The 1153433-nt window shown below is 40.2% G+C and overlaps 8 protein-coding genes, 6 long non-coding RNA genes, 1 other non-coding gene and 2 pseudogenes across 26 annotated transcripts; 8 read left to right on the top strand and 9 right to left on the bottom strand.

Moving 5' to 3' along the window:
* The first annotated feature begins 196242 nt into the window (after positions 1-196242).
* On the top strand, positions 196243-206158 carry HNRNPA3 (heterogeneous nuclear ribonucleoprotein A3). Of its 5 annotated transcripts, none has more exons than XM_025274384.3 (11): positions 196243-196376; positions 198418-198540; positions 198629-198775; positions 198856-199066; positions 199390-199479; positions 199563-199658; positions 199747-199827; positions 200534-200677; positions 201501-201623; positions 201720-201789; positions 201884-206158. In XM_025274384.3, exons 1-10 carry the CDS (start codon positions 196371-196373, stop codon positions 201770-201772), a joined length of 1074 nt encoding a protein of 357 aa, XP_025130169.1. In that variant the 5' UTR covers positions 196243-196370; the 3' UTR covers positions 201773-201789; positions 201884-206158. The 5 variants fall into 5 exon arrangements, with proteins under 5 accessions (XP_025130169.1, XP_025130162.1, XP_025130154.1 ...); XM_025274377.3 differs by having other exon boundaries at positions 196284-196442; positions 204583-206158; XM_025274369.3 differs by having other exon boundaries at positions 196284-196442.
* Positions 206159-210532: 4374 nt separating this feature from the next.
* Positions 210533-243677, bottom strand: NFE2L2 (NFE2 like bZIP transcription factor 2). 4 transcript variants are annotated; one of them, XM_006051425.4, is made up of 5 exons: positions 243474-243677; positions 214387-214653; positions 213712-213801; positions 212684-212872; positions 210533-212264 (listed from the first exon to the last, which is right to left on the bottom strand). In XM_006051425.4, exons 1-5 carry the CDS (start codon positions 243516-243518, stop codon positions 211032-211034), a joined length of 1824 nt encoding a protein of 607 aa, XP_006051487.3. In that variant the 5' UTR covers positions 243519-243677; the 3' UTR covers positions 210533-211031. The 4 variants fall into 4 exon arrangements, with proteins under 4 accessions (XP_006051487.3, XP_044789197.2, XP_006051488.3 ...); XM_044933262.2 differs by lacking the exon at positions 243474-243677 and adding an exon at positions 242698-243227; XM_006051426.4 differs by lacking the exon at positions 243474-243677 and adding an exon at positions 242298-242587.
* A 6189-nt stretch (positions 243678-249866) lies between these two features.
* LOC102406555 lies at positions 249867-252684 on the top strand (annotated as a pseudogene).
* Positions 252685-284038: 31354 nt separating this feature from the next.
* Positions 284039-286027, bottom strand: LOC123330871. The gene is made up of 2 exons (XR_006547119.1): positions 285964-286027; positions 284039-285392 (listed from the first exon to the last, which is right to left on the bottom strand). It is a non-coding gene; the product is annotated as an uncharacterized LOC123330871 (long non-coding RNA).
* Positions 286028-292056: 6029 nt separating this feature from the next.
* LOC123330870 lies at positions 292057-303296 on the top strand. Of its 3 annotated transcripts, none has more exons than XR_006547118.1 (4): positions 292057-292185; positions 301001-301084; positions 302111-302221; positions 303185-303296. It is a non-coding gene; the product is annotated as an uncharacterized LOC123330870 (long non-coding RNA). The 3 variants fall into 3 exon arrangements; XR_006547117.1 differs by having other exon boundaries at positions 302099-302221; XR_006547116.1 differs by lacking the exon at positions 292057-292185 and adding an exon at positions 299756-299872 and having other exon boundaries at positions 302099-302221.
* A 76250-nt stretch (positions 303297-379546) lies between these two features.
* On the bottom strand, positions 379547-385970 carry LOC112577767. Its single transcript, XR_006547115.2, has 3 exons — positions 385833-385970; positions 384882-385261; positions 379547-381147 (listed from the first exon to the last, which is right to left on the bottom strand). It is a non-coding gene; the product is annotated as an uncharacterized LOC112577767 (long non-coding RNA).
* On the top strand, positions 385936-513042 carry AGPS (alkylglycerone phosphate synthase). 2 transcript variants are annotated; one of them, XM_006054504.4, is made up of 20 exons: positions 385943-386317; positions 418550-418639; positions 426985-427075; positions 429846-429966; positions 430063-430137; positions 433095-433166; positions 434690-434769; positions 436060-436140; positions 446321-446446; positions 448911-449019; positions 456445-456572; positions 466722-466773; positions 473282-473358; positions 475193-475305; positions 481641-481710; positions 482551-482612; positions 487621-487710; positions 491152-491251; positions 494747-494804; positions 511037-513042. In XM_006054504.4, the coding sequence occupies exons 1-20, from the start codon at positions 385974-385976 to the stop codon at positions 511156-511158; spliced, it is 2061 nt and encodes a 686-aa protein (XP_006054566.4). In that variant the 5' UTR covers positions 385943-385973; the 3' UTR covers positions 511159-513042. The 2 variants fall into 2 exon arrangements, with proteins under 2 accessions (XP_044789184.2, XP_006054566.4); XM_044933249.2 differs by lacking the exon at positions 491152-491251 and having other exon boundaries at positions 385936-386317.
* On the bottom strand, positions 432525-432596 carry TRNAR-ACG. The gene has a single exon. It is a non-coding gene; the product is annotated as a tRNA-Arg (tRNA).
* Positions 513043-525983: 12941 nt separating the features above from the next.
* On the bottom strand, positions 525984-528845 carry LOC102389856 (tetratricopeptide repeat protein 30B). Its single transcript, XM_006054505.4, has one exon. It carries the CDS (start codon positions 528592-528594, stop codon positions 526600-526602), a length of 1995 nt encoding a protein of 664 aa, XP_006054567.1. The 5' UTR covers positions 528595-528845; the 3' UTR covers positions 525984-526599.
* An 89-nt stretch (positions 528846-528934) lies between these two features.
* LOC123465229 lies at positions 528935-602693 on the top strand. Its single transcript, XR_006640372.1, has 4 exons — positions 528935-529151; positions 530198-530411; positions 543397-543493; positions 600743-602693. It is a non-coding gene; the product is annotated as an uncharacterized LOC123465229 (long non-coding RNA).
* On the bottom strand, positions 592085-594998 carry LOC102390176 (tetratricopeptide repeat protein 30A). Its single transcript, XM_006054506.4, has one exon. It carries the CDS (start codon positions 594798-594800, stop codon positions 592806-592808), a length of 1995 nt encoding a protein of 664 aa, XP_006054568.4. The 5' UTR covers positions 594801-594998; the 3' UTR covers positions 592085-592805.
* Positions 602685-1022931, bottom strand: PDE11A (phosphodiesterase 11A). Its single transcript, XM_025274296.3, has 20 exons — positions 1021725-1022931; positions 967726-967884; positions 872923-873012; positions 862238-862378; positions 831157-831221; positions 806519-806651; positions 792007-792082; positions 787226-787293; positions 786183-786275; positions 745719-745769; positions 698251-698397; positions 697882-697989; positions 682137-682246; positions 673096-673186; positions 669506-669606; positions 656800-656877; positions 650265-650328; positions 643330-643404; positions 637631-637714; positions 602685-604594 (listed from the first exon to the last, which is right to left on the bottom strand). The coding sequence occupies exons 1-20, from the start codon at positions 1022610-1022612 to the stop codon at positions 604436-604438; spliced, it is 2781 nt and encodes a 926-aa protein (XP_025130081.3). The 5' UTR covers positions 1022613-1022931; the 3' UTR covers positions 602685-604435.
* LOC123330863 lies at positions 609506-633764 on the top strand. Its single transcript, XR_006547107.2, has 2 exons — positions 609506-610571; positions 632657-633764. It is a non-coding gene; the product is annotated as an uncharacterized LOC123330863 (long non-coding RNA).
* Positions 1022932-1046376: 23445 nt separating the features above from the next.
* Positions 1046377-1065778, bottom strand: LOC112581627 (cytochrome c 2). Its single transcript, XM_025274284.3, has 3 exons — positions 1065226-1065778; positions 1059696-1059870; positions 1046377-1046667 (listed from the first exon to the last, which is right to left on the bottom strand). Exons 2-3 carry the CDS (start codon positions 1059862-1059864, stop codon positions 1046519-1046521), a joined length of 318 nt encoding a protein of 105 aa, XP_025130069.1. The 5' UTR covers positions 1059865-1059870; positions 1065226-1065778; the 3' UTR covers positions 1046377-1046518.
* Positions 1065779-1070161: 4383 nt separating this feature from the next.
* Positions 1070162-1084259, top strand: RBM45 (RNA binding motif protein 45). 2 transcript variants are annotated; one of them, XM_025274257.3, is made up of 9 exons: positions 1070162-1070613; positions 1074336-1074458; positions 1076296-1076422; positions 1078710-1078832; positions 1079594-1079779; positions 1080653-1080782; positions 1080959-1081043; positions 1081254-1081417; positions 1084059-1084259. In XM_025274257.3, exons 1-9 carry the CDS (start codon positions 1070314-1070316, stop codon positions 1084249-1084251), a joined length of 1431 nt encoding a protein of 476 aa, XP_025130042.1. In that variant the 5' UTR covers positions 1070162-1070313; the 3' UTR covers positions 1084252-1084259. The 2 variants fall into 2 exon arrangements, with proteins under 2 accessions (XP_025130042.1, XP_006059632.1); XM_006059570.4 differs by having other exon boundaries at positions 1070164-1070613; positions 1079600-1079779.
* A 4899-nt stretch (positions 1084260-1089158) lies between these two features.
* On the top strand, positions 1089159-1095975 carry LOC102394044. Its single transcript, XR_003106238.3, has 2 exons — positions 1089159-1091158; positions 1091524-1095975. It is a non-coding gene; the product is annotated as an uncharacterized LOC102394044 (long non-coding RNA).
* A 3851-nt stretch (positions 1095976-1099826) lies between these two features.
* Positions 1099827-1100253, bottom strand: LOC112578792 (annotated as a pseudogene).
* Between the last annotated feature and the right edge of the window lie 53180 nt (positions 1100254-1153433).

Here is a 1153433-nt window from a genome sequence, read left to right as displayed (position 1 = left end):
TCTCCCTACTCCCTTGCATGATCCTTCCATGACCATTAGCCTTAATGATTACAAATTAACCTTTTAGAGGTTTGATAATTAATTTTTAGAACATAATGAATTGTTAGCACTTTAACAAAAATTACATTTGAAATATAGAGAGGAATCAGCTTTGTAAACTCTTCATTTGTGAACACAAATACCTACATAGTCTTAAAAGATAAATACAAATCATTGCCCAGAAGGAACGTCTGCCTTTGAACATGTCTCATGCTTGTCTCTATCTATGCTTCTCCCTTTACCTAGGCCTGAACAATGGAGGAGCGATCCACTACCCAGCATGCAAGTCAGCACATCTTGCAGGAGAAAAGGGACAAAGGAATCCCCAGTAACTATACAACAAAACAGTTTCTACCCTTCTCCTTCAAACTTAGGATTTCCTAGGCAGATTTTGCTGAGAAACAAAGTAGTCTCTGCCCAGTCCAAGGTGGAAGAGGGAATACAGCATATATAGAAAGTGTGATTCTTTTCATTCTATCAGTTCAGTTCAGTTCAGTTCAGTTCAGTCTCTCAGTCATGTCCGACTCTTTGCGACCCCATGAATCGCAGCACGCCAGGCCTCCCTGTCCATCACCATCTCCCGGAGTTCACTCAGATTCACATCCATCGAGTCAGTGATGCCACCAGCCATCTCATCCTCTGTCGTCCCCTTCTCCTCCTGCCCCCAATCCCTCCCACCATCAGAGTCTTTTCCAATGAGTCAACTCTTCGCATGAGGTGGCCAAAGTATTGGAGTTTCAGCTTCAACATCATTCCTTCCAATGAACACCCAGGGCTGATCTCCTTCAGAATGGACTGATTGGATCTCCTTGCAGTCCAAGGGACTCTCAAGAGTCTTCTCCAACACCACAGTTCAAAAGCATCAATTCTTCAGTGCTCACCTTTCTTCACAGTCCAACTCTCACATCCGTACATGACCACTGGAAAAACCATAGCCTTGACTAGACGGACCTTTGTTGGCAAAGTAATGTCTCTGCTTTTGAATATGCTATCTAGGTTGGTCATAACTTTTCTTCCAAGGAGTAAGCATCTTTAATTTCATGGCTGTGGTCACCATCTGCAGTGATTTTGGAGCCCAAAAAAATAAAGTCTGACACTGTTTCCACTGTTTCCCCATCTATTTCCCATGAAGCGATGGGACCAGATGCCATGATCTTCGTTTTCTGAATGTTGAGTTTTAAGCCAACTTTTTCACTCTCCTCTTTCACCTTCATCAAGAGGCTTTTGAGTTCCTCTTCACTTTCTGCCATAAGGGTGGTATCATCTGCATATCTGAGGTTATTGATATTTCTCCCGGCAATCTTGATTCCAGCTTGTGCTTCTTCCAGTCCAGCATTTCTCATGAGGTACTCTGCATATCAGTTAAATAAGCAGGGTGACAATATACAGCCGTGATGTACTCCTTTTCCTATTTGGAACCAGTCTGTTGTTACATGTCCAGTTCTAACAGTTGCTTCCTGACCTGCATACAAATTTCTCAAGGGGCAGGTCAGGTGGTCTGGTATTCCCATCTCTTTCAGAATTTTCCACAGTTTCTTGTGATCCACACAGTCAAAGGCTTTGGCATAGTCAATAAAGCAGAAATAGATGTTTTTCTGGAACTCTCTTGCTTTTTCGATGATCCAGCGGATGTTGGCAATTTGGTCTCTGGTTCCTCTGCCTTTTCTAAAACCAGCTTGAACATCTATCAGGAGAGGTAAATAAGCTTACAAATCATTTATTGTTTGATTTCTCATTGAAATGGACGGAATCAGCACATAGAAGCCTCTTAAGGTGCTCTGCCACAGTATCTAACATATCCCTCACCTGTCCAGCTCTGGTTGGTCTGCACTGGATGCTACTCAAGCCCACTGAGGCAGTGGGAAGGCTTCTCAGAAGATCCTGGATTTGAAGAATATGACATGGTGAATCTGTTGGAGAATTCAAGTAGTTCCCTATGACTGGAAGGCAGAGTAGTGGGAAGAATAGATGGTGAGGGTGAAGTAGGGTGGTCATAAAGATGAACCTAAAGACATAAACAGAGGCTGGATCACTAAATGTGCATTGACTTGACAGAGAAGGCTATGGATACCTGCTGGAGATTATGAACCAAGGGAGATCACTCCAGCAGTGACAGTAGAGAAGACAGATGAGAAGTTCTTCCTCTAGAACTTGTGCGGTCATCTAGCATCGAAGTAATAGCCCTGCCTACTTGAGATTCTCCATGGCACCTAATAACGAAAGATCAAAATAAAAGGTAAAAAGCATCTCTTTGGTTTTCCCTTTTCCTTAGCTGTGGTCATAGAATATACATGAACCCCAGTCAGGTTCAACGGTTGACAGCAAAACTCCATGGAATTTACCCCTTCCCAAGACAGACAAGACAAGTTGAGGAAAGACAGACAAGACGTTGAGATCTAGCCATGAGAAATGAAGAGTCTTTCTAAACTTTTTTTTAATTAATTAATTTATTTTAATTGGAGGCTAATTACTTTACAACATTGTAGTGATTTTTGCCATACATTGACATGAATCAGCCACAGGTGTACATGTGTCCCCCATCCCTTCCCTCTGGGTTGTCCCAGTGCACTGGCTTTGAGTGCCCTGTTTCATGCATCGAACTTGGACTGGTGATCTGTTTCACATATGGTAATATACATGTTTCAATGCTATTCTCTCAAATCATCCCACCCTCAACTTCTCCCACAGAGTCCTAAAGTCTGTTCTTTATATCTGTGTCTCTTTTGCTATCTCGCATATAGGGTCATCATTACCATCTTTCTAAACTCCATATATATGCATTAGTATACTGTATTGGTGTTTTTCTTTCTGATTTACTTCACTCTGTATAATAGGCTCCAGGTTCATCCACCTCATTAGAACTGATTCAAATGTGTTCTTTTTAATAGCTTAGTAATATTCCATTGTGTATATGTACCACAGCTTTCTTATCCATTCATCTGCCGATGGACATCTAGGTTGCTTCCATGTCCTGGCTATTATAAACAGTGCTGTGATGAACATTGGGGTACACGTGTCTCTTTCAATTCTGGTTTCCTCAGTGTGTATGCCCAGCAGTGGGATTGCTGGGTTGTATGGCAGTTCTACTTCCAGTTTTTTAAGGAATCTCCACACTGTTCTCCATAGTGGCTGTACTAGTTTGCAACACTACCAACAATGTAAGAGGGTTCCCTTTTTCCGCACCTTTTCCAGCATTCATTGTTTGTAGACTTTTTGATAGCAGCCCTTCTGACTGGTGTGAGATGGTACCTCATTGTGGTTTTGATTTGCATTTCTCTGATATGAGTGATGTTGAGCATCGTTTCATGTGTTTGTTAGCCATCTGTATGTCTTCTTTGGAGAAATGTCTGTTTAGTTCTTTGGCCCATTTTTTGATTGGGTCATTTATTTTTCTGGAATTGAGGTGCACAAGCTGCTTGTATATTTTTGAGATTAATTCTTTTTCAGTTGCTTCATTTGCTATTATTTTCTCCCATTCTGAAGGCTGTCTTTTCACCTTGCTTATAGTTTCCTTCATTGTGCAAACTTTTTTACAAAGGGATAGATCATAGTCTTGAAATAGAGTCCAACAGATGACAAGAAAGCATCAGATGTGACTAAACGACCTCTATTGGGAACTGACTGTAAAATAAGAGTTGGAGGACATAGAAATTCACCCTTGAGACCATAGTCAGTCCTCTCTTCATGGTGGCACGCCCACAGATAGCACAGGCAGAGAGTGCATGGATCAGGAGCAGCTTATGATCTTTTGTTTCATAACATCTGATCAGAGGAGAAGCTTTTATGATACTTTATAGTACCTAGTAGTTAAATTGAACAAATATTATGACCACAATAAAACACATTCTTATCACTGGGACATAAATCAGTAATTGCTACATTGTGAGGGAGTTTCCCCCTCAAGTCCAGGGATGCTGCTAGCATCAGTTGGAGAAGTTTAAAGGCAAAGACATGCCATCAAATACCATTTAAAATCAAAACACCACAAAATTAAAACCCGTTCCCTCCAGGGCTTGCATACTGCCTTTCAAACATTTTACAAAAAAACCTTTTTGCTCTGCAGTCGATCACTAAAAAGCCACCTACATAAAACCTATTAATAAGGACTCCAATGGAGAGACTTGCCATAAAATCAGGAATGCTTTGGAGCTCAGTGGAGATTCACTCCTGCCACACACAGCTTGGCAGCCGCTACTCCACTCAACCCCGGCACATATGTTTTCTATTACAAATGAAAGATTTCTATCAGAGTTAAAATTGTTTTATACTGCTGACGTGGGAGAAAACTCTTTGAGGAGGCAAATGTCTACAGCTCATGTAGTTGGATTTCTCAGGAAGAGGGCCGCACCACCCCCCACATGTCCAGCTCAAGGAGGGGGAAGTGTTGAGATCCTGAAAAAGTGAAATTCGTTTTGCAGGTTTCTTTGAATTCCTTCAGTTCTCACACCTTTTCAAAATTGTGAAATCAAAGCTGCATCTCAGAACAACCTAAGGAGTATTTCTAATTTATGGACTCTTTGGAGCATGGTGAGCTCCGGACAGTTGAGGCAACATCGAACGTCCACATTTTGCTCTTTCCAGGCTTTAAGGTAGTCAAAACAAGGTGGATCTAAAGGCAGTCTGAGGAACTTCTAAGGAAAATGAGCTCAAGGAATGCTGCTCTTTCTTGATTAAATGTTTTGATTCATACAAGCTCACGAATTTACAAGGTGACGATCTCCCTATGAAAAAAAAAATCTCATTTTTATGGAATGACCCAAGAGTAATCCTGGAGAAGAACTTTTTTTTAATTCAAAGCAACAGATTCCCCAAAAACTGAAAAATCTTAGTTCCCATTATAATTTTTTTAAACTAGCAAATAACACTTAGTATGTGCCAGCCATTGTGTGAAGGATCACCCAGTCTTTAGCATCCATAAGGTATATGGTCTTATCCTCCAATATTGTATAAGTGAGGAAATTGAGGCTCAGGCAGTTTAAGTCGCTTGGTGTGACACAGCTAATAGAGAAAGGTAGTAGGATTTGAACTCAGCCCTGTGTGAGGGCTTATTGCTATAACATGGTGCCGCCGTATCAGAAATAACAACTGGTGTGAGGCCTCCTTTCAGCCTCTACTGGTGCACCAGGGGACAAACGTCATCTCACGGAACAGATCAACGTTCATAACCGTCATGCCTCTACTTTTTTACCCATCACTTCAATTACACAAGGCATGTATTTCTCGGGAAGAAGTGACTTTATTGCTTTGGCAATAAATATGTATGCAAATGAGATCACTTTGCCTTTCATTGTAACTCCTAAAACCTGACACAGATCACATCTGTGTGCTCCAGAAAACCAATGTATTTTCCAGTCACAGTAGATAACCACTGTATTTATTACATACCGCAACAAAAGCACTGACTTAGCCTTCCTTAAACTTTTATAAATCTTTTTTCATAAGAGGAAACAAGGTATGGTTTTAATACACATAGCCGAAGCATGAATCAATTTTCAAGTTCAAAATGTGCAGCAACAAATTCAGCTTCATCTGATTGAAGGGAGTAAGCACTAGGAACCAAAGCTGAGATGTTCTCCTGAGATTGCCAACAGTTCACCTTCAACACAACTGCAAAGAGGACTCTTCGGTGCTCATTTTTTGGTGTTACCCAACTGCAATAGTTTCCCACCCAACACAGAGTTAACAATATATAACACATTTTCATTGCCCCAATTAATGCAGGGGAAAAAAAAAAGCCAAAAGACTCTTAGGGCAACCTGCAAGAGGAACTCAAATCAACCTTGTAAAGAGTGCCATGTAAATTAACAAAAAGCACAGCCCCACCAGCAAGGAAAATGAAGGTTTCTTCACAGACCATCAGCAATGTCTCCCCAGAAGCCTAAGTAGCATCATGCCTATTTCTTTAGACAATAAAATGCCGAAGTTTTTCTTTTGCTGTCAGCAAATGATGAATACATGTGGTACCGATTATTTAATACCACTAGACCACCAGGGAAGAAGATTTAGGTGAACTGCGGCAGAACTATGCCATTTATTTTTATTACCATGCATTAAAAATTACGTTTACAGATAATTGTTTTTCTCCTTCCAATAAAACAAGATAAGAAAAAAAAAATCCAGAAGAATATTTAATAATACCAGACCACCAGGGAGGAATTTTTAAAGTTGATTTTTATTGAAAAATTAGATTTGCTTTTTTAAAATTTCCAATTATTTTTAAGTGCAATTTGTGAAGAAATTATTTTAAACCAGGGCAGTATGAATTTTCTACTGCGGGAGTGTCTCACAGATTAAGTTACTCCTTTACAAGGGTAATTACCTAATCAAATCACCCTTCAGAACCATCAGATTCAAAATACCTGTGTAACTGACTGCACATTTTACAATTGTGTTCCACAGCACATTCTCATGGTTTCTATCAGAGTCAGTGTTTCTAAAATCCCCAGAGAAGATTACCTCAATTTTTTTCCAATAGCATAACTAAACTGTACTAAAATTTTTCTGTTTACGAGCTTCTTTTAAAAAGGAGAAAGAAAAGTAAAAGGAGGAGGAGTGGTAACAGCAAACTGAGAAAAGGACAAAAGAGAACAAATGAAAAGGAAATTAAATTAGGGTTCACTGAAGAGTTGAAATAATAATCTCTCTAAGCTTCTAAGTTGGCATATTTACAGTTAGGAAAGGAAGTCATTGTTCCCCCCCAGCCCCCACCCCTTGTTCTTCTCCCTCCCCCTGCTCTTTCCCCTGCTTCTCTTCCTCTCTCTCCAGAGTGCCAAGCCTTTCATTAAAGGGAACTTGAGAGCTTGTCGAAGCTTATCCTCCAGGGCTTCCCTGACGGCTCAACAAGAGTCAGACACGACTTAGCGACTAAACCACAACCAAACCACAAGTTTATCCTCGATCAGTATGATCTGTATCAGAATGCCCTTCTCTGCATCTCTCATGGATGCCTGCCTACCATGCCGAAGCATTAGCTGACCTGCCCAAAAGACAGGTCACTCTCTTGTCAGCGGACACACGCTGTGAGACAAATTCCTTCTCTCCCTGTGACTCACGCTCACTTTGAGTCCTACTGCTACTCTTCCAAGGCAATGACAGGGAAGAAGAGTGTTTCTCGAGATAGCATTGCAAATCTGTCAGCCAACCCAAACTGCCCCTGCAGAATGTGTACTCCGGGTGTTTTTTTTAACTAATTGCATATAACAAATCCATCCCTGTGTTCTGGGATAAAATCAATCAGCGGGGTAGAAGGTCCCACACACCTCAATTAACTTTCCCAAAAGGAAATCTTCCCAACTGGTTCTCGGGATAAAAGAAATTAGGGCCAGACGCAGGCAAAATTCTGAAGTCATTCCAAGTTCTCCGGCTCTTCCCACTTCCTCTCCAATTTGTTGATCAAGGCCTTCATTCGATCACAATATTGTTTAATAAAATATCCTAATTATATTAAATAAGTTCATCACAGATAAGTTTGAATTACTCCATGTTTATGGAGTTTGCACCTCTAATCTCACAGAGCTTGTTCATACGATGATTTTCAAGATGGATCTCTTTGACTCAGGTTTGTTACAGAATCACCAACATGCCCACATGTAAGCCAGAAAGCCATTTTCAATGCCAAAAAGCTGTGTTTGTTTGGAGAGGCCAAGAATGGTTACCTATGATACAGAGCAAGCCTGGATCACACACTGACTCCCTGTGGTAGCCACACAGTCTTGGTATGGGTTCCTTTGATTTTAGAACCAGCTTTGCTCTGATGTAAAGCTGGATTGCTGTGCTCATTATCTTCCAGGCTAAGAAAAGCACAGACAGGCTGGAGATGGATCTGGTCATGGCTGATCGGAATTGAACCTCTTCTCACAGAGTATAGGCGTGTGTGACTATGGACAGGCTCTGGGAAGACTTCTGGGCACGGCCCCTCACACTGGACCCTGACAACGGAGGTCTCTGACTGACTTCTGACTTCAAAGTATTTAATCTTGCCTCTGCCATAAAGCCTCCAATACCTCTTTACTACTTCTTCCTTTCAAGGAAATCTCTTGGCCTTCTACCCACTAAGCTATTCTTCTGGAACATATGCCTTTAGACAGCATTTCTCTGGTTCCCATGTGCAGAGACCCAGGAGCTCTACGGGTCTCCAATCAAAGGTTCAGAGAAGAAGAAGAGAGATCAAATGCCAGCCTGATCCCCAGCTTAACACACTTCTGTGGCTCCTACTGCCCACAAGCTCCTTTCATTGGTCTGCAAGGCCAGCCTATTTGGCCCTTGCCCTCTCCTGCCTCAGCACCTCATGCAATGAATCCCTCAACTGTGTGAACTTCCAGGGACCTAATGACCTCTGAACTTTTACATGTGCATCTTTCTTGCTAAAGCTCTACTAAGAATTTCTCCCCATCTTAATCAGCAAGAGTAATGTAAGAACCTTGACAAAGGTACAGCTCTAAGGTAACTATTGGAAGGAAGAGCTTATGTCTGGAACAAATGCTCCCACATTTTTGCATTTGTGATTTTATTATCAAAAAGAGAGAAAGAAGACAAAGACAACCAAGAAAGACGAGGGTTCCTTTCAGACTGCCAATGTCATGCATGCTCAGAGGACAGAGAAGTCCCTGTGACTGCTCAAGGACAGTGTTTGGCCTCTTGCCACCTTTCTACAGCCATGCGGACTTCAGAAGGGGAGGGGGTTTGCAGAGAACAGATATTCTAGAGAACAAAGAAGGAACATGCTGGAGGTCATATATGACTCATCACTGCCTAGTTCCTGGGGGTGGAGAGTGGATTCTGAACCTACTGAGTGGCCTCCCCAGCAGGTTGGTGGGTGGGAGAGTGGAGGTCTTACCCAAAGAAGGGGTCCCATCAATTGGCAAAGATATCCTGGATCTGATGATGCATTGTTGGGTTCTCAGATCACTGTATGAGTGTATTCAAACACACTTTCCTATAGTCAAGCTTGGTACATTTTCTAGTCTACCTTGAAACAATCTAACTTACTAGAACATGGGCCACTGAGCTGGAAATCAAGTACAACTGAAATAATATAAAAATAAAACTACCACAACAGTAACAAAAACCAACATGCCTCCCATTTCAAAAGACTTTCACAAACATCATCTTTCTTGAAAATGTAGCTCTGCTACACAACCCTTTGGTGAAGCAAGTGTTCTTACCCCCATATCGCAGGTGAAAAAACTGAGGCTCTGGAAGCGTAAATGACTGGCTGAAGGTTCAGTTCAGTTCAGCTCAGTCACTCAGTCATGTCCTAACTCATAAGTGGAGTCAGCATTCAGCATTCTGTGTCTTCATACCAGGGCCTGTGCTCTTTCCATTGTACATTTCTGATTTTCACCAAGACTGAAAGCAACAGCAAAGCAATTACATAGAGATTGGATTCCCTGATCAGGACTCAAACACAATTCAACAAATATTTATTCAGCCTCAACTGTATACCTACATGTGACATTACCCAAACATCTCTCAAAGACCATGAGGCCCTCTTGATTTTCAGTTGTCTAGGCTCCTGTTTTATTAAAACAAAATGTATTGTGCCAAAACAGTTATAAGAATTGAGGTCACTTAAATGTTTAGAGTTAAATTAATTTGCCAGACTTAAATTGAAGAACCTGGGGAAAACCACTAGGCAATTCAGGTATGACCTAAATCAAATCTCTTATGACTATACAGTAGAAATGAGAAATAGATTTAAGGGACTAGATCTGATAGACACAGTGCCTGATGAACTATGGATGGAAGTTTGTGACATTGTATAGGAAACAGGAATCAAGACCATCCCCAAGAAAAAGAAATGCAAAAGAGCAAAATGGCTGTCTGAGAAGGCCTTACAATAGCTGTGAAAAGATGGGAAATGAAAAGCAAAGGAGAAAAGGAAAGATATACCCATTTGAATGCAGAGTTCCAAAGAATAGCAAGGAGAGATAAGAGAGCCTTCCTCAGCAATCAGTGCAAAGAAATAGAGGAAAACAACAGAATAGGAAAGACTCGAGATCTCTTCAAGAAAATTAGAGATATCAAGGGAATATTTCATGCAAAGATGGGCTCAATAAAGGACAGAAATGGTAGGGACCTAACAGAAGCAGAAGATGTTAAGAAGAGGTGGCAAGAAGAACTGTACAAAGAAGATCTTCATGACCCAGATAATCACAATGGTGTGATCACTGACCTAGAGCCAGACATCCTGGAATGTGAAGTCAAGTGGGCCTTAGGAAGCATCACTACGAACAAAGCTAGTGAAGGTGATGGAATTCCAGTTGAGCTATTTCAAATCCTAAAAGATGATGCTGTGAAAGTGCTACACTCAATATGTCAGGAAATTTGGAAAACTCAGCAGTGGCCACAGGACTGGAAAAGGTCAGTTTTCATTCCAATCCCAAAGAAAGGCAATGCCAAGGAATGCTCAAACTACCGCACAATTGCACTCATCATACACGCTAGTAAAGTAATGCTCAAAATTCTCCAAGCCAGGCTTCAGCAATACATGAACCGTGAACTTCCAGATGTTTAAGCTGGTTTTAGAAAAGGCAGAGGAACCAGAGATCAAATTGCCAACATCCGCTGGATCATCGTAAAAGCAAGAGAGTTCCAGAAAAACATCTATTTCTGCTTTATTGACTATGCCAAAGCCTTTGACTGTGTGGATCACAATAAACTGTGGAAAATTCTGAAAGAGATGGGAATACCAGACCACCTGACCTGCCTCTTGAGAAACCTGTATGCAGGTCAGGAAGCAACAGTTAGAACTGGACATGTAACAACAGACTGGTTCCAAATAGGAAAAGGAGTACGTCAGGGCTATATATTGTCACCCTGCTTATTTAACTTATATGCAGAGTACATCATGAGAAATGTTGGCCTGGATGAAGCACAAGCTGGCATCAAGATTGCTGGGAGAAATATCAATAACCTCAGATATGCAGGTGACACCACCCTTATGGCAGACAGCAAAGAAGAATTAAAGATCCTCTTGATGAAAGTGAAAGAGGAGAGTGAAAAAGTTGGCTTCAAGCTCAACATTCAGAAAACTAAGATCATGGCATCTGGCCCCATAACTTCATGGGAAATAGATGGGGAAACAGTAGAAACAGTGTCAGACTTTATTTTTTTGGGCTCCAAGATCACTGCATATGGTGATTGCAGCCATGAAATTAAAAGACGCTTACTCCTTGGAAGGAAAGTGATGACCAACCTAGACAGCATATTAAGAAGCAGAGACATTACTTTTTCAACAAAGTTTCATCTAGTCAAGGCTATGGTTTTTCCAGTAGTCATGTATGGATATGAGAGTTGGGCTATAAAGAAAGCTGAGCACCAAAGAATTGATGCTTTTGAACTGTGGTGTTGGAGAAGACTCTTGAGAGTCCCTTGGAGTGCAAGGAGATCCAACCAGTCCATTCTGAAGGAGATCAGTCCTGAGTGTTCATTGGAAGGACTGATGTTGAAGCTGAAACTCCAATACTTTGGCCACCTGATGCGAAGAGCTGACTCATTTGAAAATACCCTGATGCTGGGAAAGATTGAGGGCAGGAAGAGAAGGGGATGACAGAGGAGGAGATGGCTGGATGGCATCACCAACTCAATGAACATGTGTTTGGGTAGACTCTGGCAGTTGGTGATGGACAGGGAGGCCTGGCATGCTGCAGTTCATGGGATCACAAAGAGTCGGACACAACTGAGCAACTGAACTGAACTGACTGAATTTGCTAAACACACATCCACACAATTACAATGGCTGGATATAGGTAATTCACTTGCAAATAATGTCCAAGTCAAAAAGAAAAAAAATAGGTGCCCTTGGTCAATGTCCCTTGGTCAATGTGAGCACTTCTGGCCCCTTGGGACAGACTTATGCCAGGGAATTCCTAATTCAGTAGAGAATTCAAGCATTTTTAGACTCTAAATGAGTTTTAAACAAAAAGATAGGACTTTGGAGAACTTTGATTAAATTCTCAAACTGCAATTAATAAATGCAAGCGAGGCTGGGAAAGAGCCCTGGATTAGGAGTCTAGAGACATAGGTTCTAGACCCAACTGTCTCGTACTAGGCAGGAAGCTGTGATTCAGCACCTCAGTTCCCTCATTGTCCATGGGTTGCTGGACTGTGCTGTGTGAGATACTTACAGCTTCATGTTCCATGATTTTAGTGCCCATCCCTGGAGAAGCTCTTTCCTGGTCCATGAACTAAAACTAATGATCGCTTTAAGCAAGCAGGACTGCAGAAATTATGTGGGAAAAAGAGAATGTGCTATCACCAAAAAACACAAGCCCTGCCTTCAGAGACCAAGCCAAACCAAATAATGGCAAATGGCAGGAACTCGGAGGCTCACTGTACCCAAAAAGGTGTTTTGTTTTAAATATGCTATTTGGGAGCGTTGTGAATTTTCATCAACATTCATGCACAGAAATTTCCAAACCAAACCCTCTTTGAAAATAAAAATTGCAGGCCTAGACGTCATCATTTTCCTGAGGCTGTGAGCGCTCAGGTGACTCCCCACCCCTGGGGGTTTAAGAAATCATAATTTGCCTATGGATGCTAATCAAGTCCAGAGGCTTAGAGTCATGAGTATGCTGATGTGCTGTGTTTGTTTTAAAGCAGACTGCCTACTTGGTGTGAGGCTGAACAGTTATTAAATCCCCTTTTGTTCTGCATGTACACTCATCAATCTTATCTTACAAATCAAATAGAGAAGAAATGGCATGTTCATAATTAATTCCTATAAGCTAATTCCAAATATCTAGTCAGATGCCCTATACAATGTGTACCTATAAATGTTCCTTAAAGTGAAGCTTATCTTAATGGTATTCATAATCTCTTTTGCTGTAAAACAATGACACATAATCTCTTTAATCTAATTTAGACTATGTGCATAGACTAGGTGCATGCTGCCTATCAGCCGTGTGACTCTTTGCAACCCCATGGACTGTAGCCCACCAGGCTCCTCTCTCCATGGGATTTCCCAGGCAAGAATACTGGAGTGGGTTGCCATTTCCTCCTTCAAGGGATGTTCCCAGCCCAGAGATCAAATCTGCGTCTCCTGCAGCTCCTGCATTGAAGGCAGGTTCCTTAACATTGAGCCACCTGGGAAGCCCAATTTAGACTATAGAATCTGCCTTGAGTTAAAGTATTATTCTGATTATCTTAATTATGTACAAGACAGGATAATGTCATTATAAATGAAAAGAATCACTTATAACCAATGCCAAATGACTTTAAAAATTCCAAACTCATAAATATATGACTGCTCGTATTACTAATTTGGAAATTGAACAGACTGTTAACTGTTCCCCAGTATTCATTGGTTCCTTCTCTTTTTTTAGAAATAGAATCCCCTTGAAAGCTTTAGCAAAACACAGAGCCGTCTAAATAAAGACTACATGTCTTTGCCTCCATTGCAGCTACCTGTGGTCATGTGACTAAGTTCCTGCAACTCCCAACTCATGGCATTTTAAGATATCTGAGTTTGCACTCTTTCTCTCATTCCCACTTCCTGTGGGCTGGAATGTGGACATAACGCCAGACTCAGCCAGGCCGACATGGGCAACAACTTTGGGAGTAGCAGAACAAGAGGAGAAAGCGAAACTCAGTTCTTGGATGATGCTGGACCCCTGCTTTCCTCTAGGTTATTATATGAAAGAGAGATAGACATCAATCTTGACTGAGTCACTGCACTTTATTACAGCAGTTTAGTAAATACCCAAATAAGGAAATGCTGACAGTCCCTTTTCCTACAGAAAACAATTTTTTCCCACGTATTTTTCTTACCGTGTGGGCAGTCATAAAATAAACTTTTTAACATGTAGTGTATGTATCTAGAGAGGCAGTATAGTGTAGCATTTCAAAGTGCAGGATCCGAGATCAGACTCCAAATACTGGCATTGCCACTTACTAAGCTCTCTGTAACTTTGGGGAAATTACCCTGCCTAACTGCAGTTCCATCACCTATAAATCGACGGTGACAATGCCTACCTCATAGGGTTGTATTAAGAATTCAATGACAATGCATGTGGAAAACTAACTTCTCAGTAGGTGTCAGCTCTTATGATAATGATCACGTTCTTGCTATGTTTCAGTGGAAGTTTAGATAGCCATTTAAAACAAACAGTATTGTCAGGTATAGCCTCAATTTATCCAGACTCTGAAAAGATGAGCAGAATCAAAATTGATCACATAAGATTAAAAAGCCTTTTTTCTTTATTCATTTCTTTGTTCATTTTTTTCCCATTGAAGCACCTCTTCCTCATTTGTATTCCTAGTTTCTAAACTGCTAGCCATGTAAGAATGAGTGTGTTGTCATCAACGTGTAAGTTCACCTAGGTATTTTCATTTCAAGCATTTGTTCAGGGAATCACAGACAATATATTTCAAGTAAGAGAAATATGCAATGGTGCCTCATAGAAATTCATACTGAAGTTCAGTTTGCCCTCTGTCCTTCATCATACCATGCTACTCAGACATCGTGCTTTGTCCTCAAAGTCTCCAGCCCCCTGGATCCTTGACTTGAGGCACAGGAACAGATATTAACTGTTCAGGAGCTCCACATATGGGGAGTGGAAAGAGCTGAAGAGGGCAGAGACAGTTGGTATAATGTCCAAACACTGGCCTTTCCTGCCCTTGAGGAAATTTAGGGGTGGGTGGAGCAGGTGGAAAGAGACAGTGTTGAGAACAATGGAAAACTGGCCATTATAAGATCTAGGACATTAATATTTTAGAAGTATAGGCTATGGATGAGGTGATTAAACACAACAGGGTATTAGACTAAATGTTAACATAAACACCAATCACAGACCCCAAAAGATTGAAACAAGAGGAGAACACTCATTGCAGAGTTGTATAAATCATAAAGTGTCAAAGCAAGGCGTTAATAAAAGTCATGATAATCATGAAGATATATGAAGCAGAAACCTTTGACAATGCCTGCCACATCCAACTTGTCCTGAGTTTAGCCTGCCCTGCCTGCAGCAGAGTATATCTTCAAGAACTACAGTATCCTGTCCCCTTTGGCCGGGGCTATGAAATGAGCAGAACCACCTAATCCAAGATAGGCCCTTCAGATTCTTTCTCTAGAATATATTATTCATTTACTCAACAGCTGGATCCCACTTTTGGCTGTAATAGACTCAACTCAAATCAACCTTGTTGCCAAGAGCAACCAGGTGAGTTAAAATACAAAACCAAAAACATTAAAATAATCTAGACAGCATATTAAAAACCAGAGACATCACTTTGTTGACAAAGGTCCATCTAGTCAAAGTGATGGTTTTTCCAGTAGTCAAGTCCGGATATGAGAGTTGGACCATAAAGAAGGCTGAGCACCAAAGAATTGATGCTTTTGAACTGTGGAGCTAGAAAAGACTCTTGAGCATCCTTGGACTGGAAGGAGATCAAACCAGTCAATGCTAAAGGAAATCAGTCCTGAATATTCATTAGAAGGACCAATGCTGAAGCTGAAGTTCCAATAAATTTGGTGACTTGATGCAAGGAGCCAACTCACTGGAAAAGACCCTGGTGCTGGGAAAGATTGAAGGCAGGGGGAGAAGGGGGAGACAGAGGATGAGATGGTTGGATGGCATCACCAAATCAATGGACATGAACTTGAGCAAGCTCCAGGAAATAGTGAAGGACGGGGAAGTCTGGCATGCTGCTCTCCATGCAGTCACAGAGAGTTGGATACAACTCAGAGACCGAACAACAACAAAATAACTACTGACGTCACAAGATATGGGGGCCCAGATCTTGGAGAGAAGAAAAGGAAAGCACAGGGAGAGGTGAGTGACATTTGGCAACGCTTTTCTTCTTGAGGCATTTTAAGTAGTGGCAAAGGGGCTAAAATGCTGAGAAGAGCTTTCTGCTTTCAGTTTTCAGCTATTTGAGACAAAAAAAAATTAGAGTTCAGGGTTCACTAAGAATAAATGTCCTGGAAAGGCCCCAAACTTTCCTTAGGCCCTTAGGTGTGAAGGGCCACACCCTAAGAAACAAGGCCTTACCAGAAATAAACAATCTCTGTAAAGACTGAAACACAAATTTAAATTAGCTCAATTTCAGATTGAACTAAGGTAACGAGCCTCTATCCTAATAGCCCTGTCCAAGCATCAGAAGCAAAAATATATCCTCGCTGGGGACGACAACATCATCTAGAACTTTAAACGCTCTCTTCAATCTTTCATATATAATGTTCAGCACTAAATATGAGACCATGTAACCAAAACCAAGAGATAAGACAGCCATTTTGCTTATTTAACTTATATGCAGAGTACATCATGAGAAACGCTGGACTGGAAGAAACACAAGCTGGAATCAAGATGGCCCGGAGAAATATCAATAACCTCAGATATGCAGATAACACCACCCTTATGGCAGAAAGTGAAGAGGAACTCAAAAGCCCCTTGATGAAAGTGAAAGTGGAGAGTGAAAAAGTTGGCTTAAAGCTCAACATTCAGAAAACAAAGATCATGGCATCCGGTCCCACCACTTCATGGGAAATAGATGGGGAAACGGTGGAAACAGTGTCAGACTTTATTTTTTGGGGGGGCTCCAAAATCACCTCAGATGGTGACTGCAGCCATGAAATTAAAAGACGCTTACTCCTTGGAAGGAAAGTTATGACCAACCTAGATAGCATAGTCAAAAGCAGAGACATTACTTTGCCAACAAAGGTCTGTCTAGTCAAGGCTATGGTTTTTCCTGTGGTCATGTGTGGATGTGAGAGTTGGACTGTGAAGAAGGCTGAGTGCCGAAGAATTGATGCTTTTGAACTGTGGTGTTGGAAAAGATTCTTGAGAGTCCCTTGGACTGCAAGGAGATCCAACCAGTCCATTCTGAAGGAGATCAGTCCTGGGATTTCTTTGGAGGGAATGATGCTGAAGCTGAAACTCCAGTACTTTGGCCACCTCATGTGAAGAGTTGACTCCTTGGAAAAGACTCTGATGCTGGGAGGGATTGGGGGCAAGAGGAGAAGGGGACGACAGAGGATGAGATGGCTGGTGGCATCACTGACTCGATGGATGTAAGTATGAGTGAACTCCGGGAGTTGGTGATGGACAGGGAGGCCTGGCATGCTACAATTCATGGGGTCGCAAAGAGTCGGACACGACTGAGCAACTGAACTGAACTGAACTGAAGAGATGAGAACATATCAGACAACAGAAAAAAATCTCAGGAAATCCAGATATTGGAGTTAACATTTACTCACCAATCCATTGCATACATGCTACATATCATGAGCCTTTCTAGCAATGAGAATATACTGATCAGCAAAACATTTATGACTCCTGCCTTCATAGAGTTTATAGTCCAGTTAGGGGAGGTCAACGATAATCCGTTTGAATTAAGAGATCTAAAAAGTCAGTGAGAGTTCATCAGATGGTGTTAGATAAAAAATTGAGATCATGTAGAACAGTGGCAAGAGGGCACAACTTAAAGAGCTTGCAAAGAAAGCTTACCTGCCACAGAGGAGAATAGAGTATATTTCTAGAAAAAAAATATAAATGTACGAATATACAAGCCCAAAGAGAAAACCAGAGAGATTGAGAGTAGCTCCACAATGGTGCTCTAGTCTCCAGGAAGCCCGGCTACATTTCCCATAACTGGGTTCCATGTGACTGGCCCTGTGCCCTTTTAATCAGCACTTTTTAAATTGAGCTTCCTTAAGTGAATTTCTTTTCCTTGCAGTAAAGAGAATATCTGACAAAGACAGGAGTCATTTATGTGACCTGGGAACTGTTAGCTGACTGCCATGCTGCCAAAAAAAGAGAAGAAATATTAGGGGCTTCCCTGGTGGTCTAGTGGTTAAGAATCTGCCTGGCAATGCAGGGGACATGGGTTCAATTCCAGGTTCTGGGAAGATCCCACATGCCTCAGAGCAACTAAGCCTGTGTGCTGCAACTACCGAAGCCTCTCACCTGGAGCCCAGTGCTCTGCAACAAGAGAACCCACCGCAGTGAGCCTGTGCATCACAACTGCTGAGTAGCCCCGGCTCCCAGCAACCAGAGAAAGCCCACGAGCAGCAACGAAGACCCAGTGTGGCCACAAATAAATAAATCTTTTTTAAAAAGAGAGAGAAGAAATATTAGTTAAATGTGTTATATTAGCCTGTTTTAAGTTTTATCTGATTATCCCAGAAAACTCTACAGACTTATGATCAGACCTACAGAGCATAGTCATACGCCGAGTATGGAAGACAGTAAGAAAGAAGAGCAGGTACCGAGCAGTTACGATCTATTCCCCACCACAAGCAAAGCTGTCTCCAAATAAGTTGAGGTTACCTCTCAGACAAGTAAAAATCTAAATGCAATTTTATCATTGTTGTACTTCTTGACAAAATCTCAAAATATGTTCCCAGTGTTTTGGCCCATGCAGTTGTTCTTTTTCTGGAAGTATTTTATTGTGTCTCATCTGTCTTTTGCTTCTCTTCGTATCACCTATGGCTCCAATTAAAAGGCCCCTCTGTCCAAATTGCATATATTCCTAGTGGCTCAGGAAGACAGTGCTCTGCAGAGGCAGAGAGGGCAAAGATACATACAGGCACGTGAAAGCCGTGCGGAGATGTGAAGAAAGACGGAATGGTCTTGGGGGGTTAGCAAAACAAAACCAGGGACAATGTAAAAGTAACATAACTAAAAAAAAAAAAAAAAAAAAATACTAGGCATATTTTAATTCCTAGAGCCAGAACTTCAGGAGTCTTTTGAGACCTTGACCAAACCTCTGACAAGGGTAATTATGCTTTTTCCTCACTCATGTTGGCTTATTTGCAAGTAGGTTAGATTATGTTCATTGACAGGTTCATATAATTTATGTTCATTTACTGGTTCATCTGTACACATATACCCCAAAACATGGCAGTCTTATTTTTTTTTAAGAGGAGGATAAATGTCTTCTGTTGGTGAATTCAACAGAGCACAGCATATAATTTCACCCATAGAAATGTCAGGTCCTTCTTTCCTCATCCAAATCCACAGAAATGAAACAAAAGAAACAAGCCTCACTGAGTAAAATGAGCTAAAATTAGCAAGCAACAAAGATGATGCCAGTTGCCCAGGGCAACAAATGGTTGATGGATGGAATAATTAAGATAGACAGTAAACTAATAGCTGTTCCTTTATTGAAAACAAAGTCCCCTGAATCAATTAGCCTTGTCATGGATACCTTTTGTAAAAATAGCTATGACATCCCAACCACTTCTCTTTGTTTATGGATTTGCCCACACTTCAGTAAGTGCAGGGACTGATTTCACAAGCATCAAGAGATAATAATGGAAGATTCCAGTACATTAGGTACTGCACAAACAAATATACCCACAGTTCTTGAAAAGCATCACAGAATTGACCCAGAAGACTTCATAGACATTTTCAAAGAATGTCTCCAAAGTTTTGTTGCTAAGCAGAGTCTAAAAACTGTCCTTTAAATAGACCAGGCGTGTACCTGTTATAATGGACATCCACTGACCTACCCTCGTAAGTGATAAGCAAACAGTGTTAAGAGGAGATCCTCTATGCTCATGTGGTCACTTTGAGACCTAAGATAAAACAAAAAAAGACAATAAGCTGCAAGAAACAGAATGCTTCCAGAGCAGAGTGTTTGTGCTAACATTCTTCAGCAAATATTACAGATGAGCTCTGCAGCTCCTGCAAGCATTACCCTTAAGTTAGGGAATAAATTGAAATTATCAGAGATGACCCTATACTCTGGCTTCTAGAGCTTCTGTGACCTGAATTAAAGCAATGGTTGCTACAGTCACTTAAGAATCAGAGGAATTCTACAGTTAATCAAACGGCTTGGGGCAGAGGGTTATGACTTAAGCATAAAGCCTTTTGAGCTATTTTTATATATATTTTATCTGTCTACTCTCTTCCTTTTTTTTCAGTACAGCAAAAGAAAATCATTTGCTGTCTCTTTGATGGTCCGGATTCCTGCACTGCTTTGGAAAATAGTACTTCTGAATATCCTGGTTGGCTAAGTTTAGGAAAAACAGGTTTAAACAGAGTTTAAAGGATTTCTTCACTGTAGAATATTTCAGAGCATTTAAAGTAAGTATATAAATTGAGAATGGAGTTGGGAGGTGGTATAGTAGCATAGTGTTTTTAAAATTTTTTGAGCTCAGAACCCTTTTGTCACCAACATGTCATGGAACTATCTGTTGCCAAAATGCTCTTCCAGAATTCCTATTTTAGAACTTAAATGGAGGTGTGAAAGGTACTTGAAGTTAGGATGAATAGGTATGGCCTAAGGATATACCTTATTAACTGTCCATTAAACCCTTATATATTAGTGTAAGAGAAAGAGGAAGGAGATTGGAGTTATTCGATAAAGAAACTTGCCTTTTTTCCTCTAAAATAATCAAATGTCAAAAATAAAAGGTCAGTAACTTAGGATATTTAATTACTCGATTACATTTTTAAATAAGATTTTATTATAACAGTAATAACACTAGCAAATTTTTATATGTAAATATATGTGCTGCACACATACACCTTGTAATTTTTGCCTATAGAATTTTATCACACTGCTCTAAGATAAAAAGAGAAAAGCTTCAGCATCAAAGCTAAAACCAAATGGTTCTGATTTGCCCCCAGAACTTTGGCATCTGTCACAAATGTTCTAATCTAGGTCATATGTGAAACATCATTATTTCTTAAGTGAAAATATACACAGCAAATCACAAGAGTTGGCTAACGTATGAGGCCATTTTACCTCCCAACAGAGAATGATAAACGGGAATAATAAAAGGTTTTGCCTCATTGCAAAAATTTAAACCCTTTTTAAATTGGCACTGATAGAAGTAGATTATTCCACTGTATTTTTTAAATAAACATTTTTTATGCAGATTTTTAAAGTAATATTTACTCACTGTAGGAAACCTAGAAATCACTGGACATTATTAATAGACACAAGACTAAAACAACCTCCTAAACTTGCCACCCACTGAGGGCATTTTTGGTTTACCGGATGGCATCACCAATTCAATGGATGTGAATTTGGGCAAACTCCAGGAAATGGTAAGGGACAGGGAGGCCTGGTGTACTGCAGTCCATGGGGTCTCGAAGAGTCAGACACAACTCAGCGACTGAACAACAACCCTTTACGGTATATGAAACCTATCGTTTCAGAGTTTAGCTCATACTGTGTCTATTTTAGGCTTCCCTGGTGACTCAGATGGTAAAGCATCTGCCTGCAATGCAGGACATCTGGGTTCGATCCCTGGGTCAGGAAGATCCCCTGGAGAAGGAAATGGCAACCCACTTTACTACTCTTGCCTGGAAAATTCCATGGATGGAAGAGCCTGGTAGGCTACAGTCCATGGGGTCGCAAAGAGTCGGACACGACTGAGCAACTTCACTGGTGACTATTTTGCATCCTGCTCCTTTCCTTTACTTACTAATGATCTGAGGCATTTTCCCATGTCTTAAAAACTCTTTGAAAACATCATTTGAAATGGCTGTCTGTGATTTCCAAGTCATTAACACCCCCATTACAGACAGTGCTCAGCACCGTGGGGGTCTGAGTTCTGTCTCTCCTGAAGCCTCATGCTGGTGAAACCTCCCTGATCACACAACCAGGACCTTTTGCGGGTGAATGAGCTTTGGGAGCCAGGCCACTGAATATCTACTACACAGAAATAAACGTTTTCTTTTACACAATTTCAAGAGCCAAAGCTGCATTTTTCCCCCAAATTAAAATGTAAAAAGTACCCTACAATCTAAAACACTGTTGCTTTTGCCACACTCGCCAAACGGAGGATTCATCTGTCCACTGGCACAAGACAGAAATGGCTGTCTGAGCGCTGTGATATTACAAAGCCCCAGTGCTGCAGGAGGTACACAGCCCGAGAAATCAGTGAATCACAGGGTGGAGTTTTACTACCAGTAAGCGTATGTGCTTCTGGCCATTTAAAGTCCCTCTTTGTAAATAAATACATCCAGTGGTGAAAAGAAAACAAGTCTTCTTACATTTCTTTTCACGTGATTATGGGTCCCCTGAGAAGTAATACAAAAATTCTGTTATCAGTACAGGCAGTGGTGGGGAAGCTTCCACTAACCATTCAAAATGCCATCCATTGCCTAGGATGAGGCCCCTTTTGGAGAGAGAGGGCAGGTCAAGCTGAGCAGGTACGCCTCCTCCCTGGTGGGCTGTGGCTAGAGACCTCCAAACACCTTTCCCAGGGGTCAGGAAGAGCCACCAGTAGGAAATAACTTTGAATCACTGCTCGTGTGGGCTGGATATGAACCAGCCCCCTAGAAATGCTGATGTGGACTTAGCGGCACTAAACTCCAGGCCCTGCCAGCCTCTCATGGCCCAGGCTGCTGACACTTTTATTTGCTGGTGTATACAATGTTGCAGCAGCTCAGTTCTGCTAATGTGGCTGCTTCCAACACTGCACTTAGGCAAGGACTTCTCTAGGAGGAAAGCAAAAGGCTACTTTTCTGGAGTAAGAGGCCTCCACCAGAGCTGTTCATGCAAAAGCGACCTGTGCTGTCTGAAGAGCAAAAGCTCAGGGGACTTCTCTGGCAGCCCAGCGGTTGGGACTCCTCGTTTCCAAGGCAGAGGGTGCAGGTTTGATCCCTGATAAGGAAACTAAGATCCCATATGCCCCATGGCCAAAAAGTAAATAAAAATAAACAATAAGAAAAAACAAAGGATTCACTAGCCCCTAGTGTTTTCTGCTTCCCAAAGAATGTGATTATTCATCACACACACACATATCTATTAAGGTACTTACCATTATTTTTTCTTTCTACTTGTAATGAAGAAAAGAGACCTCCAATTTAAAACTGCAGCTGCCTCCCTCCTATGTATAGCTGAATCCCTTCACTGTCCACCTGAAACTATTGTAGCGTTGTTAATCAGTTATCCCCCAACACAAAATAAAAAAGTTTTCAAACATAAAATAAAACTGCAGCTGCCTCCTAGGAAAATGGCCCTATTAAATTGAAGATGAGTATCTACTAAAACTGGATATAGCTAATTCATTGGCACAAGATATATATATATATATGTATGTATGTATATGTATATATACATATATATAAAGATGGATGTGGAGTCCAATTTGGAAGTCAGCCTGGAGCAGTAGAGCTTAAGTGTGTTCCAAAAGAGACAGAGGGAAGATTTGGGTATTTCCATCCATCATTGTGGAGAGGGGCACAGAGGTGCAGGTTACGCAAAGGTCAAGGCAAAAGACAGGAAGGGAGAGGGACCAGGAGAGAGCTGAAGGCCAGAGCCTTCTGCTGGGAAGTGTACTGGAGAGAAATCCTGATGGTGGATAGTCAAGAAGACTTTTCCCAACAGAGATATCTTCATGTATTGGCTGTAAGTCTTCAATGAAAATTCTGATATATGGAACAGCTGTGTTTATTTAGTTGATTGGGACAGTTAAAATTTTGAAACCCACTATATCTTAAATTCTTTGTAATTTACATGTACAAAAGAATTAAATTGTTATAAGGGACCATGAGGTAGGTGCTTTTGCAAAATCATCCCCATTTTACAAATAAGGAAACTGAGGCAGAGAGCAGTTAGAAAGTAAATGGCAGGGGTGGTATTTGAGCTTAGATAGTGGAACCCCAAGGCCACCTGCCCTATACTACACTATACTAAGTTAAGAGACAATAAGAATTTGATGTAAAAAGGAAAACAGGGCAGAAAGTAATACACCTAGAGATCGTCCCAACACTGTAGGCAGGGGCATTGGCCAGCCTTCCCCAGACTGCACTGGGTAGGATGATCCTAGCTGATGTCTGTGTTTTACACCCTTCCTTTCATAATTCACTGATTTGATGCATATTTAATGAACATCCTACAAGGCACCAGCCCATGTATTTGATACAAAGAAAACTATAAACAAGGCAGTCCTGGCTCTTGCTAACATAGAGCTTATAGCCTAAAGGAGAAAGAGACAAAAAGGCAGTTCTTACCAATATAACATGTGCTATGATGCACTTTAGGACACATAGGAGGGGCTCCTAACCCAGACTTGGAAGGCCAGGCAAAGCTTACTGGAAAAAAAAAAAGAGAATCTAAACTGGGTTCTAGAAACCTAATCAGAATTAGTGAAGAAGAAAGGGCAAAGAGAATCCCAGACAAAAGAATCAACAAGTCCAAAAACCCAAACAAAAGAGGCTGAAAGGTTTGATAGAGCTGGAACTATTCAGGAGAAAAATGAAAAGAAATATAGTTGGATAGGTTATCTGAATCTGGATCATGTCAGCCACACAAAGAAGTTACACTTATCACAAGGCCAGTGAAACCTATCATCACGTTTTAAGCAAAAAAAAAGGATATGACGTATTCATTCAGCTAATATTTATTAAGCACCTACTATGTGCTAGGCACGGCTCTGGATGCTTGACATACATTGGTGAACAAATCAAAGATCCCAGCCCTGCATGGGAGATGGTGAAGGCAGAAAATTAAAATTAAACATAAAAAGTAAATTATGTAGAATGTTAGTTAGGAGGTGATAGAGCTATAAAAAAGAAAAAGCCATGTGGGATAAAACGGATTGGGAAGGGAGTGGTGAAGGAAGCATGGCCAGATGCAATAGTAAATAGAGTTGTCAGGGGTAGCCCTTACGCAGGCCATAACTAGCAAGTACTCAAAGGATCGTATTGTTGGTCACTCTGCAACTCACAACATACACAAACAGATGATCTGATATTCAAAGCACAGCTTAGGACTTTTTCATGTTTGCTCCATGCATTCAAAGTCTTGCTTATCTTATCTGAAGTCATAGTCTCATTTTAATTCAGAAACATAAAATCACTTTAGACTGTAGATTCCAGAGTGTAGGAAATTACCAAAAGCCAGAAATAAACTGAAATTTAGCCTAAACCTCAAGTATTTCCATAAGCTACTAATACCGTATGTACTCTTTAGATGTCTTTAACTACAAGAAACCTTCTGTATTCCCTTAGCTTCATGTCCATCTCTTCTAAAATACAGCAGATTAAAAATATTTGATTTATCTTTATCTTTCCTAAGGCCACCCCAAGGCCTTACTTCCTACTGGAAGACAAAAACAACCATATTTGGTCAATCTGGTTTCTTTCCCCCTTTTCTTTCCTGAGTTTATAATTGTCAGAAACAGCTGTGTGCATTGCCAATGCCTTCCCCAAAACTAACAGGGCTCTAACATACAAAACATCTATTCTGCTTCTAAATTTGTTTTTAATTATATTACAAGATGGAAAAAGAAATGTCTTAGCTGTTAACACTGGCTCGGTGGGGCCAACAGTAGACATAGAGCAGACACGAGGAAATACTTCAAAAAAAATTTTTTTTAGCTCGCCATGATTTAATAGCAGATATTCCTGGCTTTGAGTGAACTCTGCAATATCCCTGTGCGACAGAATAAATGATCATCTACCACTATTAATTTTAGGTCATAATGTCTGAAATGCCGCTTCAAAAATAAATGCAGTATTTTCACTTTATTTGGTCAGGTAAATACTAAACTATTTTGTCATAATAACTTTACAACACTGTGTTTCACCTTGTCTTGCCTTGACTGCTGAAGGTAATAGGGACCGTTTTATTATGTCCATAAATTGAGTCAATTGACTTATCCTTATATCCTGTTTCCTGAACTTAACGAGAGATTCTGCATCATTAGGAAAACACACCATCCTGCAGCAGGATCAAAAGCAAAGGAAGCCTGATAATAAGTCATTTTGATTTCAGGGAATGTTCACCAGGCAAACGTTCAATATTCTGGCAGAAGTAAAACAAAGAACAGAGTTTGCAAAGAAAGGTTTGCTCAGAGCTGTGCTTATGCTAGAGATATCCCAGAAGGGACTATACACACCAAGGGAAAAAAACAAAACAAAACAAAAACAAAGAAAGACAATCAGCCTCTTTGAATATGAGGCACGTGTATTGAATCTGTAGATTTAGGTGGTTCAAGACACCCATCAAACAACACAAATCAAAACATTAAATATTTTTGCAAGGAAACTTTTCTTTGAAAGCTTTTTACAGTTACAGTTTTTAAAATTCAGACTAACAATCACAATGATATTCTTGGATTAGACCATATTGTGAGATGAACACTCATGGTAAGGCCAAGTTATTTCTTCCGGAACTTAGAAAATTGTGGGGTTGTTTTATTTGTTTTTGCTTTCTTCAGTCCCCAGGTCCTAGCAAAGTGACTGGTAGCTAGCTCAATAAATAGTTGTTTTGTATTAACCATGACAATGGTAAAGCTGTCAGGGTCCTCCATACCTCATTCCAAGGATCAGGACCCAACCCGCAAATACCAATGGCAGTGATGACAAGCAATAATGATTGCAAATACTGGCCGTCACAGGTTGACCATCATCCATACCATGCTGAGCACTTGCCATAGGTCACTTCATTTGATCTTCATGACACTTCTGTGAGTTGGGTACTAAGCATTTTACAAATGAGTTAATGATATCTTAGAGAAGTTACGTAATGTGTTCAAGTTCACACAGCTGCTAAAGAGTTTCTGCTTCCAAAGCCTGAGCTCATGGACACAATACTGCATTGGGAATCCAGAGCCCAGACCTTGGAGTCTATCATCCAGAGAAAACTGACCTTCTAGAAGATACAGAAAGCCAGCAGAGTCTGGTGAGAAATGACCAAAGACCCCACATATGCAGAAGAGCCAAGGACAAAGGGCAAGGTTGAGCTGAGCACACACGTCCCATGTCAAAGTTACTCTAGCTTGTTGGAAATCACACCACCAGGAGCTATGTTTTGGACCTATAACTCCTCTGGGTCTCTCCCACCTGCTAGAACCACACAGGAATTCCTCTTCAAGGGCCACTGCACTTCCACCCTCTTTACTTTATGGAGCTTCCACATTCTCCCTGAGATCTCTAGACCAAAGAACTCAAAGATCTCTAGCTTCATAATAGCAAACTCAACCAACATAACTACCCTCTAACACATTGCCCAAAATACTTAAGTGCTGGACTCCCCTGGCATCTTGGTGGGTAAGAATCCCCCTCCCAATGCAGGAGACACGGGTTCCATCCCTGGTCCAGGAAGATTTCACAAGCTGCAGAGCAACTAAAGCTGGGGGCCATAACTGCTGAGCCTGTGCTCTAGAACCAGTGAGCTGCGACTGCTGAGCCCTTGTGCTACAACTGCTGAAGAGCACGCACCCAGAGCCTGTGCTCCACAAGAGAAGCCACCACAGTGAGAAGCCCTGCAACGAAGAGTAGCCCCCACTCACCACAACTAGAGAAAGCCCGTGCAAGGCAATGAAGACCCAGAGTGGCCAAAAAAAATTAAAATTAAAAAAAAAAAACTTAAGTGCTGAGGACCACTAAGACTGAATAACCCTCAGGCATTCCCAGTAGATACCAAGCCCAGAAGCAACAATGTAGGAACCATTTCAGGCTATTGTTACGTAAGCCAAGTAAGTTAGAGAAGTGAGTTATCACTGGTGACTTTTATTCATACTGGAGACCATCAAGGTACACAATTATTTCCATTCTCCACTATACAGAAATAAAAGTAAAAATCATCTAGTGTTCGGTTGGAATCATCCAAAACAAACGAAGAATTATAAGCTTGGTAAGTTTGTAAGGAGCCCAAATATAAATTATTATCAAATGTCCAAGGATAATAGTGGCATGATCTAACCCCACCAGCTCTCCAGCTTTATCTGCCTCCTCACTCACTGCTCTCTGGCCACATGGAACCACTTTCTGTTTCCCCCTCAGGGCTATGCATGGGTTGTTCCTCTGTCTGAGAGGCCTTCCCCACTCATACTCATTACCTGGATAACTCCTGCTATCTTTTCGGGTGCAAAGAAACAGAAGCTCAGACTCAGTGGGCTCACCTAAGCCAGAGGTGCTCCATGTTGACCCATACAGCTGAGGAACAGGAACCCAGATGCTTTCTGTCTTCCTGCTCTACTTTTGGGGAGTGGGACTTGTTCTCAAGCGAGCTCCACTCAATGTCCGACATGACAGCATTCGGAGGCGAAACGGGTCACCTCTTCCTTGTAAAGAGTGAGGAAACCATTCCCAAAAGCCTTCTAACAGACTTCTTTTTTGTCTCAATAGCCGGAATCAAAATATATGCCCTAACACATGCCTAAACCAATCAATGGCAAGGCGCTGGGACCACCATTATGGACTCAGATAAATTAAGACCAATATCCTGGGGTTACCTCCCCTGAAGCACATAGGTAGACATAGGCAGGTGGATACATAAAAATATTAATAGAGGAGGGCGAGCCTCTAATGAAGGACAGGGAAGGGAAGTGTGTGTTCAGTGAGTGTTCTATAGCATCTGTTACAAACAACCCATAGGGTTTATTCTAGATGCTACTTTCTCAGGGGAAACTTTCCTGAAACCCACTCCACACTCAGACTCAGATCTTTCCACTACATGCAAGCAAATAACTCTATTTTTTCCTCATGGAGTTGATCATAAGTATAATTAAATAAACATGCCCATTAAAACCAAGTTGGAGTCAAGATTGCCAGGAGAAATATCAATAACCTCAGATATGCAGATGACACCACCCTTATGGCAGAAAGTGAAGAGGAACTCAAAAGCCTCTTGATGAAAGTGGAAAGAGGAGAATGAAAAAGTTGGCTTAAAGCTCAACATTCAGAAAACTAAGATCATGGCATCCAGTCCCATCACTTCATGGCAAATAGATGGGGAAACAGTGGAAACAGTGTCAGACTTTATTTTTCTGTGCTCCAAAATCACTGCAGATGGTGATTGCAGCCATGAAATTAAAAGATGCTTACTCCTTGGAAGGAAAGTTATGACCAACCTAGATAGCATAGTCAAAAGCAGAGACATTACTTTGCCAACAAAGGTCTGTCTAGTCAAGGCTATGGTTTTTCCTGTGGTCATGTATGGATGTGAGAGTTGGACTATGAAGAAGGCTGAGCGCCAAAGAATTGATGCTTTTGAACTGTGGTGTTGGAGAAGACTCTTGAGAGTCCCTTGGACTGCAAGGAGATCCAACCAGTCCATTCTGAAGGAGATCAGTCCTGGGTGTTCATTGGAAGGAATGATGCTAAAGCTGAAACTCCAGTACTTTGGCCACCTCATGCAAAGAGTTGACTCATTGGAAAAGACTCTGATGCTGGGAGGGATTGGGGGCAAGAGGAGAAGGGGACGACAGAGGATGAGATGGCTGGATGGCATCACCGACTTGATGGATGTGGGTTTGGGTGAACTCCGGGAGTTGGTAATGGACAGGGAGGCCTGGCGAGCTGCGATTCATGGGGTTGCAAAGAGTCAGACATGACTGAGCAACTGAACTGAACTGAATTGAACTGATTAAAACCTAACATCTTTCTGATAGTCTCTTCAATAAATGGTGCTGGGAAAACTGTACAGCTACATGTAAAAAAGTGAAATTAGATCATTCTTTAACACTATACACAAAAAATAAGTTCAAAATGGATTAAAGACATACATGTGAGACCAGACACTATAAAACTCCTAGAGGAAACATAGGCAGAATACTCTGACATAAATTGCAGAAATATATTTTTCAATCAATCTCCTAGAATAATGGAAATAAAAACAAAAATAAACAAATGGGACCTACTTAAATGCTTTTGCACAGCAAAGAGAACAATAACCAAAATGAAAAGACAACACACAGATTAGGAGAAAATATTTGCAAATGATGTGACTGACAAAAGATTAGTCTGCAAAATTTATAAACAGCTCATGACACTTAACAGCATCAAAACAAACAACCATGCTGAAAAATGGGTGGAAGACCTAAATAGATGTTTCTCCAAAGAAGACATACAGATAACCAAGAGGCACATGAAGATGTTCAACATCTCTAATTATTAGAGAAATGCAAGTCAAAACTACAATAAGATGTCACCTCACACCAGTAAATTGGTTATCATCAAAAACTCCACAAACAGTAAATGCTGGAGAGGGTATAGAGAGAAGGGAACCCTCCTACACTGTTCAGTTCAATTCAGTCCTTCAGTATTGTCCAACTCTTTGCCACCCCATAGACTGTAGCACACCAGGCTTCCCTGTCCATCACCAACTCCCGGAGTAACTCCAATTCACATCCATTGAATCGGTGATGCCATCCAACCATCTCATCCTCTGTCGTACCCTTCTCCTCCTGCTTTCAATCTCTTCTAGCATCAGGGTCTTTTCAAGGGAGTCAGTTCTTCACATCAGGTGGCCAAAGTATTGGAATTTCAGCTTCAGCATCAGTCCCTCCAATGAATGTTCAGGACTGATTTCCTTTAGAATGGACTGGCTGGATCTCCTTGCAGTCCAAGAGACTCTCAAGAGTCTTCTCCAACATCACAGTTCAAAAGCATCAATTCTTCGGCACTCAGCCTTCTTTATGATCCAACTCTCACATCCATACATGACTACTGGAAAAACCATAGCTTTGACTAGATGGACCTTTGTTGGCAAAGTAATGTCTCTGCTTTTTAATATGCTGCCTCAGTTCAGTTCAGTTCAGTCACTCAGTCGTGTCCGACTCTTTGCGACCCCATGAATCGCAGCATGCCAGGCCTCCCTGTCCATCACCATCTCCCAGAGTTCACTCAAACTCGCTGCTGTCTAGGTTGGTCATAACTTTTCTTCCAAGGAGTAAACGTCTTTTGATTTCATGGCTGCAGTGATTTTGGAGCCCCCCAAAATAAAGTCTGCCACTGTTTCCACCGTTTCCCCATCTATTTGCCATGAAGTGATGGAACTAGATGCCATGATCTTAGTTTTCTGAATGTTGAGCTTTAAGCCAACTTTTTCACTCTCCACTTTCACTTTCATCAAAGGCTCTTTAGTTCTTCTTCACTTTCTGCTACAAGGGTGGTGTCATCTGCATATCTGAGGTTATTGATATTTCTCCCAGCAATCTTGATTCCAGCTTGTGCTTCTTCCAGCCCCACATTTCTCATGATGTACTCTGCATATAAGTTAAATAAGCAGGGTGACAATATACAGCCTTGACGTACTCCTTTTCCTATTTGGAACCAGTCTGTCGTTCCATGGCCAGTTCTAACTGTTGCTTCCTGACCTGCATACAGGTTTCTCAAGAGGCAGGTCAAGTGGTCTGGTATTCCCATGTCTTTCAGAATTTTCCAGTTTGTGGTGACCCACACAGTGAAAGGCTTTGGCATGGTCAATAAAGCAGAAATAGATGTTTTTCTGGAATTTTCTTACTTTTTCAATAATCCAACAGATGTTGGCAATTTAATCTCTGGTTCCTCTGCTTTTTCTAAAACCAGCTTGAACATCTGGAATTTCATGGTGGTTCACATACTGTTGAAGCCTGGCTTGGAGAATTTTGAGCATTACTTTACTAGCGTGTGAGATGAGTTCAATTGTGTGGTAGTTTGAGCATTCTTTGGCATTGCCTTTCTTTGGGATTGGAATGAAAACTGATCTTTTCCATTCTTGTGGCCTTTTCCAGTCCTACACTGTTGGGGGAATGCCAACTGGTACAACCACTATGGACAACAGTATGAAGGTTCCTGAAAAAACTATTAGAGCTACCATATGACCCTGAAATCCCACTCCTGGGCATATATCTGGAGAAAAACATGATCCAATAGAATACATGCAGCCCAATGTTCATTGCAACACTGTTTACAGCAGCCAAGACCTGAAAGCAATCTAAATGTCCTTTGACAGAGAAAGAGATAAAGAAGATGTGGTACACAGATACAATGGACTACTACTCAGCCTCTAAAAAGAATAAAAGAATGCCATTTGCAACAACATGGATGGACCTAGAGATTGTTATACTGGGTGAAGTAAGTCAGAGAAGGAAAAATATCCTATGATATCTCTTATATGTGGAATCTAAAAACAAATGATATAAATGAACTTACTTAAAAAACAGAAACAGACTCAGAAATTTAGAGCACAAATTTATGGTTGCCAGCGGGAAGGATGGGGGAAGGAATAGTTTGGGAGTTTGGGATGGATATGTGCTGCTGCTGCTGCTAAGTCACTTCAGTCGTGTCCAACTCTGTGTGACCCCATAGATGGCAGCCGACCAGGCTCCCCTGTCCCTGGGATTCTCCAGGCAAGAACACTGGAGTGGGTTGCCATTTCCTTCTCCAATGCATGAAAGTGAAAAGTGAAAGGGAAGTCGCTCAGTTGTGTCCGACTCTTCGCGACCCCATGGACTGCAGCCTAACAGGCTCCTCCATCCATGGGGTTTTCCAGGCAAGAGTGCTGGAGTGGGGTGCCATTGCCTTCTCTGGGGATGGATATGTACACACTGCTATATATAAAATGGATAACCTACAAGGACCTACTGTATAGCACATGGAACTCTGCTCAGTGTAATGTGGCAACCTGGTGGGAGGGGTGTTTGGGGAAGAATGGATACATGTATATGTGTGGCTGAGACTTCACTGTTCACTTGAAACTACCATAACATTGTGCTTTACCCCACTACAAAAGAAAAAGTTGAAAAAAAAAACAACGTAATGTCTTTCTACCCATCATGTTCTTGTGTGTGCTCAGTCGTAGCCAGCTCTTCGTGACCCCATGGACTGTAGCCCATCAGCCTCCTCTATCCGTGGGATTCTCCAGGCAAGAATACTAGAGTGGGTTGCCATTCCTCCTCCAGTGGCTCTTCCAGACCCAGGGATCGAACTCACGTCTCCTGCATTGGCAGGTAGATTCTTTACCACTGAACCATCTGAGAAGCCCCTATCCCATCATACTCCCTTGTTAATTGCTCTAATCACAGCACCTAGGATAATACCTCGCAAGTGATACTGGCCCACACAGGGTCTCTTTCTATACCACTGGGGCGTCAATGTTAAGACTCCACCTCATCCCTTTCCTTCAAGATGTACAATTTTCATCAAGTCTACTCTACGGACTCTAAGACGCTGACAGCAGTCAGTCAGCCTAGGAGTCCGTCTGCCTCCCCACCTCACTGCCAGCAGCACTGTTGGCTGGTGACGTGCCCTGCTCCGTCCCCCTTATCCATAAAGGCAGCCGATGTCAGCCCCTGCCAAGACAGCAGATGGCCAGGCTGTGTCCAGCTTCATCTCCTAAGGAGCTGTATTTCCTTTTGCAGCTCACAACCTCCAATAACAAGAAGCCTATGAAACAAAAATTTGGCACTAGCTAGTCAAAATTTCTTATTCAAACCTGTTTCTCTGGTGGCATCAGGGTGAGATGCCTGAACTGTGTTCCATTCCTTCACTTTGAGAGAACAGTTGAGATAAGCACTGAGTTATCTGGAGTCAGACAGACTTTGGAAAGTTATTTAATCTTTCTGCACCTCATTTTGCTTATCTTTAAAATGAAGAAAGCAACCATTCTCCCATGATGTTGATTTGAGGCACCACAGGATAATGACTGCAAAATGTAAGAGATGACAGATTTCATTAGCCTTGTCGCACTGACATCTACTCAGCGTTCAAAAAACTAAGATCATGGCATCCAGTCCCATTCAGTTCAGTTCAGTTCAGTCATTCAGTCGTGTCTGACTCTTTGCGACCCCATGAATCACAGCACGCCAGGCCTCCCTGTCCATCACCAACTCCTGGAGTTCACCCAGACTCACATCCATCGAGTCAGTGATGCCATCCAGCCATCTCATCCTCTGTCGTCCCCTTCTCCTCCTGCCCCCAATCCCTCCCAGCATCAGAGTCTTTTCCAATGAGTCAACTCTTTGCATGAGGTGGCCAAAGTACTGGAGTTTCAGCTTTAGCATCATTCCTTCCAAAAGAAATCCCAGGGCTGATCTCCTTCAGAATGGACTGGTTGGATCTCCTTGCAGTCCAAGGGACTCTCAAGAGTCTTCTCCAACACCACAGTTCAAAAGCCTCAATTCTTCGGCACTCAGCCTTCTTCACAGTCCAACTCTCACATCCATACATGACCACAGGAAAAACCATAGCCTTGACTAGACAAACCCTTTGTTGGCAAAGTAATGTCTCTGCTTTTGAATATGCTATCTAGGTTGGTCATAACTTTCCTTCCAAGGAGTAAGCGTCTTTTAATTTCACGGCTGCAGTCACCATCTGTAGTGATTTTGGAGCCCAAAAAAATAAAGTCTGACACTGTTTCCACTGTTTCCCCATCTATTTCCCATGAAGTGATGAGACCAGATGCCATGATCTTAGTTTTCTGAATGTTGAGCTTTAAGCCAACTTTTTCACTCTCCACTTTCACCTTCATCAAGAGGCTTTTTAGTTCCTCCTCACTTTCTGCCATAAGGGTGGTGTCATCTGCCTATCTAAGGTTATTGATATTTCTCCCGGCAATCTTGATTCCAGCTTGTGTTTCTTCTAATCCAGCATTTCTCATGTTGTACTCTGCATATAAGTTAAATAAACAGGGTGACAGTATACAGTCTTGATGTACTCCTTTTCCTATTTGGAACCAGTCTGTTGCTCCATGTCCAGTTCTAACTGTTGCTTCCTGACCTGCATACAAATTTCTCAAGAGGTAGGTCACGTGGTCTGGTATTCCCATCTCTTTCAGAATTTTCCACAGTTTATTGTGATCCACACAGTCAAAGGCTTTGGCATAGTCAATAAAGCAGAAATAGATGTTTTTCTGGAATTCTCTTGCTTTTTCCATGATCCAGCAGATGTTGGCAATTTGATCTCTGGTTCCTCTACCTTTTCTAAAAGCAGCTTGAACATCAGGAAGTTCACCGTTCACATATTGCTGAAGCCTGGCTTGGAGAATTTTGAGCATTACTTTACTAGCATGTGAGATGAGTGCAATTGTGTGGTAGTTTGAGCATTCTTTGGCATTGCCTTTCTTTGGGATTGGAATGAAAACTGACCTTTTCCAGTCCTATGGCCACTGCTGAGTTTTCCAGATTTGCTGGCATATTGAGTGCAGCACTTTCACAGCCCCATTACTTCATGGCAAATAGATGGGAAGACAATGCAAACAGTGACAGACTTTATTTTCTTGGGCTCCAAAAATCCCTGCAGATGGTGACTGAATCCATGAAATTAAAAGATGCTTGCTCCTTGGAAGAAAAGCTATGACTAACCTAGACAACATATTAAAAAGCAGAGACATTACTATGCCAGCAAAGGTCTGTATAGTCAAAGCTATGGTTTTTCCAGTAATCATGTACAGACATGAGAGTTGGAACATTAAGAAGGCTGAGCGCTGAAGGACTGATGCTTTCAAACTGTCGTGCTAGAGAAGACTCTTAAGAGTCCCTTGGGACTGCAAGGAGATCAAACCAGTCAATCCTAAAGGAAATCAATCGTGAATATTCATTGGAAGGACTGATGCTGAAGCTGAAGTTCTAATACTTTGGCCACCTGATAGGAAGAGCCAACTCATTAGAAAAGACTCTGATGCTGGGAAAGATTGAAGGCAGGAGGAGAAGGGGATGGCAGAAGATGAGATGGTTGTATGGCATTACCGACTCAATGGACATGAATTTGAGCAAGCTCTGGGAGATGGTGAAGGACAGGGAAGCCTGGCGTGCTGCAGTCCATGGGGTCACAAAGAGTCAGACATGACTGAGTGACAGAAAAACAACAAGTGACATCTACAGACTCTTTTATACTCAAAGCTGTGATGGTGAGGCCAGCATCCAATAGAAAGTGATGAGACTTGGTACTGCAGGCCTCAGGCTGCACGTTGTTCAACAGAAATAAAATGACGACTGTGATTCTGCCAAGGCTGGTTGGCCAGGCCCAGAAGGGACTTCCTGAAGAAGCTGAAGAGGTCTTCTGTGTTTAGAATGACTTAAGAAACTCCACATTTAGAAATTAAATCTAAGAGTCCAAAGGGACTTCCAGTTAACACACTCTAAAAGAACAGTATCTAGCCCTGGAATTCTGACCATGAGAAGTTAGTCCATTTTTTTCTGAACGCTTATAGCTTCCCCTCATTATCCCATACTTTTACCATTAAAGGGGCCTGGTGCTTATCTTTAAAGCTGGGATTCAGGAGATTTGAGGACACTGCATCTCTCTATAGCTATCCACTGGAAAAAAAGAATAGCAGGGTAAAAGATGGATGGTGGTTACTTTTACAAGTAAATGAAAAACCTGCATGATTGGGCTGAACCAAAGAGGAAAAGAAAGACCTGTCAAACCCACTGGCAGGAATGACTATCCTCTTTGAAGCTTTTCAAGACCACTGCTTCCTGAGAGCAACAGACCTTTCCAATCAATGCCTTCTCTTGCCCTAGTGGATGTGGCAATTCCATGCTCTCTCAGGTCAGTCTTAAGCTGTGCTGGAGGAAAGATGAAGGACGGACACTCTTTGTGCAAACGAACTGCTCCTCTGACCACAGAACCCTCAGCCCTGCCCCCTGCAGAGCTGCAGTCAACATTGTAAGAGATCACATTCTATGAAGACAGAGATTTCAATCTGAAGAGTTCAGGATAAGACATGGTTGGAAGAGGTGTGGTTCCACATGTATGCCACAAATTTGGGATTAGGAAATTTAGAACGACAAGAAAATAATCGTTTGCCCTTTCCTTCAGACTCTGAATAAGACTTGCATTTGTAGTCATCAAGGAAGCACAGTGTAATCAGAGAGTCATTGGAAGCCAGTATCCCAGGGTACAAGGTAGATGACACCATACCATGAGTAATAACATAACCATCATTGAAATAAATGCTGTTAGGGTCCTATAATTAGGTACACTGTTTCAATGCAAAAAGTTCTGAAGAGTCATGTCATTTTGAGTAACAACAACATTGCTACTTTTTGATTGCATGGGAGACACAAAATTAGCCAGGAACAATGCAATTAATAATAAAGAACATGAAGAGATGCCTGGGCACTGATTAGACACTACACAAATACATAAGCACCTCTTCTATAACCATTATTCTAAATCTTCATCAATAAATCACTTTACTTTACATACACCCATGGATTTTGTAATCCACTTGTAATCAAACTGCATAGAGAGATAGGAGTCTTACAAAAATGTACTTTCTCAAGTCTCCACACACCCCCCAAAAAGCCAGAAGCTTGCTCTTCAACATCAGTTCTTCATTTCTATCATAGAAATAAAGCTTTAGTTGACCACATGATCACATAAAGACAGTATTTCCCAACCCCTCTCGTTATGAAGAATGGCCATTTGACACTTTTTCTCTAAAGAAGAAAAGTGTAGGCCCTCCTTGGACCCTTTCCCTGCCCCTGCTGGCTGGGATATGATGGCAACTGAAGCATTCCGGGAACCCAGAAATGGAATCCTGGCGTTAGGATGCAGAGTCACGCTGCCAGCACTGGCCCACCTATCTTGAGACAAGAATGGGAAACAGAAATAAATTCCTGTTTTATTTAAGCCAGTATATTTTGAGGTCTCCTTGAGATAGCAATTTACTGAGTGACTAAGCACAGCACTTGTTAAAAGACATTGAATGCAAGGACTGTCGGCACACAGATTTTAACCAGTCTTATTAAGGTATGTGAGTGGGTGCGAGTCGCTCAGATGTGCCCGCCTCTTTGTGACCCCATGGGCTATAGCCTCCCATGCTCCTCTATCCATGGAATCCTCCAGGCAAGAGTACTGAACTAAGTTGCTGTGCCCTCCTCTAGGGGATCTCCCTGACCCAGGGATCAAATATAGGTTTCCTGTATTGCAGGCAGATTCTTTATCATCTGAACCACCAGGGAAGCCTTTAACTTACAAAAAATTGCGCCTATTTAACATGCTCAATTTCATGGGTTTTGACTGATGTATACAGCTATGAAACTACCATGCAATAAAGATATAGGACTTTTCATCACCCCAAAAGCTTTCCTCAGGCTCTTTTGCAGACCATCCTTCCTCTGCCCCCAGTATCAAGCAATGGTGATTGACTTTTTGTCACTATAGATTAGCTTGCATTTTCTAAATTTTTAAGTAAGAATCAAAATATGTATTTTTTATTGTCCGTCTTCCTTCACCTAGCATAACGCATTTGCGATTTATCCATGTAGCATTATTTCATTCTTTTTTATTGATGACTAGTATTCCATGTGTAGATAGCACATTTTGTTTCTCCATTTACCTACTGAGGACTTTGGGGTTGGCTCTAGTTTGATGCTATTGTAAATGAAGGCCCAAACTGTGAAACACTCTATGTAGAGTTTGAATGTGCTGTGCTCAGTCACTCAGTCATGTCCAAGTCTTTGCGACTGCATGGACTCTAGCCTGATAGGCTCCTCTGTTCATGGGATTCTCCAGGCAAGAATACTGGAGTGGGTTGCCATTTCCTTCTCCAAGAGTTTGAATGAAAGAGAATTCCTTAAGACAGAGTTGTATAGAAAGGCCAATATAGTAGAAGAAAACTGGTTAAATATGGTGTCTGATCACAAGAAAAAAAAGTATTTCCGAATGGTAGGACTTGACAGCTCTGACAAATGCTGCTGTGAAGCAAAGTAGTATGTGGGCTTCAAAGTGTCGTTAGATTTGCTCGCGTGGATGTGACTGACAAGGGGGGCTGACGGACTAGGTCTTCATGAGTACTGCTGAGTGAAGCAGGGAGGAAAGGAGGTGGGGGCTGAAGACTGGCACATTTGAATAAGTGTCTTCAGAGCAATGCAGTCTCCGGAAATGAGCCTAGAACGCGATCACGGAAGTGAGCAGCTAGGTCAGAGTGGAAGCGAAAGCCACCACCAACGTGGAGGTCAAGGAGCTGAGGGATGGGGTCTCTGCTGTAAAGTTTGCCCGCAGTGAATTTGGAAAGGCAAAAGCAAGACTTAGGCTAAAAAGGAATACTGGAGACAAGCATTCTTCTTGGAAAAAGTCAGACTCCCTGGCAAGATAAACTGGGTATGGGAGGGGAAAATTCTAGAAGGAGGTGGTCCATGAACACATGAAGGCAGCCTGTCTGATCACTGCAGCAGGTCTTTGGGTTCCACCTCAAATCCAAAATCTGTGCAAATCCATGAAGGAGGGGAGGGGCAGGGTGGGAATCTGGTTTTTACAGAAGCTCCTAATTGGTCAGAAAGCTAGTCTCATGGCATTAATGTCTTAACAAAAGAATATTAGAGAAAATCAATGTTTCTGCTATTTCTAACACAACTTGTTCACATAGCCTAAGTACCAATCCTATGAGATACAACCACCATTATTTTATATTTATTGCTATACTTAATCTTTTAAGAGAATAGGATTAACTTTCAGATTAAACACCATGTAAATGTTGCACTGTACTTTAATTAAAATGAATAAGCTAATTAAACCAGAAAAAAAGTTCAAGTAAACCCTTGGGAGTATAGCATTAAAGGATATACCCTTTGTTAATGCTTTGTGATGTGAGTAAAGATTATAGCACATTAGAGATAAATATTAGTTGGCTTTTTGTTATCTTGAAGGTTCCTGGATCATATATCACACTATTAATGACAAGCTTATATTAATTATGTGTGCAGACCAAAGCAATATTTGACAATTATATGATATAACATGACTAAATTCTGGACAGCGTTGTTAGTATAGATTTGAACTCTCCTTTTCAATTCAGATTTCTGAGAATTCTTGTGTTTAGTTAATGCCAATGGAAATGAGCTTTTTTAAAAGGAAAAACCAACAACTTTGTCAAAGTAAAGGCGGAAATGCATTCACTCCGTCCTGCTTGTTACATTAGGATCCTAACTGTGTGAGGGTTCCACTGGAGCTATTACTACCAAGTAAAGGGAGGTGCCTGGTAGCTCTCAATGAGCATTCAGTCCACAGCTCATTGCCACTGAAGTCAGGCCATGGTCTGCTGTGTAAATGTGCACTGCGGGGCTCTTTAACGCACAGATTATGATACAGCAGGCCACTGCTGCTCTTCTCTGCAGAAACATGTTCCTGAGAGATTTAAATACGTATATATTGCTCAAACTCAGTATAATTTCTGGGATTGTTCTTATCAGTAAAATCACATAACTTTAATGGGGACTTCCTCAACTTGCAAATGAGTGATTTTTCTACTAAACTATGAATAAAACAGTCCAGTGAGATAACTGTATCCAAACACATGTCACAATTTGTCCTTAATGTGACTTAAGACACTTTGTGTTCCCTTACTTAGTGTGTATTCTTAATAATTCCTACAATAGTCTCTGAATCTCAGCTGATTCTGAGATCATGGATGGACAAATGAATGGATACATAGACAGATAAATAGGAGTGGAGGTGACAGTGAGGCCAATCACTGTCTGGTGGTCTTGGAGTCCTTTTCTCTATGTAGGACCATCCTTCATCTACAGAGCGCTGGCAGAGTACCCTGCAGAGTCCTCCTTCAAAGAACCAGTTGTATAAGTTAGACAGAAGCCACATACCAGGAAGTGGCAGGAAATCTATCCAAATGCCTCCCAGTCACTTCTCAGTAGTGTCAGTTACCCATCCTTACCATTGTCAGCCTCTACAACACCCACTCTTACAACGGCTGTCCAAACAGTCTGCGTACCTAGTATTAATCTCAGCCAATATACCATTCACTGTTGAACATACTTTTAACCTGTTTACTTAATAAACCTTCTGTGTCATTTCAAACTTGCAAACACAGGAGAGAAACATTTAAAAAAGCCCTTCCCACCCACTCCCAACAATTTTACTAAACCACAGGGATGCCTTACAACTCAAATTGCATTCTGCATCCTGCAAATCATTGAAAACCTGTGGGCCTTTCATCAGCCACACCAAAAACAGAACTGGGCTAATTTTGCTTTCACTGCTTGCAGATTTGACTACATATTATTTTATTGTTAACATTAATATATTGCCGTTTTATAGCCTCTATTTTCTGAGGAGTTGAAAGAATTTAATCTTCCCCCTTCAAGATCACTTTTCATTTTCCAGAGAATTGAAGAAAAATAGAAGATAAGGAGAAGAAGAAAAATTACAATTTAAAAAATGTAGGGGGAAAGGAAGTGAAGGGGAAGTAATATTTGGAACAAGCCATTTCTACCAAGTGTCAATGGATTCCCATATTATGAGAAAAGTGTCTAAACCTATTTTTTACATGTACAATTTAGGTACTAAGAAATAATTCTTCACCTTAATATAGTTATTTCTTTCAAAGCAATATTATATAGTAATAATAATAATAACTAACCTATATTGAATGCTTACTATGTCGTAGGCATTGCTCTAAGTATTTGACATGTAATTCATTCTTCACAACAACTCTATGAGGTTGGTACTGTTTTATTGTCCTCATTTATAGATGATGAAAGTGAGGCACCAAGAGGTTGAGTAACTTCCCCTCGGTCGCAGACCACTAGGAAACAGGGGAGGTGGGCTTGCCCTTCCATTACCACTGTACCACTGAGGTGGACAGGAGTGTTCTTTTCTTACAGGTAAGGCCCAGAGGCCATGTGATTAGCCCAAGGCTACATATAAAAGCAGATCTAGTTACAGAAGACTCACAACTGCGACCAGATCTCTTCACCAAAATTGTCAGTTCCCCAGAATGTCCTATTTGCAATCATCTTCTTTTACAGAATATAAGCTAGAAGTGGCTTCTGTTTCTCTGAGATGGCTAAGGTGTTGAGAAGGACTACCAAGGAAACTGGTAGTGAACAGCACTTGAACAACACATGGCCGAATCTCCCCACTGTCACTGACTCTAGAAAAGACTGCCTGGAAGACGGAACCACGGCAGGCTGATGAAACCTGCTGAGCCAGTAACTTCATGGCCCCTACCTGGACCTCCTACCTTCGCCAAGAAACCCCTGTTCTTGTGAAAGCTCAGACCAAGCTGGTGCAGAGAAAGACCCACTGAGCCCCTATGTTCCAATGAACTATGAGACTATGGACAAGTCATTTCATATGAGTGTTAGGTACATTATTATTAAAAATAAAAATAAAGGCATTGGTTGGGTAAGCTCATCTCTTAACACTTCTCATTATCTTAAATTTGCAATTCTAAAAATGATACCTCATATTGCAAGTAAAAGCTAAAAGACCTGCTTGCTGCTGCTGCTGCTGCTGCTAAGTCACTTCAGTCGTGTCCGACTCTGTGCAACCCCACAGACGGCAGCCCAACAGGCTCCGCCGTCCCTGGGATTCTCCAGGCAAGAACACTGGAGTGGGTTGCCATTTCCTTCTCCAATGCATGAAAGTGAAAAGTGAAAGTGAAGTTGCTCAGTCATGTCCGACTCTTTGCGACCCCATGGACTGCAGCCCACCAGGCTCCTCCATCCATGGGATTCTCCAGGTAAGAGTACTGGAGTGGGGTGCCATCGCCTTGTCAAAAGACCTGCTTAGGACCACAGAAAACTCCAGGAACAAATTTGCTAAATTTCCAGATACTTTCTAGACAAAATCATGAATGACTGTAATAATTAGCTATTTGGTACTTATACATTTTTTAAAAGAAATTTGTGTAAATGAAAATTCTTCCTAGTTAGCTGTAAATTGCTTTAAAAAAATGTTGTGTACTAAAATGTGATACTGTCCTGGATTTTTTGACCATGCTAATGGTTCTGTAGGTAAGGTTAATGAGACAATTAGTTTTCTATCATAATTCCACCCAGCATAAAGATTGTTGCCTTTTATTATTCTAATTCAAAAATAATTAATGTTCTAATATTCATATAAAGTAGCTCAAATTTGGAATGGCTAGAATTAATGCAGTTATCACAGTCAATAAAAGGGTTAGGATCCCATAATAATAAAATATAAAATAAAAAAGCACCAGTAATTATTCAAAACTTTAAATGTGTGTGTGTAAGAGAGAGGCAGAGATAGAGACAGAGGCAGAATGAGAATAAATATGGCAGCGTTTCCAGAAAGACAGTAGTTTGTAGCACATGAAATGTTTACAAAATCCTTGCTGATTTATGAGTCAGTCATTTTTGCTTCTGCCAGAAATGTGTTCAGCATCCTGCATTTGGTCAAACTGGATTGCCCAGTGTTAACATACTGACTTTATCTGGTTCATCATTGCTGGCTCCTTTCTAAGAAAGGAGGCTGTGTTAAGAAGGAACATACAAGAAAACTCTGCTCACTCACCCAAACTGTCCCACAATAAAATTTCTTGAAAATGTACATTGAATGCCATTTTGAAGCTAATAAATTTGCAGTGGACTAAAGAAAAAGTCATTCCACAAGGTGAGTGAGAGCTGGTTTCCCGTTGCTCACCTCTACTCAGTTTGCCAATCCCTAGAAAATACAAATACTCCTAGAGATGCAGGCTATCAGGTGACCAGAACATGGCTCTTTGTAGCTGTTGGACTTAGATGAGACACTGTTCTCAACTCACTGGGCTAAAAAGGCCACTTCTCATGTGACCCAGGGGAATTCACAAAGCCCTGCCACTAACTAAACAAGCATAATGACTGGATGAAAGAAAATAAGTAGATCAATGTAAGGTCATCATCACTTCCAGGAAATAAACACAACGTACCACTTGCTCGTCTTTATGTGTAAAAAGAAGCCTATTTTTTAATTTCACCTCCACCTAAATTTCAGTAATAATAAGTGAGATGAGAGACTCCAATATGTCACCCATGTTTAAAGAGTCAAATTGCTAGTTGGAGAAACAACACGATAATTTATTCTAATAAAGTTAGACCAGATACTGTTCCTTTCACTAAAGTCACCAAAAGACTAAGCAAAGGGCTGCACTGGCCTACACATTAAAGATTTTGAGGGAATGACCATGGCTCTTTACAACCCACCAGAATCATGGAAGTGTTCTGAGTTTGATCTTAAGTTCTTAGAAAATAGAACATTCATAAAATAGCGTAGCTCAACAAAGTAAGCCCAGGAGCAGCAAAATTGGAAGCTACTCAGTAAATACTGCTGGGCTCTGAAAGAACGGCGCCAAGCTGTGGGCCTCACAGCTTGTCTCCTACTCCAAACAGCAGGCCCTTTTAAAGCTATATGTCTACTTCCATCCATTTATCCATCAGCAATAAAACTGCTTTGATGGGATTGATTTAATACTAGGGAGAGTCCTGAATTTGATGAATGCATGACAGCTGCTTATTTTGGCCTCCTTTGCAAAGCTATAGCTAGCGTTATTTGGCTCTTTTGCATAGCCGTAGCTAGCTCTAGGTGGAAATTCTATTTTTTCCCTTTGTTTCGTTTATCAGAACATTCTCAGAGTAACTGTTACAGAGAGCAGAAAAGAAATAACTCCTGGAACCCTTTAGCTACAGGTCAGTACAGTGCTGGCAATGGGCATGCTGGCTGAAATCAGTGCTTTGAGCAGTCTCTGCAGAATGATAACTAACATCCCCACCTTAGTACCAAAGTCATCATCCACAGACAGACCCTCCACGGCTCTCTTCAGCTCTTTCAAGTCATCATAGACCTCCTGCCCTGTTTCTTCCAGAAACCATGCCTACCATTTCCCGATGATCCTCTCAGGGAAGTTTTTAGGTTCCTCAAGATGGCAAAGGTCTCCCAACCATCCCTACTTGACTTTTTTCCCCAACCGCTTCCTTGGAATGTTCTCCAATCATAAACATCCAGACTGTTATTTTTCTTGTGTGTCTTTGCAGCAAGTCCAGAACTCTCTTAGTGGCTTTATGTAACTTTATGGAATTAGACATATTCTTTAGATCAAATGGCAGAAAATAAACATGTGTATTGCAGAATACACTCCACTTACAGTAGAGAGGTGGAGAGCTGTTTGCTGACTGCATGGACAGGGTGGTGGACCAGCTGAGGGTACAGTACCTGCTGCCCTGCTGGTTTTCAGTGACTGAAGTACACAATAACACAGAGAAAATATGTATTTTACACAGAGAGTCTACTATAATAGACTCCCATGTATACATATTGACACATTTATATTTACTACACATTTTCATGCAGTTCTACCAATTTTAGGAAAATTTTTCAGAAACATATAGTATAATACCAAATCAGGGTGGGTAAAACATGATATGTTTGTGTTCCCTGGCAAATGCTTCAGATTTTCGAGAAAAACAGTTTAACTCTTCAGCTCCACTTCATAAATCTTCACTTCAAATATAAGGGCAATATCAGAGGTTAGTCTTTGCAGCATCAAAGCTTCTACTCCACCTGAGTTATTTAACTGAAAGCCTCTGACAGACAGCTCTCCACTACAGCTGTGGCTGACACAGGGAGAGGATGTGCCACGGACAACACAGGCTTGGCGAGACAAGGCAGGATGGAAGAGCCATACTAGAAGAAGCTGGCTGGGAGAACTCTAGAGCAGGGGAAGGAGGGCAGCGGCTTCAGCCCTCATGGTGAGGGCACTGAAGCTGCGAGGGTATCTGAGAAGACCTGAGGGGCAAACAGCAACCTGAGAAGCAGGAGGCAATTAAGTATTTAGGCTCCAAGGCTGTGGTCTTGGCTCTAGGAGAGTTGTCTGTCTAGTTCAGCAGAGGAAGCCAGTATTCAGAGGGGAAGGGACCAGACAGGTGTCAGTCAAGCATGCTTTGGTTTAGGGAGGAGCATTCAGGAAGCTCCTGATACTGAGAGTAGAAACCCTGTCCTTGGAGATACTGAGAAGAGCAAAGGAGATAAGCTTGGGCCCAGGGGAGCCACACAGGCATCGAGGGCTTCAGTGACGGATCACTCGTGATCCTGGAAGAGAACAATTAACTGCCCACACGAAAGAGAAAGAAAGAGTTTCACGAAGAAACTCTTCGTGAAAGAGAAAGAAAGAGTTTCATGGTTTTCAATGGCTGCTGCTGCTAAGTCGCTTCAGTCGTGTCCGACTCTGTGAGACCCCATAGACGGCAGCCCACCAGGCTCCCCCGTCCCTGGGATTCTCCAGGCAAGAACACTGGAGTGGGTTGCCATTTCCTTCTCCAATGCATGAAAGTGAAAAGTGAAAGTGAAGTCGCTTGGTTGTGTCTGACTCTTAGTGAGCCCATGGACTGCAGCCCACCAGGCTCCTCCATCCATGGGATTTTCCAGGCAAGAGTACTGGAGTGGGGTGCCATTGTCTTCTCCAGTTTTCAATGGAGGGGAAGGGTTAAAGAAAACCAACAAAGGACCTGAAGTGCTCTGAAACCGGAATAATGGAGCTGGAAGAGTTACCACTCCTGCACCTGAAGGAGCAAGGGGAAGGAGCCTGTGGGCATTCTGTCTCAGGGGCTTTGACCTAGAGAGTGGTCAGCTGGGGCCAGGGGAGAGAACCAGCAAACAGGCACTGCCAACACAGGTCCTGGCAGGGAGGGACCCAGGAATAAACACTGCACACTGTCTCGCTCTTCTCTTCACTGGCGGGAGGCAGTGGAGAGGCAGCGGGGAGCCCAGCTGACGCAGAACATACAAACAGTCCCTCAGAGCAAGAGTGGGATGGACAAGTGTGCAGAGTGAATGAGCCAGGGCAAACTAAGGATGTGGAGCACAGCGAGGACCCCGAGACAGAGGTCACACTTTGAACCCCCAGGTCAGAATCCACAGAGTTCAACTTTCTTCTAAGCACACACAGAGGTGAGGAGGTAGAAGTGAAGTGAAGTGAAGTCGCTCAGTCGTGTCCAACTCTTTGCGACCTCATGGACTGTAGCCTACCGGACTCCTCCATCCATGGGATTTTCCAGGCAAGAATACTGGAGTGGGTTGCCATTTCCTTCTCCAGAGGAACTTCCCGACCCAGGGATGAAACCTGGGTCTCCCACATTGTAGGCAGACGCTTTACCGTCTGAGCCACAAGAGGAGGTAGAAGGGAGAGTCCTAACAATATACCTAATATTCTTTCTCTGTCTCTCTCTCTTTTTTTCAGTTTGACTCAGGTATTGGTGCTGATCTGAACACCCAGGTGGAGGTTATCTGCATTTACCTATTGGAGCAGGGAGGTGGAGGCACAGAAATAAGACAGGGATGACAGGCTGACACAGCTCTAGGCACCCCACAAATCTCAAAACCATGTCAACTCTAACACCTATACTTGGTTCTCAGGATGCCTTCCAGCAGGTCAGATCAGCATTAACACAGTCTAAGCCCCACTTAGAAACCTGAGGAAATTTAGACAGCCCAATAAGTCTGCACCCACTCCCTCACCCCCAAGCACATTGACCACATGAATCACACACACAAAAGCTTTATTAGAAGAAAATCAGCTACCGTTAGAAGGAAGTTCTGTTCAAAGTGAAGGAGCCCAGGAAGCCTCCTTCACCCTCAGATACCACAAACCTAGACCCGCAGATGCCACAAACCCCTTGGTCTGGGCTAGAGCTGCCCTCGTGTGGCGGGGTCGCTGACCCCAGCGGGTGTCTCCTGCCTGGACTGTGTTTCCCCCCATACCCTTCCTTGTCACTGTTCATTCTGGAGAACACTCAAACAGCCACTGCTGACCAAGACCAAGGCCACTGCTACTTCCCAGGCCACTGGGCAGCTCTCTCAGAACCTCCTTTCCCCAGTCTTAGAGTTTCTTTTAAAGCTCCCAATCCAGAGGGTTCCCTTACAGCTTCCCATGTTGCAGCGTTTGCTTGCTGACTTAATTATATTTATTGAGCTTCTGAGCTATAGCGCAAGGTCAAACCACAGTAAGGTATTCAAGCCAACCGCTCTCCTAGCACAATCAGCAGCGACCAGCATGAAGTCCAGGCACCTCCACTCCCTCCTGCCTTCCTTCTCCACCAAGCACGCGCTCAGAGGCTGTAAAGAGTCTTTCTCTTCTTTTTTGTCTGATATTTCAGACCTGGTGCTAACTATCCATTTCATCCTTTCCCGCACTAATTCTACCCACTGGGATTCTTCAGTAAACACAGGTTTTATGGATGCTTTACAAAGATGTTGAGAGAGAATAAAATGGCATAGCCTTCAACATCTCTGTGTATTTTACCCAGAGTCTCATCTCATCCAGATGCTACACAGCTTGATAAGCTCATAATTAGTTTGACCCAGAGAATCTAAGACTTTCAAAAGGCCTTTCAGGAAGAGCAATACAAATAATCACCTTATAATAAAAAGCCACCATTTATTGAAACTAACTAGGTCTCATACATTAAACTGTGTGATTTTCATATTTATACTTTAATCCCTATATATGTATGTAAAGGATATATTTATCCCTTAATACAGCCACCCAATATATTATGTATTGTTACCTTCATTTTAGAAATTAGTTTAGTATGTTTGGGTAATATCCACAGGATTAACACCTAGGAGGCTGCAAACACAGGATTTGAATTCAGGTATTCTGGACAGGCTAATCTGAGTGCTCACAATGCCTGCTAAGCCATTATGAGCCCCTGCTGGAAGTGGGGGCTAAATCACCTCATTATGTAGACATTTAGGGATATGTTCATTTAAAATAACAAGGCCAAAACATGGAATTCATAGTACCATGAATATGAGAATAAACAAGATATGTGGGCCTTAGTTTTCACCTCCCTCACATCTGTGTATCCTTTGAAGCATTTCTTAGATGGATTATTTTCCTGGCATACTATATAATTTAGATGTTTATATTCATACTATTTCTGGAAATGCTTAAGGTATAGGTCAATTACTCTTTCTCACAGCTTTATTAATACACTCAATTATTGTAGAAATTATTAATCCAGTATTTGTGTTTAAGGCTGGCAAACTCCTTTCCCTAAAGCGCTGTTTCCAATTTCTGATCTTAAGCACATTCAGTCAGAGCTTATGATCACCATCCATACAGGCCCACCCCAGACGTGAGGACACATTTCCCTGGCTTTCCTGACATTCTGCTCTGATGTGTATTCTTTACCTTCTAAGATCCACAGACATTAGCAGCTGGCCTTGACCAACTCAATTATAGGAGGACCTCTGTCCTGAAAGACTTTTCCTAAATGTCTACGACTCAATCCCTTTACTGCCCAATAGAACACCGTTCCTGCCCCATGGGGGCCTTTCCTCTCCAAACAATCCGGACCACACCATTCACATTATCAATCATCATTCCATTACTATTATTTACTGTTATGTAACACACCATTCGGAGAAGGCAATGGCACCCCACTCCAGTACTCTTGCCTGGAAAATCCCATGGATGGAGGAGCCTGGTGGGCTGCAGTCCATGGGGTTCCTAAGAGTCGGACACGACTGAGCGACTTCACTTTCACTTTTCACTTTTATGCATTGGAGAAGGAAATGGCAACCCACTCCAGTGTTCTTGCCTGGAGAATCCCAGGGAGGGGGGAGCCTGGTGGGCTGCCGTCTATGGGATCGCACAGAGTCAGACATGACTGAAGCGACTTAGCAGCAGCAGCAGCAGCAACACACCATTATTAAAAAGCAGAAATAATACTTTGCCAAAAAGGTCCATCTAGTCAAGGCTATGATTTTTCCAGTGGTCATGTATGGATGTGAGAGTTGGACTGTGAAGAAAGCTGAGCACCAAAGAATTGATACTTTTGAACTGTGGTATTAGAGAAGACTCTTGAGAGTCCCTTGGACTGCAAGGAGGTCCAACCAGTCCATCCTAAAGGAGACCAGTCCTGGGTGTTCATTGGAAAGACTGATGCTGAGGCTGAAACTCCAATACTTTGGCCACGTCATGCGAAGAGTTGACTCATTGGAAAAGACCCTGATGCTGGGAAGGATTGGGGGCAGGAGGAGAAGGGGACGACAGAGGATGAGATGGCTGGCTGGCATCACCAACTCGATGGACATGAGTTTGGGTGAACTCCAGGAGTTGGTGATGGACAGAGAGGCCTGGCGCGATGTGATTCATGGGGTTGCAAAGAGTCGGACACGACTGGGCGACTGAACTGAACTGACCTGAACACACCATTTGCTTATTTCTTTGTACCCATTACCATTTTATTAGCTTTCCCTGAATTACACTAATGGGTAAAAAATAAAAAGGAGATCAACCATACATGAGTATGGAGAAGACGTAAAGAAGGTGGCAGGGGGTGTTGAAAAGAAGGTACTTGAGGAGTTAAAATAATGACTGTCAATTCAGGCAACCAAGTACCTTAGCTGCTGTCTCCAGAGTTTCTCTACTGTATGGCCGCAAAACCCATATCTCTGCCCTGCCTCACTTAAGCTTCCACCTCTGGAGACTCTGTAGAGCAGAACTGTGCGTGGAAGAGAGCAGGTGGTGATGAGTGCAAGAAGAAGCAACCAAGGGCAATGTCCTTTACCATGAGGGCTGTGAACAGAGAAGTCAACAATTCCCTCGGGAAGACAGGCAAGGGGCAGTCTCCCTTCCCCACGCCAAGGCATGCTGAGTCTGGAGCTCACAAATTAAGTGCCACAGAGGCAGAGCAGATGATGTAAATAAATGAGGTGACCAAGAGAGTGACAATCAAGACAGCACCGTAGACCTCCTTCCTGAGCAGAAGGAACCAGCCACCTCTCAGCCTGCCCTGGTCAGTGCCATGCACGATTGTGGTCAGTGACGCAGGCTCCTCTGATTTCCCAAGAGAATTCTTAAACCTACACTTTAATGTGAAGTATCTTAATTTTTAAATGGTATTGACAATTTCAATGTATTTTTAAACCACCTGTGCCCTTGCCAATGGACACACAAGTGTGACCTATGGACTGCTAGTGTGCAAGCCCTGCCTGAGGCCAGATGGCTAAGATTAGCTGCTTCTTTCCTTTCACTAGATTGTTCCTTTAAACTGATTGTTCCTTTAAACCCTCCCCACACACAGAGCCTCTACCCCTCCCCCTTGGCTTTTCCTCTATCTTCTCCTCTTCTGCTTTTGCTCACAGCATCCTAATTCCTTCATTCCAAACTCTCACTCCCTTCTCTGATGCTGTACACTTTTCAGAATTCCATTATTATGATTATATAAAATGACCCAAACCCATCATCAAATAAAACAATTTATGAAAAATAAAAATGAGCAAAATTTTTAAACCTTGCGTTAAAAGCCACCTAGTAGACTCCTCTGTCCCCTGAGGGAATGTAAGATGTATTAATATTTCAGAGGTTTATACTTGAATTTATCTTTTATTTCTATTTGATATCACCTCATGCATCGGCTGTCTTTTCTGTTTAAGTTCCTGGAGTGAAGACCGCTGTCAGCTTCACCTGTTCAAACCACTCGAGTTCCCAAATGCCCCTCCTCCTCTCCACAGACATAAAACTGCTAACACTTCAGACCTCTCTCTTTGGAGCTCGTTGACAGTGGTGCCTGGAGCCCGCCTTGTCCTGGGGCTCTAACAGCCTGTGAGGAGCCATGCCCACCACAGCTGGACTTTCTCTAAAGGAATTTTCTAGATATTCATCCATCACCTCAGCAACTCTGTTAACACAGGCATTTTCACCCCTTATTTCCTAGATTAGACCCAATTTCTGGTCATTTCACAAGACAGGTATCCAAAACGGGGCCAAATTGAGTCTAGAGAGAGTGGGCAATAACGTCTATACAGAGATCCACCAACAAATACAATAAAAACTGAAAGCATCCCCACCTGTTCACGGTGGCTGAAATCTCAGGCCAAGCTTTTCATTCCACCTCCAAGGTGCAAGAGACTGTGCCCCAGGAAAAGCTGAGCAAACTTCAATCCATATTAGGGAAACACCGAATGTTGGGCACCTTCCTAACAGCAAGGTTAGGTGGGAGGAGAGGGAGAGACCTGGAGCCATGAAGTGGGTCGGAGCCCCAGAGAGGCGGGGCCGGGCACCTGAGGTGGAGGCCTGCGGTTGCTGCGCTGCTTTGCCTGACTCTCTTTCCTACCCAGCTCCCACTTTGCTCCTCCTCCAACCTGCAGCAAAGTCAGAATTTTTGCCGGCCAAAATCAGAGAATTGGGGGAAATACTTTAACACTTCCCCCATCAAGACAAGCTTGGACTTTCTCCAATTAAGACAAGATTAAAATCCTTAACCCACCTCCTATCCTACAATTCCCTACCACCCCAGTATTTACAACGTTTGCACAAATAACTCAGGAGATAGATAAAATCTGCTGGAGTGTTATGCTGTTAATTCCTGAATCTGAAGGCTTGAGGCAAGTCCTTTCTCATTGAGGAATTTCACTTTCCTGGTCCAACAGAGATACAGCCCAGAGGGCAAACTCCCATGTTGGGTATAATTCTTTGGGTGAAATGTTTAGAAGAGTCCTGCCAACACAGAGCAGCAATTTCCATGCAAATTCGCGCCTGTGGGGGAAAAATGCAATTGGTCCAAGCACAGTACTGATGGGACACCCCTTCCCACTCCAGTGGGGTGTGGAAACACAACTTGAAGGAAGAGATCTATCTGTTTGTTCAGCTTTTCTCCCTCTGAGCATGCCAAACATAAACGACTCCTGTGTTGCAAAGGAGGCGTTCGCTCCACACTGCTGCTCCGTAGCAAGGACTGCATAGAAATGAGAAGTTGTGTTCCTCTCCTTCTCAGCGGGCAGCAAGAACAAAGGCAGTGTTTCTCACAAAGAAAACCGAAGAACAGAGCCACGACATTTATGTTTTGTGAAACAAAAAGAGGCTGGTTAGCCATGTGGCATTTACAAAGAAAAATAATAATTTCAACTTGGTTAATTCCTGGGATGCTTGGTTAATTCCTGACAGTGCTTCAACCCACCTACCTCGATTCCAATGGTCTGTGGCCATTCTGGAGCAGTGGTGGAATCAGTGGTACAGAGTTCAAGGCCAATAGATTGATTGTTCTGGTCTCCACCACTAACTATCAAGATGAAGTGGAGCAAACTGCAATAAATGAGTTGAAGTAGCTCAGCGGTCTTCAAACTGGGGTTTGAGGACATTTGCCCTGATACATGAAGACTTTCTAAGGGCTTTCCAGGGAAGGGAGAGCTTTGGAAAATCAACTTCCAAGCCTTCAACTTCCGCATGTTCTCTTTCCTGATGTTAATCTGCTAAAATCATGTCTCAAGAACTCTTTTTTTCTCCCAATAGTCCTTTTCCTATTTTGCAAAAGAAAAGCACACTCTTCACCCACCAAAATCACTGTGGGTAGTGACTGTAGCCATGAAATTAAAAGATACTTGCTCCTTAGAAGAAAAGCTATGATAAAGCTAGACAGCATATTAAAAAGCAGAGACATCACTTTGCCGACAAAGGTTTATCTACTCAAAGCTGTGGTTTTTCTCCAGTAGTTATGTACAGATGTGAGAGTTGGACCATAAAGAAGGCTGAGCACTGAAGAACTGATGCTTTCAAACTGTGGTGTTGGATAAAATTCTTGAGAATCCCTTGGAGAGCAAGGAGACCAAACTAGCCAATCCTAAAGGAAAGCAACTCTGAATATTCATTGGAAGAACTGATGCTGAAGGTGAGTTCCAATACTTCAGCCACCTGATGCAAAGAGCCAGTTCATTGGAAAAGATCATGATGCTGTGTAAGATTGAAGGCAGAAGGAGAAGAAGGCAACAGAGGATGAGATGGTTGCGTGGTATCACCAATTCAATGGACATGAGTTTGTGCAAACTCCAGGAGATAGTGAAGGACAGGGAAACCTGGTGTGCTGCAGTCTATGGGGTCACAGAGTTGGACACAACTTAGCAAATGAACACCACCCCCACAGTCCTACTCAGGTGCATTGTCCGGAGGTGAGAAAACCTCCAGGACTTCTTCCTGAGGGAGAGTCCTTTGAGAGAAAAGTAGGAGATTTGCAGAAAGAAACATACTGAAAGAAACACTCATGAAGCCTCTTCCTTCTTCCCTCACTCTTTTCTTTCCTTCCTTTATTTCTTATAGTCAGAATTCAAAGCAAGAAGGCTCCAAAGGGTTTCCTTCAACATTTATTTGAAGAAAAAATGAAATAAGATTTTTTTTCTGACAGAAAGGAAATCTAATTTGGCAGAATGGTTTGACAATAAGGACTAGCTTTGCCAGTTAATTTATGTGATGGACAGTCTCCATAAATTTAATAAAGCTAAATCTGCAGCTCTAAAGTTTTGATGAAAATACCATTTTAATCACAGATATAGTATTCAGTACATCAGCTAAAATATTCTTTGCAACTATTTCAATTTATGATAAAAAATTTTTAGATGTCAACTCACAAAGGAGCTTTCAAAATTATTGTACAGAGTTGTTGTTCAGCTGCCCAGTCATATCCGACTCTGCGACACCGTGGACTGCAGTACACCAGGCCTCCCTGTCCCTTACCATCTCCCAGAGTTTGCCCAAGTTCATGTTCATTTTGCAGAATACATGAGCAAAAAAGACTGCAGCCACCAGTCTAGGGTGGAATTCCACTAGTGTGAGTTCTTTCCAGGTCAAACTGCATGTGACATTTCTTGCTTTTCTCTCTCCCTCTCTCTGCACCCAGCCCTATACCTCAGTCTCCTAGCCTTGCTCCACTGCTTTATCAATCACAGGATTTGAGAGGAGCCTTTGTTACTGGTGTTCAGTATCCCTTTCAGCTACCCCCAAATAAAATTCACCTGAAAAATCCAGGAAGGTCAAGGGAGAAGCTATGGGAACCTGGTAGAAAGTCCCCAAGGCACTCCCCATATGTCTTGACCATCTTACAGATGAGGGGCCTGGAATGAACAGACTGAATGTCTCAACTGTTTCAGAAAAAATAATAAACTTGTCTGTCCCAGTCCCCTTACTGGACTAACTTAATATTTCCTCCCCACTCATAAGAAAGAGATATGATATTCAAGGTCAAACAGAGTAGCAACCTTTCTTTTTAACTTTCTCTTTGTAATGCATTTAACTGATACAATTCTCATATTTGTCCACAATGATCATTCCTGGATGTAAAAATGAGAAGAAAAAAAAAAAAAAAAAAAAATATATATATATATATATATATATATATATATATATAAAGAGAGAGAGAGACAAAAGTGGAGATAGAGATGTATAGAATAGCTGCCATTCCCTTTCCTGGGGTTATAGAAGGCCAGAGTGGTGAGAATCCCTTATTGTTACCAAAAATCATCAGCAAAAGAAATAAACTCCTCAGTGACTCTGATCAGCTATACTAGTCAGCTGGTTTTGCTTTACAAAAAATTTGTAAAGCAAAGTCCGCACCACGAACTTGGCAGAGAAGAGCAGTGTCGTGATCCCCCCACCGGACTGCCTGGAGTGTCTGTCCTTGGTGCTGTGGCCCAAGGACATGCGTGGCCCCCTTTAACCATCCAGTAATACCTATGGAACCCCTTTTTCACCCCGGAATGGCTCTACCAATTTTTCTTTAATTGCAACAGCACGTAACAGATGCCTTTGTGTCTGGCTTGTTTCACTCCGCATAATGCCCTCCAGATATATCCATGTGACTGTAAATGACAGGATTTCTGTCTTTTTTAAAACTGAATAATATTCCATTGTGTGTATAAACCTCATTTTCTTTATCCATTCATCCATCAGTGGATCTACCCTTTTAACAAACTTTTAAGTATATAATACAAAAAGTCCCATGGACAGAGGAGCCTGGTGGGCTACAGTCCACAGGGCCACAAAGAGTTGGACATGACTTAGCAACCAAGCACACACACACGACTATAGATGCTAGAACTGATAAACTTGCATAACTGAAAAATTATGCCTGTGGGAAAATAGCTTCCTATTTCCCCTCCACCAGCCCTGGTAACCACCATCCTACTCTCTGCTTTTATGAATCTGACTATTTCAGGTTTCTCAGATAAATCAGATCCCTTTGTGTCTGGCTTATTTAACTCAGCATAATGCCCTCCAGGTATAGCCATATGATTGTAAATGGCAGGATTTCTATCATTTTTAAGGCTGAATAATATTCCATTGTGTATATAAACCTCATTTTTTTATCCATTCATCCATCAGTGGACACTTAGGTTGCTTCTCTATCTTGGCTATTGTGAATAGTGCTGCAATGAACTTGGGAATGCAAATCTCTCTTCAGATCCTGATTTCAGTTCTTTTGGAAGTGGAATTCTATGGACCCCTTTGCAGAATACACAAAGGAAATGAGTAAGATTGCAAAAGGAGACAATCATCTTGAAATAATGTTGTAAAAACATTTTTTAAAACAGTTTTGTGGAATAATAGTATTTGTGCTTTTGTATTGATATATTAGCAAGTGTCAGCAACAAAAATATTTATCTTATGTTTAAAGTAGTTTGAAATATCCACAACCACTATGTTATTTAAAAATCTATGATTTGGTGACAAATTCAGTATCAGAGATACTGCTGATATCATTGAAGTTTGTTGCTTATATATACATAATAAAAGGAAGTGTTAAATTTCAGTTAGAATTTAGCAAAAATACTTAAGTTTTTCCCATTCAAGTTCACGGACTCCCTGCTCTAGACAAATTATGACTCAAGCAATATTTTGAAGGTCTGAAGTAAAGTAGAAGTTGCTCAGTCATGTCTGACTCTGCAACCCCATGGACTATACAGTCCATGGAATTTTCTAGGCCAGAATACTGGAGTGGGTAGCCTTTCCCTTCTCCAGGGGATCTTCCCAACCCAGGGATTGAACCCAGGTCACTCGCATTGCAGGCAGATTCTTTACCACCTGAGCCACAGCAAAGCCCTTTGAAGGTCTGTCCACCTTCGTTTTTGGCCTTCTTTACTCTTGTAGTTTGCTCTTCCTTCCCTAAATACCTACCCAATGGTAGTTTAAGCTGATGTGAGTTCATGCATATTTACCACCATTCATTGACTTCATTGACCATCTACCATTTTGCATACATTATTTGTATGTCTTATGACAACTGCCCAAGGAAGGAAAAAAAAAAAACAAAAAACTGAAGCTCAGGAAGTTAAATAACTCGCCCAAGGCAACAAAGTAGAAGACTCAGTATTTAAATTTAGGTCTGTATGGCTTAACACTTATTCCCATTTCCACTACACTCCACTGCCTCCTTCTGGCTTAAAGAATGTTTGCATTTTAATAGGCAGTCTAAAAACCAAACACCTCTAGGAAATAAATTTCTGACGAAATTTCAGGGATCATCGGAAGGGAGCTATTTAGAGTTAATCTTTAGACACTCTTTAAGTTTTTCAATACTAATTAATTCTTTTCATCCACCACCCACTTCTGCAGAGAGGTAAGAAACTGAGGCAAACCACAGAAATATTATACATCCCTAATCCTTGTGAGGGCTGCACAAATTTCAGAACCCTGTGGACAAATAGAACTCTTCAGTACTTTTGAAAAGAAAAGGCAGACTGTGGGGAGGATATTTTTACCTGGCTGCCATCGCAAGCATTGTTCTATTATAAGCATTCTGGATTTTTTAAAATGACTCCAAACACTGTAAAAGCAACTATTGATCCTTACTTGACAGAGGAGGAACTGACAAAAAGGAAGAAGAAAATGGAAGGAGGGGCTCTACCCTTCTCATCAACTTTCCAATAGCATTCTGATTTTATAAGCAGATTTCTCAAACTCTATAGAAGGAAGAAAGTACTACCAAGCAGGGAAAGGACAGCAACTGAAACATCCTTTCACAGATGAATTTCACAGCTTGAAGGAAGCACCCTCCCTCTAGACTGTAAACTCCCCGCAGGAGGGATGAGCCCAAGTGGTGGGCACGCTCCTGAGCAGCCAGAGTAGGGTCTGGCACCAGAGAGGCTCACGGTGACTCCTTAGCTGGACAAGGCAGCACTGGCCTGTGAACCCCCTCGGCAGCTCTTCTGAGGGTCCGAGGCATTCTGTCAGTAGAGGACACTCAGTGCTTCTAGCCGCCTGATTTTCCAGGCCATAAACTTTGGACAATGCTGTATTCATTAATCAGTGAAATGACGCGTGTCTCTATCTCCTCTCCTTATCTTTCTCTCTTCTTCTGACTGTATTTAAGGCAGAACTGGTAAGTACTGTACCCACTGCAACCACCGGATGACAGGCTTCATCTGGTTTTTTAGTAATATCTCTCAGGTTCAAATATATGCTCTTCTAGGACTTCCAGGTTTGATCCCTGGGTCAGGAAGATCCCTTGGAGAAGGAAATAGCAACCCTCTCCAGTATTCTTGCCTGGAAAATCCCATGGATAGAGGAGCCTTGTGGGCTACAAGTACACCAGGTTGCAAAGAACTGGACACGACTTAGTGATTAAACAACAACTGAATGCATTAGAAAATTAAGATAGATGAGAATGGATTATGTCTAACATCTTTTATACTACAAACATTCTAAAAACCTCCACTAGTCTCTAACTGATCTTCTCCCTTATATAGTGTAACCTAAGCCATTTCAACAAATATTTATTAAGTACCTACTATAAGCTTTGTCCTATTCTACGTGCAAGGAGTAGGGAATACAATGTGAAGTCAAAGCAGCTAAATGAAGCTCTCTGGATCAACAAAGTAACGCTTTTTGCAGTGCTTCCTACTTTCTGCTTTCACACATACCAGCTCATATTTTTATTAAGGCCACATATCCTCCCCTAGGTGGTAGATAGAGACACTATTATTACCAAGTATTAACAAGTTTGCAAGACTTGCCCAAGTGTATCAGTAGGAGAACTAAAGCTAGAGTCCAAACCGCAGAGATCTAGCCCAGGGCTTGAGTTTCCACTTTCATGATCCATTCCTTTTCCAAGCAGACTGCTGTCCTATATAACCAATGTCATTCAATAAAACTGCCATGCATAGTCTGAGACCTCTCAAGCCATCTCATGATGGAGTCCCCTGTTGTTTGACATCTCACCCCAAAGTTCCACATGCAATTATTCCACCAGGTTGATGAGCAGAAATGGGTAATGAACTATGAATCCCATACTTAGAGGTTCCACTTATCCATTGCTACATGAGTTATTCTGAAACCCAACAGTTTAAAGCAACAGTTTTACTATGTCATGATTCTATCTATCAAGAATTCAGGCTGAGCTCTTCTGGGCCATTCATCTATGCCACATAATATCGATGGTGATAATTCAGTTGGCACATGGCCTCAATCACATGTCTGACACCTTATACAGAAAGGCAAGTTGCTATAACACTGGTCTTATCTGGGACTATCAGCTGGAGCACCTATAAGCCTCCTTTCCATATGGCGGGCTTCAGGGTAACCAGACTTTTTACTTTGAGACTCAGGGCTCAAGAGTAACACGGTAGGAGCTGCAGGGTCTGTTGTGACCTTGCCTCAGAAATGACACAGCATCACTCTTTTGGCTGAAGCAGTCACCAGACTGCCCAGATTCAAGGAGAGGAGACACAGACCCCGACTCTCCATGAGAAGAGCCTCAGAGGATTCGTGGCCATGATTTAATAAAATTACATTTGGGTTTCTTCTATTATAATTCCTCTTCTTAACTAATGGTGACCCAGAGAGCTGTCTCTGTTCCCACACCACCCGTTTCCTCGTCTCGTGTCACCCAAGCTTGCTGTGCACACTCTGCACGTTCCTATCTCTGGCAGTGTTGTGTCAGATGGTCATTTCCTGGATCAGGGCCCTCGGCACATAACATTCTCCATGTTCATCTGTGGCTCATGAGAGATACACTAAGGGACTGTACCCTCATCACTTCTACTAAAAGGCGCTGATACTGGTTGTCTACTGCCAGGAGTGGCTTCTCTCTCCACTGCTGCTACTTTTGCTCTGTTCTGTCCCTCAGCACTTCCTTGTACGTATGTCAGGTATGCACTGATCTCTTCCAACTTAAAACTGAGCTCTCAGAGTAGGGTCTTTACCTGTCCTAATAGGATGCTCTGTGCTTCTAACAGGACTCGTGAGACCAAATTGCAAAGTAGATAAGAATGCAAGCTTTGGGGTCAAAAAGCTCTGGATTCCTAATCCCTGCTCCACCACTAACTGTGTGATCTTGTCCAAGCTCCTTCATATCACTGAGCGTTAGTTTCCTAGTCTGTATAATGGAAACAAAGATATATATGTCCTGTCAAAAGGGACTGCTGCTGCTGCTGCTAAGTCGCTTCAGTCGTGTCCGACTCTGTGCAACCCCATAGATGGCAGCCCACCAGGCTCCCCTGTCCCTGGGATTCTCCAGGCAAGAACACTGGAGTGGGTTGCCATTTCCTTCTCCAATGCATGAAAGTGAAAAGTGAAGTCTCTCAGTCGTGTCCGACTCTTCGCGACCCCATGGACTGCAGCCCACCAGGCTCCTCCATCCATAGGATTTTCCAGACAAGAGTGCTGGAGTGGGGTGCCATTGCCTTCTCTGGTCAAAAGGGATTAAAAGGTTCTATATAGACAAAGCAAATATCACTTTACTGCACTGAGTAACTACCCACTAAAAGGTACTGTGCTGTGCTGTGCTCAGTCGCTCAGTCATGTCTTTGCGACCCATGGACTATAGAGGCCACCAGGCTCCTCTGTCCATTCGGTTCTTCAGGCAAGGATACTGGAGTTGATTGCCATTTCCTTCTCTAGGGGATCCTCCTGACCAAGGAATAAAAGCCTCATCTCCTGTGTCAACTATAGTACCAGTAGTAACAATGGGGGTTAACAGTATCCAACCGACAAAGGCCTATGACAACAGAAAGTGCTTGTGAGCATGCAAATGAATTCCTTTTTCTACAGATACATAAACTGGACTTAGAATATGGGTAAAGGTGTGAGTATGAACATACATACACATGCTTTCAGTCGAAATATTTATATTTTCTCTTTTTACGGGTATATTTTATTTATATTTTTTAAATGTCCACATGTCATTCATCCACAACAACGTTTCAAGTAATTTTTACTGAGACAATCTACCTATTTTAGAAAAGCATTCAAATGCTGTGGTTGGGCTCAGCATATCATGAAGAATACAGCATGATGAAAATGTCTCTAGAGCATCATAAAGAAACACTTCAATATTGAAGATGGCTGGATTTATTCCAAGGACTAAGATACAGTCTGCCTATCACCAGCTCAGCTTCAAAATATGGTTCTTGGCTCCGTGCCACAGTTCAATGAGTGTGATCAGTGCAAATAGAAGGTGAATCAATCTTAAAGGTACTGAAGTAAGTTATTTCCCAACACAAGAACACAAGGGGCAAGACGATCTTGATTAGTCAATGCCTGAGCTAGTATTTCATCTTGCACTAGATGGTGTGAAGCTTCACGTTATTGACTCCCTGTTTGAATCTTCTTTGGAGAAAAGCAATATTCTACTCTGAATTGGTTATTATCACAACACCATCACCATAGTTAAGATGTATCAATATTCCTTCATCTGGGAGATGCTTAAGGTCTAAGGTTTTACTGGTCCTGATGTCTTGACGTGAAGTAATCTGCATCATAATTCATATGCAATTCACATGCAATTCGCATCATTTATACAGGTCAACCTTCCTGAACGAGGGAAAATCCTTCCAACAGGGACTATATTTACCTGACATTCATCCACAGTTGTGCAGAAAAAACTGGGTGGAGGATGGAGTTAAGGGTATTTTAGAGGCTCTGAGGTTTTACTTCCCAATAGGCAGCAAAGGATGGGATGAAACATTGCGAGTTCCCAGGTTTGGTATAAGTTCTGTGTATTAATTTCCTAGGGCTGCCATAACAAAGTACCATAAACTGAGTGGCTTAAAGGAGATTTATTGCCTCATGGTTCTGGAGGCTAGAAATCCAAAATCCAAGTGTCAGCAAAACTGGTTCCTTCTAAGAGTTGTGAGGGCAAATCTCGTGGCTCTCTCCTTGCTTCTGGTAGCCCCAGGCTTGGCCAGTGCTTGGCCTGTGACAGCATAAATCCAATCTCTGTCTCCATCTTCACATGGCTGCCTTTTCCCCTGTGTGTCTAGATTATCCTCCCTCTACGTGTATGTGTATATAGATAGATTTAGATATAGATACAGATATCTGTGTCCAAATTTTTTTATACAAAGATATTTGTCCCATTAGATTAGGGCCGACCCTAATAACCTCGTTTTAATTCAGTCAACCCTGAAAAGGCCCTATTTCCAAAGATGATGTGCTGAGGAGGGTAGAGCTTCAGCAGACATTTTTTGGGGGGAGATGATACAATTCAACCCCTAATATTCACTATGCAAAATTGAGAGCAAAACAGAGCAAGGAAATGGCTGTCATATCATAGCAATGTAGGACCAGGAAAAATGCCAAAGTCGCACAAAAGATTATCATTCCAGTCTTCCAAAATTATTTTTCCATTGTTTAGTCTCCTTTTATGCAAGCTACCATTAACATTGTTTCACTTTCAATCTCTGTAATTCAAAGCACAGAGAACAATTTGATAACCTTTTCACCCAGAGAACAATTTGATAACCTTTTCACCCAGATCTGTTTTGGGATGTCTCCTTCCCAAATAGATTCTTCTGCTATGTACAGGATTTCCCAAAGCTTTCTATATTTGTTATTTCTTTAGCAAAAGGGTTTGGAATAACTTGCAGCCAACTATTCTGTATCTTATTTTGCTGAGAATAATAGATGTGTGTGGTGATTATCATTAGTCATGAGTTAGTTATAAATTGACAAATCCATCCAAACATTGGAAAATTGATATCATCTTTCTCAAAAGGGTTTTTCTTCTCTTCAACTCTGGCCTCCAGTTTCCTAGAAGCAACATCATTCAGGAAGGATTTAAATAAAGAATCTCCAGTATGTATGGCATTGTTAGGCCCTAAAAAATGCCTCTGCCCAGGACTGGGCTCTTAGAAATGGACTTTTGCTTTCTCTCAAGTACACTCTTAGATATGGACTTTTGGTTTCTCTCAAGAAAGAACACTATGAACCTGGGAATATCTCCTTCCTTTGCCAAAAATATATGATTCAAGCTTTGGAACCTCTTAGAGGACTAGCTGGTAAATGTTGTATGAGACGGGCTTCCCCAGTGGCTCAGTGGTAGAGAATCCGCCTGCCATGCAAGAGACACAGGGTCAATCCCTGGGTTGGGAAGATCCCCTGGAGGAGAGCATGGCAACCCACTCCAGTATACTTGCCTAGGGAATCTCATGGACAGAGGAGCCTGGCACGCTAGTCCCTGGGGTCATGGAGTCAGACATAACTAAAGCGACTTCGCTCCATGCACACACTGTATGGAAAACCATGGCCAAGAGACCAAGTAATAGAAGCCATATCTGAATATCACTTTGGAAGGACATGAGATTTTGAGATTGTCCCATGATGGACACAACACCATATAAAGTAGAGCCAGTGTAAGAAACGCTTAGACTAATCTCTGTAATTGCATTTCCCCCCTAAACTGGGTGGAGTTGTGAATATCAAAAGTCAGAATTCAATTCCAGAGAGATGTAAAGAAACCTTGCAGGAAAATTTCTAGTTTCTCAACTCAGAGTTACAGAATTAAACCTAATTGTAAAAAAGCAATTCCAGAATCAAAGGACCATTTAGTGGTACCATTTTTACCTGAGTAATTATTATTACAGAAAATCAAGTTGTGGAAGGTACCTTTGCAGCAACCACAGCTCTAGATTCATATCCAACACGTGGACTTCTGGGTCTTCCAAAGGATGCCAAAATGTGCTAAAGAAAAAGAAATAGTAGAATCATCTTCCTCAAACTTGACCTGTTAATTCAGAGATAAAAAGTCACAGGTTACTGGTTATTTGCCTGCTTGTGCTGGAGTAGTGGCTTTAGGTGCTTTTCTTTCAAATGAAGCTGTACTTTTACTGTAATGTATTTTATGACATCTCATAACATTGATATGGTATAATAATGGGGCTTCCCTGGTAGCTCAGATGGTAAAGAATCTGTAAAGGAGATCCAGGTTTGATCCCTGGGTTGGGAAGATCCCCTGGAGAAAGGAATGGCTATCCACTCCAGTATTGTTGCCAGAAGAATTCCATGGGCAGAGAAGCCTGAAGGGCTACAGTCCAGAGGGTCCCATAGAGTCGAACACAACTGAGTGACTAATACTTTCCTTTCAGTTTTGTCCCATGATCTCAAAACTAGGACCACCCCTAGAGATTATCTATCTTTTCAAAGTGGCTTTTACATATTTGATTATTGGTCTCATGTTACTAACTCAAAAGAATAGAGAGGTCCAGAATGGATGTGAGACTTGCCCAAACTCCTCCACAAGGCAGAGCCATGCTTTCTGCATCCTCTTTTCTGTCTCTATTTCACATCTATATCACCTCCAAATACTTTGCTCAAATACCTTGGCATCTGAGTCACAGTTGCTCTCTTTCTCTCCAATATTCAGCCATTATTCTCAGTAACAGAATCATCCATGATGATGACCAGAAAATTTCTCAGCAACTTTCATTCTCAACTCTATCACACTTTAGCCACAGCTTGTATTCTCTTATAACTGAGAATAGCTCGCCTCTGAGACTGCTAGTCAGTTTTCCTTTTCTGACACAATCTCCTCACTTTCCTCTTCCATCCTCATGTATCCACTCCACTTGCCTTTTGAAATAATCAGTCAGTCAACAGAATACCAACTGAGGACCTCCTGCCCCCAGGCACGGCAAAGTCAGTGTGAGACCGGGCAACCACGGGCCTAGCACCCTCTCAGACCTCTTGGTCAGGTGGCAGCTCTCTTTCCATCAGTCCACACCTGCCCTGAAGGACTCAATCAATACCCAGCAATGGACAGTTCCCTCTCTAGCATCCTAAAATCCTTTAGTTCACTGACTGTCCATCATTCCAGTCCTCAAATCAAGGTCACTTCATCATTCACATTCTGTGCTCCCAGACTACCTTGCTTCTGGATAAGGTCATAAAACTACAATGACTAGTTCCACCACAAAGCCAAATTCTTCAACTTGATCTGAGAGCTTTAAATTACTTCGAAAGGCCCAGAGAGAATCAAAATATGGATGCAAGTTTTAAAGAGGCAGATTTTTGTTGACACAAAATAGCAATTTATAACCCGGTCAACTAACCAGGAACCCAACCCTGCATATTCATTGGAAGGACAGATGCTGAAACTGAAGGTCCAATACCTTGACCACCTGATGTAAAGAGCGGACTCCCTGGGAAAGACCCTGATGCTGGGAAAGGTTGAAGGCAGAGGAGAAGGGGATGAAAGAAGATGAGATGATTGGACAGCATTACCAACTCAATGGACATGAATCTGCGCAAACTCAGGGAGATGGTGAAGGACAGGGAAGTCTCGTGTGCTGCAATCTATGGAGTCTCAAAGAGTCAAACATGACTGAGCGACTGAACAACAAGAGTTCAAGTCAAAAGCTCCCAAACACCTGATTTTAACACCTGAAGAAGATTATTAAAATACAGAGTCCCAAGTCCTACTTCATACCTAAACTTCTGGGAGGTGTATTTCTAAATGCCCCTGGGAGATTCTGATCACAGCCAATCCACAGGCCGACAGTAGGGTCCCACTGGGCTATACTCTTGATCACACTTTTTTCCAGGACACAATGAGAGGGATTTCTTCACTCAAGAGGAGTCTAGACTGAACCGTCTGCCTTTATATTTTATTTCCTCTTCTTTCTCCCAGGGATCGAACCTGTATCTCTTGTGTCTCCTGCATTGCAGGCGGATTCTTTACCACTGAGCCACCAAGGAAGCCCCCTTTCTCTTCTACCTGAACCTGAAGCCTGTTAATATTGTCTGTTCTGTGTCCCACATACGGCTCTTGGAGCTCAACACACTGATGTAACTCCAGAGCACAGTCTCAGCTCAGATCAGTTGTGCGAGTCCAGGGTTCCTGCCAGTCTAGAAAACACAGTGGTGGATGCACATGCAAACCCTCCTTATTCTGCCTCCACAGACATGGAGCACAACTCCTTTTAATTTTCCCTGCTGATAAAAACTGCCTGCCTACTTTTTATGCTCTGTTGCTCTCTTGCCTCATTTGCAATGACTTTATGCAGCCAAAATGAATGTTTCTTCATCTCTGCCCTTGTAGCAGAAGTAAAAGCAAGATGAACATCACCTCTTTGCAGGACTAAACACTTAAATACATTTGTTGCTGCAGTGGCCTCCGTGGACTCTGCCAAGTGCAGCTTATGTCACTGTTTTGAAACATCTTTATGGTCAGTGAAAAGATCAAGCATTACTTCCAGTGATGGTAACATCCAAATAGCCAGTTCCAGTAACATCCCTGAAGATGAGTCATAGTCTGATCAGTTGATTCATAATAAATCTCCCCTACATGAATCTTGATAAAAGCAGACGTTTCAGGATTTTCTTAAGTTCCCTGCCAAAGCTTTCCTTTTCATACTTTTCAGTCACCAAATTAGTCAAATTATAATTTTTCTCATTTACTGTGGATATGATTGACCACACAGTCCTTAGAAAACAGTTACCTACAAATAAAATTACTTGGCCTCAATTTCATATACACCCAAAAAATAGGTAATACTCTAAAATGCTATCTTTTCTTGTCTTTTTTCATTAAATTACAAAAGATTTCACACAGGTCAGCATTGCTAGCGCCTCCTTACTTTCATTTCTGTAGCAATCTTCTTTATTATTAATAACAGTGATGGCAATAAAAGTAATAATAACGGCTGCATTTTTTCCCAAGAGCACAAAGGTCTTGGCCCCGAGAAACAACATACACTAAAATACGTGACACATACTGTGTATATTTTTTTTTAGCATCTTGAATGTCTTTTTTTTTTTTTTTTTGGTGAGCAAGGCCCGCACTTTATTTTCCAAAGTAGTTTTTTTTTTTTTTTTTTTTTAATCTTGTCTGGATTTTATTTGTCTTTATACAGACCAAGTCATAAAATAATAATTTTTTCCCACTGTTTTTGGAGAAAAGTCCTGAAAGCAAAAGTGCCCAGGGCCATGAAAGCCCTAACACAGTTCTGGGGAAGGCCGTAACCATCTTCATGCCAGTTGATGCATTCATGTTTCTACCTTCTACCTGGACTCTCCACTGCACTCTTTTTTTTTTTTTTTTAATTTTATTTTATTTTTAAACTTAACATAACTGTATTAGATTTGCCAAATCTTGAATGTCTTAAAACAATTTTATTTTAGTTTCTTTGAAAGTCTTTAACAATCCCAGTTAGTAAAGGCAAGACAGTGGTAAAAAGAAAAAAAAAATTTAAAATTTCCTTCTTTCCTTTTGTTCTTTTAACAGAGTAACCTCACATTTCCAGTCTTTCAAGTCTAATATACACATCACAAATTCTTTGGAATTGGATTTCTATTAGAAAAATAATTCACTTTTCTTCTTAAGGAAGAATAAAAATGAGAATTTATGTAGGAGCTTTTCTAACAGAGAAGGTACCTGGAGAAAATGACCATGACTTATGGAGAAGTCAGCTGTCTCTGAAAAAAAAAAAACAACAACAACAAAAAAAACTGGGCTTCAGGCCTACAGTCTGGACTATTCTCTTCTTACTCAGACTCATTTACCCAGACTCTTTCCTTGTTCAATCAGCCTTTTGTAAATGTTACTTCTCTTTGAGGCATCTGGTAAACCACTTACCACCTGAAATGGACTTTGATTTGTTGGTTATTTCTTTCTAGGCACCACACTTACCAATCCAGAGGCAGCCACAAAACGAATGAGTCAGGAGGTACAGACAAAGTTCTGAAGTACAGAAAGATAAGAATGATTAAACAAAAGCCCCCATTTAGTTTGCTGCTACTAAGTCACTTCAGTCGTGTCTGACTCTGTGCGACCCCAGAGACAGCAGCCCATCAGGCTCCCCCGTCCCTGGGATTCTCCAGGCAAGAACACTGGAGTGGGTTGCCATTTCCTTCTCCAATGCATGAAAGTGAAAAGTGAAAGTGAAGTCTCTCAGTCATGTCCGACTCTTAGCAACCCCATGGACTGCAGCCCACCAGGCTCCTCTGTCCATGGGATTTTCCAGGCAAGAGTACTGGAGTGGGGTGCCATTGCCTTCTCTGCCATTTAGTTTAGATTTTATTTTTTATTCATTTCAACTCATTAAGCATTTATAGAACTTCTATTATCCTGGAATAAGTTCCCTTGAAAATTGAGCCTGGGGCAAGTCTTATAAACTCTGTGCTTCACTGGGAGATATAATTCCAGGACAATATGAATGATAGAAAAGAGAACTGAGGCAGGTAAGATTGGGAAGCACACACAATATCTTGTCTTACAAAATGAGTCATTTCACAAAGAAACACAGTGTCTTAGGATAAGTAATACAGAAAGCTTTCTTTTTGTACAGCCCACCAAGGAATGGAAAAGCAAGATAAATTAACTATCAGCTTCCTCCCATCTACTATATCCTGTGACTATATAAAGTCAGCTGCTGTCCAGCAACTGAAATAGAAAAAGAAATTCAGAGCTCTAGAGAGATGTAAGGGCTTCGCAGGTGGCTCAGTAATAAAGACTCTGCCTGACAATCCAGGAGTCACAGGAGACTCAGGTTCAATCCCTGGGTCAGGAAGATTCCCTGGAATAGGAAATGGCCATCAGCTCCAGTATTCTTGCTGGGAAAATCCCATGGACAGAGGAGCCTGGCAGGCTACTGTTGATGGACTCGCAACAAGTTGGACACAGTTGAACAACTGAGCATACGTGCACACAGCCAAGACAGATGTAAATGCCAGAGAATCTGAGGTGGCACAAAAAAGGTGTCTTGATACATTTATCATATACAATGAAATTCCTTTTATATATTATATATATAGATTATAGTATATTTAAATTTCCTAGTCAAATATAATCATCAGAAATATAATTAAATACCTCTTATCTATATATTTAAATCATAACTAAGAAAAAATAACTTTTGATCACTGGTTTCCTTTGAAGAAGACATATATAATGATATTTTTTAGGAATTGTTTTTACCTATGAATTTCATTCCTAGTATTGCTAAACAATAAACATCAATCAAAGAAAAAGACAGTTGATCTTCTAGAGAAAATTGTTCAAGCCCCTCAAGACTAGCAGAATTAAATAAATATTAAACAGAAGCTTCTAAGGAAATATTCAGAAATCAAGTGAGTTCTCTAGGTGGCCACCTAGCGGAAAGTGGTTAGGAGAGTCTCTAAATTCCTTAACAAAATGGTGTATCATGTCCACTGCTGTGGGAAAAGGAGAGAGAAATTTAGGAATAATAGATTACTCCCTTCATTAGTATGCAAATAAATTATTTATATGCAAATAATATGAGCAGCACTGCTACTGTGGTTATATTACTTTGTCTTACAAAGAAATCATTTAAATTCATCTGCCTGGGGAAAAAAAAAAAGCTTTTTTTATTAGCCTACCAAACTTTCCACTGAATTATTTAAGCCAAAATAACTCAGCGTCTGATGTAATCTGAACCAGTTATTACTGGACATATCTTTAATTGTGATTAAAACACTTCAGCTAAGTCTAATTTCTTTCTGCTTCAAGGGTGTCCAAATGTCCTTAAGGACAGATAAGTACCATCACCACATATCTAGATTGAGTTGGAAATTCATTTTGGCTAATAATATCTGATGTGAAAGAAGTCATTTATTTGAAAGACATAGAAACAACTTAATTCTGCTTTGTACCAAGTCTGACTTGCCATGAATTAGCAGGTCACAGTGCCTAGACTGTTGACCCCAAATCTTTGGGTTACCTTTATTTTCAGTTCATCCAAAAATTCTTGAAAAATAAAATCTATTACTTACGTGGTAATTCTCTACTGACAAGGAGAATAAAGTCTGTTCAGGCCATCCAAAGTAGTAATGGGAGACCTTATCTTGTTAGAACCCACACAGAAGATGTCCTACTTTGCTGCTGCTGCTGCTGCTAAGTCGCTTCAGTCGTGTCTGACTCTGTGCGACCCCAGAGACGGCAGCCCACCAGGCTCCCCTGTCCCTGGGATTCTCCAGGCAAGAACACTGGAGTGGGGTGCCATTGCCTTCTCCAATGCATGAAAGTGAAAAATGAAAGTGAAGTCGCTCAGTCGTGTCTGACCCTCAGCGACCCCGTGGACTGCAGCCTACCAGGCTCCTCCATCCATAGGATTTGCCAGGCAAGAGTACTGGAGTGGGGTGCCATTGCTTTCTCCATCCTACTTTGGTAGGGTTGCCATAACAAAGTACCACTCACAGACTGAGTGGCTCAAACAACAGAAATCTGTTGGATCATTTTCTAAAAATTAGGAGTACAAAATCAAGATGTTGGCAGGGTTGTCCCTTCTGAGGCCTATCAGAGAAGGCTCTGTTTCAGGCCTCTCCCTGGCTTGCGGACAGCCATCTTCTCCCTGTGTCTCTGCACGAAGTCTGGCCTCTCTGCATGGCTCTCTGTCCAGTTTTTTTCCTGGTGGTAAGTATAACAGTCATGCTGAATTAGAGTCCATCCTTATGATCTCATTTCAATTTGATTACCTCTGTAAAGACCCTCTCTCCAAATAAAGCCACATTCTTAGGTACCAGAGTAAGGACTTTAACATTCAGATTTGGAAGGGGACACAATTCAACCCATAACACTTCCTAACACTCTCACGTTTTGATTCTATGATCTGTAAAGATGGGTTCCACTATGGGGATAGCAAAGATTAGAATGCAAGCTCCGGGGTCCAGTAACAGCCCTTGGCTAGCTGTGAGACCTCACCCTACCTCCTTAAGCTCTGTTTCTTTGTCTGTAAAATGGGACTGATAATTGTTCCTACCCCACAGGGTGGCTGTGAGGAGTAAACTGTCAACCATGCAAAGTGCTTAGCCAGTGTCTAGCATAGTAAGGGCTCCAGACACATCAGTTGTTGTTAGCATGAATTGTTAACCTAAAATGATCAGTCTAAACTGAAAAGTAAAGCTCACAAACCCAAGACTTCCCTGGTGATCCAGTGGTTAAGACTCTTCACTGCCCAATGCAGAGGGCATCGGTTCAATCCTTGGTCAAGGAACTAAGATCCCCACATACCACACAGCATGGCTAAAAAAAAAAACAAAAAAAAAAAAAAAAAAAAACCTCACAACCCAAGGGCAGGAGAAAAGCATGTCTACCTTTCCTCTCCAACCATTTATAGCCACCTCCACCTAAGGCTGCCTTTTAGACGCTCAGAGCCAAGCTCTCAGAACAGCTGACTTAGAATTACAGCAGCTAGTCTCCACATTACTCCAACTTTAATGTCACAAGATCTTCTAAGAGGCAGAGTTGAGGTCACTGACATTTACTTACCAAATATCCTACTTTACAGGAGACCCCCTATGCTGAGTTATTATGCCACACAGCTTTATTCTCACGGGATCTGCTTTTCTGTACCCCAGAAAAGTCAGCTCTACTCTGCATATCCTATTTCAAGCAGTTCATATTTTCTCTTTTTTCAGCCAAATTAGATTACCAATTTGTGCGTGTGTGTGTGTGTGTGATTGTTGTTGAAGTTTTTTCCCCAAACCTTCCTTTACAAATTCATCAATATTCATATAGTTTATATATTAAATTTACATAAGTCGGGGATAAGAGGGAAGTCTCTGCTCCCAAGATTCTAATCTTATGACTGGAGGCTCTGAGGCTTGTAATAAATATGTTTTTATTTCATTTTCATGTTTGCTTCATTTCATACTTTCTCATGGAGCCAGGAATAAAAACAGAAAGGTCTATGCAGGGGATAGGTCTCTGACCACCACAATGAGCCTCCTTTCTTGGTGCATCTCAGGACACAGTGAAATAAGCACAGATGAACACAACTTGGTCTGACATGCTCAGAAGATGTGTTTCCTGGGAGAAAGTCTACAACATCATTAAAGCATCCAGGGCTACATTATGACTTTTGTGGTCCCCTCCATTAAAAATAATAATAACAAAGGTCCGTCTATTCAAAGCTATGGTTTTTCCAGTAGTCATGTATGGATGTGAGAGTTGGACTATAAAGAAAGCTGAGTGCTGAAGAATTGATGCGTTTGAACTGTGGTGTTGAAGACTCTTGAGAGTCCCTTGGACTTCAAGCAGATCCAACCAGTCAATCCTAAAGGAAATCAGTCCTGAATATTCATTGGAAGGACTGATGATGAAGCTGAAACTCCAATACTTTGGCCACAGGATGCAAAGAACTGACTCACTGGAAAAGACCCTGATGCTGAAAAAGATTGAAGGTAGTAGGAGAAGGGGACGACAGAGGATGAGATGGTTGGATGGCATCGCCGACTCAATGGACATGAGTTTGAGCAAGTTCTGGGAGTTGGTGATGGACAGGGAAGCCTGGTGTGCTGCAGTCTATGGGGGCACAAAGAGTCAGACACGACTGAGCGCTTGAACTGAATTGAACTGAATAATAAACTATACTTTTCAATTGCTTTGGTACAGAATGTATATATAAAAGCTTATTTTATTCATCCAATTTTAAAAGAAGTTTGTGGGTCCTACGTTCTGCGTCTCCTGTGTCTAATAGATGTCTGCCCTGAAAGATCAGAAGCACTACAGTGTTTGATTTAAGGCTCCTCACTGCTGACTACGTTAACCAAATCATTATACGGGACCAAAGATGCACTTGAATTTTATAACCCTTCAGTTACTGGTGACTACCTAAAGTCCTATAAGAAAGGAAATAAGATACAGGCCTATGGGGCTCTGTATTCCAACATGCAGTTATAGCAAGGATTATACAAACTCTCTGAGCATATTCATACTTATCACATCTCAGTTTTACAGCAGTCACTTGATTCTTTCTGAATTTCCTTTATTGTTGTATAAATATATAAAATAGCATCATCAGCCTCTTAAAGTGTACCTTTCACAAATCAAAGTTGCCCATAAAGAAAGAAAGGAAATTAATATTGCCTGAGAACATACAATGTATCAGGCATTGTCTTGGGTACATCCACATAGATAGTCCAGGGAGACAAAAACTACAACCCTTGCTTTTTTATACAAGGACTAGACTAATTATGTCAAGTAACTCGTCTAATATAACAGAATTTAGTAATGGTGGTACTAGGATTCAAATTCAGATACTTTTGATTTCAAAGTCTATGCCCTTTCTACTACATCAAATTATTTATATTCAGTTCTTCCATTTAGTATCTCTAGATAAAAAGATTCAGACTGATCCCTTTTTAAGAAAAAGTAATCATTCCAAATTAAGCCAGTAATCAGGTAAAATCATATCATCTAACAGAATCAAAAAATTTTGAACCAGAACTACCTAGAAGATATGCCAAGAGCTTCCCTGGTGGCTCAGTAGCATGTATATGTAGTAATAGTAGTATACGCCTGCTGATGCAGGAGACACGGGTTCAGTCCCTAGTCCAGGAAGATCCCACATGCTGTGGGGCACCACAACTCTTGAGCCTGTGCTCTAGAGCCCGGGAACTGCAACTGCTACTGAAACCCAGGCCCTAGAGCCCGTGCTCTGCAATAAGAGAAGCCACCGCAACGAGAAGCCTGCGCATGGCAACTAGAGAATAACCAGCCCAGCAATGAAGACTCAGCACAACCAAAAGTAATTAAATAAGTAAACAAATAAAATCTCTGGGGGGGGGGGGGGGGGGAAGATATGCCTAGTTCAATCCCTACATATTCTAGATGAAAAACATTCCAAAAGGATTTGTGAAATTCCCAAGACCACAGAGCAGTGTGCCTGTAATCACTGCCCCTCACTAAACACAAAAAGAGAAAAGAAAAAATACCCCCTACATATGTAGTACAAAAAAATGGTAGAGGAGAGTTACATACATAGAGAATTATTCTGAACAATTTCAGGTGATCATATGTCCCCAGGACCAAGGAAGTCAACTTCATATGACTGAGTTGCTAGAAACAACTGTGAGTTTCAGTAATCGAGGCAGGCTCTACTATAGATATTGAGCTGGGCTTAGAAAGATGGATAGGAGTGGAACTAGCCAAGTGGATGCAGAATGCTTCCTAGATGATCAGAACAAAGCCACGATGGAACCACAATTAGCATCTCCACTGAGCTTTAAAAATGAAGAAAGCAATGTATAGGTATGACTGAGTCCCTTCGCTGTTCACCTGAAACTATCACAACTTTGTTAATCAGCTTTACCCCAATACAAAATTAAAAGTTATTTTTAAACACTTTTAAATGAAAAAAATTAAGAAAGCAATTTCATTAACCCTACCTCCATCATATTTTACAACCCTGTAAAAGTTTTTAAACAAATATATATAATTTTATTCATTTTAGTTTCAAAATAAATGAATACTTGCAAAAAGTTTAAAACATAAGTATATATAATAAAAAGTGAGAGTTTCCCTTAATCCTTTCTATTAGTTCTATCCCATGGCCCTTTTTCATACATAAAGTTTGGTCTGTATCATTTCAGACCTTTACAATGCATTTCCACACACATACACATACACACACACACACACACACGCACAAATACACAGAATCCAGGTGCATCCAGAAAAGCTAGGGGTGGGAAAGGAGCAGCACCCTTAGGGAAAGAGTAGAGATGTTTGAGAACGAATTAAAATGTTTTATCTGTGACAAGAATATAATATTAATACATACATAATTGGAGTTTTGGGTTTATAGTTTATGTTTGGTTTTGGAAAAGGAGGAAGAAAGAGACAGTTAAAAATAACTGGTGAAAATCCTCAAGGAGGGTGTTGGGTGGGAGCAAAGCCACCTCAAAGAGTCTAGTTACTTAAGGGATGCAGATTATAGAACCTGGAATGAAAAAGACTGCCAAATACTTTAATCCCCAAGCTAAAGAATCCAGAGGTTTCTCTCGAGGCAATAAGAAGTCATTGGGGGCTGTTGAGCATAAGATAAATGTGTAATTGATGGTTTAAGAAAATTCATCTGGCAGCAATAGGCAAGAGATAGACTCTGAAGTTACAGAGACTAATTAAGAGCTTACTGAATCCTGAAAGTACATATTCTCAAGAAAGTAGTCTTAAATAAGGTCAAAGGCTTATATACAAATATTTTTGCCACCGTGTTAAAAAAACAAAAATGTTTCTAAACCATGGAAATAACTAAGATAACTATAGTAATGTTAGTTAAGTAAATGATAGTATTGCCAATTATATAAATTTCATGAAGCCATTAAAAATAACATTTTGAAAAATACTTAGTGACATGGAAAATGCTGGTAATGCAGTGTTGAGTGAGAACACTGGCACAAAACTGTATATGAGGTTGACCCCAATTATATAGAGAATTTTCTGTAGAATAGTGTTGTGATTATCTTGCCTTAGGAAAAGAACATTAGTCATAATGAACATGTTTTAGTTGATAATGCTCTGCTTTCAGAAAATAAGTTAGAGAAAACTTTCACATATCAGCATTACTTGGCTAAAAGAATATTTCCGTTCTTACTAATTCAGGTTTATCTCCCTAAGCATAGGAAAGGAAGTAAGTCAATAATAATTGGACTCCATGTCTTTGAGTATATGGAATTCTCCAGGCCAGAATACTGAAGTGGGTAGCCTTTCCCTTCTCCATGTCTCTGAATATATGGAATTCTCCAGCCCAGAATACTGGAGTGGGTAGCCTTTCCCTTCTCCAGGAGATCTTCCCAACCCAGGGATTGAACCCAGGTCTCCCACATTACAGGTGGATTCTTTACCAACTGAACCACAAGGGAAGCCCAAGAATGCTGGAGTAGGTAGCCTATCCCTTCTCCAGTGGGTCTTCCTGACCCGGGAATCAAACTGGGCCTGCATTGCAGGCAGATTCTTTACCAACTGAGTTATGAGGGAAGCCCCTGAAAGAATCTTTCAGTTCCTACTAGTTCAGGTTTATCTCCCTAAGCGTAGGAAAGGAAGTGAGTCAATAATAACTGGACTCCACATCTCTGAGTAGGTCTTAGGAGCAAATAAGCAATGAAAAGTAAGATCCATTTCTGATGTAGTAACACTGAACTTGTGGAAAGCCAGTGGCTGCTTATAGACCCTTTGCAAAGCCAATGTTCTAAAGGAAAAATTGTACAATTACCCTCATCTAGAAATCACAGTCATCAGATCAGATCAGATCAGATCAGTCGCTCAGTCGTGTCTGACTCTTTGCGACCCCATGAATCGCAGCACGCCAGGCCTCCCTGTCCATCACCAATTCCTGGAGTTCACTGAGACTCACGTCCATCAAGTCAGTGATGCCATCCAGCCAACTCATCCTCTGCCGTCCCCTTCTCCTCTTGCCCCCAATCCCTCCCAGCATCAGAGTCTTTTCCAATGAGTCAACTCTTCGCATGAGGTGGCCAAAGTACTGGAGTTTCAGCTTTAGCATCATTCCTTCCAAAGAAATCCCAGGGCCATAGCAGTAGTTATTCTGGGAAATGGCATTATGGGTAATTTATTTCATTTTTATGTTAATAAGTATGTGTCACTTTGATAATAAGAGGAAAAGTGTTTTTAATTGGGTTTGTTTGTTTGTTTGTTTAAATACAAGAGTGGATGCTTAAGACTTTGAAGTGCAGGAGCAGAAAAACCGAAGAAGACTCAGAAGTGCCTTCTGATTCATGATATAGAAACTTGGATAAAACGTAGTTGATCAGGTAGACGTATTTCATAAACTTTCCGAATAAAGAGGATCATAGACATTTTGGACATTAAAGAAACAAAGCAGGTAATGTTCTTGGGCTCTTCCCAAAGCCTCTGTGTAAGGTAGAAAAGTGAAACAGTACATTCTCTCTTACACATCTCCCCCAAATTTCTAAGATGGCTTTCAGTTGCACTATCAGTAATGAATACAAGAACATTTCAAAATTTTTAGTTCAAAACAAGCAAAGCACAACTTACAAAAAAGGGAAATATACAGTACTGCTGTCACAGTTTTGAGGGACACGAAGTCCAGGTCAATCCTTTCCTTACACAAGTTCTCAAATCATCATTCTAGAGATCTCAGCACTATAGCTACTTCACAAATGCTAATCGGACTATAAAGTTACTATGTGCTGTGCTCAGTTGGGTCTGACTCTTTGTGACCCCATGGACTGTGGCCCTCCAGGATTCTCTGTCCATTTTCAGGCAAGAATACTGGAGCAGGTTGCCATTTCCTACTCCAGGGGATCTTCCCGACCCAGGGATTGATCCCACCTATCCTGCATCTCTTGCATTAACAGGCAGATTCTCTACCACTGAGCCACCTGGGAAACCCATAAGGTTACTATAATGATTTATAAAAATGAAGCTGGAGTCTCCTAAATTAGCAGTTTCCATTTTCTGTCAGAATAGTCAGCAGGTAAATTTCATTTTGCAATACAATTTCTTCCTATTATTTCCGTTGTTAAGCCAAAGAGTAATGACATGAAAATTTACAATGCCTGATGCAGCCAGAGTTAGCCCAGTCCTGCCCACAGCTTCATGTGGAATTGACTGTGGCCTTCCTCCCTGCTCCCAACTTTCCCAGGAGAAATGGACATTTCTGGACCTCCAAATCTTGTTATCTCTCTATATATACACATTTGGCAGCCTCTAATTGTACTGAAAGTCTTCTTGTACAAATATGAATGCACCCTGAGTTTCCCCAACCTCCATCCAGCAGGACCTCAACACCCTCTAAAATATTCCCAAGTGCTCCGTTTAGTCCAAGTTCTCTCTGAAGTCAGGTGCTTCTGGAATTCAAGTGTTCTCATGAATAATCTCACGTATGTACGGCTTCTCCATCACCTACTGAGCACTTCCGTGTTACTAAGCACTGCTGCCGTGTCACCAAGCCTACAGTCTGCCAGATCACACTGCTACTCTTCAGCCACCAGAGGCTCCAGACGTGCAGTGAGCTGGGGGCAATGCCTGCTGTGTAACGTCTACTAACACTGGCCTTACAGACTATTCAGTTTCCAAAATCTTGACTGTCACAGAATTTTAGATTTTATTTCTGATTTGACTTTTACAAATCTTCTTCAACATTGTCCTATGCATCTACCAAATGTCTCCATACATATTTCAACTCCAGCCTAGGCTCAAGCTGAGATCCCCATATATATTCATCACACCCACTGAAAAGCTAAATGAAAGTGCTAACTTTGGAACAAAAAGAATATCTTTTTAGTTTCCTTCAGAGAAGGGCTCTTTGGTTAAAGTTTGGGGTTTATTATTTTAAGAGAAATAATTTTTTAATTAGAACAAATCATTATATTTCTTTGGTATCAATTTTCACCAAAATAAATTATGACCCTAAAATTCCCATTTGCCCTCTCTCCCAGAGTAAATGGGTAATTAAACCAGGCAAACAGAACCACTTAAATTTAATGGTGTCACAAATGGTTTGCAAAATAATTTAACCATTGGTAATCTTCTGGGTCTTATAAACAAGGAACGAGAGAGTAGTTTAGGAATGCTCTTTCTAAGATTAGTAACATACACAAGAGTTCTAGTAACTCTCCTCTGTGTCACCTTATAATTTTCACCTGTCTAAAAGCAAGCACAAGGAATTGACAGCGGGTCTCAGGAGAGCTGTTTCTCTCTGCTGATCTCTTCATTCTGTACATGTGTTCCCCCACACAACAGTTTTCTCAGGGATTATCAGTCTTGGTAATGACAGACAGCCTTTTCATTCCACAATTCATCTTAAGATCAATAATTTTGAAACATGGCACTAATTCTTTCCTTGTCCCCTCAGGTGTGTAACCACTCCCTCATTCTGATGAATATGTTTGAGCTACTTGTTAGCAAGAAACCCTGATTTCAGTACAAAGCAGAATCCCCTTTACATTCTCAAAAGTTTGGGTTCACATTTTGAGAAGCAGTATAGCATGGTAGTCAAGAAAATGGAAATAGATCACGCAGACTTCAAATCCCAGATTTTCCACATATTAGTTGTATAACCTTGGGCAAGTTACTTAAACTCTCTAAACTCCAGTTTCCTCATTTTTATAATGGGGATGATGATAATAATAGGACCTATCTTATAGGGTTGTTTTTAGGATTGTGTAATAGATATAAAGCAATTAGAAGAGTGTCTGATACATAATAAGCATTAGTTGTTGTTATTAATACTTTAGAACTATTCTACTGAATACAGGAGGAGGCAAAGCAGGTGTGACAGGACCCCAAATACCACTATCTTACCCTAAATCTAAAAGCACTCTCTGGATGTTTGATTGGTGGCTATTGAATGACATCAAGCAAGTAACTCTGTAAAAAAAAATACATGTAAATTACTTGGCAGTGACCTGATATGCAGTAAACATTAATATCCTACTTTATGAAAAATTAAACTCGAGGTCCAGATCAGCCCAATAAAGCAAGAAAGATAAAATATATAGAATTTTAAGAGAGAGAACAAACCTTTCATCACTCAAAAATGATGTGATTGTTTATAAATATAAATTATTAAAATAAGATTTTGTTAAGTATGTTAACTGTAAGATAATTACACAAAATCTATTATATTTCTACATACCAGTAATAAAAAGAAAACATTTAAGATGTCATTTCTTATAGCATGAAAATATGATGCACTTAGAAATAAATCTAACAAAAGATGTCACTTAGTCAGTCACTAAGTTGTGTCTGACTCTTTGCAATCCCATGAACTGCTGCATGCCAGACTTCCCTGTCTTTCACTATCTTCCTGAGTTTGCTCAAATTCAAGTTCATTGAGTCAATGATGCCCTCCAACCATCTCATCCTAAAACCTTTAAGGAGAAAAGTATATAACTTTGCATACATGCTAAGTCGAGTCCAAATCTGTGACTTATATATAGACTGTAGCCTACCAGGCTCCCCTGTCCATGGGATTCTTCAGGCAAGAATACTAGAGTGGGTTGCCATGCCCTCCTCCAGGGGATCTTCCCCACAAAGTTATGGAACCCACCTCTCTTATGTCTCTTGCACTGGCAGGCAGGATTGGCAGGCAGGTTCTTTACCACTGGCACCACCTGGGAAGCCCCTACATAAAACTTTGTGTGTGTTAGTGACTCAGTTGTGTCTGACTCTTTATGACCCCAGGCTCCAACGTCCTTGGAATTTTCCAGGCAAGAATACTGGAGTGGGTAGCTATTCCCTTCTGCAGGGGATCTTCCTGACCCAGGGATCAAACCCAGATCTCCTGCATTGCAGACAGACTCTTGACCATCTGAGCCACCAGGGAAGCCCTGTATAACTTTACTGACAGATATTAAAAAAGACTTTAATTAATGAAGAGCTATACAATGTGATAATTCTTAAGAAGGGACGGGGTGTAGAACCCTAGACCAGTAGAATAATATAGAGTTCAGAAACAAACCCACACATATGATGCATATTAACATATGACGGAGGGGCAACTGCAGATCAGTAGTAAATGACAGATATTTTTTCGATAAGTAGCGATAGAACAATTTGTTTTCAATATGAAAAAATTAGACTCCTACCTCACACAGTAAACAAATTATAAATTATTGACTTAAATATGAAAGGCAAGACAATAAAACTTTCAGAAAACAATATAAAAGAGCATCTTTATGGTCTCAAAGTAGGAAAAGAGTTGTTAAACTAGATATTAAAAGTTCAAATTACAATGGAAAATGTTGACTATATCAAAACTAATGTCCTCTGTTGATCAAAAAGTGTTATAATAGGTGAGAAGAGAAGATAGTTTTAACATATTACATAGCAGAATGCAAAATGTACTTTTAAACTTCTATCGATCAGCAAGAATGACAAACAACCAAATAGAAAAATGAAGCACAAATAGCCCACAAACACAGAACAAGATGTTCAACCTCATGGCAAAGCAGGGAAATTAAATATAGGAATTGCTACCGCTAAGTCGCTTCAGTCGTGTCCGACTCTGTGCGACCCCATAGACGGTAGCCCACCAGGCTCCCCCGTCCCTGGGATTCTCCAGGCAAGAACACTGGAGTGGATTGCCATTTCCTTCTCCAATGCATGAAAGTGAAAAGTGAAAGTGAAGTAGCTCAGTCATGTCCGACTCTCAGCGATCCCATGGACTGCAGCCTACCAGGCTCCACTGTCCACGGGATTTTCCAGGCAAGAGTATGGAAGTGGGGTGCCATTGCCTTCTCCAAAACATAGGAAAGACCATTCCAAAGATGCCAGAAGACAAGAAGTGCAATACAATCAACTGTTTACAAGATTGAAGACCAAGGAGAATGCTCATACTCTGCTAGTGAGAATGTAAATTAGTACAACACTTTTGAAAAATAGCTTGGCATTACCTAATAAAATTAAGCTTGCATATACTCTGTGATCTAATGTTCTCACTCCAAAGTATTACTAAATACCCTAGAGAAATTTTGTATATGGACACCAGGAGATATGTGTATGACAGCATTGTTTATTGCAGTGAAAACTGGAAAACAATCTCACTGCATTCAACAGACTAGATCAATAGGTTGTGGTATATTTTCATAATCAAATACCATATAGCAATAAAAATTAATTTAGTATAGCTACAAGCAAACATGAATGGATCTCAAAAATAAAATGTTAAAAGAAATCACTGAAGAACATGTATGGCATACTTTTATTTATATATATATAGTTTTTAAATGGGTCCAAATTAAATAATACGATGTTTAGGGAACATGTTAATAGGCAATGATGACCATAAAGAAAAGTAAGGAAAGGATTAACAAAATTCAGAACTTTGGCTACTTTCAGAGAAAGAGAAGAGCACATCAGGGATTTCTGTGATATGATAGTGTTCTTTTTCTCAGCCTGGGTGCTAAAAATAGAGAAATCCATTTTATTCTCCTTTAACTTGTACACATATATTGTCAAACTTTTTTTGCATGCCTGCTATATTTTATAATAAAAATAAGATTGAAAACATTTGACATAAACCTTGATTATATGAATTTTGAGACAAAAACAATTTTTCCCAAATTACAAAAATAAGTATTCTGGTTTCATCTTTTTCAGTTGTAAAAGGGAGTCACAGAACTTCAGGCTTAACTCTATGATAGAACTGAAAGATGTATTTTTATGCACAATCCTTGTTTATTTAGCAATAGGGTTCAGTTAAGTAGTGAAGATTTTTATAGTCACTGAAAGCATGGTAAAAATTACATCGCATCCCTTTTATTCTTAACAGCATTCATAGTATTCAAGAATATTACTCTACAGCTGAGTTGTCTAATAGAAATATAGCAGAAGCCAAATGTGTAATTTTAAACCTGGGAAATCCCATGGACAGAAGCACCTGCGGGACTGGTCCATGAGGTCACGAAAGAGTCGGACACGACTTAGCAACTAAACAACAACAACAAACTTTCTAGTAGCCTCATTTCAACATCTGATCAGTACTTTTTAAAATAAGATGTTTTATATTCTTTTTTCATATTATGCATGTTAAGTTGCTTCAGTTGTGCCCAACTCTTTGCAACCCTATGGACTGCAGCCCCCCAAGGCTCCTCTGTCCATGGGACTCTCCAGGCAAGAATACCAAAGTGGGTTGCCATTCCCTTCTCCAGGGGATCTTCCCAATCCAGGGATCAAACACACGTCTCTTACATCTCCTTTATTGGCAGGTGGGTTCCTTACCACTAGCATCACCTGGGAAGCATTTACCACTTACAGCACATGTCCATCTGGACTAGGCGCATTTCAAGCACTCAGGAGCCACATGGGCTCCATGCCATGCTGGACAGCACCATTTCATAATCTCCACATAAATAATGATCCACTTGGCATCAGCTTTAGATATTAAGACGAAAGACTCACCCACCAAATCCAGAGGCTTATAAGACCTTCAAACTGCAAAGGAGAAGATTTCTAATTTTAGCTTTTAGTAGAGGTAAGTACCCTATTCACACAGAACAATAGAGCTAGTAATTTTTCTCTTTATATCCCTGAATTTCCTCTGGATTAGGCCTAACAGGAACTTCTTCTAAAGGGGAAATAATAATGCTTTGGAATTCTTTAGCCCATTTCCCTCAGAAACCTAAAACATTTTAAGATCATTGGTTCACTAATCGACAGTCTTGACATATTCTGCCATTGCAATTCATATACACTTAGAAAAAGATTGAGTCATAGAGAGAAAAACGACAAATAACATACAAGGGAACTCCCATAAGGTTATCAGCTGATTTCTCAACAGAAACTCTACAGGCTAGAGGGGGATGGCATGATATATTTAAAGTGATGAAAGGGAAGAACCTACAACGAGGAATAGTCTACCCAGCAAGACTCCCACTCAGATTTGATGGAGAAATCAAAAGCTTTACAGACAAGCAAGAGAATTCAGCACCACCAAACCAGCTTCACAACAAATGCTAAAGGAACTTCTCTATGCAGGAAACACAGGAGAAGGAAGAGATCTACAAATAATAAACCCAAAACACTTAAGAAAATGGTAACAGAATCATTGTTGTTGCTGCTGTTGTTCAGTCACTAAGTCGTGTCCAACTCTTTGCAACCCTGTGGACTTCAGCACACCATGCTTCCCTGTTCCTCACTAACTAACTCCTGGAGTTTGCTCAAAACTTATGCCATCTAACCACCTCATCCTCAGTTTCCCCTTTTCCTCATGCCCTCATTCTTTCCCAACATCACAGTCTTTTCCAACGAGTTGGCTCTTTGTATCAGTTTGTCAAAATATTGGAACTTCAGCATCAGTCCTTCCAATGAATATTCAGGGCTGATTTCCTTTAGGATTGATTGGTTTGATCTCCTTGCTGTTGAAGGGACTCAAGAGTCTTCTCCAGAACCACAAGCACCACAATTTGAAAGTATCAATTCTTTGGTGCTCAGCCTTCTCGACTACTGGAAAAACCATAGCTTGAATATACAGACCTTTGTTGACAAGATAATGTCTCTACTTTTTAATATGCTATCAAGGTTTGTCATAGCTTTTCTTCCAAAGAGCAAGCATCTTTTAATTTCATGGCTGCAGTCACCATCCACAGTGATTTTGGATCCCAAGAAAATAAAATCTGTCACTGTTTCTACTTTTTCTCCATCTATTTGCCATGAAGTGATGGGACCAGATGCCATGATCTTAAAGGTTTTTGAATGTTGAGTTTTAAGCCAGCATTTTCAGTCATCTATTTCACCCACATCAAGAGGCTCTTTAGTTCCTCTTTACTTTCTATCAGAGTGGTATCATCTGCATATCTGAGGTTGTTGATATTTGTCTTGGCAATCTTGACTCCAACTTATGATTCATTCAGCCCTGCATTTCACATGATGTACACTGCATAGAAGTTAAATAAGCAGGGGGACAATATACAGTCTTGACGTACTCCTTTCCCAATTTTGAACTGGTCTATTGTTTCATGTCCAGTTCTAACTGTTGCTTCTTGACCTGCATATGGTTTCTCAGGAGGCAGGTAATGTATCTGATACTCCCATCTCTTTAAGAATTTTCCAAAGTTGTTGTGATCCACATAGTCAAAGGCTTTAGTGCAGTCAATGAAGCAGATGTTTTTCTGGAATATCCTTGCTTTTTCTATGATCCAATGGATGTTGGCAATTTGATCTCTGGTTCCTCTGCCTTTTCCTAAGGCAACTAACTATACAAAAAGGTTCTTAAATCCAACAAACTGTACAAAAAAGGTCTTAATGACCCAAATAACTACAATGGTGTGGTCACTCACCTAGAACCAGACATCCTGCAGTATCAAGTCAAGTGGGCCTTAGGAAACATTCTTTGTTTGTAAACAAAGAAACTGGAGGTGATGGAATTCCAGCTGAGCTATTTCAAATCCTAAAAGATGATGCTGTTAAAGTTCTATACTCATTATGTCAATAAATTTAGGAAACTCAGCAGTGGCCACAGGACTTGAGAAGGTCAGTTTTCATTCTAATCCCAAAGGCAATTGGAAAGGCAATGCCAAAGCATGTTCAAACTACCATACAATTGTGCTTATTTCACATGCTAGCAAGGCAATGCTCAGAATCCTTCAATAGGATCATACATATCGATAATTACCTTAAATATGGGCTTCCCTCGTAGCTCAGTTGGTAGAGAATCTACCTACAATGCAGGAGACCCGGGTTCAATCCCTGGCTTGGGAAGATCCCCTGGAGAAGGAAATGGCAACCCACTCCAGTTCTTGCCTGGAGAATCCCATGGACAGAGGAGCCTGGCAGGCTACAGTCCATGGAGTCACAAGAGTCAGACCAAACCACGACCACCTTAAATATAAATGGATTAAATGCCCCAACCAAAAGACATAGACTGACTGGGTAGATGAAAACATGTGCATGTATGCACTTCAACTTACCACATCACTCTATTTAACCCCCCAAATTGCATGTAATTACTTTACATTGTTAGGTTAATCAGTGTTTCCATTATGGCTTGCAATTGTAATTATCTTTTATGTTTTTGTCTGGCTATTAATTGTGAAGACTGATAAGTATCTTTTGCTATTGTGATTATGTAACTATTTTTCATTTTAAAAATCATTGTATCATGATTGGTCAATAGAAAAGAATTCTGTATCACTAAAACTACCATCTAATAGTAAAACCTCTAATCACTTTTTAAAATTCACATGCACATTAGAATTATCTTGGAATGTTTTGAAAAACACAAATGCCCAGGTATTTTTTTTTTTTCTCCAAAGCTCTTGATGTGATTCTAATGAGCAGACATGTTTAAAAATAACTGGACCATATGATGATCTTTTACTTTTTGTTTGACTTTTTCTATTTCATAGTCAGTGCTCCAATTGCATTTAGTTTATGTTTTCCAATGTCTCCATCTCTTTTTTGTTGTTGTTCTTTTTCGAGCCTTTATCATGTATAGTAGAAAAGCTTTTGTATACATATTGATATATATATGGGCTTCCCTCACAGCTCAGTTGGTAAAGAATCCACCTGCAATGCAGGAGACCCCAGTTTGATTCCTGGGTCGGGAAGATCTGCTGGAGAAGGGATAGGCTACCCACTCCAGTATTCTTGGGCTTCCCTTGTGGCTCAGCTGGTAAAAAATCTGCCTGCAATGTGGGAAACCTGGGTTCTGGGAGACCTGGGCTCAATCCCTGGGTTGGGAAGATCCCCCAGAGAAGGGAAAGGCTATCCACTCCAGCGTTCTGCTCTGGTCCATGGGGTCGCAAACGGTTGGACACGATTGAGCGACTTTCACATATATATAGTAAGTACAATAAAATATATGTATTTTTAGAAAATTTAGGAATTTTTGCTTAGCTAAAAATGTTATGACATTTCGGTTCTACTTATTTGACTAAATATGAATAGAATGCTAGATTTCTAATTTATATTCTCTCAAAACTTTGATGTAGTTCCATTTATTCTGGCATCTAGTATTACTGCTTAAAGTCTAGAAAGCTTATTATTTTCGTGATTTTTTTTAAAAAAATTTGAATGAGGCTTGAAACTTCTAATCCAATTCTAAGAATATAAAGAAATGTTATGTTAAAAAAAAAGGGAAATTAACATGTGATATGTATTATTAACTAACTACAGATTTTGTTCAAATTTTAAAAGGTTTTATGCTAGTGTCCATTATTTGTTTTCATAACTTACTCAAGATTCCACATTGTATTTAGTTGCATTGAGCAACTTCAGCTGCATGCAACAAATTCTGATAAATTCACTTTTTATTTTTATTCTCTTACAAATATTTTCTACTTTTCCTTGTTATGGCTTCTTAGATACACACATCATTTAAAAGTGGATATTTAATTTCCAAATGCATGGGCTTGTTAAGTATCCTTGCTATTAATTTTTCATTTTGATATTAATTTCTCATTTAAATGCTTTCTTCTCTGCAATCACCCTCTGTGTTTTTTCAGTCTTTTAACTTTGTTAAGGCTTTAAATGGCTAAGTCAAAGATCTCTCTTGGTAAATGTCACTTTGTTCTTGAAAATATATGAGTACATATATTTTCAAATATCTTTTGATATTGATCTCTAACATAATTCCACAGTGATAAGAGAACAGATTCTGTATAATTTCAGTACCTTTAGATGATAAAATTTTTGAACCTTGTTCTATGTTCCAGTGTCTTCTGGTTTATCGTCTATGGGAACTTGAATAGAATTTATATCCTGCTGTTGTGCGAAATTGTATAAATCTTAATTATGTTGAACTGGTTGTGCTTTTTGGGTCTACTATGTCCTTCTACCGGAGAAGGCAATGGCGACCCACTCCAGTACTCTTGCCTGGAAAATCCCATGGGCGGAGGAGCCTGGTGGGCTGCAGTCCATGGGGTTGCTAAGAGTCGGACACCACTGAGCGACTTCACTTTCACTCTTCACTTTCATGCATTGAAGGACACGGCAACTCCCTCCAGCGTTCTTGCCTGGAGAATGCCAGGGACAGAGGAGCCTGGTGGGCTACCGTCTATGGGGTCGCACAGAGTTGGACACGACTGAAGCGACTTAGCAGCAGCAGCAGCAGCAGCCAGTTCCAGCCAGAGAAGGCAATGGTACCCCACTCCAATACTCTTGCCTGGAAAATCCCATGGACGGAGGAGCCTGGTAGGCTGCGGTCCATGGGGTCGCGAAGAGTTGGACACGACTGAGCGACTTCACTTTCACTCTTCACTTTCATGCATTGGATAAGGACACGGCAACCCACTCCAGTGTTCTTGCCTGGAGAATCCCAGGGACGGGGGAGCCTGGTGGGCTACCGTCTATGGGGTCGCACAGAGTTGGACACGACTGAAGAGACTTAGCAGCAGCAGCATGTCCTTCTACTTTTCTGCCTATTCATTCTATTAATTTTTGAGAGTTTGACATTGAAACTCCAACAAAAAATCTTAGTTTATATGCATAAAAAAATTGTAATATGCAGTGGAACTATATGTAACTTTTTCTATATTTTCCAAGTCTCCTGTAAATGTGTTACCACACTTTCATATTTTAGAAAATTTTAAAAATGAAAAAAATAAAGACAAAAAAAATGAGGCTTAGAAAAGAATGGCTAAATCACATATGGAGACAGTAACTGAACCCAAGTCTGTGGTCCTGGGTCCCTGAGCTAATAATGCCCCTGAGCACACAGACATGTTTCCTTGGGTTGTTAGATTTTCTTTTGCTTTCACCTGTCTGATCACTTACACTTAATTCTTTGTTTTATTTCATATTTCACCTATTCTACTTCATTTCAACATTCACCCACCCCTCAGGTGGTGGCAGGAACCAAATTTAATATGCTAACTTCATGCTATATTTAGTAATGTTTCTAAAAGGAAATGTACAATTGGTAAAGATGTTATTTCCTTATTTTTTAAGGATCAGATATCATAATTTTTGTAGAACAACTTTGGTAGCAATAAAAGCCAAATACTGACTAACCACCAGAGAGTTGGAGATTGAGATCATCAATGTTTATGAGATTTATGGAATTTTTCTGACTCATTTTCACTATTTTGCATAGGAAATGTGAATTTTCTCAGTAAATGTTGTTTAGCAAGTGTATCCACTTTCCAGCAGTAATTGCATAAAGGTGTTACTAATAAGGACCAAGCACTGACTTTCTGGGACTCATTTGTATGACACATTTGTATGACACACTCATTTTCCTGGTCTTTTCCTATTTTTTAAACTGTATTTTATCCATAGCAGCAGAAAATATTATTTAACTAACGTCAGTACATTGGGTTTCTGACTTTCAGATTTCATAAACCAACAAAAAATACATGTTTTTAATTGAGGGACTGACATAAAGCTGACCATTTCTTATTTTGCCAATTATGGTTATAAAAAGATATTTAAAATCTACTGCTCATTTTATCTCCATTCACCATCATTTCATTAAAGCAATGGTTCTCAAAATTTAGCATGCATCAGAATCACCTAGAGCACTTGTTAAGCCACAGATTGCTGGGCCCCTGCAGTGTCTGATTCAGTAGGTCTGAATTAGGGCTCAAGAATTTGCATCTAACAAGTTCCCATATTAGGCTGATGTGGCAGGTCTGAGGGACCACACTTTGAAAATCACAGCATTTAAGAGACCATTTCAGCAGCAAAAATGAAGAAAGGTCACCTCGGAACAAATTTAAATTGAGTAAACTTAGCTTGGGCTTCCCTTGTGACTCAGCTGGTAAAGAATCCATCCACAGTGCGGGAGACCTGGGTTCAATCCCTGGGTTGGGAAGATCCCCTACAGAAGGGAAAGGCTACCCACTCCAGTACTCTGGCCTGGAGAATTCCGTGGACTGCAGTCCATGGGATCACAAAGAGTCAGTCAGACACGACTGAGTGACTTTCAAAGACCTAATATGAAAGATAGCTTATGATTCTCATTTCTTCAGAGATCAGTAAAAGTTTCAGAAATTATGTCTTTGACGTACCTTTTGAGAACCAGTACCCTAAAACACTGTCTGATAAGGTAATCCTAGCCTGCACGTGCGGCAACTGAATATCTAAAATATGGCTAATCTGAACTGAGATGTGCTGTATCTGCAAGATGCACGCTGGATTTTAAAGATGTACTACCAAAAAGAAAGCAAAGTATTTCAGAAATAATTATGTTAATCTGATGTTGAAATAATATCTTGGCTATATTAGGGAAATAAAAGTTATAAAAAATAATCTCACTTCACTTTTAAAATGTGGCTACTATTTTAAATCACACATGTGACTCACAGCATAATTCTGTCAGCCAGCACTGCCTTGAGCAGGGGTTCTCAGGGTGGTCTCTAGACCAGTAGCATCAGCATCACCTGGGAAGACGTGAGAAACGTACATTCTCAGGCCACACCCCAAAATTACTGAGTCAGAATCTCTTGGGATGAAACACAGCAACCTCCATTTTAATAAGTCCTCCAGAAGATTCTGATTCAAGTTAAAGTTTGAGAACCATTGCTAGAACAACTTTAATCAAACTTTAGTTCCATACAGCCGCTCAGTCATATCTGACCCTTTGCGACTCCATGGATTGTAGCATGCCAGGCTTCCCTGTCATCACCAACTCCCAGAGCCTGCTCAAACTTATGTCCATGGAGTCGGTGATGCCATCCAACCATCTCATCCTCTGTGGTCCCTTTCTCCTCCTGCCTTCAATCTTTCCCAGCATCAGGGTCTTTTTCAATGAGTCAGGTCTTCGCATCAGATGGCCAAAGTATCGGAGTTTCAGCTTCAGCATCAGTCTTTATTCAGGACTGATTTCCTTTAGGATTGACTGGTTTGATCTCCCTGCAGTCCAAGGGTCTCTCTAGAGTCTTCTCTAACACTACAGTTCAAAAGCATCAATTCTTCAGTGCTCAACTTTCTTTCTAATCCAACTCTCACATCCATACATGACTACTGGAAAAACCATAACTTTGACTAAATGGAGTTTTGTTGGCAAAGTAATGTCTCTGCTTTTTAATATGCTGTCTATGTTGGTCATGGGCTTCCCTTGTAGTTCAGCCAGTAAAGAATCTGCCTGCAGTGCAGGAGACCCAGGCTCAATCCCAGGGTTGGAAAGAGTCCCTAGATAAGCAAATGACCTTACTTTTCTTTCAAGGAGAAAATATCTTTTAATTTCATGGCTGCAGTCCCCATCTGCAGTGATTTGGGAGCCCCCAAAAATAAAGTCTGTCACAGTTTCCATTGTTTCCTCATCTATTTGCCATGAAGTGATGGGACCGGACGCCATGATCTTAGCTTTTTGAATATTGAATTTTAAGCCAACTTTTTCACTCTCCTCTTTCACTTTCATCAAGAGGCTTTTTAGTTCTTCTTTGCTTTCTGCTGTAAGGGTGGTGTCATCTGCCTATCTGAGGCTATTGATATTTCTTCCAGCAGTCTTGATTTCAGCTTATGCTTCATCCAGCCTGACATTTTGCATGATGTATTCTGCATATAAGTTAAATAAACAGGGTTACAGTATACAGCCTTGATGTACTCCTTTTCCGATTTGGAACCAGTCCATTGTTCCATGTCTGGTTCTTGACCTGCATATGGATTTCTCAGGAGGCAGGTCAGGTGGTCTGGAATTCCCATCTCTTTAAAAATTGTCCATAGTGTATTGTCCACACAGTCAAAGGCTTTGGCGTAGTCAATAAACCAGCAGTAGATGTTTTTCTGGAACTCTCTTGCTTTTTTGATGATCCAGTGAATGTTAGCAATTTGATCTCTGGTTCCTCTACCTTTTATAAAACCAGCTTGAACATCTGGAAGTTCACAGTTCACATACTGTTAAAGCCTGGCTTGGAGAATTTTCAGCATTACTTTGCTAGCATGTGAGATGAGTGCAATTGTGCGGTAGTTTGAGCATTCTTTGGCATTAGCTTTCTTTGGGATTGGAATGAAAACTGACCTTTTCCAGTCCTGTGGCCACTACTGAGTTTTCCATATTTGCTGGCATATTGAGTGCAGCACTTTCACAACATCATCTTTTAGGATTTGAAATAGTTCAACTGGAATATCATCACCTCCACTAGCTTTGTTCATAGTGATGCTTCCTAAGGCCCACTTGACTTTGAATTCCAGGATGTCTGGATGTAGGTGGGTGATCATACAATCGTGGTTTATCTGGGTCATGAAGATCTTTTTTGTACAGTTCTTCTGTGTATTCTTGCCACCTCTTCTGAATATCTTCTGCTTCTGTTAGGTCCATACCATTTCTGTCTTTTATTGTGCCCATCTTTGCATGAAATGTTCCCTTAGTATCTCTAATTTTCTTGACAAGATCTCTAGTCTTTCCCATTCTATTGTTTTCCTCTATTTCTTTGCAATGATCACCAAGGAAGTGTTTCTTATCTCTTCTTGCTATTCTTTGGAATTGTGCATTCAAATGGGTATATCTATCCTTTGCCTTAAGGCATATCTTAAGGATATCTATCCTTTGCCTTCTCTTCTTTTCTCAGCTATTCGTAATGCCTTCTCAGACAACCATTTTGCCTTTCTGCATTTCTTTTTCTTGGAGATGGTCTTGATCACTGCCTCCTATACAATGTCACAAACCTCTTGTCCATAGTTCTTCAAGCACTCTGTCTATTAGATCTAATCTCTTGAATCTGTTTGTCACTTCTACTGTATAATCATAAGGGATTTGATTTAGGTCATACCTGAATGGTCTAGTGGTTTTCCCTACTTTCTTCAATTTAAGTCTGAACTTTGCAATAAGGAGTTCATGATCTGAGCCACAGTCTGCTCCCGGTCTTGTTTTTGCTAAGACCATATAGAGCTTCTCCATCTTTCGCTGCAAAGGATATAATTAACCTGACTTCCTCTGGTGATGTCCATGTGTAGAGTCTTCTTTTGTGTTGTTGGAGGAGAGTGTTTGCTATGACCAGTGCATTCTCTGAACAAAAATCTGTTAGCCTTTGCCCTGCTTCATTTTGCAGTCCAAAGTCAAACTTGCCTGTTACTCCAGGTATCTCTTGACTTCCTACTTTTGAATTCCAATTCCCTATAATGAAAAGGATATCTTTTTGGGGTGTTAGTTCTACAAGGTTTTGGAGGTCTTCATAGAACTATTCAACTTCAGCTTCTTCAGCATTACTGGTTGGGGCATAGACTTGGATTTTTTTTGTGTGTGTGTGTGTTCCCCATCCTGAACCCTCCTCCCTCCTCCCTCCCCATACCATCCCTCTGGGTCATCCCAGTGCACCAGCCCCAAGCATCCAGTATCGTGCATCGAACCTGGGCTGGCAACTCGTTTCATACATGATATTTTACATGTTTCAATGCCATTCTCCCAAATCTTCCCACCCTCTCCCTCTCCCACAGAGTCCATAAGACTGTTCTATACATCAGTGTCTCTTTTGCTGTCTCGTACACAGGGTTATTGTTACCATCTTTCTAAATTCCATATATATGCGTTAGTATACTGTATTGGTGTTTTTCTTTCTGGCTTACTTCACTCTGTATAATAGGCTCCAGTTTCATCCACCTCATTAGAACTGACTTGGATTACTGTGATAGTAAATGGTTTGCCTTGGAAATGAACAGAGATCATTCTGTCATTTTTGAGATTGTACTCAAGTACTGCATTTTGTACTCTTTCATTGACTACGAGGGCTACTCCATTTCTTCTAAGGGGTTCTTGCCCACAGTAGTAGATATAATGGTCATCTGAATTAAAGTTGCCCATTCCAGTCCATTTCAGTTTACTGATTCCTAAAATGTCAATGTTCACTCTTTCCATCTCCTGTTTGACCATTTCCAATTTACCTTGATTCATGGACCTAACATTCCATGTTCCCATGCAATATTGTTCTTTACAGCAACACACTTTACTTCCATCACCAGTCACATCCACAACTGGGTGTTGTTTTTGCTTTGGCTCCATCTCTTCTTTCTTTCTGGAGTTTTTTCTCCACTCTTCTCCAGTACAATAATGGGCACCTATCGATCTGGGGATTTCATCTTTCAATGTCATATCTCTTTGCCTTTCCATACTGTTCATGGGGTTCTCAAGGCAAGAATACTGAAGTGGCTTGCCATTCCCTTCTCCAGCAGACCACGTTTTGTCAGAACTCTTCACCATGACCCATCTGTCTTGGGTGGCCCTACACGGCATGACTCATAGTTTCATTGAGTAAGACAAGAATGTGGTCTATGTGATCAGTTTGATTAATTTTCTGTGGTTGTGGTTTTCAGTCTGTCTGCCCTCTGATGGATAAGGATAAGAGGCTTATCAAAGCTTCCTGATCAAACTTTAATGTGCATACAAATCATCTCGGAGCTTTTAAAATTCAGATCCTAGGTCAGTAGGTGGAGTGAGTGAATGAAAGTCACTCAGTTGTTTCTGACTCTTTGCAACCCCAAGGACTATACAGTCCCTGGAATTCTCCACGCAAGAATACTGGAGTGGGTAGCTTTTGCCTGGTTGGATCTTCCCAACCCAGGGATCAAACCCAGGCCTCCCACATTGCAGGGGGATTCTTTACCAGCTGAGCCACCAGTGGAGAACTCAAGATTCTGCAATTTTAACAAGCTCCCATGTGATGTTAGGTGCTGCTGGTCCTGGGTCATTCTTTGGGTTGCAAGGACTTAGAACATTTACTTTTCATGGATCACCCTAACCAATATCCATTATAAACAAATCAACACACATCTCCAAACTCCCAAGGATTCAAATCTCTAGATTCCAGTTGGGCTGCTCTAAGGGAAAGGATTTGTGCTCCTCTGACAGAAGAAATTTTGTCAAGACCCTTTGAGAGCTACAAATAAATTCTTCCATTTAATTGTTTGCATTATCAGACAACCTGCCATGTTCATCTAATAAGAAAGTGTGTGTTTGTGTTCCTGTTTTTCCAGTAGGTTAATGGTGATTCAATATATTTAGAGCTGGAAGCTACTTCTACTTGGCTGGGACATTTGAATGAAAAATGGGCACTCCAGCTACATCTCCCTTGGCAAAGTAATCCATTTAATCAGTACTGTTGTTTATATCTAGATAGTGGGTTTTAATCTGAATTACTAGTGCTGATTTTAAGAGAAGGCAAGGAGGATAAGGAAAGGAGAAGAAACTCTTCTCCTGAGCTGTGCTGAGTCAATCTGTGGCTTATCCATCATGACAAGAGCCACTAGAAACGGGGCAGACCTCAAATTTTCCTTGGTCCTCAGGAGACTCCATCACGCATACAAGAAACAACTCCCCTCTATTTGAAAGAGGTGGTCTTTTTGTTGATTTCCTCCTCTTCTGAGTCTCTTATATTTTCTCCACAATTTGCTATGGTAGATTTGTAGATTGCAGAAAAAATAAATATATTTACAATTGTCTGGAGGAAAAAAACTTACAATCCAATTAAAAAGATAAAAAATGATTATTGTTTAGCTTGTATCATGCCATGTTTTAAAAATAAACCAGTGTCTCACTGATTGCTGAACCCAGGGTAGGCAAGGCACGAGCTGGGAAGCGGAAAGAAAATACGAGGAGCTGTAGGAACTGCAGACATGTTTTATTCCCTCTGGCTGATGCAGCAGCAAGGCAGACATGCTTTGTTCTCTAACGGCTGACACCGCTGCTAGGGCTATTTCAGGTGCTGCTTATACAGGTATACATGAACAAAGGGGGCATGTGCCAAGAGATACACCATGACGTGCGTGCACGTTGCTACAAATGGTCTCGGCTGTTAGGTGACCATGCAACGTCACTGTTTACAGAACATGGGACACGAGCAAGAGGCTGTGTGGCAAGAGACATCACCATCACCACCTTGGCTAATTGCTATTCCCCTACAACCAGGAACACAGAAATAAAATGTTGCCAATGGTCTTTGAAGTAAAACTATAGAAAGTCTTATTTTTTAACCAAAATCTATCTCTTTCATCACTTATTACAAGTATAAGAAGAAAAACTAGAATTAAATGGGTGAGGCTTTCTTAATATGTGATTTATTACCCTTCTCTTTCAGTTTTGACAAAAACCTATAATACATAGTACCTAATTCGTGTTAGGTACAAGAATATGCTGTAAAATGGAATTTTGGCTATATACAAAAAGTATATATATATACTTTTTGTTTTTTCAACAGTTATGCAGCGATTGAAACCCAATAATTAAATTCAATTTATAAAATTTTTAGTCATGAGAAGTCAGCCCACTTTGAACTTAGTCCACACACCATTTGAAGAGATTGAAAAGTCAAATAATACTAGGGGCAATTAAATGAGACATTTGGCTAGTGAGATCTGTGAAGATGGCTCCTTATGTTGCTATAAATATAAAACAATCATTTACTGTTTGGACAGAGAAAGTAAAAGCAAGTTCAATAAATCATTGGGTTAAATACAATGCAGGAAAAAATTAAATTAAAATGTTTATTATACTTGAGAACAAACAATTTGTGTCTTTTACAGGACTTTAGATAATATGTATAGTAGAATGAGGCAGGCTTTTGTGAAAATTGAATTTTCCCAGAAAGGAAAGTGCCTTGTGGTGTCAGTGAAGAGTGAACAAAACATCTCAGAGTCCCAGACATTTAACAGCCATCTTCTGGGGCAGGACAGTCAGTCTCCCTCGGTTGCAGAGAGCACTGTGACAAATTCCCTTTCCACAGACCCGGTTTTGGATCCCAGCTGTTTCAGTCACCAGCATGCTGACTTTGAAGAAGTCAGTTACTATCCCTACACCCTAGTTTGACCCTGCTGCTGCTGCTAAGTCACTTCAGTCGTGTCCGACTCTGTGCAACGCCATAGACGGCAGCCCACCAGGCTCCGCCATCCCTGGGATTCTCCAGGCAAGAACACTGGGTGAACAGCAATGTTTATGCCAGTGATCTCTGGACATCCTTTTCTTCCTCAGACTCTAGCATCCTGTGATTCTTTGTTCCTTTTGAAACAGAGTGAAAACATCTCCTTTTTAGCATTGGCGAGTATACTGAAAATGTTACAAGTCTAGTACCTGGAACACATTTGTGCTCAGTAACTGTACTGTGCAAACACAGGGGCAAAGTCAGGAAACTAGGGCAGCAACAGGTGGAGCAGCAGACACTCCTCACTACCCTCTCCACTGCCCTCCCACCTGGTGATTCTAAGTCTTTCAACTCTGGCTTTTCTGAAGAATGGGAGTGATACTTATTTTCTTTGATGACGCCACTAAAGGCTTCAGTTCAGTTCAGCCGCTCAGTCATGTCTGACTCTTTGCCACCTCATGAATCGCAGCACGCCAGGCCTCCCTGTCCATCACAAACTCCCGGAGTTCACTCAGACTCACGTCCATCGAGTCAGTGATGCCATCCAGCCATCTCCTCCTCTGTCATCCCCTTCTCCTCCTGCCCCCAATCCCTCCCAGCATCAGAGTCTTTTCCAACTAAAGGCTTACATGATCTTTTTGCTATCATGGGATTTTCTCTTAGTTCAGAAATCTGCTATGCTGCCGTCATATATTTTCCTGACCTTCACCAGTCCCAGCTCTCTCCATGCTTTCATTTGTTTATTCACCAAACATGGACTGCCTACCACGTGAGATTTTTTTTTAATGCAAGAGGAATTTTATGCCCATATGTTTCTAACTTTCTAATTCTGAGGGAATACATGAAGCCTGGAGCTCAAACTCAGCACCACTCAGCTGAAAGTTTGGCCAGAAGATGATACCAAGTGCAGATGATGTAAGTAAAGGGTCAAAACGGTCCCACGTTGCATTCAGAGGAAAATACCAATGCCTTGGTGTGGTCACTGCTGAGCTCTTCAGGGGCACCCCTCCCACTCTCTGCGCCAACTATCCTGAGAGAGTGCAAACGTCACCCTTTCCTAGAGGCGTCCCTTGTGCCTCCACCTCTGCCTCCACCCCTCCCCATCTTGGCTGCCCCTGTCATAGTGGCCTCAGTTGTCTGCTAAACTGATCTCCTCCCAGAGACCAGTGGGTATCAAACTTTATCTGAATCACCTAGAGGGCTTTTGCAACCAGCATGCTGGTCCCCACTCCCAGTTTCTGATTTAGTAGGTCTAGGGTGGGGCACAAAATTTGCATTTCCAATAAGTTCCCAGGAATGCTGGTGCTGTTGGTTCAACTGCACACCTTGAGAAGCCCTGTTCTAGTCTACCATGTCCTCGAGGAGAAGAACATCGATTTCTTTTATTTGATATCCTGAGCACCCAGCACAGAGATTGGCATATTGTAGACATTCAGACCATATCTCTTGAATGGAAGAAATGGGTGAAATCATGACTCCCTTGCCACTGCATTTGCAGATGGAAGGACTAATTGGGCCCACAGTAAAGAACCCAAGGCAATCCTCCATTACTCCTCATTAAGCTCCTCTTAAAACAAGCAGAGGGTGAGGGCCACTCCACTGGGCTCTGAGCTGTAGCACAATATCTAGTGCTGCTGAAAGCTATTATATGAAAATACAAAATTTATTTTTAATACATAAAAATCACCCCCCAGGATCATAGATTTGGTTTGACTGGAGATAAAAATGTTACTCAAGAAACAAGAAAAAAGTCAAATAAATAACCTAACTCTACACCTAAAGCAACTAGAAAAGGAAGAAATGAAGAACCACAGAGTTAGTAGAAGGAAAGAAATGTAAAAAATTAGGGCAGAAATAAATGCAAAAGAAACAAAAGAGACCATAGCAAAAATCAACAAAGCTAAAAGCTGGTTCTTTGAGAAGATAAATGAAACTGACAACCCATTAGCTAGACTCATCAAGAAACAAAGGGAGAAGAATGAAATCAACAAGATTAGAACACAGAAATACAAAGGATCATAAGAGACTACTATCAGCAACCGTATGCCAATAAAATGGACAACTTGGAAGAAATGGAGAAATTCTTAGAAAAGTACAACTTTCCAAAACTGAACCAGGAAGAAAGAGAAAATCTTAACAGACCCATCACAAGCACGGAAATTGAAACTGTAATCAGAAATCTTCCAGCAAACAAAAGCCCAGGACCAGATGGCTTCTCAGCTAAATTCTACCAAAAATTTAGAGAAGAGCTAACACCTATCCTACTCAAATTCTTCCAGAAAATTGCAGAGGAAGGTAAACTTCCAAACTCATTCTATGAGGCCACCATCACCCTAATACCAAAACCAGACAAAGATGCCACAAAAAAAGAAAACTACAGGCCAATATCACTGATGAACATAGATGCAAAAATCCTTAACAAAATTCTAGCAATCAGAATCCAACAGCATATTAAAAAGATCATACATCAGGACCAAGTGGGCTTTATCCCAGGGATGCAAGGATTCTTTAATATCCACAAATCAATCAATGTAATACACCACATTAACAAATTGAAAGATAAAAACCATATGATTATCTCAATAGATGCCAAGCCTTGACAAAATTCAACATCCATTTATGATTAAAAAAAAAAAAAAACGCTCCAGAAAGCAAGAATAGAAGGAACATACCTCAACATAATAAAAGCTATATACGACAAACCCACAGCAAACATTATCCTCAATGGTGAAAAATTGAAAGCATTTCCCCTAAAGTCAGGAGCAAGACAAGGGTGCCCAGTCTCACCACTACTATTCAACATAGTTTTGGAATCCACAATCAGAGAAGAAAAAGAAATAAAAGGAATCCAGATTGGTAAAGAAGAAGTAAAAGTTTCACTGTTTGCAGATGACATGATCCTCTACATAGAAAACCCTAAAGACTCCACCAGAAAATTACTAGAACCAATCAGTGAATATAGTAAAGTTGCAGGATATAAAAATCAACACACAGAAATCCCTTGCATTCCTATACACTAACAATGAGAAAACAGAAAGAGAAATTAAGGAAACAATTCCATTCACCATTGCAAAGATAAGAATAAAATACTTAGGAATATATCTACCTAAAGAAACAAAATACCTATATATAGAAAACTATAAATCACTGATGAAAGAAACCAAAGAGGACACAAAAAGATGGAGAAGTATACCACGTTCATGGATTGCAAGAATCAATATAGTGAAAATGTGTATACTACCCAAAGCAATCTATAGATTCAATGCAATCCCTATCAAGCTACCAATGGTATTTTTCACAGAACTAGAACAAATAATTTCACAATTTGTATGGAAATACAAAAAACCTCAAATAGCCAAAGCAATCTTGAGAAAGAAAAATGGAACTGGAGGAATCAACCTGCCTGACTTCAGGCTATACTACAAAGCCACAGTCATCAAGACAGTATGGTACTGGCACAAAGACAGAATAGATCAATGGAACAAAATAGAAAGCCCAGAGATAAATCCACGCACATATGGACACCTTATCTTTGACAAAGGAGGCGAGAATATACAATGGAGAAAAGACAATCTCTTTAACAAGTGGTGCTGGGAAAAACTGGTCAACCACTTGTAAAAGAATGAAACTAGAACACTTTCTAATACCATACACAAAAATAAACTCAAAATGGATTAAATTTCTAAACATAAGACCAGAAACTATAAAACTCCTAGAGGAAAACATAGGCAAAACACTCTCCGACATAAATCACAGCAGGATCCTCTATGACCCACCTCCCAGAGTAATGGAAATAAAAGCAAAAATAAACAAATGGGACCTGCTGCTGCTGCTGCTAAGTCACTCCGGTCGTGTCTGACTCTGTGTGACCACATAGATGGCAGCCCACCAAGCTCCCCCATCCCTGGGATTCTCCAGACAAGAACACTGGAGTGGGTCAAATGGGACCTAATTAAACTTAAAACCTTTTGCACAACAAAGGAAACTATAAGCAAGGTGAAAAGACAGCCTTCAGAATGGGAGAAAATAATAGCAAATGAAGCAACTGAAAAAGAATTAATCTCAAATATATGCAAACAACTCCTGCAGCTCAATTCCAGAAAAATAAACGACCCAAACAAAAAGTGGGCCAAAGAACTAAACAGACATTTCTCCAAAGAAGACATACAGATGGCTAACAAACACATGAAAAGATGCCCAACATCACTCATTATCAGAGAAATGAAAATCAAAACCACAATAAGGTACCATCTCACACCGGTGAGAATGGCTGTGATCCAAAAATCTACAAACAATAAATGCTAGAGAGGGTGTGGAGAAAAGGGAACACTCTTACACTGTTGGTGGGAATGCAAACTAGTACAGCCGCTATGGAGAACAGTGTGGAGATTCCTTAAAAAACTGAAAATAGAACTGCCATGCTGCTGCTGCTGCTGCTAAGTCGCTTCAGTTGTGTCTGACTCTGTGCAACCCCATAGACAGCAGCCCACTAGGCTCTTCTGTCCCTGGGATTCTCCAGGCAAGAACACTGGAGTGGGTTGCCATTTCCTTCTCCAATGCATGAAAGTGAAAACTGAAAGTGAAGTCACTCAGTCGTGCTGGACTCCTCGCGACCCCATGGACTGCAGCCTATCAGGCTCCTCTGTCCATGGGATTTTCCAGGCAAGAGTACTGGAGTGGGTTGCCATTGCCTTCTCCAGGAACTGCCATATGACCCAGCAATCCCACTGCTGGGCATACACACCAAGGAAGCCAGAATTGAAAGAGACACATGTACCCCAATGTTGATCACAGCACTGTTTATAATAGCTAGAACATGGAAGCAACCTAGATGTCCATCAGCAAACAAATGGATAAGAAAGCTGTGGTACTATACACAATGGAATATTACTCAGCCATTAAGAAGAATACATTTGAATCAGTTCTAGTGAGGTGGATGAAACTGGAGCCTATTATACAGAGTGAAGTAAGTCAGAAATAAAAACACCAATACAGTATCAGTTCAGTTCAGTTCAGTTGCTCAGTCATGTCCGACTCTTTGCAACCCCATGAATTGCAGCACGCCAGGCCTCCCTGTCCATCACCAACTCCCGGAGTTTACCCAAACTCATGTCCATCAAATCGGTGATGCCATCCAGCCATCTCATCCTCTGTCATCCCCTTCTCCTCCTGCCTTCAATCTTTCCCAGCATCAGGGTCTTTTCCAATGAGTCAACTCTTCGCATGAGGTGGCCAAAGTACTGGAGTTTCAGCTTCAGCATCAGTCCTTCCAATGAACACCCAGGACTGAGCTCCTTTAGGATGGACTGGTTGGATCTCCTAGTAGTCCAGGGGACTTGCTAGAGTCTTCTCCAACACCACAGTTCAAAAGCATTAATTCTTCGGTGCTCAGCTTTCTTCACAGTCCAACTCTCATATCCATACATGACCACTGGAAAAACAATAGCCTTGACTAGGCTGACCTTTGTTGGCAAAGTAATGTCTCTGCTTTTCAATATGCTATCTAGGTTGGTCATAACTTTCCTTCCAAGGAGTAAGCGTCTTTTAATTTCATGGCTGCAATCACCATCTGCAGTGATTTTGGAGCCCCAAAAAATAAAGTCTGACACTGTTTCCACTGTTTCCCCATCTATTTGCCATGAAGTGATGGGACCAGATGCCATGATCTTAGTTTTCTGAATGTTGAGCTTTAAGCCAACTTTTTCACTCTCCTCTTTCACTTTCATCAAGAGGCTTTTTAGTTCCTCTTCACTTTCTGCCATAAGGGTGGTGTCATCTGCATATCTGAGGTTATTGATATTTCTCCTGGCAATCTTGATTCCAGCTTGTGCTTCTTCCAGCCCAGCATTTCTCATGATGTACTCTGCATATAAGTTAAATAAGCAGGGTGACAATATACAGCCTTGACATACTCCTTTTCCTATTTGGAACCAGTCTGTTGTTCCATGTCCACTTCTAACTGTTGCTTCCTGACCTGCATACAGGTTTCTCAAGAGGCAGGTCAGGTGGTCTCGTATGCCCATCTCTTTCAGAATTTTCCACAGTTTATTGTGATCCACACAGTCAAAGGCTTTGGCATAGTCAATAAAGCAGAAATAGATGTTTTTCTGGAGATCTCTTGCTTTTTCGATGATCCAGTGGATGTTGGCAATTTGATCTGTGGTTCCTCTGCCTTTTCTAAAACCAGCTTGAACATCTGGAAGTTCAGTATATTAATGTATATATATGGAATTTACAACAAAGGTAACGATAACTCTATATGTGAGACAGCAAAAGAGACACAGGTGTATAGGACAGTCTTTTGGACTCTGTGGGAGAAGGCAAGGGTGGGATGATTTGAGAGAATAGCATTGAAACATGTATATTATCATATGTGAAACAGATCGCCAGTCCACGTTCAATGCATGAGACAGGGTGCTCAGGGCTGGTGCACTGGGATGACCCAGAGGGATGGTATGGGGTGGGAGATGGGAGGGGGATTCAGGATGGGGAACACATGTACACCCATGGCTGATTCATGTCAATGTATGGCAAAAACCACTACAATATTGTAAAGTAATTAGCCTCCAATTTAAATAAATAAATTAAAAAAAAAAAAAAAAAGCAGGATCTGACCCAGTACTTCACCCAAATCTGTCCCTGCGGGATCCTGTGGTTTATTTAAAGTGTTGATATTTTTCTTCACCATGGATTTATCTTTGTATTAATTTTGGCTTTTAAAAATGTTGTTTAAAGATGTTAAAGAATAATAATAATAATTTTCATTTCTCTGATGAAATATGATATGGGGCTTATTTTCATATGCTTTTTTGCCATCTGTATGTCTTTGAGGAAGTGTTTGTTAAGATCTTTGGCCTATTTTTTAATTAGTTTTTGTTGTGTTGTTACATTTTAAGAGATCTTTGTGTAATTTAGATAATAATTCTTTATTCAATGTGTATTTTGCAAATATAGTCTTCCACCTTGGAAAAAAAAAAGTTAAACCCTCTATTCTGTTAAATATCTCCTCTTTGATAGCATTCATACATGAATAAGTAGAAGCCAAAAAAATAGACACCAGCATTAGAAATGTCCTTAGAATCACTAAATTCATCTCAAAATGCTCTTTCCCAAAATCAATGCCCTAAAAACAAGCTGGCCAGATTTCCCTCATCATCTGGGAGTCTTGTTTAAAATACAGGTACCCAAAGCCCTCCCGTGGAGAGTCTAAAATCAGTATGTATGTTATGGACCCGCAGAATTAGTCTTTGTAACAAGCTTCAAGTGGGGCTTAGATGGTGGGCTTTTTAAGTCCTCCAGGTGATTTTAATGTGCAGCTAGGACGAAGAATCACAGCAAGAATCTAAGTAGAAATTTTATTATGAAATTATTTTTCACCTGGAACAGGTTAGGTCATGGTGCAAAAGGCCAGGTTGTCAATCTGGAATGTGGCTTTATTGCCCTTTGGTTTCCTGGAGGGAATAAATGTGTAAGGCATTTCTACCAAAGATCAAGTTCTGCGTCATAACGCTATGGGGCTTGAGCCACTCCAACAATAACAAAAAGGACATCAGTCAAAAGGCCTCAGGAAAAAGGGAAACTTGTCACAGGATCATGCCAATTACCCAGTTATTCTAAACTCAAAAACTAAATCTTTAATACTTTCCTCATGGCATCGGAACCACAAGTATGATCTGGAGAAGTAATTAGCATATCTGAATCTTATGCTGGGCCAATGTCCAGATAGGCTCTGGGATGTTTCGAGGGGTGGAACTAGAAATGGTCTTGCACTTGAGTGTAAATATGGTGTGTCAACAATTAACTTCCACTAAAAAGATTTTTTTCCTGTTTATACGTATGCTCTGGTGGAAAAAAAATCAATGTCGTTGGGTATTATGATTTGAAAAGAACTTCCTTTGTGTTGTTTATTTAAGGCAGAAAGTAAGAATTTCTATCTTTTTTTAATCAAATTATCTTGGAATCACACTTGCTTTCCTACCTCTCTTCTCTCGCCTTCATGTTAAGTCCCAAGAATAAAATCCAAGCATCTCATCAAGGCACTCTGATTAGTCTCCACTCAAGGTCTGCTGCTGCTGCTACTGCTAAGTCACTTCAGTCGTGTCTGACTCTGTGCGACCCCATAGATGGCAGCCCACCAGGCTCCCCTATCTCTAGGATTCTCCAGGCAAGAACACTGGAGTGGGTTGCCATTTCCTTCTCCAATGCATGAAAGTGAAAAGTGAAAGTGAAGTTGCTCAGTCGTGTCCAACTCTTAGCAACCCCATGGACTGCAGCCCACCAGGCTCCTCCATCCATGGAATTCTCCAAGCGAGAGTACTGGAGTGGGGTGCCATTGCCTTCCCTGACTCAAGGTCTAGGGGAGGCTAATCAGGCTATGTGAAGTCTGAAGCACTTTGGTTCATTAAATTGTTTTTTATGAGCACCAAAACTATGGTGCAATAAAAGTAAATACTTTCTGAAATGAACAGAAGACAAAAGTAGAAGAGTATATTGGCTTCCAGGACATGCAGTCATGGGGATTTTAGAGCTAAGAAGTCAGTCATTTTTTTGAAAAATAAAGAGTGTTGTGAAGTGCCATTCATTATTAGCACATTGCCAGAACACAGGAGTCACTGATGACATTAGCAATATTGATGATATTTTAGCTTCCTTCCAATAACTGCTCATGTCTTTCATTAAACAAATACCATCAAAAAAATCATGTCTTACAAAAGAATGATTTGAGGAAAGAGAGGCTACAAATGTGCAAACTAAAGTTTGTTGCATTTTTAATCAAGAATTTCGAGCACAATAAAGAGTTTATAACCAAATATATTTACAAGGAAATAGATGTAGTGCTACATTAAAAGGTTACCGCACCATTGATTTGCCTCTTTCCTTTTTTCCCATAAACAAAGTCCTAGCCTTCCCTTAAAAGGGATCAGGTCTAAGATCCATGTAACAGTCCTCACTTTTATGTCTGCAAAGTCTCTGGGCACCATTTGATCCTCTAGACCCCACTGTTCATGATGAGAACCTAGGCTGCACAGGCTAAGGAAGGAGGCCATTGCCGCAGACTCACATCTCTGCTTAGGTCCACACACTGCTGACCCCTCCCTCAAACATGCCCAGTGCATCCTCAACAACTCCCTGTGTGAAAGAGAAAATAGTCATGATGTGCAGATAAACTTACACCAGGAAAGCAGAAGTAAAAATAACCTCCCTCTCCCCTATCACCTAGATTCACATGGCAATTTATTATATGCAGTAAAGTTATAAATTTCATTCCTCAGTTGCACTACCTACATTCCAAGTGCTCAAGAGTCATCTGTGCCTAGTGGCCACCATAATCAACAGCAGACACAGAAAGGTCTGTTGCACAGTATTAGTCTCCAGAGGACACAGCTAAGAAGGAAATAATGGTCCCTGTACCACTTGAAGTGTCAACCCAGGGGAGGAAGAAGAAATAGGGCAGTCTCCTGTTTCTCTAAGCATATTTTCAGTCCTACAGACCCACCTTTTTCTTCCCCCATAGGTTCTATCCTTTCTGCTCCTCAAATTTTTCCCATGTTTCCTGAGCGCAGAGGAGAAACGGGGTAGTAGTATGTGAGAGATTTTGAAGGCAATCAAAAAAAAAAAAAAAGGCAAATACATCTTGTTTTCAAACTGTGGAGCTGTGCCTGCATTTGTATTGCTGTGCCACACGGTAAACCAGCTCACTGGGGCAGCTTCCAGGCAGAAGATGCTCTTATAATCCCTAATGCTCAGCAGCAGCACAGTTATTCAGTTTTCTTTGTTTCTGTCATACAGTCATCATACTGGTTGGTGTTTGGTACTCATATTGATGCTGCCTCAAGTAATAGGCTTGATAGTTTAATTTTAAAGTGAAACTATTGAAAGCAATAGTTTTAATATTAATGAAGATCTTTTTACTAGTTTTCTCCCAGCAATCTTGATTCCAGCTTGTGCTTCATACAGTGTGGCATTTTGCATGATGCACTCTGTATAGAAGTTAAATAAGCAGGGTGACAATATACAGCCTTGACGTACTTCTTTCCCAATTTGGAACCAGTCAATTGCCAGGAGAAATATCAATAACCTCAGATATGCAGATGACACCACCCTTATGGCAGAAAGCGAACAGGAACTAAAGAGCCTCTTGATGAAAGTGAAAGAGGAGAGATAAAAAGCTGGCTTAAAACCCAACATTCAAAACACTAAGATCATGGCATCCCATCCCAACAATCACAGCAAATAGATGGGGAAACAATGGAAACCATGACAGACTTTATTTTCTTAGGCTCCAAAATCACTGCAGATGGTGACTATAGCCATGAAATTAAAAGACACTTGCTCCTTGGAAGAAAAGCTATGACCAAACTAGACAGCATATTAAAAAGCAGAGACATCACTTTGCCAACAAAGGTCCATTTAGTCAGTTATGGTTTTCCAGTAGTCATGTATGGATGGGAGAGTTGGACTATAAAGAAAGCTGAGCACCAAAGAACTGATTTCAAAGAACTTCTGTCAAAAGAAGTGCTTTTGAACTGTGGTGTTGGAGAAGACTCTTGAGAGTTCCTCAGACTGCAAGGAGATCAAACCAGTCAATCCTAAAGGAAATCAGTCCTGAATATTCATTTGAAGGACTGATGCTGAACCTGAAACTTCAATACTTTGGCCACCTGATGCGAAGAACTGACTTATTGGAAAAGACCCTGATGCGGGGAAAGATTTAAGTCAGGAGGAGAAGGGGATGACAGAGGATGAGATGGTTGGATGGTTATCACTGACTCAGTGGAAATGAATTTGAGTAAGCTCCAGAAGTTGGTGATGGACAGGGAAGCCTGGCATGCTGCAATCCATGGGGTCACAGGAGTCAGACCCGACTAAGTGACTGAACTGAACTTTTATTACTTAAAATAAAAAGCTGATTGATAACAATCTTACATATATTAAAAGTTTTTAAAAGTAATGACTAAGAGTAATGAAGTTATGTTTTCTTTATGCATGAAAAGCACAACCCTTTTACTTCCAAGTCACATGGGTAGAGCTGAAGAGACTGGCTTTAGCAAACATTAGTAACATTCCCCAAGATTCAGCTGTCCTCTACTTCAAGAAGATGGTTACTCTCTCAACCCCTTGAACTTAACATGGTTCTGAAATTATTTCTGACCAATGAAACAAGGGCAGAAGTAAGTACATAACTTCCTGGCAAAAGCAGTATTTGGCAGTCCTTGACTCCATGCTTCTCCTCCCTTGCTTTAATAAGCCCTAAAGTATTGTACTGGCAAGTCACATCTCAAGACAGTGAAATCGCCGTCTCAATAGGAGATGACTACATGGAGCAGAATTCCCCACCCACTGACATCAATCTACACGCAACATGAAGAGTGAGCAATAAATAAGTCTTTCTTGTTTTAGCCACTGGAATTTGGGGTTCTTCTTATTGCAAGCACAACTAACACCAAACCATAACCAACAGTCTTTTTCTCTGCTGGCATAGCCAACTGTTAGTATTACTTAAAGATACAAAACCAGATTTTTCCATGTGTTTGTCAGTTAGACACCATTAGAAATTCCTTTTAGAGCTTTTTCTGAAAGTGGGTCTCCAGTAAAACTCCATGATGATGTATCGTGGATCTCCTCCTACACAAACACATTACACACCCATTGCCCAGAGCTGTCCTTTCAGTACCGTTTGAAATGTTATCTCTGCCCTCTGACACCATTGTTCTGTATCAGTGCATGTAGCTTGCGTCCATGTGAATCTTTCCCTGACATGTCTTCCATCCTGTGCTTACTGGAACAAACGTCTATTGAATGAACCTCTATACACTGTCCTGTTAGTACTCAGATATAACAAAGTGAAATCCTGGGAGGAATGGCTCATTTGACTCGTTCTTTTTCTCCACTGTGTATCATGTTACCTAAGAGTAGACAATTACTAACTGTTTGAGTGGAGAATGAAGAGACAGATGTATTTACAGGTTTGTTCGTACCTTCTCTAGCCTGTCTATAATCTCCATTTTTATCCCCCTCTTCCAGCACCATCTCAAATAAATACACAACCTTGTAAAAACAATGTACTTGTTATACAAACATAGCTTCGAGACAAGTCCCTGATGCCCTATCCTCTCATTGAAGTTGTATTATGTTGTGGTTAAGCTTACTCGGGAATCAGTCAGCCTAGATTCAAATTCTGGCTCTGCTACTTACCAGCATTACAGATCCTGGGCAACTGACTTAGGCCCTGGTTTTCTCATCTGTGAAATGGAAATACAGACAGCACTTCTCTCACAGGCCTGTGAAGCACTAAGCCCGGGGCCTGGCACAGAGTGAGCTCTCCCTTCATTCCACAGCTGTCAGATCTAAAGCTCTGCTGTGCACCTCGGACCAGGAGCCCCCACATCACATGGGTGCCTGTGGGAAACGCCGCAGCTTAGGCTCCACTTTCAGCCACCTCAGCTAAGATCTGCTTTGTAACAAGACCCCCAGGTGATTCACACACACTACCCCAGAGCATTGTCTAGTTGCAAAATTCTCTAATTGCAAATAATCTCAAAAGATGTGAATGATCCTATTTTCTTGGAGTAAAAGTGCTTTATAGAACTAGTTCTAACCTGGCATTATGCATCAGAATCACAGGTGAACTTTTACAGAAATCACATATGCCCGGGCCCACCCCCACCTACCCCAAACAAGCTCAACCCCCTAGAGACTCATTCTATTGGTCTTAAGTCTTAGAACCCAGGCATTCTACCTTTTCTTAAAGCTTCCCAGATAATTCTAATAAGATTGAGTCCCACCAGCTTAAAGAGATCATTAAATTCTGACAAGGGCTTCATGGTGACTGGGCTCATTAGGAAAAGAAGCTGGGTCGGTAAGAAGCCCATCTGTGACTTGAAGAAGGGGTTGCAGAAAGCCCCATCAGGCTTTCCCGCCTTCACCGTTCTCCCCGCCTGCTCCAGCCCATCACACCCCTCTCTGCAAATGGTGACCAAGCTGCTTAGACTCTAGCCTGGAACTTCCCCTGCTTACCCCCTCTCTCTGTTTCATTTCACCCCCAGCCGCAGCTACCCTTGGTTCAGGCACTGTCTAGTGGCCCAGCCCCAGCACCTCAGTTCCTCTCTGCTTGTTCACCCACATCTGATGTTTTGGACCCAGGGCTAGTCCTTGATCCTGATCCTGATCAGACCTGAGAGATGACTTTCTCAGGGTCAAGGTTCTGAAAAAAGAAAGAATACAAACCCTTCTTCCCTAAACAGAAGATTCAGGGGATGCCCTTCAATAGCAGGATGGGGAATCAAGTTGAGTCTGAACGCACTCATAGACTGTGCTGCTGCCCTCTGAATTCTCATGTAAGATTTGGGTATCTTAGGATATAGAAAGGCAACACTGCAGTGCCTACTTCCTATCAGGAAGACACATACTTCTCTTTTTAACTGCAGTACAATTAGTTGAGTTCATGGGTAGATGATTATCTATTTTCCCTCCTACTTTTTCCCCACTTATGCATTCCAATGGGTTTGATACATTAACTTGATTTGTCTTGTCTTGAGTCCCTTTAAATGATGTTATGTTATTCTCTTTGTGGCTATTTTTAATTTATATAAATAGTACAATGCTAAAGATGTTACTGGAGAAAGCAATGGCAACCCACTCCAGTACTCTTGCCTGGGAAATCCCATGGACGGAGGAGCCTGGTGGGCTGCAGTCCATGGGGTTGCGAAGAGTCAGACACGACTGAGCGACTTCACTTTCACTTTTCACTTTCATGCATTGGAGAAGGAAATGGCAACCCACTCCAGCGTTCTTGGCTGGAGAATCCCAAGGATGGAGGAGCCTGGTAGGCTGGCGTCTATGGAGTCGCACAGAGTCGGACACAACTGAAGTGATTTAGCAGCAGCAGCAGCAGCAGCAAAGATGTTACACTCTTACACAGTTTTCACTGAATACTATTTTTTAAATCATAGGATATTACTGTAAATCTATATTTATTATCTTCTGTGCTGTGTTAAGTCATATCAATCGGGTCCCACTCGGTGCGACCCTATGGACTGTAGACCACCAGGCTCCTCTGTCCATGGGATTCTCCAGGCAAGAATACCAGAGTGGGTTGCCAAGCCCTCCTCCAGGGGATCTTCCCAACTCAGGGATCGAACCCAGCATTATGTCTCCAGCATTGGCAGGGAGGTTCTTTATCACTAGCACCATCTGGGAAGCCCTTTACATCGTCTATTACAAAATATGTAACCACCACATTTTATTCATTCTATTCCTCTGTGATGGACACATAGGAGACCTCAAACATCCTGCTACCACAAATAAGACTGTGATGAACTTTTTTTTGTGTGCATGCCCTACTGGACATATGAATAATTTATCTGGAATATATACCTAGGAGGCATCATAAGACATTTACAGACTTTAACTAAACACTGACAGCTTGCTCTCCAGAACGGTTACACTGTCCAGACTACCATCAATAGTACATGTGGGTTCCCACTGCTGATACTTGTTATTGTCCAACTTTTAATTTTTGCCAGGTGATAACCTACTCAAATTGGCTGTTCTCTGATTCCTGTTAAGTTTCAGCATCTGTTCATATTATACTTCTTATATTTTCCAGCTTACCCTTGCAAAAATAACCTATTCATATCTTTTCACCATTTCTCTGTTGTGTTTCTTGACTTTCTCATGTTAATTCGCAGTAAGTCTATAAATTATAATTCTTTATATTAATTATTTATTGCTTTTAAACACTGCACATATCCTTTCCCAGTCTATCATCTGTCAGTCAAATTATCTATCATCTTTCTACATTTTCTATGGCAAATAATAATAACTCAATAAAATAAAGTTCCGTTTCCTTTAAGGTAGAATGGAGAAATGCGAAGGCCTTCAGCTTTTGTAATTGCAAAACCATCCCTTCACCAAACCATGAGAAACAATGGCTAAGAAGGGAGCCTGAAAAATAAATTTGTAGTTCTAATTCCAGACCACTAAATTGGTGATTAAGGAACATTTTGGTGTATTCTATTATTAAGCTGAAGCCATTTTTTTATTTATACCACCTTGTTCCACAAAGGATCTGAGGAAGCTTATAAGAAAACAAGCAATAAAATCGAAAAATATAAATAACCAAAAAATCAGGAACAAGGAAAACACAGAGCAGAATAGAAGGTCAAGACCAGGAGGAAACTCAAAATGCAGATGTGTAGGCCACAGGGTCCCATAAAGCTATTAATGTTGAGCCAAAAATTTGGCTCCGAGCTTCTTGGCAACCAGAGGAAAAAGGGAAAAGGGAATACAATCAGGCACATTCAATGATATTCTCTTTGTTGATCAGAAAACATACAAGTTCCTCAGGGAAAGATAAGCTTTTCCTGGCCCTGGGTTCCAAAGGAATTTCTCAGGTGGACTCCATATTGGGGATGTTCCCTCACCAACATCTCTGTGGTAAAAGGCACGCGTCTGGTTTCTTGTCACAGCTCTCAGTGAAAGCTAATGGCTGCCAAACTAGCATCAGTTAGAACATGAAAAGTAACCCAATCTATCGTCATCCGGCTAAATGTGAGGAGAAAATGAAGAGGAGAGAAGCACCCAAAAGAAGTCAATCTAAGCACATAGTCTCTGGGAGTCCAAATTAGTAAAAAAATCAAAAAACATCTGGAAGAATTAACAACATATTAGTTAAGAAAACACTAAATGTTGATACAGAAACCTTGACAACCTCAATGGCTTTACACTGTATTTGGAAACTTTGAGAATAGAAGTTTATTCCTAAATCATGTCAATCCAAATTGAGAACCATCTTGAGGCCCTGCCATCTTCAACACACAGTACAGAGCATAGAGAATCATGTATGAGAGTTTTTTATGACCAAGCCCAGAAGTAACAATACATCATTTCTGTTCACATTTCACTGCCTAGAACTTAGAACACTTTCAACCACAAACGATCAGTCATGCCTTTCAAACATTTCTTCACAATTTCAATTTTCTAAATCAAATTTCAACAAGTTACAGCCTGCAGGTGAAGCCTACTTCACCACCTGTTTTCACATGGCCCATGAGCTAAGAATGACTACTTCATATTTTAATGGCTTAAAAAAATCAAAAGAGGAATAATATTTTACAACACATGAAAATTCTGTGAAATTCAAATTTTAGTCTCTATAAATAAGGTTTTATTGGAACATACCTGCTTACATGTTTCATCACTCAATGTGTTCAACTCTGCCACTCCATGGATTGTAACCCACCAAGCTCCTCTGGCCATGGGATTTTCCAGGCAAGAATACTGGAATGGGTTGCCATTTTCCTCCTCCAGGGGATCTTCCCGACCCAGGGATCGAACACAGATCTCCTGCATTGCAGGTGGATTCTTTACTGTCTGAACCATTGGGGAAACCCTTATTGGAACATTGGCACAACCATTTGCTTATATATTATTGATGATTGCTTCTGTACTACACAACAGCAGAATCAAATAGTTGCAAGAGAGACCATATAACCGGCATAGTGAAAATATTTTCTATCTGGCCCTTTATAGAAAATGTTTGCCAACCCCCACTTTAAACTGATAAGAGTAGACAAGAGTTAAACAATAGGTACTCCTAAGTAGTGACCTGCAACACAAATATTCCTGTTTGATGGTTGAAGTGAATTTGTAGGCATCAATAACCAAATGAGCTGATGGTGAAAACTGATATCTTTGGAGAACATTGAGGAGTGTGAACCAGATTCTGTCCAGTTCTCTAATGCAAAGTTGAATCAAGGAGAATCTACAGGCTGAGCCAGAATTTTCCATAAAAGAATTTTTGGATCCACACCAGTGCAAAATACAAATGATTAGCCATTTGTACACAGGTACTAAAGAAATATTTGCTTTCCACACACTTGCTTATTTGAGAAATGTTTTCCAAATTTCTCAAATAAGAAAGCATTTCAATAGAATTGTTAGATATTACACTACTGCGGTTTGGATTTTAATAGTTTAAACAAATTTAAATAAAATTTAAATGTTTTAAATAATTTATCATTTTGTTATAGAAAGAATACTATTTTCTGAGGCTTATAAATAAATATTTTAATTCCAATGGTGAATAAGAAGAATAAGGTAAATAGGTAAGATTCACACTTTTTGAAACCAAATATTAAGAATTTTACTTGTGGATAGTTTCTGGATGACTATATTAGCATAACTTTGTTTCTTGATAACTCTAGAATCATATCAGGGAACAAAAGTGACTCCTTTTTATCAGAATGCCTTATCAACCCAAATATTAACTGATAAAATTTCTTTCTACTAAAATTCCAAAATATAAATAGGTTCACAGGAATATGTGCTGTTGTACAAACACAAGACCAGTTTAAGAATTTAAGAAAGAATAAAATGTACCAACATATCAAAATGAATTAAAAAAAAAAAACAACTCAGCATTAATGTCAACAGCTACCCCCCCATCTCCTACCCCCACCATTGAGCATCACATTGATATAAAGCAAAAGCCTCAGGACAAAGTTTTTCCCTTAACCTCTATGGCTATAATCACCCAGAGGAAGGAAAACTCCCAGTCCTGGGGACCCAGGCTACCTGGAGTGAGACCAAGACACTCCAGATTTGGGAAGGACCACAGAAATCATTGTTCCAGGATCCAATAATATCAAATTCCTTGTTTTATTTAAGAGGAAACTGAGCACAGAGTAGGTAAGAGACTTGCTCAGACAACACAGCCAGTGAGCCACAGCATTGGCATCAGAGCCCAGCCAACCACTGCCCGTCCTGTGCTTCTTCTTGGGCAGCACAATTCATCTTCCTACACACGGGCTCTCCGGGACCAGCCGTTCACAGTCACAGACAGGGTTCATGTAGCCTCCTTCCAAGGCAGATGAATTCGAATCCCATACCCTTACTGCATCTTCCCAATGAGATCTATAAAGCAGAGGCTTTGTCTGCGCTGTGGAGCCCCAAAGAGCCCACAACGCCTTTTGGTACGAGACAAGTTTACCTCCCCTCTTCCGTGTAAGGCTCAGGTGTCTCTCACCTTTTTGTTCAGACTGAATTGGTCAACCATGCTTCTTTTCTTCCCATCTTACCTCCTACCTCTTTCCTCTCTGACATCTGCTTTGCAGATCATTCTTTTGTGGTGTTCTGGGACAGACAACCCCAATAACTACACGATAGCTCAACTGCTAAAGAATATAAATCCTGGGTAACCGGACCCCACTTTAACGTTCCAAATCGCTGTGTGAAAACTCAGGATGTGTTTGTAGATTTATTTCTGCTAACACAGTGATTTTACTAAGTAACTAAAACCATGATGAAATTCTGTCGATTTCCAACTTTTAACTTAAGACATCACAACCTGGGCCACTTTCTCTTGGCAGGTAATTTGGGGAAAAATTTACTAATAAAAATTAATATTATTTGGTGTTACTTGACAACACTAAATAATAATCACCTGTTTCCCTCAGCTTTTGAATAGGACCAGATCTCAGTTAATAGCATTGATTTATTTAAAATAAAAATAATAATTCTCTAGTTCCCAACTGTAAAACCCCACACATCTCCAATTAACAGTGATTTATTTTAAACAAAAACAGCAGCAACTTTTTCTTTTCTTGCTGCTGCTGCTGCTAAGTCGCTTCAGTTGTGTCCGACTCTGTGCGACCCCAGAGACGGCAGCCCACCAGGCTCCCCTGTCCCTGGGATTCTCCAGGCTAGAACACTGGAGTAGGTTGCCATTTCCTTCTCCAATGCATGAAAGTGAAAAGTCAAAGTGAAGTCACTCAGTCATGTCCAACCCTCAGCGACCCCATGGACTGCAGCCTACCAGGCTCCTCCGTCCATGGGATTTTCCAGGCAAGAGTACTGGAGTGGGGTGCCATTGCCTTCTCAGTTTCTTTTCTTACCCATTCCCAAAATGTATAATGTTGCTTCAGTGTTTCCTCTATGCCAAATCAAATGGCTAAAGTTCTTTTAAAATCTAGCATGGTAGATGCCCTCAAAATGGGTAAATGCCGCAATGCTGATTTTCAAAGCTTTTACCTAGTAATAAGTGTAACTTTTTTCAAGATATTTAACTATAACAATTTAAAGTGGACATCTCCTGTAGTTTCTGATTTCTTCACCTCGACCTGACTACTGTCAAAACACAGAGGCTGGGAACACAGAAGGTAAAGCATTTGGATTAAAAAATTTGAAAAGGCAGATTACGGTGATACTTGAGGATGTATATAAACCATCTGAAATCCAGTGCATTTTACTTTAAGTTAGAGCTTCATTTGAGCTACAGAGAGAAGGGACTAAGAAGGTTCTACCTTTATATTTTAAAAAACACTCAGGCAACCCAGTGTTGTCATGAAGAGTTCATACTCTGGAATTTGATGGTCAGGGTTCAAATCCTGACTCCATCACCTTCTTTTCTACTAAGTTAAGTCAACCACCTCTTGAAGTTTGGTATTCTCATCTGTAAAATAGGGTTATAATGGTATTTACCTCATTTGTTTCCTGAGGATTAAATAAAATAAGTATTCATTTGGGATTTTGGAGGAACACTAAGAACCTACAATTTAGTAAACACTTGGTAAATATTAGTTTTTTGTAATATTGATTAAGTTGTAAAGGCCAAGATTATGTGACTTAGTCAGTGTGACAACACAAAAAAGGCTAGAATTCCTCATCTTCCAACTCCACACCCAGTAACCTTACTATGCCATTCTTCTTCGTGCAAATGTTTTGATCTAGTATAAACGAGAGCTTACCTATAAACACTGCTTAGTGTTAAAGCAACAACAGAAGCAAATGTAAGTGCTTTTATCACGAATAACAAAAGACTTTATGTGGCAGCTTGGACAGAGGTGGGGGGTTGAAGGAGAATGGATCATGTATATGTGTGGCTGAGTCCCTTCACCGTTCACCTGAAACCGTCACAATGTTGTTTGTTAATGGGCTCTACCCCAGTACAAAAGAATACTAACAAAAGACTCACAGTATGGATGCAACTTGCATCATGTTTTCTAACTGAAAGCAGTGCTGTATACTGGCCTCATTTTCAAAGCCAGCTATGTCGACTTTGCTGTTCCCATGAGTTGTTATTCTCACCAACGAATGAGCAGAGGGATTTCTGCTGTCCCTGCTCACTTGGAAGCTGGGGAACATAGTTGATCACAGAAACCAATCTCCCACAAACATATAGTTTTATGAAATTACAGAAAGATTTAGCTAGGTATCAACTTCTTCCAGGAAATATGAACATTTAGATTCTCATATGATTGAGAAAGAAGGCTACTTTGCATGCCACAAAAGAGCTCAAGAATCAACTTGAGACAGGAAGTAATTCTATTACCACAGATTGAGGGTAATTTGCCCTGATTCAATAAGAAATTTTTTAAATCTCAGTCTATCTCATACACTGATAAAAGTTAAATAAGCTATATTTTATTTTTATTTTGAGATGATAGGAAAGAGGACTATATATAAGCTTACTTAAACTTTGGTAGTTTAAAAGAGAATTTTTAAAATCTTTCCTTGACAAGTACCCAAAGCGTAGGAACCAGGTTATTTGTTACAATGTTGTTTCTAATGTATAATGTATAAAGTATGTAACAACTTAAATATCCAATTAGGGGGTGATAGAGTGAATATATTCTGGTATTTCACCATAGTAGAATACTATACAACCACCAATATTGGTTATTAGGCATACATTTGTCATGTAAAGATGTTTATATTAGTGAGAAAAAGAAGTTATAAGTAGTAAACAATTAAGATCCCATTTTAATAAAAATTAAGTGAAAATCAAATTTTATATACATAGAAAACAAAGACTGGAAGGGCATACATTGAAATAATAATAGGTTTATTTCTCAGTAGTAGTAGTACAGCTTGATTGGTTTTTTTTTTCTTTTGTATTTTCTAAACATTTACACTCATGATTCACTTGCTAGGAAAAAAAAAAAAGTAATAAAGCATTGTAGTATATAGAAAGAGCTTCATCCAAACAGGTAATATTAAGAAATTGTTTTCAGCCATGTGGTACCTTGCCTTCTATAGCATACTTCATACTAGCTAAGTGAGAAATTGCTTTATTTTCTTTCTCTCCCTGAGTAAACTGAATCGCCAACTAAAATTAGAGGAAGAACTCTCTAGATCAAAACATAAAGTTTCAGAATTTCAATTCCCATTGCTAAAATTCACTTATTCATGTATTCAATAAATATTTAATATGCAGCAAAAAGTTAATGAACATAAGAATAAATCATGATCAGATCCTTTTCTCAGAGGCCACAGTTGCTATAAAGATTCTGCTGCTGCTGCTGCTGCTGCTGCTAAGTGGCTTCAGTCGTGTCCGACTCTGTGTGACTCCATAGACGGCAGCCCACCAGGCTCCTCTGTCCCTTGGATTCTCTAGGCAAGAATACTAGACTGGGTTGCCATTTCCTGCTCCAATGCATGCATGTGTCCTAAGTCACTTCAGTCGTGTCCGACTCTGCGCGACTCCACGGACAGCAGCACATGCAGCTCCTCCATCCATGGGATTCTCTAGGCAAGAATACTGGAGTGGGTTGCCATTTCCCTCTCCTATAAGGATTCTACTTAAATTTAAAAAGAGATAATGCCACAAGAAAGGTATGATGAAGGCGAGGTTTCTCTTTACTCAGGGAATTAGGGAAGTATTATTTAAATGTTTTAAAAGCCAACAATTGAGGTGTGATATTGAAAAGCTGAATTTCTATGGTTATATGATGTGCATTACCTTATAATAGTGAACTCTATATAGTTCTAAGTGAAAAAAGGAGGCTCCAAAATAGTATGTTTGTTTAATGTACACATTTTATACACACAGGCCTACACATACACAACAGAAAAGTATATATCAAAATGTTAACAACCCTAATCTTTAGATAGGAGAATTATAGGTGGTCTGTTTATTAGTTATCTAGTGTCCTTTTTTACCACAATAAACCTAAATGATGTATTACAAACCAATAAATGCAGAAAATTTTCCCATCAGTTCAGTTCAGTCGCTCAGTTGTGTCTGACTCTTTGCAACTCCATGAATCGCAGCACATCAGGCCTCCCTGTCCATCACCAACTCCCGAAGTCCACCCAAACCCATGTCCATCGAGTTGATGATGCCATCCAACCATCTCATCCTCTGTCGTCCCCTTCTCCTCCTGCCCTCAATCTTTCCCAGCATCAGGGTCCTTTCCAATGAGTCAGCTCTTCACATGTGGTGGCCAAAGTACTGGAGTTTCAGCTTCAGTATCAGTCCTTCCAATGAATACCCAGGAGTGATCTCCTTTAGGATGAACTGGTTGGATCTCCTTGCACTCCAAGGGACTCTCAAGAGTCTTCTCCAACACCACAGTTCAAAAGCATCAATTCTTCTGCACTCAGCTTTCTTTATAGGCCAGCTCTCACATCCACACATGACCACTGGTAAAAACCATAGCCTTAACTAGATGGACGTTTGTTGGCAAAGTAACATCTCTGCTTTTCAATATGCTGTCTAGGTTGGTCATAACTTTCCTTCCAAGGAGTAAGCGTCTTTTAATTTCATGGCTGCAGTCACCATCTGCAGTGATTTTGTAGCCCCCCAAAATAAAGTCAGCCACTGTTTCCACCATTTCCCATCTATCTGCTATGAAGTGATGGGACCGGATGCCATGATCTTCGTTTTCTGAACGTTGAGCTTTAACCCAACTTTTTCACTCTCCTCTTTCATTTTCATCAAGAGGCTCTTTAATTCTTCTTCACTTTCTGCCATAAGGGTGGTGTCATCTGCATATATGAGGTTGTTGATATTTCTCCCAGCAATTTTGATGCCAGCCTGTGCTTCTTCCAGCCCAGTGTTTCTCATGATGTACTCTGCATATAAGTTAAATAAGCAGGGTGACAATATACAGCCCTGATGTATTCCTTTTCCTATTTGGAACCAGTCTGTTGTTCCATGTCCAGTTCTAACTGTTGCTTCCTGATTTGCATACAGGTTTCTCAAGAGGCAGGTCAGGTGGTCTGATATTCCCATCTCTTTCAGAATTTTATACAGTTTATTGTGATCCACACAGTCAAAGGCTTTGGCGTAGTCAATAAACCAGCAGTAGATGTTTTTCTGGAACTCTCTTGCTTTTTCCATGATCCAGCGCATGTTGGCAATTTGATCTCTGGTTCCTCTGCCTTTTCTAAAACCAGCTTGAACATCTGGAAGTTCACAGTTCACATATTGCTGAAGCCTGGCTTGGAGAATTTTGAGCATTACTTTACTAACGAGATGAGTGCAATTGTGAGGTAGTTTGAGCATTCTTTGGCATTGCCTTTCTTTGGGATTGGAATGAAAACTGACCTATTCCAGTCCTGTGGCCACTGCTGAGTTTTCCAAATTTGCTGGCATATTGAGTGCAGCACTTTCACAGCATCATCTTTCAGGATTTGAAAGAGCTCAAATGGAATTCCATCACCTCCACTAGCTTTGTTCGTAGTGATGCTTCCTAAGGCCCACTTGACTTCACATTCCAGGATGTCTGGGTCTAGGTGAGTGATTGCACCATCGTGATTATCTGGGTCGTGAAGATCTTTTTTGTACAGTTCTTCTGTGTATTCTTGCCACCTCTTCTGAATATCTTCTGATTCTGTTAGGTCCATACCATTTCTGTCCTTTATTGAGCCCATCTTTGCATGAAATGTTCCCTTGGTATCTCTAATTTTCTTGAAGAGATCTCGAGTCTTTCCCATTCTATTGTTTTCCTCTATTTCTTTGCATTGATTGCTGAGGAAGGCTTTCTTATCTCTCCTTGCTATTCTTTGGAACTCTGCATTCAAATGGGTATATCTTTCCTTTTCTCCTTTGCTTTTCATTTCCCATCTTTTCACAGCTATTTTTAAGGCCTCCTCAGACAGCCATTTGCTTTTTTGCATTTCTTTTTCTTGGGGATGGTCTTGATTTATTTCTCCTGTACAATGTCACGAACCTTCATCCATAGTTCATCAGGCACTCTGTCTATCAGATCTAGTCCCTTAAATCTATCTCACTTCCACTGTATAGTCATAAGGGATTTGATTTAGGTCATACCTGAATGGTCTAGTGGTTTTCCCTACTTTCTTCAATTTAAGTCTGAATTTGGCAATAAGGAGCTCATGATCTGAGCCACAGTCAGCCCCCGGTCTTGTTTTTGCTGACTGTATAGAGCGTCTCCATCTTTGGCTGCAAAGAATATAATCAGTCTGATTTCGGTACAAATGCAGAAAACTTCCCCATAGTGACCAAATAAAAGCTGGCACCGTGTCACGATTATTACAGGACTATGAAGGCACCAATACAGACACGTCATAAATTGTGACCAGGATGAAGACGCCTTGTCCACTTTTCAGATACCCTTGCTCTGATTTTTCCCATCTGTCAACACAGAAAATGTCAAAATAATTGTCTCTAGTTTGGTTGTAATGATCAGAGAACCGAGTAGACGCCTACAGACTGAAAAAAGGACCCAAATAACCAGAATTCTTGAGGGTGTTTGCAATTATCCAACCCTGAATAACCAAAATGACTTGGCAGAGAACTTTTCTTTACCTGGTAATATACAGTCGTCTTACTGTAGGTCACAGGAAATAAATTGGTGAAATCTAGCTTGACTTTAGGAAGGCTTTTGATCTGTCCTATAAGATCATACTAGGGAAAATATGATAACTGTCCATTAGCTAACTACAGCATGGCTAGGGAGCAATAACGAAAACATTCACATGTAGGAGATCACAAATGATGCTTTGTAACATCAGACTGAACAACAGACGCGTGGAAAGGGTGTTCAGAAGGTAAAATAACAAGTGAAGATGAAACTGCCCAAATATCCAGAAGCAAACTTCAGCATATAACTCCGTATGAAAACTGTGCTCCACGTATACCTAGGTTGTGGGAAATAAAGTATTTAGATTGAAATCAGACTACCAATGGACACTGTTATGGCAACTTAAAATCCTGTTCTGACAACGGATATGGAATTAGGACTATGACATACAAATGCACGTCGCACACACTCACATTAGCAGTAGCACATACAGTAGCAAATAAATTGCCATTATTTGTTGGCACATCTTTCTCTCCCTCAGGTTCATTTTTTCTTGCTGTATTCCCTGTACCAACCAGATTCTGGCAAGAGGAGCCGATCAATGTATCCTTAAGAATGAATGAGATCATCATCCCATCTTCCTTAGGGTACCCCTCTAAAACACTAAGCTCCTCCCTGGAGCTCTGTATTTTAAGATGGATATGAATAATTTTCTGACCATTCAGAAGAGAATTTGGAATGCTGGGTGGGGGGAGGATGTTGAGAATGGGATTATTCAGTTTATAGAACCAAATCATTCCTTTTCTGGAAGAGAGAGCTAGAGGTATATTAGTTACAATGCTGAAACTCTAAAGATATCTTACATAAAGGAAATGTCTTTTTCTACTAGAAATAAGCCAAAATGTCTGGCTCTAAAGCCCAGATTAGAGAAGTTCAGTTCAGTTCATTCGCTCAGTCGTATCTGATTCTTTGCGACCCCATGGACTGCAGCACGCCAGGCCTCCCTGACGATCACCAACTCCCGGAGTTTACTCAAACTCATGTCCATCGAGTTGGTGATGCCATCCAACCACCTGATCCTCTGTCGTCCCTTTCTCCTCCTGCCTTCAATCTTTCCCAGCATCAGGGTCTTTTCAAATGAGTCAGATTCGAGAAATGAACCATTAAACCTTGTAATGGATAATGGATAACAGGGGCTTCCCTACTGGCTCAGACAGTAAAAATTCTGCCTGGATTGTGGGAGACCCAGGTTCAATCCCTGGATTGGGAAGATGCCCTGGAGAAGGGAATGGCAACCCACTCCAGTATTCTAGCCTGGATAACAGCAACAATAACAAAACTAAAGTACATTTTGCTGAATGCTTTCACAAAAGAGCTGACTCCTCAGCTGCAGTGATGGAGATTACACATGAGCCCCTGTGAATTAAGGACCTGGGCTTTCAAAAGTAAGCCCATTCCAGAGCCTGGGCCCCACAACTTCACGATAAATATGAGTAATCAGCCACCATCAGAAGTTTTGCACAATTAAGCTAAAAATGCAAAACTCAATTTTATTTTCATGATATTTGTGGTTAAAGTGCCATAGAGGTCTACATCAATAGAATATAAAATACACTGGATGTATAAAATGTAGATTCCTGGAAAATACCATGATTATTCCTTTATGTATATTTACATAAATTTCAATTCTTTTTTAATTAGCTGGCTATTTCTTAATTCAGAATGTTCTAAATAAAATGATATTAAATACAATTATTTCAGTTTCAAAATGAAAATAATGTGTTCAGAATGAAAGTGAAAGTGTTAGTCGCCCAGTTGTGTCTGACTCTTTGCCACCCTATGGACTATAGCCCGCCAGACTCTTCTGTCCATGGACTCTCCAGGCAAGAATACTGGTGGGGTGGGTTGCTAGTATACACAGTAATATATGGTTGTAGTGGGAAACAGTAAGAAAACAATCCAACTCTTGTTGATTCTTCCAACCTATTTATTGAAGGTTATATTTTTCTATTCTTTTGCCAGTTTTTATTTGCAATATATAAACATTTTAATAACCCATTTGTCACCATAAAAAGCCTTTGGGTTGCTTTTTCTTTCCAAAAAGCAATGATAGGGACCCCAAACCTACTGATTTAGCACCAAATTTAAATAAACCCAGAGACCCACTCACTTTTCACATTGAGTAGAACAAGGTCAGACTGGACATCTTCCAAATGTAAGGGCTTAATTGGACTAATTCTTTCATGATAATAATGTATATTTAAGATAGCCACTAAAAATTGTCAATGCTAATTTAGTAGATCAATTCCATTAAATGCTTTGAACTTTTCACCACTTGGTAATCTCATCTATTAAAGCTGCTGTTTTGTTGAAAACCTGAAGCTATAAGTTAATATCAAACTACAAGTCTAGCCAGACCTAAGAAATACTTCCTTTTGTGTGAAATATAGCCTTAAAGGATCTTAACTTGTGTTAAACTGTAAGAGTCTAGCCATAAAATTTCCTGCAACCAAAATGCAGAGTGATATTATCAGTCTACTAGCAATTGATGTTATGGTAAGAAGCTCACAGCATTTTTTTAAATTTCAGAAACACATATTTTTTGTGTCTGAGGCAAAGCTTTAACATCTGTGATTACCGGTGATAGACTAACCTCTACATAACTACATGGTTCAGATTTTAATATCAAATGTCATTTAGGTTATACTTCAGATCAATAAAAATTCCAAGGTTTTGCTCAACATTTTGATGAACAACTTAAGCAATATAACTCATTAATGTAAAATAAAAATATATTTGCTTATTAACTAACGAGGAATTTGGGGAGAAGAGACTCTACCCCACTATCAAACATCCACCGTGTCTCATTTGTTTGGAACTAGACTTCTAAGGCTATTTTTATTCCCTGTGATTTACACCAGTATCCTCTGGGTGATAGTTGAGGAAACAGATGCTGGGAATCTCTCTCCCTCAGTTCCTGAGAGGAGAATTCTGAGTCAGGGCCGTGCCAGCTCCCTTCTTTGTACTCGCTCTTGGTGGAGTAAACGTAAATGACTGCCTGATTTCCAGTCTCTCACTGCCAGTTTCCTCAGAGTTTCCACTTACGCATTTGACTCCTTTACCAACTTCGTTTGAAGTTCCCATTCCAAAATCCTGAACGGCATGTTCCCAGGATACATTTAATTTTTTTAAACTCATTCAATGGGGATTTTCCAACTGAAATAAAAAATAAATTGAAAAGTGGGGAGGGGAGTGTTCTTTTTTTTTTTTTTAACTCTTCCCTTCACTGTAGATTGGGATTATTGATGTCGGCAGAAGGAAGATGCAGGGGGGTGGAAAAACTGTAAAATGTTCCCTTCCAAGCTCTAAGCACACTTTCTTTTGGAGAATCATAAACCTTTCCTAAGTTTCCTGGATCCTCTTACTTACTGAGAAAGGGTTTAAATGCAAACAGATCTGCATCTATTTGGAGATTATTTTTAAATTGCTAATTACAAAATTAATGTTTATTAAATGTCTACAAAGTATAGAGCTTTATTCTTTCTTAGAGAATGTAGGCTAATAAGAACATGGCAGTGGTAATCTAAGCAGTTTAAATACCTCTTATAATGGATTTAGAACAAAATCACATTATAGATGGAGAATTTAGTTTCACAAGGCAACCACCTTTATTGAATCTATTATATTATGGAGAAATTAAATTCACTGGCCAAGCTATGTTTTTACAAAGCTTTTCTTAAAAGTTTACTTTATTTTTTTATTATTATTTTAATTGAAGGATAATTGCTTATTTTATTTTAAACAATAGGACTTCTATAGGTAATTTTTACAATTTAATTTTATGTAAATCAATAGGATTTCCTTATTAAGCACCACTGAATTACCTTAAGGTTTATTATTAATCCTGTTATTTAGTGTGGTTTAAAGACAGCCTAGAATAATTAATTTAGGCTATTTTTACACTAAGAAAACTTAGCAATTGTTACTGCATTTCAGATAAAATGAGTTTAAATTGATGAATTAGGTCTCGCAATGTAACTGGATTGCCTGCTCTTGGTATACATCTATGTGAGACTGAGGCAACAAGTCAATTTACTAATTTAATGAAAATCTGTCAGTTCTTGGGGGTGGGGAAGAGGTGTTATTAGCATATAGATCAAGCAACCAACTATAGACTAAATTATTGCTTTTCCATCATAAAGACACCTACCCACACTCAAATTTGTATCATATGATTCTCTGTGAAAGACCTCACTGGGAGATTGGGCTCAGTGCCTCCTCCCTACCACCAAATAAGTACTTTTACCAGCCACAAAAAAATATATATTGTGCTATACTAGTAACATTCTAATAGAAAATGAAGCCCCCTTTGAATAAGAAAACCTAATGAAAAATGTGTTGAGATGCCCATAATGAGCAAAGAACCTTAAAATGCAGGAGATTCTCCAGTGAAAAATCCTCATGAGCTACTACACAACAGGCAAAAAGTCAACATAAAAACTGGCATTTAAAATATCCATTCCCCAATAATATTTTGCACAGATATTGAAAGAAAACTATATGCACACATTGGAGAAGGAAATGGCAACCCACTCCAGTACTCTTGCCTGGAAAATTTCATGGACGGAGGAGCCTGGTAGGCTACAGTCCATGGGACTGCAGGGTGGGACACGACTGAGCAACTTCACTCACTCACTCACATGCACACATACACAAAAGGAAAGTGTATATGATGCTGAACTACTTTTGTAGCTGCAGCAAAAACTGACGTTTTACAGTAATATTCTTGGGCTCTATGTATGTACAAAACACTAAAACAACCAACTGTTTCAGTTAGACATTTGAGCAAAGAAAGTTGGTCAAACATGCTGGGTGATCTAAACAACTATATGACCACCGGGGCAAAGAGGTAAATTTGGCACTTATGTATAAATGAAAAAAGTCAGGGTCAACAATATGTGTATGGTGAAACAGAGTGGACAGGGGGAAAAAGTTTTTTACAATGAATATTTCAGCTCTGGTACATGAATCACAAAACTAAAATCCCTCCAATATACACAAATACAGTTGCCAGATTTAAAAGTCTCAGACAGTGCCAACAGGGTAAGACATATTCTCATGTTGATGTACCTCTGATACCATCAAGGGGCCTAATAAGTGTAATACTGAAGTCAGTTCTACAGGAGCTCAAGGGTTAAGTTCTGTGTTGTGAACAATTTTGAAAAAGTATCCCAGAAAGAATCAGGCTAGTTCAGCAAGGGAAACTGTTCCATAATGAGGCTTGGCCTGGACCAGTCCCAGTAGAATTAATTTTGTGCAATAGAACACCTAGATAAATTAGTTTTGCTTTAAATATTGAGTCTTAAAAGAGTTAAAAGAGGGAGAATATCAATCAATAATTTTTAGATTAACTACTTTGTATGTGACAAAACAAAATTAACTTTGGCATTATAACCCCTTCTTCTGGCATTTCAGATGAACCCAAAGTTTAAAATAAATAATCAGAGATTTAAAAAACAACCAAACATGCATTTGTTTCATGGTACAGAATACTAACTCACTGCGTACTTTGCAAAAAGAAAAGATTACTCACACATTTAGTAAAATTACAAATATGGCCATTATTTTTAGCTATTAAAATAATCAAATTTAAGAATTAAGATTCCTGAAAAAAAATACAGAAAGATTTCTATAGGATTTTTAATGTAACTACTGAAGCTGTTAAGTTTTAAAAATTAAGTGAAAAGTATCTCCATTCATTAATGATGTTAGATTCTTAAAATTGTATTTTAATAGGTTAATCCCCCACGAAGACTATTATTTCCCTCTATAAAATTGATTTCTGTTGAAACATATGTGCAGAATTCAAATCACATCTACAAATGGCCAGAAATTTAAACCAAAACTCCCTTATGTTTAATGGCTTTTTCTACTTAAATGACTACCAAAAAGGTAAGTACAAGATTCATTTCCACAGGAGATGAAATCAGGCTTTTAACCTGGCCAATTGCCCGTATAAACAATCTTCAGTGTTATTTGGTCATCATTTGGTAATTAAAACAGCAAATCACAACCATACTGAATTTACATCCATGTGCCAAAAAGTTACTTAGCAGATAACTAGAGATAGAGGAAATGTCTCTTTAACAGATTCTTTTAAGAATACATCTACAGGAAGCATCAGGTTTTCAAACAATCATAAAAAACAAGAAGCAGTTGAACAGTGGCACCCAGAGGTGAAAAGTATATTACTTCTAAAGATTTATATGGTTAACCACAATCTGCTTTTCAGCCATTCTTTTTGTCACTTACAGGTTTTTAATAAGTAACGTACCAGAAATCATTTTTTTCCTAGTTGCATATTGAAATACTATATTTTAATGAATAAAAATAAACATTTTATTTTAGAAAAAATAAACATTTTATTTTAGAAAAAATAAACATTTTATTTTAGAAAAAATACTTCTGGGTTAAATTGCATATCAATTCCCCCCTTTAAAACAATATATAAACAGAACACTAGGCAAAATATTTTCCAGAATTGAATATTAATGCCCACTTGTCTACTTCTAGCCTATAAAAATTATTAACTAAAACATTTTTAAGAAAAGGTTATGTGACTACTACACCATTTCCACACATCCAAAATTATTTTTTTCTAAAAATGATGGTATTCAACTGCTGTATACCCCTGAACCAAAATGATAACCCTCGGGAGATTATCGGGATTTTGTACTGAACCCTCTTATTATTGTGACAGCAGAGGAAGAGATCAGGAATAAGAGTACAAGAAAGGGCAAGTACAAGAAAGGGAAATAATTCTGTTTTATTCCACAGGAAGTTTAAAAATAACAAAATCTATTTTGACCAAAATTTAAATGAGCCTGCAGATTTTTAATTAAAGAAGCTCCGTACCTTTGAACCTGCCCGCTAGCAGCTGCATTAAGCATTTGGCTGGCACTGAATTCCTAAACTAAACTGCAGAAAAACACCTCCTCCTGGGTCTAATCAACTTCGGGGAGCTTCAAATAAACCTTAGTTTGGTGGGGCCAGATTAGGTCAAGTTTTTTAAGAGCCTCAGAAGAACAGAGTCTTATTTTTGATCTTGAGCTAAAAGGCACACCTGTACTTAGCAGAGAGGGTTTTCCTGGCCTGTTATACCTAATCTATCACGAGTTTTCATCCATTACTGGGTTTCCATTACCTTTTGTCAGACGTTTTCTCCAAGATCCCGCTGCTTCTTTTTAATCACCTAAGAAGCAACACTGATGTGACAAGTTCCAGGATAAGGCTCATCCTTTCTTATCTGCATCTTCAGCCTAATGATGAGAAATGGGTTTCCATAAACTTGAAAAAGGCAGGAAAGTGCTGCCAAAGTCATTATCCACTACCTTGAATTGGAAGGAAGAAATTTGTCCCTTTTTAGAATATTAATAAAGTATAAGATAATTTTACAAAACCTTTAGCATTTCATTCGTGAAATAAATGAAACTGCCCAGTGCTATTTCCAAAGGAAAACAAAATAACCTCATTTCCCACTCTCTGAAATCTACATGAGAATATATCCTCGATTTTGAATAGCAAGCAGAATGTTCAATTGCCTGACAGAAATGAGAGGATTATGCCTTCATGAAAGCTAATATTAAAATAATCTCTCCCATTGTGATACCTTCTTCCTGTTGTCTCCTTTTCCCTTTCCTATAAACAAAATTATCGTTGCCTAATCCAATACTTTGGCTTCAAGGAGAGGCTTCTATGTAGCTTCGAAGCCGCCAGCATGCTATTTGCCTGTGAACAGGCTGTGGACTGCAGCTAATGCCTGCCTGCCTGCTTGTGGCTAAGTCTCATAGAGCAAAATTGCAGGCTTTCTCATACCCAAAACCACACCATCATTGCCCATATTTGGTGATTCCATTGCAGTAACAGTTTGAAGGAGCACCAGGCTTAGAGCATTTTGGAGCAGACCTGAAGGAAGAGGCTGCACATGGACGGTATTGATCTCTCCAGCCATTTTTAGGCAACCCACAGCTGTTCCCAGATCGGCAGCCAGAGGAGGCAAGACGCAGCGGTAGATCTGGGCGCCATCTAGTGGATTCTATTGATCTGGGGGAGTCAGCAAGTGAGTGGCGGTTATATAAGATTTGGTGAACAATTCCTACAGGCAAACTATAAAATAAATTTTTCTTCAAACTTAAAATCGAAGCAGTAGAAAAAGAGGCATTTCTAAAAGATAAAGGAAAAGAAGAAGAAATGTTCAATCACTCTTGGGAACTTTACAACTCAAGTTTTTCAACATGAATCTTAAGTCTTTGGAATGGGCAAAGTACTTCATTATTTATACACTTATGAAAAGGAAAATATGAAGTTTATTTTCCGAAAATATTACCATTTTCCTATAATCTGCCAAATTTTACCTTAAGGGTTTATAGTTTGAAAGTGGGGGTTTCTTTGGTGGCTCAGTTGGTAAAGAATCTGCCTGCAATGCAGGAGACCTGGGTTTGATCCCTAGGTGAGGAAGATCCCCTGGAGAAGGAAATGGCTACCCACTCCAGTATTCTTGCCTGGAGAATTCTATTGACGAAGGAGCCTAGCAGGCTACAGTTTATGAAGTCGCAAAGAGTTGGACACTCTGTTTATAGTTTAAGCTGATCCAAAATGGAATTGAATCCTTACTTTTCCTACTACCTAGGGCTTCCCTGCTGAGTCAGTGATAAAGAATCCGCCTGCCAATACAGGAGCCCTGGGTCGGGAAGATCCCCTGGAGAAGGGAATGGCAACCCACTCCAGTATTCTTGCCTGGGAAATCCCATGGACAGAGGAGCCTGGTGGGCTACAGTCCATGGGGTTACAAAGAGTGGGACATGACTTAGCGACTAAACAACAACAAATATATACCTGAATCTTAAAGCTGCTGCTTATAAAATATTTCACCAAGTATTTTTCCCTTCTTCACCCAACATTACATATTACTAATACCTCAGAAAAGTAGTCTTACTCTTTCTCTGTTCTTTGCACTCACATATTTTCTGGATGAAGGAACTTCAGCTTTCTCTTTGGCAAAGTTACGTCTACTACTCAGTGTAATATCAGCTTCAAAATACAAGGCCTGGAAAGTTGTACTCCTGACTGATCCATAATCACTTCCTACTTCATGTTTTCAAGTGTATTTTATTTAGGGTTGCCACTTGTCTCTGATTTCCTAATGCTTATCTCCACAAACCGTTCTTTTGTGTAACCCACAGCCTCTAGCACAGTAGAAGAGCCTATTCAGTGTTGAATAATTGCTATGACATAAGTAGATGACTATCTGGCAAGATCTGCTCATAAATCTTCTGGTTATTCTGCCCTTTTTGATGGGTTAAATGTATCAACAGAATCTAACATTTATTGAACATTGCTTAAGTAGACACTGTGCTAAGTACTTACACATTTTCTTATTGGATGCTCACAACAGCCCTGTGAAATAAATACCGCTCCTGTCCTTATTTATCAGCTTCTTTATCCTGTTCTTATCAGCTTATTTATCCTGTCCTTATCAGCTCAGGATAGCTGAGTCTGAAAAGTTGAGAAATTCACCCAGCTGACATAGGGAATAAACCTAGAATCTGATCTCAGTCTGTCTCAGAGCCTGTACTCTGAATCACTATCATACTTTGTCTATATTGTTATTTTGTTATTTGTCTATGTTATTAAGTATACAATACACTGTGATCTTATTACCAGTTGTATTATATTTCGATGATTCATTTTACAAAAATTAAATAATTATGCAAAATCAGTTATTCCAGATAGTCAACTAAAATCAGTTATTTTAGATGGTCACTAAAAATTATTCAAGTTGTTCATTTTTTTTTTTTTTACCATGTTTGTTCTTCAAAGAACGAGCTTGCTATAATTAAAAGATCTGTACAGAGGAAGGAAAAGAAATTACTTTGCTGATCAAAGGACTGATGTAGGAAAATATGTAAGCTGACTGCCTTTAGCTAAGATCGCAACAATGAAGTGGAAGAGCTAGGGGAAATGGGAGATCTGGTAACAACTGTTTCTTTGTTTTTTCAGTTCACCTGACCTCTTCAAACATTTTAATTTAGAAACGCCCCCTCATAGTCCTCAAGCTTGGCCTCATGAGTAAGCAGATCAGGAACCTCACAGGAACCACCTGTGGGGTTTCAGTTCCAGAAGATTGGAAAGGGCTCCCAACCTCCTAAAATATTTTTAAATGTTTAAAAGCATTCTTAGAGTTTCTCGCCTTCAATTTAATTTTAAAAAGGACAACATTGGTCTTAATCGCTCAAAACTAGAAAGAACTCACATATCCCTAAACAATAAAATGGACAAATAACATGGTAAATTAATACAATGAAATATTATTCAGCATTGAAAATAAATGCAATAATGCCACACACAACATGGATGAATCTTATGATTTTGAGCAACTGAAGCAAGATACAGAAGAACACACATAATTTCATTTACCTAAAGTGCCAAAACAGTTCAAACTAAACTATGTTGTTTAGGGATACATAACTTAGATGAGAAAACTATGGAGAAACACCAGGAAATAATGTCACAAAAGTCTCTGGGATGTGGGTAATGAGATAGGGAGGGAGACTGAGAAATTTCTGGAGGTTTGGCAATACTTAATCAAATTATACAGTCATGTTTTGTTCCCTCTCCTGTTTGTACATTTCCTACAACATAACATATTAAATGTAACATTAAAATTATACAATAAAAATATAAAATCAGCATATCCAATGATCATTCCAAAAATGCATTAAAAAAAAAGAACATATTAGGCTTTATCCATCATTTGTGCTTTTGTGAGAATGAGTTTATTAACTCTATGAGTGCAAGCAGACTTGGGACGAGGCCAAGTACAAAGACGCTAAATTCTAGACGAATGCAGTGGCTAGAGTGTCAGCTCTGGAATGAGACCCGAACTTGGCCTGGAGCCTTCCTACTTGCCAACTGTGGGCCTTGGGCTGATGAACAAACCTCTCACATCCTCCACTCTCTGCCTACAAAATGAAGACCATACTTCCACCATAGGGCAAGTCATTGGAAGGCTTACACAATATACTGGTTTTCAATAATTGCCCAGGAAGGTTTTTTTTTTTTTTTCTTTCCCTGGATTGGAAGCAAAGGAAGAAATCAGCACAGGGAGTAGAAAAGGATAAAGTTCAGAAAGTTCATTGAACTTCCCACTCATCCGTGGTCACTTAGCCCCACTAGCTTCTTCCTGAACCACTCACCAAGACTGCTCTAGCAAATCACCAGGGACCTACCTTCCAGTTACTTAACCCAATGAACAGTTTTCTCTACATTGTTTGACACTGTTGACTTTTCCTTGCTCCTTGAAATTCTTCTCTTGGTTTCTTCAATACCTGAGATATCACCTTCTTCCCAACGCCCAGCATCAGGAGGTCATTTCTCTCCCATCCTCCAACCACCTACTAACTTGTCCTCTCTAGTGTGACGCCTCCCCAAATCTTTCCCCAAGCTTTAGCCAGACTGGTGTCCTAACGTATAAATCCTACTATGCTTCTTCTCCAGGGCCTTCATATGGACCTCCAGGATCCCAAGCCCTGGAGGACCTGGTCTGTATGTCTGTCTTCAGGCTCATCCATTGCCCTGCTAACCTACCCAAAGTCATTCGGACTATCTTGCCTTTTACATTAGGCTTCCCTGGTGGCTCAGACAGTAAAGAATCTGCCTGCAAAGCGGCAGACCTGGGTTCAATCCCTGAGTTGGGTTAAGAACCTTTTGGAGAAAGAAATAGCAACCCACTCCAGTATTCTTGCCTGAAGAATTCCATGGACAGAGGCGGTTTACAGTCCATGGGGTCGCAAAGAGTCAGACACGACTGAGCACACAGGCAGTCTTTATATTACCTGCTCTCTCTGCCTGGAAGGACCTACCCTCCTGCCTCACACTTCACCATTTTGCCTGCCCCACAAACATCTTCAAAATTCAGGACAAGTTTCCTTCCCACAAACCACCCACCCCTTTCTAGATTACTTACCTTCCTTTGTAATCTGTATAATCCCTGACAGTTCTTAAACCGCCGCACCATTTGTGTGATGGTCTATGTCCTCAGAAGACTGTAAACTCCTTAAAGGTAGGCATTATTGCTTACTCACCTTTGCACACCACCACCCAACACAGGGAACAACAAACAGCTATGTAAGTGAACTAATGAATTGGGCAAATAAGTGAAGGTTCCTTCACAGTTCTACAGGACTACCATTGCAATCTCTTCTACTCTGTCTCACTCCTTCCGAAGGGGAAAAGTGTTATGTGTCATACACTTGTCCCTCAAACTCTGCCTTCTAACATTTCTTGGCTTATCATAATTATTATATTTTTAACATCATATTAACTAATCAAAAAATTTGCAGGTAAGTTAAACCTCTCTCTCTGTTCAATATACTCTGTGTATCTAACTGGACAACCGTGGGTTTCAAGCCCAGCTCTACCACTAACAGCTGTGGGAGCTTGAATAAGTCACTCAACCCCAAGTTTGTTTCCTCACCTATTAAATGAAGGTAAAAGTAACTAACCGGTGGCTTTCTTGTGAGGCTAAATGAACTAATATACCTAAAGCACTTAGCATACTGCCTAGCACAAATTAGTACACAATAAATATCAGCTATTATTATTATGCACAATTAAGACACTCTATAATTTATCATTAATTATAATGTTCTGTACTTTTCAAAACTAAGGGTTACCTTGTTTTTAAGATTATGGCCTCAATAATGAGAGAAATAGATTTTTAAAATATATAATATATATAGATAAAAGCTAAAACATACAATTGTATTATATACTTTAACTGTTGAACTACCTTGCTTATTTTATAACTGAAAAATAACTGAACTAGAATACATTAACTGAAAATATAAGTAGATCCCAGTCAGTAAATGTTTGACAGTAGCATTTGACAGTGGAATCCACATCTTTTACTAAATACACATTAATCATTCATGACATTCACTGGTAAACCATGCTTTCAGTATATAACTTGAAAAATCTGACACTGCAGAAATTAACCTTTGATATTCCTATTTTCTGTGCTTACTAATGCAATTCAAATTTTATTAAATTTAATATTATGGTTTTGAAGAGTGCAAGAAGAGCAGAAAAAAAGTAGTGAAAGGAAATAGAACTAATTAGAACTATATGAGGACACCCGTACGGTCTTTGTAAATGTGAGGAAAGGTCTTTAGAAGACATTGCTCATCTTTAATTTATAATATAAATATTTTTGTGTTTTTAAATATCATTGCTCTAAAAGTAAAGGGTCTGTTTCTTTTAGCTACAAAACTTACTTTCCCTCTCTTAATTGCCCTCAAAAAAAGAAAACACCAAACATAAGCCACATTATTCAAGAAGGAGAATCTCTTGACAATAAGATTATTATGACAAGCATTTTCCACACTTTATTCTTCATGCCCAGAATGACATTGGTAAGATAAGACATTTTAAAAGTCAATAGCATTTATTCTGAAGTTTAAACTATCATGTTAAAAAAAAAGTCATTTCCTTAAACAGGAAATGTATTAATAATGGCACAAAAGACAGTACAAGTCTTACTATAGAGTACAATGTTCCCCTTCAAAAAGAAAATATCCTAATCCTCAAAGGGTAGTAACTCTTTAAGTAGTTGTTTAAACAATAAATGCTGGAGAGGAAATATCTTGGTACCCTTTACCTCATATTTGCATATATTTTGCTTAGTTCTGATCAAGATTTAAACAGACTAAATCTTCAGAAATTTAAAAGTTTCCTCAATATTCTCTGGTTCTCACCAAACAAGTTCTATTTGCTTTATATTGAAAATATCTATTTTTTATACCAATATCTCCCAAACTATCATCTTTTTGCAGGTGATCCATTCTGGAAAGCATCATACCCCAGAAAACTCTGCAAAGAATGACTTATTAAAGAAATGTTTGTTGTTGTTTAGTTGCTTTAGACATATCTGACTCTTTGTGACCCTAGCCTGGTAAGCCTGTAGCCCGTCAGGCTCCTCTGCCCATGGGATTTCCCAGGCAAGAATACTGGAGAGTGGGTTACCATTTCCTTCTCCAGGGGATCTTTCAGACCAGGAATTGAACCTGTGTCTCCGGCACCCCACTCCAGTACTCTTGCCTGGAAAATCCCATGGACGGAGGAGCCTCGTAGGCTGCAGTCCATGGGGTTGTGAAGAGTCGGGCACGACTGAGCGACTTCACTTTCACTTTTCACTTTCATGCATTGGAGAAGGAAATGGCAACCCACTCCAGCGTTCTTGCCTGGAGAATCCCAGGGACGGGGGAGCCTGGTGGGCTGCCATCTATGGGGTCACACAGTCAGACATGACTGAAGCGACTTAGCAGCAGCAGTTCCTGCACTGGCAGGTGGATTCTTTACCACTGAGCCATCAGGGAAGCCCCTAAGACACATTTTTACAGACTTGTTAAAGTTTTTAGACTTACTTATAGATCAAGATTTTAAGTTGGAAGCAGTTTAGGCATTATTTAATTTGTATTTTATTTGCAATGACTTTGGATTAGATAGTTGGGAGGATTCCAAGTAATGTATTGTACCTGGATTCAAAGTCCTGAGGTGTCATAAACAATACATTTTAATTACCTATTAGTTAAAAATACATAACCTTATATTCTGATTCAATTCACTGCGTAACTCACTCATTCTACCATCAGGCCTGATTTTCCCTTTGTTATCTAGAAAAAATCTCCCTATTTGATTAAAACTTTAGTTTTAGTGTAGCCTATTGACTGAGAGTGTGTGTGTGTGTGTGTGTGTGTGTGTGTGTGTGTGCGCGCGCACGCGCGCTCATGTGTATGGGGGTATGTGTGTGCTTAGTCCGTTGTGTGTTGAGCAGCTACCGGTCAATCAAAGGCATTGTCAAACCCATCCTGAAATACAATAAACAAGATTGTGTCTGTCCACTTCAAGAAATCCAGCTAGATACATCAAAATTAAGGAACTTCGATCAAACATTCCCAACTCTCATTTCCAAAGTAGCTGACAAACGGATTTCCTGGAGCTAACAGAGGCTAGCTAGTGTGGCTACTGTCTCCATGGAATGAGTCAGTTCAAAGTGTCAGCATGATTGTGAGTAAATGGTTACTTGAAGACGTGAACCCAGTGGAAGTTCCTGATTTTCCAGGCTTAGGTTATAAATTGGTCTCTGGAAACAAATGGTTCTCTACTTCCTTCAACTAACTTTCTAAGATGGGACATTCCCAGGTCTCCAGACTTGTTATTTCACTTTTGAATCAGCACCCTCAGGATCCAGGATGTAGATTATTCCCTTGAAAATAACTTTTTACTAACAACTGATTTAAGCAGTGATTCAGAAATGCTTCTTTTTAAAGTCTCATTTTTATGAGCAAAGAGGATCTGTGTTGACTAGGTAACAGAAAGAGCAAAGATGTACTTTTTATTTTTCCATAAAGCAGAAGGTTGCATAAATATATCAACATGAAAGGCACATCTTTTTTAATGTGAATTACCTAAAAATGTGATTTTAACCAAAAGATGAGTAAGAGAAAGCATGGTAACATCAAACCCACCTATCTACTAGACCTGGATTCATTTGAGTTGAGTAGGAGGAAAAAAATCACTCCATTAAGTTGATTTAGTAAAAATCAAGAAATAAGCCCTGAGCAGAATGTGGGTGTAAGGATGATTCAGTCTTCCACTGCTTTTTGAACTGTTTCATGGGCAAAGATGCTTGTTGTGATTGACAGGGATTTAAGGAATCTAGGCATTCCTCATTCATTTAAAAAACAAATACAGCCCCCCAAAAGAATTTTTCCTGTCCCCAAACATCTTCCTTACTAATGTGTGAAATTTCACCACTATATTAACACAAATGAAAGAGTAAGCCTACACTGTAAGGAGACAAAAGGCCCATCTTCCAGTTCCATCCCAGGACGAGATCAGTACCTGGCACAGAGGCTGATTCATAAATATCTGTTGAATGAACATAGTTCCTGATATTTTTATGCAAAGAAGAGTTTTTTAAAGTTGTTTTTTACTTAAAAAAAAATTCTCTTTCAAATACACAAATTAGATTTATGCTTAGAATAAAAAGATATTATTGAAAAGCTAAAAAAGAGGGAACTTCAGGGTAAACAAAGTATACTTATTATTTCTACATAAGAGAGATAAGGGCAAATTTCCCATTTGTAATAATTTTTTGGCCAGTTTGGCTGCAATCTAATAAATAACAGGTAGAGAATAAGTGTTCTCTTGCAATACATGAATTTGATTACTTAATAATGGAGTACATTCTTTGTCATCAAAATTTTGTGATCCAAAAATCAGTGGGTGGCAGTGTGTCCTTGTCTTTATAAGTTCCTATAAATCCTAATTCTAACCTTATTTAATTGAGCTGTTAGGGTGGGAGTGGTGGGTAAACTGACAAAAAATTAATCTAGCACACAGATTTTCACTATCCCTCCATATTATCAGATTTCATAGTAATAATGTTCATTATTGGCATTGAGCACTAATACACTAAAGAAGGACAAATAAGTAACGCTGGAGACAGAGTTTAATCTTTATGAAAATTATTACAAGAATAAAGGTTTTTTTCACCCCAGGGTCCTGTGGGCCTGTGTTAATTTGCACCATTTGTAACCTAAAAGTCTGAATGAGGCGTTAGAATAAGTCAAATGGAGAGCTGTGTACTGTAGTATTATGCCAATGATTAGATTACCTTTTACAGAGGGAAAAAATATATGGCAGGTTTCCTTTCAACACTTGAAGGGAAAGGCAGCAGGATAATGTTAAACTCAGGAAGGAAAATTGTTTAGTTGCATCTTTGTTAACAATTTAAAGTATCCATTGTATTACTTCTGTAATGATATTGAGCTAGTTTTATTAAGGCAAATTTATAGCAATGTTAGAAATTAATACCACTCTTATTTCCTCCACAGCCTGACTTTATTGAATGCCATGGGGCATATTAATCAGTAAAGCCAAGTAGTGCATGAAATAAAAGTATAAATTAACCTGTAACACGAATGTAAAAAGGGCTTAATAAAATAGAAATAAATAACACTTTAATGATAATCAACCTGCCTTGTCTGAGCCAAGGGAAAATTGTGATAATGCCAAATACAGGGTCCAAAGAGCCCTATATGATTTTATAAAGTTAGATGGAAGTACACATGGACATAGACGTCAAAGATGACAATTACAGCTGTATAAACCAGAAATAATGTGTCACCTGAATTGTGGTACTATTGGTTCAATGGATAAACATATGTATCGCATTAAAAGAGTTTGAATAGTAAGCACAGCTAGTTATTCTAAATTCCCATTTTGTCAAATGGTTTCGAAGAAAATGATTGTCTTATTGGGCTTTCCTCCTCACCCTCAAACATACTCAGATACTTTTAAAAGTATAGTATGTGCATGCTAAGTCACTTCAGTGGTGTCCGACTCTTTGCAACCCTATGGACTGTACACTCCCAGGCCCCTCTGTCCACAGGATTCTCTAGGCAAGAATACTGGAGTGGGTTGTCAAGCCCTCCTTCAGGGGATCTTCCTGACCCAGGGATCAAACCAGCTTCTCGTATATCTCCTGCATTAGTAGGCGGGTTCTTGACCACTAGGTGCCACCTGGGAAGCCCTTAAAAGTATAGTATGCAGCCCTTTAATTTATTGATATAAACTATGTTTTATATCAGTTCTTTTAAGTCTTAAAATCTGTTGCTGCTGCTGCTGCTAAGTCGTTTCAGTCGTGTCCGACTCTGTGCGACCCCATAGACGGCAGCCCACCAGGCTCCCCCGTCCCTGGGATTCTCCAGGCAAGAACACTGGACTGGGTTGCCATTTCCTTCTCCAGTGCATGAAAGTGAAAAGTGAAAGTGAAGTCGCTCAGTCGTGCCCGACTCTTAGCGACCCCATGGACTGCAGCCCACCAGGCCCCTCCGTCCATCTCTTCTCTGTCTGTAATTAGGATTCCCTTTAGCTTCTTTCTTCTTATTGTACCTTACCTTTCTGGACAAAGTAAAATATACTGTTAATATTGATATTAATGTAGTATGTCTATAAATTACCATTTTTTTAGAAAAAGGAAAGACAGTACTGAAAACACTTACATGTAACTGGATGACACATCTATTTTCCTCCAAAAAGTGTGTTTCCTTTGAGGATATATAATTGAATCAACCGTAATACTGTAAGACGCCTACAAAAAGTGTAAGATGCCTACAAAATGAAACTCCAAGCTTACTTAAAATAAATATCCATAGAACAATACTCTGAACTCCTGACAGAAAAACTGAAATAGCTATAAGATTCAGTCTAATCTATAAATCTATAGTTACATATGCAATCAAAAGGAAATCATGGAGGTATAGGGAGGGGCTTATAAGCCTGTTATTTTTATAAGTATCTGTTAACCTTACCAGGTTGATGGAAGAACAAAACAAAATAATATGTTAGCATTTGGGACAATAAAATAGGCTCCCCAAATGCACAATGTTTATTATTAATATTGAAGGAACAAAAAATCTCTTCCACAGCTCTACTCAAATTTGTTCTCCTAGACTTTAGCATTGACTATATTAGTCAAGGGAGATGACATAAAAACACTTTAAATCATATTCTAAAATTATGTGAACAGTGGCTTTTACGTTCTTTATTTTGCTTTCTAATGCTGATGCTAAATCAATTTGATTAAATCTTCAAGGATCCTGTACCCTGTCATCAAATTAATCTTCCTGGAATATTATTCCTATTATGTCTCTCTCTAAAACCCTCCTTGGCTCCCTCTGCCTCCAGAATAAAACCCTAACTACTTAGCTAGACATTACAACTTGATAGAGAGCCTCCCACTCCCCTTAGTTACCCAAAGTTCCTATGTCCTGGTCTAACCAGGGCCCCTTTGTTTATGCTCTTCTTTCTGCCTGAAGTACTTTTCTCTCTCATCACTACTATAGCCCTACCACTAACCCCATAAAGTTCTTCCAACTTCAAAGCTTTGCTCAAATACTACTCCTTCCTAAAGTCTTCTTATCACTCTGAGGTTGTATATTTTAATTTCAATGCAGGGGGAACCAGAAATGCGATCCACAGAATTGTCAATCTGTCATAGATTTTTGTTGTTGTTGTTGGTCACACACTGGGCATCTTGCAGGATCTTAGTTCCCAACCAGGGATTGAACTCTGGCCCCGGCAAGCCAAAGAAGCAAGTCCTAACCACTGGACTGCTAGGGAACTCCCATCACAAAATGTTAAGCCTTCTACTGTGTTACCAAAAAAAAAAAAAATTAATTCTTTCTTCATTTACAAGGGATTGTATGTGTTGTACCAATATTCCATACCCTTGAAAATGTCAAGTTGATGCTTAAGCTATTTCTTATGAAATTCAAAAATTATTCAATAGACATTGTTTAAATTTAGAAAACACTTCTTAGCATAATTATAGCCTCACATTAAGAGGTGATTTTTCTGACAGTATGGGCAAAATCACCAATTCAAATATGAGAGTGTTAGTCTTGAGTTCCTTCCCCTCCAATAGAGCAGAATAATCTAGAATGGGCTACAATATATAAAATGTATGCCCAGAGACATTACAATGGCTGTTTACAGAGTAAAAAGTCATTCAGATATTGTGAATTATTTTATATAGTGAAAACCCACTTACCCAAGGACCTCATCAAGCATAAGAAAACAATATTAAAGGCCACTGGGCTTTGCATTTTATTAACTTCCTGAACTGAACTGAACTGAAGTGAAAATTAAATCTGAGTCATATTAGAACACAATTGATTGTGTGTTCTCACCATCACAATCTCAAATATATGTCGGATGGTATATTTTAACTTCTATGCTTTATTTTGGGTGGTGGGGGGAGGCTGTAAAGGCCAGAGAAGAGCCACGGAGACTACATAAAGATTTTAGCTGATTTCATTTTTCAAGAAATAAAAGAATTCTAAAAAATTTTTCCCTGGATTACAGAGAGAAAATAAAACTCTCACTGTCAAATTCTTGCCTATCAATTATTCCTGCTGCTGCTGCTAAGTCGCTTCAGTCGTGTCCGACTCTGTGCAACCCCATAGAAGGCATCCCAGCAGGCTCCCCTATCCCTGGGATTCTCCAGGCAAGAACACTGGAGTGGGTTGCCATTTCCTTCTCCAATGCATGAAAGTGAAAAGTGAAAGTGAAGTCGCTCAGTCGTGTCCGACTCCTAGCGACCCCATGGACTGCAGCCCACCAGGCTCCTCTGTCCATGGGATTTTCCAGGCAAGAGTACTGGAGTGAGGTGCAATTGCCTACTCCAATCAATTATTCCTAGCAGTATCCTAATAATTCCATATAATTAAAGAATAAAATTGGACCCTCTGGGACTTAAAATTGTAATAGTCCAGCACATGGAGATTGTCTGTATTCTAACTATGTTATAAATGCATATGGACTGTAAACATCTCTGTTATAAATGTAAGACAACAACTATAAGAATTATTATAATAATAATCCAGCCAGAGAAACTGCAGAGCATAAAACACTGTGGGCTCCCCCTGCTGTTTCTACTGCTAAACTTAACTAACATTTCCGGATGCCAGAGCTTGGTGCCCTGATTTTAAGGTTGATTCATAAACAAAGAGTAAACAAAACAAAATTAAAATGCCATTATGTCAATAAGTCAGTGGGTCGAGGGGAAGAGAAGAAAAGAGACTGTTGATGCATTGAGTGTAATAAGTAAGCAGGTACATGAAGGTGAGCATTGCCTGGAATTCCAAAAGCTACTCTGATGAGCTTCTGGGGAGCAGCAAGACTGTCTTGCCACTGCATTTAGATGAAGGAGTATTCCAGATCTGACTTGCTGTGTGGAGCTTTGTCAAATCTGAAAATTGTATAATGCCCTTTGGAGAATTGGCCACAGTGCCACAATCTCAAATCTCTGCAAGTGAGACGCGTAGACCAGCTCAAGCCCAACAGGGCATACGAAGGAGAGTATTTTGGGGAAACCATAATGACATTGAACAGGAGGCTAGCTTATCATCTTTTCCAAGAGAGATCCCAAGCCTCCTCCGTGATGGCTGCTTGGAGTTCTGTAGGCTAATGAGGAGAACCATCTGTATAGCACTTTGCTGGCAGATGTGTCCCCCTTACTGTGCCAGAATCTCCTAACAGGGAGGTCTGTAGAGCGCTCCAGTGTTGCTCTGTGAGGGGAGTTTGTGCTGTTCAGCAACCATGTAATCTGGAGGCCAAACCAACATTTAACTATTCATAAATATGCATTTTAGTACACCTAGTCTTTTCAAATATGAATATCCAAATGAGGTGTGAGTGCACTTACTTGTAAATGTGTTTTCATTTTGTCACATTCAGGGACACCAATGACTAAAAATGATATCCAGCATGTATTACTTTGGTAAAAATTTTGTAGACTATTTCAAAATGAAAGGAGGAACCAAATTGAGTGAACTGGCTATTTGTTGATATGATTACAGAGTCATCAGAGAAATCTCTAAAGAGGAAAAAAAAAAAAAAATATATATATATATATATATGTACACCCAGGTATGTTTTCCTTCCTTTCTTCAAATGCATTCATTTTGCAATATAGAGTTAATTTCTACTTTTATAATATCAAAAAGTAGTAAGAAATTAAATTCAAATGCTAAATCTTAAAATCTGTATGAATAAATTTCAAATTATGATGGAATGACATTTCAAAGCTTTTACTTGGCACCATATGGGAGGTTACATAAGGATTATAGTAAGCATCAAAATATTTTAAGGCAACCATTAACAGTTTTTAAGATAGACCTAATCACAAACTCAGCATTTAAAATAAGTACATACATACTCACATACTATGAAGACGTTTTAAGAGCACATAAACTATTTTATCTTGTTGTAACTCTCAACATTTTATGACAATTAAATTCTATCATTCTTTTCAGTTTCAATTAATCTACTGTCATTGAAAGCTGCTCTGCTGCTCAGTCGTGTCCAACTCTTTGCAACTCTATGGAACGCAGCCCTCCAGACTCCTCTGTACACGAGTGCATGAGATTCTCCAGGCAAGAATACTGGAGTGGGTTGCCATGCCCTCCTGCAGAGGACCTTTACAACCTAGGGACCGAACCTGGGTCTCCTGTGTCTCCTGAATTGCAGGTAGATTTTTTACCACTGAGCCACCGGGGTAATGATAGCCACTATCATTAAAAGAGCCTTGTTTATGTTAATTTTCTTTTACAAATCCTTTTCAGGTACTGATGTGAAGTGAAAGGCACTCAGTCGTGTCCAATTCTTTACAACCCCATGGGCTATGCAGTGCATGGAATTCTCCAGGCCAGAATACTGGAGTGGGTAGCTATTCCCTTCTCCAGGCAATCTTCCCAACTCAGGGATCAAACCCAGGTCTCCCGCATTGCAGGCGGATTCTTTACCAGCTGAGCCACCAGGGAAGCCCACTGATTTGAAACTCTTATTCAATTATATAAACCCAACTTCCATCTCAAGAAAAAGATAAAAGAGACACAAAGGAGACCAGATAAACTCAAGATTTTAAGATTTTTAACCAGGGTCTTATTATTCACTAAAAGTTACAAGATGCTTAAAATCAAAGAGAATACATCTACACTTTAACTTGACTAACAAGGTTAGGTGAATTTTTAATATGAAATATGCAGCTTTTAGCAAAAGTGTAAAATAAGCTTAATATAGTAGCTTATGTAAATTTCACAGAGCAAAACCATGACCAGCTATTTTACCATCTATCTCACATAGAGAAGATTTTAAGTATATCTCCCCAAAAGCAGGGTAACACAAATTAAACTCCCAGGTAAGACTGACAATTCTTCCTGCCTGAAACTTCCTCTAAATTGTATCTGCCTTCCAAAAATATTATCACAAAAAATTGCATGTCAGATTATTATCTATAACTGATACAGATACAGACATACAAATGACATCTAAACAGGAAAGTTCTTCCAAAGCTTCAACTTGTTTTCATAGTAAATTTCACATCGAATATTAGTACTAGTAATTGATTTTAGCAATCATAGAGTTATAAACAGCTTCTACTATTTAATGAAAGAAATGTCTCAGCTTTAGACTTTATTTATTAGCATTTAAAGACCCTCCATAACCCTAGTAAGATCAGTTACGGCTTAATTAAATGAGAAAAATGGCCTGCCAAAGATTCTTTGTTCTTAAAATAAATACTGCATGTTTTCAGTTTTCTTGCAAATCATCAGAACCTATTTCAATTGAAGAGGAGACTGGGCATCAAGACTAAATTTACTTCATGCAACCCAAATAAAGTGTCTTTTGCCTGGAATTTTTATATTTTCTTCACAGTGTACCAGCTACAAATATCACCTTAAGAGGTTTCTGCTTTATTAACCATTTGAGAGTTTTTCATCTTTGAGTTGTACCAGTATGAAGGTAGCAGAGCCTATTCACAGTAGAGACATTTGCTACTTAAAAATGAACACAAATTTAGACTTACAACGTGTCTGTCCTCAGTTCTGTGTTTGTGGTGATACTCCATAGTTATTACGAGTTCTAATTATATACTCATATATACATACAAACGAAAAACAAAAGGCTAAACATCCAGTGTCAAAAGACTGAGCTGCTGCATCAACCTGGCAAGAGCACTTCAAATAAATGATCGCTTCTCAAATCCTTTGGAAAAACGATTGCATTAATCTAGCTTTTCCTCTCTGGGCCCCTGCTCACCACTTTCCTCTCCTTTCATCTATAGTCTGGTCTGCCCCTCTCTGGCCACATTGCAATGATCCCCTGTTATACTGACGGGCGGCGGGGGCGGGGGGCGGGGCGGGCGGCTAAGGAATGCGGAAGAACGATGGTTAAGGTGAGACAACAAGATGACAGCCGCCTTCTCCAATTTGGGAGCCAACCACGCGTCTCCCCTCTTCTACCACTAGCTGGCGCCAGAGCTCTAAAGATATATAGATGCAGTGCGTCATAGCTTGCTAATTAACAAAGACGTTTTCAAACTGACCAGAGCTTTCCCAGGAAAATAGGAAATGATTTTAACTGTGAAAAGCAGTAGCATAGGAGCTGCGATTCCGATTAAAATAACCCAATTTTATGCCTCCAAGCTATTGTCTTCAAAAAAGAAAGATGCCTCATTAAACAATTGGTGGGTTGCTTTTTTTTCCCCCCATATACAAACAATAAACAGAGGGGAAGTCTTCTTTTCCTTCACAAACTATTCACTATATACATAAAACTGTAAAATTTTCCGGTTATATAATGCTCTGTTAATCTAAATAAAGTGGCTTTTTTTTTCTTTTACTATGCCTTTATTCTAAAAGAGAAATGTCTAATACATCAGGGTCACACACAGAAAGGGACTTTACAGCTTTAGCTCCTAATTAACTCCTGCATCTTCCTTTCTTGTAACTAGCTTCAAATTTCCACTTCCTGGCTCCAAGAGACCAGCTTTCAGTTACCTCATCCTGTGCTTCCAGACACTTCCATGGCTGCAGATCTGTGGGGAGGAACTGATCAGCCATCTAAACACACACAATTGCTCATTTTAGGAAAACCAGCCCCTGGACAAAAGTACGGGAAACAGTATATTTGTTTGGTTCAGGACAGAAACTATAGATATGCAAATAACACACGCTGAGATGTAGCTCTGGGTGGGATAAGTACTTGGAAAATTCAAAATATACGCTGCCTTGGAAAATATTTTTTTCATTTGGAATGTTTCATATTCATATATATATTCATTTTTGCAATTAGAAAAATGACAGACACCACTGATTTTGGCAAGAGAAGTTGAATTCAGACAAAACTACAGTGAAATGATGCAATTTCAAAAAGATATATAGTTTGACTTGTAAACATTTCACGTAGATAATATTCATTCAGGGCTTCCCTGATAGCTCAGATGGTAAAGAATCTGCCTACAGTGCAGGAGACCTGGGTTCAGATTCCTGGGTCAGGAAGATTCCCTAAAGAAGGGAATGGCAACCCACCCCAGTATTCTTGCCTGGAGAATTATCTGGACAGAGAAGCCTGGTAGGCTACAGTCCATGGGGTGGCAAAGAGTTGGACATGAATGAGCAACTATCAATCACTCACTCTGTACTTTTAAGCGAGTCCTTCCCCAAATCAAACATATACACATGGCACCTCACAGGGCCACAGACATAAATCCTTTCCTGAGCTGAGTTTTCCCTTAAGATACCAGTGAATCATTGACCTTTAGTCTCCCACTAAGGTCCCAGAAATGAAACAGGACAGAATGTGGTCTCCAACACCAACAGATATTTGTGCTAATGACGTCTCTGTTTTCCAGTTGAAATCTTCATGAATGTTTTTCAGAGGACACCTGGCTGACTTTGATGCAGAAGGGAACATTCAGAAGGTGAAAATAAACTTTGAGGGACATGTCAGAAATTCTGTATGGCATGGGACTTCTGTTCTGGTTCAGTGGCGAAGACTCCACCTTCCCAATGCCGGGAGCTGGGATTTGATCCCTGGTCAGGGAACTAGATCCCACATGCCACAGCTAAAACCTGGCACAGCCAAATAAATAAATAAATATTTTCTTTTAATTCTGTATAACAAACACAGTGGAAGAACTCAGTGTGTCTACAGTGTAATGGAGGGTCAGATTTAATCCTTTGTCACTAGTATCACGTTGCTGGGCCCATCCAAGAGGCATAATGACAAGGGAACTTTATTAACCATAATTTGAAATGCCCTGGCCTTCATGCTAACTACAGTTATCTTTTGTTACTTACTGGCCTTGACCTATAGATGGACTGCATCGGTTGCTACTGAAACCAGAAGGTTCCTCTCAAAAGCCCAGTGCAGGCCTGAGTTCGATGCACAGTTTAATTCATATTCCACTCAACATACCAATTTTATTTCCAGTGGAAACTGCTCATTTAATTGCACTGTAAGTTTTATGGGGTATGCCCCAGGCTGTGTTCTTTATGCTAGGCATTTCAGTATTTATGGGTAGAGCTATACCCAAAACTTCAAACATAAAGTAAAACCAGCAAAATATGCTCTCCTCCGGTTCCATAAATACTTTTCACCGGTTTCATTATTTTTTCCAATGAAATTAAATGAGTGTGTTAAACCCATAACTATACCTAGACTATTGCTTGGTATCTCTAGAGCTGGTTTTTGTCCTTCATATTCAAAACTGGTACAGCTCTGCTTTCCTGCTAAAGAATGAGACTGCAAAAGAGCATGTGTAGTCCATTCTGTGTACAGGCTAGCTCTCCAGTAACCAAAAAAAAAAAAGACTTCCTCTGTCAATAGTCTATAGAATTTTTATCCCTACAACTAACTTGATTTTTTTTTTAATGAAGTAGGCCTGTTTCTAGGTGACAGCTACATATAGTAAATAAACACTCTGAATTACAGAACTAATGTATATGTTGCAGAATAGGACTGATCTAAAGAAAAAAGTATTTCATGTCAGCCTTCAGCTACAAATGGTTTCTGTGTTTTGGGACAGGGAAAGATAAGATAGACATATGATTTTACTTACAGCAGAACAGAACACATTACTAAACCTCTCAAATGCTAATGTGGTTCTATTGTGTTTTACTAAACCAATGATTGTTTTTCTCTATGACTATTATCTCACTGTATAAAATATATGAAAGCATGTTTCCAGGGAATTCCAGAGTTTTAGACAAACACTTCTTTTTTTTAGACAAAAAAGCCATCAGTGACTTTTTAGAACAGTTTCAGTGGAATGAAGCAAACAGAAGCCTTATTATGGGGGGGGTCAGAAAAGGTGAGCAGGGAGAGAATAAAGACAATAGCTATAAACAGCCCATTTGTCTATGTATTTGGAAGGTGTAGGAGGGTCAAGTGAAAATGATTACCAAGTTGAGGGAGGGAAGAACATACATAGAGCAACTGGGAAAGATGTAGAACTCCAGGAGTTAGGTTTGAATATAGGAAAAAGGCAGAATTGAGCAAGAATAGAGCTGTATTTTCAAAAAAAATTGGAAATGTTTTCTAACCAAGAAGGATCTAGGGATGACAACGTAAACTGTGGGAGTGGGGTTCTTAGAGATTTGTCATCAGTGTGCTGCTGTTGCTGAGTCACTTCAGTCGTGTCCGACTCTGTGCGTCCCCATGACGGCAGCCCACCAGGCTCCCCCGTCCCTGGGATTCTCCAGGCAACAACACTGCAGTGGGTTGCCATTTCCTTCTCCAATGCAGGAAAGTGAAAAGTGATAGTGAAGTCGCTCAGTCGTGTCAGACTCTTTGTGACCCCATGGACTGCAGCCCACCAGGCTCCTCCATCCATGGGATTTTCCAGGCAAGAGTACTGGAGTGGGGTGCCATTTCTTAACAATTCAAGGATGACTATAAATGAGATGGGAGGAGGAGGTGTTTCTCCCAGAAAACCACAGGGAGAAAATGACCCTGCAAATCCTGCAGAGTCCAAGAGGGATCTTCAGCAACAATCTCTTATTGATGTGATCATTCCCATATCAGTTGGGATTCAGAAAAGTTGAATGTAACTAAAAACCCCAAATAATAACGGCTTGAACAAAATAGAAATTGCAGTAGGCATTAGGACAGTTCACATACTCTGGTTCTTCTCCCTTTGGGGCACACAATAGGCTGGTACTTCGTACCCTCTGAGATTAGGTATGGTAACATGACTTGCATTAGACAAAAAAATGATGTGTGTGTTGTTTTCCGATGAAAGCTTTCAGTTCAGTTCAGTTCAGTCGCTCAGTCGTGTCCGACTCTTTGCGACCCCATGAATTGCAGCACGCCAGGCCTCCCTGTCCATCACCAACTCCCAGAGTTCAATCAGACTCACGTCCATCGAGTAGGTGATGCCATCCAGCCATCTCATCCTCTGTTGTCCCCTTCTCCTCCTGCCCCCAATCCCTCCCAGCATCAGAGTCTTTTCCAATGAGTCAACTCTTCGCATGAGGTGGCCAAAATACTGGAGTTTCAGCTTTAGCATCATTCCTTCCAAAGAACACCCAGGGCTAATCTCCTTCAGAATGGACTGGTTGGATCTCCTTGCAGTCCAAGGGACTCTCAAGAGTCTTCTCCAACACCACAGTTCAAAAGCATCAATTCTTCAGTGCTAAGCTTTCTTCACAGTCCAACTCTCACATCCATACATGACCAGTGGAAAAACCATAGCCTTGACTAGATGGACCTTTGTTGGCAAAGTAATGTCTCTGCTTTTGAATATGCTATCTAGGTTGGTCATAACTTTTCTTCCAAGGTGTAAGCATCTTTTAATTTCATGGCTGCATGAAAAAGTGTACAATTTACTATATACACTCCCTTTGCCTGTCTCAGCCACGGTGGAAGCACTGATTGAGATGGAATGCTTCAGCCTGGGTCTCTGGTTACCACAATGAGTAGGTTCCTCCTGCTGACCAGCACTGGACAAGGTGATGCGATCAAGAAATAAGCCTGTGTGGTATTAAGCCACAAACCAAATTTCTTTCTCTCAGAAACATCTGGGTGTGAGGGCCAGAACTGATGCAGTAATCCACAGTTTAGGGACCCGAGCTCCTCTGTCTTGCTGCTCATATGGGTGTGGCCCTGAACTCAGTTTCTAGGATTCCAAGAGGCAGGAAGCAGAAGCTCCTGGAAGCAGACTTCCTTCCACTGAGGTTGCTCTGGACAGAACCTGGCCTCACAGCTGACCCAAGAGCTGCAAGGGAAGGGGAAAGGCTGGATGAGGTTCAGCCCAAAATGGACTGTTTCACTACACAAGAGGACACAGGGTGTTGCCGCTCTGCTTACACCCCTCGAAACTCCTTTTGTAAGTGAAGGCCGATGATAGGATTGCTCTGCACACCTCTATCACCATTTTTTATAAAAGTGAAGACATAACTAGAATATAGATCAATATGGATGATGAGAGATTGTGTGTGTGCTCAGTCGCTCAGTCGTGTCCCACTTGGCAATCCCATGCATGCTAGCCTACCAGCTCCTCTGTCCATGGGATTTCCCAGGCAAGAATACTTGAGTGGGTTGCCATTTTCTACTCCAGGGGATCTTCCCAAACCAGGAATCGAACCTGTGTCTCATGTCTCCTGCATTGGCAGATTCTTTACCACTGTGCTACCTGGGAAGCCCAATGAGAGACTGAGGCCACCTGAATTTAGTTTTTTGTTGGAGAGGGGTTTTTTCCCTCCCCCTCTGTTTCTAAGAGACTCTAAAATAACAGTCCTCATTATAACCTTCAACAAGATTTGAAATGACACTATTTTAATTACTTCCATGCACTTGCTTATTTGGCTACTTTAAAAAAGACACACACACACACACAAATCAAATTTATATTATCTGTTGAGATATCTCACTAACAGTCCCAGAAGTACAACATATAGGGATAGTGAGTTTGGCTACACATTCATTGTTTCTTACAAAGAGCAGAACTAAAGAAAAATCAATAAAGGTGATCAGTTTTAGCTTGGGGGCGTTGTTTTCCCACTGTCTGAGCTGGAGCTGGCAGCAGGAGTTGGTGCTGCCATCTTTAATGGTGCACTGATCCAGCTCCCAAGATGGCACTGAAGAGACACTGTGAAAGTGGTCCCAGCAGAACTATATATATCGCACTGCACAAAGAGCCTTGTTCTTTTCACAATGCACTCAGTTCAAAGCAAAGTGACAAGTTTTCTGTTGTTGTCATTTTAGTCTCATATCTACGTTCACTTTTGGTCACCACTCCTTGCATTATTGGTGCTCCTGCCAATGCAGGAGACATAAGAGACGAGGGTTTGCTCCTTGGGTGGGGAAGATCCCCTGGAGGAGGGCCTGGCAACCCACTCCGGTATTGTTGCCTGGAGAATTCCATGGACGGAGATTGGCGGGCTGCAGTCTATAGGGTCGCAAAGAATCAGACAGGGCTGAGGGACCAAGCACACACACAGGCACGCACACCTAGGCCAGGAGGGAGCCTGACCCACAAAGTATTTATGGCTCAAAAGGTAGAGAGAAGAAAGGCAGACCAGTGGGTGTACCACCATTTCTGTTCCAAATGAAACATCAAAATACAAATCAAAAGGGAACCTGAGGCAGACAGTGGCACAGGGTCATGCTCTGCTTTCCTTCGCCTTTCTTTGACCTCTGCTTCTTTTCCTACTTCCTTTTATTTACATAGTGAATATTGCATTTGCTGAGTTTCAGGCATGCCTGGGCATGTTTGTCAAGCTGACCTTGCTGCAGACTGATTTGCCTCTGGCCATGGACTCAGACTGGGTCTGCTACTTAAATTCAAACACATCCAGACAAGTCTGGCAAATTAGTAGGGGGAGGAGAAGGGATTTGTGTGACATTCAGAAAAATCTCCCAAAGAAAGAATTCATTCTCAGGGAAGAAAGGGAGCCTTATTTGTATGATACAAGGACTGATTTATTTTCCCCTTTCAAAAAATTTTTCTTGAGGTATAATTAACGTACAACATTATATTAGTTTCAGGTATAAAATACAATGATTTGATTTATGTGTATGTTGGAAAATGATCAGTGCAATATCTAGTTAACATTCATCACTGTACATAGTTTCAGACTTGTTTTCCCGTGATAGGAACTTTTCAGATCTACACTCTCAGCAATTTTCAAATATGCAGTTCAGTATTATTAACTATAGTCACTATTACATTTCATCTCCATGACTTACTTATTTTATAACTAGAAGTTTGTACCTTTTGACCACCTTCACTCAAAATAATTCTTATGATTGTGTTAGGTAGGTAGAATAGGGAAAAGGAGTCCAAAATGGCGGTGGCTAAAAGACGAGGAAGGTCCGAGGACCAGAGTGAAGACCTCAGGCAGAACAAACAGAACAAACAGCACTCCTGGCTAAGCCCAGTTTGCATAGGGCAGGCCCAGGTGGATGAAAAAACATATAAAAGGAGGAGCCAAAGCGCTTTCTCCAGGACTCTCTCTCCCGCGTGCATGCGTTCACGCGCGCTCTCTCTCTCTTTCTCCCTCCCCACTCACTCCTCCACTCTCTTCTCTTCGAGTCTTGGATTCTCCTGCTACCTTCTAAATAAAATGGAGCTGTAACACTGATTTGCCTAAGAGCTGTAACACGGTTTGTCTAAGACCCAAGAGCTGTGATGCGCCGAGGGCTTTTATGTCCGTTGCTCCAAATCTTTGTTGTGACGAGACAAAGAACCGAGGAACATACACTCGCGTGACAATTGCTTTTCAGTCCTGGGATATTAAGACACATGGTCAGAATCTATGTCTCTAATGGAATCATCACTGTTAGAGGCTCTAGTAGGTTTTGGTACCAGAACAAAAAAGCAGAACTGAAGGGTGTCTTTGTAAACATTGGATTTGTTGTTGTTGTTGTTTAGTAGTTAAGTCGTGTCTGACTCTGCAACCGCATGGACTGCAGCATGTCAGGATTTCCTATCTTTACTATCTTCTGGAGCTTCCTCAAACTCATGTCCATTGAATCAGTAATACCATCCAACCATCTCATCCTCTATTGCCCCCTTCTCCTCCTGCCCTCAATCTTTCCCAGCATCAGGATCTTTTTCAATAAGTCAGCTCTTTACGTCAGGTGGCTAAAGTATTGGAGCTTCAGCATTAGATGCCCTGCATCAAACCTGGCTGAGGGACAGGCAGGGGCAGGTAACTGCAGTTGAAAACCAGACAGCCACTCATGGAGGCTCCCATTAAAATGATGTCTGTGTGTGTGTGCTCAGTCGCTCTGTTGCTCTTTACAACTCCATAGACTGTAGCCCACCAGGCTCTTCTGACCATGGATATTCATGCCATTAACCAGGAGACCCAAATTACCCGAGACCATGGATATTCATACCATTAACCAGGAGACCCAAATTACCCAGCTCCTGCATCAGCCCAGCCACTCTCCCCACAGGTCCTGGGAAAGATATTTAGAAGCAATGAGAAATGAAAAATCAAAGGTCCATGTGCTCAAAGTCCCTGTGCAGAGCTCTCTGGTTAACAGGCCAAAACATGGTTTAGACCGAAAGGAAGTTCTGTCCCTCCTCTTCTGCCCAACTTGTGTTTTGGCCTCTTTCATCCCTTGAGCCAGCTAGCCTCATGGGACCAGAGACCAAAGTAAAAATAGCCCCAAAAATGACCTGACATTTGACCTAAGAAAGCCTGAGAAAGGAGCCACAAGAGGAGAGAGGGTGGAGACCTGGGGAGAGTGATTTAACACTTAAATCACCAACACTTGTGATAACATGATGGGCCATATTAGTTCTCAAAGTACCATTTTAGGGAGCTACTTTAGCAAGCAGGAAAATGGAAAAAAAGTTAGGGAGTCAAAAGTAACATGGGATAAATAAGCATGGTATTCCAATATGGACAGGGAGGCCTGGCGTGCTGCGATTCATGGGGTCGCAAAAAGTCGGACACGACTGAGCGACTGATCTGATCTGATCTGAAGGATCAGAAATGTAACAAGAATTTAAATATTAACACTGTTCCATGGCATATAACGTGTAGAGGAATGGCATTTTTCTGGAACACATCCAGTTCTGTAATTACTTAACTGACTAATCCAATAAAGCCTAAATTTACTAAACTCCAAGCCCACAACCAAGGGTTTTTCTTTTCTTTGATGTATCTTAAAACATTGTAAAGTACTTTAAACTGTCATTGTACGTGGATTTATTAGAAAGCTAATGGTATGTAATTCAACTGCTATAGTTTTAGAGACTAAGAAAATCAATGCCATCTCTTAAAACAAATACCCAAGTAAATAGTAAAATGATTCATAGGTCTTCCAATTATAGTATTCACTAGGTATGTTACTCAGAAAACTGAGGCCTGGTTTTCAAGCTTCTTTGTGGCCATGAGACCTTTTTCAAAAGCTCTGTTTTACACAAACATTTCCTATAATTCACTCTTTTTATAACATAAACAGATCTGTGACAGGGGTGTGCTAGTAAATATTTAACAAGAAACACTTCAAGAAAAACTGATTCGGAAATTTGCTGCTTTTTATAGGGCAAATGCTCACCACAGCCATCACTGAAGGAAGACTTGGGAAGAAATGCACTTTATCTGTTCCTGTGAGCACCTCTACACCTTGGGAACCTCTGCACCACTCCCAGCTCTCATTCTCCTTCGCATCAATACCCCAAGGGTACCAGTCTGAAAACTAAAAGTAAGATAACTTTGTAACAGGGAAATTTTTTGATGAAACTATTTTGATGGTTATCTAAGATTACTAAATTGCTGCTTATCAATACTTTGAAATCCTATTTTCCTAGTCTTATCATGTGATTCAATGACGGAGCTTTGAAAATGCACAACAGGAATTTAGTAACCACCAGCTGCCAACTCCCCATCTCTACTTAAATGACCTTTTGACCTTCATCCTACGACATTCCCAGTGTATATTTTACATACATTTTGTCTCAGATTTGGTGTTATATGGAATTCTAAAGAGAGCACACAAGTTAATTCTTAAAAATCTGCTCTGAAAATTATAAAAATCAAAGCACACAGACATCTAAGATCCACTTACCCTCCTTCTCCTTTTCCTTATCTCTTTCTCTGAAATTCTCTTTCATCTCTCCCGCCCATCCCTCCCTCTCCTTCACTATCTCACTTGGAAAGTTACAATAAATTTGGAGCCAGTCAGCCTGGTTGAAGGAGGAATTTGTACAGAATCCAGAGCATGTTCAATCCTTTACCACCACCACCCCCAGCCTTAGACTGAAGAGGCCTTCTGATCTGGGGGAGTCTAGAGAGAAGGCCAGAAGCAAATTACTCTCCTTTTAGTGTTTCAGTCTCACACAGCCCAGCAAGTCAGAGCAGTCAGGCCTAGTCACTTGACTGACAAACGCCCTGATAGAGAATGCTGCCAGGGAGCGTGACAGTCACCTGTGGATAAAGGCTCAAGGGGGAACTGATCAGGAATCCTTCTTTGGGGACTTCCCGGCCAGTCCAGTGATTACTCTGACCTTCCAGTGCAAGGATTTCAGATTTGATCCCTGGTTGGGAACTTAAGATCCCACATGCCCCGTGCCCCCCCCAAAAAAAGAAATCTCACAGTTGCCATTTCTTAGCAATACCCATGTTTTCTCCTTTCATGAGTTTCCTTTCTTATTAGCAGATAACCATTCTTTTCTTCTTCTTCTTTTCACGGCTCTCTCTAGCCACCTTCTTTTTTTTTTTTTTTTTTTCATTTTTATCAGAGGACAAGAAATATTTCCTCATGTATGTTGGGAATCTGCAGTGAAATACTTAGAGCTTTTTCCTCGGGCAGATCAAGATAACAACAGAAGAAGAGGTGGACCATAAAGAAGAATGGGCACTTAAGAATTGATGCTTTCAAACTGTGGTGCTTGTGGTGTAGAGAAGACTCTTGAGAGTCCCTTGGACTGCAAGCAGATCAAACCAGTCAATCCTAAAGGAGATCAACCTTAAATATTCACTGGGGGGACTGGTGCTAAAGCTGAAGCTCCAAGACTTTGGCCACCTGATGCAAAGAACCCACTCACTGGAAAAGACTGATGCTGGGAAAGACTGAAGGCAGGAGGAGAAGGGGACAACAGAGGATGAGATGGCTGGATGGCATCGCTGACTCAACGGACATGAGTTTGAGCAAACTCCAGGAGATAGTGAAGGGCAGGGAAGCCTGCTGTGCCACAGTTCATGGGGTCACAAAGAATCGGACACAACGTAGTGACCGAACAACAACAGAAAAAAAGGGTGGACAGAGTCCAGAGTGAAGTACAGACAGGAGCCCAGAAGGTTGTCCTTCCCAGACTGCAGCCTGGCTGACAGGCTGAGCCTGCTCAGGATTCCACACAGGTTTAAGGAGCCCCTACTATGCACTAGACACTTACTAGGTACAGAAGCTCTGGAAGTCAGTTCTACCTTCCAAGAGCCCCAGTTTGCCCTAATTTTAGTGTTTTAGTTGGTTGGTTTTTTGTGGAGGCAGGCAGCTAGGTAGTCGGTTCTCATTCCTGGCAATATTTAAATACCTTGCATAAAACCCACAGGGACTTATTTAAGACTCTGAGCAAAAGTCCACTGGGAATGACGGTGCCCTCTGCCCCAGGGAGAGTGAGGGAAGGACTGTGGGGAAGGAGGCAGATGTGTCCTCTGGATCAAGATAGGTATATTGAGCTTGGGGAGAGGGGCTTGTGAAGAGCTGAAGACTTTCAAGAGAAACCATAAGAGAGGCCCCTGCTGCTGCTGTTTAGTGGCTAAATCATGTCTGACTCTTGCGACCCCAAGGACTGTAGCCCGCCAGGTTTCTCTGTCCATGGGACTCTCCAGGCGAGAACACTGGAGTGGGTTGCCACTTCATGCTCCGGGGATCTTCCTGACTCAGGGATAGAACCCACATCTCTTGCTTGGCAGGCGGATTCTTTACCATTGCACCACCTGGGAAGTCTAACAAACACCAAGCGCAGCAAAAATAATAATAATAATAAATAAATTCTTTTAAAAAACCAATGGAGTAAAGCAAGTCTTAAATTAGTATATATTATTTAAGCCAAAAATAATAAATGTTTTAGAAACTACCCCAGATAAAATCATAGATAACACTTGTTTTGGGGGCCCCATTTTCTCTGTTTCAGCACCCCTTTCTACCAGAGATTCAGTTCTTTGGGCTTCTCCTCTGTGCAGAGTCTCTTTACATTGTCCTATTCAGGCTTATCATTCCAACTTTATTTCTGACAGTCTCACCTATAAGCTTCCATTCTCACCAAAACCTTATTGTAATCTGTTTCTTTACAGGTAAAGGAAAGCTGAGGTCTTTGCTCCTTTCTCCTAATTTCCTTTCTGGTTTTTGCCCCAACTAACTCTGAAGGGGAAGCATTATTAATGATTGATCTGAGCCCAAGACATCAAATTAGGCCAAGATTATTTTGGGGCACATGAGTTTAAGAGTCATGTTCCCCTCTCTCTTTCCCATGAAACTACGTCAATTGGGAGCCTGATTCAGATTCCCAGCCACCTGTCTCTGATTATATTCTTTCATTTGGCCAATTAGAAGATAAGATCTCACAGCAAGTTTGAGAACAGAATTGTCACAATCTAAGAGTCTAATACTCCTTAAGTTTTATTAGACCCTTAACCAGCAGTCTCAGGGGAAGTACCTAAAGCAAAATTAATGCAAAAGACAGAAAAAAGAGCTATATTTTAGGTGTGATCCTATTTGGTCAGGAGTGAGGTAGCCTATGGAAAACTGGATAAAGACAAAAAAGGAGGGGAGGAGTTAATCTGAAAGGTCCACCTTTTATGTTTTACCTAATAATAACAAGTCCAATATAGTCTAAGCTATGGTTTTTCCAGTAGTCATGTACAGATGTGAGAGTTGGACCATAAAGAAGGTTGACTGCCAAAGAATTGTTGCTTTCAAATTGTGATGCTAGAGAAGACTCTGGAGAGCTCCTTGGATTGCAAGGAGATCAAACCAGTCAATCCTAAAAAAAATCAACCCGGAATATTCATTGGAAAGACTGATATTGAAGCTGAAGTTCTAATACTTTGGCTACTTGATGCAAAGAGCTGACTCATTGGAAAAGACACCAATACTGGGAAAGATTGAGGGCAGGAGGAGAAAGGGGAAACAAAGGATGAGATGTTTAGATAGCATTACTGACTCAATGAACATGAATTTGACCAAACTCTGGGACATAGTGAAGGACAGGGAAACCTGGTATGCTGCAGTCCATAGGATTGCAAAGAGTTGGACATGACTTAGTGACTGAACAATGAATAACAGCAACAACAAGTCCAATATTCACACACACACAAATCTTTTTCTGTAAGAAAGGCTGAAAAGGTGTCTGGTTAATACTAGAATTTTGTCCTGGGATGGACTGAATACCATATATGAAAGTAAAAGTTGCTCAGTTCAGTTCAGTTCAGTTCAGTCGCTCAGTAGTGTCTGACTCTTTGCGACCCCATGAATCGCAGCATGCCAGGCCTCCCTGTCCATCACCAACTCCCGGAGTTCACCCAGACTCATGCCCATCGAGTCAGTGATGCCATCCAGCCATCTCATCCTCTGTCGTCTCCTTCTCCTCCTGCCCCCAATCCCTCCCAGCATCAGAGTCTTTTCCAATGAGTCGACTCTTCACATGAGGTGGCCAAAGGACTGGAGTTTCAGTTTAGCATCATTACTTCCAAAGAAATCCCAGGGCTGATCTTCTTCAGAATGGACTGGCTGGATCTCCTTGCAGTCCAAGGGACTCTCAAGAGTCTTCTCCAACACCACAGTTCAAAAGCATCAATTCTTCGGCGCCCAGCCTTCTTCACAGTCCAACTCTCACATCCATACATGACCACAGGAAAAGCTATAGCCTTGACTAGACAGACCTTTGTTGGCAAAGTAATGTCTCTGCTTTTGAATATGCTATCTAGGTTGGTCATAACTTTCCTTCCAAGGAGTAAGCATCTTTTAATTTCATGGCTGCAATCACCATCTGCAGTGATTTTGGAGCCCAAAAAAATAAAGTCTGACACTGTTTCCACTGTTTCCCCTTCTATTTCCCATGAAGTGATGGGACCAGATGCCATGATCTTAGTTTTCTGAATGTTGAGCTTTAAGCCAACTTTTTCACTCTCCACTTTCACTTTCATCAAGAGGCTTTTTAGTTCCTCTTCACTTTCTGCCATAAGGGTGGTGTCATCTGCATATCTGAGGTTATTGATATTTCTCCCGGAAATCTTGATTCCAGCTTGTGTTTCTTCCAGTCCAGTGTTTCTCATGATGTGCTCTGCATAGAAGTTAAATAAACAGGGTGACAATACACATCCTTGATGTACTCCTTTTCCTATTTGGAACCAGTCTGTTGTTTCATGTCCAGTTCTAACTGTTGCTTCCTGACCTGCATACAAATTTTTCAAGAGGCAGGTCAGGTGGTCTGGTATTCCCATCTCTTTCAGAATTTTCCACAGTTTATTGTGATCCACACAATCAAAGGCTTTGGCATAGTCAATAAAGCAGAAATAGATGTTTTTCTGGAACTCTCTTGCTTTTTCCATGATCCAGCGGATGTTGGCAATTTGATCTCTTAAAAGTCGCTCAGTCGTGTCCTACACTTTGAGAACCCATAGACTATCTAGTCCATGGAATTCTCCAGGCCAGAATACTGGAGTGGATAGCCATTCCATTCTCCAGGGGATCTTCCCAACCCAGGGATCAAATCCAGGGATCAAACCCAGGGTCTCTCACATTGCAGGCAGATTCTTTATCCGCTGAGCCACCAGGGAAACCCAAGAATACTGGAGTGGGTAGACTATCCCTTAAATACTCTAATGAAATATGTTTAGCCTAGAAGATATGAATGAATAAACTGAAGGGAAATAAGCAGAGAGGATACTCTTACTGGAAGAACTTGGTGAAGGTGCAATAGGAAAATGCGGGAGCATGGTTCTGGTCTCAGTTACATGGAGCTCAGCTGAAAAACACTATTTGCAGGAATATACTACTGGTTCTTTCATGAATATGTTTTTATTATTTTATAACTGCTGTGGAGATTTTTTTTTAAGATCAAGCAAAAGGGATAAGGAGTAAAAAGATGCAGGTTTAACTTGGACTTTGCCCAAGGTTAGTACCTAGACTTTGGTCAAATTACTCAACCTAAAATAAGGAGACAGCAATTTGACTGAGTTGGGAGGAAATGATAATAAATGGTTGTAAATCAGTCTTTTTACTTAATACCAAGAGGATCAAGATTTGGTAGTTTTTGTTTTTATGATTAAATGTAAATTAAATGCCTAACTTCTTAATCTTGAAAACATAACATTTTCTCAGTAAAGGTTCCTGAGTCTTCCTAAGGCTGCTATGCAGACAAACCCACTAAAAGGAAGAATACCTCTGAAAATATTAAGGTGTGGTTCCTATCAAAAAGGATTGTGGTATTTTATTTTGAGATAAATATTTGAAACATGTTCCTTGGGTGGAATATCCTTTAGAGGCCTCAAAATCAACCCAACCAAACCATGCTGTTTACATCTTTCTTGATCTCTCCTAACCCCAATCTTATCTCTACATTCTCAGGAATTAGTGGTGCTATCATAAAGTATCTGCTTGCTAATGCGGGAGACCCAGGTTAGATTCCTGGGTCAGGAAGATCCCCTTTAGAAGAGAATGGCAAGCCACTCTGGTAACCTTGCCTGGAGAATTCTGTGGACAGAGAAGCCTGGTGGGCTACAATCTACGGGGTTGCAAAGAGTCAGACATTCTGCTGCTGCTAAGTCGCTTCAGTCGTGTCTGACTCTGTGCAACCCCAGAGACGGCAGCCCACCAGGCTCCCCTGTCCCTGGGATTCTCCAGGCAAGAACACTGCAGTGGGTTGCCATTTCCTTCTCCAATGCATGAAAGTGAAAAGTGAAAAGTGAAAGTGAAGTTGCTCAGTCGTGTCTGACTCTTTGCGACCCCATGGACTGCAGCCTACCAGGCTCCTCCGTCCATGGGATTTTCCAGGCAAGAGTACTGGAGTGGGGTACCATCGCCTTCTCCGAGTCAGACATGACTGAATGACAAATACAACACTTTTCAGTCATCTACTCAATTGCAGAAACTTCAACTTCTACCTCTTTAAGTCAGTTATTGACTCCTGTAAACTGTCTTCAAAGTTGCTTATTTTCATTACACCAAACAACTCTGTCCCATCACTCCTCCTGCCAAACCTATCCTTCCTCAGGTGTTACTCACCCCTAATAATAGGATATACTCAGATGAAACAAAATAATGAATGTATATTTATAAACCCCTTGGAAAAGACAAAGAAAATTTAGATCTGATTCATCACTTGTCATCTACTAAAAATATACTGGGTTTTATAAGAACTTTACACTATAAGAATTTCAAATACGTACAAAAGAGAAGGAATAATGGAGCTTCATGACCTACCAGCTATCCCATGATCCTCCTGTCTACTCCTCACCCAGTTTCTTTTCCCTACAATATTTGGAGCAAATTCCTTCATCATTTCAGTTTATCAGCGTATACTTCATACACTGAACTTTTGAAATTTTAGTTACACTCAGGAAAAGAGAGAAAGGAGATAGCTGATAGTCGAGGAACACAATCTGTCTCCTTAACAAGGAGAAGTTTTCATAAAATCTTTAGGAATTTTTCTTAATTTTCTGTTTTCCCTCCCTTCATAAAATGTCTTTAAGTATCATAATTATACTGAATTCAATTATTTAAATTCAAGTAGGGCTTTTTATGCTGAATTGTGAGTTCTCAACTAATAAGCTGTCCTCAATTCAATTGAATTGAATTTTGAATTTTACTCCCAGATCAACAAAAATTTATAGGACACATACTTGAATGTCTAGTTCAAGTAGACTGGACTGTCTTGTCAAAGAGTTCAATTCACTTATTCCCAGAATATGATTCAATAGTACTCTAAAGTGAATTGCTACCTGTTTTCACTTTTATGTAAACTATCCTATGAGTCTGACTATGCTGTTTAATATGTATTCATTTATTTACTCTTTGGCATCAAGGTTATCAAGCAAGTATCTTTCCATCAAAAATGTTTATTTTTATTAGTAAAATTTAATTGGCCCTTTTCAGAATTTATACCTGTTTGAAGACCCAGATTTGGAGTTTAAATTCAACGTCATTTTGTATCTTCTTGTTGTTATTAAGAAAATTGTCAAATCATGAATCTTTGTATATCACAGATTAGCCTGGGTTCCAGAGATGAGTTTAAGGGAGCCCATAACCCCCCAGGGATTCTGCTACCAAGAACACAGGAATAGTGAGTGCATAGCAGGTTCTATATGCAGTCTGCATGCTTGAAATGCTCACCTCCTGGTCTCTGTCTCCCCTTTACCAAGTCAGATATTATCCATTCTTCAAAATGTTATTCGAGTTTCATCTCTATCATGAAACCTTCCTAGATACTTGAAACCTTTAATTATTTCCCTGTTTCTCTAAGGCACAGCACTTTAATCTACACCACACAAGTCAGTACTTGTGTATTATCTCCCTGACCTAACTATATATGAAGATAGAGGACAGATAAGAGTTCTTCCCAGGTGGCTCAGTAGTAAAGAATCTGCCTGTCAATGCAGGAGAGGTGGGAGGAGACACAGCTTCTATCTCTGGGTTGGGAAGATCCCCTGGAGGAGGAAATGGCAACCCATTCCAGCATTCTTGCCTGGAAAATTCCATAAACAGGGGAACCTGGTGGGCTACAGTCCATGGAGTCACAAAGTGTTGGACACGACCAAGCGACTGAGCACATACACACACAAACCCAGGGCAGTGAAAGTGAGAAAAAAGAGAGGCAAGACAAGAAAAATGGGAAGTTATGCATAGGAAGGCTGTGTGGATAAATTTTGCCATGGGATAGTCAGTTATGAAAAGGAGGGAGGGTAACAATTGATCTGCCACAGTCTCCTATTTCTACTGATCAAAATTCATCCTGAGTGAGTTAACCTCCAGCCTGTTGCATTGCACCATCCAGATTTTTTGGCAGCCATTTGGGAAGCCAGACACCATACTCTTTAGTGTTTCATCCAAGTAGGAAAGTGGTAGAGGAGCCAAAACCCCCAGATGATTACCCTAGCAGCAGCCAGGAAGAGCCAGCATAATAGACAAGTGACTGGTCAGCCGTGGGCAGCAGATTGCTGCAGTAGTCAGTGAGTAGTCAGTCACTGTGGTCGTGGCTAAGACAAAGCAATGAGCTCTGCAGGGGCAGATGGAATCTGAGGAGGTGCCTAAGATGTCCCTGACATAATCTATCATAAGGTTCAGAGGACAAGAAGACCATCTTCCATTTTCTCTAAGAAGTCTTTCCCTGCATTCTCAGAAGCACATATGTTAATTACAGTAATCAAATGAAATGCCCCACCTATCATTTTGCTTGTGTAGCAAAAGGATCTTTGCTCAGTTTAACAGAATAACATTCAGTTCAGTTCAGTTCAGTCACTCAGTTGTGTCCGACTCTTTGCGACCCCATGAATTGAAGCACGCCAGGCCTCCCTGTCCATCACCAGCTCCTGGAGTTCACTCAGACTCATGTCCATCGAGTTGGTGACGCCATCCAGCCATCTTATCCTCTGTCGTCCCCTTCTCCTCCTGCCTCCAATCCCTCCCAGCATCAGAGTCTTTTCCAATGAGTCAACTCTTTGCATGAGGTGGCCAAAGTACTGGAGTTTCAGCTTTAGCATCAGTCCTTCCAATGAACACCCAGGACTGATCTCCTTTAGAATGGACTGGCTGGATCTCCTTGCAGTCCAAGGGACTCTCAAGAGTCTTCTCCAACACCACAGTTCAAAAGCATCAATTCTTCGGCACTCAGCCTTCTTCACAGTCCAACTCTCACATCCATACATGACCACAGGAAAAACCATAGCCTTGACTAGACAGACCTTTGTTGGCAAAGTAATGTCTCTGTTTTTGAATATGCTATCTAGGTTGGTCATAACTTTTCTTCCAAGGAGTAAGCATCTTTTAATTTCACGGCTGCAATCACCATCTGCAGTGATTTGGGAGCCCCCGAAAATAAAGTCTGACACTGTTTCCACTGTTTCCCCATCTATTTCCCATGAAGTGATGGGACCCGATGCCATGATCTTTGTTTTCTGAATGTTGAGCTTTAAGCCAATTTTCAAGAGGCTTTTTAGTTCCTCTTCACTTTCTGCCATAAGGGTGGTGTCATCTGCATATCTGAGGTTATTGAGATTTCTCCCGGCCAATCTTGATTCCAGCTTGTGCTTCTTCCAGCCCAGCGTTTCTCATGATGTACTCTGTATATAAGTTAAATAAGCAGGGTGACAATATACAGCCTTGATGTACTCCTTTTCCTATTTGGAACCAGTCTGTTGTTCCATGTCCACTTCTAACTGTTGCTTCCTGACCTGCATACAGATTTCTCAAGAGGCAGGTCAGGTGCTCTGGTATTCCCATCTCTTTCAGAATTTTCCACAGTTTCTTGTGATCCACACAGTCAAAGGCTTTGGCATAGTCAATAAAGCAGAAATAACATTATAGTCTGAGATAAACAGGCATACCTTCTGGCCAGCTACACCATATAAGGGTGAGCAGTGCGAATTGGCTTCTCTGTTTTCCATGTAATATATGATATATATAAATACATCTATCCAGAGCATGGCCCAGAAAGAGGGTTGCTCCCAGAAAAATCACAGAATTGCAAATCTTACTGTAAATAGTTGAAGGCAGTTAATAGGCCCTGATCTGTTTAGGCCTGAAGGCCTTCCCATAAGTTTCTAGGGGCAGTGTCAGTGCTGCTGGTTGACTGCAGATGACATACTGGCATTTGGGGGTGAATGACTGCACATACTCCCGAGGAGAGATCAAAGTCTGTATTGTGCAGCAATTTTTGTTTTGTTATCCTATCATTTAATCTAGCCACGGAATTGATTATTGACCTTCACTGTCTTATACTGCAGATTCTTTTGAGCAAAGAAGTATTAAAGCAGAATGGTGTGAAGAATTATGTGGTAAGGAATGGTTAGAAATTACATGGTGAGGACTTCCCTGGTGGTACAGTGGATAAGAATCTGCCTGCCAACTCAGGGGACATAGGTTCAATCCCTGGTCCAGGAAGATTCCACATGCTACAGAGCAACGAAGCCCATGTACTACAAATACTGAGCCTGCGCTCTCTGCCCTGTGAGCCACAATTACTGAGCCCAAGTGCTGAAGTACTGAAGCCCTACTACTGCCTCAAACCTGTGCTCTGCAGCAAGAGAAGCCACCACAATGCAAAGCCTGTGCACAGAAATGAGGAGTAGCCCCCACTTACTACAACTAGAGAAAGCCCACATGCAGCAACGATGATCCAGTGCAACTATAAATAAATAAATGAAAAGAAATTACATGCTGAGAAGTTGCTTGGTGATAATTATAGCTTCACTTTAAAGTGTATATTGCACAATACCTGTTTAGTTTCTCTTGCACATGAGGAAGTAGAGATAATTTGAGGATTTAGCCAATTTCCCAGCCTAATTTCTCAGGGGGAACCCTTGGAAGTAATTCATTCTTCTGGCATGATATAATATTGTACTCTATTTTGACTACAGTTTTTGAGATTTTGCTTTTCAATTTGAGAGATTTATTGTATCTTGCGAGAAAGTAGCTAGTGGCTTATTTTATACCCCTTAACTCACACATCCAATTAGATGAGTAAAACAGAATTAGCATCTAAATTTCACACTACTTTGGAGGAAAAATATCTTTACCAAAAGCTGATTCTGAGTCTTAAGAAATGAATTGCCTGTTAATTGAGAGAACCAAATGGAGAAAGTTTTGAAAGCACACACAACACACACAAAGCCAGTAAGGCTTCTATGAGGAGGCGAAAGCGGCTCCTAGTGACCCAGGTGGCCCACATGACCCTGCAGCAGGAGCTAAACCAACTCCACATGGAGAATTTTCACTCTAAATCTGCTAATAGAAGAAGGAATTCAATATTATTATACCTTTAATGTTTTATGACATTTTGCTTGAAGTATACTGGGCTGGTCAGGGCCTTTATTTCAAAAACGTAAAGCTTCCATGGGATGGCAGTTGCCTTCTTCCTGCACAGAGGTCCAGGGCTGCCTAAGCTAATACTACGGTACAGTTCATGTGGCAGGGCCAAGGAGAAAGACTGGGGTGAGCTGCCTACGGAGCGAGACGCTTCACGGCCTACACTGTTTCCAGTCAGATCTACTGTTCTCTTCCTGTCTTCCTCTTGTTGGCCATATGATCTTAGGCAGATTACTCAGCTTCTCCAACCTAACTACTCTCTAGTAGGTCTACCTAGAGAGATCTACTCTCTAAAATGGAGATAATAAACCTACTTATGGCCAATAAAAGGATTAATTGAAATAAGGCATGCAAGGACTTTTGGCAACTAGTAGGCTCTTCTTTGGAGAAGGCAATGGCACCCCACTCCAGTACTCTTGCCTGGAAAATACCATGGATGGGGGAGCCTGGTAGGCTGCAGTACATGGGGTCGCTAAGAGTCGGACACGACTGAGCGACTTCACTTTCACTTTTCACTTTCATGCATTGGAGGAGGAAATGGCAACCCACTCCAGTGTTCTTGCCTGGAGAATCCCAGGGATGGCAGGGCTTGGTGGGCTGCCGTCTATGGGGTTGCAGAGTCGGACACGACTGAAGTGACTTAGCAGCAGCAGCAGCAGCAGGCTCTTCTTTTTTTAATTTATTTTTAACTGGAGGATAATCGCTTTATAATGTTCTGTTGATTTATGCCATTTATCAACATGAATCAGCCCTAGGTATACACATATCCCCTTACTCTTGAACCTCCCTCTCACCTCCCACCCCATCCCACCCATCTAGGTTGTCGGCTTTTAAGCTATATAAGTTTCCAGTCACCTCTGAGCTTTTAAATATAGGTAGAAATGAGAAACCAACCTGTTCCTACCTTGTTATCTTTATTGCCTAGAAATTTAAGCTCATGGTACAGGAAATGGCATGGAGTCTAAGGCTGAAATTGACTGAGAGCCAGGAATTGGGGAGATGGTTTTCTTATCTGAGAATTACTTAACTCTAATTATTTAACAGGTTCTCAAAGAAATGAGCAGAGTTTTTTTTTAATTTTAGGTATCTATTGTTAATTTTTTTTTTACTATTTAGGAATTTGACTTCATGAACACTTTTTAAAAACAATCTTTCTCCACACATTAAGGGATACTTCAATAACACCCTCAGACTTGGCTCATACTATCATGTAAAAAAAATGTGTTGGCTAGAATATGATGTTCTTGGCAACTAAAAATAGCCTGGTGTCTGTCCTTTCCATCACTGTGCTAAAAGACTCTCTTCAGTTCTCAAAGGTGTACCATCACTAAAACAGGAAGAAAACTGAAGTATTTAACATGGAACCCTAGCTTGAGGACTTCAGAACACACATTCCTTTTAGCTGAGATGGTGTCTTGTTCATCAGAGCACTGCAGGATTAAGGATTATATTATAGAAATATGCTTCTTGTTATCAAAGACCATGAAGAATGTTCAAAAATTACAGTAAGACTTAAGCAAGTTTTTCATATTTATCTACATAAAGATACTCAAAATCAATGAAATGTTTAATATCTATGTATATTCAAGGCTCAACTAATTATGGAGGTAAGAGAATCACCTAAAAGTAACTTTTATTTGCTGCAATAGAAACTATAAGCATAACCATCTTCTTATTTCAGATCTGTGAATAGTATGATTTGAGTAATACAAATTAAAACTCTTTCATGTATAAATATTTGGTTAATAATTATGGTGTAAATGAATAACGTTTAATCAATAAAATGAGGCCTCACTTGAGTTTCATTCCTTCTCCAAAAAGTGCCTCATTTTACGTAGTCCCTGATTTTTCCTGTTCTTTTTTTGTCACCACTGTAGGATGTTCTATCAATAACCAGAAGAACAAAATATGGTATAAGTTAACATAGGAGTTGGAAATTTATCTAATATTTTTCCAGACCTAATATTCTAATTTCTGCTATAATAAAATTTCATAAATAATAGAGGAGAAAAATATCATAGCAACAATGAACTAACTGAAATACCTAAGGTATAGAATCTTTTCTGTAATCCAATCAGGCAGTTCTTTTTGGGTGAGTTTGAATATACATGGAACTTCATTATTACAAAGTGAATTATAGTAACTCCAAAGAACTGAGGTCCCTAGAGAGTAAGTAATACACTCCTGGCTACATGTGAATCCAATGCAAATTTGTTTAAATCATCAAATATCGAGAGAGAAATTTTCTGGTAAAGAATCTGCCTGTAATGTAGGAGACCTGGATTTGATCCCTGGGTTGGGAAGGTCCCCTGGAGAAGGGAAAATCTATCTACTCTAGTATTCTGGCCTAGAGAATTCCATGGACTATATAGTCCATGGCTCACAAAGAGTCAGACACGACTGAGTGACTTTCGATAACATTATTAACATTCAGGTTGCTATGTCAAACACCAGAGACTGGTGATTGAGGCTCAGAGCAGGTTGCCCCAAAATATGCCAATGTAGCATACTGGGTTTTTATATTTTTGGAGTTACTAATTTTTGGCATTTTATATATTTTGGTTTTTACTTTCGGCATGCAGGATCCTCATTGTGGCATGTGGGATCTTTAACTGTGGCGTGTGGGATCTAGTTCCCTGACCAGGGATCAAACCTAGGCCCTCTGCATTGAGAGCACAGAGTCTTAACCACTGGACAACTCCATACTGGTTATTTGAATTAAAGTTACTTAAGCGACAGCCAATACCAGAAGGACATCTTGACCCTCTGAAACAGATAATAAATCTCCCATGTGAAAGGTTCACTCCCTGTATCTGGAGGTAGAGAGACATCCTTATCACCAGAGACAGGGAATTCAGGCCAAGAAGCCTGTATAAACAAACCTTGTACCTTCTTTACTAATTTACTACCCCAAGCGCAAACTTGGATTCTTCACTAATTAAACACTCAGCCCACATCTCTTTGCCTTGTCAATTCTTTACAAATTTATTGCTTCTTTATTGAATAAGTCTAAAAGCTGCCTGTTTTTATACTTTTTGGGGATCCTATTTCTATGAGACCTCCATACATACACATTAATATTTTTTCCTCCTGTCAGTCAGTCTTGTGTCAATTTAATTATTAGACAAGCCAAAAAAACTCAAGAAGGGTAAGGCTGAGGCTAAAATCACTGGGAATACACCCCAGTGACTTTCTGTAGGGCTGGCTTGATCTATGACAGGAGGTCAGTAGGACTGACCAGCAGGACCAGTCCAGCAGGACTGGAAAGGACTTCATAGGCCACCCAAGGTCTTGGTTTACAAGGCTCTATGGTGCAAGTTTACTGGGAACAATGAATAAGTACCTAGCCTGGTGTTAATTAACCCAAAGTGCTTCCTGAAAGCAGACTGGAGACCCAGGGAGACTGGGGGTCTGATTCAGTGGAGCAGTGAGCACCCACCAGAGAGATGTGATTACCAACCCCCATCAGCTATACCATGGAACACTGTTTTATCTGCCAGTAAATGGCAAAACTCATTGTCGGAGAGTCAGTTTTTTACATTTTAGAAACTTGAGTTAGATTAATTACCTGATACAATTCTAACTTTAGTTCTTATACCAGTATGTGCCCAGTTTGTCTCTGTTACTTATTATAAGGTCTAGACTAAAGAATGTGTAATTTCAAGATTGAGAAACCAAGGTCATTTTTTAATCAAAAGGAGAAAACTTCACAATTATTCAAATTGGAGGACCAAAATTTGTGATAATTCTTCCTCAGATACATGGAATGAAGTGTTCTGAACATGTTAGCACATTTTGAGGTATTTAATGCTAAATGATTTTTTTTAATTAGGCTGCTTAGGTGTATTTGAACCTTCCCTCCTCCCTTACTCCCAAATATTTTTATTGCTCTATTATTTTAAAACAATACTTTATGCTTTTTAAATTGTCTTATAACTAATAGTATTGGTTAATACTTAATATAAATCCAAACTTAAAATAATATTACTGAAGTAATAAATTTTATTTCCAGAACTCATTAAAAACTGCTTTAAATTTTAATCACAATATGTTAGAATATTTATAATTATTCTTTTCATATGATTCATATGATATTATCTGATTTAAGGGACATCCTACCAAAACATAATTAACCTGTTCGGAAAAAGTACAATAGGAACATAATTATAATATGTAGATAATTAAAGTAATAAAAATTGAAGAAATCTGAGATAAACATTGAACAGATTTGGCTTTATTAGTATATCTAATAGATAGTGTTTAAAATACTCTAAATACAACTTTAAAAGATCATGGTAATATTTAGACTGAACAGAATTCACAGTTGGTTTTATAAGCCTGAGGTAAACACACAGCATATACTTAGCACACTCTGTGAATAAGTTACAGGATGTAAACAAGATCAAAGATGTAGTATCATTGTAGGTTCAAGATGGCTGCTGCTACTGCTGCTGCTGCTAAGTCGCTTCAGTCGTGTCCGAATCTGTGCAACCTCATAGACGGCAGCCCAGCAGGCTCCCCCGTCCCTGGGACTCTCCAGGCAAGAACACTGGAGTGAGTTGCCATTTCCTTCTCCAATGCATGAAAGTGAAAAATGAAAGTGAAGTCACTCAGTCGTGTCCGACTCTCAGTAATCCCATGGACTGCAGCCTACCAGGCTCCTCCTAGCCCTACCCAATGGAGACTGCCTGCATCTTGCAAAAAGCAAACGAGAGAGACAGAGACAATTGAAGGTTCCTTCTACTTGGTCCCAGTAGTTCTTTACATTGTCTCTTTTACTGTGTCAGATTTCTTCTTAGTGGTCTTGCTTTTTTCTCTTACATCTACTCCCAAGAAGAATCTGAAATGCACTTTGTTATCTACTTGTAGTTTTATGGTTGTCACAATTGCTGCAATGGACTAACCAAAAGCATAGATTTGTTATATAAACAGCAGAATAACATTACTTAGATTTAATATTGCTCAACTGTAAAAATACTTCCTGATGTTCAAGCTGGTTTTAGAAAAGGCAGAGGAACCAGAGATCAAATTGCCAACATCGGCTGGATCATGGAAAAAGCAAGAGATTTCCAGAAAAACATCTATTTCTGCTTTATTGACTATGCCAAAGCCTTTGACTGTGTGGATCACAGGAAACTGTGGAAAATTCTGAAAGAGATGGGAATACCAGAGCACCTGACCTGCCTCTTGAGAAATCTGTATGCAGGTCAGGAAGCAACAGTTAGAAGTGGACATGGAACAACAGACTGGTTCCAAATAGGAAAAGGAGTACGTCAAGGCTGTATATTGTCACCCTGTTTATTTAACTTCTATGCAGAGTACATCATGAGAAACGCTGGACTGGAAGAAACACAAGCTGGAATCAAGATGGCCTGGAGAAATATCAATAACCTCAGATATGCAGATGACACCACCCTTATGGCAGAAAGTGAAGAGGAACTCAAAAGCCTCTTGATGAAAGTGAAAGTGGAGAGTGAAAAAGTTGGCTTAAAGCTCAACATTCAGAAAATGAAGATCATGGCATCTGGTCGCATCACTTCATGGGAAATAGATGGGGAAACAGTGGAAACAGTGTCAGACTTTACTTTTTGGGCTCCAAAATCACTGCAGATGGTGACTGCAGCCGTGAAATTAAAAGATGCTTACTCCTTGGAAGGAAAGTTATGACCAACCTAGATAGCATATTCAAAAGCAGAGACATTACTTTGCCAACAAAGGTCCGTCTAGTCAAGGCTATGGTTTTTCCTGTGGTCATGTATGGATGTGAGAGTTGGACTGTGAAGAAAGCTGAGCGCCGAAGAATTGATGCTTCTGAACTGTGGTGTTGGAGAAGACTCTTGAGAGTCCCTTGGACTGCAAGGAGATCCAACCAGTCCATTCTGAAGGAGATCAGCCCTGGGATTTCTTTGGAAGGAATGATGCTAAAGCTGAAATTCCAGTCCTTTGGCCACCTCATGTGAAGAGTTGACTCACTGGAAAAGACTCTGATGCTGGGAGGGATTGGGGGCAGGAGGAGAAGGGGACGACAGAGGATGAGATGGCTGGATGGCATCACTGACTCACTGGACGTGGATCTGAGTGAACTCCGGGAGCTGGTGATGGACAGGGAGGCCTGGCGTGCTGTGATTCATGGGGTCGCAAAGAGTCGGACACGACTGAGTGACTGAAGTGAACTGAATTGAAAAATACTTCATTGACTCAGCTTTCATCCCATTTGTCTATCATTTTCTATAGCTTTAAGATTGTTTCCTTTGTATGAACTGATAACACAACTGAAAGTGTATTTATTCATCAATTAACTTTTGAAAGGATTGTATATGTTATCACCATCTACATCATGCTACATCAACATCTATGAATAATCAATAAACACCTATTTTCTATTCCCAATCAGACTCCTTAGAGTTTCATTTTTTTCAGCCATTTTCCATTTTGTCCTATGAGTCATAAATATATACTAACTTTTTTAGTTTTTTCTATATCATGTTTTAATTAATTTAATCCTTATTTTAAAACCTTGAAAAAAAACACAAAACAAGACTATTAGTAAGAAATCTGACATAATAAGAGACATGTTACTCAAAGCTGTAGGGACAAAGTAGATAGAATCCCAAAAGTTTTTTTTTTTTTTTTTTTTTGTAAGATACAGGCAAACAACTCCATTTGGTAGGACCAACCATATTGAACTTTATAACACAAAATTTATTTCTGGTCTTGTTTACATCCTGTCATCATGGAGTATGAGGCAGGTGCATATTATTATTTTCTCTTTTCATGTTAAGAGTGATGAAGTAACCTATCCCAGGTTACAGAGATAGTAAGGGGTTGTGTTAAGGTTCAAATCTGGACAGTCTGACTCACATGTGTCATAAATTGAAGGCCTGAGCAAAGCAGTCTCCTCTGAAACTGAAGTCATCAGAAGTAACACATCTCAAAGGACACACCTTCACCTGCTGCTGCTCCCAAGAGACAGATCGCTCAGCAGGCCACAGGTTCACGTCCTGAATCAGAGGTTCTGCTGAAGGCCTTCCTGCTCCCCTTATCCCTGTCTCCAGGCTCTTCAGGCAGCATGATGAAGAGATATCCATCATGCTCCCTCCTGGGACTCATTTTCTGAAGGAAGAAGCCATTTTACATATCGTGGTAAAGACAGGATAGGACCAGTCTTGGCCAAGATTATAAGATCAAGGATACCTCTGTTACATTTTCAGCTAGCAAGACCCATTTACAGCCTCTTGACACACTCAGAACTAACCTTCCTTCTCCTGACATTCAGTAACCCACCATGGAATGCCCTTGGGCTGTCCAGAGCCCTCAGCCATGACCTTCTACTCAGTACTCCCCTCCATCTTAAAGTCTAATTCTTCAAAACACCTCTCTTTCTGTGGTAGAAAGTGCTAATTATCCCAATACCTGAGTGTCCCTCTTTCCATAATGACAGAGCTCCCATCTTCTGGCCCTCTCACAGTTAGTTATGGCCATGTGACTAAGGTTTGCCCATGGAATATGAACATACATTGTGTGTGAAACTTATGGGAAGCATCCTGAAAGGAAAATGATGTATCCTTCTTTCCCCCCTTTCTTCCTGTCTGCTGGCTGCAATGTAGATTTATTTTCTGACGTGAAGCATAGAAATAGCTAAACAGAGCAGACTAAGTCTCAAGTCTCAGGGAATGTTGTGCCAGACTCGAACTGACAATCCTGTGAACTAAAAAGACACCGGGAATATGATAAAGGAACAGAATTCTCCCTTGTCTACTATTATCTGAAGTATTTTTGTTAACTTGTGGCAACCCTTAACCTAACTATTCCCCCTCTTTCTGGTACTGAGCAGCAGGTCTTGTGGATTTGTTAATACAAACAGAAGAGTATCCTCTTTATACTCCAGAACTTTGAGCTGGTCCCTCCTGGTTTGGTGAACATTAAAGAAATATGGAAAAATCCTCTCTTAAGATAAAAATTTCAGCTTGCAAATCTACAGACAAGCATAATACTATTTTTGCTTTCAGAGGCTTTAAGAAGTATCATGTTGCTTTTTCTTTATGGGTCCTTTCCATCTCAAACCCTCTCAGTTCTGCCAGCTAGATCAACACCTCTGCCAAGTAGAGCAAAGAATGCTGCTGCTGCTGCTAAGTCACTTCAGTCGTGTCCGACTCTCCGCAACCCCATGGACTGTAGCCTACCAGGCTCCTCCGTCCATGGGATTTCCCAGGCAAGAGTACTGGAGTGGGTTGCCATTGCCTTCTCCAGAGCAAAGCATATGTCCTGAGAAAAGCAAAAGAGAAAGTAACAATAAGGGTTTTTAAAATATCCCATTAAATTACCTGAAGAAAAAGAGCTAATTCTTCTTGTGCTTCCTTAAGCCATTTCCCAATCTACATAGTCACCAAAGTTCATCTTTTTAAAATACCAGATAAATTCACAGACAAAAAATAGATTAGGGGTTACCAGGGCTGAGGGGAGAAGGAAGGGGGAGTCATTGTTTGGTAGGTACAGAGTTCTGCCTGCAGTAATAGAAACTTTTTGGAAATGGAGCAGTGATGTACACAACATTGTGAACATAAGTAATGTCACTGACTTGTGTTTTGAAAACAGTTAAAATGCCCTATTTTGTGTTATATATACTTTACCACAATAAAAATAAACTAATAAATAAATAAAATGCCATAAAAGTGTCCATTAAGGGAGTACAGCATCATCAGTTCAGTCGCTCAATCATGTCTGACTCTTTGTGACCCCATGGACTGCAGCACGCCAGGCCTCCCTGTCCATCACCAATGCACAGAGCCTACTCAAACTCATGTCCATTGAGTTGGTGATGCCATCCAACCATCTCATCCTCTGTCGTCCCCTTCTCCTCCCACCTTCAATCTTTCCCAGCATCAGGGTCTTTACAAATGAGTCAGTTTTTCCCATCAGGTGGCCAAAATATTGGCATTTTGACTTCAGCATCAGTCCTTCCAATGAATATTTAGGATTGATTTCCTTTAGAATTAACTAGTTGGATTTCCTTGCTGTCCAAGGGACTCTCAAAAGTCTTCTCCAATACCACAGTCCAAAAGCATCAATTCTTCAGTGCTCAGCTTTCTTTATAGTCCAACTCTCACATCCATACATGACCACTGGAAAAAACCTAGCTTTGACTAGACAGACCTTTGTTGGCAAAGTAATGTCTCTGTTTGTATTATGTTGTCTAGGTTGGTCATAGCTTTTCTTCTAAGGAGCAAGCGTCTTTTAATTTCATGGCTGCAATCACCATCTGCAGTGATTTGGGAGCCCCCAAAATTAGTCTTTCACTGTTTCCCCATCTATTTGCCATGAAGTGATGGGACTAGATGCCATGATCTAAGTTTTCTGAAAGTTGAGTTTTAAGCTAACTTTTTCACTCTCCTCTCTTTCATCAAGAGGCTCTTTATAGTTTTTCTTCACTTTCTGCCATAAGGGTGGTGTCATCTGCTTATCTGAGGTTACTGCTATTTCTCCCAGCAATCTTGATTCCAGCTTGTGCTTCATCCAGCCCGGCATTTCACATGACATACTGTGCACATAAGTTAAATAAGCAGGGTGGCAATATACAGCCTTGACATACTCCTTTTCCTATTTGGAACCAGTCTGTTGTTCCATGTTGAGTTCTAACTGTTGCCTCTTGACCTGCATACAGATTTCTCAGGAGGCAGGTAAGGTGGTCTGGTATTCCCATCTCTTTAATAATTTCCTGTCATGCCCATGCCTAAAGCCTCATTTGTCTCTTCCTACACCACTTCTTTTGTTTTCTGATTTTTATATATGCTTTTGGAGGTTAAAGAATGTGTCTCAGACATGCTGCAGTGGAAACCAGCATGTTTTGTTTGCTTAGCTGAATAATTGCAAATAAAAGCACTTTTCTTAATACATGGTTTCTTCCATTTATATTTAATAACATGGAGGCAGGAGAAGTGACTTAGTCACTCACACCAAGATTCCTTTTACAGAGAGGGACTTTATTTGAGCAGAGCCCTGAGATGAAAGAGAACCTGAGCTGAGAAAGGCACCGTTTCAGCTACTCCATACAGCAAAGGAGAGAGAGGGAAACTCTGAATTACATTTAAGCCTGTCAAACCCACCCCCTTGGTAAATTTATGAAGTATTTTCCTCTAAGATTTATATAATTCTATATAGTTGTAGGATTAGAAGAATCTAATCTCCTTCATATTTTTGTCTCCTGGAAAGACTTATCTCAATCAGGAGACCCAAAGCTCTTTATTTAGGAGAACTAAAGTTTGTTTCATGATGGTGTCCACTATAAAATACAGTCACAACCTGAAAGTAAGAGTTATTTTATTTGGTGTGAATGTGTAGGACTCTGAGTCCGGGAGACAGCATCTGAAAAATCTGCTCCAAGGAGGCAGGAGAGGAAGTCAGGCTATATACAAGTTTGCAACAAGGGGAGCAGGCAGTCTGAACAGCAAAGAACAGGTGTCAAGTTAAGGAATTTAGCATTGTGTGTTTGGGAAGATGCGAGGCTCTGGGCTCGCTGGATTCATGCCTTTCACATGCACCGCAGCTCTCTGGAGTCAATGCTGTTTCCCTGTTCACCTGGCTTCGTGCATTCCCCAGCTTCTCAGCAATCACAGACGGGGCGGGGAGGGGGGGGGTGTGGAAGCATCCACTGGATCACAGTTTGGGGGGCCCTCATTCACATTTGGAGGCCAGAAATCACTCATGGCTGTGATATATTTTGTCTGTTGATATGGCTGGAGATCTTTTCATTTTACAATGGTAAGCAAATGACAACTATATCCCAAGATATTAACCAAGGCAATGATGGTAGAAGGACCAGATAAACCAGAAGAAAGGGAAATATTAGGAAATTAAAAGCAACAAATAAAGTAAACACATTCTAAAATCTAAGTGTGGGCCTAAGCAAATAGAATGTAAAGAGGTTGGGAACTATTGAAAAGCAACTGCTAATCCTGAATGCCTTTTCTATTCTTTAAGTATTCAGAGAGAGTCATTTAAATATCCTATCAGCAGTGTCTTGAGCATTACAATATTCACAGCAACATGAAATTATTTGTCCTTGCATCTACAAGGAAGGATATTTCATAACTGCCACTCAGAGTAATTGAATCACCTCTACCTTTTACATGTTTAGCACATGTAGGTGACAAGTGATAAGACATAAGTGATAAGTGATAGGACTGTAGCCAGGGCCAGAGATAGGTAGCAGGATGCTCAGTAGCTCAGTCATGTCTGACTCTTTGTGACCCTATAGACTGAAGCCCACCAGGCTCCTCAGTCCATGGGCTTTTCCCAGCAAGAATACTGGAATGGGTTGCCATGCCCTCCTCCAGCGGATCTTCCTGACCCAGGGATTGAACCTGCTTCTCCCAAGTCTCCTGAATTGCAGGCAGATTCTTTTACTGCTGAGCCAATGGGGAATCCTTTTGATACTTAAATGGAGTATAACCTTTAAAAATTGTGAATCACTATATTGCACATCTGTAACTTATATAATATTGTCATCAACCATACTTCAATAAAAAATAAAATAAAATAATAAATAAATTGCCCCCAATTTGGCATTATGTCTTTTTTTGTCATGCTCCTATTAAAGAGCTTACTCTCTCTCAAGTACATTTGAATTTTATTAATCAAAGCAAACTCTATAATGGAATTTTAGCCAATAAGTGGAAAAGATTTGGGGAAGAGGAGAGGAAGTGGCCTCTGTGTAGGTAGACCAGTGTGATTGTCCTTTAAGTCAGTTAGCCTAGGCTAATCTTGACCCACGCGGTCTTTTCTTCCTTACACCAGAGCCCAAGATTCACCAAAAGCTCCACAGCTTTTCAGAATGTATTGGCAGTGAGAGGCTGAAATTACTATATGAATGTTTTGCCTGTTTGTAAATTAAGGGAGAAGTGTCATGATATTTGCAATATATTTCCATACAGATACATAAATAATAAATGACAAATGTTTACCAATTGTGGAACCTAGTTGCTGGGTATAAAGGTGAATCCTGTAAAATTCTTTTAACTTCTCTGTATTTTAGGTTTTTTTTTTTCCTATAATAAAAAGATTGAGGGAAAGTAGCCCTGAGAAAAATTAAAGGTCTGTTGTAGTGAAAAGGAAAGAAAGTGAAAGTGATAGTCGCTCAGCCCTGTGTGACCCTGCGCCTCTGCTGCTGCTGCTGCTGCTAAGTCGCTTCAGTCGTGTCTGACTCTGTGCGATCCCATAGATGGCAGCCCACTAGGCTCCCCCATCCCTGGGATTCTCCAGGTAAGAACACTGGAGTGGGTTGCCATTTCCTTCTCCAATGCATGAAAGTGAAAAGTGAAAGTGCTTGACTGTAAACTTAAGTCCTTTGTTCAGCTCATGCCCACCTGTGAATAGAAGACAGTAACACACCCGTTTCCAAAAGCTGGCCATTCCCTTGCAGATGTTTTGCAAGACAGAAGAACTTTTCACTTTACTTTCCCACTGCCTCTCCTGCTCTGTTCTTCCTTTTGACTTCAGTTCCTTGTTGCTTCTTTCTCTCTGATCTATAAAAGGACATGGCATCCAGGCCCCAATAAGATGGTTATTTTGAGGTGTTAGCCTGCCATCTTTTCAGTCAGCTGGCTTTCTGAATAAGGCCATTTTCCTTACCTCACCACCTCCTCTCTCGGATTCATTGGCCTGTCGTGCAGTGAGCAGAGCAAGAAGCTTGGACTCGGTAACACTGTCAGTCAATTTGGGAGTTAATTTCATTTCTTTCATGACTTTCTTACGATAGCTAAGACCTACTATACTGATGACAACTCCCACCAAATTCTTTTTTTTTAGTCTTATACTTTGTGTTATTTTCATTCTGTGTGTGCACTGACCTTTCTCAGCCACATAGAAGCCACATTGCTGCATGATGTTAAAATTAAAATAAATCAGAATTAGGGTGGTGGGGGTAGTGATGGTATTGGCAAGGTGGAAAAATAAAGATAAAACTGAGGGCTGGCCAGTGATAGCTACCAAGATATCACAGTGAGAAAAGCCAGATCCCAACTGTTACCTGGGGCACCCCCAGTCGCATGAAAGTAATACTGTGCTGTGGAACCTGTCCATCAAAATTAAGTCCATTTCCTTTCTGGGGTTCCCATCTCCTTCCTCTCACTCCATCTGCCTAGTTCCTCCATTTGCCTAGAAGATGTTTTCTCACTTCCTTAGGTTAATTGAAGATGTGGCAGTTTTCTTATCTACTCTAAACCCAGCTGTCATCAGGGATAAATTCAACGTCCTTATCCAACTAACTAACCTAACACTATAGTTTCACATTTCCCCAACCCCCTCACTCTAGAAGGCAGCATCTCCCCTCCAATTCAGCTGCCCACTTCCATGGACTTTGTCATCACAGAGGACTCCTTCACCTCTGATATATATCCCACCTGATCACAACCTTTGATCCTTCTAGCTGTCTTGACCAGTTAGTTCCACACTTCTTTTTAATTTGATCGCTTAATTTTCTCCCAATCTGTCACAGTCTTCACCTCTTTTATCTTGTCTCCATTACCTCTGACCTCAACCACTCTTCAGTCAATATTCTCAACTCCCTTGTTCCCCAAGGCCTCCTATTCCACTCCTCAGTCTTGAACCAAATTGACTGGCTGATTGCTTTGTTCCTAGTCACAGTCTACTGAGACCTACTGGAAAAAATTATCCAGCTAAGGAGATTGAAGCCACCCCAGTTCAAACTGGGTTTCTGAAGGTCCTAAGTTCTTTCACAACATCTGTACAGATTTCACTACCCTCTGTTGCAGGGAGACCCCTCCCAGGGCCCCAAAGCGGGCTCTTATCTAACACTTAGAAATGAATTGTCCAAGGAGACACATGTGCTGACAAACTGGGAATGGGCATCCAGACGGCGAGCAGAGGGTAAGGGAACCCAGGAGAACTGCTCTGCCTCGTGGCTCGCAGTCTCAGGTTTTATGGTGATAGGATTAGTTTCTGGGTTGTCTTTGGCCAATCATCCTGATTCAGAGTCCTTCCTGGTGGCGCATGCATTGCTCAGCCAAGATGGATGCCAGTGAGAAGGATTCTGGGAGATGGTTGGACATGTGGTGTCAACTTTTGACCTTTCCTGAACTCTTTCCTGAACTCTTCAGTTGGTGCTGGCTTATTAGTTCTGTGTTCCTTACCAGAACCTCCTGTCGTAAAAAACTTGTGCGAATGGTAGCTACGGTGCCTGGCCAGGGTGGGCAGTTTCTGTCAGCATGCTTCCCCTAACAACTCCACCACCCTAACTATCTCAGCAGATAACCTTGCTTCTTACTCGTGAGGGAGAGAACTGAGGCCACACTTCAACGTCCTGAAGTTCTACCTACAGTCTTACTTCGTACTGTATCCATCCTTGAGTGGGACAACTGACTCCGTAGTCTAGGCTAAGCCCTCCCTCTGTGTCCCAGAGCCCATCTGCTCCCACCTCTAAGATCTCATTCTACCCATCAATTTTCTTTTCTCTTACATTTTCAAATTATCTGCTCTGCTGCCTCCTCCTATAAACATGCTCAAGTCCCCGACTGCGACATAATCCATGTTCCATGTTCTGGATGAAAAGGCTTCTTATTGCAAAGAGGTTAATTTTCTTGAAACTTACAATTTTATAGCACATTTTTGGGAATTTGTTTTGGGAAGCAGACAAAGTGATTCTAATGTTTATCTAGAAGACTAAATGGGAGGAAATAACTAAGAAAATATTTAAAAGTTAAAGATTTTGTTAAACAGAGTCTGTCTTTATATTATTTTTCCTGCTAAATTGCTTGTACTTTGCTTTATATATTGAGGTTTTTAGCTGTGGTCATGAAAGTCTTTGTGAAACTTGGTGCAGGTATAATGGAGTTGGGGTGAGGGCCATTCTCCTAGCCTGTCACCACCAAACCACAGCCCAGAGTGCACCCTCAGGGCTGGCGGTGGCCCCTCAGAGGACTGCAGTGCTATGTGGATGACGTTCTCATGGAGGTGGCTGGCAGCAGAGGCTAGGCAAGGTGCCATGGTAAGGAAGATATAAGGCAGATTTATTTGAGACACTTCTTGGGGAATCTCTAAGATAACCAGACGGACTTGGGAAGGGAATTGTCCCGCTACTCTTTTCTCCCTTCAGCTCCGAAAACTACATGACCCTATGTCCTTCTACCCACAAGGTTTCAGGTTCTTTGTCTTGGCTAAAATAAAGAACTCTTCAAAAGAAAAGGTAGACTTAAGAAAGGCTTCTGTAGGCCCTGGTGGTCTCTCACCCTTTCTTTCTCAAGGCACTTTAGCACCTGGGGCAGAGGGTGAGGTTCATTATCCTCTGAGGAGGAGTAAAGCCTCATTGTCTTCATGCTTCACTTTTCACTGGAAAGATATGTATCCTCGCTCTATTCCTGGGGTATATTAGTTGGGGCTGTCAACTAAAAAGATGAACAATGTGAGAGTTGCGAGTTAAGTTTTATTTGGTGCAAAATGAGGACTGCAGCCCAGGAGACAGCACCTCAGAGAGCTTTGAGAGAATGCTCCATAGAGGTAGAGGGGGGAGGTCAATATATAAGATTTTGGTGAAGGGGGCATTCAATGCAATCAAGTGCTTACTTTACAAGAGGTTTTCTGCTAGTCACAAGGAGCTGAGGTCATCGTGAAGAGATTTAGTGCTTTTCTAGATATGAAGCAATGCAAAGATTGGGATCATGGAACCAGTTCCTAAAAATATCTACCCATCTAAAGACCTGTTCCATCAGTTTCTCTGGGGCACTGAGTGCCCCATTCTCCACCCTGAACTTCCTCAGGGCATGTTGAAGGTCAACAGCTGCAATAGCACAGGGTTCAATCTCTGCAGAGGAGGAAGACAAATGCCCTGGGCAAGTGCCAGTTTGTAGTTGACAGGGCTCTTCTGCCCCAAGTAACAGAAACCCAAGCCAACTGTTTAAGTACAAAAAGAACGTGGGCTCTCATAACTGAAATGTTCTGGGCAAGCTCCTGGCTTGAGCCTACCTGGATCAAGGAGTGTAAATAATGTCATCAGGACTTGGTCTTGTGGGTGTGATCTGTTGGCTCTGCTTCCCCCACACTTGGCTGCATTCATGGGCTAGCAATTTCCTCATGGTGACATGAGGCAAAAAGAAACTACGGACTTTCAGACTTCCTCCCTTAATTTCGGCAGCCACATTGAAAAAGAGTCTCCAACTGTTTAAATATTCAGATTTTAGACTCATTATTTCTATCTTTCAGTGTATTAACTCATTAACTCACCCTTGACTACTTTCTCTTACGTGCATGTTCAATCTGACAGGAAATCCTGTTGGCTCTACCATCAAAACATATCAGGAATTTAACCATTTCTCATCAGTTCAGTTCAGTTGCTCAGTTGTGTCCAACTCTTTGTGACACCTTGAACCGCAGCACTCCAGGCCTCCCTGTCCATCACCAACTCCCATAGTTTACCCAAACTCATGAACATTGAATTGGTGAAGCCATCCAACCATCTCATCCTCTGTTGTCCCCTTTTCCTCCTGCCCTCAATCTTTCCCAGCATCAGGGTCTTTTCAAACTAGTCACCTCTTTGCATCAGGTGGCCAAAGTATTGGAGTTTCAGCTTCATCATCAGTCCTTCCAATGAACACCCAGGACTGATCTCCTTTAGGATGGACTGGTTGGATCTCCTTGCAGTCTAAGGAACTCTCAAGAGTCTTCTCCAACACCACAGTTCAAAAGCATCAATTCTTCTGTGCTCAGCTTTCGTTATAGTCCAATTCTCACATCCATACATGACCACTGGAAAAACCATGGCCTTGACTAGATGGACTTTGTTGACAAAGTAATGTCTCTGCTTTTGAATATGCTATCTAGGTTGGTCATAACTTTCCTTCCAAGGAGTAAGCATCTTTTAATTTCATGGCTGCAATCACCATCTGCAGTGATTTGGGAGCCCAAAAAAAATAAAGTCAGTCACTGTTTCCACATCTATTTGCCATGAAGTGATGGGACCAGATGCCATGATATTCGTTTTCTGAATGTTGAGCTTTAAGCCAACTTTTTCACTCTCCTCTTTCACTTTCATCCAGAGCCTCTTAGTTCTTCACTTTCTGCCATAAGGGTGGTGTCATCTGCATATCTGAGGTTATTGATATTTCTCCCGGCAATCTTTTTGATTCCAGCTTGTGCTTCTTCCAGTCCAGCGTTTCTCATGATGTACTCTGCATAGAAGTTAAATAAGCAGGGTGACAATATACAGCCTTGACGTACTCCTTTTCCTATTTGGAACCAGTCTGTTATTCCATGTCCAGTTCTAACTGTTGCTTCCTGACCTGCATACAGATTTCTCAAGAGGCAGGTCAGGTGGTCTGGTATTCCCATCTCTTTCAGAATTTCCCACAGTTTCTTGTGATCCACACAGTCAAAGGCTTTGGCATAGTCAAGAAAGCAGAAAGAGATGTTTTTCTGGAACTCTCTTGCTTTTTCCATGATCCAGCGGATGTTGGCAATTTGATCTCTGGTTCCTCTTCCTTTTCTAAAACCAGCTTGAACATCAGGAAGTTCACGGTTCACATATTGCTGAAGCCTGGCTTGGAGAATTTTGAGCATTACTTTACTAGTGTGTGAGATGAATGCAATTGTGTGGTAGTTTGAGCATTCTTTGGCATTGCCCTTCTTTGGGATTGGAATGAAAACTGACCTATTCCAGTCCTGTGGCCACTGCTGAGTTTTCCAAATTTGCTGGCATATTGAGTGTAGCACTTTCACAGCGTCATCTTTTAGGATTTGAAAGAGCTCAACTGGAAATCCATCACTTCCACTAGCTTTGTTCGTAGCGATGCTTCCTAAGGCCCACTTAACTTCACAGTGCAGGATGTCTGGTGAGTGATCACACCATCATGATTATCTGGGCCATGAAGATCTTTTTTGTACAGTTCTTCTGTGTATTCTTGCCACCTCTTCTTAATATCGTCTGCTTCTGTTAGGTCCATATCATTTCTGTCCTTTATTGAGCCCATCTTGGCATGAAATGTTCCCTTAGTATCTCTAATTTTCTTGAATTTCTCTTCAACTTTTCACCTATCCCCCAGTATAAGATACCATCATATCTAAACCAAATTACTCAGGACTTCCCTTGTAGTCCACTGGCTAAGACATCATGCTCCCAAAGCAGGGGCCCTGGTCAAAACTAGATCCCACATACTCCAACTAAGAGTTCGAAAGCCTCAACGAAGAGTTCAAATGTAGCAACTGAAAATTCTGACTGTCGCAACTAAGATTCCGTGTGCTGCAACTAAAAGATTCCATGTGCCACAACTAATATCCAGTGCAGCCCAATAAATAAATATTTTAAAAATAAATATACAAAAATAAACTGAATTACTCTAATAATCTTCTAAGACTATCCCTACTTCTACTCTTACCCCTTAAAATCCATTCTCAGCAAGCAACTAGAGTGATCCTGGAAAGTGCAACAAACAGTTCTTAACCAACTATCCTCCCAGGGCTCAGGGCAGGAATAAATAGAAATGCCCATTCCCCCACACTTTCCCTGAAAGAGGCTCATGTACATAAGCTTTAAGAGCTGCTGCCCTTTGGTCCACCGTCCAATCAGTCTGCATCTAGGTGATGACTGAGACCCTCCCCTTTGGGACACTGACAAGTCTTGGCACACCCAACCACTAAGGACTTCCCTCACAGCTCAGTCAGTAAAGAATCTGCCTGCAATGCAGGAGACCCAAGTTCTATTCCTGGGTTGGGAAGATCCTCTGGAGAAGGAAATGGCAACCCACTCCAGTATTTTCACCTGGAGAATCCCGTGGATAGAGGAGTCTGGCAGGCTACAGTCCATGGAATTTCAAAAGTTGGACATGACTAACATGACTAAACCACCACCAACCACTAAGAACAAAGTAGCCTACCTGGACTATCACCAAGGATAATCACCTAGGCAGGCTGAACAATAAGATTCATTTCCTAAACAAGATGACTCCTTCAAGAGTGGGAGAGGTGACTGTTCTATCTAGTACACAGAAACCAACACAGAGAGTCACAGAAAATGAAGCAACAGAGAAATATGTTCCAAATGAACTGCTACTGCTATTGCTATGTCACTTCAGTTGTGTCCGACTCTGTGCAACCCCATAGATGGCAGCCCACCAGGTTCCCCCGTCCCTGGGATTCTCCAGGCAAGAACACAGGAGTGGGTTGCCATTTCCTTCTCCAATGCATGAAAGTGAAAAGTGAAAGTGAAGTCACTCAGTCGTGTCCGACTCTCAGCGACCCCATGGACTGCAGCCCACCAGGCTCCTCCGTCCATGGGATTTTTCCAGGCAAGAGTACTGGAGTGGGGTGCCATTGCCTTCTCTGGTTCCAAATGTAAGAACAAACTAAATCCCAGAAACAGACCTTAGTGAAACAGAGATAAGTGATTTATCTGACAAAGAGTTCAGGATGATCCTCTAATAATTTAAGGCTCAAAACTATCCAGGGGTTTTTCCTGTCACAGTGAAATCCAAAATTCTTGCAAAGAATTGTAAGATCACATCTCCTATTACTTCTGACCTTATTACAATTCTCTTAACCTTTCACTCACTCTGCCTCTAGCAAACTGGCTTCCTTGCTCATATATTCCAGATGCGAATCTGCCTCAGGGTTACTGCACTCTCTTCCTTATTCCTTATTCCCTGTTCCCCCAAATATCCAGTGTTTAATCCCTCATCTCCTTCTAGTCTTTGCTCAAACATCAACATTCTCAGTTAGCCATCTTGGACCATCTAAATACATTTTCTCCTTCCTCTCCTATCACTCCCTACCAACTTCCCTATTTTGTTTTGCTCGATGACATCATCTAACACTTTGTAATATCCTATATTTCCTATTGATTTATCTCCCTCAAGTTGAAGGTAAGTTCCATGAAGGAAAGAACTTTTGTCATTTCCCCCCCATAGTGATGTAGCCCTAGCTATCTAAAACATTACCAGGCATGTGGCTGGTGCTTAATAAATATTTGTTGAGTAAATAAATGAATCAATGAATAATAAGACACTTGTCAATTTTAAACCAATTACTGAACTAGAGGACACAATGTTGATTGGTTAGTTATAAGTCAAATGCTGCCCCTGTGATCAAGAGTGGAATCAGCTCCCCCTGAACCATATAGTCTAAGAATGAGAAGCAGGTGGTTCCATAAGAAAGTCAGAATGCTACTACTAGAAGGAAATTAGAGGCTACACAGACAAAATTACAGATATCCATCCCAAAAGATGTGACAAGAGAAATACAGGGAAGTCTTTTATAAAAGACTTTTAAAAATCATTTTAGCCTTTCAAATTTCCAAGTTGGGACTTGTCTGAAAGACAGCATAGTCACTGTACAATTGTATGATTCAAGAAGGACAAGCTAGAATCAAGATTGCCAGAAGAAATATCAATAACCTCAGATAAGCAGATGACACCACACTTAAGGAAGAAAGCAAAAAGGAACTAAAGAGCCTATTGATGAAATTGAAAGAGCAGAGTAAAAAGGCTGGCTTAAAATTCAACATTCAAAAAACTAAGATCATGGCATCCGGTCCCATCAGTTCAGTTCAGTTGCTCAGTCGTGTCTGACTCTTGCGACCCCATGAATCACAGCACGCCAGGCCTCCCTGTAAATCACCAATGCCCGGAGTTCACCCAGACTCACGCCCATTGAGTCAGTGATGCCATCCAGCCATCTCATCCTCTGTCGTCCCCTTCTCCTCTTGCCCCCAATCCCTCCCAGCATCAGAGTCTTTTCCAATGAGTAAACTCTTCGCATGAGGTGGCCAAAGTACTGGAGTTTCAGCTTTAGCATCATTCCTTCCAAAGAAATCCCAGGACTGATCTCCTTTAGGATGGACTGGTTGGATCTCCTTGCAGTCCAAGGGACTCTCAAGAGTCTTCTCCAACACCACAGTTCAAAAGCATCAATTCTTCAGCACTCAGCTTTCTTCACAGTCCAACTATCACATCCATATATGACCACTGGAAAAACAATAGCCTTGACTAGACGGACCTTTGTTGGCAAAGTAATGTCTCTGCTTTTCAATATGCTATCTAGGTTGGTCATAACTTTCCTTCCAAGGAGTAAGCATCTTTTAATTTCATGGCTGCAGTCACCATCTGCAGTGATTTTGGAGGCCCAAAAAATAAAGTCTGACACTGTTTCCACTGTTTCCCCATCTATTTCCCATGAAGTGATGGGACCCGATGCCATGATCTTCGTTTTCTGAATGTTGAGCTTTAAGCCAACGTTTTCACTCTCCACTTTCACCTTCATCAAGAGGCTTTTTAGTTCCTCTTCACTTTCTGCCATAAGGGTGGTGTCATCTGCATATCTGAGGTTATTCATATTTCTCCTGGCAATCTTGATTCCAGCTTGTGTTTCTTCTAGTCCAGCGTTTCTCATGATGTACTCTGCATAGAAGTTAAATGAGCAGGGTGACAATATACAGCCTTGATGTACTCCTTTTCCTATTTGGAACTAGTCTGTTGTTCCATGTCCAGTTCTAACTGTTGCTTCCTGACCTGCATACAGATTTCTCAAGAGGCAGATCAGGTGGTCTGGTATTCCTATCTCTTTCAGAATTTCCCACAGTTTATTGTGATCCACACAGTCAAAGGCTTTGGCATAGTCAGTAAACCAGAAATAGATGTTTTTCTGGAACTCTCTTGCTTTTTCCATGATCCAGCGGATGTTGGCAATTTGATCTCTGGTTCCTCTTCCTTTTCTAAAACCAGCTTGAACATCAGGAAGTTCACGGTTCACATATTGCTGAAGCCTGGCTTGGAGAATTTTTGAGCATTACTTTACTAGCGTGTGAGATGAATGCAATTGTGTGGTAGTTTGAGCATTCTTTGGCATTGCCTTTCTTTGGGATTGGAATGAAAACTGACCTTTTCCAGTCCTGTGGCCATGGCTGAGTTTTCCAAATTTGCTGGCATATTGAGTGCAGCACTTTCATGGCATCATGTTTCAGGATTTGAAAGAGCTCAACTGGAATTCCATCACTTCCACTAGCTTTGTTCGTAGTGATGCTTTTATAAGGCTCACTTGACTTCACATTCCAGAATGTCTGGCTCTAGGTCAGTAATCACACCATCGTGATTATCTGGGTCATGAAGATCTTTTTTGTACAGTTCTTCTGTGTATTCTTGCCACCTCTTCTTAATATCTTCTGCTTCTGTTAGGTCCATACCATTTCTGTCCTTTATTGAGACCATCTTTGCACAAAATGTTCCCTTGGTATCTCTAATTTTCTTGAAGAGATCTCTAGTCTTTCCCATTCTGTTGTTTTCCTCTATTTCTTTGCATTGATCACTGAGGAAGGCTTTCTTATCTCTTCTTGCTATTCTTTGGAACTCTGCATTCAGATGCTTATACCTTTCCTTTGCTCCTTTGCTTTTTGCTTCTCTTCTTTTCACAGCTATTTGTAAGGCCTCCCCAGACAGCCATTTTGCTTTTTTGCATTTCTTTTCCATGGGGATGGTCTTGATCCCTGTCTCCTGTACAATGTCACGAACCTCATTCCATAGCTCATCAGGCACTCTGTCTATCAGATCTAGGCCCTTAAACCTATTTCTCACTTCCACTGTAGAATCACAAGGGATTTGATTTAGGTCATACCTGTATGGTCTAGTGGTTTTCCCTACTTTCTTCAATTTAGGTCTGAATTTGGCAATAAGGAGTTCATGATCTGAGCCACAGTCAGCTCCCGGTCTTATTTTTGCTGACTGTATAGAGCTTCTCCATCTTTGGCTGCAAAGAATATAATCAATCTGATTTCGGTGTTGACCATCTGGTGATGTCCATGTGTAGAGTCTTCTCTTGTGTTGTTGGAAGAGGGTGTTTGTTATGATCAGTGCATTTTCTTGGCAAAACTCTATTAGTCTTTGCCCTGCTTCATTCTGTATTCCAAGGCCAAACTTGCCTGTCACTCCAGGAGTTTCTCGACTTCCTACTTTTGCATTCCAGTCCCCTATAATGAAAAGGACATCTTTTTTGGGTGTTAGTTCTAAAAGGTCTTGTAGGTCTTCATAGAACCGTTCAACTTCAGCTTCTTCAGTGTTACTGGTTGGGGCATAGACTTGGATTACTGTGATATTGAATGGTTTGCCTTGGAAACGAACAGAGATCATTCTGTCATTTTTGAGAGTGCATCCAAGTACTGCATTTCAGACTCTTTTGTTGACCATGTTGGCTACTCCCATTTCTTCTGAGGGATTCCTGCCTGCAGTAGTAGATATAATAGTCATCTGAGTTAAATTCACCCATTCCAGTCCATTTTAGCTCGCTGATTCCTAGAATGTTGACATTCACTCTTGCCATCTCTTGTTTGACCACTTCCAATTTGCCTTGATTCATGGACCTGACATTCCAGGTTCCTATGCAATATTGCTCTTTACAGCATCAGACCTTGCTTCTATCACCAGTCACATCCACAGCTGGGCATTGTTTTTGCTTTGGCCCCATCCCTTCATTCTTTCTGGAGTTATTTCTCCACTTATCTCCAGTAGCATATTGGGCACCTACTGACCTGGGGAGTTCCTCTTTCAGTATCCTATCATTTTGCCTTTTTGTACTGTTCATGGGGTTCTCAAGGCAAGAATACTGAAGTGGTTTGCCATTCCCTTCTCCAGTGGACCATATTCTGTCAGATCTCTCCACCATGACCTGCCCATCTTGGGTTGCCCCATGGGCATGGCTTAGTTTCACTGAGTTAAACAAGGCTGTGGTCCTAGTGTGATTAGATTGACTAGTTTTCTGTGAGTATGGTTTCAGTGTGTCTGCCCACTGATGCCCTCTTGCAACACCTACCATCTTACTTGGGTTTCTCTTACCTTGGGCGTGGGGTATCTCTTCACAGCTACTCCAGCAAAGCGCAGCCTCTGCTCCTTACCTTGGACGAGGGGTATCTCCTCACCACCTCCCTTCCTGACCTTCAACGTGGGATAGCTCCTCTAGACCCTCCTGAGCCCACGCAGCCACGATCCTTGGACGCGGGTAGCTCCTCTTGGCCGCTGCCCTTCAGGCATGGGGTCCTCCCAGCTTCTGCCCGACCTCAGACGTGGGGTAGCTCCTCTCAGTCGTGCTTAGTGTGCCGGTCGTCACAGCCGCTTGTGCTCACTTCATGGCAAATAAATGGGAAAACACTGGAAACCGAGACAGACTTTATTTTCTTGGGCTCCAAAATCACTGAAAATGTTGACTGTAGCCATGAAATTAAAAGATACTTGCTCTCTGGAAGAAAAGCTGTGACCAACCTAGACAGCATATTAAAAAGCAGAGACATTACTTTGCCAACAAAGGCCCACCTAGTCAAAGCTATGGTTTTTCCAGTAGTCATATATGGTTGTGAGAGTTGGACCATAAAGAAGGCTGAGCAGCAAAGAATTGATGCTTTTGAATTGTGGTGTTGGAGAAGACTCTTTAGAGTCCCTTGGACTGCAAGAAGATCAAACTAGTCATTCCTAAAGGAAATCAGTCCTGAATATTCATTGGAAGGACTGATGCTGAAGCTGAAGATCCAATACTTCGACCACATTATGTAATAAACTGACTCATTTCCTAATGAAAAAAAAAATCTTTTCTAAGACCCTGATGCTGGGAAAGATTGAAGGCAGGAGGAGAATGGGATGACAGAGGATGAGATGGTTGGATGGCATCACTGACTCTATGCACAGGAGTTTGAACAAGTTCCGGGAGTTGGGGATGGACAGAGAAGCCTGGTGTGCTGCAGTCCATGGGGTCAGAAAGAGTCAGACACAACTGAGCAACTGAACTGAACACTGATACTAGGGAAATTAATTTCATACCTAGACAGTCGTTTGTGACTTTGGAGAAAGAAATTCCATAGCCTGGGGCAGAAATTAGATTATGAACACGTAAGAAGAGTGGCTGATGGGGAAGTGGAGGTAGATCACAAAATGAAATATGAATAAATCATCCAAAAGAGACTGACAGCCTACTTCAGACAGAGTACTACACTAGGCATCAGGGCCAGCATCAGAGTCATACAAGGCTATGTTCAGAGGGGTCCTGACTTGGTTTAATGCTCAGATGTCACTATCTTAAAATTGTTAATAATTTTTGAGCAAGAGGCTCTACATTTTCATTTTGCACTATGCCCACAAATTATGCTGTAGGTTCTGCAGAGCACTGCAGGGAACCTAAAATATTTCATTCATTGTTCAGTCACTTACTTATTCAACAACAAATAAATGAATTTTTTACCATGAGCCATCCAGTCTCTGGAGACATGATGAAAAAGGTAGAGAAGGTGACAAATGGATGACAGAAAATCTTTTAACAAAATGTTGTTACTTCCAAGAACAATAAAATGTAAATATAGCTATTACATGACATTCTACCTCAGCTCCCTAGTTGTAGAGGCTATATGACCCTGGTCAATTTATTCAACTGCCGAAGTCCTAGTATACCCACCTAAAAAAATGACAATAATAGGGCACAAACCTAAGGTTGCTAGAGCAATTAAATGCATTCAGGAATGTAAGATGCTTCCAACAGTGCAAGGTACGTTTGTAAGTGTTCAGTAATGTGAGGGACTGATGAATTTCCTGTACCTAGCACAGAGGAGTTCAATAAATGACTGGTTTAGTAAGAAGGGGGTAAAAAGGAAATTTCAGATCAACCTGAACAGTTTTATATGTTCTTTATAAATGAAACAGATATGGCTATATGTGTGCTTGCTAAGTCACTTTAGTTGTGTCTGACTCTCCGCCACCCTGTGGGCCACAGCCCACAAGGCTCCTGTCTATTGAATTCTCCAGCGAAGAATACTGGAGTGGGTTGCCATGCCCTCCTCCACAGGATCTTCCCAACCCAGGTCTCAGACCCACATCTCTTATGTCTCCTGCATTGGCAGGTTGGTTCTTTACCTCTAGCATCTCCTGGGAAGCCCATATGGCAATATATGTTGTTGTTTAGTCTCTAAGTCATGTCCAACTCATTTGCATCCATAGCCTACCAGGCTCCTCTGTCCAGGGCATTTCCTAGGTAAGAATACTGGAGTGGGTAGCCCATTTCCTTCTTCAGGGGATCTTCCTGACCCAGGGATAGAACCTGCATCTCCTGCATTGGCAGGCGGATTCTTTACCACTGAGCCACCTGGGAAGCCTAATCAAATCTTTGAAAGTTAAAGTGTTAGTTGCTCAGCTGTCTCCAGTTCTTTGTGACCCCATGGACTGTAGCACACATGGAATTCTCCAGGCAAGAATACTGGAATGGGTCGCCATTCCCTTCTTCAGGAGATTTTCCCAACCCAGGGATCGAACCTAGGTCTCCTGCATTGCATGCAGATTCTTTACAATCTGAACCACCAGAAAAGGCCCTTAATCAAAGTTTTAGGTATATGTAAATGTGTATATATGGCCATAGGGCTTCCCTGGTGACTCGGTGGTAAAGAATCCACCTGTCAGTGCAGGAGATGCTTGGGTCAGGAAGATCCCCTGGAGAAGTCCAATATTCTTGCCTGGAAAATTCCTTGGACAGAGGAGCCTGACGGGCTACAGTCTATGGGGTCACAAGCAGTTCGACACAACTGAGCACGCACATGGCTCAAAGCTTTAAACAGGCCTAGAAGAAAATGTAAAAGAATATATATACTAAGTTATGTTGAGTGTCACTTTTATGCAGAGTACATCATGAGAAACGCTGGGCTGGAAGAAGCACAAGCTGGAATCAAGATTGCCAGGAGAAATATCAATAACCTCAGATATGCAGATGACACCACCCTTATGGCAGAAAGTGAAGAGGAACTAAAAAGCCTCTTGATGAAAGTGAAAGTGGAAAGTGAAAAAGTTGGCTTAAAGCTCAACATTCAGAAAACGAAGATCATGGCATCCGGTCCCATCACTTCATGGGAAATAAATGGGGAAACAGTGGAAACAGTGTCAGACTTTATTTTTGAGGGCTCCAAAATCACTGCAGATGGTGACTGCAGCCGTGAAATTAAAAGACACTTACTCCCTGGAAGGAAAGTTATGACCAACCTAGATAGCATATTGAAAAGCAGAGACATTACTTTGCCAACAAAGGTTTGTCTAATCAAGGCTATGGTTTTTCCTGTGGTCATGAATGGATGTGAGAGTTGAACTGTGAAGAAGGCTGAGTGCTGAAGAACTGATGCTTTTGAACTGTGGTGTTGGAGAAGACTCTTGAGAGTCCCTTGGACTGCAAGGAGATCCAACCAGTCCATTCTGAAGGAGATCAGCCCTGGGATTTCTTTGGAAGGAATGATGCTAAAGCTGAAACTCCAGTACTTTGGCCACCTCATGCGAAGAGTTAACTCACTGGAAAAGACTCTGATGCTGGGAGGGATTGGGGGCAGGAGGAGAAAGGGACGACAGAGGATAAGATGGCTGGATGGCATCACTGACTCGATGGACATGAGTCTGGGTGAACTCTGTGAGTTGGTGATGGACAGGGAGGCCTGGCGTGCTGTGATTCATGGGGTCGTAAAGAGTTGGACACGACTGAGTGACTGAACTGAACTGAAATGAACAATGGGGCAGTTGAGACGGGTCATGGGCTGCTGGAGCCCTGTGGGCTAGTACAGCTGGCCATGGGCAGCCTTGTTTGGGTCTCCTCAGGCACCTGTGCAGAGCAGTCTGAGGTGTTTGCCAAAGAAACAACCAACATTTACAGTTCTGCTGTTTGCATGTGGCCAAGGAGATGCCTGTCACATTGGCATCTATCTGCCAAGCACCCCTCATGAATCAGGGATCCTGGAGCCAATGCAGAAGACTCATGGGGCACAGCACACAGCCTCAGGGATAATCAGTCAGGGTATAAGAGAGGAGCCTTGGCAGAGTATAGTTTCTAACAGGCTCAGCTCCAGGCAATGTCTTTAATATCTATCTGAACATATATAACATATATCTCCTTGCAGCAGTGCACTCTTTAAATAGTGCCCAGGCTAGCTCTTGACAACCCATGCACATTCTGAAAACTGGAGTTTCAGATATAAAAATGTACTATTGGGGCTGAAATTCATTTGTATTATCATATGAAATTGCAATATTATATTTGTCAGTGAAAAACGAGAGTTGTAAGAGTTGCTTTTCTTTACATATAATTACGATTGTACATTTTATACAATTGTGTAACATGATTTTAAGTATTTTATGTGATCAGAGTCCCTCGCTTATAATTACTATTCAGAATATGAGTTTATCACTAAAGGTCTAGATCAGTAAATTAATAAATCCATTTTAACCATAAAACATAATATAAAATATATTTACAGAAACAAATTCAAGTCAGCTATTTAAAAATGTGGAAAATTTTTATTTGAAAGTTTTACCCAAATTCAATGTTTAATATATCCTCTAATACACTGTTATTTTATCATTATTCAGTTTAAAGAAAATGTTATAAATTTTTTTTTACCATCATTCAGATGCCTCTAAATTTCATTTACGTAACCGAATGCTGTACACAAAAAATTAGCATTTTTCTTTATGTGTTGTGATATGAAAGACATTGAGCAGTTTGATAAAAATCATTTATAAAGTCAGTCTTCCAACCCATCCAACCCTAGGACACTTGTCCCCTGATCCCTACTCCAAACACACCCTATCTCTCCCAAAGACATTTCAAAGACAACCAGGGCTACAAGGACAGAAAGCAGCCAAGTTTTGAGTTTGTCCAACAGGGTCAATGGCACCCCACTCCAGTACTCTTGCCTGGAAAATCCCATGGATGGAGGAGCCTAGAAGGCTGCAGTCCATGGGGTCGCTAGAGTCAGACACGACTGAGCGACTTCCCTTTCACTTTTCACTTTCATGCACTGGAGAAGGAAATGGCAACCCACTCCAGTGTTCTTGCCTGGAGAATCCCAGGGACGGGGGAGCCTGGTGGGCTGCCGTCTATGGGGTCGCACAGAGTCGGACACGACTGAAGTGACAGCAGCAGCAGCAGCAACAGGGTCAAGAACTCCAACAAGGATATTTGTACAAGACACCACGTGGCCCTGGAGTTGGAGGGGAAACTTAGACAAAAGCGTAACAAATAGCTAATGTCTTAAAAAACCACGGAATCTGGATGAACAACTACTGGAAGAAATCCACAGTTTACTCTAGGCCAAAAGACCTGAATAAGCAGATTGACATAGATAGCATTTTCTTGGATGGAAATACTTATCACCCAACATTTCTCAAATTAATACGAAAGTTTAATACAATTTAAAGAAAGAATAACAAGTTATTGACTAGAAATAAATTGGTTAGAAAACACCATGCAAACATATGCCAAAGTGAAGCAAAGGGGTCAGTCTTCTTGATAACCCCTGCAATGTCTTATAGGTATTGAGGTGTGAATGCCATCTCCCTAAGGTCTTTAACTTCAAGTTTTTCTGCATACTCAGAACTGACCAAGTTATTCTTGACTATTTCATATATAGTCTTATGGAATAATCTTACTATTTGTATTCAAACTCACAAAGTTTTTATATATTAACAAGACACTAAGGGTATAAACTGAAAGTGAAGTGAAGTCACTCAGTAGTGTCTGACTCTTTGCAACCCCATGGACTGTAGCCTACCAGGTTCCTCCGTTCATGGGATTTTCCAGGCCAGAGTACTGGAGTAGGTTGCCATTTCCTTCTCCAGGAGCTCTTCCTGACCCAGGGATTGAATCCTGGTCTCCCACACTGTAGGCAGATGCTTTACCATCTCAGCCACCGGGGAAGTCCATTGGTTGGTATAAACCCCCGACAGGGTTTCTGCCATAAGCCGTATGAGGTCACTGCAGAACCACAGAGCAGGGCTCCTCACTCGCTTTGCACAGGGCGAGTCATTCATTTCACACAAGCACACTATAGAGTTAGTAAAGTACTGCAGAAAACATGTTTGCTAGGAGAACAAAGAACTAGAGCTCCATGCATCCTTACCTTGTCCTGAAGAATCCCAGATGAGCCCCCAATATGAAAGGTTGCTGCTGAACTACAAAAGGGGTTGGGATTCTTGGCCTCCAGAGGAGAAGAATTCAATCCGGGGCCAGTGACGAAGCTTGATTGCTCAGAGCTTTTGTGTAATCAAGTTTTATAAAAAGTATAAAAGACATAGAAAAAACTTCTGACACAAATATCAGAGAAGGACAGAAAACTTTTCCAATTATCTCAAGGACTACTTTTGGCTACCAGGAGTACCTGATAAACAGAATATGTAATAATTTGCTTGTGATAATAGAATCAGAGCAACCCACAGAGGTTTGGAAGTTTGTTTCATCCAAGCTACATTAAGGCCTAGTGACTGGTTTCTGCCCCAGAACAGAGTACATTTAGTTCATGTCTCCCAAATCATACACTGTTCCACTTGGGCAATGCTACATAAACACCAACAGATTGTTATTACTTGTGCCCCATTTTCCCCCAAACTCCAAGCTGGTCATTCCCCATTGGTTAACAAACTGCATTTAAAACAACTTAGAATATAACTGATTAGATTTCTAATCTTTCTAAGGAAGGGCATGGTCATTTCTAAAGGAGATGTTCATATGCATTGCTACATTAATATATATGGCATATCTTAGTATGGTAGGGAGACCTGTCAATCCTGGTCATTTTATCAGCACCTTTGCTTAAATAGGAGTCCACAGATTATTAATTTATAGCTGTCATGGGTGTTGGTGATCACTAAATCTTATCCCCATTTTCATTAAAAAAAAAAAAAAAAAAAACACCCACAAAACTGAAACTAGAGCTCAGTGAGGGCAAATGAGTTAGTCATTTGGTAGGCCAGGAAAGAATCAGACCGACTCTCTGATTTTGTTTGTATAGTCCACAAGTGAAAACAATTAGGTAAAAATCATTCTCCGAGTGTATCTTCTAATCCTACTTTTAGCAATCTTGTAAATCATTACTTAAATCTGGCGCCTCAGCTCTTTGCACAGCAACTAGTAGTTTAAGAAAATAATGCCAACAAGTTTCTTGAGATGAGTGAGTACCTAATTAACTGACTTCGACCAACTGGAAAGGAAATGGCAACCCAGTCCAGTATTCTTGCCAGGAGAATTCCATGGACAGAGGAGCCTGGCGGGGTACAGACGGCACATACATATCATCTTCTTTTTAACACTCTTTTTTAAAATAGTTTTTTTTTTTTTTTTTTAAGCTTTCCTCCTCATTTTCACTTTATTTATTTAATCTTTCGGTCTCATCGCTGGGCATGTGGGTGGAATCTTAGTTCTCCAACCAGGGATGGACCCCGTCCCCCGCCCCCTGCGGTGTAAGCACAAAGTCCTAACTACCAGACCATCAGCGAAGTCACCCTCCACCAGGCTTGCTTCTGCTATTTAAGGCTGAAATTCCACGGTGTCAACCGCGTTTTGTAGCCTTTCCAAGATGTCCGTGAATCACGTGTGTTCGTGTGACAGGGATTTTCAGTGCGGGCCCGCACAGTGGGCGTGGCAGTCATGGACACCAGGCCTTGGCACTTGGAAACGTGCGAGGAGACGCCGAGAGGCGGGGAGGGCTTTCTTATAACTCTAAATTACAAGAGGGAAAAACGTGGTTTTAGTTAAGCACGGGAAAGAAATGAATTCAGTAATAGAGACCTAAAAGGCCCACGTGGGGGAGGGGAAAGGGGCGCGAGAAGAAAGGGAAACAGGCCTTTTTCTCCAGTGACGCGCGGTCACGAGGCGTTCTCCCGACGTGGGCGCATGCCATTGGCCAAACCCCAGCTGACGCCCTCGTAGCCGCCCAGGCGCGAACAGTGGCAAGGGCGGTGCCGCACTGGAAGTTGGCGAGGCGAGCGCGCTCCCGGGGCCTGCCACGCCTCCATCCTCTGCCCGCCAATCCACTCTTATAGTCCCTCTTCGCGCCCAGGTGGCCACGCCCCTTCCTAATTCGCCCCTCCCCCACCAGGCCGGCGGCGCGCGGAAAGTGCGTCACGTGACGGCTGGCTCCGCCTCTTCCTCTCGGTCCCATATTGAACTCGAGTTGGAAGAGGCGAGTCCGGTCTCAAAATGGAGGTAAAACCGCCGCCCGGTCGCCCCCAGCCCGACTCCGGCCGTCGCCGCCGCCGCCGGGGGGAGGAGGTATTAGGGGGAGAGCGGGGGGTTGCTGGGTAGTGGCCGGCAAGATGGGGGGCCTGGCTCGGTGGGAGCGGGGAGGCCGGGTGGACCGGGTCGGCCGTCCCGCGCTCTGCGTGGAGACGGGCGCTGGGAGGGGGAGGGGAGCGGGCCTCGGAGCCCTCCTCGGGGCTTCTTGCCAGCCTTGCCGGCTCCCTGGGCTGCACGAATGGTCCCTTGGAGGCGCGGTGTGGCTGGGGAGACTTCGGGAGCGGAGTTGGCCCGCTGGCCGCGCGGCCTCGGATGCGAGGCCGAGGGCGGCATGGCGCGCCTCGGCGAGAGCGGTTGGGAGGAGGCGGTGGGGGAGGGGAGGGGACGAGCAGGCACATCCGGGCGAGCGAGCAGGCGGGCGGCGGCCACACTGACATTGATCCGCCGCCGCGTTACGAAATGGCGCATTGGCACGCAATGGCCGCCGCCTGGCTCCACCGCGGGAGAGAGCGTGGGATTGGAAGGAAGAGGGAGGAGGCGGCCCAGCAGAGAATGCCGCAAATGGCCTCGAAGCTTGCGGCCTAGTGCTCTCGGTGATGTTCTCCCGACGCGTTTCTAGGCCTTAGAAATCTCTCAATGGAGAATTTTATGTCTTGTTCTGTACCTTGCAGCACTCGGTTGAAAACATGAATTTTTTTTTCCTGAAGTTTACTGTTTTAAAGTATTTTTTGAGCTGCCATTTTTGCTTAAGTACTTAGTGTTAACACGTAACTTCGCGCTATCTCGAAATTTGAGTGTGGTTTTAACATATGAATTTGAAAATTTTCTCATCTTTTTTTTTTTATTCTCTGATGGGTAGGCTCTGGTTGTAGTTCCTTGGAAATTTATTTTCCAGGCCTGCAACCAGAGTCGAATTTTTCATTTGTTTGAGAAAATTCCATGTGGGTTCTAGTTGTTTTCTTATGTCACCTTTGCGTTGTCGTCGATTAGATTCATTTAACTGGGCATTGAAAAGATGAAATTAAATGAATTAATGCTTTAGGCTATTAATCGTTTAACATTTTTTCCTAGCATGTGACAACCTCTTCATATTAAATGCCTTAGCGTCTCTACTTTTAGAAGACACAGGAAGACCTTAGAATGTAATGTATTTAAGCACTTTTGATGAACGATATCTTAATGCATATGTGTATTAAGTGGCTGTTCGTGTAATTTATTAAAGACCTAGTTGAAGTATAAAACAATTCAGGCCATATGTTGATTTTCTGTAAATCTGAAATTTTTGTTTTGTTGGGCTCCTTGTCAAACTATATCGAATACTGTACTTAATGTAAGTCCAAAAGGTGTTGTGTGACCTAGTAAAGTATTGGTTTTGATATTTTGGGTATGTGGTAGGAGTGCAAAAAGGAAATTTTCATGTGGTAGACTTTTTTCCCCCCCACAGGTTTTTTGGTGAGGGGGAATGCTGGTTTCCTCTTTAATTGAGAAATATTTATTTCAACATCTTTATTTGCTTGAAAGTGGTAAATTTCCCTTTAAGTTTGTCACTCGTAACATAAGTTGTGTTTCACAATTTTGTGGTTTAAAATTAAATGCTTTGGGAGGTGTAGAGTCAGGAGGGAAGTTAGGAAGAGAAATGGTATAGATAAAATACTGAATTCACAACACTAATTTCTTAGAAAGTGGTTTCTCAGTAGCCACTTCAAAAATAATCTACCCTCAGGAATTTGTTGTTTTAGCTCAAAATTATGGGACTTCTGAATCTGGAATTCTCTTGGGCTTCAGTTTAGTTTTGAAGTGATGTTGGCATTTCAGAGTTTGGTTATAGGTTTTCTTGGTGTTTGGATTCCTTTAATCAATTGATATGTATGATTCTACTGTAGTGTTTTAACTGGACAAAGTGATAATGGTACAGAAATTTGTTGTTATTTGTAGGGGATTAAAAGTCTTGTGGATTTTTCTTTGCATTTAACTACTAAACAAAATAAAATGTATCGGTTTCTTTCCTCAGGGTCATGATCCCAAGGAACCAGAGCAGTTGAGAAAGCTGTTCATTGGTGGTCTGAGCTTTGAAACTACAGATGACAGCTTAAGAGAACACTTTGAGAAATGGGGCACACTTACAGATTGTGTGGTGAGTTACTAAAATAGTAAAGTTTCTCAAAAGCGGGCAGAGGACCCGTGGAGGTGTGTTTCAGTGCTTTAAAATTTTTATTTTGTAGGTGATGAGAGACCCCCAAACAAAACGTTCCAGGGGCTTTGGTTTTGTGACTTACTCTTGTGTTGAAGAAGTGGATGCAGCGATGTGTGCTCGACCGCACAAGGTTGATGGGCGTGTAGTGGAACCAAAGAGAGCTGTTTCTAGAGAGGTATTTTAATAATACCATGTTGTATGATGTGAAATTGTAAAAATTTGAGGTTTTTTTACTTACATATTTTTTATTTGTAGGATTCTGTAAAGCCTGGTGCCCATCTAACAGTGAAGAAAATTTTTGTTGGTGGTATTAAAGAAGATACAGAAGAATATAATTTGAGAGACTACTTTGAAAAGTATGGCAAGATTGAAACCATAGAAGTTATGGAAGACAGGCAGAGTGGGAAAAAGAGAGGATTTGCTTTTGTAACTTTTGATGATCATGATACAGTTGATAAAATTGTTGGTAAGTAGCCATTTGAACGGAAGAGCTTGAAGGAGAAAGCAGAAATCGTTTGTTTGCTTTGTTCTAAACTTGCTAAATTGCTTAAAAGTTTGTATTGTGTATAAAATAGCATAGAAAAATGTATGGTTCAGTTTTCATGAAGTGGCTACACGTGTAACCAGCATCTGGATCAATAAATGTGATTCACATCCCACTCAACCCCACTCAGAAGTCACTACGATTTTGATGATGTTTTAATAAGTTGTTTAGCAGTAAAGGATAACGTGCTTTTCCAAAAACATCAAATAACTTTTCTTTGTTTGTTTGATTAAAAAAATTTTTAGTTCAGAAATACCACACTATTAATGGGCATAATTGTGAAGTGAAAAAGGCCCTTTCTAAACAAGAGATGCAATCTGCTGGATCACAAAGAGGTGAGTAGTGTCAAATATGCATACGAAATAGACATAAGTTATGATGGTAAGTTTCTTAAAGATCTTTCTTGCCTGTGTTCAAGGTCGTGGAGGTGGATCTGGCAACTTTATGGGTCGTGGAGGAAACTTTGGAGGTGGTGGAGGTAACTTTGGCCGTGGTGGAAACTTTGGTGGAAGAGGTAGGACGTTATCTTACTTCTGAGAACATGTCTTCCTAAAATTTATTAGTAAATTGAATATACATTTAATTCACACCTTTTTTTTAAGGAGGCTATGGTGGTGGAGGTGGTGGCAGCAGAGGGAGCTATGGAGGAGGCGATGGTGGATATAATGGATTTGGAGGGGATGGTAAGTTTTGTAATGGTTTTCGACTATGTTTTCTATATTTTTGTGTGACTTGACTATTAAAGTATGCTTCTTCGGGAGAATGGCATTGAAACATGTAAAATATCATGTATGAAATGAGTTGCCAGTCCAGGTTCAATGCACGATACTGGATGCTTGGGGCTGGTGCACTGGGACGACCCAGAGGGATGGAATGGGGAGGGAGGAGGGTTCAGGATGGGGAACACATGTATACCTGTGGCGGATTCATTTTGATATTTGGCAAAACTAATACAGTTATGTAAAGTCTAAAAATAAAATAAAATTTAAAAAAATAAATAAATTAAAATAAAATAAAATAAAGTATGCTTCTAAATTAATACTATAGAAGACAAGACCTTTTTTCCCCTTAAGATTTAATGTTATCTTGGTTTTTTTGGCGGATAAGATTTATTGTACAGCTGAGGTGGAATTATTTTTCTCAGAGGAGACTGTTTACTGTTCTTCTTAGATTTTTTTAAAAAATGGAACAGTGTTTTAATATCAAAAGATTTACGCTTTCATGTTAGTGGTTAATAGCCCAGATTGTAGCTGCTCTATTAACCAGGTATCACCAAGTTTTAGTATGTTAATTGGCCTGTTTTCCTGGGGCTTAAAAGCACAGTAAACTGGCATTCTATAACTTGACTGTACATTTGTTTTTGTCTAAAAACCCAATTTGTTTTTCTAGGTGGCAACTATGGCGGTGGTCCTGGTTATAGTAGTAGAGGAGGTTACGGTGGTGGTGGACCAGGAGGATATGGAAACCAAGGTGGTGGATATGGTGGCGGTGGTGGAGGATATGATGGTTACAATGAAGGAGGAAATTTTGGAGGTGGTAGACTTTCACTTGTTTTAAGTATTCAATATTGTTTTTATAGTGCACTATAGGCATTTTAGAAAAATGTTAAGAACAGGTCAAATTTCACGTTTTACAATAGAATATACTCAAATAGTGGAAAGTTTAACTGCATTTTCTTACATTGCTGCGATTTAGTAAATTTGCAAAATGTATTCACACGGTCTCCATATTGAAATGGGACATTTAACAGTAATGTTTGTTGCCCGGATTTTTACTTTAGGCACTTCTAAGCTGGATAGATGGTAACTATAAATTGAATATGCAGACATGTTGAATAGGTGTTATCAGGATTTAGGTGACTAAAAATATATGTCAGCAGTGTTTCAGACTCTTAAGTTAGTCTGCATCATTACTCCATACTCCATGATACTTTAAAGAACTTTATTATGAATGTATTCAATTTTGAATTGTATTGCTGTATCAACAACAGGTTTTTCCTAATAGTCAATTTGAAATGCTTTTTATCAATGACTTAGAAGTTACACTGTATCAGCTACAGTGAATCTCAGATTTTATGGTGTTGAGTGTTGAAGAGAATGTGCCAGAGTGTAGCATCTAATATGAAGACTGTGGTAGCTGTCTAGTCTCTTTAGCCAACTTTCACTCTCTATTTCTCTGCTGTGTATGTCTAAGATCTTTGTGGTGGAAAGAGTTTGATAGTTCTGTGAAATCTCAAAGGATTGTGTGTGTCAGGATGGTGCTGTGATTGTCGAAAGATAATGCAATGCATGTATGTATTAAAAACAGGAAAATAACTTCTGTAGGTCAGCCGCAAATAAAATCTTTGTAATTTCAGGTAACTATGGTGGTGGTGGAAACTATAATGATTTTGGAAATTATAGTGGACAACAGCAGTCAAATTATGGACCCATGAAAGGGGGTAGTTTTGGTGGAAGAAGCTCGGGCAGTCCCTATGGTGGTAAATAATTTTTTTTTTCCTAGTAAAATCCTATATTGTCATTGAAGTTAAAAATGTATGTATATTTCTTTATAATCTTTTTATGTGTATTTCCAGGTGGTTATGGATCTGGTGGTGGAAGTGGTGGATATGGTAGCAGAAGGTTCTAAAAACTCAGAAGAAAAGGGTAGGTATCTTTTAAGTTTCTATAATGATGATAAACGAATATGTGGAATTGTTCACTGAGTGTAATAATTTTTTTATCCTGTATTATTCAACAGGCTACAGTTCTTAGCAGGAGAGAGAGCGAGGAGTTGTCAGGAAAGCTGCAGGTTACTTTGAGACAGTCGTCCCAAATGCGTTAGAGGAACTGTAAAAATCTGCCACAGAAGGAACGATGATCCATAGTCAGAAAAGTTACTGCAGCTTAAACAGGAAACCCTTCTTGTTCAGGACTGTCATAGCCACAGTTTGCAAAAAGTGCAGCTATTGATTAATGCAATGTAGTGTCAATTAGATGTACATTCCTGAGGTCTTTTATCTGTTGTAGCTTTGTCTTTTTCTTTTTCTTTTCATTACATCAGGTATATTGCCCTGTAAATTGTGGTAGTGGTACCAGGAATAAAAAATTAAGGAATTTTTAACTTTTCAATATTTGTGTAGTTCAGTTTTTCTACATTTTAGTACAGAAACTTTAACAAAATGCAGTTTTGAAGGTGTTTCCTTGTGAGTTAACAAGTAAAGAAGATCATTGTTAATTACTATTTTGTATGAATTTTGCTAAAGTTAACTGTAAAGAAACACCTGCTGACTTGCAGTTTAAGGGGAATCTATTCTCCCCATTTCCAAACCATGAAATGAATGGCTCTGACATGTGGAGAGAATAGATATTTGTATGTTTGCAATGTGTGTTTTAGATAATAGAATTGGGTATTTAAATTAGCATATTTGTGAATTTAATAGCATTAAGATTTACCTTCAAATGAAAAATCTCAAAATTTATATTTGGTTTTTGTGCATTTTCTTTCAAAATGTAATCATGATTTTAGTGTCTTGGCTTTGCTGAGAGTCCTAGCTGTGTTAGAACATCTCCATTCTACATTCGCCTTGGTCACAAGTGAACTGCTGCCATAGTTTTATTTGGGTGTAAAGAATGTCTACTGCCCTCTGTTTAAATTCTGGGAAGGGGTAGTGAATGTTTCCCCTTTCCTCCTACCTTAGGAAACATTCTTAAAATGTGGAAAATACAAGACCACTAAGCCTGCTGTATCTGAGCAAATTAGTGGCTATCTTTTTTTCCTTTTTAAAGCACAAGAGGCCCGTAAATCTTCAGTTATTTTCCTTGGTTTAATATATATTTTTTTGATACAAGCTCTCAGAGCAAGGGAATAAAAATCATGCATTGTTGAACCCTTAACTGGCTGGCATGCTTTCCTGTTTGTACCCTCTGCATTTTACTGGGTGAAAACCAAGGATAGTCTAGATGGAAATCATCTCAGATACTTAACTGCAGTAGACTTGCAGCACAGTTGCTTAGTACAAAAAAGCTTTTCACTTCCCCAAGACCTGAATTCAAATTTGAATAGTCAGCTTGTACTCACTTAAAATCCCAAAGAACACACTGTTACTCATGTGTATGCTTGAACCGAAATCATGTTGGTATGAGTTTACAATTTGTTTGGAAGATCCTTGTTGAGAAGAGTTTTAGATAACAAGGTCACACATATATATATATATATAAATCAATGTCTACTGTTCTGCGCCAGCTAGTGTTTACAATTTCATTCAAGCCCTGAGTATGTGCCCTGTTGTTATTGTTTCTTTGGCAGTTGAACGTTGAATTCGAGTTTCTTATTTTTGTTTTAAGAAGTACTAAGCAAAACAAGCAATAAAGGGGGGATGGGGCGTGCTAGTGTTTGACTATGCTCTCGTTGCTCTAATTCTGTGCCTCTGTGCATTAATATTTGGATGCATGCCAGCATGGAAATTGGTCTTCACAGACACTGCAGTTTTTCAGAAAACACTCACAAACCAATAAATGTAACAGACAACATTCCATTTGTTAATGGACATATGTGAATAAGCAGTGTAGAAAATAGGCTAATTATCAGCAAATGGTTAAGTCTTTAACAACTTAAAAGTGTGGTTATATAAATGGACACTGTCAATGTTCATAACTTAAATCTGGGTACCTGGTCAAAATAATGCTTGGGAAACATTTATTAAAATTAAGCTAAATTGTCTCAAGGTTTTTTTATTCATATAATAAAGGTTGAAGGAATGGGGGAGGTTAACATTTCCTGTTTCTATGTTTGTGAAATTGTTTTGACACAACCTTGACAGTATCCTTTAATGACATATGAGGTTAATTGTACTGTTAACAAAACTTTCTGTGTTCTGGAACTAGTTTAATAGTGAAAATACTGTCAGTTAAGTTGATGTTTGCAACCTATAAGCAGGTGAAATCTGTGTATGTGACCTGTTTATAAGTTGTATTGTTAGCTTAGCTCTTGTGAACAGTGTGGAAAAGTTAAGCCATGAGGAGAGCGATTTAACCAGCTTTAAAGGACCTAAGAGGTGCTTTTTAAGCACGATGTGGATCAAACGAGACTCACTAAGACAGGACTTCAGCAGCATTTTGAGTATGGACAAGTCAGCATAAATAAAGAATGACAAGGCAGCAGCAAGAGCTTCAACTACAGAGAAGTGAAGGCATAAAATACTATGGTGATAGTGAGCAACTTTCCAAAAGCTAGTTAAATCTGCTTATTACAACTGAAATATCGAAGAAGGTCTAGCAGGAAGGAGCTCTTCGCCTTTTGGAACACCAATGAGATAGTTGGCCACAGTCACTAGGTCTAGCATTTAGACCTGCGAGGAAGGGCAATAAGCATTAGGTAAGGTTTGAATTTGAATTTTTTCACTAATTAAAGAGTAATTTTTTGTAAAGCAAGGTAAGAGTAATTTTTTTGATTTGCAGGTTGAATGAGAACCCTACTTGCCTAAATGAGGAATGTCTTTCCTACCATCTTAAATACGAAGGTTTCTGGCTGGGTAAGGTTTGTAGCTCACAGTAAAGCCTGATGACACCATTTGTTTCCCCATAAATTTACAGTACATATTTTAAAACTATTAGATACATAGGCACACTTGTAAAGGTGAAAGCTTTGTCTTGAGGAATCACATCCAGCACATTTTAAACAGTTTTAAGATTTTCTCTGCAAAAACCATGAGTGTTGATCTTGAGTCAGATATAAACAATTCACTGTTGGTGTCCTTAGGATACAGTCAGTTTTTGAAAAAAGAGTGACCAGATTTTTTTAAAGAATTTTTGTAACAAGCATGACTTGTAACAGAAGCGTTACACTTCCAATCCTCATTCTAGGGGAAAAAAAACACATCTGGAATGAACTTGCAAAACTGTCAGATCATACAGATCTAAAAATGGTCTTCATTCAAGTGGCCTCATACATAAGTAAGTTCTCTTGCATATGACTTCAGGGAATTTGGACTAATAGGATAAACTTTTGGTTCTCTTTTGGTTTTGTTGTTGGCCTGTTAACCAGAAGTAGTGGGGCCGTACATGAACTAAAGCTTCTTTCTAAAAGACAACCTTTCCCAAAGAATAGTTAAAAAATACTCCATTGCTACACAAAGTCAGATGCTAATTGTTCATAAGGGCTATTATTGCTGCCCCAAAAGGGCTCGTTAAAATTTGAGATTTGGTGTTACTTCACTTTTTAAAATAACACTAGGGGAAGGGGACAGATGGTTAAAACTAGTTTCTAAATTATAAGTCAAGTTCTTATATATAAACAAGAGTAGTTTGCCACAGATTTATTTTCAGAGAATGGCTGGTTGGGTCTCTGACTAAATCAGGGCTGAGTTTCTACATATAATAAGTGTTAAATAAGGTAAATAGCCTTTTTAATAATTTTCTTTTACAACATGGTTTTTAATGACGCAAATTTCCTAAGATGATAAAACATTTTCTTTTTTGAAGGCAAGACATTGTTCTTTTCCAGTCCATCGATTTTATGAAATAAAGTGATTTTATTTAAATGTAGTTCCACTGTCATTTCTGAAAAATACGATGCTCTTAACACTGGTAAACAAAGTTATACAAGAGATGGTCAAGGCAAACCTTTCGTCAAAACTCCTAGGTTATAGCCTCCCACACTACATTTCTTTTTTAAAAAATCAATTTACACTCATGTCCTAAAGAAAATTGGGTAAAAAGGACCATTTGTTGAACAGTTGAAATAAAATTGTTTTAAGAGTTCTAATTATGTAAGTCACAATTTGAAGTATTTCTAACGCCAGTATCTCTCGGAATTCCAGTAATTGTCACACAGGAGTGAGTAAGCATGCTACTGTGCAGGGAACGTAAGGATTGTTAGCCTATATCAAGTATTCAAGATTTCTTTCCAATCAATGTTTTACTCTGATTTATAAGACTTTAAGAGGTGGTCTGTAATGGATTCAAATGTTTTATTTGTAGTATAATGAAATGTTTACAGAAAGAACTTTTTCATTAAAATATTTTTAGAAATGTGTGTGTCGTTTTGTCACTTCACAGTGTTCATGTGATTTCAATGGTGAATAGGTGGATGTTAGAAACCTGGAATGAGCCTTCACATTATCAGTTAAAGGTGGTAAACATCACATGAGGGATAGGTGTGGGAAATTTTACTGCCACTTAAGGATTTTGAGTGATAATTCAGGTGATTGGTGAGGAGTGCATCGACTTTTCCTTGGAGAAAAATTTTAGTTAAGCAGTTACGTGAATAAGCAAATCAGAGGAAAGGGGATTCCAAATGTTATAAGGTACTCATGTATTTGGGTTTTTTATTTTTGGCTGTGCCAAGTCTTCTGTAGTGGGCGTTCTTGAGTTGCGCTAAGTGGGGCTAGCTACTCTAGTGATCTGAGGGCTTCTAATCTTGAGAAACAGGCTCTCAAGGGCTCAGTAGTTGTGGCACAGAGGCTTAGTTTCTCTGGCATGTGGGATCTTAACCAGGGATCAAACCTGTATGTCCCTCCTCCCCCCATTGCAAGGCAGATCCTTAACCACTGGACTGCCAGGGAAGCCAAAAGTACTTGGTTTCTCAACTTCAAGAAAGGCAATTGAGCATTTTTTTCATTGAAGGGTTGGGAAAAGATAACACTTTAGGCTCTTTGCATTGATAGCTATTAACATGTTAAATGTTTTGTGAATTGACACAGTCTTGAGGATTTTTGGCTGTTAACAGGATTTTGATACATTTTGCTTTTATTCAATCCTGCTTTCCTAGAATAATGGCAGTGGCTTTCTATTCTGTGAAGCTGTAGGTTATAAATTGAGTTTAATGCTTGAGTAGTTAAGTAAGCTATTTTCTCAGAATGAAAATGCAAAATGTTGAGTCAAGACAAATTGGACTCTCCCGTGTACTAGAATTAAAAGTGGGATCCAGGTAATACATTAGGTTAATTGAACTTCGGACTGAGTATGAAGTCCCAAGGGTTGGGGGAAGAGTAAAGTAGTAGGTGTAAAATGCCAGTTTTGTTCACTGCTTTTTCAGTCAGGGGCAAGGGTGCATTAATCTGTTTGCCTGGCACGACACTGAAAGCTGCTTGGGAAATAACGGATTTATCTGTACTGGTTTTAAGTTTATTGGTAATGTGAATAATGTTAATGTACAAGGATGTGGACAGCTTATGGAGAAATGGTAAAATTTCAGCACATCCATGTATATAGACAATAGTTTGGGCTTATCACAAGGATTACAGATTCTATCGGATGTTAGCTGTATCTGAAAAGCAGGATACATGTAATTTTCATTTAAAAAATACATTGTTGAATTAGTCCATTCGGCTAAAAATTTCGAGTTAACTGCATCAAAAGTACTCTTGACAGGTTATTTGCATTTAACCTCAGTTGTCTTAACACCCTTTATTAAGTATTGGAAAATATACAGTCAGGAGTTTTCAAATAGTTTTGTGACCATGATCAAGTCTTTATATGCCATGCTCCCTTTGGCAGTTTGGTGATGGTAGCGGTCCCCTTAGAATGTTTTTATATGCATCAATTATGTAGAATTAAATCTTACTTTGAAAATGGTTATTAAGAATTAGTTTGACTCAGCAGTATGTACGCTAGGCATCAAATAAGCCTAGTGCTGTTTAACCTTGAAGTTGTGGATAAGTGGCATTTTGAGATAACTTGGCAACAGTAGTCTAGTGATCTAGTAAGTCTGAAGGTTAAATCTGACAGGATTTAAAGAGCTAAAGCTTGTACCTGTTTCATGGTTCCTAAAGATAGTATTTTTTTTAGAGGGGGACAAAGTTCATGCTAATGGGAGGTTTTTCCCTCCATGTAGAATCAAAGTTCTTGTCTAAATTTTCCCCAGTTCTCAAGAGTGTTAAAAAGCTGGAATTGACCTAGTAATATCTTTGAGAATATTTTGTGTATGTTCTGAGACTTAAAGAATGGGTATGTAAGTTTAAGGTACTTTGAGGGGCCACGCCCGGAGAACGCGATGGCACCCAACTCCAGTACTCGTGCCTGGAAAATCCCATGGACGGAGGAGCCTGGCAGGCTGCAGTCCATGGGGTCGCTAGGAGTCAGATACGACTGAACGACTTAACTTTGACTTTTCACTTTTCATGCATTGGAGAAGGAAATGGCAACCCACTCCAGTGTTCTCGCCTGGAGAATCCCAGGGATGGGGAGCCTGGTAGGCTGCAGTCCATGGGGTTGCTAAGAGTTGGATATGACTGAGCGATTTCACTTTGACTTTTCACTTTGCTGCATTGGAGAAGGAAATGGCAACCCACTCCAGTGTTCTTGCCTGGAGAATCCCAGGGACGGGGGAGCCTGGTGGGCTGCTGTCCATGGGGTTGCACAGAGTCGAATGCGACTTAGCAGCAGCAGCAGAGGGGCCACGCCACAGGCTTCAGGAGAAATCTTGCAAGAGTTCTATACAACAAATGGATTATCATGAAATTATTTCTAATAGAATGCTTGCTATACCTTGATGTGAAAGGCGTTGGTACACATTTTGAAAATTTGAGCTGAGTTTAGGGTTTAACAATCGGATAACAAAGTTTGAGGAGTTAGTGATAAATACATTTCAAATCTTGATCGAGATGAAATCTACTTTTAGTCACGGGTCACTTAGAATTTGTTAGATTTTAAAATTCTGGTTTTGTGTAATGCAGTATGTATAGTACTTCAGAATAATTCTTAGGTACTGAGATGTGATTGGTTGTCTTAAAGTATTTCCAGATAGGACTAACTCAAAGAATGAATGGGAGTGAAATTATCTGCTGTCATTCTAGTAGAGTGTTCCTCCCCTGTGTTGGGGGACAGTGTGTGTGTGTGGGGGGGGTGGGGGGTTAATATATGCTAAAGTGAATTCCAGGTGCTCCAGATGGTGGCTGCTGATAAGATGTTGCCATCACCCTCAGCCAATATTTTATTTAAGGGTACTTTATTCAAGATGGGATCTATCTCAATACCATTGTGGGAAGGAATTTTGGGTCACATAGTCACTAAGTTGTGTCGACTTTTTTGTGACCCCATGGACTACACCCCATGAGGCTCCTGTTTATAGGTATTTCCAGGCAAGGGTACTGGAGTGAGTAGCCAGTCCCTTCTCCAGGGGATCTTCCTGACCCAGAGGTTGAACCCTGAGTGTCTCACATTGTAGGTGGATTCTTTACCATCTGGGCCGCCAGGGAAGTCCCCAGCAGGGTCTACATTTGAATGCCTAGATTAACCCTTAGTCGTTTTCCATCTCTGAACTTTCCCTTCGTCATCTGAGTCAAATTCTTAATAAGGTAATTCAACCAGTTCCTTTCTCTTGCTAATGTAGGGCCAAAGAAAATATCATTTATAGAGTGCTTGCTATTAGCTAGGCTCTATATTTGTTTTTTTGGAGTAATTCACTGCATATTTATCCCTGATTTACAGATGAGTAAGCAGGGTGCTTTGCCTCACTGGAAGTCATTCTTGGGAAATGGCAGCAGCCCAGGCAACCGGGCTGTAGGGCATGTAGACCTGTCTTGCTCCCAACAGATTGATAGGACTCTGAATAACCTCTAAACATGCTTAACCCTCAGATAACTTCTATTTTCCCACTTGAATTTAAACATGACATGAGTCAGACATTTGATTAGATGAAATGATGAGTGCTGTGAATGTGTGGGTGGCCTGCAGATTCTCCTAGTTTTAAAGGGCTTTAATTTTGTACTTGCTATTTATGTATTTAATCATAGAATGTGTCCCACAGTGAACTGATTTTCCCACCTAGACCTCTTAGCCAGTCTCAACCGTGTCTAGGCAACTCGGTTCTTTCCGATGTTCAAGTACTTGGGTCTCCTTCACCCTGCATCCATTCTGTTGGAAAATCCTTTTAGCTCTACCTTAGAAATGTGCAGAATCCACTGCCTTCTCACTGCTGTAACCCCAGATGGAGACACCATGTCCCATGTGAGCACTTCAGAGCCTCCCCATTGGTCTGCTCCGACCTTTCTTTGCTCTTGAGACTATTACAGACATACAAGGCAGAGGAGACTTTAACTCTGATGTTACTCCTGCTTAATCCCTCCAGTAGTTCTCTAGTAGGCAAAAGCCAGGCTCATGAAGGCTTAACAAGGATCTGTGCTGTGTCCTATCTTACCAACCTACCCCCTTTCTCCCACTCCATGTTCAGCCATATAGTTCCTCAAACAGGCCCCCAGACTACAACTTCCTGTGTCTAATACTCGTTGCTAATAGAATGGTTCTTCAAATATGAATAAAAGAACCAGTGTTTTCATGTCGAGGTATATACAGCATTTTTCTTGGTTGAAATACACTTGAATAGAAAAATCTTTCTGATATACACCAGCGCCAATTTAGTGTGATGCTAGATATTGTCATGTAAGGTCGTGAATGAACTTCAAGGAAATACTAGAACAGTCCTGATAGTCCTTTATTAGTACCAGCTTTTCAACTAAATTGTCTTTTGCCAGAGCTAAACAATTTAATATAAAAAAATGCCATTTTTTTTTTTGTTCATACGGTATTTATTAAAAAAAGTACATAGTGGTTAGTTTTGCAACAATTTGCTTTTTAGCCAGATGTATCATATAAATCTATGAACATAACAAATGAGATAAGAACAGTATAAATAAGGAGTTTTTGTAGTATTTACAGTATATAGAAACTAGCCCAAATGGTGTTCTAAGAAATTTTAAGTTTACAAAGTTAAAGTGAAACTACTGATTCAGCATACTGATAACTTATTTTAATGCTTTTTAAAGTTTTATATTTTCTACATTAGTTGAGTATAATTTTGCATAGAATTACTTATAAAGTATATTTCTGCATTTCACATCACAGTAGGAGCTTTTTTAGTATAACAGTACAAAAAAACCCAAAATCACTAGATCAGAAAAGGTCAAAATCTAGTTTTTCTTAATATCTGGCCTCTTACTTTTGGGAACAAGGAATACATTGCCATCGCTTGTTTGCTGCAAGGAGTATTCACTTGGAGAGTAAGGCTTTCCATTTTCATCACGTAGCATGCTGAAGACTTCAAGATACAAGGTGCTGAGTTGTTTTTTCAGTAGATGGAGGCTTTTGTCATTTTCTCCTCTTTCTTTGAGCAATTTTTCTTTTTCATCTTTTAAATGATCTAAATCTTGCTCCAGTTCCACTATATTTTCCAGTTTTCTTTTTCTGCAATTCTGAGCAGCCACTTTATTCTTACCCCTCCTACGTATGTCTCTAATTAATGCAAGTTGAGCCTCGTTGAATTGCTCCTTGGACATCATTTCATTGAAGTCCTCAACTGGGAGGTTAATGATCTTTTCTACAGGGAATGGGATATGGAGAGCTTTTGCCCGTAGTTCATCTCTTGTGAGGTGAGCCTCCAAGCGGTTTGAATGTTTGTCTTTAGTGAATGGGGTTTTTCGATGACCAGGACTTACAGGCACTTCTTTCTTTGGTGCATTTTCACACTGGGAATCACGTGCTGCAGCGCTGTTCCCCTGTGATGATGACAAAGGTTGGACTGGGTCCCCAGAAGGCCACGCTGACTGTGTTTTGGGACCCTTCTGTTTGATGTTTCCAGGGGTACTATCTATCTCTTCCATTTCAGAATCACTGAAGCCAAGCAATGTGTCTCCATAGATAGAAGATTCCACTGAGTGGTCTGGTGATGCCATGCTTGGACTTGTTGTGTTCAGTGAAATGCCAGAGTCAGAATCATTGAATTCTGCTGTTGTGCTTTCAGGGTGGTTTTGATTGAAGGCTTTACAAAGTGACAGATCAGAGAGATCAATGGGCCCGTCTAGAAGTTCAGAGAGTGACTGGCTTAAAGTAGCAGAGGAGGGCATGCTGTTGCTGGTACTGGGCTCTGCTACAAAAGCAGAATAAAATTCATCACCAAAATCTGTATTTACTGTGGCACTTGAATTTAATGAGTTCACTGTCAACTGGCTGGAGTCTTCAGTGGAGAGGATGCTGCTGAAGGAATCCTCAAAAGCGTTGAGAAAAGGTGGGCTGCAGTTACCTACTTCTTTATCCAGTGAGGGCATTGATGAATAGAAATGATAATTGTCAATTTCTGTCACTTTGGTTTCTGGACTTGAAACTGTACTAGTCTCAGCCAGCTTGTCATTTTGAATATTAAGACACTGTGTGGAAAAGAAGTTCATACTATGTAAATCAAGGTTGAGCTGTTTTTAATAGTTGATAATCCGTATCTGACGGTTCTCTCCCCACCCACCCACCCTGATTTCTCACCAAGCTCCTCCAGAATTCAGAGATAATTCCCATTTCCAATGGATAGTTAATGCGTAAGCATATGTAACATTTTCAGAGTTCCCAGATAAGAACGTATATAACCTGATCTATCCTCAGGACATCCAGTCCATTTAACAAAAGTTCACTGAAGTAAGCATGGTGCCCAGGCTATCGTGACTAATTTAAAAGCACCTTCCAATTCTTCCTATAAGTAGGTGGCATATAAATAATAAATAGCTGGGATGACTAATTTAAAGGGACTGAATATAAAATAGCATGTTTGGTACTCATTATACTACATCTTCGTTACCTGTAATTCTGGAATGGATAATAGTTCCTCCCAAACTTGCTCAATGGCCTGCATATCGTCCAAAACAGCAGTGGCTACCTGAACTATCAGAGTTTCAGGTGACTGGGCCTGAGGAGGAGCACTGAAGACGGGGCTCTCGATGTGGCTGGGAACATCAGGAACAAGTGATTGAAACGTAGCCGAAGAAACCTAAAATTGAGAAGGCATTTGTATATGAATCTGCCACCAACAGTGGGTGGGTACGCTCCAAGGCCATCACAACATCTGAAGTTGGAATTGGCTGCAGTTCCCTATTTGTCATAACTGTTAGTTCTATATGATCAAACAAATCTTTTTTGTCTTGCCCAACTGACTCCAAGTTTATTCCTTAGCTTAACTGCTTTACCCTGTGCATTTGAAGGTAAATTTCAAAATGCTTAAGAACAATCTTTAGAATTGAATTTGTATCTATGTAACACCTAGTATAGTGATTCAGAAAATAAATTATTAAAATTGTTAACTGAACAAGTCTTGGTTTTACTACCTAGCTTGCTTTCTACTCAAAGAAATCTAAGTACCTATAACAAATGAGTTATTTGCTTCCATGGTTTTGCTGATGCATGCATGCTTCTGGCTATGCAGGAGTAAACATTTGTTGTGGTTCTGCATTATATGGCCAGAGGAAGGTTGGGTTTTTTCCCTCCAAATTGTTACCTATAGGCTGAGGTTTCCGTGATAAATTTTTGCTCCTAAAATGCTGTTTTATGTTTTTAATAGAGATTCATCAAGGCAGGGGTCCCCAACCTTTGGGACCTAATGCCTGATGATCTGAGGTAGAACTGATGTAGTAAGAGAAAATAAGTGCACATAAATATAATGCCCTTGAAATCATCTTGGAACTGTCCTCACCTCACCAGTCCGTGGAAAAACTGTCTTCCACAAAACTGGTCCCTGGTGCCAAAAAGGCTGGGGACCACTGCACCAACGGGACCAATATAGGGTATATTAGATACAGTTATGGAGATCTGCTGTTAACCAGATGTTAATACCTCATTGTCATCTACAAACGGGAATGTCTCTGCCAAAAGCTGCATGCAGTCATCGAAGTACAAATCATCTGCTTTGGGAATGGGGGCTACCTGCACAAAAGGGAAAGACACAGAAGAAGAAAAAAATTGTTCAGTGTTCATAAAATGTTTACAATCTAGTTAATCAAATATCTCTCTAGAAGTCAATTAAGTAAAGAGCACAGAATCAAAGCAGACTCTCTGGTTTCAAATCGTGGCCCCTTCAATTTATTGCCCAGTTTCTGGGCAGGTTATTTAACCTCTTTGAGCTGCAGTTGCTCATCTGTAAAATAGGATAATGGTAATTCATATAATTGTTGTGTTGATTAATCAATATTAAAGCAGTACTTGTCCCAGTACCATGAGTAATCCTACTACAACAGTTCTACTACTGTCAGGGCTGTTGCAGCTGCTTGATACAATAACAGTGTTTTTTATAGCTTATAAAGAGCTCTTCCCTGTAATATATATGTCCTAATTGTTACACTCTGAGGTGAGGTCAGTCAGGCATTGAACTCATCAGGAGGCTGAGGTTGGGAGGTTGACTTTTGATAAGGCCTTGAAGTAAAAGACAAAGCTCGAACTCAGATTAACCTCTGGGTCCATGTTCTTTGGGTCCTGGCCCACACCTTCCCAAGAACTGGGTGCGCCCTGTACCTGGGAGTAGTTGGCAGACCCACTGGTTTCTGATGGTATGTGTTGTGCTGGCTGAATGGGGAGGAATTCGCCGGTCTCTTCATCTAGTTGTAACTGAGCAAAAAAGGCTTTCTCTTGCTCCTTTTGGAGTTGTTCTTGTCTTTCCTTTTCAAGTTTTTTCTGTTTTTCCAGCTCATGCTCCTTCTGTCGTTGACTGAAGTCAAATACCTCTCGACTTACCCCGAGATCTATATCTTGCCTCCAAAGTATGTCAATCAAATCCATGTCCTATGTTTAAAACAAAAAAGGAAGGAGAGAGACCATGGTTAAAATGGTTTTAAAATAGTAGGTAACATAATTTAGACCACTGCTGATAATAGGGGGTAGGGAGATTACAAATAAAATCTGAATGGGAACATAAATCCAGTGTTCTGGAAGGGCACAGTAATTGTACCTAGTGTCTGCATGTATTCATTTTTCTTAAAAAAATCACCTTCAAACATAGCTATCCATTCTTACCATTTACTACTTGGATTATTAATGAATTGGGTGATGGTAGAGGTCACTAAAAGCAAAGTAACAGATGTTGCATGTTAATGTTCTTGAATCAAAAGAAACCCCACACTTGTTTGATGGAACAGAAAAATTAGAGCAAGCACCCTGAGCCAGTGGTTTATCATGACAAATGGAGTTTGAAGAACATGACTGAATATGTGGAATTTCCTCCTCAATTTGCTTAGCAAATGCCAGTTTACAGAGGGGAAAAAAACTGCAAGTTAAACTTTCGATCTTGCAGTTGTGAGAAACCACTTTTCTTTTGGTCTTTGCCTACAGTGGATTATCTTTTGCTTAGCATTTCTTGCTACATTTGTCTCCGTGGTTACTTACTAAAAACAATTTACTCTTGATCTGAGTTTTAGCTCCTGAGGTATGATCACGTTGGTAAGGTCAAGTCCTAGGGACTGTTAATCTTGTGATGTGTGTTAAAGCAATAGGCTGTCAGAAGAATTGCAAAAGGGGTAGTGCCCACTAGGCTCACTCCTGATAGATAACCCTCTTAATCAGATCAGATCAGGTCGCTCAGTCGTGTCCGACTCTTTGCAACCCCATGAATTGCAGAACGCCAGGCTTCCTTGTCCATCACCAACTCCCGGCGTTCACTCAGACTCACGTCCAGCGAGTCAGTGATGCCATCCAGCCATCTCATCCTCTGTCGTCCCCTTCTCCTCATGCCCCCAATCCCTCCCAGCATCAGTCTTTTCCAGTGAGTCAACTCTTCCCATGAGGTGGCCAAAGTACTGGAGTTTCAGCTTTAGCATCTTTCCTTCCAAAGAAATCCCAGGGCTGATCTCCTTCAGAATGGACTGGTTGGATCTCCTTGCAGTCCAAGGGACTCTCAAGAGTCTTCTCCAACACCACAGTTCAAAAGCATCAATTCTTCGGCGCTCAGTCTTCTTCACAGTCCAACTCTCACATCCATACATGACCACAGGAAAAACCATAGCCTTGACTAGATGGACCTTTGTTGGCAAAGTAATGTCTCTGCTTTTCAATATGCTATCTAGGTTGGTCATAACTTTCCTTCCAAGGAGTAAGCGTCTTTTAATTTCATGGCTGCAGTCACCATCTGTAGTGATTTTGGAGCCCAGAAAAATAAAGTCTGACACTATTTCCACTGTTTCCCCTCTTTGTAACACATGCCAAAAAAACATGGCTCCAGGGAACAATGGAAGGTGATGCATTCTAACATAAGGGGACAATCTTATAATGAGGGATTGGTTATTCTGATTTATATAACAAGCCTAGGCTTAGGTCCATGGCCACATTTTCTAACTATAAATGTCAAAAACAATTTTTTTTCTGATTTAAAATTTAAGTTTTTGTTAAATTCTGAATGGGAAATTTAAATATTTCTATTTAATAGATCATTTACATTTAAAACAATGAGATGGAGGTTGGAAAAATCAAGACAGAGAAAGGGAATTGGGGCCGAAGGCCGGTAGATTCAGTGTGCAAACATCGAACTTTGTATTGCAGTTCGGACAACGGCCAGTAGCACTGGGCTGCCTGGTGCATTCACAGCTCTATTATCTTCAGCCTCCAAAGGGCAGGAACAGCGTGGTAGTTCCTTAGCTGAGCAGTCAGGTATTTCACCCAACTGAGTACAAGCACAGAATGCGCAACCTAGAGGCAGCCCAGCTGGCTGGAGAGTAGCGCCACCTCTAGCCTTGATTGGAAGTTGGTGTTCGAATCTTAAAAGCTATGAAATCCTACCCATGAGATACGTTATCCTAGCTTTAAACAGTATAACTTAAGAGTACAAAGCACACACAGCAGCAGCTGTAGTTAAAGCAGTATCTGTAGCTCTTGAGAACTGGCTAGGGTATACCTGTTTTTTAAGGCAACATCTATTAAGATCTTTCTATATGTGCCAAGCATTGTTTTAAGTACTTCAGATATATACAAACCAAGTCTCAAAACCACATGAAGAAAACATGTATCCCTGTTTTACAGGTAAGTATACTGAGGCTTAGATACTACTGGAAAGTACCAGAACAGAGGTTGGGGGCTTCCCACGTGGTGTTTGTGGTAAAGAACCCACCTGCTGATGGAGGACATGTAAGAGACATGGGTTCAATCCCTGAGTCGGGAAGATCCTCTGCAGGAGGAAATGGCAAGCCACCCCAGTGTTGCCTGCAGAATGCCATGGACAGGTGAGCTACAGTCCACGGGGTTGCAAAGAGTTGGACACGACTGAGCCACTAACTCTTTCTTTTCACCTGGATTATGTTCCTGGCCACAACCAACAAAATAGAAATCGTGGAGCATTCAGTCATACATGACTTTTCTCAGGAGGCTCCCCACTAAAACATGAGAATAATTTCCATTTTAAAAATTGTTTTGCCCTCAATGGACATGTCTACACAAAGGCCATGTGAAAGAGAAAGGCCCGAGGTACACAGAAACCCACACTAAAATTCTAATTAGGCTGGGCCGTGTCTTGGGGAAATCTAAATACAGCTGAGTATCCTGTCCGGGCCATTCTCCAAACCGGAGCTAACAAGGTGCTAAGTAAGGAGATGGTTGGCACGTTCACTCCTACTAAAGGCTTGTTCTAAAAATTAAAGAATTGCGTACTCACACAGTTTCAAGTGAGGTCTGTTTTCCTACCCTTCTCAAAAACAGAACATGGAAAGCGCATTGAACTCTTCAGAAGATTCACAACAGAGAAACCCCAACACTTGCCTCTGCACCCGGGGGCCACGGACCACACCCCTCCCTCATGCTCCTCAGCCTGCCTGGGCCTGCGGGCTTCCTTGATAGGAGATCCCAGGATAAAAACCAGTACCCGGTTTTGGCTTTCCCACAAAAGAAAGAGCACTGAAGAATTTATTTTGGAAACACCTCACAAATATGATGAGTCCAAAGTATCCCTAGAACCCAGAACTATGGGCAGGAGGAAAATTTCTAATTTATTCTAAAACTATCAGTGGTAATCACACCAAGAGTTGATATAACTCTTCTTTCCCTTTCCCTGCTCTCCTCATCAGATGAGATGTCTTGAGTGGGTTCAGATAGTTAAGCTATAAATTATAACTATTCCATCCTACCCCTATAATACAGATTTTGGTGGATCAAATGAAACATGGAGGAACTTTCTCTATAAAAGTAAAGTATATGCAAGTACAGATATGCCTCCCAACGGGGATGGGTCCTTCTGCTTGCCATAAGTGACACCAAACACCAGGCCAAAGGAGAAGAATGAAGTTGCAGACCTAATCGGAGTGGAAGCCTTGAAACAACACTCGGTCTTGAAGCTACTTAGTTCCTTCTTAAAGAAGGTCGGAAACTGACCGCTGGGCATGTGCAATGGGTGTTGTAAATAAATGTAGACAACACACACATTTATGTAAACTTTCATGTACCCAAGTAACACCCTCTCAATTGCTACTCAATTTCTGATATGACTGCCCTTCAATGCACAGCTCCAAACCAATTCAGTGTTTTAAAACTCCCCATAACGTAATTAGGCAAGGGCACCTTAATAGAGCCTTTATCAACAAACAGGAAACATAAAACACAAAATGTCATTTCCAGTGACAACATCAAATTGCTCAATGCAGGCTGGGCAGCCTTCATGGAGATTACCACAGACCAAAACAGGTTTCAAAGTGTTCTCAGAGGTTTTGCTCTGTATTTTTTAAGTTTGTATGTTTATTCTTGCCATGAGAGCTCTCTAAAAGAAAACATCTGCTTGAAAAAAAAAGCTGAGTTTTAACCACTATGAATTCCTAAAACAAGTGTTCTGATCAAATTTAGAATGCAGCAACAAAGGGTTGCTTGTCATAGCCTTGATATATCATACATTGTATTACTCAGATTTTCACCTGAGTTTCAGAAGAAAAAAATCGGTGGGCATTTGTTGTACGAAATATTCAAATATTTAAGAACAGCAGAAGTTTGTCCACACACGCCTCACTGGCAGGGAGCCCCACAGCCCAAGGACTGTATGTAGTAAGCTGTCTTGAAGGAGCCCTGTGACTGGGCACGTGGCTTACTCCACAAAGGACCCATCTCTCTGCAGAGCTCTCAAACTATCTAAGGGGAAATAGTTGGCATGGTTCCTGTAACAAACAAGAGCATGCCAATGGACAGGGTGGAAGGAAAATGGCCAAGGAAGAATGAAACTGCTCTTGCACACTTCACCCTGAGGCACTGAGGAAGCACAGCTGCCCTGCAACAGGGCAGAGAAGAAAGGTCTGGGGAGGGAGGGGGAATGTATGGCTTTTCAACAGGCATCTCCTTAAGCTTCAAAGAGTTCCTGAGGGCAGTGCGGTACTGGGTGTGAGCCTTCACGTGCCACACTTGGTGTCTGAATTATTGTTGCTGTTGTTCTTTCGTGACCCCTGAGTTATGTTGCTAGCTTGGCTTCGACAAAATAAGACCATGTATGAATACTAAGAAATGTTTGACAGTTCACATTAAATCGCCATCTGGCCCAGTGGAAATAGTCATAACTGGAAAATGTATATATATCATCGTGTGCCATCTGGGTAATCTGTTACTCGTTTCATGGGAAATCTGAAATTGGACTATTAACTTGGACCATTTTAAAACAAACATCTTTGTTCAGGATAAACAAAGAAGAAAGTCCTTGAATATAGAATCCCAGAATAATGTCTTTTGCAAGCTAATTTTAGTGCTCTGAATAAACTAGCATTTTATCATGCTCAGATGATTCCCCCCAAATCAGAAAAGATAAAGCAAAGGTATTATGAACTCCTAAATTAAAGCAATTCAGTAAGCTAAGGCTTTAGAAAAATATCTAAAATGAAATGGTTTCTATCACATACATTCACTTGTATAAATGAAACCAGTACCCCCAAGCCTTTCCCTCTCTTCCCTCTCCCATCCTCTGTTTTGTCCAGAGGATGAAGGGAAGGTGACGGGGGGTTTCCTTCTAAACATAAGTTTCTCCAATAAAGTGTTTTTTAAAAATTGCAAGGATAATTCTGTAAACAATAAAAAACTGATCCTCACTTCCAGTCGCACGGTATAAGTGTTAAGACAATGTCCCAGGTGATTCCTTCTTAAAATCATATATTTCGACTAAGAAAACAGTAAATCTTTTAAAGTTTATTCTCCTGATATTGATCTCGCCACCCAAATATTAACAACTAGCATTCAGAGTCTAAATTACATCCAGTAATACTTTTACTTTCAGACATTTCAGTCTTTATATCACGCCCAGACAGTTATATTATTAACCTAAAAGCGAAATCCGGTTTAATATTTTTTTCCATAGAAGCTGCACAAATATTTTTGGGCAGAACTGGGTGGAACATGAATCACATCCTACCGTCCCTTAAGAACACAGGTCAAATCAACAGCTTATAGGAAGGTACAAAAGCAAGCAAGGGGACGCTTAAACCCTGAAGAACTGATGAAATGACATAAACGACCTCCTTGATTTACAAGCTCTAGCCTGCAGCAGGGCTCCTTACCACTAAGGCAAAGTGACACCAAGCAGGTGTGTGTGTGAAATACATCTCGCTGATGACTATTCTATTTCATAATATTTATCTCCTATTTACTTCTCTCCTGCTTCATTACAAGAAGATACACAAGACAAGGTCAATAGTTTTCAGAATTCTAGAGAAGGCAGATGACTGGTTGTTATTTATAGTCTGCCCACATTCAGGTACTTCTGATTCTACTGATCTGACTTGCATATTTCTGAACGTATTGCTACAATAATTGTGAAGTAGGTGGTTAAAAACAAAGGTCAAAAAAAAAAACAACATTTATACAGAATCATAGAATGTTACAGGTGGAAGAGGCCTTACAGACACTGAGGTCAAGTGTAAATGTCACTGGGTTAATTTCTGTGTAACTACAGCTCTATTTAAAAAAAATAACTGGCCTTGCAACCAGTTTATATGTCAGCAGAGACCCCTAATAGGCAATAATAGTTACCCCCAATCCAAGTTTTCCTTCTAAACTTACTAAGGATTATTTCCCCAGTCTTCAATAACTAGCAGTTTTTAACAGCATTAAAAAAAAATCTTAAACACACCAAAACATGAATTATTCAATGACTTAAAATCCTAGATCACAAATTTGCTACTCCCTGGGTTGCAGACACATCCTCCTACCCTTGTGTCTTTCAGCTAGAAAATGGTCCCATTTCCTCACAGGCCAGCTTGTTACTGTGTACATTTTCATGTGCTGCTTCCTGCTCACACGTTTCTCAGCAGTGACTCAATCTGAGAAACATGATCCAGCCAGTTTACTGGAACTTTCATCTATTACACTTGTCTGTACACTGCAAAGCATGATGCAAAGATAAAGCAAAGCGTGAAAGTGAACAGAGTAAGAATTTGGACTGTTTATTTTCCTAAGAGGCATATATGTGTTTGGCCAAAAAGAAACCAGAAAGGACAGTTACTTTCCAAAACAGCAGGTGATCCCACTGCTACTCATTCCAAAAGTGAATCTGATTTTTCTATGGGAAGTTTCAAACCTGGATGCCAGCAGAGTTAATTTCTGCTCGTTTGTAGTATTTTTGCAGGACGCTGCTGTTGGGCCTCCGTAGAAGGCAATGGCACCCCACTCCAGTACTCTTGCCTGGAAAATCCCATTGGCAGAGGAGCCTGGTGGGCTGCAGTCCATGGGGTCGCCAAGAGTCGGACACGACTGAGCGACTTCACTTTCACTTTTCACTTTCATGCATTAGAGAAGGAAATGGCAACCCACTCCAGTGTTCTTGCCTGGAGAATCCCAGAGACGGGAGAGCCTCGTGAGCTGCCGTCTATGGGGTCGCACAGAGTCGGACATGGCTGAAGTGACTTAGCAGCAGCAGTAGCTGTTGGGCCTCAAATGGCTTATCCAAGGGTAAGTCACTATGTTGAGTGGCTTTGTTTGATAAGCAAATTTCAGGACCCATTTTTTTCACCTCCATTTTTGAACAAGCCATGAAGGTATTCAGCTCTGGATGCTGCACTCTACACATAAAAGTAACTTTGTGAATAGGTCTGTTACCACTACTAGAATGAATATATAGGAAAACACACACACCCTTTCTTATCAACAGAACCTGCAGGAGCACTGGCTCTAACTCTCTAACTTCACTCAACACACGCTGACATTAACCGAGTGTGAACTAACCAGGTCATCACCCACCTTGGGGTCAAACAGCCCTGCTTGCTCAGTCTCCTGCCCCTGCCCCCCGCCCCCACGAGGGAGGGCAGTGCCCCAGCATGCTCGAACCCCTGGAACTCTTAGCTGCTCCTGCCACTTCTAAACCCCCTTAATAATCCTTCACCCTCTTTGGATTCTGCATTTGTAAACAAATTATTTATTTTAATCTTAAAGCTCCTTTTCAGGTTTAACTGCTTACAGTTAGCTTTAAAAGGTAAGAAGTGGGCCAGCAATTCAGGCCTCCTGTTTCTTGCTGCCAGCTCAAGACCTGCGTGCCTGTGGAAGTGACAGTGATGAATCTTAGATACGCATATATTGGAATGTACAGAGGCTATCTAAAATACTTAGCTTTTTTTGGTACATCCTGTTAAAACAACATGACAAAGGGCGGGGGGGGGGGGTCTGTTTAATTATTTTTTAGTGTTAACTTTATTCAGTATGAAATATTTCTCAAAATAATAAGCTACTAATGGCTAAAATGTCACTGTACCAGAATGGTGATAGTTATAATAAAAAGTGGTAGTGAAGATTAATAAGATTAGCGTACATAAATGGATCATTAATCCAGCAACCCATCTAATACAAACACACAGCTCACCTCTCAGGGACCTGGAACTATGCTAGGTGCTGGGGACACAGAGGTCAACAGAGGACAGTCTCTGATCTCAGTTTCGAGACCTGAGGAGAGAAGCATGTAGGGGCCAAGACAGCACAGAGGAAGCATGACCAAGCTGCAGAGACCTCACAGAGGAGCCGCAAAGCTCACCGGCCACAGCACATGGGCGTCCCACCCACGTAAGCGAGGGGTAAGCTGGCGTTCTCCAAACATCTAGTCTGTATGAATACTAGAAATCAAAGGAGGTTTTGGAGGTGGAGAAGACAACCCATCTCCACTCACCCTGCCTTTCTGGTCTCCCCTCTTCTGTGGCAGCAATCCCGCCCCCACCCCCAGTTTCTCCCCAGAAGCTCAGATTCTCCAGCACAAGGAAAATTCTCAAGAGACTTCCTCCTTGCATGTGGACTTTTCAGTCAGTATGACTCATCGCAGATGAGACGGGAATTACTGCTAATGCCACACTGTCACGGGACGTGGTGACTGGAGGGGCCCAGAGGACACACATAGCCCCTTTCATTTTCAAACAGGGAAAGTGGTCTAAAGGGTGAAATGACTGTCCCAAGATCAAAGGTCAAGGATTCCAAAACTACTATTCTAATTTAGTGGGTCTACTTTTCTAATTTAACATCTAATTTTATGACTCCTGCCCAGTTATTTGGCAGAGGGGAGGAAAACATACATTTTCACTTCTCTCTAATTTTTAAATTTGCACCTCTGGTCCCCGCTTGCCAGTCAGCAGATTCCTTGAAGCTTCTATCTCCACTAGTGTTTGCAAAACACTTCATGGTTTGCAGGAGTGGTCACGGCACCGCATGAGGGAGGTGGCTTATCTTCATCTATGGATGAGTACAATTAGGCTCTGGGTCTCCAGCATCCCTGCCCCAAGTGGGCAAGTGGCAGAGCCAGAACCCCAATCCAGATCTGATGTCCAGCCTGTGGGCACTTCCCACCACCGCGGGACAAAGGCTGCAAACTGCTTCATCCCCGTGCCCTCTGCCCGGTGGGATGCTAAGGCTGGAAGCCAGCCCACTGATGCTCAGACCCGCCAGTCCTGACAACTAGGCAAATCTAGTCAACTGCACAAGCAGAGCTTAGCATTTCAACCAATCTTCCCATAAAGCCAATACTCACCCCCAGTACTTTCTCTGTATATCTTATCTGGGCTTCGTTACAATGGCCCAACTAAACTGCAGACTCCTTCAGGGCATGACAATGTCTTTTTTGATAGATGGCATCTGTATACAGGATACATTTAAAAGCTACAAAAGTAATCTCCCAGTTATCTTTTCCCAAGGCAACCATTGGCATCAGTTTTTTGTGTCCTTAGGAAGATACTCTATTAAATACAGACCCACAGGCACATATTTCCCAGGTGGTGCTAGTGGTAAAGAATTTGCCCGCAATGAAGGAGACCTAGGTTCGATCCCTGGGTTGGGACGATCTCCTGGAGAAGGGGATGGCTACCCACTTCAGTATTCTTGCCTGGAGAACTCCATAGATAGAGGAGCCTGGTGGGCTACAGTCCATGGGTTGCAAAGAGTTGGACACGACTGAGGGACTGACACATTTCACAGACACACACACGAGTAGGATATAATCATAACATTCCACACTTAATCTAATTAATCAGTCCCTCACTGGGCTTTTAAATTATTTCTAATCTTTTGCTGGGCAAATGATGCTACAATGGCTATCTTTGTGTATAAATCATTTCAACAATGTGTGAGGATTACCTATGAGACAGATACTCAGAACTGCTGATCAAGGAGTATATACATTTTAATTTATTATACAATGAGAAATGCCCATTTTCCCCAATCATGTGTCCTTCACACCTTGCAGCACATTGGCACATGGTACTCACCCAATAAGTACATAGTAATTATTGATATAAGGTCTCCTATATTAATTTCAGACTCATTTCAAAATCAGCCCTCTCAGTATTTTTAAATTAAGACCATAAAATTAAGACTAAAGAGAATGTACTGTACATAGTTGTCCAGCAAACATGTCTTTAATCACCAGTCTATGTCCAGCCAAGGGAACCTTGGTTGGTGCCTTTGGAGCTGGTAAAACAATCTGCAGGGGCAAGAAACATAAAGGCCACAGTACACACAGGTAGAGGTTAGGGAGTCCCGACAGGTGAAACAAGCAAAACTGGCAACCTCAGTCCTTCTACCAGACAAGGTCAATTCCCAAGAAAAAACCAAGTCAAATACAAATGGAACTACCATATGATCCAGCAATTCCACAGTTGGGTATACATCTGAAGGAAACAAAAACCATTTGAAATAATTTGAAAAGAAAGATATGCACCCCAGTGTCCACCACAGCATTGTTTACAACAGCCAAGACATGGAAGCAACTGATGTGTCCACGATGAGATGAACGGACACAGAAGAGACGCTGTCAATATACACAATGGAATACCACTCAGCGAAAACGAGAAAATCCTGCCATTTGCAACAACATGGATGGACCTGCAAGGTATTATGCTTGGTGAAATAAGTAGAGGAAGACAAATTCTGTTTTCATCTTTATATGAACTCTAAAAAAATAAAACATACAACTGAATATAACAAAGCACAGATACAGGGAACAAACTAATGGTTTCCAGTGAAAAGAGGGTTGGAAGGGAGGGGCAAGATAGGGGAAGAGGAGTAAGAGGTACAAACTACGAGTGGTGTAAAATAAATAAGATACAAAGACGCCGTGCACAGCACAAGCAGTACCATCAATATTCTATAACAACTTTAAGTGGAGTATCAGCTATAAAAGAGAAAGCAAGTCCAAGCATGCTGACTTTATCTACTAGCTCTTTGAAGGCCAGGAAAAGGTATTCTGTCTAGGGAAGTGTCTCAGAAACATGTAAGTTGGCTATTAAATTACACTGAACACACAAGTAACTAAGAAGAGAAGACAGTGATCTTGCAGAACACAGACCAAACACCAAGTTTATAAATGAGTATCCCAAAGCCCAGAGATACTAAATGGGTAGCTGACGCTAGGTCTCATCTGACTGAGCTGAACCCAGGAAGGGTCATCTGGTCAATTCACAGAAATTAGATTTCAAACTAGACTTTCCAATTGCAATTTCTAGTCCTTAAATTTCTGAAATGCTAGGAATTACTTTGAAAACAGAAGTGTACACAACTGTTGTGTGGCATTTGATCCTGCAACCAAATAGAACCCTGGCCTACAGAACCTTGTCATCTGACCAAAGTTTGTCCTCCATTTTTCTGCAGAGAACTTTCCTTTCCCTACTCCTAATCTCTAAATCCTCGGTGGTATCTAAAAACTATGCCCATACTCAACACAATAAGACTAAAGGGCTTCCAGTTCTAACCCTGACTTCAGGCAGAGCATCTCTGCTACCAAGAGTAAGAAGTGCTTTAAATTAACATGGAAGCCTGAGAAATCCCAAATCATAGGGTCAAGGCCATGGGTCCACTAAATGCACATTCCAAACTTGACTGACTCGTCCACGGGCTCACCAAGACCAAGGGTGACCCCAGAAATAGTTCTACATCTTCTTGGAGAAAGGAAGCCCTTCAAGACAGCAGCTCTTCCATTTGTAATGCTTTCAGAGCACAAACCACTTTCACTTGCATGACCGTGTCAATTAATCCTCACACTACTCTGTGTGAAGATTAGTGAGATGAAGAAATAGGTTCAGAAGGGTTAAATACCAAAGGTCACCTGACTTGTCAACTGCGTCTATAGCGGAAGCAGCCCTCTCAAAACCCGATGGACAGACCTATAAATTAAATCACCATTTAGTGACTCATGCCTCCCTTTCCTCCTCGGTTCCTCAAAATAGACAAAAAGTTCTGGTTTGCTCTAAGGCTGTGCATTTTAGTTGTTGGTGGCTTCTTCCTTAAGTCAGTTTTACCAATAAGCAAACAATACCATAAAACGGGCCTAAACTTTTACCGAATGATCTCAGGCTACCTACCTAAATAATAAACACATGAAGTCAAGCTCTCAGTCTTTTTCTCAAGGACAAAAGCTGTGGGTCTGGTTTCAAGTCTCTCGTTTTGGGAAAAGAACTCCTTAAATGAAAATATGAAAGCCAGATGTATGGAGTTTTCCAAAGTAAGTGCTTGCACAAAGTGTGGGAATTATTTGTACCTTATTACTACTGTTCCCCATGGATGTTTCATTATACTGCCCAACAAAAATTTACATGTCAAACATGGAATCGATCACCCTGTCCACAGGAGATACAGTAGAAAAATTCTCTCATTGCCTAAAATAATTGCTCTTAAAATCCTTCTATCTGGAACTGGTGGAAGTTCTTTGCGGCCCTGACGCCCACCATGTTTCCAACGCCAAGGAAGCCCAGGATGCAAAGCAATAGGCTCTAAAGCACATTAAGTTCCACATCCATCCACGGTCAGGGCATGCCATGCTACAGTAACTTTGAACCTCAGTTTCTCCACCTGCAGAAGGCCAGGGCTGGGTTAGGTGAGTCCAAAGATTCCTTCACCTAAACACCTCTGATTCCATAAAGTCAAAAATGTAAGCCTGGAACCTACTTTTGAACTTTAGAACAAGCTAATTTCAGGAACTTGTAGTAGATGCTCTAAGGCAGTACTTTCCAGTATACATCTAATGCAAGCTATATGTGTGATTTAAATAATTTTAGAGAAAAGGGAAAGTGTTAGTCACTCAGTCACGTCGGACTCTGCGACCCTGTGGCCTAGAGCTCATTAGGCGCCTCTGTCCATGAAATTCTCCAGGCAAGAATACTGGAGTGGGTTACCATTCCCTTCTCCAGGGGAATCTTCCCAACCCAAGATCAAACCCAGGTTTCCTAAACTGCAGGAGGATTCTTTACTGTCTGAGTCACCAGGGAAGCCCAATACGATTTTAGTAGCCTTACAAAAAATGAAAAAAGTTAATTTGATTTAAACAATATTATTTATTTCACCCAATATATCAAAACATCACTTTACTTTGTAATCAAAAAATGTAAATTACTAATGAGCAGTGACCAAGCACTCAATGAACATAACAAAGATCAAATGACAGGATCCCATGAAATGTGGTCCCACCAAAATAGTTTTATTCAACAGAAAAATATCTTATCCTACTTCTGTTTTAAATTTTAAATCATAATTCATTAAAATTAAAAAATGCACACCCTCAGTTACACAAGTCCCATTTCAAGTGCTCAAAAGTGACCAGTGGCAAGCGGCAAGTGGCAGTTCGGCTCCGGCACCTACGGGGTGGGCCCTCCACATTTCTTAGCGGGCGAATTCTAATGAGCCAAACTCCTCTGGACTGCAGATTATTTCCTGAGAATACAATGGGAACAGTAACCCTTCCAAAGGACGCTAGGTAGTATTTATATTGCTAACCACTGTTTGCGAAAAGCTACTTCAACGATCTGAGAGTGCAAATCTGTGAGTTACTAACAGAGCTCATAATACTACACGGATCACCTTGAGATTAAAGAGCAACGTTATGGTCCAGAGGCCGCATGATTACCAGATGACTGCAAAGGTCATCCAGAAGAATGGGTAGAAATGAGGGGTTTAGGTAATAGTACTGTTGTTGCCGTGAAAAAGAGGGGGAAAAAAAGGAGTTAGTTTTTTAATTTCCCTTTCCCAGAGAACAAAGAAGATAAAGAGACCAGTGGGCAGGCCTGCTCATCTCTAGTTTTGTTTGAACTGGTCCTAACTCTGCATGTCTGTAACTAAGCTTGCTTTCCTTCCCCCTAACTTTGCAGGAGCTACACTTCCGCACCTATTTTCCTTTGACTCTATATGCTAAATACATCCTGCATCTGGTGTTTACCCTTAGAACACCCTTCCCCTAGCAGTTACCTATCAGAAAGAAGGCAGAGCCACTGAACTGCCAGACTCAATTACTGGGTTACTGACGCCAGCCTGACTGTATTTGACAAGTCATACACCTTTGTTCCTCGTCACCGACTCCTGACCGCGAGGCCTCATCTTATACAAGGCCCCGGACTCCTCACGGAGAGGGCGCAGTTCTTGGGGCATGAACCTACTGTGTGCCCCTCTCTGCTGGCTGAGAATTAAAGCCGCCTTTCCATTTCCTCCAAACTCTCTCTCCGTACTTTTTAATCGGCTTTGGTGGACAAAGAAAGCCAAGATTTTGGCCAGCAACACTATCTGTTCCAGCCAAGGACATGAATTAGTCCTGCGTTTGGAAATTCCATTTCAACTGCTTCCAATGTATACATCTGAACATGCACAAAACCCACTGTTGCTGTCAAGGGCCAGGCAGTAATTTGGGCCTCTTAAAAAGGAAATGATAATTAGTATATATGTCCCATTTCATTCTCTTAAAATCAGTACAGGAGTCTTTAACTTTCTTTAAATCTTTTCAGTTAACTTGCTAAATAAACACGTAAGGACATCGGTTACCTAGTGAGCCTTCACATTAGGATGTGAGAAGGAAAGATCACAGTGTCAGTATTCTAAAGCTAGGCAAAGGCAAGTGTGACACAATCCAATAACAGTAAGTGCATTTATCGTGCACTTTCTACTTGTTCGGTACTTTCCGAGCACTCATCTCCATGAGCTCACTTGCACTCAAACCAATTGGCAAGGAAGGTGGTATTATTATTATCTCCTTTTGGGGCAAGGAAACTGAAGCATGGAGAGGTTAAGTGATCTTGACTGAAGACCCACCTCTAAGAACGCGTCACAGCGAGATCCACCCCCCCGTTTTTGCTACAGGATCACTCACGGAACAGAGGCCCTTACTCAGCATACACACAAGGCCTCTTCAAGGAGGCCGCACACAGCCGTCGTGCCGGGGCGAACTGTACAGGGAGCTCTGGGCTGTAAGAAAACCCAGACTAACACCTGTCCTCACAGAACTTTTCCATGTGGGGAAAAGGTATGTGAGTGCCCCTTAAAAATACAGGGGACATGTCAGGGGTGAAGCAGTAATGCTCCCAATACATTCAACTGCTGCTGCACGGGTCAAATGAGCATGGGCGGGGCTCAGCCGCTCAGCGGAGTCAGACTGAGACCCTTTAGACTGTAGCCCACCAGGCTCCTGTCCATGGGATGCGATTTCCCAGGCAAGAATACTGGAGTGGGTTTTCATTTTCTCCTCCAGGGGATCTTCCCGACCCAGGGATCGAACCCATATCTGCTGCTTGGCAGGCGGTTTCTTTACCCGCTTGAGCCATCAGGGAAGCCCAAATGAACATAAGAAGCATGTAATTTTGAGGCTTCTGGGTCTAATCACTATATGAAAAATAGAAGGTGAGCTCCAAACTTATTTACATATCACAAACAAGCTTTTATTTATGATAAAAAGTATCATAAAAAGGATTACACATCACATAGCAACAATGAAGGGCAGTAGGTGTGAAAGTTTTCAGCCGTGTTATCTCCCTCATGGGAATGTGTTTCCCTTTACCATTTCACCTTTTTAAAGAGTTACTTGGCAGCAGTTACTATGAAGATGTATTTTCATCTTTGAAGACTAAAAGATGGGTTGGGGCTGGGAAGAGGGCAAGGCCACAGGGGTCAGCTCAGTTCACAGCTGGGTTTGTTGTTCTGTTGCTAAGTCGTGTCTAACTCTTTGTGACCCTCTGGTCTATAGCCTGCCAGGCTCCTCTGTCAGTGGGATTTTCCGGGCAAGAATACTGGACTGGGTTGCCACGCCCTCTTCCAGGGGATCTTCCTGATCCAGGGATCGAAGCCCAGCCTCCTGGATTACAGTGGGATTCTTTACCACTGAGCCGCCAGGAAGCCCCACAGCTGGGTTTAACCTTCCACTTATGCACTCCTACCCCCCAACTCTTTCTGTTTGTACAACTTGGCCTGTGGACACTGCTCCATTTCTAGGCTCAGAACCCCAGGGTAAGAAGTTCTACAACCTGCGATGGAGTTCACAGAGATGGCTTATCAGTCCACATAAGCAGGACATCCGACGGACAGGCTAGAGGGCCCCACGGAGGAGACAGGGCAGCATGTGCCCCTCTCTGTCCCAGGGCACACGTAAGGCCTTGCCACGGACTGGTCTTCTGTCTCTCCAACAATCAGGCCCTGACGCGAGATCAGGACAAGCCATAGGGGAATGAGACACCTACAGCAAAGAATGACAAGGGGCGTGGATTCAGGGAGGGATTTTTTTTTTCAAGTTGGGCCAAGGAAATCTCAGATCCCATACACTCAAACATCCCCGATGAAGGTGTACAATTATGATAACAATCCTCAGAGCTGCCATGTGTATCCTGTGCGCCAGATCTCATGCCCAGTTCTCATCTTACTTAATTCTACACTGTACATAGGTTCATCCACATGTAATGATGATGAAACTGAGGCAATCCCACTGTACTATCGCTCAAGCTCTCTGGACCCTGGTTCTCTCCCTACAAATCAGGGATAAGGCTCCGTACCTCACAGGGTACGGAGGTAAGGAGTCCACAGGACAAAATTAGTATGTGAAAGCACACAGCACCTGGCTGGTGGTGGAAGAGCCCCAGAAACTGCAGCTGCCTTCGCCAACATTGCAAGATGCCCACCTCTCTTAGCTCAGCGGGGCGCAGAAGCAAAGCCCATGGAAAAGAAAAGACAGGATATTGTCCATGTTTTCATTCTTGGGTGAATACTGCTAATCCCTGGGGCTGGAAGGCAAGGATGACGCTCTTCCCTCTGAATGAAGATGGTGAGAGCAAGTGGATCGTGGGAAAGGGCAAGAAGAGAGAAACTCCCCTCTGTGTCACCAGGGAAGAAAACAATCCATCCTAAAGGCGACCGGCAACTTCTGACTCCTTCCTCTCCTTTCTTCAGGGCAGTGATGGATATGTTGGCAATGAGTTTCTGTTAAAACCCAGGAACTGCAGGGTGTGCAAACTTGAGCACAGATGGTTTCATGATGGAGCTAATGTTAAGAGAAAATTCTACTCCCCCCTTTAAAATGGGGGGGTTAAAAAAATTCTCCTTAAAAGGCTAACAGAGGAGGCACAAACTGGAGTATTAATTACAGATCCTTAGTACTGGGCTGATGCCAAGGCACCAGCATTTCTCCACCCCTAACCTGCCCCAGCAGAGGCCATAATAAACTTCCTGTCCACATCCAGCTCAAGTGTCTTACCCTTTCCAAAGCCTCCGGTGATTTCCAGATGCCTCATATACATTTGAAACACCACACTTGGGCGCCGAAGGCCCCCTTCGGCCCGTTCGCCTTTTTAGCCCTACTGACCCAACACGCTGACACAGGCCGGTTCACGCCTGCACGCTTCCTCCGGCTTCCAACTGCAGTTTGAACCAAAACAAATCTCACCAGCTTAAAAAAAGAACAAAAGACAAACTAGATATACCGCTACCTCCTCCAGGATGTCCTCTCTGAGCATCTCAGTTGGAAGCGCCATTTTCTCCTCTGTCCTTTCATCTACCACAGATTAAAAACACCAAGTTCCGAGAGGGCAGTAACAGACATGGGTCTCACATTTGCTGAGCAACTACTATTAAATAAGCCCCGGGCATGGTGCCAGCCACCAGTTACAAAAATGAGTGTGACACGATCCCTACCCTACAGGAGGTCATACCTGGATCAGGAGAGAGATTAATTTATACTCATTAAGTACTGACACATGCCCTGCCCTAAAATCCAGGTGTACAAAGAACAAAGGGACTGATTAATGAGGAGGAGGGGCAGTTTGAGAAGCAAATGTCCTCCAACGAGGACAATATATTGCTACATTATCTTGGAAGATTACAACAACTTCATGCCCTGAAAGTTCCCTAGGGTGTGTTACCACCTAATAAATATTTGTGGAATGAGTAAGTTAGAGTTAGGCTTAGAATTCAGCATTTTCATTGTGTATCTAAGGTGTCTGGGGTTAAAGAATTACTTAACAAAGGTTTCATATTTAACATCACTATGACCACAGCTACTAGTTGCAGAAAAATCAACGTCAAATTATTCTTTGGGTACTTGATTAAAAACAAAAATATTATGCCTCAAGAATCTGAAAAACACATTTCTTCAAGTTAACAATAAAACTGATTTTGAGAGAACAGATACGAAAGTATTCTCCAATATGCATTAAGGAATTTTGTAACTTGGATAATATAACAATTAATTCAATATAAATGCAGATTAAGTGTATTTTCTTAGAGGACACTAAGCTGTTTTCCCTCAAGCTGATGGTCAGGAAAAGGAAAAGAAAGTGGGCAACCTTGCCTCCTTCCCTATTCTAGACTTTGTTTCTAAACCATCAGTCTATCACCACGATAGCTCAACCTCTTCAGCTGTTCTATAGCTTCCTTTACTATCTTCCCAAACTACTTCAAAAAGTACTGGGCAGAAAAGACAGTCAAGACCCAGAGAGATGGCATATGACTTTTAATGTCACCTTGAAATTTTTAAAAACGTTTAGCTTATCTTTTAGGACCAGTCCCCTGCAGCCATGGGCTGGAGAAAGGGTAAATATCAGTGGTAACCATCAATGGCTCAAATAAAACTGTTCTGTTTTAAAGGAGCTGGTACAGACACTGAGTAAATCAAATATACTCGGTCCCTCTGGTTTCTAGAACTTTCATCACTTTCTGCATTCTCTCTAACCCCTTCCAGCTCAGAAAAGGAGATGCGAACAGCCTGCCATCTGAGGCGGCAGTGGGCCTCCCTGCAAAGAACAAGGAATATCCTGAGGTTTCCTGAGAAAAAACTAATGAATCTTTGTTAAGCAGCCCCTCATGCTTTAGCACCTAACAAAACACCCAGAATCATGAGACACGGGAGGAAAGAAAGAAAGGAGGGACGGCAGTGATTACACTTGCTAAATCCCTGTCCTGCCAGACAGAGTAGCATGGCCTTGGACAAGTTCCCTCACCTCTTTGAATAGGTTTCCTTGTCTGTAAAAAAGGGGTTAACAGCCGCCATTGACACAGATTTATCGTCAAGACCAGGTAAGAGAGACCATGTCCAGGACCTAGTACAGTACTAACAGCTGGTCAGTAAACGTTCATTTTCTTTCTCCTTTTCTTCCTCCTGAAATTGCCAGTTGCCTATATTCCAATGTCTTCAAACATCTAAAGGCGGGTTCTCTTGACAACGTTGCAAGTGCATTGTCACTTGAAGGGTCAAAGACTGTCCCCTCAGTCTCCATTATCATCTTGGCCAGCACCCACACCGTCACTGCGGCTTGAAGGCACAACATGTGGTTATCAAGTGAACTCTGGAAGCCCCAGCACAGGGCAAGCGCCACGCCCTGTGGGCCGCAGGCTTCCCAGAGTCCCACAGGGCAGAGGAAAGGGGACCACATCCACCCACACCTCTCTGGGGAGAAAAGGCTTCATTTATCCCGAGCAAAGGAAGAGATGCGAGGTTCCCTCTGTTCTTAGATACTTTCCCTCTTTGCTGAACCTCCTCCCCCCAAGTTCAAGACCCAGAGGCCCAAGTCTTTCAGCAACACCAAAAACTTGTATATATAATCAATCCCACTGTGGCATCTTGGAGGCACCTCATGGCGGGAGGGGCACAGAAACAGCAACGGTGGGATGCTTGTCAAGTCTGGGAACTCCCGACTGGAGCCTCCATCTGTGTGCTCTTGAGAGGAGTTCCTAAAATTCCATTTTTTTTAGTTACTCTGTGGTCACACGTGGTGCGCTCCACTCACCAGAAGGAATACACAGCACAAATGCGCTATGGAAGTCAGAATACAGAAGGCACTGCGGTCTATGGGATGCCCATGCCACTTGCCCCTAAGCAGGTATGACAAGTGCCCCAAAGGCAAAGCACTAGATGATTTGGAGAGAAGTCCAAGGACTTTGATGGCAAAGAATGTTCCCATCCTGGCTCCAATTCTTACCAGCTATGTGATTGCTTTGGTCATTTGCCTAATGGCAACCCACTCCAGTATTCTTGCCTGGAGAATTCCATGGACAGAAGAGCCTGCTGAGCTACGATCCATGGGGTCACAAAGAGTTGGACATGACTGACCGACTAACACTCTCCAGATCCCTTCCCCATCCCGCCCCTACTCCGTCCCCAGGCTCCCTTCCCAGCTACAATCCACCAAGGCTCTGGGAGAAGGAGAGAAGCTGAGGATGGGAGGCATAGCCCCTCTCTCCAGGGTCCCAGCTCCTTGAATTCCGCCTGTTCTCTCTGCCCCTCCAGCCCCAGGACTGGCAGGTGGCTTCCTGAGGCTGGCTGTCTGGTTTCTTGGCTCACCTATATAATTAATTTCTTATATAAAATCTTCTGTTTGAAATATTTGTGCTTTCTAGTTCTTAAACCAAGCTCTGGACTGCTGCTTAGCCTCTCCAAAGAATTTTCTCAATAACGACAAACCTACCTCAACAGGGTTGTTTAAAGAACTAAAGACAGTGAGCGTAAACACAGAACAAGTAAATACCCCAAATGCTTTTCCCTTTTCTCACGAGGGACCCAAGCACAAGGTGCACGCTGAAGAGCAAATCAAAGAGCTTCAGAAGAGACCAAAGAGCCGTATCCCTCCTGGGTTCATTACAAGGAATCTTTTAAACCAATTTTCCTCCCAACCTCTCCCCTTTACTTCCAGAACCTTTTTTCCAAGTGAAAAGTAACCTGGGATCTCCACTGCCCTAAGGATCCTCCCAAACATGCAGCCTGGTAAAGAAGTTTCTAGCACACGGTGAACCTTTGTCTCTGCAGGAAAAGAAAGAACCTGATCCCACAGTTTGGTTCTTACTCTCGGCCTGGGCTCAGCTTGGGAGCCAAAGGAGGAAGAACACAGAAGCTGGGGGTGGGAGAGGAGCCCAGCTAGCACGAAATTCACTGTCCCGGCTCTTGTCCTCTGGAGCTGGTTTCTCAATGGACATTTTAATCATGTCTCATTGATAAGCCCCAAGAACAAAATGACGTCTTCAAAAACCGACAGTTTTTCCTAGTGCAAGAAAAAAAAATGACAGTTTTCATTTTTGGTGGTTTTCATTACCAGGATTGTAATGATTAAAATAATTTTGGGAGGGCTAGGTCAAAAACATTCAGGGTTCTTCAGTACTCTCTAACCACAGTAGCAAGACTCCCTTGCTTTAGGACTGTAAAACCAAGCAGCAAAACGCACCTGTTCCTAAGCTGACCCTCCGACACTGGGACACACCTCTTCCTATTCTGTTCACAGGAGGCCACAGAACCGGATCTACCCTTGCTCCCTGCAGTTCTGCAGGAATTCTGCAATCCAGAATTCCCTGGGGATAGGCTGGGCTCTGCCTCCAGGGGTGATACTACAATTCTGTGCTGAAGCCAAGCAGACAAAAGGCCGTCAAATCTTAAGTAAAGCAAATGTCTATACTGTTTATCAGCAGGCCACTCCAAACACACTCAACAGTGCCCATGCCTCCCACACAAACACGAGGGGTGGAGTGGCATTACCCACCCTGAACATTGGCTCTGTCCTGCAAAGGGGGGAAAGGGCATTTAATAGGAAGGATCACTCACTGAAATACAAGTCTGCACTGCATATAGCCTAAGTGTTAACGCCAAAATTCTTCTGTTTTAAGGTATCAATACTTTAAACACATATGTATATCATTCAGCACAAAATAAGAATAGTACTGCTTTTTAAATCATAAAGCAATAATAAGAGGGACATATTAAAAGAATTTCAAACTACTGATGACTAGAGTTAGAAAAGCAGACAGCTCTCGAAGGAAGACTAAATGTACCCCTCCAGTGGGTGATGGCCCGGGGAAGACTGGATCTGGGCTGCACACAAGAGGAGCCTAAAGTCTGAAAGAAATGGGTGCCGGCTTGGAGCACCCACTCCCTGCTGGGCCTGTTCCCACGCTGCCACAAGGCAGGGCTGAGACAGTTCCAGAAGGTCCTGAACCATACCTTCGAGTGTGATGCACAACACACACACACACACACAAACTCGCAAACAATTCAGAAATTAGCCCTAGTTTCCAAATGTGTAAACCGGAAACCATCCAGGTAAGTACAAATGGTAGCCACTGGGGTCAGAATATAAAGTTGACTTTACAAAGCATATACAGAGAATCAAAAAGCTGAGTTGCTAAAAGTGGCCTTGTAGATTGAAGTTTTTGTTTTTAAATATTTATTGGGCCACGCTGGGTCTTAGTTCTGAAACAGAGGAATCTTCTAGCTGTACCACGCAGGTTCTTAGTTGTGGCAGGTGAGCTCTAGCTCCCTGACCGAGGACTAAGCCCAGGCCCCCTGCACTGGGAGCTTGGAGCCTTTGCCCCTGGACTGCCAGGGGAGTCCCAGATTGAAGGTTTTGTTTTTTACTGGAGGAAGATAAGGAGGCCCAGGGATGCAGAGCTCGGAGCTTCGTTGGGGGAGGCAGTATCGCACCCCAGCTTCCAGGCTCTCCATCCTCCCCAGAGCCTCGCACTGGTCCTCACTGCCTTCTCTACATGACTCCCAAATAATCTACACTGCAGGTTATCAGTCACCACACTCCTGACCAAACAGAGGAATTCTACTAAAATTATCACCCAAATCTCCATGAGGGATTACAGAGCGCAAGTTATATTTACTGAATTTCAAACATTCACCAGGTGCCTTAAACGCAGTTCTCAGATGTAGGTTATTAATCTCAAGGCTGTGAAGGTCAGTGATCAAACATAAAAACACTTCCTTTCATGAATTAAGCAACATCCTAACCAGATTTTCTAAATCCCTACAGACATACCTTCCACGGGTACCAAGCACCGTGCCAACTCCTCCAGAACACTGGTTCTCAATCTACTTGCATGATGGAATTCCTTCAGAGGTTTGAAAAAGATACTGATGCCCCACCCACAGAGATTTTAATTTAACGAGTCATGTGGCCTGGGCATCAGTATTTGAAATATGGGTGGCGACTCTAACACACAGCACATTTTAAGAACCACTGCTAACAGGAGCAAAAATATATATCAAGTAGAAACAACCCAAATGGCCATGAACTGAGGAGGGGACAAATAATACGCAGTGTATCCATATAATGGAATAGTATTCAGCAATAAAATGTACAAAGTCCTGATATATGATACAATATGGTCAAACTATGTAAACATGTTAAGTTAAAGAAGCCAGCCACACAGAACCACCCAGGCTATGATTCCATTTATATGAAATATCCAGGAGACAAATCCATAGAGATAAGAGTATAATGAGTGGTTACTAGGAACTAAGAGAGCTGAAGGGAAATGGGGGTGGCTGCTGATGGGTCTGGGGTTTCCCCCTGGAGTGATGAGAATGTTCTAAAACTCACTGTGCTGATGGCGGGACACTCTGAATATACCCGGTCACCGCACTGCCCACTTTAAATGGTGGGCTGTATGCGGCTTACATCTCCTAAATCTATTTAAAGAAGAGACAAATGTAAATTCTCTGCCCAGCTCTCAAGGAACTTATAATCGAACTGTTAAGAACAGATACATGTATAAGACAGGTATCGGAGATTTTAAAAAGTGATTGAGGAGAACTGCCTAATGCAGAAAATAAACTCTTAAGTTTGGAAGAAGGCTTCAAAGCCAAAATCACCTGACAGTTTTCTTTTCTTACCCAATTCTTCTTCTCTGATTTGAAGAAAAGCAACGGAGAGGCTGGATCTCATCAGTATGCTGTCGATCTCACAGGGCTGGGAGTCTCAATTATCCACGTTTGTGAGAAAAAGAATGACTGATTAACACTGCCAGGGCATTTTTTTTAATCCTTCAGGATACAGGCTGTTGGGAATTCCCTGGTGGCCTGAGTGGTTAGGATTCAGGGCTTTCGCTGCTGGCCTGGGTTCAGTCTCTGGTCAGGGAAGATCCCTGCAAGCCATCCAGAGCTCCAAAACACCCAAACAACAATAACAACAGCAAAAGCAAAATACAGGCTGCTGATGAATGATAGTGACTTTCCATAATCAATAAGGTCTTTGAAGGATGGATTTGGTACTCTAAGTATCTCTTATGTCCTGGCTTTGTCTTCACTTCTACTGCAGTTTGGGCCAAATAAACTTAGATGCTCACACGCAGAGAAAGATTGTATAAGGCTCTGAAGGTGTTATATGCCAGGACATATGCCAGGACGCTCAGCCTGGTGCTCTGTGATGACCTAGGGGTGAGATGGGAGGGAGGTCCCAGGGGGAGGGGACGTATGTATACTTAGAGCCGGTTCACACTGCTGTTCAGCAGAAACTAACACAACACTGTAAGGCAATTATACTCCAGTTTTTAAAAAGTGCTTCCAATCCTCGATGTTCCTAAAATTCTTCATAATGATAGTTAAAAAGTGTTTACTGTGGCAGGGGCTGACACAGAGAAAACCCCAACTTTAGGCAAGATACGATTTTGTTTAGCAATCTTGCTTTGTCTTGGGGAGGAAAGTTAGTATAAGAACACTTGTATTTTTCTAATACTTTTTGGGAATGTTATACACTTGAATGTATTTTTTGCTCTCATTTCCAGAAAACATACCATTATCAATGAAAGATGCCTTGGTCTGTATCTTAGAGCCCTTTTAATAAATGTTTGTTAGAGCATATTTAAAAGCAGCTGGTAATTACATTTTTAAAACTCACAGATATCTTATTATCAGAACATAAACTCTATTCTCCATTCTACAGTAAACTTAAACATATAGCCATTGGTGAAGGAAGCTCGTTGAATATTGCCTTTAGTACATTTATCCTCCTATACCCTGCTATGTGGGCTTCCCCGGTGGCTCAGTGGTAAAGAATGTACCTGCCAATGCAAGAGACAGGGGTTCGATCCCTGACTCAAGAAGATCCCCTGGAGAAGGAAACGGCAACCCAGTTCAGTATTCTTGCCTGGGAAATCCCATGGAGAGAGGACCCCGCGGGGCTACAGTCCATGGGGTCGCAAAGTCGGACACAACTTAGCAACTAAAGAACGACAACCCTGCTGTGCAACAACAGATTCCAGCAAACTTTCAGAAGTGGCTGGGCCAGGCTTTTAAATGTGCTGGGAGTTGTCAGATTAATTTTTAGGCAAATTATCCACGGAATCCTAAAAACCCTGCAGCATCCTTAATTCAGACAAATAAGACAATAATAATTCAGAGAACAATCTGTTTAAAGATAAGGACTAAGAAATAAAGTATTTAATTTTGAAATGTACTAGTCACAAAACCCCAAGAAGGCTTCAGTTTGAGCCCTTATGCCTGCTTCAATTCAGAAATGCCGCAACAGGAGATGAGTGTTTAATTTGAACCAACAGGTTTCCACTAGTTGTGTTCAACTCAAATTCTCCCCATTCTCTCCACTTTCCTTCAACCAGGATTAACCCTGTCTGTCCCACTCTTCACCATACTCACTACCAAACATCTTCATTACCAAACTTATTTTTAACCAATATTTCCAGATAAAAAGAGACAATGGAACAGGAGAATGTACCAACTGACAAGGCAAATAAAATTAAAGCCACCAGGAGCTAAGAGATGTGAAAAACGGTCCCTGAAAAATGTAAGGCAGAATCTCAGATACTGCTGAAATATCAGAAATTTTAAAAACTATTATTAAATTAAGAAATGGTCCTGCCTCTCTAAATCAAACCCCGGTAGGCCTCTTAGTCTTCTTTAAAAGTTTCCCATGCGGTAGGTCCAATGACTGGTTGTATTTACTTTCACTGTATTCAAGGTCGACCTCACCCCTCACAAACAGTTATTCAATTTCTTGGTAACTGGAAAAGCTGCAAAGATTAATCTTTTAAATTCCTACCTGTCCTTCTTGTAGTTTTTCTTGATTTGTCCATTTTTTCAAGTATAAGAGTTTCCTTCTGTTTAAAGTTAACTAGTCTTGGTCCACTTCGGAAGTGGGGTCCTTCTACCAGGGTTTGAATCCCACCTCTGCCACTCAATAGTTAAGTCACTTTAACCAGGACCCAGGCCCCTGGCTGCTTTATGCCTCTTTCCTCACCTAGAAACTGGAGACAGTATTTCCTACAGGGTGACTGTGAAATTATACATGTGAAGCAATTATCATACTGCCTGGCACACAAGTGTCCAATAACTCATCTACGATTATTTTAGTGCCAAACTCCTCCTGAATCCGAGATTTTGCACTGACGAGTTAACCCCAGATGAAGGAAAAATCAAAGAAGAAATATTATTTACGCAAACCCCCCTTTAAATGTGTTTCACCAATAGAGAGGAAATTCCCAGGGGAAAAAAAAGTGCTTCTAGCCCACAAAGGTTTCTTTTTCTCATGCAGCTCTGTAAGTATAATTCGTCCTGAATAAAAATAAAAATAAATAATGTATTTGGCTTTCAATTCTTCCCGGTTATCCTAAAGAAAGTTAGATTTTGGGGCTTCCCCTCCCAGCACTGTTTATAAAAACCCAAGTTGACAAGAAAGAGTCCAAAATGACCCAAGCTACTTTTAATGCAGGAAGACTCAGTTACATTTTTATCCTCCTACGATCTTTCACAATCTCTCAAGAGGTTTTTTTCCAAATATCTAAAAAGTCAAGTTGTTCTTTGCTCAACCTTCTGGAGATGAGAGGGATGCCCTATTTTTCTTTAAAAGTTACCTTATCTAGTCCAAGATCAACTTCATTCCTCATATGCAAAAATACTTTCTCCAAGACAGCTTTGAAAAGGGTAATGGATGATTCCTTCCAGAAGCTAATGGAAATTCAGAATGTAAAACTCCACTGCTCTTCATCAACACCTCCTCTGCACAAAGGGGGGAGAACTTTTACCCCTGTACCACCTCGCACCTGGTGTTTCTTTGACAAAAGGTTAGAATCCACTTAAGACTCTGTCCAAATCTTCCTGGACTACAAAGATTTAATACGAATCTTAGTTACAGACACGACATTAACTCTAACTTTTATTCCATTTTCTTTTATAGTCTTCACATATGCAAACTGAGGTCTGATTACAAAGGGTGGAAAGGGAGTTACCTTAACAAACATAATTGGAAAGTACACATTTAAAAGAAAAAGCAGTAAAGATGTTTTACCCACCTTTGTATACAGAATGTTAAATTATATAGTTAAGAAAGAAAAAAAACTTCAGTAATATAACACTCTAGGCTACATTCCTGAATCTAGGAAAACTAAAGTCTATTAGCATCATATATCCTTTGGTCATACAGATTATTAAAGAAATGGCTATAGGGATTGAACAGCAGCTAAATCGGAAAGCACAATTTACTTCTTCATATCGTGGGGAGGAAGGAATACAATCTTACTCATTACTGGGGGAAAGTTCAAGACAAACAGCTTCAAAGGGAAAAAAAGGCACAATCAGTACATTGTCAATAACTCAAAACCTTACTTCAGGATTAGTCTAAAGCTTGATGTTTAAGAGCTTAAATATATTTACCGTTCCTATTAGGTTACACATTTCCTTGAACTAAATATTTTTCCAAAGAACGCATTCACACACACAAATTGGAAATTATCTCCTTTAAAAAGTCCCTACAAAATATATACAGAAACTTGTTTCCACATTTGCGATATTTACAGAACTTGTTAGCAAAGCTTTATGAGACACAGCTGTCCCACCCTCTGCCCTCTCAAAAGAAGTAACATACTAGGAAAGCAATTGAGGCAAATTCTCAAACAGAAAGGGAAAACTACATAAAGCACGCAAAAGAGAAACAATGTATGAAAGCACAAAATTTAGTAACAGCCTAAAAACAACAGAAATGCTAATCTACACTCGAAATTCTTACCCTTGACAGCAAAGAACAGAATATCCTGCCTTACACATTTTGGAATTGTAATTCCGAAACGCTAAATCCAAAGACAAAGCCGCCCTGGGGAAAATAACAATTGCGCAACAGATCAACAGCTCCAACTTGTCCCTTGGCCTCGGCGCGGCAAGGTTTGCACGCTACAAAGCAGGAAAGGGCCCACTGAGGGCTGCCGTGACAGCCAACCGGCCACTGTCACGGCGCCGGGACCACGCTCGCGGCGTGCGCCACCGGGAGACACAGCTCCGGGATTGAGAAGCCGCGGGGAGCTGGGGGGAGGTGGGGGGAGCGAAGCCGCGTCGGACTTCAGAGTCCACCGCCCCGCCCGCCCTTGCCGGCGTATTGCTAGGGGCCGACTCAGAGTTCTACGAGTCCGAACCTTTCCCTCCGGGCGAGGCAGCGCTCAGGGCAGGGTTCGATCGCGGTACGTCGGGGAAACCGAATACGCTGGGCGCTTGGTGACCTCCGCCTGCCCCCACCCTGGGAGCTGGGCATTTTCGCCAAGTGACCTAAGGGCGATCGCAAGGCTGGACTGATTGATCACTCTGCCTAGGAGAACCCTCAGCAGGGTAACAGCGCCGCGGATCGCGCCCTCGGAGGTCTTGGGCAGAGGGGCAGCGGCAGACGAGGGGTTCCAGGTCCCAGCCCGGAGACCTCAGTTCCCCCGAGAGCGGCCCCGTGACTAGGCACATTTTTGCCGGCTCCGAGGCGGGGGAGCGGCGCAGCCCCGGAAGGGCCGGGCCGCGCCGGCTCAGACCGCCAGCGTCCGCCCTCTCCTACCCGGTTGCCTCCCTGCCGCTCAAACTCGGAAAGGGGGCCGGCCGCGGCTCCAGCGTCTCGGCTCCGGCGACCCGGGACGCGGTTAGAGACGCCCTTCGCCCCCACGCGCTCTGGCGTAGCCCCCCACCCCCAACCCTATAGCCCTCGGGGGCTGCGGGCGCGTTGTCAGTCACATCATTCGGCCGCGCCCCCCATACCCCTCGCCACCCTTGGGGTCGCCACTCCCCTCCCCCGGCCGCAGCTCAAGCGCGGCGGCTCTGGTGCGCGCGCGGCCGCTGCAGTCCGAGCTCCGGCCACAGACGGGGAAAGAGGCCGATGCGGCTGTCCCTCCCGGGCCGCGGATCCCTCGCGCCCCTGCTCCCGTCCTGGCACCACCTGCTGGGACGGCAGTCCCGGCGGCGGCAGCTCCAAGTCCATCATGCTGAGCTGAGGACGGTGCTTTGAGGCTCCCCGACGACGGCCCTGTTCCGGCTGCCGAGGCTTGGAGCGGACACGGCGGTACTGGTGGCGGCGGCGGCTCCTGGGGGATCCTAGGAACTCGCTTCTCCCTGACTTGGCCGGAGTCGCCGACCGGGCTCTTGCCCCGCTCCGCCTCCCGCCCCCCGAGGGCGGGGCAAGAGCCCAGGCCCTTCCTTCCCCAGCCGGCCGCGCGGGCCGAGCTTCCGAAAATCCCCCACCCTCGCCGGGGCTGACGCAAGAAGCTGGCCGTCCTGGGTCGGGAAAGAGTTGCGGGCGGGGGTCTCAGGGGCGGCTGCGGGCTGGCAGAGTGCCTGGAGGAGGGCCCCCGTAGCTCCCCGGGCTCCACTCTCAGTTTGCCCTTCCGGCGAATGCAGCCATCGCTCCCCGCCCGCGGGATTAAGAGTTGTTTGCCGAAGGTCGCTGGGGTTCGGGTGCTTTGAAACAGTTTAAACAGTTGAAACAAACACGCTTGGAGACTCGGCAAAGGCGATGGTATCGGAGCTGCGCCTCCCTGCTTTGGATTTGCAGAACCTTGCCCGGCTTTATCTCTCCCCACCGCCCGAGAGTGGCGCCAGCCCCGGGGGTGGGGGCCGGAAGCCGGGACCTGGGCCCAGCGCCCCGCGAGCTGCCCTTTCGCTCCGGTTCAGCCAGTGAGACTGGCCTGGGGGAAAAGTGGACCGCGCGGGGAGCTCGTGCTCCCAGTCACCCTGATCGCCCTCCACTTACTCCCACGCCTTGCACTCTCGCCAGGCTTCAGTCGCCGAGGGCAAACGGAGAAGTCTCTTTGGATCGAAGAGTGGTCGATGTTGCCCACCCGGAGCATTCTCTTCCCACCAGAGTGCACACGCCACACCATAGACGGCGATTTTTAACCCCGTTCGATATTACAAACGTGTCATAACCTCTAGAAGTTTTCATGTACTCAAGATACGATTTTAAAAACAAAAACGCAAAAAAAAAACAAAAAAAACAAAAAAAAAACACAAGTTATAAAACTGTGTAGTGTGGACCCGTTCTGTGAAAGTGTGTACATAGGAAAAAAAAAAGTTCTTCAAAATATTACTAGTAATATTAATAGTTGCAGGACCTTGAATGATTTTTATTTTTCTCTTTGTTACTTTATGTTTTAAATCTACAATGAATGTGTATTATTCACTGCACATTAAAAACAGTTATTTAAAAAGTAGTCAGTGCCCAGAGCAAACTTCAAGTACTTGAAAACAGAAATATTGTGAAATCTTATGATTTAAAAAAGAATAGAGAAATGATTTAGTTTTGTTTTCTCTTATGCAACAGCACTCTTTCTAGCTCTTTAACAAACCTGGTTTTCAGTTTCTGACTTCTTCGAATTATGCAAAACCAGGTGGAGTAGACAGTGTCTGGCACTGGTTTTACTATTTCATTCAAAAACCTGACGCCAAAAAAAGAGAAAGAAAACCATAAAAGCCTGACTACAGCAGACCAACGCCCCCAAAGCTGCAAAGAACTTACTTTCTCTCGGTTGCATAATTTGACACTCCCAGGACTTACCTGTTGATTTATATGTTCGAATATTTCTTAAGGTAAGTGAAGCCTAAATTAATTGCTTGTAACTGAAGTAAGTTTCTTCAATTTGAATTAAACTTTCAGCTGTTAAGTGAGAAGCCCGCAAAATGATCTGTGCACTAACAAAAAGTTCAGGAGAAGTGATTTACAGTGAACCTGATATGGAATATTCAGAGACATTATGAAATGACATTTCTGCGTCAAAGAATGGCACCAGAGTATATTGCTAACAATTCAAGTTACTTATTAAAATTAGTACATGGAGAAGGTAGACAGAGAGCCCAGGAGGCAGGCGATAACAAAGTCATATACGACATGATGGCTGCTGTCCAGCGGCTTATAAAATTTGGTATTTCCTTGTTGGGCAACAAATTTCCGTTGAGTTTAGACTGAATAAAATAAACTTTACTTTTGCAAAACTGCAATTACTGGGAGTATATTATTTCAGGCACCTGCAGAGTACATATTTTCAAAGGGAGGAGGACAATAGGATAGGAGTCTGAACATGTTTAAGAAAAATTAAGGAAACAAAGCTGTTTGGCATTAAATGGGGATTCAGCACAAGAGGAGGAAACCTCAGTCTCGGACCACCTACATCAAGGAGGTTCCTGGTCTTTGCAGAACTCTGATGCAAGATATATCCATGTGAGAAACGAGGCCTTGCCCTCTAAACTTAAATGTAGTGCCATGAAGGCACAGATACTGTGCACCGAGGAGTTCCAGGATGCTAGTTTTTCTCTCCTGTCCTGTTGCCATGGGAGTTATTTTACCATCAGCTCTCCTTGCTATTTTATTTTCCCCCTCAATTGGCTTCACATTCTACTAACCTGTGTATGTTTCTATTTATATCTGAATTCTTTGCCATCCTTAGAAAGAGAACCCTCCAGGTACGCTTGAGATGCGTGACCAAGTTTTAATACTTAGTTCCGGAACTGTCATAAAAAACAAGCATCATCAGGTAAGCCTTCCAAGTATGCAAAGTTTGGATAACAGTGATGCAATGACCCATTTATTTCACCTTCTCCGTGATCTAATCTGCCAAATTTGCAAGACCCAAGAAAGTACCTACTGTTTTCAAAGTCCTCCATCACCTTGAGGCTTCTTCCCTCTGCTTATTCCTTTTCATTGTACTCCATGTTTCACCAAGAAAGTATCCAAACTCCCTTGGCATTATTGTTAAAATTCTAAATTTGTACAGCCTCCAGTGGGAGCAGATCCAGTAGCTAGTTTGCCCAGATGGCACTGAGTGAACTGCCCCTCCTCGCGTGTTGCTGTGCTTGTGTAGTCCCCCACATTGCACCAAGGCTGGCCCGGAGACTTGCTGTAACTTACGGGAGGCCGGAAGTGACGCTATGCCAAGTCTCCACTAAGCTTTAAAAGGGCCTGACGGCTTTGAATTTTACAGTCTTAGAAGTCAGCCATCATGTAAGAAGTCTGACTATCTTTGTGGGAAGAGAGGCTGTGGGGAAAAGCCCTGGGGGGTGAGACTTCAAGTGGAAAGAAGCAGCTATGTGAACCAAGGCACCAGACATATGAGTAAAGAAACCAGACTAGCTCATCTAGCCGCCCAGTTGAACCCCAGGAGACCTCAGCCCCAGCTGCTATCTGACTGCAACCGTATATGAGAGACTCCAAGCAAGACCAGCAGAAGACTGCCTGGGTGAGCCCAGTCAGCCCAGAGAATTGTGAGAGATTATAATAAATTGTTTTTAGCCACTACATTTTGGGTCTGTTTCACAGCAATAGATAACCAAACAGCATATATTGAATATCAAAGACAAGTTTTCTCCTGGCTGCTTTTTGTTTGTTAACAATTATTGGCGTCACATATAGGGATGGTACTTTGCAGTTTAACAAGAGTCTCAAACCCTCAGGAGCAATTGACAACCCTGTGAATGAAGAAGGTATTTTTCCTATGTTATACCCTCTTCACTGCTGCATACAAAGTAAATCACCTCATCACAGTATGTATCAGTATCACACCATTAGACAGATGATGGTGAGATAGTCTCTTTATGCAAATACACTTAAGGAACACATATTCCATCCGTTAAGTAGATTGAGGTATAAATGCATACAGAGATTTTGGCCCTAACATGACCTCATTTATCCCAGTTATGTAACATCCTTGCTGGGTATCTGCTGAGGGAATTTGAACTTCAGGAGCATCATGCCCAGTGGATAAACTAAACTCCAGTACAGTAGTGTTCAAAATAATAGGCGTATTAGTTTAAAAACACACCCATAACATTGGTTCCTTGGTGAGCGCACACCTCACTGTGCAAGCTACTAACACAAAGAGTTGTATATTACCAAAGCCAGTTTTAACTCTTGTAGTTTCCTGCTCATAATAGAATGAGTACCCTACAGGAACTGCAGTGCAGTGTGTGAAGAGAAAAACCTGGAAGTTTAAAAGACTGCTTTTGAATTATGTATGTTGATACCAACATAAAAATATATGCATAGGAAAAAAAAGACAAACATACACATTCCAAAATGTTAACCACAATTATTCTGATTAAGTTACAAATGCTTTTTATTTTTTCTCATTTTCACCTGCCTGCATTTTCCTTAAAAAATATATTACTTTTATAGTAATAAGCAGGAAAAAAAGTTGTGTTGGGGTACAGAGGTAAAGGAGGAACCCTTGCTTTTCTCCCAAGACACTGGGTCCATTTCATTTTCAAATTGAATTTTAACCACAAGATTTACAAATATTTCCATTCTGTGTTTACTAGAGAGGAGCCTGGAGAATTTGACCACATCTTTAAGTGTAGTTGTAGTAAGGGTCTAAAGATCTTTTGCTCTTTCAATCTGCTGCTATATTTGCAAAGTTTCGCTCTGCAGAATAGGAGCCCCCAGATAAAGATGGCATGTTAAGAGTACATAGAGAAGTGCAGGATCCAAGTGATGTGCAAAGTTGTTCATACATAATGTTGCTGTATGGGGAAATTAGAGTACAGGAAAACACGCCTAGAGCTATGACTGCAAGACTGGTTACCAAATATTAATAATGGATTTTGAATATCAGATACTTCTCACTTTCATCCTTGTACTGTTCTGGATTGTTCAAAGATTTACAGTATGTATTTTCAGAATTTGGGGGAAATCCACTAACCTGTTTTCATTTTGGACAAATAAAAGGCAAAATGCAATAATGTAAGAGCAGAATATCCTCATGGACAGGCCTTGTAAAGTCTTTAACACTCAGAGGCTGGAATGTGAAAAAGGGAAGTAAGATTTGCCAACATACTTCTTTCTAGTGCAGACTATCATTTTGACCTTTGAGTAATATTGGAATTAAAAGAACCCTTAGAGATACTCTGTCTCAAAGATGGCAAGTATGTTTTACTTTGGTTGCTAACTCTAAATGATGGGTAGTGACTACCTAGGATGTTTTGCTGAGAGGAATTCAGAAGCAGCTTCCTAATTCGGGTAGAAAAATTTCAGTGATCGACTAACAATGTCTGCCAGGGGCACAGACAGATAGGAATGTCAGTATATGTCATGTGTTTTTCCTCCCTGATCTAATCCAGCTCTCTACTTTTACATTTGAAGAAATTGAGGGGGTGAAGTGTTTACCAGTGAGCACAGAACTAGCTTTTGGCAGAGCCAGGAGTAGAAGAACATTTATGTTCTTCCACCAAGATGAATTGATTTGGACTTCTGAAGGCATATCTAGCACTGGACCAGAACTAAAGCCTCAGATACAAATGTTATTTACATGTCAGCACCTTATTTTTGGAAGAGGTTAATAACCTAGTTTATTAATAATAATTATTCCATATATTTTATAAACATTCCCTATAAATCATGACTATATGATTAGTCCCCATATTATAAATCAAAAGACTGCAAAACAATGAAATGAATTGCTCAAGGCTCAAGAAAATTATTTTATTTCAAACCGGCTGGACCTAAAGCCCAGAACTCCGTCCACTCTAGGTCAGATCTCTGCAGAGTCCCTTAGCTGTGCTGTATTTACTGAGAGTACCCACAGCAGAGGTCCCTGAAGATTACATTTTTCCACATTTCGTTTAATTAATTCCCCATAGGCTGAATGATAAAGTATTTTTCACTAGAGAGAAAGCTTGCAAACAAATATGATAACAGGCTTTCCACATGTAAGAACCTCAAAGTGAAGTGTAAGAAGAAACTAAATGGGCTATTTGGAACTTCATCTTCTCTGTGTAATGACAAGGTTTTAATTTTTCTGTTTTAATGAAAAGGTCTAAGAACAAGGTATAAAATGTACTGACAAGACTGTAAGCTATTGTACCCTTCTACTTCGTCCAACAAATTAAATTTCTCTGGCTGTATGCTTCTTAAAAAGCCTAACATGCAGGTAACTTTAATGTCAGTTTAGAGCTATCTCTCCTCAAAAGATTCAGGTACTAGTTCATTACATTTTCTTTATTCTGATGAAAAATAAATTATTTCAGAATTTGGAGTTTATAAACTTTCAAAAGTCTATGATGGCAAATGTATGAATTCACTTGCCTTTTTGAATTTACACTGTGGGCCATGCACTTTATATGGATTGTTTCATTTAATCCTTTCAGAAAACCAATGACATAGGTGCATTATTGTGCTCATGCTCAGTCCTATCCGACCCTTCAATCCCATGGACTATAGCCCACCAGGCTCCTTTGTCCACAGGCTTTTACAAGCAAGAATACTGAAGTGGGTTGTCATTTCTTCCTCCAGAGGATCTTCTGTACCCAGGGATCCAACGTGTATCTCCTGCATTCGCAGGTGGATTCTTTACCACTGAACCACCTGAGAAGCCCATAGGTATATTACTACCCTCTTTAGAAATGAGGAAAATGAGGCTTAGTGAGGTTAGCTAATTTTATTTATGGTCAAACAGTTAGCAAGTAGCTGAGCAGGTCACTCTGGCTCTAAAGTTTTTAAGCATGCAGATTTGCTGTCTGATGGATGTTTAAAAGAATGGCAAGGGTTAATTAGGGAACTCAGGAAAAAATGTTTTCTGAGATGTTTTGCCAAACATTATCCAGATAATTCATTCATTTAAAAAATAACAGTTGATGAAGGGCACCATGCTGTGCATTAGAGGGAAGACCAAGATGAGTTAAACTTGGATTCTACTCTCAAAGTCCTTATAGTCAAGTAATAAAACTTTACAATTGACCATAGCCAGTAAGTGGTGAATGCCACAAAAGGGTAGTCTATCCAACTTAATGGCAGAGGTCACGGTTGATTCTTCCTTTTTAAGAAAAATCAGGACTTAGGTGCTTCCGCTGCTGCCCTTCGGTGACCGCCGCCACCCCTGCCCTGCTGTGCCTGCCCTGCCACCGCCGCAGCCTCGGGACCGGCTGTATGATTAGGCCTCAGTTTTCAATGAGCAGATATATTCCTCAGTTCTGTGGTGTTCTCGGTCACACATTTATGAAGTTTCTGAAGGGCAGTGGAGATAACTGCCAGGCACAGCATGACCTCTGTGCAGACAGGTGAACTGCAGAAATTCATTACTGCTCCACCACGAAGCCCCCAGAAGACTGGTTAACCTGGACACAGAAGTGTTGAGTTGAAATCCACAGAGCATTTTTTACAAGAGTTTTGACCTGGATGGGGTAGACTTCAGTACTCTTCCTTTCTATTGGCTCAGTATTACTGGATTGAAGAACTGCTGCTTCTTGTTAAGAGGTTCATTCATTCATTACTCCCAATTTCATACTCAAAAGCACTGAGAATTTCCAGTGGAGTATATCGAAGGTGACTCAGTTTCTTCGCATCATTTCTGCATTCAATTTTTTAAATTGTTTCACATCCCTATTGAGTTAACTAAATTAACTTGGCTCGAATGAACCCCCAGCTCCTGTAGAAGTTACATACACATGAGATTTCTTCTTACACATAACCCAACTAATGCGACCTTAAACAAATTTATAGAGGAACTTAAGAAGTTCCACTATAGTAAGAGTATGTGAAGCAACTTGTGCCACTACTCCTTGTGGAGAAAGAAGGCATCCGTGTGCTCAGGTGGCCTTTGGATGATGGCGCACCACCATCTAACCAGATTGTTGATGATTGGTTACGTCCTGTGAAAACTAAGTTTCGTGAAGACCGTGGTTGTTGTATTGCTGTTCATTGTGTTGCAGGCCTTGGCAGAGCTCCAGTCACCCTAGCACTAACTGAAGGTGGAATGAAATATGAAGATGCAGTACAGTTCATAAGACAAAAGTGGCGAGGAGCTTTTAACAGCAAGCAACTTTTGAATTTGGAGAAGTATCATCCTAAAATGCGGCTGCACTTCAAAGACTCCATTGGGCATAGAAACAACTGTTGCATTCAGTGAAACCAGGGTGTGTGATGCCATTGCTTAGAAGTGGAACCTGAGACAGGATGGAATTTGTTGTATATAGTAGAGAGCCTGTTGGCTTGGTGAATAAGTATAATGAAGCTTCCATAGGAGTGTTGAAGAGCAGTTTTACCAGGCCACAAGCCTGGCAGAATTGCAGACTCTGTTCAGGTTATGATCAACCTATCTGGATACGAGTAAAGAATTCATGCTGTTCAGCATTTAAAATGTGCTTATAATTTGTACCAGTTGACCCTTCCTGAAATCATGCAGTATTGAGTCATATCTTTAAATCTGTTTCCATGCCAGAATCTTATCAATATGTAAGAAATTTAGAAAGACTAGGTGCCAAAATACCCAGCACAATACTTGTATATTTTTAGTATCATATAGAACAAATCCCAGGAACTATGAGCACTCTGGACCTTGAGTGGTTTATTCCTTGCATCATTTCAAACACAGAAAGTAGGGCCTATGAGGTTTGCTCACAGTATGTTTACATCTCCCATACTCATACCAGTATACATCAGATTTGCTCCCTTTTTAATTAACCAAGTCTTACAGTGATGATTTAATATCTTTCTATAAATCTCATTTTGTGTTGTAGAAGGCCTCCATTTTGAAAATCTACATTGTACAGAAGCACATGTCTTTAATGTCTCCAGACAAAAGCCTTACAGTTCATTTTAATGTTTGTACTTTGGGGTGCAGCTTCCAGGGAGGGCCTGAAAACAGAATGGGAGGGGGCTATTAAGTATTTTTAGTAAAACATTGCCTTTGTCTTGTGCAGAACATGTAGAATATGCACTTTAATTTAGTAAGTATTTCTTAAAAGGTACAAATACTTTGTTATTGTAACTAAAACAATTCTTAGTCAAAATTTCTGAAATTCTTGTAATTTTTTCCATACTTACCTGAAGTTGTTTACCAACTTGGTTTTGTTTGAAGTGTGATTCCCAGCCTCTCTTGCAAAAAAAAAGTGGGTTTCTGCTAAAGAATTAAACAGACATTTAATATTTTATATACCTTTTGAGCTGTGTAACTTAATATTTGGATACTTTACAATTTGTTTTATTATGTAATTGATAAAATGGTGATGTGTATTAACATTAGCTCAACTATTTATTTATATTGTCCAGGAACATGTGGTAATAGTACCGTGAAGAAATAATTTGTCAGTGTTCACCAGCTTGTAAAAATCTAGTGCAAGAGCTTAAACATTAAATAAATGATGAAATGCAAAAAAAAAAAAAAGAAAAATCAACACAATGATTTTTTTGTAAGACAGTTTTATTGAGGTATAATCAACATGTAAGTGGCATAAATTTCAAGTATACAACTTGATAAGTTTTGATATATATATATATATATATATATATATATATATATGAAGCCATCAACACAATTAAAATAATGAATGTAAGTATTATCCCCCCAAATTTGCTCATGTCTCCTTTAATTCCTGCTTCTCTCTGTTCCCCCATCCCATCTGTAGGCAACCAGTCATCTACTTTCTGCATCTATTAATTAGTTTGCATGTTCTAGAATATTATCAGTGGGCTTGTCCAATATGTACTCTTTTTAAATCTAGCTTACTTTGCTCTGCATAATTGAGGTTCATATATGTTGTTGCATGTATCCATAGCTAGTTCCTTTTTATTGTAGAGTAATATTCATTGTGAGGATATACTTCTGTTTGCTTATCCACTCACATGTTGATAATATATTGGGTTGTTTGCATTTTTAAACTTGTGAAACATGCATGTGTAAGTCTTTGTATAGATATACATTTCATTTCTTTTGGGTAGATACTTAGGAGTAGAATAGCTGGGTCATATGGTAGGAGCATGATTAACTTTTATAAGAAACACTAGACCTTTTCCTAAGTGTTTATACCATTTTACATTTCCACTGGCAACCTAATAAGAATTTTAGTTCCTTCATATCCCTTCCAAGATTACTTGATATTATTAATATATATTATAATTAATATTTAATATATAGTGTATTTATATATGCACACATGTATATGTGACACATGTAATTATTAATAAATATGTGCATATGTATATACTTTTCATTGAATTCACATCTCCCAATGACTAAAGATGATGACTATCTTTTCATGGCACAGCAATGTTAATGTGTAATATAATGTTTTTTATATGTTGACTGAAAGGAAGGGATGTATCCCTACAATATACTTCATTATCAGAAACTTTACTGTTAGGTAAATCAAAGAGCTATGGTAAAGAAATATCTTGACTGTTGATTTACATGACATATAAAATCCAGAAAATATAAAATATGCACCTTAGTGCAAATTTGGGTTATTAAAAAAAAAAAACTACAGAATACTAAGATTTTACTTTCAGCTGGTGCCTCTGAATTTCTTCCACTCACCATGCATTGATGGACCCACTTGTGGTTCCTGCACCATACTGAGAAGCAACAAGTATTATCTATCTCTTTTTTTCCTCTCCTTTTGAAACCCTAGTTGTTACCAGGTACAATTTTAATCAAATTGGTTAAAATTATCTATTAACTACTCTTCAGAAAAGGCACTGCAATTTTATTGTTTTTTTAAATGGGGTCCTAAACACCAAGTAAATAGATTTTTTGTGAAAATACTGATTTATAAAATAGAGGAAGTTTTTTCTGCACACTATAGAATTCTCCATAAAGGAACATTACAGAGACATTTCTTGTTAAAGTGTGCCCATTCTAGTATCTTGGGGAAGTAATTACTGTACAGTCAGCAGCAAAAAATAGGTCCTTTCAATTTCAATTGTCCACTCCAGGAAGAAGGTCATATAATACCAACATTTAATCTCCTAATAGTCTATTCAATTTAATAAAAAAAATCATTGGCTGTACTGTTCAAGGTGCGCCATGTGAGACTTGACTGAGCACATACTATGTATGAGGCTCTGCTTCCAGACACCTCACATGTTTTATTTCTAATCTTTACAACAACCATTTTACAGGGGATAAATCTGAGCACAATCTAGTATAGTAACTTGGCCCAGACACACAGTTCAGTAACTTGGCTAAGGTTCCACACCAGAGTTCAGGTGAAATCCTAGGAGTTTTTTTGTTTGTTTTGGTTTGTTTTTTTTTGGCCACTCCACAAGGCGTGAGGGACCTTAGCTTCCCAATCAGGGATCGAAGCCCTGTCTCCTGCACTGGAAGCATGGAATCCTAACCACTGGCCTATCAGGGGATTCCCTGAAATCCTAGGTTTAATTCATTCTAAAACCTTTGTTTTTTTCACTAAGCCAAGCTAGTCCCAAGACACCAACCAATTCTTTGTGAATAATTAACAATATAGGAACTCTGAGCTATCCTATAATTTTTGCCATGCACCTCATTTAACTTTGAAGGGTGAACCATAATTTTATGCTATTGGGATATATTAAAGCCTAGCCATAATTTTCACATTGAAATTCAATTTAATATTTTCCACGTATTTGTTTTTCTTTCTTGATTGTTGTTTATCAACCCTCTACTATTGATCTAAATCTATAAATATATAAAAAAGAAATTATAAGGGCCCCTAGAAACCTGTATTTGATTGTTAGTGGCTCATAGGTGAATTTGAAGAATATTACTCTAAGGAATACAATTCAGATTTCATGGCCCAAGATCTTCAAAGCAAACTGCCAATCAATGTCAGATTTGATCACTGGACTTTATCAAAATTATCATTTTTCCTACAGATCAGCTTTATGATTTCAACAGTCTATACCCTGTTCTGAGTGAGTTATGCATTAATCATTTACTATAGTGTGAATCTGTTATCTCTTAGAAAGCTTAATTTGAGGAGAGTAGGTATGATGAAGAGATTGACATCAACATGGCTAACAGAAGAAAAGTCAGATACCTCTTAATAAATGTAATAATCAGATCAGATCAGGTCAGTCGCTCAGTCGTGTCTGACTCTTTGCAACCCCATGAATCGCAGCACTCCAGGCCTCCCTGTCCATCACCAACTCCCGGAGTTCACTCAGACTCATGTCCATTGAGTCAGTGATGCCATCCAGCCATCTCATCCTCTGTCATCCCCTTCTCCTCCTGCCCCAAATCCCTCCCAGCATCAGAGTCTTTTCCAATGAGTCAACTCTTCGCATGAGGTAGCCAAAGTACTGGAGTTTCAGCTTTAGCATCATTCCTTCCAAAGAAATCCCAGGGCTGATCTCCTTCAGAATGGACTGGTGGGATCTCCTTGCAGTCCAAGGGACTCTCAAGAGCCATCTCCAACATCACAGTTCAAAAGCATCAATTCTTCGGTGCTCAGCCTTCTTCACAGTCCAACCCTCACATCCATACATGACCACAGGAAAAACCATAGCCTTGACTAGACGAACCTTTGTTGGCAAAGGAATGTCTCTGCTTTTGAATATGCTATCTAGGTTGGTCATAACTTTCCTTCCAAGGAGTAAGCATCTTTTAATTTCATGGCTGCAATCACCATCTGCAGTGATTTGGGAGCCCAGAAAAATAAAGTCTAATACTGTTTCCACTGTTTCCCCATCTATTTCCCATGAAGTGATGGGACCGGATGCCATGATCTTCGTTTTCTGAATGTTGAGCTTTAAGCCAATTTTTTCACTCTCCACTTTCACTTTCATCAAGAGGCTTTTTAGTTCCTCTTCACTTTCTGCCATAAGGGTGGTGTCATCTGCATATCTGAGGTTATTCATATTTCTCCCGGCAATCTTGATTCTGGATTGTGCTTCTTCCAGCCCAGCGTTTCTCATGATGTACTCTGCCTATAAGTTAAATAAGCAGGGTGACAATATACAGCCTTGACGTACTCCTTTTCCTATTTGGAACCAGTCTGTTGTTCCATGTCCAGTTCTAACTGTTGCTTCCTGACCTGCATACAAATTTCTCAAGAGGCAGATCAGGTGGTCTGGTATTCCCATCTCTTTCAGAATTTTCCACAGTTTCTTGTGATCCATACAGACAAAGGCTTTGGCATAGTCAATAAACCAGAAATAGATGTTTTTCTGGAACTCTCTTGCTTTTTCCATGATCCAGCGGATGTTGGCAATTTGATCTCTGGTTCCTCTGCCTTTTCTAAAACCAGCTTGAACATCAGGAAGTTTACGGTTCACATATTGCTGAAGCCTGGCTTGGAGAATTTTGAGCATTACTTTACTAGTGTGTGAGATGAGTGCAATTGTGCGGTAGTTTGAGCATTCTTTGGCATTGCCTTTCTTTGGGATTGGAATGAAAACTGACCTTTTCCAGTCCTGTGGCCACTGCTGAGTTTTCCAAATTTGCTGGCATATTGAGTGCAGCACTTTCACAGCATCATTTTTCAGGATTTGGAATAGCTCAACTGGAATTCTATCACCTCACTAGCTTTGTTCGTAGTGATAATAATATAATATAAAAATATTTTAAGATCGTTAAGGACATAGTATATTTCATATGGGCATTCATAAGATGGAGAGAAGAGCAGTTCAAATAAATGAAAGATAAAGTTATAGGAAAGTTCAAGGATTAAAAGGTAAAAGGATATGAAGATATCCCTAGTGGTCCAGTGGTTAAGAATCCTTCCGATGCAGGGCATGTGAGTTCAATCCCTGGTGGGGAAACTAAGATTCCATATGTTGTGGGACAACTAAGCCTGAACATCACAACAAAGACCCAGTGCAGCCAAACAAACAAGCAAACAAAAACAAGGTAAAGGAATATAATAGGAAAGGACTAACTTTATTTAAACATTGATCATTTTAATGCTGAGTATTATAACAACTAAAACTAACAATGATGCAGGGTAATTTTATGGTCCTCAGACGCTCAAAGTACATTGTGTTTATCATTATAGAGTACTTTTTCTCAAGAAATTATATATAAAGCATCAGAGAATTTAAAAATCAAGTAACATTGTGTACTTTTTTTAAAAAAATTGAAGTATAGTTGATGTACAATATTATATGTTACAGGTATACAATATAGTGATTCTCAATTTTTAAAGGTTATAGTCTATAAGTGAAAGAGTTTGTTAGTTATTCAGTTTGTCCAACTCTTTGCAACCCCATGGACTGTAGCCCTCCAGGCTCCTCTGTCCATGGAATTCTCCAGGTAAGAATACTGGAGTGGGTCACCATTCCCTTCTCCAGAGGATCTTCCTGACCCAGGGATTGAACCTGGGTCTCCTGCATTGCAGGCAGATTCTTTGCCCTTTGAGGCACCAGTCCATAAATATAGCTATTACAGTTATAAAATATTGACTATATCCATAGTGTTGTACAATATACCTTGAAGCTTATTTTCTACATAACAGTTTGTACCTAATCCCTTACCCCTATTTAGCCCCTCCACATTCCCTGTCCCTAATGATAACTCATAGTTTGTTCTCTATATCTGTGAGTCTGCTTCCTTTTTTGTTATATTCACTAGTTTGTTGTATGTCTCAGATTATACATATTAGTGATAGCATATAGTATTTGTCTTTCTCTGACTTATTTCACTTAGCATAATACCATCCAAGTCCATCCATGTTGCTGCAAATGACAAAATTTTCATTCTTTTTTGTGGCTGAGTAGTATTCCATTGTGGGTATATGTATATGTGTGTGTGTGTGTATTTAATATATATATTTCTAGTTGTTCAGTTGCTTACTCTTTGCCACCCCATGGACAGCAGCACACCAGGATTCCCTGTCCTTTATTATCTCCTGAACTTTGCTCAAACTCATGTCCATTGAGTTGGTGATACCATTCAACCATCTCATCCTCTGTTACACCCTTCTCCTCCTGCCCTCAGTCTTTCCCAGCATCAGGGTCTTTTCAAATGAGTCAGCTCTTCACATCAGGTGGCCAAAGTGCTGGAGTTTCAGCTTCAGCATCAGTCCTTCCAATGAACACCCGGGACTGATCTCCTTTAGGATGGACTGGTTGGATCTCCTTGCTGTCCAAGTGACTCTCAAGAGTCTTCTCCAACACCCGAGCTCGAAAGCATCAATTCTTCAGTGCTCAGCCTTCTTTATGGTCCAATTTTCACATCCATACATGACTGGAAAAACCATAGCTTTGACTATATGGACATTTGTAGGCAAAGTGATGTTTCTGTTGTTTTAAATCTGTCTAGGTTCATCATAGCTTTTCTTCCAAGGAGCAAGTGTCTTTTAATTTCATGGCTGTAGTCAACATCCCCAGTGGTTTTAAAGTCCAAGAAAATAGCCTGTCACTGTTTCCATTGTTTCTCCATCTATTTGCCATGAAGTGATGGGACTGTATGCAATATCTTGGTTTTATGAATGTTGAGTTTTAACAGTCATATGCTCTGAAAGCATTAGTACTTGTAATGCTTTCTCTAGAATTTAAAAAATTCTCCTGGGTACTGTGACAGAGGCAATATAAGCACAGATAGATCTGGGTTCACTTACTTAACTTGCTGTGTGATTCTGGGAAAGCTGATTTATCTTACTGAATCCGTTTTTCTCATCTGTGAAATGAAGGTTGTTGTGAAGTTAACTGGCATAATGTATATATTTAAAGTTACTCGTGAAGATGAAATGATAACCCTAAACCAAAAAATTAGGATGTGAAAAACACTGAAGTAATAATAGATCACTGCCAATTTATAAACATAAACTATTAAGTTCTTTTCATAAATGTTTGATATTTGGGCATAATAAAAAAGAACTGGTCTAAACTTGGAAGACCTAGAGATTCTTCTAAAGGAGTTGGCTTAGACTTAAGCTCTTCAAGGGCTAGAGACTTTGCTATTTTGGTTAACCCTAGTGTATTTTATTTCACTTGATATAGGAGACTCTTCATAAATATTTGTTAAATGAATGAATGATTGCATGAATAGATTTATTGATTTCTAAATTTTATTCCAACATCAAAGCACTGCTTTTATAGGAAGATGACAGGAAAGAGAGTACATTGTACAAGAGTATTTTGTAGAAAATATTTTGTTGTGTTGTATTGGAACACATGAATTAAAAATATCAGCTGCTGGTTTGGCTAAGACCTTGGTATTTATGTTGAAATAGGGAGGCTGTATTTTTGTACATTTTTTTGTTACATACTTGTAACATTCATTTTCTACTCATCATGGAATTTTCTGAGTCAAACGAACATGACCTTGAAGGAGACTCTGTAACATGAGCTTTGCTTTATTATAAGGGAATGTCAGATTCCAGTTAGAAAATATAAATAATTTTTAATAATGACAGTGGAAAATAAGGAATAATTCTTAGTGTTCTTTGCAACTCTTTATGTTTGTAACTTAGGAGTCCTTGCTGGCTCAATTCTGTTACTACTGCCAAGAATTTGAAGACTGCATAAACATTTTCATTTGCTGAAATATTAATGTCTTAATTTCAAAACCACATAACACTTGGTCCAATAGCTAATGATCTCTACCATTCACTTTTACATTGCCCTTAATTCAGAAATATTTTCCAACCTCAATTCTACATATGGGATTGAATACGCTAGGTAAGGCCAGTGGCTCACTACGAGCCTGAAAAGGAGATGAGTATTGATCTTAGCTACTTATATTTGCTATAAGCAGAGCCAGACTGTCACAACTACATGATTTCAGGGACTCAAACAATAATGCTTTCCTTGCTTAATACATGCTTTTAAAAAAACTTTCCTACCTGTTTCTCAATGACTAAATTGTTGGCACTGGTTTTTCTCTGAGTGGTAGGTGTAGGAGTAGGGGAATGTTTACTTCCTACCTTGTGTATTTCTGAATTGCTTGATATTTTTAAGCAAGCACTGCATGCTCAGTTGCTTTAGTCATGTCCGACTCTCTGTGACACCATGGACAGTAGCCAGCCAGGCTCCTCTGTCCATGGGATTTCCCAGGCAAGAAAACTGGAGTGGTTGCCATGCCCTCCTCCAGGGGATCTTCCCAACCCAGGGACCGAACCCACGTCTTTTGTGTCTCCTGCATTGGCAGGCAAGTTTTTTACCACTGCGTCACCACAGGAAAGGCTTATTTACATATTAATATTTGAATAAGTAATATATACTCATAATTAAAATATTTAAAAACCATAAATGTGAAAGTCTCTTCCTTTACTATCTCCCATTCATTAGATCTCCTCCCCTTTTCTCCTCCCAATCTACTGTTACTGGTCTCTTGGATATTATTTCACAGTAGCTTATGTATATATAAGCATATACTTGAATGCATTTTTTTCTTTTTATCACACAAAATGTAGCAGATCGTGCATACTGCTCTGTATCTTGCATTTTTTCTTAAATATATCTTGGAGGTTTTTCTGTATCTGTACAATATAGAGCACATCCTCATTATCTTTCTTTTTTATTTCTATCTTTTTATAGCTGTATAATTTTCCATTAATATGGTGTGCTTAATCACTCAGTCGTATCCAACTCTTTGTGACCCCATGGACTGTAGCCCACTAGGCTCCTCTGCCCATGGGGATTCTCCAGGCAAAAATTCTGGAGTGAGTGGCCATGCCCTCTTCCAGGGGATCTTCCCAAACCAGAGATAGAACCCAGGTCTACCACATTGCAGGTGGATTCTTTACCATCTGAACCACCAAGGAAGCCCAAGAAGACTGGAGCAGGTAGCCTATCCCTTCTCCAGGAGATCTTCCCGACCCAGAAACTGAACTGGGGTCTCCCACATTGCAGGTGGATTCTTTACCAGCTACTACCAGGAAGTCATTTAGTATACTGAGTACTAAGTGACTGTTTATGATCCCATAGATTGTAGCCTGCCAGGCTCTTCTGTCTATGGGATTTCCCAGGCAAAAATATTGGAGTGGGTTGCCATTTCCTTCTCCAGGAGAACTTCCTGACCCAGGGATTGAACTTGAGTCTCCTATATTGGCAGGTGGGCTCTTTACCACTAGCACCACCTGGAAAGCCCTTATACTGGGTGGTCAAAAAGTTCATTCAGATTTTCCTATAACATCTTATGGAAAGAAAACTGAGCAAAATTTTTTGCCAACTCAAGATATGAATGCATCATGATTTATTTAACAGGTATTGTATTGATGGTCATTGGACTGTTTCTAATCTTGATATTACAAGTAATGCTTCAATTAATAACCTGTACCTACATCATTTTAGGTGTCAAATCTATTCATAGAATAGATTTGATTAGAAGGGATTGTTGAGTCAAAGGGTATATGTGCTTGTAAGACTGGTTGATCTTGCCAAATTAACCTCCATGGACTTGTTACAATTTATAATCATACAAAGACAATCAGACTTAGATTTTTGAAAATCTGATATGTGAAAAATTATATATCAGCATAGCTTTAATTTGCATTTATCTTAAGAATTTGAATATCTTTTCATATATTTATGAATTTCTCTATGAGTTATGGTATTGTGATTTATAATAAGGAATATATATTTGTTTTTCTGGCACAGAGCTCCTAAAACCCTTGGAATACCCTAAGTGGTGATAGCAGTAAATGTGTATCATGTTATGTTAACAAGACAACTTTTAGAAAGCACGTAAGATTGAGGGCTGGTTGACAGGGGAGCCAATGATGTGATTAGAGGGCTGGAACTTGTTTCTCCATGTCCTGGGAGGGGAAAGGGGCTGGAGATTGAGTTCAATCTCCAATGGAAAATAATTTAGTCAATCATGTCCATGTAATGAACCCTCTGTACAAAACCAAAAGAAGAGATTCAGAGATCTTTTGGGATTGGTGATACATGGAGATTTAGGGAGAGTAGTGAGCCTAGAGAGGGCTTGGAAGCTCCTCAACCTTTCCCCATACTTTACATTATGCATCTCTTCCATCCGGCTGTTCCTGGGTTATCTTCTTTTACAGTGAACCAGTAATCCAATAAGTAATCCAATTTATCTGAACTCTGTAAGCTACTCTACCAAATGAATCAAATCCAAAGAGGGGAGCATTGGAAATTCCAATCTATAGCCCTGGTTTTGAAGCACAAGTGAAAACTTGGACTTGCTACTGATCTCTGAAGTGGAAAATGGACCATCTTGGATTAAACCCTTAACCAGCTGGATCTAATGTTACCTCTGGGCAGATAGTGTCAGAAGTGAGCTGAATTGTAGGACAGTCAGTTTGTTGATATAAGAATCTGCCCGCTACACACACACACACACACACACACACACACACACAGAGGAAGTGGTACCACACACACACACACACACACACTGGAATTGGTACCAGAACTCTTTAGTTATTTATTGATTTCCATTCCCCATGTTTCTATTAGGTTGTCAATTTTTTTGTTCTTATTTATTTCTAGTAGTGCTCTGTATATAAGGGATATTAGTATTTTGTAATATGACTTGAAAATACTTTTTCCTGGTTTAATTATGGTGCTATATATATATATATATATCCACACAGAATTTTAAAAAAATTTTTACATAATTGAGTTTATAAATTTTTAAATGGCTTCTGGATTTTGAGTCACATTTATAAAGACCTTCCAAGGTTATAAAGAAATTCTTTCATAGTTTTCTTTTAGTAATTTTAGTATGATTTTTTTTTACACTGAAATATATGATTTCTTTGTATTTTATTGTACAGTGTGAAGTGTGGATCTAGTTTTATTCCAGATGACTATTCAGTTATACCAATACCGTTTATTGAACAGTTGCTCTTTTTCCTGGTGATTTATCATATGCTAATTCCTTTATCTGTCTGGGTCTGTATTGGAACACTCTTGGGGCTTCCCAGGTGGCAGTAGTGGTAAAGAACCTGCCTATCAAGGCAGGAGACATAAGAGACGTGGATTTGATCTTTGGATCAGGAAGATCCACTGGAGGAGGTCATGGCAACCCACTCCAGTATACTTGCCTAGACCATCCCCATGGACAGAGGAGCCTGGTGGGCTACAGTCCATAGCATCATACAGGGTCGGACACTACTGAAGCAACTTAGCACGCATGCATGCCGAACACTCTCATCTTTTCCACTCATCTGTATATTCATTTATGGACTAGTCCCACAGTGTTTTAATTACTGAGGCTTTATAATGTGTTTTAATATCTGACCTTTTATCACACACAGATGTACATATTTCTCTTCTTTTCAGAATTTTCCTGGTTATTCTACCCCTGTCTCCAATATAAATTTGAAGATTATTTTGTCAACTTCAAAAAGAAAAAAAAAATGGCATTTTAGTGGACTTGTGTTAAAATTTTAAAGTAGCTCTGAGGTAAATAACACTTAAACAATTTTTTATTTTCCTATCCAGTTATATCTTCTACTTGTTCAAATCTTTTTTTTGGAGTCCCCCCTCCCTTTTTTTCCTTTTAAGTTTTCTACATATAGGTCTTGTGCATATTTGTTAAATTTATTTCTAGGTATTTTCTCTTTTTTGTTGCTACTTTAAATAATGTCCTTTATCCTTCTATCTTCTAATAGGTTATTGTTTGTATATGTGAGATCAGTTGGTTTTTATATATTAATTTTGCATCCTTCTAATTTACTGAATTATCTTATTATTTATAATAGTTTTTATTGGGCTTATCAAGATAAAATCTTATCATCTGCACATAGCGAGTATTTTTTTTTTCTTTCCCAGTTTTTCATATTTGAAGTCTTTACTTTGTCTATGATTGCCAGTATCTTATGGAAAATTTTAACTAATAATGGTTATAGCAAGCACTTCTGTCTTATTCCTACCTCTAGCATTTCCCTATAAAGCAGAATGCTTATCTTGGGAATGACATAGATATAGTCTATCATATTAAAGAAATATTCATCTCTTCTTATTTCAAGTGCTTTTTATCAAGTGGTTGAAATCATGAGCATTTTAATAAACCCTAACTACAAAAAAGCTATTCTTCTGACCATCTATCCTTCAACCTCCAATCTCCTGCTGATGTCTTCCCCTTGGCTGGTCCTAAAAGAAGACAGAAGGGGAGGGAGTCCTCAGGGTCAGCCTCCGAGACCACAGAGCAGGGTAGAGAAGAAGGATTGAGGTTAGGTCTGGAAGATCAGACAGTGTATATCCTGTACAGAAACCAACAGTGGATAACAAAACAGCCTCTCTCTTCATTAACTGAAGATGTTTTTAGGTGGCTAAAGCAATTTTCTGGACGCTAGTAGCATCACCTTTGCTTATTAAAAAAAGTTAAAGGCCACTTCCCTGGTGGACCAGTGGTTAAACTCTGAGCTCCCAATGGAGGGGGCCTGGGTTTGATCCCTGGTCAGGGAACTAAGATCCCACATGCCACATGGCACAGCCTAAAACAAAAAGGGTGGGGGTCTCAGTCTTAGGCAATTTTACGTGGAAAGCTGCTGGTACTAACCTTTTCTAGATCTAACGTTAGCAAGCAAGCCCAGGGTCTGCATTTCATCGTCAGGACTGATTGAGCTTCTCTCTCTTTTTTTTTTTTTTTTTTCCACATTCAGTTTTAGGATTGAGCTTCTTGAATACAGTTCCCCCCTATAACTAGTACCTTATTTTTAAAACCTTGTCACTCCTTCCCCAGCTCTAAAAATAATATTCTAGTGTGATGGAGATCAGATGGGTCAGTTGTCAGCACCGGAACCAGACACTGTATTTTCTGGGAAGGACCCAGCAGAACACGCCCTTTTTTTACCGGCACCTTGGCCAGTCTCCAGGGCTATTCCGTTCAGGCCTACCTCAGATGCCCCACACATCAGCAGGCCTGGCACTGGGGGCAGCAATCTCACCTGACTGTGCCACATGATGCCCTCTCTGACAGGCTGCTTCCCTTCTGCCAGACGTTTGGAAACTGTCCCAAACTCTGCAGCAATCCTGGCCTCCTACTGCACAGGCTGCATGTTCAGGAGACTTCGTGGCTCAGATGGTTGCCAGATACTAGACAAGGCACCCAGTTAAATTTGAATTTCAGATAAACAGTGAATAATTTTTAGTATATCATAAATATCACAAGGGACGTCCTTATACTGAAAAATTATTCTCTGTTTATGTGAAATTCAGACTCAGCTGGGCACCCTGTATTTTGCTCTACTAAATCTGGCAACTCTCATCACAGCTAATCCTCCACTTGTGCGTCCCCTCCTCCTCTAGTATTCTTGCCTGGAGAATCCCATGACAGAGGAGCCTGGGTGGGCTACAGTCCATGGAGTCGCAAAGAGTCGGACACGACTGAGCAACAAAAGCAACAACAATGCTTCCCATCTTCTCCCCCAATTTCAAAATCCCTCCACTGGCATCAAGTTCACTAAAGTGTTGCTGCTGCTGCTGCTGCTGCTAAGTCGCTTCAGTCGTGTCTGACTCTGTGTGACCCCAGAGACGGCAGCCCACCAGGCTCCCCTGTCCCTGGGATTCTCCAGGCAAGAACACTGGAGTGGGTTGCCATTTCCTTCTCCAATGCATGAAAGTGAAAAGTGAAAGTGAAGTCACTCAGTCGTGTCCGACTCTCAGCGACCCCATGGACTGCAGCCTACCAGGCTCCTCCATCCATGGGATTTTTCCAGGCAAGAGTACTGGAGTGGGGTGCTATTGCCTTCTCCAAACTGGGCCACTCGGGAAGCCAAATATTTTTTAAGACAGGCAAGAGGCCCACGGACAGAAAGAGAAGAGTGGCCCCACTTGCCAAGAACGTCTGTCCCTCATCTGGCACGGCTTAGGCCCAGTCCAGGAGAGTGTGCGGAACAGGCTATCTACTTGGGAACAGCCTAAAGGCCCCAGAATTTTAAAGAAAAGGATAAATGAGTGTTTCACACACAGAAATGACCCATGGCCACTTTAAACTGGACTTTGCCTGTTTATTTGGGAAAAGGCCTTACCATTATCAGGGATTCTTAAGCTTGAGCCTGCACGGGAATCACCTGAGAGCTCTTGAACACAGTTTGTTGAGCCCCACTTCTAGAATTCACTTTAACATGGCTGGGGTGGACCTGAGAATTTGCATAACCAGTCCCCAAGTGATGTCAATGCTGCTGGTCTAGCACTAAGCTTTGAGAATCACTCAAAGCATATTTCTAAATATGCTTTCTAAATATGCTTTATTAAGAGGAAGGCTTAACACTAAAGAGTGTTAAGACAGCTCAAAAGGGGTATTTACTATACAGGTCATAGTTAAGAGTCACTTTTGTGGCCTTGGCCTCTGACTTCAACTTCCATTAACAGTGACTAGTTTTTCCCATCGGTAAATCTGTTCTTTGCCACCAAGAAAGACATTTTAGTGGCAGTGGAGAACAAGAGTGGGGCATAAAAAAAGTAGATCTCAGCAGGTGTCTGTAGGAATCGGGGGGAGGTGGGTATCCAGGAGTAACTTAAAGGAATGCCTGCAGGACAGAGAATGTTGACGCTAACTTGGACCATCTGACAATTTTGCCTGACTTGGATCTGTGCCTTACTCCTTCCTTGGGTCCCCCTTTCCTTCTCCTCTTTGTCTAACATGCACTCACCGCAAGGTGCTCTGACAGTAAAGAATCTGCCTGCAATGTGGGAGGTCCAGGTTCGATCCCTGGGCGGGAAAGATCCCCTGGAGGAGGTCATGGCACCCCACTCCAGTATTCTTGCCTGGAGAATCCCATGGATTGAGGAGCCTGGCAGGCTACAGTACATGGGGTCACAAAACGTCGGACAGGACTGAGCGACTTTCACTCACATCCTCAGGTGCAGGGCATGAGCTGTGTGCCAGCAGAATAGAAAGCAGGAGACCTGGTAAAGGAAAGAGCTAGCAAGCAACCAAGGGCTGGGGGCAAAATAGGCCGGGAGAAGTAAAACCAAGAAATATTTAAAAATTAGGGGCTTGACATTTAAGGAAAAAGTCCAAAGTTAGCCAAGAATAACTGCTTATTGCAGGATTCAAAACCTCTGAGTGACAAAACTTCTGAAAGAGGAAGTGGCGGCAGCACGGGGCACCCTGCTGACCCGTCTCCCGTCCCCGAGCACTTCTGCATCCCCCTCTCCAGCCAGCACACAGAGCAGAGACGAAACCTAGTGGCCCTCTCCCTGCACGCACTGTGCCCCGCGAGGCTGCGGCTGACCCAGAGGCGCTCGCTATGAAGTCGATAAACTGGACCGCAGCCTTATTTTCTGAGACTGACTCAACCCGACCGGCCTTCCCAAATGCAGTGGTCCAGGAGGTTAAGAGTTCAGTCAGTCATGAGGCAGACACCACCTTACCTCACAGGACTGTTTCCATGTGGTGTCCAAGCTCATGGAGGCAGGACACTGACTATTCAGGGGAGCCAGCCTGGTCTAAACTGTGTCCTGTGAGTTTGTGTTGGCTGTCATTACCCCCCACCCCAGGGGTTTTGAGCTGGACCAGGCAACTGTGGGACCCTCACTGTAAGGCCCTGTGCACATCTGACTTGCCCAGAGAAGCTGAAGAGTTTGGGGCTTCCAAGTGAGTAGAGTGGCCCATCTCATCATGGTTTGTCCAGGACTTGCCCTGTTTAAGCACAGCAAGTCTCACGCTCCAGGAAACCCCTCAGTCTGAGGCAAAATGTGGTCATTCTGCAATCAAGACCACCAAAGCGTGGGTACCTGTATATCAGTTACCATGGCTGTAAAAGGCTGGGGTTGGCCAATACAGCTTCTAATGTTTCCATTGCATCTAATAGTCCATGATTCACCCTCAGGCTCCTGACCTTACCCATCAGTTCCAAACAAAAGTTACTTGATCCAAGCCCTGAGTTCATGTAATCTGAAGATAAACTAGTCATTAGTGTGTTAACAGGAGAGGTTGAGCAGAGTCTGACAATGGCTGTAGGAGGAAGGCATATGGTCAGAGCTGAGAGGTTCTAATGGTGGGAGTTCAGCTTGGGAAATGGGATATCCGGCTCTGTGCCATCCTGAGAGGAAGATATATTTAGGCAGGTAGTTTGGAGGCGCCGGCCTGACAGAGTTGGCCTGACAGGCTGATTTCAGCTTCACAGTAAGAACAATAGCCACAGGCAGGCCTGTCTTGTCTGTCTCCAGTTAACTTTCACACTACGACATGAATACAGTCAGTAGTTGAGACCACAGACCAGAGAAAAAAGGAGATAGTCTACTGATAGACTATTTTTGAATGCATCTGCTCAGAGCCCCGTTCTGCCATCTGAAATACAGATATGCAGCTGTAATTTGGGGGGTAGGTAGGAGTTCAAACTCTGGGATCACAGCCTACTAACTAGGCAAGTATTAGGCTGAATCTTATGAAGTTGCTGATAGTAGACCTTTTTTGATCTGCAAAAACAGGGATTCCATGTGGTTCAGGTAATAACTTACTATCTCTTTTTCTTGGTTTCCTTGTGTGTGAAATGCAGAGGCACCAACCTTGAGGGATTGCAGAGAGAAGACAGGGAGGTGTTCAGACAGCCCCTGGCTCACATCCCCTTCCTAGTGATGTCCACTCTATGGCTCCACCATCTCCACCTCTGCCACTACTGGTGAAAAAGCATGCAAGGCCCGTCAGCTGAACCCCGGGAGACCCAGCCTGCTTCCAGGACACCTGACACCAACAAACCAAAGCAGACTGATCACTTTAGCTGAATGTAAAACTTCATTCTCATCCCAGGGTTCAGAAAGAAGAATAAGGTTCATACCACAGATTTTTCAGGTCATTCCGAGAACTGAAGGTTTTGCTTTTTCTCTCACTACAGAACGATCAGTTCCAAAGCCTAGCAAAGGGCTTCAATGATGGGGTTTTGCTGTAATAAAACTGGGCCCCACCTTTAGCCTTACATCTGTGTTTGTAGCAACCACATAAGGCAGCCACCTATTCAATTTAGTTATATGCGCACACAAACGTGGACATTGGGAAGTGTATGCGAAACAAATGAAATAGTCTTATCATTATCAGAGTACAAAAAAAGTTACACTGAATTTCTTCTCTCAATAACTAACAGGAAGCAATAAAAAGAGAGGAAACATAAAACATTTTGCTGTGGTATTATCATCATAATTAAATAAAATTTATTAACTTAAGCAAATTCACTTGGCTTTTTATAGCTTCAGGAACCTAGGAAATAGCTTCCTTACATATAATGAGGAAGTGCATCCCTAGGCCTCTTAATATGTTCCTTCCCTATACCACTCCTGTGTTTTATCTGTTTTTTTTTTTTTTTTTTTTTGAGTTCATTCTCTTGACTTAAAGCAATCTCTTCACACAAGAATAGAGAACACTACTAATCCTGAGGTCAAATCACAGCTAGAGGAGACTTTGGCCTCCAAAGCCAGCATTTCCCTACTGTCTTGATCCCATAGACACAAAAATCACAAATCTAAAAAAGAAAACAACCTTGTGCCTGGCTTGGTTTAAATTCTCTCTCAAGCAGGCCTCTTAACTGTGAGAAAGTTCAAATTCTCAACATGTATTAACAAAAGGTGTTCACAATAGAACGCCTGGTTGTGCCCAATAATGGCTTTGCTCTGTGAATTAATTGTTTCTTCGTGACAAAGGCTGAGCTCTGGAACTTCTGGGTATGGCTTGGCAGGGCATTTTTACTTGGCGTGGCTCTCTTAAGTGGGTAGAAAAGGCTTGGTTGGGCACCTGGTATTCTGTAGCCAGTAATTATACTACAATTGTTACTATGTATCACCGAAACTCCAGCTTTTGACCACAAGCCAAGTGTACTCTAAAACAAACATCTTTTGAAAGCCTAGTGTGTTTTGAAATGATTTTAAAATCCACTTTGCAAATAAGATTTGGTACAAGTCAGATTTTTTTTTTTTTAATGATGCTTTGCTTTCAGGCAGCATTTCTTTGCCTGTCAGTTGATCTGACTTCTGCAGCTCTTACAAGTGATCCTTGCACTTAGGTCATCTTCATGCTTCCTTTAGCTTCCTCATTGTGGACATACTGTACAATGACATGTCCTCCCGGGAGGAGGACAGATTTACTCTAGGGTGCGTGCTCATAACTGAGGTAGGGGAAGTGAAGTGATAAACATTTAAACACACAGAGAAACACATCACCTTTGCCACATTTAGAAGGCTAGAGAATCATCTATAGACAACCCAGCTGTGGGTCTTACTCTGAGAAGACCAGGTCCTCAATTCTTAAGTGAAGACTTGATCACCAAGATCGCTGGATCAATCTTTTGAGGGTGGATTCATAGGGGATGAGGTAGAGGAAGGGAAATGGTACATTTAAAGACCAGTCAGGCAGGAAGGGGTTTAACCTGCTAGTTCCCAAATATAACAACTTTCATCAGGGCCTCTTCCCCTCACTGTTAGTTTCAGGAAAATGACACAGAACTTCACCTCACAAGGACCTGGTGAAGTTACACGTGATACACATGTGATAGTGAAGTGGTTTCTTTCTTGGTATTCCCCTGTCCCCATCTCCATGCCTTGGACAGCAGGCCCTTTGTTTCATTGCCTCAAGGTAAGAGAATGATGTGACAACATAAAAAGAAAAATAAGAATGAAAAACTTCTCTGAGTTATGTTTTGTGTTATAAAAGGCCTCAGAGGACTGGAGAGGACCAGGCGTGCAGCCAAAGTGATTCAGAAGAAAAAGGCCTGGGGAGATTGGGGTTTCTCTGGAAGATGAGAAATACTTCCCTTCACTGGGTGGGAGGAGAGATGAATGAAAAGTGAGACAGCAAAGGCCTGGTGGATCCATCCCTCCTCCCTTCCCCGCTTTCCTCAGAAAGGCACAAGCCTGGGGAGATATCAGCTATGGGGTGTGGGCTTACAAAGCTTGCCAGACCCTGGAGTGACCCCAAAGTAGCAGGGAGCTGCTGGGCATGCATGGGCTGTGTGGACAGGAAGGAGGTGCAGATGCATCTTTATTAGTAGGGAGACTAGCAGGAACTGTAGTCATCTGGATTGACGCCTCCTCCAAGAGCTGACTTGAGGAACAAATAGATCCCCCAGTACCTTGGCACTAACCCCTGCACCCTGCCACGTCCCAACCCAAACCTAGACACACCTTCAAAGACGGAGAGATAGTAAAATGATTGGACTCATTGCTGACACCTTCCAAGAGAGAGCAGGGGCTTAAATAATAAATTAGGCGGATTTATAGTAAAATTAAAATGCATTTTCTGCTCACTTAATCCTGTGCCTCATCTAGTGTGAGCTGCTGGGGTAGATGGGATGGTGTAGAGGAGACACTGCCAACCTGAGAGCTGACCTGAAAGCGAGCTCTGTCCCAGTTGTTGTTCAGACCCTCAGTCGTGTCTAACCCTTTGCAACCCCGTGGACTGTAGCACGCCAGGCTTCCCTGTCCTTCACTATCTCCTGGAGCTTACTCAAACTCATGTCCATTGAGTTGATGATGCCATCCAACCACTTCATCCTCTGTCACCCTCTTCTTCTGTCCTCAAGTAGTATATACTTTGGACAAGTCATGTGACTATTCTGGCTCTTGAGGTCCTCAGTCTATAAAATGTGTATGATAACACCTGTCCTGACAACTCACAGTGCCACTGTGAGAAATGGGATGCTGCCCAGAGGTGTCACAAAGGTGTCACAGAATACAGTGCCAAGAAAGGAGGCAGACTAAATGGTATCAAATGCAAACCACAATTAGAAGAAAAATACTATATAACTCAACTTGGAGAAACTTGCAGGGAAGACTGGCTAGATAGTCATCAATTTCATTTTGTCTTCCTGGCACACAAAAGACAACATTTCCCGGCTCCCTTGCAGTTAGGATGGGACCCTGTGGTTGGATTCTGCCAGTAGGATGTGACAGAAGTCGTGGCCAGTGCTTGTAGACCTAGTGACAATCTTTAGCGTACTCTCTTCTCCCTTGGGGGCAACTGTTGGGGCCAAATGTCAAAGCTGATGGCATTTTAAGATGAAAGGAACCTGAATCACCACTTAGAGGAATCTAAGTGGTGGGGACCTCTGTTAGATGTAAACTTTTTTCATGTTAAGTCAATAAAATGTTGAGCTTCCTAGATGACGCTAGTGTTAAAGAACCCTAATGCCCGCCAATGCAGGAGACATAAGAGACTGGGATTTGATTTCTGGGTTGGAAAGGTACCCTGGAGGAAGGCATGGCAATCCAGTCCAGTACTCTTGCCTGGAGAACCACAAAGACAGAGGAGCCTGGTGGTCTACAGTCCACAGGGTCACAAAGAGTCAGACACGACTGAAGTGACTTAGCACACATGCCATAATATTCTGGGTTGTGTATTACTTCAGCCTAACTAGCCTCTCCTGACTGGCATAGTAATAGAATAATAGGATAATAATATAATATAATCAGTATTATGCTGCTAAGTCGCTTCAGTCGTGTCCGACTCTGTGCGACTCCATAGATGGCAGCCCACCAGGCTCCCCCATCCCTGGGATTCTCCAGGCAAGAACACTGGAGTGGGTTGCCATTTCTTTCTCCAGTGCATGAAAGTGAAAAGTGAAAGTGAATTCGCTCAGTCGTGTCCAACTCTGTGCGACCCCATGGACTGTAGCCCACCAGGCTCCTCCATCCATGGGATTTTCCAGGCAAGAGTACTAGAGTGGGGTGCCATTGCCTTCTCCAAATCAGTATTATACATACACACATAACACATATATATTATAAGATGTCTCAAGGCATGAAGAAGTAGCTTAGTCTGTATCTTCCATTCCATATTGCACAGAACAGAAAAGTTCAGTCTGTGCTGTTCTTGGGCAAAGATGTCACAAGTTACATTACAGTCTATCACTTTCTCAGTGGAAGCTGATTCACCTGTAAACCTGCAGGAAAGCTCCCACCTGGAATTGATAGACCCTAGGCCCTCTGCACCTCCTCATTACAGCTGCTAAGGTTTTACCTTGCATGACAGCTGCCTGGTCTTAGCTGGGAGACAGTCCCCCTCCTTCCTCAGCTCATATTCTCCATGGACACTAGGCATTCTAACCAGGAGGACCCAGGAGATGCTCTTGGATCCAGGCAAGGAGGAAATCTGTTCTATAGGGAGCACAGCTGTTACAAAACATCTCAAAGCAGTAGGTTTTATTTGTTTGCTTATTGTTACCTCCATTCCCCAAACACTTCCAGCAGGCACACATTTGCAGCTTACCTTAACTTTGGTGACTTTGGTGCTCAAGTCACCAAAGCAGGAGGTACTATCAACTGTACTCAGAGACTAAAACTTCACTGCAGCCCTGGAGAATGTCCCACAGTAGACAGTGGGACAGTGATACTTTCCCCAGAAACCACACTCTCTTTGTCCAGGGCTGGCAAGAGAGTCCCGTTATCCTGGAAGGTCCTGGGCTCCAAATTTCCTCTGTCTCAGGCCTGACTGCCACCTCCTTTTTTGGTAAGGCTTTCTTCTAATGCCTTTAACCAGTGGGAAGGATCTTTAGGGAGGGCTGGGTCCTTCATTCCTTAACAAAGACTATAATCCTTTGGACCAGTTACTTGGCTTTGACCCATGTCAGAGAATTCTGCCCAGTGGGCATGTAGACTTGGGCCATTGGTCATACAGGGTGAATGAGGAACCATGAATACAATGGGAAATTAGTCGGCAATAATTGAAGGAAATCTCAAAGCTTCTGCCCTATTGAAGGCAGGTAAGTGCAGCTGTATCATCATCTTTGAATAAATGGTACTGAGCTTCAGAAAAAGAAAGCATTAATACACTTTTTCTAGGTATTATTATTACTATTGATCTACTATGAATTGGTAACCTGAAGAGTAAAGACACTTTGCATGCATGCGAGCTAAGTCACTTCAGTTGTGTTGGACTCTTTGCGATGCTATGGACCATGGCCCGCCAGGCCCCTCTGTCCATGGGATTCTCCAGGCAAAATACTGGAGTGGGTTGCCATGCCCTCCTCCAGGGGATCTTCCCCACCCAGGGATCGAACCCGCATCTCTTATGTCTCCTGTGTTGGCAGGCACACTAGTGGCACCTGGGAAACCCTAAAGATATTTTAACTTTTTAATTTTTGCTTTCTATAATAAACACTTTAAAAAAATAATATGCACTTCTTGTGGTAAATTTGTTAAATACAGAAAGGTATACGAAATGTTTTAATAATATCTCTCAGCATCTGCCTTGGGATACAGTGAGTCATGTACATGCCTATCTCCTTTCAACACTGTACATTTCTTGAGGGAAGAAATCATAGACAGCATTTCTTCATCTTTGTGTAACCCATAACATCTCACCCCAGGGCCTTTAATTCCGTAGAATACAATAAATGTTTGTGAAATGAGTGTCATTCAATGAATTTGGGAAAATAGGTGTTCTCACTTACTTTTGTAGACCAGAGTTTCCACAGTTGTAAACAAAATAAAAAAGAAAGCCCAGAGATAAACCCACACACCTATGGTCTCCTAGTCTATGACAAAGGAGGCAAGAATACACAATGGAGAAAAAAACAGTCTCTTTAATAAATGGTGCTGGGAAAACTGGACAGCTACATGTAAAAGAATGAAATTACAACACTCCCTAAGACCATACACAAAAATAAACTCAAAATGGATTAAAGACCTAAATGTAAGACCGGACACTATAAACTGTTAGAGGAAAACATAAGAACAACACTCTTTGACATAAATCACAGCAAGAGCTTTTTTGACCCACTTCCTAGAGTATGAAAATGAAAGCAAAAATAAACAATTGGAACCTAATTAAGCTTTAAAGATTTAGCATAGCAAGGGAAACCATATACAAGATGAAAAGACAACCCTCAGAATGAGAGAAGATATTTGCAAATGAAACAACAAAGGATTAATCTCCAAAATAATAGAAACAGCTCGTGCAGCTCAGTGTCCAAAAACAAACAACCCAATCAAATAATGACCGGAAGACCTAAACAGGTATTTCTTCAGGGGAGACATACAGATAGCCAAGAGGCACATGAAAAGATGCTCAACGCACTAGTTATTGGGCTTCCCTGATGGCTCAGAGGGTAAAGTGTCTGCCTACAATGCGGGAGACCCAGGTTCGATCCCTGGGTCGGGAAGATCCCCTGGGAGAAGGCAATGGCACCCCACTCCAGTATTCTTGCCTGGAAAATTCCATGGACTGAGAAGCCTGGTAAACTACAGTCCATGGGGTCACAAAGAGTCGGACATGACTGAGCGATTTCACTTTCACTGTTGAGCATCTTTTCATGTGCCTCTTGGCTATCTGTATGTCTCCCTTAAAGAAATACTTGTTTAGGTCTTCTGCTCATTATTTGATTGGTTTTTTTTGTTTTTTGACACTGAGCTGCATGAGCTGTTTCTATTATTTTGGAGATTAATCCTTTGTTGTTTCACTAGTTATTAGAGAAATGCAAATCAAAACTACAATGAGGTATCACTTCACACCAGTCAGAATGGCCATCATCAAGAAAGCAACAAACAATAAATGCTGCAGAGGGTGAAGAGAAAAGGGAACCCTCCTATGCTGGTGGTGGGACTATAAATTGATACAGCCACTATGGAGAACAGTATGGAGGTTCCTTAAAAAACTAAAAATAGAAGTACTATCATGACCCAGCAATCCCACTACTGGGTATATACCCTGAGAAAACCATAATTCAAAAAGACACGTGCACCCCAATGCTCACTGCAGCACTATTTACAACAGCCAGCACAGAGAAGCAACCTAAATGTCCATCAACAGATGAATGGATAAAGAAGATGTGGTGCATATATACAGTGGAATATTACCCAGCCGTTAAAAAGAGTGAAATTGGGTCATTTGTAGAGATGTGGATGGGCCTAAGAGACTGTCATACAGAGTAAGTTAGAAAGATAAAAATATATATTGTATATTTATACATGTGGAATCTGGAAAAATGGTACAGATGAACCTATTCACAGGGCAGGAATAGAGACAGACATAGAGAACAGATGTGTGGACCTGGGGTGGGGATGGATACACTTGGGAGATTGGGACTGACATATATACACTGCTGCTGCTGCTGCTGCTGCTACTGCTAAGTCGATTCAGTCGTGTCCAACTCTGTGACTCCTTAGATGGCAGCCCACCAGGCTCCCCCGTCCCAGGGATTCTCCAGGCAAGAACACTGGAGTGGGTTGCCATTTCCTTCTCCAGTGCATGAAAGTGAAAAGTACTACCATGTGTAAAATAGGTAGCTAGTGGGCAGCTGCTGTGGATCACAGGGAGCTCAGCTCAGTGCTCTGCAGAGCACTGAGCTCTGTAGTGACCTAGAGAGATGGGATTTGAGAAGGGGTGGGAGAAAGTTCTAAGAGGGAGGGCATTTATGTATACATATAGCTGATTCACTTCTTTGTACAGCAGAAACTAACACAATATTATAAAGCAACTATGTGTATGTGTGTGTATGTTAGTTGCTCAGTCATGTCTGACTCTGTGATCCCATGGAGTGTAGCCCACCAGGCTCTTCTGTCCATGGAATTCTCCAGGCAAGAATACTGGAGTGGTTGCCATTATTTTCTCCAGGGGATTTTCCTGACCCAGGGACTTAAAAATAAAAAGATACATGTAATAAAGACTATCTACACCCAGGTGGTATATGACTGTGGTTTCTGAAGCCAGACAGACATGATCTGGAATCCATCTCTGATCTGACTGTGTCCCCAGGCAAGTTATTTCAATGCTCTGAGTCTCTTATTTGATGGACTGGCCTCATTCCTGGACTCAAGCTGATGGAATGATCACTACTTGAAACATTGATGCCTGGAGGTGTCCCAATTTTAGCACTGAAAATCCCACTCCTTGGAAAACTCCTCAATCTCAGGCAACCAGGAAGGCTGGTCATCCTACAGACAAGGAGGACAAATCACACACTGGCTCTTAAAACTTTTGTGCAGAAGCAAAATTCAAAACTTCTGCTTCAGTGAGCCAATCAAGTCACATGGCCATAGAGAACTCTGAGGGGCAGAGTTGTGCCATCCTACTATATTCTGGGAAGGAAACCTGGAAATATTTACTTGCCAGCCCTAATGACCACCACACCTGCTTCACCCTTCTCACCCCCACTGGGGTTTACAGTCTGCTTAGAGTGACATTCAGCTCTAGCACCTGATCTTAGCACAGTTATTGTGAATGGATTCTCCCTCCCCACACTTCACTCCAAGAATGGCAGTTGGTAGTAAGGTGGGCCACGGATGCCAAAGACAGAAATAGCTTCTCCTTCAATGACATCCATTCATTCATTTATTGATTAGTGGATTCATTGACTAGATAAATGCTGATTGAACCCCTATTTTGTCAGAGACGTGCTATGGGATATGATGTGATCTTCAGTACAAAATATTTAAGTCCCAGGAATGGTGAGCTGGTAAAACTAGGTTTTTACTGTGCCATCTACAGATCTAATTTTCTCTATTAAATTATTTTGCAGATAATATAATATTTTCTCTCCTGCTTCTTCTCAATGTTCACTAAAGATGGAATGTGTAGGCTTAAAGTAAGTAACACTACTAAAGTGTTCAACCTGATAAGCTTGTACCTGCTTAGCCAAGGAGCATTGCTCATGCATGGTTCTGCTTCCTGGCTTAGGTGCAGGTTTTAGGGAAGGGGACAGGACTTAAAATTGGGACATTGTGATGCTCTTACATATGCGTTAGTCCCTGCAGCTTGATTTTATGCTGTCAGCGTGCCATTTGCCATTCCCAGACGCAAATGGCTGTTTCCAAAGCTCTAGGTCAATCGCCTGGGGAGCACTGAGACACTTGTGCCCAGGCCTCCTCCAGAAGCAATTAAAGCAGAATCTCCAGGGTGAGGTGAGACTCAGACATTGATATTTTTAGTGTTTAATATTTAAATGTTTAATGTTTCCCAGGCAAAGACACTGGCCTAGGACCACAGTTCTAAAATTTAAACATATATCAAAATCACCTGGAGGACTTACTAAACCATATCTACTGGGTTCCCCTCACAGAATTTGTGATTCAATTGGTTTGGGGTGTGGCCTGAGAATCTGTATTTCTAACAAGTTTCCAGATGATAATGATGCTGCCACTTGGAGACAGCATTTTGTGAACCACTGGTCTAGGAGACCCTCAGCATTCGGAATAGCCTAATGGAATGGGGATGGGCTAGCGGCAGGGAGGCCTATTCTAGATGTTTGTTACCTCTGGAGGATCCGGTCGGGTTGCACTGTGAGCAATCTCTATGAGAAAGAGGTGAAATAGCAGGGCCTGGTAGACAGTTGTGAGGTTTAAGTGAAATAAGGTATTATACCAAGCCCTTAGTTTGAAAGTGGCCACAAGCAAGCACTCAAGCAGCGCTAACCTGCAGTGCTAAACCTTCATTCCCCAGAAACCCAGGAGTGAACTGGAACATTGGAGGAGGGTCTGAAACCTCCATGCCTCCCACAAGTCTTTCTTCTTTTCTTACCCCATCTCTTTTCAAATAGTTTTTGAAAAGGCAATACACATTTATGAGTTAAAATAAAGAACTGTGCAAAAGGATGAGAAGTAATTTTGCCTCTCCCAGATCTCCAATTCTCCTATTCTGCCCATCAGAGATAAGCACTAGTTCAACTTTCTTATTTATGCCTCTAGAGGCATTTTTTTTTTTTTTTTTTTTGTAGACAAAACTATAAGGAAGTGTGTGTGTCCACCTCTTTTTAAAAAGTGTTAATGACAGCATGCTATACACACTGTTTCTACAATCTTTTTTTAATATACATCCTCATGCAAACTTTTTTTACTTAAGACTGTATCTTGGGGATGGTGGTGGGGATTTAGTCACTCAGTCACGTCCAACTCTAGTGACCCCGCGGACTGTAACCTACCAGGCTCCTCTGTACATGGGATTCTCCAGACAAGAATACTGAAGTAGGTTGCCATTTCCTTCTCCAGGGGATATTCCCGATCCAGGAACCAACCTGGGTCTGCTGAATTGTAGGCAGATTCTTTATCGACTCAGCCATGCTGCTGCTGCTAAGTTGCTTCAGTCGTGTCCGACTCTGCGACCCCCATAGACGGCAGCCCACCAGGCTCCCCCGTCCCTGGGACTCTCCAGGCAAGAACACTGGAGTGGGCTGCCATTTCCTTCTCCAATACATGAAAGGAAAAGTGAAAGTAAAGTCGCTCAGTCGTGTCCAACTCTTCACTACCGCATGGACTGCAGCCTACCAGGTTCCTCTGTCCATGGGATTTTCCAGGCAAGAGTACTGGAGTGGGGTGCCATTGCCTTCTCCGACTCAGCCATGAGGGAAGCCCTATTTTGGAGCTAGTTTCATGTTAATGCATATAAATCTGCATTATTCTTTTTTATGAGACTGCGTCATCCCACTGCAACTATGTACTGTAAATTACTTAACCAGTTTTCTATAAATGGATGTTTAGTTGTCTTTTTGTTTGCCATCATAATCATTCAAACAGCCAAACAGATCTATCAGATAAGTTCATTAGGGTAAAATTGTTAGATCAAGAGTATATCCAATTTTCCTTTTGATCCAAACTGCCAAACTCCCTGGGAATATCCAAGAGCTGGCTTAGTAGTAAAAGTTCTGCTGTCAGGCTGCGTGCATTCAGCCACTAGCTTAGACACTTACTCCTTATGTAATCTGGGGCAAATGACTCTACATCCCTGTGCCTCTGTTTCCTCATTCACAGAATGATGAGAGAAGCAGTTCTTGCCTCGCAGGGCTGTTACAAGGACTATGAGAGAATAGCTGTGAAATAGTACAACAAAGCAAGTTCTTGGAAACTCTGACACAAAACAGAAAATAAAAAGTCAGAGCAGGGACTTCCCTGGTGGTGCAGTGGATAAAAATCCACCTGCCAATGCAGGGGACACATGTTCAATCCCTGATCTGGAAGATTCCACATGCCTTGGAGCACCTAAGCCCATGAGCCACAACTACCGAGCCTGCGAACTGCAGCTACGGAAGCCCGTGTGCCTAGAGCCTTTGGTCCACAACAAGAAAGCCACTGAAATGAGAAACCTGTGCACAGCAATGAAGAGTAGCCCCTGCTTGCTGCAACTAGAGAAAGCAACAAAGACCCAGTGCAGCCAAAAATAAACAGAAGTTTTTTGAAAAGTCAGAACAAGACAAGTAGAGTCCCTGAGACAATGATGGGTAACCCAGATTATCCCATTTTGATTGGGCTTCTGCGTCTATGGGGCACCAGAAGTTCCCAATGAGCCCATATTTGGCATACAAGTAGGTTGCACTAATGGGACTTGTGTTAGAGGATGTGACATGCCTAGTGGGTCAGGGCAATGCCACAAGGAACTATGTGACTTCCCTGAGGATCAGGCCCTTGCCATTGCTTTGGGTCCTGTCACAATAGCTAACACAGACTAAGTGCTGGGTTCCAAAACTAGAGCTTCCAAAGGAATGATGTGCCAAGAGTGAGATTTAATGCTGACGACAGGTGTAGGAGGCTTACTTGAGGAAACTGACACTGCAGGAAGTGAAGCGACTTGTTTAAGATTACGCAAAAAGAATGATGCAGGTGGAGCCGGCATAGTAGAAAGCATTGTCTTTCAATTGTGCACAACAGTCCTCCCGCCCCCTTGCCCGCTTCTCATTTAAGGCATGGTTTTGGCCATGTAAAAAAAATGGTGATGGTAACGATGATGCCTGTGACAATAGCAGCTAACTAACATGAATTGAATCCTGTGGGCGAGGTGCTGTGCTAAGCACTTTATATGGATTCTTTTGTTTAATTTACTCAGCCATAGGGTTGAGTGTGCACTCTGTGCCAGCTGCTCTTCTAAGCACTTTATATATTCACATTCACATCATTGTCAGGACAATCTCCTGAGGTAGGTAACTAATCCTATCTCCATTTTACACTGAGGGATCGAGAGATTAATTTCCAAAAAGCTCGTGAATAGTGGAGTCGCAGTTCTGACCCACATATTCTGGGGTTTTTTGCTTGTTTTTTAAAACTTCTGGTACAGGAGGTTATATTAATCGCACTCCTTGATCTGTAGTTCGCTCTCCTCATCGGTCCCTCTAATGGCCCTCTCTGGTTTTATCAGTCAGTCAACCAATCCTCTCATTTTGTTTGGGCCTCCCCCCACCCTCCTCCCTTTCCTTAGAAGCAACCATTCTGCTATACTTAATATGTACCTTGTTTCTGTGAGTTGTTGCAAAATCTTTCTTGTAACACAGGTTGTGTTATATCATGTACAGCTTCTTATTTACTCTTCTAAGGGCAGTAAAAGCTTGTGCCATCATTGTGTAAGATCGCTGCCACTAGAGGCTGCCCCCAAATGCTTGAACTACCATACTAGAAAAGTTAACTTACACTCTGCTCTCTCTGGGCTCCCCTCATGGCTCAGTTGGTAAAGAATCTGCCTGCAGTGCAGGAGACCTGGGTTCGATTCCTGGGTTGGGAAGATCCCCTGGAGGAAGGCATGGCAACCCACTCCAGAATTCTTGCCTGGAGAATCCCATGGACAGAGGAGCCTGGAAGGCTACAGTCCATGGGGTCGTAAGAGTCAGACATGACTTAGCAACTAAACCACCACCACCACCACCACCGCTCTCTCTGCTGATAAGCATGAGCCAGTAAGTGAGTCTGAGAGCATGGAAATCCTGCAGTCTTCGTTCCAGCTAACACATTTGGGTTACTATAGTTACAACAGATCTGGGAAGGTCAGCAGGATGAAAGGATAAAGTAGAGATGGATGGATGTCCAAAAGCTGGCTAGGAGTCGGACCTCCCTTACCTTCAACAGTTCCCCTATTTGGGAGGTCATCCCAAACAACAACAGACCATATAAACATGATGGGCTTGCCATAAACATTGGCTTAGGGCAAGTCCCTTAGCCTCGCACTTCCAACAAGATTATCACCTCAAGTCTCTGCAGAGTACTGGGTCCATCTACACTAGAGCTTTAGTAAACCACCTAATTCACATATCCAAGTCAATTCCCGACGGAAAAAAAAAATGCTATTCTAAAGCTAGAGGTGTAATTAAATGTGTTCAAACCAATAGTTACCCCAAACTCAGACTCATTTGCAGCAAAAAGCATTTCCACCATTCCCTAGTGTTCAAAAATTCCACTTGCATCTCTGCCACACTGACCAGATTCCATTTCTCTCCTCCTCCCCCTACCTACACCACTTTCTTTCTTCTCATCAGGCCTTTTATTGGTTGAATTGCATCCCCTCAAAGAGAAATGGTACAGTCCTAACCAACAGTACCCCTGAATGTGTCCTTATCCATAAACAGGGTCATTGCGGGAGTAACCAATTAAGATAAGGTCATTAATCCAACATGACTGGTGTTCTTACAAGAAGAAGGTCATGCCAACACACAGAGAAACATGGAGAACACCATGTAAAAATGGAGGCAGAGATTGGAGAGCTGTATCGCCAGCCAAGAACACTTAGGAATGTCAACCATCACCAGAAGCTAGGGAAGAGGCACACAGTCCTTAGAAGGAACCAACCTTGCAAACACCTTGACTTCTAACCTCCAGAACTCGAGGAGCATACATTTCTTATTGTCTTAAACCACCCAGCTTGTGGTACTTAGTTATGGAAGCCCTATAAAACCAACTCTGGGAAGTCTGCAATCCACAGGGAGACATTCCAGCAAAGCTTTGGCCAGCACCCCTGATTCCATCATTCCTACCTTCCCCATGCAGCCAGTCCTGCTGATCTCAACTCTAGCTGGGACACACTATCTAATTTTTTAGCTCCTATCCACAGCTATTAAGGAGATAGTGCAATTTAATGAATTGGTTCTGTTGCAGAGTCATTCTCTCCCTTTCCCCAGTGTAAGTCCCACGGATTCACCCTTGAGGGTCTTTTGACCTCTCCCTTGGTAACTTAATTCAGTCTCTGGTTTCTCCATCTACTGGTATAATGTCATAGGTCATCTGAAAATCTTCCCAGCTCTGAGCTTTTCTTTCAAGGTCTACATTTCTAGTTGCCTCCTAGACATCACTATCCAATCGTCTTACTACTTTAAATTCCATATGTCAATGAATGAATTCATCGAGGCTCTCCCCTAAGACTTGCTAAGTCCTTACTTTTATCTTCCTACTCACCCAAGCCAGAGAGCCCCTCCTCGCCTTCCATACATAACACAAGTCAAACTCAGTGAATTTTAACCAGCTAGTACTTCATATCTGCAAGGGATGTGACCAAAAAATATGTAAGGCATTAGTGCCACTCTTGGCTACTGCTCCATAGTTCTTGCAGCTTTTATTGATCCTCTGTGTGGTATTCACAGGTCATGACTTTTTTTTTCTGGCTGAACCTCTGTGGTATCCAACAGGTCATGACTTCAGGCTCACAACTTTTTAGTTGGTCACATTCTTCATTCATTTTCTGGCATTCCAGTCTTATCTCCATTTACTTAGTGGTTAATGGCTACAAACATGCATTTCAGAGTTTTGAAAGACTGTGACACGACAGACTACCATGACTATTGTTAGTAGGATAATTCCCAATGTCAGGAGTGTCACTCAGAGCCATGATCCCCAAGACTAAACCAATGAAAATCAAGTAAGTCAAAGAAAGGACTGCATGAAGGAGTCACCCTTTCAGGCAACTGGCTTGCTTAGTGTTTGTATGTAAATGAGTTTCAACTTCCCCAGAAGTGTTAATTCAGGTGCAGCAGGTAGTGTTGGCCACAGAACAGATACCTCCTTGTCCAGCTAAAAGATAAACAAAGGCTATCCTATTATCAAGAGCAACTTCAGAAAGAAAGTCTACGGACTGTTGTTGGGGAGCTATTTCTTTAGCAGTAGGCTCCACAATACTTTCAAGAGTTAAGGAGAGGTTCCTGATCATGGCCTCATTTACATTTACTCTTAACTAGGGTAGTAGGGACCTGCCAAAGGAAGAGAATTCTGAAGCACAAAAAAATGCCTGGTATGTCCTTTCTAACCTGAGAAAGTAAAATTCAGGGGAGTTGACTGGTGAGGTGTCTCAGTTTAATTGTGGACAGTCAGAGGGACGGTTAGATAACCTCGGGCTTCCCAGGTGGCTCAATGGATTCATTTGCAGACGCTGTTTCACTTGCCCATTCAAGCCAGGGGTCAGTTATCTTTTCAACGCATTCAGGGACTAAATCTCCTAGTCCGAAATAAAAAGTTGTTCCAAATTCTAGATACCCTCCTTAGCAATGGCCTAGGAGATGTGGACAATCATGTTATCTTTCCAGGCAAATGCCAGCGTAAGGAAAAGAAGAAGAAAGAGTTTCATGTTAAGGTATGAAGTCTTGATCAAGCACCTTGAGAGGAATCAAGCTACCACCATGCTGGCTACCTCTTAACCCAGTCAATTTGACTTAAAGATCTCACAGCTGAAGACATCTTCAGTAGTGAGATGCCTTCCTAAGGTTCAAATACCTGAAGTCTGGCTGTAGTTAGGAAGATCTGGTATAGCCTCTTCCAAGGAGATTCAAGAGCATTCTATGTCCTCAGTGATTCCAAATTAGAAAAGGGGAAAAAAATTGGAAATGTAGCAAGATACTTGAGGTAACTACAAGAGTTTAGAATCCAGACTAGTTTATATGCCTAAAGACAGTTGACAGAACTAGAATCTAATAGCTACAAACATAATTTTTCTCTCTACAATTTCCCCCATTAAAAACAGATAATCACAGTAAAACTAATTTGTTTGCATTAAACTTGGCCTGTAAGTGCAGTGAAAACAATGACTGACCATATAAGCTTTGGTCAAATTGAGTCCATGTATATCTCTCTCAAATATGACATTGCAGTCAAAGCCTTGGCAATATAGCCAATGTTTCCAATCGTGTTCTGTTACCAGGAGAACAGATTCATACTGAACTTATGCAAATAACTAACTCTATTGCTGAGGAAGAATACTCAAGGATTTTCTAATTATGGAAGGGATCAAATAGGGAGAAAAAGCGAATGTTTCATCTGTGTTTACAAAGGTATCTTTTACCAAATTGCTGCATGTTATGTTCAGATGAAGATGAAAGGTTTCCTTAAATCTGGGAAAATGAAATATTAAGGAACCAATGTTTCAAACAAAAAGTCATAAAAAAATTATAATCAGCTTCCTCAGTTCATTCAGTTCCATGTAATTAACACTTGTTTTGCTTGAATCCAGTTTTCCCATTAGTTCTGGAGTTCTCACTCAGTTGTTTTATGATCTTCAAGTTAGTAAAAACCTGTACTTGTCAAAGTCTTTTTCATGAATCTCCTTTAAGATGAAGCACTTTTGCAAGAACATTTTTGCAAAAGCGTCACAGTAAAACCATAACTCTGTAAACGATAAAGGACTTTAAAATGGGCATGATTAAAAATCATTTTAAAAAAAGATAAAAAGATCTGATGAGAATTCATTACAATGTTATTGACAAGGAAATTCAGGTATTTCTGTGACATATACATTTTAAGATATAATTGTGACTGATTACATTAGACCAGAACTTATCAGATTTCCAGGAATTTAGCTCAATTTCAGGAACACATATAAACATATAAAAATACAATAAAAAGAAAGTTTAATATTACTTCTTACTTGACAATGCTTCCTGTGTAATTGGGCTTCCCTGATGGCTCAGACAGTAAAGAATCTGTCTGCAATGCAGGAGACCTGGGTTCAATCCCTGGGTAGGGAAGATCCCCTGGAGAAAGAAATGGCAACCCACTCCAATATTCTCGCCTGGAAAATCCCATGGACAGAGGAATCTGGTGAGCTATAGTCCATGGGGTCGCAAAGAGTTGGACACGACTCAATGACTAACACTTACACTCTCCCATGTAATTAAACATATCAAATAAGCCTAATTAGTTTAACTTATGGGGTCACAGGGCTTTCCTGGTAGCTCACCTGGTAAAGAATCCAGCTGTAATGCAGGCGCTCCTGGTTCGATTCCTGGGTTGGGAAGTTGCCCTGGAGAAGGGATAGGCCACCTACTCCAGTATTCTTGGGCTTCCCTGGAGACTCAGATGGTAAAGAATGTGCCTGCAATGCAGGAGACCTGGGTTTGATCACTGCGTTGGGAAGAGCCCCTGGAGGAGGGCTTGGCAGCCCACTCCAGTATTCTTGCCTGGGGAATCCCCACGGACAGAGGAGCCCGGCGGGCTACAGTCCAAAGGGACACAAAGAGTGGGAACAACTGGGCCACTATGCACAGCACAGCACAGGGTCACAGAGTCCCAGAGCCCCCCGCCCCTGCCCCGCCCCAGGAAACCCTAAAGTTAGTTATAAATCAAAACACTTTATGTAGAATTTGACTTGGGGAAGTTTGTAAACAAATATAAAAAGATTTTAAAACAATTAGTCATAAAAAGATCATAGGTCACTATGATGAAATAAGAGCCATTTTACCACAGCGACAAGCAAATACAGGAGGGTACATAGTTTTGAGCAAAACTTTGCTTTTTTAATAGCAAGAAGAATAGGTTTACTTAAGTAATCAAAGACCTGATAAAAACAACAAACACAAGAAATTATTTTGATAAAATATAGAATCTTTGTTTTCTAGGCAGACCACTTAAAAGGTAAAGAAAAACTTTTGTTTACAATGTCTTACTAAGAGCAGACTAACAATCCAAAACAACTTGTCCTTTCAACAGTGAAAAAACCATATTTTAATATTGTACCAGCTTACCTTTGATATTAAAACTCACTGACTTAAATAAATTCATTTTGATCTTAGCCAGCCTGACCACATGTAAAATTCTTTTCCCAAGATTCTTTTTCCACAAACCTACAATTTGTCCTGCATTTTTTCTCTTTCCCATTATGAAATAAATGGCACCCCACTCCAGTGTTCTTGCCTGGAGAATCCCAGGGACGGCAGAGCCTGGTGGGCTGCCGTCTATGGGGTCACACAGAGTTGGACACGACTGAAGCGACTCAGCAGCAGCAGCAGCAGTCTCTAATCAGGACAAAGTTCCTTTCTTTTTCCTCAACATAAATGCACCTCCATTCCTTGTACCTTCTTTTATAGAAACCATGTTTCCTACTTTCCTTGAATATGAAGATGTTTCCCTTATTATTTCTAGTAGTTTTTGTTGTTATTGTTCATTTGCTAAGTCATGTCTGATTCTTTGCAACTCCACGGACTGCAGCGCTCCTGGCTCCTCTGTCCTTCACCATCTCCCAGAGTTCGCTCAAACTTATGTCCATTGAGTCGGTGATGCTATCTAACTATCTCATCCTCTACCACTTCCTTCTCCTTTTGCTTTCAATCTTTCCCAGCATCAGGGTCTTTTCCACTGAGTCGGCTCTTTGTGTCAGGTGGCCAAAGTATTGGAGCTTCAACTTCAGCATCAGTCCTTTCAGTGAATATTCAGGGTTGATTTCCTTTAGGATTGACTGGTTTCATCTCCTTGCTGTCCCAGGGACTCTGAAGAGTCTTCTCCAGCACCACAGTTCAAAAGCATCAATTCTTTGGCTCTCAACTTTCTTTATTGTCCAACTCTCATGTCTGTACATAACTACTGGAAAAACCATAGCTTTGACTATACGGACATTTGTCGGCAAAGTGATGTGGCTGTTTTTTAATATGCTGTCTAGGTTTGTCATAGCTTTTCTTCTAAGGAGCAAGTGTCTTATCTACAGTGATTTTGGGGCTCAAGAAAATAAAATCTGTCACTAGTAGCTTTAATTGTATATATAGGCTTCCCAGGTGGTGCTAGTGGTAAAGAACCCACCTGCCAATGCAGGAGACATAAGAGATGCAGGTTCAATCTCTGGGTCAGGAAGATCAAGAGGGCATGGGAAACCATTCCAGTACTCTTGCCTGTAGAATCCCATGGACAGAGGAGTCTGGCAGGCTGCAGTCCTTAGGGTTGCACTGAAGTGATTTAGCACGTGCGCGTGCACACGCACACACACACACACACACACAACAATTGTGAACTGTTATATTAGCATTCTGTGCTTTGACAAATTTATGGATACTTTTTTTATGATTTCTAGAAACATATGCTTTCTCACAGTAAATTTTTCATCGTGACGTGAAACATGTTTACTAATAAATCCAAGTATCTTTAGTTCCCCTGAGAAAGGAAGCAAAAGTAAAAAGGCCTGTGTTTAGTAATTAATGTTTTAGTATTTTATATTATTTGGGAATGATCTAGGTACACAATGATTGTCCATCATTTAATTTAGCAAAACTTTAAGGTTTCAGTATACCAAAAAGGTTTGTGGAAACTAGTTTAAAAGTTCACCTAAAAACGTTTATCCTGTTTATATCTATTAAATTCACTTATTTTCAGTAATTATGTTTAGACTACCCACAAAAATTTCATGAGACATTAGACAAAGTCAGCCATCATCCCAAGTTATTTTTCTTTCTGACAGATTGTGTAAGAAAGACTACATGAACTTATTTGACCAAGAAATCTGAGTATAGATTGGCCAAAAAGTTCCAACTTTAATGGAATAAAGTATACCTGCATTATTTTAATGCTGATAATTCTGAAGACATACCTATTTTAATTAACCCAACAAACTTAAACTAGTTTTTATTTACCAAAGATTATCTCAGATCATGTGAACTTGAAAAGCATTTGGGTTAGTTTCCACTATATTTTTGAGAGTTTAGGATTTCTTAATTCATATAAGTGCTTAATTCTCTTCAAGCCAAGTAGAGTGCTTTTACAAATTAATTTTAGTTCTACCATCCAAAGGTAGAAAATACTACACATTTATTACACACACACACAAACATATAAACAGATGAAAACAGAGATCTTATAGCTTCTGTTTTAAAATTACTGCCATGGAACAGGTATAAGACAAAACTTACTAGTCATGAAAGCAGTTGGATCAATGTTTTTCGATAGATGAAATAAATTAAGCTTATCTGTTCAGATGGCTAGAACTGTTTACTAATATTTGTGGAGAAGACATATAAGAGATTTTTCATTTGTCTAAGTTCAAAATGACCACCTCTTCCACTTTTTTTTGTTGTTTGTTTTAATGAGAATTACTTCCCTGAAGTTGATATCCTAAAGAAATGATCTAACTAAGAGCTCCTGGAGCATTTCAGGTTTTGCCAAGATTCATAAGAAAATGACAGTTGTTTTTAACTCCTAAAGGAATTGGGTTTCAACTTAAATAACATCATAGGTTGCTCCACCCATTTTTAGAAGGTTTTTCTTTTACTTTGTGTACACAGTTTTATTTTAGCTTAGTGGAGGAGGCCTAGAAAAATTCCTATCAGGGTCTGAATGTCAGCTTTCAGCCTGGCCAATTTCTGACCACAGAGCTACTTAAAAATCCTTCTGAATATCTTGTCCATTTTCAGCCAGGACAAATGGTAAATATTTCTGGAAGTGCTGAACAACTCCTTTGTTATCTCCAAAGAAAATGCAAAAGACATTTTATTTTTCTCTTTATTGGGCACTGTAGACAAATCTGGGAGAGCTGACTCTGGTTAGAATTCTCCCCTTAGCTCGATTGTATCAGTCTTTTCAGGACCACATCTGCAGGCTCTGAGAGGGGTTTAAAGTAGAGAGTGTAGCTTCAGTATCTGAAAGAATTTGGCAAGGTTTTCCATTAATTTTAGTTTTCCTTGGCTGTTTAAGGGAATAACGTAATAGTTTACCAGAAAAGCCCTCGGAGTCTCATCAACTCTGGGAGGGACCGGTACAGGGACCCTCCTTTGAGGGTCGATATAAGGACATTCATATCTACAAATCAGCTGAATATTATGCAGAGGCTTGTTTGAGGACATTTTCTTTTCCAGAGTTCCAGTTGCTTACTTACCACTGAGACATCTAGCCATGAGTTAGCATTTTAATGATGGACTCCAAGAGGACTGTGATGTAGGGGCCCAGGCATCATTTTAGGTGACTGACATTATTTCAGGTGACTGACCTTGGAGCTGTTATGACTTTAAAGCCAACAGATTGGTGGATTTTTGTTTAGAATCTTGTTCCAAAGTCCTTTTAAAATGTTCAGCTACAGTCATGAGTTTGGTCAAGCAGGTAGCTAGCCTCCAATCCCATTTTTTTTTTTTTTTTTGGTTTGTTTGTTTCGGTCTTCTTATTAATCCACTAACTTCAGGACATAAACTATTTACAAATAGTGTAGCTAGAGCAGGTTGGGTGACTTCATCCCTTGAATGAAATCCAGAAACCTGTAGGAGGAGAGCTTCCAGATGAGCTCTAAAGTCAGCCACAGACTCATCTTTTTTTTTTTTTTTTTGGTTGCATGTTTGAATAACAGACCAGGGGACTCTAGGATTGGCTCTCAAAAGATCAGTTTCTACTTTGAGAGCATTTTCTGCTCCACTGGAGACCACGTTGAAGATTGAGGATCTCAAGTTATCATCTTCAGGGTTTTGCATTTTGCTTCCTTCATTTTTGTGCTTCATCGGATTCTACCAGCATGTGCACAAGCTGATAAAGATCTGTCAGACCAGGGTCATAGGCTCAATAAGGACTCTAAATTCTTCAAGACTTTTGAAGTGGTTTCTTTTTATATCCTCTCTGGGTTTAGGAAATTCTTTAAGTACCGCCCTTGATTCAGTCTTTGACTAAGCTGTGAAAGATACATGAGAAGGATTGCCTACAACCCTGGGTGGTTTTATTTTAAACTGCTTAATAACCTCTTTAGAATGGAAAGGGGGGGGGGTGGGGTTGGGGTGGCTCAAGAGGGAGGGGATATATGACTCACACTGTTGTACAGCATAAACCAACACAACATTGTAAAACAATTATCTTCCAATAAAAAAAAACAAGAGTGGAAAGGCAGTTCAGATAGAGAATTAGTGGAATGTGAATACTCAGGTAAATGAAGGTAGAAAGGAGCAGTAGGAGCCATGTTACTCATACTGTCTTTTATTTTAGGACCTCTTGTGTCTTTTATTTCTTATTGGCCTTTCCAATGAATCTGTCAATGAAGCTGCTTCGGAATCGTGAAGGCTTTTGGAGGCCCCTGCATACCAATTAAAACAGGAATCTCATTTTATTTAATTTGGGAATCCTAGCTTTTAAGTGTACTTCTTAAATGAATGATCTTATCTAACTAGAACATTCCCCATTATGGCCACTGGAATCCTAGCTTGTTTTTGGTAAGATTTTGCCATTTTTGTAAATATCTACAGCTTCCAGGTCCATAGTTCTTAGCCATAAAATAAGCACGTGTGCTGAAAGGTGGTGTGCTTAATGCTTTAGAATTTGAGTTAGTAATTAACTTTTAATTTTATTATTTTTAAAAAACAATTATTACTTTAAATTATTTATTTATGTATTTATTGAGCTAGCTTTTGGAGTCAAAATAATACTAAAAAGGGATGTGCCACTTAGGAGAAAATTGTATGGTGTTTTACAGTGTACTTCATTGCATGGCAATGTTCTTGAGGTTGGCTGGTGACCTAGTGTCTGTCTACCCAGTCTGTGGTGAACTTATTCTAAAATAGGAGACTTAAAGTTTGGTGAGAAGTGCTCTAATAGCTTTTAAGTGTTCAATCCATGCTCACCAATTTTTGTGGCTTTTCTGTTTCCAAGATCTTTATAAGCAATAGCCTTTCATATAAAACAAAACAAATGTGTGCCCCTTAATATACCAAGCAGTAACCAAAGAAACATTACCACAGACGGGCCAGCAGAAGGCCCTGTGCACATGGCCAGCCATTCCCAACGTGGAGCTGGGGTTGGGGAGAGAATTGAAACAAAAGACCTCAAAGGATGGGCATTGCAAACTGATTTCAAAGGGATGGGAAACTGCAAATTAAACTGCCAACAGTTCCCAGCGTGAAATGTGGTCACAGAACCAAGGGCTAAGATTCCCAAACAAATGAGTTGAAAACTGAACCAAGACCTAGGAGTTAGTTCTGGGTGGAACTGTCTGCTAGCTTAAACTGACCTGCCCTGGACTGGAAAGTCTATTAAATCAGGAGCTTTATCCAAAGAAAGCGAAAGCAACCAAGAGGAACTTACCTATGACCTTCGGAAATGACAAAGAAGACAGAAAACTCAGTGGGTTTCTGGAGTAACATGCCTCTGTCCCCTGCTGTTCCTGAAGCCATTGGAAGTTCACTTCAGATCCCACTGCTGCCACCAAATCTGTTAAAAGACAAAATTCAACTGAGTAAGTTTTATAGGTCTTACTGACTTTGTTCAATGATCCATGAATTGGTAGCATCCTATGTAGCATATATAAAGGTGCTATACACAATGAAGGGCTTTTATAAGCAGAAGTGGGCATGACAAGGAAAGATCAGATTACCTTATCTTTCTCTTAGAGGATGGAAGGGGTCTCTAAGGCAGATTACCTCACTAGTGCTGACCAGGAAATTCCAGACTGAACAGTTTAGACTATATTCCTGGGGGAGGTTGAGACTGCAATTAGGTTATGTATTAAGTCTTGATCTGTGACATGGCTTAACACAAGTGATTCCATTTGGGGTCTTTTTTTTTTTTTTTTCTTCACACCAACAGTGAGTGTTTTGCTTTGTCCTGCCCTTCTAAGAAGTTGCTGCTTTAGCTCCTGAGCGTTCATAGCTCTTTACATAGACCTCTCTTATGACACTGAACATTTCCTTTGTGTATTAAAGTTACTGGTATCAGTAACAACAAACATCCTTTGTTATAAACTTAATGCATTATTTTGTTTTATATTGCTAATTCCATTTTATATTCCTAATTTATTTTATCCCCATTTTGTGGGTTAGGAAACTGAAACATGAAGAGGTTAAATAATTTATGCAAGAATATGTACATGGTGGAGTCAGGGTTCAAATGAATAAAGCCAAGAGCCCATACTTCTAACCACTACTACACAAGACAGTATTGTGGCTACTAGACTGGGAGCTTCTGGGTGGCAAAATCTTTCTATGCTCCACCTTTGCACCTCCCAAAGTACCTAATGCCATTCATTGCCCTTTAAAGATGCTCAGTAAAAAGAAGCACACATTTGGTCACATATTACTTTCCTCTCATCAGAAGGTGGATGAATTAGTGACTGGTACATGGTGTTTAATGCAAATACTGAAATCTCATTTTCCCACTGCTTCTCTTCCCTGTTTCTCCTTCTCCTTTTCTTCCCCCAGACTGCTGAGAAGGAATATTGTTGGGAAGGGCAGGGGGCTTCCTTCCACTCTAAGGAGAGTTTAGAAAGTCCCCACTTTCCTGGGGACTAGACACCTCCTGAGTAACATGGAGGCAGCAGCCCTTTTTAGCTGGCAAATGCTCTACAGTTTGCAACCTCAGATCATTCCAGAGAATGAATTTTTGAAATAAACACAGAGGAATGGGATCTTTTATTATCTCCAGATGGGACTGTGCAGCCTTGGAAGCTGTAGAAATAGTTCTGTTATGCCTGGATCATGCTCCTCTTATCTTCCAAAAGGAAATAAATTTCCTTTCACTGAGGAGTGGTAAATTGTGTTATTTAAAAAGTTAGCTTGGATTAAATTCTGCGGATTGACTCCCCCCCACTCCCACACCCAATCCATATTTTTCTGGTTTACATTTTATTTAAATTAACATCCCTCTCCTCCATTTAAAATAAAATATTAGGTTGAGTTGAAAATACACACACACAGGTAAAATTGTCATTTTTTAGTTGTTATCACAGATTTAGATGTTATTTTTGTAAAACAAAAATGAAATCTGAAAGTGGAATGTCCTTTAGGGTATACTAGGAAGGGAATATCTGTAGTATTTTTATTTCTCATTCTGTTAGTGGTAGCCAGCAGGGCAGCTTCCACATAGAAGATGCCCAGTAAACATTTATCAAATGAACTGCATACTTAAAATTCGGGGTTACAAATTAGAAAATGTAATTTCAAAATTGATGATGCCACCTATTGGCAAAGACATAATGTAAAACAACACTTACATAATAAGTTACATCATGTTTCCCAGTCATTTGTTATTTATCCCCACAGAGATTATAAGAATAATTGAGGAGCTGGAAGGAATAGCTTGCTTGGTCCATGCAGACATGAAACCCACTTTAGTTGCTCTCTGTTGTTCAGTTGCTCAGTCGTGTCTGACTCTTTGCGACCCCATGGACTGCAGCACACCAGGCTTCCCTGTCCTTTACCATCTCCTGGAGCTTGCTCTCTACTGGAGTTGCTCTCTACTAGATGTCTATTAAGTGCACAATAATTTGGAAGATATTAGCGAAGTGAAGACATAGCCCTATCTTCAAGGAGCATCTTATCTAGTTGGAAAGAGAAGATCTATCTCTAGGGAGCAGTCAACAAATACAACATCAAACAATAAATAGCCTGACATTAAAATGCATGATGGGGAAACAGTGGAAACAGTGACAGACTTTATTTTGGGGGCTCCAAAATCACTGCAGATGATGATTGTAGCCATGAAATTAAAAGACGTTTACTCCTTGGAAGAAAAGTTATGACCAACCTAGACAGCATATTAAAAAGCAGAGACATTACTTTGCCAACAAAGGTCCATCTAGTCAAAGCTATGGTTTTTCCAGTGGTCATGTATGGATGTGAGAGTTGGGACTATAAAGAAAGAGTTGAAGATTTGAACTGTGGTGTTAGAGAAGACTCTTGAGAGTTCCTTGGACAGCAAGGAGATCAAACCAGTCCATCCTAAAGGAAACCAGTCCTGAATATTCATTGGAAGGACTGATGCTGAAGCTGAAACTCCAATACTTTGGCCACCTGATGTGAAGAACGGACTCATTTGAAAAGACCCTGATGCTGGGAAATATTGAAGGCAGGAGGAGAAGGGGACGACAGAGGATGAGATGGTTGGATGGCATCACTGACTCAGTGGACGTGAGTTTGAGTAAACTCTGGGAGTTGGTGATGGACAGGGAAGTCTGACATACTGCAGTCCATGGGGTCACAAAGAGTCGGACACAACTGAGCAACTCAACTGAGAATGCATGATGTTCATTCCATGTATATGGTTATATTTTACTAATTACATACTGGCTGTGGCACTAGTAGTAAAGAACCTGCCTTCCAATGCAGGAGATGTAAGAGACATGGGTTCGATTCCTGGGTCAGGAAGATCCTGGGGAGAAGGGCATGGCAACCCACTCCAGTATTCTTGCCTGGAGAATACCATGGACAGAGGAGTCTGGAGGGCTACAATCCATAAGGTTGCAAAGAGTTGGACATATCTGAAGCGACTTAGCACAGCATAGCACAAACATATTTTGGGTACTCACAGGGCAGTAATAAGTCTATTTTGCTTACTACTTACCTCAGAACTACCACATCAATTAGAAGGACATTGATAAACACTATTGAATAATTGAATAATTTAGTACTCATGGTTAGATACATGTAGCTTAGAGAATATTTTAAATCCTGACTGGCAAAACAGATCAGAAAACACATGTGAACACAGGAAGTCATATGGAGGAAGTGGGGCTTGAGTTCTGGAAACTCCCTCAAGGGATTTATAACCTAATACAGATGAAGCCATCAGTGTAGGGAGATCTCTTGTAATCTTGGATTTGCATTTAAACTGGAGATTTTTGTGGTTTGCTGTACCAACCCACGCTTTTTCCTCAGTCGATGACTGAGTTTTTGCTCAATCCTGGTGAAGTCCAAAAGCAAAAAAAAAAAAAAAAAAAAAGGCAGACGGTGGGTAGTTGCAAAACTGCAAACATACATTTTACCCCTGAAGTCTGTGGGCAGGTAATCTGGAAAGGTTTTTCCTTTCTCCCTTTCCCTACCCAGCTATGTGCTTCAAAGTATTCCTATAGCACTTGGCAATATGTATAAAGAGTCTTAAAATGGCCATATCTTTTGATCTAGTATTTCGTCCAAGAAAGTATGCTAAGGAAATAATCAGGATTGTGAGCAATGCTTTCTGGTACAAAGGGAAATCTATACTCAACAGGGAAGCAGTTAAGTTTTGCTACAGATTTAAGATAATTCTCATACAATATTAAAAAATATGGCACAAAATTTGTGTATGTAGGTTATCCCTGACTAGAAAGATTACAAGTTGTTTTGATTTTACTCTAGAGTAAGAACATCTTTGAAATTTAGTGGATGAAATTTAGCTCATCGATTCTGGTTACTTCTGCTTTTATTGTCTTTGACTAGACTGTTTTCCAATTCAGTAGAGAAAGAGGGTTAACATGTAACATGCAAATGTTTCCTATCCATAGCTATATAAATGATTCCTATTAATACAATGTAAATAAATTTTGCTGGTAGATAATATGTGTGTGTTCAGTCGCTCAGTTGTGTCTGACTCTTTGTGACCCCCATGGGGTGTAGCTGCCAGGCTTCTTTGTCCAAGCAAGAATACTGGTGCGTGTCACCATTTTCTACTTCAGGGGATCTTCCTGACTCATGGACCAAACCCTTGTCTCATGTGTCTCCTGCATTGGCAAGCAGATTCTTTACCACTAGCGCCACCTGGGAAGCCCATATAAATCTCTGTGTCCATCGACAGACAAATGGATAAGAAAGCTGTGATACACAATGGAATATTATTCAGCCATTAAAAAGAATGCATTTGAATCAGTTCTAATGAGGTGGTTGAAACTGGAGCCTGTTATATATAGTGAAGTAAGTCAGAAAGAAAAACACCAATACAGTATATTAAAGTATATATATATGGAATTTAGAAAGATGGTAATGATGACCCTATGTACGAGACAGCAAAAGAGATACATATGTAAAGAACAGACTCTTGGACTCTGTGGGAGAAGGTGAGGGTGGGATGATTTGAGAGAATAGCATTGAAACATGTATATTATCATATGTGAAATAGATCGCTAGTCCAGGTTCGATGCATGAGACAGGGTGCTCAGGCCTGGTGCACTGGGATGATCCTGAGGGATGGGATGGGGAGGGAGGTCGGAGGGGGGTTCAGGATGGGGAACACATGTACACCCATGGCTGATTCATGTCAATGTATGGCAAAAACCACCACAATATTGTAATTAGCCTCTAATTAAAATAAATAAATTAATTTTAAAAATCTCTGTAAATCAAATTCATTTGAACTATCTATAATGTCTTACTGTTTCCTCACTAATTAATGAGTTAAAATCTTTAATGTGTGTTAATTTGATATTTATATAAGTCACAATTGTACCTTTTTTGAAAGCTATCCTCTAACACTATATATTTCCTGTAGTCTAGATATTTTTGAAATTAACATGTGTTGCCAAATTTTTAGTAAACTTTAAATTTAAGTACATTATGCATGCACACAAAATTTAAACATGTATGTTTTAATTAACTATGCATGCATACATACATAAATTTATAGCTCAACTAATTCTCACAAAATCAATACACCTATGTAACCAGTCTTCAGATCAAGGGATGGAATACTATTATTACCCCAGAAGTTGCTCTTGTGCTTCCCTCCTAGTCACTAGGCCCCACCAAAACAGACCTGACTTATAACATCAGAGATTCATTTTGTCTGTTTAACTTTTGGCTACACCATGTGGCTTGTGGGATCTTATTTCCCTGACCAGGGATTGAACCTGGGACCCCAGAAGTGAGAGCGCTGAGTCCTAACCACTGGACCGCCAGGGAATTCCCTATTTAACATTATGTAGATAAAGATCACATGGTGTGTACTCATTTGTGCCTGGCTTCCTTTATACATCACCATGTTCATAAGATTCATCCCTGTCGTTGCATAAAGTTTTGGTTCCTTCGTTCTCACTGCTGTGTAGTTCCATTTTATGAATAGATTACAATTTATCTATGGGCTTTCAGATTGTTTCTGGGAAATAGTGTTGTCATGACTATTTTTGTGCATATTTTTGGGTGAAAATATGAATACATTTCTGCCAACTATCACATGTATTAACTTAAAATCTGAAAAAATAAACCTAAACTACATTACAAAATCAGTTTCCCTTTTTTCTCTACAAATCATTCCATCAAGATAAAATTCTTTTGATTACTAAACTCTTTTAACATGTAAATATATTCCAGAAGAATTAATCCTCATTTATGCCTTTTTGTGAATTTCTATAATCTGATATTGAGATCAGCAGCTAGCTGAGAAGTGTCCACTGGCACTGGAGGGTGTGAGGAAATCTGGCGTGAGGAAAAGGGAGAGGGAGATCTGGGTCTGATAGAAGGCAGTGAGCGTTGGGCCAGGGAGAAGAAGCAGGAGGTGGGAGATGGAGTGACTTTTCCACCCACTCAAGGTCTTGGCTGCTTCCCTTTGAAGAGAACCACTACAATAATTGTTAACTTGATTTATTTGTTTTAAATAGTTTACAGTTGGCAACATGCTTTTATATTTATTACCTCATTTGATCTTGCTCTCACAAGAAGGTTGGTATTTTCATTACTGTTCTTGTTGGCGGGTTACAGTCCATAGGGTTGTGAAGAGTTGGACATGACTGAAGCAACTTAGCACACTTGTTTTAATAATAGATACTTAAAGCTTAAAATTGGATACCATGGTTAAACTGGTAGGCTAGGGTACCATTTCTTCCCCACACAGGCCAGGCTCCATAATCTATGCACATCTAATTTATGCTGTCCAGGTCAATTTGGTACCCTCCATTCACTCGCTGTGTGCTTCCCTGGTTGCTCAGTCGGTAAAGAATCTGCCTGCATTGCAGGAGATCCAGGTTCAATTCCTGGGTCGGGAAGATCCCCTGGAGAAGGAAATGGCAACCCACTCCAGTATTCTTGCCTGGAAAAGCCTATGGACAGAGGAGCCTAGTGGGCCACAGCCGATGGGGTTACAAGAGTTGGACACGACTTGGTGATTAAACCACCACTCATTCACTCCCCATCTTGGCAGTAGGGAAGGAAGTGGGAATTAAAAAGAAGAAAGAGCAGAAAATACGTCTTCGCCATCTGTGAAGCAACTCAGCAGACCTGCTGGTCAGATGGCAGGAGATGAGGCTGTGGTGCGGGCCTCGGGTGGATGGTCAGGTGGAATGGGATTCACCTGAAAACTCCTGACAGCTACTCTCCTGTGTCCTTGGCTTCAGTGCCCTGAGAAAGGGATTAAATCTGATCTGTGCCAACCCTGTCCGTGGGCTCATCTAACTTGGCCAGCCTATTTTTGTTGACAGCTTCCAGGTGTGCATTTTCTTAGAGATGGATCTAAGGCACGAAAAATGCAATTTTCATTGCCAAGGTATTAATTTAACAAGTAAACAAGTTACAAAATGCTGAAGGGGAACATAAAGACGTCTCCAGCTTCCCACTGGGCTCATCAGGAACTGCTTCTCTGCCATTTCCCACACTCAACAGCCCAACAATTCTGCTGTAGATAGGGTGTGTTTTATTCTTTCTTCTTTCTTAATACATGTTTGAAATCTTATTCTTATACCTTAGGGCCCAGCACTGTACACCCAAAGAGCACCTATCATTGAATTTGCAGATTAAACAGAGTATGAGTCCCATTTTAAATCTATAAAACTAAAGGAGCCCAGGAGATTAACATAAAGGAGTCAACTATTGTTCTGCATGATACAGTAAGGTATTAACCCTGAACTGCTAACCTATAATTAGGTATCTATTCAAGCATCTATCCTCCATAGAGAACCCACGGTCTTGTGAAATCTCACTTCCCACACATGAGAACTATTAAATGCAACCTGGCCAGGCTACCAGTTTGGGGCACATTTCCACAAGGCTAGCCCTTGCAGGAGAGCAGGAAGCTCTCAGCTGCTTCTTATCCTCTGCCTTTTAAGTAACCAAAGGATTTGGTCACTCCATAGGCCTCTGAGATAAATGCTTGATTATCCTCTCAGGGTTGCGAAGTTGTTCTCCGGGGGCAGCCCAAACTTGATTGCTCAATGTTTGCAGGCAGAAACACAGATTAATCATCAGCATGTGAGTTCCTTTTTTATGCTATCTGAAGTTTCTTGGATGGCATTTTAACTTATATAATAAAGCGGTAACCTATTTAATGTTCCTTCTACAAATGGCATTTTCTAAGTGTATTTCAAATTCTGAATTTTTTTTTTTTACTGATGAATATATATTTGAGTTTCTTAAAATTTCACGAAGCACTTTACAAAAGAAAAACAACCGAACTGCTGGTTATGAATAGCATTTGACACAGACTGGGATTGAGTGATTTTGGTAAGGTGAAAACTTATGATGTCATGGCATCTTATCACTCAAAAGTGCTCCATTTGGGGCAGCAGGAGGAAATGAGATGGGTCTAAGGAGAGTCATGAAATCTGGTTGCCTTTGTAAAAGACAGGAGCCACTGGGGGCCCACCAGCCAGATGAAGGTGGAGTGAGAGCCACACATTCTGTTAAAAATTGTTTTTAAATATATTTTTCTTATTACAAAAGGACCACTTCCTCATATTTCAAATAGAAAATCTGACTAAAGAGAGTGGGGAAGAGAATAAAAAATACCTTAATATCACCACTCACTGATTACTAATTTCTGCACTGTCTTTCCCTAGTTTGGGGAATTAACTTCTAAACCTGGGAGATATGAGAATTATCCTTGAAAATACCTTTGATTACTCAGTGCCAGAATAGAATATTGCTTCCTCAGTTGATCCCTTATGAAGCTGTTGTGTTAATAAGCCATATTATTTAAATCTCAAAAAGCAAATAAAAACAAGAGGATCTATCAACACTAGAATAATATTCACTGTGGCCAGATACTACAAATATGAAAAGTACCTGGGACCAGAAATGTATCCAGTTTACATCAAAATTATCTCTTTTGGATTAACCTCAGGTTAAGTTCAAGCTCAGTTAAAGGCAGGTCAGGCAGAAATCATCACATCACTTAAAACATCCTCTCTTGCTCACCACCACCCTCCGACGGCGCTCCTCTCCTTCTTTTTCCCTCTTTCTTCTTCCTCTTTTGCCTTCTTCCTTTAGCAAACTTAGGTGAATCCTCTTGAAGCTAAATGCAAAATGCTGTGATGCTACTTATTAATACATTTGTACCTATCCTGCAATAACTTTTATTTTTTTAATTAATTTTTTTAGGTAAGAAGTGCACAACACTTTGGAAGTGGACTGATTTAGAAACACTCTGCAGACAGAGTGTGGGCCATCTCAGCCCTTCTAAAGGTACAAAAATACATACATACTAATTTAAAAATTCAAGTAGTACAGAAAGTATAAAATAAAAAGTAAAAATCTTCTCTTTCCATTCTCTTGTCTTATTCCTCAGCTTTCTTTCCACTTGAAAAGAGGTAGGCAAGACCCAGAGTTGTGCTGAGGGTGAGAGCAGAGGGCGTTTCTTTTTGTACATTTACACACTGTCTTTTGTGAGTCTGGTTTAAAATCATTTTAGTGGAATGTGGAGAGCAAGAGGAGATCAAATACATGTGTTCGGTCTACCATTTTGAGTCAGAAGCCCTTTGCTGCTGCTGCTGCTGCTAAGTTGCTTCAGTCGTGTCCGACTCTGTACGGACTCGTACAGAGTCTGTTCGTACAGAGTCTGTATGGACGGGCTCCCCCGTCCCTGGGATTCTCCAGGCAAGAACACTGGAGTGGGTTGCCATTTCCTTCTCCAATGCATGAAAGTGAAAAGTGAAAGTGAAGTCGCTCAGTCGTGTCTGACTCTTCGCGACCACATGGACTGCAGCCCACCAGGCTCCTCCGTCCATGGGATTTTCCAGGCAAGAGTACTGGAGTGGGGTGCCATTGCCTTCTCCAAGAAGCCCTTTAAGGGCTTTTAAAACCACACTTACTTTCACACATGTATTCATTTTACAAAATTGGAATCTGTTGGTTGGTCACCTTTGTTTGTCCTTAATACACTTTAGAATCTTATCATATGAATAAATATTTATCTATGACATTACTTTAAATATAAATAGTACACTTTATATGGAGGTATTTATTTAACTAAACTCATTGTTGGCTGCTTAGGTTGCTTTTACTATTTCTGTATGGTGAACATAGCTTGGATGATCTGCCCAGGAACTCCATCTTTGCATATATGCTTAATTACTTCCTAAGGATAGAATTCTAAAATTGAAATTGTTCACCAAAAGATATGTGCATTTTTGAGTGTCTGGGACACTTGCTGTTCTTACATTTTTAACTGTGTAGTATAGGAATTAACAATGAATTTAGCTTGTTTTCTAGGGTGGGACACTACTTCAAACTGCTTTCATGTCAAAATGTGCCTCATCTTCGTGGGAGTTCCCAGCATCAGACTAATGGGGGTGGAAGCATAATCCCCTCCTATAAACTGGAGTGAGTCACTATCAGCTTTCCTTTCTCCACCCTTACTGAGTCCATACACATCCCTGCCTTTTTTTTTTTTAAGAGGTGGAATCCAGACTAAGGGATACACTACAGTGGAATTAGAAAAAAGCATCTGTCCTAGGTCATTCTTGCTTCTAGATTGGCTCCCTTAAACAGAGCCATCTTAAGATAAGCTATTATTAATATCTTAAGAGGTAACTTTAAAAATCTTAACCAATGTAACGAAGTAAAAAATCTACACAAGTCTTTGAAACTATTATCGATAAAAATGGTTATTATTTTTTGAAAAGTAATGACAGGTACTTGCGACGGACAGTTACTTTGTCAGTAAGATTAAGGTGGATACTCTGACATTTGGGTAGATTTCCTAGCTGATTTGTGTTCCTTTCCATTTGAACACTAGATGGCTTTCATGGAACTTTTTGGAACATGAAGAAAACTCAGCCTCTGGTCACGCACACACAAATACACCTCACTACCTATCCACACTCCTCTTCCTGTTTGCTTGCTATTGCTATTATCATACCACCAAAGTCCAGCAATGGTTTTAAAATGTGTAATGTGGTCATTATGACTGGTCAGGGCACTTTCTAGGTTAAAAAAGGAAATATAAAAATGAATTTTCAAAATCTCTAGTGGCATATATTACTTTAAACACAAAGCACTTTCACACATCTGATATGATCTTATAATTCTCCTATTAAACAGTTTTTAAGGCCCCCTCTCACAAATAACAAAATTGAGATGGATGGAATTTTAAAAATGGCTCAAGATAAAGCTTGGGGTTATCACCCATACCAGACCTCTCTCATTCTTTGCGGGTATTATGCCCAGGGATTTCATCCTACTGAAACTGCTCCTGAGCTAAGGACGAAGCAATGAGATCACTCTCTGCATTAGGGATTTTATGCTTCTTCTTATGAAGCCCTGACATTGTGCTTTCTCTATCAGGAACCTTGGACCATTTGATCAGGCTCCTGTACCATGACTTCATGATGAGATGGAGAAAACGGTGCCAATATACTTTTCTCTAGGACTAAAATCACGGTCATAGAAATCTAGGAGGAAATGTACTAGTAAAACTAGCTTTCATGGTAGGTCATCTCAAATTCAGCTAATTTGGGATTAATTTTCAGGAGATTCCAGATAAATAAAGGTAATTAGAACTTTGCAAAACACTGCTGTAAAGTCTTAAATGATCCCTATCAGAGAGATCTGTTTTCCAGAGGCACTAATTTGCTCAAGTTGAGAATTGGCATCAAAACAGAGACATCTACCTCAAAGAGCAAAGAACAGAAAATAAACATCAGAAGTTCCACTTAAAATAGTCAGGATTACAAGTTAAAGTGCCCAAGAAATGCAAAGAATGCAACATGGTTAATAATCAAGGAGCGTAGCCAGATTAGTTTCCAAAATTGTTTTTGGGGGACATGTACATATTTTCCCATAAAACCTTTCATTTAGTGATTAGGTATCAGGTTCGTCTACAAAATCTATCAAAACTATACTGAGTCTAAAACTGCATTTCAGTTTCCCAAAGATTCCATCCTTATCCGAATCCCTGTGGAAGCCTGAGTGAACACTGGGAAATTGCAACTTAAGACCCACTGAACCCTGAGAGACTGTGGGTGGAGGTGGGCCCTTCAGGGTTCAGTGGTAGAGTCAATGTATGCTACTTCTGGGAGAGGAAAAAGCCACCAAACACAACAATGGCTGTTCATATATTTTGCTCCAGATACATTTTGTTGTTCCAAGGATCACCCTGTAATTTCTTGAGCAGGATCTTATGGGGAGAAGTCTGGGTGTAGGGAGCTTGTTTCAAAACTTCCTTTGTATAGTACCTTACAACAGATTGAGACATCAATTGTTCCACCTGAAGAAAAAAATGCCAGGGGTGGTTCCTGTAAGTGGGGAGAGAAAGGGTGATGAACCCCACTTAGGAGAACTCACTTTTTCCTCAAGCCTTTTATTTATTTTTTCTAGTTTTACTGAGATGTAGTGACATACATCTGCACAAGTTTAAGGTGCTTAGCATGATAGTTTGACTTACATATGTTGTGACATGATCACTGCAATATGTTTAGTCAGCATGCATCATTGCACATAGATACAATCAAAGGATGATTGTGATGAGAACTCTTGGGATTTACTCTTATTAACGACTGTCCTATGTATCATACAGCAATGTCAACTGTAACCATCATGTTCTACATTACAACATGTACTTATTTATCTTATAACTGAAAGTTAGTTCTTTTTGACTACTTTCCTAAATTTCTCCTCCCCCAGCCCAACCCACTCTGAAAACCACATATCTGATTTCTTTTGCTATGTTTTTTTTTTGTTTTTTTTTTGTTTTTAAAGATTCTATATACAAGTGAGATCATACAGTTGTGTCTCTCTCTCACATATATCACTCAGCACAGTGCCTTCAAGGTCCATCCATGTTATTGAAAAGGGCAAGGTTTCTTCTTTTTTATGGCTGAATATATATAGTGGAGTATTATATATCTCACAATTTCTTTATCCATTCATCCACTGATGGACCCTGACATTGTTTCCAGGCCCTCAAGCCTTTTAGAACAATGTCTCATACTTAACTGCACTTTCTTAGATTGAGTAACAAAACTACAAATCTTTCAAAGTATTCTAACATTCACATTTACTCACCAAGTCTAACCTTGGATTTCTTTTCACTTGTTTGAAAGCAGATCAATTCTTGCTGTAAGTTTTGAAAAAGAACACAGTGCTCTTGCAACAATGATGACCTTCCAAGAGGCAAGGTAAGGAGAAGAAGCAAAGCAACTGCCCAAGATGGACTGTGGCCATTAGGGAGGTGTGGAATCTGGAAAATCGCTATCACAGCAAGTCATACTGAAAAAAGAGGTTCAGGAAAATTCAGTTTGGCACTCCATGTTTTACAGTGTAAAAACTTGCCTAGGTTAACAGGATTAGATATGGTCTCTTGGCAATCAGCTTCATTTTCACCAACTTCTATAGATATCTCACCCCTCCCTGCACAGTATTATAGGAATTGGAAGGCTCAAAACTATATTTCCTACTTTTCATCATAAACAAAAATCAATACCAGATGAATTATCAATTACAATGTCAACAGTAAAGCAAGCTTTCACAAGAAGACATAGGAGAAAACATTTATGACCTTGGAGTCAGCAGTCTTAAACCGGATGCTCACAAAAATAAATGGACCATAAAGGAAAATCTCTGATAAACTGAATTACATCAAAATTATGAACATCTTCATCAGACGACATTATTAAAGGAGTGAAAGAGAGAGGCAAAAGGTGTTCCTGATACATATACCAAACAAACAGTGGTAAAGAATTAGCCTGCCAATGCAGGGAACACAGGTTTGATCCCTTGGTTGGGAACATGCCCCGGAGAAGGAAATGGCAATCCATGCCAGTATTCTTGCCTGGAAAACCCCATGGACAGAGCAGTCTTGGTGGGCTACAATCCATAGGGTCACAAAAGTGTCGGACAAGACTTACCAACAATAACAACAACAAAAGACTCATATTCAGAATGGTGGTGGTGGTGGTTTCGTTACTAAGTCATGTCTGACTCTTGTGACCCCATGGACTCTAGCCCTTCAGGTTATGGGATTTTCCAGGTAAGAATACTGGAGTAGGTTGCCATCTCCTTTTCCACATACTCAGAATAAAGAACCACAAGGAACAAGAAAAATCAGATAAGCTAATAGAAAATTGGTGAAAGAGTTGGACAGGCACTTCATGAAAGAAAATATTCAAGTGGCCAACAAACATAAAAAAATGATGCCTTACTTGTTAGATATCAAGGTAAATAAAAATTAAAACCACAATATGATTTCAATATATTGCATTAGTCTTTCAACAGAATGGCTAAAATGTAAAAGATGGAAAATATAAATTTTGATAAGGATGCGGCACATTCATTAGTTTGGAAAATTGGCAATATCTACTTGAGCTAAGCGTATGCATTTCTTATAACCCAGAAATTTCATTTAAAAAATTTTTTATTTTAATTGGAGGATAATTACTTTACAATATTGTGCTGCTGCTGCTGCTGCTGCTGCTAAGTCGCTTCAGTCGTGTCCGACTCTGTGCGACCCCATAGACGGCAGCCCACCAGGCTCCCCTGTCCCTGGGATTCTCCAGGCAAGAACACTGGAGTGGGTTGCCATTTCCTTCTTTAATGCATGAAAGTAAAAAGTGAAAGTGAAGTCGCACAGTCGTTCCTGACTCTTAGCGACCCCATGGACCGTAGCCCACCAGGTTCCTCCGTCCATAGGATTTTCCAGGCAAGAGTACTGGAGTGGGGTGCCAGTGCCTTCTCCAACGATATTGTGCTAGATTTTGCCATATGCCAGCATGAATTGGCCACAGATATACATGTGCCCTGCCCCCCATCCTGAACCCCGCTCCCACCTCCCTCTCCACCCTAGCCCTCTGGGTTGTCCCTGGTTGTCTTTGGGTGCCCTGCTTCATGCATCGAACTTGCACTGGACTTCTATTTTACATATGGTAGTATACGTGTGTCAATGCTATGCTCTCGAATCACCCCACCTTTGTCTTCTCCCACTGAGTCCAAAAGTCTTTCTTTACACCTGTGTCTCCTTTGCTGCTCCACATGTAAGATTGTTGTTACTGTCTTTCTGAATTCCATAGATATGCATTAATATACAGTATTTGTCTTCCTTTTTCTGACTTATTTCACTCTGTATAATAGGCTCCAGTTTCATCCACCTCATTAGAGCTGACTCAAACATGTTCCTTTTTATAGCTGGGTAATATTCCATTGTGTATATGTACCACAGCTTCCTTATCCGTTCATCTGCCCATGGACATCTAGGTTGCTTCCATGTCCTAGCTGTTGTAAATAGTGCTGCAATGAACACTGGGGTACCTGTGTCTCTTTCAATTCTGGTTTCCTCGGGGTGTGTGCAGAAATTCTGTTCTTTTAAATCTAGCTGAAATGCATACATGTTATTTTCATAGCAGCACTATTTGTAATAACCAAACTGGACACAATCCAAATGTCCATCTGCAGTAGGATACATAGATTTTGTTATCTTCATCCAGTGCAATAACATACAGCAATACATGGATAAATCTCACAAAAATACTGACTGAGAAGATCCAGTCATAAAAGAGTACACAGTATATCATTCCAGTCTGTATAAGATCAAAAATAGGCAGAATTGTTTTATGATGTTAGAAACCATCCTTAAAGGGGGACAATGACTAGAAAAGAACATAAGAGGTACTTCTAGGTGCTAGAAACTTCCATCTTCCAATCTGGGTGCTGATTACATGGGTATGTTCACTTAGGAAAGTTCATCAAGCCGACTGATTGTGATTTGTGCATTTTTCTATGTGTATGTTATACTTCAATAAACACTGACTTACAGTTAGAAAACATTATAGTTTAATATAAACTAGATTTTGCCAAGCAGACACTATGAAGTGAGATTCGGAAGGTAAAAGGAAGATGGACGCCATTTTCCCCACCTGTTAGATTCCCCTCCTAGGTGTTAATGTTCATGTGATATTAGAAATAATTATCAATGGCTAGACTCTTTCATGCACTGGAGAAGGAAAGGCAACCCACTCCAGTGTTCTTGCCTGGAGAATCCCAGGGACGGGGGAGCCTGGTGGGCTGCCGTCTATGGGGTCGCACAGAGTCGGACACGACTGACGCGACTTAGCAGCAGCGGCGGCAGACTTTTTCTGCCTCAGTACCGCCACCACCTCCACTGGGGAGAAGTGGCTGTGGTGCTGCCAGCAGTCTCCGTAGCTTTCTGACCTCTAGGCTGTTGCTGTGTGGTCTGGCCTGAAGATCTAGGACAGCCTTCCTGAAAGTTTTGTGATCATATTTAATTCTTCGTATTCAATACATACAGCAGTGTCTGCACAGAACCCCAGTCAATATATCAGCTAGTATTACAACTGATGGGCAATGTAGTTAGGATTGGTTTTAAGTCTTTGGAAAAAAAAAAATGATCATTGGCAATCTTACTACCTAGGATCATCATTCTCGTGAGAAAGTTCTGCTTTAGAGCTACCTAAATCTGTTCTATTGCATTGCAAAGCCATTTATTTCAGAGGATTGCTGGTTTCAGGTGTCATTCAAAAATGATTCTTAAGGCATCCTTTGTTCTCTCTTCACAAGCTACATAATGCCAGTTCTTTGAAATTTTCTTTACATGCTCTGCAGCTCTTCCTGGTTGTGGATGTTTGAGTAAAGTATTCATGTAAGGACTGCCTATACTGGTAGGATTCACTGCCCTTTTCTTTTTGTTACACTTGGCTCACACTTGCTTATCTAACCAAAGCCTTACACGGCTGACTCAAGTGTAGTTTATGGTCCAGGCCCAGAATTATGTTATGATTAGTCAAAATCCCCATGGATTGAGGCGGAATTGCAGACGATTGAAAAACAAAACTTTCTTTTCAGCCGTAAGTAAGAGTTTTTACCCGGCCCTCCCGAACACGACAATATCTAATACAACAGCTTGTAACAGTGAGAATCAGAAGCCTAAAGAGAAATGAGCCAAGAAGCATAGAGGAATTATTGAATAGTGGAATTGTACAGTTAGAAGAAATTTAGAAATAGTCTATATAAGCCAGGAAATGAAGCTCAGAAGTCAGAGCTTATTCTGAGTACTCTTGTTACTCAAGGTGTGGTCCTCAGAACAGCATCAACAGCACCTGGGAACCTGTTAGAAATGCAGAATCTTCCGCCTTGAGATCCATAAAGTCAGAATCAGCATTTTAACAACCCCTCCCACCCACCAAGTGATCTGTATATATGTTAAAATTTGAGGAGATATAGGCAAAGGCCTTTTCATACTGTTCATGGGGTTCTGAAGGCAAGAATACTGAAGTAGTTTGCCATTCCCTTCTCCAGTGGACCACATTTTGTCAGTATGGAAAGGCAAAATGATAGGATACTGAAAGAGGAACTCCCCGGGTCGGTAGGTGCCCAATATACTACTGGAGATCAGTGGAGAAATAACTCCAGAAAGAATGAAGAGATGGAGCCAAAGCAAAAACAATACCCAGCTGTGGATGTGACTGGTGATAGAAGCAAGGTCCGATGCTGTAAAGAGCAATATTGCATAGGATCCTGGAATGTCAGGTCCATGAATCAAGGCAAATTGGAAGTGGTCAAATAGGAGACGGCAGGAGTGAACACCGACATTCTAGGAATCAGCGAACTCAAATGGACTGGAATGGGTGAATTTAACTCAGATGACCATTATATCTACTACTGTGGGCAGGAATCCCTTAGAAGAAATGGAGTAGCCATTATAGTCAACAAAAGAGTCCGAAATGCAGTACATGGACTGCAGAGAACAGAATGATCTCTGTTCGTTTCCAAGGCAAACCATTCAATATCATGGTAATCCAAGCCTATGCCCCAACCAGTAACACTGAAGAAGCTGAAGTTGAACGGTTCTATGAAGACCTACAAGACCTTTTAGAACTAACACCCAAAAAAGATGTCCTTTTCATTATAGGGGACTGGAATGCAAAAGTAGGAAGTCAAGAAACACCTGGAGTAACAGGCAAATTTGGCCTTGGAGTACAGAATGAAGCAGGGCAAAGGCTAATAGAGTTTTGCCAAGAGAACGCACTGGTCATAGCAAACACCCTCTTCCAACAACACAAGAGAAGACTCTACACATGGACATCACCAGATGGTCAACACCAAAATCAGATTGATTATATTCTTTGCAGCTAAAGATGGATAAGCTCTATACAGTCAGCAAAAACAAGACCAGGAGCTGACTGTGGCTCAGATCATGAACTCCCTATTGCCAAATTCAGACTGAAATTGAAGAAAGTAGGGGAAACTACTAGACCATTCAGGTATGACCTAAATCAAATCCCTTATGATTATACAGTGGAAGTGAGAAATAGATTTAAGGGACTAGATGTGATAGAGTGCCTGATGAACCATGGACGGAGGTTTGTGACATTGTACAGGAGACAGGGATCAAGACCATCCTCATGGAAAAGAAATGCAAAAAAGCAAAATGGCTGTCTGAGGAGGCCTCACAAATAGCTGTGAAAAGAAGAGAAGCGAAAAGCAAAGGAGAAAAGCAAATATATAAGCATCTGAATGCAGAGTTCCAAAGAATAGCAAGGAGAGATAAGAAAGCCTTCCTCAGTGATCAAGACAAAGAAATAGAGGAAAACAACAGAATGGGAAAGACTAGAGATCTCTTCAAAAAAATTAGAGATACCAAGGGAATATTTCATGCAAAGATGGGCTCGATAAAGGACAGAAATGGTATGGACCTAACAGAAGCAGAAGATATTAACAGCTGGCAAGAATACACAGAAGAACTGTACAAAAGAGAGCTTCATGACCCAGATAATCATGATGGTGTGATCACTGACCTAGAGCCAGACATCCTGGAATGTGAAGTCAAGTGGGCCTTAGAAAGCATCACTATGAACAAAGCTAGTGGAGGTGATGGAATTCCAGTTGAGCTATTTCAAATCCTGAAAGATGATGCTGTGAAAGTGCTGCACTCAATATGCCAGCAAATTTGGAAAACTCAGCAGTGGCCACAGGACTGGAAAAGGTCAGTTTTCATTCCAATCCCAAAGAAAGGCAATGCCAAAGAATGCTCAAATTACCGCACAATTGCACTCATCTCACACGCTAGTAAAGTAATGCTCAAAATTCTCCAAGTCAGGCTTCAGCAATACGTGAACTGTGAACTTCCAGATATTCAAGCTGGTTTTAGAAAAGGCAGAGGAACCAGAGACCAAATTGCCAACATCTGCTGGATCATGGAAAAAGCAAGAGAGTTCCAGAAAAACATCTATTTCTGCTTTATTGACTATGCCAAAGCCTTTGACTGTGTGGATCACAAGAAACTGTGGAAAATTCTGAAAGAGATGGGAATACCAGACCACCTGACCTGCCTCTTGAGAAATCTGTATGCAGGTCAGGAAGCAACAGTTAGAAGTGGACATGGAACAACAGACGGGGTCCAAATAGGAAAAGGAGTATGTCAAGGCTGTATATTGTCACCCTGCTTATTTAACTTTTACTCAGAGTACATCATGAGAAATGGTGGGCTGGAAGAAGCACAAGCTGGAATCAAGATTGCCGGGAGAAATATCAATAACCTCAGATATGTAGATGACACCACCTTTATGGCAGAAAGTGAAGGGGAACTAAAGAGCTTCTTGATGAAAATGAAAGAGGAGAGTGAAAAAGTTGGCTTAAAGCTCAACATTCAGAAAATGAAGATTATGGCATCTGGCCCCATCATTTCTTGGGAAATAGGGAAACAGTGTCAGACTTTATTTTCAGGGGCTCCAAAATAACTGCAGATGGTGACTGCAGCTGTGAAATTAAAAGACGCTTACTCTTTGGAAGGAAAGTTATGACCAACCTAGACAGCATATTCAAAAGCAGAGACATTACTTTGCCGACAAAGATCCATCTAGTCAAGGCTATGGTTTTCCCAGTGGTCATGTATGGATGTGAGAGTTGGACTGTGAAGAAAGCTGAGCGCCGAAGAATTGATGCTTTTGAACTGTGGTGTTGGAGAAGACTCTTGAGAGTCCCTTGGACTGCATGGAGATCCAACTAGTCCATCGAAAAGGAGATCGGTCCTGGGTGTTCATTGGAAGGACCGATGCTGAAGCTGAAACTCCAATACTTTGGCCACCTCATGTGAAGTACTGACTCTTTTGAAAAGACCCTGATTCTGGGAGGATTTGGGGGCAGGAGGTGAAGGGGACGACAGAGGATGAGGTGGCTGGATGGCATCACTGACTCGATGGACATGAGTTTGAGTGCACACTGGGAGTTCGTGATGGCCAGGGAGGCCTGGCGTGCTGCGATTCATGGGGTCGCAAAGAGTTGGACTCGACTGAGCGACTGAACTGAACTGAACTGAGGCAAAGGTACCACAGGCTCTTGTGCTTCTATTTAAAATCTTGCCTAAATTATATTGCATAGAAAAACCTGATCTCTTTTGGACAAGACCTGTGTTATTATAGGTCTTGGTCTAATAGATTATTTGAATAGCTCGATTAAAGGAAAAGACAAGCATTCTCTAATGATTTCTGAAAAAAAAAAAATAGAGGGCATCTGTTTGAGCTGTGCTAGTTTTTAATGTACCCATGCAGATTTTAATCTGCTAGAAAAATTAATAGCCTATTTGGTAGTAGCATGTCCTGCAAAAATAAGTGCTATAAAATGGAAGTATTTAAATGGATATTTAAACTATGCAGTCCTTGGTGATTTAGTTTTGAATTACACAAAGGTAATTACACTAGATCCACCTCATTCACCCTTCCGTGAGAAACTGTTGGAGTGTTGTAATAAGCACTGCTGTCGGGCAATGAGTGATCTCCACTCCTTTTGGCTAGGACCTGGATTCATTTGTGTTAAGCAGTTTAGGGTGTATGCTAGGAATATAAATAATGGAGACACCCTTTGTGACCCTTCTCACACAGGAAGCGTCGTCACTATTAAGGGTTCATGTGAGGCCACAGGCCCAGCCTCTCAGATTGGGGAGGGCTCACATGGCCCACAGATTTGGCTCGTGAGACAAGAGCGGGACTGTGGCAAAGGAGAGCTCCACAGCTGGGCTCTTCCTATGACTCTGGTTCTCAAAGTTCTCATGCTTCCCAGGTGCCAGTCATGCTTTATTTCTTCATCTGGGTGTTGGTTTCATGAGTGTTTTCATTTATGAGCTTTCACTTATAAAAAATATATACTTTCCTGTGTGTATGATACACTGCAATAAAAATTCAAAAGTAGAGAAAGTTGGAGCTGCATAAGAGCAGATTTCTCTCCTATCTCTTTCCTATTCAGATGCAGGTGATCTATGTTCCTTACTTTGAGAAACACTGCCCAGAGCAATCCAGGGGCTACAATCAGGGAAAATTGATGACCAAGCTTCATTTATCCAACCTATGCATAGACATAGACAAGTAAAATCAAACAAGTTATAATGCCGAGTTCAGGGTGTAATATAAACACATTCTTCTGGTCTTCATAACACCCTTGGGAGGACAATATTATCTCCATTGTACAGAGAAGGCAAAAGGCACCCATAGAGTAGGCTGAGCCAAGAGGCCATGTCAGGTCTATAAGACCAAAGTCTATCTTACCACTGCTGGGCAGCTTGAAAGGTTAAATAAGTCACAAGGACAGCCTGAGGGAGTGAGAGTCATAAAGAGCACTGAATTCTCTGCCAAGGTAGTAGATAGTCATTAAGGGCAGACTGCAAATAGGAACCTCTGGTCTTTTCAGAATCTTCTGGCAAGTATTATAAATGGCATTTTCGCAGAGGTAACACCTTAAGGCCACACTCAAGGGATGTCTAATTATCTGGAGTCCCAAACTTGGCTGAACATCAGAAACACCTTGGGAAGATTTGAAACATACAGATTCCCTTTTCTAGCCTAGAGACTCAGTTTCAGTACATTTGGGGTGAGGCCCGAAAGCTCTTTAAAGCCGTGCAGCTAATTCTGATGATCAGCTGGGCTTGGGAACCACCAGTGTAGTCCTGCTGACCAGATAAAGAGTCGGGCTGGAAGTGACCTTGGTAGCAGTTCATCCACAACTCTAACAGGGGAAAGCAAAGGGCCCATTATGGTTGTCCTCAAACTAAATAAATGACATGAAATATCAGGTCAAGAAACAAAGTGGAATAAAAGGAAACTTGCTTTCATGAGATGGAAAAATGTGGCTAGTTTAGGCCTGCAAATAAAAGGTCTACACTGATGTGTCCCAGGTATTAACACTCAACTAGAGTTCATTCCTGGCCTGTGTTCACAAGAAGAGCATCTAAAGGTTCTAAACATTTCTTAATTTTTCCTCTTTAAAAAATTGAGGACTTCCCTGGTAGTCCATTGGTTAAGAATCCACATGCCAATGCAGTGGACACAGGTTCCATCCCTGCTCTGGGAAGATTTCCTGTGCCTCTGGGCAACTAAGCCTGTGCAGCACAGCTACTAAACCACACACCACAATTGCTGAAGCCTGAGCACCCCAGAGCCCGTGCTCTGCAGCGAGAGAAGGCACCACGGTGAGAAGGAGCAGCCCAAGTACCGCAGCAGTGATGAGCAGCCCTGCTTCACAACCAGAGAGAGCTCGAGTGCTGCAACAAAGACCCAGGGCAGCCAAAAACAAATAAAATTATTAAAAAAATTGAGATATAACTGGCATATAACACCATATTGGTTTTTAATATTGTTAACTTTTTAAAAAGTATTGTACAAAGAGAGTATACAAACTTCCATAGTTGTGGGGATGTAAAATGTACGGCATGGTGACAACAGGTAATATTGGGGAAAAACATGAACCGTAAAGCAGTTTATTATCTGATCTCAATATGAAATACTTGGTCTAGACTGTTTTTACTTTGGAAGTTTAAAAATTTTGAACAGAGCAAAATCAGACTTTCTTTGCAAAATTTCAGGAGACAGTGTTGCAAAAGGTAACAAGATCCAAGGGCACCTTCCCCCACCACAGTGACCTGAACTGTTTTATTCTATATTTAAACTATGACCTTGAAGAACCTAGACTTCCATTTGACCCCAATGCTCAGTGGTGAAAGTACAGAGGTGATTTTGTACAATCAAGAACTTCCCTATCTCATCTGTCAACCAGAATAAATAGCTAAAACTGGTAAGTTGATAAAGAGCTTTTTTTTAATTGGAGAGTTAATAACTTACTGTAAAGTAGAATTTAATTACTGGACCTTACTAACAACGGACATATGAATTAATTACTTTAAATCACTGCCAAGTTTAATCCCCATTCAAGTTTAAAGGAACATTTCACAGCACTCAAACCTAGAGGAAATATTTATGATGTAAATGATAGAACATAATTAAATCTATTATTCATTGGTATAAATGGGAACAAAATACAGTAAACAATAAAATAAACCTAGATAGGATTTATGAAAACCATCTCAACTCAAAACATGTTCTCATCTTAAATCCTTGTCTCATTTGAGGAAACAACCCTTGTTCCTCATTTATGAGATTAGAGTCTCATGTTTTATTTCTTTCCATGTGTGGAAGTGGGGTGAAGAGATCTTTTAGCCAAGAAACACATTCTGGGTCCAAACATTAGACAGATGACTGATCTCATAAATATTATTAAAAAGTTAATGTTACTCTTCTGGATAACAGAAGAAATGAGGACAGAAAGGGGGAAATTAGAACACATACTCAATGATTAAGATGATCCTTGGTGTGATCTCAGTTCATCAGTTTATTTAGCTTTCTGTTACCCTGATGCTGGGATAGATTGAAGGCAAAGGGAGAAGGGGATAGCAGAGGATGAGATGGTTAGAAAGCATCACCAACTGAATAGACAGGAATTTGAGCGATAGCCTGGCACCCTGCAGCCCATGGGGTTGCAAAGAGTTGTCTATAACTTAATGACTGCGAGCTCAGTCACTTCAGTCATGTCTGACTCTTTGTGACCCCATGGACTGTAGCCCACCAGGCCCCTCTGTCCATGGGATTCTCCAGGCAAGAATACTGGGGTGGATTGCCATACTCTTATCCAAGGGATCTTCCTGACCCTGGGATTGAAGCCTCCTCTCCTAAGTCTGCTGCATTGGCAGGCGGGTTCTTTACCACTAGCGCCACCTGGGAAGCCCCACTTAGTGACTGAACAACAACAATTCCTGTCTGGGCAAAATACCTCTAACAGGAAAGAATGCTTTCAGCTGCAAATACAACTTTTTTAAAGTTTTTCATTTATTTAATTTGGGTGTGCTGGGTCTTTGTTGCTGCTTGGGGCTTTCCTCTAGTCGCAGTGAGCAGGGACTACTCTGCAGCTGCGTGCTCAGGCCTCTTACTGAGGTGGCTTCTCTTGCTGTGGAGCAGCAACTCCAGGGCACTCGGGGCTCAGTAGTTGCGTGTCTCTGCATGTCTCCTACATTAGCAGGGAGACTCTTTACCAGTGAGCCACCAGGGAAGCCCTGTTCTGAAATTTTTGATTTAAATGTGTCACAGTAACCTGAGATGCAACCTATTACTTATCCCTTTAGCCAAGAAATTATAGATATTAGAAAAAAAAAAGTATTTTAAAAACTCTTATACCCTCACACTATGGTCTGGTTGTTTTTTGTTTGTTTGTTTGTTTTTATGGTCAGTTGGTTTTTGACAAGGGTTCCAAGATAATAAATGAGGAAAGAATAGTCTTTTCAACAGAACATTTGGGAAAACTGGTTAGCACATGCAAAAGGATATAATTAGACCTTTACCTAATTACAACAATTAGCCCCATCAAAGCAAAGACTGAAATGTAAGAGTTAAACCTATAAAGTTTAGAAGAAAATATATAAGCATAAATATGTGACTTTAGTCAATGACTGTTTAGATATTAACACCAAAAGCAGAAGTAACACAGGTACATTTGACTTCATCAGAATTAAAAACTTTGTGTTTCAAAGGACACCAGCAAAAAACTTGTAGAAGGTGAGAAAAGATTTGCAAATTAGATATCTGGCATGAGATCTGTATCTAGAATACATTAAAAAAAAAAAAACTCTACAATAAAAAGACAACCCAGTTTAAGAATGGGCAAAAGATCTGAATACACATTTCTCTAAAGAAGATGTACAAATGGCCAATAAACATATGAAAATATCCATAACATCATTAGCCTTCAGGAAAAGGGCAATCATAATCATGATGATTTCCTTCACACCCACTAGGATGACTAATACAAAAGACAGATAATAACAACTGCGGTGAGGGGCTGGGGAAAATGGAACTCTCATACCTTGCGAAGGGAACTGTAAAATGGTGCAGCCATGCAGGAAAACAGTCTGCTTTTCTCAAAAGGCTAGACAAAGAGCTACCCTGTGATCCAGCAATTGCCTTTTTAGGTATACAACCCAAAGTAAATGATATCATTGCTAAGTCACTTCAGTCGTGTCTGACTCTGTGTGACCCCATAGACGGCAGCCCACCAGGCTCCCCTGTCCCTGGGATTCTCCAGGCAAGAACACTGGAGTGGGTTGCCATTTCCTTCTCCAATGCAGGAAAGTGAAAAGTCAAAGTGAAGTCGCTCAGTCGTGTCTGACTCTTAGCGACCCCATGGACTGCAGCCTACCAGGCTCCTCCATCCATGGGATTTTCCAGGCAAGAGTACTAGAGTGGGGTGCCCTTGCTCCACACAAAAACTTGTATAGAAATGTTCATAGCAGCACTATTTGTAACATCTAAAAAGTAGAAACAGCTCAAATTCCATCAACTGAAAAATGAATAAATGAAGTATGTTATATCCATACAATGGAATACTATTCAGCAATAAAAGAAAGCTGATACACACTGAAACACAAATGAACCTTGAAAACATTAAGTGAAGTAAAAAAAGCCAGTCACAAAGGACCACATATTGTATGATTTTCTTTATAGTAATGTTTCTGCTACAAAGCTAGTGGAGGTGATGGAATTCCAGTTGAGCTATTTCAAATCCTAAAAGATGATGCTGTGAAAGTGCTGCACTCAATATGCCAGCAAATTTGGAAAACTCAGCAGTGGCCACAGGACTGGAAAAGGTCAGTTTTCATTCCAATCCCAAAGAAAGGCAATACCAAAAAATGCTCAAACTACCGCACAATTGCACTCATCTCACATGCTAGTAAAGTAATGCTCAAAATTCTCCAAGTCAGGCTTCAGCAATACGTGAACCGTGAACTTCCAGATGTTCAAGCTGGTTTTAGAAAAGGCAGAGGAACCAGAGATCAAATTGCCAACATCCGCTGGATCATGGAAAAAGCAAGAGAGTTCCAGAAAAACATCTATTTCTGGTTTATTGACTATGCCACAGCCTTTGACTGTGTGAATCACAATAAACTGTGGACAATTCTGAAAGAGATGGGAATACCAGATCACCTGACCTGCCTCTTGAGAAATCTGTATGCAGGTCAGGAAGCAACAGTTAGAAGTGGACATGGAACAACAGACTGGTTCCAAATAGGAAAACGAGTATGTCAAGGCTGTATATTGTCACCCTGCTTATTTAACTTATATGCAGAGTACATCATGAGAAACGCTGGACTGGAAAAAAACACAAGCTGGAATCAAGACTGCCGGGAGAAATATCAATAACCTCAGATAAGCAGATGACACCATCCTTATGGCAGAAAGTGAAGAGGAACTCAAAAGCCTCTTGATGAAAGTGAAAGTGGAGAGTGAAAAAGTTGGCTTAAAACTCAACATTCAGAAAATGAAGATCATGGCATCTGGTCCCCCCACTTCATAGGAAATAGATGGGGAAACAGTGGAAACAGTGTCAGACTTTATTTTTTTGGGCTCCAAAATCACTGCGGATGGTGACTGCAGCCATGATATTAAAAGACGCTTACTCCTTGGAAGGAAAGTTATGACTAACCTAGACAGCATATTCAAAAGCAGAGACATTACTTTGCCAACAAAAGTCCGTCTAGTCAAGGCTATGGTTTTTCCAGTGGTCATGTTGTATGGATGTGAGAGTTGGACTCTGAAGAAGGCTGAGCGCCAAAGAATTGATGCTTTTGAACTGTGGTGTTGGAGAAGACTCTTGAGAGTCCCTTGGACTGCAAGGAGATCCAACCAGTCCATTCTGAAGGAGATCAGCCCTGGGATTTCTTTGGAAGGAATGATGCTGAAGCTGAAACTCCAGTACTTTGGCTACCTCATGCGAAGAGTTGACTCATTGGAAAAGACTCTGATGCTGTGAGGGATTGGGGGCAGGAGGAGAAAGGGACGACAGAGGGTGAGATGGCTGGATGGCATCACTGACTCGATGGACGTGAGTCTGAGTGCACTCCGGGAGTTGGTGATGGACAGAGAGGCCTGGTGTGCTGCAATTCATGGGGTCGCAAAGAGTTGGACACGACTGAGCGACTGAACTGAACTGAACTGAACTGAATGTTTCTGCAACAGACAAATCTATAGATAGGAAATAGATAGTGGTTGCCTAGGGCTGGGGCAGGAGCGTTGGAGGAAAATTGGGAGTAACTGCTAATAGGTACAGGGTTCTTTTGGGTGTGATGAAAATTCTCTAAAACCGACTGTGGTGATGAATGCACATACCAGTTAATATACTAAAAATCACTGAATCTTACACTTTAAATGGGTGAACTGTCAGATATATGAATTATGTTTCAGCAAAGCTGCTTATTTTTTATAGAAATAGAAGAGAATTTGTCACATCCAAATAAAAGCATTTAAGACCCTGTATGATTTTGCTTTCTCTTTCTCTGCCAAGGCAATCTTAGAAGCATGTATTGATAGGAAAGTGCTATAAGATCAAAGCAGCTTAAATATGGAGCCAACACATGAAAGGAAATTGTTCTAGAGATTCACCCAGACCCACAGCTGACTCTGAGTAAAAGAGAAATAAAATTTTGTGTTTTTTAAAAAATCACACTTCATTTGGATATAGTGTTAAAAGAAGATTTAGAGATAGTTCATCTAGCCCAGAGTTTCTCAACTCCTTAGTATTGAAATTTTGGATAGGATAAGTCTTAGCTGGATGTTGGCCAGGGCCAAGGCGAGGGGAGGGAGCTGTCCTATACACTGTAGGATACTGAGCAGGATCCTGGCCGCCTCAGTTGTGAATGTCTTTAGACCTTGTCACATGTCCTTGCGTGAGGGCACAAAATCCCCACTTCCCCTGCCTGTGGAGAACCACTGACTTAACTCTAACATTTCCAAAAGAGTGTTCCTTAGAATATTCATTTCACCCACCGCTGTAAAAGAAAAGGGTTACACAGTTTAGTAAGTGTGGAAAACAGAAAGCTAAATGAATTCTCTCACCCCTTCTGCCCCTCCTCACGCATTTTATAGTCAGAATATGTAGAACAGTGTCTTGTGTCACTTAAGCAATGACTTAATTGTAGTTTTGAGTTAAGAACTTGGGTCTTCTGAAGCCAAATCAATGCTCTTTTGACTCTTTTTGAAACCAAGTCTCCCAAATTCTCGAACTGATACCCTCCAAATAAAGCTTTGAGATTTGTTGACTGGTTGTAAACTACTGGAAGGTCCAAGCACAGAGTCTCCCAAGAGGTCACATTCCATTCTGAGAGTCAAGATGTGGAGTGCGGGTGGAACGAGAACAGTAGGCCCTGTGAGGCAATCCAGAGGCCATTTCCCCTCCCTTCTCTTAATGACCAAACATTTTCAGCTGTACCTGATCCTCTCCCTTTAATTAAGACCTGATCATGAAGAAAAGAAGATATAAGGCATGGATTTGCAGGACAGGTCTCAAATTTAGCATTAGTCAGATTGAATACAACAGTAGGCATCTAGAACATACGAAAAAGATATAATAAACAACATCTTCAGAAGCAGAAAGGATATATACTGAAGACATATTCTGATATTTATGGTGAAAGTTGCTCAGTTGTGTCCAACTCTTTGCGACCCTATGGACTATATAGTCCATGGAATTCTCCTGGCCAGAGAGTGGGTAGCCGTTCCCTTCTCTGGGGGATCTTCCCAACCCAGGGATCAAACCCAGGTCTACCGCATTGCAGGTGGATTCTTTACCAGCTGAGTCACAAGGGAAGCCCAATGTTTGTTGGATGGGATTATACTCAAGGCCAAGCTATGTACGTTGAATGATACAGTAGGATAGAAATGTTCACAGATTCTTTCAGGAAATTCAGCTTAAATACAGACATTAGTAAAACGGGAATACACTCTATCAAGTGACAAAAAATGATATCAAAGATTAGGGGAGAGCTTCGGTTGCCAAAACTTTTTAGAGACCCAGAGAGGATTTTAAGTGGATATCTGTCTGTCACCGTCTTGGAATAAAATTTGGACTTAACTCTATGTCAAAGAGACTTAAAATAATAATTCTGAGAGCTATTCTGCACAACCAGCAAATAAAACACTGCGGAGCCAGGACTGCCCCTGACATTCGTGAGACCAAGGGAGAGGGCAGAGCAGAGGTCTGCGTCTTGTGTCTAAGGGCTTCCCAGGTGGCTCAGCGGTAGAGAATCTTCCTGCCGATACAGGAAATGCAGGAGACGTGCTTTCAATCCCGGAGTCAAGAGGATCCCCTGGAGACAGAAATGACAACCCACTTCAGTATTCTTGCCTGGAAAACCCTACGGACACAGGAGCCTGGGACTACAGTCAATAGGGTCACAGAAAGTTAGACATGACTGAGCAACTGAACTCATACACACCCCATGTCTAACTGTGGAAATGCTACAAATAAAATACGTTTCGTTTTTTTTAACTTAGCAACTTAATCTCCCTCATGATCTCAAGACCAAGTTTGAATGGTTGATTCTTGAACCCCTCGGAGTTCTGCGGTAGGACATGGAGGCATGGGGTGAGCTGGACCCCAGGCTGAGGCTGCTGCTCTTCTTGTCCCATCCCTGGCTCTGACGGAGAAGGGCCTCTTCTGCAGGAGTGTGGATGCCCTGGCCCACACACCCACGCTGTGTGTACCTCCCCTGGGGACCTTCAGGCTGAGGAGTGAGTGAACTAGTGGCATGGTCTGCCCTTGAGAGGATGGGACCAGGGAGGAAGTATAGGCTGGCCTGGAAAGTGAGCCTGATGTTGTCCGGGCAGGGAATTCTGGGATGGTCCAAGGTACCCAGAGTCTGGTCTAGAGGCAGTGGTCCCCAGTCTTTTTGGCACCAGGCATCAGTTCGTGGAAGATAATTCACAGATGGGTGGGAAGGGATCATTTTGGGATGATTCAAGTGCATTACATTTATTGTGAACTTTATTTCGATTACTATTATGTCAGCTCCACCTCAGATCATTGGGCATTAGATCCTGGAGGTTGGGGACCCCTGGTCTAGAGGGAATCAATGTGGGTTCTGAGTGGGTACATCCTCTTGGCCCCAGTCTCCTCATCCAGTGGTGAGGGGCACAGCAGGGAGGGTTAGAGCAGGGCCCTTTAAAAGCTGAAAGGCTCTATCAGCAGGATCCCGGAACATTCTGGAATGTGATAATTAGTCTGAGACACAGAATCCGGCACATACTTCAGGCCTGCTTTGGCAGGAGGAGGGAGGCCAGATCAAGCTTGTCCAAACAGGAGAGAGATGGATCATGCCTCACTTGCCCTGGAGGGTTCACAGAAGCTTATTGATTCCTGGCAAGGCAGAACAGCCCAGGCTGGAAGAGTCTGCCGGATCTGAATGCTGGTTTAGTTAATGATTTAAAGGGACATTCACCTTTTAAATTTATTTGGAGACTGGACTGCAAGATTCTGGTGTGATTTTTATCAGGGCCATTGAACTTTCTGTTCATCCTCTTCATTGTGACCCCTGCTACCTCATCCACCACTGTTCTCATGGCACCAAGGACCCATCAGCCCTGCTGCCTTCCTCTCAGCTTGTTACCAGTGTTGACAGTTTCAGGCATAATCTTCATAAGTGCCCTTTACCCTTTGGCCCTCCATTCAGTCCTATTTTTTGTACTCCTAACCCAAAGTGAAATCTACCATATACTTTCTATTTCTGCTCTAAAACAGAAGATGTTGCTGGGGAAAACTGAGAAATCAGATCCAAGACAATGTCAACCGACTGTTTCTGCTGAGCCCTTGCTACCAACAGGCAATTGTCTGATTTTTCAATCAAGATAGGTGCTTTCCCACTGTATTTTCTTGATCTTTCCTACAATCCCACTTCCTGTGTATCACTCCCATCTTGCATGATGGGAGAGATCAAGATTCTACAATGTCAGCCTCCTCTTTCTGCAGCTTCTCTGCTGAGAAATATTTAAACAAGGTATTTCCTTTTCTCCTTCCATCTCATCTCAGATGAAGACGGTAACCCTCTCTTTTCTAGGTTTGTTTTCTTCTTGAGTCCCAGAGTCCACGGATTCACATGGGGTCTCTTCTCTGTTCTACATCTGTTTCTCAGTATGCCAGTTTTCTTACTTACTCTTCACTACATCAGAACATCCAATTCCTTGGCTCCTCTTCTGCCTCTTCTCCACCAGGCCCCCTCCCCAGGCTATTGGTGCCTTCTTGGCTCAGTTTTATCACTTTTGAGCTATTGTTTATCACTTTGAACATTTTTTTTCATAGCATAATCAATCCCTTTGCCCCTTGGTCTTTCTGCCCCAGCAGATCATCCCAGAAAATTCCAAGTCTTGGATCAGTCTACCACCAATTTTCTCAGCTCTTACTATTAATAATCCAAGCTGTTAAAGAAAATCATGCAGTTATGTGGACTAGCACCAACTGCAACTTTGGTCTCTTACTTCAGTCACACTCTCAAGAGGCAGTAATTCTTCTAGCTGTCCTCCCTTGTTTAAGCCTCTTTCCTACTTCTCTTGGTAATAAATCTAATCTTTGGCATTTTCATTTCTACCCTTTCACTCATTATCTTCCTATTTTCCAATCATTTCCTTCCTCTTTCTTTTATATTCATTAATACCTTGGATATGCCTTATATTCTTCTTTCTTTTCTCTCCTACCCCGGTCTCACCAGTAACCACATCCGGTTGATCTTCCCTATAAAACATTTCCTAAACTCACCCTCTCCCCTTTATTTTGTCATTTTTCTTAATTCAGGCTTTCACTGTCTCTACCTGGCCTTTTTGAACTGTCTCCTAAATGGCATTCACTGATTCTAGCCGTATCTCTCTCCAATTCCTATTGAATAAACTTCTCAGAGGGATAGTTTCTTAGGGAAAGGAAGGGTGAGTTGGGGTTGGGGAGGAAGGAAGACTCAAAGGAGAGAGGGAGACCCAAAGTTTGGAAGCCAAAGAAGGACACTGAAGGGAGAATAGAAATGCTTGCATTTAAACCCTCTCTTTTGTCTCTTCATAAAAATTTCAGTCAAACCTACGTTGCTTACCTCTTCTTTGTGGAGTTGACTTGCTTTTAGAGAAACGCAATCAAGTACTGAGTCCTGCCATAAGGCAAAGACTGCACATGAAGCCAGCTAACACCTGGCCTGTGTGTTCAATTATTCTTCATTCATTTACTTATTTCTTACTTAACAAATATTTACTGAGCTCCTACCACATGTCAGGCACATGCTAGGTGTTGGAAGGTGATCCAGACAATCTTGCCTTAAAAGAATTTATAGTCTAGTGGGAGAGCAGACAAATAAACTAAGATGTGGTAAGTGCAATGACATGAGAAGTTTATGGGAGTGCCTGGAAGGGATACATCAAAGTCAAGAGTGGGAGGGAGTCAAAGGGGACTTTCTGAGGGAATTGGCATTTAACTGGAGATCACAGGAATGTGCAGGTATTAGCCAGATGTAGGGAAAAGATGGAGAAAATCTAGGAAGGTGAAGAAAGCTCAGAGGCAAATGAGGGGATGGTGAGCCCAAGGAACTGAAAGAAGAGGGAGAACTGTGGGAAACAAGGTAGGATAGGTAAACTGGGGACAGATCTTAACTTGTAAGTCAAGTTTAAAAGTTTACACTTTATCCTGAAGGTAGTGGGAAGCTACAGACGGTCTTTTAGTGGGTGAATGACTTCATCAGATTTATGACTTTGAGAGAACATGTGACAGGATGATATGTGAAGTATTAATGGAACGTACTTTGTCTGTTCATCTGTCTCCCTGTGCTCTGAGCTACCAACCTGCACCCTGCCAGCTCACCAAGACACACACAGACACACATGCACACATACTCCATCAGACTTCTTTGTTAGTAGAGTGAAAAGCACATTGATTACTGAGGAGGCAGTCTACTGCTGAGAGAGACCCAGACTGTGCTACATAATTCAAAGGGTTCTGCACTTTAACTCAGAGATTAAACAATTCACACAAATGCATAAATGGGAATTGATTTTTTTTTTTTTTCCCCTTTTGTGCTGGAAGGGGAGAAGAAATGACCTGACCTGGAAAGGGGATATGATGGACAAAAGGAAGAAATGTTCCTGGATTGCTCTTTGGGGCTGCAGGAATGTGGCTGCCCCTTTGAGAGGTGAAGCTACATGGGAAGTGGATGTGCATGCCAGCCTGTCACCACCATCAGAGCCAGCAGGGTCCAAAAACCTAGAGGAGACACTGAGCCCTGCTGTGTGAAGAGGTCAGATAATGGCAGTGTTGCCAGCGGGCTGGTGCTAGCATGAGGATCCAGCCCAGAAGAGATGAAATGGGTAGTTCTCACTCCATTGCCATATGCAGCCAATCAGACATAAACCACCATCCCCTTCCACACTTCCCTTGGGTAGTCAGCCCAAGGAGACTCCAGAGTAAGGGGCGGGAAGAAGGGAAAGAAAGTCTGAAATAATTCTAAACTGAAATACTTGAATAATTTCAGATTCTGTCACATCACTGAATCTACTTGAGAGAATCTAGACTAAGTTGTCTGCCAGGAAGAAGGCTGGAGGTTCAGATTCCGATATTAAATTTACTCTAGGAAATAGTTTTGTTTTTGCATACTTTGCATCTTTGAAATTCCTTGCTTATAACAATCACATGTTTACTGTGTGGGGAATGATCTGAGAGGAAGAACAGAAACAGAGAGACTTCCCTGGCCATCCAGTAGCTAAGACTTTGCCTTCCAATGCAAGGGGTGTGGGTTCAATCCCTGGTCAGGGAGCTAAGATTCCACATGCCTCATGGCCAAAAAACCAGAACATAAACAACAGAAGCAATACTGTAGCAAATTCAATAAAGATTTTTTAAATGGTTCACACAAAGAAAAAACAAAAGAAAGAGAGACCAGGATTAGGTGAGGTGTGATGGTGGTAGAAAGGAAGGAGATAAGTAAAATGATTAGAGAAACAGAATCAAGAGTTCATGGTAATGCAGACAGATAAGAGAGAGGATGGAAAGAAAGCAGTCAGGAACCAAACACAAATTTCTGGCTGCATCAATGAGCACACAGTAGTACTTGCCACTCAAAGGGGAAATCAAAGAGATACCAGTTTGAAGAGGAAATTAGCTCAGCTTAAAGTGTGGAAAATTCTGAAAGAGATGGGAATACCAGACCACCTGACCTGCCTCTTGAGAAATCTGTATGCAGGTCAAGAAGCAACAGTTAGAACTGGACATGGAACAACAGACTGGTTCCAAATCAGAAAAGGAGTACGTCAAGGCTGTATACTGTCACCTACTTATTTAACTTACATGCAGAGTACATCATAAGAAATGCTGGATGGGATGAAGCACAAACTGGAATCAAGATTGCCCGGAGAAACATCAATAACCTCAGATGTGCAGATGACACCACTCTTATGGCAGAAAGTGAAGAAGAACTAAAGAGTCTCTTGATGAAAGTGAAAGGAGAGTGAAAAAGTTGGCTTAAACCTCAACATTCAGAAAACTAAGATCATGGCATCTGTTCTCGTCATTTCATAACCAATAGATGGGGAAACAGTGGAAATAGTTGCTGACTTTATTTTTCTGGGTTCCAAAATCACTGCAGATTGTGATTGCAGCCATGAAATTAAAAGACGCTTGCTCCTTGGAAGAAAGGTTATGACCAACCTAGATAGCATATTAAAAAAGCAGAGACATTACTTTGCCAACAAAAGTCCTTCTAGTCAAAGCTTTGGTTTTTCCAGTAGTCATGTATGGATGTGAGAGTTGGACTATAAAGAAAGCTGAGTGCCAAAGAATTGATGCTTTAGAACCATGGTGTTGGACAAGACTCTTGAGAGTCCTTTGGACAGCAAGGAGATCCAACCAGTCCATCCTAATTTGAAATCAGTCCTGAATATTCACTGGAAGGACTGATGCTGAAGTTGAAGCTCCAGTACTTTGGCTACCTGATGCGAAGAACTGACTCATTTGAAAAGACCCCGATGCTGGAAAAGATTAAAGGCAGGAGGAAACAAGGACGACAAAGGATGAGATGGTTGGATGGCATCAGAGACTCAATGGACATGAGTTTGAGTACACTCCGGGAGTTGGTGATGGACAGGGAAGCCTGGTGTGCTGCAGTCCATGGGGTCTCAAAGAATCGGACATGACTGAGCAATTAATTTGAACTGAACTGAAGATGCCTGAAGGGACTTCCCTGGTGGTCCAATGGCTAAGACTCTGCACTCCCAATGCGGGGTGTTAGGGGGCTGGGTTCGATCCCTGGAGAGGGAACTAGATCCCCCATACTGAAACTAAGAGTTGGCATGTGTAAAGATCCCACTTGTCACAATGAAGACTGAAGATCCTGCCTGCTGCAACTAAGACCAGGTGCAACCAACCAAATAAATAAGTAAATATTAAAAAAATAAAATGAGTAGAGATAACTTCTATAAGAAGTTTAGCTGCCAAGAGGAGGAGACAGGGCTGTGGGTGGAGATGAATGTGGCTTTGTTTTTAACCTGAGAAATAAGAAGCCAGTACAGAGGAAGAGGTAGACTATAAAGATAAGAGTGAGAAAGAATAACTCAGAGTGAGGTCAATGAGATGTCAGGAGGAGATGGAATCCAGAGCACAGGTCAAGAGATTGGCCTTAAGATGGGCGAGGAGAACCTCTTTTATAGTAAGGGGTAAGATGGGTAACAATGCAAGTAATGTATAGGTTGCCATGGAAAACTGAGGCTGCTCACATCTCATAACTTTTTTTTCCCCTTGCCTTAATGAGTGGGAAATAAAATCACAAGCAGAGAAGGTAGAGAGGGCAGGCATGGAGGTTTGGAGAGAGAGGAGAATTCTTGAAATATCCCCTCTGGGGACTCGGGAAGCTTATGCAGACAAGGGGAATGTGACAGGGCCGCAGGCCACAGTGAAGGCCTTCTTAATGTTGCCGCCCACGAGCGTCCATGTGACCCTGTGGCTTTCTCCAGCAGTGTCCAGCAGCTCAGGTAAAACCACGGTCAAACCAGACAGCTGGATTTGAGGTATGTGTTCTAAGTCATGTTAGGCAGATGAAACAGAAGTGTAATGCTGCAATGGATTTGAGGACTCTGGTCAAAAGCTTATGTATGCAGTATGGGGAAGGAAAAGGAGACAGAAAGTAGATGATAAATAAGGAGACAGAAGAAAACAGAAAGATTATCACTTTGGACAACTGATAAAGTGAAAATAACCAAGTGAGAAGGATTGAAGGAATAGAAAGTTGTGGGTTCAGAGGTGCTATGGTTTTTTTTTCTTTTCTTTCTTTCTTTTGTTCACTCAGCCACATGGCTCAGGGGATCTTGGTTTCCCAGCCAGGGAGCAAAGTTAGGCCACAGCCGTGAAAGTTCAGGTCCTAATTACTGGATTGCCAGGGTATTCCCAGTGCTGTGGTTTCTTGATGATGAAGTCTGAGTGACCATGGGATGGAGAGATTGAAGCAGAATGGAAAAGGTAATTGGAGATGGAATCAAGGAACTGAGAGGTCAAGAAAATCTCACAGACATACCAAACGGGCCAGCTTGTTGGCAGAATTTGGAATGGAAAGGAACACTCTGGACCTGTTGCCAGTAACTTCCATAAATAAAGGGCAAGACCAGGCGGTCAGTAGATGACAGCTGGAGTAGAGAGTGTGCCATAATGGCTATGGTGCCTGGGTCTCAGAGGGCACAGAACGAAGACCATGGAAATGGCAGTGTAGGACAGAAAGAACATGACCTGGCAGCTTCCACTTGCCAGGGCTGCAGAGAAAGCAGTGTGACTGGGGGGAAAACCAGGTTTCTCAGGGGTGAGGCTGGGGCTATCAGGGGCCTTGTTGACAATGGAATGGGATTCCTGGGGTCACAGAGGGAAAACGCAGGAGAAGACGGAGAAGTGGGACACTGAGTCAGGTATGAGGATGAACGTTCCTACGAGGATAACTCATTGGAAGGGCCTCTCTGGGCACATATCAGGGCTATCAGGGGCCTGAGGGATGGTGGTCCGGCAGCTGCCTTGAGGCAGGAGCATTTATGGTCAGGCCTCTCGGGATTCAGCTTTGTCCTGGACACTTCCTGAGTGTCACACTTCAGGAAGAAATGAGTTGGGTGTTGACTCCAGGAATAGGCTATAGTTGAGGGCTGCTGATCGGCAGGATGGTGTGAGACGGTATGACCCTTGTGACATATGTAAGCTGGTGGCTGGGTGATTCTCAACATCCCGGCTTCCTTCATTCCCTCATATCCTGCACTATCTCAGTGCCTCTCTGCCTGTTCACTTTAGGGCTTGCTTTTGTTTCTAAACTTAGAGCCTAGGGAAAAGCATTCAGCAACCTTAGAGCACCAGGAGACGTTTTGGAAAAACACCCTGAGTCATCATAGGATTAACTAATTTCAACCAAGGAACATCAAAGGGTCTTCCTTCAAGGAGAGATGCAGTGTTTCGTTTCCTACTACTTTTGTTTTCAGTTAAAGAGAGAGAGAGAGAAAATTTATAAAGGACTCTGATCACTGCAAATTGATTTTTTCTTAAATATGAACCATGGTCCACTTGGCCTCAGGTTGGTTTACTTACACACCATATTTATTTTCACTCCCCATGGTGAGATTTTTTGTTTGCTTAAAAGTCACAGGTTACATTTTAGAGTCTGTCCAGTTCACAACAGATGAACAATTTACTGTTCTTTGAAATACTCTTGAGCCCTTGAAATGCCATAGGTTGATGCCTTCATCTTCCTTACATTCCCTCTGTCAGCAGATTTTTTAGTGAACATCTTGTTGGTAGACCCTGTTTTACTGTTTAATACAGAGATTCAATGACCCTAGGAAAAGGGAGGTTTTTAAGAAAGTCCCAGTGGGGCTTTGATATAAAGATCTTCTAAGTCCATGCCACTTCTTCTTTCTTGCATTATTAATGCATACCTTCCATGCTATTAATGAAGTGTTCCCTTCATGCTAACTTCCTGGGCTCTAAGCTTCAGTGCAGCATCTGGTGACATGGTGATCACCTGACGAAACAGCCAGTAAACAGCTGTTTTTATGTATCTTAAATGAATCTAATATTTAAAGCAAACCAAGTGACTTGGATGAAGCACAAGCTAGAATCAAGATTGCCGGGAGAAATATCAATAACCTCAGATATGCAGATGATACCACCCTTATGGCAGAAAGCAAAGAAGAACTAAAGAGACCCTAGATGAAAGTGAAAGAGGAGAGTGGAAAAGTTGGCTTAAAACTCAACATTCAGAAAACTAAGATCATGGCATCTGGTCCCATCACTTCATGGCAAATAGATGGGGAAACAATGGAAACAGTGACAGACTTTATTTGGGGGGGGGCTCCAAAATCACTGCAGATGGTGATTGCAGCCATGAAGTTAAAAGAGGCTTGCTCCTTGGAAGCAAAGCTATGACCAACCTAGTTCAGTTCAGTTCAGTTCAATTGCTCAGTCGTGTCCAATTCTTTGCAACCCCATGAACCGCAGCACACCAGGCCTCCCTGTCCAACACCAACTCCTGGAGTTTACACAAACTCATGTCCATTGAGTCGGTAATGCCATCTAACCATCTCATCCTCTGTCGTCCCCTTCTCCTCCTGCCTTCAATCTTTTCCAACATCGGGGTCTTTTCAAATGAGTCAGCTCTTTGCATCAGGTGGCCAAAATATTGGAGTTTCAGCTTCAACATCAGTCCTTCCAATGAACACCCAGGATTGATTTCCTATCAGATGGACTGGTTGGATCTCCTTGCAGTCCAAGGGACTCTCAAGAGTCTTCTCCAACACCACAGTTTAAAAGCATCAATTCTTCTGCACTCAGGTTTCTTTATAGTCCAATCACATCTATACATGACTACTGGAAAAACCATAGCCTTGACTAGAGAGAAAACTCAGCAGTGGCCACAGGACTGGAAAAGGTCAGTTTTCATTCCAATCCCAAAGAAAGGCAATGCCAAAGAATGCTCAAACTACCGCACAATTGTACTCATCTCACACATTAGTAAAGTAATGCTAAAAATTCTCCAAGCCAGGCTTCAGCAATATGTGAATCGTGAACTTCCAGATGTTCAAGCTGGTTTTAGAAAAGGCAGAGGAACTAGAGATCAAATTGCCAACATTTGCTGGATCATTGAAAAACCAAGAGAGTTCCAGAAAAACATCTATTTCTGGTTTATTGACTATGCCAAAGCCTTTGTCTGTGTGGATCACAATAAACTGTGGAAAATTCTGAAAGAGATGGGAATAACAGACTACCTAACCTGCCTCTTGAGAAGATCATGGCATCTGGTCCCATCACTTCATGACAAATAGATGAGGAAACAGTGGAAACAGTGACTGACTTTATTTTGGAGAGGCTCCAAAATCACTGCAGATGGTGATTGCAGCCATGAAATTAAAAGACGCTTACTCCTTGGCAGGAAAGTTATGACCAACCTAGACAGCATATTGAAAAGCAGAGACATTACTTTGCCAACAAAAGTCCTTCTAGTCAAAAGTATGATTTTTCCAGCAGTCATGTATGGATGTGAGAGTTGTACCATATAGAAGGCTGAGTGCCAAAGAATTGATGCTTTTGAACTGTGGTGTTGGAGAAGACTCTTGAGAGTCCCTTGGACTGCAAGGAGATCAAACTAGTCCATTCTAAAGGAAATCAGTCTGAATATTAATTGGAAGGACTGATGCTGAAGCTGAAACTCCAATACTTTGGTCACCTGATGCGAAGAACTACTCATTAGAAAAGACCCTGATGCTGGGAAAGATTGAAGGCAGGAGGAGAAGGGGACGACAGAGGATGAGATGGTTGGATGGCATCACCAACTCGATGAACATGAATTTGAGTAAGCTCCAGGAGTTGGTTATGGACAGGGAGGCCTGGTGTGCTGCAGTCCGTGGGGTTGCAAAGAGTCGGACATGACTGAGCGACTGAACAGAACTGAAGTGGCTTGGAGTTGGGTTGTATCAGATGCCCAGGGTAATCTTATATGCTTACATAGCAGGATGCATGACCTGAATGATATAGCAACATGGATGATGTTATCTTTAAGATACAGAGAACTACTAGAATGGGAGAAATGCTGCTAGGCAGTCAGTTTTCTCACTCACTGATAACAGTTTGTTATGCATTCTTTCCATCCTCAAGCAAGAGAGTTCCAGAAAAACATCTATTTCTGCTTTATTGACTATGCCAAAGCCTTTGACTGTGTGGATCACAATAAACTGTGGAAACTTCTGAAAGAGATGGGAATACCAAACCACCTGACCTGTCTTTTGAGAAACCTATATGCAGGTCAGGAAGCAACAGTTAGAACTGGACATGGAACAACAGACTGGTTCCAAATAGGAAAAGGAGTACGTCAAGGCTGTATATTGTCACCCTGCTTATTTAACTTATATGCAGAGTACATCATGAGAAATCCCGGGCTGGATGAAGCACAAGGTAGAATCAAGATGCTGGGAGAAATATCAATAACCTCAGATATGTAGATGACACCACTCTTATGGCAGAAAGTGAAGAAGAACTAAAGAGTCTCTTGATGAAAGTGAAAGAGGAGAGTGAAAAAGTTGGCTTAAAGCTCAACATTCAGAAAATGAAGATCATGGCATCTGGTCCCATCACTTCATGGGAAATAGATGGGGAAACAGTGGAAACAGTGTCAGACTTTATTTTCGGGGGCTCCAAAATCACTGCAGATGGTGATTGCAGCCATGAAATTAAAAGACGCTTACTCCTTGGCAGGAAAGTTATGACCAACCTAGACAGCATATTGAAAAGCAGAGACATAACTTTGCCAACAAAGATCCATCTAGTCAAGGCTATGGTTTTTCCAGTGGTCATGTATAGATATGAGAGTGGGACTATAAAGAAAGCTGAGTGCAGAAGAATTGATGCTTTTGAACTGTGGTGTTGGAGAAGACTCTTGAGAGTCCCTTGGACTGCAAGGAGATCCAACCAGTCCATCCTAAAGGAGATCAGTCCCGGGTGTTCATTGGAAGGACTGATGCTGAAGCTGAAACTCCAGCACTTTGGCCACCTGATGTGAAGAGCTGACTCATTTGAAAAGACCCTGATGCTGGGAAAGACTGAGGGCAGGAGAAGGGGACAACAGAGGGTGAGATGGCTGGATGGCATCACTGACTCATTGGACATGGGTTTGGGTGAACTCCGGGAGTTGGTGATGGACAGGGAGGCCTGGTGTGCTGCGGTTCATGGTGTGGCAAAGAGTCGGATAGGACTGAGCAACTGAACTGAACTGATGAAAAGATCCCTTAAACAATAATCATACTAGTTTTATTCATCATAACTTAAATAATAAGCTTTGCTCCTGTGGAACAAGGCCATGTTCATCCATGGAACAAAATCGCCTTAAAGAAATGCTTTTGTAGTAGCATCCATTGTTGGAGGATTTTACCTTATTTTTTAAAAAAATAAAAAGTCAATGGTCATGAATATCTTCTATATTAATTTTGGAAAATGACATTCTTTGTGAAACTGTGTGAATTACAGAGATGTTTCTCTTTTGATTTTTTAATCTGCACTTTAGGAAAAAGAATATATAATTCATGCTTTTGACTCAAGAAGTAATGTCTCTATTTATAAATTAATAAGGATAATGATAAAACATCATCCCTCACAAAGGATACATATTATTTTCATTTTATAGAAGCAACTGCGGCCTAGAGAAGTGAATCAGTTTGTCTAGTAGTTATAAATGGTGGAACTGGGTTTCAATTCCAGTTCTGTCTGATTCCAGATCTTTATTATTCATTTCCCTTATGGTGGGGACAGAGTAATCTTAGAAAATATTTGCATACTACCTGATTTCCATAATACAAAATAAGACTTGCCAAAGTGAAATGGGGAAAACAGTTTTCCTGGGATTTAGAGAATTACCCATGCACAGACACACACATACACATACACACACATGTGATTGTGAGCTTTATAAGAGCAGAAGCCATGGGACCATATCTGCTTTCTTTATTATACTAATCCAGTGTTTAGTATATGCCCTGCATGTAGGTCCTCAATAAGGATATGTTCAATCAAGTATATTCAAATGATCATGTTTGTGATTAGGTGGTGGGCACACTTAAACATCTTTAATAGTCTACTGCCAATTTTTTTTTTTTTTTGCAATAGAATTCAATTATAAATCTGTAAAGTGTTCTCTCTTAATGAAATGGTCTGAACCTGGTCAAGGTAATTTTCTACATTTGCAAATGTATTTTCCAGGCCAGGTTTAAGAATTCATCACATTGTGAGTCAACTTGTGGATGATTGAGAACCTTTGCTTACACAGTTGTTTGGTCATTCTGCAAATTCATTCCCTGAAATGTGTTAAAAGAAATTATGCTTGAAAGAAAACTTGAAGGCAAAGACTATTTTGTATCTTTGTATTCTTAGCACTCTGCTTCATAATAGGTGCGTGGTACATGTTGAAAAAGAAGGAAGAAAGAAAGAAAAGGCAGGGGCAAGGAAGAGAAATGAGAGTAAAGAATCTTGGACTTTAGCCTTAGATGGTTATGTAAACTTGGACCAGTTATTTATTTTTTGTTCCTCAGTTTCCTTATCTGGAGCTAGGAATGGTGACCTACTTGATCACAAAGGCCCCTCCAGATTCTAAATGCGTGGAAGAGCCTGGGGTCATTCTTGGTATAAACGAGACCATGCTTCTTTGTGTCCACCAGGGGGTACTGTAGTATTAGTACAGTGGCCACTGTCTTCAAATTTCTCCAATTTTGATTTTGTTTTCCTTAATTTACTCCTCTGAAAAGCATTCCTTACTTTTAACTTTCAAACTCAGATTTATACTACAAAGTATACGATTTAATTCTATAGTGGAACCTGGATAAACATAACAAGAATTTAGCTCAATGGTTAATACAGCTTAGTAGAGAATCAGAATCATAGAACTATTTGCATAGTAAAGTTATAAGATGTTAAGATTTTAGTTGGGCAAAAAGAGGGACTCGACATTCTTTTAAAGGAAAACAAGATGGAACAAATTCCATCTACCCTAACAACAAAAACATAAACTTAAGAAATATGTCAAATCTATATGAAGACAACTATATAACTAACCAAGAGAATAAAAGAAGGCTTAAATAGAGGGGTATACCATGTTCTTGGATAAGAAGAATCAACATTGTAAACTGTAAAATTATTCCCTCAAAGTATTAATAAATACAATAAAATTCCAATCAAAATTCTAATTACATAGTCTTAGAATCTTGATAAAAGAGTTCTGAAATTCACCAAGAAAAATGAAGCTGAGAAGAACCAAGCAAAAAAAATTTTAAACTTTTCAGAGGGAAGGGAATTTGAGTTATCAGACTTTAAAAGAAATATAAAATGACTGAAATTGAAACAATATTATAGTAGCAACAGACCACTAACACATCAGTAAAATAAGATATGAAGTCCAGAAATAAACTAAGTATGGTGGCCTCGATGTGTGTATGCATGGGTGTGTGTTTGGGTATGTGTGCGTATTACCTCGGAGAAGGCAATGGCGCCCCACTCTAGTACTCTTGCCTGGAAAATCCCATGGATGGAGGAGCCTGGTAGGCTGGAGTCCATGGGGTCGTGAAGATTCAGACACGACTGAGCGACTTCACTTTCACTTTTCACTTTCATGCACTGGAGAAGGAAATGGCAACCCACTCCAGTGTTCTTGCCTGGAGAATCCCAGGGACAGGGGAGCCTGGTGGGCTGCCATCTACGGGGTTGCACAGAGTCGGACACGACTGAAGCAACTTAGCAGAAGCAGCAGCAGCAGCGTATTACCTAGCATACGAATGATGAAGGGCAGATCTTCCTTCTTCTAAATGTCAAGGGCGTCAGCATTTAACTGAAGTTTATCCAATGAGATTCTGCCATTGAATCCAGAGGGAGTTATACAGAGACTGTGGTGATGTCAGTAACCCAGGAGAAGAGAATGCCTGGTGGTATCAGTGTCACTAGCTACCTTGCCTGAGCTTGGTTTTTAACCTTGTCTTGGGAGTGACCTGGCATCCTTCCAACAAATTTCAGTCTGTTTAAGCTACCTAGCATTGGCAGCTTGCAGTTGTGACTCCTGACATGTACAGAAGTTGTTAATGAGGAGTTGATTATAGACAATAGAGTCTTATGGAAATGAGGAAGCTATAATTATCCAGATTCACTACGGTTTTTTTAAGTCTTTATTGAATCTATTACAATATTGCTTCTGTTGTTTATGTTTTGATTGTCTGGATGTGAGGCGTGTGGGCTCATAGCTCCCTGACCAGGGACTGAAACTGCTTGGAAGGCAAAGTTTTAATCACTGGACCACCAGGGAAGTCCTAGAGACTCATTACCCTTGAAGATAATAAAAACCCAATTAATATTCAAAGATGGGATACTGGAGGCCCATGGCCTGTTATAGTGAAACAGCTAAAGAAATTAATGCCTCTGAACATTAGGACTATGGTAGGCATTGAGGACAAGCCCCTGGAGGACCTAACTGTCATTGCCATAGAACAATATGAAGGTTATGAGGAATAAGAGCTGTGTGCTGAGGTTGGCTGCTTCAGTTGATGAGATCAACAAGAAGAAATCTCTAGATTCTCATTTTAAAACATGAACTGAACAGTCTTTTGGACTCTGTGGGAGAGGGAGAGGGTGGGATGATTTGGGAGAATGGCATTGAAATATGTATAATATCATATATGAAACGAGTCGCCAGTCCAGGTTCGTTGCACAATACTGGATGCTTGGGGCTGGTGCACTGGGACGACCCAGAGGGATGGTATGGGGAGGGAGGAGGGAGGAGGGGTCAGGATGGGGAACACATGTATACCTGTGGCAGATTCATTTTGATATATGGCAAAACCAATACAATATTGTAAAGTTAAATAAAATAAAATTAAAAAAAAAATAAAACATGAACTGAAACCCAAACTGTGAAATTGTTAAAAGAAACTCTTTTAGCCCTAGGATTGAGATAGCTATAAACCAGCATTTGTTTTTGTTGATTGCTGACTTGCAAACCAGTTAAATTCACCTCCTTATTTGGGGTCTTACACGAACATATGTTGAGATGCTAATCCAGACAGAGTTACAGTTACAGAGATCAAGATGGTGGAGAAGGAGGATGTGGCCCTCACCTCCCATCAATGAACACATCAAAAATACATCCATGTGTGGAGTAATTATCACTGAAAACCAATTGGAGACTGGCAGAAAGACTTTTACAACCACAGCTGTAAAAAAAGATCCACACGAGTCAGGTAGGCAAGGAAAAGAAGTGATCAGGTCAGGATCTGTAACACTAGGAGGGGACACGGAAGAGGACAGGAGTATCATGGGGTCAGAGATCCTTCTACAAGAGTGAGTGGTTTGAACCACATATTAAGCACCCTAGCTCTGAAGCCCAACACTGGGAAGATGAGTCCCCTTAGCTGGTTTGAACCAGGGGGACTAACAGGAGGGCAGTAAGAAACCTGGACTCCACTAGTGAGGATCCACACAAACTTGCCTACTCTTGGGAACAAGGTGGAGGAAACAGATTGAAACTTTCTGGAACTCTGGCTGATTTCCCGTGACCGCCCCAGCATATGCCCCAAGCCCATGCCAAGCATGCAACCTGGGTCGTCTAGCTGCAGTGCAGCTCCCCACTAGGTAGACTGCCACTGCCAAGGAGCCTGTGCAGCTGTGGGGAGCAAAGCCGGCTCAGCGCTGGCACTGCCCCTGCATGAGATGAGGGTGCAACTGCTGTCACTCACCAAGTCCGCAGGTTGGGAGCCATCTGAGACTCTTGACTGGTGTGTCAGGACCGTCCCAGTTCACATTCTGGCCCACATCAAGCACCCACACTGTCCCCTCTTGTTCTGGGGCATCTCCCCTCTAGAGGGAAGGTTGCCATTGCCATTGCCAAGGAGAGGGCACACTGGTGGGGACAGAGTCAACTTAAACCTGGCACTGCATCTGAACAGGGCATGGAAAGCCATTGCTGGCACTCAGAGACAGCATTGTGGGAGTGGTCTGGACCTCACTGCCTAGTGACTGGCATCACCCAACAAGCACCTCAGCCTATACTGGGCACCAGCGCCAGCTCCTCTTACTTCAGTGCTGCTCTCCTTTGGGGCAAAGGTGACCGTGCTGGGAGAGGTGAGAGCTCACACTCAGAGTGAACAGAGCCAGTTCGGACGTTAACCTCAGGGCTTCTGCACAGCACCTTGGGACCTGCTATGAACAGCTATATGTCCATAAGCTGGACACCCTAGAAGAAACGATAGATTTGTCGAAAAATACAGTCTTCAAATACTGAATCAGGAGAAAATACATAATCTGAACAGTCCAATCACTAGTAGTGAAATTGAATCAGTAACCAAAAATTTCCATCAAACAAAAGTCCAGGACTGGGTGGCTTCACCAGGGAATTCTACTAAATATATAATGAAGAGCTAATATTTATCCTTCTCAAACTCCAAAAAAATGAAGAGGAAGGAACATTCCTAAATTTATTCCATGAGGCTGCCATTATTACCCTGATACCAAAACCAAAGACAATGCAAAAAAAAAAGTTACAGGATGATATCTTTGATGAATATAGATGCAAAATCCTCAACAAAATAATAGCAAACCAAATTCAACAATATATTAAAAAGGACCATATACTATGATCAAGTGGGACTTATTCCAGGGAAGCAAGGATGCTTTAGTATCTGCAAATCAATCAAATGTGATACACCACATTAACAAAAGGAAGGATACAAATTATACTATCATTTCAATAGATGCAGAAAAATCATCTGACAAAATTTAGCATCCATTCATGATAAAAACTCTTTATCACTTCAGTCGTGTCCAACTCTGTGCTACCCCATAAACGGCAGCCCACCAGGCTCCACTGTCCCTGGGATTCTCCAGGCAAGAACACTGGAGTGGGTTGCCATCACCTTCTCTGATAGAGGGAACATATCTCAACATAATTAAGACCATACAAGAGAAACTCATAGCTAACATCATACTTAACAGTGAAAAGCTGAAGCTTTTTCTCTAAAATCAGGAACAAGACAAGAATGCCTACTTTTACCACTTCTATTGAATATATTATTAGAAGTACTAATCATAGGAATCAGACAAGAAAAAATAAAAGGCATCCAAATTGGAAGAGGAGAAGTAAAACTGCCATTATTTGCAGATGACATGATACTGTATACAGAAAAGCCTAACATCTCCACCAAAAAATATTGGAACCAATAAGTGAATTCAGTAAAGTTGCAGGATACAAGATCCATATATAGAAATCTTGACTTTTCTATATACTAATAATGAATTATCACAAACAAAAAGAAAGAAATCCCATTCAAAATCATATCAAGAAAGATAAAATACCTAGGTTTGTGAAAGGACCTTTAGGTATGGGCCAGAAGATGCAAATACCATATCATATTTTATATATTGTTGAAGAGTGGAGATGATTAAAGTCCCTGGTTATAATATTTAATTAGTTTGGGGGTTTACACTGAAGATTAATTTATAAAACAAGCAAACTTGATCCTGCAGTGGTTGATTCTGGTGGAGTGTGTGTATGTGTGGCAAAAATTCCACCTATTTCCATCTCACTCTTCCCTTACAAATCCCTAGGTGACTCAGAGTATGATTAAAGCTACTAATGTAGTCCAACCTCATTTTAGAGATGAGACAATGTTCAAAGAATTGACTAGACCTGTTGCAAGCCATCCTGTTAATGGCATAGCCAGGATGAAAACTCATATCGGTCCCTTAAGCTAGCGCCCTGTCCAGAATAGCATATTACTTCTGAAAGTGGGAATAAATGTCATTTAATGGCAATTCCACTCTTCCTTGTTATCTAATCCAAAACTCATAATGCCACAAAAATGACACCATTTCCTATTCTTCAAAATGTGGAAAAGAGAGTTGAAGGATAGACACTAGAATAAAAATTTTAAATATTTGAATGCATCTTTATAATCTGCATGATACAACATTTTACCCTCAGACTTGGAACGGCCTTCTAGTTATAGGTGGTAAACATTGTGTTAAGAATGTTGTATTCATCGTGTAATTTAAGGGGAAGGCAGTGTAAGTCTCTAAAAAATGTCACTGTCTCCAGCTGTGACTTTTATCTAAGGCTGCATTGTCCACATGAGGCTTTTGAGCACTCAAACTCTGGTTATTCTAAAGTAAGATGTATTGTAAGTATAAAATACACATTAGACTTTGAAGATAGTATGAAAAAATAATGTAACATATTTCATCAGAAATTTTAAAATATTGACTGTATGTTAAAGTAGTAACATTCTGGAAAATTTTAGTTAAATAAAACATTATTAAAATTAATTTCACATTTTTAAAAACTCTTCTCTTAGTGTGGCTAACAGAAAGTGTAAAATTACATTTGTAGTTTGCTTTCTATTTTCCTGAATCAGTGCTGATGTAAGAAAACTAAATCAAATTGAAAGGAATTTGGCCAAAGTTCCCCGCAGCTCATTAGAACTGTCAAAAATTTAAAGACATCAATTATTTCACAAGTCTATAAGCTGCTGAACTTCTACTTGTGACAAAATCACCATCCACAAATTGGAATTTTGCATTTTTCAGAAAACATTGGAATGGCAGTGAGGAAGGCAGGACTAATTCTGCTTTTAACCCAGAACAAGTTACATTGACAGCATTTGGTAATTTTGTTCTGGAAATCAGGTGGACAAGAGCAATTTAAATCCCTAGGGAAAGTACAGTAAAAAGGGGCCTATAGTTAGTTGCTTTGAAAATGGAAAGCTTTATTTTGAAAATATGAGTCTTATATCACTTTATCATATTCTTTCCAATTTTATTTCATTATAAAATTTTAATTTCTCTACAATGACATTGAGCTGATGATATTCTTTTTGATACATAAAATTTTAGGTTGGTTATAATTACTCTTTTAACAATATTCATGAAATCAAACCAATAAAGAAATAAAATATATATATTAGCTATCTGGTATATACAACATATTATATTAGACCAATACACACCAGCATGACAAAACCATAATTTGAATTAGTTTGGCAAAATTAGAAATTACTGGCTTATGGATTCCAAGAAAGTTTAAAAAAAACCAACCTAAGAGATGGGCAGGGCTGTAGCTGGGCCTTAGGCACAGACTGCAGGAACTCCACTACCATCATAATTCCTTTTGACAGATGGCTCAGCTCCCCTCTGCAAGCCACCTACATCTGTTCTCACTGCAGAGAGGATTTCCCCACAAAGTATAAAACAAGGATAACAACAGTTCTTTGGGTCAGTGTTCTTTAACAACCATGTAGCTTACTTTCTTTGATTCCAGCTTGAAAAATTCAGAGGAAAGCCTCTGATAGTACTGTGTTAGGCCAGATGCCTACCCCTGAACCCCGCAGGTGTGACCAGGGGAGTGGGGTCATGTAAGCAAGAAAAGTTCTGCCTATAACCACATGGATGGTAGAGAGGGAGGGGAACACCAGTTCTTAAGAAAGAGAGCTTTTGGGGAAGGCAGCATCACAGACAATCACTCTAGTAATTATTAAAAATAATTTTAATGATATTAAATAAAAACATCAGAAAATTGTGTAATTAATTATATTTAACTTCAATTTTAATTACTAATTGATCCAGGCCTGCTAACACGATAGCTGGTGCCACTATAATAGATTTTTAGCCTTGTGTGGCCTACAAATTTCTGCTCATACTTTGCTTATTCTACCTAAGGTTTTCTTGCTCATTTTGTTTTGTCTAATGATAATCGCTCAGTCGTGTGCAACTCTTCGCAACCCCATGGACTGTAGCCTACCAGGCTCCTCTGTCCATGGGATTTTCCAGGCAATAGTACTGGAGTGGATTGCCATTTCCTTCTCCAGCAGATCTTCCCGATCCAGGGATCAAACCCAGGTCTCCCACATTGTAGACAGATGCTTTACCGTCTGAGCCACCAGGGAAGTCCATAATGATAATTGGTTCCAAATACTGTTAAATTAATTTCCTAATAGTCATAACTCATATTTCTGTATTTGTTTAATTTATTGGCCAGAACTTCAAGAATCATATAAAATAATCATTTGTATTATTGTGAAATTTTTGGATAACTGTATAAATAAAACCTAGCAGGGTAAGGAAGTAGGAAAAGGGTATCTGTCTAGGTTCCTGTTGAAGCTAGATAACTCAACAATAGAAAGGCCTATAACAAGCTTATAACAGAGGCTTATAACAGAGTATGGCATTGCCAGTTTTTAAAATATTGGAGCAATGGTAAATGGGTTGGTGAACTGGGGCTGCCCTGAGATACTACCCTTCCTCCTCGTCTCCACAATTAAACACCTAAAATTGTTAGATCATGGCATAGAGGGGTTGATTGGTTCTGTTAGGTAGTTCGAATAGGAAAAAGGCATCCAGAATACTGGTAGCTAAAAGACAAAGTAGGGGAAAAGCCCACGAGAAATAGAACAAAGGAAAGTCCAAGGACCAGAGTGAGAACCTCAGGTAAAACAAACAGCCCTCCTGGCTAGCCCAATTTACATAGGTCAGGCTCAGGGGGAGGAGAAAAAATGTATAAAAAGAGGAGCCAAAATTGGGCCTCTGGCTTCTCTTCTCCGCTTCTTTTGGGTCTGACTGCCCTTATACCTTGAGGATGTTTTTTCCTTTGCTTGCCAAACAAAACTGAGTTGTAACATCAATCTGTCCGTCACTTCAAATTTTTGTTGCAGTGAGACAGAATCAAGGAAATTACAGTTCCAACTGGTTAATATTTTGAGTATCAGTGACATTAAAACAACAATTTATGTAATTTGATTCCTAGTGGGATACACCCTCAGGACCAAAAACAAAAACAAAAACAAAAAAAAACCCTGCAAAAAAGTCTTATACCATCTTTGATCTCTGAATTGTCAGTAAATATTTTGTAAGTATTAAAGTATCCTAAAAGAAGGAACCAAGATTTTTAGCAAAAAGAAAAGAAATACAACTACAAAACCAAAGAAGTAAAACTCTGTACTTTTAAGTTTGTATTGATAATAATAGTGTGAACTTGTAATGCATTTTCATCTTTAAACTTCTATTTCCTAGTTCTAGTCACTGAAAAGGCCCATAAACAGTGAACAACCTCAGAGAAATAAATACTATGCCAGCCTAGATTGTGGGAAAAGACTGAGGAACCAGCTTGAAAAGGTTCCCACAATTTGAGCATCAGTAAGAATAACTGCAATTGATTAAACACATCAGGTGTGTTAAAATCCATGCAGTCACAATAACATTTTTAAAAGAGTTTCATTGGTCACCTTTGGAGGATGATGGTAAACCAACTCATTATTCTGAAAATTGGTAAGTAAAGGGTAAGAATCAAGCATTTAGCCTGCCTTTCTCTTGTAAGCTTTACCTTCTGGGAGTTAAATAATTGAGGTCAGGGAAATTATTGAAATAGATATTATAGAAATAGTGAAGATAATAAATTAAGAAGAAAAATATAATTAGAATATCACCATTTTGCAAACCCCTAATGGAAATAGCAATTACCATTGAGGACTGTTAACATAAAAAGAAAGACACTAGACATCACTATCTCCTGATGGAATAGCTTATTACAACTTATGAAATATTTTTGTAAAAAGAAAAAGAATCAAACCTGAATCAGATCAAACCTCTAGATCTAACTAGAAGCTTGTAGGTGATTAAAAAGAACAGAAAAACATGTTAACTGATGCCATAGGAATGCAATCGAATCCAGAAGTGGAAAACACTTTAGGATGAATGACCACAGCTGACACTCACAGCCTGATGGGAATAATTTTTAGGCTTTCTCCCCCAAGCTAAAGTGAAACTATGTACTTGAGAGGAAAGTACAGAGGAAAGAAAGAAATTGGAAAAAATATAGTCAGAAGGGCAGGTCAGTCTCTATCATTCAGGCTGAGACTCAGTTCTTTGGAAAACCAGAAACAACTGTCTTTGCCTTGGAAATCACTACAGGGCCAGAGGTGTGTCTCTAGAAAGTGGTTCGAAGTTCACCTGTCCTTTTGGCAAAACCCAAACCTCTCTTTGAGTCCCTTTGGTGGTTCAGGCGGTAAAGAATCTACTTGCAATGCAAGAGACCTGGGTTCCATCCCTGGATCAGGAAGACTGAGAGACAGTTTCACTTTCAAACCTCTCTTATTCATCTCAAACTGTTTATAGTTACCAGGACACAAAATTGTGCCTTTGTGATATAGATTTTCTACCCACATCATCTTTAGGGCCTAAGAGCCATTCTTTGAAATGCAAACTTTAGGGAGCTGTTTCAAAACAAAATTTGAATCCAACCATTCTTTTATAAACTAGTGAGTTTTGTACTACTGTACCTCTCTCACAAATTTTCTAAAAATGGAAGCTATAAGATCTTTGCATCTGTGCATATGTTTGTGTGTATCTGTATATATATGTTGTAGATGTGTGATATTTTTCTACCTTCAGATGGCATTGTAAACAGATAGGGTATGGGATCCCCAGAGAAAGAAAACCAACCATGGATATCTTGACATAAGATAAACCATTTTGTGGCTTACAGACTTAAACATAAGGCATGACCCCATAATACTCCTAGAACATAGGAAAAACATCTTCTGACATAAATTGTACCAGTGTTTCCTGAGGTCAGTCTCTCAAGGCAATACAGATAAAAGCAAAAATAAGCAAATGGAACCTAATCAAGCTTACAAGCTTTTGCATAGCAAAGGAAATCATAAACAAACAAAAAGACAACTTATGGAATGGCAGAAAACATTTGCAAGTGATACAACCTATGAGGGTTTAACTTCCAAAATATACAAACAGCTTATACAACTCAACAATAATAAAAACCAAACAACCCTATCAAAAAATGGGCAGAAGAACTAAGTAGACATTTCTCCAGAGAAGACAGATGGCAAACAGGCACAGGAAAAGATGCTCAACATCGCTATTACTGCTAAGTCACTTCAGTCGTGTACGACTCTGTGCGACCCCATAGACGGAAGCCCACCAGGCTCCCCTGTCCCTGGGATTCTCCAGGCAAGAACACTGGAGTGGGTTGCCATTTCCTTCTCCAATGCATGAAAGTGAAAAGTGAAAGTGAAGTCGCTCAGTCATGTCCAACTCTTAGCAACCCCATGGACTGCAGCCTACTAGGCTCCTCCATCCATGGGATTTTCCAGGCAAAAGTACTGGAGTGGGGTGCCATTGCCTTCTCCGCAACATCACTATTAGAGAAATGCAAATCAAAACTACACTGAGGTACCACTCACACAGGCCAGAATGGCCATGATTTAAAAAAAGTCTACAAAATAACAAGTGCTGCAGAGGGTGTTGAGAAAAGGGAACCTTCCAATACTGTTGGTGGGAATATAAATTGGTGCAGTCACTATGGAAAGCAGTATGGAGGTTTATCAAAAAGACTAAAACTAGAGTTGCCATATTACTCAGCAATCCCACTCCTGGGCATGTATCCAGACAAAACTATAATTCAAAGAAACATGTACTCGTATGTTCACAGCAGCACTATTCACAATAACCAAGACGTGAAAGCAACCTAAAAGTCCATCAACAGTGAATGGATAAAGAAGATATGATACATATATACAATGGAATGCTATTCGGTCATAAAAAAGAATGAAATAATGCCATCAGCAACAACATAGATGGAACTAGAGATTATCATACCAAGTGAAGTAATTCAGAAAGAAAAAAACAAATGCCACGTATCACATACATGAGATCTAAAACACAGCGTGCAAGGAGATCCAACCAGTCCATTCTGAAGGAGATCAGCCCTGGGATTTCTTTGGAAGGAATGATGCTAAACCTGAAACTCCAGTACTTTGGCCACCTCATGCGAAGAGTTGACTCATTGGAAAAGACTCTGATCCTGGGAGGGATTGCGGGCAAGAGGAAAAGGGGACGACAGAGGATGAGATGGCTGGATGGCATCACTGACTCAATGGACGTGAGTCTCAGTGAACTCTGGGAGTTGGTGATGGACAGGGAGGCCTGGCGTGCTGTGATTCATGGGGTCACAAAGAGTCGGACACGACTAAGCGACTGATCTGATCTGATCTGATCTATGAAAAAGAAATAGACTCACAGACATGGAGAACAGACTTGCGGTTGCCAAGGGAGAGGGTAGGTGGGGGAGGGATAGAGTGAGAGTCTTGGGTTAGTAGATGCAGACTATTATACAGAGAATGGATAAACAACACAGTTCTCCTGTATAGCACAGGGACCTATATTCAATATCCTGTGATAAACCATAATGAAAAAGAATATAAAAAAAGAATGTGTAGATATATGTATAATTGAATCACTTTCCTGTACAGCATCAACTATACTTCACTTAAAAATGTTGGGTGGGAGCACCTCCCTGGTGGCTCAGTGGTAAAGAATCTACCTGCTAATCTAATGCTCTGGAGCCCGGAAACCACAACTACTGAGACCACACACCCTAGAGCTTGTGCTTCGCAACAAGAAAAACTACTGCAATGAGAAGCCTGTGTACTGCAACTGGAGACTAGCCCATGCAGCAAGCCAAGACCCAGCACAGCTAAACAAACAAATAATTACAATTATATATATATGGCTTAAAAATCTAGTCTACAAATATTAGTAAAACAGGCTTTTTTGTCTTGTAAGTTACTCAGTCATATCTGACTTTTTGGTCTTACTCAGTTTTGGACTTATTCAGTCAAATCAGACCCCACAGACTGTAGCCTGCCAGGCTCCTCTGTCCATGGGATTTCCCAGGCAAGAACACTGGAGTGGGTTGCCAATTCCTCCTCCAGGGGATCTCAACCCAGGGGATTGAGCCTGCATTTCCTGCTACGTTCACAGCAGCACTATTGACAATAACTAAGACATGAAAACAACCTAAAAGCCCATCAGCAGATGAATGGATAAAGAAGATGTGGTACATATACACAATGGAATACTATTCAGCCATAAAAAGAATGAAAATTTATATATATATATATTTAAAGGAAGCCACCATTTTGGCTTATGCTATTTTGTGATCTAAGCCTGGCCACAATGTTTGCAGTTGAAGTAGGTCTCAGTAATTAATGATCTTACGGGAAATGAGGGAATGCAGGAACAAAGGAAAAGCACTCAAGAAACAATAGTACAGTGATAAAACAGAGTTCTAGTTCTTCACAAGGGGTACAGATAATAATCTGATACACATCTTTGAGTTCTGTAGGAACTAAGGGTCCAATTCAGGTGGAGGACAGAATGATGATATTGAAGTTTTTTTTAACATTCATGACTTCAATCAACTAAAACTGAGACTCAGTCAATCTTTGCCCCAATTCTATGCTGAATTATCCTCTGTTTCAGCTTCTTCATGAATATGCATATATCCTTCACTTAAAACTTCCCCAATTTTGCTCTTTGGGGAGATGCCACTTTGGGAAAGATGCCGGTCTTCCCTTTACTTGTTGCAAGTAATAGATTCTTCATTCTTCTGTTCTTTGACTTGGTTATCTTTTAGTTCAACACCCACCAAGAGGCAAATCCAGTTTTGGGGTAAGAAAATTTTACCAAATTAATTTTGTTGCCAAAATTAATTTTAAAAGAGCTCTGTTAAATTGATTTAGAATTAAACACATAAATTAAGTATTCCTGCACACATTTTAATCTTATCACCAACCCATCCTTGAACTATTAGTATAAAAACTCCTCACCAGTTCCTCCCAGGTTGGGACCCACAGTTGTTTGGGGCAGGAAGCCACTGTGTCCCTCTTTGACTGACAAAGAAATAAAGCTATTCTTTTCTGCTTCACCTGAAACTCTATCTCCGAGATTCAATTCGGCACTGGTCACAGAGGCTGAGTTTTCAGCATCAAATTTATCCTTACTACAAAATTTGCCAGCAAAAAAAATGTGGCATGACAAAATTTTCATATCAATTGTTGAAAACAAATACATTAAATAAATATAATAATTCTGTTTTATTGTAGGTACACTTACAAAGAGCTTCCAAAATCATTTGGTAACTTGAAACTTTAGAGTTTTGCTAAGTTAAATTAAATGATGTAAATTTATTGAATAACTAGATCATTTCCAAATAAGATAAAATATTTTTCATTAATTATTGAACATAGGTTTATCTCCTTCTGACTTCTTATTACAAAGGAACTAAAAGATAAATTTGTGTTTGTTAGTTAGCAAGTCTTGTGCTTTGAAAAACAGTATAAGAAACACATGTTATGGAAATTATAAAAAATATTTATTAGCCTGCCAATTCACAAAAATGCTAATGTAAAAGTTCATAATTGCTTACTTAGTTTTCATTAAAAATTAAAGTTTCTAAGATTAAAAATTCTAGTTACTATATGTAATTAAAGTTACTAAATATAATAAGGGAAATAATTCTGCATGCAAGGAAAATGAAATGCACTTTTGGATAAGAAAAGTTATGAAGTAAGGAGATGCATTTTTATTAAGGGAAAACAAAGTGTCCTAAAATATAGCCAGTGTTCCAGAATGAAAAAGAGGAAAATAAAGGACTAGCTCTGGACATAGAAAATTGTAAAAGTTTTACGAATAAGAAATCTTGGGAAAGGAATTTTGTTTGTGCTGGATAAGATTGAATGGATTTATTATAAGGATTTCAGAAACAAGGTTTAATATCAATAGTATATTTATGTAAAACTAAAACCTAATTTATTATTTTTTTAATTTATTCATTTATTTTAATTGGAGGCTAATTGCTTTACAATTTTGTGGTGGGTTTTGCCATACATTGACATGAATCAGCCATGGGTGTGCATGTGTCCCACCTCCCAAACCCCCTCCCCCCTCCCTCCCCATCCCATCCCTCAGGGTTGTCCCAGTGCCCTGGCTTTGAGTGCCCTGTTTCATGCATCGAACTTGGACTGGTCATCTACTTCACATATGGTAATATATTATATGTTTCAATGCTATTCTCTCAAATCATCCCACCCTCACCTTCTCCCACAGAGTCCAAAAGTGTGTTCTTTATATCTATGTCTCTTTTGCTGTCTCATGTATGGGGTTGTTACCATTTTTCTAAATTCCATATATATGTGTTAATAGACTGTATTGGTGTTTTTCTTTCTGACTTACTTCACTCTGTATGACAGGCTCCAGTTTCATCCACCTCATTAGAACTGATTAAAATGCATTCTTTTTAATGGCTGAGTAATATTCCATTGTGTTTATGTACCACAGCTTTCTTATCCATTCGTCTGCTGATGGACATCTAGGTTGCTTCCATGTCCTGGCTATTATAAACAGTGCTGTGATGAACACTGGGGTACACGTGTCTCTTTCGATTCTGGTTTCCTTGGTGTGTATGCCCAGCAGTGGGATTGCTAGGTCGTATGACAGTTCTATTTCCAGTTTTTTAAAGAATCTCCACACTGTTCTCCATAGTGGCTGTACTAGTTTGCATTCCTACCAACAGTGTAAGAGGATTCCCTTGTTTGCAGACTTTTTGATAGCAGCCATTCTGACCAGCGTGAGATGGTACCTCACTGTGGCTTTGATTTGCATTTCTCTGATAATGAGTGATGTTGAGTAAAACCTAAGTTCTTTCTGCCCAAAAAAGGAAAAATTTTTTGTCTACTGGTCTGCTTTTAATAAGATTTTATGAAAATTTTTTGCCTAGAAAGCAGAAACTTTAGGTCTTATCAACTGTGCTTCACACTATCTCTATCAGGTCTTTGATTGCTTAAAATTGAATCTTATTAATATTACAAGAATTGAATTTTACTTACAACTATTTAACTTTCTGTATTTACTGACAATTGGGACTTCACTCGTGGTTCAATGGTAAAGAATCCAGTGGAAGAGATGCAGTTTCAATCCCTGGGTCAAGAAGATCACTTGGAGAAGGAAATGGCACCCCATTCCAGTATTCTTGCCTGGGAAATCCCATGAACAGAGGAGCTTGACCTGGCTACAGTTCATGGGGTCACAAAAGAGTCAGAAATGAAAGTCTTATACAAGAATTTACAGAACCCTAATGCAGAAACTCAGAGAAGGCAATGGCACCCCACTCCAGCACTCTTGCCTGGAAAATCCCATGGATGGAGGAGCCTAGTAGGCTGTAGTCCATGGGGTCGCTAAGAGTCAGACATGACTGAGCGACTTCCCTTTTACTTTTCACTTTCATACATTGGAGAAGGAAATGGCAACCCACTCCAGTGTTCTGGCCTGGAGAATCCCAGGGACGGGGAGCCTGGTGGGCTTCCATCTATGGGGTTGCACAGAGTCTCGGACACGACTGAAGCGACTTAGCAGTAGCAGCAGCAATGCAGAAACTGATGGCTTCATAAACTTCTACAAAAGATGAAGAGTCACAAGAATTAATTACACGGGAATGAATAAACTGATGAAGATGATTATAATTCTTTATGACTTTTTTGTTTGAACCATTACTGATTTTTTAAAAAATGTTTTGACTTTTCAGATATAAGGAAATCATTGTCTCTTTTCTCTAAATCTATCAACAATTTGTAAGATGAGTATGTGTACAAAGATGAGACTTTTTTTCTCTCAACTTAAGCCCTTCAGGATTCAGAAACTCTCAGTAAGTATTATTATTTTCATAGCAATTTAGCTATCTGCACAAGTTCAATGGGAATCTATTCTCCTTGCAGCAGAATACATTTGGAAACTGGTTATATTACCAAGGGCTTCCCAGGTGGCTCAGACAGTAAAGAATCTGCCTGAAATGCAGGAGACCCAGGTTTGATCCCTGGGTGGGTAAGATCCACTGGAGAAAGAAACGGCAACCCACTCCAGTATTCTTGCCTGGAGAATCCCGTGGACAGAGGAGCCTGGTGGGCTACAGTCCATGGGCTTGCAAAGAGTCGGACAGGACTGAGCAACTATATTACCAAGACTCTGGATTGGAACACCATTTTTGAGAAAGTCATGCATAGTCTCACATTTGATCAGATGGCTTTAAGGAACTAGAGGTTGATTTTATGGAGCCAATAAAGCCCCTTAAACAACAACAACACCGGATATATTGCTTACAGGGTTCCCAACAACCTTAATGAAGTAATGAAGGTCACATCCTAGCAGGTATAAGAAATCTCAGGATTATTTGGGTGACCTTGAGAAGAAAGAAATTACTCAAATCTATAGGTATTGCAAACAAGCCTGATGGCATGTTCTTGGTTTGGTTTTTTTTAGCCTTAGGAGGCCTTTACAAGTTCAATCTGAGAGTCATTAAAAATTTCCAACAACGGAGATGAAAAGAGCCTATAAGGGCAATTGTTTACCAAATGTTTGTTTTTCTATTTCTCTGTGAATTTTGTTCCTCTCCTCTGAAGTCCCAAACCCCTACCCTCTTCTCCTTTTCTTAGATGGCATATAAGCCTCAATTTTCTAACTTGTCCCAGGGTCTCATTTTTCTCATGGGGCCCCCATACATATGTAATTGCATTTGATTTTCCCTTGTTAATCTGTCTCATTTCAATTTAATTCTTAGACCAGTCAGAAAAACCTAGAAAGGATAGAGGGAATTTTTTTCTTCCCCCAACAGAATCAACAATTCAGCATGTTTGATTTATCAGCAGACTGTTTTTTTTTTCCTTTTTTTTTTTTTTTTTTGAGATATCAGTTTTATGCCCCTGGCATTTTTAAATTCTTATGTGAATCACTGATTGAGGAAGAGCAGTGAGGTTTTAAACATACACTATACCCTTATATATGAAGCCAAAACTCCAATACTTTGGTCACCTGATCCGAAGAACTGACTCATTGGAAAAGACCCTGATGCTGGGAAAGATTGAAGGCAGGAGGAGAAGGGGATGACAGAGGATGAGATGGTTGGATGGCATCACCAACTCGATGGACATGAACTTGAGCAAGCTCTGGGAGTTGGTGATGGACAGGGAAGCCTGGTGTGCTGCAGTCTATGGGGGCGCAAAGAGTCAGGCATGACTGAGCGACTGAACTGATACCCTTATATGAATTTATTGGCATTACTTAGTTTGTGTGTGTGTGTGTGTGTGTGTGTGTGTATATATATATATATATATATATATTTAAAATTATTTATTTATTTATTCCTTCTCTGTGCTGGGTCTTGGTTGCTGTATAAGCTCTTCTCTAGTTGTGGTGAGTGGGGGCTACTCTCTAGTTGAGGTGTGCATGTTTCTTAGCAGTGGCTTCTCTTACTGTAGAGCACAGGCTCTAGGGATGCGGGCTTCAGTAGTCGTGGCTCCTGGGCTCTAGAGCACAGGCTCAATAGTTGTGGTGCGTGGGCTTAGTTGCTCCATAGCATGTGGGATCTTCCCAGATCAGGATCAAACTCATGCCTTCTGCATTGGCCACCAGGGAAGTCCTGTATATATTTTTATATGCCTCTCCATTCTTCTTCCGGAATTTTGGAAAACTTTCACAGGAAGGGAGAAGAGGCCAGGGTGTTTCTAGTCTCTGTACTGCTTCATGGAAGCAGGAGACAATGCATGCATGCATGCTAAGTCACTTCAGTCGTGTCCAACTCTTTGTGAACACCTGGACTGTAACCCACCACATTCCTCTGTCCATGGCATTCTCCAGGCAAGAATACTGGAGTGGGTTGCCATGCCTTCCTCCAGGGGATCTTCCCGACCCAGGTATCAAACCCTGGATCTGATAGGACTAAAGGACTTTGCTCTAGTCACTCTGGCACTATATCTACGGGGGGAAAAAAATCTAATTTAATGAGTGTTTAACATTGTGTTAGATGCTGAGATATAAAGATGATTCAGATAATATATCAGTGCAGTCTGTGTCTTGAGAGAGTTTAGGTTAGATAGCTGAGTACCAACAACTACTATAGAAAGCCAAAACAAATGCCAAATGGGTAAAAGCAAAATGCTTTGTCAAGAGGAGAGAAACTCTAAGAACAGGCAGGTTTTCAGAGGGAAAGTGGCATGTGATTAGGCCCTGAAGGACATTACTTCAGCTGACGAAAATAAGTATTGAAGACATGTCACACGGAACTGTTGGTGGTTTCAGTTTATAAAGGAAATGGGTAAGGATATCATGTATTCTGAAAACACTGGTATGGCTGTAACTGCCAGCTGCAGTTCTACCCAAGAGTTCCTTCTCATCTTTTGGAAATAAAGTGTAAAAGCATAGAGGACAAAAAGAATCAAGCCAGATCAAAGTGAAAAGAATAACAGTACAGGATACAATAACAGGATGGCTTCTCTACGCTGCAGATGCCAGTGTGTCAGGGAGTGGCTGTGTGGTCTTTAGAAGACAGGTATTACCACTCAACACATATTTAACAGCTCTGCCCCTCCTGCCACTGCTTTGTGCTGGGCATGGTGATAGATGCTGGGGGATAAAACAGTGGACAAGGCAGTCATGGCCCTTTAAACAATAACTATATAATTGCAATGGTAATAAGCAGTGTGACAGAGAAGTGTGAGATGTTAGGGGAACTTCTGACAGGGACCCTGGCTTAGTCTGGCACATTAGGTAAATTGGCCCTAAACAAGTGACATTTGAGTTAAGTTTTGAAGGAAAAGCAGGGGTGCTGGGTCTGGGGTTAGGACTGAAGGCAGATACTTCTGGGAGTGGCTGGGAGTGGCACCAGTGTAGGTGGCCCACAAAGAGTGAAAAGGCTGAGCGGAAGCCTCTTCATGCGTGGCCTTGTAGGCCTTATTCATAATTTGGGTCATTACCCTTGCATGTCAGGAAGCAACACATTGTCATTCTGAGGGCACAATGGAGAAAGGATCAAAGTGAGACAAATAGAGGTGTGGAAAGGCCAGTCAGCAGGCTACAGGCCTGCCTAGAGTCTGGGCAAAGAAATGAGGGTGACTTGCACTAGGGTGGAGACGGTGGGACTGGAGAGAGTCCAGAAGAAAGGCTGGGAAGGGGAGGGCACATTTTGAAGACAGCCTGGGTTCACAAGATCACATGTGCGCCTACATGCGTGTGTTCCATAGCTGTGAGAGGGATCAGATCATTTCTGTAAGCAGGAACTGGATGTTATATTAACAATTCTGCAGAGTTTTTACTTATACTCTCTTTTCCTTCATGCCAGAATCTCCACATTCCCAAGCCAGGCCCAAAGTCAGACCAGAACTTCAAGAATCAGTCATCCTTTTCCTAATCCCCATACACAGAAACTTGTCAAGATTTGGCTTGTGGGGTTACACCCTCAGCTTCCACACTCCCTTTCTAGAACCTGGTGCTCAACTCTAAACAAAGATTACAGGGAAGGATGCTAAGACGCTCTAAGTGGAAAGAGGAAATCGGTAATCAGCCAGGAAGAAAAGGGAGATGAGAAATATGAGTTAACTGTACTGAGTCAGAAAAATATATTAGACAAGTTCCCCAGACCTTCCTGTTTTGGGTGACAATAAAATCACTCTTTAGTTTGAAGCTCTTAACTGCTGTAACAACACTTATTACTAGGGCTTGAGGCTTTCAGTCACTCAGTTAATATTTGTTGAATTGAAGCATAACAAAGTTAAAACAGGTTGTCCCAAGATCCTGAGGGCTATATATTCTCAGCATAATTTAGTCTCCAACTCCTGTGCTTTCATTATGGAAAGGAGAAGGAAAAAGGGAACAGATAGGGGCTTGGTTACTGCTGTGGAAACAGGAAATTTGTGGCATATGAAGTACGTTCTGGGCCAAGAGTTCTAGTAGTAACTGGTTGACCCTTGATACATCTGTCTTGGTTTTGTTTTAAAGTAAGGGGATAATTTAACATGGGCTCCAACGGTAATTTTTAGTCTAATGTTGTATGGGCAATAAAACCCAAAATCTTATATAGATCTGGGTGGAGAAAGAAAAAAAGAGCAAGTTAATTACTGAAGGCAACTACGGAGGCTTCTCTGCTCCGTTTCAATTTTAAATTAAGACAGGTTCCAAATGTGTATTCTTCTCTCTGGGCTTCTGAGTAGGAAGTGATTCTTGTCATCTGTTTTTATTCACACCAGCAGCTATTATTGTCTAAAACAAGTATTCTCCATTCGCTGAGGTCCTCAGTTTCCCTGTAACTTTCTTTACAACATAGGAAGCCCTGGAGCCTTGCCAAAGACTTGGTTTCATCTAAGATTCTTCAGCCCAGCCTCCTAGGACCCTTACCTAGAGTGGCTAAGCCTCAGGTTTCCTTTCCAGGACCCTTAACCTTTCATAACTAAGGAAAAAGTTATTTTTTAAACCCTAGAAATAAATATAACTTTATAACCTCTAATGAATTCAATTCTCTCCCTGCAGCAATGAGGGTAGGTATGGTGAGGCTGCCTGGGATCTCCATGCCTATTTACTCTTTGCAAACAGTGACCTCTGCAGCTTGTGGAGCTCACTGTCTTTGGTGCTACAAGTCACAGGTAACCGTACCCTGCCAAGCTTAATTGTTCCAAAAGGCGTAGGAGCAACGGCCGGACTCCCTTAATGTTTTAATCAGGATAGAAATTAAAGACTGGTGGTAACATCCTATCAAAATTTATTTGAAACACTGATGGGCAAGCTTTTTCTTTATCTTGTGCAAATAGAAACTCATATCAGCAGTGAGCAAGCATATTCTCAAAAAGGAATTTTTGACAAAGAGCCTTTAGATACAACATAATTATCAATGTCAACAAAGAGCCTTCAGACACTATAATTTTCCTTCCTTATAACAGATATTCAAGCTACTTCCTCAAAGGGCCACAAAGTTCATGCTTAAGAACAACAGACAGCAGTCACAGTCTCTTAATTCCATTGGTCAGAAAAAATTGTGATTTAAGGCAATCTTTGGTCATAGATCTTTTCAAGGTATCCTGTTACAAGGGTCAACACAGAAATATAAAAAACTTCCAGTAGACACAAATTTAAGAAAATTTTAAAAAAGCATTGGGTTGGCATTATTTGGATCACCCTCAGGGACTGGTTCAGGCCTATCTGGGTCTAGCTAAACTGCAATATACTAGCTTGTCCTGTGTTTCTCTAATAGGCTTTCCATGGCAGTCCTGTAGATGTTCTTGCTTCTCATTTACCACTGCCTTTGCCTGGCAACCAATGTAATTAGAATAAACCTGAAGTTCTAAAGACATTCACTTTATTTGGATGAAGTTCCCTTGTCAGGTTCAGAATAGGGTATTTGGCACCAAACAGCTTCCATAAAGAATCACTTAGAGCTGTTCTGCCTAAAATGATACCCACTAGCCACATGAGGCTATTTAAATTTAAATTAAGAAAAATTAAAAATTCAGTTTCTGAATCTCAAGTGCCATATTTCAAACATTCAATAACCACATTGGGCCAATGGCTACCTATTAGACAGTACAATTATACAGCATTTCCATCATCATAGAAGTTCTGATGGAAAACACTGATTTAGAAGAGTCATTTATTTATAAATATATCAGTTACTAATTCAATTTCTAATTCATTTAAGTTGAGACATCTCCCTAAATTCTTTCAGCCTCACTGCAAAAGGAGAAAAAATGTGACCAGTCTTCTTTCTACCTCTTGAAAAAAAATTTGATATTATATTTCTTTTAAGGCTTGTCATAATTGGGTAGTCTTTCTATAAGTTGTTAAAAAGTTAACACTATCTTTAAATGCAGCTTCAAGTGGGGCTGGGTGAAGAAAAGGTCCTTATTAGTGAATTTGGAGGTCTGATCATATGAAAGACATAATCCACATTGTTCCCGAATTTGAAAGACTCTTGGACAAAGCCTTCCCATATTTGGTATGAATTTAGGGAACTGAAGAAGGTCCTTCTGTCTTGCCTCTGTCTTGCCTCTAAATATACCTTCTCCACCTACTCATTGATATAGGAAATTACTTCAACAGAAAGAAAAACCTCTTATTAAGCAATTACATACAAAGATTTAGTACAAATATCCTTGGAAGAAACATGCTAAGCTGTAAATGACTCATATTTACCACTTTCCAATAAGTTTTCATAGGAAATGAAAATTTCAGGTTGCTGAATTCCTAGACTGAGGTGGAACTGAGGAGAGAAGGATCAGAGGAGATAGGTTTGGAATAAAGGTAGATTTTACTACCCTGTTTCGTGAAAGCTTGGCCTTTGACATTTAGGGAGTATGTAATAACAAATTGACAAAATATTCAGCTCTGGTTTCCATTTGCTTAGAAAGTAGGGTTCCTCTAGACTCTCAATAAATTTACTGATTGTTCTTAGGGTAAGAATGGTCAGAATTGGTTTAGGCTGGGATTTTAAAGATGCGCTTGACTTTTGGTGATGCTATATTACAGAATTTCAGAGCCTGAGGAACTTTGAGGAACATCTGGCCCATTCCACTAAATTGAGAATTTGAAAACTATTTTCCTTTCAATTTCAGGGGTGCATGTGAAGGATATAGTGAAAATTTACCTGAATTTCATTCAAAGTTGTAAACTGCACTAGATTAGATTAAAAGCTTCCTGCCTGCTGTCTCCGGTCTGCAGCATAGGGCAAAACACCTTACAAGGCTTCCAGAATTGCTGAGCTACAAGGTCTGACTTTAAAGATGAAGGACATAAAGGCTAGAGAAGGAAAATGCTTTTCCCAGGGTCACAGAGTGAGGTAACAGTCAGACAGGACTAGGACAGGACTTCTGTGTGCCCTTTCCACTGCACTCTGCTGATTTCTCACAACTGCCTTCTTTCTTGAATACTTAGTTCTGGAGGCTGGTACAGCTTCCCACAGTTCAACTAGATGCCATGATTGTTTCTCCTCTATTTTTGTGTTTTTTATTCATTTCTTGTCCACCAGTGCTGAAAGCATCAAATGGAAGTATTTTTCTTGTACTAAGCAAAGACAGCCTAGCATTAAAGAAAAACAAAAAGCACTAGGAAGAAATTATATAATAAAAAACTATCAGTACATTTTTCTGGATGTGGAGTTAGAAACTACTACTTATTTTTCCCTTATCTTTTTTGGTACATTTCAATTTTTCTACAATAAGCATTAATTAAATTTCTTAATTAAAAATTTCTCATAATTACTTTATAATCAGAAAAGAACACTACACACACACACACACACACACATATAAATGGGTTTCCCAGGTGGCTCACTGGTAAAGAATGCCAATGCAGGAGCTGCAGTTTCAATTCCTGGAAGATCCTTTGGAGGAGGAAATGGCAACTCACTCTAGTTTTCTTGCCTGGAGAATCCCATGGACAGAGGAGCCTGGAGGGCTGCAGTGCATGATGTCACAAAGAATCAGACACAAGTGAGCATCTGAGCATGCACAAACATATATATATATATATTATATATATACTATGCCATGCTAAGTCACTTCAGTCGTGTCCGACTCTGTGCGACCCCATAGACGGCAGCCCACCAGGCTCCCCCGTCCCTGGGATTCTCCAGGCAAGAACACTGGAGTGGGTTGCCATTTCCTTCTCCAATGCATGAAAGTGAAAAGTGAAAGTGAGGTCGCTCAGTCGTGCCCGACTCTTAGCGACCCCACAGACTGCAGCCTACCAGGCTCCTCCGTCCATGGGATTTTCTAGGCAAGAGTACTGGAGTGGGGTGCCATTGCCTTTCTCTCTCTCTCTCTCTCTCTCTCTCTCTATATATATATATATATATATAAAACCACCTCTTTCTCACCCTATTTCCACTGTATGAAAGGATCCTGCCTTCATTTAAATAGAGTGGAGCAGTGGGCTCCTATGAAGCAAGCTGAGGGGCACATTAATTATTCTCCAGATATTTGGGACAATAAAGGAGGACACTTATTTGTGCCACTTCATTTTCCATATTTTCAGCTGCTATCTGAAATGACTGCTAATCTTCCAGCTGAAACCAGCTCAGTCCCTTTTTTATTTTTTTCCAAGTGTTTTAGTTCTCTATAAATGGTAGCCTTGCTTCATTCTTACCAATCTATTAATTTTCATATATAGAGAGTGTCTTTTTGCTCGTTTACATAATATAAGCTAAGAAAAATTTGTAAATTATTAATCCTAGGGGTAGATTTTTTTACTTCACTCAGCAGATAAAAGGCTATTAATTTAAATTTTCTTAATAGTGTACCTAATCCTTTTATCATAACACACAAAAAGGAGAAGTATAAACCTTTTGTATGTGAGAAACAAGAAAAATGCAACTGTAAACATTTTTCCCCCAAGCTGGGTCTCATGCAAGATAGGGGCTCACACTCAGCCAGATTATTTCCTTGCTTCAGAAACTACTAATGATGTGAGTGTGTGTGTGTGTGTGTGTGTGTGAGAGAGAGAGAGAGAGAGAGAGAGAGAGAAGGAATGGGACCTTTTTCCTCTGAGTCAGCCTGGATATATATTTTTTAAGGTGTTTTTCAGATCCACCACCACCACCACCAAAAAAAATCTCAGAAAACTTAAACTCTGAGTTTTTTCCAAACAGAGGAAATACAGAAATTTTTAATCTTTCAATACCTATTTGATGCATACATTTCTTTCCCCTCTTGCCCTTTTCTGAACCCCAACCACCCTCACCATATCAGTTCTATGCTGCTAATCATAATAAGAAATCCAACAACAGCATCTGCTTTGTTACTTTTCAGCTTTGCCCAAATATTAGCAACTAAAGTCCCAAGAAGCTGTGCCAATTGCTCATTGACATTTTAAAATTTAATAGATAGGTAATACAAATTGTAAAACACACATTTGCCCCACGAGTTTGCACAAGTTTGGGGAGTTGGTGATGGACACGGAAGCCTGCCGTGCTGCAGTCCATGGGGTCACAAAGAGTCGGACACAACTGAGCTACTGAACTGATTTCATTTAGGGTCTGAAAAAATGCAACCATAAACATTTTCCCCCAAACTGGGTCTCGGGCAAGATAGGGACTCACACTGAGCCAGATTATTTCCTTGCTCATTTAAAAAATTTGTATTTCTTGTCATCAAAACTGCCCTGTTTGGTAGTTCTTTCTCCAAGGGCCATGTGGAAGACCAGAATGTACCCCAAACACAATAGATTAGTAGGTCATAACTTCAAAGACCTCTTATGGAAAAATCCCTTCTGAAAACCACCTCTAAGTAACTCTGATTACTAAGAGGCCAAAGGAAGGCCTTCCTTCTCATTCTCCCTATTTCTCTGGCTTCTCTTTGCCGCTTTCTCTCCACCTGCTCCGTCTTCCATCTTTCTTCTCTCTCTTCTTCCTCCTCATCCTTTCCCTCCCCAGTCCCTCCTTTTCTTTTTACCACTTTTTCTCCGTCTCTCTCCTTGCTCATTACTGAACTTAGTGATGTACCAGATGGATGGGCCTTTTAATACTCATTAAGATTCTAGTTCATAACCCTTGGGGCTTATGCCATGAGACTGTGTGAAAATAAATTCTTTCTCATATTTCTTACTGTTATTAACAAGTATTATTACTACAACTAATAAATTATAACTATAATGATACCTTATTTTTGTATCATGATAGTCATCTTATAAAATAATGCTTCCATCTAATACTAATCTGGTTTGATTCTCAGCATTACCACATGAAGAAGGGGAGCACGTATATCACTTTTATTTTTTTAGGTGAAGAAATAAGGCTCCAAGAGACTGACCTGCCTTTGACAGCATAATTAGCTAGTAGTGAGTTTGAGACTAGAATTTAAAAATTCTGGGGTCTTTGTTCTTTTAGATGGAGTTGAAATTGGATAACGGTAGCTGATTTTAAGTTACAGCAAGCAGTGTCCAAGAAAAAAGGTTTGTGCTCAAGGATAAGTCCAAATGTAAGATAAAGGCACCTAACCAGCAAAGGATGGCATCACCGACTTGATGGAGATGAGTTTGAGCAAGCTCTGAGAGTTGGTGATGGACAGGGAAGCCTGGCATGCTGTAGTCCATGGGCTCGCAAAGAGTCGGACATGACTGAGCAACTGAACTGAACTGAACTGAACCAGCAATGTGTTATAGTGAACACTTGGCAGATGTGACTGAGGGGGCTTTTATCTAGTCTGACTTTCAGGGACTATTCCTAAAGCACTCTTGGTGGTTGCTGCCACACATCTGAATTTAAAGTTGTAAGCTCAAGATTTGGTCAGAACAGACAGACAGGGTTTGGAACTTGTTACAAAACAGTGAAATTATTTTCTGTTACAAATTTGTTACTTTTAGCTTTCGTTACATTTAAAATAGACTTTCAGGGTCAAGAGGGATATGTGAGGCAGTGTGTCAGTGAGACTGGGAAAGCATTGTACATCAAATACAAAGATAGTAGTAGAAGACATTATGAAAAAAAGAAAACGGCATTGGTGCTGCAGGGGCTTGCCCAATTATCTTGACGTAGCCATCGAACGCAGAATACTTTTGCTCTAATTTCCTTCAAGGCCGGATACAGGCAAACTTGAGAAAGACGTGAACTTTGTTTTTGCAATTGCTTTTGCAATTACTCCAGGTGCTACTTCCCTCTGCATAACTTTAAACCTTTCATATACCCCTTATGCAATCTCTTATTCACTTTAAAGGGCTATGTCAGTGACTCTACCCAACTCCATGTCCTACAAGTAACCAAAGTTTTTTATTTCCTCTTCTATCTTGGTCTCACTGCCAGAGAACTCTGCTCTGGTGCTTGGCAGTATCGTTCTATTACTCTGATCATAATTAGGAGGTCATATTATCTTTCTGCGGAGAAGGCAATGGCACCCCACTCCAGTACTTTTGCCTGGAAAATCCCATGGATGGAGGAGCCTGGAAGGCTGCAGTCCATAGGGTCGCTGAGAGTCGGACACGACTGAGAGACTTCACTTTCACTTTTCACTTTCATGCATTGGAGAAGGAGATGGCAACCCACTCCGGTGTTCTTGCCTGGAGAATCCCAGGGACGGGGAAGCCTGGTGGGCTGCCGTCTATGGGGTCACATAGAGTCAGACACGACTGAAGTGACTAAGCAATAGCAATTATCTTTCTGTTCTTTTTTATGATGAAATTGGGATGTCTTTGTGATACTTTTCCACTGTCTCTGTGAGCCAGCAACTTGCTGTGTGAAATCTTGAATTGTTACCTTTAGGTGATAACACCCAAGTCCAGATATTTCCATGTGGTGAAACTCTGCTGCTGCTACTGCTGCTAAGTCGCTTCAGTTGTGTTTGACTCTGTGCAACCCCATAGACGGCAGCCCACCAGGCTCCTCCGTCCCTGGGGTTCTCCAGGCAAGAATACTGGAGTGGGTTGCCATTTCCTTCTCCAATGCATGAAAGTGAAAAGTGAAAGTGAAGTCGCTCAGTCGTGTCCGACTCTTAGTGACCCCATGGATTGCAGCCTACAAGGGTCCTCTGTCCATGGGATTTTCCAGGCAAGAGTACTGGAGTGGGGTGCCATTGCCTTCTCCAGGTGAAACTCCAGGCATCTCAAAATCAACACATCTGAAAACTGAATGTACAGTTTTTCCCCAAGCTTGCTCTTCTTTTTGTGCTATGTCAATTCATTTCTTGATGGACTAGGCTTGAAATTTGCTCAGTTTTCTACAGCAAGATCTAGTTTAAATTTTCCCAATGCCCTCAGATATCTCGAGTTTCCTCCATCAGAGCAAATCCTTCTGTACCCTGTCAGCCTTTGGCTCATATCAATAGGAGAGAAACCACCTCCATGGCATAGCAGGTGGGAGTGGGGTGTCAAAAACCACAGGAACTGAAGTCTAATATGGCATGCACCTCAGCTTTACCGTCACTCTCTGACATGTCCCTAATTGGCTCTCTTTCCCATTCTTCTCCACAGCTATTTCAATGGGTGTCCCATTCCTCATCTCCCTTACCTTGCCACTACTCTGGCTCACTCTTAGGAAATAGCCACGTCTTCTACTTAATTCTGAAAAGTTGAGAACATTTAAGGGAGAATTTCCTTCCTAGAAAGTTCTCATTAGGCAAGAGACTCCCTTTTTTTTTTTAAGCTGATTTTGCATCCTGACTCCACTACTTGATAAGATACTACTCTCTTCCCACATTGCAGTTTCTTCATCTGCAAAGTTGGGATAACACTAGTGCTTATGTTGAAGGGTTATTGCAAGAATTAAATGATGCAATTTATGTAAGCGACTTACACCTGACACAGAGTAGGTACTCAAAGAATATTAATGTTATTAATAACTTTCTCTTTCAGCCTGTCTTTTTTGCCCAACAGAAAAGGCAGCTCTTTTCTGTAGTGGCTAATGCTGACTCTACACATGGACATCACCAGATGGTCAACACCGAAATCAGACTGATTATATTCTTTGCAGCCAAAGGTGGAGAAGCTCTATACAGTCAGCAAAAACAAGACTGGGAGCTGACTGTGGCTCAGATCATGAGTTCCTTATTGTCAAATTCAGACTGAAATGGAAGAAAGTAAGAAAAACCACTAGACCATTCAGGTATGACCTAAATCAAATCCCTTATGATTATACAGTGGAAGTGAGAAATAGATTTAAGGGCCTAGATCTGATAGATAGAGTGCCTGATGAACTATGGAATGAGGTTCGTGACACTGTACAGGAGACAGGGATCAAGACCGTCCTCATGGAAAAGAAATGCAAAAAAGCAAAATGGCTGTCTGGGGAGGTCTCACAAATAGCTGTGAAAAGAAGAGAAGTGAAAAGCAAAGGAGAAAAGCAAATATATAAGCATCTGAATGCAGAGTTCCAAAGAATAGCAAGGAGAGATAAGAAAGCCTTCCTCAGTGATCAAGACAAAGAAATAGAGGAAAACAATAGAATGGGAAAGACTAGAGATCTCTTCAAGAAAATTAGAGATACCAAGGGAACATTTCATGCAAAGATGGGCTCAATAAAGGACAGAAATGTTGTGGACCTAACAGAAGCAGAAGATACTAAGAAGAGGTGGCAAGAATACACAGAAGAACTGTACAAAAGAGATCTTCATGACCCAGAAAATCACGATGGTGTGATCACTGACCTAGAGCAGGACATCCTGGAATGTGAAGTCAAGTGGGTCTTAGAAAGCATCACTACGAACAAAGCTAGTGGAGGTGATGGAATTCCATTTGAGCTCTTTCAAATCCTGAAAGATGATGCTGTGAAAGTGCTGCACTCAATATGCCAGCAAATTTGGAAAACTCAGCAGTGGCCACAGGACTGGAAAAGGTCAGTTTTCATTCCAATCCCAAAGAAAGGCAACGCCAAAGAATGCTCAAACTACCAAACAATTGCACTTATCTCACACGCTAGTAAAGTAATGCTCAAAATTCTCCAAGCCAGGCTTCAGCAATACATGACCGTGAACTTCCAGACGTTCAAGCTGGTTTTAGAAAAGGCAGAGGAACCAGAGATCAAATTGCCAACATTTGCTGGTTCATCGAAAAAGCAAGAGAGTTCCAGGGAAAAAAACATCTATTTCTGCTTTCTTGACTATGCCAAAGCCTTTGACTGTGTGGATCACAAGAAACTGTGGAAAATTCTGAAAGAGATGGGAATACCAGACCACCTGACCTGCTTCTTGAGAAACCTGTATGCAGGTCAGGAAGCAACAGTTAGAACTGGACATGGAACAACAGACTGGTTCCAAATAGGACAAGGAGAATGTCAAGGGTGTATATTGTCACCCTGCTTATTTAACTTATATGCAGAGTACATCATGAGAAACGCTGGGCTGGAAGAAGCACAAGCTGGAATCAAGACTGCCGGGAGAAATATCAGTAACCTCAGATATGCAGATGACACCACCCTTATGGCAGAAAGTGAAGAGGAACTAAAAAGCCTCTTGATGAAAGTGAAAGTGGAGAGTGAAAAAGTTGGCCTAAAGCTCAACATTCAGAAAACGAAGATCATGGCATCTGGTCCCATCACTTCATGGGAAATAGATGGGGAAACAGTGGAAACAGTGTCAGACTTTATCTTTTTGGGCTCCAAAATCACTGCAGATGGTGACTGCAGCCATGAAATTAAAAGACGCTTACTCCATGGAAGAAAAGTTATGACCAACCTAGACAGCATATTCAAAAGCAGAAACATTACTTTGCAAACAAAGGTCCATCTAGTCAAGGCTATGGTTTTTCCAGTGGTCATGTATGGATGCAAGAGTTGGACTGTGAATAAAGCTGAGCGCCGAAGAATTGATGCTTTTGAACTGTGGTGTTGGAGAAGACTCTTGAGAGTCCCATGGACTGCAAGGAGATCCAACCAGTCCATTCTGAAGGAGATCAGCCCTGGGATTTCTTTGGAGGGAATGATGCTGAAGCTGAAACTCCAGTACTTTGGCCACCTCATGCAAAGAGTTGATTCGTTGGAAAAGACTCTGATGCTGGGAGGGATTGGGGGCAGGCGGAAAAGGGAACGACAGAGGATGAGATGGCTGGATGGCATCACCGACTCGATGGACGTGAGTTTGAGTCAACTTCAGGAGATGGTGATGGACAGGGAGGCCTGGCGTGGTGAGATTCATGGGGTGGCAAAGAGTTGGACATGACTGAGCGACTGAACTGAACTGAATGCTGCCTCACCTGTGATTCGCCTCCTTCTCCATTTCTCAGTTATCTAGCCTTACCAAGCACCTTTCACTCCAATTCCCCTGTATCTTAACCTTTCCTACTTGGATTTTTTCCCTTAGCATATAGAAGGGTTCAAATTTCCTCATTGTAAAATAACCCTCCTTCAACATTCTAAGGAGAAGGCAATGGCATCCCACTCCAGTACTCTTGCCTGGAAAATCCCATGGACGGAGGAGCCTGGTGGGCTGCAGGCCATGGGGTCGCTAAGAGTCGGACATGACTGAGTGACTTCACTTTCACTTTTCACTTTCATGCATTGGAGAAGGAAATGGCAACCCACTCCAGTGCTCTTGCCTGGAGAATCCCAGGGACAGGGGAGCCTGGTGGGCTGCCATCTCTGGGGTCGCACAGAGTCGGACACTACTGAAGCGACTTAGCAGCAGCAGCAACATTCTTATTCTCTTCCTGTATTAATCCCAACCCTTTACAGCCAAATTTCTCAGAAGTCTAATCTACACTTACTGTCTCTCTTTCTGCACAGCCCCAGTCCACTGCAATCCCCTTCCATCTAACATTCCCTTGAGGACATTCTTTCCAAGGTCCCTAATAAACACTTGATTGCTAAATCCGGGGGAGACTATAATGTCTTCATGTAGGGCTTTGATGTTTCTGGTCAACTGTTCCTTTAAATTCTCTCCTCTCCCTCTGGCCCTGGTTTTCCACTTTGTTTTGGGATATCTCCACATCCCTGGCCAGTTCATCTTAACTTCCCTGTGGGCCACACTGCACTTCAATGTTGGTATTCTCCTTATCCTTGGCCCCAGTCCTCTGTTCATCTTCAGTCCCTCAGTGACCTTACCCATTCAGAAGGTTTCAATCACCACTTCTCTCTCAATAACTGGGGAATCTGTATTTCATGCCTGGGGTTTCCCACAGGTTTCTTTAGACAGTTAGTGTGCTAATAGACTTTGTGACTGACTCTTTGGGAAAGGAAGTGACAGTGGCCAGGGTTTCTCACATTTATTTGACCATAGCTTCTTGTTTGTTTTTTCATGGAGAATTTTTCAGGACTAATGAGCTGGGAAACACAATTTTGACAATGATGTTCCACTCCTTACTATTCCCAGTCTAATTTGGTTCTGTTTCCTCTGGCTGCCCCAAAGCACCCACCCACACATACTTAAATTCCAAGTCCTCGGCACACTGATCTCCTACAAGTTCCTTCAAGGCAAAGATTACATCTCTTGCAATTGCATGGTACTTGGTATATTGTCACCCTGCTTATTTAACTTACATGCAGAGTACATCATGAGAAACGCTGGACTGGAAGAAGCACAAGCTGGAATCAAGATTGCTGGGAGAAATATCAACAACCTCAGATATGCAGATGACACCACCCTTATGGCAGAAAGTGAAGAGGAACTAAAAAGCCTCTTGATGAAAGTGAAAGTGGAGAGTGAAAAAGTTGGCTTAAAGCTCAACATCCAGAAAATGAAGATCATGGCATCCGGTCCCATCACTTCATGGGAAATAGATGGGGAAACAGTGTCAGACTTTATTTTTTGGTGACTGCAGATGGTGACTGCAGCCATGAAATTAAAAGACGCTTACTCCTTGGAAGGAAAGTTATGTCCAACCTAGATAGCATATTGAAAAGCAGAGACATTACTTTGCCAGCAAAGGTCCATCTAGTCAAGGCTATGGTTTTTCCAGTGGTCATGTATGGATGTGAGAGATGGACTGTGAAGAAGGCTGAGCGCCGAAGAATTGATGCTTTTGAACTGTGGTGTTGGAGAAGACTCTTGAGAGTCCCTTGGACTGCAAGGAGATCCAACCAGTCCATTCTGACGGAGATCAGCCCTGGGATTTCTTTGGAGAGAATGATGCTGAAGCTGAAACTCCAGTACTTTGGCCACCTCATGCAAAGAGCTGACTCATTGGAAAAGACTCTGATGCTGGGAGGGATTGAGGGCAGGAGGAGAAGGGGACGCCAGAGGATGAGATGGCTGGATGGCATCACTGACTCGATGGACGTGAGTCTGAGTGAACTCCGGGAGTTGGTGATGGACAGGGAGGCCTGGCGTGCTGTGATTCATGGGGTTGCAAAGAGTCGGACACGACTGAGCGACTGAACTGTACTGGTATACAGAGATTGCTTGGTAATATCTGATGAGTGAATGACTACAGAAAGGTATGGGAACCAGCCTCTTCCTAGCATAGCACAGAATATTCAATGGTACATTTAAACTGTTAATAATTGGCTAGAGTTTGACCATGAGGGTTGATCTGGAACAGGTCTTATGTTAGGGCTACAGCAGCTGAATGAAAACAAAACAAAAACAAAAAAACATGAAACACACTCTCCTCAAGGAAGATAAAATGAATTTAAATGAAATCACCTGGGAATACTTAATTAAGCATTGAGCTATACGTAAGTACTATGGGTACTTTGAGGTTACCATGGTCTGGAGTAGTCGATTTACTACAGGGTAATATAAATGGTACTTTACTAAGACTATTCTGGGAGAAATGTATGTAAGAAAAATTCAAAAGTGGGAACCTGGAGAAGTTAGGTTGGTCAGGAGTCAGGAGATGTGGCCTGGCATAGGCTATGGTAGTAAGAATAGTGAGGAAAAGGCAATTCTTCTTCTGGTGTAATGTGGTGATAGTGGGATAGAAGCGGAAGGACAGCAGACAAGTCAGGGAGAGCTTTCGGGTTTCTTTAGAGATTAGAGAAGAGTGGTAGCACCAGTCAATTTGAAAAAATTAGTTATTAATGGGCTTCTCTGGTGGCTCAGTGGTAAAGAACCCACCTTGCCAATGCAGGAGACTCAGGTTCTATCCCTGGGTCAGGAAGATCCCCTGGGGAAGGAAATGGCGACCCACTCCAGTATTCTTGCCTGGGAAATCATATGGACAGAGGAGCCCACTGGGCTACAGTCCATGGGCTGCAAGAGAGTCAGACATGACTTGGTGACAAAACGACAGTAACAGTTGTTAGCGGTGCCACCAATATAAGCTCTTGGAAGCGGCAACTCTAAAACATATTGGGAAGACTGTGAACTAATCGCCTTGTGAGTTATAGACTATACAGACACTTTGATTGGAAATTTAAAGAATATATCCAACAAGAGAGCTGATATCATTGACTTGAGAAGGCCTGTATTGTAGGTGATAATGACTAATAACTTGCATAAACCTCAGGCTAGGTTTGGTAAAAATGTTATGCACGACAGACTATGAAAACAGTAAGTAGAAGTTCATGATTTCACATGAATGAGGAGTAATTCATTTTGCAATTCACTAATCCTGCTATTCAATAGCAAGTCCTCTTTTTCCCCAGCCAAGGGAAAGATGATAGAACAAAACATGTCTTTGACTGTACATGTCTTCAAAATATTTGGTATTTCTACGATAATGCAGCATGAGATTTGGTGGCATTGCAAATCAACACTTAACAGAACTACTTGAGTAAATTACCTTAAGGAAACAAAATCAATATGCTTTAAAACCCAGACACAGTTTAAAAGTGATGTGAGAGTTGGTTTTGCTAGAAACTTGGGCATTAAGAACCCTGATTTGGACCTTATTAACTGTCTGACTTTGTGCTCTTCATCTAAACTTCTTTATCATCATTTGCTGAACACCCCCAGGATGCTTATACCCACCCACAACATGCCAAAGATGCAGTCCTAGAAGGTCACTTTCTAAACAAATGGATAAATGCACAAAGATGATTCTTTTCTTTTTCTGGATAAAAAAGCTGAAAGAGGATAATGAGGATTATTCAGGGGATTTAGGGTAGGAGATAATCTGTCCATTTCATACAAACATGAAACTTTTTCTGAACCCCCTTCTGTTTATAATGCTGTTGTTAATTCAACTTGAATATCAAAGAAAGAGCTGTTAATTCCATCCCCCACCATATATAACTCTATTCCAGCAAACATCATCCTCTCAAGAAACACAGGAGTACATTTGGAAGGATTATGATTCTGTGTTGAGATACTGTTAAATGCCTTTCTTTTCTTTTTACAGTATTTTTCTAAACCTGCACTTCTCCCTTCATTGTAACTAAGAAATAGACTCCTTGTTTCTTCTACACTACCATTTGTTGAATGTTTCAATATTATCTTGAATTCTTCTTTCACCCAGGAAATTAGCAGTCTCACAGACCTTGGTCACCCATCTTGATTATGGCTTCCATGTACAAAAACATTGCATTTATATGCTTACATGTGAGCATCTGTGTGTGCAATAACTTTTCAGGTTTGTCTAAAAGGCTCAGTTCTGCCCTATTGGCTGAACTTAACCTTATAGCTAAGAAAAAAATTTTCATTACATAGATTTAGACTTTAGTATCATCTTCAAATGTTAAAAATATGCATCCATGACTATCATTTAGGACATCTGTAATTTAAATTTTGGACTGACAGCTTTGGCCCACCATTCACAAAATGACTGATCAATGATCATAGTCCTTTGGACACTGGCCTTGGCTATTCATATCTTGAGCACTTGCTCTGTAGGACCTTATAATTTAAGCCAATGCATCCCAAAGAGATATAAATAGGTTTTAGGGGGAAAACCATTCTGTGGGTAAACATACTATTATAAAGAATTTTCAGATCCTTTATAAGCTAATAGGTAACGTGCCTTCAATGGGGCAGAGTTATAATGGGAAATGTTTTCCAAATTTATGATGGAAGAACCACAGAAACGTGCCCTGTACCCAGAAGAACTGCTGATGCTGCTGCTAAGTCGCTTCAGTCAGGTCCAACTCTGTGCAACTCCATAGACGGAAGCCCACCAGGTTGCCATTTCCTTCTCCAATGTGTGAAAGTGAAGTCGCTCAGTCGTGTCCAACTCTTAGCAACCCCATGGAGTGCAGCCCACCAGGCTCCTCCATCCATGGGATTTTCCAGGTAAGAGTACTGGAGTGGGGTGCCATTGCCTTCTCCACCCAGAAGAACTAGCACCATATAGAATTTACATTGGAGAACCCTGGACTAGTTAATTTCCAAAGTGGCAGATTCCTGCAATCCATATTCTTCTTTTCTCTCCTTCTCAAGGGAAAATTGCAGAATATCCCATTTTCTGGGAAGTGCCCAATCGAACTTTGGGGTTAGACCAACTCTAGACAGATTATCAGAACCAGATGTACAGCTACCAACCTAATGTGTGGTCACCAAACAAGTTCTAGGGTAGAATGTAAGAATCCTGACCATGAATGTAAATAGTTCCTCCCATTATGTTACGTTTGTTTTTGGTATGTGTGTGAGAGAGAGAGAGAAAGAGAGAGTATGTGTGTGTACATACTTTACAACTGCACTAAAACATCAATTTAAAAAATATTTTATATTTAATTTCCCATTTATTACTCTAGATACCCCAACATTCCAGTTCAAGGCTAAAGCCATAAGTTTTACCTAAACCAATAAGCAATTATTAGTCATAGAATGAGAAATGGAATGTGAAACAAAGTGAAAGTTTTATTTATTAGTTTTTCTCCAATCATATTAAATATTTGTGGGCATTTTAATTGTGGCTTGAAGTAGACTTAACTGTTATTTTTTCCTTATGTGGATTGTCTGCTATTATGTTATAAAATAAATGTGTTTAGCATCAATTCTAAGAAGCCATATTAACCATATAATTAACCATATTAACCATATTAATCTGAGCCAGGGATTGGTACTTTCCTAAAGAACTTATAATATTATTATATTGATTTGTTTTAGTATTTTTTTTTTTAATATTTATTTGACTGTGACAGGTCTTAGTTATAGCATGTGGGATCTAGTTTCCTGACCAGGGGTTGAACCCAGGCCCTTCTACATTGGGAGCTCAGAGTCTTAGCCACTGGACCACCAGGGAAGTCCCCATGTTTTAGTATTTTTGATCTCTGGTTACTCTGCCTTTTCTAAAACCAGCTTGAACATCTGGAAGTTCTCAGTTCATGTATTACTGAAGCCTGGCTTGGAGAATTTTGAGCATTACTTCACTAGCATGTGAGATGAGTGCAATTGTGCGGTAGTTTGAGCATTCTTTGGCATTGCATTTCTTTGGGATTGGAATGAAAACTGACCTTTTCCAGTCCTGTGGCCACTGCTGAGTTTTCCAAATTTGCTGGCATATTGAGTGTAACACTTTCACAGCATTATCTTTTAGGATTTAAAATAGCTCAGTTGGAATTCTATCACCTCCACTAGTTTTATTTGTAGTGATACTTCCTAAGGCCCACTTGACTTTGCACTCCAAGATCATGATGTGAGTGATCACACCATGAAAGTAGTGTAGGAAACCCTAAAACTACTATTTTTAAAAACTACTGGTGCTAGAAATCAATATGTAAGTGTGGACATAGAGATGAATACAGAGAAAGAGACTGAAGTATAACTTTAATTTGGTATATATAAACTTAGGTCTCAGGATATGTAGGACCATCAGTTTATAAAGTTTCTCATGTATTCTTCAAGACTTCTAGTTGTGAATATGGTGATTATTTTCTTCTCTTGTTGAGATTTTAAGTTAAGGGCAAAACCCACTGCTGTATTTTCTCTCCCTTCCATCATTATTATTGGGTTGGGATTGTTAAGACTAAGAACAAAAAGTCAGGCTAGAACACTTGTGCCAAGACAGACTGAAGTCTACCAGGAATGCAGCTAGAAACTAGGAACTGACCTTTGGCAGAGGCATGCATAACCCTATTTGGGAATGTATATATGTGAAAGTTGCTCAGTTGTGTCCAACTCTTTGTGACCCCAGTGACTATACAGTCCATGGAATTCTCCAGGCCAGAATACTGGAGTGGTTAGCCTTTCCCTTCTCTAGGGGATCTTCCCAACCCAGGGATCAAACCCAGGTCTCCCACATTGCAGGCAGATTCTTTACCAGCTGAGCCACAAGGAAAGGTGGCGATAAAAAGATTTTAAGAGAACTTAAGGGAACTTGGTGTTCCCTTCAGTTTTGAAGGAAGATAAAATCAGCAATCCTCTAGATTTCTTCATAGGGTAGTTTGCTTTTGTACATGGGGATTTATAGCATTAGGTATCTTGAAAGTTTTAAATAACCGGAAGTTATTGTTTGGCTCCCTCTTTGGCAATATAACCATCCCAGATGGATCAGGGTCCAAATATATTTCACTTAAAGACAACCCCTGCAAGTCCATTTTTATATATCTCTAATATTTAAGGGTATTTCTATCTTCCATGTAGTAGCCAGCCTCCAAAATGGTCCTCAGTGACCCTTGTCTCCTGTGTTTCCTCTTCCACTTAGTACTAGGGATTGTCTGTCTGACCAACTGAAGGAGGCAGAAATGATGGTCTGTTACTTGCAACAATTAGAACTGGACATGGAACAACAGACTGGTTCCAAGTCAGGAAAGGAGCACATCAAGGCTGTATACTGTCACCTTGCTTATTTAACTTATATACAGAATAAACCTTGCGAAATGCTGGGCTGGATGAAGTACAAGCTGGAATTAAATTTGCTTGGAAAAACATCAATAACCTCAGATACGCAGATGACACCACCCTTATGGCAGAAAGTTAAAAGGAACTAAAGAGCCTCTTGATGAAAGTGAAAAAGGAGAGTGAAAGGCTGGCTTAAAACTCAACCTTCAAAAAACAAAGATCATGGCATCCGGTCTCATCACTTTATGACAAATAGATGGGGAAACAGTGGAAACAGTGACAGACTTTATTCTCTTGGTCTCCAAAATCACTGCAGATGGTGACTGCAGTGATGAAATTAAAAGACACTTGCTCCTTGGAAGGAAAGCTATGACCAACCTAGACAGCATATTAAAAAGCAGAGACACTACTTTGCTGACAAAGGTCTGTATAGTCAGAGTTATGGTTTTTCCAGTAGTCATGTATGGATGTGAGAGCTGGACCATAAAGAAGGCTGAGAGCCGAAGAATTGATGCTTTTGAACTGTGGTGTTGGAGAAGACTCTTGAGGGTCCCTTGGACTGCAAGATCAAACCAGTCAATTCTAAAGGAAATCAATCCTGAATATTCATCGGAAGGACTGATGCTGAAGCTAAAGCTCCAATACTTTGGCCACCTGATGTGAAGGGCTGACTCATTAGAAAAGACCCTGATGCTGGGAAAGACTGATGGCAGGAGAAGGGAATGAGAGAGGATGAGATGGTTGGATGGCATCATTGACTCAATGGACATGAGTTTGAGCAAGCTCCAGGAGATGGTGAAGGACAGGAAAGCCTGGCGTGCTGCAGTCCATGGGGTTGCAAAAAAGTCGGACCTGACGGACCAACTGAACAACAATTCCCATCTTATTTGATATTTGAATACTGGGAGAAGTTATGCATGCTAAAATATTTTCCCCCTTTTCCTTCACACTACTATCCTGTCTAGATTTTTTGCAATCAGCATGGACTATATTTGAAATAGTAATTTAAAAGATAAATTAAAAATTTTTAAATATAAAGTTTTAATTATGGAAAATTTGAAACATATACAGAAGTAGGGAGTATATATGTGCCATCACCCAGCTTTAACATGACCCATTTTGTCTGACCTATTCTCCAAACACCTTAATGTCTCCTTTGCTTATCATCTGCATTGGGTTATTTGGATACAAATTGAAGACATTGTCTTCTCCCATTGGTATGTCTTCTCCCATAAGACAAGGTAGTTTTAATAATCTTATTTCAAATCTGGGAAGCAGAAGTTTACCTGTTGTTCTCACGGATTGGTTCTAAAGAAAATGTTATTTAGCAGAAATATGTTTTTATTGTAGGCAAGTTGCATAACTGGTCATCATCCTGCACTGTATTATTTATTCAAAGGTATAAGGTATTAAAAAACTTAATTTTTATACATTTTTGTGGGGATTTCACATACTCATATGCTGAATTCTGCATTTATGCAACTTTTTCTCTGACATTTTAAGATCTGCTGGGAAGCTGGAAGATCTGTCGTTTAGTTATAATAAACAAACTCCTTCAGTGATGGAGTTTTAGAAAACTATAGTTAGAACTTGGGATGGTACTTACCCTGACTTCAAATGTACTTGTAGTTAAGGCACAAAAGGTAGGCCAGTGCATAGTCAATGAAGGATGATTTTCCTGACCCCTAGTGCTTTATAAGGAACACTCAGAACTAGCATGAGAAGTGGCCCATTCACTCAAATATCTTCCCCTCCCTTTTGCAGAACCCCTGGCTGCAGTGGGGCCTAGATGTCTTCATGATTATTACTGCATCTAGTGTCTTGTTTTTCCAGCTGGTGCACTGCTTCCATGGGGAGGCTTCTTGATGTTCACCCTCTACGAGCCTCCTGCCTGCTCTCTGGGGAATCATCCTATGACCCTACTCTATATAGACAATGTCTGCTTCTAACCTGAATTGTGATTAAATGGATGGGTTTAAAAACTGATTATGGCTCACCACAAAAATAGTGTTAGAACTGACTATGATTAAAATTCCAGTTATGTGAATTTCAACTCTGTCCTCCTCCTACCACATACAAGCAAATCAGAATATTACTTTGGATCCAGTAGCTTTGGCATTTTTTTAAAAGAAATGAATGCATTGTTAGTACTGGTACTTGAATGCCTTCGAAACAGAAATGAAAAATTGTCTAACACTTTAAACACACAACTATTTTGCACACAAGTTTAAGGTAAGCTGGATCAAGGATCCATTTTGAAGACTGTCTTTAAAGAGGGTCAGACAATGTCTTTAAAGAGCATATTTTAGAAAAGGACCCCTTTAACAGAATTAGTTGGCTTCCATTTAGACCATCTTCACATTCCTGCCTTGCCATCTGGCTATCAGTTGTTCTGCACAGGCCTCTACTTTGGGATGTGTTTCCTGCTTTGTCTTCCTCTATGGGGACCTCCTGGCATTAGCCTTGGCTGTCTTCCCGTGACTTTGTCTCTTGGCTCATGGATCAATTTTATTGCCCATTTCATGACACTGAATACTTTATTTCTTTACCTTTCTCTAGTCCTGCATTATACTGACCCATGTAGAAAAAACAGAAGAGAAAGAGTTTAAAAGAAAGGAAAAATAAGGAGGGGTGTTAAAAATAAGGAAAAAGGGTAAGAAGAACATGAAAAAGCTACCATATATCTTGCATGAAAAAGTCATTTAATATGTCAACATTTAAAAAGTAGATTGCAAAATCAGATATTGCTACTTTAAATGGTAGCTATAGGGCTGCAGTAGAAACACTGCCTTGGCAGTTAATGTTGTTGTTTAGTCGCTAAGTTGTGTCTGCCTCTTTGCAATCCTATGAACTTTGTGATCCTATTAACAGGCTCCTCTGTCCATGTAATTTCCCAGGCAAGAATACTGGAGTGGGTTGCCATTTCCTTCTCCAGGGGATCTTCCCAACCCAGAGATCAAACCCACCTCTGCTGCTTGACAGGTGGACTCTTTACTACTACTCCACCCAGGAAGCTCATTGGTGGTTAATAGATCATTTAAAAAACCCAATTCAGGGACTTTCCTGGTGGTTCAGTGGTTGAGATTCTGCACCTACACTTCAGGGGATTATGGGTTTAATCCCGTGTCTGGGAATTAAGATCATATCATGCATGGTATGAACAAAACAATCACAAATCACCTAGTTCAAAGTAGCTTACATACTTCCTCAGGCTTCAATATGTGATTGTTGGGGTAGTGCCAGGCAGTGCCATGGTTCAGTTGGACTAAGGAGAAAATGTGATTCTCTGTAAAAGCATAATGACGGAGTGACCATTAGAGGTGTGTGTACTCCAAATACACTCACAGTAGCTTCTCATACTATAATCCTATAACCCAAATCAGTAGTGTCCCCTTTCAGAAGTTAATTCTTTCAAAAAAATAATGGGAAATGGTGAGTAGAGATTATGCCACCTGGGAGGGTTAAGCAGCAAATTACTTCCTCAGTAAGTTCTGAATATGGAATAGGAATTCCTAGAAGTGTCTGCTGTCCTAAAGCAGATTTGCCAGAGCTGAGTCTAGGACCCTGGAGATTTATGCTACAATATCCTTAAACCTGGCTCTCTCTGGTGGTCTGGAAGAGTCTCAGTGAATTCAAAGACACTCCTTTCCCTACCCCCCAAAGAATACTTTTGATCCATGGGAAAACAAAACAAAACAATTCTGATGGGAATGAATTAGCACAGAAAAGACTTGCCTTTGAGAATATCACTTGTTCCTGGGTGCTCCATCATTGTTGGCCACACACATGAAAGCACTGATGAGGAGGGCTAAGAAACCTGGAGATACAAAAAGTTCAAATGCTAGGATTTGTGAATAAAGAATTTTGCCAAGCTATCATCTCCACAGCATTAAAAAATGACCTTGGGAACATCCTTTAAACTCTTTACCACTAATTTACATGCACCAATATAAATAATATTGTAAGACTAACATAGGTGTGAGCCTGATTTTATAAGATAGCTTAAGTTATCATGTTACAACACAAAGGTCACACTAAATTTAGATACCCCATTTATAAGAATTAAGTTTCTATTCATATGTGAATTGGATTTGGAAATCTGATTTTAAAGTGCAGGAATCACTTTCAAATGTGATCGTATGAAATTTAAAAATATGTATTTCATATAGAATGTATCAAAATGTGAAATTATTCTTTAAATATTTTTAACACCTTTGGTTTATGAATAATGGGCATTTCATACTACTTTGTGGCAAGAGTGTTAACTACTTTTAGCATTCAGTTGTTTAGAGCTTACCCAGCAAATGTTTTAGTATGTATCTATAGTCCCATCACTTCATGGGAAACAGATGGGGAAACAGTGGAAACAGTGTCAGACTTTATCTTTTTGGGCTCCAAAATCACTGCAGATGGTGACTGCAGCCATGAAATTAAAAGACACTTACTCCTTGAAAGAAAAGTTATGACCAACGTAGATAGCATATTCAAAAGCAGAGACATTACTTTGCCAACAAAGTTCCGTTTAATCAAGGCTATGGTTTTTCCAGTGGTCATGTATGGATGCGAGAGTTGGACTGTGAAGAAAGCTGAGCAGCGAAGAATTGATGCTTTTGAACTGTGGTGTTGGAGAAGACTCTTGAGAGTCCTTGGACTGCAAGGAGATCCAACCAGTCCATCCTAAAGGAGATCAAACCTGGGTGTTCTTTGGAAGGAATGATGCTAAAGCTGAAACTCCAGTACTTTGGCCACCTCATGCGAAGAGCTGACTCTTTGGAAAAGACTCTGATACTGGGAGGGATTGGGGGCAGGAGGAGAAGGGGACACCAGAGGATGAGATGGCTGGATGGCATCACCGACTAGATGGACGTGAGTCTGAGTGAACTCCGGGAGATGGTGATGGACAGGGAGGCCTGGCGTGCTGTGATTAATGGGGTCGCAGAGTCGGACACTACTGAGTGACTGAACTGAACTGATAGAAATATTTTAGAGTAGCTGTTCTTAAATGTGATCTGGGAATCTTTGTTGGGTCTTCCAAACCCTTTCAGGGAGTAATCAAGGTCAAAACTATTTTCAAAACAGACTAAGGCATTATTTATCTTTTTCACTCTGATTCTCTCATATGTGTAACATGGAGATTTTCGGTAGTTACATGGCATGTGGTATTTCAACTGATTGAATTCAGAAGCAGATATGAGAATTAAACTGTCTTCTATTAAGCAAAACATCAGTTTGAAAAAATGTAAAGGAAAGCCATTTTTCTCATGTCCTCCCCAAATACAGTTATTTTTAGTAAAATATTTTATTTATATAAATATGTATTATTGATCATCATTATTTTAAAATAAATTGACAAAGAAGTATTTTAAGTATTTTAAAGTTTTAATTTATTATATGGTATAGGTAGTATGTAGGTAGATATAAACATAAACAAAAGCTCTTTGTGGGGGGGTTGGGGGGGGGGTCTCGATTTTTAAGATTTATAAAGAAGTCTTAGAGTCCAAAGAGCTCAAGTTTACCTAAAAGCAAAACTTTAAATGTTTACTGGCTTAAAGTACTAACTGATAAATAGCAAATCTTGATTTTAATCTGTTCTAAAGAAAATAATTATTTTAAAGTAATTTTTGACTTTGGTTTCCAAAGTCCTTGCATATTTATCATTTTGCAATAAATCTGACAGGTAGGCAGGTCAGAAATTATTCTTAACTAAAACATGAAGAAATCAAGAAACAGTTTTAGATTGCATAGTAAGTTAGTAGCAGAGCAGCTATAGAACATAAAGTACTTTCAAATCTAACTGAATAATTTGGCACATTAATGTAGTTCCTCCTCCTTTCCCTATATAGGGTGATTATGACATATAAAATATTAAAATGGTATTGCGACAGAACATAGCCTGTAGCCACTTTCCCGTTAAACATCTTCATTCTCGAGCTAACTCAGTGCCCTTTACTGCAGCAGACAGCTAAGCACAATTAAATGCTTTCCTGTCATTCAAAAACAATGCTAACTCCTACAGACTTTTTTGTAGGAGTTTTTTATGTCTTCATCATTTGCTGGTAGAGCTTCTTTTTATAACTACGGACAGCTTCACAGGTATACCTGATAGGCGACTTCCATTTGAGAATGAATTTCAGAGTACTGAATGTACTGTCATGCTAATTCTCTGCTCAAGAACTTAAAAAAACTTCCAGCAGATCAATGTTTACTCTTCTGCTAAGTTTTCAATGCTCCTCAGATTTGGTTTCACATTTCTCATTCAACCTCATTTCTTTTCCCTCTAGTGTGCATTATCTTATGTAGGAGGGTTGTCATCCTTATATCAACCTCACTCTCACTTCCATAATAGCAGTTGGAATTTTCTATATTCTTGCTCATTAATCCTTTAATACCCCTGGGAAGTTGTTATTACTATCCCAACTTTATAGACAAGGAGCTGAGCCCAAAGATATTAATGTGACAAGCTTGAGACAACACATCTTTCTGATCAATGGTGGAGCCAATATTCAAACCTATGTCTGTCTGGGAATGAGGGTAATGCTGTTAGCCATTACACCATATATATCAGTAAACGAATTAAATTTAAATAGGTTAAATGATCCAAGATTTTGTGCTAATACTTTCTAAAGAAAACAACTAAATACTATTTACAAGAGACACATCTAAAACATATAAATACAAAAGGATTGTAAGTCATAGGATAAGGCCACCCCCTTACTCTCCACACTCACATACAAGCTCCCATAGTTAAACTTTACAACAAAAATAATTATTAGAAAGCAAGAGGGATATTTGATAATTATAAAAAGTTCAATTCATCAAGAAAATATCATAATTTTGACATTTAATATAGAGGTTCAAAGTACTGAAAGCAAAGATTAGCAGTAGAAGGAAAAAGAGATAAACCCATAATGATAGTGGGAGATCTTAACATCCTTCAATAACTGATAAAGTAAGTAAACAAAATATCAGTTGGGATATAAAACAATACAACATATAAAACAATACTTGAACTTGAATACTTGAATATAATACAATACTTGAACAATACAATCATTAGATCAAATTTGTATCTGAGGAACACTATACTCCTAAACAAGAGAGAATACAAATCATTCTTTTCAAATACAAGTGGAAACTATTTGGAACTGAAAAATCATGAAAATAATGTTATCAAAACTTGAAGTTAATTGCTTATAGAGAAATTTATAGCCCTAAATGTAAATATAAGAAAAGAAACACAACAGAAGGCTGAGAAACCAATGAGCTAAGCATTCATTTTAAAAAATTAGGAAAAAACTGGAAGATAGGAAATAATATTAGTAGAAATTAATTTAAAAAAGCATACATATAATTGGATCAACAAAGTCAAAAGTTGGTCTTTTAAAAAAGTAATAAAAGCTCTCGCCAGGCGTCCTCGTGTGAGTGACATCGTCTTTAAACGCTGCGTGGCAATCCCTGACGCGCTGCCGTGATGCTCAGGGAAGACAGAAGAAGAAGAAGAAAAAAAAAAGTAATAAAATTGCTAAATGCCTGGTAAATTGATTTAAAAAAAGAGAGAGAGCAAAATAACCAGTATTGGGAATAAAAAAGTAGGACATTACCAAAGATTCTATAGACATTAAGTGATAATAGAAGATACTATGAAAAACTTTGTCATTAAATTTGAAAATGTAAATGAAGCAGACAATGTGCTAAAAAAAACTGTTAAAAACCGAAACAAGCAGATACAGAAAATCTGAGTAGCATTAAACTATTTAATCTTTTAATAAAAAGACCTTCTCATAAAGAAAACTCTAGGTTCACATTGTTTCTTTGGTGAATTGTAGCAAACATTTAAGGAAGAAATAATGATGAGTCTTACACAAAGTCTTCTTGAGCCTAGAAAACAAAGAAGTACTCACTAGCTTGTTTCATGAGACCAGCAAAATCTGACATGTTTCTACTAAAAGAAGGAAAATAACAGACCAACCTTACTTGTAAACATAACACAAAAGATTAAACAAAAATTTAATACTACTCTATATTCAATGATATACAAAAAGGCCAGTATATCATGATCAGGTTGGGTTCATGCCAGCATTGCAAGGTTGGCTGAAGAGTGGAAAACCAACCCACATAATTTACCATACAAAGGGAATAAAAGAGAAAAATCCTATGATCATCTCAACAGGTACAGAAAACAATCTGATAAAACTCATTTCCAATCATGATAAAAACTCTCAGCAAGAGAGTTAGGATTAGAAGGGGAATTCCTTAATCTGCTCAAAGATTTGTTAAAAAACAAAATGAAACAAAAACTCAGCAACCCTGTTGAAACACTGATGAAGTGTTGAAAGATTTCCCTTTGAAGTCAGGAACAAGACAAAGGTGCCACTACCACAACTTCTCTTCAACATTGTACTGGAGGTTCTAGCCAGTCGACTAAAACAAGAAAAAGAAGGATGGAAAGGAAAAATCAACTGTTACTATTCACAAATTATATAACTCTATGTAGAAGACGGAAAAAAATAAAGAGGAGCTAAGCCAGTGTGATACTGGCTTAAGGTAGATAAACAGACCAATGGAATATAATACAGAGCCTAGAAACAGACTAATGTTCTATCAACAGTTGATTTATGACAAAGGTGGTAATGTAGAACAAGGTATTTTCAACAAGTAGTGCTGAAACAACTGAATACTCATACTGGGAAAAAAAAAGAAACCTGATCTCCACACCATAAGTAAAAATCAATTCCAGGTAACCTGTAATTATAAATGTGAATGGAAAAATTCTAAGGCTTCTAGAAAGTAATACAGGAGATCTATCTTTATTGTTGTTCTTTAGTCACTAAGCATGTCTGACTCTTATGACCCCATGGACTGTAGCCCACCAGGCTTCTCTGTCCATGGGATTTCCCAGGCAAAAATACTGGCGTGGGTTGCCATTTCCTTCTCCAGGGGATCTTCCTAACCCAGGGACTGAACTTGCATCTTCCATGCTGCAGGTAGATTCTTTACCACTGAGTCACCGGGGAAGCCCAACAGTATATAATTGCATACCAGAGTTTATTCTACAATTAGTAGAGTTGTTTCCAGTTTGGGACTGTTTTGGGTAAGATTGCTATAAAATGTCTCTAGGTGGACATGTAGATGAATTTCTGTAACGTACTCATCTAAGAGTGGAATTTCTAAGTCCTCAAGTATGCATATATTTAATAGATAAGGAAATGCCAGGCTTTTCCAAAAGTATTATGAAAAGTTAAAGGGTTTGTTGCTCATTCGTGTCCTACTCTTTGTGACACCATGGACTGCAGCCCTGCCAGACTCCTCTGTCCATGGGATTTTCCAGGCAAGAATATTGGAGTAGGTAGCCATTCCCTTCACGAGGGGATATTGCCAGCCCAGGATCAAACCTGGGTCTTTTGCATTGCAGGCAGATTCTTCACCACTGTGCCACCAGGGAAGCCAAAGGAATTGTATAAAATCTATTCCAGCAGCTTAGGAGAGTTCCCATATGAGAGTTCTGACATGTTATTGTCAGTCTATTTAGTTTTAAATAAATAAATATGGGAAGTATCCTATGAAGCTGGAATAGATTTTGTACAATCCCTTTGGAAAAGTCTGGTATTTCATTATCTATTAAACGTATACATATTTGATGACCTAGATATTCCACTCTTAGATGGGTATATGTTACCGAAATTCATCTATATGTCCACCTAGAGACATATTCCAGAGAAGGCAATGGCACCCCACTCCAGTACTCTTGCCTGGAAAATCCCATGGATGGAGGAGCCTGGTGGGCTACAGTTCATGGGGTCGCTAAGAGTCAGACACGACTGCACGACTTCACTTTCACTTTTCACTTTCATGCATTGGAGAAGGAAATGGCAACCCACTCCAGTGTTCTTGCCTGGAGAATCCCAGGGACGGGGGAGCCTGGTGGGCTGCCGTCTATGGGGTTGCACAGAGTTGGACACGACTGAAGCGACTTAGCAGCAGCAGCAGCAGCAGAGACATATTCAAAAATATTTATAGCAACCATATCCACAACAAAAAACAAACTGGAAACAACTCCATTAATTGTAGAAAAACCCTGGTATACACATTCAATGGAATACTATACAGCAAGGAAAATGAACGCACTGCAACTACATGCAACAATATGAATGAATCTCATAATGTTGAGTGAATGAAAGCAGACACAAAAGAACATACTATATAATACTATTCATATAAATGAAAAAAAAAACAGGAAACATATGCATGCTTTATTGATAAGCATAAAAAACCAAGGAAATGTGTATCATAAAACTCAGGACAGTGGTTACTTTGACAGGTAGAGAGTGTGAACTGATTGGGAGAGGGCGTAAGAGGGACTTCTGGGGTGCTGGCAACCCTCTATTTTTCAATCTAGATGGAAGTTACATGGGTTTTTGATCTATGATAAATTATACTTTGGTTTACTTTTTCTCATTTCCTAATAAAAATGTCTAAAATTCAAGAATTCCTTCCAAGGATCACTAATCAACTCTGAAGATAAGCAATGAAAGTCAGTGCAATAAAAAAATTTGGTGCATGTTTCAGGAGTTAATTTCACTTTTTCGTGCTTCATATTAGAAGAGATGTTGTAAATGCAAATAAAGCACTCTCCATGGGGATCTAGGTTATTAAGGGCCACGTGTTCCAGGACTCAAAACGAATAAGTTTGTGGAGATGGCCCTGCTGAATGTGATTATCACTGAGGTTTTGCCTTTGGAGGGCATTTCAATGGACCATTGTTGTTCAGTCACTCAGTCGTCTCTGACTCTTTGTGACCCCATGGACTGCAACATGCCATGCTTCCCTGTCCTTCACTATTTCTCAGTTTGCTCAAACTCAGTGGACCATGCCTTATGTGAAATATCTGTTTCTCTTAAGAAGGATGAAATAAGTAATAAGGCACTCTGCTTGGGCTTTGCTCTTGTAAGGAGAGGGATTAGGGGAAAGGATTTCCTAACGTAACCTATATCACACTTGTTTCACTTAATAGTATCACAGTTTCTTCCCCACATATATCCCAACTCCTAACCAGCTAATTTTACCATGTAGATGAAGCATAGGCTTAAACGCTTTTGCATCTCACAGCACATGAATTAGTTATGTAATAGGCTCTCACCAAGTGTTGTTACTGCCTACATGGTTTTCATTACTGTGCACATATCTGAAATATATATAATCAGTTTTTCTAATGCTATAATAGTTTACACCAAAAATATAATTTTGGTTTATATCAAATTTTCCATCACCCAGTAGGTAAGGTTTTTATTATTGTTGATATTGGCAAAATTTATGAATTTTGTCTCCTGAGAGTTGGCAAGAAGCATGTTCAACTTCAACATGGAAAAGACTGTGGGAGTCAGTTAACTACATTTACATTTAAGGCATGACAATTGGTATTAGATTGAGCTCTCTGGGACTCAAGCAAAAATTAATAGACCTGTCCTATTCCAAAAAGATTCTGAGGCAGTTGTTGCTTATACAGCATTCTGGCAAGAAATCAAAGACTTTTGGAGAAGGAAATGGCAACCCACTCCAGTACTCTTGCCTGGAAAATCCCATGGATGGAGGAGCCTGGCGAGCTACTGTCCACGGGGTTGCAAAGAGTTGGACATGACTGAGTGACTTCACCAAGGCTTTTACGTGATTGCAAGCAAACATGCTGCTTGGTGTTTCAGTACTGTTCTAGAAACATCTAGAAGGGTGTGAGAAGCTCAAAGACTAGAGTTGCTGAATTCTCAAATTTAAGCAGTCTTTTTCCTTACAGCATTCACAGCAATTTACTCCTGCTGCTCCCTTTTCCCACTCCTAGTCTATCTCAAAGAGACAGTGGTTAGAAGCAGCAGCTTAACAGGAGTGGGGCTCAGTGATCCTGTAGCTAGACTGGATGCTTAATGCTGAACTCTCTCTTTCAGATTTGGTGGTCAGGAATACAAATCAAGTCCTCTTTACTGTTTACCTGAATTTTCTCCAAATTATTAAATGGTTCTTTTGTATTGCTCAAATAACTTCTGGAATATCTTAACTCTTTTGCAGAAGACTGTGTTAGCAAGCAGGTGGCTACTCAGAAAGGAGGTGAACTCAATGGACTCAGAAAGCTTATGGCAATGCCTTTTCTTACCATTCCCAAGACTTACTTTTAAATCGCACCTTATGCGAAAAGGAGCTCTTACTTCTGATGGTTGAGGTCTGCAAGGTGGCTGATAAAAGTCTATCTGATTAGCTGGCTGAAAACGGTTGTGGAGCACAGTCCTACTGACGCACCTCCCATTTCACTAAGTGCTGCTCTCCAGAAATGAAGTCAAAATGTAGATGACCGAGACGTCTTCAGAACAGTTGTTGGGTAATTTTATCTTTGGGTTTCCCAGGTGGCTCAGTGGTAAAGAATCCGCCTGGAGATGCAGGGTTGATCCCTGAGTCAGGAAGATCCTCTGGAGAAGGAAATGGCAATTCACTAAGTATTTTTGCCTGGGAAATCCCATGGACAGTGGAGCCTTGAGGGCTACAGTCCATGGAGCTGCAAAAGAGTTGGACAGGAGTTAGCAACCAAACAATAACAATTTTATCTCTAGCAACATAAATCTTTGGCACTACTAGGAAAATGCAAAGAAAGGTGCAACACCCAGTAACCACAAAAAGAGAACCTAGGTTGCAACTCAGCATTAGTGTTTACTAGGTGCACGCCTTTGGGCAACTTAAGAGTCTCCGAGTCTGTTTTCTCATTTCAGTTTTTTCAAAGCTTACTTACTTGAGATCTAGCATTGAGCACAGTGCCAGGCTCGAAGTAGGTGACGAGAAAATGATAGGAATTTGCTTTGATGGTTATAGGCAACCAATCAGTTCCGGGTTACTTTTAGTGACCCTCGCAGCGAGGGAGAGAAGAGGTGGGCCCAGGAAATGATGGCGTTGGTTCGCTCGTCAGGTCCCCAGATGGTCCGAGGAGTCTGGTCCTGAGAGCTACTCCGGAGGCTCAGGCCTCACCCGAGAAGACCACCCAGCGCACTAGGTCACCTCGGGGAGCGTTTGCGGTTTGGCTCCAAATCTTGCCTGACTCAGACCAGGCTAATCCCGGGACGGCTCGAACTCACCTGCTTGACAGGTGTCAGCGGTCTGGGGCGTGACCGTGGAGGCGGGCGGCCGCGGTGGGCGGGAGCTGGGAAAAAGAAGCTCCAGGCGCATGGCACCCGCCGCCCAGTCGCCGCGGTGGCTGCCGGGATGCGCCGCAGCGAATGGTCCTCCCGGGCGCCGTTCTGAGTGACCTTTCACCCGCGCCCAGCGGCCCCGGGCGGCGGCACAAGGCGGAAGCCATGGCGGAGGCGGCGGCTGCGGCGGGCGGGACGGCCGCGGGCGCGGGCGCGGGCTCCGGGTCCACAGCGGACCGGGAACGGGACCGGGATCCGGAGCGGGACCGCGCCGGGAGGAGGCTGCGAGTTCTTTCAGGCCATCTGCTGGGCCGGCCGCAGGAAGCTCTGAGTACCAATGATTGCAAAGCGCGGAGAACCGCGGCGACCGGCACGGCGGCGCCCACTGCCACTCCCGCCGCGCAAGAGTCGGGCACCATCCCCAAGAAGCGGTGAGTGACGTCTCTGTTGAGCCAGACGCTGGTGAGGGACCAGGCCGGGCCTGTGATGCGGGAGGGCACGGGCGAGGTGGGAAGGGAGGTGACACGGGAGGGGGGAAGGCATTCCGGTCCCTGAAAGTGCGGACCATCTCTTTGAAGAGAGCGTAGATGACAAGCAGGATGAAATGGGTTTTGGTTACTATTTGAGAGTAATAAACCTGAAGAACTCATATTGGGGAAGGCTTTCAGGGGACCTTTTTTCATGGATTCATAATGCCAGAAATTCATTGTCTGTCTTGAATTAATATTTAGGAAGCCAGCGTCTTAGAATAAATAGAAGGGTTTAATTATGATCCTCCAAAGAAATTTAAGTTTGTACCAAATGATGGATCTCTTTAAATTCGCTCTAGCTTGGGTGTGAGGTGGCGGTTCCTGGAAGAAGGTGCAGCTGCTGGTTTCTGGGGTGGATTTCTGCTTGCTTAGGGGCATGCGATCTTTGAGGGAGGAGGAAATCGAGGGATGGGAAGAAGCAATAAGTAGAAGACACTGCTAGTGACTTAGGGTGTGGTGGTAGCTACTGAGCTCTGGTGTAACCAAAAGCTGAAAGATCCTTGTTTGTGGGTGAGGTTGTTTATAAGATATCTTAAGACTTTTTAGAGAACTGATAAGCTCTGATGCAAGCCACTAGGAAAAGCTGTTATTTGAGATGTGGCTTTGTCAGCATGGATTAACTTTGAAAGTGAAAAAAAAGTTAATGTTTAATGTGTACTTTCAATGTCAGAGATTGTGCTAAATCTAATTTCTTTTACTCCTCTCCAAACTGTGAGGTAGGTGCAGTTATCTTTCATTTTATAGATGAAGAAGTAAACAAGATTTAGAAGCCTGCTCTAGGCTTGGCAGGTTCACCGTGTGGCAGGTTAGTTTTCGAAATCTGGCCAAGTTGACTTTAGGGCCAAATTCTTAAACTGTACTGTTTCTGATGAATTCATTCATTAATTCAATATTCGTGAGTCCTACTACATACTCACTGTACTAAGAATGTAGAGATTTAAAAATGCAGTATTTACTCATAAGGAACTGATAACCTAAGAAGATAAAGTTATAATACAGTATAATAAGAAAGTTAGCTGCTAACCATAGCAAACAGTCACTTAACCCAGTTTTGGGTATTTATTTATTAGGGTGAAGGCTTTCCAGGGTAGGGATTGCCTGAGTAAATCTCGAAGGTTGTTCTGGGAGTAGCCTGCCAATGGAGAAAAGCATTCTTAGTGAAAAAGCTGTGTTCACAGGTAAAGCAGTGAGAGGTTGACCTGCTAAGAGTTAAGTGTTGCAGGAAGAGGTGAGAATAGCTTAGGATGAGGAGCGGATAGGCTGGTCTTGTTTACAAGATTTTATGTACAGTAAAATATGATTACATTTACCTTTAGAAAGGTCACACTGGGGATTGAGTTGAAGGTTTAAGCAGTTGAGCATATGGGTTTGGGGAACATAGATTTGAGTTTGAATTTCCACTCCACAATTCCAGCTGCATGACCTTGGGCAAGTTACTTAGCCTCTCTCAGAGCTTTAGACCCCTCATCTGTGAAAATGAGGACAGTAAGCCCTGCTTTGCATTGTTGCTGTGAGAATTGAATAATGTAAAGTGATCAAGTGCTTAGTACAATGCTGATTTCATAACCCTTCAACAAATGGGAGATGCAGTTTTGATTGAGTCCAAGAAATTTAAAAGAATAAACCATTTATTTAGAAGACTAATATCCCAATGAGAAATGCTGTGATTCTGAACTCCGGCATAATGCTGGGAGTGGGCAATCTATTTGAAAAAGTATTAGGAGGCAAATTTTCCATAACTTGATTACTGAATGGTGGGGGAGGAAGGAATCAAGGGTCACATTCACATTCTGGCCTCTGGCTTCATTTGAAGTTATATTAGCTGTGATTGGATTTAAAACTTTAAAGTTTTCTAATGGTTTAATGTACATTTATGTCCATTCTTTTGTGTGCATGTGTGTGATTGTACATTTATATGCAGGTTCATACTCTTGAACTAAGTAGAGAGGACAAGTGTTCCTTAAAGTTGGACTTGGGTCCTTTATTTATGGCATTCAGAGAAAAATAGTAATGTTTGGAAAGCACAATGGGGTAATGGATGAGGCTTCCCACAGCTGAGGGTGACTGGTCTGGGAGGCCTTCTGTAGCTGCTCCATGGACTGAAGGCCCAGCTGCATGTAATCTATGCCATTAATGGCCCTGGTATTTCCTTCAGGATTAGATGTGGTAAAATCTAATCCTGTACAACTATGTTAAAGTTTGAATAATAGGATGAGGGAAAACAAAACTTATATTACATGAAGTATCAAAAGCACCTTCACAAGAGTGATCTGCTTAATGTGTTTTTCATGGGGACCCAGGTGTCCCTTCTATTTCCTACTGCTTAGCTGGAACTCAGTCTACCAGCACCAGAGCAGAGCCAAAAGGGAAGGCAAGTGATGGAGCAGGAAGGAACCAGTGTGTATTTCTAGTGAAGTGTGAATGTGACTGTATATCGTTATTTTGGAAGGATTTGGTCATGTATGTTATTTGTATAACTCCCTTTCATTACCTGGGATGATGTCATTGGTTGAAATTCTTTTATTTCATGGCTGGTTATCATCTTGGAATTGCAGGAGTAACTTCTTGAAACTTAATGCTTTCATTCCTCTTACAGGGTAGTCATGTATATGTCAATTTACTTAACATGTATAGAGTAGTTGCTTTATGATAGATGTTGTCTTAGGTACTGAAAGTAAAGAGATAATAGTCCTTGGCCTCAAAAAATTCAATCTAGCAAGGAAGGTGTACATTCCAGCACATTTTGAGTAGAGCCAGTGTAGATACAGATGTAGCACAGAGGACAGAAAGAGTGGTATATTCTGTCTAGGGCCTCAGAAGAAGCTTTCTGAAGACGGTTTTAAAATATGGATGACAGTATGGCAGGTTGATTTGGTGGTGAGGAACGTTGGCATTATAGACAGAAGTCATAGCATATGGCAAAGCAGGAGGGCGGGAAAGTGAACCTTGTATTTAGGTAATTAGACAATTCAGTATTGGTAGAGGTGGGAGTAAGTTAAAAGAGGAGGGCGTGAGCAGGTCATGGAGGCCCTTGGCCTGTAGGTCATCAGTCCTTTTGTTCTTTCACTCTTATATGTGTGAATGTTTGAGTGCTTACTATGCAGCATATAACAGTGAACAAAAACTCTACCCTTGTAGACTTACATTCTGTTTGGAATGGAGATAGTGTAACAGACAAGTAATACAGTATGACAGATTATTGTGTGACATATAATGAAAAACAATGCAGCATAGGAGGTGTGGTGATGGAGAGCCCTTAAAGGAATTAAGCTGAGAAGGGATGTGATCAGATTGGATATGGGTTGGAGAGCAATCACTGCAGCTGCAAGGTTAAGAATGGATTGCAGAAGGATGAGGATGGGTATGGGAAGATCCATTCAGGGAGACTGTTAAAGCAGAATACGGGAGAAATAATGAAGGATTAATTCAAGATGATGGCAATGAGAACAGAGAAGTGGATGGGTTTGCATTTTGAAAGTTGGTGCATTAGTTGATATTTAAAACCTGTTACACTTGTCACATGATCTCTTATGAGTAGATTTTAATTACTTCTATCCAAGAACATATATTTTCTTTATTTGAAGTTGTGGAGTAGAGTTTTGAGGATGATGGGTTACTTTTGGACTTCTGTTTTCCTGTAAGTGCCTTATTACTCCATGAACAATTTCTTTCTACTCTTGGTTCTGAATGCAGTTTTAGATTCCTAAAAATCATAGTAAATGTCAGCCAAATATGTGACATTTTTATGCCTTGGTTTTGAATTTTTTTCAATTTTTTTAAAGCTATTATAGTGTTATGAAAAAGAAGGAAAAGAACCCTTGTTCACATCTGTCCCTCCATTACCAGTAACCACTTCCCCAGTTGTAATTTTGACTACAACCTCTTGTGGTTTGCATTAGTCAAAACTGTTCTGTGGTAATTTTTATAGCAGTTGTAAACTCTTATAGTTCAGATCAAAAGAATATCTGATTAAGAAAGCTTTTAATTATGTAATTTACTTGCTCATAGTGTCATTTATATACACCATTCTTTAAAAAATAGTGTATTATTTAACATCTACAAGAACCTTGGTAGATATTTTCCAGAAGGAAAAATGTGAGTTAACTTCTTGTAAATATTTCCCAGAAGGGCATCCTGAAGCCCGTAAGAGCTGATGAATTTCTGCAACAAGGTTATTTGCACAAGTGACCTGACTTACAATTTACTGTCATTTGATAAGCTTAGAGCTTATTTTAGTAATTATGCTGAATGAAATACTTAACCTACTTTGAGTTCCTAGCTAGGAATTCTAGTAATAGTAGTAATAGAACTTTTAATTTGCTTAAGTGCTAATGTACCAGGTATCCTGCTGAGGCGTGTACATTGTCTCATTTAATTTTCACAATAGCTCTGAAAAGGAGGTGATACTATATGTATGTTACAAATGAAGGAGGAGAGACTTAGGGTAGTTGACTTGTCTAAAGTCACACAACTGCAAAATAAAAGAGACAGCAATTCAACTCTGATCTGTCTTACTCCACAGGCTGCATTTCTCACCTATGCAGTATTACTGCACTTGACATTGTTCTAGGGGTAAGCTACCTACTTGGTAATCATCAAGTCATTTTGTCATCTAAGTTTCAAATCTTTTGTGATTGAATAGATCATGATCATATACAGTGTCATAATTAAGAGAGCATTAGTTTATATTGTACTTATATATTATAAAATATGTTTTATATATTTTTATATATTATTAAATATAAATTTCATTTTGATCCTGTCAAAATGAAATTCATAATTTAAGAAAATGTAATACATTGTTTAAAAACATGGACCAACCTGTTTCCTTTTGCAAGTGAATTTTGTTGTTTGACCTGTGAAAGAAGATGGTGTCGGGGATAAAAGGGAAAGGAGGACTGTGGATGACCCTAGATCAGAGGAGAAAGGAGAAGAGAAGTAATGGGGGATTTACTGCCTGGGCGTAAATTAACTATCTTTGGATTATAAGTGACTGTGTGTGTACGTGTATTAGTCACTCATTCGTGTCCGACTCTTTGCGACCCCATGGACTGTAGCCCTCCAGCCTCTTCTGTCCATGGGATTCTCCAGGCAAGGATACTGGAGTGGGTTGCCATTTCCTTCTCCACTATAAGTGAATAAGAAACCCTGAATACTTAACCTCCATGGTTATTTGGTATGATACTTCTCTTAGACTGGAAGTATCATTTTGAGATAGACCCCATCTTCTGTAAGTAGACTTCCTCTTATGTCAGGAAGTTTCTACTATAGAGCCATCACTTCCAGTCACTTAATAAACATATCTAGTAGTAAATTAAGTGATCTTTTTTTAGGCTGCAGAAAAATGAAGTTCTGTCGTAGTCAGATGAGATACTTCATGGAATGCTTTAAAAGCAAGTGCTAAGAACTCCTTTTGGTTTTATTTTCTTACTCTTGAAATAAGATATTAATAATAAACTAATCTTTATCAGATTGGTATGTTAGTTTCAAATCCAAACCAAATCGAACGATTCTGAGTAGAGTTTACTCTCTTTATTTGTTGAGCTTTGGAGTAATATTTAGTTATACCTCTGTCCCACATCTGAGTTCAGAATGAATTGAGAAGTAAGATTCAGAATATAGACAGGTGGAGTGAAAATGTCAGCTTTATTACCAATAAAGCTGGCTGGAGTATATGGCTTAGGTCAGGGCTGCCTAATGTTTGCCCTGCATTAGTTGTGCTCAGTCACCGGTCACGCTGGACCACAGAAGGGCAGAGCCAGCTCTGGTAAGCCGCGTACAGGGCACTGAAAGACTCAAATACAACCTCTCCATAGTGGATATATTGGAGAGGCAGGAAAAGGGCTGACCCCAGGTTCTTCGTGCCTCCTCTCAGAAGCAACTAATTGCGAAAGTCATTCTTCCCATGAGAAAGAGTGAATATATGAGGGCTAGGGAGAGGACAGGATTGTTACCTTTCTGAAGTTCCTCCACATTGGAAGCTGGAGGCTGGAGAATGGAGATTTTGCTGGAATGTTTTAGGAGAAATTGAGGGAAAGGGCTGAAAACTTTTTGGTAAATAAGTCTTCCACCTGCATCATTTGCTTGTGTTATCCCCATTGCCTCCTGAATATGTCATAGTGTCCTTGGTAGGGCAGTTTGGGTCCTCCAGGAGGATCTGTCTAAATCAGCCTTTCCAGGCTATCCTTTATTTCCTGATACCTACTGTGTATTCTAGCTGCATACCGGAATTATTGCTGTTCCCAGAATGTGGTCTTCCCTTCCCCTTTTCTTTCTTTGATATGTTGGTTGTGTCTCCAAGTATAGTGCACATAGCACTGAAGGTCCTGAGATACTTTGGGGGCGGTATAAACTTATCTGGATAGTTATAAATATTTGTATATATACTTATTACTTTTGTTAAACTTTATTGAATTATTACAAATTTATTCTAAAAGTAAATGCAAGAATCTTAGTTTATAGCTTACTTTTTACAAATGAACACATCTATCTTACTAGTATTTAGATTAAGAAACAATATTACCAGTACCCCAGAAGCCCTCTTCATGTTCGTTTCCAGTGCTGCCTCCCCGCCCCCCAGGATAACCGCTACCTTGACTTTTAACACAGTGGCTTGGATTTGCTTGTTTTGGACTTAATATTAATGAAGTATTAATAATATAATGGAATCACATATGTACTCCTTTGTGTTTGGCTTTTTCCTTTCAGTATTTTGTTTAATATATTCACACATGTTGATGCTTCTGGTTGTATTTTGTTCATCTTCATTACTGAATAGTATTTCACTGAGTGGATACATGTCATAGGTTATTTGCTCTGGAGCTGACTGTGGCTCAGATCATGAACTCCTTATTGCCAAATTCAGACTTAAATTGAAGGAAGTAGGGAAAACCACTAGACCATTCAGGTATGACCTAAATCAAATCACTTATGATTATACAGTGGGAGTGAGAAATAGATTTAAGGGCCTAGATCTGATAGATAGAGTGCCTGATGAACTATGGATGGAGGTTCGTGACATTGTACAGGAGACAGGGATCAAGATCATCCCCATGGAAAAGAAATGCAAAAACCCAAAATGGCTGTCTACGGAGGCCTTACAAATAGCTGTGAGAAAAAGAGAAGCGAAAAGCAAAGGAGAAAAGGAAAGATATAAGCATCTGAATGCAGAGTTCCAAAGAATAGCAAGGATAGATAAGAAATCCTTCCTCAGTGATCAATGCAAAGAAATAGAGGAAAACAACAGAATGGGAAAGACTAGGGATCTCTTCAAGAAAATCAGAGATACCAAAGGAACATTTCATGCAAAGATGGGCTCGATAAAGGACAGAAATGGTATGGACCTAACAGAAGTAGAAGATACTAAGAATAGGTGGCAAGAATACACAGAAGAACTGTACAAAAAAGATCTTCATGACCAAGATAACCACAATGATGTGATCACTCACCTAGAGCCAGACATCCTGGAATGTGAAGTCAAGTGGGCCTTAGAAAGCATCACTATGAACAAAGCTAGTAGAGGTGATGGAATTCCATTTGAGCTCTTTCAAATCCTGAAAGATGATGCTGTGAAAGTGCTGCAGTCAATATGCCAGCAAATTTGGAAAACTCAGCAGTGGCTACAGGACTGGAAAAGATCAGTTTTCATTCCAATCCCAAAGAAAGGCAATGCCAAAGAATGCTCAAACTACCGCACAATTGCACTCATCTCACACACTAGTAAAGTAATGCTCAAAATTCTCCAAGCCAGGGTTGAAAATACATGAACCGTGAACTTCCAGATGTTCAAGCTGGTTTTAGAAAAGGCAGAGGAACCAGAGATCAAATTGCCAACATCTGCTGGATCATGGAAAAAGCAAGAGAGTTCCAGAAAAAAAACATCTATTTCTGCTTTACTGACTATGCCAAAGCCTTTGACTGTGTGGATCACAAGAAACTGTGGAAAATTCTGAAAGAGATGGGAATACCAGACCACCTGACCTGCCTCTTGAGAAACCTGTATGCAGGTCAGGAAGCAACAGTTAGAAGTGGACATGGAACAATAGACTGGTTCCAAATAGGAAAAGGAGTATGTCAAGGCTGTATATTGTCACCCTGCTTATTTAACTTCTATGCAGAGTACATCATGGGAAACGCTGGGCTGGAAGAAGCACAAGCTGGAATCAAGATTGCTGGGAGAAATATCAATAACCTCAGATATGCAGATGACACCACCCTTATGGCAGAAAGTGAGGAGGAACTAAAAAGCCTCTTGATGAAAGTGAAAGTGGAGAGTGAAAAAGTTGGCTTAAAGCTCAACATTCAGAAAACGAAGATCATGGCATCTGGTCCCATCACTTCATGGGAAATAGATGGGGAAACAGTGGAAACAGTGTCAGACTTTATCTTTTTGGGCTCCAAAATCACTGCAGATGGTGATTGCAGCCATGAAATTAAAAGATGCTTACTCCTTGGAAGGAAAGTTATGACCAACCTAGATAGCATATTCAAAAGCAGAGACATTATTTGGCGACAAAGGTCCGTCTAGTCAAGGCTATGGTTTTTCCAGTGGTCATGTATGGATGCGAGAGTTGGATTGTGAAGAAAGCTGAGCGCTGAAGAATTGATGCTTTTGAACTGTGGTGTTGGAGAAGACTCTTGAGAGTCCCTTGGACTGCAAGGAGATCCAACCAGTCCATTCTAAAGGAGATCAGTCCTGGGTGTTCTTTGGAAGGACTGATGCTGAAGCTGAAACTCCAGTACTTTGGCCACCTCATGTGAAGAATTGACTCATTGGAAAAGACTCTGATGCTGGGAGGGATTGGGGGCAGGAGGAGAAGGGGACGACAGAGGATGAGATGGCTGGATGGCATCACCGACTTGATGGACATGAGTCTGAGTAAACTCCGGGAGTTGGTGATGGACAGGGAGGCCTGGCATGCTATGATTCATGGGGTCGCAAAGAGTTGGACACGACTGAGCGACTGACTGGACTGGACTTAACTGATGGACGTTAAAGTATCTGCTACTTTAGGTTTGAGTGGTTATTTATTTATTTACAATATGAAGTACAAGTCAACTAGTGATTTTATTGCTGTTACTGTATAAAAATGGGCTAAAGTAATTAAAATAGTATTAATATATTCAATTTTCTTAAGTACATCAATTGTCCGTGGTAATAAACAAAATGATCCTAGGTACTAAATCATTCTTATGAACATATTAAATTGAATTTGTAAACACAGTGACCTTAAATATTTGCAGTGTTCAAATAAACGTAATTATGAACTTAAAAGATTTCCACCTAGAACTATAAGTCTAAGTCTGTGACTCAGTTACACATTTTAAATTTGTTACAAGTCAGTCATTCTTACAGGCCAGATGCTGTTAAATTTTGTAAATATGTAAAAGATCGGTTTTTGTTTAGCTTTCTTAAAATTATTAATATCTGACTTTGATTCTGTTAAGCATCCGTATATTAATTCTAGGTCTTTCTGTAGTTGAAGTATGCTTATTCATTAAGGAAAGCTGTAAGAGTTCTAGGTACCTGCAGTGACTTTTGACAAGGGAGTGTTGCTTCTTGAGTGAGATAATCTTCTTGCTGACTAAGAAACATACTGTATTGTATATAATATTTGGCCTTGCCAGCCTATCTCAAGTTACTAACCATATATTTGGGCCAGTATGCTGACCAGGTTCTTGTTAGTAACTTTACTGGGACTCTCCAAACTATTTATAGTTGCCATGCCAGCCACCTCATGGCATCAGGTGCAGAGTATTCATATATCTCAGGATCTTGTAACCAAGTAATACAAATTATTTGATTTTTATATTCACAGTTTGCAACTCCCACTCAGATTGATTATGCAGTTGAATTTTAAATTTCTTCTGAAGATGTTTGAACTTTATAGCATCAGGGATATTAAATCCAGCATCAGGGATATTAAAATGACACCCACTTGAATTCTATTCTGTTGCCAACTGAAATTTTGTAAATGACTCTCCAGTAGAGCTTTCTGTGATGATGTAGATGTTCTGTGGTCTGCACTGTTCAATATGGTAGCCACTAAACACATATGGCCACTAAGCACTTGATATGCAGCTAACGTGACTGAGTTTTAAATTTTAAAATACAAGTTTTAAATTTTGTATACTTTTAATTAATTTAAATTTAAATAGGCACATATAGCTAGTGATACATTAGCACAACTATATTTTGAAACTTAACTCATTACCTGTCCTTTCTTGTTCCCAGGTGAAGTTACTGTTCTGAGTTCTCTTATTTCTCTAAGTGTTAGCCTTACTTTTGAACTTCTTCCCATTTCCCCACCCCCCACCCCCCAACTTTTAAAAATTGAAGGATGATTGATTTAACAATGTTATATTAGCTTCAGGTGTACAACGTAGTGATTTGATATTTTTATATATTACAAAATGTTCCACCACAGTAAGTCTACTTACTTGTTACAGTTGTTGGTTAGCCACTAAGTCATGTCCGATTCTTTGTGACCCCATGGACTGTAGCCCGCCAGGCTCCTCTGTCCGTGAGACTTCCCAGGCAAGAATACTGGTGTGGATTGTCATTTCCTTCTCCAGGGGATCTTCCTGACCCAAGGATCGAACTACCATCTCCTGCATAGGCAGGTGGATTCTCTACTACTGAGCCACCAGGGAAGCCCTCTCTTACCATGGAAAGTTATTACAATATTATTGACTTATAATCCTTAACTGTACATTACATCTCTATGACTTATCTTTTTTATAACTGAAAGTTTGTACTTCTTAATCTCCCTCACCTATTTCACTTATCTCCCCAACCCCCTTCCCCTTGGTAGCCATTACCAGTTTGTTCTCTGTATGAATGAGCCTCATTTTTTCTATTTTATGTTTGTTCATTTGTTTTGTTTTTAGATCCCACATATAAGTGAAATCATACAGTATTTGTCTTTCTCAGTCTGACTTATTTCACATAGCATAGTTTCCTCTAGGTCCATCCATGTTGTCACAAGCAGCAAGACTTCATTCTGTTTTTAATGGCCAAGAAGTCCTCATATATTTTATCACCTCTTCACCTATTGATAGACACTTCCGTATCTCGGGTTTTGTAAGTAATGCTACAGGAAGACCCGCTGGAAAAGGACGCGTAGTCCACTCCAGTATTCTTGCCTGGAGAATCCCATGGACAGAGGAGTCTGGTGGCTACAGTCAAGGATGTCACAAAGGAGTCAAAGACAACTTAGTGACTAACAACAACAGCAATGTACTTATTACCATTTTGTTCATTGTTTTGGGGGTGTTTTTGGTAGTTTGTTTTTCCTTTCTTCTTTTTGCTCTCCCCTCTTGTGACTTGATGATTGTCTTTAGTGTTACTTCAGATTCCTTTCTCTTCTGTGTGTGTATCTATTACAGATTTTTGGCTTGAGGGTCCTGTGAGATTTATTCATTTGTGTTTGGTTGTACTGGGTCTTTGGTGCAGCACGGGCTCCTCATTGTGGTGTGCAGGCTTCCCTGGTTGCTGCACACAGGCTTTTCTAGTCAGTGCATTCAGCCTCTCTACTTAGGGCGCACGGCCTCAGTAGTTGTGGCACGTGGGCGCTGCAGTGTACATGGTCAGCAGTTGACGTGGGTTTCTCTGATTGTGGTGCATGGGCTTAGTTACCCTGTGGCATGTGGAATCTTAGTTCTCCAACAAGAGATTGAACCTACACCCCCTTATTAGAAGGCAGATTCTTAATTACTGGACCACCAGGGAAATCCCCCATGAGACACATACATAGCAATCATTTATACTTGATGATTTTAAGTTGTTGGTCTCTGAATTTCAAATGTATTTTAACATTTGATTTAACATCTGCAATTTTACCGCCTCCCCCATTTTTAATTTTGACATCATATGTTATTCTTTTTGTGGATACACACTGTAATGTAGATACAGATGATTTTTGCTACTTTTGTCTTTTAGCCTTCTGGTTAGCTTTATAAGTGGTTGATCTACTATCTTTACTGTATAATTGCCTTTACCAATGAGGTTTTTCCTTTTGCATTGAATACTTTGCTTTTTTTTTTTTCCCTGGCCATGCCACATGGCATGAAGGATCTTAGTTCCCCAACCAGGAGTTGAGCCCATCACCTTGCAGTGGAAGCACAGAATCTTAACTGCTGGACTGCCAGAGAAGGCCCAGTGCTTTTCATGTTTCTAGTTGTGGCCTTTAATTTTCTGCTTAGAGAAGTTCTTTAACATTTCTAACAAAGCTGGTATCATGGTGCTAAACTCGTACCTTTTTGCTTGTTTTTAAAATTATTAGTCTCTCTTTCAAATCTGAATGAAAGGTTTTTCAGGGAGAGTATTCTTGGTCTAGGTTTTCTCCTTTTAGTACTTTAAATATGTATCATACCACTCCCTTCTGGTATGTAGAGTTTCTACTGAAAAGTCCGCTGATAGCTTTATGGGAGTTCCTCTGTCCGTAACTTATTGCTTTCCCCTTGCTGTTTTTTTTTTTTAATATTCTCTCTTCTTTAGTTTTAATTTTTGCCATTTTAATTACAGTGTGTCTTGGCATAGTCCTTTCTGGTTTGATCATATTTGGGACTGTCTGTGCTTCCTAAACCTGAATGTTTGTTTCCTGTCCCAGGTTAGGGAAGTTTTGAATATATTCTGTGCCCCTTTTTGTCTTCAGAGACAGCTATAATGAGATGTTAGTACACTTGATATTGTTCTAGAGATCTCTTAAATAAACTGCACTCTTTTTTTTTTTTTTTAATTCTTTTTTCTTCTTTCTGTTCAGCTTGGGTGATTTCCACTGCTCTGTCTTCTAGTTTGTGGATCTGTTCCTCTGTATTGATTCTAGTGTACTTTAAAATTTTAGTTATTGTATGTTTTTATTTCTGGTTCTTTGTTTTCTCTTTGTTAAACTTTTCACTGTGTTCATTCTTCTAAGTTTGTTGAGCATTTATATAATCATTACCTTGAACCTTATTGAGTAGATTGCTTATCTCCACTTTGTTTAGTTCTTCTGGGATTTCAACGTGTTACTTTGTTTGAATATATTCTCTGTTTCCTTTTTCTGCCTCATTCCTGTGTGGCCGGCTGTGTATTGGCCTCAGAAGTCCTTGGGCTGGTGCCTGTCCACTGGTTGGTTCTAGCCCCAGGTGCTAGTGTGCTAGAGGGAGGAATCCAGAATGGCGCTTCGCAGTGCTGTTGTTTTCCTGGTAGAAAGAGCTATCAAAATATTGCACCAGTGTCTGTCCCCAGGGCGAGTCCCAGTTGTCTCCTGCCTCTCCCAGGAAGCTTGCCAAGATTAGCAAGCAGGTCTAACCCAAGTCTCCTTTCACATTTCTGCCTGTGTGCTGGGACTAAGAGTGTGTGAGACTTTGCATGCACCCCTCGAGAGTGGAGTCTCTGTTCCTATCGCCCTCCAGCTGTCCTGTGTGCAAGTCCCACTGGCTTTCCAAGCCAGCCATCCTGGGGGCTCGTTTTCCCAGCGCAGGACCCCAGACTGGGAAGTCCAATGTGGGCCTCAAACCCCTCAGGCCTTGAGGAGGACCTCTCTGTGGATTCCATTATCCTTCTGATTATGGATTGCCTGTCTGAGCTTGTGGATCTTGAGTATAAAATGTCTCTACCCCGCTTACCTGTCTTATGGTTCCTTCTTCATATCCAAAGTTATAGGAAACCTTTTCTGCATCATAGATAGTTGCTCTGTATATAGTTGTAATTTTGGTATTCCTTTGGGAGAAGATTAGCTCAGGGTCTTCCTACTCTGTCATCTTGGCCATGCCCCTCTTTTCACTCTTTTAAGATTAAACTCTCTTTTGAGTTAATTTATTCAAATTAATAATTCTGTGGTCCCTCTGCTGCTTTTGTACATGTTTATATCATCTGATCTTCACAATCACACATTTTATAGATTAGTAACTGTAGACACTTGCCAGAAAATAGTCACTTGTTAGCTAGTAAGAGTAAAGCTTAGATTTGAGTCCAGATCTTTTCTCTGGAATCTAGAGCTTTTTTCGTGATTCTGTACTGATATTACCAAGTTGTGCTCATTTTTTCTTCACAATCTTCCTCACACTCATATTTGCACATTAAGCAAGTATTTATCAGTCACTTGTGTTCTAGGTCCTTGGGCTGTATCAGTCAACAAAATGGACAAAAATTTTTGCCCTCATGAAGTTTACACTTTAATGAGTGAAATGGGTAATTATTATGTTTAGTTAAACTATGAAGTCTTGTAGAAGATAAGTGCTGTGGAAAAAAGAAAAAAGTGGAGCAGAGTTAGGAGGTAGGGTTCAGATTTTAATAGGATGTTATTGGAGAACATGGCATTTGGACAGATATTTGAAGATGACAGAATTTAGCTGTGTTCATGTCTAGTCAGATGAGCATTCCAGGCAGAAGAATAGTGTGTGCAGACACCCTCAGGGGAGGTGCACATGCGTCGTGTTTGGAGAGTAAACTGAGACTACTGTAGCTAATGTCAGTCATGAGCAACATCCTACCTCCAACCACTGTTTAAAGCCTGGACCTTTACAATCTCGACTTCTAATTTTCCTGTCTCTTGTTTTAGGCAAGGTCTCTTACTCACATTATATTTTCTGACTTCCACATCTCGTACCATTCTCTGGAAAACCTTTGTGTATTTGACACTAGGCTTCAGGATTATTGTTTTGGGGATCTTTTCTTTTTGTTTTTGAGAATTGATGAAAGGGCACACTGGGTTTGTTACCTCTTCCCCATGATTTCTTATATGAACAGTAATTCTAAAAAAATACTATTAAGTATCACGCAACGTAACATGTAGTTCTGGAGCTTTTACTTTGACCAAAAATGAAGAATTGGACGTTATTGGAATCCTAGGAGAATGACTGCTGTCATGTTTGAGCTGATTTCAATCTTATAGTTTAAGAAAGCAACTTTCTAGAAATTCAGATAAAAAGAAATTATATGTTTTGTCCTGGGTTGCTAAGGAGAAACCAAAACATGACCATAGGAATCCTAGGAAACTTTTCTTAACTCTGATTCTCTGAGGTAATGAGGAGGAGAGAGATGTGAGGCAACTAGCTTAGATGTGCAAATTTAAACTGCTTATTGATATCAGTAAATACTGTCTGAAAAAAAGTGAAAGTGTTGGTCGCTTAGGCCATTCTTACTCAGTTGGCTCATACTTACTGTTTGGGCAAATCCCTCTATATGAGGAGATACGCTTTAAGGATTATACTGTCAGCAGTTTGCTTTTTCTCCCAACATATTATTTTGAAAAAATTTAAACATACTGCGAAGTTGAAATCACAGCTTGATAGTTAAGGAGTGTTGGAGTCAGAAGACCAAGACTTAAGTCCTCATTGTGAAGTGTCCTGTTTATGTGACCCTGGAAAACTTACTGGCTCTCAGCCTGTTTTCTCATGACTTAAATAGAGATAATAACACTTATATCATTGGATTGAGGTGAGAAGGAAATGAGATAATCATTAGGACTTCCCTTGTGGCTCAGACAGTAAACCGTCTGCCTCCAATGCAGGAGACCTGGGTTCAATCTCTGGGTCAGGAAGATCCTCTGGAGAAGGAAATGGCAACCCACTCCAGTACTCTTGCCTGGAAAATCCCATGGATGGAGGCTACAGTCCATGGGGTCGCAAAGGGTCAGACACAACTGAATGACTTCATTTCACTTGGGGAAGTTTAGCTTTACAGTATTATGTGGGAGAAGGCACTGGCAACCCACTCCAGTACTCTTGCCTGGAGAATCCCATGGACAGAGGAGCCTGGTGGGTTGCAGTCCATGGGATCCCGAAGAGTTGGACACGACTGAGCGACTTCACTTTCACTTTTCACTTTCATGCATTGGAGAAGGAAATGGCAACCCACTCCAGTGTTCTTGCCTGGAGAATCCTGGGCACAGGGGAGCCTGGTGGGCTGCCGTCTGTGGGGTCGCATGGAGTCAGACACGACTGACGTGACTCAGCAGCAGCATTATGCAATACTATTACTACTGAAGTAAATTGTATAGAAAGGAGTAATAGGACCTTGTGCTGAAATAGTTTCTGAAGGTGGAAACACAGCAAGCAGTAGGAAGTTCTCAGTGGAGACCATGGCATTTTAATAGCAAAAACAGATTTCTAATAAATGTCACTTTATGCATTAAAGGTGGAAACAGTGACACTTTATTTTGCTGGGCTCCAAAATTACTGCAGATGGTGACTGCAGCCATGAAATTAAAAGATGACTGCTCCTTGGAAGAAAAGCAATGGCCAGCCTGGACAGCATATAAAAAGCAGAGACATTACTTTGCTGACCAAGTTCCGTCTAGTCAAAGCTATGGTTTTTCCAGTAGTCATGTATGGATGTGAGAGTTGGATCATAAAGAAAGCTGAGTGCCAAAGAATTGATGCTTTTGAACTGTGATGTTGGAGAAGACTCTTGAGAGTCCCTTGGAGACTGCAAGGAGATCCAACCAGTCCATCCTAAAGGAAATCAGTTCTGAATATTCATTGGAAGGATTGATGCTGAAGCTGAAACTCCAATACTTTGGCCACCTGATGCGAAGAACTGACTTATGGGAAAAGACCCTGGTGGTAGGAAAGATTGAGGCAGGAAGAGAAGGGGACGATAGAGGATGAGAAGATTGGATGGCATCACCAACTCGATGGACATGAGTTTGAGTAAGCTCTGGGAATTGGTGATGGACAGGGAAGCCTGGCATGCTGCATTCCTTGGGGGTCACAAAGAGTAGGACGCTACTGAATGATGGAACTGACTGATGCATTAGAGAGGAAAGGAAGAAGCCGAAGAGTAGAGAGCATCAGCAGTTTCTCAGGCTACATGGGAAGCTGCTGGTCAGGGTCATGCACATGTTGGTCACCCTTGAGCTCTTCTCACTTCGCAGCTCTTTTCCATTGCTCTTAGGAGTCATGGCTCACTGCTGCTTCTACTTGGTATGTGGCCTTGGAATATATTGGAATGTGAACAAAGGTATTATTATCCTGAAGACAAATTATCTGATAAATCATTGTCTTAATTTTTATGCTTTGTAACCCTTTTAATATGTATTAACTAGGAAAATTTCCATAAGAGATCAACTTTGCAGAATTTGGATCAGTAAATATTGTCTCTGTATAGCTTTCATTCCCCCTTCCAGCATAACCCATTATAAAACTTGGATATAGATGTGTCCACCTCCTCTGTCCTATAACCAAATCTCCGTTTGCTGTTCTCCCTTCTCCTGTCTTCCACAGAGGGAGTGCCCCCACTTTGTCCTCTTGCTGCCCTATTTTGTTTCAAAACTCTCCTCAGGTCGATCCTCTCCTATAATGGAGTGAGTTAAAGGTTTTTCTTTTTTGCTCCTTTCCTTCAATTCCAGTCCCTTCTGATTTTGATAGTTTGGGTGAGAGCAACTTGGTTTTAAATCATCTGTATTATTACTGGCTATATTCCCCATACTGTACATTTCATACCTGTGACTCATTTATTTTGTAACTAGAAGTTTGTACCTCTTAATCTCCCTCACCTGTTTCTCATCCCTCCATCCATCTCCCCTCTGACAACCACCTGTTTGTTCTCTGTACCCATGACTCTGTTGCTGTGACTTTGTTCATTTGTTTTGTCTTTTAGATTCCCACATATAAGTGAAATCATACAGTATTTGTCTTTCTCTGACTTATTTCACTTAAGATAATACCCTCTAGGTCCGTGCATGTTGCTGCAGATAGCAAGATTTCATTCTATTTTGTGGCTGAATTATATTCCATTATATGTATGTCAGTCACGTCTCTGTAGGTGTTGGCTACAATTTTGGCTATTATAAATAATAATGCAGTGAACATACATTATTGTAAACAATAATGCAGTGAAACATCTTTTTTCAAATTAGTTTTTATTTTCTTTGGATAAATACTTAGGAGTAGAATTTCAGGAGCATATGGTAATTCTATTTTTATTTTTTTTGAGGAACTTCCACACTGTTTTCCATAATGGCCACACCATTTATATTCCTACCAACACTGCATGAGGGTTCCCTTTTCTCCATGTCAGGACTCTGATTTTAAAATGAACACCTAAGGTAATATTTATACTCCCAAGAAGTTTGAGAACCTCTATGGTTGTGATTGGGTCCAGATTTTAGTATTTCCTTTTCTCTCCCCTAAACTTTGTGGTGTTCATTTTTTTCTGTGGGTTTGCCAGAAGCAAAGATAACAATCCCAACTACTTGTCATTTAAAGTAGAAGGGGCTGCTGCTTATTATTGTTACTATTTTAAGTTTAAAAAAAAAAACAAAAACACTTTTTACAGCTAGAATACCACGTATATCAAGCAGATGTGGACTCCAGTCTTGGCCTTTTGAAGGTCTTGTCAAGGTATTGAGTTGTCCCCTGGAGGACAGCGAAGAAAGGAAACTCAGAGGCTTGGTTTTCATGGTAAAATGACATACAGATTTTTAGAGACATTCATACTGTCTTGTTTGGTTTTATAGTTTTTGCAAAAATGAAAGGCTGTAGCATAAATGGCCTTTGGTCCCTTTACAGGTTGGTCAGTATAATAAGCTTGTGATAAAGTTCCTCTTCTATTTTCTAGCAAACTGGAGAGAGCAACGAAAGTTAAGTGACATTTTCCTAGCTCATTGTAGAGTAATTCTGGAATTGATTACCTAAATTGCCACATTGATTAGATCACAAGTGGACAGTGGATAAAACAAATTTGAAGTATAGTTCAGGGAGCACACACAGTCAAGGGAAGTATATCTTTGTTCTTTGTCTTTTGCTGAGACAATTTCCTGATACAGATTTGGGCTGTTTTCCTCAGTTACACAGACCGATACATGGAGAGTGAACAGTAGAATGATTGTGCCTTTCCAGGTCTTCAGAAGGGCAGATAGCAAGTTGGCGTGTATGTGTGTGTGCGCTGCTGCTGCTGCTACTAAGTCGCTTTAATCGTGTCTTGACTCTGGGGCCCTACGGACTGTACCCCACCAGACTCCTCTGTTAGTGGGATTCTCTAGGCAAGAGTACTGGAGTGGGTTGCCAGACCCTCCTCCACCCTAGCACAAAATACTTGGAAATTATACTACCATAGGTATGAATGACTGAGAGTCTCTGTTTCATTTTCAATATGGAAATGAAAGAATTCAAACAAATTGAAACAATTCAAACAAATTGAAACAATTCAATTCAAACAATAATGAATTTCCAGTTGGTAGAATATGGTAGGGTACAAAAGGAGTACTCAAGGCTGTATATTGTCACCCTGCTTATTTAACTTATATGCAGAGTACATCATGAGAAACGCTGGGCTGGAAGAAGCACAAGCTGGAATCAAGATTGCAAGGAGAAATATCAATAACCTCAGATATGCAGATGACACCACACTTATGGCAGAAAGTGAAGAGGAACTAAAAAGCCTCTTGATGAAAGTGAAGGAGGACAGTGAAAAAGTTGCCTTAAAGCTCAACATTTAGAAAACTAAGATCATGGCATCTGGTCCCATCACCTCATGGGAAATAGATGGGGCAACAGTGGAAACAGTGTCAGACTTTATCTCTTTGGGCTCCAAAATCACTGCAGATGGTGATTGCAGCCATGAAATTAAAAGATGCTTACTCCTTGGAAGGAAAGTTATGACCAACCTAGATAGCATATTCAAAAGCAGAGACATTACTTTGCCAACAAAGGTCCCTCTAGTCAAGTCTATGGTTTTTCCTGTGATCGTGTATGGATGTGAGAGCTGGACTGTGAAGAAAGCTGAGCGCCGAAGAATTGATGCTTTTGAACTGTGGTGTTGGAGAAGACTCTTGAGAGTCTTCTCAAGAAGATCCAACCAGTCCATTCTAAAGGAGATCAGTCCTGGGTGTTCTTTGGAAGGAATGATGCTAAAGCTGAAACTCCAGTACTTTGGCCACCTCATGTGAAGAGTTGACTCATTGGAAAAGACTATGATGCTGGGAGGGATTGGGGGCGGGAGGAAAAGGGGACGATAGAGGATGAGATGGCTGGATGGCATCACTGACTCGATGGACATGAGTTTGATTGCACTCTGGGAGTTGGTGATGGACAGGGAGGCCTGGCGTGCTGCGTTTCATGGGGTTGCAAAGAGTCGGACACAACTGAGCGACTGAACTGAACTGAACAAGACAGGTGTGGGGGTAAGGAAACATATCCAAGGAGATTGCAATGAGTAATGAATCCAGGTTGTTCTCTCAAGGGGTGACACTGGCCTTGCTTTATTTACCCCAGGCCTTTTTGTGCCTCTAAAGATTTCCCCCACAACTGTTTATTTTTTTTTCCTCTATTCATTAATTTATATCAAGTTTAATAGGAATTGGACATTAGGGACATAACTTTTGGCCTTTGAATTCAGGTCTTAAAAAGTTGCTTACACAGTACCAGAGTCTTGCAAACTTTATATAAAAAGTTGACTGTAGGAAATTAAATATGTATGTGATTTGCTGTATATTTGATGCTGACTCATTTGTAATGGAATTCTGTCATTTAAAAAGAAAACAGCAGCTTGTAGAGATTGCTAAGTAAACCAGCAATGAGTTTTATAATGAACCATCATGGAATTTCTGTATGTATGTCAAAAAAAGGATTGTTTTCTTGGAACATAGAGAACTGCACTGAGACTCAAAAGGTTGAGCTACGTATTTGCTTCAGGTTCAGAGTTGTGGTAATCACACTTTTTTAGTTCATGGCATTTGCCTATGAACAATTGTGAGGACTCTTATTTTTATTTCCTCAGTCTCTGATTTCTAATCCCATCTCCCCTTTCCCACGGGTACTCTTGAATATTCTTAAATATGTGTATATATGTTTTATAAAATATGTAGCATTATTTAGTGTGTGTATTTTTAATTTGCCTAAATGGTGTTATGCTATAGATCATATTGTTTCTCCTTTAGCATTCACTTCTGTTAAAAAAAAAACCTTTGTATTTCTGTATATATTGAATGTATCTGTGTACCTCTCTGCTTCTGATTGCTGCATAGTATTGGGTTGGCCAAAAGGTTCTTTCAGGTTTTTCCATTAGTATCTTACAGGAAAAACTGAACAGACTTTCTGGCCAACTCAATATTTCAGGGCATTTACTTACTACTCACTCATTTTGCCAGTGGTTGCCTCCAGCTATTCTTACAAATAATACTCTGGAGACTATATCACACATGTTTCCTGATGGAACTATGTGTGAATTCCTCCCCACAGTATACCCAGGAATTGTATAGCTGAGCCATGAAAATGACATTACATACGAAAAGTTAGCACACCATTGCTCTATGGAGTGGTTTACCAGTAATGCTTACTGGTTCCTCTTTTCCATGTTCTTGCTGACAACTTCCTGTGTCCAAAATCTTAGTCCCATTTACACTATCACACAGGCTAAAGTTATAAAACTGACTCGTTACATGGAGGGGCCAGATTTTTATTATGGCAGGTAGAGTTTTAATTTAGGGTATATTATAGGAAGATTGAAATTCATATTGAAGTTCAAAGGGTTGCATGATAATATCCAGGCTTTGCAAGGAGAATGCACGGTTACCTTGTTGACCTGTTCAGAAACCTGATCTTCTTAGGGTCCCAGAATTAATGGTACTTACATAGTTTGACTTGTGTTAACTTCCTTCACTAGTGACCAAAAGTTGAAGTGCCAGTAGATAACTCACGATGAAAAAATTGTCAAGCCTCCTGGCCACTTCAGTAGGCCAGTTTTTCTCTGTAGGAAATAGCAGTATAGTTAGAAGAGTTAATGAGTTTTATATCAGGGCAAGAGGAAATACTTTGTGATTCAGGTATTTGACAGTATTAAGCTTTCAAAGCCTGATGGCATTTATCTTTTTATTTTTAAGTTAAATTTTTTTAACAGTCTTAGAACTGGGAGATTTGTAACTGTAAATTAAGTGGTGGTTACCTACGTTTTCTATTTGATTTTTTCTGTTCTTTTTTGTGGTTTTTTCCTGGTGGCTCAGCAGTAAAGAATCCTCCTGCCAATGCAGAAGACCTGGGTTCGATCCCTGGGTGAGGTAGATCCCCTGGAGAAAGAAATGGCAACCCACTCCCGTAGTCTTGGCTGGGAAATCCCATGGACAGAGGAGCTTGGGGTCTACAGTCTGTGGGGTCACAAAGAGTCGATATGACTTAGTGAATTAACAATTCTTTTTTGTAAAGGGGCTTGCATTTTATAGTACATAAATTATTACACTTACAGCTAAGCTGCTGCTGCTAAGTCACTTCAGCTCTGTCTGACTCTGTGCGACCCCATAGATGGCAGCCCACCAGGCTCCTCTGTCCATGGGATTCTTCAGGCAAGAATACTGGAGTGGGTTGCCATTTTCTTTTCCATATAGCTAAGCTACTTAGATTAATTATTTGAATGGGGGGAGAAGGAAATGGCAACCCACTCCATTATTCTTGCCTGGAGAGTCCCAGGGACAGAGGAGCCTGGTGGGCTGCCCTCCATGGGGTCTCACAGTCAGACATGACTGAAGTGACTTAGCAGCAGCAGCATTTGAAAGGGGATTAGTTGCACTCTTAGATCTAGACAATAAGCATTGTAAATAGTTGTATGGGTGTTTTGCTATTGAGTTTTTAGAAATAATTTTGTAGGACTTGTAGACTAAATATTAACATGATTTTAAATGTGTTGTAAATTATATACATTTTAAATTAAATTTACAAGTAAATGGTGTTCTGCAGATTTCTCCCCTCATTAGGCCTTCATATTTTTAATGGGACCTCAGCTTCAAATTTTTTAAAATAAAAGCTACTAGGAATAAAAAATAAAGGTTACAGATAATCTTTACCTACACTGAATATAGATCCTGTGTAAAGTAGGAATATTCATCAACCAATTGTATCATGTACTGAACTTGCATGAATGAAATAACTTCTGATTTTTATTAAAAAAAGAGAAGCTAGTAGGAATATGTTTCATTTATAGGTTTTTTTGGTAGCTTATCTTTTCAGGGAAATATTTATTAAATCTTGGTATCTTTCTCAACACTTATCTTTTACTTCACTTTCATGATTTTCTTTAGATTATTTGGGTTTTAAAATAATTAAACACATTACCAGGTAAGGATTTTAACTAGAATAAAAATAACCTTGAAAGATTAAAAAATTTTTTTAATATCTTAATATTATAATACATGTGGAATTGATTTGAATTTAACTGATCCTGAGCTTGGTTAGTGAGAAATTCAGCATTGGGGCTTAGGTTTCATACTTTAGTTTTTATTTTTCAAAAGTGAGATCATATGATCTTTTTCTCATTGTTTAAGTTAAAAAATAAAGGGAAAATTTTGGTTTTTATCTGAACTGAGCAGTAAAGAATCTTGTATTAGAATTTTGACTATTGGAGTTATATTGGAAATATATATGTATATATTTTTAGTTATCAAGCTAGCTGAACTTTTTTTGTTGTTGCTTACATGTAATAAAAATAGCTCAAAGCATATTTTCCAATGAAAACTATCATGATTAGAAATACTAATGATAGGAAATATACATTTATAATCAAGATTCTTTCAATTTATCACTAATAGAGAAATAGTAATCTGTTACTATTAATCTATGTTTATACAGAGACTTAAAATGAAAACTTCCCATTTTGAGAAGGAATTGTATGGTTTTGACAAAGAAAATGCTAACCCTAAGTTTCAGTTAAAAATTTTGCAAAAGCAGCAATAGGAAGCGCAGACCACTGAGAGTGTACAGCATGGGAGAACACTGCCACCTTGTGTGCATGTGGTGGTGTTTTAATGTCTCCTTTTTCTTCTGTTGTGCCAGCGAATACTGTGCTTTTTCACTGTTTGATACCGTGGTCACATCTGTGTGTTTGTGCTCAGTCATCTTTGATTGTGTGTGACCCCGTGGATTGTAGCCCACCAGGCTTCTCTGTCCAGGCAATTTTCCAGGCAAGAATATTGAAGTGGGTTGCCATTTCTTCTCCAGGGGATCTTCTCAACCCAAGGATCAAACCCGTGTCTCTGACATCTCTTGCATTGGCAGGCAGATTTTTTTTACCACTGCTCCACCTGGGAAGCACTATGGTCCAATATATCAATGTGTAAAACATTGGATTTGTGTGTGTGTGTGTGTGTGTGTAGTAAAATTGATCCAGGTTTTCTTTTTTCTTGGCAGAAAGAGGGAGGTCTTATATTTTGAAGACATTAAATTTGTAGTTAGCTCTAAAAATTGGCAAGTCTGACAGATCAGTCTGATTAATTAATCTCTGTGGTTAGTTGAGAATTGAATTCTTTTATTTGAATCTTATGGAAAGTTGAAGATTCTTTGATCATTCTCCATTTCAGTTTTTTAGTGCTTTGGAGTCATTATTCTGAATGGCAGAATTCATTATCCCAGCAGATAAAGAGACTATAAGTCGTTGGGTGTACTAATACAACCAGATTCCTTGATTTTTTAAATGTTTTCCTTTAGGTCAAATGCAGAAGAATGACTATAATATTAACATGTAATAGTATTTAGAAAAATGTTAATGTGATGAAGAGGTTCTTTAAACCATTTTGGTTACTTGAGAGCATGACTTAGTAGTTTTCAAATGTTACAGGCCTGAAGAGGAAGCATGACAGGACTGAGAGTTCACTTTCTGGTGCTCACAGTTAACTTAGCTGTGTAATCATGAGCTCTTCTCTGGGCACGCATTATCTTTAAGTTTATTTTTTTATTGAACGATAATTGCTTTACAGAATTTTGTTGTTTTCTGTCAAACCTCAACATGAATCAGCCAGAGGCATACATTTGTTCCCTCCCTTTTAAATGTCCCTCCCATCTCCTGCCCCATCCCACCCCTCTAGATTGATGCAGAGCCCCTGTTTGAGTTTCCCAAGCCATTAAGCAAATTCCCGTTGCTTATCTATTTTACATATGGTAATGTAAGTTTCTATGTTACTCTTTCCATATATCTCACCCTCTCCCCATGTCCATATATCTGTTTCTCCATTGCTGCCCTGTAAATAAATTCTTCAGTACCATTTTTCTAGATTCTGTATATGTGCATTAGAATATAATATTTATCTTTCTCTTTCTGACTCTCTTTACTCTGTATAATAGGTTCTAGGTTAATCCACCTCATCAGAACAGAATCAAATGCAGTCCTTTTTATGGCTGAGTAGTATTCCATTGTGTGTATGCACCACAGCTTCTTTATCCATTCAGCTGTCAATGGGCATCTAGGTTGCCTCCATGTTCTAGCTGTTGTAAATAGAGCTACAATGAACAATGGGATACATGTGTCTTTTTCAGTTTTGGTTTCCTCAGGGTATATGCCTAGGAGTGGGATTGCTGGGTCATGTGGTGGTTTTCAGAGAAGGCAATGGCGCCCCACTCCAGTACTTTTGCTTAGAAAATCCCATGGATGGAGGAGCCTGGTAGGCTGTAGTCCATGGGGTTGCTAGAGTCGGACACAACTGAGCAACTTCACCTTCCCTTCACTTTCATGCATTGGAGAAGGAAATGGCAACCCACTCCAGTGTTCTTGCCTGGAGAATCCCAGGGACGGGGGAGCCTGGTGGGCTGCCGTCTATGGGGTCGCACAGAGTTGGATGCAACTGAAGCGACTTAGCAGCAGCAGCAGCAGCAGCAGCAGTGGTGGTTTTGTTCCTAATTTTTAAAGGAGTCTCCATACCGTCTTCCATAGTGGCTGTATCAATTTACATTCCCACCAACAGTGCAAGAGCGTTCACTTTCCTCCACACCCTTCCCAGCGTTTATTGTTTGTAGATTTTTTAAGGAGGGCCGTTCAGACTGTTGTGAGGTGATTACCCATTGTAGTTTTGATTTGCATTTCTCTAATAATGAGCAATCTTGAGCATCTTTTCCTGTGTTTGTTAGCCATCTGTATGTCTTTGGGAAAAAGTCTAAGTCTTTTTCCCACTTTTTGATTGGGTTGTTTGTTTTTCTGGCATTGAGTTGTATGAACTGCTTGTATATTTTGGAAATTAATCCTTCGTCTGTTGTTCATTTGCTGTTATCTCCCATTCTGAGGGTTGTCTTTTCACCTTGCTTATAGTTTCCTTTGCTGTGCAAAAGCTTTTAAGTTTAATCAGGTCCCACTTGTTTACTTTTGTTTTTATTTCTGTTACTTTAGGAGGTGGGTCATTGAGGATCTTGCTTTGATTTATGTCATCAAGTGTTCTGGCTGTGTTTTCCTCTTAAGAGTTTTATAGTTTCTGGTCTTATATTTAGGTCTTTAATCCATTTTGAGCTTATCTTTGTGTTTGGTGTTAGAAAGTGTTCTAATTTCATTCCTTTAAATGTATCTGTCCAGTTTTCCCAGCATCATTTATTGAAGAGGCTGTCTTTGCCTCATTGTATATTCTTGCCTCCTTTGTCAAAAATAAGGTACTCGGAGGTGCATGGGTTTATTTCTGAGCTTTCTATCTTGTTCCATTGGTCTATATTTCTGTTTCTGTGCCAGTACCATACTGTCTTGATGACTGTAGCTTTATAGTATAACCTGAAGTCAGGCAGCTTGATTCCTCCAGCTCCATTCTTCTTTCTCAAGACTGCTTTGGCTATTTGGGGTCTTTTGTGTTTCCATATGAATTGTGAAATTTTTTGTTCTAGCTCTGTGAAATATGCCATTGGTAATTTGATAGGGATTGCATTGAATCTGTAGATTGCATTTGGTAGTGTAGTCATTTTCACAATATTGATTCTTCCTACCCAGGAACATGGCATATCTCTCCATCTGTTTATGTCATCTTTGATTTCTTTCATTAGTGTCTTATAATTTTCTGTGTACAGTTCTTTTGTCTCCTTAGGTAAGTTTATTCCTAGATATTTAATTCTTTTTGTTGCAGTGGTGAATGGGATTGATTCCTTAATTTCTTTTCCTGATTTTTCATTGTTAGTATATAGAAATGCAAATGATTTCTGAATATTGATTTTGTATCCCACAACTTTGCTAAAGTCACTGATTAGCTCTAGTAATTTTCTGATACTATCTTTAGGGTTTTCTGTGTACAGTATCATGTCATCTGCAAACAGTGAGAACTTGACTTCTTCTTTTCTGACATGGATTCCTTTTATTTCTTTTTCTTCTCTGATTGCTGTAGCTAGGACTTCTAGAACTATGTTGAATAATAGTGGTGAAAGTGGACACCCTTGTCTTGTTCCTGATCTTAGGGGGAATGCTTTCAGTGTTTCACCATTGAGAATAATGTTTGCTGTAGTCTTATCATATATGGCCTTTCCTATGTTGAGAGGTTCCTTCTATGCCCATTTTTTTTAAGAATTTTAATCATAAATGGGTGCTGAATTTTGTCAAAGGCTTTTTCTGCATCTAGTGAGATGATCATATAGTTTTTATCTTTCAATTTGTTAATATAGTGTATCATATTGCTTTATTTGCATATATTGAAGAATCTTTGCATTCCTGGAGTAAACCCAGCTTGATCATGGTGTATGAGCTTTCTGATGAGTTGCTGAATTCTGTTTGCTAAAATTTTGTTGAGGATTTTTGCATGTATGTTCATCAGTGATGTTGGCCTGTAGTTTTCTTTTTTTGTGTTGTCTTTGTCTGGTTTTGGTATCAGGGTGATGGTGGCCTCGTAGAATGAGTTTGGAAGTGTTCCTTTCTCTGCAATTTTTTGAAAGAGTTTTAGAAGGATAGGCATTGAGTTCAGTTCAGTCGCTCACTCGTGTCCGACTCTTTGCGACCCCATGAATCGCAGCACAGCCAGGCCTCCCTGTCCATCAACAACTCCTGGAATTTACCACAACTCATGTCCATCTAGTTGGTGATGCCATCCAGCCATGTCATCCTCTGTTGTCCCCTTCTCCTCCTGCCCCTAGTCCCTCCCATCATCAGGGTCTTTTCCAATGAGTCAGCTGTTTGCATGAGGTGACCAAAATATTTGAGTTTCAGCCTCAGCATCAGTCCTTCGAATGAACACCCAGGACTGGTCTCCTTTAGAATGGACTGGTTGGATCTTGCAGTCCAAGGGACTCTCAAGAGTCTTCTCCAACACCACAGTTCAAAAGCATCAATTCTTCAGCGCTCAGCTTTCTTCACAGTCCAACTCTCACATCCATATATGACCACTGGAAAAACCATAGCCTTGACTAGACGGACCTTTGTTGGCAAAGTAATGTCTCTGCTTTTGAATATGCTATCTAGGTTGGTCATAACTTTCCTTCCAAGGAGTAAGCATCTTTTAATTTCATGGCTGCAATCACCATCTGCAGTGATTTTGGAGCCCCGAAAAATAAAGTCAGCCACTGTTTCCACTGTTTCCCCATCTATTTCCCATGAAGTGATGGGACCAGATGCCATGATCTTCATTTTCTGAATGTTGAGCTTTAAGCCAACTTTTTCACTCTCCGCTTTCACTTTCATCAAGAGGCTTTTTAGTTCCTCCTCACTTTCTGCCATAAGGGTGGTGTCATCTGCATATCTGAGGTTATTGATATTTCTCCTTGCAATCTTGATTCCAGCTTGTGCTTCTTCCAGTCCAGTGTTTCTCATGATGTACTCTGCATAGAAGTTAAATAAGCAGGGTGACAATATACAGCCTTGACATACTCCTTTTCCTATTTGGAACCAGTCTGTTGTTCCATGTCCACTTCTAACTGTTGTTTCCTGACCTGCATATAGGTTTCTCAAGAGGCAGATCAGGTGATCTGGTATTCCCATCTCTTTCAGAATTTCCCAGTTTATTGTGATCCACACAGTCAAAGGCTTTGGCATAGTCAATAAATCAGAAATAGATGTTTTTTAGCTCTCTCTAAGTGTTTGATAGAATTCTCCTGTGAATTCATCTGGTCTTGGGCTTTTGGTTTTTGGGAGATTTTTTATCACAGCTTCAATTTCAGTGCTTGTAATTGGGTTGTTCATAATTTCTGTTTCTTCCTGGTTCAGTCTTGAACTTTTCTAAGTTCAAGTTCCAACTTTTCTAAGATTGAACTTTTCTAAGACTCTGTCCATTTCTTCCAGGTTATCCATTTTATTGCCATATTGTTCATAATAGTCTCTTATAACCCTTTGTATTTCTCCATTGTCCATTGTAACCTCCCCTTTTTCATTTCTAATTTTGTTGATTTGATTCTTCTCTCTTTTTTTCTTGATGAGTCTGGCTAAAGGCTTGTCAATTTTGTTTATCTCCTCAAAGAACCAGCTTTAATTTTATTAATTTTTACTATTGTTTCTTTCATTTCTTTTTAATTTATTTCTGCTCAGATCTTTATAATTTCTTTCCTTCTACAAATTTTGGGGGTTTTTTTGTTCTTTTTCCAGTTGTTTTAGGTGTAAAGTTGGGTTGTTTATTCGATGTTTTTCTTGTTTCCTGAGGTAGGATTTTATTGCTATAAACCTCCTTCTTAGAACTGCTTTTGCTGCATCCCATAGGTTTTGAGTTGTCATGTTTTCATTGTCATTGGTTTCTAGAAATTTTTTGATTTCCCTTTTGATCTCTTCAGGGACCTGTTGGTTATTTAGAAATGTGTTGTCTAATCTTCATGTGTTTGTGTTTCTTACAGTTTTTTTCTTGTATTTGATACCTAGTTGCATAGTGTTGTGGTCAGAGAAGATGCTTGATATGATTTCAATTTTCTTAAATTTACTAAAGTTTGATTTGTGACCCAAGATGTGGTCTGTCCTGGAGTATGTTCCTTGGGGCTCACATTTCTTTATCTGAGAAATAGGCAGTTGAACTCGATAGTTTCTAAGGACCTTTGTAGTTTTTGAATTCTATGACTATGTAAAGTTTTGCTTTAATTTTTAAAATGTTAATACTGTAATGGCCTTCAGTGTTCTCAATACATTCTTCTACATAAGAAGTTATTTTAAAGTTTAAGGTAATCATAGTTGTGTGTAAGTGTCTTAGAAATATTAATCATTTGAAAGGACATGTGTGTAAAAGTTTAAAACCAGAAGCCTAGGAAATTTGCCTACTTTTTATTTAACATGTGGGATACTTTGAAAATAATAGAAGATTGGTTTTGAGCTAACATAGATTTTAATTATATAGTATTTTAGCAACATAGGCTTGTATTTTTTTTTTTTTTTTGGCACAAATGCGTTACAAATGCCTTTATTTCAACTTCTGGGAAGCCTCCAAAAATTGGTATGAATATGGTACGCCTATATCATAGGTAGAATTTCTGATTGAAATGAAAAAAGAGAAAAAGGTACCTTAGCCTATAGTTGAAAGCTTGGAAGTTCTTTAGGATATTACCCAACTGAGAATTTCATTTCCAGACTCTTGAGTATGTCTTCATTTCTCAGTATACAGCAGCAGATATTTCCTGCTTACCTCGATTAATTTTTCTTGTGAAGTGTTAAGAGTGAACACATGTAATCACATTTAAGTTTTTACTTTGAGGCCATCTGGGGATAAGTTTTTTTAATTCTAAGTATAATTTTTAAGGAAAATGATGTTCATTGTTAAGATGTGTAAACATGCCAAATCCATGATCTGTAGTGAAATAATTTCCCATGGCTAGTGATTGTAATATCAAGGCAAAATGACTATATTGCTCTTTTTGCATTTATTTTGTGTAATACCAAACTACTATTTTATAGCATGATTTCCTGGCAGATGTTTAAATTCACTAATAAAATAATCATTTCATATATAAAAATTTATGCACACATTATAAAATATTAAGTAAAGATGTAGCTAAAATCTCCACATTCTCTTATGGAAATATAAAAAATACTAGCTAAGTTATATTCATAAAAGTGAAGAGAAGTGAAGAGAATGCAATCATTAAAAAAGGCAAAGTGAATGATTACCTAATCTGTTTTTACATTGTATAAACTTAAGAAAATGAGTGTGTATTAGTCATATGACAGTAGTTCTTTCTGTAGAGATTTTTTTCCAAGAGCTGTCTTGCAAAACCTGTCTCTACTGTGGGGTAGAATTGTGAAATAAGAAGAAAATATTGAGTGGTAGTTTATAACAGGCATATCTGCAAATCTAATATCTGGATTTGATACTGTTTAAGATGTTTTTGAAAACAAAGCATATGTTTTTGAACAGTTTGTTTTTGTATAGTGACTATAGTTTTTATTGATAGCAGTTATAATTTTAAAGATCATATTCCTAGCTTCTTTTCTTAATTTTATGTACAGATAGGAATTTCATACACTATTAATGACTGTATTTGGTTGTTGTATTGTGTTAGCATTCTACTTGTTTGAAAAGCCTTTGAATCAGGAAAAGAATTATGATTATAATAAAAGATTTGCTTGTCAGCTGTCATTTTCTTCCTTGAGAATTATGGACAATTAGGATGCTCTTTAATAGTACATCTTTGTTTATTTTGAAATTTTAAAAAAATTGAAGTAAAGCTGACATGTAACATTATACTGGTTTTAAGTATACAGCATAGTGTTTCAGTATTTGTATATATTGTGAATTTATCACCATAATAAATCTAGTTAACATTCATCACCACACATAGATTTTTTTCCTGTGATGTATTTTGAAATTTTAATGAAGCAAGTAACTTTATTCATAGACAAGAGTTTTCTTCAGCTATTTTCATCATAAACTGCATCGCTGAATTTGCAATAAGAAGATTCACCATTAGTTTATTTCAGTGACCCAAGTGTACTACGGTACCATGCTAAAATATATATTAATGCTGATACAGTACTTCAATGTGGTTGCTTATTGTGTCCTACATGGGTCCAGGCCTGTCTAATTCTTTTGTAATGTGTAAAATTGGATGGGTGAGTCATTGATTTTGATGAAAATGACTTTGTAAATCGGTATTTTTTATTCTAACAGAAGATTGATAAATGTGATTTTTCTAATTTATGCAGAAATTTGTTTCCTGTTCAAGTGAAATTTGAACAGGAAATTACATATAGGCCATTATATAATGCAAACTCAATAACATGTACAGAATGAAGCATATGTGTACTCTTAAAAATTTTTTTCCATTCTTCTTTCTTCCTTTTTCCTTTTTATGCATTAAATTTAGTGGCTGTAGCTCTTTAGGAAGCAGGTGCTGACCATCAGTGATTCTATATTTAGAAATATTCATGCACAGACATTTTTAATATATTTGTGTTATTTAAGGCAACATAATATTAGTAGAATAAGGTCTTCTATTAAATGATTGTGAAAGTTAATAGTCAGTGATGCACTGTTCAGTTTTGAGATGTTTAGCATAGATCTCATATATTTTTCTGCTTATTAGGCAAGAAGTTATGAAATGGAATGGATGGGGATATAATGATTCCAAGTTCGTCTTCAATAAGAAAGGACAGATTGAGTTGACTGGGAAAAGGTAACTTTGGTTTATTCTGTTTTATTCCTTTTATTTAAATTTCTATGAAAAATTTTAAACATAAATAACAAATGTAACATTAAATAATAGACATACATAAAAGTAGAGAAGATAATATAATGGCTTCTCCCTAGATTTAAAAGTGACTAATATTTTGTAATAAATGCTTTTCTTTTTCTTTTGTGTACAAATTCTGACATTGTCATGTCCCTTCTAAACATCTGTATGTATATCCCTTAAAAGGACCTGGTAAAACCAATTATATAATACTATTATCATACTCCTCAATATAACAGAGATTTTATAATATCTGGTTATCCATTTCACATTCCCTTTCTCTAATTGTCTCAAAGGTGTCATTTTATAGGTATTTTGAATCAGGATCTAAAGATCGAGTGTTTATATTTTCAGTAGAATAATGTCTAATACAGTAGAAACTTGTCATGTAGAGATGGCTTTACAAAATCTTTGGGGGGAGGGGAGTGAATCTTTTCAACTTAGAAAAACCAACTTCCTCTCTTCTCAGATATTACCTTCATTTCTCTATCTTTGGGTGTTGAAGGCATAGCATCTTCGCTCTATGTGAGGAGCAGATAGACACTTTGTGCCCAGCACCATTGAAAGCATAAACCTACTGTTTTCTGTGGAGTAGTGTGGCTTTGTAGTGGTTTATGTTAGCAGTGTATGTATGTTAAGTGAATGATTAATCACAGAAAGTGTCACAATTATTTATACCTTACTGGATGAACCCTTATACCCATGGTTTAGGATCTGGCTTTTATTTTGGGTGTTCTGACACTTGACTTGCCAGTTTTTCCAGAAAGGATCAGATTACATGTGGCCGACATATATGCAACACTCATAAGATATTAGAAAAAAATTAGAGCCCTGGTGCATTCATTTATGATTAGATTATTTCTTTTTTGGGGTGTAGAACACTTGTTATTGCCCTTTCTGATGTTAAGATATGTAGAAAGCAAAATTTGTAATTTATGTATTGTTTGGAGAGCATAAATTCAAAGCAGAGGGAATTCAATCATCATGAGAGAAAGTTTTGTTCAGGTTGTAGTAGAATTAGAGAATTCTTCTGTTGACTTTGGATTTTGGAAGAGTGCTGCTGCCCTTCCAACCAGAATGCATTCCATAAAGGCTTCATTTCTTTTGCACTGTTGCCTCCTGAGTCCAAGTCCAGTGAGGGAGAAGGGAAGAAAACAGGAGTACATCTGACTGGCAGAGCCTGCACAGGTAACCTTTGCTTCTCACTGAGCTACCCACTATGCAAAGGGTAATTCTGTGAACATGAAGATGGAATTTAAATGCTGTAGGGTTAAATATGTGCTACATAAATTATTTAATAACTAAAACCAAATAACTGAATAATACTCAATTCCCATTTTGGTGCACCATTACTTTATCACAGACAGGATAATAAACAGGATTGAACTGAATCATAGCTTTCTCTAGTCTAGTCTCCTAGGGATAATGGTTAATATTTTTTTTAATTAGAAAACACTTACAAATGTTCTTTAAGATAACAATAGCTATTATTTATTGAGTTCCTATTGAGTTATCTTAAAATAACCCTAAGTGGGTAGTGATGTATTCTTAGAAATAATTAGGAGATTGTGGATGAGGGAGGTTAAACACCTTACTTGAGGTCACCTGTGCAGTGGGAAATTGTGATTAAAACTGAAGTGCTTTTAAGGTTCATTCTTGTGCTATTTCTGTTATACTGTGCTGATAAGATATCATACTATCCATTGTATTGATCTTATTCTCTTTCCAGTCTCTGGAATCACTTTACAGGAGCCTTCTACACTCTATGCACTGCTACAGTAGAGTTAGTCATATTGTAAAAAGATACTCTATGACTAAAGTTCCTGTTGTTCCAGAGTGGGGGTAAAGGACAGAAGCATAAGAAGGTTGTGATTTACCTAAAAGAGAAAGTGAAATTTCTGACTGGAAAGGTTGAGTATCCACAGTATCAATTCACCAATTTGTATTAATAATATTAGATTGTAAGGCCAGTTTTAAAAATTCTTTGTGAAGACTTTTATTCTGGCATTGTAGTGGACTGACCCTTTGCCTTCTATAAGTAAGTAAGTGAAGTCGCTCAGTCGTATCCAACTCTTTGTGACCACATGGACTGTAGTCTACCAGACTCTCCGTCCATGGAATTTTCCAGGCAAGAGTACTGGAGTGGGTTGCCATTTCTTTCTCCAGGGTTGCCTTCTATAACCACATAGAAAACATGGATAAAATACCACAAGAAAGAAAGATAACAGAGCTGGAAAAAAAGAAAGGGAAATCCATAGGTGCCAGAAACTGACTCCCAATGAAAATTTATAGGGGTTCCTCTATTTCTGATCCAAAGAACATTAAAAAGGTAGGAAAATTTTATGAGTAAATGTGGTTGGTTGTCTGTATATATTTTGGGGAGGTTAACTTTGGCATTTCAAACCCAGCCATTAATTTAGAAGCAATTATAAGCTTTCATAGATGTCAGGGGAAAATAAGAAGATTTTTCCTGAACACAGTCTATTTTCTGAACAGATTTGTAATTTGACAGTTTATAATCCTGTAGATTTATAATCTTGCCATTCTTATTATTTCTAGATACAGATGAATTGAGTCCTCCTAAGTTTAAGCAGCAGAAGGCAATACTTCAGAGCTAATGCTATAGATTTCTATAAACTAAAAATTTGAAAGATGTCATTATTCTTTGACTTTAAAAATGGTTATACATTAATTGGAGCTTTCAAAGCATAAGTTAGTGATTAAATAGAATTTGTTTGGGTTTCCTGCAGTTTGTATTTTCAGTAGCATAATTTTTAAAGTTTTATTTCATTATAAAAAGTTTTAAAATTGGTTAGCAGTTGTGGAACTCTAGGTCTCAAGATAGATGGTTGCATCTACTAATATTCTGCTGCTTCTGTGCACTGCCCCAGAGTGAGAGTTACTTTGTCTTTAGTCACATTAAATCTTTTTTTTCTAAAGTGTGAACATTTATATTTGATTTACATTTTGACAATTTGCACATAAATAACAATTTAAACCAGTATGTAAACATAAGATAGTTTGTTCTAGCAGAGTAAAAAGCCAATAACTTTGGTCAGTTTTAACTTTGAGTAGAAGGAAAAAAAAAAGCCACTGTTGATTGTGGGCTCAATGGTCACATGTGAGAGGCCTCAGAGGGAAAGTCAAACGGTAGAGAGAATTATGAAGTCTCAAACCACTGTAGTCACATTAAATCTTGATGTGCACTTCCTTCTTGGATATTTGTGTCCACAGAGTTTTCTTTCCATTATAGAATGATTTCATTGGTCTTGAAAGTTTGCTCTGGTTCCGTATCTTCTATAATATAGTCTACTTTGATCTTAAGAGAAGGTGGTAAATTGATCTCACCTTATATTTTACAACAAAAATCATTTCTTAAAGTTTTCAAACCAATTATCAGTCATGGTAAAGATCTGTTCTGAATGCAGAGTTTCAAAGAATAGCAAAGAGAGATAAGAAAGCCTTTGCACGTGATCAGTGCAAAGAAATAGAGGAAAATAATAGAATGGGGAAGACTAGAGATCTCTTCAAGAGAATTAGAGATACCACGGGAATATTTCATGCAAAGATGGGCACAATAAAGGACAGACCTAACAGAAGCAGAAGATATTAAGAAGAGGTAGCAAGAATACCCAGAAGAACTATACCAAAAAGATAATGACCCAGATAACCTTGTTGGTGTGATCACTCACCTAGAGCCAGATATCCTGGAGTGTGAAATCAAGTGGACTTTAAGAAACACGACTACGAACAAAACTAGTGGAGGTAATGGTGTTTCAGCTGAACTGTTTCAAATCCTAAAAGATGATCCCACTGAAGTGCTGCACTCAGTATGCCAGGAAATTTGGAAAACTCAGCAGTGGCCACAGAACTGGAAAAGGTCAGTTTTCATTCCAATCCCAAAGAAAGGCAATGCCAAAGGATGTTCAAACTACCGCACAGTTGTACTCATCTTACATACTAGCAGAGTAATGCTCAAAATTCTCCAAGCTAGGCTTCAGCAATATGTGAACTGAGAACTTCTGGATGTTCAAAATGTATTTAGAAAAGGCAGAGAAACCAGAGATCAAGTTGCAAACATCTGTTGGATCATAGAAAAAGCAAGAGAGTTAGAAAAACATCTACTAAACTGTGGAAAATTCTTAAAGAATGGGAATACCAGATCACCTTGCCCACTTCCTGAGAAACCTGTATGAAGGTCAAGAAGCAACAGTTAGAATCAGACATGAAACAATGGACTGGTTCCAAATTGAGAAAGGAGTCTGTCAAGGCTGTATATTGTCACCTTGTGTATTTAACTTACATGCAGAGTATGTCATGTGAAATGCCAGTCTGGATGAAGCACAAGTGGAATCAAGATTGCCAGGAGAAATATTAATAACTTCAGATATGCAGATGACACCACCTTTATGGCAGAAAGTGAAGAGGTACTAAATAGCCTCTTGATGAAGGTGAAAGAGGAGAGTGAAAAAGCTGACTTTAAACATCCAAAAAACGAAGATCATGGCATCAGGTCCCATCACTTCATAGCAGATAGATGGGGAAACAATAGAAACAGTGACAGGCTTTATTCTCTTGGTCTCTAAAATCACTGCAGATGGTGACTGCAGCCATGAAATTAAAAGATGCCTGCTCCTTGGAAGAAAAGCTATGACCAACTTAGATAGCATATTAAAAAGCAGAGACATTACTTTGCTGAAAAAGATCTGTGTAGTTAAAGCTATGGATTTTCCTATAGTCATGTATGGATGTGAGAGTTGGACTATAAAGAAAGCTAAGCACAGAAGAACTGATGCTTTTGAACTGTGGTGTTGGGGAAGACTCTTGAGAGTCCCTTGGACTGTAAGGAGATTCAACCAGTCTATCCTAAAGTGAATTAATCATGAATATTCACAGGAAGGACTGATGCTGAAGCTGAGACTCCAATACTTTAGCCACCTGATGTGAAGAACTGATTCATTTAAAGACCCTGATGCTGGGAAAGATTAAAGGCAGGAGGAGAAGGAGAAAACAGAGGATGAGAAGGTTGAATGGCATCACCAACTGGATGGACATGAATTTTAGCAAGATCTAGGAGTTGGTGATGGACAGGGAAGCCTGGCGTGCTACAGTCCATGGGGTCGCAAAAAGTCAGACATGACTGAGCGACTGAACTGAACTGAACTGAGCCTCTTAAATTATGTAACGTCTCTGTGCCTTAATGTCTTTTTTTTTTTTTTTTTTACAAAATGGAGTAATATCAACTTCATAACATTATCATAAGTTAATATACATAACAAACTTAGAACAATACCTGGCACATGATAATACTTGTTTACTAAAATGAAAATTTGACCATTTTAAAATAAACATTTTGAAGTTTGTTTTGGTGTGTTCTGAGGGTTATTTTATTACTGCTTTATAACACATTGGACTATTATTGTTTGCATATCAACTTTCTTTACTACCCTAATCCTAACCCCAACCACTAAACCCTAAACCTAACCCTAACCCTGAGATTGTATGGTGGATATTTATCTCTTTATTTCTAGCACTTAATATTTTGCCATCTCTGATAAATATTTCTAAAAGTGAAAAGGTCCCCCTCTAAGCACTTGAGTTTTCTGCATCAGTCTCATATATATATACAGTTTAGAACTTCTTGTGTATATGAAATAATGTTCATGATTCATATAAACTTATTTAAATAGAATTTGGGTTATAAGATAAGAGGAAACAAAATTTGAGTAGCAGATCTACTTTTTTCCATATTGTTCCTGCTCTGTAGAGTTCTTTAGTGTGTTTTAAATGTTTTGTAGCACTTTATATAAAATACAAGCACCTTGCAAATCTGGTTTATTTACTATTCCCTGTTCTTTTTATGGTTGTCACATCATGATATGATTTATAGTACTATCACTGAAATCAAGAAGAATAGGCAGTTATATTTGCTCACATATTTACTCTTTCAGTCATCACTTACTCCACTGTGAACAGTACCTTTAGTCTTACACTGCCCTTCAGCCTGTCCAAGTTCCTCTGGCATTTCTTGTAGTGTAGGTGTGCTGGCTCTTAGTTCTCTTCATTTTCATCTGAAGAGCTCTTTGTTTTACTTTTGTTCTTGAAGGATACCTTTTATCAGATATAAAATTCTAAGTTGGCATTCTTTTCCTTTCAGCACTTGAAAAATGTTGTTCAGTAGTTTTCTGGACTTTCTGATGAGAAGTCAGTCATAACTTTGTTATTACATTATGTGTAGTATGTCATTTTTCTTTCAGTTCAGTTCAGTCGCTCAGTCGTGTCCGACTCTTTGCGACCCCATGAATTGCAACACGCCAGGTCTCCCTGTCCATCACCAACTCCAGAGTTCGCTCAAACTCATGTCCATCGACTTGGTAATGGCATCCAACCATCTCATCCTCTGTTGTCCCGTTCTCCTCCTGCTCCCAATCCCTCCCAGCATCAGAGTCTTTTTCCAGTGAGTCAGCTCTTCGCATGAGGTGGCCAAAGTACTGGAGTTTCAGCTTTAGCACATTCCTTCCAAAGAACACCCAGATCTGATCTCCTTCAGAATGGACTGGTTGGATCTCCTTGCAGTCCAAAGGACTCTCAAGAGTCTTCTCCAACACCACAGTTCAAAAGCATCGATTCTTCAGCGCTCAGCTTTCTTCACAATCCAACTCTCACATCCATACATGACTACTGGAAAAACCATAGCCTTGACTAGATGGACCTTTGTTGGCAAAGTAATGTCTCTACTTTTTAATGTCTTTCTCTTTTTCTCTTTGTTTTTTAACTTGCAATTTGACTGCAATGTGCGTCTGCATTTATCTTCTAGAGTTCTCTGATTTTCTTTAATTTCTAAACTCAGGTCTTTCATCAGATTTGGATACTTTCTGTTATTATTTCTTCAAATACTTTTTTAAAATTTCTTTTCCTCATGTTCTTGGGTCTCCATTTATATGCATGTTACTATTTTTCTATTGTTCCACAGGTCCCTGCAGCTCCATTAATTTTTTCTATTTTCTTTGTTGTTTAGATTATATATATTTTATTGCTCTAACTAAGTTCACTGACATCTCCAGTCTGTTCTTGAGTTCCTCCAATGAATTTTTATTTCAATTTTAATTATAGAATTTTTGTTTTTTAAAATAATTTATATTGCTCTGCTGAGATTTATTTTCTCTTATTCACTGGTAACATATTTTCCCTTTTGTCCTTTAGTGTGGTTATAGCTGTTTTCAAGGGAAAAGGCAATGGCATGCCACTCCAGTACTCTTGCCTGGAAAATCCCATGGACAGAGGAGCCTGGTAGGCTGCAGTCCATGGGGTCGCTAAGAGTCATCACAACTGAGCAGCTTCACTTTCACTTTTCACTCTCATGCACTAGAGAAGGAAATGGCAACCCACTCCAGTGTTCTTGCCTGGAAAATCCCAGGGACAGGGAGCGGTGGGATGTTGTCTATGGGGTTGCACAGAGTCGGACATGACTGAAGCAACTTAGCAGCAGCAGCAGCTGTTTTCAAATCCTTGTGTGCTATTTCCAATATTTTGGATCATCTTGGGGTTTCTTATTGATTGCCTTTTCTCTTAATTATGGATAACACTTTGTTGGTTGTTTATGTCTAATAATTTTGAAATGTATCTTGGACGTTGTTACTAATATGTTGAGGAAAGTCTGTATTCTGTTACATTTGTCTGAAAAGGCTTTTTTGTTGTTTTTAAACCAAGCAATTAACTTGACTTACCTCAGGTTTACTTCTGTGATGGTGAGCAGCTGAATTATATATTCAGTTATTTTAAGCTTCACTGGGCTGCTTAGAGTCTGCTCCATACACTTGTTATTCAAGGTCAGCCAGACATTTGGACAGAGTTTATTTACAAGTCCCTCTCTAACTACTCCTGGATTTGTGTGATTTTTCTGTGCTCTTCCCAGATGCTGTGTTCACTGCAAACACCATCCAATGGTTCTTTAAGCCAGGAATACTATCGAGTTTTTGCATTCTTGCATTCTTTATTCTTTCTGTGGTACTCTGTGTGCTGGAGCTTTCCCTTTTAGCTAAAACCTGTTGAAACTGGAAACTTATGTGGTGCTCTTTTCTTCTTACCCTGTATTTTTGCCTATCATTGGACTATCTATACTGTCCGCAAATAATTAGGGTTTTTTTTTTGTTTTTGTCCAGAGCTTATCATTATATGTGGGAGGGTTGGTTTGATAGCAACTACTTGACCTCTGCTAGAAACAGAATCTAAGATTTGAATTTACATGAAGATACTTTGCTCAAATGTTTTACTTCTTTTTACCTTAGGTACCCTCTTAGTGGCATGTCATTGCCAACTTTTAGAGAGTGGATCCAAAATACCCTTGGAGTAAATGTGGAGCATAAAACTACCTCTAAAGTAGGTGAATAAAAACAGTTAATAATATTCTTAATTGAGTGTGTATATATGTGTGGTTAATCCCAAATTAATTAAACTTATCTTTATAATATGTTACAGTTGCTTTAATATATTTGTCCTTTTTGTTAGTTTGATTGGTCTTGTTAGACTTTCTAGGGGTATTTTTTGTTTGTTTGTTTTTTAGCGTCACAGATGTAGAGCCTAATCGCAGCATTTATCCTGAGATTTATCTCAAACTTTTAAACTCTGTGAGCCTCAATTATCTTCATAGGAGAAATGCGAGTCATAAGTGTCAGTTATATGTGTCACAAGTAGTAGTGAAGTTCAAATGAATTAATTCTGTGAGAGCACTTTATTACCAAAATATAAGTTGCTGTTGTTTTTACATTTTGTAATGAACTGACAGTAATCTAGGATTTATATAGAATAATTTAAAATAAACATGTAATATTATTTTCAAAACATTTAAAATATTTAAAGATTAAAAATAGAATTTTGATTAAGATATGAGTGATAGAGAATTTTAGTTTGCTCTTGTATCACTTTTCTGAAAGGGGGGTTAAAAACCTTTAAACTATATTAAGCTAATGAAATGTCATTTCTTTATATAATTATAATGTTTATTATTTATTACTTAGTATGGTATAGTATTCTGTATATCCCTTTGTGTATAACTTCCATAAGTGCAGAGGCTATAATTTATACTATATTATCTACTATATTCAGAGACTTCCCTGGTGGCTCAGATGGTAAAGCATCTGCCTACAATGCGGGAGACCTGGGTTCAATCCCTGGGTCGGGAAGATCTCCTGGAGAAGGAAACGGCAACCCACTCCAGTATTCTCACCTGGAAAATCCCATGGATGGAGGAACCTCGTAGGCTACAGTCCATGGGGTCACAAAGAGTCGGACACGACTGAGCGACTTCACTTCACTTTGCATCCACTATATTCAACATATTATTAAGCACTGTAGATATTCAGTGAGTGCTTATTTTGTTTATTTATAAGTCCACAGTTACATTTTATTCTTGTACTTAATTAGACTAAACATCTAATTCCTACCTCTCCCAAACCAAATTCTTTTAACCTTGCTTTTAAAAAAATCTCTTCTATTTCCTTAATTTTTTCTGTTTGTTTTGTTTTGTTTTTTGAGGCAAGGAATGCGACTTTATTAAGAGAGCTGGCTGGCTGAGAAGATGGCAGACTAATGTCTCAAAATAACCATCTTCTCTTTCTGTGTTTTGACTATTTGTTTTACTTGTTTTTTTAAACTGATACAATCTATGTATCATATTCATAAATTTTACCAGTTTTACATGCACTTCTATTTTTCTGTTTTAAGCCATTTCAATTTTCAGGAACTTAACAAAATTAGTAATCCGTATGTTTTATCAGGGTTCTTTTGGTCATTTCTTTCCACTATAGGTTAATTCCATGAGGTCAGTTTTTTGGGTTTAACTCACTGCTGTATCACTAGGGCCCTAGCCCTTGCACATGTGCAAGAAATATTTATTATATAATTGAATATTAAATATAGAACATTAATAAGATATTTAAAGGCTATGTAAATATTTTTCTTTACATATTCTTGTATTTTAGTTTTTCCAAATACTGTACCATAGCTTTTTTTAACATAACAGATTTGATTTGGATAGCCATTTGTAGAACTCTTCCTATATGCTGCTGCTGCTGCTAAGTCGCTTCAGTCATGTCCGACTCTGTGCAACCCCATAGATGGCAGCCCACCAGGCTCCCCCGTCCCTGGGATTCTCCAGGCAAGAACACTGGAGTGGGTTGCCATTTCCTTCTCCAATGCATGAAAGTGAAAAGTGAAAGTGAAGTCACCCAGTCGTGTCTGACTCTTAGTGACCCCATGGACTGCCGCCTACCAGGCTCCTCCATCCATGGAATTTTCCAGGCAAGAGTACTGGAGTGGGGTGCCATTGCCTTCTCCATCCTATATGCTAGACATGATAATAGGTGCTTCTCACAAAAATTACACATTTAATTCTTCTTCCTTATGGCAGTTGTATAAATTTGATGGCGATAATCTCATTTAATAGTTGAAGAAACCAAGGCTCAAAGAAGTTGAGTGAGCCAATGTCACATAGCTTTAAAATTGAATACTTGTTAGTTGAAATTAAGTATCAAGTTTATGTTGTTAGTTTTAAAGCAGGCCTATAAAAATGGGTTTACTTCTTATTGAGAGGCTTTTTGCTGATAATTCTGAAATGATAAATTTTATCTACAGATGAAATGTAGATAATGCAGAAGTTATCTATATCCCAGTCTTTCTAGTTTAAAATTGAGGATTTGAGAATTTTCTGTCTTCTTAATTGTAATCTTTATTTTTATTATATTTATTTGTTTTTGACCGCACCATGTGGCATAGGGGATCTTACTTATTAGTTCTCTGATCAAGGATTGAACCTCTGCCCCCTGCAGTGAAAGCTTGGAGTCTTAACCACTGGACTGCCAGGGAAGCCCCCTTAATTGTAGACTTTAGAAATAATGAAAAGATGGGACATTGAAGCAAAAGAGAAAACATAAGGTTCTTATAACTTATGTTACAGAATGTGGTTTTTCAGACCATTTGTAATTGGTTATTGTCACAGAGTTGGTTTCCATATGTATTATTTATTATTTTTCTATGCTTCTGTCCTAGTTCACATGTTAAAAAAACATTCATGTTTTATAGTCACTTCTCTGTAACATTTCAAATTTTTATTTTCTAGAAATAAGTCAAAAAAACCAATTTTATTTTCTAGGCATCCTTAAATCCTAGTGATACACCTCCTTCTATTGTAAGTGAAGATTTTCTTCATGACCTTAAAGAAACTAATATTTCATATTCACAAGAAGCAGATGATCGAGTATTTAGAGCTCATGGTAAGCAACTTCATATAAATCCTATTTAGTTTTAAATTTAAAATTTCCTTTAATTTTAAGATATTTTTACATTTTCTTTTTTAAACCACAAAACAGGTCATTGTCTTCATGAGATATTTTTGCTCAGGGAAGGAATGTTTCAGAGAATTCCTGATATAGTTTTATGGCCAAGTAAGTTCTTGTTTTTCTTTGTATTATTAATTTAGTATTGTTAAAATTTAAGTAAATTTAGTGTTGGAAATATGTACTTTTAAACATATGAGCTGTAAAAAATATAGACAGCTGTATTTTTAGAGTCTCAGTTCAGTTCAGTTCAGTTTAGTCGTTCAGTTGTGTCCGATTGACTCTTTGTGACCGCATGAATCGCAGCATGCCAGGCCTCCCTGTCCATCACCAACTCCCAGAGTTCACCCAAACTCATGTGCATGGAGTCAGTGATGCCATCCAGCCATCTCATCCTCTGTCATCCCCTTCTCCTCCTACCCGCAATCCCTCCCAGCATCAGGGTCTTTTCCAATGAGTCAGCTCTTCACATGAGGTGGCCAAAGTATTGGAGTTTCAGCCTCAGCATCAGTCCTTCGAATGAACACCCAGGACTGATCTTTAGGATGGACTGGTTGGATCTCCTTGCAGTCCAAGGGACTCTCAAGAGTCTTCTCCAACACCACAGTTCAAAAGCATCAATTCTTCAGCGCTCAGCTTTCTTCACAGTCCAACTCTCACATCCATACATGACCACTGGAAAGACCATAGCCTTGACTAGATGAAACTTTGTTGGCAAAGTAACTCTGCTTTTCAATATGCTGTCTAGGTCGGTCATAACTTTCCTTCCAAGGAGTAAGCATCTTTTAATTTCACAGCTGCAGTCACCATCTGCAGTGATTTTGGAGCCCCCCCAAAATAAAGTCTGCCACTGTTTGCACTGTTTGCCCATCTATTTCCCATGAAGTGATGGGACCAGATGCCATGATCTTTGTTTTCTGAATGTTGAGCTTTAAGCCAGCTTTTTCACTCTCCACTTTCACTTTCATCAAGAGGCTCTTTAGTTCTTCTTCACTTTCTGCCATTAGCGTGGTGTCATCTGCATATCTGAGGTTATTGATATTTCTCCTGGCGATCTTGATTCCAGCTTGTGCTTCTTCCAGCCCAGCGTTTCTCATGATGTACTCTGCATAGAAGTTAAATAAGCAGGGTGACAGTATACAGGCTTGACATACTCCTTTTCATATTTGGACCCCGTCTGTTGTTCCATGTCCACTTCTAACTGTTGCTTCCTGACCTGCATACAGATTTCTCAAAAGGCAGGTCAGGTGGTCTGGTATGCCCGTCTCTTTCAGAATTTTCCACAGTGTCTTGTGATCCACACAGTCAAAGGCTTTGGCATAGTCAATAAACCAGAAATAGATGTTTTTCTGAAACTCTCTTGCTTTTTTGATGATCCAGCGGATGTTGGCAATTTGATCTTTGGTTCCTCTGCCTTTTCTAAAACCAGCTTGAACATCTGGAAGTTCACAGTTCACGTATTGCTGAGGCCTGGCTTGGAGAATTTTGAGCATTACTTTATTAGTGTGTGAGATGAGTGCAATTGTGCGGTAGTTTGAGCATTCTTTGGCATTGCCTTTCTTTGGGATTGGAATGAAAACTGACCTTTTCCAGTCCTGTGGCCACTGCTGAGTTTTAGAGTTCACTGAAGGTCATATAATTCTTAATATGATCATTCTGAATGGTTTTAATGATTAATTTTGTTGTTGATGACTAAATCTTCATTTAATATGTGCATATCCTTTTAAGAAGTCAGTAGAAAAGAATTTTTTTGCTAATTTGAAAGCGTAATAAAATTAGTATCAATCAATGATATATTCAGATACATAGAAACTTTTAGTTAAGATAATTGATTACTGCAAACTAATAAGAGTACTTTGTTGATATCAACTTGTGGGCTATAAACTAATGGTGTTCAAATAATGAAGCAAGTGTTTAATATAGATATTGTCTTTGATATAAATAATTAAATTTTGAGAAAATAATTTCATTTAGGGATTTGACTTGAGATGGAAGGTGGATGAGCTTTCTGCTGTTATTTTGCTCTTACTGATGACTAGGCCCTATATTTATATGTATAATCTTTATATCCATCTCTTGTAGCAGAAATTTTAAAGCAGAATAAGTATATTGCTTCTTACTGGCCATAATTACCTTGTAAGAAGTTCTGCTAATCTCATCCATTTTTCTCTTCAGATTCCATAAAAGGAGTATATGGAATGTTTTATTTTTCAAAAAATTACCTCATATATGAACTTTTAGCTCTTAGCTGTGATCTTTTTCCTTTTCAGGGAGTATCTGAGGGAAAAGTCCTGCTTTAATTTTGTGATAGGAAGGAGGTTAACATACACAGGAAGCAAATAATCTGTTTGAGTAGTGTGAATGTGACGTGAAGTCGCTCAGTCGTGTCCGACTCTTTGCGACCCCATGGACTGTAGCCTACCAGGCTCCTCTGTCCATGGGATTTTCCAGGCAGTAGTACTGGAGTGGATTGCCATTTCCTTCTCCAAGGGATCTTCCCAACCCAGGGATTGAACCCGGGTCTCCTGCATCGTAGACAGACGCTTTACCATCTGAGCCACCAGGGAAGTTGTTTGAGTAGTGTATTGGTGCCTAAATCAAAATTTTGTTCTGTTGACTCTTTCAGTATAAGAAGTTCTTGGGAAGTTTCCAAGAAGTTTGTTTCCCAACATGTCGTCATTTCACTGAGGTCTTTGTTAAACTCTAATGTAAATTTCCATTGGGTAATAAAGTTCAAATTTTTCTTTGCATGAAAGCAAGTTTTGAGACAGTAAGGCAGTTTGAGACAATGTGGCATTCCCTACAGTGGAGGTGGGTTTCTCATCTTGCAGTTTGAATATCTACGTACCATGTATGTGTGTATGCTGTGTAGATATTTAAACTGCAAAATGTATAAAATTATTTAAAAATGAAAAGTTAATGATACAAAATAGTTTTAGGATAGTGATTTAATGTGTTCATGAGTGAATAAATGAAGAAGTTTATTGCACTTTAGACCCTTGTGTTGCAATATTACCCAGATTTTTTTCATGTTCGGATTAATTTATTTTCCCTTTTTTCAACAGCATGTCATGATGATGTAGTTAAGATTGTGAATCTAGCGTGCAAATATAACCTTTGTATCATACCAATTGGTGGTAGGTATTGTGCCTTTTAAATTTTAATGTGATGTCAAGTTGTTCTATTTTAAATATTTGTGCATTCCCACTGAAAATAAATATTCTTATAGTTATGATATGGTTATCCTGAAAAATTGGCTTATACTGCTCATTTCTGTTCTCAGTAGATCTACCTAAACTATTTGAGATATGATTTACCCTAGTTCATGGCTTCTTTCCCATATGGATTCTAATTGAAGCTCTGACTTACTGCCTAAATAGGAAAATGTACCTTCTTTAGTAATTACTTTCTAACCTTTATCTTAATGGAGAGAATATTATTTTTTCAAAGACTAACTATACCCAACATAAATCTTTGAGGAGGGATATGCGTATGTAAAAGATCAACCAGGACAGTGATGACCAAATGAATAGTATCTTTTAATACTGAAAATTAACATTATTTTACATTTTAAAGCAAATTTAATCTCTTTTGATCATTCATCAACCATATTGTTTTAACAACTTCCACAAGCCAAAGGAGATTGCCTTCACTGACTGAATTGGCATTCAGTTCAGTTCAGTTCAGTTCAGTCGCTCAGTTGTGTCCGACTCTTTGCGACCCCATGAATCTCAGCACGCCAGGCCTCCCTGTCCATCACCAACTCCCAGAGTTCACTCAGACTCACGTCCATCGAGTCGGTGATGCCATCCAGCCATTAATGGAATAGAAATGGGACCCCTACACATCATAAGTTCCAGACACCTTCTTCAGCTGATACTTCCTGTTGAGCCATTTTTAATGAAATAGTTTTCTGATTTCAAATGACTTTGACAAGAAATAGTGGTCACTGGTCATAGCCATGTTCTTAATATTATCATACCTTGAAAAATTAAGCTGAACCTTGGAGGTAAACACCCCCTATAATTCTTACCTTGTGTCAAGGTGACTTCCATGTGTATTCTGTCCAAAACATATGAAAGTACCTATTAAAAATATATTCTGCTATATGATTATACAGGTCTGGTTAAGAATTGAGAATACTATATTGTTCTATACTGTTATCAAGAAAGCATTTTTCCTTTGACAACAAATGTTAAGGAATATATTCTAGTTTATTGAGGTCTTTTTGTATGGAAATATAAGATAGTATTTTAAATGATAAGTGAATCTCATAAATATGATAGATAATGGTGTGTCTAGTTGTATAGGATGGGTATTTTTTTCTTTTATGCTGTCTCTCCACAGTAATCATTAGCTTAGAACTTCTCTAATTATGTTTTTGGAGTTCCACAAATTGTTAGGGGCTTCACTTGAGTGTGCCCAAGGCATGGAGCCATGTCCTATTGCTTTCAGCTCCATATTTCTTCATTTTGGCATGCACCATAAAATAAAGGTGAGTTTACTTTTAGTGTGTTAGTATTTGCCAGTTACATTTTGCAAAGTAGAAATAGGTATTTTTCCTAGTGGGCCTATCTGTATACTTTGTATTAGGGATTTGCCCTAGATATGTAACTAAAAAATAATGTTTAAGCATAGTTATTGTCTTCTATTTTGGCAGGAGGAACAAGTGTTTCGTATGGCCTGATGTGTCCTGCAGATGAGACAAGAACAATTATTTCTTTAGACACTTCACAAATGGTATATGATAACATAAGATGTGTTTGAAGATAGTGTTTGGTTTTAAAAGTTTTCTTTATGGCTCAATCTTAGTTGTTTTTAAAAAGGTATATTGTCCATTTTGTTTAAAATTCTTTTCATCATTTTATCTTTGTTTTCAGATCTCTAAAAGCTAAGTTCACTCTTACTTAGTAATATACCTTGATGAATTCTACCAAATTAACTGATAATTTGAGAAGCATGGATTGAAATTGTGATACAATAGATGACCTGCTTTGTATTATTAAAAAAAAATAATATTAGTTAATGTTAATTTGAGTCATCAAAACTTACTTGTTTCCCAAATTTTTACTAATGCTATTGCACTTTGCTTTTGGAAGAACAGAGGGGCTAATTAATTTTAAGCTTAACTTAAAATTAGTAAAGTGAAGTGAAGTGAAGTCTCTCAGTTGTGTCCGACTCTTTGCAACCCCATGGACTGTAGCCTACCAGGCTCTTCTGTCCATGGGATTTTCCAGGCAAGAATACTGGAGTGGGTTGCCATTTTAAGGAACTATTAATTTTAGGATTATTGTTTGAAATTTTGGTTCATTATGGTCTAAGAGTTGGCCCTTATGCTACTTTCAAGTTTTAGTTTGGGTATGAACTTGATCTTCATATAGTCAACAGTATTCCTGCTTCTATAATCCTTTATTATAATAAAAACTTGAATATTTATGATTTTATTGAAATTTTTAAGCATCAAAGTTGAGAGAATAATATTTCTAGTCTCTAAATAATTATTTACATTTGTCATATTGACTTTATCTTTTTTCCTCTACTATTTTTAAAGCAAATCCTGATAGCATACTACTTTACACCAAATGTTTCTGTGTATTTCTTTTAAAAAAGACATTTTCTTACTATGTTATCACTTCTGACAAAATTAAAAGTAAATCCTTATGTCATTTAGTATCCAGTCCACATTTGTTTTCCAGTTATCTCAAAACTGTCTTTATTTTATAGTTCATTGTATGAATAGGCATTCAGACAAGGCCCACGTTAGCTTTTGGTGGTTTCTTTTAGTCTCCTTTAATTTGAAACCGTCTTCCTCCTTTTATGAGTGTCTATGTTTTAAACCAACTCCTGTGCAATATACTGCCTATGTTACTAACTCTGTGATGTTGTGTAGTCAGGGACAAGTGGAGCTTTTTAGTATGGGTACTACTACTTAATTTATATCTTGTCACTTGCTGCTTAGAGTTAGGAAGTTGTATTTCCTGAGAAAGTGTCTGTTCATGGAGATGAGACTTCTTTCTTCTTTTGCAACAGAATCGTATCCTCTGGGTTGATGAAAACAATCTGACAGCTCATGTAGAGGCTGGCATAACAGGACAAGAATTGGAAAGACAGGTATGTTATTTAAGATTTTCAAAACTGCTGTGTGTCCCCTCTGTGAAAAAAGTACCTTTCACAGTATATTCACTGAGATTTTTCAGTTTCTGCTGTGAGTCAGGTATTGAACTGGGTGCTGTGAACTCCATAGTGAATAAGACACCCATCTCTTACCCTTGGAAAGCTTATATTATGACAGAAAATTAGGTAAAAAGACAATATAACTCAATGAGAATTGCTAGAAGAAGGCTAAATATGGGATGTTCAGTTCAGTTCAGATCAGTCACTCAGTTGTGTCCGACTCTTTGCTACCCCATGAATCGCAGCATGCCAGGCCTCCCTGTCCATCACCAACTCCCGGAGTTCACCCAAACTCATGTCCATTGAGTTGGTGATGCCATCCAGCCATCTCATCCACTGTCGTCCCCTTCTCCTCCTGTCCCCAATCCCTCCCAGCATCAGAGTCTTTTCCGATGAGTCAACTCTTTGCTTGAGGTAGCCAGAGTACTAGAGTTTCAGCTTTAGCATCATTCCTTCCAAAGAGCACCCAGGTCTGATCTTCTTTAGGATGGACTGGTTGGATCTCCTTGCAATCCAAGGGACTCTCAAGAGTCTTCTCCAACACCACAGTTCAAAAGCATCAATTCTTCGGCGCTCAGCGTTCTTCACAGTCCAGCTCTCACGTCCATACATGACCACAGGAAAAACTATAGCCTTGACTAGATGGACCTTTGTTGGCAAAGTAATGTCTCTGCTTTTGAATATGCTATCTAGGTTGGTCATAACTTTCCTTCCAAGGAGTAAGCGTCTTTTAATTTTATGGCTGCAATCACCATCTGCTGTGATTTTGGAGCCCCAAAAAATAAAGTCTGCCACTGTTTCCACTGTTTCCCCATCTATTTGCCATGAAGTGATGGGACCAGATGCCATGATCTTCATTTTCTGAATGTTGAGCTTTAAGCCAACTTTTTCACTCTCTGCTTTCACTTTCATCAAGAGGCTTTTTAGTTCCTCTTCATTTTCTGCCATAAGGGTGGTGTCATCTGCATATCTGAGGTTATTGATATTTCTCCTGGCGATCTTGATTCCAGCTTGTGCTTCTTCCAGCCCAGCGTTTCTCATGATGTACTCTGCATAGAAGTTAAATAAGAAGGGTGGCAATATACAGCCTTGATATACTCCTTTTCCTATTTGGAACCAGTCTGTTGTTCCATGTCCAGTTCTAACTGTTAAGGCTCATCAAATGATGTTCAAAAGGGAGTTGAAGACAGTATCATAGAGAGCTTGGCATTTAAAATGAAACTTCAGGATAAATCAGAGTGAAAAGGAAATATGGGGGTGGAGAAAACAATCCAGTCAGAGGAAGCAGCATGTGTGGAAGCTTTATAGGCAGCTGTTGCTTGAGGGGATCTGCAGGTAGCTGAGTACGGCTGAGATCTAGGCTGTGTATATTGGAGAATACATATTCTTGGTGTTTGTATTCTGGATGAGTATACATATAGTTGGGCTTCCCTTGTGGTTCTGCTGGTAAAGAATCTTCCTACAATGCAGGAGACCTGGGTTTGATCCCTGGGTTGGGAAGATCCCCTGGAGAAGGGAAAGGCTACCCACTCTAGTATTCTGGCCTGGAGAATTCCATGGACTATACAGTCCATGGGGTCGCAAAGAGTTGGACACGACTGAGCGACTTTCACTTTCTTTCGTACATTTAGTAGTGGTAGAGGATGAAGCCAGGTCAATACAAAGAGGTTAGATCATAAAGTTTGAACTTTACCTTTGTACTTAGATAGTTCTTGTATGCTACTGTGTGGAGGATGGATGGACACATAAAGGCAGATAAAGTGGCTGCTGCAAGTAATTTGGGCAAGGGCTGATAGTGACTTGAAATAAAGTAGTAAAAATGGAGCAAAATAGAGTACGTTGGACATAGAATTTTCAGAAATTAATAAATTTGATCAATTGGTTGGTTTTGCTATTCATTGAAATTTTCAGTGAATAATTTTACTGAAAACCGCTTACTTATGTCATGAATAAGTGAAACTCTTAGAGCCCTTAAATACTTTTGGGATCCTAATGAATTTTAGGAAACTTGAGGTTTTCTTCATGGAGTCTAAGCAGGTCATTATTAAAATGTATTGGTTCCTTCAGCCCTTTAAAATCTGGTCAAGATAATTGTAACTCAGCTTTTGCAAACAAAATTAAAAAGTCCAATTTGCTAATGATGAACTGAATGTTTTGTTCAGTTTGGATTACAGAGACCCCCTCCTTCCTGTCTTTTAACAGAACATAGAGATGTGACATGCTTGTTGAACTTCTCTTTATTATCTTTTTCCTTATTTCATGGTAAAGAGTTGAAGGCAGTTGGTGTGTGTGCGTGTGTGTGTGTGTGTGTGCGCGCGTGTGTGTGTGTGTGCGCGCGTGTGCGCTCAGTCATGTTTGACTTTTTGCAACCCTATCGACTGTATCCTGCCAGGCTCCTCTGACCATGGGATTATCCCAGTAAGAATACTGGAGTGGGTTGTCCAGTGATCAATTATGGATGAAAGGCTTTGAAAAAAATTATTAAACTTTTATTTTTCTTTTTTTTAATTTAATGCACTAAGGTACAGAGAACTAGATAAAATTGAACGTATTCATTGAGGCATTAAAGATCTTCAGTAAGTCAAGGTTTTATAAATTCAAAGTAATTAGATTTGTTAATTATTATACTTTATAATTAACTTCATGGGTTGAATAATAGCATTTAATGAAAAAAACTGTAAAAAGACCTGTTTCGTTTTCTGTTGCTCTGAGAGGCATCATCAACACAGCAGTTTTTTTGTTTTTTTTTTTATAACAAAGGCTGGCCTTTCATGTCTATAATTTTACATCCTTTATTTCAGCATTTGATGTAGTATTTTAACCTTTCCAAGATTTTTTGTAAAGGTTAGAATTAAAATTCAAGGAACATATTTCCTTGAAATTTAAATGACATTTTACTAGACTAGGAACTTTTAATATTTTACTTACTAGTTCATTTCCTTAAATGCCAACATAGAACATTTCTTTTTGCCTCTGGTAGACTTTAAAATAGTTTCTACAGCTGTATTGATCCTAGTTCAGGTTCTTCCTCACTTATGCTTCTGTATCCTTCAGTTTCTTCTTCAGCTGAGGTAACTGACTTAAAACTTGCTGCTTTTTCATTCTAAAAGTTTTTAAATGACTCAAATATAGTAGTTGGGTAGCACAGATTTTCATCTTTTTAACTTGTAAATTACGTTGATTTTAATATGTGAAATTTAAGGGAGGTCACTAAATGTCGGTTATGGGTTTTGGGAATTTGTTTCTACATTTATTAATTCTTTGGCTACTTGATTTTACTAGTTAGTAGTCTGGGGATATATGACTTAGGATTTTCCCCACCTCTGGATGCATTTCTCTATGCCTCAGTTTCTTTGTCTATAAAATGGAAATAATGATTCCTGATTCATCAAGTTTTTGTTGAGATGAAATAAATTAATAAAGTGCTTAGAACTTTTATTTATTTTATTAATTTTTACTGAGTACTGTTTGCTTCATTCAATTCATTCAAGGATAGCTGATTTTAAATATTCCTTCTATATGCCAGACTCCAATATTTGTATCACCTCAGACTTCTTTCTTGAATTCTAGACTTGCATATCCACTTGCTTAGTTGATATCTCCACTTGTATATGTAATAGACATTTTAAACTCAATATTTTAAAAATTGAATTTCAATTTTCCCTCCACAATTTGTTTATTCTGTAGCCTTCTCAATCCCAGTTGGTGATAGTTCAATTCTTTGGGCAGCTTGAGCTAAAATCTTGAGTCATTTTCTTTTATTTTGTTTTATAATAGTTTCATTGAGATATAATTGTCACACAGTAAATTGCAGTTATTTAAAATGTGCAACTTGATAAGGTTTGGTATATGACTACAAGCATGAAACCATTCCTGCAATCAAGATGCAGAACACATGCACCAGCCAACCCCAAAAGTTTCCTTTTGACCTCTTTATATTTCTCTCCATCTCATCTTTACTATATCCCTGTCAGTCTCTGATATGCTTTTTGTCACTGTAGGTTTGTTTAAATATCCTATAATTTTATTAAAATCAAAGCACATATCCTGTTTTTTTACAGGGGTGGAGTGTAAAAACCTCAATAAAACTGTTTAAATTTTTTAAAGTAAATAAAGGCATACAGATTGGAAAGGAAGAAGTAAAATTGTCTTTATTCACAAAGGACATGATCATCTATGTAGTAAATCTAATGGGAGCTAAAACTTTTAGAACTAGTTAGTAAATTTAGTAAGATTGCTAGATATAAAAGCTATACACACAAATCAGTTTTATTTCTGTATACTAATAAAAAATCAGAAATTGAAAACTTTTAAAATACCACTTATATTATAAAATATATATAATACTTAAGGAAAAATCTATTAAAAATATGAAATACTGGGACTTCTCTGGTGGTCCAGTGGTTAAAACTCCATGCTCCCAACACAGGGACCTGGGATTCGATCCCTGGTCACACAAGTAGATTCCACATGCTGCAGTGAAGATTGAAGACCGGGCATGATGCAGCTAAGACCCAGAGCAGTCAAATAAATATATTAAACATTTTTTAAAAGATATGAAATACTTGAACACTAAAAACTGCAAGACCCAGCTGAGAGACATAAACAGACCTAAAATAAACCTAAAGCTATACCATATTCATGGGTCAGAAGATTCAGTATTATTATTGGTTCTCCCCAAATTGATGTATAGAATTGATGCAATCCCAATCAAAATCCCAAGAGACTTTTTTTTTTTTAAAGAAATTGATAAGGTGATTATAAATTCCATATGAAAATAAAAAGAACCTAGAACAAAAAATAGAGTGTTTTATATTAGGAGTGGATTTTGGATTTTGTCAGATGCTTTTTTTATGTCTTGAGGTGGAAGATGAGGTGATTTGAGGCCTTTCTTTTTTTTTTAATACAATTTAAAAAATTTATTTTATTTATTTATTTTTGACTGTGCTGGGTCTTTGTTGCTTTGCATGAGCTCTCTCTAGTTAATGGCAAGCAGGGCTACTGTTTGTTGGGGTGTGCCAGCTTCTCACTGTGGTGACTTTTCCTGTTGCGGAGCAAAGGCTCCAGGTGTGTGGGCTTCAGTCGTTTCGGCACACAGGCCCAGTAGCTGCAGCTCACGGGCCCTAGAGCATAGCGAACTTAAGTAGTTGCAGCACGTGAGTTTTGTAGTCGTGACTCAGTTCTGAAGCATGGGCTCAGTAGTTGTGGCGCTTGGGCTTAATTGCCTCATGGCACATAGAATCTTCCCAGACCAGAGATGGAACCTGTGTCCCTGCATTGGCAGGCAGCTTCTTACCCACGGTGCCGCCAGAGAAGTCTGAGGCCTTTCTTCTTAATATAGGTTTTCAGTACTATAAATTTCTCCCAACTACTGTTTTAGTGGTATTCCACAGATTTTGATATGTCTTCTCATTTTCATTCATTTCAAAATATTTTCTACTGCCCTTTTGATTTTTTCTTTGACCCATAGGTACTCCCATGTTGTTGTTTAGTTTCCAATTATTGGGGGATTTTTTTTCAAACATCTTTCTGTTACTGATTTCTCTGTTAATTCTCTTGTGTTCAGAAAACAGTCTTTATATGACTTAAAGCATATCAAATTAATTGATACTTGTTTTACGGCCTACAACATGGTCTATCTTGTAAATATTCCATGAACACTTGAAAAGAATTTGTCTTCTGCTGCTGTTGGTTGGAATAGTCTATAAAGTCAAATTGATTTATAGTGTTGTTTAGGTCTTCTGTATTAAAAATTTTTTCTTTTGACTACTTGTTATATCAGTTATTGACAAGGAAATGATAACTTCCAGTTATTATTGCAGATCTGTTTTTTCTTGCAGTTCTATCAGTTTCACTTCATATATTTTAAAGCTTTGTTATTGGGAGAATAAATGCTTGGGATCCTTATAGCTTCTTGACTAGTTAACAGTTTTGTTGTTATGAAATTACTTTCCTTCTTTCTGATGGTATTTTTTGCTCTGAAGTCTACTTTATCTGATGTTAAAACAGCCATTCCAGTTTTCACTGTTGTTGGCATGGTATATATTTTTCCTTTTTCCATTTTTAAACTTTTTACTAATTTATATCTTTATATTTAAAGTGCTTTTCTTGTAAGTAGCTAACAGTTGGTTTTTCCTTTTTATCTAACTTGACAGTTTCTATCTTTTAATTGCAGTGGTTAGACCATTTACTGTCATTGTGGTTTATTGATATGGTTCAGTGTAAGTCTGTCATCTTGCCATTTGTTTTTTATCTTACCTACCTGTTTTTTCCTTTTCCACTTTTTACTGCCTTTTTTTGGATTGAATTTTGTATAATGATACCATTTTATCTTTTTTGTTATTTTAAGGATTGTTTCAGGTTTTATAGTATATATCTTTAACTTAAAACAGTCCACTTTAAGGTGGTAATATAATACTTAGAGTTTAGCATAAAACACATAGAATATTATGTTTCTTATCTCTATGCTATTGTCACATGTTCTGCTTTAATAATTTTTACTGAAATAGTAAGTCATCACCTATTTAAACAATAAGAAAGCATCTTTTATATTTACCCATCTAGTTACCCTTCGTTGTTTTGTTTTTTGTTGCTTAGTCACATCCAACTCTTGTAACCCCATGGACTGTAGCCTGTCAGGCTGCTCTTTCCATGGGTTTTCCCAGGCAACTCATTGGAGTTAGTTGCCATTTCCTTTTCCAAGGGATCTTCTCAATCCAGGGATCGAACCCATATCTCCTTCATTGGCAGGCGGGTTCTTTACCACTGAGCCACCAGGGAAGTCCCTAGTTACCCTTTATGATGCCTTTAATTCAATCTGGTGATACTTTCTTTCTGCTTGAAGAACTTGTTTTAAATATTTATATCTTTAGTGTGGGTCTGCTGTTTATGAATTTTTCTTTTTTTTTTTTAATTTTATTTTATTTTTAAATTTTACATAATTGTATTAGTTTTGCCAAATATCAAAATGAATCCGCCACAGGTATACATGTGTTCCCCATCCTGAACCCTCTTCCCTCCTCCCTCCCCACACCATCCCCCTGGGTCATCCCAGTGCACCAGACCCAAGCACCCAGTATCGTGCATCGAACCTGGACCAACAACTCGTTTCATACATGATATTTTACATGTTTCAGTGCCATTCTCCCAAATCTTCCCACCCTCTCCCTCTCCCACAGAGTCCATAAGACTGTTCTATACATCAGTGTCTCTTTTGCTGTCTCGTACACAGGGTTATTGTTACCATCTTTCTAAATTCCATATATATGCGAAATTTTTCTACATTTGTCTGAAAATATCTTTGTTTCATTTTTTTTAAACACTCTGTATTTTTAGAGCAATTTTAGGTTTAAAACAAAATTGAGAGGGAGGTACAGAGATTTCCTATATGCCTGTGTCCCCATGCATGCCTAGCCTCCCCCAATATCAACATCACTCACAAGAATGGTAGATTTCTTTTTTTTGAAATCTCAGAATTTATTCATGTTGTAACTGGAAGTTTGTACCTTCTGACCACTATTGTCACATTTCCCCCACCCTGTCATCCCATGATAACCACCAGTCTATGCTCTGTTTCTTTGAGTTCAGCTTTTTTAGATTCCCCATATAAATGATACAGTGACATCCTACATTGGCACATCATAATTACAGGAAGTCCTTAGTTTATTTTAGGGTTCGCTCATGGTGCTGTCCATTTGTGGGTTTGGACAGATGTTTAAATAATTGTTGAGTACCCATCATGATAATATGACTCAGAGTATTTTCACTGCCCTACATTCTCTGTACTCTCCCTATTTATTTTCCATCCCCAACCCCTCACCTCTGGCAACCATTGATCTTTTTTTTTTTTTTTTTTAAATATTTATTTGCTTAATTCCTTGGCTGTGCCGGGGCTTAGTTGTAGCACATGGGATGTTCAGTATTCATTTGTTACAGCCTTGTGGCTTCTTTAGTTGCGGCATGTGAACTCTTGGATGCAGCATGTGGGATTAGTTCCCTGACCAGGAATCGAACCCACCCCCACCTGCGTTGGGAGCCCAGAGTCTTAGTCACTGAACCACCAGGGAAGTCGTCCACTGATTTTCTTGTTTCCATAGTTTTGCCTTTTCCAGAATGTCGTACAGTTGGAATCATAGAATATGTGGCCTTTTCAGATTGGCTTCCTTCACTTAGTAATATATGTTTCCTCCATGTCTTTTCATGGCTTGATAGCTTTTTTCTTCTCAGCACTAAATAATATTCAGTTATTTGAATGTTCCATAGTTTATCCATTCACCTACTGAAAGATATCTTGATTGCTTCCAAGTTTTGGCACTTATGAATAAAGCTGCTTTAAACATTTGTGTGCAGGTCTTTATGAGGACATAAGTTTTCAACTCCTTTGACTAAGTAGATTAAGTATGATTGCTAGAGTATATTTAGTTTTGTAAGAAATTGTCAATCTTCTAAAGTAGCTGTACCATTTGCAGTCCCACCAGTACTGAGAGTTTCTGCTGTCACATATCCTCTCCATCATCTGGTATTGTCAGCATTCTGATTTGGGGCCATTCATTTGGAGTTGTAGTGGTATCTTGTTTTAATTGGTATTTCTCTGATGACATATGATGTGGAACATCTTTTCATATGATTATTTGCTATTTTCAGTGAAATGTCTGTTAAGATCTTCAGTCTATTGTTTAATTGGATTTTTTCTTGTTTAGTTTCAAGAGTTCTGTGTGTGTGTGTGTGTGTGTATTTGTTACCTTCAGAAAAGTTGAAAGACAGTAGTCTTTGGAGAGTAAATAATATGGAGTAGGAAATGGTACCCCACTCCAGTGTTCTTGTGTAAAAAGTTCCAGGTAAGAGGAGACTGGCAGGCTACAGTCTATGGGGTCACATAGGGTCAAGACGTGACTGAGCACAGCACAGTATGAATATAGATGGTTGGGATATGAATAAAGATTGTTGGGGAGTTAGGGAAGTATATTGGTCTGATAATCTTGATTTTAACGTTCAGTTTTGTATTTAAGCTACTTATTTATGAGTGGTTATTTACCTCTTAAAATTAAATTAACATATTGAATGTTTAGTGAAAAATTCTGTTATTTAATAATGTCTTTTTAAGTCTTGTTTTCTAGCAACAGAATTAGACATGATAAATAATTTGCATTGCTTATCTGCAGAAGCTAACAAATTATATTTAGTCTACTCGACTTTCAAATTTTGGATTATAACTTGCATACGATACTTAAATACACAGTTATAAACACAACTGACATATTCTACATCTCTGCATGGCTTACTTGAAAAATAGAAACAGTTGCTTAATTGGATGACTATCAAAATGGTCAACACAGATTGATGGGCTTGAGTGCAATAGACAGTGGGTATGCAGATGGTGGTGTCTGTAGCGTTCGACATGAGATGGCTGAGCCTTTAAAATGATTTTAGTGGAATGGCTTTGGTGGTGTTGCAGTAAAGGGCATCCATTCAACCTCAGGTGCTGTGCAGATGGCAAAGCCAAGCTAATATAGAAAAATGAGAAACAAGTGACTATTTAATGTACAGGAATGCATGATCTGCATCACAAATAAATGATGGTATTACATGCAGGAAACCTAGCCAGATGGCTGTACATTAAAACACATGACTCCTTGAGAGATTTAAGTACAGGCAATTTGCTCAGATTTTCTGCAGGCCTGCTGCAGATTATATTAGGATAGGGAAAATAAGAGATTAAGTGCTTTATTTATTGAAAGTGTTCAGGTGAAGTCGGCACTTATTTAAGTATAATCTGATGTCTATAAGTATTTAAATTGTCTCTTTGTTGGAATAAAAAGTAAGAAGGGTAGTTGTCTTTTAAATGAAAGATTGTAAGGAGTATGATTGCCTGGTGAGCCTGTGGAAAATACAACTGCCTCTTGGTTCATAGTTTTCAGTTTTGCGAAGTTTTCCACTAGGCAAAAGCTAAAAATATTTTTGGACAAGTATGATAAAATGTTTCTTTATCTATTTAGGTTTTAATGAGTCTAGATAGCAAAGACATATGGAAATTCTAATGTGAAAAGAGTTAATGTGTTGAGTGCTGTGCAAAATGGGGCCATTTTCACTGGTAAAATATTACATTTTTGTTTTTCAGCTTAAAGAAAGTGGTTATTGTACAGGTCATGAACCAGATTCCCTGGAATTCAGCACTGTGGGAGGATGGGTATCTACTCGAGCGTCAGGCATGAAGAAGAATATCTATGGCAATATTGAGGACTTGGTAAATTTTTTCTTATTACTATATAATAATTGATTGGTCGGTAGAGATTATTATAAAGTTGTTAAGCTGTTAAAAATTGAGTTGAAGAGTCCCCTCAAAAGTATACCCCTTTTGATTATAATAACATTGACTATGCATTATAATCCAAACAGTGAAAAGACACAACTGTGGTCATTTAAGAATGCTTCTTTTTGAGTCAGTGATATCTAAGCTTTGTAGATGTTTTATCTGACTTATAAATACATATAAATTTTATTTTTCAAGACTTAGAGCCTGAGTCTTCAACTCTACCAAGATTTTAGTCTATTTAGTTAGGTGGTCTGTCATTACTATTCTTTGGCCTTATGAGATATTTATTTTACTGAAAAAAAGTTTCTGTGTAGAATTAAAGAGACCAGTGGAAAATGTTCTAGTTAGTGTAATGTTCTATGTACACATCACTTTTTTTTCACTGACCTGGTGTTATTACTCTTGAAAGTGTGTGATAGGCATCCTGGCTAGGCATTCAGTATCATTTGTTCCATTTGTAGTTTTTACAGTGATTAATTGTGTGACCTTGTGCAAATTGTTTCACCTTTCTAAACTTCAATTTCCTACGGTATAAAATAGAATGATGTTATTTGTTGTGTAGAATTGCTATGAGGAATAAAGGACATAAAATGAAAACTCTTAGTGGAATCCCTGGTATGTAATAGGTACTTCATTCATGTTCCCTTTATCATCAATATTTTGATAACAATTTGACAGATAATTTTTGAGACTATTAATGTGGTGTTCCTAACATTATTCTTACAGCTGTTTAGCTTTGTTTTTCAACTCTAGCATTACAATATTTTTATCATGTCTTTGTTGATAGAAATATCAAATTATTGATAAAATATATTGGTTCTTTGTAGTTAACACCCAACAATTTAAGACTTTGTCTATATAATGAACACTTTAAAAATATTTACATTATCTTTTTTTAATTGAAGATATTTTAGAAATCACATTTTTCATTTTGTAGTTAAGATAACAAATTCAGTTTCAGAGGACAGAATTTGATCCTTTTGCTATTGAATTATTAAAAGCTTTATCAAAGTTAAGCATATTTGATAGACTGCTACCTTTAGTACTGCTAAAGCATGTAATTTGTTTTAATCCTTTTTACAGTTACTTAAGGGCCACAAATTATAAGTACACATCTTAATATACTTATTTGCATGTTTATATCTAGTTTTAATTATAAAAAAGCATCATACTGTGTTTAATCTGCTCTTCAAACTATGTTATCAATACATTACCATGTATATGAGCATAGATTTGTATCACTAGTTTTAAAAACTGCATATAATTCTCTTTCATTGATAATTTGTGATTTAGTAAAGTAATTCCCTATAAAAAGTATTTAAGTTATTTTTTATTTAAAAATTATGGAGATAAATAAAGGGAAAAATATCCTTTGTAGTAATTTCTTTAGCATACATCTTTGATCATTTTCTTTGGGTAAGTTCCCAGAGTTTGAATTGTTGGATCAAGCATGTTTTTATGTCTTTGGACCCTTATAGCCAAGTTGCTCTTTAGAAATCTTGTGCCATTTGACAATCTTACTAGCACTATGAGAATGTTTATTTTACTAGACCTTTTATTTATGTTTTTGTCATATAATTTTATATTTCTTTGTTAGTAAATGTAAACTTTTAAAATGTCCTATTGGCAATTTTTCTTTTTATTGTGTAAATAGTTTATTTACATCCTTTGTTAATTTCCTTCAACAATACATACTCTATTTTTATTTATCATATCCTAAGAATGTGTTGGGTTTTACCTAACCATTTCTGAGTCAGATCTGAGGAACATATTTTGATTGACTCTCTCCCGACAATGATTTTCTCACATGTGTGAGACATGTCTCACACATAGTTCTCCTCCTCTTTTTAACTCAGTCACATCTCCCTCTTCATCCCAATTTTGATATGATCAGAATTAATACTTCATTCTTTTCTACTGAGTGGGTAAAGTAGATAAGTTGAAGGTGGGAATAAGACAAGAATAAATCTTTTCTTAGAATGCTAAGCATGTAAATAATGCTTGACATGCATAATGGTGCTTCATAAATGTTAAATGAGTGAAAGAATGAACCCATTAAAATATGATCATTGCATATTTTTCCTGTTCTTTAGTTCTTTACCACATGGACAACCCTAGAGTAACTTTGGTTTAAAGAAATTGTTTTTCAATTTTTAAGACTGTGAATATTCCTAGACCAATAACAATCTTAGAATATTTTTTCCCTCTTTTAAAGTTATATAAAATTTATTTTTAGTCTAATAAGATATTAGAATTCTGAAGGGAATCACCATTTGTCACTTAAACCAATATTTTAAAAATAGTGTTTTATATAAATATATAGGGTGTGTGTACCTACACAAAAAACATTCACTGACAGACATCTAGAATTTACATCATGCATTGTATTAAACAGGTGGTTCATATAAAAATGGTAACACCTAGAGGTATAATAGAAAAAAGCTGTCAAGGACCTCGAATGTCAACAGGCCCTGATATCCATCACTTCATCATGGGATCTGAAGGTAAATATAACTGCAAATTTATTATGAAAAAATACAGGTTAGTGATTCAACTTTGTAAAAATTTGTGATATTGTGATATCAGATTTTTGAAAGAAAGACATGTTTTGTATATTTAAAGAAAGGTGTTTTTTTAAGTTTTATTACTTTAATTTAGTACTTCATAAATTTTTATTATGAGAACATCTTATTAAACTTTCTCCTGCATTTTGCTTTTTTATGGTTTTAGAACCAGCTTAGTCCTTTTGGTGTTATTTTGTTTTTCTTTTAGAAATATATTTTAGAAATATATTTTCTTTTAGAAATATATTTTTCTGTTTGAATCAGTTTTAGCAGGAGTAGTTGTTAGGGTTTAAAATGGTTTGCTTTAATATTTTATGGTGTGATATTTTCTAATCTCTGAATTATCAAGAGGAAAGGATTAATAAAGTATTATCTTATTATCTTTTGTCTTTCTATAATTTTATCTTTTGTTATTTGCTACTTGGTGTTTTAAGAAGTGGAATTTAAAATTCGCATCTCTTCAAACTTCTTGGTCTTTTATTTTTTTTGCTTAAATCATGTCCTTTGCTTGGTTACGTAATACTGGGTAGGTTAGAATATAGTTTTTCATTTTATGCAAAACATTTAATTTCTGTATCTATCAGAAAAAGAACCAAAAACTAACCTTCCTTCTGGTTTGCAAACTGTTACGTAGGCACTGAATTTTATGGATAAGGTGAAGTTAGGCATATTTTTCAGTTCTTAGGATGGTAGAGGGGGATAGTTATCCTTTAAATTTAGAGAAATAAAGTGTTTCTACATTACCAGAGGAACTCATTAGTAATGTCAGAAGGTAGTACAAGTTGTCAAAAAGATTTTCAAAACATATAGCTATATTCATGGATAAAAGAGCACTTATAATAAGGATTTTTAGGGCATAATTCTAACTTTTGATGGTAGCATCAAGGAAAAAATGACAAATTATGTGTTTAGTAATATAATGAAAGTCACCTATTAAGTTATGATGACCAATGGTAATAGCCTAGATATTTTTCATGATAATTAGTGACAAACTTTTGTCAAGGTATTTCACCAATTTACTCTTACTCTTTTTCTAGCAAACAGGTCAGTGTACTGTTTGATGGAAAAACAGAACTGCAGTTTTGATGAGAAAAACAAAATGTTAAATTCCTTTAAAATAATAGAGTTCTCTAAAAAGTATAATTTTTGGAACTTCTCATATTAATGCATCATCTAAGAGTTAACTGAAAAAAAATATAACTTTCTCCCATTAAATGTCAAATTGAATAATAGGTATTAAAACTGATAATTATTAGTTTTACTGTTGGTATATAGATAGTTGGAGTCAACCCTATAAATTATCTTTTCAAGTAACCACATCAGACATTTTTTTCTCCCATCAATTAGCATTTTAAAAATTCTGATTGCTAGGTACTGTGCTGGAACACTCCAGGACACAAGTAATAACTGACCATGATTAATAGAATAAGATAAATTCTATGCTAGACATAAACAGAAGAGGAATACAGACAAAGGTCATGTAGATGCATGCTTAGGCAGATTTCCTGTGAGGGGTCTGGTCCTTCAAGAGTGATAAGGAGGAAATAATTCTAGATAGTTGCAGGAATAGGTGGGGAGGGAGTTGCCCTGCAGAGAGAACTGCATGTGAGCAGATTTACAAGTGAGAAAGTGCTGTGTCTGCCTTGTGAAGGTGCCAGGTTTTCAGTACAACTGGAACATAAGATTTAATTTTAGGATGGAGTGGACTGTAGATTAGGGTGGAGTGGTAAGGATTACAGGGCGATTACAAGAGATAATCTGGTCTTTTATCCCTTTTAAAATAGTTTGAACTTTATCCAAAACATTGGGCTGCCTCGTACCTCAATAGTAAATTATTGTATGAATTTAAGGAGAGCAAACTTATTATAATAAACTGTATATCTTTGCTTACTTTTTAAAAAGCATGTGTACTAGGGTACATTACTGTATTTAAATGAGATTTTATTATAAAGATCCATGCAGAATGCCATACTGATTTAAGAGCATGAACTGTGGAATCTTTCAGACTTGGATTTTAGTCCTGGTTTCACCACTTATATTTCTGTGACTGTGTAAATTAGGTGATTCTCTGTGCCCAATGTCCTCAGCTGTAAAATGGGGATAATAAAAGTATCTGTATTCATAAGCCTTTTGGGAGGGTCAGATGAGATTATGCCACACAGTTTATAATCAGATAGTAAGTACTCAGAAAATGTTAAATTTATTACTATTGTGGCTGTTCATTATTTTTGCATCAGTGATCTTTGTAAGTATATTTGTGGTCCCTGGTCACCATTTCTGTATGTATGTGAATATAGAGTCATCTTACTATAGGCCAGGAGACAGCTTGATTGAGAAGGTAAACTTCTGTGAAATCATATTCTTTAACAGTACTGTTTTTACTGCTATTTTGAACTATCTCATAACCTCCTGCCTTAAATTTGAATCATACACTTTTCCTTGAGCTTTAGAAAGTATTTTCTTTTGCTGTAGTTAAATCATTTGATGACAGCCTTGAAAACATTATGTTTGTGTTAGTTGCTCAGTTGTATCCGACTCTTTGCGACCCCATGGACTGTGGCCCGCCAGGCTCCTCTGTCCATGGAATTCTCCAAGCAGGAATTCTGCATTGGGTTGTCATTCCCTTCTCCAGATCTTCCCAACCCAGGGATCAAACCCGGTCTCCTACATTGCAGGCAGATTCTTTACAGTCCAAGCCATGAGGGAAGTCATCTGATGACAACCTTGAAAGCATTACTGTTATAAAAAACCTATTTCCCCCTATCCTACTAAGTTCCACATGTGACTAACCAAGTTAAGTTTAATGCTTTTGTCTTGTTTTGTGTTATGAATTTTTCATAATGATTTTTTGAATAAGCAGCTTCCTCCCATTTTATACATTATATAAATTGATCAATATAATTAAAAATATAATAAAGCATTTGAAATGTTTTTTATTCTTTTCCTATATATGGAATTTACTAGTAATTTATAATGACTTGGTCTTTTATTTGAAAAATGGCTTAAAAGCACATTTTTATTTTTTAACTCATTGCCCACCCTTGTTTTAGTCTTTGCTCTAAAATGAAATGGATGAAATGCTTACTGTTGGTTCTTCTGTGTCACTTTACTTCATCTTTTGGTTAAATAAAGCTCATCTTTTAGTAGCTTTCCTCAGGAAAGGCACATTTGTATATCCCATGAGTTCTGGAATGTTCTTAACTATTTTCTATGGCCTTGATACTTGCATGACAGTTTGAGTGACTTTCATGGGTCACACATTCTTTCCTTGTTTAAATACTATACCACTGTTGCTTTGGTTTTGTGTGCTGTTTTGAGGAATCTGATGCCAATTCTCTTGCCTTTTTGCCTGGAGGCACTGAGAGTGGTTTTTTTTTTTTTTTTTTAATTAAAGTTTATGTTACTTTTGCTCTGGTATGCAGGGGACCCTTTCTGTGTGTATATGCTGGTCTTCTTTTATTTCTGTAAAGGTTTTTGGGGGACTGTAGTGTTGAGTAGTAGGATTTTGGAGCACATTTCCCCCTTCCCTGCACTGTTTTGATTTTTCTTTTGCAGGGATACCAATTATATGTTTGTCTGAGTTTCTTTGCTTGTTTGCCATTTCAGCCATGATTTCGCAAACTTTCCCCCTCAACTTCTTTCTTAATATCATTTTCATTGACTTGGTTATTTTCTTGCTTTTCTTCAATGCCCTCTATTAAGTTTTCATTTGAATCTATTGTTTCTCCTTGTAACCTAGTCTTCATTTTTGTTGTTGTTCTGTTTCTTCCCTGAGTTTGGACATCTTTTATTTCATTTCTTCTTGTTTTTTGTCCATTTATGTTTTTAGTGTTTATATTTCTAATTCAAGTGTTTTTTTCATATCCTCAAATGCTTATTTGACAATATTGAATTGAGTTTGAAAAGTTGTGTTATGGTTTTCTCCAGGGTTGTTTGTTTTATAGAGGGGGGGGAGGCTCTCATCAGTGGAAAAGCTTTTATTTGCATTTTCTGACCTTTCGTAGTAGTTTTATTTGGGTTTGCTTTGCTTTTTTTCTGTTCCTGTTTATTGCCTGGAAAGGCTCCTAGTTTGAGTGTTCTGTTCTGTCACTTATACTCTCTTTTGTGCTGTTTGCTTCATGAATGGTGGTGTTTTTAGCCCTGACATATCTTGTTTTTTATTTCTTTCAGATCTTTTTCTCCTAATTTTAGTCTTTCCCTTCACTACCTTGTCTCCAAGGAGTACTACACTACTCTCAGTTGATGCTTCTTTGAAAGTACTTCCCCTACTTCTCCAAGGGTATCATTTCTGGTTCCATCTTCACACCCCTCCAGGGTTATGGAGAGCCAGGGTTATGGATTAGATTACCAAGATTTATATAGTATTCGGGTTTATTGTTGCACTTTTTCTTTCTGGGGTTGATTTTGTGTCTGCCTCCTTTAAGTCCTCTGCTGCTTTTATTCTTTCTCAAGGAGTCTTAACGAGTCTTTCTTAAGGAATCTTTCTTGAGTCTTCTAACCCTCCTCAACCACCACTCCTCACCCCTTACTCACTTTCTACTTGTAGCAGCTGGAAGATTGTAAAAGGTCTGTTGGAATTTTTACTTTTTATCTATACTTAGGAATAATTCGAAGGTCATAGTATATTTTGTCTCCTTTTAATACTAAAGTATCTGTCCTGTGTGGTTTTCTTTGTTTTCCTTATTGATTTTCATGTTGAGGGTGGGGAGGAGTAGATTGAGAATCAAATGACTACCATTTTTCTCAGTCCTGAAGTCATCTGAAGGTATATTTTCAAATTATGAAATATTTTATTTACTTCAAGCAAATACTTTAATTTTTATTAGATAGTAGTTGAAGCTTTCAGTTTTCTTAAGAACACTATATTTGAAACTGTAAAACAGGAAATTCTTAAATTTACAGCAGCATACTTTTATTGAAAAAGAAAAGTGAATGACATCTATGATGTCACTTTGCTATGGAGTTGTTTACAATTATATAAAGTGGGTATAAAATATTAGTATACTGTGCAAATAATCAAGTGATAGATAATCTTAAGTAGTTTTATATCATTCCACTGACATAAAATTCCCAGAGCAAAAGAATCAATAAATAATAAAGCTCAATAAAATAATCAGTAAGCCTAACAGAAATGAGCCTTTTGATGAAGTGAATTTAGATATAAACTTTTTTAATTGGATTAATTTGAATATAGATCTGTGTGGAAGAACTGCCCTGAGTCAGAGTGCATTTGGGACTTGGATGGAGTTTCCTTTTAAAGTGGGGACCCCCTCAAGCCCCACCTCCTGCTGCAGAACTCATAGCTAAATAGTTGCACAGATGTGCCTTGGTCATTTAATTAATCTTGCAACAGTGCAAAGTCTCATTTTACTAATTTTTATTTTTTAATCTTACTTAGTGTTACAGTGGGTTTTACTGCTTTAGAGTACCTACTATACATACGAGGCAATACGGCTGTACAGAAATTTAAGGCATGGTCACTGCTTACCTAATACCTAGAATTTTGATGTAAAATTAGAATTTTAAAGAAAGTTTGCTAATGTTTTATATGTGTATGTGTAAACTTTTTGAGCAAGTAATTACATGTACATAGCTCCTTGTTTAAAAAGGTGACTCTGAAGTTTCCTTTGTTTTATTGAGATAGAATTTACACACTTCACCCATTTAAATTTTACAAAATTTACCCATTTAAAATGTATCCCTTAGAAGGGATAGTTCCTAGGGTTAGTGTTTGAGATTTTTTTCTGAGCTTAGGAGAGGTTCTTCCCACTGTTCCCCCTGGTTTTACTGAACAATAATTGACATGTATCACTGTATAAGTTTAAAGTGTACAGCATGATGGTTTGATTTACATGTATTGTGAAATGATTACCATAGTAGGTTTAGTTAACATCCATCATCTCATATAGATACAACAAAAAGAAAAGGAAAAAAAAACTTGTCCTTGTAATAACTCTGAGGATCTACTTTCTTAACAACTTTCCTGTATATCATACAGCAGTGTTAACTGTGGTCCTTATGTTGTATGTTACATCCCTGATATTTACTTATCTGATAACTGGAACTTTGTACCTTTTGACCACTTCAATTCTTCCTTCCCCTGCCCTCGGTAACCATAAATCTGATGTCTTTTCTATAAGTTTGCTGTATGTTTATTGTTTATTTTTATTAGATTCCACATACAAGTGAGATCCTATCTATTTTTAATTCAGGTATTAAACAGGGCAATCTTGCAGAGCTGTTGTGATTTACAAATCAAAATAGGTTTGTATTTGCTGTCTGAGTAGGAAAGCATTTGTATGTGTGACAAGCATAATGTTGTGTAATATAGTTTACTTTTTGTGGATTCATAGTAGTTTTTAACCTTGTATTATATATTGATATTTTAGGTATATTATAAATTTATTGGAATCATTGTTTCTTGTGATATTTTTAACATTTCTAGTGTTATAATTAAGTTCTACAATTTCAGATTTCCCTTTTGTTCTTTGTTTCATGATTCTCAGAGAATTTACTTAATATTATTAGAAATAATTTATATCATTTGTACATTAGAAAGCACTGATTTGAAAAGCTTGGCTTTTTGAATACATTATTTTTAACCATGGTTATTCATAGATGTTTAAATCATATAGTTACATTTAACTTGTTTTTTCCCTCTCTGATTTGTCCTCCACTCCTCTGTGTGATAAAGAAAAGGACATATGTTTCATTAATGGTCCTCTTGTGCTAGCTATTTCTGATAACCGGTAACTTTTTTGTCTCTGAAATATTTGGGGTTTTTGTTCGTTTGTTTCTTCTTACGACATCTGAATACTGTCTTTGTCTTTTCTTTTTATGAATTCTTAGGGAAAAAAGGCAAAGTGTGATAGTCTAATTTCTTCTGTCATCTTAAATGACAGAAAATGTCATCTTAAATTCTCATAGAAAATTAGGTTCTTTTTGCCCCAGTAAATTGTCATAATAAAAATAGGCTCAAATATCAAAATATACCTTTGTTTGAATGCATATGAGGTATGCAAACCTGTTGCTTTTAAGATTTTTTTAAAAAATTTTAACAGGTTTTATACTTTAAAAACTATTTTAAATTGACCTTCTTGGAGAAAGATTGCCTTAAAATGTTTTAAAATATTTATACATAACTAAGAAAAATGTATTCCAAAGACCTCTTTTAAGAAATTATAAAATTTGCTTAGTTGTTTTTCTAGGAAGACTTGAGTAGCCATTATTCCCCATATAGAATAGATTAAATAGATTTAAATATGAGTAATAGAATAAATTATTAGAATAAATAGATAAAATAATTTTAAATATGATTTAGAAAATTGGCATGTGATATATTGGATATTCCCCCTTCTTTTTCAGGAACTCTTGGTGTGATAACAGAAGCTACAATAAAAATCAGACCAATTCCTGAATACCAAAAGTATGGCTCAGTAGCTTTCCCTAATTTTGAACAAGGAGTAGCCTGTTTAAGAGAAATTGCAAAACAGGTAAAAACAAAAACAAAACCCCACCCATATATTATATTTTAAAAATTCTATTGCATAATTGATTTTGATATGTCACATATAATCTTCATATTTAGTTGTGTTATATTTGTGGTTTTTTTACCCAGTTCTGTATGGAAAGGTAATGTTGTAAAATCATTCCTTTCAGTTCAGTTGCTATTTCTTTCAGTAATTATACACCTATTTCTTGATTTAAAGAATGCTATTTGATTTTAAGCCAAGGTAAGGTATGTACCTGGGTTGACGGCTTCAAATGATTCTGCCTTTTATTGAATGTTTTCTCAGGTTATTTTTGGGTAAGATATTTTGTGATTAATTGAAGTAATGTTGCATTTTTCTTAAATTAAGATATTTATTGAAATTAAAATAAATGGCTGAATATCAATGGCCCCCAAAAATAGAAATTAAATATAAGTAATCAAACTTCATCAGTTCTTAGAATGTACTGCTACTAGGCCTTACTTGTTTATAATATTACCTAAGCTGTATCTTAAGTAACATAGTATAGTATATAGGCATATAACATATTTAGATATAAGCTAAGAAGAATTCCCACTTTCTCCTTTTTTGAAAAAAGGAATTTATTGTCAAGGAATATATTGTTTTAAAAAGAGTAAATGATGCCAAGTAATTTTATTTCTGTGTTTAGTTATATGTATTATTTTGGAAATTCTTGCATTTCTTTAGATATTTGGTTAAAGGTTTGAGCTATAATGATTTGTGAAAAAATTTTATTTCAACATTTCCTAGCAGGGAGAAGGTCCAGCCTCTTCTTGCTTTCTCTGAACTCATAGAATTCTTTAATACTTCCCATCAGCTATACCCACTTGAATTTTGAGTGCAAGGGAGCTCTCTTATGTGTGTGAGAGAGAGAGATATATATAGGTCAGCTTCCTGATATCCAGAATAGGATGGAGGGAGGATCTGATGAGGAAAAGGAGTGGTATCTGCCAAGTGCTCCATATTCATTGTGGACTTCATAACGTACTGGACCTTACCTTCCTATCATCCCAAGAGAACCAAACCACTATTAATGTTTTAAAGAAATAAAATAAGTTAAAAAAATGTTATATTTCCCCACATATTTACCATTGCCAGTGTTCTTTTTCCATTCACTCAGTCTTGTCTTCTGAGACAGTCGTTCTTAGCATTTCCCACTTTAAAAAGTCCAACTGTGTGATCACCTAATCTAACAGTTGACAAGGGTAATTTTTATAATCCCTGGTAGCTTCAGTTGCTGGTCGTTGGATTTCTTCTTCTCTCCTCAAGATTTAGCCATAGGCCGCTTGATGTTGGTTGTCTTACCCTTAGGTGAAGGGAGAGTTTTAAAAGAAGCGTGTGTAATCTTGGAGTGAACATTCTTGAACTTGTAGTGGGTTACTTTGGTGATGTTAACACAGAGGTGAATGTTGTTGAAATGCTTACATAAGAGCTCCTAATTCATTCAGACTTCAAGGATATTGTGTTATGGTCAGAGAGCTGAAATACATAAGTATCATGCTATGTTTACTAAAATAATGAGATGGCAATAATATTTATTATAAGTGAAATTATCGAGTAGAGGAGTGGAAATAAGTTTAAGAATAAATATTTGAGCACTGAGCAGTAAAGTTCTGTGTTCTGATAACTTGTCGCTAAAACCTTCCATCACTTAAAGGCCAAGGCCATCTTTAAATTTAAGATACCTCAGGTATTAAGAAGCAAAAGAAGTGATTGAAGAGCCTGGTTTTTTTGCTTGTGAATTCATACCTAGAAGAATGGGAAACTAGGGGGTTTTTGTTATTCTTTATTTTTAAGAAAATAACCATAAATTCGCCATTTAAAATCAAAATAAAATAAAATGTTTTCCATAAATAGATTGTATTTTCTGATTAATTTCAAATCTTCCTTAGTGAGATTTTTTTTTATTCTAATGTTTTTACTTTGTACTGTAGTTTATTCTTTGCGTTAAGTACTTTTATTTATATTCACTTTTCATCTTAGTCAAGCTTGACTATATCCCCTCCAAGAAGAGCTTTATTATTAAAGATACAGTTTATATTGTCTCTCTCATTCAGATTTTCAGTGATATGTTTTTAACTGGCCATTGTTGCCTGTTGCCTCCATTTTTTTTTGGTAAAGTAACTATGGATGCCAAATTAGATTTTTAAAAATAATTATAGAATTTATGAAATTAGTCAAATTTGTTTGTATTTTCAATAAAAGATTTTAATGAGGTTACACTCTATGTTGGCCAGCTCCACCCCTCACAATGTCTGCACTCTGCAGAACACAGATTTAGTAGACTTGAAGTGTTCTTATATGATCTTTGGAATAGAAGTAGACGTATTTTATGCTCGAGTGCTCTATTGCTTTTCCATATTACAAATACTCAAATGTAATTCTGTCATAGGTTTCATTAATGAGAAATGGTGTACAAATTTGTCAAAATCCTGAACTTTTAATTTCACTAAAATTGGAAGTTAATTAAACATACATAGTTGGTGGAATTTGATGCAGTTTTTGTTACAATTTAATATATTCCTGATAGAAAGTAACAGATGAGAGCCACTTGGGCTAATAAAAGGCAGGTGGTGAGGTTTTTCTTCATCATTGAGTAAGTCAATAAAAATTGCTCTTAAAAAAAAAAAATTGCTTGGGTATTCACAATATGACCATAATCCAAATTCACTATAGAAGACTATATTGGAGATAGATAGATCTCTCTCTCTCTCTCTCTCTCTCTGTCTCTCTCTCTCTCTCTCTCTCGGGATAAATAAAGGTGATGGTTGATTGAAATGTTCTTTCCACTCTAAAGTTTTAATAATTTTGTTCTGTATAATTAGTAATAGCAATTTTTAGAGACAAAAATACTATGTAACTGGAAAGCTTGTCTTACTTGAAACTGATTGAAAAGCCAAGATAGATATTTCATTCTCAAATATTGCTCTTATAAATGAAACAACGGCTGAGAGTAGTCAATGGGATTTGGAGATATTCCACTGTTTGGGGAACCTGCATTTTTACTCTTGTTATACTGCACATATAGAGGGACATTAATATCTATCTGCCTTTCCTGGAAATGAGTAAGTGTATTATGGTTTTCACACATTTTATATTAGTTTATAGAGTATGCAAACTGCATGTGTCAAGAATAGTACTGTATGCTGCCCTGCCTTGTAACAGTATTTTCACACAGAAAAAGTGAGAAAATGATCAGGTTTTGGCACTAGTCGTTGTTCAATTTGTGATTGGAAAGTTCAGTTGATAGCAAGAGAACTAAGATCCATTAAAATAGATGGTACATGGTTTACGATTGTGCCAAATTCTTGATTGAATAATGAGTTGGCTGCTTGTAATTCCTCACTGTCATTTCATAGCATTTCCATTTTTGCACTGTTTGCAGACTCAAGTTGCATTTGAAATGGGAAACTGTATGTTGGTTGAGTATCTTTTGGAAAGGAGTGGACGTGATTGTTCACAAATAGCAAAGTGGGCTCTGTGTATATTTTTTATCACCATTCTTACTGAAGGAAATGAATTAAGCAACTTTATACTGGCAGCAGCAGGATTCTATTAAGGTCGCTCATCTGATCTTTGTCCATGGGAGGAATTGCCCTCTTGCAGTACTTCAGTGCCTTGTGAGGAGCTAGAAAGGAAGATTTAGTGTAAATTAATGTGATTCTGCCTCATAAGTGGCAGTCCAGTAGAATCTCCAGCTTTACTCAGTAGATGGGTAAGTGGCTTTTACGATTTTCTCAGAGAATAGATTCCCTACAGTAGCCTCTCAAGGGGGGAAAGTTGTGTTTTTTAATCAGAATATTAGTGTCATGTGATATTTTTCTGTTTTGTTTTAAAATGACAAGTATCTTTTTACAAGATGTGAAGGGAACACTGAGTGTTGAAACAAGTTCAAAAGCAGTTTTTAAAGTTTGGGATCTTCCCCCCATCCCCTGCCAATAAAAACGTAAGCATACCTCATGATATTGAGAGAGGACCACTTTGTTTCATTATGAGGAAACACTGTGTATGTGTGCATGGATTAGTACGAATTCCTCCGAAAACTATATCTCAGTATCAGAACTAGGTTTTTAGAATTACAGATTAAAAGACGGCTTTTTTTTTTTTTTTCCTTTTGAGGATGAGTGGCGTTTTCTACCTGCCATTGCTTTTATTTTAAACAATTTTAAACTGATAGTATTTTTTTCTAGTGTATTTATACTGTAATTTCATAAGATATACATCATACTTTTCTAACACTTCAGACTGTTAAATTCTGAATTGTTCTGTTTTCAACTTGATTTATCCTGTAGGGGTTCAAATAAATTGAAAGGAGTTAGGTTCAGCACTTAACACTGTAAAACATTTAAAGCTTATTTATATTCAGTGATAATTCTTGGAAGATGGTTACATATAGAAAATGAGATTGTTATTTTAAATCGTTTTTTTGATGTCATGTTTTTGTCCTTCTGAAGCAGAGAGAATAACCTAGCAAAATGCTTGGTTAACTGGAGTCTTTATTGTGTGATCCAGCAAAATGTATCAAACTTGAGGATAGTTATGAGACATGCTGTAACCACTACACTGTTGCTAAACTGCAGATGTAAAGTTACCACCAGGAGACTGTTAGGCATTAACTTTTGGCCTTTCCCTTAATTAACTGGAAGGAGATATCTATCTTGCATTATGTATTTGTTTCATTCTTTAAAACCAAGAGATAATTCTCTTGTTAAAAGAGTTCTTGTTTCCTTTTCCAGGGGATCTTCCCAATATATTATTTAAATTAATATTAATTATTTTATTGTGAGTTTTTCTGTGAGAAAGTATGGTTTTAACTTTATTTCTAACACAGTACAGTTGATATTATGTAAATTAAACAGACATAGTTCCTGTCTTGTAATAGTCACCAAAGGTAAAATTTTCTATATTTGGTAAAATTTTTCTATAACTGTGTTCAAGGGCTTTGGTATTGAAGCATTAACTTCTGATATAGTGTGGATTAGCAGACTGTCTCCAGAATAGTTTTAAGGCTCAGGAACTTGGGCCATTCTAGAGTCTATACTGGGCTTCCCTGGTGGCTCAGAGGTTAAAGCATCTGCCTGCAGTGCAGGAGACCTGGGTTCGATCCCTGGGTTGGGAAGATCCCCTGGAGAAGGAAATGGCAACCCACTCCAGTATTCTTGCCTGGAGAATCCCATGGATGGAGGAGCCTGGAGGGCTACAGTCCACGGGGTCCCAAAGAGTCGGACATGACTGAGCGACTTCACTTTCACTTTCAGAATCTATACTGAACATTTGATTTACTCCTTGGAGGAAAAAACCTTTGCGGTTCAAAGGATTCATTTTTTAACCTAGATACCAGTGCTTTATTTTATAGTTTATGAAGTTAGAAGAAATCATGTAGACAAATGAAACTTGTTAATACTGAATTTCTTTAGCTGGTAACTAGTAAACTAAGATACCTCTTCTAACAGAATGTCTCATCTGAAGTGCAAGTTCTGTTTTTCCCTGTGACAAGGAAGAAATATGACTTAGTTCCTTGAAAACAAAATTTGCAGAAAACTTTTGATGTATTTCTTATAGGGACTGTTTTTCAGAAAAAATGGTTAGATTGAGAAAGAGTTTGCTTTTTAAGTTGTTGGGAATTCTGTTAAATAAGATTAGAGTGGTTTTTTTTTTATTTTTCAAGTTATATATTCAAGTAAATTCCTGGTTGTAGCATCATTAAAGGGAAGAAGTTGCCAGCAACTGGACTTAGTCAATCTTATACCCATGCTTTGAAGTCAGGTTATTTATTTCTTCTTTGCTTAGATACAACAAAGATATGGATATTTCTTTGTTAGTCCATACTGGGTTTCCTGTATCTTTTTAGACTATTTACTAAGTATAAAGTACAGATCAGGTGTCATAGACATGAGTTTGAGCAAACTCCGGGAGATAGTGAAGGACAGGGAAGCCTGGTATGCTGCATGCAGTATGTGGGGTCACAAAGAGTCGGACACGACTTAACTACTGAACAACAACAACAGGTGTCATGAGAGATTTTAGTCAGAGCGCATTTATCATAATAAAAATGAAATCAGTTATTTCATTAACTCCACTTAAAGTAAGCCGTTTTTGTTTGAGTGTTCCTTAAGTGCCCTGAATGTATCATTTACCCAACATTAAAGTTACTTGGTGAAAATATTCCCTCTCAGGTTAGTTCTGATCACCTACCACCAGGGGTCACTTTAACTCAAGGACCCCTTTTCTTCTTGCCTTGTCTATGGAATATTCTAGCAGAGTGTAATTGAATAGTATGAGTATGAACTTAGAGCTCAAATTCTCAAAATCATCAGAATTTATGATGTCTTTAACTATTAAAGGAGATATTTTGAGTTTTTCTTAACTTACCAAGTAGTTGTATAGCAATTGAAACATAATCCAGTCTTAACTATAGATATAGTAACTCAGCTTGCATGTTGTTCTTTAAGAATAGTAATACTGTTTTGCTCTTTCGATTACAAGCACTCCTATTTAATTAGGATGTCATGATTTAAAATGTTTTGATTTAAAATTCTAAGAAACTTTTCCTCCTTTGTAGTTTTAGAATGCTGAATAGTGATTTACAAATTATCAATTGCCAGAGAATCTAAAGTAGTCTTGCTATGTTTTAATCTGAGTGTCTTTGCTTATGAGAATTTACCTGTGACAATAACTGAAAAACTCTATTCACTGACTTTTTTAAAAATGTGCCACTGTTAAAACATGAGATTTAATAAAGCTATTGGTTTGATTTTGATAATTAAAAAAAAAAAAACACTGTTGAAATTGAATTTAGTATTTATCATTCAAAAAGCTTTAGCTTTTTATTCTTTTGGATAGTATTAGTCTGCAACCATTCACTTTGCTTCAGTATGAATAGGAACCGTGGATGACTGACTAGTTTATATGACTCAGCTGTCAAGTTAAAATCATGTTTAGTATAACTGAATATCAGTTGCTATATGTAGCAAGTACCCTGAAACAAGTTTCATACTATTTTTTTCAATTTTTTAATTTGAAAATTTTAAGCATACAGAAATTTTGAAAGAATTTCAAAGTTGCAGTGACCACCTGTATATTCATCTAATATATACAAAAATTACTAACTTTTTGCTCTGTTTTATATACTTGTGTATTTTTCCCTGACCATTTGAAATTAAGTTGCATTATGACATTTGGCTTCTGAATACTTTAGCATATGTCTTCTGAAAATAAAGGTGTTCTTATGTCATGTCTAGGAAGATCAGCAATAATTTTTTCCTTGTATTTTTTATTAATTTTTAAATTTCTATATAAATTTTAAAGATTGCTTTCTATTATAGCTATTACAAAGCATTGGCTATATTTCCCATGTTATACATACAGTGCGTCCTTGAACCTATCTTACCCAGTAGTTTGTGCCTCCCACTTCTCCACCTCTGTTTCACCTCCTCCCAGCTGATAACCACTAATTTGTTGTCTATTATATAGAGTCCAGAAGTAATTTCTTAATCCCATCTAGTATTATTCTATAATCAATTATTCCAGTTGTCCCCAAAATGTATTTTGTGGTTAGTCTTTTCAAACTAAGATTTCATCAAGGCCTACATATCATATTTTAGTTGTTTGAGATTGAATTCCACTAGTTTACTATAAATGTAATATATTAATCCTTTTTTCATTTTCCGATATATATGTGCCTATGTGGGGTGTTTTCCTTATTAACACCTGCTATAAATACAGGTGGAATAGAATCTGGGTGGCAGTAAGAGGTAGAACTTATAGGTCATTGGTAGGAGTTTAAAAGTTTTCTTTTTTTTAATAAAACTGAGTTCTTTCTTACATTTTATTGGTGTGCATAAGCCTAAACATATAAATATGTATGTTAAGTGATATTCTGTTTCTTTTATGAAGAAAAGAAATTTTCTCTCCTCAGGCTTTGTATGTTTTATTCAAAGTTGATGTGCCTGTTTTAGTAAAAACATTTCAGGAAAATTGATTTTCCTTCAGTAGTTTGGAAGCTGGTAATGTTTTTAGAAGCATTAACTCAACTACAAAGATACCTTTATACCAAGATTTGAAAGTATTCAGATTGTAGATTTTTATTTTATAAATATTATACTTTTAACAATACTACAAAATAGCAAATAAATGGGTTTTCATGTAATTTTTGTTTCAAATATGACTTTAAAGCTCTGCGTGAAAGTGTGTTTACCTGTGATGTTTTATTTTTTGAGGCTATGTGATTTATTTGAAATATTATTCATCTAGCAGTCAGAATATCTTGGTCCTAGTTCTACCTTACTCTTTTACAATCATCTAACCTCAGGCAAGTCTTTAATCCCTGTGGTTCTTATGTTCTCATCTGTAAAATGGCGGTAATACAAGTTCTGCTACTTTGACAAGGTTATTTCTTGTTTCTTATATCAAATAAAGACATGAAAGTGGCTTGTACACAACAGGATTCTGTAAAATGTAAGGCAGTAGGTTATTGTTATGCTAAGTATATAAAATTACCTGGTATTGTTCGTTAGATTTGGCAGTGACTTTTTAAAAATATAGATTATATTATCCCTTTACTATCAAGGGCAGGTAAATAAATTATGTGTGCGTGCATGCTCAGTCGTGTCCAACTCTTTGCAACCCATGGACTGTAGATTGCCAGGCTCCTCAGTCCATTGGATTTTCCAGGCAAGAATACTGGAGTTGGTTGCCATTTCCTCCTCCAGGAGATCTTCCCAACCCAGGGATCAAATCTGCATCTTCTGTTTCTCCTGCATTGCTGGCAAATTCTTTACTGCTTAAGCCATAGGGGAAGTCTCATGCATTGGTAGGCAGATTCTTCACCATCTGAGCCACCAGAGAAGTCCAAATAAATTATACAATGTCCAAAATAAGAATCTAACCATTATGTTGTGTAAAATAAAATATATATTGTGAATGGTTTTATAAAATTAAGTATTCGTTCAGTTAAAAGCACATAATAGCAGAAATGTTATAGCACAGTTTTGTTCTTTCAAATGATTCTCATAAATTTTAACATTGTGTTAATACAAATTTATTGATAAATGTTATTCAGGAGATAAATGTTTAAAAACTCTGTCAGTCAAAATTTTGTAGTCTGAAAGCAGCTTCATTTAAAAAATTTTTTTAAATGTGTATCTGTTTGTCTGCACTGGGTCTTAGATGTGGCATGCAGGATCTAGTTCCCTGACCAGGGATCAAACCCAGGCCCCAGGCATTGGGAGCATTGAGTCTTAGCCAGTGGACTACCAGGGAAGTCCCTGAAAGCAGCTTCTTGGTGGAAGTTTAACCATATTAAAAAGTTCCATAGAATATAAAAATCAAGTTTAGAGTGAAGCTCACTTTAATTCTGTGGGAAAACTGTAGCTAATTTAAACCTTGTTAGTGTTTGTATGGTAGCGTAGCATCACAGAATTTATATGAATATTTCCTTTTGTCATTTCTCTTTCCTGCAGCTTTCACTGTGTGTCTAGGCTAACATAACACTGGTGTAGATACCTTAGATACATAATATTATGCTTCAGATTTTGTTGCTGTTTTCATCCAGGTAACCTTTAAAGAATTCTGGACATTGAGAGTTTTTCTATTTAAAATGAATAGAAACAAGTCCTAGAGTTATCTATGAAGACATCACAGTTAAATTTTTAAAGTAGTTTGCCTCACATAAACACTGCCGTCTTCCTCATTTTAGCAGAGTATACGAGTCTAATGACACATTATAGTTCATAAATGGCATAACACTCTAGGCTTGATTTTAGTCTTATACATTTTCTACTTTGTTTTAAAATAATCCACTCTGAAGCCTAATACTTCCGTTAGGTATAGCTATTTCCACAGGTCTTTGCTGAGCATTTAGCAGATGTTGTTGCAAATAAAGATCTGGCAACATATGTGTGTATGTATGCATTATATACATAGATTTCTCCTCTCCACATGTTTTATAGAAGCATTTAATGTTTTATTTGTTGTCATAAAATTATATAAAAAGTTAAGATTTTTTCCCCCATATGTATCTTTAGGAATTAAGCTCTTGATCTCAAATACAAAAAGGTGACTTTCATTTTCTAACTGTTTAGACTCTTTACCATATTAACTTTGTATCCCATTTTTTTCTTTTTAAAACAGAGATGTGCTCCTGCATCTATTCGCCTAATGGACAACCAGCAGTTTCATTTTGGTGAGTAAGGAATGGTGCTTTTAAAATCAGCACTCTAAGCCACAAAAATTTATGAAACACCAGTTATGTGCCAGAAGGAAGACTGAGTGCAAAGCTGGAAAAATAAATGTCATAGCTCCTAGTCTTCAGGAAGCTGTCAGTCTAATGAGGACAGATAATTATATAAATGAATAAGTGCAAGAGTATTAGATGATATGAAAGAAGACTGCACTGAATACCCTGGGGTGCAAATGAAGTAGGTGGATCCTACTTGATTTTGCATAAGATTGGGGCAGAGAGCTGGGAAAACCTTCTTGAAGGAGTCATGCTTAAACTAAATCTTAAAATGTGAATAAAAGTTTGCCTGAGACCATCTCTTCTTTCTTACCAAATTTTTGTTCACTTGTCAACTAAAAATATGGTATCATAAACCTCAGTGCTGTGTTTGAACTTCAGATCATTCAGTGTGACTCAAAAAGAGGCTAATGTGAGTGTGGTTACAGAAGATAAAGCTGAATGGGTAGACTAGGGCTTTGCAGGATAGATTTGGGTTTTCTCTTGTCCACAGAGGGAAATCTTTGTAGAGGGAATAGAATAAATCAGCTTTACATCTTAGAAAGCTCATTCTATTAGCATTATGCAGAATGGATTAGAATGGTGCAAGTGTGGAGGAGGTGTTTAAAGGTTTAAAGAGGCAAATATTGAGGGCTGAGCCTTGTTTAAGGCAGTAGCAATGGAGATGGAAAGTAAGGAATAGATTTTCCAAAGAACAGTTTGCCAACTGGATGTGGAACGTTAAATAAAGGGAAGCATTTAGGGCAACTCCTGATATCTGATTGATTGATTAATTGGATGCATTGAATAATAGTCTAGAAGAAGAAATGATGATTCTGGGGAAAAGACATTACAATGGGTTGTGTTTAAGGTGCCCATGGGATATTTGGGTGGAGAATTCAGTAGCAGTAAACCATGTTTCTCTTTCTTCCTATTTTGCTTGAAGTCTTAAACTTTCTAACACAATTTATTATCTTACCAATTTTAGTTTTATTGCTTTTGAGTTTTTCTATATGCTGAAATTTATTTTTTTATCTAATGTAGTATATTTATAAAATTTATTTATTTATGAAATTTAGTTTGGGATTTAAGTTTATAGAATTTAAGTACCCTCAAAATAGTCCTAGAATGATTGCTCAATAATAATTACTAGAGGCTGTTAGGCAGGCTTTTGTTTGGTCTAAGAGTAGCTTAAATTTTTATTTAGGGAAGAATGATTATCGTAATTATATAGAAATTGAACTAAGGAATTCAGATTGACAACATAGAAAATGTTCTAAAATCATAAGTCACAGCTTTCATTTTTTTTTTTCTTTTTTCTTTAAATTGGAGGGTAATTGCTTGACAATATTGTGTTAGTTCTGCCATGTATCAACATGAGTCAGCCATAGGTATATGTGTGTCCCCTTTCCTAAGTCACAGCTTCCATTTCTTTAAGTAAATTTCTTTCAGAATATCTGTACTACTGATAAAAGTTTAAGATAAATGTGTCCTATAAATGATGAAATTTAATATAATAATTAAATGAAAACTAAGCCACCTGTGTTGTGTCTGGCCTGCATTCGGAGACCTAGGTATTAAGAGAACCATGTGTCTGTCTGATTGATAAGACTGTATTATCCATTTATATGCTAGTATTGTAGTAAATTGTTTTGGACATTGACCTTAGTAAAATTAATTATGTGGGCAAATTTTATTTGTAACTGAGACCTATCAGTTCAGTTCAGTTCAGTCGCTCAGTCGTGCCCAACTCTTTGCGACCCCGTGAACCGCAGCACGCCAGGCCTCCCTGTCCATCACCAATTCCCAGAGTTCACTCAAACTCATGTCCTCTGAGTCGATGATGCCATCCAGCCATCTCATCCTCTGTCATCCCCTTCTCCTCCTGCCCCCAATCCCTCCCAGCATCAGAGTGTTTTCCAGTGAGTCAACTCTTTGCATGAGGTGGCCAAAGTACTGGAGTTTCAGCTTTAGCATCATTCCTTCCAAAGAACACCCAGGACTGATCTCCTTTAGAATGGACTGGTTGGATCTCTTTTCAGTCGAAGGGAATCTCAAGAGTCTTCTCCAACACCACACTTAAAAAGCATCAATTCTTAAGCGCTCCGCTTTCTTCACCGTCCACCCCTCACATCCATACATGACCACTGGAAAAACCATAGCCTTGACTAGATGGACCTTTGTTGGCAAAGTAATGGCTCTGCTTTTGAATATGCTATCTAGGTTGGTCATAACTTTCCTTCCAAGAAGTAAGCATCTTTTAATTTCATGGCTGCAGTCACCATCTGCAGTGATTTTGGAACCCAAAAAAATAAAGTCTGACACTGTTTCCACTGTTTCCCCATCTATTTCCCATGAAGTGGTGGGATCAGATGCCATGATCTTAGTTTTCTGAATGTTGAGCTTTAAGCCAACTTTTTCACCCTCCACTTTCACTTTCATCAAGAGGCTTTTTAGTTTCTCTTCACTTTCTGCCATAAGGGTGGTGTCATCTGCATATCTGAGGTTATTGATATTTCTCCTGGCAATCTTGATTCCAGCTTGTGCTTCTTCCAGCCCAGCGTTTCTCATGATGTACTCTGCGTATAAGTTAAATAAGCAGGGTGACAATATACAGCCTTGATGTACTCCTTTTCCTATTTGGAACCAGTGTGTTGTTCCATGTCCAGTTCTAACTGTTCCTTCCTGCCCTGCATACAGGTTTCTCAAGAGGCAGGTCAGGTGGTCTGATATTCCCATCTCTTTCAGAATTTTCCACAGTTTATTGTGATTCACACAGTCAAAGTCAGTAAAGCAGAAATAGATATTTTTCTGGAACTCTCTTGCTTTTTTGATGATCCAGCAGATGTTGGCAATTTGATCTCTGGTTCCTCTGCCTTTTCTAAAACCAGCTTGAACTTCTGGAAGTTCACGGTTCACGTATTGCTGAAGCCTGGCTTTGAGAATTTTGAGCATCACTTTACTAGCGTGTGAGATGAGTGCAATTGTGCGGTAGTTTGAGCATTCTTTGGCATTGCCTTTCTTTGGGATTGGAATGAAAACTGACCTTTTCCAGTCCTGTGGCCATGGCTGAGTTTTCCAAATTTGCTGGCATATTGAGCGCAGCACTTTCACAGCATCATCTTCCAGGATTTGAAATAGCTCAACTGGAATTTCCATCACCTCCACTAGCTTTGTTCGTAGTGATGCTTCCTAAGGCCCACTTGACTTCACATTCCAGGTTGTCTGGCTCTAGGTGAGTGATCTAGGCTGTGCTTTGCTGGAGCAACCATGAGGAGATACCCACGTCCAAGGTATGAGAAACCTAAGTAAGACAGTAGGTGTTGCGAGAGGCATCAGAGGGCAGAGACACGAACCATAATCACAGAAAACTAGTCAATCTAATCACACGGACCACAGCCTTGTCTAACTCAATGAAACTGAGACCTATAACAATTTTTAAAAAGTTTCAAAGCAAAGATCCTTCTGGCTGCCTGCCATCCCTATTCCACGTTCTGGTAACTATACCTCGGAACATGCTCTAAGATTGGGTCTACCCTCTCTAGTCTTCATCTCTAGTCTTTAGTGTGTCTTCTCTCCCTCTGCCCTTTACTTGGCCACCAGTACAGATTTGATCATGTGTCTTTGCTGTCTGTAACCTTTCTGATTTCTCAGTATTCACTGAAGCCTTCCCTCCTATATATCTTGCCATGGATTCATGATCAATCAATTAAAGAATAACTCTTAGCACAGCAAGGGGTGTCCAAGACCTTGTACCAGCCATGTGGCTGACTGGTTGATATTTGTACCATATTGGTTGTAAATAGAGCACAAACCTTACTATTAATTGTTAATATTTTTATTATCATCCCTTCTCCTGACCTGACTCTTAATATATTGAAATGATATGTTTTCAGTATATTGAAATGATACATATCATTGAGTACACTGAAATTATCTACAAATTTTCCCTGTGAACTAACATTTGTCACATTTAGGAGCTGTTTCTTGTTCATTTATATGTGTCCTGTATCTATCACATAACAGGCACTTACATGTTGATTGACTTAATCATCAAATTAACCCTGGAGGAGGAAATGGCAACTCACTCCAATATTCTTGCCTGGAGAATCTCATGGACAGAGGAGCCTGGCAGGCTGCAGTCTACAGGGTCACACAGAGTCGGACATGGTTGAGTGTCTTTGCATGCACACATGCAAGCACATTGTCAAGGACTTCTCTGGTGGCTCAGATGGTAAAGAATCAGCCCGCAATGCAGGAGACCCCTGGTTTGATCCCTGGGTCAGTCTTGAGTCAGGAAGATTCTTAGAGAAGGGAATGACAACCCATTCTAGTACTCTTGCCTGGAGAATTTCATGGACAGAGGAGCCTGGTGGGCTACAGTCCATGGGGTCATAAAGAGTTAGACATGACTGAGTGACTTAACACTTTCACTAAGCACATTATCCGTAGCACACAACCATCCCTCAAAACTGTATTTCCAGTTTATAAACAATTCAAAAGCTAAATATTTTGAGTATAGTCCACAAGTTACATGTGGTAGAGCTAGGGTTGAACCCAAATCTGTCTGACTCCAAAGCCCGTGACTTTTTCTAATGCTTCAGAGCACTTCTTTGAAACAGGGATTTATTGAATCCTTTAAAACTATTTAATTAACACTGTAACAATAACAAAATTCACTAATCAAAACTGTCCAGCTAGTAAATTTAGCAACTAGTTCATTTGTTTACATAAAATAAAATAGCTGGAATATATTTAGGATATAATTAATTTGATAGGCAAAATTAATTTAAGTAAAAGATAATATCCTCTTAATAGTAATACTGGACCCACTTAAAAGTTAGTATCACTTTTATAATAATTATGCTTCAAAGCTATCATGTCAATTCATTGTTAGAGATATATGGGACTAATTCACAGTGGTGGTAACGAATAGAAGTTACACATTTAAGTTGCAGTGTGATAAGATGAGCATATACCCTTAAGGATTATTCTATACTAGAGTAGTAATGTTTGGAATCTTCATACATTGTGTAAAGGTATGTGGACCAGAAGTCTTTTATGAGGAGGAGATACACATGCTCTCACATTTATGTTTATATATTTATTTCCAATTGCTGTTAAAGCAGGATAAATTTCACCTGGGACTCATTTTGTTGATATCTTTAACTTTATCCATGCTAGAAATGGTATCTTTTAAAAGTGCTGATTATACTAGAGAATATCTCTGGTAGGTTACAATAAAAGAAAACAAAATCCCCAAACAAACGTCTTGTGATCCAGTATCTGAAAAAGATTGCTAGGTTGATCTGTACCTAATCTGCCCTTCATTTTTTGTTTTTTGCTTTGCTCAGTTACAGCATTAATATATAATTCTTAGCTTCTGGTTAAGACTTATGTTAGTTGGTCTTTTATGTAATATAAATTCTTATTATAATGTATAAGAATGTAAGAAGTATTACAGGTTCAGAATCTCGCTCTAAAAAAAAATAGATGAATAGGAAAACAAAGATAGCAAGTGACAGTTTTTCCTCCAGAAATCTCTCTCCACCTCTCCCTCTTTTTTCCTTCAAAAAAGATAGTTTGTTGTTTACACTTATTTTAAAGGAAGGTATCCACACTTTAAAAATAAACAGAATCCCAGAATCTTAAAGCCTTTTTTAAAAGTAAACTTTTTAATTGGAAATAATTTTAGATTTACTAGAGGCTTTAAAATTCTTTATAAAAATTTTATGTGAATGGTATGCCAAATTTTTCTGAATTGAGCTCATAGTGCCAAGGCCAGATGCATGACTCTTAAATGTAACTGTCATGGGAGTTAAGAAGTTGCTACTTTGAAAACAAGGAGAAAACAGTAAAAGACTTTCACTCGATTAAGCTCATTCCGGAGGCAACGATGTTAATTTAACAGACTCTGACACATCATTTATGTTTTTGGGGGAATTTTAGCTCTCTGGGTGTAATTAAGGAAACAATTACTAGTTATATGCAAGAATTCTGGATGAATTAAGAATTAATTAGGAAACAGCCTTAAACTTGGCATCGACTCCATATTTGGTTCTAGTTCTGAATGGTTTCTGCATAATTTTAAAAAAACGAAAGTAGCACTAGCCACTATTGGGTGTTCCTAATGAAATAAAAATTAATGAAGTGATGTTACTGTGTATAAACTATACCATTGAAAGATAAACTATGTGTAGTATTAAGTACATGTAGTATTTGAGTTTTAAAACACCCAAGAAGGAGTTTGGTAAACAAAAAAGTTCTTTGTGACTTTTGAAGGAAATGACAAAGATAAAAGATGTAGATCTTAATACCAATGTTTATATATATCATAGGGAAATTATAAAACCTAAAGTCATGAAAATGTTCACTTTCTTTTAGGATACTAAGATAAAATAGCTTCTTGCTGTTACAAAAAACATAGATAAGTTAATTTGCTATTAATTTAAAATATGAACTTTTTTCTTATTAGGTCATGCGCTTAAACCTCAGGTTTCCTCTATTTTTACATCATTTTTGGATGGATTAAAAAAGTTTTATATTACAAAGGTAAGGGTTTTTTAATGCTTAGGATATTGATTAATTTTGTTTCTTGCATTCTCTTCCTTACACACACCTGTTACGCTTTTCCATGTTGCTGTGTGCATTTCATAATTGTTATTTTTTATGTTGTAATAAATATTTAATCAAGCAACTCAATTACACATTCAATTTCAGGAAATATAAAATCTTTCTCAGATTTGAACTTCCTGAAATAACATTGCATTGAATATTTTATGCATACAGTGTTTTTTATAGTTTGAATTTTTTCCTTCATAGTAGATACCTAGAAGTGAAATAAAAGTAGCATTTTTTTTAAACTTTTGACCAGTGGTGATGCACATGTGCCATTTTTTGGTTGCAGCCTTGCACATGTGGAATTTTTTCTTTTGTTTTAAGTTTAGTAAATCCAGGGGGAAGATAGTACTTTATTTTAGTTGCTGTTTCTTGAAACTCCAGTGAAACTGACCATTTCCCTGTATTTCCTAGACATAATTTCTTTTGTGAATTAGTTGAATGTGGTTATTTTGCTAGGGGTAGCAGCTTTGTGGAGTTTTTGTTTGTTTAAGGAGGGGATGGCTTAATGCTTTGCTGTGTGTCCTTTGAATAATGAAATTATTAGATGCCTTTTTCATAAATGTTATAAGTAGTTTTTCCACTCAGATGACTTCTTTTTAATAAGGTTTCTTTTTATTTTTTGGTACAAAATTTTCTAGTTTTTATCTTTCCTGTGATTGTTTAATGACTCTTAAACTTAGAAAAAGCCTGCCTTCCTCCAGAACTATGATAAAGGCCATTTCCTTCTCTCTCTCACATTTTTATATTAGGAATTTTAAGAAATATTATCTTTATTACTGTTTGAATTTATTTCAATTTTATGGTATGAGATAACTAAATTAACCTTCATCTCCTGCTCCCCCCTGATTGTTAACTAGTTGTTATAACATCATTAAGTAACCTATCCCTCCTTTTTTTATGTTGATTTGCCTTGTCTAAGACATTTTATTACATACTTATCTAAGAAAATGACATTCTAATGTATTAGATTCTTTTTAATGAGCTTTTGTTCTTGAAAAATTAAGGGAATTTAATTTTGTAGATCTAATTTTCCCTCTTATTTTTCAGAATTTTCCTTGTTATCACCGTTATCTACCTGTTCATAATCCTAGAAAAACTTTAGAAACTCTTCATCATTTTAGAAAGCTTATTGATATTTTTTATTAAAATTGCAGCAGCAGCAGTTTGTATATTAATTTGAGCAAGAACTGACTGATTTATAATACTTAGTTTATGTGCTTGGGAATGTATGTTTCTCTCATCTTTTTAGACATGTTTTCCTAACAAAGTTATGTATTTCCTGTTAAGATTATTCTTAGATATGTTGTATTTTTAATTGAAGATGTAAGATTTCCTTTGAAAATATTATTTAGAAAGAAGTTATTGGTGGTATTTAAGGATGCTGTTGGTTTTTTACTTCCCTGCCACCAAACGTCCTTAATATAATGATACTAATTATGTTCTTTCATTTTGGTAGTTTTATTTGATTCTTTGGTACATTTATAATTCTTGCAAGTTATTTCTTGTATTTCCTTACCAATATATCATTGTAATTGACACCTCAGCATACTTTGAAATGAAGCAGTTTTCCATAGTACTGTTCTATTGTGATAACCTAAACAGGTACATTAAGCATTCTTTTTGATTGATGTATAAAATTCCAAAGCTCAAATTTTAAAGAGCTGGTATGTTTGAGCTAAGATCAAAAGAAAAAAAGAGCAAAATGTATTTTGATTTATTGTTTTGTAGGCTGAAACTTATCAGTAATAATAATATTCTTTTGTAGTTTAAAGGATTTGATCCAAATCAGCTAAGTGTCGCTACGTTACTGTTTGAGGGGGACCGTGAGAAGGTTCTTCAGCATGAAAAGCAAGTGTATGACATCGCTGCAAAATTTGGGTATGGCTTTAAGTTCATAATGCCAAGAGAAAGTTAAACTGAAATTCTGGTGTCTCCAAGCAATTGTTAATGTACTCTTTTAAATATTAAATTTGTGTTCATAAATGACAGTCAACTTAAAATGTTGTGTTGGTTTGTAGGAAGCTAAATTGGTATGTTGCTCTTACTATTCTAATCATATACATGACATAGTGAATCTTTTATTGTATTTTCTCATTAATGATAATTTTATAACTTTGTTGTGCTAAGTGAAGTAGAAAAAAGCTCAGTCATGTTGCTATTTAGTGGTAATAGTATATGTATAAAACATGCTATGTTTTTAAAAGGAAATTGTGTTTAATCAAAACTGTTTGATAAATTATCTGTGCTCCACCCCCTGTCACTTACTGTTTTGTGCTAGTATAAAGAAACAGAAAACATTTCACATTTATAACCAACTGAATAATGATTGGGTGGTTTCTGTCTGTCTGTTTGATGGATTATAAGATTGATGGATGAGAGCTATAGTGAAAATGCCATTTATCAGGGCTACATTTCCTTTCTTTCATTTTTAAGTACATAATAAACTGACAGTTTTCTGGATACCAGTCTTTTTTTTTTTCCTTCCTAATTTCAGAGGTTAAAATATATCATATACATTATCTTTAATCTGGGTTCTATGTAAATATTTACTTTTATTTCCCCTCCCCTTTTTTTTTTTGCTGTTCTTTATGAGAACAAATGAACACTTAATTTGGAGCCATGTGTCTTAGAATGCTCTGCTTTTATGTGCTTTCCTCATATATAATATTCAGTCCTTTGTCTTTAGGGTTTTCTGAACTTAGTATTAAAGTGTAGTATTCTTAGAGAGAAAAAGATCTCGGGCTTAATTTTTAGTTTACCTTTGAATTGTGCTTGATTATTGCAAAATAATCTTTCAGTTTTATTTTTGCCCTCTTCTAAAATTTGCTAGTGGAATTATACTTTTTTTAGTAAAAGCTGAAATTCATTAATCTTTCACTTTTTCTTCTCCTTAGTACTTTTTGGGAACTATTGATGTTTTAACCAAATTAGTTAAGAGTACTATAAAAATTCATTTAATGATTGGATGGCTTAGATATCAGGTTAACTCTGAAATTTTTTGAAATGTACATATTTTTTAGTTTCCAAGTTATGTGGAGTACGTATGCAATTTGATTTGAAAACTTTTTTCTTAAAACCCATGTTATTAGTGAGAAACAATTAAGGAGATTCAAATGAAAACCTGATCACTATTTGTAAGGTTAAATTTGCTTACGTTCACCTTGCTACTTCCCACCCCCACCTCTGTGCACAAGCACACACAAATTGCACTTTATAGAATCTATAATTATAATCTCAGTACGGAGTAACCAGCAAATCATTACTAGTTATGTGGCACATATCCTGTTATACTGGGTACAGGATGGTGACAAAAGACCTTTTTGCCCTAATGCACACATAATTTTTATATTATGTCTCTTGGGGCATCACCATTGATGCCTGATATATAGTAGATGCTTGATTAAATATTTGCTGAAAGGATTAATGAAACCAGAATATTTTCCCCTGGCATCTTCTGCTTTTTTTATGCCTGATTACTATGTCACCCTTAAAACAGTGTGTTTTAATCTTTAGGTATTTATCTAAACCGTTCTGTCAGTTTTATTTAATTTGAACTGTCAGCTGTGGTGAACTGGCTTTTTATGTAATGCCAGTTTTGTTTTTCTCATATAACATCAGCCATTTACAACTTAACAGTAAGAGTGAATCTTAAGATGATTCAGCTCTCTTTATATACTGATAGTCAGACCCAGCAGATAAGGCAATGGCACCCCACTCCAGTACTCTTGCCTGGAAAATCCCAGGGATGGCGGAGCCTGGTGGGCTGCCATCTGTAGGGTCGCACAGAGTCAGACACGACTGAAGCGACTTAGCAGCAGCAGCAGCAGCAGCAGTGAGACCCAGAACTACTGATTTAATTGCAGCAATTTGTTTTTACTAAAAAAAATTTGTATCAAATTCATCCATTAAAAATAGATTATAGTAAATGAGATATCTACTTAAAGCAATGGTAAAGGGAGTGTAGTTTTTTTGTTACTATTATTTGTGACTTCTTAATTATGTTTTGTAATTAGTTTTGTAGAATACTTTCATCTGGTGCCCTTCATTTAGATGAAGAAGTCTGTATTGAATAACTCCGTGCTGTCTCTAGGCAGATGACTTAGGGCTCTTTTGATTTCTTGATACTTACATCTTCATGTGGTTTTCTAGTAGAAGTCCTGGTTTTTCCCTAGTTTTCTCTAGGCACTGGTTCTTTGTTTCAGCCACTGAAGATTCAAGCATATTTTTATTTAAGATGCTACCCTGCCAACTCCTATTCCTCAATCATTTCTCCTACATGATTAGCTGAAGGAAAGCATCACTAAGTTTCTCTCTAATGAAGTTTTCATAAGTTAGTTTAGCTTACATATTTTATTTTGAATTAAGGCATTGTTAATCTATACTTTGTTTTCTGTTCTTTTGTTTTATCCTCTGTTTCTACCACAGTTGAGAACTTTTTTGTGTATTATCTTAGCAGTTTACCATTTTGCCTTCCACTCCCACCCAAACACTGTTAAATACCTTTGAACACATATGATCCAACAGAATATAATAGCAAATGTTGAATAATCGTACTCTGGTTGTTTATCTATGTTTGCTGGTAACATATTTTAAATTCTCTAAAAACTAAGCAGAATAAACATTGCCTGTCACCAACCGTGACAGATGTGTTGACATTTAGCATAGAACTTAAGGTAATATACTACTGTTTTTAAAGGGTTATACTTAAAGTGTGACTTTTAAAGTGCTTAGGTTGTTTGACATAACTTAACGTGAGTGATTAGGTTCACCAGATGGCTCTTTTATGTAAAAAAATTGTCTCAGTCCTCTTTCAGTAGTCTTCCTAGTCCTTCATGAAACAGCGTTAAATTTAAGAACCTTGTTAATTGATATTTAAAATTTGTGGTAGAGGGGTAAGAAGTAGGGGATGGATAACATAAGGCAGTTGAAATTTTATAGTTTTTTGAAATGGCTGCAAAAGTGGCAAGTTACAAGCGTTTAATCTAAGCCCTACTATGGTTTACATATTGTATCTTAAAGTAATTCTGGCTGGTAAGATACTTTATCTTAAAGTAATTCTGAAAGCCTTTAAAAAAAAAATAGAGCTTCCAAAAAGCTAAATTTGTAGGGAAACCTGTGATTCAGAAAAGCAAAGCCAGAGCAGCTTTTCTTTGCAGAGGTTTATGAATTTAGAATGGACATCTAGTTTTTTCCTGTTTTAGATTAAAAAAAAAAAAAAAAGCATATTTCTGTACTTTGTTGTACTAGATTCCAAGTGAAACAGGTTCTTTTTTCCCTTTGTCAGATTTAGAAGAGGATCTAAAGAAAAATAGCTTTGACCTGGGACTGCAAAGTTGAACTCTTTCTCATCTTGATATATATGGATGCTATATTTTATATCAGTAGGCCGGATATTAAAATGATAGACAGGTCTGCTAAATGTTTATACCTGTTACTTCTCACCAAGTACATACTCAGAATGCAGCTTCTCAAAGATTCCCAGCAGTGGTCTCTTGCACCCTCTCCTAGTCTTCACTCTCCTTTACGTGAACTGTGTTTCTTCTATCAGTAGGGTTTTTCCTCTCTTGGAGTCAGTGTCTGACTCCAGTTCATATCTACCTGAGGTATGGGTTCGTCTGTTTTTTTTTTTTTTTTTTTTTAATTTGTCATGATTTTATTAAGTGTATCTACATTTTGAATATTGTTTATCCTGTTATTTTTCCCACAATTTTGATAACTTCATGATATATGCTTATTGTTTAAAAAATGAACAGAGAAAATTGCAGAGAAAAAGTAATAATCACTTAAAAATCTGCTCTTTAACGGCCACCGTCATTATCATTTCAGTGAGTGAATTTCCAAGGGGCACTTAATCTTTCTCTTTGCCAGTGATTTTTGTTGTCAAAACTATCATGTAGTAAGTTTACAGATGTATTGGTATCTACTTCTGTATGTCTTTTGATCCTGGTCAAGTGTTAGTTGCTCAGGCATGTCCAGCTCTTTGTGACTCCATGGACTGTAGCCTGCCAGGCTCCTCCATCTGTGGGGTTTTCCGGCCAAGAGTACTGGAGTTGGTTGCCATTTCCTTCTCTGGGTTCATCTGTTTTTTTCTAAGCACTTGCCACAGCAATTTTCTGACTAGTTTTCTTTTTGTTTTGGAACTTTATTTGACTCCCTACCCCCACCTCATATCCATACGCATCTAACCCAGAACTGTCTTCTGTTTCTCCTTACTTTTCAATCTCAGCTGCTTGATGTAAATTGTTTTCCTTGCTCATTAACATTCTACTAACAAACACCTCCCCTTCATTTCATTATACCCTGTTCCCATGTAGTTCTAGACTAGAGGTGTTCCTATTAAGTCTTCACTACTCCTTCTGGATGATACTAATTTATGTGTATCCAACTATAATACTGGCATATCTGATCTAGCCAATATGTCCTAGCTTACAAGTGCCTTACAGTATTTCCTCAGGAGATGTGGGTTTGATCCCTAGGTCAGAAAGATCTCCTGGAGGCATATGTGCTTAATCGCTCAGTCATGTCGGACTCTTTATGAACCCATGGACTGTAGCCCTCCAGGTTCCTCTGTCCATGGGATTCTCCAGGCAAGAATGCTGGAGTGGGTTGCCATTTCCTTCTCCAGGGGATCTTCCTGACCCAGGGATTGAACCCGGGTCTCCTACATTGCAGGCAGATTCTTTACCATCTGAGCTACCACCGAGGCCCTTTTGCCTAAAGAATCCCATAGACAGAGGAGCCAGGCAGGCTACAGTCCATAGGATCACAAAGAGTCAAACTTGACTGAAGTGACTTAGCATGCATGCAGGCATGCACGTTTGTATAGAACAAAGGTACATATGCATTGTATTATTTACTTACTGCCTACTGCCGACTTCAGGCAAAACATTGAGGGGAAGAAAGGAAGGCGTTAATTGAATTCATAAGAGAAATGAGAAGAGGCTCAAAACCTGAGTCTTAAGCAATACCTCGGTTAAGAGCTCAGCATCCTGAGACCAAGAAGGTGCAGTTAGTGTATTGAGAGTGGAAGTCGCTTCAGTCGCGTCTGACTCTTGGCGACCCCATGGACTGTAGCCCGCCAGGCTCCTCTGTCCATGGAATTCTCCAGGCAAGAATACTGGAATGGGTAGCCATTAATTCTCCAGAGGATCTTCCCAACCCAGGGATCAAACCCAGGTCTCCTGCATTGCAGGTGGATTCTTGATCATCTGAGCCATCAGGGAATCTCCTAGTGTATTGAGAAGAGAGACATGAAAGTTAACCCTCAGTCATGGCCCAAGAAAGCCACAAGAAAAGATATTTTTCTGTTCATTTTTATTGAGGGATTTTTAGTGGGTGCTTTGAGAGTTTGGGATAAGTTTTGTTGAGTTGACTGAAACTACTTAAATTTTAATTTCTGCCTAATGGTAGAAAAAAGCAAAACCAAAGACTCTGTATTGAAGGTAGAGGAAATCAGTCATTCCTAGTCTTTTAAAATTAGAATGACTTTAACAAAATAGAATACTTGAACTGAAATATGCATTATATGGGATTAATTCTAACTAGATCACCACGTATATCCGCTATGTATAAAATTACTTTCCAGTTGAAATGGATATGTTCATACTATTGCTCTTGTATCTATCTGTATGATGCTTCATAAATTTTAATATATCTGTATAAGTATGTTTTGTCTGTCTTTTAAATGATAAGTCCCATAAAGTAAACACCATGTCTAATATTCCAGATGCTATATGCTCAAGTATTCAAGAAACTTCTTGGTGTTAGAAGATAGTAGTCATTCATTGCAAATCTTTATATATGAATAAGACTATAATACGTGAATATACAGATTAGAATATGAGTAAAATAGTATTTTAAGTATCTTGTCCTTGTGAAGATTATTTAAGCTTATTTCTCATGGCTGAGTCTCTGTTCTTTTTAGTCTGAATAGAATTGGTTGAGTTTATATCACTCAGGTTTACTAGTTTGGTGGCTATAAAAGTTTAAAATTAATTACCAAACTGACTATTAAAAATTCTTCTGTCCAAGCCTGTTCTCTTGATAGCACATTTATACCTTTATGATAAATGAGATTGAAATTAAAATGAGATGTAATGTAATCTGTGTTAAACTTATAAGCAGTTATCTTGAGATATTGATCAGTCTGGCTAGTATTATTTATTTTTAATAGTTCATGTGAAATATATTGACAGTTTGTTCTTTAATTACAGGGGATTGGCAACTGGGGAAGATAATGGACAGAGAGGTTATTTGTTGACCTATGTCATTGCATACATTCGAGTAAGTTATCTCATATTTCTCTTGTCATTTTATGTTGCAAACAATACATTTTCTTATTTTAAGTGAATAAAATTTTCTTTATTTTCTTAAATTTTAACCTATTGTAACTTACCATGAGTCTATGATTTTTCTACTTTATAAAGTTTTCTTTCATACCTTTGCACTTCTGTGGTGGCTTATGACTCTTTCCAGTTTTGATATTAGAACAGCATTGTACTCTGGGTAAAAAATTTAGTATTATAAGTTACTTTTTATATAAGCAATATATTTTATATGCTATAAAACATATTTTCCTAGCTGAGATGGGTCCAGATATTTTATCTATTTAGTCACTACAAAGAGAAACACTCTATTCTTGAGTTTATTTTTAAAGAAAAGTTGATTTGAAGAAGATATCTTTTCCTTTCTCTAGTCCCCTCTGCCCGTGACTTCCCTATCTCCCTGCTCCTTTGATCCTAATGATCACTTTTTGGTATTGGTCAATTTGCTATTTATTTAGGCCACTAAAATCTATCCTGCTAGTGTTCTCTGTGTACACACAGGCAGTTCCTGGGTAGAGACTGCATTTATTAGAGAAATATTTGAGTGCCTACCATGTTTAGGCACTCCACCTGGTGCCAAGGGCACAGAGGAAAACAAGACAAAGTTTCTGTCCTCCTGGAGGTTGTATCTCGGATTTGGGACCACTTTCCCATACTCTTTTGAGGTAGATTGTAAAGAGTCCAGAAGGTTAAATTAGAAACACGATGTACTTACGAACAATGAACAAGAAATACTACTGATATTATGGACTTCTGCATCTTTTATAATTCCTTGATTTTTGTGTATGTGTCTTAACAGGATTTGGGTTTGGAATACTATATATTAGGAGAATCTTTTGAGACTTCTGCTCCTTGGGACAGGTAAAATGAAACAAAATGCCTGATATTATTAAAATATGCTATACAAGTTGCTGGACTAATTTATCTTTGTGTGTGAATATGTAAACTTCTAAAATTTTGCAAAGAAGCATTGAAAAAAGGTAATCACTTTTATTTAAATTAGTATCTTCATCAGAATGTCATATTTGCAAGCCATTTTAAAAATTTTAGATTTGCCCATGCCCCATAGAAGGATGGTATTACTGAAATTTAAATTTTAAAGAATTTTATTGGACACTAAATGTCATTGTGTGGTTTGACTTAGCTTTGATTTAAATTCTTAAATGGTTAATATGCTTAAATGTACTCTAGAAAGTCTCCCCAAAATACAGCTTGCACCCCACTCCAGCACTCTTGCCTGGAAAATCCCATGGACGGAGGAGCCTGATGGGCCGCAGTCCATGGGGTCGCTAAGAGTTGGACACGACTGAGCGACTGCACTTTCACTTTTCACTTTCATGCATTGGAGAAGGAAATGGCAACCCACTCCAATGTTCTTGCCTGGAGAATCCCAGGGATTGGGGAGCCTGGTGGGCTGCCGTCTATGGGGTCGCACAGAGTCAGACACGACTGAAGCGACTTAGCAGCAGCAGCAGCAGCATTGTAACATATCATTTAGCTTTTGATATTTGTATGTGTACTATTAAGCAAGATCTTAACTGGAATTTAAGTGATTTCTGAAAGAAATCCAATTTTAAGAAATTATGTATAATTTCTGTTTCAAAATTACATACATGTATACATACAAATATTGGTTAGGGAAATATAATAAATGCTGATTAGGAAATGTGAAATGGCTTTATTAAAAATAGACCTGTGAGTTAACTCATTCAGTAAATAGGAAATTCTTGAAATTGTTAGTACATTTTTATTCTAGGTACATTTTACTTTTTCTTTATAAAATTTACTATTTTAAATCTGTAATAAAGCATATAAGATCCAACAGATCCCACTGGACACACCTGTTAGGTGTTGCCTACCTTAACATTTTTGTTCAACCTTAACCCCGTTTTTTTTCCTCCCCCAGAAAAGTTTTTACTTTTCTACATTGTCTTCATCTACTGTGAGTTTTGAGTTCAGTGTATTGATGCTAATACTCCATGCACCATAAGATAGTAATCAAATTTAGAGTATCAGTCTGTTAAATTCATAGCATTCAGTTTTGGATGCTAAATTTTAATAGGGGGAATAAATCTTATAAATAAAAAGAATTATCACCTCATCCACATCTGACACTTTCGAACAGCAGATATAGTTTGGGAGCTGTTCATAGTTGTCTCAGAGACCACTTTAGTCTTTAATACTTTTCCTTACTGGGGAAAATGGGTTAGTGTAGTATTACTTCTTCAGTATTATGAATTTCCTTGTCATCAATTCCTGCTAACTGATGATTTCCCTTTGTCTTTAAACTCTTCCAACTGTGGAAACTGATCATGCACTCTCTTTTCATTTTTCTTTATCCTTTCCTTGTATATTCTGACATATTTTTTCAACTCACTGACTATTATCTGTTTTATACAGGGCTACATACTTGATTAGTTTTCACTTAAAACAATGTCTTCAGCTAAAGTATTAATAAATAAAACTAAGGGAAAACAGCTGTATTCATGACTTAAAATTTACTTGTTACCATTTAGTAACTTACTTTCTCTTAAACCTTTAGCTAGGTAGAGACCATAGTTAGCAGCAAACCATGGGATTAGGGTCTTCAGCCCTCACACGTTATTAGATTGCTTGGCCTTTTTGTGCATAAATCTCTTAAGAGATTATGGGTCTTACTAGTTTTTATGTGTTCCTCTGTGGCCTTAGCACAGTGACTGCACCTATTAGGTGCTCAGTGTATATTCTGTATAAAGTCCTGTGAATGAACTCTGGAACACTGTAAGAATGTAGCCTATAAAAATAGCTGCTTGAGAGATCCAAGTTGGAGATTAGAAGATTTTAAAGATACCAGCTTGAGATTTGTGATTAAAACCAAAGGAGAAGATACAATTTCAGGTAAATGAATGAAAGAAAAAAGAAGGCCTGAGAAAGAACTCCAGGAAACCCCAGTATTGAAGGAATACAAACAAAGATTCATTTAAGTCATCCAAATAAGAGTTAACAAAGGAAATTAAGGATTACAGTCTAGAAGATCTGGAGGAAAATCAGTGCTGTTAGAGGAGCCAAGGGAAATTTTTTTCAATGAAGAAATGGTCAGTAGTGTTAAATTAGCTAATAAGGTCAGGTAAGAATTTAAAGGCAATGCCAAAGAATGCTCAAACTACCGCACAATTGCACTCATCTCACATGCTAGTAAAGTAATGTTCAAAATTCTCCAAGCCAGGCTTCAGCAATACGTGCACCGTGAACTTCCAGATGTTCAAGCTGGTTTTAGAAAAGGCAGAGGAACCAGAGATCAAATTGCCAACATCCGCTGGATCATGGAAAAAGCAAGAGAGTTCCAGAACAACATATATTTCTGCTTTATTGACTATATCAAAGCCTTTGACTGTGTGGATCACAAGAAACTGTGGAAAATTCTGAAAGAGATGGGAATACCAGACCACCTGACCTGCCTCTTGAGAAATCTGTATGCAGGTCAGGAAGCAACAGTTAGAAGTGGACATGGAACAACAGACTGGTTCCAAATAGGAAAAGGAGTACATCAAGGCTGTATATTGTCAGCCTGCTTATTTAACTTCTATGCAGAGTACATCATGAGAAACGCTGGGCTGGAAGAAGCACAAGCTGGAATCAGGATTGCCAGAAAAAATACCAATAACCTCAGATATGCAGATGACACCACCCTTATGGCAGAAAGTGAAGAGGAACTAAAAGGCCTCTTGATGAAGGTGAAAGAGGAGAGTGAAAAAGTTGGCTTAAAACTCAGCCTTCCGAAAACAAAGATCATGGCATCTGGTCCCATCACTTCATGGGAAATAGATGGGGAAACAGTGGAAATAGTGTCAGACTTTATTTTCAGGGGCTCCAAAATCACTGCAGATGGTGACTGCAGCCATGAAATTAAAAGACGCTTACTCCTTGGAAGGAAAGTTATGACTAACCTAGATAGCATATTCAAAAGCAGAGACATTACTTTGCCAACAAAGGTCCGTCTAGTCAAGGCTATGGCTTTTCCTGTGGTCATGTATGGATGTGAGAGTTGGACTGTGAAGAAAGCTGAGCGCCGAAGAATTGATGCTTTTGAACTGTGGTGTTGGAGAAGACTCTTGAGAGTCCCTTGGACTGCAAGGAGATCCAACCAGTCCATTCTAAAGGATCAGCCCTGGGATTTCTTTGGAAGGAATGATGCTAAAGCTGAAACTCCAGTACTTTGGCCACTTCATGCGAAGAGTTGACTCATTGGAAAAGACTCTGATGCTGGGATTGCGGGCAGGAGGAGAAGGGGAGGACAGAGGATGAGATGGCTGGATGGCATCACTGACTCGATGGATGTGAGTCTGAGCCAACTCTGGGAGTTGGTGAAGGACAGGGAGGCCTGGTGTGCTGCGATTCATGGGGTCGAAAGAGTTGGACGTGACTGAGCGACAGCACTGAACTGAACTGAAGAATTTAAAAGTATACACAGTTATGTTTGCCTCATATATAGTGATTGGTCCAAATGGACTGTATTGACCTTTGCATGAGCTTTGTGAGAATTATACAAATAATTTCTAGAAAGTATCTCATTCAAGGAGTACATAAATTCCATTTTCTAGAGTCATAATAAAGAACTTACTAGCTTTATAAATTTGTAATGCACATTAACTCCTATAGATATTAAGGTTAAGCAGATTTTATTTATCTGCCTTAAGCTCTCACAGAATAAAGCAGAATTTAATTTCAATATTGTTTTGTAAAGTCAGAATTTATAGAATTTTTAGACACTGTATTTATAAAATTGACATGCTAATAAAACACTACAACCTTTTTCATATTTATATTTTATTTATTCCTTGTTCTTATTGGAAATAAAGGTAACTTTTGGTCATCTTTTCTGTTCTAAAGACCAAGATTTAAAACACAGAATCATCATCAATGTGTAGCCATGATATTTATTGGAGAATAACATGTGTTATGTATACTTTGAGTCTTATTTTCCAGATGAAACAAAATATATGGTTATAAAAATATGTTACAACTCACATTAAAAAATAGATTAATATTGTTAAATATTGCCAGTCTTCCCTCCCCTTTACGAACTTGCCTTGCTTTTCTGTTTTCATTGACTTATAATATTAAATAATCTGGCATAACTTTATACATAGTTTGTATCCAGTAAGTCTTTGTTGAGCTGGATTTTAGCCTAGTGCTTGAATAATCTATTGAACATTTGGTATAATATGTGATTACTAATGCAATTCTTTTTAAATTAAGGGAGACTTCTTAGACATGGGTATAGATTGTGTGTGGGGGAGGGGATTGTGTGCACGTGCATGCACATGGTCAGTCATGTTAGATCCTTTGTGACTCCATGTACTGTAGCCCCTCAGGCTCCTGTGTCCATGGAATTTTCCAGTCAAGAATACTGGAGTGGGTTGCCATTTCCTCCTCTAGGGGATTTTCCCAACCCAGGGATTGAACCCACGTCTCTTGCATTGGCAGGCAGATTCTTTACCTCTAGCACCAACTGGGGTATTCTTATGACCCAGAATTGAATTTTCATCAATATTTTCTTTAGAACTTTTAAAAAAGTTTTTAAAATCTTACAGTTAAATTTATTTCAAAATTGGATTTTCCTTAGCATAGGAAACTTATTTTTAGGAGACCTGAGTATGCTCCTCTGACTTCTGTCTTTCTTGTGACAAAAAGGGGAAGGACTTTGCTCCCTTAAATTTTTGAATGGAAGGCTCAGTTTGAATGATCATGACTCTTGTTTATTCTTGAAGGAATAAACATAAAAGTTTAAGAGAATGTCTGACTTGAAGTGTGCTAATAAACCAGCAATTATTAGAATTTTTGAAACTTAGGTGAAAACTTAATATTGTATTCCGTTCTTGTTTTCTAGGGTTGTAGATCTCTGTAGAAATGTAAAAGAAAGAATAACAAGGGAATGCAAAGAGAAGGGTGTTCAGTTTGCTCCTCTTTCTACATGCAGGTGAGTTTTGTTTGTTTGTTTTTTGTTGTTGTTTTTATAGTTCTTATTCTGAAAAAACTTTTTAAAATTAATGGAAAAGTGTAATTTGTGAGCTGAGGAAAAGCTTCAGTCTGTTCCACTTAGCAGGCTTTCCTAAACTTCACTTGCTGTGTTAGTGACTTATTAGGACTGTGCAACTAAACTAGGATTTTTACAGTGGTCCTGAGCCCAACAGAAGTAGAACACCCTTCCACAAGTGAGCCTTCTGCCCTGTCTGGACAGCACGATGATAAAGATAAAGAGTCAAATGTCTAAACTCCTGGACCTCTTCATTCACTGAAACTATAAATTTCATAGTTAGTCAAGAAACTGTAAATTACAAACACATTCAATATAGCTCTTTCTTTAATAGAGAAAAAGCATTTTAACCACTTTGTCAGTTGTTGATTAAATCATTGGGTATGGACTATAGGAATGAGTGGAGCCAGAAGATCCAAATGAAGATTAACTCATTGCTTTCTAATAGATCTTTCTGTGATAAGGGAAATGTTCTGTATCTGTCCTATCCAGTATGGTAGCCACAAGCCACATGTGGCTGTTGAGCTGTTGCAGTGTGGAACTGTGGACCTGAATTTTAAACTTCATTAATTCAAATAATTTAAATTTACAATGCCACATATGGCTAATGTCTTCCACATGGGACAGTTATGATCCGTATTGGATCACAGTTAACTAATAATTTTGTCCTCTTAGTTAAATAGCAGCAGACCCAAAGGATGTTTTCTTGAGAAGGGGCACTTTGTGTCCAATCTTTCGATACTAATTTTCTCTGTGAACTCACAGAATAAGAGGCCTGACTGTCTAGTCTGTCAGGCCACATATTATAAAACTGAGAACAAATCAGGCCCACTAATCCAAAAGTCATTTATTAATAGTAAAACTTAAAGCATTTAAAAAAAATAATAGGGTGTATTCTTGTCAAGTTGAGGATTTTTTATTCTTTTGTGATGTCAAGCCTCAGCTTAACAGATATCCTTTCTTCCTTCTTCTGCCCTTCTTCCCTGTTCAGCATCTCTTGAGATCTTCCCTTCCATTATGAGACTACCATTGCGATAAACTACTACTTCCTGAAAGTGACTGGGAAGTAAAATATTCTGTCTTTAGGACACCTTCTGTAACAACACTTACATCTAGGTTCTTTAAATGGTACTCATAAGGCCTAAGGATCTTCATTATGTATTGTACTGCAGGTGGATAGAATTGTTATATATATATTCTGAATTGATCATATGTCATTTATTATGTGGCTTTTTTTAAGGATTTTCTGATAAAAGCCTAATGCTTTAGCTTCTATGATTATCTTATAAAACCAAAGTTTAGAATGTACAAAGTCTAAGTTAATTGAGTGTTTTACTAAATAGGAGTTTAAATATAGTTTTAATAGCACATACTTGATTAAACTAACATTTAAGTAGAGTTTAATTTTAGTTGAGTTTGATTTGGGCTGATTAACAGTGGCTAAGGAGATTATTTTGTGTTGAGTGTAAATGCTTGAATGTGTGAGATGAACTTTTTAAATCATTTTTTAAAAAGCTATTCTGAAATTAATTTAAATAGTTGTAGATTTCATTGAAATCAAAGATTCTAAGGAAAAGAATTCAGCTGTAACACGCATTTACTGATTTTACTTCATTTCTGTCTTTTAAAAATTATTTTGTGTATTGGAATTCTAATCCTAAATTTTCTGAACAAATTTTGTGGGAAGAAATTACTAGCCAGTGAGTCTAACATTGGAGAAGGCAATGGCACCCCACTCCAGTACTCTTGCCTGGAAAATCCCATGGACGGAGAAGCCTGGAGGGCTGCAGTCCATGGGGTCGCTAGGAGTCGGACACGACTGAAGCGACTTAGCAGCAGCAGCAGCAGAGTCTAACATAAGTACAGTACTTTGAAAAGTATATAGCGCACTTTTTTTTTTTTAGAAATTAATAATATAACAACTTTGGCAGCAACACTATCTCTTGTTCAGATGATTTTGGAAGACATTAGTATTTAAGTGTCTTAAGTGATAGAATTGAGCTGTTAATAGGTTTTAGTTCTAAGTCATTTTCTGAAATGGTCCCAAATTAAGGTTTTTCAAAAAATGTTGTCATTTCTACTTTGTTTGAGATACTGATCAATCAAGCTTTACTGTAATTTTAGAAGCCTGCCTCTCTATTGAAAACTGAATTGTGTAATATAGATCTTGGGTTTGTGGGAAGGTGGCAGTGTTCTACTAATATTAATTATATTTTCTGTTTATTGATATTGATGATTCTCATGTGAGTGATACATATTTTCTAATTGCTGTAAACTCATTTCATTCTATATTCTTTAAACGTGGTCATCTGTAGTGATAGTGCCCTTGTAGTTAACATAGTTCTCCAGTTTGTCTTAAACTTTGTAAATCTGGTACTTAAAATGTAAACATTCAAGGGATCTTTTTTATGAGTGTGAATTAACACTAGAAGAAAAACACAGCTGGCAAATTGACAGTAGCATTGTTAAACAGTACATTTCTTCTGTTTTCAGGCACCTAACATTTGGCCTAAAAGGCCATTAAATTTTTAGATTAGATTCTGTTTGTATTGTGTAGTAAAAAAGAGTGTTTCCTCTATATTTGCTCCTTCTGTTGAATTAAATTCTTTGTGGGAACCTCTGTAAATTGCTTTCAGAGGTCTGACTATGATTACCTTAGCTCCCTTTTAAATGCTTCACCTAATTGCATTTTCAAAGCCCAAATATATATCATGTATATGATTTATTAATCTAACATTCTTGATATCTTTTTCAAACACACATACAGCATCCTCAAATACGGGACCTAGAGTATAAACCCTTCAGAGACACTGTCTTAAGGCTTTGTGTCATTCAATTTGTTTTCAAAGTCATTACTAATTTATTAATGTGAACTTGGTGAAGATGCTGTATTTTACCCAATCATTTTTGGTATTTGAACATTTTTCTTGTTTTCTAGTTTTAAGTTCTCATATTTATTTCTCTTAACATTGAGGAAGTTCAGAAGGCTTTTAAGGGATCACTAAGTTCCATGAGGTCTGTTTTGGAGCTGTCTTTAACTGCAATATACTTTGTAAAAAAAAAAAAATTCCTTTCTGAGGAAGTGGAATTTTTGTTTATTTCAGGCCAATTGGAGAAATATTTACATCTTAAAATTTTAAAACTTTTTGGGATAACAGTACAGACTTACCAAACAAGTTATGAAAATAGTACAAATAGTTCATCGGTATCCTTTATCTAGCAAATCTGTGTATCTGTTTTCCTTCCTGTGGAGTAGGAGGGTAGGTAGAGAATGAGATTATGGATTAAGCAAATCATTCAGATGATACTGCCTCTAAGTTTCTAGATATTGAATCTGGTTTCACTTAAAGCCTTGTGGGGGGTTTTTGTCTGTTTGTTTTTTAGGGTGACACAGACTTATGATGCAGGTGCATGTATCTATTTCTACTTTGCCTTTAACTACAGGGGAATCAGTGATCCACTGACTGTGTTTGAACAAACTGAGGTAATTTTGTGTACATGAATATAGCTCTTATATTCTTTTATTAATTTAAATAAACTTTACTGTCAGCTTATGGATTTTAGTTTGACTCTCTTTAATTACTTGTGGTTTACCTTGGTGATAGCCCATAGAAATGAAAAATGTAAATTTTGCACTGGATTGAATGCTGAATTAGAAGTCTAAAATGTATATTCCCTATACATACTGTAATCAGTATTCTAAAATTAACATTCGGTGGCCTGTGATTCTTTCATTATTACTTACATAATACCTGATTAAATTAAATAAGACTATGAAAGGGAAAGTGAAGTCGCTCAGTCGTGTCTGACTCTTTTCGACTCCATGGACTGCAGCCTACCAGGCTCCTCTGTCTATGGGATTTTCCAGGCAAGAATACTGGAACGGGTTGCCATTGCCTTCTCCAGGAGATCATCCCAATCCAGGGATTGAACCCAGATTTCCCGCATTGTAGGCAACACTTGACTGTCTGAGCTACCAGGGAAGTCTGATAAAGACTATAGGGATCGTTGACATCACTCTGGCAGCCCACCCAGCTCTAGATGGTGACTGCTCTAAAGCTGCGCAGTTTTAGAGGTCAGCAGCTCTAAAACTCTTAGTCGATGTTGCTATAATTTCAGTTTATATTTTAATTGATTTTAATTAAAAAATTAAAGTTATATGTCGGGCTTTGAGGTTCATTTGCTAGCAGTTTTATTACATTTCTTAAATAGCCTCAAGCTTCTGATTGTTGTCAAGCCTTCTCTTTGATAATCAAGGTTTCTCATGACAAGAATGCCTAGAGTGGAAGAAACAGACTAGAGTGTGGAGGAAGTCAGGGGAGACTGGGCTTGTTAACACCTCAGGTGTCCTAACGTCAACTCTGTATCCTGCCTGCCAAAGGTACCACCACAAGATGGCATACTGTTAGACCCAAACCACAGACAGGGTTTGGTTGGCTCTCTCTGAGGCCTCCTTTTTTAAAAACCAAAACAAAAAACAGCTTTTCTGAGGTATAACTGAAATATAGTAAACAGCCTAAAGTGAAGTTGCTCAGTCGTGTCCGACTCCTAGCGACCCCATGGACTGTAGCCTATCAGGCTCCTCCATCCATGGGATTTTCCAGGCAAGAGTGCTGGAGTGGATTCCCATTTCCTTCTCCAAAACAGCCTATGAAGTGTGCAGTTTCATGGGTTTCTATGAAATCACCCCAATCAAAATAATGAGCATATCCATCATCCTCAAAAGTTCGAATCGTCTCCTATCCCTTTAGCCTTTTCAGTTCAGTTCAGTCTCTCAGTCGTGTCCGACTCTTTGCAACCCCATGAATCGCACCACGCCAGGCCTCCCTGTCCATCACAAACTCCCGGAGTTCACTCAGACTCAAGTCCATCGAGTCAGTGATGCCATCAGCCATCTCATCCTCTGTCGTCCCCTTCTCCTCCCGCCCCCAATCCCTCCCAGCATCAGACTCTTTTCCAATGAGTCAACTCTTCGCATGAAGTGGCCAAAGTACTGGAGTTTCAGCTTCAGCATCATTCCCTCCAAAGAAATCCCAGGGTTGATCTCCTTCAGAATGGACTGGTTGGATCTCCTTGCAGTCCAAGGGACTCTCAAGAGTCTTCTCCAACACCACAGTTCAAAAGCATCGATTCTTTGGTGCTCAGCCTTCTTCACAGTCCAACTCTCACATCCATACATGACCACAGGAAAAACCATAGCCTTGAGCCTTTTAGTGTCTTTGTATTGCCCTCTGGCTACTCAGAGTCCCCTTCCCAATAGTATTAATACTATAGAAGTGAAAGTATTCTTTCTTTCCCAAGCCAGTCATTCTCTAAGTGCTCCTGGTTTCAAGTAATTATTGCTTTACTTAAAATAATTTGTTAGAAGATATAGTCTCTTAGAGTAGGGCAAACATAGGTATGATTCATTTGAAAAACCCTAAATCCTAAGTGATGAGGGTTCTTATATGTTGCTTCTCAATGAGATGTCAGTCCTGAAGGGAAGGCTTCCTCTACTGTGGCCTAACTCTGATGGTTTATACACATCCAGGTAATTCTGAGAGGTACAAGGCACTGTAGGGATTTTACCTCATATCTGCTACACATTCATGAGTAATTGAGTGTAATTCCAGTTACTATAACCCTTTTTTCACCCTGTACTTCAGCCATTCTGTATTTTGCTTTAAGTCTTTATCTTTCTAACCTTCCTGCTTTATAAGGAGACTAGTTAGAGCCTAACATGTTAGGAGGATAAAACAATGGTCCACACGCTGCCGCCCCCCCCCCCACCCCCCACATTTAGATATCCAGAAGCCTGACAAGTTATTTGTCCCAAAGCAAGGACTTCCCAGGTGGTGCTAGTGGTAAAGAATCCGCCTGCCAATGCCGGAGACACAGGAGGTATGGGTTCAATCCCTAGGTCGGGAAGATTCCCTGGAGGAGGACATGGCAGCCCCCTCCAGTGTTTTTGCCTGGAGAATCCCATGGAAAGAGGAGCCTGGTGGGCTGCAGTCCATGGGGTCTCAAAAAGTCGGAGACAGCTGAGCCACTGAGCACACCTTGACCTAACAGATGTTCTCCATCAGAGTTTTTATCATTAATCCCTGATAGTTTTGTAAGTAATCTTGAGTCTGTGTACACTGTATGATATTAGGTGAATAATTTAACCGCCTAAGCTTTGTTTTCTTTATCTGTGAAATAGGAATAAAAGTAATTATTCCATATGGCTTTAGTGAAAATAAATGAATTATTGCAGGTAAATTGCTTTTTACTTTTCTGGACATACCATAAGCAGTCAATAAATGTTTGTTGGTATCGTGAGATGTTTACTTCAGAGTAGGACCTGACTCCTTACAAAACTTTTTAAAATTGTTTTTAATCATTTAATGCTGCTGAATTTATCATTTTGCCTCTTTTTCTTTTCTAGAGTCTTAAAGTAACAATTGTAGAATTTGTGACTATTCACTAGAAAAAAACTTATAAAGCTAGGCTGCATATTTTAGTTGCTTTTTAAAATACAGTTAACCTAGTAGAAAAGACTCTTGAGAGTCCCTTGGACTGCAAGGAAATGCAACCAGTCCATTCTAAAGGAGATCAGTCCTGGGTGTTCTTTGGAAGGACTGATGCTAAAGCTGTAACTCAAATACTTTGGCCACCTCATGTGAAGAGTTGACTCATTGGAAAAGACCCTGATGCTGGGAGGGATTAGGGGCAGGAGGAGAAGAGGACGACAGAGGATGAGATGGCTGGATGGCATCACCGACTCGATGCACATGAATCTGAGTGAATTCCGGGAGTTGGTGACGGACAGGGAGGCCTGATGTGCTGTGATTCATGGGGTTGCAAAGAGTCAGACACGACTGAGTGACTGAACTGAATAGAAAAGAAAATTAGACTTCCCGTTTATTATTTAACCCAGAACGTTTGTGCTTCCTTTGAGAGTTGAGTCTTACTCTTTCACTTCAATGTGATCTATTTGTTGTTTTGTTTCCAAATACAGGCAGCTGCTAGAGAAGAAATCCTCGCTAATGGAGGGAGCCTGTCACATCACCATGGAGGTATTCTTTTTTGAGGGGTAGAATTTCTAATATTCTACTGTTTAAAATATTTGGTTTGATGAAATGCTGGGAGTATGAGGAATTTGATAACACTAGAGATCTCATCTTGGAAGTTTTTGTGTCTGTCACTGAGGTCACCTGTGTTGTGGTAGTAACCAGCTGAAGCTTGATTTGACAAGCCTGTTTGTATAACAGGACCTGGTCATTCTTCTGAGTTCTTAGGAACTTCATGTTACCCAAGATAGCCCAGCCAGCCTGATTTGACCATTATAGGCAAAGTTCTTAAGGGGGAAGAAACCTGCATAACTGTTTTTCAGCCAGTATTGGAATGTAGCTGAACATCAGTTGTACCATATACTGAAGAACTGTTCTGCCACTCAAAATTCAGCAGATTAATCAAGACAGGATATGAAAAAAATCTTTTTTCAATATTTTAATTCTGTTATAGTATTCCTTTTTGATCATTATAATACTAAGTTACTAGAGAGTTGATCATATCACCAATAAAAATTATGATATGTCTGTCTGTTACTAGCAGTGTTTTTAATATATAAATTAGTGCCTAGAAAAATAGATATGTGTAGTTTTCTTAGGGAAGTGCATGAAGATAAATGACCACTGATTTGAAAAATTCAACTCCTACTCTGGATTCTCCGTATCCTTCTTTTCCTGTTTGATTTTCCATCATAGCGCTTAGCATTATCTAACATTATAGTTAGCTATCTCCTTCTACTGGAAAGTAGGATCCTCAGTAGGGACTTCTGTTTCATTCCTCCCAGCACCAGAATAGTATTGGCCCCAGCCAGCTCTCCTTACATGTGTGTAAGAAGATTGAAAGAATTTTGGTAGAAAACATAGTGAGCTCTGGAGAATCTGTATTCAGCCAGGCCTGAAGAAGGTTGCTAATGTGGATGAATGAAGTAGAAAAATAGTTCCCAGCATCACTGTATCGATTTACTCTATTATATTCCCCCTACTTTTTCTTACTCTTCACAAATAAATTTCTAATGTAGCTGACTGATAAGCATTAAAGTGAATGAATTGTTCTTTCCCTTCTCTTCCTATTTATTACCTTTTGATGGAGATTCTAATGAATGTTAGAATGATGAAAATGAAGAAGGGAAGAAACTGGATATTAGAAACCTCTTAAATGGAATTAAAAGCTTTTGACTAAAGGTCTAACCTAATTTTGGAAATGTAAACATGAGGAATTTCATAAAGGTGCTTAGATTTTTTTGTACCTTTCTTTAAAATGTTCAGAAAACTATATACAGTACTTAAATTTTTTTTTGTATTTTATTTTAGGATGCCACTATATTATTACTTGTAATTTTATATAGTATCATGAAGTAATATGTTCTTAATTCTAAATTGATTGAATAGAAGGAGGAAGCAAAATAATTTAGCTATAATTACTTATTTCAAGAAAATTTTTTTTTCCTTTCCAGAGCCAACAGTTTTGCCTTTTGGTAGATGTCAGCAGCCAACAAGTGTACTTTTTCCTTTAAGATAAACTGTAGGATCCTTGTTTGTGATAGTAAATATGAGAGAGGTATACTTCTACAAGAGGGTAAAAATAGCCAAATCTTGTACTGAATAGAAAGAAATAGAGGCTTAATTGTTAGATAATCAGGTTAGGTGAACTTATTTCCTTAATTGTGAGAGGATGGTCTCTGTTTACTCAAGTTTTACAATGCGATAAATTCTACAGAAGTTAGAAGTGACCAAATGAGCTGCAACATTGTAGAGGCCAAACCAATGTTTTTTTTCTCTCGCCTATGACGCTTTATGCCTTTAGGATCTATGAGGATATTCAGGTCCAGCCAGTGGTGTCTCTATATGACATGCTGAAAGCCTAATATGGTGGAACGGCTGTCAGTACTTACTCAGATACCCACTAGATGCTGAGAGTTTCTTAGTAGGCTTTAACAGAACCTATGTAAACGTACTTGAAAGAAAAAGAAAATACACACAAATTTAAAATAGTAAAGAGTTAAATAATTCTAGTATAAATTTATTTGAGACAGACTATTATTTGTCTAAAGCTATGGTTAATAATTTGTTTATTATTAGTTTATTATATTTATTATTAATTTATTATTGATAATCTGTTATTTAGTCAATGAACACAAATAGAAATTAATTTAAAAATAGTTGGAAAGATGTAAACGTTAACTAACCAAAAGAACATGATCATTCAATTCTTGATTCCAGAGCAAAAAATATAAATAGCTCCTGGGATATTTTTGATATCAGATATGCCTAATGCTTTTTAACATTGTTGTATCGTTATAAATATTACTTGTCCACGAGACAGTAGGATTTCAAAGAATGGTAGTCTTTCTCTTGAAGGATCTTACAGTTCCATAAAGTAAAATATAATAGCATTTCAAAACGCCGCTGATCAAAACTAGTAGGATTATGATATCATCATATTTCAACCAAGATAAGAGTCCCCCTCTTCTTTGAAAAGCACTTAGAAGGTGACTTTAATAAACATGTAAATGCTGTAGATGTTAAAACATCAAAGAGGAGGGAGATGAAATAGGGAAAGGAATTAACGTTTATAAAGCATTTGCTAGGTGCTCTGCTTGACAGTCTCTTTTAATCCTGATCAGAATGCTATGGAATAGATATTGTTCTTGTCTTTCAGATGAAGAAATACTAAGGCTCTGAATGTACAGTAGCTTACTCCAACGTATGAGCAATAATTGTTAGAATTTGAATTTGAACTCAGGGCCTCCTATGTCAGTGTCCTTGTCCTCTGACTTAAGAACCCAAAATCGTGAAAATAGGTCAAAAGCTAAAAAAATTTAAATTGAACGCCTTTGAAAAGAGGCACTTGATTTTAAGAGTATATGAGAAGAAATACTAAACATCACTGTTTCTCTTTTAAAATAAAATAATAGCTCTGTTTAATTTTGACACTAGGTTTAGTTGCTTGTCCTGCTTTAGATGTTAAACCAGGAATGAATTAATATTTTAATTTCCTTACCATAAATATTATATTATTTTCTAAGTTCTTGCACATAAGTCAGTTTGACTTTCTGGTGGTTTTTATAATTCCTGACTAACGTTTCTAACGTTGTCAGTGGCAGGTAATAAAACAAATGCAGGTCAGATCATGTTACAGTAAAGCTCCTGTATAATTTATGTGCATTTTCAGGTTCTAGGTTTATAAGCCTTTATTTGTTGAAGACTCCAAGGTCAATGAAATAGTTTAATTATAGAAATTATTATCTTGAACTTGAATGTAGCAAGGTTTGATTGCATATTAATTTATTGAGAGGTTCTGCTTCATTTAAATAAGGAATATTTTATTTCTATCACATTTCTCATTTTTTTTTCATACAGTCAGAAATATGACTGTGCGGAAACAAATGCTAAACCACTTTGATTCCTCTATGGCTTAGAAAAAGAAACTAAGTAAGCCTGAACACAGAATATCTTTCACGTGTCCAGGTAAAAAGATGCTTTCCCTTTGCTACCTTGCCTTTTTTTTATACTTTTTAAACACGGGCGTGCTCCAGAGTTCAGCCCAGAGCCAGTTTCTTCCTCCGTGTTCCCCTCACTCCCTCAGTGATTACTTCAGTCCCAGGACTGAAAACACTGTCCTTATGCTGATGACTCCCAATACCAGAAGGCGTCACCAAAACCACCCTCATTAAATCACTATTTTTTTCCTTCTGGGACAACTGCAATAGGCTCTTTACTGGTCTGTCTGCCTCTACGCCTATTGCTCTGCCGGTATTTCTCTTGCTGTCTGGGTAATCTTTTTAAAACTCATTGTTTTCTTCTCATATTCAAAATAAAACCCAGTGTCCGTATCAGGTTCTTCAAGGGTATACATTGTGTGTTTATCTCTGTCTCTTCTTCTCTTCCTTTTCCCCTATGGTTTTCTTGCTGTTTCTCAGACCTGTCAACCCCTTCCTCTTCAAAGTCCTTTGCTGTTTGTTCCATCTCTTTCTGATGGTCTTTCTCTTGTGCCCCCTCCCCCAGATATTTGCATGGTTCACTTTCCCCATCATTTAGATCTCTGATAAAAATGTCACTTTCTTAGAGGCATCTTCCCTATTCTCCTGTAGTTTATGCGTTTCCCATTTGAGTAAGTTCAGAGGGTTTACTGACTGTATCTTGTCTGTCACTGTTCCCGAGCCCCTAGAAAAGTGACTGACTATTCTACATAGAAGTAGGTAATCAATGAATATGTTATGTGACTAGTTAAGTGTCTAAGCGCTCACAGAATTTTGGGCAGTTTTGCAGATTCTCAAACATCTGAATTTTTCATTAACATGAATGGCATTAATCTCCTTGCTAATTTAGCTTCAAATGCTTAATAAGCAGGCCTTATTTGGATATAGAGTCATGCTTAATCACAGAAAGGCTCAGTTTATTCTGTAACATTATTATTGAGAATGTATATTAGCAGAGTCAGTTATTTAGTGGAAAAGTAGGGTAAAATAATATGCATTTCTCTATAACTGCCCAACCAGCCATTTTAGTTTCCGTTCTTAGATGCATTATGTATGTAAGATTCCATTTAAACTTTGTCTTAAAGCAAATATAAGTTTGAAAGGCTTACAGACAGAGGAGAAAGAATATAGACTTCAGAATCAAATCTGTATTTGACTTTTGGCTCTGTACTTAGCTAGCTGTATCACCTTAGAGAATAAATTCTCTGAACTGCAGTTTTCTCATCTGCAAAATGGGAATAGTACCTACCTCGGATTATAAGACTTAAGTGTGATAATGTATGTAAACATCAAAGTGTCTTGCATATATAGTAGGTGCTTAAAAAACAATAAACCTTTTAAAAACATAAAAGAAGTAGACAGCACCAAATGAAACTCTGGTTTGTATACTTAAACCTCTACTGTAACCATTGAAAAAAGGGTTACAGTTTGAAAAAGACCCTTATCAAGGAGTAAGATTGAACAGTTATTTTAATGTTTTCATCTATAACCTGTGGTTAGTCTTACTCTATAGGAGGTTCTGTTACCATCTGTATGAAAGCAATAAATTTTCTTCACACTATTGGCTGCAAAATTTGCTAGAAAAATGTCTATTTTCATAAATGCTTCTGTGCTTAAAGTTCATCATCTAATTTGTACATTTCAAATATCCCATGCTATTCAGTATAGTTTCCTAGTTTCATTTCAAGCAGAAATCTTTCCATATAAATTTTAAATAGAGTGGGTTTAATTATCCTTCTAAAGTTAATAATAGAGTTCTTGAAAGATCGCTTTTTATATGTGTAGAAAAGGTTTTCCTTAATATGTATCCTGAACTTAAACCCAAGGCAGCCTCATAGTAGCATCTTTAGTCACTGACCTTCAGGCGGTGTCGTGGCATTCTTAGTAGCATTTTTGAGTTCAAGAGTAGAAGGGCTGGGGGTTGGAAGAATATTGATGCAATTTCTCTTAGAGAGTTTGGCCTGTAATTGTGATTAATAACAGTCGCTTTCCCTATCTGGAAACAGACAGGCTGGTTTGTCTGCCTACAATCATGCTGTGATAAATGGAGCTATTTTAACTCTGGTTTTGTGTATCAAAGAAAACAGATGTAGTCTGGAACTGGAGGCTATAGGAAATACAAAGCCTGCTTAACTTAATCTTCATAGCGCTTGTTTTTGTAACTGACGAGGTGGTCAGTTTAAACAACAGTGTTTATGTCAGCCATATATTTAATTTCAATTTATGACTTAAGTTTTTAAGTTGTTCATTTGCTAAAATTATACCTAAGTCCTTGTCAGGAAACAAAAAAAAATCTTGATTAAATGTAACCAGTCTTAGTTTAAATATTGATGTCTTTACCTAACCAAACTTATTTCCTATTATTCAGAGAATAATTATGGGGTAGCTGCTCATAGCAGTTTTTCTGGTCTTGACATAATCCAGTAGTGTCAGGAACTTTAAAAGTAAAGAGACTACTCAAAGTAATGAGCAAAAGATCAGCTTTGTTAAAAACCTATACTGTGAAATAAAAGACATGCAGATTGTCAAGGTGATTATCACTATTTATAGATGACATGATTGTAGAAAATGCAAAAAAAAAATATATACAAAAACAAAATCAGCAAGATTGCAGAATATAAGAGCCCCCACCAAGATCAGTTCCATTTTTGTATATTAACAACAGGCATATAGAAATTGCGATTTAGAATGTAGTATCATTTACATTTGCTCCAAAGAAGGCATTTAAATCTAATAAAATATGTATATGCTTATGCATAAATCTAACAATATATATACTGGATCTATGTTCTTAAAATTACAGAATGCTGATGAAAAAATGAAAGACCTAAATAAATGGGGAGATATGTTCATGGACTGGTACGACGCTGGACATGGTGTAAACATGTCAGTTCTCCCTAGAGTGATCTCCCTATTTAATACAGTTCCTATCAAAATTTTGGAAATATTTTTAGTAGATATGAAAGAGAGTATTCTAAAATTTATATGTTAAGGTAAAGGAAATAAGTAGATGAAAAAAGAACAGCAAGGTCATAGGAATCAAGATTTCTATATCAGATGGGACCAAACCCATCTCCTGCATTGGCAGACGGATTCTTTACCACTGAGCCACCAGGGAAACAATAACTATTATGGAAATCTTATCAGATTTCAAGACTTATAATCATCAAGACTGGTATTGGAGGAGTACTGATCCATAGAACAAAGTAGAGAACTGAGAAATAGACCCACATGAATGTGTCTGACCAGTTTTGACAAAGATATAAAGCAACCAGTGAAGGAAGTATATAGCTTTTTCAACAAATAGTGCTGGAACAATTGGATGGAAATTCATAGGTTAAAAAAAAAACCTTGACCTGAACCTCACACTTTATACTAAAATTGACTCAACATAGATAATAGACTTAAATGTAAAACATAAAATAACAAAACTTCTAGAAAAAACAAAAAGCAAGAGAAAATATTCAAAAAAAAAAAAAGAGAGAAAATATTCAAGATCTAAAGTTCGGCAAAGAGTTCTTAGACTGTTCACGAAAAGTACAGTCCATTAAAGGAAAATTTGATAAATTGGATATTGTCAAAATTAAAAATGTTTGCTCTGTGAAGGACTCTGTTAAGTGGATGAAAAGTTAGGCTTTTCATATGTGCAAACCACATATCCAGCAAAAGATCTATGTCTATAAAATATAAAGAACTCTCAAAACTCGATAGTAAAATGCAAACAATTCAATTAGAAAATGGGCAGAAGACATGAAGAATCATTTCCCTGAAGAGGATGCACAGATGACAAATAATTACATGAATAGATGTTCAACATCAGTAACCATTGTTGTTGTTTAGTTGCTAAATCATGTCCAACTCTTTGCAACCCCATGGAATAGAGCCTGACAGGCTCCTCCTGTCTGTGGAATTTTCCAGGCAAGAGTACTAGAATGGGTTGCCATTTCCTTCTTCAGGGAATCATCCTGACCCAAGGACCAAACCCATCTCCTGCGTTGGCAGACGGATTCTTTACCACTGAGCCACCAGGGAAACAATAACTATTATGGAAATGCAAATTAAAACCTCAAGAGAAACCACTATACACTGATCAGAAAGCTAAAATTAGAAAATAGTGGCAATGTCAAATGCTGGCAAGGATGTAAAGAAACTGGATAAATCATGCATTACTGTTTGGAATGTAGGGTAGTAACATCATTACATAAAAACAGTTTGCAGTTTCTTATAAAAATCAAACTTGTAACTACCATTCAACCCAACAGTTATGCTCTTGGATGCTTATACCACAGAATTGAAAACTTAAGTTCATGCATAAACCTGTACATGTACATTTACAGCAGATTTACTCATGGTAGTCCCGAACTCGAATCAGCTCAGATGTCCTTCACGATTAAATGGCTAATCGAACTATGGTACATGTGTACCATGGAGTACGACTCAGCAGTAGGAGAAAATGAACCATAAACACATGCAGCAGCTTGGATGAATCTCCAGGAGATTACCCTGACTGAAACAAAGCCAGTCCCCCAAAATTGCATACTGTGTGATAGTGTTTCTATAACATTTTTGAAATACTGAAATTAGAGAAATAGAGAACACGTTAGTGGTTTCCATGAGTTGCTGTAGGACAGGGGTGACTATAAATAGGCAACACAGGGCTCCTTGTGGGGATGGAAATGTTCTGGATCTCGACTATATCAGTGTCAATATGCTGGTTGTGATTTTGGGCTTTTGATAGCTATCAGATGAGTATACCCTTTCCAGTATCAAATCTTTATCAGATTACCATAAGATAGCAGAAGTTTGTTTTGCTCTTTCTTTCTTGTGATTTGCTTTTTCTCACAAAACTTAAAAGTTGAATGTAATATTTTTCCACTGAAGCAGTGTTGTAAATAGTGAGATTCTAAGACCAGACTGTAAAAGCCAATTTAATTTCATGATGTAGTTGAACATTTAACTACTTAACTATTTCAACCATGTCACAGTACAGACAGATTTGAGAGCTGACAAAATCTATTGTAAGAATGTATTGATCCTCACATCTTCCTCCCCATGCAAGCTACAGAGGCGCAGTCCCAGGCAGAGGGCAGGGACAACATCGTGTTTGTCACCTCTTACCTTGTGCTATATATATACCTGTAGTAGCTTCCAGCTTAAGATGTATCTTCTCAGCCACTAGGAAAGAATAGGTAGCTTGGATAATAACCATTTCTCTTTTGACCTCTAAAGGAACTCTTTCTCCCTAGCAGTTTTATGACCAAGACTCTTTTAAGTGGGCTTCCCTGGTGGTTCAGAAAGTAAAGAATCTGCCTGCGGTGCAGGAGACCTGGGTTCGATCCCTGGGTTGGGAAGATCCCCTGGAGGAGGGTATGGCAACCCACTCTAGTATTCTTGCCTGGAGAATTCCAATGGACAGAGGAACCTGGCGGGCTAGAGTCCGTGGGGTGCTAAGGGTCGGACATGACTGAGTGACTAAATACAGCACACAGCACAGTACTCTTTTAAGTATTAGATGTTTGTTAATCTCAGAATACCTCTACTATATTATTACATTGTTATAGACTCATTAGCTTTTCGTAGCTATTTTATCAGGTGATTAGCAATGAATCCTAATAGGTATTTTCAAGTGTAAGATCTGTTAAAAGTGACTTTGCTGCTGCTGCTAAGTCGCTTCAGTTGTGTCTGACTCTGTGCGACCCCAGAGATGGCAGCCCACCAGCCTCCCCTGTCCCTGGGATTCTCCAGGCAAGAACACTGGAGTGGGTTGCCATTTCCTTCTCCAATGCAGGAAGTGAAAAGTGAAAGTGAAGTCGCTCAGCTGTGTCCGACTCTTAGCGACCCCATGGACTGTGGCCCACCAGGCTCCTCCATCCATGGGATTTTCCAGGCAAGAGTGCTGGAGTGGGGTGCCATTGCCTTCTCCGAAAAGTGACTTTAGATAAAGTTAATTTTTAATAATCTGTGTTGTCTAACACAAAAACCACTAGAGTATTTGTGGCTATTTAAATTTAAATTAAAATGAAATAAAATTAAAAATTTATTTCCTCATTTGCAATAGCCACCTTTCAAGTGCTTAATATCCACGTGTGGCTAGGAGCCACTGAGGTAAGCACTGCAGATGTAGAACATTACTGTCATCACAGAAAATTATATTGAGCAGTGCTGTGAAGCTTTATTTCATATATATTTTCACACATTGGCTGGGAAAATGGCCCAAAAATATGACTTAAAATTTTTTTCAGTAGAAATTACATTCAGGTCTTTAGGAGTTAAGTTTTAAAATAAACTAGCATTTGTCATTAATGGCAGGTTTTCTGAGTATAACTTCTGTCTATTCTACCACTTTTTCCAGAATTTCTTTCAGTTTGGTGAAGTGAAAATCACTGAGTCGTGTCCGACTCTTTGTGACCCCATGGACTAAGTCCATGAAGTTCTCCAGGCCAGAATACTGGAGCTGGTAGCCTCAGTTTAGTCAGTAGCCTCAAATTTAAAACGAGGTCACCTTACAATAGCAGGAGCCATTTACTTCTAATTCAGTTGATTGTAGCAGTGAAGACATGTTTGCTTTTATGGAAATTATTTGGGCTCCTGGGAGATGGACCTTTGGAAATATATGGTCCAAAATTTCCTGACCTTGGCACTGCTGACATTTTGGCTAGATAATTCTTCGTTGTGGGGGCTGTCCTACGCATTGTAGTATGTTTAGCAGCATCCCTGGCCTCTACCCACTAGATTCTGGTAATATTGTCCAAATTACGACAACCAAAAATGTCTCTGCTGCTGCTAAGTCGCTTCAGTCGTGTCTGACTCTGTGTGACCCCATAGACGGCAGCCCACCAGGCTCCCCCGTCCCTGGGGTTCTCAAGGCAAGAACACTGGAGTGGGTTGCCATTTCCTTCTCCAATGCATGAAAGTGAAAAGTGAAAGTGAAGTCGCTCAGTCATGTCTGACTCTTAGCGACCCCATGGACTGTAGCCCACCAGGCTCCTCTGTCCATGGGATTTTCCAGGCAAGAGTACTGGAATGGGGTGCCATTGCCTTCTCCAAAAAATGTCTCTAGATGTTGCTAAATGTCCCTTGTGTTGCAAAATTGTCTGTATTGAGAACTGTTGATACAGTCCAAAGGCTCCTAGAGATTTGAAGGAAGAGAGTGAGGTTCTGTGACATTCCTTCTCCTGTCTTAGCAGCTAACATAGAAGAACTCTTGAGTATATCTAAGAAATAATGTCAGAATATAGAGAATGCAAGGCAGATAAAACCAAAGGAAAGTAAAGAAATCCAGATTGGATATTTGCATCCCTACTCTTTATCTAAAATGGCTTATAGGTAACTGTGGTTCAATATAGTTTAACTGACTTTTTTTTTTTATTCTTACTGTGTGGATACGCTGTATTATGGAAAGTGAAAGTGTTAGTCCTTCAGTTGTGTCCAACTCTTTGCCGCCCCATGGACTGTAGCCCACCAGGCTCCTCTGTCCATGGAATTCTCCAGGTAAGAGTACTGGAGTCCCTTCTCTAGGGGATCGTTCTGACCCAGGGATCAAAGCTGCGTCTTCCACATTGCAGGCAGATTCTTCACTGTCTCAGCCACCAGAGAAGCCCTGTATTATGGAACAGGACTACAAAAATGAATAAAACATGACCCTTCAAGGAACGTGTGATGTTTCTATCCTTTTCTGCCCTTATCATGTTATTTGGTCTGCTTACTTGCTTTCTAACTGCCACTTGGTTTACATTTTGAGCTTGTCAATCCATCTTCTGGGGACACAGAGCAGAATTAACACTTGATTGTGTTCTGAAGACAGATTGAATCCAGCTCTTGTGTTCCGCTATCATCTTGGTCATTCCGATTTTCTTCCTGTTTCATAATCTCTAAAGACCTATTCAAGGATCTGTAAGATCTTAGAGCTGCTCTATAAACTGCACAGATAAAACCTTAGCATAGAGAAAAATGACATTTAAAAATATTTAATAAGAAAAGAATCTTATACCAGATTTTTTAATTGCTTTGTTAAAAGTCCATGGTATCTATGAATTTTTCATCTTGATATTAGAAGTGTCATTAGTAGTAGAAAAATAAATCAGATGACTTTAATAAAGAAATCAAACATGACTTTAAGTATCCACTAAACATTAAATCAGGGCTTCCCAGGTGGCTCAGTGGTAGAGAATCAGCCTGCTATTGCAGGAGATGCAGGTTCTGTCTTTGGGTTGGGAAGCTCCCTGGAGGAGGAAATGGTAACCCATTTCTAAATGAAGAGCCCATTTTGTCATTTTTCTTGCCTGAAAAATCCCATGGACAGAGGATCCTGGTGGGCTACAGTCCAGAGGAACTTGGTAGGCTATAGTCCATGGGGTTACAAAGAGTCAGACATGACTGAGCATAAGCATTAAATTAGAATCGTGGATAGTCATAGTCTCATCTCATGTGTCTTTAAAAGCTGGATGTTAGTATCCCTCAGTTGGAGATCTGTTACTTACTTTCAACACGTACCAAAATCCAACACATACACACACAGGAATGCCTTATAGTACAAGCAAATGGACAACTAAGTCCTCTTTTCTACCCCACATCACTCCCTCCCAAAGAAATATCCTCATCATCACATCACCAGATTCTCCAAAAAGCCGAAAGTTTCTTGGGGCCAGAGCTTCATCTGACAAGGGGTCGGTGTCCCTTTAGCACTAGTTCCTTACATAATCCTCTAGTAGATTGGTTGGATTAATGAAGTCTTATAGAAAGTCAGTGCTTAGATCACTCATACAAGCGGCTGAATCTAGAGTTTCTTTTTTAAATGCCCTATGCTGCTAAGTCGCTTCAGTCGTGTCCGACTCTGTGCGACCCCATAGACGGCAGCCCACCAGGCTCCCCCATCCCTGGGATTCTCCAGGCAAGAACACTGGATTGGGTTGCCATTTCCTTCTCCAATGACCTATAGAATAGTGTTAAAAGATGCTTAAACTAGAGCTTTCAAAATACAGTTGTTAAAATAATGGTTACGTACTTTTAACTGGCTAAATTCTGATTCTAGGCTTTGGCTTCAATAATCTTCTAAAAGTTCAGCCCATTTCATAATTTTAAACATAAGTGTATAATAGATCTTTTCAACCTTGTAATCAACTCCATAATTCAAAAGTTTTTAATTTAGCTGAAAAGAATTCTGACTAGCAGACACTAGATGTGTCCCTTTTAAGATGAGATTATTTGGTAGTTTCTGCTAATTCTTTTGTCCCTTCCAAATAATTTTTGGTGGCTAGACTGGCCACCGTGTCCACACATTCCACACACGACTCCCATTACCTGTCCCCCTTGTATACAGGTCAGTTCATTCTTTTCTGTTGATTTCCACACAAAGTGTATTCTTTCTTGGAGCTGTTAACATCCAGAGGGGACTGTTGAGCCTATGATTTCAAAGATTATCCGCAAAAGTTTCTATTTTCTCTGTTCCAAAAGTATAATTATTAATATGTATAATTATTAATATGTGGGAAAAACAAAATATTTATTTTATTCTGTCTGTATTTATGAGAAATTCTTAAAAAAGTGAACTCCACTCTTCATTAAGCAGAAAAAGAATTTCTTCCCATTATTTTTCTGGACTGTTTATTATTTGGCTGGCTTATGATTTTTGTATCTTTAAAAATATATTTAAGACTCTTAAATACCTTACTTGAGCACTCTGAACATTGAATATATAGAAAAAATGTGAATTGTGGAATACAGCGTCTTTTTCTTACGTTGAGAAGTGGTGGGCTTGGCTTTTTCTAGCTCACTGTTGGCTCTCAAGCTAGGTTTATACTTCTAGAGAATCAGAAGTCAAAGGGATGTATTTGAGTCAGTAGTCATGAATACCCCCACACATCAAATAATCTCGGTCTAGAAAGAGGAATAAGCTTCATGTAGTGTGAATGTACACAAGCCTTTTCATGGATAGCTATTCATTCAAGAAATGTTGAAATAGTCGTGACCATCTATTATTTGCTGTTTTCATTCATCCATTCTCCCCTTTAGTATGGCATGTTGCATAAAGGACAGAGTGTTGTTTCTACCTTTTCTGAAAATGATTCTGTAAATGTTTAAGCAGCTACTGTGTAGTTATGCACACACATGTGTTACATATGTCCAGATCAATCTAACCAGCTAATTTCTAAAATTCCTAGCAATGAAAATAAAGACTGTCCAAATGGCATTATTATAGCTGTTGTTTAGCTCTAAAAAATGAAAGTCTTCTACTTTCAAGTGTGATCTCCCCTTTGGGATTAGGGCCTTTGATGTTTCATTGTTGTGTTTTAATTTATTAATTCATCTGAGGCAGCCAGAGAAGAAGGTTCTCTAGAATTTTATGAAGACTGTTTCCCATAATCTCTTATTATAAATGCTCCTTAAGCATTTCTGCTTAAGCTCTATTTTCCATTTGTACATTTATCCTGTAATGTAGTTGACTTAAATTGTTAAGCAAAACCAAAAAAATTTCTCATCCCTTTAATTGCATAAATTGTGATTTCTGACTTCAGTATAAATTTTCTTATCACTAACAGAAGAAGCTCACAGACCTCTGCCATCAGATCATCAGGGGATTAAATTCTTTTATCAGATATGGTTACGAGGGGCCACAGCTATGCTGCCTGTACTGCCTTTCTTTCTTTTCTACTTTCTAGTTCACTAATCAAATGTATGTTAGATTGATTATTGTAAAAGTATAAACCATAGAAAATTTGACAAGATAGATGTGTAAATTATCCTTCTGACAGAACTAATGATGCACTCCAAGCACCTTCTGTTTTCCAGCGCTTGGTGAGTGACTTCATTAAATATGCAATGGCTGTTGGGTGGCTTCTCAGATGTTGGTTCAGTTCCTTGTGGAATTGCATTATTACTAGAGGTGTAAAACCAGGCAGACAAGCTAGCTGTTGGGCATCCTGCTGAGGTTCTAATGTGCTCCATCTTGTTGGAGCAGTTGTTTGCAGTCTTTTCAGGACAATTACATCCATAACCACAGGACACATTCAGTGAAACTATATTACAGATAACAGTGGAGACTGGCATTGAGTGCTTTTCACCCCACTCTCCTGAGTTGCCTCAGTGTCGGTGGCTTAAATAATGACACTTTTACTACTCACAGAGTAGGTTTGTTTTCTTTTTAATACCCTGGAGCAAATCTGGAAATAACTGATTTGTAACTTTAAGTGTTAAAATCATCCGATATTTGAGGTGAAAAGATCCTGTAGATTCTAATCCCCTTGCAGATGAGAAAACTCAGGCTGAGGCATTGTGATGAGTTGTCAGGGATAAGGACCTGGTAGGACATCTTTCAGGTGGCAGAGATTGCATGAGTAGGAATTTGTATGTTCAGCTTCTGATTTTAAAACTCTTTTAAACAGAATTTTTCTTTTGAATTTAAGATTTTTTCCTCCTGCTGTAGAGCATTTTCCCTCATCTTAATACCAGCAGTACTTTTTTATTTCCAGAAGCCAAGCAGAATATTTTGCTTTCTGAGAATGTCATGCTATTTATTATTTTAATGACAATTGATTGTTTCCTGGGAAACTAGACAGAAAAGATGGTTTGATTTGAGCTTAAAATGGTATTTAAGATTTCCGAAAGGCAGATACTATGGTGTATCACTGCAGCCTGATAAATGGGAGTGCATTTTAGAATGACAGGCTGAATGCTTTAATGAAAGAAGCTTTCCCATTTTGGCCAATTAAATCATTGTTGATGACTTAGATCATTAATGAACATTTGTGGAAAATGACCATTTGAATTCAATTATTGCAATAATACATTTGACAAGTACTGACCACAAATAATCTAGCCATAAATAAGGTTTATCCATTTTTCCACTGAGAAGTCAGCATCTTGCTTTGCCTTTTAATGCCACAGCAAGTTGATGTTTCAGAATTCTTTTCTAGATTAAGTACATATCCTTTCATACAAAAGTTCTACTTAGAAAAGATTATATTTTTCATTGAATGCCTTTTAAAATATAATTGATGCTGCTATTATATTCGTTATTCTCAGAATAAATTAGCAGGACTTAGAAAACAAGAAGGGAAACATACAGTGTGTAAAATCTGATAATTACATTTAAGATGGTTTAGGTATTTGATTTATTCAGTGACTAAAAAAATTTCTAATTCTGGAAAAACAATAGGAATAAAAATAACCATTATTTGAACATGCAAATTTATTATAAAGTCACATGGAAAGAAAATGCAAATGGAAAGTTTCATAACCATATTTTTTTTCTTAAGCCCAAAGTTCAGATTTTTTCAATTTTTTAAACAATTTTGTTCTTCTCATAATATTTTATGGATATATATATATATATATCTTGTCATTTTTGCTCTAGTATACCCCCCGAAAAAATCATCTGGATGTGTTTTCTTTAGTTAATTTTATTTTCTCTGAAACTTGGGCATGTTTTGGTGAAGACCAGAGGTGGGTTCTTTTGAAACGCATGTTTTTCTCATTTTGTTATTTGTAAAATGGGCCATAATCTCAGTCCAAGCTTCCTCCATCTCCATTTTATAGTCTGCAGAGAAAGGAGATACTGTGGAGCACAGGCTTCCCCTGGGAATACATTGGGCTTAATGAGCTTGATAGTCTGGTGGGCTCAATAAATCAAATAAAGCAAAACATTTCTCATTTTTGAATAAAAGCATTTATCACACAGTGTTTGTTCATTCATGGTCGCAAGATTGATTGGTTTCCAGCATCGTAGTGTATATTGAAGCATTTTTTATTTTGTTTTTTCAGTGGGCAAGTTACGGAAGCAGTGGCTAAAGGAAAGTATCTCTGATGTCGGCTTTGGGATGCTGAAGTCTGTCAAGGAATATGTGGACCCCAATAACATCTTTGGAAACAGAAACCTTTTATAAATCCATTACTATTGATAAGAAAAATGTCACTTTTATTTTAAGTCTTTAACTATGGTTATACCAGTAATCAAATATATCATGGACTTTTATTTCAGCTGCATTTGTTTGTTGGTTTAAAATAAGTTTGTTTCATTCTGTAGTTTGTTTTGTTTCTGCATCTATGGATTGACAGATGGTATTCCTAAATCTCTCTCATTGTAGGTGCATTAGTTTACAGCCAACTGGCTGTCATTTCAAATTTCAGTCAGGCAGCACAAGGCTGGCTCCCAGTTGTTATTTCAGAGGAGGATGCTGCCAGCTGTTTTGTATTGATGTTTCTTCTTGGGGAACAAAGGCAGATTTTGGTGTCATCTATTGTTTCTCTAGCCCCCTTTTTAAAAGGTTTCTGGGAAGCAGCTATGTAGGGAAGGATTCCACTGAGGAGTTATATACATGTATTTTTTTTTAAGAGTGCATTACTAGTGTGAGTAGGCCATTAAGGGAGAATACCCATCAAAGAGTATAGGCATCCTCTTACTTAGGATGCCTCCAGTTCTGTAAGATGATTGGCCTACATTTTTCTTTGAAATTAGTGTCCAGTTATGAAACCTTAAATCTTTAGGATGATTTATTCTGTCAGGGGACATCTTTTGTTCTCCATATTTCTGTTTCTCCTGGGGTATGAGTTGAATTTGTATCACTGAGATAATGCATGGTTATATCCTAATTCGTTCTTTATATGTTTTATAAGGAAAGCCAATGTCTCATTCATTGTATGTGAAGAAAAAGGTTTACCATGAAAGAAATGCCTTTATTCAATTTACAGTACTGATGTTTCTCATTTCACATTCTTGTTGCTGAGATTCAGAAGAAGCTGCAACAGGAGCAGAAGAGGAAGACTCCTTACACTGAATGTCTCCAGTTAAAAGAATTGTTTGGCTAAAGAAACGCAGTCATCATTCAGCTACTGAAATATGAAAACCTCAATAGTTTTAATGAGAAAAAACTTTTTGTAAAACAATTAGCCCAAACAACATGAAAAATTTCCATATAAAAGTAAAGTTTCAATTTAGTTTTTAATAACGGTTTAATGCCTTTTTTGAATTACTGGTTTAACCTAAATTTTTAAAACAGTAGTTACTAATACACATGCCATAATAAAATGTTTGAAATATCATATTTCTTAAATAATAGAACATTAACCACATATAGCAAACATTTTTACATTCAAACATGCATATTAAAATAGTTACTTTGAATCACTGTCAAGGTTCATGATTCACATTTTGAGATGGATTCTTTTATTAATGCAATACCTAACTTTTGATAATTTTTTTAAAATTAATATTTGATCAGCTAATGTAAGTCAAAATGCAGACGATCCTTTAAAAGGACACACTGTCTGTTTATGTAGCAACAGCTCCAAAGTATTTTTGGGCAGTTTGATACCTTTTATATCTGAAGTAGCCTTAACCAGAAAAGTGAAAATCTAAAATTGACAAAGTGATATTTTAAGACTTCAAAATGATAAATAATTTTTAACAAAATTGGCCTCAAACTAATAAAATCTGTAAGCAAATAAAATTGAACTATTAGTTGAACAAAAACACAATATTTATGAGATGCTGCCTCTCTTCATTGGTGATTTATTTTTAATTATAAAATTTCCAGCAGATATTTGCTTCAAGCCCTTGATGTTTGAAATAGTTGGATACCTGATGAGGGAAGTAACACTTGCTTCTAGGGTTATAAGAATCTCAGCTTTACAAAATGCATCTATTCATGAAACTAACTTCTCTAATTGGTGATCAAAATGTAAAATTTAATACAGTACTAATATCTCACTGACGTGTATACATGTTTCTGAGTAATATTTTTACAATAAAACATAGATTCATAAGCAGATCCATTCCTTTGCACGTGATTGTTATAACATTCTTTCCCAGGGAGTTCAGGTTTCAGCAACTCAGAATTAGGAGATGTAACACCTGAAATTGTTGGTTCACTATTCTACATGAACCTTATGGAAATTAGTGATTTATGCTTTTGTTTTTCTTCTCCCATGCATGCCTGACTCCCCAACCTTGATTCTGTAGTGATGACTACATTTTGTAGTTCGAATCGTTTCTACAGGGATGAGTTTGAAACACATGAACACTTGTCAGTACTGTTTCATTCTGATTTAGTAAATCAGAAAGCCTTTCCCCGCTTCCACACTCCTGCTGCTGAGAGGCGCCTGAGCATATGCTTAGTGTCCACAGAGAGTTGAGTTCTTGTATACACACAGAAGCACTTAAAACCTTGCCTCCTATTTCTGAAATATCTGAAAATGGCTTCATAAAAGTTAAAGCCAGGGGATGTTGCTTATGTGAGGCTTGAATAAGTTTATTTATGTAGCCTATTTGGTTTTCAGGACTGTATAACATTGATTTGTCCTTCTAAAATTAGTCTTTTTTCTAATATTTTATTTGATGATGTCACATTTGAGTTGGCGTTTTAGTGGGAATAGGAATTGCTGCTAGTGAGAAATGGCATTGAATACTAAGGACGCAGTATGAACAAGCTTTATTGACCCTTAGAGAAATGGTTGCCTTAATGTTTGGTGCACTTTACAATGTATAAGTGAGTTTATTATACTAAGTAACATGAGCTTTTTAGTTTTAGTTAGAATTGCAAAAGCCACATGTTTATTGTGCCCAGCATTTTACCACAAAGAAAGAGGATTAAATTCTTTCCTTTGTTGAGGAATTGGGAGTTTTCTTCCTAAATAGTACTTTTACCTAGAAGCTAATTATGAAGCTGGAAGCCTTCTGGTATACATAGCTGTGTTGATGTATTTTGGAAACCAAAAATACAATGAAGGATGAGCTTCTATCAGTTTGTGTATTAAACCAGATACAGGTGGTTACAAGAAAACCTCTTTCAGAATATCCCTTTAGTAACTGCTAAGTAAGTCCTAGCTTGCATTTTTTTTAATGACTTTTGCATGTTGGCTCCAGTGATTTTCTGCTGTCATATTCTTTTATATTTTCTACTTCCTAGCTATAGTCAATTCTGCCCTGTGGTCCCAAGCTGAAGCCTGTAACCTCAGCTGCTCCAATGGACTGAGTTTGGTTGAGCATTTATTCTATGTAAACATAGGACACAAATATTTATTATGCATCGATGCATAAACTGCACATGTGGGTGCTCGAAGCAACCAAGGTGGGATTCTGTGGAAAGCATATCTACATTTTAGGAAGCACTAAGACAGGAGTTAAAGACAGCTTTAATAACTTTTTGTTACCACTTAATCTTTAGCAACTTTAATTTTAATTAGGGTTTAGCTCATGGTTTGTGAAAAGCCAAAAATAAGAAGTGCCAGGTTAGGACTGAAGAATCCAGAACCACCTTTGGCTTAACGAGTTCTGGAAGCTTAAAGTCTTCACATTCCCAAATGAGCCACCTGTCAATATATGTGTTTAATCCTTACTAATTTCATATACATTGATGCTGAAATCCAGGAAGTGTAAACGATTGTTTTAAACTATTGAAATACAGTGTGTGACATAAAGTATGTAAGTTACTCGGCTTTCTTCTCCCTAAGCCAACTATTTGTCTTTAGTATGAAATATAACTGTAAAAGCTACCTGTAATGTCACCAGATTATAGAAACTTATTAATAAAATGGACCTGGGTCTAAGACATTTTTTTCTTCAGGGGGAGTATGAAGGTGTTTGTTCTTCTGTTTGCACCTGGGTTTGTCTTTCCATTTTAGTTCTTCATCTTCATATTTCCACTAATTTGAAAAGAAAATTTTTATAATTTTATTAATGAAGCATAATCAAATACAACCTAAATATAACTAAATCCTTTTGGATTTATAGCTGAGTATATTGTTAGCTAGGTTTTATTACTCTCTAATTATTTTAAATCAATGTTATATTCCTAGGAGATGTTTAGTTTCCTGTGAACCTGAAGCATTCCCATTTGAACTTTGGAAGATCCTCAAAGAATGAGCACTTTTGTGCTCTTCTAACCACAACAATTGCTTAAGAAACGTGAGTAAGGACCACTGAAGCCAAAGAACCATCATAGAATTAAGTAACTTTAATTCTGTGAGCATGAAAAGATTTCTTTTTGCTTCCCTAAGGAGTTTACTTTATACTTTTTTCCCCCACAAGGAACAAGATAATACATTAAGTATCATTAAGAACTTTTCAAATACTCTGAACTTCCAAATGAGAGAGAGAGAGAAAGGAAACAAATGTTTTAGTGTGGGTTTCTAGGTAGTATATGTACATGTTTTTAAGGCATCTTATTGTTGGTAGTGTTTTTTGTGAGCACTCTATGATGAAACATGTTGTTTAACCACTAAAGCAGTCTTGTTCACATATCCAAAAAGGACATGAAACACATGTGCTGGTATACACTTTCTATAAATAATTATTTTTTGAGCTATTTAAAGAATATTCCCCCAAAGCGTACAGTGCCTTGTTGGGATTTTTTTTTCCCCTCCCATGAAATAGCCATTATTTAAAATGAGTGGCAGAGGATTAGTCTTTAAAGACAGAGCTTGTGTAGCAGTTCAAAGCTATTCCTCTTCGAGAACACATCAGGAATCAAGTAGTTGTATGTAGAAACATGGAAGAGCCCTTCCACAGTGTTGGTTTCAATCACCTATTCTTGCATATTTAACTAATTGTGTGGTAGACCTGTACTCTTAAGTACACCTATTCAGTCAGTGGGATTTACATGTACTTTCTTGCATTTTCATTCCTGCTGTCCCAACTTAGCAACCCTAAGATGTGGCTCGGTGGACGTGGCATACTCCCTGTGCGTGGAGACGCCCACTGCACATTTTAGCTGTCTGCTCGCACAGCTCCCTGAGGAGCAGAGCCTGGAGTTGGGTGGGGGGGTTGGGGTTCCTATTCTTCACGTTGTGTGTCAGTCCTTTTTTGTGTGATGGTGCCTTCAGAGTAATAAATATTTCTGTTTCTGAACAATGATAAATCTTATGAGAAATATGTGTAGGTTATGTTTCCTAATTTTTGTCCTTTTTTTGCTAAGCCTGTGAAATACTTTGGCTCTGATACAACTTGACTTGAATAATACCTTATCCTGAGTCTTCCTCCAAGGCAGTGCGTCTTTCCTGCCAGTAGTGTAGTCCCCTTTTGGGAACTACACGTGGGTAAGCACTTGTATGTAAGCCATTATACTGCTGTAACCAACGCATACAAACAGTTCTTCTCTTTATACTAATAGTCTTCAAGGTGGATATGTAGTGGGAAGGAAAATTGCTAAGGGGCTCCAGCGTAGCTTTGTCCGTTCATACTGAGCCATACTGTTTCCAAAGGGCTCAACACAGTCTGTTTACTGTGCTTTCAGTGTATGTTTGGATTCTCCTTTCACTGCTTTTCCTAGACTGTACTGTTCTATAAGTAAATGCCCATGTGTGATTTTTAAGATGTGCTGGGGAAAAAATAATAAAACAATACTCAAACCACTCGTTGTTACAGAAATTGTTGCTTTGTTCTTGTTGATTTCATTTAGTCTTGGTTGACAGCTTCATGCTATCCTCAGAGAATAACGACACAGTCTGTTCCTGTAAGTAGTCTCTCCAGTAGTGAATGACCAGGGAACAGATGCTAATTTGTCCCTGCCTGTGGTTCCCACACTGGAGGGAAGATTGGAGCTGTGTAGACTCTGAAATAATTAGGGATTGAACCTGTTAAACCCGGTCTTACTTGATACATTTCAAGATTATAGCCCTTATAAGTTAGTTATAGTTAGTTAAAGCAGTTTTCTACTTGGCTCATATAAGGCTTAGTCTGAATGAACCTTAGAAATCATCTTGTCTTACTTTTGGTCAAACATAATTGCTACCAACCTTTCCATCCCCCCAGGCCACAAACAGATAACCTCGTCCTCCTGAACATTTGCTGTGACCACATGGGAATTTATTGCCTTTCTAGCATGCCTTTTCCCCATTTCTGAAATCTTCCAGAATTCATAGGTTTTTGCCTATTACACCAAAATCTGTGTCCTTCTGTCCATTAATGTGACCTCTGTCTTATCTAGTCATAAAGATTGTGCTGTTGCTCTGTTGCAGGGCAGGTCTTCAGATATTTAAAGACAGCTCATGTTCCCCTAGATTTTTCCAGTCAGCTGTTGCTCTTGTCACTTCCAGACCCCCATCTGTCTCCATATATGCCTACTTGATGTTCTTAAAATGAGGTGTCAAGACCTACCTGTTCCAGAATAGTTCCAATGATTTCCTTATTCCTTGTTCCAATATTCTTAGTCACTCATGCATCTGTGCTGGACCTTGCACTGGCACCTCACACTGACCTTGAATTTAACAGTTTGTCTTTTCTGCATGTTCCATTTTGGCCACATCTCCATGGAGGCTGATTTTTTTAATATATATATATAAAGCCTCATTACTTATATTTATTCTTACTAAAATTTGTGTCTTACTCTATTTAGTTGCAGATTTTCAAAATTTTAGATTCTTGGCTCTTACAAGGAATATTGTTTGCCCCATCCAGCTTTGGGACAGCAGTAGAATTGAGACATGCACTGTTCTGGATTCTCATCCAAGTAATGGCGGGTCTGTGGAACTCATAGCCAGGGCCTGCCCAATAACACATCCAGGAAAAAGCATTCAAGAGTCAGGGCACTAGCATTTCCACTTAGCTTGCTGTTGTTCACCTCTTTTTTGCATTTTGTCAACAAATAGGCTTTCTTTCAATGAAGCAACGTTTATGCCAGTCAGACACTAAACATGCAATTACATCTACTTGATTTAAATCTCCAGGTGCCGGACTGAAATCCTTTGATAAACCTTACTGCTGCAGTTTTCCTGTGCTACCCTGTCAGAAACCAAATGGGTCCTACTGCTGTCACATCTCCTTTTGCCTGTGTTTGCCCTCAGGGGCCTTTCTTTTTCAGTATGCTTGTAAACTCCACTTGTGCTGCATTTTCTGCTGTCTGTTGATTGCGTGTAGTATTGGCTGATGGAAACCTCCAAATCCATTCTTGCAAAGTTTTGCTACATCCTTTGTACCTTATTGTGCCCACATTAGAGCTGGAAAGATAATTTTTTTAAATGACTGAAATGTGTCGCTATAAGCTATAAAATAATTTAGGAGAAGTTAGAGTTCTAAGTCTAAGAACATACTGGAAAGTATTCTAGTCTGGAAATTGTGTGGATGCTCAATTTTTATCTGCCAACTGCAAGTCACTTTTCCTATTTGGGCCTAATATCTTTTGTAAAATAAAAATCTCTGATGTCCCTTCTGACTGAGTCTTGAGTAATTCTAATTGCTGCTGTTGCTGCTGCTGCTAAGTCGCTTCAGTCGTGTCTGACTCAGTGTGACCCCACAGACGGCAGCCCACCAGGCTCCCCTGTCCCTGGGATTCTCCAGGCAAGAACACTGGAGTGGGTTGCCATTGCCTCCTCCAGTGCATGAAAGTGAAAAGTGAAAGTGAAGTCACTCAGTCATGTCCCACTCTTCGCGACCCCGTGGACTGCAGCCTACCAGGCTCCTCTGTCCATGCGATTTTCCAGCAAGAGCACTGGAGTGGGGTGACATTGCCTTCTCCAGATTCTAATTGAGTCTCTGTATTTTTGCTTAACACTAGATGTCTTTAGTGGTGAAGAACCCACCTATCAGTGCAGGGGACATAAAAGACATGAGTTCAATCCCTGGGTCAGGAAGATCCCCGGATGGAGGGCATGGCGACGCACTCCAGTATTCTTGACTGGAGAATCTCATGGACAGAAGAGCCTGATGGGCTATGGTCCAGAGTCACAGAGTCAGACATGACTAAAGTGACTTAGGATGCACTACCCTAGAATTGATTATTGCATTAATAACTTAACTTATTAATTTACCCCTTATTAGCCAGACACTGCTGGGCACTTAACCCTAGACAAGAAGTTCTGATTGTAATCACAACAGCCCTGTAAAGTGGGTGGTATTGTCCCCCTTTTACCAGTGAAATAATTGAGGTTTGCTCAGTCACTCAGTCATGTCCGACTCTTTGCGACCCCATGGACTGTGGCCCACCGGGCTCCTCTGTCCATGGAATTTTTCAGGCAAGAATAATGGAGTGTCTTGCCATTTGCTTCTCCAAGGGATCAAACCTGCATCTCCTACATTGGCTGGCAGATACTTCACCACTGTGCCACCTGGGGAGCCCAACTGAGGTTTAGCGACGATGAATGACACCCACTGCTGGTGGCCGGGAAGTGGCATTGCCAGCAGATGGAGCCAGGTCTGACAACATCACGTGCCTCTGTGCTGGCTTCTTCACTGCTCTAGGCTGTTTGTGCTGTGTAGTCAGAAGTCAGATGTATACAGAATTTCTGCCTTTTAAAGTAGATTATAGTCCTTGCCTTCCGCTGAAGACCACAAGTAAGGAAACAGTCTCCTAAGCACAGAGGAAAGACCACTATCTTCATGACTACATGCCAGAGATACCAGGAAGCCTGTTGTCCCAGGTGCTGTCATGCTCTGTAAATGTTTAATCCACAGGGTCCTGTGATGATGCCTTTATAGGTTTAATATGAAACTCATAATAGGAAGTGCTGTATTTGATTTAATAAATTTGCATTTTTATAATTTGTATATTGTATTCCTTTGAGCTGTACTTAAAAATGTAAGAATAACCTGTTACCATAAGTTATACATCTTCCTATAGGGAGACTAGAAATTGAAAACTATTTAAGATTAAAAAAATGTTTTTTTATGATTTAAAACCAATCTAAGTTCTTAGGAAATTCACAGTTCCTTAAAACTGCTAATTTAAGAATTTAGGTTGCTGCTGAAGGATTTGAGCGACATTAAGGTACTCAAAAAGTTGCATATATTTTACAGTTAGAAGGAAAGTATAAATTTGGAATCTGGTGGCTATAGTCATGGACAACCAAGAACCCACAGTTACGGGCTCATCAACAAATGTGGTGTTTGACTAATACTAAGGGTATAGCCCAGTAAATGAAAACAGAAGCTCCAAATGTCACATTAGTCCTGGCTGTAGATCAACACAGAATAAGAGGCAGTTAGTGAATGGTGGGTAGTGAGCTGCAACTTACACCCTTGCTAGGAAGCTGCTCAGTGTGGCAGAAGGCACCTTCAGGAAAGCACAGTCTCCCAGATGTTTCCAGATTGCTGGTAGTCATTAAAAAAAAAAGACTGAGGAACATAAGACAAAAGGTTGTATTTAGAAATGCTGCTGTTCACTAGAAATGAAAGATTTGTCTTTGGTGATGTTACCTTTTTAAAATCAGGTAGTGCAGACAGCCACACGCCGCTTACCTGGGTTAGACTTCCAGCACTGCTAACCCTCCAAGTGCCAGTGCGGAAATGAGTGCGGGCAATGGTTATATATGGCAGAGGGCTCAAAAAGTTACTCCTGTAAAGCTTCTTTCTCCTGCAAGCCATTTGCCCTTTCTTAAAAAAATTTTTTTTTTCTTTTGCCCTTTCTTATCTCACTTTTCCTTGTAAGCTTATTTATTTCGGCATCTACCCCATAGCCTTCTACACACAAATTGTTCTAATAACCTCAGGCCAAACCTATCACAGTTCCGTTAGTATTCCATCTGAGGTGCTCCTCTGAGGTCTGAGAGGCCATGCGTGTGCGTTCCTGTCTCACTGCTCTGGGAGGGAATGTCATCTGTGATTACAGCCGTCTCATTGCTCGATGCTCTCTGCCGAACATCCCGGCCGTTTCCCCAGTTCCCAGTTGTCCACTTCTCACGGATGGGTCAGAGTTAGCTACTGTACATCTGACCTTCACAAATAACATTGATGTGAATATCTTGGCCACAGCTAAGGCCAAAGTCAAAGAGGGGCCGTCATGAAGAATATGAATACTTTTGTAGGCGTGTCATGTCACTAATCAAATGAATCTACTTGGTTGTTCTGCACAGAGCAAGTTTTTGTTCATGTCTGAGAAAATGGAAATAACTACTTGTGTACAGCATGCTTGTATTCTGAACGTGTGTGGAGGTGGGTTGACTAAGACTATGAAATAATGGATGTAGTCCTTTAAAATGTACTGTCCAGGTATTATGGAGAAATCTTAAAGGAGTAAAAGCTGAAGAAATAGAGGGTTTTTTTTTTTTTTTTTTTTTGGTCGAGAAAAGTGCTTTTAGCACTGAGTCCATGAAGTTCTAGGAGCATAGAAAAAAGCTTTAGGGATGAAAGCCTTTGCTCACACGGCAATATGGAGTCATCATAAAGTTATTTGTCTACTGAAATCAATAAGCAGAGGTGAGTACTTTGAAGGCGAGTTTAAAAGAAATACATCCTAAAACTAGAGGACAGTAAGTGCCTGGGGAGTTAGATCTTCACAGTCTCGTCCAGGGCTCTGACGGCTGGCCAGTTTTGGACGCTTGGCTGTTGCCAGGCAGCAACAGGATCTATCAGTCCTGGTGGGTACCTCTCTGGAGAGCTCGTGTAACGAAGGGGACAAATGCCATAATTGACCTTTATTCCTTCACTCAGTGGTAGGGGCAGTCAGGATTTCCTGATGCATTAGTAACCAGGAAATCCCAACTGCCTAGCGGCAAGGGGTTAAAAACTGTTCTGAAAAGCTTTTTATGTTCTGAAAGGCTAAATTACACATACATGCAAACCACAAACACACAGCACCTGGGTAAATAGAGTGTGGCTGAATAAAGACTGAGCTATTTGAAAAAGGGAATCTGGAAAACATTTACTTTTGGGTGGTTAACATTACTTACACTTTCTGCTTTTTTCTTTTTTAAAGAAAAAATGTTGAGGAGATATGCAAAAAAAATATTTTTAAAACATGGCTGTTAAAAATAAGATTTCAATTGATTTACTTTCCAATACTTAAGGGGCTGTGGAGCTTGAGAGGGCAGGAGCTACTGCACAATGAAGCAACAACACTTTTAGTACAGAAGTTGTTAAAGAACATTTCCACTGATGGAATTGCACTAAGGGATGCACTGAAGGGGTCATTAAACACTGATTGTCCTCCCAGTGTGGGTTCAAATATCAGTGGTAAATGGTATCAGCTTATGTAATTAAGAATAAAATTGCTATAAATTCAAAATTGTTAGACTTCATAATAAGCCAGTTTCTGATAGATCTAGTAGAATTTGAGCACCCAGAAGGTCATGCTACAGAGGATTTATGCTGAGAACCTGTGTGGGTCCCTGTATGGGTACCTATGTGGCTAAGTGATTTCTCCTTGAAGAAAAAAAAAATTGTCAACTCAGCATCAAAAAACTAAGATCATGGCATCCAGTCCCATCAGTTCAGTTCAGTCGCTCAGTCGTGTCCAACTCTGTGCGACCCCATGAACTGCAGCACGCCAAGCCTCCCTGTCCATCACCAACTCCCAGAGCTCACTCAGACTCACGTCCATCGAGTTGGTGATGCCATCCAGCCATCTCATCCTCTGTCGTCCCCTTCTCCTCCTGCCCCCAATCCCTCCCAGCATCAGAGTCTTTTCCAGTGAGTCAACTCTTCTCATGAAGTGGCCAAAGTACTGGAGTTTCAGCTTTAGCATCATTCCTTCCAAAGAAATCCCAGGGCTGATCTCCTTCAGAATGGACTGGTTGGATCTCCTTGCAGTCCAAGGGACTCTCAAGAGTCTTCTCCAACACCACAGTTCAAAAGCATCTATTCTTCAGTGCTCAGCCTTCTTCACAGTCCAACTCTCACATCCATACATGACCCTTGGAAAAATCATAGCCTTGACTAGACGAACCTTTGTTGGCAAAGTAATGTTCTCTGCTTTTCAATATACTGTCTAGGTTGGTCATAACTTTCCTTCTAAGGAGTAAGTGTCTTTTAATGTCATGGCTGTAATCACCATCTGCAGTGATTTTGGAGATGAAGAAAAATAAAGTCTGACACTGTTTCCTCATTTATTTGCCATGAAGTGATGGGACCAGATGCCATGATCTTAGTTTTTGGAATGTTGAGCTTTAAGCCAACTTTTTCACTCTCCTCTTTCACTTTCATCAAGAGGCTTTTTATTAGTTCCTCTTCACTTTCTGCCATAAGGGTGGTGTCATCTGCATATCTGAGGTTATTGATATTTCTCCCGGCAATCTTGATTCCAGCTTGTGCTTCTTGCAGCCCAGCGTTTCTCATGATGTACTCTGCATATAAGTTAAATAAGCATGGTGACAATATACAGCCTTGACGTACTCCTTTTCCTATTTGGAACCAGTCCGTTGTTCTATGTCCAGTTCTAACTGTTGCTTCCTGACCTGCATACAGGTTTCTCAAGAGGCAGGTCAGGTGGTCTGGTATTCCCATCTCTTTGAGAATTTTCCACAGTTTCTTGTGATCCACACAGTCAAAGGCTTTGGCATAGTCAGTAAACCAGAAATAGATGTTTTTCTGGAACTCTCTTGCTTTCTCCATGATCCAGCAGATATTGGCAATTTGATCTCTGGTTCCTCTGCCTTTTCTAAAACCAGCTTGAACATCTGGAAGTTCACAGTTCACGTATTGCTGAAGCCTGGCTTGGAGATATTGAGCATTAGTTTACTAGCATATGAGATGAGTGCAATTGTGCGGTAGTTTGAGCATTCTTTGGCATTGCCTTTCTTTGGGATTGGAATGAAAACTGACCTTTTCCAGTCCTGTGGCCACTGCTGAGTTTTCCAAATTTGCTGGCATATTGAGTGCAGCACTTTCACAGCATCATCTTTCAGGATTTGAAATAGCTCAACTGGAATTCCATCACCTCCACTAGCTTTGTTCGTAGTGATGCTTTCTAAGGCCCACTTGACTTCACATTCCAGGATGTCTGGGTCTAGGTGAGTGATCACACCATCGTGATTATCTTGGTCATGAAGATCTTTTTTGTATAGTTCTTCTGTGTATTCTTGCCATCTCTTCTTAATATCTTCTGCTTCTGTTAGGTCCATACCATTTCTGTCCTTTATCAAGCCCATCTTTGCATGAAATGTTCCCTTGGTATCTCTAATTTTCTTGACAAGATCTCTAGTCTTTTCCATTCTGTTGTTTTCATCTATTTCTTTGCATTGATCGCTGAGGAAGGCTTTCTTATCTCTTCTTGCTATTCTTTGGAACTCTGCATTCAGATGCTTATATCTTTCCTTTTCTCCTTTGCTTTCACTTCTCTTCTTTTCACAGCTATTTGTAAGGCCTCCCCAGACAGCCATTTTGCTTTTGTGCATTTCTTTTCCATGGGGATGGTCTTGATCCCCGTCTCCTGTACAATGTCATGAACCTCCGTCCATAGTTCATCAGGCACTCTGTCTTATCAGTTCTAGTCCCTTAAATCTATTTCTCACTTCCACTGTATAATCATAAGGGATTTGATTTAGGTCATACCTGAATGGTCTAGTGGTTGTCCCTACTTTCTTCAATTTAAGTCTGAATTTGACAATAAGGAGCTCATGATCTGAGCCACAGTCAGCTCCCAGTCTTGTTTTTGCTGACTGTATAGAGCTTCTCCATCTTTGGCTGCAAAGAATATAATCAGTCTGATTTCGGTGTTGACCATCTGGTGATGTTCATGTGTAGAGTCTTCTCTTGTGTTGTTGGAAGAGGGTGTTTACTGTGACCAGTGCATTCTCTTGGCAAAACACTATTAGCCTTTGCCCTGCTTCATTCCATATTCCAAGGCCAAATTTGCCTGTTACTACAGGTGTTAATCCAGTCCCATCACCTCATGACAAATAGATGTTGAAACAATGGAAACAGTGAGAGACTTTATTTGGGGGGGGGGGGTTCCAAAATCACTGCAGATGGTGACTGCAGCCATGAAATTAAAAGACACTTGCTCCTTGAAAGAAAAGCTATGACCAATCTAGACAGCATATTCAAAAGCAGGGACTACTTTGCTGACAAAGGTCTCTCAAACTATGGTTTTTCCAGTACGGATGTGAGCATAAAGAAAGCTGAGCGCTGAAGAACTGATGCTTTTGAACTGTGTTGGAGAAGACTCTCTAGAGTCTTAGACTGCAAGGAGGTCAAACCAGTCAATCCTAAAGGAAGTGAGTCCTGAATTTTCATTGGAAGGACTGATGCTGAAGCTGAAACTCCAGTACTTTGGCCACCAGATGCAAAGAACTGATTCATTGGAAAAGACCCTTATGCTGGGAAAGACTGAAGGCAGGAGGAGAAGGGGACGACAGAGGATGAGATGGTTGGATGGCATCACTGACTCAATGGACATGAGTTTGAGCAAGCTCTGGGAGATAGGGAAGGGTAGCCTAGCATGCTGCAGTCCATGGGGTCAGAAAGAGTCGGACATGACTGAGTGACTGAACTGACCTGACCATCACAGCAGGGTTCACTATCTTTCAATAGAACACTATTAGGTTGGACCATAAAAAATTGCTAGTTTTATAGTTTAAAAACTTCCAAAATCAGCAGTTTCATATAATTCAAGGTACTTTGTTTTTCTCTAAGCCAGGTCAAGAGTTGGGGTTGACAGATTTATGGAAAGAAAAGGGGTGGGGAAACAAGGTAAAGCTCTTGTATGGTTCAGAAAATAAAAATGCCTAAGCAGAATGAGTGGGGTTTTCATTGGAAGGGTTGTGGCCATAACTTAGCCTTATCAATCTACCAGATGAGGTTTCAGAACTGACCTTTTCATCTGTGATAGAGGTGGAAGAGAAGTTTGCTGGGGTCATGGAAATAGATTTTTCTTTTCCTGAGAGGTTACCACACAGAAACAACGCCAGCATTAACATATCCTAAGTTACAAACATAGAAGTAAGCCAAGTTCTCAAGGTACCTCTGCTATTCCTCACTGTTAAATGAGAACAGAGTTATGAAAAACACTATATGTTGCTTATATATTCAAATTACTAACAAGTAGAACAAAAGAAAACTATGTAAAATTCTTTGACAACTGTTTATTGTCTCTAAACCACAGCACCATAATTTTGTTAAGGGCACAAGGTCTCCCACTAACTTGCACATTAAAAAACGAGCAGCAACAAAAAACATTTATAATGTATTTTGTTTACATAAAGCATTGTATCTTATATTGAAAACTCTGAAAAACATCCTAATGCTATATAAAATGTACTCATTGCAAACTATGAATTAGAACACACAATCCCTGAGATTATTAAAAGCCTAGAAATCCTAGACATTAACTACAGAGTTCTGGGCCTGTTAGGACTAGTACCAAGTCCCTGGATAATATAACCCTTACGCAGGTCACTCTCAAAATACAAAGCACCAATGGTAACAGGGAACATGAGTGCTAACAAGTTCTAATAGAAATAGTGTCCCCATGCAGTTCTGAATTTTCATAAATCTTTCTAGATGTTCTTATATTTCACTTTGTGAAGATTTTTAAAAAATACTAATTATTTTTATTATAAACTGTACAAAGTCCAACATGTAACAAATGTAAAGATGCCACTAGCTAACTGGAGATAAAAAAACAAAAGAGTGAAAAACAGATATAAAGCCATTATGATAAGTCCACCATCAGACATTACTACATATTCCATCCTATAATATCATAAATCAAAGCTTTTAACTCTCTGGATTCATATGTGACTGTATTCTTTCCAATATGCATTCTTTCTTCTTCCAGGGTTTCTTCAATAACTGCAGGTATGTTCCTCCCATAAAGTTCACAGTGTTCTAAAAACTGAACACATTCTTGAATGACACTGTCACAAAGCATGATGCTGTGTTTTGACATGTTTTCTAATAATGACAGGAAGCATCTTTTGGCATAATACCATGTATCGGTTCCTAGTTTTTTATTACAAGGTTCCAAGCTTTTGATAACCCGGGAAATACCAAAGTCATAATTTCCTTTGGCACAATAAAGCGTCCCTATCACCAAATTCACAATGCAGAGATGGTCGATTTTCTTATCTGGCTCATCATAGGACAGCTGCTCTTCCTCCTTTCCAATCTTCCTCATCAACTCCTCAGCTTCTTCATTTTGACTTGTCATAATATACGAAACACACAGGTTGGCCAGCACAATAGCACTGACATTCAGGATGTTGTCATAATGCTTCTTGACTATGGGCTCATAAAAACATATGGCTTCTTTGTATTTGTTTTCCTGCATGAACAGAACATGAGCCACATTCAGCTTCCACACATGGTGGTTGTTACAGAATTCCACAGATTTGCGGAAGAGTTTTTCCACCATTGGGTAATTTTCAAGGTTCCAGTAGATTTTGGCCTGGGCCATCAACACGGGAATGTACTTCTCAAGGGTGTCGTCATATTCATTCACTGCCTTTTTGACAGCTTCATCATCTTTATTGTGTCTTGCTTCCTGCACTTGTATGGTGAGTTTCCGGAGCTGTTCAGTCAGCATTCCTGCTAGGCCATCAAGCTTAACGAAAGCCTCTTCAGGAGCTGTCTGGCAAGTGACCATGGCATCTAAGAAGTCATAGAGATAGGGTGTGAGGAATTCGTAAGTCAAATGGGCATTCTCTGCCAGGACGTCTGCTGCCAGGTCAAAATACTCATATTCACAATAGAGCAGCAACAGGTTGCCAAAGGTCTCTGGGGGAAAGGGGTTCTGCTGGAGCAAAAACTCTAGTTTTTCAAACCCTTCTGCGGGCCTGGCATCCATGTTCATTAGAGCCTGATTGTGCAGGGTCACGGGGTCTAACTCCTCCTCTGCTCTTGGTGGCATGTCAGTGAGGGCCTCCTGGGCCGCCTCATAGTTTCTCAGTTGGTATTCTATGGCGGCCCTGAGGTTGAAGGCTTCCACCAGAGCAGTCTGGTGAAGGACTAAGGTGTTGCCAACACTTCGAACATCAATGCCCACAGTGGTCATGCCCACACCCAGCTCTGGGTGCTGGCGGATGCCACGCTCAATAATGTCTGCGATATGCTTTAGAGCTAGGGCATAGTGCCGGCTGCTATAATAGGCCAAAGCCAGGTTGTAGGAAAGATCAGGCCGGTAGCCCGAAGCCTGCAGGGCCGCAGAGAACTTGGAACACGCGGCTTCATAATGTCCCTCCTTGTAGAGCAGACAACCCAGATTGACCTGGCCATCCAGCTCGTTCTCGCCCCCGCTGTCTTCTCCTCCTTCACTCAGTAGCTGCTCCACCAGGCTCCTGGCCCCGGGCAGGTCTGCCTCGCTGTACTTGATCGCGGCTTGGAGACGGAGGACCCGGTTGTGGTAGGTGGGGTTGTCCAGGAGGAGCGAGGACACGCGGGTGGCCTCTGGGTAAAGGCAGGCCTTGTACAGGGCCTGGGCCTGGTACAGGCGGTACTGCTCCAGCTCCGGGTGCAGCTGGCGCAGTTGCTCATAGCACTCGGCAGCCAGCGCGAACTCCTGTAGGCGGTAGTAGCAGTAGCCCAGCAGCGACAGCCCGGCGCGGCTTCTCGGGCTCCGCTGGAGCTCTCCGCCCAGCAGCTGCACGGCCTCGGCGTACCGGGCATCCCGGATGAGTCGGTAGACAACCGCGGTGAACTCCCCGTCGGGGATCTGCGCACTTCCCAGGCCCGCCATAACCGCCTCCGAGGTTGCTTACGCTCGTTACCAGGGCAACAAGACAACCGGAAACGGAAGGCTGCGAAAAAGGTTGGTGTTTTTAATGGGCTTTTTTGGGTGGGGAGGTGCTCCTAAAGTACTTTGCAGCGGAACGATCAACCTGAGATTGAAAAGAGTCACTAATGTGTGTATCCCAATTATTGGCCTGGTCCCTGAAGACTCCAGTGTGAGCGGCGTTAGACGCGAGAGGAAAGACCTTCTGGCCGTTAGAAGACGGAAACTCTACTTCCCGGCATGCACCGGTTCGCAACGCCAGCGGACGTAGCCGCGCTGCATGCTGGGAGGCGTAGTCCTCGGGGCGGACCCTGGGGTGAGGGGAGATGAGGTCGCGGTCACCTTCCGTTCTATGGTAAAATGAGGATTGCTGACTGCCTGGTGTGTCTCTGGCGCGGAGGTGGAAAGTTTACGGTTCGAAGTCCCTTCCGTTTTTGAGCCTTTAGACACTGTGCAGTGTGTATACATAGTGTTGTTTCACGTTGTTTTCGTGAATGAAACGGGAATGGAAAAAAAGAAAGGTCAGTTTGGTATTCTCCGCGAATTACAGTAGACTTTCTGTCTTTGGGCCGTCCCGTGGGCACACTTTCTAAGAACAAAACACTGCAGCGATCAGTTCTTATTTTGTCGTTTCAGAGGTTGAGAGCAGGAAAGAGTGCTTGGAGTTTATGTGATACTTAGGTTCGACTTGAGTTTCAAGCGCCTGCGCTCCCGCTCCCACTACCCCGCCCGCTCCCACTGTTTTTCCGTAACTACAAATATTACTGACTTCATATTAGCATTTAAACTTGGACCTGAGGTCTGTCTTGACTCTCCAGATTTCACTACGAAGTGGAAAAACCTTACAGAAATCTACGACCTCGTGTTTTCCAAGAAGGGTGGAGGCGAGGAGGAAGCACATTCCAAAGTTTTCCCTTTTCTGTGCACCGTTAGTCTTTGAACTTTCCAGCCTACTTAATCTGTGACTGGATTTTCTTTTGTTCCTTTGTTATTTATTTGAAATAGATGCCCTAGATTCTGTGTTACTACTTTAAGATCTGTGTGTGTGTAAATTCTTTGGAATTTAATAGTGCTCAGTATGGGGCTTCCCAAGTGGAGCTAATGGTGAAGAACTCAGCTGCCAATGCAGGCAACATAAGAGATGCAGGTTCAATCCCTGGGTTGGGAAGATCTCTTGGAGAAGGAAATGGTAACCCACTCCGGTATTCTTGCCTGGATAATCCCATGGACAGAGGCGCCTGGCACACTACAGTCCATAGGATTGCAATGAGTCGGACAGAACTGAAGCAACTGAGCACACACACACACATGTATCACATGAGGGCCCAGCTTTGAGGGAATATAGTGTCTTGCTTTCTCTGTTGTTATTTTTTCTATTAAAACAAACAAGCAACTTTAGCTGGTAGAATTTGAACTTCCTTCCCTGAGTTGCAGCTGTGAGCAGACGTTAAGGAGGTGACAAGTGGGAGGTGGTGAATTTCCTAATCATCTATTATAGCTAAAAAGAGACTTCAGTATCAAGAAATTGACTTCATATTCTCATCCATTCTTCTCCCTTGCTGCAAAGTTTGCCAGAGTTGTGTTCTGCTGAAGCATGAAACCGGACAAGGAACTGTCCACTGCGTGAATACCAAGTAAAAGACAAACTGCACTCCTTCCAGGGGGTTTGAGTGGGCCACCCATGATGCCCAGAGAAAGCAGCTGAGAAAGACTTTCTTTGGTCATGACTCAGCCTGACACCGAGGCTTCTTCCAGCCCGATCTCTGCTGAAGTCCTAAGAGGTACATGACTTAAGGGATGCTGTCTAGTGCTGCTCAGTAGTAAAGGAATAGGGTGCCTTCTCCTTCATGCCTGCATGATTGACACTTAGCTCTTGGGGAAAAAACTTATCCAAAAGGTTCAGTCTTTTAAAATACTTACGTATGACCTGATACTTTGGGTAAGATGCTATTATAAATCAAGGTAACAAGACAGAACATGGAAATGGAAAATTGTGTTTTATATCTTTAGTCTATCAGTCCGATTTTCAGGGTTGTATTTGCATCATGAAAGCATTCACCTTCAAAAGGCCTCTTGGGAATGGAAGCAAAATAGAAGGCCTCTGCTCTCCCCTAGACTTCTCCCCTCCCTACAGGCATCAGTTGAGGACCCCTCTTTGTGCTGCTTCCCCTGTCGGTGAGTGTGGCTGCTGAAGTGGGCAGGAGGGAAGCCGTTCTTCCTCCTTATTTCATGTGCTGCTGCTCCTGAGGCCCGGCTTGAAAAAAGCAGGACATTCGGCTTAGACAGATGGAGGGCAGGGTCATTTTCAAAATGAAATGAGTGCACAAATCACACTGTGAAATTGGCATGACCATGCCTGCTGCTGTGATAGACCGACTTTTATTTAGTCTATGACAGGCAGTTGGAGACTAGATTAGGGTTTTTTGGGGGGAGGGGCAGGGGATGGTGAAAGAAGGCCCTTTAATTAATGATAGAAATTCTGGAAAGCAATAAATGGGGTGGGATATTATAAAATGTCATAAAGGATCATTTTCTTTCCAACAGAATCTTGGAAAGCTGAAGCATGTATCAAAAAGTTAGTGTATTGTACTATTTCTCGCAATAAGATAGCATTTGGTGGTTGCAATAAAAAGATTTAGTGCCTTGTTGAAAGGAATTAGATTTTAGGAAAATGGTGTTGGACTCAGGGTGGATTTTGCTGCATGAAGAGAGGCATATTTACCACACAGGAATTTCATTCAGGCAAAATGGATAGGAGCTAAAAGATGATGTTTGGTTCCTAACATGCTTATCTTTCTGCCTGTCAAAATTGAGATGATCAAATCCCATGTATATTCTATTTGGCATTTCTTTTAAAAAATAATTGGAAATGATTGTTTCTTAATTACCTTGTAAAAATAACCACATCTTTTGGGCAAATATTGTTCATCTATGAGTATTTCAAGCATAGCTGTGGTCAGACATCTTGAGAAAGGAAGACATTCAGCAAAATCATTTTCCAAGTGGTTATGTCTGTCTCCCATTTAGACCATTTTTATGCTGGGTGGAAGATGGAGAGGCTCAATTTCCTTGCTTCCTCTGGAGACCAGCTTGATTTTTTGGTCCTGTGTGTCCATTGATAATGATAGAACTGATCCTTCTTTCATCACCTCTTGCCTCCTACCCCTCCATCCCGAAAACAGGGAAGAAAAGAATGGATTAGTGTCAAATTTGTAATGAAGTTCATGGACCTTTAGGAGCATCTGTTCAATCTTTTAAGACTTTTGGGTAAGACTGTATGCTGAATCAGCACTTGAGAACATTTATGCTCAGATGGTGAGAAATTTAAGCTCATTGAGAGCTTTTAATCTTTTTTCCCCCCAATAGTTCTAGCTCTATTAATATTTTAGATGGTAATATATTTCCTTGGTATATTTTGCTTTTGATCAAATGATTTCTATTTTGAGGTTTATGATGTGATTATCCAAACTAATTTATTAGGCAGAACACAATAACTTTATGGTTTATAAAAAGAAATTAGCAGAGAACACACAACTTTGTGTACTGCCATTGAAATATTTATTCCCTGCAGTTAGAGTGTGCTATGGGATGCACTGGACATGGAACAACAGCCTGGTTCCAAATAGGAAAAGGAGTACGTCAAGGCTGTATATTGTCACCCTGCTTATTTAACTTCTATGCAGAGTACATTATGAGAAACGCTGGGCTGGAAGAAGCACAAGCTGGAATCAAGATTGCGGGGAGAAATATCAGTAACCTCAGATATGCAGATGACACCACCCTTATGGCAGAAAGTGAAGAAGAACTAAAAAGCCTCTTGATGAAAGTGAAAGTGGAGAGTGAAAAAGTTGGCTTAAAGCTCAACATTCAGAAAATGAAGATCATGGCATCCGTTCCCATCACTTCATGGGAAATAGATGGGGAAACAGTGGAAACAGTGTCAGACTTTATTTTTGGGGGCTCCAAAATCGCTGCAGATGGTGACTGCAGCCATGAAATTAAAAGACGTTTACTCCTTGGAAGGAAAGTTATGACCAACCTAGATAGCATATTGAAAAGCAGAGACATTACTTTGCCAACAAAGGTCCATCTAGTCAAGGCTGTGGTTTTTCCTGTGGTCATGTATGGATGTGAGAGTTGGACTGTGAAGAAGGCTGAGCACTGAAGAATTGATGCTTTTGAACTGTGGTGTTGGAGAAGACTCTTGAGAGTCCCTTGGACTGCGAGCAGATCCAACCAGTCCATTCTGAAGGAGATCAGCCCTGGGATTTCTTTGGAAGGAATGATGCTGAAGCTGAAACTCCAGTACTTTGGCCACCTCATGCGAAGAGTTGACTCATTGGAAAAGACTCTGATGCTGGGAGGGATTGGGGGCAGGAGGAGAAGGGGATGACAGAGGATGAGATGGCTGGATGGCATCACTGACTCGATGGGCGTGAGTCTGAGTAAACTCCAGGAGTTGGTGATGGACAGGGAGGCCTGGCGTGGTGCGATTCATGAGGTTGCAAAGAGCCAGACACGACTGAGCGACTGAACTGAACTGATGGAATGCACTGCTGGGGCTGCTACCTAAATCAGTTCATTTGAGCATTTTTTCACTGCTCTTAGTTCTAATAGGCAATGATTCATGGTATCATTTCTTTCTTCCAAGACTGGTACCCTTCATAGTCACATATATCCTGTCTATGCTTGTTTTCATTTCTGCAGTACAGCTATGAAAATAATAAACTGGATGGGAAAGGTCTTTGAATATATGGTTAGAAGATGATATTCCTAAAAGAAAAATATTATCAGCCTCTGAACACATTTTCTGACATGCGAAGCCTCCAAAATGTTTTTCCATCAGAGAGCCATCCATGATGGTGTTGATAACCAGCTATCCTGTTGAAAAGTAGTATACTCCTTTTTAAGACTTTCTCTGTGGGGAGTTATGGAATACACATCCAGGGCCTGTGCTGGTGGACTAAGAGACCAACTCAGACGTCGAGCCTGTCCTTCAAGCTTCCTGCCCCTGCATTCCTCACGTCCAGAGAATCAAGTTCTGACAATTCTGCCTCTGAAATATCTCAACTCTATACTTCCCTCCAATTTTTACTGCCATTACTCTGGTTTCTGCCACCACCATCTCTCTTCTAGATTTGCAGCATACCTATATGGCTTTCCCTCATGTCTTACTGGAACTCTTACAAAGATTTTAAGGCATTTTATCTCCCTTCTTATTTAAGAGTTTTCCTGTGGGAACTTCATGAAGGCTTTAACTTTTGTCCCTCTCTGGCCTTGGCAAATGGAATCCTGGAGACTTTCCCTTCTATATGTAAAAGACTTACAATAACAAAAAAGCAAAGAAAGAAACCCAAAATTGATTAAGACATGAAGATGTCCATAGGTGGCATAACATATTTGAAAGAGGCTAATTTGGTATAAAACCACCTGAAGTCCAATCACTGTCCTGCCATACCAACAATGTAGACATGGAAAAGGTTCTTAGCCTCACTGAATCATGGCTTCCTTATTGGTAAAAGAGACCAAAATCATTTCTTTGTTCAAGATAATACAAAGCGTCTGGCCCATAGTGGGCTTCCCAGGCACTAGTAGTAAAGAACCCACCTGCCAAAGCAGGAGACTTAAGAGACACAGATTTGATCCCTGGTTCAGAAAGATCCCCTGGAGGAGGGCATGGCAACTCACTCCAGTATTCTTGTTTGGAGAATCCCATGGACAGGGGAGTCTGGCAAGCTACAGTCTATAAGGTCGCAAAGAGTCAGACAAGACTGAAGCGAATTAGCACACACACACACTGGCCTATAGTAAATACTTAATGTACTTTATTATTATTACATATATGGAGCTATTGACATTTCTTTGGAATCAGAGTATTTTTGGCTTAAACAAGTATGGGACAAATTTACTGAATTAAACATCTGCCATCCAGCAGTAGATGTTCTCCTGATACTTCAGATGTTGTATTCCTGAGTTCTGATAAACTCCAGAATGTGAAGGGCTTTTTGTTATGGCATAAATTAAAGCACCAGATTAATTATATTTGTTCATTCAACAAATTAGCGAGTGCTTACTCTACCCAAGGCACTGCATATTGTGGAGAATCCAGAATCTTCAAGGAGCATACATACAGTCCAGGGGAGATACTACAAATACATTTTTAAAAAAATCATAAGCCAGGCAGCATATGCAGTGCTTTAAGAATGATATAGGGCTACCCAGATGGTACTAGTGGTAAAGAACCCGCCTGCCAATGCAGAATCTGCCCAACAGATGCAGAATCTGCCAAACAGATGTGGGTTCAATCCCTGGGTTGGGAAGATCCCCTGGAGGAGGGCATGGCAACCCACTCTAGGGTTCTTGCCTGGAGAACCACATGGACAGGGGAGCTTAGCAGGCTACAATCCGTAGGGTCACAAAGAGTTGGACACGACTGAAGTGACTTAGCATGCATGCATGCAAGAATGATATGACAGGGAGGTTCAGAGTTTATAGTAACAATGAACCTCATTTGGCTGGAGCAGTGTTTTGCAACCCTATCAGATACCTTGCTCCTCCCTTTTATAGCAAATATTGTCCAAGGCCCTCTTTACTGTTTTGAAATGAAGTTTATATATAATATGTAACATCCTACATGCATAATTTATTTTCTCTTGTCTCGTTTTTCTTTCCTTATTTCTCTTAAATTGTAGGTGTATTAAAATAACTAATCATAACCCTTGGTCATTGACACACTCTCCATTATTGGTCTGTGTATGGTCCTCTTCTAGTCTTCTGATTGTTTAGCTAGGTATTTAAAATAATGTCATAATCACCATTGAAACCACCACCCTTCAGAAAAGATAGGACCTTTACTGTAACATCCATCTGACCCTGGAGATACAGATCCCTCCCTGCTATCTTTTTGTCTTCTTGTTTTAGGTAACCATTACCCTGAATTCCATATTGGTCATGTCTTGCTTCCTTTTTTATATAACTTCATTGAATCTGTATGAATTTCTTAAACATTCTCATTTTAATTGTTTCAGCCTTAAGAAAAAAGTTTACATAGCATGTTCTATTTTCAGTTAATATTGTAATTCTAACATCCATCCATATTGTTGCATGTGGCAGTGTGGTTCAGTGGTTTCAGCTGCTCCACTGTATAACATCATGTGAATATTCCATGATTTACTCACTCTTCTGTCAATGGGCATTTCAGTTTTTCTAAATACAATAGTTACTATTTGGAAAGTGCTGCTGTGGACATTTTTGTACGCAGCTCTTGGCATGTATATCTAGGCGTTTTCCTGTATATAAATCTAGAAGTGGAATTATTGTGTCGTTAGAGTACTGATATGTTTTAACTTTAGTAGGTAAAACCAACTGTTTTCCACAACAGTTGCTCTAATTTAATTTCCACTAGCAGTGTATATTAGGTTGGTATAAAAGTAATTGCTGTTTTGGACCAGAAATTTTAAATCATTACAACTAGGCTCAAATACGTGTCTATTCACCAAAATAGGAGCCATCACAGTCAACACATTTTTGCCAAGAAAATAAGTCTATTCTCATGGCATAGAATTCCATGCTTCCGGACTCAGCGTTCTTGGAAAGCATTTTCTGCCTCCTGCTGGTTGTGGAAGTGTTTTCCCTGCAAAAGGTGGTCGGGGTGTTTGAAGAAGTGGTAGTTTGTTAGCAAGAGATTGAGCAAATATGGAGGCTAAGGCAACACTTCCTAGGCCAATTTGTTCAACTTTTGAAGTGCTGGTTGTGCAGAGTGGGGTCGGGTATTGTCATGGAGAAGAATTGGGCGCTTTCTGTTGACCAGTGCCAGCTGCAGGCGTTGCAGTTTTTGCTGCATCTTATCAATTTGCCGAGCATACTTCTCAGCTGTACTGGTTTCACCTGGGATTCAGAAAGTTGTAGTGGATCAGACCAGCAGCGGACCAACAAACAGTGACCATAACCTCTTTTGGTGCAAGTTTGGCTTTGGAATGTGCTTTGGAACTTCTTCTTGGTCCAACTACTAAGCTGGTCATCTCTGGTTATTGTATAAAATCCACCTTTTTGTTGCATATCAGGGTCCGATTGAGAAATGGTTCATCGTTGTTGTGTAGAATAAGAGAAGTCAACATTTCAGAATGATGATTTTTTTCACTTTTGGTCAGCTCGTGAGGCATGAGTTTTTTCACCTTTCCTCTTTGCTTCAAATACCAATCAACCACAGAGTGGTCGACGTTGAGTTCTTGGGCAACTTCTCGTGTAGTTGTAAGAGGATCAGCATAGATGATGCTCTCGGTTGGTTGTTGTCAGCTTCCAATTGCTGGCTACTATATACTTCATCTTCAAGGCTCTCGTCTCCTTTGCAAAACTTCTTGAACCACTGCCACACTGCATGGTCATTAGCAGTTCCTGGGCCAAATGCGTTGTTGATGTTGCAAGTTGTGTCCACTGCTTTATGACCCATTTTGAACTCGAATAAGAAAATCGGTTGAATTTGCTTCTTGTCTAACATCATTTCTATAGTCTAAATAAATATAAAATAAATAGCAAGTAATAAATCATTGGCAGAAAAACATAAAGGCAGAAATGCACATTAAAACAGTGTATAACATAACCACATTTATTTAAGAATGTATTCCAGTATCAAACTGCAAAGTTCAACAGTCAGTTCAGTTCAGTCACTCAGTTGTGTCCGAATCTTTGGGATCCCATAGACTGCAGCTCACCAGGCTTCCCTGTCACCAACTCCCGGAGCTTGCTCAAACTCATGTCCATTGAGTCGGTGATGCCATCTAGCCATCTCATCCTCTGTCATCCCCTTCTCTTGCCTTCAATCTTTCCCAGCATCAGGGTCTTTTCCAATGAGTCAGTTCTTCGCATCAGGTGGCCAGAGTACTGGAGTTTCAGCTTCAGCATCAGTCCTTCCAATGAATATTCAGGTCTGATTTCCTTTAGGATTGACTGGTTTGATCTCCTTGCAGTCCAAGAGAATCTCAAGAGTCTTCTCCAACACCACAGTTCAAAAGCATCAATTCTTCAGTGCATGTTAGTGTGTGTTTTTTTTATTTGATATTTAGGAGTTCTTTATGTACTTTGATACTAATCCTTTATCAGTTATGTGAATTGCAAACATCTGGTGCTAGTTTGTAATGTTTTCACGAGACAGCAAAAGAGACACTGATGTATAGAACAGTCTTATGGACTCTGTGGGAGAGGGAGAGGGTGGGAAGATTTGGGAGAATGGCATTGAAACATGTAAAATATCATGTATGAAATGAGTTGCCAGTCCAGGTTCGATGCACGATACTGGATGCTTGGGGCTGGTGCACTGGGACGACCCAGAGGGATGGAATGGGGAGGGAGGAGGGAGGAGGGTTCAGGATGGGGAACACATGTAAACCTGTGGCGGATTCATTTTGATATTTGGCAAATCTAATACAGTTATGTAAAGTTTAAAAATAAAATAAAATTAAAAAAAAAAATAAAAATAAAAATAAAATAAAATAAAGTGAAAGTGAAGTCGCTCAGTCATGTCCGACTCTTCGCGACCCCCTGGACTGCAGCCCACCAGGCTCCTCCGTCCATGGGATTTTCAAGGCAAGAGTACTGGAGTGGGTTGCCATTGCCTTCTCCGTCATTACTCCCAGACATAACCAATTAGATCATATCATCTTATTTTCAATAAGCAGTCAGCACTTCTTAAATAATGCAGAACATTGATTTCCAGGTATTTACCTCTGTATGCTATTTATCCAAATAGATTTACATTGGAATTGAGCACTTTAGAAATGTATTAATAACAAAAATATATTAAACACTCATAATTGGAAAGTACTTAAGTTTAATGTAGTCAAATTTATTCCTTTTCCTTTTATAGCCATTGCTTTTTATGTTTTGTTTAAAAATTTTTTTCCCTACTCTATGGCTAAATTATATTCACACATATATTTTTAAAGTTTTGTTTCTGCACTTAAATGTTTAATCCATCTGGAGTTTATTTTTATATATGATGTGAGAAAGAAATTCAGTTTGGTTCTTTTCCCAAATAGATAACCCTGTTTTCTCAGTTCCATTTATTGAAGTCTCTCAGTCCATGTCAGTTTGGCATGCTTCTTGTATAATAGATAAAGTTCTATAGGCCTGTTTCTGGGCTCTTTATTTTTTTCCACTGTCAGTTTATCACGTTTTCAACCAACATAACATGGTCTTAATTTCCATGCTGCTAAGTCGCTTCAGTCGTGTCCGACTCTGTGCAACCCCAGAGACAGCAGCCCACCAGGCTCCCCTGTCCCTGGGATTCTCCAGGCAAAAACAGTGGAGTGGGTTGCCATTGCCTTCGCCAATGCATGAAAGTGAAAAGTGAAAGTGAAGTCGCTCAGTCATGTCCGACTCTTAGTGACCTCATGGACTGCAGCCTTCCAGGCTCCTCCGTCCATGGGATTTGCCAGGCAAGAGTACTGGAGTGGGATGCCATTGCCTTCTCCACTTAATTTCATTAAAAATCTATAGGTGGTTGGGGGAAAACCCCTGTGTACTTTCCTTTTTTAGAAATGAAGTGTAATGATTCTTCTTGGTCTTTTACTTTTCTTTCTATACTTAATTTTTAAAAATCAACATAATATCCCTAGTGTAATATAAAGAAGAAATAGATGAAAAATGGTTTACAGTAAAATAGCATGTAGTGTAATATAGATAAGTGCTTAATCACACTAACACCAGAAGAGCATCCCCACAAATATTCAAAGTGCCGCCTTAGAGTACTGCAGCACCCACTGAGAACTGACAGGCTGGAGAAGTGGGGTGATCCTGTGCACAAGCCTTAAAGATTCAGTAGGATTCAAGCTAGCAGGTCTGAGAGAGAGGTAGAATTGCAGTGCAAAAGTGAAAAGAAAAAAACCTCACCTAGTATATTTGTAGAAGGTTCATCCTGCTGAAACCTGGTGTAAGTTGGAAAGATTTCTCTGAACGGGTTTGTATGTTTAGGACATGTGACACAGGCCATGATTACTGAGTACCTCTATCACAACCACTTGGCTGGGATAGGCCAACACACAGCTGACCTGTCTACTTTCCTTTGAACAAATCATCTCGAGTCTAAATTAAGTTCTGAGAATTCAAACCAATAAACCAAAGCAGTAAATCCAGATTTAATAAAAATGAAAGAGGTTTCCTGCATTTTACTTGAAGCCGTAACTTTATTAAGTACATTTACCTTGTATTTTATTAAACACATTTGTAATAACCTTTTTCTTTAATTGAAAAGTATTTCCTATTGTTTCATCCTATTGCACTGAGGATGGCTTGGATCTTTTGGAAATTTGAACATTTTAAGAGCACAGTTGTTATTGCCTGATAAAATCAGGTAGTAGGAGAGTGGACAGGCCCTGCTTGACTATATGGTACTAAGCTGGCCTAGTTTTGTTAGGTAAGGGTCCCTGGGCTACGTTTCATTCTGTTTACCGTATAGGGAAGGAGCTGAGGGGGGAACTACTCACTTGCCTCTCTAGTAATTAGTTTTGCTATACCTTTAAGGGTTTGAATAGTAATTGCCTTTAGAGATAGAATAGCCAGTGGGGTTTTTTTTGACAGTTAATAAGACAGTGGTGTTAGGACCTCCTTGAAGTTTTCATGGTTAGTGTTGATGTTGAGAGCGAATATTCACATCATGTGTTTCATAGTCTGAAAAACCATGTAACTTATACAAATTTGTGAAGGACTTTGAGCCTGACTCTAAACACAGCACTTCTGAAAATGTGCAATATTATTTGATTGAGACGTTCACTGTATCCAAGCCATACTCTTCTATGACATTTTAAATGTTTTTTACTTCTGACAGAGCCCAGAATTCTCCTACTCTAGGTCTTCCAACTTCCTCAAATACAACTAAGGGCATCTAGTATAAGGAGAAGTATATTTGGGACATAAAAAGTAACTTGTTTATCTGAAATTCAGATTTAATTGGGCATTCCTTATTTTATCTGGAGACCCTTCTCCACCCCAATGTTTTGTACTCAGATTTTTCACTTCCCCTGAATTCTTGGTTTCTCTTGTATATTACTCCTTGTTGCATATCCCCTCTTTAGGTTTATGTAGTTTAGTCGCTAAGTGGTGTCCAACTCTTGCAACCCCATGGACCATAGCCTGCCAGGCTCCTCCAGAATCCATGGGATTTGCCAGGCAAGAATACTGGAGTGGGTTGCCATTTACTTGTCCAGGGTATCTTCCCTACGTGGGTCTCCTGCATTGCAGGCAGATTCTTTACCAACTGAGCTATGAGGGAAGTCTTTAGGTTTATGGTCTTATACAAATATGGAATAAGCTCATTTTCCTTGCTCTGTCCCAGATTCCATTCCCAGCAGGTACTGAGTAGGAGAAACACCGAAGAGGGGGATATACGTGAGAATAACTGTGTTAAAGAGAAGCTGTAAAACTCTGTCTCTTATTCTAGATACAATGTATAGGTGTGAGTGGAAAAGAAATTGAGTTTGTTTGGGTGCCTGTATGTGTGGCGTGGGCTTGTCTGGTGGCTCAGTGGTAAAGGCCGCCTGCCAATACAGGAAACATGGGTTTGTTTCCAGGGTCGGGAAGATCCCCTGGAGAAGGAAATGACAATCCACTCTAGTATTCTTGCCTGGGAAATCCCATGGACAGAAAGGCCTGGTGGGCTACACTCCAGGGGGGCGCAAAGAGTTGGACAAGACTTAGAGATTAAACAACAATATGTGCAACATATTTTGCTATTTTGAACTAATTTAGATGATCTTCATTTATCAATAATGATCATTATTTTTAAGCCTATAGCTTTTTTCACTGAGCAAATTTAATCCTGCTTGTAATATGAGACTGATGTCCAGAACAGAAAAAACAACTTTATATTGAAAACATTAACCATTACTATTCTAAAAAGTCCATCTGTCATATCCTTCGCTGTGAGTTTCTCACTCACTTTCTCATTTCCTTGAATCATTGATTCCCTTCTGTTGCTGGGCCATCCCTTCTCATCTCTCCTAGCTTATCCTCTTTCCTGCACACATTCCTCCAGCACTGCTCCTAGAAACTAAAAAATCCTCACTTTATAAACTTCTTGTCTCCATCCCACCTATGTCCTGAGGACCATCTTGCTTCAACCAAAATGATGTATTGGAATGTTTTGGTAAACAAAAGACAAATCTCCACCTGGTGAGCTCTGCTGCTAACTTCTAAAAGAATGTTCCCCTCCCCACTGCTGTTATTAAAGGGCAGAGAGATGGGAATCATAAATGCCAGTTGAGCCAAGAGGATGAAAAATAGATGGACCATCAATGGTCCTTTGGATTAATTTAAAGCCACTGTGGAATGAGGGCTGAAGATCAGAAGCTGATGAAGCTGCCCAAGTGAAACTTCATTGGTCCTCAATGGAGATGCCCAAGCCAAGTGACAAGGCGAGGCTCTGAGGGGACAGGAGGAGGCCTTCCTTGACCTCCAGCTTCCTTCTGGTGCCTGGAGTACATCTGGCTGGCACCCAGGGACAAATAAAAGTGTTCTTCTGACAAGTACTGTCCTCTTCAGGTTGGGTTGTAGGCAGACAGAGGGGAAACCAGTGCTGAAGAAAGACAGGGGACCACTGTTAATGGGCTGGTTCTCAGACCCTTATGAGGCTTCCTTTTAGGTCCCTAGGGATATCTAGGGGGCACTATGATGAGTGCCAAAAAAGAGGTCAAGACCGAAATCATATCTGATCATTGGATCTACGAAGAAGGCATTAATTAACTAGACCTTGAAGGAATTCTCAACAGGCAGTCTTGCTTTCAGAAATCACATCTGTTATGAAAAGAGAAGTGCATCCATGTATGTAATTTTTTTTAGTATTGTTGTTGCTAGCTAATGGATATAAAGACAATGACTTCCTGCTAAGGAAAAGACTGCATTGCTCCTAGTGAATCACGATAAATTCTCTCCCTGTGTTTTTTAACAGGTAGGTTAGTAATGTTGGTAACTTACAAATGAGAACACTTAGGAGAGCATGAGAACTGAAATAGCCCACTGAGACAGTGGCTGTGGGCCATGTTAATTCATTCTACCTTCATGGAATCTAGGAGTACAGATTTTTTGTGACCCACAGAGAAATGTTTTTAAAAACCCACTTCCCAAAGAAGAAAAGCAAGCAGACAAATAAAACTCCCACCAGTATCAGGAAAAAAAAAAAAAAAAAAAAAAAAAAGCCAGCCAAGATGTGTCTCTGAGGGTCATAGAGGCAGAAAGTCTGTCACCTCTACCCTGGGAGCCGCATTCATTACAGCTCAACAGAGTGACTCTACCCTCCCACTTAGAACCTTCTCTAGGTGTGTGGAGGAAACGCTGCCAGCTCCGGGTGGCCACATGAGAAGCAACTCCATTTGGCGGATGGACATTTTTAAAACCTGGTACATATGTTAGCCATTTTTATGGCATTTAAATTGTGGGGGGGATCTGTGAGGTGAATGCGCAATAAAACCTTTCACAATAAACCATGTGGAAAATCATCTAATCCAACCCCTGGAGGTCAAAAGTCACAGTAACATATTGCTTTATACCATGAAAAAGAATTAAGAGTCCTTAATTCTTTAAGGGACAGCTTGCTTTTCCCTTTGTTCTTTATAGACTGGTGCTCCAGATTTGGGGTGGAAGGTAAATTGTGTGAAATGGTGGTGTTGGGCTGAGGTAGGGCAGGGAGGCCTCCCCTGGCAGGTGGAACCTAGGGAGTGCTTTGCCAGTCATTTCCAAAGTAGCATCATTTCTCTGCCACCATTTTTCCATCCTCAGGATGAAGACTTTCTTCCCAAGGGATACAGAGGGGAAAAAAAAGAGATCTGGGACAAGAAAGTCAGACACATAAGTCAGAACGGGATGTCACAGTGAGGTATGTAAGAGATACTCCCACAGTTTGGGGGGGTATATAAGAGATATTTATGTTTGTTTATTTTGTTATGTTTATTGAGACGTATGCATGGGAAAGAAAGTACAGCCTTCAGAACACTAGGGATCCCTTTTATTTTCTCTTGAGGAAATATAATGATCTAATTGAAAATCAAAACTTATAAGAGTTCTAGGACACATTCTTACTGATTTGTACTTTGACAACTAAGTGGAAAATGAAAGTGTTAGTTGCTCAGTCATGTCCAACTCTTTGCAACCCTATGGACTGTAGCCTGCCAGGCTTCTTTGTCCATGGGATTCTCTAGGCAAGAATACTGGAGTGAGTAGCCGCTCCCTTCTCCAGGGAACCTTCCCAAGCCAGGGATCTTCCCAACCCAGGGATCGAACCCAGGTCTCCCACATTGCAGGTGGATTCTTTACCAGCTGAGCCACCAGGGAAGTCCTTGAGGACTAAAGCCTCAGTCATTTAGCTATATGAGATTCTAAAAATAAAGTCTTAGGGCCAAAAAACACTTGCAGTTTCTCAGTAACTTCTGAAAAATGACTAGTAAGTTTGTTCCCATTTGAAAACTTCTATCACAGTTTTTTTTTTTTTTGTAATTTCCTAAAACAGGCTGCTAATGAAGTCAGCATGCTCTTCAGCCCTTTTTAATCTTTTCTACCCAGTTGTTTTAAAATTTGAGACTTAAAGTACATCTGAATAGCATGAAATGCTTGGTTAGAATTGTTTAAAGAGAAAGAACAGAGTTGGTATTAACAATCAGAAAACCATCAGATGTCAAATTCTTATCCGCAATAACTGAGAAACAGTCATTCTCATTCTCATTCTCATTGTGTGATGGTCTAAGGTCTGCCCGAGGAATGACACAGGCATTCAGGCCATGCTCATTGACCTCAGAGCAAACCCAGACCACTTTTGAATGAATAAAGATATATAAACAGTGTTCTGTCTGCCTGATTCTAAACACTTTCACACGTAGTTCATTTCATTGAAGGGCTTCCCTGGTGGCTCAGATGGTAAAGAATCTGTCTGCAATGTGGGAGATGTGGGTTCAAGCCCTGGGTTGGGAAGATCCCCTGGAGGAGGGCATGGCAACCTGCTCCAATATTCTTGCCTGGAGAATCCCCATGGACAGAGGAACCTGGTGGGCTACAATCATGGGGTCACAAAGAGTCGGACACAACTGAGTGACTAAGCACAGCACAGCACAGAGGATGTGCAGATAAAGCAGCTGATCCGTGGATTGCATTTTCTCTTCTAAACTAGTTGTCAGTGTGATTCCAGGGATTTGAACTGTACCATTTTCAGAATAGGGCTTCCCTTGTGGCTCAGTTGGTAAAGAATCTGCCTGCAATGCGGGAGACCTGGGTTCCGTCCCTGGGCTGGGAAGAGTCCCTGGAGAAGGGAAAGGCTACCCGCTCCAGTATTCTTGTCTGGAGAATGCCATGGACTATAGTCCATAGGGTCACAAAGAATTGGACACAACTGAGTGACTTTCACTTTCATTTTCAGAATAAGCCTCTAAGTTCTTGGTTGTGGTCCCTTTACTGGGCTGAATTGTAGGAAACTTTGCACAAAACTCTCATTTTACAGATGATGATACAGGTTCATAGAGATGTGGAGAGGAGTGATTTTTCCATTCAACAAACTAGGACAAGAACCAAAGTCACTTGAGTTTAATCGCCATGTGTTGAATGCATTACTGGCTCAGTGTGTTTGACTCTTTGCGACCCTGTGGACTATAGCCTGCCCTGCTTCTCTGTCCATGGGACCATGCCTTTCACTAAATAGTTGCATAATTGAGGGTCAGATAATTTAATTAGGATTTAAGTTATCTAGTTTGGACCTCTTGCTTTTATAAAATCAAAGTGTTTGGAGATTTAATATGCTTTCCTTCTTGGTCACCACATTCCTGCATTCTCTCCACTATATTATGCCTTTGATTTCATTCATTCATTCATTCATTCGTCCCATAGTAAAGGGTGATTGTTTGGAAACAGCTGCCCATGAGATTCGCATTTCTCAGCCTGCTCTCCACCACCCTTTCACCCCTTTCATCCAGCTGGGGCCATTTCATACCAATGTGATATGCTTGAACAAGAAGCATGTCACTTCCAGGCAGAAATAATCATGAAGCAGGTATATCATTTTCATCTTTTCTTCCCATCTGCTGACTGAAATAGTACCCTAAAGGTCTAGGGGATGGCAGAGCCACCCAGTGGAAGGAATCTGAGTCTTCAACCACCCTGTGGAAGGCTGCCTGCTGAAAAACTGCACTGGATTGTTACATGCATGAGAAACAAATTTGTGTCTTTTTTTTTTTTTTTTTTGCCATGCCACTTGGCATGTGAGATCTTAGTTTCCCAACCAATGATCAAACCCACACCCCCTTCAATGGAAGCTCGGAGTCTTAAATAACCACCAGACTGCCAGGAAAGTCCAAACTTCTCTGTCTTAAATTTTGTTGAAACAACTAACATTACCCTAACTAATGCAGTTAGGCAACAGGCATTTAAATACTGACTATATGCATGGTTTTATGTTGAGTATAAGGGACCCATCTTTGAACAACACACACTTTCTGCCATCAAAGAGTTCAGTCCAGTAGGAGAAGATGTAATAGGTATACCAACAGTTGCAATACAGTGTGGTCAGTGCCATGATAAACATGGGATAGTGTGAGAGAACATAGTCTTGGGCATTTTAGGAAACTCTCCCGACAGAAGTATCATTTAAGTCAAGTGCTAAAGCAAAGCATATTCGATGGTTATGAACCAAATGTTTTCTATCGCCCCCCAAATTCATAAGTTGAAGCCTTAACCTTCAATGTGGTATTTGGAGATAGGGCCTTTGGCAGGTGGAGTTGGATGAGGTCCTGAGAGTGGGACCTTCATGGTGGGATTAGTGTCTTCATGAGAAGAGGAAGAGAGATTTCACTCTTCTTCACCCTGTGAGGACAGAGCAGGAAGGCAGCCATCTGCAAGTCAAGAAGAGAGTCCTCGGTAGAATCCAACCATGCTGGCACCCTAACCTTGGACTTCCAGCCTCCAGAACTGTGGGAAATGAATTTCTGTTGTTTAAGCCACCCAGTCTGTAGTATTTTGTTAGGAGAGCTCCTACTGACTGAGACAGATGGGTTTTTCTTTCCAAGGGACCCAGCCTTTATTTCTGACCCAGGAATAATATAGAGCATGACATATTCAAGGAGCTTGGTGGCTGCTGCAGAGGATGGAGAGGGAGGCTGGAACTTCAGGAAGAGCTTCTCATTGCACTAAAGCCCCTGAATAAGGCTCTTAGGACGTTGGGATGTTGGCTTCGGTTGGGCCTGCCTTGAAGAGGCACCAGAGGATAATGGGATGCACAGAGACGGACCTGTGGGCATGGCCTAAAGGTTAAGCAGGAAGGGGGTTGGCCAAAAATGGTACTAGGGGTATCCATAGCTTCCTTAACAAAGATACCCAAAAACTATCAGCTTGCAGACAAATTGGATTTGATAAAATTTAGAGATGATAAGCACCTCCAAAAAATAGAGTTCACTTCCTAATAATGTTGTTATGCAGACCTGGGCTTCAACTCAGATGCATGAAAACAGAATAGTATGTGGGCCTTAAGCTTGGCGGTGAAAGCAGTGCTTGAGGGCCACAGCAGGACTTTGGGTCAAATACTAATGAATTCCTCACTCTAGAGAGAGAAGTCTTTATTTGCATCGTGATTTCTTACTTGGCAGTTAACCAGAGGAAATAAATCAGAAATCTCCCAACCCATTTTCCAAAGAACATCATCTGGTGGACTTTCTAAATTGTCTTTATGCTAGGCTTTCCCTCACCCTCAAATCTTTACAAAAGAGGGAAGAAAAACAACAGAGGCTCCCTTCTCTCAAATCTTGTCTAATCCTTTCATAATTCAAGATCACAGAGCTGCTGTAAAACCCAGCCTCACTGCTGTGCTCATTCCCCATGTGCCTGGCAGAGCAAGCAATTCCATTTACCAGCACTCCAGCAAGCGGGCAGTGATAAATAAAGCTGCCACCCTCCGCTTGCCCACCGTGTTGAAAATGACACATTGGACAAGTGGGTCTCTATTGCCTCCACTTTTTTCATAAAAAGGCAAAATGATCTGCAAATGCAGTAAATCTTAATTTCTAATATAAACTCCAAACACAGAAAAAAAAAAATCATAGGCCAGTTTAGACTGGAGTGAATTTGATGATCAGATGGTGAGAGTTTGAATACTAAAGAGATAAACAGTCTGAAAACAAATTCCAGGAGCCACCTGGATATGTGGGGCTTTTCCTTCTTGAAGCAAGTTTGTCTTCTCCCCATGTGACTTTATTGGAAGGCAAAGTCAACATGAAAAAAGTTAAGTTTCTAAGTTCAGAATCCTAGAATTTAAAAATTACTTGTTATCATTTTTCATACTGAGTTAGCTTTTATTAAACACTTAATTGTGTGACAAGTCCATGCCAAGTTCTTTCATGCATATCTCACTGAACTTTTGGGTCTGAATTTTCTTTTAAATCTTCCAGTCTGGAATCAAGGGTGTTCTTTCTTCATTGTGATTATTAACAGGAGAATTGACTTTGAATTACCCATTGATGATGAATTGACTTTGAATTACCTATAAGATGATGAACATGTTCTAGTTGGTCTACAGTAATAATCGCTTTGCAGGATGGTTCAAGTCCTTCTCACTTCTGTCCAAACATAGTTGGGAATCCGATTTCCAGGCCCTCTGCTTCATTCACTGCATGCTCCAATCTCATCACACAATGTTCTCATTCTCTGTGGGCACCTCATGCTTTCCTGCCTCTATCTCCTTGCCCTCAGTTCAGTTCAGTCGCTCAGTCATGTCTGACTCTTTGCAACCCTATGAACCGCATCACGCCAGGCCTCCCTGTCCATCACCAACTCCCGGAGTCCATCCAAACCCCTTGCTCTAGTTCAGCCAGTTGCTTGGATTACCTGTTTCTTGTTGTCATCTCATAGTCTCTGTATCTAACCATCAGGTCCAGCTCACACTTCTTGTGTGCCATGAAGCCTGCCCCAGTGCTCCTCTTCAAAGTGAAAGTCACCTTTTCTCTTCTGATTAGCCAATCCTTTTTATTAAGTTTGAAAATTGTGTTTGAAGGGATGTTCACAGTAGCATGGTTATAATAGAGAAAAAAAGAGGAAGCGATATAAGGGTGACACCTCAAAAGGGTGTCAGATAAATAAATTATTGTATTCTTATATACTGTGAAGAACAATACAGATATTTACCATGGTGTTAGAGGTGTATATTTTTACTGGTTTAGAAAGATGCCCACTATAGATTGGTAAGTTCAGCCATGATCCTATCTTTAAAGACAAAAGTAATTTAAACATCACCTGCTTCAGTCTTCAGTGACTCAAGTCTCCCTCCTCCCTCTCTACTTGCCCAGCCCTTACCTCCGAGGTGGCCCAAGGTTGTTTCCGAAAGTCCTCAAAGGGTAAGAAGGGTAGATAACATATGCACTCAGCTTCAGCCATGATGCTGCAGCTGCTGTGGAAGGTTTCATTGCTTTCCTCCTAATGGAGCCCCTGGTGGGAATGATGCTGATTCACCAAAACTCATTAGTCTGTGAGCTGGTACTGAGTCCCACTGGGTACCGCAGGTGTTCCTGACCCATTTTCCTCCTTCGCCCCCCATTCATGACAAGTCTTCCATATATCAGCCCCTGAAACGGAGGAAAACCAGGCAGGATCCCTGTCCTGAAAGAGACTCCCAGACGTCCAGGCTCCCGTTGCAAGCCCTGTCTGTGAGTTCCTGCTTGGAAGTAACTCTAGACTCTTAGTGCTCTGACAGCCACCCTGGGGCAGGCTGTGTGGACAGAATTCTGTGTGAGAAGATCTGGGTTCATATCCCAGCTCTGTCACTTAACTAGCTCACCAACTTGAGGAAATCATTTTCCCCAAGGCTTAGTTTCTTCACATAAAATGGAAGTGACACTGTTACTTCCCATACAACTTCGTTGTGGAGGATACAGGATATGTGACTATCAATGTTATTCATACATCATAAAAATCTAGAAGACCATTACTAAACACAGAGTTAACCCTAACCCTACTTCTCTAACCCCTAATATCTTGTCAATTCACGTGACTTCTGAGAATTCCTAAGCTCTAGTTATTTTTTAAAATGTGCTTGTTTATTTGGCTGCTCTGGGTCTTAGTTGCGGCATGCAGGTCTTTGTGGCATGCGAACTCTAAGTTGCAGCAGTGTGGGATCTAGTTCCCTGACCAGGGATCGAACCTGGGCCCTTGCATTGGGAACACAGAGTCTTAGCCACTGGACCACCAGAGAAGTCCCTCTAGTTATTATTTTTTTTTAAAGTAGGCCCAAGATAGAATGATACCTGCTTGGCTTCACAGATCTGGGTTTCAACTGAGAGCTCCAACCTCAGCAGTGACCTTGACTCAGAATGTTTCTCACGATGTCAGTACTAGGCTTGGCAGCACCTCTTTGTGGACCTGGCAACTCTTGGTTGGAATTCACAGCCCATTCTCAACTTCTCATCCAATCCCCTAGACAGAATCTGGAAACCCACTACCTCACACATCAAACATGAGCCCTTTACTAAAATACAAAAATGTGCATTCCCAGGAAACAGGATTTGAAAGGACAAACCACACTCAGAAATACTGAGTGACATTTAAGAAAAATTCCATTTTTCTCTTACTTCTTCACCGCTGAGACTTTCTGAAAGAATTCTCTGTCCTGCTCCAGAGGCTGTGATCACTTTTGGGTGTGTGGATTATTGTGTGTTTCCCTTGTGGGTGTCAGTTAAGTTACAAGGTGTTAACAGTCCTCTGGAAGAGACATCACATCAAGGAGACGGTATTAGGTTTTGATCCTTGGCTGTGGTTCAGATTTATTTAATTTCTCTCCCCTCCCCTCACTTCCCTGCTCTCAACCTATTAAGATTTAAATCCTCAGACCCATAATTGAGGTTGTCTAATCTGTATCTGTTTGGGGGCTATAGACACCACCATTCTTGCCCTTAGCTTTAGAGAGAGACTTTTCCTGCCATACACAAAGAGGTTGGGCATTGATGGGGAAACCTGCCACATTCAAATACTTTGTGCTCTTTTGATTCTCTTCTGCATGTGGACAAGAACTGGGCAGATCCTTACTGCTGTGGCCCAAGTAACTGGCTTAAAAGCAATACATATGGGTTTATGTTCTCATGTGTACCGTTTTCCTTTCAACACAAGTGTATCCCAGCTTCTGTATCTCAGAAGCTAGCTCTAAGCTGGATGTATGAGGGGTTTTTTGCTGGTCATTTTTCATCTTGATAAACCCAAACCCTCAGTGGATTCTGTTGATGGATGGCCTTTCTCTCTCATATTTTCTCTTTCTTGCCCTTGATTAAAAAATTATACATGTCTGTTGTAAAAAATTTAGAATGTAGGGGTGCACAAAGCAGAGCATAAAAGTCACATTAGGTTGTCATCCTGAGACAGCTAGTGATAACAATCAGTATGTCTTTTGTCTAAGATCCAATGGAATCGGGACCATCCCATTTAGGCTCTTTTGCAAAGTACTTGTTTTTGCTTAATATATCACAGCCCGTATTACTGTGCCTGGTCAAGGATTCTCACTCTTCAATACAGTTCTTTCTGGCCATGGAACACTAAGAGCTCCTATCTGCACCGGCTCCTTTGGGTAGACGTTGTCTGGCTCCTGGGTTGGAAGCAATGACCTAACTCCTGGGGCTGGGTACAGGCTCATTGGAGACACTATCCCAGTTTCGAACATGGCTGTATGCTCTCAGAAGGAATAGTTTCCAGTGTAAAAATGTAAAGTATTTTCATGTCAAAAAGAGCCCAAGAAATCTGCTGAGGGCCCCAGATGAGAAACTTACCTATCATATCCACTCTACAAGTGTTCACAGCTTGAAATGGCTTATTTATTTACTTATGCCTATTTTTAGAGCAGTTTTAGAAAGTGAAAGTGAAGTCACTCAGTCGTGTCTGACTCTTTGCGACCCCATGAACTGTGGCTTAACAGGCTCCTCTGTCCATGTAATTTCCCAGGCAAGAGTACTGGAGTGGTTGCCATTTCCTTCTCCAGGGGATCTTCCCGACCCAGGGATCAAACCCAGGTCTTCTGCATTGCAGGCAGACGTTTTACCATCTGAGCCACCAGGGAAGCCCAGAGCAATGTTAGGTTCACAAAAATTGATCAGAAAGTATAGAGAGTTCTCATATAACACCTACCCCTTCACCAACCTCCCAGTGTGCCAAATGAATGCACCAAATAAGTGGTACATTTGTTACAGCTGATGAACTAGCACTGACATGTCCCTCAAAGCCCACAGATAACAATTGAATTCAATATTGTATCTTCTATGAGTTTCAACAAATGTATGAGTATCCACCACTATAGTACCATACAGAATAGTTTCTCTGCTCTAAATATCTCTTGTGCTCCACACGTTCATCCCTCCTTCTCCCAAACCCATGGAAACCATGAGTCTTTTTACTGTCTCTGTAGTTTTGCCTTTTCTAAAATGTCATATAATTGGAACATTTAATATGTACCTTTTAAAATTGGTTTCTTTCACTTAGCAATATGAATTTAAGGTTCTTCTGTGTCTATTTATGACTTGATAGCTCATTTCTTTTTAATGCTGAATAATATTGTATTGTCTGGACATTCCACAGTTTATTTTATTTTTTTTAATTAATTTATTTTTTACTGAAGGATAATTGCTTTACAGAATTTTGCTGTTTTCTGTCAAACCTCAACCATAGGTTGAATCAGCCATGGGTATACATATATCCCCTCCCTTTTGAAACTCCCTTCCACTCCCTCCCATCTCCCTCCCTCTAGGTTGATACAGAGCCCCTGTTTGATTTTCCTGAACCATACAGCAAATTCCCATTGGTTATCTATTTTATATTTAGTAATGTAAGTTTCCATGTTACTCTTTCCATACATCTCACCCTCTCCTCCCCTCTCCCCATGTCCATAAGTCTATTCTCTATGTCTGTTTCTCTATTGCTGCCCTGGAAATAAATTCTTCAGTACCATTTTTCTAGATTCCGTATATATGTGTTAGAATACAGTATTTATCTTTCTCTTTCTGACTCACTTCACTCTGTATAATAGGTTCTAGGTTCATCTACCCTGTTAGAACTGACTCAGATGTGTGCCTATTTATGGCTGAGTAATATTCCATTGTGTATATATACTAAAACTTCTTTATCCATTCATCTGTCTATGGACATCTAGGTTGCTTCCATGTTCTAGCTGTTGTAAATAGTGCTACAATGAACAATGGGATACATGTGTCTTTTTCAATTTTGGTTTCCTAGGGTATATGCCTAGGAGTGGGATTGCTAGGTCATATGGTGGTTTTATTCCTAATTTTTAAAGGAATCTCCATACCGTCTTCCATAGTGGCTTTATCAATTTACATTCCCACCAACAGTGCAAGAGTGTTCCCTTTTCTCCACACCCTTTCCAACATTTATTGTTTGTAGACTTTTTGATGAGGGCCATTCTGACTGGTGTGAGGTGATATCTCATTGTAGTTTTGATTTGCCTTTCTCTAATAATGAGCGATGTTGAGCATCTTTTCAGGTGTTAGCCATCTGTATGTCTTCTTCGGAGAAATGTCTGTTTAGGTCTCTTCCCCACTTTTTGATTGGGTTGTTTATTTTTCTGGTATTGAGTTATATGAGCTGCTGGTATATTTTGGAAATTAATCCTTTGTCAGTTGCTATTATTTTCTCCCATTCTGAGGGTTGTCTTTTCACCTTGCTTACAGTTTCCTTTGCTGTGCAAGAGCTTTTCAGTTTAATCAGGTCCCACTTGTTTACTTTTGTTTTTATTTCTGTTACTCTAGGAGGTGGGTCATAGAGGATCTTGCTTTGATTTATGTCATCAAGTGTTCTGCCTGTGTTTTCCTCTAAGAGTTTTATAGTTTCTGGTCTTACATTTAGGTCTTTAATCCATTTTAAGTTTATCTTTGTGTATGGTGTTGGGAAGTGTTCTGCTGCTGCTGCTGCTGCTAAGTCGCTTCAGTCATGTCCAACTCTGTGCAACCCCATAGACGGCAGCCCACCAGGCTCCCTCATCCCTGGGATTCTCCAGGCAAGAACACTGGAGTGGATTGCCATTTCCTTCTCCAATGCATGAAAGTGAAAAGTGAAAGTGAAGTCATTCAGTCGTTTCCGACTCTTAGTGATTCCATGGACTGCAACCAGGCTCCTCTGTCCATGGGATTTTACAGGCAAGAGTGCTAGAGTGGGGTGCCAGTGCCTTCTCCAAGTAAGTGTTCTAATTTCATTCTTTTACATGTAGCTGTTCAGTTTTCCCAGCACCATTTATTGAAGAGGTTGTCTTTGCCCCACTGTATATTCTTGCCGCCTTTGTCAAAAATAAGGTACCCAGAGGTGCATGGGTTTATTTCTGGGCTTTCTTTCTTGTTCCATTGGTCTATATTTCTGTTTTTGTGCCAGTACCATACTGTCTTGATGACTGTAGCTTTGTACTATAACCTGAAGTCAGGCAGCTTGATTCCTCCAGCTCCATTCTTCTTTCTCAAGACTGCTTTGGCTATTTGGGGTCTTTTGTGTTTCCATGTGAATTGTGAAATTTTTTGTTCTAGTTCTGTGAAATATGCCATTGGTAATTTGGAGGGATCACATTGAATCTGTAGATTGCATTTGGTAGTTTAGTCATTTTCACAACATTGATTCTTCCTACCCAGGAACATGGCATATCTCTCCATCTGTTATGTCACCTTTGATTTCTTTCATTAGTGTCTTATAATTTTCTGTGTACAGGTCTTTTGTCTCCTTAAGTTTATTCCTAAATATTTAATTCTTTTTGTTGCAGTGGTGAATGGGATTGATTCCTTAATTGCTCTTTCCGATTTTTCATTGTTAGTATATAGAAATGCAAGTGATTTCTGTGTATTGATTTTGTATCCTGCAACTTTGCTAAATTCACTGATTAGCTCTAGTAATTTTCTGATACTATCTTTAGGGTTTCCTACATACAATATCATGTCATCTGCAAACAGTGAGAGCTTTACTTCTTCTTTTCCAATCTGGATTCCTTTTATTTCTTTTTCTTCTCTGATTGCTGTAGCTAGGACTTCCAGAACTATGTTGAATAATGGTGGTGAAAGTGGACACCCTTGTCTTGTTCCTGATCTTAGGGGAAATGCTTTCAGTGTTTCACCATTGAGAATAATGTTTGCTGTAGGCTTATCATATATGGCCTTTACTATGTTGAGGTTGGTTCCTTCTATGCCCATTTTTTGAAGAGTTTTAATCATAAATACATGCTGAATTTTGTCAAACAAAGGCTTTTTCTGCATCTATTTAGATGATCATATGGTTTTTATCTTTCAATTTGTTAATATGGTGTATCACATTGATTGATTTCTGTATATTGAAGAACCCTCGCATCCCTGAAATAAACCCAACTTGATCATGGTGTATGAGCTTTTTGATGTGTTGCTGAATTCTGTTTGCTAAAATTTTGTTGAGGATTTTTGCATGTATGTTCATCAGTGATATTGGCCTGTAGTTTTCTTTTTTTGTGTTGTCTTTGTCTGGTTTTGGTATCAGGGTGATGATGGCCTCATAGAAAGAGTTTGGAAGCGTTCCTTCCTCTGCAATTTTTTGAAAGAGTTTTAAAAGGATGGGCATTAGCTCGTCTCTAAATGTTTGACAGAATCACAGTTTATTTTAACTTTCGAGTTTTAGCAGTTATGCATAAAGCTGCCTTAAACATTGATGTGCAGGTTTTCTGGGGGTGGGGAATAAGCTTACAACTCCTTTGGGTATATACCAAGGAGCATGATTGCCAAAACTTATGGTAAGAGTAGGTTTAGTTTTGTAAGAAACTGCCAACCTGTCTTTCAAAGTGGCTGTTCCATTTTTATTCCTACCAGCAATGTCTGAGAGTTCTGCTGCTCCATGTCTTGTCAGCACTTGGTATTGTCATTGTTTTTAATTTTAGCCATTCTAGTTGGCAGAGATAACCATTCCCCACCCCGACCCCCTCCCTTTTCTATTTTGGTAAAGATAAAAAGCCTTTCCTGGTTGGAATTGCCTGAAAATGAGTGTGTGAATCTGAATCTAATTATGCTATATCCTCTCTGTTCTTAAGCAGATGAGCACTAACTTCTGAGATTCACACAGTTGCCCTTTGGCCTCTCTGTGTCAGCAGCATGCTTGGCACCTTGGAGGTATTTAGCAAATATTTACTGGCTGCATGGCTGTCAATGATCTGGCTACCTCTGCTTTTGAAAACCATAATGGATCTATTTGGAGAGATTTGGACCAGCACGTAGGCCTGTGCATACACATGTACGTGTATATGCACACACACACAAAAAAACAGCAGGCACTCTTCTGCACAGTCGAGACTCATATTGTCAGGACTTTTGAACCCTGGACTCTCACTACCTCCAAATGCTGGTCTTGCTCTGTAAGTGGTAATAAATGAAGAATATTTTTGGTGATGTTTTATTTTGGTCAATAATCAGGCCCAGTATTATCTTTGGGTCTCAGACAATGAAAAGTCACTCTTCCTATTGCCACCCACACAAAGAAGTCCCAAGCTGTGTCTGTGGACACTCACATCTTGAGGTGATAGAAGCAAAGGCTGATGTAGCTGTGATTGCCACCCCTCTCCTTTGTTTTTATTTTCCTTCCATCATTGTCCTTCCAGAAGTGTCCTTGGAAGCAATGAAACCTAACATTTATTGAGTCTCCTGGAGGTAAACGTATCCCCCATTGCTTGTGCTCCCGTGGTGCCAATTCTGCACTCTGTGCCTGGCATGTGATAGGTGGTAATCAATGTTTACTGTTGAATAATGTGCCGTTGGTCTGACGTAGAAGTCTAGAGTTCGCTAGTTAAGAACCGTGTAGCATTCCAGGGTGCATTGTTTGGAACTACTATTGCGGTTGTCTTGCCATAGCAGAAATCACTATAGTTTTGCCCTCAGAAGCCCAAGTCAATGACCAAATGTGGAGCCGATACTTTCCAACACCCACCTCCTGATTCTTGTCAAAAAACACACCACACATTGTAGCAATCATATTGCCAAAGCTTTACAGCATCTATAAATTGAAAACTACTGCCTTTGACAGTTATGGGCCTGTGTCAACACCAGATCTTGTTGACCCTTCTGGAATGTGTTTGCAAATACACCATGCCAGCCTTGGAAGTTGTTGACATCAGAGGCTATAAGCTAGTTAGATGTGGCCCCAGAGCATTGTGGGTCTTACTGTCTAGGAGCATTCTTTTTTTTTTCTTAAATCCTTCTCTCCTTTGATTTTGTCCCAGGGCGAGAGCTGCCTTGGTTGCCACATTTGGCAGACAATAAAGTCAGTTTCAAGGAGTCCATATTGCTGCACAAGCGATAATATCTGTGAGTCGCTTCCCTTTCTTCCCTGTTGGCAGATGGCAGTAGGAATGGCTGGAAGCACTGGGACGCGCTGGTGGTTGTGGATTGTGCTGTGGAGGAGAGTCTAAGCACACCCTGCGTGGTCTGGGCAGGGTCTGCCGCACTCTGCCAGAGCAACCATCTGGACATGGATATGGACGTGGTGTCGCCGAGACCTGTGTGGTGCTGCTTTATTGTAGCAGCAGGGCCCACTGTGGGCTCCCTGGCCTATGTGTCTCTGTGCATGTGTGTAATGGACTTCCTGAGAGGATACATGCTTGTGAGCATGTATGTATACATGCTCACAGTTCTAGAGGCCGGAAGTCCCAGAGAAAGGTCTGATTTCTGGTGGGAGCTCCCGACTTGCAGATGGCTGCCTCCTCACTGTCCTCATATGACACACAGAGAGAGTTCTGGTCTCTCTTACTCATCTTATAAGGATGCCAATCTTACTGTGCTAGGGTCTTACCCTTGTGACCTCACTTAAGCTTTACTACAGCCTTATAGGTCCTTTCTCCAAATACAGTCCCATGGGAGATTAGGGCTTCCACATTGAGTTTTCAGAGACATAATCCAGTACACAGCGTCCTGTATACAGACAGTTGTTTTACCCACTTCTTCAAAGCAGACAGATAGCAGGCATTGTTTTCATGTGAAATTTTGAGTGGTGAAAGTGGTAAAGAAAGGAGACTAGTTAGGAGGCTCTGCCCCTGGGCAGGTGAAAAATTGGAGGCCTGCAGGGTTGTGTAGAGATGAGAAATGTTCAGGGGATAAAGTGAAAGAAATTGGTACCCAATTTGACTTGGGGGGAAAGAGGAAATAAGAGGGAGGCATCTAGGTGTCTCCCAGGTTTCTGACTCAGATGAATACTATTCCTCTGTTCAGTTTTTCAGGGAAGTGGAAACAGCTCCAGGACTCCCCTCTTCAAGGTCTACTGTCAGATAGCTGGCAACAGTAACGGAGTTCCCTCCTTTTCTTGATTGCCTTCACTTTCCCACCACTTGTCTCATAGTACAATCCAATTGATAGCAAGTTGGAGCAAACATGCGAGTGAAGAGAAAGGGGTCTGTGATTTGAGCTGGTGAACGCCTGTTCACTTTGGCCTCCCAGCTGTTGTCCAGCTGTCTCTTGGTAGAACCCTGATTTCCCTTTGGGAACAAGCCTTCCCCTGTGTTCTGTGAAGTCTCCGTTGGTCTGTCAATCAAATAAAGCCAATCTCATTTGCCAGGAATCTTGAACATCTGGATAGTGGGACCAAAACATGGTTGAAAGAGATTAAGAAGTGTGTTTCTGCTGTTACCTGGGTCTCAAGACCTTCCCTCCTTCCTGCCCTTTCTACGACTAAGCTATTCAGCCTTTCTTTTGATTTTGTGATCTACCCTGTATCCTTTCAGCAAATTCTTTTCTTAATTTACTTGGTTTCTGTTGCTTGCAACAAGGGAACCCTAGCTAATGCCTAGAGGGTAGCAGGAAAGGCCCTGTTTCCCACAGCTGGCTCTGTTTGGGCTGCCATGGGCTACAGAAGGAGACCCGAGACCCCTCACACTGCCTCATGACGGCCGCTGCTGTCTCTGCCCAAGCCCCTGTGCCCATCTGCAGTGACGAGTTAGGTGTGTCTGCTGCATGTCTAAACCATTTTCACCCACCCCAGTCTTTGCTCACAATCCATCTGGGACTTGCTTCAGCTATCTTGCCCAGCTGTCAAACTGTGAGGAGAGAGTCATAAGCCAGTGGACAGTGAAAGGCCATCCACAGGCCTCCCCCCAGCAAGGGTGTGGAAAGGACAACATAGGCACTGGGCACTAAGAGTGGAGACATGGAGAGCCGCAAAGAAAGGGGGCGACAGGTGAAGGTGGCCCCAGGTGAGCTTTGCCAACACGACATAGCTTTCTCCACCTTTTTTTAAAGGTAGTGTTTCTCAGGTTCTGCTGCCAGAATTTTCTGAAATGCTAGGCTTCAGTGCCAGGACAAACTGCAAAACCAGCCAGCCTGGGCTGCAAGTGCCAGAAGATTACATACACAGTCACTAATAGCAGTTTGCCTAGTATCTCAGTGCCTTTTTTCACTTCTGCCAAATTGCGGAGGCCATCAAGGTAATCCTCTTGGCCTCAGGGCCCAGGTAGTGAGCCTGGAGAGGCAGACCCAGCCCAGAAGCCTGAATCTGGCCTCTGGCAATGGTGTGTGGGCTTTAACAAATGGGCCTCCTTGTCACATTCATGCAGGTCTGCAGCCACCTGGGAGCGGCAGCTCTCTGTGTCTCTGAAGCCAGGAGTGATTGCAGAACATCTGTCACTAGTTGGATCAGGGCTCACTCCTGTCTCTCTCTCTACCCCCTTGAGCTTCCTTTAAACAAAGAGGCTTCCTGCTTCCTTTCCCCTCCCCACCCTCCTCCAAAAGTCAGCTGTCAAAGAGCCTTCATACACAGATCTTTGTGTCCATATATGTCTACAAGGAAATATCAGGAATGCAATAACAATAACCTTAGAATTGCCCTGAGTCAGCAGCCTCTATCTATCCCATGTGTGCGCTGGCTGAGTATCGAATAGTAGGCCACTAATAGCCTTGAGTGTGAATTTACTTTATCATTTATTGAGCACCTACTGTGTTCCAAGCACTATGCTAGGGGCCATTGGGGAAGCCCTTGAGGAACTTGATTGCCCTTCTAGTGGAGGAGCAAGACCATATCATAAGTAGCTGACCTCAAGGTCTAAAACTCGACTCAAATTCAGCTCAGAATTACAGTTGTCCTCAATTAGAGTCCAGGCAATGCATTCCCCCTTCCTCAATAAATGTACATGATAAGAGTGATAATAATCACCCTTGAGAGATTTTGTTAACCTAGGGGAGAGGTCCCAATTTAAAGACGAAAGCAAAAATATGGAAACTAATACTAGTATTGCTCCCTGTCATGGGGAACTGCTGTGCTGTTTCATTGTCACGACAGTCCTGTAAAGGAGGTATTGTTCTCCCCATTTTGTTGATTGTGAAAGTAAGGCTCAGAGAAGTCCAGTAACCTCATCAGCTATGAGTCTACTGCGTGAAGGAGTTGGGATATAAATTCCCGTGTGTCTGATCCCTTCCTGGAGGAAAGGTGAGCTGCTCTGTAATCGTCATTCCCATGGATCTCAGCTAGGTGAGGACAGCCTTCCAGATACCAGGTCCCCTGTCCCCTCAGAGCCTTTGGATTGGTTCAGATCTTCTTCATTGTGTGGCATGGGATGGTGGAGGTGGGCATCTTGGGGGAGTCTCTGGAATGGGCAGTCGAGAGGGCCACTGCTGCTGGGAACAAATCTGCATGCCTGGCTGCTTGGCCAGCCAGATGTAATCATAGGGGCTGTGGAGGGAGCCAGCCAGGAGTCAGGAGCTCACCTGTGGGAAGAGCGAGGGTGTGGGACTATGAAGTCAGCCATGCTTGGGCTTCTCACTCCAAGGTCCCAGAAGCAGGTTGAGATTCTAGAAATTTCCTTGGCTGTCTGCACCATGTAAGGGACCAGCTGCAGGTCAGCACCTCAGTAGTGCTGGTTAGGTTAGGTCAGCCTTCAGTGCCCCGTCCCACCCCAGCCCCAGGGAACCTGTGTGGACAGCCACCTGGGGTTTGAGCCTGGGAGCTCCTGAGCCCTGTCAAGAATGTGGTCAAATTTCACTCCTTCACACTGACTGATTTGGAATGAAGTTGATCTTGGTTCCAGCAGCCCAGAAGGTGTTTGCTAAGGTAATTAATAGGAATCTGATGTAAGGGTTTTAGAATATCTGTAGTTGTTTAGCAAAGGACTGAACAAGTAGTATGTGACTCTTGCTCCTTCTTGAATTAAGGCAGGCTTGGCCTGAATGTTATTTGGAAAAAAAGTGAATCTATGTACAAAATTATCCTATTACTCAGGCTCATTTCAAATTGGTGAGATTTTAGAGGTGGGTGTTTAGATTGTCAAAGAAAAACCCAGCCTGCTTCTCCTGTCTTTCCCAGGTGCTTTTGTTTGGGGTTCCTGGATGAGAAAGTAAGGTGGAGGTCAGTGCTCACATATATTCCTATTTGACTGAGGAGAGGAGGGTGCCTTTCAGAAACCAGAAAGTGACCTACTGGGAGGTAAGAGCAGGGTCTGTGGATAGTTTACAGCTAAATGATCATTTGAAGGCCATTTCAAGGCAGATGTGTGTGTGTGTGTGTGTGTGTGTGTGTGTTAATTGCTTAGTCGTGTCCGACTCTTTGCAACCCCATAGACTGCAGCGCCACCAGGCTCCTCTGTCCATGGGATTCTCCAGGCAACAACACTGGAGTGGGTTGCCATTTCTTTCTCCAAAAGGAACTATAGAAAGAAAGTGAAGTCGCTTAGTCATGTCCAACTCTTTGCGACCTGATGAACTGTAGCCTACCAGGCTCCCCCATCCATGGAATTTTCCAGACAGGAGTACTGGAATGGGTTGCCATTTCCTTCTTCAGGAAGGCAGATAATATATCTCATTCATTTACTGATTCACAATTCATTTATGATTTCTTTCAAAACCATTTAATAATAAATTCTTTTATTATTTATAGTATGTTGTTTATGGATATGCCAAAGTACAAAAGGCTATCTGTATCGTGAACTCCTTATTGTTTTTCTGCTAAAGGATATACATGTCTTATATATGCTTATATAGACATGGAAACATTTCTGGAAGGATACATAAGCAACTGTCAACAGTGGTTCTTTCTGGGAAGGAGTAAGATGAGTGGTAGTTGAGGAAGAAGACACTTACTTTTTATACATTTTGTACCATTTTGTACATTTATATTTTATACCTTTCCCCCTACTCTCTGAGTTTAGTTAAATACCATTAAATCTCTAGTGCCTGGTACCTTGTCTTTTAAGAAGGTTGTCATATGTTTGCCTAGTGAAATTTAATGTAGCAGTTTCTAATGGTGTTCTACAAAAAGCACAGTGAATTCTGGCCCCTCTGTTAGAGGGACATGTTTGAGCATCAGTGTGTTAGCTGGACCAGGACGGTTGGATGTGCTCATGAGTGTGAAAAAACAGTAACACAACATAAGGACATAGCAAGCATAGATGAGCAGTTTGGTTGTCCTCATCAATGACACGCAGCCTTAAAAACCCACACATTTGGACCACTAGTGGTGCTGCTGCTGCCAAGTCGCTTCAGTCGTGTCCGACTCTGTGCGACCCCATAGGTGGCAGCCCACCAGGCTCCCCCGTCCCTGGGATTCTCCAGGCAAGAACACTGGAGTGGGTTGCCATTGCCTTCTCCAATGCATGAAATTGAAGTCACTCAGTCATGTCCGACCCTCAGCGACCCCATGGACTACAGCCTTCCAGGCTCCTCCATCCATGGGATTTTCCAGGCAAGAGTACTGGAGTGGGGTGCCATTGCCTTCTCCGACTAGCGGTGCTAGAAGCCCCCTTTCCTACCTGGACAATTGATGCCAGCTGCCTTCCTAGCTAGAAAGATGTAGAGTCCTTTTCTCCCCTTTCCATGCTGTCCTTGTCTTGAAATGATAAAGAATCCATAGGACAAGGAGGGATATGGCATGTTTCCTCAAGTTCAGGTCAGTGTACAATTCCTTTAGTTTTGTTTAAAAGTCTTTTTCATGCATTATCCCAGAGGATTGGCCCAGAAAAAGCTGAGCATTCTCAGAAGAGAGTGGTCTTACATATTCAGTCCTCCCTGTGGTCTTCACAGTATTGCGTTACTCCCAGAGGCTCTTTCACTTCTTCCTAAAGTGAAATGTGTGTCCAACCAGAACAAGACCCAGATTGGATATGAGTTCAACAATTTTTGCATCATGTACAATTTTTTATATGAGCCCTGGCATAGCCCTCCAGGGTTATTACTAGTAGCTGGGCCCTGAGGAAACGGGCACAGGCAATGTGGACTCTGGGACAGCCTACTTGAATCTAGACTCTCCCAGCTTCAGGACCTTAGGTAACATTTTCTTAACCTCTTGGGTCTTAGTTCTTCATCTTTAAAATGGGAATTAAAATATCTGCCTTTCAAGCTGATTGTGAAGATTTGCCATAATAAATAAATCCATAGTGATATGACTAATTATTCACACATGCATCACATATTACTTGTTATTATGCATTAAGTAGTATGCTAGGTACCAGGAGCAATTTCAGTATTAATAAAACATGGCCCTTGCCCTGCAGGGATTTGAGGCTAGAAGAGGAGATGAAAAATTTAACAAATACATTAAATCGAGATGATAAATGCAATAATAAAATATATGCCAAGTTCACTGGTGTTACAAAAATAGGAGTAAAATTCAGAATTTCAGAAATTACTGTAATAGGTAATGTTTTAAATTTCTTTATAATGAATTGAGATATTTCATTCATTTATTTAAAAACTTAGATGCCTCATATGGGCCAGAAAATTGAGAGGGTCCCTGCCACTTTCTTCCATTCCCACTGCTTCTGCCTGGGTTCAAGTTAGCATTGCCTGTAGCTAGTGACCTGCATGACCTGCAGCAGCATCTTAACTTACCTTTTTCCCTAAGGATTTCGCCACCACCAACCCATTTACTTGTTAATTGCGTGCTCGTGCTAGTAAAATCTCTCACATCTGTACAGCATTTCACCCATTTGCAAATGCTTTTCACAAATATTGTCTAAATTATTCTTCACTTTAACCAATGAGGTGTGGGGAGAATAGATGTAATTATCCTTCTTTCCAAAGAAAGTGAGGGCCTTAGAGATCAAGTGACTTGTTCGAAGTCAAACTCAAATTCACCCTTTTTGGGGTCCAAACCCAATGCTTTCCCTTCCATGTCTCTAACAAGGGTACTGGACTCAGGCAGTAGTATGGTTTCTTGTTCCTTAACACAGCTGACAACTTTGTGAGTTGTGAGAGCTCATGAGAAGCATCTGTTTGCCTAGAGATTTTGGACACTCCTGGTCACTCTTGCCAAACCTGAGATTGATTAGGGAGTGCAGATAAAGTCCTCTCTCCAGATGCCTCTTGGGTCAAATTCCTGTTGTTGGCGGGGGGCAATTTTCAGGGCCAGAGGGAGGTTCTGGGTGAGACACCTGGCAGACAGGGTTTTTCCCGGCTCACCCTCTGAGAGGGCAGCCTGTGACGGGGTAAGTCTGGAGTTTGGGAACAGAAGAGCATGCCGGAACAGCTCCAGTTCAGGAGGGTGCTGTGCGGTGTCCGATCCCTTCTTGTCGTGGTGTTAGAGTGATTGTCTTCTGAGTAGCACTGTTCTGCCTCATTAGTTTCATTTATTCTCTCATATGTTCTTTCATTCATTCATTGAATGTATATGAAAGCACTGTATGGCCATTAGGGATGCCAGTAAGAATAAAATGGGGTCCGTCCTTCTTTCTCTCTTCAGACCTGCACAGGGCGTATTGGTCCTGTGCGTGCTTCACTGACTCGCTGCGCCCCCTCCCCCCCAGCCCATCCCCTAAGAAAATACCATGATTGCAGTCCTCCTGCCAAGAGAGCCCAACATGATACCATGTGACCTGCCCCTGCAGCCCGGGTGATTGGACCTGGGCTGGGCACCTCACCCAGAGCAGCCATTCAGTTAGCTGGTGGTAAATTATGGGTCATGTCAATCTGATCTATGCTCCTGGAAATTTGATTTAGAGACTATGGAGAGATGGAGGCAGTCCAGGAGCATAAAGCTGGTCTAAGGTTGAGTTGGAACCGTGGTTGGCTGAAACCTGTGTACGCTGACATGGTTGGACATGAAAGCTGACACTGTGGGGAAGAAATGATTAAAGAGCAAGGAATACAGTGGTGATAAATAGACAAAGTCTCTCTCGTCATAGAGTGAACGCCTTTAATTAGCCTCCTCTAGGGAGACCTGGAGAAGGCAACGGCACCCACTCCAGCACTCTTGCCTGGAGAATCCCAGGGATGGAGAAGTCTAGTGGGCTGCAGTCCATGGGGTTGCTAACAGTATGACACGACTGAGCGCCTTCACTTTCACTTTTCACTTTCATGCATTGGAGAAGGAAATGGCAACCCACTCCAGTGTTCTTGCCTGGAGAATCCCAGGGACGGGGGAGCCTGGTGGGCTGCCATCTATGGGGTCTCACAGAGTCGGACATGACTGAAGCGATTTAGCAGCAGCAGCAGCAGTGGAGACCTAGTTCACTGATCTAAGGAGCAAGTTATTTAAAAATCTTGGAGAAAGATTCTGTCTAGTCACAGCTGGACTAGAAACAAGCATATGAAGCACTATGATTAGACCAAACTGTGTTACATGTCGCCACTCCCGTTGCCTTCCAGAAGACTGAATGTGTGTTGGAAGAAGGGTCCTGAGCAGAAAAGCATTTAAAAAATAACAGTAGTGGATCCCTATGATTTCCCACTGCATAAGCGTGGCTGGCATTGCTGCATATCTGTCACTGAACTTAGTCTTAGAGGCATTTTCACCTTAGACCCTGGTCTGGTATGTGATCCAGTTATTTCACACTCATCCATCTCAGTGAGCTTCATCTTTTCTTGGGGCAGTTCTAGACCTCCTCCTCAAAACCAGTTATCTCAGTTACATGAAGGACCTGGGATACACAGAGGTGGGATTAATGCATGCAAAGGAATAGCCAGGCACTGCCCGATGGTGAGTTTCTAACAAGAATGTTTCCAATTAATCATCCTCACATCTCAGATGGGGAGAGGGCAAAGAGCCAGTGAGGGCCTGTCAGCACAGGCCTGCTACATGACTTCTAGTTAACAGTAGGTGCTGTTATGTGAGCAGCTGCAACCAGATCCCATCCCCTTCAACCAGATTCCACCCCCTTGTGAGCGAGCATGCAGCTAAGTTAAGTGTTCCTGGGCATGAGAGTCCAAAGGGTCATAACTGAATAACTGAGAGCCACTGTGCCCTTTGCCACTCACTCAGGTTGCCTTCCAGGACCCAGGGGAAGCCTGCAGTTGGGTCTCAGTAGGGTTGTACCAGAGTGCAGAGTCACATCCAGGAAAGGACAAAACCTTAGAGGAAGACACAAATAATTCAGGCTGGTTCCTGGGTTGAACAGCTATAATCCAGGCAGAGGTGGAAGCAGAGATAGAAACATCTGCCTTATCTGCCAGAGGGGCAGGAGTGGTGGACAGAGGAGATGCAGCCTGCTCAGAGCTGTTAGCTGGCCGGGTGAGGCTCAAGCAAATGGGGAGGGACCTTTCAGCCCTTTCTATGGAATCTCAGAAGGGGATTCCTGTTCCAGGCCACCAGCTGAGTGGATGTGGAGGTCAATAATGCATGTTATGTAACCAACAGAAAGTGGGGGTCAAAGATATCCTAGCTCATAGAGCTTCCACCCCTTGGCCCCATTACAATTGTAATGTTTCTTCCTCATTCCAGGTGGCACGCTCCTTTCTGGGCCGTATTATCAGTTCAGTTCAGTCACTCAGTTGTGTCCGACTCTTTGCGACCCCATAGACCACAGCACACCAGGCCTCCCTGTCCATCACCAACTCCCGGAGTTTACCCCAACTCATGTCCATTGAGTCAGTGATGCCATCCAACCATCTCATCCTCTGTCGTCCCCTTCTGCTCCTGCCCTCAATCTTTCCCAGCATCAGGGTCTTTTCCAATGAATCAGCTCTTCGCATCAGGTGGCCAAAATATTGGGGTTTCAGCTTCAACATCAGTCCTTCCAATGAACACTCAGGACTGATCTCCTTTAGGATGGACTGGTTGGATCTCCTTACTGTCTAACGGACTCTCAAGAGTCTTCTCCAACACCACAGTTCAAAAGCATCAATTCTTCCGTGCTCAGCTTTCTTTATAGTCCTACTCTCACATCCATGACCACTGGAAAAACCACAGCCTTGACTAGATGGACCTTTGTTGGCAAAGTAATGTCTCTGCTTTTGAATATGCTCTCTAGGTTGCTCATAACTTTCCTTCCAAGGAATTAAGTGTCTTTTAATTTCATGGCTGCAATCACCATCTGCAGTGATTTTGGAGCCCCCAAAAATAAACTCTGACACTGTTCCCACTGTTTTCCCATCTATCTGCCATGAAGTGATGGGGCCAGATGCCATGATCTTAGTTTTCTGAATGTTGAGCTTTAAGCCAACTTTTTCACTCTCCTCTTTCACTTTCATCAAGAGGCTCTTTAGTTCCTCTTCACTGTCTGCCATAAGGGTGGTGTCATCGGCACATCTTGAGGTTATTGATATTTCTCCTGGCAATCTTGATTCCCGTTTGTGCTTCATCCAGCCCAGCGTTTCTCATGATGTACTCTGCATATAAGTTAAATAAGCAGGGTGACAGTATACAGCCTTGACGTCCTCCTTTTCCTATTTGGAACCAGTCTGTTGTTCATCACCAAATTGCTGAGCACAGTCATGTGACCTTAGATGTCTTTCTTTGTAGAGAGAACCATTTCTTGTTAAGAAATGACAGAGTTCCCCTCCCCAGTATTAACAAATGGTAGTAACTTTTCTCTTTTTGCAACCATATTACCAGAAGCACCTCAGAGCACTACAGCACTAAGTTATAGATAGCCAGTCCTGCCAGAATCTGTCCAGGTCATTTGTAAAATATCCCAAGTAAGTCGTGAGACCTAAACTCTTGTGTGGCCTTGTTATGATGAGACCTCAAATTTTCTTTAGCTCCTCAAGTTTGACCAATGTCTTGTCTTTCATTTTCTGTAACTTACCTTTTTAATTTTCATTAATATCCAGATTTTTAGCTTCATATTTTTGTTTAGTTGGCCTGTGATAGATAGCAATATTGTTCAAAATATTTACTGCTCCATTCTGGGGCAGAATTATACTCTTCCCCTTATTGATGTCAGAATTGGTCATACAACTTTCTTTGGCCAGTGAAATGTAACCAGAAGTCACATGTGCTACTTCTGAGCAGAAGCTTTCAGAGGCATTGTGTGGCTTCCCAGTGTTCACTCTCCTTTTCTCAGGGGACTGTCAATATTCTGTACAAGGGCTGTCCCATCAACCTGGCTCCTCGAGTGGAGACAAAGTGTGGCATTGCCGCAGCTGACCCAGCCTGAGCAAGAAATAAACTTCAGTTGTCATAAGCTATTGAAGTACAGGGAATTTTTTTCCTACTAGAAAAGTTAACCTATCCTGATTAATAATGGGCCCATCTATTTCCAGGTAGATTTTGGAAACATTTCATTTCTTTTTGAAGCAAAGTCCTCAACACTCTGTGCCTTGTCTGAGGGTTCAGTGATTCTAAGACTTGTATATGAAACTATGATAGTTTCCTTGGGACTGTGGGCTATCATCCTAGTTTCTGTAGAATTTGCTGGGTCAGTAATAACAAAAGCTATCATTTACTAGGGGAATGAATGCCACACATTGAGATCTGGGATTTACACAGTCCTCACAAACGAGCCCTAAAAAATGTATAACATCATCACCATTTTCCAGGTGAGATGATTGTTATCCAAAGAGATCAAATAACTTACTCAGGGTCATGGAGGTGGTAAATGGCAAGCCAGATCCAGACTCAAGTCTGCCTGGATCTTGTCACCATGCCATGTTGTCGGAGGAAGAGGAAATGACTATCCAAATGGCCAAGGCAGTGCTTGTGCTTAGTCTCTCAGTTGTGTGCAACTCTTTGCAACCCACTGGACTGCAGCCTGCCAGGCTCCTCTGGCCATGAAATTCTTCAGGTAAGAATACTGGAGTGGGTTGCCATTTCCTTCCCCAGGGGATCTTTCCAACCTAGGGATGAACCTCCTATGTCTCCTACATGGCAGGCAGATTCTTTACCTGCTGAGCCACTGGGGAAGCCAAGATACAAAGATATCAAGATACGAAGATTAGGTATTTTCGGATAAATCAGCAATGTAATTCCTTATTTCAGGGAATCCAAGATTCTCAATTTTCTTTCTGAGCATTGTCAGTTGAAATGGAACCTTTAGAAAGAGAAATTGATAAAAAGGAGAGAAATGGCTCTAAAGTGCCCTGTTGGACTCTGTGGTTTAATTATAATAATGCAGATCAGTTATGTGAGCACTGTCTCTGATGTGATAGTCTTGGGTCCTGGGGCAAGGGGAGGTCTCCCTAAAACAATCACAATTCTGAAGCAAAACACCACCTCCAAGGATTAGGGATGGAGTATTTATTTTGTGTAAATAGCTTCCTGGAAAGTATTTTATTAAAAAATGTTCAGAATTAATTTTTAAAATGTTTAAATTTAGTGAAACCAAACATTTACTGTATTTCATGTATAAATTTTTTTAACTTACTGAAAAATATCAAGTAAAAATGTTAATTCATACAGATATAAATGACAAGTATATGCTGCCATTCTAATATAAATGCCATCTGCTCCTGGTTTAGCTGTTTCCTTTCAGTACCCGTCCCCACTCCAGCCTGCCTTCCCCTTGGAGCTGCCACCTTTGGGGTCACTGGCTCAGCAGGACATCATCCTTCCACCATGTCTGGGTTTCTTGAGTTGGAGCTCTCAGGATCTCTATCTCTCCATTGTGTTTCAATGTGGCCAGTAATTTCTGTTTGTAGAAGTATGATTTTTCTCCTGCTGACCAGGATGCATGAGCCCGCTTGGGATTTACCCTGCCCTGTCCCTAGTAGGTAGATCTGGCTCCTCCCACCAAGTCCAGTTAAGCCACTGGCAATTTGGATGGGAAGATGTGCACAGTGGAGTTTAAAAAGCTGCCTGGTCCCGAGGGGCGAGGAGGACGTGTGGTGAGGGTATCAGTGATGGGGTGAGAGAGGCAGGGGGCAAGTGGTGTGGATTGGAAAGAGAGCCCAGTTAATTGATGACCAAAATACCAAAATAACATATTACACCAAGAAAAATGTCAGTGTTTCTGAACATCAAGTAGCATGTTACATGGAACATCAGAAAACTGAAAGCCAGTATTGCAGTTACTGGATAGATTCTTCATGATTATTATTTTAAAATGGCCTATACAGTATTTTATACAGAGCATTGTTCTTAAGACCTAGTCCAGTCATGGCTCCCATTTTCTCTGCTTTCAGTCCTGATCCAGACTCCAGCATATTCTGGGATGGGGAGGGAGACAGGCTAGGAGAGAGGTGAGGAGGGAGGTGTTGCTAAAGATGTGGCTCCAGAGAGCCAAGCCAGAAGTGAGAGCAGCTGAGCTGGCCGTTATAATATGCAGGTTTTTCTAAGTGCTATGTCTGGCAGCCGTCTTGTGCCAGCACAGAAGTAAAATCCTGTTGAAGAAGGGAGCAGGGAGCTTTTATGATGCCCAAAGATTTCCTCAAAACAGATGTTTTTGTTTCATGGCAGCCTATTCCTGAAGGAGACAGCAGAGAGATAGACTTGCTATCATTTAGCATGACTCTGTCCCCATGGTGAAATTGGCCAGCCAGAACTGGTAATGTGTTGAGGTGGTCCCCTAGTTTGGTTAGCTTCCTGGAAATGGAAAGCAGGTTTCCCTTTAATTACTGTGTTTTCCAGGGCCCCAGGCTTCAGCCTTACCCAGCACAAAATAATTTGGGTCCAGGCTCCAAAGAGGACTCCAACAGAGAGCGTAAAGACTCCAGTGCCTGAAATTGATATGTTTCTTTTCCCATCACCTCTATTCCCACACATGCCTATGACATGAATTTGAAACGCCCTGTTCATATGAAGACTGCATGCTGTTTCAAGCCACCCCAACAAGGGGTGAAGCACATTTAAGTCATCCCTTTGAGAGCAAAAGACAGAGCTGTGCTAAGCCACGCTGCAATTAGCTTTGTGCGCTTTTTGTCACAACCACAGTCTGCCGTACGTGGAACCAAGATAAAAATGCCATTCCAGCTGACTTTGACTCTGTGTGAGGACGTGAGTTTAGGCACTTATTTAAAACATAACCGCAGGCCAGCGTGCCTTTATTGAAGCACATGGATATCATTACCGCTTTTGTGTTTGGGTTGGAAGGAAATACAGCAGTTAACCACCTGAAATCTCAGTAGACAAAAGGAGAACACCATAAAGTTGCCCAACTATGAGACAAAAGATTGCAAAATATAAGTTCCATTAAAAAAGTTAGGAAATTATGTTATGTTACATACTTGAGTAGTTTTTTTTTTTTTTTTAACAGAGAGACTAGTAGAGCTTGGTTATTACCTGTGATTAAAAGATTTCATTCCAGAAATGGAATAAGAACTGGGAAAAAAAGTCCATTGTTACGTCTTTGATCCCAATCCCATTGTATTCAGACAATGCAAACAGAATTTCTCATAAGCTTTCAGTATGCAAAACAATGAACTCATATTACTATGGTGAATTTGTGTTGCTAGTCTTTTGCCTGCAGGGATGATGACCACCATTAAGATCTCTGTCCAACAGTTTCCTTTTTGATGAGGTGCTCCACCAGACTCATTTTTATGGAACAAATCCCAGTTCAAGTCCTGAAAGATGAAAACATCCTAACCTTTAGTTCTAAATTTAGTTTTTCTGGGAAGCAAGTTGAAATCCAGAAGTCTTGAATGAAACTGAATGCTTTGGGAGGGACAGCTTGGGTTGGCTTAAATTAAAACTTGTCTCCTGAGGGCTGTAGACACCACAAATAAAGCTTTCTCTACTGCGTTCTGCTACTGTATTCAATGCACTGAGTAACTCTTAATGTTCCTAGGGTTTCCTAAATGGCCTGGAAATAAAGCGAACAGAAGAGAGCAATACATTTCACTTAACTAACTTTAACAAAGTTATTTCTTTTCAAATAGCTCATGAAAGACCTCAGTCAGAATTTTGGTGGCAATAGAAATACTTGAATCTACCAACTGCCTTGTAAGTCTCCAGACTTTAAGTACAAAGAATGAAACACCTCCTTAGATGCTATAACCTTTATAGGTCTTTATTTCTTATATTAAAAAAGAAAACCCAAACAAAAAACCATAAAGTCACCACTCTCACAACAACTGTAGGAAAACTCAGTAGACAGTCAACATTTTGTCAATGAGAAATACCTGATGTGTTATATATTTTGCTTAATAAAGACTGAGTTGTCTGTACACTAAGCCAGTTTAAGAATGTGATCTGTAACTCACAGTCTTAATTACATGGAGAAAAAGTGAATGGGTTCATTAATGCTGTGAAAAGGAACAATGACCTACCTGCCAAGTGGCAAGGTGGAAATAATCTGGTCAATTAAAAAGAAACAGATAATTTAAAATGCAAAGGCTTCCAGGAGATGCCCTGCATTCTCCTATCTGGAATTGCAAATTCTTACTGCGTATTCTGATCTTCTCAATAAATGTTCTTCATCTTTTTCTTTTCTTTTCATTGTTTCTTTTTGTTATGTCTCAAATCTAATAGAAAAAAAGATCTTTCTAAGCTATTAATCACCACTTGTTTCTTTATGTCTTATGTTCTAAAATAGTTATTTATTCTAGCACGTAGTCTAGAATTCCTTTTCTTTCTTTGTTGGGAGTCTGTTATATTTTACTTTCCCTTCAATTTTTTTTTGCCCCCCCCCCCCCCCGAGTTGTAATAATATTTTTTAGAGTTCTGGAGCCCGAGCCACGCTGTGGGTTATCTAATTCCATTTACGATTCTATAATGTTGAAGCTTGCCACGGTCTGGCTGTCAGCAACCGGTTCTAAATATTGAATACATAGGGTAGTGTATTTGCTCCAAGGGACCGGAAATTAGTCAAACAGTTGCTTTTCTACAGATGTTCATAATTCCTCTTGACATTTACAAGCAAGTAGTAGTTCTTCGTCATACAGTGATCTCAAAACAACGCAGGTTGCGGCACGGATGCAGGATTCTGAGGCCACTCAGCACCGTCGCGGAAAGCTTTGTCATCGGCGCGCCCCGCCTATCTGTGCGCTGCTGAGACGCGGGAAAAGGAACCTGTTCGTAGCTTAATCCTTTCCAGCTGGTCCAGACTTAGTCCCAAGACAAATATTACTATCATGTTCATTTTAACTATGGCAAAGCTTTATAAAAGCAGCATCCCAAGTTTTTTTTTTTTAATCTGCTCCAGGGAAGGCTGTTTTTATGGGGGTGTCTGGCTGTAAATTTCTGGTTGCTAAGGAGGAGGGGAAAAAAATCTCATCTGAAGAAACAAATGCTGCCATGGTGAAGTGCGACTTGAAAGTCTCTATTGCCTAGGTGTTAGACTTGGCAAATTAGAAATAGCTGGGGAGGCGAAAGACGCTTTTCCTTCATGTGCTCCAACAAAGTAGTACATATTGTCAGCTCCGCGGGAGGCGCGTGGTGGCCATATGTGCGTCGCCCAGCGAAATGGAATAAACAGCTGCTGCCAGGAATCCAGTTCCTGGCAAAGAGGCAAACCCACGTCCTCCTGTTTGCAAAATAAAAATCACCAGAGGGATTCCCCTTCCTGCAGTTCCAGCCAGTAATTTTATAAAAGCATAAAACATCGCTGTATTGTGGTTTATAATAATCCCTTACATTTGTAGAGCATTTTACAGTTTACAAAGCGCTTTACATACATTATCTCATTTGAGCCTCATAACGACCTTGGAGAGAACAAAGCACAGATTCTGTGATTCGCTGTTCACAGTTGAAGAAAGCAGAGTTCAAAGAATGATGGTGAGTCGGTGCCTTGTCGGGAACTGGCTGCGCAGAGACTTCCCGGGGCTATACAGGGGGACCCAGTGAAGGGATGCGTTTTTTGTGTAGTTCAAGTGCCAGCTGTACTGTTTCCCTTTGTGCAAACATCAACTCCTGCCAGAGGTCTTCTCCTGAACGTTTTGAAGCAGGAAGGGAGGCATGTAGGTTGGAAGGGAGCAAGGGGAGAGGAGAAAAGGTCCTCTGTGCTTGCACTGGATGTGGACTCTGGGTTGCCCTTGAAGGCAGCCAAAGCTGCTGTTTCATTTTCAGCATGTACTGCAGAGATCAGCAAGAGTCACTCTGAGCTTCAGAACTGCAGGGAAGAAAGAACTTGGATACTGTTCAGTTAATCTCAGACACTGCCGCCTCTGTGCAACCCTTTGCAGGACAACAGGCCTTTCGCAGGAATGGCCCTGCCTGTGCCTATTGCAAAAGCAGATTTACAGACAGGATCTACTAGCCTTTATCCGGGAATCCCCTCTGACCTTAGGAAATGGGGGGGCACTGATGCAGAAGAGCCCTGCCCCGTGGGATAGCAGACATCATGGGGATGTGGTGGTGGCCCGTCAGAGGTTGCTTTAGTTCTGAAATAGGGACTCACTTTCTGGCAGACACTTGGACACTTCACAGACATGTGCCTAGTTTCTTGGTTAGGTCTCACTGGGCCTGGGGTTTTGTGCTCTTTGGTTCTAACTGTAGAATTTGCCAATAGAATTAAGTGGTTAAAACACAGGTGCTGGGACCAAAATGCCAGGGCTGTATGCTTCCCAACAACGTGAGCTTGAGCAAATTCACTTAAGCTTTCTCTGGTGTCAGAGGTATGCCTTACTGAACAGATGAGGGTATTCTGTTAATAAAACCTGCTTCGTGGATTATTGTAAGAATTAAATGATTATTATTTGTAAAGTGCTTAGGGCAGTGCGTGGTGCAAAGTGAGGGCTCTATCAGGCTTTGTCAAATCCAGTGAGGCTGTACATTGGGCAGCAGAAGGCCAACCCCAGCAAGCCCTTTCTTTTTCCCTGATGGTGTCCCAGTTTTGGAGAGAGGTGGCATCCGTCCTTCCTTCTCAGCTTTGACCCAGATGTACCTTCTCAGGATCCCCAAAGGAGATACACAAACCAGGAGACACTGCTTCACACAATTTGGCCCCCGATCTTTTCAGTCTGTAAAGCAATTTCAGTCTATGGGAACATAATACATTTTGTTTGACTGTATTTACATTGTTGGCGTCAAAGCAAAAATTGCCCTGGATAAAGTTAAACATTCGAGGAAGACTATTCAAGGATGTTGCGATGCCACGCCAGAACTCAGTCTGAAATTAGCTCCACTGAAACAAAAAACATTGAGGGTGAAAGGAAGATCCTGGGCCATGATCATATCTTTACAGTGAGAGGTAGTCTTGTGTCTTGAGGTGAGGTGCCCGCAGACGATGGGCTCTTACTCTCCCATTGAAACTGAAAGATGGTGGTGCCGTCTGCTTTAATAATTATATTTTAAGCTCCCAGGTCCATGAGAAGTATATTCCTGGGTTGTCAAACTGTCAGGGGACTTTAAAAAAAAGATTTACATATACCTTGAAGGGGTAGAAAAAGAACTTACAAGTTTTATAAAGAAAATGCTCTAGGAAAAGGGAAGTCAGGGACCAGAATCAGGAAGAAACCTATCCAGAGTTTAATCAAGCTGAGGGAAATGTTAAGGCTGTCTTGGTCATCTGTGTTTTAGAAACTGGATGGAAATTTGATGCAAAATGTTGCTTTCACAGACTTCCTTTGGATGGTGAACAAAAGCAGTTTGGTTTCTCTATTAGACCGTGATAATGGCCCAGTATCTTTTGGTGGTGCTAATGGTAAAGAATCTTCCTGCCAATGCAGGAGACATGGGTTCGATCCCTGGATGGGAAAGATGCCCTGGAGTAGGCAGTGGCACCCCACTCTGAGATTCTTGCCTGAAAATTCCCATGGACAGAGGAGCCTGATGGGCTGCAGTTCATGGGGCCACAAAGAGTCGGACACGACTGAGTAACTTAGCACGTCTTGTGCTGGAGTGTCCAACCTTAGCCCTTTCCTCTTTCAGAGGGCAGCTAACTCTCTAAGAAGGAGAAAGCCTCATTTTCCTTTCTGTGTTGAGCTCTCTGAGACCTGGTCTAATTAGTAAGGTAAAAATCTCTCCCCTGGACCAGAGACCGACAGTTTGTCCTTGAATTCATCAAGGCTCCATGGTTTTGGAAAGAACAACTTAACAGAGAAAAGTCAGGGCTAGCTAATTTGGAAGTTGCCATGAACCTCAAAGGGGGTGCACTTTAAAGTGGTAGGTGGGCCCCCTCAAAGGAAGAAGACCCTTTATGGATTACTACTCCCAACCTGAGCCCCGTTAGCTCATCAGCCCTCAAGTGCACAACCATTTCCTTTGGGAAATCTCTACTTCCATCCACTCCCAGTCATTGAGTCTGCAAAAACCATCTGGAACTTCAGCAAAATGGTTAGTGATGCCTCTTGGTCTTTAAACCCCACAGAGCAGCCAGGGAGGAGGGCTTCTTGTTGCATGGAGATGGGTAGAAGACCTGGAATCTGCTGGTCAGATTCATTTTTCATGTTCTCAATCAAGGTGAGCTGCAAGCATGCTCATTCCTTTACCCCATATGTTGTGTCTGACAGTCCCACCCAATGGCCACATTCATTTTCAGGGATGACACAGTCTAAATTGATCTTGAGAAGTATTTCTCAAATTTGCAAGGTCCCTTTCTCTCCTCACCCACTTTTCCCTCTTTCTTCCTCTTCCCCTGAAACAGCCCCATTTTTGTGCAGAACAGTGTTTGTTTGTTTTTCTGCTCTACCCTGGGGTGAGCTCAGTGGAAAGGAGAAGATGATTGGAATATTAAAGGAGCTGCATTGCCCAAGGGCCCTTCCCAGCCTCCTGGGGACCTTTGGTGAATGATTAAGGGGTAGGAAGGGTTTCCCTGATGGCTCAGACTGTAAAGAATCCGCCTGCAATGCGGGAGACCTGGGTTCAATCCCTGGATTGGGAAGATCCCCTGGAGGAGGGCATGGCAACCCACTCCAGTATTCTTGCCTAGAGAATCCCCATGGACAGAGGAGCCTGGCGGGCTACAGTCCATGGGGTCACAAAGAGTCGGACGCGACTGAGTGACTAAGCACAGCAAAGGGTGGGGAAGTTGCTGGTTCTTGCCTTAGCCCATGGGATTTGGCTGTAGAAATAAACAGTTATAGTTAAATTGTTATATTTTAGCCTCTCAAAAAGGAACCACTTTCAGCCTTCAAGCAGACCCTGATCAGCAGAAGACAAGGTTAAGGGTCAACAGAGTTTTAAGCAAGACACAGGAGAACACGGGGTCCTCTGTTGTCGCCACACGCAGGCCTGATTCAGGTCAAGGTGGAGCCCCCAGCAGCAGGAGTGCACACTAACCTTTGTCCCAGGCAGTGCTTTAAAAGGACCCACCTGCTTTTCATGTTGGTTCCAAGAGGGTAGAGCATCCTTAGTGTGGCCCCAGCACAAAGAGAATCCGGGGCAGAAACAAAAAGCATTCTGGATGGTATGTAAACAGACATGGGCTCTGATCTGGAGTTTAGAAGGCGAGAAATGACTCATCTTCACAGAAAAGGCCCACAGGCTGCCGTCTGGAGCTCTAGGAAGACAGCCTTTTGAACTCACCATAAGCCACAGCTGAGTGTGTTCAAAAGGCTAACTAAACACAGAACAACCAGGTAAGAAATACATGCCATAATATGAACGGCCTCAAAGCCCAGCCCAAAGCAGCTACCTCATTTTCGGAGCCCAGTGCAACATGAAGATGTGAAGTCCCTTGTTTATAAATTATTAAGAATTTCAAAACAGTGACAGCAGAGGATTAAAACAAGCACAGGGACTCTTCTCTGCGTACAGCCTTATGTGATCATACAGCCATCCATAGCATTGGCCCTGTGTCTCCAGCAGAATTAATTCAGATGTGTAGGATGTGCCATCAAAACTCATTGCTGCCTAAATCTTACCTAGCAGTCAGAGAAAGAACTTTGTCCTCTTGACAGAGCAGTGATATCAGAGGGGTAAGGGGATGGGCAGTGGGCCTCCCCAGAATCCATTCTGAACAAAAATGTCTTTACTCTGTACTGGAGACTGACTCCCTGTTCCTCTTCCTTCCTTTCCTTCAGAGAAGAACTTGCCTTTTTTTTGGGGGGGGGGGTTCCCATTTTTCGTGATCTACTGGTATCTGTGCCCGGTCTGGAGTTCCCCTGGTTCTGTGAAAAGGCTTCCTTTACACATGATTTCTTTCCCACCCTCCTTCTTCTTAGCAAACACACAGCTCTTTAAAAGACTCTGACTTTTTTTTTTTTTGCAAGTTCTGTGGCTTTTATTAAATATATACTGTAATACCAAACTGTGATTACATGATGTCTGGCTTTCCCTGAACTCAAATTTAATATCCTGAAAAATGGGAAGCTTTATTGCAAGGCTGAAGTATACCAGGAGTGGGGGACTTGAGGGCGAGCGCACATGGGTCTGTTGATTGCTTTTATTCCCCCTTCTAAGATCTCTACCTGGTCATGGTTTGGTACTTTATCCTCCACTTTACGTTTTAGATTGCCTTTTTTATCCTCTTGAATTATGTTCATTACACAGTGATTCTAGACATTATTTCAGAAGACAAATAATTTATAATTCTACACCCTTAATACTGTTTTCAGCCTTAATACTCTGTTTCCACATTCTGTTATTGTCCTGGATTATATTTTTGATTGGTGCATTCATAATGGAGTTATAGGTTTTTGTCTTGGTATAGTTGAATTTTAATCCCTTTCATACTTATAAAGGTGAAACACATTTATAAACTTAAAGGAGATGAATGAACAATAAACAAGAAGTGTTAGAACTGCCTGCAAATGGAAGCAATAATCATTTAGAGACCGAGAGTCTAATAAAATGGAGCTGAAGTGATCCTAGTGGTTACTGGTCCTGTGCCTTTATTTTGCAGAAAAGGAAACTGAGGCCCTGACATTAAATAACCTGCCACACAGGTCCTAGGGGGCAGTCAGGATTAAACAGGCTGTAAGTGCCTGTTTAAAAATACAGGCTGAGCAGTACTGCTTCCACACTAGTGTCTTTGGTGGGACATCAGATCTTCGAGTGTCTATCCTTCATTTGTGATTTGAGGGCGTTGGAACAGATTTGAATCCAACTTGAAACGGACACAATGACCCCTGCCTAGTCAGCCCAGGACACACATAATGAAAAATATGGTAGCAATTACAACATTCAGTGTTGAACACTGGCTCACCAGATCCTGAGGAAAGCTGAAGACTGGATCTCAAACTGGATTTGTGCAGCACATTCACTGCCGGACTGTTCCGTAGGTTAGTGGGCTTCTTTTAAAATTACTAACTCAGAGGAAAGTGAGAGGGTTCTAAGCACGCAAGTGGACGGGCCATCCTCTTTCAAGTGGAGTAAACCATCCCTTCGACTGTTCAGAATGCTTCTCAAGTAGAATAAGGAGCCCTCTACTGGTAGGACCACGAAAAATCAGAACTTGTTAGGTTTGTGAGAAATGGGAGGAAAAAAAATCCTAGGATCAGAACAGATTCGAATTGCAAAGAAACATGAAGAAATGACTAGTTTAAGAATCTCAACTTTCCAGACAAGAAACATGGATCTAGAAAGTTTAAAACTTTTCTCATAAAATTGTTAGCAACATTCTTCTGAGGAAATGTTCATGTAAGTGGCAAAAATCTCTTTGTTAAAATGTAAAGTTAGCTTTCTAAAAATAGAAGCCTCTTGACAAGTACTCACCGAGTCAGAAAGGAATGTGTGTTGTTGTGTCTGACTCTGTGACTCTGTACTATGGCCCGCCAGGCTCCTCTGTCCATGGGATTTTTTCAGGCAAGAATACTGGAGTGGGTAGCCATTTCCTCCTCCAGGGGAATCTTCCTAACCTAGGGATCAAACCCGTGTCTCCTACATTGCAGATGGATTCTTTACTGCTGAGCCATCAGGGAAGCCCCTCAAAAATGGATACAAACCCCATTTTTGCTCAGGGAAGAGTATGGTTCTCTCACCTTCACATGAAATTCTGTACTCCATTTGCTAAACCAAGGTTTTCTAAACTGTAGTCATTCAAGTCACTGACCTGCTTTTTGCCATAGCCAAGTACTCTGTCTTAATATTTAATATTTTTCTTTCAATCACGTCATTTTTTAATTTCAGCCTCTTCCCATGCAATAGAATCCTTGAAATTTCAAGTTTACTGTGTTGTGTGTGTGTGAAACAATGTTCTTTTTAAAAGATTTTTTGACATAAACCATTTTTTTATAAAAAATTATTATTAATTTTAATTTTGGCTGTGCAGGTCTTTGTTGCTGTGCGGGCTTCTCTCTAGTTCCTGTGAGCTGGGGCTGCTCTCTAGCTGCGCTGCAGGCTTCTCATTGCAGTGCTTCTCTGGTTGCAGAGCCCAGGCTCAAGGGCGCTCAGGCGTCAGTGATTGTGGCACGTGGGCTCAGTAGTTGCGGCTCCGCTCCCCAGCTCTAGGACACAGGCTCAATAGTTGTGGCGCATGCAATTAATTGCTCCAAGGCATGTGGGATCTTCCTGGATCAGGGATCGAACTCAGGCCTCCTGCATTGGCAGGCAGGTTCTTTACCACTGAGCCACCAGGGAAGCCCAACAATGTTCTTTTTGTGTGCCAATTAAATTCATCTCATTTAATTATCTCATATATAAAGTGCTTTACAAAACACTGAGGTAGATATATTTCATTTAAATGGTGTAAATATAGTGGCCATAATTTCATTTTTCCATTCACAGCAAGTTGTTTATTGCGTTTCTTCACCTGGTCTCTCCCTCCTGCCCTACCCGCTGTCTTGAAGTCTTCCTTCATCCCCTTTCCATTCTTTCAGTCTTTTGGTTCAGTATTCACATTTCCTTTTCCCCAGTGAGGTGAAGAAAACTTTCTCTCCCTATGGCCCACTGGGGACTGTGCCTCATTTGATATTGAACTCCAGGAAACCATATTGAAACAAACTGGGATTTGACAGAATGAATAAAAAGACCTTTGTATTCTTGTCTTTTTCTAGGAATTGAGGCTTGAGGAATATTGAAAAGTGATGTTATTTCTATTTCATCCTTATAGTCAGCCTCCTCTGAGGAAATGGCACATAAACACAGAAAGTCCAGTGTATAAAAACACATTTAATAAATGATTCCTTGAAGAATATACTGGAGAGTCTGTTTTTGTTCAGGCACTGTGAAAGCTGTAATACCTATAGGGGAGAATGGAGATGAGAAAAAGTTTGATCTTCATGAAATCTTTTCCTTTATTAAACATTCCTGTGGAATTAATCCAAGCTTTGTTTCTTCCAGAATAAAGGGCTTCATTATGCATTTATTGCTGGATGAATATACTCAGTTGCCAGTTGGTTGTAACTTGGTGCCAGGATGAACCCCCATTATTTACAGTAGATTATCTGTATTGAAGCTGATCTGAAAAGGATCAGTTTTGAAATCTCTTGTCATTATCATCTATTTTCTTTGTTGAACCTACTGTATCATCTTTGTTGGCCCTTAATGAAAAGTGAATGAATAACCTTTTGACAGAAATATTTATATTTGTAAGCTCAGAAAGAGTTGTTCCAAATTCAAGCTGTTTTATAATAAGTGCAGAGAAAACTCTTCTCCCAAAGGAAAGCGTGTCATGACTGAATTTTCCTTTTAGTAATACTTACATAGTAGTTTCAGAATCATATGGAAAATTTTTACAAAATAACCTATGACTAGCCCAAACATAAATTGAAACTAAAGTTACGGCAATATGATTCTATATACTTTCTTATTCGAGGGGAAATTTAAGCATCTTCAATCCTAACAACAATTGATTTTAAAAACACTAGTGCAAGACTCCAGGACCCCTGCGAGGAGTGGGTGCTCTGCATGTACCACGGCTCCCTGAAGAGATTCCTTCTGATGGCAAACAGATGCAGACCCCATAGAGAGGCGGATGTCCTCTGCAGCCATCACAGGGATATACGCGCCTTTGAAATGACATCAGCCAGGAAATCAGTGACTGGAGTTTCAGATTTCACAGAAGGATTTTACTTTGCTTTTTGTAGGCCCAAAGATGGCAGAAGGAGGCAATAAATTCTGGCTTAGAACCTCTCCCAGTAGATGTTTAAAGAGATTATATTAGTAAATCAACTGTCCCAATCCCCCTATGTGATATGGACCATCCGGTTTGGGTTTGAATTTCTTTTGTCTTTCTTGTAGAGAACTGATATAAGCCAACAATTCAGAATAAGTTGGACAGAAAGGTGGAATACAGTACTGGGAGGATTATCAAGAACTAAAGGAATTATTTTTTATGAAGTTTTTCCTGTAACTAGATTTATGACTGGAAAGGGCCAAAGCTGAAACCGTGCAGTAAGGAGATTAGCGTTTCTCACTGGAGAAAAGATAAGATCGCCTCACTTTAGCGCATGGGTTTACTGTTCATGAGTGAATACTGCTCTTGTTTCCAGTTTCATCTTTACTCTTCTATTATAACTGTGCTTTTAGTGAAACACTCTTACATAAATGTGGAGGAAATTCTAAAATTGAGGAATATATTTTCCACATGAGTCACTATACACATTGATGTTTATCTTGTGGTTCTGCCAAGAAACAGTGAGCAAGGCTTAGACTTACAGCAGTTCATTTGGGTAGGCCAAAACAATTCTCATTTACTTCTACCTAAGTGAACACTCACCCAAGAATACGAAGGCACACCAAATCTTATGAATAGCCACTGCAATTTCAAATGACTGGACGAGCAGTTAATACTAATGAAGTCAAGGTTGCAGGCAATGTCTTTACAAAGGCCAGCTGAATCACTGGTGCCTAAGGAATGGTGCTGGATCTGAAGGATGACTGGATGACTAATGTGTTAGGAATATGGATAAAAATTCATCACCTCCTGGACAACACTCAAAATGTATGACCTAAATATGGTGAATGTGGTCTGGATGCTTTTAGACACAAGTAGCAGAGAAATCTGGCTCAAATAAATTTAATCAGTTATATTTTCCATTGTATAGGAGACCCAGAAGTAAGTCAGGCTCTAGAACAGCCGATACAGTGGCTCAAAGATACCATCAAAGACTTGAGTTCTTTCTTTTTCTCTGATATCTCAAAGTCATCCTTTAGATTGGTTTCTGTGACAGTCATACAATGGGGGCAGCAGATTCAGATCTATAACACAGAGAAAGAAAAAGTCCTTCTTACATCCTTTTTTTTTTAAGAGATGATAAAACTTTTTCAGCAGCCCTTCCCATGCCTTGGAAAATATTGGTTCACACGGGTTTTTCTAACGAAAAGGGGGATTTCAACAATGGGCTTAGATGAATAGTTCTCAACTACATTTTGAAAGTTGAGAAAAATACTGATACCTGGGTTCTATCCTCAGAGATCCTAAGATGCAGTGTAGGGTACTGAGAGTTTTAAAAGCTCTGTGGGTGATTCTAATTTGTAGGTAAGCATTTGAGAATCATAAATTTAGACCAAATTTCCAGAAGTGGGGGTAGAATAGGAGTAGGGAATGGATACTGAATTATAAACCACTATAGTCATTAAATATTGTTGCATTTGCAATGTAAATTTTAAAAGGTGAATGTTAATCTATAAATGCACACATGAGATTTGAGTCAAGTTTGGAGGAATTAATATTTATAACAAGACCAGATGAATGTGGTCTATACTAGGAGAACAAATTAGATGCATCCAAAGCCAACAGAGGCAGAAGATATTAAGAAGAGGTGGCAAGAATACACAGAAGAACTGTACAAAAAAAATCTTCACAACCCAGATAATCACGATGGTATGATCACTCACCTAGACCCAGACATCCTGGAATGTGAAGTCAAGTGGGCCTTAGGAAGCATCACTATGAACAAAGCTAGTGGAGGTGATGGAATTCTAGTTGAGCTCTTTCAAATCCTGAAAGATGATGCTGTGAAAGTGCTGCACTCATTATGCCAGCAAATTTGGAAAACTCAGCAGTGGCCACAGGACTGGAAAAGGTCAGTTTTCATTCCAATCCCAAAGAAGGGCAATGCCAAAGAATGCTCAAACTACCGCACAATTGCACTCACCTCACACGCTAGTAAAGAAATGCTCAAAATTCTCCAAGGCAAGCTTCAGCAATACGTGAACCGTGAACTTCCAGATGTTCAAGCTGGTTTTAGAAAAGGCAAAGGGACCAGAGATCAAATTGCCAACATCTGCTGGATCATGGAAAAAGGAAGAGAGTTCTAGAAAAACATCTATTTCTGCTTTATTGACTATGCCAAAGCCTTTGTGTGAATCACAAGAAACTGTGGAAAATTCTGAAAGAGATGGGAATACCAGACCACCTGCCCTGCCTCTTGAGAAACCTGTATGCAGTTCAGGAAGCAACAGTTAGAACTGGACATGGAACAACAGACTGGTTCCAAATAGGAAAAGGAGTATGTCAAAGCTGTATATTGTCAGCCTGCTTATTTAACTTATATGCAGAGTACATCATGAGAAATGCTGGGCTGGAAGAAACACAAGCTGGAATCAAGATTGTAGGGAGAAATATCAATAACCTCAGATATGCAGATGACACCACCCTTATTGCTGAAAGTGAAGAAGAACTAAAGAGCCTCTTGATGAAAGTGAAAGAGGAGAGTGAAAACATTGGCTTAAAACTCAACATTCAGAAAACTAAGGTCATGGCATCCGGTCCCATCACTTTGTGGCAAATAGATGGGGAAACAGTGGAAACAGTGGCTGACTTTATTTTTGGGGGCTCCAAAATCACTGCAGATGGTGATTGCAGACATGAAATTAAAAAATGCTTACTCCTTGGAAGAAAAGTTATGACCAACCTAGACAGCATATTAAAAAGCAGAGACATTACTTACAAAGGTCCATCTAGTCAAGGCTATGGTTTTTCCAGTAGTCAGGTATGGATGTGAGAGTTGGAATGTAAAGAAAGCTGAGTGCTGAAGAATTGATGCTTTTGAACTGTGGTGTTGGAAAAGACTCTTGAGAGTCCTTTGGAGTGCAAGGAGATCCAACCAGTCCATCCTAGAGGAGATCAATCCTGGGTGTTCATTGGAAGGACTGATGTTGAAGCTGAAACTCCAATACTTTGGCTAACTGATGCGAAGAGCTGACTCATTTGAAAAGACCCTGATGCTGGGAAAGATTGAGGACAGGAGGAGAAGGGAACGACAGAGGAGATGGTTGGATGGCATCACTGACTCAATGGACATGTGTTTGAGTAAACTCCGAGAGTTGGTGATGGACAAGGCCTGGTGTGCTGTAGTTCATGGTGTTGCAAACAGTCGGAATCGACTGAGTGACTGAACTGAACTCAACTAAAAGGCAATTAAAACCATTTATAAGATATTATAAATATTAAATATCATATTAAATAATCAGCAACAAGGGAAGTAGTAAAAGTCATGGCTCTGGAAAAAGGAATGCTTAACATTGATAGAGTCAGAATAATTTTGGGGAAAAAAGAACCTAAGAAGTGGAATGAGGTTGAGTGGAAAGAGCACAGGAGTTGAGCCAAAAGCTCTGTATTCTGATCCTGGTATGGCCTCTATTTGTTCTTGGACAAGTCCTAGTAATATCTGTGAGCCTCAGATATTTTAGTTTTGATCTGCATTTCCATAATAATTAATGATGTTGAACATTTTTTCATGTGCCTCCTGGCCATCTGTATGTTGTCGTCTTTGGAGAAATGTCTACTTATTTCTTCTGCCCATGTCTTGATTGGGTTGTTTGGTTTTTTGTTGTTGAGTTGTATGAGCTGTTTGCATATTTTGGAAATTAAGCCCTTATGGGTCACATCATTTGCAAATATTTTCTCCCATTTCATTGGTTGTCTTTTCATTTGTTTGTGGTTTCCTTTACTATAGAAACACATCTAACTTTGATTAGTTCCCATTTGTTCCTGTTATGATTTGATTCTTGAAACTTACAAAAAAAATTTACTTGTCTGCACCGGGTCTTAGTTGCAGCATGCAGATCTTTTTTAGTCGCAGCATGCAGAATCCTTAGTTGCAGCATGCAAAGTCATAGTTTCGGCCTGTGGGATCTAGTTCCCTGACCAGGGATCAAACCTGGGCCCCCTGCACTGGGGGCTTGGTGTCTTATCCACTGGACCACCAGGAAGTCCCAATTCCTGAAGTGTTTACTTTATATTAGGATGTAACCATCTCTTGTGATATATATATATAGTATTTCTTGACTTAAAGATAAATTTAAATGTTTTCTAGTCTCCAAAGTATATATTATCCTTTCTGGTATATGAACTACATAAATTACAGGAGATGACTTTGGCAGATTTGGAATAACTGAGACCAAGAGGTTGAGTCTTCACAGAATAGGCTCTTACCATGTATAGCAGAGACAGAAATACTAACCAGCCAGTAATTTCTTGGAAAGTCTTGACAAGATCTTTAAGAGTCTTTGGATGCTCTGTGGACAAACTTTTTAGAGCAGTTGCCATGAGTGCTGGTGAAACCTTTCATCATATGTCATTTATCTGAGGCATTTGCCTCTTGTACTAAAATAATTGGAAATAAAATAATAAAATAATAACAACAAATGCTTGCTCACACAGCTTTCTTGGGTCCTGATAGCACAGTGCAGCTTTAGCCATTTTGTAGTTTTTGACCTGAGGTACCCAGTCATTGATAAATGATGTTTAATTTCACAAATATGTGCAAATTGCACTTTTGAGCAAGGCCTTGGACTTAGTGTACATGTTCACCTGATAATATTCACAGTCAATTTATTGACTGACCCTACTTTAACAAATGCTCATTTTTCATACTAGAAATATGCATAGAACTCTATTTTCTAATAGTTTTTCCCTATGAAGGCAATTCATTTTCTAATATGTACATATTTTGCTGTAGACAAGAGTTCAGTAGGTGATAGATCAAACCTGGCCCAAATCCAAGGGAGTTGATTTAAACACCCAAAAGAACCTCAATAGGGGGATTCAAGTACAAAGTAATCACCTCAAACTACCCCATACAGTCTCCAGCCAAGATAATATTTTTAAAAAGACATTATACCTAATATAAAGCAAAATGTTTAAAAAGACCACAATATACCTATAACTAATGAATTAATTACCTTATGCCTAATCCCCAGCTCTGTTTTTCAGTATAAAATGATTATGATACAGAAAAGGAAGTATGCTCTAGACTTAAGAGTAAAATTAATCCCCAGTGTTGTGGAACATTTTAAGTAGTGACAGTATTGTACATCTTCATAAGTCACTGTTGTTCTATTGAGATCAAAGAAAGGTTTTTTTAAAAAGTATAGGAGTTCCTGCAAGTATACAAACAAAGCTCACCGTATTCTACAAATTCTACAGAGACAGTGCTTTTAGTGATTCCTTTTAAAATTTTCCTCTGGCTTTACTAATTTAAGAATCACTTTTTATTGATATGTTATTTCAATTTGCAAAAATGCATGGTTAAATTGTTCTAAAGTCATCTTGATAATCATAGTGCTAGCTTACCTGACGCATTGCTAAAACGTTGGTATGCATGTTTAATACCTGCTTATGGTTTCAACCACCAGCCGTCAGAAAATTACTCCTTTTACAATTGACAAAAGGCAAAAAATAAAGGATAAAAAAGAAAAAGAAAAGAGGGTGTGTGGTAAGGGAGAGATATTTGTTATTTCTTGTCTTGTGATACATTTTATAGCAATAAACACTGCTACCTCCTAAATAGAGCCTTTGAAGGCAAAAAAAGAAGCCGCTCCAAAAGAAAGCTTTATAAACTGGAAATTATCTTCCTGTTCTTTGTGGCTTTGTCCTTTTGAAAGTCTGCATGACCTCTCCGCATATTAAAACAAGGGTGTGAGGACTGATGACTCGACTGAGTGAGTGAGTTACAGAAAAGTAGCTCTGGCATCTGTTACTTCCACTCTGTTATCCATTACTGCTGTTCTGTTAATGGCAGCAGACACTTGATTAACTACCGAGATTTGGACATGAAGGGGATCCAAGGTGGGCTGTAAAGTAAACCACAAAGCTAAAGCTCTGTTTCATCTTCACCTCAATGTTCCTTTCTTTACAAATTTCTGGCAGACTGGCAGCTGGAGGCCTCACTTCAGGGACATGAGAGACTATTTCAAGAATAACTGATTTTAAAAATTCATACTATAATAACTTGTTAATAAAACTCCAGAAATATATATAATTTTTGGTATATCCTCTTAGGGAATAATTAAAAGCACATATCCCCTTCTCCAATAAATACACATCAGTAGATAAACTTAGAGAGATTGAGAAGTAATTTATAAATATTTACAAAATTCTTAATTTATGCACAACCATAGCAGAGAACGAGGATTGCTTTATAATACATTTTCATAGCTAGAGCTATAACCAAATCTCCAAGTGAAAAAAAGACAAAAATCCAAATTTCTTAGTAGTTGTCAAAATGTTAATGCATCCACTGAGATAACAACAACATTTACCTGAGGGTTTAATGTTTACTGTCATAAGTAAAAATACCAAAAAACATTTGTTAATACAAATAAATATTGTGTTTCCTGAGTGACTTATTAATATATATTAATATTAATATATATATTAATAATTATAATAACTTATTAATATATATTCATGCCATAAAAAGAGGCAGCTTTCTTCTGTATGACTTACATAGAAGCAGATGTTGTAGCTGGAAGGAACTGTGAAGAGCATCTAGTAGTTCAAATGACTGGGGCCTCAGTGGGTAAGTGAATTTCTTAAGGCCTAAAACTTGACTGGGGAAAGTCTGAAACTCAGTACCTTAGTCGTTTCATTATCAGCTCAGTGCTCACTTCCTCCTGCCTTGAACTCATTATAGTGTCCACTCCTGATATTTGTTAGTATTCACAAGGAGGCACAATTGATTCTAAAAAGTAAAACATGGAATGTGAAGGGAAAGTTTGATTATGAAACTTAAGACCAATCAAGCAACCAAATTATGGAAGAAAAATGAAGTCATGAACCAAACTTCATACCTGAAAAAAAACAGTTCTTATTCATTTAGTACTTGTACTTCTCGAAGAACTTAGCCCAGGGTCCAAACTCAACATTGCTGAGATCTACAAAGTTGAAGGACTTAAAAAATAGAGTGAAGGCATTAAGTTTTAATAAGAATTGGTCCTACTGGACAGCACAGTCTATCCTGAGATAGCACAATGAACCTATATTTATTTGCTGATTAAGACATGGTCCAGGGACTTCCCTGGTGGTCTAGTGGTTAAGATTTTGCACTTCCACTGCGAGGGGCTTGGGTTGGATCCCTGGCGTGGGGGGAACTAAGGTCCTGCATGCCACACTGCACTGCCAAAAGAAATGGTCCAGCCATGGACCATTATATACCGGTCACCAGAGTAATGCAAACACACCCACTCCTAACAGTTCTTTGGCTCATGCCACAGCCTTTTCTATAGCCTAAAGTAGAAAAGAAATTGCTCTTTATGGTTACTTGCTTATATAAAGATGTCACCCTAGCAACTGTTGATTGAGGCCAGCATCTGGTGACTATTACTGGCAGAGAGAATGCAAAAGTGATTTAGCTTATACTGCATGTTCCCTTTTTTAAAAAAGTTAATTTTGTTGCGCTGGGTCTTCATTGTTGCATGCAGGCTTTTTCTAGTTGCAGTGAGCAGGGGCTACTCTCCAGCTGTGGTGTGTGGGCTTCTCATTGTGGTGGCTTCTCTTGTTGCAGAGGATGGCTCTAGGCACACGGGCTTCAATAGTTGTGGCACACAGGCTCAGCAGTTGTCAACTGAGGGCCCTAGGGTGCTCAGGCATCAGTGCTTGTGGCGTTTGGGCTCAGCAGTTGCAGCATGTGGGCTCTAGAGCACAGGTTCAGTAGTTGTGATACACAAGCTTAGTTGCTCCACAGCATGTGGAAGCTTCCTGAACCAGGGATTGAACCCATATCCTCTGCATTGGCAGGTGGATTCCTATTCACTGTAAGACCAGGGAAATCCTCTCTACTCTTAATAAGATGGAAAAGTCCATCAAATAATATTTGTTATTATAATTCTAAGTGTACAAAGTTCAAATATAACAACTGCAAAGTTGTTGGGAAAGATTGAAGGCAGGAGAAGAAGGGAGCAACAAAGGAAGAGATGGTTGATGGCATCACTGACTCAATGCACTTGAGTCTGAGCAAGCTCTGGGAGTTGGGGAAGGACAGGGAAGCCTGGCCTGCTGCAGTCCATGGGGTTGCAGAGTTGGACACGACTGACTGAACAACAAAAAAGTTGTCAAGGAGAAATATAGATTTAAAAAATTTGTGAAATGGGGCTAATGAAGAATTAAACAGAAGCCATTGTCAGGCATTACTACATAATCCAACCTATAATCTCGTGTTGTTGTTGTTCAGTTGCTCAGTCATGTCCTACTCTTTCTGACCCCATGGACTGCAGCATGCTGTTTCCCTGTCCTTCACCAGCTCCCTGAACCTGCTCAAATTCATGTCCATGGAGTTGGTGATGCCATCCAACCATCTTGTCCTGTCGTTCCTTCTCCTGCCTTCAATCTTTCCCAACAACTTTGTAGCTGTTATATTTGAACTTTGTCCACTTAGAATTACAGATGTGAATGGTTCAGTTCAGTTCAGTCACTCAGTCATATCCGACTCTTTGGGACCCCATGGACTGCAGCACATCAGGCTTCCCTGTCCTTCACCAACTCCCGGAGTTTGCTCAAACTCATGTCCATTGGGTTCGTGATGCCATCCAACCATCTCATCCCCTGTCATCCCCTTCTCCTCCTGCCTTCAATCATTTCCAGCATCAGGGTCTTTTCCAATGAGTCAGGTGGCCAAAGTATTGGAGTTTCAGCATCAGTCCTTCCAGTGAATATTTAGGAATTATTTCCTTTAGGATTGACTGGTTTGATCTCCTTAAAGTTCAAGGGACTCTTAAGAGCCTTCTCCAACACCACAGTTTAACAGCATCAACTATTTAGCACTCAGCCTTCTTTATGGTCCAACTCTCACATCCATACATGACTACTGGAAAAACCATAGCTTTGACTATACGGACCTTTTGTTGACAAAGTAATGTCCCTGCTCTTTGATACGATGTTCAGGTTTGTTATAGCTTTTCTTCCAAGGAGCAAGCGTCTTTTAATTTCATGGCTGCAGTCACCACCTGCAGTGATTTTTGGAGCCTAAGAAAATATAGTCTGTCATTGTTTCCATTGTTTCCCCATCTATTTGCCATGAAGTGATGGGACCAGATGCCATGATCTTAGTATTTGAATGTTGAATTTCAAGCCAGCTTTTTCACTCTCCTCTTTCACCTTTATCAAAAGGCTCTTTAGTTCCTCTTCACTTTCTGCCATAAGTGTGGTGTCATCTGCATATCTGAGGTTATTGATATTTCTCCCGGCAATCTTGATTCCAGCTTGTGCTTCATCCAGTCCATCATTTCACATGATGTGAAATTTCACTCTGCCTATAAGTTAAATAAGCAGGGTGACAATATACAGCCTTGACGTACTCCTTTTCCAATTTTGAACCAGTCCATTGTCCCACGTCCGGATCTATCTGTTACTTCTTGACCTGCATACAGGTTTCTCAGGAGGCAGGTAAGGTGGTATAGTATTCCCATCTCTTTAAGAATTTTCCACTGGGGAGCCATAATCTCTTGAATCAAAGCTTCTAACTGTCTGGATTCATATGTGACTGTATTATTTCCAATATTCACATTCTTCTTTCAGGAGTAGTTCAGTAACAACAGGTATGCACATTGTTTGTCCAAGTTAACATGCAACAGGAAAACTGAAACTGCAAAACATGTTCTTAACATGCTCCAGAAGTTTATTTGGAACTAGTAGGTTTGGAAAGGAGTCACTTCCTTGAGCAAGGAGACTGCATGCTATCTATACTTCATAAGGAAATGGAAAATTTTCTACAGTGTACAACATATAAACTCATTTAATAATCCCTTCAGAATTTCCTTCCAAATATGGGGCCATAACCATCAGCTGGATAAATGGCACTAGCTCAGATAACAGACCAAATATGACATAATTTCAAGCCCATGCAGAATTCACAATGAGCCAAATTCTTAGACAGATATAGAATCTCAGTACCCAGAGATGTCATGCTACACAATTATTCTCAGCATGTTTCATCTGGGTACCATTAGTTTTTTTCCTCCCTGAAAATTAAGAAAAAAAAATTATTATAGTAGGAATTCCTACTGTTCATTGAGAGCTATTAGGTTGAACCATGGGAACTGCTGTTTTTGTAGGTTGAAAACTTTTAAAAGCAGCAATGGTTCAACCTAACATTGTTGACTTTTTCTAAACCAGGTTAAGTGGCCACACCAGTCAGTTTTATAAAGAACAAAGGTATAAAGGGTGGAGGAAACAAATAATAAAGCTCTTGTAGCTTGTAGAAAATTAAATGTCATAAGGTTTCAGAATCCATTGATAACATTTTATGGTATGAGTAGAAGACTTTGATGGGGTGATTGGAATAGAATGTTTTTTTGTTGTTTTTTTTTTTGTAGAAAGTTTTCTTTTTCCGAGAGGTTACAACATAAAAACAAAGTCCAGTATTAATCTGTCCTTAGTAGAAACAAGAATTAAAAACCAAGTTTTCAGGGTATCTTAGAACTTTATTAATAAGTGTTATTAATCAGTTAAAGAAAGGAGTAACATCATATATTCAAATTGTTAACAAATGGACAAAAGAAAACCATGAAAATTTATCAGTTGTTTATTGTCTCCACACCACAGCACCATTGTTTTGATATGGTATAATTTCCTACTAAATCTTGCAGGTTAAAAAAAAAATTGGAATATAAAGAATTTTTGTTAAAGAAAGCATTACAATTGTATTGGAAAATTCTGTCAAGACATACTAAAATCTATGCAAAACATATGCATTACAAATTAATGTTACTCAAAGATAAATTGTTGGAGTATAACATGAAATCAATCTCCAGATGTCCTACACATTAACTGAGTTCTGGACTTGACAGTGCTTGGTCTCTGGAGGATATAATCTTGTGCAGGATTTTTTCACTGTATAGCAAAACACAAAAGATACAAAGGAGAGATGTAGGCATTACAAATACTATTAGACACATTTCCTCATTCACTTTTGAATTTTTCATAAATCTTTCTAGAGTTCAAGTTCTTTTTATTATACTCCTTTTGTGATGTTTCTCAAAAGATACATCTAAATTATTTTCATTATAATTTTCAAGTGTACAAATTTCAATGTATAACAAATGTGAAAACGCCAAAGGACAAAGATAAAAGAGTAGCAAATATATAAAGTTAACAGAGCCATTTTGATAAAAGCCATCATTAGACATTACTACATATTCCAGTCTATAATCTCATAAATCAAAGCTTTCAACTCTCTGGATTCATATGTGACTGTATTCTTTCCAGTATGCATTCTTTCTTCTTCCAGGGGTTGCTCAATAACAGCAGGTATGTTCCTTCCATAGAGTTCGCAGTGTTCGAGAAACTGAACACATTCTTGAATGACACTGTCACGAAGTACAATCATGTGTTTTGACATGTTTTCTAATAATGACAGGAAGCATCTTTTGGCATAATACCACGTATCAGTTCCTAATTTTTTATTATAAGGTTCCAAGCTTTTGATAACCCGGGAAATACCAAAGTCATAATTTCCTTTGGCACAATAAAGCGTCCCTATCACCAAATTCACAATGCAGAAATGGTAGATTTTCTTATCTGGCTCATCATAGGACAGCTGCTCCTCCTCTTTTTCAATCTTCCTCATCAACTCCTCAGCTTCTTCATTTTGACTTGTCATAATATACGAAACACACAGGTTGGCCAGCACAATAGCACTGACATTCAGGATGTTGTCATAATGCTTCTTCACTATGGGCTCATAAAAACCTATGGCTTCTTTGTATTTGTTTTCCTGCATGAACAGAACATGAGCCACATTCAGCTTCCACACATCATGGTCGTTACAAAATTCCACAGATTTGCGGAAGATCTTTTCTACCATTGGGTAATTTTCAAGGTTCCAGTAGATTTTGGCCTGGGCCATCAACACGGGAATGTACTTCTCAAGGGTGTCGTCATATTCATTCTCTGCCTTTTTGATAGCTTCATCATCTTTATTGTGTCTTGCTTCCTGCACTTGTTTGGTCAGTCTCCTGAGCTGTTCAGTCAGCATCCCTGCTAGGCCATCAAGCTTAACGAAAGCCTCTTCAGGAGCTGTCTGGCAAGTGATCATGGCATCCAAGAAATCATAGAGATAAGGTGTGAGGAACTTGTAAGTCAAATGGGCATTCTCTGCCAGGACGTCTGCTGCCAGGTCAAAATATTCATATTTACAATAGAGCAGCAACAGGTTGCCAAAGGTCTCTGGGGGAAAGGGGTTCTGCTGGAGCAAAAACTGTAGTTTTTCAAACCCTTCTGTGGGCCTGGCATCCATGTTCATTAGTGCCTGATTGTGCAGGGTCACGGGGTCTAACTCCTCCTCTGCTCTTGGTGGCATGTCAGTGAGGGTTTCCTGGGCCGCCTCATAGTTTCTCAGTTGGTATTCTATGGCAGCCTTGAGGTTGAAGGCTTCCACCAGAGCAGTCTGGTGAAGGACTAAGGTGTTGCCAACACTTCGAACATCAATGCCCTCAGTAATCATGCCCACACCCAGCTCTGGGTGCTGGCGGATACCATGTTCAATAATCTCCACGATATGCTTTAGGGCGGATGCATACTGTCGACTGCTGAAATAGGCCAAAGCCAGGTTGTAGGAAAGATCAGGCCGGTAGCCCGAAGCCTGCAGGGCCGCAGAGAACTTGGAACACGCGGCTTCATAATGTCCCTCCTTATAGAGCAGACAACCCAGATTGACCTGGCCATCCAGCTCGTTCTCGCCCCCGCTGTCTTCTCCTCCTTCACTCAGTAGCTGCTCCACCAGGCTCCTGGCCCCGGGCAGGTCGCCCTCGCTGTACTTGATCGCGGCTTGGAGACGGAGGACCCGGTTGTGGTAGGCGGGGTTGTCCAGGAGGAGGAAGGACACGCGGGTGGCCTCTGGGTAAAGGCAGGCCTTGTACAGGGCCTGGGCCTGGTACAGGCGGTACTGCTCCAGCTCCGGGTGCAGCTGGCGCAGTTGCTCATAGCACTCGGCAGCCAGCGCGAACTCCTGTAGGCGGTAGTAGCAGTAGCCCAGCAGCGACAGCCCGGCGCGGCTTCTCGGGCTCCGCTGGAGCTCTCCGCCCAGCAGCTGCACGGCCTCGGCGTACCGGGCATCCCGGATGAGTCGGTAGACAACCGCGGTGAACTCCCCGTCGGGGATGGGCTCACCGCCCAGCCCCGCCATAACTGCCTCCGCGGCTGTGCATCCCAGTTACCAAGGCAACATGCCAACCGGAAACGGAAAACTCTTTTGTCCGGATATTACTTGGCAACTGGAAAACTGCGTAAGGAATATAAAAGAATCACTGAAGTGAATTTTTAAATTACTGTATTAGTCCCCGAGAACTCCGGGCTGCGGAGGTCGTGAGTCACGCAAGATAGACGAAAGGCCTCGGGGCAGTTCCGAAACGAAAACTCTACTTCCCGGCAGGCACTGGTCCGATCGCGCAGGCGTCTGGACGTGCAGCGCTGCATGCTGGGAGGCGTAGTCTCTGCAGGACGGACCCTCTTGCCTTCAATTTGTGTTGTTGATTAAAATTGCTAGCCGCATTTTGTGTCACCTGTCTCTGGCTCGCGGAAGAAAGGTTTGCGATCTGAAGCCCCTTACGTTTTTAGCCTCATAAACTTTGCAATATATACTCATGGTGTCGGTTAGTTTTTATAATTTAATGAGAAGGAAAACGTGGACTATCTCTTAGGAATTCTTTTGGAATTAGAGTAGCTTCTCTTTTTAAGCTGCCTTGGCACACTTTCTAAGTAATATGCAGTAGATAATGATAATTCTTATTTTTGTCGTTTCCGCAAGTTAACGATGGGAAATGGTTTTGTGAATATTATCTGGTACTGGAAGACGTTTAATTTTAGATCCAAGTGTTCCCTCCGCCCTCCACAAAGAACAGTTATTATTGAGTAGATGTTAGTGTTTAATCTTGGCCATATCTATTGGTCTGGCTCCCCAACTTTCACTACATGTAAGAAACCAATCTTCCTCAATCCCCCTACATCTCCATTGATCATCCATGATGTACATTGGCCTATCTAGTACCAAAGTAAACAGTGTACAAATAAAATCACATCTTTCCTGTATACTTAAAGAGTCGATCAAGTCCTTTTGCTGCCCATAACATCTTTTCTGTGCATAAATTCCAGTGCCACCACTAACCATATTGTATGGCCCTCAGACAATTGATGTACCTTATTTCCAATCTTAATCACCACGTGTGTTCTCTTTATTACAGAATCTATGTACTAGAAAGTTTTAAAAAATTTTCTCAAGACCACACAGCAATTTTTTTTTTTTTTGAGCAAAGAATTTGCTCAAGAGCACACAGCAGTATTGCCATGATATTCAGCAGCTAGTTTCAGTAGGAAATAGCGACTATTTGTAACCTATTCCATGTATTTCCTATAGATGAGTTTGTAAAGGCCCTGTGTTTGATGCCACATTGTGTGCTGGAAAAGTAGTGTCTTTTTTCCTTCCATTAAAACAACCAATCAACTTGGTGTGGGCAATAGACATTTGAACTTCCATATCTGAATTGTAGCTGTGAGCAGGTGTTAGAAAATAACTAATGGGGGTGGTATAGTTCCTAGTCACCTAGTACAGCTGGCAGGAGACATTGCTTATATCCTAAAGCAATGGAATTTCTGTGCTCTTTCAGCTTTCCTTGCTGAGAAATTGACAGATCTCTGTTCTTCTGGGTGGGACCAGACAAGAAACCTTCCACTTCATGATACTGAGAAAGGGGCAAACTGTACCCATTTCAGATGGGTTGAATAGCATTCTGGCCCACCTAAGATCCCCAGAGAAAGCAATGGATAAGGTCCACTATAACTGTACTCTGAGTCTTCTTTCAACTCAATTTCTGGGTACACCCTTTTAGGGCCTTCAACCCAGGGAGGTGCTTTGGCTGAGGGATGCTTGCTAGTGTTGCTCAGTAATCCAGGAGTGGGGTGGGTGGCTGGGGGAGGGTCTTCACCTTTATGACTACCTGACTATACTTGTCCCTTGGAAACTCAAGCTCAATATTAATATTTTAAAATCCTTTTGTGTAATCTGATACTTTGGGTGAGGTGCTATGAATGTGGAAATAGGAAATTATCATTTGTATCTTTAATCAAGCAGTCTGATTTTCAGGGTTGTATTTGCATCATGAAAGCATTCCCCTTCAAATGGCCTCTTGGGAATGGAAGCAAAATAGAAGGCCTCTGCTCTCCCCTAGACTTCTCCCCTCCCTACAGGCATCAGTTGAGGACCTCTCTTTGTGCTGCTTCCCCTGTCGGTGAGTGTGGCTGCTGAAGTGGGCAGAAGGGAAACCGTTCTTCCTCCTTATTTCATGTGCTGCTGCTCCTGAGGCCTGGCTTGAAAAAAGCAGGACATTCGGCTTAGACAGATGGAGGGCAGGGTCATTTTCAAAATGAAATGAGTGCACAAATCACACTGTGAAATTGGCATGACCATGCCTGCTGCTGTGATAGACTGACTTTTATTTAGTCTATGACAGGCAGTTGGGGAATAGATTAGATTTTGGTGGGGTGGGGGATGGTGAAAGAAGGCCCTTTAATTAATGATAGAAATTCTGGAAAGCAATAAATGGGGCGGGATATTATAAAATGTCATAAAGGATCATTTTGTTTCCAAGACAATCTTGGAAAACTGGAACATGTATCAAAAAGTTAGTGTATTGTACCATTTCTAGCAATAAGAAAGCATTTGGTGGTTGCAGTAAAAAGATTTAGTGCCTTGTTGAAAGGAATTAGACTTTAGGAAAATGGTGTTGGACTCAGGGTGGATTTTGCTGCATGAAGAGAGGCATATTTACCACACAGAAGAATTTCATTTGGGCAAAATGGATAGGGGCTAAAAGCATGATGTCTGGTTCTTAACATGCTTATATTTCTGCCTGTCAAATGTGAGATGACCAAATTCCATATCCTATTTTATGCATAATCTATTTGATATTCTCTTTTAAAACTAGTTGGAAAAGTATGTTTTCTTATTTATCCTCTAAATGTAATCACTTCCTATTGGTAAACATTGGTAATTTATGAACATCTCAACAATCGTAGCTGGGGTCAGACAATTTCTTTGACAAAGGAAGACTTCCTGCAAAACCATTTTCCAGTTGTTATGTCTGATCCCTCTCATCTCAAGCCATTTTCTTCAGGATGTGGCCAGCCCCCTTATTGGTTCAGTCCCCTTGTGTCTTCCTTCCCACCCCCCGAAATCTTCCACCACAAAGGGGGCAGAAATAATAAAGTTTTGTCAAATTGGTAATATAATTGATTGACTTTTCGGTGCATCTATTCAATCTTTTAAGAGTTTTGGGAAAATTGTGTACCAGGTCAACACTTGGGAACATTTATGCTCAGATGATAAGACATTTAACCTCATGAATTCTCCTTTCACTGGTGGTTCCAGCTTTATTAATATTTTTATTAGATTTCCTTCTTGGATATACCTTTTTTTTTTTAATCAAGTACCTTATATTTGGGGGCTTATGGTGTTATTATTGAAATTAATTTATTAGGAAGAGCACAATAACATTGCTGTTTATAAATGCAATTACCAGAGAAGGCACAACTGTGGATACTTGCATTCAATGAAATCAATCAACCATCCAAACAAAGAGCTACTCTAAGCCCCTGTGTTTATGCAGTACTTTCTGTACCAGGACCAGGTCCTGCTCTGCCTAACTTCCCTCATTAATCCTCACAGCCCTACTGTGAATTAGGTAATTCTTACCGTTGGCTCCACCTGAAAAACACGGACTACAAAGCACAAAGAAACCTGTGGTTGCCTCAGTCCGCGTGCGGGGACTGGTGATTGCTTAAGCTGGCCAGTAGGGGCCAGACTGCACCTCTTCCTCTCCCCCTGAGCACCTCCTCTCCAGTCATTGGAATCCGCTTTGGATCATTTGCTGCAGTTTGTTCTAATAGAACAGGCACAATGGTGTAAGAATTTTAAAGTTTAAGCACTGAAGCCACTGTGTAATTGTATGGCGTCAGTGGCTGGCGGCCCTGCATTGATGCGATCCCCCTGTGTAATTGCCCATGCAAATTTGAGCGATCTGTAACAGGCACAGGGAACTCGTCTGCATTGGGCTGCAGACTCTTATCCCTCCAGAAAAACTTCAGTAATTCTAAGAACCTTTTGTCATCTTTAAGATGCTCCGTGGACAGAGGTGTCCCACTCTCTTCTTACACAAGCAAACATCACAGATGAAGTCAAGGTTAATGGGCTAAATGGACAGTCAGAATTGAAATCCTAGGTCTTTGGATGCATGCCTGCCTCTTTCAGCCCTTAAATCACCCTTCTCAAGGGAAATAAAGAGTATTTTAGAGGTTTAGTTAAGCTTTAAGCATTTTGTTAAAAACAAAGATATTTAGTTCCCTTAAAGCAGTTTCAAAATCATGGATTAGATGCTTGTGAAATGGTCCAGGAGTCTTATAATGTAGTATTCCTATAATGACACATCAGCCTGGGAAATCTACACAAAAGGAGTGATGTCCGATAAGTCAATTGAAGACATATTTCGCTGCTTTTGTGTAAAACAATAATAATTAAGAAGCAAATCAGTAGGAGATCCTTTGTAGAATATTGTACATCAAAATAAAATGGCAAAAATATTTTTCCCCAAGAGGATGAGATTCACCAACACCTAAACTCTTGTTTCCATACAGTGCTATTTGTGTTTTTTAAAAATTCATCTAAATATGATTTCATCTAAATCTAAAGAAAAAATAATCGAGATTCTAATACAGATACACAGAAAATGAACACAAAGATAAATGGTGGCCTGAAATAACACATTTTTTTTAATAGCAAATACTTCATTCACTTAGTAAAACAAACATATTTTTGTACCAGTGTATATGTTCAACAATATTAGTAGGGATGTGCTACCCAGGTGACTAACTTATGTTTAGTGCTATTGAGAGATGGACTAAATATGTAAGAATGTTCAAAATTAAATTAGAAAAGATGTACAGCATCAAATTACCAGCTGAGGAAAAGATACACAAACAATGGAAGCAGGACCTCAGGCGTTGTTAAGTCCAAGCGCTCAGTGTGAAATTCCCCAGACACATCACTCCTGCGTCTCTATGTTTCATTCTATCATGGTTCACTTATGAAACTTACGAAATTTTGGCTTCTTATAGTCAGACTCAACCTGTACATTTCCTGATACATTCGAGGTTCGGGAGTTCTTTACAGCACATGACATAACAACTGTTTCAGAGACTGTTATTCTGGAGCAGACAGTGAAACTCCATTGCAGTGGCTCTGCCATAGTTTTTAGGGTCCCAAATTAGGTTTAACTCTTTTGCTTTAATGAATCCTTTTTGAATATTGTTTTTCCAGCCCAAACATTTTTCTTTATATGTAAATCTTCCCTTAATCTGTTAGATTTCTGTCCCACTTGGCAGGAGTTTTTCACACTATTAATGGAGATGAAACTGTATTTTATCTTCCTGTAATTCATTGAGTCAATAGGAGGAATGGATTTTAAAATAATTCTACCACAAAGTAAATTGAGCAGATTCTGTTTAATGACCTAAGGTAAGTGGATCAAATATGATACATTTTGATACATGAAAAAAGCAACTGAATTCCTGTAGCATTAATATTAGATGGTTATTTCACTAACAAAATTTTAACGATTATTTCTAACCCAACGGGTATTTAAATATAAAATACCTGGAAATATGTGGACATTGCAGATTTCAGAAACAGAAAACACATGCAACTTTAACTTCTTTAGACTCACTTTGTAAATTCTAAATTAAACTGACTACCATTTATGGGATATCTATGCTATGAGATAATCTAAAGCTGTCCTTTATAGAATAAAAGGATGTATTTAAAAAAAATTATATTGATGACCATGTCTTTTATGATCATTAGAGACAGGCTCAGACATATCTGTTCTAAGGTTGTTTTTGTATCTACTCCATATAGGTAACTTTTTATTTTGTCTTTAGGGAGGAGATGACCTCTTTATCCCTATCTTGTTTGAGAAGAGTGAATAAGACAATTACATGGAGTAATTTTTAAAGTTAAACACAGCTTGGTCCTGTGGTGTAGGAATGAACTGAATAAAAGTCCGGGCTTTTATTTTACAGGTGGAAAATCTGAGACCTGAGGGTCCCAAGATAACAAGCCAGGCCGGGGGGAGCCCCGTCCACTGTGCGCTGGGGTGGTGCCCTTCACAGTCTGCCAAGCTGTCCCTCCTGGCCGGGATTGCCAGCTATATTGTAGGCTGTGCATGTATTATCCACGTACTGACTAATAAAATGCTAAATAGCCTGCCTGAGAAAAATACACCTCGTGGACAAAGTAGGATGAAGTCATTTCAACCATAAATGCCAAGAGAACCGAACATTTGGTCAGTTGGAGATTTTATAAGAAGGTTCATATTTAAATTCCTTCCTTCAATAGGAAATAAACATTAATAATAACGATTGGGAAATTTTCTCTTTTTCTGTTTTGGGAAAGCAGAGTATATGGGTAACTACACATACCTCAAATTCTTAAAGTTATACATTACTTAGATTTAAAATACCCCAAACTCCCAAGTTCAACCTCTAACCTTCTGGGTCGTTGGCTCCAGGGAGCCTGCTACCCTCCTTTTCGACTGTTTCATGGTCATGGAGGAAGAGACCTGGCATTAGTCAGCAGTTTCTGAATTTTGACCCACAATAGGAAAGATACCTTGAGACAGGAGAAATAGATGGAGGCAATTACAAACAGCCACTTGATTGATGGTTGACATTGTCAGGGCTCCACTGTATGGCAGCTTGCAATGGTGTTGAACTCCCCTTGCTACCAGTGGATGTTGCTATTGGCAACCGTGCAGTGAAGCCAATAAAAAGGCAAGAAAATGAGAGGAAAACTCAACCTTAGTGGAAGCCGTAGGGTTTCTGCTATAAATTACATTCCCCTTAGCAATATGCAGCATCAACATTCAGGGTAGCCACAGTGCATGTAGCTGTCTGCAGTCTCCATTGGACTCTGGGTCTAGTTTTATCATAAAGCACATGCTTTAAAATTTTGCTCTAGATACACTGGCATTCATCTTTCTGGGCTATTTATTTATTTATCATTGGGGAGGACGACAGATGTGGGTTCATCGCTGCCTCACATGGACTGATTTTCAGTTCCCACTTGTAATACGAACATGATGTGACGCGACAGCTGGAAACACCTGCAGTCCTTCTAGCTGCAGACCCACAACCAGGGTCTGGCCCTGCCTCCACCCACCCTTTTTCCTCACCTGAAGGAGGGAGACAGCCCAGCAGAAGCTATTTTCCTTTATAGCTGAGTGACTTGGAAAACTGGCTTAATAAAATCCATAAATCTGAACAACCTCCTCTCACCTGCTCTGCAGAGGCAATTTTTCCTGCACTTATTTTCTCCTCGAGTTTCTCCAGTCTTTCCCACAGAGACAGTGGTAGAGGGTTAGCTGGGAACATTATTTTTTAGGGTTCCCACTCCTTCCTTCTCTCTTTTGTCAATCCACTCCCTACTCAAGTATCTCTCTTTTCTAAGCAATTGATGACAGGATGTACCTTCATTTTTTTTTGATAACAAGTGCCATTTTTCCTTGTTTGGATTAATGTTCACCTTCCCTTTGGCCATCTCTTACCACCTGCATTGGGCCCTATATTTTCCTTGTTAGTCATTTTCTTTTGGTTCTCCTCCTTTCCCTCCTCCTCTTCCCCCATTTGCCTGGTTTATAATTTTCTTTTCCTCCATTTCTGGTCATGTAGAATCTTTCTTCTGCCTCATGGTTACCTTGCTCTTCCCTTACTTCTGTTTTGGTTCCTTAATTTACTCATTCTTTAAACATTCCCCCAATGTCTACTATGTGCCAGGAAGACAATGTCCTTGGTGGAACTTGGCCCCTCTTTCTCTGAGTAAAGTTAATAACTGACACTGACCAGCAACAACAAGAACAGAAGTGGTTTTAAATTTTAGAATTTTTTGGAACTGGAATGGGCTTCAAGGTTCATCTGGTCCAGAGATTTCGAATTCCTCAGAGGCCCTTTATGGGCCACTGGGTATGTAATCAAAGAGATGAGGCTTCATAGGGCTCCCCCAACCCAGCTTCAAACAGAGGACTTGGACTTTTAGATGTTTTATGTCTTGGGGATCCTTTGTAAGATTTATTTGAACAAAGAGTTCTAAGGTTAAGTTATGTTTGAAAATAATTTCTTAGTGTAATCTCATTTGACAAATGAGGAAAAAGGAAGAAGTTAGTGATTTGTCTAAAGCCATCCAGTGAATAGTGCCAGAGCTAGGGCACAAGTCTAGCTTCTAGCCCAGCATTGTTTTTTTTTTTTTTTTTTTCTTTTTTTGGTTGCACCTCATGGCATGCAGGGTCTTAGTTCCTTTGTGGTGGAAGATTCTTAACTACTGGACCACCAGGAAAGCCCCACAGTGGGGACTTTGGATAGGGCATACAATGTCCTCAGTCTCTCAGCATCCTAATCTCTGCATCTGTTTAATAGAGCTTATTCTTATCTATGGGCTTCCCAAGTGGCGCTAGTAGTAAATAACCTGCCTGCCAGTGCAGGAGACATAAGAGACCCGAGTTCGATCCCTGGGTTGGGAAGATCCCTGGAGGAGGGCATGGCAACCACTCCACTATTCTTGCCTGGAGAATCCCATGGACAGAGGAGCCTAGCGGGCTACAGTCCATAGGGTTGCAAAGAGTCAGTCACGACTGAAGCAACTTAGCATGAACGCAGTCTTACCTGTTATAAACCTGGATTTCTGTAGGATATTTGTTCACTGCCCAGACTGTTATTTCTTAATCTTTCAAGCATTATATTTTACACTTAAGGAAAATCCAAAATTGGGGAGCCCTCCATTTGGCTTTCAGTTGGCACTGGCAGTAACCTTAAACTTCATGCTGAAACTCATCACTAGAACTCAAGTTGTCAATGATTATTCTCCATGGCTCTGCTGTGTCCTGTGAAATGTCTCACTGTTGGAAATAGTTCTGAATGTTCCCATGTCACTCATGGTAAATCCACCTATAGATTTTCTTTCATCCTGACTTTTAATTAAAGTCTATCAATCCTGCTAGGAGAAGACTTGATCTACATTGAAGGTTGAATCTAAAAACTGAAAAAGGGGACCACAATCCCAATGCAGTGTTACGAATCTTGTGTAAACACCAATCAGACAAACACATTTGCTGTCTTCCTACTATGGACGTTTTTAGGGGAAACTGGGAATGGCTGGTTTTTGTAAGGATAATATACGTGTCTCTTTTAGGTAGGCAATTCTGAAGGCTCTGCTCTATCATTAAGAAGCTTTAGGATTAAAAATAAGATATCTTCACAGAATACAAATTGGGATTCTAAGGACAGTCTGGCACAAAAGGGAGCTTGGGAGAGGAAGCAAAGGCAGGCATTGTTTGGCTTGTAACAAACAGAATAGCCGTATGCAAAATGAAGCAGCACTAATGACGCCTTCACTGTTCAGCGTTCCCTCAGCTCTGAGTGAGCAGGGCCAACCATCCTCAGGTCCTGGACTCACAGCTGCCCTCTGCCCAGAATCTTCGTCTCAGCCCAGAATCTTCGTGCTCATCAGGGAAAAGTGAGGGTCCTGGGGTGTGCTTGTTGCCCCACTTCCTCCTCTGTCCTTTTTGCTGACACCACACTTAAAGGTGAAAGTCCAGGCACGCTTCTCAGCACATCCCTGAGGTTTTATGTCTGTTGAGCTTAAAGGAACAAAAGAATGGTGTGTGGGACCGAAGCCGGTTCTCCAGGGCGCAGTCATCTTGCAGCAGCGGCTGGCCTGAAGGGTTAGTTTCTGTCATCCCGGGTCGCCATGACGTTGGCAGAGGGGGCAGAGGCAGCCGCGGAGACGAGCAGCCTTTTCTGGTGCAACTCTTCCCACTTACTTCTGTTGGTGGCCACGGAATCCATCATTGGCTTCAGTTTCACATTGACCTTCACCAATGCCTACAATAAAACAAAAGCAGGTAGGGGAGAGAGGAACCAATCATGATCATGATTTTCTAGCTTTCACTTGTGAGGAGAATGGAAATGGGCTGTAAGAAATGAAAATGATGATTATTTTGGTAAACATGAGCTATTTACAAGAAGCAAATATGCACTTAACATCACTGTGTTGTATTAATAGAGCTTATAGAGAAAATGAAAAAATAAGACAGATGTCTCTGTGCTGCTCCAGGGGGTGCCAGCCAATTTGATTATGATCCTGTTTTAAATTCACATCAAATAGGAAACAAAATATTCAGCTCACACAAGTCTACTAATATGTGTGTCTTTGCCTGCTAAGGCAGGCTCCAGATCTCAATAGACCAGGAAGTGAAATTTTTACAAAAATAAACCTATCATTTGCTCCACCATAGATGATTCTGGGTGGAGTCACCTGAATGAGAAAGGCAGGTAAAGTTCTGAAATGAGAGGAGCTCATTTTTTAAAGCACAGGATTGGGGAACTGTGTTCAGTGTACAGATCGACATGAGAACATGCATGGAAATAGACACGAGAGAAAAGAAAAAGGGGTGTGGAAGAGAGGGACAGATGGAGGGGTGGGGAAGAAATGAGGGAGAGAAAAGGTAGGGTGTGGCCACAGGCTGACCGACCCCAAGGCTAAGAAAGGTCAGGATCCAGCCTCCTCACTTGCAGGAGACCCTTCTAAATATCTGTTTTGCACTTAATTTTGTATCATTTAAAAAAAACCCAATGGTCCCCTATTCCCAAACACTACAAACTTCCAGCCTCACAAATCTTGGATCACTGCTCTACTGGGACATAGCAATGAATAAAACAAGGATCATGGAGCTGTGAGGCTTAGCCCCTGGAAATGCCTTGGTCAGCATTCTGTGGCCACAGATTATACCCGGAGTCCCATGGAGACACCCTGCAGGTGCGTCCCATTCATCACAAGGGGGACAAAGTGTGACCATGTGACTAAACCGCCGCCATTGTAGGACACCTCCCGAAAAGCCTTCAAGCCTCACCGGTGGTTGGCAGGTGCCCCAGAGTGAAGTCCTCCAATAGGAAGAAGAGCTGTTTCTATTGAGGATGGACTACCCTGATCATGACTGCAGTGTGTTAGGAAGACCAGAAGCATTCCCTAAATACCATTCCACTCTGGGGAGTTTCAGAGATACAAGTGTGATGTGACTAGATGGAAGTTAAGCCAGGGCTGGAAGTCCAGAAATAATCAGGGAGCCTGCTGAGCAGCGAGCACTCCACCCTGGCCCAGGTGGAGCCCCTTCACATTCATGTCCCCCAAACAGAGCATATTATCGTGATATTTATCACACCAAGCAATGACGTCTACTATGAAATTGGATGTATTCGTTATTCCATATGATAATAAATCACAGCAACATGATAATTCAGGCAGTAATCAAAATCCCCTTTACATCATGAGAAAAATGCAGGTGCCTGTTTTCTGCTCAGTGCAGAGATTTTATTTAGACAATAGTGTGAGAGGGGGCGACAAATGCCATGGCTTTTAGTATAGTTTGGCACTGGCTCCTTTTTGCTCTGATCAAGCCTTTTAATTAAACCGACCACTATAATTCCTATGGAAATTAGTGTTTATGTTATTTTCCTGCTACAAAAGCATTTCTCTAAACTTTTTTTTTAATCCCAGGAGCACAAATTGGAATTTTTTTTCTGCATGAAATGTAATTAAAAACTCATTTGATTACTATAGTTCTGGCTCTGTTTTACTTATTAAATTCCTGTAATCAGTTTTCTTTTATGAAGCTGCTGGGAAATGATCTCAAAAGCAACACATTTTTCTCTTCCTTGGCAGGTTCTCGAGCATTTACTAAATTACATTCATAGCACCTGCCCATGATTCGAATTACTCCACCAATTTATTTCTAAAACTATTTAAATTTATTTGGCTTAGCCCCAAACAGATTGCTTTCTTTTATCTAGCTCTTTGTTCTCTGTCTTGCTTTCTTTGTGTTGAATATAAAATTTTTTGAGGGGGTGGTACATATTTCTCAGTATTCCTTTTTCTCTTTATTTCATACTTAATGAATTTCATACTTACTCCTTAAATACAGAATTGCCATACTGGAATATCATTTTCTTCTAGTCAGGTGCTGGTTCTAGGCAAAGAACTTCATCTTAAAGAATAATTCTTACACTATAAATTTGTTACATAGAAATGCACTTAGCTGGGAGAATATGGAACTATTAGAATATTAGGAAGGCAAGGCATGATCCACAAATTTAAATTCCGAGGTTTACGGTGATTACATGCAACGTACCATCGGCAAGAGAATTGCTCCCAGTATTTAGAAAGATACAGGTATTCCTACGAACTTCTCATCAGCGAGTGATACCCGATAAATTCTGTGCAAATGTTACTGGTTATCTGTCTTGTTTGACTAACTCTTCTCTTAGCAAAAGAGAAAAGGGACATGTCACCCTTCTGCTCACTCTCCATATACACACAGAGGGATACTAAACGTTATGTGCGTGGTGTCATCCACTGTGGGATGCTGAATCCCTCCTGTGACATCCCATTGGTGTGACCTTTCAGTGTTTAGACATGTCCAGAGGTAGTAAACTCATGACCTCCCTGGGTGGGTGTGTCCAATTTCCTCTTCGTCCTGATTTTAGAATGTCGTCCTTTCTACTGAGCTATGTATCCCTGTAACCAACCTAACAGTTCTAGTCCTCGGGGCGCTCTCCCTTTAAACCCAAATCTACTGAGCAAGGAGATCCAACCAGTCCATCCTAAAGGAGATCAGTCCTGGGTGTTCATTGGAAGGACTGATGCTGAAGCTGAAACTCCAATCCTTTGGTCACCTGATGCGAAGAGCTAACTCATTGGAAAAGACCCTGATGCTGGGAAAGATTGAGGGCAGGAGGAGAAGGGGGTGACTGAGGATGAGATGGTTGGATGGCATCACCAACTCAATGGACATGGGTTTGGGTGGACTCCGGGAGTTTGTGATGGACAGGGAGGCCCGGCATGCTGCAGTTCATGGGGTTGAAAAGAGTTGGACACAACTGAGCGACTGAACTGAACTGAACTGAGCAGTAAACCAGTGACTCCTGTGCACCTCCAGGTGTAGGTTAGGGTTGATTTACTGACCTCAGAACCCAACTTGGGCTTATTGGATATCCTGGGGGCTCCCAAGCCCACTTCAGCTCCCCCACCCTGTTGGTGGCCCATCACTGACAGGACCCTCTACACCCTGGGGACACAGCCCGAGGCATCTGGGCATCCGGGTGGCTGAGGGGCCTCACGTCCTTCCTGATTCCAGTCAGGATCCACTTGTGAGCCCACTTGTGACCAGCACATACATTTTATTCTATATTTTATGAATAAGTCACACAGTCACTAGACATGTAGTCTAGTGAATACAAAGGGTCCAATATGTATAGTGTTAAACATCTCCCTTCACCCCCTGTCCCAGAGATTTCGTTTCTGTTCCTAGAGGCAACTGATATTACCAGTTTCTTGGGTATCCTTCAAGAAACATTTTATGCCTATGTCAGTATAAGTATGTATATTATGTACATATATTAAAAAAAGTGAAAATGTTAGTCTCTCAGTCATGTCTAACTCTTTGTGACCCCATGGACTGTAGTCTGCCAGGTTCTTCTGTCCATGGAATTCTCCAGGCAAGAATCCTGGAATGGGTAGCCATTCTGTTCTTCAGGGGATGTGTGCTGGATTTTTTTTTTTTTCATTACTTTAAACATTGCTCAGTTTTATTGCGGAGAAGGCAATGGCAACCCACTCCAGTACTCTTGCATGGAAAATCCCATGGATGGAGGAGCCTGGTAGGCTGCAGTCCGTGGGGTCGCTAAGAGTCAGACGCAGTTGAGCAACTTCCCTTTCACTTTTCACTTTCATGCATTGGAGAAGGAAATGGCACCCCACTCCAGTGTTCTTGCCTGGAGAATCCCAGGGACGGGGGAGCCTGGTGGGCTGCTGTCTATGGGGTTGCACAGAGTCGGACAGGACTGAAGCGACTTAGCAGCAGCAGCAGCAGCAGTTTTATTGGGGAAAGCATTTAGGTTACTTAGAAATAACATGATCCTTTGAGGCTTGTCTTTAAGCTTCCCTTGGTGGATCTGGAGCAAACTTTAGTCTAGGGCTAATTTGGCCCCATTACTAAGACAGTAATCTTCTGAGAACTGTGCTGAGAACATCATATATTTCAAGGTTTTTCTCTAAAATTCTGGGTGGTGGAAGCATGGACTACTTCCCTGCCTATGTGAACTCTGAGGATTACTCTGCTTGCTCCTTTTTGCTAGATCTTTCCAGCCTCAGTGGTTTCCTCACGTGCAGGGAGCGAACAGCACGAAGACTCAAGGGGCCACTGCAGATCTCTGGAGCTGCCTCACGCAGCCATCTCTTCTCTGCCACTTTTCCCAGAACACTCACCTCCTTGGCCTCCCTCGACTCCTGATTCTGCCTCCTTATCTCAGTGAGACCCCTGACTCTGCCTGGGTGCCCCTCCCTGTGCTGTGGCCTGGTCACTCCCCACAGGGAGTAAGCTGGGACACTTGGCGGGCCCATTTCATTTGCTCCCCCTTCTCATGAATCTGTATTATGTGGCTGTGGTCCACTGTCTGAAACTTGTTTTGTGTATTTTTCTGGTTTTTTTTTTTTTTTTTTTTTTTGGTGTTTTATCCCCCCTATTACTATGGTCCAGCAGTGGAAGTTGCTAATATTGGTTTTAAACAACTCTGTCTTGGGTCCCAGCCCATGAGCTCCAAGGGAGAGTGGAAACAAGGCCTATATCTCCAGATCTCTAGCTCTGGGAACAGCAGCCCTCCTCCACCCTGCCCACAGAGCAGTGGCAGGAAGACAGGGGAAGGTCAGGATGAGTAGGGTCAGGACGTTCTGACCTGCTACAAAATCCTGCTATAAAAACAACCCCAGCATGACCCCCTTGGGAAATGAATACAGTATTCTGTCTTACTGCCATAATTCCTAAGACCATGTTTATACCAGCTCACTAAGCCGCTGGGAGGCAGATTTTGGCCTTGCTTTCCCTCTGCCACCAGGATCCACATCTGCCATCATCTGGCCTGTGTGTGCTTCTCAGTCGACCACAGTCACTTCTCAGAACTCAACTGCTGGATCGATGGAGGCAGATGCAGTACAGGGGAGGAAGCCAACAGAAAGCTGTGCTCTTAGAAGAAGTCCCTACTCCTACATTCTTGCTGAAAAGGGGCAGAGAGGAACCCCACCAAATTAAAGGCAGTTCAAAGACTTCCTTTGAACCTGAAAATGTCCAACTACATCATTAATACCTTTTAAAAAAACTTTGAGGCAATTATCTGAGCTGGATATTTATTTTTTTTAAAGGCCAGAGAAGATGGTTTTTACTTCCTAATGTTGACTCATATATTCCCAGGGTGTTGGCAATAAGAACTGTATTTTCTGATTTCCTCCATTCCCCACCCTACTCAAGAGAAATAATCAGAAACTAACAGATATGATGGCATGGTAGAGAAAAGAGAAATTAAAATATTTTAAAAACACCGATTTGGGGGGGTAAAATTTAAAAATAGACTTGGAGCCCCTCTTAAATGTCTTGTTTGAGGCAATATCCTTGTAATGAAGATGTGATTGCTTACAACCATGATCATTTAACTTCCTCATTGAAAATGTCCAAAAGCCCACTTGGGGGTTGGCATTTTGAAATGGAAAGTCATTGGTGGCATGACCAGCTGGTGTCATCTCTGCTCAAACCTTCAACAGGAGAAGCAAGAAATGCATGCGAGTGGTGGCAGGACCTGAAATTCTTTAGAATTCTCAAGACTGGCCAGTCACATGCATAAAGAGCATCTCTAAGAAACAAGAAAGCTTCGACTGAAGGTTTGTGACTTCAGAGAGAAGTGGCCAATTGTGCAGCAAATCCCAACTTTTCAATTAGTGAACTGTTGAACTGCTAATCTCTCCTGGTTCTCAAAGGTAAGGATTAGTCCCGATTGCATCTGCCATATTCCTGAATTTTACGTGCCATGTTGCAATGATGTAGTTGCTAAGAATCCCATTTGGCTTGTCAGCCTTCTACTCCTCCATCATGTTGTAAAGGCCAGATCGTGAATTGTCCTGAACTCAACTCATTGCCTTCCTGTGAACCCACCTCTGCTGTCAGGGTTACTCCCTCAGGGAATTAAGTATTAGCATCTCCACCCAACTGCCCAGCCCAGCAATCTACAGGTCGTCCATTACATCTTTGTCTTCCCCTGCATCCAAACTATCACCAAGTCCTCTCAATCCTGCTTCCCAAGTGCCCCCATGTGTCAGTCTAGCGCCATTTCAATCGCCCAAGCTCAGGCGACCCTCACCTTCTCCACTTCTATAACCTCCTCAGCTCCTGCCTGGGCTCCCTGCTTCCCTTGAGTCCCATCCAATGAACTCTCATTGCAGCTATCCTGGTCAATCAAAACCATACACCTGAGCCTGCTGCTTTCTACCCTGAACCTTTCGGTGGCTCCTATATGATATGAATGTGTTGCAAGACCCTACTAGAAAAGGAGAATTGTGGCATTAAAAGGTAATGAAACCCAGAAATAAAACAAAAAAAGAACCATAAAGCTGAATGGAAAATTTGCATTGCAGTACAAAACCAAATTACCAAACACTAAAATAATCCCGTTGAGTCTTCTAGAAAACCTGAAGTGCACACTTTTTTGTGCATTTTACCATTTTTCTGAGTAAAAAGATAAGCTAACTTCCACATGGTGTGTTTGGCAAGGGAGTAGCCGAAGTGTTAGTTACTACATGTGAGAGCAGATGGAGTCTGCTGTGGGGTCCAGATGGGAGGCAGCAAACAGATTCCTCCTAAACCTCACTCCTTCCCTCCCCAGTTCAATGGCCTCTGAAACTCAAGGTTGTGTAAAAATTAATTTGCATTAAATTGCTTAAGATAATGTATTAACTACCACGGGAGGCTTCCAGCAGATTTTAAAACTTGCTTCGAAAAACAAATAATCAAACAATAATGGTGAACACAGAAGTGAACCAAGACTTTCTTGGATAAATGTTTGTAGACATTCACATTAAATATACTACCTTTAAAACAAACCTTTAGTGTGTAATTGGCTCAGGCTGGAAAATTAATAATAATCGTTTATATATGTCACACATGTACCTGCTCCAGGCACCATGTACTGCTGGGTTTTCCCCAGGCTAGAACACGATGGAGTTTAAAAGGCTTATGACTTCTTTCCCATTTGGGGACGGAGTCATTTACTCCACCAGGGCTGTGGTATCTCTATCAGAGATTGCTAGTTGCCTTTCCAGTAAGCATTTTAGCCTCCCTTAAGCTTAGGGACTTCCCTGGTTGGTCACTGGTAAAGAATCTGTGGCCAATATAGGAGACTTGAGTTTGATCCCTGGGTCGGGTAGCTTCCCTGAAGAAGGAAAGGGCAACTCATTCCAGCAGTCCTGCTTGGAAAACCTCAGGGACAGAGGAGCATGGCAGCTACAGTCCACGGGCTCATAAAGGCATCAGACATGACTTAGTGACTAAAAAGTAACAACAGCAAAGCTTAGGAATGGCCAGGGAGGAGCAAGAAGAATTTAGAAAAAAAGCTTCTGAGAAGACTCTTAAATGAGAGTATATTCATTTGGAAGGTGCATCCTATGTCCTGCCCCTCTCTCCTTCTTGCTGCTGGAATATTAACATGATGTTTAGAGCTACAGTGGCCATCTTGTGACCATGAGGCAATCTTGAGTATGGCAGCCACGTCCTAAGGGAAGATAAACAGGGCCTGGGTCTCTGACTGTTATGGAACTGCCATATCATAGAAACCTAGAATTGACTTATTTGGATTATTATTATCAGAGAGAAAAGTAAATTTCTATTTTGTTGAAGCTATTGTGATTTCAGATGGTGACTGCAGCCATGAAATTAAAAGACGCTTGCTCCTTGGAAGAAAAGCCATGACCAACCTAGATAGCATATTAAAAAGCAGAGACATTACTTTGCCCACAAAGGTCCGTCTAGTCAAAGCTATGGTTTTTCCAGTAGTCATGTATGGATGTGAGAGTTGGACTATAAAGAAAGCTGAGCACCAAAGAATTGATGCTTTTGAACTGTGGTGTTGGAGAAGACTCTTGAGAGTCCCTTGGACTGCAAGGAGATCCAACCAGTCCATCCTAAAGGAAATCAGTCCTGAGTATTCATTGGAAGGCTTGATGCTGAAGCTGAAACTCCAATACTTTGGCCACCTGATGGGAAGAACTGACTCAATGGAAAAGACCCTGATGCTGGGAAAGATTGAGGGCAGGAGGAGAAGGGGATGGCAGAGGATGAGATGGTTGGATGGCACCACCGACTCAATGGACATGAGTTTGAGAAAGCTCTGGGAGTTGGTGATGGGCAGGAAGCCTGGTGTAATGCAGTCCATGGGGTCGCAAAGAGTCAGACACAACTGAGTGAACTGAACTGAATTGTGATTGCAGATCTCTGTTACTAGTACCACATGCAATTCCTGATTGAGAGAATTGATGTCAGGATGTAGGTCTCTACTTTATGGCTACCTGTGTATGTGTCAAAAGGTTCTAGCCATCTTGATACTTGGACACATTGATCTTTGCATTGAGGAGTTGTGAGACCAGTTTCTTTGGCAGTGGGTTATAAGTGAACTGTAGTAGGCAGCAGAGGCTAGATACTGTCCTCTTACCCTCCCTCAGGGAACAGTTCACTCCATGTGCTCTGAGTGGGCACATCATTCAGGCCTGACCAACACCAGTGATTGGCGTAGAGATGTGGATCCAAGCTAAGGAAATCAAAGGTCTTGCAAGGTTTCCCCTGGAACTACTGGAAATGAGCTTTTCTTTTCCTTCTTTCTCTTGGTGTGATAATACCTAGAATGAACATGTGACCTTATTGCTGCCAGGATGTGTGAGGAAAGCTTGGCTGAGAATGAAGGCAAAACATACCTAGCTAGAGGCAGAGAAATGGGGGCATCTGTCTTATGATGGCCTTTGAATCCTCTGGATCTGTCCACATGCCGCCCAGTCAGCTGTATCTCTAAGTTTCCTGGCTGCTTAAACCAGCAAATTCCCATTTCTGCTCAAACTCATTTGAGGGAGTCCCTGAGCTCCAAACACTGGGTCTTTGGCCGTTGTCCCTTATTGTTCTCTGTCACCTGCAGGAACTACTTGAGGTTGAAATCCCCTACTAGACTTTGAACTGGTGGCTGCCATAAGGGAGTCTCAATTTTCCCAACATAAAAAGTTGCTGCTGGGCTTCCCTGGAGGATCAGGTGGTTAAGAATCCACCTTGCAATGCAAGAGACACTGGTTCGATCCCTGGTCAGGGAAGATCCCATATGCTGCAGGGCAACTAAGCCTATGAGCCACAAGAACTGAGCCTGTGCTCTGGAGTTGGTGAGCTGCAACTGCTGAGCCCACGTGCAGCAACTACTGAAGCCCGTGTGCCTAGAGTCCCTGCTGCACAAGAGAAACCACAGCAATGAGAAGCCTGCACATGGCAACTAGAGAGTAGACACTACTCTCTGCAACTAGAAAAAGCCGGCACGCAGCAATGAAGACCCAGCACAGCCAAAAATAAATAAACATTTTTTAAAAGTTGCTGCTAATACTCAAGGGTCAGCCTTCTCTACCCAAGTTCATTAGAGTCAGGGACCAGTTAGCACTTATCTCCCTTATCCTTGAACCACTAGAGTCTGCCAAATAGATTCTTTGAAAGGTTTTAAAGGCTGCTGAGTCTTAGTCTCCCATGCTATGGGGACTCAAGACACCAGCAGAGACTGCCAACTCTCTGAGTGGTGAGTCAGCAGAGCTATGGGATTTCACCTTGCAAGGAAGGAACGCTCAGAGGTCTGGGGTGACTTGGCATTCATTTAGCCTGGATTGTTCCTAATGATCAAGTGAACTCAGACAGGAAAAACAGCAACTAGCTGTTTTTACTTTCTCCTTAGTGGTAGTTCAGTATTACTCCACGTTTATCACATCAGGTGAGATTCTTTTTCCAGCTGAGAAAACTCTTTTTCTATATGTGATCTTAACTCGGCAGATTCCTTACAGCAGTAACAGCTGTAGGATCTATTAAGCAATAGCAGATTGTCTGTGTCTGATTTTTGCAAGTGCCAAAAATTACTGTCAGAGCTTTCTGTTTTGTTAGTGATATTTGAGAACTTAAAATCTAAATAATGTGAGAGAGTTAATCAGATAGGAATCATAATTAAAGATGATAAAGCCACAGATGTAATACTTGGTTTGAGGGGGGCAAGTAAGTTCATTGGAATCCAGGGTAAGAATGAGGCAGATCTATATTTGGAATCCTAAGGGCATGGTCTGCTGCTGCTGCTGCTAAGTCGCTTCAGTTGTGTCCAACTCTGTGCGACCCCGTAGATGGCAGCCCACCAGGCTTCCCCGTCCCTGGGATTCTCCAGGCAACAACACTGGCGTGGGTTGCCATTTCCTTCTCTAATGCATGAAAGTGAAGTCACTCAGTCGTGTCCAACTCTTCGAGACCCCATGGACTGCAGCCTACCCGGCTCCTCCGTCCATGGGATTTTCCAGGCAAGAGTACTGGAGTGGGGTGTCATCGCCTTCTCCGAGTAATAACTTAGAATGAGATCATTTTCTCTCCAAGGTTTGAAGCAGATTAGTAGTGCCTGTAGAAGAGAAAATACTCTATTGCAATTTTCTCTCCCTCTTTTCTTTCTCTTTCCATGTTCTTAATCTCTCAGAGGTTACTTGTTTCATTTTTATTTTATTTATATGTTCAAAGGATTCCTTTGTGGAAAATTTATATTTATAAATTACATTAACATTAGGAATTAATGAGGCAGGAATTTAGTCTCCTTGGATTAATAGCATTGTTATTTCCACAATATAGGGCTGCTGCTGCTGCTAAGTCACTTCAGTCGTGTCCGACTCTGTGTGACCCCATAGACCGAAGCCCACCAGGCTCTGCTGTCCCTGCATCTTAAACTCAATGTCTACCCAGCCAGGCCAGTAAAGTTAATGAATGAAATAGGCTGGGGGATACAGCTGGGAGAGGTGGGGCCTGTGGCAAATGGAACATGTTACACTTTTATAAACTGAATGAATGAATGAATGAAACGGGGCTGGGTCTATTCCGAGGCCACACACTTGCTCTCAGTGACAGACAGTAAAACACATTTGGCCAAAGTGGACTAATAGCTTCTGAGTACTGAATGTGTCCTGTGTTCAGGTGCCATCCTAGGGCCCCTCCAGATGTGAGCTCATTAAACCTCGCAGCAATGCAGAGACGGGTGATGTTGGCCCTGTTTTGACAGATAAGGAACCTGAGATTGGGGAAAATCGATTTAAAAGGGTCAGTGTTTCCATGGGTAAGTGTACAGCAGAGCTGGAATGCTGCAGGCTGAGGACAGAGCCTATGGAGTCTGCCCTGAGGGATCTCAACTAGGACGCTGGTGGCGCCTGCGTCTCACACATGGCCGCAGCGTCTGGGCCATGGGGTAACTTTTCAGCTCCAGTGTCCTCAGCACTGTTTGGGGACAAAGTCACAGGAGGGAGGAGGCCTCACTAAGGAATGAAAAAGCACCACTTCCCAAGCATTAGGTGTAGACAGTGAGTCTTTTATCTATGACCCGTCTACTCGAGCTTACCCTGGGAAAATAAAATGAGGGTTTGAAGTAGTAAATCACAGGCAAGCCTGAAGAGGCTCCTGTGCACAGGAGCAAGGAGGACCGCTTCTTCTGCTATAATGAGCCCCTCTAGGAGACTGTCCTACGTTACCCTGTTGGTCGGGTTTTCAGAGCACGTTGGTAGCTAATCAATCATGTTCATTGTGTAGGCAACATCTGGACTTGGAAGGAATAAGCTGCTGACCCAGAAGCCATAGGCTTTGATGAATGGGGCCTCATGTAAGTGGTTGGAACATGTAAGTAAAACACAGCCACATGGTAACAATCTACCTCTCCATTCACCGAAGTATTTCCCGGTAAAACTATGCCACTCGAGATGTCACAGACATATATATCATCTATTGTTTTTGCAAATTTCAATGTGTAAAAAGAACCATTTAAAAATTTTAGTTTGTTGAGCTGCAAGCATGTGTTTACTATGTACTTTCTGTATACTTCTCACAAGCTTGGGCTCAAGGTTCTCCAAACATAACAGCTAGAGTGCCTGTGTGGGAGAGGGTTGTTGCTGTTCACTTGCTCAGCGGTGTCCAGCTCTTGGTGACCCCATGGACTGCAGCACACCAGGCTTCCCTGTCTTCCACTATCTCCTGGAGTTTGCTCAAATTTATGTCCATTGAGTCAGAGAGGGTTGTAAAAATGTGGAGTTCCTTGCTCTTGGTGTGAGTGGTGTTCTGAGTAAACTATCAAGGTACCTCCAAGAATGGATTCTATAATACCCTATTAACACTTGCTCTTCTGTTTTTTACCTGATATTTGTACTAATGAACTGCTTGGTGAGTGCCAGGCAAATCTCATGATGCCTGAGCATTTCTTGTGAGTTTAAAGGTGGTCCTCATGTCAGCACCAACCAGGACTCAGATCTGAGACAGGGAGGGAGCCATCAAAGCCTGTGCATCCCACTGCCCTAGAACAATAGAGAATCAGAACCAAAGTATCCATGAGGGATGCTTGTCTTTAGATGAACATCCTTGGAGACAAAAATCCTCTATTATTTTAGTGGTCTCTTTCCATATGGCAAGAGAAACTACTTTTTCTTAATTATACAGCATAATAAATAAAGATTTGGGGGAGAAAGAATAAGAAGACAAAGGATATTTTACACATTCCACTGCGTGTATCATTAGCTGGCATTTTGTCCATAGAAAGGGTCAGCTTTAAGATCTGAGGGAAGAGACGCTACTGTGGCTTCTTTACTATATTGCTGCTGCTGCTAAGTCGCTTCAGTCGTGTCTGACTCTGTACGACCCCATGGACTGCAACCCACCAGGCTCTCCCATCCCTGGGATTCTCCAGGCAAGAACACTGGAGTGGGTTGCCATTTCCTTCTCCAATACATGAAAGTGAAAAGTGAAAGTGAAGTCGCTCAGTTGTGTCTGACTCTTTAGTGACCCCATGGACTGCAGCCCACCAGGTTCCTCTGCCCATGGGATCTTCCAGGCAAGAGTACTGGAGTGGGGTGCCATTGCCTTCTCTGTATTATATTGCTAACTCTCCCCAAAACTAAGATATGGGGAAAGTTTTTATGTGTGGGAACAGCAGGACAAATACTCTAAATATTTTTAAATTAAATTTTAAAGTTCAGTTTAAAGAAGAGAATATTAGAATATTATGAACAAAAACTTCCTAATAGGCACCATTTTTCATCTCAATGTTGGGAAGTTTTGCATTCATTTAACCTTCAGCTGTTTAACCTTGATTTAACCTTGGTCATTTAACCTTGATCATTTATCCCAATAAAGAGACAAACTAGATTTGTTTTTGAACTAAATTACAGACCTTCTATGGAAAAATAAGCAAGAATACTTAGAAACTACTGAAAGAGTAACGGGGAAAGTGAAACTAGGCTTATCATTAAAATATATTCTAGGGACTTCCTCAGTGACTCAGTGATGGAGAATCCGTCTGCCAATGAGAGAAACACGGGTTCGATCCCTGGTCCAGGAGGATCCCACATGCCAAAGAGCAACTAAGCTGATAAGCTACAGCTACTGAGTCTGTGCTCTAGAGCCCGGGAGCTGCAACTGCTGAGCCCACTTGCCACGGCTCTGAAGCCCTCGTTCCCGAGAGCCCGTGCTTCACGGCAGGAGAAGCCAGGGCGGTAAGAAGCCCTCACAAGACAACGAGAGAGTAGCCCCGCAGTGAAAAGCCAGCACAGCCAAAAATAAATAAATAAAATATTATGTATATATATATATACACACACATATATATATTATCTAAAGCAATATTAATTAAAACAGCATGACTAGGCAGAGGGAGTAATAGAACGGAATAGAAAGAGTTAAACTAGAATTGTTTAAGGGAATTTGGTATATGATGAAGGTGACCTTTTAAATCATAGGGAAAAAGATTAGGAAAAAACTCATGGGAAAACTGGGTAGCCATCTACAAACTTTGTATCCAACACAATAAGGTAAAACCAGATGAGTCACAGATATAATATAAAAAATGAAACCATAAGGTACTGAAAGAAGTTCTGAGAATTTAAAGAATTTCTAATTTTGGAATGGGAAAGTCATGATCTGTATGATAAAATCCAGAAGTCATAGGAGACGAGTTTGACTACATAAAATCAATGTATTTCTGTATAGCATAAACAGAGTGAAAAGTGAAAAGATAAATGACAACCTGGGGGGGGAGTGGAATTGCCACTTTTGCTACAGATAAAAGTCTATTTCTTTAATATACAGTGAGCTCCTACAAATAAATAAGAAAAGACCACCAGCCCAATAAAAAAAGGGCAAAATGTGGAGAGTTTATAGAAAAAAATACAATTACTCCTAAGTAAATAAATCTATACTAAAAATATGATCAAACTCATTTATGGTATGGAAAATACACATTAAAACTATAATGAGATAGATTTTGCACGATCATATTGGCAACATTCAAGAAGTTTGATAATAGCTTGTATTGGTAAGAGTACAGAGGAAGAGGCACCTCAGCCATCGCTGGTGGAAATATAAATTGGTTCCAACTCCACAGAGAGAAAGTTGGCAATATCTATCAAAATTCCAAATGCCCATATGCCAAGTGTCCAGTCTAGGTATTTATTTTACAAATAAATTATGAAGATGATGCATTTACAAGGATATTTATAGCACTCTGTTAACAATAGCAAATCATTAGAAACAACATCAGTGTTCAGAAATAATAGTTATTGATTAAATAATTCATTTTACATCTTTAAAATCTGATATTCTGCAGCCATCAAAACTAATGAGATAGCTGCTGTCTGAACATGAAAAAGGAGTAATCTCAAACATATATTAAGTGTAAAAAAAATAATGTTGGAGCAGGATAGACATTCATATATGTGTATATATAGATATATACACACATATACATGTGTGTGTGTATATCCATATGTGTATTATACGCCAACTATATCTGAATAAAAGAAAAAGCTAAAAAAACACTATATTTCTGCTTCTACATAGATTATCTTTGGATGAAATTGGGTAACAGTGGTTACCCTGAGGGAGAAGACCTAGGTGACCGGGGGACAGAAGTATGAGGCAGTACCTCGTCTCTCTAATATTTTTGTGCCTTTTGTGAATTTTGTTCACTGGGCATGTATCAACTATTTAACACTAAAATATCTTATTTAAAAGTTTAACATGCACTGATAATAGAATTAGCAACCTTTGATCATGCATTAGAATTACTCACTAGCAAGTCATTTCATTGTTCATAAAGCTCACGAGTACAGGATAAAAAAGAGAAATACTTATTTCATAAAGATCAAAATAATTTAGTGCTTTGCTACCATAATTCAACAATTATCTCAGTACCTTAATGCACAGCATGCTAATGTTGTGTGTAAGCCTCCGTCCCTCTCCCCCATCCACATTCCGATAAGGGCCGACTACTCATTGATTCTAAACATTTCCTCTGAAAAGCAATCAATGTCCTCTGCCTGGCCATTAAATGGATTTTGAAAAACTCTTCAATCCGTATCAGTCTCATATCCTTATTTAGTTCCTCAAATCTGCCCTCAGCTGGGAATTGTGCAGGCGACTGTGATTCTGTTGTGTTCACCACTCATTTGAAGGGCCCCATCCATCATCATTTCTAGGCCTTTTCTGATGCAATGTAGCTTGTTCTTTGTCTTTCTTAAAAACTGAACGGCTGTTAAATTATCCATTTATCTTCCTTCAGATTTTGTGTTCAGTTTCTCAGGCCCTCTCAGGGCTGTCTTTTCTACCTTGCTTGCTGACTTTTCATTCCATTTCCCCTGTTCTTAGAGACATCTTGGTTCACCATGCTGTCCTTTAAAACAAACTCCTTGCTTCCATCTGCTTGCTGTGTGTTTGAAATCTGCATCACTACTCAGACAGATATGCTTTTTAAACTTTGTTCCTTCAGGACAGCTTTGAAAACTTGGCGATAATATGCTTCAAATTTTATATGTAGGTAGCGGAGTATATCGGAGAAGGCAATGGCACCCCACTCCAGTACTCTTGCCTGGAAAATCCCATGGACGGAGGAGCCTGGTGGGCTGCAGTCCATGGGGTCGCTAAGAGTCGGACACGACTGAGTGACTTCACTTTCACTTTTCACTTTCATGCATGGAGAAGGAAATGGCAACCCACTCCAGTGCTCTTGCCTGGAGAATCCCAGGGATGGGGGAGCCTGGTGGGCTGCCGTCTATGGGGTCACACAGAGTCGGACACGACTGAAGCGACTTAGCAGTAGCAGCAGTAGCAGAGTATATCAGGGCAAACCCTACACCGAAGGTCAAAGTCTTGGTTTCTAAACCTAGCTCTGCCATCATCAAGTCAGGTCACAAGGGAACTTTCAGGGTTTCACTCCCCTACAGATGATTTGCAAGTTTGCTTCTAGGCAGGCATTTCAGTATGACGATAGTGTTGCTTCCATTTCAGGTGATTCAGTAAGGACCTGAGGTCTGTACACTGATGCCTGCATACACAGCCTCTCAGGTGGCAACAAGGTTCTATCAACCATGAGCCCAGATTTGAAGGCTGAAATAAAAAATCTAAGCTCTGTTACCTAATATCTGTGTACTCTTAGGCATGTCATAGGAACTTTCTAGCTTCAGTTTTCACATCTGAAAAGGGGGGTGGTAGTAGAATCTATCTTGATATAGCTAAGAAAGTTAAATCAATCTTGATCAGAAATGCTAAAGTTTCCCACAGGGCAGCTCAGGAGTGGTGGGTTATATTAGGCATGCAAAATCTTCATAGCAGCTTTGTGATAATGCATTCCTTCCCCATCCTTGATTTTGCTAAGAAAATTTAATCAGACTTGGAAAGTCAGTCTAGTGTCTGGCACACAAGAAGTGTCCAGGAAATGTTATTGTTATAGCTTTACTACATCTTGGTGAGACCCGCAGTTCGCTATTTTTTTATCCAAAGTTCCAACCGAGGCTACTGAGGCTTAGAGATGCTATTAATGCTAATAACAAGAATAACAGCTCATATGTATGGAGGGCTTTAGCATGCAAAGTTTACTTTTCCAAAAGCATTTCCACAAATCCCGTCTCCCTTGGTTCAGACTCTTGGAAAGGTTGATATTAACTATCATCAATTGCATTTACTCCAAAAAAGAAAGTCACTTTGTAAGGCCAAATGCCTTAGAAATGTAGCACAGTGGAGTTATTAATACTTTCACAGTCAAACCTAAAAGCCCAGGGTGATCACCATGAAAATAGTGTGGAGGATAAGGAGCAGCAGGTTTCACTACAAGTAAGGAGGGGGATTTATAAAAGCGTTCAGCCTTTGTTGTTCATCTTTTCTCTTTTCCCTCTGCCTCTTTCTTCTCTGTATGTCTCTGTTGCTCTCTTTCTCGTGTCATATTAGGTTTTTCAGCTGTTCAGACCATCTATAGTGTGATCACAGGTGACATGTGAAGTCAGGGACTTGGAGAATCATTCTCCCTCTTCTGTTATTTTCTGGTTCTGTGGCTTAGCCCTCCCTTTGCTGGTGGGAGGCATTCATTTGCTGAAGCTCCCCCTAATTCATTGGGGCGATTGTGAGCAGCAAGTATAACCTCCCTAGCTTCTCAGCCGTGAAATAAAGACGGAAATGCTAAAGCCCACCACAGGGCAGCTCAGGAATGGTGGGTTATGTCAGGCAACGCAGAAGGCACGAGATGCTGGGGAAACGCAAGATCTTCCTAACAGCTTTGCAATAACGCATTCCTTCCCCATCCTGTTGCTATGTTGGCTGTGTTGCCAATGGAGGCAGCCCCGAGGGGTCTCATGGCAGGCAGCTGAGTCACAACCAGAGACCGCTGCTCTAGTTGGGGCAAGGCGGAGGTTGGGGGCATGCAGTGTGCGAAGGCATTACAGCTGAGTAACAGACACAGGGAATGCAAACGAGAATAATGTGCTAATAACGGAAAATGCAGTGGGCCCTGGAGACCAGGATATCTACCTCCTGGGGGAAGCTTGTCACCTGAGCAGATTCCTGCAGTCAGAGAAGGACTTGCTGGAGAGAAGAGGGAAGGGTGGGCCTGGCAGAGGCAGCTGTGTGAGCAAAGACATGGGCTTGGACTATGAGTAGGGGAGTAAAAAAGCAAAGACATCAGTTTGCCAACAAAGGTCCATACAGTCAAGGTTATGGTTTTTCCAGTAGTCATGTATGGATGTGAGAGCTGGACAATAAAGAAGAATTGATGCTTTTGAACTGTGGTGCCAGAGAAGACTCTTGAGAGTCCCCTGGACAGGAAGGAGATCAAGCCAGTTGATCTTAAAGGAAATCAACCCTGAATACTCTTTGGAGGGACTGATGCTGAAGGTCCAATACTTTGGCCACCTGATGCAAAGGGCCAACTCATTGGAAAAGACCCTGATGCTGGGAAAGATTGAAGGCAGAAGGAGAAGAGGGTGACAGAGTTGGGTGGCATCCCTGATTGAATGAGCATTAACTTGGACAAACTCCAGGAGATGGTGAGGGACAGGGAAACCTGGCGTGCTGCAGGCCGTGGAGTCACGAAGAGTCGGACACAACTTGGTGACTGATCAACAACAACAGTGGTGGGTGTGTCAAGAGCAGAAGGCTCAGGGTGGAGGGCGAGGAGGTGAGCATGGGCAGGCCAATGTGCCAGCTTGGATTTTTTCTTCTCTGATGGGAAGGGAGGATCTGAAGGGCCCACAGTCAGATTTCCCCTTGGAAGATAAGCCTGGTGTTATGATGATGGAATCTAGAGGGTGAGAGTGGGGAGGGGCTGTGAGCCTGACAAGGTCTGAGTGGAGGCCACTGGCAGTGGGGCGGAGTCAGGAGAGCCCAGGATAGGAGGTCCCAGAGGAGGAGAAAATCATGACATAGCAACTAGAAAGTACTGGAGAAGGAAAACATCAGGCATTAGGTCCTAATTTATAACATATTTGTCTTTTTGATGATAGGAGAGGCTTTCTGAAGTTGTCTTTTGTTTTTTGCATCTCCTGTATGCTCTGAAATCCTTTTTCATTCAGTGTTTTGATTCACTTCCATTCCTTCACATTGGAAGCTCTTTTCAAACATGCTGTGGCCCTAATCTGTTAGCAGATATTTAAGCATGCAGCACTGAAAGACTTGTTCTGGACAGTGAGTAAAGTGGGGCGGGGGAGCAGAGAGGCTGTGGTTGTTGGGGGGTGGTGGTGGTGGGGCTTCATCTTAAGGGCGTTCTGCAGGGAGCCAAAACTCTCACTGAGGGAATCCCAAGTGCAAGTACATACAGGTCTTCTCTCTGCAGCTGTTCTCCTTCCCTGAAGAGGAATCCCACCTTTCTGCCTCTGGGGCTATCTGGCCTCTGGCATCTTGAGTGCAAAGTAGGGCGGGAGTGGGGAGGGGTGTGGGGTATGGGGAGGCCTCATGGGGTCTAGTCAGTCATTCCACAGACTTCTAATTTCAGTTACAGGTTCTCCCAGTTAATGCTCTGAGAGAAGAGCCCTCTGGTCTCCTGAGTTGGCAGCAGAGAGGAGACTCCAGGAACCCCATTTCCAACCTCTGTTTCCAGGCTCAAGCCTCAGTCTCTTTACTATGGATCGAATTGTGACACACCCTCCCCTCAAAAAAACAGAGAGAGATGCTGAATTCCTAACCCTGATACTTGGGGATGTGACCATATTTGAAAACAGAGTCATTGCAGATGTTATCAGGGGCTTCCCAGGTAGCTCAGTGGTAAAGAATCCACCTGCCAATACAGGAGACACAGAAGATGTGGGTTCAACCCCTGGGTGGAGAAGATCCCCCGGAGCAGGAAATGGCAACTCACTCCAGTATTCTTGCCTGGAGAATCCTACGGACAGAGGAGCCTGGCGGGCTATAGTTCACAAGGTCGTAAAGAGTCAGATATGATTGAGCAACTGAGCATGCACACACAGATATTAACAAGTTAAGACACAGGCATACTGCATTAGGGTGGGCCCGAAATCCAATGGCTGGTGTCCTTATAAGAAGGCCATATGAAGACACAGGGACACAGAGACGCGGGAAAATGTCACGTGAAGACAGAGGTGGATATGGAAGTGACACAGCTACATACCGAGGAATGCCAAGGGCTCCAGAAGCCAGGAGAGAGGTGTGGAATGGATTCTCTTGCAGAGCTGCCAGAAAGAATTGGCCCTGCTGACCCCTTGATTTCTGACTTCTAGTCTCCAGAACTGTGAGAGAGTAGATTTCTGGTGTGTTAAGCCACCCAGTTTCTTGTATTTTGCTAGGCAGCAGTAGGAAATTAATAGACTCCCTCTTGGCTGAACTGGACCCTTGCCATCCTGAGCCTACTCCTTCTGAAAGACAGATCAGTTCTCTTCCTATTGATGTCCCCTTCTGCAGCCATCCTGGGAAATAACTTCCTTTCCAGCCTCCAATTTTGAGGATATTTTATGCCCTCTTACATTCTATTGTCTTTGAGAATTTATATATATTTTAAAGAAATGCAACATTACTATTTCTAACCACACTTAATAGCATTAAATAAGTCAATAAAATATTGAACAAAAGTGCTCATTTTATAATTAGCAAAAACAACAAAACAACCAAAAAAAAGTAGGAAATGATTGAATAAATTGTGACAAGTCACTCTTTGGAATTCTAGGCTGCCATTTCAAAGGATAATATGAAAATTATGTCAGGCATTTGGAAACACATTTTGAAGTTTACATTAAGTGGCTAGAGCAGAATACACTGGTGTTCCTGGATGAAAATGTGTTTGCATGTGGACAACAGCTTGAGGGGGCATCACAGGAAGAAGAGGACGTGAGTCCTGACTTGTCCCCACAGTCTGGTCTTGAGGATTTAGGTATTCTCTGAGGCCATATATATTTTCTCTCCTGACATCCTCGATTTCCTTCTGGGTCCTCAACAGCAGGTTGTTAACATCCTTACTTACAGACTGTGCAAGGCACGGTAGGCTTTTTCTATCAGAGTTCCTTAAAATTCTTTCAGCCTCTTTTCATTTCCCGAGAATGTTTATATCTTTAAAAATTCACCTCCCCCCCAATTTTTTTCCTTTGTTATTTTATTAATGGAATTCCCAGAAGGGTGTGGAATAAACTAGGGAGGTCAATCTGCCATTGTTAATTGGCAACATCAACTCCGTCGCAGATCAAAGTGTTTGGTCAAGGACAACTTGACATAAAATCTTTCTGAGAAAGTATTTCTCTGGTAACTAGCTAAACAGAACCTATTGGCTCATTCAGCACTCCAGGAACTGCTCTCTCTAGAATCTCTACTCGGCTCCTTGTATCCTCCTCTCTGAAGAACTCAGTTTTATTTTGTAAATGGGAGGTTTCTGAGGTACAGCCCTGCTGGATAAAAATGGAGTCGCCTTTCACTTCCTCGGGGCAGTGTGGTGGGAAAAAGCAGCAAAATAAGGCCGAGAGGACTTGACTTTGAAATTTTGGCTCTGCTGAGTACTAACCGCTTCACTCTGGTTAAGTCCGTTAGTTTCTGTAGGTTTTCATTTCCTCATATATAAAACTAAGACCATAGATATTATAGGATCCAAAATGAAGTATTTTCTTCCTTCACAGAGTTGGGGTCAAATTACAATGCTTGTAAACTTTAAAATTTAAGCAAGCCCTTATCCAGTGGCTGCTAGAGTCAGTATTCAAGAGGTGTCTGCTTGCTGAGATAGTATATACAGGGACACTTTTGTATCTTTCTGGACTGTAATACTGAAATTCTTTTCCAAAAGCTCAGTCTGATAGACATCTTTAACTTTGTTTTAGACACTGCCTAACAGACTCAACATTTTAAATTATCATCTATAATGAAAAACAGTGAGCACAGCAGTTGGGCTGCCATGGACACTGTACATGAGGTTGAGAGCCTGGCTCCCTCTGGTCACATTGTCATTTAGCATCTGCTTGTTAAGATGAGGCAATGTGCCTTGAGTGATTTATTTAATATCTTACAGCTGCAGCTCTGATAACTAAATATAAGAGTAGTGATAGCTGAGGATCCAGATATTGCCTCCTTGAATTCTCTTAGGAAACATTTCACACAATATAGAGGATTCTGTTTGGCAACAGCATAATGAGAATACTTTATGTTTATTTCATGCCTCACTTCCCAGGAGCAAAAACAATGCTGACCCTTCAAATGAACATTAAATTGCAGAAATTTTGGAGAGGCACCCCTAGAATGCAAAAATCAATCTTTAAAAAAGGACTTGATTCTTTTCCTAGTGAAAAATGAAAGTTTTCTTCTTTCTCCCTCTTTCCCACCCCACCCTTTTTTCTTTCCTTCCTCCCTCCTTTACTCCCTCCCTCTCTCCTTTCCTCCCTTACGTTCTTCCTTCTTTCCATTTTCTTCTTAGGAGAAGAGAGGCCATGAAGAGGTAAATCAGCATTTAAAATATGCTTTCTAGTGGCACTGGAAAGTAACTTAAGACAACATTCCAAGCCTTGTATGGACTTGGGGTTAAGTGATTTTTAGCTTTATAAGTTCAAAGCAGAAACACTTTTAAAAAGAGTTATTTATGCTGGTCAGCTGGATAGGAAGAATTAGATCTTATCTTAAATTCTACCCTCAAAAGCCTTATTAGGGAGTGTATTAGAACTTTTTTTTTTTAAACCAGATTCCAGCATTTTAATATAGATTCATGATGGCAGTTTTGGGCTCATAAAATGCATATGAATAGAAATTGAGTCCTACTGTATAAATAAAAGGTTTTTAAAAGCTACTTGAAATAAATCAAAGTCCATTTTGTTTACAAAAAAAATGTACACAGAGCTGGTTGCTTTATCAAATCATAGTCATTTTTTGGAGGTGGAAGACCTTCTCCAAAATCAAACAGTCTGGCATGTCAGGTATTCAGGAAGAACCGTGAGATATAGCCAAAGCTGTGTGATGCCTTCACTGGCCACATACCATGCCCGATGCAGGGAGTGACATGAACGTGAATGTTCTTCTAATAATGAGCCCTCTCGGCTATTCAGCACTTTGTCCTGCAGAGCACATTGCTATTTCATGTTTGTTTTGATAACTGTCGGGCATTGGAGGATCTGAAAAGTCTTCTAAGTCAATGGAAAGTTATATTTTAATCATGATAATTTAGTGTTTCATTGTATTGTAATTTCATGAAATTGTATGTATATATATAAAACTTCTTGAAATCTGTGTACATGTGTTAGCTCTCCCTGTTAACTTGGATATTAAAATAACTATATTTTCAGCCAACGCTGGAAGCAAAGAAAATTTTATGTATTTCCTAGTTGAAAAAGTTAAAGCTCTGAAAAATTCATGGCTATAAACTGGTCTTTTTACACTAGAATTAAGGGCCAATTCAACCATGATGAGAACCAAACCACTCTCTAAAAAGATAGCATAGGCCATATACTTCAGATTATGGGCAGGAATATAGCAGTGCATACTCTGATGAAAGGTTTTATGTATTTATAGATGATAATTTAAAATGACACTATAACCCTACTTCATACATTCCACTGCTTATTAATTCTGTGGTCCCATGTTGCATTATTTTCCCTTCTGTTTCTTCACTCGTTTATTTAGCTGATAGAAGTTTGAATATACTGGGCACTGTTCTGGGAACCAGGACTATGATGGTTCCAGGAAACTAATCTAATGCGGAAGGAAAACAGAAAAGACAGACAGAAAGATGACCACAACACGGAGTGTCACATGTAGTCATGCAGAGATCGGTAGAGTGCTGAGGGGAGAAAAGCTTTCTCAGAGGAGGGGACAGTTTGGGGCGACTTCTTCCAGACAAAAAGGAGAGGGAGGGAGGGATAAGCAAAGGCAAAGGAAGACAGCTGAGAGGGTTTGTGAGCCCTGTGCTTTGGGGCAAAAAGTGCCTGGGTGACATGACATGAGGTCAAGAGGCAGGGGCCTCAGAATGAGAGGATTAACCCAGGAGTCTGGGAGGTATCTTATAGATGGTGGTAGTAACCTGAGGTTTTTAAGCAGGAGAATACCATGATATAGTGGTTGTTTTTTTTTTTTTTTAATGATCATTTTGGCAAAAGTTTGGAAGACAGGGTATAAACTACATAAAACTGATACGTTTGAATGTGTATATTTTGTCTTCCATCTGAATGCAGAGTTCCAAAGAATAGCAAGAAGAGATAAGAAAGCCTTCTTCAGCGATCAATGCAAAGAAATAGAGGAAAACAACAGAATGGGAAAGACTAGAGATCTCTTCAAGAAAATCAGAGATACCAAAGGAACATTTCATGCAAATATGGGCTCGATAAAGGACAGAAATGGTATGGACCTAACAGAAGCAGAAGATATTAAGAAGAGATGTAAGAATACACAGAAGAACTGTACAAAAAAGATCTTCATGACCCAGATAATCACAATGGTGTGATCACTGACCTAGAGCCAGACATCCTGGAATGTGAAGTCAAGTGGGCCTTAGAAAGCATCACTACGAACAAAGCTAGTGGAGGTGATGGAATTCCAGTTGAGCTATTCCAAATCCTGAAAGATGATGCTGTGAAAGTGCTGCACTCAATATGCCAGCAAATTTGGAAAACTAGCAGTGGCCACAGGACTGGACAAGGTCAGTTTTCATTCCAATCCCAAAGAAAGGCAATGCCAAAGAATGCTCAAACTACCACACAATTGCACTCCTCTCACATGCTAGTAAAGTAATGCTCAAAATTCTCCAAGCCAGGCTTCAGCAATATGTGAACCGTGAACTTCCAGATGTTCAAGCTGGTTTTAGAAAAGGCAGAGGAACCAGAGATCAAATTGCCAACATCCGCTGGATCATGGAAAAAGGAAGAGAGTTCCAGAAAAACATCTATTTCTGCTTTATTGACTATGCCAAAGCCTTTGACTGTGTGGATCACAATAAACTGTGGGAAATTCTGAAAGAGATGGGAATAACAGACCACCTGACCTGCCTCTTGAGAAGTTTGTATGCAGGTCAGGAAGCAACAGTTAGAACTGGACATGGAACAACAGACTGGTTCCAAATAGGAAAAGGAGTACATCAAGGCTGTATATTGTCACCCTGCTTATTTAACTTATATGCAGAGTACATCATGAGAAACGCTGGACTGGAAGAAACACAAGCTGGAATCAAGATTGCCGGGAGAAATATCAATAACCTCAGATATGCAGATGACACCACCCTTATGGCAGAAAGTGAAGAGGAACTCAAAAGCCTCTTGATGAAAGTAAAAGTGGAGAGTGAAAAAGTTGGCTTAAAGCTCAACATTCAGAAAACGAAGATCATGGCATCCGGTCCCATCACTTCATGGGAAATAGATGGGGAAACAGTGGAAACAGTGTCAGACTTTATTTTGGGGGGCTCCAAAATCACTGCAGATGGTGACTGCAGCCATGAAATTAAAAGACGCTTACTCCTTGGAAGGAAAGTTATGACCAATCTAGATAGCATATTGAAAAGCATAGACATTACTTTGCCAACAAAGGTCCGTCTAGTCAAGGCTGTGGTTTTTCCTGTGGTCATGTACGGATGTGAGAGTTGGACTGTGAAGAAGGCTGAGCGCCGAAGAATTGATGCTTTTGAACTGTGGTGTTGGAGAAGACTCTTGAGAGTCCCCTGGACTGCAAGGAGATCCAACCAGTCCATTCTGAAGGAGATCAGCCCTGGGATTTCTTTGGAAGGAATGATGCTAAAGCTGAAACTCCAGTACTTTGGCCACCTCATGCGAAGAGTTGACTCATTGGAAAAGACTCTGATGCTGTGAGGGATTGGGGGCAGGAGGAGAAGGGGACGACAGAGGATGAGATGGCTGGATGGCATCACTGACTCAATGGATGTGAGTCTGAGTGAACTCTGGGAGTTGGTGATGGACAGGGAGGCCTGGCTTGCTGCGATTCATGGGGTTGCAAAGAGTCGGACACGACTGAGCGACTGATCTGATCTGAATAATACATAGAAAATTTTGAACAGGTTTTACTATCAGCTCTCAGACTGGGTTATAGCATCAGATAGCATTGTCCTATGTGTAACAAGTAGGAGAATTTGAAAATATGAAGCCAATGTATTTTTATTCTACTTGAACCATGATGCCCATGGCTCCCCACCCATCAGCTCTGCAGACTTTCCTCCTCTCAGCAAGTGGTGGCTCCCTGCTAAAAACAGCAAGCTCTCATCACCCAGGTTTCAGAGAGTAAGTCTCAGGGCTGGTTTTGTGCGGAGAGAAAAGTGAAAGTGAAAGTGTTTGTGACCCCCGCCAGGCTCCTCTGTCTATGGGATCCTCCAGGCAAGAATACTCGATTGGGTGGCTAGTCCCTTCTCCAGGGGATCTTCCCACCCCATGGATCAAACCCTGATCTCCTGCATTGCACACAGATTCTTTTTTTTTTTTAATTTAAATTTATTTATTTTAATTGGAGGCTAATTACTTTACAATATTGTATTGGTTTTGCCATACATCAACATGAATCTGCCACGGGTGTACACATGTTCCCAATTCTGAACCCCCCTCCCACATCCCTCCCCGTACCATCCCTCTGGGTCATCCCAGTGCACCAGCCCCAAGCATCCTGTATCCTGCATCTCCATCTGAGCCACAAAGGGGATTTCTAAATTTCAGAACTCTTATCTCTTAAGAACCAAGCCTGGCTAAAGCAGATCATCAAGTGTGACTACAAAGCTCTGGCGTGGGGAGCATAGAGGAGACCATACAAGGAGAGTTCTCATCAGACTAGGAAAAGGAAATTCATAAACTTCCCACTCCTGTCTTAGAGAAAGGAGAGGAGGAGAGAGGGAGAAGAGGAAAAAGAGAGAGGGGCCGAGGGGGGCCATGAGATCAGATGTGAGTGTCCTGGCTCCATGTTCCTTGGGGGTCAAACCCTGAAGATGAGGGGAAGGCTCATCTCTTGAATCTCAGAGCCCGATTCAGGAAAATGACAGAACTTTCTTAGAATGAGCTGGCACTACCCAGGCTGCATATTGGAAAGGACTGAGGAAGCTGCTGTGTGGACGGCAGGATGAAGAGAAAGTAGCTGGGGTTTCTGCAGGGGTTGAGTGATGACAGAGAACCAGCCGATGAGCACTGACCGGGAAGCAGGTGGCGGCTCGCCATGGTCTGCATGGATCAGAGCTGCGGCAGCCAGAGCCAACAGTCAGACCCTGCACGAAGTGCTTGTGGCAGCCACCCCACAGTCCCAGAGACCAACCCCGCATCACACCCAGAGTCCTGACCCCGCAGGCAACTGGGGAACTCGGTCCCTCTCACCCCCCAGCCACAGAACCGTGACAAGGACAGGTAAGCTCCCCTAGCACCTGGACGTCAGCTGGGGAGAAGGAATGGTTCTGACTGAGGACAATTCACATTTTAGTCTTCCTAAGGACTTGTTTTAACCAGAAAGAACTGAGATGCTTTAAAATCAGTCCCTGAACAACCCCAACTCATCACCAGGAGAAGGTGGAGCCAGATAAATTATAGAGAATATAGAAAGTTATTTTCTTCCCTCCCTTCTCTTCTTTCCTTCTTCCCTCCCTCCCACCTTTTCTTTCTTCCTGAGTTTTTGGAGTTATGTGATTCCACATATGTCCCCCACTTTGTAGAGACAAATAAGAAGTTAACCTTAACTATTCCTTTCTCTCATTCACAGGAATACTAAATGTCGTAGAGGAAAACATTTATAAGAAACTGATTTGGGTGGTGTCCTACTTTTATTAAGTACGTGATAAAATTGTTCCCCTCTTTAACCACATTCTATTCCTTGTAGGCTTTTAAGAGGAGAATTCTAACTAGTCACTCTGCAGCTTACTACTTTTTCTTTCTTTCTTTTTTTTCTAAATTGAACACAAGGCATGACCCATCTGGGGAACATTGAGTTGTTTTTGAAGTTCATTTCTTGGTATCTGGAAAAGTTGTCTTGATGTAGCATCTTACTTCCTCTTTTCCAGTGTATCAATTCTAACTCCAGGTTCTACAAATTGAACTGTATTTTAAAGATTTTTTTCCTCCCTTCTTTTCAGAGAGCATGTTCGTAATTGCATCAGGTGGAATGCATTTTCCAAAACAACCGTGACAAATGAAGGCAGAAAAAAAGTCAGAAGTTACTATAACCCTAATTTCAGAAGCCCTGCCTGTTGCAGAAATGCCTTGACATTCTCACAAAGAGGCAACACTCTTGCCAAAATCTTCTTTTACAGGAGATCATTATTCCAGCTGGAACCTGGCCAGGTCAAGCTCTTTTTTGTTGTTGTTGTTGTTGATCAAATACTCCAAAATCAAGAGCCGGTTTGGGATGAGCTGAAAATCTGATTATGTTCATAACAAAAATTAACTCTCTCAACCCTTAACACACAGAAGATTTATAATGATTTATAGTGCCTCATTGAAATTCTAGGTGCACTGAAGTTTGACGTAGTTGAGAATGAAAATGAAGGGCAAAAGCTTTGCCCGCTATTGCAAAGACAGGCTCAGTGTGATGCTGCTACATCAGGTTTTCTGTTTATCCCTAAGGCTGGTGCAGCAATGACTTCAAAGTTTGATGGTGTCTGGGGTTTTTTTCCTTCGTTCTTTTTTTTTTGTTTTTTCTTTCTCTAAAGAAGTTGAGCAGCAGGCTAACGGATCCCCAGCAGGGTGCAAAGACAGCGGAAAGCGAGGGAATCAGATGTCAATGTGTTCCTCCGAGATACCCTGCTAGGACAGCTAACTAACCAGGGCTTTAGTCTTCTCTTGGGGAACGCGCTTTGATGGTTCCCTGCCCACTCCTGGCTTCCTATATGCTTCCTGATTAAAATGCTGTCACAGATAAATCATGACTTCTGGAACCATTTTCTATTTTTTTTTAAGGAAAAGTTTGGAAACATAAAATTAAAACGATGAGCAAGTTCTAGAGAATTTTATGTGCACATATAAACATGTATTTAAGCACATCACATCTCCCTACTGTAGAACCATCCATGGGTCTGGGACTATTCTCTGCATGTTCCTTCCCGACCCATTACTTTATGAGGTATGTTTATATATTTTCTTTCAGTCACTTTCAGTCAATCACTAGATTACTCTGGAAAGTTCCTGTTGAACAGATTTTGAGGGGTTGGGGGGTTTCATTGTTTTCCTTCAGCATAAGCACAACTTGGGAATTGAAGTTGTCTCAGAGGTAAGAGTTTCCACTTTAAATGCAATGGACATTCAAAATCTACCAGTGTACTTTTGTGGGTTCCCACCTAGGCACACAAATATATAGCCCTTCGGGTACCACAGAGTATTAATAATTTACTCTTTGTTTGGAGAAGAGACAAAACTCAGCAAACTGGAGTGGAAGTGGAAAGTGCTTCATCTATTTTGACCAAGCACAACCCTCTTAATCTGATTTTACCCAGTAGAAGTCAATGAAGTAAAAAAACAGCCCTAGAACCATATCTGTATCTATTGCCAGGCTGCATCTCCATCTTCACCTCCACAAGCCCCTTTCTGTCTTGGGCTGCACCCAGCAGCCTCAGCCAGACAGTGTGTTTGATTGGCTTCTCTCTTCACTGGCCCTCATCTTTCTACACTGCTCTGACTGCAAGAAGGTTTCTGATCATGATGTACGTATCTGTTTGCTTCAGGCTCTATGTGAGGTTTCTTGCCACTCAAACCTGCTCTACCTTGGGGTCAGGGCTCTGGCCATCAAAAGGTCTCAGAGCTACTCTTCCATATCATTTTGCCCTCGGCCCAGACTAACTCAGCAAAGCCACGCTGCGTTCTTATGTTCCATAATGAGGAAGATGATGTCATCTCTCACAGTGTGGGGTTCCTGCCAGCTTCATGCTTTCCCATTTGCCTTTATCCTCTCAGACTCTTTATTAGTGCTGCTGCTGCTAAGTCACGTCAGTTGTGTCCGACTCTGTGCGACCCCATAGACGGGACGGCAGTCCACCAGGCTCGCCTGTCCCTGGGGTTCTCCAGGCAAGAACACTGGAGTGGGTTGCCATTTCCTTCTCCAATGCATGAAAGTGAAAAGTGAAAGTGAAGTTGCTCAGTCGTGTCCAAGTCTTCGAGACCCCATGGACTGCAGCCTACCAGGCTCCTCCATCCATGGGATTTTCTTCCCCATTAAAAAACCCAGACTGACCTTCCAGCAACAACCTGAATTCCTGCAGCCATTTTGACATTTTACTAGCCTCACATTAGGGACCTTCCATGCTTGGTGAGTCATTTCCTCAAGATTTTGTGTCTTCATACTCAATGTGAGTCCTCCCCACTGACTGATTCCATTTCCATTGCAGAGCATCAACAGTTAATGTGAGATTATCCAGTTAAATAATGAAAAACATCCAGGTGCTCAAGATGGGACAAAATAGGGATTCTCAAGGAGGGTAATTAAAGTCACTCTACAAGGTTTCAGTTTGAGGGCTTTTTGAAATGTTGATTTCAAAATTAGATCAATTTATATATTCATATAAATATGTATTCATATGACTATATAAACATATATTAATTGTCTATAAATTAATATATTATATATGCAAATCCTATATATATAATTTATAAATATTATAAAGAATTTATATGAAATCCATGAGGTTTTTAAAAAATAAGATGAAAAAAGAGCATGACTTTCATGCTTTGTTCACTGAGAAGATACAGCAGCAGGTATGAACATGAACTTTTATAAACAGCTTGTTCCACATTCCTCTTTAGATGCTATGACTTTCCCCATTTGGTTTATTAAGAAAAGATCATGGGTGAACATCCAACAGAGGTGAAATGAGGCAGCAGAAAGGCCACTACGGCAAAACCAAGGCCACAGATGAGTGGGACGCAATCTGATTTGGTGGGAGTGTCGCTTGAACTTTCTATATGTCAGTTTCCTGTGAATAAAATTAGCAAGTGTATCTAATATCACAGCTAGGTAGTAAAGTAAAACATGTGAAAAATCAGGAATGATAGATAATCTGATGGGGTAATATTACCCCCTAAATTCTGGAAACTGCTATTTTCATTTTAAATTCAAAATAACTTACTTTTTAACCAGAAGATTTTAAAGTATTTAATGGGAAGTATAAATATAAGCCCAATTGATTGTGAACCAGCAATGAAACATTTAAATTAACATGGAAAAACACACAAGTCCTTTCCAGCATTTACGGTAACTAATCATGTAGGAAGGGTTGTGTAGAGTTAAAAGCTACTTTCATTCCAAAGTAGCTTTGCAGACTAACACCAAAAACTTATCAGCCATACAAAAACAACCTAAGCTTTACCCACAGTAAAAGGAATTTATTAATTGCAAAAAATTCATCTCATTTATTGCCTAAGAATGCACAGGAAAGTGAGTAAAATTAAAAAATAATTCAACATGGGTAGTCAAGGTCAATTTCGCAAAGCAAGATATACCTAACCCAACAGCTATAGGCCTTACACCTGGAAACCCAGCTTATTCAGAGATACCAGAGGAGTGAGGATGGCAGAAGTGGATGGGAGAAAAGAGAGGTGAAGATCTTATAATAATGTAGACATTATTCTTGATATTTCACCCAATCTTTCATTTTTAAATAAAAGAGCATTATGTCCCATGTATCACTAAAATAATTCATTTTAGATTCTTTTAAAGCTTTACTTCTCTGATTTTATGCTATCATGTACTTAATGGATAATATAAAACAAAAAAAAATTACTTTTGTTGTTTATAGTCATTAAAAATTACATTTCCATCTTCAAGACAGTATTCTATGTTATTTTATTTTTTAGGATAATGTGACAGGGCTCAGCAGTTCCTAAAAGTGCTGGAAATGAACTGGTAGATAAGCCTGAAACTTAATGGTTGTGAAGTCCTTAAAAAACAATACTGTGTTTTTAATGGAGTTAGAGTGAGAAATGAAGCCGTTTTGCTTTCCCTGCATGCGTTTCTCACTCCGAAGTCAAAAAAGCAGCTCAAGCTGATTGAGGTAGGTAGGGGGTAAAGAACTTACCAGGTTTTTCACATGAAAGCAAATGCATAGAAGTAGGATTAAAAGCCAGTGTGCACTAAAGTGTGAGTGTTAACTGATGTCAGCTCTACTTCTACTCAGAGAGTGGAGTGTGAACATCCGGAGCTGGTGACACCGTCTCCTTGCCAGAAGCAGGGTCTCGAGCCCACACAGCAGAGCTGGAAACCACCTCACGCAGGGTTCAGCGGCTGCCGTTTGTCACGCATCTCAGACAGAGGCAGATATTTAAGATGGAAGAGGCTTTACAAAACCCTGTGGCCCAGGCCAGAGGGTCAAAGCAGAAAACTATGTTTCATGGAACTCTCAAGTCTCACATGATATTAATAAAAGAAAAATGGTAAAAAAAACTGAAAGAGATGTCCATGGTCAAATGTTTAAGAAACTCAGAATTAATCAAGGTTAAACATGTTTCTTTCCTGAAGTCCTTTTCCAAGCCTTCAGTATTTTAATGTGCAGGAAAAGAAAGTGAAAGTGATAGTCAGTCAGTTGTGTCTGACTTTTTGTGACCCCATGGACTGTAGCCCGCCAGACTCCTCTGTCCATGGGATTCTCCAGGCAAGAATACTGGAGTGGGTTGCCAGTCCCTTCTCCAGGGGATCTTTCTGATCCAGGAATCGAACCCACGTCTCCTGTGTTGCAGGCAGATTCTTTACTGTCTGAGCCACAGGGAAGCCCCAGTTATTGAACCTGAGACCTCTTTCTAATAAGATATTCACTAGGCTATGGATGGACACTTCTATTCCTTAGGGGCACAATTTGAGAAATACTGAGAGATAATATTACAATACCTGGTTTATAGATGAGGGAGCTGAGGCCCAAGGAGAACTCAGGTCTTTGGGTTCCGAGTACCCACTCTTTTCAGTGGACTGATCAGAAACCCGAGAAAAGATAAGCTGCAACCACCATTCCTGGCAACACACATACCCTGGGAGAGTGTCCTAAAACCAATGCTTCTGAAAACACAGTACATACACTTTTCCTTCCTGGTCCGGTGAAGATACACAGACCCTCTCGGATCATGATTACCTGATACAGAGGCATACAGATGCTATCAATCCACTCCAGTTGCAACCGAGGCAGCTCATCCTTCCGGTTCCGATCAAAAATAGCCTGGAATGGGGGAGGAGAGCCTTGCTTTATTACACCAGAGACTTTACGGGTGCTTTGTCAAACCCTTGGCCACAATGATCCGATTTTTACCAACTGAACACTTCACAAATCACAATCAACCTTTACACGTACTTTCTTTTCCTTTATCTGTGATGAGAAATAAGGTATTTTCACCTCTTTTTATGAGATTTGTAAGCGGATTTATTTGGACTTTATAGCATGCAACTCCTTGGGGCCAAAATCTGTCTTCAGATATAGGTAACTGCTACTAAATCAAGTCATCAGGTCACTGAGAACTGGGTACAAGTCAAAGGAAGGGGGAATGTTTTATTGCCACAAAATAGTGTAGGCTTTTATTTTTATAGTGAGAGAGTATGGAATAGATTGGAAAAGATCTTTAAAAGCAATGTCATTTTGAATAGGAACTATTTGTGTTAACTTTTCAGAGTGGGGACAATTTTGTGTGTTTTTCAATACGGTCCTGTCATTAACAAATTCCTAAATTTTTATCTATCACTGGATGGATAATTGGAGAAGGAAATGGCAACCCACTCCAGTATCTTGCCTGGAAAATCCCATGATCGGAGGAAACTGGTAGGGATGGATAATGGGGTAAGTACCTATTCTCTCCTCATTCCCAACCTTTAAACTTTATGATATTATAATGGTAGAAAATTTTTGAGAAAAAGAAGTGACATATTTCTGTTGGGCAGACACAAAAGGAGAGACACTCAGTTGTCACTGGATGGCTAAACTGGATTCCTTGGACAAACTCTGCCCAGTGTACTCCAGTGGGAATGTCCCTCCCTTTGTTCTTTTGCAAGGCATCACGCATTACAAGCGCTCGACTATCACATCCAGGGAGATCCAGACTGCCGTGCGCTTGCTGCTACCTGGGGAGCTGGCCAAGCACGCCGTGTCCGAGGGCACTAAGGCTGTCACCAGGTATACCAGCTCCAGGTAAATATAATATGCCTAGCCGCTGTTAAGGGAGAAGACAATGGCACCCCACTCCAGTACTCTTGCCTGGAAAATCCCATGGACGGAAGGCCGGGTGGGCTGTAGTCCATGGGGTCGCTAAGAGTCAGACACGACTGAGCGACTTCACTTTCACTTATGTATATAAACTTTATTGCCAGAGGGTATATTTTCAGGTATAGATTCAACTTATCAATAAATTTTAAATACATACCCATGAGATGTTTTGCCCAGATACAAATGAGATTGTCTTTAACTTAGATGATACCCACACAATGGCTATTACTGTAAAGCATTAAGCAGGAGTCATAACATTATTAAGTATGCTGCAGATTCCAGGTGTATATCAAATGTGTCACGGACATGACCAGCTCAGGGATAGGTAAAGGCTAATTCCTTTATTCTTAAAGAGTAAGGCCAGGGTCTAAGAAGCAACCCCGCTCCGCCTTACTGTCTTACAGTAGGTTTTGTCTTTCTTCTAAATAAAATAAATAACACCACATCATTTTGGTGTTCACATAGGTCATGAGGGCAGACTCGTGACATGTCCTTGGTCCATATATGTTGAAAAATCCTGCATCCTTTAGACTTAGGAACAAAGGTGAGACTGGGTGGGGCCCAAATCATTTACTGCTGAGGCTCACAAGAAGATATAAGGGTGCTGCTGAGGGAAGTATTGCCAAATTAGGGAGACGGTCACTGCCTCCCACTGGCCTCTCATCCTTGACTGCCGTGTGGAATGTAAATATCAGGAAGGAGGACTAGGCACTCCAAGCACACTGTGAAATGTGCTGGAGGAAGGGCTGGTTTCTGTGAACTACATGGATCTTGGTTCAGTATGTCCACGATTTAAAAACATTTAAATGTTTTAAAACCATTTAAAAAACATTATTCTGTTTTACCCTGTCTATAGTTCTCAATGTTATCTGGAATTTTCTTTTTTGTTTAATGACTCTTTCTGGTGCATAGGATACACTTTTTTTTTTTAATTCACTTTAAAAATATTCACAATTAGCTGTGCGACCATTACAACAGTCAATTTTAGAACATTTTTATTGTTCCAAGGGGAAAAACAGAATCACATACCAATTAGCAATCTCTCTTCATTCTTCCCCAAATCCCCTAATACTTAGGCAGTTCACAAAATCACTTTCTTCCTTTATAGATTTCTCTGTTCTGCAGACAAATGTCTGTTCACATTTTATGTTCATGGAATCATATGATATGTGGTCTTTTGTGATGTGTTTCTTTAACTTAGCATAATGTTTTCAAGGTTTACTGTGTAAGCCCACATCACCACTTCATTTTTATTGCCAAATGATATTCCCTCATATAGATATGCCATATTTTATTTATCCATTTATCAGTAGATGGACATTTGGGTTGTTTCGACCTTTTATTATGTAGAATGCTACTACATTCAAGTTTTATTGTGTGGATGGATGCTTTTGTTTCTCTTGGGGTTATAATTAGAGGTAGAGCTGCTTGCCACATGGTAACCCTAGTGTTTAATGTTTTGAGGAACTGCCAAACTGTTTCCAAAGCAGCTGCATCCTTTAAATTCCCACCAGCAATATACAAAGTTCCAATTTCTCCACATTCTTGCCAACTCTTGTTACTGTCTGTCTTTTTGATTATAGTCATCTTAGTGGGTGTGAAGTGGTATCTCACTGTGGTTTCAATTTGTATTTCCCTGATGACTAATGATTTTTATTCATGTGCTTATTGGCCACTTATATATATTCTTTAGAGAAATGTTTATTCATATCCTTTACCCATTAAAAAAATGTGTTGTCTTTCTGTTGTTGAGTTGCAATAGTTTTTATATATTATATATTTTATAAAACATTTTATACATTTATATAATAGTTTACATATATTGCAATATTTTATATATATCCTAGACCTTAGGCAGGCTTCCCTGGTGGCTCAGATGGTAAAGTGTCTGCCTGCAATGTGGGAGACCTGGGTTCGATCCCTGGGCCGGGAAGATCCCCTGGAAAAGGAAATGGCAACCCACTCCAGTACTCTTGCCTGGAAAATTCCATGGATGGAGGAGCCTGGTAGGCTACAGTCCATGGGATCGCAAAGAGTCAGACATGACTGAGCAACTTCACTGGTTAGACATTAGGCCCGTATCAAATATATGCTTTATAAACATTCTTTCCCATTCTGTGAGTTGTCTTTTCACTCTTTTGATAGTGTCCTTTGATACACAAAGTTTTTTATTTTGATGAAGTCCAATTTCTCTATTTTATCTTTTGTTTCTTATGCTTTTGGTATCATATCTAAAATATCATTGCTGAATCCAATCCAGAAGATTTATATCTTGTTTTTTTCCTAAGAGTTTGTAGTTTTAGCTCTAACATTTAGGTCTATGATGCATTTTGAGTTTATTTTAGGGTCTGGTGAAAGAGAAGGTCCATTTTCACCTGCATGTGATATTCCATTGTCCCAGCACCATTTGATACATAGATTATTTTTTCTTGATTGCATTATCTTGGCACCCTTGCCCAAAATCAGTGGGCCATATCTGTAAGGGGTCATTTCTGGACTAATCACTTCTCAACAAATGTTTGATGAGTGGAAGTGTGAGATACCACTTTGTCCTATGTTTTTCTTTACAAAATTTTGCATCTTGTAATTGATTCCAAGTGAAAATGTATTTAATGTCCGTATTTCCTGCCAGTTGACAAGGTTCTTGAGGGCAGGGAAGATGGTGCTGCCTCATGTCTCGATGCACTGCGTTCAGCCTAATGCTTAATACTTGAAGGTGGTCAAGCACGTTCTCTTAACCGACTCACTGCTTCCAGTATTAATCTGGATGAAGTTACTCTGTTGACCTTTAGGACTATGACACCTGAAAGGGCTCTTGGACAATTTTATCCCTAAATATCAAAGAATAATGGATACGGAAGGTGTCAGATCTGGGTGTGCACATTTCTAGACATTTCTGGAAAAGCACTAATGTGGAATACTCCTGTGACAGCGGCCAGGCCCCTCCCGAGGAGATGGTCTTCAGTATTCAGTATTAAGCAGGCCCCTACGGGGAGACAGTAGCACGTACGGCTATGTTTCCACCACAAAATTAATTTCATTTATGTCTCCAGAAAAGCCCTTACCTGACTCTACAAAAGTTCCTTAGTGCTGCGCCACTACACCTGCCAGCCCGTCAATGCTGGCAATTAACTCATATTTTTTCCATTTAATTAAATGACCTGTGGTATTGCTGCAGTGTAAGGCCTTCAGAGGAGGCCTTGGAAACAGTTTTTTAAAAGAGGAGACAAGCTTTTACTTGAAAACGGATATACTAATAGCTGGCAGAAATTCGCGTTGTACTACGTTTTACACATTAATTATGTATCCCAATTTAGCATCTTTATTTTAGAACCAAATTTGATGACACCACCAAAAAAGAACAAAGGAATGTTTTGAAAACAGTATAAACAGATATTGCTTTGGAAATTAAAATAATTGATGGGTGTGTTAACCTATGTAGTCTCCTGATCTATTATGGGTCAACAACAAATAAAGAATAGTCAAAATTAGTAAGTCTGAGTTCTGACTTCAAACAGGTGAAACTCTTCAAGCTAGGCGCTCTTCTGCTGCTTTTCCTTGTTTTCGAATGTCAGTAAAGGAAAATGTTTTAAAACTTGTATACCTGTGGTGGGTTCATTTTGATATTTGGCAAAACTAATACAATTTTGTAAAGTTTAAAAATAAAAAAAAATAAAAATAAAAAAATAAATAAAAATAAAACAAGCAATGACAAAAAAAAAAAAACAAACAAACCAACTTGAAGATCTTACAAATATTCAAAACCTAGTTGATCTGAATCTTCATAAACAGACACTCTTGATAACTGACACATTCCTTGAGCTGCATTGAATCTTCTGTGCTCTGGCAGACTTTAGAATACTCTGGACCATTCTTGGATCATTGGGTGATATGTTTTGAGCTATTCTTTCATTAAGAATAAAGAGACTGTCCCCTCCTGTGGCTGGTGACTGGGGCATTTATATCTTTGTTTTCTGATGGGTAAAAACAGAATCATCCTTAGCCTAGGGTAAGCATTCTCAAATAGTAACTGAATGGTGGAATCCAATAAAAACAGCATTTCAATCAGCAGAACCTAGTTTCCCAGGTGCAACTTTTCATTTTGCAAAAAAAGAAACAGACTTGAAATGATTTGCTTTCAGAATTTGGAAAAGTTCAAAATTGGAAAGTAAAATCCAGAATATCCATTATTTACTGCACCTGCCTGTTTTAGCCCCTCAAGGCTGGACAGCTTGCCTTTAGGGTTTTGGTTTTTTTTTCCCTGTATTTCTGTTTCAACATAGCCACTGACTGCATATGAAGCACCAGCCCTGGGCTTTGAGTTATTCAAGTACTACTCTGCAATCCTCCCTTGTGCCTACTTCTCCCAGTGTGGGAACACGGGAAATGCTTGTTAAGTCATCAGCCCTCTTAACCAGGAACCTGGGAATAACTGTGTTTAGCATCTAAGTTTAATTAAAGTTTGAAACTTTCAAGAGTGCTTCCTTAAATTCATTCTCAGCCTTTCAAGGTGCAATCTGAAGTTATTTTGAAATGTCATTCGAAAGGGTAAATACATCATAAGAAAAGGACGATCTTACTGAAGGGGTGAGTTTCAGTTCTGCTCTCTCCCGATCACCTTGTTCAAAGAACTCACTGGTTACAAGTTCAGCCACCTGAAACACAAAAATATTTTAATTAATGGGCATATGTAATTCATCATGAGACGTAGAAGTTATTTCTGGCTTATGTCTATGGCAGTTGCCTTCAAGACAGACTATCATTTGAAAAGCTTATGAGGAAGTTCATTAACCTTTTGTGTTTGAAAGTATGACAGAATTTAATCAATGAACCTGGTTTCCTTTTAATCAGATCTTGTGCATTGTATTTTTATTTATTGAAATAGAGTTGAAGTACAGTTGCAATCCTTAGACACATGCCAACAGACAATCTCTGAGAGTAGAGCTTACATATTCAGATGAGGCATGGATATGTAACCTTCAAGGGAGGGAATGTTCTTATCCAGAAAAATGAAGCAAATAATAACCTAATAATAATTGACATGATAACAGTTTATCATACTGTATTTGTAATAATAATTCAGCCAACGTTTGATTGTTTCTGTGCAGATTTTTTCACTTTGTTGCACACATATTTTAGCCTGGCTACAGTCTGCCATCACAGAAACTTTTTAACCACATCCCCCTACCAGTATTTGTGTGCACTCTGGAAGGGTTAACCCCAGGCCCACCCTTTGCTTCCCACTGTAGCAATCAGTCAAGGGGCAGGACTAATGCCAGATTCATTGTTCATACCAGACTTTTCTGGTATTTTTTGGGAAAATAATTATTTATTTATTTTTGGCTGCACTGGGTCATGGTTGCTGCTTGTGGGCTGCTAGGTGTGGGGAGCAGGGGCTCCTCTTCATTGCAGTGTGTGGACTTCTAGCTGCAGGGGCTTCTCTTGTTGTGGAGCACAGGCTCTAGGTGAAAGGTCTTCAGTGGTTGCGCAGGCTTAGTTGCTCAGCAGCATGTGGAATCTTCCCGAACCAGGGATCCAACCCCTGTCCCCTGCACTGGCAGGTAGATTCTTATCCACTGTACCACCAGGAAAGCCCTATAGTATGTTATGATATGACTTGAAGAATGTGATTCGGTTTTAGGCTGTCTCCATCCACATAGTAAATAACTGTTTATTTATGGTGGGTTCTAGTTGTTAACAAGCACAATGGAATGGCTGTTCTACTGTAAACCACACAGATATTTCCAAAGTAAGAACATATATTTTTCTACTTTTCATCTATTCGCATGGATGATCAGAAGCTACTGATCACAGACAGGCTTACAGAGATTTCCCCCCCCCCCCCAAGTCCTGTGCTTCTATCAATAGTTTTTGGGAAGAAAACTGATACAACAGTTAAGGGCTGACCGGATATTTTCAACAACACCGTGGTGAACATCTGGGAAATCTCTGAGATGAACTAGCTGGATTTACAAAACGTTGAAAGAACAGAAAACAAATTCCAGACAGCTTGATGGTGAGAAGATCTGATTTCCACGCTAATTCCAGGCTCTTATAAAGATGAGGTTCTTAGGTCTGGCAAAGGTTAGAGTGGCTTAATTTTGGTCAAGAGCAGAGAATCAAGATCATTTACCTAAATATATCTCTCAAAAGATTTTATCAACCATAAATGGTAGCCATTGATAAAACAAAAAGAATATGTAACACACACACATCTGAGAGTGGCAAGTATAAAGTCATTTATTAACAAATAAAATGGCCAGCACAGATTTTAAACATTTAAAAAATTCAATAGCATAAAACTAGATGGAACTGACTGAATCTTCCTAGGATTCCGGTTCACTTCTCTCCAGTCTCTGCCACTGCCTTTCACATTAGCACTCCAAGCCTCTCCTGTTGCTCTCTGGCCTTCCTTTAGAGAAGAAATGGCCCTCTAAGGACCTTGCCTCGCTATTCAGTTTCCAGAACTCTCCCTCGGACTCCTCTGAGGTGGATCTTTTGCACTAAAGAATGTACGTGTGTATAACAGGTCACCCCGAGGTGGAGTCCTGAAGAGGTCAGTAGTCCCTGGAAAGCAAAGAAATTAAAACAAAATCCTTGTATTGAGCTTTCTAAAGTGGTCTTGGGTATCTCCCCTGAGCTGCTTTCACAGCTCAACTTCTACCACTGTTTCATTTGTACTTAAAAACCCAAGCAGGCCTATTAAGTGGCTCCTGATTGAATTTTTTATTAAAGAAGGAAATTGAGATGCTAATCAGGCCTTGGGGGATGACTGGGGAAACCCACATGCTTAGAGTCCTATGTGCAAGGAAGGCAAAGTGAAAGAGACTCCAGTGAAAAAATGTTTTCAACGGGAATTAAAAAAAAAAAATCAGCATCCAGGAAATTGGAAATATATTTCTATTTTTAAAAGAAGTTTCTATTGTTTATGTCCAACTGTTTCCTAACATCCTACTAGAAGTGAGTAAGTTTTTGAAAATATTTAACTCATTCAATTTGGAGACAAAAGTGAGATCTTTTGAGTTGTGACAAGATTTCTGATGGAAACATTTAGAAAAACTGGGTTTTATGTTTTATTTCCCTGACCTCATGAGTTTCTGCATCAGTGAGCAGACGTTCAAATCTTGAAAATAAAATAATATTTATATCAGTGACCAAGAAGACCACCTACAAGTGGCCACTGGGCCTCTTCATTCTACAATCTCAATGCAGTAACTTTTTTCCTTTCAAGTACTTTGTCACTTTCTGACTCCCAGCTGGGCTGCTGCTCCTTTATCTGTGACATGCATTTCACTGGGGTCCTGACGGCCCTGGCACATCATCCCTCATCCATCCCCTTTCTAATCTTCTCTATTATCCTCGGTCCTCATAACTTTTTCCTACTCTCCACCACCTTCCACCCCTATCATAGAGGCCACTCCCCATAGTACCTGGAAAAGTCACCTACATCTTCTCTGCGGTATATTCCCACACTTTATTTTAAGGGAGGCCATCCCACATGAGGGAGGGAAAGGTGGGCACAGATGAAGAAATAAGCTACGCGACCAGCAAATTCTCCGCAATAACCTGCTTTTTAACTTCAAGCATGTGCACGTGCTTAGTTGCTCAGTCGTTTCTGACTCTTTGCAACCCCATGGACTGTAGCCCACCAGGTTCCTCTGTTCATGGGATTCTCCAGGCAAGGATACTGGAGTGGGTAGCCATTCTCTTCTCCAGGGGCTCTTCCTGACAAGGGGATTGAATCCAGTCTCCAGCATTGTCAGTTCAGTTCAGTTCATTTGCTCAGTCATGTCTGACTCTTTGCGACCCCGTGGACTGCATTACGCCAGGCTTCCCTGTCCATCACCAACTCCTGGGGCTTTCTCAAACTCATGTCCATCGAGTCGGTGATGCCATCCAACCATCTCATCCTCTGTCGTCCCCTTCTCCTCCTGCCCTCAATCTTTCCCAGCATCAGGGTCTTTTCCAATGAATCAGCTCTTCGTATCAGGTGGCCAAAGTATTGGAGTTTCAGCTTCCGCATCAGTCCTTCCAATAAATATTCAGGACTGATTTCCTTTAGGATGGACTGGTTGGATCTCCTTGCAGTCCAAGGGACTGTCAAGAGTCTTCTCCAACACCACAGTTCAAAAGCATCAATTCTTTAGTGCTCAGCTTTCTTTATAGTTCAACTCTCACATCCAAACATGACTACTAGAAAAACCATAGCTTTGACGAGATGGACCTTTATTGGCATTGTTGGTGGATTCTTAATTGTCTGAACCACTTCAATCATGTCACACTAAAGTGAAAACCAAGACTCAGTTGGAAGAGAGTCTATTTATTGGAGGAGAGTCTGTAGGAAAACAGCACCACCTGCACCAAGCTGTGATGTGAGCAAGATAAAAACTTTCATTTGTGTTCAGCAACTGAATTTGAGAATATATTTGTTACTGCAGTCAAGCCTAGCTTAGCCTTGACTAACACAAAAATTGGTATGGAAGCGAGGTACTGCTATTCAACAGAAAGGAAGGAAGGAAAAGAAAGAAAGGAAAAAACCCTAAAATATGTGGCTTGAGAGTCAGGTATAAAAAAGTGAGGAAATGGTTGTTAGAAGCTATAGGGATGATGATCCATCTTACCTGGTGGCAAAATAGTTTGTATAGTTCTCATGGAAATAAAGCAAATACTGTATCTAGAACTTACAGCCTTAGGGGAAGAGATTGAAAAAGAAAGTTAATAGCACGTGATGGCTGCTATTGACTGTTTTGCTCGGTATTATAAGAAGTGAGCTCAGAAAAGGGTTGGCAGGTGTATAATCAGAAATGAAAGGGAACAGAGAAAGTCATAAATTCTGGGCCTTATAGGGATAGAATATGAAGCTGCTTCTTAACCCCAAACTGTGAAAGTAAAAATTGAGATACATTTTGAATGACAAAGATCTCAAGACTTACTTAGCCTCACAACAAGAATGAAATAGAAGGTGTGGCCAGTGACACGCAGTTAAAAACTCTGAATGAATTAGGGGACACACACAACATCCTTTCAATTAGACAAAATGGCCCAGAGAAATAATTTTTGACTACATGGTTTTCTCACTGGTGCCAAATACTGGGCACCAAATACTAGGGATTAACTGTCAAGAAAGAAACAAAGATGTACGTGTGCTTTATTTCCTTGTTCCTGGATGTAAGGAAGCAAAGAAATACAGGAGATCTAAGAAGTGTGTATAGTATCTAACTGTGGAAACGATTATTAGCAAATGGAAATGACTGGGATCAAAGACCTGAGAAGGTGACTAAATGTTTAAGAGGCTTTTAGTGCTAAATCCCCCTCACAAGCCTGTGACTATCTAAAACTTAAACCCTGGGCACTCGACCTTCTTTACAGGGGAAGTAGGCTGAGAGAGTTTGACCTCTGAATCTCACCAAGGAGGATGGTGAAAAAGGAATGATTTCCCAGGATGGATCTAAAAACCATAGAAAATATCAAATTGGGGAGCATCTCCCTGAGAATCAGGGCCCTCGCAGAGGACGCCCCATGGAGTTGGGAGTGTCATATGAGAGTTTTGTGGCATGGGTGTGTGCTATGTACTGCATTTTGGGTGTGTGTGAGCCTCTGCATCCAGACGTGCTGTAGGGGTGTGCACGTATCACCCAGAGATCCTGGACTTTGAACTTAATTCCTTGACCGATGGGCTGTTTGGGTCATCTCCCTTGGAGGGGAGGATGAGTATATTTTGCTCGTAGGAAGGAGAGTGAACCACATTTTTGGTGATTAGAAGGGCAAACTGTGGGAGTTATGTTTCCACCAACTCTTCCTGGCTTTCTACTTTCTGGGCACTGGGAAGGATGGCATTTCCTGTCTGGACGGGGTCTTGAGACAAGTTCTGGCCAATGAATTGCTGGGGGAATGACATTTTAAATTCCAGTGAAAAACCCACCCAGGGCCTCTGCTGGAATGATCCAGACAGTGGCTGCTCCTTCAGCCCCAGTCCAGCGTGAGGACAGAGGTGCCAGCCAACCCCGGGGGCACATGCCTCCAGGAGATTTGTTGGTTTTAGCCACTGAGATCTTGAGCTTAGTGGTAACACAGCCCATTCTGCCAACACACTTGCCTCATTTAAAAAGGCTAATGGGTGCCTTCTATGTAAGAAAGCATAAAACACTGTTAAGAAGGAAAGACTTTGGAACTTAATCTGCTAGGACTTGAATTTCTAGCTATGCAGCTTACACTTGTATGACCTCAGACTACGTATCCTTTCTAAGCCTCATTTCTCCCATTGGTGAAATAGGAATAATCACTGTATTAGTTTCCTAGGGCTGCCAGAAACTACCGCAGACATGGTGGTTTAAAGCAACAGAAATGACGTCTCTCATAGTTCTGGAGGGCAGGAGTTCAATATCAGTTCACTGGGCAGAAATTAAGGTGTTGGCAGGCCCAGGGTCCCCCAGAGTCTCGAGGAGAGGATCTGTCCTTTGCCTCTTCCAGTGTCTGTGGCTGCCAGCACCCTCCTTCCTGGGGCCACATCACTCCAGTCTCCGCCTTGTCTTTTTCTTGCCTTCTCCTCTTGTGAATGTGCCATCCCCGTGCCTCTCTCTTCTAAGGACACTTGTGACTGAATTGAGGGCCTTCTTGAACAATCCAGATAATGATAGTGATGGTCCTTAACGTAATCACATCTGCAAAGACCCTTTTTCCTTCTAAGGTAACACTTACAGGTTCCAGGGATTAGGACCCGATGGCTTTGGGCTGCTGTTATGCAGCCCCTACAGTAACAATACCCACCTCAGAGGATTTAATGATGTAACACTTACAAAGCAGACATTTAACAGTTATTCAGTCAATAAATATTAGTTTTTATTGTTATGTGAATGTATCTTATTTTCCCTCAAATGTCAAGTCTTAACAAGTTACTGCTTTAGACCCCACAGCCCACCCAGGGGGTGCCTCATAAAACAGAAAGAGCTATTAAATTAATCAAATCTTAAGCTGGGTAGTTATGAGATTAAAAACTATTCTTGCTCTAGAACTAACACTTTTGATCAGTGAAACCAGTAAATGCATTAAATTTTTGGTACAAATTAAATTAGATACCTCATATTTTGGCCAAAGAGCCCTCTGATTTCTAAATAGGCTTTAAAAAAAAAAAAAATCAAATTTCCTTTTTACCTCCTTGTTTTTTTTTTTTTTTTTACCAGATGTGAAAAATTGGACCTTGTACTAAAATATGGTTACTTATTCAAAAACACTACGTTTGAAACTCCTGCCTTAAGAAATGGCCAAAGTGTTATTTGGATTTAGTGTGTTAAAAGAAAAAAATCTTACAGAGTCAGAAATATTAGTTCTCAGTGGAAGCATGATAAAGAAAGGCTGGGAAATAAACTATGTCGCCCCTCAGCCTCCTGCTATTTTTTACACCACGTTAATACTGATGCAAATTGACTCGGGTTTCAGTGCCTGGCAGACAGGGCTCTGGGAATACTGTCCCCCCCAGTCCCCCCTCGGTTGAGCCCTGCCATTAATCACCACTCGCCTGTCTCGAGATCTCCCACGGTTTGGTCACGGCTCCAAGGTCACAGGCTGTCATTAACATTGATCTGAAAAACAGAACCAAACAAAACAGCCTGAATAATCTTTTGTTGCATTCCTAAACAAACCCGTCCTAGATACATAAATAAATAAAATGGGACCGAGGCCAGCTCACATCTTCTTTACCTCCACAAGGGAAGCACTGTTTATAGTCCCATGTTTAAATCTCCATCGTGCAACCACACTGCTTCGGAGGACAAAGCTCACACTCCCTCTCGGCGGCCCTTTTGTTTTGTCTGCGGTAGATCAAGGAAAGCCAAGCCCTGCTTTCTCCGTACCTGAACCAAGCAAGTTCTGCTGAAAATAATTTGTAATGGACGATGCTTTTTATTTTTAACACTCAGCAAGGGAATCAGTATATAATACTACCATAGCTGGTGAACCTGTTTACCAAAGTATCACTGATGGATGGGGACGGAAGAAAACCCACAGCAAAAGGCAAACAGCCTGCCCTGTTAGGGGCTCCGGCATTTTTATCGGCTCCACAGAGCTAATATTTACGAGGGAGAGACTCACGGTTTCACTCCAGTTTACTACCTGGCTACAACCCTGTTTTACAAGCGTTACGAAGAAGAAACATATTCAGCCACAGCTTTTATTAATTTAAGCACATAAGAAAATACAGGCAAGATCCAAATCAGATCTTTGAGGGGCAGATTTGTATTGGTTTATCTAGAATAGACACTGAACCCTGGATATAAAAAACACGGGGAACCCCAGTTTCAAAACTTAAAATGTACGTGAGAATATTAACATAAGCTATCATGCAAACCATGAAAAACAGTGTACAATTCAGCCCTAAACAGACTACCTTTAAGGAAGAATAAAGAATCGGCAGACAAGGGTCTCCAAGAAACCAAGACAAGGGTTAAAAGGAGAAAGAAAGAAACAGACACCATCACCTGGAGAATTCTAGAGAGAGAGGCTCTGACAACGTAAGCTGCAGCTCTGGAGCTCCTAACTGGGTGTGGTGGGAAGGGAGAAAACCAGGCACACTCTTTGTCCCAAATCTCTCTTTGTATTAAAGCTAGCTGCATGTGATGAGAAGTAGTGAAGGATCTGGGCTGGGGAACCACATCTTGGCTCACTCCTTTTGGAAGAAAGGGGTGTGTTGTTAAAGGTCAGAGGGCTGTCCTGACGTCAGGTGTTAACATTTCATACCCTGCTGGGTTTGAACGCCTTAGAAACACGTCTGCTTCCCAGATGGCAGAGCATGCCTGGACGGTAGTGAGAGGTTTGTGTCACTTCCCCAGGAAACTACTCCAGGGAGCAAGGCAGACCGGCAGATAACAATAGGTCTTTCAAAGAGCACTCAGGCAGCACCAGTTAGGAGCAGCGCTCTCGGAGTCAGACAGCATCTAACTCCAAACACTCCCAAGCTAAGACCTGTGCAGAGAGACACATCAGCCTATTCTTCATCTTTGGTCTTCTGTGACAAGCGCTTCCGCAGTCCTCGCCATGTGCCTGCCTCTCTACTAAGCACTGTACCAACTACCTACTAACTAACCACTAAGTAAATGACTCCTCATCACAGAGTGCTATTATTTCTAGTTTCCAGAGAGGTCAATGGAAGTGTGGAGGGATTAAGAAACTTTCCCAAAGGAAGGAAAGGATTCAGGATTCCGTGCTTATCACAAAGCTGCCGCACCCCTCTTGTTCTACTCCAGTGCTTTTCATTTTAGGACCATTTTAGGACCCTCTGCTGGGACCAGAAAGGGACAAAACTGTAGGTAATGTGTTGGACTTTGTATTCTCTCTCCCAGACAGGAAATAAAATCTCTGTGAGCTTGCCTACTTGTCCCATAGTTGATCATTACTTAAGTCTCATCTACTCAATAATTTGAAGCTTACTTCTCAAATTCATGTCAACATTAATCAGTCAATCAAATTTTTTGAGTATCAGCAAGGTGCTCCGATGATGAGAATCCTAATAGCTACCATTTACTGAATGGGGCTTCCCCACTGGTTCAGTGGTCAAGACTCCATCTGCAGTGCAGGAGCTGCAGGAGACCCAGGTTCAATCTCTGGGTCAGGAAGACCCCCTGGAGGAGGGCATGGCAACCACTCCAGTATTCTTGCCTGGAGGATCCCATGGACAAAGGAACCTGGTGGGCTTCAGTCCATAAGGTTGCAAAGAGTTGGACACAACTGAGCGACTTAGCACACACTCATTGAACAGGCATTAAAGAGTGATTTATATCATCTCTATATGAGGTAGAGATACCATTATTATCTCCATTTTACAAAGCAGAGAATGTTTTGCCTTCCTGGATGGGGAGGAGTGGGGGGAGGTGGTTAGGTACCTTGCCTGAGCTTACATCACTCAGTCACATCACTCAGATCACATCACTCAGTCACATCACTAGCGGGTATCAAAACTAGTGCTGGGATCCGAACAGTCTGACAGAACATCTCTACTTTCAGTGAATACAGTGGGGCCAGAAAGTCTGTATGGAGAAAGGAGACAGAATAAAGGCTTGGGAGGAGGATGGCAGATGTCGAAAACCTTTATCCAATTGCTGTAGGCAGTCAAGTAAGGTCCGGGGCTCAATTAAAGAGGCACCTGGCCAAAGCTTCAAGGAGAGGACTTTAATACCTCTTATTAATTAAGAGATATTAATAGATGTGGGAATAGTTTAAAGAAGGAGAGAGCAGAAGCAGGGAGACTGGTAGAAAGTGTAACTAAAAAGGGCATAAAACCAAGAAATGCGGGGATGGAAAGGCAAGGATAAGCGTGAGCACTTACAAGGGAAGAATGGAAGGAGGCGAATGGGCAGTTTTATCTTATTTTTTAGAGTTAGTCTCTGTACTTAAAAGGCCATCTCTGGAATAAGAGAGGAGGGAGGGAGCTTGCAGCAACTGTTGGTGTCTTGACGTCTGCATAACTCTAATCTGATTTACAGTTAGATGGTGCAATCTGCTTAGTGCAACTGCAGGAATGAAGGTCAGGAATGTCCGCCATGGGGTCAGAAGAGGCCATGTGACCCTAGAGTGTCTGAGACTCCCAGTGGCTCACTGCTACCATGACTCTCCTCTAGTTGCCAAAATTACCTCAATAATTATCTTGAGATAATCATAACTTTCTTGATTTGTTCTCTAGTTTTAAAAGCATTTGCAACTAAAAAGAGAAATATTTGGGGGGATAAATTGGGAGACTGGGATTGACATATACACAGTACTATATATAAAACAGATAACTAATATGGACCTACTGTATAGCATAGGTAATCGACTCAATACTCTGTCATGATGTATATGAGAAAAGAATCTAAAAAAGAGTGCATATATGTATATGTGTGTGTGTGTGTATATATATATATATAACACTGATTCACTTTGCTGTTATACCTGAAACTAACACAACATTGTAAATCGCAGCAACATTGTAAATACAGTAAATTTAAAAATTACTATACAGTAATTTTTTAAAAAAAGGAATACATTTTAATTTAAAAGATTTTTTCAATTCAGTAAAAGATCACATGTATGAACTGCATTTTATGCTTACCAAACAAAAAGATGACACCGTGCAGTCGACAGTCTGTCTCACTGCTTTAAATTTTACGCACAAATACAGATCCCAAAAGGCCAACATAAGATGACAGTACGGAGGTAACTTCAGTTCTGTTTAGCTTTACCACCACCGCGCTACCATTGTTTATTCTGAATATACTGCTTGAAAGCAGAAAGGTGACATCCCCAGAGGTTGGAGCATTGCATGTGGAGTGAGGCCAAAAGGTTCTGCACCCTAAGGAACTTACTCTTGAAAGTGCATCCCGAGCCCACCTGTGTTAGGGCTGACAGGAAAACTGGGTGTTTGGGGAATTAAATTACATGTGTACAATCCATACACAATGAAAGGATGAGTAATACTGTGTTAATTTGAAGCTTTCAGAGCAATTATTTTGATCCTCAACAGTAACCTCAGCAATTGTTTAGAATTTATACCAAAAAAAGAATTTTCTCTGGGATGCGTGTCTCATCGTTGACTTTGTTTAGATTGCAGGCACATGGTGATGATAAAAAGCAGGCTAACTTTTAGTTGGTTTTATTACTATTTTAAAATTCTCTGGGATGGTGTTTCCCAGACCACTCCCTCCTTCACATGCACATGGTCAGAGTCCAGCTGTGAAATGGGGTGGGAGGTGCAGAGCTGCAGGGAAAGGAGAGTTCCTGCAGACTTCATCTCTGCTTTATGTACTCTGCCTCCAAATAAGATTTTTCTTACCTATAGGGTTCCCTGCAGAAAAGTTTGAAAACCTCTGTGGGAAAACACTCATGTGGAAACACACAGTAAGCGCTGGCATTTTAGGAGCTGTGCTCTGGAGAGAGGCCAGACCCCAGCGGTTCTGGTAGGACAATTTGTGAGGATGCTGAGGAACAAAAGAATTCCTTGAGGGGAGATTATATTTAGGGGGTAGTAAGGAGGAGGAGGGCTTCCCTGTGGTTCAAACAGTAAAGTATCTGCCTGCAATGCAGGAGATCAGGAAGATCCCCTGGAGAAGGAAATGGCAACCCACTCCAGTACTCTTGCCTGGGAAATCCCAAGGACAGAGCAGCCTGGAGGGCTACAGTCCACAGGGTCACAAAGAGTCAGACATACTGAGTGACTAACACACACAGGGAGAAGGAAGGGTTAGAGAAAGACAAATAGGAGAAAAAAGAGTCAGAAGATAGCTGAATATTCAGAAGAGCATGGGCTTTGCAGAAGCCAAGGCAGGAGAGAGTTTTAAGAAAGGCAAGGCCAACACAATTCAGACTGTGAAGAGATCTAGGAAGCTGGAGAGAACAAAGCTCGTTGGATATGATCCCTGGGAGGTGCCTGGTGACTTTCAAAAAGTGCAGAAATCACATTTTAGCAACTAAATTCCTCAGTCGAGGAATTTACTGTAAATACTAGATACACTTTGGAATGCTATGCAGCAATCAAAGATGATGCTGGTATGGACATGGAAAGAATTTCAAGGCATACAGTTGAGGGAACAAGCTAGCTCAGATTGATATGTAAATATATAAAGTATGTTAAACAAACAGATGGACACTAAATAGCATGTTTCCCATGGGTACACAGGTATGGAAATGCTCTGACAATAGTCTGAAAATGAACAAGGAATTAAAAACAGAGCAAAGCTGTGCACAGCATGGGAACTGGGAGTAATAACCCAGGAACTGGGGCTTTATCCATCATGTTCTGATCTGTTACAGAAAAATGTATTCCTATCATTACTTGTAGAATTGAGTGATCTAAAAAGAAAGAAACTGCCTTGTACGAAGTTAGAGGAGTGTGGCTGAGCTGTGGGATTGAAGGAGAGGAGAAACCTATGATTGGACCTTAAGAAGAAGGCAGACTTTAGGGATGACGTTTTTTTTTTTAACTGAGGAGATGGAAGCGTGGTTTTTAGCCTAGAAAGGTCATGCTGGGGAAAAAACTAAAAGCCAGATTTTGAAAATGCCAAAAGGAGTAAGATTGTCACAGAAAGGTCAGAGGTCAGGGGTGGGGAGTGGGGGAGGAGGGCCGGAATAGGAACCTAGAACAGGAAGCTGAGATGGAGGTGTTGACAAGAGGAGGCCCCCGATACCACCTCGGGAAGGACAACAAGAATGTCATCTGGAATGATAACAGAGCGAAGTATGAATGCAGAGGAGGGCAGGTAGAGGGCCCTTTGGTGAGACAGTGAGCAGAGGGTCAGCTGTGGAGGCAAGGGGCAGGCAGGCTCTGCGTTCTGAGACGGGGACAGAAGCTGGGGGCTGGGCTAGGATCCCCGGGGTGTTTTCAGTGGTTGCCCAGCTGTGGGGCAGATGCACTGAACCCAGAATCCTGGCCTCACAAGCTTTCCCAGGAATACTAAACAGCTGTGGAACAGGACTAAGGCACTAAGTCTGCGGATGGGTGAGCTGAGGACAGTGGAAGGACAGGGCAGAGGGAAAAAGGAACAGTGCCTACCCAGCTGGAGTGGCTGCAGTGGGGAAAAGTGGTTAAAACGTGCCGAGGAAAAATGAGAGTTTGCTGCTGTCTTTCCTAAACTACTGAAAAGAAGTCCCATGAAAAGTCTAGAACAGATTCCTTATTCCAAACACAAAAATCTTTTGATTGGTTTTCCATCTAACATGCCTGCTGTCTCTAAAAACAAAACAACCCAAACTTAACTCTCCACTTTCCTTTGTTTTGTGAAACTGTTTTCCAAGGTCCAAAAATCCCATCTCCAATGCACTTTGCATGCCTGCTGAAACACGACCAGTTCAAACATCTTCTAATTTTGAAGGCAAATGTATGGAGAGGAGGCAATATAAAATAATTCAGAAGATGAAAAGACATATTCTCTATCTTTTCTCTAATTATTCAACTAGTTTCTGAATGTTTTGAATGTAAGCTAAGATTTGGTCCTTTAAACATCACTTGTGCACTCTTAGCATTGTCAAAAAGGCATCGGTAAATCTTCAAATACTGAATAAACACACAAACAAGAGCTTTTTCTTACCGAAATATATCACGATGGTTTTTGATGTTCCAATCATATTCTCCTTTACTGACAAGTTCGAAGAATTCCGTTCTCCTTCTGCATGAAATCAAATGAAAATTCTCAGTCTGTGTGTGATATAAACACATTTATGGGAAAATATGACCACCTCAACCAAGTAATTTAATATTTGAAATCATGAGGCTAAAATGCTATCAAAATAAACCTCTTTTTAAAAAATGTTGAGGCTTTGACAAAAAGCCACAATCATTTCCAAATGTATTTACAACAGAAGAGATTATCAAGCCGTAAAACAGAAATCAGTGTGGTCCCGCGTTTGGGATTACCTGCTGTGAAGCCCTGTGACTCTTACTGAAAAAGTCAGAGAAGGGAGGCAAGGACACATAAAAAGCGGGAACAGTTCCAGAATGTTCTTTTATCATTCAACATAGAACTGAGCTGTATGATCATCCAAGATAATATAAACTCCCTGGTAGTAAATTCAGGACAAATACTTTTGTAGAGGTTAAAAAGTAACCATTTCATCATTTCAGGGCCTTAACACATCAGCTATGGAGTCAGAAATAACTGTGTTTAAACCATAGCTCAGTCACTTCCTTTCTGTGCAACTTTGGAAAGTCACTTAAACCCTCTGAACCTCAATTTCCTAATCTCTAACTTGAAGGTCCTATTTGGTGACTCAGAGTTATTGTGAGGATTAAGTGAGATGACATGCAATCTGTGTTTATTAGAATCAGCACATTTTCAGTGTGGATAAACAAGCATGTGGAAATGCATGTAGATATGTGTGGATATGGAAAAGAAAAGAAGGGAACCTTCTCAAGTTGTGAAAATAGGATGCCATTCTTATTTTCAAAACTTTTGTTTAATCTAGTTTTATGATTTTTCATTTTTATAATGAGAAAGGAAAAAAAGACATCACCATTTTGGTTCTTTAAGAATCATTTCCCAAGGTCTCACATTTTTGGCACTTCCTAATGAGAGGCTCTTTAAAGGATCCTGACATACTGCTTCCCAGTGTGCACCCCACAAAATGCTAGTCTTAGGAGGTGCTGCATGTAAAGGGGGTGCTCTGGCCAAGTGGGTTTGAGAAATGCTTCCTGTGATCCTTGAAGATCCACCACCCACATTAGCCTTTTGAAGGCTCACAAAGCACTGAGATAGAAAAGCCTGAAGAAGGCAATGGCACCCCACTCCAGTACTCTTGCCTGGAAAATCCCATGGATGGAGGAGCCTGGTGGGCTGCAGTCCATGAGGTCGCTAAGAGTCGGACACGACTGAGTGACTTCACTTTCACTTTTCACTTTCATGCACTGGAGAAGGAAATGGCAACCCACTCCAGTGTTCTGGCCTGGAGAATCCCAGGGATGGGGGAGCCTAGTGGGCTGCCGTCTATGGGGTCGCACAGAGTCGGACACGAGTGAAGTGACTTAGTAGTAGTAGGAGTAATAGAAAAGCCTACTCGACTTGACCATAGACTCCCATAGCACTGATGTTTTAAAGAACACACTTTGGAAAATACCACCATGGCATTTATGGTGGAAGTCAGAGTAGGATCTTGGACACTTAGTGCTGACTCATTGTAGTTTGGGGGACAAAGAACAAGATGCTGAGTGCTACTGGCTCCCCTGTTTCTTGTCTGGAGTCCCCATCACCACCTGGGTCCTTACTGTTCCAGGCAGACTTCATTTATTAAGCACATGACTGACTTTGGGTAGGTTAGGGTTGGTGGGAGGATTTATGTAAAACACTTAGCAGAGTGCCTGGCACACAGTAGCTCTTCAGTAAGGATTAGCTACTGTTATTAAGCTCAGAAGCATTGGGTGTACTAGCCCCAGCTGGTGAGTGGCAGAGCTCGGATACAACACAAGCTTTTGGAATAACAGTTGCCCCAAGCAGCAAAGGGCTTTCCCTGGTGGCTCAGATAGTAAAGAATCTGCCTGCAGTGCAGGGGACCTGGGTTTGATCCCTCGGTTGGGAAGATCCCCTGGAGAAAGAAATGGCAACCCAGTCTAATATTCTTGCCTGGAGAATTCCATGGACAGATGAGCCTGGCAGGCTACCCCATGCGGTTGCAGACAGTCAGACATGACTGAATGACTAACACTTTCACTTCACTTCATACACTAATGTATAGCAAAATTGCTGGGTCATAGAATGATTCCTATGTTTAATTTGAGTTTTGTTTATAACTATAGATTGTTAGGGGCATATGTAACCTTTGAAAAAGGCTGCTGTAACTCTCTGATTTATAGGTCAGAAAACTCAAGGTGAAGGAAGGTGAAGTCATTTCCCCAGGATCCCAGGGCAGTTATGAATAAATCTAGGTAGATTCCTGGCCCCCAGCTTCCCAGCTGTGGCCTGTGTGATAATCTTTATAAACTGTGTGTAGCATGAGCCTTGGGGGCAGAACAGCCTTGCCCGCTGTGAGCGTCTGGACAGATATGTGACAGCATCGCAGGCTGCTGTACTGAGCCACGGTGAGCACCAGGCAGAGGTGTCCATCAACAAGGAGATGCTCCTGAGCCACAGCGAGCACCAGGCATAGGTGTCCATCAACAAGGAGATGCTCCTGAGCCACAGCGAGCACCAGGCATAGGTGTCCATCAACAAGGAGATGCTCCTGAGCCACAGCGAGCACCAGGCATAGGTGTCCATCAACAAGGAGATGCTCCTGAGCCACGGCGAGCACCAGGCAGAGGTGTCCATCAACAAGGAGATGCTCCTGAGCCATGGTGAGCACCAGGCAGAGGTGTCCATCAACAAGGAGATGCTCCTGAGCCACGGTGAGCACCAGGCACAGGTGTCCATCAACAAGGAGATGCTCCCAAGAGCTGCGCATGGCCCAGACCAGAGTCGTGGTCCTCAGCTTTGGTGGTATTTCTGACCTCCTCCTTAGTGATAATCATTACAAAGCAACAATGTGAAATTCACTGTACTTTTGAGAAAGGAACTGGCCCACACAGCTGCTCCTTTTAGCATCTATATGTGTAGATAGAGTATACGGAGTCAAAATCAACATGGATGAAACTGTTAGGAGCACTTTTAAAACCATGGGACTGCTAAAATGAACATTTGAAAATCCACAAAGTTATAACACTCCCTGGATCCAGACGCCTCTGTCATGAGGAACTATATCATTAACTTTTCAAGAAGATCATCGGCAACCTTGGTTTTCAAGGACAATGGCAAATACCTCGGCTAGTGAAAAGCAACTTACTGGAAAATCTCATTTATAATCAGATATGTTTTTATTAGGCTTTTATCCTGCTCTCCTGACATATGTTCCACTCAGAAAAATAGCAGTCTTTAAAAAAGCATCATTTGAACAGAACTGCTAAAATTACCCTCAGAAATAATTCTAAAGATTGGTTACCAGTCACCCATCACTACATTGAAAGTCTTTCTTGTTTCTCATTTATCTGCAAGGCACCTTTGGTTTGTAAAGTGAGAAATCACCAACCCTGTGTATGTTTTAATTGGGAATATTTTTTGTAATGTTATATAACTCTCTATATAAGTATGTACATATATTCTTTATCTGTTTATCTAACTGTTCTGAGTCTACTAAAAGTCTTTGAATGTTAGGAAGATTTTTACTGTCAAGGTGGCAATTTCAACTCCAGAATTATCAGACGGGGTGGCAGGGGACAGGGTGAGATGGGTACAGGGGAGTAGGATTCTCTTCTCTCCGTGTTCTTACAGCTCATTCAACAGGCAAACCGTACATCTGCAATTGATTCCTAAAGGCAGATTCTGGAGAGATTTCTGGACTTTGGGCATGATTTTCCAGGCAAGAGTACTGGAGTGGGGTGCCATTGCCTTCTCCAAAAGCACCACAGAGGAATAATAAATTAGTAGGCAGATGTTAATTCCAGTAATTATGACTAAAGGAAAAAAAAGTTATATGTTTCACTTTGAAAGTGAATTGTGTCCCTGTGTTAGACTAGCACCGATAACACAAGGACCAGCTAAGCATTAATACCTGAATAAAATTATCTGTTAAAGGCTGTGCTGTTGTTGACAGCACAAATAAAACTGGCAAATGCAAGAAATGGAAAGAGCAGAACAACTCTCAGTATTGATAATGGCAGAAAATTAAGACAATACAGGACCCTACACGTGAGTTCAGTTGATCTATAATCTCCAGGCCAAGAAGAGTTTCAAGGGGTTGCTGGATGGGGCGTGCCCTCATTGCCCCTGCATTTACGTGGCCTCTACCACTCTTCATGGGCTTCCCAGGTGGTGCAGTGGTAAAGAAACCGCCTCTCAGTGCAGGAAACACAAGAGATGTGGGTTTGATCCCTGGGTTGGGAAGATCCCCTGGAGTAGGAAATGGCAACCCACTCCAGTATTCTTGCCTGAGAAACCCCATGGACAGAGGAGCCTGGTGGACTATAGTCCCCAGGGTCACAAAGAGTTGGGCATGGCCAGGCAACTGAGCATGCACACATGTAGCTATCCCCAAGGTGGGGTATTACTGTTTTTCTCACTCTCACACTGGGCTGAGTCCTTGAAGGTAAGAATGATATCTTCTCTCTGTGTGCATCCCCAGCAACTAGGACAGTGTCTGGCACAAAGAAGGCGTCAGTAAGTGCTACTGGATAAATCTCTCATGTTTTATTCAGTTGCAATATCATATGGATGGAGATATGAGGGTGAATCCTGGAGAAGGGAATGGCTACCCACTCCAGTATTCTGGCCTGGAGAATTCCATGGACTGTATAGTCCATGAGGTTGCAAAGAGTCAGATAAGACTGAGCAATTTTCACTCACTCATGAGGATGAATAGATATAAAATGCTTTGATGTTCATCAGAAAGTACCAAAATATTTCTTCCATTAACTTGTCACTGTGTCTGTAGTTCTACCATTAGAGTAATTTCTGTGGGTTAATTAATCAGCTCTGTTAAAATATAAGAATGTTTGGGAAGGAACAACGGGTCAAGCTCTGTACTCATTACACCTCACTATGCATTCATTTATCCTCTTCCTTTCCAATAAGGGACTAGTTGAGTGCAGGCAACTGTGGAGGTTGAAAACATTGAACATAGCGGACCTTTAACATTCACTGAATGATGAATGAATGAATACTCCCATCTGCATAGCAGTAGAAATATTTGTTGGGTTCTTATTGTGTTTTATAAAATAAATTGTTCTAGATATTAGTCTAATTTTTTAGAAAGATGGTCAAACTATAACTCCCAACAATCTCAGCTAATTTTGGTACATTCTGTTGTCATCATCAGATGCTTTGAGAAATGGTCCTTTCTGCATCCTTTTGGAAAGACAGAGACAAAGAAACCATTAGACTGGGCGTTTTCTGTAATTGTTGATGAATGTTTGCAGAGCACAAAGGGAAGTGAAAATTTTTCAACTTGAAGATTAGTCTGATTAATTTAGAAAGCCAACCGGAAAAGCATTAAACACCCAAATGGGTATATAAAATCTGAATTCTTGGATAATTCTCTATTTAAATAGTGATCTGAGGCAATGTGGCGTGGAGATATGAGCACAGAAACCTTGATGACTTTGGGCAAGTCACGTACCCTCTCTAAGCCCAGGTATCCTTATCTAGAAGATGGGGAAACAATATCTACCTTGCAGGTTTATATGACAATTCAATATCAGAGAGTTAAAATTTTGAAAATTTATTATGTCAGGCAGGGGGTCAGGTGTGGGGGCTCCAAGAGTGAGCTACAGAGGAAGATGTCTGCATTCACAGAGCTCCCATTCTAAAGGTGATGCAAGAAGATACTGCAGTCCTAGAACAGTGCAGGGCAGGAGCAGCAGGCACCTGAGATGAGGGACACAGTATTCTGTGGTCACACCCTCCTGAGATGAATGCTACCCTGCTCCTGCTACTCTAGAGGAACACCTTCCATGACGGTATTCAAGCTAAAGAAGGACCAATCTCTATTATGTCCCAGTTTAGCTCAGCGATAGACAAGGAGCCTCTGCTTGCAGGCTCAGCCCCATGGGTGAGTCTCCTGAGCAACTCTCACCTGGGGTCTCAGCCCATCCCAACCGGCTGGTGGCATCTACAGCCGGCTGAGTCGCACCTGCGTGATAGCTACTGTGTTTGGAACTGGGGCCACTGCTGCCTTTGGTGCCCAAGTGTTCTCAGGAGTGGCCTCGGTTTCCCCTCTGGCTCTCTTAAACTAACAGTTACAGAACTGCCGAGAGAACGGCAGAGTAGCTAAAGACATTTTGGAGTCCAAATTCTTGGTTCCAATCTCAGCTTTACCACTCAACATGGTGAGCAAAACACTGACTTTCTCCCAACCTCAGTTTCCTCATGTGTATGATGCAGTCAGTAATAGTACCTGCTCTGACAGAATCCCTTTAAGTGCTAAACAGAATAATGTGTATATCAAACTCCCAAGTGAGCACTCGGGGAATTTTAGGTATTGTTTCCACTAACTGTGGAAGATGCGAGGTCCTCTTTGTTAACTTACAAGCAGACAGTCAGTCCAGGACCACTGTGACATCTTGAAGTGTTAATGCTTGTAATTTTGGATCTCTCTCTGTCTGCCCCAACAAGGACTATCTCTTATGGTCCAAATTTCATTAACCTTTCTGGTTGAATGATTGTTTTCTTTATAAGGTACTTAAAATTGTCAATGTTACCAAATTTAAATTATTTAGATTACTTAAAGTTTCATCATCTTTCATACAGACAATCTCCTTTGGCCACCACCTGGACTCTAGGAGATCGGTATGGGTGAAGTACCTGTCCCTCTGTTGCTGACAAGGAAACTAAGGGAAAGAGAGATTAAGTGAGTGACTCTCTCAAAGCTATATGGCTGGTTACCAAAAGGGGATACCTAATTCCTGCTTGAGATGCTGAAATTACTATTTAATTATGAAAGCTGTATTCACTGCAGGGACTCAGAAATAGGCACAGAAATCAATTTCAGAAAACCACTCAGCAGTAACTGGAAAATGTTTTCAGTGAGTTGGAAAATCAGACTGAAGAATTAACCCCCAGACTTAAGGGTGTGAAGCCTAGAAATTCACACTGAGTTTTTTTTGATTTTTGTTTGTTTGTTTTAAACTTGTGAATTCTGCTTTCACCCATCATTTGTAGTATAGAGTCTTGAGCATATCCAAAGCCATTAGAAATTGACTTTACAAGGTTTTGTGGTTGTTTTTAAAGGAATTCTGTATTTCCAGGAATTTTACATTGTTCCCTATTGGCACATGGCAGGATATCCTGCCACTAGGAATGAGTCATAACCCTAAGCCCCTGCACCCAAAGGCCTGGATCTTCTCCCTGCCCACCTAGACCCCTTCTACAGTGACTTGCCCCTTCTTAGGGAAGGAAAGCAGTGAACTTCCTTTCTGGTTGTCCTCAACTGTTTCAAAGCTTTTGAGTTAAGTAGCCAGGACAGACCATGGGGTCGCACAGAGTCGGACACAACTGAGCGACTTCACTTTCCCTTTTCACTTTCATGCATTGGAGAAGGAAATGGCACCCCACTCCAGTGTTCTTGCCTGGAGAATCCCAGGGATGGGGGAGCCTGGTGGGCTGCCGTCTATGGGGTCGCACAGAGTCAGACACGACTGAAGCGACTTAGCAGCAGCCAGGACAGAAGAACCAAGCATAATCCAAACTTCTAGAAAGTGTACAAGGCCATCCCACGGCCCACCTTTCTTCCACCATTTCTGCTCCAGCCAGCACCGTGGCTCCTGTCTCGCTGCCCTGCACCTCCCTTTCTGCCCTGGCGCGGCTTTGACTCCACGTGTGGGATGGGCAATGGCTGTAGGAATCCCCAGCCCTGGGGGATGCGCGTCCTGGAAACACATGGAAGTTTTAACATCCATGGAATAGGATGGAGGCTGGAGGCTGATGGCAATTCTGAGGTGCAGCTTATATAAGATTTTTCAGATAGTCTCTGCAGGATCAAGCTCAACTGACCACAGGGGTGGCCAACAAGTGGACGTGTCTTTACAAGAGCTTCCCTCCTTCCCCATTTCACTGTCTTGGTCCCTGACTCTCATTTCTGATGTTACCTCCAAAACTAGACTATGTGCATGCAAGCTCTTGTCTCTGGCTCTGCTTTGGGAGAGAGGAGGGAACTCATGCTGGTTTTCATATTAGACTGGTTCACGTACACCTGGGAAGGTCAATATTTCCACGTATAATGCATCCCCAACTTAAATGACAAGTACTTGATTCTTCCTTTAGAGAAAGAATACAGTTTGTGGAAAAGCCCCGAAACCAGAGGTAGAGGTTCCAACTTATCCACAAGTTACTTATGTGAGCCAAGCTACACTATTTAACCTACAAACTTAGTACCTGATCTACGAAATAGAGGAGATAAGTTGGATGACATCATTGCTAACAGTCCTTTCAATTCCACAACTGTATCTCTGTGAAATAAAAGTAACTGGGAGACAGTTTGTAGTAACTACTTTCCCCTTCATTAACCCGAGGAGTTGTCTTGCCTAAAAATATGGCAATACTTTAATGCAACTTTAGACAGGCAAGTGAATCAGCCTCCTGAAGGTCTAGATTAGAGAATGAGCAGGTATTCAGAGCCTCAAAACACAATAACACTCACAGAAAGAGAACAAGCCAGCTTCTTTGGAGTCAGCAAACATTAGCAGGGGCTGTAGCATTAAGATAAGAGCAGAGTAATGAGCAAACAAGTGCCACCAACTTCCCTGACTGCATCCCTCAGTGATTCGTCACATCCCTAACAGGCCTTGATGAATGGACTCCTCCTGTTGACATTTTTTCTCCCTTAGAAGTTACTTGGAAACTTGGCTTGGCAAAATGCTTCTCCTTTGAGAAAAATAATGTAAAATCCTGCAAGTGTCAGACATGGGAAATAAAAATATTAAAGATATACAGGTTTCCATAAGCAATCAATACAGGAGTATTAATTCAGAAAAAAAAAAAAAAGGAACATTATGATACTTAAGTCAAAATGAAGACCCCAAAACATGCAAAATAAATAGTCTCTAAAGCAAATGAGGTTGTAGATGCCACCATTTATGAGACATACAAGACATTTACAAGACAGATAAAGCAGGTACTATCATCTCCATTTTACACATGAAGAAAACAGGATCAGGGAGGTAAGTAATTTGATGACACACAGCTATCTAGTGGCAGAGCTGGGATTTGACTTTTAAAATTATTTTTTAAATTAATTAAAATGTATATTTATAACAGTAATACATACACATAATTAACAAATGAAACAACACTAGAAAGCACATAATGAAACAAAGCAGTGTTTTTCATTTTTCTGCTTTACTGTCCTTTGACTGTGTTTCTCAATGCTTTCGTGTGATTCTTAATTTGGCCTTCATGCTTTTAATTTCCAAAAGCTCTTTCTTCTTCTACAGTTGCTCCTATTATTTTTTAAAGCATCCTGTTCTTATTTCACGGAGACAATGTTTTAGCTCTCTAAGGATATTAACAATAGTTTGGAGTTTTTGTTTTCTTCTCCTCCCTGTTTTCTCTGAATTCTGTTTATTTTCTGTTTTGGCCTCTGCTTTTCATATGGGTGTACATGTGTGCTCAGTTGCTAAGTCATGTCCAATTCTTTGTGACACCATGAACTGTAGCCTGCCAGGCTCCTCTGTCCATGGAATTTTCCAGGCAAGAATACTGGAATGGGTTGCCATTTTCTCCTTCAGGGGCTCTTCCCAACCCAGGGATCGAACCCACGCCTCCTACATTGGCAGGCCAATTCTTTACCACTGTGCCACCTCGGAACTGTGCCCTATTTCGTATGGGAGGTTTTCCTAAAATGCTCTGTGGTCCTTGGTGTCTCTGTGTAATAGAATGACATTAAAAGGCTAAGCTGGAGCTGTATGTGCATGTCCCCCACACACAGTGCATGTGCATTATTCAGCGTTTATCTGAAATTCAAATTTAACTTCTTATACTTCCATTTGCTGAATCTGAGGAACCTGGGTATGTGGCTTATGGATTCTGGCCTCTGGCTGACTGGGCTGTGGGCTTGAGTTTTCAATCCATTTTACTTCATCCCCTCTTCTGATTTCTGCGTAAGTCCCATTCCCACCCTGAGCTTTTCTCAGTCCAGAGCACTTTCTTTCATCTCTCCAGAGGATAAACTTCTGGCCTTCTCCAGGGACAGAAGAGAGGGAGTTCTGGCTACATTGGTGGAGAACTTCGTGGGCTCTGAGTGTCCTGAAAACTGACTTTCTAGTAATTTCCTCATCTTAAGCTGTGAGCATCACATTCATTTTTCATGGTGCTTTTTGTCTCTGAGCCCCAGGCGAGGCTCTGCGAGGCCTACAGCTCACTTCTCAGTCGTCCAGCTTTCCGCTCCACTCTGCCAGAACACCTGACCCTCATCAGTGGGCCTTCATTTGCCACAGACATACTGACACCTCTTCTCAACTGTTGGTGTCCTCTCCCCTTCTCCTTGTAGATTCGCGTTTGCTTTTAAATTTATCTGGTGCCATTTAAGTGGTGTTTCAGAAGGGAGAAAACATAGACGCTTGGGCTCAGTACACCAGGTTTAACTAGAATGAGACTTCAGTCCCGACCAGTATCATCCCAAAGCCTCTACTCTTCCCACTCAGCCATGTCATAACCCATTCACCAGGGACCAACGACAAATACCCGTGGCCCAGATTGTCAGGTGTCTACTCCAATCTCTCTCTTGCCTTTCTTTCTTAGTAATAGAACCCCTAGACTTTAGCATGGCACGCAATTACCCAACACAAAGCCTAACCTAGGAATGGCCAATGAAATGTAGGTGGAATCGTTACGTGAAGTTTCCAGAAAATGGTCTTAAGAAATAAATTGCATTACCTTTGGCTTCTTTCTTTTTCGTTCCTTTCTTCTTTCTGAGAGCTGGAAGGTGGACATTGTGCCTAGAACATGGGCAGCTACCTTGGGCTAGGGTGGAAACCAGGTATTGAATGTGGCCGCACAGAGAGATAAAGAAGTCTGGGTCCCCGATGACAATGGAGCTGCTCTACCAACTGCCGGTTGCTTATCTCCAGACTTCTTTGACATGACAAAGAAGTAAGCTAATGTGATTTGGGGTTTCCTGTCCCTTATAATTGAAGCTAACTCTCACTGACGCCATGACAAGCACAGTAAGATCCGAACGGAGTGACATAGGCTTCCTAGAAAAGGTGGCAGGAAATGGTTCAGCCAGATGGGGAAGTGGAGGAAGAGTGATACACTGGAAAGCAAGGGGCACTGCATAAGCTGTTTTCAAAGGGTAACAGGCAGTTGACTAATAAAAAAAGACTAATTTTTTTCTGAAAAACAAAACACAAAGGGTAACATTAGACCAGTCTAGCTGAAGTACAAATCACATAGGAGAGAAGTGAGAGGTAAGAATGCAAAATGGTTGGGGGCAGATTATGGAGGGAGAACCTTGAAACACGAACCAAGGTTAGAGGCTGCTTTGAAGGTGATGAGGCCACTACAGCCTTTTGAGATGGGAGTTGGAGACTTGTCTAGAATGTGAGGGAGGGTTAGAATGAAGAGTTTTGGGGTCTTCTCTATGCCTCTATAGAATTAATGTAGAGTTGAGTCCAGGAGAGTGAGCAGAGAAAGAAGAACTGGAACTCATACATAGAAGCAAGGAGAAGAGAAAACTATAAGAGATCCAGAAAAGGAGAGAGGAAGGCAGGTTCATGCTGGGGAAAAAAAGAGAGTAGACACTGACAATAAGAAGTCAGTAAACCTGCGGATGTCTCAAAGAAGCTAGAAAATACCAGGAATGAGTAAAAGACGTTGAATCTGGGGACAAGAAAGTCTCTGCTGACCTTTGAAAGTACAATGCTAGCAGAATGTGAAGGTGGATGCTGGTCTGCCAAGTGCACCTAGGTGCTAGGAAAATAAAAGCAGTCATGTGCTCCATTTATTTTAAAAGGTAGGAAGTAAAAGAAAGGTAAGGTGAAAGGCAATGCAAGACCATGGGGTCAGGTCAAAGAATTTCTTAAGGAAAAGAAGTTGTTTGGTCTTTAAGGTCAGAGAAAACTGTGCATATCAGTGAAGGAAGAGATGACCAGGCCACCAAAAGCAGTGGTTCCTGATGGAACAGGTTTCACAGGAAATGAGCAGGATGGACTCACCAGCTCAGGTGGAAGCCTGAGCTTTGGGGGAAAGAAGGATGGCTTTTCTGAGAAAGAGAGCTAGAGGAGAGGTGAAGAATGAAGGCTTGGATTTCTTGTCATCCTTTCAGCAACCCAAGTTTTTCATCATTATTAGCATCATCAATGCCATTAGAGATCTAACCACTAATGATAGTCTATAATAGCAATCCTAGGGACTTCCCTGGTGGTCCAGTGGTTAAGACTCGACACTTCCGCTGCAAGGGGCACAGGTTCCATCCCTGATTGGGGAACTGGATTCCACCTAGTTCGTGGAGTGGCCAAAAATAAAATAGCAACCTTGGTCAGTCTTTAAACTAAAAATGCCCATCACTTAGTTTTAGTCAGTAGTCCCAAACAAGGCTCATAAAACAGAAGGAAAAATATGTATCTTGTGATTGTAGTCCTGACTGTCTTGTTTCACAGACACCACACTGATGAGGCTCTTTTAGATGAGGAAAAACAACAGCAACAACAACAACTTTAGCTCGTTTACACATTGATACCAGTGTTAGAATAACAGGCAACCTCCAGTTTGGACCTGAAAGTTAATTACAGGATGAAACTTTTATATCCATTTGTCAAATAGATTCGATGCCAATACGTACTCAAAGTACAGCGTGAGGTCTGTTGCCAGGATTGACTGCTTCAAAAGCTGCATAAGGTCACTGTATTCCTTGGAGGACAAATTAGCAAAGATGTTGTGACCCTGGAACGAGAAAGTAAAAAGCCACAGAAGACAGCATTACATCCAAGCTGGGCAACTACATGTTTTTTCCACTTTTTTTCCAAAAACAGTCTAGAAACAGGATGAAATAATTCTTTAAAAAGCTTAATGACACTCTGTGCAAATACAAACAGATTCCCTGGCAAACAGACCAGAGCCAGAGCCTCAATCATAATCATTGGCGAGGAGGACCTAGTTTTGAAGAGAAAACTGGAAAGTGTTTGAACTCCTCTTACTAAGGCTATGATTGTGCCAACAACTCCATTTCCTGTGGGATCACTGAGCAGAGAAATCAACAACACTTCTGGGAAACTTTCTGACCCCTGAATACATACTAGTCTGGCTAGTAAAGACTTAAGCTGGCATTTTGGAAGTTCTTGCTCTTGCAACAAATGACTCAAGGAAGAGAAGAAGCATTAGACCAGTGGTACACAGGTGGCTCAAGTGGTAAAGAATCCGCCTGCCAATGCGGGAGCCGCAGGAGGCATGGGTTCAACCCCTGGGTTGGGAAGATGCCGGGGAGGAGGAAATGGCAACCCACTCCAGTATTCTTGCCTGGGAAATCCCATGGGCAGAGGAGCCTGGAGGGCTACAGTCCATAGGGCTGCAAAGAGTCGGCCACGACTGAGCATGCAAGCACACAATTGGGGGTGATTTGGACAATGGGCACTTCTGGCAGTGCCTAGAGACACTTTGATTGTCATGCTGATGGACGGGCAGAGGCCAAGGATGCTGCGATGCACCCAACAGCCCCCACAACAAAGACTTACTTGGCCCCAGTGACAATATTGATGAAGTTGAGAAATGGTGTGTTAGGCAAGATGAAGATACATCTGGATGAAGTGTGTGAAATAATTATAGTACAGTAATTGCTGAGTAGCTAGAAAGTGTAAGATATTGCTCTTGGCACAGGAGGACTCTAAAAGAGTGACTTTTGCATAGAACATCCTACAAATACACGTGTATCTCCATTCCTTTGAAAAGCACACTTTTTTCCCATCCAACTTTGTTTTAGCTACACTAGATAGTGTACCTACACTACCATAGTGTTTTTAGTCAAGTGAAAAAGTCTTTCTGTAAAGTGACAGACACTTAACTTAATTTGCTTTGAAAGTCAGGACTTTTCATTTATCAGGTTTTCTTAGTATGAGATACCAACTCACCAACAGGTGGTCTGGAAACTGGACCAGTTTTAAACCGAGTATCAAGAACCAGAAGATGGTGCAAAAGAAAGGCAGTGAAGATTTCCTGGGAACATTTTCCAACGAGAGGTAAATTAATTCTTCTGGGGAACCAGAATATCAATTAGTAAATTTCTACGTACCAGGCACCAGATGATCGCCTGCCCCCTTGAGTTTAATTTATCTCATTAGGTGAACCCATCGCTCCTTAAAGACTAGAGTATAAAGACTAGAGTATATTGGTTCCACCTGGGGCCAGGTCCAATATTAATAATAATTTTCAAACAAACTCTTCTGGACCCTTAATTCAGCCATTAGGAAGAAGAGAAATAACTGAAGGAATGCCACATCATAATTCTACCCAGGTGTCTTTGCCTGGGCCTTGCCCCTGTATCAGTCACAGGCTGGTGGTGTACTGGGGCCTGGGAAAAAATGATTGGGAGCTCTGGAAAAATAGTCACCTAGGTCCAGTCACACATCTAAAATTTCTCAGGGAAAGAAACAGAGCTATTAGGAGCAAGTTACAGTAAACTCTACTGTGAAGACCAGGAGGAGGCTGGTCTGAATCTGACAACGTTGATTATTTTGTGAGAGTGCGTTTTGCTACCTTTAAAGGACATACAGTAACTAACACAGTTTATAGCTGACAATGACAAAGCTAGCCAGATCAGCTTTAATAATTATAAGTTAATTTGTAATCAGTATATGTTTATATGCAAACTGGCCTTCTATGGCACCCTGAAATACTACTTCTATTTCTTGTTTAGGGAGGAGTGGTATTGATGGGGGGCGAAATGTGTAGGAACAAAGATCTAGATCAACTGTCTTCAAGCCATCTAACTTCCCTATGCCTCTGCATCATTTGGAAAGTGGGGTGGTAATGACATCTGCATTTCTGCCTTTCTGATGGGCAGTACGGGGATGGCGAGGGGTGGGGCATCAATGCAAAGTCTGAACACACCAGTGCTTGTTTCCATTACTGCTATTCTGCATTCCTCATAAAGAACCCTGGCACAAAGGGCAGCTCATGAATTTTGCTTGTATGAAGACAAATTCTGAGTTAGCTGGGCTCTGTGACACAAGCAAATGACCTTCTCAGAAAACTTGACCTCCTGTTTATAATCAGTTATTACAAAGGTGTGAATGTCTGGCCTCAGGGGTGTAAGCCCATCATATTACCAGCATAGAAAAGATAGTCTGATCCCAAGTTCCTCCCGTTCCTATTCCCCTCTGCACACATCTAAAACATGGCTTTCACAGAAGAATTCCAGAGCCACGGATGCTGGGACACTGGTTTCTGTCAGAGTTACTGAGAGCCTAACCCTGATGTTTCATTCTCAACTGAAAATCCATCTCCCCCAACGGGTCTGCCTTCTGCAGCTGCAGGCAGGTTCCGGAGTGCTGACTCTCCTTTATGGGGTCGAAGAAGGCTTTCGTGATATTGCAAAAGACACGCTTTCTCAAGATAGGCTGGAGGAAAAAAACCTCCATATTTAATGATGCTATTCCAGGGAAGCAGGGCCTTAATGATGATAATAATAATAATTAATGGCACAGCTAGAGAACTGACAAATAATGGGGAACAGATGATCCCTTCCTGGCCTCAAAAAGAAAAAAAAAGGTCTGTACGCCTGCAGAAAATTAAACAGATCCTTTCTTGGCAATTTCAAATTCAGATGCCTCAGCTAGAGTCAGTTAGCGGTTTTACTTTTTCTCTGTGGAGAGCTAAAAGTACAAAAGACCTACCACTTCTAGCGCTGGCAATGCCATACGAAGCAAAAGAAGGCATATGGCCCCCAGCTTGGGTCTCAAGTTTAGTTGCAGTTCTCACGTTCAAATTGTCCCACCAGCAATTTTAAGTTCTTTTATCTTTTTTTATAGGTTTCTCAATTATGTAAATAAAGTGTAACTTTCTCACCCCATTTCTGATTCCATCATCTTTTCAAATGGGTTTCGCAAAATGGAAATGTTGGGTCACTGACTTCTGGGGTCTGTTACTGGGCTCCTGTACCCTGGAGAAATGTAAAGCCATGTTCTGGTGACAAGCAGTGGGCAGTCTGCTCTAAATGAATCTGAAAAGCCCCCTAACCAACAATAAAAACCCAAATGAATTAGCTCGGGAAGAAACTGAACAAGGTCCTTGGTCAGGCATCTGAAAGAATTTCTTAAAAGCCACAAAGAAGTCCAATAGATCTGATTCTCTGTATTTCTTCTTGCAAAGAAAGAGAAGTAGGAAGCATAGTTTCACTGGTTTTCTTTCAAGGAGAGAAGCAGAATGGTGGGTTTTTACCTCGCTCTGAAGGATCATCACTGCATGGTTGAAATGGTGATGCTCTAAGGTGGCAGAGGTTCCATAGAGTTGGGCCAGGGCAGAGCCACTCCTGAAAGAGGACAGACACGTGAGTGACCACGGCCCTTCCACATCAACGACCTCCCCCACACTGGCTCTTTGGATCACACTGCTTCTCCTGTTTTTACAAAGGACCATGAGCAGATACATTCTCAGGTAACCACTTGTGGGGTTCACAAATCTATAAAGTAAACCTTTTGGGAACCTGCTGTGTGTTAGGCTAGACACAGTGGGTGATACCACCATGAAAAAGACATAGTCCACGCTGCCAAGAAATGTACAAACCAGTAGGGAGATAAGATGTGGTCCTAAGGGAAAAGAATGGACAGACCACACAATATAAATGCCGTAGGAAGTGTTTCAGTTCAGTCAAAGAGCTCTCAGTGTTCTGAGGACAAGAGACATGATTCCTGGCTCTGGGGGTCAGGGTAGGCTTCATGAGCTAAACCTGATAAAGTTTCTGAGTATCCAGGATGAATGTCATATACTTAATGTATTTGCTATTCCACGGGAAAGACCTTGTGAATACTATGTAGAACCCATTTAATCTACTTTACATGTAAGGTTGACAAACTTCAACCACGGTTTTCCAACCTATGGTCACACTGTGATAACTCAGTGTCCAACTCCAGAAAGTTCCCTGGACTTGGAGTCAGAATTCAGCTCTCAGCAACAGCTTTGGGTCATTACTTGGTTGTTTGAGAATCAGTTTCTTTGTCTCTAAAATTATGATAATACTCTCTACCTTACCTGCTATTCATGAGACTACAATAAAATATTTCTAAGTGCTCATCATAGTACCAAGCATGTAAGTAGGTTGTAGTCTATACTACTTAAAACACATAGATATTTCCATTTAAAACAAATAAAATGTTAATTAATACTTGAAAGGATTCTTTTGAATTATCTGTAAGTTTTAATCAGGCGGTATTATTTCTTTCAATCTTGCCCTAACCTATATCATTTAATAAGTGACAATTTGTGAGGCTAATCTTAGCAGTACGTGATTAATATTTAATGTTAGTTACTATTTTTCTAACATATGGTTCATTTTTATGAAAACGCATTTTTCAAAATGCACACTGTATTGTGCCTTAGTTGTATTTGTCATGGCTTTTGAAAATCTAGGATGAAATCTAGGATGAAAATCCAAATGCCTGGATGGATTTAAAATGCCTGGATGGAGTAGGTGTTTAAAAAATATTAGCCACTTGGCTAATAAAGTTGTAGTGATATGTCTAGAGATTATAGTTCAAACTGAAGGTTGATAGTAATGTGTGTTAACATATTTTAAAATAATATTATTAATAATAATAGCTCTATGAGTAAGTACCTATCATGCACTAGGCAATATGTTAACACCTCAACATATTAATTCATCTGTTACTGACAACAACCATGAAACAGTTATTATTTTCTCATTTTACAGATAAGAAAACCAAGGCTCAGAGAAGGTATGTTACTTTTCCAAGGTCACAGAGCGAGTAAGTACCAGTTCTAGATTGGCACCCAAATTCTGAAGTTTTCCTGATTACATAATGAGAAAGAGAATTTTAACTTCCATATTTCTTGTATTCTAGTCTCCATTTTTGTCAAGCTGGTTGTCATCAAACCTTCTTTGAGAGAAGGTTTCAAAATTTGATTCAGAAGTCTCCTGTTATAGCTGCTAACTACAGACTCAGATTCCTGCGATTGGTTTCTATCAACCAGCCACATGCCCCAGTTATTGGTGTGAATCCTAAGAGAATCATTGGTGTAAAAGTGGGGTCGAGATGTAAAATAGCATCTCCTCCTTTATCACGTTGGTTTAGCAGACCTCACAAAGTTAAATCAGCTAGACGATCACAAATCGCTAACTATTTCCTTTTTTCAGGATGAGTAGGAAGTTTGTGTCCTTTACCCAGAATAACTGGTGGCTCCTCTGCTGCCCTCTGCTCTCCCCACATCCATGTGGCCTCTGAACTGTTATGTTTCATCAGGAGGACTCAGAGTGCTTGTGCAAATGCATCTGAAGGTCCACGGGTTAAGAGTCTTCATCCTTACAAAGGAACATCCTCTTTGTTCCTTTTAGTAATTCCATCTTACATGTTCCACACACTCACACAATACTGAGCTAATTACAGGTATGCAGATTTTGCAACAGAAGCAGACTAATGATGCATTCATTCCTTCACCTAACAAGGACTGAAGACTGTTATGATGCAAGGCTGTGAGTGTGTGGGGTATGGAGATAAAGAATGGCTCTTACCCTCAGGAAGCTCTCAGTCCCTATAACTGCACAGGAGACTTTCTCTGTCCACACTTTCATTAACAATGCTCACCTTTCTGCAAGCAAGGTGCCATCTTAGTATTCACAGAATGGACCATGATACTAACTCTACTTTGAGTTTTCTTTAGAATAAAATCATTTAAACAAGAATGCTTCCATTTCCATATGGTTGCTTCAATTACACTGTTAGGTTTGGTCTCTGTCAGATTTTCTGAGACTACAGGACACCCTGGTGCTCGCTCTCTCAGGCCGAGGCTCACTGAGAATGCTGCCTGCACCTGCCATTACCCACACACATGTTATGAATCTCCTAGCACTGCAAGAGTGAAGTCCATGGTCAGAAAACTTGATAAAAGTGGCAAATCATTGAACTGTTAGGATAAACTTTATCAGAAAGTATTAGACAGAATACGAGTTGTTTGGGATGTAAAATGGCACTATGGGCAGAAGGAAAAAGGGTCTCAGAGTTAAATACATTTGGGAAATGCTGGGTTTAAGAAGTTAAACTGTTTAGATACTGTAGGATTTATCTGTGGCATCAGTGTGTGAACATATGTACTGTGATTCTGCAGGAAAGGAACATAACTATGCAGTATTAACCAAACTTACTTGATCATTAAACCATTTTTTACAAGACGACATGCGTTTCATGTAATGTACTCTGTGTAAAGGGCATACTGACACTTTTTCATGTAAAATGTGGAAAAAACCCTCCAATCAATCACATATGGAAAAAAAAAATGACTTTAATACCGCACCTCGTTTTAATTGTCTGTGGTAAGTATATCCATCATATCAGTGGCTCTGGGGCACACAGACTATAATTGTAAAAATATTACACATACATGGAGGGTGTGTGGAGACATGCGGAGAGGAGAGGAGAGGAGAGCAGAGGAGACTCCGGATCCTTTACACACAGGGAGATTTATACCTGTGATTATTTATGATGCTCATTATTGATTAGGTCATCCTAACATACTAAAGTTTTTCATTTGGAGGCAGGCAGCACACTGAGGAGAAGCTTATATAAAAGGAAAGTCAATGTGAAAAGGGCTCTCCCCACCCAGGCATTCAGCACTTTGCACAGGCACCAAAAGTAAGCGTGCAAAAGGAAATTTCATAACTATGAGCTATGGACCCTCATAACTTCCCTGGACATGCATATTCTTTGAAAGAGAGACTTAATGGAAGTGTGCTGCCATGGCTTACAGGAAACTTTCAGAAGGAAAACTACCAAAAGTAATTAGGAAATTGAGAATTGTTGGGAGGTGGGGAGGAATGGGATTAGGCTGTCACGGCAGATTAATGTGCCCCTGTATTTCACTTCTGGGACCTGGCCGAAAGCGACAAGATGGGTTTTCATTCCCAAGAAATGAGTATAAGAGATTATGCTAGAAATGAATAGGGGAAGTCTCCTAGGAGAATATACTACAAAGCTGCTTGGTACTGATATTTAATCATCAGGGGCAGCTGTAATAGGGAGGGCAATGAGTGGGAAACACTGTCCCTGGAGAAAATAGGAGCGAGGTGTTAACAGCAGTCTCAAAGCGCCATGGGATCGCTGCCCTCTCCACCTATTGATCATGCACTGCACGCACTCCAATACTTTAAAATTAAGAATAAAATATGAAAATGCGAAGGTTCACTTATCAGAAAGGCTAAGAGAATAAATCACACTGTGCTGTGACTAAAATCACAACTTTTTATTGTAGAGGCATTTTGCATTTTATATAGTAATCTGTCCCTTGCTAAATGTCTCCTGTTTCTTTATAGCCTTATATATGAAAAAAAGAAAAGGTAGCATATGCTTTGTCACATAATAATTGGTGCATTTAAATCCCATTTCCAAATCACTTAAAAGGCTGGCATTAGAAGGTGAATACTTTAAGGAAAGGGACTATTTGTTACACTTCTTTATTTCTCCCACAACGCCTCGCGCAGTGTCTCGAATCTAGAAAGCACTCCATTGATGGGGAATAAGTAAGGAAATAAGGATATAGGTTTCTTCTGAGGGATTTTCCTAAACAATGGCAAACTTGCTGAGTAAATCTTATCCTAATCAGTAAAATGGTAGTTCCTTCACCATGATGTCAAAGGGTCTCTTTTCAGCATTTATTGAGGAAAACTTTAACTGAGGTGGAGAAGTGGTGGCATCTGTATTCTAAGCTCACGTGAGACTCTGTGAGGGAGGGGCAGGGCTGATGGACATCCCATGGGCTGGAAAACTGCATAAAAGGCCAACCATTGTGAGGAAACAGCTCAGACCATCTTGGAATGCATAGTTTTGATCATGCGGTGTAAGGATGCAAAAAATTTTTTTGAATTCTAATACCAGAGATATCATAGCTATCCCATATGTATGAAAACTGTTCAGTATTACCCAAATCACTTGAGATTTGGGGACCTCAGTTTCCAATTTTTAAAAATTAAGGCATATGAAAAAAATTTTGAAAATTAAGGAATATGACTACCGAGATCTAGTTGAGTTCTACAATTTTTACAGCTCCACGTCTTGATTTTCTGGATGTCAAAATGCATCCTAGTTTTCCAGAGCTCACATATATCACAAGCCAGCCAATAAACTGGAAGTACAAAAGCCTAAAATAAATACCACAAAGTCATGAAAGAGGGTGGGATAAAGTGGTTAAAAAACAGCCTTGGAGTCAGATAGCCCAGGTCCAAACACTACTTTGCCACCTTCTGGATGGGTGAATTTGGGCAAGTCACTTACTTTCCTGAGGCCCAGTTCCCTCTGTAAGATGGAGACAAAAATATCTAGCTACAGGGATATTAGTTGAGCACTTGAGATAGTAAACAACAAATAACTGCAATTCTTCTCATTGTCTCAGGGACCACTCACAGCAAAGAATGGAAATGAATTAGAACCACTTTCACTAAAAAAAAAAAAAATGTTGATTAAATGCAGCTAGGACCTCTGAGCAAGCCCCATTGTCACACACGGCTGGATTTCCTGGAAGTAGGAGCAGACACGGAAAACCAGGGATCTCTGTCTTCCTCTAGAATTGTACAGTATCTTCTCTGCTCCTCTCTGAATACTGACTTTCTTCTCTCGGCAGATTTGCTCTCTTGCTTCTCTTATCCACTCGGGATTTGTTCATCAGCGGTCTCCCCAAATGCAGCCTCAGTGTCCAGGTCTACATGGTCCTGCAGCTTGGACCTCAACACCTAACTGAGTCGATATCATGGTAATCCAGGACCAGACTCCTGGGAGATAAGATATGATTAGCTGGGTTTGGATTCGGTGTGTAGTCTTGGTCCAATGAGGTCAACTAACAAGAAAGCCTGGCTCTCTTGGTGTGATATGCAGGCTTTCGCCAGGATGGGGGCTTTTGTTATTTAAGTACATACATTGCACACTTGACTCTTTTTAAAAGAACCTACAAGGTGCTCACTATTGCTTTATAGACACAATTCTTTATGTGTGAGTGGCAGAATGGTAGGGTGCTCCAGGAAGACACAGTGACGATGATGCCATTGGCCTGAGAGAGGGGTATCCTAAAATACTCATAATAACAAAACGCAGGCCAGGAACTCAAACATAAGGAACCGTCAGACCCTATAATCAAAGTGTGTATACAGTTTACACCTCAGCAGGCCCCAGGGACGCTATTGTCATTAGTACAACGTCAAACCAATGTATGTAAAAACCGTGTTTTATAATAATCCGTAAAAGATTGCACTTGTGTAAGAAGTCAGGAAACTTTGCTGAAAAGCAATATTAAAATAGTTAAAACTTCATGCATTCATGCATTTATCATTCATTCACTCAGCAAACATTCCTTGTGGGTTTACCATGCTCTTGGTGCTTGTACACATCATAGGTACTGAAGAAGAAGGGGAGACACACCCATTAATCAGCAACTAAAGTGGTGGGAGATGTGCAATTCTAAAGCATAGCCAGGGCATGATATAGACACAGAAGACTGATGCAGTGAAGGTCATCAGGCATAGAATCTGGGGGGTGGGGGTGGAGCTTTCAGAGGAGGCTGGGGGAAAGAAGAGGAAGGGCATTCTGGGCTGCAGAAACAGCAGACCAGGAGCAAAGGAAAGGGAACTAGCTGGACCCCATCGAGCACTTTAAGTAGCCCCTTGTGTCTGAACCTGGATGCATAGGTCGGGGCAGGGTGGCAGGTGTGAGCGCTGCGCTGGAGAAATGGGCAAGAGCCTGACTGAAAGGGGCATTTGGGGCTAAACTAAGGAATTTGAACATTATCCTGAGAGTCACAAGAGGCCAGTGAGCGTCTTTTAAGTAGGGGAGCAATCCGATGAGATTTGTGAATTAAAAAGAGTATTTTGGAGCGCCAAGGTGGGGAAGACTGGAGGAGGAGAGTTGGGCTGTTGGTTGTAGGAATCCTGGAAGGATGCAGATAAGCAGTGGTTACTATAAGAATGCAGAGATGTCAACTCTGAGGGAATCTGAGTGGCTTGTGGACTTCTGGTGGTGCCATTCATGGGGATGGAGAATAAGAGGAAAAGGATTGGTGTAGAGAGAAAGACTGGGGTTGTGGTGACGATGGGACTTCAGATGGAAGGAGCTCCTCAAGCAGCTGGAAGAAGTGTTTAGAGATTAGCCGAAAATTATGGTCCATAGGTATGGGTTTGGGGCCGATCAGCAGATGGTCCACCATGAAAGGTAAAGCAGAGCAGAAGAAGAACAGAGAACGTGTGCAGTGAAGGCTGGGGCAGAAGGAGCAAGCTGAGAAGAAAGGCTATAAAGGTGGATGAAGGTGTCTCTCTCCCAGACAAAGGAAGAAAGAGAGCTCTTTGGAGGAGAGCATCACAAACAGTGTCATGGCAAGAAGGATCAAGAAAGAAGGACTGGAAGAGTGTCCTATGGCTTGGGAAAAGGGGTCATTGGTGGCATTACTGAGGGCTGCTCCCCTGGTGGGCAGACCTGGAAGCTGTGTGGGAGGGAAGTGAAGACAAGGAACAGACAAGTTTCCGAGAAGACTGGCTGGAAAGGAAAGAAGAGAAATGGAGCAGAAGCTCGAGGGAGAAGCAGGGATGGAAGTGAGTTTTTCAAGATGGGGAGAATTGTTCATATTAATAGGATGGGAGATACAGGGCGGAGAGAGGAAGATGGATGGAGCAAGGTCCTGGAGGAGGGAGGGAGGAAGGGACCCAATGCTGAGGTGGAAGGATTAGCCTCAGACACGAGGAGGGACAGCCTTTTCACAGAGATAGGAGGGAAGGAGGAAAGGATGGGGCCAGACAGATAAGTTCTTTCGTGGCAGGGGAGGAAATTGAGGGAGTTCTCGATTGATGGCCTCAATTTTCTCAGTGAAGGGGAGGCAAGGTGATCTGCTGAGTGGCATGGGGGGAGGTGGTAGAACAGACGGTGGTTTAGGAGGAGGAACATTTGGTTTCTATAACTGCTGATCAGAATGGGGGACGGAGCTGGCTAGGGGCCCAAAGAGGCTGGTGGGGAGTGCTGAGCCCCTAGCCGAGTTGGGAGAATACCTATGCCTCAGGCTCACAGCTATGACACTTTCTCCCAAAGCCTTTAAAAGCCTGGACAGAAGAGCAAGAAGCTGAATTGTTAGATTGAGCCAGAGCTGAGTTTTTGCAGAGTGACTGTCACAGAAAGGTAAGAGGGTCTGGAAATTACAGGACACGGAAAAGAGCAGGTTGAAGTGATGGGCTTCTGCATTCAGGATGGATAGAGGTCACAAAGTCGATACTCACCTGCTAGATCAGGAGCAAATCAAAGGGCCCAGGGCTCCAAGGCCTTAGTATGTAGGTGTTACAGGGGAAAAAACAAGTGGTGAGCTGAAAGGTCCCTGTTGACACATCGTGGGCCACTGGGGTAGAGGAAGACCGGCTGCAGGGGCTTGGAAATTGGTCACCTGAAAGCTAATCTTACCTCTTCATTGAAGATTCCTTAGTCTCTCCATCCCCAAACGTTTTTCCCTCGAGCCTCTGAAGTCCCATATCATGTTGTTTGCAGACAGGCAGTAAAAAGCACGTTAAACTGGAACCTGAATACGAGAGCCAGGACACCTGGGTTTGGGTCTTATTTCCAGCACCCGTAAGTTCTGCGGCCTTGGCGCCAGGGTGAGCCGCCAAGCTCCTGGACCTGTCCTGCTTGCTCGGGGACAGACAGGTGTCCACGCACAGTGTGCACCTCCACAGCCCCTGTGCTGGTGGAGCTGCTTGGCTCGTTCCCACCTTTCTGTGGGATGAGGCTTGGCAGGAACAGAGACCCTCTTCCTCCTCCAATGTCACTCCATCTCACTGAAGTTTATACAATACCCGACATCAAAAGAACCTGGAAGAAATTCTACTGGGGAAGGAGGAGATTTTTTGTTTCATAAAATTTCCACTTTTATTTTAATAGTCTCAAAACCAGACTTCCAGGGTAGCAAATCCAAGAAACCTATGATCCCATGAAGGCAAACATTCTGGGAGGAAGAAAAAAAAAATAGGCCCTTTAAAAATCTGAGCTTTGTTATCCGACTGAGGTCAACAGAGACAGACCAAATCAACAAGCATGACATGAAGGGCAAATTTGCAATTAAAAGAGGAATAAGGAATTATAAAGATGGATGAGCCCCGTGACACCCGCGCCCAGGCCTGCGTGGCCTTGGCCTCAGACGCCAGAAATTAATGCTTTACTCTTTAGCGCGCGCGTCACCTTTGGCTCTGAACAGAAAGGCAAATGCATTAAAATAACAACAATTAGAACACTTACTTAGCTTGGAAGGCATTGTTGGTTCCCCTGTGGTCGAGGTCATGACACAGGCATCCCACAATCACCGCTAAAATTTCCACCTCGGTCAGAATCTCTTGAAACCCGGCGGTCTGGGAAGATGGGAAAATGGCCACAGTCACTGCTCGGGGCAGGGAGGAAGGCCGAGCTCGTCTGCTGAGCCGCCATCAGCTCTGTTGTCATACCCATATCATTTAAGGGAATGATTAACTGCCACCCCTTCGACTAGTGAGTTGGGTGGTCGGTTGCACAGCCCAGGGTCCCCGCGGTGATGAATTAGCCGGCACGGTGGCCCGCCCTGGCTGGCACACCAGGACAAGAGTTCAGACTATTTTGTTCCCTTTTTAGAGAAGCTGTGCTGTCTAGATACAGTGACAGTCTGGCAAAGGCCTGGAGCAAAATGTGTTTTGTGATTAGACATTTCAAAATGATGAGCATCTAGGGGTAGGGAGAGAGAGGGGGCTGTGAGTTTAGAACTGAGTGATGTAGCCACCAGATGCCATTTAAATGCAAGTAGGCAAGAGAAAATGCCTTAAAAAATATGTGTGTGTGTATCTATTAGAAAAAGCAACTTAGAACTACTCAAATTGTTACATGATAATATTCTAGAAGTCATAAATACCTTAATTCACATTAGCTTGGAGGACAGGTGAAATTTCAGATAAGCAGTGACTGTCTTGAAAACTAGAATTGGGCAGGGGATTAGGTGATCCAGACGTCGGATCAGGTGGAGGATCCATTACATGCAGCTCCTTAGATCCTCGGACAGCTTGCTTGGGAAATGCATAGGTGTGGTGTGCTATCTCTGGTGAGCAGGGTGATGTAATTACACAACCAAGAGCAGCAGTGCTTCTCTGATTCCTGCTGGACTTCCGTTAGTTTAGAAGAGAGAGTGAACTTGCAGAAATGCAGGGCTCTGCATTTGCTTGATCTAAGGCCTTTCTGCCTCCTCCCCCTTAACTTGTAAGCCTCCCTGCTCAGTATTTATTAAAATCTTTATCAGAGGGCAGGAGAAGGGGAAGGGTAGAGTTCAAACTGCTTCCCTTTTCATGCGCGTTTTTTCTCCACATCTAGAATCACTAGCTAATATCTGTAAGACAGTTCTCTTACAGCAATGAACACTTTGTTCTTTAGTTAATTATGTTTTTGTTGTAGAAATAACTGAATAATAAAGTTTCTGTGTTGACAACTTTATTTTAAAAGATTTATACATTAGAAATACATATAATTTCAGCTGCATAGCAAATAGGAATGTTTATAAACTATCTGGGCAGGATAAAGTAGTCCATATCTAAGCTGTGTGTGTCCTTCATTTCAAAATTTAGAGCTGGCTGTTGGTTTTACATTAATTTTATTTTATTGAAAGCATTACTTGCAGTAGTTTTTAAAAATTCAGTTGTAGTTAGAAACTTAGAACCAAAACCAATAGTCCCTCATCCTTGCCCTATCCTGATTCCCAAAGGCAAGCACTTTCCATTTTCTTTTTTTGTCTAATTTGGTAGGCATTTTCCCCCATATTACTGTATAGTAGGTGCACTTCATTAGCCCTTGGTTATTCAGGGGTTTCCCATGTGACTATAGTCCTTCCTGTGTGCCAGACACTGTCCTAAGAGAACCACAACCATTTAACATACTTCTACCTCTTTGGCTACAAAGAATGTGATTAATATCATTTCAGTATTGACCATTTGGTGATGTCTGTGTGTAAAGTCATCTCTTGTGTTATTGCTGTGACTAGTGCATTCTTTTGGCAGAATTCAGTTAATCTTTGCCCTGCTTCATTTGTTCTCCAAGGCCAAATTTGCCTGTTACTCCAGGTATATCTTGACTTCCTACTTTTGCATAAACAAAGAAAAGCAGAGACATTACTCTGCCAACAAAGGTCCATATAGTCAAGGCTATAGTCCTTCCAGTGGTCACATACGGTTGTGAGAGCTGGACCGTAAAGAAGGCAGAATGCCAAAGAATTGATGCCTTCGAACTGTGGTGCTGAAGACTCCTGAAAGTACCTTGGACAGCAAGATTAAACTAGTCAATCTTAAGGGAGATCAAAACCCTGAATATTCACCGGAAGGACTGACGCTGAAGCTCCAGTATTTTGGTCATCTGATGTGAACAGACGACTCATTGAAAAACTCCCTGATGCTGGGAAAGATTGAGGGCAGGAGAAGAGGGTGTCAGAGGATGAGATGGCTGGATGGCATCACCTATGCAATGAACATGAACTTGTGCAAACTCCGGGAGACAGTGAGGGACAGGGAGGCCTGGCGTGCTGCAGTCCATGGGGTCTCAAAGAGTCGGATATGACTGGGTGACTGAACAACAACTTACTTCTCATAACAGGTAAGAACTATTATTATCTGCCAGTTAAGGTGAGGAAACTGAAGCACAAAGAAACTTAAGTGCCCTGGGTCTCAGAAAGTGCCTACCTGATGATCAATCTGTAAATATTATTCACTCAGTATCCAATGATTATATCCTTTGTTATGTGGATGTTTAGCTTCCTGGAGTTAAGATTGCTTTTAACATCTAAGTCAACTTACATCCTACACAACTCTCTGAACAGTCACACCTTTGACAGGTCCCCTCCTGTCCTGGGGTTCCCTGCTTTGCCCAGTGCTGACATTTGGCCTGGATTCTCCTGTCTGCTGCCAACATCCCCCTCCTAGGGTTGGTTTCCTGTCTCCTGCATCCCACATCTCTCTCTTTCCTCGTTTTCTCTCTCAGTTTGCGGGAACACATCTGCCAGTAGCTTCATAAGAAAGGATGTTAATACTTCTTTAACATTGAGAAAGTTGATTTTTTTTTTTTGAGGCTTTGCACAACTGAAATGTCTTTAATCTATTGTCCTACTTAATTATTGGCTTGCCTAACAATTCTAGGTTGCAACATTTTCATTCAGAATTTTGAAGGACTGCTCTATTCTTTCCTAACTTCCAAAGTTGCCTTAGCAAAGCATAAATCATTCTTGTTCCTAATCCTTTGAATGATACTTATTTTCTCTCTTTTAGAATCTTCTCTATATGCCTGGGGTTTGCCAATTTCACAAAAATCTTCTTTGGTTTGGGACTTTTCCTCATCATTGCTTGGTAAACCTTTTCAATGTTAAGGCTCATTTTCTTCAGTACAATATTCTTGTCATTTTTTTTCCCCTTAATAATTTTGACTTCATTATTTCTTCTGTCCTATTTGAATGGTACTCCAATTGGTTTGACATTGGACTTCTTATATTCATTTCCTTATTTTCCATTTCTTCTTTCCCATTGCTCATGTTGACTTTTCTCCTCTTACTTTCCAGGAGTAATAATCTTTTAAATTTACTAGCATTTTCCTGTCTGCTGCTCCTTTTCTGACAGCACACTATTCTTCTTACATGGATGCATTATGGTCTCTTCTCTTTTGAAGATATTGATTATAATTGCTTTGAAATTTGTTCCCTAAATTGCCTATTTCTTCTGAACTCCTTATCTCTTTGTTTGGTGGTTTCCTCAAATGCCTGATATCCTTGGTCGTCCACTTACGCATGGGAGTCCATATTCACCACACACCTATGCAAGGAGATGGTGTCTACACATGGCTGATCTCCTCACTGCTGAGCACACGGCCAGGTGGTCCTGCCGTGGACCCCCACACACCAGTGTAGACACTCTGAACACTTCCTCTGGATTTTCCAATCTCTTGCTTGGAAGGAGCATAAATACAGGTGTTGGAATTCTGAGAAAAGGGTATGTAGCTTCTCACCCTTGTGATGGAGACTTTCACTTCATTCTCTTACTTTCAAGGTGCGTCTCACCTAACTTTTCCTTTACTGGTGTCTGCAAGTCTGGGGCTCAGTTTCTCTGGCAAATACTCTGGCTTCCTGCATAGACAAAGGGAAGAGGAGTTCTTGGACTACAGGGAGAGGGGATGGAAATTTGGGGGCTCAGTGTTTTCCTTGTCCCTCATTTCCATCCACCCCATTTCTGTGGTATCTGATCCTTCCAGTTCCTGAGCTTTGACAGCTTCTAGGAGAGTACCTGGTTCTCACGTGTACCCCTTCCTCTACTCTCTTATCCTGAAGTCATTTGTGTTGGACCTTCCTTTTCTTTGTTAATCTACAAGCCATCCTCCCTCCATGAAAACAGTGGAATTTGTGTCCATTTCTTACTCTCCTTGTTATTTTGGGGGTGTTTTTTGAAAGGAGAAAGGGATGCAAGTGTCTTCCTCTGTCATCTTGAAACTGTAAGACAGTTTCATTGGGTTTGGATCTTGCTAATATGAAGCAAATCCTGAAAGTCTATCAAGCATGCAATAATTATACACTGTATTCTGGAAATCAGTGCTGTAAACACAATGAAGATGCACTGAAATTTAGAGAGATTGTTGCCTGTGAAAATGCTGCTGTTTAGAATGAGCTGATGAATTGGAACAGTAAGAATAGAGATGGGATAATGTCAACATAAGATAATTCAACTAGAAATTTAATTAGAAGATAAAATCGAATGCTATGTAATAGACTCAAGTTCAAAATCCGGAATCATTTTTAAGCCATCAGTTATCACCCATTGTATACTATGTTGGAATATACTTTGAGGTCTTACACAGCCGACTACCCCGCCCCTTTTTTGGAAATCCAGATTCTAGCTCTTAGACTGTATCACGGATATTTTTGAGAATTTAATAAAAGCCATGGACCTTCTTCCCAGAAATTATTCTATACCTTCATGGTGTTCCAAGGCCAAGGAGCCCACCTCTAGATCCTCCCAATAAAGAATCCCTGACGTACAGCACAGTCACACGAAGCGCATTTACCTCTCTTGGCTGTGACACCTGAGTTACTGAAGCAGCACCTATCTCTTGACTGTGATTGAAAGCTGCCCGGTAAATGGTTTCTGAGGGTCGTCAGGCCTGAGATGTGTCCACCTGCCACTGAGCATCCATCTGCCCCCCCCCATCCATCTTCTTTCTAGTCCTATCCATTCTGACCTACACTTGACACACACTGGGGAGAAAACATCAGCTGCCTGCTGCAGACAATATACTTTCAAAAGAGAACACAGTGGCAGCAGGAAGTACATTCTGATGTGTTTCTCCTATGCTTAATTCTATTTTTATTTTCAAATAAAATGATACGTTTGCTGCTACTGATCCAGTAACTAACTACCCATTATCCAATAATGGGTTTTGTTGACCATTATTTTACTCTACCCTCTCACCTGTATTCCCTCATGGCCCATATCAGAAATGTAAAGCAGGGAATATCATAGATCTAAGTAAAAAGATAACCAAGGCATACAGAGCTAGCTTCCACGTCACCCTCTCCAGAAAAGCCCGTCACGACCCTCTGAGCAGGTCTCCTGTAACAGTCCTCTGTTGGGTTGGACGTATGCTGGGATAACCCTGCCCCCAACCACTAGAGCATATAATCACTGGAACTCCAAAGGACCCAAACAGTAAGACTGAGTTGAAGTGTTTCTTAAACTAGCCAGTGATTTCCTACCATTCAGTCAACATAAAATTCAAACCAGTGAGGACATGCCACCATAGCAAAGCTGATCCTGTGTGGTCGTCAGAGGAACATGATGGCCAGAGAAAAATTGACGGTTGCTTTTTGACTCTGTGGGGCTTTGCGGGTGGCTCAGTGGTAAAGAATCTGCCTGCAATGCAGGAGACCCGGGTTCGATCCTTGGGTCAGGAAGACCCCCCTGGAGAAGGGAGTGACAACCCACTCCAGTATTCTTGCCTGGAGAATTTCATGGACAGAAGAGGTGGGCTGCAGTTCGTGGGGTCACAAAGAGTCAGACAGGACTGAGCGACTAACACCTGTGGCTGTGGCCCTGTAGAATCCAGGAGCATAAACAACAACAGCCATAATAACATTAGATGGTGCTACAGAGGCTTCGTCACTCATTTAACAAAAATGTTCAGTTCTTAGTGGGCTTCCCTAGAGGCTCAGATGGTAAAGAATCCACCTGCAATGCAGGAGACCTGGGTTCGATTCCTAGATCAGGAAGATCCCCTAGAGAAGGGAATGGCTACCTACTCCAGTATTCTTGTCTGGAGAATTCTCCATGGAAACAGGAGCCTGGTGGGCCACAGTCCATGGGGTAGCAGAGTCAGACACAACTGAGCAACCAGCTCTAGTGTGTGTTAAGTAATTGATCTATCTGAGAAAAGAGGCTTGGGATAATACTGACAACAGATATCACTTGTATAGCATTTAGTATGTGCCAGGCACTGTTCTAAACCCTCAAATACCTTAACCCATCTAATCCTTACAAGTCTAATCTTTACAAGAATTCTCTGAAGGAGAAACTGTTCTGATGTCTCCATTTTACAGACGAAGATACCAAAGCAACAGAATACACTATTGGAATGAAACGGAGACAGGATTAGACTCCAGGCAACCTGACTCCCAAGTCTGTGTCCTCACACCCTGTGCAACCCAGCCACTAAGGTGAGAGTGTATGTGCAGCTGCACAGCTTTTAAAGACCTTTGTAATAATAGAATGACGGCAGGATATTCAGGAATCACTTGGAGTGTGCTTTAGTCCACCACAAAGGTTATTCTTTATCGTCTGTTTCTGGCCACACCATGCAACTTGGGGGATCTCAGGTCCCTACTCAGGGACTGAACGTGAGCCAAAGGCAGTGAAAGCCAGAATCCTAATGCCTAGGTCACCAGGGAACTTTCAACAATGGATGTTTGTTCTTGAATTGGAAGAGGTTAACACTGCAGAGCCAATGCACATCTTGAGCCAAACACAGCTCTGGTGCATCAAGATGTGGCTAATAATATATAGTGATTTAAAATGAGGTTTAGAAAGAAAAGAAAGATACAATGGTTTGTGTACAACATGTAAATCCTGGGGGCAGGTTGATGGATACCAACTTATTCAATTTGCTCCAAAGCATTGGTTTTAAGCAGAAGACTTTCTCAAGCTTTCAGATGAAAGTAGATTTCACTTGCTTACCAAGAGTGCTTATAAATGAATTTATACTTGATGCCATATCCTATCTTCTTTTTAAAAAAGATCCTCTCTGCCAACAAGAGACAGTGGGTGATGAAAGCTCAGAGGGAGAATAACAGGTATTCACAACGCAATCTTCCATTGTGGGGAGAAAACCTTACTTGAGAGCTTCCCTGGTGGCTCAGTGGTCAAGAATTCACCTGCCAATCCAGGAGACTTGGGTTCAATCCCTGGAATATCCCACATGCTACGAAACAACTAAGCCCATGCACCACAATTATTGAGCCTGTACTCTGGAGCCTAGGAGCTGCAACTACTGAAGCCCGTGTGCCCTAGAACCCATGTTCTGCTATCCAAGAAAAGCCACTGCAATGAGAAGCCCGTGTACCACAGCTAGAGAGTAGGCCCCGATCACCGCAACTAGAGAAAAGCCCACACAGCGATGAAGACCCAGCACAGCCAACAAGTAAATAAGAAAATCATTGAAAAAGCAACCTTGCTAGATAAACTATTGCATCTAGATTTAGATCTAGATTGCATCTAAATCTAGATTGGTGTTTACAGTAATGTTTGTCTGCCAATAATTGGATCTGCCAGGCTGAAGAAATGGCACTTCAGTCCTATTTCGAGGTCCAGAAACCAGAACCTTTCCAGTTGTTGCTGCTGCTGCTGCTGAGTCGCTTCAGTCGTGTCCGACTCTGTGCGACCCCAGAGACAGCAGCCCACCAGGCTCCCCCGTCCCTGGGATTCTCCAGGCAAGAGCACTGGAGTGGATTGCCATTTCCTTCTCCAATGCATGGAAGTGAAAAGAGAAAGTGAAGTCACTCAGTCGTGTCCGACTCTTAGCGACCCCATGGACTGCAGCCCACCAGGCTCCTCCGTCCATGGGATTTTCCAAGCAAGGGTACTGGAGTGGGGTGCCATTTAGGGGACCACCAACCAACACCATGTTTACATGGCTCCTTTACCAAAGCATGTGACACAATACAAACCAGTTGTAGTTTGTCTAGTTTCCTCGGGAGTATAGCTTGGGTTTACCTGGGAGGATAGCTTGGGGGGTTTGTTTGTTTTTTATTGGTGTATAGTTTATTTACAGTGTTGTGTTAGTTTCAGGTGTACAAGGCGTGGGACAGTTTTGATCAAATTTTCTTCGCTTCGTTTTCAAGATGAATGTGGTCAATAATTGATTTGGCCTTAATTAAACACTGATTTAAGTCTGCAATGAGCCTTTACTTGTCAAGTTCAGAGTTGGGAAGACCTTACAGTCTACACTTAAATACTTTTACAACCAGAAGCTTCTTGAAGGCACTTATTATCAAATTGCAAAATCTAAGTCATGTTTTGTACACAACTTCTCTCTGAATCTCAAATAATATAGCAAATGCTTACTCATGTAAGACTCAAAATGGCCAGGCACCCCACGGATTATACAGCCCATGGAATTCTCCAGGCCAGAATACTGGAGTGGGTAGCCTTTCTCTTCTCCAGGGGATCTTCCCAACCCATGGATCAAATCCAGGTCTCCTGCATTGCAGGTGAATTCTTTACCAGCTGAGCCACAAGGGAAGCCCAAGAATACTGGAATGGGTGGCCTATCCCTTCTCCAGGGATCTTCCCAAACCAAGAATCAAACCGGGGTCTCCTGCATTGCAGGCAGATTCTTTACCAACTGAGCTATCAGGGAAGCCTCTCAAAACTGGTACAAGCATACATGTTTGAGTAAATGTTTGTTGAATGAATTTAAAAAATGAATTGACTTTAATAATTTTAGTTTTAACTACCTCCTTGACTTAATTTTAACCTACTTGTTATCCTAATTTTAAAAAATTATCTATTTTGTAAAGTTAAAAACATATGAAAAATAGAATACTGTATTGAATACCCAAGTACTCATTACCTAACTTTAGCAGGAAGCCACGTTCTGCTGCCTTGATTCATTTATCCCTTCACATGTTCTGTTTTGTTTGTCTGTTAGACTATCTCAAAGCAAACCTCTGGCATCTGTCAATACTCTTCATTTCATCCTCAGGAAGTCATAATGTGGTCAAATAAAAATCGGTCAATGTATCTCTGCTCTCATATTTCGATAAAATGTGCAAAAACAAATACAAATGGTAAAAAGAAAAATGGTAAAAAAGAGTAAATATTTAATAAGCCTTTAAAAGTTGAATTTTTACTTCAATTCAGGTAATATGAAAGCAAAGCTACATGTATGTATATAGCAATCATACTGCAATTCAAAAAAAGACAAAAGGAAAAACATATTAGATGTTTAACGTTTTTTGCTTTCAATATTAAGAATATGCTTTATTATTTTTTGAGGATAAAGACAGCCTGCTTTTTCATGTTTAGAAATATAGTTTATATTTTATGATAAACTGCTAGTGAATTGAATAGAACATGGGGTGTGTGAGCCCAGAGAATGAAGATCACCTGGTGAAAATCAATTGTGCCGAGAGACAGTCCTCTTCACATGCCACAAAGAAGCCAGACTGATGAATTTCGAGAATATGAAACCTCTTAAAAACTTACCCCAAATTTTCACTAGTCATCACTGAGCTAAACTTGAACATGAGACTAGTGAAAAAAATTAAAACTTTATAAAGTCCCCAGCTTGACACCCTTAGGTGCCAGGTTTCATTCAGCCTCAAGAAACTGCCACTACTGAGTCATAAGCTGTGGAAAATAGAGGCTGTGATAAATGACCATGGCTCTGCTGCCGGGTCTCCCTGACCTGCAGGATTTGGCTGGAGTCATAAAATACAGACCGACAGATTAAGCAGTTTACCAACACCATAAAAATCTCAGGAATAAATTCACTTTAATAAAAAATCCTATATTGTAACCAGGCAACCGCAGCCCTGAAATCACACACATTTCCTTACAAGCCTGTGTCCACAGGCAAGAGCTTGCACTCCCCCCCAAATGCCAGCATGATTATGTTCATACACTTTTACAATTTACATGTCCTAAGAAAAATACTCAGCTCTGGCTGATGGTGCGGGAGAATTTATTTTCACTAGAAAGGGAATGACCCATAACTCATGAATGGCAGCGCTTAAAGTGAGTTATGGAGGTTACTCTCCTGTGTGAGGAAGTGGATTGGATTATCCTTCTGCCCAATTGTATGTTTGATTATTAGCACACCAGTTTCTTAATTATGTGCTGCTTTGCCTTTTTCCTTTTGTAAAATAAATGTGGATAAAGGGAGTGTCAGCTAGAAGCATGGAGTGCCTCACTGGAGATCTGAGAGGTGGCCAGAGAGAATAAAAATAGAAACCTTCTTAAATGATTAAAAGCCAGGAGTCTTAAATGTAATTTAGACACAGTATTCAAATTGATTAGCTCCCTGGTTAATTTACAGCCCCCAGTGCTGATACTCTGCAAAAACATAAAAGAATCACTCCTTTCCTCAATTAAAAATGTGCTTTCTTTGAAGTTATACCAGAAATCAAGGTACACCCACATGACAAAGAATTGGTTTTTCTCATATGCAGATTTTATTGTATTATTAGGATAATGTTGCCATTTATTTTCTAATAAATATAACGAGTTATTACTTATATTGATAAGGAAATGCAATGTAAAAATGATGTTTGATGATTACAAATGTAATTATTGTTTGTTACTTTGTTGTTGGTTACAGAATAAAACCATAGATCTCTTTGTACCTTACAACATTACAATCTACAAAGAAATTAGATTTCCATTGAGATTAGTAGTCTTGTTATAGAGCAAAAACATTTTATTTGCAAATTCAACTAGTTCTGTCCTTCTTTCGGTTAAGGGGAAAGGGAATTCTAATTGCGTTTCTAAGATCTCCTTGCAGAAGAAACTGTCTACCTCAAAAATCAAGGACTTCCCTGAAAACGGCAGACAGAAGACAGCACATTATCCTCAAGCTAGTGAACAGGATGGATTTTTCTTCCTAAACGTCCCTTCTGCTCTCTAGTTTGAATTATCAATAAAACGACTTGGCTTATTTCTGAAAATAACCTTGTTGACAATCCAACTACGGACTTAAACGCGCTACCTCCACATTTAAGATTTAAGAAGCCCCCGTAAATGTCAGGAGGTGTCAGTGTGTTTGCTGTGATACTTGGTTATTATTAGTGTTTAACTGCCTTTCCCCACCAGCACCAAGCCACCAGCACCGCCATCAATTTTAATGTGATCATGTGCTCGTCTCTTTTCATATCCAGTGAATTCTGCAAGATCATAATATTCTATATGAACCCTAGCTGAACCTTAGTGTGATATGAAGAAAGAACAAGATTTCTAGCAATGATAATTGTTCATCATTTTATAGTTTTTTGAAAAAACTGGACACTGAGCAGCACAGTTCCCTGAATAATATTACCCTAAACTAAATCCATTCATTCAATGAATCTTTATTGAGCCCTGCAGGATACAGGGCATGCCCCAAAGTGCTAATGAGTACATTTATGGGATAGTAAAGAATACTGACTCTTAAGGAAACCTTTTTTCCCCCCTGGAAAATCTGTCAGAGCTCATACATCATTTATAAAACCTTAAAATGTCTCTGCAACCTTGGCATCACCACATGCCTTTTTATTTTCCAGAATACAAACAAAAGCATGGTCGGTTCCTTTATGTGGTCTACACTGTACATATAAGAAATGTGCTTATTATCTTTCACTATGTATGTGCTTGATGGAATATTTATTCTACAAGCTTCTATATATAAAGAGAATTTGTGTAATTATTCCTGATCTATCTGCAGGTTTTTATTCCCTGTTTTAACTGCAAATAGTAACTGGCACTCCATACTGCATTTATCTGAGGATTAAAAATATTTGGTAATTTTTAACTACCTAAATTTCTCTTTGGAAGCAAAGACTAAGACGGACACTTTCATTTTAATATTTGGAATTCTACACCAGAGGCTTGTAATAAATTAATAAGTCATTAACAGGGTTCCCAGTGAACTAAATTTCCACCATTATACATCAAATTGCCTATTTGACAATGCAGTTTGTTCTTTTTCTTTTTAATTTCTAAAGAAACAAGGCCTTTTTGTTTCCTAGACCTGAGCTTGAATACTTCTGCAAAACACAATTCTGAATCAAGCTATTTTCTGGGCTTGAAATGATTATAGAGTGAAAGGTTAGGAAGCTGATTCTTACATGTAATTTGCTTGCTTTGTTGTACTTCGTGTCATGGTTTGCTCATCACTGACACACAAATATGCATCTTCCCATTCCTAGAGACAATGGGCTTGGAAAAATATACACCCACAGAAAGACACAAGGAGACTGCCGTAATATTTGCCTTAAGAGCGCTGCAGGCAAGGAGACCGTCCTAATACAGGTCTGTCCTGATAGGAGGGTTCTTTTCAGACACACTGGCCTTGCTGATGTTTCTTTTAAGAAAAGAGTGTGGGGGTGCGTACCTCAGTATTTCTTGTCTTAGAAGAAAAGAAGCGTCTTCAGGGAATGTTAGTAAGATCAACCCCATCCGCCCCCTTTCTTTCCAGGCAACTGGCTGGGAAACTTTGCCTTGGAGCGCCATCTAGAGGAAAATTCAGCGCACATGCGCCGTGCTCGCCCACCTTTGTAACTAGCTGAATGAATCCAGGGGTTAATTATAACTTTCATTTCATATTAATAGAGAATTTTAGTTCTAATTCAACACGTGGAAGTGGAATATAAGATAACTAGAATGGAAATAAAATCACTGATGAGAGCAAAACAGTGAAAGACCCTAACAGTATTCAGGAGTACCTGAAGCCTGAAGCCTTAGTGGCCACTCAAGGAAATAAGTAGGTTATCATTTTGCCTACTTTGGCTACCGAGGTCTTATTCCAGAAGTTAGAATTGATGAGTGAATTACGCTCACTTTTTTTTTTTTTTTTTTGCCCCTGATCAAGTAATCTCTGTTATCTCAATATTTTCTTTCTTAGTGAAAAAGTTCTGATTAACCAGTCTGACTATGGTCAAGTTGGAGAGGAGAACACTTGTGTTACGGACAAAGTTGACATTTTCAACCTACTGTAACCCTTAGTTCAGAAACATTTAATGAACAGAAAATAATATCTTTTCCAAATGTGGCTATTCTATTTAGTGTAAAAGAGGAAAAAATAACATTCACCAAGGTATTCTTTCCAAAGTCATGCATTTATTTTTCAACCTCTAGCTCCTTCTTCCCCTGGCCAAGAGAATTTTAAGAGTAAATTCTTCTCTTTTTGAGCTAGCATTAATACAAAAACAAAACCCAGACTTTCTCAAACAGTGATATTCTTCAAGGTTGATGAGCAGACTTGCAAAAACAACTCTACCTTTGAAATATTTAGGCAGAAGGAGTATCTCCATGGTGGTAACATTCTGAGAGCTCTGCCTTCTTCAGTTTCTTGAAAAGGATCAAGATTGGCCATACTGTGGAAAAATTTACTAAAGAAAACTGGGTATGAATTCCCTTTTCTCCTAAATGTCCACTCGACCACGAAGTTCTTACCAGTTTCCTCTATCCCAGCTCTTTTAGTTCAGTTCAGTTCAGTCGCTCAGTCGTGTCCGACTCTTTGCGACGCCATGGACTGCAGCATGCCAGGCTTCCCTGTCCATCACCAACTCCCAGAGTTTACTCAAACTCATGCCCATAGAGTTGGGGATGCCATCCAATCTTTTCATCCTCTGTCATCCCCTTCTCCTCCTGCCTTCAATTTTTCCCAGCATCAGGGTCTTTTCCAATAAGTCAGTTCTTTCCATCAGGTGGCCAAAGTATTGGAGTTTCAGCTTCAGCATCATTCATCAATATCAATGAATATTCAGGACTGATTTCCTTTAGGATGGACTATTTTAAGGCTTATTGTAAAATCTGTTTCTGTTTATGACATCTTTAATCCCTCACTGAACAAGTTTCCTGCTTGCAGAAGGGAATGGCTACCCACTTCATGGACAGAGGAGCCTGCTGGACTACAATCCATGGGATTGCAAAGAGTTGGACAAGACAAGTAACTAACACTTCACATAATTCAGTCCTTCATTGAACAGGTTCCTGCTTACTTATTTTGGTGATTCACCATAAATCCATAGGTTTTCCAAAATAATAGGTTAATAGTTTCTTTATTGGATGTCCTCTGTGAGTCATATACATGAACTCTGGACACAAAAAATTATAACTTGTCTATGAGATCTGATTTGGAAAAGTAAAATGAGAGGTTTTTTTTTTTTTTTTTTTCCATGAAACATTGGTTCTTAAACATTTAAGGGTCTTGCTCAAAGCTTCTTCCTTCCTCATTTGACTGGCTGCCTGCTTTCATGGTATATGTTACAGTGAGATGTCGTTTTTCCAGATTATTTTCCTTGCTACTTAAGCAGTTGTGGACACCCTTCTCCCCCGCCACGCGCCCGCGGAAAAAAAACAAGTCCTTGAGTGTAAAAGTGAAGATATTTGGTCCCATCTTCTTATGCTATATGTGTATTTCAGTTCAAATCAATCCAACACAAATTTGTTGAAAGCTTACCAAGTACAGGATTGAGTAGAGGGTGCTGGTGACATGCTTAACAGATAGATGTTGAGCAAATAAATGAAGGTTATTGCAAGAACAAGAAATGAGTTCTTTAGCCTTAAGCTGCTTACTTTACAGGGGAATGAGAGATCTTTAACTTCAGATACACAGCAGAAAGATGTGTTGTACAAGACACGGTTACTGATGATTATTGAAATTATTGATGATGATGGAAAAGGAAAGTCTTCATGGAAAAACCAGCATTAGATCAATGCATTTTAAAGAATGAGCAAAAGTTTAGTAGGCCAAGAAGAGTGCAGAGCACTTCATGAGGAAGGAGCAGAAATCTTCCTTCACATGGACCAAAGGAAAATGTTTGTCATTGAGCATTCCCTCTTTCGGGTTTAAATTTTAATCTGGGTGCAAAGATGTAAGGCATTTAGATTTACGTTATGAGAATCTTAAACTCATCTTCTCTTTTTCTGTGTGGCAGGTATGCCTACGTACACGCATATGGATACACATGTATGTACATATCACCTTGAGGCTAAAGAAACCAATATATTTTAGCCAGAAACCATTTAATTGATAATTGCTTGACAGTGTGAGTAGAAATAAGACCAAATGAGCCTTATTTCTTGCCAGAAAATGGAGATGAAGAGAGGTTCTGTTTTAGTCTTTGCCACAAACATTTGCTTTTAGATTAAATTCCAAGGCTTACCTCTGGCCAGCTGCCCCAGCTGCTTCTATAAAACAGACTGGCCACCTTCACTTTGTTACGGCGCCTGGAGCAGAGCTTTGAAGCCTGGTGTGCCCGAAACCCTGAGAACATACACTCCTACTCCTTCCTTCCCACGGCCTCCCTGGACCTTCTCCAGATAAGCATCTCTCAGGGTTCCCATGTCCCTGTGGGTAATGTTCACACATCCCTTCTTTGGCTTTCCCCAATGGGGTCTTATCCAGCAGATCTCTTTGTTTAGTCAGTCATCCCCATATTCTCTGCAAAAAAAGGTGGCTTTGAAAACCCAAGCATTTCTTCTGTTTATAAAAAACCAGTTTCCCAAGATAAAACATTAAAAAGAGACTCAAGCAATCATTCAAAGACTATACCTGCTCCAAGGGATCAGTGATTTTACAGCCTTAAAGCTCAGAGGTCGTTGTGAAATATACACTCCCATCACCAGGGTGGGTAAGTTCCAACGTAAAGTTAATCACAGGGCAGTTTGTCAGAGAAATGGGCGTGTGAAGGGGAAGCCAGTAGGTCCTCACAAGTGACAGATGACCTTCCACTGTCACCGAACACACTTACAGTCAACATCGCGAACATCAGCTGGCACACGTTGAAGGCGTGTCTCCAGTTGTGGTACAGGACCATTCGGTAATTCTTCCTTACTGTCAGAAGCCACCTACACAGCGTCTGAAATGGGAAGGGAAAGTTTACATCAGGCAATTGCATGTGTCTGCAGTGGGCCATGATCAAAATGATACCTTATGTCTGAGGAATCCTCAACATTGAGGTCCTTCCACAAACATCTCACACGATTCCCACGGTAATCCCACCAGGTATGCAGGGAAAGCATGATCATCCCCGATGAACATTTGGGAAACCCAAGGCTCAAAGTGGCTACCACGTTGTTCTTGGGTGCACTCCTGGGAGCCCCATGACCGAACATCTTACCTCATAGTCAATCTTAAATTTCTGTACCATCCCCAGCTCCATGAACATCCGAAGAGCAGCCGTGATCATGGCGTCAACGTCGAGAGAAAAGTCATCAAAGTGTATGTCGTCGATGGCGAGTTCTGACACCAGGGGGATGTTGGCTGCCTACAAAAGCACAAGATAAAAGTCAAGCCAAGTTCACCAGCTTTTCCAAGCCCTTCATCCTGCTCTCCTCTCCTGCTTATCAGACATGCCACATAAATCAGACCTGACCTGCACTTACACTCTGATACAGCTAAACTCTGAGCTAGAAATGTCGTTTGTTTCTGAACTGCTAATGCCCCAAGCAAACGAAGAGGAGGGGAGGGGAGAAGGGAGAGGGAAGCTAATCTGGAGGAAAAAAATATACACCCTGGATCTAGTCTGCTGAATTTAGAATACAAAGCTGTCTAGTTTGCTGAAACTGCAGTCAGACAGTATATTCAGATGCATATTACAGAGCACTGAATGCAAGAAACATCTGGGCGGCCAGCAGCTGTGCATTTTAATTGCTGCTCTTCGGGGGAACGACAGGGGCATACAGCACTCTGCCGTGTTTCTTGCAGCCTTAAATGCTGTCGCTGTGCGCTTGCTCTTTGTTACACACGCGTTCTGTATATTCAGAAAGGTGGAAGGGATTAGCCAACACATCTCTAGTGCAAAATGTGTTTCTTCATAGGATAGAGATGTTTGGAGGGTTAGTGAGGGCATATGTTTCATTGAAGGAGTAAATTTGCAATATAGTGTCATTCTATAAAAACATCACAACGTCGTCGTTATAATACTGGTCGTACAGATTCAGTGTTTTCAAAACACTCATGTTAGGCAGCTGTCGATCTGTTGCCCTCCTCAAATTTCAAGGCAAGAAAAATTCTTTGGGAATATTTTTCTTTATTTTCTGGTTCCACTGGGTTTACCATATTCTTTGGGCCACCCTTGGTAAGGGAATCATTTCTGTTTTTAGATTATCAGGGACCATTCTGTATTCATAGTCCTAGCCTAGTCACTGGGTGTAAATTATCCAAGGAGTAATTTATGCTCTGGGACCACTTAGACTGAGCAATAAAATCCAGTTCTCCTCCCTGTAAGCATCCCAGAAACCATTGCATCAACCCTTCCTTCCCAGCCCCATTCTCCTCCATAGAAACACACATCTCTAGGCTAAAATTCAAGCACTGATTATTCACCACAACGTGGAAGAACAATGAACAACCGCAGACAGACTCTCTGCCTGCTATTCTGATGGTTAATTTTATTAAAAATTAATCAGCATGGGGGCTTCCCTGGTGGCTCAGTGGTGGAGAGTCTGACTGCCAGTGCGGGTTCGCTCCCTGGTCCCGGAGGATCCCACATGCTGTGGGACAACTGAAGCCGTGCACCACAGCCACTGAGCCTGCGCTCAAGGCTCAGGAGGTGCTACTGAGGCCCCTGTGCCCTGCAGCCTGTGCCCTGCAGGGGGAGAGGCCAGCGTGATGAGAGGCACTAGGGCACTGTGGCAGAGAGTGGCCCCGTCTCACTTCCGCTCGAGAAGGACCCACTCAGTGGCGAGGCCCTGGCACAGCCATAAATACATTTTAAAAAACTAATCAACTTGGGGCTTCCCTGGTGACTCAGTGGTGGAGAGTCTGCCTGCCAATGCAGGAGACACAGGTTGGATCCCGGATCCCGGATCCCGGAGGATCCCACATGCCGTAGAGCAACTAAGTCCCTGAGCCGCAGCTGTTGAACCTGTGCTCTAGAGGCTGGGAAACACAGCTGCTGAAGCACGTACACCCTCGAGCCCGTGCTCTGCAACAAGATAATCCACTGCAACGAGAAGCCCGCACAGGACTAGGGAAAGCCTGCGCACAGCAAGGAAGACCCAGTATAGCCAAAAACGGATACATAAATACAGTTTAAAAGTAGTAGCTCAAAAAAGTTAGTCAGCTTATCTTTCAGAGAATCACTTTACTATAGTAACATATTTGTAGAATCTAACTCCTTAGAATGAAAAAGGTAAGGTTTGTGAAATTCCAACACGGTGGTGATGGAAACGGTCTTTGTGTGGAGGTGTCCTTATTTGGAGTTCCTGGACTCATGCTAAACACTTTATTATCTTGTTATTTTTTTTTCTTTTTTTGCTTTAGAAATAATTTAAAATCAAAGTTATACATGCATATAGTTTTAAGAGTAAGTTAGATCTGCAAGGTTAGTGACATACACACATTAGCAGAACTCTTTGAGTGTCAAAACTTTCCCTTACTTAGAAACAACCACTTTCAAATCATCTAGATACATTTTTATTTTTTTATATTTGGCTAAGTAAGGTGCTTGTGATTTTATTTTTAAATGATTTTCTGTTTTAAGCATTATCTATTAGCTTCCTCCTTGTTGAAGATGAAGATGAAGCTGTTTTATTCTGTATCTATCAACTTTTGCTACCTCATATACCATCCATTCTCACTCCTCAGTATAATAATATAGTAACTTTGTTTAGAGAAATATTCAGGATTTATAGTGTAATGACTCTGTAAAAGAAATTCACATCTAAGTCATGCAATTTACTATGGGTACTTTCCCTTGATAGGATTTTGTATTCTCACAGTTAAGAAACTGTCTTCTTTAAAGTGAGCTTAGTTTTCTCCACCCGGATCACTAATTCAACCTCTAAACTCTCCACTAATTATCTAAATCTCATCTGAAAATGTTCAGATGCTTTGAGTATTCCAACAGTTTTATGAAGAAATCTCTGTTGGAACTTTCTGAACTATAATTGGGACTTGCAGTCTTCTCTGCCTTGCATATAGCTTTCATCCTAGACGTTTCTTCACCGTAATTTTGGGGGTGCCTTCATCTCTCTTTTATTTCTATACCCCACATCTTTCTCTCTCCTAGCTCTCTTCTTATTTTAGTGAGACACATCTCACAACAGCTTCCCAAGAAGAGATGTATGTGCTAGGTAAATTTATGAGAGCTTGCATGTCTGGTATGTTTTCGTATTATTGTCACATTTGATTGAAGGTTTGTCTATATGTCAGTTTCTAGGTTGGAAGTCATGCTAGTAGAATGTTGAGGGCATTCTCTTTTAGTTTTAGATCCACTTTGGAGAAGTCAGAAGCTATTATGAACCCATTACCTTTGGAAGTGATTCCTTCTCCCTCTCTGTTTTTGTGGGATCTTCTTTTTGCTTCCAGAGTTCTGAAATGTCATGAAAATGTGCCGAGGTGTGAGTTTATTTTCATTTATAACCCTAGGTACTTTGTGTGTCCTTTAATCTGGAAAATCATGAACTGCAATTCTAGAAAAAATGGAAAAATGCACTCTTTAATGATTTCTTCCCATCTGTTATTTTTCTGGAATTCCCTTTATCTGAACTTTAGACTGTTTTTTCTTATTTCCTTTTCCTCCTGTCCTGTATTTCATTTTATTTCTTTTTGATCTTTCTAGGAAATACAACCTCTCCTTAATATTTTAATACTACAGCTTTCATTTCTAAGCGTTTTCTTTTTGTTTGTATTTTTTTATTATTATTTTTTAATAGCACCTTAATTTTGTTTCATGGATGCAATATCTTCTCTTACCACTCTGAGGATGTCAGTAATTCTACTTGACATTTTCTTCTCTCTTCAGAGTTTATGTCACTCTCTTCATTTTGTTTTAGCCTCTCTCATTTTTATTGTGGTTAAAAAAAACATACATTGTTGTTTAATCCCCAAGTCCTGTCTGATTCTTTGTGACTCTATGGACTGTAACCTGCCAGGCTCCTCTGTCCATGGAATTTCCCAGGCAGGAATACTGGAGTGGATTGGCATTCCTTTCTCCAAGGGATCTTCCTGACCCAGGGATAGAACCTGTGTCTCTTATGTCTCTTGCACTGGCAGGAAGATTCTTTACCACCAAGCCACTGGGGCTTCCCTTAAAACAATATGGCATAAATTTATCCTCTCAAATTTTTAAAAGTGCACAGTATTATTTACTATATTTACATTATTGTACAACAGATGTCTAGAGCTTTTTCATCTTGCAAGACTGAAACTGTACTCAATGAACAACTTTCCATCTGCCACCACCCCCCACCCCACCAGAAACAATCATTCTTTTTTCTGTCTCTACGAGTTTGACTTCTTTAGATACCTCACATGTGGTATCATGCAGTACTTGTCCTTTTGCGATTGGCTTACTTCACTTAGCAAAATGTCTTCAGGGGTCGTCCACAATGTACCATAGAAAATTATTTCCTTCTTTTTTAAAGCTGAATAATATTCCATTCTAGGTATTCAGCACAATGGTAAATACATTCTTAATCCACTCATGGTTGATAGTTTATCAGCTTATCCTTCCTTAAATCATTTTAACATAGTCAAGGCTTTAGAGGTAATAGAGATTTTGCCCAGCTGTGTGGTGATCTTTAGTTTTCTGCCCCTGTTTAAAAGCAAAGCCCGGAAAGCTCCTTTTATCAGAGCTTCTGGGGGCTTCTCTGGACACAGATCTGACTGATCCCTTTCCTTGGAAAGCCATCAAACATCTGTATCTTTGGGTCTGCTCTTTAGCTACTCAGGTTCCCCAGAGAAGAATCTTCTTGTATACAGGAACAGAGATTGGAGAAGAAACTCAGCCCTGGTCTATAACTTCATTCAGTCCTCTTGTTTTCAGCCTGCATTCCTGCCCTCAAGCTCTGCACTTGTTTAACCCCATCCCAGAGACCTGCTGTTATACCCTCTTCAGAGGATGAGCCTCTAGTCTTTACAGAGTGGAGGGTGGGATAAAGAATCTGGAGGTCAAACTGCTTCTTAGACTCTCTGTTTCTTGTTTATAGCCTTCCCTTCATCTCTGTTTCCAAAGGTACTTACTTAGCCAATTCCTGAGCTGTTTGATGGGGAGGGGTCTGTGGTATAAACCTGTTTACCTTTCAGCTTTTCCCACTGATAGCTTATTTTGTCTTTCTTGGGTTTGCTGAATTACTTAATATTTATCCATCTGTTTTCTAGCTTTAAAAAGTTTATCATTGTTAAGTCCTTGCCCAATTTCTATATCTTTGAGAAAACATGCCCTTTTGTTGTTATTTTAGTTGGGCTTCAACAAAAGAAAATGAGTGTATTTACTGTACCATCTTTATCTAGTAATCATCAAAATGATCTTTATTAAATAGTGCCTTAAATGGTCAGCTTGGAGAGCTCACAGGTAAGCCAGCCTTTGGACTAAGCCCTTTGTATCTATGCGCACGAGCCTGGCTGCAATCATGTGGACCTGCTCTCTTGTTCTGTGCCCTGGTACATTCCCTTGTGTCATCCTGACCTCACTCGCTAGGCTGTAATGATCTCAGAGGCAGATGGCACGTTTCTTTCCCTTAGAGAAGCTCCAGAATGACTGTCTACTTCCATCACACATTTCAGGGCTTTGCATACAGAGAATGCCATGTACTTAGAATGTTCTGTGTTTGTTATAATTTGTTCAAACTCAAATACAGCTGGAAAACCACTTCCCAAGAGGGTAGAAGCCCTGTCCCAGAACAAGCAGGTCTTTCTGGTCTAAGGAGAGGAGCTTGGTTCTGCACTGGCCAAGGGAGATAACCCTCTTACAGCCTGTTGCCAAGAAGCAGAAATGACGATGGAGACTGCGCTGCTGCTTTCCAGGTGGCCCTTGTCTCGCGGGTTATTTACAGTACATTCCCTGATGCCATTATAAATCCTCTATCCTTCAAAAGCACTAAATTCCCTTAATTATCTTAAAAATTAAAGAATATAGGCATTTTTTCATTGTGAAATGTTAATGGAAAGGAAATAAGAACATTAGGTTGAAAAATGTAGGATGGCCTCTGGTTCACCAAGACCCAGCCTTATTGACCTTGTCTTTTTCCCCTTAATAGGTTGATTGATCCATGGTTAAATCATACCAGTGTAAAGATCATCCTGGGCCCTGTCGTAAACCCTTGCTGACACTCATAGGTGCAGAGAAAGTCCCAAGCCTATGACCATTTTCAGCTACATTCTTGAGTTCAAGAGCAGTTTCTGGAGAAATATATGAAGAAGAGAGCCGTGTGTGTCCCCTGGAGGCATACACGGAGATCCAGTCCACAAAAGATTTGAGAAGAGCATCCCCAAATTTCCTTGTTATAGAGCCACAAGCACCCTATCTCTTATAAGTAGAGAATGGGGCCTCATCTTTCAAACCTGTAATGAGTCTAGCCATAGGATATTAACAAAACAAATCAAAGTCAATTTCTCCAAGTGTCAGTCTTCAACTTTTACATATTTATAAGGTACCATTTCCCTAAATCAAAGAGGAGTGCTACAATCCAAAATAGCTACTGAATTAATAGCCAGGAAATAACATTTGGATAAAAGAACCATTTACTTTATTGCAGCAATAAATGAAAACACAGAATTATGAGTCCTGGAGCTAATTTGAATAATGTTCAAGAAGTGGGGCTCTAGCTGTCTGGGAGTTCCTGATATCCTCTGACCATTCCTCTTCTTTGTTTGGGTCTTCATAGTTAAGTGGTTATCAAAGGGAGTCATAAAACTGCCTCCTCTAAAACTGAAAAGGTAGCTTTACAAAGAGGCTGTAAAATGTTAAAATACTAGCCTGGATCCCTTGACACATGAATATTACATTTTATGATGCTCAGAAAATGGGAAGAAACAACAAAGTGGATGGTGGTCCTGCCCTAGCAATTGGAAGGGGAACTGTGTTGCCAGTCCGAGCCACTCGCCCACTTATCCCTCTTGACAAGAAGACCCTGGGATGAATGAAATAATGAAGACAGGACCCTGGACTGTGGTGATCCAGAAGGGACTGCAAAGTTCTTTGTTTTGCCAGCACTGTTATAGCACTTACTGCATACATGACAGGCACTCTTCTAGCACTGTATGTATATTAATTCATTTGACTTTCACAAGGACCCTAGAGGTAGGGACTATTCCTAATCGCATGTTACAGATGAGGCAACTGAAACGGATGATAGACAGTTTGTTCACATTTGCACAGTTGTGGTTGGTAGAGATGGATTTGAACCTGAGGCATCTTTTCTAGAGCCTGGCTCCTAACTACTATACTGCCTCTAAAAATGGACCACTGCCAAGCCAAAGGGTTTCCTAAGCCTGCATTATGCAGCTAACTTAGGGGCACCGTGAACAGTGCTTGGGATTCCTGCATGACTGGCCTCTTGATCCATTTTTTATAATGGTCAACCTGAATCCATTTGAAGGGACGATGCTTTGATCTGTACTTGGATGAATCCACTCGGGGAGGTCTCTAAACTCACAACTGCGCTTGAAATAAGCTCCAGGTGTTAGCTTTGTTTTGATTCATGTGAACACAGAATCAGCTCAATACTCTCAAGACCATCCTGAAAAACCTAACTTGTCCTCTGCAGGAGCAGAGGCAGACTTCAGGCAAAGGACCTTAGCTCGCACTGACCAGCAGAGCACTGATGGGACTTGGATACCACGCTTGGCTGGCCAAGGTAGCAGAGTACAATAAGGGAAGCAGCAAGCAGGTGGGATGGTGGGTGGAGAGCTGGGAGATGCGGGATCCCTTCTGTCCAGATGGGGTTCTGGGAAGCTTTCTCTTGGACGTCTGGGACATAGCCGAGATATGCTCAAAACTCGTGCAGTCAGGCTTTAGAGGGACTGGTGGTACTAGAAGTAACTAGTAATTTGTAAGGATAGCCAGAAGTAACTAGTAATTTGGATGGTACCTAGTCCCCTCTCCTGTGGTGAAGGAAGAAATTGTAACTAATTTTATTCTTCCTAAAGAAAAGAGGACACAGTTCCTTATGAATCTCAGTATGAGGGCTTCCCAGCTAGTGCCAGTGGTAAAGAATCCTCCTGCCATTGCAGGAGACTCAAGAGATGCGGTTCGATCCTCCAATCCTTGGGTCGGGAAGACCCCTTGGAGAAGGGAATGGCAACCCACTCCAGTATTCTTGCCTGGGAAATCCCATGGACAGAGGAGCCTGGTAGACTACAGTCCATGGGGTTGCAATGAGTCGGACAGGACTAAGCACAGCACAGTATATGAGGCTGCTTACTTAACTTACACCAACTTCTGAAGAGGGAAAGCTGGGGTATTTCTGCTGCATGTGAAGCTTGGGAAAGACACAGAATTCTAAAAAGAGGGAGCAACGAAGCTTAGGTAGTGCACCATCAGTTAACTAAGAAGGTGTGGGCCCAGCACATTCGCAGGCTACGCAGGCTCACTCATCTACACACAACACAGAAGCTACGGAAGGCTGGGAAGCCATGCGGTGGTGCGGGTGGCAGGGATGCGAAGACCTCAGTCCTCCTCGTGTTCTCGGGGCCGGGCACACAATGGCAGAGTCAAACTCTGCAGTTCATGGGCTACATTTATATATAGAAGCAGTAAAATTTAGAACCTAAGAGTGAATATAAATGTCCAAGAATTGCCAAGAAATAGTTTTTAAAAAAGAATTACAAGGCCCTGTTCTACCTCATGCTAAAGCCAATAATAAACATAGTATATGTTTATATGTAAAAACTTAGACTATCCTTTTAATTCAGCCCATCCTGTTTTTACTATGTCACTCCCTCTTTAAATGTCTTTAAGAACTGAGTGTGGCCTGCTGAATGAAGCGAATTCCTTAGCTGGCATCCAAGTATCTTCATAAACTGGCTCCACATTGCCCATCCAGGGTTTTCATCTTCTAGTTTTCCATGGAAGCATCAGGCTGGGGAATTTATCCTTTTTCTCATCTCTACCTCCATGGATTCAGATTATTCTACCCTTCCACCTACAGGGCTAGACTTCCTCCTTAACCTGCCAGTTGAAATTCAAGTCTCACCTTCTATAGAGGTTCATTCCTTCTTATCCCACAGTGACCATGCCCTTCTCTGGAGTTGCATAGATCACTGTAATATTTATAGCCACTTTATACTCTGAGGTTTTCAAACATACCCCTTAGAGCAGGAATTAGGTTCCTGAACCATGTAGGCAGATTGGCTTGAATGTGTTTATGTGTGATTTGGGGAAGGAGGTCCAAAGCTTTCTCCTGATTCCTCTGTAGTTTAACATGGGTTCTTAACTGGACACAATCCCCAGGTGACCCGCATATGCACTCGTGTTTGAGAAGAACTTCCCTAGAGGCTGTTTGCTGCTAAGGTCTGGGTACCTGTGAATACCTAAGCTTTCCATGGAATGGCAGAGCTTCCCATTACAGGGCTAAGTAAGTCAAATGGCATTTTATATATTTGTCTTTTTTAAGTGTATAAAAGCAAGGAAGATTAGTAGTCAATATCACTATATTGAAAAAGAGAGCAAAGTTTAAAGAAATACAAACTCTGGGGGCAACACTTCCCTTCTCTTGCTAAAATTTAATTATTCTCAATTATTGTATAATTCACTTTGGTTTTCTAGGCTTGAACAGACCTATTACTTTGATCCTTTTAATAGGAGGATTAAACGTCTATCATCTCTTCATATGTGATTTTCAGAAATTTCACCGTAAGTTAAAAATCATAGGGCCTTTCCTTTATTTCTGCTTGAGCTATTTTGGTGAAACAATCTTATCTATAACTGTTTCCTGTTAATCTCAGAAACTGCCTTTGTTATCTTTCATGCAGCAACACAACCTTCATGAGAAAGCATGATTCCCACATATTTTCCTTGTCATGGTGAGAAGCAAAAGAAACATCATGGTGACTATCTCCTTTTGAAATAGAAAAACTTTCCCTTATGTGAACTGTCTTTTCCACCATGGCTCCTGGAGAGTTGTACTAATAATATGCCCTCATTATTTATGTTTGTCCAAGAAACAGTTCTCATTAGCAGCACTGAAAATTTAAATAATGCATTTCAACAGAAACAAGTCATTTCAAAAGAGATTTTCTTTTTTCCTAGTATATGACATTTAAAATAAAGTAGAAAACCATTCAGTCCTGGGCTTCCCTGGTGGGCAAGTGGTAAAGAATCCGCCGGCCAGTGCAGGAGACATGGGTTCGATCCCTGGTTTGGGAAGATCCCACATGCCTCAGAGCAACTGAACCCCTGCACTGCAACCGCTGAGCCTGTGCTCTAGAGCCTGGGAGCCACAACTGCTGAACCCACGCGGTGCAACTCCTGAAGCCCGGGTGCCTAGGCCCGTGCTCCACAATGAAAGAAACCACGGCAGTAAGAAGCCAGGGCACCACAACGAGAGAGGAGCCCCTGCTCACCACAACTAGAGAAAACGCTCGCGTAGCAAAGAGACCCAGCACAGCCACAGATAAACACGTAAATAAAAATTACTTACAAACCATTTAGTACAAGTTTTTAAAAGAAAGATATCAAGTGTTTCCTCTTTAACACATGCAGTTGATATAGTCTATGACTATATATTTCCATGTTTTCCGTAATTGCTTTATGAAAGAAGATGGTTTAAAAGTAAGATTACAAGATTAATCCACCTTGGATTTTGTATGTTACAGTGATCTTAAAAGCACTGTATTTGGTAAATAGAACCAGCCCTAAGAGAAGATGATGTGTTGAAACTTTAATTTCAAATTAAATTAACCTGAAACTTTAATTTCAAATGTCTGTTCATCTAGCCTATGGTCCCTAAGTGAGGCTTGCACTCTGAAGTAATTTCTCTTTGAAAAAAAATGTTTCTGTTACTAAAGTTTACTGCTTTCTTACTAAAGTTTACTCAATATAGTATATCAAAGTGTTGTTTTGTTGTTGCTGGTGGTAGTGAAAGAGACATAACCTGTTTTGTCTTTAAAAATGTTTAACGTGGATTTCAAAGATCCAGGCAATAACAGAGAAAAAAGAAATTAAAAATAGGCCAGAAAGAGAAATCAAAGGGAAACTAAGGATAGGAATGTAAAACATAATCAGAAGTGAAGTTACTAGACAAAATGCATGCCACGGCATCATCAGTGCATTGAATGGATAGCCAGAAATTTGTCTGCAGGCTTCCTAATAACTACTACAAAGATAATCTGATATATTAGATGATTTACAGTGTTCAAAAGATTTTTTTTAAATTTTATTTTCTTTTTAAACCTCAAACACTGTATTAGTTTTGCCAAACATCAAAACGAATCCGCCACAGGTATACATGTGTTCAAAAGATTTTAAAAAAAGCAGAGGCAAAGGAAACCCACAGAGACATATGACATTTTGTGTGTTTTTCATGGAAAACTTTCCCAAGCCAGTGATTCTCAGAGTTGGACCCCATACCAACTACATCAACATCACCTGGCAACCTGTTAGGAAGTTGTGAGATAGGAACACTCTAAAGCAAGTGCTGCCTGTCCAGCATGGCCTTTCCAGCCCAGTGAACTGTCTCCTTCAGTCTCGGCTCTGACAGAACCACGATCCCATGCGTACACTGCCTCTCTGACTCATACCCTCGGTTGGACCTTAATGGCCTCCTGCCCACCTCAACCTCAACGTGCTGAGCTGTGGGTTTTGCTTGAGTCCTTGCTGCCCGTCTCAGCTGCAGCCTCACATGAGATGTGCTCCTTCCATGCTCCACAGTGCCTGATAGCGTACAGGGCACTTGGCAGGGACTCTACAATTGTGTGATAGGGTGGGGGGTATACTCTGCACTCACTGGTAGTTTATCTAAGTCTCTAAGTCCACCTGAAGAGTATTAAAAGAGGAGTAGGAAATTGAACAATATTACTAAAGAGATTTATAGATGATAACCTCGGCCATCGTTTAGGAAGTAATGCAGAGTCTACAATGAATAATACAGACTTACTCAACATTGCTTCCATTTACAAAAAGACACTTCAAATGTTAGCTTCCTATAGGTTAAATACTAACTACTCTAACCAACAGCCCTTCTATATTAGCTTCAGAACAATCTAGGCATCTTAGAAAACAAAAACTTCACCCAACACCTTTAACTTTTCTGCTATTAGCCTCAGCATGCTGCAGTTTTTCTAAAGGTTTGAATTTAGTGAGCAGACTCAGATGTTAATTTCACAAACAGAAACTTATAAAAGATGGTCAGAAATTCCCAACTGTTGATGGGAATGGTGCAAAGGAAAAAAAAATGCAATTTTATGCACAAATATGATTTCAACATGGTTTGAAAAGATAACCATTTGCATTCCAGGCTGGGAGGAAAGATCTAAAATTCCAGGTGAGGGCTCTCTTCTGCCTGCCTGAAACATCATCATTAGAGTTTCATTAACATAAATCAGAGAATTATTCCCTATTAAAATGAAAATACTTTAGAGGCAATGGGGTGGAAGGAAAGGCTCATAAAGCAGGACAGAAAATGAGAATAATTCCCTAAGAAATGTGACAACAACTTGACAACCAGAGAGAAAAGAATGAAGGAGAAAGAAGGTGAAAGAACTTTTGTAAGAAAGAGTTGAGGCTGTCTAGGACATCAGCTCTTGAGTATGGATCTGGGTTTGGGAATTGGTAATCCCAGACCAGGGCATAGCAACCCACTCCCGTATTCTTGACTGGAGAATCTCCATGGACAGAGGGGCCTGGTGGGCTGCAGTCCATGGGGTCACAAAGGGTCGGACACGACTGAGCGACTAAGCATAACAAGGACCAGGTGAGTGGATGAACACACAGCTAACGACTAAGGCACATCACCTTGTTTTGTTTCTGCAGTTTGAAATTACAGGTTTATCAAACGATTTCCACTAGTAAGAATCACAGGAATAAATGAACTCTAATAGTGAACCATGATGCTATGCCTAAAGCAGGGGGGACAGCAAGGAGATGGAGCCTGGAGACCTGTGAAGTGGTAGAGAAGGACAACGCAGGGGATCAAAGGGAACTGGAATCTCAACCTCCCCTTTTCATGGTTCTGGTAAAAGTCCCACCTGATCTTACCCTCGTGTGCTGGGATGATGGGTCCCAACGCCCTGTTACAAAGTTCCACACCTCTCCATGGGAGCAGAACCAGGGAGGGGCAAAACCTGACGGTTGGGATTAGAACTCATAGCTGATGAAAAGAGTGGGGCCCCACTGGGAGGGAGCGTGTGGGGCTGCCGACCAGGACATGGCTTTGCTTGGGTTTTCCATTCATGCCACTGGCCTGATCCCACTTTCTCTCCCCTTGTTCTACATCTGAAGCCATCATTGTGGCCTGTTAGTTGGGGTTGGGAGTGCAACCTGTCATTGCGAACATATGTGGTTGGCCAGGCGATATCCTTTTCCAAGAATTGGTCAGAGAAATATTTCAATATTCATGCACATGCAGAAACAATGAAAATCCTGTGAACCAAAAACATAACAGAGTCCCTCTGTCATCTCTGAAATTAAGCATCTCTGCTTTGCCGGAGCATATAGTTGAATGTCTTCCTGGAGAAAAATAGACTCAACTTTCCACATATTTTTCATGGTTTCTCTATGCAGCAAGATAAATAAGACTTTATACTCTTTTACTTATAGATCCAGTAATATTTATATTGGTTTTTGCTATAAAAGCACAGGAAACATTATAAAAAAAGTTTCTACTTTGAGGCGGAAGAAAGCCATCACCTGCAATGAAGAAACAATCTATCAAGTAAGGCATGCAGGGTGGGGGACGGATTCCCCAGGCACAATCTACTGTCTAGAATCGTGCCTGCATTTATTCTCAGATGGGCGCAGGTCTGCCCCAAAACACATTCACATGTCCAACTCAGTGTCACACACACACACGCACACACAATTTTTCATTTGCTCTGACTTCTATCAGTATTTTATGAGTCCTTTCTGTCTTGTCTTTCTTCAGACTGTCCTTCCACACTGATGAACATTTTAATTTTGCCTTGACTGTGTTGGTGATGGTATATGTTGGTATTTATTTAAGTTAAATGTCCTGAGAAGGCAAACATATTTTGGAAACAAAATTATATTTGGAAACATATAAGTGTCAGTGAAAATACACATAAACTTAACAACATGTAGAATTTTCATTTAAATAGGAACTCAAACACATTTTGATGGGTTGGCTCTTTTGTTAGTATCTAGTAAGATGTGCATTAGAAGAATGTTTTTTCCTGCCATGGTGCATTTATTGAGATGTACTATGTACCAAGCATCATGAAAAGTGCTTTATATTATCTTATTTAATCCTCCAACAACCCAGGGGGTAATATTCCACCATTAGTCCCAACTTAGCCCTCCTAGCACAGATGAGGAAACTGATGAGATTAAGGATATGAGTAAGAATAAAAGCCCAAGTTCCCATAACTAGAAAGCTGCTGAATCTTCCCCCAGCCCTTAGGTCTGCAGCCACTCCCTTATGCTGTCTTCACAATCATTTGAATGCTCTCTCAGCGTAGATTCACTGTGGCGTTGCCATGGCATTATTGATTCCAGATGGTCTGGTCCAGGCAGTACTTATGTATTTATTTATCTTCGTAAGTCTGTCTCTCATCATTTATAAGTTCCATAAGGAAAGGATTAAGTTCTCAAATGTGGGTTGGTGGTACGCTAAGTGCATCATGTCTGGAGCCAGACAGATGTGCCTTAGACTCTGAGTTTACACCACTTGCTAGAGCTGTAGCCTTGGGCATCTATTTTCTCTCCTGAAAAAGGAATATAACAATAACTATATTACATAGTCATTAAAAAAACTGAGATAAAATACTTCTGCCAGGTTCATAGGAGGCCCTCAAAATATATCAGTGTATTCACATGCTAGGGCTGCCACAACCGAAAAGGAGTATGTCAAGGCTGTATGTTGTCACCCTGCTTATTTAACTTGTATGCAGAGTACATCATGAGAAACGCTGGGCTGGAAGAAGCACAAGCTGGAATCAAGATTGCCAGGAGAATATCAATAACCTCAGATATGCAGATGACACCACCCTTATGGCAGAAAGTGAAGAACTAAAGAGCCTCTTGATGAAAGTGAAAGAGGAGAGTGAAAAAGTTGGCTTAAAGCTCAACATTCAGAAAACAAAGATCATAGCATCCGGTCCCATCACTTCATGGGAAATAGATGGGTAAACAGTGGAAACAGTGTCAGACTGTATTTTTTGGGGCTCCAAAATCACTGCAGATGGTGACTGTAGCCATGAAATTAAAAGACGCTTACTCCTTGGAAGGAAAGTTATGACCAGCCTAGATAGCATATTGAAAAGCAGAGACATTACTTTGTCAACAAAGATCTATCTAGTCAAGGCTACGGTTTTTCCAGTGGTCATGTATGGATGTGAGAGTTGGACTATAAAGAAAGCTGAGCACCAAAGAATTGATGCTTTTGAACTGTGGTGTTGGGGAAGACTCTTGAGGGTCCCTTGGACTGCAAGGAGATCCAACCAGTCCATCCTAGAGGAGATCAGTCCTGGGTGTTCATTGGAAGGACTGATGTTGAAGCTGAAACTCCAATACTTTGGCCACCTGATGCAAAGAGCTGACTCATTGGAAAAGACCCTGATGCTGGGAAAGATTGAGGGCAGGAGGAGAAGGGGACGACAGAGGATGAGATGGTTGGATGGCATCACTGACTCAATGGACATGAGCTTGGGTAAACTCTGGGAGTCGGTGATGGACAGGGAGGCCTGGTGTGCTGTGGTTCATGGGGTCGCAAAGAGTCGGACATGACTGAGTGACTCAACTGTGGGTGGTTAAACAATGCAGATTCCTTTTTTCTCAGTTCTGGAGGCTGGAAGTCCAAGATCAAGGTGTTGGCAAGTGTGGTTTCTCCTGTACCTTTTTCTTTGGCTGGCAGATGGCTCCTGACTTGCTTTGTCCTCACATGGCCTTTCTTCTGTGTGCGTGTGTGTGTGTGCGTGCACATGCGTGCGTGCATGTGCGCGTGTGTGTGCATCCCTGGTGCCTCTTCCTCTTCTTGTAAGGACACCAGTCATTTTGGATTAGCACCCCCATCCATGATCTCCTTTAGACTTAATTTTTTCTTTAAGGACCCTATCTTTAAATATAGTCACAGTCTAAGGTACTAGGGGTTGGGTTTCAACATATGAATTTAGGAGGGGAAGGAAATTCAGTTTCATCCATAACAGATAATTACCATTATCACAGATGAACTGAATACTAAATCTCCAGGATTCAAGATAAATATTCATGCCAGATCCATGGTGGCCCTCTTCCAAGGTATCCTAATGACATTTCTAGTCTTGTCTTTCCCTGGTTCCTTAGAGAAGGCAATCGGGAAAGGCTTCCATTCCATAGAAAACTGTGCTGTATCCACTCTTTAAAAAATGTATTCTGGGCTGGGATATCCAAAATACATTGGAGAAAAACATGATTCATTAAGTTCAAGTTCATCATCTCAAAAGATAAAGATCAAGGGGACTGTAACCTTGTCGAATCTGAAGTCAGGCTGCCCATCCTCCCAGGGCTGTGATCCTCTTGTGGAGAGCTGTTATGCTTCCGCCTAATATCTTGTTGACCGAGCCCTTACCATCGCTGTGCTCCTACTGTGGTACTTCCCTTATTTAGAAAATGACTGCATGGTCATGCTGCTGAGAAAAGGCCCAGGAAGGATTCCTTCTCCCAGGAGAGCCCTGGTGTGCCAACCTCAATTTGTCTCACCCTGCCAGGCTCAACAGCCTCCATCTGCAAGGCTCTGGTCTTATCTGTCTCCCTTCATAAAGCCCACCCCGAAGCCTCTAACCACCAGAACATCTCTCAAGTCAAGTCCCCTGGTATATTTTGTTCTTTATTCTTCTATAGCATTTGCTATCATCTCTTAAAATTATTGTGCAGTCATTCTTTCGCTCATTCATTCAACAAATACTTAGTGAGGGCTTCCTGTATGCCAGGTACTTGCAGAGCGATGTGTGTTCATTCATCCTACTAGACAGGGACCCCCTGGAGGGCAGGACAGAACAGATCTGTGTCAGGTTCATTTCCGTACCATCCAGATGGCTTTCCCTAAGAGTTAGCCTAATTTGATTGGCAGATGTAAAAGGATAATTTCTCTGAGAACAATTTCCTCTGAAGGAAGAGGTGGTTAGGAAAGTACAGAAGGCGGTATCTTGGGTTTTGAGGAAAAGCTCCATTTCCAATGGGCAAGAGCGGTAACAGAGGTTTCAACTCTATTTCTACTCGAAAAGGGGAGAAGGCAATGACACCCCACTCCAGTATTCTTGCCTGGAAAATCCCATGGACGGAGGAGCCTGGTGGGCTGCAGTCCATGGGGTTACTAAGAGTCGGACACGCCTGAGTGACTTCACTTTCCCTTTTCACTTTCATGCATTGGAGGAGGAAATGGCAACCCACTCCAGTGTTCTTGCCTGGAGAATCCCAGGGATGGGGGGAGCCTGGTGGGCTCTCTATGGAGTCTCATAGAGTCGGACACGACTGAAGCGACTTAGCAGCAGCAGCTACTCGAAAGAGGGGACCCTGGCTCAGAGGGGATGTGGCTGAGCCAGGATGAGGCGCATGCTAGGGACCAGCCTCATCATCAACCTCGTCCACAACACCAGGCAGCTCTGTAGCAGCTGCTCCTCCCTCTGCTGCTACTCCAACCTGTGTATAATGTATTTCTGAGTTTGTGCTGCTACTACATAAACAGCAAAGTGATTTAATGATGTGAAAAGTTGCTTGATAAAACCATTTATACTGGTTTTTCTTTGGTTCTCTTTGGGACAAGGAGAGGGACTGAAGAGTCAAAGCCTGATAGAGACGCTCACTACAGACACGGGAAGTAGAACTGAAGATTTAAACAATGGTACTTTACTGCCTTTCTGATTTTCTGTTAAACTCTCTTAATCTCTGACCATTAGCATCACAGACTGTTAGCCCCACCCATGAGTCAAATGTGCAAGTGCTGCTCTCTGGGTTTCCTCTGTGAAGGAGCAGAGATAAGAACAGGACGTGTGCAGAGAGAGGGCTTAGAGCTGATGAGGTGAAGGGAAGGGTGGTGAGTGAGGAGGAAAGGACACTGGCTCATCAAGCGCTCAGTGGGCACCTACTGTATTCTTGGAACTGTGCAAGCATCCGGTAAGAGAGTACTGTATAGAAATGCCTCTAAAATCAACCTCATCTGATTCAGGATGGCCAAGAAGCACTGGTATACTCAGAGCCTTTGAAGAGAAATAGAAAGGGAATTAGCATTTTCTGAGTGGCTACCTGGGTCAGGAAGATCCCCTGGAGGAGGGAATAGCAACCTGCTCTAGTATTCTTGCCTGGAAAATTCCATGGCAGAGGAGCCAGCTGGCTACAGTACATGGGGCCACAAAGAGTTGGACATGACTGAGTGCGTGTACACACACACACACACACACCCGACCTGCAATGAATTTCTCATTGAATATCACACCCCTATGAGGCTCACAGAGGCTAACCAACTTGTTGATAAGAAGCTTGAATAAGTTACAAAGATGTGAAAAATCCAAAGGGAAAGGGGAGAGGGGTGGCAGAATAAGAATTTGGACAGTTATATAACTCTCACAGCCAAAAATCAGGAAGAGATCATGGAACAGGCCCATGCATGAAATTCAAGTTGGAAATGAGAGGGCATGTGAGCAGGAGAGCCTCCGATCTACATCAGCCTTGGCTGGGTGAGATAGCTCATGTTTTTAGGCATCTGGATCGCTTCCCTGGCATCCAGACCACCTTGGGGCTTTCCTCCCTTCCCCTCCTCCTCTGCCCCTGCCAAGCAGTGAAGGGAAGAGCTGGGCTGGAGACTTCAACATTCCTAAGACCAAAGGGAGACACCAGCTTAGAAAACAGAGGAGGAGGGGATCTTGAAGGGCTAGAAAGAGCAAAACCTGAGATACTGGGGGAGGGGGAGAAAAGAGTGTGTGGGAGAGCTCCGAGTGGGAGGCAAGAGAAGAGCTATGACCTGGTGTCTTAGTGGGATGTCCCTAAGGTCTGACAGTGATGCTGTGTGCTGTGGGACAGTGGTGACGGGCTGGGCTGCTCTGAATGCTGCATGCTCTTTGTATCTGTGTAATAACACTAGAATGTTCAGCATGAACCCAAAGTATGTTCAAACCTTCTTTGAATTCCTTTTTCTATATTCATGCTGTGGAAGGCAAGAAGAGAAAGAACATCTCCCCTCTTCCTGAACCACAGAGGACCTGAGATCCACCAGTTAGGAGGAACAATAGGCCGCTCATCCTCATATTTAGTCACTGGCTATCAGGTAATTTTCCTTATTGGGCCTCTTAATTGGGATAACTTCTGAAAGGGATGTTTTCCTGCCCAGTAAGTACGGTAAATGACACTGTTGTCCCTGATTATTTGCTCCCTCCATGTCCATGTGAAAAGATTCAATGTGCCCTTGTACCACCAATGACCTAGCTCCACCCATGGAATGGAGCTACTTTCCTGCCCATTGACTTCAGGCTTGGCCATGACCAGCTTTGGTCCAAGGAAGGTGAGTGGTGGTGACCGTACCATCCCACCCTACACACACAAATGTAGCAAATCTGTAAGGCCGTGGTGTGGTTTTGACAGCTCTTCTGCTTGAATCCTAGAATGAAGAAGATGTGTGGGAGGAGCCACAGAGCTACAGCTGACCCACAGCTGATGCTTAATGAGAGCTAGACCAAACCTTTGTTGTGGTTCTTTCCTCCATATAACTTAAGGAAAGTTGCTATAATGACCCCTTCCTCTGTACCCTCTCCTCATTTAATATTGCCCTGGCTTTACAGATTTGGTGTCCATAGTAAAGAATGATTATTTCTATTCAGGAGTATTTTTCATTCTTATCCCAACTATAGCAGATTTTGAATGTCATAGAAAAATCATGGTCTAAGGAGAGAAAGGAAAACTGGCTATTGAGAAAGAAAATGATTCTAAGTGTATGTCAGGTCTTCGGGTGAGTTAGCACCCTTGAGTGTAAAAGCACAAGGGTCAGAACTCCCACCAGTGCACCTTCAGCTCCTAGCACATCTAGAACGGGTTCTTAGCTCCCTTAGGCAATAGCATCAGCTTAAATCAGTGGTTTCAATACTCAGTTCTGCTCTTGATTCACCTGAGTAGATTACAAATACAGATTCCAGGGTGTGCCTTGAGATTCTGATTCTGTAAGTCTAGGATGGGGGGCCTAGAATCCTTATTTTCTAGCTGATGAGACATTGGGTTGGGAAGTTACCACCAGGCCCCCTCCACTGGCAGGCATGTAGGCCCTTGAGGTTGCTAAGAAAACCCAGACTCTGCCTGGATTCTGATAAGATTGGCTTGAAGGCTGGCTTCTCTGGGCCAGATGAAAGTCTGGGCCCAGTGCTGGAGAGCTCCTCAAGTTTGAGGAGTCCTCTCCTTTGTGGAGAGGGCGAATGTAGCAATGACATGAGTTTATCTTTCCTCCCAGGCTCCTCCTCACCCTCTCCCCAGGCTTATCAGGTGGGCTCAGTCCTCCTCCACTGCTGAGAAGCAGGAATGGCATCAGCCTTAGCAGTCAGTCAAGGGACTCAGGAAGCCAAGAGATCTTCTGCTGAAGTCCCCAAAGAGGTTAACAACTTGCCTATCAGCTCACTGCTTACCCAGGGGGTCTCTGCATCTTCCCATGCTCTTTGGACTGACGCTACTGAAGTCTCTCAGGAGTTGGACCTAAGCCCCAGTGAACAAAAGAAAGAGCAACTCTAGGAAGGGGCCCAGGAGCCAGAGAGAAACAGAGCCGCTGGAGGAGACAGAAGACACTTTGCACATCACCATCATCGTTTGGGGGTTTCTCAGGTGGTGCTCAGTGGTAAAGAATCCTCCTGCCAATGCAGGAGCCATAGGAGACATGGGTCCATCCCTGTGTCGGGAAGATCCCCTGGAAGAGGGCATGGCAACCCACTCCAGTATCTTTGCCTGGAGAATTCCATGGGCAGAGGAGCCCAGTGGGCTACAGTCCTTATGGTCACACAGAGTCAGATACGGCTGAAGCCACTTAGCATGCACGCATGCACACACATCATCACCAACATTTAAGGATTATCATCATGATCACCATCACACTGAAGGATTAACAGCAGAGAAATGGGACCAAAAATGAAGTTTTAGAAACAAAATTCAGTAGATAAAGAAGATGGTTCCTGTTACAAGTAGTGAGTTGGAAGATCAAGTAGAAGAAATATATTGACACACAAAGAAAAACACAAACATTTGAAAATCTAGCGGGAAAAACAAAATGCTTGGAGGACAGATGCAGGAGGAAAATGAGCAAACATCAGGAATTCAAGAAGGGGAATATGGAACCTTCTGAGGACAGGAAATGATTAAATAACCAAAATAGGCCGCCTTCCTAAACTGAAGAAAGACCAGAGTCTACAGAACTGATGAAATCTGGATGCCTACATCCAGGCATGTTCTGATAAAATTCCTGAAATCTAAGGTTGAAGGAAAAACAAATCTACAAGCTGCCAAACAGAAACCACGAGTAACTTAAAAAGGAAAATAATCCGACTGGTATTGATTTCTCAATACAACATTGAACACAAAAAGATAACATCTGTGCACAAGTGAGACCAAAAAAATGCAAGTCTAGATTCCTACACCCAGCAAAGATGAGCTTCACCTGCCAGCAAGAGAGAAAGCTACTCATGCTAGGTAAGGATTCAGAGCCCCTAATCAAACAAGTGGGTATAGACAGAGACTTCGAGAGAGTGAGAGATGAAGAGGAGAGGGAAAAGGTGGTGAATGATGAAACTTGCAATGTAAAGAGCTCCGTCTAATTGAGAGACAATGGAAGATTGGGATTATCTAAGTGTCAAATATTACTGAAATAAGATAGATACTGATGGCCTGGGGAAACCTAATAACTATCCACAAGAAAGTATTAAACTGTGACAGCAAAACTGAGGGTTGGGGATGATGGAGATGAAGTAGGTGGGCACAGGAAAGAAGACCAGGGCAGAAAACATCCCGCAAATCTCAGCTGGTTGGAGGAGGGGAGCAGATATGTCTGAAAGGTTTACTTAGCTGGTGCTGGAAGATGCAGTGGGAAACGTTGACTTGTAGCTTCCATGTGATACCAAGTATTCTGGAGGTGGCATTCTCAGTAGTGGAGAAGAAGTAGCTTGAGAAGCACCAAAAAATTTTTCAGGGACCTACTTCACTGCTGCTGAAATACTACCTCATGGTCCCTCAACTGGGGCCCATTTTGACAGGTGGGCTGAGTCCACCCTGCTCTGCCCTATTCTGTGCTCCACTTTGAACTCGTTTGCTATGGGCCCTGCCCTCCAAGCAGCTGGCTTCTGCCCTCCCTGCGCCTGAGTCACCAGGCTTCACTGCTAGATGGGTGGAGGGCAGCACAGGGAGTCTGCTAGGGAGAGTCTGGGTCAAGCCCCAGGGGGCTCCGGTCTCTAAACTCAGGACAGAGTTGTTCTAGGAGAGCGTTCCAAACAGCTCTCATGGACCAGTTAAAATCCTTAGGGAAGCCGACATGAGTCCCTCCAACCTTCCTGTGGTTCTTCTAATTCTGAGCTCCATTTTGAATCTTTGGGTTCTGGGGTGAATTGCAGCCTACCTTTCACTGGATTACCTGTAGCATTCTGGGACTTCAGGAAAGCCTTTGAGACCTTGTCTCAATCTTATTTCAGCATATTAGGAACAAAGGAAGATAGGTATGGGCCTCTGAATATCACTCGAAAGTCTGTAAGTAATAGAAGACTGGTTCCTTCTAGTCTGATGCCAGCGAAGTTGAATGACTTGCCCAAGGTGAGAATAACTGTTGTTGTCAAATTTAGGATCAGGCTCTCCTGATTCCCTGTCCAGAGCTTCCAGTTTGAGGCAGGATTTACAAACATTTAGGGCGCTCTGCTCCATCTCTGTCTTAGATCCAACCTACTCAGTAGCCTTCCGTAGCTTTGCCTTGACTGTGAGGCATTTTAGACGATGCATTTAGCATCATGGTCATAGCTATACTTCTTTACTGGGAAAATTTCAGCACATGTAAACATTTTTGATTTATCTAATAAAGACTAAATAATACAGTTTATCCAAAAGAGAATATTCTTAAAAATTGTAATTACCTCTGAGAATAGGTTTCCTTTATAATAATAATTTGATTACATGGAAACTTTAGATTGAACCCATTTTATGGATCCATATAGGAGATCTGTACACCAGCCCATCTAAGAGAGTCAACGGATTATACATTTATATCCTAAAAGCTAATCAGGTCATATTTGTCATCATGCCAGTTACTCTTATAAACACACACCAGGTGAGTAAAGCCCTTTTTCTGTCTTATCTCTTCATGTCTTACTAAATGCTGAGACCATTCAGTGTGCTCAGCCCCTAGCCACAGTATATGAGCAATTCTTGGAAGAGTCATGAACTGCAAGGTGAAGGAAAAAAGCTTCTTGTTCTTATCTAGAGTGACTGGATATAAACTATAGGCATGAGACAGCAGTTATTTTTTTATTCTTTCAGAGGTCACAAAGGATAAATGATTACAATAACATTTCACCCACTGACTTTAGATTTTTACTAGTAAATCCTGTTATTGACTTTAAAAGCTGCAAATCTTCAAATCAAATATTTCTGATCAGACCATAAATCCTTAATATTCAAATCTTTTTTCTGAATGAAAGATCTATGAAAACAGATGATGGATTTCATGGGCTGTCAAAGGAAAAATGTTGCATTTCACAGTTTGTCATTGAATATGATATAAAACACCCGAAGGTAGATTATTTATATTGATAAAACTGTTCTTTGGCATCAGAAGCTGCTTTCTGGGGAATAAAAATAAAATATCGAAATAACTAGAACTTTTTTGCTTTAGAATTAGGTAGTGAAAAATAATGTGGATAAATGCCAAAGATATTTTCTTTGAGTCAAATACAGAGTACATTATTGCAAGCACAGGTGAGAATAGACTAGTTTTTCATGAGACACAATATATGTTAGCAACCGTCTACCATTATTTTTGCTGAACATATATGAGTTCATCTTTTAACTGCTTTTTTTTCTGGTTGTTGTTACTGTTCTTTCTGACACTTCCTTTCAGAGGTCATCAAACATTAGATTCATATTTCAGTCAGATGAAGGATGTCAAAATTATTCTCCTCTTTCCAGGAAGTGACAGCGAGATTAAGAAGCTAGTTAGCTTTGTTATTTTCTACGGCTACAGACAGGGTCCTCACTTCAGCCAGCTTTCTCATCAATAAATGTATCATGAAAGGGCTCATTAAAGGCATGTGGCCAGATATCACAGCTCCCCAAACAACCAGGAGTTAACGTGTCACAGAGATGAGCCTGAAAAGTCATCTTCCCCTGATGAAGACATCAAAGGATGCTCACTAGACAAAACCAAAGTTGGCACCTGTCTGTATAAATATATACGTATCCACTAATCTGCTACTTTTAGCCCCTAAACCATTTTGCAAGTAAGGGCCACAATCATATGATGCCAAATATTCTTTTAGAAATTAAAAAGTGCTGTAAAAGTATATTTAGAGGTTAAAGTCTCAATATACTGAAAGAGTTCACATATGAAGTTATAAATACATATCACTATCTCCTTTGTATTAATTGCTATATCCCTTAACCAATGGAACAAGGTATACGATACATTTAAGAGCACACCTTACTGTGAAGAACATTTACAGACAGTAGTTCCAATCCCAGTTTTGATACTGACTTGAGCAAGTCATTTTATCTCTCTAAAATATAGTGCCCCATCAGGTCAGTTCAGTTCAGTTCAGTTCACTTGCTCAGTCGTGTCCGACTGACTCTACGACCCCATGAACCACAGCCCGCCAGGCCTCCCTGTCCATCACCAACTCCCAGAGTTCACCCAAACTCAAGTCCATTGAGTCGGTGATGTCATCCAACCATCTCATCCTTATCCTCTGTCTCCTCCTGCCCTCAATCTTTCCTAGCAGCAGGGTCTTTTCAAATGAGTCAGCGGGTCAAGAAGGGCCAAATCACTAATTTCAGAGAATTATTTTGATGATTAAGTTACTATACGACATGCAAGGTGCCTGGGACACGGTAGGTGCTCAATAAATGATAGCTGTAATAATAATAATAATTGCTAAAGCTATTATTTTAAACACACACAACTTGAATAATTTCTGAGGTCCTTGGATGCTTGTGACAGAGTATAGTCACTATTTTACTGTAGCTTAGAAATTGCTGACTGTTATATATTACTGACATCGTGAATGGAAAAATGATGAGGTCACTGGAAACGGGAATAGGTCAGATATTCAGAGAATGTCCTGGGCAGAAGGGAAGATGCAGATGCAGGCTCATATGGCTCCCTTCTCAGACCCTGAAAACTGGAGTCGAGGTTTCATTTACAACAGTACATAATCTCAGCAGCACATAAGAAACCTTGCCACCTCTGCCCAGTAAAACACAAATCACCGACTACCAATTTTTATTTTAGGCAGTTAGATAGTTAGTACATCGTTAATTCCTGCACATACTTGGGCCCGATATCACTGTCAATTCCGTTTTATTTCCACATCCTTTCCAAGATCCCCAGTTGGAGGTAAAGCCCTGCTCTCTGGGCGTCTGTGGATATTCTAAGGCAAGATGAATCTTAAGAAGCTCCCATCCTTTGAGGCAATTTACAACTCAAAACAGCAACACATTTTCTTTTCAGGGTAGAAATACTGACAATAAAAATGGGAACAGCTTTGAAATATACATTGCTGTAATTAAAGTGACTTGCTCTTTGGAAATTCCTGAGATAAGTCTTTATTGCAACTACTATTTAATGATAAGCACAATAGTTAAAGGCTTTTCCTCTGAACGGTATCAATGCTAGGATCTGGATGTTCCGTGGCTTTTCAGGTTACAAAGTGTGGCCCCTGGCGGATGCCCTGACTCATTCTTCTTAGGACTGTCTGTGCCTTTGCTTCCTTTGATGATGTGTGGACCCAGGCCAGAGGGTGCCCGGGCTGGTGTTCCCTGGCACCCTGTTACAGACGCCGTTAGCAGATGGCCTTGGACAGAGATATGGTAAAAAATGGCTGGGCAAAAGTTGGTATGTCCCCTACCAGAAGACGTACAATGCCCAGAAGAGTGTGAAGTCTCAGAAAAGTCAACTATTTAACTTTATTTCGTTGAGTATTCACCAGAACACTTTTTGTAGATATGCGGCACATATTACTACCCCATGGAATGGTGTTCTGTGAGATACTAACTTGGGAACCAACCTAGATCATTTCATTCCTAGCTCCATCATAGAATGAACTGAGAGTTTAAAAACATACCAATACTAGCCCTCTGCCCCATTTTTTCTCCAAACCGTCTGGGAGTGATGCTCACACATTGGTATTGTTTTTAAGAGCTCTGGTGCCTAGGTGAGTTTAATGTCCACCCAGGACACTCACTCTGACCTAGGCCTGCCACTTAGGCCACCCCTGCTGCTCAATTACCTCCTTTCCAGTACACAGAGCTCCAGTAAGTGAGAGAGAAAAAGAGCCTTCCAAAGCTCTGGTGTGTCGGAGAAGGCCTTCTTTGGGATCACATTTGAATTATAATTGCTCCTGAAGCTTTAGCCCACGTGTTGATGATGTGCTGGCTTTTCAGGACCGCTCCTAAAGGAAATCAACCCTGTATATTCATTGGAAGGACTGATGCTGAAGCTGAAGCTCCAATACTCTGGCCACCTGATGCAAAGACCCTGATTCTGGGAAAGACTGAGGGTAGGAGGAAACGGGGGTTACAGAGGATGAGATGGTTGGATGGCATCACCGACTCAATGGACATGAGTTTGAGCAAATTCTAGGAGATGGTGAAGCACAGGGAAGCCTGGCATGCTGAAATCCATGGGATCAGAGTCAGACTGAGCAACTGAACAAGACACATGCACTCAAATAATTAAAAGAAGATTGAAATGCTTCACAACTTTCCAAGGCTTATCATTTGTGAAACCCACACAGATTCATAGATTTTGTGTCATTTGTTAATTCATCAGTTCAGTCATCAATTTACTGTTTCAGTCACTCAAGAAATATTTATTGAGCACCTACTATGTGCCAGGCACCGTGTGAGGCACTGAAGATACAGCAACTTTCAAGTAGCTTGCTGCTGCTGCTGCTGCTGCTGCTAAGTCGCTTCAGTCATGTCCAACTCTGTGCGACCCCATAGATGGCAGCCCACCAGGCTCCCCTGTTACTGGGATTTTCCAGGCAAGAACACTGGAGTGGGTTGCCATTTCCAATGCATGAAAGTGAAAAGTGGAAGGGAAGTCACTCAGTCGTGTCCGACTCTTAGGGACCCCATGGACTGCAGCCCACCAGGCTCCTCCGTCCATGGGACTTTCCAGGCAAGAGCCCTGGAATGGGGTGCCATTGCCTTCTCTGTCAAGTAGCTTAGAGTCCAGCTAAGGCAAATCTGTATTATCTTTATACCCATAAAAAATACACAGAAATGACACTCATGTACTAATTTATTAATGTGAGTCTACAGAATTAATAGGCATGTAATAGTATTGGATCTACTATTAATACGTTGCTTGTGTTAGTCGTTAAGTTGTGTCTGACTCTTTGTGACCCCATGAACTGTAGCCAGACAGGCTCCTCTGTCCATAGGATTCTCCAGGCAAGAATACTGGAATGGGTTGCCATTTCCTTCTCCAGGGGATCTTCCTGACTCAGGAATTGAACCCAGTTCTCCTACATTGCAGGCAGATTCTTTAACATCTGAGCCACCAGGGAAGCCCAGTTAATACTGGGCTTGTTAATTATAATCACTATCGACTGTGTTAATTTCCAACCTGAATGACTCTCAGAAAGAGCAGACAGCACCTTCCCTCCATCTGGCTGTTCTAAGCCAGCCAAGAGTGGCTGCTTAGGGCAGCGGGCAGGGAAGAGTTACGCTGAGCGTTTCCACTTCCCACTGCCCACTCTGCATTCTGCCAGTTCTTAACCCTTGACAAGATATGCACGCATTCGTGGCATCGAAGCCTTTAGAGTTTAGCTGTGTTTAATCACTAAGAGTGTAGGCCTGTCCATCATACAGCCTGAAGTGAAGGGAGGCTGGGACCTCAGCAAGAACTGGGTGTTGTCAGTTGACTCATTAATTTTTTTTCCTTGTCTGGTTTACAGCGAGTTCTTTTCGGAGCTTTGATTTGCTCTTCAGTTCTCTAATTGCTTTGATTTCACCTATGCATGCAGTCAATATTAATTTGCTGCCCCTTAGTCACAACAAAAGAGCAGAAACAAAGAGAAAAATCCTGTCTTCCTGTGTGGTTTGCACAGGACCATGTGAAGGAGAAACTGGAGGAGCTTGGGGTGGCCAGATAGCTTGCTGTTCAGAGCCCAGGTCACCTTGATTTGTTCCTTGGCTCTCTCCTTGATTCTTCTCTGGGTGGGGAGTTGGGTGGGTGAGGGGAGAGGTAGCCTGAAGAAGAGGTAGAACTTTCTAAGAGCAAAATAATTCACAAGCTCAGATATTGGTAAAGTAACCTAAGGGATCTATATCGCATTTAGAATACCCACTAGAGATGGCATCTCACCTCTAGCAGAGAGAGGCTAATTGTTTCCATAGCAAAAAGCCCGCATTTATTTCTCACGGAGGCTCCATGTTGAGCAGACTTCCTTTGATCAGGCAGATAACACTGGAGGCCAAGGTTGATCTTTTACATCCTTATGACCCTGCAGATGAAAACTGTGTGCCTCATGACAGTGTTATTCTTTAACATTGGATTTTTATTTGCTGGGGGTGGGGAGGACAAAAGCATCATGCTTTGTATTGATAAACGATCACATTTGTCACCGAGAGGCTCGGGTATTCAGACTTCCAGCCTCCCCACCTTCCCACTGCCTCATCTTGTTCTTCACAGCTGAAGTCCATCTGGATTGTCCTCTTTCCTAGCTGACAGGGAGAGAGCCAATGAAATGCCTTTTCCTGTTGCTGGGTGACTGTGAATATTTTGAAAACATGTCCTGTAAATACAGCAGCTTAACAGCCTGCCATTGGTTGGTTGAGCATTCTGTGCATGGTGACGCATGAGGCTGACATGAGTGACAGGTGGGAACAGCTATGCAAATATATCACTGGCCTGATGTTCCACTGGAGAGGAAAACTATTTCAAGGCTGAGTGACAACTATAACATACCCCGTGGAAGAAAAATAAATCTCCCCGAGTCTACATTTAGGCATCTGAAGAACAGTTACGGGAAAAAAGAAAGAAAAAAACCCTCAAGGTTGTCTTACCTTCAATATCCTGCTTTTCATGGTCTGATTAGCAGATCTACCTAGAAATATACGTGCATTTCTCCATATCTTTTGTAGTTGTGTGTTGATACATTTTAAAATCCAGACTTGTTTATTCAGGGAAATAATTTAAACACTGACAGGAGGCCTTTAAAATTCTTCTTTGTCTCCTTGTCTCCAGCGCCCCTTCCTTCACCTTCCTTCCCTGACCTTCAAGTCCAAATATCCCTCGGTAACAGGATGTGGTCAGTGTGGGGATAAGCATTGGACCGCATTTTATCCCTCTCTGTCCACTTAAAATATTTGCATCCTGGTGGGAGGACAAGCAAAATCTTGTCTAAACAGCTTTGGGATTCTCTTTGCTGCCAGAGAGCTGTTTGGATACAAATAACTGCTTTTGCTAACACCGGGTTAACTATTCATACACAAATCTGCCAAAGAGCCTCTAGGAAAGAATGTCCTTCTACTAATTGAATTCTAATGAGGCCAGGAAGTAGATTAGAAATTGAACTATTTTACTGTGAGTTTTAAACATCAGACATAGGGATGTTAGACTTTGATCTGATTAATCCTTCTGTAGGTCTTAATTAGTTCACGAAAAAACTATTCCGGAAGGTATCTGTGGATTATTGGTGGATCCCGTTGAAGGGGACTTTTTTGGTTATAGTATACATCAGAGCCTCCAGTGTCCATGTGCGATAGAAAGACGCTGTTATGCTATGACCAGATTCTGAAGCAGTTGTTAAAGAGGAATTCCTGGGCCAATTCAATTGGCACATATCTAGAAGTTATATTTATTTGCCTTATCAGATTTGGGTGAGTTTGAGAGCTAAATCAGGGTGACCATCAGTGGGATTAGCTGTGGATACAGAAATGCTTTGAGGACATAATTTATTATTTTTTAATAATGCGATTTAGACAAAGTCTCTTGAGAAACCACTTCAGCAGATAGGTCACTGGCAGGGGTCACCCAGTGTCTACAAACTGAATTGTGAGCACCTCCCCTTTGTATCAGGGAATCTGAGAGTGCCATCCAGATACACTCCCCTGTGAAGGAGAGCTTCGACACTCTCCACCCAGTACTGTTCTCTCAGGGGCACTGGTCCTTCTTCCACTCACACCATGTTTGCACCTGGAAGCTGACATGTTCTTTAGTGACTATGCCCTAGCACAGTTGATTGGTCCTGGGATGGGCACTTGGCCCAAACCGAACCAAGTGGAAAAGTTCCCTAACTTTCTCCAAACTGGAACTTGGTAACCGTTCTTTCTCGAGGCAGCTGCTAAAAGATGAGAAACTTAGGCCCTGATAGAAGCCATGGTGACTCCTTTATAAAGCAAAGCCAGGCTGCAGTCAGCGCAACCAGGGGCTCAATGCTGCAGTGATGTGGTCTGCCCATTTGGCTCGAGGACACATCCAGGTGCTTGCTGCCGCCCATTCCAGGAGTGGTCAGTTGGCTTCTCGAGTCTAATCTCACGGGCAGATCTTCCTATACTCTTGTTTGGGGCTTCCCGGGTGGCTCAGTGATAAAGAATGTGCCTGAGAAGGCAGGAAGACGCAAGAGATGCAGGTTCCATCCCTGGGTCGGGAAGATTCCCTGGAGGAGGGCATGGTAGTATTCTTGCCTGGAGAATCCCATACACAGAGGAGCCTGGCGGCTATGGCCCACAGGACTGCAAAGAATTGGTTGCAGCTGAGCACACATGCACACACATACTCCCGTTTGTAATGTTTCCCGGGAGGAACTCTGAGCTTACATATAGAGGAGTATTTACCTGGGACCTCACACCCTAGACAATTCTGCCTCCTCCTGAGAGAACTACCATGCAAGCTCTCCCTGCACAAATCTCCAGGGAAGGAGATGCTGAGTGCTGCCCAGCAAGCCCAGAGATATCCCGAAAAATATAACACATGGACCTTTGGTGTTTAGCGGGGGTTATCAAAATAACCAGCCTCTTCTCTCACACATAACTTCTCAGAGAACCAGAGGAAAGCTATTTTTAAGGAGGTCATGGATGATTTTAAAGATGTTTCAGGCAGGAGCATAAATTTCTCCATGGTTTTAAAGGGAGACAGATTCCCATGATTTTTCATTTTGGAGCAACAAACTCACAGAAAGCCTCCCCTCTTGTCTTTCTTTTTGCAGTTCTAGGGCTTTCCTCTGGACAGTGAGGGGAAGTATACAAAGTGTCCTCCCTTAGGATCCAGCTTCAGGGCTTCACAGAGTTGTTTGACAAACGTAAGCCCAGGGGTGAGGGTGGCCACCTGTTGCTGCAGAAACCATCACCGAGCTTGGTTTTCATAGAACTCCCTTCCACCTCTGGAAAGGCCTAAGATGAATTACAGTGTATGTGAGGAAAATAAACCCAGGAGAGAGAGGAATGGGATCATTCAGCACAAGATATGTTTGGGATTTACCCTTTGGGGGGAAAATTGCTTTTAGATCTCACAGACCTCTCCTTGAAGTTGCTTTTTCAGAATGCTGAAGGCAGAGAAAGAGCACTTGCTGAAACAGTAGGGCCGGGTAACCTCACAGACTATGTAAGCTTAAAAACCAACCAACCAATCCAAACAGCCGCATCAGAGACTATTGAAATTTGAACTTGTCTATTAAGGAACTAAGCCATGGTTACAGAAAGGTTCATAATCTGACCATAAGGACAGGGTCAAGCCAGGATCAGAAAAACCGAAAACAAACAGGGCTCCACATCATTTTGAAAGGGAATATAACAGATTCAGCGTGAAAATTTATACCTTGTTTTTTTTTTTATCTGTACACTATAATTTATTGGGTATTTCTCTGTACCCCAGTTTCATCATCTAGAAAATATGAAAAATAATAGTTGGGGTTTTCTGAGGATTAAATGAGCTACTATAGGTAAGGCACTGGAAACAGACCTGGCACATGGTAGAACATTCATGAAACCTTTGTTGTTTTCCAGGTGACCGTCACACGGAGGGGACTGCACAGGTGCTGAGCAGGGGAGTCGAGGGAAAGGAACTCAGCAGTGAGAAGCCAGGCCCCGCAAACTGGCACTGAGCTGTCTCTCCCTCAGCTGCCCAATCCATAAATAGGATATGGCCACTAGGGCCTCTTTAAAGGCTCTGTTAACATTCAATGAAATAAGAGCTATGAAAGCACTTGGAATCAGCAAGAATGCTACAGCTATAATAGCCCTGCTTTGAGCGAACAGCAATATTTAGAAGTATAAAATGATTGGCATCAGGTTATCCTACAGTAAGCCTAGAAAATGTATTCTAAAGTCCATCCACCTGGAGATGCTTAACAGCAGAATAGTATATAAGCCTTTTATCCCAGGATAGGTTGAAGAGAGCCTACCCTTTGGTAAGTTCTCACCAGCCCTTCTCACCCTTTACCCTTTCATGGTGGTATGGATTTGATTACAGTGAATCTAAAGAAGTACCCGTAGGCATCACCGTGCCACCTTGGAGGGCCAACTAGGAGGCCAGCTGCACGGTTCCCCACCTGGGGGAATGAGGCAAAATCTGTCTTGACTTTGGACCCCATCCACAATATGATCTCACAGAAAGGATTCTAGAGTTTTCTCTGTTAGAGTGTGACTGACCAATTTTCAATTTTTATTAAAATTCTTCCTTGTTCACACCCTAAGTCCTTTTAATCCCAACCAAATGTTTGAGGCCCTGGATGAAAACATCAGCCTGTATTACATGACAGTCGGAGAACAGTCTCTGTGGCTATTCTTGTTCATAATGCCAAGTTTAATTTCTTGGTGTTCTGTATAAAAGTGTCTAATACAAAGATAGCAAAATCCTGCACTGCTGCTGCTGCTGCTGCTAAGTTGCTTCAGTCGTGTCCGACTCTGTGCGACCCCAGAGACGGCAGCTCACCAGGCTCCCTCGTCCCTGGGATTCTCCAGGCAAGAACACTGCAGTGGGTTGCCATTTCCTTCTCCAGTGCATGGAAGTGAAAAGTGAAAGTGAAGTTGCTCAGTCGTGTCTGACTCTCAGTGACCCCATAGACTGCAGCCTACCAGGCTCCTCCATCCATGGGATTTTCCAGGCAAGAGTACTGGAGTGGGGTGCCATTGCCTTCTCCGAAAATCCTGCACAGATACTGCGTTATTGACTACGGGGGTTCTGAGGTGGTATCTGTATGAACTCCATGAATTGCTTCTAGGAAGACAAAAAGGACCAGAAATAGTTTCACTATTTCACCACCGAGCAGCATTCCTAGGAAGGAGAGTGAGGAAAAGGCCCACCGGGTCTGGTCATGAAAGGGCTGCATCTGAGGGGACAGAGCACAGTCCCACAGATGACGAGGTTCAAGCCCTGTCACGGGCAGTGCTACATGCAACAGAAAGATAATTAGTGGAGCATCTGAGACCTGACTCCCTGAGACCCACTGCACCCCCTCGCCATCCACACCACCTCACTGTCAGCTCCCAGCCCCTCCCCTGCCACCCCCTGGCCGGGACAGAGCCGGCGGCCAGCTTGGACCAGGCTTTGTCACTAAGGCTGAACTGAGATTCTTCCCAGTTCTTTGGCCTCGCGCCTGGGCAAATGAATAAGCTGCCTGTGTGACTAACATATTCCAGGTCATGCACACACACAAACATTATTATATCTTGGAATTACTTTTAAATTACTGTCTTTTGGGTTTTAACCATTTTCCTAGAAAGGCAGCTCAGCAAATCCTTGCGTGGAGCAAGGATGGCACCCAGTGGCCAAAATGTTTCATCTCAGATCTTGTTTTCTTGAAGATTTTTCTGTGGGCTTTTCTCTTTGGGAACAATGAAAGCCACAGGATCTTTTTTCTAGAGCCAGAGTTGAAGCTCCAAATCACCTGACTATCTGTTTTAAGCTGAAGTACACTCAAACACACACACACACATACACAAACACACATACACACACGCACAAGTTGGGGCAGTATACAGAGATTAATTCAGAATAACTTCTAAAAAGCCTCAAAGATTTACCATCAATGTCTTGGGTTAAAGTCACCATAGCGCACATATGCAGATCACTGCCTGTGATGTTCCTAATGTCGTACATCACCCTAGGAAATACCATACAAATATCAACCCAGCCTCACATTCTTTACTTCATATCTTCCCCAAATAGTCTCTAGCCCATGAGTTCTCATGCCTTAAACATAAGACTTTATCTCCTGACAAGTGCTTTATCATTAAACTGATGTTTGCAATCTCATATCCCTGTTATCTTTCTTATAAGGTACTTGGCAGGCCTGGAGAGCACAGGATAATAAAGTGGGTCTGCTCTTTTTTCCTTTGAGCTTTCCAGATGTCGAGAGATTTCTATACAGCTAGATAACCAATCAGACTGTAAGGAAGACAAGCAAGATGTCAGAATAATGGATCATACACCCTCTTGCTGAGAATGATGCAATATCTTCATAACGTTTGCTATTTCCAATTTCCTTAGGTTTCTAAGCAGTGTGAAACCCTAGGGCAAGAAGTCACATGGATGGCACAGCCACAATACAGAGAGAGGCTTCTAATAAAATAGTTAATAACAAAATATATTGATTGCCCAAAGAATACCATGAAAAGGCTCTCTTTAAATGCCTAAATTCAGCCAAAAAAATTCTTTTTTTCTCAGACATCATCCACCATTCATGCTTGCTTGGTCCCCAGGCTGTTGAAATGCCCCAAAAGTTCCAAGATTAAAGTTAAATCAAGAGAAGTGACTTCAACATAAAATTCCATGATATTGTTTACATTTTCCTATTCAGCTACTTAAAAAGAAGAACTGTCTTTAAAACCAAAACAAAACACTGGAGGGGAAAAAAATCAAAGCCAAGTACGTGCATTGTTCTCTCTGGTGCTTTGGTGCTTGTTGTCTCACATGTAAAATGCAGCTGTAATAAAGCAGCCCTCACCAAGAGCTAATGAGACTCATATGAGAGAAAAGGCTTTTACACACTGCTAAGTCATTACTTAAGATATTACTATTTAAACATTTAGAGGTGGCACCAGTGTAAGGTTTTATACTGATGAGACTGAGATTCTTGTCTTACCTAAAATAATCACTTATCTTCTGCACAAGTATTATTGTATACTATGCGTGTGTGCTAAGTCACTTTAGTCGTGTGCAACTCTTTGCGACCCTATGGACTGTAGCCTACCAGGTTCCTCTGTCCATGGAATTCTCCAGGCAAGAATATTGGATTGAGTTGCCATTTCCTCCTCCAGAGCACCTTCCCAGCCCAGGGACTGAACCCGCGTCTCCTGAGTCTCCTGCATTGGCAGACGTATCCTTTACCGCCAGTGCCGCCTGTGGTGTGATGTGCTGTGTTTAGTCGCTCAGTCATTCCGCCTCTTTGCGACCCCATGGACTGTAGTGCGCCAGGGTCCTCTGTCCATGGGATTCTCTAGGCAAGAGTACTGGAGTGGGTTGCCATGCCCTCCCTCCAGGGGATCTTCCTGACCCAGGGATCAAACCCATGTCTTCTGCGGCTCCTGCATTGCAGGCAGATTCTTTACTGCTAAGCCACTGAGGAAGCCCCAACTGTATACTATATTACCATTCAAATGTTAACAGAGCCATGGTGGGCTTAGGAAATCACTTATAATATATAACTACATCAAGTTGAGCCAAGTCTTCTACCAAATACTCACAGTTTTAAATAGAGTTCATATTTAAAACTTTGGGTATTTAGAAATTCTAAGGACCCCAAAATGTTTTGTCAACTTTATGTTGCTTTGCGTTTTATTTTCCCTTTCCCTCCTAGATATAAGTTTTACAAGCTCGTAAAGTGGTAGCATGTTGTGGCTGGAGATCACTTTGTTTTTCAGATTGGAAATCTGAGGCCTGGAAATTTGAAATGAGCCAAGAGGTCTAGAGGCTGCTTTGTCTGCTTCCATGTTTGCTCCTTCTTATTTAACTGTGTCTGCAGCCTTATAAAGACGGTCTTAAAAGGGGAGCTCCAGCTACTAAGACTGTAGAAAACCCTTAGACCAGAGAGTGTGTCCTGACTTCATGTTTCAGATGGTGCCTTGGAACCAACACAATCATGATTTGTACATGCTTGTAAGATTTTGAATTGACCCATTTTTAAATGAGAGAAAACATACAGAATTATCAAAGTGGTACATAATTTCAAAAATAGATAGAAGGGACAGAAGATAGAACCATACAAATTAAAGAGAATTAGAAATCTCAAGATTCAAGAAAATAATAGTTTTAAAGAATTTAGTCAGCAGAGTAGTGGTAATGGGACATATGAATGAAGAATCTCACTTCAGCAATTTCTATAATATTAAATTGCTGAATTAACCAAGAATTAATGGCAAGGGACGTTTGCCCTGCTGTAGACGAAGGAAGGACAGATATTGTCATTACTGAATACTCAAAGAGAACATCTTAAACAAAGACAAAGAATCCCTTTATTTTCATATACTTAACACTTCATGGGAAACCCAGGGAATTAAAAATCAAGAACTTAAAACAAGGGGCTGAGAGGATTTGCAGCATTCTCATTGTCATAGAGCCCTGCTTCAGAATTCTACTCACATGTTGTAACTTCCTCTGCCATCAGAACTGCAAATAAATCAATGAATTGGTCACTTGGTAGCAATTTCTTCAGCACCAGGAGCAAGGCTTGGCTTTAGGTGATTTAAGGGTTACAAAAATGAATTAGACAAGGGTATTCTCCCCTAAAAATTCTCCTAGTTTAGCCAGATGACAGGTGCACAAAGATTTATATCACACGGTAGACATGATAAGTATGATGAAAGAATGAGCAGATCACTTTTGCCTGAAGGACAGTAAGAACAACTTCATGGGGGAGGGCAATTGAGCAGGATCAGATGGATTGTAGAGGCTTTAAGTATGCAGACAGAGGAATGGGGATGGGAACAAAGATAGGAAAGGGCAGAGTATGGACTGGAAACATCAACTAGAACTCCTGTGAAGGGTAGGTAAGTGGGAGCATGAGAAACAGGCTGGAAAAGTGAACTGGAGGTTAGAGCTCAGAGCACTTTTAATGCCCATTTAAAGAAATTTGAAGTGATGGACTCTAAAGACTTAAAGAGGATGCTAAGCTTTGTGAGAAGGAAACTGGCACCAGCAGAAGAGTGCTGCTGATCTGGCAGCCGTGTACAGGACACATCTGGGGGTGCAGCAGGGTGCCCGGACAGGAGAGCGCTGCGTAGTCAACGTCTGCGTGGGAGAGAAGGAGATTGTGAACTACAGTGACTGCAAGGATGATCAGAGATGTTCCAAGTCAGAATGGAGGGAACAGCACATGCAAGCGGGGGGCATGAGGACTCAGAGATAACTGTACAATCACACCCACAGCGGGCTTCTGAAGAGGAGGATGAGGGGGGCACACGGAAGTGGGGGGCACGAGGACTCAAAGATAACTGTACAATCACATCCACAGCGGGCTTCTGAAGAGGAGGATGAGGGGGGCATAACAGTCAGGAGTCCACAGTTTCTGGGTAAAGTGAAGAAGCCCTTGTGATGGCTAAGCCCCGCCCATATCATTGAAGTGTGCCCGTGCTTAGCCGCTCAGTCATATCTGACTCTTTGCGACCCTTTGGACTGTATCCCGCCAGGCTCCTCTATCCATGGAATTCTCCAGGCAAGAATGGTGGAGCAGGTAGCCATTCCCTTCTCTGGGGATCTTCCTGACCCGGGGATTGAACCCGGGTCTCCTGCATTGCAGGCAGATTCTTTACTGCCTGAGCCACCAGGGAAGCCCCTTCTCCTGCATTAGCAGGCAGATTCTTTATCCTCTGAGCCATTGAGGAAGCCCATCACTGAAGTGAGGGGCTATCAGTTTAGTTCTGATTCCATCTCTGCAGTTGCTGATGGCTCTAACTAGAGAAAACCAGAAAGAAGGGAGAGTGATCCAGGCCCAGAGGCCCCAGTGTTCTGGAAGCTTCTGACCCCTTTGGCCTTTACAGTTCCCTTCACTGTTTGGGGCTCTAACTGGGCCTGCCTGTTGCCCTCCAAGCTGTCTTCCCTGGACCGGCAGGGCTGTCACTGCTCTGAAAAGAAAACTGAACTGCCTTTGATTACATTCCCTCAGGCTCAGACTCCCTGGGTCTTCAAGTAAGACACGCAGTTGAGCCCACTGTGTGAACGATAGGTGGAGGAGAGAAGATGGGAGAATCTTCTCCCAGGAAAAGCAAATGCTCATAGTGTCCTCTGGAAGACAGTTTTCAAATGGAAAGAAGTGACAGACAGAGGCTATTTAAGGTGATCTGAGAGGAGGTCAGGGTCACCACAGGATGTTCTTGACTGGGTGGGTCCTTGAAGAGCCCTCCATGCAGAGCCGCTTAGTTCAGCAGGACAAAAGGTCAGCCTGGACCTGCATCCCTGCCTTCCCTTCCATCACCTCCCTCCCCCAATATTTTCAGTACTCAAGAGTGACAAAGTATAGCCATCTTTTCTCTGATGTGGCATTGGATTAAGACACAATTCATAAAGAGAACTCCGAATGAACACGCAGACGTCTGAACACAAGGCACCCAAATATTTATGGTCCTGTCCTAAGCAGCGAGGCCGTCAGCTCAGGCTGCTGCCTTAGGAGCGGGATGTGCCCTTTAAGACGCTGACTCAGCCATGTCCCCCACAGTCAATTTCCTGCTGAAGGCTCAATAACTTTCACTGACGATGAAAAAAGAAAATCTCAGATATTAAACTTGGCATAAATACTATTTAAAGTCAAAACAACCCGCCTTGATTCAAGAGGCTGGGGGCTCAGAGAAGAGACAGAATAGGTTAGGTGTAGGATAATACCCAAATTCCGTTCATAATGCTGTGTGGTCATCTATAAACAAGCTTAGAAATTAGCTGGAGTGAACTGGAAGGTCACTGCTGTTGAGATTCCCAAAGATAGCATTCCAGGAAAGGCTGTGAGGGCTGAGAGTACAGAAACAAGAAAGAGCTCTTCTTCCCTCCCTGGCACCCTGAGTTCCAGGGGTTACCCCTGAGTCATGGAGGTGCCTCCGAGGGAGTAGCCAGCCTGTGGAAGAGGAGCTGGAAGGTGCTCCCTACTGATTGGGGTGGGGGACATGTGTCCCAGACCCTCCCCCTACTTTCCCCTCCTCAGGAATCGCCGCATCACCTGGCATTGGGTAAATGTCAAGGGTCTAGGCCCTCTCTGCATGGTGCATTTGTCCTCTGCAACAAGTGGCTGCAAGACTTGGGCTTTTCCACCCAAGTGAGATTGGAAAGGTAATGGCCAGCACATGTCCTGCCTTCCTGCAACTAGAAAAAGGTGCGCCCTCTGGAGGCTCAATTCCTAAACAGCATGCCATGCACCTGGCCAGGCAGGTGGGGGTGAGTCCCAATTACTGCCTCCTTTGTGCAGGCAGGGCTCCAAAGGTGGCTCAGTGGTAAAGAATCTGCCAGCCAACCAGGAGATGAGAGTTCAGCCCCTGAGTTGGGATGATCCCCTGGAGAAGGAAATGGCAACCCACTCCAGTTTTCTTGCCTGGGAAATCCCATGGACAGGGTACAGTCTGCCTGGTGGGCTACAGTCCATGGGGTTGCAAAGAGTCAGACACAACTGGGCAACTGAGCATGTGCATTGCACAAGCAGGGACTCTTGCTCAAGGCCCAGGACACACACATCTACCTGCATGGCAGCATGGACAGTTCTGAGGGCGGAAATGTCTTATAACATCAGACTATTTCATGCATCGAATATATCTCCTGAAACTTGACTACTTAAAAAACAAAAGAAGAGGCTAGCACAGCCCTTCTCATCGCCCAGCCAGGCCCATGCCATTCTTTTCACAGAGGAAACCATATTTTTGATGTAGCCATTCCTATTTTTGTAGGTAAAGTCCACAGGGTGTACCCATTCTTGGTACTTTATTTTACCAGGATATTGTCTGGCCTAGACAATAATATTGAAAACTTACAATATGCAAGAGGTAGTCCAAACCCAAATACCCAATGTGAGTTATTGGTGTTTAATGACTGAGGCAGTTAAACAGTGCTGTAAACGAGTTCAGGTTTGATTGCAGCCATAACCCTTGTAGTTTGGAATTGAAAGAAGGGATGATAGAAGGTGGCAATATAACATGAGGATGACCATGAGTTGATTTTAATTGGTAAACTGGCATATATAGTGATAACTATTTGGTCTGTCCGCTGCATTGGAATCCTAGGAAAGTGCTTGGAATTATGGGAGCATATAATTGGTGTACTAAACTCATTTTCTTATGTTATCACAGCTGGCATCTTCAGGTTATTAAAAGCCTTTAAACCAGTCCTCTTCAAAGAGACCTAATTGTCAGTATGGTCTTTATACAGTATTCCTCTTTACACAGAGCAGAACAGAAGTACACAGGCACTAGAATCTGCACAGATATTTCTGGACGCATCTTTCTTATTTCAAGTTCAAGAAAGATCAGTAACGTTCATGATAATAAAAACCATTCTTTAGATCTTGGTTTCCTCATTCAGTGCATAGGGTGACCAACCCATAAGTGATAAATTAGTATTATAACCTGAATCAGACTCTTAAAAACTCATTAGTTCAAGGAAGTTCTGTAAACGTTTTGTGCACAGGTGGCCCTACAGAAAGGACTGTTTCCCAAGGTATAAATGATATATCAGAAAGACAAAAAAACGGGCTTAGGTTCTGACATTGTTGGATGAGCAATTATATGTTGTTTCACCTACTTATTTTGGTTAGACAATCCAGGGGCACTTCTAGAAAGGTTTTCACTCTTTAACCCACCCCCCGCCCACCACCACACACCCCTCAAGGAGACATTTCCCTACAGGAGAAATAGGATTAAGAGAACAAAACAGAAATGAAAACACTGCCCCCCACTTTATGGCATTCTAGAATAGGAAGAGAAATCCCCAACATGGAAGAGTATAAAATTGGAAGATAAGATACAAGGAAAAGTAATGTGGTACCAGCCTAGCATGAATGATTATTGAAGATTCACTACAGATTTATCATATAGAAAATCTGTGTTGCTTTAGGCCATATCACCTAGGAATACAGATAATAATGAATTGAAAGTGATTGATGGTATGTATCCAGCGGATGTTGGCAATTTGATCTTTGGTTCCTCTGCATTTTCTAAAACCAGCTTGAACATCTGGAAGTTCACGGTTCACATATTGCTGAAGCCTGGCTTGGAGAATTTTGAGTATTACTTTACTAGCACGTGAGATAAGTGCAATTGTGTGGTAGTTTGAACACTCTTTGGCATTGCCTTTCTTTGGGATTGGAATGAAAACTGACCTTTTCCAGTCCTGTGGCCACTGCTGAGTTTTCCAAATTTGCTGGCATATTGAGTGCAGCACTTTCACAGCATCATCTTTCAGGATTTGAAAGAGCTCAACTGGAATTCCATCACCTCCACTAGCTTTGTTCATAGTGATGCTTTCTAAGGCCCACTTGACTTCACATTCCAGGATGTCTGGCTCTAGGTGAGTGATCACACCATTGTGATTATCTGGGTCATGGAGATCTTTTTTGTACAGTTCTTCTGTGTATTCTTGCCATCTCTTCTTAATATCTTCTGCTTCTGTTAGGTCCATACCATTTCTGTCCTTTATTGAGCCCATCTTTGCATGAAATGTTCCCTTGGTATCTCTAATTTTCTTGAAGAGATCTCTAGTCTTTCCCATTCTGTTGTTTTCCTCTATTTCTTTGCATTGATTGCTGAGGAAGGCTTTCTTATCTCTTCTTGCTATTCTTTGGAACTCTGCATTCAGATGCTTATATCTTTCCTTTTCTCCTTTGCTTTTCGCTTCTCTTCTTTTCAAAGCTATTTGTAAGGCCTCCCCAGACAGCTCTTTTGCTTTTTTGCATTTCTTTTCCATGGGGATGGTCTTGATCCCTGTCTCCTGTACAATGTCATGAACCTCCATCCATAGTTTATCAGGCACTCTATGTATCAGATCTAGGCCCTTAAATCTATTTCTCACTTCCACTGTATAATTATAAGGGATTTGATTTAGGTCATACCTGCATGGTCTAGTGGTTTTCCCTACTTTCTTTCATTTAAATCTTAATTTGGCAATAACAAGTTCATGATCTGAGCCACAGTCAGCTCCTGGTCTTGTTTTTGCTGACTGTATAGAGCTTCTCCATCTTTGGCTGCAAAGAATAGAATCAATCTGATTTTGGTGTTGACCATCTGGTGATGTCCATGTGTAGAGTTTTCTCTTGTGTTGTTGGAAGAGGGTGTTTGCTATGACAAGTACGTTCTCTTGGCAAAACTCTATTAGCCTTTGCCCTGCTTCATTCCATACTCCAAGGCCAAATTTGCCTGTTACTCCAGGTGTTGCTTGACTTCCTACTTTTGCATTCCAGTCCCCTATAATGAAAAGGGCATCTTTTTTGCATATTAGTTCTAAAAGGTCTTGTAGGTCTTCATAGAACTGTTCAATTTCAGCTTCTTCACCATTACTGGTTGGGGCATAGGCTTGGATTACTATGATATTGAATGGTTTGCCTTGGAAACAGAGATTATTCTGTCGTTTTTGAGACTGCATCCAAGTACTGCATTTTGAACTCTTTTGTTGACCACGATGGCCACTCCATTTCTTCTAAGGGATTCCTGCCCACAGTAGTAGATACAATGGTCATCTGAGTTAAATTCACCCATTCCAGTTCATTTTAGTTTGCTGATTCCTAGAATGTCGACATTCACTCTTGCCATATCCTGTTTGACCACTTCTGATTTGCCTTGATTCATGGACCTAACATTCCAGGTTCCTATGCAATATTGCTCTTTACAGCATCGGACCTTGCTTCTATCACCAATCACGTCCACAACTGGGTATTGTTTTTGCTTTGGCTCCATCCTTTCATTCTTTCTGAGGTTTATTTCCCACTGATCTCCACTAGCATATTGGGCACCTACCGACCTACTGATCAAATTGCCAACATCCGCTGGATCATCAAAAAAGCAAGACAGTTCCAGAAAAACATCTGTTTCTGCTTTATTGACTATGCCAAAGCCTTTGACTGTGTGGATCACAACAAACTGTGGAAAATTCTGAAAGATATGGGAATACCAGACCACCTGACCTGCCTCTTGAGAAACCTATATGCAGGTCAGGAAGCAACAGGTAGAACTGGACATGGAACAACAGACTGGTTCCAAATAGGAAAAGGAGTACGTCAAGGCTGTATATTGTCACCCTGCTTATTTAACTTATATGCAGAGTACATCATGAGAAACGCTGGGCTGGAAGAAGCACAAGTGGAATCAAGAATGCCGGGAGAAATATCAATAACCTCAGATATGCAGATGACACCACCCTTATGGCAGAAAGTGAAGAGGAACTAAAGAGCCTCTTGATGAAAGTGAAAGAGGAGAGTGAAAAGTTGGCTTAAAGCTCAGATCATGGCATCTGGTCCCACCACTTCATATGAAATAGATGGGGAAACAGTGGAAACAGTGTCAGACTTTATTTTTTGGGGCTCCAAAATCACTGCAGATGGTGATTGCAGCCATGAAATGAAAAGACGCTTACTCCTTGGAAGGAAAGTTATGACCAATCTAGATAGCATATTCAAAAGCAGAGACATTACTTTGCCAACAAAGGTCCATCTATTCAAGGCTATGGTTTTTCCAGTGGTCATGTATGGATGTGAGAATTGGACTGTGAAGAAGGCTGAGCACTGAAGAATTGATGCTTTTGAACTGTGGTGTTGGAGAAGACTCTTGAGAGTCCCTTGGACTGCAAGGAGGTCCAACCAGTCCATTCTAAAGGAGATCAGTCCTGGGATTTCTTTGGAAGGAATGATGCTAAAGCTGAAACTCCAGTACTTTGGCCACCTCATGGGAAGAGTTGACTCATTGGAAAAGACTCTGATGCTGGGAGGGATTGGGGGCAGGAGGAGAAGGGGACGACAGAGGATGAGATGGCTGGATGGCATCACCGACTCGATGGACGTGAGTTTGAGTGAACTCCAGGAGTTGATGATGGACAGGGAGGCCTGGCGTGCTGCAATTCATGGGGTTGCAAAGAGTCAGACACGACTGAGCGACTAAACTGAACTGAACTGACTGAATGGTATGTATCACACCCTCCAGGATTTTGGGCTCTCCATCTCTCAAGGTTCTTGTCCTTAAGATGTGACCACTCAGTCTGCTGTGAGTCCCTCAGCCTCTGCTGGTCATATTGGTAGGTAGGTGCCTTGCCTCTGGTCATAGTAATGCTTCCTTCTATTGGGCTGCTGTATCCTGTTGTGTGTTACTGACACTCTGGAATCCCTGTGCTCTTGGGGGCATTTAATTCACTGAAACTATATAAAGTCCATGCCTTTTGTGTCCACTCACGTCCTTAGCTGAGAACATGAATTCATGGTAAGCTGGAGTAAGAGACAAATCCAAGAGGCAGACTCCATGCTGAACTTGGAATTCTCCAGACACTGAAGCCCATGGCCTCAACTCCCAATAGGAAGAAGTTTTTACTCAGAGGACTCTCATGTAAACAGACCACATCTCACTGGTCTTTAAGACATGTCTGAATCCCAGATGTGGTGAATCATAGGCTGCAACTGGAGTCTGATCTGAGTATTTGACCTCCAGATCTTTTTAGCAGTCAATGATGAAACCATTTTCTCCCCAAATTCTGACCTAATCTCTGAATCACTGATCACTAGCTTGGTCCCAACTGGGTATAGCACAACACTTTGAAACTCAGCCATTCTTCCACTTATGAAATCTCATGGATAACTCTGATTCTACATTTCAAATTTCTCCTTTCTCTCCCTCCCTTTCTCTATAAATATACATATATATATATATATATATATATAGACAGAGGAGCCTGGTGAGATATAGTTCACAGGGTTGCAAAGAGTTGGACATGACTGAAGTGATTTAGCACGCAGCTCTGTTGAAAAAAGTATGGTAGTAGCCAAGGTTATAATATTTTTAATATATGCATAATTTATTTGTAAGACAAAGCACTATTCACTGTTACTTAGCTACAATGTTAGGAAACTGCCATTGCACATACTCTAGTGTGAAATTTCAGTAAATACTTTTCTATGTGCAGGATTATTTTAAGCCCACTACATTTACATGTTATTGCTGCAATTATAAGATATCAGCTACCAATTATGATAATGTTTTATTTACTTTATATTTCAAGAAAAAAAGCCACTAAGTTAAAATTATCTAGTATATCTCAATTACATTCTAATAAAATATTCACTAATATCTTACAGGAAAAAAATCTGGAATAAATTAGTTTAGTTAATAATCTTGATCATTTTAAGATGAAATAACGCTTTTTTCCCTCAAATTTAAATACTTCATATTTTTAGTATGTTTGTGAGCTAAAAATAAAGAAGCACAGCAAATTCCAAGATGATGTGTTTTCCTTATTCTAAGGAAAGAGTTAAGCCTGAACATAGAGCAGGATTTTTAGAAAGTAGACAGCTATTGATTTTGGCTGCTTCAGTACTGGACATGTCACATCACATAGCTCTTATATTTAGTCCATTATGAGCTTTGCTATTTTTCTCCCTGCCTGCCCCTTCCATCTTTTAGCAATGATGATAATTATAAAATAGTAAAAATATAAAACATAAAACAGTAAAATATTTATACGGAATGTCTACATAACTCAATGTGGTTAAAGTAAAAAAGCCTTAATATTTTTGATGGGCATGGTTATAAAATATATATAAATATATATAAAAATATATAAAATATAACATAGCTGACTCCCTTTTTTATACAGCAGAAACTAACACAACACTGTAAAGCAATTACACTTCAATAATAAAGAAAAAACAACAAAATCTATAAAAGTAAATATAAAAATAAAGTATAATTATATATCACCATATTTTTTAACATTTTCTTAATGAATAACTGTTTTGAGTTATAGAACATGAAAGATTTTGGGGTTGATTTAGTCATTCAATCCATTTGACAAGTATTTATTGAGCGCTACTATGTTCCAAGAACAGTGAACAGAGGTAGAGATAGAACAGAGAACAAAGTATATAAAAAGCCCTGCCCTGCTGCTGCTCACATATGTGGGATGTTGATCTCCACAGCAAACAGACCCTGACTGCTGTGGTTTTGATTGTCCTGTCTTTTCCTCTGTTCTCTGCTGTCCCCTCACTGGCACCGTGGCTCTCTTGATCTGGGTCATCATGGTAGGTCTTTTCCTAAGCATCTCTCCAAGCCAATGAGAAACCATATCCCTGGATGGAGTCCAAGCAGCTCACCTTTGTTTGCTGCCCATGTGCTGCTCCCTGACTTTCCTAGCAGTTCCCTCATCCCTGCTCTGAGTTTAGGGTCTTCCCTTGTTTTCTTAAGTAGGTGTGACTGAACCCTAATGATCTGATTCAATCATGAGGCCCAAAGGTCTCCAGGCCATTTTTTCCTGGGAAGACAAAATGCATCACATTCAAATGACATGCTCAAGAGTAGCCACCATGCTACTACACATATATATTACATTTTCTTTTTTATGATTGTAGTAACTTAGCTGATAATTCTGTGAAGCAAAGTGAAGTGAAAGTTGCTCAGTCGTGTCCGACTCTTGGCAACCCCATGGACTATACAGTCCACGGAATTCTCCAGGCTAGAATACTGGAGTGGGTAGCCTTTCCCTTCTCCAGGGCATCTTTCCGACCCAGGGATCGAACCCAGGTCTCCCGCATTGCAGGTGGATTCTTTACCAGCTGAGTCACAAGGGAAGCCTGATAATTCTCTGGACCTCCGCAAAATCTGAAAAAGACAGACACCTAAACTTCCCAAGGGAGGGGAAAATCCCATACTCCCCTGTTTTGACCACTCAGAAGTGCAGGGAGAGGAGCAGGAATCCTGACCTGCCTTGAAGGGAAGGAGGGTGATTAAGGGGAAAGGAATGTCTGAGACTCATGTCAGAGCTGGAAGGGGGTCTTGCTGGGTAGCAGTGTAGCACAGTGATTAGGGGACTCCAGTTCTATGGCCAGATTGCTTGACTGTACGTACCCCTTACAATCGTTTGACATTGGCCTGTCTGCTCAATAACTTTGTGCTTCAGTTCACTCATCTGTAAAATAATACATACTTCATAGGAGTATGAGACTCAGATTAATACAGATAGAATGCTTTGTTTTGTACCTGGTTCATAGTAAGCAGCTGGTAAATGGTAGCTACTATTTTAATCTCTTTACTTCTTTTTACAGATGAAGATATACACCCTAAGATTTTAAGTGAACAGAAAGTTAGAGGTAAGACAAATGCCGAAATCAGGCATCCCGATTCTCATCATATTACACAGATTTCTTTTTCTGATATCCTGCATACTTAAAAAAGGAAAGAAAGAAATACTGAATCATTTAAATGATTAGGAAGGGGCCATTCAGTTATACATAAATTCCTTTTCCCCTCTAAAACTGAAATATGCAAATGGGCCTTACCCAGTTCTATTTCCCCAGCATCCAGTGGGCAGGACTAGTTTAGAGGCAAGAGACAAAGGGTCCAAAAGCCCCGGGAAGTTTAACTTTATGCACTATTTGCTTCCTTACCTTAAACTTGTCAACTTCAGCTTTTGAACATGTTGCATGATAAGATAGCACCTGGTTCAGAAAAAAAGGAAAAAATAAATTTCAATAACTAGACATGACTTAATTTTCTGAAATTCTCCTGGCACAAAACTAAACTTTGTTCAAGAACACCACCTTGACATAATAATGGGTGCTAATGTATGATGAGAAATTCCCAGTAACCATCTGTGATACAGATTATCTTCTGTGCAACTACAGAGAAATCTATTATAATGAGGAATGGAATGACAGTCCAAGTTAAAGGCTACGTATTTTATACCAGGATATTTTTATAAGTAGTTATTTTACCCAAGGGACATGATGTAACTCAAGACCACAGTTCCCAAGGTGTGAATATTTCTCCCATGAAATGCTTTGAAATGCAAATAAATTAAAAGGTATATGTATGTGTGTGTGCACATGTATATATGTGCATATTTGTGTGTGTGTGTCTATGTGTGTGTCGTGTGGCAGACACTGTAACTTGCTGACTCAACTTCCACGTCTGGTCTATTCTCATTTGCCTGCTTTTGTTCTCTAGGAAAGATACATTGGTATTCCCAACCATCTGCAATTTTCTTTTTAATTGGCCACACTCTGTTGCGTGTGGGATCTTAGTTTCCTGACCAGGAATTGAACCCATGTTCCCTGCATTGGAAGGCAGATTCCTAACCACTGGACTATAAGGGAAGTCCCCTGCAATGTTTTTTGTAAAAGGATGATATTTCCCTGTTTCATGGACATCAGCCTTAGTATATGATTTATTTTAGTCAATGGATGGTGGAGGAAAGTGATGATGCTACGTTTGAGAACAGCCTTTAAGAGCCATCATGTGGTTCTGCCATGCTCTCTTTCCTCCACCACAGGACGGGCATGGTCCTGAGAGGTGCTGCCCCTCTCAGCCTGGGTCTCCAGGTGAAGAAAATGCATGGAGCTGAGCCATAGCCAACACACTGCTGATGCTGTGTCACATGAGCAAGAAATCAGCTTTTGTGCTTTATCATCGCATCATAACTTACTGATAGAGTTTGAAAATCAAAAACCCAATTGGCAGGCTCCCTGCCACTAGGCGTTATCATGTCGGGTGGCCGTGTGACATTCCTCTGATCGATAAAATATATGTGGGAGTGTTGTGTCTGCCTGTATCCTTTCTTTGTTTTCCCTGGAAAACAGCTGTAAGGCCTAGACATTCAGCAAAATCTGTCATCTATGAGGTTATGGCCATAAGCGTGAATAGATGCATTGTTACAGATCTAGAGCAGAAAGGGAAAGAGAAATGAAGCCAACCCTGGTCTGCCCTGTTCCAGACTTATTGTTCTGTAGAACAAATAAACTCACATTTCCTTGAGTCAGTATTGGATGTTATGAGGCAAATGCACACACTCATGCACACACAAACACAATGTATGTGTGTGCACACACAAGCACATTATACATGTGCTACCAGTTCCATCCTTAATCTGTACAAATATCAAATAAATCTGAGAAAGGTTAAATCCCTCTTCAACTACAGCTTTCTTAGTGCATATTTTGCTCTGAAAAGTAAAGTAATACATTTCTTCTGAAACGGACAGTCTCTTGTTGGTGAGCAGGGATGTATCATCAGCTAATAAGAGTACCTTGTTCATGCAGGAGCAGGCCCTTTGGTAAACTGCAGTCTAGGAGGAGGCGACATTGTCCCCTCAAAGAATCCCTAGAAGGGCAACAAGCCAGCAAAGCAGATTCCACAGGACAAGAGATCCTTGCGCCCTGCTATAGAATGCTCTGATTTTATCCTTCCAAGAAGTTTCTGCTGTTTGGTCCTAAAGGGTTTCCTGGAATGCATCAGGAAGGTGATCATGTGTCATTGCTCAGTCACCCTCAGGACTTGCTTTACACACAGAGCACAGCAATGAGAACCTAGTAACACCTGTACCCCCTTCATGTATACCATCGTTGCAGCTACCATACAACCCTGACCAGACAGAAATACACAACAGTGGCCTTGCTTAGCTCCTTGTTTCTTACTGTAGTAAAGCCTCTGATCAAATGTGACCACCTCACTCTTCCTAATGAGCATCTACAAAGGCTGTGAGGACACTCAGGACTTTCTCTCATCACCTGTGGTCAGGGATCACATCCATTTACTCCTCAAACTGCATCAGCTTTGGTTGTTCCCTCATAATTTCACTGAAACAGCTTGTATCATGGTTTTCCATTTCTTGCTATCAAATCCAGATCTCTCTGGACAGATCTGCAAATATATTTTGCAGCAACATTGAATGCAGGTGATTGCTCTGGCTGTTTTTGAAGAGGGTCTTCTTGACACCACACTATTTTGGTTGTCATTCCACATTCCTGTCTGTTCTTTTTCTGTGTTCTCTTTTAGCCTGCCTCCTCTATTTGAACTCTAAATGGAGACATTTACTCAGTCTCTTCTTCAGTGATGTCACACATGCTCATGACCTTATATACCATTTATAAGTTGACAACTTTCAAATTTAGCCCTAATCTCTCCTTGAGCTTCAAATCCACATATCCTGCTGTTTACATCACTAACTTCCAACTTGGTTGACTCATCATTTTCCCATCTTTAGTAGACAGAATGATGCTCCTCATCCCCTCATGATGTCCACATCCCAGTCCCTGAAACATGCACATATTTATGTTACATGGCAAGGGGGAATTTAGGTGCCAGTGGATTTAAGGATGCTCATCAGCTAACCTGTAGATAGGAAGATGATCCTGGATTATCTAGGTGAACATAATATAGTCACAGGAGTCTTTATAAGTCAAAGAAGAAAGCAGGTGAGTCAGAATCAGTGATGTGACATGAGAAATATCGACACTCCATTGCTAACTCTAAAGACGGAAGGGAGACATGAGCCCAGAAATGCAGGAAGCCTCTAGAAACTAGAAAAGGCATGGAAACAGACTGTCCCCCAGAGCCTCCCCTAGAAGAAACACAGCCTACTCACACTTTGATTTTAGCTCAAGGAGAGCCATTTCAGACTTCTGACCTCTAGAATTTCAAGATAATAAAGTTCTGTCTGTTGTTTTAATCCACAAAGTTTGTGCTAACTTGTTACAGGAGCCATGGGAAATGGATGTCACTCATCTATTTTTCTCCCAGTCTTCCCAGCAACATGATGAAACTTCATCCAATCAATTATTTAAAGTAGAAAAACCTGAGGGTGATCCTTGATTTTTTTTTCCCCCCTCCCTCTTTCCCTCAGATTGAATCCAGCAGAACAATATGTCATTTCCACTCCTGTATCCTGACTCTTTCCAGTTTTACCACCACCTACCCAGGTCCAGTCCACCATCCTCTCCTAGCTGGGCCCTGACAATCATCTTTCTACCCTGACCCCTTCTGATCTCTTTGGCATACATCAGCCAGAGTGGTACCTAAGAAATATAAATCAGATCTTGCCATCCTCCAGCTGAAAACTCATCAGTCATCAGTGACTCTGGTTACACTTAGAATAACATCGCGATGTGGCCCCTGGCGCCCTCTCAAATCACACTGCATGCCCTGCACTCTCTTCTATATATTCTCTGGACATGCTCACCTCCTTTAGGGTTTTCTATACACCAAGCTCTTTTCCATCTTAGAGCCTTATTTGCCCTTATCTCCTGGTTTATATTTTCATCCTTCTGAAATTAGGTTAAATGTTACCTTTTCAATGAGGTCTTCAGTCTGTGCCTTGAGAAACCAGCTCACTCACCATTACTCTCTGTGTTCACAGGCTGTTTCCTTCACACCACTTATCACAGTTGGAGTTATGTGTTGGCTTGTTCGTCCCCTGCCTCCCCCTCTAGACTGCAAGCACCATGAAGGCAAGGATCAAATCTCGTTTTGGTTGCCAATGGATATCCTGTCCCTAGAAGAATGCCTGATACTTAGTTGGCACTCAGCGAATATTGAATGAATCATGCAATAGAAAATAATCTTCAAAGAAAAGAATCTATTTCTCATACGCTTCTCTGCTTGTATTATTAGTGGCCTTAATTTATGTCTTTTCCTCAACAAAATCATAATATGTCTTAGAGCATAAACTGAACAGTGTAGGTGGGGTGGCCAGTTTTAACAAATAAAAATACAGGACACCCCATATAATTTGAATTTCAGATAAATCACTAATATCTGCACTATTTGAGACATAGTTATACTGAGAATATTATTTGTTGTTGATCTAAAGTTCAAATTTAACTGGGTGTCTTTCTGTTTGAACCCAGTAACCTTACTTCTCCTCTCTCCAAATTAAAAAGGCTGGAAACAAATATGGAAAACTTTAAGCCACATTGCAAAATTTTTCATGTTCCTCACTCTAAGCCTTCCCAGTGACTTTTTCTTCCCAGTATTTTGTCTGGCAAACCTACCAAATATCTCAAGTCTAGAGTATTTTCAGCAAAGTCAAATAACCTCACTAATCTAAGATCTGAGACTAACCTATGGATGCCATTGAAGGAAATATAATCAGATCAAAGTAATTCCTGATTACTTATAGCATAACCAATATTCCAAAGAGAATCATTGTGTGTTTGTATGTGCACATGTGGGTGTGACCACATGGCACAGCTGATGACTAAAAATCATGCAAGTTTCTGTGGTGGAGAATAAAAAAAACAAGTTAAAGAATTTATTTTTTAAGCTACTATTGTTGTTAAACCCTTTTGGATAAGTTAAGGTTTCCTCCATGTTTCTAGAGCACATTAACTTTAAAAGAATCCCTTAAGCTATATATTTCATACCAAGGAGTTAGAGATACTATTTATTTCTGAGTAATAATATATTTGATAGAATAAAAAAGTTTAAATGAATGTACTGTAATGGTTTTGAAGAAAGAAGCATTTGCAAATCTTACATATACACTTCCTCTATGAAGAACATCGTTAGTTTATGAGAGTTTGGCCATTACATACACACTCACAAGATTTTTTTTGACAGCTAAATAGAATTTGTATAAAGTTTACTTACAAAAGTAAACAGCTGACCCACAGAGCACTTAACAAACATTAAACTTTCACAAGAAAAATGTCTATTCCAGATAGTTTTATCTTTTGTAGCTGTATTCATTTTGAAAATATTTTAAAGTAAAATGTAGTGACTCAGTTTCATTGGTGAGCTCTGACTGAAGAAATCTCTATAGTTCCAAAAATAAATCACTATTTGCAAAACCCTACCAACTTTAATTATCTTTTGGATTGAATTTGCTCCTAGCAAAACAAAGAAACAGAGGCAAGGAAATGTAAAAGAAAGCCACTGTTAGACCCATGCACAACAGACTAAAGAAGTCATGTTTTTGTGCTGTGTCTCCACAGCAGGAAAAGACAATTAACTATATTTCAAAAGGAAAACATTGAGCAGAACTATGAAATAGGACCACGGTAGCAAGCCTTGCCCTCTGCTGTATGCGGTTCGAGACCAGAGCCAAATGCTTGCCTCGCAGTCCCAGGAACTGCCCCTAAGTAGCGGAGGGCAAATCTCTGACAAGAGAGTACTGAATGTTAATTTATTGCGGATCTAGGAAGCCATTTGCTCCTGGAATGAGAAATGAACCATTGCAAATGCTGGCTGCCAGAAGTACAAACATAAAGAACCACTTAACAGGGAGAAGGAACGCAGGCCTTGCTGAGGACCCAGACGGGCTGTCTCGGGAGTCCTGAATATTTACTGATGTGTTTACAGCTCAGGTGGCAAAGTGGCACTTGGTGGCACTTGGAAAAAACTGGTATCAGAGTTAAGGTGGTCTGCAGTTAATTCGGAGAAGGCAATGGCACTCCACTCCAGTACTCTTGCCTGGAAAATCCCATGGATGGAGGAGCCTGGTGGGGTGCAGTACATGGGGTCGCACAGAGTCAGACACGACTGAAGCGACTTAGCAGCAGCAGCAGCAGCAGCAGTAAAATTCCAAATACTTTATTCTGATGAGCTCGTAAGAAGTAAAGAAACTCTGAGATCAGCAGCAGGCCTCTGCCAAAGGTGGCAAACCACAAGGAATGAAAAGCCAATTGACTTGGGATGACTTGATAGAAGGGCTATCTGAGTTAAGAGCCATTCTCTAGAAGTTCTTAACAAGAGGATGATAGGCTTCAAAGACACTGCAACTGGACGAACACAGGGAAACCGAGAAATCACCAGTTTCTACTGTTAAATATTTAAGAAAGTGTCTGCTGTTTAATGGAATAAAATGTTCAGAAAGATGACTTCAAATAACTGTGTCTGCTGAGTGACCTGTTATCACAGCCTTTGGGCTATATCTGTCATAAAACATATTTTTAATATTCTAAAAAAGACAAAATCTGTTGGAATTTAAAGGAGAATAAAAGATTCCTGCAGAATCTAGGGTAATAAATAAAATAGTCAATTGTCAGAATGACGTCAGTTCAGCCACCTTTTAACTACTACCTGCAGGAAAGAAGGGCCACACTCGTAGTTCGCATCAGTATATATGTATTGTGTACCTGCTATGTGTAAATCATTGTGATAGATATTTTGGTCTTCTTTTTCCTATCCTGGCAAATAAATTTTATTGGTGGTGGTTTTGTCACCAAGTTGTGTCTGACTCTTGTGACCCCATGGACTGTAGCCTGCCAGGCTCCTCAATCCATAGGATTCTCCAGGCAAGAATACTGGAGTGGGTTGCCATTTCCTTCTCCAGGGGATCTTCCTGACCCAGGAATCAAACCCGGGCCTCCAGCATTGCAGGCAGATTCTTTCCCAATTGAGCTACGAGGAAATTGGAGGCCTCAGTTTTATTTGATTGCTGGGTTGTAGGAAGCACTGTGCTTCATACAGTGCTTTGCTGAGGCTTAAGGTGACTCAGATGATAAGGAATCTGCCTGCAATGCAGGAGACCCGGGTTCAATCCCTGGGTCGGGAAGATCCCTTGGAGAAGGGAATGGCTACCCACTCCAGTATTCTTGCCTGGAGAATCCCATGGACAGAGGAGCCTGGTAGGCTACAGTCCATGGAGTTGCAAAGAGTTGGACATGACTGAGCAACTAACACTTTCATCCCATTTTCAAGGAAGAGCTCAGCAGGAGTTCTATGCAGAGTACATCATGTGAAGTACCCAGCTGGATGAATCACAAGCTGGAATCAAGATTGCTGGGAGAAATATCAACAACCTCAGATATGCAGATGATACCACTCTAATGGCAGAAAGTGAAGAGGAACTAAAGAGCCTCTTGATGAGGGTGAAAGAGGAAAGTGAAAAAACTGGCTTAAAACTCAACATTCCAAAACTAAGATCATGGCATGTGGTCCCATCACTTCATGGCAAATAGATGGGTAAAAAGCAGAAACAGTTACAGATTTTATTTTCTTGAGCTCCAAAATCACTGTGGACAGTGATTGCAGCCACAAAATTAAAAGACACTTGCTTCTTGGCAGAAAAGCTATGACAAAGTTATACAGCACATTACAAAAGTAGAGATGTCACTGCCAACAGAGGTCCATATAGTTGTGTATGGATATAAGAGTTGGATCATAAAGAAGGCTGAGCACTGAAGAATTGATGCTTTTGAACTGTGGTGCTAGAGAAGACTATTGAGAGTCCCTAGAACAGCAAGGAGATCAAATTAGTCAATCCTAAAGGAAATCAACCCTGAATATTCATTGGAAGGACTGATGCTGAAGCTGAAGCTCCAATATTTTGGCTACCTAATGCGAAGAGCTGACTCATTTGGAAAGACCCTGATGCTAGAAAAGATTGAGGGCAGGCAGAGAAGGAGGTGGCAGAAGATGAGATGGTTAGATTGCATCACTGACTCAATGGACATGAGTTTGAGCAAACTCAGGGAGATAGTGAAGGACAGGGAAGCGTGGCATGCTGCAGTCCATGGGATTACAAAGAGTCTGACATGACTTAGTGACTGAACAACAACAGCAGGAGCTCTCTTCAATATAACCTTCCTTTTCACCTTTTCTCCCCTATTTCTCCATTTCAAATGTAAAGTAACAAAATTCTATTCCTTTCTCATAGAGAATGGTTTTCCATACCCTCTGGTTGTTGGAGGCAGTCAAAATTTATTCCCTCATATATTTACTATCCTGGGAGGGCTTGTCAAGAATCTTCCCATGGAATCCCAATGCCAAAGTTAGATAATTTTTCGCTACATTCTTACACTTCAGAAATTCTCATATACCTCTTAAGTCATTCATTAGCTCAGTGGGTCACAAACGTTAACATGCATCAGAACAGAGATGCCTGCCTCCAGAATTCCTGGTTAAGAGGAGCTAGGGTGGGACCTTAACAGCTGCATTTCTAACAAGTTCCCAGCATCAGAGGTTGATGCTGCTTGTCTGGGAACCACACCGTGAGAACCACTGTTCTGATTCCCATCGATGGATTCTAGGTTTAAAATGTCTAGATTAGAGGGGAGGAGTGAGCAGAAATGAAAGAAACAAAGTGGTTTGGGTCTTCTCCCAAATCCCAGTACGATTTGAATAGCTTTATTTTTTAAGATGCTTAGAAATATTTCCTTAGTTTTATTCTGCTAGTTAGCTTTCATGACTATATTTCTTTACACTTCTGAATTTCATTGACAATGGAGATAAAGATGCTGTGAAATTAGTTTCATTGGATTTATTTAGAACACTTTGGCTTATGCAAGTAATTTGGTAAAGATCCTGTGTAAAATTATGTCATCATGTAAGTCAACTCTTTGACATTTCTGGGCCCAGAAATCAGAATTTATCCCTGTGTTGCACTGGTTTACAGAATGACTTCATTTTCTCCCTGTCTATAGGGGTCAGTAGTAGTACTTGATTTTGCTTATGTAGATTAATTGCTTTATGGATTATCTACAGCATTCTTACAGCAGGTCCTTTTCTTCCATTCAGTAGTTTTGTCTTCTTACTTTGTGGTCACTTAGTACACCAGCATTGGGAAGCAGCATAGCTTGTTGGTTGAACACAGGGATGCTGGAGTTAGATGGCCTGGGCTCATAATCCTGGTCCACGAGCCCTTAATTATCTAAACTCACTGAGTCTCAGTTTACCTATCAGTAAAAGGCAGGGAATATTTGTATTTTCCACTCACATTTCACTAGCTGGAGAAAGTCCCATGGCTCTATTTAACTTCGAGGGAGTGGAAGGTATAACCCTACAGCAGGCTCAGCAGGTGATGGGCTCTAAAGATTACCACAATGGTTCGGTCAGTCAAATAGCAGGTAGAATTAGAATTGTTTTTGAAATCAGGGCAAATGAATCCAATATATGAACCACAGCATGTGAATTTTATGGTGCTTTTCCATTTTTGCTTCTTTCCTGATTCTCTTCTGTATTTCAAAGAGTTGTGCGTGGTATACAGGATCTTCAAATAAGTGGGATTATAGTATAACCTTATTACCTTCTTTATATTTAACATATGTAGTGCATGTAGCATATGGTCATTAAACATTGCTGATTTGACTAAACATATTGTGATACCCATAGAAGAAAATTATTATAACTGAAAGGTTATTATTGGGTTAATTCAGTTCCATAGCTTTTAGGAACTGCTTAGCTACCAATTTCAATCACTTTAATGTCCTTAGGGTGAAAGAAATAGTCTATTTCTTTCCAAAAAGTTGCATGTGGCAATAATTCTAATTTTTAAAAAGTTTTTAATTGTCTCTCATAAAAGATCTCAGCCATTAACATTTAAATTCAAAAGTCTTTTTTGGATTAATTCTTACTGTAATTTAATATAGCTCTCTATATATGCACATTACACTATAATTTATAACTGTTTCAAAATAAATGTTCCTTTCTCACAATTGCATAACTCCCCACGTTATGTGTGAAAGTGAGGCTGTTTTTTTAATCATGTAGGTTATTAAGAGTATTAATATTTCACAAGTGTTTTTCTAATGAACTCATTGCTTGCTTGTTTTCTTATTTGTTAATAGCAAAAGAAGAGAACATAGCCTTCTTTTGGACTAATTGAACAACCTGGATTGGTTATTTCTGTTTCTAAAACAACTATAATATGTGTCAAGGCTTTTTCAAATCTATAATTTAAATATTTGGAACTGACATTTCTTAATGCCAGATCTGATTTCACTTAATGCCATATTTCAAAGTAGCTTGTTATTGAATATATATTTATTTTCTGTACCTCTCCCCTCATGGTTTTTGCATAATCAACAAGACTATCATGGTTGATGATCTGGGAAGAAATACCTTGATTATTTGCATTGATTGTGCAGGAACACCATAGAGAACTTTATGTTTGAAGCAGTGTGGTTTTGCTGGAAGCTACCCCTGGAGTAAAAGGAGTAAGAGGGGACAAGGCCTAGTTTGGGTCACTGTCAAACTGACTGGGGCCACAAGGGCAAACAGTTGCCATGGAGGAAAGAGAAGTCCAAAAGTAAGAGTGAAAAAGGGCAGCTTTACTCTGTCTGGGCAAGGTTGGTGGCTACAGAGATAAGATTAGATCTGAGGGAGTAAGTCAGGGAAGAGTATACAAGCAGTTGAGTATCTGGATCATGAGCCATTCATTCAAGAAGTATCTATTAAGGACTTGCAAAACATTCTCTGGCATAAATGCTACCAACATTTTCTTAGATCAGTCTCCCAAAGCAATAGAAATAAAAACAAAAATAAACAAATGTTTGACCTAATCAAAGTTATAAGCTTTTGCACAGCAAAGAAAACCATAAACAAAATGAAAAGACTGGGAGAAAATATTTGCAAATGACGTGACTGACAGGGCTTAATTTTCAAAATATACTAACAGCTCATATATACTAACAGCTCATACAACTCAATAACAAAACCCCCAAACAACCCAATCAAAAAAATGGGCAGAAGACCTAAGTAGACATTTTTCTAAGGAAGACATAGGATGGCCAAAATGCACTTGAAAAGATGCTCGTCATCACTAATCAGTTCAGTTCAGCTGCTCAGTTGTGTCTGACTCTTGGTGACCCCATGAACTGCAGCATGCCAGGCCTCTCTGTCTATCACCAACTCCCAGAGTTTACTCAAACTCATGTCCATTGAGTCGGTGATCCCTCCAACCATCTCATCCTCTGTCACCCTCTTCCCCTCCTGCCCTCAATCTTTCCCAGCATCAGGGTCTTTTCCAATGAGTCATTTTTTTGCATCAGGTGGCCAAAGGATTGGCTTCAACATCAGTCCTTCCAATGAACACCCAGGACTGATCTCCTCTAAGATGGACTGGTTGGATCTCCTTGCAGTCCAAGGGACTCTCAAGGGTCTTCTCCAATACCACAGTTCAAAAGCATCAATTCTTTGGCACTCAGCTTTCTTTATAGTCCAACTCTCATATCCATACATGACTACTGGAAAAACCATAGCCTTGATGAGACGGACCTTTGTCGGCAAAGGAATGTCTCTGCTTTTTAATATGCTGTCCAGTAAGAGTCTTTTAATTTCATGGCTGTAGTCACCATATGCAGTGATTTTGAAGCCCCCCCATACTGGAGAGGGTGTGGAGAAAAGGGAACCATCCTACACTATTGATGAGAATGTAAATTGTTGCAGCCACTGTGGAAAACAGTATGGAGTTTCCTTCAAAAACCCACAAAACAAGAGTTGCTATATGATCCAGCAATCTCACTCCTGGGCATGTATCCAGAAAAAAGCTAACAATTCAAAAAGATACATGCATCTTGACACTCTTCATAGCACTATTCACAATAGCCAAGACATGGAAACACACTAAATGTCCATAAGCAGGTAAATGGATAAAGAAGATGTGGTGTATATATATATACAATGGAATACTCGGGTATAAAAATGAACGAAATAATGTTATTATCACACTAATACTAAGTGAAGTAAGTCAGAAAGAGAAAGACAAATGCCATATAATATCGCTTAATATGTGGAATCTAAAATATGAACCAGATGGAATGTATCTACAAAAACAGAAGCAGATACAGAGACACAGAGAACAGATGGTGGTTCCAAGGGGGAAGGAGGGTGCGGGAAGGACAGACTCGGTGTTTGGGATTAGCAGATGTAAACTGTTATATATGGGATGGATAAACAAAAAGGTCTTACTGCGTAACACAAGGAACCATATTCAACTTCCTGTAATAAACCATAATGGAAAAGAATATAAAAAAGAATATGTGTGTGTATAACTGAATCACTGCTGTGCAGCAGAGATTAACACAACATTGTAAATCAACTATATTTCAATAAGATAAAATTTTAAAAAATCTATTGAGGAGTTGATTTGCACCAAGCACTGTGTACCTGGTCCCTGTCTTAATGGAACTTCTGCTTCAGCAGTAGAGATACACACTAAACAGGCAAACACGTGCATTGAAATAATGTCTATAAAGTCAACTAGCAAAATGCTGAAGGAGACAACTGGGGGTGGGCAGAGTGTGGGAAGGTGGCAGGAAAGTGGGTTAGGGATTCCTTCTCTGAGATGGTACTTTAAGCCAAACCCAGAAAATAGAAAGGAGCTAGCCAGGGCAAGAGGCAGAGGCAAGGTATTTGGGGTGGAAGGTGAAGTTTCCTAGAGGGCAATGTGGGTGAGGCAGGGGAGACCTGAGGTGAGGAGGGAGGGCTGGGTAGAGGCCAGGCCATCCAGAGCTTTCTAAGTTAATAAAGGATTTTTATTGTCCTCAGTGGGAAGACACGGGGGAGTGTGGGGCAAGAGATTGACTGTGACCCGGGCAGCCCCTTATGCACTCTTCTTCAATTATACTCCCCTCCAGATGTGACCGCCACCCCTACTTTCAAGGCATTTTCCCCCGAGGTATATTATGTAGTTTTGCCTATTCCTAAACTAAGAAAAGCAGATTCCCATTACATGTAGAACAGGATCCCAGTTGCTATACAGGATGGATTGGAGGTAGACAAGAGTGGATGGGAGAGAGAGAACAGATGGGAGAGAGAGAGAGAGCAGCTGGGCCAGGACAGTAGAAGTGGGGATCAAGGTCTGTGGAATCTGGAAAAAAGAGCCCTACCTGAGGAGAAGGGACCAGAACCATGGGAGTGCCCAGGCTTTGTCTTTCTCTTTGTGACACTTAGACAATGGTATTGCTCGAGACCTTGGCCATCCAAGTCTGAACTATGCAGAGAAGGGCTCAGCTCTGGCGCTCCTGGGCTGTGGTCCACCCTCCTGGGGAGAAAAGTCCCTGGGGTCCAGGGGACAGGTCCACCCAGACTACATAGCAGGTACTTGGCATCACCCAGACTAAACTCCAGGCACCCCAAAATTTCCCCCAGGCACCCCACAGGCCCCAGCCCACTGCCAGGACCTGCACGGGCTTCTTCCCCAGATTGGCATCCTCTGAGTGCACCTCGGGGTGGGGGCTATTTGCCAGGCTGTGGACAGAGGCTGGACCATGCGGGCTGGCAGGTTCACATGTATGTACACACTGAGCACAGTGCAGGGAGTTGGTGGGTTGTGGAGAGGAGGGGGGCTTTGTGGGCTTGGAGCCAGTGGGTGGCTCCTGGGTGTGATTTACTGCCTTTTGAAAGCGGCAGCCCCTTTCTGCTCCCTGTACTATAGCACTATCAAGACACTCGGCACCCAGATCCTGAAGATCCTGAGTGAAGGTCAGTTTCTTACTCAGCTTGGTCTCACAGGCCAGCATGTCACTAGACAAGCAGGCCCTAGGGCGGGGCTGCTCCTCTGCAGAACGCAGTTCTCCCACTGAGGAGTACCTGTGCCAACTGACCCGGCCCAGCATTTGCTTCTGTCAAGACGGAATTAAAGACGGTGTTGCTGGTACTCAGCATAGACCCAGGCTATCACTCCTAGAATCTGCGCTGTAGGACAGAAAGGAACAGTTTCCCTACTGATAAATAAAGGTCCTAACTTTCAGTGAGGCAAAAGAGGAGGAGGACAATTCATTCCCAAGGTGCTTTATTCAACTTGAGCTTGTGGATCAACTGGCTCTTCTTCATTATGTGTCCCTTAACCCGTGAAGAGGCCCTTTACTCGGACTCTCTTCCCACCCCCATCGAGGCAGGTCAAAAGCTCCAGTGGTAAATGCAGTCCTGCGTTGACAGGACAGTCCCTGAAGGACACCTGAGGCACAATCTGCGCAGTGTGGCCCCTTGAAACAGACTTGAGCTTGAACCCTGGCTCCGCTTCCAGTTGTGCAAAGCAAGCCATAAAATCTCTCTCAGCAAGATTCTAAATCTTCCTGAACCCCAGTTTGCTCATTTGCCAAATAGTAATGATATTGTCTGAGCTTTCCTGGTGACACAGGGGTAAAGAATCTACCTGCCAATGCAGGAGATTCAGGTTCGATCCCTAAGTGGGAAAGACTCCTTGGAGGAGGAAATGGCAATTTCCACTCCAGTATTCTTGCCTGGAAAATTCCACGGACAGAGGAGTCTGTCTTGCTATAGTCCATGGGGTCACAAAAAGTCGGACATGACTGTGCACGCACACAATGATATTGTCTCCTTCATACTGCTTTGGTGAAGGTTAAATGAGATGAGTATTTGGTGAAGGCTAAATGAAACACACATATAATGTAATAGAGTGCCTGACATTTGGTATTTAGTGCATGTAGCATTATAAAAAGTACCAAAGAATAACAATGAAAGGAGGAGAAAGAGTAATAATGTAAATTAATGAAAGAAAAAATGTTTAAGCAAATAAGCCAGAACAAGTTACCATGCATGGGGACTACACAAACATCCTGCTGTGTCTGCGAGCTCTTGTCCAGGATTCCAAAGCACGTTTCTGAGACAACAGAGATGGCAAATCATTTGAGCATGGATTTGATTTTGGCAAACCACCAAATATCACTGGATAGAAAAGAAAATGAAAACATGGTCAACTTTCCATTAAAAAACAAGGTATGATGACTAGGAAGTACTGAGATGAATTTCCTCTTGCAGATGCCAGAACGATCCCTTGAAAATGTCAAGCTGATCATGTTTCTCTCTTGCTGAAACTCCTCCAACGATTCTCCACAGCCTTCACAATTGAGTTCCAGTTCCTTCCAGCAACAGAGGCATCTTGGTGATCCGGTCCCTGCTACTTCTGCAGCCTCAGGCCCTGCCTCTGTCCAGGTGTGCTGAGACAGCCTGCACAGCATCACCTCAGCCCTCCCTCCATCTGCCTGGAGTGCTCCTGCTCAAAACTGTAGAGCTCCTTGACACCTGTCACTCAGAAGTTACCTTGTCTGCAAAGCAGCAACAACTGAACTCTCTGCCTTAGATATGCCCCCTCCATGCTTTTCAACCTCTGCTGGAGCTCATCACCCTGTATGACAACCGCTCTGTCACCTGTTTCTATCCTCTACTATACTGAAATTACTTGAAGTATTGTACCACGGCTTATGAAATTTACATGTTGTCTAGGCCGTGTGGTTTTGGTGAGACATTAAAAAGTATGTACTGTATGAGGTATGGATGTATATACCTCAGGGTTAAGTGAGTCCTTGGCACATAACAGGTAATCCACTCATTATAACAATGATTACTTCTTGCAGACCTCACCATTCCCATTAAATTGTTTCAGTTCAGTTCAGTCACTCAGTCGCGACTCCATGAACTCTCAGCGACCCCGTGAACCACCGCACACCAGGCTTCCCTGTCCATCACCAACTCCCGGAATTCACCCAAACCCATGCCCTTTGAGTCAGTGATGCCATCTAACCATCTCATCTTCTGTCGTCCCCTTCTCCTCCTGCCCTCAATCTTTCCCAGCATCAGGGTCTTTTCAAATGAGTCAGCTCTTTGCATCAGGTGGCCAAAGGATTGGAGTTTCAGCTTCAACATCAGTCCTTCCAATGAATACCCAGGACTGATCTCCTTTAGGATGGACTGGTTGGATCTCCTTGCAGTCCAAGGGACTCTCAAGAGTCTTCTCCAACACCACAGTTCAAAAGCACCAATTCTTCGGCACTCAGCTTTCTTTATAGTCCAACTCTCACATCCATACATGACCACAGGAAAAACCATAACCTCGACTAGACGGACCTTTGTTGACAAAGTAATGTCTCTGCTTTTGAATATGCTGTCTAGGTTGGTCATAACTTTCCTTCCAAGGAGTAAGCGTCTTTTAATTTCATGGCTGCAATCACCATCTGCAGTGATTTTGGAGCCTCCTAAAATAAAAGTCAGCCACTGTTTCCCCATCTGTCTGACATGAAGTGATGGGACCGGATGTCATGATCTTAGTTTTCTGAATGTTGACATTTAAGCCAATGTTTTCACTCTCCTCTTTCACTTGCATCAAGAGACTCTTTAGTTCTTTACTTTCTGTCTTAAGGGTGGTGTCATCTGCATATCTGAGGTTATTGATATTCTCCTGGCAATCTTGATTCCAGCTTGTGCTTCTTCCAGCCCAGCATTTCTCATGATGTACTCTGCAGAGAAGTTAAATAAGCAGGGTGACAATATACAGCCTTGACGTACTCCTTTTCCTATTTGGAACCAATCTATTGTTCCATGTCCAGTTTTAACTGTTGCTTCCTGACCTGCATACAGGTTCCTCAAGAGGCAGGTCATGGTCTGATATTCCCATCTCTTTCAGAATTTTCCATGGTTTACTGTGATCCACACAGTCAAATGCTTTGGCATAGTCAATAGAGCAGAAATAGATGTTTCTCTGAAACTTTCTTGCTTTTTCGATGATCCAGCAGATGTTGGCAATTTGATCTCTGCTTCCTCTGCCTTTTCTGAAGTGTTTCAGAAATAGTTAAATGATGATAGGATTACTGGGAGAAGCCCACAGACTTCCCAGTTGACTATTTTTGCATAAAAGTATCACTTTTTTATATCCATGAGTTCTTTGTTGTCATTAAGAAGTTCCATGACTGGATTCTGGTATAAAATGATATCCAATAAATAAATTAGTAGTTTATTTATTATTATATTATAACTCAAACTATAAAATAAATATCCTTAAGTCCATACTGAGATGAATAAATAATTGAATAAATAAGTGGGTAGATGAGACAAACATCCTGTATGGAACAATTCAAAATAATGTAGGTAGACTTCTTCCTCAAGGAGGTCAAGCATATAACTCCCCACTCCTTAGGTGTGACTGTGCATAGTGACTTCCTTCCCAGATCTCAGTATGGAGAGGTGGTGGGCAGAGAGAAAGTCCACAGTGGAGAGACCTGACAAGCACTACCCCAGCCAAGCGATCAAGGTCCACATGAACATTTTGAAAGTATGTAAACTTGACATGATGTGATGAAAAGCACTTTAACTCTTACAATAACAATATAGGGACATTTTCACAAAATACCTGATCGGTATTTATCAAAAAAGTCATCGAAAAAAGAAAAAGTGTTACCCAAGAGGAGCCTGAGACATGGTAACTAAATGTAATAGGCTTTTCTGAATGGGATCCTAGAAAAGAAAAATGATATTAGGTAAAGGCTAAGTAAATATGAAGACAATATGGACTGCAGTTAATAGTCATGTAGCAATACTAGTTCGTTAACTGTAACAAATACAACACATTGATATGAGATGCTGATAACTGAGGAAACTCAGTGAAGCACATGTAGAAATTCCCTGTACTATCTTTCCAGTTTTTCAGTCAATCTAAAACTGTCCTAAAAACAGAGTTTATTTTTTAAAAATGTTACCTGGCTGATTTTCCATGTAGGGTCTCCCACTTTGCCCAAAATGCCTAAATGAATATCCAGAAACCATGACTAAAACTGACAACCCGCTGCTAGATTCCGGGAAGGATTTCCCCCATTTACAAGGCAGAGGCGGCTGCACTGAGGAGAATACCTGGCAGCGTAACCATGTTCACTCCTGAAATAAAGCATTCCCTGCCTGAAAGAAGCTGGATGGCCCCACCCTGCAGGCAGGGCTCTCACTCAGAGACCCAGGGTCTGCACTAACCAGAAAATTAATCAGGTGACCTACTGAATGGCAGCTGTTTTTGAAGTATTAGCCTTCATCTTGGGGGACGGAATCACTGCAAATAAAACACTATGAGGAGAGGATGTTATAACATAAGTAACAATTATTATTGATCTTTTATGAGCACTGTGCTAAAGATTTCACTTGCATTATAGCCTTTCTTCTTCATTACGATCCAACAAGGTTGGGAAGTGAGAAAAACAAAGCACAGAGAAGTTAGGCAACTTGCCGAGAGATACACAGAAACTGTTTAGAATGAAAATCCTAACAGTCTAACTTTAAAGCCCACACTTTTAACCATTCTATTGTACTTCATAAAAATCCTCCTAGCAGCATATACTGAGGATTGATTGAGATTCTTACTGTACTTTAATTGTGATCTTTACTTGTACTTTATTGATTCACTCAACAGATATTTTTTGGCTGTCTACCATGGGCCAGGTCTTGGGCTGTCACTGGACACACAAAAGTGAACCAGACACACAGACAAAGAAAGATGCCTTTCAGGGTTTCCTTGGTGGTCCAGTGGTTAAGAATCTGCCTTGCAGTGCAGTTTGATCCCTGGTTTGGGGTGATCCCATGTGCTGCAGAACAACCAAGCCTGTGCAGCACAACTGCCGAGCTTACACGCTGCAGCTACTGAAGCCCGCGCGCCTAGAGCCCATGCTCTGCAATGAGAGGCTGCTACACTGAGATCCCCGAGCACGCAATGCAGAGTACCACTGCTACCCCCTTTGCCGCAACTAGACTAAGCCTGCGTATCCACAAAGACCCACCAGAGCCAGAAAAAGATAAAATAAGGAAATCTTTTTTTTTTAAGACAGTTTTTCAGAAAATGAATAGGCAAGGTACATATTTGGAGAACATATTCACAATGCATATATCTGATCAAACACTGATATCTAGGACATATAAAGAACTCCTACTGCTCAATAATAGAAAGACAAATAGTCCAATTAAATGTGGCAAAAAATTTGGAGTGTTCACAAGAGAGGATAAACAAATTATAAATAAGTACATGAAGAAGTATATAACATTAGTCATCACAGAAATGAAAATTAAAACCACAATAATAAAAACACCAATACAGTATACTAACGCATATATGGAATTTAGAAAGATGGTAACAATAACCCTGTGTACGAGACAGCAAAAGAGACACTGATGTATAGAACAGTCTTATGGACTCTGTGGGAGAGGGAGAGGGTGGGAAGATTTGGGAGAATGGCATTGAAACATGTAAAATATCATGTATGAAACGAGTTGCCAGTCCAGGTTCGATGCACGATACTGGATGCTTGGGGCTGGTGCACTGGGACGACCCAGAGGGATGGTATGGGGAGGGAGGAGGGAGGAGGGTTCAGGATGGGGAGCACATGTATACCTGTGGCGGATTCATTTTGATATTTGGCAAAACTAATACAATTATGTAAAGTTTAAAAATAAAATAAAATAAAAAAAAATACTATTACAGACCTACTAGAAAGGCTAAAATTAAAAACAATGATGGCACGAAATATTGGTGAGACTGTGAAACAACGGAAACTTTAATAGTTACTTAGTAGGAAACTACAATGGTACAATTACTCTGAAAAAGAACCTTGTAATTTCTTGTAAAACTAAATGTACACTGGGAGTTCCCTAGCAGTCCAGTGGTTAGGACTCCTTACTTCCACTTCTGGGAGCCTGGGTTCAGTCCCTGTCAGGGAATTAAGATCCCACAGCCAAATAAATAAATTAATTAAATAATTTTTTTTAAAAAAGATACTCTTTAGGGAGGTGTTGAGAATAAAGAAAACAAACCAAAAAACTAAATATGCACTGACCTTTTGACCAGTAATTCTAATACTATGTATTAGCTCAAGAGAAATAAAAGGATATGTCACAAAAAATATGTATACAAAAATGTTCACAGCAATAATTCATATAGCCCCAGTCTGGAAGCCCTGATGTATCGATCAACAGGAGAATGGATAAAAAAATCCTGTGGTATAATCCCACAATGGAATACTATTTAGCAATTAAAAGTAAAAACTTATATACCCAATATGAGTAAATCTCAAATGCATTATGCTGGTTGAGAGAAGCCTTATACAAAAGAGTACATATTGTATAGTTTCATTTATATGAAATTCTAAACAGATAAAACTAATCCCTGGTGGAAAAATTAGAACAGTAATTGTCTCTGGTGGGGGGTGTGTCTCTTGGAAGATGCACAGAGGAACTTTTTGGGGTGATGACATATAAAGATGTATTTTCAACTGAGAAATAACCAAATTGTCATTTTAAGCTAACAAGTTTGGGGTGGTTTGATAGAAAAGATTAGATTACCAAACAAAATTTATGTTCAAATTAATATTAGAAATACAGTTACATTAATATGAATAAATATAAGTAGTGTTGCATTTTGTAAATACACCATTTGCTATTTATAATATAATTAAAATCCTTTAATACATGAATAAAAACAAGCAAACTGCAGGTAAGCACATACTCAATTCATTTTCCTACATAGTGGGGAGTTAGAAGATACTGTTTTAGTTTTGTCTTTATTAATTAGAGATATATTGATTAAAGAATGCTTTTGTCAAAGGAGCATGATAACTTTCACTTCACTGAAGTAAACAAATAAAGCAAAATATAATACATATAGTAAAATTCAGAAAAAGAAAAACATAGTAAAAATTCAGAAAGATAAGATGATAGACATAAAAACAAACCCCTTGTTTTTTAAAAAAAGATTCTCAGAATGGAGTAAAAAATTAAATTCAGATGTATGCAGTTTACAAGAAATATGCCTGAAACAAAATTACCTAGAAGTAATAAAAGAATAAGTAAAGAAGTGTCAATGTAAACATATATCCTTTATAGAAGACTTCTCTAAAACCCCAGTTTATGTCCCATGCTAGAGTTTCTTATGACATCTTGTATTTTTTCCACATAGAATTTAGCACAACTGATTAGATTCTGACTTGTATGACTTTTTTTGTTGTTTATTTCACATTCTAAGCTCTGTAAGGAAAGGCCTCAGGTCTGCTTTGCTCGTTGCTTTATCTCCCGTGACCAGAAAAGTACTTGGAACATAGGAAATATTCATTGAATAGATGTATTCTTAAAAATACAATAAACAAAAAAATAGGAGCACAGATGACAACATTAATTCAAACTAAGTTGCTTTCAAAGTGAAAAGCGATAGAATAAAAAGAGTAATTTCAAATCTGCAAAAGAAACAATTCTCAGTTGTGAATCTATTTTTGCAAGAAATATGAAATCAAAATTATAGAACGCAAGAAATATTAACAATTCAAGCAGAAGATTGATGATACACACTATAAAACTATTCAACTCCCTTCCTGACAAAACATGATGAAATTACCAAAAAAAAGAGTTAATATCTAACAGATTAGTATCAATCATGGAAAGTAAAAAGAATTGGCCAGACGTTTTCACTTCCTAATAGGATAAAGAATATCTTAAAATATTGCTACCCCCTTTATAGCAATAAGAACAAAAGGTAAAATAAAATTCACACTTCATTTTAAAGCTGTCAAAGAGTGAGTGGTGGACATAGAGAAATCCAAATGAACTATGTTCCAGTCAAGAGATGTCCTTTATAAATGAATGGAAAGGAGTGGCTGCTTCCATAGCTGGGACTAAAGCTTCCAGCAGGAGGATGAGCCTATGCTCAGTAGAGTGACTGCTGAAAGGAAGAGAGCTAGCCAAGTTTTTAATAACAGTGTGGGCTGGCATAACATACAAGTATCTGGAAGAGCCACAGATGTAAATTCTCAGCTTGAAATTTCTCCTTCATGGGAAATTTCTTGTGAAAGTGATGGTGAGTGCAGACCTGGAAAACAGAAGTCTTATATTCCTATTAGGTTTCAGGCCAGTTGAACCCAGAAGTGAACTGAAATGAACTTACACTGCAACTCAAACTCCTTCAACTCAGATCCTAAATGTGGCCACCCACTCAGTGTAGCCTGAGCAGTTGGGGTTGGGTTGAAGGGCAAAAGGCGATCTCCACAGTTTCTTTGGAAATCAGAAATAAACTGAAACTAATAAAAACTTCCCCTATTTTCAGCTGAGCACTACAGATGGCTGAATTTGAATGATCAGCTCCTCATGCTAGGTGTCAGATCTCTAAGCAATCTTTATGTCAGATCTCTCTGACATAAGGAGATCACATACCTTCTCATATCTTATCTGGAAAAACAGAACACAATAAAAAATATTATTTAGCTCAAACAGTATCTACCAAAAACTTCATCTACTTTTGTTCTTCTATACAAGATGTTTGGTATGCAATAAATATTTACAAAGACAGGCAAAGAAACAGAAAAATATGATTCTTAACTGAGAAAAGAAGCAATCAATAAAGGCAGACTCATGGATGCCCTGCTGTTAGAAAAAAAGATGAGAAATATAAAATAACTTGTGAAGAACTGTACGTTAAAAGTTTAAGGGAAAAGTTAGACATAATAATGGTTAGGCTATTTCAAGCAGAGAAATTAAAGTGTATAAAAGAACCAAGTCAAAATGTCTAGAATTGAAACATACAATATTAATACAACATAGTACCACAAAATATCAGAAATGGATGGACTTTAGAAGACTAGAAAGAAAAAAGAATCAGCAAACTCTGAGAAAATTGAATGGAAAACTCCGAAACTGAAGCACAGAGGGGAAAAAAAAAAATGAAAAAATTACGTGTCAGAGATCTGTAGGCCAATATTACATGATTCACCATGCATGTAACTGGGCCCAGAAGGAGAGAGAATAAAGAAATAAAGAAAAGTAATATAAAAGTAAATAACGAAAAATAAAGAAAGAAAAATAAATATTTGAAGAGATATTGGCCAAATATTTCTAAAATTTATGAAAGCTATTAACCTTTTGAGCCAAGAAACTCAGTGAACCCCAAGCAAAAGAAATACAAAGAAAAACACACCTAGATACACCACAATCAAATGACTGTAACGCAAAAATTAAAAAGAAAATGTTAACAGAAATGAGAAATAAAGACACATCACATTTACAAAAATAAGGGCAGAGTTTTCATTAGTAACAGTAAAATCTGTAAGAGAGTGACATCTTTAAAAGGCTGAAAGAAAAAAAAAAAGAAAAAGAAAAAATTGTCAACCCAAATGAAAAGGTAGTAAACTCTAGCCATGGGTTACCACTGATTTGATTTCTTCTAAAGCCTTTTTATATCTCTATAATGATAAATTATTTAAACTTAACTTAAAAACATTTTAAAAGATAAGAAATAATTATATCCTATATGGGTCATACTTAGTATAGAAGAATCATAAGAAACAATTTGACTAATCTTTATCTTTATTATCAAATATCTAAGTGGTAAGCACCATGTTTTTATTAGTCTTTGCAATATATTTCTATTTGAAGATCAACCAACATAGCAGAGATTTCATGTGACAATAGCCTTTTAAATAAAGCCTAATAAAGAGATTAAAAGAAAGGAACAATCACATCTATTGGGGACACAACAGGAAACATTAAAAGAAAAGGTGAAATTTGAGGTCTGTTATAATGTTTCTTTAAGCAGATGCAGAAAAGACCCAGAGTGGGAATTTCAAGATATTTTTGAGAAACACATAATAATAGAGATTTTTTTCCTAGATGGAGGAAATGAAAACTAAGGTTAAAAAAATATTGTCATCAATAGTGGAGGATCTTGAAAGCCCTAATTTGTATGCAATGGGAAGTCACTAATTTTTTTTTTTTTTTTTAGAGCAGATGCAACGGTATTATGATTTAGGAAGACAAATCCAAATATTTTGAGTATTATGCACAGGGAAAATAAGAAACTAGAGCCAGGATTATCAGTTTGAGTAAGCAGCATCAATACAGGAAAGATGAAATAAAGACCTGCACTACAGAGATAGCAGTGAAAAAGGAGATGGTGCAGGAACCAAAAGACAGCCTGGCAAATGGCTAGATGTGGAAAGCCAGGGAGAAGTTAATGATAAACCACTGTGAATGAAACCATCATATCACTATTCTATTTTTTCCAATGGATGGATTGTATTTATTTATTTTATACTTTTATTTATTTATTTACTTTTGGCTGTGCTGGGTCTTCATTGCTGCTCAGGCTTTTCTCTAGTTGTGGCAAGCAGGCGCTACTCTCTGGCCGCCCTGTGTGGGTTTCTCCCTGCGGTGGCTTGTTGCAGGTGCACGGGCTCTAAGGCGCACACGCTTCAGTAGTTGTGGATCCTGGGCTCTAGAGCACAGCTCAACAGCTCCGTGGCATGTGGCATCTTCCCTGATCAGGGACCAGACCTGTGTCTCTTGCATTGGCAGGTGGATTCTTTACCACTGAGCCACCAGGGAAGCACTACTTATTCATTTTTAATGTATATTTATGTGACTGCACTCCACAGCATGCAGATCTTAGTTCCCTGACCAGGGATCACCCTCACCCCCTGAACTGAAAGCAAGGAATCTTAAATACTGGACTGCCAGGGAAGTGCCTCAATATTCTGTTAATTACATATATATATATATATATATGTATATAAAGAATATATTAAAATATATGTATATTCTTTTTTAATGCCTCAATATTCTATTAATTTTATATATATATAAAGAATATATTAAAAATATATGTATATTCATTTTTTAATGGGGATTGTAACTGTTAAATATGTTAAGTTGGAAATTTTGGAGATACAAACAAGAGCTAAGAGTTAGCAGGATATAAAAGTCTGAAGCTTCAAGGAGAGAGAAAGAGTGAACTAGGACTACATATTGGGAGTCATCTCAGTTAAAGCCAAGTAAGTAGCTGAAATTGCTCAGGGAAAAAGTATATATAGAGAAAATAGGAGCAAATAGGTCACATGATTCAACCTCGAAGAATATTCAGAAGAGGGCTGAAGAGATCTAAGAATGAAAGAATCACTTAAGTAGAGTCATAGAAGCAAGGGAGGATATAGTAGAAAACATAGAAAGCAGAAAAATTACTAGTTATGATTGACCTGCCTCCAAACAAGAAGATTTAAAAAAATACTTTGTGACCCTAATTATCTATAGCAGATATTATTGAGACAAAAGAAACAAAACATATATAATTCCTCATCGCTAGCTCAAGGAATGGCCCACAGATCCAGCTTCACAGAATTTGTGGACTTTATTTGCAAAATTATAAACTGGCAATCACACTTTTCATAGACATTTCACTAGACTGTGTCCTAAATTTGCAAAAACAGGTGCTTACAGAAGCTGTTAGCAAGTCACAAAATGCTTCAGATACCATTAGGTATAAGATTAGGTATGAAATTATGTTCATTCATAAACAAAGAAATAAATGATAACATTAAGCAAATATTTATATCTACTATATGTCAAGTATTAATACTATTCTAGGCATTGGAATAGAAACTGTTTATCCTTTTACTAAAGAAAATTTTAAAACTATAAAATGCTAATAAATTACACAATGAGCCTTGTAATACTAAAATCGTTGCCCTGTTTCTTGTTTTTAAGGTTCATCTATCTTTGCTCTGGATCCTATGACCATGAAATAAATTAGTCATTTACAGGTCAGTTACCACAGTAGACTGGTTATTTTCTTTTCTGTGATTGGAAGAAAAGAGTCAGCAGCATGAACAGGTAAGAGAAGTTAAGAACTGAGAATGGGAACTGAACACAGGTGTTCACGGATAGCCTTCCAGATGATACCTCCAAAGAGAGGTGAGGACGGAAACCATTAGAAGGAGTCAAAGAATAAATGGGTATTCAGAGCAGGGAGGAGACAGCACCCTTTAACCTCACTTCAATTCACCTACTGTCTTCAATATAATTCTTCAACAAATATTTATAAAGGAAGTACTAATATCCTATGGTTGCCTTTTGTGAAAGAAAGTATTGGAGAAATTATCACACAAATATCAATAGATCACTCTATACCAATGCTTCTCGCTTTGTACCATACATGAGAATCACATGGAGAACTTTTTGTAGATTCATATGCTTAGTCTCCATAATAATATGCCTAGCCACTGTTAACGGAGAAGGCAATGGCACCCCACTCCAGTACTCTTGCCTGGAAAATCCCACGGATGGAGGGCCTGATGGGCTGTAGTCCATGGGGTCGCTAAGAGATGGACATGACTGAGCGACTTCACTTTCACTATGCTTAGTCTCCACTTTCAGAGATTTCTGATTCAGTCAGTTTAGAAAAGGGTCCAAGCACCAATGTTTTTAAAAAGCACCCCTGTTTATTATAGTATGTGGGCTATGGGAGAATATCCCAAAAGTTCAAACAGTGTGTCATTGTGAGACCTTTCTTTGGGCAACAGAAAGCAGCAAATGAAAATTTGAAGCTCACACTATCTGTTTAGCTCATCTTTACTGTGCTATCAAGGACGTTCAAGAAATTGAGCATGATTATTTTCTTAAGGATTTTTTAAAAGTCATAATTTGGGTTCCCAGGTGGCACTGGTGGTAAGGAATTCATCTGCCAGAAGGAAAGAAATCATAAAGATCAGAGGGGAAATAAATGAAAAAGAAATGAAGGAAGTACTAGCAAAGATTAATGAAACTAAAAGGTGCTTCTTTGAGAAGATAAACAAAATTGACAAACCACTAGCCAGACTCATCATGAAAAAAAGGGAGAAAAATTAAATCAACAAAATTAGAAATGAAAAAGGAGAGGTTACAACAGACAACACAGAAATACAAAGGATCATAAGAGAATATTATGAGCAACTACATGCTAATAAAATGGACAACCTAGAGGAAATGGACAGATTCTTAGAAAAGTTCAACCTCACAAGACTGAAACAGGAAAAAATAGAAATTATGAACAAGCCAACTATAAAAATTGAAATCGAACTGTAATAATAATAAAAAAAAATCTCCCCAAAAACAAAAGCCCAGGGTCAAAGGGCTTCACATAGGAATTCTATCAAATGTTTAGAGAAGAGCTAATGCCTATTTTTCTGAAACTCTTCCAAAAAATTGCAGAGGAAGGAACACTTCCAAACTCATCCTATGAGGCCACAGTTACCCTGATACCAAAAGCAGGCAAAGACAACACACAAAAAGAAAATTACAGGCTGATATCACTGATGAACATAGATGCAAAAATCCTCAACAAAATTCTAGCAAACAGAATTCAGCAATACATTAAAAAGCTCATACACCATGATCAAGTCCAGTTTACTCCAGGGATGCAAGGATTCTTCAAGATGTGTAAATCAATCAATGCGATATACCATATTAACAAATTGAAAGGTTAAAAACCACATGTTTATCTGAATAGATGCAGAAAAAGCCTTCAACAAAATTCAGCACCCACTTATGGTAAAAACACTTCAAAAAATGAGCATAGAAGGAACCTACCTCAACATAGTGAAGGCCATATATGATAAGCCCACAACAAACATTATTCTCAATGGTGAAAAACTAAAAGCATTCCCTCTAAGATCAGGAACAAGACAAAGGGTGTCCACTCTCACCACTATTATTTGACATAGTTTTGGAAGTCCTAGCTACAGCAGTTAGAGAAGAAAAAGTAATAAAAGGAATCTAGATCAGAAAAGAAGAAGTAAAACTCTCACTGTTCACAGATGACATGATAGATCCATAGAAAACCCAAAAAAAGCTATTAGAAAATTACTAGAGCTAATCACTGAATTCAGCAAAGTCACAGGATACAAGGTTGATACACAGAAATCACTTGCATTCCTATACACTAACAATGAAAAATCAGAAAGAGAAATTAAGGAATCAATCCCATTCATCACTGCAACAACAACAACAAAAATATCTAGGAATAAACCTACCTAAGGAGACAAAAGAACTGTATACAGAAAATTGTAAGACACTGAGGAAAGAAATCAAAGATGACATAAACAGATGGAGAGATAGTCCATGTTCCTGGGTAGGAAATGACTATACTACCAAATGCAATCTACAGATTCAATGCAATCCTTATCAAATTACCAATGGCATTTTCCACAAAACTAGAACAAAAAATCACAGTTCATATGGAAACACAAAAGACCTGAAGCCAAGGCAGTCTTGAGAAAGAAGAATGGAGCGGGAGAAATCGACCTTTCTGACTCAGACTATACTACAAAGCTATAGTCACCAAGACTGTATGGTACTGGCACAAAAACAGAAATATAGACCTATTGAACAAGATAGACAGCCCAGAGATAAACCCACGCATCTATGGGTACCTTATTTTTGACAAAGGAGGCAGGACTATACAATGGGGCAAAGACAGCCTCTTCAATAAGTGGTGCTGGGAAAACTGGACAGCTACATGCAAAAGAATGAAATTAGAACACTTTCTAATGCCATACACAAAGATAAACTCAAAATGGATTAAAGACCAAAATCTAAGACCAGAAACTATAAAACTCTTAGAGGAAAACATAGGCAGAACACTCAACGACATAAATCAAAGCAAGATCTTCTATGACCCACCACCTAGAATAATGGAACTAAAAACAAAAATAAACAAGTGGGACCTAACTAAACTTAAAAGCTTTTGCATAGCAAAAGAAAAGGAAACCACATAGCAAAGGAAACCACAAGAAGATGAAAAGACAAGCAGAATGGGAGACAATAATAGCAAAGGAAACAACTGACAAATAATTAATTTTCAAAATATACAAGCAGCTCATACAACTCAATACCAAAAAAAAAAAAAAAAAAAAAACCCCAAAAAACAAATAACCCAATCAAAAAGTGGAAAAAAGACCTAAACAAACATTTCTCCAAAAAAAAGACATACAGACAGCTAACAAACACATGAAAAGATGCTCAACATCGCTCACTATTAGAGAAATACAAATCAAAACCACAGTGCGATACCACCTCACACCAGTCAGAATGGCCATCATCAAAAAGTCTACAATGAATGCTGGGAGAGGGTGCGGAGAAAAGGAAACTCTCTTGCATTGCTGGTGGAAATGTAAATGGATACAGCTACTGTGGAAGATGATAAGGAGATTCCCTAAAAAACTAGGAATAAAACCACCATATGACCCAGCAAAAAACTCCTAGGTGTATACCCTGAGGAAACCAAAATTGAAAAAGACACATGCACCCCAGTGTTCACTGAAGCACTAATTACAATAGCCAGGACTTGGAAGCAACCTAGACGTCCATTGACAGATGAATGGATAAAGAAGCTGCAGTACATAGTTACAATGGAATATTACTCAGCCATAAAAAGGAACCCATCTGAGTCAGTTCTAACGAGGTAGATGAACCTAGAACCTACTATACAGAGTGAAGTAAGTCAGAAAGAGAAATATAAATATCATATACTGACCCATATATATGGAATCTAGAAAGATGGTACTGATGAATTTATTTGCAGGGCACCAGTGGAGAAACAGACATAGAGAACAGACCTATGGACATGGGGGGAGGGGAGGAGGGAGAGGGAGAGATGCATGGAGAGAGTGACATGGAAACTTATGATACCATATGTAGAATAGATAGCCAACGGGAACTTGCTGTATGACTCAGGGAACTCAAACAGGGGCTCTGTGACAATCTCTGGGATGGGGAGGGAGATGGGAGGCAGGGTGAGGAGGGGGGTTTGGGAGAGAGAGGACATGGGAATGCCTATGGCTGATTCTAGCTGATGTTTGACAGAAAACCACAAAATTTTGTAAAGCAATTATCCTTCAATTAATAAAGTGGCAAAAAAAAAAAAAAAAAAAAAGAATTTTCCTGTCATTGCAGGAGACACAGGAGACAAAATTTCAATCCTTGGGTCTGGAAGATCCCCTGGAGAAGGGCATAGCAAGCCACTCCAGTATTCTTGCCTGGAGAATTCCATGGACACAGGAGAGTGGCAGGCTACAGTCTATGGGGTCACAAAGAGTCGCACTAGGCTGAGCACACATGCACGATCATAAATTTATATTAATGAACCAACTCAATAAGACCCTGGAATTTTCAGAGAGAACAGCTTCCAAATCTTTTTTTTTTTTTTTAAGGTAACTTATAATGTGAAAGTGCTGCACTCAATATGCCAGCAAATTTGGAAAACTCAGCAGTGGCCACAGGACTGGAAAAGGTCAGTTTTCATTCCAATCCCAAAGAAAGGCAATGCCAGAGAATGTTCAAGCTACTACACAACTGCACTCATCTTACAGGCTAGCAAAGTAATGCTCAAAATTCTACAAGCGAGGCTTCAACAGTACATGAACCATGAACTTTCAGGTGTTCAAGCTGGATTTAGGAAAGGCAGAGGAACCAGAGATCAAATTGCCAACATCAGTTGGATCATCAAAAAAGCAAGAGAGTTCCAGAAAAACATCTATTTCTGCTTTACTGACCATGCTGAAGCCTTTGACTGTGTGTGTCACAACAAACTGTGGAAAATTCTGAAAGAGATGGGAATACCAGACCACCTTACCTGCCTCCTGTGAAACCTGTATGCAGGTCAGGAAGCAACAGTTAGAACCAGACATGGAACAGTGGACTGGTTCAAAATTGGGAAAGGAGTACATCAAGGCAGTATACTGTCACTCTGCTTATTTAACTTATGTGCAGCATACATCATGAGAAATGCCAGGCTGAATGAAGCACAAGCTGGAATCAAGATTGTCGGGAGAAATATCAACAACCTCAGATATGCAGACGACACCACCCTTATGGCAGAAAGCAAAGAGGAACTAAAGAGCCTCTTGATGAAGGTGAAAGAGGAGAGTGAAAAAGCTGGCTTAAAACTAAACATTCAAGAATTAAGATCATGGCATCTGGTCCCATCACTTCATGGCAAATAGATGGGGAAACGGTGAGAGACTTGATTTTGGGGGGCTCAAAAACCACTGCAGATGGTGACTCCAGCCATGAAATTAAAAGACACTTGCTTCTTGGAGGAAAAGCTATGACAAACCTAGACAGCATATTAAAAAGCAGAGACATTACTTAGCTGACAAAGATCCAAATAGTCAAATCTATGGTTTTTCCAGTAGTCATGTATGGATGTGAGAGTTGGACCATAAAGAAGGCTGAGCACTGAAGAATTGATGCTTTTGAACTGTGGTGTTGGAGAAGACTCTTGAGAGTCCCTTGGACTGCAAGGAGATTAAACCAGTCAATCCTAAAGTAACTCAACACCGAATATTCATTGGAAGGACTGATGCTGAAACTAAAGCTCCAATACTTTGGCCACCTGATGCAAAGGCCAACTCATTTGAAAAGACCCTGAAGCCGGGAAAGATTGAAAGCAGGAGGAGAAGGGGATGACAGAGGATGAGATGGTTGGATGGCATCACCAATTCAATGGCTATGAGTTTGACAAGCTCTGGGAGATGGTGAAGGACAGGGAAGCCTGGTGTGCTGCAGTCCATGGGGTCGCAAAAAGTCAGACATGACTGAGCCACTGAACAATAAATGGTGTGGTAGTGGCCACAACAGGGAATTAATTAGTACATAACCATTTGAAGAGAGTAATTTGTGTTTCCTTTTTTCTTTTCTCCAAAAGAAGTGTTTACATAATCCAACATATTGTCAATAAAAAAGAATTTCCAAGTGGGAATAATTCTATTTCTGCTGGTGCATTGCATTTGGCTTTGTAATTGCAAACTTGTATCCACTGTACCTAGAAATAAACAAGGGTCTTTCCAGGGTTGATACTTACCATTTGGGCAGTCATTGGATTGTGGTCTGACAGTAACTTGGTCTAGAAAAAACTATTTTGGTAGACAAACTAGGATGTTTAAATGAGACTCTTTCTGCCTGAGTTTATAGTTGAGACCAATAGGTACTACGTTCTAAAGGGAGTGCCAGGCCATCTAGGCCTTTTATGTAGGACTTGGAAAGAAGGTGCCCCAAACTAGCTCTCCTGCCTCCAAGTTGAGGTGCTTGTTTCCCGCTCTGCATTGTGTAAAAAGGATAACAGTTTATGAGAGCCCCATATTGAAGAGATGGGCTTCCCTGATGGCTCAGTGGTAAAGAATCCATCTGCCAATGAGATTCAATCCCTGAGTCAGGAAGAGCCCCTGGAGGAGGGCATGGCAACCCACTCCAGTATTCTTGCCTGAAGAATCCCATGGACAGAGGAGCCTGGTGACCTACGGTCCAAAGGGTCTCAAAGAGTCAGACACCACTGAGCAACTGAGTGTGCATATTGAGGATATCTTAGGGTTTCTTGAGAGTTCCTTCCAGAGAATCATTTGGGGAACCTCCTGTGTCTTTCACCTTAGTGTAGTGTGGGAACAGAGACTGGTACCTGATTCACACCTGAAAACTAAAGAAGTTAGTGAGCATAAAGAGAGAGGTGTTTTGAGGAGGACTTGCACGTCAATCTAATGGTTGAAAACATGTGATTTTCCCCACAGATCAAATGGATCTACGAAAGATATCCAGGTTTAAAAGGACTTTGACCTGAAAGCAACCCAAGTGTTTATCAACAGATGAATGATTGAACACATGTAATAGACACATATAATGGAATATTAATCAGCCTTAAAAAGGAAGAACATTTGGACACGTTTCAACATAGTTGACTCTTGAAAATATTATGCTAAGTGAAATAAGCCAGTTGCACATGGACAATTAAGATTTTGCTATATGAGGCACCCTGAGCAGAGAAATACATAGATGAAAAGGAGAATGGTGGTTGTCATGGCTCCATGCAAGGAAAAATGAGGAGTTAATGTTTAATGGGCACAGACTTTCACTTGGGGAAGATGAAAAAGTTCCGGCGATGGATGATGGTGATTTGCATAACAATGTGAATGTACTTAATGCCACTGAACTGTATAATTAAAAATAGTAAATTTTATGCTGTGTCTACTTTACCACAGTTAGAAACAAAAAAAACAAAAATAGGCCTTGACCAAGAGGAATTCCTGAAAGAGTGAGATGATCCCCATAAAGAAGGGTGTGGATGGGCCCCTGGAAGCCAGGGGCTGAGGGGGGATTATAACCAGTCATCAGGAGAGGCACACCCATATCAGGGGCTGCCATCAGGAGGTTGCTAGTCCTAAGAGTCCTCTGAAGAATTCATAAAAGCAACTCATGATAAAAAGAGAATGTTGGTGTTTGATACAGAGGGCCCTGAAACCAAATTAGGGCAGCATCTGTCAAGTACGGCTTTGCCCTCTCATCCGACCTCCCTGCATCTGTCTTGGGGGAGGACGTGAACTGAGGAAGAGTAACGAGGCTCACTATGACCCTCTCCGTGTCCGACTCAATGGACTCAATGGACATGAGTTTGAGCAAACTCCGGGAGATGGTGAGGGATAGGGAAACCTGTCGTGCTACAGTCCGTGGGGTCGCAGAGTCAGACACAACTTAGTGACTGAACAACAAATGACCCTCTCCTGGCCACAGGCTTCTTATCCTAAACACGGGGAAAAGCTCAGCGGCTGTATAACTCCTGAGTATGTCGGAAGAGCCGTAGAATCTACCAGAGTTCACCCTGGAGTAGGGAAGACTGATTTAGCAGAGTAAGTTTAAAGGAAGAGGGGTGAGAAAGAATCGGCATTCTGCTGGCATCTTAGGAGTCTAACATTTTCAATCACCCAGTTAGAAAGAAATCTCCTCTTGGAGTTTAGGAGATTTCTCATGGAGAAATTCACGGCTGCACACCTTCATTTATTCAATATACTTGTATTGAGTACCATTATATTTATATAAAACATCAAACGGAATAAAAGGTAGCTAAGACATGATCATATGCTTTGATGGACACATGTTCTAACAGAGGAAAACAAAGACTCGCCATTAACTGCAATATAGGGCAAAGAGAGGAACATATAACCATGAGATCAGAAGCTTTATACAGAGAAGATTACATGTAAATCAAGCTTTGAATGATGGGACAGTTTTGAGGGGAGATGGCATAACCGGAACAGAATCAAGTGGAGAGGATGTTAGAACAAAAATCAGAGGGCAGAGAAGCAGGTGGTTGATTTGTAGACTATGATGTAGCTGAGTTTTGTAATTAGCAGAGAATACTCTGAGAAGAGAAATGAGGGCCAGAGGCAGGAAGACTGTTTGGTATGTGATTTCCAGGGACCTCAAAGGTCAGAAGTTTGTACTTTGATAGGTAATGGGGGAATAATTTAAGGTTTGTGAGTGGGTGAATGATGCAATCTAAAATATGGTTTAGGAAGAACAAATAGAAGGCTATTACATTTGCTCAGTCAGGAGGCAATGAAGCCTTTAAGTAGGAAGACCGCTGTAGCAATTGGAAAGGAGGAAATGGATGAAGGAGGCTTTTGTGAGGGCTCCTGATTGCATATGCCCTTTTCACACTTCCTGTTTGACCTTCATTCCTGTCCTCTTTGGATCATAAAGGTGTATGCTGCTGCTGGCGCTTAGTCGCTGCAGTCGTGTCTGACTCTGTGTGACCCTATGGACTGCAGCCACCCCCCACCCCCGCTGCCCCAGGCTCCTCTATCTGTGGGATTCTCTAGGCAGCAGTACTGGAGTGGGTTGCCTTGCCCTCTTTCAGGGGATCTTCCCAACCCAGGGCTCAAACCCTGGATCTCCTGCATTGCAGGCAGATTCTTTATCACTGAGCCACCAGGGAAGCCCTATGTATATAAGGTGTCCCTAATACGGGGGAGCCTGGTGGGCTGCCATCTATGGGGTCGCACAGAGTCGGACACGACTGAAGCAACTTGGCAGCAGCAGTAGCAATAATATCCTGATTTTATATCTCTTGGAAAATTTCTCATCAGTGTCAGATAACTCTTCATTTGCAGTCTCTATGAAAGACACTCCAAAGGACAATTCTTGATGTTCAAAATGAAAAAGTAATATCCTGTATCTACAGTTGTGTTGTATTTTCTCTGTATTACCTATATTAGAGGTAAAGTTTTCCCACTCTTATCATAGGATCCTTACTGTCAGAAAATGTAAACACACATCAGTACATTTCTTGTGAAATTTCTGCTGCTCATGCAAAATGGAAATCAAGATCATAGAAGTAAAGTTATTAAACATGATGGGAAATTCCCCTTTTTGTTCTGTTATTCAGCTTTAAGAGCATCTCTGTTCTCTAAAAGCCTCAGAGTATTAATTTCATATATTTAGGAACAAAAGAACTTAACAATAGAAGTACATAACTAAATTATGAACAATTAAGGAAAGCAATCAGAAAAGTAATTAATTTATAATTTACCTGTTTATAAACAAAGTTTATAATTCACCTGTTAAGCAAAATCCAGATAAAGTGTTAGTCACTTCATTTTTAAAGGCCAGAAAAATAGAAAATATTTTGTATGTTTATAGTTCTGTTTTTCACCATTTGTGAAGTAAGCTAAAATGAGCTGAAATTGTCAGCATGGCACATCTTTTGGGAGAGGCTTTGCCCTTGGACATGTGCAACTTTTGATGACTTACATGCTGCTTTAGTCATGGGGAATTCTGTCAAGGAATCAGGAAATGACTGACCTGTTTTCAGCTCACACTTCAAGCTGGAAATGATCTTTGTAATAAAAGAGGCAAAAATTACAGCTCTTGCCCAGCCCCTCAGTCAGCAGTTCTACAGCAAATCTTGGGCTGAGCAGACTCAGAACTTGGCACTGATTAGGGAGAGTGAGTACTCTGGGTAATAGAATAGCTAACTGTAACTAAAGGTTCTCTCTGAACACCTCCCTGTGTTATTTAACTGAGAGTAAGTGAGAAGGCGTGCAAGCCAGGGGCACGGAACCAATGCAGTGCTATCCTTGTATCATCTCCCCTAGGACTTGGCTCACCCACTCCCCTTATCCTATCATGGCCAAGCAAATGTTCCCCACTCAAATCGGGACCGTTCTTCTGGTGTTTCTCACATTTGCTTATTTTCTCCAGCTTTTATCCTACTCAATTTAACTGTCAAAGCAACTTTCTTAGCATATCCATTTAACATATGAAAAAAACTAAGACTGAGAGAGTTAGTAGCTTGTCCAAGATCAACAGCTACTAAACCAGGATTCAATCCTAACCAGACTAATGCCAAAGGCTTTAAATCTTCTCCCTGCACTGCCTTTCACTGGGATAAAGCCCGAAGCTGCCTTCTACAGGGGAAAATGGATGGCAGTGGGGGCCCTGTCTTAAAAGTGTACCTCTAGGAGAAGGCACGGAGAAGGCAATGGCACCCCACTCCAGTAATTTGGCCTAGAAAATCCCATGGACGGAGGAGCCTGGTAGGCTGCAGTCCATGGGGTCGCTAGAGTCGGACACGACTGAGCAACTTCACTTTCACTTTTCACTTTCATGCAATGGAGAAGGAAATGGCACCCCCACTCCAGTACTCTTGCCTGGAAAATCCCATGGATGGAGGAGCCTGGAAGGCTGCAGTTCATGGGGTCGCTGAGGGTCAGACACGACTGAGTGACTTCACTTTCACGCATTGGAGAAGGAAATGGCAACCCACTCCAGTGTTCTTGCCTGGAGAATCCCAGGGACGGGGGAGCCTGGTGGGCTGCCGTCCATGGGGTCGCACAGAGTCAGACACGACTGAAGTGACTTAGCAGCAGCAGCAGCAGCAGTGAGCTCTGAACATTTCTGGGAGCACCGTGAGGATTAGCCTTTCCAGAGAACTTATTTGGAGAAGGTTTACTTCCTGAGGATGTACCGAAACGGTATTTTTATTTAAAGTGCCCGGGAAAGACTTTTTGAAAGGAAGAAGAGAACGTTGTGCCTTCTCTCCAGTCTTAAGGGCAGCGGGAAGGCGCGTGTTCACAGTCCTCTCCAGGCCAGGAGCTCTGGCGCCTCCCGCTGGGGGAGGGACAGGTTAGGGGGTGGGAGGTGCGGTAGGGGTGGGGATACTGTCACTGGGGGCTGCGGCCTAGATTACTTCCTTCCACTCTCATTACCAACTGAAAAAAAAAAGACACTGTAGTAAGATTAGGGGAAGGAGACTGCCACACTTAGACATAGATCTTGGGACAAGAATAAAAACTGGAGAGAATAAGCAAATATGAGACAGCACAAGAGGAACCTGTCTGATCCAAGTGGGGAACCTTTGCTTGGCCACGATGGGGTAAGGGGAGTGGAGGAGCCCAGGTCCTGTCCTGGGGGAGACGATACAAGGAGAGCACTGCTGTTCTGTCCCCAGCAGGGTTCTGTCCTCCTGGCTTACACGGCCTCTCGCTTGCTCTCATGTTCTCCCTCTCTCTTTCACTCTTCCCTGTTAATGTTATTATTGTTTTTGTTGCTATTTTACCCTTTAAAAGGCTTGCTAAGTTTTCTTGCAAAGTACCTTACATCCCTCATTGAACTACGCTGACTTAAGTACATAGATATAGATACATAATTCTATTAAATATTTATGTAAATATTACACTATTCATCTTCATGTATAATATTTATAAATACATAATTTTAAACTACAGATCCATTCAGAAGCTAATGTATATTATAGCATATGTAGATCTCATTCCACAGTTTGCGTTTAGTTGCTCTCAAACTATCATACTGTCTTCATAAAGTTCTGTGATAAGAAATCCTTCCAGATATTCTTGCATATGGATTCCTGGGCTAGGGAGGGCGGTGGATACCCTTGATTATTACAGAGTTTAGTGACTGGTGGGGTAGGGGTTGAGTGGAGGTAAAGGCACAAAACCAAGATGGCAACAGCAGAATTCTGACTGGGAATGTTATTTCTGACATTGGCACAAATAAAGCACAAGGAACACACAAGTCCATACAAATAAATCAGCCTCTAAAAGGTGAGATTGTTACAAGGCTCGGAGTTGGGCTGAAAATTTGGGAGTGTCAGGAGTAATTTTTGTGTCTAAGGACAAGAGGTATCTGAGTCACGCCAACAAGAGGGGGCTGACTATGAACTCAAATGATCAATTATTGGGTAAGGAGACTACGATATTAGCACTTTCTAGGTAATGGGAATCGTGGGGTTCCCTAGGTCGGGTAGGTAGATAATTAAGTGGTACCAGTGAAAACGAAGTAAGTCAGATAGATCTTTTTCCTCCAGGACCTTTGTCACCCCAAAATGTGCGGTTTCCTGTCAGTCTGGATGTTCCTGTTTTTCTTTGTCTGCCCACAGATCCCCGTTGTTCACAAGATGTATGGCTTCCTGCCATTTGGCCCACGCCCCCCTTTCTCTGTTCATATCTAGCAACTTGCCTATTCTAACAATATTACATCACTTTTATGTGGAATCGTTTAAAAATGATACAAATGAACTTATTTACAAAACAGAAATAGACTCACAGATATAGAAATCAAACTTAGGATTACCAAAGGGGAAAGGCTGGGGGAGGAATAGAGACACACCACCATATATATCACATAGATAAAGAACAAGGCCCTACTGCATGGCACAAGGAATTATATTCAATAAGTTACGATAGCCTATAATGGAAAAGAATCTGAAAAAGATGATCTAAATAACTGAATCATTTTGCTGTATACCAGAAACTAACACAGCATTATAAATCAACTACATTTCAATTTTTTAAAAAGCAGTGGAACCAGTGAGAATGCTGACTTTCATTGGTAAATGGCCATTCATGCTTCAACCCAGTTATCTGAGCCCTCTTCAGTACCCACTAGGAGATAGGCAAGGAGTGAGAGAATGAGAGGCTCTGTGTGTGTGAGAGAGAGAGAGAGAATTCCATCATAGCAATATGAAGTAGGGTTTAAGTGGGGCTAGTTTATAGTGAGTTCTTTTTATCGTTTCAGAAATTCTGAAACAATGGATGAAGTAACTCTCTAGAGATCTGAATTCAATGAGAGTGAAGGAGGCATGACTCAACATTTGCTGTTCCAAATTCCTGTCTTTTGCTCTTTCTTCCAATTCATGATAATTTCTCAGTAATAAAAACACAATTATAAGTAATAAAGTGACTGTTGATATTGCCATTATTTATTGACCACATCCTAAAATCTTCACATGTATCATCTCATTTAATTCTCACCACTGAGGCAGGTGACAGAGCCAGCATTTAAAAACAGGTCTGCACACAGACCTTAATGTTCTACTAGTGATTCTTATTCACTGGCTGCATGTTTAAAGCTCACCTGTATATTAACTCAACCTGTAGATATTTGTGTTTATTGCTTACTGGAGAGATGTTACATATAAACAAAGCAGGACTATCTCAGAGGGAGAGCAAAAAATCCCTTCCTTCCGTTCTTTCCTCCCTCCTTCTTTTTCCCATTCATCTATTCATCCAAAACCATTCAATAAATACCAAAGTACCCTGCTAGACTCTGGGAATATGGTTGCAAAAAAAAAAAAAAAAAAAAAACACAGATCCTTGTTGCTACCAGACGTCATGGTCTGGTTAGGAAGGGAAAGTATATAGATGGTTATGCTAAGCTTAGTGTTTGACTCTTTGCAACCCCATGGACCATAGCCTGCCAGGCTCCTCTGTCCATGGGGATTCTCTAGGCAAGAATACTGGAGTGGGTAGCCCATCGCTTCTCCAGGGGATCTTCCTGACCCAGGTATTGACCTGGGGGTCTCCTGCTTTACCAGCTGAGATACCGGGGAAGCCCCACATAGATGGTTGGCTGTTAATTTTAAGTCTTCTAAACCTTAATTCTGCAGGTATCACTGACTCGCCTATTTACCCTCTTCCTTGGTTTTCTCTTCCTAACAATGTCTCACTTGATACACAGAATATTTTGAAGATTGTACATGTCTTATATCATACTGTACCATATAATGTTACTAGACATTGACATTTTATCTGCTCTGCTTATTTCATGTGGGTGAGACTCTTGTGACCCCAGGACTGTAGCCCACCAGTCTCCTCTGTCCATGGAATTCTCCAGGAAAGAATTTTGGAGTAGGTGGCCACTTCCTTCTCCAGGGGATCTGCCCAACCTAGAGATCGAATCTGGGTCTCATACATTGCAAGCATATTCTTTACTGTAGGAGCCACCAGGGAAGCCAAACTTATTTTATAGATATAAATAAAATCTTTGCTAATAGAAGTTGGAAAAAAAATAGGTATTGGGTCTAAACAAGCTGGGATTCAGGGGAGACTAGAGCTATACTTTAGAACTTAGTGGGTCTGAGGGGAGATGGAATACAGGCTCGGGAAACAGGGCCGAGTTCTCAGCGGGATGCCCGTGTCTGTGGTGGGGAAAGGTGGGGGCTTGCATGGTGACAAGATCACTTTCCCCCATCTGCATCACACATTATCACAGTGGAGTTTTTTTCTTATAGTAATAAAAGTTGTGAATTTCCAGATTATTTATACATATTCAAAATACATTCATAATATATTTTAAATCCTGACAAATTGTACAGGTGGTGCAATGGTAAAGAGTAGGTAAAAAGTAGGAAATGGCAATGAACTCCAGCGTTCTTACCTGGAAAATTCCAAGGACAGAGGAGCCTGGCAAGCTATTGTCTACGGGGTCGCCAAGAGTCAGACACAACTGAGCACTCATGCATTATACAACATATATGGCTGGGCTGCAGGGGATCTGTAATTATCCCCGAATTATAATCCTTGAAATTATCTGTAAAACTATGTGCACATGTATATTTTTCTAGAGAGAGTCTGTAGCTTTCATCAAATTCAAATCCTTGACACTAAAATTTGACCCCATAAATAAATAATTAAAACTTGAAAAGCTAAACTCTATAACAAGGACTTTTTCCCCCTCAAAGATTAGAGCTTTTAGCATAAGTTCTGACATAAATATATTGCACTTACATCAAGAGCCACGGACTGCTTGGCCCATGACTTCTTCACTTGATCGTACATAATTGTATTGTTGATGCCAAGGCCACAAAAGATGACAAAAGCCTAGGAAAGAGAGAGTTCACTAATTAAAAATTGCAATAACTCATTGGCATAATCTATTATAAAAGCAGACAGGCGTCAGGAATGGGCCTGAAAATATAATTTTATTGTACACAGAGGTAGGCCTTAGGGAAATAGGTACATTAAAATTCTTAATTATTATTGTCATGTAACAGCTTTATCGCTCACACTGCACAAGAGAAAAATTATTAATTTAATGTTATTGTGAAGAAATAACTTTATACATTTAGAAACATATAGTCCATTTAAATGTGCTCTTACTTTATTTAGGTTGTGAACTGATTTTAGCCATTTTATTCCATTTAACCAAAAGCAATCTCTTTCAAAAGCTAGGCTATAAAAGAGTTTGGTAAAGAAACCAAGTGATTGTATCCATAAGGTAAATGTTAAGGGGACGGAGGATTCAGATTTTGAGCCAGTTAGTAAAGAAGCTCTGACGTACTCTCAGCTAGAGAAAAATAATCATGGGGTTTTCATGTTGGCTACTGGTGCAAAGTTTACCAGGAAGCCTGTTCAAGGCTAACCTCTCCAGCTGAGGGCAGACAGGAGTAAATACATGGAAGCTTACAGACAGAAGAGAGGGGATGGCAGTGCCCCTGGCAGAGCTGGCTAGAGGCCTCAAGGCTGAACGCACACGAACAAGAAAAAGATAAGACGATTTACACTTCAAAGAGAAGAAGGCAATTCAGTCCCATAAAAAACAATCAATTAGGATTAAAAAAAAAACCTGATTCATGAAAAACAGAATCAAATCTTACCTAAACACTGATACCTTCTTTAAATCTTCCTTTAAATTTCATCATGCTGTCAAAGTATAATGATTAAAAGTTGTCAATTAATAATTATTTATCCTTCCTAATGTGAGCAAGCTGTAACCAGGAGACTACTACTGACTCAGCTATAACCCCTGGTTCAGACATTTATTTTCTTACCTCGAAAAGTCGTTGATCGGCATCATCAAAAGGTTTCCCATCGAGTCTATTTAACACTTGAGCCACTCCTGTGAGAAGAGGTTGGGAGATGTGGTCATTTTTGACACTGGACATCCTGTTCCTACAGCACAAGTAAGATGACTCCAGCCTCCTTTAAGTGCAGACACTCAGCTTAATCCCAGGTTGCTCTAACACCTGCTGCCTGTGTGAGAGATGTGAGGCGTACAGGGATGCAGCCCATTTTCCAGCTCTGATATCCAGACCAAGGCTCAGGTATTAACCAGATTCCCCCAAAATGGTTTTCAAGATGACTGTGTACAATAATTGATATATCATGGTGCACACATATATACAGTTACATATATATATATATACACACACACACACGTATGTGTGTGTGTGTGCTCAGTTGTGTCTGACTCTTTGTGACTCCATGGACTGTAGCCTGCCAGACTCCTTTGTCTGTGGAATTTTCCAAGCAAGAATACTGGAGTGAGTTGCCATTTCCTTCTCCAGGGGACCTTCCTGACCCAGGGATCCAACCGACATCTCTTGCATCTCCTGCATTGGCAGGCAGATTCTTCACCACTGTACCTCCTGGGAAGCCATATATAATTATATAAATTAAATTGAACAAATTAAAAATATTTATATATAATTAAAATGTTTTCAATTCTCTGAAGCTTAGTGCTTAAATGAGGCAGCATGGCATAGTGATTAAGAACATAGGCTCTGGAGTTAAACATCCTTGGTTTGAATTTCAACTCCATTGTTAGTAGTGTTACTGTGAGCACATTACTTAACACTGAATTTGTTCATTTGTAAATGAGGATAAAATGTTAACTATCTCAGTGGGTTATAAAGATTAAACAAGATAACATTTGAATAATGTTTGTAAAGCATATTGGTCCACATGGAGAGAACATTCAAGAAATGTTAAGAATTATGATACAGTTAACCTTCAAAGGAAGGCTAGTTTTGTTGCCTGCTACCAATGGGGCTAAACTAGTTTTACAAAATTTAACTTATGTGGGTCTTCTTTCCAAAGTTCATGTCCAGCATTATACTACATGTTTTGGGCATGACCCAGGGATCATGGCACTATCAAAGCACACAAGTTTAACTAGAAAAATTCAACAATCTTGAAAACTTTCCCTTGTGTCCCTATATACACTAAATATACAACACAAGAGAACACTCTACACACGGACATCACCAGATGGTCGACACTGAAATCAGATTGATTATATGCTTTGCAGATGGAGAAGCTCTATACAGTCAGCAAAAATAAGACCGGGAGCTAACTGTGGCTCAGATCATGAACTCCTTATTGCCAAATTCAGACTGAAATTGAAGAAAGTGGAGAAAACAACTAGACCATTCAGGTATGACCTAAATCAAACAGTGGAAGTGAGAAATAGATTTATGGGATTAGATCTGACAGACAGACTGCCTGATGAACTATGGACGGAGGTTCATGACACTGTACAGGAGACAGGGATCAAGACCATCCCCAAGAAAAAGAAATCAAAAAAAGCAAAATGGCTGTCTGAGGAGGCCTTGTGAATAGTGAGTGAGTAGTTGTGAAATAGTGAGTGAATAGTTGTGAAAAGAAGGGAAGCGAAAATCAAAGGAGAAAAGAAAAGACATACCAATCTGAATGCAGAATTCCAAAGAATAGCAAGAAGAGACAAGAAAGCCTTCCTCGGTGATCAATGCAAAGAAATAGAGGAAAACAACAGAATGGGAAACACTAGAGATCTCTTCAAGAAAATTAGAGATACCAAGGGAATATTTCATGCAAAGATGGGCTCAATAAGGGACAGAAATGGTAGGGATGTAACAGAAGCAGAAGATATTAAGAAGAGGTGGCCAGAATACACAGAAGAACTGTACAAAAAAGATCTTCATGACCCAGATAATCATGATGGTGTGATCACTCACCTAGAGTCAGACATCCTGGAATGTGAAGTCAAGTGGGCCTTAGAAAGCATCACTACAAACAAAGCTAGTGGAGGTGTTGGAATTTTAGTTGAGCTATTTCAAATCCTGAAAGATGATGCTGTGAAAGTGCTCCACTCAATATGCCAGCACATTTGGAAAACTCAGCAGTGGCCACAGGACTGGAAAAGGTCAGTTTTCATTCCAATCCCAAAGAAGGGCAATGCCAAACAATGCTCAAACTACCACACAATTGCACTCATCTCACACGCTAGTAAAGTAATGCTCAAAATTCTCCAAGCCAGGCTTCAGCAATACGTGAACCGTGAACTTCCAGATGTTCAAGCTGGTTTTAGAAAAGGCAGAGGAACCAGAGATCAAATTGCCAACATCCTCTGGATCATCGAAAAAGCAAGAAAGTTCCAGAAAAACATCTATTTCTGCTTTATTGACTATGCCAAAGCCTTTGACTGTGTGGATCACAATAAACTGTGGAAAATTCTTCAAGAGATGGAAATACCAGACCACCTGACCTGCCTCTTGAGAAATCTGTATGCAGGTCAGGAAGCAACAGTTAGAACTGGACATGGAACAAAGACTGGTTCCAAATAGGAAAAGGAGTACGTCGAGGCTGTATATCATCACCCTGCTTATTTAACTTATATGCAGAGTGAGAAATGCTAGGCTGGAGGAAGCACAAGCTGGAATCAGGATTGCCAGGAAATATATCAATAACCTCAGATATGCAGATGATATCACCCTTATGGCAGAAAGTGAAGAAGAACTAAAGAGCCTCTTGATGAAGTTGAAAGAGGAGAGTGAAAAAGTTGGCTTAAAGCTCAACATTCAGAAAACTAAGATCATGGCATGTGGTCCCATCACTTCATGGCAAATATATGGGGAAACAGTGTCTGATTTTATTTTTCTGGGCTCCAAAATCACTGCATATGGTGATTGCAGCCATGAAATTAAGACACTTACTCCTTGGAAGGAAAGTTAGTACCAAACTAGACAACATATTAAAAAGTAGAGACATTATTTTGTCAACAAAGGTCCGTCTTATTAAGGCTATGGTTTTTCCAGTGGTCATGTATGGATGTGAGAGTTGGACTATAAAGAAAGCTGAGCACTGAAGAATTGGTGCTTTTGAACTGTGGTGTTGGAGAGGACTCTTGAGAGTCCCTTGGACTGCAAGAAGATCCAACCAGTCCATTATAAAGGAGATCAGTCCTGGGTGTTCATTGGTAGGACTGATGTTGAAGCTGAAACTCCAATACTTTCGCCTCCTGATGTGAAGAGCTGACTCATTTGAAAAGGCCCTGATGCTGGGAAGGATTGAGGGCAGGAGCAGGAGGGGATGACAGAGGATGAGATTGTTGGATGGCATCACCGACTCAATGGACATGGGTTTGGGTGGACTCTGGGAGTTTGTGATGGACAGGGAGGCCTGGCGTGCTGCAGTTCATGGGGTCAAAAGAGTTGGACACGACTGAGCGACTGAACTGAACTGAACTGATATTCTAAAGGCTTTTATTTTTTAAAAACACCTAACTTCCCATCAGGGAGCTGTGTCATCATATGGTAGAAGACATGTATAATAAAATACAAAGCTTTTAGTGTGTTACAGGCAAACTACAGTCTTAGTTGTGAAAGAAAATAGATGTTTACACTTAGGAATGAAATGTAAGACTGCTGTGAGATTGCCATTGGACATGTACAGATAATGCAGGCTGTTTCTCACAGACTTTCTTTTCTCATTAAACTTAAATATATTTTGGGACTTCCCAAGGTGGTCCAGTGGTTAGGATTCCATGCTTCCACTGCAGAGGGAAGGGGTTCCCTCGTACGGGAACTAAGATCCAGCATGCTCCAGCACAGCCAAACCAAACAAGCAAACCTTAACCATATTTAAAACTTGACACATGTAATTTAAGGCTTTGTACTAGAGATTCAATTTCTCAAATCTTAGAATCTTCTTTATGTTCAAAAATGCTAATATTTTCTGCAAATTAAGAAAACTGACGAAAAAATTCTCTTGGAATTCAAGTGTTAATATTTATAGAAAATTAAATCCTTTGGTAAGTCCACTATCTTAGAATTTAAGAGGCAGCCTTAGGGTGAAGCAAAGAGACAAATTTATATTAGTTCCCAAATGTATTAGTTACCTTATGTCTGTTAGAAGAAAGATACATTTTCATTATGTTTAAACTACTGTCTCCCCCCTTCTTGACTTTAACTACTGACCCCTTCTTGCTTAACTTTAGGTTTGAGATTTTCCTGAATGAATTTTTGAGGGAAAGAAAAGGAGCAGGGAGGGAGAGAAAAATTGGAAACTGCTCTGGCCCACAATTTCCATATTCAGGGGATAGTGTAACCTGTTTCGGAACCATTGAGGCAGAAAGACACATTTCAGTCTTTGCATTTATCCCATGTGCAAAAGCATAGATGTAAACATATATATGTAATAGGATTAAGAAGCCTGAGTTCTATTCGGGACTCTGCTAAGAACTCACTTTATGACCTTATTCAAATCTTTTCTCTCTCTTTGGGCCTCAATTTCTACAGAGTAAGATAAAAGAGTTCAGTTAGCTGCTTTCTGAAATCCCCACCAACTTCAAAATGATTGGTTCTTATTTAAAGGAATAAATATTTGTGCATTGTCCTGCTTAATGTTGATTCATCAGGAGTCTTCACTTGTGAGATTACACAAGAGTACGAAACATAAGTTGATGAGTCCTAGACATGAAAAGGGGTACATTAAAACACAGATAGATATACTTTAAAGTAAATTGCATTTTTGTTTTAATATAAGAAGTCTGATAATTTAGGTAATGTCTTACCAATTATTTGGTGGTTGCTATTCCAAATAGGTACGCAGAGAACCGATCTTATGTGAAAACCAGATATCTGGTCAGCCTAGGACATAAGAAAGCAATTAATTAAAATTAAATATCATCTACCCATTTCTGACATATGGCTTACCACTCTTCATAACAGGTGTTTAAAAGTAACTTTTATTTATTTATTTATTTTTTTAATTTTATTTTATTTTTAAACTTTACATAACTGTATTAGTTTTGCCAAATATCAAAATGAATCCGCCACAGGTATACATGTGTTCCCCATCCTGAACCCTCCTCCCTCCTCCCTCCCCATTCCATCCCTCGGGGTTGTCCCAGTGCACCAGCCCCAAGCATCCAGTATCGTGCATCGAACCTGGACTGGCACCCTGTGTACGAGACAGCAAAAGAGACACTGATGTATAGAAAAGTAACTTTTAAAAAGACATAATTTTAATGCATATACTTGCCTGTCTCTTTTCAGTTAAAATATCACAATGTACATCCCAAAGAAACCAAGCCATAGCATTATTTATACTAATGGTGTACCAGAAATAACCTGAACATTACCTTGGAGGAAGTTGGTTAAGTAAATCACAGCACAGTGGAATATTGTCCATCTAATCAAAATCATGCTGTAGAAGAATATTTATAAACAGGGAAATTTTTAATATATTAAGTGCTACTAGTTGGGGCTTCCCTGATAGCTCAGTTGGTAAAGAATCTGCCTGCAATGCAGGAAACCCAGGTTCAATTCCTGTGTTGGGAAGATCTCCTGGAGAAGGGACAGGCTACCCACTCCAGTGTTCTTGGGCTTCCCTGGTGGCTCAGAGGGTAAAGCGTCTGCCTGCAATGCAGGAGACCTGGGTTTGATCCCTGGGTCAGGAAGATCCCCTGGAGAAGGAAATGGCAACCTACTCCAGTACTCTCGCCTGGAAAATCGACAGAGAAGCCTGGTAGACTACAGTCCATGGGATCGCAAAGAGTCGGACACGACTGAGCGACTTCACTTTCTTGGGCTTCCCTGGTGGCTCAGAGATTAAAGCGTCTGCCGCGGGAGACCTGGATTCGATTCCTGGGTCAGGAAGATCCCCTGGAGAAGGAAATGGCAACCCACTCCAGTAGTCTTGCCTGGAGAATCCCATGGGCGGAGGAGCCTGGTGGGCTACAGTCCACCGGGTCGCATAGAGTCGGACACGACTGAGCGACTTCATTTTCACTTTCACTAGTCTTACTGCCTGTGGGTGTACAAATACATATTATGCACATTGGAAAATCCTGGAAAAATTATAAGCATAATAGCTCCCCTTGAATTGTTTGTCCATGGAAGTGTTTGTTTCTTTGTTTTTAAAATAGACTTTATTTTTTTTTTAAATAGGTTCATAATTAATGAGACCAAATACAGAGTTCCCAAATACCTTCCACCACCACACATACACAAAGTGACACACCCCTCACTATCAACATCCCTCACCAGAGTGGTACATTTGTTGCAACTGGTGAACCCACACTGATTCATCATTATTATTCAAATTCCATGGTTTACATTAGGGTTCACGATCGATGCTGTACATTCTATGGGTTTTAACAACTTTATAATGTCACATATCTACCATTATAGTATCATACAGTGTAGCTTCACTGCCCTAAAAAGTCCTCTGTATGCCACCTACTCATCTACCCATCCCTCTGGCAATCACTGATCCTTTTTTCTTCCAGCTCTATTGAGGTGTAATTGACAAAACTGTAACTTATTTAAAGCGTACAACATGATGATTTGATATATGTATATGCCATGAAAGAATTCTGCCTATGGGAGTTTTTTTTAACTATTGTTTCTATATTCTAAATATTAGATAATGAATTACCTGTAATCAAGAGAAAAGGTTATTTTCTAAACAGAGCTAAAGGGGAACAATGGTGTCCAATGGTGCGTAACAGTCAAATAGGATAAGTGCTGAAAATGGGCTACTGGCTTTAGTAACACAGGATCAGTTCAGTTCAGTTCAGTCACTCAGTCGTGTCCGACTCTTTGCGACCCCATGAATTGCAGCACGCCAGGCCTCCCTGTCCATCACCAACTCCCGGAGTTCACTCAGACTCACGTCCATCAAGTTGGTGATGCCATCCAGCCATCTCATCCTCTGTTGTCCCCTTTTCCGCCTGCCCCCAATCCCTCCCAGCATTAGGGTCTTTTCCAGTGAGTCAACTCTTCACATGAGGTGGCCAAAGTACTGGAGTTTCAGCTTTAGCATCAGTCCTTCCAATGAACACCCAGGACTGGTCTCCTTTAGGATGGACTGGTTGGAGATAGCTGAATGCAAAGACAGTCAAGGGAAGAAGGAATGGGATCAGGAACAGAAGTTAAGCGGTTAGTTCTGGAGGAGAGGAAGGCCACAATGAGTGAGCAGAGCTAGAGCCCCGTGTGGGCTGAGCCCAGGAGTGGGGAGAGGTGATGAGAACATTGAGAATGTTTCTAAGTTGTTCCCACTGTGGCTGAAGGAGAGAAGTGGGGCAGCATTGACTGGCTATGAGAATAGGGAAGAGGGGGAGGTGACGATTTGCTTGCTGATGAGCCCAACAAGACGGGAGAGAGGAAGAGAAAAGGATGACAGAGTGTGGTGAGAGTGAATTTTCTGATTTTAAGATCATTAAAGCAATTCTCTGGTTGTCTGTTTGTGGCTATGGCCATTGTTTCTGGAAAGTTAAGCTAATTTAGGTTTATATGACTACAGCTCCGGGAGTTGGTGATGGACAGGGAACCCTGGCATGCTGCATGCAGTCCATGGGGTCACAAAGAGTTGGACAAGACTGAGCGGCTGAACTGAACTGAACTGTTATAACTACATGAGATAGCAAGGCCTGGGAGTGCCTGGTGATCCCTCTGTAGGGATTGAAAGAGAAGGAGATGGGAGATGAAGCTCATCGTAGAAGCACAAGACCTTGAAAAATGAATGCCAAACAGGGTAAGGAGGAAGAAGAAAGTATGAAGGAATCATCTCTGTGCACCGGGTAACCCAAGTTTGCAGATCCCATCAGTCAATGAGCTCAAAAATATCTGTTGGCCTCTCAATCCCAACCAAACCCCCAAACTCTTCATGCCTCAACTTTGTCATCAATGTTTATCTCTTGCACACCAAACTATTAATGCTGGTTATCTCCAGATGTTGGCATTCGAGCACCTTCTCATCATTTCTTCTTTCTGGTTTTTCTTATTTTCCAGGTCTTTTTATGAGAATATGTGTGTGAAAGGGCTTCAGACTGTGTAAGATGTTTTGTCATCAAAACAATATTACTAGTCAATATTACTAGTATTGTAAGAAAACACCTTTCCAGAAATATTTGCTCCATTGTTCCACAGGTTCCCTGCTCCATCATTCTTAGATTAAAATTTACACCATTAGAATCTCAAATGTTAGGCCATGTGAGACTAAGTAGCCTTTCCAGGAGGCTAGCATTAAAATAAATATATTATCTAGGGGTGCCTAGTTCTTTCCAATTAAAGATGTATATACTAAAAATTTTGCTTAGTCTCTGTCCTCACTGGGTCTTTCCAGTTAATGGATATAATTTAAGACTGTTTACCTCATGGAGCCATCAAAATATACTGTCATATTTTCCAGACTCTCAAAGGCACTCAAAGGCAATGTTAAAAGAATTGGTGATAACCTAATATTATTCATTACTGTGCAATGTGTTTTCCTTCCCTAGAATGATATGTGCAACTTCAATAGTAATCTAAGGTAATGTTTTGCCCCTCAAACGCCAATATACCAGTGGGAAATCCTAGCTCTAGGATAAGTGAGGGAGATGTTCTGGGTCAGTCCCCTGACTTCCCTGAAACAAAGGGACATTTCTTTATGCCAACCTCATCTGTACATAGGCTTCTAGAACATTGCCAACAAACGATTCCTTAAATTCCTGACAAACGAACTCCTCAAAAATAACCAACCTTTGGCCTTAAAGCAGAGGCATCATATCCACCACTGATGCAGCCAAGTCTGTTTGACTTAGAACTATGGGACCCCATACTTACAGCTTCCTCATCGGATACCTTATTCAAGTCTCAGTAACCCTGCTGACTCTGCTTGCCCTCCTGGTCATCTGGAAATCCAGTATCCATTGTCCAGTCTTCCCTACCAAACCCTACTCTCTGGAAAGGCTCTCGAACTGGTTTACACTGAGTATCAGCGACTGAGAGATTACCTGGAGCAAATACACCTTGGCAGATTCACAGAGTCCTGTCTCTTAATGGTTCCATTTTTGCACATTTCCTTTTGTAACAGAAGCATAACTGATAGACCAGAAAGCGTTATAAAGGATGAAAAAGGAGCTGTCCTGCCGGGCTAGCACTCAGCATCCCAGACTGCAGCAGTGCTTTGCTGTGAAGATCTGGCAGATGAAAGGAGCTTTAATGCTCTAAGTCAAAGGATCTCAGAGCCTGAAGCCCCATTATCCTTAAGTGCTACATGGCAAGGGGAAGAACTATTGACTTCTCTATAACAGGCTTTAATAAAAAAAAAAGAAAGAAAGAACTTTACAGGGAAGAACTGCATGAGACTGAAGGGTGACAGACTCAATATCCTGACACCTCAGATTTAACTGTGTAACTCTGGGGATCAGTGCCCCACAGCAGAGGAGAGTTGGGTGCTGACGGATTTTCCACCACTCCTGAATCTGTAACACACACACCACCAAACCATCTGTGCCCTACTTGCCCTACTTCTTAGCTACTTTCTGACATCCCCCTTGCTGAACGCTTTTCTTGTTTAAATGTTAGGTCCGATTGTTCATTTTTATTGCAGGCAGAAAACAAATTCTTCATGAAATGGCTCGGAAAACTCTTTACCCATAACTATACAAATGGAGGGAAATATTAAATTAAGCAACAGAGTAGTATACCTTATATTGACTAAATAATAGCTGGCTGTGCTTTAGTGTGCTTGTTTTAAGGTGTTCTTTTGATCTAGTATGAAAAAAAAGGGCAGAAAGCTGCACAAATGATGCGCTACAGTGCAACTAATTATTGGGAGTTGAGTTCACAAGCACAATGCCTTCTAAAGGCAAGGCCAGAATAAATGTTTCATGGTGAAGGCATTTATAAATAGAGAATGTGCGTCAAGAAGCCACCTGATACAAGGGCAGGTCATCTGCAAATGGTTTATATACATGCTGCTGGGAGAGCCTCAGACAAGGATCTTAGAATAAAATCCAACCAAAACTCTGTGCTGGCAAGGGCAATAGAAAATAATCCATCTGAATGCCTCAAAGATACAGCAAGGCAAGTTAGTGTACTTAGATCTTGCATTATCTAAATTCTAGCTTTGAGTGGCAGTTTATAGTTTTTAGAAAGTTCATAATAGCCTGATAAAATATAATTTCACAAAAGATATAAAAGGCCTAACACTTTTAAACATCTTTATAATTTGGCATGATTATAAATATAATATATACATTTGTGAAATTGTTAAGTTAAAATCAAAAGCTATAATCTTGCCATCTCTAGAAATGGCAACTATTAACCATTTGGGATAAGTTCTTCTGGATCTTTTCCTGAAAATATCTAATATGTTACATATCTATTTATAACATATTCAATAATACATAATTATTAATAAATAACAGATAATATGTTCAACAATACTGAACAATATTCAACAATAATGCCTATTAGTTTTTAGGGATACATCAGTGAGTAAAACCAGCAAAATTCTTACCTTCACTGAGCTCACATTCTAGTGAGAGAAGACAGATAATAAAGAATACAAAAAACATATAAATAAATTATATGTGAGAAGGTATTAAAATTATGGGGAAAAAGTAGAGCAGGATAAAAGGGATTAGAAATACAAGGGTGCCAGACCTTACTAACAGATAGTATTTGAATAATGGCCATAAAAACTACGGATGTGATCCATGCAGATATTGAAGGAAGAGTATTTCAGCAGAGGAGTAGTCAGTCCAAAAGCCCTGAGGTAACTGTGTGAGTGGCAGGTTCTAGGAATAACAAGGAGACCAGTGTGGCTGGAGAAGTGTGAATGAGGTCTGGGGATAGATAATGAAGCAACTTGTTGTGTAAGGCATTGTAAGGCTCTGACAGAATTGTGAATTTGGATTTTACTCTAGTGAAATGAGACCGTGAAGAGTTTGTGAGCAGAGTTGTGATACAACATACTTAAAAACTTTAAACCTCTGGCTAATGTATTAAGAACAGGGTGTGGAGGGAAAGAGTGGAAGCCAAGCAGTAGATTATTAAGTTATACCCATGAAATAGTCCAGAGATGATAGTGGCCTGGATCTGGGTGGTAGCAGCTGAGTGTTGAGAAGTGGTCAGACTTTGGATAAATTTTACAGGTACAGCCAGTTGCACTTCCTAGTGAGTTAGATGTACAACATAGGAGAATCATGACTATAACATTTTTGGCATAAGCACCAGGAAGGCCTGAGTTGCCTTGATAAAGATAGGGAAACAGAAAAGCAAGCTTAGCAGAAAAAAGAGTGTGAGTTCTGTTTTGGACATGTTAGGTTTGAGGTGTCTTTTAGAAAAATATGCCCACATATATTATTCTATATATACTTTTAAACATTATTCTAAACTTACTTCTCTTTGTTTGCTTTTATTCTTGTGGACATTTTTCCATATCAGGACATACAGATTATTTCATGGGATACTTTGTATAGACTCAAGTTTAGTCTTTATTATGCTGTGGTAGGCAGGATTCTAAAGACGGCTGCTAAGATTCACACGTGCCCACTCTCCATTTTGTACAGATCTGGTATAATCCCCATTCCTCAAGGATGGGTGGGCAGGACCTGAGAAGATGACAGGACTGTCACTTCCCAGATTAGGTCATGTTATAAGGCAAAGTGATGGCACAGACATCTCTGTGAGGACACAGTCACTCCTGACATTATGCGAGCCTCTGTGAGAGCCAAATGGAGTTCCTCCTCTTGGCTTTGAAGAAGTAAGCTGACACGTTGTGAGAGGGCCACGTGGCTTGTACCTGAGGGCAAGCTCAGGGAGCTATGAGAGACTTTAGGTCAGCAGTCAGTAAGAAAATGGGAACCTCAGTCTGCAACTGTAAGGAACCCAATTCTGCCAACAACCTGAACAGGCTTTGAAAAGAATGCCAAGACCAAGTGAGAATGCCACCTGGCCAGCTCCTGCTTTCCACCCCGTGAGACCCTAGCAGAGAAACCAACGATGCCATGCCAGAAACTGTGAGATAATAAACAGATGTTTGCCTTAAGCTTCTACATTTGTAGTGATTTGCTACACAGCAAAAGAAAATGAACATACATGATATTCCTGTCAATGTCTTTAGAAGCCAAGCATGAATAGCCCCACCGTGGAGCAAATGACTGATTAGTCTACAAAATCCACTAGCATAATAACCCATGAAAATGAGTGTTTCTTGAGTCACTATAAGTAAATATAATCAGTTATACTTAATAGATTTTTTCTGTTTTTGAGAATCACAGAACCTTGTAATAGAACAAACATACAGTAATCTTCATAAGACTATGGAGTTTAAACGCCAGAAATTTGATTCTGGCTTGGTAACTATCTTATATAATCATTCTGTCATAATTTTCCACACATAAATCAAAGAGTTTGACCTTAAAACCAAGCACGCTATCAAGCCCAGCAGGCACCACTCTTAGGAGTCAACTCAGGCAGGCAGAAGGCAAGTAATCACTGTGCCTCGCTGGCTAAGCCGCTCTGTTCACCACAAGGAGGGAACTCCATTAAATATTTAAAACAATCACAAAGAGAACACGCAGCAGGTGGACAACAATGATTACTTGCCCCACAGTCCTCACAGCAAGTGCCTGACAGCACCTGGGAGGAGGTTTACACCACATTAATGACATCCCTTTGTAGATTCTATCAAAAAGAGGCCTGATACTTTCACAACTGAGATTTCAAAATAGTGAAGACAAAAAGGGCTTCCCAACTGGCACTAGTGGTAAAGAATCCACTTGCCAAGCAGGAGACCTGGATTCGATCCCTGGGTTGGGAAGATGCCCTGGAGGAGGGCATAGCAACCCACTGCAGTATTCTTGCCTGGAGAATGCCATGGACAGAGGAGCCTGGCAGGCTACAGTCCATGGGGTTGCAAAGAGTCAGACGCGACTAAAGCAACTTAGCACACACACGGAGAAGGCAAAGAAGTTAGAAATACAGTTTCTACTTCAACAGTACAGCTAAGGCAAACCTTGATGGAATAAATTCAGATTAGCCACTGGATTTTTGTTGTATGTTTTAAAGATTGGTGGGTTGCCTGGACCTGGACAGTAGCCAGCTCCCAAAATCTGATCATCTCTTATATGCATAGGTGGGCTTCCCTGGTTGCTCAGTGGTAAAGAATCTGCCTGCAATGCAGGAGATGCAGGTTTGTTCCCTGGGTCGGGAGGATCTCCTGGAGAAGGAAATGGGAACCCACTCCAATATTCTTGCCTGGGGATTCCCATGGGCAGAGGAGCCTGGAAGGCTACAGATCATGGGGTCACAAAAGAGTCGGACATGACTTAGCAACTAAACAACAACAATGTGCATAGGTAGCCTGGCCCCTGGATAACCGGCCGGCCACTCTTGCGAAGAGCCAGGGTCACATATGGCTGGTCCCTATGTGGGAGGATATGGTGGCCATCCCCCCAGGGGCCACAGAACATGTGTCCAGCCTTGTACATCTTTGTAGCGAACACATGCTATTGTTCTTCTCTGGCCAGGCAGGTAAAGACCTGGCTTTCTTGAAGACCTACAAGTCATCAAATTATTGCCACCATCTCTTCTTTACTGCCAACGAACAATTATGCTTTATTCCTCTCTTTAGCCAGAGACTTTCCTCTTCTTCCCCACTGTGTCTCTGGAGGAAGAGGACATTCACGTTGGTTTATCCACGATTAAGATCTGCTCGTCTCTGGTTGTGTGGAAAGATGTTCTCATTTCAAGAAAGGACCTGCCACCAGCACTCCCTCAGAACCAAAAACCTAATCCTCAACCAGATTAAAATCTTCACCTGACATTTAAATATTTATATAATTATAGGAGTATAACTACAAGCATGATTTACAAAACATTTATATAGAATTTTATATGCCACAATATGTATAAAAGTAGTATGCTTGAGACTACCCAGCCGGTGACTGGGGCAGATGGGACGAAAAGGTTGGTCTGCTGGCCACAAGTTCACGTCTCTGTGGAGAGAGAAATGACAGAGTGGCGACCCTGTTTTCCAGGCAGCCCCTGAGTAGCTGGTCCCCCTGAGAGGCTACTAGGGAGAGAGGAGTGAACTAGGTTCCAGAAGGTCCACAGGCTGTTCTGTGCCCTGTCTCAAGGAAGCTGTGTGGCCTTAGGCAAGTCACTTCAGCTCTCTGAGCCTCTGCTTCCTCACTCGTAAATCAAAGAAATCTCTAATATTTATAGTAACTGCAAGTTGATGTATCTATGGTATGAAACCCCAGAAATAAGGCCAATCCACTAGGGGAGCTCTATTCCAGTTCACTACTAATGACTAGGGTCCTTATTCATGTTCAGTGAAGAGAATTCAAATGGCCAGGATTACCCAGTGAGCCACGGAGAAATGTAGGATAGGTACCAGTGCTCAGAATAGACTTATGTTGAGAAAATCTGTAAGAAGAAAATAGGAAATGCTTTGAAAGGAAACTTCTCTGCAAATTATCATTTTTGTTAACCAGCTTCAAATTATTTGGGGAAGTCAGTAATGTAGAGAATATAAAAGCACACGCTTTCTCCAATGGAGATACCTACTGGAGATAATCCATTAATCCTATATTTAAAAAATGATTTCCTTATATTCTACCATTGATAAACAATGACTTATTGTAATTATTGGGAAAAACTATGGACCCACGTACCAGACTTAAGAAGAGAGGACTCAAACCTTTGCAAGAAGATAGCATAGTTCTAAAAGGTACCCTCTACCTCTAAGATAATCCTAGAATTACCTTTAGTGAAAGGGTGAAACAATTCCATTTTGCCTTAGTATTTTTTTACCTTGAGGAAAATACTATGTTAATGGAAGAAATTATCTGAATTGATGGTCTTTATGTTATGATCTATACCATCTTACATCAGGCTTTGAAAGGAGAAGGCTCATGCCTCTTAGCCTCTTGGGGGAGAGCACTGTGGCTCAGTCTGAAGTCTGTTTCATCCATCATTAACACAAGCAGTTGACACCCATCAGGGAAGCAAAATATTCTTGAAAAGGGAGGAAGCCTAAGCAGATAAATAATTTTCTTTTCCTGGTATGATACATAATACATACGCCATAACACACATACATTTGTAGGACAAATCTATTTAGGCAGAATTCATACTGTCTTTCACCCTATCTGCATTGATTAATTCTTTTCCAATTTTCCTCCTCCACATGAGAAAGGAAGCATAAGGAAATTTTAAATTTCAGCACCACTCAAAGAGAACACGTAGAAATCATGATATATTGCCAGATTTGTATTTAAAATTGGTATTAGTTGTGCAGCAGATCGAAAGCATTTTAGGGGGAAGGCCAAGAAATAATGGTGGTCTAGGTACTTGCTTTAGTCTATCATAGGGAAGAAAGTGATTTCACAAAATGGTCACTGCTTAACCTACCACAGTTTACTGTCTTCAGACATCATTGCCTCTAACTACTGGATCAGAGCATGAAATTTTTATGTTCAATCCCATAGAACTAACTGTTGCATTTCTGCTCAAGAGCCCAAATTGTTCTTTTTTGTAAATGAGCGAGCAGTCTGTCTTATATTGGAATGGACTGTAAGTGTGGAGGAAAATGTAAATTGACTGTAAATCACTAATCAGGAAGAGATGTGATAAGAGTCTGCCTGTAGACATAAGGATATGGGATAGTCAGGCTCACTGCATTGTATTAGCAAGAAGTATTCCTGAGATACTACTTGTTTTTTGCTACATATGCTGTTTTTCATAAGGAAAAAGGGCAATGATTGGGCAAGAACTTTTAATTCTCCTATTAAAGGTGAAGATGCTTGTAGCCTGTGACTGAGCAGGTCACTCTCCTAGGTACAGATGCTAGAAGAGCTTTTGCACATGTGTACTTGGAGGTATGGACAGGAATGACCAAGAATGTAGTTATGCATGTAACATCATGCAAATATCCATCAACACTATAGTGGATGAAGTGGCACATTCATACGGTGGAATACTTACCAGCACTGAAAAGAAATGAACAAATTACAAGGGCTCTGGATTCAGGAATTTATACTGAATTTGAAAAAGCAAGCCATAGAAGAAGACATACAGCATAACTCAATTCATACAAATTTCAGAGATGTGCAAAACATGTAATAACATGTAAAAACTGTAATATATTTGGCAGGGATTCAAACCTACATGATGAAACTATTGTTGTTTAGTTGCTAAGTCATGTCCAACTCTTTTGCAACCCCACGGACTGTAGCCTGCCAAGCTCCTCTGTCCATGGGATTTCCCAGGCACGAATACTGGAGTGGGTTGCCATTTCCTTCTCCAGGGGATATTCCCGATCCAGAGATCGAACTCATGCCTCCTGCATTTGCAGGCAGATTTTTATCACTAAGCCGCTGGGAAGCCCCAATGAAACTATATATAAAAGCAAAAAATTGTTAAATTCAAATTAGGATAATGGTTTATCTCTGTGTGGGAAATAAAGGAGACTGAATTAAGGAAGATCAATACAAGGATTCAGAAGTAATGACTGAGTTCTTTCTCTTAAATTGGGTAGTGGGCATTTACTCTATCATGCTTTATTGGGAAGCCTTGATCATGTTTTATTATACTTTTGCATATGCCTTATGAACCAACTTTTTAAATGGTGTGAATATGTTGACTCTTTTTGCTTCCCCACAATTTGACTTTTGGTCCAAAGCTAAGAGCAGAATAATAGCAATCCATACCAAATTCGGCACTCTAATTTGGGGGAAGAATTGACCATCATCTCTTAACTATCTAATATAATATGTTGACTTTGTAACAATGAATGGGCAATTAATGATTTTTTTTTCTGTAGTGAGCCTTTCAGTCTGTTCAGTACTACTGATGTTAATAATAGAATACTGAGATCATTTCTTCATAAAACTGTGTGTTTACAAATCTGTTGTTCAGCATTCTGAAATCAAGAAGGAAAGAAGCATCAGAAAGAAGCATAGCAAAAGGCAAAACTTTATAACATCAGTCCTAACCCAATCATAATGTTAATACATATATTGACACCTATAAATCATTTCTGCTCTGCTAGTCACAGAACCAAGGTTGGTGGTGTTTTTCTTTATAGGAGGAGAACTAAAGAAGTTCTGGACTGTCTACTTTCCCAAGGAAGGTATCTCAAAGCTCAGAAATAATGTATCAGAAACTGAAGCTAGCCAGAGGGTGGTTAGCATTGGGGTAGCTAAGGGAGCACACTGGAGACACCCAACCCAGACAGGAGCTCACGAAAGGATGTCCAAGATACAGGCATCTCAGCTAGATGCTGGAGAATAAATAGAAAATACGTAGTAGATGTGACCTGGGGGAAGAGAATTCTAGGCAGCTACAGAAACATACATTTCAGGAATTTAAACTTCCCATGCCATGTTCAGTCGCTCAGTTGTGTCCGACTTTGTGACCCCATGGACTGTAGCCTGTCAGGCTTCTCTGTCCATGGGATTTCCCAGGCAAAAAGACTGGAGTACAGGGATCGAACCCACATCTGCTGCTCCTGCATTGCTAGGCGGATTCATTACCACTGTGCCACCTGGGAAGCCCATGAAGAGATTTGCAAAGATCTGAATGAAGTTATCAATTTGACCTGGATTCCAACCTCCCACCATTGTTGCATCCCACCCCAGACACTGGAGACAGCACAGGGCAGGATTCAGAGGCTGGGCTTTGGAGTCTCAGAAACCAAGACTAAATCTCACTTCCAATTACATGTTCAGTTATCATTACTGATCTAGTCTCTGTTCTGCAGCCAGTGGGATCTTTCTAAAGTATAACTCCTTCTTCTCCCTCATTGATAATTTAACTACTGATTCCCCCTTACCCATAATAAATACTCATACTTCTTAACATGTCTTTCAAAGCCTCTGGATGATCTGGCCCCTGCTTTCTCCTCCCGCCTCATCTACCCGGCCCTCCAGCTACGTTAACTCATCTCTGTTCCAGACTCCTCATGCTCTCAGCCTTGCCTGGAACACATATCTCATCACCATCGTCACCATAACGCTCCTGCTACTATTCAGACTTTAGCTTGGTAACCTAGTAATTTAATCTCCTAATTTTTTGAATACACACCACACACACACATGTGAAGGCATTTTATGAATTCATGTAAATTTATCTATATGATACCCTATACTACCTTAGAATTAAACTTCTTCCAAGTCAGAATCTACATTGTCTTAATATATTCTGCACATCAGCACAATGCATGCCTATATAATTAACATAAAACAGTAACAGAAGCCAACGTAGTATTTCTTGGGAGCAATCTTTTAAAATACGGTAGCTGTTCTAATATCTATTGGGAAATAATTATGTTATATACACGTTTTTATTACTAACCATTTCATTGTTTGACATAAACTATGTTTAATACAAAATGTGCCTGAATATATTTAATTGCATGGGTTATATTACATGTTTAATATAAAATGTTCCCCATAATAAAAGAGCATCAGGCTAGAGAGTTAAGAGTGTCTTTGCAGTTATGTGTGTAACAGTGAAACACTGAATCCAAATGTCCATCAACACCATAATGGATTTAAAAAATGATGCTGATTCATACAATGGAATACTTTGCAGCAGTGAAAATAAATGAATAAATCACACACACATGTGACTCAAGAACATACACTGAATGAAAAAGCAAGACACAGAAGAATACATACAGTATAATTCAATTATATAAAGTTCAGAGGTGTGTAAAATGGAACAATGTAAGTGGCAGGGTCAAATATATGAAGTGAAACTATATAGCCATTTTGCCACAAATCAGGGTAGAAAGAGGAGGATTTCCTATCAAACAGAGCATTTATACTCAGTTGTGTCCGACTCTTTGCAACCCCATTTCTTTACAGCCCATGGAATTCTCCAGACCAGAATACTAGAGTGGGTAGCCTTTCCCTTCTCCAGGAGACCTTCCCAACCCAGGATCGAACCCAGGTCTCCCACATTGCAGGTGGATTCTTTACCAGCTGAGCCACAAGGGAAGTCCAAGAATACTGGAGTGGATATCCTATCCATTCTCCAGCAGATCTTCCCCACCCAGGAATCGAACCAGGGTCTCCTGCATTGCTGGGGGATTCTTTACCAACTGAGCCATGGGGGAAGCCTGTCAGTCAGCAGTAGGTGATGCGGAAAGTCAGATCACAGGGGAAAGATTCAGAAGAACTGCCAGTCAACTCAGGAGTTGCTGTGGATTTGTATGATGTTCCTTTGGGGCTCTGGCCAGCAACGCATCCACAGGGTGACAACGGAACCTTAAAACTGCAACCAGAGGCCTCCCCTTACCTCGGCATCAAAGCGGGGATCCTGGTAGGCATCACTGATGTTCACTGGAAGGCCCGTGGAAGCCACCAGCTCGGCAACACTGTTATTTATCAGCCAATCGGAGTACGATGATTTCTCCATGCTTTCTTTGAAACTATCAGGACACCAAGGCAGGCAGAAAGAAAAGAGAAAAACATCAGTTTACCTGAAAGCTAACCTGTAAAAGTACTTCCGTAGCAGGACTATCCATCCTCATTAAGAAGGGGTATGTGACCTTAGTCACAGAACAATAGCAAGGTAATTAGCAGCAGCTACGTCAAAATGACTTACCGGCTATCTTGTAAAATAATCAGCTCCATGGGTAGAAATGATAGACTCTTTAAGATCCAGAGAACAGCTCTAGGTTTTATTTAGTCCCCAAAGCAGGCAGAGGTAGAACAGACAATCCGGAAATGACCAAAATTGACAATAAGATGCCAATGCCATGGCATAATAAATTACACTCACCCTCCTAAGCCCACACCTCTTAACAGAGCAGACTAGATGCTTCATACTAGGGAAAATGAAACCCAAAAGTGAGGAAGAATTCAGAAATAAATTGAAAATTTACAAAAGTTTAAGTGTAGCAAAAGAGCATGTCTAGACTCCATCTTAGTGTTCTGTGACCTTTTTTTGTAGTTTCAGAGTATATTTCTTAACAAAAATACATTTCCTACTTACAAAATCTTACTGAGAAACATGTTTTAACTCTACCCTGGACATTAATAATTTAAAATATATTCATGTATGATTTTAACAAGGAATTTTATGTTAAATGATTTTGTTAACTTTCCCCTGTGCCCCTTTCACTACAAAAGGTCAAATTACATAAATGCCATAAGAATTAGTAAGGTTCCCCACTTCATCCCTCCCTTCCATCATTTCTTCCTCCTGTACCTACTAAGCACTGCCAGGAGCTGCAGAAATGCAAACTGGAGTACTGTTCAAATTAGCAACACCAAGGAAGATTTCCTGGAGGATGTTAGGTTTATGGCTTGGCCAGTAATAACTGAAATTACGTAAATGAATTTAAGTGTACAGGGCAATGCTTTTCAAACTACATTCTGTGGAACCCTGGGTTCCTGAAGATGTTAATGAATGTACCATAGTAAGAATAATAACTCTATTGACTTTTTAATCTAAGCTTCAGTGTACATAAGAAAAACACTAAATTCTGTACATAGAAAGTGAAAGTGAAGTCTGTCAGTCGTGTCTGACTCTTTGCGACCACACGGACTGTAGCCTACCAGGCTCCTCCGTCCATGGGATTTTCCAGGCAAGAGTACTGGAGTGGGTTGCCATTTCCTTCTCTAGGAGATCTTCCCGACCCAGGGATTGAACTCGGGTCTCCCGCATTGTAGGCAGACGCTTTACCATCTGAGCCAGTCATTGTTATTATGCAATAATGTGTCTGTGTGGAATTCGTGCTGTACTGGGAATGCCAGGAACTGGCATGGAGAGGCCACTGGATACGTGAATGAGAGGGAAGCACAGATATTATTTACCACCATTAATACATCTCAGAAGGAGATCAGCCCTGGGTTTTCTTTGGAAGGAATGATGCTAAAGCTGAAACTCCTGTACTTTGGCCACCTCATGCGAAGAGTTGACTCATTGAAAAGACTCTGATGCTGGGAGGGATTGGGGGCAGGAGGAGAAGGGGACGACAGAGGATGAGATGGCTGGATGGCATCACCGACTCAATGGACATAAGTCTGAGTGAACTCCGGGTGTTGGTGATGGACAGGGAGGCCTGGCGTGCTGCAGTTCATGGGGTCGCAAAGAGTCAGACACGACTGAGCGACTGAACTGAACTGAACTGAATACATCTCATCTGTAATGACCATTGGTCTGCATCTGAGAAGTTCAACATGGATTTGTGATGCTTGTTATTAAGTCCTTATTGCATATTAAACGTTGCTCATACATAAACTTATTCCTTACGGATCTCTAGCTGAAAATGAAAGCATTAATAAAAAGCAGAGGTGAATTTCTCTGGTGGCGGCTAAATCAAAGAGGTAAAAAGACTGAGGACTTCAAAGAGAAGACAAGCTCCTTATTTTCTCAAACAAACAAAAGAACAACAAAAAAAGTCCACATTTTATTTTCTGTTTATTATGCCCATGAGAAGTGAAACTTCACATTGTGCTGCAATGAAAGCAGAATACAGGAAGAAACATGAAAATGCATCTGATATAAGGACCCAGTTTAATGAAGTCATTTGTCAGTTTATAAAAGGGTGTGACTGAATGCTGATCATTTCTTGCAGAGATTCATCGATCAGTTGATTCATTCTGTGCTGCTTGTGCACCATAATTTTCTTTTACATCTTCTGTGATGAAACAGTGTAGAAAGTGCTGACCTACAGTGTGGTGAGAAGAACTGTGGTGGGACCCTGGGGATGAGCTAGGGAAGGAAATGAGAAAGATATGCTGGGGTTGGGGGAGGCTAAGCAGGGATCTGAGAACTGAGGAAGGTCAGCTGGGGCCATAATCAATCTAAGGGCTTCCCTGATGGTTCAGATGGTAAAGAATCTGCCTGCAGTGCAAGAGTGAAAGTGAAAGTGTTGGTCACTCAGTCGTGTCTGACTCTTTGCAACCTCATGGACTGTAGCCCACCAGGCTCCTCTGTCCATGAAATCCTCCAGGCAGGAATATTGGAGTGGGTTGCCATTTCCTTCTCCAGGGGATCTTCCCAACCCAGGGATCGAACTTGCGTCTCCTGCATTGCAGGATGATTCTTTCCCATCTGAGCCACCAGGGAGTCCAACAAAGGGACTGGGGTTTGATCCTTGGGTTGGGAAGATACCCTTGAGTAGGACATGGCAACCCACTCCAATATTCTTGTCTAGAGAATTCCATGGACAGAGGAGCCTGGTGGGTCACAAACAGATGGACATGACTAAGTCACTTACACTTTGACAATCAATCTAAGGAGATTCACTGCAGTTTGGAAACACATCAAAAATTTGATTCCTCCCTAGGCTGTGAGTGCAGATGAGATTGTGGTAGCTCAGTGGATCTCAGTTGCTATGTGCATAACTACAAAATAACCAGTTAGGTTATTTTAACTCTTTAAAGAGTTAAGATCAAGATTAGTTTAAAGTAACAAGAAAATAGTAAAGAAATCCTTTAGCTTGTATTTTACTAGGACAAGGCACATAGAAAGCTTGGGGTTTTAAGTGAGTTTCCTGTAAAGAGCTACAGTTTGATTGCTCTTCCTCAGTGGTATCTTGATTCCAAGTGTGAGACTCACACTGACTCAAAGAGAACTTCATTAGCTTAAACATACTGACTGTGGAGGGATAAAAGAGAATTGTCCTATTGCACAAAACACATAATTCCTGAAATGTGGCTGTCCCTGAAATGAGGCCCAGTGAGTAAATATAAACATCAAGGTCGACAAAGCGCCAAGCAGCGTAGGAGAGAAATCGATACAAGTAAAACAAATCAGACAAAATACCCCAGGACTAGGAACTTCACCAAGTTTAATTGTCTGAAAAACCTCTCTCAGCTAAAGGTTCAAACATAGAAAACTGTATGAAAATAAATAAAGACTATTTTTTAGAATTAATTCTCAAAATGAGTCTCTAAATTAGAAGACAAAATATCTGAATAAAATAATCTTAATCATTAGACAGTGTCTGTATTGATGGTTTTGTTCTCAAAATCAGAGAGACTGATTTCCTTTAGGATTGACTGGTTTGATCTCCCTGCAGTCCAAGAGACTCTCAAGAGTCTTCTGCAGCACAATTCAAAGGCATCAATTCTTCTGCACTCAGCTTTCTTTACAATCCAACTCTCACATCCGTACATGACTACTAGAAAAACCATAGCTTTGACTATATGGACCTTTATCAGCAAAGTAATGTCTCTGCTTTTTAATATCTGCTGTCTAGGTTTTTCATAGCTTTTCTTCCAAGGAGCAAGCGTCTTTTAATTTCATGGCTGCAGTCACTGTCCAAAGTGATTTTGGAGCCAAAGAAATAAAAATCTGACACTGTTTCCAATTTTCTCCCTTCTATTAGCCATGAAGTGATGGGACTTGTCTTTCCTAGAGACTCCCAATACTTCACTCTTTCAAGGATGACCATTAGTTGGGCTGCTGCAAAATGCTGGAAAGTCATAAGTTAATCTTGAATGAAATGATCTATAAGGGTCTTTTCTTTTTTTCTGACAAAAGGGAATTGACACATGGGAACCCACCTATATACATATGGTCTCCTCAGCCCCTTCCCCTACCTGTACAGAATGAGATATAGACAGAAACTAAAGAGGTCCCTGGAGAAGGAAACGGCAACCCACTCCAGTGTTCTTGCCTGGAGAATCCCAGGAACGGGGGAGCCTGGTGGGCTGCCGTCTATGGGGTTGCACAGAGTCGGACACAACTGAAGCGACTTAGCAAAGAGGCCCCACCTTCAGGAAGCTCACAAGCAATGACAATGGATTGTGACGCCCTAAATGAAGATGTAAAGACATTATGGGAACAGAGAAAAGAAGGATCAGTTCTGTCTAGGCTGGGAATGATATTTGGGAACTACTTCACAAAGGAAGTTAGTATAAGCTGATCTTATAAGGAGGATAAGTAAGAGTCATCTGGCAGAGAAAGAAGGTAAAAGCAATTCAGACAAAACCACAACAGGACTAAAGCTTTAGAAGTGTGAGGTTTTCTGTACTGGTGTAATGAATAGTAGAGCTAAAACTTAGACTAAATGGTAGAAGTGATGAATACGGCTCTAATAGAAGAGGCCAGCCTCTATATTGTGTGGTTCCATGCACAAACACAACCACATTTATACTCATGGTTCCCATACCCATGTCAGCAGCACATGTTCCCTCCATATGCATCTAAGCACTTTCTGGACATTTCCTTCTGGTTATCCACAGACACCTCAAATTTAACATTTGCAAGATTGAACCAACACACTCTCCTTGACGTGTTAACAATCATTAAAAAAAAAAAAAACCTGTGACCATAGATCATTGGGCAAGGAACAGAAGTTTCAACATAGACACAATCTGTTTTCTTATTTTTGGGTCATGATTGATTATCAATTGCCCTCTGATAGGCTGAGTATTATCCAGTGAGGGTAGGATTCAGAGAGACGAAGAATCAGCAACACCAAGAACTCTTCGAGACAGAAATTTCTTTTTTATGCTTTGTAAACAAAAACTTATTTTTAATTTACATCTTGTACCTGGTACTAGTTTCCATCTTGCTCCATTGACCCGAGGTCAGTCTGAACTTTTGATTCACAAAGAGAAATGCCCTTCCTTACTTTTTCTTCTCAAGTAAGCCTGTCTATCCCTGGGTCCTTCCTGAAGCTTTGAGCTGTGCAACATTATTTGAAGTTGTCTTTTAATTAGGAGATTAAGGAACTAAGTCAATATCAGTTGAACTCAAAGCTAGGACCCCAGCAGGAGAATCTCAAATGCCTAGATCTAGGACATTAACAATTTACTACTGCCCTCAGTATATCTTTGAAGGTTACCAAATAAGTCTTAGACATAAAAGGTAATGGGAGAGAACTTAATTAGCAAGCAGAACCAGCCTGTCAGTTGTTATACTGTGGTGGGAGAGGAAGATGCTCTAAGTTGCAGACCTTCCTGAATTTTATCATGACCTGAACTTGTTAATGGACTTGCCGTTATGGTCTATCTTGAGGACACTTCATTACACTTGTATTTCTCATTTTAGGCATTGTGTTATCAGAAATTAAGACATGGAAACCAAATAACACATTTTCTGTCCTTCATTCCTCAAGTTGTACAATGGGAATGATGAGATTTATCATTCCAAGGAGTTGGTATCATTTTGGGAAGCATCTTGCACCTCTCATTTGGGTGTCAGACAGCATTACTGTGAGTAGTTGGCGTTTACAATTTAGTAACAGGTAGTGACAACTGCTTGGTTTCATAGCTGAGCAAATCTGGGTTTGGGGGGGATTATTTCTGTTTTTTGTTTTTCTTTGTATCTTGGCCCAACATTTCCTTGCTGTGAGATTACAGATCAAATTTTAATAACTCTGACTGTTAGTTTCCATAATAGAAATTAGGGGAAATACAGCCCATTTTACAGGGTTGTCTTGAGGATAATATAATATACAACAATAATATAATGTTGAATAATGCATAGCACATAGGAAGCTTTCACTATTAGTTCCTTGTAGCCCAAAGATTCTTCTTTTATTAAAAACACCAGGTGAGGTGTGGTCAGTTTAATTGCTTATCTACTGGTGCAGGAAAGATGTTACTGTTTATTGGCTGTGGCATTGTTGTCAGATTTGGAGAGGTGCTGAAGTAAAAATATGCTAGCTGGTAAAACTGTTGACAATAAAGGATAAGGTTAAAATTCTACCCATCTAGATGTGTCAAGTAGCCCTATCACATCTCTCTTTGGGGCTCCTGTGGGCACCTCCATCCATCTGCTCTGGATTGAGAGTATGCCTTCCCACAAGTCCTGTGCATATGTCTACACAGCAAGAAAGAAGTAGACTCAATGCGTTAAAATACTAACTAAGGCATGTTAAATGAGAGACCTGAAAAAATGAGAGAGTAAAGCATAAAAAAACCAATCATTAAGACTTCCAAGTTGCCATGATTCTGTTCACTGTGTGGCATCAATATAGGGCACAGCTGACAGGCTACTATTTTATGTTTGACCTCAGTACTTCTTCATGTGCCTTATTTTCATGAAATGTTTTTATAGCTTTCATCCTTCTCTGTGACAGTCTTACTAAATTGACAAGACCCCTGGCACAAAATAAATAGGTAATGAGAAGGTCTGTCTTTCATTTAGTCTTCATATTCAAAGTCAGGAAAAAAAAAAAACAACTAAAACATATTTGAGAGGTGAAAGCTAGATGTCTGGGAAATGTTTCCTTGAGTTTCCTAAGTTTTTTGGAAGACACAAAACCTTATTAGAAATATTTCCTCTCCTTCACTGATGTTTGATTATTATAATTAGCATTATGCAAATGGGTGTAGACACATACATTACTACTGCCATGGAGGTTATTTATAAAATAGGGCTATATTTGGGGAGGAGGATTTGGGGCCATATGGCAGAAAGTAAAGAGGAACTAAAAAGCCTCTTGATGAAAGTGAAAGAGGAGAGTGAAAAAGTTGGCTTAAAGCTCAACATTCAGAAAACGAAGATCATGGCATCTGGTCCCATCACTTCATGGGAAATAGATGGGGAAACAGTGGAAACAGTGTCAGACTGTATTTTTCGGGGCTCCAAAATCACTGCAAATGGTGACTGCAGCCTTGAAATTAAAAGGTGCTTACTCCTTGGAAGAAAAGTCATGACCAACCTAGACAACATATTAAAAAGCAGAGACATTACTTTGCCAACAAAGGTCCATCTAGTCAAGGCTATGGTTTTTCCAGTAGTCATGTATGGATGTGAGAGTGGACTGTGAAGAAGGCTGAATGCTGGGGAATTGATGCATTTGAACTGTGGTGTTGGAGAAGACTCTTGAGAGTCCCTTGGACTGCGAAGAGATCCAATCAGTCCATTCTGAAGGAGATCAGCCCTGGGTGTTCCTTGGAAAGAATGATGCTAAAGCTGAAACTCCAGTACTTTGGCCACCTCCTGCGAAGAGTTGACTCATTGGGAAAGACTCTGATGCTGGGAGGGATTGGGGGCAGGAGGAGAAGGGGACGACAGAGGATGAGATGGCTGGATGGCATCACTGACTCCATGCACATGAGTCTGAGTGAACTCCGGGAGTTGGTGATGGACAGGGAGGCCTGGCGTGCTGCGATTCATGGGGTCGCAAAGAGTCGGACATGACTGAGTGACTGAACTGAACTGAACCGAAGCCCAGAAATATAAAAGTGATATTATCACTGCACAGTTCGGTTCAGTTGCTCAGTCGTGTCCAATTCTTTGTGACCCCATGAACCGCAGCACACCAGGCCTCCCTGTCCATCGCCAACTCCTGGAGTTTACTCAAACACATGTCCTTTGAGTCGGTAATGCCATCCAACCATCTCATCCTCTGCCATCCCATTCTCCTCCTGCCTTCACACTTTCCCAGCATCAGGGTCTTTTCAAATGAGTCAGCTCTTCGCATGAGGTGGCCAAAGCATTGGAGTTTCAGCCTCAATATCAGTCTTTCCAATGAACAGCCAGGACTGATCTCCTTTAGGATGGACTGGTTGGATTTCCTTGCAGTCCAAGGGACTCTCAAGAATCTTCTCCAACACCACAGTTCAAAAGCATCAGATCAGGCATAATTTGTTCCAGTGTCAACATTCCATCCATATAACATTCTCTATATTTTGTGGGAAAAGGAGGTTGGATACAACTAGATGACTCTAACAATGGAGCTTCCTGATAAAAAAGCGGCCTTGGCACCAAGTGGGAGCCTCAGAGCTCAGTTGCTGGTACCTGGAAGACAGATCTACTGATCCACTTCTTTGCTAAACAATCAAAAGGGAGTTGGGCCATCTGGATCTTTTATTTTTCAACTAGCAACATTAAATATTGGCATAATAAGGTTCAGCAGCCCTGAATTTGCCAGACAATAGACAATCAAACAGAGAAGGCAATGGCACCCCACTCCAGTACTCTTGCCTGGAAAATCCCATGGATGGAGGAGCCTGGTAGGCTGCAGTCCATGGGGTCGCGAAGAGTCGGACACGACTGAACAATTTAACCTTCACTTTTCACTTTCATGCATTGGAGAAGCAAATGGCAACCCACTCCAGTGTTCTTGCCTGGAGAATTCCAGGGATGGGGGAGCCTGGTGGGCTCCCATCTATGGGGTTGCACAGAGTTGAACACGATTGAAGCGACTTAGCAGCAGCAGCAGACAATCAAAAAGAATGTCCTAAGGTTCTCATTTAAAGGAAGTTACACAACAACACAAATCTTACATTTCAAGATGACTGGTCATGGTGGTGATGGTGCTATTTTAATGTTTAATATTTTAAAGATTTTCTTCGTCCCTTGAAATTAGAATAAGTATCACATTTTTATTCCTACAAAACACCAATCACATGCTTCCTAGCAGAGGTACAGTCAAAGAAAGGAGATCCATGAACAAGAAAGTAAAAGAGAATATATTCGTGATATACTATAGCAGTATTCTGTCTTACATCAATGTGTAAGTTTGTCTAACCTACTACTCTAGGTAATTGAGAAATTTCAAAGAAGGTAAGTAGAACAGAGAGACTTTCCAAATGGGTAAAGCCCACTAAAAATTTGTCCCTCCACAAAAGAATGAGAATACTAGCAAAAAATGGTCAAAATCAACTTTTTGAAAACTGTGGAAATTAAAGACAGGCTTACAAAAATCCAAAGAGTGTTCGTTCAAGAAAAACAGTTGAATCTCTATAAGGACAGCAAGTTGTGTGTTATTTAAACTTACCTTATTCTCATCTCCCTATCTCAAGCTCTGGGGTAGTGGTGAAAACCAACACTCATAATCATGCTAGCTGTGAAAACCAGTAGCCAAGGAGCCACTGGCAGAGGAAGAATGGGTTTGGAACTCCCCAAAAGTCACATCCCTAGAGAATTGTTATTATTTGACCTATTTGGCAGCTCCATGGAAACCTCCACTCATAAAGCTTTTCTTTATTGAGCTGACTTTGAGCTTGCTTACTAAGAACACCCTTTATCCCAAAGCATTTGTGAGGGGAAAAATGGCAGCAATTGTTTAATATCACAACTGCTTTGGGCAGAGAAACATTTACAGCTAACAAGAAGCTGACCAGAAAACCTAAAAGAAGAAGTATGGGAATAAGATATTACTAGGGAGATTTGAAAAGTTCTGACATGTTCCTGGAAATATAGAAATGAATGTATGCTCAGAAAAGACCACAGAAGGTCCTAAACTCCCACCTCTGGTTGACCTTGAAATTCTGTGAAAGCAGAAAGTGAAAGCTAAGTAAACTTCCTGTCAGAGAATTGAAGGTACTCACACATGCACACAGATCCCCTCAGCAAGGCTGGAAGACTTATTGGTTCTTTTTTTTGTTTGTTTTGTTTTAAGGAAACCTCAACCCAGTCATTAGTTCACAACTGAGCTAACTAAGCAGAGAATTCAGTTGCCACACACAACAAAGATAGTTCATGAAAGTCAGTAAACAACAAATAGCAGAAACAACAATAACAGAAACAAATATAAACAACAGCAAAGCCTGGATGGAATGAGTGAGGAGCTGATATTATTTCCAGTTTTCATTTAAATTATTCAGTTTTAAACAGAGAGAGAGAGAAAAATAAAAAAATAAACAGGAAAAAAGCAATCAACAGAAACTGCCTTGAGTAAGCCCAGATGTTGGGTTTATCAGACAAAGACTTTAAATTGGCTGATATAAATGTGTTCAAAATACCAAAGGAAACCATACTCTGACCTGCCCAAAAAAAAAAAAAGAGCCTATAGAAAAACATGAGAATAATGTCTCACCAAATATCAATAAAGAGATGGAAATCATAAAAAGGAACCAAATAAAAAATTCTGGAATTTAAAATTATAATGATTGAAATGAAAATTCACTAAGAGGGATCAACAGGAGGTGTGAGAAGCCAAAAGAATCATTTAACTTGAAGGTAAGTTAATTGAAGATAGAGTATCTGGTCTGAGGAACAGAAAGAAAAAAGAATGAAAGAAAAGTCTTAGCAACTTTTAAACATATAAACATATGCATAATGGAAGTCTCAGACAGAGAGGAGACAAGAAAAGGAGAATAAAAGATATTTGAAGAAACATGGGAGAAAATATCACATATTTGACTAAAATAAACATTCAGTCAGTTCAGTTCAGTTGCTCAGTTGTGTCCGACTCTTTGCAACCCCATGGACTGCAGCACTCCAGGCCTCCCTGTCCATTGCCAACTCCTGGAGTTTACTCAAGCTCATGTCCTTTGAGTCGGTAATGCCATCCAACCATCTCGTCCTCTGTTGTCCCCTTCTCTTCGGGTCTTTAAACTTTCCCAGCATCAGGGTCTTTTCAAATGAGTCAGTTCTTCACATCAGGTGGCTAAAGGATTGGAGTTTCAGCTTCAGCATCAGTCCTGAATATTCAGGACTGATCTCCTTTAGGATGGACTGGTTGGATCTCCTTGCAGTCCAAGGGACTTTCAAGAGTCTTCTCCAACACCACAGTTCAAAAGCATCAATTCTTTGGTGCTCAGCTCTGTTTATAGTCCAGCTTTCAATCTATACATGACTACTGGAAAAACCATAGCCTTGACTAGATGGACCTTTGTTGGCAAAGTAATGTCTCTGCTTTTTAATATGCTGTCTAGGTTGGTCATAACTTTTCTTCCAAGGAGCATGCGTCTTTTAATTTCATGGCTGCAGTCACCATCTACAGTGATTTTGGAGCCCAGAAAAATAAAGTCTGTCACTATTTCCACTGTTTCCCCATCTATTTGCCATGAAGTGATGGGACCAGATGCCATGATCTTCGTTTTCTGAATGTTGAGCTTTAAGCCAACTTTTTCACTCTCCTCTTTCACTTTCATCAAGAGGCTCTTTAGTTCTTCTTTGCTTTCTGCCATAAGGGTGGTATCATCTGCATATTTGAGGTTATTGATATTTCTCCCAACAATCTTGATTCCAGCTTGTGCTTCTTCCAGCCCAGTGTTTCTCATGATGTATTCTGCATATAAGTTAAATAAGCAGGATGACAATATACAGCCTTGAGGTACTCCTTTCCCTATTTGGAACCAGTCCATTGTTCCATGTCCAGTTCTAACTGTTGCTTCCTAACCTGCATACAGGTTTCTCAAGAGGCAGGTCAGGTGGTCTGGTATTCCCATCTCTTTCAGAATTTTCCACAGTTTGTTGTGGTCCACACAGTCAAAGGCTTTGGCATAGTTAATAAAGCAGAAGTAGATGTTTTTCTGTAACTTTCTTGCTTTTTTGATGATCCAGTGGATGTTGGCAATTTGATCTCTGGTTCCTCTGCCTTTTCTAAAACCAGCTTGAACATCTTGAAGTTCACAGTTCACGTACTGTTGAAGCTTGGCTTGGAGAATTTTGAGCATTACTTTGCTAACATGTGAGATGAGTGTGATTGTGCAGTAGTTTGAGCATTTTTTGGCATTCTTTCTTTGGGTTGGAATGAAAACTGATCTTTTCCAATCCTGTGGCCACCGCTGAGTTTTCCAAATTTGCTGGCATATTGAGTGCAGCACTTTCACAGCATCATCTTTTAGGATTTCAAATAAGTCAACTAAAATTCCATCACCTCTACTAGCCTTGTTCGTAGTGATGCTTCCTAAGGCCCACTTGACTTCACATTCCAGGATGTCTGGCTCTAGGTGAGTGATACAACATCATGATTATCTGGGACATGAAGATCTTTTTTTGTATAGTTCTTCTGTGTATTCTTACCACCTCTTTTTAATATCTTCTGCTTCTGTTAAGTCCATAACATTTCTGTCTTATATTGTACCCATCTTTGCATGAAATATTCCCTTGGTATCTCTAATTTTCTTAAAGAGATCTCTAGTCTTTCCCATTCTATTACTTTCCTCTATTTCTTTGTACTGATCGCTGAGGAAGGCTTTCTTATCTCTCCTTGCTATTCTTTGGAACTCTGCATTCAAATGTGTATATCTTTCCTTTTCTCCTTTGCCTTTCACTTCTCTTCTATTCACAGCTATTTGTAATTCCTCCTCAGACAACCATTTTTTCTTTTTGCATTTCTTTTCCTTGGGGATGGTCTTGATTCTTACCTCCTGTACAATGTCATGAACCTCCGTCCATAGTTCTTCAGGCACTCTATCAGATCTAATCTCTTGAATGTATTTCTCACTCCACTGTACAATTGCAAGGGATTTTATTTAGGTCATACCTGAATAGTCTAGTGGTTTTCCCTACTTTCTTCAATTTAAGTCTGAATTTGGCAATAAGGAGTTCATGATCTGAGCCACAGTCAGCTCCCGGTCTTGTTTTTGCTGACTGTATAGAACGTCTCCTTCTTTGGCTGTGAAGAATATATTCAATCTGATTTCAGTATTGACCAAAAGAAACATTAATCTATACATTTAAGGATCTCAACAAAATCCAAGTTAGATAAACTCACAAGGATCCACACTTAGACATATCATTAACAGACTATTGAAAACTAATGGAAGCCAGAAGGCAGCTGAATGACATAGTCAACGTGCTCAAAGAAAAAGACATTAAAGAAGAACTGTATGTCTAGCAAAATTATACTTTAAAAATAAAGGCGAGGTTGAGACATTTTCAAATAAACAAGAACTGAGAAGATTCATTACCAGCAGACATGCCCTAGAAGAAATGCTAAAGGTTGTCATTCAGGCTGAAATTAAAGAACACTAGAGAGTAATCTGAACCCACATGAAGAAGTAAAGAGCACTGAAAAAGGTAACTCTATAGTAAACACAAAAGATAGCATAAGTGTATTTTTTGTTTGTAACCTTTTTTCCCCCCTTCTATCTCATTTAAAAGACAGCTGCATAATGAAACAATAGTAAAATTTTATTTATGGGGTTATAATGTAAAAAATACAATTTGTAAGACAACAATAACACAAGGGTGGGAACTATATGAGTAACTTTTCTTGTACTACAAAAATTAAGTTAGTATTAATCCAAATTGGACTGTTACAAGTTAAGATGTTAATTGTAATCCCCAGGGCAATCACTAAGGAAATCATTGAAAAAATAATAAAAGAAATGACAAGATAATTTAAATGGCACATTAAAAACTGTTTACTACAAACGAAGGCAAAAATGAAGAAACAGAGGGACAAAGAGACATAAGACATAGAAAACAAACAACAAAAAAGGTAGGTGTAAATTCTACTTTATAAGTAATTATTTTAAATATAAATGAATTAAACACTCCAAACAAAAGGCAAAGATTGGCAGAACAGATACAATAACATGAGCCCATATAACAACTACATGCTGTTTATTAGAGACATACTTTAGGTTCAAAGACACAAACAGGTTAAAAGTAAAAAGATGAAAATGTGTCTACCTCAAACAAATCCTCCCCAAGGTGCCTAATTTGAAGTGCAATATGTATTTGAGTGAAAAAGCTGACTTAACCCTACACATTAAAAAAACTAAGATCAGGGCATCTGGTCTCATCACTTCATGGCAAATAGAAGGGGAAAAAGATAGAAGCAGTGACAGATTTTATTTTCTTGGGCTCCAAAATCACTGCAAACAGTGACTGCAGCCATGAAATTAAAAGACGCTTACTCCTTGGAAGAAACGCTATGACAAATCTAGACAGCATATTGAAAAGCAAAGACTTCACTTTGTCGACAAAGGTCCATACAGTCAAAGCTTTTTTTCTGGTAGTTTTTGGTTTTCTAGTAGTCATATACAGATGGTTTTTCTAGTAGTCATGTACAGATGTGAAAATTGGACCATAAAGAAGGCTGAGCACCGAAGAATTGATGCTTTTGAATTGTGCTGGAAAGTATTCGTGAGTCCCTTGGACAGCAAGGAGATCAAACCAGTCAATCCTAAAGGAAATCAGTCCTGAATATTCATTGGAAGGACGGATGCTGAAGCTGAAGCTCCAATACTTTGTCCACCAGATGCAAAGAGCTGACTCACTGGAAAGACCCTGACGTAGGGAAAGATTGAAGGCAAGAGCAGAAGAGGGCAGCAGAGGATGAGATGGTTAGAGAGCATCACCAACTCAATGGACATGAATTTCAGCAAACTCTGGGAGACAGTGAAGGACAGGGAAGCCTGGTGTTCTGCAGTCCATGGGGTTGCAAAGAGTCGGGCATGACTTAGTGACTGAACAACAACAACACAATGTATTTGAGTGAAGAAGTTCTGAAATGTTTGGGAAAAATCAGTTTCACACAACTCGTATATTTTAAAATAACCAGCATAGGCACTGATTGAGGCCACACACACTGCAAGTGTTAATCAAAAATGTCTTAAATGTCTAAAATTTTGTTGTGGGTCACAACAATATAGGAATAATGAAATTAATTCTGTGGGTTCAGACAGCAGGTGGGTTGTTTTTTTTTTTTTAAAGAATAGACTAAATCAGAAGACACATACATAGTAAAGGTAAGTATAGTTTCAAGAAACATGTTTTAGATATATGTGTGTGTGCATTTGTGTATCTATTTGTATACATTAACTAGGTTTGGATGTAAAATGTTTACTTTCGCTGTAGGTTGCAATAAAAAAGGTTGAAATTCACAAGCTAGGGGATACACAGTGAAATTGGCACAGTTAGGATTCACTGTAAAGCAACATTAGTATTAGCAACATTGTTCATGGTAGGAGCAGAATTTCTAATTCCCCAAAGCATCATCAGGATGGCATGCTTTTCAGTGGTACTGTCCAAGCAGGGATGAGTCACATCACACTTCCTGGAAGCACAAGCCCAGAATCATATTCATAATCCAGATAACTGCTAGAGATCACCTCACCTGGGCCAGGTTCATGTCAGTTATAAAATGTACAATATGACTGTAAGGTACAATCACAGTAAATTGTGATAAACAAAATCCTCATCATACGTAGTCTCTCCAGGCTAACACAGTCTATTCCAAGTTTATTCCTGAAAATGTCACTGCTGCTGGACAAAAACAAAGAACATCTCTAGGAGTCTTGTTTACAGATTCTTGACCCAAGGCTAGAGCTCATCCTATAGTTTCGTCTCATTATAGTCACATCTCATGGAAGTCAGTTCCTTCTCACCTCTCAAAAGATCAGATTTGGGCCATGGGGGCTGGAAGCCTAAAAGAATGAGTTACAGAGAAGTAAGGAGTGCTAGAAGGAAAAAGTTTGTTTACAGAACTAGATTCCACATAAAATTGAAAAGGAAAAGAAAAAAAAAATCAATAAGGCATTGAAACTTGAGTTTCAGTATTTTGACCCCAAAAATGCAATGCATAAAACTAATGTTGAGAAGAATCATAGGGCTATCCAATCTGAGAAATGAAATAAACCCTAAAAGTCTCCAAGATACTTCTTAAAATTGAGTTGTACCCTCAGGGGGTAGATGTAGATAAAGGATAGAAAAGCCACAAGAAAAACATGTGAAAGGGCCATACTATTTCACTGAATCTGCAATAAATCAATTGTAAAATGCACTGTTATTTTTGAACCACTGAAAGAAGACAAAAAAAATGCTGCAATGAGTCAATGTATTCTTTTCACTTAAAATATTAATATTTTCATCTTATTTTAGAGATCTTTTAGATTAGACATACATTTTATCATATGCCACTCTTGAAGGAAAATTTTAACTATGTAAGTTGATTATATATAGAAGGAAAACTTACGAGCAAAAGAAATTGACTAAGACATTTCTAAGCTTTCTTCAAATTCAGTGTCACTCTTCTGAATCACTTTTCAATACAGAGTCTTCGATGTTCACAGATATGAGCTTTGAGTCACCAGGATGCAGGCTTTTTTAGAAGAGTGCTCCACTATCACCTTTAGGACTCTCTTCTGAGCTGCCAATCCCTCCTGCAAGTTTCAATGCTGCCATTCTACTGAACTTAGTAAGAGGAATCATTGGCAGGTTTTTAGATAACTCCTTCTTCAAGTATCCTTTACTTGGCGTGTTGACAGAAATTGTTAGGGTTTGCTGTTGTCCAGCCATGCCACCAGCAATTCTTTTATTAGACTGTGCAGACACATGTTTGAAAGCTGTGTCAAGACCTAACATAACTTGGAAGTTCATGTAGGGCTGCTGGTCATGTGTTCCACAGGGCAGAAAAGACGTGCACACACACACAGCAACATCGAGTTCAATCTTATTCTTTTATGATATGGGGTTCAAACTCATAAACTAATACTGCATTCATTTCTTATTTCTGCATAACAGACTATTACAAAATTAGCAGCTTAAAACAACACTCTTTTATTATCACATAATTCTTGGAGATCTGAAATTTATTATGGTGTTTGTCAGCTGGATTAACTGCTTAGGATCTCACAAGACCAAAATTACGGTGCTGACAGAACTTCATTCCCTTCGGGAGGTTCTGGGGAAGAATCAAGCTCATTCAGGTTGCTGGAAGAGTTCAATTTGCTGTAGCTGTAGCATGGAGGTCTTGATCTCCTTGACATGTGGTCCTGTGTATATTTAAGCCAGCAATATGTGTTGAATTCTGCTCATACTTCAAATTTCTCTGATTTCCGGGTCGCTAAGAGTCGGACATAACTGAGCGACTTCACTTTCATTTTTCACTTTCATGCATTGCAGAAGGATATGGCAACACACTCCAGTGTTCTTGCCTGGAGAATCCCAGGGATGGGGGAGCCTGGTGGGCTGCCATCTATGGGGTCGCACAGAGTCCGGCACGACTGAAGCAACTTAGCTGCAGCAGCAACTTCCTTTTTAATCCTCAACTGGGAGAAAGCTCTGTATTTAAGTGTTTGTGATTACATTGTATCCACCTAGCTAATCCCGGAATAATCTCCCTATTTTAACATCAACTGATTAACCACCTTAGTTACATCTGCAAAGTCTCTTTGGCTATGTAATGTAACATATTCATGAATATGACAAGAGTGGGTGAAGGTCATGGGGACCCAAATTCTGTCTACCACCTTTAGTTTGACTTTGTTATTTAAAGTTAAACATGGTGGCAAGTGTTATCCATCTGATGTTATCATGGCCTCATGCTGAAATGCTGCACTTTGATTACACTGGACCCATCCAGATAATTCAGGAAATCCCCCCATCTCAAGATTCTTAATCATATCTGCAAAGTCCCTTTTGCCAAGTAATATTCACAGATTCCACATATTCAGATCTGGATATCTTTGAGGGGGGCATTACTCTGCCTACCATACATACACCTTTGTCTTTTCAAAGAATGCTTTAGCTCTCCACCCTCCAGGCTGACCTGCATGCTGACAAGCTCATTAAACAGAAAGCCTTGCTTTTTAACTGCTCTGAGATTTCTAGTTTTACTTTCCTCTTCCCCTTCCAGTTGTATTAAATGAAAAATATAGTAAGAAGATTAAATTTTCTTTAAAAAAGATTGCTTCCCATTGAAGTAAATTATTTTCCCTTCAACTGCTTTACTCTCCAAATGCTGAAGTGGTTACAGAACCTGGGCTTTAAATAATAATTATTTCCACTATATTCTATTAAATGATTAAGTGAAAATATCCTTTTAGTCGGTTGTTACCTTCTAGAAATTACAGACATTTAATTAAAAAAAAAAATTCTTCAAGTAGCAGTGCTGAGGAAGTGCAATTTCCAAAGTGTCCATATTTATACTTAGGTGATAAATCAGTAAAATCTGGCCAAATATATTTTATACTAAATAAAAATTTCTAATTCTTAAGATGTTCATGAATGTTCATTCCTACTTTCAGGTACATATGATAATTCAGACTACCTATTTCCATTGAGGGCAGAAAGAGGTTCATTAAAGCTTGAATAAGAGATTCAAGAAAGTTTATTCAGGCCAATTCACTAAATATTATTAAGTCAGGCTTCACAGGAGAGGTCCTAAAGTGAGATCTGAGGTGGGGGAGGGTCAAATAGATCAGAAAAGATCTTAATTTTTTTGGTAAAGTCAGTATTGAAAGTTAGTATTCATAAACACAGAAGGTTGGAATAATAAATGCATCAACAATATTATATTCTGTAAAAGAGAGGCACATGTCCTTTCTAATTTGTTATGATTCTGAAAAAACCAGAAAACCGTGCTCCATTCTTAAGAAATACTAGAATAAGAAGGACTCAAGCAAGCTGGGGCATATCCATAGGAAAATCAAAAAAGTGGTGAAGAGTCTGGGACCATGAAATATGAAAATAGTCTAAAAATAGCAGTTGCTGACCTGGAAAAGGTAAGTACAGTGGATCTGTGCAGTCTTTCAGGACTGAACCACTGCCAAGTGGGTAAGGCACTAGATTTAATCCTTGGTGGCTTTAGCTTGCCATTCTCTGGTCCTTCCATACTACTGCCCAGATGATTTTTCAAGACAAATCTTAATATGTCACTCACTACCTGCTTACTCTCTCTCCCATGAGTAAGCAGGCATGTAGTCAGGCTCCAGGACAATTAAGAGGGTCTGAGCAGCTGAGAAGGACCGGTAGTTCCCAAATCCCCATCAGATGGCATTCTGGGGAGCTGGATACCCTCAGGAGGAGCAAAGGGCCATCACCATCAATTACAATGATGCTCCTGACGACAGATCACAGCATTAAAGATCCTGAAACGCCATATTTTCTCTACCACCTAATTAAAGATCCTGAAACACTGCCATGTTTTCTCTCCCACTTCTCTGCTTCTGTCTACAATGTTTCCTTTCCCTGGGAGGTTGCGGTGTCACTAACTTCCCATCATCTTATAGGACCTAAGTGAAGTTCCACCGTGTCTGAAAGCTCTCCTTAAGGATCACCTTCCAGTTTTCCCCAGGTGAGTTGGGTGTCCCTTCCTCTACATTAAAGTGTCACCTAGTACAAACCTTTTCTTTAACAGGGAAACTCATTTTGTTACTTGTTAAATTAATTTTTATTAGAGTATAGTTGCTTTAGAATGTAGTGTTAGTTTCTGCTGTACAACAAAGTGAATCAGTTATACATATAAAAAAAGTCAAAGTGTTAGTCATTCAGTTGTGCCTGACTCTTTGTGATCCCATGGATCCCATGGAGTCTGCCAGGCTCATCTGTCACTCACTCAGATAACACTCATCTACACTCATCAGTCACCCATGAGCTCATAGGATTTCTCAGGCAGGAATACTGGAGTGGGTAGCCATTCCCTTCTCCAAGAGATCTTCCCAACCCAGGGACTGAAGCCAGGTCTCCAGCATTGCAGGAAGATTCTTTACTGTCTGAGCTACCAGGCAAGCCCCAGTTATACATATACATAATTTTTGCAGAAAATATTGAATTGCTTTGCCATCATGATTTACTTGATAGCAGGACATATGAGCTTACTCTGGGACATATCTCTACATGAGGGGGCATTTATCTGTACAAATTGACGTGCATGGAAGGAAAAGGCCTTCCTGGGACGAGGAGGTCTTAAGCCTCTGAGCCTGGTGGCAGAGACGGAAGAAAGGTAGAGAAATCAAAAGAACAACTTAGTGGCTGGCCCTCAGTCTGGGGACTCGGTCCTAAGCCTGATCCCATGGATTTGGTCCAAGTCCTATAGAGAAAGAAGGGCTGCAGATAAAAGCTTTAAGAACTAAAAGATTGGTTAAAAAAAAAAAAAATATATATATATATATATATAGTACACACAGGACTGATTGAGGGCCAGACAGAAAACTATAACACATGGTAGGGAAAGTGACCCTTCTTCCCACTCGTGCCCTGATTACCCAGCCTTGTCTGGATCTGGAAAGGCCACCAGTGCATGTGAGACAATGCTGGGGAGCTGTGGTATGGCACTGGTGAGGGGTCCATGGGAATCTGGAGTGGGCCAGGAAGTCCATGCCAACAGGTTCCACTCTGCCATGTTTAGAAGAAAAGGACTTAGGGACACTTGAAGAAATGAAGAGTGAGCAACGAAAATTTTAAAAAACCTTGGGGATTCCCAGAGCTACTTCAAGAGTGGCTTTTGCAAAGGGCTTGGGTTCTTATGTTACAAGGGAGAAATGACCAAACAGTCAAGTATAAATTATCACTGTTACTGTGACTTTACTTATAGCCATGGTCTGGAGGGCTGGTGAAATCTGGTTATGGTTATATTACATTCTTAACCTACTCCTACCCCCTTCATTGGCTTTGAGATCCATTGAGGGCAGAGACTGCTGATTTTAAAATAAATTCTCTGTAGTCCCATTACCTATTGGAGAATAGGTACTCACCATATAGCTGTTGAATGAAATGATGAAATTAACAAAGGGATAACTATCTCCAAAGGACAAATAGGTTGAAGTCACAGAAATCTGATTCAACATAAAAGGGCTTTCTAACAATTAGAACTCCCTATCAGTGGAAAAAGCCCATCATGACACAGTGAGAATCTTTTCACTAGAAGAGTCATCAAGAATGTCCCCAAAGAGAAACACATGGAGAGAGATGGATCAATCATTTCCAGCTCTCAAACTGCTTGGTATTAATTACATGGAGACCAAGAGGAGACTGGTCAAAACAAAAGAGTTACCCACATAAGACAGTAGGCAGAAATGGTGAGTCAGCAACAGAACTGGTTTTTTAAAAAGTCTTCAAGGACTGTCTATAAAAATCAGCAAGCTTTAAATCGGAGAATTAAATTAATTTAAATTAATTTATCAGAATTAAAATAGTGTCCTGAAACATTGTTGGATGAAGCCCTAGACATTACCTTCAAGAGCTATCCTATCCTAATTCTGAACGATGTCCAGAGGACTAAGGTATCTAATGAATGTCATGTATAGTGAAGATGTTAAGTGATGAAAGGTTAAAGAAAAGATTTACAACACGTTGAGAGCAAGCTGTGATTTGTGGACTCACAGCCTGTTTCAATGGCTCTTCCATGGCCACTGGCAAAGTAAATGCTAGAGCCACTTGTCTTTATTCCTTTAACTTTCAATAAATGACCAAAGGATCCTACATCCACCAGAGGACAATTACTGGACAATGCAGGAAAGGTCTTCTGAGATAAATGGATATTCTACATAAAGGCCACAAATAGAATGATGGAGAATACTATCTCATAATGCCAAAGTTCAAAGGCACTTTTCAAATGTCTCTTTAAAAGAAAATCTGACCTTTCTTTCTTTCTTTTTTTATTATCAGAATTTTGCCGAGGGCAGTCTAGGCCTTGGGTCATTTCATTTTGACACAGAAGTACTCTCGGCCATAAAAATAATGAAATACTTAACTCTGTAGTGACCATGAGGGCATATTTAGTATTTTTTTAAAAGAACAATATTAAAGTATTCGAATTTCAAAGGATATCTTTCCCCTTCACATATGAGAGAGAGAGCCTGTATGAATTGGTACTTAGCCAAAGGAGTAAGTATGAGTAGAACATTTACATTTCTGTAAAATGTTACAGAAAACCCCAAACATTTTGGCCAACCCAATGTTTCATGCTACTTTGCATGAAATTTTTAGGGAAATGAATACACCACAAGTAACCTTATGTCTAAATCTTTTTTAGGTATAGATAAGCTGACCTTAAACATGGATGTGAACATACATTCTCCTGAAAACAAAAACCTCTTCCAGAAGGTCTTTTGCTTCCCATTTTAAGGTATAATTTATAAACAGTAAAATTTATGCTTTTTAAGTGCATAGTACTGAGAGTTTTCACAAATGCAACTATACAACTGCCACCACAAGTAAGACATAGAATGGTTCCTTCACAACCCCAAATTTCCCTGTACCCCCTCGTAGTAAACCCTTCTCTCCACCTCCATACCCTGGCAAGTCCTGATCTTCTTTCTGCTCCTATAATTCTGCTTTTTCAAGAATGCTCTATAGGCATTTCTCTGGCAGTCCAGTAGTTAAGACACCATGCTTCCACCAACGGGGCATGGGTTTGAACCCTTGTGGGTCAGGAAACTAAGATCCTGCATGCCTTGAGATGTGGCCAAAAATAGGAAAAAAGAATATAAATGGAATTATAAATGGACTCTTTTATTAAATTTTATACATTTGATAAAAGTGAAGCAGCTGAAGTGCCCATTTTAATGTACTGATTTCTATTTTCTGAATTAAAGGCAATAATAGATATATAAAATCAAATTACCCATAATAATTACATCTTGAAACAGGTATTACCTAGGGAACCTTTTGAATATGTAGATGGATCTTTAGGGATTCACTTTCAGCATATGGAATCAAAATTGTTCATGTGGGTCCTGAAATTTTAGTCTTTATTCAGTTCTCCAGGTTTGATTCTGATTGATCCAGCCAGATTTGGGCAACATTAATCCAGCAGACATTCACTCTATATAGACCATGTGTGGCAGTGGGATCAAAATTCAGAGGTTGAGAGGGTCTTAGATGATCTTGCTCTGAGGTATAACTACCATTCACTGGCTGCAGGACCTTGAACAAGTCATATAAATGCACCGAACCTTGGTTTTCTCTGTCATGCATGAGGAATGATGCCTGCTTCATCGAGTTGTTTGGCAGGATTCAACGTTTATAAAGTATTTAGAATAGTACGTGGCACACTCGGCCCTGAATGAATGGAAATAGCTTATCTAGCTGATATTATCATCACTGGTGTTGTCATCATTATCATGCTTTATTTGTCTTTCTGCATATTTTTGCATTTTGGTCAATTTCACTTTTTTTTTTTTCTTTTTAGCACTTCTTCTAGAGCTGACCAAAATAAAAAGAATCAATATTTTTTGTAGCAGCTAAACTATTATTGAGGGTAATGCAAAGCTAACAGAAAGCTCACTGATTGTCCCCAACCCTTACTTTTACCCTGCTAGAGCCTCAAAGATACCAACGGAGACAAAACATGAACTACTGGAAGCTCTTACTCTTTTCCCGGGGGGTTAATGGTCAAACACAAGCAAAAAAAAAGGGAGAAAGATAAACAAAGGATCTAAATAAGGCAGGAAAAAAAGTTATCTATGTAGTTAGGGAATATCTAAAATCTACTTTATTCATTAGCAGTTTTACAAATGTATCAGTTCAGTTCAGTTCAGTTCAGTCGCTCAGTCGTGTCCGACTCTTTGCGACGCCATGAATCACAGCATGATAGGCCTCCCTGTCCATCACCAACTCCTGGAGTTCACTGAGACTCACGTTCATCGAGTCAGTGATGCCATCCAGCCATCTCATCCTCTGTCGTCCCCTTCTCCTCCTGCTCCCACTCCCTCCGAGCATCAGAGTCTTTTCCAATGAGTCAACTCTTTGCATGAGGTGGCCAAAGTACTGGAGTTTCAGCTTTAGCAACATTCCTTTCAAAGAAATTCCAGGGCTGATCTCCTTCAGAATGGACTGGATGGATCTCCTTGTAGTCTAAGGGACTCTCAAGAGTCTTCTCCAACACCACAGTTCAAAAACATCAATTCTTCGGCGCTCAGCTTTCTTCACAGTCCAACTCTCACATCCATACATGACCACAGGAAAAACCATAGCCTTGACTAGACGGACCTTTGTTGGCAAAGTAATGTCTATGCTTTTCAATATGCTATCTAGGTTGGTCATAACTTTCCTTCCAAGGAGTAAGTGTCTTTTAATTTCATGGCTGCAATCACCATCTGCAGTGATTTTGGAGCCCAGAAAAACAAAATCAGCTACTGTTTCCCCATCTATTTTTATGTGTGCTGCTGCTGCTGCTGCTAAGTTGCTTCAGTCGTGTCCGACTCTATGAGACCCCACAGACAGCAGCCCACCAGGCTCCACCATCCCTGGGATTCTCCAGGCAAGAACACTGGAGTGGGTTGCCATTTCCTTCTCCAATGCATGAAAGTGAAAAGTGAAAGTGAAGGCGCTCAGTCGTGTCCGACTCTTAGTGACCCCACGGACTGCAGCCTATCAGGCTCCTCTATCCATGGGATTTTCCAGGCAAGAGTACTGGAGTGGGTTGCCATCACCTTCTCCGATTTTTATGTGTAGTTTTTATTTAAACTCTGAAATACAGAAAAGTGGTGATATTTGGCTTCACCTGCTGATCTGAAGAAAGAACAACTCCTGTCCTCAGAAATTAGGCAATGCTGTCAACGCCAAGGATCGAAGGTGAGGATTAAAGACCAAACTGAAACTCACGAGCCTACCTGTTCTCAGTGTCAGCACTGCACTTTGGGGACATCAATTCAAAGGACTTGGTAAACTTCACCACCTGCCGCACAGAAAGACAATACATCTCAGTCAATTAAAGCTTTCTCACAGTTTAAAATAATCCAATAAACATTTTTCATCTCTATAATGACTATTACAATAATTGGAGATTAAAGACAGATTTTCAGTGGAGAAATCCTGAGGGACAAGAGAAAATTCTATCCTACATTTTGTAACTTATTTCTTACATGGCACATATTGCTAAAGTCTAAATATATTTCTAAATGTGCATATACTAATATAATTACAATAAGGTGTAAAAATCCTGTGGTGGTCAGGCAAAGGGACATTTTGTTTGAAATAATTTTTTCCCTGCCCTTTTAGCAACCCAGTTCACCATCCATGGAGAACCTGGACAAAATATGTTTCAAAAGGTTGCCCTCCATCAACTCCAGGCTCCTAAAGTTGCCTTCCCTGGTTGTTCTCAGGTGAGTTTTATTTTGCCACCTGCAAAAGGTAACTTTAAAAAAGACACTTCCTTCAAAGATCATGCCTAGTGTGGATACTTCCTCCCTCCTCTGTCTAGTGAAACCAGCATGATTGCTGCAAGAGCCTGATTAAGACCTATTACAATGACAAAATTTATGAGCACAGAAAATGCAGAGGCAGTGTTTCTTATCATTAGCTAATACTGAATCTTTCCTATTACTTTACTAGCGTGTGAGATGAGTGAAATTGTGTGGTAGTTTGAGCATTCTTTGGCATTGCCCTTCTTTGGGATTGGAATGAAAACTGACCTTTTCCTGTCCTGCGGCCACTGCTGAGTTTTCCAAATTTGCTGGCATATTGAGTGCAGCACTTTCACAGCATCATCTTTCAGGATTTGAAATAGCTCAACTAGAATTCCATCACCTCCACTAGCTTTGTTCATAGTGATGCTTTCTAAGGCCCACTTGACTTCACATTCCAGGATGTCTGGCTCTAAGTGAGTGATCACACCATCGTGATTATCTGTGTCGTGAAGATCTTTTTTGTACAGTCCTTCTGTGTATTCTTGCCATCTCTTCTTAATATCTTCTGCTTCTGTTAGGTCCATACCATTTCTGTCCTTTCTCGAGCCCATCTTTGCATGAAATGTTCCCTTGGTATCTCCAATTCTCCTGAAAAGATCTCTAGTCTTTCCCATTCTGTTGTTTTCGTCTATTTCTTTGCATTGATCACTGAGGAAGGCTTTCTTACCTCTCCTTCCTATTCTTTGGAACTCTGCATTCAGATGCTTATATCTTTCCTTTTCTCCTTTGCTTTTCACTTCTCTTCTTTTCACACCTATTTGTAAGGCCTCCCCAGACAGCCATTTTGCTTTTTTGCTTTTCCATGGGGATGGTCTTGATCCCTGTCTCCTGTACAATGTCACGAACCTCCGTCCATAGTTCATCAGGCACTCTGTCTATCAGATCTAGTCCCTTAAATCTATTTCTCACTTCCACTGTATAATCATAAGGAATTTGATTTAGGTCATACCTAAATGGTCTAGTGGTTTTCCCTACTTTCTTCAATTTAAGTCTGAATTTGGCAATGAGTTCATGATCTGAGCCACAGTCAGCTCCCTGTCTTGCTTTTGCTGACTGTATAGAGCTTCTCCATCTTTGGCTGCAAAGAAGATAATCAATCTGATTTCAGTGTTGACCATCTGGTGATGTCCATGTGTAGAGTCTTCTCTTGTGTTGTTGGAAGAGGGTGTTTGCTATGACCAGTGTGTTCTCTTGGCAAAACTCTATTAGCTTTTGTCCTACTTCATTCTGTACTCAAAGGCCAAATTTGCCTGTTACTCCAGGTGTTTCTTGACTTCCTACTTTTGCGTTCCAGTCCCCTATAATGAAAAGGACATCTTTTTTGGGTGTTAGTTCTAAAGGTTGGGCTTCCCTGGTGGCTCAGACGGTAAAGCGTCTGCCTGCAATGTGGGAGACCCGGGTTTGATTCCTGGGTTGGGAAGATCTCCTGGAGAAGGAAATGGCAATCCACTCCAGCACTCTTGCCTGGAAAATCCCATGGACAGAGGAGCCTGATAGGCTACAGTCCATGGGGTCTCAAAGAGTCGGACACAACTGAGTGACTTCACTTTCTTTCTTTCTTTCTAAAAGGTCTTTTAGGTCTTCATAGAACAATTCATCTTCAGCTTCTTCAACATTACTGGTTGGGGCATAGACTTGGATTACTGTGATATTGAATGGTTTACCTTGGAAACGAACAGAGATCATCCAGTCGTTTTTGAGATTGCATCCAAGTACTGCATTTCGGACTCTTTTGTTGACTATTATGGCTACCCACACGCTAGTAAAGTAATGCTGAAAATTCTCCAAGCCAGGCTCCAGCAATACATAAACTGTGAACTTCCAGATGTTCAAGCTGGTTTTAGAAAAGGCAGAGGAATCAGAGATCAAATTGCCAACATCCTCTGGATCATCGAAAAAGCAAGAGAGTTCCAGAAAAACATCTATTTCTGCTTTATTGACTATGACAAAGCCTTTGACTGTGTGGATCACCACAAACTGTGGAAAACTCTGAAAGAGATGGGAATATCAGACCACCTGACCTGCCTCTTGAGAAACCTATATGCAGGTCAGGAAGCAACAGTTAGAACTGGACATGGAACAACAGACTGGTTCCAAATAGGAAAAGGAGTACGTCAAGGCTGTATATTGTCACCCTGCTTATTTAACTTGTATGCAGAGTCCATCATGAGAAAGGCTGGGCTGGAAGAAGCACAAGCTGGAATCAAGATTGCCAGGAGAAATATCAATAACCTCAGATATGCAGATGACACCACCCTTATGGCAGAAAGTGAAGAGGAACTAAAAAGCCTCTTGATGAAGGTGAAAGAGGAGAGTGAAAAAGTTGGCTTAAAGCTCAACATTCAGAAAACGAAGATCATGGCATCTGGTCCCATCACTTCATGGCCGATAGATGGGGAAACAGTAGAAACAGTGTCAGACTTTATTTTTGGGGGCTCCAAAATCACTGCAGATGGTGATTGCAGCCATGAAATTAAAAGACGCTTACTCCTTGGAAGGAAAGTTATGACCAACCTAGATAGCATATTCAAAAGCAGAGACATTACTTTGCCAACAAAGGTCCATCTCGTAAAGGCTATGGTTTTTCCTTTGGTCATGTATGGATGTGAGAGTTGGACTGTGAAGAAGGCTGAGTGCTGAAGAATTGATGCTTTTGAACTGTGGTGTTGGAGAAGACTCTTGAGAGTCCCTTGGACTGCAAGGAGATCCAACCAGTCCATTCTAAAGGAGATCAGCCCTGGGTGTTCTTTGGAAGGACTGATGCCAAAGGTGAAACTCCAATACTTTGGCCACCTCATGTGAAGAGTTGACTCATTGGAAAAGACTCTGATGCTGGGAGGGATTGGGGGCAGGAGGAGAAGGGGACGACAGAGGATGAGATGGCTGGATGGCATCACCAACTCGATGGACATGAATTTGGGTGAACTCTGGGAGTTGGTGATGGGTAGGGAGGGCTGGCATGCTGCAGTTCATGGGGTCACAGGGAGTTGGACATGACTGAGCTACTGAACTGAACTGAACTGAATCTTTCCTATAAACCAGGCCCTACATCAGAAAGTTCTTTGATTACTTAATTTCCCTATTACAAACTCATCATTAGCCATTATTAAGTCCTTCCTATAAACTAGGCCCTACATCAGAAGATTCTTTGATTATTTAATTTCCCTGTTACAACTCTATAAAATAGGGATTTTTACCTTCAGTATATAGATGAGGAAACTAACCCATAATTTTTGAGAAACTTGCACTACTTCACACAACTAAATGAGGCAACTGGGATTAAAGCAGGTCTGTATGCCTCTAGAGTGCTGCTTTTTTTTTTCAACAACACTAAAAATATGGATTGGGAAAGGCACGATTTCTGGCTCTCTTTTGACAAGATAGACTACGTGACGGAAAAAGAGTCCCTGTACTGAAAGGAGTCATCTGAATGTCACTGGATGCTTCCAAGGTTGACATTTAGATTTGCCTTAGCCAGATGCAGTCATGCTTCAAAGGCCATTTAAATTAACCACTTATAAGGAATTGATGGGCACTTGAGAAAATGATTTTGGAACTGGGAATAGATTAAATATTAAAACAGCTTTATCAGTGAGGTAATGAACCCAAACTAAGAAAATGTAACATTAGGAAAAAGATGAAAGAAAAGCCCATCACAAAGAAAATTGCGTGTGCCTAGCTAAATGCAGGGCAGTGACAAGAGCTCAACGAAAAGGAAATACCCTTCACAACTATAGGACGCATTTCATTTCATATTCTAACGTGAAATAAGCCTCTGCAAAATCACTCATCGTGACAAATGTTATTTTCCAAAGATGGTCACAGCGATCTCTCCTGTTTCACATTCTTCTCTACAATGTGACCCTGCCACCCTCCTCCCAAGTGGTAGGGTCTATGTTACCTCCCCTTGAATCTAAGCAGGCTTCAGACCACTACAACAAATAGAATATATAGAAGAGATATTATATGTGACTTCTGAGGTTGTCATAAAAGGCACTGCAGCTTCTGTGTCATCTGAATGGAATACTTGTGCCTGGAGTCCTGAGACACCGTGTAAGAAGCCCAACTACCCTCAGGACCCTATGCTAAAAGGGAGGCCACCATCCAGAGGAGTCACATGTAGATGCTCTGGTCAGCAGCCCCAGTTTTTAAGCCCTTCCAGCCCAGGTGCCAGACATATAAGCAAACAAGCCTTCAGATGATTCTAGTTCCCAGCTATTAAGTTACCCATGATCTCCAAATTTTTCTAAGTGTGGTCCCACATATCCTAGAAAGAGGGAAACCATCCTGGCTATTTCCTCTACAAATGCACAGGATCTGTAACCATAAATAATTTGGGGCTTATTTATTACACAGCAAAAACTACCAGGGAAGAGTAAAAGGCAATCACTAATAGTTCTAGAAAGAAGGAAGCAGCGGGGCTAAAGTGGAAACAACACTCAATTGTGGATATATCTTGTGGTGAAAGTAAAGTCCAATGCTGTAAAGAACAATATTGCATAGGAACCTGGAATGTTAGGTCCATGAATCAAGGTAAATCATTCATGATCAAACAGGAGATGGCAAGAGTGAACATTGACATCTTAGGAAACAGTGAACTAAAATGGATGGGAATGGGCGAATTTAATTCAGATAACTATTAAATCTACTACTGTGGGCAAGAATCTCAGAAGAAACAGAGTAGCCCTCATAGTCAACAAGAGTACAAAATGCAGAACTTGGGTGTAATCTCAAAAATGACCAGTATGATCTTAGTTTGTTTCCAAGGCAAGCCATTCAACATCACAGTAATCCAAGTATGTGCCCCAACCACTAATGCCGAAGAAGTTGAAGCTGATCGGTTTTATGAAGACCTACAACACTTTCTAGAACTAACACCAAAATGAAAGATGTCCTTTTTATCATAGGGGATTGGGATGCAAAAGTAGGAAGCCAAGAGATATATGGAGAAACAGGCAAATTTGGCCTTGGAGTACAAAATGAAGCAGGGCAAAGCCTAACAGTGGTCATAGGAAACAGCTTTTTCCAACAATACATGAGATGATGCTACACATGGACATCACCAAATGATCAATACCTAAATCAGATTAATTGTATTCATTGCAGATGAAAATGGAGAAGCTCTATACTTCTCCAAGTCAGCAAAAACAAGAGCAGGAGCTGACTGTGGTTCAGATCATCAGCTCCTTATTACAAAATTCAGGCTTAAATTGAAAGTAGGGAAAACCACTAGCCCATTCAGATATAACCTAAATCAAATCCCTTATGATTATATAGTGGAGGTGATGAACAGATTCTAGGGATTAGATCTGGTAGGCAGAGTGTTTGAAGAACTATGAATGGAGGTTTGTGACACTGTACAGGAGGCAGTGACCAAAACAATCCCAAAGAAAAAGAAATATAAGAAGGCAAAGTGGTTGTCTGAGGAGACTTTACAAATAGCTGAGGAAAGAAAAGAAGTGAAAGGCAAGGGAGAAAGAGAAAGATATAGCCAACTGAATGCAGAATTGCAGAGAGAGCAAGGAGAGAGAAGAAAGCCTTCTTAAGTGAACAGTGCAAAGAAATAGAGGAAAATAACAGAATAGGAAAGACTAGAAATCTCTTTAAGAACGTTGGAAATACCAAGGATGATACAAGGATTGTGCAAGGATGGGCACAATAAAGGACAGAAAGAGTAATGATTTAACAGAAGCAGAAGAGATTAGGGAGAAGTGGCAAGAATCATTGTTCGCTTAAGAAGGCTTTCTTATCTCTCCTCGCTCTCTCTGCAATTCTGCATTCAGTTGGGTATATCTTTCTCTTTCTCCCTTACCTTTCACTTCTTTTCTTTCCTCAGCTATTTGTAAAGCCTCCTCAGACAATCACTATGCCTTCTCACATTTCTCTTTCTTTGGGATGGTTTTGCCTCCTCTACAGTGTCACGAATCTCCATCCATAGTTCTTCAGGCACTCTATCAGATCTAATCTCTTGAATCTATTTGTTACTTTCACTGTATAATCATAACAGATTTGATTTAGGTCATACCTGAACTTGGCTTAATTTTTACTACTGATTAGAATACTTTACAATTCTGAAAGGGTAGAGGTTAATTTCTGAAAAACTGATATCAACTGGATTGTAAATGTGGGGCAGGGCTAAGTCCCCTTTGTGGGGTGTTTGAGGCTCACTCTAAACATGGCTACAGAAACTATACTCATAAAGGCATGTGAAACTAAATTATTTATCATACAGGTCCTGGAGAGGAGGGCACAGCATGCCCCAAAAACCACAGAAAGCCACCCAAAGCTCAAAGTTTTGTCACTACAGGTCACAAAAGGAAGAGAGCAGACCAAGGACCCCTGGGTAAGGGCTTTTATTGAGGGTCATACGGAGGGTAACTTGTGGCACTCAGGAAGCTTGCCCCTTGTAATCTGAATGTGACTGGTCTACCTGGAAAGGAGATAAGGAGTAAACACAGGGAAGTCATCATGAGGCTTGTGGTTTGAACACATATGCTGAGGACGGGTACCCAGTAATAACTGGGCAATAACTGAAGTTCAAAACAAGGAGGGTGAATGCTGTCACTCAGGAAGTCACTGGGGCAAGAAAGAATAACTTGACATTATGAAAATGATTTGTGTCCTGTAGCTATGCAAATGAATTCTATTCAAGTAGAAATGGGAATGGCTTCTGTGCAGAAGAAAAGATAAGCCCATAATTTAAAATTTTATTGTCCTGGAAGACAGTGAAAGTGTTAGTTATGTCTGACTCTTTGCAAACCCGTGGACTATAGTCCGCCAGGCTCCTCTATCCATGGGATTCTTCAGGCAAGAATACTGGAGAGTGTATAACCATTCCCTTGTCCAGGGGATCTTCCTGATCTAGGAATTGAACCCTGGTCTCCTGTATTACAGGCAGATTCTTTACCATCTGAACCACCAGGGAAAGCCCTGGAAGATACAGGTGGTAAAGAACCTGCCTGCCAATGCAGGAGAAGTAATAGATGTGGGTTTGATCCCTGGATCAGGAAAATCCCCCAGAGGAGGGCGTGGCAACCCACCCCAGTATTCTTGCCTGGAGAATCCCATGGACAGAGGAGCTTGGCGGGTCACAAACAGTCAGACACGACTGAAGCAACTTAGAAAGCAACCACGCATCGCAATCTTATGCCTGCATTCTTGCAGTGCCTATTTTAGAACTGACCACTATCTTGTTGACTTCTCTCATTACTGAGTTAACTACATCTTTGATACATGCTTGTTTTAGGTTTTTGCAAGGATTAGGTTTTCAGCTTTTTGAAAACTGTTATTTGACACAACAGATATGTACTGAGTGCATTTGTCAAGTAGTGAAACAGGCACCAGGGCTACACATGTGAAAGTAAAAGAAAAAAAAAAGTCCTGCATGCGTGGAGCTTACTTTACAGAGGGAGCTAAATTTGCCCTTGATCATCAAAATTAGTGCTCCCTGGAATAAAAAGTGAACTTCTGCTTTCTATACCTCAAGAAACAAACCTGAAAAATGTCCAGAGATTAAAAAAGAATAAAGATCTTTAAAAAAAAAAACCCTCTGAGGGGTAGAAGCTTACAAGAAATGTAACAAGAAATCCTGAAATCTTAAAGCTATATAACTTATAGCTTTAGAATCATAAAGAGAATGGATAAGATAAACAAGGACCTCAGTGAAATGTAAGAACTCTTTAAATGTAAAAGAGGGCTTTTTAAAACTACCAAAAGGAAGACATAATTTTTTTCTAAGATGCTTGAACTTTTTATTCTAACATAAATCACATGCTCAAAAGAAAAACAGGGTCAATTATTTTATTTTATTTTGGGGTTTTCTTTTCTTTTTTTTTTTTTTAGATTTTTTTTTTTAATTTTTATTTTCTAAATTCATGTTTAAAGAGTAAAGGGAAAGTCAAGGAGTATGCTTATTTCAACTTCAGCACTCTATGTCATGGAAAGTACCCGTTGTGTTCCCCAATAAACCAGCCCATGGTGTCCTGGTCAATATCAGATATTGGATTCATTAACCATGGTGTTGACCTTGTGTGTAGGAAAGAAGTAAGCTTACCCAAAGAAAGGTCTGGTCTTTGCTCTTGTCTCCTGGGAGGTAACCTCTAAGTCCTTGGAATCTCCAAGTGTCTTTGTTTACCTGGGTGCCCTGGGCCAGCCAGACAATAACAAGCTAACTTAGCATAGTGGCTTTGAGCCACATCAACAATGTGATTTAGGGTGGAGGCTTTGGGTCACATGATGTCAGTTGACCTCCAGAGGGCATGGAGACAGAGGGCAGCCATTTGGGTGGCCAAATAGGTTTTAGTGACCAAGCCCCAGCTAAGACTCTGGATGCCAAGGCTCAAGTGACCTTCCCTGGCTGGCAATATTTCATGCATGTTGTCTCACATCACTGCTGGGAGAAGTTAATGTTCTCCATGACTCCATGGAGAGATGACAAGCACCACTTTTGGACTTTTCTGGGCTCTGCCTATGCATCTCTCCCTTGGTTGACTTCAATTTGTATTTTTTTCCTCATAATAAACCATGACCATATGTGTAACAGCTTCCAGTGAATTCTGTGAGCCCTTCTAGCAAATTATGGAGTTTGAGCATGGTCTTGAGAATTCCTGAGCTTGTAATTGGTATCAGAAGTGAGGGCAGTATTATAGATTATGTTCCCTAACTTCACATCTTTTATAATTTTAGGTTACCATGTCTTTAGAAGAAAAATGAGGATAATACTAATTTTGATGCATCTTTGGCTAAATATTGATCGTCCAATGTGTATCATAGCAAAGAGAGAGAGATACAAAATAAGGTCTTTAAACTTAAAAGAACTAATTTCTTAAAAACATCTGGCTGTGCCATATGGCTTATGGGATCTTCGTTTCCCAATCAGGGATGGAACCATGACCCTCAGCAACGACAGCGTGCAGCTCTGACCACTGGACAGCCAGGGAATTCCTGAGAATTAATATTTTAAAGGGGAAAAAAAAATTAAACTTAAGAGTGAAAATTAGACTGTAAGATAGAGAAAGCAAATGTTTTCAGAACTCACACTGGTGAATCGGGATCAGACACTCTGAAACCTAATTCTGAAAAACAGCAGAGGAAAATTTCTTGATGTGTTCCTTTTACTAAGCCAAAGGAATTATAAAATCTACTCATTTTTACTGTTTACTTTGGCTTTTGAGAAGCTCAGAAAAAAATCCCTAGGTTCAAAGTTATGTAATTTCTTGCAGCATAATTTGGTTTTCAGTTTGTTGATTTGGTTTCATTTTACTTACATCTACTTTCTCTTTCTTCCTTTTGATTTGAAAGTTTGCCTTTCATTCTGGTATGTGTTTGGCATACAGTAAGCACTCAGAAAATATTTGTTCACTATGAATTTTTGTATTTTTGCTGAAGGTTGCCTTAAATGCTTTTGGCAGTTAATTGAGTAAAATTATAAGCAAAAATGGAGAAGGCAATGGCACCCCACTCCAGCACTCTTGCCTGGAAAATCCTATGGATGGAGGAGCCTGGTAGGCTGCAGTCCATGGGGTCGCCAAGAGTCGGACACGACTGAGCGCCTTCACTTTCACTTTTCACTTTCATGCATTGGAGAAGGAAATGGCAACCCACTCCAGTGTTCTTGCCTGGAGAATCCCAGGGACGGGGGAGCCTGGTGGGCTGCCATCTATGGGGTCGCACAGAGTCAGACATGACTGAAGCGACTTAGCAGCAGCAGCAGCATAAGCAAAAAGGAGATGAAGTACTTACATACTTAGAAAATGTATGAAGTATATAAAAACACTTTTACACATGATATAACATAAATTCACTTATGTAAAATTAATTACAGTTGAACAAAGCTATTATGGGCCATTGTGTGTGTGTGCATGCTCAGTCCACTGACTCTGCCACCCCACGGACTGTAGCCCACCAGGCTCCTCTGTCTATGGAATTTTACAGGCAAGAGTATTGGAGCTGGTTGCCAAGTCCTACTCCAGGGAATCTTCTGACCCCAGGGATCGAACCTGAGTCTCTTGTGCATTGGCAGGCAGATTCTTTACCACTGAGCCAACTGGGAACCCCCAATAATTTGCGTTAAAGAGTATATTTTTCAGAGGCATAGATGGGAATCTGAAATAGTGGGTAAGAAAAATGCAACAATTAGCTGATAGCAAACAATGCAAGAATAAAAGAGAAGGCTTGAGTTTCATCAAGAGAGTAATAAAATATAAGCAGAGCAATGAAACTTTGAAGACAAACCCACTGTTGACTGTCAGCCACATATGATCAAGGATGTGGCAAAACACCATCCTTGGCTCTATAAGGTGCATAAAGTTAGTCAGGTTCCAAACCATCAAACCACGAAGGGCTTCAAAAACATTCTGGAGTAAATCTTAAGATTGTCACATAAATCTTAGTCTAGATCACATATTCAAGAACACAAGATTGCCAGTGGAATTCCCTCACAGATTTTCTGAATTTAGGGCAATCTGAGATTAAGCTTATAATCTTAAAGTTACCAGAATATTGAGCCCTTAAGGCTACATACACATGGGCTTTGGCCTTGAGGACAGCAAGATAAAGGGCAAAGAAGTTTTATAGTTCTGTATATATACAGTTTTATGTAGCTATAAACTCACCTGCTTGCTTCCCATTCCTCCAGAGCTGCAGTAGGCAAAAAAACACTGTAAGCCAAGTCTGGCCCCTATCTGTTTTTAAAAATAGAGTTTTATTTTAACAGATCCCACCCATTAATTTAAATACTACCTATGGCTGCTTTTTGCTATGACAGTAGGGTTGAGCAGAGACCCCACGGGCCACAAAGTCGACAATATTTACCAGCTGGCTCTTTACAGAAAAAAAAATTGCTAATTTCTGGTCCAGAGTGATCTCTGAAACAAGTCAGCTAGTCATTTTCTGCCAAGCTGTTAATGGCTAATGATAGATTAATGTATCTGTGGTCCCATGTAATTTATCTATAGTTCAGAAGGCGGATTCCTGGAGTCAACATCTTTTCATTTGAAACAACACTGTAATGATAGAAATTTTAGGCACCAGGATGAGTGTTGGGGTGTATAACTGAGGACACGCATATGTCCCAGTTGTCATGGAACCATCCCACTCTAATTGAACTTGTTGTCATGGGACAATTATTAAAAGCAGCCCCTTTCATTTTCAAAAATATCTTTGTTTGAAAAGCAAAACTCTAGGCAGCCATGGCTCAAACAACTTATATTTTTAAGAGGAATTTGTTAAAAATATAATGTGCCCAAGTTGAAAATTATTTACAGTCAGACACCTGGGTTAAAAAACTGAAACAGCAAAAACAGCTAAAATTTTCTGATGCAATCTAATGGGATATGTAGTGTCACCACGGAGGTTATGACCAATAAAAAATAGATGAAAGCACAAACAAATGAGAATAAAGTACATGTTTTATTCTTGACTTGGACAATTGAATGCTTCTTAGTTTCTAAATTTTAAAAATCTATTCTCTAATTCCAACTTTGATTTTCATTATAGATGCACTAAATGAATGCAGATTAAATAAATATATAAATGCACACATACACTAAGTAAAAAGGGAATCTTACAAGAGAAACATCAGAAGCGGCTTATAGGTCAATGAAACTGAACAAACAGTTCCAAGTTCCTCTGGCTGTTGATCAGCCCTAGGCATTACACCCCCCTGGGGAAGGCAGTACACTTGCCATAGGGAAGTAAACAAAATATCCCCAAGCATCTCTGACTGTTCTTTGGAAAAGCTCCATGGATGGAAGTCTTTTTGATTTGCATATTTATCAAGCACTAGTTGGCCTGGTTTCTCTGTTTTCTTTGTTTTTTAATTTAAAAACAACTTTAAAAAAATGCTATGCTCAAATAGATATTTCTGCTACCAAAAAGAAAATACAAGTGATCTAATAAGTAATCACCATTTTGGGGGTTATACATTTCTTAAATCAAACCCCATACCCTCCAGAGATGCTCAGAGGGCTCCAACATACTTTGTGCACACCAGGACCTAGAGACCCCATGGCGACTGAGACAGAACTGTGTTTGGGTGTCTCCTGAGGAGGGACAGGTCAGCCATGCACTGCTGCGGGGGAAGGGGCTCTGGGTGCAGTAGACCTGGATATGCCATAAGCCCTCTTGGACTAGGTCACCATTAACCCACCATAGAGCTGCTAGAGCTTACACAGGACTGGGGAAACAGACTCTTGGAGGGCACAAACAGAACCTTGTGTGCAGGACCCAGGAGAAAGGAGAAGTGACCCCACAAGAGACTGACCCAGACTTGCCCGTGAGTGTCCAGGAGTCTGGTGGAGGTGTGGGTCGGTGGTGGCCTGCTGCAGGGTTGGGGGTACTGAGTGTAGCAGGGTGTGCATGGGACCTTTTAAAGGAGGTCCCCATTATCTTCATTACCTGCACCATAGGTTGGCCTCAGCTCAAATAACAGGGAGGGAGCACAGCACTGCCCTTCAACAGAAAATTGGATTAAAGATTTACTGAGCATGGCCCCGCCCATCAGAACAAGACCCAGTTTCCCCTTCAGTCATTCTCTCCCTTCAGGAAGCTTGCATAAGCCTCTTATCTATTTCCATAAGAGGGCAGACAGACTGAAAACCACATTCACAGAAAACTAACCAATCTGATCATGGCACCCCACTCCAGTACTCTTGCCTGGAAAATCCCATGGATGGAGGAGCCTGGTAGGCGGCAGTCAATGGGGTCCCACAGAGTTGGACACGACTGAGCGACTTCACTTTCACTTTTCACTCTCACGCATTGGAGAAGGAAATGGCAACCCACTCCAGTGTTCTTGCCTGGAGAATCCCAGGGACAGGGAAGCCTGGTTGGCTGCCGTCTATGGGGTTACACAGAGTCGGACACGACTGAAGTGACTTAGCAGCAGCAACCAATCTGATCACATGGACCACAGCTTTGTCTAACTCAAAGAAACTGTGAGCCATGCACTGTAGGGCCTCCCAAGATGGATGGGTGATGGTGGAGAATTCTGACAAAACATGGTCCACTGGAGAAGAGAATAGCAAACCACTTCAGTATCCTTGCCTTGAGAAACCCACGAACAATTCAGTTCACTTCAGTCACTCAGTCATGTCCGACTGTTTGCACCCCATGGACTGTAGCACGCCAGGCCTCCCTGTCCATCACCAACTGCCAGAGTTTACTCAAACTCATGTCCATTAAGTCAGTGATGCCATCCAACCATCTCATCCTCTGTTGTCCCCTTTTCCTCCTGCCTTCAATCTTTCCAGCATTAGGGTCTTTTCAAAAGAGTCAGTTCTTCGCATCAGGTGGCCAAAGTATTGGAGTTTCAGTTTCAACATCAGTCCTTCCAATGAATATTCAAGAAATTAGTCCAAGGAATTTTGCAGCCCAAGGGACTCTCAAGAGTCTTCTCCAACACCACAATTCAAAAGCATCAATTCTTCAGCACTCAGCTTTCTTTATAGTCCAACTCACACATTCATACAAACTACTGGAAAACCATAGCCTTGACTAGATGGACATTTGTTGGCAAAGTAATGTTTCTGCTTTTTAATATGCTGTCTAGGTTGGTCATAACTTTTTTTCCAAGGAGCAAGCATCTTTTAATTACATGGCTGCAGTCACCATCTACAGTGATTTTGGAGCCCCGAAAAATAAATTCAGCCACTGTTTTCCCATCTATTTGCCATGAAGCGATGGAATCGGATGCCATGATCTTTGTTTTCTGAATGTTGAGCTTTAAGCCAACGTTTTCACTCTCCTCTTTCACTTTCATCAAAAGGCTCTTTAGTTCTTCTTCACTTTCTGCCATAAAGGTGGTGTCATCTGCATATCTGAGGTTATTGATATTTCTCCCAGCAATCTTGATTCCAGCTACTGCTTCTTCCAGACCAGCATTTCTCATGATGTACTATGCATACAAGTTAAATAAGCAGGGTGACAATATATAGCCTTGATGTACTTCCTTTTCCTATTTGGAACCAGTCTGTTGTTCCATGTCCAGTTCTAACTGTTGCTTCCTGACCTGCATACAGATTACTTAAGAGGCAGGTCAGGTGGTCTGGTATTCCCATCTCTTTCAGAATTTTCCACAGTTTGTGGTGATCCACACAGTCAAAGGCTTTGGCGTAGTCAATAAAGCAGAAATAGATGTTTTTCTGCAACTCTCTTGCTTTTTCCATGATCTAGTGGATGTTGGCAATTTGATCTCTGGTTCCTCTGTCTTTCCTAAATCTAGCTTGAAAATCTGGAAGTTCACGGTTCACATATTGTTGAAGCCTGGCTTGGAGAATTTTGAGCACTACTTTACTAGCATGTGAGATGAGTGCAATTGTGCAGTAGTTTGAGCATTCTTTGGCATTGCCTTTCTTAGGGATTCAGAGAAGGCAATGGCACCCCACTCCAGTACTCTTGCCTGGAGAATTCCACGGATGGAGGAGCCTGGTAGGCTGCAGTCCATGGGGTTGCTAAGAGTCGGACACGACTGAGCGACTTCACTTTCACTTTTCACTTTCATGCACTGGAGAGGGAAATGGCAACCCACTCCGGTGTTCTTGCCTGGGGAAAACTGACCTTTTCCAGTCCTGTGGCCATAGCTGAGTTTTCCAAATTTGCTGGCAGTTTCACAGCATCATCTTTTAGGATTTGAAATACCTCAACTGGAATTCCATCACCTCCACTAGCTTTGTTTGTAGTGATGCTTCCTAAGGTCCACTTGACTTCACATTCCAGGATGTCTGGCTCTAGGTCAGTGATCACACCATTATGATTATCTGGGTCGTGAATGTCTTTTTTGTAAAGTTCTTCTGTGTATTCTGTGTATGACAAAATGTGGTCCACTGGACAAGAGAATGGCAAACCACTTCTGTATTCTTGCCTTGAGAACCCCATAAACAGTATGAAAAGGCAAAAAGATAGGACACTGAAAGATGAACTCCCCAGGTAGGTAGGTGCCCAATATGCTACTGGATATCAGTGGAGAAATAACTTAAGAAATAATGAAGAGACAGAGCCAAAGAAAAAACAATACCCAGTTGTGGATGTGACTGGTGATGGAAGCAAGGTCCGATGCTGTATAGAGCAATACTGCATAGGAACCTGGAATGTTAGATTCATGAATCAAGAAAAATTGGAAGTGGTCAAATAGGAGATGGCAAGAGTGAACATCAACATTTTAGGAATCAGCAAACTAAAATGGACTGGAATGGGTGAAATTAAATCAGATGACCATTATATCTACTACTGTGGGCAAGAATTCCTTAGAAGAAATGGAGTAGCCATCATGGTCAACAAAAGAGTCTGAAATGCAGTACTTGGATGCAATCTCAAAAACGACAGAATGATCTCTGTTCGTTTCCAAGGCAAACCATTCAATATCATGGTAATCCAAGTCTATGCCCTGACCAGTAATGCTGAAGTTGAACGGTTCTATGAAGACCTACAAGACCTTTTAGAACTAACACCCAAAAAAGATGTCCTTTCCATTATAGGGGACTGGAATGCAAAAGTAGGAAGTCAAGAAACACCTGGAGTAACAGGCAAATTTGGCCTTTGAGTACAGAATGAAGCAGGACAAAAGCTAATAGAGTTTTGCCAAGAGAATGCACTGGTAATAGCAAATACCCTATTCCAACAACACAAGAGAAGACTCTACACATGGACATCACTAGATGGCCAACACTGAAATCAGATTGATTATATTCTTTGGAGCCAGAGATGGAGAAGCTCTATACAGTCAGCAAAAACAAGACTGGGAGCTAACTGTGGCTCAGATCATGAACTCCTTATTGCCAAATTCAGGCTTAAATTGAAAGGTAAAACCACTAGACCATTCAGGTATGACCTAAATCAAATCCCTTACTACTATACAGTGGAAGTGAGAAATAGATTCAAGGGATTAGATCTGATTAGATTAGACAGAATGCCTGAAGAACTATGGATGGAGGTTCATGACATTGTACAGAAGGCAGTGATCAAGACTATGCCCAAGAGAAAGAAATGCAAAAAGGCAAAATGGTTGTCTGAGGAGGCCTTACAAACAGCTGTGAAAAGAAGAGAAGCAAAAGGCAATGGAGAAAAGGAAAGATATATCCATTTGATGCAGAGTTCCAAAGAATAGCAAGGAGAGATAAGAAAGCCTTCCTCAGTGATCAGTGCAAAGAAATAGAGGAAAACAATAGAATGGGAAAGACTAGAGATCTCTTCAAGAAAATTAGAGATACCAAGGGAACATTTCATGTAAAAATGGGCTCAACAACAGACAGAAAAGGTATGGACCTAAGAGAAGCAGAAAGTATTAAGAAGAGGTGGCAAACATACACAGAAGAACTATCCAAAAAAGATCTTCATAACTCAGATAACCATGATGGTGTGATCACTCACCTAGAGCCAGACATCCTGGAATGCCAAGTCAAGTGGGCCTTAGGAAGCGTAACTATGAACAAGGCTAGTGGAGGTGATGGAATTCCAGTTGATCTATTTCAAATTCTAAAAGATGATGCTGTGAAAGTGCTCCACTCAATATGCCAGCAAATTTGGAAAACCCAGCAGTGGCCACAGGACTGGAAAAGGTCAATTTTCATTCCGATCCCAAAGAAAGGCAATGCCAAAGAATGCTCAAACTACCGCACATTTGCACTCATCTCACACGCTAGCAATGTAATGCTCAAAATTCTCCAAGCCAGGCTTCAACAATACATGAACCGTGAACTTCCAGATGTTCAAGCTAGATTTAGAAAAGGCAGAGGAACCAGAGATCAAACTGCCAACATCTGTTGGATCATCAAAAAGCAAGAGAATTTCAGAAAAATATCTACTTCTGTTTCATTGACTATGCCAAAGCCTTTGACTGTGTGGATCACAATCAACTGTGGAAAATTCTGAAAGAGGTGGGAATACCAGACCACCTGACCTGTCTCCTGAGAAATCTGTATGCAGGTCAGGAAGCAACAGGTAGAACTGTACATGGAACAACAGACTGGTTCCAAATAGGAAAAGGAGTACATCAAGGCTGTATATTGTCAGCCTGCTTATTTAACTTATATGCAGGGTACATCATGAGAAATGCTAGGCTGGAGGAAGCACAAGCTGGAATCAAGATTGCCGGGAGAAATATCAATATCCTCAGATATGCAGATGATACCACCCTTATGGCAGAAAGTGAAGAAGAACTAAAGAGCCTCTTGATGAAAGTGAGAGGAGAGTGAAAAAGTTGGCTTAAAACTCAACATTCAGAAAACTAAGATCATGGCATCTGGTCCCATCACTTCATGGCAAATAGATGTTATTTTGGGGGGCTCCAAAATCACTGCAGATGGTGAGTGCAGCCATGAAATTAAAAGACGCTTACTCCTTGGAAGGAAAGTTATGACCAACCTAGATAGCATATTGAAAAGCAGAGACATTACTTTGCCAACAAAGGTCCATCTAGTTAAGGCTATGGCTTTTCCAGTGGTCACGTATGGATGTGAGAGTTGGACTCTAAAGAAAGCTGAGCACTGAAGAATTGATGCTCCAACTGTGGTATTGGAGAAGACTCCTGAGAGTCCCTTGGACAGCATGGAGATCCATCCTAAAGGAACTCAGTCCTGAATATTCATTGGAAGGACTGATGCTAAAACTGAAACTCCAATACTTTGGCCACCTGATGCAAAGAACTGACTCATTTGAATAGACCTTGATGCTGGGAAAGATTGAAGGCAGGAGGAGAAGGGGATGACAGGGGCTGAGATGGTTGGATGGCATCACTGACTCAATGAACATGAGTTTGAGTAAACTTTGGGAGTTGATGATGGACAGGGTCATCTGACGTGCTGCAGTCCATGGGGCCACAAAGAGTCAGACGTGACTGAACGACTGAACTGAACTGAACTGAGTTTTCTTAATTCCTTTTTTTTTCCACGAGAGGACTAATATATAGGGCAAAAGAATGAATTAAATGATTGTTCACTGCCATCTTTCTTGATAAATCCCTCATTATGATGACAAAGTAATTTAGTCATTTATTCAGCCAATCAACACTTACCAAATACTTCTGGTACCAGGCAATGTAATAGGGTCTGAAAATACCAACAGGCAGAAATCATGTCCTCCCCTTGTACTCACAACATAGTACAGAGGGGGAGACTGTTCACAAAGATATAGTCGCACCACAATACATGGTCAAAATTCTACAAGTGCACAGCAGAGGGTGCTGGAGACATTGCCACGTGAAATATGTCCTAAAGAGGGAGCAGATGTACTCTAGGCTGAAAAGTGGAGCAACTTTTCCAGGTTGAGGGACTCATCATTCAAGGTTTTGCCAGAAAGCAGAGAGGACACTCAAAATGTTTTAACTGAAACTAATTCAATACAGGGAATAGGTAAAGAAACCAATAAGGAATGGTGAGTTTCTCTGGGACTAGACAGTTAGAGAGTCATTAACACCCCTAGCTCTGAGGAGACACAGGAGGGAGTGAAGGAGGGAGGGGATAAGGTTATTGGTGACCTGAAGGAGCTGGGGCCATGGTGTGCGGGGCCTTGGAAGAACCTAACCACCTCTACAACCGGCAGAGAAAGGACAAGGAGAAGAACTACCTCAAGTCGCTCTCTCCTTCAGCTCTTAAATCTTCTGTTGATTCCTCCTGTTTATCAAACTCAACTGAAAGTCAGAGGACGAAAAAGCCCAAGTGGTTCAGTACATATGGATCAACCTTCAGAGGCACTGAGCTAAAGGAAGAAAAACCAGCAAGAGATGGGGGAAGTGGGATTTGCAAAGAACAGTCAGTACAGAAATGACAATGTTGAACTTTACCTGAGCCCTGCTCCCCCAAAATGGCATAATGATAAAGAAATACATCCGCTGCTTTGTCTTCAAGATTTGGCTAACCTTGAAGAACCACCCTACCCTAGAACATTTCAAAATAAGACCTGTCTCTATCCTTCCTCATGACGCCTCTACACTGCACAAATGATGCATTTAACTCCTTTGTCTATATGCATCTGAAAGACCCCAGGCTCCCTTTCTTTTGAGATAAATGAATTTTATCTCATTCCTCATAAATGAATGTTCTTCCTATTACAACAGCCCAGATGAAATAATCTCAATTGTCTGGTACATTTTATCTGTCACAGGAATGACATATGCAAAAATACAGAGGCAATACAAGCATAAGCTGACCACTGGGAGGAGGGACGAGGATAGGGTGAAGCTGAGGACCAGAAAGGAAAGCCAAAAGTTAAGTTGGGAGCAGAGGTTTTAGACCTTGAATCTTGAGCAGTTTGAACTTTATTGTGTAGGCAACAGACAATTATCAAATGTTTTGAGGCATGAGAGAGGCAGATGTATGTTTTAGAAATATAACTAGAAGTCATATTAAGAACGGATAAAAACAAAGAGTGTTCTGTCTGCAAGTGAAGAAGCAAATGAACAGGAAAATTTCCAGGAGAGGCTATCAAAGTCAGAGTAAAGACAGTGGTAGAATGTCTGGGAAGGAGAGGTTAGAAATGATGTTTCAATGTACAAGCAACAGAACTTTGAGACAATTGAATGTAAACGGTAAGAGACACTCAGAGATTACTCTGTGGTTTCTAGTTTCAGTTACTACATAATGATTCTATTAACTGAAATAGTAAATCTCAGAAGTGGCAAATATTTGGGGCAGCTTGTGGCAGAGATGGGCAGTGGGGACTAAACTTCAGGAGTTGGCTTATATACACACATATATATATACACATATATCTATTCACATACACACATATATACATATATACATATGTATGCTTAACATATATAAATGATTAATAATGTGAGTTGAGTTAATATATTAACATATAATTGCTAATAAAATGAGTCAATATACACAAAGACATAATATAATATAATAATGATTAATGAAGTGAGTATATACATATGTATATACGTACATATATACAAAACAATGATTGTTGGGGTAATAACCACAATTCTTTTAGATGCCTTTCATTTTGCACTCTAAAAAAAAAGAACTTGGAAGAAAAATCAAATAGGCTTTCAGCTGGTTTCCTTATAGGGAGAAGGAAAGTTACAGAAAGCAAGATGGGGAAATGGAAAAGAAAGTGAAACAGAAAGGAAAGCCTGAAGCAATTTTTACCATCCACTTTGAGGCTGTTTCAGAACTATCAAATGCCCATTACTACTTTCATCTCTTCCCCTCAAGTGCTGGATTCAGGAAGACCACCTAGTTCAATGGCTTAATTGTATGTGTATTCACATAAGAACCAAGAAGTTAAGGAACACATTAGAAAACAAGTGGAGCTTGTGCTTCATGGTTTAGAAAATAAGCCAGCCTCATACTGATAAGCTCGGCTATAAAGTACTTCATGGTGTTCTGAACACGAAATAGCTGCCAGCCATCAGGATAATCCATGAAATGAGAACACACGTAAACACCAGTGCTGAGACAGCGCCTCAGGACAGAAGATTAAAATGTCTACATTCTTGCTTTCCTCGACTAAGCACACCAAGAAACAGAGATAATAGTAAGTATATGGGCTTGAAAAGAAAAGAACCAAGGGAAGTGATAGGAATTGCTTAGACAGGTTCATGGAATGGAATAACATCAAGCAGGGAATATTCAGTTCATAGGACTAAGTAGTTCCTAATGTTGACAGCAGCTAGCTATGGAACAATCTTTTTTTTTTTCAGCCTAGTGGAAAATGCCATTGACAAAGTCACTTAAGATTGATTGACTAAAACACTAAAGAAAAGCAAAGGAGGGTAAAATATTCACTTTGGCAGGAGAGATGGGCTAATAAGGCATTCCTTGTTCCTATTTTTGCCATCCACTGAGTAAACCGGTCAGTTTACACCTGACTGCCCAGTTTAAAAAGGACAAATGCAGTCTTAACACTGAGTTAAGAGCTTGACAAATCAGTTTCTACACATTAGATTTAAATGTTTTTTCTCCCTCTTCCCCTCAATAACCAGCCTTTAAGAGTATTGAAATCACACACTCAAAAAAAAAAAAAAAACAGAAGGTTTTGTTTCCAGGAATGATGCTAATAAAATAGAGAAGAGCAAAAGTTATATTCAGAGAATAGAAACTGAGGAGATTCTTTTTTCCCTAAAATGATACTATTTTTTTCTGATTGTAAAATTAGTGTATAGAATGCCAGTAGGGATGGTGCTGTAAGTTCATGCTTTGATTATTCTGCTCTCTTCCAAAAGCAAAGATTAATAAAATACAGAAAGTCAGAAAGACATATAGAAATTTAAAGGCAGAGAAAAGATAAGGGGAGAATAGGAGACAGAAAAAATATCTCTAAGGTCACAAACATGAAGATTCAGACCTACTGTGCTCCAAGTCCAGAAACTACTGGGCTTTGGGAACTAAAAGTACCTCCTTGAGACAGGTGGCCTAGTTTCACCCCCAGAGACTGAACCATGCTGCTTCTGGCATAATTTAATATTACCACACAGCAGGAGATCCAAGCCACCAATATAAATAAGGACCTGGTTCTTGATTAGGGGCTAAGGACCTGTGCAAACTATTAGACAGGGGCGGAAGAGTACAAGAGAGAATGAAAGAAAACAACTGTATAAACAAAACACCCTCCCATTAAATTGAACTCTAATCCCAAATGAGAAAACAAACAATTAGTATTAATATAGCTAACTGAATCAACAACTCAAAGAACTGGATAAGACGATAGTGATAAATCAGTTACACTGAAGATTTGAACATACTTCTATCAGAGAATGATAGATGGATAACAAAAACTACTAAGAATATAAATGATTTGAAGATCTTGTTCTTGATTATGGGCCTGGAGGAAAAGTCAGCTAGAAAAAATTCTTTTGGAAAAGACTTTCCTCCTTGAGGAAAAGAAGGATATGTAAAAAGAAGTTTCCCTTCTTCTCCTGGAATACATTTATAGGATGACACGCTATCTGGATCTGTTCCAGGTTCCTGGACCCTGAAGGTGGAAGCCAGCCAGGGAAGGCTAACCACTAAGACAGGAAAATGGACAGAGTCTGGGTCATTGATTACATCATCTGCTGCTGCTCCATTCCCAGAACCTTCTTATCATGTAAGATACAAATGTTCTTATTGTTCAAACCATTTTCCCTTGTGGATTCTGTTATTTGCAGAAATCTCTTAAACTGATCTATAGATTAAAGCCATTTAAATAAAAATCTACAGTTGTTCATGAAACTGGGTAAGCTGCTCTTAAAATTTACATGAAAGAGCAACAGGTCAAGAATAGGCAAGCCAATTGTAATGAAGAACAACACTGAGGACTTGTTCTATCAAATATCAAAGAGGGTGATAAAATTATAGAAACTGAGAATGTGTGTTACTGGTGCAGAAATAGACAAACAGAGCAGTGGGATGAAATAGTGAGCTCAGAAACACACACAGTTATATGTGGAAACCTGATATGATACAGAAGCGGGGGTGGTTCTGAGACAACTGGTTATATTTATACAGCTTTACACTATACACAAAAATAAATTCTAGAGGGACATAAAAGCCCATAAATATCAGGTAGATTAAAGAGAACATCATTATAGCATGAAGGTAGATAAAAAAATTTAAGAAACAAAACCTGTAAGTCACAAGTGAAAAAGGAAGATTGATAACTCTGACACATTAAAATTAAAAGAGTCCATGCTATTTAGATAGATACCTGTTGGAAGAGGAATAGCACTGCCTGCCGTCTTGGCTGTGTACGCCAAGACCATAGGGTCCTGCTTTCTGTCCGGTTCATTTCTCAGGATTGTGTTTACCAGGAACATCTGAGCAATGAGGTATCATCTCTCCACAGACAAACAGCAGGCTAGATACCACTCAATATAAAAGGCGTCTATTCTCCAAGTACGATGTTCCTCTAAAAGTGTAATATACACGCACAGCTTTTTGGTCTTAGCTCTATGTATTCGGTACTCAATACTATGCTTATGTCTTCTCCATTGCTTGCTTGGCTTGATTTCAACCTGTCATATTTTTCAGGAAGGGCTTCTGGGAACTAAGAAGTTCCCACACTCTCCTTTGCATATTTAAAATGTCTATCTGTGGCTTATGTAATTGACTATGAATTTGGCTGGGTTTTAAATTAAAGAGTCATATTTTCTTTCCCTGAGGACTTGATATCTGTTCCTGTACAGTGTTCTTGCCCTGGAGAGTGCTACCAGGGAGACTAATACCAGAATGAACTTTCCTTCAACAGGTAACTCGACATTGTCTAGATGCCTACAGAATTTTCTCATTATCTTTGAAGTCCATAAGCACTGGATGTGTTTCAGTACTAAGCAGTGAGCATCAGCTTTTCCTGAAATGATGTGTTCTTTCAGTCTGTAAATTCAAGTCTGCTTTCATTTCAATAAAATGTCCTATTTTTACTATTGTTGGTCAGTCACTCAGTCATGTCTGACTCTTTGTGACCCCATGGACTGCAGCATGCCAGGCTTCCCCGTCCTTCACTGTCTCCTGGAGTTTGTTGAACTCATGTCCATTGAGGCAGTGATGCCATCCAACCATCCCATTCTCTGTCGTCCTCTTCTCCTCCTGCCCTTGATCTTAACCAGCATCAGGGTCTTTTCCAATGAGTCGGCTCTTCATATAAGGTGGCCAAAGTATTGGAGCTTCAGCTTCAGCATCAGTCCTTTCAGGGAGTATTCAGGGTTGATTTCCTTTAGGATTGACTGGTTTGATCTCCTTGCCGTCCAAGGAATTCTCGAGTCTTCTCCAGTACCACAGTTCAAAAGCATCACTTCTTCGATGTTCAGTCTCCTTTATGGTCTAACTCTCACATCTGTACATGACTACCAGAAAGACCATCGCTTTGATTATACAGATCTGTGTCAGCAAAGTAATGTCTCTGCTTTTTAATATGCTGCCTAGATTTGTCATAGCTTTTCTTCCAAGGAGTGTCTTTTAATTTCATGGCTGCAGTCACCATTAGCAGTAATTTTAGAACCCCCTCAAAATAAAGTCTGTCACTGTTTCCATTTTTTCCCCATCTATTTCCCACGAAGTGATGGAACTGATTGCCATTATCTTATTTTTTTGAATGTTGAGTTTTAGGCCAGCTTTTTCACTCTCCTCTTTCACCTTCATCAAGAGGCTCTTTAGTTCCTCTTTGCTTTCTGCCATTAGGGTGGTGTTATGGGCATATCTGAAGTTATTAATTATCTCTCCTGGCAATCTAGATTCCAGTTTGTGATTCATCCAGCCCAGCATTTCTCATGCTGTACTCTGCATATAAGTTAAATAAGCAGGATGACAATATACAGCCTCGACGTACTCCTTTTTCAATTTTGAACCAGTTTGTTGTTCCATGTCCAGTTCTAACCGCATACAGGTTTCTTCTTTTTTTTTTTCTCCTGTCTCATTTCTCATGTTCTCTTCAGAGATACCAAGTATCCTTATTTTGGACTTTCTTTTTACTCCACATTTATCATTCTATCTTATCTTTTAATACTGTTTTATTTTCCATTTCACTTCTAATTTGATCCTCCATGCCTCTGAAAATATGTTAGAAATTCTTTTCTTCTGTTTTTAATGTAATATTCATTTCTGTATGGTTACATATTTTCTTCTATTTCTTTCTAAGCTCTGCCAACTCAGTTTTCTTATCTATTTACTGTTTATCTTTTATTCCTTGAGTCCTTGTATCTCTTCTTTGAACACTTTTTTCCCCTGAGAAATCACATTATCTTGAATTTCATTTCATGGAGAATTGTTAGCAATTTTTATGATGTGTGTTTCTCAACTAGTGTTTGTTTTTACATTCTTTTCCTCCTTTTTTACTTTTGATATTTTTGCATAAGCTCCAGGCTGGTGGCTTTTTGTTTTGGCTGATACAGTGATAAAGAATCCACCTGCCAATGTGGGAGATGCAGGTTCTATCCCTGGGCAGGGACGATCCCATGGAGACGGAAATGGCAATCTACTCCAGTATCCTTGCCTGGAAAACTCCATGGACAGAGACTGGTGGGTTACAGTCCATGGGGTTACAAAGAGTTGGACATTGAGCACCCACACACACCACATCTTTAAGTAAATAATGGAGAAGGCGTGATATCAGGACAGTGGGTGAGGATGACGGCAGTTGAATTTTGGTCTTTGAGTGCTTTTGCAACAACACACTCTTCCAGGCCTCTAACCGAGGCCGCCCTTGCTTACTATGAAGTCCTATGTGACATAGATATTTTTGTGTGATGAAAGCCTTAAATGCTCTCCAGGAGACCAAGATTAGCAGCTGCAGCGTGACGCACCACTCACATTGTCAACTCTCCTGACAGACAGCCTTGTTTCCAAGACAGCTTATCTGAAATTGTCTTGTCCTACCCCACTTCTCCCGCCACTCTATGGCAGCAAGGAGGAGTCCAGGAACATTCCTGAGCCTGCCCAGGCACCCATCCGTACTGCTCCAAGCAGGTGAGCCATGCATGCCTTGTTGTGATGAACACTGTACTCTGTCCCAGATGCTGGATGCAGGCCACCTCAGTCAGCTTTCTACTGTACCCTGCCCAATCTTCACTATGCTATGTGAGCCGTGTGTGGGGTGATGATTGGCGTAGAGTTATGAACGCTTTTTCTTCTGTGAATTATAGTTTTATTTCTTGTCCTTGGTGTTTTTAGGTTGGTCCTTAACTGGCAGAAGGTAATAAAAATCCATTTAGCAGATCCTCTCTGGTAACTCCTTGACTTTCAAGTTCACTCTCTTACTGCAAGGTCCAGTACCTGCCCCCCTTTTCCATGAGATGATAAATTCTAACTCTGCTTGGGAGGATAAGATGCAAGATAACATAACTCAAAGGGAGAAAATTAAGATTCCATCAATTTAATAATTGTGAAAATATGATCTCATTTATGTACCCATATTCTGATAAAAATCACTTCCTTTTACATTTGTTTTTTTCTCCTTTATTACTTAAAAATATATCAAGGATACTGTTCCTATACATATAGATAAACATCATTATTTTAAAGGATATATATATAGCATCTCATTATATAAAACTTCTGTTGCTATTTGATTTATATTCTTACAACTATAAATAAACTTCTTATATCCTGATTTTGCTCTCTTACTCTTCTCCATCTCCTTCACTATGTTAAATTTTAAGAGGAGAAATTGCTGAATGCAAAGGCTATGCTCTTTTAAAACTGAAACATATTTTGCCAAGCTTATATCCATAAAGGCTACCCCAGTTTAAAATGTCATCATCAGTAATAAGAATGTCCATTTTCTTATACCCACACTCATACTTGCTATTATAATTCTCTTAAATCTTTACCAGTCCGGTGGCTAAAAAATCATAGAAGTGTTTTAATGTGCTTATATTCTCTAAAGAATTGTGTGAATGTTTTAGAAAACCTTTCCCCACCGAATGACTATAAAACAATACTCACCAGTATTTTTAAGTTCTTTTTGTACACAAATCTTTGCTCTATCTGAAATTTATATTGACTTCACAGAAACAAGACAAAAAAGTGGGCAGCTCATTTTTCAGTGTCATAAGAAAGTAAAGGCCACCCAGGGATTATCTAGGATGGAGATCTGAAAACTATTGCCTGCAACCAAATCTGGCCCACCACCTAGTTTTATAAACAATGCTTTATTGGAACACAGCTGTACTGAGACTGCTTTCATGCTACCATAAGTAGCTGCAAGAGGGATCATGTGACTTGCAAAGCCTAAAAAATTTACTATCAATCCATCCATTCTGAGGTGAGGAAGTCTCAGCCAGAGAACTTCATCTCGGCAGGATTTTCTGTTTGTTGAAACCTCAGTGCCAGCGTTAGCTTTTGCCACCTGGTATCCTGTTCAGCTGGCTTCTCCTCTTATACATGGTGTGACTGTATATGGTTTCCTTCCCATCCTTTCTACCTGACAATCAGGGTAGTGCACAGAACAGCGATCAGTCCCTGTAAGTCTGGAGTTTCAAGAAACTTTTGGTGAGAAACATGTTAAAGGAAAGCAGGGCATTATGACTTTTCTGCGTGGTGATGCCACATATATAAGCCAGCCCCCACTGTCGCCCTGCCCCTGCACTCAGCTCTCCCACCACTTGCCTAGCAACCTTGATAAAAATTCTTTACAGCTTCTCAAATGGTACCAAACAGATAGGTCTCCTCTTTGTGCACACAGTTCACTTTTACCCCTGACCTTGTCCCTCTGGATTGAAGGAGTTCATTCTCACTCTGAGAGGGAGGGGATGGGCAAAGAGAAGAAATGATAGACTGGGCCCAGGTTTTCTGCCCTGACTCCACTATTCCGAAAAATCTTAGAATGTTCAGCTGTGATAGGGAAAAGGTCTTAATCTTCATGACTACACCAACACCTTTACCGCATGTTACCATCTAGTCTGGCTTCCCCAGTGGCTTAGCAGATAAAGAATTCACCTGCAATGCAGGAGACACAGGAGACGAAGGTTCGATCCCTGGGTTGGGAAGATCCCCTGGAGAAGGATATGTCAATCCACTCCAGTATTCTTGCCCGAAAAGTCCCTTAGACAGAGAAACCTGGTGGACTATAGTCCAAAGGGTCTCAAAGAGCCGGACATGACTGAGCGACTGAACACACACACATGCCATCTAGTCTAGGGAGCGGTTTCTGACCCCCTCCCTACTTTATATCCTGAGTTCTTACTGTCACTCTTATCCTCTCCAGCTCTGCCCCCACCTTCCATATTGTCTTCTGTCATCTGTACTTTTTCATTTCACTTGCCAAAGAGCAAGACTGCAGGGTAAAAGTTAGTCCATGTTAGAAGATTTGCAAAAAATGACCACCCTAAGCCGGTTTAAATTACTTCCATGCCTGTTCTAACTGACCAAGCAAACAGTGAATCTGTCCCTGTTCATATTCCACCTGGCCCCCCAGCCAGCTGTGCTCATGGGGACCTGGGAGTGGCTCGCAAACCCTGGAAACAAGCCCCAACAGTTTCCCCTTCCTGACTTTGCTCAAGGAGAGCACCCACTAGCATCCCACCTCCTGCCACTCCTTTCAGAGGCTTCTCTGTCAGGTGGTGGGGAATATTCTTGCAGGTCAGTCGACTCTTGGAGCCTGAATTCCTCATCAATGAATGAGCAGGATAATACTACTGACCTCATAAGGATGCAGTAAGTATTAAATGAGCCAAAATGCTTCATGAAGCATTCAGAAGCACTTCACATATATGGGTTATGTGTGTGTGTGTGTGTGTGTGTGTGTGTGTGTGTGTGTTCTCCCAGGGATCTATTGTGCTGTGTGTCCTAAGTCGCTTCAGTTGTGTCTGACTCTTTGAGACCCTATGGACTGTAGCCCGCCAGGCTCCTCTGTCCATGGCATTCTCCAGTCAAGAATACTGAAGTGTGTTGCCATGCCCTCCTCCAGGGCATCTTCCTGACTCAGGGTTCGAACCTGTGTCTCTTATGTCTCCTGCATTGGCAGACAGGTTCTTTACCACTAGTGCCATCTGGAAAACCCAGAATCTACTGAGTTTTACACAACCACAGGATAACTGCAAGGCTATTGTTTGTTTAAACCACACTTGTTGAGTAGAAATAACACCAAACTCTAGAGTTGGACTACAAAGAAAGCTGAACGCAGAAGAATGGATGCTTTTGAACTGTAGTGTTGGAGAAGACTCTTGAGAGTCCCTTGGACTGCAAGGAGATCCAACCAGTCGATCCTAAAGGAGATTAGTCCTGAGCGTTCATTGGAAGGACTGACGTTGAAGCTGAAACTCCAATCCTTTGGCCACCTGACGTGAAGAGCTTACTCATTTGAAAAGATCCTGATGCTGGGAAAGATTGAGGGCAGGAGGAGAAGAGGACAACAGAGGATGAGATGGTTGGATGGCATCACCAACTCAATGGGCATCAGTTTGGGTAAACTCCAGGAGTTGGTGATCGACAGGGAAGCCTGACGTGCTGCAGTCCATGGGGTTGCAAAGAATCGGACATGACTGAGCAACTGAACTGAACTGAACTGCTAAGATTTGGGGAAATACTCCTAAACATTTTAAACGTACATAGATTTTTGAAAGCTTAATGCTAAATAGATAACCAACAAGGTCCTACAGTATAGCATGGGGAACTATACTCAGTATCTTGTAATAACTTATAATGGAAAAGAATTCCAAAAAGGATATATATAACTGAATCACTTTGCTGAACACCTGAAACTAACACAACATTGTAAATCAACTATATATCAACGAAATGTTTTTAAAAACTTAAAAATTTTTTTAAATTAAATTTATTTATTTTAATTAGAGGCCAATTACTTTACAATATTGTATTGGTTTTGCCATACATCAATATGAATCCACCACGGGTGTACATGTGTTCCCAATAAAAACTTAAAATGTTTTAAGTTCTACAATATTTATTATTAAATCTCTAAAATTTACCCAAGGTTCTTGTTTTTTGAGGAACTCAAACCTAAAGGCAAAGACAATAACCTTTCTAAGTAACTACAGTAAAACATCATTCTCTGGGGTATTAAAACGACACTTCATTGCTAGACAGTTCCTGGTCTTTGAAAAGAGTTCACAGCAAAGATATTAAACTGCTGCTGAGGGTGTAGACATTTAGCTTTCAAGAAGTTAGATGGATGATGGTCATTATTTTCAATATTGCTGTGTATGTACCCAGCAGACTTCCCACAAAGAGCCAGAGGACCTAAAAGACCCTGAAAGCCAAGATAAGGCAGGCCCGAGACCGAGGCCAAGGGCTGCTTGCCCCTGAGGTGACAGTAAGTAGCCCCTGCGTGAGGAGGGAAGGAGCCTCCGCCTCCTGACTGGCGCGCACCGAGCTAGTGTCCACAGGCCCGAGGCAGCAGTAGAAGAAGGTGGAAACGTGGGAAGCAGCAGAACAAACCTCTGCAGGAGAGTGCCGCCCCACTGAGGCTGGGGTGACTCCACTGAGCGCAAGCGCAAAGAGCACTGCTTCCCACTCCCCCACCCCCACCCCCAGAAGAGGGCTGTGGAGTATTGTGTGGACGGCAGTCCATCTCACACGTGCTGAGGGCCTTCCCTTGCTGTGTGGGTTCAATGGGAGGCTGGCAGCCTAGCTTCTCTTCTCTTCAGCTGCGAGAGTTTGGGCAACCCCTTCCATCCCTTGGGCTTCCCTGGTGGCTCAGCTGGTAAAGAATCCGCCTGCAATGCAGGTGACCCGGGTTCCACCCCTGGGTTGGGAAGATGCCCTGGAGAAGGGAAAGGCTACCCACTCCAGTATTCTGGCCTGGAGAATTCCATGGACTGTAGAATCCATGCGGTTGCAAAGAGTCTGACAGTACTGAGCGACTTTCACTTTCCCTTTCCCATCCCTTAGCTGCCTCATCTGTGTACACAGAGCTCCGCTAGACCTCAAGGTCGTCAGAGTTTCTCAGAGGACAGCAGATCAAGACTGAAGAAACAATACAGGAAATAAAAACTTTCCTTTTATAAAAAGTCACCTCATGTTAGAAGAGTCACAAAAGAGTGGTTTAAGTCGCGATTTCACGAACTTAGTTACAACTAAACTAAACTTTACTTCCTTAACACAGATGACAGATAAAGATGACTTACTGGTGATTCGATGTCCTCCAGGAGTAAAACAGAACAGTGTTCACATTTCAATAGTGTTTGGGCCCGATGCATTATTTTCTTGACAATTTTCTCCAGGTCGGTCTGTTCTTCAAAGAGGTCATTAACCACCTCTAGCAAAGCCTAGGAAAGAGAAAATGGATGTATTTAGGTGGCTAAGGGACTGAATTAAAATTTGTCTCTCAAAAATTCCATTTCGTCTTTGCTATAAAAATATAAATATTTTTGTGTGGCTAAATTTTAGAGTGTTTATGGTTGTTTTGACATATTTCCGTCATTTCATTTCATAACACAGTCTTGAATTATAAAATATAACTTGAGAATAGTGCCAGTCCATGTGTGTGTGTGCACGTGTGTGTGTGTGTGTGTGTGTGTGTGTGTGTGCTTAGGTTGCTCAGTCGCTCAGTCATGTCCAACTCTTTATGATCGCATGGACAGTAGCCCACCAGTCCATATAATCCCACATAAATTCCTCATATATCTATATAACTATGTTCCATACAGTTAATGACTACATGATCTCATATAATCATTACTGACAGGCTTTTCTGCTCCTACAGTAGTTTTTCTGCAGTGTTTTAAAAAACATGACTGGGTTTAAAAATCAACATTTTATGAATACCAAATACTTGATTCTCTCCAAGGCACATTTATTTCAGAAAATTACAAAGCATCTCTTCCTCACCATCTGGAAGAAATAGCTTCATGGTCAAACTAAAGACTTATTTTCAGTAATATATATCTCTCACAGAACTATTAAAGAATTATAGTAGTGGATGCTAGTTAAGTTTCAAAACCTTCACATATATATAAATATATATATTTATATATTTATATTTATTATATATATAACATATATATTTATATAAATATTATATAAATATATATTATATTATATTTTAATTATATATATAATATATTTATTATTATATATATTTATTATATTTATAATTATATATATATATATATAAAACCCCTATTAATCCCTCTACACAAGAAATTTGTCCAGGAGAATATTTAAATGCCATTATACATCTCAAAAAGAAAACATCATTAAAAATTTATTAAATAATAAAATAAAAAGCATAAAAATTAAAGAAAAAGCTTAAATTCTAACTTGAAAACTGTATACTCATTTAAAAATGAAACTGTGATAACATGTCATTTTATCCAGCTAAGATAGCTTGCAATTTATACACTGAAATAATATTTATTTAGAATTTTTAATTACATGGACACATTTAGAGATTGAAGAACAGTGAGCCATTTACAGGTAGTAGATATTTTGCCTCTATCAGAGCACAATCAGAAAATTACACACAGCCAGTGAACTGGCCAGAGGATGCTTTATTCAATAGAATTCAATATGATGCTTCCAGTCTGACCTGTCACAAAAGGATTTCATGGGTTTTCAAATTCACATCTATTCTGATAGGTGGTGTTGACTAATTTTCAACTTTGGTAATGTATTTGATTTGTCCTGAAACCATTTGAAACATGAGAATTTCTTCTCTGAGTCTATTCAGGTAGAAAAGTATTTGAATGAGCTAAGGGATCCATGAAATGAGTCTACTTCCCTGAGCATCTCAAAGCAGACCCAAAATCTTGGACAGCGTTTTCTCTAAAGAGAGCTTGTGACTACGGCTAAGGGCTATGCATTGCTCTATGATTCCAAAACAAAGAGAAACACTACAAGTTTTAAGTGTATTCTGTCCATTTGGCATTTGGGCAGCAAATCGCTGTAAGAGGTCAATGTGTGGTAATTTCATGTGCAAATATAATATTAAAAATGAGGCAACTGTCTGCATAATTACCAACAAAATCCCCTGTTATTAAGGGAGGGGACATTATTTCCTTAATCATCCAGACTAGTTCTTCAGATGGATCATATTAACTGAACAATTATTTAACTTTTCAATTTGTTGTGACTGCATGGATGGGGCCTCTGGGACCCATATACAGGAACATTTATCTCAGAGGAAAAACTAATTCTGCCTTGAGTTTTGTACTGACAAATCGCATTATAGTAATTTTATTGTTTCTAATTAAAAATTGCTGCTTTACTAACAAGTGATAAAAGTTTCACAAATAACAATGCAGACTGGCTCCAAATAAAAAAGAGAAGAAAATCTAGGATGACACACAATGCTACACACATGGAAGCTTTGCACACAGTTGAACACTCCCTGTTTCTCAATGTCATTTGCATGTCCCCAGCTCCTTCTTCTTCAGACCTTCTTTTGCTCCTGGACTCATCCTTGGACCTTTTCCCTTCTCTTATCCAGATATTTTTCCCACCTGTACCCTAGTTTTAAATACCATCTATATGCTGCTGCTGCTGCTAAGTCACGTCAGTCGTGTCCGACTCTGTGCGACCCCATAGACAGCAGCCCACCAGGCTCCCCCATCCCTGGGATTCTCCAGGCAAGAACACGGGAGTGGGTTGCCATTTCCTTCTCCAATGCATGAAAGTGAAAAGTGAAAGTGAAGTTGCTCAGTCGTGTCCGACTCTTAGTGACCCCGTGGACTGCAGCCTACCAGGCTCCTCCATCCATGGGATTTTCCAGGCAAGAATACTGGAGTGGGGTGCCATCGCCTTCTCTGATCTATATGCTGATGGTTCCCAAATAATAATCTCGAGTCTTCACATCTCTCCAAAACTCTAGACTCCCATATCCAACTGTTTACTTGCCACCTGTACAAGCCTAAAGTTGTTTTCATTCATTACCCATATCAGTAGGCCTTGTATGTTTCACTGGTAAATTTTTTGGAGAATCTCTCACTTCTCACTATCCAGCTACATTATTTCTCCCCACTCTCAGCTTTATTGAGATATAATTGACATAAAACTTTGTGTGAGTTTAAGGTGTACAATTTGATGATTTAATACACCTATATATTGCAAAATGATTACTACACTAAGGTTACTTAACACATCCATCACCTTACATATTTACATTTTTTTGTGTTAAGAGCATTAAGATTTATTTTCTCAGCAATGTTCAAGTACATAATGCAGTATCATTAACTATAGTCATCACACTGAATACTAGATCTCCAGAACTTACTCATCTTATAACTAGAAGTCTGTATACTTTGAAAAACAACTCTCCTTTTTCTAGACACTCCAAGCTACTGGAAACCACCATACTACACTCTGCTTCTTTGAGTACCACTTTCATAGATCCAATATATATGTGAAATAATACAGGCTGGGTCATCGAAAAAGCAAGAGAGTGCCAGAAAAACATCTATTTCTGATTTATTGACTATGTCAAAGACTTTGACTGTGTGGATCACAATAAACTGTAGAAAATTCTGAAAGAGATGGGAATACCAGATCACCTGACCTGCCTCTTGAGAAACCTGTATGCAGGTCAGGAAGCAACAGTTAGAACTGGACATGGAACAGATAGGTTCCAAATAGGAAAAGGAGTACGTCAAGGCCATATATTGTCACCTTGTTTATTTAACTTATATTCAGAGTACATCATGAGAAATGCTGGGCTGGAAGAAGCACAGGCTGGAAACAAGATTGCCGGGAGAAATATCAATAACCTCAGATATGCAGATAACACCATCCTTATCGCAGAAAGTGAAGACGAACTAAAGAGCCTCTTGATGAAAGTGAAAGAAGAGAGTGAAAAAGTTGGCTTAAAGCTCAACATTCAGAAAACTAAGATCACGGCATCTAGTGCCATCACTTCATGGCAAATAGATGGGGAAACAATGGAAACAGTGGCTGAGTTTTTTGGTGGGGGGGGCTCCAGAATCACTGCAGATGGTGATTGCAGCCATGAAATTAAAAGACGCTTACTTTATGACCAACCTAGATAGCATATTCAAAAGCAGAGACATTACTTTGCCAACAAAGGTCCATCTAGTCAAGGCTATGGTTTTTCCAGTAGTCATGTATGGATGTGAGAGTTGGACTGTGAAGAAAGGTGAGCGCCGAAGAATTGATGCTTTTGAACTGTGGTGTTGGAGAAGACTCTTGAGAGTCCCTTGGACTGCAAGGAGATCCAACCAGTCCATTCTGAAGGAGATCAGCCCTTAGATTTCTTTGGAAAGAATGATGCTAAAGCTGAAACTCCAGTACTTTGGCCACCTCATGTGAAGAGTTGACTCATTGGAAAAGACCCTGATGCTGGGAGGGATTGGGGGCAGGAGGAGAAGGGGACGACAGAGGATGAGATGGCTGGATGGCATCACTGACTCGATGGACGTGAGTCTGAGTGAACTCCGGGAGCTGGTGATGGACAGGGAGGCCTGGCATGCTGCGATTCATGGGGTCGCAAAGAGTTGGACACAAGTGAGTGACTGAACTGAACTGAACTCTGCATACAAGTTAAATAAGCAGGGTGACAATATACAGCCTTGATGTACTCCTTTTCCTATTTGGAACCAGTCTGTTGTTCCATGTCCAGTTCTAACTGTTGCTTCCTGACCTGCATACAAATTTCTCAAGAGGCAGGTCAGGTGGTCTGGTATTCCCATCTCTTTCAGAATTTTCCACAGTTGATTGTGATCCACACAGTCAAAGGCTTTGGCATAGTCAATAAACCAGAAATAGATGTTTTTCTGGAACTCTCTTGCTTTTTTGATGATCCAGTGGATGTTGGCAACTTGGTCTCTGGTTCCTCTGCCTTTTCTAAAACCAGCTTGAACATCTAGAAGTTTACGGTTCACGTATTGCTGAAGCCTGGCTTGGAGAATTTTGAGCATTACTTTACTAGCATGTGGGATGAGTGCAATTGTGCAGTAATTTGAGCATTCTTTGGCATTGCCTTTCTTTGGGATTGGAATGAAAACTGACCTTTGCCAGTCCTGTGGCCACTGCTGAGTTTTCTAAATTTGCTGGCATATTGAGTGCAGCACTTTCACAGCATCATCTTTCAGGATTTGAAATAGCTCAACTGGAATGCCATCACGTCCACTAGCTTTGTTTGTAGTGATGCTTTCTAAGGCCCACTTGACTTCAAATTCTAGGATATCTGGCTCTAGGTGAGTGATCACACCATTGTGATTATCTGGGTCATGAAGATCTTTTTTGTACAGTTCTTCTGTGTATTCTTGCCACCTCTTCTTAATATCTTCTGCTTCTGTTAGGTCCATTCCATTTCTGTCTTTTATCGAGCCCATCTTTGCATGAAATGTTCCCTTGGTATCTCTAATTTTCTTGAAGAGATCTCTAGTCTTTCCCATTCTGTTATTTTCCTCTATTTCTTTGCATTGATCACTGAGGAAGGCTTTATTATCTCTTCTTGCTATTCTTTGGAACTCTGCATTCAGATGCTTATATCTTTCCTTTTCTCCTTGGCTTTTCGTTTCTCTTCTTTTCACAGCTATTTGTAAGGCCTCACCAGACAGCCATTTTACTTTTTTGCATTTCTTTTCTATGGGGATGGTCTTGATCCCTGTCTCCTGTACAATGTCACGAACCTCAGAGCTTATTAAAAGGCAGAGGCATTACTTTGTCAACAAAAGTCCATCTAGTCAAGGCTATGGTTTTTCCAGTAGTTGTGTATGGATGTGAGAGTTGGACTATAAAGAAAGCTGAGCACCGAAGAATTGATGTTTTTAAACTGTAGTGTTGGAGAAGATTCTTGAGAGTCCCTTTGACAGCAAGGAGATCCAACCAGTCCATCCTAAAGGAGATCAGTCCTGGGTGTTCATTGGAAGGACTGATGTTGAAGCTGAAACTCCAATCCTTCGGCCACCTCATGTGAAGAGCTGACTCATCTGAAAAGACCCTGATGCTGGGAAAGATTGAAGGCAGGAGGAGAAGGGGACGACAAAGGATGAGATGGTTGGATGGCATCACCGGCTCAATGGACATGAGTTTGGGTCAACTCCAGGAGTTGGTGATGGACAGAGAGGCCTGGCATAATGCAGTTCATGGGGTCACAAAGAGTCGAACACGACTGAGAGACTGAACTGAACTGATCTTATTTCACTTAACACAGTGCCCTCAAGTTTCATCTATGTTGTCAGAAATGGCAGGATTTTCTTCTGTTATGGCTAAATAGTGCTCCATTGTCTGTGTGCATGTGTGTATCACAATTTCCTTATCCATTCGTCTATTAATGGACACAGGTTGCTTCCATATCTTGGCTATTGTAAATAATATTGCAATGAACATGGGAGTGCAGATATCTTTTTGAGCCTGCAATTTAATTTCCTTTGGATATATACTCAGAAGTGAAGCTGCTGGATCATACAGTAGTTCTATTTTTAATTTTTTGAGGAACCTCCATATTGTTTTCCATAGTAACTGCACCAATTTATATTCCCATCAACAGTGTACAAAGGGTTCCCTTTTCTCCACATCCTTACCAATACTTGTTATCTCTTATTTTTTTGATAACAGCCATTCTAAGAAATACGAGGTGATATCTCATTATAGTTTTAATTTGCATTTCCCTGATGATGTTGAGCATCTTTTCATGTGTCTATTGGCCATTTGTATGTCTTCTTTGGAAAAGATGTCTTTTCAAATCTTCTATTTTTTAATTGGATGATTTTGGGGGGGTTTTTTGGTTGTGTTTTGTTTTTGCTATTGAGTTGTATGAGTTCCTTATATATTTTGGAGATTAACCCCTTATCAATACAGATGATTTGCAAATATTTTCTCCCATTCCATAGTTTAATTCTGAATTTTTTGATTGTTTCTTTTGCTGTGAAGAAGTTTTTTTGTTTGAGGTAGTCTCACTTGTTTATTTTTGCTTTTGTTGCTTGAGCTTTTATATCAGACCCCCAAAAAAATCACTGGAGCTTTCACCCATATTTTCTTCTAGGAGTTTTACAGTTTCAGGTCTCAAGTTTAAGCTTTCAATCTATTTCAAGTTAATTTTTGTGAGTGATGTAAGATAGAGGTCTAATCTAATCTCATTCTTTTGCATGTGAATATCCAGTTTTCCCAAACCATTTATTGAAAAAAACTACTTTTTTCCCATTGAGTATTCTTGGCTCCCTAGTCAAATAGATGTTGACTCTATATGTATGGGTGTATTTCTGGGCTCTTAATTCTATTCCAGGAATTAACCTGGTGGCAGTAAAGCATCTGTTTGCAATGTGGGAGACCTCGGTTCGATCCCTGGCTTTGGAAGATCCCCTGGAGAAGGAAATGGCAACCCACTCCAGTACTCTTGCCTGTAAAATTCCATGGACAGAGGAGCCTTGTAGGCTACAATCCATGGGGTCGCAAAGAGTCGGACATGACTGAGTGGCTTCACTTCACTTCAATTCTATTCCACTGGTCTGTATGTCTGTTTTTAATACCAGTACAATACTATTTTGATTACTATAGCTTTGAAGAATAGTTTTAAATCAAGAAGTGTGATGCCCCAGCTTTGTTCTTCTTCCTTAGGATTGTTTTGGCTATCTGAAGTCTTTCCTATCTGCTCTTTAGACACATGGACTGAAGCTTCTCCTACAGCTGGGCCTTTGCACTTGGTATTTCCACTGCTTGGAATCTTCTTCCTACATCTTTGTGTGGCTTTGCTCCTTCATTTCATTTAGGTCTCTGCTCAGATATTACCTTTTCACAGAGACCTTCTTGATCACCTTCTGAAATAAACATCATCCTAAACTACCCTTCAGTAACCAGTCTGTATTCCATTATCTCACTTTGTTCTTTTTTTAGAGCACTTACCACCACCTGATACTATATTATTTTTTATTTGTTTGTCTATTATCTATTGTTTCATCTAAATGATAAGTTCTATGAAGGCAGGGACTTTGATGGACAGTGTCTGAAGAGGACCACAAAATAAATATTTGTTGAGTGAGTAAATGAATACATGAGGATGCAAAGATTCATAATGCATGAAGTGTTCCTTAAGGAATTCAAAATGTAGTTGGAGTGGAGGGCCATTGATCAATATTATACAGTGTGATAAGGGTCCACAATAAAACAATGGCAGTAAATATAAGACAAAATAATAAGCAAAGAAGGAAAGATTAAGCGGAACACTGAGCTGGGTCTTCAGGGAAATGCAAGGTGAAAGCAGTAGGAGAAAAAGGTTGACATGAGGCATTGAAAGCAGAGGCAGAAATATTACTAAGAGAATGAGAAAGTGAAACAGACTGTTTTCTGGAAATTGGGGTTTATACTGCTGGAGTGCAATTGTCAGGAAGCATGTAACAGGAGGCTTCCTGTGTGCTGTTTTGGATCTGTCAGGAATTCTCTGTTCCTTATTAATTCCTGAATATTCAGGAATTAAGAGGAGAGGCAAGCCTCTCCCGGGGGCCGAGGGATCCAGGCATTTCCTTTGTTAGTTTTTCTATACAGCGATAAGTATCCTCTTCCTTTTTATGAACCATATGGTAAAAATGATTATTTACAACCCTCTCACTTTCATATGGATGACCTGATGTTTCCTTGATAACTTGTAAGTTTTGATTTTATCTCTGCTGAAAATAGCTATCATGTAAGACAGTATAAATACGTACACAATGTGGAATAAAACACCTTTGCTCCATCAGAGCTTTGGTCCCTGTGTCTTTCTCTCTCTCTCTCTCTCTCCCCCTCTCTCTCTTTTTCAGGCTGATCCCCTGGAGTGCAGAGGCTCTCTGAGTTCACTTTCCTGCCCGGGCTTCTAAGACCCTCTTGAGAGGGTGCTCTGCGCCTTCACCCCATCGAGAGGGCGCCTGAGGCCTCCATGAACAGAGCAAGCCCTGTGCAGGGGCTTTATTGGCTTTCTGCATGAACCAAGGAATATCAGCCTCTTTCTCTCTCCTTTACTTTCTTATTGGTAATGGACCAGACCATCAGGTTCCGGTCCATTAAAGGACCTCAACACCCAATGAAAGGAGGAGAAGGGTAAGACATGGGGCTAAAGATGAAAACAGGATCCAAATCAGAGAAAAGGTGTCATATGCTGTGCTAAAGAAAATGGCTGTAGTTGTCAATTCTTGCCTGTGAAATATTTGTAAATCATAATGCTTAATAAATGAAACTTTTAATCAATTTGATTACCAATCAACTGAGGGTTTCCAACCTTTATGAACAAATTCTTGTTAAATGTATTTCTAAATTGTGACAGTAATGTCCCTATATTTAAAAACAGAGTGAGTCTAATATGTTTAACCTCTACATGATTGTACCTGCCTCTTGAGAAATCTGTATGCAGGTCAGGAATCAACAGTTAGAACTGGACATGGAACAACAGACTGGTTCCAAATAGGAAAAGGAGTATGTCAAGGCTGTATATTGTCACCCTGCTTATTTAACTTATATGCAGAGTACATCATGAGAAATGTTGGGCTGGAAGAAGCACAAGCTGGAATCAAGATTGCCAGGAGAAATATCAATAACCTCAGATATGCAGATGATACCACCCTTATGGCAGAAAGTGAAGAGGAACTAAAAAGCCTCTTGATGAAAGTGAAAGAGGAGAGTGAAAAAGTTGGCTTAAAGCTCAACATTCAGAAAACGAAGATCATGGCATCTGGTCCCATCACTTCATGGCAAATAGATGGGGAAACAGTGGAAACAGTGTCAGACTTTATTTTGGGGGGCTCCAAAATCACTGCAGATGGTGATTGCAGCCATGAAATTAAAAGACGCTTACTCCTTGGAAGGAAAGTTATGACCAACCTAGATAGCATATTGAAAAGCAGAGACATTACTTTGCCAACAAAGGTCTGTCTAGTCAAGGCTATGGTTTTTCCTGTGGTCATGTATGGATGTGAGAGTTGGACTGTGAAGAAGGCTGAGCGCCGAAGAATTGATGCTTTTGAACTGTGGTGTTAGAGAAGACTCTTGAGAGTTCCTTGGACTGCAAGGAGATCCAATCAGTCCATTCTGAAGGAGATCAGCCCTGGGATTTCTTTGGAAGGAATGATGCTAAAGCTGAAACTCCAATACTTTGGCCACCTCATGCGAAGGGTTGACTCATTTGAAAAGACTTTGATGCTGGGAGGGATTGGGGGCAGGAGGAGAAGGGGACGACAGAGGATGAGATGGCTGGATGGCATCACAGACTCGATGGACGTGAGTTTGAGTGAACTCCGGGAATTGGTGATGGACAGGGAGGCCTGGTGTGCTGCGATTCATGGGGTCACAAAGAGTCAGACACGACTGAGCAACTGAACTGATTGTTTAGCAATTTTTTGAGTACCAGTCTTTGTTTTTGTTTTGTTTTTTACTATTTAGCCCTACAACTGGTGAAGGTATATGACAGTAATCCCTATAACTATGTTTCTTTATAATCCTATAAGCTGGTATTTGCAGCATTATCATCCTCTTCCAGGAAAATTTTCAATTCACAAACATAATTTGAGAGTTGGGGTGAAATCATCTATAATATACCTTGCTTCTTAAAGGAACTAAATTGTAAAAAGATCACTAATTTGTGTTATTATTTCAAAACTGTAAGTAAGCTGGAATATATCTATTGTCTTGTAGTATCGATGTAAAATTAATTTCCTTTTTAAAAGAAGCTATTTCCCCCACACAACAACAGGGGATTTATATCCACTTCCATTTGGGTTTATTGCTTAAAGTGATCATCAACCACAAACTTGAAGGATTATACAGATTAAAAAAAAATGTTTCTGTACTATTCAAAGATCATCTACTGTTTTTAAAATACATAATGACTCAGAGACACTTGAAAGACAAAGAGCTCTGAGGGCTGTCAGCAATTCTTCTTTCTACTCACCCTGCTTCTTTCATACTCTTTCCTTGAGGCAGCAAAGAGCTGAGCGTTAGATATGGCGATTCCACAAAATGGAAGATACATCTGCATGACCTGGGGGCAAAGAGAGTGTTGAGAACATTAAACCATAAAAATACGGAGCCAGATTCCACATTTCCTTCACATGCCTGATTTTAACACCTTTTTTTTCCAACCACAGAGGCTGAATATAGTGTTGTTGATGCTAATATCTTAACTTCAGAAAGAATATTCTTCAGCATTAACTATACTGTAGTCTTGGGTTTTAACTAGGGACAGTCACATCTGTGAAGACATAAAATGAGAGACAGGCTGTGATAACTATGACCCAGGAACTGTGTATAAAAGGCATCTTGTATACTTTCCTTGATCAATGAAAAATTAGTAAACGGGGGCAGTCTGATATATTTAAAATTTAAGGCAAGGCACAAACTCACACTTGGAAGTAGGCAGGATATAAGCCAACTTCTTTGTACATATGTATCAGTAGCAGGGATCTCAGCTTGACCCTAGAACCCTGCCAGCTTCAGGCTTGAGTATGACTGTTAGGATGGTCCCAGTAGGAACCAAGGCACCAGGGGGCCTAGGAGCCTCACTCAGAAGAGTTAAAATTGAACCCACTCTTCTGTTGACATAACTAGCTGCTGCTGCTGCTGCTGCTAAGTCGCTTCAGTCGTGTCCGACTCTGTGCGACCCCATAGACGGCAGCCCACCAGGCTCCCCCGTCCCTGGGATTCTCCAGGCGAGAACACTGGAGTGGGTTGCCATTTCCTTCTCCAATGCATGAAAGTCAAAAGTGAAAGTGAAGTCGCTCAGTCGTGTCCGACTCTGAGCGACCCCACAGACTGCAACCTACCAGGCTCCTCCGCCCATGGGATTTTCCAGGCAAGAGTACTGGAGTGGGGTGCCATTGACATAACTAGACATGAATGCAAATCAGCGGGCTGGTGCCACAGAAGCTGGTTTGAGGAGAGGCTGGGGATCCTTTAGGTGAGCACTCTTCCTATGGGAACGAACAGCCATGTGTGACAGGCCTGATCCTAACATAAATTTTCTTATTATAGGGGGTCTAGGTCTTGTGATTTCCAGTACTTCCTGGCACTCGCACTCAAATTGGTCTCCAGAATCTCTGCTTCTATGAGAGAGGAAATGTCTCAAGTAAAAGCCAAAATAATTATTTCCCTAAACTCTTTACAATGTAGGGCATTGTACAAGAGACAATGCTTTGGGATTTCTCTGAAGTAGAGGCAAAAGGGCATGTGGGCATGTTTTATATGACCGTCAGTCTCTCTCTCTCTCTCTCTCTCTCTCTCACACACACACACACACACACACACACACACACACGATGCCATATCAAGAGGTACAGAGCAGTGGCAAAACCGAGCAGCTGCTTCCATGCCCAGAAGAGGGCAGTGCAGAGCTCCCTGGGGTGAGGGATGAAAACAGCAAGGGAGGATCCACACAGCAGCAGGTGTGAGACACTCATGGTGTTAGTAGAAATTGGTTAAGGTTGCCTCCAATATCGGAGAAGGCAATGGCACCCCACTCCAGTACTCTTGCTTGGAAAATCCCATGGACGGAGGAGCCTGGAAGGCTGCAGTCCATGGGATCGCGAAGGGTCGGACACGACTGAGCGCCTTCACTTTCACTTTTCACTTTCATGCATTGGAGAAGGAAATGGCAACCCACTCCAGTGTTCTTGCCTGGAGAATCCCAGGGACGGGGATGCCTGGTGGGCTGCCGTCTATGGGGTCGCACAGAGTCGGACACGACTGAAGCGACTCAACAGCAGCAGCCTGCAATATGCTAGGCCTTATTCTTTTAAGCCCACTCATCCATTTTCTCCGAAATGTTTCTCTTGCTTACTTAATTACATTTTGAAAACAATTACTTTCTAATCAGAGCTCTACAATGCACCTGGTGTTTGCTTCTCTGAGGAAGAACTCCCTAACACTCCCTTCTTTTGTGAGTATTCTTTATTCCAGATAAAAAGTCAAGATGCGATACCCTCAAGGACTGCCGGAACCCTCCCAAGACCTCCTGACCCCGACTTTGACCACGTAAAGGCTTTCCAACAGGAAGGAAGAGTGCAAGCTTGCATCTGCCCTACTTCTTATCTGCAGCACTCCCTTCCCCTCCTGAACTCTAAGACCCCTTCCTATTTTTCCCAAGGGAGGGCACAGTCTTGAGGGCACTAGCCTCCTGTGGCCTCTTTTGCCTGGCAAAGCAATAAAAGCTACTCTTTTCCACTTCACCCAAAACGCTGTCTCTGTGTTTCAGTTTGGAACCAGAGAACAGAGCCCAGGATTTCGGCAACACTGGGACACCCAGAATGAGGCTACTTAGAGTGGGAGGTGCTTTTGTAGAGGGCTGGAGGTGGTCTAAAGATAAAGGGAACTTCATAATTCCTATCATTTCTTTCCTATTAAAATCTTGCTTTGGCTACCTGGGCATCCTTAACTCTGACAGTGTCCCTAAAAGTATTAATGATTCAGAAGGCCGTAGAAGCTAATGCTGAGACCCCAGTTGCTTTTACTGAGATATAGTTGATGTAGAGTATTATATGTTTCAGGTATACAACATAGAGATTCACAATTTATTAGAGAAAACAAAGAATTCAATAAACACACTCATATATTATTCAAAAAATAATCATTTATAATAGTAGCTTATATTGACAAAGTCCTTGGATATGATGTTAAGCATTTTATATGCACTATATCCTTTGATCCTCACAACTACATACTTATACTATTCATTCTACTTTTCAGATGAGAAAACGGAGGCTTCACAAATTTATCAAAGTCGTTGGGAAATATTCTCCATGTATTTCTCACATTTCTGCACATCTTGCAAACAAAGGCAACGGCTCATCTTTCCAGAGTGTTTATATAGTTGACAGTCTTGTAAAACAGAACAAAGAGCAGAAATGCTTACTACGCAATATAATGAAGACAATGCCTCTCTCTGAGGCAGAGGCCAGGCAGGTTTACTGTCTATTAAAAAAGATTTTGGTTCCCTACATTTCAGGTTCTTCTCCTGTAACGCATGCCCTATGTAATCTGTATGATGCTCTTATTAAACATCTTATCCCAAGCCAGAACCACCTGTTCACACATCACTATTTTTTTTTCATTTTCCCTGTAGGGGTGTGTGTGTGTGTGTGTGTGTGTGAAGTTCACACATAGCTACTTAGTATATGTCATGTTAAGGCAAGAGATTCACAAACAATTACTAAAGTCAATATCAAATTTCCTTACTCTCTTTTTTACTGAGTCAGTTGCTACTGATTTTATTTCCTCATTCCACTGATTGTCCCCTTTACTACATTACGCTTCCTTTAAGAGAAATTTTATGTACATACTTGATAAAATCTAAATTTAACATCTTTAGTCTCCTCACAAATAAGGTAAGGACTTTGGAATGCTTCAACTCTCAGTACTACTTCCTGATATACTCTTTTTTTCCTGTTACCTTTTTTCTAGTTCTATCTTGTTTTGCTACTACAAATTGGACATTGTTTTGTTGTTATTAGGCACGCTTATTTTGATTTGTCCACATGTTTACCAATTTTTCCCTGTTCATTTCTTCCAGTATCTCATTTTTCCTTCTAGGATAATTTTCTTTCTTTGTGAAGACAATCCTTTAGAAAATTCTTCAGCATTGGTGGTAAATGCTTTGTTTTGTATTAAAATGTTTTTATTTTATGAACTTAAAAGTTAATTTATTTGAGTATACAATTCTAAGTTGACAGCTGTTTTCTCTCAGTACTTAGAAGACATTCCCTCATCATGTGCAGTAAATGCTGTTGAAAAGTCAACTGTCAATATAATTCTTGGTAAATTATTCATCTCTGTCTTTTTTTTTAAAGAATCTTTTTATGTCTTTTTGTACTTTTCCACCTGCAATAAAATGCTTTTAATTGAATTATATAGAACTCATACATATGTATATATATAGATGGTTAGATAGCATCACCAACTCAATGGACATGAATTTGAGCAAACGCTGGGAGACAGTGAAGGGCAGGGAAGCCTGCTGCCCTGCAGTCCATGGGGTTGCAAAAAGTCAGACATGATTTAGCAACTTAACAATGACATATATATATAAAATCCTGTATGTTATATATCTAAAGATTACTATGGATGGAGGCAATACCATACCTTCATGAAACACTATAAACTAAAAGAAGATCTTTACTTACAAAGGGAATGCTCTATACTGCGCCATTCACTGGCACAATTCAACACTTTCTGGGGTCAGACTCAGCTCCATCGCTGTTGTTGTTGCTCAGTCACGTCCAACTCTTTGCGACCCCATAGACAGCAGAATGCCAGGCCTCCCTGCCCCCCACCACCTCCACCCACCCCCCACCACCATCCCTATACAACAATGTATAGAATTTCTTAATACATATGCAGGAGAAACAGTCAAATACAATTTGAAAGAAGGGAGTAAGAAAAAGCTGACACATTATGGAAATAGGAGATAATGAAAAAAATTTTTTATATCCTTTCTCAGTTCCAGTGCAAAACATGTCTTTTTTAGAAAAAGAAATACTGTTCTATTCTGCTCTTTCTGAAGTCCCCCTCCTCCAAGAAAAAAATACTAATTTGGTCTTCACCATCTAGTTTCTGAAGGCCAAAGGGTCTAAAAAGCCTTAATGACTAAGAAGCTAATGAGTCTGTACACCCTTGTGCAGCACTTTTCAGCTTGAAAGCACTTTATGAACACTGGCTAATTAATCTTTACAACATCCCACTCAGAAAGGGAGTTAAACTGAAAATCATTAAACAGTGTGAAAAAGTCACTTTAGCCCTGGAAACTCATGAAAAGTATCACTAATAAACATAAAATCTGAGCACTGGGGCTGTCCATCAATGTCCTAAAGAAAGACAGTAGGTACCGAGCCCTTTGACTGCAGAGAAAGGCCATTCAAGCCCCATGGTCTGGTCTGGTCCAATTACACATCATTAAAGAACACTGGGGGTCTACAATGGATGCTTGCAGCGAGAGGCCTGGGGCCATCCCCTTTATGAACCCCACTCCCGGAGGCAACACAGCTGGAGGTGTCCCATCACTGTCAGCCAAATTAATGTGGTTGGGGGGAGGTTTTCCGACCTACACCTTGCTTTTCTGTGCAGATCCTGAGATCTGCCTTGAGGCATTAACTATAAGGCACTTTGCTGATTTAAGCCCTGCTGATTTGGAACTGGGGGTGTTCTAACAGTTGTAATTCAAAAGCTAAATAAACTCTTCAAATAGAGTAATTTGGAAAATAAAGCATCAAATTAGGAACCAGTCACAGGATTTTCACATAATGAAACACTTTCCACATCTTTTAGAAATAGAATACTTGAAATAGTGAAAAATTAGTTTGAAGCTTTCTGGAAACTCCAGGAGAAATTCCTGCTTCCAGAGGTATAGTTTAGTTCACTGTAATCTTTCTATGCAAATTCAGTAACTACAATAGGTCAGGTTTTTATTTCAAGAATCAGAATAATAAATGTATCTTATCAGATCACACCAAAGTATATACTTTTGGCTGAAGTGTGCCTTTTCCTCTCAGAGCTGTGCCCTCTGTGAAGAAAAGTCTCTAAAAAATACAGAGGCGTAAAGTACAAATTTGTTTAAATAAAACACTGGCATCTGTAATAGATGATCCAATCACATACTTTTTGAAACTGCCTACTTTAAGAATGAAGACCCTAAGAGAATGGGTGGAAGGAGAATTTTACTCACAAAAGATGAGAGAGAACAAGACGGCAAATAAGGAAGGAAAAGGTCACTATTCCTCCACTTCCCCTTCTTAGCAGAGGGGGGATGTTAGAGATTCTGCCTCTGCCCTGGGGATTAAAGCTGGGCCCCCAGAAGACTTGGAGTGAGGACCCTTCCACTATTCTCAGCTCTCTCCTTTAAGCTAGTATTGGCTAAAATATTCCAAAGAGTATGGATATTCCAAGCTTTTCCATGATAGACAGGCTGAGTTCAATTCCTGGCAAGTTGCAGTTCAGTATCAAATACTTAATCTCTTGGACTTTTTAGAGGCTCTGGTCTGCTGAGCACTTGAATTATGCAGGTACCAGTCACATTAACCAATAGCCTTATCTCTCTGCTGAGTTGTGCATAACTTAGTTGTTTAGTCATGTCCAACTTTTTGCAACCCCTTGGACTATAGCCCACCAGGCTCCTCTGTCCATGGGGATTCTCCTGGCAAGAATACTGGAGTGGGTTGCCATGCCCTCCTCCAGGGGATCTTCCCAACCCAGGGACAGAATCCAGGTCTTCTGCATTGCAGGCGGATTCTTTACCATCTGAGCCACCAGGGAAGCCCTTATCTCTATGTGACCCCACTCCTCACCCTCCAGACTTTGGAAAAATAATCCTCTTGTGGCAGTTCTACATTTCCACCCTCCCACACACATCGAAGGGAAAACCCTGAAAGATCCCATTTTGGGAGCCATGTCCTTTCTAAGATAATTTGGATTGTCACAATATTTCAACAGAAAATAAAAGTACTCATATTTCCATCACTCAGAGATAACCACTATTAACATTTTGGAAACCATCATTCAAGTTTTCTTCTCTCTCTCTCTTCACATAAACTAAAATAGGCCTATTATATAATAATAAAAATACTACATGTAATATCTGCATTTCTTTACTTTTTATAACCAGCTATAACTTATTATAACCAATTTTTATTAATGCAAAATATTCCATTGCTTAGTCTGGAAAAAGAAAATGTATAGAGAAAAATGTAGATTAGTGGTTGCCTTGCAATTAAATCTTTGCACATCCCATGATTATTTTCTTAAAATAGAGCCCTAATATTTGAATGTATTTAATTTAACACACATTTAATGGCATTAATACTTCCTCTGTACCAGGCAATATTCTAAATGATTTAGAATATTAATACTAGTATTAGTATTCATTCATTGACACGTGTACACTTGTAAATAACTCCTAACAAGAAACAGATTTTTAGCTTTTGTTCAAGAAAATCCAAAAGTATAGCAGTGCATACAGTAAAATAACCAAGATCCCCTTTCATTTCCTGTCTTGCCACCCTCTCCTCTCCCAAGGAGAAACCCCTGTTAGCATTTACAGTGTATTCTTCTGGATCCCTTTTTATGAACCACATGCATATATCATTTAGTTTTAGGAGTGGTGGTAAACACAAGAGGGATCAGACTGCAAGTTATGTTCTACACCTTCGTATTACTTGGCAATAAATCTTGGAAATCATTAATGTCAGTTTCAAAGATACCCACTTAATTCTTTTTAATCTCTGCCAAATATTCTAGGGGATGGATGTGCCTATTAGTAGACGTTCACATTGTTTCCAATTTTTCCCTATTACAAATAACACTGCCATGAACTTTCTTACAAATATATCTTTGTGCACCTGGACAATACTTCTGTTGGACAGATTCCTGGAATTAAAATTTTAAGGTTGCAGAATATGTGCATTTAAAAGAAAGTTAGTAGTTACCGCCAAATCAGTCTCCAAAAGAGTGCTATCAATTTATATACCACTAACAGTAATGCCCCACTCATGGAACACTAGGTATTATCATTCTTTTAAAATTATGTCTATATGATTGATTAAATCAATACTCATTTTTGCATTAACTTATATTTATTAGATTATTAATGATATTGAACAATTTTCATAATTTGTTGGCTATCTCTATCTTTTTATTGTGGCCTATTTATCTTCCTTTTTTTACTGGACATTTATCTATTTTTATTGCTTCATAAGACCTCTTCATATTCTAAGAATATTAACCATCTTTCATTTTTGAAAATCATGACTCTTCTTGATAATTAGCAACTGTCATCTATGCGATATAGTCCAATGGGTCTACAAGATATGATTGCTTTGTCTGAGATGAATAGATAATATGGCTCAGTAAGTTTGGCCAACTCCCTCTCACTGTGTGAAGAAATTTTACAATAATATCCACCTATGTAACTCCATCAAGGCTATTTTTGTAAGTAGGTTGACCTACATATCTCAGCCTTCCCAGTTTCTCTGTTCATTTTTGTAACTCAAAAGCTCCTGTAAGAAATCAGTTTGAGCTACAGTTTGATCCAGGGATTCTTGAGTCTTAGCTATTAACATCGTTATGATCTTTTCACTTACCAAGGAAAGGTATAAATGCAGGAAGCTATACTACACAGTAATTTAGTTATGGTTTCAACATCCTGATGCTCGGAAAATTCTACTGTATTGCAATCAATGTATGAACAGAAAAATTCCTTTTAGGTTATTTTCTGATGAGAAATACATATTTTTTTATATTTGAAACATAATCACATGATTTCTTCACATTAGTAGCACCATCCTTTGTCAACCACAAATTGGCACTTGCCAGTCAATTGTGAATTGGCACTTTCCAAGAGCATTTGCCAGCGACTGAACAACAACAACAAGGGCATTTGCCATCTGCCTCTGCGGAAACTGAACCCTGAGCTGCTGCAACTGTTGACCTTCAACATCCCCTGAGGGGAATTCAGGGTGGAGGGTGAGGCACTCTGTTCCAAACTCGTGGAAAGGATCTTTAGAAATATATTTTCGGGAACTGATTTCACGGTCCCAATCTTCGCATCTCTTCATATCTGGAAAAGCACTAAAATCCCTTCATGGTGACTAACAGAAAGGAGCTAAAAGAGTTAGCTCCTCAAGTAAATGCTCAATTGCAATGAACTCCCCCTTCACCAAAATCTCATATACTGACCTTTCCCCACTTCCTCTTTGGAGCAGTCTCTCAGAGCTGTCTAAGGTGCTGTCTCCTGGGCTGCAGTCCTCATTCTACCCCCAGTAAAACTTAACTCACAGCTCTCATGTTGTGCGTCTTTTTAGTTGACACCTTCCTTGTACCATCTCATTTATCTAGCACCCCCCTTTTTTTAAAATAACTCATGGTTCTTAAAGCAGTGGACATTTCATATAAATGGAATCATGAGTACTTGGCCTTTTGTGTCTGGCTGACTGATTTCATGTAGTATACTGTTAAAAAGCTTCATCCATGTTGTAACATGCATCAGTACTTAATCCCTTTAAAAACTGTTTTAATTAACAGACTTTATTTTTAGAGCAGTTCTCAGTTCAGTTCAGTTCAGTTGCTCAGACGTGTCCAACTCTTTGTGACCCCATGAACCACAGCACGCCAGGCCTCCCTGTCCATCACCAACTGCCGGAGTCTACCCAAACCCATGTCCATTGAGTAGGTGATGCCATCCAACCATCTCATCCTCTGTCGTCCCCTTCTCCTGCCTTCAATCTTTCCCAGCGTCAGGATCTTTTCCAAGGGGTTAGTTCTTCCCATCAGGTGGCCAAAGGATTGGAGTTTCAGCTTCAACATCAGTCCTAACAATGAACACTCAGGGCTGATCTCCTTTAGGATGCACTGGTTGGATCTCCTTGCAGTCCAAGGGACTCTCAAGAGTCTTCTCCAACACTACAGTTCAAAAGCATCAACTCTTCTGCACTCAGTTTCCTTTATAGTCCAACTCTCACATCCATACATGACCACTGGAAAAACCATAGCCTTGACTAGACGGAACTTTGTTGGCAAAGTAATGTCTCTGCTTTTGAATATGCTGTCTAGGTTGGTCATAACTTTCCTTCCAAGGAGTGAGTGTCTTTTAATTTCATGGCTGCAATCACCATCTGCAGTGATTTTGGAGCCCAGAAAAATAAAGTCTGACACTGTTTTCACTGTTTCCCCATCTATTTGTCATGAAGTGATGGGACCGGATGCTATGATCTTAGTATTCTGAATGTTGAGCTTTAAGCCAACTTTTTCACTCTCCTCTTTCACTTTCATCAAGAGGCTCTTTAGTTCCTCTTCACTTTCTGCCATAAGGGTGGTGTCATCTGCATATCAGAGGTTATTGATATTTCTCCTGGCAATCTTGATTCCAGCTTGTACTTCTTCCAGCCCACCATTTCCCATGATGTACTCTGCATATAAGTTAAAAAAAGCAGGGTGACAATATACAGCCTTGACGTACTCCTTTTCCTATTTGGAACCAGTCTGTTGTTCCATGTCCGGTTCTAACTATTATTCACAGTTATATCACAGGTTATTTTTGTATAAAGCTTGATCAGATTTTTTTGTTTGTATCCTGATTCCAGATAAATTTAGGCTTAATACAAAGTTTTAACATATTTTCTCATCTACTCTCAATCTTATCTCAATATCTCAAGTCCACCCAAGACCATCTCCTTTTTCTAGGCCCAAGGAAAAACGCATGGCTTGTCTACGGAGACAAGGCATTTGCCGGAGTTTTTCATTCTGTCCTTTGTGAAGAATCTTCGTCTCTATCGTCATTTCTGTCTCCTGTGTCCAGCTGCTCTCCTCTCCCTTCAAAGAGGAACGTACCCCCTCACCTGGCACTGCTGTTTCCAGCTTCACTATGTGACCTACAGCTGCTCCTCTTCAAGTCCTCACATTCTACACCCAGCCTACAATCTTCAGTCTATAGGAAGCTTCTCTATAACTTTCCAGTCACCAGATCACAAGATCCATCAGTTATTCTAAGTCCTCTTTGAAGCCTTTAACACTCAATCACCAGCAAGATATTAAAATCTTGGTTTCCCTGCCCTATAAACTCCTATTTCTATTTCTGTGTTTCTGATTCCCCATTTAAGTTGTAATTCTGGATGCGATCTTTGCCCTTCTAATTCTCTCTTTTTACAGTCTCCCTCTAAGGATTGACTTACTCTTACAATGTAAGAATCCTACAAAATAAGATGGGTTGGCCACGCAAGGATTAACCTTTGACCAAGAGTCAGTGAGAAAAGACGATGAACTTGATGCAGCCAGATATTGAAGGTAGCTGAGAAACTTCCTTCTGCTCACTTGCTTTTCCTGCCTCACTCCTGTTCTTTGGTCTGTTGTTAATTTATTTTGCCTCTGACTTCACTCTCCGATTTTCCCACCCCTTTTCTTCTCAGCCGTCCTCTGCTGTTTTTCAGATTTAGGCTTTAGAGTTTCTGATCCCAATTTACCAATGTGAGTTCTGAAAACCTCTGCTTCCTCTATCTTACAGTCTAATTTTAGCATTGCTGGTCCTAGGCTGAACTCAAGTCTGAATTCAACCATATTAACTAAACAGGTGCCAAAGTCTTTCTCTTATGTGAGTCTCAATGGTAACTTCTGGGACGATAATCAAAGCTGGCACTCTGGTGCTGACCTTTCTCTGTGCTCTAGCTCTGCATCACCAGTTGCCTATAAGACATTTCAACCTGGAAGTCTGTTTACTGCCTTAAACTCAGCATTTCAAAACCAAGCTTGTCATTTCAATCCCCCTGTCCTCCTGAAGAAAAAGTTGCCTCCTCTAAAAGGCCCTACGTGCCAAAAGAATCATTAATGACTTAATCGCCCAGGTCCAAACCCTTGACGTCCTCTTCAATCGTTGTCCATAAATAGGCATAAGCACATCACAGCAAGTCAGCCGTTTTTGAAGCCTCTATCACCATACCATTGAGCTTCTCTGGCCCAGCACTGCCATCCATCACCATCTCTGGATTATTTAACAGCAGCCAAGACCCCCTCACCCTTATAATGTGTCAAGAACTTATTAACCTCAGGTTTCCCATCTAGAAAAGTCATCAGTTTAAACACACTGACTGTTCATCCCCATGTGCACGGTTGTCATTAGTAAAAACTATAAGAAACCATATAAATGTGTACACATGGTAAAAACTATGTTTTTTAAAACTACTTTTGTGTAAGCATTTTTTTTTTTTTAACCTTTAGGGACAGGCATTTTTATTTTTTTTTTATATTTTATTTTATTTTTAATTTTATTTTATTTTTAAACTTTACATAATTGTATTAGTTTTGTGTGAGCATTTTTATACCACATACAGTATTTTTTTTTTTAATCTCATTAGAAGCTCTTCAGAAAGTATCTCCAATTTTTAAGACTATGGCTAGGTATTTTATAGATGCTTATGGAAGATATGCAATAATCTCTGGAAAAACAGTGAGGAAATATAAAATTGCTATTCAGAGAAATGCATGAGACCCAGAGGGGATTCTTCTACTTATCTATCTTTTTTTTTTCATTTTCCAAAAATAATTTATCATCAAAATGTAACACCAATGACATGAATAATAAACCACACTATTTTTTAATTTCCAGCAATATTCTCCAGTAGAGAAGAAACAGAGAAGGCTATGAAAAATATGCTCAGAGCATTAATATTTAATTAATGTAATAGGGACCTAAAATGAATATTATAAATGTAAGAGCCTTGATCAGATCTGTGAGTTGTGCCTATGCAACTAAAACACAGAGTTGGTACCTAGTAAATTCAGGACATTCTTAACAGATAACACAACACAGAGAGAGCTTAAAGTTTGACCTAACAACAAAGAGAACTTTGTGAAGGGCTAATTGTTTATTACCAGAGTGGTATATCAACCCAAAGAAGCAAGGGGGAAGCTTTCTGTGTGGCTCACCAGTAGTTCAGCTAAGGTCTCTCATTCTGTACCTTACAACAGTCTAGCTGACAAGCGAGGATGCCACCTTGAAAACCAAAAGGTCTCACTTCCCCCATCCCATCCACACTTCCTACTTCCACCCAAGTTCATTCTGTCAGCAACAGGGTTTCACTCCTTCCTGTAGGTGCTGTTTCTCTTTATAAGTCAACGATTTATTTTCAGGGCTAAATTTCATATGAGGAAGCCAAAGAAACAAAAATACAAATGCAAAGAAACAGAAAGAAGGAATTAATAAAAATAAAAACTGAAAATTAGTCGGAAAACAATCAGCAAAACTGATAAAATTATCCCAGAAAAGATTCTTGTAAGGAAAATCAATAAAACATATAAATCACTAGCTAGTTTAAACAGGTGGAAAACCCACAAATATACTAAAACAAAAATGATATAGAAAATATAGTAACAGCAGGAGAGAAATAAAAGAATTATAATAGACTCTGCATATAATCCTAAGCTTATATATTTGAAAACCTAATGGAAAGTTGTGAACTTTAAGGAAAATATAAATTAATAAAATTGAATCAAGAAGAATGAGAAAAATGGAGTAAAACAATTACCAAGGAAATAAAGAATGGAGAGAGTTGTAATGTAGTCACCCTTAGAAAATGTGCCAGGGTAGTTTTATAGGCAAATTCTTTCAAACCTTCCAAGAACAAAGCAATTCCTATGTTATTTGAACTATTCTAGAATCCAGAGGAATATAGAAAATCCTCAAATATTTTTTGAAGATACAGTAGTTCTGACAGAATATTCCAATAAAAATAGCACAAAACATTAAACTTAGAAATTAAGTCCCTTATGAAAACAGATAGGAAATATCCTAAATGAAATATTAGCAGATTAAATATACATTCATATAGTAAATACATATATTCACTGTACTACACCATTTTGCTTAAGGAACTACAACCTCCATGGACTTACCATTCATGGGGCCCTTGGAACCAGTCCCCCACAGATACTGAAAGATGACTGTATACATATTTGTATAACAAGAAACTGAATTTACCCAAATATTAAAAAATAATGGACATGACCAAGAATCTCTAGTCACTGAACTTATGGTTCAATACTGAAAAATCAATTAATATAAACTATATTAACTTGTAAAGAAAAAAATAGAATAACTTTAATATTCTAAGAAGTCACTTGATAAGAACCATTTGCTATGAAATTTTTAATAAGCTAGAAAGGATATTAAAGAAGATATTTAAATGGAGAAACATGCCATATTTCTAAATGAAAAAGCTCGATATTAAAAACAAATAAATTTTCCCTCCAAATTAATCTATAAATTTTATTCTACTGAAAATTGCAATGATATGTTTGGAATTTGAAAAGTTAAGTAATTTTAAAATTTAAATGGAATAAAACATGTACAATAACCAACATTAAAAGTAAGATAAATAAGAAGTAAGTACGCATATGATGATCAAAATAGAGTAGTATTAGGGACATAATGGGGCTTCTCTGGTAGCTCAGCTGGTAAAGAATCTATCTGCAATGCAGGAGACCCAGGTTCGATTCCTGGATCAGGAAAATCCCCTGGAGAAGGGATAGGCTACCCACTCCAGTATTCTTGCCTGGAGAATCCCCATGGACAGAGAAGCCTGGCAGGCTACAGTCAGTCCATGGGGTCGCAAAGAGTCAGACATGACTGATCAACTAAGCACAGCACAGCACAGGGACATGATGATCACATAACATAATGGAACAGAAGTCTGGAACAGTACATAGAGCACACTGGTATGTGACAAAGTTGGCATTTCAGACTGAAGAGAAAAGGATGGATTTAGTCAACAAACCATGTTGAGATAAACAGTTCACTATTTGGGGGATAAAAAACCCTAAATATTAGAAAAACTTTAAAAAAAATTCCAGAGAGATTAAAGATAGGATAAAAAATAAAAATACAGGATTGTTTATATAGTTTATAGGATAAACTATAAAAATCATAGAAGAAATGTTGTAACTATTTACATAGTCTTTAATTGTGAAAGTCCTTTCCAGCCATAACACAAAATGTGGAAATTCTATGAGACTTTGGATACATTTGCAAATGAAAACATTTATACCTCAAGATATAAAATAATACTAAAAGGCAAAATGAGAAAAATGATTTGCAATGTTTATGATAATTGTGAATACCCTAAATAGGAAGAGAATTCTCTCAAATCAATCTGAAAAAAAAAAAACTTATAAAAATAATCAAAAGATTAAACAAGAAATTCACACAAAAAAGAAGCAACTGAAAAATATACAAAAAAACCTTCAGTACATTAATTAGAACTGAACTAATTATCAAAGAAATATAAATTAAGTTAGCAACATATCACATTTCTCCTATTTATTGACAAATATTATAATTAAAACTAATATCTAGAACTAATAATAATGTGGAAACAAATATCTCTTGAGGGAGATGAATTGGTGTAGCATTTCTGAAGAACAATTTTGCAAAATGTGCCAAATGCCTTTAAAAAGAACAGGCCTAACTAATAAAGGTGATCTTTCTCCCCATTCTCTTTTTCAAAAAAAAAAAAGAACAGGCCTTTTTGTCCTTAAAATTCTACTCTTAGAAATTTATCTCAAGAAAATAACCTTACAGGATCATTCAAAAGTGCTCATGTCTTTACCAGGGGTAAGTTCACATTTTGTAAGTCCTGAAGCTTAGACATTTGGGAAGGGAGCTCCTTAAAAAAAATAAGACAAAATTAATTATAAAATGAATATTTACTTAGAATAAGGTAAGAAACCACAATATATTACACATTTTTATAAGCTGACAAATACCACAGCCATTACAACATCTGAAAAAAAGCATGATGCTTATGTTAATTTCCCCACATTTTTTATTGTGTTTTTTGACTGCCTTTCTATGTGATAATTTTTTAATACTGTTTTGTATAGACACACATAAAAATAATTTAGTCTAGCATGATCACTCAAAACTTGTTTTATATATTGAGGGTTTGGATGAATAACATGTACAACTTCACCCAGGGACATATACAGATGCAGGAATCCTGATAAATTATATTTCCAATAATCCCCACCTAACAGTAATAAACATGAGGAAACATGGTGTGTTTATCACTGTATGTGCTGCATTATTGAGTATGCCTCTGACAGGAGAGAACTTCTGCTTTGACTAGGCATCTATGAAAAACAAGTTTTACAAAACTAACAAATGGAAGAATTTTCCACAGACCAGCTTCTGGCTTCATACATTGCAAATCTCGTTTCTCCTCCACTGTGTATACTTCCAGGGCCACATACTACAGAAGATACTCATATCACCGTGTGACCTCTGACCTTGACTATCCACATCAAGGTGTTGAGTGAACTTGGGAGAGTAGGTGGAAAGTGTGTTCAAGGAAGCCATTCCTACAACGTAAACTGAGCAACAATCTTACACAAAAGGGATTGAAAACCATATACATATATGTTACTAAACTCAACCTAAATATTCCCAACTTGACTTCCTCCCTAACTGGTCCCCAAAATGTCTGTGGGCCCTCCAACAACAGGGAAGCATGAGGGATGGGAAGTCGGAATGGAAAAAGAAAGTTGTCTCTGGTGAGTCTGTTAAAATATATTTATTTGTCCACAAAATAAAAAGTACAAGTGTAGGTGCTGGATCAGAGCTCAAATGAGTTCATAAAATGGTGCCCCAACTCACCTCTTATCTCAGCTTCCCTCCTGTGGGTTTTATTTTCAAACACACACTGTCATTCTAGATACCATTCAATGTAAAATTGCAACAATGTAGGAAGAACTTCTTTGCCCTGACTATTTGCACAAGACTGCTGGGCCTTGGACCTTGCCTTCACTGGCCCAAGTTGGGTTACATTATCATTGCTGACCCAGTCCTTGAAGCCAAAGAAAAGCAATCCTCTGATAGGCCAGAACTGAACCATATGCCCACCACTGCGCTTGGGATGGGAACAATGACTGAAAACGGAGGATAGGGTAGCTCTCCAGAGGAAAGTCAAGGCCCAGCTACCAAGATGCTGAGCGCCCAAAATAATAGTAAGTGTGCACAGGTATGTTACAAAATCATTGGGGAAAATTATCACTAACTTTCCTGTCAGACAGTATTTTCACTGCTACTTCACCAATTTGATACTTCATAAACTGTGAAGAAGGCTGAGTGCCGAAGAATTGATGCTTTTGAACTGTAGTGTTGGAGAAGACTCTTGAGAGTCCTTGGACAGCAAGGAGATCCAACCAGTCCATTCTGAAGGAGATCAGCCCTGGGATGTCTTTGGAAGGAATGATGCTAAAGCTGAAACTCCAGTCCTTTGGCCACCACATGCGAAGAGTTGACTCATTGGAAAAGACTCTGATAGTGGGAGGGATTGGGGGCAGGAGGAGAAGAGGATGACAGAGGATGAGATGGCTGGATGGCATCACTGACTCGATGGACGTGAGTCTGAGTGAACTCCGGGAGTTGGTGATGGACGGGGAGGCCTGGCGTGCTGCGATTCATGGGGTTGCAAAGAGTCGGACACGACTGAGCGACTGAACTGAACTGAACTGAAATGTGAAATCTATTCCTGAAAATATTCTTGAGTTCTTAAGAGCATTAGGTTCACATTTCTGAACCTCTAGTCTAATACCTAGTACATAGTGGTTGCTCAAGGAATATATTTTAAACAGAGAAGAGAATGATTTAATAATGGGGCTTCCCAATGTATAGAATAATGGGGCTTCCCAGGTGGCACAGTGGTAAAGAATCTGCCTGCCATTGCAGAAGATGCAAGAGATGTGGGTTCAATCCCTGGGTTGGAAAGATCCTATGGAGTCGGAAATGGCAACCCACTCCAGTATTCTCTGCCTTAATGTATAACCTGCCACTTCTGGTACTAGAGTCAAATTATCAAGTATTTATGAAATAACCAGTATTCAGCATTGATTTGTTCTGTGGAGATATTAAGAGGATGAAAATGTGCCTCTTAACTGCTGAGATCATAGACGGGAACAACCCCTCACCCTCCAGGCCACCAGTCTGTGGGCTCTCATGCTGTCAAAGGCAAAACTGCTCTATAGGTGGCTGGTAATAACAGCGCCGAGGCACATGATTAGACAGAGGAGTTCTGTTATAGAAAAACACATTTCCCATATTCTCATAAGTGCTTTGCTGAAAATATATCAGATCATTGGTAAAATAGAACAGTAAAATAACTATTTCAGTATCTCAATCTTTGCATTAGTTTCTCTACCTCTGAAAGAGAAATACCAATAGTAACTGCTTTCCAAAAGTAAAGGAATATCTCAAGGAGCTAGAGTTATGCTATGGTTTAAAATGCTACAGTTGTTCACAATACATTATTACAGTAGATTTTATTTAAGTGAGAATTAGTACTCTCACCATAGGATCCAGCAACCACACTGCTTACCCAAATGAACCCAAACTTGTGTCCACACAAAACCCGCACCCAGATGTTTAAAGCAACTTTATTCACAATAGCCAAAACTTAGAAGCAACCAAGATGTCCTTCAGTCTGTGAATGGATGAATAAACTGTGGTACATCCAGATAATGGGATGTTATTCTGACAAAAAGAAACAAGCTATCAAGTCATGAGATGCCATGGAGGAACCTTGTACATATATTACTAAGTGAAAGAAGTCAAGCTGAAACGGCTAAATTTTATATGATTCTAACTATATTGTAGCCTGGAAAAGGCAAAACTGTAGAGACAATAAAAAGATCAGGGGTTTGGAGGGAAGGAGGGATGCATAGGCAGAACACAGAGAATTTTTAGGGCTGTAAAACTGTCTGTATTATGCTGCGATGGTGGATCCGTGCCATTATAACCTTTGTCAAAATCCATAGATTATTCCACACTCAACTATGGACTCTGGGTGATAATGACCTGTCAGTGTAGGTTCACAGATTGTAGCAAATGTGCCTCTCTGGTGCAGGATGTTGAGAACGGGGGATAACGCACATGTGGGGACAGGGGGTATGTGGGAACCCCTTGTAATTTCCACTGAATTTTGCTGTGAATCTCAAACTGCTCTAAAATTTGAAGTTGATCAATTTTTAAAGGAACATAAGATAGAGAAAATGCCATTTAATAAATCTCATCTAATAAATACTTACAAAGCTACATGACAATCTCTTGACAGATGTGAAGATTTTATTTCTGTGAGTTTAAGAAATAAATCATAGAAAATTATAATACAGATTTAGCATCTCCAGTTACCGTGTAAGAACTAATTCCGATTGAAACTGAAGAATTCACTTTATTCAAAACAATAGAATAGTCTATAAATCTTGAAGTTATGTTTTCTATTTTTATGTTTCTCATAATAAAGGCATTTGAGAACTTTGAAAACCTAAGCCGTGTTCCTTTAGGTCAATGTGGAGGGATGAGTAAGTGGGGAAAAGCTTATAGAAAAATGGAATCTTTTTCCTTTATGAGACTTGCCAGAGTTTTCAGAGAAATCTGAGTGTTGGAGGGGAGGAAAGTGAAGGCTAAGGTGATCCAACCACTTTCTGTAGGCGTCACCAGCCTGGGCCTGGACTCTCTACCCCTCCCCTCCACTGCCCAGAGCAGTGAGTGCCTGCCCACGGGGTCTCAGCTCCAAACCCTGTGTTCTTCCTTGCCCTCCAAGAGGAGGAGACATTCTCTGGGGTTTGGAGAGCATATCTAGACAGTCATTCTTTTTTAGTTTTTAATTGGAGGAAGATTGCTTTGCAACGCTGTGTTGGTTTCTGCCATACAACTCCAATCAGCCGTAATTATACGTATATCCCTTCCCTCTTGAGCCTCCCTCTCCTGCCTGTGACCCACCCATCTAGGTCATTGCGGAGCTCTGGGCTGGGCTCCCGGTGTTACACAGCAACTGGTGTACACGTGCCAATGCTACTTTTTCCATTCGTCCCACCCTCTCCCTCCCTCACTGGGTCCACAAGTTCATTCTCTACATCTGCGAAAGAGCCCATTCTTTAGTTCCCTGAGAATCTTGGTCTGCTGTATAAAATGTTTAGAAACACTGATGAGATGTCAGTGAGATTAAAACTAAATGAATATTTAGCAATGCATTAACTTTGAGAAACGCAGACTATGAGACTTAAATAAATAACCTTATCTTAAAACAGTATTTTAAAGACTCCATCAGTTTGACATACTTTTTATGTGTGTTTTTCAAATATTCTGCAAATATATATTTTCATATTCATGCATATCTATGAAAATATAAAATTTCATTCTATATGTTTTAATATGTGCTTAAATTTATAGTAATATACAAAAATTGCATAAATGTTATAAATCTCAAAACACACACACACACACACACACATAAAGACTGTATTAGTATTGAAAAGCCTGGAGGGGGATGAAACTGAAACTTTATCCATACAAGGACAAGACTTGTTTCAGCTCATGACTCCTATGAGGCAGCTTCTGTGGTTTTCTTTCTCTTTCTTTTCACATTTGTACATTGATATTTGGGCGGGGGGGGGGGGTTCTTTTACATTTAATCTCAATTACATACTTCAGGAGGCTGTGTGTGGGTGAATGTGGGGGTGTGGGGAGGGAGAGTTAATTCTGCAGTTGGATAAATTCCGTTTAGAATTTTATAAATCTCCCTCTGTCCCCAGTCTCACATTAAACCCTCAGCACAGAAATCACGGCACACAGTGTTGCTTTTCTTCCAGCCTCCTTCTAAGCAGGGATCTAAAGACAGCAATAAAATTCCTAAATAAGTAACTGCTATTTGAACAATAACCCCACTTTTGTACAAGTTATTTACTCAATAAACCAAAGTTCCAGGATAAATATGATTATAATAAACAAAATGCACTCCCTGAGAAGAAATGGGGGTGAATCATCATTTACAAGTTTGATAGAATAAGAGTGGGCTGTTCACTTTGTCAGCATATGTATGTGATTCGGCAGTTAATACTTTAGATTTCTCATTGCTCAATTTGAAGCTCATTCTTTGAGGTTTAAATTGATCAATTGATTAGGTTCAATTCAACAGCTATTTTACAACATCATTTTATATTTCTGTTGCTTGTTATAAAATGACTAGTGTTTCTGAAGCTAATTTTTCTAATAAATTAAAGAAGATGTGTTAGAGGCAAACTGACTCCTTAGACAAGTTCCTCAGTGCACGCAGTAGACAGCGCATATATGCTTCTAGAGTGATGCACCAACAGTTGCACAATGCCAGTCTTGCAGGTAGGTAATCAAGAGCCATATCTACTGCCGGGGTAAGTTGTCGGTGAACTGAGACCAGATCAGGAAAGACAAAAAATACAACCTGGGCCTGAGCTGCGGTATTGATCCTGGGGAAGCCCAAGTCAAAGGGAGAAGTGGCAACTAGTGTTGAAAGTAGAATGCTGAATAACCACCAAGCCCTGGGGCCTGAACCTTACTCTACATGGAAATGCAGTGCAGAGCAGAGGAGAATGGGTAGGAACCTCATGCCACAAGTATCCAAAGTGAAGCTACTACTGATATATAAGCATTGGCTAATACAAGACCCAGAGTCACTTTGGGAACCCTAAACAAAACCCAAATGGTGGTTTCTCTCCTTACAGTATCCTGGATCCTAAAGAGGATCCATGAACCAACTGGGACCTTTAAGGATCCATAGAGGACTGGATGCTTAATTGGCCTCTGAGCCTTAACTGGAAAAGCTCTAGAACTTGCACATCAAGGAGAGTCCTACCCTTGGGCTTCGTAGCCAGCCCTACCTCTCCTTGGGACTCACTGCTACTGCTGCTAAGTCGCTTCAGTCGTGTCCGACTCTGTGCGACCCCATAGACGGCAGCCCACCAGACTTCCCCATCCCTGGGATTCTCCAGGCAAGAACACTGCAGTGAGTTGCCATTTCCTTCTCCAATGCATGAAAGTGAAAAGTGAAAGTGAAGTCGCTCAGTCGTGTCCGACTCTAGCGACCCCATGGACTGCAGCCTACCAGGCTCCTCCGCCCATGGGATTTTCTAGGCAAGAGTACTGGAGTGGGGTGCCATTGCCTTCTCCGCTGGGACTCACAGTCACAGGCTAATCCACTGATTCCTGTGCTTTTCACTATGGAGGACATCTTTTGCAACTTTTCCCCTTATGGGTCCCTCTTCTAAAACCACCTTTCTCTAAATTTAATATTAATCATTTAATTTTATCATCATCATCATTTAATTCATTATAGACATATATAAATGCCAATCAGGACTTCTGATAGTACTGATAAAATTCCTACCAAAAGACATTTTAAAATCTGGTTTTATTTAATCTGTGTAGACTTGTCCTGGTTAAGCATTTTATCTTTGTGAATCTTTTTTTCTTTTTTGGCTGCTCTGGGTCTTAGTTTGAGCATGCAAGTCCTTGTTCCCTGACTAGGGATCAAAGCCAGGGCTCTTGTGTTGGGAGCACAGAGACTTAACCACTGGACAACCAGGGAAGTCCCTCTGTTAATCTTTTTGAATTGCTTAAATTATTCATGGTTCCCACATCTTACCAAGCACTAATCAGTATGCCAGCTCTTCCCACCACTACTGCCTTCTTGGACTGCTAGGGGAGAGGAGTTCCTATGCTGGGAATCACTGAGCTAAAATAGCTACAAATTTGCAAGGTCTAGAAAACCAAAGTCGGAGAAGGCAATGGCAACCCACTCCAGTACTCTCGCCTGGAACATCCCATGGATGGAGGAGCCCGGTAGGCTGCAGTCCATGGTTGTCACTAAGAGTCGGACACGACTGAGCGACTTCACTTTCACTTTTCACTTTCATGACTGGAGAAGGAAATGGCAACCCACTCCAGTGTTCTTGCCTAGAGAATCCCGGGGACAGAGGAGCCTGTTGGGCTGCCGTCTATGGGGTCGCACAGAGTCGGACACGACTGACACCACTTAGCAGCAGCAGCAGCAGCAGAAAACCAAAGTAGTTCAACTATAGTGAATGTCACAGGGAGACGTGAATTTTCAGTGTTGATCTAGGTATAAAATTTTCAAGATGGTGCTTTTGTTTTGATGTGAATATTGATCAACTCAGAGGCCTGACACATAGCACACTGCAGGTAATACCCAAAAGACTTTACAAACCAAACCAATTCCTTTCATATTCAAGGTGGAGGGGAGGCAGGGGTGCTGCCTCATCCTTACCAGCCTGGGGCAGTATCTCAGGATCCTGGGGGAAGAGAAACCAGAGGTAGATCTGTCCAGAACTGCTGCTTAAAGGCACATCGATAGAGTAAGCTTGAGACTTGGGGCCAGAAGATCTGAGTTTGAGTCCTGGCCCTGACCATAACACCTACCAGAAGTGTGACACTGAGTAAGACAACTAACATCAGACAGGGCTTAGTAATAAGGCTCTCAGTGACAGCCTCTCTGTCTCAAGCACAGGACAGAAAAATCAGAATACCTCATCAGCTCTCAACCTGCACCGTTTGGTGGCTTGTAAAATCACCTGTCTACATACTTTGCCTCACTAGTATTTTTAATTATGCTTTATTTTCTCCTGGCACTCTTTCGGGCAATTCAGTAGATATCCACGGATTTATCTTGATGTACTGTCATAGGGAACCATAGAAAAAGATGAGCATTATGTCATTTGAGGAGTATGAGGCACTGACAGAGAGAAAAAAGGCAAGTGCCTGTTTTACTAGACAGACTGTAAGTCTGAAAAATGTTAATGAGTCTTGAACCATAATAAAGAATGCCCTTTTACTATTTTCTTCCCTTGCTCTCCCAGAGCACAATGCTAATGTTTTCTGTGCCTGATCTGTTCTGAGTTTGGTTGTATTTCAGCATTTGTGTGACAATGTCAGAGTTACAATCACAGCCTGTCATTTCACATTCTGCTAGTGACACCTGGATCTATTTTCTCATTCAGTTTCTAGGAAAAACTGTCGCTCTGCTTCCGTGGTTTGAGGCCACAGACAGAAAGCCATCCCTGTGCCCTTAGCGCAGTTTAAACAAAACATCTTGTAAACTCCTAATTGCGTCTCCACTGCTCACTGATCTTCCCTGGTATGAAAACCTGCTGAGAAGGCCTGGATCCTGAAGATGCCCCACCACAGATGTTCTGTGGACAAATGAATGTTTGAAAAGTGCCTTGGATCAGAAACTTACTTATTCCCAGGGTTTTAAAAATCGAGGAATCAGTTCAGTTCAGTTCAGTCGCTCAGTCGTGTCCGACTCTTTGCGACCCCATGAATCGCAGCACGCCAGGCCTCCCTGTCCATCACCATCTCCCGGAGTTCACTCAAACTCATGTCCATCGAGTCAGTGATGCCATCCAGCCATCTCATCCTCTGTCGTACCCTTCTTCTCCTGCCCCCAATCCCTCCCAGCATCACAGTCTTTTCCAATGAGTCAACTCTTCCCATGAGGTGGCCAAAGTACTGGAGTTTCAGCTTCAGCATCATTCCCTCCAAAGAAATCCCAGGGCTCATCTCCTTCAGAATGGACCGGTTGGATCTCCTTGCAGTCCAAGGGACTCTCAAGAGCCTTCTCCAACACCACAGTTCAAAAGCATCAATTCTTCAGCACTCAGCTTTTTCACAGTCCAACTCTCACATCCATACATGACCACTGGAAAAACCATAGCCTTGACTAGATTGAGGAATACTTTTATGCAATTCTTTTGTATTATTATTTTGAAGATCTCACTGATATTCCTAGGGCTTCCCTGGTGGCTCAGTTGGTGAAGAATCTGCCTGTAATGCAGGACACCCAGCTTCGATCCCTGGGTTGGGCAGATCCTCTGAGAAGGAAATGGCAACCCACTGATACTCCTGATATCACTGATACTATCACTGATATCACTGATACTCCTGATGTCACTGATATTATCACTGATATCACTGATATTCCTGGGAGCTACAGTTATTTGAGAATTTGGACTTGCAGAGGAACCATTAGGACTAATTGCACATTCAACTCTTTGTGACCTATGGACTGTATCCCACCAGGCTCCTCTGTCCATGGGATTCTCCAGGCAAGAATACTAGAGTGGGTTGCCATGCCCTCCTCCAGGGGATCTTCCCAACGCAGAGATGGAACCCGAGTCTCATGTGGATCCTGCATAACAGGCAGGTTCTTTACCACTGAGCTCTAGGACTAATTACTATGTCCCTAAAATATTTGCTTGGCAGCCCTTTATACACCTTGACACAGGAAACTTACGAATGCCTTTCCACATTTTAACTGGAGTGACCACATATCACAATAGGCTGGGAGATCTGGCTTATGCTTGTCGACCCATTTCCTTTCATTTTCAGAAGTGCCCTCTGATGTGAATGATAAATTATGGTCACCCTACCTCTAGTACACTTAGTTACACAAGTCAACCCTCAAAGAGACATGAATGACAATTTACTAAACACAGAAATTTAATAACAAGAGTGAAAGCTTTATTGTCAAGACGATATAGCTCTTTTCTTGTGAAATCTATTTAGGAAGATGATCTGAAGTTGCTTTCTAGCTTTTTTTGCAAAAAGCTGCCATGGGATGAGCAAGAAGAACACTTTAACTTTGCCTTCAGCTCCAAGGTGAAGAGAAAATCCTGTTTACCAGACAAGAAGCAGATTCACCTCTTACCCAGTACAAAGGATGCTTCCAAGAATAGAGAGTATGACTACAGATTTTGTTTTCTGAGGGTGACGGATGCATGTATGCTCAGTTGTGTCTGACTCTTTGTGACCCCATGGACTGTAGCCTGCCAGGCTCCTCTGTCCATGGAATTTTCCAGGCAAGAATACTGCAGTGGGTTGCCATTTCCTACCCCAAGGGATCTTCCTGACCCAGGGATCGAACCCACATCTCCTGGGGCTCCTGCATTGGCAGACAGATTCTTTGCCACTGCTCTACCTGGGAAATCCTTTGTTTTCTGAAGAGCATCCCAACCACCCAAAGATACTGGCATAATCACGAGGTGCAATGAAAAAGAAAAAAGTATATATATGAAGACAGACAAAATTCCTAATTGTTAGTATTCACAACATTTTTCTTCAGCCTGGGGAAAATAGGAGATAAGGAGTTTCTAGGAGAAGTTGGAAAATAAGAGTGGACAGGGGGGAAAATCACTAATAGGATAAAAAAAAATGACTCTTGGAAGGGAAGGGGAGGTCTGAAGGAGAGGGAAGGAGGGAAGCATAGCACAGCTAGGTTTGTGGTTGTTGAGGTGTGGGAGAGTTTAGGGATATACTGCTTAGGATGTGTCTGAAAACAGCAACAGAAATCTAAGCTCCACAGTCCCTTCCAGGACTTTACCCTGGTGCTCTGCCATCCAGGTCAATTTGAGTGTTTTGTCAACCAGTCAGCTCAACCAGCTCCCCTTGTGTTTCAGCAGAAGCAGCTCCATTTCTTCCATGTGTCATCTTTTTACTAAGTGAGTAAAATAATTTTCAGAAGATTCCCAGGAGACTATCACATCTCATTGGCCAGAACTGCATATTATACCCATATTTAAACCATTTCTGGGCAAGGAGAATAGGACCACCATATGGCTTAGATCAACCATAATTCACCCTCCTGGGGCTCAGAATGAGGCTCTGAAACCTACGGTAATGAAGCATAGGGTGGTTTCTTATTAGAACAGAGGAGGAGGAATAAGGAGTGGTTTGTGTTATGGAATGAATTGTGTCCTCCCAAAATTTATATGGCCTCCCAGTACCTCAAAATATAACCACAGTTAGTCTTTAAAGAGGTAATTAACATAAGATGAGGTCATATGGGTGGGCTCTGATGCAATATGACTGATGTCCTTAGAGGACGAGGACACAGATCCATACAGAAGGAAGGCTATATGAAAATGCAGGAAGAAGACAGACACTAACACACCACAGAGAGCAACCAAGGAACAACATGTCAGTACCTGCATCTTGGAATTCTAGTCTCCAGAACTGAAAGAACTAATTTCTGTTGTTTAATCCATTTGGTCTATGGCATTTTGTTATGGCAGCCTGGGCTGACTAGTAACACACGCAACTGGGAACATTTGCAATGCGGGAAGAATTAAGAGCTGGGAAAGCATTTTTAAGATGTGCTAATCTAGACATTGTTTATCAACAACTGTTAACATCACAAAGAGAGAGAGCACCAGACATCGTGTACCTCCCAACGGAAGTGTAAACATTATCACCAATAAGGCAACCTTGCCTCCCAAAAAGAAGGAAAAATTGAACCTGAATTCAACCAAGACATTAGTCTACAAATTTACAGAAATAAATAGAGGAAGGTGTTTCCCACAGGGACACAATCAGTCAAATCCATATTGTGAGAAACTGTAGGACAAACTTCTTGGATTGAAGGATTTTCCAAGATATGGGACTTCCAACGCTAACACAGGGAAAGTCATGGGCAAACCAGGACAAGATGGTCATCCCAGGCATCTCTTCATCAAAGAAACTGCAAGAGAAGAAGAGATGGAGAGGGAATCTATACATTAAAATATTTAAAACCTTATCTCCCAATCATAATATGTGGACCTTATTCTGAACAAATTAATGAACTAGTAAAAAATGTTATGAGGCAAGTACATATTTTTAATTTTTCAGAGTGATAATAGTATTATTATGTTTTGTAAAAGAGTGAATCCTTTCTTTTAGAGATATATAAATGAAATATTTATAGAAAAAATTGAGTAATATTTGATATTTTAGAATAAGATGGGAGAAGGGGAAAGGGGGGGGATGAGGCAGAATGGGTCCAGAGTAGATGGTTGTGTAACTGGGTGATGGGCTTATTATATTGATACTATTCTGTTTAATCTGTACAAGTTTGAAATTTTCCATAATAAAGAGGTTTTTTTTTTTAAAGATTTTTCTATACATTAAGAATATTCTCTCCAATTTAGTGTCTTCTTCAGAGACAGAATATCTGAAGTAACTCAAGCCACCTATTTCTCGTTGGGCTGTTTCTTCAAAGGCATTTGGACCAAAAGGCAGCCCTGATTATATTGGAACTATATTTGAACAAGTACATGAAATGATAATTAGGAAAGAATGGGGTCTTGAGAATTTATGCTATTTTATTTATTCCAGAAAAGCTTAATAAAGGAGGTGAGATTTCAGCAGCTGCTTGAATGAAGGATGCAGGTCCTATTTATAATCATTTGCCTACCTATTAGCCTGCTGTGCTCCTAGCTAGTACCATTATCAATTTCATTTCAAAAACATTCTGATACATAAAAAAATTATTATTTAAATATTAGCAATTCTCTTTGCAAACAATAAGGAATCACAACAATCAAGAAATTACTCAAAAATTTGTCCTGTGTGATATTAATAAGAGTTCTGTCAAATAAGTTTAGGAATCACTGACTCAAACAGAATGCTGAGCAGTACTTATCATACCTTGCTCTGGTACGTGTGCCCCAGAGCTGTGCATACTTCCTAGAGCTTCACAGCTCTGCAGTGTAGCCTCTATTTCACAGATCCTAAAGGAAATGGTGTTTTATGATACATACTAACATTTCCAAGTTTATACACTTGTTAAACAGAGTTAAAACTAGCTTCAGTTCAGTTCAGTTCAGTTACTCAGTCGTGTCTGACTCTTTGCGACCCCATGAATCGCAGCACGCCAGGCCTCCCTGTCCATCACCAACTCCCGGAGTTCACTCAGACTCATGTCCATCGAGTCAGTGATGCCATCCAGCCATCTCATCCTCTGTCGTCCCCTTCTCCTCCTGCCCTCAATCCCTCCCAGCATCAGAGTCTTTTTCAATGAGTCAACTCTTCACATGAGGTGGCCAAAGTGCTGGAGTTTCAGCTTTAGCATCATTCCTTCCAAAGGACACCCAGGACTGATTTCCTTCAGAATGGACTGGTTGGATCTCCTTGCAGTCCAAGAGACTCTCAAGAGTCTTCTCCAACAGTTCAAAAGCATCAATTCTTCGGCGCTCAGCTCTCTTCATAGTCCAACTCTCACATCCATACATGACCACTGGAAAAACCATAGCCTTGACTAGACAGACCTTTGTTGTCAAAGTAATGTCTGTGCTTTTGAATATGCTATTTAGTTTGGTCATAACTTTCCTTCCAAGGAGTAAGCATCTTTTAATTTCAGTGACCCTATTTTGGACCAGATCAACCTGAAAGACATATTGGAAGGGGGGTAGGTAGTAAAAATTAGCACCAGCCAAGACGTTTAGGGCTCTTAATCTTCACAACCCCAAGACTGACCTCCAGGTAATGAGAGTTACTTTCTCACCTCTCCTGCTGGCACTTGTCCAGTGCCTGCTCCATGCTAGATCCTGTGCTAAACATTTTGAATAGATATCTCATTTAATCCTCACAAAGACCCTCTGAGTTGAGTATCATTAACTCTTTTTAACAGACCAGGAAGCCATGCCTTGAAGACACCAAGAAGTTTTCTCTAACCTTTCCACCTAGTTAGTGGTCAAGCTGAGATTTTACTAGATCCAGCCCCACACTTTCTTCTAATTCTCCTTCTAATTCTTCTAAATTCTCCCACCAGTTAAATCCCCAAATCCCTAAGATCCTGCTTGCCTGATGCAAATGTTTTATTTAGCAGCAGGACAACTTTTTCCTGGAACATTCCAGGTGTAGAGATTCAGATTTTTTCCAAAACACTGATTGCTCAGAAACATATTATGATTGTATATTATGACTACCATTGACCATGGTAATTTAAAAATCACCCTAAAGCATACACATCTAAACCATTTACCATCTAAACCATTTTTAGGTGTACGGTTCAGTACTGTTAAGTATGTTCACTTTGTTGTGAAACAGATCTCCAGAATTTTTTCATCCTGCAAAACTGAAGTTCTTTACCTATCAAACAACTCCTCTTTTCCTCCTTCCCCAGCCCTACAACCACCATTTTACTTTCTGTTTCTATGAATCTGACTATTCCAGGTATCTCACATAAGTAGAATCACATGGTGTTTGTGACTTGCTTATTTCATTAGCGTAATGTCTTCAAGGTTCATCACACTGTAGCATGTAATAGGATTCTCCTTCGTTTTTCAGGCTGGATAATATTCCACTATATGTATACAGCGTGTTTTATTTTCTGTTCATCTGTTGGTGACATTTAAATTGCTTCTACTTCTTGGCTATTGTGAATAATGCTACTATAAACATGGGTGTGCAAATATCCCTTCAAAACTCTGCTTCCAGTTCTTTTGGATACATAGCCAGCAGTGGAAATGCTAGGTCATATAGTAGTCCTATTTTTAATTTTTTTGAAGAACTACCATAATGCTTTTCATAATCACTGCACCATTTACAATCCTACCAACAGTACACATGGGTTCCAATTTCTGCATATCTTCAGTAATACTTGTTAGCACCTGTTTTCTTTGTAATAGCTAAAACTGTAGCCTCCACCAAGAAAAAAGATTTCTGATACTAAAGCCCATCAGAAAGAAGAGTAATATTACCACAAAGCCTCCTGTTGAGGTTCCTAAAATTAGGCAATCTTATGTAAAGATTAAAAGCATACATATAATTTACATACATTCTTCATTTCAAACATAAAATCACTTTGTTTATATACATTTACTAGGAGACAAGTGAGCAATCCCTTAGCTAGAAGGAGGTTAAGAAAAATTAATATCATACAAGTTACATGATATCCTTCTGAATGTTTACAGAGAACACTAAAGCATTAATACTAGGAAAGTAATCAGTTCCAATTTTTTTCATTAATGTTGAGTACAAGCTGCTACTTCAAAAATATCTTCATCATATTTGAATTATTCTATAATTCCATTCCCCATTCCCCACCTCGCTAAATGATGTTGAAGCTGATTTATCATTCTCAGGCATGCTCTCTCATGATCTTGAAGGAAACTGCGATTAAATGAACCCTTGGTGAATCTATCCCAGGGGTGAACATGAGTTGAGCATAAATCCCACTAATTCTCATGAAAATTCCCAAAAGAGTGAGAAGGCGAGTACTCAGACTGCCAGAAATCTCCTTTAGAAAAGGATAATACACAAATAAACTCTTAGGTAATTTTTCAGAGGACTGGCTACAAAATCTAATAATGCTAGAAATGCTTAGGGTACAAATAGAAAAATGTGAATATGTAAAATTCCACATGAATCTGTGAATGTGTCTTAGGGGCAATCTTTTAAATGGGAACTCTATCATAGAAATTCACTTCCTTTATTTAATGAGAGACATTACTAGTGACTGTAAACTGCCAGTCTATATGCTCTTTCCTGTTCTCTTTGAAATCTTGAATCCTACAGATTCTTACGTGTTCTTAGACATAAAATGCCAGCAATTGTTCATTTCATAAGTACAGTATTAGCCAAGTACTCCTACATGGAGGGAAAAAAGCTACTTACAATTAAATTATTTAGTTGTAGCACAATTACTCATTTCCAACATTCCTTATAGCATATCAAGTATTCTCCACAAAGAAGCTTAGGAGAGGACTCTTTCAAATTTACTGTATTTGAAAAGTCACTCATAAAATAAAAATCAGGGAGCTTTTCTGAGATGCGCTGGTAATTAGAGCAGCAGAAAAAAAAACTGGAAAATACAATAGTTCTTAGAATCAGTTCCAGGTTTGAACCACTTCTTTGTATACAGCCTCCAGGGACATGAAGGAAGACAGCACTACAGGGCATGTATTTAACAACATTCCAGTAGAAAAAGGAACTTCACTGTCCAGAGCAAACAGAATCAGTGTTTCTTAGATATGAAAGATGCACTATTCTCCAAGAAGGCCATTATGGAATTTATCTAACACATTGCTCTGTGCAAACAGTTCATAACCTGGTTACACTTTAAAATAACCCAAGGAGAATTAAAACAAAACCCAGTGAGCCTGGTCCTCACCCCAGAGATTCTAAGATTTTGATTCAGTTCATCTGGCATGGGATGAATCTAATATTCAGCCAAGGCTGAAGAGCACTGTCCTTTGAAATAATAAGAATCAAAAAGATAGAGGCCCAAAACTCATATTATGGGGAAGTTAATTTCCTTTAACTATTCTAATGTATGCAGGACCTATGGGAACTGAACAGGCAATTTTCTCCTAACCTAAATACATCAGGAACAGTGGAGTGAACTTCAACTTGGGGGAACTAGAAAGTTGTTTCCAAAAGCTCCTTGTTTCTATGATCAGTTTTGCTTTTTTAATTAAAACAGTAGAAAAGACTCATTGATGTTTTCTCCTAGATTTTTCCTAGGCAAGGGAAATAATTCTGTAATTACAAGCGTTATTCTAGTCCATCTTTTGAGGCATAACATGATATCTATCCTTTTTCAGCCTGGAATAGGTAACCTTTGTGGGGCTGCATGAGAATCTAATGAAGGATGAGTAAGCATATGGACACATAATTTTACATAGAATTTCAATGGGTTCACTAACTACTACCTACAATTCTTTAAGAGTCCATAGACCCTAGCTTATAATCCCTATTTTATGGACTTTTCCACCAGGGATTGGAGAGAAGGAAAAGGAGGAAGGGCAGTAAATGAAGCAATTAGGACCTGGAAATTCCCAAAATATACTAGGACTATGCCTCTGAATTCATATGCATAAGAATCGTCTAAAGCATCCAGTGAAAAACTGGAGAAGGCAATGGCACCCCACTCCAGTACTCTCGCCTGGAAAATCCCATGGACAGAGGAGCCTAGTAGGCTGCGGTCCATGGGGTTGCTAAGAGTCGGACACTACTGAGCGACTTCACTTTGACTTTTCACTTTCATGCATTGGAGAAGGCAATGGCAACCCACTCCAGTGTTCTTGCCTGGAGAATCCCAGGGATGGGGGAGCCTGGTGGGCTGCTGTCTATGGGGTCGCACAGAGTTGGACACGACTGAAGCGATTTAGCAGTAGCAACAGTACAGAAAAACAAAATTAAACAAATGGAACCTAATCAAACTTAGAAGCATCTGTACAGCAAAGGAAATCATAAACAAAACAAAAAGACAACTTATAGACTGGGAGGAAATATCTGGAAATAATGCAGCTGACAAGGGCTTAATTTCCAAAATATGCAAACAATTCACAGAACTCAACAACAACAAAAACAAAAACAACCCAATTGAAAAATTTAGGCAGAAGACCTAAATAGACATTTCTCCAAAGAAGACATACAAATGGCCACAGGCACATGTAAAGATGCTCGACATCACTATTAGAGAAATACAAATCAAAACTATGGTGAGGATGGCCATTATTAAGAAGTCTACAAATAACAAATGCTGGTTAGGATGTGGAGAAAAGGGAACCATCCTACACTGCTGGAATGTAAATTGGTGTAGCCACTATGGAAATCAGTGTGCAAGTTCTTAAAAAAAAAACTAAAAATAGAGTTGCCATATGTTCCAGCAATCCCATTCCTAGCCATACATCCAGAAAACAATATAATTCAGAAAGATACATGCACGCCTATGTTCATATAGAAACAGTATTTACAATAGCCAAGACATGGAAACAATGTAAATGTCCATCTACAGATGAATGGATAAAGAAGATATGGTACCACATGATTATTATTTATATGTGGAATCCAAAATACGACACAAATAAACTTACCTACCAAACAAAAACAGACTCACAGACATAGGAAACTGACAAGATGAAGGGGTGGAGGAGGGATGGATTGGGAGTCTGGGATTAGCAGATGCTAACATTATGTATTGAATGGATAAACAACAAGGTCCTAGTCCTACAGTAGAGCACAGAGAACTATATTAATATCCTGTAATAAACCATAATGGAAAAGAATATGAAAAAGAATGTATATATATATATATGTATAATTGAATAACTTTGCTGTACAGTACGGAGAAGGCAATGGCACCCCACTCCAGTACTCTTGCCTGGCAAATCCCATGGATGGAGGAGCCTGGTAGGCTGCAGTCCATGGGGTCACTAAGAGTCGGACACGACTGAGCGACTTCACTTTCACTTTTCACTTTCATGCATTGGAGAAGGAAATGGCAACCCACTCCAGTGTTCTTGCCTGGAGAATCCCACGGACGGGGTAGCCTGGTGGGCTGCCGTCTATGGGGTCGCAGAGTTAGACACGACTGAAGCGACTTAGCAGCAGCAGCAGCTATACAGTAGAAATTAACACAACACTGTAAATAAGCTATACTTCTAAAGGGACTAACTTGGTGGTGAAAGTGAAAGAGGAGAGTGAAAAAGTTGCCTTAAAGCTCAACATTCAGAAAACGAAGAGCATGGCATCTGGTCCCATCACTTCATGGGAAATAGATGGGTAAACAGTGGAAACAGTGTCAGACTTCATTTTTGGGGGCTCCAAAATCACTGCAGATGATGATTGCAGCCATGAAATTAAAAGATGCTTACTCCTTGGAAGGAAAGTTATGACCAACCTAGATAGCATATTCAAAAGCAGAGACATTACTTTGCCAACAAAGGTCCATCTAGTCAAGGCTATGGTTTTTCCTGTGGTCATGTATGGATGTGAGAGTTGGACTGTGAAGAAAGCTGAGCGTCGAAGAATTGATGCTTTTGAACTGTGGTGTTGGAGAAGACTCTTGAGAGTCCCTTGGACTGCAAGGAGATCCAACCAGTCCATTCTAAAGGAGATCAGTCCTGGGATTTCTTTGGAAGGAATGATGCTAAAGCTGAAACTCCAGTACTTCGGCCACCTCATGCGAAGAGTTGACTCATTGGAAAAGACTCTGATGCTGGGAGGGATTGGGGGCAGGAGGAAAAGGAGACGACAGAGGATGAGATGGCTGGATGGCATCACTGACTCGATGGAGATGGTGATGGACAGGGAGGCCTGGCATGCTGCAATTCATGGGGTTGCAAAGAGTCGGACACGACTGAGCGACTGAACTGAATTGAACAGAACTGAACTGGTGGTCCAGTGGTTAAGACTCTGAGCTTTCAATGAATGTGACATGGGTTCAATCCCTGATAGAGGAACTAAGATCCTACATTGTTGCAGGACATGGCCAAAATAAAAAATACTGTATTTCAATAAACTAAACTTAAGAAAAAAAAAAAAGAATCACCTAAGACCCTCAGATTCTGGTTCAGTTCAGTAGGTATACAGAGGGCCCAAGAGTCTGCAGTTCTAATCAGCTGCTTCATACATCAGATTTAGAATGGCAAGGTACTGGAAGCATGTCTCAACATTACTGGCTCTCCTATGTGCCAAAGACCATAAATGTACAAATATTTCTACCTTTCTTGAAAATCTAATATCGTGTATAACACATGCTATTTCTTTCAACAAAAAGTGATAAAGAAGATGGCAAACTTAATTCTTTACTTTCGAAGGTCTAGGGACTCCAATTGTTAGAACTGTTAAATTCAATAGTGTTTCTTTTCATGGAACCAAACATTATCAATTCAGTGGAAGCAATTTTTTTTTTAACTCCTAAAAACAACAACAAAACCAAAAAACTCCCCTGGGTGATATTGTTCAGGAAGAAATGAAATAACAATGAGATTTTTAAACCAGTTTTTGTCTGGAAAAGAATTATACTTAAACTGATCGTGAACCTAAAACCAGCTTCTCTGAACCAGAAATAACACAAGAGCCCACTGAGCTACATGATCTTCCAGGTTATTAGACCAGTCTTGGAAGTTCACTGCCAATCACACAGAAAGGTTCTAGAGCTCACAGCTCACAGCCTACCTGGGGATTTTAGTGCCAATAATTTTCTTTTTTAGAGTATTCTTTTTTCTGATAATAAGAATAATAAAGTTATACATGCTATTATTTTTAAGTTTATAAAATGTTAAAAGATATTAAAAAATCCATCATTCTAAAACTATATATTGAGGACCTATATACTATGTCTTCCCTGCCTCTGTTTTTTCAATGCACTTTCAACATAATTAGAACCCAAAAGTACATAAAATATCGCATAATGCTTTCTTCCCTTCAGTACTTGCAAGGGCATAGCAGAGTTTGATTAAATGGCCTGCAGAGAGGACTAGAAGTGGGCAGTACAATCACATCCCAAGAACAAAACCCAGCCCTTCAAAGAAGAAACCACTATCATTCTACCCCTACTTTAAACTTTTGTGCAATTTTACCTACTTGTTGGATAATTATATTTTATTTTGAATGTGGAAAGAGAAAACTCAGACTAACAAATCTCTATCTAGAAAGTAAAATAAGATAAAGTTGAGAGGGTAAATTATTCCCTTGCAATTTTAAAGAGGTAATCATGGAATATTACTATTGCACACACCGGGAATAATTAATTTCCCTCTTTTGGTTTCTGCCTCATGAAGGAAGTAGAAAGAATGGCTATCAAAGGGGAAATGCCAAAATCTCTGCTGAAATTCAACAGATTCAAGTCATAAGGAAAAGACATAATTCGCTAAACTGAGCAACTTTCAGAGCTGGGTTAAGAAGAAGTAGGTGCTATATTTTTCCTGTCTCTTCATATAATTTCACTTGAGAGTTAGCAATTGTTATAATAGTAAGGGCACACAGAATTTGAGAGAAAGAACTAAAGGTTTCTCTCCTTAAATTCACTAAATAAAAGGAAGAAAAAATACTGAATCCATAAACTGGCTAATTGAACAAAATTTATTGAGCTCCTGTTATGTTCCAGGCACTGTGCTAATTAGTGGGAATAAGTGGTTCTAATGAAGATAAGGTTGCTATTCTCGAGTGGTTTATATTCTAGAATAGGGAGGGAAGAGAGACAGACAATAAACAAATAGGAAATGAAGGTGATAATTTTCCTGCTTTGTAAAGAGTGACTTCAGGACAAAGGGACTAATTTAGGAAAGGTCTCCCCATGGGGACTTTGAAAGAGCATTTAAGTGACAAGAAGAGCTGATCCGAGGACCAAGAGTTCCAAGAATAGGGATGAAGAGGTTAACAGACCCAAGACTAGAATGAGCTTGGCAAGTACCAGGAACAGAAAAATCCCTGTGGCTGGGGAGTACCAAGCATGGAAAGAAGCAGGAGAAGAGTCTCAAAGGAAGACTGGGCCCAGATTGTGTAGGACCTTGTATCCAAGGCTGAGAATTTGGGTAGAGTGAGAAGGAAGGGATAGGCCTTAACCAGAAAGGTGCCATGATCTGGTATACCTCTGTAAAAGACCTTTCTGGCTACCATATGGAGAAAACAGATTGTTATGGAGCATTAGTAATCAGAAGGACCCAGTAGAACACTACCTCAAGAGTCTAGGCAAGAAATGATGGTAGCTAGGATCATGACCAGGTTGGTAGCTGTAAAGATGGAGAGAAAGGAGAGATTAGGGTGTATTTTTAGCCAGCAGAACTTGCCTATGGGTTGTTTTGATTTGAGCAGTGAGAAAAAGCTTTGGGCATTGAGTAACTGTGTGGATGGTGGGGTGATTTTTTGAAATAACAAAGACTTGGGGGAAAACAGGTTATAAGGAGGATCCAAAATTTTGGTTTGGACCATATTACATTTGATATATCAATTAGATATGCAAAAGTCCAATCAAGTAGATATCTGGATAGGTAGGTAGGAATATATACACAAATTTATCAAGTAGTATTAGTGAGGAGGTTAGATATATATTTTTTATTTCTCTAAATTTTACTCTGGTCATAATGGCTTTAATTTTTTCGATATTAGGAATACTGGTTGATGTTTACAATTAGAATAAATCTTTACAGCATACTTTTAACAGAGTAACTGAGTAAAAACATTCTCTTCTTTTTCTAAGTAGTCCAGCCTTGATCATAGTCATGGCTTTGTTTATTAATATATCAGAAAAGGTTTAGTGATTATCCAATCACCTCCTGGCAGGGGTAATGGGCAACTGCTGTCATTATTGTTTTGACCTCTGGACCACTTGGGGAAGTACCTTATGAATTAGAGTTTTATCTTTTTTTTTATATCATCATTATTTTAGAGTTTCAAAGTGTCTTTAGAGGACAGATATAAAAAATAAATTAAAGCGGACTTGCTGTGGTTGAAGTAGAGATCAGGACCCAAAGTCTTCCTTCTCACCCACTATAGAGAACAGAACACAGCTTGAAATAGTACCACTTTGATATCATTAGGTTATCAAGAAGCTAAAGGTACCATTTTGGAACTCATTTGGAATGAAGAGGTTTCAACTGAAGAGCAAAATTAGTAATTTTTAAATTTTTAAACACCAGAGTCATCTCATGTTTATTTTTTTCAAGTAAAATTTTTATTAAGCATACTTGAGAATAAACTTAGGAGAACACCCAGGTTGCTGAAAATTAACTCCCAGGTTGTTCCAAAGTAACATCACATGAGAGAACCAGGGCGAATTTGTGTTTGTAAAGGAACTTGAGACTTGCCATAGCCACGTATAATTGTCTAAAACAGAAAAGCTACTGAGTCTAAAAGAAAATAGGAAATGCATTATAATGTCATGACAAATCCAATAACACAGTAGTGGAATTCTTGTCTGTGTACCATATTGCTGTATGGAGAAGACAGGTCAGCCCCAAGTAAAATTACTGAGTAAGTAATCTTGGGTTGCCTACCATCCCATATTTTAAAGCAATTCTAGCACTGCTCTACACAACCCCTGTTTAAACGGACCCATATTCTAATGCTGCCTTCTGACTTGCTAACCTTTCAAGTTACTAACTGCTACAGAACCATGTCCTGTTAAGTCGCTTCAGTCGTGTCCAACTCTTTGTGACCCCATGGACTGTAGCCTACCAGGTTCCTCTGTCCATTTGATTCTCCAGGCAAGAATACTGGAGTGGGTTGCTATGCCCTCCTCCAGGGGATCTTCTTGACCCAGGGATCGAACCCACGTCGTCTCTTATGTCTCCTGCAATGGCAGGCAGGTTCTTTACCACATTGTCTTTCAGTCATTCAGTCATATCCTACTCTTTTGAGACCCCATGGGCTGTAGCACAGAAGGCTTCCCTGTCTTTCACCAATTCCCGGAGCTTGCTCAAACTCATGTCCTTTGAGTCGGTGATGCTATCAAACCATCTCATCTTCTGTTGTCCCCTTCTCCTCCGGCCTTCAATCTTTTTCAGCATCAGAGTCTTTTCTAATGAGTCAGCTCTTCACATCAGGTGGCCTAAGTATTAGAGCTTCAGCTTCAGCATCAGTCCTTCCAATGAATATTCAGGACTGATTTCCTTTAAGATTGACAGGTTTGATCTCCTTGCAATCCAAGGGACTCTCAAGAGTCTCCTCCAACACCACAGTTTACTACAGTTTGGCACTCAGCCTTCTTTATGGTTCCACTCTCACATCCATACATGACTACTGGAAAAACCATAGCTTTGACTAGACAGACCTTTGTCAGCAATGTCTCTGTTTTTTTTAATATATGCTGTCTAGGTTTGTCCACAGAGTCAGTAGTAAAGGTGATATTAATCCCAGATAGCAAATCCTTCAGTATTGACAATGGTGAGAATCTCATGATGGGAAACGTACGTAATGCAAAAAGCTTTTCAGATTTTCCCAGTCATTCCTCCTGGAGGCCGTAAGTAGAATAAAACACTTCCTCTTATAAAGCACAGGAAGAGTCCAGGTTTCTCAGCATAATGTTCAGTGCCCTCAACCATCCTCTTTCAGCCTACATTTCCAGTCTGCCTTCCCATCCTCGTTCCCACAGACCTTCCACTCTAAACACTCTCCCTGCCCCTTGTTGTTGTTGTTTAGTTACAAGTCATGTCTGACTCTTTTGCAATCTCCAGACTGTAGCCTGCCAGCCCCTCTATTCCTGGGACTTACCAGGCAAGAATACTGGAGTGGGTTGCCACTTCCTTCTCCAGGGGATCTTCCTGACCCAGAGATGGAACCCACATCTCCTGAACTGGCAGGTGGATTCTTTGCCACTGAGCCACCAGGGAATCCCCCTCCCTGCCCCTTTGCTGTTGTTCAGCTGCCTGGTCGTGTCCAACACTTTGAGACCCCATGGATTGCAGCACGCCAGGCTTCCCTGTCCTTCACCATCTCCTGAAGTTTACCAAAGTTCACGTCCATTGCATCAGTGATGCCATCCAGCCATCTCATCCTCTGACACCCTCTTCACCTTCTGTCCTCAATCTTTCCCAGCATCAGGGACTTTTCCAATGAGTCAGCTGTTCACATCAGGTAACCAAAATACTGGAGCTTCAGATTCAGCATCAGTCCTTCCAATGAATATTCAGGGTTGATTTCCCTTAAGATTGATCTTAAGTTTGATCTCCTTGCTGTCCAAGGGACTCTCGGGAGTCTTCTCCAGCACCACAGTTTGAAGATATCAATTCTTTGGTGCTCTGCCTTCTTTACAGTCCAGCTCTCACCACCATATGTGACCACAGGGAAGACCACAGCCTTGACTATATGGACCTCTGTCAACAGAGTAATGTCTCTGCTTTTCAACACACTGTCTAGGTTTGTCACTGCTTTTCTGCTGAGAAGCAATCGTCTTCTGACTTCATGGCTGCAGTCACCATCCACGGTGATTTTGGAGCCCAAGAAGAGGAAATCTGTCACTACTTCTAACTTTCCCCCTTCTATTTGTGATGAAGTAATGGGGCCAGATGCAATGATCTTAGTTTTTGGGGGTTTTTTTTTAATATTTAGTTTTAAGCTGGCTCTATCACTCTCCTCCTTCACCCTCATCCAGAGGCTCTTTAACTCCTCTTTGCTTTCTGCCATTAGAGTGGTATCGTCCACATATCTGAGGTTGTTTATGTTTCTCCCACCTATCCTGAATCTAGCTTCTAACTCATCCAGCCTGGCATTTCTTATGGTGTGCTCATCATATAGGTTAAATAAACAGGGTGACAGCAGACAGCCCTGCCATACTCCTTGTTCAATCTGGAACCAATCAGTTGTTCCATATAGAGTTCTAACTGTTGCTTCTTGACCTGCATAGAGGCTTCTCAGGAGACAGGTGAGATGGTCTGGTGTTCCCAGCTCTCTAAGAGCTCTCCATAGTTTGTCATGATCCACACAGTCAAAGGCTTTAGTCAGTAAAGGGTAGTTGATGAAGCAGAAGTAGGTGTTTTTCTGGAATTCCCTTGTTTTTCTCTAAGATCCAGCAAATGTTGGCAATTTGATCTCTGGTTCCTCTGCCTTTTCTAAAAGCAGTTTGGACATCTGGAAGTTCTTGGTTCCATAATGCTGAAGCCTAGCATGCACGATTTTAAGCGTGACCTTACTAGCACGGGAGATGAGTTCAATTGTCTGATGGTTAGCACGTTATTTAGTACTACTTTTCCTGGGAACTGGGATGAGGACTGACCTTTTCCAGTCCTGTGGCCACTATTAGGCCTTCCAGATTTGCTGACAAATTGAGTGCAACATTTGATAGCATCATCCTTTAGAGTTCTGAATAGCTCTACTGGAATTCCATCACATCCACTAGCTTTATTAACAGCAGGGCTTCTCAAGGCCCACTTGCCCCTTAATTTAAAGAAAATTCTGGCCTCCAGGTTCTTCCATCACTGTGAGAACCACACCCTTGACTCCCTCCCTCCTCTCCATCCAGCCTTAAGTCCTTTCTTCTCCATGGACCATGCCCGCCCCTCCAGCCTGCCAGGACCTTTCCCTCCTCGAGCACGTACCATTGATGGCACGTAGTGCCTTGTTACCAGACCATGTGCTTCATCAGTCTCTCAAATCTCAGTATTCACATATCCTTCCACTACCTTTTTCATATTCACATATTACCTATTATGTTTTCATCTTTAACATTTTCTTAAAACCAATTCCCATATTTTAAATTAAGTACATTTAATTTGATAGGAAATTTTAGATCATAATCATAATGGAAAGCCAACAGTACTTCACACAGATATTGAGGGCAATTGTAAATATATATACAGCATTGTGTGTGTGTGTGTGTGTGTGTGTGTGTGTGTGTGTGTGACTCAGTCGTGTCTGATTCTTTGCAACCCCGTGGACTGTAGCCAGGTTCCTCTGTCCATGCAATTCTCCATGCAAGTATACTGGAGTGGGTTGCCATTCCCTTCTCCAATATACTACATTATATAAATGTACATATAACCATTAATTAAAAAAATGTTTCTTCATGTCTACTATCTAAAATTATCTCACATACCACAATTTGAGAGATGTTACTTTATGTTGTTGTCTCATATTGCAATTTTCCTTATATCATGTAACTTTTTATGTGCTTATATCTTGTTTCCCCTGATAAATTGCAAGTCTCTAGGGGAGATCATATACTATATATTTCCCAGTGATTTTAGCCTAGTGCTTGGCACATGGTGCATATTAAATAAATGTTTGGCTCAGTTAATAAATGACCACAAATACATCAATATTCCTAGTCATAATCTGCAGTTATTTAATCAGTAAAATGAAGATACTGAATCCTTCAGTTAAACTTAATGAGACCATTTAATTATATACTGAATTTATACATATAGTACTATCTTGGATATAAAATACATTGTAAATAAGAAAAACTCTATATTGCTGTGAGCACTAACAGTGCTAACCACAGGAGATTCTGGATTTTAAGATTTCAAAGTGATAGCTCTAGATTTTATGAGAGTAACAAACAGGAATAGATCCAAAGATTAACTGATGTGCTTCGATTTAGACAAACCTAATAGATTAAATTCAAGCATTCATCAAAGATAAATTAAGGTCAAATAACTTACACTGCAAATAAATTTACAATAGAAGCCTTTAGAGAGCAAATCCTCACTGCATTTTAAATCTGATCTGATTTCCTATTTTGAGAACATATTTATTAGCTAAATTAAGGTGTGTTTTATCCTAAAAATGAACACAGATGCAGGGGGAGAGGAAAAGCTTTTAAAAAAAATCCCAGGAATTTTTGGATTTGAACTGGAGATTTAGTAATAATAATATTATATCCAAATATTTTGTTTAAGTTTTGAATTGTTACTTCCCAAAGGTCAAAGTTTTCCTTTTCAATTTAAAAAGTTGCCTACAAGAAATTAAATAGGGAAACTCTTTGAGATGGTGGGACTTATTCCAGCTCCCTATGATTTGTACTGGAAAAATAAATAAAACTTAACAGTCAATGAACTTTCTCTAACTGTCCTTTAATTATCTCAGACACAGAATAAAAGAAATAAACACTGCTTCAAAATTATCAAATATCTTCTGCTCTATTTTTGAGGGTCCCTGCTCAATTGCACCAGTCATTCCCTGGCCACACCAGTATTCCTGTATCTTCAGGACGAGCTATCCAAGGATGCTGAGGGGAATCCCTGACAAGGATGGTGCACGAGCTTGAGCTGGTGTGAGCTTGTGTTCCACACACCCACAAAGATGTACGACTCTACAGGGACCCACCTTCAGCATGGTGAATCAGAAAATATCTGTGCAGAAAGCGATCTCAATAACCCTCGAGTACCACTCCTTCAAGTATCAAAAATGACCCCAAAGAAGAGCAGTTTTTTACCTGATTCTGGCAGATGAGGGCCAGTCAAGTGATGTTAACAGGCCCCCTTGGGCAGCAGTTAGCTACCTCAGTGTCCTTCTCCACTTGTCCACTGAAAAGGTAAGACAGCAGGTCCATGGAAACATCCAACTCATTCTTGCCCTGTTCCTCTCTCCAGATCTGTTTTCAGAGATACAATATCTACACCAGCTCTTACCTTAAAGCACAAGTTCAGGGTGACTGTCAAGGGAGGATCTCACCAGGCACAAATACAACTTGGTGGCTGGGCAGGGCTGCGGGATGGAAGCTGGAGCCTCTCTGTAACTGAAGCTTGTGCTGTTTCCACGGGTCTCCATCTTCCAGCCCTATCCCTTCAGACCGCGTCAGGTGCTGCGGAAGTCTCTGTGCTTTACGATGGAATCTTCTCCACTTACCTTTCACAGTTAGTGAGTGCATTCTAGTGTGAAAGCCCTGCACCTTATCTATCTTTTTATCTCCAGTGCCCAGCAGAACACCTACTGTAAAGAAGATCCTCAATAAAGGTTTTTTGACGGAATGAATGAGCTTATTCCCAGTATCTGCCTCATATGGTTGCTGTAAGTTTTAAAACACCTGGTACAGAGTTTGACAAATAGTAAGTACTCAAAAAACCTCAGCCTCTACAACCCTAACATACCCTGATCCCAACTGCCCTCTCCCCAGGCCACACATGCTCCCAAACCCTCTTCAGGAAGCCTGTCAAGCCAGACCACTCACTTTCCTAAGCTAAGTGAGTGTACTTGGTGCAGGACTTGTGCTAAGCAGTTTACCTACATTATATCAGCTAACTCCAAACAACCATGGATGGTAGGTACTGTTAATACTGACTTACTAGAGGTAAATTCTATGAGAGCCAAGATTTTTGCCTGTTGTCATATGAAAAGGGATCAAATTGCCAACATCCATTGGATCATCGAAAAAGCAAGAGATTTCCAGAAAAACATCTACTGCTGCTTCATTGACTATGCCAAAGCCTTTGACTACTGTGGCTCACAACAAACTGTGGAAAATTCTTAAAAAGATGGGAATAGCTGACCACCTGACCAACCTCCTGAAAAATCTGTATGCAAGTCAAGAAGCAACAGTTAGAACAACACACTGGTTCCAAATTGAGAAAGGAGTATGTCAAGGCTGTATAAGTCACCCTGCTTATTTAACTTATATGCAGAGTACATCATGAGAAACGCTGGGCTGGAAGAAGCACAAGCTGGAGTCAAGATTGCCGGGAGAAATATCAATAACCTCAGATATATACATGACACCACCTTAATGGCAGAAAGCAAAGAAGAACTAAAGAGCCTACTGATGAAAGTGAAAGAGGAGAGTGAAAAAGTTGGCTTAAAACTCAACATTCAGAAACTAAGATCATGGTATCTGGTCCCATCACTTCATGGCAAACAGAAGGGGAAACAATGGAAACAGTGAGAGGCTTTATTTTTTGGGGCTCCAAAATCATTGCAGATGGTGAATGCAGCCATGAAATTAAAAGATGCTTGCTCCTTGGAAGAAAAGATATGACCAACCTAGACAGCATATTAAAAAGCAGAGACATTATTTTGCCAACAAAAGTCCATCTAGTCAAAGCTATGATTTTTCCAGTAGTCATGAATGGATGTTAGATTTGGACTATAAAGAAAGCTGAGGACTGAAGAATTCATGCTTTTGAACTGTGGTGTTGGAGGAGAGTCTTGAGAGTCCCTTGAACTGTAAGGAGATCCAACCAGTCCATCTTAAAGGAAATCAGTCCTGAATATTCATTGGAAGCACTGATGCTGAAGCTGAAACTCCATCCTTTGGCCACCTCATGTGAAGAACTGACTCATTGGAAAAGACCCTGATGCCAGGAAAGATTGAAGGCAGGAGGAGAAGGGGATAACAGAAGATGAGATGGTTGGACGAACCATCACTAACTCTACTGACATGAGTTTGAGTAAGTTCCTGGAGTTGGTGATGTACAGGCAAGCCTGGTGTGCTGTAGTCCATGGGATTGCAGAGTCAGACACAACTGAGCAACTGAACTGAACTAAACTGATATGAAAAGATGGTCAACATCACTAATCATCAGAGAAATGCAAATCAAAATCACAATGAGATACAAACTCACACCTGTAAGAATGGCTATCATTAAGAAGAACACAAATAACAAATGTTGGTGAGGATGTAGAGGAGAGGTAAACTTCATACACTGTTGGTGGGAATGTAAATTGGTACAGCCACTGTGGAAAACAGTATGGCAGTTTCTCAAAAAAACTAAAAATAGAAATACCATATGACCCAAAAATTCCACTCCTGGATATATACCAAAAAAAAATCAAAAATATTAATTTGAAAATGTATATGTACCCCAATATTCATAGCAGCATTATTTACAATAGCCAAAATATGCAAGCAGCCTGTGTCCATTAACAGATGAATGGATAAAGATGTGTGTGTGTGTGTGTGTGTGTGTGTGTGTGTCTGTGTATATCAGTTCAGTTCAGTTCAGTCACTCACTCGTGTCCGACTCTTTGTGACCCCATGAATCACAGCATGCCAGGCCTCCCTGTCCATCACCAATTCCTGGAGTTCACCCAAACTCATGTCCATCGAGTCAGTGATGCCATCCAACCATCTCATCCTCTGTCATCCCCTTCTCCTCCTGCCCCCAATCCCTCCCAGCATCAGGGTCTTTTCCAGTGAGTCAACTCTTCGCATGAGGTGGCCAAAGTATTGGAGTTTCGGCCTCAGCATCAGTCCTTCCAAAGAACACCCAGGACTGATCTTCTTTAGGATGGACTGGCTGGATCTCTTTGTAGTCCAAAAGACTCGAAAGAGTCTTCTCCAGCACCACAGTTTAAAAGCATCAATTCTTCGGCTTTCTTCACAGTCCAACTCTCGCATCCATACACGACCACTGGAAAAACCATAGCCTTGACTAGATGCACCTTTGTTGGCAAAGTAATATCTCTGCTTTTGAATATGCTATCTAGGTTGGTCATAGCTTTCCTTCCAAGGAGTAAGCATTTTTTAATTTCATGGCTGCAATCACCATCTGCAGTGATTTTGGAGCCAAAAAAAGAGAGTCTGACACTGTTTCCCCATCTATTTGCCATGAAGTGATGGGACCACATGCCATGATCTTAGTTTTCTGAATGTTGAGCTTTAAGTCAACGTTTTCACTCTCCTCTTTCACTTTCATCAAGAGGCTTTTTAGTTCCTCTTCACTTTCTGCCATAAGGGTGGTATCATCTGCATATACGAGGTTATTGATATTTCTCCTGGCAATCTTAATTCCAGCTTGTGCTTCTTTCAGTCCAGCGTTTCTCATTGTGTACTCTGCATAGAAGTTAAATAAGCAGGGTCACAATATACAGCCTTGACGTACTCGTTTTCCTACTTGGAACTAGTGTGTTGTTCCATGTCCAGTTCTAACTGTTGCTTCCTGACCTGCATATAGGTTTCTCAAGAGGCAGGTCAGGTGGTCTGGTATTCCCATCTCTTTCAGAATTTTCCACAGTTTCTTGTGATCCACACAGTCAAAGGCACTGGCATAGTCAATAAAGCAGAAATAGATGTTTTTTCTGGAACTCTCTTGCTCTTTCAATGATCCAGCGGGTGTTGGCAATTTGATCTCTGGTTCCTCTGACTTTTCTAAAACCAGCTTGAACATCTGGAAGTTCACAGTTCACGTATTGCTGAAGCCTGGCTTGGAGAATTTGAGCATTACTTTACTAGCGTGTGAGATGAGTGCAATTGTGTGGTAGTTTGAGCATTCTTTGGCATTGCCTTTCTTTGGGATTGGAATGAAAACTGACCTTTTCCAGTCCTGTGGCCACTGCTGAGTTTTCCAAATTTGCTGGCATATTGAGTGCAGCACTTTCACAGCATCATCTTTCAGGATTTGAAATAGCTCAACTGGAATTCCATCACCTCCACTAGCTTTGTTCGTAATGATGCTTTCTAAGGCCCACTTGACTTCACATTCCAGGAAGGCTGGCTCTAGGTGAGTGAGCACACCATGATGGGTATCTGGGTCATGAAGATCTTTTTTGTACAGTTCTGTGTATTCTTGCCACCTCTTCTTAATATCTTCTGCTTCTGTTAGGTCCATACCATTTCTGTCCTTTATCAAGCCCATCTTTGCATGAAATGTTCCCTTGGTCTATCTCATTTTCTTGAAGAGATCTCTAGTCTTCACCATTCTGTTGTTTCCCTCTATTTCTTTGCACTGGTCGCTGAGGAAGGCTTTCTTATCTCTCCCTGCTATTCTTTGGAACTCTGCATTCAGATGCTTATATCTTTCCTTTTCTCCTTGGCTTTTTGCTTCTCTTCTTTTCACAGCTATTTGTAGGGCTTCCTCAGATAGCCATTTTGCTTTTTTTGCATTTCTTTTTCATGGGGATGGTCTTGATCTCTGCCCCCTGTACAATGTCACGAACCTCCGTCCATAGTTCATCAGGTACTCTGTCTATCAGATCTAGTCCCTGAAATCTATTTCTCACTTCCACTGTATAATCATAAGGGATTTGATTTAGGTCATACCTGAATGGTCTAGTGGTTTTCCCTACTTTGTTCAATGTAAGTCTGAATTTGGCAATAAGGAGCTCATGTTGGATGCAATCTCAAAAAGTACAGAATGATCTCTGTTCGTTTCCAAGGCAAACCATTCAATATCACGGTGATCCAAGCCTATGCCCCAACCAGTAATGGTGAAGAAGCTGAAGTTGAATGGTTCTATGAAGACCTATAAGACCTTTTAGAACTAACACACAAAAAAGATGTCCTTTCATTATAGGGGACTGGAATGCAAAAGTAGGAAGTCAAGAAACACCTGGGGTAACAGGCAAATTTGGCCTTCGAGTACAGAATGAAGCAGGGCAAAGGCTAATAGAGTTTTGCCAAGAGAACGCACTGGTCATAGCAAACACCCTCTTCCAACAACACAAGAGAAGACTCTACACATGGACATCACCAGATGGTCAACACCAAAATCAGATTGATTATGTTCTTTGCAGCCAAAGATGGAGAAGCTCTATACAGTCAGTAAAAACAAGACTGAGAGCTGACTGTGGCTCAGATCATGATCTCCTTATTGAGTGTATATACATGCAATCAAATACTACTCAGTCATAAAAAAGAAAGAAATTTTGCCATTTGCAGCAACATGAATGAATTCAGAGGGTATCATGCTAAGTGAAATAAGTCAAACAGAGAAGGACAAATACTGTATGATATCATTTATGTTCAGATTCTAAGAAATACAAACTAGTGAATATAACAGAAAAGAAACAGACACACAGACATAGAGAACAAACTACTGGCGACCAGTGGGGAGAAGGAAGTGGATAAGAGCAAGATAGGAGTAGGGGACTAAGAGTTACAAGCTACTATTATAAATAAATAAGCTACAAGGATATATTGTACAGTACAGGGAATGTAGCCAATATTTTATAATAGTTATAAATGGAGTATAGCCTTTAACAATTGTGAATTGCTATATTATACACCTGTAATTTATATTATAGCATACTTCAACTACAATTCAATTAAAAAAATGATTTTTCCCGTTGTGTTCACTGTTGCTACCCAGATTCCTTTAGCAGAACTTGGCACATCATAGTTGCTCCACAAATATTTATTGAATAGCTAAATGAACAAGTGAATGGATGAATACCTGTTTTACAGATGAGGAAATTAAAGCCGAGAGAGACCAAGTCATTTGCCCAATGTCATCCTGTTACTAATGGTGAAGGTAGAATTCCAGACATGGTCTACCTGATGCCAGTGCCAAGTCTGAAGCACTCTCTACCCTTCTCAAAGGGGAGAGTGGTAATTTAGTCAGACAAAGTGTTCATTTTGATTCATCCCACCTAGACTTGGTACCACAGACTGAAAAGACAGAGGGGCCATATTTATTCTAACCTTTAATTGTAAGAGATCATTTTGTCTCCTAAAAAAAACAACAACAAGGTTTATCAATGTACACATTTACTTTTATACCAACACCAATGAATCAAGGTTCTCAAAATAATAAAATAATTCACGCAGGGAGCCTGACAGGCTACAGTCCATGGGGTTGCAAGGAGTTGGACGTGACTGAGCACTTGTTGGCAACAGCAACAAACCTAGTTAAGAAGATAAATATTTCTCTGACTTGGTAGATCTTCTTTGATTGACTCTGATCTAATCTGTATCATAGAATTACCCTAAGGAAGAAATTGTTTTTTCTGTAGTAAACTAAAAATGATTTTGAGTTCTGGTGCTCTCCCAATCAATACTGTCTGGTTGAAAGGATAAAAAGAATTACTGTATACAAGCTAAATAAACTGAAGCTTAGGAATAAAACTGTTTCAAAAAATAAATTTCCAGAACAAAATATTTTATTCATACACAGCCAAGTGAATTCCTATTGGATGAACCAACTTTTCAGTTACTAAAACTCTCCAGTGTTTGCAACATAGCCATAATTTCATTGTTAATTATGATACATATTTAAACACCCAATGTTTCATACTGGAAAGCTTTGCTACCAGAAAGCAGGGAACAGATATTTCACCTGAAATACTCTATGATACTGAAACCCGAGGGTCCTATACATGTAAGATTTCATGTAGAGAAAAGTTGTAAGCAAGCTCTTTACTACAAATATTCATTACTATCCACATCAGATCTTAGGAACTAAAAGAGTGGTTTACAACTACTTATGTCAGTACCAATCTTGTACTCCCCCAGTGAATAACAATTCATGCTGGTGGGTAGTAAAGAATGTGTATTTTATATCTTTAACTGGTTATTTTACTACATTGTCCCTCTTAGGAAAAACATGGATATTAAAAATACATATAACCATGAAGATCAGTAATTCTTCAGCTTTTGTCTCCAAGTAAATATTTCTTGAGTATCTACTATCCATCTCTGTTAACTGCTAGAAATACAAAGATGAAAAAGATTTGATCTCTGCTTTGATATTTATGTTCAGGAGAGAGGCTAATCATTATATTTCAATCCAACAAAAATTTATTGAGTAGTATTACAGGAAATTTTTAATAAAATTGAATGATATTAACTGAACTCTGGGCAGAAGGAATTGAATACACAAAAATCAGGAGTTGGAAAGATGCATTTGTGTCCTTGTCAATGCTAAGAATCTCAACATGACTTTAGTGTGAACAAAGTATGGGCAATGCATCTAGAAACAAGAGTCAAAGAGTAGTTGAGACTCAATCCTGAAGTGATTCAAATGTCTGGGTTTTATGCTGGAAACAATAGAGAACTGTGAGATTTCCAGGGAGGGGCAAGGTCACATCAGGACTGTAAAAATAGAACTCTGGCAACAGGACTGTACAGGAGAAAGATCACGAATCAAGAGTGAAACATAAACCACCTCCTCTAAAAGCTATGGAACCAACAGTCTTGTAAGTAAAACTGATGGAATTTGACAACCAATTAGATATTGGACACGAGATTCAAAGAAGGAGTAGAATCAAGGATGATGGCTACATCTCCAGCCAGGTGGCTAAAAGAAGGATGATCCTATGGAGTAACGCAGAAAACTCCAGAGGAAGACTGCAGTCCGGGCACCAGTGCAGAAAGGCAGTGAGATAGATGGTTTGGGATTTGTAGCATGGGGGAGAGAGCAGAAGATTCATGGAAGAAAGACCTGTGGAACCCTTGGAGACTCAGAAGTGAAATAAGCCGACTGACCTACATTTAGCACGAGAATGGGAGCTGTACTTGCATGCACTTGGGAGACTCCTGAGGGATAGAGTGGAAAATAGGAGAGAAAGCAGAAGATAGCACCTTTGGAGTGGCCACCACTTCAAGACCAGGTGAAGCAAATGAGGCAGAGGAGGTATAACAGGGGACACAGAGGCAGGAGGTGAACCAGAGCAGTGCAGCAGGCAGTCGGGAGGCCTGAGGAAGAGCTCAGGGAGGAGGGACGGTAGACACTGGCAGCTGCTTCGGAGGTATCGAAAGGATGACCAACAGTGCTCCATGCTTAGGGGATTGGTACTTATTGAAGCAAATGTGTTTGCTCTTGTTCAATCAAATGGTCATCTAGGGAATATCGGGGCAGGCATGAGTAATAAAGCTGCCAGAGGAATAAAAATCATTGGATTTGATAAGATTGTAAAGCTGAACAGCAAGAAAATCTGCCTGCCTGGTAGGTGTCCCATGCTCCAACAAACACTGCTGTAGAGACAAGCCATCCTTTAGCAAGGCCTCAGGCAACTCAGAAAACAGCAGTCCTGCGTGCTGCGTATCGGGCCGGCTGTCTTAAACAACACAAAAGTAGTCAGCAACCTCTACAGGACATTTGCTTTTTGTTTTCAAAGTGTATTGCTTTTCTTTTCTCTAACACATGGTTTATAAAACAGAAAGGAGAAGTTAGCAGTTTTATGTATTTGGAGACTAGAACTCATGAAGATTAAATGACTTCTCAAGGCCCCACACTCAGTTGGTAACTGGCTGCTCGGTGACATAGAAAGCGTCCGGCAGAAGTTCCAACCTCTAATCTCCTAACTTAGTCTCTATCCCAGGGATGTCCTCCTTCTATCTGGAGCCAAGCCGATTGCATCCATACTGGACCCTGTGCCTACCCACTCTTCCCAAAGCTTGCTTTCTCAGCTCTCCCTTTTCCTTCTCCTTGGACTCATCCCCTTGGATCATTCTCCCTCTTTATAAAATATCCTTTCAATTCAACTTCCCTTCAGAGACAAATGTCTTAAAAGATGGTTTTACTCTGATGTGACCACTCCACTCATTTCCATTTATTCTCTGCCTGAGTTTTATTAGGCTTTCTCCCTGTCATTCACTGAAAGCTTTCACCAAGATTAAGTATTATTTGATTTGAGCATGTTGTGTGTGTGTGAGTCACTCACTTGTGTCCAACTCTTGGAAATGGCAACCCACTCCAGTATTCTTGCCTGGAAAATCCCATGGATGGAGGATCCTGGTTGGCTACAGTCCGTGGGGTCACAAAGAGTCGAACATGACTGAGTGATTTCACTTCACTTCACTTCGTGACCCCAAGGACTGGGGTCCACCAGGCTCCTCTGTCCATGGGATTCTCCAGGCATGAATACTGGAGTGGGTTGCTATTTCCTTCTCCAGGGGATCTTCCTGACCCAGGGATCAAACCTGGGTCTCCTGCATTGCAGGCAAATTTGAATATCAAATCCCGAGGCTTACTTTGAATTATCAGTCCTTCTTGAGCTGGAGGCCATAATAGATACAGCTTTGAATCTTTCTACCCTTCTTCTCTCACTATTGTCTTCTGGTCTCTAGATCATCTCTTCTCTGCCTCTCTTTTTTTTTTTTTTCCTATTCTTCAATATTAGGATTCTTTACTCTTGGTCTACACACATTTTTTTGAAAAATGATCTTTTCCTTTTCCATGGCATCGCCTACCACTTTTACCTTAAAATTCCTAAATCTCTCTTTGTAGCTCTGATAAGTTATTCTAGAAACCTAGTTTTGATGGCTTTAGCTTTTATATCTATAGCTAATACTGCTTTTATATCTATAGCTAATACTGCTTTTATCTAAGTTAGAAAGACATGCAAAAAAGTCTTACTTTTTTGTTACTTACTTTCCTGTGAGAATCTCACTGACATCTAGGTGGTTCTAGTTCCAACAGTCCAGAAGAAAAGTCACTACTCAACAGTAACATCCCCTCTTACTTATATAACTGCTTTTTTCCCCCTGATTTTCTTAAAGGTTCCTATCTTTTAGAATTTTCTCATTGAATTTTCTTAGTGTTACCCACTAGTTCTGAATTAAGTTGGATGACTATACTGTTGTCCTTTTTCTTCATTTTATTAATAGGTAGGAATAGAAATACCCTGGTAGACTTAAGCAATGAAACTTTATGAAATATCGATGCCTCTCTTACCACTTCCTCTCTTCTTCCTCTTCATGACCAATCAATAAAGGGGGTCCCTGTCTGACATTCTTCAAGTCAGGACAAATCTGTGCTTCAGTCATTAAGTTTAGTTTAGCGTAGTTTACTTAGTTTAGTCAGGCAAGGTAGAAGGATTGAGGTCCAGGGTTTTGTGAAAAGCCTCGGAAAACAGAAAGGATCAGCAGCGGGCAGGACCATTGCTGGTGGCTTCTGAGCCTCCCACTGGACACGGAACAACAGGCTGGTTCCAAATAGGAAAAGGAGTGCGTCAAGGCTGTATATTGTCACCCTGTTTATTTAACCTATATGCAGAGTACATCATGAGAAACGCTGGACTGGAAGAAACACAAGCTGGAATCAAGATTGCCGGGAGAAATATCAATAACCTCAGATATGCAGATGACACCACCCTTATGGCAGAAAGTGAAGAGGAACTAAAAAGCCTCTTGATGAAACTGAAAGTGGAGAGTGCAAAAGTTGGCTTAAAGCTCAACATTCAGAAAACGAAGATCATGGCATCCGGTCCCACCACTTCATGGGAAATAGATGGGGAAACAGTGGAAACAGTGTCAGACTTTATTTTTCTAGGCTCCAAAATCACTGCAGATGGTGACTGCAGCCATGAAATTAAAAGACGCTTACTCCTTGGAAGGAAAGTTACGACCAACCTAGATAGCATATTGAAAAGCAGAGACATTACTTTGCCAACAAAGGTTCGTCTAGTCAAGACTATGGTTTTTCCTGTGGTCATGTATGGATGTGAGAGTTGGACTGTGAAGAAGGCTGAGCACAGAAGAATTGATGCTTTTGAACTGTGGTGTTGGAGAAGACTCTTGAGAGTCACTTGGACTGCAAGGAGATCCAACCAGTCCATTTTAAAGGAGATCAACCCTGGGATTTCTTTAGAAGGAATGATGCTAAAGCTGAAACTCCAGTACTTTGGCCACCTCATGCAAAGAGTTGACTCATTCGAAAAGACTCTGATGCTGGGAGGGATTGGGGGCAAGAGGAGAAGAGGACGACAGAGGATGAGATGGCTGGATGGCATCACTGACTCGATGGACATGAGTCTGAGTGAACTCCGGGAGTTGGTGATGGACAGGGAGGCCTGGCGTGCTGCGATTCATGGGGTCGCAAAGAGTCGGACACGACTGAGCGACTGATCTGATCTGATCTGATCTGAGCTTCCCTGGCCTCACTGGAATAGCCAGTAACTAGCTACTGGGCCCTGAGATAGTCATTTAAGCTTCATGCATTCTAATCTCCAGATACATAAACTGCTAACTTCTTTCTACTTTATAAACAATGTGTTACAGAAAAGAAAAACAAAACAATTTGACAAGTAAAAGGAAATGTGCGGTAGATGGTTGCTGACTACTTTTGTGTTGTTATAAGATAGCCGGCCCAATATCCAGCACTCATGACTGCTGTTTTGTGAGTTCCCTGAGGCTTTGCTAATGGATGGCTTGTCTCTACAGCAGTGTTTGTTGGAGCATGGGACACCTACCAGGCAGGCAGATTTTCTTGCTGTTTGGCTTCACAATCTTATCAAATCCAGTGACTTTTACTCCTCTGGCAGCTTTATTACTCATGCCTGCCCCGATATTCCCTAGATGACTGTTTGATCGAACAAGAGCAAACACATTTTCTTCAATAAATACTGATCTCCCAATTATGGAGCACTGTTAGTCATCCTTTCAATCCCCCTGAAGCAGCTGACAGTGTTTACCATCCCTCCTCCCTGGACTCCTCCCCTGGCTTCCCTGACTATGGGTTATAGGCAAAAGAGTTGGAAAGCTACCACTTCAGTGTAGAGCACTAAGCAGAAGGTGACATCAAGATCAAGAATAGAGATAAGGAGAAGTTTCTAAATCAAGATCAAGAATACAGATAAGGAGAAGCTTCAGGGATTAACAATCAAATATACCTGAGATTCCTAATTCTCTGTTTCTCTAATGAGCAAATAGAAATCTAATTTGATGGCTTGAGGTGTTAAAGTCCAAGTACAATCAACTGTTTTGTCTAACTATTGGTTTAAGTAGAATTTCTTTTTTTAACTGCTTCAACCCATGGCCCTTTATAAACTAATTTCTTGATTGTTTTGGATCAGTTAGCAGAGTTAAACTGAAACGCAGAAATAATCTGTTATTTAGAAAAAAAAATTATGCTCTGAGAATGAAGTTTCAGTAATAAAACCCTGAGTTTTAAGTGCTAGCCCAGTTTTTAGTATCTCTGATATCTACACAGTTCAAAGCAGATTTTTAAAAGAAATTCTTTTGAAGCAGAAAATTGACTCAATGTAGTTTTTTCATTCTGTTACACATATTAAACTTTGATTTGGGTGACGGAAAGAGGTGGAAAGAAATGGAGAGGTGTGGGGGGAGAGGTCAATAAGGTTATAAATTTTGAATTACAAAGAGACCAGAGAATATTGTCCGAGAAATGAAGAGTCATTCATGCCCTTGAAGATGAAGAATGGAGTTGCCAGTTAATGCCAAGAGCAATTCTCCTCTGAAATGGAGGTGAGTGGTTCTAGATGAGACACGAGGGTGGTGTGACAGTGGCTGCAACGCACACACACACACACACACACACACGCACACACGCACACACGCACACACAAGCACACACACACGCGCGCGCGCACATACACACACACACACACGCACACACAAGCACAAACACACGCGCGCGCGCACACACACACACGTGCGCGCGCACACACATACGCACACACGCACACGCACACGCACACACACACACACAGCAGAGGCTAGGCTTAAACCAGCCTGGGTTCAAATCCCAGCTCACTCACTTACTAATTGTGATCTTGGGCAAATCATTTAACCTCAGTAAGTTAGTAACTTCATCTGATGGTATCTTGGGAAGTCTGCTCAAGGTTGTTATTAGGTGGGAATAAGACAATTCCTGTAATGTGCTCACAGGGCAATGTGGTCAGTACTATTTCAACATAATGATTCCATTTACTTCCTAAGACTGCCATAGCAAAGTAGCACAATTTGAGTGGTTTCAAACAATAGAAGTGCTTTATCTTAGCAAGGTATTTGAAAGACCTTGTGTGCTGTGTGTCGAGTCGCTCAGTCGCGTCCGACTCTGCGACCTGATGGACTGTGTAGCCCGCCAGGCTCCTCTGTCCATGGGGATTCTCCAGGCAAGAATACTGGAGTGAATTGTCATGCCCTCCCCCCCAGGGGACCCTCTCAACCCAGGGATCGAATCCAGGTCTCCCGCATTGCGGGCGGATTCTTTGCCTGCTGAGCCAGCAGGGAGGGCCCTAACCCCTCTGACCTGCTGGGGAAGGACTCTTCCTCCTCCAGCTTCCCGTAGCCCCGCCTTGCCTGGCTTGTGACAGCGAAACTCCTTCTCTCACATGGTGCTCTCCCTGTGTCTCTCCACACAGTCTTTCCTCTGAGCAGGTCTGTCTCTGTAACCAAACTTCCCCTTTTAATAAAGACACCAGTCATATGGGATCAGGGCCCACCCCAATGACCTCACTTGGGTAGTGGCGGCAGCCCACCTGTAGCAAGTGGGATCTTAGTTCCCTGATCAAGGATTGAATTCACCCACCCCCTGTAGTGGAAGCACGGAGTCTAAATTACTGGGCTGCTAGGGAAGACCCCCCCTTATCCCCACTCCCACCCAATGACCTCATTTTTAATTGAGTCCTGTGTAAAGATTCTATTTCCAAATAAGGTCACATTTGAAGTCCTGGGAGTTTCGGCTGCAGCCTATCTTTTTGAAGGGAACACAATTTGACTAATAACGACTCACTAAATTGTCTTGCTAGAGATATTTTGCAGGAGATAAGTTAGTAGAGGACATTAAAACTGTAGAATATCTGTCTCTAGTGAATCATCTTCTGTTTCTTTTTCTTTTTAAAGGAAGGAATTCTTGATCTTTTTCTCTAATGACTTCTGTGTAGAGTCAGAGTTAGCTGAGTCTGGGATGGCTGGGTGTGACTTCTTTGTCATCCTATGGTTTCCGGGTCTTGAGGAAAGGAAAATAGCCATAGGCTTGGGCAACCAGGCCTGCAGAAGAACAACATACTGCAAAAAAAGTGCATGTATTTCCATCTGAACTGTTTGTTAATCACCTAACAACCTCAACTATGCTCATCACAATTGGAAGAAAATGGCTCTTCAATGGAATTTAAATGAGTGTAAATTAAACACTTGTCAATCAAAATTAATTCTCAGCCAATTTCTTTTTTGTCTTCTTAAATGTTTTCAATGAGTAATACACACTTTTACATAGTTTTCCTGCCATGACCCTGATTCTAACCCCACTTTCATCATGAAAAATAACACCAAAACACTACACATTCATTTCCAGTTTATATGCTTTACAAAGCGACATGTATTTTTGCCCAGAATACTGGACCCTGCTGTGAAGGTTTGATCTCTTAACACTGCAACCATGGGGACACCTATCAAAGGCTTCACATTAACATACGAAATAAAAATAGGAATATCTGAGGACTAAATTCAGTAGTGAATCCAGCACCTTTTATTTTTTGTTCAGGGCTGCTTTGATCCACCTTCACTCAAATGCATTAATGATCTTCTCTAACAGATCCCTTCATTATAGTTTACATTTACCTCAGTTTTCTCAAGTAGTTAATAATCTGAAAATGAATACCCTCAGGATAATGTATGAAAATGTATGCACTTGGGATACATTTCTTTTAAAAACTGCTAATTTCAGGTCTGACTCCAGTTGAGGGTCGGCTTCATTGCTATCAGCAGTAGTAATAGATTACGGCCACCAGGTGGCACTATAAGCAATGGGCTACCGGTGCTTATTTTAATCAGCACCTATTCTAAAAGCTGACATGTAAAATATCATGTATGAAACCAGTTGCCAATCCAGGTTCGATGCACGATACTGGATGCTCGGGGCTAGTGCACTGGGACGACCCAGAGGGATGGTATGGGGAGGGAGGAGGGTGGAGGGTTCAGGATGGGGAACACATGTGTACCTGTGGCGGATTCATTTTGATATTTGGCAAAACTAATACAATCTTGTAAAGTTTAAAAATAAAAAAAATAAATAAAAAAAAAAGGCTGATCCAGTCCAAGTGGTTCTGAGAAAACTGGAAAACTCTTAAGACTACAGGGAAGAATGGAGACAAGAAAAGATTACATAAATAGAATAAACTGACTATAATTATCATATCAAAAACACAATCCAGTTCTACTACACTACACTACTATTCAAGACACTGCTCTTATTCACTATAATGAATTAGTTACTTAAAATATGAAACAGAAATTATGAGGGTTTTGTTACTTGATGGACTGAAGGAAACTTTTTCATATGGTATGGGTTTCTTAATTATTTTATTTTGAAAAACATGACACCAGTGAATCTATAGTTGACTTGGAAGACAGGCTGAAAACTAAGAATTAATAGTTCACTAGTTATAGCCATAATGTAAACAAGTTTGGTCATCAAGTCTGTATAATATGATTATTTCAGTCAAGTAAGCAAGGCAACTGGCATTGACAAGTTAGAAAAGTGACCTTCCAGATTAAGAATGTTGAAGCTGATGATGGACTGTTATTTAGGAGTATATGACAAACTCAACTCCCAAAGTTGCACCAATTAATAAAACAAATCAGCAACATATCTTTTCTTTAATGCAATGGTACTCATATTTACTTATATTATATAACTGTTGCAGGGCTTAGGAAAAGAAGTGATTTACATAAAAATTTGAAATTTGCCAATTACTGGCAAATTTTTTTTGCCATCTACTTAATACTATGTCTGAATATTATGTTGATTTTAGACTGGTGCTGAATGGAAGAGCTAAAAATGATGCATAGCAAAAATGCATGAAATTGTTTGCTCATCAAAAACAGACTGTAACAGCAGGGCAAATGAAAAGTTAGTCCACATAAAAAAATCTAGAATTTTTCTCACGAAATCAATAGCATATTGCTGAAGGTATGTCTGATTGGCATAAGTACACTTTTTAAAAATTTAGATACAGTTGACATATAACATTATATTAGCTGTAGGTGTACAACAGAATGATTCAATACTTATATATACAGTGCATGTACACTTTTTAGAAGTGTGAGATATATATGTACAATATGATATGAGTTACAGGTGAACAACACAGTGATTCACAAGTTTAAAGGTTATATTCCATTTACAGTTATTATAAAACACTGGCTGTGTTCTGTGTGGATAATATATCCTTGTAGCTTATTTTACACATGATAGCTTGTACTTCTCAACCCTCCACCCCTATCTTGCCCCTCCCCACCTTCCTCTCCCTACTGGGAACCACTAGTTCGTTCTTTATATCTGTGAGTCTGTTTCCTTTATATTATATTCACTGGTTTGTTTTATTTTTTAGATTTCACATATAAGTGATTCATTACAGTATTTGTCTTTCTCTGTCTGATTTATTTAAATTAACATAATACCCTCCAAGTCCATCTGTGTTACTGCAAATGGAAAAATTTGCATGGACACTTTTAACTGAGTCAAAGTAAACCCAGAAGGGAGGTAAATGTTGTTTATACCACTGCCTCCTTTGAACGTTTTCAAATTATGGGGTTTAATGTCTTATGCTTTTATTCTTGATTCTGCATTAATTTGCACCTACTTATATCTTCAGTCCCCAATTAAATCAAAAGTTCCTTGGACTCAGTAAAATACCTCTTAATTTTTAAGTCCCCCACAGTCATAATAACAATAATATAATAAAGGCTGTCTTTGGTTAAGGTCTTATTAGATGTTAGGTATTGTGATAAGTAGGTATCACCTCACATATACCTCGCCAAAAAATCCCAGGAGGTTAGTCCTAATGCCCTGCCTGTTAACAAAGGGGAGACAAAGGTATAAGTTAATTCTCCAAGTTTCCACAACTCCTGAGTAGCAGAGCCCAGTTTTGAATTAAAAAAAAAAAAAAAAGACTTTATGCCAAAGCCCTTGGCTCACCTTAGCGGGGAGGCAGAGGCACAGTGGTTAAGGGCACATCACCTGAAGTCTCTCTGGCTCCCAGGCTGGCTGGCTTTATGGTCTTGGAACATTACTCAGGCATTCTGTGTCCCGATTTAGTTATTATACCGGCCAGCAGTTCATAAGGTAGAAATTCAAAATCTCTTACTAAGAACCTTCTAGTTTCTCTCAGGTACTTCCAAACAAATAAATCCTTTTGTGAAATATTCTCCAGCTGCTTTAATAGACTAATAAATCAGTCAACTCACATCTGATAGAACTGAAATAAGGTGGGTAGCTGATTTCCCATAGTGGTCCCTGGGGGCTTCTGACAGGTGGCACTGTTCTGTGACGACTAGCATTTCAGGCTTTTGTAGTTAAAATAGCGTTTGCTTTCTCCAGCAAATCTACTACATGTCAAGCAGGGTTGGCAACTGAGATGAATAATGTAGATGAACAATAAGCCTTTGGAAAAACTATAATTTGGAGTACTACTGAGTCTGAACGTTACTAAATCGTATTGAGGGATTACCACAATTTTACCTTGTTTAATTTAATCTGTATGTGGCTTTCATTTTCCAAATACCCATACTCTTTTGGGAGTACTGGGAAACCTGTGATTTGAGCTAAAATTACATAAATCAGGGAATATAGAAGCTTAAGAGAGGTTCCTATAATTTTCTGGTGATTCATTTAAACCAAACAATCAGTAAGGAATAATACTCTCTTCTTACTTTCAAAGGCATTTGGGGCATTCAGCCACCATATACAGAGCCATTCATTAATCCATTCATCCGTGGCATAGGAGGCAACACGAGGTAGCGGAAAGAACTCTGAACTCAATGTTGAGAAATGTTGAGTTAATCCAAGCCCTGCTACTAACCAGTCATGTCTCATTAGACAAATCCCTTCTTCTGACTCAGTTTCCTGCTCTGTAAAAGTAAGACAGTCTCTGTTCTTTTTTTCAGTGAGACCAGTAAAGTATTTATTAGGATAAAAAAAGAGTACAGTATGTGTTGATTGACACTCGGGCAGACTCGGAGCGTCCCTAAGTTGCTGATATCTGTTCTTGAACTTTAAAGTTTTAAGAACTGCTGTAGAGTAAAAACAAAAATATTTATTTATGTGGGAACCCAGGAGTTAAACTCGTGGGTTCTCTTCATTCTTTACATGAAGAGCCAGAAGAATGTCCAGGGCTTATACTTGCTTCTTTAAAGTTGACACATTGAGACATTACTTTGGGAAAGATCCAATAAATCCTTCCTTCTTCCCCCCAAAAATTAAAAAGTTGAGACATTTTGTTGGAAAAAGGAGTAGTTACCTTAAAAAACATAAGCCAAATGATCTTAGATTAAAAACCTTTTGCTCTAGTATAAGTTTCTCAAACAAGAGACTGCCAAACTATTTCAATTAGCAAGAAAAATATAAAAAGGGAAAAAGAGACTCTAACTTTCAGAGTCTTCATTTTTTTTTGTCCAAGACGAGAGTAAGATTAACCCCACCCTGTTGCATGTAACTACAGACCTGGAAAGGAATAAAAGAATAATAGCCCTGGACTATCACGTCCCTGGGGGTGGGAGCACCCCGGTCATCCTCTTCCATGTTGAGACATTCAGTGAAGTGAGGTCCCAGCACCTACCATCAGACCAATACACTCTCTTTTTTTTTTTTCTTCCAACTGATTTATTTATTTATTTGGCTGTGTGGGGTCTTGGTTGCAGCATGTGGGATCTAGTTCCCTGACCAGGGATAGAACCTGGGCCCCCTGCATTGGAAGCTCAGGATTTCAGACTAAATACACCCTTGACTCCCTTCCCTTATTCCTCAGCTATGTCTTTTCCTCTTGCTGCAGTGTCAGCCTGGGGGAGCCATGTACTTGGACAGAGCAGAGGACAAGCAGGAGCATCCCTGGTAGTGGATCACAGCCTTTTCACAGCCCCCTCGGGCTTGCTCTGCCCATGACAGACCCTGTTTCATGAATGGGGTGGATGCTCTGCATTTGCTCTTAGAAAAACATGGGGAGAGTTATGGAGCTGGTTCCAGTCCCAACTCACTGCTTCCCAGTGGTGTGTCTTACTCTCTGGGCCGTGGTTTCCTCTTCTTGAAAATGGGGATTTTAATACCTCCCTAGATTATCCTACCGTGGTACCACAACTGCAGCAACTCACAGAAGGAAAAATGGAGAACTGATATCACAGGGACTCTCGGGAAATGTCTGAGCTGTGGGCCCACGTCTGCACTGTGTCTGGCAGCCTGGACTTGCTGGGAGTCCATTTGCATTAGACACGGAGAAGTCTCCTGGGAAATAAGCTTACCTGGGGGCTCAGTGGATAGAAAATCAACCCAGGTTTGATCCCTGAGTTGGGAAGATCCCCTGGAAAAGGGAATGGCAACCCACTCCAGTAGTCTTGCTTGGAGAATTTCACGGGCAGAGGAGCCTGGCGGGCTACAGTCCACGGGGTCGTAAAAGTCGGACATGACTTAGCGACTAAACCAAGGGAAGAGAAGGGCAGACCCACACTTAGCCCTGTAACAATGCCTCAGTTGTCGGTGGAAGCGAGTGACCAGTAGGATATCCTGTTTGACAGTCATAATTGTGGCTGACCTCGCCTCCATATACTTAGGTTCGATTTCCAACAAAGACAAGAATAGGACATGTAAAGAGCTCGTGACATTAGGGGATGAAAGTTCTTCACTCCCAGGGTAACGGTAGTTTCCAGCCACGATGAAGTGTCTGGTAGGAGGCAGCCCAGCTTTTGTCAACTAAGGGATGCTGCCTTCATGAGGCTTAGACCAACAGATGCCCACAGTGCTTAAGGAAAATAAAAAGACTTGTTTATGAACGCATATCAGACATCACTCTGGGGCTTCCCAGAAGTAGATAGAAAGACCTGAAGAACTGAAGAACCATAGTATCAAAGGTGGTTGAAAAGTAGAAAAATACAATGTGACCACAGCCGAAGCTCTATTAATGACTTCGGCTTCTACCTGCAGCTTAAATTGATGACCTCTGTAAAACACAGCGATATATCTATAGCGTGCTGAAAGGTTTAACTAGGAGACCGATACTCATGCATACACCTGGCCCTACTAGCTGAGACTATTTGTTTACCAAGTGTTAACTGTATCTGTTCCCAAGCCTGTTTATGTCCATTGTACTTATTATTGTAAGTTCAGGTACAAATACATAAACTGAACAACATAAAAAAAGAAAATTTGTTTTATTTCTAGGAAAATTAAGTTGAAATACAGAGAGTTTGATAAAATTATGTCATCAAAAGTAAAAGCTCTCAGATGTAGGTAAGAAAATCATAAAAAATTGGAGAAAAATCATAAAAGTCTAGAAGGATTCTAGATTTTTTCACAAGTGCCTTTTAACTCTAGCTCCATTTTTAAATCAAACTAAATTATCAACCATACATAAATCATTATGGGTGTGCTTTATATAAAGAAAACAAAGTGATTGTCTAGTTAATGGATCCTCAATCAAAAGAAACACTTGCCTGACAATAACAAATGGTCTGATGGATGTACATTAACATTTTTAATTAAAATGTTTAAGATGTATATGTACTGCTTTTAAATAATTCGTCATTTTAATGAATTTAGGGCTACCTGGGGGCGTGCTTAGTTGCTCAACGACGTGTCCAACTCTTTGCAACCCCATGGACTGTAGGCCACCATGCTCCTCTGTCTATGGAATTTTCCAGGCAAGAATACTGGAGTGGGTGGCAACTTCCTCCTTCAGGGGATCTTCCCAACACAGGGATTGAACCCAGGTCTCTTGCATCTCCTGCAATGGCAGGTGGGTTCTTTACCACTGCGCCATCCACCCAACCAAGACCTAATCATATCAGATAAGAAGCCTTCTCTTATTATTGTGATCCTATTTCAACCTAACTTAGTATGTCTTTCAGATTTTACAGAGTACACAGTAACTCTAAAACTAAATCTGTTTTACTGAAAGAACTGTATTTAGATAACTGAGCCAAGTCTTAGAAATTGAAATGCTAACTCCAAAGACTGACTACAATACTGAGTGTCCAGTGTTTTCCAGCAAACGTTCCTGACTACATCTCTCTGGGTATTTTTGGGAACAGAAGCAGATCCAGCCACTGATGTCTGGCTTACATAGCAAAACTTTACAGTAAAATTTCAGGGATTCCATGAAGACTCTGTGTCCCTCAAGTATACCCCCACCAGCCTGCAGATGTCTACAAGGATACAGATGATACTGTTTTTCTTATTGCTTTTTGACAGCAGCTTTTCCTACTGTCAGAACTGAGGGCCAGAAGAAACCGCTAACCCTCATGGGGAAGAAGAGGGAAAAAGGCAAAGAGCAAAGGGCCTAGAATATCAACTATATAGTCCAAGTCTCCTAACCTTCTCGAATGCTTGATAACATCAAGTATTTTCTCAAGCATTTGACTATCGTGGGACAGCTATTAATTCACATCTTATAGAAGCATATTGTTAGTGAAATGTTTGCTTTTTGAACCACATCTTCCTTATCTCTAAGTGGTAGTCACATAAACTAAGGTGTTACATACGAAGGTGTCTAATACAATCAGTGAAGTGAAGTGAAAGTCACTCAGTCGTGTCCAACTCTGTGACCCCATGGACTATACAGTTCATGGAATTCTCTAAGCCAGAATACTAGGGTAGCCATTCCCTTCTCCAGGGGATCTTCCCAACCCAGGGATTGAACCTGGGTCTCCCATATTGCAGGCAGATTGTTTAACAGCTGAGCGACAAGGGAAGCCCCTGATACAGTAAGCCACTCCACGAATGCTGGTTTCATGGCCCTGCGTGTGTTATTTTTTTTTCTCATCAGAAATAGATGTTTTATTAAACACCTTGATAAGTAAGATGTTGTCTCTAAGAATGATTTTGTTTAGAAACAACTATTTATATGTGACTACTGCATTAAAAATATGGCATCTACTCTTTTCTTATGGATTTAAATACAGAAGAAATATCTCCGTTATGTTTTGATTTTTGTCATTCAGTAAAATTTATGTTTTGCTTAATACTTCATGGTATAACAAAAAGAACCAAGCAATGGTCTCCTACTAGTTTCCCAACGGCTCTGAAATGTTCCTCAGAGTTAATGCTTTCTCCTCCATCACTACAGTCCATCCGGTAAAAGCTGACCAGCTGTGTAAACCGAGAATCAGTGAGCAGAGTGGCTATAAACACACGGAGAGCTAAGTGCGAGAAGGCACCGGATGCCGTCACTGCCACACACAGAAGCTTGTAGGCAATGCTTTCCTGTCTAAGTTTTGTGAGAACCTTCACTCTATGTAGAGAGTGAAAGCTACCCAGGTCTGGGTCCACAAACAAAACATTCGCCATGAGCCTTCTGTGATTATCCCAGGGATTCAAGAATGTCAACGATATCCACACTGAGCCTTCGGGGGTCACCACTCGACCCTCTGTGGCTCTACCTGAACCTGTGGCTGCCACAAATATAGAAACTCTCAGACCCACCCTGTGCAGCTTCTCCAAGAAGCCGCTTGCTTCTTTTGCACAGGAGTGGCTGTCAACTTCCGCCTGGGAACTACAGTGGTTTCCATAAATTTAATACTGTGTGACACCATAAACAAAATTTACCCATTCTGTTATTGCTTTCTAACTGCGCAGATTTAAGCAAATCCTTCTCGACCTTTATATTTCCAGACCAAAGAGCTGGGCCAGCTTCCTGGCATGTGACCTGTGCAGTCACATAGAGCCCTGTGCTTCAAAGGGTCCTGAGCCTGCTTTAATGCCCGACTGTCACAGGCTTAGAATTCTTAATAAGTTTTGGACAAGGAACCCAGCATTTTCATTTTGCACTGGACCCTACAAATTATGTAGCCAGTCCTTCCACAGAGTCTGAATTGTCTAGGTCTATTCTCATGTGAAGATCCATTTTTCTCTTCACTGCTGTGCCTCCGGGATTAAGCCAAGAACTAATTCTTTAAGTCAAAAGGACAAGTGAAACCAAGATCCACAGACAGAAGCTGTGGAAAGCCTGTTCCCACAACTAGTGTACTGGCAATAAGAGATACATACTGAAATTAGAGCCTCTGAAAATTTCTTGGTATTTTCTGTAGCCACCTTATTTTTTCCTTGCTCAAAACTAACAAGAATCTTCCAGGTACACCAATGTTATGTGTATTACACATAAAAATGTATCACTTCTGTTTACTTATGAGAGATGTCCTGGCTAAATCAGCAAAAGAAGTTTGTCTATTAACTGTGCTGAAAGCCCCCTGCACATGATAAACTTTTTGGTGAGCTCAGGGTCTGATTCCATTGTTTTGCACAGCGTTCTTTTAAGTGGTCCTCAAAATCTGTCATACAGTCTCAAACAACTGATAGCTTTAGTGTCTCTCTTATGTCAAGGCTTCCCTGGTGGCTCAGATGGTAAAGAATCTTACTGCAATGCAGGAGACCCAGGTTCGATCTTTATATCGGGAAGATCCCCTGGAGAAGGGAATGGCAACTCACTCCAGTATTCTTGCCTGGAGAATTCCATGGACAGAGGAGCCTGGTGGGCTGCAGTTCATGGGGTTGCAAAGAGTCAGACAGACTGAGCAACTAACACTTTCACTTATGTCAGAAAATACATAAGAATGACAACGCAAGCAATTCACTCTGCTTAAGAAAGATAAGCAATTCACTAGAGACGTGGACAGCTTTCATTCCAATCCCAGAGAGGGGCAATGCCAAAGAATGTTCAAACCACCACGTAATTGCACTCATTTCATATGCTAGCAAGGTTATGCTCAAAATCCTTCAAGCTAAGCTTCAACAGTACGTGAAAAGAGAACTTCCAGATGTACAAGCTGGATTTAGAAAAGGCAGAGGAACCAGAGATCAAATTGGCAACATTCATTGGAGCACAGAAAAAGCAAGCAAATTTCAGAAAAAACATCTACTTCTGCTTCATGGACTATGCTAAAGCCTTTGACTGTGTGGATCACAACAAACTGTGGAAAATTCTGAAAGAGATGGGAATACCAGACCACCTGACCTGCCTCTTGAGAAACCTATATGCAGGTCAGGAATCAACAGGTAGAACTGGACATGGAACAATGGATTGGTTCAAAACTGGGAAAGGAGTATATCAAAGCTGTATATTGTCACCCTGATAATTTAACTTCTATGCAGAGTACATAATGAGAAATACCAGGCTGGATGAATCACAATCTAGAATCAAGACTTCTGGGAGAAATATCAATAAACTCAGATATGCCGATGACACCACTATAATAGCAGAAAGAGAAGAAGAATTAAAGAGCCTCTTGATGAAGATGAAAGAGGAAAGTGAAAAAGTTGGTTTAAAACTCAACATTCAAAAAATTAACATTTTTTTGATCATGGCAGCCAGTCCCATCACACTATGGCAAATAGAAGGGTAAATAATGGAAACAATGACAGACTTTATTTTCTTGGGCTCCAACATCACTGTGGATGGTGACTATAGCCAGGAAATTAAAATACATTGCTCCTTGGAAGAAAAGCTATGACCAACCTAGACAGCGTATTAAAAAGCAGAGATATCACTTTGCCAACAAAGGTCAAAGCTATGGTTTTTCTAGTAGTCATGTATGGATGTGAGAGTTAGACCATAAAGAAGGCTGAGCACCAAAGAACTGACGCTTTCAAACTGTGGTGCTAGAGAAGATCTTGAGAGTCCAGGGGACAGCAAGGAGATCAAACCAGTCAATCCTAAAGGAAATCAACCCTGAATATTCACTGAAAGGACTGATGCTGAAGCTGAAGCTCCAATACTTTGGCCACCTGATGCAAAGAGCCGACTCATTGGAAAAGTCCCTGATGCTGGGAAAGACTGAAAGCAGGAGGAGAAGGGGACGACAGAAGATGAAATTGTTGGGTGGCATCTTTGACTCAATGGACATGAGTTTGAGCAAACTCTGGGAGATGGTGGAAGACAGGGAAAACTGGCGTGCTGCAGTCCATGGGGTTCTCAAAGAGCCGGACATGCCCAATTGTCTGAACAACCAAAGAGACATGGAATGCTCTTTTCTAAAGCAGTATCAATTTTTCATGTGGTTATAGGAGAAGCTATTAGTCACAGAACAGAATGAAAGAAGTTCAGAGGAATATTCTACCCAGGCTGAAATCTTCCTAACACACATTGAGGCAAGCCCCAAAGAAAAAAAGAGATGAAGACGCATTTCCTCTGTAAAACAGAGGATATTCTTTCTGTGAATTTCTTTACGCACAAGCTTGCGGGGGCGGGGGGCAGGTATGCCGTTTACATAGTGGGGAAATGAATCCACAAACTGATCCACTGGGGCCAGAATCTTAACAGTTATACTTGTACATTGGCAAGATTCTTCATTATAGCCGGTGCATTTCTCCACTTTGAGAGACAGCAGTGTTCCTAGTTGGCAGGTCACAAACTGTTCCAGCTCCCTGAACAGTGTTATTTGTTCTGTGAATTCTCAGTGAGTCACTGCCCCTGGTCCAAATTCCTCTCACCTGAGACTTGGGAGCACCTATCTAAATACCAGGAGTCCACTGGAATCCTCCAGCCTTCCCCCCATGCCAGAGAGACAGGTGGATCAATAACACATTCTGGTTAAGACCGAATGTACTCAGATCACCGTCACATCCTGGCAGCTAGAGATTCTTATATTTCCCAAAATCTACATTCAAAACAAAAACCTTTGAGAATTCCCAGCTTGTCGCCTCATTCTGGCCATGAGACTTTTATACATATCACAATATTTCCCATCAGTTATCTCAAATCCTTGAAGGAATGAAATGGAGAAAGAGGGAGGGTGGGAGGATGGAGAGAGAGAATTTTGATTCAACCTAAAACATACACTGGGCTTCACTGGTGGCTCAGTGGTAGAGAATCCGTCTGCCAATGCAGGAGTTGTGGACTTGATCCCTGGGATGGGAAGATTCCCTGGAGAAGGAAATGGCAACCCACTCCAGTATTCTCACCTGGGAAATCCCATGGACAGAGAAACCTGGCAGACCAAAGTCCCTGGGGTCACAAAGAGTTGGACACAACTTAATGATAATAATGACAACAAAACATCCACTGCTACAGTTTCAGCTTTAAAATATACATAGCATATATTTGTGTCAAATAATATATATAGTATACATATTTGATACATATATGTATTAAATAATGGACTTCCCCAGTGGCTCCCCAGAAGACTTCTTGACTTCCCCGGAAGTCAAGAATTCGCCTGCAATGCAGAAGACGCAGGAGACTCGGGTTCAATCCTGGGTCGGGAAGATCCCCTGGAGGAGAGAGGGCATGTCAACCCACTCTGATATTCTTCCCTGGAGACTCTCATGGGCAGAGGAGCCTGGCAGGCTTCAGTCCATAGGGTCGCAAAGAGTCAGACACAGTGGGAGCAACTAAGCGTACACACACATATTAAACCATAGGCAAAAACTGACATTCTTCCTCTGCTAAACCTCCCCCTAGCACCAAAGAAAATAGGTGGGATGGGAGTAGCCTTAACCCCGTGTTAGTGAAAGCTCAGCCTGTCTGCACACCAGTGCCGAATCAAGCCCCAGAGATGGAGTTTGGGGTGAAGCAGAAAAGGATAGCTTTGTTTGTTTTGCCAGGCAAAGAGAGACACATTGACTTGGCTTCTGCCTCAGAAAACTGTGTCTCTCAACTCCAGTGAACTTGATGAAGGTTTTTATAACAGTGGGTCAAAGTTGAGATCTTTGGCAAGATTGGGGTGTGAGCAGGGCTTGCACTCCCTTAGTCTCATCTCAGGTCCCCTAATCTTGATGAACTTCTCTGGTCCCTTTAATCTTGCCTCAAGTGACTTCTTGGCTGCTCCTCCATTGATAAGCAACTGTTCCAATCACCCCTTGGAACTCATGGAAGGTTATAATGGCTGGAGTTTTGCCTACAAGAAACGGAAGGCAGAAAGTCTTCCATGCCGACTGGGTTTCACTTGCACAAACTACATATGGTTAGAACTCATGCACACATCTCAGAAGGAAACATAAATTCTTCCAATAAAATAACTGCTCTGACAACAAGAATTCACTTGTATCTTGAATTTTCTGCATCTACATTACAATTCCACCTTCCGTGTCACAACTGTGACATTCAATTTACTTTTGCCTTTTATATAATGATGTTGATCAATAACAGAACTTGTTCTTTTTATTTTAAAAATTTGCAGCAGAAAGTTTCAGTTATAAGTTCCTGGGGGAATAGTTTGAAAAATATTTAAAATACAGGTTTATATTTGGAAATGGAAATATCGGTTACTGTTTCTGTAAAACAAAGTTTCTTATAAACGCTTATGAAGGCTTGAGTTTTTAAATGCTGCAAGACATCTCTCTAAAGCAAAAGTGTTATCTTCTCCTTGTAAGTATCCTGTGTTTCTTTTTTAATTTTGTATATACTGGGGACCATAGGGAAGGGAGAATACTTGGACCATAATGAAATCTCTTATTCTCAGCTTCAGATTGCCATGAGACCTTAATTAAATTTCTAACTCTTCTCTAAATAACACATTTACGCTTATAATAAAGCTCATTTATAGAAATGCTTTAGGGGGAGTATCTGATACCCTTTGGAGGCTTTCCAATTATAGTAGACTAAACAATATTTACTGCTTTTTTCCTAATTCCAAAATAATATGCCTAACATAATCTTAATAAAAATAGTAGAGAAAAAGTTAGAACTCAATCTCATTTATCAAGTGTCAACTGAATTCAGCAATATAACAAAACTCTAATACACTACCAAATGGGATTCAAACCAGAAACAAAAGCAATATAAACCTGAAGCTTAAAAGCTTCCAAACAACAAATTAATAAAGTGGAAAGTAAAAATTTCCCAGAATTGGGAAAGGGATTAAGGTAGAACTAGATGCCAGCGTGTCTGCTGGCTGTAATTCTGTCAAAATGCCTGCATCAAAAACACCTGAATTGAAATGCTCTGACTAGACAGTTGATAAAGAGAAATGCAACCCACTCAGGTATTCTTGCCTGGAGAATCCCATGGACGGAGGAGCCTGGTGGGCTACACAGTCCATGGGGTCGCAAAGAGTCAGACACGACTGAGCAACTTCACTTTCACTTTCACTTTCCTATCATTCATACTATTTGCCTCTTCAATAAAAATTTGCCTCCTACTTACTCTTAACCTATTTCTACCAAAATTTTTACTTCTCATGGTTAAGAGTACATTCGTATAGAGTTTTATTCCAATCATCTTGTCAGCATCTCTGCATGCTCAGTCATGTCTTATTTTCTGTAACCCTTTGGACTGTAGCTCACCAGGTTCCTCTGTCCATGGGACTTTTCAGGCAAGAATACTGGAGTGGGTTGCCATTTCCTCCTCTAGGAGATCTTCCCCACCCAGGGATCTAACCTGCATCTCTTACACTGCAGGATTCTTTACCTGCTGAGTCTTCAGGGAGGCCCACTTTATTCCAATGGCTCATTTTATTCTTAAATACATTGTGTTAATCATCAAAAATCAACAATCACCAGTAGACAATTAAATAGTTGTAGCTCTCTTTCAAACTTTTTGAGGCAAGCAGGCTATGATTCCCATAACAGTTTTTGAAGAATCCTCGGTTTGACATGATCCAACCTTAATCTATCCAAATATCAGCTTAAAAGCATCACAGGAACCTGGAATGTCAGGTCCATGAATCAAGGCAAATTGGAAATGGTCAAACAAGAGATGACAAGAGTGAACGTTGACATTCTAGGAATCAGCGAACTAAAATGGACTAGAATGGGTGAATTTAACTCAGATGACCATTATATCTACTACTTTGGGTAGGAATCCCTCAGAAGAAATGGAATAGCCATAATCGTCAACAAAAGAGTCCGAAATGCAGTACTTGGATGCAATCTGAAAAACGACGGAATGATCTCTGTTCGTTTCCAAGGCAAACCATTCAATATCATAGTAATCCAAGTCTATGCCCCAACCAGTAATGCTGAAGAAGCTGAAGTTGAACAGTTCTATGAAGACCTACAAGACCCTTTAGAACTAACACCCCAAAAAGATGTCCTTTTCATTGTAGGGGACTGGAATGCAAAAGTAGGAAGTCAAGAAACTCCTGGAGCAACAGGCAAATTCGGCCTTGGAACACGGAATGAAACAGGGCAAAGACTAATAGAGTTTTGCCAAGAAAATGCACTGGTCATAGCAAACACTCTCTTCCAACAAGACAAGAGAAGACTCTACACATGGATATCACCAGATGGTCAACACCGAAATCAGATTGATTATATTCTTTGGAGCCAAAGATGGAGAAGCTCTATACAGTCAACAAAAACAAGACCAGGAGCTGACTGTGGCTCAGATCATGAAGTCCTTATTGCCAAATTCAGACTGAAATTGAAGAAAGTACAGAAAACCACTAGACCATTCAGGTATGACCTAAATCAAATCCCTTATGATTATACAGTGGAAGTGAGAAATACATTTAAAGGACTAGATCTGACAGATAGAGTGCCTGATGAACTATGGACGGAGGTTCATGACATTGTACAGGAGACAGGGATCAAGACCATCCCCATGGTCTTGATGGAAAGACCATGGAAAAGAAATGCAAAAAAGCAAAATGGCTGTCTGGGGAGGCCTTACAAATAGCTGTGAAAAGAAGAGAAGCGAAAAGCAAAGGAGAAAAGGAAAGATATAAGCATCTGAATGCAGAGTTCCAAAGAATAGCAAGAAGAGATAAGAAAGCCTTTCTCAGTGATCAATGCAAAGAAATAGACGAAAACAACAGAATGGGAAAGACTAGAGATCTCTTCAAGAAAATTAGAGATAGCAAGGGAATATTTCATGCAAAGATAGGCTCGATAAAGGACAGAAATTGTATGGACCTAACAGAAGCAGAAGATATTATGAAGAGATGGCAAGAATACACAGAAGAACTGTACAAAAAAGATCTTCATGAACCAGATAATCACAATGGTGTGATCACTCACCTAGAGCCAGACCTCCTGGAATGTGAAGTCATGTGGGCCTTAGAAAGCATCACTACGAACAAAGCTAGTGGAGGTGATGGAATTCCAGTTGAGCTATTTCAAATCCTGAAAGATGAGGCTGTGAAAGTGCTGCACTCAATATGCCAGCAAATTTGGAAAACTCAGCACTGGCCACAGGACTGGAAAAGGTCAGTTTTCATTCCAATCCCAAAGAAAGGCAATGCCAAAGAATGCTCAAACTACCACACAATTGCACTCATCTCACACGCTAGTAAAGTAATGCTCAAAATTCTCCAAGCCAGGCTTCAGCAATATGTGAACCGTGAACTTCCTGATGTTCAAGCTGGTTTTAGAAAAGGCAGAGAAACCAGAGATCAGATTGCCAACATCCGCTGGATCATGGAAAAAGCAAGAGAGTTCCAGAAAAACATCTATTTCTGCTTTATTGACTATGCCAAAGCCTTTGACTGTGTGGATCACAATAAACTGTGGAAAATTCTGAAAGAGATGGGAATACCAGACTACCTGACCTGCCTCTTGAGAAACCTATATGCAGGTCAGGAAGTAACAGTTAGAACTGGACATAGAACAACAGACTGGTTCCAAATAGGAAAAGGAGTACGTCAAGGCTGTGTATTGTCAGCCTGCTTATTTAACATATATGCAGAGTACATCACGTGAAATGCAGAGCTGGAAGAAGCATGAGCTGGAATCAAGATTGCCGAGAGAAATATCAATAACCACAGATATGCAGATGACACCACCCTTATGGCAGAAAGTGAAGAGGAACTAAAAAGCCTCTTGATGAAAGTGAAGGAGGAGAGTGAAAAAGTTGGCTTAAAACTCAACATTCAGAATACTAAGATCATGGCATTTGGTCCCATCACTTCATGGGAAATAGATGGGGAAACAGTGGAAACAGTGTCAGACTTTTTTTCTGGGCTCCAAAATCACTGCAGATGGTGACTGCAGCCATGAAATTAAAAGACGCTTACTCCTTGGAAGAACAGTTATGACCAACCTAGATAGCATATTCAAAAGTAGAGACATTACTTTGCCAACAAAGGTACTTCTAGTCAAGGCTATGGTTTTTCCTGTGGTCATGTATAGATGTGAGAGTTGGCTGTGAAGAAAGCTGAGTGCCGAAGAATTGATGCTTTTGAACTATGGTGTTGGAGAAGACTCTTGAGAGTCCCTTGGACTGCAAGGAGATCCAACCAGTCCATCCTAAATGAGATCAGTCCTGGGATTTCTTTGGAAGGAATGATGCTAAAGCTGAAACTCCAGTACTTTGGCCACCTCATGTGAAGAGTTGACTCATTGGAAAAGACTCTGATGCTGGGAGGGACTGGGGGCAGGAGAAGGGGACGACAGAGGATGAGATGGCTGGATGGCATCACTGACTCGATGGACGTGAGTCTGGGTGAACTCCGGGAGTTGGTGATGGACAGGGAGGCCTGGCGTGCTGAGATTCATGGGGTCACAAAGAGTCAGACGTGACTGAGCGACTGAACTGAACTGACTGAGAATTTCTCCTGAGCATTTTGACATAATTTCAGCAAGCCTGAGATTGTCATAAAACATGACAATATGTAATTTACTTCAATATTGACTACAGAACAGAGATTTCTTTTCTTAATTTCTTTTTTTCATTCTCAACCTCTGTAGCTGAAATACAGATTCTTCACAAATTCTTTTTATTGTGGAAGCAGAAACACACTGTAGGCTCCAACATCGGTGAGAGACAGGCATGGAAGCACTTGGGAGACATACTGTGTGTGCATGCTTGCATGCCTGTGTGCTCGGCCACTCAGTCATGTCCAACTTTTTGAGACTCCATCGACTGTATCCGTCCAGGATCCTCTGTCCATGGAAATCTCCAAGAATACTGGAGTGGGTTGCCATGCCCTCCTTCAGGGGATCTTCCCGACCCTGGAATGGAACCCACATCTCCTGCATCTCCAGCATTGGCAGGCAAATTCTTACCACTGGGCCACCTCCACTGACTTGCTAATTGTTGCTCCAGACACTCCTCAACCAGGATTTTCCTGCCTATAAAAATGGGGCTATACCATGGGATGTTGCTGACCAAAGAACCACAGAGTTGAATGGGAACATCACTGTTGTCTGACCCTCTGCCCATAGGCAGCTGAACATCTGCATGGTACAGAGTAAGGCCCAGGAACACTAGAGTTTCAAGATAAAGTCAGCTCCCAGCTCTACTGTTTTCAATTGTGTGATCTAGGCAAATCATTTTAAATTTCTCACATTTTCTTTTTTAAGTTGTAAAATAAGAGTTCAGACAAAAACAATTTCTGAGGTATCTTTACTTTCTGTGATTTTCATACACTCAGAGCAGATGGTTCTTAACTATTTTCCAGTAAGAATGTACCAGGGAAGATTCTTATGTCACCTTTATCTTTTTAACAAGCTCATCACACATCTTAACGTGAAAACCTGATTTCATTGTTATGATTTTCCCTTTCCTGCTGATTGGTAAGTGGTATATTCTGGCATATGAAATGGCACCATTGCTACAATTAACCCATTTCTACTCTTTGCTTTGAGTTCTCCTCTTTCTTAGTGGTGGTGGTGGTGGTTTAGTCGCTCAGTCGTGTCCGACTCTTGCGACCCCATGGACTGTAGCCCGCCAGGCTCCTCTATCCATGGGATTCTCCAGGCAAGAATACTGGAGTGGGTTGCCATTTCCTCCTCCAGGGGATCTTCCCAACCCAGGAACTGAACCGAGGTTTCCTGCACTGCAGGCAGATTCTTTACCGACTGAGCTATGAGGGAAGCCCTTTCTTAGTAGTAGGAATAGTCAATTTGCTGTTTACAAAAAATGACAAGCCAGGCAAAAGGAGAGGAAAGAACACTGACCTCCCAATTCCACTATTAACTTCTTACTAGACAAGACAGGCTTCAGTTACCTCAACTATAATAAAAAGTTTCACAGTAATCTTACCTATCTCATAAGAATACTGACAGGATCATACGAGTTAATATATGGGTGAAGATTAAAGTGTCTATAAATATAAATTTTGATATTATTATAATGATTGATACTTTCTAAGATAGTAAATGTAACAAACTATATACCTAGCATGTATTCTACCATCTTCCAGTCAATGACTATCTTTCTAAATATAGCACCAGACACACAGGTCTAACTGTTGGATAAGCTCTCTGCCTTTAGAGCCCATAACAAGTGCAATACAAAGAGTTTATATCATTGAACCATGAAGGGCAGAGAGTATTTCTCCAAAGTATTTTTCTTGGAATATCTGTGAAGGATCATCTTCCAAGTGAATGGCTGTGACCTTGTACTTCCAGCACAAATGGAACTGTGTTTTATATACTGGTCCTAGAGAAGATGTAATTTCAAGAAGGAGAATGACTTATTGCTTTGTGTATGGCAGGGGGAACAATAATCCTTGTTTAACCCAATGATCTGTGCATAATTTTCCCCCTGGCAACAATCTGAAGACAAGAAAGAAATAAGCAGTTTAGTTTCCAGTTTTCTTTTACTTAAGAAATTCATGCGTAGATCAGAAGTTTGCCATGATTTGTACAGTCTTCTTGTTCATAACTGGATGGGTCCTTAATTTGTAAAACAATGGAAACATCCATGGTAACAAGTCATAAACATTGGGATCAAATCTTAAAACAGCTGGCATTTTGGATCTAGAGCAAAATGAATTTGCCTTCAGGCTTAAGAAGACAATAATTCCTGTCACCCTGTCCCACAGGTTAAGAGAATAGTAACTGCAAACCCTCCATCATGTTCCATGATTATCCAGTGTACTAGGGTATCATGTCAAACCACTAAGTTGAGACTTTAAAATACATTTAGTCTAACATTGAAAAGGAGCAATGGACACTTAAAGGTTCCTCAAGGGTTGTGATTCTCTGTCTTCATGATGGGGGAGAATAATTCAAGGCTTATTTTGAAGCCTCATCCTGTATTTGAAAGTAGAAATGTGTACAAAATACCTAAAAGAAACTTCAATTATACTAAACAAACAACAACAACAACAAAAAAAACCCACTGGGAAATTGTGACAAAATTGAGTCAGTATGAAAGGATTTGTAAAATTACTCAGAAACACTTTTTTTTAAGAGACAGAAAAAAACCCTCAGATATGGATATGTTTTTGGAAATGAAATTAACCAAATCACCAAGCACTGAAGATGGAGTTAAGACTTCTCAGATGCTATGGGGGTATACAATTACAGAATGCTATTAAACCCTGGGTGGCACCTTTAAAGAAAAGGTATTGATTTCCCAGTGACTCAGTATATGCTACAGACAAGTAAGTCTTCCAAAACACCAAACACATTTTTCAGACAGACAAAGCATGTTTTGGCCTTTTGATGGTGTCGATTAATTCTATTGAGGAATCATTTGAAATTCTCTCCAGTGAGAGAGTTTCATGATTGCATTTTAGTTCATTTAAACCCCTTTTCAAGAACTGTGTCTAATAGACCTTCAGAGCATCTCTGGGCAGCTCTAACTTATATAACCTCATTTTTCAAAATTGTTCATTACTTTCCCCCGCTATTCACATGCTCTCACTCCTACCTGGGGCCTCCCAGGGGGTACTTTGCTGCCTGCTTTTGTAATACAGCAGTGCTTACCTTTGAGATTTTTTCTCATTTCTAAACGGAGTATGCGGAATATGAAGGGGGGGGGCAATGCTCCTCAACATTGTTGATTGGCAATGGAATCAGAATCTGCCAGGGAAAATAGCCTGTAATCATATCTAGCCGGGATATTATCCAGGGTGCATGAGGGAGAAATAAAAGGAAATAATGGAAAATGACAAAAAGAAATAGCTTCATTTCCACCTCCAATACAGAAAAGAAGAAAAGGAAAAAAATAAACAGCCAGGTATATTTTAAAAATCAAAATACGCTGTTAAAAATCATGAAGTATGCTACAAAGTCATCTTCTATTTGAAATTTTCCAACAAGGAATACAACGTAGCTTCTTTAAACAGAATATTCCATAATTTTGCTAAACATAGAAAAAACCCTCTAAAGTAGGCTGCAGGGTAATTTACTCTGGAACACCTCACTTCTCTGCTCACTGAAACTGAACACTACTGTATTTGCAAATTCTGGCTTGAAGCACAACTTTTTTTAAAGCATGAGAACTGATTCTCAGCTCCTTTTCATCCTTGGGGTGGGGGAGAAATACATTAAAAACCATAACTTTAAAATGTTTTGTTATTTGTCAGTGAAAACATAAAAATGGAATAAAAGGAAAATATTAAATTATCTACTTCAGAGTTGAATGTATTCAAAGTAATCATTAAAATAATAATAATAATTCCTATAACTCAGCCTGTTCGTTTTCTATATTTCTTACAGACATAAAGCTCAAACTCTGTTTCAGGTATTCATGAAAAGCTAAAATGCCACAAGCCAATGTAATTTAGAAATAATGTTTCACTCAATAACACACTCTCCTCCAAATGTATTAAGTATGCAGACTCTCAAATTTATTAAACATCCCTACACATGCATCAGATATAGCACAATCTGTGTGTTTATGAGTCTCTGAAGTGAAGATGACACAGTAAGAAAATAACAACCATCCACCAAGAATCTCCACATGCCACATGGACATGCACACAAGTCAGGTGATCCTGGACACATTATTAAAATCTCTCACAGTCAGTTTTCCCATCCATAAAAAGTGAAAGTGAAAGTCACGTCCAACTCTTTGCAACCCTTGGGTAGCCTTTCCCTTCCTCAGGGGATCTTCCCAACCCAGGGATCAAACCCAGGTCTCCCACATTGCAGGTGGATTCTTTACCATCTGAGCCACAAGGGAAGCCCAAGAATACTGGAGTGGGTAGCCTATCCCTTCTCCAGCGGATCTTCCTGACTTAGGAATAGAACAGGGGTCTCCTGCATGGCAGGCAGATTCTTTGCCAACTGAGCTATCAGGGAAGCCATCCATAAAATGACAGTAATAATAATTACCCAAAGGTTTGCTGCGGATTAAATGAGATAGTGAATACAAACCATGTATCACAGAGTAATAGTTTCTGTTATTGTCTTGTTTAAGAAGAAAACCAAACACTGAGAGACAATGCATGCTCTTTTAAGGTCTATAATTTGCCTTAAGTTCTTTAGCAAAGATACTGTGAAAATATGTGTGCTTGTAGAGCAGACTAGGTTTAAAATGCTATGAGGGAACAGACAATTGCCCTTTCAAGGATTTACGCTTCAGGAATAATCAGAAAACCATACTCAAATGTGGTTACCAAAAGCGCTCCAGTGATCTCTGTTATTGTTGTTTAGTTGCTAAGTTATTTCTGACTCTTTTGTGACCCCATAGACTGTAGCCTGCCAAGCTCATCTGACCATGACATTTCCCAAGCAAGTATACTGGAGTGGGTAGCCATTTCCTTCTCCAGGGGATCTTCCTGATTGATTTAGGGATCAAACCCGTGTCTCCTGCATTGGCTGGTGGATTCCTCACCACTGTGCCATCAGGGAAGCCCCTCCAGAGATCTTTACCTACCATCAATAGTGCAGGTGGGATGAATTGATGGAATAGCATTGAAACATGTATATTACCATATGTGAAATAGATCGCCAGTCCAGGTTCAATGCATGAGACAGGGCGCTCAGGACTGGTGCACTGGGATGACCCTGAGGGATGGGATGGGGAGGCAGGTGGGAGGGGGTTTCAGGATGGGGGACACATGTACACTCATGGCTGATTCATGTGAATGTATGGCAAAAACCACTACAATATTGTAAAGTAATTAGTCTCCAATTAAAATAAATAAATTAATTTACAAAACAAACAAAAATAGTGCAGGGCTTTTACCAGTGTTAGAGATGGACTTTCACTGGTGAAGTTAGTAGCTTGTTAATCAGCACAATGGATATTAGATACGGACTCTAATTAGGAAACTACTAGTATTCAAGACATGTATATTGGTAATAATATTCTAGAGACCCCCTCAACACTTGTATTAATAATATATAAAAATCTAGCAAATTCCAAAGGTGATGTATCCTTAGGGACAGACTTTGAGGCTGTCCAATCCTGCCACTGGGTCAAAGGGTCTGGCTGCCTGATACCCACCACAAGAGTTACCAGATTCTGCTTCTGACACAGTGCCAGTGGTATTTAGAGTACCTAATAAACTGTGGAAAATTCTGAAAGAGATGGGAATACCAGACCACCTGATCTGCCTCTTGAGAAACCTATATGCAGGTCAGGAAGCAACAGTTAGAACTAGACATGGAACAACAGACTGGTTCCAAACAGGAAAAGGAGTACATCAAGGCTGTATATCGTCACCCTGCTTATTTAATTTATATGCAGAGTACATCATGAGAAACGCTGGGCTGGATGAAGCACAAGCTGGAATCAAGATTGCCGGGAGAAATATCAATAACCTCAGATATGCAGATAACACCACCCTTATGGCAGAAAGTGAAGAGGAACTAAAAAGCCTCTTGATGAAGGTGAAAGAGAAGAGTAAAAAAGTTGGCTTAAAGCTCAACATTCAGAAAACTAAGATCATGGCATCTGGTCCCATCACTTCATGGGAAATAGATGGAGAAACAGTGGAAACAGTGTCAGACTTTATTTTTGTGGCTCCAAAATCACTGCAGATGGTGATTGCAGCCATGAAATTAAAAGACGCTTACTCCTTGGAAGGAAAGTTATGACCAACCTAGATAGCATATTAAAAAGCAGAGACATTACCTTACCAACAAAGTTCCGTCTAGTCAAGGTTATGGTTTTTCCAGTAGTCATGTATGGATGTGAGAGTTGGATTGTGAAGAAAGCTGAGTGCCAAAGAATTGATGCTTTTGAACTGTGGTGTTGGAGAAGACTCTTGAGAGTCCCTTGGACTGCAAGGAGATCCAACCAGTCTATCCTAAAGGAGATCAGTCCTGGGTGTTCTTTGGAAGGAATGATGCTAAAGCTGAAACTCCAATACTTTGGCCATGTCATGTGAAGAGTTGACTCATTGGAAAAGATTCTGATGCTGGGAGGGATTGGGGGCAGGAGGAGAAGGGGACAACAGAGATGGCTGGATGGCATCACCAACTTGATGGACATGAGTTTGAGTGAACTCTGGGAGTTGGTGATGGACAGGGAGGCCTGGCTTGCTGCGATTCATGGGGTCGCAAAGAGTCGGACACAACTGAGTGACTGAACTGAACTGAAAACAAAGAGAGCTTGAATTTCATGAAACTTACTAAATAGGGTATAGGAACTATTTGACCCAACTTGCCAATATATTTTGTTAGATAAATGTCTTTTTATGTAGCAGATTTTTGTCTGAGACCTGTAAAAACAAGTAGCAAAGTTGTAGGAAAGCAGTCATCTCCTATCAACTGCAAGCTTCGGGCAGCTATTATGATGTATTTAAAATCTTTTACAAATAAACTAGTAGTTGTGTGTGATCAAATTGACTTAGTTCAGTTTGCATTATGATGGTCTCTCTTCTAGTTAAAAAAACATGTTCACTTAGACTAATGGCTAATTAATTCTTGTGAAATACATGCACACACAGAATAAATCAAAGAAGTGGAAATAAAGTGAAATCAGAAATCAAAGGAATGCAATTTTTTAAAATTATAATATTGAAGCTGGTGAAGTTTCAGTGACTTGATATACTGCTATTGACATTATATATTAATACAATTTTCTGGGGGGAAATGGGTGAAATTTATCAAGAATATTAAAAAGAAGTTCCACAAACGAGCACATGAAAAGATCCTCAACATCAGCCATCAGGACAAGGCAAATCAAAACCACAATGAAACACTAGTTCATACCCAGTAAAATGACTAAAATCAAAATGACAGGTGCTAGGAAACTGGTCAACCACATATAAAAGAATGAAACTAGAACACTTTCTAATATCTTACACAAAAATAAACTCAAAATGGATTAAAGTCCTAAACATAAGATCAGAAACTATAAAACTCTTAGAGGAAAACATAGGCAGAACACTCTGACATAAATCACAGCAAGATCCTCTGTGACCCACCTCCCAGAGGAATGGAAATAAAAACAAAAATAAACAAATGGGATCTAATTAAACTCAAAAGCTTTTGCAAAATGAAGCAAACTATAAGCAAGTTGAAAAGGCAACCTTCAGAATGGGAGAAAATAATAGCACACGAAAAAACTGACAAAGAGTTAATCTCCAAAATATACAAGCAGCTCATGCAGCTCAATACCATAAAAATGAACAACCCAATCAGAAATTGGGCACAAGAACCAAACAGACATTTCTCCAAAGAAGACATACAGATGGCTAATAAACACATGAAAAGATGCTCAACATCACTCATTATTAGAGACATGCAAATAAAAAAACAACGAGTTACCATCCCACACTGTTCAGAATGGCCACCATCAAAAAGTCTACAAACAATAAATGCTGGCGAGGGTGTGGAGAAAAGGGAACCCTCTTATACTGTTGGTGGAAATGCAAACTGGTACAGCCACTATGGAGAACACTGTGGAAATTCCTTTAAAAACTGGGAATAGAACTGCCGTGCAACCCAGCAATCCCACTCCTGGGCATACACACCAAGGAAACCAGAATTGAAAGAGACATAGGTACCCCAGTGTTCATTGCAGCACTGTTTACAATAGCTGGGACATGGAAGCAACCTAGATGTCCATTGGCAGATGAATGGATAAGGAAGTTGTGGTACATATACACAATGGAATATCACTCAGCTATTAAAAGGGACACTTTTGAGTCAGTTTTAATGAGGTGGACGAAACTGGAGCCTATTATACAATGATTGAAGTGAGTCAGAAAGAGAAACACAAATACTGTATATTAATGCATATATATGGAATTTAGAAAGATGGTAACAATGATCCTATATGCAAGGCAGCAAAAGAGACACAGACATAAAGAACAGACTTTTGGACTCTGTGGGAGAAGATGAGGGCGGGATGATTTGAGAGATTAGCATTGAAACATGCATATTACCATATATAAAACAAAATAGATGTCCAGTGCAAGTTCAACGCATGAAGCAGGGCACTCAAAGTCGTTGCTCTGGGACAACCCAGAGGGATGGGGTGGGGAGGGAGGTGGAAGCAGGGTTCAGGTTCACAGTGCACCTGTGCCTAATTCATGTCGATGTATGGCAAAAAACATCACAACATGTAAAGTAATTATCCTCCAATTAAAATAAATTAATTTTTAAAAAAGTACTGCCAAGGATCTGGAGAAATTGGAATAGTCATACATTGCTGGTGGAAATGTAAAATAGTGCTGCCAGTTTGGGAAAGTGTCTGGTAATTCCTCAGAAGGTTAAACATTAGAGTTACCATATGGCCCAGCAATTCTCTTCCTAGATTTGTCTCCAAGAAAAATGAAAACATATGTTCACACAAAAACTTGTATGTGAGTGTTCACAGCAGCATTATTCATAACAGTCAAGAAGTGGAAACAACTCAAACGTTCATCAACTGATCAATGGATAAATAAAATGTGGTATGTTCATGCAATGGAGCATTATTTAGGCACAAAAAGAAATACTAATAGTACAGATAAATGCTACAACATGGATGAATCTTGAAATCATTATGCTAAGTGAATGAAGCCAGCCAAAAAGGACCACACACTGTATGGCTCAATTTACATAAATTTCCCCCAATTGGCAAACCCATAGAAACAGAAGGTGGACTGTCAGTAGCCTAAGACTATAAGAGCTGGGAGCAAATGGAAAGGGACTATTAATGGACATGGGATTGCTTTTGGGGTGATTAAGGTATCCTAAATTTGAATGTGGTGATAGTCACAGATCTCTGCAAATATACTAAAAGCCATTGAATTGAGCACTTTAAATGGGTGAATTGTGTGGTATGTGAATTACATCCCAACAAGGTTTTTATTAAAAATTAATGTTCAAAAGAAACAAAGGCAAAAAACAAATGTGACCTATTTAAAATTTAAAAGCTTTTGCACAGCAAAGAAAACCATCAACAAAATGAAAAAGAAAAACTACTGAATGGAAGGAAATATTTGCGAATGATGTGACCGATAATGGGTTAATATCCAAATATACAAACAGCTCACACAACTCCATATCAAAAAAAAAAATAACCTGATTTGTTAATAAAAATGGGTAGAAGACCTGAAAAGAAAATTTCCCAAAGAAGACATACAAATGGCCTACAAGTGCATGAAAAAATGCTCAACATCATTAATCATCAGAGAAATGCAAAACCACAAGATACTACCTCACACCTGTCAGAATGGTCATCACTAGAAAGACCACAAATAACAAATGTTGGTGGGGATGTAGAGGAAAGGAAAGTCCAGTACACTCTTGGTGGGACTATAAATTGGGGCAGCCACTGTGGAAAACACTATGGAGTTTCCTCCTCAAAAAAACTATAGAACTACTGTATGACCCAGCAATTCTACTGCTTGATATGTGTGCAAAGAAAATGGAAACAATAATTCAAAAAGATACACACACCCAAATGTTCATAGGAGCATTATTTATAATAGCCAAGATATGAAAACAAGCCAAGTGTTCATCAACAGATAAATGGATAAAGAAGATGTGGTACGTTAGCCATAAAAAAGAATGAAATTCTGCCATTTGCAACAATATGGATGGACCTAGAGGGAATTATTCTTAGTGAAATAAGTAGACAGAGAAATACAAATACTCTATATATCACTTCTTTATGAAATCTAAAAAATAAAATAAATGAATGCATATAACAAAACAGAAACCCACTTACAGATACAGATAACTAGTGGCTGCCAGAAGGAAGAGGAAGGGGGAAGGGGCAAGACAGCAGTTTGAGACTGAGAGATACAAACTACCATTATAAAATAAATAAGCAACAAGGATATATTGTACAGCACAGGGAAATATAGCCATTATTTCTGTAATAACTTTAAATGGAGTATCATCTATTAAAAACACACTGAATCACTATGATGTACACCTGAAACTGACATATTATAGATCAAATATGCTTCAATTTTAAAAAAATCTCACATTCAAAAAAGAAAAACAAAAAACTACCTGAACCAGTAATCCTCAATTTAAACCGTAGAAAAGTGTAAATGTTTTTAATTTTATTATAACATGATTTTGGAAAAAACTTAAATGCTGAGGGATGATTAATAAATCATTGCATAATTACATGATAGAAGATAATGACACATAGGAATTGTGCCTTGAAAAATCAAAGCACAATAAAATGTCATGCATACTTTATAATGCTTTATTTGTAAGTAAAAATAAAGAAATATAAGGAAATACATCAAGAATATTAACAATATTCTCTCTGCAAATTAGGATGATAGGTGATTTTATTTTTTTCATTTTTGTACTTTAAAAATGTAGTAAGTTTATATTACTTTTATAATTAGAAAATAATATTATCATGAAAGGAAAGGAAAATAAACCAAGAAAGACAAATATGCTCAGATCAAAGATAGTCATTTGGAATTATATTCTACTTTTAATTAAAAAGAATTTGACTTAAGTTTTCAAATTCCAATTTAAGTATTTCATCATTCTAAGGTGAAAAAAGTAACCTTGTTCTTTTATTCAGACAACAAAACGCTACTTATTCAAAGATATTATCTGTCTTAATTTGAAGTCTCCAGTAAACAAGAATTCACAACACCCTGTTCTAGTTCTTTAATAATCATTCTTCTTTCCAACAAGTGCTTATTTATTTCTAATCTGTGATTGCATATCACTCTCCCTTATCTAAGCCCTGTATAAATCTGAGATAGAGTTTATGAGACAGTTTTTTTTTTTTTTTTGTCATTTTGCACTTTTAGAAGTGACTTCACTATAAGACTGTTTCATAACCTGTCAAATATTAAAGCTATGGATATACTGGTCTCTGAAAATCAGAATACCCTGAACTCCTCTCAGCCTTCCACCTTTTCCTCCCATATGCCCCAGAGTCCTGTCTGTCCCGCACTATATGTCAGCAGCCTGACCATGTCAGGTCAAGATCATCACATTTCTTAACTTCTCCAATTCAGGTGATGGTAAATTGATCCTGTACTTACAGCTCGATACCCATGAAAAGATGAGGTACCAAGATATCTGAGGTGAACATAATGGACAACACTTTTTTGTACTTCAAGTGCTTAAGGCAGCCTAGAGGGACACACATCTTGTGCAAACATCTGAAGTTTAGAGGGAAAAGAGATTCAGTTGAGGAGTCCATCACAGTTTACCATAGGTACTGAAGAGAAAGCTTTGGCTCAAATCTTGCTCCAGCCTAGTGAAAGATCCTATTGTACTGCAAACATTTTAATCTTACCTAAACTTAATTATGGAGAAGGCAATGGCAACCCACTTCAGTACTCTTGCCTGGAAAATCCCATGGGCGGAGGAGCCTGGTGGGCTGCAGTCCATGGGGTTGCGAAGAGTCGGACACGACTGAGCGACTTCACTTTCATGCATTGGAGAAGGAAATGGAAACCCACTCCAGTGTTCTTGCCTGGAGAATCCCAGGGACAGGGGAGCCTGGTGGGCTGCCGTCTATGGGGGTCGCACAGAGTCGGACACGACTGAAGCAATTTAGCAGCATACCATAAGAATGTAAATCTGAAAGGGCAGGAATTTTTGGCTCTTACTAAGCAGTTTAACCCCCATACTTGGAACAGTGCCTCAAACATAGTAGTATTTACTAAGTAGAGACTCAATAAGTAGTGAATGAATGCATAGCTCTTTCACAATGAAACATCATTTGGCCATTAAAAATGATGTTCAGATTAATGACCATTCAAAATCCCTCTGATTCTGCATTGTAACAGTTACAGCCCTGTAACTTACTTAGTTCATTTATTTATATCTTGCTCGTTCAGGTCTCTGCTAAGTGCAAACTACCGAACAAGGTTCTGCAAAGTATATGGAAAGAGACAGAAAGGGCAAGCACTTATCATCTCCTTGGTAACTCTTAGAAATACAAAAAGAGAAGCTCAAAAAGCAGGAAGTTACAAAAGCCAACATATGACACTGTAATTTTTGCAAAGGACATGTATATCTGCCAACATACCAAACATTATTTGTATCTGAAATACAAAATACACTATGTAGGTATTGTCTTTCATTTTGTCAACTGGTGTGTCATTGATTTTCTTAGCACCTAAATATTTAGACATTATATCTTTGCTCAATGAATGGTTAGTTAAAATCCAACTGCAATCACTGGGGTCATCTGAAAAAAAAATGTTAAACTATAAAACATTAGGAACTACTATTAAGGAAAAATAATAATCACTTTTGGAATAGTGCCTACTTAAGATGACAGGATTTGACTTAAACCTTGAAAGAGGATGAAGAAGAGAAGAATTTCGTGCAGTCAGATAAGAATACAAGTAAAGGTATGGGAGTAGGAAGCACATGACCAAAGTGGGACAGAGTAACCAGTTTTTTAGAGCAATAACCCTTAACCTGGGCCCCGGCAGGCAGACTCCCATTCTTACCCCACCATTAGATCCTGCCTAAGGATAAGGCAGAGAATAGTGCTGAAAGTCTGGGACAGTTCTCCAATAGGAAAAAACTCCCTTAAATTTAACCAGAGTTCTGACAGGTACTCTATTAGTAAGAGTTTTTTCTTGCAAATCTTGCTTATTTCTGAAATTCTCAGTCAGATTTAGTCCAGGGAATACACAGAACATAAAACAGGTCTCTGAAGCTCTGTAGCTTCACAGTGATCACATAGGACCTGGATAATAGATGTTAAAAGGCAAATAGTACAGTGACTAACAGCTTGAATGTAGATAAGGCAGTACAATTAACAAGTTGTATTATTCAATCCACATTTTTCCAGGATTGAAATCTTATTAATGAAATACAACTTGAAATCAAGAGCTGTATTCCAAAACTTTTTAAACCTTTTGTCAAACACTGATTTTTTAATTCTAATTTTATTGCAACAGTTTTGAAAATCTAACTTAATTGGACTATAGACAGGAAAGAGAGGGAAATGAGATGAGGACCAAAAGGCCACATGTTCAAATTAGTTCATTTGAACTACTGCTCGTTCAGTATTTGGGTATCTAAACAATAGCGCAGTATTACGAGAAAACACATAAACCTGCCTAGCAGAGTTATGGAGAAGGCAATGGCACCCCACTCCAGTACTCTTGCCTGGAAAATCCCATGGATGGAAGAGCCTGGTGGGCTGCAGTCCATGGGGTCGCTAAGAGCCAGACACGACTGAGCGACTTCACTTTCACTTTATGCATTGGAGAAGGAAATGGCAACCCACTCCAGTGTTCTTGCCTGCAGAATCCCAGGGACGGGGGAGCCTGGTGGGCTGCCGTCTATGGGGTCGCACAGAGTCGGACACAACTGAAGCGATTTAACAGCAGCAGCAGCAGCAGCAGAGTTATAATACCACTAGCCACACATGTAACAAGGTTTTTTAAACACAACAATTTGAAAAGCACTTTTGAAAAATACCTTCATAGAGAAACTAACTCTTTATAAGATGACAGAAGAAACCTGTCCATCTTCACTTCCTTAAGTTGATTTTATAAAACTGACTAGTAATTTGGGGATTGTCTATTATGGCAGAATTGGAGCTTACAGACACATCTAAAGGCTTTCTGAAAAAAAAAAAAATCAATTCTATACCACACCAACTCCATGCAAGACAAACATCTGCGAGCTGCCTCCACTCTTCTGGGACCACCAATTTGTTACCCCTATCAGCGTGATGTATCAACATCCTTCTGCCCCACTAATGTAAACTTTAGTACCTTTAGCACCCTTGATATCTCACCAGGCTCCTAAACATTAGCCTTCATAAAACCAGGAACAATTTAAAAATGTAAGACCAAGAGCTTATGAAATCCTCACTTTGTCTGACTGTGGCTATCTCAGGCCTGTTGCAAATAACAAAACTCCAGCTTCTGCAAGACTCATTAGCCTCATCCATGCACCATCCTCAACACCAGTTGGCAGGGCAGCATCACCCGTAACAAGTTCTTGGAATGTGGCCAGTCCCAGGGCAGCCTAACTCTGCTGGCTACATCCCAGCTCTGCAGGGTGTCTGAACATGCTGGCACGAAGAAGAGCAGCAGGGTAGCTGAACACTCCAAACGACGAGCTGGAGAGAAGTGATCACAGGCTAAAGAAACCCTGTGAGATAAGCCAGAGAAGGACTTCAAGCCACAACTTCTTATAAGATGGTCATAGGAAAGTTGTCAGGAAGCATTTAACAGGAGGCTTCCTGTATGCTGTTTTGGATCTGTCAGGAATTCTCTGCTCCTTATTAATTCCTGAATATTCAGGAATTAAGAGGAGAGGCAAGCCTCTCCCGGGGGCTGAGGAATCCAGGCATTTCCTTCATTAGCGTTTCTATATGGTGATAAGTACCCTCTTCCTTCTTGTGAACCATACGGTAAAAGTGATTGTTTACAAATCTCTCTCTTTAATATGGATTGCCTATGTTTTGTAAGTCTGGAATTTTAATCTTTATCTTTGCTGAGAATAACTACTTTGTAAGACAGTATATATGCCCTCGCCATGTTGATCAAAACACCTTTGCTCCATCAGAGCTCTGGTCCTCATGTCTTTCTTTCTTTCTCTCTCTCTCTCTCTCTCTCTCTCTCTCTTTCAGGCTGATCCCCTGGAGTGCAGAGGCTCTCTGAGTTCACTTTCCTGCCCAGGCTTCTAAGACCCTCTCGAGAAGGTACTCTGTGCCTTCACCCCATCGAGAGGGTGCCTGAGGCCTCCGTGAACAGAGCAAGCCCCATGCAGGGGCTTTATTGGCTTTCTGTGTAAACCAAGGAATATCAGCCTCTTTCTCTCCTTTACTTTCTTATCGTTGACTCTGGACCACCAGGTTCTGGTCCATTAAAGGACCTCAACAGAAAGTAACTGCAATGGACATATTCCTCACTCAACAATGCCATAATAAACAGCTCCTTTGGGGCTCAGGTAATGACAAGCTAGGAAGGGCGGATAAGAGCCGATGTTTATTTCCATATCCCAGGTTTCCTCTGCTGTGCCTATAGATCTTGAGACATCTCAAATATTTGCTCCCATCCAGGTCTCATTATTTTATTTTGCAAGATAACACCTACTTTTACTCACTCAGGAATAATGAAGTGATCAATTAATTGGATGCAAGGAGTCTAATCATACCACCTCAATCAGCTAGTGTATATGTATCAGAGAAAAACAGGAACATATGCTGGAAATCATGAAGTGAACCAGGAAATTCTGATCATCTCTTGGGTGTGATTCACCTGTAGGTGCACTAGCAACATGAATTGCCAAACTAATAATTTGTCATTATGTAACTTAAATTATTAAATTATGTGCATGTGGTAGATTATATCTCATACAAACCCTGACCATAACTGATAACATTATTGCTAATTATGCAAGAACTTTAAATAACATGATGATTTAAAATAATTGAAAGCAAAGTTTTTAGGCAGAGCCAGGATAACCATCTGTCAGGTAGATTTCTGCTTTGGATGAGGACAGGGGTTGTAGGAAAAGGACTTGATGACCTTTCTGGGGGCCACCATCAAATATTACATGATACGGCACAGTCACTGAAGCATACGTATGTATAGAGTATAAGAAACACAATAGGATCCCATGCACGATTATGTTAGAGATGTAAATAGGCTAGAAATGAATGTACCACATTTAATTTTTAATTTATCCCAGGCAAATAACTTACCAATTCTCATATGGCAAAATGTGTTGGAATTACACCAAACATAACACAGCTGATAGTCTCCAGAAGTTGACATTTTAAGATATCAGGATATACAAATCACATTATGCTAAATGTGCAATAAATTTACCACTATGCATATGAATGATGACATAGCAGTTATATGTATAAACTAAAATAACAAATAGAGTTCAAATTTTATTCATTTGGATTGGAGTAGATGGTGAGATTTCAGCTCATTATTGATAAGAGCTTTACATCTATCATCTACTTAACTCCTCACAACAACCCCAGGAGGTCCTGAGGCTAGGAGGAATTGACCTTAGCAGAAGGTCATTCTGCTAATCCATACCAGACAAAGACTTGAACAAGCCTTGAAGGCTGTGTGATCTGGTGCCCCTCACCAACACTGAACACTGCACTTTTGCTTCTCTCCCTTGTCTCCTTACTTGTAGGCAACAGTGAAAATTCTGCTGCTGGAGTTGATACTGGTAAATGTGGGAGGAGGTTCTCTGAAGCCTGCCTGGCAGACTAAGGAAAACTAATTTGAGTTTTAAATGTGAATTGAACAAAGTTGGCAGGTGTCTGTGAGGAGAGGTATGGGTATGCTGCTACCATTATAAATGGGATCAATATTTCTGAAAGCTATTTGATAATTTGAAATAAGAGCTATAAAACTTTTCTTGCTCTTTGACTCAGTAATTTCAGTCTCAGGAATACACCCCAAGGAAATAACACAAAAGAAAACAGTAATTTGTTCAAGATGTTCATTCAGGAGTTATTTGTATTAGCAAAAAACTAGAAACAACCCAAATTTCCAGTAATAAGACAAGGACTAAGCAAGCTAGATTATACAGACAAAGAAGAAAATTCATAATCCCTAAAAACGGCAAATGAAGGCTACATTTGTATGTGGACACATATGTAAGAAATAACTTTAAATTAGAAAGTAGAATACAAGTTGGTATAAGTATAATCTTGTACAATCAAGTAAAACAGTATGTGTATAAACAATCATACATGAGAACTGTAAATTTATAAAGAAGTATAGCCCTCATTTTGTTGTTGAAATTTGGACAGTGGAACTGGCACATAGATTGTGCTTAATGAAAACTTACAGACTTATATTATACAAAGGTAATCCTTTAACTGAGACCTGACTGTATCTCACATAGATTAACATTGCTTCAGTACAAGCTAATCTTTTGCGAAGACTTTCCAAGTGCTAGGTGCTCTTCCAAGTTCTTTCCTTGTATTTCCTCATTTAATTCCCCTATTGTCTCAGGAGATAAGTATTTTTTTATATTCTCTCCTAAAAGGAGGAAATTGGAGCACAGAGAAACTAAGTAACTTGCCCAAGGTTACACAGGCTATGGCAGAGTTCGAATTTCAACCCGAGGACACTCGTCCCCTGGAGGAGGAAATGGCAACCCACTCAGTATTCTTGCCTGGGAAATCCCATGAACAGAGGAGCCTGGTGGGCTACCGTCCATGGGGTCGCAAAGAGTTGGACGCGACTGAGCACCCAAATCACCGCCATGCTCCCTATCTGGCCTGTATGACCCATTGGGCCACAGTGTTTTCTCTTACATGAAAAAAAAAAAAGTATCTAGATCTTATTCTTTCCTGTTAATCATTTCTAGAATTTATTTTCTGCTTTTCTTCCTCCCCGCTCCTGTTTGGTTTACTCTAGAATTCTTGCGGTAAAGAACAATCACCGGATACAGCATTTGAGATAAAAATACTCTCCATCTAGTTGTCACCTGTAATAATATAACCTATGTGCCCTAGGGTGCTTGATAGAGGTTTTTTCCAAGAAGTGAGACTTGGGTAAGGGTTTTTAATCAGGTGAGGAAACTGTGGAGCCTGGAAAATAAAATGCTGCTGCTACTGCTGCTGCTGCTGCTGCTGCTAAGTCGCTTCAGTCGTGTCTGACTCTGTGCGACCCCATAGATGGCAGCCCACCAGGCTCCCCCGTCCCTGGGATTCTCCAGGCAAGAACACTGGAGTGGGTTGCCATTTCCTTCTCCAATGCATGAAAGTGAAGAGTGAAAGTGAAGTCGCTCAGTCGTGTCTGACTCTTAGTGACCCCATGGACGGCAGCCTACCAGGCTCCTCCGTCCATGGGATTTTCCAGGCAAGAGTACTGGAGTGGGGTGCCATTGCCTTCTCCGAAATAAAATGCTACTTACATTTAAATTTCTTTAAATTTAGTAAATTTCTTACATTTAAATGCAAGAAATAAGCTGTCTGGGAATAAGTGACAAATATAGAGGAACACTTTGAAACTCTTTGGGAAAATGTTAGCTTTTTAAAAAAAATTATGTTTACATTTGCCTAGTTTCTCATACTTTGAAAAGTATTTGCTAGTGATGACCTTATTAAGCTCTCATGCTGTAGAATGGTAGACAGTCTAGTTGACCAAACAGGAAACTGAAAGTCAGAGTTTAAGTGGCTCACCCAAAGCAGGCTACTTGTCCTCAGCCAGGCTGAAGCTTGGGCCTGGCCCTCATTCTCCGCAGAGCTAAGCACTGACACTGTTCTAGACAGGAACAAGGCCCGCTGCAGACCTTCCCTTTCAATCATCCCGAGTTTATGAAGTCCTAGATTCTAAGTGCAAACCCACTGAGAAAAGTCCAGAAAATAAATCTAACATAAATGGAATCAGAGATGAGAATTAAATATATAACAGAATCCTCTTAAATGAAGGACACAGAGTCAAAGCAAGACTAATATCTGTGTATAAATTCAACTATTTGGGAGATGCTATTACGTTTGGAAAAACCAAACTCAAATCCTCCTATAAGTCCTTTTTATGTCCCTGTGAAAGTTGCTCAGTTGTGTCTGATTCTTTGTGACCCCACAGACTGTGGCCCGCCAAGCTCCTCTATCCATGGAATTCTCCAGGCGAGGACTCTGGAGTGGGTAGCCATTCCCTTCTCCACTGTATATTCCCATCCCAGGGATTGAACCTGTGTCTCCTGCTTTGCAGGCAGATTCTTTACCATCCAAGCCACCAGCGAAGCCCATAAGTCCTTATAGGAGGTATATAATTATAAGACTGTCATCTTTGGTACAAAAGGAGCAAAATAAAATGTTTGTTCTACCTGCATATTCCATGGAAATATTTGCATAGTGAATGAGGTAGACTACATTTTATGTGTTCCTAAACAGCGTCACCTTCTCACCTAGCTTTGTCTTAAAAAAGCTTTCTTCAGAGGTCCGATCAGAGGCCATCTCCTCCAGGAAGCCTCTTCAGAGTCTTCGAGGGAGCCTCGCTCTCCCTTTCCTAGGCACTCACAGCAGTCCTAGAATATCTAATTGCTGACCTCCCCTTCTTCCTTGTGCAGACCACGCAGCACAGCACGTCTGGAATTTACCTTTGTTTCTCATGGCCCAACACAAGTACTCTGCACCCTGTAGCTGATTATTGAACAGGTAAGACCTTGCCTGAGGTCCTATCGCATAGTAAGAGTTTATCAGCCTTTCCTGGGATTTGGGCTGTGTAAATCTGACTAGATAAATGACCTCTCAATAAAAGACTCTCTTAAAAATCTTTTTCCTTATAATCATATTTTATGTTGACCTTCTATACCAGAACATTTGTATTAATTTAATGCATTAGTAATCAGCACTGGCAAATAGCAATCTCACAGCCAGAAGGTTAAATTATAAAGTGCTTTTTAGAATCAAACAGGAGTATGGCAATCATAAACCTAAACAAATTAACTTGAGGTTTGCTTTTACCACAGATTTTATAAATATTCCACCAGGTTCTATTCAACATGAATGGAAAGAGATTCGAAGCCAGAACCTCAGCTCTTTGAAGTGCTCTCTTTTAAAATGAGCTGGTGGAGAAAATACTGGTGAGAAAATTCAACATTTCAGAGCAAAAAGTACATCCTTTCTACCAAGGTCAGCTGCTCTTCAGAGACAAAAATAATGTCCTTTTTATTAGCAATTTGGAATAACAATTAAATAACATTCATTTTATTGAGATTTTTATAGAAGAACTGAGAAAATAATTCTTCACAGTGGTTATAAAAATATAAGAAAAGGGCTGAGTTTGTGAAACACAGTAATCTTTTTATCTCCCCTATCTTCCCTTGGGCTGTGTGTGCTGGTATTATGATCCTCAATTAAAAAGCTTATTTATAAGGAATGTAAAGATTAGGGAATAACAAGAAAACTACTGGGGATTGCAATGAAAAGCAAGTTAAGGTGAATACGAAGTAATTATTTTCAATTATACTACATTCTATGATATGGCAAAAAAAAAGCTCCCATTATATTTCATACAATAGGAGAAAAAGTTATTTGATCCATGAATGGTCTAATCCAACAGCTATTCACATAATTCCTTTCCTTTTCAGGGAGAATAGCAATCAGTGATCAAGAAGAAAAGTACAAATCACAAAATGCACGCAGTCTTACTTTTTCATCATCTTCAGTAAATGGGGCACCCTCAGGAATCTTATTGATCGCTTGGGCCACGCCAATGATCTCACCGTCACTGCTTCGGATAGGCATGCACAGTAATGACTTTGTCTTGTACCCAGTTAGCTTGTCAATTTCATCATTGAATCTTCGATCCTAAAAATAAGACAAGAGAGGGCATTAATTGCATGTGCCTTATTGTCAAGGAGGAGAGAGAAGTGTATTTTTGTCTATTTCTGTGTATAAGAACTTACTGTTGGGAATGTCACCTCACTGATTTTTAATAACAAGAACAGATTTGATTGCATGTTGAATTCACCAAAGGAGTATAAATGAAAACAAATCACCCCCATAGTTGTTACCCATGATAAACGAAAAGAGAAACTTTAAACCCCACCACAACAACATATCAAAACTGGGGGAGCAGGAAGTGTTTTTTATAGAACTTCACACTATGCTATTTACTAAAATATGTTATTTCGCATAGACAACTGGCTACAAAGTATTATATAAGAAAAATACATAATAAATATATTAAGTATTATGAAAAAATGCAAAAAAGCACTACTTTTCTTCCAGTCAAATGATCCTGTGGGGAAAAAATAGAATGTGTGAGCCCATACTGATACTTTTTAAATACTTTAAAAAATGTTTTTAATGTAATGGGAAGGAAGGAGGTAACAGGTTTCTTTACAGAATGTTAGCTAAAAACATGGAAGAAATGATAAAATTATATAGTACCTATTTTGCAACTACCAGGGCAATAATGGATACAAGCAAGAATCATTAATCAATGATGCCAATCAAGATGCCAATACCATTAGGTGAAAAATTACTGTTAAACAAGTTATTCACTTAGTCTCAAAGTGCTATCCCACAGATTCCTCATTAAATTCAAAGAGGAAAAGATGTCTTTTTATTAAAGATCTGATGGACATAAGATTTAAAAAATGATCAAACTTACCACCACCATTAATGGGACAAAATAGCACCACGTGCCTCCCTGATGTGGTGCTATAAGAAGGACACAACATCATCAAGAATGTGGGATGCTTTTGTCCAACCTCTGAATCTGATCATTCAGGAAAAGAAAATTAGGAAAAATGCAGATCATCAGTCGTTCTATCAGAAGCCTGACCTAGACTCTTCAAAAATGTCAGTATCATGAGAGATGAAATAAAGCCGTGGGAGCTGTGCTGGTTTAAAGAAGACTGAAGAGATCTGAAACCTAAATGACATTGAAAAGTGTTGTGCAATTTAGGGGGAAGATGACTAGAGAAAGTTGAACAAGAACTTTATATATTAGGTAATATCATGTGTCAATACATAATTTCTTGGGTGTGATGGTGATATTGTAATGATGTAGGAGAATGTTCTTATCTTTAGGATATGCATGCTAGAGTATTTTGAGATGAAATGTCATAATACCTTGAATTTAATTTCAAATGGAAAGCAAGAAAAAGGAAGGAATGAAAGAAGAGAAGGAAGGGAGGGAGGGTGGGAGGAAAGAGAAGGAAGGAAGGAGAGAGTGAGAGAGAGAGAGAGCAAAGACTGGCTTCTGACAGGGTAATGGGCACTAAAAACATTCCAAGGAAGAAGAAGAACTGGATCCAGGCTCACTGTTTCAAGCTAGGGGCTGAACTGAGGCCTCTCCCAGTGCTCTTGACATTTCCTTGTTGAAAGAGGCTTAAAAATAGGATGCTTGGGGCTGGTGCACTGGGACGACCCAGAGGGATGGAATGGGGAGGGAGGAGGGAGGAGGGTTCAGGATGGGGAACACATGTATACCTGTGGCAGATTCATTTTGATATTTGGCAAAACTAATACAGTTATGTAAAGTTTAAAAATAAAATAAAATTAAAAAGAAAAAAAAACAATATTTTAGTTGGAAATCCTAAAAAAAGCAAAAAAAAAAAAAAAAAAAAGAAGCAAGGCACTGTCATCTACCACCATCTAGAACCGAATTTTATGACTGAGGACCTAGGGAGGCTGGCTGTGGACAAGGTGAGAGCCCCCAGGGCAAACACTGTTGGCCTTCTATGAGTGCTGTGCTAACCCCACAATCAAAAGGCCTGGAGTCCTCTTCTACTAAGGCCTGATTCTGGTCCAGGACTTCTGGAGGCCATTCTAAACCCTTAGTTAGGAAGAGTGGAGCCCTAAAGGAGACACAGAAATCAAAAGCCAAGCAAAACCAAATCGCCTGCTCAAAATGAGCCTGCAACCAAACTTTCAGAAAAACACTAATTTGCATTACTACTTTTGTGTTTTTCGTTCACTGAGGAGCCACCATGTATCAGGCTGTGAGCATCATCCCGGCCGTCATGGCACATGCAGTCTAGCAGGCGAGGCAGGTGACAGGTATACAAATCTATGCCATATAGTGTGGTAACTGATACTGAGTAAGAAGCAAGGTGCCATGAGACAGACTCAAAAGAAGGGATATATTCTTCTGGGGATCAAGGAAGGTCTCTCTGAAGACAGGACAAGTAAGCTCAGACTTGATTCACGAGGAATAATTTGTCAGTCAAAGAATGGTGGGGAAAACTTTCTGGGAAGCTGAAACATTGTATATGTGAAGGTCCAGAAGCAAGAAAAAGCTTAGTAGTTTCCCCAAACTCAAAGGTCAAAGGCAAGAAAACAGGAAGCCAAAGGGAGAATGGAAGAGGAAGGCAGGAGCCAGGGAGTGCCAAGTCTTAACAGGACTAGGCAGGAGTTACATTATTCCTAATGGAAAATCACCGAAGATCTTGAAGCAGAAGGATGCGATGATTCATTTCAGCACTCAGTATTCTCTGAAAGCATCATCTCAGTTTATTTGTTCTCCTGCCACTGGTATATAAGATCTAAGACAGAAAAGCTTTTGTCTCTCATTTACTACCTCATACTGGCATATTAGAGGTGCTCCACAACATTTTTCCTGAGTAATAGAAATTTTTTCTAAAAACTATATTGCAATTATGCAAAATATTAGAAAGTTAAAAAGGCCCTGAGACTCCATCATATTTCACTTCTTGGCATATATTTAGAGGTACTATTACACATGCACCATAGAGAGATGTACATGTTTACTGCAACATCAATTATGAAAAGAAAAAACCTGGAAGTCATTTGAATGGTCAACAGAAAGATACCTTATGATGTCTTGTTTTGATACACTCTACAACAATTTAAATGAATAAACCAAAGCTTCTTGTATTAACATGAACAAATATCAAAAACATGTTAAATGAAGCAAAGTGCTACAATCTGATACCATCTATATAATACCACCAATATTTAAAAATAATGCTAAATATTATGTAGCAAAGTACACTGCATGCATAAAAATAATAAACTCTAAACTGATATGCATGGTTGGTTAGCTCCAGGGAGGGAGAGAGGAGATGGCATGAGGGAGAGAGAGGGTGAGGCTTCAGCTCTTAACAACCGATTTTTCCTTGCTAAAAAACAAACAAACAAACAAACTTTGAAGCAAATATAGTACAATGTTAAGACTCTATAAACCTTGATGGCCCATTCTTATCTAAAAGTTTGAAATATTTTACAATAAAAGTTTAAGACTATTTTTTAAAAGTTAAGAACTTTGTGGAAGATGAGATAGGGTTGGAATAGGAAAAACCAGTTAGGAAATGTCAGTGGTCCAGGAAAGGCAAGACGGTGGTCTGGGTTAAAAGAAAGCAGTGGAGGCAAGGAGAAATAGATGGATACATTGAGTTCACAGTACTTCCTGACACACTGGTTGGGGATGGGGGACTAGAGAAAGACGAAGAATCTTAGGTTTTAATTCAAGAAGCTGTATAAATGGAAGCACCATTTACTGGGATGGGGAACAGTGAGATGAAGGTGAAAGTCTACATATAAAGAAAGCCAAGAAGGTTGATAAAAACATTTAAAAATTAAAAAAAAAAAAGGTTGATAAATCAGTGAGTGCATCCTGTGACCTAAACCAGTGGTTCTTTACTCTGGCTGCAGGTGAGAATTACCTGAGAAGGTTGAATCAATCAGTATGAAGCTTTGATTTTTAATTGGTTTTAAATGCTCATAAATGATTCTCATATAAGACCAATTGTCCAAAATGATGAAGAGCTTAGTCACTAGTAAGATCAATAAAGTTCATTAATGAGAAAAAAGCCTTAAAATGGGAAGGAAAAAAGATGATGTCATGGCATGTATTTTGGTGGTTATATATTAGTGATGTGGACCCTGTGAGACTGGACTGGAAAATCCACTCTGGAATAGGCGAACCTTTCTGCTCTTATCTTTGTGATGGTCTGTATCTCTGGAGAAGGGCCTCATCCACCAGAGTCCAACTCTGAGTTAATCAACCACCAAGACTATGGGGTATTCATTGCCAAAATAGTCAAAGCCACATGGAAACAACAGACATACGGGTGCCTGGTCATGACCAAGGGGAATAAAAATATAGTAAACCCTCTGCACCCTCTTTTCAACTCTCTACATTCACCTGATAAACTTCTAACTAGAGGAGAAAAAGATAATTATGTTGATATATGTGGTAAGTGTTAATCTTCCAATTTAAAAGCTGAGAAGAATGATTCATTTCATTAAGTCTTAATGGTTTTTTAAATATAATGCATGGTAAAACATACTTTGTCCATGTCTTCATCACACTATTTATGGGAATATTCTCCCAAATTAACTCAAAATTTGATATAATTCATCTAATGAGAGGTCAGAAGAGTTGATACAATTGCCTACCTCCCTAATTATATTAATCCTCTAGATTAATTTCCAATTTAAGAAAATTAAGAAAGCTGAGCCCAAAATTGAGGTATAAATTAATGGCAGGAGATGAGGAGAACTAAGGATAACTAAATAAAGGGACATATTACTCTGATATTGTAGAAAGAATGAAAGCTTAAAAATGGAAGATAGCAAAAAATAGATCTTGCTAGCCAAGCAGCGAAACTTAGGGCACTGTGGAACTCACACTGTGGGGACAGGTGGGGTCGGGGTGGATCTCTCAAGGAAAGCAAAATTTTTAAGTTGCCAGCCAAAGGATCAGTGTCCCAGGAAGAGGGAAGAGTATTTAAGACTCGGAGGCAATAGAAAGGTGATGAATCTGAGGAAATGAAAGAAGTTGAAGATGATCCTCTAGGGAAGAGCCAGAGATGGAACAAAACCCAGCAGCTGGAGGCTGACGAAAGGGTGCTTAGTAACCAGGTTTTTAAATTGTAAATTTACCATAGAGGACAGGGGGAGTCACTAGAGGGTTTTAAGAAGGTAGGAGGGAGTAATGTGACTGATTCCTCATTTCAGAAAGAGTCCGTATGGCTTAAAGGTAAAGAATGAGCAGGAAACTAGAGATCCAGGTGAGAGAGATACCATCTCTAGACTGAGACGGTGGCTACTGGTGGGAGGGGTGATGGAAAGGACTGAGTTGAAAGATATTTAGGAGGTAGAATCAATAGGACTTGCTGATTAATTTGATGTAAGGTTGCTAATGCTATTTAATAGAGAAGTAAAAAAAAAAAACTCCATGTATCCAGTGCAGAGATTCACTGAGTGATGAACACAGGAAGGGGACAAATGCTGAGCGGGAAATAAGAGTTCCCTTGTGGCTGTTCTGCAGTTTAATCATGGGCCATTCACGGGGTGATAGCGCTGCCATGTTTGAGACATAGATAGGTAGGTAGGAAAGTGTTCTAATCTCAGGAAATGGACTTGGAATGCAAAGAAGAGACTAATTTTCTTTCTTTCTTTTTTTGGCCACTCAGCATGTGGGATCAAACTCATGCCTCCTGCAGTGGAAGCTTGGAGTCATAACCACTGGACCACCAGGGAAGTGCCCAAGAAGGGAGTACTTAGATAAGAATGAAGGACTCTGCTCAATAACTTTACCAGAGGTCTTCAGGAGTTTACCACACACACCAGCAAAGTTTCACAGAAAGCGAGGTAAGGAGGAGACAGGGGAAGTAAGAAGAGAAAAACATTGGGCCTATTTATTGCTGGAAATGGAAACTTAAAAAGGAAATTAACAAATGCCTCCAGGTCGATAATGAAATACCACGTAGAGAATGGTGTCCAATTTGTATTCATCTCCCGGAGGATAAAAAAACAAGAAATGATCTACAACAGGAGAGATTTCTAATAAATTAAAGTAAGAGCTTCTTTAATAAGGTTGTTAAAATCTGGAATGAGTTTCTTATGATTGTGGCAGACTCTTCTTGCTTCAAGCATTTTTATGTCATAATATTTTTCCTACCACAGATATCTTAAGTATAACTGTTCTTGAGAAGTGCAGGGATCCCAGTGCCTTCTGTGCAGAACTACCTTTTGCATTTGACACCTAGCTATTATTTTTAATATTTAAAAAGATCAAGACATAAGGCCAAAAGCAATTTTGTCTTTTAGCAATGGAACTGACCTATGCCCACTACAGAGAGAACCATAGATATACTTCTGAGCCAGGATCTTGGGCTTGCAGACTCCTCTGCACATTCCTGGGTTGAACATGATGCCACAGAACACACCCAGAAAGCAGGTCCCACCCACGAGGTCCACTTAGGCTGTAGACAGAACTAACTTCTTCAGTCTGAGCCTCAGGTCCTTGAAAGAAAGAGCTATGTTCATTGCACTCGAGAAACCGGGGCTGCCCCAAGGAGACATATTTCAGAGCCACGTAAGAAGCCTCAAAGCAAAAGGGAATCTATCCTGTCTTCTTTTCACTTTCTCAAAGAAGCCACTCAAGGCTCCCCAAGGCAGGAGCCAGAGCTAAGAATCTCACTCAGTTCTCAGAATCATAGCAAGGATGCATCACACAAATCTCTTTTACTCTCTCTGTGTTTGAGAGCTCTCTCCCAAACACTTTAGAGTAAGATTATCCAGGGCTTGTGATTTAGCCAAGAACTAGTCTTGACCACCTATAAGGGTGATTATTTTAACCACAATCTCAACTCTACTCTGAGCCCTTCATAGCCAAGGTCATAGCCAAGGTTATCAAACTCTTCGTTTGAAAATGTCCACATGATGGGACATAGATGAGAAAGCATGTAAATACAAAAAAGCTTCTATTAACTCCATGAACCATTTAATGAATTTGTATCTGAGTTATTGTTTCCATAGATTACAAAGGAAAAGTAATACATGACACGTGTATGTATATGGTAATACTTCGGTCTACAGATGTTGTTAGGTGTTCATAAGAACAGAGCAGTTGCTAGCAACTCTTCCTGACACTGGGGTCACTTGCTGAGCTTTAGGTAACTGCTCATGCCCTAGCCCCATCCTGACCAATTAAATCATAACTGGTGGGAGGAGGGGTTGCGCAGGGGATCTGACTTCTAACTGTTGGTCAGGGTTAAGAACCACAGAATTAGAGGTCCTTTAATAAGCCCAAGGCTGCCAGGGGTCTGAGGGACCTTGTGAACTACTACTTTAGAGTTTTCAGAACATTTGTTTGTTAGCTTTTGGTTTGGTTAGCTTGGTTATGTTTTCCACCGACTTTCCTCAGAGGCTTAGTGCACTGGCCTGCATATCTTACCCAGAACCCTACTGCCCTTCTCCCAACAACAAAAGGTTTGAAGACCAAGTTCAGTCCCACATCTCATCTACATCCTCTTTCAAATGGTTTATGGAGCTGCAAATGAAGAGAAGTTAATGGAAATATAAAATATAAAATGAATAAGTCATTGAAATGCAAACCAATAGATTGACCAACTGTCTGAAGCTTAAAACTGCTTTTATTGGTACATCAGTAACACCCATTTAATTCCAATTCATAGAAGTATCTCCTCACATTTATGACTGATCATAAACACCACTTATTTTCCCAAAATTGCTTGGAAAGCTAAGCTTTCAAAAATTTTGATTAGTCTTTAACAATTTAATATGTACTATTCTGCTTTTCTCCATACAAAGAAGTATAATTAATTGTTCTGAATTGATGGAAGGCTTGAGAATACACTGCACAAAAACAAAGACACGGCATATGGTAACTAGATAGCTAATGCTTTGAGCATCCTAATTTGATACTTGCCGAGAAAAAGTACAAAATTATCACTGTTGTTCTTAATATGTATTCACAGAATGTCATTGCTCAACAGCAAACAAAAATCTTCCCTCTGAATTCTTTTACACACACACACACACACACAAATGTGTAGAGTTTTAAATACTACAAAATATTCCCCAAAAGTACGTATGTTTTTGAAGTGTTACTCTTTTAGGACCTGAAGCGGTGTGGTAGGTGATTCAGTTCAGTTCAGTCACTCAGTCGTGTCTGACTCTTTGCGACCCCATAAATCGCAGCACGCCAGGCCTCCCTGTCCATCACCAACTCCCAGAGTTCAGTCAAACTCAACGACCATCGAGTTAGTGATGCCATCCAGCCATCTCATCCTCTGTCGTCCCCTTCTTCTCCTACTCCCAATCCCTCCCAGCATCAGAGTCTTTTCCAATGAGTCAACTCTTTGCATGAAGTGGCCAAAATATTGGCGTTTCAGCCTCAGCATCAGTCCTTCCAATGAACACCCAGAACTGATCTCCTTTAGGATAGACTGGTTGGATCTCTTTGCAGTCCAAGGGACTCTCAAGAGTCTTCTCCAACACCACAGTTCAAAAGCATCAATTCTTTGGCGCTCAGCCTTCTTCACAGTTCAACTTTCACATCCATACATGACGACTGGAAAAACCATAGCCTTGACTAGATGGACCTTTGTTGGCAAAGTAATGTCTCTGCTTTTGAATATGCTGTCTAGGTTGGTCATAACTTTCTTTCAAAGGAGTAAGTGTCTTTTAATTTCATGGCTGCAGTCACCATCTGCAGTGATTTTGGAGCCCGGAAAAATAAAGTCTGACACTGTTTCCACTGTTTCCCCATCTATTTCCCATGAAGTGGTAGGTGGTAGAGCAGTTTATAAATATGTACAAGTCAGCCTTATTTGTTTAATGCTTGAAGGACACACTTAAATTCATTTAAGTCTTCCAAACTGAATTAGTAGTTAACAGACACTATAAAAGAACTTAATATGAGGTTTAGAAACTTTGAACTTTTTGTAACTTTTGCTTTTGAACTGTGGTGTTGGAGAAGACTCTTGAGAGTCCCTTGGACTGCAAGGAGATCCAACCAGTCCATCCCAAAGGAGATCAGTCCTGGGATTTCTTTGGAAGGAATGATGCTAAAGCTGAAACTCCAGTACTTTGGCCACCTCATGGGAAGAGTTGACTCATTGGAAAAGACTCTGATGCTGGGAGGGATTGGGGGCAGGAGGAGAAGGGGATGACAGAGGATGAGATGGCTGGATGGCATCACCAACTCGATGGACGTGAGTTTGAGTGAACTCCGGGAGTTGGTAATGGACGGGGAGGCCTGGCATGTTACAATTCATGGGGTCGCAAGGAGTCAGACATGACTGAGCGACTGAACTGAACTGAACTGATGAAGTTTAGAAACAGCCGTTGTTATTACCAAGTTACTTTTCTATTTGGTCATTGTTATTACCAAGTTGGGCTTCCCTGGTGGCTCGGCAGTGAAGAATTTGCCTGCCAGTGCAGCAGATCCTGGTTCAATTCCTGGGTCAGGAAGATGCCCTGGAGGAGGGCATGACAACCCATTCTGGTATTCTTGTCTAGGAAATCCCATGGACAGAGGCGCCTTGTGGGCTTCAGTCCACAGGGTAACAGAGTCAGACATGACTGAAATGACTTGGTATACACATATTACCAACTTACTCTCCTTCAGCTGTGCTGCTAAAGTAAACTTGGTTTGCTGATCTTATTTCTCTTTTCTTCATTTCTCTTAGTTGGCACTTTTGTTTGGTCCTATCTTATTGTTGTCATCATGGCTGTTATTATTTATCTTTCTTTTTTAAAATTTTTTTTTTTATTTTTTAACTTTACAATATTGTATTGGTTTTGTCATATATCAACATGAATCCGCCACAGGTATACACGTGTTCCCCATCCCGAACCCTCCTCCCTCCTCCCTCCCCATACTAAGAGATACAAATATATCTTAAGACAGAGGAAAATGGAAGAACCACAGCACAGCTGAAACCAAAGTTGGTGAGGTGGTAGGGTATGAAACAAAATGATGAAATCTTAAATTTCTTTAATAGATGGGACAGGTAGCTATTAAAGATACATTGTAAGTGTGCAGATAAATTGTATGTGGAGTTAAAATGCAACTCCATGCTCTATAAGATTTATTATGTATAATTAATATGTCTGAGCCGAACATCACCATATGAAGAGACAGCCATGGTAAGTCAGCAGGCTAGAAGCACCTTTCTTTCTGGCACAGTGAAGCCATCTAAGGACTTTGGTGAATCAGGGAGGTGAGCCTACAGGTAGAACCAAGAAAGCCAATAAGTCTGTGACTATGGACAAAGGACTGTCAACATGGGGTTGTGGTTCAGACACCAGTCAGGAAGCAAGGACTACAGGAAAAGCCAAAGTCAAAAACAGTGATGCATGGAAAGCCAGGTCTAAATCAGGAGTCAAGATTAACAGTGACACACTAGAGATTTGGCCTCAATCACTTGTTTGACAAGGACCATAGGAGAAGAGATTAGATTTGCGGCGACCAGATGTGGGAGGTGGGCGCAGAATTGGAGGAAGGTGGTCAAAAGGTACTAACTTCTAGTTATTAGACAAGTAAGTGCTAGGAATGTAATGTACAACATAACAATTAACACTGCTGTATGTTAAACAAGAAAGTTGTCAAAGAGAGTAAATCCTAAGAGTTCTCATCACAAAGGAAAAGGTTTTTTCTATTTCTTTACTTCTGTATCTATACAAGATCATTTGTTGTTCAGTCTCTCAGTCGTGTCCGACTTTCTGAGATCCCATGAATTGCAGCACGCCAGGCTTCCCTGTCCTTCACCACCTCCCAGAGCTTGCTCAAACTCATGTCCTTTGAGTCGGTGATGTTATCCAACCACCTCATCCTCTATCATCCCCTTTTCCTCTTGCCTTCAATAAAAGATCATAGATGTTCATTAAACTTATTGTGGTAATCATCTTATGATGTATTTCAGTCAAATCAATATGCTGTACACCTTGAACTTATACAGCGCTATATGTCGATTGTATCTGGATAAAACTGGAAAAAAAATTAAGTAAAAGCTCTGGGTTTAAAAAAAAACAAAACCCAACAAGGATCACCTCCAACAGAAAGCCTATTTGTTCTTTCCACTCTGGGCAACAGAGACAACTGGAAAGTGGCCTCCAAATGTAACTGATTTGTAAACAGCTGTATCAATCGGAATCTGACTTCCCCACATTTATGAAAAATATAGTAATTTCTAGTATGATGTGTAAATGTTATATTTTAATACATATTTTAATTAGGTTTTACTGTTAATAAGTGGAAGTGACTGTTTCTGTATGACAAAAGCTTAATGTTAAAAAGTAATTTTTAAGTTTGCTTTTAAACATTCTAAAAGTTCTAAAATACTTTAAAACTTATTTTAAAATGTTTTAAAAATATTTTAAATCATTATTTCTTGTGAGAACATGATTATAAATACATGATTACTTAATATTAAAATATATCTTAAAGCTACAATAATTAAAAGTATGATACTGGTTCATAAAATTGATGAAAGAGTAGAAAGTCAAATTTATATGTGTATATACACATATGTATAGATGTGTGTGAATAAATGTATTTAATTAGAGTATAATTTCAAATCAGTAAGAAAATAATAAGTTATTCAGTTCATCACATATTTGGGGAAAGTAAGATTCTTTTCTCACATTATACATCAAAATTAATTGCAAGCTGAATAAGGACATAAATATACTCATCTCTTGATGAACTGCAAATGTGGGATAGATTACTCAAACATTGCCAAAACACATTTCATATTTTAACATGAAATACTATGAGAAAAACAGTCTGAATATTAATTATAATAGTCAATAATATGAGAATGCATAGATCCCACGTATTATCAAATAAATCCTAAATTTTCACTCAAAAAGTCATCGGTCTTATGTTCAAGTGTTGGTCTTCTTTTCTACCAAACCTTTAACCAAAACAATCAGTAAAAGTAAGATCAATTCTATTTCTTTCAGTTGTTCATTTCAGCTAACATTGTTTTCTTTTTCTGGCTAATATTCTTACCAGAAATACAAATGGTGAAAAGTTTCAGGACAAGAATGAATACTGACATAATAAATAAAATCATAATTTACTTTACTTGAAAATTATATTAACACATTTTTATAATTAAAAAATTAAATGTCAAAAGTAAAATAATAAAAGAATTGAAGAAATATAACTGAAAATTTATCTCGTGTCTTAAGGGGAAGTATCTCAACCCATAATACCAAAAGAAGGAAGCATAAATACTGAGAGATTTGACTAATAGAAATTAAAAATTTTAAATCTCAAAAAAATATAAAGAATTAAGAATAAAACAAAGTTGAAAAAATATAAACACACCTGGCTGACAAAGCGTTAAATGCTAAACATACAGAATTATCACAAATTAATTAGGAAAAAGGAGCAATAGGTAGGAATTGGAAATTAACAAAAGAAAATACTGATAGGAAAAAAGTTTCATATTTCATATAAATATATGAAAACTGTCAAGTTACAACAGTTATAGTTTTTCTATAAAATTGGCAAAGATTTAAAATTTAAAGTGTCAAGATACCTAACTTAATCAAAAGTTTTTGTGGAAATACTTTTGTATACTACATTGCTGGTGAGAATACAAATTAGTGCAATATACATGGAGGACAATAAGTATGGGCTTCCCTCATGGCTCAGCAGATAAAGAATCCACCTGCAAGGCAGGAGACACAGGAAACATGGGTTCGATCCCTGGGTCAGGAAGATCCCCTGGAGGAGGAAATGGTAACCCACTCTAGTGTTCTTCCCTGAAAGATCCCATGGACAGAGGAGCCTGGTGGGCTACAGTCCATGGGGTCACAAAGAGTCAGACACGACTGAGGGACTAAGCATGTGTGAACACAGCAATAAGTAATAAAAACCTTTAAAATTTTCATACTTTTCAATACAGTAGTTTTATTCTAGAAATTCATAAGTAAAAAATGAAAAATATCTAAATATTCAATAGGAAATTGATTGTTATGGTATATATGCACTACTATAAGAAAGTATTATAGGTTATTATTATACATGCTATATATAATTTTATTCTGACATGGGAAAGGGACAAAGGAAAAAAAGTTTAAAAACAGTTCCTTCAAAGTATTGGGATTAGTATTTGGGACAGCACTATGGTTTCAAAAGTATCCCTGAAAAAAACAGAAGTTATTATACTATTGGGTTGCAAGTAAAATAGATAGGTGAGATATAACAAATGACAACTCTCAAGATGGGAGTGGGTCAATCTTCATAAATTATGTGAAAAGTGGCATAGCACCCTGTTATTTTTTAAAGTCATTATCATCCTGGCTATAAAGCTCTTTGCCATAAAAATTAAGCCAAATTAAATTGCTACACGGAATATCAAAGGAATTTGAAATTTTCTGAAAATCACAAAGAACTAAGAACAAAAAGACTGCCAAGATACTACAGTTGAGCAATGTTCTAATATGTGAAATGGATGGATCTTTCAACTCTCTCAGACTCTGACCCTCTCCACATTTAACTGGTAAACATCACAACATCTTAACGCAGCATAGCATATACAGTATAATGATGGAAAACATTGGATTTACTAAAAGGATGAATACTAGAAATCAAAAATCAGTAGCCTCATATTGGTTTATAAAACAAAATTCTCACCAAACTATTAAACCAGTAGATGTAAGTTTGGAAGAAAATGATAGGAACAAATCTAGCCACAAGAGTATGTTCAACCACTGAAAACCCAGTTTAGAAAAAGCCACATCACTCACTGCACAAAGGACTTGGGAACAGCATGTCACTGCTCCCCTCTGATCTTCTAGGTTAGTCCCCGGGCCTGGCTGGTTCCATACACATCCCATCCCCACTGTCAGCCACTGTGCCCCTGAAGGCTTTCTTTCCTGTTCCCATACCAGGCTTTATTTCCCTGGTGCTCACCCTAGCTTGGCTGCAAACAAGCAGCTGTGCTGAGAATACTCAGATTCCCTGCAGAAGGTATATGGCCATGTGCTCCACAAAATACCAGGGGCATGCATCTCTAGCCCTCAAATTTGAGAGGAAGAGTAATGGGTCAAACTGAAGGTGTCAATACATGCTTTGTTTCCACCAGAGGACTGTTTTCATCAGCAGGACTCATTCATAAATAGTCGAGAGAGACACAGGAGTGGACTCAGCACCCATGGTGCCTTTTCCTGGATAAAGTGTCAGGATACTTTCTAAGACATGCTTGCAAGTAGGAGTCTTCTAGACAGACACACTGGCTGGAGAACTGAGTCAGCCTGATTTTTGGCAGCCTTGTCTAAGTTACTCCACGTTGGACAGAGTTGGTTAGTGCCTCCTAGAACTGGTCTCCTGCCTACAGCCTTGTTCCAAATATTTCCTAGGCCAGCTGGCAGAATGCTACACTGGTGTTTTTATGAACTAGATCAAGCCCTTAGCAGATCCAGTCAGCTATACCATTCATAATATTTTGCAGGTCTGGGTTCTGCTGGGTTAGAAAGATTGGGCATATCGGCTAGCACTCACTCTTACAGAAGAAATCAGAATCAGGGACCATTCTATGAATCATAATTTACTTCTGAAATGCTTCAATAAAATGAGCAATCAATTAACCCAAGTACAATTCTCCCTTGGTTTAGGAACTGCATAGGATGGAATAACAAAAGCAGAAACCATAACAAATCCTTGGTTTCTCAGATTTATAAGCCCTTGACATGCTCCTTTAGACAGAGCAATAATACACTTCCGATATCTATGGAAAGTTCAACTTTAAAACTTATTAGTGAGTACCTCTGTCTAAGTAAGTCCCTCTGTCTTACTTAAAAAGACAGATAATCAATGGGCATCATTGGGTATTATGAACCCCACCATAACCACCCACTCATATGCTCATATATAAGTACATCTGATACATCTGGAGACACACTAAACCCCACAACAGGACACATCATATAAGCAGGCAAGCTGACATTGAACATTGGTGAAAACTGACCAAGAGCTAGGTCATAAAGCTGGCCAATTTTAAATAGTTGTGTGAAATAATTGGTATCATGCAAAATATATCATTTCACACCAAAGCACTTTATTAAAAAAAAAAGTAACTAGAGGAAAAATATTTAAAAATTTAAAATACATTTCTAAACTATTAATCAAAAAATAAATAAAATGAAAATTATAACTAAATATTATGTACCAAAATGGTAGGACATAATTAAAGAGGTTCTTAAAAGTTTCATCTTAGATGCTTCCATTAAAAAGCAAAGCACAACTTATTGAAGTGATCAACCGACCATAAGGAATTAGAAAAAAGAACAGCAAAATAAACTCAAGAAAATGAGAGAAAATAATAAAAATAAGAGCAGAAGTTAATGTAAAAGAAAATAAACATATAATGAAGAGGATCAACAGAGGTCAGAAAAGTAACAAAACATAAAAATCTCTGGAGAAAATAATCAAAGGGGAAAAAGAGAGGAATAAAAAGGGCAAAGCTATAGTTGCTACAGAGATTAAACAGATAAGACATTATGAATATGTTTGTGTTTATAAACTTGAAAACTTATGAAATAAACAATATATACAGTTTAAAAAAAACTCATAAAAAATAGAGAACATTAAGAGTCCTACAAGCTTTAAAGAAATTGATTTAGCAGTTCAAAATAGTTCTATTACATACACACACACATACACACACAGGAACCAGACAGATTTCCAGGAAATTCCACAAGACATTTGAGCACTGGGAAATTCTAATCTTATGCAAGCTATTCCACAGTGGAAAAAAAAATCATTTGTGATATAGATTTGCTTTCAAAACCAAATGCGGATATTATAAGCAAAGAAAAATATAAACTAATCTCACTAATGAATGAATACAGATTCAAAGCCTCTAAAAATAAACATTTTTACAAAACAAATCAGACAGTGAATTAAAAGGTAATTTGTTACAACCAAGCTCGTATTTCCTAGGAATCCTAGATTGGTTTATCATGAGAAGATCAACTAAAGTCGCTCACCACATTAATATGTTAAGGTGAAAAATATTGTATCTTAATATAGGTAGGAAAATTGGGTAAAATTTTACATCTATCTAGTGGTTCTGCAATACGGAAGATCTGGGTTCAATCTCCAGGTTGGGAATTTCCCCTGGAGAAGGGAACAGCTACCCATTCCAGTGTTCTGGTCTGGAGAATTCCATGAACTGTATGGTCCACAGAGTTGCAAGTCAGACACGTCTGAGCAACTTTCACTTTCACTTTCTTCATGATGTGAAAAATAATGGCAACAACCTCCTCCTGATAAAGGGCATTTCAAAAAACCCACAGACATCTCATAACTAACAGTGAACTCTAACAGCATCTTTGGTAAGATCAGTTTCAATATAAGGATGCCTGTTTTCATCAATCATATTCTACACTGTTCTGGAGGTCCTTGCATAGTAAATCAAGAAAAAGGAAAGTTAAAGGACAAGGAAAAAAGAAACAAAAACTTTCATTATTTTGCAGATGATATGACCCCTTACATAGAAAATCTCAAAAAACAAAGCTTAACACATCGGGGTTATTTAATAAATGTTGAGAAAAATAAACAATAAAATAGTTGTGAGGATTAAGTGTAATAACCTATGTTGACTATTTGGTGCATAGTAGTAGTTTTGTTAATACTAATTTCCTTCCCCCTAAAATTTACTTTTAGGTATCAATGTCATTTGGGAAAAGAATTTTTAAAGAGTAAAAATTTCACCCCAATGTTCATAGCACCATTAATTACAATTGCCAAGATATGGAAGCAACCTAAATGTCCGTCAACAGATGAAAGGATAAAGAAGATGTGTGTGTGTGTGTGTGTGTGTAAGTTTGTGTATGTATGTGTGAGTACGCATGTGCACATGGAATACTGCTGCTGCTGCTGCTAAGTCACTTCAGTCATGTCCAACTCTGTGTGACCCCATAGATGGCAGCCCTCCAAGCTCCGCCATCCCTGGGATTCTCTAGGCAAGAACACTGGAGTGGGTTGCCATTTCCTTTTCCAATGCATGAAAGTGAAAAGTGAAAGTGAAGTCATTCAGTCGTGTCCGACTCTTCGAGACCCCATGGACTGCATGCGGCCTACCAGGCTCCTCTGTCCATGGGATTTTCCAGACAAGAGTACTGAAGTGGGTTGCCATTGCCTTCTCTGACATGGAATACTACTCAGCCATAAAAGGAAGAAAATTTGCAACAATGTGGATGAATTTAAAGGGTAATATGCTACAAGGTGCTGAAGCAAGTCCATCCGGACACCGGCATCTCGTCCAAGGCCATGGGAATCATGAACTCTTTCGTCAATGACATTTTCGAGCGCATCACTGGCGAGGCATCGCACCTGGTGCATTACAACAAGCGCTCGACTATCACATCCAGGGAGATCCAGACCGCCATGCGCTTGCTGCTACCTGGGGAGCTGGCCAAGCACGCCGTGTCCAAGGGCACTAAGGCTGTCACCAAGTATACCAGCTCCAAGTAAATATAATATGCCTAGCCGCTGTTAACAGAGAAGGCAATGGCACCCCACTCCAGTACTCTTGCCGGGAAAATCCCATGGAGGGAGGGCCTGGTGGGCTGCAGTCCATGGGGTCGCTAAGAGTCGGACACGACTGAGCGACTTCACTTTCACTTTCATGCTACACACAAATATACAGTTGATGGAATTCTCCAGGCCAGAATCCTGGAGTGGGTAGCCTTTCCCTTCTCCAGGGGATCTTCCCAACCCAGGGATCAAACGCAGGACTCCTGCATTGAAGGCAGATTCTTTACCAGCTGAGCCACAAGGGAAGCCCAAGAATATAGGAGTGGGTAGCCTATCCCTTCTCCAGAGGACCTTCCTGACCCAGGAATCAAACGGGAGTCTCCTTCATTGCAGGCAGATTCTTTACCAGCTGAGATACCAGAGAAGTCCCCCGTTTCAATCCCTGGGTTGGGAAGATCCCTTGGAGAAGGAAATAGCAACCCACTCCAGTATTCTGGCCTGGAGAATCCCATGGACAAAGAAGCCTAGCAGGCTATAGTCCGTGGGGTCGCCAAGTTGGACACAACTGAGCAACTAACACACTTTCATAACCAGGAAGGGTGGTGGTGTTTGAAAGATATATGCATATATACATATATGAAGAACTCCTACAAATCAATAAAAAAAAAAGGATTACTTAGTAGAAAAAATAAGCAACTGACATGGACAAGTATTCAAAGAAAAGGAAATACAAAAACACAAATACATGAAAAGATGATTCAAGGGGATAGTCACAGGGTTCACTGTGGAGCATGTGTATAGCTTGCTGCCTGCTGTAACTGGCCTCTTCTTTTCCTGGTTGGGAGGCCACTGAGGCCCTGAAAGAGGTGGCTATGATGAGAGTGGACTCAGTAGGAAGCGCCAGAGCTTGCAACCTCTGGTAGTGGTGGTGCTGGCCCAATGCACATCACCTTGAAGAGAAGGCACAGTGGGAGAGCAAGGTCTTGGAGATGAATGTTGGCTAGCTAAGAAATGACTAATCAAGAGTCCACTGTCGTTTAAAAAAAATGATGCTGAAACTACAGAAACATTCAGCTCACACCAAGAAGTCTACAAAGATAGAGGAAATTACCTGTGGTCTTGTCAAAGGAGAAGCTGTCATACTTCAGACACTAACAGTCTTTGATATGACACTAAGTAAATACAAGGAAAAAGATGCCCAGGATGTCATAATATCACTGACAACTGTAAACTGGTTACAGATAAATGTAAAAAAAAAAAAAAAAAGATACTCAACTGAAGGAAAGATATGCTCTTGAAGTTGATCAGTTCTTATCAGAGATGAGAAGCACCCTCCCATGGCTGGAGAGCATAAGTCACTAATTTGCTTGCTGAACAAGCTTCCTCCAAAGCTAAATTTTAAAAAATTATGGAAGAATCTGAAGACATGTTCAAGGAAGGATATGAGAATGTATTTGATAAACTCCAACAGCACGAGATCCCTGCACTTTTGCACTGCATAGGTGATGTACTTATTTGTCAAACTAGTGTTATCCAAATGTGGTGTCCAGGAAATGGATTTTTATGAAAATGTAGCTTTTTTAAAGCATGTAAAGGGGGAATAAATACACATATTTAACAAAAATAGAATATCTCAATCCACAATAAGACAACAGCAACATAATTCTGTTAAGACTCTCAAAGACAATAATAGCAGTGCTATAACCAGCATTGAACACATTCCGAAAACTAAATATCTAAATGATAGAATGGGTGAACTTTTAGAAAAGTACATGGGCTCTTATAATACTGGTTTAGTACAATCTAGTACTCATTGGAGGTAGTCAACACTGTCCTACAGAAGATTCTGTAGACAAATATCTTTTAGGAACACAGCTTTTCCATAGGAGAAATTGATGCAAGAACTGCTCCTCTGCTTATCTTGCTCTGAAGTTCTTCCTTTGTTACTTCTATTTTTCCAAATATGTCAGAGCCATCAAGTGGAAACTCTTTTGTCTCTACTCTCTCAACACTATTCTTTAAATAGGTTGGAAAATAAACTTAAAGCCAAAATTAGAAAATAACTCCCTACTTTGACAAAGTCAGTTCTTCAGTTTAATATTATCAAACTCTTTGTGAGGAGTCTTTTATACTGGGAAAGTTTATGTAATTTTGAAAAGAAGTTTCATGAAATAGAAATAATGTGCATGATTTTAAGTGTTGCTGTTTTTATAGTACAGATAAATCATGCTGATGGTATCACCATCTCCTGAAAAAAGGCAGGAGATGATTGATTGCCATCTTTAATCACCAGGAAAAGGAAAACCACATGTTAAAACCACAATGAGATACAATTCTCAACATACCAGATCAGCAAAAACTTTTTAAAAAAGTTTGACAATATCAAATGTTAGCAAGAATGTACAGCAACAGAAACTAATACATTGCTAGAGGGAGTGTGGTTGGCAACCCTATTTCAGAAAATGTGCTATGTGCTAGGTCACTTCACTTGTGTCCAACTCTTTGTGACCCCATGGACTGTAGCCCACCAGGCTCCTCTGTCCATGGGATTCTCCAGGCAAGAATACTGGAGTGGGTTGCCATTTCCTACTCCAGGGGATCTCCTGACCTGGGGATGGAACCCACATCTGTTACATCTCCTGCACTGGTAGGTGCATTCTTTACCACTAGAACCACCTGGAAAGCCCACAAAAATATAGTTGGTCATTAATAGTAATTTTAACATGTGCATAAATTATGACCCCCCCCAATTCTATTTCTAGGTATATGCTCCAAAGAAGCCTCACTCACGTGTATTAGTTGTCTATTGCTGCTGCAACAAATTAACACAAATTTAGTGGCTTAAAACAATTTAAATTTATTCTCTTACATTTCAGGAGGTCAGAAGTTCTAAAATTAAGGTCAGTAGGGCTGCATCCCTTCTAGAGGCTCTGAGGAGAATTCATTCCCTTACCTTTTCTAGCTTCTGTAGACTGCCTGCACTCCCTGGTTCATGGCCCAATTCTCCATTTTCAAATGAACTTCAAAGCAGTACAGCATCTTCCTGTACATGGCCCTCCTGCCTCTCTAATATAAGGACCGTTGTTACCACTCTGAGCCCACCCAGATAATCCACAATAATCTCCCCATATCAAGATCCTTAGCTGAGTCACCTCTTCAAAGTTCCTCTTGTCTTATAAGGTAAGATATTCACAGATTCTGAAGATTAAGATGTGGACATCTTTGAGAAGCTATTACTCAACATGCTACAAAAGTAAACTAGGGGACATGTACAAAGTGCTTACAAGAGCATTATTTATAAGAGAAAAAACAACAACAACAAACCCTAGAAATAACTCAAAAGTCTATCAATTATAGAATAGGTAAATTGTGATATATTTATTCAGAGGGGTATTATACTTCAGTGGATATCATGACTATGCATTTGGGCAGAAAAAGCAAGAAACAGAAAAATGTACATAGAATGATTCTATTTATACAAAGTTCAAAGACAGAGAAAATAAAATTGCATATTTTATTTTCAAACATACATAGGTGGTGAAGCCATAAAACAAAATCCAAGGCAATAATTACAGGATGGTGATAACGGGGAGGATTCAGGAGGGAGGGCAATAAAATTGTGAAGGGGCAGCACACGACTTCAGGGGTAATGGCAACATTTTATGTTTTAATCTTCATGGCAAATAGGTGGGGAAGCAGTGGAAACAATGGCTGACTTTATTTTTCTGGGCCCCCAAATCACTGCAGATGGTGATTGCAGCCATGAAATTAAAAGACGCTTACTCCTTGGAAGGAAAGTTATGACCAACCTAGACAGCATATTAAAAAGCAGAGACATTACTTTACCAACAAAGGTCCGTCTAGTCAAGGCTATGGTTTTTCCAGTGGTCATGTATGGATGTGAAACTTGGACTGCCAAAGAATTGATGCTTTTGAACTGTGGTGTTGGAGAAGACTCTTGAGAGTCCCTTGGACTTCAAGGAGATCCAACCAGTCCATCCTAAAGGAAATCAGTCCCGGGTGTTCATTGGAAGAACTGATCTTGAAGCTGAAACTCCAATACTTTGGCCACCTGATGCAGAGAGCTGACTCATTTGAAAAGACCCTGATGCTGGGAAAGATTGAGGGCAGGAGGAGAAGGGGACGACAGAGGATGAGATGGTTGGATGGCATCGCTGACTCGATGGACATGGGTTTGGGTGGACTCCGGGAGCTGGTGATGGACAGGGAGGCCTGGCGTGCTGTGGTTCATGGGGTGGCCAAGAGTTGGACACAACTGACCAACTGAACTGAACTGAACTCAAGTAGGAAGCATGTCCAGTTTATAATTATTTTTTACTCTGTACATACATATTTTCTCCCCTCTGGATATGTGATACATTTCACAATTTTTAGGAAAAGCAATGGACAATAATGAAAACTGAAGATCCACAGCTCTTGTCATTGCCAGTATGTTCAGCACACATTTTTTTTTAACTTTCATTTCCAGGGGTCCAAGGGGTATGCTTTAGCAATGTACATGAGCAGTTAACAACCCAACTCTCACTATGTTAATGGGAACACTGCAGCTAAACCACTAAACTAAAACTTTACTCCATGGAGTTATTGGCACTAAAACAGAATGTTTATTCAGAGAACTACACACCTCAATTTGTTCACATTTCTCGTTCTTTTAGTGTGCTGACATTACTATATGTTACAGATAACCTATTAAACTGTTCATGGGGTTCTCAAGGCAAGAATACTGAAGTGGTTTGCCATTCCCTTCTCCAGTGGACCACATTTTGAATATTCATTGGAAGGACTTATGTGGAAGCAGAAACTCCAATACTTTGGCCACCTGATGTGAAGAGCTGACTCAGTGGAAAAGACCCTGATACTGGGAAGGATTGAAGGCAGGAGGAGAAGGGGATGACAGAGGATAGTATGGTTGGATGGCATCACCGACTCGATGGACATGAGTTTGAGCAGGTTTCACGAGTTGGTGATGGACAGGGAAGCCTGGCATGCTGCAGTCCATAGGGTTGCAAAGAGTCGGACATAACTAAGAGACTGAACTGAACCTATTAAACAGAACTGCCTTCCTTCTCTATAGTTCTCTCCACATTGCTCTGTCCTGATAACTTTTATGACTTTGATACTACTGATATGTAATTTTAAGTTAATAATCTAATCAAAAATATAGATTGATAACAATGAGAAATCATAATTTTTTTAACTATGTTATTTCTCCAACCTCTAATTGGATAAAACCAACAATTAACTATTTTCACACACAAAGCAAACTTTTCTCAAAAATGGCAGAACCCAATATTTGAGTCCACATGGCAATAGTTCTCCAGTTTCTCCACAATACTTTGTATGACAGATCTCACTGTCAAAGTACCAAAGCACTTAATTCCCCTTTTAGATCTACTAACTGTCCAATTTCACACCTGCCCTATAGCCTCTTCTCTAAGAAAAGACAGTATTTCAAGCACTATTCCCCTAGATATTACAACAGAATTAGCTGAGCCAGCTTGGGAATTCAAAGACTCCCTTGAACATAAGTTTCTTATAAGACCCATATTTATCATCTGACAAAAACTTCAAATGAACACACAAAAATAATTTTCCCACATAAGAAGTTTTTGATTTTATTCAAAAAAATTTCAAAGAAATGGTATAAATATTGCTATCCTTTTCTTATGTTTCTATAGGGATTCAAATGATGAGAATGCTTTCTTGTGTGAACAAAGGGGACAATTGGTGGATGTGGTAGTTTTCTCATAGAGGCTCAGCTGGCTTCACATATAACATAAATATGCAATAATTCTAAAGATACGTATAATTAACATCCATATTACTAATATATTCTATTTTATGTTATAAAAGGTCTAACAGAAATTTCTACAAATACAATTTTGAAGGGTGGATGGCTAATCAAAATAAGCAAATTTGTATGTATATAGGCAGACACTGAAGTATGCTGCTGCTGCTGCTGCTAAGTCGCTTCAGTCGTGTTCGACTCTGTGCGAACCCATAGACGGCAGCCCAGCAGGCTACCCCATCCCTGGGATTCTCCAGGCAAGAACACTGGAGTGGGTTGCCATCTCCTTCTCCAATACATGAAAGCGAAAAGTCAAAGTGAAGTCGCTCAGTCGTGTCCGACTCTTCGCAACCCCATGGACTGTAGCCTACCAGGCCGCTCCATCCATGGGATTTGCCAGGCAAGAGTACTGGAGTGGGGTGCCACTGCCTTCTCCGCACTAAAGTATAGGTAATCCATTTTAGATGACGTATCTTTCACTCTCCATAATGGGGCTCGGTATGTGATTCTGCTAAGTAATATTCAGAATAGTAAAAATGATTTTAAAATCCTGAAATGATATAAGATATTCTGCTATGCAGTCTCTAAAATTATTATCATATCACATAGAATTTTTTTTTAAACAACAGTTAGAGCAAGAAAACTGTAACCAAGCCAGACACAGCTTTTTCCTGAAAAACTGCTCTGTATCAACCTCGTACTAAATCACCAAAGCAGGCAACGAGGGGTAAAAATATCCAAATAATTCACCAACATTGGACTCCAGAGCTTCCAAGCAGTCCTAACACCCGTCTCCATTTTGATGTTCATAATACAAAAAAAATACACCCAAAATACCAATGACAGAAGACCCTGATGCCTTTAATGGCTTTGCTCTTGTCAGCTGGGAAGAATACCATCAGCGCCGCATGGCAGTGGTTTTACATGTACAGAAACGGAAGCAATAAGCAGTTAAGCAGTGCAGCCAATGCACTGAGCCTGGATATTAATAGAGGACTGCACGATTTTCAGGATCCACTCTGTGTACTCAGATTTTATATGGCATGTGGTCCGAAGAGAAACTTGAACCAACTTTGGTACAGATCCCCAGCAGCTAACAAAGACTTACAGTTGGAATAAAAATTTTCTGTTGTTTTTTGTCTTACGCTCCCAAATTTAGTCTTGATGGAGGTCTTCAGGCCCTTAATAATTCATCCTGATTAATTCCAATAGTAGGGCATAGAGTGACATATGAGGGACAGAAACTGCCTAATCTCCTTGACCTGTCATCTCTAACTATCCACCCAAGGGCATCCCTAATATTTGACACTATCTTTTCAGACTAGCCTCCTGCATGAAATAGGATCAGGACAGCTTATAAATTTCCTAGCCACAAATTCCTTAAACTCAACTGAGATAAAAGCAGATGAGAAATAATTCTTACAGATCATATTCTTGCAAATAACTGATTTAAAGGTGTACTTCCTGCAGTAATAATCAGAGATAATTCAATCACCTTAAAGCCATCATCACATAGAATAATCACTATTAAAATAATCTTCCATGGGTTGATCATGCAAAAATCAATGCCTCTTGGCCAAGGTTCCTTCATAAATTCCCAAGGAAAGGTAAGTGCTTTTGATGGTTCATGACAGGAAGTCCAAACTCTATCCCGACCTCCTCCAACAGTCAATTGAGGGCTCAGGACACTGGATCTGGACCTGTGTGGCACACAGCAGAAGTTTTAGTCCTGGGTGTTCATTGGAAGGACTGATGCTGAAGCTGAAACTCCAATACTTTGGTCACCTCATGCGAAGGGTTGACTCATTGGAAAAGACCTTGATGCTGGGAGGGATTGGGGGCAGGAGGAGAAGGGGATGACAGAGGATGAGATGGTTGGATGGCATCACCGAATCCATGGACATGAGTTTGGGTGAACTCCAGGAGTTGGTGATGGACAGGGAGGCCTGGTGTGCTGCAATTCATGGGGTCACAAAGAGTCAGATACAACTGAGCGACTGAACTGAACTGAACTGAGGGATGGGTATCATGTGCTTTCTTGAGATCAAAAGGTAGAAGAGGGTGGTGAACAGGTATAACAGTGGGGAAAAAAAAAAGGCCAAGTAAGAGACCTGAGAGGAGCATGTAAAAGGCAGTCAATCAGACAATCAGAGGGACAAGGAAAAGAGGAACAGTCTAGATACACTCGCAAAGAAGCCTGGATTCACATTCACATTCACACATTCACAACATATGGTGGGAGGCACAGAATAGTGGAAAGCAACTCCTGAAACAGTTCCCTGTGGTGAGAAATTGAGACGCTGGCCCCTTTGGTGTGGGTGGTGAGGAACCCATTCATGATGCTGGAATGAAAGATTTTATAGTTTTTTTTTTTCCTTTTACAGTATAAGGATGAATTATAAACTTTAGACAGATTCTAGCTAATATTGTCATACAGACAATTTCTGGTTGTGGTTCACATAATGTGGCCTTATACTATTATAATCATACCTGGTGGACATTAGATATTCAGTGTGCATTTATGAAGTGGGATTTAAGGAATGACATGCCTTTGAGAGGAACTAATGCTATTTTCCTCACAAATAGTATCTTCGTGGGCAAATGATTCACATTGATGCCTTATCAATAGCATGAATTCCTTAGGAAATTTTTCCACAGGTCCCTCCCTTCATACTAAGTTCAAGATTTAGCCAAATCCAGTGTATAAACACACACACACACACACACACACACATACATATACATTACATATCTATCCATGTATATATATACCATGTATATATATATACACACACTTATCCATCCAGAAAAGACAAGTCAGGATTCCATTGACAAGACAGCAGCTCTGCAAAGCAATCTAGTTTTGCAGCAGCAGGCAGTTTGTTACTCTGACTTTCAACCTTGGTCTTCTAAGCCATCAGACAAGCACACAGTGTCACACCAATTACTCTAGCATCGCATGTGCTAGGTTAGCCTTTAACAGAGCTACTAAACAAGACTTGTGATCTATTTAAATTGTAAAGGAATTGAGGTAATTATGGAATTAACTGATTCTTCAGATAATAAAAATGATGAGCTTCTCATAGACCCAGTACCTGGACCAGGTGTTTCACATTCATATAATATTCACAACAGCAATGCCAAGTGAGTATGATTGGTCTCATTATCATGCAAGGAACCTGAGATGAAAACACAACTAACTTACACCGTGTATGTAATTTACCAATAACTGAGCTAGAGTGCTAATAACTCAGGGATGCTTGAGTCGAAAGCTTGGACTCTTTTTATCATACTATGTTACCTTGAAGAATTAGCCATCTGTGTTTGGGGCCACTGCCCATGGTGTTAAATGCAGCTCCAAAACCATAAAAAGATCTGTCAGTGGTAATAAACAATAGTTTATGTTCAACTTAATGTACTAGAACAGAGTCAGAAGCTAATATCGTCTTTCTTCTTGTTGGCCAGCTCAATGCCACAGCCACATTTTTTCTAGTCTATAATTAAATATATTAGCAAAGTTTGACTTCTGCAGAAGGAAAACACAGAATAAATTAAGTATGCCTCTGTAAAGTTTGAAGTTCTTGCTTCATGACAAGTAGGCACATCATAACTGCAAATATCTTTCCCCAGGTGCAGCCCATTTCATAGATATGATGAAATAACCGAAGAAAGTGGAGTCAGAATCCTTATTTTAATTTTCCAAAACCAGAAGATTGATATGTAAGTACAATTGCCTGATATATCCCCTGAGTTAAACCTCTGTCCATGTGATTTCCCAGGCAAGAATACTGGAGTGGGTAGTCATTCCTTTCTCCGGGGGATCTTCCCTATCCAGGGATTGAACTCTGGTCTCCTGCATTGCAGGCAGATTCTTCACCATCTGAGCCACCAGAGAAGCTCTTGAAAGCTCTCCTGATCGTGGTCATATAGGAAGTTCTCAGGAAGTGTGAAAAACGTTGTGTGATGCCAGAAGTCCTGAATTCCCTAGCCGAGCTCTGGCTACTGTTTAGATCTAAACTTCTGGGCCATTTAATTTTCCTAAGCCTCCATTTCTTCACTTTTTAAATGGGGAAAATGACTCCTACCTTTCACAGCAGTAAGGATGAACTGATATAGCATAGATTGAAGCATTTTATAAATCATAAATTCCACACAAATATACCCCCACATTCAGAATACAGAGCAGGAATCCAACTAGAAGCATTAGGAACTCTCCAATTCGTGAATTTTGTCCCCATAAGACTTGACTTACTTTCTGTCTCGAGTTCTGTGAGATTTCCCTAGATGTTATTTCTGGGATGTTATCCCTCACCCGACTTATTATTTCTGATTGCTTCAGTGGGTGTCTCTCCCCAGCAATCAAACCAACCCATGACTAAAGCAACAAATGCCACCAAAGGATTTCCCTTCTAGTCAAACAGGAAAGAGCTGTTGGATCAATAAATCACTGTTACGGTTATAACTCCAATGCCCTACTTACAGTTTACCTATAGTTTCCAAAAAGTTTCACAGCAATTTATTCTAGGATAATTTCTTTGCTTACATACTCCAAAGTTCCAGTTCTTTTCTCAGAAACAAGTGTACATGTCTTACTCTACAATGAATATATGCAATTTAAGATCTTCAGAGAATAATTATATCACTGCTTTAAAATTATCAATATCGCTCAAATATCATGGGAGATCTGTTAACAATTTCCTCCAGTTAAATCTTAATTATGTAAACAAATTTTCTCAGTAGGTTTTGGTACTGAGCAGTTGTGATGTTTTTTAAACCTTTCATTCTGAAGGAACTATTCACCTTGTACACTCACGACCCAGCTTCCAGAAATACCAACTGTGTGGTCCATGTGAAAGTTGTCACAATTGGTAAAGAATCCCCCGGCCAATGCAGGAGATGTGAGTTTGATCCCTTGGTTGCCAAGATCCCCTGGAGAAGGAAATGACAACCCACTCCAGTATTCCTGCCTGGGAAATTCCATGGACAGAGGAGCCTGGTGGGCTACAGTACCTGGGGTCCCAAAAGAGTCAGACATGACTGAGTCACTAAACAACAACAATTGTGAAAAGATGTTGAAGAGCTCATTCCTTGTTGTTTACACCACAACAGGCTACAGATCGTGGGCCTTAAGAACACAAATTGTGGCCCCATGAAATCTGGGTTCAGATCTTGCCTCTCTTATTCGCAGTGTGGTCTTGGACGGTGACTTCTCTGTACCTCAGTTACTTCCACTGTGCAATAGACTGATAATAGATTTGTCCTACAAAATTGTTGTCTTGGCTATATAAAGTGCTTAAGATAACGCCTGGCACACAATAGGCATCGTATAAATGTTACCTTTAATGGGTTCTATTGCAAGCAGTGAAATTTCCTGAGGCATCTTGTCACAAACTCTCCAAACATGATACGATTTACAGGGATCTTTGCCTGTAAATAATCAACACCTCATGTCAATGAATGTGAACTTCTGGAAGGCATTCTAACACATTTTTGAACTTCTTATTCTATCAAAGAGCCTTCTTTCACATGCAGGACTATTACAACCTTGAATATGTGAGCGAGGCATGAGTGTAATCCTTAATATCTCCCATAGTAGTAAAAGTATAGAGTCCTGACAAAATTAGATAACCTGGGTTTGCATCCTGGTTCTCCCATTTACTAGCTGTGAAAACCTTGGTAACTTACTAAACCTCCCAAAGTCCAGTTTCTTCAGACATAAAATGTGGGAAGCCATGGTATTTTTACTGACAAAGGTCCATATAGTCAAAGCTATGGGTTTTTTAGTAGGCACGTACAGACATGAAAGTTGGACCATATAGAAGGCTGAGCACCAAAAAACTGATGCTTCAAATTGTGGTGCTGGAGAAAACTCTTGAGAGTTTGGTCTCCTTGGACAGCAAGGAGACCAAATCAGTCAATCCTAAAGGAAATTAACTCTGAATACTCATTGGAAGGACTGAGGCTGAAGCTGAAGCCACCTGATGTGAAGAGCCAACATATTGGAAAAGACCCTGATGCTGGGAAAGATTGGGGGCAGGAGGAGAAGGGGGCAGCAGAGGAAAAGATGGTTAGATAGCATCACTGACTCAGTGGATGTGAATTTGAGGAAATTCTGGGAGATAGTGGAGGACAAAAGAGCTTGGTGTGCTGCAGTCCATGGGGACACAAAGAGTCAGACACAACTAAACGACTGAACAATAACAAAACAATATCTGTCTCACAGAGCTCTTGAGGAATAAGTGAGAAAACGAAATCTTAGCACAGTGCCTAGCGTATGTTATATACTATTGCTATTCATTTGGGAGGGGCGGTCTGGCTAGTTCAGTTGAAAATTAGTTATTTGCCTGTGTACTAATCAAAAAATTCTATTAGCAGCTGATACTTGAAGGATAAAATGCAAAGATGAAGTTTTACTAGCAGCAGTAACAGAAGTCTTTTCTTGTGCTGTTATAATAGCAGATTTAGTTCACACGAAGAGGCATTTTTGGAAACTTTTATTATAAACTTTATAATATAGAACAATCCTGGAGAATTCATCTAAGAAATATATAGAAATATGTTGAGAAGGTGGTTAATAGAATAGAATCATCCATGCTTCCTTTCTACTAATGCTTCTCGTTTGTCTTCATGATGTAAGAATTGGCTCAGAACTTCAGAATGATACAGTCATAGAGGGAGAAGTTCAGAGGATATCTAGCCAGGGAAGGCTGGTAACTGCCTCACTCGAGTCAGGCAGATGTGACTTAAACATGGTTTGTCTTCAGCAAAGCTGAGCTAGTCTGTCCAGTGTTGGTTCCTCGGTGACTTTCCTCGACTCTTCTCAGTCTTCAAACCTATCCTGGTCCCATTATTCTTCTTATCAAGTGGCCCATTTATTTTTGTTTGTGTTAACTATTAATTAACTTGTTCACAGCTGATGGGCTCTCAGATGTTTGGAGATTCTTACAGTTGGAAAAACCAGAAATTCTGAGGGAAATTAAGCAATAATAGTAGGATTATAGGTTGTGAAGTTGTCAGTTTGGAGGGAAGATCATTGTCTGATATTTTTTTGCCCACTGTTCCTTTGTCTAGGCCCATATTGTTCCTGTGGACTCACTAGTGTTCTTCAGTTCAGTCGCTCAGTCGTGTCCAACTCTTTGCAACCCCATGAACTGCAGCATGCCAGGCCTCCCTGTCCATCACCAATTCCCAGAGTCCACCCAAACCTATATCCATTGAGTCAGGGATGTCATCCAACCATCTCATCCTCTGTCATCCCTTCTCCTCCTGCCCTCTATCTTTTCCAGCACCAGGGTCTTTTCAAATGAGTCAGCTCTTCGCATCAGGTGGCCAAAGTATTGGAGTTTCAGCCTCAACATCAGTCATTCCAATGAACACCCAGGACTGATCTCCTTTAGGATGGACTGGTTGGATTCCTTGCAGTCCAAGGGACTCTCAAGAGTCTTCTCCAACACCACAGTTCAAAAGCATCAATTCTTTGGCACTCAGCTTTCTTTATAGTCCAACTCTCACAATCCATACATGACCACTGGAAAAACCATAGCCTTGACTAGACAGACCTTTGTTGGCAAAGTAATGTCTCTGCTTTTCAATATGCTGTCTAGGTTGGTCATAACTTTCCTTCCAAGGAGTAAGCATCTTTTACTAGTGTTCTTAGAATGGAATAATTATACAGAAAAACTTTCTTTGATTTTGGACTTGGAGACAAAGAGACTCATTTCCTATTACCTAATAGTTGGCTATATCCTCTATTGCAATTAATTGGAAGACCAGAAAGCAACCCTGGAACCAAATCATTTGTTTCCTAAAGATATCAAACAGTGACAATACTAAGGAATGGATTATCTCCAGCCTCACCAAAGATACATAAAGACAATGGGTAGCTGTGCAAACAGAACTTTATTACAGGCCCCCTAGACTATACTGCCAGCCAGATGGCAGCCCTGAGCCCCTCTCCTGTAACATTCTGGAGCAGCCAACTGGTAACACGATGAGTGCCTCAGACACGAGCATGTGTGTGTGCTCAGTCGTGTCTGACTCTTTGCGACCCCATGAACTGTAGCCCATCAGGCTCCTCTGTCCATGGGATTTCCCAGGCAAGAATGTTGGAGCGTGTTGCCACTTCCTTCTCCAGCCTCAGACATGAGGTCCATTCAAAACTAAGCACATCTTGTTACAAACTATTAATTTTACAACTCAGAAGCAGAACTGTTTCGTAAGGTTTCTGATCTTTGATCCATAATTAAGATGAAATGTTAGAGCTGGAAGAGTCTTGGAAACCATTTTCCTAGCTCCTTCAGCCCTCATGTTACATATGAAGGTTCTGAGGCTGGTATGAAGGGATGGCACCCCTCACAGAGAACAGGGCAAAACTGGCTGCTTATTTCCTCTTTTGTCTTATTTCTCATCTCTGTCAGAAAGGGAGATGTTGTTTACTGGATCTTCTCAAAGCCAGGAGTAGAAGAAACAGTGATACAGGAATGCTGCCGCTGCTGCTAAGTCACTTCAGTCGTGTCCGACTCTGTGCGACCCCACAGATGGCAGCCCGCCAGGCTCCCCTGTCCCTGGGATTCTCCAGGCAAGAACACTGGAGTAGGTTGCCATTTCCTTCTCCAATGCATGAAAGTGAAGAGTGAAAATGAAGTCATTCAGTTGTGTCCGACACTCAGTGACCCCATGGACTGCAGCCCACCAGGCTCCTCCGTCCATGGGATTTTCCAGGCAAGAGTACTGGAGTGGGGTGCCATTGCCTTCATGGAGAATCCTAAATCTAACCCTTATGTCCCTGTGGCCTAAAGGCCTCAGTGCTTGCTTCCTAACCTATAAAAGGGAGAGCATAACAGCCAGTCTCCCTTTACCATCAGATTACTATGAAGATCATATGAGAGAATTCTGTAAAAATGCCAGGCTCAATTTAATATTCAGATACAGGAAACGTTACTTTTAGTTCCAAAGGCATTGACTAAGGACCTTAAAGATGGGATTTCTGCAACACACAAAAATGGACAAATCAACATTTACATTGTAATAATAATTATATACATATTATTACATATGTCTCCTTAAGCAAATAGCAGTTTACCAAAAGTGAAGCCATGTAGTTAAAAAAAAAAAGAAAAAAAAGTAGTCTAATGCTTATTTATTCAAATTTCCTATTTCAAATATTGAAAACCTGTCCTATTCTCTAGCTTTGTACATTTATATAGCATTCAAGCATCACTACGAACAAAGCTAGTGGAGGTGATGGCATTCCAGTTGAGCTATTCCAAATCCTGAAAGATGAGGCTGTGAAAGTGCTGCACTCAATATGCCAGCAAATTTGGAAAACTCAGCACTGGCCACAGGGCTGGAAAAGGTCAGTTTTCATTCCAATCCCAAAGAAAGGCAATGCCAAAGAATGCTCAAACTACCACACAATTGCACTCATCTCACATGCTAGTAAAGTAATGCTCAAAATTCTCCAAGCCAGGCTTCAGCAATACGTGAACCGTGAACTTCCTGATGTTCAAGCTGGTTTTAGAAAAGGCAGAGGAACCAGAGATCAAATTGCCAACATCCGCTGGATCATGGAAAAAGCAAGAGAGTTCCAGAAAAACATCTATTTCTGCTTTATTGACTATGCCACAGCCTTTGACTGTGTGGATCACAATAAACTGTGGAAAATTCTGAAAGAGATGGGAATACAGGACCGCTTGATCTGCCTCTTGAGAAATTTGTATGCAGGTCAGGAAGCAACAGTTAGAATTGGACATGGAACAACAGACTGGTTCCAAATAGGAAAAGGAGTACGTCAAGGCTGTATATTGTCATCCTGTTTATTTAACTTATATGCAGAGTACATCATGAGAAACGCTGGACTGGAAGAGACACAAGCTGGAATCAAGATTGCCGGGAGAAATATCAATAACCTTAGATATGCAGATGACACCACCCTTATGGCAGAAGGTGAGGAGGAACTAAAAAGCCTCTTGATGAAGGTGAAAGTGGAGAGTGAAAAAGTTGGCTTAAAGCTCAACATTCAGAAAACGAAGATCATGGCATCTGGTCCCATCACTTCATGGGAAATAGATGGGGAAACAGTGGAAACAGTGTCAGACTTTATTTTTCTGGGCTCCAAAAATCACTGTAGATGGTGACTGCAGCCATGAAATTAAAAGACGCTTACTCCTTGGAAGGAAGGTTATGACCAACCTAGATAGCATATTCAAAAGCAGAGACATTGCCAACAAAGGTTCGTCTAGTCAAGGCTATGGTTTTTCCTGTGGTCATGTATAGATGTGAGAGTTGGACTGTGAAGAAGGCTGAGCGCTGAAGAATTGATGCTTTTGAACTGTGGTATTGGAGAAGACTCTTGAGAGTCCCTTGGACTGCAAGGAGATCCAATCAGTCCATTCTAAAGGAGATCAGTCCTGGTGTTCTTTGGAAGGAATGATGCTAAAGCTGAAACTCCAGTACTTTGGCCCCCTCATGCGAAGAGTTGACTCATTGGAAAAGACTCTGATGCTGGGAGGGATTGGGGGCAAGAGGAGAAGGGGACGACAGAGGATGAGATGGCTGGATGGCATCACTGACTCGATGGATGTGGGTCTGAGTGAACTCCGGGAGTTGGTGATGGACAGGGAGGCCTGGAGTGCTGCAATTCATGGGGTCGCAAAGAGTCGGACACGACTGAGTGACTTATCTGATCTGAGAATTAGAAACACATTCCTAATGAATGGATTCTTTTATCAAGGATGGGAAAAAATTCTTTCATAAAGCTAGAATGACAATTAAGAAAACACACACACACACACACACACGCAAGCCAGACGTTACATTCTGCTAGAAATAATGAAGCAAGATGCAGATGTTGAGGTTCAGCATGGTTTTCAGTCAAGAGAAAACATCAGCTCTAGGAAACAGAGCCACACAGCTCACAGAGTTTGGTGGACTTTGCCTTTGATGGATTGTCACAGAAGGGCAGATGCAAGTGCTGGGCTGAATTTTACAAATGACTAAGCAAGTTCCAGAGCATTAATACACTGAGGGAGAAGCAATATAATAACAGAGGTGATTAAATCCCACATGCTTCCTGGTGGGTTCAGGAGGATGGAAAATATTTCTTCTCAATGTACAAAAGGGGGGGGGAAAAAAAACAGCCCTGCAGGGGACAGTCACCAGTAGGAATTTTAGGTTAACAGAGGCAAAACCGCAAATAATCCATCAGCCTGAGAATTGCTGGCATGGTAACTTCTCTGTTGCTGTTGCTAAGAATTCCTGGTGGATACTAGGCTAAGAGATATGTCAAAAAATAGTATTTATCATTGTTTTCACTTTAATAAAAGCCTAGATGTTATATACCAAGTATTTAAATACCAATTTTCCCATCGCTTGTTCTACTTATAATGTACTTCAGAGGCAAGGTCTTTTACATTTCAAGGCATTGATCTGCAGGAAGTAAGTTATAATCATGGGCCCACCGGGTAGCAGTTTGAAATGTAATTAAAATCTGTGTGTCTTAACAGAAAGGCCAATATTTCATGTATCTGACTTTAAAATTCAAAGGAAAGATACTAATCGCAGGTCACATGGAAGTAAAAAATGAAACAGTTGTTTTCTGAGGGAGGTCTATGAGATTTTAAATTTTGATTTGGAAATGATAACAAAAAACTATTTTCATGTGATATCTGTTTTATGTTAAAGTCAGTAATACCAGTGAGGACAAGAAGAAGACATGGAACAGGGAATAAAGAATAAGGAAAAAGAGACACAGGCAATATGAAGGATGGGGAGGGGAGGACAGGATAAGGAGGAGGAAAGGTGAGAGGGGAAAAGGGAAGCAGTTACACACAAAAAAGACAGGTATGGGGTGTCAGAAAAGAGGAAATGGAGAACATAAGACAAGGAAATGAGAGAGGAAAGGAAATTGAGGAAAAGGAAAGAGGCTGAGGCAAGCCATTAGCTCAGGGGACTCTGAACTATGTTGTAAATACGCTTGTTGACAATATTGTTTCATTGAACTTTGAAGCAGTAACGATTGTGATCCCTGTCTTTGCGAATGTCATTAAACTGCTTACCACAACTGGTCACAGATGACTTTAGAAGCATTACATACTTCTCCAAGGAGTGACTCTTTTCTAAGGTAATGATAGATAATAATAATAATAAAATCTAGAGTCCAGAAAAGAAGCTGACTATCTTGGAGGATGCTTCCTGGAAAGGAGTACAGGCTACAGAAATACAAATCTTTCTGGTTCTCAAGGGGAAGTGCAGACAGTGGTGGAGGCCTACTGCTCACACCCGAGGTGCTGAGCTCCCTACGCGCATGGATGTGGCTTAAGTTATCACCCTGAGAGATCCCAGCCTGACCCCACTTTCCCTAGCAAATGATCTGCCTTGCCCAAAAGACATCGCTACTGCCATTTAAAAAAATATTTACTATGTATTTATTTGACTCCACTGGGTCTTCACTACAGCATGTGGGATCTTTTTTTCTTTTTCGCTGCACCATGTGGGATCTTAGTTACATGACCAGGGGTTGAACCTAGGCCCCCTGCTTTGGGAGCAGGGAGTCAGCCACTGGTCCGCCAGGGAAGTCCACTACTGGCATTTAAATCAACATATGAAAAACAGACTATATCTCCTTTGCTTCAACACTGCCATTATTAACAACATAATCACTCTTTTCTCAAAGCCCCAGGACCACAATATTAGTCATAGTTGATTTTTTTCTCTTGTATTTATCCTCCCAAATCTGCTAATTCCTCTTTTTTGTTTTTTACTGATAATAGATGCAGTTCTTGGTTCCCTGTGCCTTCATCTCTCTAATATTCATAGCCTGGACCACTGGAGTGTTATACCTGTCCACCTGACCCCGGGACCCTAATCCTTCCCTCTGCTAAGATATGATAGGCCCCTTGGCCTATACGTGGCCTACTTCAGTATTATTAGCTAAGCCCCTGGTCGTAATTGACCTTGTAACCTGGTACTAGTACAATACCTAGGCAACTCGCCCTTGTAAACCACATTCTCAATTATATTCCTTTTCTTCATCTATTTATAGAACAAGTATTTTGGGGTTATCTACTACCTGCTAGGCACTGTGCCACACACAGGGGCACCAGAAAGCTGTGGAAGTCATAGCATCTGCCCCCAAGGCACTCATAGTTTAATGGAGAGAAAGACAGGATAGCCAAAATTGAAATGATCAAAAATGGACTAAATAGCAAAAGTCATATGGGCAAAGTGCCATGGAAGTAGGTAGGAAAAAAACTTCCATGGGGAGTTTGCCATCCTCATTATTCTTTTTTGATACAATTTCATTTAACTATTTTTGGCTTCCTGGGGCTTCATTGCTGCATAGGCCTTTGTTCTAGCTCCGGCATGCAGGGGCAGCTCTCCAGTGGGTGGTGCGCAGGCTTCTCGTTGTCGTGGCCTCTGTCATTGCTTCTCTTGCTGTGGAGCACACATGGTCTCTAGGGAGCACGGGCTTCAGTAGTTTCTGCTCCCGGGTTCCAGTCAGTGTTAGTCATTCAGTCGTGTCTGACTGTTTGCAGCCCCACGGACTGTAGCCCACCAGGCTCCTCTGTCCACAGGATTCTCCAGGCAAGAATACTGGAGTGGGTTGCCATGCCCTTCTCCAGGAGATCTTCCCAACCCAGGGATCAAACCTGGGCTCTAGTGCAGAGGCTCAATGGTTGTGATGCCCAGGCTTAGTTGCCACGCATCATGTGGAATCTTCCCAGATCAGGAATCAGACCCATGTCTCCTGCATTGACAGGCAGATTTGTTACCACTGAGCCACCAGGGAAGCCCCTCATTATTTATTCTTAAAGTCAAACTATAGGTGCTGCTGCAAGATGGCTTTATGGGTATGATCCAATGTAGTCACAGGGCCCCATGTTGAGAATCCCCCCTTCCTGCCCAACACTTGAAGCTGAAGCTGAATTTGTGTTTCGTAGGTGAAGTCTGATGGAGCATGCCCCACAGGCTTATACTGTCTGCTTATCTGTAGATTCACAGTCTCCCACTCTCTGCCCCATGTCCTCTACTTCCTTCTACCCAGGACCACAACAGGATCTGGTTGTCGGGGAATGTGTTGGGAGGGAAGGTGGCCACATTCTGGTGTTGCCCTCGTTCCCACTGAGGTCATAGGCATAGATACCAGGAGGGTCAAGGGCCCTGCAGTATCACAGGGCAGAGGCAAGGTGCTGGCTGTCCCCATCTCAGGCTGATAGCATCATGGTGCGTTCAGTAAGCCTCTGTAGTGATCTTTCACTCACCCATGACCCCAGGTACAGAGCACGTTCTAACTGAGATTGCAATCTGGTGGCTGGGCTGGGGAGACAGACTTCCCTGACTTCTGCCAAGACCCCCATTTTAATTTTTCTCTGGGTCCCAGAAATTATGTAGCCAGGTCTGGCCCTGCTCCTTGACCTTTTAACCCTCAGACCTTTGAGTTTAGAGGCAACAATCTCCTTGGCACATTTCCTGCCTGTAGAGTCCTATTCTCAAATCCATTCTCAACAACGTCAGCTAAAACAGCAAAAATCTCCTTCCCCCAACTCTCAAGTCCCTTTTCCAAAGCCCAACTCATTTTCCCTCTCAGATCTTGCTGTGGATAATTAAGCATGCACATGAGCCCCAGCCTGTGAAAAACAGGAGGATCTGCTAGAGGAGATGGCTCTCCCCTTGAAGGTCCTGCACTTGGAGCTGCCTGCATGAGTCAGATGGGACCTGTGGCTGGGAACCACTTTGGGACAAGGACATGCTATACTTGCTAGCCTTCCTGCAGTTAGGTATGGCTGCCTGCCTGAGTGCTAGAGCCTAGAAAATTGGTGAAACGGGAGCAGGAAATGATGTGGGCCATTTCCAGACCTGACCCACTACATCCTCCCACCTCATTTGCCCGGTTCTTTCTCCCCTCATCTGCCGTGCTGATGATAAGGGCAACCTTGAAAGTCCCATGTCGAAGGTGTTAAGACCTAGGAAGGAGGGAATCCTTGGAGGAGAGCAACCTATCAATAAGGATGAGAGCTCAGGAAGAGTGGGAAATAAGCTTCTGTCGTGTTACCACAGTGTGACACTGAGCTTCGGAGGTGTATCTATGAAAGCAATAACAGTTTCTCTATTAATTAATACATATGCAAAAATTTGGGGGAAATAAATAAAAAATACAAAAGAGAAGAGAAAAATAAGCCCACCACCCTGAGATCACTCTGTTCATATTTTGGCTTATCATCTTCCAAATAACGCCTTCCTTTCTGTAGGCACTATTCCAATTTCTTTTCACCGAGTCCTCAAAAGGTAACAAAAAGAATTCTAAGCACTTCTCATATATAATTTTATTTAATTCTGACAACCTTTTAAGACAGGAATCAATATTCCCACATTAGGACCGCAGGAACTAACAACCAGAGAAGTAAAATAGGAGGCAACTCTTAGTGGTAGGGCTGAAAATTGAATCCAGTCTGTCTGATTCCAAACTCAACCCCTCTCCTCCTGCTTTTGTTGTTATTGTTAAGATAACTGGGATGCTACTGTTCTCTAAATATGCTCTGTTCACTTAATAGTTTGTGAGCAACTTCTCTGATTAAATATTCCATTATATGATGTACCATAGTCTATTTATCCAACCCTCTAGTTGGATGTTTGAGTTGATATTTTTACACTATTATAAATAAGACTTCAGTGAGTATTCATATAAACAAAATTTTTGCACATATCCATAAAAATTTCCTTAGGGCAATCTGGAATTGCTATATCAAAAGTTATAAATGTTCCTAAGGCAGTACATGATTACTCCCAAATCATTCTACATCAGTGGTTTCTAAAAATGGGAGAAGCTGCCCCTAAGGGATGCATTTGCCAGTATCTAGAGACATTATTAACTGTCAAGACCAAGCAAGCATCTAGCAGGTAGAGGCCAGAGCTAAATAGAGGATACTGTTAAACATCCTACTATACACAGGTGAGCCCTCTTCCCCCTAACAAAGAATTATCCAGTCTAAAATGTCAATATTGCCACCTGAATGGACATAGTGGTCCCTCAGTGCATGTCACCCTTAAGATTAAATGAAGGTTGTACTAACGTCTCTTCCATTCATTCAAATATAATTTACAAAGAACCTACTATATTCCCTATGTGCCAGATGCTATGGTCGGTGCTCAAGTAGCATTGAGGAGGAAAGTCAGATCAACACCCAGGAGCAGAGAGAGGAAGTGGCTTGGAAGTCAATTTTGGCTTCACTTGCTAGAGGGAAAGCATGTCTATTTCATTTTATACTTTCATATTTTTTCATATCATTTTGCATTAAATTACATCCATATAATCCTGCATTAAATCATACACACAAGGTCGCTACAAGAAATGATTAATATTGTTATATTAGTACCTACATGAATGCTCGAGCCTAATTATTTTGAGGCAATCTCTAAAGAATAAAATTGGTTGTTTCTTTCACAGAAACCCAAGATCTTAAGTATAAAACATCCCTACGATGACAGTGGCTCCTCTTTGCTCAACTGATCTTTTCATTCTTTAATTTAACATAGTAGATCTCATTTTGATTAATTCAGAAGTGGAAAAATGTTTTCCTGCCCTTTCTATTTTAAATTAGTAGGTACTCCCTGAGCGCCGGTTCCTTTCTGGCTATTCCATGAGACTCACAGCAGGCACGGTAACAAGGAGGGACCAAATCTGTTTTGGAAGCTGTTCTTCTCATTTGCTCATTTAAGATGCGGATGACAAATGAAAGAAGGTAGAGATGCCTGGGCTCCCAGCTGCACCATCAGCCTCCTCTCCAGAGATTTTGCACTCCTCTGCCTGCCTGGTCAATGTCTGGCACACTCCTTGCCCCTGGCTCCTCTCCTCCTGGCGTTGCTCCATGAGAGTCTCCAGGCTACGATAAAAGGTCTCCAGGCTGTGGCTGGCCTGGGCTTTCAAAGCCAGTGCTCCAAACAGAGGAAATAAGAGAAGAATCTGGCCCCAGACTCATACTTGAAGGTGAAAAAAAGAAGTCAGACTTGACCACGGCACAGAGGGCACACTCCATCACTGAGTGCTGCTCTGAAAACAAAAGGAGAAGGAGGCTAAGGGGGAAAGTGGCTACTCCATAAAGGTGGCCATTAGAGACAGGGTTATAGCTTCACTTTTCCAGAGGACTCTATGCAGAAAAGAATAGAAATCTAGAATGGTTTCCTTAGCAACCCTGGGCTAATCTTTCCCACAAGGTCCCAAACCTACAGTTCTTAATTCCATCACAGCCGTTATTAAAACTTTAAATATGTAATCATGCACATTAAGTTGCCAAATACCCGTAAAAACTATTAGCTCATTAAACTGTGTGTAGTCATTTAAATGAAAAATGAGTACCACGTAACTTTTTTAAATTGAATAAAGGTTAAAACATTCTGATAATCTGATGAAGTAATATATGCAGCAAAAGTACAAAAAGGGTAATGCATAGCACTAAAATTAACACAAATCCTAACCAAAAAAACCACAAGATAAAGTCTATCTTTTATTTAGTGAATAGTCAACACATTTAAAATTATGTCATAGATTCTACCTAGCTTGATTACAAGAAATGAGATTTAATGTTCATCTACCCTTTAATGTCAGATGCTAGAGTTTATTTAGTTCACAAGTAGGGGCTTCCTAGGTGGCATTAAGAGATGCGGGTTTGACCCCTGGGTTGGGAAGATCCTCCGGTGGAGGGCATGGCAACCCACTTCAGTATTCTTGCCTGGAGAGTCCCATGGACAGAGGAGCCTGGTGGGCTACAGTTCATGGGGTCACAAAGAGTCAGAGTAGCATGCACATATGTACAGTGAATTCAAATATTGTCAAATCCCTAGGATTTTTAGAATAAAGCTACAAATGATCAATCTGGAGATTTCACATGAGAATTTATTGCCTAGAAATCCAGTGGATAACTCTGGCATAGGCAAAAGTAGAAAAATAAGCATACTGATCATTTGTGAAAAAAAATTTAACACAACTTTTTTATGGTTGTTCAATATAGAATATGTACTATGGTCAGTAAATCCTGACAGTCTAATATTCATTTAAAGCATTTGATTGCTTTATATTTTAAAGTAATCATTACCTGTGTATAAGGCATCATGTACTATGTGTGTTAACATGTGCCCAGGATTCATCTTAATCAGGTATGGTAAGACATGCAGATACTGAAACGACTGTCATGAATGAGGAGGGTTATACTCCCAGATCTCTAGAACTAGGAGACAGGCAGGGCCACATGAGGATGGACCAGAGTCAGTCCAGAGCAGAAGGGGAGAGGGTAGGGCATGGTCCAGCCTCGTTATTGATGTTCTCTCTGGAAGGAGTGGGCAAGGCAGGGTTAGGGGATGATGTGAGTAAGTCAACAGGCTCTGGTCTATAGGGGTGGTCCCTAGGGTGGTTCCCAGTTGTCCAAGACTTGATCCTGCAGTGACTTAGGGTGGGGGATTATTGGTTGAATAGATTCTTGGTGAGAGTTTGTAAAAGAGATATCTGGGGAGGTGGGCTCTGGATTGGTTGCTTTACATATCAAAAGTGCACTGAAAGGGAAGTCATTTGCTATGACCAGGTATTAGCTAACCCTCGGAGGGGCAGTCTCTCCAGGATTAATGTCCCAAATGCCAAGAATACCAATAATACAGAAAGAAAAAAAGCCTAGATATCCACCAACAGATGAATGGATAAAGTTGTGGTACATATATACAATGGAGTATTATTTATCCATAAAAAAGAATGCATTTGGGTCAGTTCTAATGAGGTAGATGAAACTAGAGCCTGTTATACAGACTGATGTAAGTCAGAAAGAGAAAAGAAAGATAGTATATTAACATATATATATAAAATCTAGAAAAGTGGTATTGATGAATCTATTTGCAGGGAAGGAATGGAGATACAGAAATATAGAATGGACTTGCAGACACAGTCGGGGAAGGACAGAGTGAGATGAATGGAGAAAGTAGCATCGACATACATACTGCTGCTGCTGCTGCTGCTAAGTCACTTCAGTCGTGTCCAACTCTGTGCGACCCCATAGACGGTCTCCTACCAGGCTCCCCCATCCCTGGGATTCTCCAGGCAAGAACACTGGAGTGGGTTGCCATTGCCTTCTCCAACGTACATACTACTATGTGTAAAACAGATAGCTGGTGAGAAGTTGTATATAACATAGGGAGCCCAGCCCGGTAGTCCGTGATAACCCAGAAAGGTAGGATGAGGGAAGGGAGGGAGGGTCAATAAGGAGGTGATATATGTATAATTGTGGCTGATTCACGTTGTTGTACAGCAGAAATCAAAACCACACTGTAAAGCAATTTTCCTCCAATTAAAAAATAAATTTTTAAAGTTTTTTAATTAAAAATAAGATGATGGGAGCAAATTAGAAATGAAAAAAGAAAGAAAATACAGCAGATACAGGTACTACCATGTTTTAAGTCCAAGTTCTTTTATGTGCAAGGTCCTTACCAGAGTGAGGCCCTGTGAACAAATGTTGCTAGACTCTGCAGTTAAAAATATTAATGGAGCCTTACATTTCTTACTTTACCCTTTTGAATATGCTTTCCAATTACTACCTCATTAGAATCAAATGATTATATCACAAAATACCATATGGGGTAGACATGTCTGAACATTTTATCTGTATGTTATAACTGAAAAAACTAAGGCAGAATTGAGAATAGAATCCAAGATTCCTGTCGCCAAGTCTAGAACATGTTCTCTTACACTCTGATGTGGCTTACAGTTTAACAAAGTGATTAGTGATCTAAGAATTCAATTCTCAAACGAATGGGTTAATCAGGCATTGCAGGGAAGAGCTTCCATAAACTAGACCAATGTCATCTCTTCCCTGAGAGTGTCTTTGGCCCAGGTTGCCTCCTATAGGATTTCTTCTGGGAAATAGGACATCAGGAGTAACCAGAACTGCTTGGAGAGAATAAGAGCGCCAAAGAGAGCATTTCTACACTTGTTTTCAACAGATTTCAATCTCTGTGCTCTAGATTCATGAAACTCAGTGTTCAATGAGGGATATTCCTACCTGACTTGGTCTCCCTACACATTTACATCCCTGGTGAATAAACTAATATCCTTGGTGACTCTGGATAGTCCCCATTTGGTTCTCCAGATGCACTTGCCACCTTCCACTGCCCTGTCCTGTGCCAGGAGGCTGACTCCTATGACCCACTGTACCAGGGCTCCCTTTGTCTCAACCAAGCCTGGGTTCAACCAGTGAGTGGCACTGGCAGGCCATAGAGGGGGGAAGGTGATGCTCCCCTGGCCCCTCTGGTCCAGGTCATGGTTTGCCAGTGGCTGAGCTCCTCTCCCAGCCCTGTGGGAAAGCACAGAGAGAGCTCTGTAACTCCCGCAGGACTCTGGTAGTTGCACCCTCCTCTTCAGATCTAGGAGTAGCAGTTCATTTCTACAAAGCAAGTGTGTACTGTTTATCCTTAAATACCAGGAGGGCTGAGGAGGGGGTGTAGCAAACAGCTAAATTTACTGGTGAGATAACTGGAAGGAACAGAAGGGAAAGAGATGGCTTCCACTTGGACATGCCCAGTGGACATCTAATAACTACATCTTGGGAAGAGTAGGATGTAAAATGCAATCATCTCAGAAGTTAGAATTTTTATGAGACCTTTTGAGTATATGAAACATAAGATATGCAATCAATAAACCTGAAAGTTCAATGTTGCTGAAAGGTTGGTCAATATAATAAAGAGCGCCATAAGCACATTATAAATAAGTATAAGGTTGGTCAATATAATCCCCAATATCTGAAAATAGTTTCAAAGAAAAAATCGTAACGTTTTCAAGGCCTAATCCTGGAAGGGGTGTTTTATCTTCAATAAGCTATACTGTATGAATGAGGTCAGTCAGTTCAGATCAGTCGCTCAGTCATGTCCGACTCTTTGCGACCCCATGGACTGCAGCACACCAGGCTTCCCTGTCCATCACCATCGCCCAGAGCTTGCTCAAATTCATATCCATTGAGTCAGTGATGCCATCCAACCATCTCATCCTCTGTCATCCTCATACCTTATGAATGAGGTAATCATAGAAAAGTAGAAAGTTCAATTAGCTGGAACAGTCATGCCCCAGCCTGTTTTTGCTTTGAAGACGCTGGCAGTAGGCTGTTGCTAGTTGATATCATTTGGTCAGCGGCAGTCCACTTTCTCTATAATATGGTCTCCACATGAAATGAAGTAAAAGGAAAACAAACAAACAGTGGAGGGGATGAGAAGACAGGGGGTGGTTCCAGCAATGAACATAAAAATCAATTAATGCAGAAAAGCAGTTCAGATAACTCACCAGTTACCTAGGCTTTATAAACTCCTATTTTTTTAATCTATAAAATAAGGTACAAACAATTAAAAGATGTGCTCAGGAAATGAATTTCCCAGTTTAACTGTCCACATTCGCTGAATATTAGTTACATTGGCTGAATAGGCTAAAATTTGTGCTTAGAGGTGGTTGAACTAACCATATAAGGAGGTGTCAGTGATAATTATTCAATTGAATAGAAAACCTTGTGTTAAGCCCTACACTGCAGTGAATGAAAGAAGTCATGATATTTAGTTTGCAGTCAAGTAGTCACTTATGTATTCAGAAAGAAGCATATTTAAAGCATTCAGTTCAGTTCAGTCACTTAGTTGTGTCCGACTCTTTGTGACCCCATAAACCACAGCATGCCAGGCCTCCCTGTTCACCAACTCCCAGGGTCCACCCAAACCCATGTCCATTGAGTCGGTGATGCCATCCAACCATCTCATCCTCTGTTGTCCTCTTCTCATCCTGCCCTCAATCTTTCACAGCATCAGGGTCTTTTCAAATGAGTCAGCTCTTTGCATCAGGTGGCCAAAGTATTGGAGTTTCAGCTTCAACATCAGACCTTCCAATGAACACCCAGGACTGACCTCCTTTAGGATGGACTGGTTGGATCTCCCTGAAGTCCAAGGGACTCTCAAGAGTCTTCTCCAACACCACAGTTCAAAAGCATCAATTCTTCTGCACTCAGCTTTCTTCACAGTCCAACTCTCACATCCATACATGACTACTGGAAAAACCATAGCCTTGACGAGATGGATCTTTGTTGGCAAAGTAATGTCTCTGTCTTTTTAATGTGCTGTCTAGGTTGGTCCTAACTTTCCTTCAGAGGAGTAAACATCTTTTAATTTCATGGCTGCAATCACCATCTGCAGTGATTTTGGAGCCCCCTCAAAAGAAGTCAGCCACTGTTTCCACTGTTCCCCATCTATTTGCCATGAAGTGATGGGACCAAAGAATAGTAAGGAGAGATAAGAAAGCCTTCCTCAGTGATCAATGCAAAGAAATAGAGAAAAACAATAGAATGGGAAAGACTGGAGATCTCTTCAAGAAAATTAGAGATATCAAGGGAACATTTCATGCAAAGATGGGCACAATAAAGGATAGATAGTAGGGACCTAACAGAAGCAGAAGATATTAAGAAGAGGTGGCAAGAATACGCAGAAGAACTGTACAAAAAAGATCTTCACGACCCAGATAATCACGATGGTGTAATCATTCACCTAGAGCCAGACGTTCTGGAATGTGAAGTCAAGTGGGCCTTAGGAAGCATCACTGCAAACAAAGCTAGAGGAAGTGATGGAATTCTAGTTGAGCTATTTCAAATCCTGAAAGATGACACTGTGAAAGTGCTGCACTCAATATGCCAGCACATTTGGAAAACTCAGCAGTGGCCACAGGACTGGAAAAGGTCAGTTTTCATTTCAATCCCAAAGAAAGGCAATGCCAAAGAGTGCTCAAACTACCGCACAATTGCACTCATCTCACACGCTAGTAAAGTGATGCTCAAAATTCTCCAAGCCAGGCTTTAGCAATATGTGAACCATGAACTTCCAGATGTTCAAGCTGGATTTAGAAAAGGCAGAGGAACCAGAGAACAAATTGCCAGCATGATTTAAAGCATTACAGAAGTTCAAAGCAAGAAGAGACTATATCCAGTTCAGGTGGGATGGGCCAGGGATCAGAAAGAGTTTCATGAAGATGGGCTTTCAAGGATGAGAGAATGTAAATGTTTAAATGGGTGGAGAAAAAGAAAAGGCAAAGGGACAGACACACAACAGTCAATGGTCAGCAGAGACCACACTAAGAGTGCCTGGGCATGAAGGTTTTACAGTCCCAAGACCTCACCTTGAATTCCAGCTCCCTCACTTAACAGCTGAGTGACTTTCAGCAAATTTCTTAACCTCTCCAAGCTTTAGTTTCTTCTTCTATAAAATCGGGTGGTAAGAGCTACCTCTGGGGATTGTTGAGAGGATTAAAAGAGGCAATGCCTGTTCAATAGCTAATGCCAGGCCCTTAGTTAGTGCTCCATAAATAGAGTTCTTAATCAACAGCAGAACTTCCGTTTCCCTTCTATCACGTTTACGTTTTTTAAAAATTGATACCCTAAAAAGACATCTCAAAGGTTCCTCATTTTTTTTTCACTCAGGTGGGAATGATCTCTTCAACTAAATTTGCAACAGCCTAAAGCTATATTTTAGGAAAGGAAACAGAATTTATCATTAATGTGTGAAACACTATTCAGTCATTGAAACAAACAGTTAGTAGGAAACTCTTGGAGTTATAGAAAATAAACACCTTTTTACACCAGGAAAATTTCTTTACTATTTTAATCCTAAAAATAAATAAATAAACAAATAAATTTAGCCTGAATGCCTATGAATGATTGGAAACCAAAGTTTCTCCCAAAATATTAGAAATCCAACCCACTATTTATGAGTAAACTACTTCTTTTATGATTCAAATTCCTCTTTCCAAAAGAATGTGGTTAAATGCAAACCACCCTTAAAATAAGTGACTAAAGTAGCAAGTAATGGACTCAAATATCTTGTTGACTTTCCTATGAAACAACTCAAAGCTTTTTTCAGTGGAAAGCTTCACATGACTCCTCAACACTATATTAAACATGAAACACTGACTTCCAAATTCAGCCAGCTTGTATATAAACAGGTGACCCCAACCTTAGGAGCCAAAATAAATTGGTCAGATTAGTAAACATTTAGCTTATGCGCTGGGAAAAAAAAAAAATTAAGTTAACCTTAAATTACCTCTCCATGATTCTGTAGGAACTGTACTTTTCTGTAATCTCTCCTCATGTTCAAAGCAGCAAATGCAATTTGTCACTGTGTTTATCATGATCGTGTGTCTGTCAGGAAGAGCAGCTGAAATAGCAAATGTTTCCTGCTTCAAACACAAAATCAATTCTCGTTCTGGGCTAGTGAACATGGTTATCGGCTTGAGGGAATTTTTAAAACACCATGTAGAAAGCTGAAACAAGATTTCATGAAACTCCTTTGTAATTCTAGTGTGGGGTGAGATGAACATCTGCCTTTTGAGCAAATCTCAGCAACTCAATCACAGGGCTGTAGACCCATGTTGGTCCGCAATGGCTTATCAGGAAATGAAGCATATTTACCATTGAGTTTTCTATACACATGAAATTGATCCCTTCTGAAACCAAACACTTTTAAATGTATTTATTTCAATGAAGATTATTCTAAAATAAAGTGAACAATGAAATTCTGTGAAAAGGAGTAATTATATATCACTTTATTATTATTTTATATGTGTTAATAATAGCAGTATAGTACAATGCATTCTTAAATATAACTTTCTGCATAATTTTTTGTTTGTTTTTTTGTCTCTTCAAGGAGAAGCAATCAGCTCTCTTTTCTTATATCATGAGAAGGCAAAGCAAGACCTGAATGAACAAAGATAGGGAAAGAGGCATCCTGGCAGAAAGGATGAAAAACACAGAAATAGAAAAGCACTATTTGGGCATTTAAAACAGCACAGAATTTAATTAGGATGGAGCTGAGGCCATACAAAAGCAGTAAACACTAGACTGGAATAAAATTGAACTCTTCCACCTAAGACTCAGTGTGACTCAGAATCAGGGCTGGCCTCTTAAGCATGTAACCGGTACAATTGCATGGGGGCTCCCTGCTTGAGGTTTAATGCTGTGGCTGTGTGAAATTCTCAATCATTTCATCTTTGAAGTCATGCTTTGTAAATGAAGTCCACTAGGACAATGGTGTATGAGTCCAGAGCTCACAGTCAGTCTCCCACCCCACTGCCTGCCTAGGATTGGTTCTTGGCCACTGATTCTTACTGCCTGGTACCCCAAACCCCGCCCAGTATACCCCTGGTCAGCCCTGCCCTGAGACCAGAAGCCACAAGCAGTTGGAGGTGAGGCCCAACTGATTGGCCATTGCCCTCTGCTCCTGGCTGGGGTCTGGGTGAGATGGGGCAAGGGTCAGGTGCATGCCCCACTCCATCATGAAGAGGAACAAGGCGATGGTCATCCCCACCCAGAGCTGGCAGCTCTACGGCGCATTCAGCGGGCAACTCAAAAGGGCCTCTTGCTCACAGGCCAGGTACTGAGAGTTTCTCAGCATGAAAGTTGAAACCACTTGAGGGTCACACATGTGCTGGGGGTTGGGGCAGCAGACCCTTGGGAAGGCAATATTGCCTTCCCCACCTCCAGCCAGGCTCCTGCTTAATAATTTTGTACTGAGCTCCACAAATTATGTAGCTGGCTCCACTTAAAATCTCTACTCATTCAAGCCTCTCTTTCTATTTTTAATGACAGCATTACCCGTCTCCATATTTCCCAGGTGTAGAATCTGAGTCATCACTGACTTCCCTCTCTCCTTGCCCAAATTCACACCTGCAGGACATCCCCACATAATTCTGCTGTCTATTCCTACTTTTCGTGCTTTAGTGCAGTAGTTCATCTGGCTCCACCATGCCATCATAATAGATTCCAAATTATTTTCACAGTTTTGAGCCTCTCCTTATTCAATCCATTCAGCCACTGCCACCAGGTTACCCAAAACACCATTCTGACCATGCTAAAAAGGTCTCAAATGCTTCCTGTGGCTTACTGTTGTTGTCTTTGTTTAGTCACTAAGTCATGTCCAACTCTTTTGTGACCCCATGGACTATAGCCCACCAGGCTCCTCCGTCCATGGGATTTCCCAGACAAGACTTCTGGCGTGGGTTGCCATTTTCTTCTCCGGTTGGGGGGTTGGGGGGGGTCCTTCCTTCTCCAGTCTTCCAAGAATATTGGGGTGGGTTGCCATTTCCTTCTTCAGGGATCAAACCTATGTCTCCTGCTTAACAGGGGGATTCATTACCACTGAGCCGTCTGGGAAGCCCCATGGCTTATTGTTAGGGAAGCCCAAATTCTTTAGTCAGGTACTCAAGATTCTTTCTTTTGCCGTCACCCTGCTTTTGCATACTCATCCTATAGCATATGCAATACTTTGGCCAAATTAAACCACACACTCTCCTCTACACATATTTTGGGTTGCCCGTTACTGTGTTTCTGCTGAGGTCGTTTTGCTGTACCTGGATGCCTTTCCCTACTCTACGACTATCTCCAACAGTGAAATCTAACCCTTGTCCCAGTTTGAATGACACCTCCTCCATGAAGTCTTCTATAATGAGCCAAGTCACAGTGTGACTCCATTCTCCTCTGTGACTAATGCCATTCAGTTTGTGTCATTTATTTAGTGCTGCTTAGCATTACTTGTTCATGAATAGTTCACAACCTTGTACTTGGAAGTACCTGGAAAGCAAAAAGCAAGTACTTGCTTCTGTACACCCACAGGCCCCCTAGCTGGGACTTAGGTATAATAGGCACTCAGTGTATGTTTGTTGGAACTGATGAATAAATGCATCTGTTGTGTAAACAGATCAAGTTTTCTGAACGCCTGGCACACCTGTAACCCTTCTGCGTCATCCCCTTTACTCCTCTCAGCTCACCTAACAAAACATCCTGATTGTTTTTCAAACCCAAAGCCTATCAAACACCTGTAGCATCATTACCAACACTAACTAAAATATCATCTCACACTTTTTATTAATGTTTAAAGTGCTATACTCTGAGTGCTTAGAATTACTTCAAAGAGAACACCTGTTATTTGAGTGCTCTTATTTTCAACCTCTTGAGGGCAATTTTTCATTACTATATTAAAGTGGGTTGTTTAATAACTTATAGCTGACAGAGGAAAAGGTAGCTTGCAGTCACTGTGAGCTACACTGAATATGTAAAAGGAATTTTTTTTTTCATTTGCAATTCTTTGTCTCCTAATTTCAAGTCTGTTTTTTAGGACTAATTGAGGAAAGTAATGAAAAATAATGAAATCAACTAAGGAGTATTTTTGCTTTCAAAACTTTTACTCAACTTTAGTACCTCATTAGTCTACTCTTGACTTCAGGATGCCGTGCTTATTATCATAATTTCATAAGCATTTTCAGTGCCTTTCTCTCACCCACATTCTGAACCTCTAAGGGGATCATCACTTTTATTAAATAATTAAATTTTCAAACTCCATGTGATAAGTTCATCTCCTGAAGAAAAAAAAGCACACTAGTTGAACCTAAGCAAGAAATGCCTTAAAAATAGAGTTAACAAAAAATCAGAGAGGATAGTTTTATTTCCACATAGGAACTTCAAGATGTTTACATATATGATCAGAATTATAACAATATTTTGATAAGAGAACATGCATTTGGAAGGTTTTCAGTTTTCATTAAGAGAAATCTGTAATAGGAAATGGAAAGGATAAGTGAAAATACTATAACTTGGGAAGGATGCAATATTAATACAACACTATAAAAAGTTGTAAATTGCATGAGTTCTAAAAGGAACAAAATGTAGAACTTTTGATGGGATAAGATATGGTCAAGAATTTTCAATCACATTTAGAGTAATCTTAAGCAGGGGGTGAAAGAGTAGACATTTCCATATTCCTTGAATGAAAAGTTAGTTCCAAAATATTTAATTTAAGGGTGGAGTATGACTTAGGGAAAGATAAGGCTGGTCAATATGTGCTGAGTTCATATCTCAGCCCCAGATAAGAAGAAAAACAATTAAAAATGAGAGAAAGAGGAAAAAGAAGAACACTAGCAAACCAGCTATCATTGTTGTCAACATAAACTGTTACCATTTCCTGAATAACTGAAATGTGCCAGGTACTGTTGGGAGCCCTTTAATGCAGCATCTCACTTTATTTTCAAAACAATGATCTTTACTGCTGCTACTGCTAAGTCACTTCAGTTGTGTTCGACTCTGTGCGACCCCATAGACGGCAGCCCACCAGGCTCCCCCATCCCTGGGATTCTCCAGGCAAGAACACTGGAGTGGGTTGCCATTTCCTTCTCCAATGCATGAAAGTGAAAAGTGAAAGTGTGGTTGCTCAGTCGTGTCCAACTCTTAGCGACCCCATGGACTGCAGCCCACCAGGCTCCCCCATCCATGGGATTGTCCAGGCAAGAGTACTGCAGTGGGGTGCCATTCCCTTCTCTGGATCTTTACTACAGAGTGTTATTATTCCCATTTCACATATGAGTAAATTGAGACTCAGAAATCATGAAATTCTCCCAGAGTCACACTAGTGGTGACTAGTGTACCATAATAAAGAAAAAAAAGTAATTTTATCAAAGAAAAGTAGTGAAATAAAAATGAAGAAAAACACACCAGGTCAAAAATATATATTTTGAAAGAAACCAATGGAGAAAGACAAGAGAAATTTCCTAAGCAGATCAAAATGAAGACAAGGAGTGGATCAAGATCTCAAACCCTATAATTCTGTAACTCTTTCCTTTCCTGTCTTTGGCCAGTTCTCCCATCAACCCAGTCTTTACAGCCATCATTACTACCCGGGGAAGGTAAAAAGAACTCTTCATTCTCAGTGTCAGTTTCCAATATTAAAAGGCAACTCTGTTTTACTCTCTGTCTTCAGAATAAGAGTAGGGCCCAGAAGAAACATCAGCTTCTGAAAGCCTGATTTTCTATGCCTGTGATAACACCTCTAGCAAAATACTAGGCAGCAGGAAGACAAGTTAACTGCTGAGGAAGCTGAGAATTATGCTATTGAAGAGAAGACAGTATATATGAACAGTATTAAATAAAAGTTAGGAGCTAGCAGAAGGGAGTAAAAAATAAAAGCTACAGAAATGGGAGAAAATCAATTGGGGAAGAATAAGAAAAGTAAAAGCAATAGAGAGAAAAGACTGCAATTCCAGGCTATAACAAGCATCATCCTACCAGGAAGGGATTTTTTTTTCCACCCAAGCACACAATAAGGATGTGGAAATAATGAGAAAGAAAAGTTTGTGACTGTTCAACTTTTTACAGAATCTTCAACATTTCAATTATTAAATGTTTTTATTTCTTCCCATGGTTTTCTAGGGTTATAGAGAAATAGACACCTATTAAACATCACCCATTGCTTGTTTGTCCTAAACTGATCAAAGTCTTTAAGAAGGATATAATGAATAATGAATCTAATCAGTAAACAAGTTAACAAAAATGGTATTGTGATAGGCATTCCTTAACATTAAAACATGATATTGATAGACATTCCACAAAAGCAAGAAACTTGGTTTCAAGACAAGCTCCTCAATTTTCTATGTAATATTACCAACTTTCAGTTGAAACAGAAAAAATTTTACTTTTAGGGTCCTTCCCACCACTTTTGCTATTCTGAGCAACAGCATCAAACTCAAGAGAAACCTGCAGCTTTATTAGACAACTAGAAGTACTCATCAAATGACAACAAAACTTTCATGACCAAGGAATAGAACTGTCCATTATTATGAACCCCAAAGAAGTCTCCTAGAAAGTGGCATCTGGTTTCATTATGTTCAGGGAAGTGATACTGAAGAAATTAGAATGGACTGACTTTCAGAACCATGATCTAATAGCAAGTTCAAATCACTGTGAAAATGAAAGGCTTAGAAACACCAGACAACAGCATGATGGGCTTCCTTCTCTACCTGAATCCAGCACATTCACCGTGCTCATTGCCTTTGGAATTGCTAGAAAATTATCCATTTTTCATTTGCTTCACAAACTAAAAACCTACTTGCTCGGTCAAGAGCCCACTGCAGATAATGCTGGATTCAAACCTAAATAACTCTTCAATTTGTCCAGCTTCTCTCAACTCCACAACAGAAGCAGTTAAAATAGATGCTAAAAAAAAAAAAAAAAAAAAAAAAAAAGGCATGAATGGATCAGGGGCCCATTCTTCCCTTGACTTTCCTCCTCTTTTCTTCATCTTCCTTACCTTGGAACTCCTGTAAGAGAAGGGGCTAAGGAAATAGCTAGGCACTTTGATCCCCTCCCAATCTGGAATGAGAATGAAATGCATTATGGTCCCCAAATGACATCAGAGACACCAATATACCCATTTTCTTCAGACTAACACTGGAATTCTGGAGTAGACATCTTTATCCAGCACCTAAAAAAAAATGCATTCTAAAATCATACACTGATATTCTTAAAGACAAGGTATCTTGCTAAAGAAACATGAGGTATTACTGGATACAAAAATGTATCCCTATGTGTTATATGAATTTTCCACAAGCCACTGTGTGTTAGTAAAAGACCATTCTATCAAAGAAGATATAGTAATATTCAAACTAATCTAAACTCGGAATTTAAATAGCAAAATTCATACAGTAAAGAATCTAAGTTAATGTGTTTGTGGATGCCAAAGGGTGACAGAAGGCTTGGCTCCCAGACCAATGGGGCTCTGGAAGGGGACAATGCAAAGTCCTACCTGGTAGGCATCAGGAATGTTGACCGTCTCTCCATGCTCCCCGACATAACCAATGATACCTTTGCCCCAAGGGACCTGCACCTCGTTTGAGTTTTCTGTGCTGCTGCAGGGCAGCAGTGGGGTTCCTGCATGCACATCAAAGAATTTGGAGACCAGGCTCTTCTTGCCAGCAGCCGCCCCTTCCACCAGGAAGAGAGAGCAGCGGTCTGCGTCCACCATGAGGCAGACGAAGATGAGGATCTTGTAGCTCAGACTGGTAAGGTCAAGGTCATTGGAGATATCTTTGACCAGTTCCAGGAAGAACTGTCGCTCGTTATGCTTTTTGAGGTGACACTTGTAGCCCATGGCCGTAGGCGGGTACTGAGGCAGATTCACCCGCGATTCCAGCAGGGCGCTGAGAATGTGGGCGGTGGTTGGGGGCAGCGAGCTGGCCTTCCGAAGAAGCGCCCTCCGCCGCACACTGCTCAGGGGCTCCTGGGCCCGGGAGGTCACTTGTTCGTCGTAGGTCCTGTTCACATGGATGGCCTTGGAGCGGGCAAAACTCTTCCTCAGCTCTTTCTGAGAAGCTCTCCGCGGCAGGCTCTCATCGCCCTGGCTGCCACTGGCCCAGCTGGGACCCATGGGGCCCCCCCTACACTCCCCACTGCCCGGGGTGGCCTGGTTGCTGGCAGAGCCGTCGGGTCCAGGGCTGCCGCTGCCTCCGCCACCGCTCGTGCTGGCGGCCGGGGTGGGCCTCGGGCCTACCGCCCCTTGACCCTGCCCGTGCCTCTGCATCCACTTCTCCACCATCTCCTGCTTCCCCTTCCGCATCAGGTAATCTTCCAACAACTCTGGGTGCCTGTCCAGGAAAGTTTCCACCTCCCCAAAGTCCAGGCGGGAGGCCGTCATGGTCCCAGACTCAGCTTTCCCTCTGCCTCTCTACACGGGGACCAAACGAGCCTCTGCTCCGGCCTCTAGCTGGTCCTGCCCATGGCTACCCCACCAGGATCCCGGCCCCGAGCTTCTGTCGACCAGTGGAATCCCAAGGGGCTGGGAGGCGCCCCTTCCTTCGGGCTCAGAAGGCGGCTGGCAGGAACCCCACACCCCGTTCCTGCTACTTGTGCGCGGCACAGGTGTCCTCACGGCGCTGCTGCCGCGGCTACGGCTCGCGCTGAAAACCCGAGCGACCGCGGCTCTCGCTCCGCCTGCCGCCGCCGCCGCGGCTGCCTGTACCGGATGAGTGGACCACTGTGGACGCGAGGTAGGGCAGGACACGCCCCTGAGTGAGGCGCGGGTCCCCCGGGGAGGAGAAGGGTGGGAGGAGGGAGACGCGAGCTCCAGCCCCGCCAGAGTCCCCGGCCAGGATGCCAGGCGGTTCCTGGAAGAGTCTGGCCGGCCGGAATCGGCGCCCGGGAACACGACCCGCAGAGTCCTGATTGGGACAAGATTAGAGGGGAGACGCACCTCGTTTCGTCCCTCTCCTTCCTTCCTTACCGCCCCAGCGCTCCCTCTTCCTCGCCCCTCAATCCTCCAGCGTTTCACGGAGGCCCCGCGGGAGCCTAGTGGGAGCCCAAGTACTAGGAAGTGTTTATGTTTTGCAGGGATCAGACCCAGACGCTGACTCCGAGGAAATGAGGATGCTCAGAGACAGGGGGATTATTTTTCTGGGATGTGACTGTGGATTCTTGGCTCCTAGAATTCCTGGGACTGCCCACTAATACTGCCCAGCTCCTTGTGGGTGTTCAGTAAATAGGTACGGAACTGGATTTACGGAAATTACTAAATGAAGTTCCCGGTCTGAGCAATTCATGACTTTAACCAAATTCATGGACCCGGGGTTGGGTACAGGAGGGTGGTACACGGAAGGAGGCTGTAAAACACAGTTCCTTGGATTTGGAACCCTGCCTAGCCTGAGCATACAGTAGACTTAAGGGCCTCGGGGCTTCCTTCCAAGTCAGTCCTGCATACAGGGTGCCTACTCTTCTTTTCCTGAACGACTTGCCATCTCCTTCTCTCTCCACTCAGTTTGGCAAGGAAGGCAAGGCTCCCTTTAGTTTCAGTATCCAAGGGCTGTGGGTAAAGGTTTCTCCTCTGTAGGAGGCTTTTCTTTCCCCAGCCCGATGGATTCTCCAGGTCTGGCTAGTCTCTGCTAGTTAGGCTAAGAATGACACCAGGTTCCCCTTGGGCCTTTTCCAACCTACTTGCTGAGCTTGGGTAATTTCCTGGCAAAGAGACCCAGCCTGACGACCCCTTCTTGAAGCCCAAGGGTCTCCTCTTGTGAGAAACAAGAGCAGATGGAGAACCATCCAGTCCCCTGGGACAGCAGGACAATCTAGACGAGCTCTTACAGAATGCCAGCAACCAGGTAACAGAAAAGCTGCAGAGGAAACAGGTAGTGACATTTTTATGGGGCTTCCACGTGGCGGGACATGCAGGTGACCTCCACAGTAAATAAAGCTTACTCCAGATGATGTCCTCACAGCGAAAACCACAAGCGTACTGAACACTTGCTATGTTGATCGCTTTAAACTAACATGTTAATCTTCACAACAAATTTATGATGTGGGGACTCTTATTATCTTGTTCTAAAGATGGGAAACTCTGCGAAGTTGAGTAATGTACCCAGCGCACACAGCAAGGTGGTGCCAGAGCCGGGGTGCAGATCTACAGAGGTTGGCTCCAGAGTGAGGCACACTCTCAGCCACATCAGTGGGTTGTGTCCCACCTGTGTCAGGGGAATCCTAGCTCTGCTGGTAACAGAGATGCAGGGGCTGGCGCAGAATGATCTCTAAACATTCCTCTGACAGCCACGGGAGGAGCAGAGAGGGAGAAGAGAGGCACTTGTTCAAAAATTCCAAATACCCCAGCTTAGTGCTGTGATTAAGGGCATGGCCTTGGCACTGGGAATGCAACTGTGAACAAAGACCCTGCCTTCATGGAGCTTACATTATGCTGGGGAGGCAGCCAGTCAACAAATGAAATACATACAGTCGACCCTTGAACAACAGGGGTTTGAACTGCAGGTCCACTAATACACGGTTATTTTCCAGCAGTAAATACTACAGTACTACCCAGTCTGGGGTTGGTCGAATCCATGAGTGCAGAACCACTGATACAGAGATACCTATAAGTTATAGGTAGATTTTCAACTGCACAGGGGTCAGCACCCCTAACCCCTACTTTGTTCAAGGGTCAATTCAGTTCAGTTCAGTCGCTCAGTCGTGTCCGACTCTTTGCGACCCCATGAACTGCAGCACACCAGGCGTCCCTGTCCATCAACAACTCCTGGAGTCCACCCAAACTCATGTCCATCAAGTCAGTGATGCCATCCAGCCATCTCATCCTCTGTCATCCCCTTCTCCTCCTGCCCCCATCAACTGTATACAAAATCAGAATTTCAGTGATAGGTGCAATGAAGAAAAACAAAACTTGCAAAGTATTAAATAAAGCAATGAGGTGGTGAAAAGGTCTCTACCTGAGTAGAGATCTGGTAGAAATGAGGAAATGAGCTACACTAATATCTGTGGAAAAGACTGAACCAGGAAGAGGAAGGGTGTGGAAGTTGTGAGATGTAATGTGTTGGGAGCATTTATGAAACAGCAGAGAGATCAGTTAGGAGACAGTGAAACAAGCATAGAATATTGGTAGTTGGGAGCTGCAGACTGCTAAGGGGATGAGTTGTGTTCAAGAATTAAACAAGGTAAAGTTCTTAACACAGTGCCTGATACAAATAAAATGCTCAATAAAGTCCCCTGTTGTATTACTTTTATTATTATCACTATTAATTTCCTAAAATAATAATGGGGTTTCTCCGGTGGCTCAGTGGTAAAGACTCTGCCTGCAATGCAGGAGCCGCAGGAGACGCAATTCCATCCCTAGGTCAGTATTGTTGCCTGGAGAATCCATGGACAGAGGAGCCTGGCTACAGTCCATAGGGTCACAAAGAGTCGGACATGACTGAAGTGACTGAGCACACACACCCACACAGTAATAGTGTATGGCCACGTCTCTGGTAACTTGAGTGACTTATCAGTAAAGATGATCAGGGTGGTACCCTGGAGCTGGCTTGCAGGGGCTCACAAGAGCCTGTTTTAGCATCTCTCCAACTTCATGTTCAGTGACATCATGTAGCTTGCAATCAGCCATGATGGAAGTATTTACACCATGAAATCAACAAATGCTATGAATCAGGACTTCCCCCACCCCCCACCGCCCCCGATTGCTAGTTGTTAAAAGCCTGCTACAATTCAGAGGAAACAGTTCAATTGCCCACCAACTGATGAATGGATAAATAAAATGTGGTGTGCCCATACAGTGGAAAAAATGTATATGTAACAAATGAAGTACTAAAATATGCTACAACTTGAATGAAGCCTGAAAACCTTGTGCAAAGAGAAAGAAGCCACTTACAAATGACCACATACTATATGATTTCATTTATATTAAGTGTCCAAAATAGGCAAATCCATAGATTAGTGGTTACCAAGGGATGAGGGCAAGGGAAGACGTAGGAAAGTTGGGGGCGGGGGGTAACCACTAATGAGTATAAGGTTTTTGCAGGAGTAAACAAAATGTTCTGAAACTGAGTGTGGTAATGGTTGCACAGATCTGTGAATATACTGAAACCACTGACCTGTACACTTTAAAAGGGTGAATAATTGTATGGCGTGTGAATTATATCTCATTAAAGCTGTTATTAAAACAACAACAAAAGCCATTTACCAGCACTCGACTGGTGAGAATAGAGCGGCACTGCTGTGCAAGGAGGCAAGAAAAGCAATGAGCTTCTTCAAGGAAGGGAGAGAAGTAGACCACCCCTGGGCTGCCTGGAAACAGAGCTTAATAAATGGCCATTTCCTTGACTCCATCTTCCATGTATTCATTAGGAAGCTCTTGCTTAGCATGTATTATGTTCCAGGCTCTGGGAACAAAAGAAGACCAAGACAAAACCTCTGCCTTTGATTGAGAATCTCAGTCTCCTCTGCCAAGAGGAGTGGGCGTAGAATACTGGGAAGGGTAGGGGGAAAAAACTGAGCATTTCTGGCTGGGTTTTGAATTGGCTGGAGCCTCATTCCCTGCTTGGCTCATGAAGTCGCTAAAGGAGTCAGTTTGAGGAAGACAATGCAAAGGTGACAGACAACACAATAAGATGTTTCGAGGCCGTGGTGGAGGGTGACACAGTAAGATGTGTGGCAATACGGCCCCAGTTGCCGTTTCCTCATCATGCTCCATTTGTAGAACAGTGTATGCACTGGTCAAGGTTCCAGCGGGAAACAGTGCACTCGAAGTAATTCTAAGAGGGTAAATTCACAAAGAGACTCATTCCAAAGGGGGAGTACATAGGTAAGCCACAGTGACAGTGAAGGAACTTTGACTCACAGCCACAGAGAAGTCACCTCCCCTAGACCTGACGAGAGCAGGAGAGAGGCTTGCGGACTGACTAAGCCTTGAGAGAAGCAGTGGCAGCCGGTCAAATGACATGGACAGCTCAAGCTGACCTCAAAGGAGGGAGATATCAGGAATAAATAACTTGATCTCCTTCTTCCCCCTCCCTCCTATCCTGACCAGAGCCAGCTAGAGGTTAGGAGCTTGTTGATGGAATCCCTATGTCATCCCTCCTGGGCAGAGAGGAGAGCAGGATCTGAATAATATCTGGAGGGGCAAAGGAAAAATACTTGGCTCAATATGGAACCTTGAGGAAGTCTCTTTAGGAAATACTGGATGCTGTAACTCCAAAGAATTTTCTGTATAATTCTGTCCTCTTCTGCTTCCTGCTAATTCCATCAGAACTGTCTATAATATACCCTACACCCACATTTGCAGTCAACAAAACCCTCTATGGTACTCACCCTGAAAAGATATGATATCTTTTGAAGATCAGTCATCTCAAGGGAGAAACTCTGCAGGCTCCTTCCCTATATATACTTCCACCAGTCTAGAAATATTGACCAAGCAGCCCCTCACTGGAGTAGATCAAGGGGTCTTCCCTTCCTATTCCTTTCAAGAATAACTCATTTTCAAGTATAACTTGATCCAAGTATTCATTACTTTATCATTGTCATTATCAATCAGCATTTATTGAGCAACATGCAAAGCACTGGGTTACTTCCAAGGTAACTTTTGTTATTCCAAAGCAGACCCATTAAATTTTAGTACTGGATGAAACCTTAGAGATCATCTAATACTCCACTTTCATTTCACGCCTGTGGAAATTGAGATTCAGAGCAGATATCTAAGTCCTCCAAAGTCACCAGCCAAGTACAACCTCTGGTCTGCCCTTGGTTCCATCCCACCTCTACATCCAGAACTCAATACCAACCTCTTGAAGCCAATGAACTTCTGTTGCCTAAACTTGTCTCCTAATCATTCCATCTTCTAAAATAGACTTTCATTTTGTGACCATTAAACATCATCAGATAGGTTGATCCAACTTTCAAAATGAAACCTTCACTTCAAAAATAAAATTGGCATCATATTCTTTTAGGAAACAGGAGTCCACAGGATCAAACAGAAGACAGGTTATTCCCCTTCCAAAAAGATGAAAACTTCCACAGGGATGTTTATGGAAATTTCATAAGTGGTCATAGTCTATATCAAATCTATACCAAATCTATACATCATAAGTGGTCATAGCCTGTACCAAACCCAAAACCTGAGGTGCTGTACCACTCAGGATTCTCCAGAGAAGCAGAACCAACTGGATTATGCCATTTGGTTTGGTTTTAGTCACTAAGTAATGTCCAACTCTTTCGCGGCCCCGTGGACTGTAGCCCATCAGACTCCTCTGTCCATGGGATCTCCCAATCAAGAACACTGGAGTAGGTTGCCATTTCCTATTCCAGAGTATCTTCCTGACCCAGGGATAAAAACTAAGTCTCCTGCTTGGTGGGGAGAGTCTTGGACCACTGAGCCACCTGGGAAGCCTATACAGAGAGAGAAAAGAGAGACAGAGATGTTGATACAGACAGAGATAGAGGTAAAGATTGATGTATTAGGAGGAATTGGCTCACATGGTTATGGAGGCTGAGAAGTCCCACAATCCGCTGACTGCAAAGTAGAAATCCAGGAAAGCCAGCAGGGTGATTCAGTCTGAGTTTGAAGGCCTGAGAACAAGAGGAGAAAATGATGTAAATCCTAGTCAGAGGGCAGGAGAAGATGAGATTAAATGTCCCAGCTCAAGCAGTGAGGCAGAAGGAAAAGAGTGAATTGATTCTTCCTCCACCTTTTGTTCTATTCAGGCTTTCAGTGGACTGGACAGTGCCCACCCACATTGGGAAGAGCTATGTTGCTGAGTCAACCAGTTCAAATGTTAGTCTCAACCAGAAATACTCTCCTAGGCACACCCAGAAACAATGTTTAATCTGGGTACCCAATGGCACACTCAAGTTGTTACATAAAATTAACCATTACAGGAACCTTACCTGGGTTTAGATTTTGCAAGTGCCTTTTCCCTGTTCTATTTGTGTAGAATCTCTACATGTGCCTGTTTAAATTGTCACTCTCTATCCTGGTAGTGATTTCACCTTAATCCATGAAACTTGATAACCCACAGTAACTCACAAGAGAATGCTAAGTATATAAAGTAACAGTGTGGGTTTATATCCACCAGGCAGGGTAAATTAGATTAGCACTGTCCAGCTGCATCTGGGAATGAAGTCTGTTTCTTTTACTGAAGAAGAAGTTGTGCATGTAAATTCTGAAGCATGTATTTACACACTAGCGTGCCAAATCACTTTAGTGATGTCCGTCATGTCCAACTCTTTGTGATCCTGTGGATGGTAGCCTGCCAGCTCCTCTGTCCATGGGATTTCCCAGGCAAGAATATTGGAGTGGGTTGCTATTTCCTCCTCCAGGGAATCTTCCCTACACAAGGATCAAACCCATGTCCCTTATGTCTCCTGCATTGCCAGATGGGTTCTTTACCACTAGCGCCACGTGGGATTTATTTACACACCACCTAGACAAGTATGGCTTCCCTCATAGCTCAGTTGGTAAAGAATCCACCTGCAATGCAGGAGACCCCAGTTCAATTCCTGGGTTGGGAAGATCCGCTGGAGAAGGGATAGGCTACCCATTCCAATATTCTTGGGCTTCCCTTGTGGTTCAGCTGGTAAAGAATCTGCCTGCAACGTGGGAGACCTGGGTCCAATCCCTGGGTTGGGAAGATCCCCTGGAAAAGGGAAAGGCTACCTACTCCAGCATTCTGGCCTGGAGACTAAGTCCATGGGGTTGCAAAGAGTTGGACATGACTGAGCGACTTTCACTTTCACTGGACAAATATAGCTGCGTTTACGAAGTATAATTGACCTAATTCACAGTATTACTAATCAAATTAACAGGTTGCCCTCAATAGCTCTTATACTCTTAGCAATAATCGGAGACAGTAAATTACAATGGTACACTTACTGTTTAAAATATTTTAATGTTAAATTTTCTTTCTTACTCCATTTCAATTGTTTTTTCCCTCTCCCTTCACTATTAACATTTTTAGCTATTTCTGCAAAACTTATCTTTGAACAAAATATCGCTCTCATATTTAACCTGTTATAAGGACCCCAGTTTCCTTAGATTTGTTGCTACTGCTGCTAAGTCGCTTCAGTCGTGTCCGACTCTGTGCAACCCCATAGACTGCAGCCCACCAGGCCCTGCCGTCCCTGGGATTCTCCAGGCAAGAATACTGGAGTGGGTTGCCATTTCCTCCTCCAATACATGAAAGTGAAAAATGAAAGTGAAGTCACTCAGTCGTGTCCGACTCTTAGCGACCCCATGGACTGCAGCCTACCAGGCTCCTCCGTCCATGGGATTTTCCAGGCAAGAGTACTGGAGTGGGTTGCCATTGCCTTCTCCGTCCTTAGATTTAGTGCAAGGCAATGGCACCCTACTCCAGTACTCCTGCCTGGAAAATCCCATGGACGGAGGAGCCTGGAAGGCTGCGGTCCATGGGGTCACTGAGGGTCGGACATGACTGAGCGACTTCACTTTGACTTTTCACTTTCATGCATTGGAGAAGGAAATGGCAACCCACTCCAGTGTTCTTGCCTGGAGAATCCCAGGGACAGGGGAGCCTGGTGGGCTGCCGTCTATGGGGTCGCACAGAGTCGGACACGACTGAAGCGACTTAGCAGCAGCAGCAACACTATGCTATCCCACATAGTGTCCACCAGACACATGTGGCTAGCTAAATTTAAATGTTAATTAATTAAAAATAAATAAAATTATAAAGTCCGTTCTTTAGGAAACTACTCACATTTCAAGTGCCCAATGGCCATATGTGGCTAGTGGCTACCTTGTTGGATTGCATGTACCTTAAGAAAGTTCTATTGGAGAATGCTGCTCTAAGACCATCTGCAGTGCTAAGATTCTGTGTTTATTTACCAGTGTCATTCAGTGGCCTCCCAACTGTCAGATATAATGGCCCATTTTAATCTTCATACTAGTTTTGTGATTGTCCTCTGTTCATGAAACTTTCTCTCAACAGCACCATTTCCCAATTCTGTATTATTCGAATGGAGTTGAATTACATTCTCTCAAAACAGTGACTAACCATCATTTCTCAGTTTATTGCACTAGTTTTTACACTTCCTGTGGCCTTCCTTAATGGCTGCAATTACTCATTTAAGGTCCATTCCCACAACTGTAGTTACCACCTCTTGTTTTCACAGTCCCCAGTCCATATGTCATGTTACAAGATGATTCCATTTTCTATCAGCGGATGCTATCTTACTTAGCTGGGCTCTCATAACAAGATATCATGGACTAAGTGTCTTAAGCAACAGAAATTTACTTTCTCACAGTTCTGGAGGCTGAACGTCTGAGGACAGGATACTAGCATGGTTGTATTCTAGTGAGAGCTTACTTCCTGGCTTGCGAATGGCCACCTTCTCTCTGTGTCCTCACATGGCAGAGAGAGCATGCTCTCTGCTGTCCCTTCTGATTAAGGCACTAATCACTTCAAACCAGGGCCTCACTCCTAAGACCTCACTTAACCTTAATTACCTCCGAAAGGCCTCTCTTCTAAGTGCCATCACATTGGAGGTGATGAATTTTGCAGGGACACAAACATTTAGTCCATAACACATGTAGAGCAAACCACCTCAAAACTCAGTTGCTTAATACGAAGGATTCGTTTGTTTGTTTACTTATCACAGTTGTTTGGGTTAACCAGTAGTTCTTCTGTTCCACTTGGAATCATCAGGAGTCAATCCTGTGGCTGCATTTAGCTGGCAGCTGGGCTTCACAGGAAAAGGCCTCTTGTCCACATCCAGGACCTCAGTGCTGGGGCTACTCGGTTTTCCTCCAAGAGCTTCCTTCCACCTAGTGTCTCGTCCTCAGTTCTTCTTCATATGGCTTGTCTCTCAAGAAGGACAGCTTGTCCTCCCTTACCGTGTAGCCACTGGGTTCCAAGGAAGAGTATTTCCAGAGGGTAAGCCCAGTGTGCAAGAGCTTATTAAGTTTTGTATTAAGTATTACATTTGTATTAAGTTTTGTATTAATACTTATTAAGTATTAATGTCCCATTGGCCAAAGCCAACCATATAGCCAAGCTAACTGCAGAGGAGGGACAAGAATGTGAATCTTTATTGGGGCAGTGCACTGGGAGCTACCAGTCAACCACACCAGCTCTCCCCAGAATCTCCTACCCACATTGCCAATTGCTACAAGACATTTGCTCCTAAATGTCTTACAGGCACTTCAAATGTATCATTCCCAACATCACTTTCACTCCTCCCCACCTTAAATCACTCAATTCCATGTATTTTACTTGAGAAATTTCTCTTTGAAACCACATTCTCTTCTCCTAACCTACTTGCCTTAATTCAAGCCTTCATTAACTGCCTAATTCTCTGCTGAACAGTACTGTCTTATAACAAGTATAATGGCACAGCCTTGATTATAAACTCTTTTATTTATAGACTTCTGCATTCATATATGCTGGTCACTTCAGTAATGTCTGACTCTGAGACCATGGGCTGTAGCCTGCCATGCTCCTCTGTCCACGACATTCTCCAGGCAAGAATACTGGAGTGGGTTGCCATACCCTTCTCCAGGGGATCTTTCCAACCCAGGTATCGAACCCACATCTTGTACATCTCCTGCACTGGCAGACATGTTCTTTACCACTAGTACCACCTGGGAAGGATATATAGACTTAAGTCCTTGTCAAAGCTAAGTCCTTGTCAAAGCTATGTAGGGGATTGAATGACAACCTTCCACAAGATATGTCATCTCAGAACCTGTGAATGTGACCTTATTTGGAAAGAGGGTCTTTGCAGATATAATGAAGGATCTCAAGATAATAGCATCCTGGACTTAGGCCTAAATCCAGTGACACTTTTACTTATAGAGAAGAGAAGATAGAGATATTAGAGAGATGTTGTGAAGACAGAGTAGAGATTGGAATGATACTTCTCTAGGCCAAGGAACATCAAGGATTGCTGATCGCCACCACAAGCTAGGAGAGAGGTGAGGGGTGGATTCTCTCTCAGAGCCTCCAAAAATATAAACCAACACTTTCCCACACCTTGATTTTGGAGTTCTGGCTTTCAGCACTGTCAGAGAATAGTGTCTATAGTTTTAAGCCACCAAGTTTGGGGTAATTTGTTGTGACAGCCCTGGGAGATAAATATAAGACCTTCCATCATTGTATCTCTATGTTTCATCTTCTACTACTCCCTACCACGTAGTCTCCAAGCAGATGCCTTCTGTCCTCTTGTCTTCTTCCTGAAAAGTCCTTCTCCCCTGTCTTGCCCTTTAACTTCTCTGTTCTGTGAAGACCTATACTTGAAATGTCACATCCTAAATGAGGTTTTACCTGTCTCCACAGTGAGAAGCAGTGTCCCATCTTCCTGTGTGGCCTGTCCTCCTGCTTTTGTACATTCTGGTCATAGATCTGCTATAAATCATTCAATAGTTGGTCTCTATTTAACCCAACGTGATGCATTTAATTCTCCATTTTATAAGGTTTTACATCAAAGCACATTTTATTATTCTTTCACTACTCTTTTTTTTTGTCAATTTAGAAATTGAAAACACTCTAAGCAAAAAGTCCACCTGCATTCATAACGGTATTAAAGAGTAATAAGTACCTAGAAGATAAATTTTAAAAAACTTAAAGATACCTAGGTGAACAATAATGACCCATGAGGATAACAGAAAAATATGCAGAAAATAATAGAAAAATATTCCATATCATGCCATAAATAGTTTATATATTCTATTTTCTCCTCATCTCCTTAATATCAATTGAGTATTTTATCTCAGAATAAAAATTAGAAATAATCGAAATATCTTGCTGAAGAATGATTTGTTGATAAAATAAATTGACTGGCTTTTGACTGTCTCAAAGTATTTCCTCTGCATTTGGAGATTCAAACAGAAGATAATGGACAAATTCAATATTCTTAAAATTCCTTGAATCTTTACAAAGGTAATTTTGCTAAAAATATCTTAAGCAATCAAATGTTTAGTTAAACACTGAGAATATAAAACAGTCAAAGGATCATCCCTTTCTTCAAAGAACATTACCTATAATCTAGCTAGGGAGATAAGATATTTACATACTGAAAGTCACTCAGTCATGTCTGCCTCTTTGTGACCCAGAATACTGGAGTGGGTAGCCATTCCCTTCTCCAGAGCATCTTCCCAACTCAGGGATCAAACCCAGGTCTCCTGCATTGCAGGCAGATTCTTTACCAGCTGAGCCGCCAGGGAAGCACAATTGACAATACTAGATACTATTGATGGAGTAGGAGAGACAAAGAGATCTATAATAGAAATCAGAAGTATTCTTAAGTGTCATATGGTATGGTTTATATTTAATAATAATTCATAGTTAGTATTAATATTGCAAGTATAGGCCTACCAATACCAGAACAAAGGAGGTAAAAATTGAAGGAAAATTCAACAATAGATGGTTTAGCTTTCATTTAGGGAATTAACATAAGAAGGATAGAAATTAATATTAAATAATGATGACTTTCCTCTGTCTCTCTCTCTCTTTTTTTTTTTTTTTTTTTTTTTTTTTTTTACCTCTCAGGGCAGCTTTTGGGATCTTTGTTCCTGACCAGGGACAGAACCCATGCCCCCTGCAGAAGCACGGACTCCTAACCACTGGACGGCCAGGGAATTCTCAATGCCTTTTTTCTTAATTGCCATGCCTTCATTCACTAAATCAAAAGTAATCAATCATTCCAGTTATTGCTTTACATGTCTTACAGGAAGAACACTATAAGAACAGAATAAGGATGGCTTATCATTTAAAAGACAGTCTCCATTTGTCTCATACTATTATTTATGGTTTGATTCAAAGATGAAATATTACTCCCCAGAGTACCTTTAACAGCAACTAATACAAAAAAGCAAACATGTCAACTCTTAATTATTTTTTATTTTTCAAGTGATTATGATAAATGAGGGCAAGGCCAAGCTATAAGTTTCAAATAACTTTTTTGAAAATATACCATATATTATCCATAAAACATAAATGTTTTAATGTTAGAATTTACCTTCCCCAAAATAAATACATGAAGATTAAAGACAATTTGAACTTTGAGAAACTATGAATTTTCTGCCAAATTAATCTTCTTAATATAATGTGAGATAGCAGCTAATGTAATTAGTTATAATTCCAGAAATGAATTGCATCACTGTTATATGCTTTAAGAACAGCTAATGAGTGCAGCCTGGTGTGTGCATGCATGCTAAGTCTCCAGTTCTGTCCAACTCTTTGCAACCCTGCTTGGGCTCCTCTGTCCATGGGATTCTCCAGGCAAGACTACTGGAGTGGGTTGCCATGCCTTCCTCCAGGGGATCTTCCCCATCCAGAGATCAAACCCATATCTCCTGCATTTGCAGGTGGGTTCTTTACCACTAGCCCCACCTGGGAAGCCCAGTCTTGTGCCATCATGGAAACAGTTAATCCAAGATAGAACCTGATGCTGGATATTTCCCCTGAAATTTAGTCTCTGAAAGATTTTCTCACTTGTGTATATTTTTTTCCAGCATAAAACCTGCATTTTAATGAGACTCTTGTATGTGTAGGAAATTTCTTTACCAGTTATTTTACCACCAAGAAATAAGCCAATTTAAATGTCTTACCAGATATCGACATAATAGATATATTAAAGAAAAAACTAAAAATTGGCCAAATTACTAAATTCATGCCACAATATAATAATAAAATAAAGAATGAGGTTAATTTCAGTCTTTCATCCAAATACTCTTTGGAGCAAAGTAAAATGTGTCATTTTCACCCTAGCTGCTTTTTTTTTGCACTCTTTCATCCATCTGCTCATTGGCTTCTCCAATGGGGCTTCTCCAATTTTCCCTATTAAATGACCCTCCAAGGATATTCTGACAATGACCTTGGAGGGAATTTACATCAGTTTCTGTTAGTTTATTTGCTTGTGATAGTAATTTCATTGTATTGCTTCTAACCTGGTCCTTTTTTTCTGAAATTGCAAGCTCATGTCCTAACTCTGTGCTTGGTAGGCTGGTTTTTCTCATTGAGCAGATTCCCTGGTGAAGTTTGGGGAGGGGGGGTGCTTTCTGTCACCTTCATGGTCCCATTGAAGGCCATTGTGGGGAGCACAAGACCATCTCTGTCAGTGCCCTTCATGATTTTAGGTTGGTCAGAATTTCTATTTTGCATATTTTCCTTAGTTTCAAGATATGACAGGGCAGTTTATTTCTCTATGCCTCAGGTTCCATATCTATAAAATGTGAATCATTTCCCTAACAGAATTGTCTAGAGGATGAAATGAGTTCATACATGTACAGCACCTAGAACAGTATTTGACACTTAATAGGCTCTCAGTAAATGTTAGCTATTCTATTATTGTTGTTGTTATCATTGTTGTTATCATTACCAATCCATATTTCTTAAGAAAATATAATTTTTAAACACACTATTTTTTAAGACCATAAATGCTGACATTAATAATTATTTTTAAAACCATAATTTCTGCTACTGCTGCTGCTGCTAAGTCGCTTCAGTCATGTCCAACTCTATGCGATCCCATAGACGGCAGCCCACGAGGCTCCCCCGTCCCTGGGATTCTCCAGTGGCAAGAACACTGGAGTAGGTTTCCATTTCCTTCTCCAATGCATGAAAGTGAAAAGTGAAAGTGAAGTCGCTCAGTCCTGTCCGACTCTTAGCGACCCCATGGACTGCGGCCCACCAGGCTCCTCCGTCCATGGGATTTTCCAGGCAAGAGTGCTGGAGTGGGGTGCCATTGCCTTCTCTCATAATTTCTGCTAGTTGGGAGTAATTGAAAAAAAAAATCACTGTCGAGAGAGAGAGAGAATTTGACAGAACTAAACATGTGAAGGAGCACAATTGTGGCAGGAAATTGAACCAATTCAAGGAGCCAAAAAACAACAAACAAAAAATACTGCTTAGAAAGATGACACACTTGCTTTTCAAAAGAACTGGCTGTGCTGGTTTCCCACATGTTCAGGGGAGTCTTGCAGATCAGCACAATCGGCCCTCTTAGGAAGTGTCTGCATTACTGCTTCCTGCCCCAGTAGCCACCATGCCTGGCTAACACCACGTTCCCAAACACACACGCAGTAAGCTTCCCAATAACTCATATGCATGGAAATGTTCTTCTTTCTAAATTTTTATAAACTTAAATTTGCTGACACACAAAAAGAATTTACAGATTTTACTTTTATATCTGGAACAGAATTTTAGTGCCTTTTGTTCTTTTTTATTAGAAAAATATATACTTGTAAAAACTTAAATATAACAAGATTATATAAAAGAAAAGTAAAAGCCTTCATCCTGTTCCCTAGAAACACATTTATCATATAGCATGTATCAAGTAGCTGTATAGATACCTTTACATATACATACTTTTGTATGTGCACAGAAAAAACTGTATATAAAATTGAACAATTCTATAACATTAATCAGAAGTTTGCTTTCTTTACTCAACAGTGTATCAAAGATATCCTTCCAAATCAGAAAAAATAAAACCTTTCAAAAGAACAGAACTTCAAAAAAGGCTTTTATCTTTAAGCAAAATTAACACTCCAAGAAGAAAGACCATGTTTATTCTATCCAGAATTATAAGAGAAGTGATTGTCTCTTCCAAATCAAAATTTAACTTTTAATAATAAATTATCTTCTTGAGTGGTTCACTAATGTTCTCAGATATAATAGTGGAATAGAATCGTCTAGTCCTAGCTACCAAAGTTAACTAATTTTTCATGCTTCAAGTAAAGTTGCTCAATAATTTGATAATGAGTATAGAGTTAATCTAAAATTGGAATTTTCAAAGGCGTTTTTTTTTTTTCTCTCACATATCAGAATTGGAGAAGTAGTAGGAGAGCCAAGGCAGAGCAAAGCTGATGGTTTCACAAGCCAGAATGCAGAACTGAGCAAGCCTGAAATGGGAGCAAGCAAATGCAAACAAGTACAGAAACCAGAAATAAGAATGCAGCAAAGTTGCCAGCCAAGGAGATCATCAACAAAATGAAAGGCAGTGTACAGAATATAAGAAAAATCTCCAAATCCTCTACCTGATAAGGGGTTAATATCCACAATATATGATGAACTCATGCAACTCAACAGGGGTGGGGGTGGGGAAACCACCCAATTTAAAAAGAGGCAAAGGAACTGAATAGACATTTTCCCCAGAAGACATAGAGATGGCCAACAGATACATGAAAAGGTGCTCATCACCACTAATCATAAGGGCACTGCAAACCAAAACCATAATGAGACTATTACCTCATATATGATAAAATGACTATTATCAAAAGACAAGAAACAAAAAGTATTGGCAAAGATGTAGAGAAAATAAATGTTTTATTGTTGCAAGCCCCTAAGATTTTGTTACTGGAGCAAAGTTGACTAATACCTAGAAGTAGGGTGCTGCTCTGTGGCTCTACCTTCTGTACCAGACATCAGGTGGCATGGAAACTATTATTTAGAGCTACAAAAATGGTGACTCGTGTTATGCAAGTATCAAAAATTTGGTGAAATTTTCACCTGCAATAATGTAAACAACAGGTAATAAACCTAATAAATTTATGGCTTTGGGTGAAGAGAATGTAAAACAAAATGGTAATAGTGTACTTTGGTCACTCCTAGCTGTATTTACAGAGAAGGCAATGGCACCCCACTCCAGTACTTTTGCCTAGAAAATCCCGTGGACGGAGGAGCCGGGTAGGCTGCAGTCCATGGGGTCGCGAAGAGTCGGGCACGACTAAGCGACTTCACTTTCACTTTTCACTTTCATGACTGGAGAAGGAAATGGCAACCCACTCCAGTGTTCTTGCCTGGAGAATCCCAGGGACGGGGAAGCCTGGTGGGCTGCCGTCTATGGGGTTGCACAGAGTTGGACACGACTGAAGCGACTTAGCAGCAGCAGCAGCAGTATTTTAAATAAGGACTGTGTTTTATTATTTACAGGGCAGCAATGGAGAAACAGACATACAGAATAGACTTATGGACATGTGAGATGTTTGGAAAGAGTAACATGGAAACTTATAAAATAGATAGCCAACGGGAATTTGCTGCATGGCTCAGGAAACTCAAACAGGCGCTCTGTATCAACCTAGAGGGGTGGGGTGGAGAGGGATATGGGAGGGAGGTTCAAAAGGGAGGGGATATACATATACCTATGGTTGATTCATGTTGAGGTGCAACAGAAAACAACAAAATTCTGTAAAGCAATTATTCTTCAATTAGAAAATAAATAAAAGAAAAAGGACTGTGTTTTAAAGGACAGTGTTAAAAAGAACTGTGACAAACATAAAAACAGTAAACATAAAACAATCTTTGGGCAGCAGTCATCTGGGGGTGGACTACATGGCTCACTCTGTGTGGCCCCTTCACAGAGACATCTAAAGTCTGGGCTCAGTGGGACTCTGGAACAGCTGACTCTGTTGATTTTTCTCTCTCACTCCCCCAGTTCAATCAATCAATCCCTCTCCTTCTCTCTCTCTACAGTTTCAGGCCCTCTCATTCGTCATAAGGTTTCTCCATGTGGTCTTTCCAGCAGGATGGCCAAACTTCTTACATGGTGGCTTAGATCTTCCAAAAATACAAAAGTGGAAGCTGTCAGGCTTCTTAAGACTTAAGACCAGAACTGGAATAGCATCACTTCTACCACGTTCTATTCATTAGAATGAATCAAGTTCAGCCCAGATTCAACATTTGAAGGAGCTACACAAAGGCATGAACACCTACAAAGCCAGTTTATTGACAGCCATGTTTGGAGATCGGCTGCCAAGATGCACAATAAATATTTATTAAGTAAGCTCATTTATTAATAGCCTTCCACAGTAGCAGACTACATTCTTATTGTGGACACAGAATGATTTAAGATCATCACCCCTGTTTTCACTGTGTGCTTACTCAGTTGTGTCTGAATCTTTGCAACCCCATGGACTGTAGCCCACCAGGCTCATCGGTCCATGGAGTTTTCCAGGCAAGATATTGGGGTAGGTTGCCATTTCCTCCTCCATGGGATCTTCCTGATACAGAAATCAAAACCACATCTCCTGCAGCTCCTGCATTGGCAGACGGATTCTTTACCACTTAAGCCACCTGGGAAGCCCCTTATTTTCCCTATCAAACAGCATTTATATAGTTAAGATTTTCACATTCTATTCCAAAAAAGGAAAATAAACCAAAAATAAAGCTCTTGGCAGGATTAATAAAGATTTTATTTCAGAGATTTTGATTCCATATCATTGTTGTAGTTTAAGGAAAATTAAAAGTGAGGAAGTATGTTTGATAACAGTGATTAAAAGTATATGGACTTAGCCAGAATCCCACATAAAAAATTGAAAAACCAGTTATTTGGAAATCAGGACCCAGGTTCTAGTCCTAGTTTTTAATTTTTATTGGAGTATAGTTGATTTACAATGTCGTTTCCATTTCAGGGGTGCAGCAAAGTGTCTAGCTTTGAAGACTAACACTGACTGAATGTTTGATTTTGGAAGTCTCTGAACTTCAGTTTTCTCAACTGTAAAATGAGATTGTGAGAGCTAATAGTTTTCAAACATTTTCTAGCATTTATATCCTTTATTCAAAAGCAGTTGGAGGTAGGGAAAAAAGATATGGGGGAGGAGGGATGTGTCCAGCCCTTACTCAATCAGAGTACTATTATTTTACATACTGAGTTTTCTTTGGAGGACTGCATTTAAACAAATGGTTCTGTAAATAAAATATATTTGAAAATGAGAGATCTGGCCCAAGTCCCCCATTTTATAGATGAGGAATTTTATAGATTTTGTCCCTTTCCACACCCTTCCCCTTGTCTTCTTCATGCCTGTCGTCAGCTCTTGTCCCTGTAGACAACACCCCACCCCAACAGTGGCTCCTTATCCTCAGCTGCCTATGACCATAGTGTTCTGTGTTAAATGATGCCCAACTTTGTGAGGAATGAGGAATTCAAGATGAAGTACTGCATGGGATTGTGATGTCAAACTCACGAGTTGATGACAATGATCACTGAGTGAAAAATACAAAGAAGAAACTCTGATTCTAAATTCCTACCCATGTTAATATTTTAGAAGTGATAATGAGAGAGAATAAGCCAATAAAATATTCTCAAAATCATGCTCTATTATATACGACATCTTGTAGGACACAAGCATTCAATTTAAAAAATTACTTTTCTTAAGTAATAAATGGTATGTTGTTTCCCATAAGAACCCTTGACTAGAAGTTTACATCTAGGAAGTACTTCACTCGCTAGTGTAAAAAATTTTAAGAATGCAGGAACTAACAATGTTCCACTGTCTGATGAGTTCTCTCTGTTCCTTCTGAGACACACAAATAATTGCCAAGTTAAGTGATCTCACTTTTTCACTCTAATTAAGTAACACTTTATTCTTCCAAATCCTCAAGATATATCATAAAACTAAAAGTCATAAATGCACATCTTATGTAATCATCCAACTGTCTACAATACTTTTCAAATATCTTTGTGTTGGAATGCAAACAGCATAACATTTCCTGGTCACTGAAGTCTCCTGGTTCCTGTTAATGGTGCTATAAAGCAAGGATACATACTTTCTCTTAGATTTCATAGTAATAAGAATGTGTTCTCTTTTTAACGTGCACCCTTCTTCTACTGAATCTTTAAGATTGGAGACCTCATTAGATCACTGGAAAGGTAATTATTCTTTGCTAAAGGATTAAAGTTCCTAAGACCACAAAAGAGAGCCAAAGAAGACCACGGGAGGTGACTGGCTCTGCATCTCAGTGAGCGACCTAAAGCTGCTGTAGGTCAGCCCTGCAGGTAGTCGGGAAGGAGAGCTGAGGACAGACTATGGAGAGCAAGGAGACACCCGTGACAAACTGGGGCCAGTGCTGCTTGTTTCTCACCGTTTCACACCAGATTATGTGGGTGACCTGACCTAAGTCTTTCCCCTCAAAACAGCCTAGACCCTGGCCCCTGGCCCGGGACTCAGAAAAGCTGAAAGGGATATGGTAGGAGCTGGGGGAGCTCAGTGCCCGGCTGCTGCCCCACCACCCAAAGGCTGCTGTCAACAGAGTAGTGACAACATGAGTTGCACCTGGGACCCTGCACTGACTATTCACGTGTGAAGGCTTCCATCTAACTGCTGCTCTTCAAATCTCAGGCAGACTTCTCATGTGACCAGTCCTAACCAGCAATTATACAGAGAAGAAAGTTCTGGAAAACAGTTCCAACTTAGCTAAGTTGGCACAGTACCAAGTTACCACAGTGCCCAGAAGTTCCTTCATGTAAACTGATCCTAAGAAGGACTTAAGCCTCTCAAAGGCGACATACATTCATTCAGTAATAAATCCTATGACAATACAGAATTTTAATTAATGTGTTTATTTGAAAAATTTCCTCAAAATGTTTTCCCTAATATTAGAAACATTGCTACCAGCTCTTACCTGGATACTCATAAATGTAAATCATTCAACAACTTATCACTAGCTGACAATTTTTGAAACGGAAAAGGTCCACCTAATACTTCTCCATTTCCACCAAATGACTTTTATCATTTCAGCTCTTCTCATACTACCATCTTTTTACTACTCCTAGGTCAAAAAATATTTAAACTCCAAACAGGAGACCTTCATTCTCCTGTGCAACATGGCTTTTTCTCAGTACCACCAAGCTTATCAGGACTGTATAAATCTGAACTATGATTATGAATATGAATTGAGTTCAAGCTCTGTCTCACAGAGCTCTATGTCTCATGCAGATCAGAATAGAGGGTATGTCACCCAGTTCTACATCACTGCAAACTCAAGTCAGCTCTGACACTAGCAACATCCTTAATACACTCTTGAGAGTCCCTACAGATGTCTCTGACCTCATCAAAGAACTCCTCCAGGGAGAGAGTCACAAGGTCAGCTTTGCCTAAGGCCTTCTCTTGGACCCCAGGGACACACTCTCCTATTCAACAGGGGCCCTGGGCTCCAGGAGGAGTACACCCTCTCCCACTTGCTAGAAGCATTGAGTAGTCCCAGGCACTTAAAGGATTTGATGGAACCTTCTGGAAATCACCATCTTTTCAACTGTATTCCCCTTCTGACAGGAATATCTTCTTAGTAGTGGCATCTGTTAATGTTAGCTAACATATCCCTATGATACGGTGAAAAGTTATTAAGAACTGGAGTAGAAGATCCAAGTTTTGGTTCTGGCACCAGACCTCTCTAAGTCTCACTGTAGAAGGTAAACTTCACCTTATGGTGTATGTGTGTTGGGGGGCGGGGGCGGGGTGGTGGTGAGTGGAAATGAGATGGAAATTTCCATGTTGTGAAGTACAAATGAGATAATGGATATCATATCTTCAACTATTATGAACCTAACCAGTCCATCATCCATGTCATCAACAAAGAAACAGCTTCTCCTTGTGTGGGGCTGGATCATTCGGGTGGCAGAGTACTGGAGATGACACGGGTCATGTCACACCACACAGAGCCACTATTCCCTTCTACACAGGCCTGTTGTGGACCTGCCCCACCAGGCCTCACTCCCACTTACTGTGAGGTGGGAGGTCTTTCACATTTAGGGTGAAGGTTGTTATTCTTTCTCCCTGTCTCTCAGGGTCCCTGCTATTCCTCCCTACAGTCCAGCCTTATATAACTCAGGATTAGAAGGGCATTGTAATGTCAACAGATAAATGCAGAAAACATGTATGTTATGGATATGAATGTCTATTAACATGGAACATGCTTTTCTCCTTCTCTCTAGGTTTTATTTTATGTCACCTATGGTCAACAATCAAATCCCTTATGATTATACAGTGGAAGTGAGAAATAGATTTAAGGGACTAGATCTGAGAGATAGAGTGCCTGATGAACTATGGACTAAGGTTCGTGACATTGTACAGAGACAGGGATCAAGACCATCCCCATGGAAAAGAAATGCAAAAAAGCAAAATGGCTGTCTGGGGAGGTCTTACAAATAGCTGTGAAAAGAAGAGAAGCGAAAAGCAAAAGAGAAAAGGAAAGACATAAGCATCTGAATGCAGAGTTCCAAAGAATAGCAAGAGAGATAAGAGAGCCTTCCTCAGTGATCAATGCAAAGAAATAGAGGAAAACAACAGAATGGGAAAGACTAGAGATCTCTTCAAGAAAATTAGAGATAGCAAGGAACATTTCATCCAAAGATGGGCTCGATAAAGGACAGAAATGGTATGGACCGAACAGAAGCAGAAGATATTAAGAAGAGGTGGCAAGAATACACAGAACTGTACAAAAAAGATCTTCACAACCAAGATAATCACAATGGTGTGATCACTCACCTAGAGCCAGCCATCCTGGAATGTGAAGTCAAGTGGGCCTTAGAAAGCATCACTACGAACAAAGCTAGTGCAGGTGATGGAATTCCAGTTGAGCTATTTCAAATCCTGAAAGATGAGGCTGTGAAAGTGCTGCACTCAATATGCCAGCAAATTTGGAAAACTCAGCAGTGGCCACAGGACTGGAAAAGGTCAGTTTTCATTCCAATCCCAAAGAAAGGCAATGCCAAAGAATGCTCAAACTACCACACAATTGCATTCATCTCACACGCTAGTAAAGTAATGCTCAAAATTCTCCAAGCCAGGCTTCAGCAGTACGTGAACCATGAACTTCCAGATGTTCAAGCTGGTTATATAAAAGGCAGAGGAACCAGAGATTAAATTGCCAACATCCGCTGGATCATCGAAAGAGCAAGAGAGTTCCAGAAAAACATCTATTTCTGCTTTATTGACTATGCCAAAGCCTTTGACTGTGTGGATCACAATAAACTGGAAAATTCTGAAAGAGATGGGAATACCAGAGCACCTGACCTGCCTCTTGAGAAACCTATATGCAGGTCAGGAAGCAACAGTTAGAACTGGACATGGAGCAAAAGACTGGTTCCAAATAGGAAAAGGATTACGTCAAGGCTGTGTATTGCTACCCTGCTTATTTAACTTGTATGCAGAGTACATCATGAGAAACGCCGGGCTGGAAGAAGCACAAGCTGGAATCAAGATTGCCAGGAGAAATATCAATAACTTCATATATGCAGATGACACCACCCTTATGGCAGAAAGTGAAGAGGAACTAAAAAGCCTCTTGATGAAAGTGAAAGAGGAGAGTGAAAAAGTTGGCTTAAAGCTCAACATTCAGAAAACTAAGATTATGGCCTCTGGTCCCATCACTTCATGGGAAATAGATGGGGAAACAGGGTTACACTTTATTTTGGGGGGCTCCAAAATCACTGCAGATGGTGATTGCAGCCATGAAATTAAAAGACACTTACTCCTTGGAAGGAAAGTTATGACCAACCTAGATAGCATATTAAAAAGCCGAGACATCACTTTGCCAACAAAGGTCCATCTAGTCAAGGCTATGGTTTTTCCAGTTGTCATGTATGGATGTGAGAGTTGGACTGTGAAGAAAGCTGAGTGCTGATGAATTGCTGCTTTTGAACTGTGGTGTTGGAGAAGACTCTTGAGAGTCCCTTGGACTGCAAGGAGATCCAACCAGTCCATTCTGAAGGAGATCAGTCCTGGGTGTTCTTTGGAAAAAATGATGCTAAAGCTGAAACTCCAGTACTTTGGCCACCTCATGTGAAGAGTTGACTCATTGGAAAAGACTCTGATGCTGGGAGGGATTGGGGGCAGGAAGAGAAGGGGATTACAGAGGATGAGATGGCTGGAATGCATCACCAACTCGACAGACATGAGTCTGAGTGAACTCCAGGAGTTGGTGATGGACAGGGAGGCCTGGCGTGCTGCAATTCATGGGGTCGCAAAGAGTCGGACATGACTGAGCAACTGAACTGAACTGAACTGACTGATGGTCAACAACTGCAATTTTTTCCCCAATAACATTCCTAGATAAGATCATATATTTGACTTTATTTTCCCTACTTTTTTTTCCTTAAAGTTACTTTAAGTATTGTTTATAATAAAAGGCAAACATATAACCAAAACAACTTAATGAAAATTAAACCTAATATCTGCTATATATACATTTAAAATGCAGAGAAATAAGTATGTGGAAACTATTTCCATTATCACTGGTAGTTGCTAGATTTATAAAATATTTTGTGCATGTAGAGACGACTGAAGAACAGTAAGTTTCAGTTTCCTTCTCTCTCTTTGTCCACCTTGACCTTGCTCACAGCCTTAGCAACCAGACAAAAATCAACTTCAGACTCTGAAGGGCATGCGATAAGTAGGTTACACACAATCAAAAATTATAAATTTTTATTTTAAAATGTTAAACTTACTACAGGCTGATCAAGAAAGATCAAATATGAATTTTTTAAACATGTAGTATTTGAAATTGGAAAATTTTGGTTTATAACTAATAATTTTTAAGTTGCAAGAACATTTCATGAAGATGTTGCCTGTTTCAAATACTCAATAAGATCTTCTCTCTCACTCTTCTTTTTAAGACCAGCAAAGATCATTTTAGTTCCAGGGATATATTTCTTTGGGTTCTCCAAATATTCCATCAGAGTCTGCTCTCCCCAGATAATGCCTATAAAGGTGAAAATAAGTTTTAAGTTTGCATAATTACATTTATAAAACTTACTTACTGATGTGATCTACATTCATGAACAAAAGCTTACTTTTGGACTCAATAGGAATGCTATTATAACCGAAAATACTTACTGTTTCTGACCGACAAAAAAATTCCAAAATTGGCCTTTGGTGATCTACTGTTTGGGTTTCTTATAGAAATCCAATGCTGTTTAAGATTATCTAAGGTACACCAATGAACCACCAACCCAGACATGTTGTGCCATCCTCCTAGAGTCACAGAGTTCATTCTAGAAAAGATCTTAGAGGTCAATTGACCCAAATCCTCATTTTGCAGATAAGTGAATGATGACCCAAAGAGAGGATAATAATTTACCTTAAGATGACAAGGCTACAGAGTCAGGAACCTGTGACCAGTAACTCATGTTTCCATGTTTGGGGTGGGGGGTTGCTTGGTTGGTTTTTTACCAATCATAGCAAGCTGCCTTTTTCTAGATCCCTACCAAAAGCCTATGACTTCAGGAATCCAGTTTTAAAACCAGAGAAAAAGGTTGCCTCTAACTTTTTTTCCTTTCTGAAACCAGTTGAAAAGAACATGAACAAAGAGAAATAGAAATGCTAATTCTACTTTTAATAAAATTCTTAAGGGAATGCCTCTTATCACCAAATTCGATACAATTAGAAAACTACCACAGACATAAAACCTGGACCAGAGTGAGAGGACACTTGTCACTAGTTTCAAGACAAAAGTTCCCCAGAAGAGGTGACAAATCCTAAGGGGCAGAGTCATGACCCTCTGGCCCCAAAAGAGTACAGTATATATGGACTGGCTTTGAAAGTCTAAATTCAATTTGATATCATGGAGGGCCAGGGGAGCCAGGATTAAAGAAGAAAACACATCTTTAAAAGAAAGATTCTACCTTGTTACAGGATAGAAGAGAAAGGTACTGGGTAACCCTGGAACTACCAGACTTGGTCAGCTGAAGGGCCAAATAACCCCTCAGCCAACATTCACACATACACATATCTCTAAAACATGACTGTGGGTAAGGAAGACTTCATAACCAACTGGAAAGCTCAGACCCTCACTCTTACTGACCTTCTGCACATACCCATCCTGATGAATCGTCCTCATCAAAAGATGAGTAGTAATCAAAAAGGAATCAGCATGAAAGAGTACTAAAAACACATACACACAACATGCACACACACAGCAGAAATACAAAAAACCAAAAGATAAATATACACATCAGAAATCATCAGAAAAATCATGACCACATTCCCATGGATTCAAAAAAGATCTTTACAAATCAAGGGTTTACAGCAGAGCTACAAAGGGTCAAGGAGAAAATAATAAAAACAGAAGACATAAATGACAGTGAAAAGAATAGACATTGCTGATAGCACACTCAGGCTTGAAAGTATTGATAAAAAACAAAATGAAAAAAAAATAAAAGTTTAAAACAATCAAAGGAAAAATAAGTTATAGAAGATATGCAGACAAAAGACATCCAAAATGTGTACAACTGATGGCCCAAGTAACGTTTCTTTAAAAAACAAATGAAAAAGTATAAAATTTTTAAAACATGTAGTGCAAGAAAACTTTCAAAAATAAAAGTTCTGAGTCTACCAACTGAAAGAATACATATCCCAGGAAATTCTGAAACAAATTAATCAAGGCTTACACACAACCCAATAAGTTATTAATTTTTAATAAGAATTTTACTGAAACTTAGGGGGGAAAGAATAAAATTAAAATAAAACCAATTAACTTATAATGGAAAACAGTCAGGCTGGCTTCAGATTTCTTCAAAGAATAATTCAACACAAAGCATACAAAATCTTGGGGAACTAAAAGAATCATCCAATTATTTTAAGTCTAGCCAAAAAGTCTAGCACAGAGTCGGACATGACTGAAGCGACTTAGCAACAGCAGCAGCAGCAGTGAGATATAATTGACATTTAACATTCTCTAAGTTTAAGGTGTACAATATGTTGATTTGATACATTTATATATTGATTTTTCATTACCACCATAGCAAGAGCAAAAAACTCCACCCCATCACATAATTGCCATTTCTTTTTTATAGTAAGAACATTTAAGATATACTCTCTTCTGCTGCTGCTAAGTCACTTCAGTTGTGTCCGACTCTGTGCGACCCCATAGACATCAGCCCACCAGGCTCCCCTGCCCCTGGGATTCTCCAGGCAAGAACACTGGAGTAGGTTGCCATTTCCTTCTCCAATGCATGAAAGTGAAAAGTAAAAGTGAAGTCGCTCAGTCCTGTCTGACTCTTAGCGACCCCATGGACCGCAGCCTACCAGGCTTCTCCATCCATGGGATTTTCCAGGCAAGAGTACTGGAGTGGGGTGCCACTGCATTCTCCGATATACTCTCTTAGCAACTCTCAAGTATATAATACAGGATTATTAGCTATAATCACCATGCTATACATTAGATCCTCTGAACTTGTTAATCTTGTGGCTGGGAGTTTGTACCCTTTAACCAGTATCTCTCCATTACCCTAACTCCCCGCCCCAGTCACTACTATTCTACTCTCTATTTTTCTAAGCTTGGCTCTTTCAGATTCCACATATAAGTGATATTATACAGGATTTGTCTTTCTCTGTCTGACTTATTTCACTTAGCATGATGCCCTCAAGATTCATCCAAGTTGTTGCAAATAGCAGGATTCCCTTCTTTCTCATGGCTGCATAGTATTCTATTGGGTATAAATAGCACTTCTTCTTCATTCATCCATCCATTAATGGACTCTATGTCATTTCGATATCTTGGCTATTGCAAATAATGCTATAATGAACATGGAGGTATAGATACCTCTTCAAGGTTCTATTTTCATTTCCTTTGGATGTATACCCAGGAGTGGGATTACTGGATCATATGGTGGTTATATTTTTAACTTTTTGAGGAAACTATATACTGTTTTCCATAGTGGCTGCATCAATTTACATTCCCACCAACAGTGCAAAGGGTTCCCTTTTCTCCACATCCCTGCCAATAATTGTTATTTCCTGTCTTTTGATAACAGCCACTCTAAAGGTGTGAGGTAACAATCTCATCTGCATTACTGGGTCACTAGTGATGACAGCCACCTTTTCATGTATCTGTTGGCCCTCTGTGTATCTTCTTTGGAAAAATATCTATTCTGTTCCTCTGTAAATTTTTTAATTTGGCTGTTTGGTTTTCTCTCTATTGAGTTGTATGAGTTCTTTATATATTTTAGATATTAACCCCTTATTAGATACATGATTTGTAAATATGTTCTCCCATTCAGTAGGGTGCCTTTTAATCTTGTTGATTGTCTCTTTTGATGTTCAGAAGCTTTTCAGTTTGATATACTGTGCTGTGCTTAGTTGCTCAGTTGTGTCCAACTCTTTGCAACCCCATGGACTATAGCCTGCGAGGCTCCTCTGTCCATGGGGATTCTCCAGGCAAGAATATTGGAGTGGGTTACCATGCCCTCCTCCAGGGGCTCTTCCCAACCCAGGGATCAAACCCAGGTCTCCCACACTGCAGGCAGATTATTTACCAACTGAGACACCAGAGAAGCCCAAGAATACTGGAGTGGGTAGCCTATACCTTCTCCAGAGGATCTTCCCAAACCAGGAATTGAACTGGGGTCTCCTGCATTGCAGTGGATTCTTTACCAGCTGAGCTACCAGGGAAGCCCTTAGTTTGATATAATCTCATTTATTTTTGCTCTTTTTGCTTGTGCCTTTGGTGTCATATCCAGAAAACCACTGTCAAGACCAGTGTGGAAGAGTTTTCCCCTATGTTTTCTTCTAGGAGTTTTATAGTTTCCAGTCTTATGTTTAAATCTTTAATGCATTTCAAATTAATTTTTGTCAGTAATATACACTAGAGTCCAATTTCATTCTGCTACTTATCATTCTTCTTTCATTATTAAAACTAACAAATACTCATATTATATGACCAAGTAAGTCACAAATACTACTTAAACAATCTCACTTAGGAAAATTTTATTTCTAATTGTTAAATAATGTTAAAGCCAAGCCTTATAAGCCTTTTATCTTTGACAATAGCCTATAATAAAAGATATATTTGTAGTAAGTTTTAATATGATTTCAAATCAATATTAATAAACAAAGAAAATGTTAAAAAGAAAGAGTTTTAAAATGTTGGCAGCTAGAGGGACAATAATAACTGTTCTAAAAATCAGAACTTTAAAAGTTGACTGTTCTTATAAGAAGATAATAAAGACACTATAGAAAAATATTACTTGAAAAGTTAAAGAGCCATATAAATGCAAACAATAAATGCAAGTTTAAGACCTACTGTAATAAGTGCAATTCAATTCTCATACTAACTGTCTAGAGTTAGCACAGACTCCAAAGTTTCCAACAAGGCTGCAAGTTCAGGGTACCCAGCCCATCCAAACTTCTAACCAATTGGCTATAAATTTAAGGGTTCCCAGGACCCCCTTAGGTATGATAATTCAGTAAAACAATTCACAGAACTCAGGAAAGCACCACTTAAAAACCACAGTTTTACTATAAACAATACAAATCAGTACCAGCCAAGTGAAGAGACCCATATGGTGAGTTCTGGGAATGTCACAAACACAGAGTCCTGGCCCTCTGGAATCAGAACTCATCACCCTTCTAGTACACGGATGTGCTTACCAAACAGGAAGCTCAAATAGAGCTTCCAGTTTAAAGTGGTCAGAGTTTTTGACTGGGGTTTCATTACACAGACTTGACTGTTGCATCACTCACCATGTGTCTGAACTCAATCTCCAGCCCCTACCCTCTATACCTGGAGATTAGACTGATATCACGTAGCCCAAAGTCCCAATTCTCTAATCAAAGAGTTGGTCTTTCCAGCTCGGCCAGTCCCAGCCCTATCAAGAGCCCTACTGAATTTTCTCATTAGCATAAATTCAGGCTGCAATCCCAAGGCCCAAGGTTGAAAAACAAAGACACTCGTGTGTGTGTGTGTGTGTGTGTGTGTGTGTGTGTGTGTGTGTATACATGTTAGTCTCTCAGTTGTGTCTGACTGTTTGTAACTCCATGGACTATATATAACCTGCCAGGCTCCTCTGTCCATGGAATTCTCCATACAACAATACTGGAGTGGGTTGCCATTCCCTACTCCGGGGGATCTTCCTGACTCAGGGATCAAACCCAGATCTCCAGCATTACAGGCAGATTTTTTTTACCATTTGAGCCACCAGGGCAAACTCTCTTATCACTGGGAAATTCCAATGTTTTACAGATCCCTCCCAAGAACCTGAGATAAAGACCAGACAAATTCTTTATTAAAGAATATCTACTAACCAGCATTTCTACATACACTAAATACAATGATATTGTATTATAACAACTATGCTTCCCAGGTGGCACTAGCGGTAAAGACCCACCTGCCAATGCAGGAGACCTAAGAAACATGGGTTCGATCCCTGGATTGGGAAGATCCCCTGGAGTAGGAAATGGCAACACACTCCAGTATTCTTGCCTAGAGAATCCCATGGACAGAGGCACCTAGTAGGCTAGAGTCCACGGAGTTGTAAAAAGAGAAACGAATGAAGCGACTTAGCCCAATGTAAGTAATGTAACAACTACACAGATGTTTTGAAAAGGTGATAAACACCCTTGACTTGACAAAGATTAAACTTCATGTTGCTTTAATATAAGAATTTTTATCAATTGTCTATATATGTAATTTATATATATGTGGTCATTTTTTGTTGGTGTCCCCTGAATAAAACTGTGTTGAGACCCCCTAACCTCTGGTGCTTCAGAATGTGGCTTTGTTTGGAAATAAGGTCATTGCAGCTGTGATTAGTAATGATCACAACTAAAAAGTAAGATAGGCCATACTGAGAAGGATAGGTCGCCCAATCCAATATTACTATTATCCTTACTAGAAGGCCATGTGAACACAGACACATGGGGACAAGGTAACAACGAAGGCAGAGGCTGGAGTCATGCAGCTGAAGGCTCCAAACTCCAAGTTTACTGGCAAACACCCAGAAGCTAGAAAGAAGCAAGGGAGGATTGTCCTCAGGCTTCAGAAAGACCATGGCCATGCCGACATCCTGATTTACACTTCTAGCCTCCAGAGCTATGAACCCAAAAATTTCCACTATTTTAAGCCACCTAAATTATGGTACTTGGTTACAGATGCCCTAGAAAACTATTACTGCCCTCCAATGCTAAGATGTAGCAGTACTGCTCTAAAACAGACTTAGCATATACTTCCCGCCTCATCAGAGTTTACCTGGGAACCCAAGTCTAGGAACAAATGGCTTTGCCACTTTTCCATCCTACTAAACGGCACTGCTCTCAAGGCTTTGAGAAAATGAAAAGTATCTTACTTTCACATATGCACAGAAAAAGCTGGCAATCTAGATGTGTTAATTTTCTTTTACTCAAACCATTTGACTATCCATAAGGTCTCTTTCTCCAAAATTCCAGATAACAAAAATTTCACTACATCTTATCTATCTGTAGTATGAGTAACTCACAATTAATCTTTTTGATTGTAAAATAAGTGCTGAACATTAAGCTTTCAATTGCTGAGGCAACTCCTTCAAATATACACATTTTTAATAAATGCACTACCAGCTACACAGGGTCCCTTGGACTGCAAGGAGATCAAACCAGTCAATCCTAGAGGAGATCAATCCTGAATATTTATTGGAGGGACTGATGCTGAGGCTAAAGCTCCAATACTTTGGCTGCCTGACTCTAAGAGCCAACTCACTGGAAAAGACCCTGATGCTGGGAAAGACTGAAGGCAGGAGACGAAGGGGATGGGAGAGGACGATTTGGTTGGATGGCATCACCCGGCTAAATGGACATGAGTTTGAGCAAGCTCTGGGAGATGGTGAAGGACAGGAAAGCCTGGCATGTTGCAGTCCATGGGGTCACAGGGAGTCAGACATAACTGAGCGACTGAGCAACAACTACACAAGTAGATGGAGAGCCAGGTTGCCCACCCATGAAGTTCCCTTTCTTCAGAAAGCTCTGGTAGACCCACATACATATTTGATTGACCTGCTTGCTTTTCCTTTCCCATGCTTTAATTCGTGCTTTTATATTTTAAATTCACCAGTAAAGAGTGAACCCATAAAACCCTAGGCAACCCATCCTCAACCCCAATAAAAGCAAAACTCCAAGCCCGTGCTCTCTCTCTCTACCTGCAACCACACTGTGTGGACCCAGGCATGCTGTGTACCCTCAAGGATCTGTGAGTAATAAACTTTGTTTTTTCCAGTTTCCTGATGTTGTTGCTAAAGTAAAGTGCACCTTGCAATCATATTAAGAAATGTAATAGGCTGAGACCAACCCCAAACACTATCTTACTAGAAACATTAATACAGGTTGAAATAAGTAGAATCCCTCTTTTGACAAAAAGCAAGCTATTACATGTGCACTCGAAAATAAAAAATAGTACACAAGATGCCAAGTACCCATATTAAAGCCCTTCTCCTACAACATGGTCTCCAAAGCTCAATCAAGTAAGGTAATTTAGTTTATGTTGTTGTTGTCATTTAGTCACTAAGTCGTATCTGACTCTTTTGCAACCCCATGAATTGTAGACTGCCAGGCTCCTCTGTCCATGGGATTTCACAGGCAAAAGTACTGGAGTGGGTGCCATTTCCTTCTCCAGGGGATCTTCCCAACCCAGGAACTGAACCTTCATCTCCTACACTGGTAGGCAGGTTCTTTACCACTCAGCCACCAGGGAAGCCCAATTTGGTCTATATAAGCAGTATAAAACCTATTAAGTAAATTTTTAGTACTAAATTCAAATCACTAATGAAAGGATTCGCAGCTGCCAATAATCTATATTTAAAACTTCTTCAAACACCAAGTAAAGACATCACAAGAAAATGACAAACCAATTATCTCTTATGTAAAAATCTTCAACAAAGTACTAGCAAGTTAAATTCAACAGTACTGTTAAAAGAACTACACACTACAACCAATTGGGATTTATCCCAGGAATGCAAGAATAGTTCAACACAGGAAATTCAATATAATACAAACATTAATAGAGCAAAAGGGGAAAAAAAACACAAGATTATCTCAACAGACACAGAAAAAGCATTTCACAAAATCCAAAACCTTTTCATGAGAAAAAACATTCAGCAAACTAGCAATAGAAAGGACCTTGCTTAACATGGAAAACAGAATTTATGGAAAACCCACAGCTAGCACCATATTCAAGGTAAAAAATGGAAACCTTTCCCTCTAAGATCAGGAACGAGATAAAGATTCTCACTTTTACCAGAGCTATTCAGAATTCTACCAGAAGTCTTAGCCAGAGCAATTAGGAAAAAATAACAAATAAAAGCTACTCAGGTTGGGAAGGAAGCAAAACTATCTCTATTCACAGGTGACATAATTCTCTACATAGAAAATGCTAAAGAATCACAAAAAATCTACTAGAGATAATAAACGAATTTAGCAAAGTTGCACAGTACAAGATCAACATGGCTTGTCTGGTGGTGCAGTGGTAAAGAATCCATCTGCCAATGCAGGAGACACAAGAGACATGGGTTTCATCCCTGAAATCAGGAAGATCTCCTGGGGTAGGGAATGGCAACTCACTCCAGTATTCTTGCCTGGAAAATTCCATAGACAGAGGAGCCTGGTGGGATACAGTTCATGGGGTCACAGAGAGTCAGATGTGACTGATTGAGCACCCACGCCAAAAAATGGAAAGACATCCCATGTTCATAGAATTTAATGTTAATACTGTTAAAATGGCAATACTCGCCAAAACAATTTACAGATATTATGCAATCTCTATCAAAATTCTATAGGCCTTTTTTGCAGAAATGGAAAAATGATCTTCCAACTTAGGAAGTTACAAAGGGTCCTGAAAAGCCAAAAAAATACTGAAAAATAAAAACACTGTTGGAGGGCTCATCCTTCCGAATTTCAAACTGTATTAGGAAGCTACAATAACCAAAACAGTGTGGCCCCAGTATAAGAACAGAAAGGCAACAGGCTGCATTTCACTATTGTATGTCTGCAAGAACAGACATATAGACAAATGGAAGAGAACTGAAAGTCCAGACGTAAACCTTAACATATATGGTCAACTGATTTTCAACAAGCGAGTAAATTCCATTCAACTGTGAAAGAATGAATCCCTTCAACAAACGGTACAAGGACAACTAAATAACCACATGCAAAAGAATACAGTTGGACCACTACCTCACTGTATATAAAAACTTAATGATAATTAGAGGTAAGACAGTGACCTAAATGTAAGAACTAAAACAATTAGAAGAAAATATAGGGTAAATCTTTATGACCTTTGATATGGTGATAGATTCTTAGATTTAACATCCAAAACACAAGCAACATCAACAATAAAAATAAACAGACTTCATACAAATTAAAAACCACTGTTCATCAAAAGACATTATTTTTAAAAACAAAGACAATCTACAGAATAAGAGAAAAAAAACTGCAAGTCACTTATTTGATAAGAGTTTAATGTTAAGAACACATGGACACCTCTTCCAGTGCAGTGCAGCACATGTGTGCTCAGTTCAGTTCACTTCAGTCGCTCAGTCGTGTCTGACTCTTCGCGACCCCATGAATCGCAGCATGCCAGGCCTCCCTGTCCATCACCAACTCCTGGAGTTCACCCAGACCCACGTCCATCGAGTCAGTGATGCCATCCAGCCATCTCATCCTCTGTCGTCCCCTTCTCCTCTTGCCCCCAATCCCTCCCAGCATCAGAGTCTTTTCCAATGAGTCAACTCTTCGCATGAGGTGGCCAAAGTACTGGAGTTTCAGCTTCAGCATCATTCCCTCCAAAGAAATCTCAGGGCTGATCTCCTTCAGAATGGACTGGTTGGATCTCCTTGCAGACCAAGGGACTCTCAAGAGTCTTCTCCAACACCACAGTTCAAAAGCATCAATGCTTCGGCGCTCAGCCTTCTTCACAGTCCAACTCTCACATCCATACATGACCACAGGAAAAACCATAGCCTTGACTAGACGGACCTTTGTTGGCTAAGTAATGACTGTGCTTTTGAATATGCTATCTAAGTTGGTCATAACTTTCCTTCCAAGGAGTAAGCGTCTTTTAATTTCATGGTGGCAGTCACCATCTGCATTGATTTTGGAGCCCCAAAAAACAAAGTCTGACACTGTTTCTACTGTTTCCCCATCTACTTCCCATGAAGTTATGGGGCCGGATGCCATGATCTTCGTTTTCTGAATGTTGAGTTTTAAGCCAACTTTTTCACTCTCCACTTTCACCTTCATCAAGAGGCTTTTGAGTTCCTCTTCACTTTCTGCCATAAGGGTGGTGTCATCTGCATATCTGAGGTTATTGATATTTCTCCCAGCAATCTTGATTCCAGCTTGTGTTTCTTCCAGTCCAGCATTTCTCATGATGTACTCTGCATATAAGTTAAACAAGCAGGGTGATAATATTCAGCCTTGACATACTCCTTTTTCCTATTTGGAACCAGTCTGTTGTTCCATGTCCAGTTCTAACTGTTGCTTCCTGACCTGCATAGAGGTTTCTCAAAAGGCAGGTCAGGTGGTCTGGTATTCCCATCTCTTTCAGAATTTTCCACAGTTTATTGTGATCCACACAGTCAAAGGCTTTGGCATAGTCAATAAAGCAGAAATAGATGTTTTTCTGGAACTCTCTTGCTTTTTCCATGATCCAGGGGATGTTGGCAATTTGATCTCTGGTTCCTCTCAGTCGTGTCCAATTCTTTGTGACCCCATGAACTGTAGCCCATTAGGTTCCTCTGTCAATGGAACTTTCCAGGCAAGCATACTGGAGTTTTGTTGCCATTTCCTACTCCAGGGGATCTTCCCAACCCAGGGATCGACCCTATGTCTCTTGTGTCTCCTGCATTGGCAGGTGGATTCTTTACCATTGCACCACCCGGAAAGAACTCTTAAAACCTGACAAAAAGTCAACTCGAATAAAAAATGGGTAGAGAATATAAACAGACATTTTTCCAAAGAAAATATACAAATGGCCAGCAAGCACATGAAACAATGTTCAACATTATGGATCATTAAGGAAATACAAAGCAAAGTCACCAACGCTACTTCCTACCCACTGTTGCTATTGTTTTTAGTTGCTAAGTTGTGATCAACTCTTTTGAGACCCCATGAGCTGTAGCCCATCAGGTTTCTCTGTCCATGGGATTTCCCAGACAAGAATACTGAAGTGGGTTGCCATTTCCTTCTCCCAAAGATCTTCTCAACCCAGGGATCAAACCCACATCTCCTGTATTGCAGGCAGATTCTTTACTGCTAAGCTACCTGGGAAGCCCTCATATCCACTAAGACGGCAGTAAAAGAGAAGAAAAGGAAATAACAAGTGTGGGTGCATATATAGAGAAATAAGAATCCTCCTCCATTGACGATGGAAAAGAAAAATGGTATAACCACTGTGGAAAATAGCTTGCTGCTGCCTGCTGCTGCCAAGTCGCTTCCGTCATGTCCAACTCTGTGCGACCCCATATACGGCAGCCCACCAGGCTCCCCCGTCCCTGGGATTCTCCAGGCAAAAACACTGGAGTGGGTTGCCATTTCCCGCTCCAATGCATGAAAGTGAAAAGTCAAAGTGAAGTCGCTCAGTCATGTCAGACTCTTAGTGACCTCATGGACTGCAGCCTACCAGGCTCCTCCGACCATGGGATTTTCCAGGCAAGAGTACTGGAGTGGGGTGCCATTGCCTTCTCCGGGAAAATAGTTTGACTTTTCCTCAAAAAGTTATTAGCTGATCCAGCAATTTCACTCCTAGGTATAGATTTAACGTAACTGAAAACAGGGACTTAAACAAACACTTTTTCACAAATGTTCACAGCAGTACTGCTTAAAATAGGTACAAGGTGGAAACAATACAAATGTCCATCAATTGATAAATGAATAAAAAAAAATTATGTATATACACACACACACACACACACACACACACATATATATATGCAATGGAATATTACCCAGCCATAAAAAAGTAATAAAGTACTGATATATGCTTCAATTTCAATGAAAATATGCTAAGCAAAAGAAGTCAAACACAAAAGATCATATATTATATGATTCCTTTCATATGAAATGTCCAGAGTAGGGAAATCCATTGAAACAGCAGATAAGTGATTGCCAAAGGCTGGTAGTTAGATACGAGGAGTGATTATTTAATGGGTACAACGGTTTTCCTGGGATAACAAAAAAGCTTTGAAACTACAGAGGTGGTGATTGTACAACACTGTGGATACAGTAAATGTTTCTGAATTTTACACTTCAAAATGGCTAATTATATTTATGTGAATTTCATCTACTAGAAAAATAAAAAGAAATATAAAATAAAATAAAAATCTTTCCAAACAGTAGTATAGTAGTGATATGAAATTTGGACCAGTAAGAAATGCTCAGATCCCAAGAACAGTTCAAAACAGAGAAGTACTTTATTTTTTAAGTGAATGCTAACTATATTTATAAATATATATAGATATAGATATCTCCAGGAGTAATAAATTGCTTTTCAAACATATTACAGTCTTTTGCAACTATTTTTAATTTCAACCTAAAATTAACTGCCATCTACATACCTTCTATCAACAAAGAAATGACTGACTATACTTTTTCAAGCTGAAAAATAACTGAATATACTTTTTCAAATTGAATATACTTTTTAACCCTGCTAAGAATCACTACCACAAATAGAAAATTACCATTATGCCATTAAAACATAATTTGATTTTTTAAATTCAGCTTATGCTTTTTCAAGATAAATGTATTGCAAAAAATGAAGTGTCTTGTATAGGCAAAAAATTAATGCTACAGAAGATTGCTAATCTTGCTGATAAAAACATGACCAGTTATCCAAACACAGATCTTTTGATATACATTAATATTTCTGTAATATAAACATGGATTTCATTTTTAATACTGCAAATTAGGAAATTATTATAATATCAAATCCTGTGTTTTCTTCTTTGCTACAAAGTTTCTGGTTCTCTCCAACAACTGCCTAGCTTTTACCTTTGTTTTTGTTTGCCTCAGTATAAGAAAATCCTGGCGCTTGTCCTGTTTTTCTGCCAAAAAGGCCCCAGAGATTTGGACCAGTCTTGTGTTTTCCACCTTTCTCCACTGTGTGGCACTGAGCACATTTTTGAATAAAGATCTTCTTGCCTGCCTCAGCATCTGCCATTTTGTTCTGCAATGAAACATTAAAACCACAGACCAAAGAAAATATCAGATTTGCAAAGCTGGAGAAAAAGGAATTTCAACACTTTGACTGAAGTATTAATGATATTAAACCAAAATATAATTTAAAGTATGTGCTTTGAATTCTGAGTGCTCAAAAACACAAACATAGCATTCAGTTTTATAAAGAACTGTCTCATTTATCAGATTTATTTTTAATTTCTAGCTATAGCTACTTTAGAAACTGCTATTGGTATAAGCCTGGTTTTATGTCAGCCTTCAGACAATTATGGGGTTCTCTGGTGGTTCAGACGGTAAAGCGTCTGCCTGCAATGTGGGAGACCTGGGTTCAATCCCTAGGTTGGAAAGATCCCCTGGAGAAGAAAATGGCAACCCACTCCAGTACTCTTGCATGGAAAATTCCATGGACAGAGGAGCCTGGCAGGCTATAGTCCATGGGGTCGCAAAGAGTCAAACACGACTGAGCAACTTCACTTCTTCACTTCTTCAGACAATTATAGTGATTTACCTAAATCAATTATATTCTTTCTTTTCACTTCCAAAAAGTACATGTGTAAAAAATTATGTGAAGCATATATGTCTAAATTGGTACTTCCTCACTTAAAAATAAAGATAGAACAAGTTGGAAAGATGATTAAATACAATGTTTATTATAAGTACTTATATGCCTGCAATAATAGACAAAACTATAAAATACCATGCAGAATGAGGCTACATATGGAATGAGGCAAGATACATATAATATATAATTTCATGTTTACTTTACACTCTAAGTGGTAAACAAATCTACCAAGACTAAATCAAGCATTACCTGAAAATAATTAAATAACAATACTGAGTTCAGTCAGCATTAGTATACATAGCAGAAAATACGTGGTCCTAAGTAGGAAAGATTTTATTTTACGGTGATAGACATACACAATAAATTCTGTACAAAGATATTTTTGTTTAGACTGCCAAAAACTCTACTGGGTACCTAAATAAATGCCTCATCCATCTAAAATGATATAAAAACTAAAATAATTTGAACTTATTGAACAAATGTAGCTTAAAATGCTAATGTCTGCAGTACCTTGGTTTTGTTTTCCTGCAGCTTGTGTTCTTTGAAGAATGGGTGCTGGGGCAGTGGAAGTGGGGATGGATTTCAACATAAGAGTTACTGTTACAGACATCATGAAAATTCCTAATTCTTTGACAGGTTCTAGGCACATTTTTACTTTCATAGCTCCATTGAGAAATAGAAAATGTTTGTGTTATTCTGACAATATTGAAAAAACAATACTGTTTAACTAAAGTAACTATCCTGGAGAAGGGCATGGCAACCCACTCCAGTATTTTCACCTAGAGAATCCCATGGACAGAGGAGCCTGGCGGGCTACAGTCCATGGGGTTCCAAAGAGTTGGACACAACTGACATGACTTAGCACGCCAAGTAACTATTACAGTGAAACTAGTATTTCATCTGTATGTACCATGTGCATGCATGCATGCTAAGTTGCTTCAGTTGTGTCCAGCTCTGTGGGACCCTATGGAATGATGCTAAAGCTGAAACTCCAGTACTTTGGCCACCTCATGCGAAGAGTTGACTCATTGGAAAAGACTCTGATGCTGGGAGGGATTGGGGGCAGGAGGAGAAGGGGACAACAGAGGATGAGATGGCTGGATGGCATCACTGACTCGATGGACGTGAGTCTGAATGAACTCCGGGAATTGGTGATGGACAGGGAGGCCTGGCGTGCTGTGATTCATGGGGTTGCAAAGAGTCAGACATGACTGAGCGACTGATCTGATCTGATCTGATGGATTGCAGCCCGCCAGGATCCTCTGTCTGTGGGATTCTCCAGGAAAGAATACTGGTGTCGGCTGCCATGCCCCACTCTAGGGGATCTTCCTGACCCAGGGATCGAACTTGTGTCTCTCCATTGGCAAGAGATGTAGCTACTGCATTGGCAGGCAGGTTCTTTACCACTACCAGCACTACTAAAAATACCACTACTATTTATGTAGAAACCCAAATCAGTGTCAATAATCCACTTAAAGGGAGGACAGAAGTTTTCTTTGGGCAGTATCCAAAACAATTCAACTGTTAATCAGTGCTTTAGGTCTAATGCTTGGGGCTGGTGGTGCACTGGGATGACCCAGAGGGATGGTATGGGGAGGGAGGAGGGAGGAGGGTTCAGGATGGGGAACACATGTATACCTGTGGCAGATTCATTTTGATATATGGCAAAACCAATACAATATTGTAAAGTTAAATAAAATAAAATTTAAAAAAAAAAAGAAAAACACTTTATCCAAGAGAAGATTACTTTAAAATTCCAAACTTAAATCAAAATACTGCATTCAATTTCTAATTAGGTGAGTTCTAGCAACTTTCTGTATAGGTACAGAATTCACTGAACCTTTGAATAAAGGACATAGAGAGGGAAACCTGAGTCACTAAGACAAACATATGGCCTTTAGTAAAATGTATTCACTATACCAGTAAAGCTTGTGTAATATAAAAATGTTAGGGAGGGGACATACGTATACTTATGGCTGGTTCATGCTGTTGTATGGCAGAAATCAACACAACACTGTAAATCAATTATCCACCAATTAAAAATAAACTAAAAAAAAGAATCTATGAGAACCCAAATGTCATCTCAGTACTAAAGCAAACTTTCTTTCCAATTTTTATATAAAGCAGAAAGATCAGATTGATTTTTATACCAATTAAATTTTACCAGTAATTCAGGAAACTAGACTTTAAAAAAAGGATAAAACAAAATATTTTGTTTTTTAACACAGATTTTACATGCAAGTTACTAAGAAAATATATACTGTCACTGTTCAAACTATCAGTATTTAACACAAAACACTTCTGCCATATTTAATCACTGCTGTGCAAGTATCTAAGATCCCTCTTCAAAGTGCATTAAAACCAGTAGATTCAGCAATGGCAGCAAGGGAGGACACAGGAAGACCAGGAAGGATCTCAAGGGAAGTCATTTTATCTTATAATCATTTGGCACTCTACTAGTACTTAGTAACTAAGAAGAAATATCTCACTGACATAGACAAAGATATGACATCTGGTATGAGAATGATCACTCATCCAAAAATGAATTCTAAAACTAAATAGACCAAGATAAGAGTAGAAAGCAATTACACATGCTTACTTAATGCCAGGCATATTCTAATGTGTAAGCCTGTACACATTATTAATGTATTTAATATCCACGCCAGCCATGTGAGATAGATACTATTAACATCTCCGTTTTTTATGGATGAGAAAAATGAAGCACATAGAGCTCGTTTCAAGTCATAAGCTGATGAAAAGTAGAGAGAGATGGTGAAAGATGAGAGAATTACATCTATAATCCTAGATTTTTAATTTCAACAATTCCCTTCTAAGAGTGATTGAGGCAACCCTGTGTTGAACATAATGTCTGACACACTGCAGCTGCTAAACTGAGTGAAAATACTTAACGAGGAGTAAGTGAAAAAACTTTTTAATACTGGTACATACCACTGGCATTTCTAATTTTGCCCATAAAAAGAGGAATGTGGCAAAAAAAACAATTAAGATACCATTAAAGTCTAAGAAGTCCATATAACTGAAGTGATGAAAGAGGAAAGAGAAGCTCACTAGAATATTTTAAGGATGAATACTACACTGATTTTAAAAAATTAAGTGGGATTATGCATGTTGTAGTGAGAGAAAACACTGGAGTGGAATGTATCACAAAGATGTGACCCTGGGTGAATCGTTTCATGTCTATGAACCACATGCATAGGTGTTTCTATAGCCTTTCTCCTTTCTAATCTGCTGTACTTGAACCTATGACCTGGAACAAGAATCCAGCTTTCCAAACTCCTAATTGCCAAAGGAAGTTCAAACTATCACACAATTGCACTCCTCTCACATGCTAGCAAAATAATGCTCAAAATTCTCCAAGCCAGGCTTCAACAGTACATGAACCGTGAACTTCCAGATGTTCAAGCTAGATTTAGAAAAGGCAGAGAGGCACCAGAGATCAAATTGCCAACATCCGCTAGATCATCGAAAAAGCAAGAGAGTTCCAGAAAAACATCTACTGCTGCTTTATTGACTATGCCAAAGCCTTTGACTGTGTGGATCACATCAAACTGCAAAATTCTTTAAGAGATGGGAATACCAGACCACCTGACTTGCCTCCTGAGAAATCTGTATGCAGGTCAAGAAGCAACAGTTAGAACTGGACATGGAACAACACACTGGTTCCAAATCAGGAAAGGAGTAGTCAAGGCGGTTTCTTACCACCCTGCTTATTTAACTTATATGCAGAGTACATCATGCAAAATGCTGGGTTGGATGAAGCACAAGCTGGAATCAAGACTGCCAGGAGAAATATCAGTAACCTCAGATAAGCTTTTGAACTGCAGTGTTGGAGAAGACTCTTGAGAGTCCCTTGGACCGCAATAGAGATCCAACCAGTCCATCCTAAAGGAAATCAGTCCTGAATATTAATTAGAAGGACTGATGCTGAAGCTGAAACTCCGATACTTTGGCCACCTGATGCGAAGAACTGACTCCTTGGAAAAGACCCTGATGCTGGGAAAGATTGAAGGCAGGAGAAGGGGAGGACAGAGGATGAGATGGTTGGATGGCATCACGCACTCGATGGACATGAGTTTGAGTAAGCTCCCGAAGTTGGTGATGGACAGGAAGGCTTGACGTGCTACACAGTCCTTGGGGTCGCAAAGAGTCGGAAACTGAGCGACTGAATTGAATCTCAGCATGCCACCACCTCCTTTTGGAGGCTGACTTCTGCTAAACATGGGGTGGGGGTTCGGCTCAAAATCAGTCCCATCCAGAAATCAGAAAGGCTGCAGCGAGGCCCCTGGTAGAAACAGTCAGAATTCTGTTTTACTTAGGACTACTCAGGCCCCCACCTGGCTAGGGCTAAGGGAGAGCTTCTTACTATCCGGACGGTTGGGATACTCCTCTCTGAGTGAGCTAAGTCACTTCAGTCGTGTCCGACTCTTTGCAATTCCATAGACTGCAGCCCACCAGGCTCCCCCGTCCCTGGGATTCTCCAGGCAAGAACACTGGAGTGGGTTGCCATTTCCTTCTCCAATGCGTGAAAGTGAAAAGTGAAAGTGAAGTCGCTCAGTCGTGTCCGACTCTTTGCGACCCCATGGGCTGCAGCCTACCAGGCTCCTCCACCCATGGGATTTTCCAGGCAAGAGTACTGGAGTGCGGTGCCACTGCCTTCTCCGTCTCTGAGTGAACCCAGGCCTAAATTGTATCGTGGTCCATAACGGTGTTCAGATCACATGAGGTCGCAGGCCACTCCCTCCTAGCTAGTCCCATACTTACCTCAGGGCCAGTGGCTCCGTCCTCTGCCTCCCTGCAGAACCTTTAGCGTCAACGTGCAGCTGTGAGCCACAGTCTGTCCTGAGATCAACGCTGGCGATACCGCAGCAGCGGCTCGAAGACTGTACTGCTGGCCCAGCTCAGCACGTGCTTCCAGGACGACGCCAGCCAATGGAAGGCGGGGCTCCGTCGGCACTGCTGATTGGTCCTCAAATCCTGCGGGAACGCAACTCTCGCAGGAGCAAAAAAACCTAGCACTGCAGAGTTGTTACTGATTGAGTTTAAATGTGACAAAATGTTTATTTCTTTAACTTTTACCTAACTTAAGAGTTATCTATGTATATTCACAGTATATACCAGTTCTTGCTTGAGGTAGGAACTCAACATTTTATGAATGATTCATTAGTGTTTGACTGTGGGAATCAAATCACGTCAATAAAAGAATAAGGCAAGTGCTTACTGGGGGCAAGATGCTGTGCCAAGCAACTTGGAAGGACAAACTCGGAACTGAAGTTCCAATTTTCTATGAGGTATAATCCAGCTGGGGCAAGATTAAAGTACATTAAAAGTTAAATCATTATAAATGAGCTACACAGAAGTGCAATAAATAAGAACTGACAGCAAAGTTGCAAGCTGCCTGTTTAATCGCCAAAAGAACAGCAGACTAGAGCATGAATAGAAACAGAGAATGCGTCCTGAAGGAGCGAGGGAGGGAGATATAAGGGAGAGGACTGAGAAAGCTTTAAGAAGACGAGGGTATTGAAGGTAGACAGGTGAGAAAGCCAAAGCTGTGTTTAGGAAAACGTGAGGGGGAAAGTAGTTCACCTGTGGTTACACGATTACCTCAGTGAGATGTGAGTGGTAAAGGATATTAACAGAGAAATAAAAATATTAAAATAATTTAGCTTATTAAATTTTGTGTTAGGTAAGTGCAAGATTTATCCATATTCTCTGGAGTGCTGTCCAATAGAACTTTCTACTATGATGGAAATATTCAGCGTGGACCCCATCTACTAGCTGCAAGTAACTTTGAGCACTTTAAGTGTGACTCATGTGACTAACTGAATTTTTTATTATTTTAGAGTTAACTTTAATTAATTTCAAATTAAATAGCCACAATTAACAGATGGTTGAATGAAACTAAGTGGTACCTATGTGTTCTGTCCTGTGAGCCACATATTTAAAAGATGTATGTCATCAAATTGAATCAAAAAGAGAGAAAAATCTTGTATTATATATTATCTCAAACTCAAAGACGACCAAACTCAGGACATAAAATGAGACTACCATTTCTTGAGTGCATACCACATGCCAGGTTAGGCACTTGCGTACATTATCAGTAGCCTGTAGACTTATAGATGGGAAAATGGAGACTCTGGACCATATTCATGCAGAACAATCTGAAAGTTACTAATTGATCACCAATAAATATCAGTGAAAATATTTTAAAATCCAGTAAAAATTTGCAAATAAGGCAAAACATTTTTACTTAATTAGATATAATGTATAATTATAATTATACATCCCTGGTGGCTCAGACAGTAAAGAATCTGCCTGGAATGCAGGAGACCCAGGTTCGATCCCTGGGTTGGGACGATCCCATGGAGAAGAGCATGGCAACCCACTCCAGTATTCTTACCTGAAGAATCCCATGAACAGAGGAGCCTGTTCATAAATGTGTGGTCATTACCACAGTCCACAGGGTCGAAAAGAATCAGACATGACTAAAGCAACTTAGCACACAAAGACTAATATCAATAACCAATAAGTCTTATTGTAATTAGATCATAGTTTAGAGAAATTTTGGAAAGCAATGACAATAATTTATTGTTTTATCCTTGCATTTCAAAAATAAGTTATAATATCAATATGATCACTTTTAAAAAAGATTAGTAAGAACTTATTAAAAATTTCAAGGCAAATCTGAATTTCATGTGAAATTCAGTGTCTATCATTCTAATAATTGTTCATTGTAGGCTATATGTTTTATTTCTCTTAATCTGCAATGGCCTAGCATACCTTTTCTCTAATATAAGACAAATTAGTAATCATTCTTTCAAATCTCAGAATTTTCAACTGTTCTACTTCCATGTGATTCATGGTCAAATGTGACTTTATATGATTTGAACATAAAAAAATCTATCATTACTGAGTGATGAAAATGTTCAACTGTGGAGATGGTTGCACAACTCTGTGAATACTAAAAAGCAATTAACTGAATTCTTTAAATGGGTGAATCATATATTTGAATTATATAGCAATAAATCTGTTTAAAATAGACAAGTAAAAAAATTATTTACTATAATTTATAATATAAGTAAATTTCTTATTTTCCTTGAATATGTGGTATTATTTCACATGATTAAACGGTAAAGAAATTTTGCTTTCTCAGCATCACCCAATATTTCTGATTCAGGCTTTGTTCTCTCCAATCTTTCATTCCTTCTAAAATAAAATTAACTACTCTAAAATTCTCAGGATACCAATCAGTAATCTTGTTTTACAAAGAAGAGAGATTTCCCAGAAAATGCTGTTTAAAAAAAGTATACATTTTCCACTAGATGGCACTAGTGTTCAAATAGTATTGCTAGAATACTGGACTTTCTTTACATCAATAAAATTATTATATTACGACATTGTTTTCATTCACTTTGACTGGTCTGGGCAAGATAAAGAGAAGTGGAAAGTTAAGATATTTCCTTAACTTGTTAAGCTCCAATGTAAACAGATCCTTCCTTTTACAGACATGGGAAGTAATGCAAGGAGAAACTGTATCAATTTTGTGCTAAAGCCTAAGTGAGAACCCAGAATCCCTAACTCAGTTGCCATTGTACAACTATACAATATTAAGAATGGAGGAGTGTACACCATAGACAAATGGAATAAGAAATTAAATCTCTATCGTACATTGTACACATACCTCATTTGATCACTAGGCTATTAGCCCCATATAGCTTATCTCAAATAATCCTATCTCGAGAAGCCCAATCTATTAATTTCATGAAGTAAGGAGAGAATCATTTAACACATATCATTCAATTATAGCACAATGCCCAACAGATAGCAGACAGTCAAAAACATTTCTGAGCTAATAGAATGGATGAATTAATTAAGCTTGCTTATGTGCTAAATTGCTTTAGTCATGTCCAACTCTTTGTGACCCTATGGACTATAGCCCACCAGGCTCCTCAGTACACGGGATTCTCCAGGCAATAATACTGAAGTGGGTTGCCATGCCCTCCTCCAGGGGATCCTCCCAACCCAGGGATCAAACCTGCATCTCTTAAGTCTTCTGCATTAGGCAGGTGGGTTCTTTACCACTAGCACCACTCGGGAAGCCCTAATTAAGCTAGCTGCTGCTGCTAAGTCACTTCAGTCGTGTCCGACTCTGTGTGACCCCATAGACGGCAGCCCACCAGGCTCCCCCGTCCTTGGGATTCTCCAGGCAAGAACACTGGAGTGGGTTGCCATTTCCTTCTCCAATACATGAAAGTGAAAAGTGAAAGGGAAGTCACCCAATCGTGTCTGACTCTTAGTGATCCCATGGACTGCAGCCTACCAGGCTCCTCCGTCCATGAGATTTTCCAGGCGAGAGTACTGGAGTGGGCTGCCATTGCCTTCTCCAAATTAAGTTAGACAACTATGCTATTTAGTAGGGTATATTATTTCTGCTTTACAGTTGAGGAAACTGAAGTTGAAAACTTGAAGTAATTTGCCCAAGCTCATATAATTCAGTGGCAAAACCATTTAACACAATCTGGTGTTAGTTTCCACTATGTATTTTCTTATAAGACTTCCACAAAAGAAAAGAAAAGCTCTCTGAAAGCCAGCATCATGTCTTTCCTTTTCTCCATTGTATGTCCAGATCCTTATGCAGAGCCTGGATTATGGCTGGTACACAATAAACAGTATTTATACGTTTTCATTCATAGCAACACAGGTCTTCAAGTTCCATTAACAACAAGCTTTAGAAGTCAGTACAGTTTTCCCATTTTACCTGAACCTTAGGGCTTCCCTGATGACTCAGAGGATAAAGAATCTTTCTACAATGCAGGAAATCCCTGTTGGAACCCTGGGTCGGGAAGATCCCCTGGAGAAGAGAATGGCAACCCACTCCAGTATTCTTGCCTGGAGAATTGTATGGACAGGGGAGCCGAAGGGTAGCAAAGAGTCTGACAGGACTGAGCGACTAACACTTTCACTTTACTTTCACATTTCTCCTAGCTCCACAGTTGCGTGCTGCATTCTTTTTTCCCTCAAACCACCCATGGTTGCTTGTGGGAATCAAGTACATCCCAGGTGGCTCTAATAGTAAAGAATCTGCCTGCCAATGCAAGAGACAAAAAAGATGTGGGTTTGATCCCTGGGACCTGAAGATCCCCTGGAGTAGGAAATGGTAATCCACTCCAGTATTCTTGCCTGGAAAATCCCATGGACAGGGGAGCCCGGTGGGCTATATAGTCCATAGGGTTGCAAAGAGTAGGACATGACTGAAGTTATTTAGCATACACGAAGATAGAGTTGTTTTCTGGTTAGGGCTCTACTGTTTGTATTAATGTTTCTGTTGCCTTTTGTTATGCGATTGGCCCCAATTCTTCATCTCAGTCTTCTCAACAATAAGACTGGAGTTGGATGATCAGCAGTAAAGCTGAACAGTTTTAACTTAGTCCTATGGAGCTGTTCTAGTGAGCTTACGACCAAGATGGCAGATTTGGTGGAAGAGTCCATGGGCTGTAGAGGAAGGGTAGAGCCAGCAACAGGAAAGCTCTTCCACCAGACAGGGCTCTTCTAGCAACAGGGAACCAGGGTCGTACACCTTAAGTGTGGGCCTTGGCTCCACCGGATTGGGGGCCTGGACTGCGTCGGGCTCCCCCGGGCCGCTAGGGCGCGCTGCAGGCTGCCCACCACCCCCCACCCCGGAAGCCGTCTCACTGCGCGTCCGGCCTGCGCCGGGAGCCAAACTTTTCAGTCTTCCGGAAACGGACCCCGGACCGGCAACGGCTGGGTGTGGTGCGACGGTCGTGGCTAGCACGGCTGGAGCTAGGAGAAGTAAAGGGGTGCGAGCCTGGATTCCGCCCCGGGTGGAGCACCATGGACGAAGCGGGCAGCTGTGCAAGCGGCGGAGGCTTCCGCCCGGGCGTGGACAACCTGGACGAGCCGCCCAACAGCCGCATCTTCCTGGTGATCAGCAAGTACACTTCCGAGTCGGTGCTGAGGGAGCGCTTCTCGCCTTTTGGGGAAATCCAGGACATCTGGGTGGTGCGCGACAAGCACACCAAGGAGTCCAAGGGCATCGCCTTCGTCAAGTTTGCCCGCAGCTCGCAGGCCTGTAGGGCCATGGAGGAGATGCATGGCCAGTGCCTCACCCCCAGCGACACCAAGCCCATCAAGGTGCGGGTGCCCGGGACGGGATGTCCCGGGTGGGGGGCGGAGGGGAGCGGTTTCGGGGTGCGGTAAGGGCAGTGCATTCGCTCGTTGGAGCGGTCTGGGAGGCACCTGGCATTCCGGGGCGAGGCGAGGGAAGGACCACGTTGCAGAGACGATTTCCTAGGACCTCCCTGCCGAAAATCTGCTAGAGGGTGCGGGAGATAAGGGATGCGGAGAGAACACCCGCTTCCGGGTCGGACCAGGTATCTGCGGCTACTCGGGCTGCAGAGCTGCGGTGGCTGGGCCTTCCCCCACCCCAGCCGTCACTAATTCAGCTCCCAACTCCGACCGGACCTGCTATGAGAACTTTTCTTACCCTCCTCTCTCAGACGTCTTGGTTACCACGTATAAAAGTAGTTAACTCTACTTTTCCCCACATCGGTAAGGTGCTTAACAACTTGATAAAAGTAGATTTAATTGTGGCCCTCTGAAGTTAGGCATTTTCCCAGTACCAAACAAAAGTATACATGTATATAATATTTAAGCGCAGGTAATTAAAACTACTACTATTGCCTATTTATCACACTTATGTAAAAATTTGTAATTTTTTACAAATTATTTTAAATAAACCCCTTTGTGAAGATATTAATGTCATAGGTTTTGTTACTGTCACTTCTCTTTGAAAGCAGACCAAAGTAAACTGCCTTAAAAAGAGCCAAATCAAAAAACCAAGCAAACAAAAAAACAGAAAACGAGCCAAATCATTGTGATGATAGTGTAAATTGTATTATTATTAAATGCTTCTTGGTATACTCCTAATTCATTTTGGTGGTATTTATATTTAGTTTCCACATCTAATTTATCTGTAAAATTAATATACTGACACATGGCAGGAAGGGTGATTTTGAGGGTTATCTCATGTTTGTCCATAGCAACAGTCTCTTCCCCATACTTGGTTTAGTAGAAAACAGAGGAGCCGGGAAATGCCGACAACACATTAGGCAATAGGCATTCTGTCTCCTCCCACCTTCTAAACAGTCTGAAATAAGTCAAAACAGATCATCAGTGAAGTTACGTGTAAGGCCACAGCATGTAAAATCGAGGGGACAAACTTTCTATAAAGAGTCAATAAATATTTTAGGCTTTGTGAATCACATACAGTCTCTGTCATACATTCTTTTTGTTTTTTAACAACCCTCAAAAAAATGTAAAAGCAGTTCTTAGCTTATGGACTATAGAAAAACAGGAAGTTGAAGTTTGTTGACTCCTGTACTAGGTTGATAATTTTCATCTTTCAATTGCGATCTTAGCAGAGAGAATTTCTGTACTTTGAATATAACCACAGAGGTCTCCTGGGAAAATTTGCTCACTGCCCCAAATTTGAAACATAATGTTTCAATCTCTCTTTCCTTGATTAAATTCCTACAAGAGAAGTAAAAGTCTCAACACTAAAATGTATCCTTCCCTTTTAGCCACAGAGAAATTAAATGGTTCCCAAAGATAAAGTTTAAATTTTGTTTGTCATATTGTACACTCAGTTTTAGCCAGAGGGTTTTTGGACTACAGTGCTTAGCTGGACAATCTAAGGTCACTCTTCACAGCGTCCACCGTCTTCCACTGCATTGTAGTGGGGTTTTTTTTTTTCTGTTTTTCAATATTTCCAGTTAAATTAATTCAGCTTCAGTTTTCTTCATGTACTTTGCTTTTGCAAAGTTTCAAAAGTCCTACAAGATAAAAATTTTGATAACAGGCCTACAGCCAGAAAGGATTGTGCAAATGAGAATCCTGTGAGCGATCAACTATATTATCTTGAGGAAAAGGGTAAAACCTAGAAAGTGAAAGAGTAAAATCTTAGGAGAAATCATCAAGTAGGTGGTTAATTATTATACATATCTACTTAGATATTGTCTCCTCTATCAGAAATTTGAAATGCTCCAATCTTCTAAAATTTAGAAATTTGTGATCTGATGGCAACTCCAGTCACAAAGAGTACTTGAGACTTTTTTTCTCCTAGTGTCTTCTCATATACTTAAAGGTTCCCTATTTGTATTTCCCTACACACCATCCATTACTTAATATATCCACTGGACTAACTTTCTAGTGGGCTATTTAGTACTCTATACTTAATACCTTATACAGTGTTTGGCACATGGTATGTTTATTGAAGGAATAACATGGAAGTTGATGCTCTCTAGGGATGTCTCCAGCTATATCTTGTAAGCAAGGTTCTACACCTCTGTGACAGCTGCTTTCCAAGCAAATATAATGACCCTCTTTTTCAGGATTTCTAAAATATTTATAAATTCTTTGGTTTTTTAGTTACTGCCTCCTACCCTGGAATTTCATAGGTTCAGGTTTTCCCCACTGAGTGGTATACAGCCCCTCTTCAAAAACAGAAGAAAACAAAAAAGTCAAGGGCCCTGTATTATGGTGATTTACATTAATTCTATTACATTTCTTCAAGTTATGAAAAATAAACGTAGCCATTATGCTCGTAGCTCTATAAACAAATCCATAACTGTAGTTAACACATTCTTCTAGAATAATGTAAAACCAAAGAAATTTTTAAAAGCAATACCACAAAGCAAATTACACTCCAAATAATAACCTAATGTCACAGACGATATTTCAGTAGAACTAAATTACTAATAGAGAAATAGAGCCTCAGTTCATTGTGTGCATTTTCTTGCTCACATAAGTCATTCAGGTGGTCACTGAGATGATCCAGAATATAGTTGGGTTATCTTTTTAAGGATTAATATTAGAAAGCAAACAAAAACATGGCCATCTAGACTTAAATCCAACTATATCGATATTAAACATAAACTGACTCCTATTAAAAGTCAGGGATTGTCAGGATTTTTTCTTAAAGGTCAAACTAAGTGCTGTTTACAAGGGATGCAGTTTAAATATAAAGATACAAAGTGGTTGAAAGTATTTAATAAAAGAATAGAAAAAGCTGGTAAAAGGATAAGAAAAGCTGGTATGGTATCAGACAAAAATGGTCTTCAACAGGAAGAGTATTAACAGAATAATTTCCTAAAAATAAAAATACCAGTCAAAAACTACAAAATAATTCCAAATGTTTATGCAGCCAATAATAGAACTTCAGAATACATGAAGCATTATTAATAGAACTAAAAGGAGAAAAGATAAATTCATAATCATATTTTTACACTCAGTCTCTGATAGAAAAGGAAATGAAGTCTGTGTGACATTTTAGTAACACTATTAGTCAGCTGTATAACTGACATTTATTGACCACCACCCAACACTCACAGAGTACACATGCTCTTTCAGTGCCTTGCCTCTTGCTCTCAGTGTATGTGTGTGTGGACTCGCTCAGTCATGTAGTCGTGTCCGACTCTGCCATCCTGTGAGCTATAGCTCACCAGGCTCCTCTGTCCATGGAATTCTCTAGGTAAAAATACTGGAGAGGGTTGCCATTCCCTTCTCTAGGAGATCTTCCCAACCCAGGGATTGAACCCAGGTCTCCCACATTGTTGACAGATAAAATACAAAAGGAAAAAAATTTTTGCAAAAAACATAATGTGATGATTAGTGTTATCTCATAAAAGGTCACTGCAATAAAATTTGCTTTAAAATGTTGTTAGATGAGATCCTATCACATTGTATTTAACCTAACATGAATCTGACGCTAATAATGAAGTAAGTATTCTTAAGAAATAGAAAAACAGTTGACTCATATTTCTGCATTTTTTCTTTGGGTTTTATTTGTTTCTTAGGTTTTCATTGCTCAGTCCAGATCATCTGGAAGTCACCGAGATGTTGAAGATGAAGAACTTACAAGAATATTTGTTATGATACCAAAGTCCTACACAGAAGAAGATCTACGGGAAAAATTTAAGGTTCTTCTAATAGCTGATGTTTGTGATAATTTACAATCTTAAATTGGTTGTACAATTACTAAATCTTAAGTTGTTTGAGTTAGATCATTAGATTGGTGGTGGAGAATTAAATAACTTTTTAAGTCACTTATTTCAATCTAGTTTTTAAATGTTAAAACTAAAATAATTTTTTTGAAAATATTTAAAACCTGGAAAATATTAATGATGGTGTTTCTTCCCCATTTAGCAAAAATACAGATTCAGAAAATTGAAGTGTAAGGCTCAGACTTTTAAGTAAGGTCACATACATAATTATGCAGTGGGCCATTATTCATGCCCAGGCTGTCTGAATCCAGAATCTGCTCTTGGTCTTGAAAATTTCAAAGCACCCTCTCAACACTGCTCTCTATTGGCTCTCACAGAGGTGCATCAGGCAAGCCTGAGTGAATGAACTGCACTAGCTCACATTTATTGCAAGCTTGTGACGTGTTGAAGTACTTATTCGCAGAAAGGCTTATCCTTTATAGTTTATGTTTTAAAATTAGGCCTTTGAAGGAGTTCTATTGAAAGAAAAAAAAATTACCTATAGCTCTCACTTTAGCTACTTTAGCTAGATTGTAGTCAGTGAAATTTGGAGACGACTTAAAATCTCTTTTTAGCCATTAAATTTTATATGCAGTGGTACACTTTCACAAAAACTATTTCAAAAGCAATTTTAAAATTGTCTTTTGAGTTGTAATTTTTTATTATTTTTCAGTACCTTCCCAAGTATTTGTGGGCAACAAGCAAGAAAGAAAACAAGTAATAAAAAGTAATTTTAAAACTTCCTCTGTCCTACCCAAATGAGGATTGAATAAAATACTTCAAAAATAACAAATACTAAATATATATACTCCATATTTTCTCCAATAGTAAGGAAAAAGTTCATACATTATATACTTAGAAACTTTTATTCTTTTCTGAGTGAATACACACATGGCATTTTTATCTACATATAGTAAAGTTACAATTGGTATCTATAAAATAAATAATAAACAATTTATATCCTGTATTTCTTCCAACATTAAAAGTAAACATTTACCACATATTTCTCACATAGAGTATTAACTTTCTGAGTGAACCAGTATATTTTAAAGATGTACTTTGAGAAGCACTGCTTTAAAAGAATACATAATGATTTGTTTATGTTTATGTTAAAAGGAAGATAAATAATTATAGTTAATATTTACTGAATGTTGACTATATCCCAGACCCTGTATAGGCACTTTAGATATATTTGTTCTTTTAACCCTGAAAACAACCCTCTGGGTAGGTACAGCTGTTAGTCCCATTTACCAGGTAAGGAGATGGGCCCAGAGAGGGCAACTCAACTGTCTAGTATTTAAGTGGCTGAACCAAGATTTGAACAAAGAAGATTCTAATCCAGAGTCTCTGCTTAACCATCACTGAGTAAGGCTTTGAAGCTATCCAGACCATGAACAAATTCTTACTCTACCTCCATGACTTCAGCAAGTTATTTGATTTCTCTAAGGCCCAGTGTCTGTGAAATAAGGAGTATAACATATATATCCTTGAAGGACTGTTGTAACAATAAAGTGATATATGTAAAGCAAATGTTCAGTAAATAAAAAGCATCATTATTTTGGCTATGTTATTATTTGGTTTTTATCATCATTAAGATTATTTTTCGAGCACCTTATTAGTTTGTGACATACATATTCCATTATTAAAAATAGCTATAAATTCTATTTTTTTTTAGCAAGCAAGAAGATCAATAAACAGATTTTAAGTTAGTTCTGAAATCTGTTCAGTTTATTAGTCTTAACTCCTCTAAGAACATTTCTTTTAACTCTCATAGGTGTTTGGAGATATCGAGTATTGCAGCATTATTAAGAATAAAGTAACTGGAGAAAGTAAAGGCTTGGGCTATGTTCGGTACTTAAAACCATCACAAGCTGCCCAAGCAATAGAAAACTGTGATCGAAGTAAGGATGTGTTCATTTATCATTGTTATTTGAAAAAGTGCTAATCTGATTATCTTAATAGTGGTTTGTGCTAATAGCCATACCTGCTAATTTATCTCAGCAATGGTAATTTAAATATATATAGTCTTAGGATGAAAATAATTTGGGGGTTATTATTAAGCGTTCACTGAGTCACTGTCTTGAAAAATATGAGCAACTGCATTAACTCATTAAGTGAAAATGCTCGTTTCATTAGTATTTCCACAGGTTTTAGGGTTTATTAAATTATTTTAGAATTTTAGGTATTAAAAACATTGACCAACTCTTTCAGGTTGGGTTGTTCGTTTTTTTTAAATATTTATTCTTTGTATTTTAAAGAAATTCAAGTAGTCTGTAATATTTGTTCATGTATGACTTAAACCCTAAATAGAAGTAAGTATACTAATAAACATATAATTAATAAAGATAGGATTTTTAAGGTTTGCTAACTTTGGAAAGTAAATGCACATTGGGTTAATTTCAAGCTAGAGTGGCATTACTGTTACTGGTGTACTTTCTGAAGAATGAGAATTTTAGAGACCAAGGAAAATATTCTTTGTTGTCATACTTCTGATTATATTGAGCTTTAGAAATGAGATGTAGAATATTTATTTCAGTTAGTGGGTTTCAGGATATTATAAAATACATACATACTGGAAATAATTGTTGTTAATCAGTAGAACGTTTAGATAATTCTAAGTTACACACCAAAATTTTCTCTCAGATCCTTCTAAATTTATCAATCAGCCAGCATTAATTGAGTACCTATGGTATACTCATCAATATAACTAGAGGGATACAACTGGAATTTATATAGCATCCCTGACATTTAAAGAATTTATAGCTATAAATTTAATACCCATAAATTAAAATTTATAGCTATAAATTATCTTGGATAGCCAAGATCTAATAGGCAAAAAATAGTTGAAGAGTAATAGGATTTTTTTAAGCTCTTTGAAAGCAAGGTATATGTCTTATTTATCACTTTCTGTCCCCTCAAGTACCTAGTACTATACTCAGTGTAGTAGTGAGCCCTCAGTTAAGACTTTGAGATCCCTAGCAAAGATTTTGTCATTTAGAGTAGTCTCAATAAAAATATGCCAGATGAAAAAGTGTTCAAACATGTGTGATATTGTCTATCAGTGGTGAAAAACAAGTGCACCGGTGCAGCGTGAAAATACATCTGGAGTAGACTTTGCACCTAGTGTAGAGTAGCCAGGGCAGCTGATGAGAGCAACGTCAGTAAGACATGAAATATCTAGAAATGAATATCTTTGCCTAATAGTGTGAAGGCAGCAATCTGAGTAAACCTTGTTATTCCTGTTGAGAAAGTAATCTAGGTACATTTGGACCATATACGGGAGGTTATGAAAAGTTCAAGCTTAGTCCACATTAGAATTTCCCTTGAAGATTGCTTCAAGAGAAGAAAAATAGCAAAAACTGTTTCAGGATCTTTGATCTAAACACAGTATCAAGAGTGAATTTCCAGAGAAAGAATTCAAAAAGGCTGGTTTTATCCTTTTTGGAGCCACTGAATAATATGGTAAAAGCTGTGAACCTTCTCCCTTTGAAATGCACCCTAGTGCATGCACATACACACAAGCTCATTTTTGTCACCTAGTTAAAACTCTTAACCCAGAGGCAAATGGATCAGTCGAAGGATTGTTGTAATGAATTGAAGAAAATATAATTTTAAAACAGAGGCAGGGTTTTGGAGGTGATGGATATGTTTATGGTACTGACTATGGTGAAGGGTGTATACACAGTCTCCAAACTCAAGTTGTATACATTAATTATGTCCAGCTTTTCATATCTCAATCATATCTTAAAGTGGTTTTAAAAAAAAAAAAAATAAAACAGAGGCAGGGAAATTGGAGTAAAATGTAGCATCCTCTAGGTACGTTTCAAAGGAAGAATCTTGATGGCAGTTGGGTGTGAAGAAGCACTGTTAGATTTTGATGTTGAGAAGCCTGAGAGAATGAATGATGATGTCATCTGTAGTAGGGATGGATGGATTGATTGGAAAGGATAGCATAGAATCGCTAATCTTTCATGTCTCTATTGACCCATAATTTGGGATTCTTGCTATTTCTCATTTACTCTTTTCTATCTTTCAAAAAACAAAAAAATACGTAGGTCTGGTGGAGATGGTTGTTGATATAGATTTTTTATACAATTATAAAACTAAATCAAGCAGTAGCAGTCGAGTATATTTGTAAGTGTGTTAAATTTGCTATAAAGTTTGAAATTCATAGGTTGTCTTTTTCAGGTTATAGGGCAATCTTGGCTGAACCTAAAAATAAAGCATCTGAATCCTCAGAACAAGATTATTACAGTAATATGAGGCAGGAGACTTTAGGACATGAACCTAGGGTAAATATGTTTTCATTTGGTAAGTAGGCTATCTTTACTTTAATGGTATAAGTAGTAAATATTCAGTCTGATTTGGAGGGTTTTTTTTAATATTCTTTTATCAGCAGTCTAAATCTCACACAGTACATAAGAGAATTTATAGGGTTTTTTTTAAGTTGGTCATGATCCCTAATGTCCTTATTATTTAACATTTAAGTTATTTCCAGTTAAGGTTTTTTTATGGCTAGTTTTGCATTATCTAAGTGTTACACTATGTCACTGCCATTATGTGAGGGTGGGTTGCTGCTTATAAGTAGCTGATCAAGAAGTATGGAAAACATACATAGCTATCCCCTCAGTATGAATCCTAAAATTTTATCCCTAAATTACTGATGCTTTAAAATTAGGGTTAGAGAAAGGAGAGGAATGACAACAATAAAGTTAAAAAAAGGGGGGAAATGTATGATGATGGTAAGACCTGTAATTGTTATTTGGCATAAACTTGCTTTTAGGTGAAACACTTGCCATATTTTGCAGTTGTGCATAGTAAGCATATTCCTGTGAAATTAGACTACACATTTCTGCTTACATTTTTGAATAGAGGTGAGGAAATGGGGAGAGTTGTCTGTTTTCTCATCCTGTCTCTCCTGATGGTGCTGATGACCAGCATACTACAGAAAACAGTGCCTTTGATCAATGCAGAGGACTCAATGACAGTTCATTTTATTTTCTAGTACTTAAAATGTTAAATGAATCTTTGAATGAATAGAAATGTAAAGATTTGCTTTTTTTTCTGTATTGTTGGAGAACAACAATCTGAATTTTCAAGTTTTGACAAGAATGACAACAGAGGCCAGGAAGCTATCTCCAAACGCCTGTCAGTTGTATCAAGAGTTCCTTTTACTGAAGAGCAGCTTTTCAGCATTTTTGATATAGTACCAGGCTTGGAATACTGTGAAGTCCAACGAGATCCTTATTCTAATTATGGTAAGATAATGTCTTTGTTTGTAAATGTACTATAGTTTGTTAAAATGGCTTTTCTCCAGTGGCACTTTTTAAAATTTTTTATTGGAGTACAGTTGATTTACAATGTTGTGTTAGTTTCAAGTGTACAGTAAAGTGAATCACTTATATATATACCTATATCCACCCTTTTTTTAGATTCTTTTCCCATATAGGTCACTATAGAGTACTGAGTAGAGTTCCCTGTGCTATACAGTAGGTCCTTAATAGCTATCTGTTTTATATATAGCAGTGTTATATGTCAATCCCAATCTCCCAATTTATCCTCATCCCCCAAAAAAAGCTCCTCAAAAGAATGTGAAATGTGTGAGTCTGATCCGAAACCCTCTATTCCCTACTTTTTGGTTTTCATACATTTATCACTTTTTCTCTCTATATCATTTCAGCTAGCCAAGATGACTGTATATTCTTTCATATATCACTTCTCATTTCATTTCCTACTCAGTATGATACGAAAAATTTTAGAATTTTGAAGCTTATTTCATAGAATTGAAATGTTAAGAAGAATTAGTTGGTTTTTAAGGTGTATCTCTGTCATACAAGAAAAGCCAGTATCTTTAAATTCTTTGGACAGAACTTAAGCTAATGATATATATTTTTTTAATATCATATTCATGTTTTTATGAAAATCTGGTTCATATTTTGCTTTATAGGAACATGACTGTTGAACACATGTATCAGTATAAAATAATTTTGTTTTCTGATACATTTGATTATATATTATTAATGTTGTGATATTAGTGTCTTTCTATGTTGTTTTATCTTTGTGACAACACAGACTCTAGGTATTCAATCTGCTTTCTTTTTAATTCCCATATATTCTCTGCTTTGTTCTAGGTCATGGAGTGGTTCAGTATTTTAATGTAGCATCAGCTATTTATGCAAAATACAAGTTACATGGATTTCAGTACCCTCCTGGGAATCGGATAGGTGTTTCCTTCATTGATGATGGGAGTAATGCAACAGAGTAAGTACCATTCCAGGAGCTAGTCTAAAGCCACACTTCGGGTGTGCATGCCATGACTGGGAGAATAAAAGTAGAGAACAATTTACCTCTCAGGTGAGGAAGTTACGCGAAGCAAGTTATTGTTGAGAGACTTGAGTATGTCTAGTTTTCTATAAATTACCTGTTCTTATCTCCAGTCTCCTTAGAAAAATGGCAACGCAGATGGTCGCTGCACAGCTTGCATCAATTGTGTGGAATAACCCAAGTCAGCAGCAATTTCTGGTAAGTGGGTAAGAATTTAACCTTACAGTACACCATTAGGGTATAAAATAAATGTGGCCTCTGTTTGTTACCTGCGTAAGAAAATGTTCAGAGATATAGTAAAAGACCACATAGGTGCCATGATAAGACATCTATTTTTAGCTCTTGACTTATAAAATCCCCAAAGTGCAGTTTTTTCTTTTTCTCATTTTGAACCTAATTCTTCAACAGCAGTTTGCAGGAAGTTCTGGATCACAGCTGCCTCAAATCCAGACGGATGTTGCACTACCATCATGCAAAAAAAAAGCTCCTCCTGACACTCCCGTGAAGGAAAGACTTTTTATCGTGTTTAATCCACATCCTTTGCCTTTAGATGTATTAGAGGATATATTCTGGTAAGATTTCAGTTCCATAGAGTTACATTTTATTTTATTTTACCTTATTATTTAAAACTTTTAAAATTTTTTTGGCTACGCAGCACTTAGGATCTTAGTTCCCCAACGAGGGACTTCCCCACACCTTCATTGGAAGTGGAGAGTCATCCCAGGACTTCCCTGGTTGTCCACTGATGCTGTAATGCGTGGAGAAGGCAGTGGCAACCCACTCCAGTACTCTTGCCTGGAAAATCCCAGGAACAGAGGAGCCTCATAGGCTGCAGTCCATGGGGTCGCTAAGAGTCAGGCACGACTGAGCGACTTCACTTTCACTTTTCACTTTCACGCATTGGAGAAGGAAATGGCAACCCACTCCAGTATTCTTGCCTGGAGAATCCCAGGGACGGGGGAGCCTGGTGGGCTGCCGCCTATGGGGTCGCACAGAGTTGGACACGACTGAAGCGACTTGGCAGCAGCAGCAGCTATAATGCAAGGCATGCAGGCTCGATCCCTAGTGTGGAACTAAGATCCCGTATGCTGTGTGGAGCAGCCAAAAAAAATTTTTTTTAATTTTAATAAATATTTAAAAATAATATAATTTATTTAAACTAGACATTTAAGCATTCTTGCAGTCTGGAAACTTCCTGTGTCCAGTACCTCTCACGTGGAGATGATTTGTTCTGTGGTTTTAAAAAAGTCTGTGGTTTATATCACCTTTAAAAAATACATAGTTATCTCCTGTGGCGGATTCATTTTGATATTTGGCAAATCTAATACAGTTATGTAAAGTTTAAAAATAAAATAAAATTAAAAAAAAAAAAATAAATAAAAATACATAGTTATCTCCTTTTCTTTGTTATTCATATGGCTTAAGTCCCCACACAGAATTTCCTTTTATTTTGTTTTGAAGACATAAAACATATAGTATTGTTTTGTAAATTGCATACATAGAATGAACAAATCATTTGTTTCTTGATAGAAAATACATGTGTCTAGATCTGGCCTATAGAATTCTTTTCCTTTTCCTTTGCAATTATAATTCAACTGAACAGTGTTTATTAAGCATCTTCTATTTTGTCAGCACGCTACTGGATCCTTAAGGATAATATGATTACATTGAGTAAAAAATTACTTGATTATAATGCTTGCTATTATATATAATAAGTATTAAAAAGGGGAAGACACTTGTTTCCAGTATAACCTCTTTAACCTTAACATTTTCTTTTTGATCTTTTCCTATTTGCCTTACAACAATGTTAGTGAATTAAACGATAGATAGAAATCTTGTTAAAGAGTTTCACAAAATATCAGCAATGTGGTTCAAGTGTTTTGATTTTTATTTAACTAATTTATTCTATTTCTTTTTTGAACCTCTCTTCTGTACCTGCTAAGTGCCAGAGACATTGTGTAAACTTTATATCAATATTATGTAAACAAGACATAATAGTTCTTGTCCTCTTAGAACTGATCACATGTAGGAGACAGAGAAGTGAATAGGAAATTACAACCTATAGAGGTTAGTGTTGTGAAAAGGAATGTTCAAGCTATGAAATATATGGGAGGGGCAACCGCTATAGAAAGTCAGAGAATGCTTCTTGAAAGAAGAAAGGATTCTTTGGAGGATAAAAATAATTTAGCCAAGGAAGAAACTTGGGCATGTGAGTGGTTATTCCTCCAGAGAGAACATGAAAAGAGGTTGTGGGAATATAGGATTTAAGAGACTGAGGAAAGATGAAGCAGGGAGAGTTCGAGGACCCAAGTCAAGAAGGGCCCACAAGCTGTTAGGGAGTTTATCCTTCCTCTGAAGGCATAAAGAGCTGCCTGCCAGAGGGGCTTTGTGGGAGGAAATGATCCTACTTGTGTTTTAGAAAAATCAGTCAGAAGACAGGGTAGAGAATGGGTTGGAGAGGGATAAGCCCAGGATGCAGGGAAACTAGTGAAGAAGGGATCTGTTGTTGTTTTTGTTCCATTGCCCAATCTGAATCTTTGCAACCCCACGGACTGCCACACACCAGGCTTCCCAGTCCTTCACCATCTCCTGGAGCTTACTCATACTCATGTCCATTGAGTAGGTGATGCCATCCAACCATCTCATCCTCTGTCAGTCCCCTTCTCCTCCTGCTTTCTGTCTTTCCCAGCATCAAAGTCTTTCCAGTGAGTCAGCTTTTCGCATCAGGTGGGCAAAGTATTGGAGTTCCACTTCAGCATCAGTCCTTCCAATGAATATTCAGGACTGATTTCCTTTAGGATGGACTGGTTTGATCTCCTTGCTGTACAAAGGACTCTCAAGAGTCTTTTCAGCACCACAATTCGAAAGCATCAATTCTTTGGTGCTCAGCTTTCCTTATGGTCCCACTCTCACATCCATACATGACCACTGGAAAAACCATAGCTTTGACCATACAGACCTTTGTTGAAGAAGGTATTAGAATAAACTAAGAAAAAGATAATGATGCTCAGATTGAGGAAAAAGACCTGAGTGGGAGTGAAGAGAAATTAACTGATAGAGGAAAATGTTTAACAAGAAAGATTGACACATACTAGAGATTGGATGTGGGGAAAGGAGTGAAAAAGGAGTCCAGAATGGATCCTAATTTTTAGACCTGAGCATATATGCTTATCAGTTTCAGTTGATCTCTTTTTTTTTTTTTTTAACTTTCAGTCGTTTTGGTAACCTGATTGAAGTTTACCTTGTGTCAGGAAAAAATGTGGGGTATGCCAAGTATGCTGATAGACTAAGTGCTAACGATGCCATTACAACTTTACATGGAAAGATCCTGAATGGAGTCAGACTCAAAGTTATGTTGGCAGACTCCCCAAGAGAAGAATCTAACAAACGACAAAGAACTTACTGATTCTTTAGGTAAGGTCTTTATAATATAAATTCTAAAACACATTGTCTAAATAGTATAATGAAAGAAATATATAGGGAATTTCTTTTTAAGGATTTAGAAGTTGTTGGTTAAAAACACTGTGACTTAAAAAGTTTGCTGATAATTTTTACAATATATTTTTTAAACTTGGACTTTTTAAACTTAAAAGTCTTTTATGTTTACTGGGAGAATGTTTTTGTCCTTCTGTGAAATAAAATCAGATTTCAGTTTAGAAAATTAAATAATATTTGTGTATGTGTGTGAATGTCTTAGATATTAAGAATTGGACTTCACTGTATGGTTACATAAACTTTAAAATTAGAAGACTTCTAAAGATTTTTTTAGCTAACACTTAAGTTATCAATTGAGGTAATCTATGACAGTCTTTTGGAGAAGGGTGTGACAAACCACTCTAGTATTCTTGCCTGAAGAGTCCCATGGACACAAGAGCCTGATGGGCTACAGTCCATGGGGTCATAAAGAGTCGGACATGACTGAAGCGACTTAGCATGCGCATGACAGTCTTTATAAAGTATGTCTTGACAGGCATTAGTGAAATGCCTAAAAAGCAATATCTAATACAGTTGACCCTTGAACAATGCAAGTTTGAACCGTATGGGTCCACTGGACATAAGGATGTTTTCAGTAGTAAGTAATAACAACACTAGATCTGAGGTTGGTTGGGTCCAAGGTTGGTTGAATCTGTGGACATAGAACCGTGGGTATGAAATATCCACGTTTATAAAAGGGTTCACAATAAGTGATATGCAGATTTTCAGCTATGTAGAGGGTCACCACACCTAATGTCTACGTTGTTCATGAGTCAATTATAATGCATCTTTTTGGACCTAAATGGTATTTTTCTGGACTCATATTTGTGAATAAGTACATTAAAAGTACACATTCAGAAATAAGTGCATTAAAACTACACATTCATGTACATATGTGTATTTTCAAAAATAACCTTGACATTTACCAAAAGCTCTTGTCAATTATACATAATGCTACATACAGCTTTATGAGTGCCCTTTTTTTTTTTTAACTATTAAGAAATCAAACCTAAATTTCTATATATAGGATAGTTCACATCTCCGCAGTTTGGGGAAACATTATTAAAAGTTATCATTGTTCAACTCTTTCACTTTTTTATTCTGGAAATGAATTCTGAGTTTCTGGGGAAGCTGAGTGCTTCCCTGTTCCCACACACACACCTGCTTCCCAAGGCCACTGCTGGTCCAGTTGCAGCAGCTGGTAAGCACATCCGATTCAGTTTGAAGTTACTAGCTCGAAAGCAGTTTTCTTTTCTGACCAATTATGAGAAATGGCGAGTATCAGAATGAATTGTCTGGGTCTTTACTATAGATGACTTTTCCTTGGATGAAGCAAGTCACATGATTACTTCCTCCTTGCAGAAGGCACTTATCGATAGAAAGTGCCCATTGGGGCATTATAAATATCTCAATTTAGAAATATTTTCAAATGTTACAAAATCCACTCCCATTACTTCATACAGTGTAGAAATATTAAATTTGCCAGTGAAAAAGAATTAACAAGTCTTTCTTAAAGCAGTTTTTTGTCTTTACAAATAAAATGTTAAGAACTGAATTCTCTTTAGACAAGCTGTCTTCTAAAATAGCATGCAAACCTGCTTCTTCATGTCTGTGAGTCTTCCAAAATATAGGTAGTAATTCTGACTCTTATTCAAAGAATCTTTGTCCTTAAAAGAGGACAATACTAACTTCTTAATATAGGGAAAATATATAAATTACTCCTGTGAGTGAGCCTTTTTATAAAATAATTATTTATATAGTATAGAGAATATTAGACTTAAAATCAGAAGATCTGGAATTGGGATTCCATCTCTGACACTTAATGGTGATTTGGCAGTTATCTTCACCTTTCTGAGGCTGAGTTTCTCCACGGGATTATTGAGAGAAAATGAGTCAGCAAAATTCCTTATAAAATAAAATTTTTAAATACTTTGCAAGTGTGAGCTAAAACTCATGCATTGGTGACTTCATTCAAACTTCTTATGTCATCTCATCAAAAACGGTCAGAAATTAAGCTTAATGGTACAAAACCACCTTCTGGCCAGCAGGTGTGTGAGAATGAAACTTTAAAATAACATGTTTATTATCCAGTTCCCTAATTAGAGGAAGTGGTATTCTTCAGCATGACTAGTCATGAAATACAAATCTATCCTTTTTCCCTTTGTTGAGCAGTTATACATATTCAGTAGGGTCAGATGAGTTGAAAATGGTAGGACATAATGAACTGTACTGGTTTTGAATGTCTTCTAGTTGCAGCACGGCTTTTTAATTTATTTTTGCTTTGAATCCTCATTTACTATGAATTTCATAATGAAATTAGTCTCTGAGAAATAAGCCTAAGATTAACTGAACTGTGCCTAGGAAATCGGAGAAGAAACTGGTCTAAGAATATCACTTTGAAAGTTGTTGAGTTCTGTTTTGAGATGGAGCTGATGTGCAAAATATGTTTCTCTTTCTATTTGAGGAAAACTTGAATTTTAGTATTTTAGAGCATCCTGATCTATGTGTGTGTGTGTGTGTGTGTGTGTGTGTGTGTATGCTTATAGGTCCATTTCTTTCTTTTTTTAATTACATAAAACAGTTTGTACAACTGTTGCTTTTTTCACTTCCTCTGTTTTGTATCTTGACATACTGTTTTGAGGGAAATCCCTCTGAACTTTATCCTTGTTTCTCAATTATGATTGAACAATTATGGTTAATTGAGTTTAGCTACCTAAAAGAACAAAATATTTTAGCATACATGCTCTGGTTGGACTCATGGTTAAGAAGACAAATACAAGCACCCATTCAATCAGCCTGGTGTGTGGAATAAAACCCAAAGCTGTCATCGTCAAATCATGCATAATTTTTGTATGCATTTTCCCTCTCAAAATTCAGTACCCACTTGCATCATCCTTGTCAGTAAGTTTTGCTTATTTGGGGGCATCTGTGATTAAGTAAGCAGGTAATATTGGGTATATTGAAATAAGGGAACAACTAACATTTTAAGAATACTATATACAACAGCTCTTTCCTTTCAGGTGATGATTTTCATGCTTGTGTTGTGTTCTTTCTACAGAACAAAGACTAAATAATGACATAACCCTCAGCTGACTGACTGAAAATGTGACTGGACGCACTCCCTGTGGACAGTTGACGGCTTTTTTTTCACATACCTGATAGTTTGTACACGGCATTGTTTTGTCTGGGGAGTAGCATTGTTGACATGTGTTTTTCAACCACACATTAATGCTAAAACTAATATAGTAGTTGTTTCTTAGAGTAATATGTTGTTACGTGTGGCAGAAATAAAGTTTTCTTTGGTTAACTAAATCATGCCTTATTTATGTGAAAGATAAGAATGAGAAAAACTTAATAGACAATGTTTAGAAATTTATTAAATGACATTTCATTGATTTTGAGATGCACATTTTTTCACATTTTTACACTTCAGAAATTGTAAATATTATGATATCAATCAGTAAATAATTGACAGCTTTTTTTTTTTTTTCCCTTTCTCTCTTAGTGGAACATAAAAGTGCTTTTTTCAGTCAGTTGCATCTGAGATTCAATGAAATATGGTAACTGCTATCAATCTACACATGTAGATTGGCTCCTTACACTTATTCTGAAGCAAGGGCTAAAAGACATATCATTAGAAATATTTTTATACTTTTTTTTGTAGTTATACCAGAATACTTTGTTGGTAATGTTGTACAGATCTTTTAAGATTTACAGCAGTTTAGGTGATAAGGAAAAATTTTAAGTTATTGTTGATAATAAGTTTAAATAAATACCAGTGGCTTTGGTAAGTGGATATTTTTCCTTCATAAATATAAAATGTAATGGCTGCTCCAAAAATATGACATGTAAGCAGTTTTCAGAACAAACTATGATAGGAAGAACAGTCGTTTCAAAAAAAGATTGAAAATTAGGAACTTATTCTGCTTCTATTTTGAAAATCCAAGAAAAAAAATTTATCTTCTCTTGAGATGAATGATACATATCAAAAAAGGTATAAAGTTGAGAGTTTGGCACCTTAAAAAAGACATTAAGTGGTATACAGTTGTTAAATACCACTTAATTGGTTCCTCATGCTTCTCACATCCTGAGTTAAATTAAAAACAGTGAAAAGATTAAATTCACTAAGCGTAATAATATATTTCATACTTGGACATCTCTCTGTTAAAAACTTAAAATCCTTTTTTTGAATCAGTAATTTTAACAAATTTAGATAAGAAAATATCCTGTCTTATCTTCCTAGCAAGACATACTGAACAAGAATTGAACCAAGTATCTTTCTGTTAGCCAAAGGCCATATTTTAAAAAGAAAGCCAATGATGTCTTTAGAAATGAAGAACTTCCGAAGAGAGTTAGGGATTAATTGCCAATAGATTATTCATTCCAAACTCATTTACTGCACATGAAGTTCCATCTTCACAGATTAGAATTAAATTGGTTCTTGAAGTTTATCTAGCTCTACCACTCGATTAATGCTTGAATTCTCCCCCAGATATTCCTTCCAGATGGTTAATCTAAATAATGTAAAAATAGGAACCTCCCTACTGCCTGAGTCCATTGCATGTTGGTTAATCCTCATAATTGACATAAAACCTGATTTCTTGCTATTTTACTTGTTCACATGGGAGCTATCATATACCCTCCAGCCCTCCAAGTTTTCTGTTCTTCATTTAAGGTGAGGTAGCCAGTTCCAGCCGGAGAAGGCAATGGCACCCCACTCCAGTACTCTTGCGCGGAAAATCCCATGGACGGAGGAGCCTGGTAGGCTGCAGTCCATGGGGTCGCAAAGAGTCGGACATGACTGAGAGACCTCACTTTCACTTTTCACTTTCATGCATTGGAGAAGGAAATGGCAACCCACTCCAGTGTTCTTGCTTGGAGAATCCCAGGAACGGGGGAGCCTGGTGGGCTGCTTTCTATGGGATCGCACAGAGTCGGACACTGCTGAAGCGACCTAGCAGCAGCCAGTTCCAGCAAACAGTCGTGAATTCAGTAAGGTGCCTTGTCTATGTTTATTTCTATGGGTTCTTCATATAAATTCTTAAAAAAATAAAAAAGGTATAATAGTTCTCTGCCTGCAAAACACTTCATTGGTTTTACAGTGTGACTTGAGTCTTGTGTTTTCTCTCCCAATTGCATGCCTCAGCGAATAATCCTTACTTTGGCTTCCATGTGCATTTAATCTTAATCCTCTCAGTCATTTAGCCTTGTTGCCACTCTCCTGTCTCTTGCAGTTGATCCCTAAAAGTTTAAAAGCCAAAATGTCACATTTTTCTTAAAATGAGGAAATTCTAGAACCTAAAAAATAGCATTTAATAATCTAGTGCTTATGTCTTCACCTAAATGTTTACTTCTCAATTGCACTTTTGGTATAAGAATAAAATGTATAGACATTTTGATACCATGCATACGTCGGTTACTAAAATTGCCAACAAAGTGTGGTTTTTATTAGTTTTTTTTTATTTCAAAGAAAATGCTAAGCAATATAGATCAATAAACTTCTCTTTCAAATATATGGTTTGCAAAATAAATAACATTTAAAATAAATCCTGATCAGACTTTTTTGTAAATTCATTGTCAGATCTTTTATGGTCGATCACATACTGAAAGCAGCTCTCAGATTTGCTGCTTCTAGAGCATCATGTTCCAAGCTGTGTTCCTTGAAACACTATTGTCTTGAAAGAAGTCAATAAGTATTTCTTTTGGAAAGAAATTTTCATGGTCCAGTATATTTAGGAAATGTTCAGTTGTTATTAGTTCACAGGGTTTTTTGACCATGAAGCTTCCAGAGCCTTTAATTTGCTGGTGTACCCAGCCCTGTAACTCTAAAAAAGACCATAGTTTGCACTGTGAATTAAGTGTTTTTAGAGGCATACTACAAACAGGGCACTAGTATTAGCAGGAGTAATTTTTAGGAAAGATTCTTCTGGAATATAAACTATTTTTTATTCATATGGTATGGTGTGGTTTTATTTATACCTTTTTTTTTTAACTTTTTATCCAACCCTAGATTAAAAATTAATATAAAATACTAAGGGAATTATTACTCAAAATTTTACCCTTCTCAGAAATGTGTTCTCAACCTACTCAATATTAATGAACAGAAGATAGAAATAAGAGATCTTACCACTAGGTGGTGATAAAATCACCACTCAGAAAGTGCAGCATTCCAATGGTATCTAAGGTATTGAGCCTGACATGCTAGAATTTGTATTGTCTAGAGCTGTGGTCCTTAAACTTTGGTGTCTACAAGAGTCACCTCAGGTGTTTGTTTAGAATGCAGGTACACTGATTCTGTTAGGTTTGGGTTGGGTTTTTTGACAAGGCCTCTGAGTGACTCTGCATCATTGGCATTGACTTTGTGGTATACTGACCTAAAGAGAGTCCATATTTGGACCTTAGGTTGGACTGTTGTAAAAGTAAGACACTGAGAAGTTGCCAAGTTGTTTACCTCGAGCATTTTTTAGAATTAAGCATCTGCTTTCCCTCAATTTATTATCAATAAATATGAATTAGCATAAGAAATTGAAAACCACAAGCCATCTCACAAATAGCAAAATGTCAGGCCAGCTTTTTCCTATTGGCAGATGTTTTTCAATGTTTCTGAAGGATGGTAATTATTTGCTTTATGTCATTCAAAGCTTCTACCTAATTTTATTTTCTATTTACATTTATTTTGAAGTGAATTATGTTAATAAGCGAATCAGATTTTGGCTCTGAAGAAGTTCCTAAATCTGTGTCCTTCTTTTTAAATGGCAAAGAGCTTGAAGGTGATATCATCAGTATATAAAAAATTGAAGTAGAATAATCACAAGGGTACAGAAATCATGTCTACATATGTGAGTATTACTATAATCCTAAAGTGAATCTTATAAAATGAATGTTTTTTTGGTGCACCCCAAAAATCTTTTGATATGTTAAGTGCAGTTTACCTGTCAATAACTTCTTATGAACGCATAAAACAAAATATCAGTGAAGGCAGAAACAAGTGAAATATTTATATAGCCTTTTCACCCAGCAATACAGCCACATGCAAGTTTTATTTCTTCCATATGTGAGTGGTAAGCTCTAGTAAAAGTCATGGCTGTTATTTTTACATACGATTTCAGTAAAGAGAGAAAACATAATGGTCATCCTTACTAGGTAAGAATTCCATTCTAAAATCTGAATTCTAATAAATGGATTGCATTATTTCCTTTTCTAGAAACAGTAACTCAAGAACAGTGGATCCTATGAACTGAAGGTATGGTATTGCTAGGGGGTCAAACAGAAACATTTAGTTAAAATATGAAATTGCAGTTCATTCATTACAATGACCATGCTGTATTTAGTTAGAATTGTCCTCAGGAGAATATGCAGGTCCCACTACACTGTGAGAAAGTTAACAGGTCCTGTGAGAATCCACGTGAGTGGTTATCACAGGAAAAGAAAGTCCAGTGACCATTGTATATGAGTTGTAGCCACTATCTAAACGTCCAGGTCCACATGAGCTAGCTGACCTGCAAGCTGACCAAGACTGCAGCTTCTGTGGCACCTAGAAACTGCCTTTCCGACCATACTGCTGCAGAAGTGGTGCGAGGAAGGCCTTAGCAGACTGTTTAAGGAAAGTCATTGGTGTTTGAGATGCAAAAGTCAGGAATGTGTGAAAAGGCAAGTACTGTTTTTCACAAGTAATTGGGAAACTGCTGGGTACAGTAGGGTAACCACAGTGCTTACCCACAGATATTCCTGTTAATCTACACTCTGAACTTGCCTGCCTCTCTTTCCATTTCTGATCTTGTAGGTAAGTGGTGTTACTAGTAATTTTCTTGTTCAGATAATACCGTTTTCCAGTGTTAGTAATTTATAGGTCACGGCATTTATTAGCACAGAGTTCTTAGGGATTTTGTTTCTTTTATTTTTGTGGGGTTTTTTTTAATGCTAAAATAAGAGATTTAAAGTCACCTAAATAGAGTTATCTACTACTTTACAGGAAGATCTGATATATTAAAATACATAATGTTCCTTTCATCATCGACAAACTCTGTTATTTTGGTTTGGGGCCCCAGTTAAGCACAAAAAAACTTTCTTCTTCTTCCGCATTAGTACATTAGTAATTTAAGAACCGTAACTGTCCATTGACTTTGGGGGAAGGTAGAGAAGGGATCACCTTACTTGGAGAATCCCAGGGACAGGGGAGCCTGGTGGGCTGCCGTCTGTGGGGTCGCACGGAGTCGGACATGATTGAAGTGACGCAGCAGCGGCAGCAGCAGCAGAGAAGGGATCACAATTTGTTACTTGTAGGACTGACTTTAGGAAGAACCTGTAGTAGTGGAGGAGAGCACTGGGACTGACTGACTGACCAGCTTTGTCCGTATCAAAATTGGACCAACAATGGCAAAGAAAAAGTATACTTGAAGAGAGTACCCATCTTTTCTTTACCATTGCAAACTCTTGTGAGGGTTCATCTCCTATTAGTACCATATTGGCTTAATCCTTTCATCAGAACTCCAGCAGGGTTCACTTTCTACCACTTAAACCCCAAATCTGGAAACTGTAGACACTGTAATATGGTCCCATCTTTTACCCAGCCCAGTCTTACGTTACTGCAGTGACTCAAAGTAAGTAATAATAAATAGAATGGAATTAGATCTTCTTACAACATCCTGCAAGATTAGCAGTGTGCCTGAAATAATACCCAGTTTCTGTTTAATAGCTTTGAGTTACTTGTAATATAGCAATGTATCATGTTTTCTGAGTCTTGTTAATATCTTTGTCTTTAGTTCTCCCAAGAGTGTATTTCATGTGTGATATCAACATGGCCTTTTGAGGCCTGTATCCTCATCTAGAACATAAAATAATAAAGGCTGTGTAAACAAATACTTGCAACCCCCTTCTCCCAACTTTCTGCAAGAATACCCTTGAAAACATTTAAGAAAAAAAAATTGGTATCATTCATAGAAACTTGAATAGATAAGAATAAGTAGATACATTGGTAAGAATAGTAGATACTAGGAGAAATGTTTACTATAAAGCAGTAAAGATGTGCATTTTATTTAATAGCCGACTCAAATCCCACATTGAAACAACTTGTCACGTAAAACAAGATGATACCTTAGCTTCCCACCTTCTAACACTCCTTATTAACTTGTGTATAAGAAGGCTATACTAATAATTTAAGATAGCTATTGAGAGTCCCATCAGAAAAGGCTCTCATTCTGCATTTCTTAACTAGTGGCCCTGAAGCCGCACCGTCTTGGAGCTTTTCCTTAACCAAGAGAACCACAGCAGACATTCACCGTGGGGTGGAGAGAGTTGTGGAAGAGATCCCACCTTTGACCGGAAGAGCAGTGCTGAATGACAAAGGCAGCGCAAGCCGCCCAGAAAGACCTTCCGCCATCAGCAGATTTAGAACACTTAGAGCAGGATTGTTTTAAATACTCATCCTCTATCCTAAGAACTTTGGTCTTATTGCATGAAAATCCCTTAGCCTTTTCCACCCTAAGCTTAGATCTACAGACATCCTTGCGTTTCCTGGAGAAATGGAATGGGCCTGATATTTCAGACAATGTGCTGGATATTAATTAGCATTTTAGTGAACTCTGAAAGAGCTTAAAGCAGTCCCTGTGGTCTGCCAATTCTGAAATCAGCCTGGCTAAATGTGTCCTCATTGAGATATGAGCAAGAGAGTTACGCTACTGGCACCTGACAAAAGAAGGCCAAGAAAGGGTTGCAGTTGTCTTCTTTTGGCAGAGGAAGGGAGGATTGGGTAAATTTCTTTAGTCTTCGTGAAGAAACATTAAAACATTCTCTCATTAAAACATTTTTTACTTTGACATTTAATGTAAGTTGAATCTTTTTAAAATCAGTTAAATGCTCAGTAATGCTAGTCATCAAGGAAACATTAAAACCACAGTAAGATACCCCTCCACTGGTAAGAGCAGCAAAAATTAAGGTATCAGCAATACCAGATGCTGGTATGAGTGTGGAGCAACAGGATCTCTCATAACCTGCTGATGGGAGTGTAAATTGGTTCAACCACTTAAGAAATATTTGACAAATACCTGTTAATGTTAAAACATACATCTACCCTCAACTCACCAGTTCCACTGCTAACGTGTGTATCCAGAAAAGATAAGAAAATATATGTACCGAAGACATGAACTTTATGGTAGCTCAAAGTAGAAGCAACCCCTGATGTCCATCAGCAGAATGGATACTGTGAAGTACTCTATAGTGAGGAAATGAGCTCACTTGTTTGCTACATGTATTAATTTGGATGAATCTTATAAACATACTGGCCAAGGAACCAACAAAAGAAAATGCCGTATGATTCCCACTTGTGAAAGGGTTCAGAAACAAAACTTAAGCAGAATTCATTGGAGAGGGGTCACAGAGGGATAAAAGGGGGCTTATGGTATACTGGTGATCTTGTCTGTCTGGATCAGTGTGGTGATAACTGAGATAAGCCCTTTGAGTTGTGCTTTTTATGTTTTATGCATGTTTGTATTTGTCTTACACATCATTTAAAGTTTTGGTTTCTTAATGTATTAAATAGTATCAACATGAGGCTAATGAAACAGACACTCCTGCAGTGTAAGAGAACAGCAGTAGTCAGAGGCATTTAGAATAAAGGGTTTTCTGTATCCATCCAATACATTTAAAGCAGAAAGTATTAGAAAATACCTGCGTCAGCTCCTGCTCAGGTACAACAGGGCATTATGATGACAAGAACACGAGAAGAGTGAGAAAGAAGGAAAAGATAGGGAGAAGCTAAATTAAAAGTTGTGTCAGAAATAACGAATAGTCACAGATTAAAGAAAATCTAACCCATAATGAAGAACAGTAACTATCACACTGATTGCAGAATCTTATGGGTTCTCATGAACCAGCAAAGGGAAGAAAGAAGGGTTTCCCCCAACTTGTTATCAACCAGATTAAAGCTGTCTTCATCAGTGTTCTAAACTGTGCTTAATAAGCTCTCCTCTAAGGAATTCTGCAACTTAAATAAATTACAATAAATCAAAAGCACCGACACATGACTATATTGAGAGAAAAGGTGGAGATACAAAAGGCTGATACTGAAGATTTATCCTTTGAGTAATAGATGTTCCCAAAGAAGGCAAGATGAATTAAACAAAAAAAATAGTTTAATAGAAGAAACCTTGATTTTTAAAAGGGCTCAAGTCTGAAGATCTTCATCTGCACATTAGATGCCAGCTGGAATGGAACAGTGTCTACAGGGTTGTGTAGTTCAGGATTTCTTTACTCCAGATGTGAAGGTAACAGAAAAGGATTCTCTGATGTTCATTGTACTGCTCATTTGGAAAAAAGTACTATATAGGAAAAAAGTACTTGAATATAATCAACACGTTGCCAGAATGAATCAAAATTCAGAATAAAAGAATGAGGAAAGATGAGTTGGTGAGTATTGAAATCAATGCAACTGTTAGAGTAATACAGATAATTATTGTAAATCTAATATTGAAAGCACAATTTATTAAATAGTCTGAGCGAAGGCCAAGAAAGTATGGAAATTTCCCTTTTTTTGTGGGGGGTGGAGAATGAAGTGAGAAATTCTTTTGTAAAGAAAAAATGTGTTTTTTACTTGGAAAATTAAGTGTAAATTTAACAGTGAAATCTGTCATGGTGGATAACAATAAAATTAATAATAATGTCTCTTGTCAAAGTCCTTGAAAAAGACATGAATGAAACTGAGACAAAATTAAAAAGGAGCACTTAAGATCAAAACTTTTAGATCATTTAAATTTTAAAAAGAAAGGGAAATAATTTGCTCATTTGGAAAAAAGTACTACATAGGAAAAAAGTACTTGAATATAATCAATACACTGCCAGAATGAATCAAAATTCAGAATAAAAGAACGAGGAAAGACGAGTTGGTGAGTATTGAAATCAATGCAATTGTCTCTTCCAAGAGACTTACTTTTAAATCAAATCTTGTCATGTACATATGACACAAAAAGTATCCCAGAGTACAATTTACAGGAGGAGGTATAAGGCTGAGTAACAGCATGCACACTAATATAGTTACACTCAGTAGTGAAGCTGGCAAACCTTAATATTTATATGCAGGATAACATAGGATTAAAATACAGAAGTACAAAAATGGCTTAGAGATTGTGCTGAAGACTTAATCACAATGGTCTGTGAATGGTAACACTAATCAAATATAAGGGAGAAATTACTCTTTAAAAAAAGATATGTATGGTGATGAGAATTACATTTTCTCAAGATAGTTTACAAATTGATCAGATAGTAGTATTGACAAATAACAAAGCCAGCAGAGGAGACCCAGAAAGATAACTTCTGAATACCAGCTGATTTAGAATATTTAACCGCAGGATAAAAAACAACATGGGGGAAAAAATCCTTAAACTTGTTCTTTTCAGCCTCTTTGTCCTAAAGACAAATTGCAAGGAAATCACCCTTTTCTACACTAAGCCTAGATCCTTTGTGCATCCTTGAATTTCCCAGAGGAATGAAATGGTTCGTTGTTTGTTGTCCATGTGGTGGACATAATATCACATCTGAGTGGAGTGTAAAAGCTGAAAGCGGTCCTTGGAGCTTCAAGATTTCCCTGAAGTGCACGTTAAAGGGCGGAAGTTGTGCAGGGCATGTTCTTTGATCACAGGATAATAAGCCCAGAAAATAATAAAAGCACAAGCACCTGGATAATAATTTTTGAAAAACTCTTCTAAACAGCTATTTTGTCAAGAAAAGTGCAGTAAAATACAGTGAAAATAGCAAAAATAGAGGATAATATGTAATGCTGAAAGGCAAATTGATGGTCACTCAGTGAATGAATTAAACCTGCAGCACTAGAAGCAAAAGTAACAAAGATAGGATTGACCTAGCTGCTGCTGCTGCTGCTACTAAGTCGCTTCAGTCGTGTCTGACTCTGCGACCCTATAGACAGCAGCCCACCAGGCTGCCCCGTCCCTGGGATTCTCCAGGCAAGAACACTGGAGTGGGTTGCCATTTCCTTCTCCAATGCATGAAAGTGAAAAGTCAAAGTGAAGTCGCTCAGTCCGACTCTGCGACCCCATGGACTACAGCCCACCAGGCTCCTCTGCCCATGGGATTTTCCACGCAAGAGTACTGGAGTGGGGTGCCATTGCCTTCTCCAGGATTGACCTTATCTGACACCAAAACTTAGATAATTTAGTATCAAAGTTATAGCTCCTGAGTTCACCCAGAAATACAGATACAAACCTAAGAATTCTAGAAAGTACAAATAATATGTCCAAAGAACAATTTACCATTTCTATGTAGGTTATCCTTCGATTAAAAAGCAGCTTGGTTTAAAAATCAAAACCATTACTTTAATATATAGCTTAACAGGGCCATAATGAGATGTGTTGACCTATTGGTTGTTGTCCATTTTTGTGATCATACAAATGCCATAGACTTTTTAGGATATGCATGGTTTACTTGAAACAGTCACTGGCTGGAGGGGTAGGATTAGCCTGATTTATTTAAGTAAATCAATGCCTAATCTTCATCTCTAACTGTATGCTGCTGCTGCTAAGTCACTTGAGTCGTGTCCAACTCTGTGCGACCCCATAGATGGGAGCCTGCCAGGCTCCACCATCCCTGGGATTCTCCAGGCAAGAACACTGGAGCGGGTTGCCATTTCCTTCTCCAATGCATGAAAGTGAAAAGTGAAAGTGAAGTCGCTCAGTCGTGTCCAACTCTCAGCGACCCCATGGACTGCAGCCTACCAGGCTCCTCTGTCCGTGGGATTTTCCAGGCAAGAGTACTGGAGTTGGATGCCATTGCCTTCTCCACTAACTGTATGACTCCTGTATAATAAGACACACAGAATGGATATTGGTGAAGCAATCAAAGTGTCTAAAACTATTTCTTAGAAAAATAGCTAAATTTACTGAACTCTTAACTATTTGCCAGGCTAATTGGTTTACACCCGTCTCAAAACCCGTGAAGTAGGTACTATTACTCCTGTTTTACAGAAAAGCTGAAGTACGTTCAAAGAAATGAGTGGGATATAGTCTTTTCCAAAATCACAAGTGGGGAAGCTGGTTGTCTTATGTAGCCAGTCTTCATCGAAACCCATGCTCTTAATCTCTACACTAAGTATCAATGGCTATAACAAAGAATTCAGACACTTCTTCACAAATGTATGCAGCAACAGGAAATCCTTCTAAAATTATGGAATAGCATTGGAATAATGTGTAATATTTAGTGAAAGCAAGCAGGATACAAAATTATATACACAGTGTGATTTATATATTTTTTAAGCTAGAATGAGTAAAAAGAACCCAACGTGTGTGTGTTTGCTTTTCACTATTGTCCCCACTTTTTTTTTTTTTAATCTAAAAAGGATACTGTGTCCCCTATAAGATCATAAGTTTTTGTAAACAAACTCTGTTTTTGTAACCTCAAGCCCAGCTATCCTGTTTACACATAATGGGCACAAAATTTTTGTCCAACTGGATACAACATAAAGGGATCCTATGTGTGTTTCCTACTAGAGATTCTGTAAAGTCCATGTTCTCTATAAATATTCTAATACTTATATGCCTTTTTAAAACTGGGGCCCTACCTATGAGATTCATTTTCAAAGGTTCTGCTAATTTTAATTTCAAGTTTATGTTTTTGTTGTTTTTTTGCATTCCTATTAGAGACTAAACAGTCTACATACAAATCTCAGTGGTATTTAAAAATAATAGCATATATTGAACTCTATGTCACTACTGTTCTAAGCACTTGTAAATATTTTCCCACTTAGCTCTCATAACAGTTCTATAAAGTTAATACTGTAAAGCACAGGGAGATGAACTGACTTCTGCTAGGACACAAGAAAAAATATTGGAGCTCGGATCCACAGGAAGCATGATTCCATGTTCTAATTTAAGTTTATATACTGTTTAATTCAACCACTGTTCTTTGTTTAAGAATGAAGTGTAAAACCTTTATTGTATAAATGGAGCATGAATAGAGAATTTTATTCCATTGTATGACCCCTTGAGAAAGTGGATGGAAAAAAAATAGAGAAGCCTAACTGAGATGAAGAAAGCAAGAAAGCAAAAGATTACATACAGGTGGCAGGAAAAAGCGAATGACTCAGTGGTTTGGGGTTCAAGGGACACAATGAAGTGGAGAAGACTTCCTTCCACTTAGGTAGCTTAGTCTAATTATTATGTATTTTGAAAAAATGTTGTAACATGGAGTCAGATGCCACTTGGGTAAAGCAGGTTGGTTCTTTCCAAATCTACTACTTTCCAAGGATTCACCAGAACCAAAGAATTCACCTCTTCTGCCCCCCTTAATTTGTCCACACTTTATTCTCTTTCTTTTGTTTGTTTTACAAGATCACTTTGCCTTGTTCTGGAGATTAAATTACAGTGCAGTGCACAAGTCATAAATGTAGGGTTCAGAAAAGTTTGACAGATGCATACATTCGTGTAACTCACTATAAGATACTGTTCCCATAGGTCCCTTACAAGTCTACATTTCCTTTAAGTTTCACATGTTTATTACTGAGCCTCATAGACCTCTGATGAAGAAACGGGAAACATCAGGAGCCAAGCATTCCCTCTCCCCCATAGGCTGTTCAGACAGTAGTGATGCTCTCCCTGTGACTTGGTTGGTTAATACACAAGTGATCTTAACACACAGCATGTGTGCCACTTTATATCGGAGGCTTTTTGTAGACCCAGCTTGGTTCTTCTGTCTTCTCTTGGAGTTGTACCGGATTTTATTACCAGTTTTCATTTGAATCCATTGAGGAATGGGGCAATTCTGCTTTTGTTTCTTGGCCTGGAATCACTCAATCCTGAAAGTCTTGTGAGAAGACATGGTGATGAGCGAGCTCCCACGTCTCCACTTCGTGCAAGCAGAGGTACTGTCTCTCTCTTCAGGAAGGTGTATACAGTGAACAGGCTTAGAAAACAGTCTCCTTCTGGAGCAAAAGGCGATTGGTTTACTGTCCGGTATAATAATGTCTGCTTCCAGGGCAAAGGACAGACAGACTTATTGCCCTTTATAAAAGGTTGAGGTTCCTTAACCTTGAGGTTCCCCAGTTCTGCCCTAAACCTAAGTGTGTGCACAGCATGCATCTGGGCCCCTCACTGTCCCCTCCTGTAACACTTCGGAGGTGAGAGGAGGCAGTGCAGACTGCCAGCTGCGCTGCGGATGATAAAGTCCTTTGCCTCCAACCCAGGACCTTCGAGTTTTCTGCCAGCATCCATGAGACTGTGGCAGGTTAACTGGTGGTTTTGCAAGCAGGGTAAAATTTCAGACTCTTCAGAGTTCTTGACAACCATACTCCCTCAAAATTGTCACTAGTTCTCACTGACTCGATGGATGTGAGTCTGAGTGAACACTGGGAGTTGGTGATGGACAGGGAGGCCTGGCGTGCTGCAATTCATGGGGTTGCAAAGAGTCGGACACGACTGAGTGACTGAACTGAACTGTTCTCATTTTTAAATATCTCTTTCTGTGCATTTTGGGGTAATTTTTTCATAATGCCTTCTAATATAAAGACTGTATACAGTCTAGATTGCCCATTAAGTTTTTTATTTCAATGATTACGTTTTTCTAATTTTTCTACTCTTTTTACCCATTATTGAAACATGTCTGATTTTATTTCCTAATGTCTTACTCTTTTGAAAAATGTATGTATTGCTTCACCTCTGAGAATGTGAAACATTGTTTTCTTTAAGTTGTGCTATTATTTCAGATTATTTTTCTGATTATTGATTTTGTGGCAGTGTTTCTTAATGGTAGATTTATGTGCTTTGGAGCTTTGATTTTCATGTTCGTTTTAAGTGGGGAAGAGTGGTTTTGTTACCTACATCTCCCTATCTAAGGATTTTGCAGTTGGCCAGGAGGCTCCAGGGTTCTCCAATCTCAAACCAGATCTTCCACTAACAATTTGAAATTTCTCCCCCGTGTTCATTAGTTATTGCCAGCACAACCTCAAAAGCTCAGTAGTTCACAGCAATAAGCATTTCTTTCGCTCACACGTCTGTGAGGTAGCGCTGATTTAAACTGTGGGTCTGCAGTCAGCTGGGGCAGTTCCAAGTGTGTTCATTGTTGCGGTCAGGCTAAGGGAGAAGCAGCTCTCTAGGGGGAGGTCATCTTCTGATAAGGGCAAGAGCACAGTAGGGCAAGACCTATTGTACAAGCATTTAAAGCCCCTGCTTATATAACATCTGCAGATACCTCACTGGCCAAAGCAAATCCATAGTTGAGCCCCAAACAAGGAGCAGATAAGTGTAAGTATACTAGCCTTTTGTGGGAGGAATTTCAAAGTTACAAGGTAGGGACTCCCTTGGCTATCCTGTGGTTAAGACTTCACCTACCAGTGCAAGGGGTAGGTTTGATCCCTGTTTAGGGAGCTAAGATCCCACATGCCTCAAGGAAGGCATATATATATATGTGTGTGTTTATATATATATATATAGTGTGTGTGTGTATATATATAACAGAAGCAATATTGTAACAAATTCAATAAAGATTTCTAAAAAATGGTCCACATCAAAAAAAAAAAAAAATCCTTAAGAAAAAGAAGGCAATTTATATCTGCCTCACAGCAAAACAAACTCACCCTTAACCCAAGACCCTCAAAAGCCTCATCCAATCATGGACTCAGGATCAAAATCCAATATTTTATGATATATATCAGATTTGAATGTGGTTCTCCTTGATCTGGAAACCTATGAACTAAAATGTGTGTTGTGTGTGTGTGTAATCTTTCCTTCACCCTTCACCCTTACCCCACATGGAATGATGGAACAAGGATATATTAGGTGCATTTAATACTCTTAATCAAAAAAGGGAAGATCAGAAGGCATTAGCATTCACTTCTTCTGAAATACCCTAGGGAAAATATAACCTGTCCCTGTACTCTGGGAGTAAGGCATTTTTCTTGGTTAGACTGTAATTTTGCTCCCTGGCAATGGGCCTCCAGTCTGTTGTTCTCTGCTGCTCTTGATTTCATGCTCTCAGGAAGTTTAGATTTCTGTCATTGTTATTGATCACGTCGAGAGTACATTGGAGAATATGCCCCTTTTCACGCTAAGAAGGTCTCTCAGCTACTTCCTGCCTATGAAATGTTGTTGGCTCAGAGGTCTTTTTATATCTCAGTCTCATTCTCTTTTAGTCCTATCTGGTGATCTTTTTTTTTTTTTTTTTTTGCCAGTACAATTCTCTCAAAAACATGGATTTTTAATGTATTTGTTTTCTGTAAATGCTACAAAGCCATACCCATAATTCCTTTGGGGACATGACATACTAAACTATTAAAAGGAACTTCCACCCATTAGCCTTCTGAGAGATCCTGCCCTTAAGTTTTCTAGAAGCCCCATTATCTCGCTGAGGGGATCTTCCAGGCATCGCCTTCTTTCAGATGTCTTACTAAAGGAAGTTACAGCAATGCCCTTAATTATATTTTTCCCCCAAGCTGAATCTGAGGTTCTTCCTGGCTGGAAATAAAAAACTTTGCTTTCCAGATAAGCAAGTTCAGGGCTCTTTGAAAGTGAAAGTGAAGTTGCTAAGTCGTGTCCGACTCTCTGCGACCCCATAGATAGCAGCCCACCAGGCTCCCCCATCCCTGGGATTCTCCAGGCAAGAACACTGGAGTGGGTTGCCATTTCCTTCTCCAATGCATGAAAGTGAAAAGTGAAAGTGAAGTCGCTCAGTTGTGTCCGACTCTAGCGACTCCATGGACTGCAGCCTACCAGGCACCTCTGTCCATGAGATTTTCTAGGCAAAAGTACTGGAGTGGGGTGTCATTAAACCCCTCTAAATTTTTGCAAGTTGCAAGGTTTTTATTTTTCCTGAATTAATCTCTTTCTTTAAAAAGGTGACAGCACCTTTTTAAATGGATCTAAAAGTGACATGCTAGTAACTTTCAACATAAGCCTAGAAACCACCCTGTCTTCCATGTTACCACAGGCAGCAGTGTTACCAAATACAGGTTGCCAGTTTTCCAGCTTCTGTAATAATTTTCATTCCATCTGCCACCTGTTCCCTACACTAATAGCATATATTTTACGGTCTTAACACAGTAGCATCCCAGTATTAGGTTTTCCGTATCAGCTAGCTGTGCTGCAAAACAAACAACCACAGAATCCCAGTGGCATGTAACAAGCTTTTCATTCGTAAGTCAGCAGGTCAGCTAGAGAAGCTCGGCTCCACATCACAGGTCTGTGTGCAAGTAGAGCAGTTCTTCTCCACAAATACTCATCCGGGCTGGGTCCCAGGTTGAGGGTAGCAGCTACCCTGGGGGAAAGCTTTTCACTGAGGTGACAGAAGTGTAAAAGCGCAAGCCCCATTTGTGCTCAGTCGCTATGTCATGTCTGACTCTTTGCAACCCCATAGGCGTAGCCTGCCCCATAGGCTCCTCTGTCCATGGAATTTTCCAGAATTTTGGAGTGGGGTGCCATTCCCTTCTCCAGGGTATCTTCCTGACCCAAGAATCTGTCTCCTACATTGGCAGGTGGATTCTTTACCATTAAGCCTCCAGGGAAGCCCTATAAGCCCCATTGCTGCTAAGCTGCTAAGTCGCTTCAGTCGTGTCTGACTCTGTGCGACCCCATAGATAGCAGCCCACCAGGCTCCCCCATCCCTGGGATTCTCCAGGCAAGAATACTGGAGTGGGTTGCCATTTCCTTCTCCAATGCATGAAAGTGAAAAGTGAAAGTGAAGTCGCTCCATCGTGTCTGACTCCTAGTGACCCCATGGACTGCAGCCCACCAGGCCCCTCCGTCCATGGGATTTTCCAGGCAAGAGTACTGGAGTGGGTTGCCATTGCCTTCTCCATTAGACAAGCACATTTCAAAACCCCTGCTTTCCATCACATCTACTAATGTCCCACTGGCCAAAGCAAGTCCCACTGCTGAGCCCAAAGTCAAAGTGTGAAAAAGTACACTCCCTTTTGTGTAAAGAACTTCAGAGTTAGAATGGTGTAGGATATGGATGCAAGGAGGGAAGAAGAATTGGGGCAAGGAATTTATCACATCCTGTGTGGTAATATGTGAGGTACTGGTTGCCAGGCTGCACTTCTGTCCTTCTGCTTCAAGAATATACAGCTTATCTAAGACTGTAGTGCCAAGCTGGAGTAAGCAGCAGCTTTTTAAAGATTCCTCGTGAGGAGGTCAGGGTAAGTGAGGGTCACCTAGCCCAGCTCCTAGTTGTTAGGCAGTGAACTTGTCTCTTATCTCCATCTCATCTAGTGCACTTTTATTCTCTATTCCTCAAAAGGATACAGACTCTCAATTGCTTCTACCTTCTTCACCACCTATGGGCCTGCAAGCCCATGACTCCACCTCCTTACTTTGTTATTTGCATTCCTCTTCTGTTCTTGGCTCACAGAAATGTTTATCTTATTAAACAAAGTTGTGTTTTTTTCTTTTCTAAGCTGTGTATATTGTTTTCTTTCCCATATTACATATCACAGCTTTAGATTTGGAGCAAGGAGATACCCTGAACCTTGAACTTCTGACAGCATTGCCACTCACAGTCCTAGAATCCTGTGTGAAGCTTCTCTTTTATTTTCTGTGATGGTCTTTAAACATAAAATGTGTTTTTAAATCTCGTGGCATTAAGTATGCCTAAATTTAGTGCACTACAAAAAATAACCAGTTTCTTGAAAGATAGACAAGATGTTCAAGTTCAGTACATTTTAAAAAAATGATCAGGAAAATTATATAAAGCAAAAATAGAAAATAGTCCTCTATTCTTGCCAGTAAATCTGATCACTAAAATAAACTATGAATACTTTAAAATGTATGTTTTAAATAGTAGTATATTTTATTACAAACCTGGTTATCCCATTCTCTTATCCAAACTTTCATCTGTTGTTTTTTTGACTTTTTATTATATAAAATTTATTATAGGAAAACTGAAGTATATAATATACACACAATAGTGTAATGACTTCTATGTACCCATGACTGAGCTTCATAATTATTTGTCATGGTATATCTTGTTTCATTTATAGCAGGGGTTGGGAAACTATGACCCACATAATAAATCCAGCCTACTGGCTATTTTTATAAATAAAGTTTTATTGGAACACAGTCATGCTCTTTTGTTTAAATGTCTATGCTTGCTTTCATGTCACAATAGCAGAAATGAGTAGTTACAGTAGAGATTGTATGGCCTACAAAGGAAGATCCTAAAATGTTTACTATCTAGCAGCTTACCACAAAAAGAAAAATATTTGCTGACTGCTGGACTATATACTCTCATCCACTTCCCTCAGCAAAAAATATCTTCCACATTTCATTTAAAAATTTTTCAGTATGTATTCTAAATGAAAAAGTTTAAGTTATTCAGTTGTGTCTGACTCTTTGCAACCCCATGGGCTGTAGCCTGCCAGGTTCCTCTGTCCATGGAATTCTCCCAGCAAGATCACTGGAGTGGGTTACCATTTCCTTCCCAGAGGGTCTTCCCAACCCAAGGATCAAAACTGGGTCTCCCACATTGCAGGCAGACTCTGCTGTCTGAGCCACCAGGGAAGCCCATTCTAAAAGGTAAGGACTCTAAAAAGTAATACCACTCTCACACTAAAGATTCAATAATTCCTTAATTTTATCTCTTCTACAAAATTTCTACTGAATAAAAAGTGGGAATTCTTGAATATTTCTTTTTTTTCCTAACTCATTATCCAGGTGCACTCATAGTTTTAACAAGCCACTTTCTTACCTTTGAAAGAGCTACAGACTTTTCTGTATTTCGTTAGTAGTTTATTCTCAATAATTTTAATATCTTAACAAACACTTTATCTGTCGACCCCAAAGAATAAAACATTCAGAATTTAACAAAGCATGTGAGAAAATTAATAAGCAATAATAGCACAATCATCAGATTTCAACAAAATTGCAATTTGAGATATGTTAAAGTTCCTATAAAAAACATGGCATATCAAAGCCATATCGCATTTTTAAAAGGCTAAGAGTTTTGTTTTGTTTTTTTTGCCACACTGGTTTTTCCTTTCTTGAGACCAAGGAGTTCACTTTTAGAAGTTTTAACATGTAAGTGATTATTAGAATTTCTATGTAATGTTTAATATTAAAATAGCTTTTTACTGTTTACATGTCAATTTTATGGGAGCTATCTCATTTAATACTTACAGCAACCTAGTATGATAGAGATTATTTTCATACTAAATGCTTCTACTGAGACACAAACCCATATTGTCTTCTTGAAGTCCACCAACCACACTGCTAAACTGGCAGTCACAAATTTTACCATAGAGCAGTTTTACACAGGTTTTATCACCTTTTATAGGCCCTGGTACTATAAATGCACTCTGCTATACATATCACTGCAGATGGTGACTGCAGCCATGAAATTAAAAGACGCTTACTCCTTGGAAAGAAAGTTAGGACCAACCTAGATAGCATATTCAAAAGCAGAGACATTACTTTGCCAACAAAGGTTCGTCTAGTCCAGGCTATGGTTTTTCCTGTGGTCATGTATGGATGTGAGAGTTGGACTGTGAAGAAGGCTGAGTGCTGAAGAATTGATGCTTTTGAACTGTGGTGTTGGAGAAGACTCTTGAGAGTCCCTTGGACTGCAAGGAGATCCAACCAGTCCATCCTAAAGGAGATCAGTCCTGGGTGTTCACTGGAAGGAATGATGCTAAAGCTGAAACTCCAGTACTTTGGCCCCCTCATGTGAAGAGTTGACTCATTGGAAAAGACCCTGATGCTGGGAGGGATTGGGGGCAGGAGGAGAAGGGGACGACAGAGGATGAGATGGCTGGATGGCATCACTGACTCGATGGATGTGAGTCTGAGTGAACTCTGGGAGTTGGTGATGGACAGGGAGGCCTGGCATGCTGCGATTCATGGGGTCGCAAAGAGTCAGACATGACTGAGCAACTGATCTGATCTGATGCATGGTATTATTAACTGCATTGCTTCTTAGATATGCTAAAGATAATCTGTACAGTGAAGATACTGCAGTGAACTCTTATGAACCTTTACATATTTTAGGAGCTTAGAATTTCAAGCACAGAGCGTGTATCTTTCAAATTCAAAGAGCAAAAAGTAATCCATTACATAGTTTTCATAAATTCTTCTTTAGCATTTCTTGTACATGTTTGTGATGGGTCCAGAGTACTAATAGAGATGGGGTCTTAGTAGAGGCTTAGAAAAATGGCTGATTTCACAGTTAGGGGGCTTCCCTTGTGGCTCAGCTGGTAAAGAATCTGACTGCAATGCTGGAGACCTAGGTTCGATCCCTGGGTTGGGAAGATCCCCAAGTAAGGAGTCTGCCTATAATGCAGGAGACCTAGGTTCTATCCCTGGGTCAGGAAGATCCCCTGGAGAAGGAAATGGCAACCCACTCCAGTACTCTTACCTAGATAATCCCATGGATGGAGGAGCCTGGCAGGTACAGTCCATGGGGTTGCAAAGAGTCGGACACAACTGAGCAACTTCACTTTCACTTCACAGTTAGGGCAGAGGAAATACAAGTAAACCTGGAACATCTTTTTGTGCTTGATATTAGGAAATGCCCTTCAAAATGATGAAGGGAACCATGTCAAAAGAACACATAAATCAGCTTGAAGTGAATGCCCCTAGATAAATCTGGAACAATTTGAGCACCAAAATAATAATAGTAATAAGTTATAACTCATTGAGTGAAATATGAATCTGAGTCATACTGATATAAATAAGTTGTAAGTTTGAAAAGAATGAGATACTTACATGGCCTCAAAGTACCTACCTATAAAATACTTATGGATTAAAAAGGGAAATGGGGTTACTTCATATTAGAGAGGCCTGGAAGACATTATTTTAATCAAATGATCAAAGTGAACACCCTAGTAATCAAGTAATCAGACAAACTAAAAATGTGGAACCCCCCCTTCCCCCAGTAGGAGATAATACTTTATCACTTCTATGAGATTCCTGCCAAAGGGGCATAATCTTTTAAGGTGACATTAGAGCCACAGTGGGAACATTCTAAAAATTACTTACCTATGATCTTCAAAAGTGTCAAAGTCATGAAAATCAAGGAAAGATGGAGGAACTGTTCCAGACTGAGGACTTGTAAAGAGACATAGAACTAACTACAACACTTAATTCTGGACCACACCCTTGTGCACTCATCTCACACGCTAGTAAAGTAATGCTCAAAATTCTCCAAGCCAGGCTTCAGCAATATGTGAACCGTGAACTTCCTGATGTTCAAGCTGGTTTTAGAAAAGGAATAGGAACCAGAGATCAAATTGCCGACATCTGCTGGATCATGGAAAAAGCAAGAGAGTTCCAGAAAAACATCTATTTCTGCTTTATTGACTATGCCAAAGCCTTTGACTGTGTGGATCACAATAAACTGTGGACAATTCTGAAAGAGATGGGAATACCAGACCACCTGACCTGCCTCTTTGACAAACCTGTATGCAGGTCAGGAAGCAACAGTTAGAACTGGACATGGAACAACAGACTGGTTCCAAATAGGAAAAGGAGTACATCAAGGCTGTATGTTGTCACCCTGTTTATTTAACTTATATGCAGAGTACATCATGAGAAATGCTTGACTGGAAGAAACACAAGCTGGAATCAAGATTGCCAGGAGAAATATTAATAACTTCAGATATGCAGATGACACCACCCTTATGGCAGAAAGTGAAGAGGAACTCAAAGAGCCTCTTGATGAAAGTGAAAGTGGAGAGTGAAAAAGTTGGCTTAAAGCTCAACATTCAGAAAACGAAGATCATGGCATCCGGTCCCATCACTTCATGGGAAATAGATGGGGAAACAGTGGAAACAGTGTCAGACTTTATTTTTCTGGGCTCCAAAATCACTGCAAATGGTGACTGCAGCCATGAAATTAAAAGACACTTACTCCTTGGAAGGAAAGTTATGACCAACCTAGATAGCATATTGAAAAGCAGAGACATTACTTTGCCAGCAAAGGTCCGTCTAGTCAAGGCTATGGTTTTTCCTGTGGTCATGTATGGATGTGAGAGTTGGACTGTGAAGAAGGCTGAGGGCCAAAAGAATTGATGCTTTGAACTGTGGTGTTGGAGAAGACTCTTGAGAGTCCCTTGGACTGCAAGGAGATCCAACCAGTCCATTCTGAAGGAGATCAGCCCTGGGATTTCTTTGGAAGGAATGATGCTGAAGCTGAAACTCCAGTACTTTGGCCACCTCATGTGAAGAGTTGACTCATTGGAAAAGACTCTGATGCTGGGAGGGATTGGGGGCAGGAGGAGAAGGGGACGACAGAGGATGAGATGGCTGGATGGCATCACTGACTCGCTGGATGTGAGTCTGAGTGAACTCCGGGAGTTGGTGATGGACAGGGAGGCCTGGCGTGCTGCGATTCATGGGGTCGCAAAGAGTCGGACACGACTGAGCGACTGAACTGAACTGAACTGAGACCCTTGTGCTATAAATGGCACTGAAACATTTGGCAACACTTGAGCAGGGTCTAAGGATTAGATGGTAGTAATGTATCAATGCTAGTTTCCTCATCTTGATGGGTTGTATTATGGTGAGACAGGAGAATGTCCTTGTACATAGGAAATACACATAATAGTATTGAAGGGTAATGGGGCAGTAGGTCAGGAACTTACTCCCAAATTATTCAAATAGCAAAAATTCTTAGTACTCTTTTTTCAAGCATCCTGTATGATTGACATTGATTCAAAATGAAAGGATTTCTTATGAAAATACAAAGTTAAATGCACACTAAGTTACAGCAAATTCTCACAGATCTCTCTCTCTCTTTTTTTTTTTTTTTTTTTTTTTTGGCCATGCATCATGCTGGATCATAGTTCTCTGACCAGAGATTGAACCTGTAACCTCTGCCTTGGAAGCTCAGTGTTAACCACCAGGGAAGTCCCTGTCACATTCTTCATTACAAAGATTTCTTGCTAGGCTTTCTACATGACAAAAACTAGTGGATCATTACTTGTCAACTTTTTGACTATTAAACAAGGCGATATTTTTTAGCATTAAAATTTTATGACTTGCTCTCTTGCCTTATCCACTTTCTGTTTCTTGATCAGCTAGCATATAATGAGGAGAGGTAGGGACTAAGAATGGCTCAGAAAGAACATTTGCAGAAGGCAAGATTGACATGTAGGACAAGTTTGTTTTGCCTCTGCCTCCGTTTTCTCTGCTGTTGTCTTTCCCTTTCAATCCTGGCCTCCCAGTGATCTGTGTCCAGTGTACTCCTATTGGATGGCTCTTCCTTTCTCAAAAGACTAACTCATTCTCACTGAGATGTTTGGACTTAAGGTGTCATGCTCCTCAAAGAGTTTGCAGTAGAAAGAATCCAATGGTTTTTTTGAGGCTTACTATGGTTCAGAGCACTTCCCAGAGAGTGGCAGAAGGCAGGTAAATAGTCTGTCAGCATTAGTAAGATGGATGTTTTTGGTACCCTACTGAGTCATCCGCATAGAGGGCAATCCTCTTCTCCATTTATACATCAATTGAAGTTTTCGTGTAATAAGTCCTTGGGGAAATATCTTGGGAAAAATAGTATTTGGAGCTACTTCTATTTGAAAAATTGTGATAAATTATTTACCACAAGCATTAGCAGATGAAAACATTTTTTGCAGAAACAGTGAGGTTTAATTCTTAGAGACATATTTCATTTGTTAACATCTATTTTCAGTGGACCATGGGCAATACAAGTCAATGTTTAGGTTAAGAAAGCAATAATTTATGTTTAAAACAGTGAGATTTAAAATTCTGCCAAATTAGGTAGTTTGGGACATCTCTAAATATTTTTTAAACTGTTCAAGTTAAATGTGATATGCTATCTGTTTTACAAATAACCTTCATTTCCATTTTTTTTTCCTTTACTAAGACAAAGTATTATTTGAATGTTGCAACTTAATGCTTCAAAGTCTTGTCTGAACAGAGCACTAAGCTTGTTGCTTTGTGTTTGTCCAATTATCTCTTTTCTGTTTTTTAAATTGGCCATTTATTGGTCATTTTTCAGTTTTTCCATTAGTCCCATTATTTTTTAACAATATGCCAGGTGGCACAGTAGTAAAGAATCCACCTGCTGATGCAGGAGACACAGGTCCCATCCCTGGGTTGGAAAGATCCCCTGGAGAAGGAAATGGCAAGCCACTCCAGTATACTGGGAAATCCCATGGACAGAGGAGACTGTCAGGCTACTGTCCATGGGGTTGCAAAAGAGTCAAACAGGACTTAGCAACTAAACAGCAACAACAACAAAAGTGATAGCTGATGGTTCCACCATTAGTGTTTTATGTGGATTTTTTTGCAGGGAGGGAGGGTGTTTGTTTTTTTGTAGTTTAAGATCATTTTATTGAGCGGGGAGAGGTGGGCTGAGGCAGGGCAACTACAGCTCCTCCAGCGTGGCCTCAGGGGGAAACACCCCCTCCCCGCCCCCATCCCTCTGTCCTTTGTGTTTTTGATTACCAGGACATGAGTTTTGTCAAAAGGCAATGGCACCCCACTCCAGTACTCTTGAAAATTCCATGGACGGAGGAGCCTGGTAGGCTGCAGTCCATGGGGTCGCGAAGAGTCGGACATGACTGAGCGATTTCACTTTCAGTTTTCACTTTCATGCATTGGAGAAGGAAATGGCAACCCACTCCAGTGTTCTTGCCTGGAGAATCCCAGGGACGGGGGAGCCTGGTGGGCTGCCGTCTCTGGGGTCACACAGAGTTGGACACGACTGAAGCGACTTAGCAGCAGCAGCAGCTGCAGCAGACCTCAGAAATCAGTTTTGTAAAACTTTGTTTTAGTTTAAAATATAAACTAGCCTCAGTTCTTTCATTTTAAAAATTATATTGCTGGTTCTGTTTAAGAATTGGGGTTATTTAATCTTCCTCATTCTGTGAGATTTTAGATCTACTCATGTAATCTCAGGTAGCAGATTGATTTTTATATTCTAGGACAATTCTAAAGGAACCAGCTAAAGATTGACATAGCTTTTTTTCCTCCTCTGTTAGCGATTTATGCATGTAGTGTTCTAATTAGTTTAAAGAAAAATGTCAAAGACCTTTCCCCAAAGAGTTTCCATCTACTCATGTAAGTAGAAGCAGAAGTACAGCACAAAATTAATTTGTATTGTCTAGTTCTCATTAACCAAATGAGTCACTTTTTAAAAGATTTTTAGGAGGTTACAAGGTAGTAAAATGTGTTTAGACTGGAATTCAGATGAGGATTAAGAAGGGGTTTGAACAATAACAAAAACAAACAGTGATTATCAAAATAGGGTAGAGATTCTAGAAACATGGTGATTATTGAAATAGAGTGGAAAATAAAAGTTTGCCCTCAGATAACTTTCTAATCTGTTCATGTTTTTGTTCACTAGTAGAGAGCATGACCTTTTAGAACTAACACCCAAAAAAGATGTCCTTTTCATTATAGGGGACTGGAATGCAAAAGTAGGAAGTCAAGAAACACCTGGAGTAACAGGCAAATTTGGCCTTGGAATATGGAATGAAGCAGAGCAAAGACTAATAGAGTTTTGCCAAGAAAATGCACTGGTCATAACAAACACCCTCTTCCAACAACACAAGAGAAGACTCTACACATGGACACCACCAGATGGTCAATACCGAAATCAGATTGATTATATTCTTTGCAGCCAAAGATGGAGAAGCTCTATACAGTCAGCAGAAACAAGACCAGGAGCTGACTGTGGCTCAGACCATGAACTCCTTATTGCCAAATTCAGACTTAGATTGAAGAAAGTAGGGAAAACCACTAGACCATTCAGGTATGACATACATCAAATCCCTTATGATTCTACAGTGGAAGTGAGAATTAAGGGCCTAGATCTGATAGACAGAGTGCCTGATGAACTATGGAATGAGGTTCATGACATTGTACAGGAGACAGGGATCAAGACCATCCCCATGGAAAAGAAATGCAAAAAACCAAAATGGCTGTCTGGGGAGGCCTTACAAATAGCTGTGAAAAGAAGAGAAGCGAAAAGCAAAGGAGAAAAGGAAAGATATAAGCATCTGAATGCAGAGTTCCAAAGAATAGCAAGAAGAGATAAAGCCTTCTTCAGCGATCAATGCAAAGAAATAGAGGAAAACAACAGAATGGGAAAGACTAGGGATCTCTTCAAGAAAATCAGAGATACCAAAGGAATATTTCATGCAAAGATGGGCTCGATAAAGGACAGAAATGGTATGGACCTAACAGAAGCAGAAGATATTAAGAGGAGATGGCAAGATACACAGAAGAACTGTACAAAAAAGATCTTCACGACCCAGGTAATCACGATGGTGTGATCACTGACCTAGAGTCAGACATCCTGGAATGTGAAGTCAAGTGGGCCTTAGAAATCATCACTACCAACAAAGCTAGTGGAGGTGATGGAATTCCAGTTGAGCTATTACAAATCCTGAAAGATGACGCTGTGAAAGTGCTGCACTCAATATGCCAGCAAATTTGGAAAACTCAGCAGTGGCCACAGGACTGGAAAAGGTCAGTTTTCATTCCAATTCCAAAGAAAGGCAATGCCAAAGAATGCTCAAACTACCACACAATTGCACTCATCTCACATGCTAGTAAAATAATGCTCAAAATTCTCCAAGCCAGGCTTCAGCAATATGTGAACCATGAACTTCCTGATGTTCAAGCTGGTTTTAGAAAAGGAAGAGGAACCAGAGATCAAATTGCCGACATCTGCTGGATCATGGAAAAAGCAAGAGAGTTCCAGAAAAACATCTATTTCTGCTTTATTGACTATGCCAATGCCTTTGACTGTGTGGATCACAATAAACTGTGGACAATTCTGAAAGAGATGGGAATACCAGACCACCTGACCTGTCTCTTGAGAAATTTGTATGCAGGTCAGGAAGCAACAGTTAGAACTGGACACGGAACAACAGACTGGTTCCAAATCGGAAAAAGGAGTACATCAAGGCTGTATGTTGTCACCCTGTTTATTTAACTTATATGCAGAGTACATCATGAGAAATGCTGGACTGGAAAAAACACAAACTGGAATCAAGATTGCCGGGAGAAATATCAACAACCTCAGATATGCAGATGACACCACCCTTATGGCAGAAAGTGAAGAGGAACTCAAAAGCCTCTTGATGAAAGTGAAAGTGGAGAGTGAAAAAGTTGGCTTAAAGCTCAACATTCAGAAAATGAAGATCATGGCATCTGGTCCCATCACTTCATGGGAAATAGATGGGGAAACAGTGGAAACAGTGTCAGACTTTATTTTTCTGGGCTCCAAAATCACTGCAAATGGTGACTGCAGCCATGAAATTAAAAGATGCTTACTCCTTGGAAGGAAAGTTATGACCAACCTAGATAGCATATTGAAAAGCAGAGACATTACTTTGCCAACAAAGTTCCGTCTAGTCAAGGCTATGGTTTTTCCTGTGGTCATGTATGGATGTGAGAGTTGGACTGTGAAGAAGGCTGAGCGCCAAAAGAATTGATGCTTTTGAACTGTGGTGTTGGAGAAGACTCTTGAGAGTCCCTTGGACTGCAAGGAGATCCAACCAGTCCATTCTGAAGGAGATCAGCCCTGGGATTTCTTTGGAAGGAATGATGCTAAAGCTGAAACTCCAGTACTTTGGCCACCTCATGGGAAGAGTTGACTCATTGGAAAAGACTCTGATGCTGGGAGGGATTGGGGGCAGGAGGAGAAGGGGACGACAGAGGATGAGATGGCTGGATGACATCACTGACTTGATGGACGTGAGTCTGAGTGAACTCCGGGAGTTGGTGATGGACAGGGAGGCCTGGCGTGCAGCGATTCATGGGGTTGCAAAGAGTCGGACACGACTGAGCAACTGATCTCATCTGATCTGAGAGAGCATTAAAGTCATATTTAAATCTTAGTTTCTGTTAACAGAAATGTCAGTAAAGTCAATGCATTTTACTAGGTAATAAAATGGCTTCATTTTCCTTTATTTCTTTCATATGTGTTGTGTCTCAAGGAGAAAACCAGAGCAAAAGGATATTGGTGCTTTAACATTTGGAGCATATTGTAAAAATTTGCAATATAAATTTTATGATTTTAGATCTTTTTTCTTCAATACTACACCATTCATCTGGGAATGCTGACTTCAGAGGATCTATAAGCACTTCACCTATGCCAAAAATAATCTAAACTCCATTGGAAAAAAGCACAGTTAACATTTTAATATGTGCTTTTTAGTCTTTTTTTTTTTTCTTTCATCTTTTTATCCCAGGCTTATAAGCTTTTTTTTTTTTTTTACACAAATGATATCATACCACTCATTTGATTTTAAAAGTTATTTTTAATTTAACTATATAACATGAATATTACTCCATGTTTTTATTATTCTTCTGCAACATGATTTTAAATAGCTATAAAGTATCCTATTGTATGGGGCTTCCCAAAGAAGAACCTGCTGGTGGTAAAGAAACTGCCTGCCAATGCAGGAGATGTAAGAGATGGCAGTTTTGATCCCTGGGTTGGGGAGATAAGATTCCCTGGAGAAGGGCATTGACCTCACTCTAGTATTCTTGCCTGGAGAATTCCATAGACAGAAGAGTCAAAGTAGGCTACAGTTTATAGGGTTGCAAAGAGTTGGATAAGACTGAAGCGACTTTAGCACACACATCCTATTGAATGAGCTATCACCTCACACCAGTCAGAATGGCTGTTGTCAAAAAATCTACAAACAGTAAATGCTGGAGAGGATGTGGAGAAAAGGGAACCCTCTTGCATAGTTGGTGGAAATGTAAATTGATACAGCCACCATGGAGAACAGTATGGAGATTTCTTTTTGAAAGAAAACTAGGAATTAAACTACCAAATGACCCAGCAATCCCACTTCTGGGCATATACCCTGAGAAAACCATTATACAAAAAGACACATGTACTTGTGATGTCCATTGCCACGCTATTCACAATAGCTAGGGCATGGAAGCAACCTAGATGTCTATAGACAGATGAATGAGATGAGTAAATATATACAATGGAATATTACTCAGCCATTAAAAGGAATGAATTTGAATCAGTTATAGTGAGGTGGATGAACTTAGAGCCTGTTATACAGAGTAAAGTAAATCAGAAAAACAATTATTGTATATTAACACATATGAATGGAATCTACAAAAATGGTACTAATGAACCTATTTGCAGGGTAGGAATAGAGATACAGTCATACAGAATAGAGTTATCAACACAGCAGGGGTAAGGAGAAGGTGGGACAAGTTGAGTAATGTTGAAACATGTACATTACCATATGTAGAACAGAGGGCTAGTGGGAAGTTGCTGTACAACACAGGGAGTTCAACCTGGTGCTCTGCGACAGCCTAGAGGGGTGGGACAGAGCTTCAAGAGGGAGGGACATACATATACCTATGTTGATTCATGTTATTGTATGGCAGAAACCAACACAACATTGCAAAGCAATCAAAAATTTTAAACAAGTATTCTCTTGTAGGTATGACCACAATTTGTTTAAAACCATTAACTTTTGTTTGACTTTTAGTTTGTCTTCAATTTCTTATTATTATGAACAACATCAAAATCATCAGAGAACAAGTTTATAGCTGAACATTTGGGCTACAGGCATATTTCACAAAGATAAATTCTCAGATGTGGACTAACTGGATCAAAGAATGTGTATGTTTTTCAGGCTTTTTATATATGTCACTAAGTTGCTTGCAGAAAGGCTGTACCAAATGATATTCCAATGAGCAATGTATAAAAGTATCTGTTTCCATACCTTCCCCAACATTGAATTTCATAACATTTTTACAGTCTTTGATAAATGAAGGGGAAAAACTGGTATCTTATTTTTCCTAACTAAAAATTACTTAACAGATTTTCTAATTATGCCAATCAATAATGTTCATTACAGAGAAATAGTTTACTAAAGATCAAAAAAGTAATCATAATGCCAAGAGCAACAGAAAACCAGCATTAACACATTCTTTTTATATACAGACATTTTGTTATGTCTTTTACTTTTGACATCATGCTTACATTAGATAGATTCGTACCAATATTCTCTTCTAATAATTTTAAGAATTGCTTAATTTTCAAATTTCTAACTGTGGTAAAACACTGATATAAAATTCACATCTTTTTAAGTATACATTTCAGTATTTTTATTATATTCACATCATTTTGCATATAACCATCATAACTTGTACATCTTGCAAAATTGAAAGTATTGGCATTATACAATTTTCCCCTTTCCCCAGCCCCTAGCAACCACTTTGTGTTTCTATGAATTTGACTACTTTATGTACCTCATATAAATGGAATTATATAGTATTTGCCCTCTCATGACTGGCTTATTTTGTTTAGCATAACATCTTCAAGTTCAACTATGTTATACCATGTGTCAGAATTTCTATTCACTTTAAGACTGGATATTCCATTGTACGTGTATGCCTGTGTGCTCAGTCTCTCAGTCATGTCTTACTCTTTGGGACCTCAAGGATTGTAGCCTGCTAGGCTCCTCTGTCTGTGGATTTTTCCAGGCAAAATACTGGAGTAGGTTGCCATTTCCTCATCCAGGGGATCTTCCTGACATGGGGATTGAACCCACATCTCCTGAGTCTCCTGCATTGGAAGGTGGATTCTTTACCACTAAGCCACCTGGGAAGCATTTCATCTCCTTTAGTCATATACTCATAAGTAGAATTAATGAATCATATGGTAATTTTATTTTTAATATTTTTGAGGGACTGCCATGCTGTTTTTCCATAGTGGCTGCACCATTTTACATTCCCATCAAGAGTGCATAAGAGTTCCAATTTCTCCACATTCTTGCCAACACTTGTTCTTTTCTGTTTTACTTGTTTTTTATGGTAACAATCCTGATGAGTGTGAGATGATAAATTATTTTTCTCTATCTGCCTTTCCCTCTCTTCCTCTTTCCACATCTTGAATCTGCTTCTCTTTAGTCACTAGCTATGATTTTGTGTCTGCTTTTACGCTATACACATAAAACTAGAAACGTGATCCCTGATACATCCAAGCTTATCCTTATAGCTTACTAACCAAACAGAAATACTGCTTCCTATAACCCCAGCTTGGAAAATCTCAGGAAAGGACACTGATTGGCACAAACTAAATCATACACCCATCCCCTGGACCAGTCACAACGGCCAAAAGGGTGTAGTGTGATTAACTCTTCTTGTTCCATATGCATGTCCTTTGGGGAAGTGGGGGTTACTGTATAACCGTATGTCACCTCCCATTCAGAGCATAAAGAGGATGAACGGCTTGCCCAAATGAGGAATGGTGTGAGAAGGACAAATATGACCATTTGTAGAATCACTGTGAACTGGGTAGCCAACTCAATGTGTGTCTACTACACAAAGAAGCCTTAATAGTTGTATCTAATATACATTTGAAACCTAGATTCAGATAAGATCAGTCACTCAGTCGTGTCCGACTCTTCGCGACCCCATGAATCACAGCACACAGGCCTCCCTGTCCATCACCAATGCCCGGAGTTCACTCAGACTCACGTCCATCGAGTCACTGATGCCATCCAGCCATCTCATCCTCTGTCGTCCCCTTCTCCTCCTGCCCCCAATCCCTCCCAGCATCAGAGTCTTTTCCAATGAGTCAACTCTTCGCAAGAGGGAGCCAAAGTACTGGAGTTTCAGCTTTAGCATCATTCCTTCCAAAGAAATCCCAGGGCTAATCTCCTTCACAATGGACTAGTTGGATCTCCTTGCAGTCCAAGGGACTCTCAAGAGTCTTCTCCAACACCGCAGTTCAAAAGCATCAATTCTTCAGCGCTCAGCCTTCTTCACAGTCCAACTCTCACATCCATATATGACCACAGGAAAAACCATAGCCTTGACTAGACGGAACTTTGTTGGCAAAGTAATGTCTCTGCTTTTCAATATGCTATCTAGGTTGGTCATAACTTTCCTTCCAAGGAGTAAGCGTCTTTTAATTTCATGGCTGCAGTCACCACTTGCAGTGATTTTGGAGCCCAGAAAAATAAAGTCTGACACTGTTTCCACTGTTTCCCCATCTATTTCCCATGAAGTGATGGGACCAGAGGCCATGATCTTCATTTTCTGAATGTTGAGCTTTAAGCCAACTTTTTCACTCTCCACTTTCACTTTCATCAAGAGGCTTTTGAGTTCCTCTTCACTTTCTGCCATAAGGGTGGTGTCATCTGCATATCTGAGGTTATTAATATTTCTCCCGGCAATCTTGATTCCAGCTTGTGTTTCTTCCAGTCCAGTATTTCTCATGATGTACTCTGCATATAAGTTAAATAAGCAGGGTGACAATATACAGCTTTGATGTACTCCTTTTCCTATTTGGAACCAGTCTGTTGTTCCGTGTCCAGTTCTAACTGTTGCTTCCTGACCTGCATACAGGTTTCTCAAGAGGCAGGTCAAGTGGTCTAGTATTCCCATCTCTTTCAGAATTGTCCACAGTTTATTGTGATCCACACAGTCAAAGGCTTTGGCATAGTCAATAAAGCAGAAATAGATGTTTTTCTAGAACTCTCTTGCTTTTTCCATGATCCAGCAGATGTTGGCAATTTGATTTCTGGTTCCTCTTCCTTTTCTAAAACGAGCTTGAACATCAGGAAGTTCATGGTTCACATATTGCTGAAGCCTGGCTTGGAGAATTTTGAGCATTACTTTACTAGCATGTGAGATGAGTGCAATTGTGTAGTAGTTTGACCATTCTTTGGCCTTGCCTTTCTTTGGAATTGGAATGAAAACTGACCTTTTCCAGTCCTGAGGCCACTGCTGAGTTTTCCAAATTTGCTGGCATATTGAGTGCAGCACTTTCACAGCGTCATCTTTCAGGATTTGGAATGGCTCAACTGGAATTCTATCACCTCCACTAGCTTTGTTCGTAGTGATGCTTTCTAAGGCCCACTTGACTTCACATTCCAGGATGTCTGACTCTAGGTCAGTGATCACACCATCGTGATTATCTGGGTCGTGAAGATCTTTTTTGTACAGTTCTTCTGTGTACTCTTGCCATCTCTTCTTAATATTTTCTGCTTCCGTTAGGTCCATACCATTTCTGTCCTTTATCGAGCCCATCTTTGCATGAAATGTTCCTTTGGTATCTCTGATTTTCTTGAAGAGATCTCTAGTCTTTCCCATTCTGTTGTTTTCCTCTATTTCTTTGCACTGATCGCTGAAGAAGGCTTTCTTATCTCTTCTTGCTATTCTTTGGAACTCTGCATTCAGATGCTTATATCTTTCCTTTTCTCCTTTGCTTTTCACTTCTCTTCTTTTCACAGCTATTTGTAAGGCCTCCCCAGACAGCCATTTTGGTTTTTTGCATTTCTTTTCCATGGGGATGATCTTGATCCCTGTCTCCTGTACAGTGTCACGAACCTCATTCCATAGTTCATCAGGCACTCTGTCTATCAGATCTAGGCCCTTAAATCTATTTCTCACTTCCACTGTAGAATCATAAGGGATTTGATGTATGTCATACCTGAATGGTCTAGTGGTTTTCCCTACTTTCTTCAATTTAAGTCTGAATTTGGCAATAAGGAGTTCATGGTCTGAGCCACAGTCAGCTCCTGGTCTTGTTTTTGCTGACTGTATAGAGCTTCTCCATCTTTGGCTGCAAAGAATATAATCAATCTGATTTCGGTATTGACCATCTGGTGGTGTCCATGTGTAGAGTCTTCTCTTGTGTATTCTTGGGATATCATTTTCTTGGGGGATAGCATTTTCTTGGCAAAACTCTATTAGTCTTTGCTCTGCTTCATTCCATATTCCAAGGCCAAATTTGCCTGTTACTCCAGGTGTTTCTTGACTTCCTACTTTTGCATTCCAGTCCCCTATAATGAAAAGGACATCTCTTTTGGGTGTTAGTTCTAAAAGGTCTTATAGGTTTCATAGAACCGTTCAACTTCAGCTTCTTCAGCATTACTGGTTGGGGCATAGACTTGGATTACTGTGATATTGAATGGTTTGCCTTGGAAACGAACAGAGATCATTCTGTCATTTTTGAGATTGCATCCAAGTACTGCATTTCAGACTCTTTTGTTGACCATGATGGATACTCCATTTTTTCTGAGGGATTCCTGCCTGCAGTAGTAGATATAATGGTCATCTGAGTTAAATTCACCCATTCCAGCCCATTTCAGTTCACTGATTCCTAGAATGTCGACATTCACTCTTGCCATCTCTTGTTTGACCACTTCCAATTTGCCTTGATTCATGGACCTCACATTCCAGGTTCCTATGCAATATTGCTCTTTACCTAGGTTGGTAGAAGCATCGGACCTTGCTTCTATCACCAGTCACATCCGCAGCTGGGTATTCTTTTTGCTTTGGCTCCATCCCTTCATTCTTTCTGGAGTTATTTCTCCACTGATCTCCAGTAGCATATTGGGCACCTACTGACCCAGGGAGTTTCTTTTTTAGTATCCTATCATTTTGCCTTTTCATACTGTTCATGGGGTTCTCAAGGCAAGAATACTGAAGTGGTTTGCCATTCCCTTCTCCAGTAGACCACATTCTGTCAGATCTCTCCACAATGACCCGCCCATCTTGGGTTGCCCCACGGGCATGACTTAGTTTCATTGAGTTAGACAAGGCTGTGGTCCTAGTGTGATTAGATTGACTAGTTTTCTCGTCCAAGGTAAGGAGCAATGGCTGTGCTTTGCTTGAGCAGCCGTGAAGAGATACCCCACGCCCAAGGTAAGAGAAACCCAAGTAAGACGGTAGGTGTTGCAAGAGGGCATCAGAGGACAGACACACTGAAACCTTGATTACTAGATTTTAAATTCTTCATTCCCTGATGTCTTATTTTTCTCCTCTTTTGCAAAAGAAATACAAAAGAGAAGACGACGACTCTGATAAATGATTTTCTTCATTCCAAGCTGCCTATCTTCTTTCAGGTTCATTGTCTAAAGACAAAGCCTGGTATTTGATGAGAGGTGTATTCTATTTGAAGAGAGTTTTTAACTAGGAATTGTATATTCACCTGCAGCATTTCAAAACTTATGTTTATACTCTTGTTCATGTACTTTTCAATTCTATCATCTCTGAGAAGGTCAAATATTACATACCATCTGTTTCTATGAATAAAAAGTATGTTTTCTGATGAACAGAGCTTTTTGTCACTAAGAAAATCAGACTTTTTTTTTTAAGTAACATGATTTTAAACCCCTGTGGTAGTTAACCAAATTATATAATTTCATCAGTGTTAAATGAAATAGAGGTTCATATACTGCTCTTGCTAAATAAATGTTATATTTAAATTTAATGCATTAATTTACTTCCTTAAAAATGAAACCAAATTTTATTTATGTCAAGGAAATTTCTGTTATCTTGTTAAGCACTTAACAAGTGCTTATAATTTTTAAAATAATTTGATATTAATACTCTTCTATATATCAGAAATAAACTTGCTTAAAATTCTTTTTTTAAATACATCAAATTATTTAACTGCTGATTCCGAGGCTGTAAACCTTCAAAGCCATGAAACAGTGATAATGGTTAATGTAAATTAACTTGTGGAAAAAGAGATACAGGAAAAAATCTCCAGTGTCTCACAGAGTGCCTATAATGGAACAGGAGAATAAAGTCAGGTTTTCTTGATGTCGCCATTCTGCTCTGGATCAGTTTCATTATAGCATTATTAGAAATTGTACTTCCTCTAAATATAAGACCAAATTAACATGAGAGAGGGCGGTCCTAAGATGGCGGAGGAATAGGACGGGGAGACCACTTTCTCCCCCACAAATTCATCGAAAGAACATTTAAACGCTGAGTAAATTCCACAGATCAACTTCTGAATGCCGGCAGAGGACATCAGGCACCCAGAAAAGAAGCCCAGTGTCTTCGAAAGTAGCTAGGAAAAAATGTAAAAGATAAAAAAAGAGATAAAAGAGGTAGGGATGGAGCTCTGTCCCAGGAAGGGAGTCTTAAAAAGAGATAAGTTTCCAAACACCAGGAAACACTCTCACTGCCGAGTCTGTGGTTAGCCTTGGAACCACAGAGGGCAACATAACTGGGAGGAAAAATAAATAAATAATTAAAACCCACAGATTATGTGCCCAATGGCAACTCCCCCAGCAGAGAAGCAGCGCAGACACCTACACCCACCACTAGCAAGCCGGAACTGGGCAGGGAGGCACGGGCTGCATTGCTTAGAGTAAGGACCAGGCCTGAATGCCCCGAGGACAATCGGAGGGAACTAACTTGGGCTAGCAACCCACTCCGGTGTTCTTGCCTGGAGAATCCCAGGGACGGGGGAGCCTGGTGGGCTGCTGTCTATGGGGTCGCACAGAGTCGGACATGACTGAAGTAACTTAGCAGTAGCAGTAGCAGCCAACTTTAGGCAATGGCAACCCACTCCAGTAGTCTTGCCTGGAAAATCCCATGGACGGAGGAGCCTGGTAGGCTGCAGTCCATGGGGTCGCTGAGAGTCGGACACGACTGAGCGACTTCACTTTCACTTTTCACTTTCATGAAGTGGAGAAGGAAATGGCAACCCACTCCCGTGTTCTTGCCTGGAGAATCCCAGGCACAGGGGAGCCTGGTGGGCTGCCGTCTATGGGATCGCACAGAGTCGGATATGACTAAAGCGACTTAGCAGCAGCAGCAGCAAACCAGACTGTGGGATAGCTACCACACGAAAAGCCCTAACCTAAGACACCACCAGGCCCGCTCACAGAACAAAGGACTGAACAGAGCTAGCTGGCTGCAGACCATCCCCCTCCGGTGACAGGCAGCCAGAGCCAGACGGGGGCAGTTGCAGCCCCAGAGAGGCATTATCTACCAAACTGCAAGCAGGCTTCGTTGCTAACCAAGACTTCTTGGGGTTCTGGACAGTCAACATCTGCCTGAGAAGGTGCGCCAGTTGTACACCCAGAAAACTGAGCAGCAGGGACGGGGGAGACGATAAGTCACAGAGACCATGCTCACCAAACAGCTCATCATCTGAGCTGCTCAGATTTGGGAAGGGCACAAAACGCAGGCCCAACCAAGTCTGTGTCTCTGAGGACTAACCGGAGTACCTGAACTTGAGTGGCTTAGACCTGGGAGGTGCATGCAGCCCAGGGCCGGCTTCGGATGGTTCCCGGCAGAGCAACTTAGAGCCTGAGCAGTGTGGGCAGGGAGGGCACACGCGCCGTGAGCGGGGGCAGGCCCAGTGTGACTGAGACACTGCGAGCACACGCCAGTGTTATTTGTTTGCAGCGCCCCTCTTTCCCCACAGTGCGACTGAACAAGTGAGCCTAAAAAGTGTCCACCACCGCCCCCTTGTGTCAGGGTGGAAGTTAGACACTGAAGAGACCAGCAAACAGAAAAAGCTAAAACAGAGGGAACCGCCTTGGAAGTGACAGGTGAAGTAGATTAAAACCCTGTAGTTAGTACCGACTATATGGGAAGGGGCCTATAGATCTTGAGAAATATAAGCCGGACCAAGAAACTATCCAAAAACGAACTGACCCCACACTGCCCACAACAACACCAGAGAAAGTCCTAGATATATATTTACTATTTTTACAATTAAAAAAAAATTTTAAGTCCTCTATTACTCCTTTAATTTTCATTTTTATAACCTACTATTACTTTGAAAAAAAAAAAGAGGCCCTATTTTTTAAAGCAAACTTGATATATATATATATTGTAATTTTGTGACTTTTTTTTCTTTTCTTTAATATTGTATTTTTGAAAATTCAACCTCTATGTTAGATTTTTAATCTTTGCTTTTTGGTATTTGTTATCAATTTTGTACCTTTAAGAACCCAATCTTCAGTACCCATTTTTACTTGGGAGCGAGATTACTGGCTTGACTGCTCTCTCCCTCTTTGGACTCTCCTTTTTCTCCACCAGGTCACTTCTATCTCCTCCCTCCCCCTTCTCTTCTCTACCCAACTCTGTGAATCTCTTTGTGTGTTCCAGATGGTGGAGAACACTTAGGGAACTGATTACTGGCTGGATCTGTCTCTCTCCTTTTGATCCCCCCCCTTTATCCTCCTGGCCACCTCTGTCTCCTTCCTCCCTCTTCTCTTCTCTGTATAACTCCGTGAACGTCTCTGAGTGGTCCAGACTGTGGCGTGCACATAAGGAAGTGATTACTGGCTAGCTTGCTCTCTCCTCTTTTGATTCCACCTCATCTCATTTAGATGACCTCTAACTCCCTCCTCCCTCTTCTCTTCTCCCTGTAACTCTGTGAACCTCTCTGGATGTCCCTCACTGTGGAGAAACTTTTCATCTTTAACCTAGATGTTTTATCAATGGTGCTATATAGATGGAGAAGTCTTGAGACCACTGTAATAATAAGACTGAAAACCAGAAGCCGGAGGCTTAAATCCAAATCCTGAGAACACCAGAGAACTCCTGACTCCAGGGAACATTAATCGACAGGAGCTCATCAAATGCCTCCATACCTACATTGAAACCAAGCACCACCCAAGGGCCAACAAGTTCCAGACTAAGACATACCATGCAAATTCTCCAGCAACACAGGAACACAGCCCTGAACTTCAATATACTGGCTGCCCAAAGTTACTCCAAAACCATTGATATCTCATAACTCATTACTGGACATTTCATTGCACTCCAGAGAGAAGAAATCCAGCTCCACCCACCAGAACACCAACACAAGCTTCCCTAACCAGGAAACCTTGACAAGCCACCCGTACAACCCTACCCACAGTGAGGAAACTCCACAATAAAGAGAATTCCACAAACTGCCAGAATACAGAAAGGCCACCCCAAACATAGCAATATAAACAAGATGGAGAGACAGAGGAATACCCAGCAGGTAAAGGAACAGGATAAATGCCCACCAAACCAAACAAAAGAGGAAGAGATAGGGAATCTACCTGATAAAGAATTTCAAATAATGATAGTGAAAATGATCCAAAATCTTGAAATCAAAATGGAATCACAAATAGCCTGGAGACAAGGATTGAGAAGAGGCAAGAAAGGTTTAACAAGGGTAAAAGCAAGGTTTATTTCTTCTTATTAGAAGAAATAAAAAAGAGTCAATATATAATGAATAATGCAATAAATGAGATCAAAAACACTCTGGAGGCAACAAATAGTAGAATAACAGAGGCAGAAGATAGGATTAGTGAAGAATAAGATAGAATGGTAGAAATAAATGAATCAGAGAGGAAAAAAGAAAAACGAATTAAAAGAAATAAGGACAATTTTAGAGACCTCTGGGACAATGTTAAACTCCCCAACATTCGAATCATAGGAGTCCCAGAAGAAGACAAAAAGAAAGACCATGAGAAAATACTTGAGGAGATAATAGTTGAAAACTTCCCTAAAATGGGGAAGGAAATAATCACCCAAGTCCAAGAAACCCAGAGAGTCCCAAACAGGATAAACCCAAGGCGAAACACCCCAAGACACATATTAATCAAATTAACAAAGATCAAACACAAAGAACAAATATTAAAAACAGCAAAGGAAAAACAACAAATAACACACAAGAAAATTCCCATAAGGATAGCAGCTGATCTTTCAATAGAAACTCTTCAGGCCAGGAGGGAATGGTAGGAAATACTTAAAGTGATGAAAGAAAATAACCTACAGCCCAGATTACTGTACCCAGCAAGGATCTCATTCAAATATAAAGGAGAAATCAAAAGCTTTACAGACAAGCAAAAGCTGAGAGAATTCAGCACCACCAAACCAGCTCTCCAACAAATGCTAAAGGATCTTCTCTAGACAGGAAACACAAAAAGGGTGTATAAACTCAAACCCAAAACAATAAAGTAAATGGCAATGGGATCATACTTATCAATAATTACCTTAAATGTAAATGGGTTTAATGCCCCAACCAAAAGAAAAAGACTGGCTGAATGGGTACAAAAACAAGACCCCTATATATTTTGTCTACAAGAGATGCATCTCAAAAGAGGGGACACATACAGACTGAAAGTGAAGGGCTGGAAAAAGATATTCCACACAAATAGAAACCAAAAGAAAGCAGGAGTAGCAATACTCATATCAGATAAAATATACTTTAAAACAAAGGCTGTGAAAAGAGACAAAGAAGGTCACTACATAATGATCAAAGGATCAATCCAAGAAGAAGATATAACAATTATAAATATATATGCACCCAACATAGCACCACAATATGTAAGACAAACGCTAACAAGTATGAAAGGGGAAATTAACTATAACACAATAATAGTGGGAGACTTTAATACCCCACTCACACCTATGGATAGATCAACTAAACGGAAAATTAACATGGAAACACAAACTTTAAATGATACAATAGACCAGTTAGACCTAATTGATATCTATAGGACATTTCACCCCAAAACAATGAATTTCACCTTTTTCTCAAGCTCACATGGAAGCTTCTCCAGGATAGATCACATCCTGGGCCATAAATCTAGCTTGGTAAATTTAAAAAAAACTGAAATCATTCCAAGCATCTTTTCTGACCACAATACAGTAAGATTAGATCTCAATTACAGGAGAAAAACTATTAAAAATTGCAACGTATGGAGGCTTAACAACACGCTGCTGAATAACCAACAAATCACAGAAGAAATCAAAAAAGAAATCAAAATATGCATAGAAAAGAATGAAAATGAAAACACAACAACCTCAAACCTGTGGGACACTGTAAAAGCAGTGCTAAGGGGAAAGTTCATAGCAATACAGGCATGCCTCAAGAAACAAGAAAAAAGTCAAATAAATAACCTAACTCTACACCTAAAGCAACTAGAAAAGGAAGAAATGAAGAACCCCAAGGTTAGTAGAAAGAAAGAAATCTTAAAAATTAGGGCAGAAATAAATACAAAAGAAACAAAAGAGACCATAGCAAAAATCAACAAAGCCAAAAGCTGGTTCTTTGAAAGGATAAATAAAATTGACAAACCATTAGCCAGACTCATCAAGAAACAAAGGGAGAAAAATCAGATCACTAAAATTAGAAATGAAAATGGAGAGATCACAACATACAACACAGAAATACAAAGGATCATAAGAGACTACTATCAGCAATATATGCCAATAAAATGGACAACTTTGAAGAAATTGACAAATTCTTAGAAAGGTACAACTTTCCAAAACTGAACCAGGAAGAAACAGAAAATCTTAACAGACCCATCACAAGCATGGAAATAGAAACTGTAATCAGAAATCTTTCAGCAAACAAAAGCCCGGGTCCAGACGGCTTCACAGCTGAATGCTACCAAAAATTGAGAGAAGAGCTAACACCTATCCTACTCAAACTCTTCCAGAATATTGCAGAGGAAGGTAAACTTCCAAACTCATTCTATGAGGCCAACATCACCCTAATACCAAAACCTGACAAAGATCCCACAAAAAAGAAAACTACAGGCCAATATCACTGATGAACATAGATGCAAAAATCCTTAACAAAATTCTAGCAATCAGAATCCAACAACACATTAAAAAGATCATACACCATGACCAAGTGGGCTTTATCCCAGGGATGCAAGAATTCTTCAATATCCGCAAATCAATCAATGTAATACACCACATTAACAAATTGAAAAATAAAGGCCATATGATCATCTCAATAGATGCAGAGAAAGCCTTTGACAAAATTCAACATCCATTTATGATCAAAACTCTGCAGAAAGCAGGAATAGAAGGAACATACCTCAACATAATAAAAGCTATGTAAGATAAACCCACAGCAAACATTAGCCTCAATGGTGAAAAATTGAAAGCATTTCCCCTAAAGTCAGGAACAAGACAAGGGTGCCCACTTTCACCACTACTATTCAACATAGTTTTGGAAGTTTTAGCCACAGCAATCAGAGCAGAAAAAGAAATAAAAGGAATCCAAATTGGAAAAGAAGTAAAACTCTCACTGTTTGCAGATGACATGATCCTCTACATAGAAAACCCTAAAGACTCCACCAGAAAATTACTAGAGCTAATCAATGAATATAGTAAAGTTGCAGAATATAAAATCAACACACAGAAATCCCTTGCATTCCCATACACTAATAATGAGAAAACAGAAAGAGAAATTAAGGAAACAATTCCATTCACCATTGCAACGAAAAGAAAAAAATACTTAGGAATGTATCTACCTAAAGAAACTGAAGACCTATATATAGAAAACTATAAAACACTGGTGAAAGAAATCAAAGAGGACACTAATAGATGGAGAAATATGCCATGTTCATGGATCGAAAGAATCATATAGTGAAAATGAGTGTACTATTCAAAGCAATCTATAGATTCAATGCAATCCCTATCAAGCTACCAACAGTATTTTTCACAGAGCTAGAACAAATAATTTCACAATTTGTATGGAAATACAAAAAAACCTCAAATAGCCAAAGCAATCTTGAGAAAGAAGAATGGAACTGGAGGAATCAACCTGCCTGACTTCAGGCTCTACTACAAAGCCACAGTCATCAGGACAGTATGGTACTGGCACAAAGACAGAAATATAGATCAGTGGAACAAAATAGAAAGCCCAGAGATAAATCCACACACCTATGGACACCTTATCTTTGACAAAGGAGGCAAGGATATACAATGGAGTAAAGACAATCTCTTTAACAAGTGGTGCTGGGAAAACTGGTCAACCACTTGTAAAAGAATGAAACTAGAACACTTTCTAACACCATACACAAAAGTAAACTCAAAATGGATTAAAGATCTAAACGCAAGACCAGAAACTATAAAAGCCTTAGAGGAGAACATAGGCAAAACACTCTCTGACATAAATCACAGCAGGACCCTCTATGACCCACCTCCCAGAATATTGGAAATAAAAGCAAAAATAAACAAATGGGACCTAATTAAAATTAAAAGCTTCTGCACAACAAAGGAAAGTATAAGCAAGGTGAAAAGACAGCCTTCAGAATGGGAGAAAATAATAGCAAATGAAGCAACTGACAACTAATGTAAAAAATATACAAGCAACACCTGCAGCTCAATTCCAGAAAAATAAATGACCCAATCAAAAAATGGGCCAAAGAACTAAATAGACATTTCTCCAAAGAAGACATACAGATGGCTAACAAACACATGAAAAGATGCTCAACATCACTCATTATCAGAGAAATGCAAATCAAAACCACAATGAGGTACCATTTCACACCAGTCAGAATGGCTGCTATCCAAAATTCTACAAGCAATAAATGCTGGGAAGGGTGTGGAGAAAAGGGAACCCTCTTACACTCTTGGTGGGAATGCAAACTAGTACAGTCACTATGGAGAACAGTGTGGAGATTCATTTAAAAACTAGAAATAGAACTGCCTTATTACCCAGCAATCCCACTGCCAGGCGTACACACTGAGAAAACCAGAATTGAAAGAGACACGTGTACCCCAATGTTCATCACAACACTGTTTATAATAGCTAGGACATGGAAGCAACCTAGATGAATGAATCCATTCATCAGCAGATGAATGGATAAGAAAACTGTGGTACATATACACAATGGAGTATTACTCAGCCATTAAAAAGAATACATTTGAATCAGTTCTAATGAGGTGGATGAAACTGGAGCCTATTATACAGAGTGAAGTAAGCCAGAAAGAAAAACACCAATACAGTATACTAACGCATATATATGGAATTTAGAAAGATGTTAACAATAACCCTGTATGCGAGACAGCAAAAGAGACACAGATGTATAGAAGAGTCTTTTGGACTCTGTAGGAGAGGGAGAGGGTGGGATGATTTGGGAGAATGACATTGAAAAATGTATAATATCATATAAGAAGTGAATCGCCAGTCCAGGTTCAATACAGGATGGTTGGGGCTGGTGCACTGGGATGACCCAGAGGGATGGTACAGGGAGGGAGGTGGGAAGGGGGTTCAGGATGGGGACCACGTGTACACCCGTGGTGGATTCAGGTTGATGTATGGCAAAACCAATTCAATATTGTAAATTAATTAGCCTCCAATTAAAATAAATTTACATTAAAAAAAATTAACATGAGATTTTAAGTGAGCAATATATTAAACTACACATTGGCATAAAAAGATAATAATGCTTTCCCAGATAAAGGAAAGATAACTAATTTATGATGATAATGAGTATAGTAGTCAATGTTTATTATTTATGAATAAATTATAATTGATTCTTGAAATAATATCATAACTGGCATATTCTTACTTAAGATACTATGTTAATCACAAATCAGACCTCTGGTGAAATTGCGTTTAAATGTCTAAAATAATATGTAATAAAACAGTTGATTAGGGATAAGGCCAGCTTTGAGCATTTGTTGTTATTGCAAATATGTTCACTGTGTTTATGATTTATACTTCTACATTTCAAAAACAAATTTAGACTACTAAAATAAAATACATCATCAAATATAACAAAGCAACTAATGAAAATGAAAGGACTTGAGAAATTATCAATTTACACTTTTCTTTTTGAAACTCGTTTCCTCAAAGAACTGTGACTTTCACATCTTACTCATCTCAGTATGATCAGGACTAGCACAGTACTTGGCTTATGAAGGCTCTCAGGAAACGTGTGTTGAATGAAAGGAAGAATGAAAATAACAACCGGAAAAAAATTAAAAGGAGTGAAAAGTACGGGAAGAGAGAACAGAAAAGTGGGGAGGGAGGTGAGAGAGGGGAGGAAGATTTTAAACTTTTTGTTTTCAGTTTCATTGTAGGTCTAATGTCACTTGATTAGAGAAAATGCATCAGAGTCCCTAAGACCTGGAGGCAGGGGAAAGGGGAATTCTAGAGGACCACATACCAGAAGGCACCACGATCCTCCTGCTGGGACCTCCTACATCTCCACTGAAGACAGCTGTGTAAATAACTACAGACAGGACAAGCTGAGGAGTCTCAACCTGTCCACCTCTTGGTCTTTCTTTGAAATGACTGCTTTGTACATTGAATTCTCAAGGGTTTTCAAAGCCAGAAAAGAGAGAAAGGAGGGTGCCATTCTCAATTCCTCCCCCTGACACCAACCATCACCTCCAAATATGATCATTCACTGTTGAATTTTGTTTCCGAGTGCCTATCACACCTCTTTCAATTCTAATCTCGGGTCTCTGATGTTAAAACAGGACATAATATCCTGAAAACTTTACTGAATCTCCAAATTTATAAGTACTTCTCAAGTAGGTATTAATAGATTCTCCCATAACATATAACTGAAATTTTTAACTGCCCCTATCGGAATCTTGTGGCTTAGCTGGTAAAGAATCCGCCTGCAATGTGGGAGACCTGGGTTCGATCCCTGGGTTGGGAAGATCTGCTGGAGAAGGGAAAGTCTACCCACTCCAGTATTCTGGCCTGGAGAATTCCATGGACTGTAAAGTCCATGGGGTCACAAAGAGTCAGGCACGACTAAATGACTTTCACTTCCACTTTCATCAGAGTCTTAATAATAAATGCAGGATTAAGGTCCATTTCTAAGCTCTTAGCATTAATTCAAGTACCAAAATAAAGTGTATTCTACATTTCCATTTTATCATTATTGTGATAACACTACTACCAAGTCCATCCTGAATCTGTGTATGTGATGGGGAATGCCATCCTCACTAAGATGCATGCAATGCTTTCTCATTAGTTTTCTGATTCATATCAGATCTATCCAAAAAGCAAAAATCAAAAAGTTCCCTAACAAATTGTGTTGTAAAGAGCTTGGGAAACAAACACTCTCATCCTTTGTGAATACAAATTCATACAAACACTTTGGAAGACAATTAGGCAATTTTATCAAAAATTTAAAAACATATATACCTATAGACAGCAATTCCACTATGGGAAGTTATTTTATAGATATATTTGCATGTCTGTGAAATAATTTATATACTAGAACACATGCTAGCCAAAAATTATAAACAAACTAAATAGTCATCATTAAGGAACTGTGATAGGAGAAGGCAATGGCACCCCACTCCAGTACTCTTGCCTGGAAAATCCCATGGATGGAGGAACCTGGAAGGCTGCAGTCCATGGGGTCACTAAGAGTCTGACATGACTGAGCGACTTCACTTTCACTTTTCACTTTCATGCATTGGAGAAGGAAATGGCAACCCACTCCAGTATTCTTGCCTGGAGAATCCCAGGGATGGGGGAGCCTGGTGGGCTGCCGTCTCTGGGGTCGCACAGAGTCGGACACGACTGAAGCGACTTAGCAGCAGCAGCAGCAGCAAGGAACTGTGATACAGTTCATTGTATATGTCAGTTTGCCTGGGCCATAGTGCCCAGGTATTTAGTTAAACATTATTCTGGATGTTTCTTTGATCATGTTTTTTGATAAGATTAACATTAAATCAGTGGACTTTGAAAAAGCAGATTGTCCTTCATAATGTGGGTAAGCCTCATCCAATCACTAAAGACATGAATGTAACAAAAGACTACCTCATATGGGAAGGAATTTTATCAGTAGATGGCTTTTGGACTTGAAATTCAGCTGCATAGCAGCCCTGATCGCCAGCCTGATGGCCTTTGAAAGTGAACTACAGCATCAACTCTTACCTGCGTCTCCAACTATTTAATCTGAGTTTCAATCGTATCAGTATGTGTTATGGTATGCAATATTTTTAATATTCTGCATTTGAAACAGTATTATAATCATTTTAATTTTTCAATTGGTATATACATTAGCTGCATTATAAATATATGACACAAATGCATTTTCTATGAAACTTACATATTTGTAATTTAAAGTTTGAGTCATTAAAATGCAAACAACATTTACATTATATGCTTTCACAAATTCTTAATGTGTTTATTTCACTTCTCTAATTATTGTTAATGCAAGATTACTTTTAGCCCTTTTATGTTTGAAAAATGCTTAATAGACTTCTGAATGGTAACTATAGTCAACAATGCTGTATCATGTATTTGAAAGTTGCCAAGAGAATGGATCTTAAAAGTTCTCATTCACACAAAAATTGTAACTGTGTGAGATGATAGATGTGTTAACTAACCTTATTGTGGCAATCATTTACATATATATATATGAAATTGTCACATCACACACCTTAAATTTACACACTGTTATATGTCTAATATATCTCAATAAAGCTAACTGAGGGGTAGGCGGGGGAGAACTTTTAAGATTTTCATCCCAGTTCCAGTAATACTTGCTAGAGACAAATGTCACAGTGAAATCCATCAAAACATGCTGCCATGTTCTTCACACACACAAATGATACCTGTCATCATTCCATAGCTGTGTTACTGTAATTCAGTCAAATTGGTTGTGAATCATGAATGTTCTATTTTTTAGTCTAATTTGAACAGTTAATGAAATTTAATCTAATGAAAAATAATTCATTCTGAAAAAGGCATTCCCAATCATCTCTCACACACCCAAAGTAACTTTTTTAAAGTCTTCTCCAATGTATACTTCTAAAGGCAAAGATGATATTTTTATATTTAAAATCATGAATATATGGTCAATTCAACATAATTACTATTATTGTAAAAGCCTTCTGTTTGGGATAAAAAGATAAGAGATAGCTTAGTTAGGCACAAAAATTTCTTTTAAACTATCCAAAGAAAATGAAAGTAATTGAAATATCTGAGTATTCTGTTAGTGAGTAAGGCATTTGGTACCCAGTATGAAAGTGAAAGAGGAGAGTGAAAAAGTTGGCTTAGAGCTCAACATTCAGAAAACGAAGATCATGGCATCCGGTCCCATCACTTCATGGCAAATAGATGGGGAAACAGTGGAAACAGTGGCAGACTTTATTTTTCTGGGCTCCAAAATCACTGCAGATGGTGATTGCAGCCAAGAAATTAAAAGATGCTTACTCCTTGGAGGGAAAGTTATGACCAACGTAGCATATTAAAAAGCAGAGACCTTACTTTGTCAACAAAGGTCTGTCTAGTCAAGGCTATGGTTTTTCCAGTGGTCATGTACGGATGTGAGAGTTGGACTATAAAGAAAGCTGAGCACCGAAGAATTGATGCTTTTGAACTGTGGTGTTGGAGAAGACTCTGGAGAGTCCCTTGGACTGCAAGGAGATCCAACCAGTCCATTCTAGAGGAGATCAGTCCTGGGTGTTCGTTGGAGGGACTGATGTTGAAGCTGAAACTCCAATCCTTTGGCCACCTGATTCAAAGAGCTGACTCATTTGAAAAGACCCTGATGCTGGGAAAGATGGAGGGCAGGAGGAGAAGGGGACGACAAAGGATGAGATGGTTGGATGGCATCACCGACTCAATGTACATGGGTTTGGGTGAACTCCGGGAGTTGGTGATGGACAGGGAGGCCTGGCGTGCTGCGGTTCATGGGGTCGCAGAGTTGGACACAACTAAGCAACTGAACTGAACTGAACTGAATCTACAATAAACCATGTGATGTATATTGTAAAATTGTTGACCTCATACATGGATTCTAGCATACAAATATCCAGCATTCTTCATATAACAGCATGTACCAGAAGCCCTTAATACACATATGCCCAGATAAATTAATGTCCCCTTCTTAGACAGCTCATCTGGATAATTTTATGTGCCAAAAAAGAAAAGAAGTTACAGGAGGGGGAGGCAGGAAGATGTAAGGGGTAACACTGCATTTTATTTTTTATCGAGATTTGAGACACCATTATTTCATTTTAAATACTGCTGAAGAAAATAATATACCTAGCACTATTAGCATTTTTGCTAGCTTCTTATTAAGCATTGTTTAGTAACCACAGTACTATTTGTTATGGTCCCAGTTTGTGAGAGGAGATTAGCAACAGCTACTAATGTTAAGAACTAATATATCTCATCCTCCTTTGGTTACTTTGGTTAGGTAGACATTTATTTATTGCTTACCCAGCATTCATTCCTCCTTCTCCTTTCAAACAGCATTTATTTTCTTTTGGGAAAATTACCCCTTCTGTTTGAATGGGATTTACCTCAACCCTAACCCCAGGTCTTTGGACCTGCTGCTGCTGCTGCTAAGTTGCTTCAGTCGTGTCTGACTCTGTGCGACCCCAGAGACGGCAGCCACCAGGCTCCCCCGTCCCTGGGATTCTCCAGGCAAGAACACTGGAGTGGGTTGCCATTTCCTCCTCCTCTTTGGACCTGACTGGCCCATAACTCCATCCTTTGGCCACTTTGATTGGTTTAGGAAGAAGGTTTATATATTCATTGCTGTATACTAACTTTGTAACTAACAACTTTATTGTATTCTCTTACAGTTTTTGTAAGATTTCCTTGGATTTTCCAAATATGCAATCACATCATTTTTCCAATTTTGGGGGGGTTTCAAATATACAATCATATCATTTGTAAATTATAATAATTATACCCATTTTATCCCCTTTTTTCTAACTGTATTAGCTAGTACCTCAAAAAAGTGTTAAATGTTTAGTTTTAACTTCTAGAACATCCTTGACTTGTTCCTGACTTTAACAAGGATGTTTCCAATATTTATGCATTCAGCATAGTGCTAGTTTTTAGAGTTTAGGTATGAGTATCTTATCATGTCAAGCAAGTTTTCTCCTAATCCTATGTGGTTGGGAGGTTTATTTTCTTAAACCAATGATAAATACTGAACATTATCAAATATCTTAATAGCATATATAAAATTATTTTCTCATTAGATCTATTGATATAATAAATTATTCTACATTAAATTTCCTAATATCGCATTATCCTTATATTTTTTAGATTAAATTTTACTTTGTCTGGTATATTGTAGTCTCAGTGTGATACTGAATTCTTCTTACAATTTTTTAAAGGAATTTTACAGTCATAGTCATAAGTGAATTTGGTTTGCACTTTTTTTTAAACACTGTTATTAGGGTTCATTAAAATAATTTAAGGGGTTTTCTTCTTTTAATATGCTCTGAAACACTTTAAATAACATTAGAATTATCTGTTTCCCTATGCATTTCATGTGAAACTTCTGGGCCTGATGTTTTTCATCAAGAGAAAGGAAAACAGATTAGGTTTTACACAACATTTTCCTTCTGTGATAGATCTATTCAGATTTTCTATCTCTTCTGGAGTCAATTTGGGGCAATTATATTTACCTCATTATAGTACACCTAAATAATACCATAAATAAGGTATTGTTAAAACGAAGCCTATAGCTATTTTCAAGTGTCTGTTTATTTCTGCATCCCTGTGTCCAACTTTATATTCACAGTTACAATTATCTATGACAGGATTAAGCACAGTCTCATGATTCTTTTTATTTCCTTAGCCTAAGTGATTATTTCTCCCTTTTTGTTTCTTATTCTGTGTATTTGTGCTTTCTACATTTCTTTGTTGTTGTGATTATTTAAGTTTATGCTATATTGTTAGGGTGTTTTTCTTAAAAAGTAGTTTTGTATGTATTTATTAGTTTCACTACTTTTAAATTTTCTAAGTTATTGATTTCTGTTTTATCTCCATTAATTTTTTTCTCTTTCCTTAAGACTAATTTGTAATTTACTTTATAACTTATTAACTCATATATATTTATTCTTTCCTTTTTACTAGAAGTCTTATAAGATACCTCTGTGCAGTACTTTACCTGTAACTCGTTGGTTCTAGTTTTCATTGTCCTTATTTCCTATATAGTCTCCAATTTTAGTTTGAATTTCATGTATCACCCAAGAGTTGAGAGTGCTTTTCAAGTTTCTAGGTAATAATGGTAGAAACTTGATGTAATCTGCTTTTGCTATTAATTTCTACTCTTAGTGTATTGTGATTGGAGAATATTGTTCACATTTTTCCTTTCCACAATTTGTAGAAATTTTCTTTATGGCTTTATCCATGGTCAATTTTTATAAATTCCCTTTGGAAACTTGAAAATATATTCTCTGTTTTAACAATAAGGACATTCTTGTGTACTATATTATTTATTAAATTTTACTTATTTTTTGTCTTCATGATCTATTGTGGGCTGAAGTGATTAATTTCCCTTCATTGATGCATTTCTATTTCTTATTGCATCACCTTGGATTTTTGCTTTATGAATGTTAATGCTATTTTATTTAATAATAGATATAAATTATTCATATTTTCTAGTGAATTGTACTCTTGAATGCTATAAAGAGCCCTACTTTTTTCTTTTAATAGATTTTCCCCTGAATCCAACCTTGTCTGGTATAAGATCACAATCTCTGCTTTCTTTTTCTTTATATTTGCCCAATTTACTTTGGCTCATCTTTTTTTTTTTAACCCTTACTGAATTACTTTGTTTTAGGTATATCTCTTAAATTCAGCACTGAATTCACTTTGTGATACAAACAAAATATATGTTTTTTAAAACAGGTGAGTTTAACCCATGTATATTCACTGACTGGATAGACATTTGGTTTCAGTTTTTTCATGTTATTTTGTAATTGTTTTATATTTTTAAGATGATGTAACTAGTAGTCAGTATTCTTTGATTTTTTTTCCTTGTGTATTTCTTATGCTAAATAGAAAGTCGATATTGCTCTAGTTGTTCTCTTCTCAATTACAACTTTATAGGATGCCCCAATCCTCTATTTATCAGACATATCTACTATTTTCCTACTGTAAGCATTGATTAAATTAATATTTTCTCTTCCACCTCCTACTCCTTTTCTACTGCATATTTTAAAAATTTTATTTATAATTGACTTTCAGCTATTAAAAATAAGGAAATTAACATATTTATGTACAATTTACTTTCTTCCCCCTTGCCCCTTGTAACCCTTATTAGTTTTTCACTTTTGCATTGTCAGGCATATAAGCTTTACATTTTGTTCTGTCACCCTGATCCCTGCACTGTTTTATTCTTAGATAAAGACATCCATTGCCCCCCGCCAACCCTCTGTAGCAGTTTCTCAGGTCATCCCTTGTTTAACCTGTCATCAGATTGAATCATTAAGTAGGGCTCAAGGGAACAATATGCATGCTCGAAACTTGGCTTTATATTTTTACACTTGAGCAACAATAGGGTAGCATCTTTGGCTTACATCTTTTTTCCTTAAAGATTTTCTAGCATTTATATTGCTATGGAGAAGTCTGTAGCTAGCTCAATTTATTTTTTACTGATCTTTGAAATTCAGCAGCTTCAATAGGCTATGTTCAGGTGAGTTTCTCCTTGAACATATTGGATCCTTTCAAGATATAGTTTCAAGTATTATTTTATTTTAGGGAAAATTTCCATTATTATATCTTTAATTACTATTTAATTACTTTTGTTTGTTTTCCTCACACGTCAGTGACACATTTGGCTCTCCTTTGCTTGCCTTTTATATCTGCCATTACACTCTTTTTAAAAGTTTTTATTGAAGTATAGTTGATTTACAATGTTGTGTTAGTTTCTGCTGCACAGCAAAGTTAGTCAGTCAGACATATACATATAGCCACACTTTTTTTAGATTGCTTTTCCAGGTAGGTCATTACAGAGTATTGAATAGAGTTCCTTGTGCTATACAGTTGATCTACCATTACTTTCTAATCCTTTAAAAATTTTTTTTCATTTCCATTTCATGTTGCTTACATCCTCATTTCCGTCCAATTTGTCCCTCTCTGTATTTTCACCAGGATCTACTGGCCCACGTAGTCTTCACCTTTTGCTTTCACAATGGATACTTTTTTTTCCCCACTCTTCCATGTACCCTATCAGTTCACATCTCATTTTCCCCTGTTGTGTTAATATCTGTTTCATGAGCTCTTCTATCTCTGCTTTATGGTTGTCACTTATAGAGGAGATTCATTTATTCTTTTCTTAAGATTCACAGTAAAATGCTTGATCATGATTTTCAGCAGCTCTGTGGAAAATTTTTCTGGTAAGTGTGCTTTATTAACCCTCTTTTTTTTTTCTTTGTGTAGTATCTATGTATGGATACTATGAATATTCCTTCTTGACTACTTATCTCTGCAACAGCTGAATTTTTCCTATGCCACTATTTGCAAGAGGTTCATGTAGTAGAAAGAGTGGGGCCAGTCATAGGCTAGCTTAAATGTCTTTATAACCTTAATTTTGTGTAATTTTGTTTAACTTTTGCTTTTGCTCAGCCAGAGGACTCAGGCAGCGGATTTTCACCATGCATTTTCCTGCTGTGCCATAGAGACAGACTGCTTCCTGTAAATATAGCTTGTCACAATATTTCCTTGTTTAGATCCTCTTGCACTGCTACTCATAACCAAACAGATCCTTGTACTTCCGTGACCAACATGTGTACTTTGTCTTTCCTATTATAAACAAGGATTTTCAATTTGGGAAATGAAGATGTACCTGTCACCTTTAAGAGATGTGCTCTGCCGCCTGTAAGACTTAAATTCATAGACCTTCTCTCTGCTTTCTCTAAGTGCACCCCGCCTGATCTCCGCTGCTTTGGGAGAACTACTCCTCCCTTTTTTGTGTGTGGTTTTGGATTTCAGCTATTTGCTTAGTATAATGGGAAATATGGCTGGTGAGTTTTTTCTAGCTTTCCTTTTTTCTCCTTCCTTTTCCTCTTTCTCTTTTCTTTTCTTCCTCTCTCCTTTCTTCCCTTCTTCCTTCCTTCCTTTTTTCTTTTCTCCTTTCTTTCTTTCTTCTTGTTGCTTTTGCATGATTTCCAGTGAGAGAAGAGAGAAATGGCAACCTCACATTGACTTCTTATATGTATTTTGAAGGTAGAAACAGGATTTGATGATTAATTAGATATGAGAAGTGAGGTTTCTAACTTGAGCAATTAAGTGGAACGTGGTGTCGTTCACCAACAAGGAAAACCCTAGAGGTTTGATAGGACAAAAATCATTGAGCTTAGTCTTACACATGTTAAACTTGAAATGCCTGTGAAACATTAAATGGAAAGGTTTCAGTAAGAACTTAGAGAATAGATTTAGACTGGAGGAATTACCTAGAGAAGAGAAGCACCTGGGGCCCTGGATGAAAGCTCAGAGAACCCCAACATTTAGAAGTTGGTAGACAAGGAAACCATGAGAAAGTTGAGAAAAGTGCAGTTAAAAGGTCCAGTAAGGGCTTGATAAAAAGGTATGCATTGGATTTCACCACATGGAAGTCACTAAGAACAACCTATGTTATTTAGTAAGAGCAGTTTGGATGGACTGATGGGCTGAAGCCAGACTGAAGAGTACTGTGGAGGGAACAGGAAGTGAAGAGGTGGAGAAATTTTGCTATGAAAGTTAATAGAGAAATGTACAGTAGCTGGAGAGATGATGATAAGATCAAGGGAAGCTTTTTAGAATGGACATTAGGGCATGTTTTTATATTGTTGGAAATGATCCCAGGGAGAAGGAGTGGTTGATAATTTGGGAGATAGAGTGGGTAAGTCAAGGAGCAAAGTCCTTGAGGTTTCTAGAGCAGCTGGGATCCAGAGAACATGTTTTGGCATTGATGGGGGTCGGGGGGTAGGAATCCACATTTGTTGAAAGCTGAAGATGGAAAGCACGAAGCTTCTGTTCAATGATGTCTATATTCTCGACAAAGACTGTTGTAAGATTGTCAGCGGAAAGTTTGGCAGTGGCATGAGGTAGCAGATTTGAGCAGGGAGAAGAAAGCATGAAATCGTATTTTAAACAGCCACAGAAAGAAAGCTATCAGGAAAGTAGCGTGATGGCTGTGTTGTATAAAGAACACTTTTGAGGACTAAGATTCCAAAGATAAAGTGAGACCAATGTGTCATTTTCTTCATCAGTGTTTAGCTGCTCAGATGCAGGACAAGAGAAAACAGGGTAGTTTGGTTCTTACAAGGTTGGAATTTAGCCCATCAGAAAAAGCAGTGCAGAAATGGAAGTTACCAGTATTTTACTGGAGAATTATCATTGTGTTCCCTGGAATCAGACTGGACAAAAAGAGACGTGAAGAGCAGGGGGGCACTAATGAATAGTGAGAAAGTGGTGGGGTGGATGGAAATGGTAGCTTGTGTTGGCTGTCCTCCACCAGCAATTAGGCACACATTTGTTGTTTTCTTCTCTTAAACTCTGCTTATCTCCCTTTGACAGCTAGGCTGCTATAAACTAAACTTTGTACAATATTTTCACTTCACTGTAGGCCGAGAATGGGCTTCCCTTGTAGCTTAGTCGGTAAAGAATCTGCCTGCAATGCAGGAGGCCTGGGTTCGATTCCTGGGTTGGGAAGATTCCCTGGAGAAGGAAATGGCCTAAAATAGTTCTGTTGAATTCTACCTATAACTGAGGAAGGAAGTCATATGAACATTCAAAATACATTATAAACCTTGCTACATCATGGAGTGGGGGTGGCTTCAAAATTAATTGTGTACATGTATGTCCGGTATTCTTGCCTGGAAAATCCCCATGGACAGAGTAGCCTGGTGGGCTACAGTCTATGGGGTCGCAAAGAGTGGGACACAACTGAGAGACAAAGCACAGCACAGCATGTGTCTATGTATATGGGCTTCCCTGGTGGCTCAGCAGTAAAGAATGCTCCTGTAATGCAGGAGACGCAGGAGATGCAGTTCGATCCCTGGGTCTGGAAGATCTCCTGGAGGAGGGCATGGCAACCCACTCCAGTATTCTTGCCTGGCGAATTCCATGAGAGGAGTCTGGCTGGTTATAGTCCATGGGGTCACAAAGAGTTGGACACAACTAAAGTGACTGAGCACACACACACGTCTATGTATAATTTTTCATTTCATTATTTAAGAAAAGAATATACATTCTTCTGCTTCTCACACGTAATCAAATTCTGGGTCCTTCATCAACAGCGGTCTAGTTCTGGAGCAGACCTGTGCCTGATCATCCCGTAGCAACAGGCTTATCAAATACACAGGAGATGAATGGTTTGTAGTTGTTTAGTTGCCAAGTCATGTCTGACTCTTGGGAACCCCATGGACTGTAGCCTGCTAGACTTCTGTCCAGGGGATTTCCCAAGCAAGAATACTGGAGTGGGTTTCCATTTCCTTTTCCAGGGGATCTTCCTGACCCAGGGATCAAACCTGGGTCTCCTGCATTACATGCATATTCTTTACTACTGAGCCAGCAGGGAAGCCCAGATAAATGGTTTAAGAGCAATCAAAATATGACTAGTGATAGCTGGTCCTCAAAAGAATCGATTTCTCAGACAGAAACCTTGAGAAAGATAAATGAATTAATTAAAACTTATATACCTGAACCATACAACATAGATAATATATATTTAAAGGTAATGTGAATGAAAAGAAAATAATTCGAGGCAGGTAGCAAATGGCAACCCACTCCAGTATTCTTGCCTGGAGAATCCCGGGGACGGGGAAGCCTGGTGGGCTGCCATCTATGGGGTTGCACAGAGTCGGACACGACTGAAGCGACTTAGCACCAGCAGCAGCAACATCAAATGCAGGTCTATATGCTTTCTAAAATTTCTTTATATTTTCTATTTACTTTTTCATTCCTTTAGTTTTCATAAAGAAAATCCTTCATCTGATTTTCTACCATCCTGAACACTCTCTGATATCACATGTCATTTTTTTCACTTTATACTACTTTATTAAATAATTAAGCAAAATAATTTGTAGCCAACTATAAAAGGCATGTACTGGGGTTCTGATATTAATGTATCGAGTCCCTTCTCCTAAAGAACTGGCTAGATCTCTTAGTCAGATATGACTACTAAGACAGTAATATCTTTTTTGGTCTAGTCTCTATTTTCTGGTTCTGCCAATTCTCTCTTTTCCATTGCCCCTAAATTGGTCTGCACTGGACTCCACTTCCGACATCAGGATATGTATTATTGCTCCCCATTTATGCACCTTAAAATTCACTTCAGCGTAGATATTTTTTTTTCTTATTCATCAGTGGTGCTTCCTTCCAAAATGTTCCAAAATATCCTGAAACTTGTCAGATAGTAAACAAACAAACACAAAAAGCTAAGCTTCCTTCCTTTTCCATCTGTGAAGCCTGCAGTTTTTAATCTTACTCCTGAGTGTTTTGTGTTCTGCCTAAGACTGTGGTCCCAGGCAAAACATTTTAAATTCTATTCCTTTTTAGTGGTAAGAATACCTTCTGGATCACCATTGTCCTATAGAACTTGCTCTCATGGTGAAAATGATCCATTCTGTGCTGTTCAATAGAGTAGCTATAAGGCACATGTGGCTATTGAACATTACAAGATGGCTGATACAACTGTGGAATTCAATTGTAATTTTTTATTTAATTTTAATTAATGTCGATAAAAATGTAAATAACTGAGTGTGACTAGTGCATACTATATTGATAAGTGCAGTTCTAAATTGTATTCCATTTTACAAGTCTGTCCCAATTGGTCAAAAAAGGGAGGGTTACAACACTTGCCAACAAAGGTCCGTCTAGTCAAGGCTATGGTTTTTCCCGTGGTCATGTACGGATGTGAGAGTTGGACTGTGAAGAAAGCTGAGCGCAGAAGAATTTATGGTTTTGAATTGTGGTGTTGGAGAAGACTCTTGAGAGTCCCTTGGATTGCAAGGAGATCCAACCAGTACATCCTTAGTCCTGAGTGTTCATTGAAAGGACTGATGCTGAAGCTGAAACTCCAATACTCTGGCCACCTCATGCGAAGAGTTGACTCATTGGAAAAGACCCTGATGCTGGAAAGGATTGTGGGCAGGAGGAGAAGGAGACGACAGAGGATGAGATGGCTGGGTGGTATCACTGACTCTATGGACATGAGTTTGAGTGAACCCCAGGAGTTGGTGATGGACAGGGAGGCCTGGCGTGCTGCGATCCATGGGGTTGCAAAGAGTCAGACATGACTGAGCGACTAAACTGAACTGAACTGAACTGGTAACACTTTCTTCATAATAATATTAAATGTCTTCCCTGGCTGCAGTGATTGAGAGAATTCCCTTTTCTTCTATTTTAAGGCAACACTCATTTGGGCTACACTGTTTCTGCTAATGCTCACACATTGTTCTGTGGTCAGTGTATCCTCCTGAGAGCTGATGATGGATGAGTTCATTGCCCTGCTATTGGGGAAGGGAAAAGGGTCTCTTCTGAGTTCTTCCTCTGCAGAGAGAGCTGAGCACTGAAGTTTATCTATTAATAAATCAACAAAAGCCTCAGTTTTTCAAGAAACTTTTCTTTCCAGCTGAAATCAGGGCCTCTGTGAGGGAATCCAGAGGAATCTATGAATATGCTTCTGTGTATGTGATGCTCATCCACAGGACAGAAACAAATGGATAATTAAATTGTTCCTGGTGAGCTGGGAAGGTCAAATGGTGGCAGAACTCCCACCCCTACCCTCTACCGCAGTCAAGAGAGGCATGAAGTCTTTGCAGAAAGCTACCTGGAAAATGATAAGCTATGGTGTTAAAATATAGTTCATTAATTCAGAACCACAAACCTTATCCTAGAAGTAAGGCCATATTTAAGTTATTCATAATTTTGTCTAGTTGTTTCCATTTACTTTCCCCTTACTCTCTAGTGAAGATAGTTTGGAAATGTCAGTGGGTGACAGCCCTGCTGAATGGAACCAAAGAAGAGACTGTTGTATTGGGGCCAGAATTCCTGGGAGTCAGGTGTGGATAAGTCAAGGGAATCCAAATGAGAACACCCCAGGAGCTGGTGATGGACAGGGAGACCTGGCGTGCTGCAGTCCATGGGGTCGCAAGGAGTCAGACACGACAGAGTGGCTGAACTGAACTAGAGAAGTATCCCTGTGAGACAGACCCAGGTCCTCTCCCCAGTCTTGACTCTTAGTTCTCAGCCTCTTCAATAAAAGCCTGAGCAGTAGGGTATATTGTTTCACTCATCTACATACTTAGTCTTCAGATGTCAAGGCTCCTGTCCCTAAAGGGAAATTGTTCTCCATCTGTTTAGTTTGTGACTTAGGTTTTGAAAAAAGAAATCTAAATCTTATGAATTACTTCTAATTTCCTCTCTGTAAATGTTGATTTCCTCTATGTTAATGAATTTGACTACCACTGCTTATTAATATCTCCAAACCAATATAAAACAATAGTTTTTGTTTTGGAAGTTAAGACATATATACTGACTTGATTATTTTTACAATCTTATGATTATGCAATAGAGCTTAATAATAAAGTAAGAAGATTGTGAGGTTTCATATCTATGAGGAACTGATTGGACAGGGTTTTCTTGCCAGGAAATGCTTAACGGTTAAACAGTAAATATATGTACAGTTCAGAAGTGTCCTTGTGTTAGCTGAGGGAGCCGTAGCTCTGGACCTCGTACTTTAGAGGTCCTTTGTGATCCTCCTTCAGCCACATGCTCCCCTTGAGACACGGGATGTGCAGGACCCAGCTGGCACGCCCACCAGAGCCTTTGCCCCTCTTCTACACCACATTCTGGATTATCAGGACCCTGGTGCCAAGGAGCAGCTGCTTGAGAAAAGTAAGGACAGAGCTTAGATGTGGGGGCTGGATTGTCCTCCTGCAGGAGCATGAAGGCCCTCTCAGAATGGGTGAGAGCTGGAAGCAGGGAGAGAAGAGGAGCAGGACACGGGTGCCAGCCTGGGTGTACCTTCATGCACTGCCAAGTCATCTGGTTAGAACTACAAGGAATTTGAAAATTCTGAATACCTTCCAGGTAGTCACAACAAAACAGTTGTCAAGGTAGACCAGAAAATATTTCACTAAACTGTTTGATTTACAACCTTTGATTATTTCTATTAATACATACGGCATCAGGCCTCCATTTGTATACCTTCTCAGGTCTCTAGGACAGTGTACGTCGCCCAGGGAATGGAAAGATGCTCAAGGCCAAGAACAGAGTTCTAGAGCTTCCATTAATCAATGTGACAGTGGGCAAGTCACAATCTCTCAGTGCCTCAGTTTCCTGTTATGTCAAATCAAAATCTTACCTGCGTATTTCACAAAGTGGCCGTGTAATGAGAAAATGAAATGTTATATCTGAATAATGCCACGTAATCTGTGTAGCACTACATACTGCTACTGCTTTTGGTATTGCCCTTATACCTAACACTACTACACAGCTCTTTTTTCCTGTATTGTATATCAGATAAGACGTACTTACATCTCATGAGCTAGTTTGATATTATGGTAAAATCTTAAGAATCTTACCAATGTAAACCTATCTTGACACCAGCTTTGACAGAATAAGCCAAGGGCAGATAATGCTTTTGATGACCATTTAATCTAGTGTTTCCCACTACTTTCAGGGCAAAGACTCAGTATTGTTGTAAAAGCAAGCAAACAAAAAGTCGTGGGCTAATTAGTATACTATTCATTGAGAAGAAAACCATCATAACTAAAACCTATATGATCTTAGTCATACTTTTAAATGAATTCTGTTTTATTAACCACAAGAGCATCCACATACATACATATTATGTATGAGGTTGTGATTCTGTTTAGGGACAATACCTTCTGTGCATACAGATTCTCAGGCTGTGCACCCGTAAGTCCAAGGCCTCTGAGTGGTTGAAGATAGAGGGAACAAGGCAAGTCCAGCTGAATGTAGCAAGAACACAGGAAGCACTGGGTGGAGATTACGATCACTTTCAAATCTAGCGGGGATCAGCAAAAGTTTCATGAAAATCATGACATTGTGATTCATCTCCAAGGAAGATTTTTGGAAAACAGAGATAACCCAAGTAATATTTGCCTAGAGCCTTCTATATAGGAAGCTCTTGTAAAATGTTACTGTAATAATCCTTACAACAACCTTACTAGGTTTGGGAAATATTTTTATAAAAAAAAAGAACCCGAGACTTAGAGGCTCAGAAACATGTTCAAAGTCAAAAAGCTAGGAAAGATTGAGCTTAGAATCCCAGCCTTTCTGACTTTTCTTTACAGTTTACTATTTGTTTTTGTTTTTTTTTGCTCAATTTTCAGTTGTTATCTTACTACTTTTCTGACTTTTGGGAGAGGCATACCGATGTACCATCTACAGTATTTGTTATCTACTATGTTTTAAATAGACTTTCTTTTAAAAATATTCTTAAATGAATGCATTTTATGAACAAACTTCATATCACAAGCTACAAACAGAATATAACTCTAAAATTAAGTGTAGTGCAAATCAACAAACATAAAATGTCATTAAATTCTAGAACCATCCTACCAGGATCAAAGGCTCTGGGCCTGGGGTCTGCTTGCTCTTTGTTAAAATCGGACATTTTCAAGTGTTACAGGGAGATATTAAAAACATAAAAGCACCAAACTGAGTCTTGCTCCTTGAGGCAAATCCTCCCAAAAAAAGAGAGAGAGAAAAAAGCAATACTAACTCTGTAATTCAATTGCTTTAAAATACATGTCTGGGCACTGCCTAAATTATCTCATCACACTTTTGGCACATGCCCTATTCTTTGTAATAGAAGAAAATCTAGAGATAAACACTGAGAAATGACCCTCTCAGAGAACTGGAAGGATACCAAGTGCCTCAGTTTAGCAGCATCCATCACTATGCTAATTATCCTTAGGGAACTTTCAACTTCCTTAGCATCTGTGTCCATCAGGAAAGTTGAGTTAGTTCCCTTTGCCCCTCTGGAGAGGAGGGAGCCCTCAAATAATAACAGGGACACTTTTATTAGGATCGAGTCCTCCCAAAGGACCTGTGGGCTGAGAAAGTATGTTCTGGGTCTGAGTTCAATTACAGGAAAGTCTTGTTTTTCAAATTAGGCCCTCGGCTATGAAGCAAAGTGGATTCCCTTTTGCTGATTTTATTCAACAATTTTGGAGGGAGACTTCATTTTAAATTTTTGTGCTCCTAACGGGTCTGTTGTGTTTATGCCTGACAGTCTGTTTTGAGTGTCTGTGTTTGTGTGTGTGTTTTATGAAAGCCCAGCGAGTGGAGCACTGCTGTGCTGCTGGGCAGGAAGTGGTAAGAGCACTGGTAATGGTCACTCTCAAGCATTAAGATCTTAGCCAGTGATCAGCAGGCCCCAATATCCGGAGACAGCAGGACCCCATGTTTCCTCCCACAGCCTCACCAACAAGTAAAGAGTACAATGGAAATAAGTCAATCATAACTCATGCACTTATCAGTAAGTACAACCCAATCCATCAAAATATCCAGTCAGCTCTACCTTTAAAATGCAGATTAAATTCAACCCCTTCTTACCTTCTGGCCTGATCCACTTTATCATTCACTTGAATGATGGCACAGCTTCCCCCCTGCTTACAACCTTGCCCCCTAGCACCTATTCTTGACACAGCAGCCAGAGCAGCTCTTAAAACAAGTCAAATCATTTCACTCCACTGCATACACCTGTGATTGGCACCCATCTCACTCAGAATAAAACCAAAGTGCTCACAGTGGCCTACAGACCCTCTAGGATTCAGGCCCCATTACCTCTCTCTCCTCATACTCCCACGCTCATTCTGTTCTAGGCACTCTGGCCTCCTTGTCCTTTCTGGAACATACCAGGCATGCCCACTCCCAAGGTTTTGTAGTGGCTGGTCTCTTTGAATGGAATAGGAACCTCCCATGCCCATACATCTGCGAGACTAACTTCCTCATCCCCTTCAAGTCTTTCCTCAAATGCCATCTACTCAATGAGACTTAGATTGACCACTTTCTTTAATATAATAAGTCACTTACATATGAATGAATCTCCTTCCAGGAGTGTGTTCCTAAGTCCAATAAAGTAGTCTAGGTACCCAATTAACACAGTCAGCTACATAGTACTGTAGTGTAATAGGCTTATAATACTTTCCACACAAATAATACATAAAAAAACAAACACAAAAAATAAGGAAAACATTTTTTATCCTACAGTACCGCACTTTGAAAAGTACAGTAGTACAGTGCAACAGCTGGCCTACAAGGGCTGTCTTCAAGGAAATGTGAAAGAAGTTACAGACTGGAGAAGGAAGAGGAAGTAGGAGATAACAGAGCTAAAGGACTTCAGCAGTAGGAGACAGGGCAAGCTGCAGTTTCACTCATGCCTTACGCAGATGGCATGGTTCTGGTACTTGCTGGATTCAATTCTACGTACCCTCTTGGGGGAGAAAAAAATGATTCAGTGATGTCTTGGTAGTAGCACGTTTGCATGTTTGAAAATTCTCAACATGAGGATTTCTATGTGAGGAGCTTACTGTACAGCAACTTGGCTACCCACCTCCATCTGTCTTAATGTGCTCATATCACTTGATGGCTTCCTAACACATCATGCGACTTACTAATCTATTTGCTCTATAGTTGATTGTCTGTCTCCCTCCTCTAGACTTCCCTGGTGGCTCAGACGGTAAAGCGTCTGCCTACAATGTGGGAGACCCGGGTTCAATCCCTGGGTTGGGAAGATCCCCTGGAGAAGGAAATGGCAACCCACTCCAGTACTCTTGCCTGGAAAATCCCATGGAGGGAGGATCCTGGTAGGCTCCTCTGGAATGTAAGCTGTATGAGGGCAGGCTCTATGTTTTGCTCACTCAAGCACCGAAAATAATGGCTAACAAACAGCAGACACTCAATAAATACTTATTAAATTAAATAAACGAAGTCAGTACCAAAACCAACTCAACCCCTACAACTTATAATCTCAACAAAATCCAATTCTCAATCCTTTTTAGGCATCTGATAAGCACTCCGAATGAATGGGTCACTCTGAAGTGGAGATAGTATTCTGTGGTCTGGATCAGCAAGTCATCTGAGCAGATCACAACAATGTGGGGAAGGAGGGTATGGAACTAAATGGAGTTTGGGATATGGGGGTTAAGCTTCTGAATTTGTCAGATGTTTACACAGCAGTTCTTTTTGTTAATTGAAGTATAGATGATATACAATAATATATGTTACAGATGGACAATATAATGATTCAAAATTTTTAAAGGTTATACTGCATTTATAATTATTATAAAATATTCATTATATTCCACATAGGAGTTGTTGATAGCAATATTCTTACTAATAAAGTTTCAACAATGCATTGATTTTTATGCAGCATTGTAGAAATTGAAGGTGTCGGCAAGTGTATGCACATATTCAAAAGCAGCACCAAATCTGACAGACAAATAAACAAACTTCAGGTAAGGATAGATCAAAGCCCCTCACCCTAGAAGCACTAGATAACATTGGACCCTTTCTGCAAGAATTCATTATTTCAAAGAGTTTGCCTTTTGATTTTCTCACTATGTTCTTTTTGTATTGTAAAATGGTAAACTTGTGAAAAAACAAAACAAAACAAAAAAACTCCTTACTCTACAAAGAGTAAATTACAAAGGGATTGCTCATCTTTATGCTCAACTTTATACATGGATAGAATGCTTCCATAGCTGGGGACAGATACTAGTCACAATTTTCTAACTGAGATTTGATTTATTGTTTTCCATTCAAGGAACCAAAATGATGTTTTAACAAAGGTAAAATGAGCCATTGTCCATTTTGATAATGGGGGAGTGATTCACTAAATTAGGTTAATTTAGTATAAAAGTAGTGAATAATTTAGCAATACTAAAAATATTTTCAAGGCTGAACACTCTTAACGAACAAACACTAAGCAAATTATAAATATTAGCGTCGCTTATATAGGACACGGCTAGAGTATCTCCCCAGCTTCTCTTGGCCTCACATCTCTCCGGGTCTCCGAGATATGCCTCAACTGCTTCAACTGCCCACCCCTCCACAGTGACTCATGGAGCAGAGCAGCCACGGGTTTAAGCCCTCAAAAATATGGTTCGATCAGGGAAGCAGAAGCCCTCTGAGAATGTTGGGAGGAGGTGGGTAATTAAGAGACTGAAAAGTGGTTGTTGAAAGATCAGAGACCAGCCCTGACATAAGCAAAGGAGTCTGAGCTTGTAGGGAAATCTAGAAGCTAGGCACATTCAGCTGCTGTGGCAGGACCACATGGACAACCAGTACAGATATCTGTGGAAAAGTGGTGGGGTCTTTGTGATTCCCACCTCTGAGTCTCTGCCAAGAGTCCATTAGCCTGACTGTGGTCACAGTTGTTTGGCCAAGGAGACACAGGACAGAAAAGAGTGAGAACAAGAACTTTCTTACATCCAGACGTTTGTCTTTTGCCACATCTAACCAATTACAACCTTCAGAGTTGAATGGCTGCTGCTTCACTTCTGTTTAAATGAAACTCAAACCTCAGGCAACTTCAGCTTTCTCCACCCAGACAAACAGAAACCTACAAGGGGATTCTGGAAAACAGTTTCCAGAATAACCAATTTACCTATAGAACATTCCTGCAGAAATACCATACCATGGCTGCAGAGGATGGGGTTTGTTTCTTTTTACCAAATGGATCAGATGACTCAACTTGGAAGCTGGGAGGATTAACCACCAGCCGGATAACTTTTGACCAGTGGGGGAAAGGAATTGGGAGGGAGCTTGCAGGTAAATTTCTTTTTTGGTCCTTGCTTTAACAGACAGCTTCCACACGTTTTCTATACAGCCTGCTTTGGCCACCTGATGGGAAGAACTGACCCCCTGGGAAAGACCCTGATGCTGGGAAAGATTGAAGGCAGGAAGAGAAGGGGATGACAGAGGATGAGATGGTTGGGTGGCATTATCGACTCGATGGACACGAGTTTGAGGAAGCTCTGGGAGCTGGTGACAGACAGGGAGTCCTGGTATGCTGCAGTCCATGGAGTTGCAAAGAGTCGGACATGACTGAGCAACTGAACTGAACTGAAGTATTCATAGACACATCACGTGGCCAAGGAACTGGCTGCGTCTCCTCAGGGTCATGAAGCACAGACCAGGTTGGCAATACACCTCCATGCATTTGCTCCCTTCTTCCTTGCTGCACATGTTTTTTTCCTCACTCTTGATACTGGGATTGCATCTTTCACTGAAGCCCTAGCTTTTCAGTATGCCTAAGAAATCCCAGCTAAAATTATACACGTGGAAAAATTGCAATGAAAATAAAGTGTGAGAGTGATATGAAAAGAATTGATGGTGGGGGCTATGATTCCAGTTTATTTCCATATCCTGAAATTATGGCATTAATAGTAGTATTTAAGAATATCTTTATCTTCTTTCATTGAAAAAGTCTATGAACAAGTATTTCTGAGACAAACTGAAGGACTGAATCAGGAGGCAGAGATCCTTTTTGCCAACATATGACTTGTGACCTAATCTCTCAACAAGAGTACACTTAATGAAAACATTGCTTTCTGGCAACTTCTGAGCAGTAACCCTGTCATAGCTCAGAAAGCAGTGAAAAGCCTATTATTCATATTCACATATATATGCCAGTCTAAGTGCTCAAAATATTGGGATACACAGACTGGAAAACCTGCCTTTATATTATTCCATGTCAGCTCTCTTCATTTCACCCATATCCCCAAATGGATGGGTATAGTGCCCTCACAGCTTATTTGATCATTAATCAATAAGACACGTAGGAGACTTGCCCCCTAATATTTAAAACCTACTTTTAAATAATAAAACAAGAAATTCCCTGACAGTTCAGTGGTTAGGACTCTGCATTTTCACTGCCGAGGGTCCAGGAACTAAGATCCCACAAGCTGCGCAGCTGCCAATAACTAAATAAATAAAATAATA

Source organism: Bubalus bubalis, chromosome 2 (genome assembly GCF_019923935.1).
Source record: "Bubalus bubalis isolate 160015118507 breed Murrah chromosome 2, NDDB_SH_1, whole genome shotgun sequence".
Lineage (NCBI taxonomy): Eukaryota > Metazoa > Chordata > Mammalia > Artiodactyla > Bovidae > Bubalus > Bubalus bubalis.
This window is presented reverse-complemented; position numbering and strand designations above follow the sequence as displayed.

Excerpts from the sequence above, each read along its gene's own strand:
- HNRNPA3 (XM_025274377.3), top strand. The coding sequence starts at position 196,371 with ATGGAGGTAAAACCGCCGCCCGGTCGCCCCCAGCCCGACTCCGGCCGT. Across the intron at positions 199,067-199,389 it reads TACAGTTGATAAAATTGTTG|TTCAGAAATACCACACTATT; the intron begins GTAAGTAGCCAT and ends AAAAATTTTTAG. Across the intron at positions 199,828-200,533 it reads TAATGGATTTGGAGGGGATG|GTGGCAACTATGGCGGTGGT; the intron begins GTAAGTTTTGTA and ends TTGTTTTTCTAG.
- NFE2L2 (XM_006051425.4), bottom strand. The coding sequence starts at position 243,518 with ATGATGGACTTGGAGCTGCCGCCGCCGGGACTGCCGTCCCAGCAG. Across the intron at positions 214,654-243,473 it reads CGGGACTGCCGTCCCAGCAG|GACATGGATTTGATTGACAT; the intron begins GTGGTGCCAGGA and ends TTTTAAACATAG. Across the intron at positions 212,873-213,711 it reads CGTTTGTAGATGACAATGAG|GTTTCTTCGGCTACGTTTCA; the intron begins GTATTAACATCT and ends TCTCAATTTTAG.
- AGPS (XM_006054504.4), top strand. The coding sequence starts at position 385,974 with ATGGTCCTCCCGGGCGCCGTTCTGAGTGACCTTTCACCCGCGCCCAGC. Across the intron at positions 427,076-429,845 it reads AGCATAAAACTACCTCTAAA|GCATCCTTAAATCCTAGTGA; the intron begins GTAGGTGAATAA and ends TTTATTTTCTAG. Across the intron at positions 482,613-487,620 it reads ACTTCTGCTCCTTGGGACAG|GGTTGTAGATCTCTGTAGAA; the intron begins GTAAAATGAAAC and ends CTTGTTTTCTAG.
- LOC102389856 (XM_006054505.4), bottom strand. The coding sequence starts at position 528,594 with ATGGCGGGCCTGGGAAGTGCGCAGATCCCCGACGGGGAGTTCACCGCG.
- LOC102390176 (XM_006054506.4), bottom strand. The coding sequence starts at position 594,800 with ATGGCGGGGCTGGGCGGTGAGCCCATCCCCGACGGGGAGTTCACCGCG.
- PDE11A (XM_025274296.3), bottom strand. The coding sequence starts at position 1,022,612 with ATGACGGCCTCCCGCCTGGACTTTGGGGAGGTGGAAACTTTCCTGGAC. Across the intron at positions 697,990-698,250 it reads AATTTAAGATTGACTATGAG|ACGCTGTGTAGGTGGCTTCT; the intron begins GTAAGATGTTCG and ends TTCCCATTTCAG. Across the intron at positions 656,878-669,505 it reads GACCTCACGCTGTACTTTGA|AAGGAGAACGGAATTCTTCG; the intron begins GTACGTATTGGC and ends GATTTCATGCAG.
- LOC112581627 (XM_025274284.3), bottom strand. The coding sequence starts at position 1,059,864 with ATGGCAGATGCTGAGGCAGGCAAGAAGATCTTTATTCAAAAATGTGCT. Across the intron at positions 1,046,668-1,059,695 it reads TGAGGCAAACAAAAACAAAG|GCATTATCTGGGGAGAGCAG; the intron begins GTAAAAGCTAGG and ends TCACCTTTATAG.
- RBM45 (XM_025274257.3), top strand. The coding sequence starts at position 1,070,314 with ATGGACGAAGCGGGCAGCTGTGCAAGCGGCGGAGGCTTCCGCCCGGGC. Across the intron at positions 1,074,459-1,076,295 it reads ATCTACGGGAAAAATTTAAG|GTGTTTGGAGATATCGAGTA; the intron begins GTTCTTCTAATA and ends TAACTCTCATAG. Across the intron at positions 1,076,423-1,078,709 it reads AATAGAAAACTGTGATCGAA|GTTATAGGGCAATCTTGGCT; the intron begins GTAAGGATGTGT and ends TGTCTTTTTCAG.